General features: G+C 49.3%; 3 protein-coding genes across 4 annotated transcripts; 1 reads left to right on the forward strand and 2 right to left on the reverse strand.

Annotated features, from left to right (window-relative positions):
* Positions 1 to 27,538: 27,538 nt before the first annotated feature.
* LOC138468418 (coiled-coil domain-containing protein 88B-like) lies at positions 27,539 to 572,949 on the forward strand. Its single transcript, XM_069608969.1, has 14 exons — positions 27,539 to 27,727; positions 209,931 to 210,019; positions 223,202 to 223,466; positions 304,800 to 304,897; positions 310,499 to 310,628; positions 335,113 to 335,289; positions 376,162 to 376,388; positions 378,800 to 378,973; positions 386,463 to 386,636; positions 438,480 to 438,556; positions 464,892 to 464,974; positions 469,585 to 469,683; positions 506,605 to 506,727; positions 571,858 to 572,949. Exons 1-14 carry the CDS (start codon positions 27,587 to 27,589, stop codon positions 572,008 to 572,010), a joined length of 2,010 nt encoding a protein of 669 aa, XP_069465070.1. The 5' UTR covers positions 27,539 to 27,586; the 3' UTR covers positions 572,011 to 572,949.
* Positions 572,950 to 635,554: 62,605 nt separating this feature from the next.
* LOC138468419 (zinc finger protein 135-like) lies at positions 635,555 to 679,996 on the reverse strand. 2 transcript variants are annotated; one of them, XM_069608970.1, is made up of 2 exons: positions 679,859 to 679,996; positions 635,555 to 639,703 (listed from the first exon to the last, which is right to left on the reverse strand). In XM_069608970.1, exon 2 carries the CDS (start codon positions 639,147 to 639,149, stop codon positions 638,244 to 638,246), a length of 906 nt encoding a protein of 301 aa, XP_069465071.1. In that variant the 5' UTR covers positions 639,150 to 639,703; positions 679,859 to 679,996; the 3' UTR covers positions 635,555 to 638,243. The 2 variants fall into 2 exon arrangements, with proteins under 2 accessions (XP_069465071.1, XP_069465072.1); XM_069608971.1 differs by lacking the exon at positions 679,859 to 679,996 and adding an exon at positions 679,633 to 679,659.
* Positions 679,997 to 776,259: 96,263 nt separating this feature from the next.
* Positions 776,260 to 804,651, reverse strand: LOC138467396 (dentin sialophosphoprotein-like). The gene is made up of 2 exons (XM_069607347.1): positions 804,477 to 804,651; positions 776,260 to 778,604 (listed from the first exon to the last, which is right to left on the reverse strand). The coding sequence occupies exons 1-2, from the start codon at positions 804,649 to 804,651 to the stop codon at positions 776,260 to 776,262; spliced, it is 2,520 nt and encodes an 839-aa protein (XP_069463448.1).
* Positions 804,652 to 1,153,433: the final 348,782 nt, after the last annotated feature.

Genomic DNA, 1,153,433 nt, shown 5'->3' on the forward strand with positions numbered 1-1,153,433 from the left:
GGCGGATGTCATTGTTTTTTTCTGTAAACATACCATAATCTGCTCGGTTTCAGGTTTTGCCTGAGTTTTACTGCGAGGTGCCCCCTCGTGTACTGCTCGTTGCCACACCCTGCTAGGGTGAGCAGTTGAGATGCACTAACTCAGTGTACTTTGATAAACATTATGTTTAAGTGATGACTGGAACACATTGGCATCTTCAGAAAGGTCTGTAGCCTGCATAGCTCAGTAGGTATCCGCTTCTATAAAGGCCGGGGGTCCGGACCCCTGTGAGGGCGTAACCCCTCTTCTTTGGATATCTTATATATATATTTTATATTATTTATTGAGTACTTTAAAGAAAAGAGTGTATAAAGGTTGTTGTACACAGACCCATAATGGGGGGGTCTTACCTTCCTCTCTAGCCATCACTCTGGTGTTAACCTTCGTCTTTTAGTTAAAATTCTGTCGCCCTTTACCTTAGTTAGTTGCAGGACAACTCAGTCCTTTCCTTAGGTTTGCTTTTCCCGATATCAATTGCTCCACCCAATACCGGGGCTGGTTAAGCTGCAGTATTTTTCTCCCAACATAAGGATGAAAAGATGATGCGATTTGCCTCTATTGAGGTCTGCAGGGCTCGAGGCTCTCTTTAGTGGGGACGTGTTTCCCTTACTATGTGCCCCATGGACATTCATTATTCTATTGGACTATTGGTGGAGACAGGGTCAGCTCGAGGGTAACTGTTCAGTTTGTTGCATGGCAACTTGAGCAACCATGTTCTACTTGGAGGAAGTGTTTGGAAACACTTGATGGTTTTGGATAGCCGAATGGCCAAATAATAACTTTATGGCACCTGCCCATGTTTCCTCCCAAAGCTTGGCCTATGGTTCAGCTAACCGTCTAACAGTGTGTTGCAATTTCTCCTCTGCTCGAGGAGTTTAAGCAGGTTTCTGTACCCTCGTGAGCGTTGCTTGACCTCTCTTGGTGTGTATATATATATATATTTATATATATATATAATTTTCTACAGTGCAGCGAATAGAGTGCTGTTTTTCATATTAGTGCTGACCCTACTGATACAGATTCCTAATTTTGGAAAGGTTTGAATAAGTCTTTATCCTGCTGAGATCGATAAGTGAACACCTCTCTCCACACCGTTCATAGTAGTGATAAGCACCACTCGTATACCTGTGGGTTCGTAGTACTATATATGTACTGTTTTGCTATGGACAATGTGTTTAATTTTTTCCTTCACCTGATTCCCTTAGTGGCCAGTCACCCTCACACGAATACAGCAACTCAGACCTCAGGGTTTGTGGGGACAGTGTCCCTGATTTTCTTTCACAGCCCTACATTTGCGGGGCATTAATAATTATACAGGAGTCTTTTTCCCCCTCATTCCCCTTCTCGCCATCCCTGGGGGAGATTGCATCATGATATACACCTCTTGTTGCTCCTGATGGTTTCTGTTTCCTTTTTACAGGAGTTCTGGCTCGTGACCTGTGCAAACTCGCACTGTGCATTTCCCTCTCGCCAGTTCTTTTCCTTTGCGCAAATTCCTGGTATTTCAATAAGTTAAGCGGAGCCTGTCCACGGTCAGGGGATTGGTTAGAGGGGTTAGAATGTATTTATTTCTCTTAAGGATGTAAAGTGGGGCCTTAATGGTCCTCAGGATAGCCTTCTTCTAGGTTGCAAGGTTTTCCCTTGGATAAGTGAGTGGAGGGTTCTCCTCATTTGTGAAGGCTTAATATCCCTTGGTGGGATAGAGGGATCTGGGAGTGATACTAATCTCCCATCCAAGTTATTAAGACCCTCTATCACGATGCGTTCCAGCGTCTCTACATTAACTATCAGAAGGTGTCTGCCAGTACGATTCTCAAAGGGCTGGGATATGTATGTTTACTTAGTGACTTGGTTCTCCTAGTCACCTGCTTTTTTCACAAGAGTTTGTTTTTGCAATAAGGTGCCAGCTCAGGGTGCTGTGAGCTTCATGGATCTTCAAAATTGGCTGATATAGAGGTTAGACTTCTTCTGGTGGGCAACTTCAGTTTAACTGTTTAGTGCTCAGAGCTTTACAGTTTAGAGTCTGGCTAAGACTTTGGCATTTAGGTGTCCTCCTTCGGTTAGTTTTTGATCCTATGGGGATTTTTTCACCCAGGGAGGGAGAACAAGGTTCAAGCACCGGGTATATCTACAAGGGGGTTTAGATATCACTATAATGGTGGAGATTGGATGTAAGATACATTTTTTTTTTCTCCTTGCCAAGTTTGGCCTCTTAAGGATCAGGTTTGTAAATATCTGCCTTTTGTCATGCTAGCTAGGTCCTCCTTCAAGAGTTCGGGAGGTCGGTAGGTCTCCGTGTTGGCGTTTTGACAGCTTTAGCTTCCCAGGTGGGCCCCTCTCTTCCATTCTGCTCCAGGAGTCATCCCTCCTTAGTATACACATATGTCTGAAGACAATTGTGGGTTAAGTCTATTGCTTTTCAGCTCCGCTCAGGATGGGTTGACCTATTACAAGTTAACAAAATGTCTTTTTACTCTCATTTTACCTTTTGAAGATTTGTCTTTCCCACTTGGTTCCCCAGTGTAGTGATGTGACATGCCCTGTTTCCAATGCGATACCTTCCTTTAATGCATGGGATGGATCCTACTAGTCTTTCACCCCTATGGGGTACTTTTCTTTATCTCTAGAAGTGTTAGGTGCTTATTATTTTTTCTTCGGTACACTATCCAGGTTCCCAAAGATGGTATGAATTTAAGTGTTTTAAATGTTTGACTGGACAAAGGAGGCGTTTATTTCAGATGCGTTTTGTCCTAACCTATTAGTATAGGAGAACTTTGTTCAATGTTTTTTTCCCCTCTTTTAACCAGTTGGTTTTGGTGCCCTGTAAGGAACGCTGGAATTGGCACTTTTCTTGTTTTCTTGCAGGATTTGACTGCCTTATAAGACAGTTTTTCGGGCAGCCTAGTCTTAGGCAATCCTCTTGCGGTCAGCTGATTAATTTAATAAAGGCTTTTAAAATGTTTCCTTTCCTATTAGTTATTTTATTTATTATTGGCTCTATTGTATGGATCATGTTGTACTAATAAGATGCAAGGGCTTTGAACTTGCATAATATGAGCCTCCTGTCTTGTCATAGAATAACTAATCCCCCACACTAACGTGAGATGGGGGTTTAGATTCTATTAAAGACAAGGAGGCGATTATTAACCCACCCTCCCACCCTGGATATGATGTGATATGACAATTGTGACACGCATGTACACAGGTGGTTCAAGAGAGAACATTCTTTGGTTTGTTGTTTTTCCCAACCACCCACCCTTCTTGTTTGTTGTTCTTACAGCCACGAGTTGAGGTTCTCATCAGGAGTGTGGCTCGCAGTTACAAGTTGTGGAGTGCGTGATTTTGGATGAGAAGTCCTATCCAGAAGAACTTCGGCATAGATTCAGGCTGCGAGAAGGTGGAGATCTCCAGTTTCGTTGGATCCTTTCTCCGCGCTACGCAGTTCAACCGTTTCATTGGACTTCTGGTGCAAGACAGCTGCAGAAAGAGGGGTTGGGGTTAGAGTAATGGACATATGTAGAGGAGGGTCCCTGCTCATTGGTCCCCTGCAGGGCATGACCTGTCCTCCATGATGGTTTGGGGAGTTCCCCATACATTGACATTGAACTCTATCTAGTTCTGTTGCGGAAACTTTTTTGTTTGTAAAAGTATTTTCTTTGCTGCTGTGGTTTCAGAGTAAAGATTGTAATGCATAATAATCGCCTCCTTGTCTTTAATAGAATCTAAACCCCCATCTCACGTTAATGTGGGGGATTAGTTATTCTCCTACGTTTTCCCAGGAGTTTTGCTCGTTCGGGTGTCCCCCATCCGACACACTCTCTTTCTTCTAAATCGTTCCTATTGTGATTTCTAGCGGTATTTAGTGTTTCTGTCACTTGTGGATGATTAACCAGTGTGTCTCTGGGTTTAGAAACTTCGATCACATTATTTGTGTTTTTTGATATCACGGTTGGGATGGCAAACTTTGCATTCAATTTCATCAAATCTCGAATCAACTGTTCAGCCACCACTATTGAATCTCTACGTGGTTTTGTATGGAGAGCCTCGTTGCTATCCTCTTCTCTTGTAAAGTTGCAGAGGGGAATACGATCTTCCCACAACTCTTCTCCAATGGCGTTGAGCACCTCATCATTGACGGGCCGCCTCTGTGAAATGCGGAAGCAACACTAATGCATGCAAAGCAGCTGGACAGCGCATCTTTGCACCACTGTTCTGTGCCTCCTGAAATGCATAGGTCTCCTTTGAGAATAAGTGGGTTCATTATCTGCGTCCCTTTCATTTGTGCACATTTTTGAGAATCTTCCCCAGCCCCTTTATCCGTGCATTTCTGTGAAAAGCGCTCCCAGCAAGCTCGTATTGCCTTGGAGCATGTCATACAGGCGCTGGCCGTGCTGCCGACACTAACGTATGCAAAGAGGCTGGACAGTACCACTTTACACCACAGCCCAGTCCCCTGTGAGAATAAAGTGACCTGCGCATGACATTATTTGCGCTATTGGTTTGTGAATCTGGCACCCTGTGTGCACAGGGGAAAAGGTGCATTGAACAAGTGAAGATTCACTTTGTGAAACAGTGGGTAGGTGCATTTTATTCACTATGACTTCCCTCTTAAAGATGATGGCACTTTCTCAGACTAGCGATCTGTTGTTATGCAGGATTCCTATCTCTGAGAACGATGCATACACACATGATACATATATGTCAATGGCAACATGGATGGCGCAGCAGTGTTCTGGTGGCTGGCAGTGACATATGGGCAGAGTGGTGTCAACCCTACTGTGGGAACGCCATGCGGCTTGGGGTCAGATAATTAGTGAAACATACATTTACTATAACAGGGCATGTTTATTTAACCCCTTAAGTGCCAAGCACGAGTATGCTTGTCTTTTTTGCACAGACTTGCATAATACCCTGGCATTTATGATTCACTTGGGTAAGAAAGGCTTTGGTGGAATTGGGTAGGAGCACACGGTCTGAATGTGGGCGCCACTCAGCCGATGTACAGATGTAGACATGTTTCTGGTGCCTCTGGGTGCGGACAGGCCTCCCATTGCTCCTACTGCATGCCAGCAGCACCGGCTAGATATTCTGGGGACGTCGGAAGACACGTGATCTATATCCAGGAAGAGGCACTTCCGGTTAGAAGCTCCTAAACTGTGAGACCGGCTAGATATCTGGGGACGTCGAGCATCACGTGAGAAGACACGTGATCTATATCCAGGAAGAGGGACTTCCGTTTAGAAGCTACTAAGCTGTGAGACGGCTAGATATCTGGGGACATCGAGCATCACGTGAGAAGACACGTGATCTATATCCAGGAAGAGGGACTTCCGTTTAGAAGCTCCTAAACTGTGAGACCGGCTAGATATCTGGGGACGTCGAGCATCACGTGAGAAGACACGTGACCTATATCCAGGAAGAGGGACTTCCGTTGAGAAGCTCCTAAACTGTGAGACCGGCTAGATATCTGGGGACGTCGAGCATCACGTGAGAAGACACGTGACCTATATCCAGGAAGAGAGACTTCCGTTTAGAAGCTCCTAAACTGTGAGACCGGCTAGATATCTGGGGACGTCGAGCATCACGTGAGAAGACACGTGACATATATCCAGGAAGAGGGACTTCAGTTTAGAAGCTCCTAAACTGTGAGACCGGCTAGATGTCTGGGGACGTCGAGCATCACGTGAGAAGACACGTGATCTATATCCAGGAAGAGGGACTTCCGTTTAGAAGCTCCTAAACTGTGAGACCGGCTAGATGTCTGGGGACGTCGAGCATCACGTGAGAAGACACGTGACCTATATCCAGGAAGAGGGACTTCCGTTGAGAAGCTCCTAAACTGTGAGACCGGCTAGATATCTGGGGACGTCGAGCATCACGTGAGAAGACACGTGACCTATATCCAGGAAGAGGGACTTCCGTTTAGAAGCTCCTAAACTGTGAGACCGGCTAGATATCTGGGGACGTCGAGCATCACGTGAGAAGACACGTGACCTATATCCAGGAAGAGGGACTTCCGTTTAGAAGCTCCTAAACTGTGAGACCGGCTAGATATCTGGGGACGTCGAGCATCACGTGAGAAGACACGTGATCTATATCCAGGAAGAGGGAGATCCGTTTAGAAGCTACTAAGCTGTTATATGGAAATGCTTACACAATTTTTTTTCATTTCAGGAACCTCTCACGTTATGTAATGTCATGATTGGAGCTGTAGCAAATCCCTATATGTACATATTACTTTGTCTGATTTATTTAATTTGTTGGTATATGTTGCCTTCCATCTCATTGTGACTAATTGGGAAAATGCTCAGAAATGTACTTATGATTTATGGTGGAACTCTGTTTGCTCTTTTCACAGAATTGATCAAATGTATGCCTTATCAACAAAAACTCTACCTAAATTTCATAACAAATGGAATGCCTTTAATGATTACTTAACATAAAAAGCTCCTTTTATTGCATGTATTCTATGACAAGACAGGAGGCTCATATTATGCATTTCAATCTTTACTCCGAAACCACAGCAGCAAAGAAAATACTTTTACAAACAAAAAAGTTTCCACAACACAACTAGATAGAGTTCAATGTCAATGTATGGGGAACTCCCCAATCCATCATGGAGGACAGGTCATGCCCTGCAGGGGACCAATGAGCAGGGACCCTCTTCTATATATGTCCATTACTCTAACCCCAACCCCTCTTTCTTTGCTGCTGCAATCCACAGCTAAATCAACTCCTCCTAGTTCTTTTCTTAGTGTGGAATTATGGAGTTTAGAGTGCTATTTATTTATGTTATTAATGTTATATTGATGAGTTTGGGGTTTTATTACACTGTACTGTGGAAATGGTCATGTATTTTTCATGTTCCATTGGTAACTGGCTGAGTGCCGTGTTCATGTGCAAACGCTGACCTGCAGGTCACATTCATGCTTTGTAATGCTCCGCTGGGAGCCTTCTGCTTCTGCAGTGTTTGTTTATATTTCTTCAGCCCTGAGAGGCCTTCTAATCAGGCTGCGGCTAAGTGTGAAATTCTTTCCCTCCAGGCAGTGTTATTTTTAGCAGCTGCCCCAGCCCCAGAGCCAGCGCACGTTTCCCACAGGTGGTTTGGGAACGCTTGAAATTCTTTTCACTTGAGAGGAAGTTTTGTTTTTGTTTTTCTACAAGTTCATTATGTAAGCGGCAGTAGGAACCTGCGCGCATTTTTTTTTTTCCATGACTGTAAAGGCTGCAGCTTCTTTTACTCATTAACTTCCCGCACGTCGCGTGTGTGTGTTTTTATGTTTACATGCGCATTGTCATTATTTGCATACAGGCTAAGCCTGTCCTGGGGATCCGGCTGGCGGGGGGGGGGGCAGTTTGCTAGGCCCTCCTTTGATGGGAGTAACTTCCATGAGCATTCCTGAAAAGGGCAGCTGTGTCCTCTTTTTAGAGTGAAAGGCTTGTATTTCTACATTTAATTTATATAGACCTATGGTGGTGAGGGATGTTTCAGCCCACAAGAGGCATAGCTCAAGGAGAGGTTTGCAGGTTTACCAGGTTCGCTGCCCGCCTTTGGCGGTATTCACATGTGGAGGTATTCACATGTGGATGCGAATGTGTATTTATTTATAGGTATTCACATTAATGTTTATATTTATTCATATAATATATATATATTTTAAATTGATATTTTATTTTGTGTTTAAATTGATATTTTCAGTATATATTAACACCAGTTCGCCTACTGAAGGGTGCTTTGCCTTCTTGGTACGTGCTATACCCTGTTTAGCTTCAGGTTCTGCCTGAATTCTATGGGGAGGTTAACCCCTCGTATACTGCTGGTTTCCACACCCTGCGGGGGTGACCAGTTTCAGGTACTCTGGTGGTGCTCTGGAATGGTACCGTCACCTGCTCGGTGGCAGGATTGGCTTGTGTTTCTGCGAGGTGATCCCTCGTATACTGATGGTTCCACACCCTGCTAGGGTGAGCAATTGAGGTACACTTCATCAGTGTATTCCTCACTTAAAGTTGGCAACTTTGTCGGTGTGCTGCATATGGCGTTGGTGATTACCTTAACGGGTTGTGTGCCATAACCTGTTTGGTTTCAGGTTTCTACCTCAGTTCTAATGCAAGGTTACCCCTCGTGTACTGCTGGTTATCACGCCCTGCTCGGGCAAACAGTTGAAGGCACAATTGCTCAGGGTATTCCTCCCTTATGGTTAGCAGTCTGTTTAGATGCTGCATATGGCAGATGTCATTATTTCGGTAAGCACACCGTAGCCTGCTTGGTTTCAGGCTTTGCCTGGATTCTGCGGCGAGGGACCCCCTCGTGTACTGCTGGTTGCCACACCCTGCTAGGGTGAGCAGTTAAGGTGCACTTGCCCAGTGCTCTCTTTTGCTAAACATTATGTTTAAGTGATGAATGGAACACATTGGAGTGTTCAGAATTGTCAGTGGCCCGGATAGCTCGGTAAGTAGCAGCTTATAGAAGGGCCGGGGGGGGTTTGGACCCCTGTGAGGGCGTAACCCCTCTTCTTTGGATATTTTATATGTCTATTTTATATAATTTATTAAGTACTTTAAAGAAAAGAGTGTGTGGAGGTTGTGGTAAAACAGACCCATGTGGGGGGTTGTACCTTCCTCTATAGACACTGGTGTTAACCTTCGTCTTTTAGTTAAACTTCTGTCGCCCTTTACCGTAGTTAGTTTCAGGACAACTCAGTCCTTCCTTAGGTCTTGCTTTCCCCGATATCAATTGCTCCACCCAACACCTGTGCTGCTTAAGCTGCTGTATTTTCTCCCATCATGAGGAAGAAACAGATGATGCGTTATGCCTCTGTTGAGGTCTGCAGGGCTGGAGGCTCTCTATAGTGGGGACGGGGTTTCCCTTACTATTTGTCCCATTGGACATTCTTTTTACTATTGAACTGTTGGTGGAGACAGGGTCAGCTCGTGGGTAACTGTTCAGTTTTGTTGCATGGCAAATTGAGCAACCGTGTTCTACTTGGAGAAAGTGTTTGGGAAACACTTGATGATATCAGATATACGAGTTGCCAAACAATAACTTTAGGGCGCTTGCCCCATGGGTTTTCCTCCCAAATCTTGGCCTGTGGTTCAACTAACCGTCTAACAGTGTGTTGCACTTTCTCCTCTGCTCGAGGAGTTCAGGCAGGCTTTTGTACCCTCAAGAGCGTTGCTTAATCTCTTTTGTTGTGTATATATATATAGACATATACATTTTCTACAGTGCTTTTCTACAGTGCACCGATTAGGGTGCTGGTTTTTTCTCATCCGTGCTGACCCTACTGATACAGGTTCCTAATTTTGGAGAGGTCTAAATAAGTATTTTATCCTGCTGAGATCGATAAGTGAACACTTCACGTCACACACCGTTCGTAATAGTGATATGCACCACTCATATACCTGAGGGTTCGTAGTACTGTATAAGTACTGTTTGCTATGGACAATGTGCTTCATTTTCTTTTTCCCTGATTCCCTTAGTGGCCAGTCAGCCTCACACGAATACAGAGACTCAGATCTCGGGTTGGAGGGGACAGTGGTCCCAGATTTCTTTCACAACCTGTATTTACGAGGCATTGATCATTTTTCCCTGAGATCTTTCCCCCTCATTCCCATGCTCGTCATCCTTGGGGGATATTGTATCATGATATACACCACGTGGAGTATCGCCCGATGGTTTTTCTGGTTTTTCTTTTACAGGAGTTCAGACTCAGGGCCAGTGCAGACTCGCACTAAGCATTTCCCTCCCGTCAGTTACTTTCCTTTGCGCTAATTCCTGGTATTTCAACAGGTTAAGCGGAGCCTGTCCACGGTCAGGGGGTTGGTTAGAGTGTATTTATTTCTCTTAAGGGTGTTAAAAGCGGGGTTGTAATGTGGTCCTCAGGGTAGCCTTCTTCTGGGTTGCAAGGTTTTTTTCCCTTGGTTAAGTGGGGGAAGGTTCTCCTCATTTGTGAAGGCTCAATATCCCTTGGTGAGAAAGAGGGGTCTGGGAGTGATACTAATCTCCCTTCCAAGTTATTATGACCCTCTATCACAATCTGTTCCAGCGTCTCTACATTAACTGTCAGAAGGTGTCTGCCAGTACGATTCCCTGAGGGCTGGGATATTTATATTCAGTTAATGACTTGATTCTCCTAGTCACCTGCATGGCAGGTGGACCTTTGGGTTTTCACAAGAGTTTGTTTTTACAATAAGGTGCCAGCTCAGGGTGCTGTGAGCTTCAAGGCTCTCCAATTTGACTGAAATAGAGGTTAGTCCTCTTCTGGTGTGCAGCTTCAGTTTAACTATTTAGTGATCGCTTCTTTGCAGTTTAGAGTCTTGCTAAGACTTGGAATAGGATGTCACTATGATGGTAGCGATTGGATGTAAGATACATTTTTTCTCCTTGCCAGGTTTGGCCTCTTAAGGGTCAGGTTTGTAAATATCTGCTTCTTGTCATGGTTGCAGAGTTCTTCTTCAAGTGTTCGGAAGGTCTGACGGTCTCCGGTTGGCGGTTTGACAGGTTTAGCTTCTCAGGTGGGGCCCCTCTCTTCCATTCTGCTTCGGCCTCCAGAGGACATCCCTCCTTAATATACACATATGTCTGAAGACAATTGTGGGTTAAGTCTATGGCTTTTCAGCTCTGCTCAGGATGGGTCGTCCTGTTACAAATTTATAAAATGATTTTTACTCCCATTTTACCTTTTTGAAGATTTGTCTTTCCCTCTTGGTTCCCCAGTGTAGTTATGTGACATGCCCTGATCCTAATGCAATATCTTCCTTTAATGCATGGGATGGAACCTAAAAGACTTTCCCCCTTTGGGGTACTTTTTCTTTATCTCCAGGAGAGCTCTGTGCTTATTTTCTTTGGTTTGCTTTCTAGGATCCCAAAGATGATATTAATTTAAATGTTTTAAATATTTTATTGGACAACAGAGGCGTTTTTTACAGAGGAGTTTTTGTCCTATCCTATTAGTAGGAAAACTTTGTTTAAGGGTTTTTTCCCCTCTTTAACCAGTTGGTTTTGGCGGCCTGTAAGGAACACTGGAATTGGCACAATTTCCTGTTTTCTTGCATTTGACGATGCCTTATAAGACAGTTTTCGGGCAAACTAGTCTTGGTCAATTCTCTTGCGGTGAGCTGATTGATTTAATGAAAGCATAATTTTTTTTTTTTTTCCTTTCCTATTATTTTATTATATTTTATTATATCGGCTCTATTGTATGGATCATGTTGTACTAATAAGATGCAAGGGCTTTGAACTTGCATAATATGAGCCTCCTGTCTTGTCATAGAATAGCTAATCCCCCACACTAACGTGAGATGGGGGTTTAGATTCTATTAAAGACAAGGAGGCGATTATTATCCCACCCACCCACCCTGGATATGATGTGATATGACAATTGTGACACGCATGTACACAGGTGGTTCAAGAGAGAACATTCTTTGGTTTGTTGTTTTTCCCAACCACCCACCCTTCTTGTTTGTTGTTCTTACAGCCACGAGTTGAGGTTCTCATCAGGAGTGTGGCTCGCAGTTACAAGTTGTGGAGTGCGTGATTTTAGATGAGAAGTCCTCTCCAGAAGAACTTCGGCATAGATTCAGGCTGCGGGAAGGTGGAGATCTCCAGTTTCGATGGATTCTTTCTCCGTGCTACGCAGTTCAACCGTTTCATTGGACTTCTGGTGCAAGACAGCTGCAGAAAGAGGGGTTGGGGTTAGAGTAATGGACATATATAGAAGAGGGTCCCTGCTCATTGGTCCCCTGCAGGGCATGACCTGTCCTCCATGATGGATTGGGGAGTTCCCCATACATTGACATTGAACTCTATCTAGTTCTGTTGTGGAAACTTTTTTGTTTGTAAAAGTATTTTCTTTGCTGCTGTGGTTTCAGAGTAAAGATTGTAATGCATAATAATCGCCTCCTTGTCTTTAATAGAATCTAAACCCCCATCTCACGTTAGTGTGGGGGATTAGCTATTGCTTTCCCTCTCCCTACTCTTCCCTTACTGTGTGGCGTCCGTCCTCCACTGTTTGTCCCAAACCATGCTATGATTTTATTTCATATTTTATTTATAAGGTTTATTATATTTAATATTGTATGTAATTAACTACAGAATCATCAATCATCATATTTACTATGATGTATTTCACTTTTCATACAACTTGCTGTAATGTCTACTTAATTATTCTTAACTTTCAATAAAAATCAATTGACTAAAAAAAGAAGCTACTAAGCTTTGAGACGGCTAGATATCTGGGGACGTCGAGCATCACGTGAGAAGACACGTGATCTATATCCAGGAAGAGGGATTTCCGTTTAGAAGCTACTAAGCTATGAGACGGCTAGATATCTGGGGACGTCGAGCATCACGTGAGAAGACACGTGATCTATATCCAGGAAGAGGGACTTCCGTTTAGAAGCTACTAAGCTATGAGACGGCTAGATATCTGGGGACGTCGAGCATCACGTGAGAAGACACGTGATCTATATCCAGTAAGAGGGACTTCCGTTTAAGAGAGACTTCCGTTTAGAGGCTCCTAAGCTGTGAGACAGCTTTGCAAGGACGATAAAACCATGGCCAAGATGGAAGTTCCAGCCAAAACCCCAAACTACAACAAAATGAAACATACATTTACCATAGTCATTAAACACATATATTTCTACGGGTGCCTCAGTAATGAGTGGCAGCAGTCTTTGGACTCAAATGGACCTGCCTCATCCTGTGATGGATGGAGTTGGCAAACATATGTGAGACCTCAGGCAAACTCCTAATCCATGAGATGGCTTTATCAGGCAAATAAAAGCACGGGTATTAGATACCCTCAGAAGTTCCAGTCAAAGCATCAAATTGCAAGGACATGAAAAGTACATTTTCAGCGAGCATGACACGCAGAGCAACTTTTTTTTTGGGAAATTAGTAAATTAGCAGTGGGGAGCCGTTATGTGTTGACATTCTCATAGGCGGCTCCTGCCGCCAAATGTTCATCATTTGCACGGCGGCGTGCAAAAGTGCAGGGCAAAAGGCAGCATACACGTGGGTATGCCACCTTTTACCCTGCACTTTTTGCACTCCGCCGTGCGCAATGAATACACGCTGCTTGGCATGCTTACATGCTAGGCAGTGTTTGCTTTTAACTGAGTCTTGAGTAAGGCTTTAACAGCATCCATTCACACCGCGGCTCATTTACAATCATTTGTATGGCAGAGAGAAGGCGCAGAACGCAACTTGCATTTCTGCCACCTCCTTCCTCTCCATCATGAGAATTCTCCAGCATTTGTGCCGGCATGGATTGTCGTGCTGATGCAAATGCTGGGGATCCTTATGGAGATCTGCCAGCTTTATGCACAAGCATAAAGCAGGCGGACCACAAGGGATCCATTGTACACACTCCCTGCCATGCGAGCCCTGCCCACGGAAATGCTTGCATGTTGGGGAGAGTTTAAGGGATGCTTTAATTGTAATTGTGAATGCTCCTTGCCATGCTGCCTTCTCACATGTCTGGCAGCGTTTACTCACTTTGCACAGCCTAGTGCAAAAGTGCAGGGCAAACAGGCAGCGTACACATGTGTACAGGACTTTTGGCCCTGCACTTTTGGCATAGCTGTCAACCATTTATGTCGCAAAGGCGGGTGAAAACACCCGATTTTATTTTTGGCGGGTGAGAGGCCCATTGAAACGGATGGGCGTGCATGAGGCTTGGCGGGTGTGTCAGCTGTTTACAAGGCGGGTGACACCCGCCAAAAGCGTGTGAGTTGAGAGCTATGCTTTTGGACCCTGCCATACGAATGACAAAAATGTGGCACTGGGGAGCCGTGGATGGTGCAGTGCAAATGTAACTGCCACAAATCCGCAATAAGGGGCAGGTGCCAAGCCCCCTTACACCTCTCAATCGCACCCAACATACCACGAAGGGGCTAATATTATCTCTAACTACTGGACACCATGCACAACCAACTATCTCTGCAGGCCGGGGATCCATATCTCCCCCACTTGCCAACTTGCACTTTTTTATCCGCAATAAGGGGCAGGTGCCAAGCCCCCTTACGCCTCTCAATCGCACCCAACATACCACGAAGGGGCTAATATTATCTCTGACTACTGGACACCATGCACAACCAACTATCTCTGCAGGCCGGGGATCCATATCTCCCCCACTTTCAACTACAGGCCTACAACATGGCAGATGGGGCAAAAAACAAAGAAAAAAATAGGGGTCCCATGGACGCATTTGCAAACTCCCCCAACCAAGATCACAACACTGAAATTACCGAACCATCAGGTGACCCTCCCCAGGACCCCTCAATACAAAGTATGGCAACATATATGGTAGCTATGGAGAAGGGATTTGCGGCCATTAACACCAATCTAGACGATATCGGTGACAACATCGCCTCTATCCGCACACATAGCTCTCAACTCACACGCTTTTGGCGGGTGTCACCCGCCTTCTAAACAGCTGACTCACCGCCAAGCCTCCTGCATGCCCATTCATTTCAATGGGCCACTCACCCGTCAAAAATAAAATCGGGTGTTTTCACCCGCCTTTGTGACACAAATGGTTGAGAGCTATGCGCACAGACATCAAAAAACTAAATACCAGGGTCTCTGAAGCGGAGGACAGGGTCTCTACCCTAGAAGACACTGCCAACACCCAAAACAAAACCACGGAAAGGATCCAAAAAGAAATCAAGGCCCTCCAGAATAAATGCAAGGATTTAGAATCCAAATCTAGACGGAACAATATTAGGGTAGTCGGGGTGGCAGAACGCACGACCAACGTGCCCATGGAACAATTTCTGGAAGACATGCTTCATTTGCTATTTCCGGACGCACAATTCTCAAGACAATTTCTAGTCGAAAGAGCTCACCGAGCACCAGTCCCTTCACCCAAACCTGGAGTGCCACCAAGAACGATTATAGCCAGGCTACTCAGCTATAGGGACCGAGATCTTGTACTCCTCCTGGCAAGAGAAAAGGGCCCTCTAACCTTTGACTCTAACTGTGTCCACATATACCCATATTTTTCAATGGGACTTCAAACAGTCCGCAGATCCTTTGACCCCGTAAAAAGAGCCCTCAGAGAACGGAAAGTAATATACGCAATGCTGTTTCCCACCAGGTTACGCATTCAGCATGCAGGCCAAACACAGTTTTTCGAGTCACCAGAAGACGCCATGTCATTTATTGAACGCCACATTCCGGAAGCACCTAACGAAACCTGAAACACACAACCCTAACTAAAGATACAAGGAGAGAAGAAAAACCCCAGAAGGTCTACAAATCACACATCAGCAGCACGCCAATCTACAAGCCAATTGAAGCCGCGGCCCCATACTGGGTCGGGTCCACACGGTCCCACTCCGCCACCCCAGTTCTCTATTGCAAAGTTGCAGATGGTTTTTTGGGATACACCACCCGATTGGGGGGAAGGTGAGGGCTGGGGAAGGGGAAGAATACTGGCCAGTTGCCGGTATATGACAAAGTTACGTTGTGAAAATGTTTGTAAAGTTAATAAGTGTTGTTATAATAAAGAGAAATACCTGGCATGGCTGCAACGGGAAGTAGACTATCACAGAATGGAAGCAATAAGGAACACAATACTGATTCTACACGAATGGCACATCAACAAATGACCAGAAGCACCAGACTTTTATCATGGAATGTGAGAGGTATCCTGAACCCAATCAAGGCCAGGAAAATAGTGGCATATGCCAGTTGGCACAGAAAAGATATTAAACTGTTACAAGAAACCCATACCATGGAGCAAATGACCAACTCACTAGGCCGTGATTCGGGACCACAGGTGTTCACGACAAATTACTCATCGCAGTCAAGGGGAGTCTGACACTGATACACAGCAAACTGGGATTCCAAGTGCAAAAAACTAAACTAGTCATATATGGAAGATACATAATAGTATGTGGCTCGCTGCATGGCCAGGAACTAATTATCATAAATACATACGGTCCCAATGGCGATACACCAGAGTTCTATCAACAGATTGTGAACCTGATGTCCCCTACAGAGGAAACAAGAGTAATATGGGGAGGGGACTTCAATACTATACTGGACCCCACAGTAGACATGACATCCATGGTGCCGCAAACGAACTCCAAAGCAGCACTCACAATAAAACAGGCCATGTTGTTCTCTACCACTTGCAGATGCCTGGAGGGAAATGCATCCCAATACCAGAGACTACACATTTCATTCATATGTCCACGGGTCGAGCTCCAGGATCGACTATTGGCTCTGCTCTGCGAGCTATATCTCGGGACTATAGGAATGCACTATACTACCAAGAACACTCTCGGACCACTCACCAGTGGTACTGGACATCCAGATCGGGTCACCCACACCAGAACGACACCTATGGAGAATGCCCCCTGACCTCCTACGTGATGTCTCAATCCACGAAGCACTCTGTTTCGAAGTGCAGGACTTCTTCGTCTGGAATCAAAACTCTGTGAAATCACACCACAGAATCTGGGAATACTTTAAAGCGTGGCTAAGGGGGCACCTAATGATATCTAAGGCCCATGGCACGCTGAAAGACATACGCACCCAGCTAGCCCTAGCAGAAGTCCACATTAAAGAATCCGAGACAGCATATACAAGACTACCAGAAACCTCAACACTGGCCACACTACATGAAGACCTTGCCAAATTCACAACACTAGCAGAACAAGAGGTCTGGTACACAACGCAACCAATTAAATCTAAGAAATACGGAGAGGGCAACAAATCCGGCAAGCTGCTGTCCAACCTGGTCAAGACAGAACAGGGACACAGACAAATCACTAGTATTACAGACGAACAAGGCACGACACATGTAGACCAACTGAAGGTGAACGAGGTATTCAGGGAAGTCTACAGCAAGCGCTACACAAACTCGGACCAAGTATCAGCAGAGGAACTGCGGGAGTACCTGGATTCCTTCCCACACCCCAAGCTCACTCGAGAAGAAAGCGCCATCATGGATCTACCACTAACCTTAGAAGACATACAGCAAGCAATTAAAGACCTTAAGGCGGGTAGAGCACCAGGGTCGGACGGACTACCGGCAGACCTCTGCAAAATCCTTTTAGACGAACTGGCCCCACGGCTCGTAGAGGTATGGGAGGAATCACTTCAATCTGCAATGCTCCCTCCGACGATGAGAGAAGCCATCATCATCGTTCTGCTAAAACCACATAAGCCTCCACATTCCCCTTCCCCATACAGACCGCTGTCCCTCGTCAATGTCTACACAAAGATCTTCGCCAAGGCCATAACCAACAAACTGAACCCATATATGACTAAACTGGTCCACCCAGACCAATCAGGGTTTATTCCCAGACGTTCCACTGCCCTAAACCTCAGGCGCTTCTTCGCCGTTACCTCCGAGCTAGACCACATTAGCAATGATGAATGTCCACTCAGGTCTTGCTTTTCACACAACGGGTGTATTAAATATAACTATGATAACGAAAGTGCAAAAACCCTCCACCATCCTCACCCCCCTCCCGCTCCCCCAAAACTCCCCCACACACCCTCACCCCCTCCCCCTCCCCCCACAACTCCCCCACACACCCTCACCCCCCTCCCTCCCCCACAACTCCCCCACACACCCTCACCTCCCTCCCCCTTCCCCCACAACTCCCCCACACACTCTCACCTCCCTCCCCCTTCCCCCACAACTCCCCCCCACACCCTCACCCCCTCCCCCTCCCCCCACAACTCCCCCACACACTCTCACCTCCCTCCCCCTTACCCCACAACTCCCCCACACACCCTCACCCCCCTTCCCCTCCCCCACAACTCCCCCACACACCCTCACCCCCTCCCCCCACAACTCCCCCACACACCCTCACCCCCTCCCCCTCGCCCCACAACTCCCACACACACACTCACCTCCCTCCCCCTTCCCCCACAACTCCCCCACACACCCTCACCTCCCTCCCCCTCCCCCCACAACTCCCCCACACATGTCCCATCAAGTCTCCAATGCCTACATGAGGCTGCCCTGACTATCAATTCGCACTCCCTGGTCCAGGTGGCAGCATGTCTTGTCGGCGCAGGGTACGTGCTGACCTGCAGAGCGGGCTCGTCTGGGTCGAGCTCGACGATGAAGGTGTTGTCGCCTACTCGAATCGGGTAGCCGGATGCCCTGCCTCCATGGCATCGGCTATGCGGCCGAGTACCTGGTGGAGGGCGGAGACCTCCTCGCAGAGGCGGCTGCTGTTTTCGGCAAATATTTTGCCCATGGAGGCAGTGTTCTCCGAGATGGACCTGCCTACAGAGGCAATGTCCTCCCGCCACTCCTGCGTAGCCAATCTGTTGTCCTCTATAAACTGCCGCACTAGGGCAGTCAGCTGTTCGGACCGCTGCAGCTGTGCAGGTGCACCAGTGGAGGTTGATGGTTCCCGGCTGTCCTGCTCAGCCTGCTCAGCCTCAGTACTCGGCAAAATGGGACTGAAGTGTCCCTCCATTTGCTCCTGCACAGACTACTCTGGGGTGTTGGTGTGGTCAGTTTCAAGGGAAAATATTTGGGGGGATGCCGGTGGACTGGGAGTGCGGATGACTTCTGATGCATCGTCCTCAAGGGGCACCCATACTTCATCCTGAGGGTCCTCCACAGCCTGGGGTGCTGTGGCTGCCACCTCCCCAGCCAGACTGGACTCCTCAGAGTGTTGTGCATCACCTGATTCCTCAGGCTGGCCAATGGGTGTTTATGCTTCAGCCTCTACGTCCCTTGGCAGCAAAGGTGTAGTGGCAACCTGGGGTGTCTTGCCTGGTGGTGCACAGCAGCCCCTGGGTTGTCCCTTCGAGGTCGAGGGGTGGTTGGCGTCATCCCGGGACCTCTTCCGGGGTGTGGTCTTTGCAGGGGTTGTGTCCTGCCCATCGCTGTCATGGTCAGAGCCAGTGGGGGGTCGGAGAGAGGGACGGCATGAGTAATGTTTTGATAGGAATCATACATAAATTGGGACAATTGATCACCCACACAATTGAGGGTAATAGGCATTTGTGTTTGGATGAGCATGTTGTTTGATACATGGGTGGGTTATGCAGGCATGCGTCGGCGTCACTCATGTTACCCTAGAGCTATGCTATCTGACATGCATATTATTTGGGGCCTGCACGCTGTGTGACTCATGGCATTTACATCTTTGTGTCGTATGTGTCAGGTACGGAATTGCCTTGCAGCAGGCATTTGCATGTGTCTGTGATGCGTCCGCCTACTTTGCTGGGAGTGTGTGTGTTGGACCATGGCTTGATTCTTTAGACTGACATATTGGTTGACTTTCATCAGACTCTGCATTACAGTGTTTTCCTAGGACACTCACCTCCATCGGCCGATGTTGTGGCGCCACACTCCATCTCGCCAACACCGTCTATCCCCTCCATTCCGATCATGCTGGCACAGATGTCCTCCCATGGGGTCAGCTTGATGGGTGAGCTGGGACCTCCTCCTGTTGCCATTGCCTGGCTCCAGTTAACTGAGAGTATATTTCTAACTCTGAGTCGCAGGTCATCCCAGCGCTTGCGACAGTCTTTGAAGGTGCGTGGGGTGTTTCCAACAGCACTGACTTTCTGAGCAACAAGTGCCCAGATCTCGTTTTTTTTCAAAATTGTCTCCCTCTTCATGTTGTTAGCAAAGACTATCCCAGCATGCTCCTGCAGTGTCCCGGCCAGCATCTCCAGCTCATCCTCGTTAAATCTCTCATTGCGCTGGCGGGCAGCTCCCTTCTTAAGGGCCTTGGGCATTGTGGTGTGTTTTGAGAAGTTATTCAGACAAACAGCAGAGTACCACAGGTCCTGTGTGGTGAGGATGGCAATGGATTGTGTTTTTAAAGATGGCCGCTGTGCTCCTTCCCGTTCCTGTGCGATGACGCTACTTCCGGTTCCGCTTATTTACGGTGACCGTTATTAACAGTGACCGCTAATTACGGTCATCGCTATTGCTACATTGGTTTATGACGATAGTGTCATCTGCGCTAAGCATGATGCCGCTAAGGGCATATTTCGTGCCTTTGAAGGCATGGCGGTAATGCCCTTACCGGCATGGCTCAAAGCTTGTGCACGCAAAGTCATAATAGTCCTCTATTAGCGGACGGATGACTGCACAGATGCACTATTTACGCCATGCCGGTAAGGACCGTTACTTACCTCCAACCTTGGAATGATCCCCATAGTCTTTTAGTCTTTCTGGAGGTTTCGGTGCAGTTCTAAGGGCATAGCGCCCACCTCTGGGGGCTGTCCTCTGACTCTCATTTAGTTGCGGCTCACCTTCGTTATTTGAGTGGGTCTCCCCTGGTTCGCTCGGCAGCTCGTCCATTCCACAGTTCACGCCCGCTTCCCCCTCCAGCTGACGGTACTCGTCCTCGATTTACAAATCTGTCTCTTCCGAGGGTTGCTGGTCTCCATCGGTCCACAGTTGTCGTGGCACCTTCTTGAACCATGAGGCGTTCCTGGTGATCTGTTTTTGGCCCCTTGTGGCTGTTATCATGGTACCACGCTTTTGGATTATGGTCCATGGGACAGAGTCGTACTGCGTGTCCAGCTTCAACTTGGACGGGTTTTGCACCATTATTACATGATCGCTGACCCGGTGTTTGGACTTCCTGGTGTGTCTCTTGATGCTCATGCGTTCGTTCACCACAGTTCTTCTTTGGAGCATCCTGGCTAGCGAGATGCCCTTCTCGCTTAACACCATCCTGCGCAGTTTTTCCGAATGTATTCCGTTGATGATTTGTCGTCAGATTTCTTTTTCAACATCGTCAAATTCACATGAGATTGTGAGTTTCCTGAGCTTTGTGTGTTAAGCGTCAAGTGTCTTGTCTTCCAGCTGGATGGTGGTGCAGAAAATGAACGTTTCATAGTCTGGGTTTAGTTGAGGCATGAATTGGGCTGTGAGAGCGTCTTTGGTTAGCTGGTAGACGTCTGAGCCATCTGCGATTACAAGTGAATTGAATATGGGCAAAACTTTGTCACCCACATTGAGTAGGAGGTGCAACCTCATTTTCCTAGGCCTGGTGACATCCTTGCAGTCCATGGCCATCTCAAATTTTTGGATCCATAACTACCACCGGGGACCAACTGACACGGGATGGGTGTATGGGTCGAAAGGACCGAACACCATTGTGGTTCCTCCCTATGACCGCGTGTGTGACGTTGTTGGTGATAGGGTGGCTGCGATTCTTGAAGGCGTGCCGGGCCTAGGAGTAGACAGGCCAGTTGCCATTGTGAGTGGATGTGAGGGCCGATTTGGGCAGGCATGTGCTGAGTCTCCCTTACCTCAGTAGAAGGTAGATGGCCCTTTGCTGATGTGTCTTGGCAGCTTGGAGGATAGTGGCTTGGCACCAGCATTAAGTAGCAGGAGAAAGACACGAGACCTCTGCTGTGTCTTCTTGCAGTGTCCTTCGGTGGTTCAGAATGCCCAGCAGTATGTAAAATGCCCCTGAGGGTTGGTGAGGGCGGGTGAGGGAAAATGAAGAGAAAACATTTTTTTTTCTGGTGGGGGATGGGCCCCCCACCGCGCTCCCACAAATGTGCCCGTACCGAGGGCTTGATAAGGTGGGCGTCGCGTGTGTCGCGCGATCCCGTTCTCTCGTCGCCAGTGTTATGTTCATCTTCCCGGCCGATGCATTGGCGGGAAGAAGAGAAGGCAGGGCCCTGTGTGTGAAGGCCCCGCTGTGCAGCGCCAGCCAAATGAGACGTGGACACCCGTGTGCTGCGATATGCCCAGAACTGCCCTCGCGTAGCGGGGGCGGGGCTTTTATTAGAAGCGCCTTACGTCACTGCGTAGCGGGACGTAGGGCGTACGTAACAAAGGTGTGGGAGTTGCTTTCCGCTCCCCACCCTTTGGATGGACACTCATGAGTAACCAACCTGCTCGCTCTGCTGTGTATGCCAGGCCAGGTGTCACGCAGGAATGCAGCGCTTTTTCTGGTGTCTGCTGTGTGTAGCTCACTGCCAGGCCAGGTGTCACGCAGGAATGCAGCGCTTTGTCTGGTCTCTGCTGTGTGTAGCTCACTGCCAGGCCAGGTGTCACGCAGGAATGCAGCGCTTTGTCTGGGCTCTGCTGTGTGTAGCTCACTGCCAGGCCAGGTGTCACGCAGGAATGCAGCGCTTTGTCTGGGCTCTGCTGTGTGTAGCTCACTGCCAGGCCAGGTGTCACGCAGGAATGCAGCGCTTTGTCTGGGCTCTGCTGTGTGTAGCTCACTGCCAGGCCAGGTGTCATGCAGGAATGCAGCGCTTTGTCTGGTCTCTGCTGTGTGTAGCTCACTGCCAGGCCAGGTGTCACGCAGGAATGCAGCGCTTTGTCTGGGCTCTGCTGTGTGTAGCTCACTGCCAGGCCAGGTGTCACGCAGGAATGCAGCGCTTTGTCTGGTGTCTGCTGTGTGTAGCTCACTGAGGCCAGGTGTCACGCAGGAATGCAGCGCTTTGTCTGGTGTCTGCTGTGGGTAGCTCACTGCCAGGCCAGGTGTCACGCAGGAATGCAGCGCTATGTCTGGTCTCTGCTGTGTGTAGCTTTGTCTGTTCTCTGCTGTGTGTAGCTCACTGCCAGGCCAGGTGTCACGCAGGAATGCAGCGCTTTGTCTGGTCTCTGCTGTGTGTAGCTCACTGCCAGGCCAGGTGTCACGCAGGAATGCAGCGCTTTGTCTGGGCTCTGCTGTGTGTAGCTCACTGCCAGGCCAGGTGTCACGCAGGAATGCAGCGCTTTGTCTGGGCTCTGCTGTGTGTAGCTCACTGCCAGGCCAGGTGTCACGCAGGAATGCAGCGCTATGTCTGGTCTCTGCTGTGTGTAGCTCACTGCCAGGCCAGGTGTCACGCAGGAATGCAGCGCTTTGTCTGGTGTCTGCTGTGGGTAGCTCACTGCCAGGCCAGGTGTCACGGAGGAATGCAGCGCTTTGTCTAGTCTCTGCTGTGTGTAGCTCACTGCCAGGCCAGGTGTCACGCAGGAATGCAGCGCTTTGTCTGGTGTTTGCTGTGGGTAGCTCACTGCTAGGCCAGGTGTCACGCAGGAATGCAGCGCTTTGTCTGGTGTCTGCTGTGGGTAGCTCACTGCCAGGCCAGGTGTCACGCAGGAATGCAGCGCTATGTCTGGTCTCTGCTGTGTGTAGCTTTGTCTGTTCTCTGCTGTGTGTAGCTCACTGCCAGGCCAGGTGTCACGCAGGAATGCAGCGCTTTGTCTGGTCTCTGCTGTGTGTAGCTCACTGCCAGGCCAGGTGTCACGCAGGAATGCAGCGCTTTGTCTGGGCTCTGCTGTGTGTAGCTCACTGCCAGGCCAGGTGTCACGCAGGAATGCAGCGCTTTGTCTGGGCTCTGCTGTGTGTAGCTCACTGCCAGGCCAGGTGTCACGCAGGAATGCAGCGCTATGTCTGGTCTCTGCTGTGTGTAGCTCACTGCCAGGCCAGGTGTCACGCAGGAATGCAGCGCTTTGTCTGGTGTCTGCTGTGGGTAGCTCACTGCCAGGCCAGGTGTCACGCAGGAATGCAGCGCTATGTCTGGTCTCTGCTGTGTGTAGCTTTGTCTGTTCTCTGCTGTGTGTAGCTCACTGCCAGGCCAGGTGTCACGCAGGAATGCAGCGCTTTGTCTGGTCTCTGCTGTGTGTAGCTCACTGCCAGGCCAGGTGTCACGCAGGAATGCAGCGCTTTGTCTGGTGTCTGCTGTGTGTAGCTCACTGCCAGGCCAGGTGTCACGCAGGAATGCAGCGCTTTGTCTGGTCTCTGCTGTGTGTAGCTCACTGCCCGGCCAGGTGTCACGCAGGAATGCAGCGCTATGTCTGGTCTCTGCTGTGTATAGCTCACTGCCAGGCCAGGTGTCACGCAGGAATGCAGCGCTTTGTCTGGTCTCTGCTGTGTGTAGCTCACTGCCAGGCCAGGTGTCACGCAGGAATGCAGCGCTTTGTCTGGGCTCTGCTGTGTGTAGCTCACTGCCAGGCCAGGTGTCACGCAGGAATGCAGCGCTTTGTCTGGGCTCTGCTGTGTGTAGCTCACTGCCAGGCCAGGTGTCACGCAGGAATGCAGCGCTATGTCTGGTCTCTGCTGTGTGTAGCTCATTGCCAGGCCAGGTGTCACGCAGGAATGCAGCGCTTTGTCTGGTGTCTGCTGTGGGTAGCTCACTGCCAGGCCAGGTGTCACGCAGGAATGCAGCGCTATGTCTGGTCTCTGCTGTGTGTAGCTTTGTCTGTTCTCTGCTGTGTGTAGCTCACTGCCAGGCCAGGTGTCACGCAGGAATGCAGCGCTTTGTCTGGTCTCTGCTGTGTGTAGCTCACTGCCAGGCCAGGTGTCTCGCAGGAATGCAGCGCTTTGTCTGGTGTCTGCTGTGTGTAGCTCACTGCCAGGCCAGGTGTCACGCAGGAATGCAGCGCTTTGTCTGGTCTCTGCTGTGTGTAGCTCACTGCCAGGCCAGGTGTCACACAGGCATGCAGCGCTATGTCTGGTCTCTGCTGTGTGTAGCTCACTGCCAGGCCAGGTGTCACGCAGGAATGCAGTGCTTTGTCTGGTCTTTGCTGTGTGTAGCTCACTGCCAGGCCAGGTGTCACGCAGGAATGCAGCGCTTTGTCTGGAGTCTGCTGTGTGTAGCTCACTGCTAGGCCAGGTGTCACGCAGCAATGCAGCGCTTTGTCTGGTGTCTGCTGTGTGTAGCTCACTGAGGCCGGGTGTCACGCAGGAATGCAGCGCTATGTCTGGTCTCTGCTGTGTGTAGCTCATTGCCAGGCCGGGTGTCACGCAGGAATGCAGCGCTTTGTCTGGTCTCTGCTGTGTGTAGCTCACTGCCAGGCCAGGTGTCACGCAGCAATGCAGCGCTTTGTCTGGTGTCTGCTGTGTGTAGCTCACTGCCAGGCCAGGTGTCACGAAGGAATGCAGCGCTATGTCTGGTCTCTGCTGTGTGTAGCTCACTGCCAGGCCAGGTGTCACGCAGGAATGCAGCGCTTTGTCTGTTCTCTGCTGTGTGTAGCTCACTGCCAGGCCAGGTGTCACGCAGGAATGCAGCGCTTTGTCTGGAGTCTGCTGTGTGTAGCTCACTGCCAGGCCAGGTGTCACGCAGCAATGCAGCGCTTTGTCTGGTGTCTGCTGTGTGTAGCTCACTGAGGCCGGGTGTCACGCAGGAATGCAGCGCTATGTCTGGTCTCTGCTGTGTATAGCTCATTGCCAGGCCGGGTATCACGCAGCAATGCAGCGCTTTGTCTGGTCTCTGCTGTGTATAGCTCACTGCCAGGCCGGGTGTCACGCAGGAATGCAGCGCTTTGTCTGGTCTCTGCTGTGTATAGCTCACTGCCAGGCCAGGTGTCACGCAGGAATGCAGCGCTTTGTCTGTTCTCTGCTGTGTGTAGCTCACTGCCAGGCCAGGTGTCACGCAGGAATGCAGCGCTTTGTCTGGAGTCTGCTGTGTGTAGCTCACTGCCAGGCCAGGTGTCACGCAGCAATGCAGCGCTTTGTCTGGTGTCTGCTGTGTGTAGCTCACTGAGGCCGGGTGTCACGCAGGAATGCAGCGCTATGTCTGGTCTCTGCTGTGTGTAGCTCATTGCCAGGCCGGGTGTCACGCAGGAATGCAGCGCTTTGTCTGGTGTCTGCTGTGTGTAGCTCACTGCCAGGCCAGGTGTCACGCAGCAATGCAGCGCTTTGTCTGGTGTCTGCTGTGTGTAGCTCACTGCCAGGCCAGGTGTCACGCAGGAATGCAGCGCTATGTCTGGTCTCTGCTGTGTGTAGCTCACTGCCAGGCCAGGTGTCACGCAGGAATGCAGCGCTTTGTCTGTTCTCTGCTGTGTGTAGCTCACTGCCAGGCTAGGTGTCACGCAGGAATGCAGCGCTTTGTCTGGAGTCTGCTGTGTGTAGCTCACTGCCAGGCCAGGTGTCACGCAGCAATGCAGCGCTTTGTCTGGTGTCTGCTGTGTGTAGCTCACTGAGGCCGGGTGTCACGCAGGAATGCAGCGCTATGTCTGGTCTCTGCTGTGTATAGCTCATTGCCAGGCCGGGTGTCACGCAGCAATGCAGCGCTTTGTCTGGTCTCTGCTGTGAATAGCTCACTGCCAGGCCGGGTGTCACGCAGGAATGCAGCGCTTTGTCTGGTCTCTGCTGTGTATAGCTCACTGCCAGGCCAGGTGTCACGCAGGAATGCAGCGCTTTGTCTGGTCTCTGCTGTGTGTAGCTCACTGCCAGGCCAGGTGTCACGCAGGAATGCAGCGCTTTGTCTGGAGTCTGCTGTGTGTAGCTCACTGCTAGGCCAGGTGTCACGCAGCAATGCAGCGCTTTGTCTGGTGTCTGCTGTGTGTAGCTCACTGAGGCCGGGTGTCACGCAGGAATGCAGCGCTATGTCTGGTCTCTGCTGTGTATAGCTCATTGCCAGGCCGGGTGTCACGCAGCAATGCAGCGCTTTGTCTGGTCTCTGCTGTGTATAGCTCACTGCCAGGCCGGGTGTCACGCAGGAATGCAGCGCTTTGTCTGGTCTCTGCTGTATATAGCTCACTGCCAGGCCAGGTGTCACGCAGCAATGCAGCGCTTTGTCTGGAGTCTGCTGTGTGTAGCTCACTGCCAGGCCAGGTGTCACGCAGCAATGCAGCGCTTTGTCTGGTGTCTGCTGTGTGTAGCTCACTGAGGCCGGGTGTCACGCAGGAATGCAGCGCTATGTCTGGTCTCTGCTGTGTATAGCTCATTGCCAGGCCGGGTGTCACGCAGCAATGCAGTGCTTTGTCTGGTCTCTGCTGTGAATAGCTCACTGCCAGGCCGGGTGTCACGCAGGAATGCAGCGCTTTGTCTGGTCTCTGCTGTGTATAGCTCACTGCCAGGCCAGGTGTCACGCAGGAATGCAGCGCTTTGTCTGGTCTCTGCTGTGTGTAGCTCACTGCCAGGCCAGGTGTCACGCAGGAATGCAGCGCTTTGTCTGGAGTCTGCTGTGTGTAGCTCACTGCTAGGCCAGGTGTCACGCAGCAATGCAGCGCTTTGTCTGGTGTCTGCTGTGTGTAGCTCACTGAGGCCGGGTGTCACGCAGGAATGCAGCGCTATGTCTGGTCTCTGCTGTGTATAGCTCATTGCCAGGCCGGGTGTCACGCAGCAATGCAGCACTTTGTCTGGTCTCTGCTGTGTATAGCTCACTGCCAGGCCGGGTGTCACGCAGGAATGCAGCGCTTTGTCTGGTCTCTGCTGTGTATAGCTCACTGCCAGGCCAGGTGTCACGCAGGAATGCAGCGCTTTGTCTGGTGTCTGCTGTGTGTAGCTCACTGAGGCCGGGTGTCACGCAGGAATGCAGCGCTTTGTCTGGTGTCTGCTGTGTGTAGCTCACTGAGGCCGGGTGTCACGCAGGAATGCAGCGCTATGTCTGGTCTCTGCTGTGTATAGCTCACTGCCAGGCCGGGTGACACGCAGGAATGCAGCGCTTTGTCTGGTCTCTGCTGTGTGTAGCTCACTGCCAGGCCAGGTGTCACGCAGGAATGCAGCGCTTTGTCTGATCGGGTGATGAAGGTGTGGGAGTCGCTTTCCCCTCCCCACCCCTCCAGCCCATCCTTGGATGCACTCTCAGGAGTGGCCGACCTGCTCGCTCGGCTGTGGCCGTGTTTGATGAGCTCGGGTTACCGCAGAAATGTGCCCGAGTCTCCCGGGAGACCTGGTTTCTATGACTGTCCTGAGGCAGCAGCGCCTGGGGAGGGAGTGCAGAGGCCCCCAGGGCGGAGTGCCGAGGAAGCGCAGTGTGAGCAGGATGAGCAGCGTGTGCCTCAGTGTGGTGAGTACCCAGGACTGGGGGGCAAGAAGTACACAGTCTGGGGAGCGGCCACAGTGTGAGTGAGAAGACGGGCAGTGTGACAGCATGCATAGCTGCAGTGTGGGCCGCAGCAGGCGCGTGCGTGGCTGCAGTGTGGGCCGCAGCATGCGCGTGCGTGGCTGCAGTGTGGGCCGCAGCATGCGCGTGCGTGGCTGCACAGTTGCAGCGTGGGGAGAGCAGTGCAAAGTGCAATCTTCAGGTGGCAGCGCTGTACGTGTAGGCTTGTACAGCAGCTCGTCGCAAGCACACACTTCTTGGTGTGAGCGCCGGTGCTACTCTTGGCCCCTTTCAGCGACTCTTTCCTCCTCTGATGATGAACTCAGGGGTGCTGCTGACGGTTTGGCATCAGGTGCTGGCACCTGCCGTTCCTGCTGATCGTGGCACGCACTGCACGTGCCCCAATGTGTTCAGAATCTTAGAGTAACTGCAGTGCACACGCATTGGCAAAGTCAATGGGCCCGGCTTGTGCACACGATAACACTGCGGTCTGCTGAGCATTAGGCCCGGCGTTGGTTCTACTGTGTGACACTATGGGGCGAGGGTGGCACTCGTGATAAGCCTGAGAGCTGCTTGGTGGTGAGGAGTGGTTCACCCGATCTCTTCAGCAGAGGCTACTCTCACTTCACCAGCACTCAGCGAACGTCGAAGCGCGCCCAACTCGGTGATTTGCCAAGGAGAACACAATCTGTAAACTCAGGGAGATGGACGAAGATGGTGTGATCTTGGCCACAGACCAAGAGTTCCTCTGGTGGGATCCCAGCCATTGGCCTGCAGGTTAGACAGTGATCCTTGCCGCAGGCGCATGAATCTGTCCTGCTGGGGCTAGATCTTGTGACCTACAGCTGCAGAGCTCCGCAGCAGCCGCCCAATCGACTGCGCTATCTTGGCTATGTTTGGTATTGTGCACATGGCGATGATTAAAGTCACCTGGGCAGCTTTTCTTTCCATCATCTTTTAGCACACCTGTGTCATTATAGAAGGGGAAACCCATATGCAAATCGACCACAGCCCTGCCCCGCCCTTGGGAGGAGGAAGTCACGCCTCTCTCTTAGCCCCCGCCCTCCCCTGTGCCAGGATGGCAGACTCCTCCCACACCTGTGCTTAAGGTTCACACCTGGACAGTGCACTCGTGTCCTACTTCCGGTAACACAGATCCTAGGTGGCTTGCACGGGCCAGTGAAGGGTTGTTGCTGTTAGCCCCCAGCTCCCCCTTCTTGGCTCCCTTGTGCCTACCCAAGCATCCCTTTGGCACACACGGTGCCCCCTTTCCAGGTGGGAGTGGACTGCTCCCCTGTCACTAGTTTTATTTATTTATTTATTCATTTACTTACTTACTTATTTGTATATGGTTTTTTCTTTACATAAAAGAAAACCTTTACAAAATTTCACAAGTTTAAAACAATTAAACTTTTGAAAATAGAAAGAGAGAAAAAAAAAACAATTTACATTCAGAAGATACTTTATAAATATAATGAACTAAAATCATTTCACAAATTTCTAAAATGAGAGCGATATGTTGAAACATTAATTCCGGAACAGACACTTATTTACCGAAAGTGAAAAGTAGAGGCTTACTTCTATCTTCCTGTAAATATGCAGGGAACAAGCGACATTGCATTTTTTAACCTTAAATCATCGAAGCCAAAACACACTCTATTTTCAAGAATCTCACTATCGCTATGTGCAGCGGAGTGTGTTTGTCATACAACATTCGCTTCCATAAATAATCAGAATTAAAGCAATTTGCATCTGCAGAAAAGCGGCTGAAATAAGAAAGCCTAGATGATAACAGCATCGGGCAATCTATCAAAAGGTGTCTCAATGTTTCTTTCATTTGATTATTTTTACAGAATTTACATGGAATAACAGAATCCTTTACTTTGTTTCTTGCTGCTATAATTTCTCCCGTAGCCAGGACATTAAAGCAAAATCTCACCAAGATGTTTCTGGAGTTCCTGTTTGGGAACTAAATGAGATAAGGTTCCAATATGCCCATTGGTTTATAATGGGAGACCAAATGAGAATATTACTAATGTGAAGGAACTTTTGGGTCGATATCACTTTATGCCTCCACGACCTGGTTAATTGCAAAAATTTGCGCTGTCGCATTGGTGTGTCATAGAACGGAGACTTTGAGTTCCTCGACTCCGTTTGTTAAACTCAAAAAACAAGCTGCTGTGACTGCACCATATTACTGCGCCAGAAGAAAATAAGTCTGAATCCAGGTAGGGTTATGTGATAGGAAGGTTTAATTAAATTGCCCTATAGATTACACGTGTTTCGGCAAGGTGCCTTTCTCAAATCAGGGCATATCCAGCATTGTTTCTTGTAACTATTACTGAAGATGTAATAACTGGGATCAATCCCAACTGAAAATGACGTTTCCGCATCACACGTCTTGGCAAAGTAGAGCCTAATCTATAGGGCAATTTAATTACAACTTCCTATCACATAACCCAACCTGGATTCAGACGTATTTTCTTCTGGCGCAGTAATATAGTGCAGTCACAGCAGCTTGTTTTTCAAATGAGAATACAGGCTATGCTTTGTCAATGTATGGATCGTATTTGCCCAATCTGCATTTTGCAATAGTTGTTTGACTTTTTTTGGTCTAAGAGTTAATGTATGCAAGGTGGATCCTACGATATTTAATAATCTTTTACAAATTGCTGTTAGTTTTTTGAGAAAAGCTGATCTGGAAATGTTTGACTTCATATGATGGCCCAAGTCCGAATATAAGGAATTCACTCCTTCCACCATCAGATTCCGGAAGAGGGAAAGACATTTACATTCAGTGATACTTTATAGGGATTGTAGACCGAACTCATATCTCAGACCGACCAAAGGGAGGCATTTTTGTAGGCAGTAGGTCGTTTCTCTGAAGATGATAGATTCCAATTTAATTATGTCCAGCTTACCTGAGATAAACGGTATTTCTAAACCATAAGACATTTTTTGGTATCAATTTTTGTTTGTAATATTTTATCATTGGAGCACAAGAGAAAGCGCCACATTTGTGATCCAATGCTTGTGTGCTATATCATAGTTTGCTTTCTTCCTAGCTTCATCTTGTCCAGAAACCATTTTGTTTCCTCATTCGACTAAAGCGCATTATATGGGACTTAGATGGGTTAATAATTAGTGCATTAAGGGCCATATACTGCGCAAATGTGAACAACAATCTCTGGAGTCCCAAAAGGTCTTTATCAAAGAGCAGGAAATCATCGCCATATGAGCACCAGCACATCTATTTGCCTTCCAGAGTAGGTTGGATAAAAGTTGACTTTCTTAGGCAAAGGCCCGCATCTGAGGTGTATAAATTATAAAGAGTTGCAGCAAATATGCAGCCCTGTCTAAGACCGTTTGATGTTGTGATTGGGAAAGATAATAATCCTTCATTATTCAGGCGCACTTGAATTTTTGAACCTTCACGAAGATGAATAAGGATTGCTAAGATTTCCTTTGGGAGGCCTAGACACGAAGATGAATAAGGATTGCTAAGATTTCCTTTGGGAGGCCTAGACACGAAGATGAATAAGGATTGCTAAGATTTCCTTTGGGAGGCCTAGACACGAAGATGAATAAGGATTGCTAAGATTTCCTTTGGGAGGCCTAGACACGAAGATGAATAAGGATTGCTAAGATTTCCTTTGGGAGGCCTAGACACGAAGATGAATAAGGATTGCTAAGATTTCCTTTGGGAGGCCTAGACACGAAGATGAATAAGGATTGCTAAGATTTCGTTTGGGAGGCCTAGACACGAAGATGAATAAGGATTGCTAAGATTTCCTTTGGGAGGCCTAGACACGAAGATGAATAAGGATTGCTAAGATTTCCTTTGGGAGGCCTAGACACGAAGATGAATAAGGATTGCTAAGATTTCCTTTGGGAGGCCTAGACACGAAGATGAATAAGGATTGCTAAGATTTCCTTTGGGAGGCCTAGACCATCTAATTTCCGCCATAATGTTGGTCTATCGACCAAATCGAAGGCAAGCGACAAATCCACACTTGCTAGATAAACCGGACACCCTCCTGAGTTCCACCCAATTTCTTGTAACAGGGATATGACTAATCCTCCCGCCATGGTTCCCCCTCCTCTTCTAAAACCAAATTGCGCAGTATCGATTATTGCATTGGCGGTAGACCAGTCCTCCACTTGTAAGATCAAACCCGCAAACATCTTTGATTCTGCGTCCATTAACGCTATTGGACGATAATTAAGAGGCAAGGAACTATCACCCTTCTTATAGATGGGAATAATGGGGAATGCACTTAGTAAGTTCTATGTTAGAAAACAATAGAGATAACGCTTTGGACCAGCGATCACGTCATCCCTAAGTAGTACATTCTGTGGACCATTAGGACCCGCAGCTCTAGATAAGCTAGACTTCATGATCCTGTCTCTCATTTGAGCCACTGAAAAGCTACACTTCCATTGAGTAGTGAGCAAAACATCAGAAAAAACAAATGGGGGGCTCTGGAGGCATATAGCACAAGAAAGTGCTCCGACCAAGATTGTTCAGAGATTGGATTTAGCACATGGATTCCCCGGTTTGATTGCCTATTTATTAGATGCCAAAAGTTGTGCGAGGAGTTGTCCCTGAGGGCCCTCAGCATTGCTTCATTATCCGCTTGAAATATGGAGCACTTTAGCCAGTTTTTATATATTTGTTTCATGTATCTTGACCCCCCTTTTTGGCAATATCTGAAATTATTTGTAGTCTTAGTAATCTTAAAGATCTTCTCAAGTATGACTTCGCTGAACGTACAATTTGATCATATTTGTGAGTATGGGATTTCTCGATACTTTTTCGTTTTGCTACGAATAAAGAGGTATCAATCAATGTCTCCAGAAATAAGGGGTGAATCTACTTTGTTTTTCTTCCAAAGATGTTACGATATGGTCTTTCCGAAACATATTATTGCATGCTTGAACATTACCAGGATGCCATACAATGCGATTTTTTGCACAATTCAGACCTAGATCTGGAGATGTATGTTGAGAAGAGCGCGCACCTCTTGTGAGGTTAATATCTACCTCTAACATTTTGTGGTCGCTTAGAGATGTGTCAGTTATGTTAAATGTTTCTACTAGGCTAACAATGATTTCCGTACTAAAAATATAGTCAATTGCCGAGGTCTTATTGCCCAAAGACCAGGTAATGTAAGGCATTTCCGGTTGTAGCATGGTACGCAATGAGGTAAGACCCCATGAGGTAAATAACAGATTCCATATTAACAAATAGTATTTTATTTGTATGCCCGCTCTGTGATTTTTGGAAGGAGATCTCCCTCGTGCTTTGAATCTTGTGAACTTTCTCTAGGCGTCTCTATTACTAAATTGCTATCCGAATACAAATCACCCGAGTCATATTTGTATTGAGATCACCCATAACCAGTATATGAAGAGCTGTACATTTCAAGGAACATTTTTCCATGATTGCTTCCATTTTCAGAATTAGTTCTTACAGATTTGCACCAAGAGACCAGTAGACATTTAGGATCAGCAGATGAGAAATTCCCTCATTACCCTCCACCTTTACCGATGCACCCAAAACATGAGGAGCAATTACAAATGTTTCAACCATGTGCAAACCCATACCCAGCTCTAAAGCGGTCAAGAGGCCTCCGGACGGACAGCCCCCTAGCCCCTTGCTAGCTGGAATATAGCAGCATACAAAGCCAGCTAGATGCACTGGAGTAAGTAACAATGTTTCTTGGATACACAAGAGATTCTTGCTTCTCAATTTTTGACATAGTTGTTGCGAGCATAGCAGATGTATGTTGCCTCTTGAGTTCCAACTCAAAATTGTTTTAGTGTTTGAAGCTGGGAAATAGAATCTCTTAATGTCAAGGCTAGCCATCGCCAGCTAGATTCTTGATCCCCGTTGAAAGCCCCTTCATTTTTTTGTTGTTGGTTAGAATTATCTTGTGACAAGCGTGGTGCAATTTGGTGAATCACCTCACGCTCTAAGTCGCCTCCTCGGAAAATCAACAAATCGAAACCCAGACTATTCAGCTGTTCGACCTCTGCCAGAACTTTTCAGAAGACCATTTTTGAGTGAAAGACTAGTCTTACATGATCAAAGCACATAGGATGGATGAAATCAACCCTCTTAATATCGGCACTGGATAGACTTTTTAGTGACAATATGTCATTTAGTAAGGCGAGAGAACGTGCTCTGTTCATGGCAGGTTGGTATCCACAGTCGAATAGAGGATATAGTAAGACACTAGGGAAGTTGGCATAGGCTGGTTTTCTCCGCGTTATATATCGTAGGTCTGTCTGGAGATTCGTTTTTGGACTGAACTCTGTTTTTTTCCATCTGGTAGATGCCTGCATTTGCCCTTGTCTAAAGCCAGAAAAGGCCTCGCCTACGGAGCTGTGTTCTGGCTCCGTGGTATTTTGGATGGGAGTTGGTATGAAAGGCTGCAGGAATGCCTTTGGGTCCCTCGTTGGAGCAGCATTAACTCCCGCGATTGCATTCTCTTGAATTTTGAGGGGCAGAATAATAGGACCCTCTATTTTCGATAAGTCTACTGTGTCCCCTTCTTTCCTGAGAAGTTCTTCTATGGTAGACCGGATAAGAGAATTTATATACCTTTCATTAGGCCTGCCTGGTGCCGAGCGACACTCTGATTGTGCGCTTGCATCCTTATCACTAGTCAAATCAACTACCGGAGTAGGCATATTTTCTGACCCAGTGATTAACTTAGGCGGCAGTTGATGGAGGGATGGCGTGGAGTCAGGTTGTGCTCTATTCGATTCTATTTCCGCTGGTTTAATCACTATAGCGGGGGTCGAAGTCCCCAGCCAAGCCACTGCCTTATCAGTGGTAAGAAATTTCGATTTTGCGAACAATTCATAAATATCCCTCTCTTCTCCCTGAATGGGATGCAAATTCTTAGATTGGAGGGAATTTAGGTGTTGTGGGAGAGAGGGTTTAGAGCCCTTTGTATCTGCTATGTTTTTCTTCTTAGCTGCTTTATGGTGAATTTCCTCTGATTGGGTATTAGTAGGAATGTCATAAGTACCCATATTCATTTCGGGGGGAGTGATCCCCTCCTTCTTCGCAACTACTATCCCTGGTGTATGCAACATGTCCTTTTCCTCTATGATGAATTTTCTCCAGGTATTTTTGGAGGCTTTATTCCTTGTATCATGATGAGCGGACAGCAATTTGTTTTTTTAAAAACTTTTTTGTGATTTTTTATTTTTTCTTATTTTCCAAAGAAATTGATTTTTGTATCTGAGGATTAGAGCTTTCCAAACCTGAAGGAAACTATGTTGGTAGAGCTGCTGCCCCCAGTTTGTTTTTCTGGAGTTCAGATGGATTTTTGGAAATATTGATTTTGTCTCCCCATAGCTGAACTAGCTTATTTGGGAGAGCTTCTAAGATATTAGTATCTATTTTAGATGTTGCCAAGATACGCTCAAGTAGAATTCTCCTCTCAAAATAGCAAGTGAAATGTTCTTTTAACTCCTTCAATATTAATGGGGGAGTCCTCGTCTTGTCCACTTGCTGATAAGATTGCTTATAGCATGGGGCGTTCGGAGGATCTTGAAAAGGTTGGGATAAGGCCATCAACGATGGATCAACAGAGAAGAAATCTGGGGGGGGTCTAGGAAAGATGCAATCTCATGTGAATTGGGTGGCAAGTGAGCATGAGCTTGACGCCTCTGCCTGAGGAATTTCGGGAGGTCCCCCGAAAGAAATCATTGAGGAGTTTGAGATTTCTTCTGCATTCAATATTAGCGAGTCATTGGGTTCTGGGGGGGGAGGGTGGAAGAGGTAGTCTTAAAGCCATTTGCATTGTATTTTATACCGGGGTAAATACAAGGGGGGCGGATAGAGTATCCTCATACATCTTCACCCGCTGTACAGTTGAACTCCTTGTGGCCGGACCCGTCTGTGCAGGACGAGAATATGTATATTCCACACTAGCTCTCCTGCGGGACATCGTGGATAGATGTCGCTAAGCTAAGTAATAGGTTGCCTTGAAAGCGTCTGTTATTATCGCAATATAATAGTGTGGATATCTGCTTGACCTTACTTGTTGTAATGGAGGAGCTGCTTCCTCGCCCTTTGGCTCTGATAAATGTATCTGATGGACGCTTCCGGCCCAAGATATGCCCGCTTTCTCCAAACCCACAGGCCGCGGCACACTAATCAAGATTTGTAAGTTCTAATTATCGATCTAAGCATCCAAGACACCAAGAAAACCCAAATAGACAGGTTCAAATGCAGTTTTGTTGTCCTTCCCATGCAAATATGATATTTGCTATTGGCCCAGGTTTCCTTTCAATGATTGTGACAGTTGCAATTTCACGAGCATGAAAACCGATAATTTTGAATGTATTACTTAACATAGCGTGCCTTCCATCACCTCCTCGCGGAACAGCCAAACAGCCAGGGCACTTCCTACGCACTTCACGTGCTCGCACGTGCGCAGGCCCTGGGCTGTTATAGTGGCTGCTGGGAGTGGGTGGGCGGGGTTTGTGGGTAAAGAAGCTCAGAACTTTTTCAAAGGCGTGGCGTTTCGCCTGTTCGGAAAGGCGCTGCTTCTTCTTGTGCATATAACAGTCCACAGCAAACTCGGTGCACATCTATGAGACAGGGAGCATCTGAGCCATCTCCCCTGTCACTAGTGGCTGCTCTGGGTGTTGAGCCGGTCTCCTCTCCCCTCTTCCTACCCCTCCTTTAGCTCACAGACTCCAAGCACTAGAGTCAAGGGCCTACATGGGGTGGAGGATTTCTGCATCTAACTGGGGAAGGTAGGAACCCCCACGTGCGCCGAAGAGGGGCAGCAGCCGGGGTTTGGGGGTGGCAGAGGGGGTGGGTGTCCTGATTCCAAGCTTTGTGAGACCTCTGCAGCCACAACCTGCAAGCAAAGTCATGTGCACATGTGTGCCCATCCTAGCACATGCACAACAGCCCTGCAAACACGTACCATGCCCTGAACATGTGTGCTCAGCCCGGCACATGCACATGTATACCCGTGTCAGTTCAAGACTTACCCTTGGGTCTGACGGTCTGAGAAGACGGCGTTCTCTGGGAGCCACAGAGACAATGCCAACGAATAATCTCCGCCCCCCAAAAGGACGAGACCCAGATAATGAGAGCACAGCACCTTAATACCATCCCCAGGACAGAGGCGGCTTAATAATGGGCTGGCGCTGAATAGCATACTTAGTATTCGGCCGAATAGCATACTTAGTATTCGGCCGAATAGCATAGTTAGTATTCGGCCGAAGCCGAATATGAAGCTGAATAGTTGCTTTATCAGTTGCTTAAATCATGCGCCAAACTTCAAAACACACACTTATTGAAAAAAGGCACAATTTTAAATACATTCTATACTTTTATTTATCTTCATTGTAATCAATGCAGCATCTTTACTTAAATTATAAAAGCCAGAAAAAAAGCAGATTTATCCAAAATGAAGGCACCAAATGCACAGAAGTTTGCTGCATATTCAAAACCAGTGCCAGTCAAAGTAGGGGGCTTTGCAAATTCAAAAGGACTAGGTTGCAATGAACACAATGGATATTGCAATGTGCAACTACCTTTGTGAATCAGACGCATTGCCTTCGCTATCCATTGGCAAAGCCTGTGGTAAATGTCGGCTCATGCAGGGCACAAGTCAAGAGGAAATCTGAAATGCGTGAACTCCATCCCACAACTATTCACCCCACCCCCTCATAGGCCAAACAAAGGAGAGGACTCTCCCAGGGAGGCTGTACCTGTTTGGTGAATGGGTGAGCACCTGTTCATTTATTACAACTGATTTTGCACATCAGGTCTAACTATTCATTGCATAAAAAAATATATATAACCATTCCGGATCACACACAGGGGAAGTTTGTTTATGTAACTCTGATGACCACCAAAACAATTAAACAAATTGTAGCAGCACTAAAATGTACTTTAACATTTACTTCATATTTGATCGAAATATAGTCCTATTCTAACCAACACATTTGCTGCAGTTTTCCACCAAATTTGCTGTTGCTTTTGTAGCTTTTTGCCTGTGTAGTGCTGTGTTTGTTTTGATTTCGTTGAGAAATAAAGAAAGCTGCTTGGATAGTCTGGTCTGTTAAAGCAGCGGCAACCCCGATTTAATCTGAGTGGCTTGCAGGTCTCACACGATTCAGCCTTTCTTTCTTCAAAGGGTCATTTCACAAGCATCACATTTATTTTGACAAAGCAATATATAAAACATAGGTGTGCAAGGAAATCTGCCCCATATAGTGAACTGCAGCCCTCTGATGGCTTTGAGAGTGAGTTTTGCAGGATCATCCTGTCCACTCCCTCATCCAGTTGTGCACATGCTGAAGGCTCTCCTGTAGAGGTTACACCCATTTCTTTAAAAAAGGCTAGTCTGACCTGGCCCCTTCTCCTGAGCGCTGCTGGTATCTCACTTGCCCCTGCATTCAAATGCTGCTAGAGATGAGTAAACAGCAATTATGACCTGCACCCATTTCTGAGAAAACAATGGCTCGCAATGACTCGTGCTGATGGAAAGGTGTTGTGTCTCAGTCTGGTCTGTTCCTTTGTTACGTTGGGAGCACTGAGACCAGCAGTTAATATGTTTGTCAAAAGAGCAAAATGCTCATTTTGAGAAACAAGCATGTGAAGGGGCTTAACATTTAGGAGAGCCAAAACACATATCCAAATCCCTTTCATGTATTAACTAGACAGAAAAGCCCTAAATGCACATTGTCATTAGAGAACTGCTTTATGTCAGAGTTGAAGCCACTGCCACTAGCCAAACCAAATTAAAAACGCTTTAATGGAAACATTTCAGAGGAATAGTCCTATGTTTTGCAGAACAGAAAGGCAATTTAATCACTGCTACCTGAGAGTTGATTTCTTAATTCCGTGTTAAAGAAGAATCATTTTCTGGCTCTGGTTACCTGCATTGTCTGATTCTCCGAGTAGGTGTATGGTGTTGTCTCTTCGCATGGTCTCGGGAGGTGGGAGGCCATGCAGGGATTTATGTTTAGAAGGGATGGGCAAGCAGAATTCCAGGGAGGGGACTAGTGTTGTTGTTGTGGGAGGTGGAATGCTGTGTATGGTATTTGTGTTAGGGGATGGCAGGCCCCAAGTAGGAAGTGTGTGGGGGTGTTGAGGAGGCAGGATGCCAGTAATGGGGGTTTGCACTGTATGCCGGCAGAGTGTCAGCAATGGTGTCTTTGGTTCCAAGAATTAAATGTTCATTTTGCTGGATCAGCCCATGTTTCCCACTTGAAGCCAAGCCCGGACTCTAAGGCTTGGCCCTGACTTGGCCCATCCCAGGAATTCTCTGGCTCTCCCAACTCTACATCCTACAAATTCCACCACCAGAGCATACAGAGTCCCCACACCTATCTTTACCCGCTGTCAAAAACTGGTCCACTTTGGAACTGGAGAGATTACCCAACATAAATTCCTCTGAGTGGCCTGTTAGGTGGGGGCATATTACTCTGCCTGACGTAACTGAGCCCTGCTAGTCTCCACTACCTATTGTGAATCCTTAATGTTTCTCCATGGGCATGGCCCATAGGAACACATTCTGCTCACTTTTCACTTATCTTCGATTCTCCTTCTTGCCAATACACAAACATATGCACCTTATCGTTTGTTAGGCAGAATCCTGTGCAGTTCCCTTGGGGAACCCTGCAAGAAGATTAAGACTACAGGAGTAAGCAGTAAACCCAATTGGTAGCAGTCTGCACCACCCAGATTTACCTGGTAGCTCTGGCTGAGCAGTCAGACTTCTCTCAAGAAGAGTAGGGCAGTATGTAGAGTATACACAATAGGGCCAAAAACACAGTAGAGCAAACAAACACTGACCAGCGCTTTGTATCAAAAGTATAGAGTTATTTATTTAAAACACACTTTAGGCAATACACTAGCACTCTCAATCAAAAGTAAGTTAAAACACAGTCATGTAAAGTATAAACACCTCCCTTGATAACTATCAGACAAGCCAGGGTTAAAGCACTACTATTTGTTAAGACAGATGTGAGCGCGTAACCTAGATGGCACTCCAATAGTTAAGTTTAAAGGGAGAGAAAAGGCAGAGCATAAAATAAAACAGTTCCCAACACTTTTAGAAGTTCAGAGCAAGGGAATAAAGGCAGTGTACACTGTAGAGCCAAAGTTCATAGGCCAGGCCCACTTTAAATGGAGCAAGGCAAAATGTGCCCAAGATCATACAGTTTAGGTTGCACTAAAAGTCTTTGCAGAATGTTCAAAAGAGGTTGGGGTGATTCAAAAGATATAGTTAGAAGGTCTGGAGCCAACCCAGTTTAGAGAGCCGAGGATTTAAGGGTCACCTTTAGCAATCTGTAGAAAGGGAGGCCAGGTAGGACACAGTACTTTAAAGAGAGAGGAAGCTCCAGCGGGGGCAGTTGTTCCTGGCAGTGGTTGCAGTTCATGGTTCCGACCAGGGGAAGAGAAGATCTTGTCGAGGAGGAAACGTGGAGTCGTTGCACTGCACAGGGATGAAACCAGCCACGGAGTTCCCGATTAAAAGGTGCGGTCCTTTTATTTGCGGTCAAAGTGGTGAAGCTTGGCTATCCGGCCGCCGGGGTGTTTGGCATGGGCGATTCGACCAAGAGACGTCTTTGTAAGGTAAAATGGGCAAACTGTTTGATCTTACCAGCTCAAAGGAAGAAGACTCTCCAGCAGAAGATCTTCTCTTGTCGTTGGGAAAGTGGTGAGTTCGTTGCAGCAGGGCTCCACCAGTGGTGTCATCGGTTGCAGATGGCTCAGCTGCTTCCCTCTTCGGATTCTCAGGTCCTGTGGCGACTTCTGAAGTTCCAGTCCCAAAGGCCCTGCTTTTATGCAGAAAACCCCCCATTCAACAGCCTAGCTGTCACTCACACATGCTAAGTGGTGAGCCGGGCGGCTCACCACTGGGCCAATCAGAGTAGAGTGCAACTTGGGTTGCTTCGGCAACGCAGTCCAGGGTGCCAATTCCCCGCTCCACCCGTCCTGTGGAACCCAGACAGAGTATCAGGTTCCTGCTGTTTAGTGTCTACAATTGTACCCGTATCACTCTCCCACTCCTCACCTGCGGTTTCTGAGTTGGCTTACGAAGGCTCGTCTGAAGAAGTCTCCACAGGTTTCTCTCTCCAGGCTCATGGGTTCTTCTTTTTCACCGTCTTGCCCTTTTGTTTGAAGAGATAGGGCCGAGCTCCCCCGGAGGCCACTTTGCCAGTAAGGCTATATGCCCGGCAGCGGGGACTCCGGGGAGCCCACCCCAAATCAGGGAAAAGCCGCAGCAGAAAAACCCTGGGTAGTTTCAGGTGAGTTGGTCTGTTCAAATAAGTATTCGCAATCCTTCTTGGAATACAGCTTAAGTTCAAATAAGTATTCACAATCCTTCTTGGAATACTGCTCAGCGAATGAGTAATTCGCAATCCTTCTTGGAATCCCACTTCTTTAGAGTACTACATTTACCAGAATGCACTTGGGTGCAGTGTCTAAGCTTTGGAAAAGATTCCAAAAACTCTGTGAGCAAGGTTAAGTAAAATAAACAGAAGGAGAGGTTACACAGGTCAGAGGAAGCTCACAACACAGAGGGCACGAGTTGAAGTGACAGCTGCTTGGAAAAGCGTGTGTTGAAAAGAACTGCAGATAGCAAGTCCATGCTCGCTGAGTAAAAAAGCCCCAGAGCGAACGCAGGTGTCTGCTGACTCCAGCAAAATCACACACGCTGGGAAATTAACAAGAAAGTGCGGGCAGGGAAAGGTCCAAAATAAAGAAGAAATATTCCCCACAGGAAGCGTGGTGGCAAAATGTACGATAAAAGGCAGGCAGACAAACAATGGAAAGGCAAATGGGTAGAAAAACAAGGAGTAGCACGAGACAGGAGCACTGTCAACTAGCGTTGGGAAAGAAATCAGTTGCAACGCACCGGTTGCCTCACCTGACAGTTAATTATAGCCTCTGTTCCAACAAGGCTAGAACGTAACGTCCAGGTAAAGGAGGAGCTCAGTCCTTCTTCCATTGTTTCCATCTCTTCCACAGGCTCCATGGGTGTTTCATGACAGTATGACCCCATCTCAAAGGCCTTCCTCCGGGTTTACCCGGATACATCCGATGGAATCTTTGTATGAGTCTGGGTGCTGATATGTTGCGAATCGGTTCCCAGGAGCTTTCTGACATGGGGTATCCTTTCCACAACACTAAGTACTGTAATGTACCCTTCTTGTATCTGGAATCGAGCAATCTAGAGACTTCATATTCCTTATCCACATCAAGGGGCTGGTAATTCGCCGTCTTCATCTTTCTAGCATGAGGATCTGGTACGTATGCCTTCAGTAAAGATGTGTGGAATACTGGATGGATTCCCCCCAGTTTGGGTGGTAGAGCTAAACGAAAGGCGACTGGGTTTATCTTTGCCGTTATCTTAAAAGGTCCAATGAATCTAGGTGAGAACTTGCCATGATGTACCCATCTGGGTAGAAACTTGGTCGACAGCCATACTTTCGTACCAATTTCCCATGTGGGATTAGGTCTTCGCTTCTGGTCAGCCCATCTCTTGTAGTCTTCACGAGCCTTTTGTAGATTGGTCTGGGCTTCTTTTTGTCGGTTCCGTAGATTGTTCAGAAGTGTTTCCACAGATGGAACATTAGATGAGACATGTCCGAACAGTGGTATGTGTTTGGGATTGTATCCATAGGTACAATGAAATGGACTCATACCTATGGTTGAATGTCTTGTGTTATTATATGAAAATTCAGCCAGGGGTAGAAGATGATACCAGTCATTCTGTTCTTGATTACAGAAGCATCTGATTTATTGCTCCAAAGTGGCATTTAGGCGTTCGGTCTGTCCATTGCTCTCTGGGTGGAATCCTGAGGACAGGGATCTTTTTATCTCCAACAATTTACACAGACTTGCCCAGAATTTGGATGTAAATTGTGTGCCTCTGTCAGAGATTATAGTGTTAGGAAGTCCTTGTAACCTAACCACATCTCTTAAAAATACCTCGGCTGTAGTAGAAGCCGTTGGTGTTCCCTTGGGTGGTGAAAAATGAGCCAGCTTACTGAAGGAGTCCACCGTAACCATGATAGCAGAGTATACTTGAGAAATGGGTAAATCTACTATGAAGTCAGTTGAAATGTGTTGCCAGGGACCTGCCGGTGGAAGGTCTTGTTGTAGCAGACCCAAGGGCTTGCAGTATGGATATTTGTTTTGGGCACACGTAGGGCAGGTAGTGACATACTTTTTAACATCCTTGGTGTTCGTAGGCCACCAGAAATGACGAGAAGTCAGTTCCAAGGTAGCTTTCTGTCCTTTATGTCCAGCGGCGGGAAGGTCGTGACACCATGACATAGCAAGATCACGTAACTCCTGAGTTGGTAGATATAAGGATTTGTCTTTCAAGAGGTAGTCACCCTTGTATAGTAATCTTAGATTGGTATGCTGTCCTTGCTCCCTTTGAGCTGTTTGTACTTGTTGGAGGAAGGAATTTACTGTGTTAATGAATCTTTTTCCTGCAAGCAAGATTTAATGGCCTTGAAATCCCTCTGTATCTTCTCCCATGCTTCGGGATAATGCATCCACCAATTGATTGTCCTTTCCTGGCAAATAAGTGATTTCAAAATCGAACTGGGAAAAGAAGTAAGCCCATCTTGCATGTCTAGAATTTCGACACTCCATCTGCTGAAGGACCTTTAGGTTCCGATGATCGGTACGTACTTGGAACGGGTAAACGGCTCCTTGAAGCAGATGCCTCCATTCTTCACAGGCTTGTCTTATAGCCAAAAGCTCCTTTTCAAGTACAGAATAATTCCGTTCGCTGGAACTGAGTGTTCTAGAAAAATATGCGATGGGATGTTCCAACCCGTCCTCTTTTTGCTGCAATAGAGCTGCTCCTATTGCGCCACCTGAAGCGTCGGTTTCGACTATGAAAGGCTGGGATTGGTCTGGTTGCCTCAGAATAGGGGCTGAAACAAATGCTTCTTTAAGTTGTCTGAAAGCCTGCTCTGCCTTCAGATCCCATACAAACTTAACCCCTTTCTTGAGTAGGTTTGTGATTGGGAGCACTATGTCGGAGAAATTTGGGATGAATTTTCTATAAAAGTTTGAGAGTCCCTTGACACAAGTGGGTACAGGCCAATGTGAGATGGCCTTAGTCTTGGCTGGATCCATTTGCACCTTGTCAGCTGAAAGGATAAACCCCAGGTAAGGAACTGTGGTTGTCTCAAAAACGCATTTCTCTGGCTTGGCTAGCAGACTGTGTTGTCGCAGTCGTCGTAAAACTTCCTTAACATGATGACAATGTTCTGTTAGGGAAGTTGAATAAACAAGTATATCATCTAGATAAATCACTACTGTATTATACAGCATATCAGCAAAGATCTTATCCATAAAATGCTGGAACTGTGCAGGAGCGTTGACCAGCCCAAACGGCATGACCCTGTATTCATAGTGGCCGAGAGGAGTTCTAAATGCCGTCTTCCATTCGTCTCCTTCACAAACTCTTAGAAGATGATAGGCCCCTCGGAGATCAAGCTTTGTGAATACACAAGCCCCTTGGACAGCCTCTATAATGTCTTTCATCAAGGGCATGGGATATCTATCCCGTACTGTAAGGCTGTTTAAGCCCCTGAAATCAATACAGGGTCTGAGTTCTGTGGTTCCCTTCTTGGAAATAAAAAAAAGAGAAGCTCCGGCTGAAGAGGATGACTCTCTGATGAGGCCATTTTGTAAATTGGTTGCCAAATATTCTTTAAGTGCTTCCTTTTCAGGTAAGGAAAGCGGGAACATCCTACCAAATGGCACTACTGCATCCGGCACAAGATCAATCTTACCGGTAGGTCCATCGTGGTTGTCAGAGGCGCCCTGCGAGGAGCTGCGTCCTGGGGGAATGAAACTTAACACCCAGTCCGACACATGCACAGCTGCCTTGCACATATATTCCCAGTAGTAAAAGGGATGGGTGAACCGTATACAGATGTGCTGAGACACATAATTCAAAAGGTAAACAATCTCTTTCTTCGGCTGGGGCCTCCCTCTGGAACAACCTCCCTAAAACCCTAAAACTTGAGGAGAACCACCTCCGGTTCCGGAAGCACCTAAAGAGCATCCTCTTTGCTTCTGCTTTCGCCCCCCCCTCTCCTCCGTTGATTCTGGTCTCCATTGTTACTGTGCACCTGGCCACCCTCTGTCCACTGGGCCCAGGCTCCTGCTTATCTTTTCCGCCCTCCTGCACTGCCTCCCGGCCACCCTTTGCACTGGGGTCTGTATCTGTACCCACATAGTCCCCCCTTTTTGTCCCTTGCACTTACCAGACCTACCCTGTCTGCTTCCCTCAACTTAGCACTTGCTTGATGCACTACTGTTTTCTGTGTTTGCTGTTTTTATCATGTATTTATCAGTATTTATTTGTGCTCTCCCCTTGCTCCGCACTTTCCACTTCTCCCCCCTCCCTTGCACTTTTCGCCTGCACCCTCTCCCAAGCACTTGCGCGTTCTCAATGTCACTGGGCCTAGTAAGATCGTTGTTTTGTCTTCTCCCTGTTCCCCTCCCTTGCCTTGTCGCGCTTTGAAACACATGTGTATGAGCGCGATATAAATAAAATATCAATTCAATTCAAAGCTGCGTGGCTAGTAGTCTGTGGCACTCCCCAAGAGCAAGTACAGTGTGCAGGTACTACTGGCACTTTGCGCTTATCCTCAAAGTAAAGAGCTATATATATACACATATAGAGTATTGTAAGTAGAACAAGGGCAACACATTATAAACAAGGTAGCATTTGGAAACAATCTTTGAAGAGATATTTAGAGTTTTTGACATTTATTATATTTGTATTTTTCACTCTGATATCAAATCAACGTGGTCAAAAGATAGGTTAATGGCCAACACGTGTTTCGACTTTCCGCCCTTCTCAAGGCTGTTTGTTCAACATTTAAAAGTAAGTTGCCGTGATTTCCATGTCATCATTTAACAACATAGATCCCAAAAATACATTTCGTATGTAACAGTAACATATATGTTCAATAATACATATCAAATTCGGGAGTTGAGGAGAATGGAAAGGAAACAAAGAAACTTAGGACACATAAAAAGCTTTTGTCACAACATAGCAGGTAAGTCCCACACAGCATCCTCGTGTGCTGATACATGCACGTGGTCTTCTTCCAATGCAGTGTTAGGGAAGAGGGCATTGGAAGAAGACCACTTGCATGTATCAGCACACGAGGATGCTGTGTGGGACTTACCTGCTACACACTGGTCATGCAAGTCTATGTAGGATGCACCGTAGGACTCACCTGTTATGCACTGCTGATCGTATGATTCTGTTTGATATGTTGTGACAAAACATTTTATATGTTCTACGTTTGTTTGTTTCCTTTCCATTCTCCTCAATTCCCGAATTTGATATTATTGAACGTATATCACGCCTATTTACTTTTAAATGTTGAACAAACAGCCTTGAGAAGGACGGAAAGTCGAAACACGTGTTGGCTGTTAACCCATCTTTTGACCACGTTGATCTACTTACGATACTCTATCTGGAGTTTGTAACTAGATAGTGCCAGGAGTACCTACACACATATACTCTGCTGTAGATTCTGCAAAGAGCGAGATAAATCGGAAACTTTGAAACATCTTTTAGTTGAATGTCATGGGTTGTTGGGAATAAGAACTGCATGCTTTTTAATTTTTTTTAAACATAATCGCCTAGAAACAATAGAATCTTTATGGTATATCCTTGTGAATTGTACAGGCGTTTCAATGCAATTAGCGGTTTTACATTTTTTAAGAATGATTAACTTGACAGAAGATCCACAAGGTATTAGTTTACAATAACCTCATCAAAAAATTGTGTTGTGATGTTGTACACTTCTTTTTGTTTCTGCAACGTGAAATAGAATTGTCACTAAGGGAACATTTCATGTTGTATATTGATTTTCTCTTCGATTGTACAATTGAAGTTTGCAAACAATTGATCTGTTATAATTTGAAAAGTTGACTTGTTCAGCTGTATCAAATAAAAAAAGAAATATATATATATATACCCAGTCTAGCACATGCACGTCAGCTGTGCACATGCATACCCAGCCCGCCACATGCACAGCAGCCGTGCACATGCATACCCAGCCCGCCACATGCACAGCTGCCCTGCACACATATACCAGGCCTAGCACATGCACTGCAGTGTTCAGTAGCACCTGGGACATTCCAAGTGCCGAATGGGATTGCTGCATAAATGACCTCAGGCCAAATAACTGGACAGTCTCAAAGAATATGTCAAAATACTACCTTATTATCAGTTCAAGAAAGTAGGGAAACCTGCCGGGCAAACAGATTGTAGCTGACGCACTTTCAATGCATTTCCATTACACAAAAGGTTTTATACCTCCTTATACGTCAGCTATGATGTCATCCTACATGGCAAACAGTAAAACCTATCAAGTTGGAGGGATTGGTTAGGGGAACAGATATGCCTATGGTTCATGTTCGTGTTAGTATCATCATTGGCTGCCCCTTATCTGGTAGGCACACCTTAAACAACCCCTAACTACGCAAAATGCAGATAATAGCATAATACCAGCAGCAGATAGGCCCGTGCAAGAATGTAAAGTCCACCATTACTTAGCCCCCTCATGATTGGTTGCTACTCTCTTCCAACTTTAGACATTTGCTTCATTAGCAGCACGTACGCAATGAAACCCAGATGCAGGGGAACAGTGCCAGACCACTGCCCTCCTTAGCTAATTAGCCTACCACCTCGCATCAGTTAGGCCCTAAACCAAGGCTTCTTCTTTCTAGTTGACCTTGCTGGCTGTTCTCTTCATCTGAACCTTCATGGGAGTGGAGGTACATTGCTATCTTTGTCTAGAGCTTTAAGAATAGGCCTTGGCATCTGGTTTAAAACAACATGTGAGGACACCATGATAGTTTCCATTCTGTCCTTTTATTTAATGCTATTTGATTCAATTATATTATGTGCTTTTACTCCTCTTGGCTTCTGGAGACTTGATTGTTCCGTCCTGCATATGCTTTCTGCATTCTTGATTGTTCAATACTCGCCACTCATAATTATTCACTCCTGTACTTAATTTGAGAGAAATATGTCTTACGTACATGGCTTTTCCTCTTCAACTCTTTTCGTTCCTTGCAGTTGCTTCTTGCTGTGCCATTCTTTAATCCTGAGCCAAGTAAATACACTTTGTTCTCGCACAAAGCTGTATTTCAGGACCTGTCGGTTCTGCAGCCTTGATCCTTCTCCTTGAGGCTTCTCGCTTACGATTATACGATGCCGACGTCCATTTTCTCAACTTCGCTGCTTTTCTTATCGGCCTTGCATTTCTGCATATATACATCGAATACATCTCTTGTCACTTATTTTCTATTTGCATATGAATTTATTCATATTCACATATATGGTTAGCTCGTTGCTTCAGTTTCTTTCTTCATTCTTTGGAAATCCATTCATCAGATTCAGTGCGTCTATGTATCTTCTCTTTTTATGATGTCACCTCTCTTCTGTCAGACTTTTCTTATAGTTCTTCTATATCCAGTGGTGCCTGCAGACTCATGTCTACCGCAACCGTTCGAGGATACATTCGATACAGTTGTCTGAGTGCATAACATCTCTCATACGTTTGATGTGGTATTGGGATGATACCAGGTGTCATGCACAGTGTTCTCGTGCTGTTCCTCCAGTATGACTGAGGTGATAGGGGGTGGCCTCTATAGATGACATGTACATCTGCCTCTCTACATTCCCTCCTATGGTCGATCCTCGACCACCTCTGCAATTTTCTTCACCTTTTCTTCACACTGTGGTTTCTTCGGCATCCATATCTTTTCCACCCCCCTCAGGTCACCAGCATTCTTTATATGTTCATCCACACTCCAGGTCATAATGCAACACTCCTTGGTCGGTTGACAGAACTCCCAACGTCCCACATAGTTCTTATGGTTCTTGGGATAGTAAAACCTAATTCCTGGGGGTGCCAAGGTGCTTCCTTTCAGGTGCTCATGGGTGGTATTTATTCGGTCTGTGTATGCTTGTCAGTCGCAGCATTTACATTGATCATTATCTTCAACCCAATAGCTTTCTTTCCTGTCTTCTTGCATTGTCCTATGATTATTCTTATAAGACAGAATCCCAGCAACACTAACACTAGTATTGCTCCCAACAGTTTGAAGGCATTTGCCGTCCAAGTTGGAACCGACGAGAATAGAGATGAAAACACAATCTTCATTTTCGGTCTCATCTACTTCTTCCAACATTTGTATGCAGAGTTGACAGCATAGTTATTGCCTCTCTCAGGGTTCCACTTTCTCCATCATGGGCAAGTGTGTATATACAGCAATAAGGCCCTATCTTGGCATGCATGTCTCCTTCCATTGCTGTAATTAAGGCCAGGACATACTGGTTCTGGAGGGTCATAATTCTGATAGCCCTAAATTCATCTCTAATTTCATTAAATCCTTTTATTGTTGTGTTGATTGTCTGTAGCAGCTCCAACATTGTGATTTGTAACCACTTGGCGTTTACTGAAGTCTGAATTCCTGGCATTAATATAGCTGTAAATATCATTGCCGTCGTACTGAACAATGTGCGCTCATCTGGAATGTCAAGATACACTTCTATGTATTTTGCGGAAAAATAGTTCTCTCTCTTCTGTCGTATGAGGTTGAGCGACCTCTTCTTCCTTTAATGTGCATCCATTTGGGAAATTGTCAATGTGGATATCACTTTGGAGGATCACCAATACAGGACCATGTTGTATCACTATAGAACATATTCCTCCCCAATTTCTAGGCAGCTTCATACAAGCTTTGGATCCACAGACCCAATAGTGGTCCATTAACACAGCAGTTCCTCCATTCATTCCTGGCACATCAATTATTTGCTTGCATCCTTTATTTTCTCCAAATTTGGTCAGACCACTGCTTCTGAAACACGGTGTTGCATTCTTCATTGGCCGTATGCATACAGGTTCTGCTTCATTTTCAACCCAAGGCTAATAATTTAAAATACTTTAAGGCATTCATCATTCAGTACTTGCACTATCTTCACTGGTGCTGTCATCAATAAGTGTGCACTGCATTCCATCATTCCTTCTTCCCATCCTGTACTGGTGGCTACTTGTCCATATACCATTAGGCAAGGTCTCTCCCAACATGCTAGCAATCTTGGAGTTTCCCATGTGTCTGCAAAATCCAGTCTCTTTTCCCTCAGCTGTCCTCCAGTCTGACCACTTAATGAGTACAGGAGCATTCTGCATTTCTAACTATTGATCCCCGGATCCGCGCTTAGAAACCTCTGGGTATTAAGTACATTATAAATAACCAATTATTATAATCTGCTATCATCTTCTGTGTTTTTATGTAAACATCTTCATATGGGAACGTTCTTTTTGACATCCATAGTAGGGTTGCCCATTTTCCTTCGAATTGTCCTCTTGTCATGCATGCCGCTTGACGACTTTCGGCACTTCATAACATGTGTTGGTATTTCTCTCGCTATAAATGTTCAGGCCACGCTCATGGCATAAGGGATGAGAAAGCACACATAGCAGCTCTCATCTGACATTCTCTGTCCCACTTCCTTCATGTGCTGATAACACATGTTATTCTTTAAATGGGCCGAATGATCGAAGTATGTATTTATATCCTCATGATCTTCCTCACCATCCATCCTAAGTCAGATAATTTTCTTAGAAAGATCAGTAAACATATCAATTGTGCTTCTGTTAGAGATAAAAACAATTGTCTCATTGTTAAACACTTTATCTATATTGTAAAACATCATTTGGCAACATTCTATAATAATAAGGAAATCCAAACTGCACATTGTACAAAACAGCCACAAGAAAGAATGCAAAAGTGTACATACGTCTCACTGCATTTTGTGTATCAAAAGGTCTTCGTGTCTTTTACAAACTGAAAATTCCTATTCTCTTTGATCAAAGTTTGATTCTTGTTATTCTTTTAAACAATCACACTTTTTATAACAGAAATTGTAATACTATTGCAATGATGATCCTTTGAATAATTGGGACTGTTTTAGGATTTCCAGAAAAGGTGACAATATTAACGCTTCGTCTAACTAGGACTGGGTATAATCGAAGTATATAAATGAAAACAGCATACAAGAATGTGTGCAACATTATAGGCAACATAACGTGTTGTGTGCTCTTCTTCTTTCTCTGCTCTTTCAAACATTGTCTTTTTAACCTATCAGGAATAGTTCTGTAAATACTTCAAAGTTTGTTTGTTTCCTTTTAGACTTGGGAATATTTAGAAGTTCGAATTGTCTCTATTTCATCTGTTCTTGTTGGCTCTTGGTAGCCGATCGGGCCTGTATTAGTGGAACTTCTTCTCTTGCTTCACTGTCAATGAGTGCCAGAGGGGTACGGTCTGTCCTTTGTAAGGTTTTACGTCATTCAGATGCAGCCAAGCTCGTCTTCCTTGGTTCTTCACACAGTTGGACCAACCCTCTCTACTACATACAGTCCTTCAATGCAGGGATTATTCCAAGTGCAAACAAAACTCTTTACAAGCACTTGGTCACATGCATACAAACTAGGTTGTTTTAAGAGTTCTATAGGGTTGTTTGGCTGTCTTCTTCAATCTTCTTCAACCATTCCCTCTAATTTTTGATCTGTTGGGAAATAAAAGAAACACTAGAAGTCATATTTGTCAAATAATTGTGCATATCATCCCCTAATGTTTTTGGTACACTATGGGCATCAGTTTCGATTTGAGTGGGAGGAGCAAGGGGCACTTTGATACGGCGTCCAGTCACCAACTCATGAGGAGTCAATTGGGATTCGGAGCCAGACTGTTTTCGGAATGCATATAGAGCAAGGGGTAGGCAATGTAGCCATCCCTTCTTTATCTTTATTTTAGCTATCCTTTCTTTAAGGAGTCCATTTAAACGCTCACAAATACCATTCACTTGTGGATGATAATCAGATGAAAATGTATGGCGGACGCCTAATAGAAGGGTAATCCGTTCAAACATCTACTTTACAAAATGCGGCCCATTATCAGACCACAGGACTTCACATACACCCCATCTAGGAAACACCTCACATAGGAGAAACTTGGCAGCACATGTTGAATCGTGGTGCATGCATGGACCTGCCTCAATCCATCGGGGAAAAGGGCACACTACTAGCATGTATCTGTAGCAATTACATGTTTGCAACATATCCACATAATCTATATGTAGATGCTGAAAAGGACCATTAGGGTGGAATACTGCCCCTCTCACTGTTTGCAAGGTATGCCCTGCTGTGAATTTCTGACATACAATGCAATTCACAATAAACTGGGCAATGTGTTCTAATAGATTTGGTGACAACCAGTCTTCTGCGACCGTGGCAGCAAGATTCTCTCTGGTTACATGTGCAGGATAGTGAAGCTGATCCAGCACAACTCTCAATAATGCTAGAGGCAGAACTGGCTTTCCAGTATTATCTTGTCTCCATATAAACTGTGTGGGATGAAGAACACCCCTGTCTCTTCCATAAATCCTGTTCTTCCTGTGGAGCTCAACATTGCAGCTCAATTAACTGTACAATGGATAATATATTGTGCAGTAGTACCTTTGGGCATTCTTATGCACAGAATGGGATTACCATATTAAATTATCTCAGACCCCAAAAACCCGGACAGACTCAAAGAATATGGCGAAATACTACTTTATTATCAGCTCAATATTGATTGTTTGATTGATTGATTGTTTATTTGTATAGCGCGAAATCTGACGAACAACAAATCCTAGTTCACACAGCCTCAGGTACGTTTTAGTTACTCAAAGGCTTTGTACCTCTATGTGCATCAGCTATGACTTCATCCTACGTGTCAAATAAAAAACTATCGGACGGAGGGATTGGTTAGAGGAATTTATCCATTTGTTTGGTCAGTTTTTGAAGAACCATCAATAAAGACAACTTCTTGTCCTCCGAATGCATTTATTTTCTCTAACATGAGGAATATTATCATATAACTCGGTATATGTGGTGCAATAATGTGCCTAGTCCTCCTTTCCTACTGCCTCTGCTCTAAATGTTGCTGGATTTACTATTCTACATCTAACAATTTTGATTGCTGGATTCAAATAATTACTTTGGGCCTCTTCACGAGTTGGCGGTATCCTGGCGGTATTACCACCGGGATACAGCCTGGGCTAATAGTGTTACCACCAACCGGTCTGGTGCTATTAGCACCGAATCAAGGGTTGAGCGATAATGGGTATTCCCCATTGGGTCCATTGGTCCCAATGGGGCATTTTTGGCACAATTAGCGGTGCGCTAATTGCGTCCGAAAATGGGCGTTAAGTTGGTGCGTTTACCTCCAGCTTAGAGCTGGGGGTAAATGCTGGCAGACTCGTGATTGGGCAGACCCTTAAATGCAGCGGTAAAAGTTTTATTGCCGTATTTAAGGGCTACCACCCAACTCGTGATGAGGCCCTTTGTATCCAGACGCTCTTTGTGTAGTCAATGTACTTTTAGGTTTTTACAAAAGGGCAAACACGGAGTGCTCAGCAAATAATGTTATTGAGGATCCCATTGTAATACTGGCGGCCTCTTCAATCGCCAAAGCAGCAGCAGCTAATGCTTATTTGCAAGGGTAATGTCCTTTCATTACTGGGTCTAGAATCCCACTATATTAGGCTAATGGTTTATGTCCATGTCCTAATGTCGTCTTTTGTGTAAGTACTGCTGTCATCACTTCTCCATTTGAATGCGAGAATAAGTAAAACTCTTCATTATAGTCTGGTATTCCTTAACACAGGGGCTGTGCAAATCAACATTTTCAACTCTTAGAATCCTTCATTCATGTCATCTGCCCATGTTATCTTACTTTTATTTATCTGTGCTTCCTTGAGTCCTTTTTAAAGTGGACAAATATATGTCCTGTAATCAAAAACCCAGGCCTTACAATAATTACATAGGGTTAGGAACTGTTGCATTTCTCTTACTGTTTCAGGTTTTGGAGTTTTCAGAATAGCTTCTGGTCTCTCAATTGTCACTTTTCTGCCCTCTTGAGAGATGAGCTGTCCTATATATGGTTCTATGTGATTTCGCCGACCTATTTCATTGCATTTTACATCACCAGAAACCCTGTTTTTGGGTTTTTTTTTTATTAAAAAGGGGGGGTTCCCCCCAGAACCCCCCTTACTATTATAATAATACCCCAACCCCAACAAAACACCCTCCAAAATAAAAAAATTTAAAAAACGGGATTTCTGGCGATGTAAAATCCGGCGATGAAAAGTACCACGACCAAAAATAGGTTGGCGAAATGCGTGTATACCCTATGTATAAGACCTCTTCCTGACAATATTGTAATTTTTCTTTGTATCATTTTCTGCTACTATTGTCATTCGTCAAACTGAGTCATCCCTGCATCTTTCCTCTGTCTTACTGTATTGCTCTCTCAAATTTTATGTTACCTAGGCCCATCTGAAGAACTCTATTAAAACTGGATGTGGTCTCATAGTACAGTACCCCTAGGGCAGTCTTGTATGTTTGAGGCGCTGATTTCTATATGAAAACGAGGTCAAATCCTGTGAGTCTTCATGAAGGGGTATTGAAAAGAAGGCATTCTTTAAATCTATCACTGTAAAATATTTGGCTTTAGCTGGAATGTTACATAAAATTGAAGCAGGGTTAGGAACAAAAGGAAACTCTGCTTCAACAATATTGTTTAAGGGGCAGAGATCCTGAATAAATCCCCACAACCCCCCAATTGATTTCTTCACTGGGTACACAGCCATTTTACATGGGGACTCTGAGGGCACCAATATTCCCTGCTTCATTAAAGTGGAAATGGTCTGAAATATGCCTTCATCTGCTTCTCTGGACATGGTGTACTGCTTTGCACGTGGCAACATTTCCCCTGGTTTAAGCTTGATTTGAACTGCTCCTTCTCCACTCAATAGACCCACGTCATATGGACTATGAGTCCACAACATGCTTGGCACCTTTACTAAATCTTTCTGAAAAAATGACAGTTTCTTTTTTTACCAATGCCATTGTCTGTGGTGTCTCTCTATTCTCAATTTTCATCCACTAAGTGTGATTTATGAAAAATACTAATTCATCATTCAAATATTCATCTCTGAAAGAGTCTTTGTCTGTCAAATCTGTCAATCTTTATCCTTCCTTAAGGGCTATTACTGTTCTCCATGCTCTTCCCTCATCATCCATCCCATGAACAACCACCCTTTCTTGATTTACCGCTGCTGTCTCTAAGTATATGGGAATAACATGTCCCTCCTCATTATCCATATATATTTCTGGTCTAAACTAAAATTTATCAGGTATTCTCAATATATTCCCTGTCAATCCAGGAAGCCACGTCAACAAAATATTTACTCCATACAAAAATATTTCTGGATCTAAAGGGACCCCTCATAATGCTTTTTGCCCTGTAAAAGCAAGTATAAACTCTCTCACATTTAGATAATGTATCCCTGGAGTTGACTACACTATCCCTTTGTCAGTAAAAGATATCATCATGCTTAATTTTGTCATCAAGTCATGCCCCAATATGTTAACTGGTGTCAGCTGAGAGAGCAATAGTGGCATTGAAGTGTCATGTTCACCTTTAGAAAGTGTTAATTCGTCGGCAGAGAATCCCTGCACATTCAAGGCATTCCCAGACATTGGGCATTTTCCCTGTCGAACACAGGAACGAGATGCTCATGTATCCACGAGGAATGTAAACGTCTTGCCTCCTATTGTTACCCTGACCCTTGGTTTCTCTTCTGGGTCTGGTGTCACAGATAGTACTGAACACATCAAGTCGCTCTGTGGGATTTCCTATTGTGGATATAAATTCATCTCTGTACCCGTATATGGATTCCCTCCCACTGCTGTCACACTCCCTATCCTGGGTGTGGATGTTTGTGGGGCTCCTATATTCACCTTCCACTGTGGCACCATTGCTTGTTGCACCGGTCCGTACTGTGGTTTCTGTGCCTGTACTTGTTGTGCATGGTGCATGGGTGCTTTCTGTGGTTGCCCTTGTGGCGAATGTGTTTGCTGTGGGATCTGCTGCGCTTGCTGTATTTGTGGCGCGCCTGTCTGATACTGCTTGTAATCTTGGGCGTAATATTCCTGTGGTTCTGTATTGTACTGCGGAAAATAGCCAATCCCCCCTCTTGGAGCTTGCCAGTGTAGTTGCATGCCTCCTCCTCTACTTCTACATGTTCGGGCTGTATGTCCTGTTCTCCCAAAGCCAACATTGCTGTGGGTCTCTTCAATTAAATCCTCCTCCCCTTGAGGGTTTTGAACTCCACCTCGTTCTCTAGGTCCATTCCCCCTACCTTGTGGCAAAAAAGTTGTACTCACCCTGATCCATAGGGTGCACTACATTCATTTGCTGGGCTGACTGTACTTCTTGTGTGGCCACGTCGTCACCACTCGTCAATACTGCTCCTTCTATAGCGAACTTTGACAATTTCTTCTGGACTAACTTTGCTTCCTCCTGCTTTCTATTCTCAACTTTCTTCTTATTTTTCTCTTGCTGCAATCGACAATGATGTACGATAGTCAACTGCGTTTCTGGCCATGGCTTCACTTCCATCCCTACCTGTTTCTTCATCTGCCGTTGCACTGGCTCAGACAGTCCCTGACATAAAATATGATAAAATAATGCCACTGTTTTATCCCTCGTCTTGAGACATCAACGTTCTTGAATCTCCTGAATATAAGCAACATGATCTTCATTCTCTCCCTTTTTCCTTGCCATAATCGCGCCCATGTTTGATGTATCAGAATACTGTACTGTAAGTGCCCTCCATACATCTGCTCTGCAATAATTAAATGGTACTCCATTGTGTGTCGTGTTTTGTGCTGTTATATTCGCATATCCCACTTGTAAAGACCGGTGGGGGGTGTCTGTACTTCCGCTCTCTATATGGTAGAAGAGAGGCACAGAAGACCCCAGCCAAGATTCTCTATTGTTGGTAGCAATGGACGAGCAATCAAGCCTAGCTTCTCAGGAGGTGATGCGGGCTGGTTCTTAAGTACAGTGTAGTCCCCGAACCCCCACAAAGGAATGTCCACACACTGTATTACTGAAAACACAGTCTTTATATAATTAATATTCAAAGGTATGTACACGATCACAATAACGCACTTTGTACTTGGAAGTCAATAATGATAAATATATACACGTCTAGAGTGGTACCACTAATGCTATCAAATCTCATTAAAGTGCATCAACTGTACGGTTAAAATGTCACACAGATCAATAACGAGTAAACCACCAATAGAGATAGGAAGGAACGTGAGATGGTTGAAACAATAGGCAGAATGCTGACCCCTACCACTAGGCACAGTTCTGTGTGGAGATCCTGCCACCTGGGCAACCTGTAAATAAAGATATATAGCACAAGCCCAGTCCATATATTGTCCGATATTCTTACTTCTTCCTATTAAGGTTTTACCCCCCCAATGTACCTGGTGGAGTAGAGTTCTCCGATGATGCACCGACCGATCCTTCTTGAGTGCCTCCCTTTCAGGCGGGAGCCACAGATCGTCGAGAGGTGTCAGGGAACTTGGAGTTCGGTGTCGGCGAATCGACGGCCCTTCTTGAGTGCCCTCCCTTTAAGGCAGGAGTCACGGGTCGTCGAAGGTCTGACGGTGAACAGGGTGAACAATGGCAGGGAAGTGGCCGCTTCGTTCCCAGCGGTGCTCGTCGACGACAGAGCGTTGGCGCCCTGCAAGGAAGAGGCGTGCGGGGCACCTCGATGACAATAGTTCTGGACCGCAAAGAGATGATGAAGAACTGTGGCCCAGCAAGGGCATCGAGTCGTCGGCGTCTCTGCGGTCTGTAGGTGGCGGGAAACCCACCGGTGGATGCTCCTCGGCGCGTCGACGGGCGGGCCTTCTCCAGCGGGAGACAAGCGGATGCCGATGCAGACGAGAGCGTCCGATGATCGTGAAAGTTCTTATGTAAACGGGAGCACGGCGGCTCCGGACGGCGACGGCGGTCGTCGACAGTGGCGGACAACAGTCCGAGTGCTTCTCCTTGGAGTTCCGCAGCAGTCCCCGAATTGGGTCGGCAGCCTGTCGAAGGTCTGTCTACCAGGGAGCGTTGGCAAAGATCAGCTGTGCACGATGGTCCCTCGTAGCTCGGGAAGAGGGCGCCTTACCAGGTCCTCTCTGGGTCAGTCCTTGGAGGTACAACAGCTTTCAGATTGTGAAGGAGAGCAACAGCAATTCTTCTCGTCCAGCAGGGCTTCAAGGTCAAGCGTCAGTTAATCCAGTTACTCGTCGTAGTGGACTTCAGCTTCTGAACACGATTCCTAGCAGTGAGAGGTCCCCAGATATACTGTTGATCTCCCATTCATTCCGCTGGGTCACACTCAAGCATCCAATCACGACTACGGGCATTTATGCAGGCAGGCAGCCAATCAGGCACACGAGGTATTCAGGTCATTCACTTCTCTCCAGACACTCACAACAAGTTATGTGTATAGGGACAAGTACCGAGCCATTCAACACTCCAAGCTGCATTCATACCGGTTTCGGGCAGGGTTGTCTCAGACATTGTGTCAGCCACTAGATACTAGACACCCACAACACAGAATACATATTCGTCACACACTATTCACCCAGGCCCCACCCACAGCAGGAGGTACCCACAACATACATCACCGGGAAGGCTCCAGCTAGTCTGACTGGGCCTTCACAACAACACCATATATGGCACTTCCATCCAACAGCCAGTCAGGGGGAAGGGACAGAGTCAGGGCTTCCCAGGACTTTGGGAAAACAAGGTAATGGGTAATAGAAAGCAAGAGGCCACCGGGGCCATCTTGTTTTCCATCAGGAATCAACTGATCCCAATGGCAGGGCCAGGGTATCCCAAAATGGAGGATACTCTGCGCACCTGTCAAATTCAGCATGGAGCTGCCACCAGCCCATACCCTGCTCTGTGGGCCACCCACAGGTGCCCAAACACATACACTAGGGGCATCGGGTTGTACCCCCACCCATGGGTGCCATAAGGGTATCCCACGGGTCCGTTCACCAAACCAAAAGAAAGAGAGCTGCACCGCCAGGAGTCCCACATGAACTCCTGCGCAGAAAACACGACAGAACACACGATAAAAAGCAGTAAAGGACAAGGATACGGAGGCCCTGTCCCTCCAATGCATTTCCAGCATCACACCACTCATCTCCAAATGTCGTCAGATCTCTCTCCTAGGATAGCTGCTAATAGGCCTTTTAAGTCACCTACTGCTGATGTAATTCCTGCTGTCATTCTCTCCAGCTCATAAATCCATTTACCCGCTCCTGCGGTCAAACTAGGTAATTTGCATTTTAAATGATCTTTATCCATCTGCTGCCACAGTATATATTGTGGTCGTCCTCCCCCTTTCTCTAATAACGGGAATTGTGTGAATCCTGTTCTACAATTTTATCCACCTACACTCCTTGTCTTCTAGGTGGGGCTAGTTCTGCCTGCTCTTTTTCACCCTGGTAATGACCTCAATCTGCTTACATAAGCTGGAGATATTTCACCCACACTATGCGACAATTCTTCAACCAATTTGCAAACCTACACAATACAATTATCTTTATTCCTTTGTTTACAATTCAATCAATTCTCGCTGTCCTGCTGTTTTATTATTGACATTCTAAGAATCTTATTTTATTTATATTTTGTCTCAACTGTTACCCTCCTATGATTGACGTCAATCGCTTGTTTTTAGGGTCTGATAACCAGCTAGATTATTATTATCGTTCAATGTTTCTTAGTTCAAACAAATCAACTTTTTACACTGACGTATTCATAACCCCAAACAAATGTGCGCAACAATTTCCACGATTGTCTCTAGGTACAGATATCTCATCTCCGTTTTACCCCATCTTGGAGTGTATGATGCATTCTTCATATTAGTCTTGCCTCAGGAATCCCTAAAAAATACCCCACTTGGAGTGTAATGCGTTATCTTCTAGCGCTTTGAGAATAGGAATCGAGGTACCTCTCTCTCTTAAAACAAATCCCGTTCCTATTTCCTTACTATATATACACACTCACAATACAATCCCTCCCCTTTTATTTGCCACTTTTAATGTTCTACTTACATTCGGGCTTCTTCTTTGTAGTTGAATAGGCCTTGTCTTCTGGTCTTACAACAGTGAAAAGGGGGTCCCTGGAATGGCTCTCATGTCCCATATGCGAATGCCAGCCTGAAGGATGAGAAACAAACAATGCAATTCACTGTTCTGCCAATCACATATATACATCGATTACATCTCTTGTCACTTATCTTCTTAGTACATATGGTTTTTGTTATAATGTGCTCTCATGGAGAAAGAGCTATGTACAGAGAGGGTTAATAACACATGGAATGGTTCAATGTTCCAAGTTCTAGTGTGGTCACAGAACCAGTGTTTACTTATGTTGTTCCTAACGTTCTATGTTTTGTCAGTTGAAGTTATATGCGATTGCTGGTGGCTCCCTGCTGCTTTTGGGGGTCTTTTATATCATTTAACTTAAATAAACACTTAATGAAGACTTGCCTCCTGTGATGTGCCTCTTCATAACAGTTTTCTTCAGATTCGCATATACGGTTACTTTGTTGCTTCAGTTACATCTTCATTCTTTGATCATCAATCATCAGATTCACTGCGTCTATGTATCTTCTTTCATAGTGTGATGTGACTTCTCTTCTGTCCGATTTTAGTTATAGTTCTTCTATATCCAATGGTGTCTGCAGACTCATGTCTACCATTTCAGTTCGAGGGTACATTCGGTACGGTTGTCTGAGCGCATAACGTCTCTCATACCTTCGACGTGGTATTGGGATGATACCAGGTGTCATGGACAGTGCTCTCTGGCTGTTCTTGCGGTATGAGAGAGGTGAGCGTGTGGTTGCACAGACTCACTGAGATACTTAATGAACACTGCCGCTAGTACTCGCCAGATACCAGCAGGAACTGTGTACAGAGTTAATGTTGCTCAATTGTAGCACATCACATCCCTCTCAATCTCTCTTCCCTGGCAGTGTTGGAGATTACCCCATCCTATCAGTGCGCCCCCTGCGTAGGTGGGTAAATACAGATCATCCCATGCTACCTTCAGGGGTCAACTCTCCTCTTCCAATAATTCGGCCAGCTTGGTAAATGCCAATAATTTGGGCGTGCACTGTCACTATGGCAGGTCCAATGTGTTCACAATGGAATACCAGGCTCCTGTGCCTTCCTTTGGTGTACTCTCCCACTCACAATGTGTAGAAATTCTAGTAAGTCATTTTTGTTTTTCAAAGATAATTCAATTATCAAATTCTTATATCTGTAGAAACATATGTGAACACCGTAATGTTATCCTGTGTTGACAGGTGTCCTTCCTTCTGCTCAATAGTAATGAAATGTGGAAGAGGCGGAATAATATGGCATCGTTTTACCTCTTGGTTTTCTCAGTATTAGGTGTGTGGATTCTTTGTCTGGATTCTACTCCAAATCAAACTGTCGTATACATTAATAAGTATTGGAGCCAATGGGCGTCAGTATAAATTTGCCGGTCCAGAATTAACGTGTAAGTAATTATATTTACCAGCACGTTTCTGGACCGGCAAACTAGAAGTATGCCGGTGGGGTGCTTGATTTACCTGCAGCCAGGAGCTGGAGATAAATCAGGCACTCCACCTGCAAAAAACAGCCGGTTTCACTGGCACCGGTATTGCCAGTCCCGGTAATACTGGCAATCCTCCCATGGAGTCCTATGGGACTCCAGGGAATGGGGATGTATGTCATGATGCCTACCTCCAAGGAGCCAGGTCCGACCCAGCAACCCCAGAGGCAGGCATCATTCCCCCCAGGGAAGTGCCAGCGGGCCCAAGCTGGGGCCCTTTGGACACAGTCCTGGCGCCTTAGGCGCCAGGCTCATGTTGGACCCCTGTCCTGGCGCCTTAGGCGCCAGGCTCATAAAGCTAGACATGTGTTCAAGTGTTTTAATGTGCACTTACCTGATGCAGACCATGCTGCTACATCCAGGCCCTCTTGAGGCCTGAATGGAACTACTTTACCTGTGGCACTACTTTCCACCTGGGTGTAGTCAGGGAAGGATACACCTGATCGGTGGAAGGATACATACTCGGGACTTTTTCCAAAGCTATTTAAACCACGCCCGATCAGCAACTCACGCTTCGCGTTGTTCTGCTCCTCGCAGCTGGACGCTCACCGTGTCAGCTCCTGCATCTGGACTTCAGCCACGCCTGTCAGCATCCTGGGTCACCTGCTAAGAGAGAATTGGAGAGAAAGAAGACCTTACCTGCTAAAGCTGCATCACAGAGACTTCACACCGACGATCCTGAAAGGGAAGACATCATTTTTAAAAGCATTTCGCTTCGATCGCTGCAGCGCTGCATTTCACTCACCTTTCCTGGGCACCTCCACCTTCAGCAGCGATCATGCGGATCCACAGCCACTTCCCAGAGCATAGAGAGAAAAAGACAAGAACACAAGGTGAGAGAAGGAAGGGAATAGGAAAAGCTCAGTTTCCTTCTAAGACTTACCTGTTGGGTCATTCCCATTTCATTTCGGGTCCTGCCGCTTCCTGGCATTCCGGACCCCGGCCCCTATGGGGAAAAAAGAAAAAGACATTGAATGAGCGAATGCAAAGACATTACCCGAACGCTCATCCAGAACTTACCTGTCATTTACTGGAACTGCACGTTTCACTTCGGGTCGGCGCCATATCTCCGGCATTCCGAACCCCGGCCCCTAAGGGGAAAAAGACATAAGCATTAGCGCTTGCTGCAATAAGACAATGAACATTATTATTAAGCTTGAACTTTTGAACTTGCTACAGAACTCTTACAGCGCCTTACCTGAATAGTCAAGCTTATTTGAACTCCCATCTAACCTCAATCCAGTGAAGTAACTGGGTTTCAACGCGCCCCTGAATCAGAAGCAGGATGGAGAACTCATCCTTCCAGACCCTAAGGTGAGACTTCACGGAGAATCGTGGAAGGGTATCGTGGAGGGTTGGAAGGGAGTAGAATGCTTGAGCATTATTCCGTCAGTAGGTAATACTCCCTTTTCACGCACAGGGGAATATTCCTGCGAGCCAGAGAAGCCAGAGTAGAGGGGCCCTACCTGTCCATCCTCAGAGTCCTGCGCTTCATCAGCACTCGAAGCCAGACCTGCGCCTCCGTGGGAATCAGGTGAGCGTGACAGAACGCGAAGCCTACCCACAATTTCCCACCCGGGCACTATGGAGACTTCCGAGACAGATCAGCTGGCCCAGCTTTTGGGGGAATTACGGGCAGAAGTGCACTCAGCCCGCCAGGAGACTAACGCTCTCAAAAGAGAACTGATCCTATCCAAGGAAAGAACTGATGACCTGGCCAAAAGGTTATTGCAGGCCCAGGCAGGGCACACTCCTTTATCTAATTCCGGAGGTACTTCCACGTCAATGGGTTTGAATAACCCGGTACAAATCAATCTACCTGGACACATGCCTTTGGCCCCGCCTGAACGTTTTGCGGGGGATCCCAAGAAATATGCCGTCTTTATGAACCAATGTCGTTTACACTTTCTATGTAGACCCGGGGCCTTCCCTAACGACCAGACCAAGGTAGCCTTTATACTATCTTACCTCAGTGGCAGTGCTGCCGATTGGTCTATTCCATTGGTAAATCAGGATGATCCCATTCTGCAGAATTTTCAGGGTTTCCAGGCCAGCATGGAAAGATTGTTTGCTCGACATTCTCAAGGACAGGCCCTTGATAACTAACTGCTATCCTTACGACAAGGTAATCAGGATCTCCTGTCCTACGTTGCCACCTTTAATAGACTGGTTGTGGAAACTGGATGGCCAGAAAACAAAAGGATCACATTGTTTCATCGAGGCCTGCGCGGAGAGCTTAAGGATGTTCTAGCTCAGATAGTAGATCCACCCCAGGTCTGCGCAGACTACATAGACTTGGTGGTTCAACTTGATCACAGACTTCAAAATAGAAAAGCAGATCGGTTCAAGTACGAAACCCGAGTACCGATCAAAACCCACGCTAACTCCAAGAGTACCGACGTATCCGAACCTATGCAAATCGGCGGTGTTAAAGGACCATTAACGCAGAAAGAATGAGAGAGAAGGCGGCAAATGCAACTTTGTCTGTATTGCGGGACTTCCGGTCACATTCTTCGAAATTGTCCGGTTAAACCACCTAAGAAGGTGGTTGGAGCCACTGATAACGATTTATTGACACCTGATTCGGGAAACGACCTAGCCCGACAAGCGTAGGGGTCCGCTTGCCGAGCTTGAAAACAAACTCTTTGACCTCGCATTTTGTCATGCCAATGGTGCTCGTGGACCCAAAACAGCCTCAGCAGTGCATGCTATAAAAGCATACATCGACAGTGGAGCTATTGGAAATTACATAGACCGTGAATTGGCTTCCAGGATTAAGCTCCCTCTCCGCCCGAAAGTAACCCAAGATGTCATTACTACAGTAGATGGAACCGAAATAGCCTCAGGGCCTGTAACGCATTCCACTGTTGAAATGACACTGGTGGGTCAGGATGGACATCGGGAAGCAATCGTATTGATGTGATCAAGGCCCCACAATTTCAAGTAATTCTTGGAATTCCTTGGTTAGAAACACATAATCCCAGAATTGACTGGCGAGCAAAGAAGATAGGTTTTCCTGATTGTGAACCAACTAGTTATCCAAGAAATCCAGTTATGGGTCTAGCCTCAGCAACTTCCACCCCTGTACAGTTACCGTCAGAATACCAAGAATTCCAAGACGTTTTTCAGAAGGAACAGGCTAACACGTTACCTCCCCATCGGTCTTATGATTGCCAAATCGATCTGGTACCCAATGCTCAACTACCTTGTAGTAGGATTTATGCTCTTACGGAACCTGAGAACCTGCATTTGCGTCAGTATTTAGATCAGTACCTAGCCAATGGTTTTATTCGCCCGTCCAAGTCTCCTGTCTCCTCAGCTCTGTTCTTCGTGCCGAAAAAAGAGGGCGACCTTAGAACATGTATAGACTATCGCGCCCTAAATCAAATAACGATTAAGAATCGTTATCCTCTGCCCCTGATCCCTGAGCTTATCGACCAGGTGAAAGACGCTTGTGTGTACACCAAGTTAGATCTCCGAGGAGCTTATCACCTGGTGCGTATAAAAGAAGGCGACGAATGGAAGACTGCATTCCGCACCAAATTTGGGCTCTTCGAATATCAGGTGATGCCCTTCGGTTTGTGCAATGCACCTGCCGCCTTTCAGTACTTTATGAATGATGTTCTTCGGGAACTTATCGATGTCTGTGTCATTGTTTATATTGACGACATGCTGGTGTACTCTTCTTCAGAATCCGATCACAGAAAACATGTTAGAGCAGTTCTTGAGAAATTGCGCCAGCACAGACTATTTGCAAAGCTCGAAAAATGCGTTTCTCATACCACAGAAGTTGAGTTTCTCGGATTCATCCTGACACCTCAAGGAGTCCGAATGGACTCGCGAAAGGTGGACGCCATCCTCAAATGGCCATCTCCTAGCTCGGTGAAGGGAGTTCAGAGCATGCTCGGCTTCGCCAATTTCTATCGAAGATTCATCCCGGAATTTTCCCGAACAGTCCAACCCATCACAGCTCTCCTAAAGAAAAACAAACGCTTTGAATGGACTCTTGAGGCCGAACAAGCCTTTCAGGACCTGAAAACCAAATTCACCTCTGCACCTGTATTGAAGCACCCGCACCCAGATCTCCCTTACATTGTGGAAACCGACGCATCCAGTTCGGCCATGGGAGCTGTCCTGTCGCAAAGAGACCCAGAAACTAACCAACTACACCCTGTGGCCTTTTGGTCCAGGAAATGTTCTCCTCCTGAAATCAACTACGCAATTACCGACAAAGAGTTACTGGCTATTAAATCTGCTTTCAAGGCTTGGCGTCACTACCTTCTCGGGGCAAGACACACCATCACCGTAATTACGGACCACAGAAATTTACAGTATTTAAAGACGGCCAAAGCTCAATCTTCACGACAACTCCGATGGGCTCTATTCTTTGCGGAATTTGATTTTGTAATTACCTATCGCCCTGGCTGCAAGAATGGTAAAGCGGACGCCTTATCCCGGATTGGCATGGAAGAACCCAATTCGAGTTTAGAACCTGTGCCAATCATACCTGAACAAAGAATCTTAGGCCTAACTTCATTGCAAACTATTGAGGACATCCAAACGCAAGTAAAACAACTTCTAGACTCTTCAGCCTTACTGGAATGGAGTCAAAAGGGTCCTCATTACACCGTTAAGGATGATTTACCCTACTTCCAGGAGCGGTTGTTTCTGCCAAGTAAAGAATTGCAAGAACTTGTTATTGCCTATCATCATAAATCATTAATGGAAGGACACCCTGGTATCGCTAAAACAGAGGAAAAAATCAAACGCCACTTCTGGTGGCCTTCTTGGAGAAAAGACATAAAGTCTTTTGTATTGTCTTGCGGAATTTGCACCCAAAACAAGGGTCAAAAGAAAAGGCCAGCCGGCCTACTTCAACCCTTGGATATTCCACCGGCACCATGGCACACCTTGTCAATGGACTTTATAACTGACCTGCCTCCTTGCGCTGGTTACAACACTATCCTTGTAATTGTGGATCTATTCTCCAAAATGGCCCACTTTATCCCTTTAAAAGGTTTGCCTTCAGCTTCCACCTTGGCCAAGGAATTTCTGGAGAATATAGTTCGCATACATGGTTTCCCTTCCATATTAGTCTCGGATCGTGGAAGTCAATTTATCTCCCATTTTTGGAAGAAGTGTTGCCAACTAGCACAAATAGATGTGCGGTTATCCACCAGCCACCACCCCCAGACCGACGGACAAACCGAGAGAACCAATCAGACTCTCGAGCAATATCTTCGGTGCATGTTACACCAATCCGAGTTAAATTGGAAAGACATCCTTTGGATCGCAGAATATGCATACAACAATTCAGTGCATTCTGGAACCGGACAAACTCCTTTTTATACTTTGTATGGTCACCATCCTCGGACCTCTGACCTAGATCCACCTCTGACCCTGGAAATGCCCGCAGTAAATCATCTGCATTCCACAATAACCCGAGCCTTCAAAGAAGCTGCAACTCATTTACAGCAAGCCAAGAAAAAGTATAAAGAAAACGCTGATTTGCACCGAAGTAAAACTCCTCCTTACCAAGTAGGAGACCAGGTATGGCTAGCAACGAAACATTTACCCCTCAAGGGCCCGCGAACCTTCAATCCCAGATTCATAGGACCTTATCCCATCAAGGCTATAATCAATCCCGTGGCCTTTAAACTGGATTTGCCGTCTAACATGCGTATTCATCCAGTTTTTCATGCATCACTTTTGAAGCCAGTACAACCAGGGACCCGACTGTCCAAGCCTCCAGACCCAGTTCAAATTGAAGGGGAATTAGAATTCGAAGTTAAAGACATTTTAGACTCCAAGGTGTTAAAGTCAAAACTCTTCTATCTCGTTGACTGGAAGGGATATGGACCTCAGGAGAGATCGTGGGAGCCTAGTAACCATGTTCATGCACCTCGATTAATACAAAGGTTCCACCGGAGATTTCCGAACAAGCCAAAACCCCCGGAGGGAACAACCTTGGGAGGGGCCTTGAGGGGGGGTACTGTCATGATGCCTACCTCCAAGGAGCCAGGTCCGACCCAGCAACCCCAGAGGCAGGCATCATTCCCCCCAGGGAAGTGCCAGCGGGCCCAAGCTGGGGCCCTTTGGACACAGTCCTGGCGCCTTAGGTGCCAGGCTCATGTTGGACCCCTGTCCTAGCGCCTTAGGCGCCAGGCTCATAAAGCTAGACATGTGTTCAAGTGTTTTAATGTGCACTTACCTGATGCAGACCATGCTGCTACATCCAGGTCCTCTTGAGGCCTGAATTGAACTACTTTACCTGTGGGACTACTTTCCACCTGGGTGTAGTCAGGGAAGGATACACCTGATCGGTGGAAGGATACATACCCCAGGTTTTTTTCCAAAGCTATTTAAACCACGCCCGATCAGCAACTCACGCTTCGCGTTGTTCTGCTCCTCACAGCTGGACGCTCACCGTGTCAGCTCCTGCATCTGGACTTCAGCCACGCCTGTCAGCATCCTGGGTCACCTGCTAAGAGAGAATTGGCGAGAAAGAAGACCTTACCTGCTAAAGCTGCATCACAGAGACTTCACACCGACGATCCTGAAAGGGAAGACATCATTTTAAAAGCATTTTGTTTCGATCGCTGCAGCGCTGCATTTCACTCACCTTTCCTGGGCACCTCCATCTTCAGCAGCGATCATCCGGATCCGCAGCCACTTCCCAGAGCCTAGAGAGAAAAAGATAAGAACACAAGGTGAGAGAAGGAAGGGAATAGGAAAAACTCAGTTTCCTTCTAAGACTTACCTGTTGGGTCATTCCCATTTCATTTCGGGTCCTGCCGCTTCCTGGCATTCCGGACCCCGGCCCCTATGGGGAAAAAAGACAAAGAAATTGAATGAGCGAATGCAAAGACATTACCCGAACGCTCATCCAGAACTTACCTGTCATTTACTGGAACTGCACGTTTCACTTCGGGTCGGCGCCATATCTCCGGCATTCCGAACCCCGGCCCCTAAGGGGAAAAAGACATAAGCGTTAGCGCTTGCTGCAATAAGACAATGAACATTATTATTAAGCTTGAACTTTTGAACTTGCTACAGAACTCTTACAGCGCCTTACCTGAATAGTCAAGCTTATTTGAACTCCCATCTAACCTCAATCCAGTGAAGTAACTGGGTTTCAACGCGCCCCTGCATCAGAAGCAGGATGGAGAACTCATCCTTCCAGACCCTAAGGTGAGACTTCACAGGGAATCGTGGAAGGGTATCGTGAAAGGTTGGAAGGGAGTGGGAGGCTTGAGCATTATTCCGTCAGTAGGTAATACTCCCTTTTCACGCACAGGGGAATATTCCTGCGAGCCAGAGAAGCCAGAGTAGAGGGGCCCTACCTGTCCATCCTCAGAGTCCTGCGCTTCATCAGCACTCGAAGCCAGACCAGCGCCTCCGTGGGAATCAGGTGAGCGTGATAATTTACTGGTATTCCAGCCACCTGTAAAATGCCAGTCATTCTGGGATATCAGGCGGTGGGAATGGTAATACCATTTGCCAGTATGCCGCCGGAATTACCGGCAGGATACCATCAAACTCATAATGATGCCCAACTACTCTTAATGTTACAGATCCACTAAATGTCCTGTCCCGATCACCACCTACTGTTCACTGCAGCCAACCTTTGACTCACCTCAAATCATTTTTATCACCCGTATAAGGGACGCCAGTTGCCACTTATTCGCAGGACTGGCAGCATTATCAGACTGCCATTTCTAGTCCTTGTTGAAACTTAAAAACAAAAGTTTTACCATCCTTATTGTGCTGATTCTCTGTAGCAGCAGCCATCTTAAAGTTCCTAATCTTGCACTAAATAAAGAGATGTGTTTACAAAAATACATAATAAGACCCACCAGAGAGTATTATGAGGCTCTACCCCTCTCTAATCTAAGTGTTCCATTTAATGTAAGTGAGGTGTTCTAGGTACCCAACAAAATAATTATTCAGCAGGTCACAAGGGTTTTAGTGCATCATCTGTTTTGCCAGGCATCTAACGCCTAGCTGCTATGTTGTTTTGTAAAAATAAAAACATTTGCCGGTTCGTTTTCACCAACTCCCAATCTCTAAAGTGAGTCTAAATGACGTCTTCCTTTACATGGCTCATCATTAATCGTTATTCAAAGCAATTTACCAAAATCCCCATGTACCGGAGTTGAACACAGTGGTGTCTGGCTCGATGCTCCCACCCGTTGCTCTAGGGATATCATTCCATATTTCTACTGGTTCAAAAATGCATTAAAAGAAGGGATTTTTGCCAAACGGAAAACTTTGCCCTCGTGCTAATTCCATGCACATTTGCTTATCTAAAAGTGCAAAGGTTTTCTGATATGCCCAAAATATTTTTTGCACTAAGGCATAGTTTACCCTACTGCTAATACTGTGCAAAATTGCACTTGTACCAGTGCACAGTTTCTGTAATCTGGCTTCTGAAGACTACTCTGCTGGGAAGCCTGACCCCGAGCAGAAATGACCCTTCCTTTGCTGACATGCTGCCTCTGCCAGTACTATCCTTCCTGTACCCATGTAATACAAAATGAGGCAAACCATGCAGAGTGCTGCTAGAAGGAACAGCTTGACTGTCTCTAATCACTGCAGTGTGCTGCTTGAAAGAACATCTTCACGGTCTCTAATTACTGCAGCATGTTGCTTGAAAGAACAGCTTCACTGTCTCTATTCACTGCAGCGTGCTGCTAGAAGGAACATCTTGACTCTCTCTAATCACTGCAGCATGCTGCTGAAAGCACAGCTCCACTGTCTCTAATCACTGCAGTGTGCTGATTGAAAGAGCAGCTTCACTGTCTCTATTCACTGCAGCATGTTGCTGAAAGAACAGCTTCACTGTCTCTAATCACTACAACATGCTGCTGAAAAAACAGCATCACTGTCTCTAATCACTGCAGTGTGCTGCTAGATGAAACAGCTTCACTGACTCTAATCACTTCAACATGCTACTGAAAGAACAGCTTCACTGTCCGTAATCACTGTAGTGTGCTGCTACAAGAAACAGCTTGACTGTCTCCAATCACTGCAGCATGCTGCTGAAAGCACAGCTTCACTGTCTCTAATCACTACAACATGCTGCTGAAAAAAACAGCATCACTGTCTCTAATCACTGCAGTGTGCTGCTTGAAAGAACATTTTCACTGTATCTATTCACTGCAGCATGCTGCTGTAAGAACACCTTCACTGTCTCTAATCACTGCAACATGCTGCTGAAAGAACAGCTTCACTGTCCCTAATCACTGCATTGTGCTGCTAGAAGGAACAGCTTCATGGTATAAAATCACTGCAGCATGCTGCTGAAAGAACAGCTTCACTGTCTCTATTCACTGCAGCGTGCTGCTGAAAGAACAGCTTCACTGACTCTAATAACTTCAGAGTGCTGCTGAAAGAACAGCTTCGCTGTCTCTAATCACTGCAGTGTGCTGCTGACACAACAGCTTCACTATCTCTAATCACTGCAGCATGCTGTTGAAATAACAGCTTCACTGTCTTTAATCACTACTACATGCTGCTGAAAGGACAGCTTCACTGTCCCTAATCACTGAAGTGTGCTGTTAGCAGGAACAGCTTCACTGTCTCTAATCACTGCAGTGTGCTGCTAGATGGAACTGCTTGACTATCTCTAATCACTGTAGAATGCTGCTGAAAGAACAGCTTGACTGGCTCTAATTACTGCAGTGTGCTGCTGAAAGAACAGCTTCACTGTCTCTAATCACTGCAGCATGCTGCTGTCACAACAGCTTCACTATCTCTAATCACTGCAGCATGCTGTTGAAATAACAGCTTCACTGTCTTTAATCACTACTACATGCTGCTGAAAGAACAGCTTCACTGTCTCTAATCACTGCAACATGCTGCTGAAAGGACAGCTTCAATGTCCCTAATCACTGAAGTGTGCTGCTAGAGGAACAGCTTGACTGTCTCAAATCACTGCAGCATGCTGCTGAAAGAACAGCTTCACTGTCTAATCACTGCAACATACTGCTGAAAAACAGCTTCACTGTCTCTCTAATCACTGCAACATTCTTCTGGAAGAACAGTTTCACTGTCTCTAATCCCTGCAGCATGCTGCTGAAAGAACAGCTTCACTGACTCTAATCACTGCCTGGTGCTGCTAGTAGGAACAGCTTCACTGTCTCTAATCACTGCAGTGTGCTGCTAGATGGAACTGCTTGACTGTCTCTAATCACTGCAGCATGCTGCTGAAAGAACAGCTTCACTGCCTTTAATCACTGCAACATGCTACTGAAAGGACAGCTTCACTGTCCCTAATCACTGAAGTGTGCTGCTAGAAGGAACAGCTTGACTGTCTCAAATCACTGCAGCATGCTGCTGAAAGAACAGATTGACTGGCTCTAATCACTGCAGTGTGCTGCTAAAAAGAACAGTTTCACTGTCGCTTTTCACTGCATTGTGCTGCTAGATGAAACAGCTAGACTATCTCTAAATCACTGAAGCATGCTGCCGAAAGAACAGCTTTACTAGCTCTAATCACTGCAGTGTGCTGCTAAAAAGAACAGTCTTACTGTCTCTAATCACTGCAGTGTGCTGCTAGAAAGAACAGCTTCACTGTCTCTGATCACTGCTACATGCTGCTGAAATAATGGCTTCACTGTCTCTAATCACTGCAACATACTGCTGAAAGAACACCTTCACTATCCCTAATCACTGCAGTGGTCTGCTAGAAGGAACAGCTTGACAGTCTCAAATCACTGCAGCATGCTGCTGAAAGAACAGCTTTACTGTCTAATCACTGCAACGTGCTGCTGAAAGAACAGTTTCACTGTCTCTACTCACTGCAACATGGTGCCGGAAGAAGAGCTTCACTGTCTCTAATCACTACAACATGCTGCTGAAAAAACAGCATCACTGTCTCTAATCACTGCAGTGTGCTGCTAGATGAAACAGCTTCACTGACTCTAATCACTTCAACATGCTACTGAAAGAACAGCTTCACTGTCCGTAATCACTGTAGTGTGCTGCTACAAGAAACAGCTTGACTGTCTCCAATCACTGCAGCATGCTGCTGAAAGCACAGCTTCACTGTCTCTAATCACTACAACATGCTGCTGAAAAAAACAGCATCACTGTCTCTAATCACTGCAGTGTGCTGCTTGAAAGAACATTTTCACTGTATCTATTCACTGCAGCATGCTGCTGTAAGAACACCTTCACTGTCTCTAATCACTGCAACATGCTGCTGAAAGAACAGCTTCACTGTCCCTAATCACTGCATTGTGCTGCTAGAAGGAACAGCTTCATGGTATAAAATCACTGCAGCATGCTGCTGAAAGAACAGCTTCACTGTCTCTATTCACTGCAGCGTGCTGCTGAAAGAACAGCTTCACTGACTCTAATAACTTCAGAGTGCTGCTGAAAGAACAGCTTCGCTGTCTCTAATCACTGCAGTGTGCTGCTGACACAACAGCTTCACTATCTCTAATCACTGCAGCATGCTGTTGAAATAACAGCTTCACTGTCTTTAATCACTACTACATGCTGCTGAAAGGACAGCTTCACTGTCCCTAATCACTGAAGTGTGCTGTTAGCAGGAACAGCTTCACTGTCTCTAATCACTGCAGTGTGCTGCTAGATGGAACTGCTTGACTATCTCTAATCACTGTAGAATGCTGCTGAAAGAACAGCTTGACTGGCTCTAATTACTGCAGTGTGCTGCTGAAAGAACAGCTTCACTGTCTCTAATCACTGCAGCATGCTGCTGTCACAACAGCTTCACTATCTCTAATCACTGCAGCATGCTGTTGAAATAACAGCTTCACTGTCTTTAATCACTACTACATGCTGCTGAAAGAACAGCTTCACTGTCTCTAATCACTGCAACATGCTGCTGAAAGGACAGCTTCAATGTCCCTAATCACTGAAGTGTGCTGCTAGAGGAACAGCTTGACTGTCTCAAATCACTGCAGCATGCTGCTGAAAGAACAGCTTCACTGTCTAATCACTGCAACATACTGCTGAAAAACAGCTTCACTGTCTCTCTAATCACTTCAACATTCTTCTGGAAGAACAGTTTCACTGTCTCTAATCCCTGCAGCATGCTGCTGAAAGAACAGCTTCACTGACTCTAATCACTGCCTGGTGCTGCTAGTAGGAACAGCTTCACTGTCTCTAATCACTGCAGTGTGCTGCTAGATGGAACTGCTTGACTGTCTCTAATCACTGCAGCATGCTGCTGAAAGAACAGCTTCACTGCCTTTAATCACTGCAACATGCTACTGAAAGGACAGCTTCACTGTCCCTAATCACTGAAGTGTGCTGCTAGAAGGAACAGCTTGACTGTCTCAAATCACTGCAGCATGCTGCTGAAAGAACAGATTGACTGGCTCTAATCACTGCAGTGTGCTGCTAAAAAGAACAGTTTCACTGTCGCTTTTCACTGCATTGTGCTGCTAGATGAAACAGCTAGACTATCTCTAAATCACTGAAGCATGCTGCCGAAAGAACAGCTTTACTAGCTCTAATCACTGCAGTGTGCTGCTAAAAAGAACAGTCTTACTGTCTCTAATCACTGCAGTGTGCTGCTAGAAAGAACAGCTTCACTGTCTCTGATCACTGCTACATGCTGCTGAAATAATGGCTTCACTGTCTCTAATCACTGCAACATACTGCTGAAAGAACACCTTCACTATCCCTAATCACTGCAGTGGTCTGCTAGAAGGAACAGCTTGACAGTCTCAAATCACTGCAGCATGCTGCTAAACGAACGGCTTCACTGTCTCTAATCCCTGTATCATGCTGCTGAAAGAACAGCTTCACTGTCTCTAATCCCTGCAGCGTGCTGCTGACACAACAGCTTCACTACCTCTAATCACTGCAGCATGCTGTTGAAACAACAATTTCGCTGTCTTTAATCACTACTACATGCTGCTGAAAGGACAGCTTCACTGTCCCTAATCACTGAAGTGTGCTGCTAGAAGGAACAGCTTCACTGACTCTAATCACTGCAGGGTGCTGCTAGCAGGAACAGCTTCACTGTCTCTAATCACTGCAGTGTGCTGCTAGATGGAACTGCTTGACTGTCTCTAATCACTGCAGCATGCTGCTGAAAGAACAGCTTCACTGCCTTTAATCACTGCAACATGCTACTGAAAGGACAGCTTCACTGTCCCTAATCACTGAAGTGTGCTGCTAGAAGGAACAGCTTGACTGTCTCAAATCACTGCAGCATGCTGCTGAAAGAACAGATTGACTGGCTCTAATCACTGCAGTGTGCTGCTAAAAAGAACAGTTTCACTGTCGCTTTTCACTGCATTGTGCTTCTAGATGAAACAGCTAGACTATCTCTAAATCACTGAAGCATGCTGCCGAAAGAACAGCTTTACTAGCTCTAATCACTGCAGTGTGCTGCTAAAAAGAACAGTCTTACTGTCTCTAATCACTGCAGTGTGCTGCTAGAAAGAACAGCTTCACTGTCTCTGATCACTGCTACATGCTGCTGAAATAATGGCTTCACTGTCTCTAATCACTGCAACATACTGCTGAAAGAACACCTTCACTATCCCTAATCACTGCAGTGGTCTGCTAGAAGGAACAGCTTGACAGTCTCAAATCACTGCAGCATGCTGCTGAAAGAACAGCTTTACTGTCTAATCACTGCAACGTGCTGCTGAAAGAACAGTTTCACTGTCTCTACTCACTGCAACATGGTGCCGGAAGAAGAGCTTCACTGTCTCTAATCACTGCAGCATGCTGCTGAACGAACGGCTTCACTGTCTCTAATCCCTGTATCATGCTGCTGAAAGAACAGCTTCACTGTCTCTAATCCCTGCAGCATGCTGCTGACACAACAGCTTCACTACCTCTAATCACTGCAGCATGCTGTTGAAACAACAATTTCGCTGTCTTTAATCACTGCTACATGCTGCTGAAAGAACAGCTTCACTGTCTCTAATCACTGCAACATGCTGCTGAAAGGACAGCTTCAATGTCCCTAATCACTGAAGTGTGCTGCTAGAGGAACAGCTTGACTGTCTCAAATCACTGCAGCATGCTGCTGAAAGAACAGCTTCACTGTCTAATCACTGCAACATACTGCTGAAAAACAGCTTCACTGTCTCTCTAATCACTGCAACATTCTTCTGGAAGAACAGTTTCACTGTCTCTAATCCCTGCAGCATGCTGCTGAAAGAACAGCTTCACTGACTCTAATCACTGCCTGGTGCTGCTAGTAGGAACAGCTTCACTGTCTCTAATCACTGCAGTGTGCTGCTAGATGGAACTGCTTGACTGTCTCTAATCACTGCAGCATGCTGCTGAAAGAACAGCTTCACTGCCTTTAATCACTGCAACATGCTACTGAAAGGACAGCTTCACTGTCCCTAATCACTGAAGTGTGCTGCTAGAAGGAACAGCTTGACTGTCTCAAATCACTGCAGCATGCTGCTGAAAGAACAGATTGACTGGCTCTAATCACTGCAGTGTGCTGCTAAAAAGAACAGTTTCACTGTCGCTTTTCACTGCATTGTGCTGCTAGATGAAACAGCTAGACTATCTCTAAATCACTGAAGCATGCTGCCGAAAGAACAGCTTTACTAGCTCTAATCACTGCAGTGTGCTGATAAAAAGAACAGTCTTACTGTCTCTAATCACTGCAGTGTGCTGCTAGAAAGAACAGCTTCACTGTCTCTGATCACTGCTACATGCTGCTGAAATAATGGCTTCACTGTCTCTAATCACTGCAACATACTGCTGAAAGAACAACTTCACTATCCCTAATCACTGCAGTGGTCTGCTAGAAGGAACAGCTTGACAGTCTCAAATCACTGCAGCATGCTGCTGAAAGAACAGCTTTACTGTCTAATCACTGCAACGTGCTGCTGAAAGAACAGTTTCACTGTCTCTACTCACTGCAACATGGTGCCGGAAGAAGAGCTTCACTGTCTCTAATCACTGCAGCATGCTGCTGAACGAACGGCTTCACTGTCTCTAATCCCTGTATCATGCTGCTGAAAGAACAGCTTCACTGTCTCTAATCCCTGCAGCGTGCTGCTGACACAACAGCTTCACTACCTCTAATCACTGCAGCATGCTGTTGAAACAACAATTTCGCTCTCTTTAATCACTACTACATGCTGCTGAAAGGACAGCTTCACTGTCCCTAATCACTGAAGTGTGCTGCTAGAAGGAACAGCTTCACTGACTCTAATCACTGCAGGGTGCTGCTAGCAGGAACAGCTTCACTGTCTCTAATCACTGCAGTGTGCTGCTAGATGGAACTGCTTGACTGTCTCTAATCACTGCAGCATGCTGCTGAAAGAACAGCTTCACTGCCTTTAATCACTGCAACATGCTACTGAAAGGACAGCTTCACTGTCCCTAATCACTGAAGTGTGCTGCTAGAAGGAACAGCTTGACTGTCTCAAATCACTGCAGCATGCTGCTGAAAGAACAGATTGACTGGCTCTAATCACTGCAGTGTGCTGCTAAAAAGAACAGTTTCACTGTCGCTTTTCACTGCATTGTGCTTCTAGATGAAACAGCTAGACTATCTCTAAATCACTGAAGCATGCTGCCGAAAGAACAGCTTTACTAGCTCTAATCACTGCAGTGTGCTGCTAAAAAGAACAGTCTTACTGTCTCTAATCACTGCAGTGTGCTGCTAGAAAGAACAGCTTCACTGTCTCTGATCACTGCTACATGCTGCTGAAATAATGGCTTCACTGTCTCTAATCACTGCAACATACTGCTGAAAGAACACCTTCACTATCCCTAATCACTGCAGTGGTCTGCTAGAAGGAACAGCTTGACAGTCTCAAATCACTGCAGCATGCTGCTGAAAGAACAGCTTTACTGTCTAATCACTGCAACGTGCTGCTGAAAGAACAGTTTCACTGTCTCTACTCACTGCAACATGGTGCCGGAAGAAGAGTTTCACTGTCTCTAATCACTGCAGCATGCTGCTGAACGAACGGCTTCACTGTCTCTAATCCCTGTATCATGCTGCTGAAAGAACAGCTTCACTGTCTCTAATCCCTGCAGCATGCTGCTGACACAACAGCTTCACTACCTCTAATCACTGCAGCATGCTGTTGAAACAACAATTTCGCTGTCTTTAATCACTACTACATGCTGCTGAAAGGACAGCTTCACTGTCCCTAATCACTGAAGTGTGCTGCTAGAAGGAACAGCTTCACTGACTCTAATCACTGCAGGGTGCTGCTAGCAGGAACAGCTTCACTGTCTCTAATCACTGCAGTGTGCTGCTAGATGGAACTGCTTGACTATCTCTAATCACTGCAGCATGCTGCTGAAAGAACAGCTTCACTGCCTTTAATCACTGCAACATGCTGCTGAAAGGACAGCTTCACTGTCTCTAATCACTGCAACATGCTGCTGAAAGAACAGCTTCACTGTCCCTAATCACTGCATTGTGCTGCTAGAAGGAACAGCTTCATGGTCTAAAATCACTGCAGCATGCTGCTGAAATAACAGCTTCACTGTCTATTCACTGCAGCGTGCTGTTGAAAGAACAGCTTCACTGACTCTAATAACTGCAGAGTGCTGCTGAAAGAACAGCTTTGCTGTCTCTAATCACTGCAGTGTGCTGCTGACACAACAGCTTCACTATCTCTAATCACTGCAGCATGCTGTTGAAATAACAGCTTCACTGTCTTTAATCACTACTACATGCTGCTGAAAGGACAGCTTCACTGTCCCTAATCACTGAAGTGTGCTGCTAGAAGGAACAGCTTCACTGACTCTAATCACTGCAGGGTGCTGCTAGCAGGAACAGCTTCACTGTCTCTAATCCCTGCATTGTGCTGCTAGATGGAACTGCTTGACTATCTCTAATCACTGCAGCATGCTGCTGAAAGAACAGCTTGACTGGCTCTAATTACTGCAGCGTGCTGCTGAAAGAACAGCTTCACTGTTTCTAATCACTGCAGCGTGCTGCTGAAAGAACAGCTTCACTGTCTCTAATCACTGCAGCATGCTGCTGTCACAACAGCTTCACTGTCTTTAATCACTACCACACGCTGCTGAAAGAACAGCTTCACTGTCTCTAATCACTGCAACATGCTGCTGAAAGGACCGCTTCACTGTCCCTAATCACTGAAGTGTGCTGCTAGAGGAACAGCTTGACTGTCTCAAATCACTGCAACATGCTGCTGAAAAAACAGCTTCACTGTCTAATCACTGCAACAAACTGCTGAAAAACAGCTTCACTGTCTCTCTAATCACTGCAACATTCTTCTGGAAGAACAGTTTCACTGTCTCTAATCACTGCAGCATGCTGCTGAAAGAACAGCTTCACTGGCTCTAATCCCTGCAGCATGCTGCTGAAAGAACAACTCCACTGACTCTAATCACTGCCTGGTGCTGCTAGTAGGAACAGCTCCACTGTCTCTAATCACTGAAGTGTGCTGCTAGAAGAAACAGCTTGACTGTCTCAAATCACTGCAGCATGCCGCTGAAAGAACAGATTGACTGGCTCTAATCACTGCAGTGTGCTGCTAAAAAGAACAGTTTCACTGTCACTTTTCACTGCATTGTGCTGCTAGATGAAACAGCTAAACTATCTCTAAATGACTGAAGCATGCTGCCGAAAGAACAGCTTTACTAGCTCTAATCACTGCAGTGTGCTGCTAAAAAGAACAGTCTCACTGTCTCTAATCACTGCAGTGTGCTGCTAGAAAGAACAGCTTCACTGTCTCTGATCACTGCTACATGCTGCTGAAAGAACACCTTCACTGTCCCTAATCACTGCAGTGGTCTGCTAGAAGGAACAGCTTGACTGTCTCAAATCACTGCAGCATGCTGCTGAAAGAACAGCTTTACTGTCTAATCACTGCAACGTGCTGCTGAAAGAACAGTTTCACTGTCTCTACTCACTGCAACATGGTGCCGGAAGAAGAGTTTCACTGTCTCTAATCACTGCAGCATGCTGCTGAACGAACGGCTTCACTGTCTCTAATCCCTGTATCATGCTGCTGAAAGAACAGCTTCACTGTCTCTAATCCCTGCAGCGTGCTGCTGACACAACAGCTTCACTACCTCTAATCACTGCAGCATGCTGTTGAAACAACAACTTCACTGTCTTTAATCACTACTACATGCTTGTGAAAGCACAGCTTCACTGTCCCTAATCACTGAAGTGTGCTGCTAGAAGGAACAGCTTCACTGACTCTAATCACTGCAGGGTGCTGCTAGCAGGAACAGCTTCACTGTCTCTAATCACTGCAGTGTGCTGCTAGATGGAACTGCTTGACTATCTCTAATAACTGCAGCATGCTGCTGAAAGAACAGCTTCACTGTCTTTAATCACTGCAACATGCTGCTGAAAGGACAGCTTCACTGTCTCTAATCACTGCAACATGCTGCTGAAAGAACAGCTTCACTGTCCCCAATCACTGCATTGTGCTGCTAGAAGGAACAGCTTCACTGTCTAATCACTGCAACATACTGCTGAAAAAGCTTCACTGTCTCTAATCCCTGCAGCCTGCTGCTGAAAGAACAGCTTCACTGACTCTAATCACTGAAGGGTGCTGCTACTAGGAACAGCTTCACTGTCTCTAATCACTGCAGTGTGCTGCTAGATTGAACTGCTTGACTATCTCTAATCACTGCAGCATGCTGCTGAAAGAACAGATTGACTGGCTCTAATCACTTCAGTGTGCTGCTAAAACGAACAGTTTCACTGTCTCTAATCACTGCAGCGTGCTGCTAGATGAAACAGCTAGACTATCTCTAAATCACTGCAGGATGCTGCTGAAAGAACAGATTGACTGTCTCTAATCACTGCAGTGTGCTGCTAGAAAGAATAGCTTCACTATCTCTGATCATTGCTACATGCTACTGAAAGAATGGCTTCACTGTCTCTAATCACTGCAACATACTGCTGAAAGAACACCTTCACTGTCCCTAATCACTGCAGTGGTCTGCTAGAAGGAACAGCTTGACTGTCTGAAATTACTGCAGCATGCTGCTGAAAGAATAGCTTCACTGTCTAATCACTGCAAAGTGCTGCTGAAAGAACAGCTTCACTGTCTCTACTCACTGCAACATGCTGCTGGAAGAACAGTTTCACTGTCTCCAATCACTGCAGCATGCTGCTGAAAGAACAGTTTCACTGTCTCTAATCCCTGCAGCATGCTGCTGAAAGAACAGCTTCACTGACTCTAATCACTGCAGGGTGCTGCTAGAAGGAACAGCTTCACTGTCTCTAATCACTGCAGTGTGCTAGATGGAACAGCTTCACTATTTCTAATCACTGCAGCATGCTGCTGAAAGAACAGCTTGACCGTCTCTAATCACTGCACTGTGCTGCTAAAAAGAACAGTTTCACTGTCTCTAATCACTGCAGTGTGCTGCTAGATGAAACAGCTTCACTGTCTCTAATCACTGCAGTGTGCTGCTCCAAAGAACAGCTTCACTGTCTCTAATCACTGCAGTGCGCTGCTACAAAGAACAGATTCACTGTCTCTAATCACTGCAGTGTGCTGCTGTGAGAACAGCTTGACTATCTCTAATCTCTGCAGCATGCTTCTAGAAACAACAGCTTCACTGCCTCTAATCACTGCAGCATTCTGCTGAAAGAACAGCTTGACTGTCTCTAATCACTGCAGTGTGCTGCTAGAAAGAACAGCTTCACTGTCTCTAATCACTGCAGTGTGCTTCTTCAAAGAACAGCTTCACTGTCTCTAATCACTGCAGTGCGCTGCTACAAAGAACAGATTCACTGTCTCTAATCACTGCAGCATACGGGTGAAAGAACAGCCTCACTGTCTCAAATCCCTGCAGCATGCTGCTGAAAGAACAGCTTCACTGACTCTAATCACTGCAGTGTGCTGCTAGAAGGAACAGCTTCACTGTCTATAATCACTGCAGTGTGCTGCTAGACGGATCACCTTGACTATCTCTAACACTGCAGCATGCTGCTGAAAGAACAGCTTGACTGTCTCTAATCACTGCAGTATCCTGCTGGAAAGAACAGCTTCACTGTCTCTAATCCCTGCAGGGTGCTGCTAGATAGAACAGCTTGACTATCTCTAATCACTGCAGCATGCTACTGAAAGAACATTTTCACTGTCTCTAATCACTGCAGTGTGTTGCTTCAAAGAACAGCTTCACTGTCTCTAATCACTGTAGTGTGCTGCTAGAAAGAACAGCCTCACAGCCTCCAATCACTGCAACATGCTGCTGAAAGAACAGCTACACTATCTCCAATCACTGCGGCATGCTTCTAGAAGGAACAGCTTCACTGCCTCTAATCACTGCAACATGTTGCAGAAAGAACAGCTTCACTGTCTCTAATCACTGCAGTGTGCTGCTTGAAAGAACAGTGTCACTGTCTCAAATCACTGCAGCGTGCATCTGTAAGAACAGCTTGACTGTCTCTAATCACTGCAACATGATGCTGAAAGAACAGCTTCACTGTCTCTAATCACTGCAGCGTGCGAGTGAAAGAACAGCTTGATGGTCTCTAATCACTGCAACATGCTGCTGAAAGAACAGCTTCACTGTCTCTAATCATTGCAGTGTGCTGCTTGAAAGATCAGCTTCATTGTCTCTAATCACTGCAGTGTGCTGCTTCAAAGAACAACTTTGCTGTCTCTAATCACTGCAGCGTGCTGCTGAAAGAACAGCTTCACTGTATCTAATCACTGCCATCTGCTGCTAGACGGAACAGCTTGACTATCTGTAATCACTGAAGCATGCTTCTAGAAAGAACAGCTTCACTGTCTCTAATCACTGCAGTGTGCTGCTAGAAGAAACAGCTTTGGGGTGCCTGATCGCTGTAGCGTGCTGCTGGTAGGACCAGCTTTGGGGTCCATGATCACTGCAGCGTGCTGCTGGAAGGAACAGCTTTGGGGTCCCTGAATGCTGCAGTTTGCTGCTGGAAGGAACAGCTTTGGGGTCCATGATCGCTGCAGCGTGCTGCTGGATGGAACAGCTTTGGGGTCCCTGATTGCTGCTGCATGCTGCTGGAAGGAACAGCTTTGGGGTCCATGATCGCTGCAGCGTGCTGCTCCAAGGAACAGCTTTGGGGTCCCTGATTGCTGCTGCATGCTGCTGGAAGGAACAGCTTTGGAGTCCCTGATCGCTGCTGCCTGCTGATGGAAGGGAACAGCTTTGGGGTACCTGATTGCTGCAGCGTGCTACTGTAAAGAACAGCTTTGGGGTCCCTGATCGCTGCAGCATGCTGCTGGAAGGAACAGCTTTGGGGTCACTGATCACTGAAGAGTTCTGCCAGAAGTAGTATTGGCACTGTCTCTAATCACTGCCGAGTGCTGCTAGACGTTGTGCTGGCAGTGTCTAATCAATACAGAGTGAAACTAGATGTAATGCTGGCACTGTCTCTAGTCACTGCAGACTGCTGCTAGAAGAAGTGTTGGCACTCTTATCACTGTAGAGTGCTTTCAGAAGTATTGCTGACACTGTCTCTTATCACTGCAGATTGCTCCCAAAGGTAATGTTGGTACTATCTCTGATCACTGCAGAGTGCAGCTAGAAGTAATACTGGCACTGTCTGTAATCACTGCAGAGTGCTGCCAGAACTAATACTGACAATGTCCCTAATTGCTGTAGAATTCTGCCAGAAGTAGTGCCGGCACTGTTTCTAATTACAGTAGAGTGCTGCCAGGGGTAATGTTGGCACTGTCTCTAATCACTGCAGAGTGCTGACAGGGGTAATGTTGGCACTGTCTCTAATCACTGTGGGGTGCTGCCAGGGGTAATGTTGGCACTGTCTCTAATCACTGTGGGGGTGCTGCCAGAACTAATACTGGCACTGTCTCTACTTACTGCAAAATGCTGCCAGAAGTAGTGCTGGCATTGTCTCTAAACACTGCAGAGTGCTGCTGAAGTGATGCTTACACTGTCTCTAATCACTGCAGAGTGCAGTTTGAAGCAGTGTGGGCACTGTCTCTAAACATTGCAGAGTGATGCCAGAAGTAATGCTGGCACAGCCTCTAATCACTTCAGAGTGCTGCAAGAAGTAGTGCTGGCACTGTCACTAACCACTACAGAGCTCTGCCAGATGTTGTGCTGGCATTGTCTCTAATCACTGCAGAGTGCTGCCAGGAGTAATACTGACACGGTCTCTAATCACTGAAGAGTGCTGCTAGAAGTAGTGCTGACACTCTCTCTAATCACTCCAGAGTGCTGCTAGAAGTAGTGCTGGCACTGTCTCTAACCACTACAGAACTCTGCCAGATGTTGTGCTGGCATTGTCTCTAATCACTGCAGAGTGCTGCTAGAAGTAGTCCTGGCACTGTTTGTAATCACTGTAGAGTGCTGGTAGACGTAGTGCTGGCACTCTCTCTAATCACTGCAGAGTGCTGCCAGAAGTAGTGCTGGCACTGTCTCTTACCACTACGGAGCTCTGTCAGATGTAGTGCTGGAACTGTCTCTAATCACTGCAGAGTGCTGCTAGAAGTAGTCCTGGCACTGTTTGTAATCACTGTAGAGTGCTGGTAGACGTAGTGCTGGCACTCTCTCTAATCACTGCAGAGTGCTGCCAGAAGTAGTGCTGGCACTGTCTCTTACCACTACGGAGCTCTGTCAGATGTAGTGCTGGAGCTGTCTCTAATCACTGCAGAGTGCTGCTAGAAGTAGTCCTGGCACTGTTTGTAATCACTGCAGAGTGCTGGTAGACGTAGTGCTGGCACTCTCTCTAATCACTGCAGAGTGCTGCCAGAAGTAGTGCAGGCACTGTCTCTTACCACTACGGAGCTCTGTCAGATGTAGTGCTGGAACTGTCTCTAATCACTGCAGAGTGCTGCCAGAAGTAGTGCTGGCGCTGTCTCTTACCACTACGGAGCTCTGTCAGATGTAGTGCTGGAACTGTCTCTAATCACTGCAGAGTGCTGCTAGAAGTAGTCCTGGCACTGTTTGTAATCACTGCAGAGTGCTGGTAGAAGTAGTGCTGGCACTCTGTCTAATTACGGCAGATTGCTGCCAGAAGTAGTGCTGGAGCTGTCTCTAATCACTGCAGAGTGCTGCTAGAAGTAGTCCTGGCACTGTTTGTAATCACTGCAGAGTGCTGCTAGAAATAGTGCTGGCACTCTCTCTAATCACTGCAGAGTGCTGCTAGAAGTAGTGCTGGCACTCTCTCTAATCACTACAAAGTGCTGCCAGTAGTAGTGCTGGCACTCTCTCTAATCACGGCAGATTGCTGCCAGAAGTAGTGCTGGAACTGTCTCTAATCACTGTAGAGTGCTACTAGAAGTAGTCCTGGCACTGTTTGTAATCACTGCAGAGTGCTGCTAGAAGTAGTGCTGGCACTCTCTCTAATCACTGCAGAGTGCTGCTAGAAGTAGTGCTGGCACTCTCTCTAATCACTACAAAGTGCTGCCAGTTGTAGTGCTGGCACTCTCTCTCTAATCACGGCAGATTGCTGCCGGATGTAGTGCTCGAACTGTCTCTAATCACTGCAGAGTGCTGCTAGAAGTAGTCCTGGCACTGTTTGTAATCACTGCAGAGCGCTGCTAGAAGTAGTGCTGGCACTCTCTCTAATCACTGCAGAGTGCTGCTAGAAGTAGTGCTGGCACTGTCTCTAATCACTACAAAGTGCTGCCAGTAGTAGTGCTGGAACTGTCTCTAATCACTGCAGGATGCTGCTAGAAGTAATGCTGGCACTGTTTCTATGCACTGCAGAGTGCTGCTAGAAGTAGTGCTGGCACTCTCTCTAATGCTAATCACTACAAAGTGCTGCCAGTAGTACTGCTGGCACTGTTTGTAATCACTGCAGGATGCTGCAAGAAGTAATGCTGGCACTGTTTCTATGCACTGCAGCTGGCGTTTCAGCTTCGGGGGTTGCTTGGAGGATATGGGGTGTTGGATAAGCGACAACTGGCTTAAGTTAAATGGGACAAGAGAGAGGTATTGGTTACGGGCTCCACTCCTCTCTCTTCCCTGTGGACTCCGGACTTCTGGCCATCAGCCCTTGGGCTGCCCAATATTCCAGTACTGGTGGAAAGGGAATTAGGCGTCAAACTAACACCGGCATTGTCAAGGAAGGATCAGACAGCCCCGGATTGCCAAAGTGGATACTTTAAACTGAGCTTTATAGAAGGTTTGGCCCAACGTTCCCCCTCAAGTTCATGCACCCGTTGTCACTTCTTTGGTTATGAGTGGGACTGACTATTGCAACGCGCTTTATCTAGCTCAGCCAGCATATTTAAAGCACCATCTTGCAGGACACTGCGGCGAGAGTTGTGGCGCATACACCCTGTGCTGCACTGGCTCCCGATTGCTAAACGGTTCCAATGTAAACCAGGCCTTCAATAAGACCAGGGCTGAGTATCTGCCACTTAAGTTCTGTCCCAAGTACCTCGCATTGGACCGACTTGTCTGGGCAGCCGCGTCTTTCCTGTGGAATTCTTCCTGCGGCTCTCCACGCTACTGAAAACCATCCTCTGTTTCGCCGTTCCTTGAAGGTTCTCCTCTTTTAGTTTTCTGTTTTTCTGAGTGTGACGGGGCGGCCCGCCATAAAAAACCATGCTGACTCTTAGCATCAAATCCAAGGGGGTTTATTAAAAACGTGTGATGGCCATAATGGCTGATTTTCCACTTTCTTCGGAATGGGCCGGGGAAATTTGGAGCCAGGGCCGGCACTTTCCTCTCTGGACTTCCTCAGGCTTGGTTCCTGCCGCCCTAGCCCAGACATCCCTAGTAGGCTGTCAGTAATTCTACCACCGGTATCCCCTAGCGATCTTTCTTCTCTTAACACTTGAGGTGGTTGCCCTGAGGCGATGGCTACCTGACTCCCTAGGGATCTTCTAACTTCCCCTCTCCTCTTATCGATCAGTGCTGGGGGAATAGGGAACGGTGCCCTCTTTTGCCCAGCGTCACGCTCACACCTTGTACACCCTCTCGTTCCTGATCCTCCGCTCTACTGATCTGTTGAACTGTTCTCCTTCCACCAGGTTACTGTCCCTTCTCATCTCTCATTCCACCTTTCAATCTTACTATGTGTCCTACTCTGGCTACCGCTTCTATTTCCAACTATCCTTCTACCTCTGTTATTTCTTTCCCTCCTGCCTCTCACTGGTTCTCTAGTTATAACTTCTGTCTACACCAATGTCTACTCCTAGTCTCCCACTCACTGTCTCTTCCCGCTCTATCTCTACTACTGCTCTTATTCCACTACTACCTTTACTTCGCTAAGACACTCAGGGATATGATGCCCTGCACACCTCTCTACTACCCAGTATCACCTATCTCCTCCACTCGCTATTCCACTGCCTACTTACTTCCAGTTACTACCACCTCCTCTCCCACTACTTCAGTCCACCACTACTCTTACCCTACCTCTAATACTCACACTCTCCGTCTCTCACACATACACTTCACAGACTCCCTCCTTAACAATAGCTTGTGCACTCCAATCGCTCTTGCCTCCACTGGTCTCTCGGACATCGTCCTCCACCACATCCTGTCCTCACTTAACTAACCCACCCCTACACACACACACCTCCTTAAATACCCCACCCCCTCTTAGGATTGGCTACTTTGTCCAATCATTTGCCTACAAGGGCTGTAACGGGGAAGGCCAAGGGAGGGGTCAACAGGTCTGGTATGTCCTGCCCCTTTTCCAAACGGAGGATAGCACAGGGGCAACGCAGAGGAACAGAGGTTCAAATCCTGGGTCTGTGCTTAGAAACCGAACTCAGTATGGTATTAGGCACGTTATAAAAAAACAACTAATAAAAGCGCTATATAAGACTAATAAATACAAATAAATAAACACGGACCCTGCTGGAGTCCTGAGACGCTGGAACATTCAAGGCTGGCAGGGCCTTTAAAAATAATAATTAATAAGCCTCTATCAGGCCTTTATGCCGTGCGGTGTTGCCACAGGGCAGCCTCTGCTCTGATGCCTGAGACCAGGCAGCCGTGCGGTGTTGCCACAGGGCAGCCTCTGCTCTGATGCCTGAGACCAGGCAGCCGTGCGGTGTTGCCACAGGGCAGGCTCTGCTCTGATGCCTGAGACCAGGCAGCCGTGCGGTGTTGCCACAGGGCAGCCTCTGCTCTGATGCCTGAGAGCAGGCAGCCGTGCGGTGTTGCCACAGGGCAGCCTCTGCTCTGATGCCTGAGAGCAGGCAGCCGTGCGGTGTTGCCACTGGGCAGCCTCTGCTCTGATGCCTGAGAGCAGGAATCTGTGCGGGGTTGCACAGGGCAGGCTCTGCTCTGATGCCTGAGAGCAGGCAGCCGTGCGGTGTTGCCACTGGGCAGCCTCTGCTCTGATGCCTGAGAGCAGGCAGCCGTGCGGTGTTGCCACGGGGCAGGCTCTGCTCTGATGCCTGAGAGCAGGCAGCCGTGCGGTGTTGCCACGGGGCAGGCTCTGCTCTGATGCCTGAGACCAGGCAGCCGTGCGGTGTTGCCACGGGGCAGCCTCTGCTCTGATGCCTGAGAGCAGGCAGCCGTGCTGTGTTGCCACGGGGCAGGCTCTGCTCTGATGCCTGAGAGCAGGCAGCCGTGCGGTGTTGCCACGGGGCAGGCTCTGCTCTGATGCCTGAGAGCAGGCAGATGTGCTGTGTTGCTACAGGGCAGGCTCTACTCTGATGCCTTAGAGCAGGCAGCTGTGGGGTGTTGCCACGGGGCAGCCACTGCTCTGATGCCTGAGAGCAGGCAGCTGTGGGGTGTTGCCAGAGGGCACACGCTCTGTTCTGATGCCTGAGAGCAGGCAGCTGTGCGGTGTTGCCAGAGGGCACGCTCTGCTCTGATGCCTGAGAGTAGGCAGCTGTGCAGTGTTTCCACAGGGCAGGCTCTGCTCTGATGCCTGAGAGCAGGCAGCTGTGTGGTGTCCCCATAGTGGATCTGCTCAAAGACTGATGCCTGAGAGCAGGCAGCTGTGCGGTGATGCCACTGGGCAGGCTCTGCTCTGATGCCTTAGAGCAGGCAGCTGTGCGGTCTTGCCACGGGGCAGCCTCTGCTCTGATGCCTGAGAGCAGGCAGCTGTGCGGTGTTGCCACAGGGCAGGCCCTGCTCTGATGCCTGAGAGCAGGCAGCCGTGGGGTGTTGCCACAGGGCAGGCTCTGCTCTGATGCCTGAGAGCAGGCAGCTGTGCAGTGTTGCCACAGGGCAGGTTCTGCTGAAAGAGTTATGCCTAAGAGCAGGCAGCTGTAGGGTGTAGCCACAGGGCAGGCTCTGCTCTGATGCCTGAGAGCAGGCAGCTGTGCGGTCTTGCCACGGGGCAGCCTCTGCTCTGATGCCTGAGAGCAGGCAGCAGTGCGGTGTTGCCACAGGGCAGCCTCTGCTCTGATGCCTGAGAGCAGGCAGCCGTGGGGTGTTGCCACAGGGCAGGCTCTGCTCTGTTGCCTGAGAGCAGGCAGCCGTGGGGTGTTGCCACAGGGCAGCCTCTGCTCTGATGCCTGAGAGCAGGCAGCTGTGCGGTGTTGCGACAGGGCAGGCTCTGCTCTGATGCCTGAGAGCAGGCAGCTATGCGGTGTTGCCACAGGGCAGGCTCTGCTCTGATGCCTGAGAGCAGGAATCTGTGCGGTGTTGCCACAGGGCAGGCTCTGTTCTGATGCCTGAGAGCAGGCAGCTGTATGGTGTTGCCAAAGGGCAGCCTCTGCTCTGATGCCTGAGGGCAGGCAGCTATGCGGTGTTGCTACAGGGCAGCCTCTGCTCTGATGCCCGAGAGCAGGCAGCTGTGCGGTGTTGCCAGAGGGCACGCCCTGCTCTGCTGCCTGAGAGCAGGCAGTTGGGAGTGTTGCCACAGGGCAGCCTTTTCTCTGATGCCTGAGAGCAGGCAGCTGTGCGGTGTTGCCATTGGACAGCCTCTGCTCTGATGCCCGAGAGCAGGCAGCTGTGCAGTGTTGCCACAGGGCAGCCTTTTCTCTGATGCCTGAGAGCAGGCAGCTGTGCGAGCAGGCAGCTGTGCGGTGTTGCCATTGGGCAGCCTCTGCTCTGATGCCCGAGAGCAGGCAGCTGTGCGAGCAGGCAGCTGTGCGGTGTTGCCATTGGGCAGCCTCTGCTCTGATGCCCGAGAGCAGGCAGCTGTGCGGTGTTGCCACAGGGCAGGCTCTGCTCTGATTCCTGAGAGCAGGCATCCGTGCGGTGTTGCCACGGGGCAGCCTCTGCTCTGATGCCTGAGAGCAGGCAGCTGTGCGGTGTTGCCACGGGGCAGCCTCTGCTCTGATGCCTGAGAGCAGGCAGCTGTGGGGTGTTGCCACGGGGCAGCCTCTGCTCTGATGCCTGAAAGCAGGCAGCTGTGGGGTGTTGCCACATGGCAGCCTCTGCTCTGATGCCTGAGAGCAGGCAGCTGTGGGGTGTTGCCAGAGGGCACTCTCTGCTCTGATGCCTGAGAGCAGGCAGCTGTGCAGTGTTGCCACAGGGCAGGCTCTGCTCTGATGCCTGAGAGCAGGCAGCTATGTGGTGTTGCCAGAGTGCACGCTCTGCTCTGATGCCTTAGAGCAGGCAGCTGTGCGGTGTTGCCACAGGGCATGCTCTGCTCTGATGCCTGAAAGCAGGCAGCTGTGCGGTGTTGCCATGGGGCAGCCTCTGCTCTGGTGCCTGAGAGCAGGCAGCTGTGGGGTGTTGCCAGAGGGCACGCTCTGCTCTGATGCATGAGAGCAGGCAGCTGTGCAGTGTTGCCACAGGGCAGGCTCTGCTCTGATGCCTGAGAGCAGGCAGCTGTGCGGTGTTGCCAGAGGGCACTCTCTGCTCTGATGCCCGAGAGCAGGCAGCTGTGCGGTGTTGTCACGGGGCAGGCTCTGCTCTGATGCCTGAGAGCAGGCAGCTGTGCGGTGTTGCCATGGGGCAGCCTCTGCTCTGATGCCTGAGAGCAAGCAGCTGTGCGGTCTTGCCACTGGGCAGGCTCTGCTCTGATGCCTGAGAGCAGGCAGCTGTGTGGTGTTGCCCCGCGGCAGGCCCTGCTCTGATGCCTGAGAACAGGCAGCTGTGCGAGCAGGCAGCTGTGGGGTGTTGCCACAGGGCAGGCTCTGCTCTGATGCCTGAGAGCAGGCAGCTGTGAGGTGTTGCCACGGGGCAGGCTCTGCTCTGATGCCTGAGAGCAGGCAGCTGTGTGGTGTTGCCACGGGGCAGGCTCTGCTCCGATGCCTGAGAGCAGGCAGCTGTGCGGTGTTGCCACGGGGCAGCCTCTGCTCCGATGCCTGAGAGTAGGCAGCTGTGCGGTGCTGCCACAGGGCAGGCTCTGCTCTGATGCCTGAGAGCAGGCAGCTGTGGGGTGTTGCCAGAGGGCATGCTCTGCTCTGATGCCCGAGAGCAGGCAGCTGTGGGGTGTTGCCACAGGGCACGCTCTGCTCTGATGCCCGAGAGTAGGCAGCTGTGCGGTGCTGCCACAGGGCAGGCCCTGCTCTGATGCCTGAGAGCAGGCAGCTGTGGGGTGTTGCCACAGGGCAGGCTCTGCTCGGATGCCTGAGAGCAGGCAGCTGTGGGGTGTTGCCACAGGGCAGGCTCTGCTCTGATGCCCGAGAGCAGGCAGCTGTGCGGTGTTGTCACAGGGCAGGCTCTGCTTTGATTCCTGGGAGCAGGCAGCTGTGGGGTGTTGCCAGAGGGCATGCTCTGCTCTGATGCCCGAGAGCAGGCAGTTGTGGGGTGTTGCCACAGGGCACGCTCTGCTCTGATGCCTGAGAGTAGGCAGCTGTGCGGTGCTGCCACAGGGCAGGCTCTGCTCTGATGCCTGAGAGCAGGCAGCTGTGGGGTGTTGCCAGAGGGCACGCTCTGCTCTGATGCCTGAGAGCAGGCAGCTGTGCGGTGCTGCCACAGGGCAGGCCCTGCTCTGAGAGCAGGCAGCTGTGCGGTGCTGCCACAGGGCAGGCCCTGCTCTGGTGCCTGAGAGCAGGCAGCTGTGCTGCCACAGGGCAGGCTCTGCTCTGTTTCCTGAGAGCAGGCAGCTGTGCAGTGTTGCCAGAGGACAGCCGCTGCTCTGATGCCTGAGAGCAGGCAGATGTGCGGTGTTGCCAGAGGGCACGCTCTGCTCTGATGCCTGAGAGCAGGCAGCTGTGCGGTGTTGCCACGGGGCAGGCTCTGCTCTGATGCCTGAGAGCAGGCAGATGTGCGATGTTGCCACGGGTCAGCCTCTGATCTGATGCCTAGGAGCAGGCAGCTGTGCGGTGTTGCTACAGAGCAGGCTCTGCTCTGATGCCTAAGAGCAGGCAGATGTGCTGTGTTGCTACAGGGCAGGCTCTGCTCTGATGCCTTAGAGCAGGCAGCTGTGGGGTGTTGCCACGGGGCAGCCACTGCTCTGATGCCTGAGAGCAGGCAGCTGTGGGGTGTTGCCAGAGGGCACACGCTCTGTTCTGATGCCTGAGAGCAGGCAGCTGTGCGGTGTTGCCAGAGGGCACGCTCTGCTCTGATGCCTGAGAGTAGGCAGCTGTGCAGTGTTTCCACAGGGCAGGCTCTGCTCTGATGCCTGAGAGCAGGCAGCTGTGTGGTGTCCCCATAGTGGATCTGCTCAAAGACTGATGCCTGAGAGCAGGCAGCTGTGCGGTGATGCCACTGGGCAGGCTCTGCTCTGATGCCTTAGAGCAGGCAGCTGTGCGGTCTTGCCACGGGGCAGCCTCTGCTCTGATGCCTGAGAGCAGGCAGCTGTGCGGTGTTGCCACAGGGCAGGCCCTGCTCTGATGCCTGAGAGCAGGCAGCCGTGGGGTGTTGCCACAGGGCAGGCTCTGCTCTGATGCCTGAGAGCAGGCAGCTGTGCAGTGTTGCCACAGGGCAGGTTCTGCTGAAAGAGTTATGCCTAAGAGCAGGCAGCTGTAGGGTGTAGCCACAGGGCAGGCTCTGCTCTGATGCCTGAGAGCAGGCAGCTGTGCGGTCTTGCCACGGGGCAGCCTCTGCTCTGATGCCTGAGAGCAGGCAGCAGTGCGGTGTTGCCACAGGGCAGCCTCTGCTCTTATGCCTGAGAGCAGGCAGCCGTGGGGTGTTGCCACAGGCAGGCTCTGCTCTGTTGCCTGAGAGCAGGCAGCTGTGGGGTGTTGCCACAGGGCAGCCTCTGCTCTGATGCCTGAGAGCAGGCAGCTGTGCGGTGTTGCGACAGGGCAGGCTCTGCTCTGATGCCTGAGAGCAGGCAGCTATGCGGTGTTGCCACAGGGCAGGCTCTGCTCTGATGCCTGAGAGCAGGAATCTGTGCGGTGTTGCCACAGGGCAGGCTCTGCTCTGATGCCTGAGAGCAGGCAGCTGTATGGTGGTGCCAAAGGGCAGCCTCTGCTCTGATGCCTGAGAGCAGGCAGCTGTGGGGTGTTGCCAGAGGGCACACGCTCTGTTCTGATGCCTGAGAGCAGGCAGCTGTGCGGTGTTGCCAGAGGGCACGCTCTGCTCTGATGCCTGAGAGTAGGCAGCTGTGCAGTGTTTCCACAGGGCAGGCTCTGCTCTGATGCCTGAGAGCAGGCAGCTGTGTGGTGTCCCCATAGTGGATCTGCTCAAAGACTGATGCCTGAGAGCAGGCAGCTGTGCGGTGATGCCACTGGGCAGGCTCTGCTCTGATGCCTTAGAGCAGGCAGCTGTGCGGTCTTGCCACGGGGCAGCCTCTGCTCTGATGCCTGAGAGCAGGCAGCTGTGCGGTGTTGCCACAGGGCAGGCCCTGCTCTGATGCCCGAGAGTAGGCAGCTGTGCGGTGCTGCCACAGGGCAGGCCCTGCTCTGATGCCTGAGAGCAGGCAGCTGTGGGGTGTTGCCACAGGGCAGGCTCTGCTCGGATGCCTGAGAGCAGGCAGCTGTGGGGTGTTGCCACAGGGCAGGCTCTGCTCTGATGCCCGAGAGCAGGCAGCTGTGCGGTGTTGTCACAGGGCAGGCTCTGCTTTGATTCCTGGGAGCAGGCAGCTGTGGGGTGTTGCCAGAGGGCATGCTCTGCTCTGATGCCCGAGAGCAGGCAGTTGTGGGGTGTTGCCACAGGGCACGCTCTGCTCTGATGCCTGAGAGTAGGCAGCTGTGCGGTGCTGCCACAGGGCAGGCTCTGCTCTGATGCCTGAGAGCAGGCAGCTGTGGGGTGTTGCCAGAGGGCACGCTCTGCTCTGATGCCTGAGAGCAGGCAGCTGTGCGGTGCTGCCACAGGGCAGGCCCTGCTCTGAGAGCAGGCAGCTGTGCGGTGCTGCCACAGGGCAGGCCCTGCTCTGGTGCCTGAGAGCAGGCAGCTGTGCTGCCACAGGGCAGGCTCTGCTCTGTTTCCTGAGAGCAGGCAGCTGTGCAGTGTTGCCAGAGGACAGCCGCTGCTCTGATGCCTGAGAGCAGGCAGATGTGCGGTGTTGCCAGAGGGCACGCTCTGCTCTGATGCCTGAGAGCAGGCAGCTGTGCGGTGTTGCCACGGGGCAGGCTCTGCTCTGATGCCTGAGAGCAGGCAGATGTGCGATGTTGCCACGGGTCAGCCTCTGATCTGATGCCTAGGAGCAGGCAGCTGTGCGGTGTTGCTACAGAGCAGGCTCTGCTCTGATGCCTAAGAGCAGGCAGATGTGCTGTGTTGCTACAGGGCAGGCTCTGCTCTGATGCCTTAGAGCAGGCAGCTGTGGGGTGTTGCCACGGGGCAGCCACTGCTCTGATGCCTGAGAGCAGGCAGCTGTGGGGTGTTGCCAGAGGGCACACGCTCTGTTCTGATGCCTGAGAGCAGGCAGCTGTGCGGTGTTGCCAGAGGGCACGCTCTGCTCTGATGCCTGAGAGTAGGCAGCTGTGCAGTGTTTCCACAGGGCAGGCTCTGCTCTGATGCCTGAGAGCAGGCAGCTGTGTGGTGTCCCCATAGTGGATCTGCTCAAAGACTGATGCCTGAGAGCAGGCAGCTGTGCGGTGATGCCACTGGGCAGGCTCTGCTCTGATGCCTTAGAGCAGGCAGCTGTGCGGTCTTGCCACGGGGCAGCCTCTGCTCTGATGCCTGAGAGCAGGCAGCTGTGCGGTGTTGCCACAGGGCAGGCCCTGCTCTGATGCCTGAGAGCAGGCAGCCGTGGGGTGTTGCCACAGGGCAGGCTCTGCTCTGATGCCTGAGAGCAGGCAGCTGTGCAGTGTTGCCACAGGGCAGGTTCTGCTGAAAGAGTTATGCCTAAGAGCAGGCAGCTGTAGGGTGTAGCCACAGGGCAGGCTCTGCTCTGATGCCTGAGAGCAGGCAGCTGTGCGGTCTTGCCACGGGGCAGCCTCTGCTCTGATGCCTGAGAGCAGGCAGCAGTGCGGTGTTGCCACAGGGCAGCCTCTGCTCTTATGCCTGAGAGCAGGCAGCCGTGGGGTGTTGCCACAGGCAGGCTCTGCTCTGTTGCCTGAGAGCAGGCAGCTGTGGGGTGTTGCCACAGGGCAGCCTCTGCTCTGATGCCTGAGAGCAGGCAGCTGTGCGGTGTTGCGACAGGGCAGGCTCTGCTCTGATGCCTGAGAGCAGGCAGCTATGCGGTGTTGCCACAGGGCAGGCTCTGCTCTGATGCCTGAGAGCAGGAATCTGTGCGGTGTTGCCACAGGGCAGGCTCTGCTCTGATGCCTGAGAGCAGGCAGCTGTGGGGTGTTGCCAGAGGGCACACGCTCTGTTCTGATGCCTGAGAGCAGGCAGCTGTGCGGTGTTGCCAGAGGGCACGCTCTGCTCTGATGCCTGAGAGTAGGCAGCTGTGCAGTGTTTCCACAGGGCAGGCTCTGCTCTGATGCCTGAGAGCAGGCAGCTGTGTGGTGTCCCCATAGTGGATCTGCTCAAAGACTGATGCCTGAGAGCAGGCAGCTGTGCGGTGATGCCACTGGGCAGGCTCTGCTCTGATGCCTTAGAGCAGGCAGCTGTGCGGTCTTGCCACGGGGCAGCCTCTGCTCTGATGCCTGAGAGCAGGCAGCTGTGCGGTGTTGCCACAGGGCAGGCCCTGCTCTGATGCCTGAGAGCAGGCAGCCGTGGGGTGTTGCCACAGGGCAGGCTCTGCTCTGATGCCTGAGAGCAGGCAGCTGTGCAGTGTTGCCACAGGGCAGCCTCTGCTCTGATGCCTGAGAGCAGGCAGCTGTGGGGTGTTGCCACAGGGCAGCCTCTGCTCTGATGCCTGAGAGCAGGCAGCTGTGCGGTGTTGCGACAGGGCAGGCTCTGCTCTGATGCCTGAGAGCAGGCAGCTATGCGGTGTTGCCACAGGGCAGGCTCTGCTCTGATGCCTGAGAGCAGGAATCTGTGCGGTGTTGCCACAGGGCAGGCTCTGCTCTGATGCCTGAGAGCAGGCAGCTGTATGGTGTTGCCAAAGGGCAGCCTCTGCTCTGATGCCTGAGGGCAGGCAGCTATGCGGTGTTGCTACAGGGCAGCCTCTGCTCTGATGCCCGAGAGCAGGCAGCTGTGCGGTGTTGCCAGAGGGCACGCCCTGCTCTGCTGCCTGAGAGCAGGCAGTTGGGAGTGTTGCCACAGGGCAGCCTTTTCTCTGATGCCTGAGAGCAGGCAGCTGTGCGGTGTTGCCATTGGACAGCCTCTGCTCTGATGCCCGAGAGCAGGCAGCTGTGCAGTGTTGCCACAGGGCAGCCTTTTCTCTGATGCCTGAGAGCAGGCAGCTGTGCGAGCAGGCAGCTGTGCGGTGTTGCCATTGGGCAGCCTCTGCTCTGATGCCCGAGAGCAGGCAGCTGTGCGAGCAGGCAGCTGTGCGGTGTTGCCATTGGGCAGCCTCTGCTCTGATGCCCGAGAGCAGGCAGCTGTGCGGTGTTGCCACAGGGCAGGCTCTGCTCTGATTCCTGAGAGCAGGCATCCGTGCGGTGTTGCCACGGGGCAGCCTCTGCTCTGATGCCTGAGAGCAGGCAGCTGTGCGGTGTTGCCACGGGGCAGCCTCTGCTCTGATGCCTGAGAGCAGGCAGCTGTGGGGTGTTGCCACGGGGCAGCCTCTGCTCTGATGCCTGAAAGCAGGCAGCTGTGGGGTGTTGCCACATGGCAGCCTCTGCTCTGATGCCTGAGAGCAGGCAGCTGTGGGGTGTTGCCAGAGGGCACTCTCTGCTCTGATGCCTGAGAGCAGGCAGCTGTGCAGTGTTGCCACAGGGCAGGCTCTGCTCTGATGCCTGAGAGCAGGCAGCTATGTGGTGTTGCCAGAGTGCACGCTCTGCTCTGATGCCTTAGAGCAGGCAGCTGTGCGGTGTTGCCACAGGGCATGCTCTGCTCTGATGCCTGAAAGCAGGCAGCTGTGCGGTGTTGCCATGGGGCAGCCTCTGCTCTGGTGCCTGAGAGCAGGCAGCTGTGGGGTGTTGCCAGAGGGCACGCTCTGCTCTGATGCATGAGAGCAGGCAGCTGTGCAGTGTTGCCACAGGGCAGGCTCTGCTCTGATGCCTGAGAGCAGGCAGCTGTGCGGTGTTGCCAGAGGGCACTCTCTGCTCTGATGCCCGAGAGCAGGCAGCTGTGCGGTGTTGTCACGGGGCAGGCTCTGCTCTGATGCCTGAGAGCAGGCAGCTGTGCGGTGTTGCCATGGGGCAGCCTCTGCTCTGATGCCTGAGAGCAAGCAGCTGTGTGGTCTTGCCACTGGGCAGGCTCTGCTCTGATGCCTGAGAGCAGGCAGCTGTGTGGTGTTGCCCCGCGGCAGGCCCTGCTCTGATGCCTGAGAACAGGCAGCTGTGCGAGCAGGCAGCTGTGGGGTGTTGCCACAGGGCAGGCTCTGCTCTGATGCCTGAGAGCAGGCAGCTGTGAGGTGTTGCCACAGGGCAGGCTCTGCTCTGATGCCTGAGAGCAGGCAGCTGTGTGGTGTTGCCACGGGGCAGGCTCTGCTCCGATGCCTGAGAGCCGGCAGCTGTGCGGTGTTGCCACGGGGTAGCCTCTGCTCCAGCTGTGCGGTGTTGCCAAGGGACAGCCTCTGCTCCGTTGCCTGAGAGCAGGCAGCTGTGGGATGTTGAAACAGGGCAGGCTTTGCTCTGATGCCTGAGAGCAGGCAGCCGTGGGGTGTTGCCACAGGGCAGGCTCTGCTCTGATGCCTGAGAGAAGGCAGCCGTGGGGTGTTGCCACAGGACAGGCTCTGCTCGGATGCCTGAGAGCAGGCAGCTGTGCAGTGTTGCCACGGGGCAGCCTCTGCTCTGATGCCTGAGAGCAGGCAGCTGTGCGAGCAGGCAGCTGTGCTGTGTTGGCACAGGGCAGTCTCTGCTCTGATCCCTGAAAGCAGGCAGCTGTGGGGTGTTGCCACAGGGCAGGCTCTGCTCTGATGCCTGAGAGAAGGCAGCTGTGGGGTATTGCCACAGGGCAGGCTCTGCTCGGATGCCTGAGAGCAGGCAGCTGTGCGGTGTTGCCACGGGGCAGCCTCTGCTCTGATGCCTGAGAGCAGGCAGCTGTGGGGTGTTGCCACAGGGCAGGCTCTGCTCTGATGCCTGAGAGCAGGCAGCTATGGCGTGTTGCCACATGGCAGGCTCTGCTCTAATGCCTAAGAGCAGGCAGCTGTGTGGTGTTGCCACAGGGCAGCCTCTGCTCTGATGCCTGAGAGCAGGCAGCTGTGGCGTTTTGCCACAGGGCAGGCTCTGCTTTAATGCCTAAGAGCAGGCAGCTGTGTGGTGTTGCCACAGGGCAGCCCCTGCTCTGATGCCTGAGAGCAGGCAGCTGTGCAGCTGTGCGGTGTTGCCACAGGGCAGCTCTGCTCTGATGGGGTGTCACCACAGGGCAGGCTCTGCTCTGATGCCTGAGAGCAGGCAGCAGTGGGGTGTTGCCACAGGGCAGGCTCTGCTCGGATGCCTGAGAGCAGGCAGCTGTGCGGTTTTGCCACGGGGCAGGCTCTGCTCTGACGCCTGAGAGCAGGCAGTGGTGGGGTGTTGCCACAGGGTAGGCCCTGCTCTGATGCCTGAGAGCAGGCAGCTGTGGGGTGTTGCCACGGGGCAGGCTCTGCTCTGATGCCTGAGAGCAGGCAGCTGCGGGGTGTTGCCACGGGGCAGGCTCTGCTCTGATGCCTGAGAGCAGGCAGCTGTGCGGTTTTGCCACGGGACAGGCCCTGCTATGATGCCTGAGAGCAGGCAGCTGTGGGGTGTTGCCACGGGGCAGGCTCTGCTCTGATGCCTGAGAGCAGGCAGCTGTGCGGTTTTGCCACGGGGCAGGCCCCGGCTATGATGCCTGAGAGCAGGCAGCTCTGGGGTGTTGCCACAGGGTAGGCCCTGCTCTGATGCCTGAGAGCAGGCAGCTGTGGGGTGTTGCCACGGGGCAGGCCGTGCTCTGATGCCTGAGAGCAGGCAGCTGTGGGGTGTTGCCACGGGGCAGGCTCTGCTCTGATGCCTGAGAACAGGCAGCTGTTTGGTGTTGCCCCGCGGCAGGCCCTGCTCTGATGCCTGAGAACAGGCAGCTGTGCGAGCAGGCAGCTGTGGGGTGTTGCCACAGGGCAGGCTCTGCTCTGATGCCTGAGAGCAGGCAGCTGTGAGGTGTTGCCACAGGGCAGGCTCTGCTCTGATGCCTGAGAGCAGGCAGCTGTGTGGTGTTGCCACGGGGCAGGCTCTGATCCGATGCCTGAGAGCAGGCAGCTGTGCGGTGTTGCCACGGGGTAGCCTCTGCTCCGATGCCTGAGAGCAGGCAGATGTGCGGTGTTGCCACGGGACAGCCTCTGCTCCAATGCCTAAGAGCAGGCAGCTGTGGGGTGTTGCCACAGGGCAGACTCTGCTCCGTTGCCTGAGAGCAGGCAGCTGTGGGATGTTGAAACAGGGTAGGCTTTGCTCTGATGCCTGAGAGCAGGCAGCCGTGGGGTGTTGCCACAGGGCAGGCTCTGCTCTGATGCCTGAGAGAAGGCAGCTGTGGGGTGTTGCCACAGGACAGGCTCTGCTCGGATGCCTGAGAGCAGGCAGCTGTGCAGTGTTGCCACGGGGCAGCGTCTGCTCTGATGCCTGAGAGCAGGCAGCTGTGCGAGCAGGCAGCTGTGCTGTGTTGGCACAGGGCAGTCTCTGCTCTGATCCCTGAAAGCAGGCAGCTGTGGGGTGTTGCCACAGGGCAGGCTCTGCTCTGATGCCTGAGAGCAGGCAGCTGTGGGGTGTTGCCACAGGGCAGGCTCTGCTCGGATGCCTGAGAGCAGGCAGCTGTGCGGTGTTGCCACGGGGCAGCCTCTGCTCTGATGCCTGAGAGCAGGCAGCTGTGGGGTGTTGCCACAGGGCAGGCTCTGCTCTGATGCCTGAGAGCAGGCAGCTATGGCGTGTTGCCACATGGCAGGCTCTGGTCTAATGCCTAAGAGCAGGCAGCTGTGTGGTGTTGCCACAGGGCAGCCTCTGCTCTGATGCCTGAGAGCAGGCAGCTGTGGCGTTTTGCCACAGGGCAGGCTCTGCTTTAATGCCTAAGAGCAGGCAGCTGTGTGGCGGTGCCACAGGGTAGCCCCTGCTCTGATGCCTGAGAGCAGGCAGCTGTGCAGCTGTGCGGTGTTGCCACAGGGCAGTTCTGCTCTGATGGGGTGTCACCACAGGGCAGGCTCTGCTCTGATGCCTGAGAGCAGGCAGCAGTGGGGTGTTGCCACAGGGCAGGCTCTGCTCGGATGCCTGAGAGCAGGCAGCTGTGCGGTTTTGCCACGGGGCAGGCTCTGCTCTGACGCCTGAGAGCAGGCAGCTGCGGGGTGTTGCCACGGGGCAGGCTCTGCTCTGATGCCTGAGAGCAGGCAGCTGTGCGGTTTTGCCACGGGACAGGCCCTGCTATGATGCCTGAGAGCAGGCAGCTGCGGGGTGTTGCCACGGGGCAGGCTCTGCTCTGATGCCTGAGAGCAGGCAGCTGTGCGGTTTTGCCACGGGGCAGGCCCCGGCTATGATGCCTGAGAGCAGGCAGCTCTGGGGTGTTGCCACAGGGTAGGCCCTGCTCTGATGCCTGAGAGCAGGCAGCTGTGGGGTGTTGCCACGGGGCAGGCCGTGCTCTGATGCCTGAGAGCAGGCAGCTGTGGGGTGTTGCCACGGGGCAGGCTCTGCTCTGATGTCTGAGAGCAGGCAGCTGTGCGGTTTTGCCACGGGGCAGGCTCTGCTCTGATGCCTGAGAGCAGGCAGCTTTGCGGTTTTGCCACGGGGCAGGCCCTGCTATGATGCCTGAGAGCAGGCAGCTGTGCAGCTGTGCGGTGTTGCCACAGGGCAGCTCTGCTCTGATGGGGTGTTGCCACAGGGCAGGCTCTGCTCTGATGCCTGAGAGCAGGCAGCTGTGCGGTTTTGCCACGGGGCAGGCTCTGCTCTGACGCCTGAGAGCAGGCAGTGGTGGGGTGTTGCCACAGGGTAGGCCCTGCTCTAATGCCTGAGAGCAGGCAGCTGTGGGGTGTTGCCACGGGGCAGGCTCTGCTCTGATGCCTGAGAGCAGGCAGCTGCGGGGTGTTGCCACGGGGCAGGCTCTGCTCTGATGCCTGAGAGCAGGCAGCTGTGCGGTTTTGCCACGGGACAGGCCCTGCTATGATGCCTGAGAGCATGCAGCTGCGGGGTGTTGCCACGGGGCAGGCTCTGCTCTGATGCCTGAGAGCAGGCAGCTGTGCGGTTTTGCCACGGGGCAGGCCCCGGCTATGATGCCTGAGAGCAGGCAGCTCTGGGGTGTTGCCACAGGGTAGGCCCTGCTCTGATGCCTGAGAGCAGGCAGCTGTGGGGTGTTGCCACGGGGCAGGCCGTGCTCTGATGCCTGAGAGCAGGCAGCTGTGGGGTGTTGCCACGGGGCAGGCTCTGCTCTGATGTCTGAGAGCAGGCAGCTGTGCGGTTTTGCCACGGGGCAGGTTCTGCTCTGATGCCTGAGAGCAGGCAGCTTTGCGGTTTTGCCACGGGGCAGGCCCTGCTATGATGCCTGAGAGCAGGCAGCTGTGGGCTGTTGCCACAGGGCAGGCTCTGCTCTGATGCCTGAGAGCAGGCAGCTGTGGGGTGTTGCCACGGGGCAGGCCGTGCTCTGATGCCTGAGAGCAGGCAGCTGTGGGGTGTTGCCACGGGGCAGGCCCTGCTCTGATGCCTGAGAGTAGGCAGCTGTGGGGTGTTGCCACTGGGCAGGCTCTGCTCTGAAGCCTGAGAGCAGGCAGCTGTGCGGTGCTGCCACAGGGCAGGCCCTGCTCTGATGCCTGAGAGCAGGCAGCTATGCGGTGTTGCTACAGGGCAGCCTCTGCTCTGATGCCCGAGAGCAGGCAGCTGTGCGGTGTTGCCAGAGGGCACGCCCTGCTCTGCTGCCTGAGAGTAGGCAGCTGTGCGGTTTTGCCACGGGAAAGGCCCTGCTATGATGCCTGAGAGCAGGCAGCTGTGGGGTGATGCCACGGGGCAGGCTCTGCTCTGATGCCTGAGAGCAGGCAGCTGTGCGGTTTTGCCACAGGGCAGGCCCCGGCTATGATGCCTGAGAGCAGGCAGCTCTGGGGTGTTGCCACAGGGTAGGCCCTGCTCTGATGCCTGAGAGCAGGCAGCCGTGGGGTGTTGCCACGGGGCAGGCTCTGCTCTGATGCCTGAGAGCAGGCAGCTGGGCGGTTTTGCCACAGGGCAGGCTCTGCTCTGATGCCTGAGAGCAGGCATCTGTGCGGTATTGCCACGGGGCAGGCCCTGCTATGATGCCTGAGAGCAGGCAGCTGTGGGCTGTTGCCACAGGGCAGGCTCTGCTCTGATGCCTGAGAGCAGGCAGCTGTGCGAGCAGGCAGCTGTGCAGATGTGTTTTTCTGTGTCCAGTGGCAGTACCTTCCTGATGCTAATCCTCGCCTGGGCCACGTGATCTGACACCTGTGCATGTGATGTGTGTGGTCGGGCACTGCTGTCATGGACTTGGCCTAGGCTGTGCTGTGAGTCACACTGTAGTGGCATGGCTCTGTCTGGGCACTGTTGTTATGTTACACCAGTGTACAGTGTATCTGGCTGGATACAGCCGTGTAGCCACAGTGCTGTGTACCGTGTCTGTGGCTGTACACTCCGTCTGGCAGTGCACAGCTGTCATCTCACACTGCACCTCGGGTTCTGGAGTTTCCATGGAGCTCGTGTGCACACCCTGCACAGGTCGGCGCATGCTGGTGTTTGCACAGGCCGATCACACCCAGAATCCTGCCCCAGTGTGTGGCCGCCATTTCCTGGAGCCTCGCCTTGTGTTGGGAAGGTGCAGCACTTGTAAACCGCAGTTCCCCTGGTGACCGCAGCCTGGGTGTTTCAGTTTGCTCACTTCTCTGTGCAGGTGAAAGGCCCCGCTCATGGCTGCTCAGTCTAACTGGTGACATTTCACGCCTTCATTGTGTCTTCCTGCCTTTGTGTTTTCCTCGCACCATTACCCACAATCCCCGGAATCTGGACAGGTCCCATCTAGCGGGTGGCAGCGTGAGCTGAAAAGACCTGACACCGCAGAAAAGCATGTGGTCGGCGGATCTGGGTAACCTGCACCCCAAGTAAAGACGTTTCCTTTTGCACCCGAGGCGCGGTGGGACTGACACGGCTCAGGGGAATGCTGGTGAGACTGGCAGCGCAGGGGGATGCTGGTGGGAATGACAGCTGAGGGGAATGCTGGTGAGACTGACAGCGCAGGGGAATGCTGGTGAGACTGACAGCTCAGAGGAATACTGGTGGGAATGACAGCAGAGGGGAAAGCTGGTGAGACTGACAGCGCAGGGCAATGCTGATGAGACTGACAGCTCAGGGGAATACTGGTGGGAATGACAGCTGAGGGGAATGCTGGTGAGACTGGCAGCTCAGGGAAATACTGGTGGGAATGACAGCTCAGGGGAATGCTGGTGGGAATGACAGCACAGGGGAATGCTGGTGGGAATGACAGCGCAGGGGAATGCTGGTGGGAATGACAGCTGAGGGGAATGCTGGTGGGAATGACAGCTCAGGGGAATGCTGGTGGGACTGACACGGCTCAGGGGAATGCTGGTGAGACTGGCAGCGCAGGGGGATGCTGGTGGGAATGACAGCTGAGGGGAATGCTGGTGAGACTGACAGCGCAGGGGAATGCTGGTGAGACTGACAGCTCGGGGGAATACTGGTGGGAATGACAGCAGAGGGGAAAGCTGGTGAGACTGACAGCGCAGGGGAATGCTGATGAGACTGACAGCTCAGGGGAATACTGGTGGGAATGACAGCTCAGGGGAATGCTGGTGGGAATGACAGCACAGGGGAATGCTGGTGGGAATGACAGCGCAGGGGAATGCTGGTGGGAATGACAGCTGAGGGGAATGCTGGTGGGAATGACAGCGCAGGGGAATGCTGGTGGGAATGACAGCGCAGGGGAATACTGGTGAGACTGACAGCTCAGGGGAATACTGGTGGCAATGACAGCTGAGGGGAATGCTGGTGAGACTGACAGCTCAGGGGAATTCTGGTGGGAATGACAGCTGAGGGGAATGCTGGTGGGAATGACAGCTCAGGGGAATACTGGTGGGAATGACAGCTCAGGGGAATGCTGGTGGGAATGACAGCACAGGGGAATGCTGGTGGGAGTGACAGCGCAGTGGAATGCTGGTGGGAATGAAAGCTGAGGGGAATTCTGGTGGGAATGACAGCTCAGGGGAATGATGGTGAGACTGACAGCTCAGGGGAATGCTGGTGGGAATGACAGCTCAGGGGAATGATGGTGAGACTGACAGGTCAGGGGAATGCTGGTGAGACTGACAGCTCAGGGGAATGCTGGTGGGACTAACAGCTCAGGGGAATGATGGTGAGACTGACAGCTCAGGGGAATGCTGGTGAGACTGACAGCTCAGGGGAATGCTGGTGGGACTGACAGCTCAGGGGAATGCTGGTGAGACTGACAGCTCAGGGGAATGCTGGTGGGACTGACAGCTCAGGGGAATGATGGTGAGACTGACAGCTCAGGGGAATGCTGGTGAGACTGACAGCTCAGGGGAATGCTTGTGGGACTGACAGCTCAGGGGAATGCTGGTGAGACTGACAGCTCAGGGGAATGCTGGTGGAACTGACAGCTCAGGGGAATGCTGGTGGGACTTACAGCTCAGGGGAATGATGGTGAGACTGACAGCTCAGGGGAATGCTGGTGGGAATGACAGCTCAGGGGAATGCTGGTGAGACTGACAACTCAGGGGAATGCTGGCGAGGCTGACAACTCAGGGGAATGCTGGTGGGAATGACAGCTCAGGGGAATACTGGTGGGAATGACAGCTCAGGGGAATGCTGGTGGGACTGACAGCTCTGGGGAATGCTGGTGGATGGTGGGATTTACAGCTCAGGGGAATGCTGGTGAGACTGACAGCTGAGGGGAATGCTGGTGAGACTGACAACCCAGGGGAATGCTGGTGGGAATGACAGCGCAGGGGGATGCTGGTGGGAATGACAGCTCAGGGGAATGCTGGTGGGACTGAGCTCAGGGGAATGCTGGTGGGACTGACAGCTCAGGGGAATGCTGGTGGGAATGACAGCACAGGGGAATGCTGGTGGGACTGACAACTCGGGAATGATGGTGGGACTGACAGCTCAGGGGAATGCTGGAGGGACTGACAACTCGGGAATGATGGTGGGACTGACAGCGCAGGGGAATGCTGGTGAGACTGACAGCTCAGGGGAATGCTGGTGGGAATGACAGCTCAGCGGAATGCTGGTGGGACTGAGAGCTCAGGGGAATGATGGTGAGACTGACAGCTCAGGGGAATGCTGGTGGGAATGACAGCTCAGGGGAATGCTGGTGGGACTGACAGCTCAGGGGAATGCTGGTGGGACTGACAGCTCAGGGGAATGATGGTGAGACTGATATCTCAGGGGAATGCTGGCGGGAATGACAGCTCAGGGGAATGCTGGCGAGACTGACAACTCAGGGGAATGTTGGCGAGGCTGACAACTCAGGGGAATGCTGGTGGGAATGACAGCTCAGGGGAATGCTGGTGGGACTGACAGCTCAGGGGAATGCTGGTGGGACTGACAGCTCAGGGGAATGCTGATGGGAATGACAGCACAGGGGAATGCTGGTGGGACTGACAGCGCAGGGGAATGCTGGTGAGACTGACAACTCAGGGGAATGATGGTAGGACTGACAGCTTAGGGTAATGCTGGAGGGACTGACAGCTCAGGGGAATGATGGTGGGACTGACAGCTCAGGGGAATGCTGGTGGGACTGACAGTGCAGGGGAATGCTGGTGAGACTGACAGCTCAGGGGAATGCTGGCGGGAATGACAGCTCAGGGGAATGCTGGTGGGAATGACAGCTCAGGGGAATGCTGGTGGGAATGACAGCACAGGGGAATGCTGGTGGGAAAGACAGCTCAGGGGAATGCTGGTGAGACTAACAACTCAGGGGAATGCTGGCGAGGCTGACAACTCAGGGGAATGCTGGTGGGAATGACAGCTCAGGGGAATGCTGGTGGGAAGGACAGATCAGGGGAATGCTGGTGGGACTGAAAGCTTTGGGGAATGCTGGTGGATGGTGGGACTGACAACTCAGGGGAAGGCTGGTGGATGGTGGGACTGACAACTCAGGGGAATGCTGGTGAGACTGACAACTCAGGGGAATGATGGTGGGACTGACAGCTCAGGGGAATGCTGGTGGGACTGAGCTCAGGGGAATGCTGGTGGGAATGACAGCTCAGGGGAATGCTGGTGAGACTGACAACTCAGGGGAATGCTGGCGAGGCTGACAACTCAGGGGAATGCTGGTGGGAATGACAGCTCAGGGGAATGCTGGTGGGAATGACAGCTCAGGGGAATGCTGGTGGGACTGACAGCTCTGGGGAATGCTGGTGGATGGTGGGACTGACAACTCAGGGGAATGCTGGTGGATGGTGGGACTGACAACTCAGGGGAATGCTGGTGAGACTGACAACTCAGGGGAATGATGGTGGGACTGACCGCTCAGGGGAATGCTGGAGGGACTGACAAATCAGGGGAATGATGGTGGGACTGACAGCTCAGGGGAATGCTGGAGGGACTGACAGCTCAGGGGAATGCTGGTGAGACTGACAGCTCGGGAATGATGGTGGGACTGACAGCTCAAGGGAATGCTGGTGGGACTGACAGCTCAGGGGAAAGCTGGTGGGAGTGACAGCTCAGGGGAATGCTGGTGGGACTGACAGATCAGGGTAATGCTGGTGGGGCTAACAGCTCAGGGGAATGCTGGTGGATGGTGGGACTGACAACTCAAGGGAATGCTGGTGGATGGTGGGACTGACAACTCAGGGGAGTGCTGGTGGAATGTTAGTGTGCATGGTGGGACTGACAACCCAGGGTAATGCTTGTGGAATGTTTGTGTGCGGTGGGACTGACAACTCAGGGGAATGCTGGTAGAATGTTTGTGTACATGGTGGGACTGACAACCCAGGGTAATGCTTGTGGAATGTTTGTGTGCGGTGTGACTGACAGCTCAGAGGAATGCTGGTGGGACTGACAGCTCAGGTAATGCTAGTGGGACTGACAGCTCCAGGGAATGCTGGTGGAATGTTTGTGTGCATGGTGGGACTGACAGCCCAGGGTAATGCTGGTGGAATGTGTGTGAGCAGTGGGACTGGGAGCTCAGGGGAATGCTGGTGGATGGTGGGATTTACAGCTCAGGGGAATGCTGGTGAGACTGACAGCTGAGGGGAATGCTGGTGAGACTGACAACTCAGGGGAATGCTGGTGGAACTGACACTTCAGGGGAATGCTGGTGGGAATGACAGCGCAGGGGAATGCTGGTGAGACTGACAGCTCAGGGGAATACTGGTGGGACTGACAGCTCAGGGGAATGCTGGTGGGACTGACAGTGCAGGGGAATGCTGGTGAGACTGACAACTCAGGGGAATGATGGTGGGACTGACAGCTCAGGGGAATGCTGGAGGGACTGACAACTCAGGGGAATGATGGTGGGACTGACAGCTCGGGAATGCTGGTGGGACTGACAGCACAGGGGAATGCAGGTGAGACTGACAACTCAGGGGAATGCTGGTGGGACTGACAGCTCAGGGGAATGCTGGTGAGACTGACAGCTCAGGGGAATGCTGGTGGGACTGACAGCGCAGGGGAATGCTGGTGAGACTGACAACTCAGGGGAATGATGGTGGGACTGACAGCTCAGGGGAATGCTGGTGGATGATGGGACTGACAGCTCAGGGGAATGCTGGTGAGACTGACAACTCAGGGGAATGCTGGTGGGACTGACAGCTCAGGGGAATGCTGGAGGGACTGACAGCGCAGGGGAATGCTGGTGAGACTGACAACTCAGGGGAATGATGGTGGGACTGACAGCTCAGGGGAATGCTGGTGGATGATGGGACTGACAGCTCAGGGGAATGCTGGTGAGACTGACAACTCAGGGGAATGCTGGTGGGACTGACAGCTCAGGGGAATGCTGGAGGGACTGACAGCGTAGGGGAATGCTGGTGAGACTGACAACTCAGGGGAATGATGGTGGGACTGACAGCTCAGGGGAATGCTGGAGGGACTGACAACTCAGGGGAATGATGGTGGGACTGACAGCTCAGGGGAATGCTGGAGGGACTGACAGCTCAGGGGAATGCAGGTGAGACTGACAACTCAGGGGAATGCTGGTGAGACTGAGAGCTCAGGGGAATGCTGGTGGAATGTTGGTACATGGTGGGACTAAAAGCTCAGAGGAATGCTGGTGGAATGTTGGTACACGGTGGGACTGACAGCTCAGGGGAATGCTGGTGGAATTTTGGTGCATGGTGGGACTGACAGCTCAGGGGAATGCTGATGGAATGTTGGTATGCGGTGGGACTGACAGATAAGGGGAATGCTGGTGGAATGTTGGTACACGGTGGGACTGACAGCTCAGGGGAGTGCTGGTGGAATGTTGGTGCATGCTGGGACTGACAGCCCAGGGTAATGCTGGTGGAATCTTTGTGTGCGTTGGGACTGACAGCTCAGGGGAATGCTGGTGGAATGTTGGTGCATGGTGGGAATGACAGCTCAGGGGAATGCTGGTGGATTGTTGGTACGCGGTGGGACTGACAGCTCACGGTAATGCTGGTGGATTGTTGGTGCATGGTGGGACTGACAGCCCAGGGTAATGCTGGTGGAATGTTTGTGTGCGGTGGGACTGACAGCTCAGGGGAATGCTGGTGGAATGTTGGTGCATGGTGGGACTGACAGCTCAGGGGACTGTTGGTGGAAAGTTGGTACGCGGTGGGACTGACAGCTCAGGGGCATGCTGGTGGAATGTTGGTGCATGGAGGGACTGACAGCTCAGGAGAATGCAGGTGGAATGTTGGTGTGCGGTGGGACTGACAGCTCAGGGGAATTCTGGTGGGACTGACAGTTTAGGGGAATGCTGGTGGGACTGACAGCTCAGTGGAATGTTGGTGTGCAGTGGGACTGACAGCTCAGGGGAATGCTGGTGAGGCTGACAGCTCAGGGGAATGCTGGTGAGACTGACAGCTCAGAGGAATGCTGGTGGGACTGACAGCTCAGGTAATGCTAGTGGGAATGACAGCTCAGGGGAATTCTGGTGGAATGTTTGTGTGCATGGGGGGACTGACAGCCCAGGGTAATGCTGGTGGAATGTGTGTGTGCAGTGGGACTGGCAGCTCAGGGGAATGCTGGTGGATGGTGGGATTTACAGCTCAGGGGAATGCTGGTGAGACTGACAGCTGAGGGGAATGCTGGTGAGACTGACAACTCAGGGGAATGCTGGTGGGACTGACAGCTCAGGGGAATGCTGGTGGGAATGACAGCGCAGGGGAATGCTGGTAAGACTGACAGCTCAGGGGAATGCTGGTGGGACTGACAGCTCAGGGGAATGCTGGTGGGACTGACAGCGCAGGGGAATGCTGGTGAGACTGACAACTCAGGGGAATGATGGTGGGACTGACAGCTCAGAGGAATGCTGGAGGGACTGACAACTCAGGGGAATGATGGTGGGACTGACAGCTCAGGGGAATGCTGGGACTGACAGCGCAGGGGAATGCTGGTGAGACTGACAACTCGGGAATGCTGATGGGACTGACATCTCAGGGGAATGCTGGTGGGAATGACAGCGCAGGGGAATGCTGGTGAGACTGACAGCTCAGGGGAATGCTGGTGGGACTGACAGCTCAGGGGAATGCTAGTGGGACTGACAGCGCAGGGGAATGCTGGTGAGACTGACAAATCAGGGGAATGCTGGTGGGACTGACAGCTCAGGGGAATGCTTGTGAGACTGACAGCTCATGGGAATGCTGGTGAAACTGAGAGCTCAGGGGAATGCTGGTGGGACTGACAGCGCAGGGGAATGCTGGTGAGACTGACAACTCAGGGGAATGATGGTGGGACTGACAGCTCAGGGGAATGCTGGTGGTTGGTGGGACTGACAGCTCAGGGGAATGCTGGTGAGACTGAAAACTCAGGGGAATGCTGGTGGGACTGACAGGTCAGGGGAATGCTGGTGGGACTGACAGCGCAGGGGAATGCTGGTGAGACTGACAACTCAGGGGAATGATGGTGGGACTGACAGCTCAGGGGAATGCTGGAGGGACTGACAACTCAGGGGAATGATGGTGGGACTGACAGCTCAGGGGAATGCTGGAGGGACTGACAGCTCACAGGAATGCTGGTGGGACTGACAACTCAGGGGAATGCTGGTGAGACTGAGAGCTCAGGGGAATGCTGGTGGAATGTTGGTACATGGTGGGACTAACAGCTCAGAGGAATGCTGGTGGAATGTTGGTACAGGGTGGGACTGACAGCTCAGGGGAAAGCTGATGGAATGACGACATTTCAGATAGTGCAAGAGCTAAGACATAGATAAGGAAGCGAGGGGGAGAGTGGGAAGGAAATGGAAACAGACAGGCGACTACTGGACTAGGCCTGAAGACCTTTCTGGTAGAGCTGGAAAAAAACCAAGAGGTGATGGAGAGGGGGGCAGAAAGGTCGGGGAGGAACAAAACAAGCGACTATCATATTAGGCCTGACGACATTTCAGATAGTGCTGGAGGGGGGTTGGGGAGGAAAAAACCAGTAAGGGGGGAAGGAGGAGACAGACGAGGTTGCTATCATACTAGGTCCAGGGACAATTCTGATAGAGTAAGTGCATAAAAGAAAGTAAGGGGAGGAGATAGGAAAAGGAAGAAGGGAAAGGAGGAGAGAACAGAGAGGTAGCAGTCAAAAGAGTGGAGAAGCAAGAGGGGAGAGTGAATACAATTGCATAAGTCAGTAGTAACATGTAATGTTGCAAGCCAGGATACAAGTTGAATATGGGAACAGCATGATTCAGCGCCACCATGAGTACAAGATGCAAAGTAAGTCCAGCATGAGAGTTGAGAAAGGGAGACGCACCGTGAATGAATAAAGTCCATAAAAGTCAAATCCAGCATTAGCCACAAGACTGTGATGGTGAAACCAAAATGTATCAGGACAGACTCCTGCAGAAGTAGGATTGAGTGGGGTGAGGGGGGAGCAGGGTAGAAGAATCAAGCAAAACAGGCAACACCTGTGTGCGAGAATGGGGGGGGCACATGGGACCATCACGGGGGACCAGAGGGAGTAACACATGTTGGTGCATGCCTACCTGCTGTCGGAGCAGGAGGTCAGGCCCTAGGTCCTCCTGGTCCGAACAGGTCCAAACAGGAATTCCCCTTTCCTTCGTCTGCCCTTCGCTTAGGACGCCTGGGCGAGAGACGCCCTTGATCTAATAGTTAAGATCAGGAAGGAAGAGGCAGGGCTAAGAAGGTGGGTGGTGCTTGCTAAGTGGTGAAATAGAGCGGCAAACAGGAAGGCACCAGGTGGGCGGGGCTTGCTAAGTGGTGAAAAAGAGCGGCAAACAGGAAGGCACCAGGTGGGTGGGGCTTAGGCCAGGTGACCTAGATCCACTTGCACCTGCTCCCCATCTGCAAAGGAAAAGAGGCTTGAGGGCTCCTTAAGTAGGGAAAAGGAGCGGCAAACAGGAAGGCACCAGGTGGGTCGGGCTTGCTAAGTGGTGAAAAAGAGCGGCAAACAGGAAGGCACCAGGTGGGCAGGGCTTGCTAAGTGGTAAAAAAAGAGCGGCAAACAGGAAGGCACCAGGTGGGCGGTGCTTGCTAAGTGGTGAAAAACAGCGGCAAACAGGAAGGCACCAGGTGGGCGGGGCTTAGGCCAGGTGACCTAGATCCACTTGCACCTGCTCCCAATCTGCAAAGGAAAAGAGGCTGGAGGGCTCCTTAAGTAGGGAAAGAGAGCGGCAAACAGGAAGGCACCAGGTGGGTGGGGTATGCTAAGTGGTGAAAAAGAGCGGCAAACAGGAAGGCACCAGGTGGGTGGGGCTTGCTAAGTGGTGAAAAAGAGCGGCAAACAGGAAGGCACCAGGTGGGCAGGGCTTGCTAAGTGGTGAAAAAGAGTGGCAAACAGGAAGGGACCAGGTGGCCGGGGCTTAGGCCAGGTGACCTAGATCCACTTGCACCTGCTCCCCATCTGCCGGTATGGTTCCATCGTGGCAGGTTATGGTTCCATCGTGGCAGGCTATGGTTCAGTCATCGCAGGCTATGGTTCCATCGTGGCAGGGTATGTTCCATGGAACTGCCAGGCTGGTACACATTAATGTCAGCTGCCCACATTGTTCTGTGGGTGGGCCGCCGTTGCGGCCTCGGGACAAGATGTCCAGGACGTGACATCAGGGGAAGGGGAGGGACAGGGCGAAGTTGCGGCAGTTGCCGCCTGTATGCGAATAAAGAAGGTTGTGCTTGAGTTTACGGCTCCCACGTATTATTGGGTCTAGAGGCCCATCCGCTTGCGTTTCCCCACCTTGCGGGGACATAATATTGGCGACGAGCGGAGAAACAACCCACCGGCGCCTTGTCGAGGTCTGCAGCCGAGCAGTTTAGCGCGTCGGCACGCCTCGTACACGGTCACAGCCAACGAGCCGCACCGCCTCAGAGTCACGAGGCACCGCGGATCGCATGAGCGCAAGCGGAGAGGAGGAGAGGCCTGAAAAAATGCGCGCCCACTCCCCAGCGAGAAGAAGGAACCCACTCCACAAGCACAGAGGGGCTCAGCGAAAGCATGTGCAGCACGGATGATGCTGCGGGGTGAGCGGGCCCAGGAAAGGGTCGAGGCATCACGCGGGTAAGCACCGCTCATGCCCAACGTGTACACCGCGCCCCACCCGCCACAAATTGCAGAGCGCTGGACATTCGCCCCACGTGTGGCTCATCATACGACAAACGGCGCGGCCTGAGTACAAGAACAGGCGCCGTGAAGTGGAATTGCGCAACTCGCATCCCACGTGCCAGGAAAAGCAGGAAGAGCCGAAAGGGCACGCCCAAGGACCAGTTTGCTACCCACCACCCCAAGAAAGGGAAAGGGTCCCAGGACACCAAACAAGATGTCGGATCCAGCAAGCACCACAGCCTCATCCTCGGGAGGGGCGGGAGCGGCTGCCCCATCAGGAGGAAATGACACCAACCAAGACAACAATCAACACGCACAAAATGAAGGGGGCACATCTCAAGTAATGCACATGCCGAACCCTTTTGAAGTACGAGACACCTCAAACTTAGGACCCCGCTGGACCATATGGCTACGGGACTTTAAGTTCTACACAGGCGCCATTGGTCTGACGGATGACGTACGGCTAAAAAACACGCTGTTCATGGCTGTGGGTCCAGCAGTGAGAGACATCGCAGCTGAATTAGTTAATGTCGACACCGTCACATATGGATATGGAGAACTACACGCAAAACTGTCAGAATACTTCGCACCACACACAAATGTCGACTACGAACGTCACATATTCCACACGACCAAACAGGAAAAGGGAGAGTCGATGGACAATTTCGTGATGCGACTCCGCATTAAATTGAAACACTGTGAATTCCACAAATACTCCAACGAGGAGGCTCTCAGATCGCAAGTGATCGCTGGGTGCCTGTCACAACCGTTTTGCAAGCAACTCTTACAAAATCAGACATCTCTAGAAGAAATTCTAGCACTGGCACGCATGGAAGCCGCAGTTGACTCGCAACTGGACAATCTAGGCAAAGTGTCCCTGCACCAACAAGGGGAAAACTCAGAGACAGTAAACAAACTATATGCAAACCCCACCCCAAGAGGAAAACGCCACAAGGCCATGTGCTACAAGTGCAGGTACGAATACCCACACAGGTGAATGCCTGGCCATAGGACAGAAGTGCGCTGCATGTGGAGGTATGGACCACTATAGGGCCATGTGCAAGAATGCACCGATGCACACGCCAGGTAAACCCCACACCCAAGACAGGCGCAGATACACCCGCCAGAGCTCACCCAGATCCAGAGGGGAGAGCGACCGCAGAACCACGAGGAGAGAGGACAGTGAGCGGAAAAGCTGTTACACCCGAGAAGACAGACGGTCGTCTGAGGTCACGAGACGCTCACACAGGAGGCGTTTTGTGAGGTACGTAGAGGCGCGGTCGCCTACGAGCAGCGACACCCCGTCGTCCAAAGAAGATCAGAGGAAGAAGGGCTATGTGTGGGCCATAAATGACAACACCGCAGCCAAGTAACACAGCCCCGTACTGACACTTCACGTGAACAACACCCCGCTGAAGTTCCTGATTGACACGGGGGCAGCAGTCAATATCATCAGCGAACAAGCATATAGGTCGCTTGCACCGCAACCAAAGATCAAGAAAGCGGCGGTCGATATCTACCCCTACGTATCCACGACACCTCTGCCATGCAAAGGCATGATCACCACCCAGTGCACTCACAAGGAACACGCAATGAAAATCCTGCTGCACATCCTAAAGACCGAAGCTAACAGCGGGTGCATTCTAAGCTTCAGAACAGCAGTGGACATGGGTCTGGTGCATATCCTGTACCAGCTAATGGCCCATAAATATATTGCCAAACCAAATGCTATTGAACAATCATTCCCCAAACTATTTGCAGGCCTGGGAAAGCTAAAGAACAGGAAGTTACACCTGCACATCAATCCACTTGTTAAGCCAGTGGCCCAGCACTACCGAGGGATTCCATTCAATATCCAAAGACAAGTGGAGGAAGAACTGGACAAACTAATCAAAATGAATGTCATCGAACCCGTATCGGGTCCCACACCCTGGGTGTCACCCATCGTCCCTGTCCCCAAGAAGTCACCGGATGGGTCCATACGACTGTGCATCGATATGCGCAGGGCCAACACTGCCATCGAGAGAGAGAGACATCAAGCGCCCAGGATCACAGACATGATCCACCTCCTTCACGGAGCAAGAATCTTTTCGAAATTAGACTTGACAAAAGGATATCACCAGATTGAAATAGCGCCCGAGTCGAGATACATCACCACATTCGTAACGCATCTTGGCTTATTTCAATACAAAAGACTCCGTTTTGGCATTTCCTCGGCCGCCGAAATTTTTCAAGAAGAGATACACAAGGTAATCAGACATGTCCCAAACTGCCTGAACTATTCCGATGATGTTCTGGTATACGGCAAGACACAAGAGAAACATGATGTAGCTCTACACAGGGTGTGCCAAGCACTCGAGGTAGCAGGACTGACGCTAAACAAAGCGAAATGTGAATTCTCGAAAGGATCACTGAGATTTTTTGGTCATATCTTCTCGGACAAAGGTATGAGAACAGATCCGGAAAAAGTCGAGGCACTCAACTCAGCCACGCCCCCCGCAAACACGACGGACCTGAGATCATTTTTGGGCCTAGCCAGTTACTGCTCCAGATATCTAAAAGAATACGCAACCGTGAGCAACCCACTACGCCTGCTCACGCACAAAGACACAGCATTCATATGGTCAAAAGAATGCCAGGTGGCGTTCGAAGAAATCAGAGGTGCCATATCGCAAGCAGAGGACATGGCATACTTTGACGCTGACCGGGACACTGAAATAATTGTGGACGCCAGCCCAGTAGGACTCGGCGCCATTCTAACTCAAACAGACCCGGCAGAACCAGGTACCATGTACATAGTGGCATACGCTAGCAGAAGCCTGACGACCACGGAACAAGCATACTCGCAAGCCGAAAAAGAAAGTCTGGCGGTAGTATGGGCCTGCGAGTATTTCCATCTATGCCTGTTCGGCAAAGAGTTCACAATCATCACGGATCACCAGGCATTGCTCACCATCTATGGAAGCCCCAAAGCAAGGATGCTGCCGAGAATAGCCGGATGGGGTCTGCGGCTGCAAGACTACAAATTCACGATAAAGCACCGACCTGGGAAAGAAGAAAACCCCACTGACTATCTTTCACGCCACCCCACCGCCTCAACCGCGTCTCGACCATCCATCGCGGACGCATACATCAATTACATCATTCATCACCTACAACCACTCCCAGTCGGGTGGGCGGAGTTGTCAGTACAGTCGGAGGCAGACCCAGCAATCCGAATTGCAAGACATTGCCTGCAGGAAAACAAGCAGACTCTCATGAGACAACAAGCTAGAACGGAATCTGAAACAGTACGGGAAGACGTCAAATGGCTAGACCAAGTCCGAGAGGAACTCACGGTAGTAGAAAACAACGTACTACTGAAAGGCTGCAAAGTCGTAGTCCCCAGAACTCTCCGGGAAAGGGTAATACACCTGGCTCATGAAGGGCACCGCGCCATAGTCGCCACAAAGCGCCTCCTCCGACAAAAGGTATGGTTCCCTCAACTTGATCACCTTGTAGAAACCATAGTAGGAGGCTGCCACATCTGCGCGCAGGTAGCTCCACCACCACACCCCAACCCACTGCAAACGTCACCGCTACCAGCTAGAGTATGGGAGGAGCTCGCCGCAGACCTATTCGGACCGCTGAGCGATGGAACACATGTAGTTGTACTCATGGACGAACACTCGCGATACCCAGATGCACAGATAATAGATAGTAGCTCAACGTCAAGCGTCATCCCGGCACTCGATCGAATGCTGTCAGCCTATGGTATTCCAAAGATCATAAAGTCAGACAACGGGCCCACCTTTATAAGCCATGACTTTCAGAAGTTTGCGAATTACATGGGGTTCTAGCATCGTCGAATAACCCCTCGCTGGCCCCAGGCGAACGGCATGGTCGAAAGATGCATGGCTAATATCAAAAGGACCTTGCAAATCGCTCACATTCAAAACAGGCCATTTGAGCAAGCCCTGAATCAAATGCTCAGGGAATACCGACACGCACCCCATAGCACGACAGGTGTATGCCCCTGTTGTTTCGGAGAAGGGTCAAGACCAGATTGCCAGAGGACCCAAGAGCGCAAGAACCGACGACGCTAGAACAAGAGGCAAGGAGAAACGATGAAGTGAACAAGGCAAAAACAAAGGAAGTATCTGATAGGAAGAGAAGGGCTTGTGAGAATCTCGTGCAACCAGGGGACGAAGTATGGCTCAAACAACCAAAGAACAGAAAGGAAGAAGCCACTTTTGCGCCCACCCCTCTCGTCGTCACACACAAAAAAGGCACCATGGTCACAGCGCAGAGAAGGGACTGCTCGTCAGTAACCAGAAACAGTTCGCACATCAAACGTGTCATACTACATCAAGGAGATTGCTGGGAAATGGACTTAGGCAGTGAAGGGGAAAGATGCCATGAAGAACCGTACCATGGGGATGGGGAAGAATCAGGAAGTGAAGCAAATAAACCAATACCCACAGTAGAAAGAGTGACCCCAAGCAGGGCGAGACGCCCTCAGAGGAGCCGCATGAAACCACTTTGTCTCATTGAAGAAATGGGGTGAAAAGACAGTCCTAGCCTCATATGTTAAAAAGGGGGGAGATGTCAGCTGCCCACATCATCGTTGCGGCCTCGGGACAAGACTTCCAGGACGTGACGTCAGGGGAAGGGGAGGGACAGGGCGAAGTTGCGGCCTGTATGCGAATAAAGAAGGTTGTGCTAGAGTTTACGGCTCCCGCGTATTATTGGGTCTAGAGGCCCATCAGCTTGCGTTTCCCCACCTTGCGGGGACATAACAATTAATAGTTTGTATTTGTATTTATTGTGTTTATATAGCGCTTTAATCCAAAGTCAGGTGTGGGCACCACTACTGATCAAAATGTTTAATTAGATGCTAAAACAAAATAGCTTCCCTCATTAATGGGCAAAGGCCATCATAGTTCTGATTTTAATAAGGGAAATAGACAGAACCCTACAACTGGACATTAATAAGTGAAGTATTAGTGCCGGTAGAGTTCGGTTTTATGAAAAGGGCTGAGACACAACATTGACCCTTGAACGTTTATTTGCTAATTGCAAAATCACTTTGTATTGAGCAAGAGAACAGATATGTAGCCTTCCTGGACTTGTCACCAGTGCATGACCCCACAATAGACACACATGGTGGGGAATGTGCGCTGTGCTACGGGTACCGGCGGACATTGGACAAGCTGCGCTTGCTGTGCACGCTAGTAACACTGTTGTGCCCACCAAAGTGCAGAAGGGAACGCCAGTGGTGTAACACAAAATATGGGGGCCTCCTACGAGCCATGCTGAGGACCCCCCCCCAACTCAGCAACAAATCACGGGTCGCGCCACACTCTGGGCCGGCCTAGATTGTCACACTTGCGCAATATACACAAACGTGCTGCTGAAGGGGTATGCCGCACACTGCACTAGGAGAAAGATATAAATATGTATTTTAATGCAATATACAGCACACTTTCTCAGAAAAATTGTCTATAAAGCCACAGTGTTTGTAATGTTTTGTAGGGTAACACCAATACAATACATGTAAGTCACCAACAGTGCACAGGAACATTAATGCTTTGCTAGTAAAAATGCCATGCCACAATGAAAACATGTCCAACTGGCTGCACAATGTAGACCAGTGTAGACACGTAATAACATTACAGTAAAGCATGCCAGGCCACATTTAGACATACCTAGACTGGTTGCACCAAAATGCCAGTCAAAGCAATAACACTCATCAAGAAGAGAGCACACATTAAAGCCTACATCTCCACGGCCTCTACCAACACAGCCAACACTTTAAAATCTGCAAGGAACTGGATAATTCCTGTTGCAGTCTCTACCTCTCCTTTTCCCACCAAGGCCCTCTGGCCTCTCACTTCTCCGCTAAATGTCAGGAAATCCTGTCCTCTATCTCCTCTTCCTCTCCCTCTTCCCCTTTCAGCCCCCTTTGGCCATCGCTACCTCTTCCCCCTCCTTTTTCCTCTTTCTTTCTGACAACACCTGACGAGGTTTCTAGACAAGTCTGATCTAGGAAAGCGTCATCCAAACAGGTGCTCCCCTGCTCCCCCAGAACCATCAAAGACCATATTGACACCATCGCTCCGGCCTTGGCCGATTTTTGTAATCACTCTTTAGCCACTGGAACGTTCCCCTCTCCCCTTAAGCACTCCCTTGTGCACCCACTCCTCAAGAAGTCTAAACTATTGCCCAATCTCCATCACCCCTTTCTTGGGCAAACTCTTGGAAAAGCTTGCCATCTCCCAGCTTACTCTCCACAATGAATCTGTTGGTTGTCTCGAAGACCATCAGTCTGGCTTCAGAGCTGCCAAAGGCATGGAAACTGCTCTCCTGAACACCCATGAAGATCTGCTCTCTAACCTTCATTCAAGCATTCCTTCTGTCCTCAGCCTCCTGCTTTCCTCTGCTTTCGATACAGTCAACAACACCATCCTGATCAATCGACTCCGTGAGAACCTGGGCATCCTGGATCAGGCCCTGGAGTGACTGACCTCCTTCCTCTTGGACCGCACCCGCCCCCACTCCCAGGTCGAACCTGGTCCCAATCTCTCTGCCACCTCCTTCTATACCTGTGGCCTTCCCCAGGGCTCTATACTCTCACACTGGTTTTTCAACCTCTACTTGGCCCCTTTGGCCCACCTGAGCTCTACCTTCTCCTCTAACTTTCAGTGTTATGCGGATGACTCAGCTTTCCTTCAGGCTCCCCTCAGCCTCCTCTCCTCTCTCGCTCATTCCTGAATGTCTATCCGTGATTCAGGATAGGTGCGCCTGCAATGATCTCTGCCTTAATGCCAGTAAGACGAGATCCTTCTCATTGGGACCCTGGCACCAGCTTTCCCTCTCTCACTCTGGCCGTCCGCCTTGGGCCTTCTTCCTTCACCTTCCTGCGAGGCAAAAAACCTTGGTGTCATCTTTTATGCCACTCTCTCTTTCCCTCCTCACATCTCAGATGTCACCAAGAAGTTCCACTACCAGCTGCTCCTCCTCAAAGGGACTCTTCCCTTTCTCACTTTCCACCAGAAGCTCACTGTCTCCAGAGCCCTTGTTCTCTCCAGGCTGGACTACTGCAACAGCCTCTTTCTCATTCTGCCTTCCTCTACTCTCCGTCATCTGCAACTAATCCAGAACAGGACTGCAAAACATAACCTTGGCCTCAAGCCCAGGGATCATAGCTCTCCAGCCCTGAAATCTCTCCAATGGCTCCCGGTTCCTGCAAGGATCAAGTTCAAGACCCTTTGCATTGTCCACAAGGCTTTCTGGGGCCCGGGGCCCACACTACATCCAACGCTCTCTTCCAAAATACCTTCCTTCTCAAGCCTTTTGCTCAGCTACCTCCAACTCTCTAACGGTTAGAGACTTCTCCAGGCAGAGAGTGGTGGGTAAATCTCTCTCCTCTGCTGGTGCCTCCCTCTAGAATGGCCTCCCTGCCCCTTCAAACTTGAGCCAGACCAGCTGAAGTTTCGGAAGCAGCTCAAAATGTTCCTTTCAAAATATACAATGCCGCAGTAAGAAATGACTAGACTGGCAGCACCCAAATGCCAGTCTAGCCAGGTAATTACACGTCGCAGGACTGCTTTATCAGTAATTCCCAGTTAAAAGAAAGTCATACCAAACTGAGGAATGACTAGACTGGCTGCACCAAAATGCCTCTCTAGCCACAAATACCACATATCATGCCTTCTTAGACTGGACAGGGACAACCATTATGATTTATCGCACAATCTCGCCCCACCCACACATCCCCTCTCCCTCCCACCCCATACCCCAACCTCCAAAATCAGCTCCTTGTCCAAGAAGTACATCTACGTCCCTCTTCCTTGTCCCAGAGCTTATGTATGAGGCTCCTTGCCTCATAGGTAAATACTGGGATGAGGAAAAGTGGGACTAGGAGTAATGAAGAGTACAGGTAGCTAAGTCAGGCATTACCTCCATATACTCTACTTCATCCCAGTACGTGTGTATGAGGCAGAGTAAACAAGTACTGCCTCATACGTAAGTACTGGGACGAGGAAGAATAGGGCTAGGAGTAATCAAGGCATTAAACACTAAGTAGTGGCGCAACACCCTTGAGTTGACTGGGCTTCAGCACTCCTCCCCCCTGACATTTTGGGCTATGTTGACTCGATCTGGCTGACCTTTAGAGCAGTTGCCGGACAGAACAGGACACAGATGTTAAATGGCACCTGGATTTTGCTGTTAATAAGGGCCCAGCAATTACCAACGTAAAGCATTTCACTGCTAATACCTGCCTTCAAATGCCACATTTTTTGGCCAATTGAAATCGCGATGTGGGTCTAGTACTTGCATGCAAGGGGAGTGATGGAATAGGAGACTTAAAGGAGAGAGTTAACTGCTTGTAACATTGAAGCTGCACTAGAATGGTCTCATTAAAACGCTCAAAGAAGTTAGATGCCCCCACACAAATAAATGTGCCCCTCCCCACCACCCGTGAAGTTAGCACCTAAACCAACATTTGAAGGGTTAGCTCCCCGAAATGTAGGCTTTGTTGTGCCCCTGTACACAAGCACACACACCATTCACCATATAGACAGCCAGCCATCCATACATTTAAGTGTGCACTCTTTCACCATACAGGCACACCCAGGCAGTCACCCATACATTCATGTGCACCCATTCACCGTACACACACGCACACCCAGCGACCCATACATTCATGTGCACCCATTCACCATACACTCACACCTGCACACGTCATGGGGTTGAGGGGAGCACTATTGCTTCAAAAAGAAATTGGGGCTCATTACGGGTCCGGCGGTAACCGTGCCGGTGCTACCGGTTGCCGCCAGACCCGTAAAAAATTACCGGCGCATGACTTCCTGGTGCCACCGGACTCTTTCAAGTCTGGCGACCTGGGAAGTCAGGCGCCAGGTAATTTCAGTAATCCCCATTCCCGTGGAGTCCTATAGGAGTATAGGACTCCACGGGAATGGGGACACGGAAGCACCGGCATCGTTGTTAACGGTGCTGGTGCTTCCGTGACGGGTCTGCCTATGGTGGCTGCTGTGCCCGGCAGGGTCAGACCTGTCGGGCACAGCGGCCCCAGCAGGTAGCCCTGTAATATGCCGGTCCGGAAATAACAGTGCCGGTAAGGACCGAACCATAACGGAAATAATTTCTTTATGAAGGCAGAGTGACTTCAAAAATAAAATATTTATTTTGAAGTCATACTATCCCCCCACCCCCACACCCCATGACATGGAGCACTCCAGCCTAGGGTCTTCCATGTCATGGGTTGGGGGGAGCCCTCAGCCTTCAAAAAGAAAGTTTATTTTTGTAGTCACTCTGCCTTGATAAAGAAATGATTTCTGTTACAGAAATAATGACTTTATTAATGCAGAGTAAATTAAAAACGAAACTTTTTTTCCAAGTGCTGGCGGGGTCCCCCAGCACCGCAGGGGCTGTGGGGCCCCTGTTACGCCAGTGGGGAACGTCACCAATTACCGTGAGCTAAAGTGCGGTGTACACTAGGATGTGTGTAGGCCCCGGTGCTATTCAAGGTGTACATCAACCAAGTGAACAAAGTGCTGTTTACATGTGGGGCCGATACCCGGTGGCACCCCAATACCTACTCTCTCCTATGCGAAAGGCAGCATTTTATTAGCACAAACCCTAATACCATCCAGAAAATATCCCATGATCAGCTACCACAGTGGGTATCGTCCCTTGTTGACTCGCGGTAGCATCTCTTGAGTGCTCTAGTGCTCGCCTCCCAGAGTAAGTGAAACATTGCTTATCAGCTTTAGTGCTCGCCTCCCAGAGTAAGTGAAACATTGCTTATCAGCTTTAGTGCTCGCCTCCCAGAGTAAGTGAAACATTGCTTATCAGCTTTAGTGCTCGCCTCCCAGAGTAAGTGAAACATTGGTTATAAGCGCCCAGTAGGTATTGCCCCTTATGTGTCTCACGGTAGGATCACTTGAGTGCTAAAGTACTCGCTTCCCAGAGTAAGTGAAACATGGGATATCAGCGCCCAGTAGGTATTGCCCCTTATGTGTCTCACGGTAGGATCACTTGAGTGCTATAGTACTCGCTTCCCAGAGTAAGTGAAACATGGGATATCAGCGCCCAGTAGGTATTGCCCCTTATGTGTCTCACGGTAGGATCACTTGAGTGCTATAGTACTCGCTTCCCAGAGTAAGTGAAACATGGGATATCAGCGCCCAGTAGGTATTGCCCCTTATGTGTCTCCTGGTAGAGTCACTTGAGTGCTATAGAACTCGCTTCCCAAAGTAAGTGAAACGTTGGTTATCAACGCTGAAGTGGGTATCATGTCTTGTCTGACTCATGGTAGCATCACTTGAGTGCTATAGTGCTCACCTCCCAGAGTAAGGGAAACATTGTCTATCAGCGCCACGGTGGGTATCGCCCATTATGTGACTCCCGGAACCATCACTTGAGTGCTATAGTACTTGTTTCCCAAAGCGAAAAATTGGTTATCAGCGCCACAGTGGGTCTCATCCCTTGTCTGACTCATGGTAGCATCACTTTGACTGCACTAGTGCTCGCCTCCCAGAGTAAGTGAAACATTGTTTATCAGTGCCACAGTGGGTATTGCCCCTTATGTGACTCACGGTAGCATTGTGATGCTGGAAATGCATCAGAGGGACAGGGCCTCTGAATCCTTTTCCTTTACTGCTTTTTATCGTGTTCTGTCGTGTTTTCTGCCCAGGGGTCCATGTGGGACTCCTGGCAGTGCAGCTCTCTCTTTTGGTTTGGTGAACAGACCCCTGGGATACCCTTATGGCACCCATGGGTAGGGGTACAACCCTGTGCCCCTAGTGTATGTTTTTGGGCACCTGTGGGTGGCCCACAGAGCAGGGTATGGGCTGGTGGCAGCTCCATGCTGACTTTGACAGGTGCTCTGGGTGTCCTCCATTTTGGGATGCCCAGGCCCTGCCATTGGGATCAGTTGATTCCTGATAGGAAACAAGATGGCCCCCGTGGCCTCTTGCTTTCTATTGCCTGTTACCTTGTTTTCCCAAAGTCCTGGGAAGCCCTGACTCTGTCCCTTCCCCCTGACTGGCTGTTGGGTGGAAGTTCCATATATGGTGTTGTTGTGAAGGCCCAGCTAGACTGACTGGAGCCTTCCCAGTGACTGTATGTTGTGGGTACCTCCTGTGGGTGGGACCTGGGTGAATGGAGTGTGTGACCAATATGCACTCCTTGTTGTGGTTGTCTGGTTTCTGGCATGAGAGACAAAGACTGAGACAGCCCTGCCCGAAACTGGCCTGAATGCAGTGTGTAGTGTTGAATGGCTGGGTACTTGTCCCAATCCACATTCCTTGTTGTGAGTGTCTGAAAGGGAGGAGTGTGGCCTGAATGCACTGTGTGCCTGATTGGCTGACTGACTGCATGAATGCCCCTCTGTATGATTGGCTGCTGAGTGTGTGCCAGCAGTGTGGATGAGAGACAGAATAGTATATCTGGGGACCTCTCACCACTGTTCAGGGGGTTCAGGAATGTTCAGAAGCGTTCAGAAGCGTTCTGGAGTTGAGTCTCCACTCTAAGAGTAACTGGAACTGCTGATCCTCGACGTCCAGCTGGAAGAAGAAGACTTGCTGTGGCATTTGCTTCGACCGATCCGAAGGCTGCCGAAATCGTCGAAGACTGACCCGAGAGAGGACCTGGTAAGGCGCCCTCTTCCCGTGCTCCGAGGGACCATCAAGCACCTCTCCATCTTCGCCGAAGCGCCCTGGAAGACAGACCCTCGAAAGGCTGCCGACCCGAGACGGGACAGCCGAGGAGATCGAAGTGAAGCACCCGGACATCGACGCCGTCGAAGTCCATTGCCGTCGACCAGGGTTCGCAGATTTGTGTAACCGCTGGAGGCCCGTCGAAGTTGTGTTGCCCAGCCGTGGGAACCACTTGACGCCGTGCCGCCGACGACCGGAGCCGTCCGCTCCTTTGCCTAAGAACATTCGAATCGAAGGACTACCTCGTCCGCACCGTCGACCGCTTTGTCCTGCCGGAGAAAGTTGAGGATGACCAACGCGCCGAGGAGAAACCTGCCGGTGGTTTTCCCGCCACCCGAAGACCACAAAGACTCGAACGACTCGACGCCCTTGCTGGGCCTCCGTCTCCACAATCTTTGCGGTCCAGAATTATTGTCACTGAGGTGCCCCGCACGCCTCTGCCTTGCAGGACGCCGACGCTCCGACGCCGACGAGCACCGCTCGGACGAAGCTGCCGCCTCATCGACGCCGTTCTACCTTGTTTGTCGACGGACGTTCGACGCCCCGTGCCTCCCGCTTGAAAGGGAAGGCATTCAAGAAGGGCCGTCGATTCCCCGTCGCCGAACACCGAGTTCCTCGACGTTTCTCGACGCCTCTCGACGATCCGTGACTCCCGCTTGAAAGGGGGTCGCTCAAGAAGGATCTGTCGATGCCTCTTCGAAGAACTCGACTACACCAGGTACATTGGGGGGGTAAAAACATTATAGGAGGGAATAAGACTTGCAGAACAATATATGGACTGGGCTTGTGCTATATCTTTATTTTACAGGTTGCCCAGGTGGGGGGATCTCCACACAGAACTGTGTCTAGTGATAGGGGCCAGCATTCTGCCTATTGCTCAACCATCTTATTTTCTCTCCTCTCTCTATTGCTGGTTTCACTCTATTGATCTGTGTGACATTGTTACAGTATTGTTGATGCACTTTAATAAGATCTAATACAAAGGGTGGTACCACTTTAGAATTGTATATATTTGCCATTGTTGATTTTCCTGAGTACAAAGTGAGTTATTATGATAAGTGTACATAACCTTGACTATTGATTATATAAAGACGGTGTTCTAACCAATACCGTGTGTGGACATTCCTTTGTGGGGGCTTGGGGTACACTGTACTTAAGAACCAGCCTGCATCACCTCCTGAGAAGCTAGGCCTTGATTGCTCGTCCATTGCTACCGTACTAGAGAATCTTGGCTGGGGTCCTCTGTGCCTCTCTTCTACCATATAGAGAGCAGAAGTACAGACACCCCCCACCGGTCTTTCTTGACAGCTGGTGGCAGCGGTGGGATGCTTATGGTTTTAAGAATCAGTGTATAACCGTGCCACTTACAAAGGATATCCGCACTTTATTAAATTAAGGTTTAGTTGTGTACAAGATAACTGCATTACAAACAATGGAGTCTATTGCAAATGGCAAATTGACTCGGATGAGCTTGGAGGCTCTCCAGAGTGCTTGTGAAGCCAGGGAATTAGACTTTGTGGATAAGTCTAGGGCTGAGCTGATAGCTGCCCTGGTGGACTACCAGACTGATGGTGAAACTCTTGATGAGGGGGGGAATGCAACCAATGAGGACTCTGCCCCTGGGGTTTCTACTGAATCTGTTTCTGGGAATGCCGCCATTCCTGCTGCCTCTGTTCAGAACCCCAGCAATTCCTTGGAGCTTGAGTTATTAAGGATGAAATTGGCCTTTGAATACCACAAGTTGGAAATAGATGCTGAACTTAAGAAAGAGGAGTTGGCTCAACAAGTGGAGCTCAAGAATAGGGATCTTGAACTCAGAAATAAGGACCTTGAACTCAAGAGCCAGGACACTGAATGTCAGAGAATCCAGCTAGAGAAAGCTAGAGTGGAGACTTCAGCTAAAACCAGTGAGAGTGTCAGGTCCCCAGCCACCAAGTTTATGAAAGATTTGGTTGGTGTATTTGTGGAGGGTTCAGATATCCTCCAATGGATTGAAGCGTTTGAAATGGCTTGTGCGATTCATGATGTTGATAAAAAGAGATTGGGCTAAGTGTTTGTTAAGCAGAGTGCCTCAAACTGGATATGACTGTATTCTGAAGCTGAGTGTGGAAGAAAGGGGTCAGTATGAGTGTTTGAAGTCTGCTTTGATTGCCAAGTTTGGCAAGACACCTACCCAATACCTTAGAAGGTTCAGGGATTTTAAGAAAAGAGAGAATGTGTCTTGGGTTGACTGGGTGAGTGCTGCGCACATGAACATGATGGGGTGGATCGATGGATACAAGGTTAAGACTTTTGTTGAATTGTCCCACCTCTTGTTTTTTGAGCATTTCTCTGAAGCCTGTTCACCAGAGCTGCGTCAGTATGTGGCTGACCAGAACATTTTGGACCCCTTTAAGCTGGCTAGGTTGGCTGACAAGTGGGTCTCCCACCGGGTGTCCCCTAAGGACTCCAGTGGGAAGGACAAGGACAAAGAAAAGGGGTCCTCTCAGAAAGCTGAGGAGTCCCACAAGCAGTCACAGTCGGGTAAACCTAAACCTTCCTCTCCCAAGACCCAAAAATCTAGTGGGGATAAGTCATCTGTGGGTGGGAATAAGAGTAGTGGTCCACCTGCTGCAAAGCAGGCTCCCAGTGGTTCCAGTACTGTACCCCGCACTCCTGGCGCTTGTTGGGACTGTGGGGCTCTGGATCACAAAAGTGGTGACTCCAAGTGTAAAGGTAAGGCACTTGGAGTACAGGCTGTCAGCCTGACCTACCCTTACCCCGTGTCTGAGGTGGAGGCCACTGTCCTCCCCTCCTCTACCGGGATCACATTTGGTGCTCCGGTAGAGATTTCCTTAGTGTCCCTTGGGGCCTGGGACCAGTATGCAGAAGTACTGGCGACTATCCCACAGAACACCCGTAGGTTTTTGAGAAGTGTCCTCTTGAATGGCCAGCCTTCTACTGGTTTGAGAGACACTGGGGCAAGCATGACAGTGGTGGACAGGACCCTGCTCAAGCCAGAGGACTATGTAGATGCTCCTCTGAGAACCACCAGGTTAGCTGGTGGGCCTCCCAAATTATCGCCTGTAGCCTTAGTCACACTCATGATTGGAGACAAGACAGCAAAGCTTCCTGTCCTGGTTCAGGACAATGTCCCTGCCAACATTCTGTTAGGAAATGATCTAGTAGAGTTGGGGTTGATCTCGGATGGTCTTCCCATGACTGCTGCTGCAGTCACTAGGTCACAGGTGACACCGGGTCTGGCTGTGAGTCAGGTACCTAAGCCAAAGGCGAGGCCTAAGGCAAGAAGAAGGAAGACCAAGAAGGCCACCTCTGTGGAGGGACCACCTTCTCTTCCTGCTGTTCCGACAGCACCCATTGGGATCCATGCTCCGGACGGGCTGGGTCCAGTGGAAAACCCAAACCCAACTCCTGTGGGGGAAGAGACAGAAGACTCTCCTGTGGGAGAGGTTCTCAACCCGGAGGATCATCCCAACCTTCAATGCTTGTTAGCTGAAGGGGGACCCTCCCGGGCAGACTTCTGTAAGGGACAGAGAGAGTGCCACTCTCTCGAGGGACTGAGGAAACAGGCCCTGTCCCAGGCACAAGGAGAAGTGCCTAGGACGTTCCGGATTTATTGGGAGGGTGAGCTCCTTGTTAGTGAGCCCACAAAGCCTGAACCTGGTGCCCTCAAGAGGTTGGTGGTACCCCAGGTTTACAGGCCCTTCCTACTGCAGTTGGCGCATGAGGTGCCCTTGGCTGGTCATCTTGGGACCAAGAAGACTAAGCAGAGGCTCTCTGCCCATTTCTACTGGCCACGGATGGGAGTAGAGGTGGAGTCCCACTGCAGGACCTGCCCAACTTGTCAGTTGTCTGGCAAGACTGGAGGCAGGGTCATTGCCCCACTGCAGCCATTGCCAGTGGTTGGCACACCATTTGAGAGGGTGGGCATCGACATCGTCGGTCCCCTTGACCCTCCCACTTCAGGTGGACATCGGTTCATCCTGGTCTTGGTAGATCATGCCACCAGGTACCCTGAGGCAATACCCCTTCGGACTGTTACTGCCAAGGTGGTTGCCAGGGCTCTCCTGGGCATTTTCACCCGTGTTGGATTCCCCAAGGAGGTTGTCTCTGACCGAGGATCCAACTTCATGTCTAGTTACATGAAAACCATGTGGAAAGAGTGCGGGGTAACCTACAAGTTCTCCACCTCTTACCACCCCCAGACCAATGGTCTGGTTGAGAGATTTAATACAACTCTCAAGGGCATGCTAGGGGCTTTGGAAGAACCCCTAAGGAGGAAATGGGATCTCCTCCTGCCATGCCTGCTGTTTGCTTACAGAGAGGTACCTCAAGAGGGTGTTGGTTTCAGCCCCTTTGAGTTACTCTTTGGACATCCCGTGAGGGGGCCCCTCGCCTTGATCAGAGAAGGCTTGGAAGCCACCCCTCCAGGTCCCGCCAAGCAAGTGGGGGACTATGTGTTAGGCCTCAGACGGAGGATGACACAGATGATGGGTCAGGCAACCGCAAATCTCAAGGCCAGCCAGGAATTGAATAAGTACTGGCATGACCTTAAAGCCTCGCAAGTGGATTGGACTCCGGGACAGGAAATCCTTGTGATGGAGCCTACCAAGCCTAGAGCTCTGGCAGACAAGTGGACTGGACCCTTCAGGATCATCTCCAAGATGGGCGAAGTCAATTATCTGGTTGACATGGGAGCCTCTGGGGTAGCCCCTCAGATATTCCATGTCAACAGGCTCAAGCCTTTCCACCGGCGAGCAGAAGTCTCATGTCTCTTGCTAGCTTCAGGGCAAGAAGAGGATGAGAGTGAGCCCCTTCCTGATTTTCTGCATAGCAACCCTCAGGATGGCTCAGTGGAGGGAATACACCTCTCTCCAGATTTGACAACAGAGCAACAGAGGGCCTGCAGGGCTTTGCTCCAACAGTATGCCTCTCTGTTTTCACTGACGCCAGGCCTTACACCGTGGTGTAGGCATGAAATTGACACTGGTGACAGTGTGCCTGTCAAAAGCAGGTGCTACCGTATGTCAGATACCGTCAAGAACCACATCCAGGCTGAGGTCGCCAAGATGTTGGATCTGGGTGTTATTGAACCCTCAACCAGTCCCTGGTCCAGTCCAGTGGTCCTTGTCCCCAAGGCAAGTTCCCAGGCGGGTACCAAGGATTGGAGGTTCTGTGTGGACTACCGAGGAGTCAATGCCGTCACCAAAACTGACGTGCACCCATTGCCCAGGGCTGATGAGCTCCTGGACACCATAGGTGCTGCCAAATTTGTGAGCACCTTTGACCTTACCTCAGGCTATTGGCAAATAGCTCTGACGGACCAGGCCAAGGAAAAGACGGCCTTCTCAACACCTGGGGACTCTACCAGTTTAGGGTCATGCCTTTTGGGTTGAAGAATGCCCCTGCCACCTTTCAGAGATTGGCCAACCATGCGCTCAGTGGGCTGGAAGCCTTTTGTGTGGCTTACTTGGACGACATTGCCGTCTACAGTTCCACCTGGGAAGAACATTTGACACATCTGGATAAGGTGTTGCAGGCCTTGAAAAGGGCTAACCTCACTATCAAGGCCACCAAGTGCCAGATAGCTCAGGGGAAAGTTACCTATCTTGGTCATGAGGTAGGAGGGGGTCAAATCCAACCTCTCTCCAGTAAAGTACAGGATGTACAGATCTGGGAGACTCCCACTACTCAAACCCAGGTGAGAGCCTTTTTGGGCCTCACTGGGTACTATCGCAATTTCATGGCAGACTATGGAACCATAGCTGCACCCCTGACAGCTCTAACTTCACCCAAACAGCCTAGGAAGGTTAATTGGACCGAAGACTGTCAGAGGGCCTTTGATGGCTTGAAAGAAAGTCTGTGTAGGGCACCTGTGTTGTGTGCGCCCGACTACAGCCGACCCTTTATCGTCCAGACGGATGCCTGCGACACCGGAATTGGAGCTGTCTTGTCCCAATTAGATGACAAAGGGAGAAAACATCCTATCATATTCATCAGTAGACAACTCAAGGGTAGAGAACTTAGGTGGGCTACTGTTGAAAAGGAGTGTTTTAGCATAGTTTGGAGCCTTAGGCGTTTTAGGCCCTACATTACGGGGGCTACCTTCAAGGTCCAAACAGATCATAAGCCCCTGAAGTGGCTTATGCAGATGAAGGGTGAGAGTCCGAAATTGCTCAGGTGGTCCATTAGCCTGCAAGGGCTAGACTTCACCATAGAACACAGACCAGGGAAGAGTCACGATAATGCAGATGGCCTTTCCAGAAGGTATGTTGACCGTCTGGATGAGGGTGTCTATCCCGTGGGAGATTAGACACCCTCCACCTCAGTCTGGGGGGGGGCGACTGTGATGCTGGAAATGCATCAGAGGGACAGGGCCTCTGAATCCTTGTCCTTTACTGCTTTTTATCGTGTGTTCTGTCATGTTTTCTGCTCAGGGGTCCATGTGGGACTCCTGGCAGTGCAGCTCTCTCTTTTGGTTTGGTGAACAGACCCCTGGGATACCCTTATGGCACCCATGGGTAGGGGTACAACCCTGTGCCCCTAGTGTATGTTTTTGGGCACGTGTGGGTGGCCCACAGAGCAGGGTATGGGCTGGTGGCAGCTCCATGCTGACTTTGACAGGTGCTCTGGGTGTCCTCCATTTTGGGATGCCCAGGCCCTGCCATTGGGATCAGTTGATTCCTGATAGGAAACAAGATGGCCCCTGTGGCCTCTTGCTTTCTATTGCCTGTTACCTTGTTTTCCCAAAGTCCTGGGAAGCCCTAACTCTGTCCCTTCCCCCTGACTGGCTGTTGGGTGGAAGTTCCATATATGGTGTTTTTGTGAAGGCCCAGCTAGACTGACTGGAGCCTTCCCAGTGACTGTATGTTGTGGGTACCTCCTGTGGGTGGGACCTGGGTGAATGGAGTGTGTGACCAATATACACTCCTTGTTGTGGTTGTCTGGTTTCTGGCATGAGAGACAAAGACTGAGACAGCCCTGCCCGAAACTGGCCTGAATGCAGTGTGTAGTGTTGAATGGCTGGGTACTTGTCACAATCCACATTCCTTGTTGTGAGTGTCTGAAAGGGAGGAGTGTGGCCTGAATGCACTGTGTGCCTGATTGGCTGACTGACTGCCTGAATGCCCCTCTGTATGATTGGCTGCTGAGTGTGTGCCAGCAGTGTGGATGAGAGACAGAATAGTATATCTGGGGACCTCTCACCACTGTTCAGGGGGTTCAGGAACGTTCAGAAGCGTTCAGAAGCGTTCTGGAGTTGAGTCTCCACTCTAAGAGTAACTGGAACTGCTGATCCTCGACGTCCAGCTGGAAGAAGAAGACTTGCTGTGGCATTTGCTTCGACCGATCCGAAGGCTGCCGAAATCGTCGAAGACTGACCCGAGAGAGGACCTGGTAAGGCGCCCTCTTCCCGTGCTCCGAGGGACCATCTTCGCCGAAGCACCCTGGAAGACAGACCCTCGAAAGGCTGCCGACCCGAGACGGGACCGCCGAGGAGATCGAAGTAAAGCACCCGGACATTGACGCCGTCGAAGTCCATTGCCGTCGACCAGGGTTCGCAGGTTTGTGTAACCGCTGGAGGCCCGTCGAAGTTGTGTTGCCCAGCCGTGGGAACCACTTGACGCCGTGCCGCCGACGACCGGAGCCATCCGCTCCTTTGCCTAAGAACATTCGAATCGAAGGACTACCTCGTCCGCACCGTCGACCGCTTTGTCCTGCCGGAGAAAGTCGAGGACGACCAACGCGCCGAGGAGAAACCTGCCGGTGGGTTTCCCGCCACCCGAAGACCACAAAGACTCGAACGACTCGACGCCCTTGCTGGGCCTCCGTCTCCACAATCTTTGCGGTCCAGAACTATTGTCACCGAGGTGCCCCGCACGTCTCTGCCTTGCAGGACGCCGACGCTCCGACACCGACGAGCACCGCTCGGACGAAGCTGCCGCCTCATCGACGCCGTTCTACCTTGTTTGTCGACGGACGTTCGACGCCCCGTGCCTCCCGCTTGAAAGGGAAGGCATTCAAGAAGGGCCGTCGATTCCCCGTCGCCGAACACCGAGTTCCTCGACGTTTCTCGACGCCTCTCGACGATCCGTGACTCCCGCTTGAAAGGGGGTCGCTCAAGAAGGATCTGTCGACGCCTCTTCGAAGAACTCGACTACACCAGGTACATTGGGGGGGTAAAAACATTATAGGAGGGAATAAGACTTGCAGAACAATATATGGACTGGGCTTGTGCTATATCTTTATTTTACAGGTTGCCCAGGTGGGGGGATCTCCACACAGAACTGTGTCTAGTGATAGGGGCCAGCATTCTGCCTATTGCTCAACCATCTTATTTTCTCTCCTCTCTCTATTGCTGGTTTCACTCTATTGATCTGTGTGACATTGTTACAGTATTGTTGATGCACTTTAATAATATCTAATACAAAGGGTGGTACCACTTTAGAATTGTATATATTTGCCATTGTTGATTTTCCTGAGTACAAAGTGAGTTATTATGATAAGTGTACATAACCTTGACTATTGATTATATAAAGACGGTGTTCTAACCAATACCGTGTGTGGACATTCCTTTGTGGGGGCTTGGGGTACACTGTACTTAAGAACCAGCCTGCATCACCTCCTGAGAAGCTAGGCCTTGATTGCTCGTCCATTGCTACCGTACTAGAGAATCTTGGCTGGGGTCCTCTGTGCCTCTCTTCTACCATATAGAGAGCAGAAGTACAGACACCCCCCACCGGTCTTTCTTGACAAGCATCACTTGAGTAATCTAGTGCTCGCCTCCCAGAGTAAGTGAAACATTGGATATCAGCGCCGCAGTGGGTATCATCCCTTGTCTGACTCCTGGTAGCATCACTTGAGTGCTATAGAACTCGCTTCCCAAAGTAAGTGAAACATTGGTTATCAGCGCCACAATGGGTATCATCCCTTGTCTGACTCATGGTAGCATCACTTGAGTGCTATAGTGCTCGCCTCCCAGAATAAGTGAAACATTGGATACCAGCGCTGCAGTGGGTATCATCCCTTGTCTGACTTCCGTTAGCATCACTTGAGCGCTATAGTACTCGCTTCCCAAAGTAAGTGAAACATTGGTTATACGCGCCACACTGGGTATCGCCCCTTTTGTGACTCACGGTAGAATCACTTGAGTGCTATATTGCTTGCCTCCCAGAGTAAGTGAAACATTGGTTATCAGTGCCACAGTGTCTGTCGTCCCTGGTCTGACTCCCGGTAGCATCACTTGAGTGCTATAGTGCTCATCCGCCAGGGTAAGTGAAACATTGGTTACCAGCGCCACAGTGGGTATCATCTGTTGTCCGTCTCACGATAGCAGCACTTGAATGCTACAGATCTCGCCTCCCAGAGTAAGTGAAACATTGGATATCAGCACCGCAGTGGATATCGTCCCTTTTCTCACTCACAGTAGCATCACTTGAGTGCTATAGCATGGTATTGCCCCTTACATGATTCATGGTTGCATCACTTAAGTGCTGTACTTTATCGCCTCCTAGAGTAAGTGAAACATTGTATATCAACGCCACAGTGGGTACCGTCCCTTGTCTGACTCATGGTAGCATCACTTGGCTGCTGTAGTGTTCACCTCCCAGAGTAAGCGAAACATTGGTTAACAGTGCCACAGTGGGTATTGCCCCTGAAATGACTCACGGTAGCATCACTTCAGTGCTATAGTGTTTGCCTCCCAGAGTAAGTGAAACAATGGTTATCAGCGCCACAATGGCTGTCGTCCCTTTTCTGACTCCTGGTAGCATCACCTGAGTGCTATAGTCCTCGCCTCCCAGAGTAAGTGAAACGTTGTTTATCAGCACCACAGTGGGTATCGTCCCTTGTCTGACCCGCGGTAGCATCATTTGAGTGCTATATTGCACGCCTCCCAGAGTAAGTGAAACATTGGTTATCAGTGCCACAGCGGGTATCGTCCCTTGTCTGACTCATGGTAGGATCACTTGAGTGCTTTAGTCCTCATCTCCCAGAATAAGTGAAACGATGTTCATCAGTGCCACAGAGGGTAGCGTCCCTGGTCTGACTCATGGTAGGATCACTTGAGTGCTATAGTGCTCGCCTCCCAGAGTAAGAGAAACATTGGTTATCAGTGCCACAGTGGCTGTCGTCCCTTTTCTGACTCCTGGAAGCATCACTTAAGTGCTATAGTGCTTGCCTCCCAGAGTAAGTGAAACGTTGGTTACCAGCGCCGCAGTGGGTATCGATCCTTGTCTGACTCATGGTAGCATCACTTGAGTGCTCTAGTGCTCGCCTCCCAGAGTAAGTGAAACATTGGTTATCAGCTCTAGTGCTCGCCTCCCAGAGTAAGTGAAACATTGGTTATCAGCACTACAGTGGCTATCGTCCCTTGTCTGACTCACGGTAGCATCACTTGAGTGCTATAGTCCTCGCCTCCCAGAGTAAGTGAGACGATGTTCACAAGTGGCACAGTGGGTATCGACCCTTGTCTGACTCATGGTAGGATCACTTGAGTGCTCTAGTGCTCGCCTCCCAGAGTAAGTGAAACATTGGTTATCAGCTATAGTGCTCGCCTCCCAGAGTAAGTGAAATATTGGGTATCAGCACCGCAGTGGATATCGTCCCTTTTCTGACTCACGGTAGCATCACTTGAGTGCTATAGTATCCACTTACCAGAGTAAGTGAAACATTGTTTATCAGTGCCACAGTGGGTATTGCCCCTTACATGATTCATGGTAGCATCACTTGAGTGCTGTACTTTATCGCCTCCTAGAGTAAGTGAAACATTGTATATCAACGCCACAGTGGGTACCGTCCCTTGTCTGACTCATGGTAGCATCACTTGAGTGCTGTAGTGTTCACCTCCCAGAGTAAGCGAAACATTGGTTAACAGTGCCACAGTGGGTATTGCCCCTTAAATGACTCATGGTAGCATCACTTGAGTGCTATAGTGTTTGCCTCCCAGAGTAAGTGAAACATTGGTTATCAGCGCCCCAATGGCTGTCGTCCCTTTTCTGATTCCCGGTAGCATCACCTGAGTGCTATAGTCCTTGCCGCCCAGAGTAAGTGAAACGTTGTTTATCAGCGCCACAAAGGGTATCGTCTCTTGTCTGACTCGCGGTAGCATCATTTGAGTGCCATAGTGCACGCCTCCCAGAGTACGGGAAACATTGGTTATCAGTGCCACAGTGGGTATCGTCCCTTGTCTGACTCATGGTAGGATCACCTGAGTGCTATAGTCCTCGCCGCCCAGAGTAAGTGAAACGATGTTCATCAGTGCCACAGTAGGTATCGTCCCTTGTCTGACTCATGGTAGCATCACTTGAGTGCTGTAGTGTTCACCTCCCAGAGTAAGCGAAACATTGGTTAACAGTGCCACAGTGGGTATTGCCCCTGAAATGACTCATGGTAGCATCACTTGAGTGCTATAGTGTTTGCCTCCCAGAGTAAGTGAAACATTGGTTATCAGCGCCCCAATGGCTGTCGTCCCTTTTCTGATTCCCGGTAGCATCACCTGAGTGCTATAGTCCTCGCCGCCCAGAGTAAGTGAAACGTTGTTTATCAGCGCCACAGTGGGTATCGTCCCTTGTCTGACTCGCGGTAGCATCATTTGAGTGCCATAGTGCACGCCTCCCAGAGTACGGGAAACATTGGTTATCAGTGCCACAGTGGGTATCGTCCCTTGTCTGACTCATGGTAGGATCACCTGAGTGCTATAGTCCTCGCCGCCCAGAGTAAGTGAAACGATGTTCATCAGTGCCACAGTAGGTATCGTCCCTTGTCTGACTCATGGTAGCATCACTTGAGTGCTGTAGTGTTCACCTCCCAGAGTAAGCGAAACATTGGTTAACAGTGCCACAGTGGGTATTGCCCCTTAAATGACTCATGGTAGCATCACTTGAGTGCTATAGTGCACGCCTCCTAGAGTAAGTGAAACATTGGTTATCAGTGCCACAGTGTGTATCATCCCTTGTCTGACTCATGGTAGGATCACTTGAGTGCTAAAGTGCTCTCCTCCCAGAGTAAGAGAAACATTGGTTATCAGTGCCACATTGGGTATCGTCCCTTGTCTGACTGATGGTAGGATCACTTGAGTGCTATAGTGCTCGCCTCCCAGAGTAAGAGAAACATTGGTTATCAGTGCCACAGTGGCTGTCGTCCCTTTTCTGACTCCTGGAAGCATCACTTGAGTGCTATAGTGCTTGCCTCCCAGAGTAAGTGAAACGTTGGTTACCAGCGCCGCAGTGGGTATCGATCCTTGTCTGACTCATGGTAGCATCACTTGAGTGCTCTAGTGCTCGCCTCCCAGAGTAAGTGAAACATTGGTTATCAGCTCTAGTGTTCGCCTCCCAGAGTAAGTGAAACATTGGTTATCAGCGCCACATTGGGTATCGTCCCTTGTCTCACTCATGGTAGCATCACTTGAGTGCTCTGGTGCTCGCCTCCCAGAGTAAGTGAAACATTGGTTATCAGCGCTACAGTGGCTATCGTCCCTTGTCTGACTCACGGTAGCATCACTTGAGTGCTATAGTCCTCGCCTCTCAGAGTAAGTGAGACGATGTTCACAAGTGGCACAGTGGGTATCGTCCCTTGTCTGACTCATGGTAGGATCACTTGAGTGCTAAAGTGCTCTCCTCCCAGAGTAAGAGAAACATTGGTTATCAGTGCCACAGTGGATATCGTCCCTTTTCTGATTCCTGGAAGCATCACTTGAGGGCTATAGTGCTTGCCTCCCAGAGTAAGTGAAACGTTGGTTACCAGCGCCACAGTGGCTATCATCCCTTGTCTGACTCCCGGTAGAGTCACTTGAGTGCTATAGAACTCGCTTCCCAAAGTAAGTGATACGTTGGTTATCAACGCTGAAGTGGGTATCATGTCTTGTCTGACTCATGGTAGCATCACTTGAGTGCTATAGTGCTCACCTCCCAGAGTAAGGGAAACATTGTCTATCAGCGCCACGGTGGGTATCGCCCATTATGTGACTCCCGGAAGCATCACTTGAGTGCTATAGTACTTGTTTCCCAAAGCGAAAAATTGGTTATCAGCACCACAGTGGGTCTCATCCCTTGTCTGACTCATGGTAGCATCACTTTGACTGCACTAGTGCTCGCCTCCCAGAGTAAGTGAAACATTGTTTATCAGTGCCACAGTGGGTATTGCCCTTTATGTGACTCACGGTAGCATCACTTGAGTAATCTAGTGCTCGCCTCCCAGAGTAAGTGAAACATTGGATATCAGCGCCACGGTGGGCATCGGCCCTTACGTGACTCCCGGTGGCATCACTTGAGTGCTATAGTGCTCGCCTCCCAGAGTAAGTGAAACATTGGATATCAGCGCCGCAGTGGGTATCATCCCTTGTCTGACTCCTGGTAGCATCACTTGAGTGCTATAGAACTTGCTTCCCAAAGTAAGTGAAACATTGGTTATCAGCGCCACAATGGGTATCATCCCTTGTCTGACTCATGGTAGCATCACTTGAGTGCTATAGTGCTCGCCTCCCAGAATAAGTGAAACATTGGATACCAGCGCTGCAGTGGGTATCATCCCTTGTCTGACTTCCGTTAGCATCACTTGAGCGCTATAGTACTCGCTTCCCAAAGTAAGTGAAACATTGGTTATATGCGCCACACTGGGTATCGCCCCTTTTGTGACTCACGGTAGAATCACTTGAGTGCTATATTGCTTGCCTCCCAGAGTAAGTGAAACATTGGTTATCAGTGCCACAGTGTCTGTCGTCCCTGGTCTGACTCCCGGTAGCATCACTTGAGTGCTATAGTGCTCATCCGCCAGGGTAAGTGAAACATTGGTTATCAGCGCCACAGTGGGTATCATCTGTTGTCCGCCTCACGATAGCAGCACTTGAATGCTACAGATCTCGCCTCCCAGAGTAAGTGAAACATTGGATATCAGCACCGCAGTGGATATCGTCCCTTTTCTGACTCACAGTAGCATCACTTGAGTGCTATAGTATTGGCTTACCAGAGTAAGTGAAACATTGTTTATCAGTGCCACCGTGGGTATTGCCCCTTACATGATTCATGGTTGCATCACTTAAGTGCTGTACTTTATCGCCTCCTAGAGTAAGTGAAACATTGTATATCAACGCCACAGTGGGTACCGTCCCTTGTCTGACTCATGGTAGCATCACTTGGGTGCTGTAGTGTTCACCTCCCAGAGTAAGCGAAACATTGGTTAACAGTGCCACAGTGGGTATTGCCCCTGAAATGACTCACGGTAGCATCACTTCAGTGCTATAGTGTTTGCCTCCCAGAGTAAGTGAAACATTGGTTATCAGCGCCACAATGGCTGTCGTCCCTTTTCTGACTCCCGGTAGCATCACCTGAGTGCTATAGTCCTCGCCTCCCAGAGTAAGTGAAACGTTGTTTATCAGCACCACAGTGGGTATCGTACCTTGTCTGACCCGCGGTAGCATCATTTGAGTGCTATATTGCACGCCTCCCAGAGTAAGTGAAACATTGGTTATCAGTGCCACAGCAAGTATCGTCCCTTGTCTGACTCATGGTAGGATCACTTGAGTGCTTTAGTCCTCATCTCCCAGAATAAGTGAAACGATGTTCATCAGTGCCACAGTGGGTAGCGTCCCTTGTCTGACTCATGGTAGGATCACTTGAGTGCTATAGTGCTCGCCTCCCAGAATAAGTGAAACATTGGATACCAGCGCTGCAGTGGGTATCATCCCTTGTCTGACTTCCGTTAGCATCACTTGAGCGCTATAGTACTCGCTTCCCAAAGTAAGTGAAACATTGGTTATACGCGCCACACTGGGTATCGCCCCTTTTGTGACTCACGGTAGAATCACTTGAGTGCTATATTGCTTGCCTCCCAGAGTAAGTGAAACATTGGTTATCAGTGCCACAGTGTCTGTCGTCCCTGGTCTGACTCCCGGTAGCATCACTTGAGTGCTATAGTGCTCATCCGCCAGGGTAAGTGAAACATTGGTTACCAGCGCCACAGTGGGTATCATCTGTTGTCCGTCTCACGATAGCAGCACTTGAATGCTACAGATCTCGCCTCCCAGAGTAAGTGAAACATTGGATATCAGCACCGCAGTGGATATCGTCCCTTTTCTCACTCACAGTAGCATCACTTGAGTGCTATAGCATGGTATTGCCCCTTACATGATTCATGGTTGCATCACTTAAGTGCTGTACTTTATCGCCTCCTAGAGTAAGTGAAACATTGTATATCAACGCCACAGTGGGTACCGTCCCTTGTCTGACTCATGGTAGCATCACTTGGCTGCTGTAGTGTTCACCTCCCAGAGTAAGCGAAACATTGGTTAACAGTGCCACAGTGGGTATTGCCCCTGAAATGACTCACGGTAGCATCACTTCAGTGCTATAGTGTTTGCCTCCCAGAGTAAGTGAAACAATGGTTATCAGCGCCACAATGGCTGTCGTCCCTTTTCTGACTCCTGGTAGCATCACCTGAGTGCTATAGTCCTCGCCTCCCAGAGTAAGTGAAACGTTGTTTATCAGCACCACAGTGGGTATCGTCCCTTGTCTGACCCGCGGTAGCATCATTTGAGTGCTATATTGCACGCCTCCCAGAGTAAGTGAAACATTGGTTATCAGTGCCACAGCGGGTATCGTCCCTTGTCTGACTCATGGTAGGATCACTTGAGTGCTTTAGTCCTCATCTCCCAGAATAAGTGAAACGATGTTCATCAGTGCCACAGAGGGTAGCGTCCCTGGTCTGACTCATGGTAGGATCACTTGAGTGCTATAGTGCTCGCCTCCCAGAGTAAGAGAAACATTGGTTATCAGTGCCACAGTGGCTGTCGTCCCTTTTCTGACTCCTGGAAGCATCACTTAAGTGCTATAGTGCTTGCCTCCCAGAGTAAGTGAAACGTTGGTTACCAGCGCCGCAGTGGGTATCGATCCTTGTCTGACTCATGGTAGCATCACTTGAGTGCTCTAGTGCTCGCCTCCCAGAGTAAGTGAAACATTGGTTATCAGCTCTAGTGCTCGCCTCCCAGAGTAAGTGAAACATTGGTTATCAGCACTACAGTGGCTATCGTCCCTTGTCTGACTCACGGTAGCATCACTTGAGTGCTATAGTCCTCGCCTCCCAGAGTAAGTGAGACGATGTTCACAAGTGGCACAGTGGGTATCGACCCTTGTCTGACTCATGGTAGGATCACTTGAGTGCTCTAGTGCTCGCCTCCCAGAGTAAGTGAAACATTGGTTATCAGCTATAGTGCTCGCCTCCCAGAGTAAGTGAAATATTGGGTATCAGCACCGCAGTGGATATCGTCCCTTTTCTGACTCACGGTAGCATCACTTGAGTGCTATAGTATCCACTTACCAGAGTAAGTGAAACATTGTTTATCAGTGCCACAGTGGGTATTGCCCCTTACATGATTCATGGTAGCATCACTTGAGTGCTGTACTTTATCGCCTCCTAGAGTAAGTGAAACATTGTATATCAACGCCACAGTGGGTACCGTCCCTTGTCTGACTCATGGTAGCATCACTTGAGTGCTGTAGTGTTCACCTCCCAGAGTAAGCGAAACATTGGTTAACAGTGCCACAGTGGGTATTGCCCCTTAAATGACTCATGGTAGCATCACTTGAGTGCTATAGTGTTTGCCTCCCAGAGTAAGTGAAACATTGGTTATCAGCGCCCCAATGGCTGTCGTCCCTTTTCTGATTCCCGGTAGCATCACCTGAGTGCTATAGTCCTTGCCGCCCAGAGTAAGTGAAACGTTGTTTATCAGCGCCACAAAGGGTATCGTCTCTTGTCTGACTCGCGGTAGCATCATTTGAGTGCCATAGTGCACGCCTCCCAGAGTACGGGAAACATTGGTTATCAGTGCCACAGTGGGTATCGTCCCTTGTCTGACTCATGGTAGGATCACCTGAGTGCTATAGTCCTCGCCGCCCAGAGTAAGTGAAACGATGTTCATCAGTGCCACAGTAGGTATCGTCCCTTGTCTGACTCATGGTAGCATCACTTGAGTGCTGTAGTGTTCACCTCCCAGAGTAAGCGAAACATTGGTTAACAGTGCCACAGTGGGTATTGCCCCTGAAATGACTCATGGTAGCATCACTTGAGTGCTATAGTGTTTGCCTCCCAGAGTAAGTGAAACATTGGTTATCAGCGCCCCAATGGCTGTCGTCCCTTTTCTGATTCCCGGTAGCATCACCTGAGTGCTATAGTCCTCGCCGCCCAGAGTAAGTGAAACGTTGTTTATCAGCGCCACAGTGGGTATCGTCCCTTGTCTGACTCGCGGTAGCATCATTTGAGTGCCATAGTGCACGCCTCCCAGAGTACGGGAAACATTGGTTATCAGTGCCACAGTGGGTATCGTCCCTTGTCTGACTCATGGTAGGATCACCTGAGTGCTATAGTCCTCGCCGCCCAGAGTAAGTGAAACGATGTTCATCAGTGCCACAGTAGGTATCGTCCCTTGTCTGACTCATGGTAGCATCACTTGAGTGCTGTAGTGTTCACCTCCCAGAGTAAGCGAAACATTGGTTAACAGTGCCACAGTGGGTATTGCCCCTTAAATGACTCATGGTAGCATCACTTGAGTGCTATAGTGCACGCCTCCTAGAGTAAGTGAAACATTGGTTATCAGTGCCACAGTGTGTATCATCCCTTGTCTGACTCATGGTAGGATCACTTGAGTGCTAAAGTGCTCTCCTCCCAGAGTAAGAGAAACATTGGTTATCAGTGCCACATTGGGTATCGTCCCTTGTCTGACTGATGGTAGGATCACTTGAGTGCTATAGTGCTCGCCTCCCAGAGTAAGAGAAACATTGGTTATCAGTGCCACAGTGGCTGTCGTCCCTTTTCTGACTCCTGGAAGCATCACTTGAGTGCTATAGTGCTTGCCTCCCAGAGTAAGTGAAACGTTGGTTACCAGCGCCGCAGTGGGTATCGATCCTTGTCTGACTCATGGTAGCATCACTTGAGTGCTCTAGTGCTCGCCTCCCAGAGTAAGTGAAACATTGGTTATCAGCTCTAGTGTTCGCCTCCCAGAGTAAGTGAAACATTGGTTATCAGCGCCACATTGGGTATCGTCCCTTGTCTCACTCATGGTAGCATCACTTGAGTGCTCTGGTGCTCGCCTCCCAGAGTAAGTGAAACATTGGTTATCAGCGCTACAGTGGCTATCGTCCCTTGTCTGACTCACGGTAGCATCACTTGAGTGCTATAGTCCTCGCCTCTCAGAGTAAGTGAGACGATGTTCACAAGTGGCACAGTGGGTATCGTCCCTTGTCTGACTCATGGTAGGATCACTTGAGTGCTAAAGTGCTCTCCTCCCAGAGTAAGAGAAACATTGGTTATCAGTGCCACAGTGGATATCGTCCCTTTTCTGATTCCTGGAAGCATCACTTGAGGGCTATAGTGCTTGCCTCCCAGAGTAAGTGAAACGTTGGTTACCAGCGCCACAGTGGCTATCATCCCTTGTCTGACTCCCGGTAGAGTCACTTGAGTGCTATAGAACTCGCTTCCCAAAGTAAGTGATACGTTGGTTATCAACGCTGAAGTGGGTATCATGTCTTGTCTGACTCATGGTAGCATCACTTGAGTGCTATAGTGCTCACCTCCCAGAGTAAGGGAAACATTGTCTATCAGCGCCACGGTGGGTATCGCCCATTATGTGACTCCCGGAAGCATCACTTGAGTGCTATAGTACTTGTTTCCCAAAGCGAAAAATTGGTTATCAGCACCACAGTGGGTCTCATCCCTTGTCTGACTCATGGTAGCATCACTTTGACTGCACTAGTGCTCGCCTCCCAGAGTAAGTGAAACATTGTTTATCAGTGCCACAGTGGGTATTGCCCTTTATGTGACTCACGGTAGCATCACTTGAGTAATCTAGTGCTCGCCTCCCAGAGTAAGTGAAACATTGGATATCAGCGCCACGGTGGGCATCGGCCCTTACGTGACTCCCGGTGGCATCACTTGAGTGCTATAGTGCTCGCCTCCCAGAGTAAGTGAAACATTGGATATCAGCGCCGCAGTGGGTATCATCCCTTGTCTGACTCCTGGTAGCATCACTTGAGTGCTATAGAACTTGCTTCCCAAAGTAAGTGAAACATTGGTTATCAGCGCCACAATGGGTATCATCCCTTGTCTGACTCATGGTAGCATCACTTGAGTGCTATAGTGCTCGCCTCCCAGAATAAGTGAAACATTGGATACCAGCGCTGCAGTGGGTATCATCCCTTGTCTGACTTCCGTTAGCATCACTTGAGCGCTATAGTACTCGCTTCCCAAAGTAAGTGAAACATTGGTTATATGCGCCACACTGGGTATCGCCCCTTTTGTGACTCACGGTAGAATCACTTGAGTGCTATATTGCTTGCCTCCCAGAGTAAGTGAAACATTGGTTATCAGTGCCACAGTGTCTGTCGTCCCTGGTCTGACTCCCGGTAGCATCACTTGAGTGCTATAGTGCTCATCCGCCAGGGTAAGTGAAACATTGGTTATCAGCGCCACAGTGGGTATCATCTGTTGTCCGCCTCACGATAGCAGCACTTGAATGCTACAGATCTCGCCTCCCAGAGTAAGTGAAACATTGGATATCAGCACCGCAGTGGATATCGTCCCTTTTCTGACTCACAGTAGCATCACTTGAGTGCTATAGTATTGGCTTACCAGAGTAAGTGAAACATTGTTTATCAGTGCCACCGTGGGTATTGCCCCTTACATGATTCATGGTTGCATCACTTAAGTGCTGTACTTTATCGCCTCCTAGAGTAAGTGAAACATTGTATATCAACGCCACAGTGGGTACCGTCCCTTGTCTGACTCATGGTAGCATCACTTGGGTGCTGTAGTGTTCACCTCCCAGAGTAAGCGAAACATTGGTTAACAGTGCCACAGTGGGTATTGCCCCTGAAATGACTCACGGTAGCATCACTTCAGTGCTATAGTGTTTGCCTCCCAGAGTAAGTGAAACATTGGTTATCAGCGCCACAATGGCTGTCGTCCCTTTTCTGACTCCCGGTAGCATCACCTGAGTGCTATAGTCCTCGCCTCCCAGAGTAAGTGAAACGTTGTTTATCAGCACCACAGTGGGTATCGTACCTTGTCTGACCCGCGGTAGCATCATTTGAGTGCTATATTGCACGCCTCCCAGAGTAAGTGAAACATTGGTTATCAGTGCCACAGCAAGTATCGTCCCTTGTCTGACTCATGGTAGGATCACTTGAGTGCTTTAGTCCTCATCTCCCAGAATAAGTGAAACGATGTTCATCAGTGCCACAGTGGGTAGCGTCCCTTGTCTGACTCATGGTAGGATCACTTGAGTGCTATAGTGCTCGCCTCCCAGAGTAAGAGAAACATTGGTTATCAGTGCCACAGTGGCTGTCGTCCCTTTTCTGACTCCTGGAAGCATCACTTGAGTGCTATAGTGCTTGCCTCCCAGAGTAAGTGAAACGTTGGTTACCAGCGCCGCAGTGGGTATCGATCCTTGTCTGACTCATGGTAGCATCACTTGAGTGCTCTAGTGCTCGCCTCCCAGAGTAAGTGAAACTTTGGTTATCAGCTCTAGTGCTCGCCTCCCAGAGTAAGTGAAACATTGGTTATCAGCGCCACATTGGGTATCGTCCCTTGTCTGACTCATGGTAGCATCACTTGAGTGCTCTAGTGCTCGCCTCCCAGAGTAAGTGAAACATTGGTTATCAGCGCTACAGTGGCTATCGTCCCTTGTCTGACTCACGGTAGCATCACTTGAGTGCTATATTCCTCGCCTCCCAGAGTAAGTGAGACGATGTTCACAAGTGGCACAGTGGGTATCGCCCCTTGTCTGACTCATGGTAGGATCACTTGAGTGCTCTAGTGCTCGCCTCCCAGAGTAAGTGAAACATTGGTTATCAGCTATAGTGCTCGCCTCCCAGAGTAAGTGAAATATTGGGTATCAGCACCGCAGTGGATATCGTCCCTTTTCTGACTCACGGTAGCATCACTTGAGTGCTATAGTATCCACTTACCAGAGTAAGTGAAACATTGTTTATCAGTGCCACAGTGGCTGTCGTCCCTTTTCTGACTCCCTGTAGCATCACTTGAGTGCTATAGTGCTTTCCTCCCAGAGTAAGTGAAACGATGTTCATCAGTGCCACAGTGGGTATCGTCCCTTGTCTGACTCATGGTAGGATCACTTGAGTGCTCTAGTGCTCACCTCCCAGAGTAAGTGAAACATTGGTTATCAGCGCCACAGTGGCTGTCGTCCCTTTTCTGACTCCTGGTAGCATCACTTGAGTGCTATAGTGCTTGCCTCCCAGAGTAAGTGAAACGTTGTTTATCAGCGCCACAGTCAGTATCGTCCTTTGTCTGACTCGCGGTAGCATCATTTGAGTGCTATAGTGCTCGCCTCCCAGAGTAAGTGAAATATTGGTTATCAGTGTCACAGTGGCTGTCGTCCCTTTTCTGACTCCTGGAGCATCACTTGAGTGCTATAGTGCTTGTCTCCCAGAGTGAGTGAAACATTGGTTATCAGCTCTAGTGCTCACCTCCCAGAGTAAGTGAAACGATGTTCATCTGTGTCACAGTGGGTATCGTCCCTTGTCTGACTCATGGTAGGATCACTTGAGTGCTATAGTGCTCGCCTCCCAGAGTAAGTGAAACATTGGTTATCAGCGCCACACTGGCTGTCGTTCCTTTTCTGACTCCTGGAAGCAAAACTTGAGTGCTACAGTGCTTGCCTCCCAGAGTAAGTGAAACAATGTTCATCAGTGCCACAGTGGGTATGGCCCCTTGTATGACTCATGGTAGGATCACTTGAGTGCTATAGTGCTTGCCTCCCAAAGTAAGTGAAACGTTGTTTATCAGTGCCACAGTGGGTATCGTCCCTTGTCTGACTCATTGTAGCATCACTTGAGTGCTATAGTCCTCACCTCCCAGAGTAAGTGAAACGATGTTCATCTGTGTCACAGTGGGTATCGTCCCTTGTCTGACTCATGGTAGGATCACTTCAGTGCTATAGTGCTCGACTCCCAGAGTCAGTGAAACGTTGGTTATCAGCGCCACAGTGGGTATTGCCCCTTATGTGACTCACGGTAGTATCACTTGAGTGCTCTAGTGTTCGCCTCCCAGAGTAAGTGAAACATTGGTTTTCAGCGCCACAGTGGCTGTCGTCCCTTTTCTGACTCCCTGTAGCATCACTTGAGTGCTATAGTGCTCGCCTCCCAGAGTAAGTGAAACGATGTTCATCAGTGCAACAGTGGGTATCGTCCCTTGTCTGACTCTCGGTAGCATCACTTGAGTGCTATAGTGCTCGCCTCTCAGAGTAAGTGAAACGATGTTCATCAGTGCCACAGTGGGTATCGTCCGTTGTCTGAGTCATGGTATGATCACTTGAGTGCTCTAGTGCTCGCCTCCCAGACTAAGTGAAACATTGGTTATCAGCGCCACAGTGGTTGTCGTCCCTTTTCTGACACCCGGTAGCATCACATGAGTGCTATAGTGCTTGCCTCCCAGAGTAAGTGTAACATTGGTTATCAGCTCTAGTGCTTGCCTCCCAGAGTAAGTGAAACATTGGTTATCGGCACCACAGTGGGTATCGTCCCTTCTCTGACTCACAGTAGCATCTCTTGAGTGCTATAGTGCTTGCCTCCCAGAGTAATTGAAACGTTGTTTATCAGTGCCACAGTGGGTATCTGTCATGATGCCCGCTCCCGGGGAGCCGGTTCAAGCCCGGCGTCCCCGAAAGCGGACATCCAGTCCCCAAGGAAGGACCCAGCAACCCTATATAGGGGCCCTTTGGACAGTGTCCTGGCGCCTATGGCGCCAGGCTCATAAAAGACATCAGTCCTGGCGCCATAGGCGCCAGGCTCATTATGGGAATGCTTGGGTGCACTTACCTGATGCAGACCATGCTGCAGGATCCCGGCCTCCTTGAGGCCTGAAAGGATCTACTTTACCTGTGGGACTAATTTACCATCCGGGCGTGGTCGGGGAAGGATACATACCTGATTGGAGGAAGGATACATACCTGGAACTTCTTCCAAGGCTATTTAAACCCCACCCGAACTGCCACACGTGCTTCGCGTTGTTCTGCATCTAGCAGCTGGACGCTCACCGTGTCTGCTCCTGCATCCTGACTTCTGCCACGCCTGCCAGCATCCTGGATCACCTGCAAAGGAAGAGAAAAAGAGAACAGAAGAAGGAAGAGTCCTTACCTGCTAAATCCGCATCCCGGAGACATCTCTCCGACAATCCTGAAAAGGAAGACTTTAATTTAAAAGCTCATCGCGTCGATCGCTGCAGCGCCCCATTCCACTCACCTTTACAGGGCGCCTCCATGTTCAGCAGCGATCATCCGGATTCGCAGTCACGCCCCAGCGCCTAGGGAGAAAAAGACCAGAACAAAAGGTGAGAGAGAGAAGGGAATAAGGAAAGCTAAATCTCCATGTTAAGACTTACCTCTTGATTCATTCCCTCTTCATTTCGGGTCCACGCCGCATCCTGGCATTTCCGGACCCCGGCCCCTAAGGGGAAAAAAAAGAGACATCAGCGTTAATGAGCGAATGAAAAGACATTACCAAAAAACGCTCATTAAAGACTTACCTGATTTCCACAAGGATTTCACCTCTCATCTCGGTTCGTTGCCTGTTCCCCGGCATTCCGTACCCCGGCCCCTATGGGGAAAAAGACACTAGCATTAGTACATTATGCGTGGACACAAGGGGAACCTCTTATCAAAAAACTTACCTGGAAGCCAAGCAAGTTTGGTTCTCACCAATCTGAAAATCCAGTGAATTAACTGGATACCAACGCACCCCTGCATCAGAAGCAGGATGGAGAGCTCGTCCTTCCACACCCTAAGGTGAGACGCTACGAGAAATCACAGAAGGGGTTTCAAGGAGGGTGAGAGGGGAAAGTGGGAGACCGATTGCATTACCCCGCTGACAGTTAATCCCCTATTTTCGCCTACAGAAGGATACTTCTGCGAGCCAGACAAGCCAGATTTGGGGGCCCGGTCCAGTCCGTCTTCCGAACCCTGCGCATCACCTTAGAAGAGGTCACAGCAGCGCGAACCAGGCCAGCGCCTCCGTGGGAGTCAGGTGAGCGTAACAGAACGCGAAGCCTTCCTACAAATTCCCACCCAGGCCCTATGGAAAGTTCTGAGACTGATCAGTTGGCCCAATTACTGGGGGAATTACGGGCCGAAGTACATGCCGCTCGTCAAGAGACTAATGCCCTCAGGAGGGAATTAATAATATCAAACGAAAGAACTGATGACCTGGCCAGACAGCTTTTGCAAGGTCAAGCTGGGCAAACTCCTCTACCCGGTTCCGGAGGGAACCCCGCTCCTGTGGTTTCCAGTAACCCTGTGCAGATTAATCTACCTGGAAACATGCCGCTGGCCCCACCCGAACGCTTTGCTGGGGACCCCAAACGATTCGCCGTATTCATGAATCAGTGTCGTTTGCACTTCCTATGCAGACCTGGGGCCTTCCCTAATGATCAGACCAAGGTAGCCTTTGTATTGTCATATCTCAGCGGCTGCGCTGCCGATTGGTCAGTTCCACTGGTTACTCAAGATGACCCGATTCTCCGTGATTTTCAAAGGTTTCAAGCAAGCATGGAAAGGTTATTTGCTCGACACTCTCAGGGGCAGGCTCTGGATGACGAACTTCTATCCCTGCGACAGGGCAATCAGGACCTCCTATCCTATATTGCAACCTTTAATAGACTAATTGTGGAAACGGGATGGCCAGAGGATAAAAGAGTCACATTGTTTTATCGAGGCCTTCGCGGAGAACTTAAAGATGTCTTGGGCCAAGTTGTAAATCCGCCCCAAGAATGCACAGAGTATATAGACTTAGTGGTCCAATTGGATCACAGACTTCAAAACAGAAAAGCAGATCGGTCCAGGTTTGAGACCCGGGTGTTGGTCAAGACCCATGCTAATCCCAAGGGCGTTGATGTCTCTGAGCCTATGGAAATTGGAGGTGTTAAAGGACCCTTAACTCAAAAGGAACGTGAAAGGAGGCGGCAGTTAAAATGATGTCTTTATTGTGGGAATTCTGGTAGGAGCCGCTGATAAAAACCATGAAGACTCTGTTTCGGGAAACGACTCCGCCCGACAAGTGTAGGGGTCACTTGCCGAGCTTGAAAACTAACTCTCAGACCTCGCATTTCATTGTGCCAATGGTTCTCGTAGATCCAGAACAGCCTAAGCGGTTGCATGCAATAAAGGCATACATCGATAGTGGGGCTATTGGAAACTATGTGGATCGTGAATTGGTCTCTAGGATTAACCTCCCTCTCCGTCCGAAAACCAGCAAAGATGTCATCACCACAGTCGATGGAACTGAAATTGCCTCTGGACCGGTAACACATTCCACTACTGAGGTCACTCTTATTGGTCCCGACGGCCATCGGGAGGGTGTTGTGTTTGATGTAATCAAGGCTCCACAGTTTCAGGTTATTCTTGGAATCCCTTGGTTAGAGACACATAATCCTCGAATTGATTGGCGAGCTAAGAGAATAACCTTCCCGGATTGTACACAAACCTGCTACCCAGAAAACCTGAAGATTAATCTAGCATCTGTAACCTCTGCCTCCATGCAACTACCTCCGGAATACCAAGACTTTCAGGACATCTTCCAAAAGGAACAGGCCAACACGTTACCTCCTCACAGATCGTATGATTGCCAAATCGATCTGGTGCCCGGTGCACAACCCCCTTGTAGCAGGATTTATGCCCTTACCGAACCTGAGAATCTGCATTTGAGACAATATTTGGATCAATACCTAGCTAATGGTTTTATTCGCCCGTCAAAGTCCCCGGCATCCTCGGCTTTGTTCTTCGTGCCCAAAAAAGAAGGCGACCTTAGAACTTGTATCGATTACCACGCATTGAACCAGATAACGGTTAAAAACCGTTATCCTCTGCCTCTGAGTCCTGAACTCCTTGACCAGGTGAAGGACGCTTGCATATACACCAAGTTAGATCTCCGGGGGGCTTATCATCTGGTACGAGTTAAAGAAGGCGACGAATGGAAAACTGCCTTCCATACTAAATACGGATTATTCGAGTACCAGGTGATGCCTTTCGGATTGTGTAACGCGCCGGCTGCCTTCCAATACTTCATGAAGGATGTCCTTCGGGAACTCATCGATGTTTGTGTTGTCGTATATATCGATGACATTCTGGTGTACTCCTCTTCGGAATCTGATCACAGAAAACACGTCAGGGCAGTACTTGAAAAACTGCACCAACACAAACTATTTGCTAAATTGGAGAAATATGTTTTCCATACCACAGAAGTCGAGTTTCTAGGTTTCATCCTGACACCCAAAGGAGTCCGAATGGACTCAAGAAAAGTGGATGCCATCCTCAAATGGCCATCATCTAGCTCTGTAAAAGGGGTTCAAAGCATGCTCGGCTTTGCCAATTTCTATCGCAGGTTTATCCCGGAATTTTCACGCGTGGTACAACCCATTACTGCACTCTTGAGGAAAAATAAACGTTTTGAATGGTCTGAAGATGCCGAGCAGGCCTTTCAGGATTTAAAAGCTAAGTTTACCTCCGCACCTATATTGAAACACCCGCGTCCAGATCTCCCTTATGTCGTCGAGACTGACGCATCCAGCCTAGCCATTGGAGCTGTCCTGTCCCAAAGAGATCCCGAAACCAACCAACTGCATCCCGTAGCATTTTGGTCCAGAAAATTCTCTGCACCCGAGGTTAATTATGCAATCACGGACAAAGAACTGTTAGCCATTAAGTCCGCTTTTAAAGCCTGGTGGCATTATCTGCTTGGCGCTCGACATACCATCACAGTGATCACTGATCACCGGAATTTACAGTATTTGAAAACCGCCAAGGCTCAGTCATCACGGCAGCTCCGATGGGCTTTGTTTTTCGCTTTATTTGATTTTGTGATTACCTATCGACCTGGCTGCAAGAATGGCAAAGCAGACGCCTTATCCCGAATTGGAATGGGAGAATCTGATACAAACTCAGAACCAGTACCAATAATTCCCGAACAGAAAATTCTAGGCATGACTTCGTTACAGACGATTGAAGACATTCAAGCCAGAGTGAAACAACTCCTGGACCCTACAACCTTACAGGAATGGATACAAAAGGGATCAGACTTTACCATAGATAATGGTTTACCTTATTTCCAAGGACGCTTATTCCTGCCACATAAGGAATTACACAAACTAGTTATTTCCGGTTATCATGATACATTAATAGAGGGACACCCCGGTATTGCCAAGACAGAGGAAAAGGTGAAACGACAATTTTGGTGGCCCTCTTGGCGAAAAGATGTTAAATCATTTGTGATGTCCTGTGGTGTTTGCGCCCAAAATAAAAGTCAAAAGAAAAGACCAGCCGGTCTCCTTCAACCTCTAGACATACCACCAGCACCCTGGCACACCCTATCAATGGATTCTATTACAGACCTGCCTCCTTGTTCGGGGTACAATACTATTCTGGTAATTGTGGATTTGTTTTCCAAAATGGCCCACTTTATTCCTTTGAAAGGTTTACCTTCAGCTTCTGTCCTAGCCAAAGAATTCCTCGAAAATATTGTTCGGCTACATGGATTCCCATCTATACTAATCTCTGACCGGGGAAGCCAATTCATTTCCCACTTCTGGCGCAAATGTTGTCAAATGGCGCAGATCGACGTAAGATTATCGACCAGTCACCACCCTCAGACCGATGGTCAGACCGAGAGGACAAATCAGACCCTTGAACAGTACTTACGGTGTATGTTACAGCAATCTGAAAGCAACTGGAAAGACATTCTTTGGATAGCCGAATACGCATATAATAATTCGGTACACTCTGGAACTGGCCACAGTCCTTTTTATACTTTGTTTGGGCATCACCCTCGAACCTCAAACCTTGACTCACCTCAGAACCTCGGAATGCCTGCAGTAGAACATCTGCATTCTACAATTACCCAAGCCTTCAAAGAGGCAACTACGCATTTACAACAAGCCAAGAGAAAATACAAGGAGAATATTGATCTACATCGGAGTGAAGCACCTCCGTATCAGATTGGGGATCAAGTGTGGTTAGCTACCAGACATTTACCACTCAAAGGGCCTCGAACTTTTAACCCGAAATATCTGGGACCTTATTCTATTACGGCAATAATTAACCCAGTGGCTGTTATACTTGATTTACCAGCTAGTGTGCAAATTCACCCTGTTTTTCATGTGTCACTTCTGAAACCAGTGGTACCCGGAACCCGACTACTCAAACCTCCAGAACCTATTCTAATAGATGGGTAGCCCGAATTCAAAGTGAAGAACATTTTAGACTCAAAAATGTTTAGGTCAAAACTGTTCTACCTAATTGATTTGAAGGGGTACGGACCTCAGGAGAGGTCGTGGGAACCCAGCGACCATGTGCATGCACCTCGATTAGTCAGGAAATTCCACCGACTCTTCCCAGACAAACCAAAACCCCCGGAGGGAACAACCTTGGGAGGGGCCTTGGGGGAAGTGCTGTCATGATGCCCGCTCCCGGGGAGCCGGTTCAAGCCCGGCGTCCCCGAAAGCGGACATCCAGTCCCCAAGGAAGGAGCCAGCAACCCCATATAGGGGCCCTTTGGACAGTGTCCTGGCGCCTATGGCGCCAGGCTCATAAAAGACATCAGTCCTGGCACCATAGGCGCCAGGCTCATTATGGGAATGCTTGGGTGCACTTACCTGATGCAGACCATGCTGCAGGATCCCGGCCTCCTTGAGGCCTGAAAGGAACTACTTTACCTGTGGGACTAATTTACCATCCGGGCGTGGTCGGGGAAGGATACATACCTGATTGGAGGAAGGATACATACCTGGAACGTCTTCCAAGGCTATTTAAACCCCACCCGAACAGCCACACGTGCTTCGCGTTGTTCTGCATCTAGCAGCTGGACGCTCACCGTGTCTGCTCCTGCATCCTGACTTCTGCCACGCCTGCCAGCATCCTGGATCACCTGCAAAGGAAGAGAAGAAGAGGACAGAAGAAGGAAGAGTCCTTACCTGCTAAATCCACATCCCGGAGACATCTCTCCGACAATCCTGAAAAGGAAGACTTTAATTTAAAAGCTCATCGCGTCGATCGCTGCAGCGCCCCATTCCACTCACCTTTACAGGGCGCCTCCATGTTCAGCAGCGATCATCCGGATTCGCAGTCACGCCCCAGCGCCTAGGGAGAAAAAGACCAGAACAAAAGGTGAGAGAGAGAAGGTAATAAGGAAAGCTAAATCTCCATGTTAAGACTTACCTCTTGATTCATTCACTCTTCATTTCGGGTCCGCGCCGCATCCTGGCATTTCCGGACCCCGGCCCCTAAGGGGAAAAAAAAGAGACATCAGCGTTAATGAGCGAATGAAAAGACATTACCAAAAAACGCTCGTTAAAGACTTACCTGATTTCTACAAGGATTTCACCTCTCATCGCGGGTCGGTGCCTGTTCCCCGGCATTCCGTACCCCGGCCCCTATGGGGAAAAAGACACTAGCATTAGTACATTAATGCATGGACACAAGGGGAACCTCTTATCAAAAAACATACCTGGAAGCCAAGCAAGTTTGGTTCTCACCAATCTGAAAATCCAGTGAAGTAACTGGATACCAACGCACCCCTGCATCAGAAGCAGGATGGAGAGCTCGTCCTTCCAGACCCTAAGGTGAGACGCTACGAGAAATCACAGAAGGGGTTTCAAGGAGGGTGAGAGGGGAAAGTGGGAGGCCGATTGCATTACCCCGCAGACAGTTAATCCCCTATTTTCGCCTACAGAAGGATACTTCTGCGAGCCAGACAAGCCAGATTTGGGGGCCCAGTCCAGTCCGTCTTCCGAACCCTGCGCATCACCTTAGAAGAGGTCACAGCAGCGCGAACCAGGCCAGCGCCTCCGTGGGAGTCAGGTGAGCGTAACAGTATCGTCCCTTGTCTGACTCGCGGTAGCATCATTTGAGTGCTATAGTTCTCGCCTCCCACAGTAAGTGAAACATTGGTTATCACTGCCACAGTGGCTGTCGTCCCTTTTCTGACGCCTGGAAGCATCACTTGAGTGCTATAGTGCTTGCCTCCCAGAGTAAGTGAAACATTGGTTATCGGCGCCACAGTGGGTATCGCACCTTCTCTGACTCACAGTAGCATCTCTTGAGTGCTATAGTGCTTGACTTCCAGAGCAAGTGAAACATTGGTTATCAGCGCCACAGTGGCTATCGCCCCTTGTCTGACTCGCGGTAGAATCACTTGAGTGCTATAGTCCTCGCCTCCCAGAGTAAGTAAAACGATGTTCATCAGTGCCACAGTGGGGATCGTCCCTTGTCTGACTCATGGTAGGATCACTTGAGTGCTCTAGTGCTCGTCTCCCAGAGTAAGTGAAACTTTGGTTATCAGCGCCACAGTGGCTGTCGTCCCTTTTCTGACTCCCGGTAGCATCATTTGAGTGCTATAGTGCTTGCCTCCCAGAGTAAGTGAAACGTTGTTTATCAGTGCCACAGTGAGTATCGTCCCTTGTCTGACTCGCGGTAGCATCATTTGAGTGCTATAGTGCTTGCCTCCCAGAGTAAATGAAACATTGGTTATCAGTGTCACAGTGGCTGTCGTCCCTTTTCTGACTCCTGGAAGCATCACTTGAGTGCTATAGTGCTTGCCTCCCAGAGTAAGTGAAACATTGGTTATCAGCTCTAGTGCTCACCTCCCAGAGTAAGTGAAACATTGGTTATCAGCGCCACAGTGGCTATCGTCCCTTGTCTGACTCGCGGTAGGATCACTTGAGTGCTATAGTGCTCGCCTCCCAGAGTAAGCGAAACATTGGTTATCAGCGCCACAGTGGCTGTCGTTCCTTTTCTGACTCCTGGAAGCATCACTTGAGTGCTACACTGCTTGCCTCCCATAGTAAGTGAAACGATGTTCATCAGTGCCACAGTGGGTATGGCCCCTTGTATGACTCATGGTAGGATCACTTGAGTGCTATAGTGCTTGCCTCCCAAAGTAAGTGAAACGTTGTTTATCAGTGCCACAGTGGGTATCGTCCCTTGTCTGACTCATAGTAGCATCACTTGAGTGCTATAGTCCTCACCTCCCAGAGTAAGTGAAACGATGTTCATCTGTGCCACAGTGGGTATCGTCCCTTGTCTGACTCATGGTAGGATCACTTGAGTGCTATAGTGCTCGCCTACCAGAGTCAGTGAAACGTTGGTTATCAGTGCCACAGTGGGTATTGCCCCTTTTGTGACTCAAAGTAGCATCACTTGAGTGCTCTAGTGTTCGCCTCCCAGAGTAAGTGAAACATTGGTTTTCAGCACCACAGTGGCTGTCGTCCCTTTTCTGACTCCCTGTAGCATCACTTGAGTGCTATAGTGCTCGCCTCCCAGAGTAAGTGAAACGATGTTCATCAGTGCCACAGTGGGTATCGTCCCTTGTCTGACTCATGGTAGGATCACTTGAGTGCTCTAGTGCTCGCCTCCCAGAGTAAATTAAACATTGGTTATCAGTGCCACAGTGGCTGTCGTCCCTTTTCTGACACCAGGTAGCATCACTTGAGTGCTATAGTGCTGCCTCCCAGAGTAAGTGAAACGATGTTCATCAGTGCCACAGTGGGTATCGTCCCTTGTCTGACTCATGGTAGGATCACTTGAGTGCTCTAGTGCTCGCCTCCCAGAGTAAGTTAAACATTGGTTATCAGCGCCACAGTGGCTGTCGTCCCTTTTCTGACACCAGGTAGCATCACTTGAGTGCTATAGTGCTCGCCTCCCAGAGTAAGTGAAACGATGTTCATCAGTGCCACAGCCGGTATTGTCTCTTGTCTGACTCAGGGTAGGATCACTTGAGTGCTCTATTGCTCACCTCCCAGAGTAAGTGAAACGTTGTTATCAGCTCTAGTGCTCGCCTCCCAGAGTAAGTGAAACATTGGTTATCGGCACCACAGTGGGTATTGCCCCTTCTTTGACTCACAGTAGCATCTCTTGAGTGCTATAGTGCTTGCCTCCCAGAGTAAGTGAAACATTGGTTATCAGTGCCACAGTGGGTATCGTCCCTTTTCTGACTCCTGGAAGCATCACTTGAGTGCTATAGTGCTTGCCTCCCAGAGTAAGTGAAACATTGCTTATCAGCTTTAGTGCTCGCCTCCCAGAGTAAGTGAAACATTGGTTTTCAGCGCCACAGTGGCTGTCGTCCCTTTTCTGACTCCCTGTAGTATCACTTGAGTGCTATAGTGCTCGCCTCCCAGAGTAAGTGAAACGATGTTCATCAGTGCCACAGTGGGTATCGTCCCTTGTCTGACTCATGGTAGGATCACTTGAGTGCTCTGGTGCTCGTCTCCCAGAGTAAGTGAAACATTGGTTATCAGCGCCACAGTGGCTGTCGTCGCTTTTCTGACTCCCGGTAGCATCACTTGAGTGCTATAGTGCATGCCTCCCAGAGTAAGTGAAACGTTGTTTATCAGTGCCACAGTCAGTATCGTCCCTTGTCTGACTCCCGGTAGCATCACTTGAGTGCTATAGTGCTTGTCTCTCAGAGTGAGTGAAACATTGGTTATCAGCTCTAGTGCTCACCTCCCAGAGTAAGTGAAACATTGGTTATCGGCGCCACACTGTGGCTATCGTCCCTTGTCTGACTCGCGGTAGCATCATTTGAGTGCTATAGTGCTCGCCTCCCAGAGTAAGTGAAACATTGGTTATCAGCGCCAGAGTGGCTGTTGTTCCTTTTCTGACTCCTGGAAGCAACACTTGAGTGCTACAGTGCTTGCCTCCCAGAGTAAGTGAAACAATGTTCATCAGTGCCACAGTGGGTATGGCCCCTTGTCTGACTCATGGTAGGATCACTTGAGTGCTCTAGTGCTCACCTCCCAGACTAAGTGAAACATTGGTTATCAGCACCACAGTGCTGTCGTCCCTTTTCTGACACCCGGTAGCATCACTTGAGTGGTATAGTGCTCACCTCCCAGAGTAAGTGAAACGATGTTCATCTGTGCCACAGTGGGTATCGTCCCTTGTCTGACTCATGGTAGGATCACTTGAGTGCTATAGTGCTCGCCTCCCAGAGTCAGTGAAACGTTGGTTATCAGCGCCACAGTGGGTATTGCCCTTATGTGACTCACGGTAGCATCACTTGAGTGCTATAGTGCTTGCCTCCCAGAGTAAGTGAAACAATGTTCATCAGTGCCACAGTGGGTATGGCCCCTTGTCTGACTCATGGTAGGATCACTTGAGTGCTCTAGTGCTCACCTCCCAGACTAAGTGAAACATTGGTTATCAGCACCACAGTGCTGTCGTCCCTTTTCTGACACCTGGTAGCATCACTTGAGTGGTATAGTGCTCACCTCCCAGAGTAAGTGAAACGATGTTCATCTGTGCCACAGTGGGTATCGTCCCTTGTCTGACTCATGGTAGGATCACTTGAGTGCTATAGTGCTCGCCTCCCAGAGTCAGTGAAACGTTGGTTATCAGCGCCACATTGGCTGTCGTCCCTTTTCTGACTCCCTGTAGCATCACTTGAGTGCTCTAGTGTTCGCCTCCCAGAGTAAGTGAAACATTGGTTATCAGCGCCACAGTGGCTGTCGTCCCTTTTCTGACACCCGGTAGCATACTTGAGTGCTCTAGTGCTCGCCTCCCAGAGTAAGTGAAACATTGGTTATCAGCGCCACATTGGCTGTCGTCCCTTTTCTGACTCCCTGTAGCATCACTTGAGTGCTCTAGTGTTCGCCTCCCAGAGTAAGTGAAACATTGGTTATCAGTGCCACAGTGGCTGTCGTCCCATTTCTGACTCCCGGTAGCATCACTTGAGTGCTATAGTGCTCACCTCCCAGAGTAAGTGAAACGATGTTCATCAGTGCCACAGTGGGTATCGTCCGTTGTCTGAGTCATGGTAGGATCACTTGAGTGCTCTAGTGCTCGCCTCCCAGAGTAAGTGAAACATTGGTTATCAGCGCCACAGTGGGTATTGTCCCTTTTCTGACTCCCGGTAGCATCACTTGAGTGCTATAGTGCTTGCCTCCCAGAGTAAGTGTAACATTGGTTATCAGCTCTAGTGCTCGCCTCCCAGAGTAAGTGAAACATTGGTTATCGCCACCACAGTGGGTATCGCCCCTTCTCTGACTCACAGTAGCATCTCTTGAGTGCTATAGTGCTTGCCTCCCAGAGTAAGTGAAACGTTGTTTATCAGTGCCACAGTGGGGATCATCCCTTGTCTGACTCATGGTAGGATCACTTGAGTGTTCTGGTGCTCATCTCCCAGAGTAAGTGAAACATTGGTTATCAGCGCCACAGTGGCTGTCGTCCCTTTTCTGACTCCTGGAAGCATCACTTGAGTGCTATAGTGCTTGCCTCCCAGAGTAAGTGAAACGTTGTTTATCAGTGCCACAGTGGCTGTCGTCCCTTTTCTGACTCCTGGAAGCATCACTTGAGTGCATTAGTGCTTGCCTCCCAGAGTAAGTGAAACATTGGTTATCAGCTCTAGTGCTCGCCTCCCAGAGTAAGTGAAACATTGGTTTTCAGCGCCACAGTGGCTGTCGTCCCTTTTCTGACTCCCTGTAGCATCACTTGAGTGCTATAGTGCTCGCCTCCCAGAGTAAGTGAAACGATGTTCATCAGTGCCACAGTGGGTATCGTCCCTTGTCTGACTCATGGTAGGATCACTTGAGTGCTCTGGTGCTCGTCTCCCAGAGTAAGTGAAACATTGGTTATCAGCGCCACAGTGGCTGTCGTCCCTTTTCTGACTCCCGGTAGCATCACTTGAGTGCTATAGTGTTTGCCTCCCAGAGTAAGTGAAGCGTTGTTTATCAGCGCCACAGTCAGTATCATCCCTTGTCTGACTCGTGGTAGCATCATTTGAGTGCTATAGTGCTCGCCTCCCAGAGTAAGTGAAATATTGGTTATCAGTGTCACAGTGGCTGTCGTCCCTTTTCTGACTCCTGGAAGCATCACTTGAGTGCTATAGTGCTTGTCTCCCAGAGTGAGTGAAACATTGGTTATCAGCTCTAGTGCTCACCTCCCAGAGTAAGTGAAACGATGTTCATCTGTGTCACAGTGGGTATCGTCCCTTGTCTGACTCATGGTAGCATCACTTGAGTGCTATAGTGCTTGCCTCCCAGAGTAAGTGAAGCGTTGTTTATCAGCGCCACAGTCAGTATCATCCCTTGTCTGACTCGTGGTAGCATCATTTGAGTGCTATAGTGCTCGCCTCCCAGAGTAAGTGAAACATTGGTTATCAGCGCCACACTGGCTGTCGTTCCTTTTCTGACTCCTGGAAGCAAAACTTGAGTGCTACAGTGCTTGCCTCCCAGAGTAAGTGAAACAATGTTCATCAGTGCCACAGTGGGTATGGCCCCTTGTATGACTCATGGTAGGATCACTTGAGTGCTATAGTGCTTGCCTCCCAAAGTAAGTGAAACGTTGTTTATCAGTGCCACAGTGGGTATCGTCCCTTGTCTGACTCATTGTAGCATCACTTGAGTGCTATAGTCCTCACCTCCCAGAGTAAGTGAAACGATGTTCATCTGTGTCACAGTGGGTATCGTCCCTTGTCTGACTCATGGTAGGATCACTTGAGTGCTATAGTGCTCGCCTCCCAGGGTCAGTGAAACGTTGGTTATCAGCGCCACAGTGGGTATTGCCCCTTATGTGACTCACGGTAGCATCACTTGAGTGCTTTAGTGTTCGCCTCCCCGAGTAAGTGAAACATTGGTTTTCAGCGCCACAGTGGCTGTCGTCCCTTTTCTCACTCCCTGTTGCATCACTTGAGTGCTATAGTGTTCGCCTCCCAGAGTAAGTGAAACGTTGTTTATCAGTGCCACAGTCAGTATCGTCCCTTGTCTGACTCGCGGTAGCATCATTTGAGTGCTATAGTGCTCGCCTCCCAGAGTAAGTGAAATATTGGTTATCAGTGTCACAGTGGCTGTCATCCCTTTTCTGACTCCTGGAAGCATCACTTAAGTGCCATAGTGCTTGTCTCTCAGAGTGAGTGAAACATTGGTTATCAGCTCTAGTGCTCACCTCCCAGAGTAAGTGAAACATTGGTTATCGGCGCCACACTGTGGCTATCGTCCCTTGTCTGACTCGCGGTAGCATCATTTGAGTGCTATAGTGCTCACCTCCCAGAGTAAGTGAAACATTGGTTATCAGCGCCACAGTGGCTGTCGTTCCTTTTCTGACTCCTGGAAGCAACACTTGAGTGCTACAGTGCTTGCCTCCCAGAGTAAGTGAAACAATGTTCATCAGTGCCACAGTGGGTATGGCCCCTTGTCTGACTCATGGTAGGATCACTCGAGTGCTCTAGTGCTCACCTCCCAGACTGAGTAAAACATTGGTTATCAGCACCACAGTGCTGTCATCCCTTTTCTGACACCCGGTAGCATCACTTGAGTGGTATAGTGCTCACCTCCCAGAGTAAGTGAAACGATGTTCATCTGTGCCACAGTGGGTATCGTCCCTTGTCTGACTCATGGTAGGATCACTTGAGTGCTATAGTGCTCGCCTCCCAGAGTCAGTGAAACGTTGGTTATCAGCGCCACAGTGGGTATTGCCCTTATGTGACTCACGGTAGCATCACTTGAGTGCTCTAGTGTTCGCCTCCCAGAGTAAGTGAAACATTGGTTTTCAGCGCCACAGTAGCTGTCGTCCCTTTTCTGACTCCCTGTAGCATCACTTGAGTGCTATAGTGCTCGCCTCCCAGAGTAAGTGAAATGATGTTCATCAGTGCCACAGTGGGTATCGTCCCTTGTCTGACTCATGGTAGGATCACTTGAGTGCTCTAGTGCTCGCCTCCCAGAGTAAGTTAAACATTGGTTATCAGCGCCACAGTGGCTGTCGTCCCTTTTCTGACACCCGGTAGCATACTTGAGTGCTATAGTGCTTGCCTCCCAGAGTAAGTGAAACGATGTTCATCAGTGCCACAGTCGGTATCGTCTCTTGTCTGACTCATGGTAGGATCACTTGAGTGCTCTAGTGCTCGCCTCCCAGAGTAAGTGAAACATTGGTTATCAGCGCCACAGTGGCTGTCGTCCCTTTTCTCACTCCCTGTTGCATCACTTGAGTGCTATAGTGTTCGCCTCCCAGAGTAAGTGAAACGTTGTTTATCAGTGCCACAGTCAGTATCGTCCCTTGTCTGACTCGCGGTAGCATCATTTGAGTGCTATAGTGCTCGCCTCCCAGAGTAAGTGAAATATTGGTTATCAGTGTCACAGTGGCTGTCATCCCTTTTCTGACTCCTGGAAGCATCACTTAAGTGCCATAGTGCTTGTCTCTCAGAGTGAGTGAAACATTGGTTATCAGCTCTAGTGCTCACCTCCCAGAGTAAGTGAAACATTGGTTATCGGCGCCACACTGTGGCTATCGTCCCTTGTCTGACTCGCGGTAGCATCATTTGAGTGCTATAGTGCTCACCTCCCAGAGTAAGTGAAACATTGGTTATCAGCGCCACAGTGGCTGTCGTTCCTTTTCTGACTCCTGGAAGCAACACTTGAGTGCTACAGTGCTTGCCTCCCAGAGTAAGTGAAACAATGTTCATCAGTGCCACAGTGGGTATGGCCCCTTGTCTGACTCATGGTAGGATCACTCGAGTGCTCTAGTGCTCACCTCCCAGACTGAGTGAAACATTGGTTATCAGCACCACAGTGCTGTCATCCCTTTTCTGACACCCGGTAGCATCACTTGAGTGGTATAGTGCTCACCTCCCAGAGTAAGTGAAACGATGTTCATCTGTGCCACAGTGGGTATCGTCCCTTGTCTGACTCATGGTAGGATCACTTGAGTGCTATAGTGCTCGCCTCCCAGAGTCAGTGAAACGTTGGTTATCAGCGCCACAGTGGGTATTGCCCTTATGTGACTCACGGTAGCATCACTTGAGTGCTCTAGTGTTCGCCTCCCAGAGTAAGTGAAACATTGGTTTTCAGTGCCACAGTGGCTGTCGTCCCTTTTCTGACTCCCTGTAGCATCACTTGAGTGCTATAGTGCTCGCCTCCCAGAGTAAGTGAAATGATGTTCATCAGTGCCACAGTGGGTATCGTCCCTTGTCTGACTCATGGTAGGATCACTTGAGTGCTCTAGTGCTCGCCTCCCAGAGTAAGTTAAACATTGGTTATCAGCGCCACAGTGGCTGTCGTCCCTTTTCTGACACCCGGTAGCATACTTGAGTGCTATAGTGCTTGCCTCCCAGAGTAAGTGAAACGATGTTCATCAGTGCCACAGTCGGTATCGTCTCTTGTCTGACTCATGGTAGGATCACTTGAGTGCTCTAGTGCTCACCTCCCAGAGTAAGTGAAACATTGGTTATCAGCGCCACAGTGGCTGTCGTCCCTTTTCTGACTCCTGGTAGCATCACTTGAGTGCTATAGTGCTTGCCTCCCAGAATAAGTGAAACGTTGTTCTCAGTGCCACAGTGGGTATCGTCCCTTGTCTGACTCGTGGTAGCATCATTTGAGTGCTATAGTGCTCGCCTCCCAGAGTAAGTGAAATATTGCTTATCAGTGTCACAGTGGCTGTCGTCCCTTCTCTGACTCCTGGAAGCATCACTTGAGTGCTATAGTGCTTGTCTCCCAGAGTGAGTGAAACATTGGTTATCAGCTCTAGTGCTCACCTCCCAGAGTAAGTGAAACGATGTTCATCTGTGTCACAGTGGGTATCGTCCCTTGTCTGACTCATGGGAGGATCACTTGAGTGCTATAGTGCTCGCCTCCCAGAGTAAGTGAAACATTGGTTATCAGCGCCACACTGGCTGTCGTTCCTTTTCTGACTCCTGGAAGCAAAACTTGAGTGCTACAGTGCTTGCCTCCCAGAGTAAGTGAAACAATGTTCATCAGTGCCACAGTGGGTATGGCCCCTTGTATGACTCATGGTAGGATCACTTGAGTGCTATAGTGCTTGCCTACCAAAATAAGTGAAACATTGTTTATCAGTGCCACAGTGGGTATCGTCCCTTGTCTGACTCATTGTAGCATCACTTGAGTGCTATAGTCCTCACCTCCCAGAGTAAGTGAAACGATGTTCATCTGTGTCACAGTGGGTATCGTCCCTTGTCTGACTCATGGTAGGATCACTTGAGTGCTATAGTGCTCGCCTCCCAGGGTCAGTGAAACGTTAGTTATCAGCGCCACAGTGGGTATTGCCCCTTATGTGACTCACGGTAGCATCACTTGAGTGCTCTAGTGTTCGCCTCCCAGAGTAAGTGAAACATTGGTTTTCAGCACCACAGTGGCTGTCGTCCCTTTTCTCACTCCCTGTTGCATCACTTGGGTGCTATAGTGTTCGCCTCCCAGAGTAAGTGAAACGTTGTTTATCAGTGCCACAGTCAGTATCGTCCCTTGTCTGACTCGCGGTAGCATCATTTGAGTGCTATAGTGCTCGCCTCCCAGAGTAAGTGAAATATTGGTTATCAGTGTCACAGTGGCTGTCGTCCCTTTTCTGACTCCTGGAAGCATCACTTGAGTGCTATAGTGCTTGTCTCTCAGAGTGAGTGAAACATTGGTTATCAGCTCTAGTGCTCACCTCCCAGAGTAAGTGAAACATTGGTTATCGGCACCACACTGTGGCTATCGTCCCTTGTCTGACTCGCGGTAGCATCATTTGAGTGCTATAGTGCTCGCCTCCCAGAGTAAGTGAAACATTGGTTATCAGCGCCACAGTGGCTGTCGTTCCTTTTCTGACTCCTGGAAGCAACACTTGAGTGCTACAGTGCTTGCCTCCCAGAGTAAGTGAAACAATGTTCATCAGTGCCACAGTGGGTATGGCCCCTTGTGTGACTCATGGTAGGATCACTTGAGTGCTCTAGTGCTCACCTCCCTGACTAAGTGAAACATTGGTTATCAGCACCACAGTGCTGTTGTCCCTTTTCTGACACCCGTTAGCATCACTTGAGTGGTATAGTGCTCACCTCCCAGAGTAAGTGAAACGATGTTCATCTGTGCCACAGTGGGTATCGTCCCTTGTCTGACTCATGGTAGGATCACTTGAGTGCTATAGTGCTCGCCTCCCAGAGTCAGTGAAACGTTGGTTATCAGCGCCACAGTGGGTATTGCCCTTATGTGACTCACGGTTGCATCACTTGAGTGCTCTAGTGTTCGCCTCCCAGAGTAAGTGAAACATTGGTTTTCAGCGCCACAGTGGCTGTCGTCCCTTTTCTGACTCCCTGTAGCATCACTTGAGTGCTATAGTGCTCGCCTCCCAGAGTAAGTGAAATGATGTTCATCAGTGCCACAGTGGGTATCGTCCCTTGTCTGACTCATGGTAGGATCACTTGAGTGCTCTAGTGCTCGCCTCCCAGAGTAAGTTAAACATTGGTTATCAGCGCCACAGTGGCTGTCGTCCCTTTTCTGACACCCGGTAGCATACTTGAGTGCTATAGTGCTTGCCTCCCAGAGTAAGTGAAACGATGTTCATCAGTGCCACAGTCGGTATCGTCTCTTGTCTGACTCATGGTAGGATCACTTGAGTGCTCTAGTGCTCGCCTCCCAGAGTAAGTGAAACATTGGTTATCAGCGCCACAGTGGCTGTCGTCCCTTTTCTGACTCCTGGTAGCATCACTTGAGTGCTATAGTGCTCACCTCCCAGAGTAAGTGAAACGATGTTCATCAGTGCCACAGTGGGTATCGTCCGTTGTCTGAGTCATGGTAGGATCACTTGAGTGCTCTAGTGCTCGCCTCCCAGAGTAAGTGAAACATTGGTTATCAGCGCCACAGTGGGTATTGTCCCTTTTCTGACTCCCGGTAGCATCACTTGAGTGCTATAGTGCTTGCCTCCCAGAGTAAGTGTAACATTGGTTATCAGCTCTAGTGCTCGCCTCCCAGAGTAAGTGAAACATTGGTTATCGCCACCACAGTGGGTATCGCCCCTTCTCTGACTCACAGTAGCATCTCTTGAGTGCTATAGTGCTTGCCTCCCAGAGTAAGTGAAACGTTGTTTATCAGTGCCACAGTGGGGATCATCCCTTGTCTGACTCATGGTAGGATCACTTGAGTGTTCTGGTGCTCGTCTCCCAGAGTAAGTGAAACATTGGTTATCAGCGCCACAGTGGCTGTCGTCCCTTTTCTGACACCTGGAAGCATCACTTGAGTGCTATAGTGCTTGCCTCCCAGAGTAAGTGAAACGTTGTTTATCAGTGCCACAGTCAGTATTGTCCCTTGTCTGACTCGCGGTAGCATCATTTGAGTGCTATAGTTCTCGCCTCCCAGAGTAAGTGAAACATTGGTTATCAGTGCCACAGTGGCTGTCGTCCCTTTTCTGACTCCTGGAAGCATCACTTGAGTGCATTAGTGCTTGCCTCCCAGAGTAAGTGAAACATTGGTTATCAGCTCTAGTGCTCGCCTCCCAGAGTAAGTGAAACATTGGTTTTCAGCGCCACAGTGGCTGTCGTCCCTTTTCTGACTCCCTGTAGCATCACTTGAGTGCTATAGTGCTCGCCTCCCAGAGTAAGTGAAACGATGTTCATCAGTGCCACAGTGGGTATCGTCCCTTGTCTGACTCATGGTAGGATCACTTGAGTGCTCTGGTGCTCGTCTCCCAGAGTAAGTGAAACATTGGTTATCAGCGCCACAGTGGCTGTCGTCCCTTTTCTGACTCCCGGTAGCATCACTTGAGTGCTATAGTGCTTGCCTCCCAGAGTAAGTGAAACGTTGTTTATCAGTGCCACAGTCAGTATCATCCCTTGTCTGACCCGTGGTAGCATCATTTGAGTGCTATAGTGCTCACCTCCCAGAGTAAGTGAAATATTGGTTATCAGCTCTAGTGCTCACCTCCCAGAGTAAGTGAAACAATGTTCATCTGTGTCACAGTGGGTATCGTCCCTTGTCTGACTCATGGTAGGATCACTTGAGTGCTATAGTGCTTGTCTCCCAGAGTGAGTGAAACATTGGTTATCAGCTCTAGTGCTCACCTCCCAGAGTAAGTGAAACGATGTTCATCTGTGTCACAGTGGGTATCGTCCCTTGTCTGACTCATGGTAGGATCACTTGAGTGCTATAGTGCTCGCCTCCCAGAGTAAGTGAAACATTGGTTATCAGCGCCACACTGGCTGTCGTTCCTTTTCTGACTCCTGGAAGAAAAACTTGAGTGCTACAGTGCTTGCCTCCCAGAGTAAGTGAAACAATGTTCATTAGTGCCACAGTGGGTATGGCTCCTTGTATGACTCATGGTAGGATCACTTGAGTGCTATAGTGCTTGCCTCCCAAAGTAAGTGAAACGTTGTTTATCAGTGCCACAGTGGGTATCGTCCCTTGTCTGACTCATTGTAGCATCACTTGAGTGCTATAGTCCTCACCTCGCAGAGTAAGTGAAACGATGTTCATCTGTGTCACAGTGGGTATCGTCCCTTGTCTGACTCATGGTAGGATCACTTGAGTGCTATAGTGTTCGCCTCCCAGAGTAAGTGAAACATTGGTTTTCAGCGCCACAGTGGCTGTCGTCCCTTTTCTCACTCCCTGTTGCATCACTTGAGTGCTATAGTGTTCGCCTCCCAGAGTAAGTGAAACGTTGTTTATCAGTGCCACAGTCAGTATCGTCCCTTGTCTGACTCGCGGTAGCATCATTTGAGTGCTATAGTGCTCGCCTCCCAGAGTAAGTGAAATATTGGTTATCAGTGTCACAGTGGCTGTCATCCCTTTTCTGACTCCTGGAAGCATCACTTAAGTGCCATAGTGCTTGTCTCTCAGAGTGAGTGAAACATTGGTTATCAGCTCTAGTGCTCACCTCCCAGAGTAAGTGAAACATTGGTTATCGGCGCCACACTGTGGCTATCGTCCCTTGTCTGACTCGCGGTAGCATCATTTGAGTGCTATAGTGCTCACCTCCCAGAGTAAGTGAAGCATTGGTTATCAGCGCCACAGTGGCTGTCGTTCCTTTTCTGACTCCTGGAAGCAACACTTGAGTGCTACAGTGCTTGCCTCCCAGAGTAAGTGAAACAATGTTCATCAGTGCCACAGTGGGTATGGCCCCTTGTCTGACTCATGGTAGGATCACTCGAGTGCTCTAGTGCTCACCTCCCAGACTGAGTGAAACATTGGTTATCAGCACCACAGTGCTGTCATCCCTTTTCTGACACCCGGTAGCATCACTTGAGTGGTATAGTGCTCACCTCCCAGAGTAAGTGAAACGATGTTCATCTGTGCCACAGTGGGTATCGTCCCTTGTCTGACTCATGGTAGGATCACTTGAGTGCTATAGTGCTCGCCTCCCAGAGTCAGTGAAACGTTGGTTATCAGCGCCACAGTGGGTATTGCCCTTATGTGACTCACGGTAGCATCACTTGAGTGCTCTAGTGTTCGCCTCCCAGAGTAAGTGAAACATTGGTTTTCAGCGCCACAGTGGCTGTCGTCCCTTTTCTGACTCCCTGTAGCATCACTTGAGTGCTATAGTGCTCGCCTCCCAGAGTAAGTGAAATGATGTTCATCAGTGCCACAGTGGGTATCGTCCCTTGTCTGACTCATGGTAGGATCACTTGAGTGCTCTAGTGCTCGCCTCCCAGAGTAAGTTAAACATTGGTTATCAGCGCCACAGTGGCTGTCGTCCCTTTTCTGACACCCGGTAGCATACTTGAGTGCTATAGTGCTTGCCTCCCAGAGTAAGTGAAACGATGTTCATCAGTGCCACAGTCGGTATCGTCTCTTGTCTGACTCATGGTAGGATCACTTGAGTGCTCTAGTGCTCGCCTCCCAGAGTAAGTGAAACATTGGTTATCAGCGCCACAGTGGCTGTCGTCCCTTTTCTCACTCCCTGTTGCATCACTTGAGTGCTATAGTGTTCGCCTCCCAGAGTAAGTGAAACGTTGTTTATCAGTGCCACAGTCAGTATCGTCCCTTGTCTGACTCGCGGTAGCATCATTTGAGTGCTATAGTGCTCGCCTCCCAGAGTAAGTGAAATATTGGTTATCAGTGTCACAGTGGCTGTCATCCCTTTTCTGACTCCTGGAAGCATCACTTAAGTGCCATAGTGCTTGTCTCTCAGAGTGAGTGAAACATTGGTTATCAGCTCTAGTGCTCACCTCCCAGAGTAAGTGAAACATTGGTTATCGGCGCCACACTGTGGCTATCGTCCCTTGTCTGACTCGCGGTAGCATCATTTGAGTGCTATAGTGCTCACCTCCCAGAGTAAGTGAAACATTGGTTATCAGCGCCACAGTGGCTGTCGTTCCTTTTCTGACTCCTGGAAGCAACACTTGAGTGCTACAGTGCTTGCCTCCCAGAGTAAGTGAAACAATGTTCATCAGTGCCACAGTGGGTATGGCCCCTTGTCTGACTCATGGTAGGATCACTCGAGTGCTCTAGTGCTCACCTCCCAGACTGAGTGAAACATTGGTTATCAGCACCACAGTGCTGTCATCCCTTTTCTGACACCCGGTAGCATCACTTGAGTGGTATAGTGCTCACCTCCCAGAGTAAGTGAAACGATGTTCATCTGTGCCACAGTGGGTATCGTCCCTTGTCTGACTCATGGTAGGATCACTTGAGTGCTATAGTGCTCGCCTCCCAGAGTCAGTGAAACGTTGGTTATCAGCGCCACAGTGGGTATTGCCCTTATGTGACTCACGGTAGCATCACTTGAGTGCTCTAGTGCTCGCCTCCCAGAGTAAGTTAAACATTGGTTATCAGCGCCACAGTGGCTGTCGTCCCTTTTCTGACACCCGGTAGCATACTTGAGTGCTATAGTGCTTGCCTCCCAGAGTAAGTGAAACGATGTTCATCAGTGCCACAGTCGGTATCGTCTCTTGTCTGACTCATGGTAGGATCACTTGAGTGCTCTAGTGCTCGCCTCCCAGAGTAAGTGAAACATTGGTTATCAGCGCCACAGTGGCTGTCGTCCCTTTTCTGACTCCTGGTAGCATCACTTGAGTGCTATAGTGCTTGCCTCCCAGAATAAGTGAAACGTTGTTCTCAGTGCCACAGTGGGTATCGTCCCTTGTCTGACTCGTGGTAGCATCATTTGAGTGCTATAGTGCTCGCCTCCCAGAGTAAGTGAAATATTGCTTATCAGTGTCACAGTGGCTGTCGTCCCTTTTCTGACTCCTGGAAGCATCACTTGAGTGCTATAGTGCTTGTCTCCCAGAGTGAGTGAAACATTGGTTATCAGCTCTAGTGCTCACCTCCCAGAGTAAGTGAAACGATGTTCATCTGTGTCACAGTGGGTATCGTCCCTTGTCTGACTCATGGGAGGATCACTTGAGTGCTATAGTGCTCGCCTCCCAGAGTAAGTGAAACATTGGTTATCAGCGCCACACTGGCTGTCGTTCCTTTTCTGACTCCTGGAAGCAAAACTTGAGTGCTACAGTGCTTGCCTCCCAGAGTAAGTGAAACAATGTTCATCAGTGCCACAGTGGGTATGGCCCCTTGTATGACTCATGGTAGGATCACTTGAGTGCTATAGTGCTTGCCTACCAAAATAAGTGAAACATTGTTTATCAGTGCCACAGTGGGTATCGTCCCTTGTCTGACTCATTGTAGCATCACTTGAGTGCTATAGTCCTCACCTCCCAGAGTAAGTGAAACGATGTTCATCTGTGTCACAGTGGGTATCGTCCCTTGTCTGACTCATGGTAGGATCACTTGAGTGCTATAGTGCTCGCCTCCCAGGGTCAGTGAAACGTTGGTTATCAGCGCCACAGTGGGTATTGCCCCTTATGTGACTCACGGTAGCATCACTTGAGTGCTCTAGTGTTCGCCTCCCAGAGTAAGTGAAACATTGGTTTTCAGCGCCACAGTGGCTGTCGTCCCTTTTCTCACTCCCTGTTGCATCACTTGGGTGCTATAGTGTTCGCCTCCCAGAGTAAGTGAAACGTTGTTTATCAGTGCCACAGTCAGTATCGTCCCTTGTCTGACTCGCGGTAGCATCATTTGAGTGCTATAGTGCTCGCCTCCCAGAGTAAGTGAAATATTGGTTATCAGTGTCACAGTGGCTGTCGTCCCTTTTCTGACTCCTGGAAGCATCACTTGAGTGCTATAGTGCTTGTCTCTCAGAGTGAGTGAAACATTGGTTATCAGCTCTAGTGCTCACCTCCCAGAGTAAGTGAAACATTGGTTATCGGCACCACACTGTGGCTATCGTCCCTTGTCTGACTCGCGGTAGCATCATTTGAGTGCTATAGTGCTCGCCTCCCAGAGTAAGTGAAACATTGGTTATCAGCGCCACAGTGGCTGTCGTTCCTTTTCTGACTCCTGGAAGCAACACTTGAGTGCTACAGTGCTTGCCTCCCAGAGTAAGTGAAACAATGTTCATCAGTGCCACAGTGGGTATGGCCCCTTGTCTGACTCATGGTAGGATCACTTGAGTGCTCTAGTGCTCACCTCCCTGACTAAGTGAAACATTGGTTATCAGCACCACAGTGCTGTTGTCCCTTTTCTGACACCCGTTAGCATCACTTGAGTGGTATAGTGCTCACCTCCCAGAGTAAGTGAAACGATGTTCATCTGTGCCACAGTGGGTATCGTCCCTTGTCTGACTCATGGTAGGATCACTTGAGTGCTATAGTGCTCGCCTCCCAGAGTCAGTGAAACGTTGGTTATCAGCGCCACAGTGGGTATTGCCCTTATGTGACTCACGGTTGCATCACTTGAGTGCTCTAGTGTTCGCCTCCCAGAGTAAGTGAAACATTGGTTTTCAGCGCCACAGTGGCTGTCGTCCCTTTTCTGACTCCCTGTAGCATCACTTGAGTGCTATAGTGCTCGCCTCCCAGAGTAAGTGAAATGATGTTCATCAGTGCCACAGTGGGTATCGTCCCTTGTCTGACTCATGGTAGGATCACTTGAGTGCTCTAGTGCTCACCTCCCAGAGTAAGTTAAACATTGGTTATCAGCGCCACAGTGGCTGTCGTCCCTTTTCTGACACCCGGTAGCATACTTGAGTGCTATAGTGCTTGCCTCCCAGAGTAAGTGAAACGATGTTCATCAGTGCCACAGTCGGTATCGTCTCTTGTCTGACTCATGGTAGGATCACTTGAGTGCTCTAGTGCTCGCCTCCCAGAGTAAGTGAAACATTGGTTATCAACGCCACAGTGGCTGTCGTCCCTTTTCTGACTCCTGGTAGCATCACTTGAGTGCTATAGTGCTCACCTCCCAGAGTAAGTGAAACGATGTTCATCAGTGCCACAGTGGGTATCGTCCGTTGTCTGAGTCATGGTAGGATCACTTGAGTGCTCTAGTGCTCGCCTCCCAGAGTAAGTGAAACATTGGTTATCAGCGCCACAGTGGGTATTGTCCCTTTTCTGACTCCCGGTAGCATCACTTGAGTGCTATAGTGCTTGCCTCCCAGAGTAAGTGTAACATTGGTTATCAGCTCTAGTGCTCGCCTCCCAGAGTAAGTGAAACATTGGTTATCGCCACCACAGTGGGTATCGCCCCTTCTCTGACTCACAGTAGCATCTCTTGAGTGCTATAGTGCTTGCCTCCCAGAGTAAGTGAAACGTTGTTTATCAGTGCCACAGTGGGGATCATCCCTTGTCTGACTCATGGTAGGATCACTTGAGTGTTCTGGTGCTCGTCTCCCAGAGTAAGTGAAACATTGGTTATCAGCGCCACAGTGGCTGTCGTCCCTTTTCTGACACCTGGAAGCATCACTTGAGTGCTATAGTGCTTGCCTCCCAGAGTAAGTGAAACGTTGTTTATCAGTGCCACAGTCAGTATTGTCCCTTGTCTGACTCGCGGTAGCATCATTTGAGTGCTATAGTTCTCGCCTCCCAGAGTAAGTGAAACATTGGTTATAAGTGCCACAGTGGCTGTCGTCCCTTTTCTGACTCCTGGAAGCATCACTTGAGTGCATTAGTGCTTGCCTCCCAGAGTAAGTGAAACATTGGTTATCAGCTCTAGTGCTCGCCTCCCAGAGTAAGTGAAACATTGGTTTTCAGCGCCACAGTGGCTGTCGTCCCTTTTCTGACTCCCTGTAGCATCACTTGAGTGCTATAGTGCTCGCCTCCCAGAGTAAGTGAAACGATGTTCATCAGTGCCACAGTGGGTATCGTCCCTTGTCTGACTCATGGTAGGATCACTTGAGTGCTCTGGTGCTCGTCTCCCAGAGTAAGTGAAACATTGGTTATCAGCGCCACAGTGGCTGTCGTCCCTTTTCTGACTCCCGGTAGCATCACTTGAGTGCTATAGTGCTTGCCTCCCAGAGTAAGTGAAACGTTGTTTATCAGTGCCACAGTCAGTATCATCCCTTGTCTGACCCGTGGTAGCATCATTTGAGTGCTATAGTGCTCACCTCCCAGAGTAAGTGAAATATTGGTTATCAGCTCTAGTGCTCACCTCCCAGAGTAAGTGAAACGATGTTCATCTGTGTCACAGTGGGTATCGTCCCTTGTCTGACTCATGGTAGGATCACTTGAGTGCTATAGTGCTTGTCTCCCAGAGTGAGTGAAACATTGGCTATCAGCTCTAGTGCTCACCTCCCAGAGTAAGTGAAACGATGTTCATCTGTGTCACAGTGGGTATCGTCCCTTGTCTGACTCATGGTAGGATCACTTGAGTGCTATAGTGCTCGCCTCCCAGAGTAAGTGAAACATTGGTTATCAGCGCCACACTGGCTGTCGTTCCTTTTCTGACTCCTGGAAGCAAAACTTGAGTGCTACAGTGCTTGCCTCCCAGAGTAAGTGAAACAATGTTCATTAGTGCCACAGTGGGTATGGCTCCTTGTATGACTCATGGTAGGATCACTTGAGTGCTATAGTGCTTGCCTCCCAAAGTAAGTGAAACGTTGTTTATCAGTGCCACAGTGGGTATCGTCCCTTGTCTGACTCATTGTAGCATCACTTGAGTGCTATAGTCCTCACCTCGCAGAGTAAGTGAAACGATGTTCATCTGTGTCACAGTGGGTATCGTCCCTTGTCTGACTCATGGTAGGATCACTTGAGTGCTATAGTGCTCGCCTCCCAGAGTCAGTGAAACATTGGTTATCAGCGCCACAGTGGGTATTGCCCCTTATGTGACTCATGGTAGCATCACTTGAGTGCTATAGTGTTCGCCTCCCAGAGTAAGTGAAGCATTGGTTTTCAGCGCCACAGTGGCCGTCGTCCCTTTTCTGACTCCTGGTAGCAACACTTGAGTGCTATAGTGCTTGCCTCCCAGAGTAAGTGAAACGTTGTTATCAGTGCCACAGTGGGTATCGTCCCTTGTCTGACTCGGGTAGCATCTATTGAGTGCTATAGTGCTTGCCTCCCAGAGTAAGTGAAACATTGGTTATTAGCGCCACAGTGGCTATCGTCCGTTGTCTGAGTCATGGTAGGATCACTTGAGTGCTCTCCTCCCAGACTAAGTGAAACATTGGTCATCAGCGCCACAGTGGCTGTCGTCCCTTTTCTGACACCCGGTAGCATCACTTGAGTGCTATAGTGATCGCCTCCCAGAGTAAGTGAAACGATGTTCATCAGTGCCACAGTGGGTATCGTCCCTTGTCTGACTCATGGTAGGATCACTTGAGTGCTCTGGTGCTCGTCTCCCAGAGTAAGTGAAACATTGGTTATCAGCGCCACAGTGGCTGTCGTCCCTTTTCTGACTCCCGTTAGCATCACTTGAGTGCTATAGTCCTTGCCTCCCAGAGTAAGTGAAACATTGGTTATCAGCTCTAGTGCTCACCTCCCAGAGTAAGTGAAACATTGGTTATCAGCGCCACAGTGGCTGTCGTTCCTTTTCTGACTCCTGGAAGCAACAGTTGAGTGCTACAGTGCTTGCCTCCCAGAGTAAGTGAAACAATATTCATCAGTGCCACAGTGGGTATGGCCCCTTGTATGACTCATGGTAGGATCACTTGAGTGCTATAGTGCTTGCCTCCCAAAGTAAGTGAAACGTTGTTTATCAGTGCCACAGTGGGTATCGTCCCTTGTCTGACTCATTGTAGCATCACTTGAGTGCTATAGTCCTCACCTCCCAGAGTAAGTGAAACGATGTTCATCTGTGTCACAGTGGGTATCGTCCCTTGTCTGACTCATGGTAGGATCACTTGAGTGCTATAGTGCTCGCCTCCCAGGGTCAGTGAAACGTTGGTTATCAGCGCCACAGTGGGTATTGCCCCTTATGTGACTCACGGTAGCATCACTTGAGTGCTCTAGTGTTCGCCTCCCAGAGTAAGTGAAACATTGGTTTTCAGCGCCACAGTGGCTGTCGTCCCTTTTCTCACTCCCTGTTGCATCACTTGGGTGCTATAGTGTTCGCCTCCCAGAGTAAGTGAAACGTTGTTTATCAGTGCCACAGTCAGTATCGTCCCTTGTCTGACTCGCGGTAGCATCATTTGAGTGCTATAGTGCTCGCCTCCCAGAGTAAGTGAAATATTGGTTATCAGTGTCACAGTGGCTGTCGTCCCTTTTCTGACTCCTGGAAGCATCACTTGAGTGCTATAGTGCTTGTCTCTCAGAGTGAGTGAAACATTGGTTATCAGCTCTAGTGCTCACCTCCCAGAGTAAGTGAAACATTGGTTATCGGCACCACACTGTGGCTATCGTCCCTTGTCTGACTCGCGGTAGCATCATTTGAGTGCTATAGTGCTCGCCTCCCAGAGTAAGTGAAACATTGGTTATCAGCGCCACAGTGGCTGTCGTTCCTTTTCTGACTCCTGGAAGCAACACTTGAGTGCTACAGTGCTTGCCTCCCAGAGTAAGTGAAACAATGTTCATCAGTGCCACAGTGGGTATGGCCCCTTGTCTGACTCATGGTAGGATCACTTGAGTGCTCTAGTGCTCACCTCCCTGACTAAGTGAAACATTGGTTATCAGCACCACAGTGCTGTTGTCCCTTTTCTGACACCCGTTAGCATCACTTGAGTGGTATAGTGCTCACCTCCCAGAGTAAGTGAAACGATGTTCATCTGTGCCACAGTGGGTATCGTCCCTTGTCTGACTCATGGTAGGATCACTTGAGTGCTATAGTGCTCGCCTCCCAGAGTCAGTGAAACGTTGGTTATCAGCGCCACAGTGGGTATTGCCCTTATGTGACTCACGGTTGCATCACTTGAGTGCTCTAGTGTTCGCCTCCCAGAGTAAGTGAAACATTGGTTTTCAGCGCCACAGTGGCTGTCGTCCCTTTTCTGACTCCCTGTAGCATCACTTGAGTGCTATAGTGCTCGCCTCCCAGAGTAAGTGAAATGATGTTCATCAGTGCCACAGTGGGTATCGTCCCTTGTCTGACTCATGGTAGGATCACTTGAGTGCTCTAGTGCTCGCCTCCCAGAGTAAGTTAAACATTGGTTATCAGCGCCACAGTGGCTGTCGTCCCTTTTCTGACACCCGGTAGCATACTTGAGTGCTATAGTGCTTGCCTCCCAGAGTAAGTGAAACGATGTTCATCAGTGCCACAGTCGGTATCGTCTCTTGTCTGACTCATGGTAGGATCACTTGAGTGCTCTAGTGCTCGCCTCCCAGAGTAAGTGAAACATTGGTTATCAACGCCACAGTGGCTGTCGTCCCTTTTCTGACTCCTGGTAGCATCACTTGAGTGCTATAGTGCTCACCTCCCAGAGTAAGTGAAACGATGTTCATCAGTGCCACAGTGGGTATCGTCCGTTGTCTGAGTCATGGTAGGATCACTTGAGTGCTCTAGTGCTCGCCTCCCAGAGTAAGTGAAACATTGGTTATCAGCGCCACAGTGGGTATTGTCCCTTTTCTGACTCCCGGTAGCATCACTTGAGTGCTATAGTGCTTGCCTCCCAGAGTAAGTGTAACATTGGTTATCAGCTCTAGTGCTCGCCTCCCAGAGTAAGTGAAACATTGGTTATCGCCACCACAGTGGGTATCGCCCCTTCTCTGACTCACAGTAGCATCTCTTGAGTGCTATAGTGCTTGCCTCCCAGAGTAAGTGAAACGTTGTTTATCAGTGCCACAGTGGGGATCATCCCTTGTCTGACTCATGGTAGGATCACTTGAGTGTTCTGGTGCTCGTCTCCCAGAGTAAGTGAAACATTGGTTATCAGCGCCACAGTGGCTGTCGTCCCTTTTCTGACACCTGGAAGCATCACTTGAGTGCTATAGTGCTTGCCTCCCAGAGTAAGTGAAACGTTGTTTATCAGTGCCACAGTCAGTATTGTCCCTTGTCTGACTCGCGGTAGCATCATTTGAGTGCTATAGTTCTCGCCTCCCAGAGTAAGTGAAACATTGGTTATAAGTGCCACAGTGGCTGTCGTCCCTTTTCTGACTCCTGGAAGCATCACTTGAGTGCATTAGTGCTTGCCTCCCAGAGTAAGTGAAACATTGGTTATCAGCTCTAGTGCTCGCCTCCCAGAGTAAGTGAAACATTGGTTTTCAGCGCCACAGTGGCTGTCGTCCCTTTTCTGACTCCCTGTAGCATCACTTGAGTGCTATAGTGCTCGCCTCCCAGAGTAAGTGAAACGATGTTCATCAGTGCCACAGTGGGTATCGTCCCTTGTCTGACTCATGGTAGGATCACTTGAGTGCTCTGGTGCTCGTCTCCCAGAGTAAGTGAAACATTGGTTATCAGCGCCACAGTGGCTGTCGTCCCTTTTCTGACTCCCGGTAGCATCACTTGAGTGCTATAGTGCTTGCCTCCCAGAGTAAGTGAAACGTTGTTTATCAGTGCCACAGTCAGTATCATCCCTTGTCTGACCCGTGGTAGCATCATTTGAGTGCTATAGTGCTCACCTCCCAGAGTAAGTGAAATATTGGTTATCAGCTCTAGTGCTCACCTCCCAGAGTAAGTGAAACGATGTTCATCTGTGTCACAGTGGGTATCGTCCCTTGTCTGACTCATGGTAGGATCACTTGAGTGCTATAGTGCTTGTCTCCCAGAGTGAGTGAAACATTGGCTATCAGCTCTAGTGCTCACCTCCCAGAGTAAGTGAAACGATGTTCATCTGTGTCACAGTGGGTATCGTCCCTTGTCTGACTCATGGTAGGATCACTTGAGTGCTATAGTGCTCGCCTCCCAGAGTAAGTGAAACATTGGTTATCAGCGCCACACTGGCTGTCGTTCCTTTTCTGACTCCTGGAAGCAAAACTTGAGTGCTACAGTGCTTGCCTCCCAGAGTAAGTGAAACAATGTTCATTAGTGCCACAGTGGGTATGGCTCCTTGTATGACTCATGGTAGGATCACTTGAGTGCTATAGTGCTTGCCTCCCAAAGTAAGTGAAACGTTGTTTATCAGTGCCACAGTGGGTATCGTCCCTTGTCTGACTCATTGTAGCATCACTTGAGTGCTATAGTCCTCACCTCGCAGAGTAAGTGAAACGATGTTCATCTGTGTCACAGTGGGTATCGTCCCTTGTCTGACTCATGGTAGGATCACTTGAGTGCTATAGTGCTCGCCTCCCAGAGTCAGTGAAACATTGGTTATCAGCGCCACAGTGGGTATTGCCCCTTATGTGACTCATGGTAGCATCACTTGAGTGCTATAGTGTTCGCCTCCCAGAGTAAGTGAAGCATTGGTTTTCAGCGCCACAGTGGCCGTCGTCCCTTTTCTGACTCCTGGTAGCAACACTTGAGTGCTATAGTGCTTGCCTCCCAGAGTAAGTGAAACGTTGTTATCAGTGCCACAGTGGGTATCGTCCCTTGTCTGACTCGGGTAGCATCTATTGAGTGCTATAGTGCTTGCCTCCCAGAGTAAGTGAAACATTGGTTATTAGCGCCACAGTGGCTATCGTCCGTTGTCTGAGTCATGGTAGGATCACTTGAGTGCTCTCCTCCCAGACTAAGTGAAACATTGGTCATCAGCGCCACAGTGGCTGTCGTCCCTTTTCTGACACCCGGTAGCATCACTTGAGTGCTATAGTGATCGCCTCCCAGAGTAAGTGAAACGATGTTCATCAGTGCCACAGTGGGTATCGTCCCTTGTCTGACTCATGGTAGGATCACTTGAGTGCTCTGGTGCTCGTCTCCCAGAGTAAGTGAAACATTGGTTATCAGCGCCACAGTGGCTGTCGTCCCTTTTCTGACTCCCGTTAGCATCACTTGAGTGCTATAGTCCTTGCCTCCCAGAGTAAGTGAAACATTGGTTATCAGCTCTAGTGCTCACCTCCCAGAGTAAGTGAAACATTGGTTATCAGCGCCACAGTGGCTGTCGTTCCTTTTCTGACTCCTGGAAGCAACAGTTGAGTGCTACAGTGCTTGCCTCCCAGAGTAAGTGAAACAATATTCATCAGTGCCACAGTGGGTATGGCCCCTTGTATGACTCATGGTAGGATCACTTGAGTGCTATAGTGCTTGCCTCCCAAAGTAAGTGAAACGTTGTTTATCAGTGCCACAGTGGGTATCGTCCCTTGTCTGACTCATTGTAGCATCACTTGAGTGCTATAGTCCTCACCTCCCACAGTAAGTGAAACAATGTTCATCTGTGTCACAGTGGGTATCGTCCCTTGTCTGACTCATGGTAGGATCACTTGAGTGCTATAGTGCTCGCCTCCCAGAGTCAGTGAAACATTGGTTATCAGCGCCACAGTGGGTATTGCCCCTTATGTGACTCACGGTAGTATCACTTGAGTGCTCTAGTGTTCGCCTCCCAGAGTAAGTGAAACATTGGTTTTCAGCGCCACAGTGGCTGTCGTCCCTTTTCTGACTCCCTGTAGCATCACTTGAGTGCTATAGTGCTCACCTCCCAGAGTAAGTGAAACAATGTTCATCAGTGCAAACAGTTGGTATCGTCCCTTGTCTGACTCATGGTAGGATCACTTGAGTGCTCTATTGCTCGCCTCCCAGAGTAAGTTAAACATTGGTTATCAGCGCCACAGTGGCTGTCGTCCCTTTTCTGACACCCGGTAGCATCACTTGAGTGCAATAGTGCTTTCCTCCCAGAGTAAGTGAAACGATGTTCATCAGTGCCACAGTCGTTATCGTCTCTTGTCTGACTCATGGTAGGATCACTTGAGTGCTCTAGCGCTCACCTCCCAGAGTAAGTGAAACATTGGTTATCAGCGCCACAGTGGCTGTCGTCCCTTTTCTGACTCCTGGTAGCATCACTTGAGTGCTATAGTGCTTGCCTCCCAGAGTAAGTGAAACGTTGTTATCAGTGCCACAGTGGGTATCGCCCCTTGTCTGACTCGCGGTAGCATCACATGAGTGCTATAGTGCTCGCCTCCCAGAGTAAGTGAAACGATGTTCATCAGTGCCACAGTGGGTATCGTCCCTTGTCTGACTCATGGTAGGATCACTTGAGTGCTCTGGTGCTTGTCTCCCAGAGTAAGTGAAACATTGGTTATCAGCGCCACAGTGGCTGTCGTCCCTTTTCTGACTCCCGGTAGCATCACTTGAGTGCTATAGTGCTTGCCTCCCAGAGTAAGTGAAACATTGTTTATCAGTGCCACAGTCAGTATCGTCCTTTGTCTGACTCGCGGTAGCATCATTTGAGTGCTATAGTGCTCGCCTCCCAGAGTAAGTGAAATATTGGTTATCAGTGTCACAGTGGCTGTCGTCCCTTTTCTGACTCCTGGAGCATCACTTGAGTGCTATAGTGCTTGTCTCCCATAGTGAGTGAAACATTGGTTATCAGCTCTAGTGCTCACCTCCCAGAGTAAGTGAAACGATGTTCATCTGTGTCACAGTGGGTATCGTCCCTTGTCTGACTCATGGTAGGATCACTTGAGTGCTATAGTGCTCGCCTCCCAGAGTAAGTGAAACATTGGTTATCAGCGCCACACTGGCTGTCGTTCCTTTTCTGACTCCTGGAAGCAAAACTTGAGTGCTACAGTGCTTGCCTCCCAGAGTAAGTGAAACAATGTTCATCAGTGCCACAGTGGGTATGGCCGCTTGTATGACTCATGGTAGGATCACTTGAGTGCTATAGTGCTTGCCTCCCTCCCAAAGTAAGTGAAACGTTGTTTATCAGTGCCACAGTGGGTATCGTCCCTTGTTTGACTCATTGTAGCATCACTTGAGTGCTATAGTCCTCACCTCCTAGAGTAAGTGAAACGATGTGCATCTGTGTCACAGTGGGTATCGTCCCTTGTCTGACTCATGGTAGGATCACTTCAGTGCTATAGTGCTCGACTCCCAGAGTCAGTGAAACGTTGGTTATCAGCGCCACAGTGGGTATTGCCCCTTATGTGACTCACGGTAGTATCACTTGAGTGCTCTAGTGTTCGCCTCCCAGAGTAAGTGAAACATTGGTTTTCAGCGCCACAGTGGCTGTCGTCCCTTTTCTGACTCCCTGTAGCATCACTTGAGTGCTATAGTGCTCGCCTCCCAGAGTAAGTGAAACAATGTTCATCAGTGCAACAGTGGGTATCGTCCCTTGTCTGACTCATGGTAGGATCACTTGAGTGCTCTAGTGCTCGCCTCCCAGAGTAAGTTAAACATTGGTTATCAGCGCCACAGTGGCTGTTGTCCCTTTTCTGACACCCGGTAGCATCACTTGAGTGCTATAGTGCTTGACTCCCAGAGTAAGTGAAACGATGGTCATCAGTGCCACCGTCGGTATCGTCTCTTGTCTGACTCATGGTAGGATCACTTGAGTGCTCTAGTGCTCACCTCCCAGAGTAAGTGAAACATTGGTTATCAGCGCCAGAGTGGCTGTCGTCCCTTTTCTGACTCCTGGTAGCATCATTTGAGTGCTATAGTACTTGCCTCCCAGAGTAAGTGAAACATTGGTTATCAGCGCCAGAGTGGCTGTCGTCCCTTTTCTGACTCCTGGTAGCATCATTTGAGTGCTATAGTACTTGCCTCCCAGAGTAAGTGAAATGTTGTTGTCAGTGCCACAGTGGGTATCGTCCCTTGTCTGACTCGCGGTAGCATCTCTTGAGTGCTATAGTGGTTGCCTCCCAGAGTAAGTGAAACATTGGTTATTAGCGCTACAGTGGCTAACGCCCCTTGTCTGACTCGCGGTAGCATCACTTGAGTGCTCTAGTGCTCGTCTCCCAGAGTAAGTGAAACATTGGTTATCAGTGCCACAGTGGCTGTCGTCCCATTTCTGACTCCCCGTAGCATCACTTGAGTGCTATAGTGCTCGCCTCCCAGAGTAAGTGAAACGATTTTCATCAGTGCCACAGTGGGTATCGTCTCTTGTCTGACTCATGGTAGGATCACTTGAGTGCTCTAGTGCTCGCCTCCCAGAGTAAGTGGAACATTGGTTATCAGCGCCAGAGTGGCTCTCGTCCCTTTTCTGACACCCGGTAGCATCACTTGAGTGGTATAGTGCTCACCTCCCAGAGTAAGTGAAACGATGTTCATCTGTGCCACAGTGGGTATCGTCACTTGTCTGACTCATGGTAGGATCACTTGAGTGCTATAGTGCTCGCCTCCCAGAGTCAGTGAAACGTTGGTTATCAACGCCACAGTGGGTATTGCCCCTTATGTGACTCACGGTAGCATCACTTGAGTGCTCTAGTGTTCGCCTCCCAGAGTAAGTGAAACATTGGTTTTCAGCGCCACAGTGGCTGTCGTCCCTTTTCTGACTCCCTGTAGCATCACTTGAGTGCTATAGTGCTCGCCTCCCAGAGTAAGTGAAATGATGTTCATCAGTGCCACAGTGGGTATCGTCCCTTGTCTAACTCATGGTAGGATCACTTGAGTGCTCTAGTACTCGCCTCCCAGAGTAAGTTAAACATTGGTTATCAGCGCCACAGTGGCTGTCGTCCCTTTTCTGACTCCTGGTAGCATCACTTGAGTGCTATAGTGCTTGCCTCCCAGAGTAAGTGAAACGTTGTTATCAGTGCCACAGTGGGTATCGTCCCTTGTCTGACTCCCGGTAGCATCACTTGAGTGCTATAGTGCTCACCTCCCAGAGTAAGTGAAACGATGTTCATCAGTGCCACAGTGGGTATTGTCCGTTGTCTGAGTCATGGTAGGATCACTTGAGGGCTCTAGTGCTCGCCTCCCAGAGTAAGTGAAACATTGGTTATCAGCGCCACAGTGGGTATCGTCCCTTTTCTGACTCCCGGTAGCATCACTTGAGTGCTATAGTGCTTGCCTCCCAGAGTAAGTGTAACATTGGTTATCCGCTCTAGTGCTCGCCTCCCAGAGTAAGTGAAACATTGGTTATCGCCACCACAGTGGGTATCGCCCCTTCTCTGACTCACAGTAGCATCTCTTGAGTGCTATAGTGCTTGCCTCCCAGAGTAAGTGAAACGTTGTTTATCAGTGCCACAGTGGGTATCGTCCCTTGTCTGACTCACGGTAGCATCATTTGAGTGCTATAGTTCTCGCCTCCCAGAGTAAGTGAAACATTTGTTATCAGTGCCACATTGGCTGTCGTCCCTTTTCTGACTCCTGGAAGCATCACTTGAGTGCTATAGTGCTTGCCTCCCAGAGTAAGTGAAACATTGGTTATCAGCTCTAGTGCTCGCCTCCCAGAGTAAGTGAAACATTGGTTATCGGTGCCACAGTGGGTATGGCCGCTTCTCTGACTCACAGTAGCATCTCTTGAGTGCTATAGTGCTTGCCTCCCAGAGTAAGTAAAAAGATGTTCATCAGTGCCACAGTGGGGATCATCCCTTGTCTGACTCATGGTAGGATCACTTGAGTGCTCTGGGGCTCGTCTCCCAGAGTAAGTGAAACGTTGTTTATCAGTGCCACAGTCAGTATCATCCCTTGTCTGACCCGTGGTAGCATCATTTGAGTGCTATAGTGCTCACCTCCCAGAGTAAGTGAAATATTGGTTATCAGCTCTAGTGCTCACCTCCCAGAGTAAGTGAAACGATGTTCATCTGTGTCACAGTGGGTATCGTCCCTTGTCTGACTCATGGTAGGATCACTTGAGTGCTATAGTGCTTGTCTCCCAGAGTGAGTGAAACATTGGCTATCAGCTCTAGTGCTCACCTCCCAGAGTAAGTGAAACGATGTTCATCTGTGTCACAGTGGCTGTTGTCCCTTTTCTGACTCCCGGTAGCATCACTTGAGTGCTATAGTGCTTGCCTCCCAGAGTAAGTGAAACGTTGTTTATCAGTGCCACAGTCAGTATCGTCCCTTGTCTGACTCGCGGTAGCATCATTTGAGTGCTATAGTTCTCTCCTCCCAGAGTAAGTGAAACATTGGTTATCAGTGCCACAGCGGCTTGAGTGCCTTAGTGCTTGCCTCCCAGAGTAAGTGAAACATTGGTTATCAGCTCTAGTGCTCGCCTCCCAGAGTAAGTGAAACATTGGTTTTCAGCGCCACAGTGGCTGTCATCCCTTTTCTGACTCCCTGTAGCATCACTTGAGTGCTATAGTGCTCGCCTCCCAGAGTAAGTGAAACGATGTTCATCAGTGCCACAGTGTGTATCGTCCCTTGTCTGACTCATGGTAGGATCACTTGAGTGCTCTGGTTCTCGTCTCCCAGAGTAAGTGAAACATTGGTTATCAGCGCCGCAGTGGCTAACGTCCCTTTTCTGACTCCCGGTAGCATCACTTGAGTGCTATAGTGCTTGCCTCCCAGAGTAAGTGAAACGTTGTTTATCAGTGCCACAGTCAGTATCATCCCTTGTCTGACTCGCGGTAGCATCATTTGAGTGCTATAGTGCTCGCCTCCCAGAGTAAGTGAAATATTGGTTATCAGTGTCACAGTGGCTGTCGTCCCTTTTCTGACTCCTGGAAGCATCACTTGAGTGCTATAGTGCTTGTCTCCCAGAGTGAGTGAAACATTGGTTATCAGCTCTAGTGCTCACCTCCCAGAGTAAGTGAAACATTGGTTATCAGCGCCACACTGTGGCTATCGTCCCTTGTCTGACTCGCGGTAGCATCATTTGATTGCTATAGTGCTCGCCTCCCAGAGTAAGTGAAACATTGGTTATCAGCGCCACACTGGCTGTCGTTCCTTTTCTGACTCCTGGAAGCAAAACTTGAGTGCTACAGTGCTTGCCTCCCAGAGTAAGTGAAACAATGTTCATCTGTGCCACAGTGGGTCTCGTCCCTTGTCTGACTCATTGTAGCATCACTTGAGTGCTATAGTCCTCACCTCCCAGAGTAAGTGAAACGATGTTCATCTGTGTCACAGTGGGTATCGTCCCTTGTCTGACTCATGGTAGGATCACTTGAGTGCTCTAGTGTTCGCCTCCCAGAGTAAGTGAAACATTGGTTTTCAGCGCCACAGTGGCTGTCGTCCCTTTTCTGACACCCGGTAGCATCACTTGAGTGCTATGGTGCTTGCCTCCCAGAGTAAGTGAAACGATGTTCATCAGTGCCACAGTCGGTATCGTCTCTTGTCTAACTCATGGTAGGATCACTTGAGTGCTCTAGTGCTCGCCTCCCAGAGTAAGTGAAACGATGTTCATCAGTGCCACAGTGGGTATCGTCCGTTGTCTGAGTCATGGTAGGATCACTTGAGTGCTCTAGTGCTCTCCTCCCAGACTAAGTGAAACATTGGTTATCAGCGCCACAGTTGCTGTCGTCCCTTTTCTGACACCCGGTAGCATCACTTGAGTGCTATAGTGCTTGCTTCCCAGAGTAAGTGAAACGATGTTCATCAGTGCCACAGTCGGTATCGTCCCTTGTCTGACTTATGGTAGGATCACTTGAGTGATATAGTGCTCGCCTCCCAGAGTCAGTGAAACGTTGGTTATCAGCGCCACAGTGGGTATTGCCCCTTATGTGACTCACGGTAGCATCACTTGAGTGCTCTAGTGTTCACCTCTCAGAGTAAGCGAAACATTGGTTTTCAGCGCCACAGTGGCTGTCGTCCCTTTTCTGACTCCCTGTAGCATCACTTGAGTGCTATAGTGCTTGCCTCCCAGATTAAGTGAAACGATGTTCATCAGTGCCACAGTCGGTATCGTCTCTTGTCTGACTCATGGTAGGATCACTTGAGTGCTCTAGTGCTCGCCTCCCAGAGTAAGTGAAACATTGGTTATCAGCGCCACAGTGGCTGTCGTCCCTTTTCTGACTCCTGGTAGCATCACTTGAGTACTATAGTGCTTGCCTCCCAGAGTAAGTGAAACGATGTTCATCAGTGCCACAGTTGGTATCGTCCCTTGTCTGACTCATGGTAGGATCACTTGAGAGCTCTAGTGCTCGCCTCTCAGAGTAAGTGAAACATTGGTTATCAGTGCCACAGTGGCTGTCGTCCCATTTCTGACTCCCGGTAGCATCACTTGAGTGCTATAGTGCTCACCTCCCAGAGTAAGTGAAACGATGTTCATCAGTGCCACAGTGGGTATCGTCCGTTGACTGAGTCATAGTAGGATCACTTGAGTGCTCTAATGCTCGCCTCCCAGAGTGTCATGATGCCTACCCCCGGAGCACCAGGCCAGGCCCAGCACCCCCGGGAGCAGGCATCACGCCCCCGGGTAAAAGCCCAGCAGCCCTTTATAGGGGCTCTTTGGACTCTGTCCTGGCGCCGTTGGCGCCAGGCTCATGTTGGACATCAGTCCTGGCGCCATAGGCGCCAGGCTCATGAGGGGAAGTGTTTGGTGCACTTACCTGAAGCAGACCATGCTGCACACTCACCTGATGCAGACCATGCTGCATGAAGAACCAAGCCAAATGAGGCTTAGGAGGGACTATTTTTCTGAATGAACTATTCTGTTACTTGGGTGGGGCTGTGGAAGAATACTCACCTGGAACTTCTTCCAAGGCTATTTAAGCCACGCCCGGACAGCCACACGTGCTTCGCGTTGTTCTGCATCCCAGCAGCTGAACGCTCACCGTGTCTGCTCCTGCACCTGGACTCCAGCCACGCCCGCCTCGAACCTAGAACACCTGTAAGGAAAGAAGAGAAGAGAAAGGTGAAAACCAAGAACTTATTCAACCTTCTTACCTGCATCCGGAATCTTCACGCCAGCATTCCTGAATGAAGACTTCCATTTAAAAGCACCGCGTTGCTCGCTGCAGCGCCGCGCTTCACTCACCTGTTCCTGAGACGCCGCCCGGCTCCATCGCGGCTCTCAGCACCGGTCGCCACATCTCTGCACCTAGGGGAGAGAAGAAGAGACAAAAGGTGAGCAAGGGAACACAAGAGGAAAGCCGAATTTTCAGCCATATTACTTACCAGCTTTTCTTGGTGAACCATTCCATATCTCGGGTCGGCGCCGCATCTTTGGCAGGTACCGCACCCCGGCCCCTATGGGGAAAGGACAAAAGACATTACTGAGGAATTATAAAGACATTTAGAGGGGTCGCCCTCATCACTAACTCACCTGATTTTACCACCGGCAATTTAACCCCTCAACGCATCGCCTTTGTTCTGCACCTGAAATAAAGGACAGATCACAGGTTAGGAAAAATAACATAAAAAGAGGCTCACACTTGAACTTTTGCATCTTCATACTTACGGCGTATCGCTCAGAAAAGTCAAGTGGATTTGCCAGCGCCATTCTGAAAACCAGTGAAGTAACTGGACGAACGTGCGCCCCTGCACTAGAAGCAGGATGGAGAGTTCATCCTTCCAAACCATAAGGTGAGCTTAAACCGGGGGTTTTGGAGGAAGTCAGAGAAGAACTAAGGGGGAAAGGGGGTAGCAAGCACACTATTCAGCAGACAGTTAATCCCCTTTCTCATCTGCAGAAGGATATTCCTACGGGCCAGACAAGCAAGATTTGGGGGTCCTGTTCAATCGGTGGTCCGAATTCTGCGCATCACGCTTGAAGAGGCCACAGCAACCCAGACCAGACCAGCGCCTCCGTGGGAGCCAGGTGAGCGTTACAGAACGCGAAGCCTTCCTACAAATTCCCACCCAGGCGCTATGGAAACTTCTGACACTGACCAGTTGGCCCAACTACTGGGGGAATTACGGGCCGAAGTACACGCTGCTCGTCAAGAGACTAATGCTCTCAGGAGGGAAGTGATTGTAACAAAGAAAAGAGCTGATGACCTGGCTAGACAGCTTTTGCAAGGTCAAGCTGGACAAACTCCTTTACCCGGTTCCGGAGGGAACCCCGCTCCTGTGCTTTCCAGTAACCCGGTGCAGATTAATCTACCTGGAAACATGCCGCTGGCCCCACCCGAACGCTTTGCTGGGGACCCCAAACGATTCGCCGTATTCATGAATCAGTGTCGTTTGCATTTCCTGTGCAGACCTGGGGCCTTCCCTAATGACCAGACCAAGGTAGCCTTTGTATTGTCATATCTCAGCGGCAGTGCTGCCAATTGGTCAGTTCCACTGGTAACTCAAGATGACCCGATTCTTCGTGATTTTCAAGGATTTCAAGCAAGCATGGAAAGATTATTTGCTCGACACTCCCAGGGGCAGGCTCTAGATGACGAACTTCTATCTCTGCGACAGGGCAATCAAGACCTCCTTTCCTACATTGCAACCTTTAATAGACTAATTGTGGAAACTGGGTGGCCAGAGGATAAAAGAATCACGTTATTTTATCGAGGTCTACGCAGAGAACTTAAAGATGTCCTGGCCCAAGTTGTAAATCCGCCCCAAGAAAGCTCAGAATATATAAACTTAGTGGTCCAATTGGATCACAGACTGCAAAACAGAAAAGCAGATCGGTCCAAGTTTGAGACCAGGGTGTTAGTCAAGACCCACGCTAACCTCAAGGGGGCTGAAGCCTCTGAGCCAATGCAAATCGGAGGAGTTAAAGGACCTTTAACTCAAAAGGAACGTGAAAGAAGACGGCAGATGCACTTATGTCTTTATTGTGGAACCTCTGGACACTTTCTACGAGATTGCCCGGCAAGGCCGCCCAGGAAGGTGGTATGAGCCGCTGATAAAATCCATGAAACCTCTTTATCGGGAAACGACCCCGCCCGACAAGCGTAGGGGTTCGCTTGCCGAGCTTGAAAACGAACTCTCAGACCTCGCATTTCATTGTGCCAATGGTCCTCGTAGATCCGGAACAGCCTAAGCGGTTGCATGCAATAAAGGCATACATCGATAGTGGGGCTATAGGAAACTATGTGGATCGTGAATTGGTCTCCAGGATTAACCTCCCTCTGCGTTCTAAAACCAGCAATGATGTCATCACCACAGTTGATGGAACCGAAATTGCCTCGGGACCGGTAACACATTCCACAGCTGAGGTGACACTTGTAGGTCCGGACGGCCATCGGGAGGCAGTTGTGTTTCATGTAATCAAGGCTCCACAGTTTCAGGTTATTCTCTGAATCCCTTGGTTAGAGACACATAATCCTCGAATTGATTGGCGAGCAAAGAGAATAACCTTTCCGGAGTGTGCACAAACCTGCTACCCAGAAAATCTGAAGATCAGTCTAGCATCAGTAACCTCTGTCTCCATGCAACTACCTCCGGAATACCAAGACTTTCAGGACGTCTTCCAAAAGGAACAGGCCAACACGTTACCTCCTCACAGATCGTACGATTGCCAAATCGATCTGGTGCCCGGTGCACAACCCCCTTGGAGCAGGATTTATGCCCTTACTGAGCCGGAGAATCTGCATTTGAGACAATATTTAGATCAATACCTAGCCAATGGTTTCATTCGCCCGTCAAAGTCTCCGGCATCCTCGGCTTTGTTCTTCGTGCCAAAAAAAGAAGGCAACCTTAGAACTTGTATCGATTACCGTGCATTGAACCAGATAACTGTTAAAAATCGTTACCCTCTGCCTTTGATCCCTGAACTTCTTGACCAGGTGAAGGACGCGTGCATATACACCAAGTTAGATCTCCGGGGGGCTTATCATCTGGTACGAGTAAAAGAAGGCGACGAATGGAAAACGGCCTTCCGTACAAAATATGGACTATTCGAATACCAGGTGATGCCTTTCGAGTTGTGCAACGCGCCGGCTGCCTTCCAATTCTTCATGAACGATGTCCTTCGGGAACTCATCGATGTCTGTGTTGTCGTGTATATCGATGACATTCTAGTGTACTCCTCTTCGGAATCAGATCACAGAAAACATGTCAGGGCCGTCCTTGAGAAATTGCGCCAGCACAAACAGTTTGCAAAGCTGTAAAAATGCATTTTCCATAGCACCGAGGTTGAGTTTCTTGGATTCATCCTGACACCTAAAGGGGTCCGAATGGACTCACGGAAAGTGGATGCCATCCTCAAATGGCCATCACCTAGTTCGGTGAAAGGTGTCCAAAGCATGCTTGGTTTTGCCAATTTTTATCGCAGGTTTATCCCGGAATGTTCACGGGTGGTGCAACCCATCACTGCACTCTTGCGGAAGGATAAACGTTTTGAATGGACCGAGGAAGCTGAACAGGCCTTTCAGGATTTAAAAGCTAAATTTACGTCCGCACCTATTTTGAAACACCCGCGTCCTGATCTCCCATATATAGTCGAAACCGCCGCATCCAGCTTAGCCATGGGAGCTGTCCTGTCTCAGAGAGACCCCGAAACCAACCAACTGCACCCCGTAGCATTTTGGTCCAGAAAGTTCTCGCCGCCAGAGATAAATTATGCAATCACCGATAAGGAATTATTAGCCATTAAGTCCGCCTTTAAGGCCTGGCGGCATTATCTTCTTGGCGCCAGGCATACCATCACCGTGATCACTGATCACCGAAATTTACAATATTTAAAAACTGCCAAGGCTCAGTCTTCACGACAGCTCCGATGGGCTTTATTCTTTGCTGAGTTCGATTTTGTAATCACTTACCGTCCCGGCTGTAAGAATGGCAAAGCGGACGCGCTATCTCGAATTGGAATGGGAGAAATGGACACAAACTCAGAACCTGTGCCGATAATTCCCGAACAAAGAATCTTGGGGATAACCACTTTACAAACCCTTGAAGACATTCAAGCACAGGTAAAACTATTCCTGGACTCTTCAGCCTTGCAGGATTGGATCAAAAGGGGGTCTGACTTTTCAATCAATGATGGCTTACCTTACTTCCAAGGACTTTTATTTTTGCCAGAAAAGGAATTGCAAGAACTGGTTATTTCCCGTCATCACAGTACTCTGATGGAAGGACATCCTGTCATTGCCAAAACAGAGGAAAAAATTAAACGACAATTCTGGTGGCCGTCCTGGCGAAAGGATATTAAATCTTTCGTGATGTCCTGTGGAGTTTGCGCCCAAAACAAAGGTCAAAAAACAAAACCCGCCGGTCTTCTTTAACCCTTAGACATTCCACCAGCACCTTGGCACACCTTGTCACTAGATTTTATCACAGACCTGCCCTCTTGTAATGGATACAATACTATTCTGGTTGTGGTGGATTTATTTTCCAAGATGGCCCATTTTATTCGGTTGAAAGGATTACCTTCAGCTTTTGTTCTTGCCAAGGAATTCCTCGAAAATATCATCCGTCTGCATGGATTCCCGTCCATACAAATCTCCGATCGGGGAAGCCAGTTTATTTCTCATTTTTGGAAAAAGTGTTGTCAACTGGCACAAATCGACGTAAGACTCTCAACCAGCCACCACCCACAGACCGATGGTCAGACGGAGAGAACGAACCAGACCCTTGAACAATATCTACGATGTATGTTGCACCAATCGGAGGGTAATTGGAAGGATATTTTATGGGTGGCTGAATATGCATACAATAACTCGATACACTCTGGAACTGGTCAGAGCCCCTTTTATACCCTATATGGACATCACCATCGTACTTCAGACTTGGACTCACCTTTGAGCCTCGAAATGCCCGCAGTGGACCATTTGCATTCTACGATTACTCAAGCCTTCAAGGATGCTACTGCACACTTACAACATGCTTTAACCGGGGGTTTTGGAGGAAGTCAGAGAAGAATGAAGGGGGAAAGTGGGGAGCAAGTACACTATTCAGCAGACAGTTAATCCCCTTTCTCATCTGCAGAAGGATATTCCTACGGGCCAGACAAGCAAGATTTGGGGGTCCTGTTCAATCGGTGGTCCGAATTCTGTGCATCACGCTTGAAGAGGCCACAGCAACCCAGACCAGACCAGCGCCTCCGTGGGAGCCAGGTGAGCGTTACACAGAGTAAGTGAAACATTGGTTATCAGCGCCACAGTGGGTATCGTCCCTTTTCTGACTCCCGGTAGCATCACTTGAGTGCTATAGTGCTTGCCTCTCAGAGTAAGTGTAACATTGGTTATCAGCTCTAGTGCTCGCCTCCCAGAGTAAGTGAAACATTGGTTATCGGCACCACAGTGGGTATCGCCCCTTCTCTGACTCACAGTAGCATCTCTTGAGTGCTATAGTGCTTGCCTCCCAGAGTAAGTGAAACGTTGTTTATCAGTGCCACAGTGGGTATCGTCCCTTGTCTGACTCGCGGTAGCATCATTTGAGTGCTCTGGTGCTCGCCTCCCAGAGTAAGTGAAACATTGGTTATCAGCTCTAGTGCTCCCCTCCCAGAGTAAGTGAAACATTGGTTATCAGCGCCACAGTGGCTGTCGTCCCTTTTCTGACTCCCTGTAGCATCACTTGAGTGCTATAGTGCTCGCCTCCCAGAGTAAGTGAAACGATGTTCATCAGTGCCACAGTGGGTATCGTCCCTTGTCTGACTCATGGTAGGATCACTTGAGTGCTCTGGTGCTCGTCTCCCAGAGTAAGTTAAACATTGGTTATCAGCGCCACAGTGGCTGTCGTCCCTTTTCTGACACCCGGTAGCATCACTTGAGTGCTATAGTGCTTGCCTCCCAGAGTAAGTGAAACATTGGTTATCAGCTCTAGTCCTCGCCTCCCAGAGGAAGTGAAACATTGGATGTCGGCGCCACAGTGGGCATCGCCCCTTCTCTGACTCACAGTAGCATCTCTTGAGTGCTATAGTGCTTGCCTACCAGAGTATGTAAAACGATGTTCATCAGTGCCACAGTGGGGATCGTCCCTTGTCTGACTCATGGTAGGATCACTTGAGTGCTCATCTCCCAGAGTAAGTGAAACCTTGGTTATCAGCGCCACAGTGGCTGTCGTCCCTTTTCTGACTCCCGGTAGCATCACTTGAGTGCTATAGTGCTTGCCGCCCAGAGTTAGTTAAACATTGGTTATCAGTGCCATAGTGGGTATGGTCCCTTTTCTGACTCCTGGAAGCATCACTTGAGTGCTATAATGCTTGCCTCCCAGAGTAAGTGAAACATTGGTTATCAGCTCTAGTCCTCGCCTCCCAGAGGAAGTGAAACATTGGATGTCGGACCACAGTGGGCATCGCCCCTTCTCTGACTCACAGTAGCATCTCTTGAGTGCTATAGTGCTTGCCTCCCAGAGTAAGTGAAACGTTGTAATCAGTGCCACAGTGGGTATCGTCCCTTGTCTGACTCGCGGTAGCATCATTTGAGTGCTATAGTTCTCGCCTCCCAGAGTAAGTGAAACATTGGTTATCAGTGACACAGCATCTGTGCAGTTCTAGCACCGCCATGGAGCTCCCTGACTACACAGCATCTGTGCAGTCCTATCACTGCCATGGAGCTCCCTGACTACACAGCATCTGTGCAGTTCTATCACCGCCATGGAGCTTCCTGACTACACCTGCAGTCCTATCACTGCCATGGAGCTCCCTGACTACACAGAATCTGTGCAGTTCTATCACCGCTATGGAGCTCCCTGACTACACAGCATCTGTGCAGTTCTATCACTACCATGGAGCTCCCTGACTACACAGCATCTGTGCAGTTCTATCACTGTCATGGAGCTCCATGACTACACAGCATCTGTGCAGTTCTATCACCGCCATGAAGCTCCCTGACTACACAACATCTGTACAGTTCTATCACCGCCATGGTGCTCCCTAACTACACAGTGTAAAGATACAGGTGGGGGGTGTCTGTACTTCTGCTCTCTATATGGTAGAGGAGAGGCACAGCGGACCCCAGCCAAGATTCTCTACAAGGTAGCAATGGACGAGCAATCAAGGCCTATCTTCTCAGGAGGTGATGCAGGCTGGTTCTTAAGTACAGTGTAGTCCCTGAACCCCCACAAAGGAATGTCCACACACTGTATTACTGAAAACACAGTCTTTATATAATTAATATTCAAAGGTATGTACACGATCACAATAACGCACTTTGTACTCGGAAATCAACAATGATAAATATATACAATCCTAAAGTGGTACCACCAATGTTATCAAATCTCATTAAAGTGCATCAACTGTACGGCTAAAATATCACACAGACCAATAACAAGGAAACCAGCAATAGAGATAGGAAGGAACGCAAGATGGTTGAAACAATAGACAGAATACTGGCCCCTACCGATAGACACAGTTCTGTGTGGAGATCCCCCCACCTGGGCAACCTGTAAAATAAAGATATATAGCACAAGCCCAGTCCATATATTGTTCAATAGTCTTATTTCCTCCTATAATGTTTTACCCCCCCAATGTACCTGGTGGAGTTGAGTTCTTCGAAGACGCGTCGAAGGATCCTTCTTGAGTGACTCCCTTTAAAGCAGGAGTCACGGATCGTCGAGAGGCGTCGAAGATGGTGAACTTGGCGTCAACGGCGTCGATGAGAAGTTCAAGGGTGCCGAGACCACGGCGGCGATCCAGGCGGTGCTCGTCAGTGACGTCCTGCGAGGATGAGGTGTGCGGGGCACCTCGGCGATTGATTGTTCAGGACCGCAAAGAGTTTCAGAAGAACTGTGGCCCAACAAGGGTGTCGAGTCGTCAAAGTGTTTGTGGCCTTCAGGTGGCGGGAAACCCACCGGCGGATTCTCCTCGGCACGTTGGTCGTCCTCGACTTTCTCTAGCGGGACAAAGCGGTCGACATTGCGGACAAGGGAGTCCTTCGATTCAAATGTTCTTAGGCAAAGGAGCGGGCTGCTCCGGTCGTCGGCGGCACGGCGTCAAGTGGTCCCCACGACTGGGCAACACAACTTCGACGGGCCTCCAGCGGTTACACAAACCTGTGAACCCTGGTCGACAGCAATAGACTTCGACAGCGGTGAAGTCGGGTGCTTTGCTTCGTTCTCCTCAGCGGTCCCATCTCGGGTCGGCAGCCTTTCGAGGGTCTGGCTTCCAGGGAGCTTCGGCAAAGGTTAGCGGTGCTCGATGGTCCCTCGGAGCACGGGAAGAGGGTGCCTCACCAGGTCCTCTCTCGGATCGGTCTTCGACGAATTCGGCAGCTTTCAAATCAGGTCGAAGCAAATGCAACAGCAAGTCTTCTTCTTCCAGCTGGGCGTCGAGGATCAGCAGTTCCAGTTACTCTTCAAGTGTAGACATAGCTTCTGAACAATTTCCGGTGGTGAGAGGTCCCCAGATATACTATCCTGTCTCTCATCCACACTGCTAGGTCACACGCAGCAGCCAATCATACAGAAGGGCATTCATGCAGTCAGTCAGCCAATCAGGCACACAGTGCATTCAGGCCATCCTCCTCCCTCTCAGACACTCACAACAAGGAATGTGGATTGGGACAAGTATCCAGCCATTCAACACTACACACTGCATTCAGGCCTGTTTCGGGCAGGGCTGTCTCAGTCTTTGTCTCTCATACCAGAAACCAGACAGCCACAATAAGAAGTGCATATTGGTCACACACTCCATTCACCCAGGTCTCACCCACAGGGCGTACCCACAACATACAGTCACTGGGAAGGCTCCAGCCAGTCTGGACTGGACTTCACAACAACACCATATATGGAACTTCTACCCAACAGCCAGTCAGTGGGAAGGGACAGAGTCAGGGCTTCCCAGGACTTTGGGAAAACAAGGTAACAGGCAATAGAAAGAGAGAGGCCACAGGGGCCATCTTGTTTTCCATTAGACATCAACTGATTCCAATGGCAGGGCCTGGGTATCCCAACATGGAGGATACTCAGAGCACCTGTCAAATTCAGCATGGAGCTGCCACCAGCCCATACCCTGCTCTGCGGGCCACCCACAGTGCCCAAAAACATACACTAGGGGCACAGGGTTGTACCCCCCACCCATCGGTGCCATAAGGGTATCCCATGGGTCTGTTCACCAAACCAAAAGAGAGAGAGCTGCACCGCCAGGAGTCCCACATGAACTCCTGCGCGGAAAACACGACAGAACACACGATAAAAAGGCACTAAAGGACAAGGATACGGAGGCCCTTTCCCTCGGATGCATTTCCAGCATCACACACAGCATCTGTGCAGTTCTAGCACCGCCATGGAGCTCCCTGACTACACAGCATCTGTGCAGTCCTATCACCGCCAGGGAGCTCCCTGCCTACACCTGCAGTCCTATCACTGCCATGGAGATCCCTGACTACACAGAATCTGTGCAGTTCTATCACCGCCATGGAGCTCCCTGACTACACAGCATAATTTACCTGCGCGGTCACAATGGATGCATCCTGCCACCGAACACCAGCATGGACATTGGAACTAACTTCACTGCGATCACCACAGACATCTTGGACTGCTGACCGTGCCATAACGCTACACCGCCATTCACAACGCCTGGGTGACCTCCCATCTGTTTTGCTCAGTTGGCACCCACCCAATAACCCTGCATTGACGAACATATCGACCGGGAGCCGTCATTCCCATGTGGCTGCTGGTTGCTTTCTCCCTTCCACTCTGAACAACCAAATAGTATGCTCACTCCCCTGATGAAGACGTGGTAAAATGTCCTACATGTCGAAACCGGTTGGGACTGGTTAACTATAGCGTCTTAAGAAATTGCATTTGGGTACCATAACTCCTGGACCAAAAGAAATGGATTCATGGGGTTCTGGGTCATTCTTTAGCAAAGAAACTTTGGATAACTATGTGTTTGTTTTGTGTAATTGTGTAATATTGAATTGATGGTACGAATGGTATGATTGAGTGTATGATTTACACACTTTGAGAACAGAAATGTTGCTTGATTCTTCAATTTTTCTGTGCTAATAGTTTGTTGTCCATTGGATTTAGACTTTGTGCAGTGCTTTTTGAATTAATTGCACGATTTTTTTCTAATATAAGAAAAGAACCTTAAATAAAAGTTTCTTTGATAAAGAATGACCCAGAACCCCTTTCTGCTGTTTAAATTCATTTCTATCACTCAAACAGGGATAGACATTTTTTTAACATTTCGCAATGACGGGTCATTTCAGTGGTTTAATGTAAATATGGACAAGAAGAGGAGAGCTACATGACCCCTTGGGCATGCTGCGTGTTACTACTTTGTGTTGAGACTCAAAAGTCCTTAGTCTAACCCTCGATGTCCTATTTTCCAAATAAAGGCTCACATTTAGCCACCCTCTTCAACACCCATCTCAATCCCCACCATCCACCTGAGGAGCAGGAGCTCCAGGTTACGTCCCTGCAGGAGCAGCGGACCAACGGAGAAGACCACCTGTTCAGCTACATTTACCACGAAATATGGTAAGCGCTGATGCCCCCTGCGCAACTTTGAAAAATCGCTAACATAGCCCCTGTTTTACTGCAGGCAAGCATTTACTGAATCCGGAATCCGAAAAAGGCAAGATATGCATTATCTTTCCTTGAAAGGCTAAAGTGAGCCCATCGCCGCCTGACTGCTCCGACCATGTCCGACCATGTCCGACCATGACTTCCACGACACACTCATCTCTGCACTCTCTCATAACATCAAAAAGACCTCACAGGTCCTACTCCTCGGTGACCTTAACCTAGGGTTGAACGACCCCAAGGACTCCCCTGCAAAACTCCTCAAGAAGGCACTTTCCAACCTAGGCTTCACGCACTCCATCTCCCAGCCCACACACATCAAAGGACGCACCCTTGACTGGGTCAGCCATCACAACTGCACCCTTCTCATCAAGGACAACAACCCTATTCCCTGGTCCGACCACCACTACATCCAATTCAACCTCGGAACTAACAAAGCTGCTTTCTCCCCGCCACCACCCTGCCCCGACACGTACTCCAGAAGTTCACGCCTTCTCACAGCTGAAAACCTTGCACCCTACCTCCTTAACCCAGCCCTTCAAACCCCCTCTTCGAACAACCCCGATACCTTAGCTATCACCTTTAAGGATATCATCACATCAGCTGTGGATGCCTTTGCCCCCCTAACTCTCAAAAAAGCCAAAAAAGCCAAACATGCCAACTCCTGGTTCTCCAAAGAACTCCTTGATCAACGTGCGCAGAAGAGGGTTGCTCTTTCCACATGGAAAGCAAACCCGTCTGAAGCCACTAAACAGAAATTCAAAGCCATCTCCAAATTATATAAGACCAACATCACTCGAACAAAGGCTGCCTCCTTTAACACCAGGATCGCTGACGCTAAATCAGGCTCCAAGGAACTATTCACCATTTTCAGGGAACTCGAAAAACCATCTGCCCCCCCCTCCTCTATCATCAAAGATGACAAATGGTGTAACAGCATTCAATCTGCCATGCTTGAGAAGCTTAACACTCTCCAAAGTAAAATTCGTGGCCACCAAAAAGCCTCTCCGACATTATAGCGAACATGCATGCTAAGCCACCCACCAAGACCACGTCCTCCCCGTTGTTCGAATTTAAAGATATCACAGAGCAAGAGGTCATTACCCTGCTCAACTCCATTAAACCTTCCAATTGCAAAGGGGATGCATGCCCCGCCAGCCTCATCAAGGATTCCGCACCTAGCCTAGCCCCCTTCCTCACGGCCTTTATCAACTCATCCTTCCAATCAGGCCATGTCCCATCAGGACTTAAGGAAGCTTGGGTCCGCCCACTTCTCAAGAAACCCTCTCTCGACCCAACCGTCCCGGGGAACTACAGGCCCATTACGACTGTACCGTTCCTGCTCAAAATCTTGGACAAAGCAGCTTACCTGCAAGTCCAGAAGTTCCTAGAGGACAACCGCCTCCTCGGTCTACGGCAATCTGGGTTCCGCCCTCGCCATGGCACTGAAACGGCCCTCCTAGACCTGAAAAACCAAATGGACGATCTCAGAGACGCAGGCAAACCTGCCCTTCTACTGCTCCTTGACCTCTCTGCAGCGTTCGATCTTGTCGACCACAATACCCTGTGTCACCACCTAGCCACACAAGCCAACTTCTCCCCTAAAGCCTGCCAATGGATCACCTCCTTTCTCAAAGATAGGGCCATGAAAGTCTTTTCTGAAGTTGCTGCTGCCACCCCCAGCCTCCTCACCTGCGGTGTCCCCCAGGGTTCCTGTATCGCACCTACTCTCTACAACCTCTTCACGAGGCCACTGTTTAGCATCTTGGACTCCCTGGGTATCTCATATACCAATTATGCGGACGATACGCAGGTACTCATCCCACTCACGGGCGACTACCTAGCGGACTCCAACACCCTCTCCTCTATCTACTCTACCATCCAATCCTGGATGGCGGAGAATTGGCTCTGCCTCAATGGTGAAAAAACCGAACTCCTCCTTATTGGCTCACCTTTCACCCTCGGCAATCTTGGAGAACAGTACGCCTCCTTCACCATTGATAATATTCCAATTAAAGTCTCTAACCATGTTAAGACACTCGGAGTCTACCTTGACTCCGACCTGTCGATGGACAGACAGGTCAATGCTATCGCCGCCTCCTCAGCCTACTACACCAAAGTCATCAACGCAACAAGGCCCTTCCTGGCCCGTCAAAGCAGCCTCACGATTGCCAGGGCCATCATCGGGTCAAGACCTGACTACTGTAATGCCCTTCTCGTCGGGACCTCCAACAAAAACATCGCCAAACTTCAGCTAGCCCAGAACAATGCTCTAAGGGCAGCCACCGGCACCGCAAGGAGAGACCACATCTCCGAAATCAGAAGGCAAGTGCATTGGCTCCCTGTTAAAGAAAGAATTGTCTTTAAAACTCTTGCCATTACCCACAAATGCATTCACGAGCTTGCCCCCCCCTACCTGACGAACAGAATCACCAGGCACTCCGCCACAAGACCGCTTAGATCTTTCTACGCCAACACCATTGTCAGGCCTACCTCTCGGAAAGTGCGTGCTGGTGGCTCCAGTTTCCCCACCCTTGCAGCCACGCACTGGAACGCCCTGCCACCTCACCTCAGACTCATCGAGTCCCACCTTGCCTTTCGTAAGGCTATCAAAACCAGACTCTTTGTGTGACTTTAACCTGTTTCTGCCTTTATGCCTGCTAACTTGTAACTAAGAGCCTCCGAATGTAATCTTTAAATCTGTGTTTCCTCTGTAACAGCACCTCGATGCCTCATGGGCTGCAAGTGCGCTTAACAAATGCAAATAAATAAATAAAAATAAATAAAATGTCTCCAGCCTCGAGTTATGCGCTCCATCACCCCTTTCACAAATCATCCCCACCCATTGCCAAATGCGTGTGCACAGCCCCTTCTACTATCACTTCTAGTGATCACTAGAACCCCAAGCACACCGCAGTTTTTGCTCCCGAGTCTCGACTTATTACGTTTCAAATGGCATCTACTGCGTGATTTATATCAACACCCAATGCTTCTTGTATTCCTGCAGCTAGATTGAACGCGCCCACTTCTGCACTGTATCAGCCAAATCTAACTAGCCCACTCTCGCACTTCACTAGCAAAGTCGAATTAGCCTACTTCCTCACTGCATTAGCATAACTCAATATGCCTACTTGTGCACCCTATCAGCAAAAAACGAACTAGCCTATTGTTGAACATACTTGCATAGTCGAATTTAGCCTGTCTCTGCACTGCATTAGCAGAATTGAATCTGCCTATCTGTGTGTGCCACCTGTACAACAGTAGTAGCCTACCTGTTAGACCACTAGCATAATTGAATCTGCCCACTCTGTTAAAATACAGACCAATTCGTACCTGCATACGCCTAATCTCCTGCAATTGCTCATTGTGCTTACCTGCATGTGTCCAGCCGCCCACAGCATTTAGCACCCCACAGCTCTACAGCCCAACCTACATTGCTTTCTCAATTATGCCCGCCTGGCTCATCCTCATCATGTTCCCTTTTTGTGTCATGCCCAACAATACGCCATGTAGCAGAAACAGCTACATATCACTTAGCAATGGTCTAGCCAAACTCGGCTGCCCAAGACATTACCCCATCCCCTGTCCCACACCCTTCCTGCCCGCCATGCCACCATTCCCCCACAGTGCCTACTCATATCACACCGTTAAAATCAGTGCCACCTCAGACCACCCTGTACCCAACCCCTCTAAAGAGGACTACACCGTTACCAACCAGAACCCCCCGAAGCTACCAGAATACCGGCCCACAGCCAACCCTAACCTTACTACCCGCAACAATAGACTAGGCTCCAGACTCCACATCTTATCTAGCAAATTGCCTACAACATCTATGACTAAGGCCACTAATAAGAACACCATCAACGCTGCTAACACCGCTTTGTTAAAAGGTGCTCTACTTAATGTCAGTTCCCTCATTGCTCACCCCACTGAAATTGCTGACATCATCCGCTCAGCAGATCTCGACTTCCTTACCACTACAGAAACATGGCTACATGATGCAGAAGGTCCCTATCTAACCCTTGCGGTTCCCGACAATTACTCTATCCATAGGGCCGACAGACCTAATGCTCGCAAAGGTGGTGTAGCTATTACATTTAAATTCTCGCTTGACATTAGATCTGTTACATCCCTTCCACTGAAATCTTGCGAGCACCTTACCATTAAAATACATACTACCTCTAAGAATACCATCACTTGGAACTAATAGACAGCCCCCCAGGTCCCACAGGTACCTTCGAGGAAGGCATTACCTCTCTTATAGCTGAAAACTCCAAGCCTCTCTCACAGAATATCATTCTAGGTGACTTTAACCTGGGGTACGACGACCCCAATGACATTCCTGAGTCCTCCCTTGCTAACGCCCTCTCTGAACACGACTACACTCATTCTACCCACCCATCAGAAAGGCAGAACCATTGATTCGCTCGCTGCCCACAATTGCAATATCACCTGCAAAGCCCCCCAACCTCTCGTATGGACTGACCATCTCCTCATATCATTTGACATTAGCATTAACAACCAGAACCTCAAACAGTGCCCCCTTGCACCAGCTTGTCTGCCCAGAAACAAGTGCAACATTACTGCGGAAACCCTTATGCCACTGGCTCTCCCTATCCTAAATATGCTCCCGGCCACCGCTGACCTCAATCTACTAGTAAATACCTACAATGAAGCCATGACCAAAGCCAATGACACCGTTGCCCCATTAAAACTATGCAAAGGCAAACCTAGAGCTCATCTGAACGCTTGGTATACACCTGAACTCAAAATACTTAGAAAAAAGAAAGCCAAGATGGAAACCCTATGGAAAACAACTCCATCAGCTGAAAATAAAACTAATCTCACGAATATCTACTCCCTTTATAAAAAGGAGATAATCTGCACCAAGAAGGAAGCCTACAACGTCAGAATAAACAATGCAGGATCCAGTGCTAAAGAACTCTTCACCATCCTAAAGGAGTTAGAAAACCCTAACCCACCGACGGACACGTCAGTGAAAGACAAACCTTGGTGCACAAGCATCCGAGAAGCCCTTGCTAACAAAATCACTGGCCTGCAAACGAAATCGAGGTCAAAAGACTACAACTCTCCAACAGCAGCTCCTCCACCCCTAGCATACCTACTACCACTAACACCTCCTCAGGCTTCACATTCAAAAAAGTAACCACTCCAGAAATCCCAAAAACCATAACATCCCTCAAACCATCAAATTGCAAAGGGGACAGCTGCCCCGCTCAGATCATCAAAGATGCAGCAAGAGACATATCCCCCTTCATCGCCAAGCTAATAAACCTATCATTCGCCACCAACTCAGTACCCAACAACCTGAAACAATCATGGGTTCTCCCTCTTCTAAAAAAACAATCTCTAGACCCAGCCATTTCCACTAATTACAGGCCTATCACCACGGTTCCTTTCCTGCTAAAAATCCTTGATAGAGTTGCCTACCTGCAAATTCAGGATTATTTAGAGACCAACCAACTGTTAGGACTGCGTCAATCTGGCTTTCGACCTCAGCATGGAACAGAAACCGCCCTTGTTGACTTCAAAAGTCAGATTGATGACATTAAAGATAAAGGCAAAGCTGCCATCCTACTCCTCCTAGACCTCTCAGCAGCCTTCGACCTGGTCGACCATAAAATACTCTGTAGCCACCTCTCTTCCGCTGCCCATTTCTCCTCCTCGGCTGTCACGTGGATACAATCCTTCTTGGCCAACAGAACCATGAGGGTTTTTCTTCTGCGGCAGCAGCAGACCCTATCCCCATCATCTGCGGTGTCCCACAAGGATCTTGTGTCCCCCCCCCTTATACAACATCTTTACAAAGCCTCTCTTTGACAAACTGGACCATCTGGGTGTCACCTACACCAACTACGCGGATGACACCCAGATACTCCTCACCATCTCTGGCAACTACAATGCTGATGTCACCAGGATCAACAAAATCTTCTCCATCATTCTGGCATGGATGGCCACACATGGCCTCTGCCTGAATGATGAGAAGACTGAACTTCTCCTTGTCGGATCACCTAATAACCTACAAAAATTGAGCCCTGACTATTCCAACATCATTATCGACGGTAACACTATCCCCGTTGCAAAAAATGTGAAAACCCTTGGCTTTTATCTCGACACCAATACCAACCTCACCAAACAAGTTAACACGACCGCCTCAGCTACCGCCTACACAGGGAAATTAATTAGAGCCTGCAGACCTTTTTTATCCACTAACAGCTGCCTCACGCTGGCTAGGGCTCTCATACAATCTAAGCTAGACTATTGCAACAGCCTCTACCTAGGTGCCAACCAATCCATAATCAATAAGCTTCAGGTTCTCCAAAATAATGCGCTACGAGCAGCACTAAACATCCCTAGGCGTGAGCATATATCCGCCACCAGAATATCATGCAAATGGCTGTCCATTCAACAAAAAATTAACTTAAAAACCCTCTGCCTCACCTACAAAGCCCTCAACCACCTAGCCCCTCCCTACCTCACCAACAAATTCACCATGAAACCAGCCACTAGAATCACTAGATCTTCCAACAAGTTATGCCTCACTGTGCCCAGATTCACCTCTAAAAGAGCCGGCGGTTCAAACTTCACGGTCCTCGCCTCTCAACTCTGGAACACCTTGCCTTTGAACATTAAATCGACCAAATCCTTCCAATTATTCAGGAAACTTGTCATTGGTTGGCTACTGATTAAAAACCAACCTTAAGTTAGACCTAGCCTACGACAAATTGTTTATATTGTACATGCCTCACCTATGCCTCAACTGTAAGTTTTAACTACCTCTGTCTGTATATACTGTACATAACTTTACAAATGTATTACTGCAAACGCTATATATATATTGTGCCTTGTAACCTGTCCTAAGCGCCCTTTTACTCCAGGGTCTGGAGCGCTATATGAATAAAATAAACAAACAAACAAACAAACAAACCTCCTCCATACTCATAAGTAATATGGAATGGTCGAGGGTGACGCAGGCTATTCAGAGGTCCAACAGCATGAGTAATCCCAGCTTATCCTGATTAAAGATGTGCGATAAGGTTTTTTTAATATCCAAGTGGGCAAGTTTGGAATCTCTTTGTGGAAGAAAACCTGATTGTGGCTCACCCAATAGACACAAACACATAGTGGGATGTTACAAAGTCATTTCCAGGTTTGGTCATTGTGAAATGTGTTCCTAATACCAATGTGGGTGCTGGGAGCATGTCAAATATTAGTGCGAGGAGCATTCTCCTGACGCTAATGTATGCATTGGGGCTGGTCAACGCATTGTTTGCACTGCCACACAGCACCACCGAAAAACACAAGTCACTTTTGTGGATACAGTGATCTGCAAACTAGTAACATGAATGCACATGAAAAAGTTGCATTTTTGTTTGCATTCATTATGTCCCCACTGTATTCTTTCTTTAGTCACCAGTAATACTGAAATCTATGCTAGGACATTGGTCCAGAATCCTAGAATTCGCTATTACCAAAGATCTGCGTCCGAGATGAGCCGAACCAAAGATCTGCGTTCGAGCTTAGCTGAACCATCAAATACTCCTAGAATTCAGTATTACCAAAGATTTGCGTTCGAGCTGAGCCGAGCCATCACATGCTCCTAGAATTCAGTATTACCAACGAGATGCATTCGAGCTGAGCCGAACCATAAAATACTCCTTATTCAATATTACCAAAGATCTGCGTTCGAGCATAGCCTTCAAATACTCCTAGAATTCAGTATTACCAAAGATCTGCATTCGAGCTGAGCCGAGCCATCAAATGCTCCTAGAATTCAGTATTACCAACAATCTGCATTCGAGCAGAGCTGAACCATAAAATACCCCTTATTCAGTATTACCAAAGATCTGCGTTCGAGCCGAGCCATCAAATACTCCTAGAATTCAGTATTACCAAAGATCTGCATTCAAGCTGAGCCGAGCCATCAAATGCTCCCGGAATTCAATATTACCAAAGATCTGCGTTCGAGCTGAGCCGAAATAAAGATCTGCATTCGACATGAGCCGAACCATCAAATACTCCTAGAATTCAGTATTAACAAAGATTTGCATTCGAGCTGAGCCAAACCATCAAATACTCCTTATTCAGTATTACCAAAGATCTGCGTTCGAGCCGAGCCCTCATATACTCCTAGAATTAAGTATTACCAAAGATCTGCGTTCGAGCTGAGCCAAGCCATCAAATGGCCCCAGAATTCAATATTACCAAAGATCTGCGTTCGAGCTGAACCAGACCTTCTAATACTGCTAGAATTCACTATTACCAAAGATCTGTGTTCAAGCTGAGCCGAAATAAAGACCTGCATTCAGGCTGAGCCGAACCATCAAATGCTCCTAGAATTCAGTATTACCAATCATCTGCATTCGAGCTGAGCCGAACCATCAAATACTCCTTATTCAGTATTACCAAAGATCTGCGTTCGAGCTGAGCTGAGCCATCAAATACTCCTAGAATTCAGTATTATCAAAGATCTGCGTTCGAGCTGAGTCGAGCCATCAAATACTCCCAGAATTCAATATTACCAAAGATCTGCATACCAGCTGAGCCGAAATAAAGATCTGCCTTCGGGCTGAGTCGAGCCATCAAATACTCATAGAATTCAGTATTACCAAAGATCTGTGTTTGAGGTGAGCCAAACCAAAGATCTGCATTCGATCTGAGCCGAACCATCAAATACTCCTAGAATTCACTATTAGTTTAGTTTAGTTTAGTTTATTTTCTTATATAGCGCACCTTTCCTAAGGGTATCTGGGCGCTTAAACTTGGGTAAAGGGGGTGGGTTACAGATCACCCCATAATCAGTCACAGAATATATTACAAGTCATAAATGCAGAGCATACACAGCACATAATTACAGTGATACAAGGTTGAGAAATATTCACAAGTTCACAATATATATGCAATCTTTACAGTCGTTTCACGGGCAGAGTGTGCAAAGAAAAAGAAAAATTAGCTCTGCTAAATTGTGGTTTGGGCAAAAAGCCAGGATTTGGTCTTTGCTCTGAAGGACCAGAAAGACGGTTCTGCTCTTATGTCCGGGGGCAGGGAGTTCCAGCATTTGGCCGCTAACACTGGGAAACTAGATCCTCTTGCTGTTTTTAAGTTGTATTTAGGGATGGTGAGTTGGTTGAAGTATTTGGATCTGGTCGGTCTGTTGGACTGATGTCTAGTGAATTTGTCTGACAGGTATTTCGAGGCGATGTTAGAGAGGCATTTGTGTGTGCTGACTAGTGACCGTAGGGTGATTCTGTTGCGCACAGGTAGCCAGAGTGCTTCCTTTGTAAGGGCTGAGATATGGCTGTAGCGAGGGATGTTTAACGCTGACCTTAAAGCATTGTTCTGGAGAACTTGGAGTTTATTTAAATTCAGAGAGGAAGAGCCAAGGAATAAGGTGTTACAGTAGATGAGGCTGTGGTGTTGACTTGTTTTTTTAGTGATAGAGTGGAGTTACCCAAGATCTGCGTTCGAGCTGAGCCGAACCATCAAATACTCCTAGAATTCTGTATTACCAAAGATCTGAATTTGAGCTGAGCCGAATCAAAGATCTGCGTTCGAGCTGAGCCGAGCCATCAAATACTCGCCCCTATACGAGCAGTTTTAATTCCGGTTGGAAATGGTGTGATTCTTTCGAGGCCAGTTGAAGCACCCATGGTTTTGATGGATCAATCATTAGTATTGCATTACCAGCTCATGGCCCTTCAGGCGTCCAGGGCAAAGTTACTGGTGCAGCCTCATGTGCACCCTTACTACCATTACACCAGAACATATAATTAAAGTTGCGGTTTCTGATCCAGACCTTGCAAGCATTTTAATATTTTACTATGTCATTTCGACTTTTTTCCCCCAGTGTGGTAGTGGCAAATGTATCGGGACATGGTTCAGTGACGCTGTGCCACTAATATACGTTTGGCTACTGTTCAGCCGTGGTTTTATAGCCAGGCATACACGCTTTATGATAGCCATGTCCATGTTTCCTGCAGTGAAATGCTCCTGTCTTCTGTTGGGAGTCTCGGGTCTGTAGTCTCGCGATAGCTCATGTCTCAGCCTACAGAAAGCTTTTATATTCCTGTGACTTTTCATCCATGTTGTGAGTGGAAAAGGACAGAGCCCCTTTAAGAGGGAAGCTCAAGACTATAAGAGAGAGCGGGAAGCGAGAGGAAAGGGAGGGACAAGGGAAGAGGGAGGGCAGTAAGGAGAAGGAGGAATTAAAGAGAATGTCATCGTGAACATGGATCCTGTGCTTTCTGTTCAGAATGTATATGTAAAGCCCCACTAAGCAGTACAACAACTGGCGACGAGGCGAAACGAACACCAGCAGGGACATGTAGACAATACCCTAAAATATGAAGCCCAGCAGTGGAGCAGCAGCAGGAAGGCCCAAACGACCAGCAGTAATGTAGGGACGCTATGCGCAGCAACGTTGAGGTGAGCCACACGCGACCAGCAAGAAGAGGAAGGACCAAGAGAACATACCAGGGCAGCAGGAATGACGAGACCAACGAGGCCCCATGCCTGTAGGAGAAATAGAAGGGTGAGAAGCACCTAGCAGAACGATGAGCCAGCAGAGCCCTGCAGACACATGGGAGCGGCAGAACCGACCCACTGTGACAGCAGTAGAGCAGCGTGCCTGTGAAACGGCACGCAGCACCCCGGTGAAGTGCCCGGCAGCGAGAAGTGCAGCCGAGGGAAAGACTGATGAGTCCAGCAGGTATCCGGTGGCCCGGTGACAGGAAGGCCAGCAGCCAGCAACGGTTAAGGATGGTGCAGTTGGAATGCGGCCGAGTACAGAAGACGTCCAGCCCGGCAGCCCACGCCGATGAAGGAGAGACTCAGAGAGGGAAGTGCCCAGCAGCCCGTGCCGTAGCACGGAGGTGACCAGCGGGCACAGGAAGACAGAGGGCCCATGTGTCGATAGCGGCGAAGACACACAACAGTGACGGCGGGCCGGTGTCCCCAGCAGTAGCCCAGGAGGGCCAGCGTGCCCAGCAACAGTGAAGGGGAGGTAGCGGAGAGCGGGAAAACAGAAAGGCGGCCCCATCCCAGGCACCACAGAAGTCAGCGCCCTGGAGATGGCACAACGGTAAGGAGTACACACCCCAGTGGGCCCACACTGCCGCGCACCCAAACACAGCCTGAAAACATGCGCTGCAGCAGCAAAACAGAGGGTACGCGAAAACCAGCAGCGCCCAAGCCCCACCCAGCTACCAGTCACAGTGGAAGGCGCCGACAGCCCCTGCAGTGCAACAGAAAACCCCACCCCCAGGAACAGCGAGTGACACTGCACACCACCTCCACCAGCACAAAGTTATGGGGTGTGGTAAACCAGGGACACCCCAAGAACATGAAATGGCCCTCATTAGCACACAAGGGAAAGAGGAGCAGCACGAAAGGCCAGCCCACAAAGCCAAGTCTGCCCGAAACCACGCACAAACAGGATAAGCCACCAACGGAGCCCACCTCAAACAACACCCACCACAACGTCATCAAGGTAACCAAGAAGATTACCCACCACCAAGTGCCAACACAAAAGCCCCTCCACCAAGGAGACTGAGAGGGGTGCAGTACCACCCACACAAACCAAGGGACCGAAAGACAGCAGTCTGCCGCCAAGGAACTCCATACCCATAATTGAACACTGGCCACCATGATTAACCAAGCACAAGCAGATGCCGACGCAGGTGCGCAAGCCCTAGCAAAACTGGCCCCACATCATATGCTGCCGTCATGAGAAGGCTCAACCCATTCGCCTTGAACCCGCACCACGACTAATGAACAAGATGGGAAGAATGGGTCGAAGAGTTTGAAGACTTTCTAGGTGCAATCCGGAACCAAGACCCTCCAAACAAACTCAGCATATTCAAGAACATGGTAGGAAAGGAGGTAAAGGACATCATCAAGACAATTCCAGCAATAGACAAGACCACGTACCAACGCCTCCTCGATGCAGTCAATGACAAGCTGATAGTAGGCCCCAACAAAGACTATGAACGCCTTGCATTCAACCAACACAGGCAGCGTCCGCACAAATCCATTGGAGAGTTCATTTTACGTCTCCAGCAGAAGATAGTGGACTGCGACTTTGCTAACTTCAATGATGAAGAAGCTATAAGACCAAGGATCATAGAAGGGTGCACCTCATCAACGCACAGAAAACACCTTCTCAAAAAGCCCCTACCCCTAGCGAAAATACTCAATCTGGCAAAAACATACGAGAGAGTTGACGCACAGGCAGCCGCCATTGAAAGAAAAGTTCAAGGCAACGCCATCGCGGCCCTCACGGAAGGACAAACGCAACACTCTAAGACCACTCGACCCTGGAGAAGGCGGAACTTAGAAGACACCGGCAACAAAGTCCGAGCAAAGAGCAATGCCACAGGCGAGAGTGGAAACACACACACAGACAACCATAACCAGCCTTTGGACGAACATGCTGGCGCTATGGCCAGGAAGGTCACCTTCAGGCAATGTGCAGAACAGGACCACCCACAAGCTCTGCATGCCAAACTGCACCACCAGCCCAGGCAAGATACCCGAGTCCACCAATGGCACGGTTAGACATCAGGGAAGACATCAAGGCCATGAACACCAGCCCACCTAGACGTCACAGGCATGCACACCCCCTCTACCCTAAGCTAACCCACCCAAAAGGGGACGGACCGGCACTTCATGAACTTCACCCGTTCTGCAAGAGGACTATGAGCCTCGCAACCACCCAGTACCCTTTGAGACATCGTACGGGGGGGGAACGTGGAAGCCACAGGAAACGTTGGTACAAGGCAACTGTACCAGACAAGGGCGAAAGAACACCCCCTAGACAAACCCGAAGACCATGCCGTCCAATGGAGGACAGCACAGACAGTAGAGCCAAAAGGACAGTCACAACGCAACCCAACCCAAGGAGACTGCAGAGTGCCTGACGCCATCCGCATGTTACCGAGTCCCGCCATAGGGCACAGCCGTCTCAGCCACCGAACAGCACTACAGCACGCACTCATCAGCATTCACTATAGGTCATTCGAAGCAACCCACAAGAAGGACCACGTGCCCGAGCAAGATGCGGGAGAGGCAAGCAAAGCCAAAGGACAGAAGCACCGCGCAAAGCCCATCCTAGCGCCAATGGACAAAGAACAAGTGACAACTACGACAAGGAACTATGGCAAAATTACACCAAAGGACTCCCTCCTCCACGAGTTATACTTTAAAGAGCATGAACCAACGAAAGGGGAAGCGGTCGAGATGGAGGAAAAAGAGAGAGCAGAGACTCATGAAACACTGCAACGAGAGAGTGCAGAGGAGACCCACGAGCAACCAAGCAGGCCCCATCGAACCACAAAGAGACCCCAACGGCTCATCAAGCAAATATAATCCGGGAAGTCTCATGTTAAGCAAGGAGGAGGTGTTGTGAGTGGAAAAGGACAGAGCCGCTTTAAGAGGGAAGCTCAAGACTATGAGAGGGAGCGGGAAGCGGGAGTAAAGGGAGGGACAAGGGAAGAGGGAGGGCAGTAAGGAGAAGGAGGAATAAAGAGAAGGTCATCGTGAACATTGCTCCTGTGCTTTCTGTTCAGAATTTATATGTAAAGCCCCACTAAGCAGTACAACAATCCAATGTCTCTTGAAATGTGTACTGCAAAATGCACTCTTTTCTCGTGAACTTTCTCAAGTGCTTTCGTGCTGCCCCGCTTGGCTTGCTCACTTGTTCTAATCACTTACACTAACTGCTTTCAGAATCCCCCAGCAGCCACTGGGTATTATTATGATTTGAATTCTCATAGATCCAACAGTGGGGCCAGCCAAGCGCCGTAGAATCCGAACCGACCCCATATCCGATTAAGCGTGACACCCCTGTGATATGGTCTAATGTGGTAAAGGGAAGGCTCTGTGTATATGGAAATGTTCTTTGTAAAGTGCTTTGGTAAATAAATAGAAAATAAAAACATTAGAGGTGTTACCAGAGCAATGGCGGTGGCAAAAGTCTGGAATGAAGAAGGCTGTCAGCTGTTGCAGGCAGCGCCGCTGGGGGAGGTGGGGATCCGGGCAGTGTTAAAGGGCAAGTAGAGCTAGTTCTGTTCAGAGGCAGTGTCTTTCTCTTTTCACTTTTAATTTCTGTTTGTTATAAGAGGTGCCGTCATGTTTTACAGAGTTCAGCGGATGATGCCCAATGGCGCCTTCCAAGGTACCGCAACATTCATCTGTATCAGTGGATGGACCCGGAGGGGAGAATCATAAGGTACGAGGCGCGTGTCTGCGCGACTTGTCTAGAATGTTCTTCCAAAGCTCAGTGTCTGCGTGACTTCTCTAGGATGTCCTTCCAAAGCTCAGTGTCTGCGTGACTTCTCTAGGATGTCCTTCCAAAGCTCAGTGTCTGTGCGACTTGTCTAGAATGTCCCTCCAAAGCCCAGTGTCTGCGTGACTTGTCTAGGATGCCCTTCCAAAGCTCAGTGTCTGCGTGACTTCTCTAGGATGTCCTTTCAAAGCTCAGTGTCTGTGCGACTTGTCTAGGATGTCATTCCAAAAGTGTCTGTGCGACTTGTTTAGGATGTCCTTTCAAAGCTCAGTGTCTGTGTGACTGGTCTAGGATGTCCTTCCAAAGGTGTGTGTCTGTGTGACTTGTCTACGATGTCCTTCCAAAAGTGAGTGTCTGTGCGACTTATTTAGGATGTCCTTCCAAAGCTCAGTGTCTGTGCGACATGTCTAGGATGTCCTTCCAAAGGTGAGTGTCTGCGTGACTTGTCTAGGATGTCCTTCCAAAGCTCAGTGTCTGTGTGACTTGTCTAGGATGTCCTTCCAAAGGTGAGTGTCTGCACGACTTGTCTAAGATGTCCTTACAAAGCTCAGTGTCTGCGTGACTTCTCTAGGATGTCCCTCCAAAGCTCAGTGTCTGCGTGACTTGTTTAGGACGTCATTCCAAAAGTGTCTGTGCGACACTTGTTTAGGATGTCCTTTCAAAGCTCAGTGTCTGTGCGACTTGTCTAGGATGTCATTCCAAAAGTGTCTGTGTGACTTGTTTAGGATGTCCTTTCAAAGCTCAGTGTCTGTGCGACTTGTCTAGGATGTCCTCCCAAAGGTCAGTATCTGCGTGACTTTTCTAGGATGTCCTTCCAAATCTCAGTATCTGCTTGACGTGTCTAGGATGACCCTCCAAAGCTCAGTGTCTGCATGACTTGTCTAGGATGTCCTTCCAAAGCTTAGTGTCTGCGTGACTTGTCTAGGAAGTCCTTCCGAAGCTCAATGTCTGTGTGACTGGTCTAGGATGTCCTTCCAAAGGTGTGTGTCTGTGTGACTTGTCTACGATGTCCTTCCAAAAGTGAGTGTCTGTGCGACTTGTTTAGGATGTCCTTCCAAAGCTCAGTGTCTGTGCGACATGTCTAGGATGTCCTTCCAAAGGTGAGTGTCTGCGTGACTTGTCTAGGATGTCCTTCCAAAGCTCAGTGTCTGTGTGACTTGTCTAGGATGTCCTTCCAAAGGTGAGTGTCTGCACGACTTGTCTAAGATGTCCTTCCAAAGCTCAGTGTCTGCGTGACTTCTCTAGGATGTCCCTCCAAAGCTCAGTGTCTGCGTGACTTGTTTAGGATGTCATTCCAAAAGTGTCTGTGCGACTTGTTTAGGATGTCCTTTCAAAGCTCAGTGTCTGTGCGACTTGTCTAGGATGTCATTCCAAAAGTGTCTGTGCGACTTGTTTAGGATGTCCTTTCAAAGCTCAGTGTCTGTGCGACTTGTCTAGGATGTCCTTCCAAAGCTCAGTGTCTGCGTGACTTGTTTAGGATGTCATTCCAAAAGTGTCTGTGCGACTTGTTTAGGATGTCCTTTCAAAGCTCAGTCTCTGTGCGACTTGTCTAGGATGTCCTTCCAAAGGTGAGTGTCTGTGTGACTTGTCTAGGATGTCCTTCCACAGCTCAATGTATGTGTGACTTGTCTAGGATGTCCTTCCAAAGGTGAGTGTCTGTGCGAATTGTCTAGGATGTCCTTCCAAAGCACAGTGTCTGCGTGACTTGTCTAGGATGTCCTTCCAAAGGGGGATGTCTGCGTGACTTGTCTAGGATGTCCTTCCAAAGCTCACTGTCTGTGAGACTTGTCTAGGATGTCCTCCCAAAGGTCAGTATCTGCGTGACTTGTCTAGGATGTCCTTCCAAATCTCAGTATCTGCTTGACGTGTCTAGGATGACCCTCCAAAGCTCAGTGTCTGCATGACTTGTCTAGGATGTCCTTCCAAAGCTTAGTGTCTGCGTGACTTGTCTAGGAAGTCCTTCCGAAGCTCAATGTCTGTGTGACTGGTCTAGGATGTCCTTCCAAAGGTGTGTGTCTGTGTGACTTGTCTACGATGTCCTTCCAAAAGTGAGTGTCTGCGCGACTTGTTTAGGATGTCCTTCCAAAGCTCAGTGTCTGTGCGACATGTCTAGGATGTCCTTCCAAAGGTGAGTGTCTGCGTGACTTGTCTAGGATGTCCTTCCAAAGCTCAGTGTCTGTGTGACTTGTCTAGGATGTCCTTCCAAAGGTGAGTGTCTGCACGACTTGTCTAAGATGTCCTTCCAAAGCTCAGTGTCTGCGTGACTTCTCTAGGATGTCCCTCCAAAGCTCAGTGTCTGCATGACTTGTTTTGGATGTCATTCCAAAAGTGTCTGTGCGACTTGTTTAGGATGTCCTTTCAAAGCTCAGTGTCTGTGCGACTTGTCTAGGATGTCATTCCAAAAGTGTCTGTGCGACTTGTTTAGGATGTCCTTTCAAAGCTCAGTGTCTGTGCGACTTGTCTAGGATGTCCTTCCAAAGCTCAGTGTCTGCGTGACTTGTTTAGGATGTCATTCCAAAAGTGTCTGTGCGACTTGTTTAGGATGTCCTTTCAAAGCTCAGTGTCTGTGCGACTTGTCTAGGATGTCCTTCCAAAGGTGAGTGTCTGTGTGACTTGTCTAGGATGTCCTTCCACAGCTCAATGTATGTGTGGCTTGTCTAGGATGTCCTTCCAAAGGTGAGTGTCTGTGCGAATTGTCTAGGATGTCCTTCCAAAGCACAGTGTCTGCGTGACTTGTCTAGGATGTCCTTCCAAAGGGGGATGTCTGCGTGACTTGTCTAGGATGTCCTTACAAAGCTCACTGTCTGTGAGACTTGTCTAGGATGTCCTCCCAAAGGTCAGTATCTGCGTGACTTGTCTAGGATGTCCTTCCAAATCTCAGTATCTGCTTGACGTGTCTAGGATGACCCTCCAAAGCTCAGTGTCTGCATGACTTGTCTAGGATGTCCTTCCAAAGCTTAGTGTCTGCGTGACTTGTCTAGGAAGTCCTTCCGAAGCTCAATGTCTGTGTGACTGGTCTAGGATGTCCTTCCAAAGGTGTGTGTCTGTGTGACTTGTCTACGATGTCCTTCCAAAAGTGAGTGTCTGTGCGACTTGTTTAGGATGTCCTTCCAAAGCTCAGTGTCTGTGCAACATGTCTAGGATGTCCTTCCAAAGGTGAGTGTCTGCGTGACTTGTCTAGGATGTCCTTCCAAAGCTCAGTGTCTGTGTGACTTGTCTAGGATGTCCTTCCAAAGGTGAGTGTCTGCACGACTTGTCTAAGATGTCCTTCCAAAGCTCACTGTCTGTGCGACTTGTCTAGGATGTCCTTCCAAAGGTGTGCGTCTGTGTGACTTGTCTACGATGTCCTTCCAAAGGTGAGTGTCTGTGCAACTTGTTTAAGATGTCCTTCTAAAGCTCAGTGTATGTGCGACTTGTCTAGGATGTCCTTCCAAAGGCGAGTGTCTGTGCGACTTGTCTAGGATGCCCTTCCAAAGCTCAGTGCCTGTGTGACTTGTCTAGGATGCCCTTACAAAAGTGAGTGTCTGTGCGACTTGTTTAGGATGTTCTTCCAAGGCTCAGTGTCTGTGCGAGTTGTCTAGAATGTCCCTCCAAAGCTCAGTGTCTGCGTACTTGTCTAGGATGTCCTTCCAAAAGTGAGTGTCTGTGCGACTTCTTTAGGATGTCCTTGCAAAGCTCAGTGTCTGTGCGACTTGTCTAGGATGTCCTTCCAAAGCTCGGTGTCTGTGTGACTTGTCTAGGATGTCCTTCCAAAGGTGAGTGTCTGTGTGACTTGTCTAGGATGTCCTTCCAAAGCTCATTGTCTGTGTGACTTGTCTAGGATGTGCTTCCAAAGGTGAGTGTCTGTGTGACTTGTCTACGATATCCTTCCAAAGGTGAGTGTCTGTTTGACTTGTTTAGGATGTCCATCCAAAGCTCAGTGTCTATGCAACATGTCTAGGATGTCATTCCAAAGTTCACTGTCTGCGAGACTTGTCTAGGATGTCTTTCCAAAGCTCAGTGTCTACGTGACTTGTCTAGGATATCCTTTGGAAGGCAAATGCCTGTGCGACTTGCCTATAATGTCCTTTCAAAGGTGAGTGTCTGTGCTACTTGTCTAGGATGTCCTTCCAAAGGTGTGCGTCTGTGTGACTTGTCTACGATGTCCTTCCAAAGGTGAGTGTCTGTGCAACTTGTTTAAGATGTCCTTCTAAAGCTCAGTGTCTGTGCGACTTGTCTAGGATGTCCTTCCAAAGGCGAGTGTCTGTGCGACTTGTCTAGGATGCCCTTCCAAAGCTCAGTGCCTGTGTGACTTGTCTAGGATGCCCTTACAAAAGTGAGTGTCTGTGCGACTTGTTTAGGATGTTCTTCCAAGGCTCAGTGTCTGTGCGAGTTGTCTAGAATGTCCCTCCAAAGCTCAGTGTCTGCGTACTTGTCTAGGATGTCCTTCCAAAAGTGAGTGTCTGTGCGACTTGTTTAGGATGTCCTTCCAAAGCTCAGTGTCTGTGCGACTTGTCTAGGATGTCCTTCCAAAGCTCGGTGTCTGTGTGACTTGTCTAGGATGTCCTTCCAAAGGTGAGTGTCTGTGTGACTTGTCTAGGATGTCCTTCCAAAGCTCATTGTCTGTGTGACTTGTCTAGGATGTGCTTCCAAAGGTGAGTGTCTGTGTGACTTGTCTACGATATCCTTCCAAAGGTGAGTGTCTGTTTGACTTGTTTAGGATGTCCATCCAAAGCTCAGTGTCTATGCAACATGTCTAGGATGTCATTCCAAAGTTCACTGTCTGCGAGACTTGTCTAGGATGTCTTTCCAAAGCTCAGTGTCTACGTGACTTGTCTAGGATATCCTTTGTAAGGCAAATGCCTGTGCGACTTGCCTATAATGTCCTTTCAAAGGTGAGTGTCTGTGCTACTTGTCTAGGATGTCCTTGCAAAGGTGAGTGTCTGTGGGACATGTGTAGGATGTCCTTCCAAAGCTCAGTGCCTGTGTGACTTGTCTAGGATGTCCTTCCAAATCTCAGTATCTGCTTGACGTGTCTAGGATGACCCTCCAAAGCTTAGTGTCTGCGTGACTTGTCTAGGAAGTCCTTCCAAAGCTCATTGTCTGTGTGACTTGTCTAGGATGTCCTTCCAAAGGTGTGTGTCTGTGTGACTTGTCTATGATGTCCTTCCAAAGGTGAGTGTCTGTGCGACTTGTTTAGGATGTCCTTCCAAAGCTCAGTGTCTGTGCGACTTGTCTAGGATGTCCTTCCAAAGGTGAGTGTCTGTGCGACTTGTCTAGGATGCCCTTCCAAGGCTCAGTGTCTGCGTGACTTGTCTAGGATGTCCTTCCAAAGGTGAGTGTCTGCGTGACTTGTCTAGGATGTCCTTCCAAAGCTCAGTGTCTGTGTGACTTGTCTAGGATGTCCTTCCAAAGGCGAGTGCCTGCGAGACTTGTCTAGGATATCCTTCCAAAGCTCAATGTCTGTGTGACTTGTCTAGGATGTCCTTCCAAAGGTGTGTGTCTGTGTGACTTGTCTATGATGTCCTTCCAAAGGTGAGTGTCTGTGCGACTTGTCTAGGATGTCCTTCCAAAGGTGAGTGTCTGTGCGACTTGTCTAGGATGCCCTTCCAAAGCTCAGTGCCTGTGTGACTTGTCTAGAATGCCCTTCCAAAGGTGAGTGTCTGTGCAATTTGTCTAGGATGCCCTTGCAAAGCTCAGTGTCTGCATGACTTGTTTAGGATATCCTTCCAAAGCTCAGTGAGCCTCATTACGAGTCCGGCAGTAACCCTGCCGGTGCTACCGGCAGGTTGCCACCAGACTCGTGACATTTTACTGGCACCTAGCTTACGACTTATCTAGGATATCCTTCCGAAGGCCAGTGTCTGTGTGACTTGTTGAGGATATCCTTCTACCTAGATTTAAAATATACAGTAGGGAGAAAATGCACCTAAATTTAAAATATACAGTAGTGGGAAAATGAACCTAGATTCAAAACTCACTTAGATTCAACAGTGTAATGAAAAACCACATACATTCAGTATAATGAAAGGCCAGTTAGACTAGATTCAAGCAGGTATAGGATAATTAGGTAGTAAGAGTGAAGGATGTTTACTGGAGTGCAGTAATGGCTGCACTCCCCACCTACACCATACTTACCTTATCAGTCGCTGTAAGTTGTCTGCTTCACGTGTCACAGGCGAACACATGCAAACACGGAGTGGAGCTGCTTAGGGAGGAGCTGCCCTTTGCCTCTGGCCCTTAGTCGATAGTTGCCCGGGCAATGCTACCCGGTCCCAGCGTTGAGAGGGTGGCTTCCACAACCTCTCGCCAATCCCGTAGAGCGTGGGTGGGGAAAGGGAGGGAGAAAGGCTAGGGGAGGGATTGCAGGTGGAAACCAGGAAGAGACCAGGAAAAGAGAGAGAGAAAGAGAGAAATATACAGGGAAAAAAAACACACAAAGGGGAAAGAGAGCAAGATGGAGGGTGCAAGAGGGGGGAACTCATATGAATCGTGGTGGATGCTGCAGGACCCACTTGTACGGGCCTGCTGCTGGTGGAAATGCCATCTCGACTCCAAAACAAGCTCAAAGCAGGGCTTTGACTCGCCAATCACACAGATGAATGGCAGGGAGAGGGAGGCAGAAAAGGCCAGGGGAGGGATTGCAGGTGGAAACCAGGAAGAGACCAGGAAAAAAGAGAGAGAAAGAGAGAAATAAACAGGGAAAAAACACACAAAGGGGAAAGAGAGCATGATGGAGGGTGCAAGAGGGGGGAACTCACCTGAATCAGGGTGGTTGCTGCAGGACCCACTTGTACAGGCCTGCTGCTGGTGGAAATGCCATCTCGACTCCAAAGCAAGCTCAAAGCAGGGCTTTGACTCACCAATTACACAGATGAATGGCAGGGAGAGGGAGGAAGAAAAGGCCAGGGGAGGGATTGCAGGTGGAAACCAGGAAGGGACCTGGGAAAAAAGAGAGACAAAGAGAAAAAGATCAGAATAAAACACACAAAGGGGAAAGAGAGCAAGATGGTGGGGGCACTCAACTGGATCAGGGGGCCGCTGCAGGACATGCTTATACGGGCCTGCTGTTGGTTTCGCCACTGCTGCTGGTATCACTACTTCTCCGCAGGGGAGGGCCGTTTCCCATGAGGCTAGGGAGGTGCAGTGCTACCCAATAGTCCCCTTAGGTGTGGTTTAATGCAGGAGGACCTTATGGGAAAGGACTCCCCTTCTGGAGCAAGTACAATCACCTAAGGTACAGCTCATTGAACAAGGTGTTCTAAAGGTTTCCTTCTCTGGCGGCCTTCCTGGTTATCTGCTTTTAGCGCCTTGATGCCCTTTGGCTATACATACATACAAAGTCACACCCCAACCTTCCCAAACCCCCTCCTTCATTCCAAGCCACTTCCTGGAAAGTAGACCAATGTATTACTGTAGCCCTTGGGATACAACCAAAACAGAAAATACCAGGTTGAAGAAGAGCACAGAAAACATGACGATTACTGACTTTGCTAGTACTGGTACGAGGTGACCTTGAGGAGGCATAGAGATCAAGTTGTCAAAACAAACAAAGGACTTTGACAATCCACCAGGGTGGGACTGGCAATAATGTATAAGAAGAGATGATGGACTAAAGAACTTGTCAAGCCCAGCCAGTAGAAGCAGCAGAGGCAGAGAGAATCGCGCGCAGGAGTTTCAAACTTGGACGGCAAACCTGAGGAAGAGAAGAATAGAGTATGCTGGCGAGCACCTGACAGAGTTCTCCTGAGGTCTTGCTGCAACAGACCCAGGCACAAGACCTAGAAAAAGCATAGCCAAGCAGAGCTACATGCCGAGATGCTGCGGTACAGTGAGAGTCGAGGCGAGAAGCCTGAAGAACCACAGAGATGGACCTTAGCCCCAGGATGCCCCAGTGGATGTGCCGAAGCCCTAGTGCAGGTAACGGGTGGTACGGGAGCACAAGGCTGCAAGCGGGGAACGTTCAGGTGATGTCGCCTCTGCTCATGAGCAGTGATATGGATGTCAGGCCAAATAAGGGTTAGCCGTACGTCCAAACTAATCTTCCTCATATCAGTGGCAGAGATAAGCCCACTGACCATCAGAGAGGGTCTGGGACCCCAATATAAGTGAAGCAAGCATCCGAAGACATCTTCCATGTAGCAGTGGTAGAGAAAAGCCCACTGACCACCAGAGAAGGGTCTGGGGCCCCAATACAAGTGAAGCAAGCATCCGGGGACATCTTCCTCATATCAGTGGCAGAGATAAGCCCAGTGACCACCAGAGAGGGCCTGGGAACCCAATATAAGGGAAGCAAGCATCCAAGGACATCTTCCTTGCAGCAGTGGCAGAGGAAATCCCATTGACCACTAGAGAAGGGTCTGGGACCCCAACATAAGTGAAATATTCATCAGAGGAAAGTATTCTCAGAGCAGTGGCAGAGAAAAGCCCACTGACCACCAGAGAATGGTCTGGAACCCCAACATAAGTGAAATAATCATCGGAGGAAAGTATCCTCAGAGCAGTGGCAGAAATATGTCCACTGACCACCAGAGAAGAGTGTAGGATGCCAATACAAGTGAAGCAAGCATCCAGGGACATCTTCCTCGTAGCAGTGGCAAAGAAAATCCCACTGACCACCCGAGAAGGATGTGGGACTCCAATACAGGTGAAGCAAGCATCCAGGGACATCTTCCTCATAGCAGTGGCAGAGAAAAGCCCACTGACCACCCGAGAAGGGTGTGGGACCCCAATAGAAGTGAAGCAAGCATCCAAGGACATCTTCCTCTTAGCAGAAAAGCCATTGACCACCAGAGAAGGGCCTGAGACCCCAACATAAGTGAAATAAGCATCAGAGGAAAGTATGCTCAGAGCAGAGGCAGAGATAGGTCCACTTAAACCCAGAGAAGGATTTGGAGCTTTGCTAATACTGTGAGAGAGGCAAAATAAACACCAAGATTGAAAGATACAGAAAAACACTCCAAAACACCAGGAGAAGGGTGTCATTCTATTGGTGAAGAAACTAAAGCCATTTGATTATACTCAAGAGACGCCAGGGCAAGGGAGTCATTCTCCTGGTGAAGAAACTAAAGCCCTTTGATTATAGTCAAGAGACGCCAGGGTAAGAGAGTCATTCTCCTGGGGAAGAAACTAAAGCCATTTGATTATACTCAAGAGACGCCAGGGTAAGGGAGTCATTCTCCTGGTGAAGAAACAAAAGCCCTTTGATTATACTCAAGAGACGGCAGGGTAAGGGAGTCATTCTCCTGGTGAAGAAACTAAAGCCCTTTGATTATACTCAAGAGACGCCAGGATAAGGGAGTCATTCTGCTGGGGAAGAAACAAAAGCCCTTTGATTATACTCAAGAGATGCCAGGGGAAGGGAGTCATTCTCCTGGTGAATAAACTAAAGCCCTTTGATTATACTCAAGAGACGCCAGGGTAAGGGAGTCATTCTCCATGGTGAAGAAACGAAAGCCCTTTGATTATACTCAAGAGACGGCAGGGTAAGGGAGTCATTCTCCTGGTGAAGAAACTAAAGCCCTTTGATTATACTCAAGAGACAGCAGGGTAAGGGAGTCATTCTCCTGGTGAAGAAACTAAAGCCCTTTGATTATACTCAAGAGACGCCAGGGTAAGGGAGTCATTCTCCTGGTGAAGAAACTAAAGCCCTTTGATTATACTCAAGAGACGCCAGGATAAGGGAGTCATTCTGCTGGGGAAGAAACAAAAGCCCTTTGATTATACTCAAGAGATGCCAGGGGAAGGGAGTCATTCTCCTGGTGAATAAACTAAAGCCCTTTGATTATACTCAAGAGACGCCAGGGTAAGGGAGTCATTCTCCATGGTGAAGAAACGAAAGCCCTTTGATTATACTCAAGAGACGGCAGGGTAAGGGAGTCATTCTCCTGGTGAACAAACTAAAGCCCTTTGATTATACTCAAGAGACGGCAGGGTAAGGGAGTCATTCTCCTGGTGAAGAAACTAAAGCCCTTTGATTATACTCAAGAGACGCCAGGGTAAGGGAGTCATTCTCCTGGTGAAGAAACTAAAGCCCTTTGATTATACTCAAGAGACGCCAGGGTAAGGGAGTCATTCTCCTGGTGAAGAAACGAAAGCCCTTGATTATACTCAAGAGACGCCAGGGTAAGGGAGTCATTCTCCGGGAGAAGGAATGAAAGCCCTTTGATTTTACTCAAGTATCGCCAGGGTAAGGGAGTCATTCTCCTGGTTAAGAAGCGAAAGCCCTTGATTATACTCAAGAGACACCAGGGTAAGGGAGTCATACCCCCTGACTTTGTTGTGAACTATATTGTGGAGTGTTTAGATGAATACCAGGAGAAGGGAGTTGAGTCTTTGTTGGAACCACAAGCCAGGGGAAAGGAGTCATTACCACGTACCCTTTTACCATAGAACATTTTTGGGAACAATGCCTGAATACCCGTTGAAGGGAGTCATTCTCCTGGGGAAGGTACTTTCTGTTGGATTATTTGTAAGGGATAGAAGTAGGTTGTGGAACAGGCCGGTGGAGGTTGATTTCGACGGACATTCTGGCAGACCCTTTAGAATGAGTTTGAGGTAGGGAAACCCCTGTTAGAAGATAGGGAGGGTGAGGGACTATAAATAAAGGTTTACAGTAACCAGCAGGCTGCCCTTGTGTCAGCTTTCCTCTTCAACACCAAGTCTGTAGAGGTTTCATGTATCACAACTGTATTGTATTGCACTTTCACTAAACCGATACCATGTTGCATGCTAACCTTCCATCATTCATTTGTATAATTCCAATATTAAAAGTAATTATTTCTGAATACATTATTTGATGCTTTTTTTATATGCAGGAAATATTTTGAATCGTTTGGTTTAGCAAGTATGTTCCTATTCCATGTATGAAAATAAACATGCGGCCATTGACAACATGTCCATCTGTTCTAATGCCAGTCTTGCTGCATTTCCTCTCTAAGGACTAGAGATCAAGCAGCACGTTGGCAGTAATAAATACATTACGAACAAGATTCAGACCCTACAAAGCACTGCCTTAAGAGTTGCCTTAAATTTCCCAAAGAAGGCCCATATCTCAGACCTTAGGAGATCTGTCAATTGGCTTTCCACAAAAGAAAAGATTCTCCTCAAAACAGCATCCTTGACACACAAATGTCTCCATCAGTCTGCCCCATACTACCTGACAGCTAGATTTACTAGACAAGTAGCTACCCGTCCTCTGAGAAAGGCCAACTATAACTGCCTATTAGTGCCCAGATTTAAACGCACTAAGTCCGGTGGGAGTAGGTTTCCTATCAAAGCAGCACAATACTGGAACTCCCTCCCTCCCTCTCTAAGGGAAGACCCACCATCCTTACAATTCAGTTCCAATCTCATCCATTGGTTCAAGGAACACGACATCTGACCTTATATTACACGCTATACCCAAGTCTTCACTGTACTTATTGTATATATCTGTTTCACCGTATTCTCACTGCTTGGTCTCTGTTCATTTACTTACAATGCATATCTACCTTCTGTATAACTTGCACTGCCTGCTTATTGCTGATGATGTGCACAGTATTGTAACCAAAGCTGTATTTTAACTTTGTGTAATAATATAACATAAGCTTAACAACCCTCTTGATGCCCTTCTGCCCTGATACCTATGGGTCTGGTGCGCATTAGAAATAATAAAACAAACAAACAAACAAACAAGCAAGAAGCAAACCACATTTAATTGCAAGCCTCCAGTGACTTGGACAGACTATAAACCATGCTATGAAGGAGTGCCTCTGACCCAGAGCATTTTGTTCACCACTGAAATAAACTATCTTGCAAGATGTTGTGAGCGAATAAAGGACAGATCCCTTTAAGGAAAGGAAGACGCAGGACAGTGGGAGGGAGCAGGAAGAAAGGGGAAGGGGAGAGGCAAGAGAGGAAAGGGGCAGTATGTAAGAGGAGGAATAAAGCGAAGGCTGGAATGGAGACGGGCTCCTGTGTAGTCATTGAATCTACGTAGGATGGCCCACAGAGGGGCAAACAACTGGCGACGAGGCGTTCACGCCCACGATCACCCAGAGGTGGGACTGACAAGCCCAGCAGTTGGATTGCCATGTCGGAGGTGGGACCCTTAAAACACATCTGTATGTGAAAAAGTGTCTCCTGAAATATGCATCAGTCAGTATACGGCATTATTTGATTATTTGACACAGCTCAAAGTTAAACAGGAACAGATATAATATTCTCTTCTAAATAATAATGCAGTGATTCACAGCTTTACAGACTGCAGCTCAATGTTGCATCACAACAGGAAAACACACAGAGAGTAGACACATTATAGCTGACACACACACAAGTTTTGCTAACAATGTCAGACATGTCTTACTATTCCAAGATGGTGCCTGTTAAAATCCTGCCAAAGTCGAGATGCAGTGGACCTATGACAATTCCTCTCAGAATCAAGAAGCAGCGGATTGAAAGCCATTGGGTTCCTGGTCATCACATTATGTATCACTGTAGTGCAGCACACATGTGGAACCACCATTAATGCATCGAGCAGCCCGGGAAGAATGCAGCTCTTAAAAGCAACATTTCATACATTCCTCCCCAACTTACAGAGTTTCACCCGTTTCTACAAAATGGCCGACAGTAAGAGAGCTTTTCCCATGATGCACTCCTTCTGCATGCCTGAGCATTCACTGTACATTTTGCTGCAAACATTGAGGTCACAAAGTTCACAGGAATGGCATAGCTCTCAACTCACACGCTTTTGGCGGGTGTCACCCGCCTTGTAAAGGGCTGTGTCACCCGCCAAGCCTCCTGCACGACCATTCATTTCAATGGCTGTCTCACCCGCCAAAAACAAAATCGGGTGATTTCACCCGCCTTTGCAACAGAAATGGTTGAGAGCTATGGGAATGGAAAGGAGGCACTTATCGGTGAAAATGTATGAAACACCTCACATAAGTGGCCCAGACACCGCTGTATACTTGTATGCATCAGGTAAAGTGCAGAAACCTATCCTCAAAAGAGGCTTTTTGGCCAATGAATAAACGGCGACCTTTGTAGGCTGTATGTTGGATTACTAGTGTGTTCCCAACGGGAAAGAGCAACGTTGCTTTTCTCCTCCTGATCACATGACTCTTTTCTCTGAACATCATGATAATATCCTTCTTCTCGTTTCAGGGTGAGCAGCAGTGCAGCAAGCCCTCCGCCCTACGCTTCCCACCATGAGTTCTACCCTGAGAGTAAAGCCTCGTTCCCACCTTTTCCTCTGGAAGATGCACTGGAAGCTGAGCTTATGAGGTCAGAGGGCAGAAGAAGCGCCATGACGGATAGCCTCTACACTGCATACAGTGCCATGAGGCACCAGGATGAGTGTCTACAGGAGCAGGACCGAGGCCTGGTGAGCAGCAGGGCTCAGATGGATCATCTCTTCTTCAAGCAAGAGGTACAGTTCCCCACACTCTTCAGGAAATGGCCTCAAAGCAGCATGTGCACCCCTGAAAATTACCCAATATTAACTAAATGTGTAATGACTTATGAAGACATAACATGATAGTGTGAGTTTATCAGCGAAGCAATTTGCAGCTATCGTAGCCATAACGTGCCAAGGAGCTGAGAAATTACTGGACAATCAATGCAACATAATGGTGCGTCCGACGTCCTCAAGAAGTGCTAATATGCACCACAATGGTGTGTCTGAGGACCTCAAAGAGAGTGAATGCTGTAACGAATCGGAGGTGATTATCCCAGAAACCCTGGCCTGAGACCCTTCTCATGTGGCCAGGAAAAGGCAGATGCTTCCTGGTCCTGACCCTGGGGGTGGTGTTCTGCGGGAGGATCACATGAGGGGGAATTGGGTCAGGAGAACATGGAGAACCCCTTTACTAACTTCCCTCGAGACTGTACAGTCTTAATGGCCTATTGTAGAATTAAAACCTTTGAAGAAAAAGGTAATCACAAGTAGTCCCAAAACTACTGGAACAAGGAAGAGGGACTCAGAGGCACTAAACTGCTAGGTGCAGTCTATTGGCTGTAATGACGCAGACCTGAGCAGGACTTTAGAATATATAAGTCCTCCTCGGTGTGCAGGTCATTAGAACAAGGAGGTGGAGTAGTTGTAGAGGTTGCCGTGCCGCGTAGTTGCAGTGGAAGAAGAAAGAAAACTGAGCCACCGGAGCCACCGCTATCTTTGAAGCGGATACCAGTCCTGATATGGTCTCCAAGATTGATGGCCTTAAATGCAGAGGTTGCGCAGTGGGAATCGGTGTTGTTGTTAGAGTTTCCCCTAGAACCTTATGGATGCGGTGGAAGAAACATCATCCACGTTACCTACAAGGGAATCCAAGATGGCGTCTTCTTAATGCCGTTTTCTTGCAGCACAGAACAGGTCTAGTCATTTCCAAGATGGCGACATGTACCAAACCCGTTCCATATCTTTCTTCACTTCCAACGGGTAGGTGCGTCGCTTCTGCTCGCTCCGTGTGCTTAGCCTTTTGACTCTGCACATCTTTTGCTATCGCTTGCGATTCTTCTTTAATTACCCTTACTGTTTCTTTCGTATTGTACTTTCTGCTTATTCATCTGCTACTGCAATCTTACACTTGGCATCCTTCCACTTATACTTACCTTTATCGGTGTTCTGCCGTTCCATTTCCCCGCTCCTCCCTTCTACCGCGAGTTGCTCTCTCTTTCACAGTTCGTTCTGTGTTTTCAGCCTTCCGCTGCTTCTAGTATTTTCCTTCTCTGTGTGGCTATTTCTTTCTCTGTCCCGTCTGCAGCGGAATCCTTCTGTTCCTGGCTTCATCCGTTGGTGTGCAGTCTTTCAGAACATTGCCTTTCCTTGTGCACTAATCCCTCGGCAACAAGTCTTCTACTGGACTCCCGCAGCCATTACTGCAGAATCGGTGCTTCAGAAAACATCCTTCACAGCTACGTGTTGATACTACTTCTACTTCCACGCCGCCTCCTCCAAACAACCATTCACTGCAGACTTCATCTAATCTACCTGGATTGCATCGGGTTTTCTACCCCAAGAGGCATTCCTGAGGGTGCTACCCCTGAGGAGTCCTATCCTCTGGCCTGTGAACGATTCGGGGGAAGCATTATGTTCTACAACCTCATTGGCACGACAGCTACTGGCCGGCATCTATACAAGAACAAAGACTGTAATTGTGAGTACCAACTTAAACAAAGAAAAACGTAAAATTATTAGAGTAAGCGATGCTCATGGATCAACAAATACAGCAGTTGGTAGCAGCCGTCCAGAACCTCAATACGGAGGTACAGTCACTAAGAAATGAGAACACTGTACTCAGACAAATGGTTACTTCTCGTACAGAATTACCTCCTGGACCAATACCCATGGGAAAGTTCGACGGAAATCCTAAAAAACTTTAATTAATTCCTTGACTCCTGTACGGTTCAATTTACACTGAAGCCGTTGTTTTTCCCTACAGATCGTGCCAAAGTCTGTTTTTGATTTGCAATCTGTCAGGAAGCGCTCTGGCTTGGACCACTCCGCTGGTTATCACAAACAACCAGCTTATGGATTCTCTAGCCAGATTTACCAATAGTCTATAAGCGATGTTTGGCAGACGTGAACTGGTGGTTTCAGCCCAGGAAAGCGTACTTGATCTGAAACAAGGGAGCATGGACATTCTAACCGTTATCACACAATTCAAGCAGCTAGCTAATGAGACTTCCTGGGCCGACAATGCTCTTTTGACTATCTTCCGAAGGAACTTATGTGAAGAGCTCAAGGATGAAGTTTCCCCGAGTACCACGTCCTCAAAGTCTGGCTGAAATGATCACCTTGGTATTACAGATGGATTACTGCATACAAGAAAGGAACCAGGAAAAGAAGAAAGGAAGACAACACTTACCCTTACCCTTTCCTAGACCAGATAATAAAAAAACTACCAGAAGTTTTGAAGGAGGTGAACCTATGCAGCTGGGAATAGCCAGAGGTCCTTTAACTCCTGAAGAGGGACAGTGGAGAAGAACTCTGGGATTATGTATGTATTGTGGGTCGGAGAAACATGCTTTGAAAGATTGTCCTCTGACACCTCCCCGCCGTTCGGGAAACGCCTCCATCCACCCATAAAGGGAACCATGAGTGGGTCACTGGTTCAGAGTTCCCAGGAGTGTCTTTCGTCACCTCAGAACATGGTAGTTATACCTGTCATATTACAGTTTAAGGAAGATACTATCCAACAGGTCCCGGCTCTAGTGGACTGTGGAGCTGCCGGACTGTTCATGGATTTGGAATGGGCTACAAAGAACAACATACCTTGAGTCACTAAAACCATGGCCTTGCCAGTGGAAGGAGTTGATGGTACCCCTCTTGCTTCCGGACCCATCAAAGAAAACACAGTGGGCCTCATTATAACCCTGGCGCTCCCGTAATGAAGGGGTCCGGTACGGGACCGGCCCCCTTCATTACGGGAGCGCCGATTACGAGGTTCCCTTTGCGGGACCCTGTAAGGACACCTGGTAAAACCAGGAGTCCTTTCCGGGTCCTGCGAGGGGAAGAGGGAGGTAATAATGGGCCAGTTGTTATGTGCCCGTTATTACCTACCTCCCCATTCCCATTGAGCCCTATGGGGGCTCAAATGGGAATGGGGAATGGTTCCTGCAAGGAGGAATTACCGGGTCCTCCTATGTCGGAATGACCCGGTAAGTCCTCATTGCAGGAACCCGGTAATGGAGCCCGGTTTGGAGGCAGCCGTGGTGCTAATAGCACATCAACACAGCCACCCTCACTAGCTACCACACTGTGCGCAATTTAGGCTTACTGAATTCTACCACAAGTCCAACATCCACTTTGTCTCAGGTTCACAACACCACCAACTGCCTTACACAGGATTACCACTCTACGTCATCTGCTGTTATCCAACCTAGACTACCCTGTGCCTTAAGGATTAGGAACCAAAGATTAGCCTCTAGATGCCCGCACTGGTCATATCACACTAACAACCATGTAACTGACAACACCTGCAATGCCAGCATTAACAAAACACATCCTCTCTCGACACCTATCACTAATATCCAGCCATACAACGAGACCATTGCCTCTAAACTTAAAGGTGCTCTCATCAACGCACGTTCTGTCCCAGCACATGCCCTTGATATAGCTGATCTCATTGTCACAGAAAACCTGGACTTGCTTGCAGTCACGGAAACTTGGCTGCATGCGGACTCCGGTCCTACCCTGACACTGGCCATTCCAGACAACTATTCCATAATCAGGTGTGACAGGGATACCAACCAATCTAAGGGTGGCGGTTTAGCCGTCATATTTAAGAGCTCGCTCAATATCAGAATTGCTAATAGCCTTCAGCTACCCTCAGCAGAATCACTATCTATCAAATTGCCTATATCTCCGAATCATACAGCCACAGTCCATCTTATATACAGGCCTCCTGGCCCAACCTCTTCCTTTGTAGAAGACATCTCTTCTATCCTAGCATCTAGTTCAAAGCCTAGCTCTCAATTATTATTTTGGGTGACCTTAACCTGGGCTACCTGGACAAGAATGACGCCAAAGCCACAGATTTAGCAAATGTCCTGACTGACTTCGGCCTCACACAACATATCAAGGAGCCCACCCATATTAAGGGTCGCACTCTCGACTGGGTCTCCGATATGAATTGTGCTCTCAACAATATCTCTGTATCCCCTTGCGGTTGGTCTGACCACCATATAATTTCATTCTTCATTAACACCCGCCTACCTGAAGACAAACATAGCCTCGCCCCTCCCACTTACACACGGAACAAAAAGGACATCACAGTTGAGAAACTTCTACCTCTCATCCTCCCTTTACTGAACGCGGCATCTGAGTCTTGCTCTCACCCCACAGTGTTAGTAGACACCTATAACCGTGTCATGCTAAAAGCCCTCAATACTATCGCCCCAATCAAATTGCGCAAACAAAAACCGCGGCCCCACCTGAACTCTTGGTTCACACCGCAATTAGGCGAACCTGCGCAAAGAAAAAAGAAAAGCCGATGCTCTCTGGAAAAGTGCGCCCTCTCCAGTAAACAAAAATAACCTACGTCAGCCTCCCTTACCTACAAAGAAGTTATCCTCAATGCAAAAAAGGAAGTATACAATAAAAGGATCACCCAAGCCCAATCCAACACCAAGGAACTATTTAAGATACTCAAGGAACTTGAGTCTCCAATTGCTCCTCTTGACACATGTACCCCGGACACGGAATGGTGCTCAAATATTCAAAAAGCTTTGCTGGACAAAATTGCCATGCTCCAAGCTACAATTAACGCAAAAAAACCTACGTTTTAGACTCAACCAGCGCCACCCCGATCTACAAAATCCAGTCGCCTAAACACGACCTCAAACCATTCAGTTTCTCACCCCTTACTATCAAGGAAGTAGAAAACATCATAACCAAGCTCAAGCCTTCTAACTGTCAGGGTGATGCCTGCCCCGCAGCCATCATTAAGGAGGCAGCACCTGATCTCGCCCCATTTATTACCTTTTTCATAAATGCATCCTTTGAATCAGACACTGTGCCCGACAACCTCAAGGATGCGTGGGTTATACCTTTAATTAAAAAAACTAATCTTGACCCTAGCAATCCTTCAAATTATAAGCCCATCACCACGGTGCCATATTAGCTCAAAATCCTCGATCGCGCAGCCTATCTCCAAATCCAGGAGTATCTCGAACTCAACAATCTACTAGGGCTTAGACAATCTGGCTTCCGTCCCAGGGATGGCACAGAGACAGCGTTATTAGATCTAAAAACCCAAATCGAGGACCTGAAAGACAAGGGAAAACTGGTGCTCCTGCTCCTCCTTGATCTTTCAGCAGCCTTTGATTTGGTCGACCACCATATCTTCTGTCACCATCTCAAAATTGCCGCCCACTTTTCTGACGCAGCTACATCCTGGATAAGCTCATTCCTTGCCAACAGAACCATGAGGGTTTTCTCTCTAGCGCCAGCCGATCCAGCCCACGTCCCCTGTGGAGTCCCACAAGGATCCTGTGTATCTCCCACACTATATAACGTGTTTACCAAACCACTCTTTGATATCCTCGACTATCTGGGTGTCTCATACATTAATTATGCGGATGACACCCAGATACTCATCCCTATCACTGGTCATTACGTAACCGACTCCAAATCTCTTAATTCAGTCTACACCGTCATCCAGGCCTGGATGGCTAATCATGGGCTTTGCCTTAATGACGAAAAAACTGAGTTAATCATCCTTGGCTCACAAACTAAACTATTGACGGGAATGATATCAATGTCACCAAAACTCTAGGAATATACCTTGACGCCACCCTGTCCCTCAATCGCCAAACCAATGCAGTTGTCTCTGCATCATCTTACACCTGCAAACTGATTACAGCCTGCTGGCCCCTCCTGACACCGGACAACTGCCTGATACTCGCTAGAACCCTCATCCTGTCTAAAATCGACTATTGTAACGCCCTTTACCTAGGGACCAGCCAAAGAAACCTTGGCAAACCCCAGATCACGCAAAACAATGCCATAAGGGCAGCACTCAAGATACCCAGACGGAATCACATCTCCAATACCAGACGTAACATTCATTGGTTGCCTATCTCTCACCGCATATCACTCAAAACACTTGTACTTACCCACAAGGCACAGAACAATGTAGCTCCTGCCTACCTAGCATCACGCTTCACGCAACACACAGCCACTAGACCATTGAGATCCGCCCAGGCACACACACTGGACATCCCCAGCTTCAAGTTACGATCTGCTGGAGGGTCGAGGTTCCCTGTCCTTGCCGCCAAGCTTTGGAACTCCCTTCCCAATGTCCTAAGGAACATTCCGCACTGCCACGCCTTTAAAGCCAAAACCAAACTATGGTTACTTGAACAAGATGCCTTAGCATCCGCCCGGCATCTTTCAGCTGCTAGTGCTGTTTTGCGCTGCTGACCACACTTTGTGTGCATCTGAACATGTCTGTATCTATATGTGCATAATTTGCTTAGGCTCGCTACCCTGTCGACCTGCTGTAATATAATTTGACTTTGATGTAAATATATCTTGTAACTTGTAACTGCTTACTGCTTTTACCTTCTGCTGTAACTTGTAACCTTGACTGATGTAACTATAACCTGTAACTGTATATTGTTTTACCTCTGCTGTAACCTGCAACTTCCCCCAAACATGCACCCGCAAGCCTCTGGGCAAGGTGCGCAATACAAATAAATAAATACAAATGCAAAAATACAAATACATGTACAAATACCATGGCTACCTCCAAACTCGTAATGAGGCCCAGTGAATCTTATGATGAGGATTTCATCCCACGAAGAGAACATCAATTTTGATCTTACCAAGGCAGAACACTACCCCTTGATATTAGGACTACCATGGTTGGCCAAACAATCCCTTCATCAACTAGTCTGCTCGAACCTTGTTTTTGGGGTCAGAAAAGTGCATTACATCGTGTCTTCTTGAAGGAGCAGTGGGGCTGTTTTCCGCTCCCTGTCAAGAAAAGACATCCCCTAAACCTCCAGCTATTGCACACATTGCACTATTACCAGAGTGTTATCAGAATTACCAAAAGGTCTTTTCAAACGAAGAATTCAAAGAGCTTCCACCTCATAGAAAAGATGACTGTTCCATTGACATCATACCTAACGCTCAAGTACCGTTTGGCAGGATGTATACACTTTCCAATCCTGAAAAAGAGGTATTGAAGGAATGCTTGCAGACTAACCTGCGCCATGGCCTCATCACCGAGTCTAAGAGTTCCGCAGGAGCTTCTCTCTTTTTTATTCCTAAAAAAGACTGCAAAGAACTAAGACCTTGCATTGATTATAGAGGCCTAAACAAGGTAACCCTCAAGGACCGATAGCCATTACCCCTTATCCAAGACATCCTTGAAGCGGTAAGAGTGGCTTCTGTATTTACAAAGCTTGACCTTAGAGGAGCGTACCACCTGATTCAAAACAAAAATGGGGATGAGTCGAAAACTGCCTTCCGCACACCTTTTAGGCATTATGAATATCGAGTAATGCCCTTTGGGCTAGCTAACGCTCCCTCGGTTTTTCAGCGTTTTCTTGACCATATATTTTCAGATTTATTACTACATTAACTCATCGTCTATTTAGACGATATTCTCATCTTTTCTCACAACCTACAAGAACATGTACAACATGTAACCGAGGTGTTACAGCGCTTACAACGTCACCATCTTTATGCCAAAATCGAGAAATGTTCCTTTCATCAATCCAGCATACCTTACTCAGGTTTCATTCTTTTTGCAAAAGGAGCAGCAATGGATCCTAAAAAAGTGGAGGCTATACTGCAATGGAAACCAACCCAGAACATTAAGGAGACCAGAACATTAATTTCTATCGTAAATTCATTCCGAATTTTTCCCAGGCCATCAAACCTTTTACCACCCTCCTACAAAAAGGAAGAACTTTTTGTTGGAATCAAACAGCTCAATAGGCCTTAGAGAAATTAAAAGATGCCTTCACAACGGCTCCTATACTGAGATTACCTGATCAGTCCAAGCCCTTCATTTTAGAAATGGATGCATCAGAATCTGCAATAGGAAGAGTCTTAAAGCAGATCTCCAAAAAGGGGATCGAGCATCTTATAGCTTACATGTCCAAGACTCTATCATGTTCTGAACGCAACTACACTGTTCTTGAGAAGGAATTGTTGGCCATAAAACGAGCCTGCCAAGAGTGGAGACATTTGCTGTTGGGAGCACAACATCCGGTTCAAATTCGAACAGACCACAGGAATCTAAAGGTACTGCAGAATTTTGAATGCCAAAATAGCCGTCAAGCACGATGGGCTTATTTTTTTTCCTCCTACAACATAATTCTTACCTATATTCCTGGAACCAATAACCAAATTGCAACACCTATTGTCCATCATCAATTTCCTCTGAAAATATGATGCCACATGCTTCTTTTGTCTATTTTGTCTCTTCGTTCTTGCAAGAAATACAAAGGCATGGCAAAAAAGTACCTGCAGAAGAAGTGAACAAATACCTCCTAAAACAAGATGGGGAATTATACTTCCACTGAGACCAGCTGTATATACCTTTGGGAGTTTCTAGACAACAAATCCTTAAAATGTGTCACAACCATAAGACAGCAGGTCATAGGGGAACAGCTACCACTTTAGAAATGATCACCCGATACTTCTGGTGGCCCAAGATAAAAGAAGACGTCAAAGAATATGTCTATTCTTCCCTTAATTGTCCACAGTCCAAAACACCTCGTCAACTGCCTATAGGCAAACTGTACAACCATCTCTACCCTCTCATCCATGTGAAAAAATATCCACAGACTTTATTGTAGAGTTACCGCCTTCATCACACAACACCGCAATCATGGTAACAGTGGATTCCATGAACAAACTGGCCTACTTTATACGCATGACCAAACTACCTTCTGCTTCTCAAATGGCTTCTTGTTTTCTGCAGACCATTTTTCACCTACACGGATTGCCCAAAAGCATACTGCCTGATAGAGGGTCACAATACATCTCCGCCTTCTGGAAGCATATGTGCAGTTCATAAGGAATCCAATGCAATTTAACTTCAGGCTACCACCCCCAGTCCAATGGCCAGACAGAGAGACTCAACCAATCATTAGAACAATATCTTTGTTGTTTCATATCCGCCTCCCAAGACAACTGGAGCTCATTGTTACCATACGCAGAGTTTGCTTACAACAACTCCATACATTCTACCATACAGATGTCACCATTTTTTTGCACTTATGGATTCCATCCCTCTATTTTTCCAACAGTCACTCCTACTCCCACGAAGGTACCTTCGGTAGACGCTCTTGTGGCAGAAATACAAGCTGGACGTATGAACGCCTGCAAGAACACATTTACATCCATGGGGACAAAATATAGCTCTCCTCAAGATACCTTCCCAAGTGTCTGATACCTTCCAAACTCTCCCCTAAATTGTTTGGTCCTTTTGTAGTACTCAAGGCAATAGGAGAAGTGGCTTACCGCATACAACTCCCTTCTTCTTGGAACCGAATACACAATGTTCTTCATGTCTCACAACTCAAGCTGTCACAGGTTTCCCCCCTTCTCACCTGTCTGTGTTGTTTGTTCGAGTTCTTCGATGAAGTCTTCTTTCGCACCATTTGGGTCTTGTATAACCCTGTGTGTGGGTCCTCGGTGTCCAGCGTGCGGTTCGAGTCCCGTCTCCAGGGAGCGTTCACATGACGGGGAAAAAAGTCCAGGAAATGGCGAGGAACGCACTCGGAAGACGAGTGCGAAGGAAGTCCAGGAATGCAAGGTGAGGACAATAAGGGGAGGATGAAGGAGGAGGAAAATTAGGGGACGGGTGACCAGGAATCAGTGGAAATCGCTGCACGAACTATGGCACCACACGTCTGACTACTGCAAGTGGTAGTGTTGAGACGTGCAGGGCCGCGGGGCGTGTCTGCTTTGTAGAACGCAGAGCGTACAACGCAGAGACTGGCAAATAGCGTTTCATGTTCAGTGGCCATGTTGGGAGTACTGCTGAGTTCAGTCCCCTATGCGTCAGGGACCACGAAGTCCAAAAGGGACCTTTCCGGTGGTTCATGACAGCATGCCTCCTCCGAAACCCAGTCCCTCCGGGTTTACCCGGGTGTATAAGGTGATACCTTCGGAGTAGTCTGTGGGCATTTATGTTTGAGACTGGTTCCCAGGTGCGTTCACTGGGAGGGTACCCTTTCCACTCGACCAGATACTGTAGCTGACCACGTCTGTACCTGGAGTCATATATTCTGGACACTTCGTATTCTAATTGATCATTGACAACCACAGGGGTAGATCTTGGAGCAGTCAGGAAGGACTGGACGTATGGTTTCAACAGAGAAGTGTGAAAAACTGGGTGGATCCTCTTCCAGGATTCTGGTAGTTTGGGTCGGAAGGCCACTGGGTTAACGATTTCCTTTATGGAAAAAGGGCCATAGTACCGGGGAGCCAACCTATTTGGTCGCAAGTGTCGAGGCAATAGTTTTGAGGATAGCCAGACCTTATCACCCACTGCGTATGAAGGCCATGGTCTTCTTTTGGAATCCGCATAATGCTTGGTGTTTGTTCGGGCCTTTTCGAGGTGTTGTTTGGCTTCTCTGTGTACGTTGATGAGGGTTTCAATCCAGGAGTCAACTGTAGGAACTGGGGTAGGATGTGGGAGTATGGATGGTAGAACCGAAGGGTGGAATCCTTGGCTACAGAAAAAGGGGCTGGTTTTGACAGCCGAGAGGTCCGAATTATTGTATGCAAATTCAGCCACGGGCATTAGAAGTGACCAATTGTCCTGGACCTTGGTGGCAAAACAGCGAAGATATTGCTCCAGGGTTTGATTCATGCGTTCAGTAGCTCCATTGGTCTGTGGATGATAACCTGAGGAGAGGGCACGTTGGATTCCTAGTATACGACATAAGTGTTTCCAGAACTGAGATATGTACTGAGGTCCTCTGTCAGATATGATCTTGGAGGGTAGTCCATGAAGTCGGAATATGTGTTCCAGGAAGATTCGAGCGAGTTCAGAGGAGGATGGTAGTTTGTATAATGGTGTGAAATCAGCCATGTGAGTGAATAAATCAATGGTAACCATGATAGTTGTGTATCCCCTGGAAGGTGGTAGTTCCACAATAAAGTCTGTAGCGATGAATTCCCAAGGTCTTGTTGGCAGCTCTGGTTGGAGCAGGAGATCCGCCGGTTTCTTGTTATCATGCTTATTTTGAGTGCAGACTGTAGAGGTTTGGATGTAATGCTGGACGTCATCTTTCATTTTCGGCCACCAAAACTGTCTTTGTATTAAATGGAGAGTGTTGGTGATGCCACAGTGTCCTGAATGAAGGGTGTCATGACATAGGCTTGTGATCCTTTGTCGCAGTCTCTGCGTGGGGATGACCAGGCCATTATCCTTGAACAAATATCCGTCCTTTGTTTTGAGATTCCATCGATTCTTCCCAGTAAACTCCTTCCAGATCCCAGAGGACTGGGTTTGAATCCGAATGTATTCCAGGAGACTGATTGCTTGGGCAACAAATATTGTGTGGGGAAACATCTTTGGGAAGGATCGGTCTTCAAGAATTTTGTAGTCAGATCATCGGGATAAGGCGTCAGCAATTATATTGTGTGTTCTAGGAACATGATGGATTTGAAACTGGTACTGGGCAAAGAAGAAGGCCCAACGGGCTTGACGACTATTCCTACATTCCAGGGATTGCAGAACTTGAAGATTCCGATGGTCCGTGCGGACTTGAACAGGATGTTTCGCTCCCAGGAGTAGATGACGCCAATCTGTGAAGGCTTGACGAATGGCTAATAGTTCCTTTTCCAGAACAGAATAATGGGTTTCGCTAGGAGTCAGGGTGCACGAAAGATAGGCAATGGGGTGTTCTAATTTGTCATCAAATTCCTGTTTTAGCACTGCCCCGAAGGCGTAGTTGGAGGCATCCGTTTCCACTAGGAAGGGTCGATCAATGTCAGGTTGAGCCAAGATGGGGGCTTGTGTAAACTCTGACTTCAATCGTTGAAACGCCTCATCTTGGACTGCTGTCCAGTGAAAGGGAGTATCCTTCTTCAATAATGTAATGATCGGTTGTACTATCTCCGAAAAGGAAGGTATGAATTTTCGGTAGAAGTTGGCAAGCCCCAGGAAGGATTGAATCTATTTCACAGGTTTAGCCAGGAGCTTATGTTCACGTAGACGCTGTAAGACTGCTTTAACATGTTCTTCATGCTTCAGATGGTCCTTGGAGTATATCAGTATATCGTCCAGGTAAACTATGACGAAGAGGAACAGCATATTGGAGAATACCCGGTCCATAAAACGTTGGAAGACCGCTGGGGCATTGGCGAGTTTGAAGGGCATAACCAAGTATTCAAAATGACCAAAGGGTGTTCTAAAGGCTGTTTTCCATTCGTCACCCTCCTTTATACGGATCAGATGGTAGGCACCTCTGAGATCTAATTTCGTGAACACTACAGCTCCTCTCACTGCTTCCAGGATATCCGAGATCAAGGGCAATGGGTAGCGGTCCTTGAGGGTGCATTCATTAAGACCACGATAATCAAGGCAAGGCCTAAGTTCCTTTGTATCTTTCTTGGCAACAAAAAACAATGAAACTCCCGCCGGGGATTTGGATGGTCGTAGTGCCATTTTCCAGGTTGGTATCCAAGTATTCTTGGCCTTAAGATTCAGAACTTCTGTTGTTAACTCATGCATGCCGTGCATGAGGTCTTGAACTGCAGCCTACATGTCCGTAACTGTATCAGTTTGTTGGCATCTCAATCTGTCACAGGTTTCCCCCCTTCTCACCTGTCTGTGTTGTTTGTTTCGAGTTCTTCGATGAAGTCTTCTTTCGCACCGTTCGGGTCTTGTATAACCCTGCGCATGGGTCCTCGGTTTCCAGCGTGCGGTTCGAGTCCCGTCTCCAGGGAGCGTTCAGATGTCTGGGAAAAAAATCCAGGAAATGGCGAGGAGCGCACTCAGAAGGCGAGTGCGAAGGAAATCCAGGAATGCAAGGTGAGGACAAAAAGGGGAGGATGAAGGAGGAGGAAAATTAGGGGACTGGGAACCAGGAATCAGTGGAAATCTCTGTACGAACTATGGCAGCACATGTCTGACTACTGCAAGCGGTAGCGTTGAGACGTGCAGGGCCGCGGGGGCGTGTCTGCTTTGTAGAACGCAGAGCGTACAATGCGGAGACTGGCAAACAGCGTTTCACATTAAGCAGCCATGTTGGGAGTACTGCTGAGTTGAGTCCCCTATGGGTCAGGGACCACGAAGTCCAAAAGGGACGCGTCCGGTGGTTCATGACACAAGCCTCCTTTTATAGACAAATTTAAAAGAAAACAAATCCATATTCCCCCACCAGTCGACACACCGGAAGGTCCAGAATATGAGGTGACAGCCATATGTCACTCAAGATATCACCGGGGATCGTTACAATATCTCATAGATTGGAAAGGTTATGGCCCTGCAGATCGCACGTGGGAATCAGCACTTTCAGTATATGCCCACAAATTGGTGAAAAGGTTTCATCAAACGTATCCCTTGAAACCTGGACCAATAACCCCACGGGGAGGGCATACTGTTAGAGTTCCCCCTAGAACCTTATGGATGCGGTTGAGGAAACATCATCCAGGTTACCTAAAAGGGAATCCAAGATGGGGTCTTCTTAATGCCGTTTTCTTGCAGCACAAGAACAGGTCTAGTCATTTACAAGTTGGCGACACGCACCAAACCCGTTCCATATCTTTCTTCACTTCCAACGGGTAGGTGCGTCGCTTCTGCTCGCTCCGTGTGCTTAGCCTTTTGACTCTGCACATATTTTGCTATTGCTTGCAATTCTTCTTGAATTACCCTTACTGTTTCTTTCGTCTTGTACTTTCTGCTTATTCGATCTGCTACTGCAATTTTACACTTGGCATCCTTTCACTTATACTTACCTTTCTCGGCATTCTGCTGTTCTGTTTCCCCGCTCCTCCCTTCTTCCGCGAGCTGCTCTCTCTTTCGTGGTTCTTTCTGTTTTCAGCTTTCTGCCGCTTCTGGTATATTCCTTCTCTGTGCGGCTATTTCTTTCTCTGTCCCGTCTGCAGCGGAATCCTTCTGTTCCTGGCTTCATCCGTTGGTGTGCAGTCTTTCAGAACACTGCCTTTCCTTGTGCACTATTCCCTCGGCAGCAAGTCTTCTACCGGACTCCCGCAGCCATTACTGCAGAATCGTTACTTCAGAAAACATCCTTCACAGCTACGTGTTGATACTACTTCTACTTCCACGCCGCCTCCTCCAAACAACCATTCACTGCAGACTTCATCTCATCTACCTGGACTAAATCGGGTTTTCTACCCCAAGAGGGATTCCCGAGGGTGCTGCCCCCGAGGTGCACAGAGTCCTAGCCTCTGGCCTCTGAACGCTTTGGGGAAGCATTTCCGTTCTACAACCTCTTTGGCATGCCAGCTACTGGCCAGCATCTATACAAGAACGAAGACTGTAATTGTGAGTACCAACTTAAACAAAGAAAAACTTATAATTGTTACAGTTTTAGCGTCTTTCCCCTTAGAGAGAGAGGCTCTCCTTATTGCGAAGAGGCCTAACGAACAGTGGCAGCGGATCAAGCGGACGCCTGTGCAGACACCAGTGAGTTTACCATTGTCGGGTAATCCTGGTACGCACTTTAATCGACTGTTTGCTACTAATAACAATTTTGAATATCAAACTAATGTAAAGAAGTCACAGTGGAGTAAGAAGAACTTTATAAAAAGACAAGAAAAGAAAGTTTATAATAATTGCTATCAAAACAAATATTATTGGCAAGACAAAAAGGGGGCAATACTGAAGCAAGTTAATTATAACCACCATTGCCAAAGTAAAGAGGGGGCAATACTTCCAAGAGTATATTATTCATATTGGCTAAAGAACAAGAAACCCCTTATTACAGAAACATGATATCTATTATTGCCAGAGTGAGGAAGAGGCAACAGTTTAACAAGACAACAACAACAGGACAAGTGTAATAAAGAAACATTGACAGCAGTTACTTGATGCGAAAGTGGGAAGACAAGAGTGGCAGGAGAGAAGCCCTCCTGGTAGAGAGTACAAAGGAGGAGAGGGGCATGACCTGCATTGCATGTGGCAAACACAACTGTGGAACAAACAGCACCAATGTGTATCATGTCTTCCCAAAAGAAGTTATGAATTTTGAATTTGTTGAAAGACTTTTCCAAAAGGTTTGAAGTAAAACGTACCACAGGGTACTTGTAGTAGTGTTAGGAGCTCTTTGTCCTGGCAAGCTAGTATACCAGGACAGGCACCTTTTAGTGGAAGTCCTGGCAGGTTAGTGGACCAGAAGAAATCATTGAAATACTGCATTATGGTTGAAGGTTGTGTAGGAGAAGAAGTCGCAGGATCACTAAAGTGTTCAGTAAATTGTCGTAGAATCATCCTGAAAAAACATTGATGTAGATATTGAAGAAGTCTGAAAGTATTTTGGTTTTCTTAAGGAGAAGAATTTGTGTTGAACTTTTGTCTCTATATGTAGAGAGTTAACAACTGTTTGTTTGGTTGAACCTTTGTTAAAATCCAAGCGAAAGACTTTTTGAGTAAGAAGGACTTTATGATCAAAACTTGGCTACAACAAGGAACTTTCTTATGTTAACCTTTGATAAAAATCTTGCTTTCACTCTGGGGTAGGGGATCCGACCCAGGCTACAAGGATACAGAGTTATTGGATTTATGTTGAATACAACTGTCATTTATGTTACATTAGAATTGCCATACATTACCTTTATGAGTTTGTTGTATGTAAAAGTGTGAGGGACAGATTCCTTTTTCTTAGAGTGTTATTCTTTAGTTTATTTTGATAGGTCGGGAAATCCTCTTAGGTCAGGGGTAGTGAGGCGTTTGTTAAACCCTTATGAGTTAGTAAAATGGCTACCTGTGAACATTCTTTACTGAGTTGTCCACCCCACATTTCTGACCCTGCACAATGCGCAGAAGAATGGTGTGTCTGACTACCTCAAAGAAAGAGAATGTGCAGCAGAATGGTGTATCTGAGGCCCTCAAAGAGAGTGAATGCGCAGCACAATGGTGCATCTGAGGGTCTCAATGAGAGTGAATGTTCAGCACACTTGTGTGTCTGAGGAACTCAAAGAGAGTGAATGCGCAGCACAATGGTGTATCTGAGGCCCTCAAAGAGAGTGAATGCGCAGCACAATGGTGCATCTGAGGGTCTCAAGGAGAGTGAATGCGCAGCACAATGGTGCATCTGAGGGCCTCAAGGAGAGTGAATGCGCAGCACAATGGTGCATCTGAGGGCCTCAAGGAGAGTGAATGCGCAGTACACTGGTGTCTGAGGGCCTTAAAGAGAGTGAATGCGCAGCACAATAGTGTGTGTGTGAAGGTCTCAAGGAGAGTAGCACAATGATATGTCTGGGTGTCTTATGTGGATTGACCTTGGAATGAATGTGCAGCACAGTGGTGTGTCTGAGAGACTTGTGTATAGTGAATACAGCACAATGATGTTTGTGAGGGCCTCATGTAGTGTGGATACAGCACACTGGTGTGTTTAAGGGCCTCAAGGAGTTACACTGGGGTGTCTGAGGGCTTTGTGAAGAGTGAAAATCTCTTGATATTGATTTTCACTTTGCATCAGATGGAGCTTTTCCAAGTGATGTTCGTTTTTTTGTGCGGCATGTTTCAGTCACTCAATGGCTTCAGCACATTTGAGACAATGTCCAAGAAAGATGGATGGATTGCGCTCTCTTCTCGTGAATGAACCTAAGTAAACAGCAACCTTGCCAATGCCCATATTTGGAGTGGCGTGATAAAAAGAAAATGTAATTCTTTTTTTTAATTCACTTTAAAATTGCTTTAATAAACAGTTTCGAACTATATACAGTAGTAATACATTTTAAAGAAATAAACCTATCAAACATTTTGCTTCTGACACTGTTCTGACACTGATTTGTGTAGCCGGACACATTTTGTTGAATTTGAACAGCCATCCAAATATATTCAAGATTTTGCTTTTGTTGTTTGTATAAGTGTGAGGCACAGATACCTTGTGATGTTAGAGTGTTTTCCTTAAGCCTTAGTTTCTTATGTCAGGGAAAGGGAGACCTATCACACCTTTTTAAGTTAATAAAATGGCTTCTTGTGAAAAACCTACATCACGTTTTCCACCCCATATTTCTGACCACTCACAGTTTCTTCACCTCAAGGAGCTTACTAACTTCAAAAAGCTCATTTATCCCCAAGAGTTCTAGTACATGAACTCATTCACCACAATGACCTGTCATATCACTCACCTCCTCCGCGCCTGTCCTCAGCACACCAGAGTACTGCTGCATCCTCATGGGACTTCCTCTCTGCTCCTTCACTCCACTTCACAGGGAGCACCTTCGTCTACCTACCTTGACTCTCGTCCACCTCTGGGCCCCCCTCAATGTGGCATGGCCGTCCATGTGTAATTGCTCCCTATTTCTTGTGTATAAATCCACGCAGGGGTAGCTCCCTCCTTCTTGGCTAACTCTGACACACTCCCTACTCACTCCCTCGCACCCGGAGTTCAGAAGCTCTACTCAATATCCCTGCTCACTGTCCTCTCAGCGCTGCCACTTGCTGTTGCTCCTTCACCCAACTCACTCTCCTCCACTAGAACTCCCTGCCCCATGCCTTCCTGTTCACCACCCCTGCATCTAGGTTCTAGACTGGCCTGTAAGAGAATCATCTGTGCTGCAGGCTGGCATCAATCCCCCCATCCCCTATCTTTGCCCCCTATCCTGCCCTGCTACCTGCATGTAAATGGATGTCCTTGTAGCATATATAGCTACTCCACAGGTTTACTGTGTACTGCATTGTCTGTACACATTGTATTTCAGTGTCGCCCCTCATTCCTGCCCTGGGGTCACCCGTCTTCACCTGGTCCATGCCACTGAAGCCCGCCACTGGATTGCATCTTCAGCCATACATGCTTAAGTATATAATTACTACTGTCACTTGAGATGCGACCATTGAGAGCTCCAATGAGACCAATCATCTATCAGCCAGGCGGCTCCCATTAGAGTCTTGGGCTGAGAATGTCAGATTGAGACGTCACCCGATTCCTTGTTGATCACTGGGTGGCGGGTGGATCTCAAGTAGCCCACCTAGATCACTGAGTATGAGAGGTACGTGAGACCCATTCTATCTGCAAGTAGGCTTGTAAGCGGCAAGTGGTTGATGGTGCCCAACACATCGGAGCGGTCAACTTCATCCATAATGTGGAGGGCACCATCTGTGACCCGGATAGTGGCAGTGTTCGTGCTGCATCGAGGCAGGCCATACTGGATAATCGGACCATACACCTGGTTGGTAACGGCCAGTGAGCAGACATCTAGTCATCGGAGGGTAGCTAGGGATGGGTTTTGAGGAAGGGGCAGCTAGCAGTGTCATGTGGATCTGGAGTTGGGTTTTGAGGAATGGTACAGCTAGCCGTGTGATCTGGATCTGGGGGTGGGTTTTGAGGAAGGGGTAGCAAGCAGTGTCATCTGGATCTGGAGTTGGGTTTTGAGGAATGGTACAGCTAGCCGTGTGATCTGGATCTGGGGGTGGGTTTTGAGGAAGGGGTAGCTAGCAGTGTCATCTGGATCTGGATTGGGTATTGTGGAATGGTACAGCTAGCCGTGTGATCTGGATCTGGGGGTGGGTTTTGAGGAATGGATAGTTAGCAGTGTCGTCTGGATCTGGAGTTGGGTTTTGAGGAATGGGCAGCTAGCAGTGTCATCTGGATCTGGAGATGGGTTTTGAGGAATGGATAGCTAGCAGTGTCATCTGGATCTGGAGATGGGTTTTGTGGAATGGATAGCTAGCAGTGTCATCTGGATCTAGAGATGGGTTTTGAGGAATGGATAGCTAGCAGTGTCATCTGGATCTGGGGGTGGGTTTTGAGGAATTGTACAGCTAGCCGTGTGATCTGGATCTGGGGGTAGGTTTTGAGGAATGCGCATCGGGATCTGGAGTTGGGTTTTGAGGAATGGATAGCTACCAGTGTCATCTGGATCTGGAGATGGGTTTTGAGGAATGGATAGCTAGCAGTGTCATCTGGATCTGGAGATGGGTTTTGAGCAATGGGCATTTGGATCTGGAGATGGGTTTTGGGGAATGGGCATCTGGATCTGGAGTTGGGATTTGAGGAATGGATAGCTAGCAGTGTCATCTGGATCTGGAGTTGGGTTTTGAGGAATGGGCAGCTAGCAGTGTCATCTGGATCTGGAGTTGGGTTTTGAGGAATGGGCAGCTGGCAGTGTCATCTGGAGACGGGGTTTGAGGAATGGATAGCTAGCAGTGTCATCTGGATCTGGAGATGGGTTTTAAGCAATGGGCATCTGGATCTGGAGAGGGGTTTTGGGGAATGGGCATCTGGATCTGGAGTTGGGTTTTGAGGAATGGATAGCTAGCAGTGTCATCTGGATCTGGAGTTGGGTATTGAGGAATGGAAAGCTAGCAGTGTCATCTGGATCTGGAGTTGGGTTTTGAGGAATGGGCAGCTGGCAGTGTCATCTGGATCTGGAATTGGGTTTTGAGGAATGGGCAGCTAGCAGTGGCATCTGGATCTGGAGTTGGGTTTTGAGGAATGGGCAGCTAGCAGTGTCATCTGGATCTGGAGATGGGTTTTGAGGAATGGATAGCTAGCAGTGTCGTATGGATCTGGAGTTGGGTTTTGAGGAATGGGCAGCTAGCAGTGTCATCTGGATCTGGAGATGGGTTTTGAGGAATGGATAGCTAGCAGTTTCATCTGAATCTGGAGTTGGGTTTTGAGGAATGGGCAGCTAGCAGTGTCATCTGGATCTGGAGATGGGTTTTGAGGAATGGATAGCTAGCAGTGTCATCTGGATCTGGAGATGGGTTTTGAGGAATGGATAGCTAGCAGTGTCATCTGGATCTGGGGGTGGGTTTTGAGGAATTGTACAGCTAGCCATGTGATCTGGATCTGGGGGTGGGTTTTGAGGAATGCGCATCGGGATCTGGAGTTGGGCTTTGAGGAATGGATAGCTACCAGTGTCATCTGGATCTGGAGATGGGTTTTGCGGAATGGATAGCTAGCAGTGTCATCTGGATCTGGAGATGGGTTTTGAGCAATGGGCATTTGGATCTGGAGATGGGTTTTGGGGAATGGGCATCTGGATCTGGAGTTGGGATTTGAGGAATGGATAGCTAGCAGTGTCATCTGGATCTGGAGTTGGGTTTTGAGGAATGGGCAGCTAGCAGTGTCATCTGGATCTGGAGTTGGGTTTTGAGGAATGGGCAGCTGGCAGTGTCATCTGGAGACGGGGTTTGAGGAATGGATAGCTAGCAGTGTCATCTGGATCTGGAGATGGGTTTTAAGCAATGGGCATCTGGATCTGGAGAGGGGTTTTGGGGAATGGGCATCTGGATCTGGAGTTGGGTTTTGAGGAATGGATAGCTAGCAGTGTCATCTGGATCTGGAGTTGGGTTTTGAGGAATGGAAAGCTAGCAGTGTCATCTGGATCTGGAGTTGGGTTTTGAGGAATGGGCAGCTGGCAGTGTCATCTGGATCTGGAATTGGGTTTTGAGGAATGGGCAGCTAGCAGTGGCATCTGGATCTGGAGTTGGGTTTTGAGGAATGGGCAGCTAGCAGTGTCATCTGGATCTGGAGATGGGTTTTGAGGAATGGATAGCTAGCAGTGTCGTATGGATCTGGAGTTGGGTTTTGAGGAATGGGCAGCTAGCAGTGTCATCTGGATCTGGAGATGGGTTTTGAGGAATGGATAGCTAGCAGTGTCATCTGGATCTGGAGATGGGTTTTGAGGAATGGATAGCTAGCAGTGTCATCTGGATCTGGAGATGGGTTTTGAGCAATGGGTAGCTAGCAGTGTTATCTGGATCTGGAGATGGGTTTTGAGCAATGGGCATCTGGATCTGGAGATGGGTTTTGGGGAATGGGCATCTGGAGTTGGGTTTTGAGGAATGCACAGCTAGTGGTGTCATCTGGATCTGGAGTTGGGTTTTGAGGAATGGGCATCTGGATCTGGAGTTGGGTTTTGAGGAATGGGCAGCTAGCAGTGTCATCTGGATCTGGAGATGGGTTGTGAGGAATGGATAGCTAGCAGTGTCATCTGGATCTGGAGATGGGTTTTGCGGAATGGGCATATTAATGTTAATGTTAAAGGACATTTGTACTGCGCACTATCACCACCGGAGTGGTCCCCTGGCGCTCTGGCGGCTCTGAAAGAGGAGGGGAGGATGAGTTAGTGGGAGGAAGCAGGAAAAGTGCAAGAGAGCAGTGATGGGCTGTTGGCGGCCTCAGCCCGGTGGGTCCGTTGGCTGGGCCTGTCTTGTTTGCGGCCGGTAGTGATTGTGTACTGTTGTGCAAGGCTATGTGTGTTTTTGTTCTGTTGTTGCGATGTAGTGAAGTTTGTGCAGTTTGTTGTACTGTACGTTTTGGTTGTGTTTGGTTTGGAGTTTGACAGGTGTATGCAGAAAGGGAAATTGTTAGAAGGGTTGGTTAGTTTGCGTCTCTATCCTGAATTGATGCACTCGGCTTGCGTAGTCTCCCCTGATGCGGTTCTGTCCTGATCTGGGTCCGACTGGCATACAGGTTCCTTACTCCTCTGGCCCCCATCTCTAACATGCTCTCTCATAGCTCCCCTTATCCTCCCTTCATACTCCTGTGGCCAGTGCACCTGCCAATGACAACCTCTCAGGTAGTTGGGCGATTGCCAATATCTTGATAATTCCACACCACTACGGTACCTGGCGGTAATTAAGGGGCGGGCGAAAGTGTTGGTGGGATTGTCTGGGGTAGTTGACTCAGTCTCTGGGCGTGCCGCCTGTGTTCCAGTCTATCCGGTGTCACCCGTCCAGGTGCCGTGGGAGTTACTCTCTCGGGACGGGATGTCCGTGTCTTTTCGGTTTAGTCATCCTTTTTCCAGTTTTGGTTTCCAGGTTTAGTCTGTGGTGTTGTAGAGCCAGGTTTTTAGTGATTTCCTGAATTTTAGGTGATCTTCAGTGTTTCTTATTTCTTTTGGGATGTTGCTGCAGGTTTTTGCGGCTAAGTGGTAGAAGGAGGTGCCTCCAAGTTTTTTCTTAAGGTATGGGTTGAGTTCCAGGCAGATTTCGTTGCTTGATCGGAGGGGTCTCGTTGGTTTGTAGACTGTTATTTTCTTTTGTAGGAATTCTGCTCCTTGTCCACTGATTGCCCTGTGCGTTATGCACATTGTTTTGAAGATGATGCGATGTTTTACTGGGAGACAGTGTAGTGTTTTTAGGGCTGGAGTGATGTGGTCTCTTCTGGATAGTTTGAGGAATAGTCTTGCTGCTGCATTTTGGATCCGTTGCAGTTTCTTCAGGAGGTATTCTGGTATTCCGAGGTAGAGGCTGTTTGCATAATCGATTTTTGACAGGATTAGTGCGACGATAGTGAGTGTTTTGTGCGTGAAGGAGAGGAAAGGGAGAATTCTTCTTGCCGTGTGGAGGAGGAAAATGCATTTCTTCACTGTTGCATTTATTTGTGGTTCCAGGGTTAGGTTGTTGTCCATTAGGACTCCCAGATTTTTTACTACCTTCGAGGGTGTTGGTGCGTTTCCCATTTCCGTAGGCCATGGCATGGTGGTTTTATTTTCTTGGTCTTTGGATACCATCATGATTTCTGTCTTTCCTGGGTTGATTTTTAGGTTGTTGGCATCCATCCAGTTGAAGACTTATTTTAGACAGTCGGTTAGGGTTGAATGGTCAGCATCGCTGTCTTTGATTTTGTAGATAATCTGAGTGTCATCTGCGTAGTTGTAAGATTTTCTGTTGTATTTTTTTTAAGATTCTGATGACCGAAGTCTGATAGATGTTGAAATATAGTGGGAATAGTGAGGATCCGTGTGGCACTCCACAGTCGTTAACTCGTGGGGTGGATTTGAAAGGTTTTAGCCATACGGTTTCTGTTCTGTCTGCTAGGAATGATTTGGTCCAGCGTAGCGCTATGTCTGTTATGCCTATGTCTTCTAGTCTTTTGGTCAGGGTGTCGTGGCTAACTCTGTCAAATGCTGCGGAGAGGTCGAGCAGAATAAGGGATGAGGTAGTGTTTGAGTCTGCGTTAGTTTTGAGGTCATCCCAGATGGATAGTAGTGCTGTTTCTGTTCCTCTCGCTGGTCTGAAACCGATTTGAGCTTGGTCCAGCAGGAGCTTTTTTCTATGTTTTCTTTGGTTAGTTTATATACGTAAGTTTCTAGAAGTTTTGCTGGGTAGGGGATGTTAGAGATCGGCCTGTAGTTGGAAAGGTCATCTACGTCACCACTTGTGTTTTTTATGAGTGGCTTGATGTATGCTGATTTGAAGATTTTCGGTACCGTCCCTTTTGATAGTGATAGATTTAGAAGGTGTCTGTAGTGTTCTGCTAGCGATCCTTGCGCGAGGTTCGATTTGTAGATGTCTGGGGGACATGGGTCCATGGGTGATCCCGCTTTCTTGCTTCGTTTTACCAGCATTGCGAATGCCTCTGCTGATATTTCAGGAAAGCTTCGGAGTTTGTGTTGTGGTTCCGAGTTAGGTTTGTTGGGTTGTATGTTGTGGCTGGTTGGTCGCTTTTGTATGGTTTGACGGATGTCGTTGATTTTTTTTTCTTTTAAGTGATCTGCCAGGTCGTTGCATAGTTTTTCTGAGGGGGTTGGGGTGTTATCGCAGCTTGGTGGGTTTCTCATTTCTTCAATGATGCTAAACATTTCTTTTTGTGTGTTGGTGGCATTGTTGATTCTGTCGTCGTAATGTCTTCTCTTTGCCTTTTGAATTTCCTTCTTGTATGCATGGATTTGTTTCTGGTAAAGTGTTTTTTTCCCTGGTTTGTATTCTTTCCTCCATTCCATTTCCATCTTTTTGTTTTCCTTTTTCATGTCGTTTAATAGTGGGGTGAACTATTTTGCCATTGCTCTTTTTTTTGATGGGGTGAACGATTTTTCTGGGGTGATCTTGTCTATTGTATCTGCGATCCATTTGTGCAGTATCTCTGCTTTCCCGTCTAGGTCAGCTAGCTCCAATTCTGTAGTTAAGGGTTTCGTTAATTCCAGTTGTTCGAATAGGTTGCTTTCTTTGACGTGTTTCCAGTTTCTTTTGGTGGTGGTTGTGAGTTTCGGATGTTGGATGTAGGCTTGGGTAGTCAGAGTGATCACGAATGGGATGATGAGATGGTCGCTCCATAGTATGTGTATCAGAAGTGCCGTGGTGATCAGTTTTTGTTTGGTGAAAATTGCGTCTAGGGTGTGTCCAGCCGAGTGCATTGCTCCTTTGACTAGTTGTCGTAGTTTCATGGTGCTGAGTTGTTTAATTAGTGAGTTTTGGGAGTTGGCGTGGCTGTCTTCAAACCAGATGTTGAAGTCCCCCAGGATGATTAGGTGTCCGTGGTTGATGGCTAAATTGGTGATGGCTTCTATGAAGTTATCGACGAATGTTGCATCATATGTTGGTGGTCTGTATACCAGGATGAATGTGATGTTGGTTTTTGGACTCGCTGTTAGGTGTATTACCATTGTTTTGCAGTTGAGGATGTTGAGTGGTTGGTCAGTTTTTATTTTCAGGTGTTCTTTGAATGCTATAGCGAAGCCTCCTCCTTTTTGTTTTTTTCTGTTTATTTGTAGGCATTTGAAATCGGTCGGAAGGCAGCTTTGGAGTGTGATTTTGTAGTTGTCGTCCAGCCATGTTTCTCTGATGAACAGCATGTCAATGCCGTTGTCGTCGAGTAGGTCGAAGATCCCTGTTGAGTGTTTTGACATGGATCTTGCGTTCATTAGATGGCAGTGAAGTTTGGAGGTGTTGTTTGGTTTGAGCTTTGTCGAGGTCGTCTTCCGCTCTGTGTTGAGGTTTCCTTCCTGGTCGGTCACTTGTTGGGCTGTGGGATTCGGGGTGTCAGCGTCTTCGAAGAGTTCTTCTAAGTTTCGTCTTGGGTTTTTGTGTTTTCATCGGGTTCGTCTTCCGGGAGTTGTAGTTGTTGATTGGAAGTTCCTCTTGCTTTGGTGATGTAGGGGGTTATTGGGTTGGTCGTCTGTTTGTTGTTTGTGTTGGTCATCCTTCTTCCACTTGCATGTTTTAGGTTGTTTGATGTTGCTGCTTCTAATGTTGGGTTGGATTGCCGTGGTGGCCAGTTGTCTGCGAGGTATGGAGTTAAGTAGAGGGATTTTTCTCTTCTCTCAGAGTTCCTTCGGTTTGTGTTCCTGTCTGTGGGGGTCCAGTCTATGGTTGTTGTTCTAGATTGCTGTTCTGAAGTGTTTGTTCTTTCATCTCTTCGTCTTTTCCTTGGAATGGGTCATTTGCGCGGCATTGTAGGATTGAGAGTTGTTTAGTCTTTGTTTGGTGACGTCTAGTTGGTCCTGCTTTGGTCTGGTTGTCTTGTGGTCTTGTGGTGTAGTGGTGGGTGAAGGGGTGTCCACTACTAGTTTGGGCTTCGTCTGTGGGTGGTATTCCGGCTGGAGTTGGCGACTCGTTCATTCGCTGTCCTAGGAGGGGAAGGGGGGTGGTAAGGTTTATTAAGTTGAGTGTTATCAGTGGCTCTCTTTACTGTCCGTCTCCCTAAGCGCGGTTCACTGTGGTGAGCAGGCTGTGTGGGTTGGGAAGGGTATCTGCTGGTTGGAGGGTGGCTTGGAGGACGGGCGCAGCTTGGACTTTCGCCTTGTGATGCGAGAGGCCCTAGTCAGAGTGACCCACCACCGTAATTCGCTGGTGGCTTCTGTCCCACTTGAGAGTTTGCTAAATTTGCGAGTGAGTTAGATTTGGGATACCTGTATACTGGGAGAGAGGCTTATCAAATTTGAGACACCTGTACAGTGGGAGAGAGGCCTATCAATGCGGTTTGAAGATCAGACAGTGCAACTTGGGCACAGAGGCCCTGCTAAGTTTGAGACACCTGTATAGTGGGAGAGAGGCCTATCAATGCAGTTTGGAGATCACACAATGCAATTTGGGCACAGAGGCCCTGCTATCAATGCAGTTTGGGGATCACACAATGCAATTTGGGCACAGAGGCCCTGTTAAGTTTGAGACAGCTGTATAGAGGGAGAGAGGCCTATCAGTGCAGTTTGGAGATCACACAATGCAATTTGGGCACAGAGGCCCTGCTATCAATGCAGTTTGGGTTCACACAGTGCAATTTGGTCACAGAGGCCCTGCTAAGTTTCGGACACCTGTAAAGAGGGAGAGAGGCCTATCAAACCAGTTTGGGGTTCACAAAATGCAATTTGGCATGGAGGCCCTGCTATCAATGCAGTTTGGGGATCACACAATGCAATTTGGGCACAGAGGCCCTGCTATCAATGCAGTTTGGGAATCACACAGTGCAATTTGGGCACGGAGGCCCTGCTATCAATGCAGTTAGGGGATCACATAATGTAATTTGGCACAGAGGCCCTGCTATCAATGCAGTTTGGGTTCACACAGTGCAATTTGGTCACAGAGGCCCTGCTAAGTTTGGGCCACCTGTATAGTGGGAGAAAGGCCTATCAATGCAGTTTGGGGATCACACAATCCAATTTGGCACGGAGGCCCTGCTATCAATGCAGTTTGGGATCACACAATGCAATTTGGGTACAGAGGCCCTGCTATAAATGCAGTTTGGGAATCACACAATACAATTTGGGCACAGAGGCCCTGCTATCAGTGCAGTTTGGGCTCACACAATGCAATTGGGTCACAGAGGCCCTGCTACGTTTGAGGCACCTGTATAGTGGGAGAGAGGCCTATCAATGCAGTCTGGGATCACACAATGCAATTTGGGTACAAAGGCCCTGCTATAAATGCAGTTTGGGAATCACACAATGTAATTTGGGCACACAGGCCCTGCTATCAATGCAGTTTGGGGATCACAGAATGCAATGTGGGCACAGAGGCCCTGTTAAGTTTGAGACACCAGTATAGAGGGAGAGAGGCCTATCAGTGCAGTTTGGAGATCACACAATGCAATTTGGGTACAGAGGCCCTGCTATAAATGCAGTTTGGGAATCACACAATGCAATTTGGGCACAGAGGCCCTGCTATCAATGTGGTTTGGGATCACACAATGCAGTTTGGACACAGAGGCCCTGCTAAACCCGAGACACCTGTACAGCGGTAGAGAGGCCCTCCAATGCAGCCTGGAGATCACACAATGCAATTTGGGCACAGAGGCCCTGTTAACCTTGAGACACCTGTATAGAGGGAGAGAGGCCTATCAGTGCAGCTTGGAGATCACACAATGCAATTTGGGCACAGAGACCCTGCTATCAATGCAGTTTGGGTTCACACACTGCAATTTGGTCACAGAGGCCCTGCTAAGTTTGGGACGCCTGTATAGAGGGAGAAAGGCCTATCAATGCAGTCTGGGATCACACAATGCAATCTGGGTACAGAGGCCCTGCTATACATGCAGTTTGGGAATCACATAATGCAATTTGGGCACAGAGGCCCTGCTAAGTTTGAAACACCTGTATAGTGGGAGAGAGGCCTATCAATGCAGTCTGGGATCTCACAATGTAATCTGGGTACAGAGGCCCTGCTATAAATGCAGTTTGGGAATCACACAATGCAATTTGGGCACCGAGGCCCTGCTATCAATGCAGTTTGAGGATCACACAATGCAATTTGGGCACAGAGGCTCTGTTAAGTTTGAGGCACCTGTATAGAGGGAGAGAGGCCTATCAGTGCAGTTTGGAGATCACACAATGCAATTTGGGTACAGAGGCCCTGCTATAAATGCAGTTTGGGAATCACACAATGCAATTTGGGCACAGAGGCCCTGCTATCAATGCAGTTTGGGATCACACAATGCAATTTGGGCACCAAGGCCCTGCTATCAATGCAGTTTGGGGATCACACAATGCAATTTGGGCACAGAGGCCCTGTTAACTTTCAGACACCTGTATAGAGGGAGAGAGGCCTATCAGTGCAGTTTGGAGATCACACAATTCAATTTGGGCACAGAGGCCCTGCTATCAATGCAGTTTGGGTTCACACAGTGCAATTTGGTCACAGGGGCCCTGCTAAGTTTGGGACACCTGTATAGAGGGAGAGAGGCCTATCGATGCAGTTTGGGGATCACACAATGCAATTTGTCACGGAGGCCCTGCTATCAATGCAGTTTGGGATCACACAATGCAATTTGGGTACAGAGGCCCTGCTATAAATGCAGTTTGGGAATCACATAATGCAATTTTGGCACAGAGGCCCTGTTATCAATGCAGTTTAGGATCACACAATGCAATTTGGGTACAGAGGCCCTGCTATAAATGCAGTTTGGGAATCACACAATGCAATTTGGGCACCGAGGCCCTGCTATCAATGCAATTTGGGTTCACACAGTGCAATTTGGTCACAGGGGCCCTGCTAAGTTTGGGACACCTGTATAGAGGGAGAGAGGCCTATCAATGCAGTTTGGGGATCACACAATGCAATTTGGCACGGAGGCCCTGCTATCAATGCAGTTTGGGATCACACAATACAATTTGGGTACAGAGGCCCTGCTATAAATGCAGTTTGGGAATCACACAATGTAATTTGGGCACAGAGGCCCTGCTATCAATGCAGTTTGGGTTCACACAATGCAATTCGGTCACAGATGCCCTGCTAAGTTTGAGACACCTGTATAGTGGGAGAGAGGCCTATCAATGCCGTTTGGAGATCACACAATGCAATTTGGGCACAGAGGTCCTGCTATCAATGCAGTTTGAGATCACAAAATGCAATTTGGGCACAGAGACCCTGCTAAGTTCGAGACATCTGTATAGTGGGAGAGAGGCCTATCAATGCCGTTTGGAGATCACACAATGCAATTTGGGTACAGAGGCCCTGCTATAAATGCACTGTGGGAATCACACAATGCAATTTGTGCACCGAGGCCCTGCTATCAATGCGGTTTGGGGTCACACAATGCAATTTGGGCACAGAGGCCCTGCTAAGCCCGAGACACCTGTACAGCGGGAGAGAGGCCCACCAATGTAGCCTGGAGATCACACAATGCAATTTGGGCACCGAGGCCCTGCTATCAATGTCGTTTGGGGATCACAGAATGCAATTTGGGCACAGAGGCCCTGTTAAGTTTGAGACACCAGTATAGAGGGGGAGAGGCCTATCAGTGCAGTTTGGAGATCACACAATGCAATTTGGGTACAGAGGCCCTGCTATAAATGCAGTTTGGGAATCACACAATGCAATTTGGGCACAGAGGCCCTGCTATCAATGTGGTTTGGGATCACACGATGCAGTTTGGACACAGAGGCCCTGCTAAACCCGAGACACCTGTACAGCGGGAGAGAGGCCCTCCAATGCAGCCTGGGGATCACACAATGCAATTTGGGCACAGAGGCCCTGTTAACTTTGAGACACCTGTATAGAGGGAGAGAGGCCTACCAGTGCAGCTTGGAGATCACACAATGCAATTTGGGCACAGAGACCCTGCTATCAATGCAGTTTGGGTTCACACAGTGCAATTTGGTCACAGAGGCCCTGCTAAGTTTGGGACACCTGTATAGAGGGAGAAAGGCCTATCAATGCAGTCTGGGATCACACAATGCAATCTGGGTACAGAGGCCCTGCTATACATGCAGTTTGGGAATCACATAATGCAATTTGGGCACAGATGCCCTGCTATCAATGCAGTTTGAGATCACACAATGCAATTTGGGCACAGAGGCCCTGCTAAGTTTGAGACACCTGTATAGTGGGAGAGAGGCCTATCAATGCAGTCTGGGATCACACAATGTAATCTGGGTACAGAGGCCCTGCTATAAATGCAGTTTGGGAATCACACAATGCAATTTGGGCACCGAGGCCCTGCTATCAATGCAGTTTGAGGATCACACAATGCAATTTGGGCACAGAGGCTCTGTTAAGTTTGAGGCATCTGTATAGAGGGAGAGAGGCCTATCAGTGCAGTTTGGAGATCACACAATGCAATTTGGGTACAGAGGCCCTGCTATAAATGCAGTTTGGGAATCACACAATGCAATTTGGGCACAGAGGCCCTGCTATCAATGCAGTTTGGGATCACACAATGCAATTTGGGCACGAAGGCCCTGCTATCAATGCAGTGTGGGGATCACACAATGCAATTTGGGCACAGAGGCCCTGTTAACATTGAGACACCTGTATAGAGGGAGAGAGGCCTATCAGTGCAGTTTGGAGATCACACAATTCAATTTGGGCACAGAGGCCCTGCTATCAATGCAGTTTGGGTTCACACAGTGCAATTTGGTCACAGGGGCCCTGCTAAGTTTGGGACACCTGTATAGAGGGAGAGAGGCCTATCGATGCAGTTTGGGGATCACACAATGCAATTTGGCACAGAGGCCCTGCTATCAATGCAGTTTGGGATCACACAATGCAATTTGGGTACAGAGGCCCTGCTATAAATGCAGTTCGGGAATCACACAATGTAATTTGGGCACCGAGGCCCTGCTATCAATGCAGTTTGGGATCACACAATGCAATTCGGTCACAGAGGCCCTGCTAGGTTTGAGACACCTGTATAGTGGGAGAGAGGCCTATCAATACCGTTTGGAGATCACACAATGCAATTTGGGCACAGAGGCCCTGCTATCAATGCAGTTTGAGATCACAAAATGCAATTTGGGCACAGAGGCCCTGTTAAGTGGGAGAGATGCCTATCAATGCTGTTTGGAGATCACACAATGCAATTTGGGTACAGAGGCCCTGCTATAAATGCACTGTGGGAATCACACAATGCAATTTGGGCACCGAGGCCCTGCTATCAATGCAGTTTGGGGTCACACAATGCAATTTGGGCACAGAGGCCCTGCTAAGCCCGAGACACCTGTACAGTGGGAGAGAGGCCCACCAATGTAGCCTGGAGATCACACAATGAAATTTGGGCACTGAGGCCCTGCTATCAATGCAGTTTGGGGATCACAGAATGCAATTTGGGCACAGAGGCCCTGTTAAGTTTGAGACACCAGTATAGAGGGAGAGAGGCCTATCAGTGCAGTTTGGAGATCACACAATGCAATTTGGATACAGAGGCCCTGCTATAAATGCAGTTTGGGAATCACACAATGCAATTTGGGCACAGAGGCCCTGCTATTAATGTGGTTTGGGATCACACAATGCAGTTTGGACACAGAGGCCCTGTTAACCTTGAGACACCTGTATAGAGGGAGAGAGGCCTATCAGTGCAGCTTGGAGATCACACAATGCAATTTGGGCACAGAGACCCTGCTATCAATGCAGTTTGGGTTCACACAGTGCAATTTGGTCACAGAGGCCCTGCTAAGTTTGGGACACCTGTATAGAGGGTGAAAGGCCTATCAATGCAGTATGGGATCACACAATGCAATCTGGGTACAGAGGCCCTGCTATACATGCAGTTTGGGAATCACATAATGCAATTTGGGCACAGATGCCCTGCTATCAATGCAGTTTGAGATCACACAATGCAATTTGGGCACAGAGGCCCTGCTAAGTTTGGGACACCTGTATAGAGGGAGAGAGGCCTATCAATGCAGTTTGGGGATCACACAATACAATTTGGCACGGAGGCCCTGCTATCAATGCAGTTTGGGATCACACAATGCAATTTGGGTACAGAGGCCCTGCTATAAATGCAGTTTGGGAATCACACAATGTAATTTGGGCACAGAGGCCCTGCTATCAATGCAGTTTGGGATCACACAATGCAATTCGGTCACAGATGCCCTGCTAAGTTTGAGACACCTGTATAGTGGGAGAGAGGCCTATCAATGCCGTTTGGAGATCACACAATGCAATTTGGGCACAGAGGCCCTGCTATCAATGCAGTTTGAGATCACAAAATGCAATTTGGGCACAGAGGCCCTGCTAAGTTTGAGACACCTGTATAGTGGGAGAGAGGCCTATCAATGCCGTTTGGAGATCACACAATGCAATTTGGGTACAGAGGCCCTGCTATAAATGCACTGTGGGAATCACACAATGCAATTTGGGCACCGAGACCCTGCTATCAATGCGGTTGGGGGTCACACAATGCAATTTGGGCACAGAGGCCCTGCTAAGCCCGAGACACCTGTACAGCGGGAGAGAGGCCCACCAATGTAGCCTGGAGATCACACAATGCAATTTGGGCACCGAGGCCCTGCTACCAATGTAGTTTGGGGATCACAGAATGCAATTTGGGCACAGAGGCCCTGTTAAGTTTGAGACACCAGTATAGAGGGAGAGAGGCCTATCAGTGCAGTTTGGAGATCACACAATGCAATTTGGGTGCAGAGGCCCTGCTATAAATGCAGTTTGGGAATCACACAATGCAATTTGGGCACAGCGACCCTGCTATCAATGTGGTTTGGGATCACACAATGCAGTTTGGACACAGAGGCCCTGCTAAACCCGCGACATCTGTACAGCGGGAGAGAGGCCTATCAGTGCAGCTTGGAGATCACACAATGCAATTTGGGCACAGAGACCCTGCTATCAATGCAGTTTGGGTTCACACAGTGCAATTTGGTCACAGAGGCCCTGCTAAGTTTGGGACACCTCTATAGAGGTGAGAAAGGCCTATCAATGCAGTCTGGGATCACACAATGTAATCTGGGTACAGAGGCCCTGCTATACATGCAGTTTGGGAATCACATAATGCAATTTGGGCACAGATGCCCTGCTATCAATGCAGTTTGAGATCACCCAATGCAATTTGGGCACAGAGGCCCTGCTAAGTTTGAGACACCTGTATAGTGGGAGAGAGGCCTATCAATGCAGTCTGGGATCACACAATGTAATCTGGGTACAGAGGCCCTGCTATAAATGCAGTTTGGGAATCACACAATGCAATTTGGGCACCGAGGCCCTGCTATCAATGCAGTTTGAGGATCACACATTGCAATTTGGGAACAGAGGCTCTGTTAAGTTTGAGGCACCTGTATAGAGGGATAGAGGCCTATCAGTGCAGTTTGGAGATCACACAATGCAATTTGGGTACAGAGGCCCTGCTATTAATGCAGTTTGGGATCACACAATGCAATTTGGGCACCAAGGCCCTGCTATCAATGCAGTTTAGGGATCACACAATGCAATTTGGGCACAGAGGCCCTGTTAACTTTGAGACACCTGTATAGAGGGAGAGAGGCCTATCAGTGCAGTTTGGAGATCACACAATTCGATTTGGGGACAGAGGCCCAGCTATCAATGCAGTTTGGGTTCACACAGTGCAATTTGGTCACAGGGGCCCTGCTAAGTTTGGGACACCTGTATAGAGGGAGAGAGGCCTATCGATGCAGTTTGGGGATCACACAATGCAATTTGGCACGGAGGCCCTGCTATCAATGCAGTTTGGGATCACACAATGCAATTTGGGTACAGAGGCCCTGCTATAAATGCAGTTCGGGAATCACACAATGCAATTTGGCACGGAGGCCCTGCTATCAATGCAGTTTGGGATCACACAATGCAATTTGGGTACAGAGGCCCTGCTATAAATGCAGTTCGGGAATCAAACAATGTAATTTGGGCACAGAGGCCCTGCTATCAATGCAGTTTGGGATCACACAATGCAATTCGGTCACAGAGGCCCTGCTAAGTTTGAGACACCTGTATAGTGGGAGAGAGGCCTATCAATGCCGTTTGGAGATCACACAATGCAATTTGGGCACAGAGGCCCTGCTATCAATGCAGTTTGAGATCACAAAATGCAATTTGGGCACAGAGGCCCTGCTAAGTTTGCGACACCTGTATAGTGGGAGAGAGGCCTTTCAATGCCGTTTGGAGATCACACAATGCAATTTGGGTACAGAGGCCCTGCTATAAATGCACTGTGGGAATCACACAATGCAATTTGGGCACCGAGGCCCTGCTATCAATGCAGTTTGGGGATCACAGAATGCAATTTGGGCACAGAGGCCCTGTTAAGTTTGAGACACCAGTATAGAGGGAGAGAGGCCTATCAGTGCAGTTTGGAGATCACACAATGCAATTTGGTCACAGAGGCCCTGTTAAGTTTGGGACGCCTGTATAGAGGGAGAAAGGCCTATCAATGCAGTCTGGGATCACACAATGCAATCTGGGTACAGAGGCCCTGCTATACATGCAGTTTGGGAATCACATAATGCAATTTGGGCACAGAGGCCCTGCTAAGTTTGAAACACCTGTATAGTGGGAGAGAGGCCTATCAATGCAGTCTGGGATCTCACAATGTAATCTGGGTACAGAGGCCCTGCTATAAATGCAGTTTGGGAATCACACAATGCAATTTGGGCACCGAGGCCCTGCTATCAATGCAGTTTGAGGATCACACAATGCAATTTGGGCACAGAGGCTCTGTTAAGTTTGAGGCACCTGTATAGAGGGAGAGAGGCCTATCAGTGCAGTTTGGAGATCACACAATGCAATTTGGGTACAGAGGCCCTGCTATAAATGCAGTTTGGGAATCACACAATGCAATTTGGGCACAGAGGCCCTGCTATCAATGCAGTTTGGGATCACACAATGCAATTTGGGCACCAAGGCCCTGCTATCAATGCAGTTTGGGGATCACACAATGCAATTTGGGCACAGAGGCCCTGTTAACTTTCAGACACCTGTATAGAGGGAGAGAGGCCTATCAGTGCAGTTTGGAGATCACACAATTCAATTTGGGCACAGAGGCCCTGCTATCAATGCAGTTTGGGTTCACACAGTGAAATTTGGTCACAGGGGCCCTGCTAAGTTTGGGACACCTGTATAGAGGGAGAGAGGCCTATCGATGCAGTTTGGGGATCACACAATGCAATTTGTCACGGAGGCCCTGCTATCAATGCAGTTTGGGATCACACAATGCAATTTGGGTACAGAGGCCCTGCTATAAATGCAGTTTGGGAATCACATAATGCAATTTGGGCACAGAGGCCCTGTTATCAATGCAGTTTAGGATCACACAATGCAATTTGGGTACAGAGGCCCTGCTATAAATGCAGTTTGGGAATCACACAATGCAATTTGGGCACCGAGGCCCTGCTATCAATGCAATTTGGGTTCACACAGTGCAATTTGGTCACAGGGGCCCTGCTAAGTTTGGGACACCTGTATAGAGGGAGAGAGGCCTATCAATGCAGTTTGGGGATCACACAATGCAATTTGGCACGGAGGCCCTGCTATCAATGCAGTTTGGGATCACACAATACAATTTGGGTACAGAGGCCCTGCTATAAATGCAGTTTGGGAATCACACAATGTAATTTGGGCACAGAGGCCCTGCTATCAATGCAGTTTGGGATCACACAATGCAATTCGGTCACAGATGCCCTGCTAAGTTTGAGACACCTGTATAGTGGGAGAGAGGCCTATCAATGCCGTTTGGAGATCACACAATGCAATTTGGGCACAGAGGTCCTGCTATCAATGCAGTTTGAGATCACAAAATGCAATTTGGGCACAGAGACCCTGCTAAGTTCGAGACATCTGTATAGTGGGAGAGAGGCCTATCAATGCCGTTTGGAGATCACACAATGCAATTTGGGTACAGAGGCCCTGCTATAAATGCACTGTGGGAATCACACAATGCAATTTGTGCACCGAGGCCCTGCTATCAATGCGGTTTGGGGTCACACAATGCAATTTGGGCACAGAGGCCCTGCTAAGCCCGAGACACCTGTACAGCGGGAGAGAGGCCCACCAATGTAGCCTGGAGATCACACAATGCAATTTGGGCACCGAGGCCCTGCTATCAATGTCGTTTGGGGATCACAGAATGCAATTTGGGCACAGAGGCCCTGTTAAGTTTGAGACACCAGTATAGAGGGGGAGAGGCCTATCAGTGCAGTTTGGAGATCACACAATGCAATTTGGGTACAGAGGCCCTGCTATAAATGCAGTTTGGGAATCACACAATGCAATTTGGGCACAGAGGCCCTGCTATCAATGTGGTTTGGGATCACACGATGCAGTTTGGACACAGAGGCCCTGCTAAACCCGAGACACCTGTACAGCGGGAGAGAGGCCCTCCAATGCAGCCTGGGGATCACACAATGCAATTTGGGCACAGAGGCCCTGTTAACCTTGAGACACCTGTATAGAGGGAGAGAGGCCTACCAGTGCAGCTTGGAGATCACACAATGCAATTTGGGCACAGAGACCCTGCTATCAATGCAGTTTGGGTTCACACAGTGCAATTTGGTCACAGAGGCCCTGCTAAGTTTGGGACACCTGTATAGAGGGAGAAAGGCCTATCAATGCAGTCTGGGATCACACAATGCAATCTGGGTACAGAGGCCCTGCTATACATGCAGTTTGGGAATCACATAATGCAATTTGGGCACAGATGCCCTGCTATCAATGCAGTTTGAGATCACACAATGCAATTTGGGCACAGAGGCCTTGCTAAGTTTGAGACACCTGTATAGTGGGAGAGAGGCCTATCAATGCAGTCTGGGATCACACAATGTAATCTGGGTACAGAGGCCCTGCTATAAATGCAGTTTGGGAATCACACAATGCAATTTGGGCACCGAGGCCCTGCTATCAATGCAGTTTGAGGATCACACAATGCAATTTGGGCACAGAGGCTCTGTTAAGTTTGAGGCATCTGTATAGAGGGAGAGAGGCCTATCAGTGCAGTTTGGAGATCACACAATGCAATTTGGGTACAGAGGCCCTGCTATAAATGCAGTTTGGGAATCACACAATGCAATTTGGGCACAGAGGCCCTGCTATCAATGCAGTTTGGGATCACACAATGCAATTTGGGCACGAAGGCCCTGCTATCAATGCAGTTTGGGGATCACACAATGCAATTTTGGCACAGAGGCCCTGTTAACATTGAGACACCTGTATAGAGGGAGAGAGGCCTATCAGTGCAGTTTGGAGATCACACAATTCAATTTGGGCACAGAGGCCCTGCTATCAATGCAGTTTGGGTTCACACAGTGCAATTTGGTCACAGGGGCCCTGCTAAGTTTGGGACACCTGTATAGAGGGAGAGAGGCCTATCGATGCAGTTTGGGGATCACACAATGCAATTTGGCACAGAGGCCCTGCTATCAATGCAGTTTGGGATCACACAATGCAATTTGGGTACAGAGGCCCTGCTATAAATGCAGTTCGGGAATCACACAATGTAATTTGGGCACCGAGGCCCTGCTATCAATGCAGTTTGGGATCACACAATGCAATTCGGTCACAGAGGCCCTGCTAAGTTTGAGACACCTGTATAGTGGGAGAGAGGCCTATCAATACCGTTTGGAGATCACACAATGCAATTTGGGCACAGAGGCCCTGCTATCAATGCAGTTTGAGATCACAAAATGCAATTTGGGCACAGAGGCCCTGTTAAGTGGGAGAGATGCCTATCAATGCTGTTTGGAGATCACACAATGCAATTTGGGTACAGAGGCCCTGCTATAAATGCACTGTGGGAATCACACAATGCAATTTGGGCACCGAGGCCCTGCTATCAATGCAGTTTGGGGTCACACAATGCAATTTGGGCACAGAGGCCCTGCTATTAATGTGGTTTGGGATCACACAATGCAGTTTGGACACAGAGGCCCTGTTAACCTTGAGACACCTGTATAGCGGGAGAGAGGCCTCTCAGTGCAGCTTGGAGATCACACAATGCAATTTGGGCACAGAGACCCTGCTATCAATGCAGTTTGGGTTCACACAGTGCAATTTGGTCACAGAGGCCCTGCTAAGTTTGGGACACCTGTATAGAGGGTGAAAGGCCTATCAATGCAGTATGGGATCACACAATGCAATCTGGGTACAGAGGCCCTGCTATACATGCAGTTTGGGAATCACATAATGCAATTTGGGCACAGATGCCCTGCTATCAATGCAGTTTGAGATCACACAATGCAATTTGGGCACAGAGGCCCTGCTAAGTTTGGGACACCTGTATAGAGGGAGAGAGGCCTATCAATGCAGTTTGGGGATCACACAATACAATTTGGCACGGAGGCCCTGCTATCAATGCAGTTTGGGATCACACAATGCAATTTGGGTACAGAGGCCCTGCTATAAATGCAGTTTGGGAATCACACAATGTAATTTGGGCACAGAGGCCCTGCTATCAATGCAGTTTGGGATCACACAATGCAATTCGGTCACAGATGCCCTGCTAAGTTTGAGACACCTGTATAGTGGGAGAGAGGCCTATCAATGCCGTTTGGAGATCACACAATGCAATTTGGGCACAGAGGCCCTGCTATCAATGCAGTTTGAGATCACAAAATGCAATTTGGGCACAGAGGCCCTGCTAAGTTTGAGACACCTGTATAGTGGGAGAGAGGCCTATCAATGCCGTTTGGAGATCACACAATGCAATTTGGGTACAGAGGCCCTGCTATAAATGCACTGTGGGAATCACACAATGCAATTTGGGCACCGAGACCCTGCTATCAATGCGGTTGGGGGTCACACAATGCAATTTGGGCACAGAGGCCCTGCTAAGCCCGAGACACCTGTACAGCGGGAGAGAGGCCCACCAATGTAGCCTGGAGATCACACAATGCAATTTGGGCACCGAGGCCCTGCTACCAATGTAGTTTGGGGATCACAGAATGCAATTTGGGCACAGAGGCCCTGTTAAGTTTGAGACACCAGTATAGAGGGAGAGAGGCCTATCAGTGCAGTTTGGAGATCACACAATGCAATTTGGGTGCAGAGGCCCTGCTATAAATGCAGTTTGGGAATCACACAATGCAATTTGGGCACAGCGACCCTGCTATCAATGTGGTTTGGGATCACACAATGCAGTTTGGACACAGAGGCCCTGCTAAACCCGCGACATCTGTACAGCGGGAGAGAGGCCCTCCAATGCAGCCTGGAGATCACACAATGCAATTTGGGCACAGAGGCCCTGTTAACCTTGAGACACCTGTATAGAGGGAGAGAGGCCTATCAGTGCAGCTTGGAGATCACACAATGCAATTTGGGCACAGAGACCCTGCTATCAATGCAGTTTGGGTTCACACAGTGCAATTTGGTCACAGAGGCCCTGCTAAGTTTGGGACACCTTTATAGAGGTGAGAAAGGCCTATCAATGCAGTCTGGGATCACACAATGTAATCTGGGTACAGAGGCCCTGCTATACATGCAGTTTGGGAATCACATAATGCAATTTGGGCACAGATGCCCTGCTATCAATGCAGTTTGAGATCACACAATGCAATTTGGGCACAGAGGCCCTGCTAAGTTTGAGACACCTGTATAGTGGGAGAGAGGCCTATCAATGCAGTCTGGGATCACACAATGTAATCTGGGTACAGAGGCCCTGCTATAAATGCAGTATGGGAATCACACAATGCAATTTGGGCACCGAGGCCCTGCTATCAATGCAGTTTGAGGATCACACAATGCAATTTGGGAACAGAGGCTCTGTTAAGTTTGAGGCACCTGTATAGAGGGATAGAGGCCTATCAGTGCAGTTTGGAGATCACACAATGCAATTTGGGCACAGAGGCCCTGTTAACTTTGAGACACCTGTATAGAGGGAGAGAGGCCTATCAGTGCAGTTTGGAGATCACACAATTCGATTTGGGGACAGAGGCCCAGCTATCAATGCAGTTTGGGTTCACACAGTGCAATTTGGTCACAGGGGCCCTGCTAAGTTTGGGACACCTGTATAGAGGGAGAGAGGCCTATCGATGCAGTTTGGGGATCACACAATGCAATTTGGCACGGAGGCCCTGCTATCAATGCAGTTTGGGATCACACAATGCAATTTGGGTACAGAGGCCCTGCTATAAATGCAGTTCGGGAATCACACAATGCAATTTGGCACGGAGGCCCTGCTATCAATGCAGTTTGGGATCACACAATGCAATTTGGGTACAGAGGCCCTGCTATAAATGCAGTTCGGGAATCAAACAATGTAATTTGGGCACAGAGGCCCTGCTATCAATGCAGTTTGGGATCACACAATGCAATTCGGTCACAGAGGCCCTGCTAAGTTTGAGACACCTGTATAGTGGGAGAGAGGCCTATCAATGCCGTTTGGAGATCACACAATGCAATTTGGGCACAGAGGCCCTGCTATCAATGCAGTTTGAGATCACAAAATGCAATTTGGGCACAGAGGCCCTGCTAAGTTTGCGACACCTGTATAGTGGGAGAGAGGCCTTTCAATGCCGTTTGGAGATCACACAATGCAATTTGGGTACAGAGGCCCTGCTATAAATGCACTGTGGGAATCACACAATGCAATTTGGGCACCGAGGCCCTGCTATCAATGCAGTTTGGGGTCACACAATGCAATTTGGGCACAGAGGCCCTGCTAAGCCCGAGACACCTGTACAGCGGGAGAGAGGCCCACCAATGTAGCCTGGAGATCACACAATGCAATTTGGGCACCGAGGCCCTGCTATCAATGCAGTTTGGGGATCACAGAATGCAATTTGGGCACAGAGGCCCTGTTAAGTTTGAGACACCAGTATAGAGGGAGAGAGGCCTATCAGTGCAGTTTGGAGATCACACAATGCAATTTGGGTACAGAGGCCCTGCTATAAATGCAGTTTGGGAATCACACAATGCAATTTGGGCACAGAGGCCCTGCTATCAATGTGGTTTGGGATCACACAATGCAGTTTGGACACAGAGGCCCTGCTAAACCCGAGACACCTGTACAGCGGGAGAGAGGCCCTCCAATGCAGCCTGGAGATCACACAATGCAATTTGGGCACAGAGGCCCTGTTAACCTTGAGACACCTGTATAGAGGGAGAGAGGCCTATCAGTGCAGCTTGGAGATCACACAATGCAATTTGGGCACAGATGTCCTGCTATCAATGCAGTTTGAGATCACAAAATGCAATTTGGGCACAGAGACCCTGCTAAGTTCGAGACATCTGTATAGTGGGAGAGAGGCCTATCAATGCCGTTTGGAGATCACACAATGCAATTTGGGTACAGAGGCCCTGCTATAAATGCACTGTGGGAATCACACAATGCAATTTGTGCACCGAGGCCCTGCTATCAATGCGGTTTGGGGTCACACAATGCAATTTGGGCACAGAGGCCCTGCTAAGCCCGAGACACCTGTACAGCGGGAGAGAGGCCCACCAATGTAGCCTGGAGATCACACAATGCAATTTGGGCACCAAGGCCCTGCTATCAATGTCGTTTGGGGATCACAGAATGCAATTTGGGCACAGAGGCCCTGTTAAGTTTGAGACACCAGTATAGAGGAGGAGAGGCCTATCAGTGCAGTTTGGAGATCACACAATGCAATTTGGGTACAGAGGCCCTGCTATAAATGCAGTTTGGGAATCACACAATGCAATTTGGGCACAGAGGCCCTGCTATCAATGTGGTTTGGGATCACACGATGCAGTTTGGACACAGAGGCCCTGCTAAACCCGAGACACCTGTACAGCGGGAGAGAGGCCCTCCAATGCAGCCTGGGGATCACACAATGCAATTTGGGCACAGAGGCCCTGTTAACCTTGAGACACCTGTATAGAGGGAGAGAGGCCTACCAGTGCAGCTTGGAGATCACACAATGCAATTTGGGCACAGAGACCCTGCTATCAATGAAGTTTGGGTTCACACAGTGCAATTTGGTCACAGAGGCCCTGCTAAGTTTGGGACACCTGTATAGAGGGAGAAAGGCCTATCAATGCAGTCTGGGATCACACAATGCAATCTGGGTACAGAGGCCCTGCTATACATGCAGTTTGGGAATCACATAATGCAATTTGGGCACAGATGCCCTGCTATCAATGCAGTTTGAGATCACACAATGCAATTTGGGCACAGAGGCCTTGCTAAGTTTGAGACACCTGTATAGTGGGAGAGAGGCCTATCAATGCAGTCTGGGATCACACAATGTAATCTGGGTACAGAGGCCCTGCTATAAATGCAGTTTGGGAATCACACAATGCAATTTGGGCACCGAGGCCCTGCTATCAATGCAGTTTGAGGATCACACAATGCAATTTGGGCACAGAGGCTCTGTTAAGTTTGAGGCATCTGTATAGAGGGAGAGAGGCCTATCAGTGCAGTTTGGAGATCACACAATGCAATTTGGGTACAGAGGCCCTGCTATAAATGCAGTTTGGGAATCACACAATGCAATTTGGGCACAGAGGCCCTGCTATCAATGCAGTTTGGGATCACACAATGCAATTTGGGCACGAAGGCCCTGCTATCAATGCAGTTTGGGGATCACACAATGCAATTTTGGCACAGAGGCCCTGTTAACATTGAGACACCTGTATAGAGGGAGAGAGGCCTATCAGTGCAGTTTGGAGATCACACAATTCAATTTGGGCACAGAGGCCCTGCTATCAATGCAGTTTGGGTTCACACAGTGCAATTTGGTCACAGGGGCCCTGCTAAGTTTGGGACACCTGTATAGAGGGAGAGAGGCCTATCGATGCAGTTTGGGGATCACACAATGCAATTTGGCACAGAGGCCCTGCTATCAATGCAGTTTGGGATCACACAATGCAATTTGGGTACAGAGGCCCTGCTATAAATGCAGTTCGGGAATCACACAATGTAATTTGGGCACCGAGGCCCTGCTATCAATGCAGTTTGGGATCACACAATGCAATTCGGTCACAGAGGCCCTGCTAAGTTTGAGACACCTGTATAGTGGGAGAGAGGCCTATCAATACCGTTTGGAGATCACACAATGCAATTTGGGCACAGAGGCCCTGCTATCAATGCAGTTTGAGATCACAAAATGCAATTTGGGCACAGAGGCCCTGTTAAGTGGGAGAGATGCCTATCAATGCTGTTTGGAGATCACACAATGCAATTTGGGTACAGAGGCCCTGCTATAAATGCACTGTGGGAATCACACAATGCAATTTGGGCACCGAGGCCCTGCTATCAATGCAGTTTGGGGTCACACAATGCAATTTGGGCACAGAGGCCCTGCTATTAATGTGGTTTGGGATCACACAATGCAGTTTGGACACAGAGGCCCTGTTAACCTTGAGACACCTGTATAGCGGGAGAGAGGCCTATCAGTGCAGCTTGGAGATCACACAATGCAATTTGGGCACAGAGACCCTGCTATCAATGCAGTTTGGGTTCACACAGTGCAATTTGGTCACAGAGGCCCTGCTAAGTTTGGGACACCTGTATAGAGGGTGAAAGGCCTATCAATGCAGTATGGGATCACACAATGCAATCTGGGTACAGAGGCCCTGCTATACATGCAGTTTGGGAATCACATAATGCAATTTGGGCACAGATGCCCTGCTATCAATGCAGTTTGAGATCACACAATGCAATTTGGGCACAGAGGCCCTGCTAAGTTTGGGACACCTGTATAGAGGGAGAGAGGCCTATCAATGCAGTTTGGGGATCACACAATACAATTTGGCACGGAGGCCCTGCTATCAATGCAGTTTGGGATCACACAATGCAATTTGGGTACAGAGGCCCTGCTATAAATGCAGTTTGGGAATCACACAATGTAATTTGGGCACAGAGGCCCTGCTATCAATGCAGTTTGGGATCACACAATGCAATTCGGTCACAGATGCCCTGCTAAGTTTGAGACACCTGTATAGTGGGAGAGAGGCCTATCAATGCCGTTTGGAGATCACACAATGCAATTTGGGCACAGAGGCCCTGCTATCAATGCAGTTTGAGATCACAAAATGCAATTTGGGCACAGAGGCCCTGCTAAGTTTGAGACACCTGTATAGTGGGAGAGAGGCCTATCAATGCCGTTTGGAGATCACACAATGCAATTTGGGTACAGAGGCCCTGCTATAAATGCACTGTGGGAATCACACAATGCAATTTGGGCACCGAGACCCTGCTATCAATGCGGTTGGGGGTCACACAATGCAATTTGGGCACAGAGGCCCTGCTAAGCCCGAGACACCTGTACAGCGGGAGAGAGGCCCACCAATGTAGCCTGGAGATCACACAATGCAATTTGGGCACCGAGGCCCTGCTACCAATGTAGTTTGGGGATCACAGAATGCAATTTGGGCACAGAGGCCCTGTTAAGTTTGAGACACCAGTATAGAGGGAGAGAGGCCTATCAGTGCAGTTTGGAGATCACACAATGCAATTTGGGTGCAGAGGCCCTGCTATAAATGCAGTTTGGGAATCACACAATGCAATTTGGGCACAGCGACCCTGCTATCAATGTGGTTTGGGATCACACAATGCAGTTTGGACACAGAGGCCCTGCTAAACCCGCGACATCTGTACAGCGGGAGAGAGGCCCTCCAATGCAGCCTGGAGATCACACAATGCAATTTGGGCACAGAGGCCCTGTTAACCTTGAGACACCTGTATAGAGGGAGAGAGGCCTATCAGTGCAGCTTGGAGATCACACAATGCAATTTGGGCACAGAGACCCTGCTATCAATGCAGTTTGGGTTCACACAGTGCAATTTGGTCACAGAGGCCCTGCTAAGTTTGGGACACCTTTATAGAGGTGAGAAAGGCCTATCAATGCAGTCTGGGATCACACAATGTAATCTGGGTACAGAGGCCCTGCTATACATGCAGTTTGGGAATCACATAATGCAATTTGGGCACAGATGCCCTGCTATCAATGCAGTTTGAGATCACACAATGCAATTTGGGCACAGAGGCCCTGCTAAGTTTGAGACACCTGTATAGTGGGAGAGAGGCCTATCAATGCAGTCTGGGATCACACAATGTAATCTGGGTACAGAGGCCCTGCTATAAATGCAGTTTGGGAATCACACAATGCAATTTGGGCACCGAGGCCCTGCTATCAATGCAGTTTGAGGATCACACAATGCAATTTGGGAACAGAGGCTCTGTTAAGTTTGAGGCACCTGTATAGAGGGATAGAGGCCTATCAGTGCAGTTTGGAGATCACACAATGCAATTTGGGCACAGAGGCCCTGTTAACTTTGAGACACCTGTATAGAGGGAGAGAGGCCTATCAGTGCAGTTTGGAGATCACACAATTCGATTTGGGGACAGAGGCCCAGCTATCAATGCAGTTTGGGTTCACACAGTGCAATTTGGTCACAGGGGCCCTGCTAAGTTTGGGACACCTGTATAGAGGGAGAGAGGCCTATCGATGCAGTTTGGGGATCACACAATGCAATTTGGCACGGAGGCCCTGCTATCAATGCAGTTTGGGATCACACAATGCAATTTGGGTACAGAGGCCCTGCTATAAATGCAGTTCGGGAATCACACAATGCAATTTGGCACGGAGGCCCTGCTATCAATGCAGTTTGGGATCACACAATGCAATTTGGGTACAGAGGCCCTGCTATAAATGCAGTTCGGGAATCAAACAATGTAATTTGGGCACAGAGGCCCTGCTATCAATGCAGTTTGGGATCACACAATGCAATTCGGTCACAGAGGCCCTGCTAAGTTTGAGACACCTGTATAGTGGGAGAGAGGCCTATCAATGCCGTTTGGAGATCACACAATGCAATTTGGGCACAGAGGCCCTGCTATCAATGCAGTTTGAGATCACAAAATGCAATTTGGGCACAGAGGCCCTGCTAAGTTTGCGTCACCTGTATAGTGGGAGAGAGGCCTTTCAATGCCGTTTGGAGATCACACAATGCAATTTGGGTACAGAGGCCCTGCTATAAATGCACTGTGGGAATCACACAATGCAATTTGGGCACCGAGGCCCTGCTATCAATGCAGTTTGGGGTCACACAATGCAATTTGGGCACAGAGGCCCTGCTAAGCCCGAGACACCTGTACAGCGGGAGAGAGGCCCACCAATGTAGCCTGGAGATCACACAATGCAATTTGGGCACCGAGGCCCTGCTATCAATGCAGTTTGGGGATCACAGAATGCAATTTGGGCACAGAGGCCCTGTTAAGTTTGAGACACCAGTATAGAGGGAGAGAGGCCTATCAGTGCAGTTTGGAGATCACACAATGCAATTTGGGTACAGAGGCCCTGCTATAAATGCAGTTTGGGAATCACACAATGCAATTTGGGCACAGAGGCCCTGCTATCAATGTGGTTTGGGATCACACAATGCAGTTTGGACACAGAGGCCCTGCTAAACCCGAGACACCTGTACAGCGGGAGAGAGGCCCTCCAATGCAGCCTGGAGATCACACAATGCAATTTGGGCACAGAGGCCCTGTTAACCTTGAGACACCTGTATAGAGGGAGAGAGGCCTATCAGTGCAGCTTGGAGATCACACAATGCAATTTGGGCACAGAGACCCTGCTATCAATGCAGTTTGGGTTCACACAGTGCAATTTGGTCACAGAGGCCCTGCTAAGATTGGGACACCTGTATAGAGGGAGAAAGGCCTATCAATGCAGTCTGGGATCACACAATGCAATCTGGGTACAGAGGCCCTGCTATACATGCAGTTTGGGAATCACATAATGCAATTTGGGCACAGATGCCCTGCTATCAATGCAGTTTGAGATCACACAATGCAATTTGGGCACAGAGGCCCTGCTAAGTTTGAAACACCTGTATAGTGGGAGAGAGGCCTATCAATGCAGTCTGGGATCACACAATGTAATCTGGGTACAGAGGCCCTGCTATCAATGCAGTTTGAGTATCACACAATGCAATTTGGGCACAGAGGCTCTGTTAAGTTTGAGGCACCTGTATAGAGGGAGAGAGGCCTATCAGTGCAGTTTGGAGATCACACAATGCAATTTGGGTACAGAGGCCCTGCTATAAATGCAGATTGGGAATCACACAATGCAATTTGGGCACATAGGCCCTGCTATCAATGCAGTTTGGGATCACACAATGCAATTTGGGCACCAAGGCCCTGCTATCAATGCAGTTTGGGGATCACACAATGCAATTTGGGCACAGATGCCCTGTTAACTTTGAGACACCTGTATAGAGGGAGAGAGGCCTATCATTGCAGTTTGGAGATCACACAATTCAATTTGGGCACAAAGGCCCTGCTATCAATGCAGTTTGGCTTCACACAGTGCAATTTGGTCACAGGGGCCCTGCTAAGTTTGGAACACCTGTATAGAGGGAGAGAGGACTATCAATGCAGTTTGGGGATCACACAATGCAATTTGGCACGGAGGCCCTGCTATCAATGCAGTTTGGGATCACACAATGCAATTTGGGTACAGAGGCCCAGCTATAAATGCAGTTTGGGAATCACATAATGCAATTTGGGCACAGAGGCCCTGCTATCAATGCAGTTTAGGATCACACAATGCAATTTGTGCACAGAGGCCCTGCTAAGTTTGAGACACCTGCATAGTGGGAGAGAGGCCTATCAATGCAGTCTGGGATCACACAATGCAATCTGGGTACAGAGGCCCTGCTATAAATGCAGTTTGGTAATCACACAATGCAATTTGGGCACTGAGGCCCTGCTATCAATGCAGTTTGGGTTCACACAGTGCAATTTGGTCACAGGGGTCCTGCTAAGTTTGGGATACCTGTATAGAGGGAGAGAGGCCTATCAATGCAGTTTGGGTATCACACAATGCAATCTGGCACGAAGGCCCTGCTATCAATGCAGTTTGGGATCACACAATGCAATTTGGGTACAGAGGCCCTGCTATAAATGCAGTTTGGGAATCACACAATGTAATTTGGGCACAGAGGCCCTGCTATCAATGCAGTTTGGGATCACACAATGCAATTCGGTCACAGATGCCCTGCTAAGTTTGAGACACCTGTATAGTGGGAGAGAGGCCTATCAATGCCGTTTGGAGATCACACAATGCAATTTTGGCACAGAGGCCCTGCTATCAATGCAGTTTGAGATCACAAAATGCAATTTGGGCACAGAGGCCCTGCTAAGTTTGAGACACCTGTATAGTGGGAGAGAGGCCTATCAATGCCGTTTGGAGATCACACAATGCAATTTGGGTACAGAGGCCCTGCTATAAATGCACTTTGGGAATCACACAATGCAATTTGGGCACCGAGGCCCTGCTATCAATGCGGTTTGGGGTCACACAATGCAATTTGGGCACAGAGGCCCTGCTAAGCATGAGACACCTGTACAGCGGGAGAGAGGCCCACCAATGTATCCTGGAGATCCCACAATGCAATTTGGGCACCGAGGCCCTGCTATCAATGCAGTTTGGGGATCACAGGATGCAATTTGGGCACAGAGGCCCTGTTAAGTTTGAGACACCAGTATAGAGGGAGAGAGGCCTATCAGTGCAGTTTGGAGATCACACAATGCAATTTGGGCACCGAGGCCCTGCTATCAATGCGGTTTGGGGTCACACAATGCAATTTGGGCACAGAGGCCCTGCTAAGCCCGAGACACCTGTACAGCGGGAGAGAGGCCCACCAATGTAGCCTGGAGATCACACAATGCAATTTGGGCACCGAGGCCCTGCTATCAATGCAGTTTGGGGATCACAGAATGCAATTTGGGCACAGAGGCCCTGTTAAGTTTGAGACACCTGTATAGAGGGAGAGAGGCCTATCAATGCAGTTTGGGGATCACACAATGCAATCTGGCACGGAGGCCCTGCTATCAATGCAGTTTGGGATCACACAATGCAATTTGGATACAGAGGCCCTGCTATAAATGCAGTTTGGGAATCACACAATGTAATTTGGGCACAGAGTCCCTGCTATCAATGCAGTTTGGGATCACACAATGCAATTCGGTCACAGATGCCCTGCTAAGTTTGAGACACCTGTATAGTGGGAGAGAGGCCTATCAATGCCGTTTGGAGATCACACAATGCAATTTGGGCACAGAGGCCCTGCTATCAATGCAGTTTGAGATCACAAAATGCAATTTTGGCACAGAGGCCCTGCTAAGTTTGAGACACCTGTATAGTGGGAGAGAGGCCTATCAATGCCGTTTGGAGATCACACAATGCAATTTGGGTACAGAGGCCCTGCTATAAATGCACTGTGGGAATCACACAATGCAATTTGGGCACCGAGGCCCTGCTATCAATGTGGTTTGGGGTCACACAATGCAATTTGGGCACAGAGGCCCTGCTAAGCCCGAGACACCTGTACAGCAGGAGAGAGGCCCACCAATGTAGCCTGGAGATCACACAATGCAATTTGGGCACCGAGGCCCTGCTATCAATGCAGTTTGGGGATCACAGATGCAATTTGGGCACAGAGGCCCTGTTAAGTTTGAGACACCAGTATAGAGGGAGAGAGGCCTATCAGTGCAGTTTGGAGATCACACAATGCAATTTGGGTACAGAGGCCCTGCTATAAATGCAGTTTGGGAATCACACAATGCAATTAGGGCACAGAGGCCCTGCTATCAATGTGGTTTGGGATCACACAAAGCAGTATGGACACAGAGGCCCTGCTAAACCCGAGACACCTGTACAGCGGGAGAGAGGCCCTCCGATGCAGCCTGGAGATCACACAATGCAATCTGGGTACAGAGGCCCTGCTATACATGCAGTTTGGGAATCACATAATGCAATTTGGGCACAGATGCCCTGCTATCAATGCAGTTTGAGATCACACAATGCAATTTGGGCACAGAGACCCTGCTATCCATGCAGTTTGGGTTCACACAGTGCAATTTGGTCACAGAGGCCCTGCTAAGTTTGGGACACCTGTATAGAGGGAGAAAGGCCTATCAATGCAGTCTGGGATCACACAATGCAATCTGGGTACAGAGGCCCTGCTATACTTGCAGTTTGGGAATCACATAATGCAATTTGGGCACAGATGCCCTGCTATCAATGCAGTTTGAGATCACACAATGCAATTTGGGCACAGAGGCCCTGCTAAGTTTGAGACACCTGTATAGTGGGAGAGAGGCCTATCAATGCAGTCTGGGATCACACAATGTAATCTGGGTACAGAGGCCCTGCTATAAATGCAGTTTGGGAATCACACAATGCAATGTGGGCACCGAGGCCCTGCTATCAATGCAGTTTGAGGATCACACAATGCAATTTGGGCACAGAGGCTCTGTTAAGTTTGAGGCACCTGTATAGAGGGAGAGAGGCCTATCAGTGCAGTTTGGAGATCACACAATGCAATTTGGGTACAGAGGCCCTGCTATAAATGCAGTTTGGGAATCACACAATGCAATTTGGGCACAGAGGCCCTGCTATCAATGCAGTTTGGGATCACACAATGCAATTTGGTCACAGAGGCCCTGCTAAGTTTGAGACACCTGTATAGTGGGAGAGAGGCCTATCAATACCGTTTGGAGATCACACAATGCAATTTGGGCACAGAGGCCCTGCTATCAATGCAGTTTGAGATCACAAAATGCAATTTGGGCACAGAGGCCCTGTTAAGTGGGAGAGATGCCTATCAATGCTGTTTGGAGATCACACAATGCAATTTGGGTACAGAGGCCCTGCTATAAATGCACTGTGGGAAATACACAATGCAATTTGGGCACCGAGGCCCTGCTATCAATGCAGTTTGGGGTCACACAATGCAATTTGGGCACAGAGGCCCTGCTAAGCCCGAGACACCTGTACAGTGGGAGAGAGGCCCACCAATGTAGCCTGGAGATCACACAATGAAATTTGGGCACCGAGGCCCTGCTATCAATGCAGTTTGGGGATCACAGAATGCAATGTGGGCACAGAGGCCCTGTTAAGTTTGAGACACCAGTATAGAGGGAGAGAGGCCTATCAGTGCAGTTTGGAGATCACACAATGCAATTTGGATACAGAGGCCCTGCTATAAATGCAGTTTGGGAATCACACAATGCAATTTGGGCACAGAGGCCCTGCTATTAATGTGGTTTGGGATCACACAATGCAGTTTGGACACAGAGGCCCTGCTAAACCCGAGACACCTGTACAGCGGGAGAGAGGCCCTCCAATGCAGCCTGGACATCACACAATGCAATTTGGGCACAGAGGCCCTGTTAACCTTGAGACACCTGTATAGAGGGAGAGAGGCCTATCAGTGCAGCTTGGAGATCACACAATGCAATTTGGGCACAGAGACCCTGCTATCAATGCAGTTTGGGTTCACACAGTGCAATTTGGTCACAGAGGCCCTGCTAAGTTTGGGACACCTGTATAGAGGGTGAAAGGCCTATCAATGCAGTCTGGGATCACACAATGCAATCTGGGTACAGAGGCCCTGCTATACATGCAGTTTGGGAATCACATAATGCAATTTGGGCACAGATGCCCTGCTATCAATGCAGTTTGAGATCACACAATGCAATTTGGGCACAGAGGCCCTGCTAAGTTTGGGACACCTGTATAGAGGGAGAGAGGCCTATCAATGCAGTTTGGGGATCACACAATACAATTTGGCACGGAGGCCCTGCTATCAATGCAGTTTCGGATCACACAATGCAATTTGGGTACAGAGGCCCTGCTATAAATGCAGTTTGGGAATCACACAATGTAATTTGGGCACAGAGGCCCTGCTATCAATGCAGTTTGGGATCACACAATGCAATTCGGTCACAGATGCCCTGCTAAGTTTGAGACACCTGTATAGTGGGAGAGAGGCCTATCAATGCCGTTTGGAGATCACACAATGCAATTTGGGCACAGAGGCCCTGCTATCAATGCAGTTTGAGATCACAAAATGCAATTTGGGCACAGAGGCCCTGCTAAGTTTGAGACACCTGTATAGTGGGAGAGAGGCCTATCAATGCCGTTTGGAGATCACACAATGCAATTTGGGTACAGAGGCCCTGCTATAAATGCACTGTGGGAATCACACAATGCAATTTGGGCACCGAGACCCTGCTATCAATGCGGTTGGGGGTCACACAATGCAATTTGGGCACAGAGGCCCTGCTAAGCCCGAGACACCTGTACAGCGGGAGAGAGGCCCACCAATGTAGCCTGGAGATCACACAATGCAATTTGGGCACCGAGGCCCTGCTACCAATGTAGTTTGGGGATCACAGAATGCAATTTGGGCACAGAGGCCCTGTTAAGTTTGAGACACCAGTATAGGGGGAGAGAGGCCTATCAGTGCAGTTTGGAGATCACACAATGCAATTTGGGTGCAGAGGCCCTGCTATAAATGCAGTTTGGGAATCACACAATGCAATTTGGGCACAGCGACCCTGCTATCAATGTGGTTTGGGATCACACAATGCAGTTTGGACACAGAGGCCCTGCTAAACCCGCGACATCTGTACAGCGGGAGAGAGGCCCTCCAATGCAGCCTGGAGATCACACAATGCAATTTGGGCACAGAGGCCCTGTTAACCTTGAGACACCTGTATAGAGGGAGAGAGGCCTATCAGTGCAGCTTGGAGATCACACAATGCAATTTGGCACAGAGACCCTGCTATCAATGCAGTTTGGGTTCACACAGTGCAATTTGGTCACAGAGGCCCTGCTAAGTTTGGGACACCTTTATAGAGGGAGAAAGGCCTATCAATGCAGTCTGGGATCACACAATGTAATCTGGGTACAGAGGCCCTGCTATACATGCAGTTTGGGAATCACATAATGAAATTTGGGCACAGATGCCATGCTATCAATGCAGTTTGAGGATCACACAATGCAATTTGGGAACAGAGGCTCTGTTAAGTTTGAGGCACCTGTATAGAGGGATAGAGGCCTATCAGTGCAGTTTGGAGATCACACAATGCAATTTGGGTACAGAGGCCCTGCTATAAATGCAGTTTGGGAATCACACAATGCAATTTGGGCACAGAGGCCCTGCTATCAATGCAGTTTGGGATCACACAATGCAATTTGGGCACCAAGGCCCTGCTATCAATGCAGTTTAGGGATCACACAATGCAATTTGGGCACAGAGGCCCTGTTAACTTTGAGACACCTGTATAGAGGGAGAGAGGCCTATCAGTGCAGTTTGGAGATCACACAATTCGATTTGGGGACAGAGGCCCTGCTATCAATGCAGTTTGGGTTCACACAGTGCAATTTGGTCACAGGGGCCCTGCTAAGTTTGGGACACCTGTATAGAGGGAGAGAGGCCTATCGATGCAGTTTGGGGATCACACAATGCAATTTGGCACGGAGGCCCTGCTATCAATGCAGTTTGGGATCACACAATGCAATTTGGGTACAGAGGCCCTGCTATAAATGCAGTTCGGGAATCACACAATGCAATTTGGCACGGAGGCCCTGCTATCAATGCAGTTTGGGATCACACAATGCAATTTGGGTACAGAGGCCCTGCTATAAATGCAGTTCGGGAATCACACAATGGCCCTCATTACGACCCTGGCGGAAATCGAAAAACGATGGCGGAAATGCAATACCGCCATGGAATAGCGCTCGGTGCGATTATGACCCGTCACCATAAAGTACGATGCCATTAGCGACACCGCAGTGAACGCCAACGCTAACTGCACCAAGTACGTGCACGCGCGCCATACCAAACCGTAATTACCACCATGGCGCAACGGTACGCGAATTCCGACCCTAGCGGACATGTACCTAACGCCATCAAGCATGGCGGAAAGTACCATTCCGCCATGGTGAGAAGTACGGCATCGCGAATCAACCGTAAACGGCCCTACTGAGTGCCTGTACACCACTCCCTGGCCACATTGCACAACTCCTCGTAGGTGCAATGAAGTCACACAATGCAACCAGTGAAATGTACAAGTCACCCATGCATGCCAACTAACAAATGAATCCAGGGGCTCCAAGTGCCTTGTGAGTGGGCATCCATATCTGCCATGGCACCATTGCCGCACTGATGCAGCACAGGCATGTGAAGGTCCAAGTACAGCAACATGAGCAGAAAAATGAGACAAACAAAAACAGAATAGAAATTTACTGCACCACAAAACCACCAAGGGCCATACAGCCATTAGGTCATGACTCCAAAATACATTCCAGTATTGTGGGCTGCATCCGCAATAAATGACCAGCTTCTGCTTGTGTGACGCCCTGTTCCATCATGGTACACAGGGGCTACATTCACGTCCAAAAAGGCAACACGGAAGCGCCTAGAACCGCAGGGCCGTCCCATTAGGTAGGCACTAGTCCAGCAGAAAGGACGATATGTTGCTCCTAGCCACTAGCACTGCGTAAGGGCATGTGGCCCATTGGCGATCGTCCCATAAGATCGTAATGGTGCTCCACTGATTGACACGAAGCAGCAGGTGTCGGGAGTAAAAGCCATCTGCAGGAGTGGCGTACAGATGGCAGCGGCAAAAGGGGAGGAGATACCTGTCACCCAAATGAAATGAAAAAGAATAGTATGGCCATCAGAACTACATTTGTATAACTCACTTCAATGATCACACTAAATCTACAGCCATATGCATGCTAGCCCACTCAAAAGGATTATACCCACCCAAAAATCACTTGCGAATCACAACCATAAAAATCGAGGTGAAAACACCATTACAAACGAGTGTTTGTGTGCATGCGTCTGTGAAGACAGAATCCATTAGATGGGATTAGTAACGTGCATAGACACAAGTGCCTGAAGGGGCGTCGAGACAGGGAGGGTTCAACAAGGGCAGAAAGACAATGGTCCCACTATGGCAGCTCTGCATGACATAGCGCAGGGGAGGTGGATAGATTCCAAAAAGCCCTGTACATGGCAAACTCTCCATCAAATCATCTGTCCATGCATCCATGCATCCATACATCATTCCCTCATCCCGGTATGAAAACGCCTGATCATTTACTCACATCACATTTGAAACTTCCATGGAGTCTGTGCGTAATGCAGTCTGCAAAATCCACTGTTCTCCAGCCCGGAATTCTAGTGTTGTGAAGTAACATGTATTTGGGAACGTCCTGCCTTTTTGTCCACTACGCTATTGCGCATCCCATACTATTCATATCAATCATAGCATTCTCGCCATGGCCCCTGTCCCAAGGACATTAAACAATAGAACGTTATATTTGCAGTCAGACCTGTGGGCGTCTCCTCGCCGCTAGCTGAAAACCGAAAGCGCTGTCCTTCGAATTCCACATTTGCAACATCACGTCGAAAAGGCATCTGTGACCGCTTGAAATCACAAAATCATCCATGTAGTGCGGCAGTGTGTGAAAATGGCAACTGGCTTCACTCACAAATGGGACGCCCCGCCCGTCGGTGAACCTCGGTACGGTGCTCGCCCAAAGGGGATTGCAGCTGGCACAGGTGGAATGAATCACCACAGGTGGAGGCTATACAGCCTGAAAACACATAAATTGCACACCCAACCCACTCCCACAACCACACCCACTCCAAAATGCTACCGGCAGGACTAGCGATGTTGGCCCTGGGGGACCTGATAGCACTGCAAGTACTCCAACTTCAAGAAGAAGACGAACACCAACTACTACAACAACCGGCCGCACAGAGGAGATGCAGGAGGAGGAGGAGGGCAAGGCAGGGCCAGCAAGGCCCACCAGCACAGCCACTACCACCACGCAGGCAGCCCGCAATCCCACGCCTCCGAGCTCATCCGTTCAACCTCACTGATGAGCAGATCCACACCCTCTACCGTTTGGACCGGGACACCATAACCGCCATTGTGGACATGACACAGGCTGACCTTGTCAGCATGATAGATAGCCCAACCGCCATCCCACCCCTACTTAAGGTGGTGTCTGTACTCCACTTCCTGGCCACAGGCACCTACCAGCACACAGTCGGACAGTTGCATGGCATTTCACAGCCACTGTTCTCACGGACACTATTGCAAGTGCTCGATGCCCTCCTGAAGCACGCAGACGACTACATCTCTCTACCACGCTCGGAGCAGGAAATTACGAACACAAAAGTGGGATTCCATGCACTTGGCGGCATACCGGGTTGCATTGGTGCCATCGACTGCACCCATGTGGAATTGGTCGTCCCACATGCCATGGAGGCCCAGTACCGCAACCGAAAACAATTTCATTCTCTTAATGTACAAATGGTGTGTGACTCCAACAGGATCATTACACATTGTTGTGCCCGATTTCCTGGATCAACCCATGATTCTATGGTCTTGAGGAACTCTACAATACCACGCTACATGGAGCGACACGCAGGGAACAGATCCTGGCTACTCGGTGAGTCTCATTTCATGCATGATAATGTGGGGTATGTGATGCGGCAATGACCTGGCAGGAAGGGGGGGGTGCGTACGTAGCAATGTCATTCCACAAACATCCTTTATTGTCCACATACAGGTGATGCCGGGTATCCACTGAAGAGATGGCTCCTTACACCACTCCGGAACCCACAGAACCAGCATGAGGAGGACTACAACCATGCCCACTCACGTACCCGTGTAGTCATAGAACAGGCATTCGGCCTACTGAAGACTCGTTTCCGCTGCCTCAGCAGGTCTGGCGGGGCACTCCTGTACCGCCATGAGAAGGTTGCAAAGATGGTCATGGCATGTGTCATGCTACACAACATGTGCGTACGTAGAAATGTGCCCATGCCCCCTGACGCAGAACTGCAAGCACCTGAAGATGGTCATGATGAGGGTGGGGATGTGGCAGCACCTCAAGGAGTCCGCGAGGCACAGGAGGGCCGTGAAATTCGTCAGATTATCATAGATTCATGCTTCTAGCACTCACGCCTGGTGGCTGATACATGGACACGGGACTTGTGGCACTGTGTGTGTCTGGAACATGCACAATATGGACTGTACGCCTATAAAGGCCTCGTACACAAAGATCAATGTCCACACATCTCATTGGATGATTGTGGAATGTTTATAGCATATGTGAAATTATGTTACACACCCCATCGACCCGCCACCCAAGTAAGCCCAACACACCCCCTCCACCCTCCTACCTCCCCCCCGAACACCAGTGTCCAAAGATGCTCATTGTCAGTGGGCAGACGCTATTGCAAGCCCCCTCTCCGGGTATCAGGGGCACCCCTGCCTGTGGAGCGCAGGTTCCTCCCAGATCTACGTTGGGGGCTGCCCTGGACGGAACTTGCAACGGATGATGTCTCTGCCTGCTCACGTCCATGCATGTCCCTAAGGGTTTGTGAGAGCTCAGTGAGCACACGGCGCACAGCGGCAAGTTCAGCACATACGTCTTTGGACGTCGCATGCAGTTCCCCCCTCAGGCTCTCGGTGCTTCTCTCCATTTGTACTCTCAGGCTCTCGGTGCTTCTCTCCATTTCTGCCCTAAGCGTCTCAGTTGCTGTTTCTATGGCTGCCTTAGTACCCCCACATTCATCAGCATGGTCCTTGAGGAGCGTGGCCAGTTGCTGCTGTTGCACGATCACCTGGTCGAGGGACTGTTGCCTCTGCTGTGCCATGGCCATTTGCGGTGGTGTCACAGAGGGGCTGGTCACCTCATGTTGCCTTGCCACAGGGCTTGTGGGGGATGGCCAGTCGTCGTCTTGTGGGTGCCCCTGCGTGGTATCCTCATGGTGTACGGGATGAAACAAACAGGGGGATTGAGACAGGTCATGGATGGATCTTACTTCGACATCCCCGTCTTCTGTGTCGGAGCATGCTGCCATTAATGGAGTGTCACCTATGGTGCTGCTGCCACCAGAGGCAGTGCCTTCTGTGGCATCCATTGGGGGGACCTGTGGTGGTGCTGTTGTGGGCATGCTGGCTGCTGGGGTGCCTGTTGATGTTCCCTCCTGTGTGCTGCCACTTGATTTGTGCTGCTGCCGTGTCTTGATGCATGCAGCTGAGGTGGAGGGTCTTTGGCCGTTGGTCTTGGCCCTCTTTGCAGGTGTGCTGGTAGGGGTGTCCTGGAGCTCGTCGTTTGAATCAGACCCTGTGGTGGAGTAAAGGAGGGCGAGCGTTATTCATGGGTCTGTTGAAATTGGAATGGCAATGTATCACATGCATTGGGGTGGTACCTGAGGGTGATTTGGGTCGGGGCCTTGGAGGTGGTTTCATTTTTGTGTGGATTGAGGATGCAGTTGTTTTGCAGCCTGCAGTTAGGGTGTGCCTGCTGCACGTGTAGAGGGTGTTTTTAGGGTTTTTAATTATTTATGTATTTAATGTGAGTTTTAAAGTGCGCTGTCAGGCCAATGTATGTGGACGTTCTCCTGGACATGTGTTACTGTTGCACTATGTGGACACATGGTACTTCAAATGATTGGACATTGTGGATTTGGCATTGTATTAGTTGGCCCACCTACCGGATTCTTCGGATGTCTGCACTCCTTTCTCCATCCCTCCGACTCCCTCTATACTCTCCATTCCAATGGTGGAGGCACAGATTTCTTCCCAGGGGGTCAACTTGATGGGTGATTCCGATCCTCCCCCGGTAGCTGTGGCAATGTTGCGATTGGCGGATAGTATGCTCCGTACGCGTATCCGCAGGTCGTCCCATCGCTTTCTGCATTGCTGTGGGTTGCGGGGTGCGGTCCCCACCGCACTTACCCGCTGTGCCACCAGGGCCCATATGGCCTTCTTGTTCGCAAGTGCCGTCCTGGTCATTTGCGTGGAGAAGACGACGGCAGCATTCTCCTGGAGGGTCTCTGTAAGCACGGTGAGTTCCTCACGGGAGAAGTGGACCTGCCGCTTGCGGCCGCACGCTTTTTTCGCTACTTTTCCCATTTCTATTGCTTTCACTGGGGTGGATGACGGGTTGGGATGTGTCTCAGGGTAGTATTTTTAATGGTTGTGTGGGAATTCTGATTTTATAGGTGTACGGCGTGCTGTTTCCTGTTCCGGGCCCATGTTTTTACTTCCGTTTCCGTATGTTTACGGTCACCGTACTTTCCGGTTGCCGCTCATTACGGTGACCGCTAAGATGGGTGGCGGAATTGCACCTAGGGCGCCGTACGACAGCGGTGAGGCGCGTTTTGGGGACATTTCCGCCATCGCGGACTTTGCACTTCCGCCATGGCGTAGTGCTCGTGCCCGATGGGTCGGAATTGGCCGCACTTTGCTCCGTCGTGCGATGGCAGAAACGCTATTTACGCTATGGCGGTCAGGTCAGTCACTTTCCGCCAGGGTCGTAATGAGGGCCAATGTAATTTGGGCACAGAGGCCCTGCTATCAATGCAGTTTGGGATCACACAATGCAATTCGGTCACAGAGGCCCTGCTAAGTTTGAGACACCTGTATAGTGGGAGAGAGGCCTATCAATGCTGTTTGGAGATCACACAATGCAATTTGGGCACAGAGGCCCTGGTATCAATGCAGTTTGAGATCACAAAATGCAATTTGGGCACAGAGGCCCTGCTAAGTTTGCGACACCTGTATAGTGGGAAAGAGGCCTATCAATGCCGTTTGGAGATCACACAATGCAATTTGGGTACAGAGGCCCTGCTATAAATGCACTGTGGGAATCACACAATGCAATTTGGGCACCGAGGCCCTGCTATCAATGCAGTTTGGGGTCACACAATGCAATTTGGGCACAGAGGCCCTGCTAAGCCCGAGACACCTGTACAGCGGGAGAGAGGCCCACCAATGTAGCCTGGAGATCACACAATGCAATTTGGGCACCGAGGCCCTGCTATCAATGCAGTTTGGGGATCACAGAATGCAATTTGGGCACAGAGGCCCTGTTAAGTTTGAGACACCAGTATAGAGGGAGAGAGGCCTATCAGTGCAGTTTGGAGATCACACAATGCAATTTGGGCACAGAGGCCCTGCTATCAATGTGGTTTGGGATCACACAATGCAGTTTGGACACAGAGGCCCTGCTAAACCCGAGACACCTGTACAGCGGGAGAGAGGCCCTCCAATGCAGCCTGGAGATCACACAATGCAATTTGGGCACAGAGGCCCTGTTAACCTTGAGACACCTGTATAGAGGGAGAGAGGCCTATCAGTGAAGCTTGGAGATCACACAATGCAATTTGGGCACAGAGACCCTGCTATCAATGCAGTTTGGGTTCACACAGTGCAATTTGGTCACAGAGGCCCTGCTAAGATTGGGACACCTGTACAGAGGGAGAAAGGCCTATCAATGCAGTCTGGGATCACACAATGCAATCTGGGTACAGAGGCCCTGCTATACATGCAGTTTGGGAATCACATAATGCAATTTGGGCACAGATGCCCTGCTATCAATGCAGTTTGAGATCACACAATGCAATTTGGGCACAGAGGCCCTGCTAAGTTTGAAACACCTGTATAGTGGGAGAGAGGCCTATCAATGCAGTCTGGGATCACACAATGTAATCTGGGTACAGAGGCCCTGCTATCAATGCAGTTTGAGGATCACACAATGCAATTTGGGCACAGAGGCTCTGTTAAGTTTGAGGCACCTGTATAGAGGGAGAGAGGCCTATCAGTGCAGTTTGGAGATCACACAATGCAATTTGGGTACAGAGGCCCTGCTATAAATGCAGATTGGGAATCACACAATGCAATTTGGGCACAGAGGCCCTGCTATCAATGCAGTTTGGGATCACACAATGCAATTTGGGCACCAAGGCCCTGCTATCAATGCAGTTTGGGGATCACACAATGCAATTTGGGCACAGATGCCCTGTTAACTTTGAGACACCTGTATAGAGGGAGAGAGGCCTATCATTGCAGTTTGGAGATCACACAATTCAATTTGGGCACAAAGGCCCTGCTATCAATGCAGTTTGGGTTCACACAGTGCAATTTGGTCACAGGGGCCCTGCTAAGTTTGGAACACCTGTATAGAGGGAGAGAGGACTATCAATGCAGTTTGGGGATCACACAATGCAATTTGGCACGGAGGCCCTGCTATCAATGCAGTTTGGGATCACACAATGCAATTTGGGTACAGAGGCCCAGCTATAAATGCAGTTTGGGAATCACATAATGCAATTTGGGCACAGAGGCCCTGCTATCAATGCAGTTTAGGATCACACAATGCAATTTGTGCACAGAGGCCCTGCTAAGTTTGAGACACCTGTATAGTGGGAGAGAGGCCTATCAATGCAGTCTGGGATCACACAATGCAATCTGGGTACAGAGGCCATGCTATAAATGCCGTTTGGGAATCACACAATGCAATTTGGGCACCGAGGCCCTGCTATCAATGCAGTTTGGGTTCACACAGTGCAATTTGGTCACAGGGGCCCTGCTAAGTTTGGGACACCTATATAGAGGGAGAGAGGCCTATCAATGCAGTTTGGGTATCACACAATGCAATCTGGCACGGAGGCCCTGCTATCAATGCAGTTTGGGATCACACAATGCAATTTGGGTACAGAGGCCCTGCTATAAATGCAGTTTGCGAATCACACAATGTAATTTGGGCACAGAGGCCCTGCTATCAATGCAGTTTGGGATCACACAATGCAATTCGGTCACAGATGCCCTGCTAGGTTTGAGACACCTGTATAGTGGGAGAGAGGCCTATCAATGCCGTTTGGAGATCACACAATGCAATTTTGGCACAGAGCCCCTGCTATCAATGCAGTTTGAGATCACAAAATGCAATTTGGGCACAGAGGCCCTGCTAAGTTTGAGACACCTGTATAGTGGGAGAGAGGCCTATCAATGCCGTTTGGAGATCACACAATGCAATTTGGGTACAGAGGCCCTGCTATAAATGCACTGTGGGAATCACACAATGCAATTTGGGCACTGAGGCCCTGCTATCAATGCGGTTTGGGGTCACACAATGCAATTTGGGCACAGAGGCCCTGCTAAGCCTGAGACACCTGTACAGCGGGAGAGAGGCCCACCAATGTAGCCTGGAGATCACACAATGCAATTTGGGCACCGAGGCCCTGCTATCAATGCAGTTTGGGGATCACAGGATGCAATTTGGGCACAGTGGCCCTGTTAAGTTTGAGACACCAGTATAGAGGGAGAGAGGCCTATCAGTGCAGTTTGGAGATCACACAATGCAATTTGGGCACCGAGGCCCTGCTATCAATGCGGTTTGGGGTCACACAATGCAATTTGGGCACAGAGGCCCTGCTAAGCCCGAGACACCTGTACAGCGGGAGAGAGGCCCACCAATGTAGCCTGGAGATCACACAATGCAATTTGGGCACCGAGGCCCTGCTATCAATGCAGTTTGGGGATCACAGAATGCAATTTGGGCACAGAGGCCCTGTTAAGTTTGAGACAACTGTATAGAGGGAGAGAGGCCTATCAATGCAGTTTGGGGATCACACAATGCAATCTGGCACGGAGGCCCTGCTATCAATGCAGTTTGGGATCACACAATGGCCCTCATTACGACCCTGGCGGAATTCGGAAAACGATTGCGGAAATGCAATACCGCCATCGAATAGCGCTCGGTGCGACTATGACCCGTCACCGCAAAGTACGAAGCCATTAGCGACACCGTAGTGAACGCCAACGCTAACTGCACCAAGCACGCGCGCGCGCGCCATGCCAAACCGTAAACACCACCATGGCGCAAGGGTACGCCAATTCCGACCCTAGCGGACATGTACCTAACGCCATCAAGCATGGCGGAATGAACCATTCCGCCATGGTGAGAAGTACGGCATCGCGAATCAACCGTAAACGGCCCCACTGAGTGCCTGTACACCGCTCCCTGCCCACAAAGTACAACTCCCCGTAGGTGCAATGAAGTCACAATGCAACCATTGAAATGTACAAGTCACCCATGCATGCCAACGAACAAATGAAACACAAGAGGGGCCAATGGGAGCTGCAGGGCACAGATGGCACGAATACAGAAGCCATCCCAATGGACATGACCACAGTCCCCCACCAATAAACGCACGCAAACACAGGCACCTGTGACCAGCAATATTCCGAAAATCACATCATTCCACCAGTCCACCTGGCTGACCGGCATCTGTTACACAAAACCCAATCCCCCGCCCCTGAGCATGACAACATTCAAACAGTCATATTGGCAGCCCCCATCCCTGACCTCACGGGCTTCGTAGGCAAACGCGTCCAGTACAGTACCACGCAACTAAACTCCGAAGCTGGAACCCAATGCAGATCTCCTCACAATACATCGCTCCCCAAATAGGAATATGCCACATCACTTGCAAAGAAGAACGCTACACGGGCCAAATCAGAATAGAAATTTAATGCACAACAAAATCACCAAGCCCATACAGCCATCAGGCCATGAACTCCAAAACACATTTCACCATTGTGGGCTGCATCCGCAAGAAATGACCAGCCACTACTTGTGTGACGCCCTGTTCCATCATGGTACACAGAGCCACATTCACGTACGAAAAGGCAACATGGAAGCGCACAGAACCGCAGGGCCGTCCCAATGGGGAGGCACTAGTCCAGCTGAAAGGCCGAAATGTTGCTCCGAGCCAACAGTACTGCGTAAGGGCATGTGGCCCATTGGCGATCGTCCCATAAGATCGTAATGCTGCTCCACTGATTAACACGAAGCAGCAGGTGTCGGGAGTAAAACCCATCTGCAGGAGTGGCATACAGATGGCAGTGGCAAAAGGGGAGGAGATACCTGTCAACCAAAAGAAAAGAAAAAGAACAGAATGGCCATCAGAACTACATTCGAACAACTCACTTCAATGATCACACTAAATCCACAGCCATACGCATGCTAGCCCACTCCAAAGGTTCATCACCACCCAAAAACCACTTGCGACTCATAACTATCTATATCGAGGTGTAAACACCATCACAAACGAGTGTACCTGTGCATGCGTCTGTCAAAACAGAATCCATCAGATGGGATTGGTAACGTGCATGGACACAAGTGTCTGAGGGCGCGTCGAGACAGGGAGGGCTCAACAAGGCCAGATAGACGATGGTCCCACTATGGCAGCCCTGCATCACATAGCGCAGGGGAGGCGGATAGATTCCAAGAAGCCCTGTACATGGCAAACTCTGTATCAAATCACCTGCCCATGCATCCATTCATCATTCCCTCATCCCGGGATTAAAACGCCTGAATATTTACTCACATAACATTAGAAATATCCATTGAGTCTGTGCGTTATGCAGCCTGCAAAATCCACAGTGCCCCAGCCCGTAATGCCAGTGTTGTGAAGTAACATGTATTTGGGAACGTCCGGCCTCATCGCCCACGTCGCTATTGCGCATCCCAAACCATTCATATCAATCATTGCATCCTCGCCATGGCCCCTGTCCCAAGGACATTGAACAATAGTACGTTATATTTGCAGTCAGACCTGTGGGCATTTCCCCGCCGCTAGCTGAAAACCGAAAGCGCCGCCCTTCGAATTCCTCATTTGCAACATCACGTCGAAGAAGCATCTGTGGCCGTTTGAAATCACTAATTAATCCATCTAGTGCGGCTGTGTGTGAAAATGGCAACTGCCTTCACCCACAAATGGGACGCCCCGCCCGTCGTTGCAACTCGGTACAGTGATGCATGAGGGCCCACCGTTACTCGAGTACTACGTACCACTGACCCTTCACAAGTCTGTTCGCGACTGCACAGATAGTATGTGAAACAATGGGACCATAGCAGAATGAACATATCAACCAATGTTACACGGCCATCGGGTACAAATACATGATTGCAATAGCAAGATGCCATTCCCCGAATTGCAGCGTTGTGTGCGGGACGTGCTCGGCCAAAGGGGAGAGCAGTTTGCACAGGTGGAATGAATCACCACAGGTGGAGGCCATACAGCCTGAAAACACATAAATTGCACAGCCAGTCTCCTCCCACAACCACACCGAAATGCTACCGGCAGGACTCGCGATGTTGGCCCTGGGGGACCTGATAGCACTGCAAGTACTCCAACTCCAGGAAGAAGACGAACACCAACTACAACCGGCCGCACGGAGGAGACGCAGGAGGAGGAGGAGGGCAAGGCAGGGCCAGCAAGGGCCGCCAGCACAGCCACTACCACCACGCAGGCAGCCCGCAATCCCACGCCTCCGAGCACATCCGTTCAACCTCACTGATGAGCAGATCCACACCCTCTACCGTCTGGACCGGGACACCATAGCCGCCATTGTGGACATGACACAGGCTGACCTTGTCAGCATGATAGACAGCCCAACCGCCATCCCACCCCTACTGAAGGTAGTGTCTGTACTACACTTCCTGGCCACAGGCACCTACCAGCACACAGTCGGACAGTTGCATGGCATTTCTCAGCCACTGTTCTCACGGACACTATTGCAAGTGCTCGATGCCCTCCTGCAGCACGCAGACGACTACATCTCCCTACCACGCTCGGAGCAGGAAATTACCAACACAAAAGTGGGATTCCATGCACTTGCCGGCATACCGGGTTGCATTGGTGCCATCGACTGCACCCATGTGGAATTGGTCGTCCCACATGCCATGGAGGCCCAGTACCGCAACCGAAAACAATTTCATTCTCTGAATGTACAAATGGTGTGTGACTCCAACAGGATCATTACACATTGTTGTGCCAGATTCCCTGGATCAACCCATAATTCTATGGTCTTGAGGAACTCTACAATACCACGCTACATGGAGCGACACGCAGGGAACAGATCCTGGCTACTCGGTGAGTCTCATTACATGCATGATAATGTGGGGTATGTGATTCGGCAATGACCTGGCAGGAAGGGGGGGGGGTGTGCGTACGTAGCAATGGCATTCCACATCATACGTTTCTCGTCCACATACAGGTGATGCTGGATATCCACTGAAGAGATGGCTCCTCACACCAGTCCGGAACCCACGGGACCAGCATGAGGAGGACTACAACCATGCCCACTCACGTACCCGTGTAGTCATAGAACAGGCGTTCGGCCTACTGAAGGGTCGTTTCCGCTGCCTCAGCAGGTCTGGCGGGGCACTCCTGTACCGCCATGAGAAGGTTGCAAAGATGGTGATGGCATGTGTCATGCTCCACGACATGTGCGTACGTAGAAATGTGCCCATGCCCCCTGACGCAGAACTGCAAGCACCTGATGATGGTCATGATGAGGGCGGGGATGTGGCAGCACCTCAAGGAGTCTGCGAGGCACCGGAGGGCCGTGACATTCGTCAGCATCTCATTGATGTATGCTTCTAGCACTCACGCCTGGTGGCTGATACATGGACACGGGACTCGTGGCACTGTGTGTGTCTGGGACATGCACAATATGGACTGTACGCCTATGATGGCCTAGTACACAAAGATCAATGTCCACACATCTCATTGGTTGATCGTGCACTGTTTATGGCATATGTGATATCATGTTGAACACCCTATCGACCCGCCACCCAAGTGAGCCCAACACACCCCCTCCACCCTCCTACCTCCCCCCCGAACACCAGTGTCCAAAGATGCTCATTGTCAGTGGGCTGTCGCTATTGCAAGCCCCCTCTGCGGGTATCAGGGGCACCCCTGCCTGTGGAGCGCAGGTTCCTCCCAGATCTACGTTGGGGGCTGCCCTGGACGGAACTTGCAACGGATGATGTCTCTGCCTGCTCACGTCCATGCATGTCCCTAAGGGTTTGCGAGAGCTCAGTGAGCACACGGTGCACTGCGGCAAGTTCGGCACATACGTCCTTGGACGTCGCATGCAGTTCCCCCCTCAGGCTCTCGGTGCTTCTCTCCATTTGGACTCCCAGGCTCTCGGTGCTACTCTCCATTTGTGCCCTTAGTGTCTCTGTACCTCTCTCCATTTCTGCCCTAAGTGTCTCAGTTGATGTTTCTATGTCTGCCTTAGTGCCCCCACATTCATCGGCATGGTCCTTGAGGAGCGTGGCCAGTTGCTGCTGTTGCACGATTAACTGGTCGAGGGACTGTTGCCTCTGCTGGGCCATCGCCATTTGCGGGGGTGTCACAGAGGGGCTGTTGACCTCATGTTGCCTTGCCACAGGGCTTGTGGGGGATGGCCAGTCGTCGTCTTGTGGGTGCCCCTGCGTGGTATCCTCATGTTGTACGGGATGGGACAGACAGGGGATTGGGACAGGTCATGGATGGATCTGTCTTCGACATCCCCGTCTTCTGTGTCGGAGCATGCTGCCATCAATGGGGTGTCACCTATGGTGCTGCTGCCACCAGAGGCAGTGCCTTCTGTGGCATCCGTTGGGGGGACCTGTGGTGGTGGTGGTGTGGGCATGCTGGCTGCTGGGGTGCCTGTTGATGTTCCCTCCTCTGTGCTGCCACCTGATTTGTGCTGCTGCCGTGTCTTGATGCGTGCAGCTGAGGCGTAGGGTCTTTGGCCGTTGGTCTTGGCCCTCTTTGCAGGTGTGCTGGTAGGGGTGTCCTGTAGCTCGTCGTTTGGATCGGACCCTGTGGTGGAGTAAAGGAGGGCGAGGGTTATTGATGGGTCTGTGGGAATTGGAATGGCATTGTATCACATGCATTGGGGTGGTACCTGAGGGTGATTTGGGTCGGGGCCTTGGAGGTGCTTTCATTTGTGTGTGGAGTGAGGGTGCAGTTGTTTGGCAGCCTGCAGTTAGGGTGTGCCTGCTGCACGTGTAGTGCGTGTTTTAGGGGTTTTTAATTATTTATGTATTTATTGTGGGTTTTAACGTGCGCTATCAGGCCGATGTGTGTGGACGTTCTCCTGGACATGTGTTTCTGTTGCACTATGTGGACACATGGTACTTCACATGGTTGGACTTTGTGGATTTGGCATTGTTTTATCTGGCCCACCTACCTGAATCTTCGGATGTCTGCACTCCTTTCTCCATCCCTCCGACTCCCTCTATGCTCTCCATTCCGATGGTGGAGGCACAGATTTCTTCCCAGGGGGTCAACTTGATGGGTGATTCAGGACCTCCCCCGGTGGCTGTGGCAATGTTGCGGTTGGCAGAGAGTATGCTGCGGACGCGTATCCGCAGGTCGTCCCATCGCTTTCGGCATTGCTGTGGGGTGCGGGGTGCGGTCCCCACCGCACTTACCCGCTGTGCCACCAGAGCCCATATGGCCTTCTTGTTTGCAAGTGCCGTCCTGGTCATTTGCGTGCAGAAGACGACGGCAGCATTCTCCTGGAGGGTCTCTGTTAGCACGGTGAGTTCCTCACGGGAGAAGTGGACCTGCCGCTTGCGGTCGCACGCTTTCTTCGCTACTTTTCCCATTTTTCTTGGTTTCGCTAGGGTGGATGACGGGTTGGGGTGTGTCTCAGGGTAGTGTTTTTAGTGGTTGTGCGGTTTTAGTGGTTTTATAGGTGTACGCGGGATGTTTCCCGTTCCGGGCCCATGTTTTAACTTCCGTTTCCGTATATTTCCGGTCACCGTACTTTCCGGTAGGCGCACACTGCGGTGTCCGCTGTGATGGGTGGCGGTATTGCACCTAGGGCGCCGTACGGCGGCGGTGTGGGCCGTTTTGGGGTCTTTTCCGCCATCGCGGACTTTGCACTTCCGCCATGCCGTGGTGCTCGTGCCCGATGGGTCGGAATGGGCCGCACTTTGCTCCTTCGTACAATGGCGGAAACGCTATTTGCGCTGTGGCGGTCCGGTCAGTCACTTTCCGCCAGGGTCGTAATGAGGGCCAATGCAATTTGGATACAGAGGCCCTGCTATAAATGCAGTTTGGGAATCACACAATGTAATTTGGGCACAGAGGCCCTGCTATCAATGCAGTTTGGGATCACACAATGCAATTCGGTCACAGATGCCCTGCTAAGTTTGAGACACCTGTATAGTGGGAGAGAGGCCTATCAATGCCGTTTGGAGATCACACAATGCAATTTGGGCACAGAGGCCCTGCTATCAATGAAGTTTGAGATCATAAAATGCAATTTTGGCACAGAGGCCCTGCTAAGTTTGAGACACCTGTATAGTGGGAGAGAGGCCTATCAATGCCGTTTGGAGATCACACAATGCAATTTGGGTACAGAGGCCCTGCTATAAATGCACTGTGGGAATCACACAATGCAATTTGGGCACCGAGGCCCTGCTATCAATCTGGTTTGGGGTCACACAATGCAATTTGGGCACAGAGGCCCTGCTAAGCCCGAGACACCTGTACAGCGGGAGAGAGGCCCACCAATGTAGCCTGGAGATCACACAATGCAATTTGGGCACAGAGGCCCTGCTATCAATGCAGTTTGGGGATCACAGAATGCAATTTGCGCACAGAGGCCCTGTTAAGTTTGAGACACCAGTATAGAGGGAGAGAGGCCTATCAGTGCAGTTTGGAGATCACACAATGCAATTTGGGTACAGAGGCCCTGCTATAAATGCAGTTTGGGAATCACACAATGCAATTAGGGCACAGAGGCCCTGCTATCAATGTGGTTTGGGATCACACAATGCAGTATGGACACAGAGGCCCTGCTAAACCCGAGACACCTGTACAGCGGTAGAGAGGCCCTCCAATGCAGCCTGGAGATCACACAATGCAATTTGGGCACAGAGGCCCTGTTAACCTTGAGACACCTGTATAGAGGGAGAGAGGCCTATCAGTGCAGCTTGGAGATCACACAATGCAATTTGGGCACAGAGACCCTGCTATCCATGCAGTTTGGGTTCACACAGTGCAATTTGGTCACAGAGGCCCTGCTAAGTTTGGGACACCTGTATAGAGGGAGAAAGGCCTATCAATGCAGTCTGGGATCACACAATGCAATCTGGGTACAGAGGCCCTGCTATACTTGCAGTTTGGGAATCACATAATGCAATTTGGGCACAGATGCCCTGCTATCAATGCAGTTTGAGATCACACAATGCAATTTGGGCACAGAGGCTCTGCTAAGTTTGAGACACCTGTATAGTGGGAGAGAGGCCTATCAATGCAGTCTGGGATCACACAATGTAATCTGGGTACAGAGGCCCTGCTATAAATGCAGTTTGGGAATCACACAATGCAATGTGGGCACCGAGGCCCTGCTATCAATGCAGTTTGAAGATCACACAATGCAATTTGGGATCAGAGGCTCTGTTAAGTTTGAGGCACCTGTATAGAGGGAGAGAGGCCTATCAGTGCAGTTTGGAGATCACACAATGCAATTTGGGTACAGAGGCCCTGCTATAAATGCAGTTTGGGAATCACACATGCAGTTTGGACACAGAGGCCCTGCTAAACCCGAGACACCTGTACAGCGGGAGAGAGGCCCTCCAATGCAGCCTGGAGATCACACAATGCAATTTGGGCACAGAGGCCCTGTTAACCTTGAGACACCTGTGTAGAGGGAGAGGGGCCTATCAGTGCAGGTTGGAGATCACACAATGCAATTTGGGCATAGAGACCCTGCTATCAATGCATTTTGGGTTCACACAGTGCAATTTGGTCACAGAGGCCCTGCTAAGTTTGGGACACCTGTATAGAGGGAGAAAGGCCTATCAATGCAGTCTGGGATCACACAATGCAATCTGGGTACAGAGGCCCTGCTATACATGCAGTTTGGGAATCACATAATGCAATTTGGGCACAGATGCCCTGCTATCAATGCAGTTTGAGATCACACAATGCAATTTGGGCACAGAGGCCCTGCTAAGTTTGAAACACCTGTATAGTGGGAGAGAGGCCTATCAATGCAGTCTGGGATCACACAATGTAATCTGGGTACAGAAGCCCTGCTATAAATGCAGTTTGGGAATCACACAATGCAATTTGGGCACTGAGGCCCTGCTATCAATGCAGGTTGAGGATCACACAATGCAATTTGGGCACAGAGGCTCTGTTAAGTTTGAGGCACCTGTATAGAGGGAGAGAGGCCTATCAGTGCAGTTTGGAGATCACACAATGCAATTTGGGTACAGAGGCCCTGCTATAAATGCAGTTTGGGAATCACACAATGCAATTTGGGCACAGAGGCCCTGCTATCAATGCAGTTTGGGATCACACAATGCAATTTGGGCACCAAGGCCCTGCTATCAATGCAGTTTGGTGATCACACAATGCAATTTGGGCACAGAGGCCCTGTTAACTTTGAGACACCTGTATAGAGGGAGAGATGCCTATCAGTGCAGTTTGGAGATCACACAATTCAATTTGGGCACAGAGGCCCTGCTATCAATGCAGTTTGGGTTCACACAGTGCAATTTGGTCACAGGGGCCCTGCTAAGTTTGGGACACCTGTATAGAGGGAGAGAGGCCTATCGATGCAGTTTGGGGATCACACAATGCAATTTGTCACGGAGGCCCTGCTATCAATGCAGTTTGGGATCACACAATGCAATTTGGGTACAGAGGCCCTGCTATAAATGCAGTTTGGGAATCACATAATGCAATTTGGGCACAGAGGCCCTGCTATCAATGCAGTTTAGGATCACACAATGCAATTTGGGCACAGAGGCCCTGCTAAGTTTGAGACACCTGTATAGTGGGAGAGAGGCCTATCAATGCAGTCTGGGATCACACAATGCAATCTGGGTACAGAGGCCATGCTATAAATGCAGTTTGGGAATCACACAATGCAATTTGGGCACCGAGGCCCTGCTATCAATGCAGTTTGGGTTCACACAGTGCAATTTGGTCACAGGGGCCCTGCTAAGTTTGGGACACCTGTATAGAGGGAGAGAGGCCTATCAATGCAGTTTGGGGATCACACAATGCAATTTGGCACGGAGGCCCTGCTATCAATGCAGTTTGGGATCACACAATGCAATTTGGGTACAGAGGCCCTGCTATAAATGCAGTTTGGGAATCACACAATGCAATTTGGGCACAGAGGCCCTGCTGTCAATGCAGTTTGGGATCACACAATGCAATTAGGGCACAGAGGCCCTGCTAAGTTTGAGACACCTGTATAGTGGGAGAGAGGCCTCTCAATGCAGTCTGGGATCACACAATGCAATCTGGGTACAGAGGCCCTGCTATAAATGCAGTTTGGGAATCACACAATGCAATTTGGGCACCTAGGCCCTGCTATCAATGCAGTTTGGGGATCACACAATGCAATTTGGGCACAGAGGCCCTGATAAGTTTGAGGCACCTGTATAGAGGGAGAGAGGCCTATCAGTGCAGTTTGGAGATCACACAATGCAATTTGGGTACAGAGGCCCTGCTATAAATGCAGTTTGGGAATCACACAATGCAATTTGGGCACAGAGGCCCTGCTATCAATGCAGTTTGGGATCACACAATGCAATTTGGGCGCCAAGGCCCTGCTATCAATGCAGTTTGGGGATCACACAATGCAATTTGGGCACAGAGGCCCTGTTAACTTTGAGACACCTGTATAGAGGGAGAGAGGCCTATCAGTGCAGTTTGGAGATCACACAATTCAATTAGGGCACAGAGGCCCTGCTATCAATGCAGTTTGGGTTCACACAGTGCAATTTGGTCACAGGGGCCCTGCTAAGTTTGGGACACCTGTATAGAGGGAGAGAGGCCTATCAATGCAGTTTGGGGATCACACAATGCAATTTGCCACGGAGGCCCTGCTATCAATGCAGTTTGGGATCACACAATGCAATTTTGGTACAGAGGCCCTGCTATAAATGCAGTTTGGGAATCACACAATGCAATTTGGGTACAGAGGCCCTGCTATAAATTTAGTTTGAGAATCGCACAATGCAATTTGGGCACAGAGGCCCTGCTATTAATGCAGTTTGGGATCACACAATGCAATTTGGGCACAGAGGCACTGCTAAATTTGAGACACCTGTATAGCGGGAGAGACCCCTATCAATGCAGTTTGGCGCAATGGGGGGTGATTACATTGATAGACATTGGTTTTGCCTAGTGGTCAGGTATCTAGGGTAGAGCTGTACCTCTCCCCAAGCCAAGCCACCCTACCTTACTGGTCCTTGTAGTTGCTGGTTGATGGCTGGCCACTGGCTTCCCCTGCGGACACCTGCTGACACTTCCTGGAGCCACCTCTGTTGGAGCCACCCTTGGCCTTGGGGCCCTTAGCTGCAGGGGGCTGCCGGGCAGAGGGCTGCCCTGGGAGGACCAATGATGAAGGACTCGAGGCCCAATCAGAGCGTGGATGGGCGGGACGGGAGGCGGGAGGGACAGAGACCAGGAAGAGGGTGCGGGGTGGGAGAGGGACGCATCTGGATCTGGAGATGGGTTTTGGGGAATTGGCATCTGGATCTGGAGATGGGTTTTGCTGAATGGGCAGCTGGCGGTGTCATCTGGATCTGGAGTTGGGTTTTGAGGAATGCGCAGCTAGCGGTGTCATCTGGATCTGGAGATGGGTTTTGAGGAATATGCATCTGGGTCTGGAGTTGGGTTTTGAGGAATGGGCATCTGGATCTGGAGTTGGGTTTTGAGGAATAGGCATCTGGATCTGGAGATGGGTTTTGAGGAATGGGTGTTAGGGAGAATTCTCTGTTAAGGCTAATTTCCCAAAACTAGTGAGTCCCCCAGCAGCTTTGCTGGATTTTTGGGGTTTATTTTTTTCTCCTGCTAAGAGTGAGACTCTTTTTCTCCCACTCTTAGACATGATTTGAGATATCCTTTGACTTTGTAATTTGTTTTATGGGCTATGGGGTCTTTTACTCCATAGGGTTTCAAGTGGTTTTTGGTAAGTGTGTTAAACAGCACCCTCAGTGCAGTTACACAGGGGTGTCATAGTGACCCCCAAACATAGACTTCATACCCTGGGACTGACTACTGTCTCCCAGGGCATGTAAAGTCACCATTGACTTTACTAGTCTTAAATTGTGAACAGAACCAGTACAAACCATCATATTGTGGAAGTACTGGTAGGGGTAATTAGATTGCCCCTGGGTCTGTTTTTCGAGGGGGCACTGTGCAGTCCCCCTCGTCGGGTTTCTGGCTGGTGGCAGTGGTTACCACGCAAAATATTCCACCGGAATATCTCCTATGGGATTTTCCCATTCATTTTAAATGCACCACTTTTTTGGTGCAATGTTAAAGATACCGCCTGGTTATTTATTTAATATTTACTCCCCAGTTGGGTCTTTTTGCCAGGACTCAGTTTTAAAATGGTGTTTGTGTTCGCCTCTTTAACTCCAACCCAAGTCGAGCCCTTTGTTCCACTTTTTAGCGGGCTTCTACACAGAAGCCTCCAAAAGTGGTGCCACTCTGTCTGGGTCTACAGGATGTGTGGGAGGGGGATTTAGGCACCCTGGACCGAGTTGCCTAGGCAAATCAAGTCGCACTCTTTTGTGATTGGCCCAGTGGTGAGCCGCCCGGCTCACCACTTAGCATGTTTGAGTGACAGCTAGGACTGATGATTGGGGGTTTTCTGCATAAAAGCAGGGCTTTGGGGACTGGAACTTCACAAGTCGCCACAGGACCAAAGAATCCGAAGAGGGAGAAGCTGAGCCGACCTGCAACAACGACACCACCGGTGGAGCCCTGCTGAACCGTCTCACCACTTCCCAACAACAGAGAAGATCTTCATCCCGGAGAGTCTTCCTCTGAACTGGTGGGGATAACCAGTTCGCCTTCTTTTTCGCCTTCCTGGATCGTCTCGTGGTCGAATCACCTGTGCCAATCACCCCGGCGGCCAGATAGCCACGATTCACCACTACCGCAAATAAAAGGGTAGTACCTTTTAACCGGGAAACTCCGCGGCTGGTTTCTTCCCTGGCAGTGCAATGACCTCCAGCTTTCCTCCACGTCGAGATCTTCTCTTCCCCTGGACGAAGCACTGACTTACACCCGCTGCCAGGAACAACTGCCCCCGCTGGAGCTTTCTCACCATTTTAGGTACTGTGTCCCACCTGGTCTCCCTTGCAACAGACTGTTCAAGGTGTCCCGTAAATCCTTGACTTTCTATCCTGGGGTGACCTGGGACCTGCTAACTAACTTTTCCTGACTTGATCCAACCCTTTTTGAACTATCTGCAAAGGCTCTTTAAAGTACGATTCAACTGTGTGATCTTGGACACATTCCGCCTTGCTCTCTCCAAGAGTGGGCCTGGCCTATGACTTTCTTGCTCCTCAGTAGACTCTGCCTTTTCTGACTTGCTCTGGTTCTCTTAAAGTGTTGGTATTGTGTATTTTCCTAATTCTGCCTTTTTCCTTACCTTTTTAACTATCTTATTGGAGTGCCATCTTAGGTTAAGCGTTCACCTTTATCTGTAAATAAGTGGTGTTTTAACTAAAACTTGTTCAATAAGTAACCAGGGATGTATATATATTAATAATGACTATGTTTGAACTTGCTTGCCATATTAGTGTTAGTGTATATTGCAAAGTGTGTTTTTAAATATATAATTATAAACTTTTATACCCAAGCTCTGGTCAGTGTTTGCTTGTGCTAATGTATTTTAGTACCTATCTTGAATACTCTATATACTGTCTAACTCTTCTTGAGAGAAGTCTGGCTGCTCAGGCACAGCTACCAGGTAAATCTGAGTGGTAGAGACTGCTACCAATTGGGTTTACTGCCAACACCTGTAGTCTTAAGCCTTTTGCAGTGGTCCCTAGGGAACTGCACAGGTTTCTGCCTAACAATGAGGAATAGCCCTCTGGATCTGGAGATGGGTTTTGAGGAATAGGCATCTGGGTCTGGAGTTGGGTTTTGAGGAATGGACATCTGGATCTGGATATAGGTTTTCAGGAATGGGCATCTGGCAGTGTCATCTGGATCTGGAGTTGTGTTTTGTGGAATGCGCAGCTGGCGGTGTCATCTCGATCTGGAGTTGGGGTTTGAGGAATGGGCAGCTTGCAGTGTCATCTGGATATGGAGTTGGGTTTTGAGGAAAGGGCAGCTAGCAGTGTCATCTGGATCTGGAGTTGGGTTTTGAGGAATGGGCATATGGGTTTGGAGGAATGGATAGCTAGCAGTGTCATCTGGATCTGGAGATGGGTTTTGAGGAATGGGCATCTGGATCTGGAGATGGGTTTTGGAGAACGGGCATCTGGAGTTGGGTTTTGAGGAATGGGCAGCTGGTAGTGTCATATGGATCTGGAGTTGGGTTTTGAGGAATGGACAGCTAACAGTGTCATCTGGATCTAGAGTTGGGTTTTGAGGAATAGGCATCTGGAGATGGGTTTTGAGGAATAGGCATCTGGGTCTGGAGTTGGGTTTTGAGAAATGGGCATCTGGATCTGGAGTTGGGTTTTGAGGAATGGGCATCTTGATCTGGAGATGGGTTTTGAGGAATGGGCATCTGATTCTGGAGTTGGGTTTTGAGGAATGGGCATCTGGATCTGGAGATGGGTTTTGAGGAATGGGCATCTGGATCTGGAGATGGGTTTTGAGGAATGGGCAGCTAGCAGTGTCATCTGGATCTGGAGTTGGGTTTTGGTGAATGGGCATCTGATTCTGGAGCTGGGTTTTGAGGAATGGGCATCTGGATCCGGATTTGGGTTTTGAGGAATGGGCAGCTAGCAGTGTCATCTGGAGTTGGGTTTTGGTGAATGGGTATCTGATTCTGGACATGGGTTTTGAGGAATGGGCATCTGATTCTGGAGATGAGTTTTGAGGAATGGGCATCTGGATCTGGAGATGGGTTTTGAGGAATGGGCATCTGGAGATGGGTTTTGAGGAATGGGCAGCTGGCAGTGTCATCTGGATCTAGAGTTGGGTTTTGAGGAATAGGCATCTGGAGATGGGTTTAGAGGAATAGGCATCTGGGTCTGGAGTTGGGTTTTCGTGAATGGGCATCTGATTCTGGAGATGGGTTTTGAGGAATGGGCATCTGGATCTGGATTTGGGTTTTCAGGAAAGGGCATCTGGATCTGGAGATGGGTTTTGAGGAATAGCCATCTGGGCCTGGAGATGGGTTTTGAGGAATGGGCATCTGGATCTGGAGATGGGTTTTGAGGCATGGACATCTGGATCTGGAGATGGGTTTTGAGGAATGGGCATCTGGATCTGGAGATGGGTTTTGAGGAATGGGCATCTGGATCTGGAGTTGGGTTTTGAGCAATGGGCCTCTGATTCTGGAGATGGGTTTTGAGGAATGGGCATCTGGATCTGGAGATGGGTTTTTAGGAATGGGCAGCTAGCAGTGTCATCTGGAGTTGGGTTTTGGTGAATGGGCATCTGATTCTGGACATGGGTTTTGAGGAATGGGCATCTGATTCTGGAGATGAGTTTTGAGGAATGGGCATCTGGAGATGGGTTTTGAGGAATGGGCATCTGGAGATGGGTTTTGAGGAATAGGCAGCTAGCAGTGTCATCTGGAGTTGGGTTTTGGTGAATGGGCATCTGATTCTGGACATGGGTTTTGAGGAATGGGCATCTGATTCTGGACATGGGTTTTGAGGAATGGGCATCTGATTCTGGAGATGAGTTTTGTGGAATGGGCATCTGGATCTGGAGATGGGTTTTGAGGAATGGGCATCTGGATATGGGTTTTGAGGAATGGGCATCTGATTCTGGAGATGAGTTTTGAGGAATGGGCATCTGGAGTTGGGTTTTGGTGAATGGGCATCTGGAGATGGGTTTTGAGAAATGGGCATCTGGAGATGGGTTTTGAGGAATGGGCATCTGATTCTGGACATGGGTTTTGAGGAATCGGCATCTTATTCTGGAGATGGGTTTTGAGGAATGGGCATCTGATTCTGGACATGGGTTTTGAGGAATGGGCATCTGATTCTGGAGATGAGTTTTGAGGAATGGGCATCTGGATCTGGAGATGGGTTTTGAGGAATGGGCATCTGGAGATGGGTTTTGAGAAATGGGCATCTGGAGATGGGTTTTGAGGAATGGGCATCTGATTCTGGAGATGAGTTTTGAGGAATGGGCATCTGGATCTTGAGATGGGTTCTGAGGAATGGGCATCTGGAGATGGGTTTTGAGAAATGGGCATCTGGAGATGGGTTTTGAGGAATGGGCATCTGATTCTGGACATGGGTTTTGAGGAATGGGCATCTTATTCTGGAGCTGGGTTTTGAGGAATGGGCATCTGATTCTGGACATGGGTTTTGAGGAATGGGCATCTGATTCTGGACATGGGTTTTGAGGAATGGGCATCTGATTCTGGATATGAGTTTTGAGGAATGGGCATCTGGATCTGGAGATGGGTTTTGAGGAATGGGCATCTGGAGATGGGTTTTGAGAAATGGGCATCTTATTCTGGAGATGAGTTTTGAGGATTGGGCATCTGGATCTTGAGATGGGTTTTGAGGAATGGGCATCTGGAGATGGGTTTTGAGGAATGGACATCTGATTCTGGAGATGAGTTTTGAGGAATGGGCATCTGGAGTTGGGTTTTGGTGAATGGGCATCTGGAGATGGGTTTTGAGAAATGGGCATCTGGAGATGGGTTTTGAGGAATGGGCATCTGATTCTGGACATGGGTTTTGAGGAATGGGCATCTTATTCTGGAGATGGGTTTTGAGGAATGGGCATCTGATTCTGGACATGGGTTTTGAGGAATGGGCATCTTATTCTGGAGATGGGTTTTGAGGAATGGGCATCTGATTCTGGACATGGGTTTTGAGGAATGGGCATCTGATTCTGGAGATGAGTTTTGAGGAATGGGCATCTGGAGATGGGTTTTGAGAAATGGGCATCTGGAGATGGGTTTTGAGGAATGGACATCTGATTCTGGAGATGGGTTTTGAGGAATGGGCATCTGGAGATGGGTTTTGAGAAATGGGCATCTGGAGATGGGTTTTGAGGAATGGACATCTGATTCTGGACATGGGTTTTGAGGAATGGGCATCTTATTCTGGAGATGAGTTTTGAGGAATGGGCATCTAGATCTTGAGATGGGTTTTGCGGAATGGGCATCTGGAGATGGGTTTTGAGGAATGGACATCTGATTCTGGAGATGAGTTTTGAGGAATGGGCATCTGGAGTTGGGTTTTGGTGAATGGGCATCTGGAGATGGGTTTTGAGAAATGGGCATCTGGAGATGGGTTTTGAGGAATGGGCATCTGATTCTGGACATGGGTTTTGAGGAATGGGCATCTTATTCTGGAGATGGGTTTTGAGGAATGGGCATCTGATTCTGGACATGGGTTTTGAGGAATGGGCATCTGATTCTGGAGATGAGTTTTGAGGAATGGGCATCTGGAGATGGGTTTTGAGAAATGGGCATCTGGAGATGGGTTTTGAGGAATGGACATCTGATTCTGGAGATGGGTTTTGAGGAATGGGCATCTGGAGATGGGTTTTGAGAAATGGGCATCTGGAGATGGGTTTTGAGGAATGGACATCTGATTCTGGACATGGGTTTTGAGGAATGGGCATCTTATTCTGGAGATGAGTTTTGAGGAATGGGCATCTAGATCTTGAGATGGGTTTTGCGGAATGGGCATCTGGAGATGGGTTTTGAGGAATGGACATCTGATTCTGGAGATGAGTTTTGAGGAATGGGCATCTGGAGTTGGGTTTTGTTGAATGGGCATCTGATTCTGGAGATGGTTTTTGAGGAATGGGCATCTGGAGATGGGTTTTGAGGAATGGGCATCTGGATCTGGAGATGGGTTTTGAGGAATGGGCATCTGGAGATGGGTTTTGAGGAATGGGCAGCTAGCAGTGTTATCTGGATCTGGGGCAGATTCGTTTTGTTTTTAAGGTGCACGGGAAGAGTCTCTGGTCGAGCGAGGCATTGACTCGTTGGAGGGGCGCTGGCAATGGTGTATCCTGAGAACTGTTTCATGATGGTGGAGGGAAGGAGGTCGCAGGGAGCACCGCCAGGAGCAACGCAAGTTTCCCTCATTGGAAGAGGCTGAAGACATGCAAGCCGTACTCCCACGTGGGAAGTTGTAGTGCAAGCTTCACTTACAGCAGGGTGTTCTCTTGCGCAATCTGAACAAGTACAGCGTGGACTTCAGTGCAAGCTTCTTTCATATTTTTTTTTTCCTCCCCTCCTCCCAAACCTATTGGGCCTCATTCCGACCCAGGCGGTAAGGGGTTTACTGCAGCGTAAACAGCGCCGACCCTTACCGCCTGATTCCGAGGTCCCTTAGCGCCATGGAGGATTTAACACCTGCTTTTAGCAGGTGTTAAAATCCATGGCGCTAAGGGACCTTGTTGTTAATTACGCCACCGTAATTTAGGGTGGCGTAATTAACGCCTTCCCCACTCCCATTATGCCCTATGGGGCAAAAATGGGAATGGGGAAGGGTAAATGGGGATTGGGGACTTACCGCCCCGCCAACCTCGGAATGGGGCAGTAAGTCCGCCAACCACCATGGCGTAAACATAGTTTACGCCATGGTGGTAAAGGTACGACCCAGGCGGTAACTTACCGCCTGGGTCGGAATGAGGCCCATTGTTTTCATTTGTCCGCAAATTTTTCACACTTTTTTAAATTAACCACCATTCTCTCTTTCGAAGTTGTAATTATTTCTCTTTCTGTCTTGCCTTTTGCTACTGTCACTCAGACCCTTTTCCTCCTGCCTTTCTCGAGTACTTCTCTATATTTTCTTTTTTGATTTTCTTTCCACCCGTGTGTTTTGTTATGCACTTCTGCATTTCCTCTCATTCTTTTTCTCTCTTTTTTGTACCCTCCAATGATTCCTCTTCTCGTTTCCCTTTTTCTTAATCCCCCCTTGCGTTCCTTTTCTGGGTCCCTCTATGTCTTTTGTGTCTGTGAGTCAACTCTCCACTCCTAACTCGTGAGCTTGCGCTTCAGCCCCTTCCATTGGATCTGGCTGCCAGTCCCTTCATTTCAGCATGCATGTCTTTATTTACTCATTCATTCATTCCACACTTTATTCAGGCGAGTGAAAAATTAAATGAAAGTTGAAGATGTCTCGTGTCACTCACAGGTTGAACCCACGGGGATGCAAGATTCTGAGTGAGTTTGAGGGGCTACAGGTGTTGGCGTGCGGTATTGGTAAAGAAGGGTAATTCTCTGACCTTTCATGTGGTTGGGGGTGTATTCAGCACCTGTTTCCGTGAATTTGGGCGGAGGGTGTGCAGAAGGGTGGGGGCATGCAGCCAGCTTTTGGCCAGAGAGAATTTGGCTCACCAGCTGAGGAGCGGCCAGAGTCTTGTGCTGTGTCCAATTAGGTGTATTCCTCATTCCTCCTGGTCTTTCCAGTTAGGTGTATTCCTCATTCCTCTTGGTCTTTCCTGTTAGGTGCATTCCTCATTCCTCCAGGTATTTCCAATTAGGTGCATCCCTCATTCATTGTGGTCTTTCCAGTTAGATGCATTCCTCATTCCTCCTGGTCTTTCCTGTTAGGTGCATTCCTCATTCCTCCTAGTCTTTCCAATGAGGTGCATTCCTCATTCCTTGTGGTCTTTCCAGTTAGATGCATTCCTCATTCCTCCTGGTCTTTCCAGTTAGGTGCATTCCTCATTCCTCATTCCTTTTGGTCTTTCCAGTTAGGTGCATTCCTCATTCCTCCTAGTCTTTCCAATTAGGTGTATTCCCCATTCCTCCTGGTCTTTCTAATTAGGTGTATTTCTAATTCCTCTTGGTCTTTCCAATTAGGTGTATTCCTCATTCCTCCAGGTATTTCCAATTAGGTGTATTTCTAATTCCTCTTGGTCTTTCCAGTTAGATGCATTCCTCATTCCTCCTGGTCTTTCCAGTTAGGTGCATTCCTCATTCCTCATTCCTTTTGGTCTTTCCAGTTAGGTGCATTCCTCATTCCTCCTAGTCTTTCCAAATAGGTGTATTCCCCATTCCTCCTGGTCTTTCTAATTAGGTGTATTTCTAATTCCTCTTGGTCTTTCCAATTAGGTGTATTCCTCATTCCTCCAGGTATTTCCATTTAGGTGTATTTCTAATTCCTCTTGGTCTTTCCAATTAGGTGCATCCCTCATTCCTTGTGGTCTTTCCAGTTAGATGCATTCCTCATTCCTCCTGGTCTTTCCAGTTAGGTGCATTCCTCATTCCTCATTCCTTTTGGTCTTTCCAGTTAGGTGCATTCCTCATTCCTCCTAGTCTTTCCAAATAGATGCATTCCCCCTTCCTCTTGGTCTTTCCAATTAGGTGTATCCCTCATTCCTCCTGATCTTTCCACTTAGGTACATTCCTCACTCCTCCTAGTCAATCATAATTGCTTTACTTCTTTCAGTTTATAGCTTCGAAGATCTGCCACCTGAAGAATGGAAGAAGTCTCAAGAGTTCCTTAATGCTGTCCAGCATTGATCCTAGACACGAGCAGGCGCAGAGGTGGGTGAGCAATGCAAACATTCAATACTTAATATGTAACGATGATGATTTTTAAGTGTGTGTGGCAACGAGCATATCCTAAATGTGGAAGAAAATCTCCTATTGTAATGCTATGTTATTGGGATGTCTACCGCGCGACACTGCATGGCCTCCAGGTGCTCACGTGGATCAGGATGCAGCGGAGAGGCTGAGCGGGACAAGGAGGCATAGGAGGGCTTTGTCATGAGCAGTTCCTTGTCAATTACCTGGATGGTGGTGGTCTTGGTGCTGCCTTTTGGTTGGAAGCGGGACTGCTATTCTCAAATAGTTTGTGTTGGATGATTGAGGAATGACTATCTTCTGTATGATCGTGCCCATGAAGGGTAAATGGCTCATGGCTCGGTAGTTTTGTAGGCTATCTGGGTCAGTGTGGGCCTTTTGAGTAGGGTGGGATCTGGTAAGTTTTCAGTGCATTAGGAATGATTCCTGGCACGAGTGAGGCGTTCAAAGTGCGGAGGAGAGGAGAGAGATCATTACATGAGATGCTCCTCAGGATGGATACTCAAATGATGTCTTCCTCCTAGGAGAGGACCTTGAGTGATGCCAGGATGTGTGCAAACTCTTCCATTGTTGAGGTCTTCACTTCTCACCATCTTGGGACGTGGTCTGTTGGTAAGGCAGGGTGGTCCGGTGAGCAGGTCTCTGAGGAGCATGTTGATTGCATTGCATCTTTCCCTCGGTCAGGGACTGTGGGGCTGGTTAAGTGCATGACAGCCCTGAAAAGGGCTCTGCTCTAAGTATTGGAGGCTTCTGTTATAGATGCTGTGTAATAATGTGCATTAGCTGAAGAGAAGAGGGTCCTGCGGTCTGACTGAAGCGTGGTATCTTCTTGCATTTGTGTTTTTCCTATATCGTTCCTTGTTTGCCGTTGGTACACTTACTGCCAGTGAGGTTTAGCAAGGTGTGGATGGCTTGGGACTCTTGGAGGAATCAGTTGGGTTGTAGTTTAGCTGGCTGAGAAGCCTGTTGACGTCAGATGAAAGTATGATTGTAGAGGTCCAGATTGCTTAGTTTTTCTTCTAGGGTGTCCAAGTAAAGGTTGTTGAATGAGCACTGGGGTATTCTTTTGGTTTCAGTTGTCCTCGATGGGAGGGTTCTGAGTGCTGGAGCTTGAAAGGTATGGCTGCATGATCGAGTGAGTGGTATAGATGGGAGGCTGTTGCTGTCTGGGGATACAGTGAGTACCAGGTAGAGTGCTGACGTCAGTGTGGGTGCGATCAATGATGATGCAAAGAGTGCCCAGGAGATTGAAGAGAACTTCTTGGTTGCATGCTTTCCAGGCACGGTAAGAGTTTGCAGGAAGGGTTGATGGAATAGTTCACAAGGGACGCAGTGATGACCTTGGCTATCTCACCCAGGAAGGCGTTGTTACTCTGTGGGATGCCTGTGATGACCTTGGCTATCTCACCCAAGAAGGCGTTGTTACTCTGTGGGATGCCTGTGATGACCTTGGCTATCTCACCTGGAAGGCGTTGTTACTCTGTGGGATGCCTGTGATGACCTTGACTATCTCACCCAGGAAGGCGTTGTTACTATGTGGGATGCCTGTGATGACCTTGGCTATCTCACCCAGGAAGGCGTTGTTACTCTGTGAGATGCCTGTGATGACCTGGGCCATCTCACCCAGGAAGGCGTTGTTACTCTGTGGGATACCTGTGATGACCTTGGCTATCTCACCCAGGAAGGCTTTGTTACTCTGTGCTATGCCTGTGATGACCTTGGCTATCCCACCCAGGAAGGTGTTGTTACTATGTGGGATGCCTGTGAGGACCTTGGCTATCTCACCCAGGAAGGCGTTGTTACTATGTGGGATGCCTGTGATGACCTTGGCTATCTCACCCAGGAAGGCGTTCTTACCCTGTGAGATGCCTGTGATGACCTTGGCTATCTCACCCAGGAAGGCTTTGTTACTCTGTGCTATGCCTGTGATGACCTTGACTATCTCACCCCGGAAGTGGTTGTTACTCTGTGCTATGCCTGTGATAACCTTGGCTATCTCACCCCGAAAGTGGTTGTTACTCTGTGTAATACCTGTGATGACCTTGGCTATCTCACCCCGGAAGTGGTTGTTACTCTGTGCTATGCCTGTGATGACCTTGGCTATCTCACCACGGAAGTGGTTGTTACTCTGTGCTATGCCTGTGGGAACTTTCTCATAAGTGACCCGTGGGCTCCCGTGGACCTCCGAGAGGGATTCTGGTAGGTATGCCAGTTCCCGCTGATTTTTCTTCCAGCTGGAATCTGCCCACCTCTCCTGTAAGGGCCACACACCTTCAGAGAATTTAGCTAGATGTTCGGGCAGGTTCTGGCTGATTCTTGGGGAAAACATACAGAAAATAACAAAAGGCTAGGATAGAATAGGAGAGGGTAAACAGAGGGTTCAATTTAAACTCGGGGGTGGGGTTTGCAAGAGTAAACAGAGTCCTGTGTATCTGTGAAGTAGCAGAGCACCTTAAACTCTGCAGTGAGATATCTCAGTAGATAAATGCACTTACAGCAGACATCCATGTGCATCATGCAGGTCCCAGGGTTGAATCTAGGTAAGAAGAACTCAAGGGACTGTACAGTTGGTCCCATGCATGGGCCTGGTGACCACATTGAGCATTATTTCAAGTGTTAAACACAATTATTTCTCTATAGACGGATGGAATGTTATTGTTGTTCGCACCCGGGGATAGACAACAACCAGGCAGACTTCTTATCCAGATACCCATTTCCAGCTCAGGATGAGAGATAGTCCATCAAAGCAAACCAATACATAAACTATCTGATAAGCAATGCCCTCCCCAAGTCCATCATGAATGCTCAACTGAGGAAAGACCACCTACTCCAGAAAATACAGGAATGCCTGATGTCGGGCCAGTGGCACGTTAAAAACAACCAGGGGCAACCTCTATCCTCAGCTGAAGAGAGACACTTCCACACATTCAGACTCATAAGACACACGTTGTCCATGTCTCCAGAAGGACTCTTGCTGAAGGAGAACCAAATTGTCATCCCACCAAGCCTGCAGAAGCAATTGCTTGCACTCGCACACTCTGGGCATAGGGGAATCGTCTCAACAAAACAACAACTCAGAACCAAAGTGTGGTTCCCACAGATGGACGAAAGGGTAGAACAGATGCTAGGTAAATGCGTTGCTTGCAAGGCAGTCTCCCCACGCACCTTTCCCGAGCCTCTCAAGATGTCATTGATGCCTTTGCAGGTATGGGACAAAGTTGCCATAGGCATGTTTGGCCCATTAGCCAATGGCAAGTATGTACTTGTGATTATCAACGAAATGTCCAGATTCCCGGAGGTGAATCTAATTCACTCCACCAGCACCCAGGCAGTGATACCGGCATTAGACTAAACGTTTGCAGACTCAAGTTTGCAAACTTGAGGAGAACCATCTCCAGTTCCGGAAGCACCTCAAAACCTTCCTCTTCGCCTCCGCTTTCTCTCCCCCTCTTCCCTGCTAAAGTTATTGAAACTGCACTGAATCTGCAACTGGGCCACTCGCCGTTCTCGGTCCTTGGCCCAGCCACTCTCCCCTGCACTGCCTCCCTGGCACCCCCTGCACTGCGGGACTGTGTCTGTATCCCACAGCCCCCCCATCCCAGCACTTATCTGCACTTACTCGCACTGCCACTAGTTGGCCCTTGTTTTTTTTCTTCCTGTATGCTATTAACCCTGTAATGCACTTTCCCCTCTCCCTCCCCCGGCACGTCTCCCTTTCCCCTCTACCCTTGCACTTGCGCGATCTGAATGACACCTGGCCTTGTAGGATCGTTGTCTGTCTCCCCTTGTTTCCCCCCTTGCCTCGTCGCGCCTTCAAACACTTGTGTATAGGCGCGTTACAAATGCCATATCATATCATATCATATCATATCATTACAGAATTCCGTCTATTGTGAAATCGGACAATGGTCCCCTTTCAGCGGATATGACTTTGCCATGTTTGCAGAACATCTTGGTTTTCAACATCGCAAGATCACAGCGATGTGGCCACAGGCAAATGGAACCGTGGAGAGATTAATGGGAAACATAAAACACACTCTCCAGGTATGCTCGATCACCAAAGGTTCATTTGCAGGCAATATGTACCTTGTTGAGGGACTACAGAAACATCCTGCATAGCTCAACAGGTACATGTCCTCGGTGCTAATTTTTGGGCGAGTAGTAAAAACCACACTGCCACACAATCCCAATGCTTCCCTCCCTACCACATATGCCGATACCGCAAGGACTAAAGACAAGGAGAGCAAAACCAAGATGAACGAGTATGCCGACCTGCAGAGAAAAGCAAAACCCAGCAGTTTCCAAACTGGAGACCAGGTGCTGGTAAAACAGACTCAAGAGGCCAAAGACATCCCTGCCCTTAAACCCGAACAAATGACCATGGGCCTCATTACGACCCAGGCGGTAAGTTACCGCCTGGGCCGTGACTTTACCACCATGGCGTAAACTACGTTTACGCCATGGTGGTTGGCGGACTTACCGCCCCATTCCGAGGTCGGCGGGGCGGTAAGTCCCCAATCCCCATTTACCCTTCCCCATTCCCATTTTTGCCCCATAGGGCATAATGGGAGTGGGGAAGGCGTTAATTACGCCACCGTAAATTACGGTGGCGTAATTAACTCCATGGTCCCTTAGCGCCATGGATTTTAACACCTGCTAAAAGCAGGTGTTAAAAGCGCCATGGCGCTAAGGGACCTCGTAATTGGCGGTAAGGGGTCGGCGCAGCTAACGCTGGCGTTAACCCCTTACCGCCAGGGTCGTAATGAGGCCCCATGACTCACGTACAAGGATCCATGATAACCGCACCCAGTCCCACGGGCACAGTCACCCAAAACTCGTCATTCTTTCGAACTTTTGAAGAGGACAGGTGTCAGGAAAGCAGCGGCCCCATCGGAGTAGAGCACTCCTCTGACTTGGACTCCGAATACATAGAAGGCATGGAAGCGGATGACAGTGCCAGTGACTGCACTGCAAACGCCACTCCCTGTCTACGCAGCCCTTCTCGAAGAGTGGTTCGCAAGCAGGGGCGTGGCTAGGGGGGGGCTAAGGGGGCTATAGCCCCTGATCTTTTGGTTGTAGCCCCGGATAGAATCTCAGGAGCTACAGCCAAAAGACTAGCTAGCCCCCAGTCCCACAGTTCCGACATCAGCTTAGCCCCGGGTCTTTTCCAGACCTAGCAACTCCCCTGTTCCCAAGCCTTCACGGTGAATCGAAGAAATGAACTAATATCCCATGTTTCGTGCTAAGCAAGGGGGAGATGTAATGTCCTATTTCTACTGTTCCTTCAGGAAAGGAGTCCCCCGTCTCCTTTCTGTTGTTATGTCGTAAACCCCGCATTTGTGCACCAGTTCGCACCGAATCAGTAAAGAAGCAACAGCTCGACATCCGGGCTCTGTGATGTATTGTATTCTGTGTTATTGGCACATCAGCTTTATAAATGTATACAGGCCCGAGATCAACACGCTTTACCTGCCGCAGGATTCAGAAAGCATATAGAATTGCTTCAGGGTTGAAGGCCACTTTGTTCCACTGACTGTTTGCATAATTTGTTACCCCTCACAGATTATCCAGGCTCGAGGAGGAGATGAAAAATATCCGTTCAAAGATCAGAGCAGGCACTTTCGAGCAGCGGAGTAGTTCCCCGCCCGTAGCTGTGGAGCCGCCTGGTGTACGGAGTGGACCCTCGGAAGGGGTGAGTAGAGGCCTAGTGGTTAGACCCTGCTCTGTCCCACGAGCTGCAGGACCTGCTAGTGCAGGGAGTGGACACTCGGAAGGGGTGAGTAGAGGCCTAGTGGTTAGACCCTGCTCTGTCCCACGAGCTGCAGGACCTGCTAGTGCAGGGAGTGGACACTCGGAAGGGGTGAGTAGAGGCCTAGTGGTTAGACCCTGCTCTGTCCCACGAGCTGCAGGACCTGCTAGTGCAGGGAGTGGACACTCGGAAGGGGAGAGTAGAGGCCTAGTGGTTAGACCCTGCTGAGTCCCACGAGCTGCAGGACCTGCTAGTGCAGGGAGTGGACACTCGGAAGGGGTGAGTAGAGGCCTAGTGGTTAGACCCTGCTCTGTCCCACGAGCTGCAGGACCTGCTAGTGCAGGGAGTGGACACTCGGAAGGGGTGAGTAGAGGCCTAGTGGTTAGACCCTGCTGAGTCCCACGAGCTGCAGGACCTGCTAGTGCAGGGAGTGGACCCTCAGAAGGGGTGAGTAGAGACCTAGTGGTTAGACCCTGCTCTGTCCCACGAGCTGCAGGACCTGCTAGTGCAGGGAGTGGACACTCGGAAGGGGTGAGTAGAGGCCTAGTGGTTAGACCCTGCTCTGTCCCACGAGCTGCAGGACCTGCTAGTGCAGGGAGTGGACACTCGGAAGGGGTGAGTAGAGGCCTAGTGGTTAGACCCTGCTCTGTCCCACGAGCTGCAGGACCTGCTAGTGCAGGGAGTGGACCCTCAGAAGGGGTGAGTAGAGACCTAGTGGACCCTGCTCTGTCCCACGAGCTGCAGGACCTGCTAGTGCAGGGAGTGGACACTCGGAAGGGGAGAGTAGAGGCCTAGTGGTTAGACCCTGCTCTGTCCCACGAGCTGCAGGACCTGCTAGTGCAGGGAGTGGACCCTCAGAAGGGGTGAGTAGAGGCCTAGTGGTTAGACCCTGCTGAGTCCCACGAGCTGCAGGACCTGCTAGTGCAGGGAGTGGACCCTCGGAAGGGGTGAGTAGAGACCTAGTGGTTAGACCCTGCTCTGTCCCACGAGCTGCAGGACCTGCTAGTGCAGGGAGTGGACACTCGGAAGGGGAGAGTAGAGGCCTAGTGGTTAGACCCTGCTCTGTCCCACGAGCTGCAGGACCTGCTAGTGCAGGGAGTGGACACTCGGAAGGGGTGAGTAGAGACCTAGTGGTTAGACTCTGCTCTGTCCAACGAGCTGCAGGACCTGCTAGTGCAGGGAGTGGACACTCGGAAGGGGTGAGTAGAGGCCTAGTGGTTAGACCCTGCTCTGTCCCACGAGCTGCAGGACCTGCTAGTGCAGGGAGTGGACACTCGGAAGGGGTGAGTAGAGGCCTAGTGGTTAGACCCTGCTGAGTCCCACGAGCTGCAGGACCTGCTAGTGCAGGGAGTGGACACTCGGAAGGGGTGAGTAGAGGCCTAGTGGTTAGACCCTGCTGAGTCCCACGAGCTGCAGGACCTGCTAGTGCAGGGAGTGGACCCTCGGAAGGGGTGAGTAGAGGCCTAGTGGTTAGACCCTGCTCTGTCCCACGAGCTGCAGGACATGCTGCAAAGCAATTTCTGTGCCCAGTATTTCCGATGCAGAAACATGTCTTCCGCTGGGTCCTCTTTGGGATGTCCTTTCATTTCAGGGGATCCCTGTAATGTAGCAGGTGAGATCAAACTTGGGAACTCTGTCAGCCACTAACCCCTAACCCCTGTTTCTCTTTCTTGCTGCTTCAACTCTCCCACAGATCCCTCTATTGATTTGCTGAGACCAGAAGGACTTCAGAGGTTTGCAAATGGTGCAGTTATCTGCCATTTAGAATATTGCTGCTATTGCCATTGCTGTGGCTAGTGATGTGTATGAAACACAGAAGGAAACAGTAATTCCAATATTCGATTCCCTAACTTTAACTTGACTTTATTCGCTCGCTGTTGTTTTATGTAGTTGTAAAGTTCATGAACCTTTAGAGTGTCTTTAAGATTAATATGGGAAACATTAAGATGGACGCTGCATTTGGTTTCCCACTGCTTTGGGCCAGGGGTCAAGTCCTAAAGAAAGTGGCGGTGTGGGCTGTGGGGAGCTTATTAACATACCAATTGAATATGGCCTCCCCAAAACTTAGCATATCAAGGTGCCCTCTGACAAAATTGGGGAACTCTGTCCACCCGCATGTACCCTCGACTTGAGCCCTGGAAGAGGGTGTGGGGGGGCTCAGTATTTCATTGGGGTAATGTATGCACAGGTGAGCATTGGGCTCAGTATTTGATTGGGGTTAAAGTGTGCAGGGGTGAGCATTGGGCTCAGTATTTTAATCGGGGTAATGTGTGCACAGGTGAGCTTTGGGCTCAGTATTTGATTGGGGGTAATGTGTGCACAGGTGAGCATTGAGCTCAGTATTTGATTGGGGGTAATGTGTGCACAGGTGAGCATTGGGCTCAGTATTTGATTGGGGGTAATGTGTGCACATGTGAGCATTGGGCTCAGTATTTTAATGGGGGTAATGTGTGCACAGGTGAGCATTGGGCGCAGTATTTGATTGGGAGTAATGTGGGCACATGTGAGCATTGGGCTCAGTATTTGATTGGGAGTAATGTGTGCACAGGTGAGCATTGGGCTCAGTATTTGATTGGGGGTAATGTATGCACAGGTGAGCATTTGGCTCAGTATTTTAATGGGGGTAATGTGTGCACAGGTGAGCATTTGGCTCAGTATTTCATTGGGGTAATGTGTGCACAGGTGAGCATTCGGCTCAGTATTTGATTGGGGGTAATGTGTGCACGGGTGAGCATTGGGCTCAGTATTTGATTGGGGGTAATGTGTGCACAGGTGAGCATTGGGCTCAGTATTTGATTGGGGGTAATGTGTGCACAGATGAGCATTGGGTTCAGTATTTGATTGGGGGTAATGTGTGCACAGGTGAGCATTGGGCTCAGTATTTGATTGGGGCTAATGTGTGCACAGGTGAGCATTGGGCTCAGTATTTGACTGGGAGTAATGTGTGCACAGGTGAGCATTGGGCTCAGTATTTGATTGGGGGTAATGTGTGCACAGGTGAGCATTGGGTTCAGTATTTGATTGGGGGTAATGTGTGCACAGGTGAGCATTGGGCTCAGTATTTTATTGGGGGTAATGTGTGCACAGGTGAGCATTGGGCACAGTATTTGATTGGGGTTAATGTATGCACAGATGAGCATTGGCTCAGTATTTTATTGAGGTAATGTGTGCACAGGTGAGCATTGGGCTCAGTATTTGATTGGGGGTAATGTGTGCACAGGTGAGCATTGGGCTCAGTATTTGATTGGGGTAATGTGTGCACAGATGAGCATTGGGTTCAGTATTTGATTGGGGGTAATGTGCGCACAGGTGAGCATTGGGCTCAGTATTTCATTGGGGGTAATGTGTGCACAGGTGAGCATTGGGTTCAGTATTTGAATGGGGGTAATGTGTGCACAGGTGAGCATTGGGCTCAGTATTTTATTGGGGTAATGTGTGCACAGGTGAGCATTGGGCTCAGTATTTGATTGGGGGTAATGTGTGCACAGGTGAGCATTGGGCTCAGAATTTTATTGGGGGTAATGTGTGCACAGGTGAGCATTGGGCTCAGTATTTGATTGGGGGTAATGTGTGCACAGGTGAGCATTGGGCTCAGTATTTGACTGGGAGTAATGTGTGCACAGGTGAGCATTGGGCTCAGTATTTGATTGGGGGTAATGTGTGCACAGGTGAGCATTGGGTTCAGTATTTGATTGGGGGTAATGTGTGCACAGGTGAGCATTGGGCTCAGTATTTTATTGGGGGTAATGTGTGCACAGGTGAGCATTGGGCACAGTATTTGATTGGGGTTAATGTATGCACAGATGAGCATTGGCTCAGTATTTTATTGGGGTAATGTGTGCACAGGTGAGCATTGGGCTCAGTATTTGATTGGGGGTAATGTGTGCACAGGTGAGCATTGGGCTCAGAATTTTATTGGGGGTAATGTGTGCACAGGTGAGCATTGGGCTCAGTATTTGATTGGGGGTAATGTGTGCACAGGTGAGCATTGGGCTCAGTATTTGATTGGGGGTTATGTGTGCACAGGTGAGCATTGGGCTCAGTATTTGATTGGGGGTAATGTGTGCACAGGTGAGCATTGGGCTCAGTATTTGATTGGGGTAATGTGTGCACAGGTGAGCATTGGGCTCAGTATTTGATTGGGGGTAATATGTGCACGGGTGGGCATTGGGCTCAGTATTTGATTGGGGGTAATGTGTGCACAGGTGAGCATTGGGCTCAGTATTTGATTGGGGGTAATGTGTGCACGGGTGAGCATTGGGCTCAGTATTTGATTGGGGGTAATGTGTGCACAGGTGAGCATTGGGCTCAGTATTTGATTGGGGGTAATGTGTGCACGGGTGAGCATTGGGCTCAGTATTTGATTGGGGGTAATGTGTGCACAGGTGAGCATTGGCTCAGTATTTGATTGGGGTAATGTGTGCACAGGTGAGCATTGGGTTCAGTATTTGATTGGGGGTTATGTGTGCACGGGTGAGCATTGGGCTCAGTATTTGATTGGGGGTAATGTGTGCACAGGTGAGCATTGGGCTCAGTATTTGATTGGGGTAATGTGTGCACAGATGAGCATTGGGTTCAGTATTTGATTGGGGGTAATGTGCGCACAGGTGAGCATTGGGCTCAGTATTTCATTGGGGGTAATGTGCGCACAGGTGAGCATTGGGCTCAGTATTTGATTGGGAGTAATGTGCGCAGAGGTGAGCATTGGGCTCAGTATTTGATTGGGGGTAATGTGTGCACAGGTGAGCATTGGGTTCAGTATTTGAATGGGGGTAATGTGTGCACAGGTGAGCATTGGGCTCAGTATTTGATTGGGGGTAATGTGTGCACAGGTGAGCATTGGGCTCAGTATTTGATTGGGGTAATGTGTGCACAGATGAGCATTGGGTTCAGTATTTGATTGGGGGTAATGTGCGCACAGGTGAGCATTGGGCTCAGTATTTCATTGGGGGTAATGTGCGCACAGGTGAGCATTGGGCTCAGTATTTGATTGGGAGTAATGTGCGCAGAGGTGAGCATTGGGCTCAGTATTTGATTGGGGGTAATGTGTGCACAGGTGAGCATTGGGTTCAGTATTTGAATGGGGGTAATGTGTGCACAGGTGAGCATTGGGCTCAGTATTTTATTGGGGTAATGTGTGCACAGGTGAGCATTGGGCTCAGTATTTGATTGGGGGTAATGTGTGCACAGGTGAGCATTGGGCTCAGAATTTTATTGGGGGTAATGTGTGCACAGGTGAGCATTGGGCTCAGTATTTGATTGGGGGTAATGTGTGCACAGGTGAGCATTGGGCTCAGTATTTGATTGGGGGTTATGTGTGCACAGGTGAGCATTGGGCTCAGTATTTGATTGGGGGTAATGTGTGCACAGGTGAGCATTGGGCTCAGTATTTGATTGGGGTAATGTGTGCACAGGTGAGCATTGGGCTCAGTATTTGATTGGGGGTAATATGTGCACGGGTGGGCATTGGGCTCAGTATTTGATTGGGGGTAATGTGTGCACAGGTGAGCATTGGGCTCAGTATTTGATTGGGGGTAATGTGTGCACGGGTGAGCATTGGGCTCAGTATTTGATTGGGGGTAATGTGTGCACAGGTGAGCATTGGGCTCAGTATTTGATTGGGGGTAATGTGTGCACGGGTGAGCATTGGGCTCAGTATTTGATTGGGGGTAATGTGTGCACAGGTGAGCATTGGCTCAGTATTTGATTGGGGTAATGTGTGCACAGGTGAGCATTGGGTTCAGTATTTGATTGGGGGTTATGTGTGCACGGGTGAGCATTGGGCTCAGTATTTGATTGGGAGTAATGTGTGCACAGGTGAGCATTGGGCGCAGTATTTGATTGGGGGTAATGTGTGCAAGGGTGAGCATTGGGCTCAGTATTTGATTGTGGATTATGTGTGCACAGGTAAGCATTGGCCTCAGTATTTAATTGGCGGTAATGTGTGCACAGGTGAGCATTGGGCTCAGTATTTGATTTTGAATAATGTGTGCACAGGTGAGCATTGGGCTCAGTATTTGATTGGGGTAATGTGTGCACAGGTGAGCATTGGGCTCAGTATTTGATTGGGGGTAATATGTGCACGGGTGGGCATTGGGCTCAGTATTTGATTGGGGGTAATGTGTGCACAGGTGAGCATTGGGCTCAGTATTTGATTGGGGGTAATGTGTGCACGGGTGAGCATTGGGCTCAGTATTTGATTGGGGGTAATGTGTGCACAGGTGAGCATTGGGCTCAGTATTTGATTGGGGGTAATGTGTGCACGGGTGAGCATTGGGCTCAGTATTTGATTGGGGGTAATGTGTGCACAGGTGAGCATTGGCTCAGTATTTGATTGGGGTAATGTGTGCACAGGTGAGCATTGGGTTCAGTATTTGATTGGGGGTTATGTGTGCACGGGTGAGCATTGGGCTCAGTATTTGATTGGGAGTAATGTGTGCACAGGTGAGCATTGGGCGCAGTATTTGATTGGGGGTAATGTGTGCAAGGGTGAGCATTGGGCTCAGTATTTGATTGTGGATTATGTGTGCACAGGTAAGCATTGGCCTCAGTATTTAATTGGCGGTAATGTGTGCACAGGTGAGCATTGGGCTCAGTATTTGATTGGGAATAATGTGTGCACAGGTGAGCATTGGGCTCAGTATTTGATTGGGAGTAATGTGTGCACAGGTGAGCATTGGGCTCAGTATTTGATTGGGGGTAATGTGTGCACAGGTGAGCATTGGGCTCAGTATTTGATTGGGAGTAATGTGTGCACAGATGAGCATTGGGCTCAGTATTTGATTGGGAGTAATGTGTGCACAGGTGAGCATTGGGCTCAGTATTTGATTGGGGGTAATGTGTGCACGGGTGAGCATTGGGCTAAGTATTTGATTGGGGGTAATGTGGGCACGGGTGAGCATTGGGCTCAGTATTTGATTGGGGGTAATGTGGGCACGGGTGAGCATTGGGCTCAGTATTTTATTGGGGTAATGTGTGCACAGGTGAGCATTGGGCTCAGTATTTGATTGGGAGTAATGTGTGCACAGGTGAGCATTGGGTTCAGTATTTGATTGGGGTAAATGTATGCACAGGTGAGCATTGGGCTCAGTATTTCATTAGGGGGTAATGTGAGCACAGGTGAGCATTGGGATCAGTATTTTATTGGGGGTAATGTGTGCACAGATGAGCATTGGGCTCAGTATTTGATTGGGAGTAATGTGTGCACAGGTGAGCATTGGGTTCAGTATTTGATTGGGGTAAATGTATGCACAGGTGAGCATTGGGCTCAGTATTTCATTAGGGGGTAATGTGAGCACAGGTGAGCATTGGGCTCAGTATTTAATTGGGGGTAATGTGTGCACAGATGAGCATTGGGCTCAGTATTTGATTGGGAGTAATGTGTGCACAGATGAGCATTGGGCTCAGTATTTGATTGGGAGTAATGTGTGCACAGGTGAGCATTGGGTTCAGTATTTGATTGGGGTAAATGTATGCACAGGTGAGCATTGGGCTCAGTATTTCATTAGGGGGTAATGTGAGCACAGGTGAGAATTGGGCTCAGTATTTTATTGGGGGTAATGTGTGCACAGATGAGCATTGGGCTCAGTATTTGATTGGGAGTAATGTGTGCACAGGTGAGCATTGGGCTCAGTATTTGATTGGGGGTAATGTGTGCACAGGTGAGCATTGGGCTCAGTATTTGATTGGGGGTTATGTGTGCACAGGTAAGCATTGGCCTCAGTATTTAATTGGCGGTAATGTATGCACAGGTGAGCATTGGGCTCAGTATTTGATTGGGAGTAATGTGTGCACAGATGAGCATTGGGCTCAGTATTTGATTGGGAGTAATGTGTGCACAGATGAGCATTGGGCTCAGTATTTGATTGGGAGTAATGTGTGCACAGGTGAGCATTGGGCTCAGTATTTGATTGGGAGTAATGTGTGCACAGGTGAGCATTGGGCTCAGTATTTGATTGGGGTAATGTATGCACAGGTGAGCATTTGGCTCAGTATTTTAATGGGGGTAATGTGTGCACAGGTGAGCATTTGGCTCAGTATTTCATTGGGGTAATGTGTGCACAGGTGAGCATTGGGCTCAGTATTTGATTGGGGGTAATGTCTGCACGGGTGAGCATTGGGCTCAGTATTTGATTGGGGGTAATGTGTGCACGGGTGAGCATTGGGCTCAGTATTTGATTGGGGGTAATGTGTGCACAGGTGAGCATTGGGCACAGTATTTGATTGGGGTTAATGTATGCACAGATGAGCATTGGCTCAGTATTTTATTGGGGTAATGTGTGCACAGGTGATCATTGGGCTCAGTATTTGATTGGGGGTAATGTGTGCACAGATGAGCATTGGGTTCAGTATTTGATTGGGGGTAATGTGTGCACAGGTGAGCATTGGGCTCAGTATTTGATTGGGGGTAATGTGTGCACAGGTGAGCATTGGGCTCAGTATTTGATTGGGAGTAATGTGTGCACAGGTGAGCATTGGGCTCAGTATTTGATTGGGGGTAATGTGTGCACATGTGAGCATTGGGCACACTATTTGATTGGGGTTAATGTATGCACAGATGAGCATTGGCTCAGTATTTTATTGGGGTAATGTGTGCACAGGTGAGCATTGGCCTCAGTATTTGATTGGGAATAATGTGTGCACAGGTGAGCATTGGGTTCAGTATTTGATTGGGGTAAATGTATGCACAGGTGAGCATTGGGCTCAGTATTTGATTGGGGTAAATGTATGCACAGGTGAGCATTGGGCTCAGTATTTGATTGGGAGTAATGTGTGCACAGATGAGCATTGGGCTCAGTATTTGATTGGGAGTAATGTGTGCACAGATGAGCATTGGGCTCAGTATTTGATTGGGAGTAATGTGTGCACAGGTGAGCATTGGGTTCAGTATTTGATTGGGGTAAATGTACGCACAGGTGAGCATTGGGCTCAGTATTTTATTGGGGGTAATTTGTACACAGGTGAGCATTGGGCTCAGTATTTAATTAGGGGTAATGTGTGCACAGGTGAGCGGTGGGCTCAGTATTTGATTGGGGATAATGTGTACACAGGTGAGAATTGGGCTCAGTATTTGATTGGGGATAATGTGTACACAGGTGAGCATTGGGCTCAGTATTTATGTGCCTGCAAGGTGCCTTTAATCCTACATAGCGCAAGATGAACCAGGCACTTTGCCTCTATGATTGGTACTTCCCGTGGTACTAATACCTTCGGTGCCCCTGACGCGTGTAGGATTAGTGAACAGACGTAGTAGCTTTGCTGTTTGCCTTCCTACCACACTCATGTTGGTGTACCAGCTGTTTGACGTCGCTGGATGTCGTACATCGTCAATCACATCGAGGCTAATCCTGTCGTAGGTGTTGTATTTCACCCTTCGGGCTTGCCGTTTCCTTCTTTTATGTCATTCTAAGGATTTTCTATCCACAGTTCCCCTATTCATGTCACACTAATGTTTTCACTAATATATGCAGGTACACTTGTTGGTTTGTTATAGCTGTTATTATGTTTGTTGCTGATGCTATATACATATTTACGGTTCTGTTGGTGGTGTTTGTAAATGTGCTCCCCCACCCCCTCTTTTATATGAGCTCCCCATATAAAAGAATCTCCCCAGTAAATTGCTAGTGCAAAACATCAAAAGAGCAAGCAGTACTGCACTAAAATGCAATCCAACTGTGTATGAATAGGTACCTCTAGGGGCAGTTTCATAGCTAAAAACGATTCTAGTGTACATAGATGTACCCGATGATGCTGGTTCCATTGTCTTTTTCCTGAAAGGGGAAAATAATGCACACCAAAGGGCAGAAAAGAGGGGCGGCTATGGGGAGAGAGAGAGTTTATAAACCTTTCACTTAATAATGGGCGTGTGTTATTTTATCTATATTATGTATTTGCCAATAGTTTGCAGTTTACTTTACTATGGGAGCTGGCTGAATTGATAATTGAAACTCAGGTTGGAGAGCTGGATCGTGGGGATGGGCTCAGGGGGTTTGTGTGCTGGTTGGGGGTGCCCTACGTACATCTGACAGATGTATCCAATAGCAGAGCCCCTTTAGTTTTACATGAAGGGGGTTGAGAAAGGGACCTCGTATGGGCCATGAAATTTGGGGTTTTTCCATTTTCAGATAAAACTGGGAGCTTGCCACTGCTGTGTGTGTGTGGTACCTGTTGTGTTAACTGTCCGGGGCGGTGTCATTTGTCGTGAGATGCAGTTAATGGCACATGTTAGGGTTGTCAGATTCTCTTTAAATTCTTAACCTATGTAAGGTATCAAAGCAAGACAGACACAAGTTATTTTAGTTCAAGAGTGTTTATTCAACTGCAATATGGGTGATATAAACAACTAATCTAAACCTAAATCTAAGATGGGATCAAGCTACAACCACCAAATAATAATAATACAGTCCTAGAGGAGTCTAGTCAAATAAAAAGGCCTAGGTTAAGAAACCTACTTCCAATCCTTATCGATATGTTACAAAATCATGGGGATAGTGTCAAGTTGGCCCGACTCGTGATCGGAAGGCCTGGTGGGAGAACTCTAAGTGTAGCCATTGAGTTCTTCCTACCAATGTGTCCCTTTGTATTTCTAAGTAAAATTACAAAGGAACCAATTAGTCGAAAGATGGTTCTACTGTCGCAGCTGGAGAGGGAGACAGACGCCGTGGAGCGTAGAAAAGCAACTGATCAAGGAACACCGTAATGATGGCTGATACACACTGAGAATAGAGGCTGTAGGGGTTAAACCAAATATCAGAAAACTAAGCGTATAGAGCGGAACACAAACAATTCTAGAAAAGGACAAAAGCGATAATCAGGAATCAGGTAATAGGCAGTGAAAAACTTACCAATGGTAGACAAGGAAAGCATCCTACTGAGCAAACTCTGTAAACCCAACCAATCCTTAACTCACGACGAAACGAGGACGCCTAGACGGAGTTTGGCAGTCTCAAGTCCACAGACTATCCTGTCGAAACGAGGACACCTAACGACCTGAGCGCCGGGAATCAGTCTCTAGTTCGTTGCGCTATTCCTTTTCGGGCATGCAGATTTGCTCAGGTAGTGATGAATAGTGCCACAGTGTAAACAGTTGTTGTTCCTTAATCCGGCGTGTTGAGACCGAAATGTTGAAAAGGACTTTGCTGGGAAGCCGGTGCGAACAGTAGAGGTAGAGCAGGGCCAATAACGTTCCGGGGGTTGGCAGTGTGCGGACAATAGGGCAGAACAAAATCAGCCGGCAAGGCAGGTCAAATAGCGTTCCGGGGTTCGGCAGCGTGCGGACAGATATGCAGATCAGAATCAGCAGGCAAGGCAGGTCAAATAGCGTTCCGGAGTCTGGCAACCGTGGAAGCAGTTCAGGAAGTAACAAACAGTAAACAGACAAGGAAGCAAGAGTTCAAGAAACACAGACTGCGGTCCAAAAACAAAGCCAGGAAAGGATAAGCGCAGTCAAAGGGAACAAGACATGGGTTCAGGAGCTTTCAGCGATTTTGACGAAAATCAGAAGCAGCGAGTGCAGCTACCCGGAAGCGTTATAACGGGTAGCCGCAAACTTGATTGGCCCCTCCTGTTCCTTGCAGTGTGATAGTTTGTTTGTGGCGAGGACGCCATAGTCGCCATGGCAACATGGCAGCACGGGTTCGGAAAGGGTGTTTTGGCTTTTTATCAAAGGAACGGAGTTTCTTTGAAAGGGGTAAGGGCCGTCGTCGAATACTTTGGGTTGGATGTTTTGCGGTGATCTTGACAGATAGTGTTCATAAGAAAGAAAATATGTTTTTCACAAAATGAGAAGTCAGGATGTTATAGCCATGTTTTTAGCACGGGTCAAGTTGGGACTCTTGAGCACAGCACACTTCTGGGCTTCTCCAGCATGAGGTTACAGTTCCTCTCTCGGCATCAGGGCCTTCTCTGCTTGAGTCTCTTCTCAGGCAAAGTCTCTTGCTTCAGGGGGCCTGATACTTCAAAACAATAAAATAACCAAACAACAAAAAGTTCCTTCTGGTAACCTTCACAGTGGATGATTGTTCTTCACCCATGGATCCCCCTCAGCCAGGCTCTGATGCTTTCCTTTCACGATAGCATCCCCTGATCGGGCTCAGACCATCAATTCACTGTAGACATTCCTCAGTCGAGTTCATGCTTGCTTTCCATCACAGTTAGTATGTAAACTTTTACAATGTGTCCAAGACTTTCGACTGTACAAGGGTTTTGGCTTGACCCTTGTATGACCACTTTGACACTTCCCGTTTTCCCGTGACAGTTTCGCTAACCAAAACAGTTCTTAGTTTTAATACTTTGTCTTTCTATCAGGAGAGGGGTACCAGTTAGAGTCTTCCGAATGAGCACTCACGTGGTGCTGAACCACTTTATCTCTGGTACCGATTTCACTAACAAAAGACCTCTGTCTATTATCTTCTTTCTTCACATATAATGTTGCCACTGCAACCTTGAGCCTAACACAGTCCGGTTGTCTATCAAGTTCTTCCGACTCACTGGATATGCTGAATTCGCTGGTGGTTCCTTTGTCGCTTGAGTCAAGGATGGTACCACAAGGGCTACCGCATCTCCCCACCCTGGCTCTCAGTGCGGGAGGCTACCATGTACCACTGACATCTGTTAGCCATTCGTCAGCTCCGATTCCCAGTCTTATTTTCTTTTATCGAAGGCTTTGCGTGTCTGGGTTCAAAAGGGCAAGGGCAACTCCCTCCTTGACGTCCTTTCAGGTCTCGCCGCCTTTCTCCTCCGTTTGAACTGCCATCCTGGAATGGCTATTTCCTTGTGAGTTCAGCCTTGCTCGGAGTGTGCTTGTGTGCGCCGCCTTCTATCCCGATGGGGGAGGGAAAGGGTAGTCAGGTGCGTCTAGTTGTCGGTAATTACCTGACTCTGCCTGACCCTTGTGTTGGGACATGTCAGGTACACGGCTTGGGTATTGGTCCTTGTTCATGTCGGAAAAGGGGGGGTAGAGTTTCTAAGTAGCCTACCGGGCAGGATGGGGAAACGGTATCAAAAGAAAGTGCATACCACGTCTCACTCTTCGGTGTCCCACCTCTTCTCTTTTAGGACCCCCCATCTAGGTGATCCTCCCCGACTGGTCCACCCCCAGATGCTTCATCCAATAGCGATGGCCGTGTCCTGGATGACAGATCTCTAGGAACTAACAGGGGAGAAACCTTCAGGTTTCTCACACCAAGGACCACTGCTGCCTTATGGGCATCTGATGCTCTCCCGACAGAGGAGATGCAAGTGTTTATGCGCTGGACAATTACCACCTCATAGGGTGATAGATGGTGGTCTTTGCTAGGTTGTGTGCACAAACTGAAAAGGGCCAAGGGCAAAGGGTGTACCCAGTTCTTTTTCAATGTGGTGCAGAATTTAGATAGCTTGCTTTTGAGCAAACCATTGATGCATTCCAAACCGCTGTTGGCTAGGGGGTGGTAAATTGAACACATCTGGTGCTTAATGCCAGGTGGGGCTGTAATCTCTTTGAACAGTTCCTTGACAAAATGTGTGCCATTATCGGATCTTAACACATCGCATACACCCCATTGTGGGAAAACTTCACAGACATGGAATTTAGCAGCACATTTCGCATCCGGGTGAGCACAAGGGCCTGCCTCAATCCACTGTGAGAAGGGGCACACTACAACCATCAAGCACTTGACCCATTGCATCTTTTTCCCATGTTGGCATAATCTATGTGTAGCTCGTGGAACGGCCCAGTACGGCGGGGCAAGGTGCCTCATAATGTCCGGTGCATCATGTTGAAACATTGACACATGGTGCAATGTACTATCATGTTTGTGAGGTGCTCTTGGTGATTGGGGACAAACCAATCTTCCTGTATGTCTGCTGCAATGTGTTTTTTCGAGCTGTGGGCGGGATGATGAAGTAGGTCAAAGGCTATTGCTAGCAACTCACATGCCATTACTGCTTTACCAGAGTATCCCTGGTGCCATAACAGATCTGTCAGGGATTGTTTTGGACCACATTTTCTTTTCCTCACTTGACGCCTTGCCTTGCAGTTTAATGAGCTGTGCCACAGGCAATGCTGTATATGGTATGTCTTGATCACTGTGTCTTAGTGTCATCAGGAGATACTCCGAAACTACTGGGACAGGAAGATATGCCACCATTATGGGCATAGAATTCACAGCAGCATTTCCCAATGATATTGGGTCTGTTATTGAAGTGGGCGGCGCATTTGACGACTGCCACCATAGAGGGTTGTTATAATATGGAAATCAGTGTATCTAGTAGTGTGGCATGTTGTGCTGGGGACCATCTGCTCTCCGGAAAACCCTCCTTTTCCATCATGACAATCCAGCATGCACTGTTTTAGTGACATATGCTGAGTCTCAATAGATGGTCACGTGGCAACGTTGTGATGCATGTAGCACTTCAATGAGCGCCACAAGCTCTGCTGCTTGAGCCAGGTAATGAATGGGTAGTCTTTTCATCACTGGTGTTTCATATTCACCTCCTTCAAGGCGCACGACTGCCGCACCCGTATGTCTCTGTCCTGTCTCTTGATCAACTGTCACTGACCCGCCAAAAAAGAGCACCTCCCGCTCCTCCAATGGGCTGTCCTTTACTTTAGGAATGGCATCCTCTTCCCCTTCATATGAGGCACGGTCATGTATTTCCCGATATTCGTCTGTACATACTTCTGTCAGAAAAGTAGCAGGGTTTACTGTTTTGCATTGCACAACATGAATCGTTGGGCTTGTGGGTTTAATCTCGTACACTGATGCCCTTTGTGTTGTCAGGGTAGATTTCGACCTTTATAAAATGGCGAATAGTGAATGTTCCACGTACAAAATAACTGCACATCCCATTATGATTGTGGAGCTTTTTTCTATTGCAAAGGCAGCCGCAGCAAGTGCTTGTTCGCATGCAAATTGCCCTTGCATAACTGAGTCTAGTGAACCACTGTAAAGGGCCAATGGCTTGTGGCCTATGGTACTTTTTTGTGTTAGTATGGCGGTCATAAGTTTGCCCGTTTGAATGTGAGAACATGTAAAATTCTTGGGTATAGTCTGGAGTGGCGAGAACTGGGGCTGTGGATATAACTTCCTTCAAATCATTGAAAGTGTGTACCATATCCGCTGTCCACTCGAGTTTGTTTTTGCCTTTCTGGGCTTCTTTGAGGTGCTGTAGAAGCGGATTTTTGTACGCTGCATAGTCTAAAATCCATGCTCTGCAGTAATTACACAACCCTAGAAATGTGTGCGTGTCCTTCACTGTCACGGCCTCGGCGTGGAATGCATGGATGCCACCCTATCTCGGATTATTCTTTTGCCTTTTGCTGATATCAATTGACCCAATTACAGCACTTCCAGTGTCAAAACTGGAGTTTGGCCCTCTCAACCTTGTACCCCTTGTGGGCCAAAAGAAAGCTGTAGAAGAGTAACAGAGTGCCCTTGGCAGTTCTGCTCACTGTCCATACACACCAGAAAGTCGTCCATATTCTGGATCACCATGCTGGACACTTGGATGTTACCTATGTCAGCGTGTAGTATTCTGTTAAAGATACATGGGCTCTCGCAGTACCCTTGCGGCAAACAAGTGTGTTTGTATTGCTTTCCGCCATGGGTAAAGGCAGTGAGGTACTGTGAGTCAGGGTGCAAGGGTATTGAAAAGAAGGCATTCTTTAAATCTACCACAGGGAAGTGGGTTTGGAATCACAGGAAATTCTTTCTGTACCACATCGTTTAGGGGGTGTAAATACTGGATCATTCTCCAATTGCCCCTGTGGCCTTTTTGACAGGGTAGATCACAGTATTGCACGATGAGGTGGACGGCACGATTATCCCTTTATTGAATAGGGCCTGTATTGTGTGTTTTATTCCCTCCTTCGCCTCTCTTCATAGTGGGTACTGTTTCACTCGGGGTAATACTGCTTCAGCCTTCAGTGTGACATGTACTGGGGTCACCTCTTTTAGAAGACCAATGTCATGAAAATTGGTGCTCCAGAACTGCGTGGCCACATAATTCAAGTCTGCACAATGAAGGGGGGTGGCACAACAACGGCCATCAGGAGGCACTGTACTTTTCTGTACTGCACCATGATATCAGCATGATATCATAGGGGATACAGATCTCTAAGATTATCTCTCCATCACTGTCATTGTTTTCGAACAACTTTGAGTCTGTTACCTCTTTGAGGGATATGATGGGGTCAATGCAAAGAACTGTATACCATTCGCACCCCTGCCTGATTGTTCCTAGCACAACCACTCTTTTCGCTGGTGCCACCAACCCTTGTAAGTCTAAAGACAATATTGTACCTGCCACCAGTTCTGGGGACATTACAGATCGAAAAACAAAATCTGTTGGCACTCTCCAACAGCCCATGGCAGTTTGTGGCACTGCCTCCATCAGTATTTTTATGCTGTAAATGAACATGTCTGGGTTTACAAGTATTCCCCAGACCACCACCTCACATGCCACTGCGTGTATTATCATCATCGCTCTCATTGCGCAAATCCCCGTGTGGCGCAGACAATTCTGTGGTCAGTGAATTAGATTGTCATGTTCAACTTACTAAGCAGATCTCTGCCGAGCAAGTTGACAGGAGAACTCTGAGAGTACAATAGGAGGGCGTGCACCACCCTTTCCCCTACTTTTACATCCAAATCTTTAGTGTATGGAACAATAGGAATAGCCCCAGAGAATTGCTGCGTGTTGAGAATTTTGCCAGATAATGGGAAGTCCCCTTCACTGATGCATGATTTCTCAGCGCCCGAATCAACCATAAAAATGAATTGCTTGTTTACTATCTCTGCCCCCACCAAGGGTTCCCCATCAGGGTTAAGTGTCATAGACAGGACAGGACACGCAAGAGTTATCTGCGGGCTGCCTAGTCAGGGTATGTATTTGTCCCTGGAAAGGAGAAGGGGTTTCCCCCCTAGACGGTTGCACCTTGAAACAGGGCGACCGTACCATTCAGTGTTCCATTAAATGGGTTTGTGCCACCTGCCTGTTGAAAGTGGTCTGGGGTGCATATTGTTGCATCGCTTGCTGCTGCTGCAAGTGTGGGCCTGGGTTCTGCCGGGGCAGCTGGTTGTATGCCTGGTGTATTTGATGGGGTATGGAGGTCATTCTGGGCGTCGACCCTTGGTGGGGCCCCTTGAGGTTGAGGACCATCATTCTATTGACCGTAACTGTACCACATTCCCTGTCTGCTTCTACATTCCCTTGAAAAATGCCCCCACTTTCCAAAGTTCCAACATTGTGATGGCCCCATTGCCCCTTCCCCTTGGTCCCATTCCTCCAAATCTCCCTTCGCTGGACCCTCAGAACCCACCTCTTCCTTGCTACTGTCATCTTTGCCACTGTGGGCCGGGGTACTGTGTATTCCCGCCACGCTGGCCTTGCCCTCATCCCAACCACACCACAGCTATTCTAGCGTTGGCAATGTTCAGGGTATAACCTGCCACCTCCACCTGTGCTGACGTCGATACTGACACCTCCGTAGCTACTTTAGCTAATTTGTTTTGTACTAGTTTCGCTTCCTCTGCCTGCTGCCTCTGAGTCATTTCCCTGTCACGCTCCTTGATTCTTCTGCAATGGTGTACTATTATGCTATGTATTTCAGGCCACTCCTTTGGTTCGACACCCAAAAATGTTTCTATTGCTTTTTGCAGCTCTTTGGGTAGGCCCTTGACAATGAAGTAGAAATAGGGTATTGATTGATCCCATGAAGCAGAGTTTACATCATCACCCATAGTACATTGCATTATAGACTGCAAGTCTGGTGTGTCAGGAAATGTTCACCGTAGCGCATACCATATCTTTATATCTTTGCTCGAACCTTATTAAAGGATGCACCATCATGTGCATCGTTTCCCAGAGTTACTCCTGGATACCCCGCTTTTACCCACACATCGGCAGCCTGATCTCTGATAGTAGCTACCAGTAGGCTTTTGATGTCCCCAACTGCTGGGGGCACTCCTGCTGTCTGTTTTTCAAAAACATAGATCCACTTCCCTTGCACCCGCCGTAAGGGCCAGCAGCGCTTTTATTAGGTTGTTTTTGTCCATCTGTGCCCATAGCACATAATGAGGCCTGCCGACCCCTTTATGTATAAGAGGCATTTGCATTCATACTTTGTTCTCCTTGGCCTTCTTCCCACTTACCTTTTTCCTTGCTACCACCATTCGGTCAAAAATGTTCCTTAACCTCCCATCCCATAAGCTTTCTACCTGTGGAGTCTGTTCAGGCACTTGTTCTGCCTCCTCATCCTCTTCACCATCAGACTCGTCAATTGTACTCCACCGTCAGTATTGTCGTATCCTAGGCTGTTCGCCCCTTCACTTCCTTCCCCCTCTTTTTATAAATGTACATTTTTGATGGCGTTTTATCTATCCTGTATAGGAAATCACCTGCTTTCCATTCATCTGGTGCCAGAAGTTAAAGGCTTAGAGAAGGGAAGTCCCCTTTTCTTCTTTAAACAAGGATTGATTTATATAAGAGAGACATCCACCGAAGGTTTAGTAATAACACCATTGGTATTACCTAAGAGTCACCGAAAGGTTGTACTGGAGATTGCTTACTTCCACCTTACCGGGGGGAATTTAGGACAACCTAAAACCCAGGCGCATATTAGTGGGAATGCTTAATGGCCAGGTATTCACGCTAATATCAAAACATTCATCCAGACGTTTAAAATCTGTCAAAAGACCAGCACCCACATCCCATTACCTGCACTTCTGAACCCCTTACCAATCATAGAAATCCCCTTTTCAAGTTTTGGCATGGACATAATTGGTTCTCTAGAGACATCCTGATTAGGCAATAAATACGTCCTGGTGATTGTGGGTTATCCCAACGCCTTCACAATGCAAAATAATACCACACAGCAGATCCTCAAACATCTTCTACCGTATTTCTCCAGAGTCAGTTTTCCCAAGGTAATACTAACAGACCAGGGTTCAAACATATGAGTAAGCGTATGGCCGAGGTCAAAGAGCTACTCCGCATTACCACCCTACGAACTTCTGTGTACCATCCCCAAACTGATGGCTTGGTAGAGAGATTCAATAAGACCCTGAAACTGATTTTACAAAAATTGGTAGACAAGGATGGGAAACACTGGGATGGAATGATCCCATGGGCACTATTTGCAGTAAGGAAAACCCCCAAGCTTCCACTGGGTTCTCTCGCTTCTAACTGCTCTATGGTAGAGAGCACAGATATGTCCTCGACATGCTCTGGGAAACCTGGAAAGAATGAGCGGAGGCTCCCATTCCCATATCACAAACCACCACCAGAATGCGAGAACATATGAAATTGGTCAGAGACTTGGTTTGAACACATATCGAAAAGGCCCAGAGCCAACAAAAATCCACTTATGATAAAAATGAATTTAAGATCATTCTCCATAGGTCAAAAAGTACTAGTCCTCTTACCCACGTCAGAAAACAAACTTGTTTCCAAGTGACAAAGACCTTATGAAATCGTAGAGCGAACAGGAACCTGTATGTACAAAGTAGCACAGCCTGAAAGAAAACATAAAATCCATTTATATCACATAAATCTCTTGAAATAATGGAAAGAGAACCCATCAGCCACCCATGCCAAAGCACTAGCCTGTCTGGTTCCCGAAGAGATAGATAACTTTGAATTAATCCCTCCCGAGGTATCTATCCAGCAACAAGAAGATGTAAAAGACATGGTACACTCATTGCTCTACGTGTTCTCAGAAAAACCAAGAAGAGTAAAATTCACATGCCACTATATTAGAACACCTAAAGGTAAAGTGGTTCATTTAAAACCGTATCGACTCCCAGAAGCCTGTAAACAGATAGTGAGTGAGGAAGTCAACACAATGGGCCTCATTACGAGTATGGAGGTAGCCATGCTGCTAATAGCGCCATGGCTACCCCCATACTGCATACCGGGCCCAGGTTCTCGTTATGGGGACTTACCGGGTCATTCCAACCTTGGAGGACCCAGTAAGTACCCATTCTGGCAACCATTCCCCATTCCCATTTGAGCCCCCAGAGGGCTCAATGGGAATGGGGAAGGAGCTAATAACGGACCCACAAATAGCAGGCCTGTTATTAGCTCCCTGGCCCCTTATCGGCTCCCGCTAAGGGCGGCTGGTAAAACCAGTCGGCCTTAGTGGGACCCGCTAAGGGACCTTGGAATGTGGCAGTAAGGGGTTAACGGCACTGTCATCCTTACCGGTGCCGTTAACCCCTTACCGCCACTCTCGTAATGAGGCCCAATGTTAAAATCCAACATTATTGAACCATCTTCAAGCTCATGGTCCTCTCTGATCGTGTTGGTCACTAAACCTGACCGTTCCTGGAGATTCTGCATAGACTTCCATCAAGTTAATGCCATCTCAGATTTCAATGCATATCCCACGCCTCGCATCGATGACCTTATTGATAAACTCGGAGCAGCCACCTTTCTATCTACCCTAGATTTAACCAAAGGGTACTGGCCAGTCCCTGTATATGGGCTAGATAAGGAAAAAGCATGTTCTCAATGCCTCTAGGACTATTTCAATTTAAAGCCCTGTCTTTTGGCTCACACAGTGCGCCAGCCACTTTCCAACGCCTCATGGATCAGATTTTACAACCCTATTCTGATTTCTCTGGAGCTTACATTGACAATATTGTCATTTATAGCAAGACCTGGGAAGACCATCTCTTCCATCTTTATACCATCATGAAAGTCCTCAGAAAAACTGGCCTAACGGCAAAGCCAGCTAAGTGACGATTGGCCCTATCACCTGTAAAATAGCTACGCTTCTTCGTAGGGAATGGGAATATGCAACCGCAACATGCGAAGGTAAAAGCTGTCTTAGATACTCCAACCCCAAGACCAAAAGAGATCTTAGAGCTTTTCTCGGGTTAATAGGATATTGCCGTAGGTTTATCCCAAACGTTTTGGATAAAACAGCCCGGCTAACAGATAAACTTAAAAATGCTAAGCCCCAGAAGCTTCATTGAAATGACGATGATGAGATATGCTACAACACCCTGAAACAAACTCTGCGCCAGAACCCGATCTTAAAGGTAGTCGACTTTTCTAAATAGTTAATCTTACAAACGGATGCCTCCCTTACAGGGTTTGGAGCAGTCCTATTTCAGGTTTGCGATGGATTGGAACACCCCATATTATTCACCAGCCACAAACTGTTCCCACGGGAAAATACATATTCCGTGTTAGAGCTAGAGGCCCTGGCCATCAAATGGGCCATAATCCATCTTAGATACTACCTCTTTGGACAGAAATTCACACTTGTCACAGATCACTCACCCCTAGTCTGGATTAGCCAATGCAAAGACTCTAACCCTCAGGTCGTGCAATGGTTTCTAGACCTGCAACCCTACTTTTTTACTGTGGAACACCAAAAAGGAAAAGCCCAGGGAAATGTAGATTTTCTTTCCTGGTTCCCCTGTGAAACAAATGTGGCTACATCGCATGGAGGATGGGTATTTGAGAAACCTGAAGGTGCCTCCCTGACTAGTCCCCAGGGGTCTGCTATCCAGGTGGCAAGGACACAGCCATCACTATTGGATCAATCTACTGGGGGTGGACCAGTGAGGGAGGATCACTTTGATGGGGGGTACTCGGGGAGTAAAGTGGGACACCGACGGATCAGATGCAGTATCCCCTTCTTATAACACCTTTTCCCCATCCTACCCTGTAGGATACTCTAACACTCTACACTCCTTTTCCAACACGAACACTTTTGCACACCACGATAGAGGACAGACAAACACCAAAGCCGTCTACCTGACATGTCCCAAAGCCAGGGTCAGGCAAAGTCAGGCAATTGACCAGAATAACACACACCTGATGGTAATTTCCCTTCCCCACAGGGATAAAGGTGGAGCACAAGAGCACAATACAAGCAAGGCATACCGCATGACGAGAGAGCTTACTCAGCACAGCAGTTCAAGAGGAGGAGAAAGACGGCGTGAACCGAGAGGGTCACAAGGAGAGAAGTGACCTTGCCTTTCCGAGCCAGGCCCATGAAACCTCCACAGAAGGAATTGTAAGACCGTAAACAATAGCCAGCGTGTGTTGCAGCAGATGTCAACGTTACACAAGGCCATCCTCCGCTGATAACCAAGCTGAGGGGAGACACTTGCCACTGTTGTACCGGCCTTGACTCCAAAGACAAGAAATCGGTTCATCACAGCCTGTGAGTCGAGGGGAAAAACCAAACTGTGTTTGAACAAAAGTAGCAAAATGGCTAATTGAAGAAAGTACAAAGAACTGTTTGTTTGATACGAAAGGGGAAAACCAGCTACAGAGGAGGCAGACACCACGTGGGTGTTCACTTGGGAAACTCTGGGCGATTACCCTTTGGTCGAAACTACCATTACCAGAAGGCACTGGGAACAGTCAAAGTGGTCATAAAGGGGTCTAGTAAAATTCTCTGTACAGTCGAAAGCCTTTGACTGACAGATGATTTTGAAGCTAAGGGAAGTGAATCCTGCATCTTAAAGTTGGCAAGAGTGAACCCGATGGAGGGATGCCGATAAAGAAGGGGCGAAGCCAAAAGTCACGATTGACAGTGTGTTGACAGGAGTGAACCCGACAGAGGGTTGTCCACCATGAACTCTTTAAAAAGACATTAAGATTCGTGAAAGGCACAAAGCAGAGTGCGTTGAAAGCCGCAGTGAACCCGATGGAGGGAAGCTGACATTCGAGAGGTGTCTGAGCCCAGAAGAGGGGAATCCAGGGGTGAAATGACATCACCCTACGTGCATGCAGAAAAGGAACTTTTGTTTATTATTTTGGAACACATCAGATCCTCAGAGGCAAGAGACTTTTTGTAGAAAAGAGACTTAACCACCGAAGGCTCTGATAGTTGAGAGCGAAACTGCTAGCACTTGCTCGGAAAGCTCGACCATGTGCTGTGCTCCGGAGTCCTACCTTGTCCGTGCTCAAAACATGGGGAAGGGAGACCCGACTACAGCAGCCTGACCTATTATTTTGAACACTTCTTTCTTTCCTGTGAACCCTATCCCACACTCTTTATTTGTATTTAGTGTAAGGATTGGCAATAGGTTTTTCTTAGTATAGGCCCTTTTATTTGACAAGACGCCACTAGGACTGCCTTATTATTTGATGGTTGTAGCTTGCTCCCATTTTAGGCTTAGGTATAGATTAGGTGTTTTTCCAATCTGCATACAGTTTAATAAATACCCTTGAACTGTGATCACTTGTGTCTGTCTTTACTGTTGCAACCATGAGTTCCTTACACATCCCAGCTGTGTCGTCCGGCGTCTAAGGCTTCCACCCTCACCTTTGAACTATAAATTATCCCTCCCCACACCTTGTATTACAAATTATGTCATTGTAAAGTATAGATAGGGGGACCATCTTTTCCATCTTTATGGTTTTCTGGTTTATGATTGGTGGCCTGGGATCAGCTGCTATCTTGTAATTCAGGGGTCTTGGGACTGGGGCAGTTGCAGGGCTATAACTTGTAGTTGGCTGGGTGGGGGTCGGAGGCTTGCTCTGCGCTAGTTGTGATAACATGTGAGCGGGGCGCCCTGCACCATCTCATGGCCTTGCAGGACACATTCTTTCTCGGGATAAAGTGTATTGGCAACAGTTGTAGAGCAAAGGAAGGTTTCTGTGGAAATGAACAGCGTGGGTCTCTCTCTCATCAGCGCTTGGGCCTGTTCAGGTTTCTTCAGCAGGTTTGCGGTCTGTGTCTACCGTGCTGCCATGCAGGCCGAATGCTTCTGCCATAGCTACAAAATGGCGTCTGTTTAAATGCGCGCACTAAGTCTAAACATCTACAGTTTGCGTAAAAGTATGTCTGTGCTGGGTCTCTTAGCATGCCCCCCTCCCACCTGCCATATCACAGGTGTCTTCATGGGATTCGCCCCATACTAAAGCGCCTACGTGGGTGGGATAGGTTCATTTCCTTCCCAACAATTCCTGGGAATAGCACAGCACGTTACTAAGAAGACCCAAGTCCCAGGTCGAGTCAGGTGCACACAGCTTCTTATGACATCTCAATGACAGTGATATGACAGTGATTTGACATGATGCAGTTCAGTTGTTGGCGTCGACTTGTTCACTTTTGAAGTGAATGGTGCATGATTTGAGCACAACAGAGGTGCAGAGTGCACAGTCCCAATGACTAATGATCCTGCATCTTTTCTAGGGACCAACCTGATGGATTCCTGTGTATGGAATATGCAGCTCTGCTATCCCCATAGGTCACTGGTGTTATAGGCCTCAACACTGCGTATATGACGGTCTAGAGGCTGTGCAGCATCTGTTTCTGAGGAGAGGTCAAGAGTCAATGACCTGAAGGCCCCAGTGGTGTATCTGCCGAAAGCCACATGATCTTATCCTCAATGACATGTACAGGGCGCACTATGTGAAACCCCACATACACAATGCCATAATCACAAACAGTCTCTCTTTTGGATCCGCCATGCAGATATGGGAGGAGCTTCAGGAATACGCTGAGAGGCGCCATCAGGCGGAGCGGGAAAAGGACTATCTGCAGCTTCAGATGTCATCAGCAAATTCGCAGCTGTTTCATGCTAAGCTCTCCGCCAATCAGCTGGCCAAGGAGAAGCTGGCCCTGGAGTGCGAGCTCTCGGCAAGCAGAACGGTGAGTCTCCCAAGTGGTTATAGCTTCTACCTCATCTTTCATCTGTGGATAGACCTGTGCAGTACTAAATAAAATGTTGTTTAGTTGATGGTGCACAAGTGCAACCCACACCTTGCACAGGGTTCACCGCTGCCTGTTCCCCTTCCACCTCAAGCCTCATGCAATGAGCACCCGCAAAAACCAACTCAGTAGCCCCTGTGCCTCTTTGACATGGCTAAATGTTCTGCATAGACTGTAGCACACTTGATCGATTAAAACACTGGCACGGATCAGGGTCCCCCTATGGCCCCCTATGCCTCCCCTATGGCCCTCCTATAGTTCCCCTATGGTGCGCTCATTGCCTTGAACCAGTATGGTAAAGCAGGGGCTGGGGCCTGCACCCGAGTGGCTTGCCTTGGACACTTACTGTCCTATCTCCCTTACACCACAATGCACATAACAGACATGTGAGTAACCCTGTCCCACTGCCTCCACTCGAGTACAATGTTACCTTGGACAAACCTCCCAAGGTAACAAACACACATACTTTTCAAATAATAAAATACTTTCCATACCATACTGAAGTAAGTGCACAATCATGAATACACGCTTAGCCTTTTCGTCTGAGGGGTGCAGTATATCAGGATTCTGTGCTATTTTCACGCACTTCACTGAGCGGTCCAGTATATCAGGATGCTACGCTCTTTTAATGTTCCACACTGAGCGGTGTATGTTCTTTTACTGCACCGCACGGAGTGGTGCAGTATATCAGGATGCTGTACTCTTTTAATGCACCACACTGAGTGGTGTATGTTCTTTTACTGCACCACACGGAGTGGTGCCGTATGTCAGGATGCTGTGCTTTTTTAATGCACCACACTGAGTGGTGCAGGATATCAGAAGGCTACGCTCTTTTAATGCGCTTCACTGAGTGGTCCAGTATATCAGGATGCTGCGCTCTTTTAATGCGCTTCACTGAGTGTTCCAATATATCAGGATGCTGTGCTCATTTAATGCGCTTCACTGAGCTGTGCAGTAAATCAGGATGTTGCACTCTTTTAATGCACTTCACTGAGCGGTCCAGTATATCAGGATGCTGGGCTCTTTTAATGCGCTTCACTGAGGGGTGTAGTATATCAGGATGCTGTGCTTTTTAATGCACCACACTGAGTGGTGTGTGCTCTTTTTATATGCCACACTGAGTGGTGCAGCATGTCAGGATGTTGCACTCTTTTAATGCGTCCCACTGAGGGGTGCAGTATATCTAGAAGCTGCGCTCTTTTAATGTGCTTCACTGAGTGGTGCAGTATATCAGGATGCTGCACTCATCTAATGCGTCCCACTGAGCGGTCCAGTATGTCAGGATGCTGTGCTCTTTTAATGCACCACACTGAGTGGTGCGTGCTCTTTTTATATGCCACACTGAGTGGTGCAGGATGTCAGGATGTTGCACTCTTTTAATGCGTCCCACTGAGGGGTGCAGTATATCTAGAAGCTGCGCTCTTTTAATGTGCTTCACTGAGTGGTGCAGTATATCAGGATGCTGCACTCATCTAATGCGTCCCACTGAGGGGTGTAGTATATCAGGATGCTGTGCTCTTTAATGCACTTCACTGAGCGGTCCAGTATGTCAGGATGCGGTGCTCTTTCAATGCACCACACTGAGTGGTGCGTGCTCTTTTTATATGCCACACTGAGTGGTGCAGGATATCAGGATGTTGCACTCTTTTAATGCGTCCCACTGACGGGTGCAGTATATCTAGAAGCTGCGCTCTTTTAATGTGCTTCACTGAGTGGTGTAGTATATCAGGATGCTGTGCTCTTTAATGCACCCCACTGTGTGGTGTAGTATATGAAGAAGCTGCGCTCTTATACTGCTCCCCACTAAGGATTCCTCAGCTGTTTGGGCACCTAATGTATAAAGACCTATCTCTTTCTGATTTCTTATGGCTTTCTAAGTGTATTATGTGGTTGGAGTCTCTCTGCTTTCAATGGGCTCCACATCATCCTCTTACTGTGGTCTTGGGTTTACCTCACGCATCCCTGCGTGGATCACCCCCGCCTCTGAGGTGCTTGCTTGATGCTTCATTGATTGGGACGACATGTCTGTGCTCACACCAGGAGCTACACTCATCCTCAGGTGTTCAGTCCATTCCCACACTCCCTCATCTGCTCTCAAGGCCGCTTTGCTCTGTTCTTTAGCAGATGTTCTTTCTTCCACTTGACTACCACTCTATGGCTCCATTTCAGACATACAGTAGGCACCTCAAAATCCATCCACTCCTCAAACTTACCACTGTTCAAACATCTACTGGTCTGTCTATCTTAGAATCGTTCTTCAAATGGAGTAGGAAAGCATCCACCAAGGAAATCTTCATTTTGATGTCTCTTTCTACTTAGCGTATAGAAGAGTGGGAGGGCTGCAACGCAAGCAACCACCTTACTATAAAGGCCATGATACTCCTATTCCATGGAAACCATTGGTTTCCTGCTCGATGGTGAAGTGTTCCAATTCCCACTAATACAGTTTCTCCTGATGGACAGCACTGATCTCTCCTCACCATCTCAGACTTGTGACAGGCCTTCAGCCAAACCGATCTTGGATGCATCTTTATGGAAGGTAATCCTGGCCCTTTGTACCTTGGCAACACTTGTTGCATGTTCCATGGTTCTTCTCACAACAGGACTACCGATGTCAGACTCTCCCACTTCTCGCCGATGATATACCTGGCCATGGCTCCAAGCCAGGCACCGACTCCAAGCCAGAGACCCTGTCCTCTTGATTTACTGCACTTCTTCGACCCAGGCAGCGTGTTGCAGACCTTGTCTCCGGATACCAACCAGTCATAGCAAGCAGACTCCACAGATGGTCTTTCACTGAGTTTTGAGGGTGAAAGATCATCACTAGCCCCCGCCCCACGAACGTTCTCATCTCCTCCTGTTCTTCAGATGGAGTGGGGAAGCATGAGATGGACTCTGCCTTCTGATGCTTTAAAAAGGTGGAGGGGCTAAAATGCAAGGAAACGTCTTACTATCTGGCAATTGCTTTTCTTCATTTGGGAAAACCCTAGTGTGGGCCCATGGTGTGTGAGGAAAATGAAATGTCGCCAGCCAGATAACAACGAAGGGCTTCCTCTGCTCGATCGTGGCGTTTCCTGTTGATAGTTTCCTTCTGATGGACAGAACCGGCCTCTCCTCTCCATCTCGGACTTGCGACAGGACTGTATCGGGATGCATCTGTTTGGGGGGTAAGAGGCTGGCTGAAGTCAGGGGGGGGCTCTTGAAGGGGCGCATTGCTTAACACCATCTTTAGAGCTAGAAAATCAGTTTTGCCGCTTCATTCCCTGCCAATGGGTTTGCCTTGATGTTGGCCAACATGTCAGTTAAAGGACTGGCTCTGATGGGGAATTGGGGAAGAAATCTTCTGTAATAGTGGATGAGTCCAAACAATGACCTGATAGGTTTTCCTCTACTGCAGATAGATATTATGGGGGGGTCTGAACTTTGGTAACTTGCAGTTTTGGTACTTGACATCAATGATAGCAAAGGGGCACTTGGCGGAGCGGCCCTCTGTCCAGTTGTATCTGCCACTTACATTGAACAGTTGATAACATGGTTTGTTAACCCTCGTTATTCTGCTGCTTCATTCCCTGTAAGGATCACATTGCTACCTTGAGCCAGCAGAGCTAACAGCTGTAGCAGCTGCATTCTATAAAACAATACCTGCCCATGTGACAGGCAACTAAGGAAGATTTGCCAAGTTGCTGCATCGTCAAATATGAAGCACTTATCTCCGGTCTTAAGATCCACTGGAAATAGGTGGCTAAGCGACTCTTTCTCCAGTCTTAAGATCCACTGGAAAGAGGTGGCTAAGGCAACTCTTTCGCCAGTCTCAAGATCCACTGGAAAGAGGTGGCTAAGGCGACTTTTTCAAAACTTGAAAATGAACCAATCAGTACTCTTGTCTTTTGCACTCCTGCTATTCGCAAAAAGAGAAAAATCGGCCTTACAAATACAACAATTGGTTCAACACGGGACCCCCCCATAACAAATCCCCAATAATTGCACCAAATAGCCTTCTTTCATGATAGCTTAATCTGCTATCACTTCTTCATCAGAGGTCAGCTGCATCACCCAGGGGCTGAATAACCCACACGGACCCTGATGGTTACACCAGCTCCAAAGTCCTATCCGACAATACAAGCTCCTCAGTCAACTAAGTTTGATCCATTTAAACCATGATTGCAAACCCGGCCAAACCCTTGGAGTCACCACCCCCTTACATGAATGTCTCAGCATCTTCTCAGCTTCCAAAGAAATCAAACTGGAAGAAATGATCAAGAGGGTCTCGGGAATAAAGGCATCCTCAGAGCAGGTCTGCGCCTAGCATCAGTCCATAAATATCTCTTTCACAAATGGACATTTCTTCTCCAACTTCTACAACAGTGGTGTTTTGCAAGGCTCGGCTCTCTGTCCGTGGCCCTTTAATATGTACATCAAGCTTGTACCTGTCATCATTTCATCCTTTTCCTTCTAAATGTCTGCAGACACCCACATTGCCTTTACACTCAGCCTCCTCCTACTTCATGCTCATCTAAGATTTGATGATGAACAATTGTTTGTCTTAATGCGATCAAACTGAGGTTATCCTCCTTGGATCGACAATACCTACTCAGCCACCTCTAATGTGGCCGACCAACACTGGTTCTACCCCAACTGCAGACACACAAACCAAAAACCTAGGTGTTTACATTGACAGTTTATTCTTTTTCTCTCCTGATATCCTCAATCTAATTCATAAACCTCATTTCTGAGTGCACATTCTCCAGGGCTTAATCCTCCAACTTAACACTATGCACAAAGCGGAAGTAGCAAGAGCACTGGTCTCAACAAATATTTTTCTTTTTTTTTTTTAAATGATATAGTTTTGTTACAAAACTTTTCATTTGTACTTTATCAACATGGTTTACACTCACTATACAAAAAAAATAGAAAAGGAAGAAACAAGAAAGAAAGCATGATAAAATGTGCATTTCAGATGCTTCCTCAAAACAAAAACAAAATAGAAAAAATAGAAAAAACGCAGCAAAAATTAACTTTCATTCAATGGCAGAAACTATTGATTTCCGGTTATATTGTTCTAAAAGTGGATAATAGTGATTATCATGTTTTTGTTGACACCTGCCAAAATCTGGGCCCAACGATCGTGTGGTGTTCTGTGGGACACATGATTTGTGAGTCTTTCTCTAAATAGGTTTCTTTTCTCAATATGTTTAGGACACTCCATGATGATGTTTCATCAATGTCCTCTTGTTCACAAAAGCGGCAAAATTCCATTGTTTTCGGCAGTTGTCTGGATGTGGTGAGAGATTCGCGTGTAGGTTAGAGAGTCAGACGAAATCTGAGAAAGCGATCTCTGATGTTTCGATCTGGGAAGGTGGCTAAATATGGAGGAAGCTGGTTAATGGCTCTAATGTCTATTTCGCAATTGATATTCATTTTGTATTTATTTTGAAAGGCGATAGTCTTTATCGAGTCATTCTGTGACAATCGTTTTTTTGCTGATTGTGGACGATTGACAAGACACTCCATGGTTATGTCATTTTCCCTCATTAACTGCTCTATGGAACTTTTCTATGCCTTAAGCACAGTATCAGCTGTCGAGTTCTCTCTGATGCGGAGGATGTCAAGAGCCGGAATATCATCGTTGTTTACGATTTTTCTGTATAGGTCGAGTTTTTTGCAGGTGAAAATGGAGCTAAGGGATTGAGTGGCTATCTCGTGCCGGATTCTTACAGCCGGGAATGAGTTAGGGAGTTTTAAGATTTTCCGCCAGAAGATTCCTTCTAGTGTATCCCAAATAGCTTGATCAATGTTAATCAAGGTTTCACTCCCATATGTAATAATAGCACTCACCTTTTGTCGGTAAAATGCTATAACTGGTTTCAACGAAAACTTCCCATATTTGAAGTGTATTGAGGAACCTTGCTGCGCGAGAGAGGCTGTCTTGATTTGAAGATGTGAGATCCATTCTTTCTCTCTCTCAGAATGATTCAATAGAATTCCCAAGTACTTGATTGAGTTTTGCCACTGAAGCTTTTTGTTATCCATGAAGAACAATGTGGTTTTCTGTTTTGTTTGCCTGTTATTGGTCCGAGACCTGATCTTGGTTTTGGTTATGTTGATCTCTAGATCGTTCTCCTTCACATACTTCTCCATCTGGGTAGGTCTTCTTTGTAAGCCTACTGGGGTAAGGTCTAGGATCACAATGTTATCTGCATACAGTAAATGTGGAACAGGTGTGGCGTTGAGTTTCGTTGGGTTGGCTGAATGGAAGCGATCTTCCTCCGGAATATCTGAGGTATATAGATTGAATAGAGTTGCTGCCACTGGGCAGCCTTGCTTCAAGCCATTGTTAGCATCAATCGGCCAAGATAACATTCCATCACGGGAGAGCCTAATTTGGATGGTGCTATTAGTGCATAGTTGTTTGATCAGCTCTATGATATCTGCTGGACAGTTCCACAATCTCAATTTTTGCCAAGGTTTTTCTCTGTTAACAAGGCTGCATGTAAATCGATGAAGGCGGCATAAATAGGCCGTTTTTTTAGCAGAGCTTCATGTTTAAGAATGTTTAATATCAACAGATTAACGTTGGTTCCTGTATTTTTAATGAAGCCAGTTTGGCGGATATCAAATCGCTTGTTTTCTGTGATCCAGCTATTGAGGTTTTTTAACAATGACGTGGTGAATATTTTGCCAATGGGGTCCAATAAGGCAATTGGGCGATAATTTGTGGGATTGTTTCGGTCGCCGTTTTTATATATTGGGATCAAGATAGCAGACTTCCAAGAGTTTTGGGATTTGTTTGCTTTTTTCTTTGTTTGCAAATAGGTGTGTGCATAAATTCGCCCATTCAACCGGGTTCCATTTCAAGATGGCATTACACAGGCCGTCGGGGCCGGTGGCTCTTGACGCATTTAATTTCATTATTAGTAGCAGGATGGTGTCTTGTTCCCATATAGCCGGCCATTTCAATTCAACTCGAGCTGCCGGTATAATGTTATTATTGCTTGGCTTTCCTGTATAGATGGCTGAGAAATGGGCTAGCCAGATATTTTCTGGAATAACCTGTGTCAGTTTTTCCTGTTGGTCCTTCTGTGCATTTAGTAGATTCCATAGGCCTCCTGTGCTATGCGATTTAAGCAGGCTAAGTACCGATTCAGCATCTTTTTGGAGTAACAGAGCTTTGGCACTCTTTGTCAATTTCTGTGTTTTTGTTTGACCTTTTTCATCAGAATCGTGCTATTCGGTAGTTTTGATTTTTTTAGACAAGGGAGTTCTTTCCGTAGTTCTCTTTTTTTCTCCACCATGCGTGGATTGTAGGAGTGAATATGGGTTTTCTTGACTACGCGAGTATGGTTTATGTTTTGAAGAAATGGACTAAGTAACCATTCATAATTTATTTTATTCGACATCTGCCTCTTGGAATCAATGTAGTTTTCGACAATCTGGTTGACTTGAGATGGATTAATACGCAATCTGGTTGCCGATTTCTTTGTTTCCATCTGGATAGTGGGGAAAGTCTCTGTGCCGGCCCAGGCGGTTTCCCATTCTATACTAATAATGTGATGATCACTATATTGGGATATTGCATTTCCAATGTTTGTTGTTCTCTTTTTAATTGCTGGCGATGTATAAACATAATCCAATGTAGCTACTTGAGCCCCGCTCGACCAAGTTGGCGTGGTTGATCTTTCTTGAGATGACAGTGTGTTTATAAAGCGTTAGGTTTCGTATCTTCATCTCCTTGCCCCAATTTTTTGCTCGCGAAGAGAGAGTGGTTTCTGGTAGCAGATTTCCTTTGTTATCAAAGAGGTGTAAATTGAGATCCCCACAAATGATAAGTTGAATGTTATGGTACACGGACGAGACCTCATCAATAGCAGTAAATACCGAGTTGATGAAGACATCTGAGTTGATTGCTGTCGGGTTCCAGTATAAATTAAAGATCCCAAGAATCTCTTTTTGGGCTGTTTTATCAGTTGTGTGATCAATAGATTGAGTAAACCTGTTATATATACGCATATGGTAAACTGCGCCCATGGATTCAGATTTTTAGTTTCAACAATTTGTATTGCTGGAAGATTCTTAACCAAAGTGAGCTGGCCGGAAGAGGGACGGCCTTTCTTGCGTTGTATGGCTGGGGTGATCATGCTGTTGTAACCGTCACATCCGGGCAACGATGAGAGCCATGTTTCTTGAAGGCATATGAATTGGTGAGTCAGAATAGAGTCCATCGCATTGTGAAATAAATGATTGTACCCTCTGCTATTCCATGAACAGAGTGAAAGATCCTTGTTGTGTGGAGGTGTTGATGGTTATCTTTGTGAATTGATCGTAAAGTTGCGTGAGGAGTCACTGTAGTTTAGGTCTCTCTAGAAAGGATGTTTTGTATGATTTGTCATTACTTGTTGAGTTCGGGCTTGCTGGTGTACCGTGGGTAAGTTTCTCGATTTGTTCTGATACAAGCGTTGTTTCTTGCTATGCACAATAAGAGAATCTATCTGCTTTTCTTTGGTCATTTTGAGAGTGTTTTCTTGCTTAATATGAAGGGCTCAACAATGCTCAACTTCACTGCACTACCCTAGACCCTTCTAGGCCACCTTAAGGCATTCTCCACCAAACAAGGCAGCTGGACTGACTCTAGGATTGAGGCCTGGAGAACACGTTACCCAAGCATCATTTTCAGCACTTTATGCTTCATCCACCCTCTCCACTCTGGGACCTTCGCCTCGCTCTACTCCCCATCCAATTGCATCTCTATCCCTCATGTGCAGAAGACTCATGGATACGGATTCTATTTAGGATGTTAGGTTATGTTGTACTCTATCTCATGGTTGGATGTCATCTCCATTGAATAAAAAATACATATAATACAAAAAGACTCCATGCTGTATCAATCAGGCACACTGGGGCCTTCCTAACTCCTATGGAAACAAATGCTGCTCTACCCTTAGAGGGGTCAGAAATGTGAGGCGGACAGCATGGCAATGGTTTTTCACAAAAATCCATTTTTATTAACTCATAAGGGGTTGACAAACGCAGCACTATCCCTAACGTAATGAGTATTTTCCCTGCCTATCGAAAAATAAACTAAAGGAAACACTCTAACAAAAGGAATCTATCCCTCACACTTGTAGCTACATCAAACTTATGAAGGTAATCAATGGCAATTCAAATGTAACAGAAATAACAGGTATGTTCAACAAAGACCTAATATCTGTGTATCCTTGTAACCTGGGTCGGATCCCGTTCCCCAGATTCCAAGCAGGATTTCAATCAAAGGTTCAAATAAGTTCCTTTTTGTAGCCAAGTTCTGATCATAAGATTTGTGTTGCTCGAAAAGTCTTTCTCTTGGACTTTAACCAACAGTTCAGCCAAACGACAAGTCTTTATCTCTCCACTTATAGAAACTAGTTTAACACAACTTCTTCTTCTTAAGAAATAAAACACTTTCACAATCCTTCTGTATCAACAACAATGTTTTGTCAGGATGGTTCCACCACAAAATATGAAAGGTCTTGCCACTTCTTCTTCACAACCTTCAACCACAATACAGTACTGCAATGATGTCTTCCTGGTCCACTAACCTGCCAGGACTTCCACCAAAAAGGTCCCTATCCTGGAATACTCACCTGCCAGGACAAAATCAGTTAACACTGCTACACATACTATGTGGTGAGGCTTTATTCAAACCTTTTGGAAAAGTCTTTGACTTTCATCAACAACATCCAAATTCACAACTCCTTCTAGGAAAACATGATACACATTGGTGCTCTTTTTTCCACTGTTGTACTTGCCACTCGCAATGCAGGTTATGCTCCTGTCCTCCTTGATACTTTCTACCAGGAGGGCTTCTCTCCTGGGATGTCTGTTTTCCCACTTTGACACCAAATAATTTCTGACCATGTTTCTTTATTGCATTTACCCCTCTTTGACTTGGGCAATGCGTGTTGATGTCTTGCTTAAATATTGCATCTTTCTCCCTCTGGCAATAACAATCTCTCTGCAATAATGTTCTCTTGTTATTTTGACACTGGTAATTATATTCTTTTTGTGGTATTGCCGCTTATTTACTTTGTCAATGTTGGTTATAGCTAGCTTGCTTCAATATTGACACATATTTACTTTGGCAATGGTGGTTATAGTTCGCTTGCTTCAATATTGCCCTATCTTTACTTTGGCAATGGTGTTGGCTTTGGTAACAATGATTGTAACCTTCCTTTTCTGGTCTTTTTACAAAGTTCTAATTACGCCAATGTGACTTCTGTGAGGTATCTGAGGGCGTCCCCACTTCTTCCCCCAATATTTCCAACCCCTAGGTGACCAGGGAAAGGCCGTTGCTACCGGATCCTGACCCTGGTGGTGGATATGTGAGGCAGAACTACCTGGGGGGTGGAGACGGGGAGAGGAGATGAGGTACCCTTAGATGAGACATGGCATCCTCCTTTTCCCTCTCAAGATGCCCCCTCAATGCTGCTTAATGAGCAAATGTCTGTAATAAGCTCTTTAGTCCAAACCCATATGGCCGAAGCACAAGAATAGCAGAAAACCCCATATAATCGGAAGGTCACATTAAGAGCTTTCTTGGTAGGACCAAAGGTGTTAGTGTTATTGCAGAGCTCCAGAATAAACTCATTTCCAAATGGCATGGGCCTTATGAGGTGTTAGAACAGACTGGACCATGCAACTACAAAATGTCTCAACCTAACCGCCGATTAAAGACCCAGGTATACCAAATTAATCTTTTAAAAGTGTGAAGCGACAACCCTACAGAGTCAACTACCACCATTCTGTCACGTTTACTACCTGACGACTCTGATAGAAAGGTGCTCATACTGGCCGAGCTTAGAAATAACCAGAAACAAGATCTGTATATTTATTATAATTGTTCTTTTATAACGCGCTGAATGCCAGGGACCAGTTTCTAAGCACAAGTCTGGGATTCAAACCTGTGTTGCTATGCATTGTCTTGCGTCTAAGACAAACTCTTTGCCCCTGAGCTGTCCTCCCTTTAAAGAAGAGCCAGGAAGAATGAAAGGAATTTTCCACCACATCTACACTCCTGAGGGCAAGGTGGTACATCTAAAACCTTATAGCCTACCCGAGGCAAGGAAAGAGACCATTCTGTAATTTGTAATTTTGTTTATTTGCAACCAGGCCCGAAGGCAACCGGGTGCATATTCTTAGGAGCAGTTTCAGAACATACAATATAGTTATTTACAATACAAAGCAATATATACAGTTGCAGTATTACATAGACTAGGTGCCAGGTCTTGAATATAGTTATTTAAAGTACAAAGCAATATATACAGTTTCAGTATTACATAGACTAGGTGCCAGGTCCTGAATATAGTTATTTAAAGTATAAAGCAATATATACAGTTGCAGTATTACATAGACTAGGTGCCAGGTCTTGAATATAGTTATTTACAGTACAAAGCAATATATACAGTTGCAGTATTACATAGACTAGGTGCCAGGTCTTGAATATAGTTATTTACAATACAAAGCAATATATACAGTTGCAGTATTACATAGACTAGGTGCCAGGTCTTGAATATAGTTATTTACAGTACAAAGCAATATATACAGTTGCAGTATTACATAGACTAGGTGCCAGGTCTTGAATATAGTTATTTACAATACAAAGCAATATATACAGTTGCAGTATTACATAGACTAGGTGCCAGGTCTTGAATATAGTTATTTACAGTACAAAGCAATATATACAGTTGCAGTATTACATAGACTAGGTGGCAGGTCTTGAATATAGTTATTTACAGTACAAAGCAATATATACAGTTGCAGTATTACATAGACTAGGTGGCAGGTCTTGAATATAGTTATTTACAATACAAAGCAATATATACAGTTGCAGTATTACAAAAAATAGTTGCCAGGTCTAGAGTGAGGTGCTTCATACGTTCTGCGTGAGCAACCAAGATTTGGTTTTATTCTTGAAGGTTAAGAAAGAAGGCTCAGTTCTGATGGGAGTGGGCAATGAGTTCCAGAGCTTTGAGGCTAGGACAGGGAAGCTCACACCACCAGCTTTTTGGAGTTTAAACCTAGGCAGGATGAGGCTATGAATATGTGGTGTTCTAGTCGGTCGTGTGGAGGTGTGGAGTGTGAGACGAGAGGCAAGGTAGGGTGGGGCCTTGTTGTCCAGGCATTAATGAGTCAAGGCTAGTGTTTTCAAGGCGATTCTATGTTTTACTGGGAGCCAATGTAGATCAGCTCTTACGTTGGAGATGTGGGACCGCCTAGGGATGTTGAGGGCTGCCCTGATGGCGTTATTCTGGACTGTTTGCAGTTTATTTAGGTTAGACTGGCTGGTCCCCAAGTAAAGGGCACTACAGTAGTCGATTTCAGACATAATGAGTGTTCTTGCCAGAGTAATGCAATTGTGCGAGTTTAGAAAAGGTCTGCAGGTGGTGATAAGTTTGCAAGTGTAGGCCGAGGCCGACCTTACTGCATTCGTTTGTCTGTTCAAAGAGAGAGCAGAGTCCAGATAAACGCCCAGCGTTTTAGTGTCTTCAGAGACCTTGATGTTGTTGCCATCAATGTTGAACGACTTGAAGGCTTGGTCTAATTTATTGAGGCGTTAGGTAGAGCCTAGTAATAGAAGCTCCATCTTGTCGTCATTGAGGCACCCAGGCCTGGATGACCAAGTAGATATAATTCAAGGATTTAGTATCGCCTATGTGATCACCAGTGATAGGAATGAGTATCTGGGTGTCGTCCGCATAGTTAGTGTAGGAGACACCCAGATAGTCAAGCACATTGAATAGGGTTTTGTGAACACGTTGTAAAGAGTGGGCGATACACAGGACCATTGAGGGATGCCGCAGTGAATCGGGGCAGGGTCAGGGGAGGCTGTGGACGAGAAGACCCGCATTGGATCTGTTACATAGGAATGAGTGGATCCACGTGTTGGCAGAGTCCGAGAAGTCGGCGCAGATTTAAGATGCTGGCAGAGTATTTGGTGGTTGACCAGATCAAATGCTGCGGAGAGGCCAAGGAGAAGGAGTAGCGCTAACTTCCCATTATCCTTTAGTAACTCCATTTGGGTTTTCAGATCGATCAGGGCTGTTTTGGTCCCGTGTTTAGGGAATAATCCGGATTGTCTTAATCCAAGAAGATTGTTGGATTCAAGATAGTCTTGGATCTGCAAGTATGCTGCACGATCTAGAATCTTGAGCAGGAAAGGGACTCTAGTGATAGGTCTAAAATTGATCGGTATGTTGGGGTCAAGGGATGGTTTTTTGAGTAGTGGGATCGCCCAGGCGTCCTTGAGGTTGTCAGGGACTATGCCGGTTTTGAAGGAGGCATTTATGAAGGCCGTGATGAAGGGGCTAGTTTGTGGGATGCTTCCTTGATGATGGGAGCCGGGCAAGGGTCACCTTGGCAATTGGACGGCTTGAGGTTGTTTATAATCCCTTCTACTTCAGGAATGGAGAGCGGGGAGAAGGCGAATGGTTTGCAGTTCGGGTTAGCTTGACAGGTGCTAGACGTGGGAAGAGTCAGAAGTTGATCTGACTGTAAGGAGGTTTGTTTGTCTTTAATTTTAGATTGGAGGGTTGTAATTTTGCCCAGAAGTGCTGTCTGTATATTGGAGCACCAATTGCTTTCTTTGGTACAGGAGTCAAGGGGTACTGCAGGAGTCTCAAATTCCTTGAGAATTTTGAACAGTTCCTTGGTGTTCGAGTGTGCTGATAGGATACAGTTATTGTAGGACTCTTTTTTGGCCTGGAATATGGCTTCTTTATAGTTGAGAGTAGCTAGGAATAAACCGTCCTTGTGGGCATCCGATGGGTGGCTTATCCAGCGTGACTCCGCACAGCGTTTCTCTTTGCGTAGCACTCTGAGTGCTGGTGTGAACCACGAATTGAGGTGCGCATGCTGTTTAGGTGTCCTTAGTTTGAGAGGGGCAATGGAGTTTATAGCTGAGAGCACTGTCTGGTTATAGGTGTCAGCTAAGGTGGTAGGGTCAGAGCAAAGGTCTGTGACGTTGTTGAGGGTGGGGCGATGGAGGGCGTAGGCAGGTGCGCTGCTTCAATGTTGAAAGTGATGATGTGGTGATCTGACGAGGCGCATGGAACATTAGAAAGTAGGCTAATGTTGCAGTTGGTGTTGCTTAGCCAGTCTAAAGACCTCCCTTTGATGTGGGTGGGTTCTTGTATATGATGGGAGAAACCTAGGTCTGTTAAGGTGTTGGCAAATTCAATGGCTGTGAGGTCATTGTGGTCTTGGTGACCTAGATTAAGGTCTCCAAGGATGATTGTCTGAGAGTTTGTTTTCGCTATATCGAGTACTAAGGAGGTAATGTCGTATATAAACGATGTGGATGGACCAGGTGGGCTGTAGATTAAATGTAGAGTCGCCGTTTGGTTGGCAGATAGAGGAAGTTTGACAGAGAGTAGCTTGGCCGATTCCAGTTTAGTGCTTGGTAGGGTTCTGAGTTCTAGTGAGTTTTTATGGATGAATGCAATCCCACCGGTGGTGCGGTCGCATCTGGATATGGAATACTCAGGGGGGATGGCCAAGGATAGTGCCGGGCCCGAGGTGGGGTGCTTCCAGGTCTCAGAGATGGCTAAAGGTCAAGCTCCTGAGTCTTGATAAGATCAATAATGTGAAGTGTGTGTGCTGCTAGGGATCTTGCATTGACCAGAGCGGCCTTGATCTTTGTAGTTTTGCTTGGTGGCACCGAGGTCTGGAGACCCTGGAGAGAAGGTGAGATAGGAGATTTGAAGGACGGGCCGAGCTGGGCTGCTTTCGAGTGAATGCTAGGGTGCAGAGGATGTCCCGTCGTACCCAGGAATCTGGTTCCTAGTCTTTTATTTCTTAGGCGAGAGGAACATGGTTGATTCGGTGTGGGTTTTTTGGTGAAATGGTCTAACCATAAGGCAGGGACATTGAGGTAGATGTTGGGAGGCTCAACGCTCAGGTAAGTGGCCGTAGGTCTCGAAGTGGGGGCCATAATTCCAGGGTGCAGAGTGCTAAATGCAGCTAGACTGGCTAATGATAAGATTTGCACGAGAGTGGATACCCGCCATATGAGGGGGTTCCTCAGTAGAGAGAGGAGTAGCCTTAGGGAGGGGGGGTGTGGTAGCATGATACCAGTTTTGAGATGAGGTGAGGCGCTTAGCAACATCCCATCATCCAGGAAGTCAAGCAGATGCTTGAAGCTATAATTATTGAACCATCTAAGAGCCCTTGGTCTTCCCCAATCATATTAGTGGCCAAGCCGAATGACAGTTGGCGGTTTTGTATTGATTTCAGGAAAGTCAATGCGTTTGATGCTTACCTGATGCCCCGTATTGATGATCTCATTGATCGGCTTGGCAATGCTGTATATCTTTCCACCACAGAGTTTACCAAAGGGTATTGGCAGATTCCACTTTATGAGCCGATAAAGACAAAACTGCCTTTGCCACACCTCTAGGCTTGTTCCACTTTAAAGTCCTTCCGTTTGGACTACATGGGGCCCTCGCAACATTCCAACGGTTAATGGATACGATCTTACAACACTATTCTGAATTGTGTGGGGCCTATATAGATGATATTGTGATACACAGTAGGACCTGTGAAGATCATGTGTTTCATCCTTACACAATCATACGAGTCTTGAAAGCAGTGGGGTTAACAGGTCATTCTAGGAAATGTAAATTGGCCCAATCTGCAGTAAAGTACCTAGGGTTCTTCATAGGGAATGGCAAGGTACAGGCCCAACAGGAGAAGGCTAAAGCAGTCCGAGACACCCCAACACCTAGAACAAAAAAAGATATTGGGCCTTTTTAAGACTGATTGCTGTTATCGCAGGTTCATCCCCAATATTTCAAGTAAAACTGCTAGACTCACTGATAAGTTGAACAATGCAGACCCCCAGAAGATCAGGTGGAATAAAGAAGACTAGATGCTACACCACACTAAAAGAAGACCTCTGTCAGAGCCCCATCTGAAAAGTGACCATTTTTTCGAAGGAGTTTATCCTTCAAACGGATGCCTCGCTAGCGGGATTAGGAGATGCCCTTTTACAAGACCACGATGGCCTGTAACACCCAATACGCTGCATAAGAAGAACACTTTTCCCCAGAGAGAAAAACAACTCTGTGATAGAATTGGAAGCCCTTGTTATTAAATGGGCCATTGTCAGGGCCGTCACGAGGACGATGCAGGGGGGCACTACCCCAGGCCTCGCACTCAGTGGGGCACTCGCAGCCACCTGGGGCTGGGTGAGATTTCGAGTGCGAGGTCAGGTGCCTTTTGCTACTGCAGCAGAAAGAAGAGAAGAGAAGTTTAAAAACATGTTACGTGCAGGTGCAATACACCATTGTTCACCTACAACACTATCTGTTGGGGCGGAGGTTTAGACTCATCACAGACCATTCACCTTTAGTGTGGATTAGCCAATGAAAGGAGAGAAATGCGAGAGTTATGCGGTGGTTCTTGGATCTCAAACCGTATTGTTTCACAGTGGAACACAAGAAGGGTTGAGATCAAAGTAATGTCCATTTCCTTTCTCAGTTCCCCAGTGAAACACCAAGATCCAGCCTGCATAGTGGAAAGGTATGTGAGGAATGTGAGGGCATTGCAGGGGAGGCATGCTATCAAAGGTATGATAGACAAAAGGGCTGCAAGTTTTCAAAACTTGTCTTTGAATATTTGGATGGGTTTGGAAAACTCCTATCTAGCCCTATATCTAAGATGGGAGTAGTCTCGACCATCAACTCAAAGAAAACGCAGTCTTAATCAGTCTTTAGTCAAATAAAAGTGGCCCATACTAAAAAATAACGAATAGTGCCCTTACTCTAAGATAATAATGTGAAGAGGGAAATGTAAATGCACAAAAGGAAATTTCAGTGTTCAAATTATGTCAGTGTGGTTGAGCAAAGTCTCTTCCCAACGTTTAATCTCACGGGGTAAGATGGCCCACTTAGGCTGCGTGGCACACTCTGACTCTAGGCATTCAAGATGCAGTTCAGATCGTAGATCAGGGCCCACTTGGCCTTCCATGACAAATTTACTTGGTTTCAGTTCAGTTCACCTTGCAACACAGGTCAACCGCGGCCAGGCTCGGACCTCTCAAATTACAGTCCAGGGGGTTCCCTTCCCCCAAGTACAAATACAGTCTAAAATCAGCACAAGTCTCCCTCAGTCGGGCTCAGACCTTTTATTAATCACAATGCCAGGGGGGCTATCTTCCCCTTGCTGTATTTACATTCCAGGTCTCCCTCATTTGGTCTCAGACCTTTCCCTAATGCCAAAGACTTTCGATTGTGCAAGGTTTTTCACAGACCTCCGCAGGACCACTTCGACTTTCGACTTCGTTACACTTTTCTCTTTTACCCCAATGACTCTTGGGTCTCCTAGTTTCACACATAAAAGTTCAAGAAAATCCTTTTTCATCTAGGTTTCCCTCTGCCACGCTCCAACCTAGTACTCAAACGTATTTCAAAACGGCAGTTTTAAAGTTCAGCACTACTTTATTTTCTTAGCTGTTTTCTCACACTGCAAGTCCCAGAATGCTGTTCCTCTTGGGAACCTCTCTTTTCTGGGTTTTTAAATCTTGCTGTTTCCCAAAACTACAAGTTCCAGAATGCAGTTCTTATTTCATTAAACGTATGCCTCCGTCTCCCGTTCCAGCCACACACATGCTTACTGGGTTCCTCTCTTCCTCTGGTTATGAGACTCACCTGGATAGCGCGGCACTGGTGGGCAATTCCCTGGGATTTTTGGGTTAAGGTCAGGGTCTCATACCCGCCCCTCAAGTACCTGGGCTTCCCTTCACATGCCCTGGGGAAACGAGTATTGCCGTGGACACAGCCAGAAGGCTGCAGTCTGCTTTCTTTGGCCCTTGGGAGACATGGTTTCTTAGCTACGCTGTAGCCCCACACAGGCATTGGGTCATCGCCTCACCCTTCCATTCTCCTCTGGACACTCTCCACAGCTTCCTCTGCTCCTTCCTGCTTCTGGGCTTTCCAGGTCCTCTCTGAAGTTCCAGCTCGCTCAAAATGCTGTTTCTGGCTGCTGCCTTTAGACTCCCAGCCAGAGTTAAGTGAATTCAGGTGTGTCTGGTTGTGCTTGATTGCCTGACCCTGCCTGACTTTATTAGTGGGACAAAATGGAGACTGCCTATAGGAACCCATGATACATGGTTCCTATGGGTAATCTTTCCACCTCTATGTTGTTTCTTCCTCGTCTCAGTACTTAGACAAGCAAGTGAGAAATAGGGATTGTAGTGTCTTAGAGGGATAATAGGTAAGTCTGGTATATTACTGTCAGGAAAAGAAGGATAATGTTCTTCAAAGGCTGAGAGAGAGCAGGGCGATGGATATCGGGAAAGAGGAATAGAATACCGCATCTCACCCTTGGGCATCCTCTTTCTGCTCCCCAAGGATCCCCTACTCAGGTGATCCTCCAGCACTTGTCCAACCCCAGCATCTGGATCCAAAGGCGATGGCCGTGCCCTAGCTACCTGAGCCGAGGATCCAAGGAAAGAAAATGTGAGGATGTCCTCAGGTTTCTCACAGCATCCTCACTTCTTCCCCCACTATATCCTCCCTCCAGGTGACCAGGGAAAGTTCGTCACTACCGGATCCTGACCCTGCGGGTGGATAAACGAAGGAGGACTACCTGGGTGGAGGAGACTTTGGGAGAGGAGACCATGTACCCTTAGATGAGACATGGCATCCCCCTTTCCCTCTCAAGATGTCCCCTCAACCACCCAGACCTTTGTATGCTACTGTAGTTTAGAACCCCATTTACCCATTAACATTCACTCTTACACAATCCACTTTGGTACTGGGGCGAGGAAGAGGCAACAAAAAGAGCCAAAAGTCTGTAGAACCAGAATATTTTGGCTCTGTGCGGTCTAGTAGTCAGAGAGCCAATCAGTTCAGAGGGGTGTTTAAATACCTACAATGCAGGGAGGAGGAGGACGGTGTTGGCTATAGCTGTAGACACCAAAGGACCAAACCTCCCAAGGAAGCCGTGCGGAGGGAAGAGTGAGTGCTGGTGTTGTGGAGTGAGGAGGCTCCCCGTCAAGAGCCACGGCAAGAAAGCAGCCAGCTCCGATACGCAGAGCATATGAGAAGTTCTATGGTGGTTGCAGGTGCCGGCAAGCCACACGGTGGCTTACCGGAGCTCTTATCCGAGACGCTGGGAGAAGTGGAGACCGCGAAACCCAGAGGAAGCGGAAGGAAGTAAAAGCAAAGCAGACTTCACTGTAGCCGTTACTATGGTCCACCACGAGAGAAACCAAAGGTGCCAGAAGAGACCGGTGAGTTCCGTGAAGTGGGAAAGGGACGCCGGGGTATATTGGAGCCGGCATTTATAAAGAAATAGCAGAACGTGGAAAAGCCTTAACCTGGGAGGGAAAGCAACCAGGTTAGCTTGGGGGAACCATATCCTCATAAACTGAAGCAAAGTAAATGCAAATGACATTTCAAGTAGAAAAAACACACTTTTTTAATAGAGATCAGAATGAAAGTAAGCATTTTGAATACGGATCTCAATGAAAGAAGTTTTGTGGAAACTTATGAATATGAAGGAACTGTGTACCACAGAGAACAAGCATTGGCAAGGGCAATAAGAATATGATCATTGGAAAGAGCCATAAGAAAATAAAGGAACTATGTGTGTTGAGAGAACAAGCATTGGCAAGAGCCACAAGATTTTGTGAAAGTGCAACAAGTGACTAGTGGAAAAACAAGCAATGGAAAAGCATCAGGAGCATGAGCCTGAACCAAATCCCACTGTAAAGCTGAACAGTGGCAGGTGCTGCGGAAGGAGAAACGAGCTAGGTGTGTCGGTTGCGTGACCTGGAATGGGTGGACCATGTGGTCCAACAACTGTGCCTAGACCCATGACACCCACCCATAGAAAAGCCACTTGAAATACCTGCAACAGAGCTGTGGGTGAATCTAAAGGAAACCCAGTGTGAACTGGAATTGAAGAATTGAACTTTGTGAAGCCTTGGGGAAGGGAAACCCCTTGGTGCTTTGTGAACTGTCTTGAAGCCTTGGGGAAGGGAAACTCCTTGGTGCTTTGTAAACTGTCTTGAAGCCTTGGTGCCTTGTGAACTGTCTTGAAGCCGTGGGGAAGGGATCCCCCTTGGTGCTTTGTGAACTATCTTGAAGCTTTGGGGAACGGAACACCATTGGTGCTTTGTGAAGCATCTTGAAGCCTTGGGGAAGGGAACCCCATTGGTGCTTTGTGAACTGTCTTGAAGCCTTGGGGAAGGGAACCCCCTTGGTGCTTTGTGAACTATCTTGAAGCCTTGGGGAAGGAAAACCCTGTGGCTGCTTTGTGAACTATCTTGAAGCCTTGGGGAAGGGAAACCCCTTGGGACTTTGTGAACTATCTTGAAGCCTTGGGGAAGGGAATCCCATTGGTGCTTTGTGAACTATCTTGAAGCCTTGGGGAAGGGAAACCAATTGGTAGAGGTTGATTACAGAGTATACCGGGATTACCCGACAATGGTAAACTCACCTGTTTCTGCACACACGTCCGCTCGATCCGCTGCCACTGCTCATTCTGCCTCCTCTGCCACCTCCTGCATGGCAGACTGCTTCGGGTTTCCTGCTGCCCACGCTGATTGGGAAAGGAGTTTTCCTCGCTCCTAGTTTACACCGAGGCACGCCAGCCACTGGGACACAGCACGCAATCAGAAGATCCTCTCTGTCCAGGGGGAAAGCCTGCTACAACACTGCTTCCCTCTGCGCAACCTCTGCAATTAACGTCATCAAACTTTGAAACCCTCTCAGGACCGACATCTGCTTCTAAGATAGCAGCAGCTCCAGCGGCTCCGATTCCTTCCTTCCTCTGCTGCAACTGAGACTGGTGGTCTCTGCAACTCCAGCTTCTGGTTCTAATGGCTTGTACCTGAGGGGGCCTTAATAATTCAAAAGTCCCGCTCAGGTGAGGGGCATTAGAAACACTAGACTGCACTTTGCAGTTTAGTGCCTCTGAGTACCTCTTTTTCGTCCCAGTACTTAGGGCAGTGTGGGACTTGAAGTCCCCAATGTTATGATTCGTTTTTTCTCCAAAGGTTTCATTTCTACAATAGGCCATTAAGATTTTAGACTATCTAGAGAAAATAGTAAACAGGTCTCCCAGTTTTCCTGATGCGGTTCCTCTTTCATGTGATCCTCCCGTAGAACACAACCCCCAGGGTCAGGTTCAGGAAGCGTCTGCCTTTCCCTAGCCAAATGAGAAGGGTCCCAGACCAGGGTTTCTGGGATAATCACCTCTGATTCATCGCGTACCAGATTACTAAAATCATCCTATCAAATGCTGTGATTGGCCGGTGCAATGTCATTTGGTGCCCATGAGATTAATAAGATGCACAGGTGGGGAGCTGGTAAACCGAAACCGGGTGCAGGCCTGGATACAATGCAATGCTGCTTGTCCCAGTATCTGGATACTGTTTTTTGCTTTTCTGTCGCATCAGCTGATCAATCCATCTTCCCTGATCACCAAAACCTTCTTGCTCACCGTCTTCTGCAGCTCGTCTCCATGCTCATTTCCTACCATTACCACAGGAACACTCTCCCTCGCGTCTTGATTGGTGCAGCTCGTCTCCCTGCTCATTTCCTACCAGTAACACAGGGACCCTCTCCCTCGCGTATTGATTGGTGCAGCTCGTCTCCCTGCTCATTTCCTACCAGTACCACAGTGACACTCTCCCTCACCTCTTAATTGGTGCAGCTCGTCTCTGTACTCATTTCTGACCAGTAGCAGAGGGACCCTCTCCCTCGCCTCTTGATTGGTGCAGCTCGTCTCCCTGCTCATTTCCTACCAGTACCACAGAGAGACTCTCCCTCATCTCTTGGTTGGTGCAGCTCGTCTCCGTGCTCATTTCCTAACAGTACCAAAGGGGCCCCCTCCCTCGCCTCTTGATTGGTGCAGTTTGTCTCCATGCTCATTTCCTACCTGTACTACAGGGGCCCTGTCCCTCATCTCTTGATTGGTGTATCTTGTCTCTGTACTCATTTCTGTCCAGTACCATAGGAACACTCTTCCCCCATCTCTTGATTGGTGCAGCTCGTCTCCATGCTCATTTCCTACGATCACCAGAGGACCCTCTTCCTCGCCTCTTGATTGGTGCAGCTCGTCTCTCTGCTCCTTTCCTACCAGTATCTCAGGGGCCCTCTCCCTCGCCTCTTGATTGGTGCAGCTTGTCTCCATGTTCATTTCCTAGCATTGCTACAGGGTCACTCTCCCTCGCCTCTTGATTGGTGCAGCTCATCTCCATGTTCATTCCCTACCATTGCCACAGGGTCACTCTCGCTCGCCTCTTGATTGGTGCACCTAGTCTCCATGTTAATTTTCTACCATTGCCACAGGGTCACTCTCCCTTGCCTCTTGATTGGTGCAGCACGTCTCCATGTTCATTCCCTACCATTGCCACAGGGTCACTCTCCCTCGCCTCTTGTTTGGTGCATCTCGTCCCCCTGCTAATTTCCTACCATTGCCACAGGGTCACTCTCCCTCGCCTCTTGATTTGTGCACCTAGTCTCCATGTTCATTTCCTACCATTGCCACAGGGTAACTCTCCCTCGCCTCTTGATTGGTGCAGCTTGTCTCCATGCTCATTTCCTACCAGAACCAGAGGACCCTCTTCCTCACCTCTTGATTGGTGCAGCCCATCTCCCTGCTCATTTCCTACCATTGCCACAGGGGCACTCTCCATGGCCTCTTGATTGGTGCAACTCGTCTTCATGTTAATTTCCTACCATTGCCACAGGGACACTCTCCCTCGCCTCTTGATTGGTGCAGCTCGCCTCCATGTTCATTTCCTACCATTGCCACAGGTCCCTCTCCCTCGCCTCTTGATTTGTGCACCTAGTCTCCATGTTCATTTCCTACCAGTGCTACAGGGACACTCTCATGCGCCTCTTGATTGGTGCAGCTCTTCTACTTGTTCATTTCCCACCATTGCCACAGGGACACTCCCCCTCGCCTCTTGATTTGTGCACCTAGTCTCCATGTTAATTTCCTACCATTGCCACAGGACACTCTCCCTCACCTCTTGATTTCTGCACCTAGTCTCCATGCTAATTTCCTACCATTGGCACAGGACACTCTCCCTCGCCTCTTGATTTGTGCACCTAGTCTCCATGTTCATTTCTTACCATTGCCACAGGGACACTCTCCCTCGCCTCTTGATTGGTGCAGCTCGTCTCCATGTTAATTTCCTACCATTGCCACAGGGACACTCTCCCTCGCATCTTGATTGGTGCAACTCTTCTACATGTTTATTTCCCACCATTGCCACAGGGGCACTCTCCCTCGCCTCTTGATTGATGCACCTAGTCTCCATGTTAATTTCCTACCATTTCCACAGGGACACTTTCCCTCGCCTCTTCATTGTTGCAGCTCTTCTACATGTTCATTTCCCACCATTGCCACAGGGACACTCTCCCTCGCCTCTTGATTGATGCACCTAGTCTCCATGTTAATTTCCTACCATTGCCACAGGGACACTCTCCCTCGCCTCTTGATTGGTGCAGCTCTTCTACATGTTCATTTCCCACCATTTCCACAGGGACACTCTCCCTCGCCTCTTGATTGGTGCACCTAGTCTCCATGTTAATTTACTACCATTGCCACAGGGACACTTTCCCTCGCCTCTTGATTGGTGCAGCTCTTCTACATGTTAATTTCCCACCATTGCCACAGGGACACTCTCCCTCGCCTCTTGATTGGTGCACCTAGTCTCCATGTTAATTTACTACCATTGCCACAGGGACACTCTCCCTCGCATCTTGATTGGTGCAACTCTTCTACATGTTTATTTCCCACCATTGCCACAGGGGCACTCTCCCTCGCCTCTTGATTGATGCACCTAGTCTCCATGTTAATTTCCTACCATTTCCACAGGGACACTTTCCCTCGCCTCTTCATTGTTGCAGCTCTTCTACATGTTCATTTCCCACCATTGCCACAGGGACACTCTCCCTCGCCTCTTGATTGATGCACCTAGTCTCCATGTTAATTTCCTACCATTGCCACAGGGACACTCTCCCTCGCCTCTTGATTGGTGCAGCTCTTCTACATGTTCATTTCCCACCATTTCCACAGGGACACTCTCCCTCGCCTCTTGATTGGTGCACCTAGTCTCCATGTTAATTTACTACCATTGCCACAGGGACACTTTCCCTCGCCTCTTGATTGGTGCAGCTCTTCTACATGTTAATTTCCCACCATTGCCACAGGGACACTCTCCCTCGCCTCTTGATTGGTGCACCTAGTCTCCATGTTAATTTACTACCATTGCCACAGGGACACTCTCCCTCGCATCTTGATTGGTGCAACTCTTCTACATGTTTATTTCCCACCATTGCCACAGGGGCACTCTCCCTCGCCTCTTGATTGATGCACCTAGTCTCCATGTTCATTCCCTACCATTGCCACAGGGACACTCTCCCTCGCCTCTTGATTTGTGCACCTAGTCTTCATGTTCATTCCCTACCATTGCCACAGGGACACTCTCCCTCGCCTCTTGATTTGTGCACCTAGTCTCCATGTTAATTTCCTACCATTGCCACAGGGACACTCCCCTTCGCCTCTTGATTTGTGCATCTAGTCTCCATGTTCATTTCCTACCATTGCCACAGGGACACTCCCCCTCGCCTCTTGATTTGTGCATCTAGTCTCGATGTTCAGTTCCTACCATTGCCACGGGGTCACTCTCCCTCGCCTCTTGATTGGTGCAGCTCGTCTCCCTGCTCATTTCCTACCATTGCCACAGGGTCACTCTCCCTCGCTTCTTGATTGGTGCAGCTCGTAACCCTGCTCATTTCCTACCATTGCCACAGGGACACTCCCCCTCGCCTCTTGATTGGTGCACCTAGTCTCCATGTTCATTTCCTACCATTGCCACAGGGACACTCCCCTACGCCTCTTGATTGGTGCAGCTTGTCTCCATGTTCATTTCTTACCATTGCCACAGGGTCACTCTCCCTCGCCTCTTGATTGGTGCAGCTCGTCTCCCTGCTCATTCCCTACCATTGCCATAGGGACACTCCCCTTCGCCTCTTGATTTGTGCACCTAGTCTCCATGTTCATTTCCTACCATTGCCACAGGGACACTCCCCCTCGCCTCTTGATTTGTGCATCTAGTCTCGATGTTCAGTTCCTACCATTGCCACGGGGTCACTCTCCCTCGCCTCTTGATTGGTGCAGCTGGTCTCCCTGCTCATTTCCTACCATTGCCACAGGGTCACTCTCCCTCGCCTCTTGATTGGTGCAGCTCGTATCCCTGCTCATTTCCTACCATTGCCACAGGGACACTCTCCCTCGCCTCTTGATTGGTGCACCTATTCTCCATGTTCATTTCCTACCATTGCCACAGGGACACTCCCTTACGCCTCTTGATTGGTGCAGCTTGTCTCCATGTTCATTTCTTACCATTGCCACAGGGTCACTCTCCCTCGCCTCTTGATTGGTGCAGCTTGTCTCCATGTTCATTTCCTACCATTGCCACAGGGTCACTCTCCCTCGCCTCTTGATTGGTGCAGCTCGTCTCCATGTTCATTTCCTACCATTGCCACAGGGACACTCCCCCTCGCCTCTTGATTGGTGCAGCTCGTCTCCATGCTCATTTTCTATCATTGCCACAGGGACACTCTCCCTCGCCTCTTGATTGGTGCACCTAGTCTCCATGTTCATTTCCTACCAGTGCCACAGGGACACTCCCCCTCGCCTCTTGATTTGTGCACCTAGTCTCCCTGCTCATTTCCTACCATTGCCACAGGGACACTCGCCCTCGCCTCTTGATTGGTGCACCTAGTCTCCATGTTCATTTCCTACCATTGCCACAGAGACACTCCCCTTCGCCTCTTGATTGGTGCAGCTTGTCTCCATGTTCATTTCCTACCATTGCCACAGGGACACTCTCCCTCGCCTCTTGATTGGTGCACCTAGTCTCCATGTTCATTTCCTACCAGTGCCACAGGGACACTCCCCCTCGCCTCTTGATTTGTGCACCTAGTCTCCATGTTCATTTCCTACCATTGCCACAGGGACACTCCCCTTCGCCTCTTGATTTGTGCACCTAGTCTCCATGTTCATTTCCTACCATTGCCACAGGGACACTCCCCCTCGCCTCTTGATTTGTGCACCTAGTCTCCATGTTCATTTCCTACCATTGCCACAGGGTCATTCTCCCTCGCCTCTTGATTGGTGCAGCTCGTCTCCCTGCTCATTTCCTACCATTGCCACAGGGTCACTCTCCCTCGCCTCTTGATTGGTGCAGCTCGTCTCCCTGCTCATTTCCTACCATTGCCACAGGGACACTCTCCCTCGCCTCTTGATTGGTGCACCTAGTCTCCATGTTCATTTCCTACCATTGCCACAGGGACACTCCCCTTCGCCTCTTGATTGGTGCAGCTTGTCTCCATGTTCATTTCCTACCATTGCCACAGGGTCACTCTCCCTCGCCTCTTGATTGGTGCAGCTTGTCTTCCTGCTCATTTCCTACCATTGCCACAGGGACACTCTCCCTCGCCTCTTGATTGGTGCAGCCCGTCTCCATGTTCATTTCCTACCATTGCCACAGGGACACTCCCCTTCACCTCTTGATTGGTGCAGCTTGTCTCCATGTTCATTTCCTACCATTGCCACAGGGACACCTCCCCTCGCCTCTTGATTGGTGCAGCTCGTCTCCATGTTCATTTTCTACCAGTGCTACAGGAACACTCTCCCTTGCCTCTTGATTTTTGCACCTAGTCTCCATGTTAATTTCCTACCATTGCCACAGGGACACTCTCCCTCGCCTCCTGATTGGTGCAGCTCGTCTCCATGTTCATTTCCTACCATTGCCACAGGACCCTCTCCCTCGCCTCTTGATTTGTGCACATAGTCTCCATGTTAATTTCCCACCATTGCCACAGGGACACTCCCCCTCGCCTCTTGATTTGTGCACCTAGTCTCCATGTTAATTTCCTACCATTGCCACAGGGACACTTTCCCTCGCCTCTTGATTGGTGCAACTTGTCTCCATGTTAATTTCCTACCATTGCCACAGGGGCACTCTCCCTCGCCTCTTGATTGGTGCAGCTCTTCTACATGTTCATTTCCCACCATTGCCACAGGGACACTTTCCCTCGCCTCTTGATTGGTGCAGCTCGTCTCCATGTTCATTTCCTACCAGTGCTACAGGGACACTCTCCCTCGCCTCTTGATTTATGCACCTAGTCTCCATGTTAATTTCCTACCATTGCCACAGGGACACTCCCCTTCGCCTCTTGATTGGTGCAGCTTGTCTCCATGTTCATTTCCTACCATTGCCACAGGGACACTCTCCCTCGCCTCTTGATTTGTGCACCTAGTCTCCATGTTCATTCCCTACCATTGCCACAGGGACACTCTTCCTCGCCTCTTGATTTGTGCACCTAGTCTCCATGTTAATTTCCTACCATTGCCACAGGGACACTCCCCTTCGCCTCTTGATTTGTGCACCTAGTCTCCATGTTCATTTCCTACCATTGCCACAGGGACACTCCCCCTCGCCTCTTGATTTGTGCATCTAGTCTCGATGTTCAGTTCCTACCATTGCCACGGGGTCACTCTCCCTCGCCTCTTGATTGGTGCAGCTCGTCTCCCTGCTCATTTCCTACCATTGCCACAGGGTCACTCTCCCTCGCCTCTTGATTGGTGCAGCTCGTATCCCTGCTCATTTCCTACCATTGCCACAGGGACACTCTCCCTCGCCTCTTGATTGGTGCACCTAGTCTCCATGTTCATTTCCTACCATTGCCACAGGGACACTCCCCTACGCCTCTTGATTGGTGCAGCTTGTCTCCATGTTCATTTCTTACCATTGCCACAGGGTCACTCTCCCTCGCCTCTTGATTGGTGCAGCTCGTCTCCATGTTAATTTCCTACCATTGCCACAGGGACACTCTCCCTCGCCTCTTGATTTGTGCACCTAGTCTCCATGTTCATTCCCTACCATTGCCACAGGGACACTCTCCCTCGCCTCTTGATTTGTGCACCTAGTCTCCATGTTCATTCCCTACCATTGCCACAGGGACACTCTCCCTCGCCTCTTGATTTGTGCACCTAGTCTCCATGTTAATTTCCTACCATTGCCACAGGGACACTCCCCTTCGCCTCTTGATTTGTGCACCTAGTCTCCATGTTCATTTCCTACCATTGCCACAGGGACACTCCCCCTCGCCTCTTGATTTGTGCACCTAGTCTCCATGTTCATTTCCTACCATTGCCACAGGGACACTCTCCCTCGCCTCTTGATTTGTGCACCTGGTCTCCATGTTCATTCCCTACCTTTGCCACAGGGACACTCTCCCTCGCCTCTTGATTTGTGCACCTAGTCTCCATGTTAATTTCCTACCATTGCCACAGGGACACTCCCCTTCACCTCTTGATTGGTGCAGCTTGTCTCCATGTTCATTTCCTACCATTGCCACAGGGTCACTCTCCCTCACCTCTTGATTGGTGCAGCTCGTCTCCCTGCTCATTTCCTACCATTGCCACAGGGACACTCTCCCTCGCCTCTTGATTGGTGCACCTAGTCTCCATGTTAATTTCCTACCATTGCCACAGGGACACTCCCCTACGCCTCTTGATTGGTGCAGCTTGTCTCCATGTTCATTTCCTACCATTGCCACAGGGTCACTCTCCCTCGCCTCTTGATTGGTGCAGCTCGTCTCCATGTTCATTTCCTACCATTGCCACAGGGACACTCCCCCTTGCCTCTTGATTGGTGCAGCTCGTCTCCATGTTCATTCCCTACCATTGCCACAGGGACACTCTCCCTCGCCTCTTGATTGGTGCACCTAGTCTCCATGTTCATTTCCTACCAGTGCCACAGGGACACTCCCCCTCGCCTCTTGATTTGTGGACCTAGTCTCCATGTTCATTTCCTACCAGTGCCACAGGGACACTCTCCCTCGCCTCTTGATTGGTGCAGCTCGTCTCCATGTTCATTTCCTACCATTGCCACAGGACCCTCTCCCTCGCCTCTTGATTTGTGCACCTAGTCTCCATGTTAATTTCCCACCATTGCCACAGGGACACTCCCCCTCGCCTCTTGATTTGTGCACCTAGTCTCCATGTTAATTTCCTACCATTGCCACAGGGACACTTTCCCTCGCCTCTTGATTGGTGCAGCTTGTCTCCATGTTAATTTCCTACCATTGCCACAGGGGCACTCTCCCTCGCCTCTTGATTGGTGCAGCTCTTCTACATGTTCATTTCCCACCATTGCCACAGGGACACTCTCCCTCACCTCTTGATTGGTGCACCTAGTCTCCATGTTAATTTCCTACCATTGCCACAGGGACACTTTCCCTCGCCTCTTGATTGGTGCAGCTCGTCTCCATGTTCATTTCCTACCAGTGCTACAGGGACACTCTCCCTCGCCTCTTGATTTATGCACCTAGTCTCCATGTTAATTTCCTACCATTGCCACAGGGACACTCCCCCTCGCCTCTTGATTTGTGCATCTAGTCTCGATGTTCAGTTCCTACCATTGCCACAGGGTCATTCTCCCGCGCCTCTTGATTGGTGCAGCTCGTCTCCCTGCTCATTTCCTACCATTGCCACAGGGTCACTCTCCCTCGCCTCTTGATTGGTGCAGCTCGTCTCCCTGCTCATTTCCTACCATTGCCACAGGGACACTCTCCCTCGCCTCTTGATTGGTGCAGCTTGTCTTCCTGCTCATTTCCTACCATTGCCACAGGGACACTCCCCTTCGCCTCTTGATTGGTGCAGCTTGTCTCCATGTTCATTTCCTACCATTGCCACAGGGTCACTCTCCCTCGCCTCTTGATTGGTGCAGCTTGTCTCCCTGCTCATTTCCTACCATTGCCACAGGGACACTCTCCCTCGCCTCTTGATTGGTGCAGCCCATCTCCATGTTCATTTCCTACCATTGCCACAGGGACACTCCCCTTCACCTCTTGATTGGTGCAGCTTGTCTCCATGTTCATTTCCTACCATTGCCACAGGGACACTCTCCCTTGCCTCTTGATTGGTGCAGCTCGTCTCCATGTTCATTTCTTACCATTGCCACAGGGTCACTCTCCCTCGCCTCTTGATTGGTGCAGCTTGTCTCCATGTTCATTTCCTACCATTGCCACAGGGTCACTCTCCCTCGCCTCTTGATTGGTGCAGCTCGTCTCCATGTTCATTTCCTACCATTGCCACAGGGACACTCCCCCTCGCCTCTTGATTGGTGCAGCTCGTCTCCATGCTCATTTTCTATCATTGCCACAGGGACACTCTCCCTCGCCTCTTGATTGGTGCACCTAGTCTCCATGTTCATTTCCTACCAGTGCCACAGGGACACTCCCCCTCGCCTCTTGATTTGTGCACCTATTTATTTTTATTTTTATTTATTTAATATTTATATTGCGCCGGTAGCTCGCGAGCCTCGGGGCGCAGAAACAAGGACACGAGAACGGACGGAACAGATAGTGATTAGACAGAGCAGACGGGACAGTCACATAGAATTAAGCTAACTGAGGCATATGCGGTGATGGCCGTTTATTTGAAGATATGGGTTTTTACCTGTTTGCGAAAACGCGAGTAGTTGGTTTCCAGTCTAAGGTGGTCTGGTAGGTTGTTCCAAAGGTTGGCTGCAAGGGTTGGAAAGGCTCTACCTAAGCCACTTTTGAGTTTGTGAGGTGACGTAGCAATTTTAACAAGTTGGGATGATCTCAGTGTTCTATTAGGAACGTATGGTTTGATCCTAGTTTTTAAGTAGATTGGTGCCTTTCCGTAGATGCATCTGTGAACGATGGTTAAGGTTTTGAAATGCACCCTATCTTCGATTTTCAGCCAATGAAGCTCTCTTCTGGAGTTGCTGATATGTTCTGTTTTAGTTTTGAGCTTGACAATTCTTACCGCGTTGTTCTGTACAATTTGGTAGCTTTGTAGGCATTGCTTGGAGGCACCCAGGACTAGAGCGTTGCCATAGTCAAGGCGCGATAAAATGGTGGCTCTTGCTATGGTCGCACAATTTTCCTCGGATATGAAAGGTCTGATGGCTTTTATTAGACGGAGGTGGTAGGCACAGTTTTTTTTGATGAACTGTACTTGGGCGTCCGCACCCAACGATGCTTCTAGCAGCATACCTAGGGTTTTAACCTTGCTTAGGACCGGAATGGGGGTATCTTTAATGTGGAAGGATGTGTAGGATGAGGGTAGCTTAGCACGAGCAGAGGTTGAGCCGAAAATCATGAGTTCCGTTTTTTTTCCGTTTAGGCACATCCAATTGGAGTCCATCCATTGCTCCACGTGGTTGTATATCGTGGTAAGTTGCTCGCTATCTTTCTGATAATTGCCACTTAGTTCGAATACAAGCTGTGTGTCGTCAGCATAGTTAGTGAAATAGGTGTTTATGTGGTCTAGAACAAGGCATAGGTATTTTAAGTAAAGATTGAACAGTAGGGGTGACATACTGGCCCCTTGGGGAACTCCACAGAGGATTTCTTTTTCAAGGGAGAACTTGTCCCCCCAGTGCACTCTGGATATTCTGTTTTTTAGAAAGGACATTATCCATCTGATGGCTTCATCAGAGCAGTTGGTGGTCTTTTTTAGCGCATTCTGGAGTAGGTTATGGTCGAGGAGATCAAATGCGGCGCTGAGGTCGAGTAGAACGAGGAGGCCTGTCTTACCCTTGTCAATAATACCGAGCATTTTGGTCTGCAGATCTAACATGGCCGTCTCGGTACTGTGTGCGGGGCGAAAACCAGACTGCTGTGGGTGGAGGGAATTAGATTCCTCTACGTGTGCCTGGAGCTGCATGGTGGCGATCTTATCCATGATTTTGAGGATGAAGTTGCAGTTTGTTATGGGTCTGAGATTATTCGGATCGCGTTGGTCGAGATTGGGTTTTTTTACCAGAGGGGTTACTGTGACTTTTTTGATGGCATTAGGGACTTCCTGATCTCTAAAAGAGGCATTAATGATCTTTGTCAGGATGGGGGCGAAAATGTCTATGTTGTCCAATATTATCTTAGGTGGAATGATATTCTCTGCACAGGTAGTGGGTTTCATGGTCGCCAGCACTTTGATCATTTCACTAGTCTCCCTGCTCATTTCCTACCATTGCCACAGGGACACTCGCCCTCGCCTCTTGATTGGTGCACCTAGTCTCCATGTTCATTTCCTACCATTGCCACAGAGACACTCCCCTTCGCCTCTTGATTGGTGCAGCTTGTCTCCATGTTCATTTCCTACCATTGCCACAGGGACACTCTCCCTCGCCTCTTGATTGGTGTACCTAGTCTCCATGTTCATTTCCTACCAGTGCCACAGGGACACTCCCCCTCGCCTCTTGATTTGTGCACCTAGTCTCCATGTTCATTTCCTACCATTGCCACAGGGACACTCCCCTTCGCCTCTTGATTTGTGCACCTAGTCTCCATGTTCATTTCCTACCATTGCCACAGGGACACTCCCCCTCGCCTCTTGATTTGTGCACCTAGTCTCCATGTTCATTTCCTACCATTGCCACAGGGTCATTCTCCCTCGCCTCTTGATTGGTGCAGCTCGTCTCCCTGCTCATTTCCTACCATTGCCACAGGGTCACTCTCCCTCGCCTCTTGATTGGTGCAGCTCGTCTCCCTGCTCATTTCCTACCATTGCAAAGGGACACTCTCCCTCGCCTCTTGATTGGTGCACCTAGTCTCCATGTTCATTTCCTACCATTGCCACAGGGACACTCCCCTTCGCCTCTTGATTGGTGCAGCTTGTCTCCATGTTCATTTCCTACCATTGCCACAGGGTCACTCTCCCTCGCCTCTTGATTGGTGCAGCTTGTCTTCCTGCTCATTTCCTACCATTGCCACAGGGACACTCTCCCTCGCCTCTTGATTGGTGCAGCCCGTCCCCATGTTCATTTCCTACCATTGCCACAGGGACACTCCCCTTCACCTCTTGATTGGTGCAGCTTGTCTCCATGTTCATTTCCTACCATTGCCACAGGGACACTTTCCCTCGCCTCTTGATTGGTGCAGCTCGTCTCCATGTTCATTTTCTACCAGTGCTACAGGAACACTCTCCCTTGCCTCTTGATTTTTGCACCTAGTCTCCATGTTAATTTCCTACCATTGCCACAGGGACACTCTCCCTCGCCTCCTGATTGGTGCAGCTCGTCTCCATGTTCATTTCCTACCATTGCCACAGGACCCTCTCCCTCGCCTCTTGATTTGTGCACATAGTCTCCATGTTAATTTCCCACCATTGCCACAGGGACACTCCCCCTCGCCTCTTGATTTGTGCACCTAGTCTCCATGTTAATTTCCTACCATTGCCACAGGGACACTTTCCCTCGCCTCTTGATTGGTGCAACTTGTCTCCATGTTAATTTCCTACCATTGCCACAGGGGCACTCTCCCTCGCCTCTTGATTGGCGCAGCTCTTCTACATGTTCATTTCCCACCATTGCCACAGGGACACTTTCCCTCGCCTCTTGATTGGTGCAGCTCGTCTCCATGTTCATTTCCTACCAGTGCTACAGGGACACTCTCCCTCGCCTCTTGATTTATGCACCTAGTCTCCATGTTAATTTCCTACCATTGCCACAGGGACACTCCCCTTCGCCTCTTGATTGGTGCAGCTTGTCTCCATGTTCATTCCCTACCATTGCCACAGGGACACTCTTCCTCGCTTCTTGATTTGTGCACCTAGTCTCCATGTTAATTTCCTACCATTGCCACAGGGACACTCCCCTTCGCCTCTTGATTTGTGCACCTAGTCTCCATGTTCATTTCCTACCATTGCCACAGGGACACTCCCCCTCGCCTCTTGATTTGTGCATCTAGTCTCGATGTTCAGTTCCTACCATTGCCACGGGGTCACTCTCCCTCGCCTCTTGATTGGTGCAGCTCGTCTCCCTGCTCATTTCCTACCATTGCCACAGGGTCACTCTCCCTCGCCTCTTGATTGGTGCAGCTCGTATCCCTGCTCATTTCCTACCATTGCCACAGGGACACTCTCCCTCGCCTCTTGATTGGTGCACCTAGTCTCCATGTTCATTTCCTACCATTGCCACAGGGACACTCCCCTACGCCTCTTGATTGGTGCAGCTTGTCTCCATGTTCATTTCTTACCATTGCCACAGGGTCACTCTCCCTCGCCTCTTGATTGGTGCAGCTCGTCTCCCTGCTCATTTCCTACCATTGCCACAGGGACACAATCCCTTGCCTCTTGATTGGTGCACCTAGTCTCCATGTTCATTTCCTACCATTGCCACAGGGACACTCTCCCTCGCCTCTTGATTGGTGCATCTAGTCTCCATGTTCATTTCCTACCATTGCCACAGGGACACTCCCCTTCGCCTCTTGATTTGTGCACCTAGTCTCCATGTTCATTTCCTACCATTGCTACAGGGACACTCCCCCTCGCCTCTTGATTTGTGCTCCTAGTCTCCATGTTCATTTCCTACCATTGCCACAGGGTCATTCTCCCTCGCCTCTTGATTGGTGCAGCTCGTCTCCCTGCTCATTTCCTACCATTGCCACAGGGTCACTCTCCCTCGCCTCTTGATTGGTGCAGCTCGTCTCCCTGCTCATTTCCTACCAATGCCACAGGGACACTCTCCCTCGCCTCTTGATTGGTGCATCTAGTCTCCATGTTCATTTCCTACCATTGCCACAGGGTCACTCTCCCTCGCCTCTTGATTGGTGCAGCTTGTCTCCCTGCTCATTTCCTACCATTGCCACAGGGACACTCTCCCTCGCCTCTTGATTGGTGCACCTAGTCTCCATGTTCATTTCCTACCATTGCCACAGGGTCACTCTCCCTTACCTCTTGATTGGTGCAGCTCGTCTCCATGTTCATTCCCTACCATTGCCACAGTGACACTCTCCCTCGCCTCTTGATTTGTGCACCCAGTCTCCATGTTCATTTCCTACCATTGCCACAGGGACACTCCCCCTCGACTCTTGATTTGTGCACCTAGTCTCCATGTTCATTTCCTACCATTGCCACAGGGTCACTCTCCCTCGCCTTTTGATTGGTGCAGCTCGTCTCCATGTTCATTCCCTACCATTGCCACAGGGACACTCTCCCTCGCCTCTTGATTTGTGCACCTAGTCTCCATGTTCATTTCCTACCATTGCCACAGGGACACTCTCCCTCGCCTCTTGATTGGTGGAGCTGCCCCTGGCAAATACAAGAGGTCACCTTGTGAATGTTTATGAATGGACTCACCAGACTTCACACATGAATCAATGACTGAAGAACCACAATCCCCCGGTTCAACCACAGCATAGATATAGAAGTGAAATGAAGCGTGGACCACCTACGGGCTGTGGCACCTAAAAGAAACAATGAATTCTGATGGACGAAGACGTTGGGTCAGAGTTGGAAAGCGAGATGTCGGGCAACAAGTCTGGATGTACCCATCATAGACAGCATATTTGTGGGTCTGGAGGGACATAGGAAGAGTTTGATGTTCTGCCCTCCCCCCATGCCCTCTAAAAATGTAGTAATGCTACAGGGCAGGATGTTATCTTATCTTATCTACTGGGTTGGACCACTGGATAACATCACTAGCGAGGCATTGGAAAACTGGGAGGAATCCCTGAGGTTAGTTAGCATGGGTGTAGCCAGGAGCAACTCGGAAAGCGGATGAGATCTGCACAAATAAATGATGGAAAAGGTATGGCTTGTGCCATACGCAGGCGAGGCAACATCTCAAGGCACAAAAGGGAACCACGCACAAAACAAGGTGGGCTGTATATACCAGGAGGGTCCCCACTTTTTAGGAAAGCAGAGTATATAGTGCAGATTCAGCGGGTGGCCACATTTGTTACAAGTGGTCTGACCAGTCAGAACGTTAGCAAATGGGATGTATGCTTGGAGGTCCATTGGGGAAAGGAAAAGAATGAGTGGAGAAGACAAAGTTACATCACCGTGCACAGCGGGATGTGGTGCAAGAATATAGTGCCAGGGGCAGGAACCCCCGGCAAGTCCCGAGCTAACCACCAAGGCGGCCTGACGTGTCTTTTGTTCCCGCCGGGCCATGGGGCCTTCCATTAGGCTGTGGAACTCCCAACCCTCATGAGGAGCTCCCACTAACATAACACTGGCGACGAGGGCGCGATGCGAACCACGCTCAGATTATAATTTTTCCCTGATGCCAGCAAACTGAAATGGACAGTGCCTCACGCAGCAGCCTGCAGCACAACCACCTCCAGGCCTGAAACACAGGACAGAAGCACAAAGAACCCACATCAACACCCAAGAGGGCACCAAGCACGGAAAGTGAGGACACATACCCAGCATCCACTGCAGGAAGCAGCTGCTGTCCAGGTGAGAGAGACCATCCCAACTTGCACTAGAAGGGGAGGATTGCACAAAGAGGGGCATGGCAGAGGGTACATCCACACCCAGGCCAGGCACTCCATCGAGAATGGCGGCATCGCTCATCTCACCCTCAGCAGCATGAAGACAGGGCAACACCACTACAGTGTTGGCCCCTTTTGGAACATATTCGGACCCCTCACCGGTGGGGCCTATGTGGACAATCTGGATACAAAAGTTTGAGATGGCAACAGACTGCAAGGACGTCACAATACCAAGGAAAATGAGGTCTCACCTGCTATTAAATGTGCTTATTTTCAGCTCCCTAGCCATACGAGATGGCACGGATGCATATCAGTCAGCAAAGGACGCCCTCACAGCACATTTCATACCACAGCTCAACCCTGACTACGAGACTTTCACCTTCTGTACTACAATCCAGACCGATGATGAAACCCTCGATGCGCACCACACCACGCTCCGACGGTTGGCCCTACCCTGCGATTTCTATGACGTTGAGAAATAAATCAGACGGCAAGACCTGGTTGCCAAAGAGCTGTGGTGAGAAATTAGCCACCTCAGACAGTCTAGACATCAGTATTGAATGATCGATCAAATCTCAAACGCCACTGATTGGTCGAATGATATTAGCAAGGATAGAGACCCTTTATCCAGACGATCTAGCAGTTTTGACTTCAGCTCGATCAGAGACTTCTCAGTGCCAAAGTTTCGCTTAAAACCTGATTGATACGCATTACAGATAGGGTACAAGTTTAGATGTTCCGCAATCTGACCGTATGCCACCTTATCTAATATTTTTTATAAAAACAGAGTATTACATATCAGACAGTAATTCAAAGAGTTATCCGTAGCCAGGCCAACTATTTTCAGTATGGGCGTCACCATGGTTTGTTTCAAATTATCTGGAACACTGCCTTCACACAGTGAGGTGTTAACAAAACGCCATATTGCCTTTATGAGAAGGGGGGCAGGTTTTTATTATTAAGGAAGAGCAGGAGTCTCCTTTACACTGAGTGTGTTTTAATTTTTCGATAACTTTTTGTAAAGTCTCCTCTGTGATTGGATGAAACTGGAATTGAGCAACCGACAACTTGCACATTGAGGGCTTCAGAAGTCCCTTAGTGGCCATTAAGGGAAGCTCTTTCTTACGATCCAGCATCCCTGCTCTTATGCCTAGTAGTTTATTTTGTATGCCATCTTGTATACGCTGGCACCAAATGGCGCCCCTTATCTCAAATTGATCAGATGGAGGGAAAACAGCCTCCTGTTCCTTAAGGATTTTAAAATGTTCCTGTTTGGCTTCCAGGATGGCTAATTTGTAATTCTTAGCTAAGATCTTATAGGATTGCAGTATGGCTGGAGAGGGAGCTGATTTCCAAGAGTAAAAAGCCTTGAGTGTTAATGATTGTAGTTTCCTAAGCTCAGCCTTGAAGCAAGGTTGAGTTTTGGTTTTGACGTTCTTTTGTTTCTTTGGCTTTAGCGGTGCTAAGGTATTGGAGATAGTAGCCATCCTAAGTACTAACCCAGAGGACATGGCTTGGAGCGGTATATCTAGCGAAAGACTGGTATTACTATCCAGTAGAGGCACTATGTTGATCAGAGTCAGGCATTTCAGATTCCGTGACAGGGCATATTCCTCAGACAAATTCCTGAATTTCACTGGAAACGGAACGAAAAGATAGAAATGTATGAAAACGTGATCTGACCATGGACACAGTGTGATCGAGACCTCCTGACAAGGTGTGTTAAGAGTTGTTAGCCAATCGAGAGTGTGTCATAGTACATGTGTAGGTACAGTCATTTGCTGGGTAAACTTTCATGCCAACAGCAGAGAAGAACACCTCGACAGGTTAGAGAACGCTGGGCTCACAATTCATAAGGAAAAATGCGAGTTCCTGAAAGAGGAATTAACTTTCTTTGGCTAGGTTGTTAATAGCAAAGGAGTGTTGGCTGACCTCCTCAAAGTTGCGGACATCAAAGGAGCAACGCCACCCACTACGCCCACAGAGGTGCACAGTTTCCTAGGCATGGCTACATATTGTGGTAGGTTCATAATAAACCTGGCTACCATATCGGAGCCCATGAGGCAGCTAACCAAATTCAACACCAAATGGGACTGGAGCACTCGTTGCCAAGAGGCCTTCAAACAGATCAATGAATCATTGTCGGCAGATACAACCATGGCTTACTACGACGCCCCCTACAAACAGAACTCTATATGGATGCAAGCCCCGTCTGGTTGGGAGTGATCCTGGTACAACCATTGCACACTGGAGAAACAAAACCAATTGCATATGCCCCACATGCCTTGATGCCCACGGAGCAACGATGTTCGCACCTAGAGAAGGAAGCCATTGCAGTCCTGTGGGGTTGCAGACATTCCCACCTCTATAGTCGGAAGTTCAAGACATACACTGATCACAAGCCATTATTACCCATATTCCCTGGATCATCCCCACACCCTCCAGCTCGGATCCAAGTGAAGGAGCTAAGTACCTCGACGACTTGCACATCCGCCACCACCACATCACCCCAAGATGGCCACAGGCTAACGGCTATGCCGAATGATGTATGAGAACAATAAACAAGGTACTGTGCATAGCGAAGGCCTAGAACAGCCCATGGAAAGACCTGTACTGGTTCCTGCGGAACTACCGGGTGACACTGCACAGCCCCATAGACACACCCCTGGTTGATCTGATGTATAGAACCATTCTGAACTCATCAATATTCAGATTGTCTCGGGAGGATAGCTCAGGGGCAACTTGCTCGCCTTGGAAGCAAGAAGATGTGGAGCAACACAGGTACGATCCCCGGGTCTGCGCTTAGAAACCTCTGGGTATTAAGCACGTAATAAATAACCAGTTATAATTAATCAATACCGCATCACCCCAGCAGATGGGGAATACCCTGGACAAGGAACATACTCACTCAAAAAGCGTGGAAGCTAACGAACATATGAGCGTCAAACGACAAGCAAAATAATCGGCACCAGCTGGGGGATCAGGTGCTGGTGTTGTGAAACACCTCAAAGTCAAAGCTATTGACCCAATATGACCTCGCCCATCATAGAGTCAGGGCTAGTGAGACGTTGAGGCAGGGAAACCCCTCATAGAGTCAGGGCTAGTGAGGCGTTGAGGCAGGGAAACCCCTCATAGAGTCAGGGCTAGTGAGGCGCTGAGGCAGGGAAACCCCTCATAGAGTCAGGGCTAGTGAGGCGTTGAGGCAGGGAAACCCCTCATAGAGTCAGGTCTAGTGAGGCGTTGAGGCAGGGAAGCCCCTCATAGAGTCAGGGCTAGTGAGGCATTTTCTAAACCTTATGATTTAAATAAAACTAATTGGCAAATAAATAACACTGTGTCTGTCCCCTTACTCTGACCCCTCACACTTCACCCTGGTTTCTGGATGTGATCCCTTGCTGGCCCTAAAGACCTACCTTTGGTGCAGTACCACTTCTATTGATGCCTGCCTGACCTTAACTGACCCTGGTTTCTGGATGTGATCCCTTGCAGAGCTCTAAAGACCTACCTTTGATGCAGCACACATTCTATAGATGCCTGCCTGACCTTAACTGACCCTGGTTTCTGGATGTGATCCCTTGCAGAGCTCTAAAGACCTACCTTTGATGCAGCACACATTCTATAGATGCCTGCCTGACCTTAACTCACCCTTGTTTCTGGATGTGATCTCTTGCAGAGCTCTAAAGACCTACCTTTGATGCAGCACACATTCTATAGATGCCTGCCTGACCTTAACTGACCCTGGTTTCTGGATGTGATCCCTTGCAGAGCTCTAAAGACCTACCTTTGATGCAGCACACATTCTATAGATGCCTGCCTGACCTTAACTGACCCTGGTTTCTGGATGTGATCCCTTGCAGAGCTCTAAAGACCTACCTTTGATGCAGCACACATTCTATAGATGCCTGCCTGACCTTAACTGACCCTGGTTTCTGGATGTGATCCCTTGCAGAGCTCTAAAGACCTACCTTTGATGCAGCACACATTCTATAGATGCCTGCCTGACCTTAACTCACCCTTGTTTCTGGATGTGATCTCTTGCAGAGCTCTAAAGACCTACCTTTGGTGCAGTCCACCTTTTATAGATGCCTGCCTGACCTTAACTCACCCTTGTTTCTGGATGTGATCCCTTGCAGAGCTCTAAAGACCTACCTTTGGTGCAGTCCACCTTTTATAGATGCTTGTCTGAACTGTGCTCTCTTTTGCAGAGTGAGATGTCGCTCATTGTCTATTTGCGACGAGAGCTCCATGTTTGGACTGGTTGTTTATAAACACTGTAAGATAAATGTGTAACTGTGTTTTCATGAATTGCTTGAATACTTAAATTCATAACTGATGAAATTCGCAGTCTGGGACGACACTTGTTCGCATCTGCCCTTTTATGATATAGATATATATTGTATTATATTGTATCCATATAAATGTATGGTATCCTATTGTAGTCATGAAAAGCCGTTAAAAGATAGAAATAAATAACTCATGAGCTCCTTCTCCTCTACAGATCAGCGAGAACCTCCTGCTGGAGGTGGCGTCCCTGAGGCAGAACATGCAGTCGCTGGAGGAGTCCGTCATCGGGGGCAAGAGCAGCGAGGCGAAGTTTGATGAACGCATCAGAAATCTGACGCAAGAAAACAAGCACCTGCTCTCACAGAAGGAACTGCTTCTGGAAACTATAAAAAGGCAGACATGGGGTGCAGACTCTCTGGACGTCGTGGTAAAACCGGAAGGGTAAAGAACGTTTGATGGTAGCCACAATGCATTGCTTGTTTGCCTCTTCCTCCGCGTGACACCATCATTGCTTTGGTCATTTATGTAGGCAATTGACCCGTTAGGACCAATGCTAGCCCCTCCATCAGTGCTCCAGCTATGGGCTAGGTAACCTGGGCTAGGTTCTGCTGCCTTCAGCATGGTGTGTGCATGAAGTGGTGGGTGGAACTTTCTGCTTGAATTGATAGGGAAGAGAGAATGTCAACCTGATGCTCACTCTGGCCAATTCCTGAGCCATGAGCTATGGTCTAATCCAGCTATATAATATGGGGATTCTTGATTGGTTTGCAAAGTTGCCAATTACTCCAGGTGTCTGTAGGTGCATTGTTAGTGGCCATTTGGTCTTGCAGGTCCTCACATTACCCTGCATATCTCCCTGAGGACCTCCCTGCTATATTCAAACACCCGCAAAGAGGGAATGGTCTGGAAGAGGCCCAGTGCCTCATGGTCAGTTGTACCTAGCATGCCCCAATGAAGGGTAAGGCTTTACTCACCTGCAAAGAGGGAATGGTCTGGAAGAGGCCCAGTGCCTCATGGTCAGTTGTACCTAGCATGCCCCAATGAAGGGTAAGGCTTTACTCACCTGCAAAGAGGGAATGGTCTGGAAGAGGCCCAGTGCCTCATGGTCAGTTGTACCTAGCATGCCCCAATGAAGGGTAAGGCTTTACTCACCTGCAAAGAGGGAATGGTCTGGAAGAGGCCCAGTGCCTCATGGTCAGTTGTACCTAGCATGCCCCAATGAAGGGTAAGGCTTTACTCACCTGCAAAGAGGGAATGGTCTGGAAGAGGCCCAGTGCCTCATGGTCAGTTGTACCTAGCATGCCCCAATGAAGGGTAAGGCTTTACTCACCTGCAAAGAGGGAATGGTCTGGAAGAGGCCCAGTGCCTCATGGTCAGTTGTACCTAGCATGCCCCAATGAAGGGTAAGGCTTTACTCACCTGCAAAGAGGGAATGGTCTGGAAGAGGCCCAGTGCCTCATGGTCAGTTGTACCTAGCATGCCCCAATGAAGGGTAAGGCTTTACTCACCTGCAAAGAGGGAATGGTCTGGAAGAGGCCCAGTGCCTCATGGTCAGTTGTACCTAGCATGCCCCAATGAAGGGTAAGGCTTTACTCACCTGCAAAGAGGGAATGGTCTGGAAGAGGCCCAGTGCCTCATGGTCAGTTGTACCTAGCATGCCCCAATGAAGGGTAAGGCTTTACTCACCTGCAAAGAGGGAATGGTCTGGAAGAGGCCCAGTGCCTCATGGCCAGTTGTACCTAGCATGCCCCAATGAAGGGTAAGGCTTTACTCACCTGCAAAGAGGGAATGGTCTGGAAGAGGCCCAGTGCCTCATGGCCAGTTGTACCTAGCATGCCCCAATGAAGGGTAAGGCTTTACTCACCTGCAAAGAGGGAATGGTCTGGAAGAGGCCCAGTGCCTCATGGCCAGTTGTACCTAGCATGCCCCAATGAAGGGTAAGGCTTTACTCACCACCGGCGCCTCTAAAGATTGCAGCGTATCAGAGAGCGGATCCAGGAGAGAATCATTTGTAGTAATTCATATCTGGGGGAAGATAAATCCCCCCATCATTTGGAAAGGGGGTGCTTCCATTCTAACCACCCCCTCTTCCTCTTCATTCCTCCTTTTCTGGCCCATTTTTTGTTCTGTTTAGCCACATTTGTTAATATATTGCAATTTTTCTAACTTGTTTTTTTTGTTTTTTACCACTGCTTTCTCCTTTTCTTCTTTCCGTTTTTTTCTTCCCTTGTCTCTCCCTTTTTCTTCTTATACCTTCCTTCATGTTTTCCTCCTTTCTCATCCTCGCTTGTGTTGCCTTTTTTCTGCATTTTCTTAACTTATATCTTCTCTCTCTATCACTCCTTTTGTTTCTGCTACTCTCTCTTCAATGGATTGGCTAGATATATCACAGGATATGTCAACATTAGAGTATTCTGCGCTCAGTCTAAACCCTGTGATAATCACCCTGCAGATTTGTTTCACCAAAGCTTGTTCTAGTTAGTCTTTGTTGTGCATATTTCAGCAAAATCATTGTAAACTTGTGTGAGACCTGAGGTTTGCATATTATGTGGGTGTTTTCAGAATCTTCTGAAGATGACCCTTCATCTACTTGTAGAGGTGTCCTTCTTCCAGTGCGGGGACACAAGTGCCCCCGTCCTACATTTCTCAATGCATCGTCTTCCTTCCGTAAAGACTTAAGATCATGATTCCCAGATGTCGTCAATATCTTGGAAGGATGCCAATAATGGACCATTACATTGGTGTTTGTACAATAACTGCATAACCTACCAGATCAGTGTCCTTCCGTTCATGACGACGAACCAGGATAATCAGACTGACTTTGTTCTAACGGTTGGATTTTCTTCTGATAGATTGTGCAAGAAACCCACAGGACCACCCCTTGTCTTCAGTTCTGATGGATTTCATCCTTGTCTCCTGACACCTTCATCCAATGAGGCTGAGGTCCCAGTCATGGAACATTCTGTGAAACCAAACAACAAAGAAACATTTCCCAGCGAGCAAGTGCTCAATGATGCATCGAAAAGGTATTTTGATTTGTGATTTGGGTGTCTTATATTTGGTACTCGGCACACACACACCATATTCACATACATTTTATAACATGAATTAATTCACCGTTTATAACACACTTAATAACGGATACCAGTCTCTAAGCACGGGACCAGGATTTGAACCTGTGATGCTCTGTGTTGTCTTGATTCCAATGCGTGTCCCCTGAGCTATTCTCCTGTCCCATAAGATTTCCTTTTCAAAAATACCAATTTTATCTCTCAAGGTTTGTAGCAATCTCTCCAAAACAGCAGCCTATCAAACCACCTATGGATGAGTATCAGAAATGTGGCCAAAATTATTCGAATGCATCAAAAGATATTTGCTGGTTTTACCAAATGTTCATTACAATAGATTGGATGTTTGCAGCAGACCTTTTGAAAACAGAACCAGTATTTTAATGTGGTATCATTCCATTGCCGCGTCTCCTGGAGTCAATGCAAAGAGTTATTATCCTGTGGGTTATCGAGAGCAAATTCCATAAGAGTGAGCTCTTGGTGCTCAAATCCCATGGCCAGGCTGAGAATGTGCCAAGAGTACAAGGGTTTTCAAATCCTTCCAGAAGGTCACGTGGTGCTGAAATGATCTTCCGCAGGGGAGATGGTAAAAAAGAGTGGTCCGTGCTAGGAAAGGTTGGGGTCTTAGTGATTGGTCTGGGGTGAAACACATTATATTGGTGTACGTTTTCAAGATAACCACCCAGTTTTGGGGTAGCAGGAATAATCGGCTTGTTGGTCAAAGAGAAGGAGGTTGGGTTGAGGACCCATAACCAGGATCCATGCCAGTGTGGTAGACATTAACGATGCAACGTGAGGATGAGAAGCCCGCCAGGAGGACTTCCCACTTAGTACCACCATTGATGGGAGAGGAAGTGAAAGGGGAGAGAGTAGAGATGAGATGAGGAGTCCATAGATCTGGAGAGGGGACAGAGAAACGGAAAACCTCTCTGGAGGTTGCGCTAACATAGTTGTCTGCAATGGGAAGGCCAGTGTTTTGTGTTTTTTTAATTCCAAACTTAGTGAGGGGGGGTAGGGGATATAGTAGCAATTAGAGAAGATGGGAGAGATGGGGAGTGCCATTGGGGTGGTGGAAGGAAGTTGAAAAGAGAGGGGAGAAGGCACAGCACTGTTCTGGCCTGATCTCACAGGTGGCCTTGTAGTAACAGGGGGAGAACAAAAAGCAATGCAAATCTATGAGCAGGATAGAAGAGGAACAAATGCAGTGAAATTGAGGTGCAGGATGTAAAATACACACCGCTGAAATGAATTTTCAGTTAACAGAAAGCCGAGAGAGAGTAGCGTAGGTGATGAGGATAGGCTGAGTGATATAGGCACATATCCGGATCAGGTTGCTAGCGGAGGAGGCAAATGAATAGTTCAGCCATCACTCACCAGGCTCTTTACTTTTTCACACGCTGTAACTCATGTGCCATATGTGAAGAATCTAATGGGATACTCCCCAGAAACCTGGTCTGGGACCCTCCTCAATTGGCCAGGTAAAGGAAGGCGCTTTCTGATCCCGACCCTGGGGGTGGTGTAATATGGGGGCTACTGGGATGAACCCCTTTTTAACTTTCCTCATAATCGCTCCCTTTTGATGGCTTTTTGCTGAACTAAGAGAATTAAATATACACTTACATACACTTGAGAAGTAGAATAACCTGACTTTGATGAAGTAAACTGCATGTCCCAGAATCCTATATGGACTGAGGTGAAGAAGAGGGCTATATAACCATTTAGATGTCGTAGTCAGGCAATTAGGCCTAACAGCCTTTGCAAAGGTCAGGCAATTGAAAACAATGGCTCACACCTGAATCCAATTAACAAACCTGTGAGGCATAAATGGCTTCAGCAGGAGAGGAGAGAAAGGATGGGCTGGAGCAGGAGTGGGAAGGCTGGCAGCAGAAGCAATAGTAAAACAGAACGAGGCTGGCAATTCACGAGGAAGTGTGATCACAGAAAGGACGCCTGAGTGTGGAGACAGCAGATTTCGCCTGCAAGCTCTGAAAGTGGTCCTGTGGTCTCAAAACCTGCAGTGCCGTGGCCGCAATGTGAAAGATGTGCTGAGAGTAGAGCTTTCCCCGGGTGCATCGTGTGGCTGTGATTTTAGAGCTGTGACTTGACTGTGCTGAAACAGAAGGCAAGCAGAGGTGCTGAGGAGTGACGGAGACTCCCAACTAGCGTGGCCGAACCGGAGACAACCCTGCTGCAGAAGAGTGTGGGTCTGAAGAGACCCTGAAGTAGTAGTAGCAGTTGAAGAAGTGGGAAAGGTGAAGCAGCACGCAACCTCAGTCTTCCTGGAGCTGCTGAGTGAAGCTCCGTGTTCAGGTTCACCCAGCAAGCCTTGCCAGTAACGGTAACCAGCTCAGAAGATGCTTGCGTACGTTATAAAGCGAGTATACACTGTTTATCATTGTGGAAGTTCCTTTTAATAATGGAAATGTAACACAACGCACTATTAGTGACAGCAAAAGTGCTTGTGTAAGCAGAAATGCCTATTATTTTCATTCTTGAACAATTAGCTGTTGCCGGAGTGGTCGCGTGTCTCTCATCAAAAGGGAACGCCTGTTAAAAACCATTCCCAGAAATGAACATTGACTTTCACAAGTATAACAAGTGAACGCAGCATCGAAGGAAGGTCGCGTGTTGCCAATTGTATTTCCCTAAAGGAGTCGGAAACTGTTTCTGTGATATTGAATAGAAATGCAATATCTGGGGTCTCTTTAAGGTTAAAGATCTATCTTAAAGAGTAGTCGCGTGTGCCTAAATCTGTTTTTCCTTTGAAGACTGAATCTTCTAGTATTCGGAACACTAATTCTTTGAATACAGAAGTTCTTGTACTGACTAGAAGAACTAGCTTTACCCAAGCCAAGAGGAGAACCATTTACATATTGAAACCAGTCCTATTAAGATCTATCCACCTGATCTGCCAGGTTGTTATAGGTCCAGTGTCCTCTGATACAAGTGTGGCATTGTTACCTGAAGCCAGAAGGGTGGCAATACAGCTTCAGGGCAGTTACGGGAACGTTGAAGGTGTGAACAAAGCTGTGGACGGGAGCCGGGTGCTCCTAAAAGAGACATGCAGAAGAAGATGATCTGTAATGCTGACGACTGATGACGTTGTATTTGTATTTTTGTATTTTATTTATTTCTATAGCGCACCAGGCCCAGGGGCAACCGGGCGCTTAACTTAGTTACAACAAGATGAAAGCATGACAAGGCAATGTGACAGAGTATTACAGGAGAATTTACAGAATATACATTCAAGCGAATATCGATAAGGCAGTGATTTACAGGGTAGTTAATAAGGGATGCAGAGTAGGTCAAATTGCAAGTAGGGCAGTAAGCTAGTGTTAGCTGTCTTGGGCGGATAGCCAGGCTTTGGTAAGGTGTTTGAAGAGAATGTCACTCTTGAAGCAGAAGCAGGTGATATACTTGTGTCAGTGATATACTTGTGCCAGTGCGGCAGACAGAAGAGGCAAAGAGGCTGCCCTTTTCTTGAAATATAGGAATGAAGAGTGCCTTGCCCACCTACATAGGTCAAAGTGCTGTGTCTTTATATCCCTAATAATCCTGAAGTATAATGTTGTAGCAGAAGCACCTGAACTGTGGTGGTGTAGAAACTGTCAGTGGATGTAACATTGAAGCTTGTTGAAGTAGTAGCATACTGTGGAGCAGCGGAGACTGTTTCCACGGTAACAGTAGTAGAAGGGTGGCTGTCAAGAGGAAAGCACCAACTCAAAGATAAGCATCCTGACCGTTATACCAAATGTACTGCAGAGGTCATAATCAATTGTTAAGTCATAGAAGCAGAAGTTGTTAACCTAATCTTTGAACTGTAGCAAATCATCCTGGAAAAACGGCGTCCAGTCTTACCAAAGATGCTATTTTATTGGCTTTAATTGGAAGAGGATCTTTTCAACTGAAAGCTGAAGAAGGGTTACCAGTGGAGTTTTGTTTAATGAACCTTTGTGTTGACTTGTAACAGGTTCAAGACTTTTCTTTTCCTTTGAACATTTGGAGAATTTACTTTATGTACCCAGGACAGGTGAAGTTTATCCAAAATACTGGTTAAATATTGTTCACTCTTTTATGCTGTTTAATGATTTCCTTTGAATATTTTGTTGTTTAGTGTGAGGGCCAGTTTGTATATGTCGGGAGTAACTCCCTTAGCCTTTAGACCAGGTAGGGAATTCCCTGAAAGAATAGGAATTGTGATGATTTATTTGCCAAATTTGTCTTTAATAAAAATGTCTAATTTTGAGAAAAACACAAGCAGTCAACCGCCTCACATTACTGACCCCTTACACAGAACTAATGTGCCCATATGGGCTCAACTCAACCCAAATAGAGCTGGAGGAAGCCACGGTTAGAACCTCGGGTAGAGCGCGTTACTACTCTGCAACCTCTCAATGCAGAGCAGGGTCTACGTCAATCACCACTGATCATTGCCTTTGCTATAGAACATCACCGAAACCTTGGCACCATCAGTGCAGGTGTGGTACAGTGCCCAATCCCTGTGCCTTCTGGTACGTCACTGCCAAATATCTCTAGTGCCAGTACCCAGCCCCTCTGACTTACCCTACCTAACATATTAAATATCTCTAGTGCCAGTACCCAGACACTATGACTTACCGTACCTTACATATCAACTATATCTAGTGCCAGTACAGAGCCCCTAAGACTTACCCTACCAAACATATTAAATATCTCTAGTGCCAGTACCCAGCCCCTCTGACCTACCCTACCTAACATATTAAATATCTCTAGTGCCAGTACCCAGCCCCTCTGACTTACCCTACCTAACATATTAAATATCTCTAGTGCCAGTACCCAGCCACTATGACTTACCATACCTAACATATCAACTATCTCTAGTGCCAGTACAGAGCCCCTATGACTTACCCTACCAAACATATTAAATATCTCTAGTGCCAGTACCCAGCCCCTCTGACTCACCCTACCTAACATATTAAATATCTCTAGTGCCAGTACCCAGCCACTATGACTTACCGTACCTAACATATCAACTATGTCTAGTGCCAGTACAGAGCCCCTATGACTTACCCTACCAAACATATTAAATATCTCTAGTGCCGGTATCCAGCCCCTATGACTTACCGTACCTAACATACTAAATATCTCTAGTGCCAGTACCCAACCACTACGACTTACTGTACCTAATATTAAATATCTCTAGTGTCAGTACCCAGCCCCTATGACTTACCGTACCTAACATAGCAAATATCTCTAGTGCCAGTACCCAGCCCCTATGACTTACCATACCTAGCATTTGAAAAATCTCTAGTGGCAGTACCAAGCCCCTATGACTTACTGTACCTAACATATTAAATATCTAAATATCCCTAGTGCCAGTACCCAGCCCCTTTGGCTTACCGTACCTAACATATTAATATCTCTAGTGCCAGTACCTAGCCCCTATGGCTTACTGTACCTAACATATTAAATATCTCTAGTGCCAGTACCCAGCCACTATGACTTACCATATCTAACATATCAACTATCTCTAGTGCCAGTACAGAGCCCCTATGACTCACCCTACCAAAAATATCAAATATCTCTAGTGCCAGTACCCAGCCCCTCTGACTTACCCTACCTAACATATTAAATATCTCTAGTGCCAGTACCCAGCCACTATGACTTACCGTACCTAACATATCAACTATCTCTAGTGCCAGTACAGAGCCCATATGACTTACCTTACCAAACATATTAAATATCTCTAGTGCCAGTACCCAGCCCCTATGACTTCCTGCACCTAACATATTAAATATCTAAATATCCCTAGTGCCAGTATCCAGCCCCTATGGCTTACCATACCTAACAACCTAAATATCTCTAGTGCCAGTACCCAACCACTGCAACTTACCGTACCTAACATAGTAAATATCTCTAGTGCCAGTACCCAGCCCCTATGACTTACCATACCTAGCATATGAAAAATCTCTAGTGGCAGTACCCAGCCCCTATGGTACCTAACATATTAAATATCTAAATATCCCTAGTGCCAGTACCCAGCCCCTATGGCTTACTGTACCTAACATATGTAATATATCTAGTGCCAGTACCCAGCCCCTATGACTTATTGTACCTAACATATTAAATATCTCTAGTGCCAGTACCCAGCCCCTATGGCTTACCATACCTAACAACCTAAATATCTCTAGTGCCAGTACCCAACCACTGCGATTTACCGTACCTAACATAGTAAATATCTCTAGTGCCAGTACCCAGCCCCTATGACTTACCATACCTAGCATATGAAAAATCTCTAGTGGCAGTACCCAGCACCTATGGCTTACTTTACCTAACATATTAAATATCTAAATATCCCTAGTGCCAGTACCCAGCCCCTATGGCTTACTGTACATAACATATGTAATATATCTAGTGCCAGTACCCAGCCCCTATGACTTATTGTACCTAACATATTAAATATCTCTAGTGCCAGTACCCAGCCCCTCTGACTTACCCTACCTAACATATTAAATATATCTAGCGCCAGTACCCAGCCACTATGACTTATCATACCTAACATATTAAATATCTCTAGTGCCAGTACCCAACTTCTATGACTTACCCTATCTAACATATTAAATATCTCTATTGCCGGTACCCAACAACTGTGACTTACCCTACCTAACATAAAATATCTCTAATGCCAGTACCCAACCCCTATGACGTACCGTATCTGACATCTCTAATGCCAAGACCCAACCTCTGAGACTTTGTATGTCACATTATAAATATTTCTAATTTTGATATCTAACCCTTAGACTCTTTATATATTTTAACCACTGCTTTCTCCTTTTCTTCTTTCCATTGTTTTCTCCCTTGTCTTTCCCCTTTTCTTCTTATACCCTCCTTCATGTTTTCTTCCTTTCTCATTTACGCTTCTACTGCTTTTCTTCTGCATTTTCTTAACTTATCTTTTTCTCTCTCCATCACACCTTTTTTCCTGCTACTCTCTCTTCACTGGATTGGCTAGACACATCAAGGAATATGGCAACATTAGAGTATTGTGCGCTCAGTCCAAACCCTGTGATAATCACCCTGCAGATTTGTTTCACCAAAGCTTGTTCCAGTTAGTCTTTGTTGTGCAGATTTCAGCAAAATCATTGTAAACTTGTGTGAGACCTGAGGTTTGCATATTATGTGGGTGTTTTCAGAATCTTCTGAAGATGACCCTTCATCTACTTGTAGGGGTGTCCTTCTGCCAGTGCGGGGTCACAAGTGCCCCGTCCTACATTTCTGAATGCATCGTCTTCCTTCCGTAAAGACTTAAGATCATGATTCCCAGATGTCGTCAATATCTTGGAAGGATGCCAATAACGGACCATTACATTGGTGTTTGTACGATAAGTGCATCAATCTACCAATTCATGAAGACGAACCAGGATAATCAGACTGACTTTGTGGTAACGGTTGGATTTTCTTCTTATAGATTGTGCAAGAAACCCACAGGACCACCCCTTGTCTTCAGTTCTGAGGGATTTCATCCTTGTGTCCTGACATCTTCAGGCAATGAAACTGAGGTCCCAGCCCTGGAACATTCTGTGAGACCAAACCACGAAGAAACATTGCCCAGCGATCGAGAGGTCAACGATGCACCGAAAAGGTATTTTGATCACCCACACATGTACACACTCTCATTGGGAGTGTTATATCCACATAAATATCATAAAATGAATTGATGAATCTTTTATATAACGTGCTCAATACTGAAAACTAGTCTCTAAGTGCAGGACCAAGATTCAAACCTCTGTTGCTCTGCGTTGTATTGATTCCAAGACAAACGTGCATTGGCCCTGAGTTATCCTCTCGGCCCATAAAAATTCTGTTACAAAAACACCCATTTTATCTCTCGAAGTGTGTAGCAATCTCTCCAAAGCAATTGCCCATCAAGCCACCTATGGATGAGTATCAGAAATGTGGCCATTCCATAAAAATGATTTGAATGCATCAAAAGATATTTGCTGGTTTTACCAAATGCTCATTACAATAGTTTTGATGTTTGCAGCAGGCCTTTTGAAAACAGAACCAGTGTTTTAATCTGGTATCAATCCATTGCTACGTCTCATTGAGGCAATGCAAAGAGTTATTATCCTGTGGGTCATCGAGAACATATTCCATTAGAGTGAGCTCTTGGTGCTCAAATCCCATGGCCAGACTGAGAATGTGCAAAGCGTACATGGGCTTCAAATCCTTCCAGAAGGTTAGGTGTTGCTGAAATAATCTTCCGTGGGGGAGATGGTATACAGAGTGGTCCATGCTAGGAAAGGTTGGGGTCCTAGTGATTAGTCTGGGGTTAGACTCATTGTATTGGTGCAGTTTTTCAAGATAGCCACACAGTTTTCAGGTAGCTGGAATAATCAGCCTGTGGGCCCGGATTGTAAGATCATCAGGTCTGGTAGCTTGATGTGAGTGATGGTAAAAGATGAGGGTTCATCAGCAAGAGATTGGCAATAGATTGTTAAGCCCTGACCACATCTGCCGGCTCCCGAAGCTAGCCTAGCTTGCGAATTCTGCACCTGCACTTGATTATATCCTACAGGGCATTGCAGGGGTCCAGCTTCTTGAAGTGCACTAGTAATGCTGGGCCAAGCCCTGATCACATCTGCCGGCTCCAGAAGCTAGCCTAGCATGCCAGTTCTGCACCTGCACTTGATTATATCCTACAGGGCATTGCAGGGGTCCAGCTTCTTGAAGTGCACTAGTAATGCTGGGCCAAGCCTTGATTACTTCTGCCGGCTCCAGAGCTAGCCTAGCTTGCGAATTCTGCACCTGCACTTGATTATATCCTACAGGACACTGCAGGAGTTTAGCTTATTGAAGTGCACTAGTAATGCTGGGTCAAGCCCTGATCACATCTGCCGGCACCAGAAGCTAGCCTAGCATGCCAATTCCGCACCTGCACTTGATTATATCCTACAGGGCATTGCAGGAGTCCAGCTTCTTGAAGTGCTCTATTAATGCTGGGCCAGAAAGGCTCATAACCCTTTAGTGTCTTAAACTAAGATGCTGGGCAGATACACATGTTTGCTTGGACTTTAAATATCTGATGGGAACCAGAACAGATCCCATTTTAGTTTAGTTTAGCTTAGTTTATTGTTTGCTTGTTAGGCGCTTATTCAGTAAATACATTCAGTTTCAAAGCGCCCACAAGTAGGGCGGAATGGGGGATGAAGAAAGAAGGAAAGGCAGCAGCTGACACTCATTTAATCGGGTGGATGTTAGGGAACAAGGTTGGCAGGGCTTTTGAGGGTGTGGTAGGATGACCACAGGGACCCAGGTGGGAGGAGAGTAGTGAATGGCCTGACGAAGAGAGAGGGGTTACTAGATGGGGAGCGAGAGAGAGGTCTGAGTGGACGATGGCGTCCAGGGTGTGTCCAGCTTCTTGAAGTGCAGTAGTAATGCTAGATCAAGCCCTGCTCACATCTGCCGGCTCCAGGAGCTAGCCTCGCAGGCCAATTCTGCACCTGCACTTGATTGTATCCTACAGGGCAATGCAGGCGTTCAGCTTCTTGAAGTGCACTAGTAATGCTGGGCCAAGCCCTGATCACATCTGCCGGCTCCAGGAGCTAGCCTAGCATGCCAATTCTGCACCTGCACTTGATTATATCCTACAGGGCAATGCAGGAGTCCAGCTTCTTGAAGTGCACTAGTAATGCTGGGTCAAGCCCTGATCACATCTGCCGGCTCCAGAAGCTAGCCTAGCATGCCAGTTCTGCACCTGCACTTGATTATATCCTACAGGGCAAAGCAGGCGTCCAGCTTCTTGAAGTGCACTAGTAATGCTGGGCCAAGCCCTGATCACATCTGCCGGTTCCAGGAGCTAGCCTAGCATGCCAATTCTGCACCTGCACTTGATTATATCCTACAGGGCAATGCAGGAGTCCAGCTTCTTGAAGGGCACTAGTAATGCTGGGTCAAGCCCTGATCACATCTGCTGGCTCCAGAAGCTAGCCTAGCAGGGCAATTCTGCACCTGCACTTGATTATATCCTACAGGGCATTGCAGGAGGCCAGCTTCTTGAAGTGCAGTAGTAATGCTAGGCCAAGCCCTGCTCACATCTGCCGGCTCCAGAAGCTAGCGTAGCATGCCAATTCTGCACCTGCACTTGATTGTATCCTACAGGGCAATGCAGGAGTCCAGCTTCTTGAAGGGCACTAGTAATGCTAGGCCAAGCCCTGCTCACATCTGCCGGCTCCAGGAGCTAGCCTAGCATGCCAATTCTGCACCTGCACTTGATTATATCCTACAGGGCAATGCAGGAGTCCAGCTTCTTGAAGCGCACTAGTAATGCTGGGTCAAGCCCTGCTCACATCTGTCGGCTCCAGAAGCTAGCCTAGCATGCCAATTCTGCACCTGCACTTGATTATATCGTACAGGGCATTGCAGGAGTCCAAAAGCTGCACTTGATTATATCCTACAGGGCATTGCAAGAGTCCAGCTTCTTGAAGTGCTCTATTAATGCTGGGCCAGAAGGGCTCGTAATCCTTTAGTGTCTTAAACTAAGATGCTGGGCAGATACACATGTTTGCTTGGACTTTAAATATCTGATGGGAACCAGAACAGATCCCATTTTAGTTTAGTTTCGCTTAGTTTATTGTTTGCTTGTTAGGCGCTTATACAGTAAATACATTCAGTTTCAAAGCGCCCACATGTAGGGCGGAATGGGGGATGAAGAAAGAAGGAAAGGCAGCAGCTGACACTCATTTAATCGGGTGGATGTTAGGGAACAAGGTTGGCAGGGCTTTTGAGGGTGTGGTAGGAGGACAACAGGGACCCAGGTGGGAGGAGAGTAGTGAATGGCCTGACCAAGAGAGAGAGGTTACTAGATGGGGAGCGAGAGAGAGGACCGAGTGGACAATGGCGTCCAGGGTGTGTCCAGCTGAGTGGGTTGGACCAGAGAGGAAGATGGAGAGGGTAAGAGGCAGTGCAACAGGGAGGGAACATGGTATTGCAGTACAATTAAATGTACAAGACATACAGTGGGGGAATGGACGGCTGTACCTACTATGCCTTTGTGAGTATTCAGAATGTGCAAATGCAGCAGGGAAGAGGGCAGTGGGGTAGGTGCTGGCGTGTCCATGCTCGAGGGTGAGCCACAGATGAAGTGCAAGGTATGGTTAGTGCTATGCGGCCTGGAGACATGTTGGGTGAAAAAGTGGCAGTCCCGCGTGCAGAAGGTGTGCTGAGGAAAGTGCAGTAGTTAGACAGAAGGTGGGGAGATTGGGTGTGAGTAGTCAGGGGCCAAGAGGATGCATTAGGGTCCAAGACACCAATCACAGCAACTGTGGGATTAGCAGAGTAAGGAAGAAGGGAAGAAGGGAAGGAGGAGGAAAAAGAGGGAAGTCTTGACATGTTTTTGGAACTTCAGAAGGTACTGCTCAAGAGGCAGCGGGAGGGGGAGGCTGTTCCAGAGGAGGGAACCAGCTGAGGAAAGCGAGTGGCCTCATGCTCTCTGTTTACCAAAACGCTTTACACACAGAGAGTTGTTGCCAGAGGAGTGTAGAGGTTTAGAAGGAGAGTATTTGGTAAGAGACAATTGGTCACGGGCCCCCGAAAGCCTTGTTGCTAATGCAAAGGGATTTTAATTTGCTCTGTGCAGCAACCGGGAACCAGTGGAGACTTTTTAGAGCAGGAGAGATGCGGTTACTGGGCTTAAAGCCAAGGATAGGTCTTGTTGCTCTATTCTGGATTAGCTGAACGGGTCGTAGAGTGGATGAAGGTAGCTTGAGGAGGAGGCTGTTGCAATAGTCAAGCATAGAGAGAACCAGGGCTTGGGAAACATTAAGCTTCTGGGGGAATGTGAGAAAAGCAAGAATTCCTTTGAGAAGGAAGAGTTGAAAGTGGGACTTATTAGCAATGTCCTGAGTGTGAGGTAGGAAGGAGAGAGAGTAATCAAAGATGACTCCAAAGTTTCTGGCTTCAGAAGAAGGAGCAGGGGGAGAGCCCAAAGTGGGAGGCCAGAGAGAAAGGAAGAAGGAGGGAGAAGGGAGAAGGGGTCCCAATCGGAAGGATCCCAGTTTTGCTGGCATTGATGCAGAGATCGTTGGAAGTGCACCAGGCATGGATGGCAGATAGCCAGTCAGGGATTAAGGAATGCGCAAGTGATCAGCAGGAAGTCTGAAAAAGAGTTGAGTGTCATCTGCATAACACTGGAAGTTGGGGGAGAAGGAGGAGATGAGTGCCAGCGGAGCAATGCAGATGTTAAAGAGCCAGGGAGAGAGGATAGATCTTTGGGGGACACCACACGTGGAGAAGGAAGTAGGAGAGGAGAAGGTGCCCAGGATTATTTGGGAAGAGCAGTCAGTTAGGAAAGAGGTCAGTTATTCTAAGGCCCATTCCGAGATACCAAGGGTATTGTGGAGCTTTTGTATGAGGATGCAGTGGTTGACAGTGTCGAAGACAGAGGAGAGATCAAGTAGGATGAGGACAGCAGGGGAGTTGGAGTCCAGGCATGCAAGCAGTTCTTCACGGGTGTTCAGAAGAGCAGATTCTGTGCCTCTGGATGCTCAGAATCCAGACTGATGATCACAGAGACCATCCAAAGGTTAAGTGTGCGAGTACTGGTGCAAGGTCAGATTCTCAAGCAGTTTCTCCAGCAAGGGGTGATTTAAATAGGGTGGTAGTTGGATGGACAGGTAGGGTTTGCTGAAGGTTTTTTCAGGAGCGGGTGCACAAGGGAGTGCTTGAGGCAGGAGGAGAAAGAACCAGCAGCGATAGAGTGGTTGCAGAATTCGGCGAGTGCTGGTGCAAGAGAGCCAATGTTGTCCCTGATGGTTCTGGGCGAGCAGGGAGAAACATGTTTTGAAGAAGCCTTCATAGAGCGGACAACTCTGGTAACTTCTTCAGGTGTGACAGGGGTGAAGGAGGAGAAGGCGAAAGGAGGAGGGAGAGGGGCCAAAGGAGGCAAGGGGGTGTGGATGGGTTTGGATGTGTTTGGCGGGTGAGTGACAAGGGTGTTCTGGATGTCCTGAGTTTTGGTGGCAAAGTGCGTGGCCCGTGCATCGCAGAGGGCCTGGGAAGGAAAAGGGTAAGAGGAGACTGTGGAAGGGTTAGCTAGTTCCCTGCAGATCTTGAAAAGTTAATCCGTGTTGTTGGATGCACTAGAAACCCGTGCCGGTATGTGGGCTCTTTTCTTGGCACGGATAGAGTGTCTGTATTGCCTTGGAGCAGGCGGCAGGCCAGTTTGTCAGAGGGCGAGCCTGAGGTTTGCCACTTCCGTTCCGCTGCTCTCACTTTAGTTTCAGGGCTGCAAGTTCAGAGTCATACCAGGTGTCATGCTTAGAGGTGGGTTTCAGGCAGATCCTCATGACTGAGGCAAGAATGTCAGAGTATTGTGATGGCTGAATAAAGGTGGCTGAGAGCAGAGTCAGTGGTTGAGTCTGAGGTAGGGCGCAATGGGGGATGAAGAAAGAAGAAAGGCAGCAGCTGACACTCATTTAATCGGGCAGATGTTAGAGAACAAGGTTGGCAGGGCTTTTGAGGGTCTGGTAGGAGGGCCACAGCGACCCAGGTGGGAGGAGAGGAGTGAATGGCCTGGCCAAGACAGAGGGGTTACCAGATGGGGAGCGAGAGAGAGGTCTGAGTGGACGATGGCGTCCAGGGTGTGTTCAGCTCAGTGGGTTGGACCGGAGGGGAGGATGGAGAGGGGAAGAGGGGCGCAGAGGTCAATGAAAAGAGTGGCTTCTGAGGCAAGGGAGTTCATTTGGATGTTGAAGTCACCCAGTAGGAGGTGGTTGAAAGTAAGGAGGAGCAGAAATCAGCCCATTCAGAGAGGAACAGGGTGGTAGCACCTGGTGGCCGGTAAATGGTAGCAATGGTGAGAGTGGAGGAGGGAGAGATGACCAACTTGCAAACCAGGCTCTAAAATGAAGAATAGAGTTGGGTGGGTAGATGAAAGAAGGGACCCACCCAGGATAGATTAAGGCGACCCCACTGCAAGCACATTGAGCCCAAGGTTTGGAAATTATCTTGAAGCCGAGAGGGAGAAGGGAGTCAAAAGCAGTGACGGAGCTGACATTGAACCAGATCTCGGTGAGAGCGAGAATGTCTAGGTCAGTGTCTTCAAGAAGGAGGCAGATGTCAGCAGAGTGTTCGTCAGAGGGGGGGAGCGAGAGTGGTGGGTGGGGAGGCAGCAGAAGCAAGGAAGTTAATGAGGGAAGCAGGATCCAGTCAAAGAGGAGGAGGTTGTGTTGAGGACCATGAACCAGGATAGTGCCTGTGTGATAGACATTAACGATGCAACGTGAGGATGAGAAGCCCGCCAGGAGGACTTCCCACTTAGTACCACCATTGATGGGAGAGGAAGTGAAAGGGGAGAGAGTAGAGATGAGATGAGGAGTCCATAGATCTGGAGAGGGAACAGAGAAAAGGATATCCGTGAAAACCTCTCTGGAGGTTGCACTGACATAGGTGTCTGTGATGGGAAGGCCAGGGTTTTGTGCTTTTTCATTCCAGACTTAGAGGGGGAGGAGGTAGGAGATAGAGTAGCGATTGGAGAGATGGTGGCGGAAGGAAGTTGAAAAGAGAGGGGAGATTGCACTGCACTGTTCTGGCCTGATCTCACAGGTGGCCTCGTAGTAACAGGGGGAGAACAAAAAGCAGGGCTGGACTGGCCTACTGGGTACTCTGGAGATTTCCCGGTGGGCCTCTTTTGTATTTAATTTTCACATGCTCTCATAGGAAAAGGGTTGGGCTTGCTTAAAATGTGTAATATGGGGCCACTTTGAAAATTATTTCCAGGGCCCCTTTTGGTTCCCAGTCCACCCCTGACAAAAAGCAATGCAAGTTTGAGCGCAGAATGGAAAGGGCACAAATGCAGTGAAATTGAGGTGCAGGATGTAAAATACACACGGGTGAAATGAGAGTAGCGTAGGTGATGAGGATAGGCTGAGTGATATAGGCACAGATCCGGATCAGGATGCTAGCGGAGGAGGCAAATGAATAGTTCAGCCATCACTCACCAGGCTCTTTACTTTTTCACACGCTGTAACTCATGTGCCATATGTGAAGAATCTAATGGGATACTCCCCAGAAACCTGGTCTGGGACCCTCCTCAAGAGGCCAGGGAAAGGCAGGCGCTTTCTGATCCCGACCCTGGGGGTGGTGTACTGCGGGAGGATCACATGGGGGAAACTGGGATGTACCCCTTTTTAGTTTTCCCCTTAATCCTGCCCTTTTGATGGCTTTTTGCCAACCTAAGAGAATTAAATCTACACTTAAATACACTCAAGAAGTAGAATAACCTGACTTTGGTGAAGTAAACTGCATGTCCCAGAATCCTACAGGGACTGAGGTGAAGAAGAGGGCTATATAACCATTTAGATGTCGTAGTCAGGCAATTAGGCCTAACAGCCTTTGCAAAGGTCAGGCAATTGAAAACAATGGCTAACACTTGAAGCCAATTAACAAACCTGTGAAGCATACAAGGCTTCGGCAGGAGAGGAGAGAAAGGATGGGCTGGAGCAGGAGTGGCAAGCCTGACAGCAGAAGCAATAGTAGAACAGAACGAGGCTGGCAATTCACGAGGAAGTGTGATCACAGAAAGGATACCAGAGCGTGGAGACAGCAGATTTCGCCTGCAAGCTCTGAAAGGGGTCCTGTGGTCTCAAAACCTGCAGTGCCGTGGCCGCACTGAGAAAGATGTGCTGAGAGCAGAGCGTTCTACGAGTGCGCCGTGTGACTGTTAATGCAGAGCCATGACCGTGCTGAAGCCCGAGGCCCGTATCTGGAGACAAGTCGAGGGACTGAGGAGTGACAGAGACTCCCAACTACCATGGCCGGACCAGAGACAACCGTGCTGCAGAAGGGTGTGAGTCCCAAGAGTCCCTGAAGTAGTAGTAGCAGTGGAAGAAGTGGGAAAGGTGAAGCAGCACGCAACCTCAGTTTTCCTGGAGCCAGTGAGTGAAGCTCTGCGTTCAGGTTCGTCAGCAAGCCTTGCTGGTAACTGTTACCAGCTCAGAAGATGGTCGCGTAGGTTCTAAAGCGAGTATAAACTGTTTGTCATTGTGGAAGTTCCTTTTAATAATGGAAATGTAACATGCACACTATTAGTGAGAGCAAAAGTGCTTGTGTAAGCAGAAATGTCTATTATTTCTATTCTTGAACAATTAGATGTTGCCGGAGTGGTCGCGTGTCTCTCATCAAAAGGGAACGCCTGTTAAAAACCATTCCCAGAAATGAACATTGACTTTCACAAGTGTAACAAGTGAACGCAGCATCGAAGGAAGGTCGCGTGTGGCCAATTGTATTTCCCTGAAGGAGTCGGAAACCGTCTCTGTGATATTGAATAGAAAGGCAATCTCTGGGGTCTCTTTAAGGTTAAAGATCTATCTTAAACAGTGGTTGTGTGTGCCTAAATATGTTTTCCTTTGAATACTCAACCTTCTAGTATTCAGAACACTTATTCTTGAAATACAGAAAGTGTTGTACTGACTAGAAGAACAAGCATTACCCAAGCCAAGAGGAGAACCCTTTCCATAGTGACAACGGACCTATTGAGTACTAACCACCTGATCTGCGAAGTTGTTAAAGGTCCAGTGTCCTCTGATACAAGTGTGGCATTGTTACCTGAAGCTGGAAGTGTGGCAATACAGCTTCAGGGTTGTTACGGGAATGTCGAAGGTGTGAACAAAGCTGGGGACGGGAGCCGGGTGCTCGTAAAAGAGACATGCAGAAGAAGATGATCTGTAACGCGGAAGTAGAGAGAAAGTCAGTCTTTGTGCAGAGGCAGGTTATACGTGTGGCAGTGAGGCAGGCAGAAGAGGCAGAAGAGGCAGAAGAGGCAGAAGAGGCAGTAAGACAGGCAGAAGAGGCAGAAGAGGCAGAAGAGGCAGAAGAGACAGAAGAGGCAGAAGAGGCACAAGAGGCAGAAGAGGCAGAAGAGGCAGAAGAGGCAGAAGAGGCTGCCCTTTTCTTGGAGTATAGGAAAGAAGAGTGCCTTGCCTACTTGTAGAGGTCGAAGTGTCTTGTCCTTATATGCCTAATAATTCTGATGTATGAAGTAGAAGAAGAAGCACCTGAAATGTGGTGGTGTATAAACTGTCAGTGGATGTCACATTGAAGTTGGTTGAAGGAGTAGCATACTGTGGAGCAGGGGAGACTGTTTCCACGGTAACAGCAGTAGAAGGGTGGTTGTCAAGAGGAAAGCAAGAACCCAAAGAGAAGCATCCTGACAATTATATTAAATGTACTGTAGAAGTCTTAATCAATTGTAAAGTCACAGAAGAAGAAATTGTTAATCTAATCTTTGATCTGTGGCAATTCATCTTGGAAGGACGACGTCCAGGATTATCAATGGTGCTATTTTCTTGGGTGAAATTGGAAGGGGATCTGAAGAAGGTTTTCCAGTGGATGTTTGTTTAATTAACTTTTGTGTTTACTTGAAACTCAGAAAACAGGTTCAAGACTTTTCTTTTCCTTTGAACATTTGGAGAATTGACTTTATTTACCTAGGACTGTCCTTGGACAATTGTCGTGTGGTCTGACACGGCATCTTGACGAGGGTCCATTTTTGAGGTGGCCAGATTTGTCGAAACCACCAAACACAAGGTAAAATTTGTTAGGTAAGTTCTTTGATAAACCGTACGGTCCTCCTTAGGTTTGGTCAGGTGCAGTCGTGACCCGGCTCTTAATTTAACCCTGACAATTTGAATTTGGCGTATTGTATTTGCAGACACAATTATTGACCAGGTAACACCAATTTTTTGTGAAATGCCTCGGAAATTGTCTAGCTGCTTTAGGGCTCTGTTCCGCAGCAATCGACAATCTTTGGAATTTAGCCGCCCGGCACCACAGGAGGGGTCGCCGGCATGTACTATGTACTGTAAGTATGGCATTGGTAGTATAGTATTTAATGATATTTGGCACAGACAGACCAGGCATGCCTCCGGATTTCAGTGGCCAATCAATGGCAGTTTTGAGATCTCCCGTATTGAATACCTAGAATCGGTCTTGCTAAAAAAGAAGGCTAGACCTGCAGCCTTTGATGTTTTACAGAATTGGAAAAAAGAAGCGTTACAGCAGCTTAAAAGTAGGGATAAACATGCATGCCATCATAAAAAAAATGCCGAAAAAGCGTTGTTATTTGATAAAGAAAAACATTCAGAATCAGTTAAAAATATGGATAGGGCTTTTTCACTTGGAATCCAGAAAATTTACCCCTCTAAAGATTTTCATGTTTCCGAAGAATTTATTGAAAAATTGTTAAACGAACGCAGGCCTGGTGCCTCTGCGCCACCTCCGTATGATCCTTTCTTGGGCGCTCTGCCCATTCTTGCTGTTGTTCCTGCTGTTATTCCTGTTCCCCCTGTACAACCTATTGTTCCTATTCCTCTAGTCGTTGTCCCTCCACCTATCGCACCGCCCCTTCCTTATGCGCCGATAGTTGCACCTTTATTAAATTTACCTGCACCTCCGCTCCCGAGTGGTCCCGTATTGACTGAAGTTGATCAAGGTACAGGATCAAAGATCGTCACTCGTAATACTGTTTCTGCAGATAAGAAACAGGAATTGTTTGCATGGGCTAAGCACTGTATGGAGAAAGTTGATCAAGCTGATGTTTTTTCCACATTATCGAATTTGAACAGTTTTCCCGAGAAAAATGTTTTTATCGAAGGTTTGGGGACTCATTTATGTGTGATGTGGGGTAGATTACAAAATTCGGATCTTCCACAAGGGGTGAGAGATCTAAATGCTTTGGCACTTTCGAGGGACACAGAGCAGAAAGTATATGGTCATGTTGGAAGATTGTTTGAGTATAGGAAGGACTTTGAAAAGTCACGAGATGAGGATGACGAAGACTATAGTATGTATGTACAGAAACGGTTCCTTCCGTGTCGTAGATCGGCACCTGAGGAAGTACGAATTTGTACCAAAGATGCGATTCGATGGATCTCGGATTCATCGATTCCGCCAGATGAAGTGTATGACACGTATAGTCAGTATACAGTAGAAATACAAAGAAAGGTAATTCAGGTAATGGTACAGTTCCTGCAAGAAGAATGTGTAAGAAAGAAGGTTAGTTGCCCCATAGAATTGTTGGGGATTTGTAAAAGGGCTTTTTCGCCCGACACTTCTTCGGCTGCCTTAGCGCTCGACCTGGCTCTGTTGCTTATTAAGCGGCCGGAGGTACCTATATCTCAGTTGCCTATCAGAGAGGTTCCTCCGACCTTTGTCCCAAAGGTTGAGATTCCCGCCAACGCTGGGACTGGTGCACCCGCTGTGGATATCCCTGCACGTTATGTATCGCAATTCGTTCACGTCCCGTTTTCACGACAGGAAGTGAACACTATTAGACAATCAGTTCCCGATATCAGGAAAAACCCGACGGGGTTTTACAAAGAGATAGAGTCCGTCTTGCAGTCCTCTGTATTCACCTTAAGTGATATTGACTTGCTATTCCCTGTACTCCTACCCGTAGATGTATGGAAGCAGGTTCGGACAATAGACAATGTGCCTGGGTTGGGAGATACGTGGGCTAATATGATTAGGATTGATGGGGAAAGACCAGCAGGTGAGAAACCACCACAGGTAATACTTACTTTGCCTGATAGAATTGTCGCAAAATTAAAAACTATAATTCAGAGAAAATAATTATTTGGGACAAGCTTACGGCCTGTGTTCAAGGGAAAACTGAAGGCGCCACCGAATTCTTTAACAGATTTGAGCAGGTATTTTCTGACTTCAGTGGGCAGGATTTGGGTACAGAGTCTGGGAAAAGGTAGTTTGTGGACAAATTTGTACGTGGATTGTTGCCCGACATCCAGTCACAGATTATGTCCTCTGAGAGTGCTTGGCAGGCAAAATCTCAATCTGAGGTTTTGCACATGGCTCAGTATTATGAGAACCGTGTTAATAATGAGAAGGAGAAAATAGAAAAGAGGACAGGAGATTTGAAAACCAAAGTATTATTACAACAAATAGTTAGAAACCCCAGAGGAGGCACGGCACAGACTAGAGGTCAGTATCTCCCAAAAGGAAATGCTCCTTTGGGTCCTGTGAATTTTAATCAATGTGCTTATTGCTGCCAGGAAGGTCATTGGCGAGCACAGTGCCCCGTCCTTCGACAAAGGTCAAACAGTGCGTTTGAGAGTATGGGTAGACGACCCAGGGGCCACCCTGGAGCAGGGGGCCCTGATAGAGGTCAGTTTTTGCAAGATCCTCAGCAACCTTTTTCACGGGAAAATCAGACCTCGAGTGTGGACTCGAGGAACATATTTGAACACCCTTCTGCTGCCTACCTTTCTGAAGAGCTTCCTTCCGACGATACTCTATTTCATTAGGACTGCCTGAAGCAGGGTTTGGAACCTTCACCTATTCCCGTTAATCAGAAAGGCCCCTACGTTGAATTATTAGTAGGGAATAGGAAACACCAGTTTTTGATAGACACTGGAGCACAGAAGTGCTCCATTGATCATTCCCGGGTTCCAAACATTCCACTGTCAGGGCAAACAAATGTTTCCGTAGGGTTTTCTGGTATACCAATTGTCTGTCCGGTTTCTTCACCGGTGTCTGTTTCTTTGGGTCCCTTTACGGACCATTGCCCTTTTCTTCTCACTTCGAACTGTGGAGAGAATTTGCTGGGGTTGAATTTGTTAAAGAAATTGAATGCAGTAATTCATTGTTCCTCTGATGGAGTACGGCTGACGGTTTCACCACAGCAACTTCCTAATTCTCAGTTTCTGATTCGACCTTTACCTCCTGAGTTTAGCATTGTCCCGGAATGTTTATGGGCGGTTGACGACAATGATGTCGGGGTACTACAGATTGAGCCCGTTAAAATAGTTTTGAAACATGGAGTTAAACTACCACGCATTCCGCAGTATAAAATATCAGTTAAGGGCGAGCGTGCTTTAAAATGCATTGTCTCCGATTTTGTGCATCGTGGGGTGATCGAGGAGATTACAGGTAGTTTGTGTAACAGTCCGAACTTGCCTGTATATAAGAAAGGCGACAATGCAATCCCATACCGGTTCATAATTGATCTTCGTGCTATTAACAGAGTTGTCGCCCCACAATTTCCAATCGTGCCTGATGTAACAACGATATTGACAATGATCCCTGCTACGGCTACGCACTTTAGTGTTGTGGATTTAAAAAATGCTTTCTTTAGCATTCCTATACATAAGGAAATTAGATATTTGTTTGTGTTCACCTTGGGGGAACGCTCATTTACATTCACTAGGGCACCTCAAGGGTATACTGAAAGTCCAAGCATTTATAGTAGAGCTTTGAAAGAGCAGCTCGACACCCTTGAATTGCCACTTACTTGTACACTGCTTCAATATGTTGATGATTTGCTTTTGGCTGCAGACTCTGAAAAAGCTTGTAAAGAAGGCACTATACTGTTGCTTGTTCATCTAGCCAAAAATGGCCATAAAGCTTCGCTCCAAAAATTTCAATATTGTTGTCAGGAGGTCGCCTATTTAGGGTACCACCTGTCAAAGGAGGGGAGAAGATTGACACCTGAAAGAATAAAACACATTTCTGGCATGTCTGTTCCAAATACACAGAAGGAAGTCAGAGCCTTAATAGGTATGGCTTCTTACTGTAGGTTGTGGATCCCGAACTTTTCGCTAGTGATAAAACCGATGTTGGCTTTGACGAAGAAGGGCATTTCTCTGCCACTGCCATGGAAATCGGAACATCAACGATCATTTGAGCTTCTCTAAACCGCGTTATGCTCTGCACCGGTTCTGGGTACTCCAAATTATGACAAGGCCTTTGTGTTGTTTGTGCATGGATGTGCTTTGGCTGTGTTAACAAAGGACCACGGAGGGAAGAATAGGCCGTGCGGCTACTACTCCTCCGCCCTTGATCCTGTTGCATGCGCTATGCCAAGATGTTTGCGAGGTGTCGCTGCTGCTGCCGCGTCTGTAAAACAGAGTGAGGGAATGGTCCTAAGCCATGATTTGATTTTGATGGTACCTCACTCTGTAGATATCCTATTGAACAAAACCCAAACGCAACACCTCACCTCTGCACGGTTAACAAGGTATGAATTAATTCTGTTTGCCCCTCACATTCAAATTAAGAGGTGTTGTGTTCTTAATCCGGCTGAACTCTTACCTTTCCCGCCAAACACTGTTTGCGGTGACGAAGAGTTACATGACTGTCTGTATACCACTGAACAAGAAACGAAGGGAAGGATAGATCTTATAGATACTCCTTTGGACAATGCAGAAGGGGAGCTGTTTTGTGATGGCTCCTGCTTCAAACTTTAGATGGTACATCTACAGCTGCTTATGCAGTTACTACATTGAGTAAAGTTGTTGAAACTAAGAGAATTTCGCATAACTCTGCGCAGGCCGCAGAGATTATAGCATTGACCCGAGCTTGTGAACTCTCCGAAGGGCGTATAGTAAATATATATACTGATAGCCAGTACGCCTTTGGGGTGGCTCACAACTTTGGGAGGCTCTGGTCGGAAAGAGGGTTCCTGACCTCACATCGACCAAGATTCAGCATGGCCCCTTGATAGTGCAATTGCTCTCGGCACTCTCGCTCCCTAGGCAGTTAGCGATCATGAAATGTGCAGCACATAGTAAGGTCATAGATGATGTGGGAAAAGGGAACGCCTTTGCGGACCTGATAGCCAGGCAAACGGCCACAGACCTTAGCACAGACATGTACGCGCTAAGAAAAACAAAAGATGCCTATGTAATGGATGAAGGTATTTGGTCTGTGCGGGATATTCAAACTGATGCTACAGTAGAGGAATCTAAAAGGTGGGCCGAAGGAATGGGGAAACTAGATGACGATGGGTGTTGGGTAGATACATCTGAAGGAAAATGGTTGCTCCCTGATTCATATGTACTGGCAATTGTTACGATGGCACACGGTCCTACACATGTGTGTGCTCAGCAGATCACGAAAATGTTAGAACAAGTTTGGGTGAATAACAAGATTCTGGAGACTGCAAAACGTCATGTTCGGAACTGCATGATCTGCTTATAGCACAATGTGGGTAAGGGGACAGTAACTCCAAGGGGAAGCTTTGGGCCCCCTTCTGTTCCCTTCGAGGTCATTCACTTTGATTTAATTGAGATGGAACGGTGTAACAATCTGAAATATGTTCTTGTAATTATTTGTGCCTTCAGTAAATGGGTTGAGGCTTTCCCCGTTGAAGGGACATCAAAAGCCAGATGATATCACATGAACTTTGACCTTGATGACACAACAAGAAGGGATGTCACATGGCATGTGACAAAAATCCCATTTCAGGAAGTGACATCACTTACCTGAAGCAGAAAGAGGGATATTTTGGCTACTAGCCATATGCTGACTAAGGGGCTGCATAATCCCTTGGGGATATTTTGGCTACTAGCCGTATGCTGACTAAGGGGCTGCATAATCCCTTGGGGATATTTTGGCTACTAGCCGTATGCTGACTAAGGGGCTGCATAATCCCTTGGGGATATTTTGGCTACTAGCCGTATGCTGACTAAGGGGCTGCATAACCGCTTCAGTGAGGCCATAATAAGGAAGCTGCCACCCTGCGGAGCATTGATAGACCAGAGCGCCAGCTTTCATATACCAGTACAGCTTCAGAGGACCCATGTATGCCATTTTATGACAATTATAGCTTCAAATCTTCATTACAAAAATAGTATGCTACATATGTGTCAGATAAAGCCTCAATTGGCAACCATTGCCACATACCCAGGCTCTGTTCCAACATGTCATGCAGAGACACCATTGCCCAAAGGTGTGTTCCAATGGACCGTGCCGCATCCCCTGTTAGCTTAAGGGGCCACCATTCTATGTTGTCCACAAAGCCTGGTAAGGCAGGTCACAGGAGGGACACGTGCCACCACACACATGTTCCTTTAGCTGCAGAAAGAGGCATAAGCTCCTCTCATTGGCATTTGTATCTGCATTCATATGGAGGCTTGAGGAACAATAAGCGATATCCCGAGAATGGTGTGGGTTGAGCTGCACCTTATGGGATGGGATGGGGAGACTGAGCAGTCCTGCTGCTGCACCCCCTTCCTGCTGCTTCACCCCCTTCCTGCTTCCTTTCCCACTAGCATCATGTCAGCAACTGCTTGGAAACAGCGAGTGTGAAGCAGTGATTGCATCCCTTGACCCGCGCTTGGCACCTCAACAGCAAATAGGCGGATGGGAAGTTAGCAAAGGGACTCAGGGGTTTGGAAGGCAGAAAGAAAGGACACTAAACGAGCATGGCTTGCTTTCTTATATGCAGTGCCCCTGAGAACAAGACTCAGAGGGCAGTGCAGGGGTATCCAAGGGGATTTCCCTGGATAGCAGCTGGTACACTGGTGACCTTTTACTGATTTCCTGAGTACCACATGGACAATTCAATTACTAACAAGACATACAACCTTGTATGGAAACACATAGGGAACATTCCTGCGATTGTCCAAACGTATGCATGGAAATGGCAGGAGGCCCGTAAATGTTTAACGTTGCCTGTCTCACCTACGAGGTGGTGCATCTTGAGACTCTAATGAATGGAGATAGGCAATGCTTAAATGCAATGCAATCCTGAGACAGGAGTTTCGAGGGCTTTCCCAATGCTTGAGTTTAGAGGAGTATTGAGGTTGGAGGGTCACCAAGCTTCAGGTTATTGATCCTCAGACTTGATGGATCAAAAGGTTTGTGGTTGGGCATTCCTGGGGCTTTAGTTGGGGTATCCTTAGGCTTAAGGCTGGTGACCCTGAGGCCTGGGGGTGGGGATCATGAGGCTCAAGGTATGGAACTAATCCTGGAGCTTGAGTTTGGGAGATCATGAGGCTTGAGGTTGAGGGCTTAGAATGCATGCCGATGGGGAATATGAATCTTGAAGTTGGGGGACCCAGAAGCATTAGGTGGGGGGGATCATGGGTCTTCAGTGTTGGGGGATCCTCAGGCGTGAGGTTGGGTACACTGAGGCTTGGGTTTGAGGGATTCTTGAAACTTGAGGTTCAGGAATCCTCAGTCTTCAGGTTGGGAAATCACATTGCTTGTGCCTTGGGCCTCCTTTGGCTTGAGTTCTGGGGATCAGATAGCTTGAAGTTGAGGGACCATGAGGTTGGAGTTGCTGAAGCTTGAGGTTGGGGCTCGATGCCAAGGACCTCATGACACTTAATTCTTTAGTTTGATGAAAAGCCAGTTTATTTCAAAGCGTTATAAGTTTACACAAAAAACGTTCTTGGCATATTCCCTTCCAAGTGGTGGATTCTCTGTCCCCATGTTATTCCTTATCTGCTCCCACCTCGCCTACTTCTTTCCCTGTGTCTGTCCTTTTCTGCCCTTAAATCTTTCCCTTTCCTCCTTTCCTTCTCAAGTGTACCTGCCTGCCAGGTGTATGTCTTCCCCCATTTTGCCCCAATTTAACAAACCCCAAACTTTCCTTAGCTTAAAATGTTATTCCTGGATTTGTGTTACAGTTTTTTCTCAGCACTGAGTGTAACCCTCGCCAGGTGGTATACTGTTGCTGCCCCCTACCCACCACTGCTGCCACCATGTACTACCTCCATCATGTTCATTGGAAAGATCTCGATTCCCAGGATAGACAGAGGAATGGCATCCTGCCAGCCTTCTGTATTGTGCAACCTCATGTCTCAGAACACCCAGCCCCAGAGTCTTTCAGGAACATTCCACCTTTTTGATAATATGTTCTATAGCCCTGTCAGTTGCCCCTGGTTTCACCACCCTCCCCTCAATCTCTGTGGAAGCCAATGGGTCTATGTGGCCTCTTGGTCCAGCCATAAATGACTCATTATCCACCCTCCTCCCAGGTAAATAGTGTGATGAATCTGGTGATGTCATCACTCCTTTCCCAGCGGTGGCCTCTCCTCATGTGGCCAGGGGATGGTGGCTGCTTCCTGATCCTGACCCTGGGGGTGGCTACGCGAGGGTGGATCACACAAGGGGAGGCGAACCTCATGGGCAAGGACAGGCATCATCAGATGAGACAGGGTATCCCCATTTCCCTTTTCAGGATATCCCCTCCATTCCTCATTCCTTATTGGCTTACTGTGATAATCCCTTTCAACAACCCGCAATTCCTGCTGTCAATATCCTCCAGTATTGTGTTGCAAACAGAATGACAAAGACTGACACGAGAAAGAGGACTGCCCAAAAGAAGATTACTAGACAGAACCAAAAGGAGCAGTCTAGTGTTTGAGGAAACCTGATTGGCTCCGAGCATCTCCCTTCCTTGAAGCAGAAGGTTAAAAATGGAACATCTGAAAGCAAAAGGAGATCTCCTCCAGGTACGGACTCGAAAGGTATAGGCAGGCGTGACAAGCAGTACGGCAGCGGCAAACCGGAAGAAGACAGTATCCCAACCCGAGACAGAGGTTCAATGTGATAATGTCCCCACAAAAGTTTCGCCATGCAAGAATGACGCAATTCTTTTGCAGCAACATTATCATATGGAACCTGCGGGGGAAAACCCTGCAAACCCCACAAGGGAGCGTGGCCACCCCCGCAGCACCGCTCCCATTTACCCCATATATTGACCCCATAAATAATGTCGCCCATGCCTTTTCCCGGCGACTATATGTATGGATGGGGACAATATTACCTGATACCGAGACGGTATCTCGAGAGCTCTGGAGTTGTTGAGGAGAGAGAGGAGGCCGACCAGGACACTCCGACCCAGCCGGGTAAGCCCGGGAGCAGAAAGGACACAAGGCTGTGACTGGAGAAGGCCGCCAGCAAGTAGAGGAGAAGCCAACAAGCAGGCTCCATACCGACCGCTCGGGAGTGCATCACCGGTAGCCAGCAAAGCTGCCAGAGATAGACACACCCAGTGGGAATGGGAAGCCGATTCAGGTTTCGTTCCGGCATGGAGAGCGAGAACAATCAGTGCCGCTGTCGGGGAAAAGACTCCCAAGCTCTACAGAAGCAGTGAGGAGTACCCGAACTGGAGCAGCAGCGAAAAAAGGAAGAAAACAATACCGACGAGACCATGGTGGAGGGATGGGAACCCGGGGCTGAAATACAGAGACTGAAAAGGTTAAACTAATTGACCAGAGTGGGGAGCAATGGGCTCCTAGTCAAATTATTTGTCACCTTCACAGTCATAGTACTTGAGGAGAGTTGAAAGCAAGTAACATTGTGATGTCTGAGAAGGAAAGCAAGTTGGGGAAGCCACATAACACCGATGAACAGTGAATTAGAAAGATAAACAGAATTACCATTGGTGCTAGTTTTGTTGCTGTATTTGGAAGGGGATTTTATCAACCAAACCAGAGAATTGTTACCAGTGGAATTTAGTTTGATTTACTTTTGTTTGAACTTCGTACTGATAAGAACTGGTTCAAGACTTTTCTTTTCCTCTGAACGTTTTGAAGCTGACTTTAAAACCTGGGGAAGAAGAACTTACCCCGGACAGGTGAAAGTCATCCAAATATTGTTCAATATTGTTTATTATCTTGCGTTTCTTGATCATTTTCTTTGAATGTTGGTTGCTTAGAGCGAGGGTCAGTTTACTCCCATGCTAGAGGTTGTTCCCTTAGCCTGTAGACTAGGTAGGGAATTCCTTGGTAGAGTAGGGCAAGCAAGGCTTTATTTGAAAACATTTACTTTAATAAAATGTCAGCCTATGAGAAAACTACAAGCAGTTGTCCGCATCGTGAGACTGACCCCTCACAACCTTCTGAGCCAAAGGCACTACCAGTAGCACATTAGAGTTACTTTTAGAATTGTGGACACAGGACATTGTTGCTTTAGTTTTGGTTGACGTGGGGAAATACCTCCTACGCTATGGACAGTGAGGCATTTTCCAACCCCTTTATTATTTAATAAAAGTTTATACAAATCACAATGAGTCCTCTGTGTCAGCCTCCCATTCCTGGTACCTCACAATAGCCATCATCATCATCATCATCATCATCATCATCATATAACGTTATTTGGGAAAGACTTTCCATGAAGGTAAACAACATGGAAAGTTAATCCGAATGACATAAAAATGATGACAAGTTTAAAAATCCCACAGTTATAAAATATACAGAAAAAAATCCTACCATACTAGGTTATTGCACAATTCCCAACAAACCTAACCTTTTCCTCCAAGAATTTACCAAATAGGTTGAACCAACTAATGTAACCAATAAACTGCACCTGTTTGCAAAGAAATTCAGCCGCAATCATCATCCTTGCAACCCCGATTGTTAATAGATCATTTCTCATTTCTTTTCATTATGGCATCATACATGGGGCAGGTGCAGAGACAGTGCTGCAAAGATGCACGTGGCGCATTGCCAGGACGCATTTCTGCACACAGGGATCGTTCTACCGGATCTTCTATCCAAGATTAAACACTCCTCCATCAGATACGTATCTATGCACGTCAGGCACTGGTGAGCCAGGCCATATTTAAACCCTTGGTGGCATATTCACCCCAGACTTGCTGGGAGTGAATGTCCATAATGGCCCCTTGTCTGATACTCTAATAGACTCCGGGGAAAACCAGAGTGCTTCTAGCCCAAGCTTAATGGCATGTGCCTTGATATGTCTGAACCAACCAAGCGCACACACATGATTGTATGACAACAGATTCAGTAGCTCATCACAGAATGTAAAATGGACAGCACCGGACCATGTGCGCACCCATAACAACAGCGGTTTAAGGGAAATCAAATCTTGGACACAAAAACAGTGTGAACTGGAACATTAGGCGACAAAGCAGCCTTTCCCAAAATGTGGTTTCCAATAGCGCCCCAGTTCTTCTATTTATGGGGCCCCCACCAAGACTTGAGCTCTGTAAATGTCAACAGTGGGAATCACTGAATTGCCTTTTGCTTTATTGCAAATTAAATAATGCCGGTGAATTTTCTCCCCATATTACCATTGGCCCATTTCCCATCACTGGTGATTCTTGCGCCCAGATAATCCAAGTTGTCAACTTCTTCGATAATCTCCCTGTTGAAATCAAATGACAGATTGAAGCGACAACCCCTTTGGTTATTACATCTCATAAACCTTGTCTTGGAGACATTCACCTCCAACCCTCTTGCATCACAGAAGTTTACAAAATGGCCCACTTGTTCCTTAAGCCCATTGGAGAGTGGGAAATAAGTACTATGTCATGCACAAAGAGTAAAATACCAATGTTCTCACCAGCAAATAAGGGGGCGTCGGATACTTCCATGGGGAAATCCTCCAAAACACCATCAAAGAACAAGTTAAAAGAGTAAATGGGCAAAAACATTGGTGATCCCCCCCCTCACGACCCCATCTTACCCTTGCGTAGGAATCGGCATATAATTCAATGATTGCTTTCAGCACATCAAGCGGAACCCCTTTGGCAAAAGAGCCCCCCACAATGCTGCACTTGGTATGCTGTCAAAGGCGGCCTTCAGACCCACACAATTAATCGTAATCTTAATGCTCGATCTCCTACTAAAACCTACATGATGGCGGCTGAGAGCTTCCTGATCCACCACCCAACTTTCTCATGTTTCTTGCAGACACACAATAAGGACATTGGTCTGTAATTACTGGGGTTCCCCCAGTCTCCTTTCTTGAAAACCACTCACTGTGTATATGCTCACTACAGTGAGAGGTGAGAAGAGGGGTATAGTGAGAGGTGAGAAGAGGATTGTAGTGAGAGGTTAGAAGAGGGGTGTAGTGAGAGGTCAGAAGAGGGGCAATGTGAGAGGTTAGAAGAGAGGTATAGTGAGAGGTGAGTAGAGAGGTGTAGTGAGAGGTGAGAAGAGGGGTATAGTGAGAAGTGAGAAGAGGGGCATAGTGAGAGGTTAGAAGATGGATATAGTGAGAAGTGAGAAGAGGGGCAAAGTGAGAGGTTAGAAGTGGGGTGTAGTGAGAGATTAGAAGAGGGGTATAGTGAGAGATGAGAAGTGGTATATAGTAAGAGGTGACACTAGGGGTGTAGTGAGACATTAGTACAGCGGCATAGTGAGAGGTTAGAAGAGGGGCAGAATGAGAGGTGAGATTAGGGGTATAGTGAGAGATGAGAAAAGGGGTGTAGTGAGAGGTTATAAGAGAGGCATAGTGAGAGGTTAGAAGCGGAGCATAGTGAGAGGTTACAAGAGGAGCATAGTGAGAGGTGAGAAGAGGGGTGTAGTGAGAGGTCAGAAGAGGGGCATAGTGAGAGGTGAGATTTGGGGTATAGTGAGAGGTTAGATGAGGTGTGTAGTGAGAGGTTCGAAGAGGGGTATAGTGAGAGGTGAGAAAAGGGGTGTAGTGAGAGGTTAGAAGAGGGGCGTAGTGAGAGGTTAGAAGAGGGGTATAATGAGAGGTGAGAAGAGGGGCATAGAGGTGAGTAGAGGGGTGCAGTGAGAGGTTAGGAGAGGGGCATAGTGAGAGGTGAGTAGAGGGGTGTAGTGAGAGGTGAGAAGAGGGGTATAGTGAGAAGTTAGAAGAGGGGTGTGGTGAGAAGAGGGGCATTGTAACAGGTTAGAAGAGGGGTACATTTAGAGGTGAGCATAAGGGCTTAATGCAAGGTTAGAAGAGGGGCATAGAGGTGATATTAGGGGTATAGTGAGAGGTTAGAAAAGGGGCATAGTGAGAGGTGAGAAGATGGGTGTAATGAGAGGTGAGGAGGGGTATAGTGAGAGGTGAGATTAGGGGTATAGTGAGACGTGAAAAGAGGGGTGTAGTGACAGGTTAGAAGAAGGGTATAGTGAAAGGTGAGAAGAGGGATGTAGTGAAAGGTTAGAAGAGGGGCATAGCGAAAGGTTAGAAGAGGGGTGAAGAGGTGAGAATAGGGGTATAGTGAGAGGTGAGAAGTTGGGTGTAGTGAGAGATTAGAAGAGCAGCATAGTGAGAGGCTAAAAGAGGGGCAGAATGAGAGGTGAGAAGAGGGGTATAGTGAGAGGTGAGAAGAGGGGAATAGTGGGAGGTTAGAAGAGGGGGCAGTGAGAGGTGAGAAGAGGGGAGTAGTGAGAGATTAGAAGAGGGATGTAGTGAGAGGTGAGATGAGGGGAATAGTGGGAGGTTAGAAGAGGGGGCAGTGAGAGGTGAGAAGAGGGGAATAGTGGGAGGTTAGAAGAGGGGTGCAGTGAGAGGTGAGAAGAGGGGAGTAGTGAGAAGCGAGAAGAGGGGCATAGTGAGAGGTGTGATTAGGGGTGCAGTGAAAGGTAAGGCATGGGGAGGAGAAAGGCTAGAAGAGAAGAGATACAGTTTAGGATATCAGAGGGACAGAACGCAGGAGGCATAGAGAACGAGTGAGAGAGGGAAGAAAGAGGACGTTTGAGAAGGGCAGGAGAGGTAACGCAGAGTAATGTTAAAATGAAGGGAAAGGAGAGAGACAGGAGCGAGTGAGCGTGAGAAAGGACTAGGCCGTCTGCAACTGGCACAAAGAGACCATCACCTCTGCTGAACACACTGGGGATAGGCGCACTTAGAGGAGCCCAGAGGGGGATAGACAGATTTACCTTTAGGCCCTCATCTAAGCTGTCCTCAGGCAGTATGTGTTACCGATCACTAGTGGGGACAGCTGGGATCTAGGAACACCTTCGATTAGGAGGGAAAGCCTGCGAGAGATGAAAGCCTGCGATTACACCCATTAGTGTAATCGCCCCGCCCCTTTCCAAGCCAAGATGTGTCACGTTAAATGATCTGCCTTTTGTTACATTGAACAACCTACACATTCTCACTTTGACAGCCATACACCTTAACCTGTTTCTGAAAATCCAAAATTAAAAACCCTTCAATCTTCCAGTAAACTCTGTGAGTTAATAAGGCCATCTGTGACACACCACACAAGGAGGAACTGCGTGTTAACATACTAGCCAACCTTGACCGAGACAACACACAGGTCTAGCACTCCAACACATATAGAAACAGAATGATCCACCAGAATCTTGCCTAACTACATCGAACCACTTTTACCTGCTCTCATTGACTCACTGAATCAGGATTTACTTCAACGGGAGTGCAGTGGATAATACTAGGTGGGTAAAGTTCAAAGGTTCAAACAGAGGTCAGGCTAGTCACTCTCGATGATGACTGGATGGATTGGGGTTCCCTCAGCATCAGCAAAGTATTATGAACATTTGGGTTTAGTGATGCTATTATTGGAATCATTAAAATATTTTTTTATTTTTTTTATTGTATATGGTGTTATTAAACCTTTACAAAAGAATGTACAGAAATTGAGAAAGAAGAAACAAAAAAATGTCACAATCATAATTCAGAATAAAATAGTCAACAGAGCAGTAAAATATCCAAGTAGCATACATAACATAAAACAGTTCCTTAAAAAGAAAAGAAAAAGGGAAACAAACCAAAAAGTAATCTCCTTAGATTCTTAAAAGAAATAAAAGATTATCTACCTATGTTAATAAAAAGAAAGAGCACAGAGAGCAAACACACCAATCAATACAGGGGGCAGCCAAATAATAGTTTACCCCACAGCTACCTCGGGCGGTCTAAGTGAAGATTGAGGATAAATCCAGACAGCGTCAATCCCTCTCATGTGTTTTGTACACATAAGCATCATTGCCACACAAGGTCAATAGGTTGGCCAAGTCCTTCAATAAGCATAGACAAGCTCTTAAGACATTAAGTTGAGTACAGTGGAGGATAAGATGTTTAGATGTTTCAGGTACTAGATAACAGAATCTACATAGAATATCCTCCACCTTAATTTGATTTCTTCTCAACATAATGTCCAAGGTAGGAAGGATATTCCAGCATAATCTTAACAGAAGAGATCGATGTAGTCTATTTGGAAACATAGTGAGTATCTTGGAAAGAGAGCCTCTTTTCTTATGTTCATGTGATAAATGGTTCATAGATCTGTATGAGTGAAAACTATCGACAGTAAGAGACCAATCATAGTCCAACAACTTCTTTTTAGTTTTCATTGGGTTGGTGTTTAGTTGCTCCAAATCAGATTCAACATTTTGGAGAATCATTTCACATGAGTTACAGAATTTGGTTAGGAAACCCGAGAACTCAATGTTGCTTCCCACTAATTCATATAATGTATTGGGTAATGGAGCCTTAATTTTTGCTTATAGCATCAACATCCTCCAATACACACGAGACTTTAAAGAGACATAACCCAGTTCAAACCGAAGTGCAATAAGAGGAACTGCATTCGGTAGGCACAGGATCTGTCTCCAAATTACACCTCAATAGCATTAAATTTAGACACAGTTAACTCTGTGCATACTTAAGGCCATTTGTCAGTTTAGGGGCTATTTTCCCTTCAAAGAAGAGGCGTGCTTGTTTTAAGGAGAATCGCCCATATTTACGATCAATTTTTAAGATCTGATTTTCCAATGTTTTTAGCTTTATTTAGAAGCACATCCAACTGCCCTCTCAAACCTTTATGTGCACCAACCTGGTAGCCCAGATAGATTAAGCTGTTAGAGGGGCCCACCCTTACACCCTCCAGGTTCCAAGTATGGTTTGCGTTCTTGTGAGCTCCTTTAGAAAGTGCGAGGATTTTAGTCTTGGAGGGATTAATAATCAGACCATTAATCTTAGCGTAGTTAGCAAAAGTGTCCAAGAGGCTGTCATGATGCCTACCCCCAGGCATTAGAAAGTGCGAGGATTTTAGTCTTGGAGGGATTAATAATCAGACCATTAATCTTAGCGTAGTTAGCAAAAGTGTCCAAGAGGCTGTCATGATGCCTACCCCCGGGCATTAGAAAGTGCGAGGATTTTAGTCTTGGAGGGATTAATAATCAGACCATTAATCTTAGCGTAGTTAGCAAAAGTGTCCAAGAGGCTGTCATGATGCCTACCCCCGGGCATCAGGACCAAGGTCCTCATCTCCGGGTGCAGGCATCCAGACATTTGTTTAAACCTCAGCAGCCCCGGCTAGGGGCTGTCTGGGTTCAGTCCTGGCGCCATAGGCGCCAGGCTCATAGACTTTACTTACCTGATGCAGACCATGCTGCAAAAGAGTCCAAGCCTACATGGGGCCTGGATGGGACTATTTTGTTACAGGGACTATTTTTTACTCGGGCGTGGCTCTAGGGAACTTCTTACCTGGAACTACTTTGGAGGCTATTTAAACCACACCCGAACAGCAGCACATGCTTCGCGTTATTCTGCATCCAGTAGCGTGACGCTCAACGTGCCTGCAGCCAGCATCCAGTCTTCTGCCACGCCCGCGTACCTGCAGCCAGCATCCAGTCTTCTGCCACGCCCGACTCGAATCCGGAGCTCCTAGAATAAAGAAAAGAAAAGAAAAAGGACAAGGTTAGAAAACAAACTTATTTCAAATTCCCCACCTAATTCCGGAACCATTTCATCTCCGGACCTGGAAAGTACATCAGTCCTGCACGCGTCGCTTCGCCAGCTCCAGCACAGCGCCATACTCACAAGTTCTCACAGCATCTTTTGATCTGGCACTGTCTCCATCATTTCTTTGCCGTAATCCGGCACCTAGGGGACACAAGAAAAAACAAGGTGAGCCAAGGGAATCAACAAATACAACCTCTTACCACCTGTCAGGTACTGTCAGGTTGGAGCGACATATTCTTTTACATACAGTATCTTATACTCATTTACATTGGGTCAGGGGAGACACATATTTAGTATAGAAAGGTTTTGGGAAGTTATTATGGGTTATATTTTTAAACAGCCAATTTTGCCCTTAACCTTCATTGCAGTCTAATGAAAATGCCCCAAGCCAAGATGGAGGTTCTCAGTCTCAATTCTAATTGGCTGGAGATTGTTTATAGGGAGGACAGTGAACATTCTAAACTGCCTTTCATCGTCTTTGCCCAGCTGAGAGGTCGTGTGCTATGCTGCACCTGCTTAACTTGTTCAAGGGTGTCAAGTTTCAAGCAGTCGAGCGGCATCTTTGAAAATATAACAGGAGTCGTGTATGGAGTTTGGTGGAGACACAGGACAGGAGTGAGGAATTTCCAATTTTCTGAGAAAAGACGTTTTCAAGACTCAATCACAAGATAAGTGACTTTCCATGTTTTGATGAACTTCGTAAAAAGGTTATATTAATTTAAAAGGATTGAAAATCGCAAACCTGTATCTAAAAACTGAAGCGCGTACGTTTGTTTTCTTCCCTACGTATCTTTTCTAACTAGCGCGTGATTTTTTTCCGTTACCTTGAGCCTGCGCATGTGATTCTGCGTGTGAGAGTGAAGCGCGTGCGTGAACTTTGGACTCGCGTTTTCTGTTCATATACGTGAGGGTTTTGCTACGTGAGTTTGCGTGTGTATTTTATTACGCGTTTCGTATCTGCGCGTGCGCATGAACAAATCTATATGGAGCTTCCGCGCGAGCTCTCAGAAGTGTCACGTGATAAAATAAAAGCGTGTGTGCTTTTTTCCCGCGATTTGTTTTTTGCGCGTATGCGTATTTTTCCGTGGGTTGGACTTTGGCGCGAGTGTGTTTAACTCGCGTCTTGGACTTTAGCACTTGTGCGTCTTACCCGCTATTTGGATTTTCAGCACGTGTGCGTATTTCCCGCGACTTGGAGTAAAGCGCGTGTGTTTTTTCCCGCAGTTTGGATTTTCAGCGCGTGTGCGTATTTCCCGCGACTTGGAGAAAAGCGCGTGTGTTTTTCCCCGCGGTTTGGATTTTCAGCGCGTGTGCGTATTTCTCGCGACTTGGACTAAAGCGCGTGTGTTTTATCCCGCGGTTTGGATTTTCATCGCGTATGCGTTTTACCCGCGGTTTTGGATTTTAGCGTGTGTGCTGGATTTTTCCACGGGAAGATTTCATCGCAAGTTTTAAATTCGTTCCAGAGTAAAAGACACTCTAAAAAGAAAATATAAAAAATAAATACAAGAACTTAAAAGAACTTCCTTAAAACCTATTTAAAGAACTTTAGATCTTGTTCAAGAATCTTGAGGTTGAGAAGACGAACTACAAAGTTAGATATTACATTCATGGACCTGCTGTGAAGGCTGAATGATCTTTAAGATTCTGGTCAACAAGTAAGGAAGTCTTGTCTGCTTATCACTTCTCTGGGCATTCTGAAGAGAAGTACCAGGTATGGTTTTTTGACTATTTTGGTAAAGGATATAGAGTTTTAAGGTTAGTATAGTAACCCATTGAGTAATGAGGTGTATTATATGTTTATGTTTTTAACTACAGGTGAAGAACCAGCTAGTTGATAGCTTCCAGCCTGGTGTTTGTTAATTTGTCCCTTCCCCCTTTCCCCTGGAAGTGAGGTAAACTGAGCGGTTATATATATTATCAACTCAGAGTGCCACATTTTGGGTGGATTGTCGGAGGTTCAGCAGCTTCCGCAGACACCAGGATCTCAGCCTGACAGAATGAAAGGCCTATAAAAAAAGTGTCTGCCCAAGCTGTCATGAACCCCGACGAGACAGCCATGGAGGCATTGGGAGTAATGGTTAGGGAAAAGAGAGAAGAGTTACGGGTGGCTCATCAGGCATATTCAAGTCTTTGTCAAAGAATGGATGAGTTAAATTTAAAGGTAACTCAAATACAAGAAAGAGAAGTTGAAGTTTCGGAAGGTGCAGGAAACCCACCTGAGTTGGTGAGAGCAGGAGAAGAACAAGAACCTAGACTTCCCAGAGGGGCAGTGGGAGGTTTAGGAACTTTAGTTACGCCTGTTCCTTTGGCCGCTCCCGAACGTTTTTTTAGGAGATTCAAGAAAGTTTCACATTTTTCAGACTCAGTGTGAATTGCATTTTTTAAGTCGTCCAGAGTTTTTTTCCACAGATGCTTCAAAGGTAACATTCACCTTATCATATTTATCTGGAGAAGCTTCTGCGTGGGGAAGTCTTTTGGTGAGTCAAAAGAGTCTGGCTTTGAATAATTATTCCCTTTTCCAGACTGAATTTAAGAAAATGTTTGATAAGAGACAGTTATCTTTAGAGGTTGATGGAGAATTACTGGAACTGCGCCAGGGAGGAAAGGAGTTGATTTCTTATATCACTCAATTTAGAACTTTAATTTTAGAAAGTAAATGGCCAGAGGAGAAGAGGGCTTCCTTATTTTATAGGGGCTTTGGAGTTTTGGAGCGACCAAATACTTAAGATGCCTTCATTGATTTGGTAGTTCAGTTGGATTTTCGTTTAACAGAAAGACGTTTAGAGCGTAGACGTTCTCAGGGAGAGGGTAGGTTTCCAGGAAGAATGGAGAGGCCTAAAGTTGAGGTGGTGAACAGAGAAGTGAAGTCAAAGATAAGTGACCAGCAGAGCCGGGTGAGAGGTCCGTTGTCCAAGGAAGAGAAAGCAAGAAGAAGGGAGAATAATTTGTGTTTATACTGTGGTAGGAGTGGCCATTTTCTTGAAAACTGTCCTTTTACCCCCAAGAAGATCTCCAAATCTTCAGGCAGAGTACAACAAGTGGCTAACACAATACAGACAGCGGTTCCTCACATAACTGTGAACGTATCCTTGATGTTTGAAAAAGTAATTTTAGGTTCTGGGCCAATTATTATTGATTCAGGAGCTACGGGTAATTTCATGGATAGGGGATTGGCAAAAACTCTAGGTGTTCCTTTAGTTGCAAAGAAAGAAGTGGAGCAGGTCAGTGCAGTTGATGGGACATCTCTTTCTTCAGGTCCAATCACTCATAATACAGAGTTACTTGAGATGGAGATGACTGTAGGTCATAAAGAAAATATCTCTTTTGAGTTAATTGATGCGCCAATCTTGAAAATTATTTTGGGTATGCCCTGGCTTACTCTTCATAATCCAAGAATTGATTGGAGTGCAAGAATTGTATCCTTAGAATCAACCTTTTGTCTGGAACATTGTTTTTCAGGAAAATCTTTCCAAGAGAAAGAAAAAGTTGTGAATTCCGTTTCATTTTCGCTTGCAGAAAGAGGGGCAATAGGTTTTGACATTGGAGCAGTTGTGGGTGAACTTCCTACTTGTTATCAGGATTTTTGGGATGTTTTTGATGAAAAGGAAGCTGGAGAGTTGCCTCCTCATAGACCTTTTGACTGCAAGATAGAGTTGGAGCCTGGAGCTATTTTACCTAGCAGTAGGGTTTATGCCTTGACAGAAAAAGAGAATGATTATTTGAAAGAATATTTAAAGGAAAATTTGGCTAATGGATTTATTCGGCACTCTCAATCGCCGGCAGCCTCACCATTGTTCTTTGTGCCAAAAGCTGATGGTTCTCTCAGAACTTGTATAGATTACAGGGTGGTAAATAGAATGACAGTGAAAAATCGGTATCCTCTCCCTCTCATTTCAGAAATGTTAAATCAAATCCAAGGTGCTACCATATTTTCTAAGTTGGATTTACGTGGAGCTTATCATCTTGTAAGGGTCCAAGAGGGGGATGAGTGGAAGACGGCATTTAAGACCAGATTTGGCCTGTACGAGTACCAAGTGATGCCTTTTGGTCTTTGCAATGCCCCAGCGGCTTTTCAATTTTTTATCGATGAGGTTCTTCGGGAATTTCTTGATGTTTTTGTTATCGTTTATATTGACGACATCTTGATTTTTTCCCAGAATTTGGAGAAACACAAAATTCACGTTCGACAGGTCTTAAGAAAATTGAGAGAGAATAATCTTTACGCTAAATTGGAGAAGAGTCAGTTCCATACGGATTTGGTAGAATTTTTAGGATTTGTGATCACTCCTTGTGGCCTGGAAATGAATCCAAAAAAGGTGGAAGCGGTTCGTGATTGGCCTACTCCAACTAAGGTGAAGGAGATCCAGAGCTTTTTGGGATTTGCCAATTTCTACCGAAGATTCATTGAAGGCTTTTCCAGTTTAGTAGCTCCAATTACTCGACTTTTAAAAAAAGGAGTTCCTTTTGTTTGGGAAGCTAAGGCTGATGAGGCTTTTAAAATTTTGAAGTTGAAATTCATTACCTCTCCTATCTTGATTCATCCTGATACTTCCAAACCATTTTTCGTAGAGGCTGATGCTTCCAATGTGGCAATGGGAGCAGTGTTGTCTCAGACGCATAATGTTACAGGACAATTGCATCCAGTGGCCTACTTTTCTAAGAGATTTTCACCTGCGGAAGAAAATTACACCATTTCAGACCGAGAGCTTCTTGCTATCAAAGCAGCATTTGAAGAATGGCGACATTTTTTAAAAGGAGCACGTCACACTGTGACAGTATTAACTGACCACCGAAATTTACTTTTTTTGAAGACAGCAAAAACTCTGACACCTCGACAACTTAGGTGGTCCTTATTTTTTGCGGATTATGACTTTATAGTTACTTTTAAGCCAGGTAATCAAAATAAAAAAGCAGATGCTCTGTCACGGCAGTTTCCAGAAAGTGAGGTTAAGTCGGTCTGTGAACCACTTCCATTGATCACTCCAGAACGTTTTGTTCTTGCTGGGATTGAAAAGGAGAACAAAATCTTCAAGAAAGTACGGAATCCATTTCTGAGACACAACTTGAAGATTGGGTTTGTTTGGATCCAGCTCGCAAAATTAAAGATGGTTTACCTTATCTAGATGACAGACTCTATTTACCATCAATTGAACTTAGAGAAAAAATGTTGAAGGAGTGTCACGAATCAGTTTTGGCAGGACATCCAGGGTATCGGAAGACTCTTGAGTTGGTCAGAAGAAATTTTTGGTGGGAAAAAATTCGACAAGATACCCTTAATTTTGTTAAGACCTGTGAAGTTTGTGCTAGATCTAAGAATCTCATCGGAAAGCCTTCTGGGTTATTGGAGCCGTTACCAGTTCCACCGTGGCCTTGGTACTCAGTGTCCTTAGATTTCATCACGGATCTTCCACAAGATAAAGGGTGTACATCGGTATTGGTTGTAGTTGATTTACTCACTAAAGAAGCACATTTCATTCCAATGAAGGGAGAGGTTACCGCTGATAGTTTAGCTCACAGTTTCTTGCAAGAAGTGGTAAGATTACATGGAATTCCCAGTCAGGTCATCTCAGATAGAGGGTCTCAATTTATTTCTAAGTTTTGGAGAGCTTTTTGTAAGAGATTGGGAGTTGAGGTGTGTCTATCATCAGGTTACCATCCCGAAACCAATGGGCAGGTAGAAAGGATAAATCAGGAGTTGGAAAAATATTTGAGGTGTTATCTGCAGACAGGTGAAGAGTGGGTAGATTTGTTGTGGGTTGCAGAATTCGCATATAACAACTGTAGTAAGGATGCCACCTCTATGTCTCTGTTTTATTTGGGACGAGGTTTTCATCCTCGTTTTCTTAGTATTGAGATCAATAATGATTCAGGAAACCCAGAAGTAGAAAGGAGACTAGAAGTCATGAAAAGAAACTTGGAAAAGGCAAAAGGGGTGTTGGTGGAGAGTAAACAAAAATACAAAGGGTTTGCTGACCTTAAAAGAAAGATTAGTCCTCAATATAGTGAGGGAGATTTGGTGTGGTTATCAACCAAGTTTTTGAGAATTAAAGGAAGAAATAAGTTTAGTCCTCGTTTTGTAGGACCATTTGTTGTCGAAAAGGTGATTAATCCTGTGGCTGTTCGTCTTAGATTACCCAGACATATGAAAACTCATCCAACTTTTCATGTTAGTTTATTAAAACCTGTGGTTAAAGGAACTAGATTGACACCTACTCCTTCAGCAGTTGTGATTGAGGAAGATGCTTCCGAAGAGTTTCTGGTTAAGAGAATTCTGGACTCTAGAAGAGTAAGAGGAAAGCTACAGTATCTCATTGATTGGGAGGGCTATGGTCCTGAAGAGCGCACTTGGGAGAAAGCTAGTGATGTGCATGCTCCTCGTTTGGTAGAAAGATTCCATAAAAAATTTCCATTGAAAAGTGGCCCAGGGACTGGGCGTTAGGAGGGGGGTACTGTCAGGTACTGTCAGGTTGGAGCGACATATTCTTTTACATACAGTATCTTATACTCATTTACATTGGGTCAGGGGAGACACATATTTAGTATAGAAAGGTTTTGGGAAGTTATTATGGGTTATATTTTTAAACAGCCAATTTTGCCCTTAACCTTCATTGCAGTCTAATGAAAATGCCCCAAGCCAAGATGGAGGTTCTCAGTCTCAATTCTAATTGGCTGGAGATTGTTTATAGGGAGGACAGTGAACATTCTAAACTGCCTTTCATCGTCTTTGCCCAGCTGAGAGGTTGTGTGCTATGCTGCTCCTGCTTAACTTGTTCAAGGGTGTCAAGTTTCAAGCAGTCCAGCGGCATCTTTGAAAATATAACAGGAGTCGTGTATGGCGTTTAGTGGAGACACAGGACAGGAGTGAGGAATTTCCAATTTTCTGAGAAAAGAAGTTTTCAAGATTCAATCACAAGATAAGTGACTTTCCATGTTTTGATGAACTTTGTAAAAAGGTTATATTAATTTAAAAGGATTGAAAATCGCAAACCTGTATCTAAAAACTGAAGCGCGTACGTTTGTTTTCTTCCCTACGTATCTTTTCGAACTAGCGCGTGATTTTTTTCTGTTACGTTGAGCCTGCGCGTGTGATTCTGCGCGTGAGAGTGAAGCGCGTGCGTGAACTTTGGACTCGCGTTTTCTGTTCATATACGCAAGGGTTTTGCTACGTGAGTTCGCGTGTGTATTTTATTACGCGTTTCGTATCTGCACGTGCGCATGAACAAATCTATGTGGAGCTTCCGCGCGAGCTCTCAGAAGTGTCACGTGATAAAATAAAAGCGCGTGTGCTTTTTTCCCGCGATTTGGTTTTTGCGCGTATGCGTATTTTTCCGTGGGTTGGACTTTAGCGCGAGTGTGTTTAACTCGCGTCTTGGACTTTAGCGCTTGTGCGTCTTACCCGCTATTTGGATTTTCAGCGCGTGGGCATATTTCCCGCGACTTGGAGTAAAGCGCGTGTGTTTTTTCCCGCGGTTTGGATTTTCAACGCGTGTGCGTATTTCACGCGACTTGAGGAAAAGCGCGTGTGTTTTTCCCCACGGTTTGGATTTTCAGCGCGTGTGCGTATTTCTCGCGACTTGGACTAAAGCGCATGTGTTTTATCCCGCGGTTTGGATTTTCATCGTGTATGCGTTTTACCCGCGGTTTTGGATTTTAGCGTGTGTGCTGTATTTTTCCACGTGAAGATTTCATCGCAAGTTTTAAATTCGTTCCAGAGTAAAAGACACTCTAAAAAGAAAATATAAAAAATAAATACAAGAACTTAAAAGAACTTCCTTAAAACTTATTTAAAGAACTTTAGATCTTGTTCAAGAATCTTGAGGTTGAGAAGACAAACTACAAAGTTAGATATTACATTCATGGACCGGCTGTGAAGGCTGAATGATCTTTAAGATTCTGGTCAACAAGTAAGGAAGTCTTGTCTGCTTATCACTTCTCTGGGCATACTGAAGAGAAGTACCAGGTATGGTTTTTTGACTATTTTGGTAAAGGATATAGAGTTTTAAGGTTAGTATAGTAACCCATTGAGTAATGAGGTGTATTACATGTTTATGTTTTCACTACAGGTGAAGAACCAGCGAGTTGATAGCTTCCAGCCTGGTGTTTGTTTATTTGTCCCTTCCCCCTTTCCCCCGGAAGTGAGGTAAACTGAGCGGTTATAAATATTATCAGCTCATAGTGCCACATTTTGGGTGGATTGTCGGGGGTTCAGCAGCTTCCGCAGACACCAGGATCTCAGCCTGACACCACCATAGGTTTACCACCGGCGGTATTATTCCATAACTCTCCACATTTTCATATGCCGCATCTGTAAAGAGGGAGAAAAACAACACGTTAACGCATGCAATAGTTACCGGACAGCGTTGGGTAACACAGACTCTTACCTGAATGCCAGCAGCAGCTACGAGACCTTCTTCTCACAAACTCAGTTGCAATTTAAGGAAGGAAGGGGACAAGAGTGAACATCAGGCACATTGAACTCTTTGAACTTGATACTTACCAATCCCGCCAGGGACTTCAGAGTCAATACTTACCGGAACTCTCCCAACGCCTTCAAACCAGGGAAGTAACTGGTATCTATGCGCCCCTGCAAGACACGCAGGATGGAGAGCTCATCTTTTACGAACATAAGGTGAGGTTACTAAGGGGATATCGGAGGTGATTAGTGGCGGACAGCGAGAACAGTTGGGAGGCCCTCACTAAAACCCAGAGGTGGTTAATCCCTGTCTCCACTTGCAGGAAAATACTTCTTCGGGTCCAGCAGACAAGACTAGGTGGGCCAGTCCAGACAGTCATCTCTGCACTACGCATCACGTTGAAGGAGACCACAGCTGTCCGGGTCCGATCGACACCCCTGTGGGGTCCAGGTGAGCGTAACAGAGGCATTGGAAGCCCACCTTGGTACAGTCGAATAAGAAAAGGTCATCTGCATAGGCCAGCCATACGATCTTACTGCGGCCCATTCTAGGGGCTATGTGTTCTGCTGCATCAGACACATATTCATTGAAGACCCAAGGAGCCAGGACACAGCCCTGTCTGACCCCACAATGTGTGCGCACAGTAGTTGACATATCGCCCTTTTGATTCAGGCGAATTCTGATACCAGAATTTTCAGAGACCCCTTCCAGCAAACTCAGAAGGCCCCTCGGGAGACACCAAATTGCAAGCTTGCACCATAGCCTTTGGCGATCAACACAGTCGAAGGCTGCCGAGAGGTCCACTGAGGCCATAAAAATGTGGCACTTGTCGCTACTCCAAGCACCGTCCTGAATATGTTTGACCACAATGCCGTTGATGTTAGTAGAGTGGAATTTGAGAAAGCCTGTCTGAAAGGGACTAAGTGGGTGACATTTTTTTTCCGAATCTTTAAGGTGAGAGAGAAGGAGGGTAGAAAAGATTTTGCAGTCTGTTTCAATCAAGGCAATAGGCCGGTAGTTCTTTCGGTTCGAACTACTGCCGCACTTAAAGATTGGTATAACATGTGCTAATGACCAGGATTCTGGGCAGACCCCAGATTGTAAAATATCCTTAAATTCATAATAGAGTAAATTGGCCCATAGGTTTGGGTCTGACTTAAAGGTATTATTGGTCAACCCATTAGGGCCAGGTGCACAAGATATTTTGCCTTTTAAGATTAAACCCAGGACAGTATCAATGTCAAGGTGTGGCTCAAATTTAGCAGTAGTACCAGTTAGTGTGATGTCTTTTGGGTTCACTCCCCCCAGAGATGGCTTAGGGGCAAATCTATTGCCATAGAAGTCGATCCATGCTTGTTCCTGAATTGGGTTTAATTGGGAGATGGCGGAATGGGTGTGTTGTGCATTGACAATAGCCCAGAAGGCCCCCACATTAGACCTGATAAGGGTCTGCAACATTAATTCAGTGTCTTGTTGCAGAAGGCAATGTTTAAGGGTTTTGCAGAGATTTTTATAAGCTTGTTTGATCTTTCTAATACCTTCAAATAATGTTGCCCCATCAGGATTCGAGGACCTATGTCTCCTAATGTCTTTTCGCATGGTAGTCTTAGCCAACGCCAAGTCAAGATTGTAGCAATGAGAATGCTGAAGAGCAGGGGCTGCTCTAACAGGCCGTTGACCTAACTCCCATACCGCTACCTTCACGAATGACAATACCCGGTGTATTAAAGGAGTCCATTTTCCACTCAAAGGTAGTTTGATTGAGACAGACCCTTCAATTTTGGTTTAGAATCTCAATATTTGTTCGTGTCCATCTAACAGCATATCCAGATGGACTGGGTTCAACCTGTAGCTGGGTCTGAATTTTCCCATTAGGGAGATTTAACTTAAAGGAATGGTTCGGTCAAAATGTTTTTTTGTCCCTACGGGTCGGCCATGTGTTTTTAAGCCTAAGTCGCACGATTTTAGAAAAATTTCCTATGGACCTTACCCGAGTTTTCGTCCATTAAACGCACGCGAAAACAGGCACGAGGGCGCTGCCATTTTGTGATAATCTTATCACTTGCCGCATCGCCCTGGCTGACCTGCTTTTGCGGCACTAAATCATATCCCCCGCCCCTGAGCCTGACATTATCAAAACATTCATATTCCCCGCCTCTCTCCGTGACGTTACTGTGCTGCGTAGGCAAACGCGCCCAGTCGTCTTCTACGCGACTTCACACAGAACCCGGAAACCAACACAGATCAACTCACAACACAGCGAGCCACAATTCGGAATATGAAACTGTACTTTAAAATCAAACAGCAACACGGTACATTTGGTAAAGTACATTTATTTGACATTAAATGTTTATAGAATATTCAGCAATTGGCATATTAAATCGGAATGTGATTTTTTTTCTTTTCTCTCTATCCGCAAATGCTGTTCCGTTTTATCGTGAGTCACGCGCTGTTCCTTTATGGTACACAGGGTGTTGGTTTTCGTTAAAAGAAGCACTTTGGTCGCACGGTGAACCGCAAGGCTGTTCCATCAACTAGGCACTAGGCCAGCGTAAAGGTTGATATGTTGCTTCTAGCCGCTAGTACCGCGTAAGGGCATATGGGCCCTGGGCGATTGTCCCATAAGATCGTCAAAGTGGTGCAGTTGTTTACAAGAAGCTGCAGCTGGCGGTTGAAAAAACCATCTGCCGGGGTCTGAAACTGGTGGCAGTAGCAGTAGGGTAGGATATACCTGTTTTGAAAACATAAAAATTATAAATAGTCTCGCCAGCCGATCTTTATTACTATTATTCATTTTATTTATTACGGCCGATCAGAAACTATTTGCTTGCAAGGATAGTGCAATGGAGAATGTTCGGCTCTAAAATCAATGCGAAAACTAACTAAATAAATCAAGGTTAACACACAATGAGAAACGACTGTTTGTCTAAATGCGTGTGGAATGTGGACCTGCATACCCATGTGCCCGGTACAAAGACGATCCCACAAACGTTTTACTTGCTCTTCATTCATTCATTCATTCATTCATTCATTCATCCATTCATTAATTCTTCATTCCGGTATAATAGCGTCTAAAGAGTTACTTACATTATATTTGCAATTTCCATTGTGTCTCTGCGTAATGTAATCCGTAAATCCCACTGTGCTCGTGACAACGATTTTTCGAATACTGAACTAACATGAAACTCGGTCTAGTTTCTGAATCTTCTGCCTTATCGTCTCTTACATTATTGCACCCCCCCCTCAAATGAAGTCCTTTCGGCATGGTCCCTGTCTCTCAAGGTCAAAAAACAATAGAACCCTATACTGCCAGTGCGAGTTGTGGGCCTCCTCAGGCCGTGAGCTGAAAATCAAAGCCGCTGACCTTCACTCGAAATGAGCATACATTCTTACTTTGCAACATCCCGTAGTAAAGCCATCTGTGAGAACTTGAATTTTCGAATCCATCTATGTACTGGGCCTCAATGTGCAAATGCGAACTGACTTCTCTCCCATCTGCAACGGCTCAATTGGCGCGTTCTAAGGTGCCCAATTTTGTCCTCGTTGTCCGCAAGCTTTGCAGCCCTAGAGAACCATAACTATGGGGATATTGACTTTTTGGGGGAAGGTCAGAGAAAGTATAAAGTACCCGAGGAGTTGAGTTGAAAGTGAGATTTATTGTTTGTTTGTTTTATTATTTGCAATACTCAAGCCTCCCCTCGGTTAACAGTGCGCAGCATTTACATGAGATTGCGAAACTTAGTTACATCAACAAAAATATATACATACACATATTGACAAGGTCAGCGATATGAGGTGAATAGAGAGAGAAGTCAAAGATGACACCCAGGTTGTTCACCACCCAGGATGGTGAAGGTAGGGGTTAGGATTTGCATACTTTGTATGTACACTGTACAATAACATTTATTTACAAAAAGATAATCAGATTATAATGATTTAAACTGGGAATTGTACATCTCAACGAGTTCTTCTTTGGGTGGACATGGCACAGTGGCAATGTTTGGTGGCAATGCATCAGTGCTCTGCACAGAAACGCTCAAAATTCCATATCTGTGCTTCTCGAGTACAGCAACAATAAGGCCTTTAACAAATTCGAACTCCATTTCCTCATAGACTGGTTTGATCACCCATTGCTTACTTCTTTTTGCAAAGGCTGTAGTGTAGCGAAGCATCCCTACATTACCTGTAGTTCTAGATTGTTCACGGCACACATTGTCGTTATGGGCCAAGACCGCAAGTAGAGTCCTATGTTTCATGCCCTGCATGCTGAAATGCAAGCGCTTTGGCCTGTACTTTAGGCACATATTGTGGAACACTTCCAAACCTCCTATGTGACAGAATTCTGTCAGCCCCCTCAAATCTCTTGATAGAGTTTTATCGAAAACAATCTTCTCAATGGTTTTGTGTGTGGGTGAAGATGGAACCAACCACTTCTTCTTCCGTGCCTCCTCTGGGGACAAAGGGCCATGTTCACATTGGTGGAAATGTAGGTTTTCTGTCCAGCGGTGAACGTTGGTACAGTGGTGCATCAGTGACCGCCATTTTTCAAGTAGGATTTCCACTGACCTTTCACAAGTTTTGGAGCTCCACCAAAGATGGTTGCTGATAGACTGGGACCACTGTGAAATACTTTCCAAACCTTTTTTTTTCCCTGCAGCCGAGATTTTCTTATTGATTGATTTAGCAAGATGCCATACATCAAATTGATGTTTAATATGTGGGAACTGCTCTCTCATTGTCTTGGCAATTGAAGCGTGTCTGTCCATGGCTATAAGGTCGATGTGCATTCCCCTGGATTGTAGATATTCCACTGATTTTATAAATCCTAGTTTCTCCATGGCCACTGAGGATTTACATTGGGACACCTGCACGACCACCGAACTCACAATTTTCTTACTATTCATGTCCTGAAAGTGGTAGGTGCAGTACTTGGCAGAAAATCCAGGGCTGTTGCACTGTCCATCGCCGGCTAGCCTGAATCGTTTGCCTTTGAATGTACTTGCCAGAGACAATTGTTCAATTTTCCAAGCATCACTAATGGCCGGAAATAGATAATCATGTTGGAATTTGTAGTACTGCGTTTTAGAAATGAAATGGAGTCCCACAAACTGAAAGAAAGACTCTAACTTTCTAAAACTGGAGCCACTAAAAAGTGATGCAGCTGCACACAGTAGATTGCCTGCTGGCAGTTTCCCCAGCATCGGTTGTGCAGACCATGAGAACGTATGATATAATGTACAGGAGGCATGTATTTTGACGTTACTGCCTTGTTTTTGACGAGTCACATGAATCAATGGCTTCCCACATACTTTCCCTCTGATGGAATGCCCACATTTCAGCATACTTATAATATCCATCAAACAACTATCGAATTCTATGTATTTGCCCTCTTTCATTAGACTGTAATCCGGCATCACACTTGTTTCGGACTGCATCGTTGAGGACATATCAGCAGCATTGAAAGAAATATCACCGATATCAAGTTCTGATGCGTCGTTGGGTGCTGCTGCTGGTTCATTCTCTGTCATTTCAACATCTGTTACTTCAGCATTGATGGGAGAACACAACAATGTCGACAGCTTTTTGTGTGGCATTTTTTTGGCGGGTGTAGATTGTGTGAATTGATCTGCGACTACTTCAGAGCTATCTTCAATACATTCAGTATCATCTTCTTGTGGTGTTGCAGTCACACTGTAGCAATGGTCCATTACAACTTTACTGGATTCTCCGGACACATTCATTTCATGTTCTGGCCATTGGACATGAGCATCTCGAGTCTCAACACGCCGTGTCTGAATTAATAGTTCCTCCATAGCGTAAATGGTCTGGCAAGCAACATCTCTCATTCGCCTCACTGTCTGTGTATGTATAGTTCTGACACCCACGGGTAACTGGAGGAGAGATGGGAAAAGGGATGTTCAGTTTAAACACAAGATAAAGTATAATACAATTGACTGGAAAAAAAACATAAAATAGTCCCCAGCACAAAAACATTTCTAAAGTTATGAACTGTTTGTAACTAACCTTATTTTTGTTTCTTTTCTTTGCAACTTTTTTGACTCGACCTTCAACATCTGCACACTGTAGCTCTGATTAGTTTCTGCATCTCTTCCCTTCCTGTTCCACTGCAATGACTATATTTTCTGTATCTGCGTAGACAGCACGGAATGAGTCTCCATCGACTCCCTGAAACACAGTACTTTCATTACTATGTATCACAATATTGTTAGCATAAAACACACGTGAGGACGAACACACAGGTACATCTCAATAGCTAAACACGATTTAAACATTGTGTAGAACAATCAAACGACAAGTATTCAAGCTCTGATGACCTAGTTCGATGGAACTGTCAGTATCCATACCTCTGGCTCTGCATGGTCTGCCATGAATGATTGTATTGGAGAGGAAGCATCAGCAACTCCCTGAAACACAGTACTTGCATTAGTATGGTTTTCAATATTGTAAATATACACACACTTGGGGTCAATGGCACGGGTACATATGAAGAGATAACCACAAATGATGCATTGTCTAAAAGAATCAAGGAATATCTAAATATGATCAGATTTCATCAATTTATTTCTCCGATTTCTTTACATCTGCATCACCTACAAGGGATGTTGTAATTGTAGAGAGGAAGCTCCGTCGTCTCCCTGAAACACAGTACTTGCGTTAATAGGGAAGAAAGTATAGCAAATGGAATCACGTTATGTGATCACGCTCGATGGAGCTGTCAGTATCCATACCTCGTGCTGCTGAAGAATATCTATGGATGTTGTAAATGTGGTGCGCACTTCCGAAAGCTGTTGCGCCAATTCGTATATGCATGGTCCCCCTTCCACTTCCCCTGGAATTACTTGAATGTCAGGCTCTGCATCAAGCTCGGGGGTTGACGCTTCCACAACTGCCTGAAACATAGTATTTGCATTAGTAAGGATTACAATATTGAAAACACAACACACACTTGGGGTCGACCGCACAGGTACATATCAATGGCTAACCACGAATGAAACATGGTGTAGAACAATCAAACGACAAGTGTTCCAGTCCTGATGATCACGGTCGATGGAGCTGTCAGTATCCATACCTCGTGCTGCTGAAGAACATCTAGGGCTGTTGTAAATGTGGTGGACGCTTCAGCATCTCCCTGAAAGACAGTACTTGCATTAGTATGGATAACACTAATTATAACTGAAAACAAACACCAGGGGACGACAACTAAGGTGCATATCAATTGGAAAGCACTAACCAAACATTCGGTAAAATAATCACACGATACATAAAAACTATTACTTGACATGCATAAAACAAGTCCGTAGTGGATTAGCCAAGTATGATTACCTGATACGCGCTAGAAGTGGTTGATAACTGCGAGCATGTGACGGAAGTAGAATGTTCTTGCTTCAGATTCAAGGGATAGTCAAGAAGTTGTAAAGGTAAATTATTGTTTGATAATGAAATGCCAATATTTAAAATTGTCATGTAAGGAGACAGAATACTTGAGTAATGCTATTGAAAATGCGCAATATAGCACAGTTCCCTGTGCCCATATATAGATTTCGTTTGTGGGTTATGAAATCTAAAAATAATATATTGATAAATGTCATTATTCAAAAAGCTATACACTCATATCAATGTCGAAAGTATTACAAATTGGAAACAACACCTAAAATATCAATTAATCTATTCAGCTACCTACACACTACCGCAAGGCCTAAAGCTAAAAACGGACACTTGACTCACCAGTGGCAGAATGTGGACGAATAGAGTGGGAATAGCGTTTGCGAGCAATTTTCGTGTCGTTCGCCGTTTATTCTTCTTTGTTACCCAAGATGTGGCGTACATGTTCGAGGAAAAGTGCTCGAGGAAAAGTACTTTCTAGCTCATCCAGTGGATATCCGCAATGTCTGACCCATTCTCTTATTCGATCAACAGTTTTCGGGAATACATGCATTGTAGTGCCTTCAGATTTAGCATGGGTCTTCGAAGGGCAACCGCTAATCGAACAGGCAGGCATTGTTGAAAATTCTGAAAAGTAAATATCGACATTATTAAACAATCTTGATGAATAAAACTGTGATACAAAAGTAAATGAATCATACAATGATCAATGCAAGGTTTGTTTTGGTCGCAGGAACTATACCAGTTCATTATGTGCGGCTTAGTATTTGCATAAATTGCAGACATTTATAAATGATGTGACTAAACTCTGAACATGTGACTCGTCCCTTGGATGTTCTGTCTTGCACGAGAAGGAAACATGCTTACATTATAGGCTGGACCCCCAAAGGATGCAATTCGATGACAATTGACACAGATGAAAATAAATAGATCTATCGATAACATAACAATTGAAACTCAAGTCAATAGCAATGAGCCAAATGAACATAGCACTATTGGGTACTCTAATCGCAAATAGATAGAAATTTAAAAATGACCGAAATATGACTAGGATACATGGCCTTACCTTGACCAACAAACAGTTGGATTCAGCAGGCCGAGCAGTATGTTGCAGGAGAACAGGTAGATGGCCACAGGTAGCACACTGACGAGTTTGCTCGAAGCGGTCACAGCTGGCACGACGACAAGCAGATTAGCATAGATCTCAGTGCTTCTCAGGTAGAACGTTCAGGAGTTGACTTGCAAAGCACAAAGATGTTCTCATGAGACATATCAAGTGGTTTATAAAGTATTAGAAACAGGGGTGTGTTTGTGAATGAATGACGTGTGTATGTCGTGGTATTATGTGGTTTGCAGGGGGGCAGCCAGCGTCAGGCTTGGCCTGCCTGGAGACACGGGGTCTGAGGAGGACATGTGAGCGATTGCCCCTGGGCGTGGGGTACCTTTTGAAGTGTACATGGTGTTTGGCACCTTGGCCGTTATCGCCCCTGACAGCACACCATGGCAGCGCTCCTCCACGGGTGCGAAATGCCTTTGATAGGGGGGGTGGATGGATGGGCTGGTGGGCGTGCAGACAAGGCACATGAAGACTGCTGAATAGAGACACACTTATGTGCATTGCAAGGAGGTGGCCTGCCTCGGCCTGGCTGGAGACACGGGGTCTGAGGAGGCCATGTGAGCGATTGCCCCTGGGCGTGGGATACCTTTTGAAGTGTACATGGTGTTTGGCACCTTGGCCGTTATCGCCCCTGACAGCACACCATGGCAGCGCTCATCCACGGGTGCGAAATGCCTTTGATAGGGGGGGGATTGGCCGGTGGGCGTGCAGGCAAGTGTGTGGGAGCGAGGGGCCATCAGGCCCCTCTCATCCTTTACTTCTCAGTAGAAACTCGGACCAAGTGCCTCCAGTAGTGGGTTCGCCCCTTGCCCTTATGTGATGTTAACTTTGGTTGACATTCGCGTAGATGGGACCACTGAGCAGGACACGTGGCATCCATTTTTGTACCCCCTTTCCAGTCCATCTTGGTGACCAGGCCTCACTGCGCAGAGCACATGGCCCCCACCCTCGTTCCCACTCTGACTAGAAAACTCCAGAGGTATTTGCAACAGCTAATAAATGTAACATATCACTCTTCCTCTGAGATCGCTGTCCTACATGTGAACCAGCCTGAACTAAGCACATAGCTCGTTCAGCTCCACAAACGTGTCCTCAATACCTGCATGCATTATTGAGAATATATTATGTTAGCTTAGTTAGTGACCACCCTGCTTCACAGCGACCTGACCTTCACCCATTCGGAGCACAGATGTCTGACGTCCATCCTTGAATGGAGACACACTTGATTCATTTAAAAAATCGAAACAACCATTGTTAAAATATATGTGGTGTTTTATTTTGTATCTTATTTTGATGACACAAAAATACAAGCCTTTACACATTGTACAGTTCAGGTTGCAGCACAGCGAGGGAAAATCCCCTGTACTGACCGCTGTCACTGGGGAAAGTTTGTCTTATGGCACGAACATCACAGGCGGGTATTACTCTTCGAACGCGGTGTCCAAGCATCCCGTGAAGCCACCATGTAAAGGAACGATAGGCCACCAGCCTGTACCACCTGTGAAAAGGAATGAAACAAACTGTTTTTAAATGACCAAGATAACTTTAATAAACGCTTGTAGTCAATGACAATTCTTGTAACTAATGGCATTCTGCTCGGACAAATGCTATCTAGACAATGCACACTATTGAACGACTTTCATGTGTTACAATGATATGTATATGTAATTTTGGATGTAGTAGAAGACCATGAAATAGGAGCGGCATGACAAGCAGAGTACACTTACTCGTTACTCGGATTACGAGGACGAACAGTTGCGCGAAGTTTGTGCATAAGCACCATCATTATCCTCAATACGGACCGTGTGAGGCAGGCTGCCCTGAAGTCTGGCAGCTCGGTGATGCATTGCGGTCGTGGCTCGCCTTCCGAAATGTAGGCCACGCATCCCGAGTTTTCACAGCAGCAGCAGTTCTCGTTAGGGCTGTACCGAATAGCATAATTAGTATTTGGCCGAATACCGAATAGTTTGTCAACTATTCGGCCGAAGCCAAATATGAAGCCGAATAGTTGCTTTATTTAATAAATCATGTTCCAAACTTCAAAAAACACACTTATTAAAATACCAAATAAAACACCCTTTTAAATGCATTCTATACTTTTATTTCTATTCATTGTAATTAATGGAGCATCTTTATTTAAAGTATAAAAACCAGAAATAAAGCAGATTTAACCAAAATGGAGGGACCAAATGTACAGAAGATTGTTGCATATTCAGTGCCAGTTAAAGTAGGAGTCTTCACAAATGCAAAAGGACTATCCAGTTGCAAAGTCGAGTTTCGAAACTTCTTTGCAGCTCACATAGAAATGTATTAGATGGTTCATGTCGGCTCATGCAGGACACAAGTCAAGAGGAAATCTGAAATGCGTGAACTACGCCACCCAAACAAATGTTGCTCACTTTTCACTTTTCACTGATCGTAGCCACTCTTTCTCGTCAATACACAAACATATGCAACTTATAATTTCCTGATAAAATATCAGATACTGTAAACTCAGGACTCAACTCATTAAAAAAAGAAATGGGGGGATTATGACGTACGCAATGGGAAGTGACATGACAGGAATTGAAAGTATCTATGCACATTTCTTTCAGTTTGTTTTTTCTAAATGAAAAAAAGTGTACATCGCATATAAACATTCGCCAAAAGAAAAGATGTTCCTGTGTTGTTGCAGCCTATGTATAAAAGATGAGCACCTTTTTGTCTAAGAATTTGTAACAAAACATACCCTAAAGAGCAGATTACAATATAAGATATTTTTTCAGCTGTCCGATAGCAATTTGTCTGGTCTAATTCTATTCAGTTTTGCAAACTAAAGTCTATATTTGCCTTTCTGAGTTCATGTTGCATTGTATTCAAATGAGAATGTCAAAGTATTCGGCAAGAGCCGAACAGCTAGAAACTATTCGGCCGGAGCCGAATAGCTTTTTTTCAGCCGGAATTCGGCCAAATACTTACTCAAAGCCGAAGTTCGGTACACCCCTAGTTCTCGTCCTCGGTTGGCATTAGCTCGCACCGATTGCATGTGCACCAGGTGGAATCACCGTCCATGCGACTAGGTCCAGTGTCTTCATCCGTTGATTCGTCCTGCCAACTGCCGTCCGAAGCCCCATCGTTTTCACATGTTTCCCTTTCCAGTAGTTCCTCCTCGGTATACTCGGGCTCGTACATGTAGGGCATTATTGTAGCCATTGTATGGTACACAAAGAAAATAATTTATAGCGGTGGTACTGGTATCTGTTCACACGGGCTACAAGCAACGAAGGTAGCTGACCAGAGCACAGAAACGAGTCACAGAATACTCAAAGTAACACAGAGAGAGGAATGGAATCGAAAATCTGCTGCTGTGTGTTGTGAAACGGTCTGTTTATACTTATTGAGTAAAAAGGCTTCCTGCCGTTTCCATGCGACACGTCATTAGCTGAAGTGCAGCGATTGTTGACACGAGACGTGCTTTGGCGTTGGGAAATGGGCGGTACGCGTCTGCTGATGACAGGCTCAGGGGCGGGGGAAATGATTTAGTGCCGCAAAAGCAGGTCAGCCAGGGCGATGCGGCAAGTGATAGGATTATCACAAAATGGCAGCGCCCTGCTGCCTGTTTTCATGTGCGTTTAATGGACGAAAACTCGGGTAAGGTCCATAGGAAATTTTTCTAAAATCGTGCGACTTAGGCTTAAAAACACATGGCCGACCGGTAGGGACGATAACATTTTTTGACCAAACCATTCCTTTAAAGACCGCCGTTAGGACACCATGGTCACTCCAATTGTTTATATTAATTTTAAAAGATATGCAACTTGTACTCAAGTAATCATCCACAAAGATGTAATCAAGAATGTAGGTAAAGTCACTACGTCGCCAGGTATGCCAATTAATGTCTCCAATTTGGGCTTTAGGGTACCCAACTAAGGGCTTTCGTCCTACATTGCCCAGCCCCACGTACCAGGCAAAGGCCGCTTGTTTTTTCCTGCAACAGCCCAGGACCTCCATGTTCGTCTTACAAATTTCTCAGGCAGGCATTTCAAATTTACACTGACAATTTAGATCCCCTGCAAGTAAGACATGCCCATTGAAATTAAAAGAGGACCAGTCAGCTATGGCATTGGAGATAGAGGTAACAAAAACATCAACCGATGACATACTGCTGTGCCAATAGATATTCATAATTAGTAGCTTCAGGTCACCGCACCCGGTTGAGAGAGCCACCCCCAGAGCCCCAAAGGGTAGGCCCAGAAGAGCAGTGCCCCTGAGGCCTAAGCAGTTATCCACAGCAAACAGAAGACCCCCTGCCGGTCTGCCCCCTACGTTCTGTCTGGCCAACTGGTCATAGATCTGATAAACATCAAGGTAAGGGGTAGAAGTCATCCAAGTCTCTTGTAGACATACAATATTGGCTTCTCTCAAATGCAGTAAAGAGTCCAGATTGGTGAATAAGTGGTAATTACCCCTAGAATTCCACGATTTAAGACATAAATCAGGACTACCACTCAGATCGATCGCCGGCATAGATTAACTAGGAGACAAGTTTCTGCCACAGGGTCGAGATGATAGTGGCCCAGTCAACATTTGATTCCTGTTTTGTTACTGATTTGATGGCTTCCGCCACTCCCTGAAGGCCCCACAAGGGATCCACAGAGAGTTTGCCTGTTGTCTGGTTTGTGGGTAGCTCATGCTTCACGCGTATATCTCGACACTCTCTGTCCAGGAAAGCCACCCTAGCTATGTCCTTAGTGGAATAAGGGTAAGAGCATGTATTGCTGCAAAAATAGTCAGAACTTTAGATCTATTTAAGCAGATTGGTACTTCTAAATCCACCAAACTCTTTATTCTGACTAGATTCAGAGGTAGGAACACTGTCACGTGTCGGACCCTGCAAAGTTGGGCACGTAGGGGTTTCACCAGCGTAAGGCAAGTCCGTTGCTTTGTCTGCGCACTCTATTATGCTGATGTCGGTGATATTATTATGCCCCCCAAAAAAATCCTGGGTAGTCATAGAGGAGTGATCCAACATAGCGTTGCCTCTAAATGCTTTAGGTATTTGGATTTCAGTACTGGTAGAGGTCGCTTTCAGGATATAATTATCCGTAAATGTTTGTCCCAGTATTGGCGGGATCGATTTGTGGTTTTTAGGGGTATTGGAGTATACTTTTGCAGTCGGGATGGCAGGCATAATAAAGGCACCCGGAGTTTCGGTCTTATGCACCCAGGCTTTATGAGTGGGAGCAGGGTGGCATTGCTCATTGGAACTCGAGGGCATTTGCTGGGCCATAGGGAGAGTAGAAGATAAGGCCTCTTTAGGGTCCACTCCCATGTACCCTACCAAGGGGTTGGCCAAGGGAGGCGGCACACAGAGGGAAGTAGAGCTCATTAGTTGGCCAGGGGTAGGAGACCATCGTTTCGACCCATCTAGGGGTAAATGGATGTTACCAAGGGGGTCCGGTAAAATGGCATCAGACTGCATAGGCATCCCTTTTTGGCTTCGCAGGCTACCCTCATACCGGTACCAGATGGTCAATCCGATGTGCGTAAGGCCAGTTCAAAATAACTGTTAGTCCCAGATCAAAGGGAAGAAAGAAAGAAAGAAAGAAAGAAAGAAAGAAAGAAAGAAAGAAAGAAAGAAAGAAAGAAAGAGAGAGAGAAGGAAAGAAGGAAAGAAAGAAAGAAAGAAAGAAAGAAAGAAAGAAAGAAAGAAAGAAAGAAAGAAAGAAAGAAAGAAAGACAGAAAGAAAGAAAAAAGAAAAAGAAAAAGAAAGAAAGGGAGAAAGAAAGAAAGAAAGAAAGAAGGAAAGAAAGAGAAAGAAAAAGAGAGAAAGAAAGAAAGAAAGAAAGAAAGAAAGAAAGAAAGAAAGAAAGAAAGAAAAAAGAAAAAGAAAAAGAAAGAAAGGGAGAAAGAAAGAAAGAAGGAAAGAAAGAGAGAAAGAAAGAGAAAGAAAAAGAAAGAGAGAAAGAAAGAAAGAAAGAAAGAAAGAAAGAAAGAAAGAAAGAAAGAAAGAAAGAAAGAAAGAAAGAGAGAAATAAAGAAAGAAAGAAAGAGAAAGGAAAGAAACAAAGAGAAAGGAAAGAAAGAAAGAGAGAAAGAAAGAAAGACAGAAAGAAAGACAGAAAGAAAGAAAGAAAGAAAGAAAGAAGGAAAGAAAGAGAGAAAGAAAGAGAAAGAAAAAGAAAGAGAAAGAAAGAAAGAAAGAAAGAAAGAAAGAAAGAAAGAAAGAAAGAAAGAAAGAAAGAAAGAAAGAAAGAAAGAAAGAAAAAGAAAGAACAAAAGAGAGAAAGAAAGGAAAAAGAAAGAAAGAAAGAAAGAAAGAGAGAAAGAAAGACAGAAAGAAAGAAAAAAGAAAAAGAAAAAGAAAGAAAGGGAGAAAGAAAGAAAGAAGGAAAGAAAGAGAGAAAGAAAGCGAAAGAAAAAGAAAGAGAGAAAGAAGGAAAGAAAGAAAGAAAGAAAGAAAGAAAGAAAGAACAAAAGAGAGAAAGAAAGGAAAAAGAAAGAAAGAAAGAAAGAAAGAGAGAAAGAAAGACAGACAGAAAGAAAAAAGAAAAAGAAAAAGAAAGAAAGGGAGAAAGAAAGAAAGAAGGAAAGAAAGAGAGAAAGAAAGAGAAAGAAAAAGAAAGAGAGAAAGAAAGAAAGAAAGAGAGAAATAAAGAAAGAAAGAGAAAGAAAGAAAGAGAAAGGAAAGAAAGAAAGAGAACGAAAGAAAGAGAAAGGAAAGAAAGAAAGAGAAAGGAAAGAAAGAAAGAAAGAAAGACAGAAAGAAAGACAGAAAGAAAGAAAAAAGAAAAAGAAAGAAAGAAGAAAAGAAAGAAAGAAAGAAAGAAAGAAAGAAAGAAAGAAAGAGTGAAAGAAAGAAAAAAGAAAAAGAAAGAAAGAGAGAAAGAAAGAAAGTAAGAAGAAAAGAAAGAAAGAAAGAAAGAAAGAAAGAAAGAAAGAAAGAAAGAAAGAAAGAAAGAAAGAAAGAAAGAAAGAAAGAAAGAAATACGAGCCGCACAGTCTCTAGGAAATACGATTAGGAGAAAGTGCAAGCCCCATCGTTGATTGGTAAAGCACGGGTTAAGAACACAGTTCCAGCCTTTAATGCGCCGCCATCCCTTAGTGGATAAGTACGGCGAATACAGTCACATAAGCTCACACATACCGGGGTGTGTTACCCGATGTACACGTCCAGTTTGTCCTAAGAGAAAGGCCAGTAGTGTGCCTGAGGAGTAGAGAATTGCCAGAGCCCGCAGGAGCCACAAGGAACACAAAGAACACACTGCGCAATTAAAAGAAATGATAACGCCCCCAAGACTGGGGTGGCATGAATGGGCTCTTTTCTAACTCATGTAACCTCTGCCCCAAGCTGGGGTGACCGTTAGGCCTGCTGGGGTCTGCTCTCGCCATGAGGCCTGTCCCCATCCATGCGCAGAAGGAGACGGGGCACATCGGGGCGCAAACTGTGCGCGTTTGCAGGTGATGGTCACCTGCTTGCTGTGCACCCCACCTTCTCGTTGTGGTAAATGGCGCTCCCTCTGACTCCTCGGGATTCGGGGTGAGGTCTGAGCGCGATGGGAACGTGGGGGCTTCTCTTGACTCCCCAGTCTCATGCAGGCTGCGGGCAGGACTATCGAGGGCAGATCACACCTGCTCACAAGGAGTCGTGTTATCACACTTGATGGGAGTGCCCAGTGCCTCACGATGTTTCTCTCCAAGTCAGGTCCGGCATTGCGGATATGCTGAGCTCTCCCACTCCGGACAATCCTGTGCTCTTCTCCCTAGGACAGATGCCTGAGGATGAGGATGGGGCAGACTTTCCAGCTTCTCACCCACTGCTTAGGTTCATGGCGTGTCCACAGCACCTAGGAGGGGCCAATGTGGTTCAGAGCGCTCAAGTCTAGCGCTTGAGAAGATGAGGAGGCGTGCACACAGCACGGCACACATGAGAATGCCCCCTGGGCAGCTTCTCCAAGGCCTGCACAGGATGCCTTCACACCCCCTTGCTTTGTGACTGTGCCCACCAGGATGCCGCTTATTCTGTGTGCTGTCAATCATTGTGACGTGAGTTGCGGGCATTGAGTAGAATGCTGTGGGATGGGAGAGGGGGCAAGAGGCTTACATTTCTCACAGAGTGTGAAAGTGTGCAGTGTGATTATATGTTCTAATATCTAGCGTCTAAAGCGTCATCCTTCCAGTGTACCCCACTTCCTGGTGTGAAATGGTAACCTTCGAATGTGCAGCGACAGCCAGTGCTATGCATGACACGTCATGTTCTTTACTTTTTAAATAAAGCAAAGGATATTTTATAATGTTCTACAATATTACATGAAATGATACCCCATCAATGTTTCATTTCATCAAAAGGTCCGAAGACACAGGATGCCGGGAGAAATATAGGACGCCGCGACAGAAGATGTCCCGACTGCTGAGGAAGCTGGACGGTACTAAATATATATATATATAGATGCTTTACTAATAATGTCTCTAAGGGAGCAAAGAGTGCGCTTTGCCACAGCGATGCTTTACTAATCATGTCTCTAAGGGAGCAAAGAGTGCCGGAAGCTTTGCCACAGCGATGCTTTACTAATAATGTCTCTAAGGGAGCAACGAGTGCCGGAAGCTTTGCCACAGCGATGCTTTACTAATCATGTCTCTAAGGGAGCAAAGAGTGCCGGAAGCTTTGCCACAGCGATGCTTTACTAATCATGTCTCTAAGGGAGCAAAGAGTGCCGGAAGCTTTGCCACAGCGATGCTTTACTAATCATGTCTCTAAGGGAGAAAAGAGTGCCGGAAGCTTTGCCACAGCGATGCTTTACTAATCATGTCTCTAAGGGAGCAAAGAGTGCCGGAAGCTTTGCCACAGCGATGCTTTACTAATCATGTCTCTAAGGGAGCAAAGAGTGCCGGAAGCTTTGCCACAGCGATGCTTTACTAATCATGTCTCTAAGGGAGAAAAGAGTGCCGGAAGCTTTGCCACAGCGATGCTTTACTAATCATGTCTCTAAGGGAGCAAAGAGTGCCGGAAGCTTTGCCACAGCGATGCTTTACTAATCATGTCTCTAAGGGAGCAAAGAGTGCCGGAAGCTTTGCCACAGCGATGCTTTACTAATCATGTCTCTAAGGGAGCAAAGAGTGCCGGAAGCTTTGCCACAGCGATGCTTTACTAATCATGTCTCTAAGGGAGCAAAGAGTGCCGGAAGCTTTGCCACAGCGATGCTTTAATAATCATGTCTCTAAGGGAGCAAAGAGTGCCGGAAGCTTTGCCACAGCGATGCTTTAATAATCATGTCTCTAAGGGAGCAAAGAGTGCCGGAAGCTTTGCCACAGCGATGCTTTACTAATCATGTCTCTAAGGGAGCAAAGAGTGCCGGAAGCTTTGCCACAGCGATGCTTTACTAATCATGTCTCTAAGGGAGCAAAGAGTGCCGGAAGCTTTGCCACAGCGATGCTTTACTAATAATGTCTCTAAGGGTGCAAAGAGTGCCGGAAGCTTTGCCACAGCGATGCTTTACTAATCATGTCTCTAAGGGAGCAAAGAGTGTCGGAAGCTTTGCCACAGCGATGCTTTACTAATCATGTCTCTAAGGGAGCAAAGAGTGCCGGAAGCTTTGCCACAGCGATGCTTTACTAATAATGTCTCTAAGGGAGCAAAGAGTGCCGGAAGCTTTGCCACAGCGATGCTTTACTAATAATGTCTCTAAGGGAGCAAAGAGTGCCGGAAGCTTTGCCACAGCGATGCTTTACTAATAATGTCTCTAAGGGAGCAAAGAGTGCCGGAAGCTTTGCCAGAAGCTTTGCCACAGCGATGCTTTACTAATAATGTCTCTAAGGGAGCAAAGAGTGCCGGAAGCTTTGCCACAGCGATGCTTTACTAATAATGTCTCTAAGGGTGCAAAGAGTGCCGGAAGCTTTGCCACAGCGATGCTTTACTAATAATGTCTCTAAGGGTACAAAGAGTGCCAGAAGCTTTGCCACAGCGATGCTTTACTAATCATGTCTCTAAGGGAGCAAAGAGTGCCGGAAGCTTTGCCACAGCGATGCTTTACTAATAATGTCTCTAAGGGAGCAAAGAGTGCCGGAAGCTTTGCCACAGCGATGCTTTACTAATAATGTCTCTAAGGGAGCAAAGAGTGCCGGAAGCTTTGCCACAGCGATGCTTTACTAATAATGTCTCTAAGGGAGCAAAGAGTGCCGGAAGCTTTGCCACAGCGATGCTTTACTAATAATGTCTCTAAGGGAGCAAAGAGTGCCGGAAGCTTTGCCACAGCGATGCTTTACTAATAATGTCTCTAAGGGAGCAAAGAGTGCCGGAAGCTTTGCCAGAAGCTTTGCCACAGCGATGCTTTACTAATAATGTCTCTAAGGGAGCAAAGAGTGCCGGAAGCTTTGCCACAGCGATGCTTTACTAATAATGTCTCTAAGGGAGCAAAGAGTGCCGGAAGCTTTGCCACAGCGATGCTTTACTAATAATGTCTCTAAGGGAGCAAAGAGTGCCTGAAGCTTTGCCACAGCGATGCTTTACTAATCATGTCTCTAAGGGTACAAAGAGTGCCGGAAGCTTTGCCACAGCGATGCTTTACTAATAATGTCTCTAAGGGAGCAAAGAGTGCCGGAAGCTTTGCCACAGCGATGCTTTACTAATAATGTCTCTAAGGGAGCAAAGAGTGCCGGAAGCTTTGCCACAGCGATGCTTTACTAATCATGTCTCTAAGGGAGCAAAGAGTGCCGGAAGCTTTGCCACAGCGATGCTTTACTAATAATGTCTCTAAGGGAGCAAAGAGTGCCGGAAGCTTTGCCACAGCGATGCTTTACTAATAATGTCTCTAAGGGAGCAAAGAGTGCCGGAAGCTTTGCCACAGCGATGCTTTACTAATAATGTCTCTAAGGGAGCAAAGAGTGCCGGAAGCTTTGCCACAGCAATGCTTTACTAATAATGTCTCTAAGGGAGCAAAGAGTGCCGGAAGCTTTGCCAGAAGCTTTGCCACAGCGATGCTTTACTAATAATGTCTCTAAGGGAGCAAAGAGTGCCGGAAGCTTTGCCAGAAGCTTTGCCACAGCGATGCTTTACTAATAATGTCTTTAAGGGAGCAAAGAGTGCCGGAAGCTTTGCCACAGCGATGCTTTACTAATAATGTCTCTAAGGGAGCAAAGAGTGCCGGAAGCTTTGCCACAGCGATGCTTTACTAATAATGTCTCTAAGGGAGCAAAGAGTGCCGGAAGCTTTGCCACAGCGATGCTTTACTAATAATGTCTCTAAGGGAGCAAAGAGTGCCGGAAGCTTTGCTACAGCGATGCTTTACTAATAATGTCTCTAAGGGAGCAAAGAGTGCCGGAAGCTTTGCCACAGCGATGCTTTACTAATAATGTCTCTAAGGGTGCAAAGAGTGCCGGAAGCTTTGCCACAGCGATGCTTTACTAATAATGTCTCTAAGGGAGCAAAGAGTGCCGGAAGCTTTGCCACAGCGATGCTTTACTAATCATGTCTCTAAGGGTGCAAAGAGTGCCGGAAGCTTTGCCACAGCGATGCTTTACTAATCATGTCTCTAAGGGAGCAAAGAGTGCCGGAAGCTTTGCCACAGCGATGCTTTACTAATAATGTCTCTAAGGGAGCAAAGAGTGCCGGAAGCTTTGCCACAGCGATGCTTTACTAATAATGTCTCTAAGGGAGCAAAGAGTGCCGGAAGCTTTGCCACAGCGATGCTTTACTAATAATGTCTTTAAGGGAGCAAAGAGTGCCGGAAACTTTGCCACAGTGATGCTTTACTAATAATGTCTCTAAGGGAGCAAAGAGTGCCGGAAGCTTTGCCACAGCGATGCTTTACTAATAATGTCTCTAAGGGAGCAAAGAGTGCCGGAAGCTTTGCCACAGCGATGCTTTACTAATAATGTCTCTAAGGGTGCAAAGAGTGCCGGAAGCTTTGCCACAGCGATGCTTTACTAATAATGTCTCTAAGGGAGCAAAGAGTGCCGGAAGCTTTGCCACAGCGATGCTTTACTAATAATGTCTCTAAGGGTGCAAAGAGTGCCGGAAGCTTTGCCACAGCGATGCTTTACTAATCATGTCTCTAAGGGTGCAAAGAGTGCCGGAAGCTTTGCCACAGCGATGCTTTACTAATCATGTCTCTAAGGGTGCAAAGAGTGCCGGAAGCTTTGCCACAGCGATGCTTTACTAATAATGTCTCTAAGGGAGCAAAGAGTGCCGGAAGCTTTGCCACAGCGATGCTTTACTAATAATGTCTCTAAGGGAGCAAAGAGTGCCGGAAGCTTTGCCACAGCGATGCTTTACTAATAATGTCTCTAAGGGAGCAAAGAGTGCCGGAAGCTTTGCCACAGCGATGCTTTACTAATAATGTCTCTAAGGGAGTAAAGAGTGCCGGAAGCTTTGCCACAGCGATGCTTTACTAATAATGTCTCTAAGGGAGCAAAGAGTGCCGGAAGCTTTGCCACAGCGATGCTTTACTAATAATGTCTCTAAGGGAGCAAAGAGTGCCGGAAGCTTTGCCAGAGGCTTTGCCACAGCGATGCTTTACTAATAATGTCTTTAAGGGAGCAAAGAGTGCCGGAAGCTTTGCCACAGCAATGCTTTACTAATCATGTCTCTAAGGGTGCAAAGAGTGCCGGAAGCTTTGCCACAGCGATGCTTTACTAATAATGTCTCTAAGGGAGCAAAGAGTGCCGGAAGCTTTGCCACAGCGATGCTTTACTAATAATGTCTCTAAGGGAGCAAAGAGTGCCGGAAGCTTTGCCACAGCGATGCTTTACTAATAATGTCTCTAAGGGAGCAAAGAGTGCCGGAAGCTTTGCCAGAAGCTTTGCCACAGCGATGCTTTACTAATAATGTATTTAAGGGAGCAAAGAGTGCCGGAAGCTTTGCCACAGCGATGCTTTACTAATCATGTCTCTAAGGGTGCAAAGAGTGCCGGAAGCTTTGCCACAGCGATGCTTTACTAATCATGTCTCTAAGGGAGCAAAGAGTGCCGGAAGCTTTGCCACAGCGATGCTTTACTAATCATGTCTCTAAGGGAGCAAAGAGTGCCGGAAGCTTTGCCACAGCGATGCTTTACTAATCATGTCTCTAAGGGAGCAAAGAGTGCCGGAAGCTTTGCCACAGCGATGCTTTACTAATAATGTCTCTAAGGGAGCAAAGAGTGCCGGAAGCTTTGCCACAGCGATGCTTTACTAATAATGTCTCTAAGGGAGCAAAGAGTGCCGGAAGCTTTGCCACAGCGATGCTTTACTAATAATGTCTCTAAGGGAGCAAAGAGTGCCGGAAGCTTTGCCACAGCGATGCTTTACTAATAATGTCTCTAAGGGAGCAAAGAGTGCCGGAAGCTTTGCCACAGCGATGCTTTACTAATAATGTCTCTAAGGGAGCAAAGAGTGCCGGAAGCTTTGCCACAGCGATGCTTTACTAATAATGTCTCTAAGGGAGCAAAGAGTGCCGGAAGCTTTGCCACAGCGATGCTTTACTAATAATGTCTCTAAGGGAGCAAAGAGTGCCGGAAGCTTTGCCACAGCGATGCTTTACTAATCATGTCTCTAAGGGTGCAAAGAGTGCCGGAAGCTTTGCCACAGCGATGCTTTACTAATCATGTCTCTAAGGGAGCAAAGAGTGCCGGAAGCTTTGCCACAGCGATGCTTTAATAATCATGTCTCTAAGGGTGCAAAGAGTGCCAGAAGCTTTGCCACAGCGATGCTTTACTAATCATGTCTCTAAGGGAGCAAAGAGTGCCGGAAGCTTTGCCACAGCGATGCTTTACTAATCATGTCTCTAAGGGAGCAAAGAGTGCCGGAAGCTTTGCCACAGCGATGCTTTACTAATCATGTCTCTAAGGGAGCAAAGAGTGCCGGAAACTTTGCCACAGCGATGCTTTACTAATCATGTCTCTAAGGGAGCAAAGAGTGCCGGAAGCTTTGCCACAGCGATGCTTTACTAATAATGTCTCTAAGGGAGCAAAGAGTGCCGGAAGCTTTGCCACAGCGATGCTTTACTAATCATGTCTCTAAGGGAGCAAAGAGTGCCGGAAGCTTTGCCACAGCGATGCTTTACTAATCATGTCTCTAAGGGTGCAAAGAGTGCCGGAAGCTTTGCCACAGCGATGCTTTACTAATCATGTCTCTAAGGGAGCAAAGAGTGCCGGAAGCTTTGCCACAGCGATGCTTTACTAATAATGTCTCTAAGGGAGCAAAGAGTGCCGGAAGCTTTGCCACAGCGATGCTTTACTAATAATGTCTCTAAGGGAGCAAAGAGTGCCGGAAGCTTTGCCACAGCGATGCTTTACTAATAATGTCTCTAAGGGAGCAAAGAGTGCCGGAAGCTTTGCCAGAAGCTTTGCCACAGCGATGCTTTACTAATAATGTCTCTAAGGGAGCAAAGAGTGCCGGAAGCTTTGCCACAGCGATGCTTTACTAATAATGTCTCTAAGGGAGCAAAGAGTGCCGGAAGCTTTGCCACAGCGATGCTTTACTAATAATGTCTCTAAGGGAGCAAAGAGTGCCAGAAGCTTTGCCACAGCGATGCTTTACTAATAATGTCTCTAAGGGAGCAAAGAGTGCCGGAAGCTTTGCCAGAAGCTTTGCCACAGCGATGCTTTACTAATAATGTCTTTAAGGGAGCAAAGAGTGCCGGAAGCTTTGCCACAGCAATGCTTTACTAATCATGTCTCTAAGGGTACAAAGAGTGCCGGAAGCTTTGCCACAGCGATGCTTTACTAATAATGTCTCTAAGGGAGCAAAGAGTGCCGGAAGCTTTGCCACAGCGATGCTTTACTAATAATGTCTCTAAGGGAGCAAAGAGTGCCGGAAGCTTTGCCACAGCGATGCTTTACTAATAATGTCTCTAAGGGAGCAAAGAGTGCCGGAAGCTTTGCCACCGCGATGCTTTACTAATAATGTCTCTAAGGGAGCAAAGAGTGCCGGAAGCTTTGCCACAGCGATGCTTTACTAATAATGTCTTTAAGGGAGCAAAGAGTGCCGGAAGCTTTGCCACAGCGATGCTTTACTAATAATGTCTCTAAGGGAGCAAAGAGTGCCGGAAGCTTTGCCACAGCGATGCTTTACTAATAATGTCTCTAAGGGAGCAAAGAGTGCCGGAAGCTTTGCCACAGCGATGCTTTACTAATAATGTCTCTAAGGGTACAAAGAGTGCCAGAAGCTTTGCCACAGCGATGCTTTACTAATAATGTCTCTAAGGGAGCAAAGAGTGCCGGAAGCTTTGCCACAGCGATGCTTTACTAATAATGTCTCTAAGGGTGCAAAGAGTGCCGGAAGCTTTGCCACAGCGATGCTTTACTAATAATGTCTCTAAGGGTGCAAAGAGTGCCGGAAGCTTTGCCACAGCGATGCTTTACTAATAATGTCTCTAAGGGTGCAAAGAGTGCCGGAAGCTTTGCCACAGCGATGCTTTACTAATCATGTCTCTAAGGGTGCAAAGAGTGCCGGAAGCTTTGCCACAGCGATGCTTTACTAATAATGTCTCTAAGGGAGCAAAGAGTGCCGGAATCTTTGCCACAGCGATGCTTTACTAATAATGTCTTTAAGGGAGCAAAGAGTGCCGGAAACTTTGCCACAGCGCTGCTTTACTAATAATGTCTCTAAGGGTACAAAGAGTGCCGGAAGCTTTTCCACAGCGATGCTTTACTAATAATGTCTCTAAGGGAGCAAAGAGTGCCGGAAACATTGCCACAGCAATGCTTTACTAATAATGTCTCTAAGGGAGCAAAGAGTGCCGGAAGCTTTGCCACAGCGATGCTTTACTAATAATATCTCTAAGGGTACAAAGAGTGCCGGAAGCTTTGTCACAGCGATGCTTTACTAATAATGTCTTTAAGGGAGCAAAGCGTGCCGGAAGCTTTGCCACAGCGATGCTTTACTAATAATGTCTCTAAGGGTACAAAGAGTGCCGGAAGCTTTGCCACAGCGATGCTTTACTAATAATGCCTCTAAGGGTGCAAAGAGTGCCGGAAGCTTTGCCACAGCGATGCTTTACTAATAATGTCTCTAAGGGAGCAAAGAGTGCCGGAAGCTTTGCCACAGCGATGCTTTACTAATAATGTCTCTAAGGGTACAAAGAGTGCCGGAAGCTTTGCCACAGCGATGCTTTACTAATAATGTCTCTAAGGGAGCAAAGAGTGCCGGAAGCTTTGCCACAGCGATGCTTTACTAATAATGTCTCTAAGGGTGCAAAGAGTGCCGGAAGCTTTGCCACAGCGATGCTTTACTAATCATGTCTTTAAGGGTGCAAAGAGTGCCGGAAGCTTTGCCACAGCGATGCTTTACTAATAATGTCTCTAAGGGAGCAAAGAGTGCCGGAATCTTTGCCACAGCGATGCTTTACTAATAATGTCTTTAAGGGAGCAAAGAGTGCCGGAAACTTTGCCACAGCGCTGCTTTACTAATAATGTCTCTAAGGGTACAAAGAGTGCCGGAAGCTTTTCCACAGCGATGCTTTACTAATAATGTCTCTAAGGGAGCAAAGAGTGCCGGAAACATTGCCACAGCGATGCTTTACTAATAATGTCTCTAAGGGAGCAAAGAGTGCCGGAAGCTTTGCCACAGCGATGCTTTACTAATAATATCTCTAAGGGTACAAAGAGTGCCGGAAGCTTTGTCACAGCGATGCTTTACTAATAATGTCTTTAAGGGAGCAAAGCGTGCCGGAAGCTTTGCCACAGCGATGCTTTACTAATAATGTCTCTAAGGGTACAAAGAGTGCCGGAAGCTTTGCCACAGCGATGCTTTACTAATAATGTCTCTAAGGGTGCAAAGAGTGCCGGAAGCTTTGCCACAGCGATGCTTTACTAATAATGTCTCTAAGGGAGCAAAGAGTGCCGGAAGCTTTGCCACAGCGATGCTTTACTAATAATGTCTCTAAGGGTACAAAGAGTGCCGGAAGCTTTGCCACAGCGATGCTTTACTAATAATGTCTCTAAGGGTGCAAAGAGTGCCGGAAGCTTTGCCACAGCGATGCTTTACTAATAATGTCTCTAAGGGAGCAAAGAGTGCCGGAAGCTTTGCCACAGCGATGCTTTACTAATAATGTCTCTAAGGGAGCAAAGAGTGCCGGAAACTTTGCCACAGCGATGCTTTACTAATAATGTCTCTAAGGGAGCAAAGAGTGCCGGAAGCTTTGCCACAGCGATGCTTTACTAATAATGTCTCTAAGGGAGCAAAGAGTGCCGGAAGCTTTGCCACAGCGATGCTTTACTAATAATGTCTCTAAGGGAGCAAAGAGTGCCGGAAGCTTTGCCACAGCGATGCTTTACTAATAATGTCTCTAAGGGAGCAAAGAGTGCCGGAAGCTTTGCCACAGCGATGCTTTACTAATAATGTCTCTAAGGGAGCAAAGAGTGCCGGAAGCTTTGCCACAGCGATGCTTTACTAATAATGTCTCTAAGGGAGCAAAGAGTGCCGGAAGCTTTGCTAGAAGCTTTGCCACAGCGATGCTTTACTAATAATGTCTTTAAGGGAGCAAAGAGTGCCGGAAGCTTTGCCACAGCGATGCTTTACTAATAATGTCTCTAAGGGAGCAAAGAGTGCCGGAAGCTTTGCCACAGCGATGCTTTACTAATAATGTCTCTAAGGGAGCAAAGAGTGCCGGAAGCTTTGCCACAGCGATGCTTTACTAATCATGTCTTTAAGGGTGCAAAGAGTGCCGGAAGCTTTGCCACAGCGATGCTTTACTAATAATGTCTCTAAGGGAGCAAAGAGTGCCGGAATCTTTGCCACAGCGATGCTTTACTAATAATGTCTTTAAGGGAGCAAAGAGTGCCGGAAACTTTGCCACAGCGCTGCTTTACTAATAATGTCTCTAAGGGTACAAAGAGTGCCGGAAGCTTTTCCACAGCGATGCTTTACTAATAATGTCTCTAAGGGAGCAAAGAGTGCCGGAAACATTGCCACAGCGATGCTTTACTAATAATGTCTCTAAGGGAGCAAAGAGTGCCGGAAGCCTTGCCACAGCGATGCTTTACTAATAATATCTCTAAGGGTACAAAGAGTGCCGGGAGCTTTGTCACAGCGATGCTTTACTAATAATGTCTTTAAGGGAGCAAAGCGTGCCGGAAGCTTTGCCACAGCGATGCTTTACTAATAATGTCTCTAAGGGTACAAAGAGTGCCGGAAGCTTTGCCACAGCGATGCTTTACTAATAATGTCTCTAAGGGTGCAAAGAGTGCCGGAAGCTTTGCCACAGCGATGCTTTACTAATAATGTCTCTAAGGGAGCAAAGAGTGCCGGAAGCTTTGCCACAGCGATGCTTTACTAATAATGTCTCTAAGGGTACAAAGAGTGCCGGAAGCTTTGCCACAGCGATGCTTTACTAATAATGTCTCTAAGGGTACAAAGAGTGCCGGAAGCTTTGCCACAGCGATGCTTTACTAATAATGTCTCTAAGGGAGCAAAGAGTGCCAGAAGCTTTGCCACAGCGATGCTTTACTAATAATGTCTCTAAGGGAGCAAAGAGTGCCGGAAACTTTGCCACAGCGATGCTTTACTAATAATGTCTCTAAGGGAGCAAAGAGTGCCGGAAGCTTTGCCACAGCGATGCTTTACTAATAATGTCTCTAAGGGAGCAAAGAGTGCCGGAAGCTTTGCCACAGCGATGCTTTACTAATAATGTCTCTAAGGGAGCAAAGAGTGCCGGAGCTTTGCCACAGCGATGCTTTACTAATAATGTCTCTAAGGGAGCAAAGAGTGCCGGAAGCTTTGCCACAGCGATGCTTTACTAATAATGTCTCTAAGGGAGCAAAGAGTGCCGGAAGCTTTGCCACAGCGATGCTTTACTAATAATGTCTCTAAGGGAGCAAAGAGTGCCGGAAGCTTTGCCAGAAGCTTTGCCACAGCGATGCTTTACTAATAATGTCTTTAAGGGAGAAAAGAGTGCCGGAAGCTTTGCCACAGCGATGCTTTACTAATAATGTCTCTAAGGGAGCAAAGAGTGCCGGAAGCTTTGCCACAGCGATGCTTTACTAATAATGTCTCTAAGGGAGCAAAGAGTGCCGGAAGCTTTGCCACAGCGATGCTTTACTAATAATGTCTCTAAGGGAGCAAAGAGTGCCGGAAGCTTTGCCACAGCGATGCTTTACTAATAATGTCTCTAAGGGAGCAAAGAGTGCCGGAAGCTTTGCCAGAAGCTTTGCCACAGCGATGCTTTACTAATAATGTCTTTAAGGGAGCAAAGAGTGCCGGAAGCTTTGCCACAGCGATGCTTTACTAATCATGTCTCTAAGGGTACAAAGAGTGCCGGAAGCTTTGCCACAGCGATGCTTTACTAATAATGTCTCTAAGGGAGCAAAGAGTGCCGGAAGCTTTGCCACAGCGATGCTTTACTAATAATGTCTCTAAGGGAGCAAAGAGTGCCGGAAGCTTTGCCACAGCGATGCTTTACTAATAATGTCTCTAAGGGAGCAAAGAGTGCCGGAAGCTTTGCCACAGCGATGCTTTACTAATAATGTCTCTAAGGGAGCAAAGAGTGCCGGAAGCTTTGCCACAGCGATGCTTTACTAATAATGTCTTTAAGGGAGCAAAGAGTGCTGGAAGCTTTGCCACAGCGATGCTTTACTAATAATGTCTCTAAGGGAGCAAAGAGTGCCGGAAGCTTTGCCACAGCGATGCTTTACTAATAATGTCTCTAAGGGAGCAAAGAGTGCCGGAAGCTTTGCCACAGCGATGCTTTACTAATAATGTCTCTAAGGGTACAAAGAGTGCCGGAAGCTTTGCCACAGCGATGCTTTACTAATAATGTCTCTAAGGGAGCAAAGAGTGCCGGAAGCTTTGCCACAGCGATGCTTTACTAATAATGTCTCTAAGGGTGCAAAGAGTGCCGGAAGCTTTGCCACAGCGATGCTTTACTAATAATGTCTTTAAGGGAGCAAAGAGTGCCGGAAGCTTTGCCACAGCGATGCTTTACTAATAATGTCTCTAAGGGTGCAAAGAGTGCCGGAAGCTTTGCCACAGCGATGCTTTACTAATCATGTCTTTAAGGGTGCAAAGAGTGCCGGAAGCTTTGCCACAGCGATGCTTTACTAATAATGTCTCTAAGGGAGCAAAAAGTGCCGGAATCTTTGCCACAGCGATGCTTTACTAATAATGTCTTTAAGGGAGCAAAGAGTGCCGGAAACTTTGCCACAGCGCTGCTTTACTAATAATGTCTCTAAGGGTACAAAGAGTGCCGGAAGCTTTGCCACAGCGATGCTTTACTAATAATGTCTCTAAGGGAGCAAAGAGTGCCGGAAACATTGCCACAGCGATGCTTTACTAATAATGTCTCTAAGGGAGCAAAGAGTGCCGGAAGCTTTGCCACAGCGACGCTTTACTAATAATATCTCTAAGGGTACAAAGAGTGCCGGAAGCTTTGTCACAGCGATGCTTTACTAATAATGTCTTTAAGGGAGCAAAGAGTGCCGGAAGCTTTGCCACAGCGATGCTTTACTAATAATGTCTCTAAGGGTACAAAGAGTGCCGGAAGCTTTGCCACAGCGATGCTTTACTAATAATGTCTCTAAGGGTGCAAAGAGTGCCGGAAGCTTTGCCACAGCGATGCTTTACTAATAATGTCTCTAAGGGAGCAAAGAGTGCCGGAAGCTTTGCCACAGCGATGCTTTACTAATAATGTCTCTAAGGGTACAAAGAGTGCCGGAAGCTTTGCCACAGCGATGCTTTACTAATAATGTCTCTAAGGGTACAAAGAGTGCCGGAAGCTTTGCCACAGCGATGCTTTACTAATAATGTCTTTAAGGGAGCAAAGAGTGCCGGAAACTTTGCCACAGCGATGCTTTACTAATAATGTCTCTAAGGGTACAAAGAGTGCCAGAAGCTTTGCCACAGCGATGCTTTACTAATAAGGTCCCACTAAACTTGCAGGAAGCCCTATCCAAATGGTTCCTATTCTGCCAGCTCTCATCCAGTGCAATATTATGACTTTTAGAATTCCTATTAGTGTACAAAATGAAGTGCCAGGGAGAGTCCTGTTGGGAAATGATTTGAAAACTCTTGGAGTTGTATCTAGTACTCCCAGACCTCCCTGCAAAAATAAGCAGGAGCAAACAAGATTGGCCAGAGAGGCAAACTTGAAAGACTCTCACTTTGAGGTTGAGGAGATTTCCAATACCTCCAGTCCACAGGAAGGCACCCATTCTATTTCCAGGAAGAAAAAAAAGAAACAAAGGAGAAATCCAAGGTCTCTGGGGGAAAAAAGGTCTCAAACCTGAACCTGTTCACAGGACAAGGACATTCTGAGAGGACTGTCCCAGGTCACCCCAGTGACCCCTTCCCCGGCTGAGGCTGAGTGAGAGGACCAACCAAACTCTGTAGAGATAGCTACTGGTGACACAGAGCTGGAAGAAAACAAACCTTCCCTGAGTTGGAGACCTGGATCCTAGAGACCATCCTGAGCTGCAGACTTTACTTGAAAAAGGTGGACCCCATTGGGCAGACTTCAGCAGAGGACAAAGAGAGTGTCCCTCTCTAGAAGGTCTGTGCCAGCAGACCGCTTCCCAGCTGGAAGGGCAAGAGCCAGGGAAGCACAGGCTTTACGGGGAGGATGGCCTCCTCTACAGTGAACCAAATGAGTCTACCCCAGGGGACTACATGAGACTGGTAGTGACCCAGGAGGTGAGACAGAAGTTCTTACAGTTAGCACATGTGATTCCTCTGGCTGGCCACTTGAGTTGCAAGAGGACCAAATAGAGGCTATCTCTGTACTTCTACTGGCCCAAGATGGGGGCTAATGTAGAGAAATTCTGTAAGAGCTGCCACACTTATCAGACTTTTGGCAAGAGTGGGTCCAAGAATGTGGCACCTTTATTGCCCTTCCCTGTGGTGGGAGTCCCTTTTGAGAGGGTGTGGATGGACATTGTTGGTCCCCTAGACCCTCCCACTTCTTCAGGCAACCGATTTATATTGGTTGTGGTAGACCATGCTACCAGGTCTCCTGAAGCCATTCCTATGAGAACAGTTATTGCTCAGGCAGTGGCTTAGGCCCTCCTTGGTATCTTTACCAGGGTAGGTTTTCCTAAGGAGGTCATCTCTGACAGGGGATCACATTTTATGTCCCACTACATGCAGACCATGTGGAAGAACTGTGGAGTGACCTACGCGTTCTGAACAGCGTACCATTCCCAAACCAATGGATTGGCGGAGAGGTTTAACAGAACTATGAAGAGCAGGATCGGTGCTTCAGAGGAACCCCTTAGAAGAACGTAGGACCTCCTACTGCCATGCCTTCTCTTTGCTTATAGAGAAATCCCTCAAGCAGGGTTTGGGTTCAGCCCCTTTTAACGTCTTTATGGTCATCCCTTCAGAGTCCGTTTGGGCCTGATCAAGGAAGGGTTGGAGAGTGCTCCTTCCCTACAGCCAGTGAAAGCCACTGACTATGTGCTTGGCCTCATGAAGAGGATGGCACTGATGATGACAGAAGCTTCAGATAACCTGAAAGCAGGTCAGACTCTGGTCAAACATTGGCATGGCCAGAAGGCCAACATGGTGGAGTTTACTCCAGACCAGCTTCTTTTGGTTATGGTATCTACAAGGCAGAGGGCCTTATAGGACAAATGGATTGGACCCTTAAGATCGTGGGTAAACTTGGAGAGGTCAATTATTTAATTGGACTTGGACAATCCTAAGGAGGCCCTTAGGGTCTATCACACTAACCGTCTGAAGGCTTATGTTTCCAGACCAGAACTAGGATCTTTGCTTCAAGCCTCTGATCAAGAGGAGGAGGAGAGTGAGCCTCTCCCTGATGTCCTCAGGGGACAACCCTCAGACAAGACAACAGAATGAGTAAAAGTCTCTTCAGATTTGACTCTGCAACAACAGGAGGAGTGCAAGGCTCTGTTGAATCAGTTTGCTTCCCTGTTCTCACTGACACCTCGCTCCACCACTTGGGGACAGAATTATATTCTCACTGGTGACAGTCTCCCTGTAAAAAGCAGGGGTTACGGAATGTCAGTTTGTGTAAGATCCCACATGAAGAAAGAGGTTATTGAGCCATCTCCAAGTCCATGGGCTAGTCCAGTTGTACTAGTACCAATAGCAGGAAGCAAAGAGTCAAGATTATTTGTGGACTATAGAGCTCTTAATGCAGTCACCACGACTGATGCCCATCCTTTACCAAGAACAGATGAACTGGTGGAAAAACCTGGTTCAGCCAAGTTCCTCAGTACATTTGACCTGACCTCAGGCTATTGGCAAATATTTCTGGCAGACCACGCCAAGGAGAAAACTGCATTTTCTACGCCAGAAGCACTCTACATGTTTAGTTTATGCCTTTTGGACTCATAAATGCCCCTGCTACATTCCACAGGATGGTGAATCAAGTTCTGAATGGGTTAGAGGACTTTTGCATGGCATACTTGGATGATATTGCAGTGTTCAGCCCCACTTGGGAAGAGCATCTTCACCACCTAGGATATGTTTTGTAGGCTCTGAAACAGGTCCATCTAACCATAAAGGCCAGTACATGTCAAATTGGTCAGAGCAAAGTGGTCTACCTTCGACATGAGGTAGGAGGAGAAGGTGAAATAAGGGCATTGCCAGGTACAAGCTGTACAAGACTGGTCCACCCCTACTACTCAAACCCAGGTGAGAGCCTTCCTAGGTCTCACTGGGTACTACAGGAACTTCATAGAGAACTATGGGATCATAGCTTCTCCCTTGAATGTGATGATCTCACCCAAATTTCCCAAGAAGGTCAGGTGGAATGAGGAGTGCACTAGGCTTTTGAAGGACTCAAGAAAGCCCTTTGTCAAGCTCCAGTTTTGAGAGCTCATGACTATAACCAATCCTTCATTGTACAGGCAGATGCTTCTAACACAGGGATAGGTGCAGTTTTGAGTCAACGGGATGAGAAAGGCAGGGAACACCCAATCTGCTTCATCAGTAGGAAACTGAAGGAACCTGAGACAAGGTGGGCAACTATTGAACGTGACTGTTTTGCCATTGTGTGGTCGCTGAAGAAGTTTAGGCCATACTTGTATGGATCTACTTTTGTTAATCAGACTGACCACCAACCCTTGAGATGGTTAATGCAGATGAAGGGGGAACATCCAAAATTGTTAAGGTGGTCAATCAGCCTGCAAGGTTTTGATTTCACCATAGAACACAGGTCAGGGTGTAATTGTTATAGTTGGATCTTTAACAGTGTTATTACTATATATAGAGAGGTTTATATTTACATATATGCTCTGTGTGAGTTTATAGATTATCAATGGATTTGTTTATGTATGTCACAGATGTACAGAGCACAGTGTCTTAGACGGGGAATGTACCCATGCTAGTTGGTGATGCAACATTCTATGTGATTGTGATGTACCTGTTTATGTTCATCTGACATTCCAAGTTTGTTTGTTGCTGTGTTGAGATTCATCTGGAAGCAGCCGTATAGCTGGAGATCCTTATTTACAGCATTATGCTTAAATAAATGCTTTGTGTTGAACCCAATGCAGTCCGAAGAGTGTCACTTAACATTGGCGACGAGGATCTGCATCGTCAGTGGACCTCCAGCAGCCAGCATCACCTTCAGCGGCTGTTCCGTTCCGTTCCGCGTAACGTAGCAGCGGCCGAGAAGTTAGTCCTGCACCTGTCTCTGATGTGTCCGTTGCGCTCTCCGCCCGTTCCCCTTTCGCATTGTTAGTGCTGCGCTTGGCTCACCTGTTCCTCGAAACGTTGCGGCCGAAGACCCCTCCTCCTCTGTGCGAGCACTGTTCAGAGGCGGATAACGAACCGCGTCCCTGCTTCTATCGTGCTCTGAAGAAGCTACCGTGTATATCTTAATACGCGCGCATGCCAAAAGCAACATTCCAATACGGGTGGCAGCGTGTTATCAGTGAGATTCCTGTTGGCAGGAGGAGGGGTGAAGAATGACAGGTGTCGAAGGGAACAGCTGGTAAATACACACAGCAACGAAGGAAGGAGCCTGAGCCACAACAGTGAGCCGCAGCAGCGGGGCAGAAAAGGAAGTTCATGAACAAAGAAAAGGAAGTTTATGAACACACTTCTGAATTGAAAATAAAGTTTATGTAAATAAAGGAGGAAGAAACGTGTATTGAAGTTAAGTGGGTTGAGAGAGCGCAAGGACAAAAATGAAAGAAGCTGTGCCAGAAGGAAGAGAACATCTGAAAGGAAGTGAAAATTTGAGTCTGTTGGTGTTTGAAATAGAATGGCTATGTCGAACCTCAGTGGTCCTCCCATGTTTATGGCGACTCCAGGCCCAGCAAAAATCAAGTGGGCCCAATGGATAAAAGGATTTATGCATTACCTAAAAGCGGTCGGTGAAAATTAATTTTCTACTGACAGAAAGCTTGCTCTGTTAATGCATCACTTGGGCTATGAGGGTCAAAGAATATTTGAAACTCTTCCGCAGCTTGCGAGTGAGGGTGAAGGAGATGATATGTCTGTATTGGAGAGTGCTTTGGCTAGATTGGATCTACATTTTAATCCGAAGACTAGCACTATCCTCGAGAGATATAATTTTCGCATGAGAATACAGGAACCTGGCGAATGGGGGGAAGAATATGTCACTGCCCTCCGACAATTAGCATCTTCATGCAAATTTCAAGGTTCACATGATGAACATTTACGTGATCAGTTTATGACACACTGTAGTGCCGACCGCATACACGAAGAGCTATGGTTAAAGGACAAACCTAGCTTGGATGAGGTGTTAGCTATCGTCCGCAGGGTGGAACATTCTTTGGCCTGCATTTCAAAATTGGCTAAAAAGGAATCAACCGAGTCAAAGTCTGATATAGTAAATGTCAACGAGCAAAAGAACAAGAAAAAGTGTAAGGACAAAGAAAAGACATATCATCGTTACGGTAGTGATAACAAGTCATACAAACCGAAGAGCGGAGAAAAGGGAGAGAGAGGAGAAAAGGAGGAATGATTATGCTACCGCTGTGCCAGCAATTCTCATTTTGCTGCATCTATGGTTTGTCCTGGAAGAAGAGCAACCTGTACTAAATGCAAGAGACAGGGACATTTTGCAAATTATTTGTTGCAAAAATTATCAAAGCAGTCTGAAGAAAGTACTGTATGTCAATGAAGAGGAAGGAAGGAAATCATTGGATGATGAAAATGACTTTCCTTTAGAAAATGTCATAGTGAATGCTATATCAAATGCTGTGGTGATGAAAGTAATGTTGATGATGAGTGTGAACGCCCGTATGCAAATATTAGTGTGAATGGGAGGCAAGTGCGTATGATGGCTGACTCGGGGTCGAAAATTACTTTAATGTCAAAGGAGGTATATGAAAGAGAGGTAAAAGGGGACAAATGGAATCTAAGTAAACCTGACATCAGTCCAGGAGGATATAACCCAGAGCCCATTGAGCTGTTAGGATATAGTATGAATACCTTTGAGTTTAAAAATCGAATTTGTGAAGGAAAGATATATGTTTCTAAGAAAGGCCTCACTTTGTTGGGGTCGAGGGAACAAAAAAATCTTAAAATCAAACTTGAACCAAACGCATGTGAACAAGTGTTGCAAGTTAGTGATTCTGTCATAACAAACACCCCAAAGTTTTCAAGAAAGGGATTGGGAAGATAAAAGGTATCCAACACCAAATAGTATAGAGAAAAGGAAGTATGCCTGTAGCAGCAAAACTGAGGTCTGTACCACTGGCAGTAAGAGAAAGGGTTTAGGAGGAACTCACCAAGTTGTTGTCTGATGGTGTTATTGAACGAGCAGGAGGTGTAGATTGGGTATCGCCTTAAGTGGTGGTGAAAAAGAGTTCAGGAGATCTACGTTTATGTGTGGATTTACAACAATTAAATAAATGTGTGATGGTTGACCGTCATCCTTTGCTGCCCAACATGGCAGAGATGCTATCAAGGATTGGTCAAGGGGGAATGTTTTCCAAACTGGACATGGCATCTGCATACCACCAAGTGGAACTAGAAGAATGGTGTCATAAACTGACAGCTTTTATATCACATGAAGGAGTCTTCCAATTCAGGCGCATGCCATTTGGTCTAGTTTCTGCTTCAGCAGACTTTCAAAAGATTATGGACAGGCTAGTGGGTCACATTGATGGTGTGTACTGTTTCCAGGATGATGTGTTAGTATGTGGGAAAAGTGTGGAGGAGCATGACTGCATATTGGATAGAGTACTGAAAACATTTGAAAGGAATGGAATTGTGCTGAGAGAGGAGAAATGTAAGTTTGGTGTTGAGAAGGTTGAATATTTAGGACATGAAATAACAACTGAGGGGGTTAGACCAAAAGAAAGCCTTGTGGATGCCATAAAAAAAAAAATAGGAGTCCAGAAGATAAAGCCCAATTAAGGTTGTTTTTTGGGAATGACCGAATTTTATCAGAAGTTTGTACGTAACTATTCCAGCAAGGTGATTGAGCTAAGAAAACGATTGAAAAAAGGCTGTGACTTTGTCTGGAATCGTGAGTGTGAGGAGGAATTTGAGAATCTAAAGAAGGAAATTGACTTAGCTCAACCATTAGGGCATTTTAATACATTCCGCCAAAGTAGAGTTACAGTTCATGCATCCGAGATGGGGATTGGAGCAGTGATATCTCAGGTGGATGATGAAGGGAAGGAGCACATCATAGCTCATGTATTGCGAGGTTTACGAGGGGCAGAATATCGCTACTCTATACTAGAAAAGGAGGCGCTGGCATGCCATTGGGCCATAGAGAGATTCAAGAATTTTATTTGGGACACACATTTTATGCTATGTACAGACCATAAACCCTTAAAAGAAATTCTAGAAAACAAAGGTTTAGACAAAGTCTCCAGAAGAGTTGCGGGTTGGATTACTCAAATGCAAGGTCACAAATTTTCAGTTAAAGTAATACCAGAAAAAGAAAATGTGTTGGCAGATTGCCTGTCAAGATTAAAGAGTGAGGAAAAATTGGAATCGAACGTTGAGAATACTGAAATGGAAATGGTTTTTGTCAACACTGATGGGATAATATCAAAGGAGGAATGGCTGGAAGAGTTGTGCAAGGATGAGAAGTTGACATTGGTGAGATCTTATGTGCAGCCAGGTGTGTGGCCCAGAAAAGCAGAATTAGAAAAGGGTACAGAACCATTCTGGGAAGTCAGGAATGAACTCAGTGTGGTGAATAGTATTCTATTCAGGTGGGAATGGGCTGTTGTGCCGAAGTCTTTGCGAAATAGGGTTGTTGATCTAGCACATGTGGGTCACATAGGCATTACCAAAACTAAGGGTGTTTTAAGGAGTGATTACTGGTGGCCCGGTTTCGATAAAGACATTGAGAGAAGGCTACTGGAATGTGTTATGTGCAGGAAAGTTGGAAAAGGAGAGGTTGCCAAACAACAACCACTTGTGGAAGTTGAGGTACCGAATGGAGTATGGAAGGATATTGCCATGGATATGCTGGGTCCGGTTGAGCTGGGATATGGACGCGGGAAATTTGTGGTAGTAATAGTAGAATAATTCTCACGATGGTGTGAATTTAGTGTGGTTAGGGATAAATCGGGGGAAGCTCTGGTGAAGTTTCTGCAGCAAACGTTTGCTAGGGAGGGTGTGCCTGAAAGTGTGCTGACGGATAACGGATCGCAATTTACTAGTGAATGTTTTAAAAGATATTTGAGAGAGTGTGGAATTAATCACAAGAGGACATCATTATATCATACAGAGTCGAATGGTTGTTTAGAGAGAATGAATAGGTGTATTATGGAGAGCATTCGAATGGCGAATGAGACAGGTTGTGATAAAAAAGGTTGCCATCCAGGACAGGATATTTGGCCTTTGCATGTCACCCTACTCTGTTACGGGGATATCACCTTTCGAACTGATGAGAGGACGTAAACCCAACACAGCAATTAGTCCACCATGGTTGGGAAGAAGTAGAGAGATGTGGTGGATGTGGTGGATGGCGTGAGGAGAGAAATGAAAGGGAAGAAAGAAAGGTGGGTGGAACGGGTGAATGCAAGGAGAGGAAAGAAACGTTTCAGTATTAAATGTGGAGATTTGGTCAGGATAAAGAAAGGAACATTAAAGAAGAAGGGAGAATCTCTCTATTCTGATCCGGTGAGAGTTATGGCTGTTTTACTGGGTGCGATACGTGTAGCTGGAGGACAAGTATGGAATCTGAATCGTGTTGCTACGGTGAAGAAGATTGAACAGTAAATGTGATGAGGAAGAAAGGAGGGAGATGTGTTATAGTTGGATCTTTAACAGTGTTATTACTATATATAGAGAGGTTTATATTTACATATATGCTCTGTGTGAGTTTATAGATTATCAATGGATTTGTTTATGTATGTCACAGATGTACAGAGCACAGTGTTTTAGACGGGGAATGTACCCATGCTAGTTGGTGATGCAACATTCTATGTGATTGTGATGTACCTGTTTATGTTCATCTGACATTCCAAGTTTGTTTGCTGCTGTGTTGAGATTCATCTGGAAGCAGCCGTATAGCTGGAGGTCCTTATTTACAGCGTTATGCTTAAATAAATGCGTTGTGTTGAACCCAAGGCAGTCCGAAGAGTGTCACTTAACAGTAATCACCAAAATGCTGATGGTCTCTCCCGGAACTGGATTAGGAGATTCATCCAGGAGTGGATTAAATCCTCCTGTCCCTTAGTCCTGGGGGGGGGGGGCGAGTGTTAGGGAGCATTCGCATTTCTGTGCTACTTCCCTTCAACCTTAGAGACCACCAGCACTTTTGATGGACTTTAGGACTTTATAGTTTTAACCCTGGAATGAGTGAGCCCTTTTTCTCACTCCCTCATGTGTTTTGGCCTGATTTGGATTATGTGTTTCCTATGTTTTTGAAGTGTGACAAACTCCATAGGCATCTAGTTTTTGTATGGTGACACACACCACCTTCAGTGCAGTGTCACAGAGAAATCCTTTAAATTTCTCATAACGTTTAAATACCTTTTCTTGTGTGAACTACTGTTCACAAGAATAGTAAGTGAAATTGGCTTTACTTACCTTTTCTCTTTGTAGGTCCAGCACACCCCATCTTTTGTGGAGTGCTGTGGGGTTAGTTACTTAGTAGCCCCTTTTCCTACCTACTCATGTAAAATGTTTCTGTGTTACCCTCACTACTTCAAATGGCTGGTGGCAGTGGTTTAATTTGTTGTACCATTGTGCTTTTCTACCGCAGGCTGAATCCTCAGCTGCAGTACAGCACCCATGGGTGACCATTTTGTCACAATGGGCCTGGTCTTCTTTTTTCACCATTTTCTGTTTGTGAGGTCTTTCTTGGGTTTTACTCTGTGCGCCAAACCAGGTTTGAGCCCTTTGTCCATTTTGCCTTTGGCGGGCTCAATCCTGAAGCCCGCCTCTGGCTCCAGTGTGTCTGGAAGGGCAGGAACTGAGGGTGGTTCCCGAAACTCCCCTGTACCTTTGTCTTTAGGAGTGCCTGAATGCACCCAGCCCTGATTGGCTGGCTGACTGTCCTTACAGGACAGCAACCTTGCTATTTGAGTGACACCTAGACTGCATGAATGAGAGAAACCTGCTTAAAAGGCGAGGATTTTGGGACTGAAGACGGAGTCGACCACTGGGAAGAACAACCCGATGAAGAAACCATGAACGAAGCTTGCTGCATCCTCCTGGACATTTGAATTGCCCAGGAAGCCTTGCTGCTGTACTGAAACTCCTTTTTCTAATCGACAAGTGAAGCTCCGGAAGGGACGACTTCTTCCCTTGGGTTAGTGGCACCAACTAACCCTGAGACGTTACCACATTGACACATTTACGCACACGTGATGATGTCATTACGTCATTACGCACGAGCGCGGTGACGCAATCCGTCATCGCGTCTCCCTTTGGCACATATAAATAGCGCATCTAAACTTAGAATAACCGTGCCTCTTACAAGAAGCATCGTAGCTGAATATCAGGCGGACCCACAGCCTTCAAACCTCTTTTTTGCCTACCAGAAACAGTGATTAAAGGTAAGATTCTATTCTCAGACCTCACAAAACTAAATGATCGAGTTCGAGGAAATAGAATTGTTCTATCTAACACTTAGTCTCTCTAGCATTTCACTTTTAATTTTTCTATTCAAAAAGATTTTCTTAAATCTTTCCCGTTTCTTTCCCTCTTTCCCTTTATTATGTTTTGGGTAAACAACAAGAACACATCTTTTCTGACAAGAAGCAAACAGTATATGAGGATGTTAGGCAGAATCCTGTGCAGTGCCCTTAGGGACCACTACACACAATTAAGACTACAGGTGGCAATACAGGTTTTACCTTTAGTACAAGCCTGTACTACTATGTTAAAGTGGTAGCAGTGGCGGAGCAGCCAGGCTTATCTCAAGAGTATATGAGCAGTAGCAGAGATTACACAAGGGGACCACAATTACTGTGACTCAAGCAAACACTGACTCAAGGTTTCAGGTAAAAATATAGGTACATTTATTTTTTAAACCGTTTATTATAAACACAACACTTCTATTAATTCAAAACCACACATAAAATATACTACAACTAACCAATTCACTTTGTACGGTATAACTCAAGGTAAGTACCCTATGTTTTAACGGACCTGTGTTGTGAAACAAAAGACTTTACCGGGAATACATATGCAATCACTTTTGACAGTAATGACAGTTCGATCGCACTAAATAAACACGTATCCACAGCAAGAAATGTTACCGGGGCAAAAACACACTTAGCACCTGAGATACCCAGAGAGAGTTAGGGGCAAAAATCATAGGCAATACTTTTGTCAAGGCAGACAGAATCAGAGAACACTCATGGACAGAAATTCCTGAGTCAATAGGCCGGAGCCAGTGTCAAGTGGAACCGGGTTCCTGTTGTCGAGGATCACACAGTCGGACAGTTCACGATTCATAGTACTTAGAGATTGTCAATGGAGGAAGCAAAGGTTATAAGAAGGAGGGAAGATAAGGATAAGCCTTGTAGGAGGAGGAAAAGGGATTCACCCGAATTCATCAAGCAGAGCACAGTACCTTATTCAATGAAGACGCTGGTACAACAGCAGTTGTTCCTGGTAGTTTCCTGCAGACCCACGGTTCCTGGAGCTTCGGCAAGAAGGAGGACATCTGGAGGGGTCTGCACCACACAGGGCTGAAGCCGGCGGCAGCGACAGTGAATAAAAGGTGCGCTCCTTAAAAACAGGAGAGGCTCTTCAGATTGCTATTGGGACAAGTACAGCAGTGTGCAGCGATTTCGACCACGAAAAGGATCCTCTGGCTGTAGAAGATGAGCTGGTTATCCCCACCAGGCTCAAGGGAAGAAGACTCCGAACTGGATCTTCTCTGGTTGCTAAAGGGTAGATAGCTCAGGACTGCAGCAGGGCTTCACCGGGACGGGATAGTTGCAGCAGCCGACTTCTTCTCCGCTTCTCTTCGGTTCCTTGTTATTCCAGTGGCGACTCTGACTTCTAGCCCAAGAGTCCTGCCTTTTATGCGAAAATCCCCCATTCACACAGCCTGGCTGTCAATCACGCAGCAGGGGGGTTGTCCAGCCCGGACAACCACCTCAGCCAATCATGGCAAAGTGTGACTTGGGTTTCCTAGGATACCCTGTGCAGGGGGTGACTACACTCCTCCCTCACATTCAGCCCACCTAGACACCCAGGCGCCTAGAGGAGGGCTTCTTGGCAGAAGCCCGTCAAAAGACAGTGAACAAAGAAGGCAAACCTGGTTTGCCGTGCAAAGTAAAACACAAGAAGGACTTTAACAAAGAGAAATGGCGAATAAACCCGACCGGAGCCAAAAGAAAAAGTATTTGGTCAAGCGGGTTTAAGTTCGAGGCTAATATAATAGCCTACAAAAATACCGCGTTTATATAGTATAATCGCGGTAGAAAAGTTAGGGTAGATACCACTGCCACCAGCCAAGTCTAAATGTTAAAAGAGCAAAACAATGCTCTAGGAGGTACAGATAAAAAGGGCTAAGGATTAACTCTTTCCAATACTCCATGTAAGATGGGGTGTACTGGATCTGTGATTAAATGACTAAGTAAAGTTAATGGCAACTTCACCCTTTTCTGGGGGACAGTAGTCTGCCCCAGAAATGGAGTCGGTGGGAAGTCTAAAAGACAACCCTGTGTCAATGCACTGAAGGTGCTGTACAACACACAAAAGAAGGGGGCTACTAAAGTGGTGTATTCCAGAGCCCACAATCACAAAAACAGATGTAATACACATGGCAAAACATGGGTAAGAGTGGGGGAAAAGCTCACAGTCAGTCTTACCAAGTGAAAAATAATAACTCCAGAAAGCCAGCAAAGTTGCTGAGGCACTCACTAGGTAAGGGAAATTAGCCATTGAATGAGAATTCTCCCTAACAGAGGAACTAAAACTCTTGTACTGATATTTGACTTATGGAAAGAGCATTTTCTGAATTTAAGAAATACACCCTTCAGAAATAGGGTAAGCCACAGAGTTGTTTTAATTGTCTTTTTCATTTGACTTGTACTATAACCACTTTGTTGAAAGGCAAGAGACCCTAAAGAGAAGCAGTTGTTGGTTCCAACCTCTCCATGTATGATTCTGGTGTAGAGAGTTTTGGGAACAAGCCTTACCACAAAGTACAATAGTAGTAGTAGGAGTTTTATCCTGGCAGGCGAGTAAACCAGGAACTGGACATATTTTAGTTAATCCTGCCAGGCGAGTGGAGCAGGAAAGAAGCAGATAATTGAAAGAACTGTGATTGTGGTAAAAAGGTGTGGTTGAGAGGAAGTGTTTTGATGAACTGTTACATTTCTTAAAGTGTTTCATTTGAAGAAGTTATTTCAGAAAGTGATTATTGCACCATCCTGACTAAATGTCAGATCTTTTAACAATTGTTTGTTTTTTTAAAAGAGAACATTGGCACCGATTTATGGGTTTGTGGTTTGAGACAAAGACTCTTCTTGTTTTGCCAAGCAGGAAATCAAAGAAAATTGACAGTTCCTTTGACTTATGGATAATCATTTGGCAAGCAGTTGGAAGAGGGTTATTTACGTTGCCAAGGAAAAAGATATTGAATGGAAAAGACTTTGTATGCTACGCTAAGTGGTACTTTACTTTTGCACAGAACTTTCCTGAACTTGAACTTTGCTATAGAGATTCCTGAACTGATCCAGGGGAAGGGAAATACACCCAGGTCACAAGGGGTCTTTATCATAGCCTTTGAGTTTGAACTGATATATTATTTTGAGGGATTTAAGACTGCTAAACTAACCTTGTATGATGCTGTTGTATATTTTAGTGTGAGGGACAGACACCTTTTGGACACTAGGTCATTTTTTTTACCATTAGTTTGTTAGGCAGGTACCCTCTGGTTAGGTTAGGGCAAGTGAGGTGTTTGTCTTACTCTTTTATGTTGAATACATTGGCACTTTGTGTGAAAACCTTAACTGTGTGTCCGTCTCGCATTTCTTATCCCTCACAGTGCATTTTCTTCATCCTCCCTTTCCTCCTCTGTAGCTGCATCTAGAATATGCAACAGTTGCTCTAGTCTTGACTGGTTCCTCTGCAGTCTTCTTATTGGATGAGTACAGGTGTAGGACCCTGCCTCATGCCCACCTTGAGTAGCCATGTTAGAAACTGAGATACTGTCTTGGGAAAGCACAGGGTTCTGTGTGGAACACCACAGGTGAGCGTTGGGGGCACCCCAATCCGTATTTTCTTTCTCTGTCTAGTGAGTGGGGCTGCCTGCCGCATTGGACAGAGTTCTGGAAAGAAAGGAATGTTATAAATATTGCATATGTCATAAACAGTTATCTGCAATCATGTCATTCTGGCATCCTGTCCTATTTTGAGGGATTGTATGAAGCAGCGACCCTATACCTGTAATCAAGCCCAACTCTGTCTTGCCTCCAGGTGTTCTATCCAGCAACTGGCAAGCGAAGCATGAAAAGGAGCAGATCCTGGATAGTCTGATGTCACTGCTGAAGGACGCTGTGGTGAGACCAGCTGTGTATAGAGACATTAGGACCTCTCTGTGACTTAGAGTGCACACAGAGGCTACACACTCTATATGGGAATGTCTAATCATTCCTGCACTGCCCAGCGCAGTGTGTAGCCCCTCGCTAAGGCTGCCAAGGTGGCAGTGATATTTCATCATGACTGACCGATTGTGCAGAATTCTTGTACATTGGTGCTACCCCATCTTGATGAGAGCCTCCCTCTCTCTGGACTGCCCCTACATTCTGTGAGCTACAAATGCCTGTAGGATGCCCAAGGACAGGGCATCCTACAGGCTTAGTTGGTTGTCATAGCAGAAGGAAAGAGATCCTACCAGGGACTGCTTGTAGAGACTGGTGTGTGTGGAGTGTGGTGTCACATGTCAAGAGGGGAGGGAGGCCGGCTGTGGCAAGATCGTGCCCGCAAGACTTGCTCTCTCAGTATCACTGGACCCTTTGCTTAGATGACTGGTCCGACTGTAGTTCTGTCCTAGGAATGGTTGCTCTGAGCTAGGAGTTGAAGTCTTTTCTTTTGTTCTTAGAGCCTCTCACTCTCAAAGTCGGCAGCATTTTATTTCTGACGAGCGATAAATGCACAGTACCCATGGACAGAGCAAACCAAAGCCGTGTTTAGGGAGGTGGTGCAGTAAGAAATCCGACTGATTGGTACGCACATGAAGCCCCGTAAGGTCGTACATGCATGACATTAGCCTTTGTCCAGTAACTTGCATAGCACGTCAATAGTGAAGGCGCGTTACACTGCCTGGAAACCAGAGCAGACGCCCTGTGGGCACTAAGGCCCGTCCATGAGAACCTATGGCATGGAATGGGAAGATCCGCTAGAGCTGGTGGCCTGTATCCCTTGGATGCGCCGAGCGGAACTCTACGGGTCTCAAATCTAAAGTCATGTCCTCCAAGGTCAGGGGAATGGGAAGATCCGCTAGAGCTGGTGGCCTGTATCCCTTGGATGGGCCGGGCGGAACTCATCGGGTCTCAAATGTAAAGTCATGTCCTCCAAGGTCAGGGGAATGGGAAGATCCGCTAGAGCTGGTGGCCTGTATCCCTTGGATGGGCCGAGCTGAACTCATCAGGTCTCAAATGTAAAGTCATGTCCTCCAAGGTCAGGGGAATGGGAAGATCCGCTAGAGCTGGTGGCCTGTATCCCTTGGATGGGCCGAGCTGAACTCATCAGGTCTCAAATGTAAAGTCATGTCCTCCAAGGTCAGGGGAATGGGAAGATCCGCTAGAGCTGGTGGCCTGTATCCCTTGGATGGGCCGAGCTGAACTCATCAGGTCTCAAATGTAAAGTCATGTCCTCCAAGGTCAGGGGAATGGGAAGATCCGCTAGAGCTGGTGGCCTGTATCCCTTGGATGGGCCGAGCTGAACTCATCAGGTCTCAAATGTAAAGTCATGTCCTCCAAGGTCAGGGGAATGGGAAGATCCGCTAGAGCTGGTGGCCTGTATCCCTTGGATGGGCCGGGCGGAACTCATCAGGTCTCAAATGTAAAGTCATGTCCTCCAAGGTCAGGGGAATGGGAAGATCCGCTAGAGGTGGTGGCCTGTATCCCTTGGATGGGCTGAGCGGAACTCTATGGGTCTCAAATGTAAAGTCATGTCCTCCAATGTCAGGGGATTCTCTTTTCAGAGGTTCGTTGTTAATGTACCTGACTAAACATATCATACTCACACTTCCGTATAAGGCCATTGTGTAAACCCTATGAAAACCCTTAGGTCGCTCTGTTCATGGGCCACATGTTTGGGATGGGGACACTCTGCCAGTCTCCTAATCCATTTCTGCACAGCTGTATGGAAATACACCCGGCCCCTGCACTTGCTACCTGACGTTGCTCATTGAATGATTTGGTGATGGATTTGGGTTTTGACACCATTATCTTGTTGATGGATTCCACCTGAAAGGTCAAAGCATTGGCTTGACAAAAGATTTCCAAGGTCATAGGAGTCTGAGCTGAATATGTCAGTGCCTCAGTTAGTGTCCTGGGTAGATGTACTATCCCCCAGTCCCTGTGTTGTCTATTCTAGTGGCCTGGCCAAGGGACGGGCACAGTCCTGTGCTTTAATCTTTGGGCCCTTCCCCAGGTCCATAGGACGACCTGACGTTGTGTCCTCGTCCCTATTCTGGCAGAGGTGACCTGATGATGGAAAGACTAGCAATCTTCTCTCTCTACAGGTGTCTCTGTTATGCTTTCTTTCCCTCATTCATTTGCTTCCTCATTTTCTTTACTCCATTGCTCTATGTTCCTTGTGCCTTCTCTTTCTGCCTCTCAATGTTCTTCACACTCCTGCACCTGACCACTTCCTCCTCTTAATCAATCCCTTCTTGCTTCCTCTCCATTGTTCCTCCACTACATGTGCTCTCTTGCTCCCACTTTCTTTCTCTCCATCTCACTCATTCCCTTTCTCATGGTCCTTTTACTCTCTCTATTGCTTCCCCTTCCCATGTTCACGTCTATCCCTCCCTTGCTCCCTCTATCTCCCTATTGCTCCTTTGCTACATGCCTCTGATGTTCCCTGTCACTGCTCTACCTCACTCTATCCTCTTCACTCAGTCCCTGTCTCCCTCAGACCATCTATCCTTCTTTCTGTGCCTATTTGGTAACAATTTCTCCTTTGCTCCCTCTTTCCATCTCTCCCACACACACCCTCTAAGCCGCACTTCTTCTTTCTTCTTCCCTTCCCTTGTAATCGATTTTGATTCCTGTCCTGCTTTTGCTCTATCCCACGCTTTACTTCTTTTCTGCTCCCTTGCCCCCTCTCCATCTTTTATCCTCTCATTTACTTCCTCCCACCATCCTTTCATCTGTTCTTCACTGATTTATTTTCTGCCTTGCTTTTTCAACCCATCTTTCTATCTACTAGTCAATTCCTCTCTAACTCATTCCCTCCTTCTAACTTTGCCTCACTCATTCCACCACTCTCTCCTTCTCCCTCTCTCCAGCTCTTTTTAACTCCCTTAGGCCCTCTCCGCCTTCCTCATCTTTTGTATACCCCTTCCTCTGCATCTCACCACTTAAGCCTTAGTTTCTCTCTCCATCTCTCACCCACATTCATCTTCGACCCCACACTTTCCTTCTCTCCTCACATCTCCGACGTCTCTAAGAAGTCACACAACCAGCTGCACCTCCTCAGAGGTATTCATCCTTTCCTCTCCTTCCCCCAGAAGCTCACTGTCTCCAGAGCTCTGGTTCTCTCTAGGCTGGACTACTGCAACAGCCTCTTACTAAATCTGCCTGCCTCTACTCTCCATCCCCTGCAACTCATCCGAAACAGGACTGCAAGACTTGTCCTTGGCCTCAAGCCCAGGGATCGTATCTCTCTAGGACTGAAATCTCTGCACTGGCTCCCAGTGGCTGCAAGGATTAAGTTCAAAACCCTCTGCATTGTCCACAAGGCCTTCTGGGGCCACAGACCTCAATACCTTCAACTCTCTCTTCCTAAATATCTTCCTTCTCAAGCTCCTCGCTCATCCACCTCCAACTGCCTCAGGGTCAGTCGCTTCTCCAAGAAACAAGTTGGTGGCAGATCTCTTTCTTCTGCTGGGGCCTCCCTCTGGAACAGCCTCGCTGCCTACCTGAAACTTGAGAAGAACCATTTACTGGTTCCTGAAGCACCTCAAGACCTAGCTCTTTGCTTCTGCTTTCTCTCCTCCTCTTCCCTGTGGATCACCTGGCTGAAACCACACTGGTTTACCAGGTCACTCTCTGATCTCGGCCCAGGACCCACAGCCCCCTCCAGTTGCACTCCAGCACTGCCCCCCTGGCAACCTTGAACTCTGGGACTGTTTCTGTATCCCTACAGCCCCTACTAGCACTTGACACCTGATGTCTGCACTTCCCCTTGCACTTGCCACAAGCTGGCTGCACTTTTTATTTATTGTCTTGATATATTTTACTGTCATCCTATGTACTGCACTGCCCTTACCCTTTCCCCCTGCACTTTTCCCCTTCCTGCCTCCCCTGCACTTGCACAATCTCAATGCTATCTGGCCTAGTAGGATTTCTGTCTCTGTCTTCCCTGTTTCCCCTCCCTTTCCTCTTCCCACCTTGAAACACTTGTGTATAGGCGCGTTATAAATGCCATATCATATCATCCCACAATCACTCCATAGGTTTCACTCTCACATCATTCCATCTCTTCCTCATTCTCTCTCTCCCTCACAGCATCTCTCCATCACTTCTTCACTCCCGCATTCCCACCCTCCTTCTCTCCATCTCTTCCGCATTCTCTCTCTCCCTCACAGCATCTCTCCATTACTTCTTCACTCCTGCATTACCACTCTCCTTCTCTCCATCTCTTCCGCATTCTCTCTCTCCCTCACAGCATCTCTCCATTACTTCTTCACTCCTGCATTCCCACTCTCCTTCTCTCCATCTCTTCCTCATTCTCTCTCTCCCTCACAGCATCTCTCCATCACTTCTTCACTCCCGCATTCCCACTCTCCTTCTCTCCATCTCTTTCTCATTCCCCCTCTCTCCCTCTCTATTACACACACACACACACACACACACACACACACACACACACACACACACACTGCCCAGTGAATACACAGAACCACCCCTGATTTGCCTCGTATGGTTTCAAAATACAGGACACAGAAACATCGAGTGGCCAACGGAGAAAAGAAGTCGAAACACTTCTCAGGGAGCACTTGAACCTGAAGCAGAATTTCCATGATAGAGAAAATCAGGTAAGGATTTGGTCATGTTTGTGTTGCCCTTGTCTGTGTCATGCATTGTGAGGGGTCAGAAATGCAAGTAGATAGAGTTTTCACATAAGTAGCCATTTTATTAAACAATAATGGGTAAGACAAATGCCTAACTTTCCCTAGCCTAACAGGGGTGTCCCTACCTGTCAAACTAAGGCTAACAGAAAATTGACCTAATGTCTAAAAATGTCTGTCCCTCACACTCATACATGAAACAAAATCATACAGGATATATTTGATTGTTCAAACTTCACAGAGTGACAGTTAATTTAAAACAGGGAAATTGTAAACATAAATCATTATAAACAGGGTTGAATCCCCTTCCCCTGGATCAATTCAGGATGTTTCAAACCAAAGTTCAAAATCAGAAAAGTTATTTTAAGTAGCCAAGTTCCACTCGATGCATAACACAACGTTCTGTTCATTCCATAATGTCTTCACTTGGCAATGAAATTGTCTTATTTTCAAATAGGATTTCTCATTCTTGAAGACAATGGTTTCATTATCCACAAACTGCTGTTTGACAAACCAAACAGACATTGGGCCTCATTACGAGAATGGAGGTAATGGAAATAGGAAGGCGGAATGGTATTACCGGCATCGTTAACGGGTCTGGGCCATTATGACCCGACAACCAGCCAATACCGCCACCGCCCGTACCGTGCCGTGCCCCTCCATACCGGCTGGCGCACGTACATGCACCCCTTTGCGGAGGAAATACCGGGATGCCGGTAATAGGAGGACATCACAAGTTACGCGGGCATGCACTTACCGGCATCCTGAAGGTGGTAAATAGGGCCTGCGCGACGGCGACCATGCAGGCAGTGCGGACCACCCGTAAACAGCAACTTGCAGTGAAGGAAACTGCCATAGGTGCTCACAATCACCACAGGTGGAGTCAATGGAGCCTGTCCCAGTATAAAAAGAGTACACCCACACACCACACCCCTTCCCACACCATAATGATACCACTAGCTGTTGCAATCATGGGGCTGGAGGACATGCCTATACTGCTACAACTACAGCAACAACACCAACTACAACAACAACCACAGCCACAGGAAGCACAGAGGAGACGCAGGAGGAAAAGGAGGGTGAGACAGGCCCAGCAATTACCACCAGTGCAGCCAGTAGTACCTCGTAGGCAGCCACCAATCCCTCGCATCAGACCCAGTCCATTCAATTTAACCCCTGAGCAGATCCACACCCTTTACTGGTTGGACCGGGACACCATCACCCCAGTTGTGGACATGATACATGACGACATCGTCAACCTCATTGAAATACGCACTGCCATTCCCCCGCTACTAAATGTGGTGTTTGTTCTCCACTTCCTGGCCACAGGCACCGACCAGCACACAGTGGGCAAGCTGCATGGCATGTCACAACCACTCTTTTCATGCATGCTGACCCAAGTGCAGGATGCCCTCCTGAAGCACGCTGGCACCCACATATCCCTACCACAGACTGCCCAGGAGAGAGCCGACACCAAAGTAGGCTTTCATGCACTGGCAAGCATGCCCAATTGCGTCGGTGCCCTCGACTACACCCACGTCAAATTGGTAGTCCCTCATGCCATAGAGGCTGTGTACCGCAATCACAAGCAATACCACTCCATCAATTTGCAGATGGTATGTGACTCCAGCAAGATCATCACACATTGTTGTGCCCGATATCCCGGATCTACACATCATGCCATGGTGCTGCGTAACTCCACGCTACCCCGTCACATGGAGTGACATGCTGACCGACGTGCCTGGCTGCTTGGTGAGTTGCCTGACTGGCCCATGGCAGTGCATCGGGGTTGTGAGGTGGGGGATGCATACTCCACCAGGGTGGGAATGGGCGGTGAGTGGAGAATGCACGCAGAGCTAATCACTCCTGACCTGAACCTCCCAACCCAAACATGACACATCACTGCCACACATTGGACCAATGCTGTATATCAACGACAACATGTAAGACACACAACCAGGCCACCATGGGCATGCCAAGCAATGCATGACCAAACATGACAGCAACTGTGCCAATGTGGCTAGTGTGATTATGCACAGAGTAGCATACATAGCAATCATGGGAGGCAGACATTGTTCTGCATCCACAGTACATCCGCATCAGCATGCAAGTGCACACCCTGCATCATCTGTACAACGCCATCCAGACTAGCAGACCATATTGCAGTACACAATGCATCTAAATAATCTTTGTGCATACATACAGGGACATGTGCATGTCAACAGCAAATAACTGTGGCCATGGCTGTGAATCCTGAAGGTGGCAGCTCAGAGTGACTCGCACAGACCTCTTTGTACTCGCATGCAGGTGATGGAGGATCACCCTTGAAGCCATGGCTACTTAACCCTGTGCAGAACCCGCAGAACAGCCATGAAGAGGAGTACAATCGGGTTCATACCCTTACCCGTGTCGTGATTGAGCAGACCTTTGGCCTGTTGAAGGCGCGGTTCCGCTGCCTAAGCAGGTCTGGTGGAGCACTCCTTTATAGGCCTGAGAAGGTGGCAAAGATCACCATGGCCTGTGTCATGCTGCACAACATGTGCATCCGGAGAAATGTACCACTGCCACCTGACATTGACATGCATGCACCGGGTGAGGATAATGAGGATGAAGATGGAGGAGAAGCAGCACCCCTGCCAGTACGTGATGCACAAGATGGCCGTGCTGTACACCAATCACTGATTGACGAATACTTCTGAACCACAGGGACGTTGATGGATATGTGTCAGTGCTACACTGAGCACTGAGTCCATGTGGACATGCACACAGGGTATTCGGGGAGCTGGGCACTGTGCACTGTCATGAATAAAATGAATACACACGAAATGAACAATGTCCAGGCATTAAATGATTTTTTTACACAACGGGTGTATTAATGTAAACTACAGACAATTGCCTCTCCCTTCCCCCTCCCCCAACTCACCAAAACTCCCCATACGCCAATGAACTCCCCATACTCCCAATGAACTCCCCATACCCCAATGAACTCCCCATATCCCCAATGAACACCCCCTTATTCACCTATACACCACCAACACCATCTCCCCCACTCCCATTGTTGACCCTCACTATTTTCGTGCTTTCTTTGTATCCGGGGGCAGCATTTCGGACTGCCTCGCATTCCACCTTGTCAGTCGCACAGGGCTGGAGGGTGCTGAGGATGCGGGTGTGGTGGATGCTGTAGTGATTGGCACGGCTGGTGCCGGTTGTTACTGATGCATGTGTTGCAGTATTGCGGTCAAGACCTGCGAGACGGCCCCCAGACTGTCACGCATCCTGACCGCAGAGGCATTTATGGCGGCAGTGTTCCCTGCAATGGCCTGCGCAATCTCTGGTCTTGTGTCCTCTCCCTCATCCACATATTGGCGAACAAGTTCCAGCATGGAGTCCTGCCTTGCCTCCACCCTTGACAGCCGTGCCTCCAAGTCAATGGGAGCAGCAGAGGTTGAGGGTGCTGCGGCAGGGCGTGCCATTGCAGGGCTGGCCTCTGGGGTGGTACTGAATTCGGGACTGTGCAGCAGAACTGCAGAATCCAGCACGGGGCTGGAGAGTGAGGCCTGAGTGGCGTGTAGGGAGGTTCACGGGGGGCTTGGAGTGTGTGGACATGCCATATGGATTAGGCCTTCCTGATCCACGTACTCCTCTGCTCCTATGTCAATGTCACTCAGTGGGGCTGTGCTGCTGCCTCACCCACAGAACTTGCTGCAGCAGAATGGGTGCCACTGGCCTCCCCTTCCACTGTTGTAGGCAGCTCTGTGCTTGCAGAGTCATCCGCAGCTGTGGGGCCCTCATGTGCCGGCATGGCCTGTGCACTCGCCCTGGCTTGTACTGTGGGCCGCGATGCTGCCCCAGAGGTGGTTTTTCCAGTGGCAGGTGGTTTGGCCCGGGACGTGGATGGCCTTGTGGCTGGGTCTTGACTGCCATCTTCTCCATCGGTGCCTGGCGGGGTAGAAGAGATGCAGGGCATCAGTGATGGTGTTACATGCAAGATGCATTATATGGTGCTGTGGAGTTTTTCATTTATCATGCATTCATATCTTACAGGTGTGGCACACAGGGTAGCTTGAAGGGGGGCATTTCGGCATTAGCCACGACGTCTCAATTTGGCAATGCTGCATGCCAGGTAGCATGCCGTTGTATTGGGTTTTGTGTGATGTATGACATGGGAATGGTCCCTGTGTGTTGGCTGTCTGGTGGTAATGGGATTGGCACTCAGCATGCATTTCAGTGTGGCAGGGTTTGGGCCTCCATCTGGACATGGATATGTTGATGTGTGTGTTTTGGGACATGCATTGCCTTGCCTAGGCTCTATTCCACATCACTTGTGCTACGTCATGGTTTGCCCTAATGGGGTTTGCAATGTCACTCACCTCCATCTCCAGATGTTGCGGCACCCGTCTCCATCTCCCGGAAGCCCTCGATAGACTACATCTGGATGGTAGCATAGCATTTCTCCTCCCAGCACATTAGTTTGACCAGGGAATGGGCAGCCCCGCCTGTGGCCATGGCCTCCCTCCGATTGCTGGCCAGGATGTTGCGGACCCTAAGACCGAGGTCATCCAACCTTTTCTTGCAGTCTTTGACTGTCCGTGGGGTGGTGCCGACTGCAGATACCTTGCGGGATACCTCCTCCCATATCTCCTTCTTCCTCTGCTGTGCCTCCCTTTTGAGGTTATGGGTGTTAATCTCATCAGCATGGGCAGCAAGGGTGTCCGCCAACATGTTAAGTACCTCAACGGAGAAACGCTTCTTGCGAAGGCTGGGGTTGGATTTTCGGGTTGCCTTAGACATGTTGTTTTGAAAGGCCCTGGTCTCTCCTGTGCAACACTGGTGGTTTGGGAGGATTGCAATGGATTGTGTCTTTGAAGATGGGCACCAGCGCATTTTCTGTTCTGACGCGATGACGTTACTTCTGGGTCCGGTATTACAAGCCCGATATTAGCTTGATGTTATTACCGGGTCGGTATTAAGGGGTGCCCCGTAGGCGGAGGCAGTATCGGCGGGTCCCGGGATGCCGCTATCAGGAGGTTGGAGGTCTTTAGCGGCATGGCGGTATGGCCATTACCGGCGTGGGGGTTTGCGCATGCTCGCGCACTCGTTATCAGCCGCTATTAGCGGCGTCAAACGAGCACGGACCCGCTACTTACTCCATGCCGGTAATGGGCCCGCTTTTAACGGGATTCTCGTAATGAGGCCCATTGTCTTCATATATCAAGTCAATATGCAATATAATTATTCTCTTTTCTGAATACCAATCACTTTTCATTATACCACATTTCTTCCTCTTAAGCAACACAGTTTTGTCAGGATGATGGATTTTACAATAGCTCATCAAAGCACACCAGTGTATGTACCACTTTCTTTCAACCATAACCTTCTACGATCTTTCAGTACTTCACCTTATCTGCTTCCTGGTCCACTCGCCTACCAGGACTAACCACTAATTGTCCCTTTGCTGGTATACTTGCCAGCCAGGATACAACTCCTACTACTACTACCAGTACTTTATGGTGAGGTTTGCTTAAACACTTCAATCCTCATGGCCCATACCTGAAAGGCTTTCAATGTTTAAAGGTCCCACTCAGGTGTGGGTCATTACAACCACTAGACTGCACACTACAGTTTTGTAACTCTGAACTGCTCTTCCTCCCCGCAGTATTAAGAGCATTATGGGACTTGAAGTCCATAATGTTCTTATTTCTTTTAATATTATTCAATTTACTCTGTTTCAGTGATTTAGAAGATGTATATTTAGGTGAAGTTTACAAAGGAATGAATGGTTGTTTCTTGTTTTCATAATTCAAATATAATGTAGAATTATAACAATCAGAAGTAGTATTAACTCCTTACTTTTACATATTTTGTTTTCAAGTTTGCCATAAGGGTTGTCACACATTTTGCCTTGGGGAAGTCTGAGAGAGGAAGTCGTACTGTGACAACAAGCCATCAGCTATTCAGGCATTAGGGAACCCACACCCTCAGAAGAGGGCGCATTTCGTGTTTCCCCCTGACAGAGTCCTCACATTCCTCTGATGGCCTTCTCCTCCCATGTGATCAACCCAGAAAATACTACCACCAAGGTTAGGATCAGGTAGAAGCTGCCTTCCCCTGGCCTCCACCCATAAAATACCACCCCCAGGGTTAGGATCAGCTAGCGGCTGCCTTCCCCTGGCCACATGGGAGGTGTGATCCTCCCACATAATACCACCCCCAGGGTTGGGAACAGGTAGTAGCTGCCTTCCCCTGGCCACATCGGAGGACGCTACAGACTGAGATTCAGTGAGGATTTTGCAGTATTCATCACAGTATCCTTCAGAGGGGCTTGTGTGAAGTGTGGTGGCCCTGTGAGAAGGTCTTTGACACCTGTTATGCATGCAGACTCTTTACTGTCCCCTCCATTATGGCCTTGAGTTCAAAGTGTGTCATGGTGCATACCACATTCAGAGCCTGCGATCAGCCATAACAAAGTGTCATGCCCATATCTTTGACCACCTCAGACTCTGCAGTGACCCCACTCACATAGATCTGCACTGTTCATGTACATTACATCTGGCAAAAAAAGACAAGTTAGAAACACTTGTATATGAAGGCACCTACGTTTGTGTCGTTATTGTTGGTCATGTAAATATGGCAAGTGCCAGGATAATGGTTGGATACTCACGTTATGTAATAGACCAACTCAAGCTAAAACATTACCAATGAGTCTCTACTGGTAGTAATATAGTGCTTCGGAGCCTCAAGGAGGAAGACCGAGTGCAAGAGAGAATGGTGGAGGGAAAGGAACAGAGAGGGAAAGAAAGAAAGAGATATAACATCTGAGGAGCAGATGTAAGAACGTTGGCAAAGAGGCAGGAACAACAGGGGGTGGAATGGAGAAGAAGCAGGAAATGAAGAGGGAAGACATTGGAAATCCTGTGGAGGTGCCGGGACATTGAAAGGCAGGAAGTAAGGCAACAGAAGGCTATTAGTTGTCTGGAAGGAGTGGGAGGAGGCACGAGGAACAGGAAGGAATTTAGACAACAGCAAGCTGCAGGCCCAATGTCTCGGTTCGGTGACAGACCCCAGGCAGAAGTAAGGTTTTGCTTGCTGAGGAGAAAAGCAAGGGGTGCTTAGGAGGTTGTAGACTCTTCATCCCAGGGCAGGAAGGTGAGCCAAGTCCCCATCACACACCTCAATCCGCTCCCTTAGGAACATCTGCAGATGTTGCTTACAGAAAGCCTCAGACTAAATAAGGAGTTCCAACACTACCTTGGCAAGGTTCCCAAGCAGCCATCCCTTCTGGAAGCCTATTTATTCACCATGGCTTCCTTCACTAAAGAGACTTCAGCCCTGAAACAGGAGTGAGCCAGAGAGTGGCCTCTGATATCAAAGACCTTTACTTGAGGCAATTTCTTTTGCTCATTTGATGCTGCTTTCCATAAGCGTTGTTGAGTGGATAGACTGCAGGAGTCTTGGCCTGATCCTGCATCCATTGCGCCCTTTGTATTTCTGGAGCTCTTCCCTGCAGTGAAGCCTCTATGTGAAGGTGATCTTAACTTCACCCACTTTATATCCACTACTATCCTCCTGAGCACTGCCTGACTTGTCTCCCACTTTTCCACACTCCTTCAGAGTCAGACTAGGATCACCCCAATCTGCACCCCTCTTCTCACCCTTGAGAAGACCTGACAGCTGGCCACATGGTGCTTTGATATCTGCCTCTTCTTACATCTTGGCAGATTCCAGTTTGGCTTGCCATGTCCCTCATGCATGCCTCCATTTCCTGGTTGTTGCATGTACCGTGAACCACAGTACGCATGTTCACTGAAGCCAGTGTAATGTGGTACAGGTCAACGTGATCCCAATAGCATTATAAAGACAGGTCACGTACCAACTTGCCAAGTGCAACCAGGGACAGGCAGGAGATGAACCCTGGGAAAGACTTATGCTTTTCTGACCCAGTGTCATCCTGACCCCAGAAGACCTGAGCCTCTATAAAAAGCACCCAGCCAAGTCTGCCAGAGGACAAGGAGGGGCCTCACAGGAAAGGATTCAGCGTATTTTACTTTTATTGAAAGTCATTAATTTCACATCCTTTCTGATTCCCCATTGACCGTGAATCCCAAATAAAGACCCGGTCATTTAGAACTCATTCCCCTGACTGGTGGTGGCACTTAAAACTCATTCCCCTGACTGGTGGTGGCACTTAAAACTCATTCCCCTGCCTGATGGTGGCACTTAAAACTCATTCCCCTGCCTGGTGGTGGCACTTAGAACTCATTCCCCTGCCTGGTGGTGGTGCTTAAAACTCATTCCCCTGCCTGGCGGTGGAGCTTAGAATGGATTCCCCTGCCTGGAGGTGGCGCTTAGGACTCATTCCCCCGCCTGGTGTTGGCACGGAGAACTCGTTCTCCTGCCTGTTTGTGGCGCTTAGAACTCATTCACCTGCCTGGTGGTGGCGCTTAGAACTCATTACCCTGCCTGGCGGTGGAGCTTAGAACAGATTCCCCTGCCTGGAGGTGGCACTTAGTGTCAACTTCCCTCTCTTGTTGAGGTTGTGTCTCCCGGTTCCCTTCCTCCACCTCCTCACCTGAGTCCTCTTCCTCCGTGCTCAAGGATCTGTGGGATCTGTAGTCTTTTTCTTTGTTGTGGTGTAGCGGGGGTCTCGTACGGGAGGAAGCCACAGTGAGGGCTGCTAGGACGCACCTCTCTGGGGCCCCCTTCCCGGAAGGGACCAATACGGGGAAAAAGCCAATTGTGGCAAAAAAACCCTTTGAAGTGGTGTACTGCAGGCTTGTTTGAAGATGTAGACACAAGCGACAGTGATGGGATACTTCCGGCAAGGAACCGGTATCGTGGAGCAGAGTGCGGAAAGAGAAACTCCCGCAGGCAGTATCAAAACAATAGGTAGAGCACTAAGAAAAAGAAAAAAGAAAGCAGAGAGAGACAGAGAGAGAGAGAGAGAGAGAGAGAGAGAGAGAGAGAGAGAGGAACTGAAGGGTGCCGTGGACCGAGAGCGGACCACGCCTGGGGGAGGCAGCTCCGGGGGAGGCAGCTCAAAGGCAAGTAGAGCAACGGAGCGGTGAAAGTACCGAAAGGTAAGAAAAGAGACCGGAAGGGTCTGGGAAGATAACACTGCGAAGCGCAACAACGGCAGCGAAAGCAAAAACACAGCTGACCGAAAGGTTGCAACGCGCATGTGTCAAAAAGCGGTGTGCCTAAATAGTTATACGTGCATGATGGGAAAAAGAAACTAGACCGCTGCATGCACGTAGATGAATGCGTGATGGAATCAGGAAGTACGGTGGAGAATCAAACGGGGCCACAGACGCCAGAGTCCAAAGCGTCGCAGGACAGTATGCCCTCTCGAACCTCCGGGTTTGCCCGGGTGAGCCCTGTGGAATTTCCTAAGGAGGATAGGGGCATGAATATGCGAAAGGGGTTCCGAGGAGTCTTCTGTAGAAGAGAAACCTTTCCAATGTACCAGATATTCTAGGCGACCATTATGGTATCTGGAATCCCTCAATTGTGACACCGCGTATTCTGGAACTTCAGGAGAAGATGGAATCTGAAGAGGTCTAGAGATGCGAGTTTGGTCTGCACTTCTTAGGAGGGAAGCATGAAAAACCGGATGTATACGTTTTAGAGCATGAGGCAACTTAAGGCGGAAAGCCACCGGATTGATCTTAGCATTGATGGGATAGGGTCCAATGAAGCGTGGTGAAAGCTTAGATGGATGAGACCAGCATGGTAGGTATTTGGTAGAAAGCCATACTTTCGAACCCACTCTCCATTCGGGGACTTCCTGTCGATGTCTATCTGCTTGTCTCTTGTATGCTCTGAGACTCTCTGCCAAGTTCAGTTTAGCCTTTTCATGGGTGTCCTTGAGATGAGCCAACACTTCATCCACTGCTGGGAGAGAAGTTGGAACAGAAAAGAGGGGAATGATGGAACGGGGGTGAAATCCATACGAACAGTAAAACGGGGATATACCACTGGCAGAATGACTGGCGTTATTGTATGCAAACTCTGCTGTGGGTACTAGGTCCACCCAATTGTCCTGTTCCAAATTTGAATAGCTTCATAGGTACTGTTCCAGGGTTGCATTTAAGCATTCAGTCTGCCCATTTGTCTGGGGGTGATACCCAGACGATAACGCGCGTTCAATGCCAAGGGCTTTGCATAGGGATTTCCAGAAATTGGATATGTATTGGCTTCCACGGTCTGAGACGATTTTGTCGGGAAGACCATGAAGTTTAAAGATGTTTCTGATGAAAACCGCAGCCATGACATCGGCCGTGGGTAAGCCTGTAAGTGGCGAGAAGTGAGCCATTTTTGTGAGGGAATCCATGGTGACCATAATGCATGAACAACCTTTGGAACGTGGTAACTCCACGATAAAGTCAGTAGTGATATGACTCCATGGACGGCCTGGAACGGCATCCTGTTGCAACAACCCTATGGGTCTTTTAGTGCTGTACTTACTTTGGTTGCATACGCTACAGGTCTTAACATACTTTTTCACATCTCTGGAAAAACCCGGCCAATAAAAGGCTCTCCTGACCAGATCCAAGGTACTGGCTTGTCCTCTGTGACCAGCTGTCCTATGGTCGTGACACCAGGATAGCACCTTTTCTTGCAGGCACTTTGATGGTATCCATAACCTTTTCTTCCTGAAAAGGAGACCACCTGCTTTAGCTAACCCTCGTGGTTCTGTTTGTGTAGCTGTGGCCTCCCTGACTTGTTGTAGGAATACTGAGGTGGTGGCGATAACGCGGTTCCTAGGGAACAGCCTGTCCGGGGGACCGGCAGAAGAAGCGGAAGCATGCGTCTTCCTGGAAAGTGCATCGGCCAAAGTGTTCTGGCTCCCTGGTATATATGTAATATGGAAGTCGTACTGAGAAAAGAAATGTGCCCACCGGGCTTGTCTGGAGTTGACACAGTCCATGGTTTGTAAGACCTGTAGGTTTTTGTGATCCGTCCTAATTTCAAAGGGATGGCTACCCCCTTGTAGTAGATGCCTCCAGACCTTGCATGCCTTTTTCATGGCCAAAAGTTCCCTTTCTATAACCGAGTAGTTCTGTTGACTCGGTGTAAGGGTATTTGACAGATATGCCACTGGATGTTCCTCATTGTCGTGTTCCTGAAGCAAAACCGCTCCTAGAGCGGATGCTGAGGCATCGCTCTCCAGGATGAATCGTTTCCCTTGATCCGGTTGTCGTAGTATGGGAGCACTACAGAACCTGTGCTTTAATCGTCGGAAGCCCTCTTCTGCTTGTGGGCTCCACACGAACGGCATGGATGTCTTCTTTAGAAGGTTTGTTATGGGCAGGGTGATCTCAGAAAAACCCGGGATGAAACGTCTGTAAAAATTTGCCATGCCCAAAAATCTTTGTACCTCTTTAACAGAAGAGGGAGCATGCCATTTAAGAATGGCGTCCACCTTGTTTTCATCCATCTGAACTCCTTGAGGCGAGAGAACAAACCCCAAATAGGGTACTGTTGTGACTCCAAAAACGCACTTCTCTTTCTTGACCAGTAGCTGATGTTGTTTGAGTCGCTTTAACACTTCCTTCAGATGGATCAGGTGTTTTGGCATGCATTTTGAAAAAAACAGAATGTCGTCTAAGTATACAACCACTGAAACGAAGAGAAGGTCTGAAAAAATACGGTCTACAAACCTTTGAAAGACCGCAGGAGCGTTCACCAGCCTGAAGGGCATCACATGATACTCGTATAACCCAAAGGGTGTACGGAAGGCAGTTTTCCACTCATCCCCCGAGCGTATTCTGAGCAGGTGGTAGGCGTTATGCAGATCCAGCTTGGTAAAAACCGAGGCACCCTGGACTGCCTCTAAGATGTCAGGGATGAGTGGCATGGGGTATCTATCCTTCTCTGTTACTTTATTAAGACCTTGGTAATCAATACAAGGCCTTAGGTCGCTGGAATCTCGTTTTGGGATGAAAAACAATGGTGCGCCAGCAGGGGATTTGGAGGGTCTGATGAGGCCATTGTATAAGTTATCATCGAGATACTTCCTAAGTACTTCCTTCTCTGTCTTAGAGAGCGCGAACATCCTCCCAAAGGGCACCCGAGCATTAGGCACCAAATCTATGGCGCAGTCTTCCAGTCTGTGGGGTGGCAAATCTGATGGAGTGCTGTTGGCAAAGACCGGAGTGTACTCTTCTAACACTTGTGTGAGAGTATGTATACTGACAGTGGTGAAGAGAGGACTGGGAACAGTTTTAAGCTGCATATACAGTGTTTTGGAAAAGCATTCAGTATGACAATAGCTTGAATCGAATTTCAAGGAGTTAGTCTTCCAGTTTATGCTCGGGTTGTGTTGACGCAGCCAGGTGATCCCTAGAATGAGAGGGAAGTGTGCTGCTCTAATTATATCAAAGGTAATAACCTCTGAATGTTCGTGAATGCTGAGGGATAGGGGCTCTGTGGTCTGGAGAATAGGCCCGGAGCTCAAAGGCCTGCCGTCCACCCCTTCTACCTTTTGTCCATGACTGCGATCGATGCGTTTGGCTCAGACCTTGTCTACCCATAAGGTGTCTGCAAAGTTTCCGGCGGCACCACAATCCAGTAATGCTAAAGTCTCCATAGCAGAATCATTAATCGTAACCATCACAGTCACCACCATTAGACGGGAGTCCTCCGGTGCGTTGGATAAGTCTATTGCCATGGAAACATAGGGACTACAAGATGGCCCTCGATTGCCCGTCCCTTCTAGGGTCGAGGGTTGTCGTTTTCCGCCGGTCTTGTAGGTAATTCAGTGCAATTTTTTACTGAGTGTCTGTCGGAACCACAATAGGCGCATAAACCTTGTTCTCTCCTTCTCTTTCTTTCTTCAGGAGTTAGTGATCTTCGGGTTGAACCTATCTGCATGGGTTCCTCCGTGCGTTTGGTAGCAGGTGGGAGAGGAGAGAGAGGCGCGGTGTAGGAAGATCGAAACTTCCGTCTTTCATTTCGCCTTTCTTGCATTCTGGCTTCCATTTGTAAAGCAGCCGTCATCAGTTCAGGTAGCGTAGCAGGACGTGGAAAAAGTGCTAGCTCATCTTTCAGTTCTTCTTTAAGGCCCCGACAGAAGAGAATATACTGAGATTGGTCAGACCAACCAGTTTCCATAGCCAGTCTTTTAAACGAGGAAATGTAGGACCTTACATCAGCCTGACCTTGACGTGCGTCTAATAGTTCTTCCCCGGCTGCCAACAAGAGTTCTGGGCTATCGAATGTACGCTTTAACAGTTCCACAAATGCACTGAAATCCTGCAGTACCGGGCCATTACCAGTAACTAATGGTGTAGCCCAAGGTAGGGCATTGCCTGTCATATTGGATATCAGGAAGCCTGTCTTAGCATGGTCTGAAGCATAGGTGCGGGTTCTGAAAGCAAAGTAAACCCTGCATGCATCAAGCAATTCTTTTAGTTTCTTAGGAGAACCGTCGTATTTGCCCGAGGATAAGGCCATCGGTGGTAAGTCAGTGGAATGGGGTTCTCGTGCTGCTACCATCTGCCTTAATAGATTATTCTCCGCCTTCATGTTCTGCATCTCTAGTGAGAGGCTTTGTACTGCGGCAACCAACTCTTGAACTTGCTCCGGAGTGGCCATCGTAGGTGGGTGGCGTTGCAAACTGTCAACTTCCCTCTCTTGTTGAGGTTGTGTCTCCCGGTTCCCCTCCTCCACCTCCTCACCTGAGTCCTCTTCCTCCGTGCTCAAGGATCTGTAGGATCTGTAGTCCTTTTCTTTTTTGTGGTGTAGCGGGGGTCTCGTACGGGAGGAAGCCACAGTGAGGGCTGCTAGGACGCACCTCTCTGGGGCCCCCTTCCCGGAAGGGACCAATACGGGGAAAAAGCCAATTGTGGCAAAAAAAACCTTTGAAGTGGTGTACTGCAGTCTTGTTTGAAGATGTAGACACAAGCGACAGTGATGGGATACTTCCGGCAAGGAACTCGAAATCGTGGAGCAGAGTGCGGAAAGAGAAACTCCCGCAGGCAGTATCAAAACAATAGGTAGAGCACTAAGAAAAAGAAAAAAGAAAGCAGAGAGAGAGAGAGAGAGGAACTGAAGGGTGCCGTGGACCGAGAGCGGACCACGCCCAGGGGAGGCAGCTCAAAGGCAAGTAGAGCAACGGAGCGGTGAAAGTACCGAAAGGTAAGAAAAGAGACCGGAAGGGTCCGGTCAGATAACACTGCGAAGCGCAACAACGGCAGCGAAAGCAAAAACACAGCTGACCAAAAGGTTGCAACACGCATGTGTCAAAAAGGGGTGTGCCTAAATAGTTATACGTGCATGATGGGAAAAAGAAACTAGACGCTGCATGCACGTAGATGAATGCGTGATGGAATCAGGAATTACGGTGGAGAATCAAACGGGGCCACAGACGCCAGTGTCCAAAGCGACACTTAGAACTCATTTCCCTGCCTGGTGGTGGTGCGTAGAACTCATTCACCTGCCTGGTGGTGGCGCTTACAACTCATTCCCCTGCCTGTTGGTGGGGCTTAGAACTCGTTCCCCTGCCTGGTGGTGGCACTGATAACTCATTCTCCTGCCTGTTTGTGGCATTTAGAACTCATTTTTCTGCCTGGTGGTGGCGCTTAGAACTCATTCACCTGCCTGGTGGTGGCACTGATAACTCATTCTCCTGCCTGGTGGTGGCACTGATAACTCATTCTCCTGCCTGTTTGTGGCATTTAGAACTCATTCTTCTGCCTGGTGGTGGCGCTTAGAACTCATTCCCCTGCCTGGTGGTGGCACTGATAACTCATTCTCCTGCCTGTTTGTGGCATTTAGAACTCATTCTTCTGCCTGGTGGTGGCACTGATAACTCATTCCCCTGCCTGTTGGTGGGGCTTAGAACTCATTCCCCTGCCTGGTGGTGGCACTGATAACTCATTCCCCTGCCTGTTGGTGGGGCTTAGAACTCGTTCCCCTGCCTGGTGGTGGCACTGATAACTCATTCTCCTGCCTGTTTGTGGCATTTAGAACTCATTCCCCTGCCTGGTGGTGGCACTGATAACTCATTCTCCTGCCTGTTTGTGGCATTTAGAACTCATTCTTCTGCCTGGTGGTGGTGCTTAGAACTCATTCACCTGCCTGGTGATGGCACTGATAACTCATTCTCCTGCCTGTTTGTGGCATTTAGAACTCATTCACCTGCCTGGTGGTGGCGCTTAGAACACATTCCCCTGCCTGTTGGTGGGGCTTAGAACTCATTCCCCTGCCTGGTGGTGGCACTGATAACTCATTCTCCTGCCTGTTTGTGGCATTTAGAACTCATTCTTCTGCCTGGTGGTGGCGCTTAGAACTCATTCCCCTGCCTGGTGGTGGCGCTTAGAACTCATTCCCCTGCCTGGTGGTGGCACTGATAACTCATTCCCCTGCCTGGTGGTGGCACTGATAACTCATTCTCCTGCCTGTTTGTGGCATTTAGAACTCATTCTTCTGCCTGGTGGTGGCACTTAGAACTCATTCCCCTGCCTGGTGGTGGCGCTTAGAACTCATTCCCCTGCCTGGTGGTGGCACTGATAACTCATTCCCCGGCCTGGTGGTGGCACTGATAACTCATTCTCCTGCCTGTTTGTGGCATTTAGAACTCATTCACCTGCCTGGTGGTGGCGCTTAGAACTCATTCCCCTGCCTGTTGGTGGGGCTTAGAACTCATTCCCCTGCCTGGTGGTGGCACTGATAACTCATTCTCCTGCCTGTTTGTGGCATTTAGAACTCATTCTTCTGCCTGGTGGTGGCGCTTAGAACTCATTCCCCTGCCTGGTGGTGGCACTTAGAACTCATTCCCCTGCCTGGTGGTGGCACTGATAACTCATTCCCCTGCCTGGTGGTGGCACTGATAACTCATTCTCCTGCCTGTTTGTGGCATTTAGAACTCATTCTTCTGCCTGGTGGTGGCGCTTAGAACTCATTCCCCTGCCTGGTGGTGGCGCTTAGAACTCATTCCCCTGCCTGGTGGTGGCACTGATAACTCATTCCCCTGCCTGGTGGTGGCGCTTAGAACTCATTCCCCTGCCTGTTGGTGGGGCTTAGAACTCATTCCCCTGCCTGGTGGTGGCACTGATAACTCATTCTCCTGCCTGTTTGTGGCATTTAGAACTCATTCTTCTGCCTGGTGGTGGCACTTAGAACTCATTCCCCTGCCTGGTGGTGGCGCTTAGAACTCATTCCCCTGCCTGGTGGTGGCACTGATAACTCATTCTCCTGCCTGGTGGTGGCACTGATAACTCATTCTCCTGCCTGTTTGTGGCATTTAGAACTCATTCTTCTGCCTGGTGGTGGCGCTTAGAACTCATTCCCCTGCCTGGTGGTGGCACTGATAACTCATTCTCCTGCCTGTTTGTGGCATTTAGAACTCATTCTTCTGCCTGGTGGTGGCACTGATAACTCATTCCCCTGCCTGTTGGTGGGGCTTAGAACTCATTCCCCTGCCTGGTGGTGGCACTGATAACTCATTCCCCTGCCTGTTGGTGGGGCTTAGAACTCGTTCCCCTGCCTGGTGGTGGCACTGATAACTCATTCTCCTGCCTGTTTGTGGCATTTAGAACTCATTCCCCTGCCTGGTGGTGGCACTGATAACTCATTCTCCTGCCTGTTTGTGGCATTTAGAACTCATTCTTCTGCCTGGTGGTGGTGCTTAGAACTCATTCACCTGCCTGGTGATGGCACTGATAACTCATTCTCCTGCCTGTTTGTGGCATTTAGAACTCATTCCCCTGCCTGGTGGTGGCGCTTAGAACACATTCCCCTGCCTGTTGGTGGGGCTTAGAACTCATTCCCCTGCCTGGTGGTGGCACTGATAACTCATTCTCCTGCCTGTTTGTGGCATTTAGAACTCATTCTTCTGCCTGGTGGTGGCGCTTAGAACTCATTCCCCTGCCTGGTGGTGGCGCTTAGAACTCATTCCCCTGCCTGGTGGTGGCACTGATAACTCATTCCCCTGCCTGGTGGTGGCACTGATAACTCATTCTCCTGCCTGTTTGTGGCATTTAGAACTCATTCTTCTGCCTGGTGGTGGCACTTAGAACTCATTCCCCTGCCTGGTGGTGGCGCTTAGAACTCATTCCCCTGCCTGGTGGTGGCACTGATAACTCATTCCCCGGCCTGGTGGTGGCACTGATAACTCATTCTCCTGCCTGTTTGTGGCATTTAGAACTCATTCACCTGCCTGGTGGTGGCGCTTAGAACTCATTCCCCTGCCTGTTGGTGGGGCTTAGAACTCATTCCCCTGCCTGGTGGTGGCACTGATAACTCATTCTCCTGCCTGTTTGTGGCATTTAGAACTCATTCTTCTGCCTGGTGGTGGCGCTTAGAACTCATTCCCCTGCCTGGTGGTGGCACTTAGAACTCATTCCCCTGCCTGGTGGTGGCACTGATAACTCATTCCCCTGCCTGGTGGTGGCACTGATAACTCATTCTCCTGCCTGTTTGTGGCATTTAGAACTCATTCTTCTGCCTGGTGGTGGCGCTTAGAACTCATTCCCCTGCCTGGTGGTGGCGCTTAGAACTCATTCCCCTGCCTGGTGGTGGCACTGATAACTCATTCCCCTGCCTGGTGGTGGCGCTTAGAACTCATTCCCCTGCCTGTTGGTGGGGCTTAGAACTCATTCCCCTGCCTGGTGGTGGCACTGATAACTCATTCTCCTGCCTGTTTGTGGCATTTAGAACTCATTCTTCTGCCTGGTGGTGGCACTTAGAACTCATTCCCCTGCCTGGTGGTGGCGCTTAGAACTCATTCCCCTGCCTGGTGGTGGCACTGATAACTCATTCCCCTGCCTGGTGGTGGCACTGATAACTCATTCTCCTGCCTGTTTGTGGCATTTAGAACTCATTCTTCTGCCTGGTGGTGGCGCTTAGAACTCATTCCCCTGCCTGGTGGTGGCACTGATAACTCATTCTCCTGCCTGTTTGTGGCATTTAGAACTCATTCTTCTGCCTGGTGGTGGCACTGATAACTCATTCTCCTGCCTGTTTGTGGCATTTAGGACTCATTCTTCTGCCTGGTGGTGGCACTGATAACTCATTCTCCTGCCTGTTTGTGGCATTTAGAACTCAATCTTCTGCCTGGTGGTGGCGCTTAGAACTCATTCCCCTGCCTGGTGGTGGGTTCCAAAGGTCTCTGTGACAGAGGAAATGTATCCCAAATGGCATCAGGAGCAGCTAAGGTGGAGGAATAAGTAGAATTGGGCACCTTCCAATCAATAATGCATTGATTATTTTGAATGTTGTCATTAAAGTAGGAATTGAAAAGAATTATCTGGTCAGCAGAGAAAGAAAGTGTGTGTATACAAGAGGGAATAATACAGTGATTGATTACTTTGAATAACTCATGGGGCTGTTTGCTGAATTAGTGACTTGGGACATAATATGAGTAGAACTAGCCTTGATTAAGTGTTGCTTCAAGACTGTGAAGTTGGGAAAGAAGCTAATTTCTTGATGTTTTGCATTTTGTACTAGGAATCTATAATAAAGCAAGCATGATATGTGTTACTACGACAGGCTAAACTGGCATGTTGGTGCAGCCAGTCTAGCTATTTCCAACCGTGGCATGGCAATTTCGACTAGGAATCTATGATAACGCAAGCATGATATGTGTTATTACGGCAGGCTAGACTGGCATATTGGTGCAGCCAGTCTAGCTATTTCCAACCGTGGCATGGCAATTTCGACTAGGAATCTATGATAAAGCAAGCATGATATGTGTTACTACGGCAGGCTAGACTGGCATATTGGTGCAGCCAGTCTAGCTATTTCCAACCGTGGCATGGCAATTTCGACTAGGAATCTATGATAAAGCAAGCATGATATGTGTTACTACGGCAGGCTAGACTGGCATATTGGTGCAGCCAGTCTAGCTATTTCCAACCGTGGCATGGCAATTTCGACTAGGAATCTATGATAAAGCAAGCATGATATATGTTATTACGTCAGGCTAGACTAGCATTTTGGTACAGCAAGTTTAGCTTTTTCTTACTGTGGCATGGCATTTTGTACTACGCATCTATGATAAGGAAAGCATGATATGTGTTAGTAGGTCAGGCTAACCTGGAATTTTTGTGCAGCCAGTCAAGCTCTTTCTTACTGTGGCATGGCATTTTCTACTGAACATCTGTGATTATGGCAAGCATGATATGTGTTATTACATGAGGCTAGACTGGCATTCTGGTGCGCCCAGTCTAGCTATTTTTGAACCGTTTTTCTGTGCATCCAATATGTTGTTTTACCAGCTGAGTTGTAAAGAATACTGAGGAGCAGAAGGACGAGACTTTGTTTTCATTAATGATTGTGGGGTAAGAGAACCGGCCACATAAAAAGCCGAAGAGTGATATTCCAGAGAAATAACATCTGCAGGAATAATGGCAACAGGAGGCCAATCAGGGAGCCTGTGGCCAAATCGCTGCTTCTCCTGCAATGTCCTATCTAAATGTTAACGTCTGGGGGTCTAAACAGTGCCGAGAATCTCCAATGCCTGGCGGAACGCGAGGAGGACCTGTGGATGGATCTGAACAGGGTTGGAGGATTTGCCGAACTGGTGGACTGGAAGCATGTTTCCAGGTGAGAGTGTGGGGTAGATGGCGAGGCGATCTATATGGAGGTCCAACAAGATGCTTTGGCAACATGACCATGACCTCCAGACAGAAGTGACTGTGAACCTGACATATTGATTTGTATTCATGTGGTGTGACTTCTGCACTGCAATGACCTGTGATCTATGTGCTATCCAGCACAACATAAACATGACGCCACATCACCCAGACACATGAATCCTTAGGTTGACTGAAAAGGCCTGCTCGCGAGAAGAAAGGGAAAGGCTGGCAGTCGCGTCGGCCTTGGACATTTGCACCCATTACTATATGGGAACCCATTCCTGGTCATCACAAGGCATCCAGCAATCATTGCTATATACAACAATCCCAAAGCATTCATACTTCTGATGATAGCTAGGTGGGAGTTGCGGTTACAGGACTACAACTTTATTCCCAAAGCATGCACGTGTCCAATGATAGCTAGGTGGGAGTTGCGGTTACAGGACTACAACTTCAATCCCAAAGCATGCATGCATCTGATGATAGCTAGGTGGGAGTTGCGGTTACAGGACTACAACTTCAATCCCAAAGCATGCACGTGTCCGATGATATCTATGTGGGAGTTGCGGTTACAGGACTACAACTTAATTCCCAAAGCATGCATGCGTCCAATGATAGCTAGGTGGGAGTTGCGGTTACAGGACTACAACTTCAATCCCAAAGCATGCATGCATCTGATGATAGCTAGGTGGGAGTTGCGGTTACAGGACTACAACTTCAATCCCAAAGCATGCACGTGTCCGATGATATCTATGTGGGTGTTGCGGTTACAGGACTACAACTTCAATCCCAAAGCATGCACACGTCCGATGATAGCTAGGTGTTGCGGTTACAGGACTACAACCTCAATCCCAAAGCATGCACACGTCCGATGATAGCTAGGTGGGAGTTGCGGTTACAGGACTACAACTTCAATCCCAAAGCATGCATGCATCTGATGATAGCTAGGTGGGAGTTGCGGTTACAGGACTACAACTTCAATCCCAAAGCATGCACGTGTCCGATGATATCTTTGTGGGTGTTGCGGTTACAGGACTACAACTTCAATCCCAAAGCATGCACGCGTCCGATGATAGCTAGGTGGGAGTTGCGGTTACAGGGCTACAACTTCAACCCCAAAGCATGCATGCATCTGATGATAGCTAGGTGGGAGTTGCGGTTACAGGACTACAACTTCAATCCCAAAGCATGCACATATCCAATGATAGCTAGGTGGGAGTTGCGGTTACAGGGATACAACTTCAATCCCAAAGCATGCATGCATCCGATGATAGCTAGGTGGGTGTTGCGGTTACAGACTACAACTTCAATCACAAAGCATGCACGCGTCCGGTGATAGCTAAGTGGATGTTGCGGTTACAGAACTACAACTTCAATCCCAAAGCATTCATACGTCCGATGATAGCTAGGTGGGAGTTGCGGTTACAGGGATACAACTTCAATCCCAAAGCATGCATGCACCCGATGATAGCTAGGTGGGTGTTGCGGTTACAGACTACAACTTCAATCACAAAGCATGCACGCGTCCGATGATAGCTAGGTGGATGTTGCGGTTACAGAACTACAACTTCAATCCCAAAGCATTCATACGTCCGATGATAGCTAGGTGGGAGTTGCGGTTACAGGACTACAACTTCAATCCCAAAGCATGCATGCGTCCGATGATAGCTAGGTGGGAGTTGTGGTTACAGGACTACAACTTCAATCCCAAAGCATGCACGCGTCCGATGATAGCTAGGTGGGAGTTGTGGTTACAGGACTACAACTTCAATCCCAAAGCATGCATGCATCCGAGAATAAGCATGCATGCATCCGAGAATAGCTAGGTGGGTGTTGCGGTTACAAGACTACAACTTCAATATTTTACGTAAACAGGAAATTATGCCAAGTTGGGACACTTCTTTTCCTGGTAACCTCTACCAGTTCAACAAACAAAACCATCAGGTGGTGACCGCTATATCAACTACAACATACAACATGCCTGACCTGAACTAATACTGCTGGAAGACATCACAAGAAACATTGGAGTGGACCCAACACTTACACTTGTCATGGAGTTCCTCAAATCAGGTCAATAGAAAGACAAAAAGAATCCAGCTGAAGAAATATGCATAATGATCAGCAGTGTTGTAGGAGAGATGACCTGTCTATATCTGACTCTACAGTATTATTGACACACAATATTATAGTCATTGGAACGCCCATCTACCCGCGTATCATGGAGTGTGGTCATTAAGGACAGAGGCAGAGGGTCCCCCAAGAGGGTTCTATGCCACAAGGTATAGTTCCTGAGGATGAACTCTCTCGTTGGGAACACGCTGAACACGTGTGTAATCTGTAAAAGCGTTGCCCCAAACACATTCCCTGAGCCCGTACAAATGTCTCGACTGCCTCACGCGATATGGGAGGGAAGAAGCTGCAATTGAATCTTTTTGGTCCAATCCAATCCGGAACCCACATCGTGGTCTTACAGAAGGAATATTCCGGGTACCCTGAAACCCAGCTGATGCCATGCACTGTGGAATCATCAGTCATTTGACTTGGCCTTTTGAGTGGAAAACAGTCAAGTCTGACAATAGCCCCTCTTCCACCAGTCAGGACCTTCGATTGCCTGCTGAATACATGGCTTTCCAGCACAGGCACGTCACACTCCTGTGGCCTCAAGCAATGGAGTGGAGGAATGTATTATGAGTAACTTCCAAAGAACTAGACACATGTGCTATTAAGCTCACAAGGCTCTAGGCCAAGAACTTAATCACTTGCTAGGAAACTCCCACAGTACTCCTCAGAGCACAACCAGTCAATGTCAATCAGAACTGAGGCCCACGGGCATGTAGCGTGTCATAAGAATTAAAATAAACACATAAACTAATGCTGGGAAGAAAGATACACACTGGGCTTTCTCAGTGCACAAAGAATACAAAGGAATGTATGATTGACAATTCCAAGAGAAGAACACACAAGCAGGAAGTGTGACTCCGCTAAGGCAAACGATGCCAAGTATTAACACGTGGAAACTGGTAACACTGTATGAGTATGACAATCTGTGACCCAGAAGGCAAGACCCACATTTGATCTCAAACATTTTACCAAGACGAGAATAAAGGGCTCTGTGATGACTGCTGAGAAAAAAGTTAGGAGGTCCCCCGATATTCATCCTTCTTCAGGAACATATATCACCCTTCCTCTCGTCCCCTTGATCCTCTAAGGAGCCTCTAAGGAGACAATGACCCTTCCTCTCACCCCTTGATCCTCTAAGGAGCCTCTAAGGAGATGGTGATCTTTCCTCTCGCCCTTTGATCCTCTAAGTAGCCTCTAAGGAGACGATGACCCTTCCTATCACCCCTTGATCCTCTAAGGAGCCTCTAAGGAGATGGTGATCTTTCCTCTCGCCCCTTGATCCTCTAATGAGCCTCTAAGGAGATGGTGATCTTTCCTCTTGCCCCTTGATCCTCTAAGTAGCCTCTAAGGAGACGATGACCCTTCCTATCACCCCTTGATCCTCTAATGAGCCTCTAAGGAGATGGTGATCTTTCCTCTCGCCCCTTGATCCTCTAAGTAGCCTCTAAGGAGACGATGACCCTTCCTATCACCCCTTGATCCTCTAAGGAGCCTCTAAGGAGATGCTGATCTTTCCTCTCGCCCCTTGATCCTCTAAGGAGCCTCTAAGGAGACAATGACCCTTCGTATCACCCCTTGATCCTCTAAGGAGCCTCTAAGGAGATGGTGATCTTTCCTCTTGCCCCTTGATCCTCTAATACGCCTCTAAGGAGACAGTAACCCTTCCTCTCACCCCTTGATCCTCTATGGAACCTCTAAGGAGACAATGACCCTTCCTCTCACCCCTTGATCCTCTAAGGAGCCTCTAAGGAGATGGTGATCTTTCCTCTCGCCCCTTGATCCTCTAAGGAGCCTCTAAGGAGACGAGGACCCTTCCTATCACCCCTTGATCCTCTAAGGAGCCTCTAAGGAGATGGTGATCTTTCCTCTCGCCCCTTGATCTTCTAAGGAGCCTCTGGGGAGACAATGACCCTTCCTATCACCCCTTGATCCTCTAAGGAGCCTCTAAGGAGATGGTGATCTTTCCTCTTGCCCCTTGATCCTCTAAGAAGCCTCTAAGGAGACAGTAACCCTTCCTCTCACCCCTTGATCCTCTATGGAACCTCTAAGGAGACGATGACCCTTCCTCTCACCCCTTGATCCTCTAAGGAGCCTCTAAGGAGATGGTGATCTTTCCTCTCGCCCCTTGATCCTCTAAGGAGCCTCTAAGGAGACGATGACCCTTCCTATCACCCCTTGATCCTCTAAAGAGCTTCTAAGGAGATGGTGATCTTTCCTCTCGCCCCTTGATCCTCTAATGAGCCTCTAAGGAGATGGTGATCTTTCCTCTTGCCCCTTGATCCTCTAAGTAGCCTCTAAGGAGACGATGACCCTTCCTATCACCCCTTGATCCTCTAATGAGCCTCTAAGGAGATGGTGATCTTTCCTCTCGCCCCTTGATCCTCTAAGTAGCCTCTAAGGAGATGGTGATCTTTCCTCTCGCCCCTTGATCCTCTAAGGAGCCTCTAAGGAGACAATGACCCTTCGTATCACCCCTTGATCCTCTAAGGAGCCTCTAAGGAGATGGTGATCTTTCCTCTTGCCCCTTGATCCTCTAAGACGCCTCTAAGGAGACAGTAACCCTTCCTCTCACCCCTTGATCCTCTATGGAACCTCTAAGGAGACGATGACCCTTCCTCTCACCCCTTGATCCTCTAAGGAGCCTCTAAGGAGATGGTGATCTTTCCTCTCGCCCCTTGATCCTCTAAGGAGCCTCTAAGGAGATGATGACCCTTCCTATCACCCCTTGATCCTCTAAGGAGCCTCTAAGGAGATGGTGATCTTTCCTCTCGCCCCTACATCCTCTAAGGAGCATCTAAGGAGACAATGACCCTTCCTATCACCCCTTGATCCTCTAAGGAGCCTCTAAGGAGATGGTGATCTTTCCTCTTGCCCCTTGATCCTCTAAGAAGCCTCTAAGGAGACAGTAACCCTTCCTCTCACCCCTTGATCCTCTATGGAACCTCTAAGGAGACGATGACCCTTCCTCTCAGCCCTTGATCCTCTAAGGAGCCTCTAAGGAGATGGTGATCTTTCCTCTCGCCCCTTGATCCTCTAAGAAGCCTCTAAGGAGACAGTAACCCTTCCTCTCACCCCTTGATCCTCTATGGAACCTCTAAGGAGACGATGACCCTTCCTCTCACCCCTTGATCCTCTAAGGAGCCTCTAAGGAGATGGTGATCTTTCCTCTCGCCCCTTGATCCTCTAAGGAGCCTCTAAGGAGACGATGACCCTTCCTATCACCCCTTGATCCTCTAAAGAGCTTCTAAGGAGATGGTGATCTTTCCTCTCGCCCCTTGATCCTCTAATGAGCCTCTAAGGAGATGGTGATCTTTCCTCTTGCCCCTTGATCCTCTAAGTAGCCTCTAAGGAGACGATGACCCTTCCTATCACCCCTTGATCCTCTAATGAGCCTCTAAGGAGATGGTGATCTTTCCTCTCGCCCCTTGATCCTCTAAGTAGCCTCTAAGGAGATGGTGATCTTTCCTCTCGCCCCTTGATCCTCTAAGGAGCCTCTAAGGAGACAATGACCCTTCGTATCACCCCTTGATCCTCTAAGGAGCCTCTAAGGAGATGGTGATCTTTCCTCTTGCCCCTTGATCCTCTAAGACGCCTCTAAGGAGACAGTAACCCTTCCTCTCACCCCTTGATCCTCTATGGAACCTCTAAGGAGACGATGACCCTTCCTCTCACCCCTTGATCCTCTAAGGAGCCTCTAAGGAGATGGTGATCTTTCCTCTCGCCCCTTGATCCTCTAAGGAGCCTCTAAGGAGATGATGACCCTTCCTATCACCCCTTGATCCTCTAAGGAGCCTCTAAGGAGATGGTGATCTTTCCTCTCGCCCCTACATCCTCTAAGGAGCATCTAAGGAGACAATGACCCTTCCTATCACCCCTTGATCCTCTAAGGAGCCTCTAAGGAGATGGTGATCTTTCCTCTTGCCCCTTGATCCTCTAAGAAGCCTCTAAGGAGACAGTAACCCTTCCTCTCACCCCTTGATCCTCTATGGAACCTCTAAGGAGACGATGACCCTTCCTCTCAGCCCTTGATCCTCTAAGGAGCCTCTAAGGAGATGGTGATCTTTCCTCTCGCCCCTTGATCCTCTAAGGAGCCTCTAAGGAGACGATGACCCTTCCTATCACCCCTTGATCCTCTAAGGAGCCTCTAAGGAGATGGTGATCTTTCCTCTCGCCCCTTGATCCTCTAAGGAGCCTCTAAGGAGACAATGACCCTTCTTCTCACCCCTTGATCCTCTAATGAGTCTCTAAGGAGATGGTGATCTTTCCTCTTGCCCCTTGATCCTCTAAGAAGCCTCTAAGGAGACAGTAACCCTTCCTCTCACCCCTTGATCCTCTATGGAACCTCTAAGGAGACAGCAAATCATCAGATGGTGACTATCAAGATACATAATGAACAATTTGCCAAAGAGTCGGCCCCAAACAGAGACTAAGTGGCCCGTTGGATGGATCGAAGAAATGAGCTAATGAGAACATGTATTAACTATCACAGGGAGTCATGTCCAACCTGTTATAGTCATTATGTGGGTGGAGCCTAGGATAGGCAGGTGCAACGAACATGACGGATTAGAAAAGGGTGAAAAGTGTTCAGGTCTGTTTTGAAGCATGCCCGTAAAGAAGGCGTTTGGCCTCAGCGCGTGACAGCGCGTGACAGCTCTGTGTCTTCCTGCATGGGCGCCCGGCGGTCGGACTCAAACCAGAAACTATTCCCATCCCTATTCATCAGATCAAAAGCTGCGCGTGGGTTTTCTTGCTTCTGATTGCCCAACTCTTGAACTCTTTCTAATCACGTACAACCAGAACGCAGCCTCCTTAACCTCCCCAAACCATTGTCATTGACGTTTCAGTACATTCGCCCCGCCTAACTGAGACTGATGCTTCGACTTGGCCAAAAGGGCTCTCCGCAAGTATGGATGGCAGTGCAGGCATTCATGAAAGCTGGCACTGCTAACTATTTAAGTTAGGCAAAGTGGCATAGGCAGGATGTGGCACACCGACACCCACCCCCACTGTCAGGGCCCAACTTGCGAACATTGATGACCCCTGGGGAAGGGAACATGATATGGGTTGTAATGATGCCATAAAGACATGAGATGACAGTGAACACCTTAGAGGGTAAATTATGACATGGGAGGAGTCTGGGAGTATGTTTAAATGCCTGAAGTGTACTCGTCTATAATATAATGCCCCATTGTTTATAATTTTCCATGAAGTCCTAGCGATAATTAGATAGGGACATCACCAATTATTGGCTGTAGGCAATGCTTGCCCTGATGTCACTGATCAGATCACTTCCGAGCACCAGGAGCGGGAAATGCCTGGAATATCCGCAAAGCAGGAAATAATCACTATGATCTATAACCAGATGCAGATTGTAGAGATATCGCGAGAGCCCTCACTCTCGCGAGATCTTGCCGCGAACTACAGCTCCGCCCCCGCGTGCTCCGCGCGCATTACGGGAAGAGCCAAGGACGCGATAAGGTGCGTCCTGCTGGCTCCTTCGAGAACGGGGCCCGCGGCCCACACTCATGGACACGGACATTACGGCCGCACCTCCAAGCCACGTTAAGCCTGTTGGCATTTGTTATTGAGGCACGCACTTGGCGTGCACTGTGCATGAAACCTATAAGAGATTAAACACAGCGTGACAAGCCCCGCGACTCCTGTCTTCATTATAAGCAAGTTACAACATAAATTGGCGACGAGGATCACCACCAGAACTCACGGAGGATCATGCAAGGGGCAACGCCACCGCCACCCTTTCTACAAACTCCAGGTAGGCCTGTCATCCCATGGCCACAATGGCAACCCCTATTCACAACATATGTGGAGGCTCTAGGAGGAGCAGGGTTCTCAGTGGCAAGGCGCAGGGCCATGCTACTCAATGCCTTGGGAGTAGAAGGACAAAGAGTATTCGAGAGTCTCACCCCGATACCGGTGGCTGGCGACAATGACAATGTTTTCAAGGAGGCGGTCAGGAGAATCATAAAAAGATTTGCCAGTAAAGAGAACACAATGCTCCACAGGATACGGTTTTACACTCAAAGGCAAGAAATGTCTGAACCAGTTGACGATTATGTCACCAAACTGAGGGAACTAGCGGCGCTGTGTAGTTTTGGCAACAATGCAGAGAGCCTCATATGTGATATGTTGGTCGTTCGCACTAACAGTCGGAAAGTCCAAGATAAGTTCATTGTTGAAAAGGAACTGCAGTTGGAGAAAGCAATTGAGATCGCCAGAGCAGTCGAAGAAACGGCGGGAAGACGAAAGGAGCTTACAGGGGCCCAGAGTTCCGCTGAAATACAAACAGTGGGCTTCCATGCAAAAAAAGAAAGGCCCGCAACCGACACGAGAGAAGGGAGAGGGAGCAGGAAAGAACCCCTCAAGTGTCACAGGTGCACCAGCACGAAACACCTAGCGTTCGACAGGGAGTGCCCAGCCAGAGACAAGGAGTGCTCCATATGTAAACGTATTGGCCATTTCTCAATCGTGTGTCGGTGGAGAAACAAGAAAGTCTCCAGTCTCAATGCAGATCGCAATACGGAGTAAGAATCTTCCTCAGAAGATGAAGGAAGACCCACAGTCATTATGGTGAACAGCACAAGAGCAAGGAGAGAGAAGCCTCACTGCACAATCAAAATTGATGGCATGGAAACAAGGGTCATGGCAGACTCAGGTTCGGATCTAACGATCATTCCCCTTTGGACTTATAAAGACATGGTGGGAAAAGAAAAGGTGCAAGTGTTAATGATGAGGCATAAACCCACGGTGTTTGGAGGGGCGTCAGTCGAACTGTTAGGATACATCAAGGGCAGAGTAGAATTCAAAGGAAGGGAAACCACGACCAGAGTCTACTTCAGTCACGAAGGTCCAGCAGTGCTAGGTTGGGATGACCAAGACAAGCTAAAAATCAGACTGGATCCCAGCACCGAAGATCAGGTCCTGTCGGTTAGGGTGACGAGAGGACCCGTCGTCAAAAGCGACTACCCAACACTTTTCTCGGAGGAGCCGGGGCACATTAAGGGTTTTCTGCACAAAATAGTGCTCAAAAGAAATGCAGTCCCCGTAAAGCACCGCGTGAGGCCAGTACCAGCCACGGCAAGGGACATCCTTAGAAGCCAGTTGGAAAAGATGAAAACGGAGGGGGTCATCGAAGAAATCGAAGCATCCGAATGGCTGAGCCCCGTCGTGCTTATAAAGAAACCCCAATCACAGGAACTCAGAGTGTGCATAGACCTGCGCAGTTTAAACTTGGAAGTCATCACAGATAATTACCCCCTTCCAAGCATAAACGAACTCATTCTGTTAATGAAAGAAGCCAAAATATTTTCGAAACTGGACATGAGGAATGCATACCACCAAATACAGCTACATGAAGAGTCGAAACCCCTCACGGCATTCATCACTCCATTTGGCACATACCATGTCACCAAAATGCCATTCGGGTTGTCATCAGCAGCATCGGCCTTCCAACGCATGATGGATGTCTTGCTACGGAAAGTTAAAAATGTGGTGTACTTCCAGGATGACATCCTCGTGTATGCGGAGGATGAGCAAACGCACGATGCCACTTTGAGAATTGTCCTAAACAAGCTACAAGAAGCAGGTGCGCAATTACGTCATGAAAAATGTTTGTTCAGGGTGAAAGAAGTTGAATACTTAGGGTATAAGATTTCAGAAAAAGGAATCAGTCCCAAACAGAATCTCATGCAAGCAATCATTAAAGCATCGGAACCCACCAGCAAAGAGGAAGTGAGGTCATTTTTTGGACTGGCTGAGTACTATGCGAAGTTCATACCGAAGTTTTCCGAGACCACGGCACCCCTCCGCGACGTACTCAAAAAGGGCTCGGAATTTATATTGCAAGAACCCTAAAAGACGGCGATGGAGAATATAAAGCAACATATAGATGCACCATGCCTTCAACCGTTTAATCCGGTGTGGGAAACAGTCGTCACTACAGACGCCAGTGCATATGGACTAGGAGCAGTGCTAACACAAAAGAAAGGTGACACGGAACATGTTGTGGCCTTTGCTTCCAAGGCATTATCGGAGGCGGAACAGAACTATTCCACCATAGAAAAAGAAATGTTGGCCTGCGCATGGGCAGTGGAACATTTCAGGACATACGTATGGGGCACAAAATTCAAACTAGTGACTGATCATAAGCCCCTCATCCATATGCTCAGCCCGGGAGGCACCAAAGTATCCACACCCAGATTAGCGCGTATTGCAGCCAAACTGCAAGATTACACGTTTGAGGTCCACCACATCTCAGGCTGGAAAAATTTGCAAGCTGACTGCATGTCGAGACTGCCGGAGGGTAAGGATAAAGCCACCACGTTCCTTCATGGAGAATGCATAGTTGCATCCATCACGGACTTGAGAGCACCAGATTACCTAGAACTCAGTGAGAGACACTGGGAAGAGGAAGATGGGAAAGACCCCACCATGGCCATGATTCGCAAATGGATCAAGGAAGGTTGGCCAAGTGAAAAAGCGCTGCCCAAGGGCATGAGACCCTATTGGAAGCTGTCAGACGAGCTATCTGAAACAGAGGGGATAATTATGAAAACCGATCAGATTATTCCCCCCACAGGAATGAGAAATACCATTCTATTTAGAGCCCACGCGGGCCACTTGGGAAACACGATGACCCGTCGCAGAGTGAGAGAGGCCTACTGGTGGCCATCCATGGACCAGGAAATTCGATCCATGATAGAACGTTGCCATGAATGCCTCAATAGCGACAAGAGACTTAAGGTCCGCCAAGCACCCCTAATACCCACGGAAATACCAGAAGCCGTGTGGTCAAAGGTTGGCATCGACTTCATAGGGCCTTTGGAAGCAATGGCACCTGAACATCGGTACGGCATAGTACTGGTTGACTACCTATCAAAGTGGGTGGAGGCGGAGTTTGTCCCAAACATAACTACAGCAACAGTTATAGAAGTACTTACAGAAATGTTTCAGAGGGAAGGCCTCCCCAAGGAAGTGGTTACAGACAACGGGGTGCAACTGGTCTCTAAGGACATGGAAGAATTCTTAAAAAGAAATCACATTAAACAAAAGAAAGCGGTCCTATATCACCCCCAGGCCAACGGGCTTGTAGAGAGGGCCAACAGGTTCATAAAGGGCGCCATCCAATTGGCAACGGCTTCGGGTATGGACTCGCTCAAAACCACCAAGGAGGCCATAGCGGCCCACAGACTCACTCCAAATGGGATCACGCAAATATCCCCGTTCAAAATGTTGAGAGGGAGGAGTGCGGCATCCACGCTGATTCCACCATGGTTGTCGAAAATACGAGAAGACGAAGCGGTGGACATGGCAGAAGTAGTCTGGAGAATCGAAAGCAGCAAGACACGCATGAAATCATGGAGTGATCGGAGAAGAAGAACCAAGAAAGCGTCCGACATAGGAAAAGGAGACTTGGTTAAAATCAGACTACCGAAGAAAGATCAGGTCACGGGGTCTCGGTTTAGCCGACCCATCAAAGTGATTCACAAAGGAGCAAATCATGTTCGCACAGAAGACGGGCGAGCGTGGAACCTCGAAAGAGTGGCACTATACCAGAAGACTCGAGGAAGAGCGAGGACTCCGGAGAGATCACGGACGGAAACCGAAAGAGACTACGGAACAGGCGAAGAACGAGAACCAGAAGGAGACGACAGAGAGAGGGTGGAAACCGAGGTCGAACCGGAAGTACTGAGTGCAGATCCTGAACAGGAGCAACAGGAAGATTGCGCCGGAACTGATCATCGGCCCAGAAGAGAACACAGAAGACCGGTGAGATACAATGACTATGTTTTACAGTGATTTTGCTGTGCATTGAAAAACGGAGATGTGTAGAGATATCGCGAGAGCCCTCACTCTCGCGAGATCTTGCCGCGAACTACAGCTCCGCCCCCGCGCGCTCCGCACGCATTACGGGATGAGCCAAGGACGCGATAAGGTGCGTCCTGCCGGCTCCTTCGAGAACGGGGCCCGCGGCCCACACTCATGGACACGGACATTACGGCCGCACCTCCAAGCCACGTTAAGCCCGTTGCCATTTGTTATTGAGGCACGCACTTGGCGTGCACTGTGCATGAAACCTATAAGAGATTAAACACAGCGTGACAAGCCCCGCGACTCCTGTCTTCATTATAAGCAAGTTACAACACAGATGTAATTCCCCATCTGTGCATCTTTCATTGAAGGATCAGATCTTTCCAATAATATTACACATATTCATACTGCAGAGCCGCCACGTGTGGCAACTTTCATGGTGTGATGCCATTCTAGACTGCGGCATGGGAGGATTGGCGTCTGAGGGGCCAGAGCTCGAGACAGTGGGATCAACAGGTCCATGTCCAAACGAGTCCCACGTGCCACTGTAGCCCCCCTGCCAGCCTATTCATGTATCTTCACCAGGCTTCTACTCATGTGTTTATTCGGTGGGGCAGGAGGGCGACATTTATTGTTTTCAATCTTGAGAGAAGGAGGTGATGAAAGCTGTGTGATGAATAATGATGACATCTAAAGTCCTGTTAGGGAGAATTCTCTGTTAAGGCTAATTTCCCAAACCTAGTGAGTCCCCCAGCAGCTTTGCTGGATTTTTGGGGTTTATTTTGTTCTCCTGCTAAGCGTGAGACTCTTTTTCTCCCACTCTTAGACATGATTTGAGATATCCTTTGACTTTGTAATGTGTTTTATGGGCTATGGGGTATTTTACTCCATAGGGTTTCATGTGGTTTTTGGTATGTGGGTTACACAGCACCCTCTGTGCCGTAACCCAGGGGTGTCGTAGCGACCCCCAAACATAGACTCCATACCCTGGGACTCACTACTGTCTCCCAGGGCATGTAAAGTCACCATTGACTTTACCAGTCTTAAATTGGGAACAGAACCAGTACAAACCATCATATTGTGGAAGTACTGGTAGGGGTAATTAGATTGCCCCTGGGTCTGTTTTTCGAGGGGGCACTGTGCAGTCCCCCCTCGTCGAGTTTCTGGCTGGTGGCAGTGGTTACCACGTGAAATATTCCACCGGAATATTTCCTATGGGATTTTCCCATTCATTTTAAACGCACCACTTTTTGGTGCAATGTTAAAGATACCGCCGGGTTATTTATTTAATATTTATTCCCCGGTTGGGTCTTTTTGCCAGGACTCGGTTTTAAAATGGCATTTGTGTTTGTCTCTGTAACTCCAACCCAAGTCGAGCCCTTTATTCCACTTTTTGGCGGGATTCTACACAGAAGCCTCCAAAAGTGGTGCCACTCTGTCTGGGTCTACAGGATGTGTGGGAGGGGGGTTTGGGCACCCTGGACTGAGTTGCCTCGGCAACCTAAGTCACACTCTTGTGTGATTGGCCCAGTTGGGAGCCGCCCGGCTCACCACTTAGCATGTTTGAGTGACAGCTAGGACTGATGAATGGGGGTTTTCTGCATAAAAGCAGGGCTTTGGGGACTGGAACTTCAGAAGTCGCCACAGGACCAAAGAATCCGAAGAGGGAGAAGCTGAGCCGACCTGCAACGATGACACCACCGGTGGAGCCCTGCTGAACCGCCTCACCACTTCTTCCAACGACAGAGGAGATCTTCATCCCGGAGAGTCTTCTTCTCTTGACTGGTCAGGATAACCAGTTTGCCCGTCTTTTCGCCTTCCCGGATCATCTCGTGGCTGCCTTGCCTGTGCCAAGCACCCCGGCAACCGGAATACCACGTGTTACAACTACAGCGAATAAAAGGGTAGTACCTTTTAACCAGAGAACTCCGCAGCTGGTTTCTTCCCTGGCAGTGCAACGACCTTCAGCTTTCCTCCACGTCGAGATCCTCTCTTCCTCTGGATGACGCCGTGACTTGCACCCGCTGCCAGGAACAACTGCCCCCACTGGAGGATTCTCTCCACTTTCAAGGTACTGTGTCCGCCTGGCCTTGCTCGCAAAGGTCTGCGTAGGGTGTCTCTTAAATCCTCAACTTACCACTTGGGTTGGCCCTAGGCTGGCTAACTGAACTTTTCTGAGCTGAACTAATTCTTTTCTGAACTCCCTGCAAGATTTTTCAAGCCTCTTAAACTGTATGATCTTGGGCGCATTGGTGCTCTGTTCTCTCTAAGAGGGAGCCTGGCCTCTGAACTCTTTGCTCACAAGTAGACTTTGACTTTCCTGCCTTGCTGGGTGCTTCTAAAGTATTAGTGTTGTGTGCTTTTCTAATTTCTGCTTTTTCCCTCCCTTTTTTGATAACTTATTGGAGTGCCATCTTTAGTTAAGCACTCACCTCTGTCTGAAAATAAGTGGTGTTAACTAAGACTTGTCTAATAAGGAATAAGGGATGTATATATATTAATAGTGACTGGGTTTTGAACTTGCTTACAATAATAGTGCTGGACTGGTTCTATGTGTGTCTTTAAATAAATAATTATATACTTTGTTACCAAAGCTCTGGTCAGTGTTTGCGTGTGCAACTGTATTTTGGTACCTATCTTGTATACTCTATATACTGTCTAACTCTTCTTGAGGGAAGTCTGACTGCTCAGCCACAGCTACATAGTGAATCTGGGTGGTACAGACTGCTACCAAGTGGGTTAACTGCCAACACCTGTAGTCTTAAGCCTTTTGCAGTGGTCCCTAAGGGAACTGCACAGGTTTCTGCCTAACAAGTCCCAGCTCCTAGTGAGAGCGCACTGGTGCGCTGTGGGAAGAAAGTCCCTCCAGGTGTGCCCGCAGCCTTTCATGAAGCATGTAATCCGCCCCGGTTCAACGTGTTCGTCCCATTGATGGCAATGGTAGAGGTGTGGTAGGTAGTGGGATTATTGGTCACCATCAGAAAAGGGTTGTCTTGTGACCAAAATGTAGCATAAAATGCTGGTTGGACCCTCAAAAAAAGGAACAGATGTGGACTGTGCAGAGATGTTCTTCATCACAACTATGACTATGGAGAACGATTTGTGTGCAGTGCCTAGAGGACACAATTATTGTATTGTCTATATACAAATGTTGTAACACATTCACTTTCTTTGTGAAAAATGCATCTCACAAAGCAAGAAGGTGTCAGGAGTGAAAACAGTATAACACACTGCTCTCATGAATGTCTCCAACTTCACCGCCTCTGCTAAGCACACCAACCTATCCTCTATCCTAATTCTCCTTGACCTGTCTGCTGCCTTTGAGGCTGTCGATCACTATGATCTCCTTAATACTCTATTCCTTCTTGGGATTTGTGATCAAGCCCTTCCCTGAATTGAATCCTGCCTTGCACCTCGCCAATTCTCTGTCTCCTGGAGCAACAGCACCTCTTAACTCACTCCTCTAACTGTTAATGTTCCACAAGGATCTGTCTTGGGTCCTCTCCTCTATACATTTTACACCTCTGCTTTTGGGGCACTAATCTCCTCCTTTGGGTTCCGATACCAACACTTTTGCCACAAAACTCCCAAATCAGCTCTTTGCCGGAACTCTTTTCCGATCAAAATTTCTGTCTTTCTGCCATTACATATTAGATGGCTTTGCACTCTTTGATTTTAAACTATCTCTTCTATTCAACTCTACAAGGCCTCTCGTAATCTCTGTTCCGCTTTCTCGACTACCATTGTGGCTCCGGGCTCTCTCTCTGCTTCCTCTCGCTTCCGCTCTCCCTCTGCTTCCTCTCACTTCCGCTTTCCCTCTGCTTCCTCTCACTTCCGCTCTCCCTCTGCTTCCTCTCACTTCCGCTTTCCCTCTGATTCCTCTCGCTTCCGCTCTCCCTCTGCTTCCTCTCGCTTCCGCTCTTCCTCTGCTTCCTCTCGCTTCCGCTCTCCCTCTGCTTCCTCTCGCTTCCGCTCTCCCTCTGCTTCCTCTCGCTTCCGCTCTCCCTCTACTTCCTCTCGCTTCCGCTCTCCCTCTGCTTCCTCTCGCTTCCGCTCTCCCTCTGCTTCCTCTCACTTCCGCTCTCCCTCTGCTTCCTCTCCCTTCCGCTCTCCCTCTGCTTCCTCTCCCTTCCGCTCTCCCTCTGCTTCCTCTCGCTTCCGCTCTTCCTCTGCTTCCTCTCGCTTCTGCTCTCCCTCTGCTTCCTCTCGCTTCCGCTCTTCCTCTGCTTCCTCTCGCTTCCGCTCTTCCTCTGCTTCGTCTCGCTTCCGCTCTTCCTCTGCTTCCTCTCGCTTCCGCTCTTCCTCTGCTTCCTCTCGCTTCCGCTCTTCCTCTGCTTCCTCTCGCTTCCGCTCTTCCTCTGCTTCCTCTCGCTTCCGCTCTCCCTCTGCTTCCTCTCGCTTCCGCTCTCGCTCTGCTTCCTCTCGCTTCCACTCTTCCTCTGCTTCCTCTCGCTTCCGCTCTCCCTCTGCTTCCTCTCGCTTCCGCTCTCCCTCTGCTTCCTCTCGCTTCCGCTCTCCCTCTGCTTCCTCTCGCTTCCGCTCTCCCTCTGCTTCCTCTCGCTTCCGCTCTCCCTCTGCTTCCTCTCGCTTCCGCTCTCCCTCTGCTTCCTCTCCCTTCTGCTCTCCCTCTGCTTCCTCTCACTTCCGCTCTTCCTCTGCTTCCTCTCACTTCCGCTCTCCCTCTGCTTCCTCTCCCTTCTGCTCTTCCTCTGCTTCCTCTCGCTTCCGCTCTCCCTCTGCTTCCTCTCACTTCCGCTTTCCCTCTGCTTCCTCTCGCTTCCGCTCTCCCTCTGCTTCCTCTCGCTTCCACTCTTCCTCTGCTTCCTCTCGCTTCCGCTCTCCCTCTGCTTCCTCTCGCTTCCGCTCTCCCTCTGCTTCCTCTCGCTTCCGCTCTCCCTCTGCTTCCTCTCGCTTCCGCTCTTCCTTGCTTCTTGCACTGCTTGCATGCCATTTGCTTCCCCTGAACATCTGAGAAACAGTCCACACCAATTTGCTGAAAACCAAACTAAAAGTCTACATCCTCGCCTCTGAGTTACCCTCTTAACCTACCTCTCATCTGCCATCTAGCTAAAAATGTTCTCTCCCCTTTAACCTACATCTGTCCCTCACTTTCTCTGCCTCCACTCCAGTACTTCACCCATCATGGCCATGTCCCTAACACAGCTGGCCGTACCACCAACCTGCACTTAAAAATGTCTAATATTTGTTGTCCTTAATCTATGTTCATCCACTTATGTGTTGTCCCTGGTGACTGTTCCATGTACTCCTCCAACCACCTGGTCAGAATGTCACTCAACCGCACCCCATTGTACGAAGCTCACGGCTTCCGTCTCTGTAATGACTGTTTCTTCCGGCACAGATACTGGCGGTGGTCATTGAACTGCAGAACATCAGGAAAGCCTATGAAGGGGCGCTCAGGCATTCTACTCATCCAGATGACCAGAGCGCCAAGGACTGGGTGGCACGAGTCAGTCTGATAAAGGTGCGTGCTCAGAGTGTGCGGTGCGGCAATACATCCTGTGTTTGGGAATAACTATATAGCAAGCTCCAGGTGCCCCTTCTAAGGAGGGTTTACTCCATTCCTGATTTTCCTTTGCTCTTGGTTCTTCAGCAATTCGCTAAGAGGTGCCAGCCAATCAAGGAGCTCAGAATGTGGGCTTTATTGAAAGGTATAAGCCTGGGTCCTGAGCTATCTGCTGGTGCCTTCTCCTGATTCCTGGGTTTTAGACGCTCATTACTTATTTTTATTAAAACTTACTCGACCCTGTGTTTTCTTCTCCCTCGCTGCACCCAGGTAGTTGTAGTCCATTTATTCCCACTCTTCATTATGTTGCTAGCAGACTACATCGCCCCATGGGCAGCACGAGAGACCAAGATGTAGCATCAAGTAAGTCTATCGCATTAGTAGCCACTTATTCCAATTTCAGGAGCCGATAGTATCCTATGAGCCAGGATGCCATGGCCTAACAATGGCACCTCCAAGCATGTGACAGCGAACCTTAATACACTCTGGTCCCTCACATGGGTGCTTACTATCACCCAATTCTCAATCCTGCACCACAATACTCAGTATTCTAAAGAAAACCAGGAATGGATGTGCTACCACACCTGGTAAGGGTCAGCATAGGATGTTTATATACGGGAATGTCGCTACATGAAGCTTGACCAACATATCATTCCTCTGAAAGGAGGCTTGGTGGAGAGTCACGTGTGGGTGTTGGAAACTTGTCAACATTAAGGCTTGGTTGCACACGAGGCGGTTCCTTCACTGCCGCTCACTGTTTAGATGGGCTTACAGGACTATAATGTTAAAATGGCTGGAAAGCCCCATTTATACAGAGGTTCTGGAGCCAGATCAGACCGGACTCAATAACGGGAATAGACAAAGTGAAAGGCAAAACCCAGCTTTGCTATCATCAAAATAAAGCGGGGACAGCATACACGCAATACAATGTCAACGCTCTCAGTGCCCTTATCAAAAACAACACATTATATACTCACTATTTGTCATAGCTGACATCATACTGTGATCTTAGTTACCAAAACCTACAGGGCATGGGGATTGGATGATATTGGTGACTACATATACAGTCTATAGGGGCTCCATTTCTGATTGGGTAACATTTTACTTATGGCTCCTCCTGAGGCCACCTCTAAATTGTTCATAGTAAAAAGACACCATCTCTGCATTAAACTATTGGTTGTGTCTCACTGACTAGTCCCTTGGGATCTGCCATCCAGGTGGCCGGGGCACAGCCATCACCATTGGATCCAGGCCCCAGGGGTGGACCAGTGCGGGAGGATCAGCTGGATTGGGGCTTGCTGGGGGGTGGTAGTGGGACCGGAGGAGTGACGTGGTATCCCTGGACACATTTCCCTGTAGAACACCCCCATTCCATGTACTATCTAGGAACCTTATCCCCCCCTTTCCTACACACACTTTGCTGCACAGACAAGGTGCTTCAGAGAATGACAGACACACACAACCAGTCCGTCATGGTCATGCAGAGTCAGAGCCTTAATCTTGAGGACTCGCACCTGAATCCTATTCCCTTTCCCCACTGGGATAAAAGGTGGAGCATGAGAGCACCTGAGTGTCATACTGTGATGACCCTTCCTGAATATCCTCCTCACCTGTCCCTTCAAAAATGCTGTCCTGGGCCTCTGAGTCCTTCTTCTTCTGAAGTCTCTGAGGTTCTGTCCCCTTCTTTTCCTTATTCTGGTGTAGATAAGGGCGAACCTCCTCAGAATCCATCTTTGCCTGAAATAGACCCAGGCCCAGAGGGAACCCGAGGGACAAGCCCCCAAAATAACAGGGAAAAAGCCTTCTTGGCAGAAAAAAACCCTCATGGAAGGAGTTGGAGGTCACAGATGGAAGAGGTCCTTGTTCCCAAAGAACCAGCGGTATTGGTCTTCCAGATAGGAATTGAATGTCAGCACCCAAAAAGTTTAAATTCTGTAAGGGTCTGGAGCCAGGAGATCCAAATAGTCCATATAAAGCAGAAAGCGCCCAAAATATGGAACAATAACAAGGAGAGAAAAGCCTCCCTGAAGCTGGTATGTGAATCACCACGGGAAATCACTCAGCAAGTAGGTACACAGAATAAACAGAATCAGATGCAGAAGATAAGAGTCGAACAGAAGAAAAGAAGAAACTTACTACGGCAAGGGTGCTGTAAGCCCACAGAGTGAGCCCCGCTAGTGCAGTGAAAATCAGATATGGAAAAAAGAAGCTGAGCGGTGTAAGAATAGACGTGGTACGGCAAGGGTGCTGTACACGGCAACAGAAGGACTGTGAGCGCAGTGAAGTCAGATGAAGACAGGGGTAGAGCGGAATGGAAGGATAGGAGACGTACTACGGCAAGAGTGTCGTAACGCAGCTGAGTGAACACCGGGAAAACGGTGGGACAGGACAAGTAAGTAAAGTCAGAACGCTGTCTTTAACAGGAAACAGAGGCAAATATAGGAGATATGCCGAGACGGTACAGATATAGACAAAGGTGGAAGTAAGGCTGAACAAACGCTAGATGATAGAAAGTAAGAGAGCAGGAAAGAAAATATGAAACAGGAAAGCCTGAGTATGACACAAGTAAACAAACAGATGTAGAGAGATGCGGTCCAAGGACCAAAACAGTAGATGGCTAGAAAAAGACAAGGGTAGGAAAAGAAACTCTGCACGGAGAGATTCGAAGCGTCTTCCTAAGAAAAAACGGATACAACGCAAGGAGAAGATGGCTCCGCCCACCATTATAGAGGTGGCAGCCATCTTGGGGGAAGACTAGACTGCAGTTTGGGTTTCTCAAGCTAAGTATATTTCCACCGTTGCCAACACCTCCAGGGTCGGTGCATGACACTGAGAGGCAAGGCGAGGAAGGAAGGCAGAACCAGCAAAGTGGCAGGAGAATAGATCCTGTGAAATTAGCACGACTATGGAAGCAGGGCAGAAGAGGCCAAGAGGCAAGAGAAGGGCTGTAGTCCTGCCAGATTCAGAGTAAAGGTCACGCAGACTTTTCAAAGGAAACCTCCCTGCTACTGCACAAGGTGAAGGTGGGCCCTCCTTCGGGTGAACGGCAGAGTTGGGATGAGGCAAGCCATGCTGTGTCGATAGCCTTGGCTTTATGGAAATGCTGGACGAATGGCATTGAGCACTACCGGTGAGTGAACTATGAGACCGTCTGGCATTATTGAGTGAAAGATACCAAAGCGTTTGATGAGACTCACAGGGTTTTGTGAAACCATGAGCGAAAGGACATTGTAACAAGAACGATGAATGCAGAAGCTGCGAGTTTCATAGAAAACTGCGAGGGAAGCCTGCAACTTGCAGATGTGTTTAAGACTGAAATATGCTAAAGAATAACGGAGTGGTCCGCTGATAGAATATTACCTTTTCGAAAGTCTCTGCATCCAGAGTGAGACTGTTAGATTTAAAGTAAGTTAATTGGAAAGACTGTGAATACCAGAAGGCCTTAGGAGAGGCCAACCAAAGTAAAAGAAAATCAAAGTGGTCATACGAAGGTGCAATCAAAACCCTCATACTATCGAAAGTCTTTAACAAGTGGGAAACATAGTGAACAATTGTAAAGTAAAGCTAAGTGAACTATGTTATAAATGCAAGTGTGAACCCAATGGAGTGATGCCAAGTAAGCTAAGGGGAGTGAATCCTGCATTGTGGTAAAGTTGCAAAGGTAAGTGTGAACCCGATGAAGGATGCCAAGAAAGATAAAGGGAGCAAGTCCTGCATTGTGGTAAAGTTTCAAATGCAAGTGTGAACCCGATGGAGGGATGCCGAGAGAGGGGAGTGAATCTCGTATTGTGATAAAGTTGCAAAGGTAAGTGTGAACCCGACGGAAGGATGCCAAGAGAGAGCTAAGGGGAGCAAATCCCACATTGTGATAAAGTTGCAAAGGCAAATGTGAACCCGACGGAAGGATGCCAAGAAAGATAGAGGGAGCAAATCCTGCATTGTGATAAAGTTGCAAAGGCAAATGCGAACCAGACGGAAGGATGCCAAGAAAGGTAAAGGGAGCGAATCCTGCATTGTGATAAAGTTGCAAAGGCAAATGCGAACCAGCCGGAAGGATGCCAAGAAAGATAAAGGGAGCGAATCCTGCATTGTGATAAAGTTCTAAAGGCAAGAATGAACCCAACAGAGGTATGCCAAGTAAAAACAAGGTAAAGTGAATCCTGCAATTTGTGAAAGTGACTGAACAGTGGTGTAAAGACAAAGGTGAATCCAACACAGGTGGTATCACGAGGAAGCCGGGGAAGAGGAGAATCTCGCATGGTGAAAGTTTTGTGATGCCAAGCAAAGGACATTGATTCGAGGGATCCTGCCTTTTCTGAAGAAGCTTTATCTTGATTCAAACCCAGCCAGTTATCTGGCATTCAATTTTCAATTTGTGTGAGCAGAAATTGAATGTGAATGATGTTATATGAGAAATCTCTGTTTAGCCTAAAGACAACTTGGTGTCATCGGCACCGTTTTGTAAGGTGGCAACCAAATCTACCAGGAGGTTATGAAATTCTGGAACCTCCTTCCTGACAATATTAGACTTGCCCCTTGCTTCTACATTTTAGAAATTAACTCAAGACCTTCCTCTCCAAGGAATGTTTCCCCCTTAACACCTAGATCCACCCACCCTCCACTCCCCATCTAACCTTTGACTAGGATCCCCTGTGTTTCCTCCCCTCTCTCCCTCCCTCGTTATTGCTCCGCTCCCCGGTATTGATCGTCAGATCTTCCCTCGCCATGTACTTTCCCCGATGAATCGTAAGCCAGTTCTCTGTTTATTAAATACCCTACTATTCGGATTAATAATAAGAACTTACAACTTCTTGGAATGACCGGGATGTAGGAGCAGGAATAATGGAAGGTAAAGAGAAATATTCTTAGAATCACCATAAATTTGAAGAGCCATCGAGGATGTGAGATCCCCAAACCTGGAGGAGAGACAGATCACTATTCTAGATAACAGAGTTTGTGTTACAAATACAATCTGTCTTCCACTTGCCCAAAGAAACACCCATATGAACAAAGGAGCTGTATATAGAACTGGGCATTGTGCAGAGTTTGGACCGAAGGTAAGGAACTTGTAAGCTGAGTAGTTCCTGATGAAGAAACAAAGGCTGTAACGTAGTTGTTGAAGTGTAAACCTGGTAATGAGCAATCGACTGCCTCAACCTGTCGGAATAACAGGCTGGCCACAGGAATAATCCTGTGAAGCATGTATCACAGGCCTAAAATCTCCAGTCTAGCAGATATTGATATGCTCTATTAGCAGAGAGAGGGAGGCTGCAAACAACGTGAAGCCTAAGTCATGAGCAGCTAGTGAAGCAGCTGCTCTATCGTAGTAATTTGATTTCTGATGATGACCAGGTTTTAACATTTGAGTGACTCTATACCCCTGTTTTCGCACTCTCTGCACACACTTCATCAGGGGTGAATAAAGAAATGGTGTTCAGCCAAAAAGGAAATATTCCTCTGTGACATGTCCAGTGTGTGATTAAGGTCGGGATTAGATCTCACTCTTTTTAATTCGTTCTATAATAGACACATTGTAGAAATAGGGACAGCTTCCCTCTTGTCTTTTCTATTAGATACGAGGCGCACCAGCTTTGACCTGGGGGCAGCATCACTCCACAGGGATAGGGTGTGCTTCTGATTAGGGATAGTGCTCATGCTTAAAGTGATGCATGCTCCACCTTTTCTGTCCTACACGGAAGGGACAGGACGTGCAGTGCTGTGCAGGTAAAGGAAACATCTAGTTCCTTTTTGCAGAGAAAGTTGCAAGGAAGAAGGGGAGGCGCTTTGAAACAGTATGTTCTTATTGTATAAGCGCCTAACAAGCAAACAATAAATAAATAAACCACATGGAGCGTCTGGACAGAGGAACAGGCACGATGATGCGGAGGCGGATGATGAGGATGTTTGGCCTGGTTCCTTTGTAAATTGTATAAATAGACCCGGTCCCCCACCTGATATTGCTTCCTGGAAGTTTTCAGGTCATAGTGGGTCTTCATACTCTCAGCTGATCTTTCTAGATTCCGCTGAGCATAGGCAAAAGCATGTTGAAGGTGTTTCCTTAAATTCTCCACATACTCATGAGTTGTGGAGGCATTTATTAGTGTCTGCTCTTGGGTTCTGTAGAGCAAATGCTGTGGAAGCACCATCTTGCGTCCAGTCATCAACTCAAATGGTGACATTTTGGTTGCAGATGAATGGGTAGATCTGATGGCCATTAGGACCAGAGGTAATCGGATATCCCAACTTGGCCCAGAATCTGCCACAAACTTCTTTAATATGCTCACAATGGTTCGGTTATATCTCTCTACTGCCCCAGAAGAAGCTGGCCTGTAAGCAATGTGTAGCTTTCTCTTGACCCCCAGTATCTCCCACATCTTTGTCATTACTTCACTGGTGAAGTGGCTACCCCTGTCTGACTCAATCCTTTGAGGTAGACCAAAACGGGAAAAGATGTGGTTAATCATCAAGGCAGCTGCTGTTTCTGCCTTGCAGTTTGGGGCTGGGAGGCATTCCACCCACTTGGTAAACAAGCATGTCACAGTCAACATGTACTTATTCCCCCTAGACGAGTGAATCACGGGGCCTACGAAGTCGATTTGTAAATCTGACCATGGCAGGGTCATCCCCCTCTTTTGGAGAGGCGCCCGGTGTGTGAGGGATGTTGGCTGAAATTGTGCACACACAAGACACCCCTTCAAGTATTGGTCGAGGTCCTGCCCCATGTGTGGCCAGTATGCAACCTCTCTTAAGATTTCAAGTGTTGTGTGAAACCCCCTAAGACCGGCGGTGGTCGCATCATGGGCATGACTTAACATCAGGCTTCGGAATGAGGTAGGAACCACCCACTGATCGTGGCCACCTTTGGATTTCCTTACCAGCAAACCGTCTTGGATTTGGAACATTTTTGGACATTTCATCAACACTCTTAGGTCCTCTTTCCCAATGTAATCGGTATCCGTCAGGGGAAAGTTCTCAGGGTCCTCAAGGTGTTGGTAAAACTTACCAATTATTGGATCCCCCTTCTGCGGTAATCAAATCAGCATCAGGGGTCTCCTTACTCCATTGGGCAGTTGAAAGATCATTGTGAGCATTTGTCTGGGACCTAGTGATAGCAGTGACCTGGATTTCCCCCAACAGGGACTCTATTTCGATTAGATCCCCTTGGATGGCCCCGGTTTTGGCCAGCTGATCAGCTAAGTCATTTCCAGTTTTGTCTGGTCCCTCTACTTTAGAATGACCCTTGATCTTCTTCAAATAGATGGTCATCCCCTTCGAGGTGACCAGATCATCAATGTTTTGGATTAACTTCCCATGTTTCAGGGGTTTGTTATTAGCACATAACATGCCTCTGGTTTTCCAATTAACCAGGTGCTCCACGAACCCGTTCCGTACATAATCCGAATCGGTGATTATGACCAGTTCGTGGAGTTGATGTTGGACAGCAGTGAGGATGGCCTGATGCACAGCCATCAATTTTGCCACCTGACTACTTCGGGGACCAATTTTGTATCCGGCGGAGGGTTCTGGGAACTCCTTCACCCATGCATTCCCTACGCCAGCCACCAGTTCTTTCTCCCCGTTGTTGTCAACATGGTAAGAGCATCCATCCACATAGACAGTGGGCATTCCCTCATACTTGTCCTCTTCAAAGACTTTGTGTGGGGAATTAAGGTATGCCTCCATGTTGTCCTTGATTTTTAGACTTTCGTCCTCGAGACAGTTTTCTCTGGCACAATCTTGAAAGTCAGCCAGACCTTGCGCGAGGGGACTCTTCTTGTTTTGGCCATATCGGACCTCCACAGGAAAGCCTTGCATTGACTGAATCCAGGAAGTAATTTGGGAATTACTCACATTTCCGGCCCGGATTCTGTCACTTTGGAGATATTGCAGAGGCTGGTGTGGAGTCTCCACTATGATGTGTTCCCCCTGGATGAACGGGCAGTAATTCTTCAATGCCCACACCATTGCCAGGAGTGCCTTCTCACAATCGTTGAATTTTTCCTCCACAGAGGATAAAGTTTTGCTCGCATAGGAGATTACTTTATTGACCTTGTCATGCTTTTGGTATAATACTGCCGTCAAGCACGTATTAGAGAACCCCTTCTCCAGGAAGAACTCCTTGTTTCTGACAGGGTAAACTAGGCAGGGCGCTTGTGAGAGGCTTCTTTTGAGTTGTCTTACAGCCTCGGCTTGTTCTGGACCCCATTCCCACTTGACCCCCCCCCCTTCAGGAGATGAATCAGGGGTCTGGTGATCTCTGCGTAGCCCTCAATGAACTTTCTGCTGTAATTAGTCAGTCCAAGGAGGCTCCTTAGTTCCCGCAGAGTTGTGGGGTCTTTCAGTTTCTGAAGTGCTTCCACTTTCTTTTCCTGGGGACAGAGACCCTGAGGAGTAATCTCATGCCCCAAGAAATTAACACGGGTTCTACACCACTGTGCTTTCTGAAAGGAAAGTTTTGCTCTGGCGGCCCTCAACTGGGTCAGAACATAACGGATCTCCGCTATGTGTTCCTCCACAGATGAACTTTTGATGAGGACATCATCTACATAAGCCAGGTTACCCCTTGCACCCCGGTCGGGCATGGCCTTGTGTAGGAAAATGTTGAATTCATTGCTGGAGTTGAGGTATCCGAAGGGAGTCCGGGTCCATGTGTACTGCTGGCCCCCAAAGGTAAAAGCCAGCTTGTATTGTATTGGTCCTCCCTACTGACAGGCACAGTCCAGTATCCATTGGTCAGGTCTATTGCAGTGAATACCTGTGACCCCTGGATCTGGGCCAGCCCTTGGTCAATGTAGGGCAGAGGCCATCGGGAAGTATGGACCCGTTTGTTGAGCTCCCTGAGGTTGGCGCAGAGTCTCCACTGGCCGTTTGGCTTCAATATTCCCAGCACCGGATTATTGAAGGTGCTGTGAACTGGACTGATTATTCCCCGGGACTCAAGATTCTTAATTGTTTCAGTAAGGGACTCCATGGATGCGAGAGGCAAACGATATTGCTTCACAAACACTGGAGTCATGCCAGGGTCCGTGGGGATTGTTGTTGTGTGGATGTCGGTGCGGCCACAGTCATATGAGTCTACCGCAAAGAGATCTTGGAAATCCAAGAAAACTTGTTTCAACTTTTGCTTTTGTTCCAGCGTCACACAGGCATCAGCTAGGTTGACTCTCTCTTCCACCATCTGCCTGAAGCCTGGAAAGACTTCTGGTTTGGCTATCTCAGCGGCCTCCTCCTGCTGGGTGGAGAAGTCCCTGGTCAGAGTGCTGATTTGGACTGGAGGCTTCAGGTGGGAAAGGCAACCTTCATTGACCTGGAAAATCACCTCATCCCTCCTGAAGTCACAAGTCACATCTTCCTTACCATAAGGGCAGGAAGTGTACACCAGGAAGTTCCCCCCATGCTGGGTAAAAATCCTGTCTGGTGTTGTATTGTCCTCACTGTCACTGTCAAAACAGTCCTTGGGGATTGGTCCTAACAGTTCATTTCCTAGATCAATGGAAAAATGTTGGTCATCAACCGCCATTCCAATAATGGTGCCTGCGGCTAGAGTAATACTCTTTAAGTCGCTGTTATCCACCTCTATTGGAATGGTGTCATGTTCTATGTTGACTAATGGTGTTGGGTTTACTCCCAACCCTTGCTGTTGGAGAGAAGCATTTAGATGGATATAAGCATCAGGGTTTTGCAAATATTGTCCTCTTTTAACTTTCACTTCCAGGGAGAATTGTCGGGTCCTTTCTGGGATGGTGACTTCCTCTTTAATCTGAATTTCAACTGCATAAGGTAGCAATTGAGCTGACCTAAATGCTTTTTCTGGATCATCAAAGCCCATGGGATTATCCGCTAATCGGGACCAAGCTTTGAAGTTTATTAGGTCCAAACTAATGGCAAAGCGATTGAGAATGTCACTGCCTAAGTAAAAGGCGGCAGTGACGTCGCGCACGACCCAACAATTATGGACTATGCTCTTGTTGCCAATGGAGATTTTGAGCATACACCTGCTTGGCAGGAGCTGTTTGGAATTAGGTGCTTCCAGGTCCATTTCCCATTTGTCTATCAGTTTGAATGTGGGAATGGCTGGATCTTTTGGGAGTTGGCGGAACATGGCTTCGCTGATGAAGCTCTTACCGTTGTTCACGCACACTCGAGTGAGAACAGAGTCCTTCCCATCATTTAACTGAACAGGGATGAACAACTGCTCTCCAATTTGCTGAATATCAGCCAGGCTCTGAGCTGATTTCACATCTTTCTGGACTATAGGAGTGGGAGTTTCTGATTGTGGATTAGTAAAGAATTTCAGGGTGTTTCCTTCCAGTGTGGAATACAACTTTAAACTGGAAGGAAGGTTGATTTTCGGAAATAGAGAGGACCCCCCATCACCAGTCTGTTGTCCTACTGCTATTACTGTCACGTCTGGAATTTGGTTGTTCTGGAAGTGAAATTGTACTTGGTCAGATTTGTGTTCAACCATGTGGCAGGTGCCGTTTAAACTAACATGGTTGACACTCTGTTTTAATTTTATCGGTCGGCTAGTCTGGGTCCAGAGGACCTTGTTTACACAATCTATTAGGGTTGACAACCTTCTCAGGAGGTCATTCCCTAGTAAACAAGGGGTGCCCTCTGGAGTCACTACTATGACTGGGTGTCTCACCTTGTGTCGCCCAATTTTAATATCCAAGTCTGCAGTCCCCTCAACGGGAATTTCCTTCCCGTCAAAGTTCTGCAGTTGTCCAGGAAAAGAGGTGAGAGGAATTCAGTAATTCTCCCCCCTTCCTGCATTTAGTTCCTCAAAGGCCCTTTTGGACAGAAGGGTAGCTTGGGATCCAATGTCCACCAGTGCCAAAATTGTACCCTGCCCCTGTACTTGAACCGGGGCATAGTATCTTCCCTCCTTCTCCTCCAGGGGGCACAGATAATGCATATTTTTGGACAACTGGTGGGCTAACTTTCTGGTTTTGGACATTGCTAGCGAAGAGATTTGGGCAGAATTCTGTGGGGAGCCTTGGGAATCTGAAAGAAAAAGTTGGCAACTGGAGATCAGAGCCATTGTGAGTTCCCCTGGATCCGGTTCTGGGCCGCCCCCCCTTTTTGGAGGCAGTCACCAGGATGGGTTTGAACCAGGGGATTTCGGTATTGTGGGTTCTGGGATGTGATGATGGGCGGCGGTAACTCAGTCTCCATATTTCTCCAGTCTGAATTGACATCCCTTGGGACCCATTTTTCTTTGGGAGGAGTCCCCCCATCTCTGAAGGAGAAGATCCTTTTCCCAGGATCTTCTGAGGATCCCTCTCCCTCAAATTGGAAGACCTGAACCTCCTCCACAAAGTGGGTCTGTTTGGGTCCTTTGTTTCTCCTACCCCCCCTCTGCTCCTTGGGAGGCAGGCTTTCAGGGGCAGGAGATTTTGTTTCCGGTTCCTGGTTTTCCAGGGGCTGTTTACAAGTTGGGAAGGAAGCTTCCTCCAAGGTTTTACACCCGCTTCCCCTTGGGCCTCCTCCGTGGGAGCCGGTGTGTTATCGGGGTGCTGCCCCCGTCATTGTTCTGGAGCACCAGGTCGAGAGTTTGGGGCATTCTGCGGTGGCACGCTCATCTGAGGGTTCTGTTGAGCCCTCAGTATGTGACCCAGATCCCGTGCCATATTTTGGACCTGGCGCTCAAGTTGTGAAACCCGCTCAGGCTGATACGGGGCTCTATTTTCTCCCCTGGGCTGATCCCGGGAAGGGTAGCTATCCCTTCTCTGGTAGTACCGCTGGTTGGGAAGATTTTGGTACCCCTCCACCTTTGGCCTCCCCTCTCCCGGATTAGGTTGTCTGGGCTCAGGGAATTGGGGAAAGAAGGATGGATGATTTTGGGGCTGGAAATTGGGTGGATACCTGGGGAAAAAGTTCTGCCCAGGATTTGGAGAATTTCTGCCCTCCTGTGGGAAGTTGGGAGGGAAGTTCCCTGGGTTAGGTGCTTGGCCGGATCCCCCCCCTTGGGCTGGAGGAGTCCACACATAACCCAGGATTGGTCGGTTTCCCTTATAGCGGGGACTAACATAGTCAGGGGAGCGGGGGACCCCATTTGTGGGACTACCTCCTCGACTCCCTGTCTGTGACTGGCCCGAGGGCCTTCTGGGCTGTGAATTATTAGGTGCAGGTAGGTTTTTAGGCCCCCCCCATCTCCAAATCCAAAACGGGGGTGACCTTTACCTCTGCCACCTTGGCAGCAGCAGGGGTGCTGTTGGTTTTGGGATTTTTCTGGGTATTGCTTTTATTTTCTATGGGCTTCTGCACCTCATAGATCCGGGTAGCCTGTTCAATGACCCAGTCTAAAGATCTTTTCTCATGAAAATCTCTCATGAGCTGGGTCATTATATATTTGGGCAAGGCATGGAAAAATGTATTGACAAATTCTCTGCTGTCTGTGTGGACCCTTCTGGTGGTCTGCGCAAAGGCACATTTCAGTTCTTGCACGAATTCTCATGGGGCCTGATCCTCCCCACATTGCAAATTGTAGGCTGCCTTGCGAGCCTCTTGAGGATTTCTGTGAACAGAAAAATGTTTCAAGATGGCCGTCGTATAGGTGGACCATCTTAAATGATTTTGGCCCTCCAGCCCCGCAAAGAAACTGGAGTATTCTGGGGAGAATGTCCACTTTACATTCTGAATACAGCTTTGGCCGTCCTTCAAATGAAATGTCTCCATCATTTGCTCATAGAGCTCCAAGTGTTCCCAAACAGAATACTTGGCGTTCTTATGATAAGGCGTGATGACACTCCTGATTGCCTTAATCTGTTTCAATGGGTCCTTAAGCAAGGCCCTTTTTGCCTTATTGGCCTTTTTGGTTCGGGTAACCCTGGTCCATTCATCCTCTGACTCAGAGGCACTGCTCCCAGAGGTTCCTGTCTGATCTTCCAGGTTTTCCCGGATTCTGCGAGTCTGGGAATGGCTGGCAGAATGTGGGGACCTGGTCTCCTGTGTCCTGCGCCGTTCAGAGGAGTCTTCAGATTCCTCTTTGCTGCCAGGATTTGATGGGTACCCCCCCCCCCACTGACCTAACTGGGCAGAAGTTTTCAGGATGCCCTTAATGGGCCTATTCTCCTGGGGTTCCCCACTAAATTGCACTGTGCTTGGGTGCCCATACCCGGATGCCCGCCCATCCATTCCTGGGAGATACTGGCCTATGAGCCCCATGCTTCTGGCTGGATAGTAATCTGCCATCCCTGTGGCCCGGTGCTCATGTGCGCCAGGGGACATGGGGGTGGCAGAGTCCAGGGACTGAGAGAGATAAAGGCCTCTGGTACTAGGGCTCCTGAGGTTATGCTCAGGAGTTTCCCTTTCCCAGCGCACCTGGTCTCTATCCGCCCCTGCTCCCTGTTGCAATGCAAGAGCCTGCGCCTTCAGTTCCTCAGTTAAGGCCTTACTAGACTCTATCAGTCTCTCGTGCATCGCTACCTGTTGTTGGAGCCTATCATTGTGCTGGCAGAGAGCCTCATTCTCTCTCTGCGTTTCCTGATTGGTCCTGGAGCACTGGGCCAGTCTTTGCTGCAGGAGGGTTACCTCCTGAGCTGTGTCCCTATTGGCCTGCTCCTGTCTTGCCAGAGCCTCCTCCACCCTCCTGGTGTGCTCTAGCAAGTCCTGGTGTTCTTTTTGGAGGTCACCCAGTCCCTGGTGGGCCAAGTGATTTTCTTCCATTTTTCTCCTTAAGTGGCAGACTTCCTGGCCTAAGGTGTCCCTTTCTTGACCAAGAGCTTGAATTTGTGACGCCAGGTCGTCCCTTTGCCTTTGGAAGGCACCAGCTTTCTGGCGCTCCTGATCAAACTCTGGCTGGGTATCCAGGTCTTTCAGGATCAGTTTATTGCTCTCCTCTTTCTCTCTGTCTGGTTGGATTTGCAGGGTGGCTACCTGCTCTGTGCATGCCCTGTTGAAATTGATCTGTTGCTCCAGCTTTTTCTGGCTCTGCAGTAGGGAGTCCAAACTGTCTTGGCGTTCCTTCTGCAAAGCCAGAATTCTGGTATCCTGGTCTGTCTTTTCCTGTTGCAGTATATCCATGTCCTCTTTTATTTTAATGATATACTGCCTACTATCATTTTCTGACTCCTGGCTCCCCTGCAGCCTCTGCTCAGAAGAGACCAGGTCAGATTGGACCTTCTCTAACGCCATCTGTCGCTTATTCGCCAGATCTTGGCTTTCAGTACATTTATCCTGCATGTCTCCCAAATTTAGGTACAGGTATGCCGCTATCCTAACCATCTTGTCTTGTTCATCCTTAGCTTTAGGAGCCATGTATAGTTCACTCAGGGCCACATGTAAGGGACCCTGATCTCTCCATATATCTGACCCTGTTTCAGTGACCTGTTGCGTGATGGCCTGCAACCAGACCATGCGGTCCTGGTGAGTCCACTCACCTCTCACAAATAACTTATGTAAGAAGTGCTCTCTGGCTATTTTCATGTCTACTAAGGTCGTCATTCTAGAGATTGGTCTCTGTCCTGACTTACAGAAGTTTGTATTTTATTTTTGCAAAACAGACCTTTTCCTTAGAGCGTTCCTTTGAGGAGTGCTTTACAGCATAACACAGCGTGGTGATCCGACCGGATATGTGTATCTGGTCAGCTGGCACGCTGTATTAATCTGCACAAGTGATAGATCTAACCCAAACGTCCGGCTCGAGCCCCCAATTTGTAAGAGGATTCAATTCAACAGTACAGCTAAATCAATGCCTAGTCTGGGATACTGAATGGAAACCCTTATTGATATATCTTTACGTCCAGTTCATGAGTTCCGGATGACTACCCCTATATAACACCCCTCTCTTGGAATCCCCCTGACCCCACTGAGCCAAGAAGTAGTTCTGTTTTGCAAGTTTAAACGGTTTATTTGATAATTTAAACAATATATATATCACACTTTATAATAAATTAATAATTGAATATCACACTTAATCTGAGCAGTAATCAATAATGGATAGTCCGGCACTAGCACACTTCTTTATAATCAATGATGAGTGGTTATAGGATGGATAAGATAGCAAAATACTTTTATGGTTTCAAATGGATGCAAGGTGGAATGAAAATGCAGTACAGAAAAAAAAAACTTGATATGATTTCAACAAAACAATGTAATCACTTTTCTCTGGCAATCCACTCCCCCCCTGATGCAATGTAAGTAAATGAAGAGGAGAGCACACAGTTCTTAGAAATGCAATCAAATGTAATTCAGTTCACCCCAGCAAGCTTAGACTACAGAAGTTTGAAACACAGGCCCAAAATGCTTTTATATGTGCTGGCAATGAAGTGAGGAATATGCTGAAAATGGTTTTAATTCCCCTTAGGAGGTTCAGGGTGAGTGAAATATACTTGGGATGAGTTCAGGCTCACTTTAGCAAGGATCTAGGAGTAACTAGCAAGTTAAACGAATTTTTGGCAAAGGAAAGCAAGGAAGCTGCTGTTTTCACACGTGGCTGGATTTTTAACCAAATCGCGAATCGCGGCAAAATTTGCGGGTGCGAGAATCGTGATTACGGAGAAAGTATAAGGAGTAGGAAGTCTAGGCTCGTTGGGAAGCTGAGATTCTAAGCTTTCAGGGGAAAGTTAAACCAAGTTCCTAGCCCAAACGGTTCCAGAGATACGGACGATTAAATAAAGGTAGTTTTTCGGATTTGAAATTTTAAAAGTTCAAAGCGACAGGTTACAGCTTGCAGCTAGAAAATGACAGGTGACAGCTTTGCAAATGACAGGTGACAGTTAGGAGGCAGTTATGGTTAAATTAAAATAGTTTGGATTAGATTATTTTAACTAAGAGATTGGTTCTGCACAGTTCTGCTAGGTACTCACAATATATTTAGAAATAGGCCTCGCCACGGATCTGGTCAGGTTTTGGACTGGACTCCGGTTCTGGTCTCGGCACTTCACAGTGATCTGGGTCAGCTCTCTGGTTCTGCGAACAGCGGTCTGGGTTAGCTCTGCTTTGCTGGTCTAGCCTCTCTGGATTCTGGATACTGCTCTGCTTTCTAGGTACTGCTACAGGTTCTGGAGATTGATGGATTTGAAGTCTGGATCTCTGGATGTGAAGTCGTCGATCAGCATGCTCCGCAGCAAATGGAATTGAATCTCCTCTCTAGCTTCCAGTGGCTCTTTTTATGTCTTTTGAAAGTGGGTGTGTGTGCAGCGTCACTAGCCAGCCCCTCTCTCAGCTGCCCATTGGTCAAGCTTTCCTTTCTCTCTTGATTGGGGAAAAGAAGTGGAGTGTCAGAGCGATGTCATTTAATGGCTTGCAGAAAGGACACTCCCCTGTCAAATTACACACAATCTATATTTGACCTAAAGACATATTTCATAGATACACAGTGGTTTGAAATTACATGTACCCATCACATATCACATGAGGAATACCCTGTTCAAACTCTGCTCTTCCTGGGGGCTTGCATTCAGAAATGGCAACATTTTGTGCTTTTTAGTGGGTTTTGCAACATCAGATTTTTCTCCAGATTTATGCACATGTACACGGCCTGTCCATACATACTCCAGTAAACTCCCATGTCTCTAGCTTAAACACAGAGTCTGTAGTATACATAAATAGCAGGGTTTTGCCCCAGAACATCACACAAATTCCCAACGCGTCTTAAAATGTGCACAGAAAAATCACAAGAATTATGGTATCATTTAAATAATTTTGACATCCGCACCATGAGTTATACATCTTTCTTAAAATCATATTCTGGCCAACAGGGGTGTGTCTTTTCAGGTCACATGGTGTAGAAACCAGTTTATCCAGTTTCTGCCAAGCTCAGAGACCCTGCCCCTCCCAGCTTCTGCCAAGAGGAAGCTATTTTACGGTCCCCCTAATAAACCATCTGCCTGGGCCCTGGAAGGCCCATTGTTCAAGAGGAAGCCATTTATGGCCTCCCCCCAATAAACCCTCTGCCTGGGCCCAGGGCAGGCCTTTGTTCAACTCCCTGTAGCTGCTCCACCCCTAATCTAATCAGAGAGGTGACAACTCCTTTTGGCAAGGGGAAGAGTGGCTGAGCAGGTTTTAACTCCTGTGGGGGTAGATGTCAGGCAGAATTCAGTTTCATTAAGCCAGGTTTCAGATAAAATGTCACTTTTTGTTCCCCAGTTTAAGTCAAGACAATTTTTACATATGCAGCTAGAATGCTGATTCTAAGTTCAAAACTATGACATTTCAACAGTGACAAACTATGTGACACTCAAAAGTAGGTCACTCAGTTAATTTAAACATTTTCGATTTTTGGTAGTTTTAAATCCAGTTTCAGTTAGGCTGCTGCAGACCTGCAGAGCTCAGCCAGTCTTGTTATGAACATGGTTTTGGGGCTCTTCAACTTCCCAGATTTAGTATGCACACATACTTCATTCTGCCAGATGTCCGCTGGTGTTCAGTGAGATTTTTGGATGTGTTGCAATGTTTGAAAATAGGCATTTTGAGCTGGTATTCAGGGAAACAAAAGGTGATTTTAAAGTGCGGTTTTTCCTTTGGCACACATTTCACTCATGGCACCCCGGCCCATCCTGCTCGCACTGGTGCGTGGCAAGTTAGGCAACCATTTTAGTGTGCACAAACTGCATGGTTCTCCTAGATTCTGGCGCACATGTGGGCTTTTTGGCCATCTTGGATTTTCTAAGCCCACAGCATCAAATGTTGCAGCATGATAGCTCAAACGTGGGTCAGCACACCAAACATGCGTAGAGGTAGAGGAAGTTCCTACCCCCAGCTGCCAGAGAGAGTCATGGGTGTGGTAGTTCTTTAAAACCATTAGGGATGTACCAAAGGCTTGAGCTGCCAAGGTGGAATGCATAGAATGCAGGGTTTTATTCAGTCGCGGACCACCTCCATGCGAAGCCAAACTTGCTCCAACCACCCGGGTGCTCTGAGAAAGACTGTTCCTTTCTTAACAAAGCGCTCTGCAGGGGGGACCAAATTCAGAGTGCTTTCAAAGCCACAGTCAAGGAGCACAAGAAACACTGCCAGCAATATTAGATTGAAGGCACGCCCAACATCTTCCCCTGTCCAACTGCCACTCCGTATCTGTGGCCATAGCCATCTTCTCAACATACAACAAAGAAAACACTTCATACCCTGTACTCTAGTACACTTCAACTCCTTCTCCAGACCTACAAGACCTGATTGGCTAGTTCCCCAATGTCTTCTTGGTATGCCAGACATCCTTAAAAGACTGGATGGTACGTGTGGGTCAGCGGGCTACTGCGGTGCCTGCGGACTCGCAGGCACCTGCAATGCTTTTAGTCACCTATAAAAACAGGGCTGTAATCCAGGGATCCGACATGGCGACCGTTTAAAGAAATCTGATGAGGCTGACATTTTTAATTGACCAATCAGCAGGCACATATGATGTCCGCAAACGTCACGCTGCTCTCTGATTGGTCCAGGGGGTGTCTGCGGAATACTATTCAGGCAAGGAGTCCACGGAATGGACCCAGATATCACAAATTATTTTGTTCCACTTTTTGTCAATAAAAAGAAAATACTGGCCATATTTTCACCAAATTTGCAAAAAAAAGCACACTTCTGGAACCAAGCCTTTACTCCTGACGCACATTTTGTGAAAATCCATCCAGCGGTTTGGGCTGTAGGCACAAGCACATTTATTTTGTCATTTCGTCAATGAGGATTTAAAAAATGTGGGACCCCACCATACCTTTGCCCCCCCCGGACAAAACTGCACCAAACTCCGCAAAATCATTGCAAGGCAGCGGTAGCAGCCCTGTAGTTATGGTTAAGTTGCTCAACCCATAGGAAGAGCCCTTTTTGGGTCGTTTATAACTTCACCCCCCCAGAGGAATCCTCACCAAACTTTGGAGAAAAAAAAGAAGGTACATGGCCCTGTCAGATTGATTCTGTGAAGTTTGATGAGGTTTCGTTTAGGGAGGGCAAAGTTTTAGGTCCCAAAAGGTGTGGTTTTTCCCATAGACGTAATGGAAAAAGACTTTTGCTCATTCCTACAGCCCAAGCCGCTGGATGAATTTTCACCAAATTTGCTGCAGGAGTGGTGGCTTGGACCCGAAAGCGTGTTTTTTAAAAACAACCAGAAACTAAGTAAAAAATAATTAGTGATATCTCAACTCACTTCCCTGTTCGGTCCGGGTACAAAGCCTCTGATTGGTCCAGAGGACACTGCGATGTCTGAGGACACCGCTTGCGCTCACTGATTGGATGGTGAAAATTGTGAGATGCATTAGATTTTTGGAAACAACCGCCAAGTTGGATCCGTGGACAGCCGCCGGTGTCCATGGACAGCGTGCTGGGGGAAAGTTTGGAAAACACATTTTGGGTTATTTGATGGTCGAAAGAGGGGCTGGGAAGAGTGGGGGAGTGGAAAAAAGATGATATGGGGCTATTTTTGGAGATAGAAAAAGCTTTTGGCAGGTGTTGTAGCAGTCCGTGGACACCACGAACAGCGCTATGAAAGGACAACTTGAAAAAGACATTTGGGGTTATTTGATGGCTGAAAGAAGGCATAGAAATGGTAGGGAAGTAAAATGAAGGTAATGTACAGCTGTTTTTATAGGTCGAAAAAGGGTTTGGAAATGCTGCAGAGTCTGCAGTCAATTTCTCTGTCCTCGGATATCATTTGGATTGCAGCAGGTGAGGGTTTATTAGTTGACGGGTTATGGTACGTACTTATTATATAGTTAATTGTACTGTCGTGGTTGTAGTCTTTGGTACGCGCTTGTTATATAGTTAATTGTATTTTAGTGGTATGCCCCCAGGATCTGGCCACTGGCCATGGCCAGCACAGTAATAATTTGTGTATAGTAATTATAGGTAATGTAATTGGAATATGGCCGGAATCACCACAGTAGTAATATGTGTATTGTAATTATAGGTAATGTAGAGGGAGTACAAAGTGTAATATGGAGGAATGATGTAATTGAACTGTATATGGTACTTATGATCGAAGTACAATTGCGGATAGTGCTCATAGAATATGTATTTGATTATACTTGCTATGGTTACTTAGTTTCATAGTGTTATGAAGCTGGAATCTATTGTTTATTTTCTGTGGGAAAATAATTATACAATTTGTTGCTGTCATGATCTCTGCTTCCAAAAGATCAGGACTTGCCCGACTCCCTTGGAAGCAGACCCATAACCCCGGTTCCGAGTGCCAGCCAGTCCCAATTGAGACCTTTTGGACCCTGTCCTGGCGCCAGTGGCACCAGGCTGATAAAGATGCCCAGTCCCAGCGCTGGAAGCGCCGGGCTCATAATGCTTGGGTGGACTTACCTGCAGCAGACCATGCTGCTTACTTACCTGCCAGTTGAACCCCTGATCCTCTTCTGTTTGGGATTACTTTTCCTGTTGGGTGGGGCAGGAGCCACTCCCTAGGTTCAGAACACTGGAACTCCTCTGGAAAGCAGGAACTCTTTTCTTACCTAGGCGTGGCTGTGGAAGGAGACACCTAAGCACTACAGGAGGCTATTTAAACCACACCCGATGGATGAATCTTGCTTTGCGTTATTCTGCATTCTCTGCAGCAGAACGCTCATCGTGTCTTCTGCTTCTGATCCTGGGCCTAAGGGAACAAAGGCTTGCCATCCTGGAATCCAGTCTTCAGCAGCACCTGTAAAGACAAAGAAAGAACAGGTTAGCACTACGGTCTTCAGTGGCAGCGCATCTCTTACCTGGTCCATCGGCTGTCACCAACGCCTCGCGCTGCATTCCGACATCTGAAAGACAAAGGCTTACCTACTCTTCGCATGCTCCGGAGGTCTTCGCACTGCATTCCGGCATCTGAAAGGCAAAAGCTTACCAGCTCTTCGCACGCACCGGAGGCCTTCGGCGCTGCATCCCGCATCTGAAAGACAAAAGAAGGTGCGTTTAAAGACATTGGGCAACTTTATTACTCACGTGCCATTACTCCTTCCCACGCCGAATCCAGTGGGTATTCCAGCACCCTTCAGCTTCTCTAAAGCTCCGAACTGCAAGATAAAAGGGACAGTTAGTGCGCATCGTGAAGCAGGCTACAAGCGCTTACTTACGTGCTTCCAGGCGCTTCTATTCCTCACGCGGGTTCGATCCTCAACTCTCATCAGCCCGCCATCCGCCATCGCCGGAACCCTGCAAAACAAGAGATATCATTACAATAGACTTTTAAGACATTTGAAGTGCCCAGAACTTACCGTTCGTGCAGTTAACGACGGACAGCAGTCCTCTGAGGTCAAGAGGCCTGCACCCTTATCCAGTGAAGAAACTGGTTACGGCACCCTGCCCCGAGGCAGATGGAGAGCTCGGCGTTCACTTACCTAAGGTGAGGGTGTTAACCTTTGGGGTTCTACAGGAGAAGAGAAAGGGAAGAGGAGAGAGGCACCCAATAACCCCAGTTCATTAATCCCATATTTTCTATCTGCAGACATCTTACTCTTCGAGTCAGACATACAGTGCACAGAGGTCCAGCCCAAAGAGCCAACCGTGTGTTACACATCACCTTTGAAGATACGGCATTCACCCAGTCAAGACCGGCGCCTCTGCGGGAATCAGGTGAGCGTTACAGAACGCAAAGCCTATCGCAAAACTCCCACCCAGGCGTTATGGAAACCTTGGATACCGACCAGCTAGCCCAGTTACTTGGGGAACTAAGAGCAGAAGTGCATGCAGCCCGTCAGGAAACGAATGCTCTAAGAAGGGAACTGATTATTTCCAAGGAGCGAACAGACGATCTCGCTAGACAATTGCTACAGTCACAAGCCGGACAAACTCCGTTACCCGCATCAGGGGCAAATCTTCCTTCAACATCCTCTATGAACCCAGTGCAGATCAACCTACTTGGGAATGTACCTCTGGCTCCGCCCGAACGATTTTCTGGTGACCCAAAGAGGTTTGCAGTATTTATTAATCAGTGCCGGTTGCACTTCTTATGCCGGCCAGCAGCCTTTCCAACTGATCAAGCTAAGGTAGCTTTCGTGCTTTCGTACCTTAGTGGCAATGCGGCAGACTGGTCGATCCCTCTAGTTAATCAAGATGATCCGGTTCTCCATGATTTTCAAGCTTTTCAGCTCAGTATGGAAAAACTGTTTGCAAGACATTCACAGGGGCAGGCCTTGGACAATGAGCTCCTTTCATTGCGACAGGGTAATGAAGACCTTTTGGCTTATATTGCATCTTTCAACAAACTGATAGTGGAAACTCGATGGCCTGAGGACAAAAGGATTACGCTGTTTTGTAGAGGTCTACGTGGAGAGCTCAAAGATGTGTTAGCCCAAGTAGTGAATCCCCCGCAAGACTGTTCGGACTATATTAACTTAGTCGTTCAAATTGACCACAGACTGCAGAACAGGAAGGCCTATCGTTCCAAGTTTGATGCTCGAGTATTTTCCAAACCACCAACTCCTACCAAAGGAGTAGACTCCGGGGAACCCATGCAAATAGGGGGCATGAAAGGACCACTAACACAAAAGGAGCGGGAAAGGAGAAAACAGCTGCAATTATGCCTCTATTGCGGAAACTCGGGGCACTTTCTTCGAGACTGTCCGGTGAAACCAGCCAAGAAGGCAGTAGGAGCTGCAGTTACCAGGGTCACAAACTCTGAGCAGGGAAACGACCTCGCCCGACAAGAATAAAGGTCCTCTTGCCGAGCGTTAAAACCAGTTCCGTGACCTCGCATTTCGTGATACCTATGGTCCTCATTAGCCCTGAACATCCGGATTGATTACATGCGATTGAAGCTTACGTCGACAGCGTTGCCATCGGCAATTATGTGGATCATGAAATGGTTTTGAGGATGAATCAGACTCTTTGTCCAAAGGCTGTAAAGGACGTCATTACTACGGTGGATGGTACGGAGATAGCCTCCGGACCAGTAACGCATACCACCCAAGAAGTGACGCTAGTAAGTCAGGCTGGACACCATGAGAAGATCGTGTTCGATGTGATCAAGGACCCTCAGTTCCAGATTATTCTAGGAATTCCTTGGTTAGAGAAGCACAATCCTCAGATCGATTGGCGAGCAAGAACGGTTCAGTTTCCAGAATGTGTCTCTACTTGTCACCCTCGACCTGGTGTTGCACTGGCAGCAATTTCCTCGGAGGCTCCTCAGTTACCTCCTGAATACCTAGAATTCCAAGATGTTTTCCGGAAGGATCAGGCTAACTCTCTACCTCCTCATAGGTCTTATGACTGCCAGATAGACCTGATACCTGGATCTACTCCTCCTTGTAGTAGAATTTATGCCCTCACCGAGCCTGAGAATCTTCACCTCCGACAATACCTGGATCAATACCTAGCGAATGGGTTTATTCGTCCTTCCAAGTCCCCTGCTTCCTCAGCTTTGTTCTTCGTTCCAAAAAAAGAAGGGGACCTTAGAACCTGTATAGATTATCGCGCCCTGAACCAGATCACCGTTAAGAATAGATATCCGTTACCTTTTATCCCTGAACTCCTGGACCAAGTCAGAAAAGCATGCATATATACAAAGCTGGATCTTAGAGGAGCCTACCACTTGGTAAGAGTAAAAGAGGGCGATGAATGGAAGACGGCCTTCCGCACCAAGTATGGGCTATTTGAATATCAGGTCATGCCCTTCAGACTTTGCAATGCCCCGGCCGCCTTTCAATATTTTATGAACGATGTCCTCAGAGAGCTCATAGATGTGTGTGTTGTTGTTTACATTGACGACATCCTCGTTTATTCTTCATCGGAAACTGAACATCGGAAACACGTGAAAATGGTCCTCGAGAGATTGCGTCAACACAAACTTTTCGCTAAGTTGGAAAAATGTGTTTTCAACGTGACTGAAGTTGAATTCTTGGGATTCATATTATCACCTAGCGCAGTGCGTATGGATTCAAAGAAGGTCGATGCAATTCTCAAATGGCCATCGCCATCCTCCGTAAAAGGTGTTCAAAGCATGTTAGGCTTCACTAACTTTTACCGCAGGTTTATCCCCGAATTCTCTCGAATAGTCCAGCCCATCACCGCCTTGTTAAAGAAAAACAAACGTTTTGAATGGTCTACCAAGGCGGAACAAGCTTTCCAGAATTTGAAGACTAGATTTATCTCTGCACCGATCTTAAAACATCCTCGCCCAGAACTCCCCTACATCGTTGAAACTGATGCTTCGAGCCTTGCCATGGGGGCAGTTCTATCACAAAAGGACCCAGTAACCAATCAGTTGCATCCCGTGGCATTTTGGTCCCGCAAATTCTCGCCTCCTGAAATCAATTACACTATTACTGATAAGGAACTTCTAGCTATCAAGTCCGCCTTTAAGGCTTGGCGGCATTATCTTCTGGGGGCCCGACACACCGTTACTGTGATTACAGATCACCGAAACCTGCAATATTTGAAAACCGCAAAAGCTCAATCCTCTAGGCAACTGTGTTGGGCACTATTCTTTGCCGAGTTTGACTTCATAATTACCTATCTACCTGGTACAAAAAACAGTAAAGCTGATGCCCTTTCTCGGATGGGAGTGGAAGAACATTTGATCAATCCTAAACCTGTACCTATCATTCCCGAACAAAGAATTCTAGGTGTAATCGCCACACAATCCATAGAGGAAGTTAAGGATAAAGCCAGGCTACTGGTAACTCCAGCAGACATACAGAATTGGCATCTGCAGGGAAAGGACTTTACGGTGAAGGACAACCTATTATATTTCCAAGAACGGTTATACCTGCCCAGCACAGATTTACAGAAAAAGGTAATCTCTTGTTATCACGATTCTTTAATGGAAGGACATCCCGGTATGACCAAGACCTCGGAAAAGATCAAGCGCTACTTCTTGTGGCCGTCTTGGAAAAAAGATATCAGAGACTTTATAATGTCCTGTGGAGTATGCGCCCAAAACAAGAGTCAAAAGGAAAAACCAGCCGGCCTCTTACGCCCTATTGACATCCCGCCTCGCCCTTGGCATACGCTTTCTATGGACTTCATCACCAATCTACCTCCATGCTCCGGATACAATACGATCCTAGTAATCGTGGACCTATTCTCCAAGATGGCGCATTTCATTCCACTCAAAGGCTTACCAACAGCAGCAACTCTGGCCCGAGAATTCCTCGAAAACATCGTCCGACTGCACGGTTTTCCTTCAGTTCTAATTTCGGATCGAGGTAGTCAATTTATTTCTCATTTTTGGCGAAGTTGCTGTCGGTCGGCTCAAATTGATGTGAGACTTTCGACCAGCCACCACCCTCAAACCGACGGACACACCGAGAGGACCAATCAAACTCTGGAACAGTATTTGCGCTGCATGCTACAACAAACTGAAAAAACTTGGAAAGATATCCTTTGGATAGCCGAATATGCCTACAATAACTCTGTCCACTCGGGAACTGGGAAGACCCCGTTTTTTCTTTTATACGGTAGTCACCCTCGAACCTCGGAGTTGGATCCACTCCAAGATCTTGGAACACCAGCAGTAGACCACCTGCATTCTACAATCACCCAAGCCTTTAAGGAAGCCGTTTCTCACCTTCAAAGGGCTAAAGAACAATACAAGAAAGGAGCGGACCAACATCGGAAGGAAGCCCCCCAATATCAAGTAGGAGATCAAGTCTGGTTATCCACCAAATATCTACCTCTAAAAGGACCACGCACATTCAACCCAAGATACCTTGGTCCCTATTCCATCACTACCATAGTAAATCCAGTAGCGGTCAAGTTGGACTTGCCCCCTCACATGAAGATACATCCGGTCTTCCACGTCTCTCTATTAAAACCCGTGCAACCTCAAACCTGACTAACTACATCTCCAAAACCTATTCTAGTTGATGGAGAACTCGAGTTTGAAGTCAAAAGCATCCTGGATTCCAAGATCTCCAAATCTAAACTATTTTACCTGATTGACTGGAAAGGCTACGGTCCCCAAGAAAGATCCTGGGAACCTGCAGAATATGTCCACGCGCCTCGTCTAATCAAAAGATTTCATCGAACATTTCCTAACAAGCCCAAACCCCCGGAGAAGCCCGGTTTGGGAGGGGCCTTGAGGGGGGGTGCTGTCATGATCTCTGCTTCCAAAAGATCAGGACTTGCCCGACTCCCTTGGAAGCAGACCCATAACCCCGGTTCCGAGTGCCCAATTGGGACCTTTTGGACCCTGTCCTGGCGCCAGAGGCACCAGGCTCATAAAGATGCCCAGTCCCAGCGCTGGAAGCACCGGGCTCATAATGCTTGGGTGGACTTACCTGCAGCAGACCATACTGCTTACTTACCTGCCAGTTGAACCCCTGATCCTCTTCTGTTTGGGATTACTTTTCCTGTTGGGTGGGGCAGGAGCCACTCCCTAGGTTCAGAACACTGGAACTCTTCTGGAAAGCAGGAACTCTTTTCTTACCTAGGCCTGGCTGTGGAAGGAGACACCTAAGCACTACAGGAGGCTATTTAAACCACACCCGATGGATGAATCTTGCTTTGCGTTATTCTGCATTCTCTGCAGCAGAACGCTCATCGTGTCTTCTGCTTCTGATCCTGGGCCTAAGGGAACAAAGGCTTACCATCCTGGAATCCAGTCTTCAGCAGCACCTGTAAAGACAAAGAAAGAACAGGTTAGCACTACGGTCTTCAGTGGCAGCGCATCTCTTACCTGGTCCATTGGCTGTCACCAACGCCTCGCGCTGCATTCCGGCATTTGAAAGACAAACGCTTACCTACTCTTCGCATGCTCCGGAGGTCTTCGCACTGCATTCCGGCATCTGAAAGACAAAAGCTTACCAGCTCTTCGCACGCACCGGAGGCCTTTGGCGCTGCATCCCGCATCTGAAAGACAAAAGAAGGTGTGTTTAAAGACATTGGGCAACTTTATTACTCACGTGCCATTACTCCTTCCCACGCCGAATCCAGTGGGTATTCCAGCACCCTTCAGCTTCTCTAAAGCTCCGAACTTGTACCTGCAGGATAAAAGGGACAGTTAGTGCGCATCGTGAAGCAGGCTACAAGCGCTTACTTACGTGCTTCCAGGCGGTTCGATCCTCAACTCTCATCAGCCCGCCATCCGCCATCGCCGGAACCCTGCAAAACAAGAGATATCATTACAAAAGACTTTTAAGACATTTGAAGTGCCCAGAACTTACCGTTCGTGCAGTTAACGACGGACAGCAGTCCTCTGAGGTCAAGAGGCCTTCACCCTTATCCAGTGAAGAAACTGGTTTCGGCACCCTGCCCCGAGGCAGATGGAGAGCTCGGCGTTCACTTACCTAAGACATCTTACTCTTCGAGTCAGACATACAGTGCACAGAGGTCCAGCCCAAAGAGCCAACCGTGTGTTACACATCACCTTTGAAGATACGGCATTCACCCAGTCAAGACCGGCGCCTCTGCGGGAATCAGGTGAGCGTTACAGTTAAGCAGGATTAAAAGGAGTTTAAAAGATGTAGTTGTATACATGTTTACATGTAAAAAAAATGTATGCCCTCATAAACAGTACATTGTAAGTAATATGTTTGGTACAACATTAGTGTATGACACACTGTTCATTGGGTCATTGGAAAAAAAAATCCACACTTGATTAAAAAAACCTTATTACAATTATGTGAGTGTAAGGCTGACAGTATGTTTGTTTGAAGTATGTTGTGATTTAGGGAATGCTTGAAGTAGTTTGAAGCTGTGTCAGTTGAGGCTTTTGCCACCACTTTCTTTCCCCCTCCTGCACCTCTGGCTGACTCACATCCTGTCACAGCCCTGTCTAACCAGCATTGATCTATCTTTGATACTCTTGATGTACTTGCTCCTGTTATGAGGATCCGTTTGAAGCACAAAGCCAAGTACAACTCTTGGTACAACATAGACCTCGTCACCCTCAAATGCAAGTGTAGGGTGGCTGAGAGGAAATGGAGGGCATCAGGTGCACCCCCTGACAAACTGGCCTGCCGCCTGCTCCAAAGGCAATACAGACTTTCTGTCCACACTAAGAAAAGAGCTCACATCCAAGCCCCAATCTCTGCAGCATCTAACAACTCGGCAGAACTCTTTAAAATCTGCAAGGAGCTGGCCAATACTGCTGCTGCCTGCACCTCTCCTGTTCCCTCCTAGGTCCTCTGCATGGCCTTTTTTCTGATTTCATTTCATCACAAAAACACAGAGCATAATGTCCACCCTCTCCTCCTCTCCACCTTCTTCCTCTACACCTTGCCTTCCTGTGGCTGCCTCTCCACCTCCTTTCTCTTCCTTTCCTTTGTTCACCCCCAACAATATTTCTAGACAAGTCTGATCTATGGAAGTCTTGTCAAAGCAGGTTCTTCCCTGTTCAACCAAAACCATCAAGGACCACATTGACACACTTGCTCCAGCCTTGGCCAACTTATGCAATCACTCTTTCACCACTGGAACCTTACCCTACCCCCTGAGGCACTCCCTTGTGCACCCTCTTCTTAAGAAACCCTCTGCGGATCCCTTCTGTTTGGCTAACTATCGCCTGATCTCCATTACTCCTTTTCTGGGCAAACTCTTGGAAAGGCTGGCCATCTCCCAGCTTAACCTTCACACTGAATCTGTTGGTTGTCTCCATTCTTTAGAGCAGCCAGAAGCATGGAAACTACTCTCCTGAACATCCGTGAAGAACATCCGTGAAGACCTGCTCTCAAACCTCGACTCTAACCTCCCTACTGTCCTTATCCTCCTCGATCTCGATTCTACTTTTGATACTGTCAACCATGCTATCCTGCTCAACAGGCTGTGTGATAACCTGGGTATCACTGATCTGGCCCTGAACTTGCTGATATTCTTTCTCTCTGATCGACCCTCCAAGGTCGAGCTTAGGTCCTTCCTCTCTTCTATCTCTCTCTCTACCTGTGGTGTTCCCCAGGGGTCTAATCTTTCTCCCTGAATGTTCAACCAATAGCTAGCATCTCCACATAGCTGCTCTCAGCTCCAACTCTCAATGCTATGCTGATGATACTCAGCTCTCTTTCAGGCTCCCCTGAGCCGCTTCTTCTCCCTCGCTAATCCCGGATTGTCTGTCCGCAATTCAGGAATGGTGTGCTGCCAATTATCTGTGCCTTAATGCCAGTAAGAAAGAGATCCTCCTTATCGGATCACCAGCTCCCTCCTTTCCTCTCACTCTCGGGCTGCCCAATCTGGTCCCTCTTCCACCTCCTACCTGTGAGGCTCCGAACGTCGGAGTCATCTTCGACCCCACACTAGCCTTCTCTCCTCACATCTCTGACATCTCTAGGAAGTCAAACTACCAGATGCAGCTCCTCAGAGAAGCTCACTGTCTCCGGGGCTCTGGTCTGAGCTATGCTGGACTACTGCAACAGCCTCTTTCTAAATCTACCTGCCTCTACTCTCTGTACTCTACAACTCATTCAGAACAGGACTGCGAGACCTGTCCTTGGCCTCAAGCCCAGGGATTGTATCTCTCCAGTGCTGACATCTCTTCATTGGCTCCCAGTGGTGGCAAGGATCAAGTTCAAGAACCTCTCTCTACCTAAATATCTTGCTAGTCAAGCCCTCTGCTCTTTCACCTTCAACTTTTTGAGTATCCCTTGCTTCTCCAAGTAAAGAGTTAGGAGCAGATCACTTTCTTCGGCTGGGGCCTCCCTCTGGAAAAGCCTCCCAGCCTCTCTGAAACTTCAGCAGAACCATCTCTGGTTCCGGAAGCACCTCAAGATCTGCCTCTTTGCTTCCACCTTCTCTCTTCCTCTCCTCTGCTGATCTCCTGTATGATCCACGTACTGGTCACCTGGCCACGCTCTGAATTTGGACCCATGTTGCTGCTTGTCCAGTTGCAACCCACACTGTTTTGGCACCCCTTGCACTTGTGGTCTATATCTGTAACCCTACAGTCCCCTCTCTTTCACTACCTAGCCACCCGTTGGCTGCACTTCCGAGCACCCGCACTTGCCACACGTTGGCTGCACTCTTTGTTGTTTCCTGTGTATCGCACTTCTTTATCCTTCCTCGTCCCCTAGCACTTCTCCCCTCCGGCTTCCCTTGCTCTTGCACGATCTGAATGTCACAAGGCCTAGTAATATCGTTGTTTTTGTCCTCCCTCTGCCCCCCATTGTCTTGTCGTGCTTTGAAACACTTGTGTATAGGCGCATTATAAATGTCATCTCATATCATAACATATCATACCTGTTGACGTATTCTAACTACCTTAGAGGTTAGAAGATGTTTTGTGGTATAAGAATTGAGGTGGCGTATTTGAAGTGTTTTGGAATTAATGGTATTTTTCAAGTAGTTAGATACCTGTTGGTGTATTTTAACTAGATTGACTTTGAAAAGTAGTATTTTAGTATTACGGATTTAGTTAGATACCTGTTGGTGTATTCTAACTGTAAATTGTGGTATACTTTAGGGACTAAAATTGGGCTGAAGGAATATTAAGTAGGCAATTTTTTAATTTGCTACTAAGCTATGTTTTGGATTAACAGAGGTATTGTTACATTCAAACCAATCACTTCTTTTTTTGACATATGCCGTGTAGTGCCCTGAAGCGGTTGTGGCACCAGTGTGGTATACTATACCTACTGTTCTGAAGGTTTTCTTTCCAAGAGATTCTTGGCAGTGTGTGAAGTCTGTAAGGTTAGTTATTTTTGATACCATCTGCATTGTACCTTAGAAGCATTAGCATGACATATTGGATATGTGAGTTTATTTGTATGGTGGAATGATTGTCTATAATATGCCATGATGTGCGTTCTGCAGAAGCTGGTCAAATGGGATGGATTCAGAATTTGGTATGGATACATATAGAAATCGTTCATTAGGGATGTGGTCTTGTAAAACAAGGTTGCGGAGACTGCATGTAGGGATGTTCTTGGTTTTCAGTACTTGTAGTACGTACATTAGGAGCTCTTGTGGATCTTCCTGTGTGTTTATGGTACATTTTACCATTCCTGCACAGTAATCCAATTCTTGCCTTATACCTGAAACAATGTAAGTGTTGTCAGGATTATTTGTGGCATTTATATGAAGGACGAGTATTTGCAAACACACCTGGTCTGAGCCGTTTAAGTAAATGTTGTGAACAATTGGTGCCAGAGAGTTCTGTTTGTGGATCATTTTCTGGGTCTGCAGATCTTTCTGGAGGAGAGACATTTGTGTCTTTCTTTTCTGATGGACGTGTAGTTGACTTTGTACTAGACATTTGTGTGGTTCTATTGCTTGATGCAAAAGAAGTTGGTCATTGTTTCTTTAGCGGTACTTCCTCAGTCTGTACTGTCATCATTTTATTCCCCAAATCTGTGGCTGTTTGCTTCGCAATCCTGTCTGCAAACGCGTTTCCCTCTCCCACTCTGCATATTACTTTCTTATGCGCCTCACAGTTCACTGTAGATAGGCGCTTTGGAAACATGAGCGCAGACAACAATCGCACAATCAAAGGCCGATGCTGAATCCTGGCTCCATGTGATGTCAAGAAACCCCTCTCAGCCCAAAGTCGGCCAAAATTGTGAACCACGCCAAACGCGTACTGGCTGTCAGTATAAATATTTACGTTCAGATTCTCAGAGAGTTCACAGGCTCGGGTGAGTGCTATTATTTCTGCGGCGTGTGCCGAATTGTAGCGGATTCTTCTGCTTTCTACAACTCTCTTTAGGGTAGAAATTGCATATGCAGCCGTTGATGTGCCATCAGGTAATTTAAAACAAGAGCCATCGCAAAATAACTCCCCATCTGGCTCTTTTTGTGGGATATCGCTCAAATCAATCCTTCCCTTTGTTTCTTCTTCAGTGATCATTAAACAATCATGGGGTGGTGATTTGTTGTCACCAATTTCTGCTATGGGCAGTGGCATTAATTCTGCAGGATTCAATGCACTACACCTCATAATTTGGATGTGGGGTGCAAACAAGATGAGCTCATATCTTGTCAGTCTAGCTGAGGTGAGGTGTTGCGTCTGCGTCCTATTTAATAGAACGTCTATAGCATGTGGCACCATCAGAATTAAAGTGTGCCCCAATACCATTCCTTCCGTTTGTTTCACTGACGCAGCAGCCGCTGCGATGGATCACAAGCATCGTGGTAGTGCGCGCGCTACAGGGTCCAACGTGCAAGAAAAATAGCCGCACGGCCTATTTCTTCCACCTTGTTCCTGTGTCAAAACCGTCAATGCACATCGTTCACTCTCACTCACAAATATTCTGAAGATCTTTTTATAGTTAGGAGTGCCTAAAACTGGCGCAGCACACAATGCAGCTTTCAATTGCTCAAACGCTTTCTGACATTCCTCATCCCTCTGTAAAGGCATCTCTGCATCCTTTTTAGTCAACTTTATCATCGGCTTCACAATCAACGCAAAATTACTGATCAACTGCCGACAATAAGAGGCCATGCCTATTACAGCTCTCACTCCTTTTTGAGTTTTTGGAATAGGCATACTAGAAATACTTTCTATGCGTTCTGGTGTTAATCTTCTCCCTTCTTTCGAAAGTAGGTATCCCAAATAAGACATCTCCTTTTGATTATACTGGAATTTCCTCAAACTTGCCTTAAGACCATGGGTCGCTAAATGTGTCAAGAGTAATACAGTACTTTCTTTGCAGATCTCTTCCGTGTCAGCAGCTAATAACAAGTCATCTATGTACTGCAAGAGTACGCAACCTTCTGGTAGTTCTAGCATGTCTAGCTGCTCTTTTAGCGCTCTGCTGTAAATGCTCGGGCTTTCTGTGTATCCTTGTGGAATGCGTGTGAATGTGAATGATCGACCTCCTAGACTGAACGCGAACAGACATCGACGGCTTTTATCCACTGGGATGCTAAAGAATGCGTTCTTCAAATAGACTACACTAAAGTATTCTGCAGTGGCCGGTATCATTGTCAGTATTGTTTTGACATTTGGGACCAAAGGGAATTGTGGGTCTACCACTTTGTTTAATGCGCGCAGATCAATTATGAAACGATAGGGTACCTCATTGCCTCCTTTCTTGTAAACTGGAAGAATCGGGCTGTTGCACGTGCTACCTGCAATTTCCTCAACCACCCCCAATCTCACCAGGTCAGTAACAATGCTTTTCAATCCCTTCTCACCTTCAACAGAAATTTTAAATTCATGGTAGTGTTACACCTTCTTTCAGAGTTATTTTTGCTGGCTCTATTTTCAAGCATCCTACATCATTATCATGCATTGCCCACAGACAGGTTGGTACTCTATTTAGCTCTTCTGGCAACTCTTTTGACATAAATTCCGTCACTGGTGCATCGTGAGGCCACATCGTGAGGAACACCCCGTCTGCCGTACAAAGTATGACTGCCCCCAATTTTCTCAACAAATTTAATCCTAGCAAGTTCTCTCCACAATTTTCTGTCAAAAGAAATGGACATTGTTCCGTAAATGGTCCTATTGTGATTGGGACAGCTTCGGACATGGGGTTAATTACTGGTGTACCTGCGAACCCTACAGAAACATTCTTCTGCCCCGACAGTGGTATCTCCGGAACCAAGTGGTGGTCTATCGAGCACTTCTGTGCCCCTGTATCTACAAGGAAACTGTGCTCCTTATTCCCGACTCTCATTTCTACGTAGGGTCCTCTCTGATTCATGGGAATAGACACTGGTTCCGACCCCTGTCGTGGGCTGTCCTATCCCGAAAATAACACATCGTCCGATGTGTAGTCACAGCTACTGCTGTAATACGTGTTTGGTTGTGTATCAAAAATATTCCCATTTCCCCCTCAATGTCCTCCACTCTGATCATTTCTCTGTTGGCCCTGCCCGCCCTGATTTTGGTTCGAAACACTTTGGTTTAATGTCTGGTTCTGTTGTGCTTGGTTTTGGCCATATGATTGGGTTTGAGTACCTCCATTGGTATATCCCTGCTGCTGCTGCATGTTACTTCTGCTTGGGCCGTTTGACCCCTGATGTCCTCTATGAGGCCTTCTCTGACCAAACCCACCTCTATTCTGTAGGTGCGGGCATTGCGCTCGCCAGTGTCCTTCCTCCTTACAGTACGCACATTGATTTAATCCCAATGACACCCCATGCATATTATTCAAATTTCCCCAGCCTTGTGCATTACCTCTACCTCTATTGTATCCAATGACCTGCTGCAGTAACACCCCTACTATCGTTTGCATCGCTTCCTTTCTCATCCCCAGTGGGTACCCATTACATATCTCACTTACTTCTTTTACTGACGTTCTTTTGTTCGACATCCATCGCATTGTTTCCCCTACCCATACCTGCAATCTTTGTTTATCGCCTATCTGTCCCGGTACCAGCAAATGCTTTGTGCCACCTGGAAAAACTCTCGGCCATGATTTTTTCATACTCAACCTTGACGCCTCCTTCCTACCTTTCTTAATAAACTCTCTACTATACTCAGGTGTAGCAAACATTTTAGCATATCTGTCTTTCATTTCATTTTTTACTTCAATCAGTTTGTGCACATGTTTTCTTACATCCTCATCTTTTTGCTCACTGCGTGCTAACTTATTCTAATCTAACAACCGCTGTGGCAGTAAATTCCCAAGTATCTTTTTCCATTCTCCCACCAGAATTTCCTCCATGCATTCCAACACTACCTGTCTCTCGTCTCTTCTTCGGTACCCATACAATGAGGCCAATGCTGCCGTCTCATCATTTCCTTCTATGTACATTTCTGCCTCTTGCCGTAATTCAATCTTTCTCTCTTTGCTGATTGCGCTTCGAGTTACCTGTCCAAATCATGTTCCTACAGTCCCGCCTCTCACCTCCCCGGTCTCAATTTTGACTTCGGGAGGGGCGGATGGTGCTGAATCTGTCTCTAGAGCGGGTGGTGCGGATGGGACAAGTGACACAGGTGGCATCTGTGAAGGGCCTTGCTGGGTGCTGGGAAATTGTGTGTCCGCGGTCTGCGCTTGTGGGAGTGCTCGTGCTGTGGGCAGGGCTTGGGTTAACGCTTGCGTGAGGGGAAGTGCTCGGGCTGCGGGAGGGGGTATGAGAGCTATTGATTGGGCCCGTGCAGTCACTGCTGGCGTGTTTGGTTTTGATTCTGGTTTTAGGCCTCGACCCGTGTTAGTTAACAAATGTTCCATTAATTCATCTGCTATGTGTAGTTCCCGCTGCGGGTATGTTCTATCTATGTTCATCTGGTCCCGTCTCCCTTACCGTCTTAGACTCTCAGTCCACTCCTCCTCTTCCTTCTCTTCTGAAGCTTCGTTTTGTACCTACGCACATGCTTCTCTCTACTCCTTAGTCGGAGCATCGCTTCCCTCCTCCATTCTTTGACGGTCTCAAAAGCTGCAGGTCGCGCTTTCTTTCTAATCAGCACCCTCTCTAGGTTATCTATCCTCCCCATCTCAAAACTACCATCAATCGGCCACTGATGGCCAGGTTACTTTCTAGTTTGCCTATGCCAAATTTCACAAAATATTATCGCACCCACACCATATTTCGCATACATATCATAAGCCGGCATTCCCCCAGGCGGTGCACTTTGGCCATATTCCAAGGACTGTCTACCGCAGCTGAAAAGCCCTGCTAAAGTGGACAGTACTCCAGGTATGTTTCTTTAACCTTCCCCTTTGGTTAGCCACTTTTACGTGGACGTTTGAGTTTGCAAAATCAACACTCTACCAAAAATCAGGTTTCTCTTTGAATCGGGGAATGACTCACCTGATAAAACAAGTCGCCTGTTCTAACGCAACCTCTCCCCACGTCGTGTCTGCGCTTCTCTGGCTTATGCCTCGTCTCGGGATCCTCGCCTCCTTTGCCCTCTGGCCCGGTACGTCGATCAGGGATCAGATGTATGCAGATCTGCGGAAGGAATCTCTCCTCTCTTCTACAGGGTGCCCCGTACACTTCTCGATCCCGGCTCGACCGTCCCGTCCTCGCCGTTCTTCCGCCTTTACTCCGTTTCAACGTATACGATGGGGCAAGTGGGGGAGGGTCCCTGTTCGGGTGCCATCTTGAAAGGGGCCCCTAGGGGTCCCTCGTGCTATGGAAACAAGGCAATGACCATACACAAAAAGATGCGCCAGACACAAGGTTTCAAATTCCCAATGCTAGGGTTTATTGCAAGCAAAAGATGGTATCAATTGGCCAATTCTGATCTCACGCCCCACGACGTGAGTTTCCTAGACCTCGAGGGACGCAAGAGAGCGAATTACGTACATCAGTTACATATATACAAAATGCATGTCATACAATCAGCAAAGTCATGTTCAACACCCCTCTGTATTAAGTTCCTTTGAACTCGGGATGACGATGGACCGATCTGACGAGTATGACGATTATAATGCTTTCTATTCTAGTAACAATGTGCAATTTAGAAAGTGCAGAGGCATCTTTTAGAACACGGTGGTTCTGTTCTTGGAAGGAATCTGTACACGGGGGAAGAGCCACATTCCAAGCTTTGCTATCTATGAAGTACTATTCGTGTTCTGGGAGCCGACACATTCTAAAGGGTTTTGCGAAGGGGGTCCATAAGAGAAGCATAATTCAAGCCTTTAACTGTACTATTCTAACATATTCTACCATCGTACAAGACTGGCTGGCAGCTGTGAAGTAATTAAATGCCCTGCAGCTTCCTCCCAAGGCTACAGAGAGGGAGCGTGGGCATTCCTCTCTGGGCTACTCATGAGGAGTTTCAGCAAACTCTTCAGTCCCGCGACCTTGTCCTTTCATATTCAGACAACAATGTTAACAGTTGAGCAGAGTACGCAGAATTCGCAAGAATTGCAAGCTGCAAAGCAGTTTTTAGACAGAAAGCAATGAGCAATGGTTAACAAGCAAAATGGCGATTCTTGCTACATTTAAAATGGCCGCTCGTCGGTCAAGCATAGCAGTTTATATTTCTATAATTTGGTGCATAAGACGGTTGGTTCACGGCCATCAAGTTACGTCTATCATTCAAATGAAGGGTATTCATTTTTCCAGATTGACACAGGGTACATATCTAGATGGGGGTTTATAGAGCCTGTAGCCTGTTGTATTCTAGGATGCAAGGAACGTCAGCATTGACTTTGTTTGCATCAAAGTTAACTAGGGATAGATCATTGAGTGTATGCAGATGTGAGAGTGCTACATAAATCATATCTTCTTTAAAGACTGTACTGCCAATACCAATCAATGCTTGATCTAGGGTTAGACCTTGTGATTTGTGAATAGTGACAGCATATGCAAGAGATAGAGAAATTGCTCTCTGCTTACGTACATGTCTTTGAAAAGAAGGAAATGTGCTATTGTTCTGCCAATTCCTTTAACTCCTGCAAGTTTGTCAAAGTGGATGTTGGCAAACTGCATGTTGTTGTCATGTGGATATGTTTGGAAGCCAACAACTGTACCAATTGCTCCATTGACTAAACCTTGTTCTACGTCAAAGTTACGTTTTAGAATTACTCTGCAGTTTAGACACGCAGTTTACATTTTCTCCAGTCCAGCTGTGTTGTAGATACATTCATTTAAGCTATTTAGTCGGGCAGTTGCTTGTAGACAAATAGGAAGTGCCATGCTGTGCACTTCTAGTTTGTCTGTGGAGCTGATAGACAGTATGGGTAGCATTTCTTTTTTAACATTGTCTCATTGAATGGACTACAGCTTGCAAAGGTTGGCATTAAGGACATGCATTTTAGATTTTGTTGAGTTAATTGTTCCATGACAGCAGGAACAGATGTGTTTCGTCCATATAGCTCATGGATTAGTCTACTATTTAAGATGGATTTTGCATCTTTAGTAAGCAGACCAGTTCTAATGCTTTTTAAAATATTAGCATAGGTGAGGTCTGCAAACTGACGCAATGTTTTGAGTTCTCTGTAGAGAAAATGTTGCCAGAGATTTATATTTCTAAAGCTGCTGAGGGTATTGCGGCATTGGTTGTGTCCTAATGTTTTGAAAATACATTGAACTTTCACTGGTGTTAACTGTAGGAGGTCTCCGAAAACAATAACATGTTTTCCTACAAACAATTTTTTGTAGTTGGTTTCTTGCATTCTGAGAGGAATTAAAGCCAACGAGAGTTTGAAAACCATGCTTACTACATCTATCAGGAGCACTTTCATTTGTTTTATAATTCTGCATAATTCAGTAGCAGATTCTGCTGATAATTTGTAGTATTCTAATTTGTTTTGGTGTTCTACTGGGAGTAGCAGTTGTCAGTGTACAATTACACCTCCTATTTTGTAGGCAGCTAACCTGTTGGGGCTCTTACTATAGCCAAAAGGTTGTTGCTTGTTAAGTTGTGTAGAGATGTGCTTATTATTTTAATTAAGAATGTTTTACCAGAACCAGCTTCACCACTTACATACAGGAGCAGAGTTTTATAATGTTTACAGCTACAGGTTTTAGTTTCATGATTAAAACCATGTTCAATTTCTAGAGTGCCTTTTAGATAAATGGTGAGGTGTTCATCATTTAGCTGTAATTTGAGCACTGACAGGTCTTCCTCAGATAGTTTATATTAATACATGGTATTTTCTACCTCAGTCATGGCTATTTCTGCTTCATTTATTTCTGCCTCACTGTGCCAAAATTCAAGAAAGCCAAGGCTAGGGTGCGCAGCTTCCCTGTCATGGCTGCCAAACAATGGATTGCCCTCCCTTTAGCTATCAGATCCGACCCCTCCCACACATCCTTCCGCAGAAAACTGAAAACCTGGCTCCTAACACACAATCCGTAGAAATGTCCCAGGCACTCCCAGTCTTCCTGAACTCCCCTGCACACTGTATCTATGTGCCGTCTGTACATTCTGTAAAGAAGGTAAATTATGCATAATTGTTTTCCACAGACTCCTGTAATCTACTGTCTTTATTATGTATCCTAAGAAAATGTCTTATTTTATGTATGTCCAGCGCCCAGATACCTACGGTTTCGGCGTGCTTTACAAATGCTAAATAAATAAAATAAATAAATCAATTTAGAGTTAGTGGTCCTCGGGGGGGCGCTGTTGAGCAGCCCAGAAAATGGCTGCCTAGTGAGACAGCTCTGTGATTGCAGATGAGAAATCTGAGAGCAACAACGACTCTCCTACACGATTCAGCTAAATACTGATGCCAGCTGGATGTGAAGGGGCAGACTACACTCCATTAAAAAATCATGTGGATTTGCTGCACAGGGGCCGAGCTCTGCACCCCTATCCCTCAGGCGGAGCGTGACTGCACTGGCAGCTGAGGAGCGGCGGCAACGACTGGTGTCACTTTCCCGCCCTGGAGACTGTGTTGAGGCTGGCGCCCGAGCGTACGGACTGCAGCGGCCGGCTGCACATGCAATCAGGGTATTGTTGATGCCTTCCCTGCTGAGGAGTGAGACGCCTGCCCGTGGCGTTGTGAACTGGCCAGCCAGCTGGCCCGACATGGACTACTAAGCGCTCTCGGGCGGAGAGCCGTGTGACCTGCTCTGCCGATTGTTGGGTGTCCCTGCTGGCTGGCCCGCTGTGAGCCGTGTGGACGGTGTGCGCCTCGCTTGGTCCTGTGCGATGTTGGCCGTGGCCGGCGCGGCTGCTGGTGGCCAGATTGTGGCAACATGTCGGTCCCACCGCCCAGCAGCTGCGGGCGGGGGCCCCCGCAAAACCACGCAGCTAGGTAAACTGGTCCACAGAGTGCGTTCCCTGTCCCCGCCGGCTGCCATCACAACGCCCCATTCTCCTGGCCCCTGCTGCTGTGATACCCTCGCCTGCATTGTCCTTAATCAACAGGCAGCTTGGGCGAAACCCCATGCTGCCGGTCCTCCCCCCACTGCCCCGACTTACTGCCAGTGCGTGGGCCTCCCCACTGACCATCTGAACCTCAAGTACTGCATGGGTGCCACGTTTGGACCCTTATACTACGTGGGGCAGCTCAGGCCGTATATTAAAGGCAACAGATCTCGGGCATGCTGTGCAGCAGGGGGTGAACGCTCCTGAACACCCAGCCATAAAAACCAACTGCAAGCCCTTTGTTCTATGTGTCCCTCCAAATCATTGTGCTGAGCCCCTCACTTTCCATCCCACTGGGACTATTCAGGACCTGCACCCTACTACTAGGGGCTCATACCAGAACTCTTTGCTCCTGGGAGGCTCACGCTCTCTGACTTTTCTTGTGGCTAGGGTCCCATTGCCTACACTTCTTCTACTTGTTTTACCACCCCAGGGTGTGTTTGTGCAGCACTGTGATCATCCTTCCCCCCGCCTTGCCGTGGGGATGGCGGTCCTGGCTGGGGACAACTAGCAAAAGTGATAATCCTCATCCATACCTGGCGGTCCAAAACTGCCCCCATACCTCTGCGCAGCCACACCATCGACAAGCTACTTGTACTCCCTACCCACCGGCGGCGCCAAGCAACGTTACCTCACCTCTGCCCACTACTGTGCAGCCCGTCTGATTCATGCGCCGGGCTGACGCCCCGGTCTGGGTGACCGCAGCTGGCCTCTGCTGGCAAACCTCGCACCCACCAGGTCCACGCACGTGGAATCGCCATCTCACTGGCATAATCTGGGGCCAAAAGGCAAAACACACCGGGTACTACAGAGAGTTCCGACCACAAAGATCATGTTCAACATATCCCGGGGCACTGAAAAGGTTGGCGCCATGGACAAGTTTGCCAAAGTGGAACCCAGGATTGAACCAGGCCAATCGTGAAACGGCCAGGAAGATGGGATCATCCCACCGAATGCCCCCGCCCCTGATGTTACCACCATGATGGAGTCCATGGCTAAATACTTTGCCTCCTTCCACGAAAAGCTGGACGATATAAACGCAAATGTAGCATCACTCAAATCGCAGCTGGACCAGGCTGGAACCAGAATCATGGAAGCAGAATCCAGGATTAGCGCAAACAAGGATGGGCTACACTCCCTCCAGGACAGTTGCCTCCCCTACGCGCGACATGAAATTTGTGAAAGATAAATGTGATGATTTAGAGTCCAGATCCCGCAGGAACAACATTCGAATTATAGGAGTTCCCAGAGAATGCTATCAAAAGCCGGATAGACCTGGCAGTCGAAAACCAGATCAAAGAACTGCAGGGCAACCCCGAGCTATCTCCCTTCTTCACTGTCGAGCGAGCCCACCGTGCACTGGCTCCGGGGGCAAAACCCAGAGATTTCCCCAGACCCATTATTGCAAAGATTCTGGGCTACAGAGATAGGGATCAGGTCCTGCGGCTTGCCCGGGAGAAGGGGGACCTACGCCTGGATTCCCAAATCATTAGAATTTTCCCCGACTTTTCAGTGGGAGTGCAACAAGAGAAGCACCAATTCATTGTAGTGAAAAAGATGCTACAGGAAAGGAACATCCCCTATGCACTACTGTTTCCAGCGCACCTCAAGTTCACCTTCAGGGGCAAGATATACTTCTTTACGGTCCCCAACGAAGCTGTGAAGTTTATTGGAGCACATATTCTGCTCAACAACCCGGCGGATGACATTATGGATAATGACTAACTGGCAACAGTCAACATCTGGCCCCCCTGGTTCTTGTAGACATGTACTCCTCAGTGCCCGGGCCGATGGTACTCACTTACTCCCCGGCATACGGGCAAGATGAGTGTGGTGGCCGGGGTGGCTTTGCCGTAGGTGGGGCTCATGCGGGGGCCCCCTGCGGGTTCCAGGTGCCACAGTTAAGTGAGACGCGCTGGCATCGATTGGCGCCACAATGTTCCAATTCGCAGTTCCATAATGATGCGAATCTACCATGGTTGCGCTAGCTGCCTGTCATGTGCTTTGCATGTGGGAATCCGGTATTACTGTAAGGTTGACCGCAGGGAGATCACTCACCCCACGGTGGCCGCACTCAAGTCTTTAAAGGGTCTGTTGGGGCGAAGCCCTGGCTAGGTTGGGATATATGGGTCCACCATGGCAAAGCCCCACTGTTACTTTTTGAGACTGCATGCGTGTTTTATTGAGAAATGGGACATGTCACCGGCTGCTTATATATTGTACCGTAAAATCAGAACGTCAGTTCAACGTAACACAAGTTCACTCCGACATCCCAAACTTAGGGTTTACCACCCTATCTGTAAGATCTCAATGTATAACAAGTGAGACCAAAGTTGCCACAATGCACAACAAGTAATGCTGTCACTGCACCCCCTTAGAAGTCGGCAACACGGCAGCGGCGCACCCCACTGCGGCTGCAATGGTTCTTTTGGAAACTGTTCAATGCACAGGCCCCAGTTGGGCAAGAGAGGCTGGCGAGCCAAGTTGGGGACGGCACGCCAGCGTTCACGGGGGGAGGGGAGTAAAAAGCACTGCTAGTTGGTGGAAGGGCAGTGAGGGTGAGGGGGGAAAGGTTGGAGAATGCTATGGAAAAAATAGCAGAGGGGGAGCAACACTACACACAGTGGGCAGACAGAAGGTCTTTATAGCTCGCAGGCTCCCGACGTGCGACATGGGATGTACCTTGAGATGATGTCATGGCTATACAGATAATGTCTTGGAACACTAGGGGGACAGGTAACTACACCAAGGCCCCAAGACATGACGTAAAGCTACTGCTGCTACAAGAGACTCATGCCCAAGGCCACCTTGCATCATGCTTCGCACCATCTTGGGGGCCCAGCAGGTTTTACACCACATATTCCACACAATCTAGAGGGGTCCTAACACTGGTACATAAGGACATTAAGTTCATGATGAAAAGGAGCTACATAGATTTGGAGGGACGATATGTCATTCTACACTGCGTCATAATGGGTACGGAATACCTACTGGTGAACACATATTGACCAAACGTGGATACCCCTGACTTCTTTGATACTGTGGCCTCACTGCTGATGGGGTTCATCGGCGTCCCAATAATGTGGGCGGGAGCATGAATCTTATACTGAATAGTGATTTAGACAGGACGGGGACTGCACCTAGGCCCCTATTGCGGTCTGCTAGGAGACTGCACTTGCACATCGTGTCGCTTGGTCTGCATGACGTCTGGAGAGCTCTTCACCCCCTAGCCCGCGAGTACACTTACTAATCCTCTGTCCATGACAGCTCGTCAAGGATAGACCTTTTTTTTAGTAACGGGGGGTTGATGGGTCGCGTGCTTGATACTCAAATACTTATCCGCACATTGCCTGACCACGCTCCAGTGACCATGCAGGTTGAGTTGGGTGTCGCTTCACCGGCCCACTCCACCTGGCGCTTCAAGTCCGAGGCGTTGCTGGACATAGTCTTTAAGGCAGAGATACTCTTGGAAATCAAAACATTCTTTGAATGCAACACAGAACAGGACACCACCATTGGGGTCCAATGGGAGGCCTTCAAAGTATACATAAGGGGCATATCCATCTCCTGGGAGGCCGGGGTGTTAAAGGCCATAAGGAGGGATCTACATCGATCTGAGGCAAAACCCAAAGACCTGGAACGGGATTATACGACCGCAACTATCCCCCTTAAATTGGTGCAAATCAGGCAAGAACTTGAGATATTTGAATCACATGCCCTGAGGGAGGTACGATACTTGTCCCGCTCCGTTGCAGCGAGGAAATATGGGGAAGGGGATCATCCTGGGAAAACACTGGCGAGGCTGATTAGAGCAGAGGGTGGCAGGGTCCAAATCGACTGCATTAGAGATGAGCATGGCACTCAGCAATGGTCAGACCAACAGATAAAAGAAAGGTTCTCCAATTTGTATACTGATTTATACACATCACCTCATGAGCACAGCATATGTGACATACAAGCAATACTGGACCACATCCCCATGACATACATATCCCAATCCACTAGAGAACAACTAGATACGCCAATCACACTCGAGGAAATAGTTACCGCCACCTCAGAATTCTATCAGGAATATGTGCCGCTGCTTGCACCACCGCTACTAGAGGTGTGGTCGGAATCCCTTCGAAAGTCCATCCTCCCACCATCGCTACACAAAACTATAATTACCGTCCTACTTAAGTCTGACAAACCCAGTGATGAGTGTGGGTCCTATAGACCACTTTCACTTATGAATATTGATACCAAGATATTAGCCAAGAACATTGCCAATAGGTTCCTTCCAATAATGCCCCAACTCATACATGAGGATCAAAGTGGCTGTCAAGTATTAAGGTACTCTCCCGTTTCCTTTCCTCACCTGATTCATCTGAGGTACACTTTGATTCTTCTGATAATCTTTTCCTTCGATCCTTTCTAGCTTTCTTTGGTTTCTTCTTCTTCTTGTGAAAATAGGGGTTTGTTTATTTTATTTATTTGTTTGTTTATTTATTTAGTATGGGGTAACAGGGCGCAACAGAGAACAGGAAGGTAAGATTACATAAAAACTTGGGTACAGGATAAGGCACACATGAATAAGAGGCATAACATTACATTGCGTGGACTGTACATATATATATATAGAAAATAGATAGCTTACATATTTACATATTTGATGCTGTGCATAGCGGCGGTCAGGTTGGATTGGGGGCGTAGTCATGTGGGCGGGCTCAGTCAAGGGAATCATTGGATCGTAACCAGGTGAGGGTGTTTCTCCTGAAGCAGTAATAGGATTGGTCTGTCCTAATGTTGAGTGGGAGGACATTCCAGTGTTGGGCTGCCAAGACAGGGAAACTACTTGCCACCAGTTTTCTTTTGTTTGAATTTGGGTACCTTCAGGCAGTGGGAGTTAATCGATCTGATGGGGTGGGTGGAGGTTTTTTTTGCTATTCTGGCTGCTGGATAGGGGGGCTGCATTATTTAAACATTTGAAAGTGAGTGATGCTGTTTTGAGAGAGATGCAGTCAGAGATTTTGAGCCATTTGTTTTCTCTCCTTTTGTTGGATATGTGTTCCTTGGATGGTAGGTTAAGGGCTGTACTGAGTGCGTTGTTTTGTAGTGTCTGTAGTTTGTTGATTATGCATTTGTTGGCTCCTAGGTACATGACATTACAATAGTCGAGTCTAGATAGTATTAGGGCATTGGCGATGATGATGCAGCTAGCGTGGGTGAGGAAGGCTCTGCTTGCCCTGATCAGCTTGCATGTGTAGGCGGTAGAGGATGCTAGTGAGTTGGCTTGTTATTTTAGTGACATGGTTGTGTCTACGTGAAAGCCTAACGTTTTCACTGTTTTGGCCACTGTGATGGTATTGCCATCAATGTTGAAGGCCTTATAGTTGGGGCTGAGTTTTTTTATATTGGTGTTAGATCCGAGGAGCAGGATTTCGGTTTTCTCATCATTCAGGCATAAGCCGTGTGTGGCCATCCATGCCTGAATGATAAGATATATTTTGTTTACCAATGCCGTCATCTGCATAGTTTGTGTAAGAAACACCCAGTCTGTCCAACTTGTGAAATAGGGGCTTGGTAAAGATGTTGTAGAGGGTGGGGGAGACGCAGGAGCCTTGGGGTACCCTGCAGGTTATTTTGATGGGGTCTGCTGAGGCTAGAGTGGAGAAGACCCTCATAGTTCGATTGTCCAAGAATGATTGGATCCAGGCTATGGCCTCTTTCGAGAAGTGGGCAGCTGAGGCCAGGTGTTTGCACAGGATTGCGTGATCCACCAGGTCGAACGCTGCTGACAGGTCGAGGAGGAGTAGCATGGCGGTGTTCCCTTTGTCGTTGATCTGGGTTTTAAGATCGATTAGGGCTGTCTCAGTGCCGTGCTGTGGTCTGAAGCCGGATTGACGAGCGCCTAGTAGTTTGTGAGTTTCAAGATATTGCTGAATTTGCAGGTATGCTACTCTGTCTATTATCTTTAATAGGAAAGGCACCGTGGTGATGGGCCTGTAATTGGTGGGAATAACAGGGTCTAGGATTTGCTTCTTGAGGAGAGGCAGGACCCAAGATTCTTTGAGGTTGCTTGGTATGGTGTTGGAGGAGAAGGATGCGTTGATCAGTTTGGTTATAAAAGGGGCTAGGTCCCTGGCCGCATCCTTGATTATCTGGGGAGGGCAGTTGTCGTCTTTGCAGTTTGTGAGGCTATAACTTTTTCTGTTTCTGGGATAGATATTTTGGTGAATCTGAAGGGATTCGGGCCTAGTGGGGTAGTTGCTTTAGCTTGGTTGCTGGGAGGTGCTTCGTTGGTGGTGAGGGAGTCTTTTTTTTGTGCAATTTTGGTTTGGAGAGTTTTGATTTTATTGGTAAGGGCGTTTTGGACGCTGGTGCACCATACTTTGTCCTTGATTATGTTGTCTGGTGGGGGTATGGGGGATTCTAGTTCCCTTAGTATGGCAAATAGTTCCCTGGTGTTGGAGCTAGATTCTTTCGTTGAAGAAATTCTTTTTAGTGAGAAGGATTTCTTTTTTGTATTTGGTCGCAAAGAGTTTAAGTAGTGATTTGTTCTCTTCTGTGGGGGAGTTGCGCCATTGCATTTCTAGTTTCCTTTTGCGCAATCTAGGTTCTTTCAGATGGGGGGTGAACAGGCGTTCAGGTGGGCTTTCTGTTTGCTCTTTTGCAGTTTAAGAGGGGCGATGATGTCTAGTCCTTTCTTCATGGCATTATTGTAGGTTTCTACTAGACATTCTGGATTTAAGTTGTCGGGAAGAGCATTGAGGGTAGGTAGTAGTAGGGGTAGGAGGTTGTCAGGGGTTGTGTTTTTTTGGCTCTAGTGGGCAGTGGTGGTGCCATGATTTTTTCTTTGATGACTTCTTTGTTGAGTGATAGCGTGAAGTCAATGAGGTGGTGGTCTGTCCAGTGTTGGGGAGATGTTTTGGTGATGAGGGTGTCGCAGTTCAGGGTGGCAATCCAGTCCAAGGTCCTACCTTTGTTGTGGGTAGGGGTAAGCACTCTTTGGATTAGGCCGTGCTCCTCTAGCATATTGGCTATAGCTTGTGCTGATTTGTCATCAGGGTCATTTAGCCCTAGGTTCAGGTCGCCTAGCAGTAATATTTGGGTGGTGTCTTTCGTGTTGTTGGCTAGGATGCTGGATAGGTCTGCTTCGAATGAGCCAATGGGGCCAGGTGGCCTGTATATTAGATAAATGGTTAGGGTGCGGCATTTAGAGATGGGCAGTTTGGCTGTGAGTAGCTCGCAGGATTTTAGAGATGCATGAGGCAGTGGTCTAAGCTCAAGGTTTGTTTTGGCTATGATGGCTAGGCCTCCTCCTCTGTTGTTGGGCCTGTCCATTCGATTATTTGGTAGTTTTCTGGGATGGTTATTGAAAGTGCTGGGCCTGCTGCTTCATGCAGCCATGATTCGGTGATTGCTAGGAGGTCGAGGTTGTTTGTGGATAAGATGTCTGCTATTTCTGTGGCATGGGCTACTAGCGATCTAGCGTTGATTAAGGTTCCGGATATAGTGGCAGTGTTGGGGGTGTTTTGGGTTGTTATAGGTATAAGTTTTGGTTTGTGGCAGGCTGGGGTTTGGTTGGGGTGTTGAGAGGTGGGTCTCTTGTTATGGTAGATGGGCTCGTAGAGGCGGGGTAGTCTGGCTCATAGCCTGATGTTCCTTTCTGAGGTCAGACAAGGTGCTTTTTCAGCAGGGTACATAGTTGTGACAGCAGTGTAAGTGGCTATGTGTAATAGAGGTATGAGGAGGTACAGTGGGCTGGCTATTTGGCTCTTGCCTAGGTGCATTGTACAATTTTTGATTGGGGGTAATCACAGTGTTGTGGTGCGACTATTATATGGCAGGGCTGTTCTGGCTGCAGTGATAGTGGGAGGGTACAGCGACTAGCATTAGGTAGGGTCTGGCGGTTACTGTGGCAGCCGAAATAGTGGTCTGGTGCCAGTTAGTATACGGGAATATCAGGTCAAGCACAACAGTTGGTAGTTGATGAGCTGGCAGAAACACTCTAAGCTCTAAACATTGAGGATACTGGCATGCTGAGGCTAGAATGGCAAGGCAGCTAAATTCGATTTTGGTGCAAGTTTACAAAAGCACTAAACATTGAGGAAACTGGCATGCTGAGGCTAAAATGGCAAGCCATCTAAATTCGATTTAGGTGCAAGTTTACAAAAGCACTAAACATTGAGGAAACTGGCATGCTGAGGCTAAAATGGCAAGGCAGCTAAATTCGATTTTGGTGCAAGTTTACAAAACCACTAAACATTGAGGAAACTGGCATGCTGAGGCTAAAATGGAAAGGCAGCTAAATTCGATTTTGGTGCAAGTTTACAAAAACACTAAACATTGAGGAAACTGGCATGCTGAGGCTAAAATGGAAAGGCAGCTAAATTCGATTTAGGTGCAAGTTTACAAAACCACTAAACATTGAGGAAACTGGCATGCTGAGGCTAAAATGGAAAGGCAGCTAAATTCGATTTTGGTGCAAGTTTACAAAAACACTAAACATTGAGGAAACTGGCATGCTGAGGCTAAAATGGCAAGGCAGCTAAATTCGATTTTTGTGCAGGTTTACAAAAACACTCTAGCTAGGTTGTGCTCAGTGCAAGCATCTGGTATAGTTGTCACATTACTTAGGTCAGAAGGAGGGCTGATAGATCTGTGAGTAGGGTATTCTATGCTGGTGCAGGGTTATGGGCACAAATATACTTTGTCTGTAGTTGGCTAGCAGAAGGCTGCTATTCCATGCAGGAGGCAGGGATGTACAGTAGAGTACCGGCAAGTAAGTGAACCATAAGGTAAGCTATGTGTAGGTGTCCGAGCAAGGTTTAAACAGGCAGTGGTATGTGGGAGTTCCAGTGTAATAACTTAGGCTGGCATGTGGGTACAGTTGAATGACAACAGGATGCGGTATACATCTTGATAATAATAATAGTTAGCGTGGTACAGTCCAGGCTGTGCATGCAGGTGGGCTTAGTGGCGAGCAAGGTTCAGACAACATACACAATTATGCAGTACCTTAGGGTGTGAGGCCACAGTGTTCATGTAGTCCCTTTTGAATGATCCTTGTGTGGGTAATTCAGCTTGCAGAGTAACCGGCCGATGGCTGGGAAGGCGTGGACAGGCAGGGACAGGATAGTAAGCCTTTGTGCAGGCCTTGGTGCAGAAGCCGGCTACGCCTCCCGGCTTGCGGATTGGCTTCTAATAAGGCAGCTGAGCCAATTAGGCAGGGCGGCAGCCTGGAGGTGCTTGTTGCAGGAAATGGGTCGGCTGATGGTGTCGGTCGGCCATCTTGGAATGGCGGCAGCAGGGTAACTAAATATGGGGATGATTCAAATCCAGCAAGGTAACGCTGGGTGGCGAGCGTTGTGGATCAAAAGGGAGAAATCTTGCGGTTTGTCATGCAGTGCGCATTAAAGAGGCGCTTTCATTTCGAATTGCAGCAAATTCTTGGTGGATGAGGGTGAGCCCACGGGCTTACCTCTGTAAGTGGGGAGAAGCTCCTACTTCTCACCCATGGGGCGATGCACTGCTCCAGCTCTCCAGGGTGAGCTCCCTCGGAGGCCACCTTGACCTGCTAGAGTTTAGGATCAAAATGGACACCAAGGAGCAAGCTCCCGAAATTCTTCCAGGGAAAAAGCTGTGCAAAGGCAGAAAAAACCCTGGGTACGACGGAGATTGGTCTTTGTTTGGTAGATACTGTCTCTGCATCTGTTAACCTTCTTCTTGGTATGTGAATTGTAGAGGAATAGGATAATAGAAAAATGTACGAAAGTAATTATACCGAAATCCTGACAGAAAGAGCAGAAGCCTCTGAACGGCACAGAAGAAGGAAGAATCAGAGAACGGAAAACCGAGTGGAAGTCAGAAGGAAGTATAAGTGGAGGGTACCGAAGTACGGACGGTAAGGGGAGGAGCCACAGAATGGCACAGGTAAGAGATGCAGCAGAGAGCCAAATACAGAATAAAAGTTGGAAGACTAAAGTAGAGCGTACCGAAGTACGGACCTTAAGGAGAGTAGCCACAGAATGGCACAGGTAAGATAGGCAGTACATTTCATTACATAGAATGAAAGTCGGAAGAAAGATTAGAATAGAGCATACCGGGGTACGTACCAAAAGGGGAGGAGCCAGAGAAATAGACAGGTAAACTATGTAACAAAATACAGAAAGCAGAAAGGGAGAAGTGGTAGCTACCGGAGCGTACCGAAGTACGAACCGATAGGAGCACGAAAGAGGAGGAGTTAAGTAGGAAGGAATATACAATTATTAAAGGTACGCTAAAAAAGGCACAATAATAGTCAAACAAAAATAGAAGCAAAACAAAATAACCCCAAAAAAATGAGGCTAGTAAGAAGAAAGATACGAAGGGCAGACAAGTTAGAAGCTAAAGCCAAAGGTGTAAAGAAAGAAACGCAGAAAAGTGAAAAGTAGAAATAAATGCAAGCGCAGTCAAAATCTGGCAGAAATATGGAGCTGCTTCCAGACGGATACAACGCAAGGGAGTATCCGGAAGCGAGTTCCTATAAACATCCGCCGGCCATGTTGGATGAGGACTAGACCGCTACCTGCGGTTCTAGTGAATAGGACATCCCAATCTACATCTATTCCAGTATCTCAAAGAGCGGAAAGTGACAGTGGCTTTGTTCCTGGTCGATCGACAGCCCTCAATATAAGAAGGCTTTTTAATGTCATGTCCAGGATATATCAAGGGACCTCAGCTGTTGTGGTCACACTGGATGCCCAAAAGGCATTTGATATGGTGTCATGGAAATATATGTGGCAGTTCCTTGAGAGGATGGGAGTGGGACCCTCCATGATACAATATATCAAATTATTGTACACGGGCCCCACGGCCAGAGTGCTTGTTAACTCCATATTGTCATCACCCATCGCATTACCCAAAGGCACCCGTCAGGGCTGCCCATTCTCCCCCATCCTCTTTGCTCTGGTCATCGAGCCAATGGCGCACCATGTCAGAGCGAGGCACTCCCGAAAAGGCATACGCTTGATGGGAACCCAGAAATAATATATTTGTACGCAGATGACGTGCTCTTATACGTCAGGGACCCAGCAGCTCACCTGAACACCATCCTCCGAGATATAACAAAATTTGCTACCTTTTCAGGCTTCACCATCAATTATTCCAAATCTGAGATATTCCCGCTCACTACCTCGACTAAACAACCACTCTGCGAATACCCTGATGGCATCAAATACCTAGGAGTTCAGCTGACGCTATCTAGGTCGACCCTCCAGACTGACAACTACACCGTGACCGCACAACAATTGGAATTGAAATTGTTGAGGTGGCGATCCCTACCCCAGTTGCTAGCTGGGAAATGATCCCTGATCAAGATGATATTGGTCCAGAAACTCCTATACATCTTCGCTAATGTCCCAATATGGCCTGGGAGGGAGTACTTCAGTAACATACACAAAAAATGCACGCAATTCCTATGGCATGCAGGCGTGGCCGGAAAAAGTGGGTACACATGGCGTTACCATATAAAAGGGGGGGCTTCACCGCCCTCGACGTAACCCTATATTGGTATGCAGCTCACTCCCAACATGCTACGCACTGGTACCCAAAATCACCACCATACGTCAACCTGGAGAAACTGGCGACGCCCGGAGTACACACCATGACCCTAGCCCTCTACTGTACGTATGAAACTGATGCAGCATCTGACCCCGTAGCATCCACACTATTAGCTTGCCGCCACTTTATCAATATGTCAGCAGATCCACGCCCCTATTATAGATGGCACCCCATTTGGGAGTTCCCAGGACTGGAACCCACACATGATAAACTTCTCACCCACAACTGGCAGGAATTGGGATACTATGTTCTGTCCAATCTGTTCCCAGAGGGGAAATTCATCACTCCACACACATGGCGCCCTGGACACTCCGGTTTGGCATTAGGGATGCTGCAATACTACAGACTGCGTGCCGCGGTCAGGGCTATGTGGTTCTCCTTCCCGGACGAACCCCCCGAAATGCCTGAATTACAATACATACCTAACTCAGGGGGTGGGCACGGAATAGTCTCATCCATGTACAAAATGCTGCTGTCAAAGTCTCCGGACCAACCTGCCCGAGCCCGAAGTGAGTGGGCTGGTGAGCTCAGCCTCGAGATCTCAGATGGGCTGTGGAGGAGGATGTGCTTGCACACACGCAAAGTTTCCCTCAACCTCAGATACTGATGCATGCAATATAAGCTATTGAATAGGGTAGGGTACACCCCACACAAAGTAAACCGGTTTGCCAGAGTTCAGACACACACTTGCCTTAGATGCAATTCTGAACAATCAGATCGCATACACATGTTCTGGTCATTCCCTGTGCTGCATGCATACTGGTCTGAGATACTTGGTGCTCTCTCAGAGATTGTGGAAATTGAAGTGGAACCAGACCCACTGGGTGTACTGTTTGGGGTCTGGGGCAATGAAGATGTTAATAAAGTGTCTATGTTTTTAAATGTCAGCAATATGGTGGCCAAGAAATATATATTGCACTTTTGGAAGCGCTCATCTCCGCCTACATTCATGGTGTGGTTAAATGCCCTCACCTGGACGCAAACCTGCGAGGAGGAATATATTGCAATGCTACCGGCGCAATCACACCCCAATAATGGATGGACTGCATTCTGTAGTTACCTTCACAGACGAGCCGAAGAGGCACCTGTTAGCCCCACCACCCTAGACACAGATATTAGCACTGTGAAGTAACTTAGCAATTCCATCCTCCTCTGATTTCTCCAAATGTAAGGTACACAATGCACATGTACTCTGGAACCGATGAGCTTTTTTGATACCTATGTAAATGCTTACTGTGAGTAATTGTTGTTAACCTCTGCCACCAAAAATAAAAGTAAAAAAAAAAAAAGAATTAGTGGTCCTCCAGGTGGGTCTTGGCTTCCTGTAAGGGAAGGTTGACTGCCCTCGGGAGTGCCTTCGTTTAGTTGAGCTTCAATTTCTTACTCTTGTTGGTGTTCTTTGTCCAACATTTGTTTGTATTGTTTGATATTATCATTTGTTATACTGCTTTCATTTGCTTTGAATACCGCTTCAAATGAGCCATAGTCACCTAACAATTCTTTTTCTTTTCACCAAGGTTTAAAAAGTTGGAGTAGGGCCATGTAATACAGTTCTCTATGTTGTTGAGATTTAAATGATAACTTCATATAATTAATAAGGCTGGGTTTGGTAAGCTTTGCTAGGCCTCCTTCACAAGTTGAGACAGAATATTGGCCAGTCGTCTTATTTAATGTGACATTGTTTTTGTAGGTGTAGTTTTGGGCAAAGTTGTAAAGACACGTTTTCCTAAGCAGTACTTCTGTTTGGGTAGTATGTGTAAATTACATTTTCTTTTTAAAAGGTCTTGGCTGTTGGGATCATTTGTGGCTATGTTTTCTATCTCTTGGTAGGATGATTTTAGTACTCTTTCTCGGGATGAAGGTGGTCCAAGGTTCAGCCAGACTATGTGTTCAGATTTGCCATATAAGGCTGTACCTGTTAAACGGTCTGCAGCTTCGTAGCACCCGCATTCTGTATGGGAGAGCATTTATACCAAAGCTGTACAATTTTTGTGATAGTGTTTTGTCAGATGATTGTCATCCCAGAATTCTTTTAGCTCTATTTTCTCAGCTTTGGGGAGGCTGTGACATATCTTGAAATTGCAGCGGAATTGTCTGCAATGTATTGTATGCTTGTGCATTTGCATTCTACAAGAGGGCAATGATTGCATTGTAATCATTGATGTACGTGTAGGCTTTGTACCTTTTACTGTTGTATGTATTTCTAGGGGATTTGCCTTTTACCCTGTGTCTAACAGAAGACATCAAGCTATTTACTTGTCCTTTTTTGAAAACTGGTCTAGGTAAGCCAAAGCGACATTTGGTATAGTATTTGCTTTTGTTTTTATATCTATGTCGGCAGTATTTGGCACAATTATGTTTTTGGAAGAGTAAGATCTGTGTATGTAGGTCACTATCTGTGGTTTCTGAAGGGATGTTGCATGTAAAGTATTTTTCAATATATTGTAAAACAGTGGCATCACTATCATGGCCAAATTTAGGAGCATCTTATATGCACAAAAGCACGTGGGTGTGTGGTGCTCCTCTGGACTGGTATTCTTTCCTCCAAAAGAAGTGTTGCACTTCTCCGAGTGGAGGGGTACCTTTATTGCAGATAAAGTGCAGCATTGCTATCTTGAAATTGCAGACATAGAACAAGTCCTTGGCAAACCTTAAAGTTGCTGTTGATGACACGGTTAGTATTGTCAGTTTTGCTGTCGCTGGTGTAGCCTTCTAATTGTGTCTGCCCAATTGTCAATAACTGAAATAGAAGATCATAGGGCTCAAGTCCTGTGCCAGCATGTGTGAGACTTAAGGTGGGTTGTGTAGCTGTTCTTAACAAAATTGCTACTTACACCAATATTTGAGAATAATTCTTTAATGTGGGTAGATAAGGTAAACCATAAACTTAATTAAGTCAAAATGTGCTTAGTTCAAATACATTGCTGGGTTGTCCAATTGAGGGTTGGTCTCCCTTCATTTGATGATAAAGTTGTCCTTATATATGGGTAGTCGCTGTCCCATTAGATTTAATGATAAAGTTGTGCTTGTGCATAGAAGGTTAGTGTTCCATTGGGTCTATCATTGAGGTTATTTCCTTGGCGAGATCAATATCTTGTGCCCATTCGGGTCTTACTAGAAGGGGTATTCTCCTACCCTCCATTGGAGTGGTAATCTCTAGCTCGCTACATGCGTTTCACCACTCTGGCTCAGTGGCTCATCAGGAGGGATTTGTGTAGTCCGTATATTTAGAAGATCTGTTGAGAGAATGGGATTCATGCAAAATGTGAAACCCTGCATATTAGGGCATAGATGTCAAATAGATGGTGAAAAAGAAATGTAAAGTAGTAAAACATTATTTTGAAACCAAACTCGCCCACAGGAGTTCTTGAATAATTCTAGTGGCGTTAAATATGGGATTCCCCTTGTAAGGCGGTCAATCCTAAAGCTAAAGAGTACAAATCTTCTATTTAGGAAATGTAACTAGTGTTGGAGGTCTATGTTAAAAGCCTTGTAATTCAATATGAAATAAATAATTCTAGAGTAGCCCAGATGGGGTCTACTAGAAAAAAGCTTAAGACTAAGTGGTGTGACAAAAAAGAAACTTACCGTCAGGTATGCTGTGCCGCTGGGTACAATTGCTCTAGCTGTCAGGTGGCTAATGCGAATGCTGATCCTGGTGGATACAACATTGTGGCAAAATGCGGCAAATATTCATACCGCGCGTGACATCATTGCGTATGTTCCGCATTTAGAAGCAACTACATTAATCTGCTGAGGTCTGCCAATGATTAGCCCGTTGGCGCCTACTTATCCTTACACAACACTAGCTTATACGCATCACTATCCTGTTCTCCTTTGATCTTATGACCCCCTCACTCTGCCCACCTGGTCGATGAGCTTAGCGCCTGTATATATACTGCCTTTATTGTATTCTGTACTCATTTTTCATGTATTTTGTGTGTAATTTGCAATTGCCGCCTACCTGTGATTTATTGTATTTTGTATTTGTATACTGTATGTGACCCATGACCCCACCCTGTAACTTAAGCTTTGCATTTTCAGTACTGTTGCGCCCGCTACCTTCGGGTCTGGTGCGCATTATAACTGAATAAAACAAAACAAACAAACACGGTGATGTCATGAATAGTGCACGATGATGTCACTGGGTGTACGTGGATAGCGGGTAACACAGGGGAGTGTTGTGCTTGAGGTGAATGGCAAATATAAAGAAGGAGTGTGTTATGTGTATAAGAAATGATGAGGAAAAATATAGCCTGATGTGGCCGGAAAAATGTTGGTTTATGATTAATTGGGTCTGGAAGAGGGTGGAGAATCAATGTTCTATTGAGGATCCCGGGTAATTATCTGGTGGTGACATAAATTAAAGGTAAGTCTAAAGAGAGGTGGCGGACAATGATCAATTGAGGATCAGGGGAAATAATTGAGTATCTAGTAGTTGTGAAGCCTCTGGCGTTTGTTGAGTTGGGGAGAAGGATATATAAGATGTAGAGTGTGAGTGATGATGCAGAGTGATGCTGGCAATGTGGGGATAGGGATGTGAAAAGAAGTTAAAAGAAACTTGTATAGTTCCTTGTCCTGATTAAGACCAGAGAAGCAGGTGTCCATGGAATGTATCCATTCTGCTTCCCTTTGGCACAGCAGTTGTTCTTTGTTGCGTCCTCTTGGTGGGTTGGTGAACTTGTCAATTTTAGTAGTGCTGGGTTGCCACCTGGATGTTCTTCTAAAAAATGGGCTGCTTGTGGGTATCTGATGTCTTTGTTCCTGACACCTCTGAAGTGTTCCAGTATTCTGGTTTTCATTTTGCGTATGGTTCTCCCTATGTACCATTTTGTACACAGGCACTGAATTCCATATACAACATAGTCTGTTTTACAGTTAACCATCTGTTTAATGTTGGTCTCAGTGCCATTGGGTACGTTGATTAGCTGGAGGGGTGGCAGAGTGGAAGATGGTAGAGTCGGGCGGAGGCTATTGCAATAGTCAAGCCTACAGAGAACCAGGGCTCGGGTAACATTGAGCCTCTGGGGAAAGTGAGAAAAGGGAGAATTTTTTTGAGAAGAAAGAGCTGAAAGTGGGACTTCCTGGCAATGTCCGGAGTGTGAGGGAGGAAGGAAAGAGAGGAGTCGAAGATGACTCCAAGGTTTCTGGCTTCAGAAGAAGGAGTAGGGGAAGAGCCCAAGGAGGAAGGCCAGAGTGGAGGGAAGAATGAGGGAGCAGGGGTCCCAAAGGAAAGGATTTCAGTTTTACAGGTGTTGAGGCAGAGATTGTTGGAGGTGCACCAGGACTGGCAGTCAGGGATGATGAAGGGTGCAAGAGGGTCAGCAGGATGTTTGAAAAAGAGCTGGGTGTCATCTGCATAACACAAGAGGTTGGAGTGGAAGGAGAAGACGAGGTATGCAAGCAGAGCAAGATAGATGTTAAAGAGCCAACAGGAGAGGATAGAACACTGGGGGACACCACAGGTGGAGAAGGAAGTAGGAGAGGAGAAAGTGCCAAGGGTATTGTGGAGCCTTTGTTTCAGGATGGAATGGTTGACTGTGTCAAAGGCAGAAGGGAGATTGAGAAGGATGAGGACAGCAGGGGAGTTGGAGTCCAGAGATGTGAGCAGACCTTCACACGTGTTCATAAGAGCAGTTTCCGTGCCTCTGGATTTTCAGAATCCAGATTGATGGTTGTGGTGACCATCAACAAGTTCGGCGGGTGAGTTGAGTTGGGGCAATGCCAACTTCTCCAACAGCTTCCCCGGGAAGGAGGTGATGGAAATAGGGCGGTAGTTGGCACGGCAGGTAGGGTCTGCTGAGGATTTTTCAGGAGTGGGTGCACAAGGGAGTGCTTAAGGGAGGAGAGGAAAGATCCAGTGTCAAAAGAGTGATTTCAGAAATCAGCCAGTGCAGGGGCAAGGAAGCCAATGTTATCCTTGATGGTTCTGGATGAGCAAGGGGAAACCTGTTTAGAAGAGACCTTCATGGAGCGGCCAACTGTGGTAATTTATGCAGGTGTGACAGGGGAGAAGGAGAAGGACGAAGGAGGATGTGAGGGGCCACGGGAGGCAAGGGAAGGGGTGAGGGAGGGGATCATAGGTTGGCTAGCAAGGGTGTTCAGGATGTCCTGAGTTTTGGTGGCGAAGTGTGTGGCCAGTGTGTTGCAGAGGACCTGGGAAGGAGAAGGGGAGGAGGAGACTGCAGAAAGGGTTGGCTAGTTCCCTGCAGATCTTAAAAGGTTCAGCCGTGTTGTTAGATGCACCGGAAACCCGTGCCTGAATGTGGGCTCTTTTCTTGGCACGAATGGATAGTCTGTATTGCCTTCGGAGCACGTGGCACACCAGTTTGTTAGAGGGTGAGCCTGAAGTTTGCCACTTTGGTTCCGCTGCCCTGCACTTTTGTTTCAGGGTCACAAGTTAGGAGTCGTACCAGGTGTTACGCTTAGAGGCAGGTTTCAGGCAGATCCTCATGACTGGGTAGGAATGTCAAGGATATTGGTGATGGCACGGTGGAGGCTGCTGAGAGCAGAGTTAGAGGTAATATAAGAGATAAGGGGTTGGGGGGGAATGAAGGTGGAAGCGAATGCAGCATCTGACACTCGTTTCATCAGGCGGATGTTAGTGAACGAGGATGGCGGGGCATTTTGGGGGGAGGTCAGAGGGCCAAAGGGTCCCAGGTGGGAGGAGAGGAGAGAATGGTGTGACCAGAAGAGAGGGGTCACTAGTGGAGGGGAGAGTAGGAGGTCAGAGTGTATGAGGGCGTCCAGAGTTTGACCAGCTGAGTGGGTTGGCCCAGAAGAGAGAATGGAGAGGGAAAGAGAGGTGCAGAGGTCAGTGAAGAGTGAATGCAGAGCTAGGGGAGTCCAGTTGGATGTTGAAATCACCCAGGAGAAAGAGGTTGGAGGTGGATGAGAGCAAGGAAGAGCAGAAATCAGGAACAGGGTGGTGGCGCATGGAGGCCGGTAGGTGGTAGCAATGGTGAGGGCGGAGATGGGAGAGATGACCAACTTGCAAACCAGGTATTCAAAGGAAGAGTAGTGCTGGGTGGCTAAAATGAAAGCAGGAACCCACTAACGGAAGATTAAGGCAACCCTCCTCCACCAGTGTGGTGAGATGCAGGAGAAGGAAGTTAATGAAAGAAGGCAGGATCCAGTCAAAGAGAAGGATGTTGGGTTGTGGACCCTGAACCAGGATAGTGCCTGTGTGATAGACATTAACGAAGCAACATGAGGATCAGAAGCCGGCCAAGAGAACTTCCCACTTTGTGCCACTATTAATGGAAGATGATGTGGAAGGAGAGAGAGTGGAGATGAGACGGAGGTCCATAGATCTGGAGAGAGGACAGAGATGTCAGTGAACACCTCTCTGGAGGAAGCACTGACATAGGTGTCTGTAATGGGAAGTCCAGCGTTTGCACTCAAGATATCTTTTTTTGTACTTTATCCTACCAGACTTTGTGAGAGAGGGCGGATAGGTGATAGTGCAGCAATTAGAGAAAATAGGAGAGATGGAGAGATCCATAGGGGCGGCAGAGGATAGGAGAGGAGTGCAAGTAAAGTGGTTGCACCGCACAATTCTAGCTAAACTCACCATGTGCCCTAGTAGAAGTAGTCACAAGGCATAAATGCAATCCAGAAAGGAATAGAGTATCAAGGATCAAGAGGTGCACAGATGTAGCAGTTACAGGCGGCCTAAAAGCAAACTTTCTCAAAGAGGCGCAGGTGCAATGCAAGAGAGGCACCCAGATGTAGCAGGTGCACACAGCCTAAAAGCGAACTTTCTCAAAGAGGCGCAGGTGCAATGCAAGAGAGGCACCCAGATGTAAAAGGTACACACAGCCTAAAAGCAAACTTTCTCAAAGAGGCGCAGGTGCAATGCAAGAGAGGCACCCAGATGTAAAAGGTACACACAGCCTAAAAGCGAACTTTCTCAAAGAGGCGCAGGTGCAACGCAAGAGAGGCGCACAGATGTAAAAGATACACAGCCTAAAAGCAAACTTTCTCAAAGAGGCGCAGGTGCAATGCAAGAGAGGCACCCAGATGTAAAAGGTACACACAGCCTAAAAGCAAACTTTCTCAAAGAGGCGCAGGTGCAACGCAAGAGAGGCGCACAGAGGTAGCAGGTACACACAGCCTAAAAGCAAACTTACTCAAAGAGGCGCAGGTGCAATGCAAGAGAGGCGCACAGATGTAAAAGGTACACACAGTCTAAAAGCAAACTTTCTCAAAGAGGCGCAGATGCACCGCAAGAGAGGCGCAGAGGTGTAAAAGGTACACACAGCCTAAAAGCTAACTTTCTCAAAAAGGCACAGGTGCAATGCAAGAGAGGCGCACAGATGTAGCAGGTACAGGTAGCCTAAAAGCAAACTTTCTCAAAGAGGCGCAGGTGCAATGCGAGAGGCGCACAGATGTAGCAGGTACAGGTAGCCTAAAAGCGAACTTTCTCAAAGAGGCGCAGGTGCAATGCAAGAGAGGCGCACAGATGTAGCAGGTACAGGTAGCCTAAAAGCAAACTTTCTCAAAGAGGCGCATGTGCAATGCAAGAGAGGCGCACAGATGTAGCAGGTACAGGCAGCCTAAAAGCGAACTATCTCAAAGAGGCGCAGGTGCAATGCAAGAGAGGTGCACAGATGTAGCAGATACAGGCAGCCTAAAAGCGAACTTTCTCAAAGAGGCGCAGGTGCAATGCAAGAGAGGCACCCAGATGTAAAAGGTACACAAAGCCTAAAAGCAAACTTTCTCAAAGAGGCGCAGGTGCAATGCAAGAGAGGCACCCAGATGTAAAAGGTACACACAGCCTAAAAACAAACTTTCTCAAAGAGGCGCAGGTGCAATGCAAGAGAGGCACCCAGATGTAAAAGATACACAGCCTAAAAGCAAACTTTCTCAAAGAGGCGCAGGTGCAATGCAAGAGGGGCACCCAGATGTAAAAGGTACACAAAGCCTAAAAGCAAACTTTCTCAAAGAGGCGCAGGTGCAATGCAAGAGAGGCACCCAGATGTAAAAGGTACACACAGCCTAAAAGCAAACTTTCTCAAAGAGGCGCAGGTGCAATGCAAGAGAGGCACCTAGATGTAAAAGGTACACACAGCCTAAAAGCGAACTTTCTCAAAGAGGCGCCGGTGCAACGCAAGAGAGGCGCACAGATGTAAAAGATACACAGCCTAAAAGCAAACTTTCTCAAAGAGGCGCAGGTGCAATGCAAGAGAGGTGCACAGATGTAGCAGATACAGGCAGCCTAAAAGCGAACTTTCTCAAAGAGGCGCAGGTGCAATGCAAGAGAGGCACCCAGATGTAAAAGGTACACAAAGCCTAAAAGCGAACTTTCTCAAAGAGGCGCAGGTGCAACACAAGAGAGGCGCACAGAGGTAGCAGGTACACACAGCCTAAAAGCAAACTTTCTCAAAGAGGCGCAGGTGCAATGCAAGAGAGGCGCACAGATGTAAAAGGTACACACAGTCTAAAAGCAAACTTTCTCAAAGAGGCGCAGGTGCAACGCAAGAGAGGCGCAGAGATGTGAAAGGTACACACAGCCTAAAAGCTAACTTTCTCAAAAAGGCACAGGTGCAATGCAAGAGAGGCGCACAGATGTACCAGGTACAGGTAGCCTAAAAGCAAACTTTATCAAAGAGGCGCAGGTGCAATGCAAGAGAGGCGCACAGATGTAGCAGGTACAGGTAGCCTAAAAGCGAACTTTCTCAAAGAGGCGCAGGTGCAATGCAAGAGAGGCGCACAGATGTAGCAGGTACAGGTAGCCTAAAAGCAAACTTTCTCAAAGAGGCGCAGGTGCAATGCAAGAGAGGCACCCAGATGTAAAAGGTACACACAGCCTAAAAGCAAACTTTCTCAAAGAGGCGCAGGTGCAATGTAAGAGAGGCGCACAGATGTAGCAGGTACAGGCAGCCTAAAAGCAAACTTTCTCAAAGAGGTGCAGGTTCAATGCAAGAGAGGCGCACAGATGTAGCAGGTACAGGCAGCCTAAAAGCAAACTTTCTCAAAGAGGTGCAGGTGCAATGCAAGAGAGGCACCCAGATGTAAAAGGTACACACAGCCTAAAAGCAAACTTTCTCAAAGAGGCGCAGGTGCAATGCAAGAGAGGCACCCAGATGTAAAAGATACACAGCCTAAAAGCAAACTTTCTCAAAGAGGCGCGGGTGCAATGCAAGAGAGGCACCCAGGTGTAAAAGGTACACACAGCCTAAAAGCGAACTTTCTCAAAGAGGCGCAGGTGCAACGCAAGAGAGGCGCACAGAGGTAGCAGGTACACGCAGCCTAAAAGCAAACTTTCTAAAAGAGGCGCAGGTGCAACGCAAGGGAGGCGCACAGATGTAGCAGGTACAGGTAGCCTAAAAGCAAACTTTCTCAAAGAGGCGCAGGTGCAACGCAAGAGAGGCGCACAGAGGTAGCAGGTACACACAGCCTAAAAGCAAACTTTCTCAAAGAGGCGCAGGTGCAACGCAAGGGAGGCGCAGAGATGTAAAAGGTACACACATCCTAAAAGAGAACTTTCTCAAAAAGGCACAGGTACAACACAAGAGAGGGGCACAGAGGTAGCAGGTACACACAGCCTAAAAGAAAACTTTCTCAAAGAGGCGCAGGTGCAACGCAAGGGAGGCGCACAGATGTAGCAGGTGCACACATCCTAAAAGCAAACTTTCTCAAAAAGGCGCACGTGCAACGCAAGAGAGGCGCACAGAGGTAGCAGGTACACACAGCCTAAAAGCAAACTTTCTCAAAGAGGCGCAGGTGCAATGCAAGAGAGGCACCCAGATGTAAAAGGTACACACAGCCTAAAAGCAAACTTTCTCAAAGAGGCGCAGGTGCAATGCAAGAGAGGCACCCAGATGTAAAAGGTACACACAGCCTAAAAGCAAACTTTCTCAAAGAGGCGCAGGTGCAATGCAAGAGAGGCACCCAGATGTAAAAGGTACACACAGCCTAAAAGCGAACTTTCTCAAAGAGGCGCAGGTGCAACGCAAGAGAGGCACCCAGATGTAAATGGTACACACAGCCTAAAAGCGAACTTTCTCAAAGAGGCGCAGGTGCAACGCAAGAGAAGCACCCAGATGTAAAAGCTACACACAGCCTAAAAGCAAACTTTCTCAAAGAGGCGCAGGTGCAACGCAAGACAGGCACCCAGATGTAAAAGGTACACACAGCCTAAAAGCAAACTTTCTCAAAGAGGCGCAGGTGCAACGCAAGAGAGGCACCCAGATGTAAAAGATACACACAGCCTAAAAGCAAACTTTCTCAAAGAGGCGCAGGTGCAACGCAAGAGAGGCACCCAGATGTAAAAGGTACACACAGCCTAAAAGCGAACTTTCTCAAAGAGGCGCAGGTGCAACGCAAGAGAGGCACCCAGATGTAAATGGTACACACAGCCTAAAAGCGAACTTTCTCAAAGAGGCGCAGGTGCAACGCAAGAGAGGCACCCAGATGTAAAAGGTACACACAACCTAAAAGCGAACTTTCTCAAAAAGGCGCAGGTGCAATGCAAGAGAGGTGCACAGAAGTAAACGGTACACAGAGCCTAAAAGCAAACTTTCTCAAAGAGGCGCAGGTGCAATGCAAGAGAGGCGCACAGATGTAGCAGGTACAGGCAGCCTAAAAGCGAACTTTCTCAAAGAGGCGCAGGTGCAACGCAAGAGAGGCGCACAGAGGTAGCAGGTACACACAGCCTAAAAGCAAACTTTCTCAAAGAGGCGCAGGTGCAACGCAAGGGAGGCGCAGAGATGTAAAAGGTACACACATCCTAAAAGAGAACTTTCTCAAAAAGGCACAGGTACAACACAAGAGAGGGGCACAGAGGTAGCAGGTACACACAGCCTAAAAGAAAACTTTCTCAAAGAGGCGCAGGTGCAACGCAAGGGAGGCGCACAGATGTAGCAGGTGCACACATCCTAAAAGGAAACTTTCTCAAAAAGGCGCACGTGCAACGCAAGAGAGGCGCACAGAGGTAGCAGGTACACACAGCCTAAAAGCAAACTTTCTCAAAGAGGCGCAGGTGCAATGCAAGAGAGGCACCCAGATGTAAAAGGTACACACAGCCTAAAAGCAAACTTTCTCAAAGAGGCGCAGGTGCAATGCAAGAGAGGCACCCAGATGTAAAAGGTACACACAGCCTAAAAGCAAACTTTCTCAAAGAGGCGCAGGTGCAATGCAAGAGAGGCACCCAGATGTAAAAGGTACACACAGCCTAAAAGCGAACTTTCTCAAAGAGGCGCAGGTGCAACGCAAGAGAGGCACCCAGATGTAAATGGTACACACAGCCTAAAAGCGAACTTTCTCAAAGAGGCGCAGGTGCAACGCAAGAGAAGCACCCAGATGTAAAAGGTACACACAGCCTAAAAGCAAACTTTCTCAAAGAGGCGCAGGTGCAACGCAAGACAGGCACCCAGATGTAAAAGGTACACACAGCCTAAAAGCAAACTTTCTCAAAGAGGCGCAGGTGCAACGCAAGAGAGGCACCCAGATGTAAAAGGTACACACAGCCTAAAAGCAAACTTTCTCAAAGAGGCGCAGGTGCAACGCAAGAGAGGCACCCAGATGTAAAAGGTACACACAGCCTAAAAGCGAACTTTCTCAAAGAGGCGCAGGTGCAACGCAAGAGAGGCACCCAGATGTAAATGGTACACACAGCCTAAAAGCGAACTTTCTCAAAGAGGCGCAGGTGCAACGCAAGAGAGGCACCCAGATGTAAAAGGTACACACAGCCCAAAAGCGAACTTTCTCAAAAAGGCGCAGGTGCAATGCAAGAGAGGTGCACAGAAGTAAACGGTACACAGAGCCTAAAAGCAAACTTTCTCAAAGAGGCGCAGGTGCAATGCAAGAGAGGCACCCAGATGTAAAAGGTACACACAGCCTAAAAGCAAACTTTCTCAAAGAGGCACAGGTGTAATACAAGAGAGGCACACAGATTTAAAAGGTACACACAGCCTAAAAGCAAACTTTCTCAAAGAGGCACAGGTGCAATGCAAGAGAGGTGCACAGAGGTAGCAGGTGCACGAAGCCTAAAAGCAAACTTTCTCAAAGAGGGGCAGGTGCAATGCAAGAGAGGCGCACAGAGGTAGCAGGTACACGCAGCCTAAAAGCAAACTTTCTCAAAGAGGGGCAGGTGCAATGCAAGAGAGGCGCACAGAGGTAGCAGGTACACGCAGCCTAAAAGCAAACTTTCTCAAAGAGGGGCAGGTGCAATGCAAGAGAGGCGCACAGAGGTAGCAGGTACACGCAGCCTAAAAGCAAACTTTCTTCAAGCGGTACAGATCCACCAGAGCGCCAAGAGACCAGGCAGGTGGCAACAGTGTGCTTTGTAAAAACCTTTAACATAACATAACAATTTGAGCGAGCAGTCCCAATTTCACATGGGTAATTACATATTTTGTGTCAAATTATGCCATACATTCTGGTATTTTCAGCAAAAGTTCACCCATCAGAAGCGGTGTAAGGCCAAAAAAACAACCAGCGAAACTAACCCGACATTGTCATAGGAAGTCAGACGTTCTACAACTGCAAACATAAATCAAATAAAAGAGCTGCACGTGTGCACTTCAAGGGTGAACATTTGAATTCTCATGGCACCGCCCCAAGGCATAACAGGGCAGAGGGGCTGAGTCCCTCCCCCGCCCCCCGCCTGCTGCCTCACTAGTGAGGTACGGAAGTGGGGGCCCTATTCAATGAGGAAAACTGGTCTGGCCTCAGCTATTTAGCCAAAGGGGGGTGGGGGGGCTACATCTTATGTGTCTTGACAGGTGGGGTGGGGGGAGCAGTACCCGACTGCCCATGTTAGGAACATACCAAGTTCCTGCAGAGTGGGGGGAGGGGGGGCTAGAACCGAGGGGATTGGATGGACACGGTTTGCAGCTTTTCATCCCTCCCCGGTTGGTTCACTCGTGGCAATGTGGAGTAACACAAAGGAATGCTCTTGACAGTGTGCTGGTTCTTGGTGGGCGTGGCACGTGTGTATGGGCGTGTCATACATGCGCACTGTTCATGCTTCTTTCACTCTTTCACTCTTTCAGAAATGTCTGGAGACTCTTCAGAATTATCACGAGAAGAAGGAGGTATTGGAAAAAGAACACAGTCTCCTCAAAGGCCGGCGCAGCCCTTCAGACGTGAAACCACAAGTGCACAGAAAGAGCTCACCAGAGAGGGCGCCCTCCTCCACTTATTAAGAGCAGCTGACTTCCCTTCATGCGTGTGTTCACATGTTTCTTCTCTTACACACTCCCTTCACACAGATATGTTAATGGTTTTCACACTGATTCTGATGGAAGGAATACAATGGACTTATAAAAATAGCAAGCAGGTGTCTGTTCCAAAGGGTTCCGCGCGGTGTGTGACGTCACTCAATCCTTTGGTCCTCATTGTATCTATCCTAGAAAGATGAGAGGCGGAGCTGGGAAGCGGGCATCCAAACTTGCCATTAGAGGGACAGGCACAGCTTCCCCGCTGAGAAATTACATTAAATATGTAATTGTACATTCCGAGGAACTCTTAAAATCATTTTGTCGACAACTATAGGCGTGGGTTTAGCACAAGTCCTGCCCTCTGTCCATGGAATCTCAGTAGGGGTAGGAGCCGGATATGGCATGTGACACGTGCCTCTGCATATGTCACTACTGGCAGGTGTCACATGCCATGCCATAAAATGTCATCATTGAGAAGAAACCCTGAGATGTGTATTTCACTACATGGCCATCAATCGAGGCATTGCTAGTGGGGGCTGTGGGTATAGCCCCGGATAGAGATCAGTGGGCTACAGCCAAAAGCTTGCCCCGGAAATGCCTGGACTCACTCACTGGCCCACTGCGCACTGCGGGGCCACCGCCGCGGCATCTTGCTGATCGGCCATCCAGACTGAGGGCCAAATTCACAGAGGCGTGTTATAATGGCAAAACACTCTGAGAAGTAGCCCTGAGACTCCGCGAATAATACACAACAGTGATTTGTTGCCGGCAGCAATGCTTGTGAGCAAGATTAGATCCCATTTAATTCAATCAATAAATGGAATTGGGACTGAACACGTGACCGTCGCTGCCCGCACAATGGATACCGCCTCACTAACGTGAGAGGGGGCTTAGATTCTATTAAAGACAAGGGGGCGAGTATTATGCATCACAATCTTTACTATCTGCCACCACAGCAGAAAAGAAAAGACTTTTATATAAACAAGTTTCTTTTAACTTAAAACTGAAAAAACAGTATTTCAATGATATTCAAGGGAAGAATCCCAAGCCAAGATGAAGGACGGGTCATGCCCTGTTAGCAACCAATAGGCAGAGACCCTCCCTCATATAAGTCCTTTTCTCTAACATCCAATCCTCTTCTACAGCTGTATGGAAAATACCAGCTCTGGGACCTTATTACACCACGCCATGCTGGAACACTCTAGGAACCTCCTTGATTGGACCACCTCACCCGAAGCTGTATGCAAAACAAATAATAAAATGGTGGGTGGGAGGGATAATACTCGCCTCCTTGTCTTTAATAGAATCTAAACCACTTCTCACATTAGTGAGGGGGATTAACCATTCTATGTCAAGACAGGAGGCTTCTTATTATGCACATTCAATGCTACATGATCAACAAGATTATTTTAATATTTCTTGAACGTGGACTCTCTGGACCAACCATCTGCCTTTAAAATTTTCTCCTGACTTCCCGCCCCGGAAAGTGGCATTTAGAGCCATAGCACCCCTGACTCAATACGCTCCGAAGGAAGAAATGCCAATCCCCACTTCCTTCAAGACCCCTCGGACCCACCTGGCTAAAGTGGCCGGGGACACAGGTTTCTGTAAGAAATAAGCAGCGGAGAGGTACGCGGGGACCTAAGCCTCCTGTCTTCAACTAAACGCATTTTACACATGGCACTACACACAGTTTGTGATCTTCTGGAGAAGCGGATATGAAATGGAAGAAATCATGCACTTAGGCCTCCTGGAGACAAAGAAAGTTACCCCCTGCAGGGAAAACACCTTGTTATCAACATCCAAAGCCCTAATATCTGAAACCCTTTTGATGGAGATGAGACACAGCAACATGGCTGGTTTGGAGAAGAGTTGCTGCAAAGATAATTCGTCAATATGGGTCCAAGATTGAAACAAGTCCAAGACCATATTGACATCCCATAAGACGAAATACCTAGCTTTAGGCAGGACCTTAATGCCAATAGATTTAAGAGCCTTGCGCACCAAGCAGTGCCTGCCCACTGGTTCCCCTTTCACTAGCACATGTGCAGCCGAAATGGCTGACTTGAACCCGTTCATAGTTCTATAGGCCTTACCCTCTTTAAACAGAAATGGGATCGAGGTGCCGAGCCACACACCAGCCCACCCAGTCCCGAGCCACACACCAGCCCACCCAGTGCCGAGCCACACACCAGCCCACCCAGTACTGAGCCACACACCAGCCCACCCAGGGGATCCATGCTGAGGAGTAGCCTGATTTGGTGGAAGCTGTCCAGGAGTCCTTGATGATACAGATAGAGTCCTGTGAAAGTCCCTGGAAGCACCAGGAAGAGCTCTGAAATCTTCTGAGCCATAAGGGAATGATGCCCACGAAGGACCAGCTCGTGAGAGAGATCCGTCGAGTCCGTCAGGAGCTGAGGAAGGAGAGGGAGAAGACGAGGAATATCCACTGCTAGCTGTAAGAGGCCTGGAAACCACACCCGAGAGGGCCAAAAGGGAGTGATTATTAACAGTGTTGCAGCTTCCCGGCGCACTTGTACCAGGACTCTGGCGATCATGGAGAATGGGAAAAAAGGCATAGGACAGGGGACCCCAACAATCTTGGAGAAAAGCATCAGTTGCTAATGCCATGGGGTCGGGACTCCAACTGTAAAAGTGGGGCACGTGACAGTTGAGTCTCGAGGCAAGGAGGTCTGCCTAAATCAGACCCCAGAGAGACAGGATCCTGGCAAATATAGTGTCCAACATCCAATCGCTCCTATCCGGAAGATGTCTGGAATTCCAGTCTGCCACAATATTGTTGGCTCCCAGAAAGTACTCTGCTTTTAAAAGAATGTTCCTGTCTAGGCAAAAATGCCAAAACTCCCTTGCTCGATCTGCTAGGGCTTTGGAGCTGCCCCCCACCACAAGAGCTTTATATGAAGAAGGACACAGCAATTCCCCTGATCCTAGAGGAGGCTCCTGACTGCAAAGGAGCCTGCTAACAACTCAGACAGTTTACATGCAGAGATTGCTCTTGAACTGACCACTTCCCGGCCCCCCAACCTGCCCTGCTGGCTCCAGACTCTAGTACTACGCCCAGAGATGGACCCAAGATCGCCATGCCATTCTAGGCGGTCATGTGCGTGAGCCACCAGAGGAGCTCCAACCTGGCGTCGGGAGACAAGAGCACCATCTGTGAATACAATAGACTTTCGCGGAGATTTCCTGTAATGTAAGGGTCACTGGAAATATGGCTTGAATAGAGGCTGAAAGAATCCCCAGTACCCAGGCTAGCTGCCTGAGGGACACCCTCCTCTTCCTGTGGAGGAGGCAAATCTCCTTACAAATTTTGGAGAGCCTGTTGTCCGGCAGCAGAAGGGTGCACTGCTTGGAATCTATATTGAAGCCCAGAAACTGGATGCATTGTGTAGGATGGAAAATTGACTTTCCCGCATTCATGACAAAGCCTAGTGCTTGCAAAAGAGAGACCGTTAGATGTAGATGACCTTGGAGAATCTAAAACCTCTGCGCCAGAAGGAGCTGGTTGTCTAAAAAAATATTATTCGTATCCCCTTTGACGTGAGGTGAGCCATCACCGGCCTCATTAGCTTGGTGAAGCTGCCCCGAGGCTGAAGAGAGGCCAAATGGAGATAGGCAAACTGCCCAGTATGACCCCCCACTTGGAACTGGAGTAACTCCTGATGAAGGGACAGAGCGGGGCTACCAGGTATGCAACCTTGAGGTCTATATTGACCTTCCAATCCACAGGGAGAAGGATGTCTCTGAGGAGGTGAATGCCCTCCATCTTGGAATGTTGATAAATTACAAATGAGTTCAGGGCCTGTAGATTTGAGACTGGGATAAACCCCTCCTCGGTTTTAGGAATAGAAAAATCGTGCTGAAAAACTGGGAGGCCGTGAAGGTGGCTGGGACTACTGCACCCTTAGAAATGAAATCCTGGACCTCCACATCCACCAACCTTTGCTTGGTCTGTCGAACAAGAGGGGGAAGTGGAGATGTGAGTTGGCAGGGAGGGGATTCAAATTCTATTTGAAACCCTTGCACTGTTGCAATACCTAAGGACCTGAACTGAGCTTCTCCCACTGAGGAAAGAATCTTGCCAACCTGCCCCCAAACCTTTTTACAGGAAGAAACACTCAAAATATGTGGCAATACCAGGAGCTGTTCTTGCTCTGCCAGCACCTCTGCCGGCATGCCCTCTCCATTGAAACCCCCTCTGTTGGTAGAAAGCAGCCGGGGCTCATCGAGCAGAGGAGGAATGATGTGCACTTCTGGATGCGTATTAGATGGGATGGGTAGAGCCCCGGGAGAAGCGGCCAGCCCTGTCAGCAACCTTAGGGGTGACAACATCCCTAACGTTAGCCTGTGCCTTTTCCAGGGCAGTGAGGGTATGCACATCAGCAGACAGGATGCCTTGTGCTTTAGGGCCAGCTTCCCCTTCGGCCGTATCTGTAATTTGGAATCAATGCGCCTAGGTAGGGACTTGCGCCTTTCTTTGGAAATGGCGGTGTTAGTATTGCCGAGCAGGCAGACTGCCCTCTTCACCCAGTCCCGAAGGGCTTGAACATCAACAGGGCCACTAGGCAGTGCAACTACTTCTGCTAAGGGACCCAAAATATCCAATAGCTTATCTTGCCAACTGTGTAAGGCTTTGTCAACATCCTTCTTGGGGTCCTTCCCTTTTTGGTACAAGAAAGACACCATAGGTTGGTCAATGTCGGGGGTAAGAGCCACCTTGTCAGGGACACCTGTTGTAGGACATTCAGAACTGAGCTTGTTCCTATCCTCCTTGGGTAAGGGTTTCCTAATCCAATGCTGGAAAAACGCAGAGACAGCATTAGTGGGTGCCACTCAGCGGACCTTGCGTGTTGGATGAGGGAGGGATCAAAGAAAGGCACCCTGCTGTCATCTAACAAAGGGTTAGTAGGTCCCTGGGATAGATCTACAGGGGTACCCTTCTTTTTACGCCTCTTAGGCAGGGAATCTGAATCTTCAGAACTATCCTGTGAAGACATGGGAATAGAAGGGGCGTTAACAGACAACCCCGACTGAGGGGTTCCCCCATGCACCAACTTATGCTTCAAAGCCTTCCTAGGGGAAGGACCTTGACCGGCGGACTTGGGCGCAGGACTGAATTGTCCTTCCAAATGTTTGGACTTGGCAGAACACTTCCTAAGGGCATGTACCACAAGGGAAGGGCTAACTTCAGGATGAGGGTGAAAATCCGAAATGTTATTGATTAACCTATCAAAAGCGGAGGCCAGGGTAGAGCTAAGGTTGTAAAGGGTGGAGTCCATAGAGTCTTGAATTGCCCTAGTAACTGCAGAAGAGGCAGAAAGGGACACCTCCCAGACCTTTCACTTTTCTTTGAAGGCCTAACTTGGGTACTGGCATCAGCTGAGGATGCCCCCCGCCCCACTTTGGTAGAACCATGTTTATGTATAGGGCAACACAAACTAAACAAGGAACTGGTCACAGGCTTGCAGAAAGGCAAGCAAGTATTTCTACAGCAATTGGCACTAATGACAGTGTAACAGCAGTAAACTAATGAGGTGCAACTGTATTTAATACAATCAAGCCGAGCCGGCGTTATCGCCACAGTATCTGCTGCTGTGGTGGGAGGTCAATTGTAATTGAGAACGAGGGAAGAGCCTTGCTTTATTTTGTTGGCCTCCCGAGGCGCAGCCTGGGAGCCGAGCAGGCCATATGCTGGTGAAGCCCGCTTAGGCTGTAAAATCCCCACAGGGGAGAAATACTAGGGTGCAAATCATCCTTTAGGATGGGGAAGCGCCTGCATGGGTCCGCCCACGCATCCGATAATTAAGAAGAAGAAGAGGGAGGTTGTAGCTGCTTACACGCAGCACTGCCAGCGCGAGTGCATCACGCCTCTCTGCAAGTGCAATGCTGCCGGGTGAATAAATTAACACGGCGCTGCCTACTCACACTATGTCGCACTTCAAACTAACAGGATTGAGCGATAAACACGGCTCCTCAGGCTGCCGCTGGCACACGCTTTCTATACAAAGCACGCCGGAGTGTAAACAAGGAAACAGTCTTAACCAACGAAGGGAACTTATTATCAAGATAGAAATAACTTTAGCGGAACAATGCTATAGTGCCCAACTAGCAACAAAGCATATAATCGAAGAGAATGACTTAGCTTGTGGCGTCAGCAGCAAAGAAAGAGGATTGGATGTTAGAGAAAAGGACTTATATGAAGGAGGGTCTCTGCCTATTGGTTGCTAACAGGGCTTGACCTGTCCTTCATCTTGGCTTGGGATTCTTCCCTTCAATATCATTGAAATACTGTTTTTTTTTTTGTTTTAAATTTATAAAAGTGTTTTCTTTGCTGCTGTGGTGTCAGTAAGTAAAGGTTGTTATGCATAATATGAAGCCTCCTGTCTTGACATAGAATTCTACCCGTGCCATATGCGCTTGCGCGGGCCTCAACTGCACGTGTCCATGCTCTCTCAAATGCGCAGCAGCAGGTGTGAGACACCTGTGCCGTGCCTGCCAGTGCTCTCTGAGAGACTGTGGCGCTCATTGAGCTGGCACCACACCTGCTCTGGTGTCACCCCGTCCCACGTGAAGAATTTAATTTAGCCGGGCCCCCCCATGTGCACCACCTGCTTTGCAATACAGTAGGTAATATTTGTATGGTATTGTTATTTATTTATTTCCCGTCAGTGTCTGTGTCTCCATTCCTGGCATCTACCCACTATAATGTGCGAAAGCTGACATTTGCACCTTGTTCTGGGGACTGGGATCGCCCAGCAGGTGCCGTCTCCAGCACACTTTGCTGAATGCTGAAAGCAGATGGCATTGCAGAGCTGGGGGTGGGGAGCAGAGGGGCGGGTGGGCATTGGCCCCTGTGAAAAAATGGCACTTATAAATCATGCGAGAGGGGAACTGTGGCCAGCTGGGACCTTTGTAAACTCAAACCGCACAGTACCAGAGGCCAGGGTAGTAGATTAAACAGTTTGGACTTGTTTTAAATGTGTATGATAAGCCGTGTATCCTTGCAGCATAACCACCACCACCACAACTTCACACCACACTCACATCAACAAGAAATTAAACCTGGCGATGAACAACGGCAAAACAACAAAAAAGCGCCTCTGAGCAGCCACATACCAGCTAGGGCGCTATAGAAAGCAGTTCAATGAAATAACGTTTTAATATAGTGGTTAAAGCACCCACGCGCTTTAAGAACAGACATTCCCCTTTCCAAACTCGATGGTTCTCTTTTTGTTACCTTCAAAATGGTGTGAAACGCTGTAGGGTTTGCAGGTGTTTGAAGCCATGTCTTGGTCAGTTAGCTCAGGTAAGCGCTTACTGCTGAGATCTGCGTTGCACAGGGCAGGGCGGTCTCACCCTTTCACCCTTTCACCTGCCCAAGGATGATAGCTTGATTGCCATTAAACTGGGTCTCAGTAAAACTTGTTTGTTTTTTGGAAAACCGCGAAATAACAACTGCGATCCAAACTTTACAAACAATCAAGTTATATTGTAGGTGTGCACAGCATCACTGCCGTTTTTAGCCGGCTGGAGTACTGCTTGCAATCCTCCCCTTTTTCAGCTTTCCAAATCTAAACGATGTACTTGACTTTGCTGCCCCCTTCGACCCCCCACCTTGTACAACCTCCCACATTCCTCACCCACCTCCCCAGACCGACTGCTCGCAGACTGGTCATGAGAGGAGTATCCAGCATTGCAAGAGTGGGGGGCAAGCCACGAAAAAAGCCCTGCTACTTCCCCCCCAAATGCAGTGCAAGCAATGCCATAGGGTCTCATTCGCGCCCCTAAACTGCCCACCCTTGCCCCAATCAAATGTTTTGGTAACATTAGTGACAGATGGCATTTTAACACATAACAAAACAAAAAAACTGCAGGATCATTCCAGATGCAGGAAACTCATCTATTGGAGCTCTGTCCAGGTGCTCTGGGCAACATGCGTGCAACCCTCCTAATGTGCACATGGACGGCACCAACAGAAGTGACTTCCCAGCAAAGGACATGGCAAGGAGCGGCATCAGTCTGTGATACTTGGAGGTTCCATGGGAGTGACTTTAGAATAAGTTGCCATAAACAAGCCAAGTGGCAAATAACTTTGTGGTGCAAAATACCTAAATTGCCCGATTGTTATTTATGAAGCAACTCTATAGTCATTAGGCTTTTTTAAACATAACATCATGATATATTAACAGAAGCTCTGAAGTGAATCTTTTATGGAGGTGCAGATAAGATATGGTGCGATTAAATGATTTGCCCAGGATCACGCACTTAGGTTAAAGGGTGAATCCGGGATGTGGACAATTTAAGCATCTTCCCGGGTTTAGTTGATATAGATATTTATTCAAGTTTTGCTTTGAACTTCATGTGCTTAAATAATACTTCCTTTATAGCAATGCCCTGCAAACAGCCGTGTGGCAATTTTCCGCCTTTTTCACAAAAAGCATAGCCGTTAGGAGCATGCAATTTATTCCCCATATTCCTAATTCCACCCTCCAACCATTTGCCAACTCCCAAATTTGGAAAATGTTCAGATTAAAAGAAATCGGTGTCCACTGTCTGTGGAACACTCGCTTCCACTGCACACTCAATGTGTTTGTCAAAAACAAACAGCTTTTGGGAGCGTGACGTTCATACCTAAGTAAATCATACATGAACGTTTTCAAAATCCACCAATAAGTAGTTTAATCCAGTGTTGGTGATTCAGTATGGATTGGGTCTCCAGGTAATACATATAGAGGTATGCATAACCCATTGGAGTTCCAGCCGCTTGCAAGTAGAACTGTTTTCCAAATCTGAAAAAGTTGTTATATAGAAATATTTGTGTCAGTTCCAGTGTGAATAGCACTTCTCTGGCCTCTCACTTCATTTCCAAAAATCAGGATATCTTGAAACTCTCCTCACTCACCCCCACTTCACATCCTCCTCCATCCCTTTCTTCCAGGCCTCCCTTGGCCCCTCTCTCCCCTGCACTTTTATTCCCCTCTTTTTCCCCACAACACCTGATGAGGTTTATAGTCAAATCCGCTCTATCAAAGCCTCTTCTAAACAGGTGCGCCCCTGCTCCTCCAGAACTATCAAGGACAAAATTGTCTCCCTTGCTCCAGCCATGGGCGATTCTCCCAATCACTGGTTGCTCCCCTCACTCCTCAAGCACTCCCTTGTGCACCCTCCCCTTAAAGAAACCTTTTCTGATCCTTCCTGTCCAGCAAAGCATTGCCCTATCCCCATCTCTCAGCTTAATCTTCACACTGAATCTGTTGGTTGCCTCCATGACCATCAGTCTGTCCTTCAGAGCTGCCAGAAGCATGGCAACGGCTCTCCTGAACACCTGTGAAGACTTGCTCACTAATCTCCATTCCAGTTCTCCCTCTATCCTCATCCTTCTTGATCTCTCCTCTGCCTTTGACACAGTCAATCATGCCACTCAGATAAAGCGGCTCAGTGACACCCTTGGCATCACGGACCTGGTTCTAGACTGGTGGACCTCTGTCCTATCTGACCAACCTTCCCAGGTTCAACTGGGCCCTTTCCTCTCCACCATCTCACTCTCACCTGTGGTGTCCCTCAGGGCTCTATTCTCTTGCCCTGGAGAAGGCCTGACTGCTTCTGCACAGTGTTCGACATCCAGTCCATGTCCACTGTACTGTACTGTATCAGGCTTTAGGACTGCACAGAAAACAAAACCCTCTTATCTTTGGAAAGAGCGCCAGAGCAGTTGAACAGTATTACCTTTCAGGCTTCCTCGACCCAGGAGTCATCTCACATTTACCAACAGATCCATGGGCCAACAGGTGGCAGTACTCTGTGTAAATGGCTGCTAGAGTTAACTCCATGTCATAGCATATCTAATGACTGGCTACAAAACAACACTCCTGCACTGCCCATTGTCTTTCAAGGCCATGCGTTCTTGGTTACTCCAACGCCCGCTTGATATTGTCCAGCGTTTGTATGTCATTTTATTTGGAATTTATAAAGCGCTTTACTCCAAAGCACTGAACATAATCACTATATTCAGTATGTTATTAATGAAGTAGGAGATTCTTAAGAGCACTATGAAACATTGAATAGGGGCTAAGAGAACAAAGTGAAGAGCATTCCAATGCAAGGGGGGAGCAAGTAGAAGGAGTAAACGCGAGACTGAGCACATGTAGGAAGGGGGACATGTAATAGTGACTGAGAGTGCAAGAAGTGTGAAGAAGAAAGATACAAGAGATGAAAGACAGGAAGGGGCAAGACCATAAAGGGATTTGAAAACAATACAAAGAACATTTTATTTAAGATGGGAATGGAAGGAAAGCCATCCAAGGGAAGATAAAGTCAAAGAAATAGAATCGCAAGGCATAAATAAGCATAACAAACAAGCAGGAGAATTGAAAACAGCTTTAAGCGAAGCCAAACGTGAGGCAGGAAGCCCCAAAAGAATAGGACACTAGAATAAGTGAGAGAAGAAAGTAAAAGCTTAGAGGTTTCATATGTGAAAAAGGGCCTGGCCTTATGAATATTAAAGAGATGAAAACAGCAAGAGCACGACACTGCGGAGATATGATAAGAAAAAGATAAGTCAGACTCAACATAGAGGCCACGGTGCGAGCAGTACTAGAAAGAGGAAGTAAGGAAGGAGGGAAGGAAATAGAAGCAGGAGAAGAAGGGTCAGGAATAGTATTATTGGGAACCAAGAGGACTTCAGTCTCAGCAGCATTCAGTACAAAAGAAATAGTCGGACATCCAAGATTTAATAGCTAAAAGACAAGAATTAAGATTATCCTAAATAGAAGGCAGAAGAGAGGAAAAAGAAAGAACAAGTTGGGTTTCACCAGCATAGAAGTGATGAGATATCTCAAATGAACAAATAATGGAAGCAAGAGGCAGGAAGTATAAAGAAAAAGGTCCTAGAACAGCACCTTGCAGAACACTGTGCCGAAGAGTTAGAAGAGGTCCCAGCCCAAGTTACTGAGTACGTACGGCCAGATAAGTAAGAGTGGAACCCGGACGGAACAGATGCAGAAAAACCAAAGGAAGAGAGAGAAGCCAAAAGTAAAGAATGATCGACAGAGTTGAAAGCAGCAGATACATCCAGTAGGACTAAAAGAAAGGGGTGTTTGGAATACCATGCAGATAATAACGAATCACAGACAGAGAGTAACCACAGAGTGACAAGGACAAAAGCTGGACTGGAAACGAGGAAATATACAGATGTCAGATACAAAGGAGGAAACCTGGGAATAGACCAGAAGCTTAGAAAGATAAGGACGAAGAGAGATAGGTCTGAAATTCAAAGGAAGAGCAGGATCCAAGGAAGGCTTTTTCAGAATAGGAAGAATGGAAGTGTGCTTAAAAGAAGAAGGAACATTAGAAGAAAGAAGAGTAATATTAAAAGGGGAGGTAAGATAAGAGAACCAAGAAGGATTGAGCTTTGCTATAAGTGAGGAAGGAAGAGGCTCAGACCTTTGTTGCCATCTACTAAAGGTCTGACCCTTCAGTTTGGACTTCTGCTGTGACCTCCGTCTAAGTGATCCCCACTCCTCTCTTGGTTGCCATCCTCCAGTAATCCCCAACTCCACCAGCCCATCTCCTTCTTTCTAGGTAGTTCTACATCCTTTTGTGGGTGTCACCCACTGGACCATTCACCAGATTAAGGGGAAGAGAGTGAGAACCCGGGAGATTTCCAAACTCCAGGGGACGTGGTCACTAATTGGTCTCTCCCCTTAACCCCACTGTTTCCCCTGTGCAGATACCACAGCCATACTTACCTCCATGTCTCACGCAACGTGTACTAATGGAAGAAGCACATTTCTGTACTGTCCATTCCCGAATGCTTAAGAATAGACAGCAGCCATAAACCTAATGCACAAATAGTCAACATGTCTTCCTCTATTCATGGCAGCCAGCTACGTCAAGCTCTGCCTTAATCCAGTGGTAGAGAAGAGCTGCTGGTGGAAGGGAGATAGGCATCCTCAAAGGAGCACTCAAAGGAGCCCTCAAAGGAGCATCAAAAACACATGCCTGGGATTCATTTAATCAACCAAAGGAAATTCAACATAGGACAATTTTTAAAAAAAGTTAAGCACTCTTCTTAAATGGGCAATGTCGTGGTCAACATTACATATTAGCCCAGATTACATTTGGACCAAGGTGCAGGTATGCCCAGCATCAGCTGGGATGGATTTAGTCAAGATCTTCCTTAATAATATAATGCCATATATTATACAGTGCTTCAATCTGGACTCCTCTTGCTTCTAAGCATTGTGAGACACCTGGGCGTATTCTTCCATGAAGACCCATGAGAATCCTCTATTCAGGTGGCCAGGGGAGGGGAGGGCCATCACTTTTGGACCCCAACCCTGGGGGTGGACGAGCGAGGGAGGATCACATCGGTAGAGGAGACCAGGGTTGCACTCATGGGAGTACCCCAGGTGAGATGCGTTATCCCATCGGGACGGTAGGTAGGAGGAAGAGGTGCCGGAAGCCTTCATTGGATATGCAGGTCCCATTGTCCCTGATCCAAGAGGGAGGCGGAAATATCAGGCCAGAACAAGACCAGGCAAGGAGGAGGGCCAGATGAGACAGAGACATGGCTCTAACCTCAACATCTATTTGTCTTCCCCTGGTTCAGACCATAGGGAGTACTATCAAGACCGGTGCTTTCATGGCAGGATGTTGGGGTGAGAGTGACCTAACAAAAGTGGAATCACCCCCGTTGTATAAAAAACAGGGCTAAGGTATTCTCCTCTATCAATAAACTTATAATAATTCAACCTATAAATATCAATTTCAATCTGGTCCTGTCTCCCCCTCCCCATTTCCAACATGTACTGGGACGAGGAAGAGGCGACCGGGAGAAGTGAGGATTACCCATAAGGATAACATTGGAAAGCAGGGAAGGGCCTGCTACATTTCACCACTAAGCTGTCCCACTGATAGTCAGGCAAGGTCAGGCACTTTACCTTAACCATTCACGCCGGACTCCACTTGGCTCTCAGGGTATAAATGGTGTGATTTTGCCAAAGAAGATGAGCGAGCTGGGGTTGCTGGTTGGACCGTGGAGGCTGCAGCACGAGAAGCCCGGGAAGTCCGGAGGAGAGGGGGATGCCAAGATGCTGACCCTATGTATCAGAAGGGCTGCAGCATGGCGAGGAAGCCGTGTCTCCATGAAGCCAGAGTGAGGCAAGTTGCAAATTACTGGCTGTGTCCAGGCCAGTGCTCATTCCCCTGGGACGTGTGCCAGTCCCAGGGATGTCTGAGGGGCAAGGGTAGAAACCCTGACATTAACCCATAGATCCCAAGAAGCTGCTCACTAGCGCTGCGCTATCTGGGTGAGTTTTGTAGAAAGAGAGAGAAACTCAGTGGTGTGCGGGTGGCTGGAGTGGTAGAAGAATAAATATGAAAAAATAATCAGGATGAAAGATCCTACAAGCAATAATGTGGTTCTGTATGTGTATATTTATTTCAAAATGACACAGAACATTTTTGGTAATTTGACAGTTACTTTACAGTACTTTCGCTAAGCAAGAAAGTTTGGAACAAACGGACAAGAGTGATTGTAAGTAGTGGTAACACAGGTAAGTGTCGGCCTTGAAAATATTGAGGTCAAAACCCCACATGGATGCACATTCCCAAGAGCAATGAGGTAGGAAGGACCTACTGTTTGAGGGAAGGTGCAGCTGAGACTGAAAGTGGTCCCAGGTGTAGTTCACACACGGTGTACACAACAGTTTTTACAAAACATACATGAGAGGGGGATGGCACGGGGGATTGACACAGGTGTGTTTTGGCCAAAATAGGGCTTGATTGGAGCCTGTCTATATGCTGGCCTTCGTCAGGATGGACACCTAATGCGGTGTGGTCCGTAGAATCTGCCGCTGTAATAGCAGTGGGATGCTGTAGACAATCCTCGAGGAGTAACTGGATTGCTAGTGCGAAATGCACTTAGAGTGGGTCGTAGTTTCCTGTAGGCTGACATCTCTCAGGGTCCCGCAGGCTGGAAGGGCCAGGATGGGTCCCGTATCATAGTGCGTCCGGTGCTTGTGTTCGTGCGGGGTCCTCAGCAAGCAGTGGTGGCTGAGGACCCCGCACGAACACAAGCACCGGACACACTGCGATATGGGACCCATCCTGGCCCTTCCAGCTTGCGGGACCCTGAGAGACGTCGGCCTACAGGAAACTACGACCCACTCTAAGTGCATTTCGCACTAGCAATCCAGTTACTCCTCGAGGATTGTCTACAGCATCCCATTGCTATTACAGCGGCAGATTCTACGGACCACACCGCATTAGGTGTCCATCCTGACGAAGGCCAGCATATAGACAGGCTCCAATCAAGCCCTATTTTGGCAGAAACACACCTGTGTCGATCCCCCGTGACACAACTGTACCATCCCCCTCTCGTGTATGTTTTGTAAAAACTGTTGTGTACACCGTGTGTGAACTACGCCTAGGACCACTTTCAGTCTCAGGCGCACCTTCCCTCAATCAGTAGGTCCTTCCTACCTCATTGTTCTTGGGAATGTGCATCCATGTGGAGTTTTGACCTCAATATTTTCGAGGCCGACACTTACCTGTGTTACCACTACTTACAATCTCTCTTGTCCGTTTGTTCCAAACTTTCGCGCTTAGCGAAAGTATTGTAAAGTAACTGTCAAATTACCAAAAATGTTCTGTGTCATTTTGAAATAAATATACACATACAGAACCACACTATTGCTTGTAGGATCTTTCATCCTGATTATTTTTTCATATTTATACGTGTACCCACCTGGGTATATCAGGACTCCGCCAGGTGCCCTATTTTTCTATTGGAGTGGTAGAAGAGACATGAACGTTGCAAGCAGCACGGGAAAAGGTAAGCAAGGAAAAGCAAGGTGTGCTAGCGGCACGAAGACAGGGAAAGACAGAAAGAGAGAGTGCGAACGACCCAAACGCAGAAAAGAGGGTGCGAGCGACCCGAAAGCAGGAAAGAGTGTACAAGTAACCCGAAAGCAGGAGAGAGTGTACAAGTGACCCGAAAGCAGGAAAAGAAGGTGCAAGGGTGCACGGGAAAGTGAAAAGAGCTTGCCAGGGGCACGACAAGGCAAGAGGTGTGTGCAAGAGGCACAGCAAAGCGAAATGAAGGTGCAAGGGTGCACTGGAAAGTGAAAAGAGCTTGCAAGTGGCACAGCAAAGAGAAAAGAAGGTGAAAGATTGCACGGGAAAGTGAAAAGAAGAGGAAAGTGAAAGAAGGACAGAGTGGAAGAGGCACAGGAGGAAAAAGGTGCCAGAAGAAAAGATGCAAAGTGTTAGGAGTGGAGTCAGAAGTCAGAGTGGTCGTGCAGGGAAGTAGCAAAAGCCAAGCATTTTTGAAAGTCTCCGACACTACCCATGGAAAAAACTGTGTGTTAAAAAGGTATATCCTGACCAGGTGAACTTTTGTTTGAGACCAGAACATTTGTTTGAGACCAGAGGGGCCTGAGCATGGAGAAGGGAACCCCGAGAGGCCAACAGAGACATTTTGAATGTTGCAGGAGAGGCCTAAAATTGGGGAAGGAAACCCTGAGAGGACTGACAAGAACAGTGGGCCTCATTACGAGTATGGAGGCAGCCATGCCCTTAAAAAGGGCATGGCTGCCTCCATACTGGGTTCCAGTACCGGGATCCTTCACTGAGGAATTACCGGGTCATTCCAACCTTGAAGGACCCAGTAATTCCTCATTGAAAAAACTTATCTCCATTCCCATTTGAGCCCCCAGAGGGCTCAATGGGAATGGGGAGGGAGCTAATAACGGGCCCGTTATTAGCTCCCTGGTCCCCTTGGGGGACCCACTAAGGATGCCTGGTTTTACCAGGCGTCCTTACCGGGTCCCGCAAGGGAACCTCGTAATAGGGCGTCCCGTAATGAACGGTGCCGGTCCTATACTGACACCCTTCATTACGGGAGCGCCTCGGTCGTAATGAGTCCCAGTGTCGTTTTGTTTAGAACTGGAAGGATTAAAGCTTGGGGGAGGGACCCAAGATGACCCAGAAACATGTTGAACTATATTGACTTGCTGCAAGAGTCCTACGTGGAAGGTTCCGAGAGCAACCCTTTTGAGTTGAACTATTTATTTGAAACTGGCAGAACTACCCTTGATAGTAAGGCTACCTGGAACCAGTCTTGGTTTACATTTCTGTTTGAGGCACCAGTTCTTTTCTTTAAGAAGACCCCGGAACACATTTTGTCTAAAAGTAAGGGCAAGCATAGGTTTTGACACAGGCAGACTTTGGTTTTGGACTTACGGCCATTGATGCCCTTAGAAATGTCACTTGTGGGAAAAACCCCTTTAGAGTTAGGGCAAGTTAGGCCTTACAACAACCCAAGAAATATAGACAATAATGTGTCTCTCTTGATACCATTTTCCGAATTAGGGCTCCTGTAGGGGAACCTATTCTGCCCAGGGAGGCTACTTATAGATACGGATACAATTGAATAGGTCGAAGGAAGGATCACCTTCACGCTCTCCTGTGTACCCTGTGGTCTAGAGTAAATGAACACAGACACTCAAGTGATGGTATCTTACTAAAAAGATTATTTGGATTGTATTATATCAAACATCATAAAAGGTCCTTTACGTCGCATCTTTCGTTTTCCCCTGCCTTGGAGTGACTCAGCAGTCCTTGCAGAGCTCTGCAGAACACAGTCTGCACGAAGCATCGCTCGCACGCAGCCACCAGGACTGTACATCACACGAAGATTTCGCGGATCCCAGTCCTGCACGTGAGGAGCCCAGACTGGCAATTTCCCAGCGACGGCCCCACACACGAGTACCTGGTGGAATCTCTTCCACTCAGCACACCCCCACACAGACCACGTCCTGATGAATGCTGTGATAGACACGAGGCCCATCTAGCCCCCTGAGATGGCAGAAACACCTCGGTGTAGACGCACCTTTTACCTACATTGTAGCATCACTGTCTTCATCAAGAACACTATGTTTTTCGTTTTGTTTTGTACTTGTTCAAATGCACTTACCTTTAATGGTGTTCACTAGATTCTGACAGTCACTGAATTGTCTTTTGTCCTGTTATACAAGCATTCACCGGCATCACTGGTGTCTGCTTCCATGGTCTATATGTGTGTTACAAAAAGTAATGTTTGGTGGAAAAAAATGTTGACTCATCAATCAATGCCTTTTATGATGTTTGATATAATGCAATCCAAATGATATTTTTAGTAAGATACCATCACTTGAGTGTCTGTGTTCATTTACTCTTGACCACAGGGTACACAGGAGAGCGTGAAGGTGATCCTTCCTTCGACCTATTCAATTGTATCCGTATCTCTTGATACCATGACTGCCTCAGATCACTGTAATAGAAGCCGTTATTATATTGCAAAGTATTGCAAACAGTAAATTGACTCCTCCTGCGCTCTCATTCCAAAAACTCATAAACAAATATGTTATGTGAAGTTAAACTGAATGTATTTACCAACACAAGCAATTGACAAAGAAGTAGACACATACTTACAAAGGGAAATGGGTATCTTGTGTTAACAATTTGAATGAAGGCTGACATGTGCTTTTCCCCAAACCTGTGCTTAAAGTTCTCGGATATGATTTGCTCTCCTTCATTGCCCAGTATTTCCTGTGTTTCATCTGTATTACATTTAGTCAACACCAGAAATAAAAGGAGTAAAAAAGGAAGAACGGAATGTAATTTACGTAAGGAAAGTCACCTGGGAAGGGAAGGAAGGGGAGGAATTAGAACATGTTACACTACTGATATTTGGAATTACTATTTCACATGCAACTTGCATAAGCGTTTACTTTTGCTAACACAGTAGGAATAACTCACAAGAGGTACATAACCTAATGGTCTAATATATTTCTTTAAATCGTCTTCTTTCTTCCTGTTTTTGTTGTATTTTTCAACCTTCATCCAAACAGGTGCGGGCCTTACTTAAAGTTGTTACCAAAGCATACTCGGTATCCTATGCAAGGAAACCCCAGAATACTTCACCTGTTGGAGGGATAAGTCTACTTCTTTTTGAATGACATGTTTTGTATAAATAAATGCACTTTAATGTCAAAGAATGTCTTTATTGTGACATGTTGGAATTAGAGGGCATGAAGAGTACCCAGAGTGCTTGGAATATTTGAACGGAAGTACAGCCAGCACAGGTGGGCGGTTATAGGGTAGAAAACAGGGCAGTAGGAACTGAAGCACATATGTATTTTCCCATCAAAAATGCAAAGCTTTCAGCAAAGTGTGTAGTCTGCGGTAGCGAATAAACTGCTTTTGGAGTTGGTAGAACCTTGCTTTGCTTGCTTTGTTGCTCAGGAATACTCCTTTGTTTGCAACACCAGGAACCTTAAAACTCACTCCATGCATGGAGCGCTTTGCAGAGTGTCCAGCAGAGTGTATAGTCTGCGGTAGCTAATCATCTGGTTTGAGAGTTGGTGGAACCTTTCTTTGCTTGCAATGTTGCTCGGCAGGACGCCTTTGCATGCGACACCAGAGTGACACGAGTATAATTGGAACCAAATAAGTAATTGACCTTTGTGATTGAACTTTCGGAGGCAATCTAAGATACTATATACAGCGGGACAGCCACCCTGCTGTGTGATTGACAGCCAGGCTGTGTGAATGGGGGAAAACTGCATAAAAAGCAGGTCTCTGGGTCTGGAAAGGCAGAGTCGCCAGTGGAACGAAAGAACCAACGTGGAGCTGACGGAAGAGGACCCCTACCACGACTGAACCGCCCGGTGAAGCCCTGCTGCAGGTCCAAATCTTCAAACTTCAACGACAGAGAAGATCCTCCAGGAATCTTCTTCCCCTGAGCTGGTGGGACCAACCAGTTCGCCCAAACTACATGCCAGGACTCCCTCCTCTGGTCGAATTTGCTTTACAGAGCTACAGTGGGCCGGATAGCCAGGAAGGTAGGACCCTGCTTGGGTTTTAAGGAGCACACCTTTTATTCGTTGCTTTGCTCTGCTGCTGGTTTCTTCCCTGGACAGTGCAGGACCCTCCCTTCCTACTTCATGTCAGTCCGACAGTCGCTTCAGGAACCGTGCGCCTGCAGGAACAGCCAGGAATGTCTGCCTCAGCTACAGCTTCTTCTCTATTTAAAGGTACTGTGCAAATCCGGTTGTGCGGTTCGTTCAGCCACGGTGAAAGTGTGTGAAATCTTTCTCCAATCCGAGGGCTTGTCCTTCTCTACTCTTTAAACAAACTTTTCTGCCGACCAACTTCGTCCGGAACTCTTAGCAAAGACTTAACAGCAAACTACCCTGAACTGTGTGATCTTGAGCAAAAGACTTTTGTCCTGTTGACTTTGGCCCTATGCCTTTTTGATTTGATTCCATCACTGTAGTTCCTCTTTCTAGATTGCCCTGCTTACTTACCTTATGGTGTTGCTCAATTTCTGCCTAACTTTGTCGTTCCCTCCCTTCTAAATCACTAGAGTGCCATTTTGCTCATACTTCATTTTGTGAGCTTAACTTGTCTGGAAACTATTGGGAGTGATGTGGTGTATTAAGAGTGTGATTTCCTTAACTGCTTTACTTTAGTGAAATGTTTTACAACTGATGTGTAACTAAATGTATTCTTTTACTCAGAAACCTTGAGTCAGTGTTTGATTGAATCATAGTAATTGCTGTCCTTTGTGTAACTTCTGATACTGCTCACTTTACTCTTGAGATAAGTCTGGCTGCTCAGCCATCGCTTCCACTTTACTATGTAGTACAGGCTTGTACCAAAGGTGAATTTGTACTGTCATTTGTAGTCTTAATTGTGTGTGGTGTTCCCAAAGTATACTGCATATGATTCTGCCTAACACTAATGTATCTCAGGGCGATAGCGCACTTTGTTGTTGCCAAATTGCTATGCTATGGACACACAAACATACCCACTAATGCTAAGAAAAGACACAAGATACAACATGCACGACAAAGCAGATCAAACACTAAGAAATGACACGAGAAATAAGATAACAATGGACACAAATGAAAACACACAAGTCAGTCTCAATTATAACAATGGAATACATTTATTCATACACAGCAAGGCATGATAAACACTTCTAGCAAAACATACTTTTGCACCCATTTTGCTTGGGTGTAAACTACAATGAATGTAAGCCTTACAGGCTTCTAATGCGAGCAATCTAATTAGCTGGATCTATAATGCTAATAGCAAAATACATATGGAAAGGGTCAGCATTCAGCATTCCTCTCCAATACACACCATACTTCACATTCTTCCTCTAAGAGAATCCCTGTCTGATTTCCCCTTATATCAAACCAAAAGCTCTGTGTGAGTGTCTGTCCTAATTCTCCATTGCACGTGACTTATTCAGATCAATTAGGCCTCGTACTCAATCAATCAGCAATACTCCCCTCTGCATGTGAAAGCTTCCCAATCTCGTCTCGCTCCTCTCCAGCTCCCTTGAAGCCAGCCAATCAGGGTCTCTCGAATGGCCTCATGCCTCTGCAAAGCTCATCTGATCTCCTGCCAACTCTCTGCAAGATCGATCTCATCTGCTCTTATCAGAATGCTTCCCCAAGCTGCATGTCAATGCCACACCAAACGTCTCCCTCAAAGGCACCGCTTCCTTTAGTTCGCAAACACCACTCTCTAATGTCAATTTCAGGCTTCCAGTTATAGTGTCAAATGATGTACTCTTTCTCCATGGTTACATGTCTAAACTCTCTTTCTGTCAAACAAGCATTTCTTCAAGCCAAGCACCTGAAAGTCTGTGTACACGTCTTGTTCTGTTCTATTCGAGTGTGTTCTGTCATCGTGACATTGTACATCGTATCTTGTACATGCTATCTGTGTTACGAAACACTGTCCCCCCATTTCTCTCATTCACTGTCAGCTCTTAGCTTGCTAGAAATCCCTGTTTCTCTCTGTGCCTGTCTCTGTGCAAAGCACTCACTTCCTGCATGCCCCCACCTTCCTGTCTGAGAGCAACCCAGGGCCTGATAAAACCAGCTTCCCTTCTCCTTCTACTCGGGCAAGAGTCACTGTCTTATCTCTGTCTGCCAAGAAACTGTTTACACATTCCAATCGCTCACAGTGTAACTGAAAACATTCTTCGCAGACCGTGGCGCTGCTCTTCTGTGTCTCTTCAGAATGGCTTAGGAGCCAGCTACATGCTCTATAGTGCCTAACGCATTCACTCACAAACCAAGCGCTATACCATGGCTCAATGCATACTTCTAAGTGCACACTCATGCATGTCTCTATATGCATACATAATGCATAATAACATATGTCTAAACATGTGTCTACAAGGCACTTAATATAACAAGGCCTCTTTCTTTAGCAAACCAAATGGCTGAATAATATATGGATAGTGGATAACCAATATCACTGCTCAGAATGAATGATGGATAACTGAATCCCTAAATGAGTAATGAATTTCTAATGATAACATACCAGGCCTCTTCATATAATATCTGGTTTCACAAATCTCTCGTCTTATCTTTAGATAATACATTACTAAATACAATTTTTCTCAAAATGTGTCATGCTAAAAACAAGCAAAATTGCAAAGGGAAAAAGCATAAAAGCATTCTATCATAGACATTTCTCAATAATGCAAAAAACCCAAAATGCAAAAACTGCACTCTATCAGTGTCAAGCTCAAACTCAAATCTCAAATGCATAGCTACAAGCATGTCAGAATTCAGAATGGCATATTCAAATTTCTAATGCAATGTCTAATGTAGCAATTCAAGCAAAAAGTCAAGTCAAAAATGTGAAGCCAGCTATGGCTCTACAAGCAGATTGTATTGAAACGAAAATAAAGCATAGAATCAATGCATGTGTACTGTGGACATCAGGATGTATTCAATTTCAGTGTGTCAAGCACAACATGAAAATATTTCACTTTCACAGGTGTCAAGGTGTCAAAGACTCATTTCAGATCAGTAGCCAAACAGGCCAGGTCAATACATTTCAGATCAGTGTATACATTCAGTGTATTAATCCAGTGTATTGCTCATGCAGGCCAATCAAGTTAATTCCAGTTCATTCCAGTTAATTCTGTCACAACAGTATGTGTGTCGTCACATCTGTGCGAAATGTCTCAGTCAGTACGGCAACAAAGCCAATGCAAAGGTTTCAGCCAAGGAATGTCAACAAAGTATGTCAACAAAGCGACGTGTTGACAAATGTCAACAAAGAGTGTGTGTTCAGCAAACATGTGTGGACATCAAAGCACAACCCAATGCAGAAGTGGTGTTCCAGCTGCAAACGGAACCCAAGTGTGTCCTGCAAATGGACAATTTTCAGTGACGGATTTCAGAGCCTCACTGCTGCAAGCTCTCTCACAACAGGTGACAAATGTTTCTTCAGAGTAAATCATGCTCACTGCTGCAAGCTTTCCTTGGTGCCTCAAGCACTTTCTTCAACTCTCCCTAGCTCCAAAGCTCTCCCTATCTATCCTCTTGATACTCATATATCATTCATAGTGGCACTCATTCAGAGTGTTGAAGCAAAACAATGCAGATGGCAACTCTCCAGTGGCAATTCAATGGCATTGCAATGGCTCTTCACATAGTCCAAAACTCAGACTCAGATCACTATCAGGCTCATGCCCTGCTCTGTCATGCCATGCCAGTCCCTGCTCTTCACATAAGGGATCAGCCAACGTTGGATGCAAGTGCTGATTTCAAAGCACTATGGTGTTGGATCAATGATCTCTCGCTCACTCCCACAAGAGACAAAGAACTTCACTGCTCTTCAAACGTAGTTTAGCACCGGGAATTCAAATGCTGAACGTGTCTCCCTGCTCATTTGCATTTCTCTCCTTTTCCCTAGCCTCAAGCTTGTGACTTCTTCTGGTTCACAAGGTAAGGCATTCCAAATGGATTCTCTTCTCGCTGCAGATTACAAAACAGCCCACAAACAGCTTCTCTCCTTTGCTGAACATCTTTCACTTTTGGCACAGAATGCTCCAAGGTGTCAACTTTCAAAATCAGTATCAGAATCTTCACTTCCCATGGCACTTCAGTTGTCAGCCTGGAAATCAGTCAGCAAACAGTCTTCTGAGTACCTTCTCAGAGCACAGCCATTGTTAAATGTTAAAGCTATTTGTACCACGCACCGTCACCAATGCAGTTGGTCCCCAGGCGCTCTGGCGGATCTGTAAAGGAGAATGTGGGATGGGTTAGTAGGTGAAGCGGGAGTAGGATAGTGAGAGAAGTTGTGTTCTGTTGGCAGCTTCAACTCGGTATACAACGGGTGCTGAGCTTTGGTGCGAGTATCAGATCGAGGTCAGTCCTCATGTGCTGTTGGTATGGTGTTGTGAAGTGCGTGCGGGTTGTTGTGCGAGAGATGGTTCTGTGAGATTTTTGAGTGAGATAAGTCTGCAGAAATGCTGAGTTTTTTGTTAGTGGATTGTATGAAGTTTACCATGCTAACATTCAGAACTCTGTCCGAGTGTGGCGCTCGCCGATCCTCCCAATCTCATCAGGGTGGGTGAAGGGGTTACGCCTGGCGGGGTTTTAGGTTTGTGCGAGGTGCTCCTTGTGCTGTTCTAACGTGCTCTGTAAGTGATCTGATTGCTCCTCGCCGTTCTATTCTAGCGAGCTCTGTGGGTGTTCTAAAGTTGATGGATTGATTAATGTGGTTTGGGTGTCTATTCTCCTCCTTGGGTGCAGGAGCTGGTGTTGTGGTCTCCTCTCACAAACTTTCTATCTAAATGTGTCTGCTGGGGGTTTGGATATGGTATGTCCGGGAGGCAGTGGATGAGTCATTTAAGGGCTTTCGTCTCGGTCTGAGTATGTGATCAGTATATGGTGACCTGCTTTTGTGGCTATTTCCCATGATATCTCATGGTCTGTCGTGGGGTCCGTTCTTTGGGTTCTGTGTATGTCCATTTTGGGAGTGACTGAGGTTGGTGTTATTTCCATCGTTGTTTAACGGGGTGGATATTCTAATGCGCCGCTGTTGTAGTTACGGTGCGAAGAGCCATGATTTGAGGAGTTTCCTGAATGCTAGGTGGTTTGTTGAGTTCTGTATATTCTTTGGCAGGTCATTCCAGGTTTTCGGTGCCTGGTGAGAGAAAGAAGATCCTCCGAGTTTTCTTCTGTTATAGGGTTTTGGTTCCAGGCAGTTGTCGGTGCTTGATCTCAGTGTTCTTGTCGGTTGATGTAGGCGTAGTTTATCGCTTAGGAATTCTGCACCTTGTTTGTGTATTGCTCTGTGCGTGATGCACATGGACTTGAACTTTATTCGCTGTTTTAATGGTAGCCAGTGTAGTATTTTTAGCGCAGGTGTGATGTGTTCACTTCTGGGTAGCTTGAGGAGGAGTCTGGCTGCCGCATTTTGTATGCGTTGTAGTTTTTTTAGAAGTCGTTCGAGCATGCCCAGGTATAGGCCATTGGTGTAATCTACTCTGGACATGATCAGAGTGATGATTGTAAGTATTTTGCTGGCGAACGACAGGAACGGTCGGATCCTTTTTGCTGCTCTCAGGAGGAAGAAACATTTCTTGAGTAGAGTGTTTACTTGTGGTTCTAGGGTGAGGTTGTTATCCATCAGGACCCCTAGGTTTTTTGCAGTTGATGATGGTACTGGTGTGGTGCCGAGCTCTCTTGGCCAGGGGATGTAGCTGATGTCTCCTCCCTTTTTTTAAACAATCATTATCTATTTATCTGAATATCATATATTCTGTTTTGCCTGGGTTGATTTTGAGGTGGTTGAGGTTCATCCAGTTGAATATATCACAAAAGCAATTCTCTAGTGTAGTGTTTCCTTCTCGGGTGTCTTGTAGGTTGAAGATTATTTGAGTATCGTCGGTGTAGTTGTAGCATGTGAGGCTGTGTTTTTTGATGAGTTTGATTAGTAGGTACCTGTAGATGTTGAAAAGAAGCGGGGAGAAAGATGATCCTTGTGGTACTCTGCACGTGGAGTCTCTAGGTTTGGACTCAAAAGGTTTCATCCATACGGTTTCGGTTCTGTTTGTTAGGAAGGATTTGATCCATAGTAGGGCGGTGTCTGTTATTCCTACTCCTTCTAATCTCTTTATGAGGATGTCATGGTTGACAGTGTCGAAAGCTGCGGATAGATCGAGGAGAATCAGGGAGGTCCGAGTCTGCGTTTGTTTTTATGTCGTCCCATATTGAGAGGACAGCCGATTCTGTGCCTCTCATTGGTCTGAAACCAACTTGTGCCTGGTCTAGTAGGCAGTGCTCCTCTATGAATTCTTGGGTTATTTTGTATACGTATGTTTTTAGCAGTTTCACTATGTAGGGTATGTTGGAAATGGGTCTGTAGTTGGATAAGTCCTCTACGTTTCCTGTTGTGTCTTTGAGTAGCGGCTTGATGTAAGCCGATGGTACTTTACCTGTTGAGATTGAGAAGTTGAGGAGATTCCTGTGGTATTCCATGGGGGTTCCTTGTTTGAGAATTGTTTTGTATATGTCCGGGGGTAGGGGTCTTCAGGAGAGCCTGGTTTGTTGCTTTGGTTTACCAGTTTGACGAAAGTCTCCACTGATATTTCTGGGAAGCGTTGTAGCTTATTTGGATGTTCTTCATCGGTGTCAGTGGGGTTTGAGCTGTGATCGCTTGGTCTGTTTTGTATGGTGTGTTGGATGGAAGTTATTTTGTTTTTGAAGTGGTCTCCTAGGTCATCGCAAATTTCCTTTGATGGAATTGGCGTGTTGTTGCAGCCCGGTGGGTTTTTTATTTCGTTTATGATTTTGAAGAGTTCTTTTTGGGCGTTTGGTGCTCTGAAGATTCTGTTGTCGTAGTGTTTCCTCTTTGCTTTTTGTATTTCTTTTTTATATGAGCGGATCTGTTGCAGGAATTTCAATTTGTTTGCAGTGGTGTTGTTGGTCCTCCATTCAGATTCTAGTTTTGTTTTTTTTTCTGTTCATGGCGCTGAGTAGTGGGGTGAACCATTTTTCTGTTTTCTTACGTGATGGGGTGAAGGGCTTTTCTTTGGCGATGTCATCTAGAGTTGTTGCGATCCAGGTATGGAGTAGGGCAACTTTTTTGTCTAGTTCAGCTTCTTCCAAGGTTGTTGCTTGTGGTTTGCTGAGTTCCAGGAGCTCGGTCAGGTTGGAGTTTTTTATGGTTCTCCAATTTCTTTTCATCATGATTAGTGGTTTTTCTTGTTGCTTCTTTGTTGGTGCGGCCGTTGTGATTATGAATGGTATGATGAGGTGGTCGCTCCAGAGTATTTGAATTGGGGGTGCCGTGGTGATGAGATCTTTGTTGCAGATGATTGCGTCAAGTGTGTGCCCTGCTGAGTGTGTTGCTCCTTTGACTAGTTGTTGCGGTTAAGGTTTTTTGTGTGGTTGTCGTTTCTTCGTCGAACCAGATGTTGAAATCTCCAAGGATGATCAGATGATTGTACTTGATGGCTAGGATGGTGATTGGTCCAGTGAAGGCATCTATGAAAGTTGCATCATAGGTTGGTGGTCTGTATATCAGTATGAATTTCAGGTTTGTTTTGGGGTTTACTGATAGCCATAGTATTAAGGATTCGCATTTATCAATGTTTAGTGGATCTTCCATTTTGATGGCCAGTTGCTCCTTGTGGATGATCGCTAGTCCCCCCCTCTTTTGGATTTCCTGTTTGCTTGGATGCATTTGAAGTCTTGAGGCACGCAGTTGCTGAGGGTGATCTTGTAGTTGTCATCTAGCCATGTTTCGGTTACAAATAGGATGTCTATGCCTCTTTCTGATAGAAGATCGTATATTTCGGTTGAATGTTTGGAAATTTACCTTACGTTTATTAAGTTACAGCGGATTCTCTGGGTGTGATTTTGTTTTGTAGTTATTCGTTGTTCAGGTTTGTAGTTGTACGGTCGTGGTGTTTCCGCATTGATGTTGGTAGGATGAAGAACGGCGACAGCTGCTTCTTCATTGAAGCGGTCCAATAGGTTGATAACAGGGCTGATCACTCATGGTGCTTCTTCTGTGATGATGCTCGGTTGAAGATCAGCGATGGCTTCTTCTTCATTGAGTGTGATTGTTAAGTTGGAGGTAGCATTGTTGGTTTTCGGGGCTTCATCGTATTGTGTGGGATGTTGTGCAAATAGATGGTGCCCCTCTGTTCTTGTGATGTAAAGGGTAATGGGGTTGGAGTCATCCCACTCTTTTCCCACTCTCTTGTTGAGTGCTCCCGTCTTTTTCCCGGCTGTTTCGGTAACATTGTTTGCATGTCTCGAGGTTTCCATGTTGAGGTGTCGGTGTTCCGTGGTTGTCGCGAGGTAAGGTGTGAGGTATAAGGATTTTTCTCTTATAAATTTTGTTCCGTTTCTGACTGCGTTAGGCGTAATTCCTGCCAATGAGGTTGCTTCTTCTGGGTTCTGTCGTTGTTGTGTTTTGGCGTCCCTTGTTGCACGATCTTGCTCTCTTTCTCGGCCTTTTCTGGGTCAGGCCATTTTTCAGTTCAAGGTGCGGACGTAGTAGCGTAGTTGGTCCTCTATGCTGTGGTGTGCAGGCGCAGTAATCTTGGTTTTTCCTTCTCTGGATACGCTAGGGTGCTCTCTGGCTCAGTCTGTCATTTCTGTCGGTGGTTAGGGTGTGTTTCCTAAGGGTGCACTGTCGGGGAGGGTTATGGTCTGGTGGAATGGGACTCAATTAATCTAGGTAGTGATGGGTTTCTGGGTTTAACAGAGTACCGAACTAAGCACAGTTAGATTAGGGCCCTGTATATTGGGTGAAAGGCCTACGCCTAAGAAGGCGACAGGGTACTGGACCTAACACAGCTAGATTTGAGGTCAGCCGAAACAGTGGAGCACGATACCAATCACAGCTAAACTCGGGGGGTCCTGCACTGTGGGAGAGAGGCCCACGCCTAGGAAAGCAACAGTGTATCAGACTAAACAACTATATTTGAGGGTCAGTTGAGACAGTTCTGTATGATACCAAACACAGCTAGAGCTGAGGGTCAGTTGAAGCAGTGGAGCACGATACCAAACACAGCTATATCTGGGAGTCCTGCAGAGTGGACGTCTCCCTGAGCGCGGTTCACCGCGGTGACCTAGCCATGTAGGTTCAGGGGGACATGTACTAGTTGAGGAGTGATTTTGAGGGGCGCAGCTAGGCCTTACTCCCTTAATGAAATCCGGCAACAGAAGTGCTGCTAGATTTGAGAGACAGGCCTCTCAATGCAACCTGAGTATCATACAATGCGATCTGGACACAAAACCCAATTGGATTTGAGAAACCTGTATAATGGGAGAGGGGTCTATCAATGCAGTCTAAACATCATACAATGCAATTTGGAGACATAACCCCTTGTAAACTGGAGAGACCTTTATAGTGGAAGAGAGGCCTAGCAATGCAGTCTAAATACCATACAATGCAGTTTAGAGACAGGACCTCTGTTAAATTTGAGAGACCTGTATAGTGGGAGAGAGGCCTATCAATGCAATCTAAATACCATACAATGCAGTTTAGAGACAGGACCTCTGTTAAATTTGAGAGACCTGTATAGTGGGAGAGAGGCCTATCAATGCAATCTAAATACCATACAATGCAGTTTGGAGACAGAACCCCTGCTAAGCTGGAGAGACCTGTATAGTGGGAGAGAGGCCTAGCAATGCAATCTAAATCTCATATGATGCAGTTTGGAGACAGAACCCCTGCTAAGCTGGAGAGACCTGTATAGTGGGAGAGAGGCCTAGCAATGCAATCTAAATCTCATATGATGCAGTTTGGAGACAGAACCCCTGCTAAGCTGGAGAGACCTGTGTAGTGGGAGAGGGGCCTATCAATGCAATCTAAATACCATACAATGCAGTTTAGAGACAGGACCTCTGTTAAATTTGAGAGACCTGTATAGTGGGAGAGAGGCCTATCAATGCAATCTAAATACCATACAATGCAGTTTGGAGACAGAACCCCTGCTAAGCTGGAGAGACCTGTATAGTGGGAGAGAGGCCTAGCAATGCAATCTAAATCTCATATGATGCAGTTTGGAGATAGAACCCCTGCTAAGTTTGAGAGGCATGTGTAGTGGGAGAGGGGCCTATTGATGCATTTAGATATCACTTAATGCAATGTGGGCTTAGAAGCATTGCTAGATTTGAGAGACAGGCCTATCAATGCAATCTAGATATCATACAATGCAATCTGGACACAAAAGGCCAACTAGATTTGAGAGACCTGTGTAGAGGGAGAGAGGTCTATCAATACAATCTAAATATCATACAAAGCAATCTGGACAGAACCCCTGCTAACTTTGAGGGACCTGTATAAGTCTATACAGAGGAGGAGGGCCTGTGCCTACCAGATTGGTACCGTATTAAATAATAGTTAAGTTTGAGGGCGAGGGAAAGAGAGATGCAGAGTGGAGTAATCATTTTGTTCACTATGGGATTGGTAAGTGGCTCAGAATCTAGGGTAGAGTAGTTGCTCTACTCCTGACCCAGGCCTCTCCTACCTTACTGGTCCTTGTAGATGATGGTTGACAGCTGGCTACTGCTTACCCTGCAGACACCTCTTGGAGCCGCCTCTGTTGGAGCCACCCTTGGCCTTAGGGCCCTCTGCCACAGGGCTGCACGGGTAGAAGGGCTGCCCTGGGAAGACCAGTGATGAAGGCTGGGAGGACCAATGAGAGCGGTGTTGGGCGGGTCGGGAGGTGGGAGGGAAAGGAAACCAGGAAGAGGGTGCGGGGTGGGAGCGCGCTGCTGGGAGGTTGCAAATGGCCTCAGGGCTTGCAGATATCTGAAAATAATTAGGGCGCTCCTAGGAGGGCACTATTCACCACGACCCACCAGCTACCAAAAGCGCATGCGAGAGCTGCCGAGGGATAGGCAGTGCTGCTGGAAGTTATTCAGCCAATCACGGGAGGTGGGCAGGCCTGGAGGCAGGTGGGGAAGGTTGGAGGAGATGCAGACGGGCTTGGATGAATCGGGCTGGCCCGCGGGGGCTCAGACAGGGGTTACAGGTGAAATCAGATGTCCAGGAGGGTCTCAGTAGAAAGCACTACTCACCAAGATGCGCCAACGGGTTGCAGGGCACGAGCGCTAGGCCCAGGGGCTGCAGATCAGGCAGCCAATCACTTGCCTGTGGGTGGGATGGGAGGCAGGTGGAGGGGAGAGACCAGGAAATTGAGGCCGGGGCAGGCAACACACGCGACAAATGCAAACACTTTTTATAGTGTTTTCCTCGTTAGCATGGTTCGCGCTTATACCCTTATACCCTAAGGCCTCAAACCAGTCAGTCGGAATTCCCCAGAAGTGCTGCTGCAGAGCGTAGGTGTCAAATAGTGTCACACCACAAGGTGAAAAACGCCAGTGTCTTTCAGTGCGGCTTCAAAACAGCCACAATGCAAATGTCAAAAGGTATCAGCCATCACGAGTCTCGAACAAACAACACTCAAGGTCTGGTCAATCTTGCAGTCGTCATGCGTCATCATACAATGCTGTCAATTATGGTCTGGTCAATTCATCAAATGTGATCTGCAAGTCTCGGTCTGGTCAAGGTGTCTCTCCAGGTGTCATCACAAAAGTGATGGGTGGAAGGTTTTGAATGAATCTGTACCACTGCCATTGCTCTGCGCAACCTTCCACACCACTGTTTTTTAGCCCATCTGCACCATTGCAAAAGGGTTCCAGCCATATGCAAATCAGTCAGGTACTGCCACCAATGGTAGCAGCCCAGCCCGAACTGCTAGGCCAGGTCCCCTCTGCATGGAAACACAAGCAACCCCAGACATGTTTCGGCCTTGTTGGGCCTCCTCAGTGAGGTGCAGCTTGGTTTACTATGGCGCAGTGAGCAAGGGACCCACGTCTGGGCATACCCTCTCTCACATAGTGAGACAAACTGTGACCACAAAAGTGATGGTTGGAAGGTTTTGAATGAATCTGTACCACTGGAATTGCTCTGGGCAACCTTCCACACCACCGTTTTTAGCCCGTCTGCGCCATTGCATAAGGGGTCCAGCCATATGCAAATCAGTCAGGTACTGCCACCAATGGTAGCAGCCCAGCCCGAACTGCTAGGCCAGGTCCCCTCTGCATGGAAACACAAGCAACCCCAGACATGTTTCGGCCTTATTGGGGCAAGGAACGATGGTCTGGAGGGTTGCCCAGTGCAATGCCAGTGGTTAAGATTCATTCTAAACCTTCCAGCCATCACCTCTTTGTTTTTGCTTTGTCACCCCGAGTGGGACGGGTATGCCCAGATGTGGGTCCCGTGCCTGCTGGGCCTAGAGACCCAAGCAACTCCTCACTGATGAGGCCCAACAAGGCCGAAACATGTTTGGGGATGCTTGTGGTCTCGTGCAGAAGGGATGTGACCTAGCACTTCGGGCTGGACTGCCCCTTTTAGGGGTGGGACCAAGCCTGATTTGTATATGGTCTTTCCCCTTCTGTAATGGCTTGGCAGGCAAGGAACTATGGTCTGGAGGGTTGCCCAGAGCAATGCCAGTGGTTAAGATTCATTCCAAACCTTCCAACCATCAGCTCTTTGTTTTTGCTTTGTCACCCCGAGTGGGACGGGTATGCCCAGATGTGGGTCCCGTGCCTGCTGGGCCTAGAGACCCAAGCTACTCCTCATTGATGAGGCCCAACAAGGCCGAAACATGTTTGGGGATGCTTGTGGTCTCGTGCAGAAGGGATGTGACCTAGCAGTTTGGGCTCGACTGCCCTTTTTAGGGCTGGGACCAAGCCTGATTTGCATATGGTCATTCCCTTCTGTAATGGCTTGGCAGTCAAGGAATGATGGTCTGGAGGGTTGCCCAGAGCAATGCCAGTGGTTAAGACTCATTCTAAACCTTCCAGCCATCACCTCTTTGTTTCTCCAGGTGTCATGCAAGGAAAACAAAAGTGCAAGTATCAGTTTAATCAGATTCAGATGTATTCAAGCTAAAAACAAAACAGCATTTCTCATTGTGCTTCAGTACACATAGCTAGGTCTAAACTCCCAATGTCTCTCAAAAGACATCAATGCTAATTTCTCAGTGTCTGCCCAATGTCAGTCAGTGTACATGTATCAGTTCCAGTGTATCGGTGTCCCCCTATCTCTAACCATGCCTGTCTCTCCATGCTGCATGATGCATTACTCCAGCCATCTCTGTCCTTCTCAAAACAAAACAGGACAGTCCATTTCACATAGTTCAGAAAATGCAAATTCGAAAATTGCAAAATTGAATTCCTCTCTGTGTTACTCTCTGTTAAGACAAAACCTTCTCTACTCACATAATCCATCTCCCTTTTGAACATCAATGATTCAGCCTGAATCCATCGATGTTCACAAAATAGATGCATTTGAATGAATTGCACTCCATGTCCTGCAAAAGCATTGCTCTTCAAATTCAAATTGCATTCAGTGTTCTCTTGGCCTATTCCCTCTTCAAAACAACAGTCTGCTAATGCTGCGCAATGTTTCTGCATCATTGCTATCATAACATAAACACCGGTTCTCTGCATGTGTTCACTCGGAAAACTCAAAATATTCAAAGAATGCTATATCTCAGAACATCCTAAATTAGCACAATTCAGTCGATTCATCTTCCATTTGCTTACTAACCATGTTGTAAAGTCGTTAGACAAAACAAGATTCTCGGTCCCAAACGTAGGCAAAACACTGATGTCACAAATTCTGCCAAAAATGCCATCACAAATGCCATTACCATTCAAATCAAAGATTTTAACCATCTCATCTCTTCCCACAAACCTAGAATGCAAACGCTTCACAAAACTGTCTCCATGCACATAACTGCTTCCATGCAAAGGTGTCTCCAATGATACAGTTTCACAATGCAAATCCTCATAGGCAAACCCTCTATGTATTTCTCTGGGCAAACTGCACATATTTAGCAAGTCGGCAACTGTATCTGATTGTTTAGAGAAGTCTTGAAGCTTGGTTTTTGAAACTCACTTAAGTGTTGTGAGATTTGGTTGAAGAAAATCCCGAGGGTGAATTAATAATAGAACTGCAGAATGAGCTAACTTTTTAATGATTTGAAAGCAATACGAAATCGCCAGTCTCCGCAGATTACCAAACCAAATACCTCAAGCGTTGTCAAGAACAAACAATTCTCTAGCTTGGCCAAATGGATGTACAAACATTTTCAAAATTGCCAGTCATAAAAAACTGCTCTGGATCAATTCCAATACAAATTCCGGATTCAAACAAAGTCACAGTCAGACAACTATGTTCCCCTTCCTACTATGAACTAAGCTGTGGACAAAGCATGCTTTAATTCAAAACATCCCCCAAGACAAAACATCAAACATAAAACATCACCACGAACAGACAGACAACACAGCTGCACACAATGTTCTTCTTACTTTGACGACAGCTCATCGATAAGTGGATCAAAAGCCAGCTGCAAAACTCTGCAGACTAAACCCTCTACTCCATGTGTCAATCAGCATCAGCGAAGCCTCATGATGGCCGCCCTTTGTTATACCGAAAACAACCCCCCTGCTAATGTATCTCAGGGTGATTGTGCACTGTGTTACTGCCAAATTGCTATGCTACTGACACACAAACATACCCTCTAATGCTAATGATAGACACAAGATACAACATGCACGACAAACCAGATCAAACACTAAGAAATGACACGAGAAATAACATAACAATGGACACAAATGAAAACACAGAAGACAGTCTCAATTATAACAATGGAATACATTTATTCATACACAGCAAGGCATGATAAGCACTTCTAGCAAAACATACTTTTGCACCCATTTTGCTTGAGTGTAAACTACAATTAATGTAAGCCTTACAGGCTTCTAATGCGAGCAATCTAATTAGCTGGATCTATAATGCTAATAGCAAAATACATATGGCAAGTGTCAGCATTCAGCATTCCTTTCTAATCCATACCATACTTCACACTCTCCCTCTAAAACAATCCCTGTCTGATTTCCACTTCTATCAAACCAAAAGCTCTGTGTGAGTGTCGGTCCTAATTACCCATTGCACGTGTTTTATTCAGATCAATTAGGCCTCGTACTCAATCAATCAGCAATACTCCCCTCCATATGTGCAAGCTTCCCAATCTCGTCTCTCTCCTCTCCAGCTCCCTTGCAGCCAGCCAGTCAGGGCCTCTCAAACTGCCTCACTCCTCTGCAAAGCTCATCTAATCTCCTGCCAACTCTCTGCCAGATCGATCTCATCTGCTCTCATCAGAATGCTTCCCCAAGCTGCATGTCGATGCCACACCAAACGTCTACCTCAAAGGCACCGCTTCCTTTCATTCCCAAACGCCTCTCTCTAATGTCAATTTCAGGCTTCCAGTTATAGCGTGAAATGATGTACTCTTTTCCATGGTTACATGTCTAAACTCTCTTTCTGGTAAACAAGCATTTCTTCAAGCCACGCGCCTGAAAGTATGTGTATGCATGTCTTGTTTTTTTCTATTCCAGTGTGTTCTGTCATGGTGACATTGTACATTGTATCTTGTACATGCTATCTGTGTTACAAAACACCATCCCCCCAATTCTCTCATTCACTGTCAGCTCTTAGCTAGCTAAAAATCCTTTTTTCTGTCCGTGCCTGTCTCTGTGCAAAGCACTCACTCTCTGTATGCCCCCGCCTTCCTGTCTGCGAGCAACCCAGGGCCTGATAAAGCCAGCTTCCCTTCTCCTTCTACTCGGGCAAGAGTCACTGTCTTATCTCTGTCTGCCAAGAAACTGTTTACACATTCCAATCGCTCGCAGTGTAACTGAAAACATTCTTCGCAGACCGTGGTGCTGCTCTTCTGTGTCTCTTCAGAATGGCTTAGGAGCCAGCTACATGCTCTATAGTGCCTAACGCATTCACTCACAAACCAAGCGCTATACCATGGCTCAATGCATACTTCTAAGTGCACACTCATGCATGTCTCTATATGCATACATAATGCATAATAACATATGTCTAAACATGTCTCTCCAAGGCACTTAATATAACAAGGCCTCTTTCTCTAGCAAACCAAATGGCTGAATAATATATGGACAGTGGATAACTAATATCACTGCTCAGAATGAATGATGGATAACTGAATCCCTAAATAAGTAACACATTTCTAATGATAACATACCAGGCCTCGTGGGGAAGGGAGGCCAATGGCCTGAACATCCTGACTTATCATTTTGTGAACACTTCTTCCTTTTTCATGAATATTATCCCACACTGTTTGTACCAGAGCGGTAACGATTGGCAATATTTTTTTTTAGTATAGGCCCTTTTTTATTTTGACGAGAATCCACTAGGACTGCATTATTATTATTATTATTATTTGATGGTCGTAGCTTGCTCCCATCTTAGATTTAGGTTTATATAGGTGTTTATCACACCCTTAAAGTTCAATAAACACCCTTGAAATGTGGTCACCTATGTCTGTCTTACTTTGATACCATGCCTTCCCTACAGCTTGCTGTGTTGCTCAGAAGTAATCCTTTGCATGAAAAAACAGAAAACTTGAAAACTCACTCCCGGCTCAGAGCACCTTGTAGAGTGTCCAGCGGAGCATGTAGTCTGCGGTAGCGAATCAACTGCTTTTGGAGTTGGTGGACCCTTTCTTTGCTTGCTGTGTTACTCAGGAGGACCCCTTTGCATGTAACGCCAGAAACCTTAAAAACTTTTACCAGTCACGGAGCACCCTGCAGAGTGTCCAGAAGAGTGTGTAGTCTGTAATAGCTAATCAACTGCTTTTGGAGTTGGCTGAATGTTTCTTTGCTTGCTATGTTATTCAGGTGGACCATTTTTCATACAACACCAGTAACCTTAAAAGCTTGCTCCAGGTGGAAGGTGCCTTGCAGAGCGCCTAGCAGACTGTGTAACTAGTCTGTGGTAGCCCTTGGGAGGATTAGAAGGAGATTATGAGCGATATTCATCTGTGAGTCATTAGGAGATTATGAGCGACATTCATCTGTGAGTAATGTTGCTGTCTCTGTTTAATGAATTTGCACGGTTTGCAAAGTCGCTCTGGCGTACGTTGAAATGCAGTGTACGTGTCCTAACACTGTGGTCTGGCAGTCTTGTAGGCTGAAGACCCTGTTTTTTATGCTCCCTATTAAATGAAGCAAGTGGTTGTTGGAATTCATTGATCACCAATGCTGTGCATTAGGGGGGGCGTGCATTTTCTGTGACCTGAAATGTTGGTTGTGCCTGGTCTGGCGACTTAGCCTTAGCACTATTGAGCTTCTGGTGAGATCCGTTGATTGCGGTCGTTCAGACATTTTTTACATTTTTCCTTAACAAAATGAATTTGAAAAGCAGGTCTGAGCTCGCAAATACCATCTGTGCAATACTCTGCGCAAATCTGCTGCAAAACCCTACAATCCAACGAAAGGAGCAGGTTTTAATAACAATGGGCAATCGTCGGTTAGGTTAGGCTAGAGCAATGGCACGATCCCGTGAAGCAACCAACAAGCTACAGGTGGGGAACATTGCAGCTTTCTTTCCAGTGGAAGTAATTACTGCAGCAGAATCTTTGGTTCTTCCTGCTACCAGAGAGCCAACATGTGACCACCAAAGCCCCACAGGGGTGACCCAGAGTCCCCTTTCAATTGACATCAATATCTCCCTCCTTACGTTGTGCGATTCTCTTCAGTGAGAATTAACTGGATGCCGAGAGGAAATTGTCTCAATAAAATGTACTGAGAATAATGATATAAATAGCCCCCACCTGTCTAATTCACCAGATCTGCCCTAAATCGCCAAAAGCGTGCATGATGCTGTTGAAAAGAGTCATATATGAAACGAAGCAATGCCACCACAGTCGGGGATATCTGGACTATCGGCTAGAGGCAAGGTCAAGCATAGCAAGGGACCGAAAAGATGCAAAATACTTGACTAGCCATAGAGTGGATGTCATTTTGACCAATTAGTGGCATAGAGTCACCGGGTGAGCTTATTAGTATACTACACATCCTGGTACCTCAATCCAAATCGGATACTGTTATAATGGATAGGGACTTAATTATGCTAAAAGATGAAGAAAAAAGAAGCTGCGGGAGAATGCAAAGAACTCTTCCGGCATAAAAACACTAGGGGTAGTGCCTTTAACTAAAGCTAATGCTGGTTCATTAACAGCCATTTCATCTTCCAGCATAACCGGTATGCAACTAGCAGAGACATTTAAACTAGTAACTCCAGATAACAGATTATAAAGCCTTAAGGGCGACCTACTGCTGGCCCTTTACACAAACCTAAGAGGCAACTAAGTTTAAGTTTTGATCAAGAAACAGCTCAAACTGACCCTCCCTTGATATCCCGGGGCACTAGGTGGCCTAAGAACAAGACCTCCTTATATGGACACACCTGACAGTCCATTACATGAGAAGGGGGACAAAGGAAAAGTAGTTGATACAAATAAAATAGGATAAATTCAACAGCCTCCAGTGAAATTAAATGAATGTAATCTTAATGACGTAAAACATGTTGAATTGTTTGCAAAGGAGGAGAGGCCTCAAATGAACAGAAGTCTGATTCAGCAGCTACTGCACAATATACCGCAGTTATCCATTATTACCACAAAAGATAGCTCCTTAGATGAGATGCCCAATGCAGGCAGTCTCTCTAAGTGGGCACTGGTTCAGTTTACATCACCAGTTTTTATTCAATGGGCCTCATTATGCGTCCGGCGGTGGCCATGCCAGTAAAACTGGCAGACTGCCGCCCGACCCATAGGGAATAACCAGCTCTGGACTTGCTGAAATCACTGGGGCATTACAGCCCTGGTGATCCAATAATTCTGGAGCCAGCATTATGTTACTCCCCATTCCCATGGAGTCCCATTGGACTCCATGGGAATGGGGACCGTGCAAACACTGGCACTGTAATAACGGTGCCAGTGTTTCCATTTCCGTCGGCAGGCGTGTGGCGTTACTCCGGGCGGGTCAGACCTGGCGGAAGTAATGCCACCCGCCTAGAGAACTTGTAGTTTGCCGGTCTGGAAACAACGGTGGCGGCGGGTTTACCGCCAGCGTTGTTTCCGGACTTGCAAACTCTTATTGAGGCCCAATATTTATTATAGTTTTCCACTGATTTTATTTTAAAGATGGGCATTGAAATGATGCCAGTACAGACTATTAAAGCCAAACTCAAAGCTGATCCATCTTCGACCTTGAAAAGGATGGAATCATTTGAAAATTATCAGACCAGATCTGGGTCAAAATGTTAAACAACTGCAAACCAACTTAGATCACTTCAAACTATCAGAACAGACTGGTGAATGGTGGACATTGCTTCTGTGAGAAACATGAGGGCATCCTTACTCCTGCTTCCTCTGGTCCTCTTCTGAGGTGGCATGGGAAAGGCCATTGCTCTTGTATCCTGAACCTTGGGGTGGAGAAGCGAGGGAGGATCACCTGGGTGGAGGGTCCGGTGATTGGGGTCCTTGGTGATTGGGGAGAGGATATCCATAGGCAAGAGACGGTATCCCCCTTTCCCTTATGAACACCAATCTAACCCTCCCCCGGCCAATATGGGCTATTGCAACACATCTCCACACATTTTCCCTCATTCAACCCAATATTTAATTTAATTTATTTAACATTTATAAAGCGCTCACACAGCCCACAGGCATCGAGGCGCTGTTGCAGGAATTGTTTGTTTTTCTTAGTTGTGTAATTGTGTTGTTTTTTTTGTCTTAGTTACATATTTATAACGCGCTTAAACACCCAGGGGTTGCTAAGCGCGGACCTGGGGATCGAACCTGTTGTTGCTTCGTGTCGTCTTGCTTCCAAGACGCGCACGCTGCCGCTGAGCTATCCTCCCGGGACAATATGGTACTGGGACTAGGAGTAGTGAACCCTAGTAAGTCATTTCACCACTCTAGTACTGGGATGAAGAAGAGGTCTGCAAAGTATTGCAAAGGTCAGGCATGTCTCAAAGGCTACACTAATTGCAACCAGGCAATTTCAATTGGGAACCCACACCTGCAACTTGTCCAGGTGGTTGCAGCTGTATAAGAAGGGAGGAGACCGGCAGCAAAGAGACCAGCAGGGAATCCTGCGTGCATGGAGGCAGCCGAGGTTGGGCATCTGGAAGAGCCAGGACACTGGCGGACGACCCAAAGGAACACTGGAGTCCAAGGCCATGAGAAAGACAGAGATATGGGAGCCTCAATGGTCGGAGGTGCACAGCAGCAGGAGCTGTGGGCACAAAAGAAAGGACAAAGGGGTCTGACAGTGTCTGTGGAGAGAGAGTGGAGCTGCTTGCGAGACTCGAAGAGAAACTGAAGTTCGAGCGGGGCTTGCATGTGAAGATAAATGTGTAAGCGTGCCAGCCGGGGTTGCATGTGAAGTGAAACGTGCCAGCGGAACCGAAAACACAGCTGCGTCCACACTTCCTGCTGCACTGAGCAGGAGAACCTTTATACAAGAATGTGAGACGAAATCAGGCAATGGTGCACAGGGTTTCCTGGAATTCATATCAAAGAGCAGTCCAGGTTTTAATTCCTTTCTTACTGATTAGGAAGGGGCTAAAATATTGGAAAGATCAAGTATTTATATTTTACAGGAAACATGGATGACACAAATGTTGTGCATGGGTGGCTATGCGATTCTACAGAGATTGGGTGTAAAAAAGGAACCTCCAGGGGTTTAAATATTGGGATCACAGCTAATCTGGGCGTAGAGGAACATTTACCCCATATAGCTTATAAGAACATGTTGGCTGTTGTAGTATCTGTTCCACTGAAGAGTCGACTTTCAGATTCCTACACATATTTCTGTAGGGGGGGCTATTGAGACAGGTGCAGAACTATGTTGAAACCGTTCTGAATTCATGGTTGAATGATTCCGATGGTTTGTGGTGAAAGGCATTTATATAGCGTTACGAGCCTTCAGGCATCTGAGCGCTGCTTTTTATTTCCCACAGTGTGTGCTGCTCATTTATCGAGCTCAGAAGGATGAAAGGCTGAGTTTGGCCCTGCCGGGATTCGAACCTGCGTCAGCAGGCTCTGCACGGATGTCAAAGCGGGCGCTCTACTCGCTGTGCCACTTGACCGGCTCTGACCTGTTGTGTTCGTAATGAGGAAGAATATGGAGTGCTTCGAAATATGATTCAGACAAGTGGTTGGTTATTTAGAAGATCTGAGGACCTTTAGCTTGTATCATACACCAAAATAGATTTTGAATTAAATCTATAATATAATATTGCATATAGTTTCCGGGAATTGAAAAGGAAATTTGTTACAGCTACAACATATTAGGGATGTGATGTATGATGAGGCAATAGTAGCAAGGAGGCTACACAGCGCTGAGGTAAGATGTGAATTAAAGAGGAAAAAATACAGGCACTGCATATTAAAAACCTTCACACTGCATATAAGATGCATAAAGTGTCCTTTTATCAGGCACATCGGCATATTGTTTTCTCAGCTTAGATATCTTGGAAAAATCGTAAAATTTGGTTCTACACCAATAAATATATGAGTGCGCAGAATATTATAGAAGTAAATCCTATATCTGAAAAGAATTGGAGTGCACAGAACTGGAACACTCGCGTAAAGAGAATGTATTATAGAGAGCATGAAAATGATCAGGATTAGAATCCTTGTGGAATTATGGAGGAGTCTGATCATGATTCTAGGGGTGATGATACTCTTGTTTAGAGGAGAATTGGCTGGAATTTCGGTGCCAACCCAATTTCCAAGCCTTCACTGGTGGACAAGAGAGAATCTCGCACAGGGGAAACCCTTTTACGATCCCGAAGTACAGGCAGTAGTCACTACAGATGCATGTCAGCTCACCATCTCCACCACACAGCTCAGGGTCTCTGGTCTCACTCAGTGGCCAAGAACCACATCAACCTGCTAGAGCTTCTGGCAGTATTCAGAGCGCTTAAGGCGTTCGAGCCCCACCTACTAAACCTGTCAGTGCAAATCCGGACGGACAGCACAACAGCCATGTTCTTCCTGAACAAGCAAGGAGGGACTCGCTCGCCAAATCTGTCCAAGCTTGCCCAGAAAATTTGGATATGGGCACTCAGACGGAGCATCTTCCTATCATCACAACATGTTCCAGGGCAGCTCAATTCCCTAGCGGATGCTCTGAGCAGAGACTCCCTCCCAGAGGAACACGAATGGGTTCTACACAGAGAGGTCGTAGAAGATATCTTCTCTCAGTGGGGTTTATATACTATAGACTTATTCGCCACAAGCGAAAACAGACAATGCCCAGGATTTGCATCCAGGTTCCCCCAACCAGACTCCCAGGGGAACGCCCTGTGGATGAACTGGTCAGGGATGTTTGCGTACGCTTTTCCACCAATTCCTCTCATCAGGAAGGTGGTGAACAAGATGAACAGAGAATCGATGACGCTCGTCCTAGTTGCTCCCATGTGGGCAAGACAACCATGGTTCCCACACCTACGCAGGATGGCGGTGTGCAAGCCCATCAAACTTCCATCCTGGTACAACCTTCTGTCCCAGCACCAAGGTCAAACAATGCACCAGCAACCCAACTCAATGAACCTGGCAGCATGGCTCCTGAGGTCATAGAGTTTGGACATCTCAATTTGCCACAGAGGTGTATGGACATCCTAAAGGAATCTAGGAAACCAAACACAAGGCACTGCTACTTTGACAAGTGGAAGAGGTTTGTTATCTGGTGCCAGAGTAGACAAATCAACCCGGTTGATTTCACTCCTTCCTCTATTGTTACATACATGCTCCACCTGCTAGATGCAGGATTGGTTTTTAACTCACTGAAAGTACACCTGGCTGCCCTGTCGGCTTACACCACTTCCCATAGCAAGGTTTCGTGGTGGAAGTACTCACTGTAATCGTATTTCTGATGCTTGTATCTGCTTAGATTCACATGCGACCCACCCTTCCTCCCCTCTGAGAGAAGGCGCATGATTGCTTGTAGTCTTACCTTTCTATCTATCTGCTTGGATTATCTGTACTCACGCTACTCCTCATGCTACCTCATGTAAGAAAAAATACAATCTGAGGATCCTAGACGCGTGAGGGATCTTGGGTACAGTGGACGTCACACTAGGGATAGTATTACTGGCACGCCCTGTGTCGACGCCCATTTTCGAGTTTCGAAAAACAAACTGTAATACTCCGCAGCTTCCACTAGATGTTCGGCCTATGCACAGCATGTGAATCTAAGCAGATTCCACAAGCCTCAGAAATATATATATATATATATATATATATATATATATATATATATATATATATATATATATATATTACATGGCCACAGTAGTGGCCATGTAGTTATGGTTAAGTTGCTGTTTCCATAGGAAGAGCACTTTTTGGGCGGCTTATAACTTCGCTCTCCCTGGACGGATCCTCACCAAACTTTGCAAAAAAAGTAGTTGGATCACTCTGAATTGTTTTGCAAAGTTTGGTGAGGATTCGTCCAGGGGGGGAAAAGTTATAGGGGGGGTCCCAAAACTTTTTTTTTCCCATAGACTGAATGGGAAAAAACTTTGCGCACGGCTACAGCCCGAACCGCTGGACGGATTTACACCAAATTTGCGGCAGGAGCGGCGGCCTGGTCCCAAAAGCGTGCTTTTGTAAATTTGGTGTAAATCTGTCCAGTAGTTTTTTTAAAAATGACCAAAATGTAAGGCAAAAAAATTAGTGATATCTGCGTTCGCTTCGCGGACGGACTTCCCTGTTCGCTCCGCGGACAGCACCCCGATTGGCCCATGGCCTTGCGTCATGTCCGCGGACATGCAACTTGTTCGCTGATTGGACGGCGAGGGGCGTGGAGCGCGACAGATTTTCTGTGGCGCCCGCCATCTTGTATTCGCAGTCGACCGCGTACAGCGCAGTGAAACGTGGATAAAAAATTGTATTTAGTGCCGTGTGTTGGTGTGTAAGAGTGTTTGGGGGGGTGGGGGAGTACGAGATAGGTTCAATATTTTGTTTTTTATGTGATAGACCTTTTCGTTGCAAACGATTTGTCCGCGGAGAACACGGCTGTTCTGACATTTTGTAAATAAACTAAATGGTGGGGTGTTTAGAGGACGGAGTATGTGTCATTTTGTTCGCAAGGAAGGTAAAAATGAGCTATGAACACTCGTGGTGTACTTAATTGTTCGTAAATACACAAACTGGGGGTGTCCTCAGGACGCTGTCCGTATTGTAATCTGTCTAGTTGAATGTGTTCTAAGAACACTCGCAGTGTCCCAAAATGGTTGCAATTACACAAAATGGGGGTGTTCTGAGAACGTTGTTTGTATTGTTCGTTGTCAGGGTGAAAGTGTTTTAAGAGCACTCCTTTTGTTCGCTAATAGTACAATTTCCTTGGGGCGTCAACTGACTTTTTGTCCACTAAAGAAACGATAAATCCGGCTGGTGTGCGCCGACATTATGTGATAATCCTATGACTGGCGCTATTGACCTGGCTGACTTGCTTTTGCAACACTAAATCATATCTCCCGCCACTAAGCCTGATATTATCAAAGCATTCATATTCCCCGCCTCTCTCCGTGACGTTACAGGGTGCATAATGAAACGCGCCCAGTCGTCTCCAGTACTACGCGACTTTACACAGAACCCGGAAGACAACACACATTATGTCACAACACAGCGCGCCACAATTCGGAATATGAAACTGTGATTTAAAAGCAAAGAGCAAGATTGTAAATGTTGTAAAGTACATTTATTTGACATCAAATGTTTAGAGAATATTCAGCAATTTGCATTTGTGTTTGTTGTCGATCCGCAAAAGTTCATGTTGAGACACGCAATGTTCCTTTGCGGTACAGAGAGTGTTAGATCAGCTTACAACTCAGTGCGCCACAATTCGGAATATGAAACTGTGGTTTAAAAGTAAACAGCAGGATTGTACATTTGGTAAAGTACATTTATTTCACATGAAATGTTTAGTGAATATTCAGCGATTTGCTATTGTCTCTGCTGTCGATCAGCAAAAGTTTATTTGGAGCCACGCGTTGTTCCTTTGCGGTAGATAGGCTGTTGGTTTATGATAAAAGCAGTAAATGGTCGATCTGATAATCGGAAGGTTGCTCCAACAACAAGCCATTAGACCACCCTATTGGTTGGTATGTTGTTTGTAGCCGCTAGTACTGCATAAGGGCATATTGGTCCTTGGCGATTGTCCCATAAAATGGTGAGGGTCATGAAGTTGCATATTTGGACTTGCACCTGGCAGTTGAAGACCCCATCCGCTGGAGTCTGTAAATCGTGACATAGACAAAATGGGGCCATGTACCTGTTTTAAAAAACATAAATTAGTCTCACCAGCCGATCTTCATTAAAAATCATCATTTTATTTATTAGGGTGTGAAACTATTTGCTATTGAAGATAGTGCAACAGAGTATGTTAATAATAAAATAATAATATTTTCCCATTCATATAATGCTAAGAACCGTGAGGTATCTAAGCGGTGCTTATTATTAACCACGGTGTGTGGTGCTCATTTATCGACCACGGAAGGATGAAAGGCTGAGTTTGCCCTTGCCGGGATTCAAACTTGCGTTAGCAAGCTGTGCACGGATGTCAAAGCGAGCGCTGTACTCGCTGTGCCACTTGACAGGCTACAGTGAAGTGGCACAGCGAGTAGAGCGCTTGACCGCCTATAGACCGGTTAAATTATTTCTATTAACCCACCCTGTGTCGTCTGCATTTTTCAGAGCCCTCTAAACGATAGGGGATCAATTCAGCGGTGATAGTGCACGGTAGAAAACATTATGCCACTTTCAACGAACAAGTTCAACTTGAGCAGTCTTTAATGCTACGCTATTGTAATTATATTTGGTATAAAGTAATCTAAAGGGTTACTTACAGTACAATTGCAATTTCCATTGTCTACGAGTGGTGCAGTCCCAAAATACGACTCTGCGTGTGCCAACGATCTTTCGCATAGTGATATAATATATAAAAGTGGTTTCGTTTCAGAAATTTCATCTTTATCTTCTCTTAAGTTTTAGCAACACTCCTTCAATAGAAGTCTTTCATCACAATCTCTGTCTGTCAAGGTCAAAACACAATACAACCTTATAGTCAGCTTCGTGAGCCTCTCCGGGGCCCGAGAAAAAAATGGAAGCAGCTGACCTTCACTGTGAACGAGCATAAATTCTTACTTTGCAACATTCTGTGTAAAGCCATCTGTAGAAGTTGTGGAAGCAGCTGACCTTCACTGTGAACGAGCATAAATTCTTACTTTGCAACATTCTGTGTAAAGTCATCTGTAGAAGTTGGTTTTTGCACGCCATGTTTGTATATTGTTTGCGTGATATTAAAAAAACTTTGTTAAAGGGACGTTATGGCTCAAAGTAAAACCGAAAAACCCCTGAAATTCGCCAGTTATGGTAACATAAGCAACTATAACTCGCGCCACCGTGCACTGCTAACACCAACACCCAGGACATCAAAGATGACATCACAAATGTCATTGATGACATCACTGATGACATCACATGGCTGGCTCTCCCTTTTTATCCTTTACTGACATATCGAAGCCACATAGTTTTCTTCAGTAACAGTCAGGAAGTAAAAATTGAAAAGGTACTATATTTGTAGACTTAGGGTCCAGTCACATCATATGAAACATATACATAGCGGAAGATACAGGCTTGAAAGAGAGCAATCCTTTCTGTGCATGAAGATAATCATTATGGTTATCAGCACTTTCTCATAGTTTTATTTTTATTACTCTACCTTCCCTCTATATGCTCATATTTGAATACATTATACTCACTCTCCATAGAGTGAATGGGAAAACATTTTTGCTCGTGCCTACAGCCCAAACCGCTGGATGGATTTCCACCAAATTTGGACCAGGAGCAGCGGCTTGGTCCCGAAAGCGTGCTTTTGCAAATTTGGTGAAAATCCGTCCAGTAGTTTTTTTTTAAATGACCAAAAAGTAGGTAAAAAAAAATTAGTGATATCTGTGTTCGGTTTGCGGATACACTTCCCTGTTCGCTCCGCGGAAAGTGTCCTGTTTGGCCAATCGTCTTGCGTGATATTCGCGGACATGCAAAGTGTTCGCCGATTGGACGGCGTGGAGCGTGAAGCGCTTCAGATTTTTCGGTAGCGCCCGCCATCTTGGATTTGCGGACGTCCCCGGACAGCGCGGTGAAACTTTGTTCAAAATGTGTATTTTGTAGAGTGTGTTGGTGTGTAGGAGTGTTTGGGGAGGGTGGGAGTTTATGAGATAGGATGAAAGTTGTGTTTTTTATGTGTTAGACGTTCGTTTTGTGTTCGATTTGTTTGCGGCCATCACGGGTGTTCTGAAATGTTCTAAATAAACTGACTAGGGGGTGTTCTAAGGAGTATGTGTCCGTTCTGTTCGCAAGCAAAGTGAAAATGTTCTAAGAACACTCGCGGTGCCCGGGGAGTGTTCGTAGGTGGTGTCCTGAGGACGCTGTCAGTATTGTTCTCTGTCAAGTTGAATGTGTTCTAAGAACACGCGCGGTGTCCTGAAATGTTCGCAAATAAACAAAATGGGGGTGTTCTGAAGACGTTTTTGAGAACCCTCCCGGTGTCCTGAAATGTTTGTAGGGGTTGTTCTGAGGACGCTGTCCGTATTGTTCTCTGTCAAGTTGAATGTGTTCTAAGACAAAATGGGGGTGTTCTGAAGACGCTTCTAAGAACACTCGCGGTGTCCGGGAAGTGTTCGTAGGGGGTGACCTGAGGACGCTGTCCGTATTGTTCTCTGTAAAGTTGAATGTGTCCTAAGAACACTCGCGGTGTCCTGAAATGTTCGCAAATAAACAAAATGGGGGTGTTCTGAAGACGCTTCTAAGAACACTCGCGGTGTCCGGGGAGTGTTCGTAGGGGGTGTCCTGAGGACACTGTCCGTATTGTTCTTTGTCAAGTTGAATGTGTCCTAAGAACACTCGCGGTGTCCTGAAATGTTCGCAAATAAACAAGATGGTGGTGTTCTGAAGACGCTTCTAAGAACACTCCCGGTGTTTATAATTTTGGGACAGTTAGATACCAATTGGCGTATTCTAACTGTGTATTTTTTGGTCTAATTTAGTGGTATTCATTTATCTGATTAGTTGTTGTAGAATCTTTGAGCAGTTAGATAGCTTTTGGAGTATTCTAACAGTTTATATTTTTGTAACACAAATTTACTTAAAGGTTTAAATACAGTTTATTTATCAAATTTTGGTTTTAAGAACATCAAATAAGCGTTTGTAAGATTTGCTGGTAATCTCTGCTTTAGAGTAATGGTACTATCATTACATTCAAACCATCCACATTTCTTTTTTATATATGCAGTGTAGTGCCTTGAATTGGTTGTGGCTCCTGCGTGGTAGATTATACCTATTGTTGTGAAGGTTTTCTTACCAAGTGATATTTGACCATGTGTGAATCCAGTCAGCTTGCAGTTGTTTTTGGTACCATCTGCATTGTAACGTAGAAGCATTAGTATTACGTATTTACTATGTGTTTGTATTACTAACGTGGAGCGATTATCTGAATTGCAGGTAGAGCATAATCTACCATGGTTTGCATTTTGTAAAAGTTGCTGAAATGGAATGGATTCACAATTTGGTATTGATATATATATATATATGAAGCGTTCATTGGGGATTTCTTCTTGTGTCACATTGTTGCAGAGAGTGCATGTATGTTTCCACATGTATGAAATCTGAAAGATTTCATTTATACGTATGTTTTTGTTTTCCAGTACTTGTAGTAAGTACATTAGAAATTCTTGTGGATCTTCCTGTGAGTTTATAGTGAATTTCACCATTCCAGCACAGTAGTCCAATTGTCGTCTTATTCCAAAAACACTATATGTGTTGTCAGGATTGTTTGCTGCATTTCTGTGAAGTACTAACATTTGCAAACACAATGGGTCTGTACTGTGTAAGTAAATGTTGTCAACAATTGGTGGTAATTGAAATAGAATATTCATTGCTACATTTGCATAGCAACTTACGCCAACTATATTTGAGAGTTTAAATGGACCAGGTAGTTCTGTATCTAACTGCTTTTTTTGGAGTTTGTCTTCCTTCTTTAAAGAAGTACCTGGTTTACTTTCTCTAATTGATTCTTTTTTGTTTGTGGTACTTGATGAAGTATTAGTTTCTTTTACTCTCTTTGGAGGATTTGCAGTGACGTCCTGTTGCATTTCTGTTTGATTTAGTTTTCTTTTACAACGTTTTAGTTTTTGTGGAATAGAATATGTGTTTAGATGGGGAGTGTATAGTGAGCGAAGTCTATTATATTCTAAAATGCAAGGAATATCAGCGTTTACTTTACTTGCATAAAAGTTGATTAGAAATAGACCGTCAGGTGTACGTAAGAGTGATAGTGCTACGTAGCTCATGCCTTCTTTAAAGACTGTGTTACCAATATCTATCATTGCTTTGTCTAGGGTAAGACCTTGTGATTTATGAATCGTGACTGCGTATGCAAGAGTTAGAGAAAATTGTTCTCTGCGTACATACATATCTTTGAAGAGAAGGAATCTAGCTGTTGAGCGTCCTATCCGTTTTACTTCTGAAAGTTTGTCAAAGAGTATATTGACAAACTGAATTTTGTTGTCACGTGGGTATGTTTGAAAGCCAACAACTGTACCCAGTGCTCCATTAACTAGTCCTTGGTCCACTTCAAGGTTACGTTTAAGCATTACTCTGCAATTTAAGGATAATTCTAACATCTTTTCTAAGCCTGCTGTGTTTGAGATTGATTTTTCTAAATTATTTAGTCTTGTTGTGGCTTGGTCACACATGGGTAGTGTCATACCATGTACATCTAGTTTGTCTGTGGCGCTAATTTCCATTATTGGTTGCATTTCTTTACTTAGCATGATTTCATTGAATTTGAAACAGCTTGCAAGAGTTGGCATTAAGGCCATACAATTGACATTTTTGTGGGCTAATTGTTCCATAACATCTGTAGCACATGCATTATCAATACAATAAGGAATGAGGCCAACTAGACCAGAGATGACAAATAACTATTGTTTTAATCAAAATAGTTTTTTGTTTATTATCCAAATACACATGTCATGAAAAAATTGGCTCTACAAACCAAATACAATGCATCCTACCCAAAACCATTCATTCATCACTCATCCATCCAATAATCATATTTGCAAACATTGAATAAAACAAGGTGATACTTTGTATATACCACAAATAATAAATCAGTCAATTATAAGTTCAGCACTCAGTTATTTTACAATGTGCCCCTCTGTTGGTTTTTGGTTTTTTTTTTTTAAAACTGTTGTCAACATGTTTCGGTTAAGTTTTCATACGAGGAAGAGACAGTCCCCTCGTGTATTGACTTAGTGTTTAACCTTCTTCAGGACAGGAGAGCAATCGCCGGCTTGGCGTTGCCTCTTGGTAAAAAAAACAAAAGTGAGCGGTGTGTGGCAGGAGAGCCTTAAATCTAAAAGTAAGAAAGAATAAAAATGGTCATCTCTGTGTTCACTCAACAAACTATTTACTTAGTGTCTACATATAGTTACTTAGTTAACTATATATCACCTGTTAACCTCCTCTCAAACTTTCGGGGGCTGGTGAACCGGTGTGGTGGAGTAGATCCCGTGGTGAATGCTTCCAACAATGGCGCTTCACATAATGGATGCCCTATAGTAAAAAGGACATGTGTGTTTTAAATCCCTTCTACACATATTTCATGAGAAGTACATACACATGTGATGTCATCAGTGATGTCATCAATGACATTTGTGATGTCATTGTTGATGTCCTGGGTGTTAGTCTTAGCAGTGCACGGTGGCGGCGCGAGTTATGGTTGCTTAGCTTACCATAACTGCCGAATTTCAAGGGTTTTTCGGTTTTACTTGGAACCATAACGTCCCTTTAACAAAGTTTTTTCACTGAATTTCATAGGTTTTTAGTAGCGCAACTTAACCATAACGTCCCTTTAACAAAGTTTTTTTATATATATATTCACGTTGCTGTAGCTCTAGATCCACCTCTCTCAGCAGGTACAAAATGCATATATCAGCAGGATCTCGGTCGGATCAGCAGGAGCTGCAGAAACCACATCTTAGTCCGTGGCCATGTAGCCACGTCCCCCTGCCACATCCTTCTTTTATTTTTTTGTGTCTGAGTTAGAATCTGTACTCATTTTAGAGTACCTTATACTCAGTCGAATCATTAGTTATTACTTCTGCAACTTATTATATTTGGAATTAATTTGAAAAAAGTATTGCTTTTAGATCTCAGTAATGCACTGTATTTATTGTGAGATTATTATGATTCATGGACTCATTTTATTAGTATGTGTATTAGGTAATTGATTAATTGCATCATGTTTTTGTAAATATGTGTAAAAGATTTGTAAAATTCAAACCATAAAAAAAAGCAGATTCAGACAAAATTGCCAAATGATTCCCTTACACTTCATGTGTGATCTTAGTGATCATTTTACATTACCCAATTTATCAGGTCTGAGAACCCTACACAGCAGCATGCTGGTCGCCTTCATGTTTTAGCACAGGACACAGTTTAACTGTGTTCTCTCCGTCTGTACATAGAAATAGCTTCTCCTGTTAACAGATTAACTACTATTCGTACCCCTTTTCAACCATCGTGAAATTCACACAAGCTCACTTGAGTATATGCTACTGGTAAATCTCTACTCTCGGATAGACCGCCAAGGCAGCAGGAATTTAACCAACAGGCAAACCGCTTTGACATGTAACTTTGTGTTTACCCATGTCAGCCATGGCTAAAAGCAGCATTTTGTGTGAACCGTAGGACCTGCCTTGATGCTAATGCAAACACTTTCATATTCAGTAAACGCGAGCCCTGAGCACTAACGTCCTATATAGAAGGACAGGACATTAGAAGGCTTGTTCAGTACTCTGGGCTGAGCGCCAGGGCCTTGAGCCTGGTGCACTACGATTTGTTTCTATAAACATAGCTGTTCTGACCTTTCCGGGATGAGCCCCACGTGATCTACTAAATAATAAACAAGAGAGAACAAGGCATTGCGGAGGCACTAAACATTGCAGAGGGACTACACAATGCATTGCGGAGGGACTAAATGCATTGTGGAGGGACTACACAATGCATTGCGGAAGGATTAAACAAAGCTTTGCTGAGGGACTACACAATGCATTGTGGAGGGACTAAACAAAGCATTGCTGAGGGACTACACAATGCATTGCGGAGGCACTAAACAAAGCATTGCTGAGGGACTACACAATCCATTGCGGAGGGAATACGCATCTGCATCCTAGCTGTATTTTCAGTACCTTGACACTTTTGTTTGAAAAAACTGTAGCAGATGTAGGTGTGAGGGAGCAGGCTATCTATCCCCCTTCCATCTGGGCAGACAACTTTAGCGGTTGTAGGTGGGGGGAGTGAGCGCCTGAATAGTATAAATAAAACAAGCTTCAGGACTTGCACAAAACGGTGACATAGCTATACATGGTTGGCACAACAAGACTAAAGTCTAAAGACGGTCTTTCCAGTTGGGAGGGGCCAACTCCCTCTTTTTTCTTTTACTAGATTTTAAAGCCAGCTAGCTGGATTCTGGCCATTTTGAAGAATTTTGAGTCCTCTGTCTACAGACTTTTGAGCAGAACTTGGATTCTGGTTGAGCTGCTAGGGGAAGAATTGTGTTCTTTACCCCCAAGGCTAATCTGCTCACCACCTAAAAACAGACACCTTGGCCCTCATTACAACAATGGCGGTAACCCACGGCGCTATTAGCACCCTGGTTGCTGCCGGTGTTGTAACGAGTCCACCAATATTCAATGGGGAATCACCACCCCATTCCAAGGTTGGCGGGGCGGTAATTCCCCATTGAACATTGGCCCTTCCCCATTCCCATTTTTGCACCATAGGGCTCAATGGGACTGGGGAAGGCGGTAATTACGGTACCGCAAATTGCGGTACCGTAATTACCTCGAAGGTCCCTTTGCGGGTCCCTACTTTAACGGCTGGTCCAGACCAGCCGTTCAGGTCGGGTCCCGCAAAGAGACCTCGTAATTAGGCGCTAAGAGGTTAACGGCGCTGCAGCCTTTTACGGCACCGTTAACCCCTTAGCGCCAGGGTCGTAATGACCCCCCTTATTTTGGATTGACTATATGCCGGCACCATTAATCCCAATTGACATTTAATTCTTTTTGAAGCAGTTCATCATATTTTTTATGCTTTTTGATGAAAAGATCATGGTGCATTAATAGGTGTTTTATTAAATATTTTTGGAATTGTTCAATTTGTATTATTTTTTCCTTTGTATTTATATTGTGGATAATCCCAGGCACCCAGTCTTCTACAGCCCTCTGAACTCCCTACCTTCTACAGTTAGAGAGTATGAGAGGCCTTTTACCCTTCATTGATTTCACATTAAGAAAGGTATTGCACCAGAAGCTACTATGATTTGTAAGGTCGCTTACATAACCTGGTGAGGCAGGTAGTTTTATTAGGTGATAGGATTTCTTGGAGAAAATGATCAGTCTTAGCCTTGATTTGAGGTTGAGGCAATGACAGCGATGTCAGCTTTTCGATTAATTACTTTTTGCATTTTAAGTGTGTTGTATATAGTAACAATAACAACAGCAATGTTTTCTTATTTTATATGGCTCGTAACTAAAAGATGTACTTTTTACATGAGAGTGTAAGAAGAATTCATTGGGAGTTAATTAGTGAGTGAGAAGCACTTGAACATGAGAGTGCAAGAGCCCTTCATTGAGTGTTCCTTAGCGAGTGAGAACGACTTGAACATGAACCTGAAGAATGGGGCATCTATCTAAATGCATTGAGAATAAATACGTTACACACGGTACATGTCTTATAATACATATATGAAGGGTTACTGCATGGTGAGAGCAGTGGACTATCAATACAAACATATGTGACATTGAAAAGCCCCTCCTGTGCTGATGTATGAGTAGCAGCCGTCCACTGCAGGGGGTTGGACACCTGCTCTCGTTACCGATGGGCAGGGACAGGTACCCCTACATCTACCAGAGCCCCTGGCAGGGGTGGATCTTGGACACTCCCCTGGGAGTGGAGGAAATGCTCTGGAGGTGGGGGTGAAAAGACAAAACCCACCACCAGGAGAAACTGGAAAATGCTATACCTTGAAGAACTCAGAAATCTAATTGAAGTGATTAAGCCAAACTGTCATGATTTGCACCAACCTCGGCCCATAAGGCCGTCTAAATGCCCACCTGAGGCTGCGACAGAGAATAGGTCTGTACATGGTGCAAAACACTGGAGAATATTGGAACTGTGCTTAATGCAAGAGAAACCACTACCCAGAGCAGCTGCCAGGTGGACTATCTGCCAGCAGGTGGACTATCTGCCAGCAGCTGCCATTGGACTATCTGCCAGCAGCTGCCAGGTGGACTATCTGCAGAGCAGCTGCCAGGTGGACTATCAACCAGCAGCTGCCAGGTGGACTATCTGCAGAGCAGCTGCCAGTGGACTATCTGACAGCAGCTGCCAGGTGGACTATCTGCAAGTAGCTGCCAGGTTGAATATCTGCCAGAAGCTGCCAGGTGGACTATCTGCAGAGCAGCTACCAGCGGACTATCTGCAGAGCAGCTGCCAGGTGGACTATCTGCAGAGCAGCTGCCAGTGTACTATCTGCCAGCAGCTGCCAGGTGTACTATCTACCAGGTGGACTATCTGCCAGCAGCTGCCAAGTGGACTATAGCAGCTGCCAGGTGGACTATCTGCCAGCAGCTGCCAGGTGGACTATTTGCCAGCAGCTGCCAGAGTACTATCTGCCAGCAGCTGCCAGGTGTACTATCTGCCAGGTGGACTATCTGCCAGCAGCTGCCAAGTGGGCTATAGCAGCTGCCAGGTGGACTATTTGCCAGCAGCTGCCAGGTGGACTATCTGCCAGCAGCTGCCAGGTGGACTATCTGCAGAGAAGCTGCCACTGGACTATCTGCCAGCAGCTGCCAGGTGGACTATCTGCAGAGCAGCTGCCAGTGTACTATCTGCCAGCAGCTGCCAGGTGTACTATCTGCCAGGTGGACTATCTGCCAGCAGCTGCCAAGTGGCCTATAGCAGCTGCCAGGTGGACTATCTGCTAGCAGCTGCCAGGTGGACTATCTGCCAGAGCTGCCAGGTGGACTATCTGCAGAGCAGCTGCCACTGGACTATCTGCCAGCAGCTGCCAGGTGGACTATCTGCAGAGCAGCTGCCAGTGGACTATCTGCCAGCAGCTGCCAGGTGGACTATCTGCATAGCAGCTGCCAGTGTACTATCTGGCAGCAATACTGATGTGCATGTAACTCTGGAGTGTCTACGAACCAATGCTGGTTACCATTGTGTTTCTGATAAACATCGGATGTTAGCAAAATCTTTCCAATGCAGTTTTATCTCTAAACCAAATAACTCTGCAAGTAACTCTGCAAGTAACTCTGTAAGTAACTCTGCTGTAACCCTGATGTAACTCTGCAAGTAACTCTGCAAGTAACTCTGCTGAAACTCTGATGTAACTCTGATGTAACTCTGATGTAACTCTGCGGGTGAGAATGTATATATATTTTTCTCTTGCAGATGCAGAGATATTGTATGAGCATTAACAATCGTATAGCCAAAACACGTACAGTTCCCAATTTTAGAAATAAAGTTACTGAATATTTACTTTATTCACTTCTAAAATGTTAAAGCTACCAACAAAAAAATCAGCAATGTGTAATACCTCTAATCACACTCCAAATAGTAGTGCTGCCACGGGGCAGGTGAGGTATACATTCCAGTAGTGCAGCCACGGGACAGGTGAGATACATTCCAGTAGTGCTGCCAGGGACAGGTGAGGTATACATTCCAGTAGTGCTGCCACGGAACAGGTGAGGTATACATTCCAGTATTGCAGCCACGGGACAGGTGAGGTATACATTCCAGAAGTGCTGCCACGGGGCAGGTGAGGTATACATTCCAGTATTGCAGCCACGGGACAGGTGAGGTATACATTCCAGTAGTGCTGCTAAGGGACGGGTGAGGTATACATTCCAGTAGTGCTGCCACGGGACAGGTGAGGTATACATTCCAGTAGTGCTGCCAAGGGACAGGTGAGGTATACATTCCAGTATTGCAGCCAGGGGACAGGTGAGGTATACATTCCAGTAGTGCTGCTAAGGGACGGGTGAGGTATACATTCCAGTAGTGCTGCCACGGGACAGGTGAGGTATACATTCCAGTAGTGCTGCCAAGGGACAGGTGAGGTATACATTCCAGTATTGCAGCCAGGGGACAGGTGAGGTATACATTCCAGTAGTGCTGCTAAGGGACAGGTGAGGTATACATTCCAGTAGTGCTGCCAAGGGACAGGTGAGGTATGCATTCCAGTAGTGCTGCCACGGGACAGGTGAGGTATACATTCCAGTAGTGCTGCCAAGGGACAGGTGAGGTATACATTCCAGTATTGCAGCCACGGGACAGGTGAGGTATACATTCCAGTATTGCAGCCACGGGACAGATGAGGTACACATTCCAGTAGTGCTGCCAAGGGACAGATGAGGTATACATTCCAGTAGTGCTGCCAAGGGACAGGTGAGGTATACATTCCAGTAGTGCTGTCACAGGACAGGTGAGGTATACATTCCATTAGTGCTGCCACGGGACAGGTGAGGTATACATTCCAGTAGTGCTGCCACGGGACAGGTGAGGTATACATTCCAGTAGTGCAGCCACGGGACAGGTGAGATACATTCCAGTAGTGCTGCCACGGGACAGGTGAGGTATACATTCCAGTAGTGCTGCCAAGGGACAGGTGAGGTATACATTCCAGTAGTGCTGCCAAGGAACACGTGAGGTATACATTCCAGTAGTGCTGCCACGGGACAGGTGAGGTATACATTCCAGTAGTGCTGCCAAGGGACAGGTGAGGTATACATTCCAGTAGTGCAGCCATGGGACAGGTGAGGTATACATTCCAGTAGTGCTGCCACGGGACAGGTGAGGTATACATTCCAGTAGTGCTGCCAAGGGACAGGTGAGGTATACATTCCAGTAGTGCTGCCACGGGACAGGTGAGGTATACATTCCAGTAGTGCTGCCAAGGGACACATGAGATATATATTCCAGTAGTGCTGCCAAGGGACACATGAGGTATACATTCCAGTAGTGCTGCCAAGGGACAGGTGAGGTATACATTCCAGTAGTGCTGCCAAGGAACACATGAGGTATACATTCCAGTAGTGCTGTCACAGGACAGGTGAGGTATACATTTCAGTAGGGCTGCCAAGGGACAGTTGAGGTATACATTCCAGTAGTGCAGCCACGGGACAGGTGAGGTATACATTCCAGTAGTGCTGCCACGGGACAGGTGAGGTATACATTCCAGTAGTGCTGCCACGGGACAGGTGAGGTATACATTCCAGTAGTGCTGCCAGGGACAGGTGAGGTATACATTCCAGTAGTGCTGCCAAGGAACAGGTGAGTTATACATTCCAGTATTGCAGCCACGGGACAGGTGAGGTATACATTCCAGTAGTGCTGCCACGGGACAGGTGAGGTATACATTCCAGTAGTGCTGCCACGGGACAGGTGAGGTATACATTCCAGTAGTGCTGCCACGGGACAGGTGAGGTATACATTCCAGTAGTGCTGCCAAGGGACAGGTGAGGTATACATTCCAGTAGTGCTGCCACGGCACAGGTGAGGTACATTCCAGTAGTGCTGCCAAGGGACAGGTGAGTTATACATTCCAGTATTGCAGCCACGGGACAGGTGAGGTATACATTCCAGTAGTGCTGCCAAGGGACAGGTGAGGTATACATTCCAGTAGTGCTGCCACGGGACGGGTGAGGTATACATTCCAGTAGTGCTGCCACGGGACAGGTGAGGTATACATTCCAGTAGTGCTGCCACGGGACAGGTGAGGTATACATTCCAGTATTGCAGCCACGGGACAGGTGAGGTATACATTCCAGTATTGCAGCCACGGGACAGGTGAGGTATACATTCCAGTAGTGCTGCCAAGGGACAGGTGAGGTATACATTCCAGTATTGCAGCCAGGGGACAGGTGAGGTATACATTCCAGTAGTGCTGCTAAGGGACAGGTGAGGGATACATTCCAGTAGTGCTGCCAAGGGACAGGTGAGGTATGCATTCCAGTAGTGCTGCCACGGGACAGGTGAGGTATACATTCCAGTATTGCAGCCACGGGACAGGTGAGGTATACATTCCAGTATTGCAGCCATGGGACAGATGAGGTACACATTCCAGTAGTGCTGCCAAGGGACAGATGAGGTATACATTCCAGTAGTGCTGCCACGGGACAGGTGAGGTATACATTCCAGTATTGCAGCCACGGGACAGGTGAGGTATACATTCCAGTAGTGCTGCCACAGGACAGGTGAGGTATACATTCCAGTAGTGCTGCCAAGGGAGAGGTGAGGTATACATTCCAGTATTGCAGCCACGGGACAGGTGAGGTATACATTCCAGTAGTGCTGCCACAGGACAGGTGAGGTATACATTCCAGTAGTGCTGCCAAGGGACAGGTGAGGTATACATTCCAGTAGTGCTGCCAAGGGACAGGTGAGGTATACATTCCAGTAGGGCTGCCAAGGGACACGTGAGGTATGCATTCCAGTAGTGCTGCCAAGGGACAGGTGAGGTATACATTCCAGTATTGCAGCCATGGGACAGATGAGGTATGCATTCCAGTAGTGCTGCCACGGGACAGGTGAGGTATACATTCCAGTATTGCAGCCACGGGACAGGTGAGGTATACATTCCAGTATTGCAGCCATGGGACAGATGAGGTACACATTCCAGTAGTGCTGCCAAGGGACAGATGAGGTATACATTCCAGTAGTGCTGCCACGGGACAGGTGAGGTATACATTCCAGTATTGCAGCCACGGGACAGGTGAGGTATACATTCCAGTAGTGCTGCCACAGGACAGGTGAGGTATACATTCCAGTAGTGCTGCCAAGGGAGAGGTGAGGTATACATTCCAGTATTGCAGCCACGGGACAGGTGAGGTATACATTCCAGTAGTGCTGCCACAGGACAGGTGAGGTATACATTCCAGTAGTGCTGCCAAGGGACAGGTGAGGTATACATTCCAGTAGTGCTGCCAAGGGACAGGTGAGGTATACATTCCAGTAGGGCTGCCAAGGGACACGTGAGGTATACAATCCAGCCCCTGAACAACCCATGAACTGTAAAACCCTGTCAAAGTCCATGGCTTTTGTGGGAAGTTAACTAAGAACACCCTAAAATAAATCAATTCCTTTCTTCTGTCCTCTGTGCTATGATAGAGCTAAAATAACACGAGAGTCAGCACAGGCTGGCATTATGCGTGCTGCCAAAAATCAAGTATCACGATAAACTCCACCAGCACATGGAAAGTAAAAAAATAAAAGTACCTGACATAGATTAATCATGGTTTTATGTTTCAATATTTGTTGCACAAAATGATAAAACATGACAAATTTCAGCCCTCAATATACGGAAACAGTCACAAAAAAGGATTTTGGAAAAAGTGCCAGTGGCAGGTTTTAGGCAGATGGGCACTTTTAATGAATCACGAGGAAGGCATCTGATCTGTAGGGGGTTTGCTTCATCATAGGAAAGCAATTGCCTCCATGTTACTGTAGCAAGTAGACGAATTGGTGGAGTGCCAACTTTAAGTCCCATAGAGAGAACTACAGTCATGGCCCATGCATAACATTAGCTGCTTGAGCTCTTTTACCCAGGCAGGCAAATCTTGTGACAGCGGGTCATATAATCTCTGTCCTCACCTCTGGTTCCTTCTGTAATCCGTGCCCCGCCAGTCTTCAGCAGCTGGGTATAAAGGCATAGACCAGCATCACAGGCTCATCTCGACCACCCTTGTTTCCTTGCTAGACAATTCTGGCAGATGGCTGTCATTCATTTAAAGGAGTAGTCGACAGGTCCATGTACAACTGAAACAACATTAGATTTGAAAATGTCGTCCATCTTTGAAATTCCTCCAATGGACAGTTACATCCTAATGCCAGCTGCTATCAGTTGTCCTCAATCTGTGTATGTGAATGGAGGTCCGTGGACCATTATAACATTGATGTTGAAATGTGAAAATATATTAGAGCGCAGGGTCATCATTTTCAAGATGCAAGTTCCTAGCCAGAATAAAAAGTCACTTGCCACCTCAATTCTACACATATACACAGCACACCATGTCTGACTCACCGAGAGTCAGATCTCACTAGCGATGGCGAGTGCAACTATTGTGCCATGTACAACATATGCACCCCTTCATTATAGTAGCAAACCCTTAGCAGCAGCTTTGTATGACCGATTTTGCATGACTAAACATGTTTTCTTTCATGCCATCGCATTTTCAAGACGGGGGATTTTTAAAAGCCGGGTTCACTTTCGTATTAAAGTGAGAATCATTTAACTAAATGTCCATGTTTCAATTTGCAAAAACATGTCCTGCGAGGGAATGCATTCAGGCTTTTCTTACAGTGTGCAAGGAATCTTTTTAGGATAAGATGTTGTGTTTAAGCAAACCATTTTGCCATGTTCTCCATTCTTTGCATTGTAATGGAAGTGACACCAATAAATGACAGATAACGCTGCTCATTTCAGTATCAAGATGAGGCAATGATTTTACAGTGTGCTAAATATATAAATATATAAATAAGCGGTGCAAGAAAGAAAGACTCTCAGCGCAGAAACATATGAATAGTAACTAGGCTTTTCTGGATGTGTTTTCATCAGCACCTCCCATGTCACTTGAAGTGAGCATGTATATTCTCTACCAGTGTCAAATGTGCACATGTGAACATGATTCTTTCTATGTGTTTGCTAAAACATGTCAATAGACAATAAGACACAGTTTCCAAGCCTATGTAGCGTGCCCCGGTTGGTGAGACGTTCAATTCACAGGTATGCTTATGTAATACACAACGAACGCCTACAAACTGGTTCTGTTACAACTGCAAGAAACTTAGCGACATGACAGAAGGGGACATATGGGGCACTAGACATCATTACACTTCCAAAACAGGTTAGCCTATTGGAATAAGGACAGCAGCAAGACGGTTAGCACCCCATCCAAGTACCCACAAAAAGAAAATGAATACAACAACCATAACCGACAAGACAAGGCATGATACCAAACACAGATGCATTACCACAAAGTTGAACTCCAAACATGTCCACGTGTAGGCCTACAGACAGAGCTCATTAAAAAGATGAAAAGCGCCATATCTTGCAGCACAGTCCTGGCCCAAAGTCACCATTGGGTGACAAGATCACCACCCACTTCAGAAATGAAGTATCGGATGTACAGCAAGCATTCAATGTAGCAGGAAGAAACAGAAGCAACCCTCCAATCTCTGGATGCAACAACTACCCGCAAGCCCTCTGATGGGTGACCTAACCCACCATCTCAACTAGAATTAAAACAAAATGGCTAAACCGAGCAATAAAGATGTCTTTCTGGAGGACCCAGGCCCTTGAGAAAACGCCACATTCCTCTCATGCAAACAGCATAGCACAGCATTCATCACCGGGGTAGTGAGAAGGAGTGCCATGAACTGCTAAACAATGTCGATTGAATTCAATAGTCAGGGTACAGAATCTCATGTCATTTTGCAAACCTTCTTCACGTGCATTAATTAGAAGGAGGAAGACGGTGGAAGTTGTCACAATACACGATAGACAGAATGGTGCTGAAAGAAGGCATTTATTTTATTTATTTGCATTTATCAAGCACGCTTGCAGCCCATAAGGCATCGAGGCGCAGCTCTAAGGCATAAGGTGTTTTTGTGTAACTCGTACCTTACAATTTCCATAAACTAGCATTGAGGTTCAGATTAACAGGCACAGAGCCATTTAGTGGAGTGCGCTCAGGCCTTTAATCAAGAAATGCAGACCTAATTATTAGGGTCAAAACATGTCTCACCTATTGTCATAGAGCAAATGCATAGTGAAGCAATAGAACCCGAGGAGGGGGGGCATTACCGGTGTGATAATGCCCACAGGGTGACAGTTACAAGTTTGAGAGAATCATGGTTGCTGGGACAGCTAGATAAAACATTTCCTGTATTTTCAGATGAACAGTAGCCTGTCAGAGCAGGTAAGCCGCATGCATTATTCACTACTGATGGTAAAGCCTGTGTACATGGGCTCATGTGCGTAAAGGAAGACATTTTCAGGGTGTAAATATATGATGTTGTGTATTTTAACATAATTTATGTTAATAGAATAAAATGTGTAAAGCATCTTGTTCCTTTTACGTGGAGAAACAGTAACCTTGTTAGGGAGAATTCACAGAAATGTAGTAATTCCTCGCTACCTTAGAGAACCGCAGCACTTTTGCTGGACTCTAGGACTTTTTAATTTTGAACCTGGAGAGAGTGAGACCTTTTTCCCACTCTCTCATGTATTTTTCTGATTATTAACTCTGTGTTTCCTTGTGTTTGTGGAGTCTGACAAACTCCATAGGCATCTTTTTGCATTGTGTCACACAGCACCTTTAGTGCAGTGACACAGGGAAGTCTTTCGGATTTCCCAAGGTTTAAACACCTTTCTCTTGGATTAACTACTGTTTCCCAGAGCAGTGAAGTGAAATTGACTTTACTTACATTGTACATTTCTAGACCCAGCACACACTATCTTACAATAGGGTGCTGGAGGGGTTACTTAGTAGCCCCTTTGTCTAGCTTCTCATGTAACATTTTTCATGTTACCCTTTCCTCAATGAATAGCTGGTGGCAGTGGTTACTTTTTACTACTGTGTTGTGTCTTTACCGCGGGCTGCATTCGCAACTACAGTAAAGCACCCATGGGTGCCATTTTTGTCAAAATGGCCTTGGTCTTCTTTTTTCACCATTTATTGTTGTTTTGGTCATTCTTGCGATTTACTCTGACCGCCAAATCAGGTTTGGTCCTGTTGTTCACTTTGTCTTTGGCGGGCATCACAAGTAAAACCCACCTCTGGCTCCAGAGAGTCTGGTGGGGGCAGGAAGTGAGGGAGGTGCCCAAAACTCCCTGTGCTTAAAGTGTCCTTGGAGACAGGAATGCACTCCTAGGTGATTGGCCGGCTGGCTGTCAGGCAAGCACAGCCACCCTGCTGGGTGATTGACAGCTAGGGAGAATGGGAGAGACCTGCATAAAAGGTGAGGCTTTTTAGCTTGGAAGGCAGAGTCGACGACTGGACGAAGGAATCCGAAGAAGAACTGGAAGAAGATGCCTGCTGCAACTCCTGGACCATTGGTTTGCCCGGTGAAGCCCTGCTGCTGTGTTGAAGCTCCAAGTTCGCCTCGACAGAGAAGCCCCTGCAAGGACGACTTCTCCCCTTGAGTTGGTGGGACCAATCAACTCACAAGTAAGCCACCTGGAGATCCGTCTCAGAGCCGGTTGAATTTCCACAGAGTGCTGCTGGAAACCGTATAGCCAGGGAGAGGAATACCAGTTTGTGTGCGTTGCTTTAAGTTGGCCAAGAGACTCCAGGAAGATCCTCCCCACTCCTGAGCCCCCTCAACAGAGTGCGCAACCCCAGATGCAAGGAATGCCCATCTCAACAGCCAGAAACCGCAGTGGTGCTGTTTGCGGTAGACGTGAGGAGCTGAAACACTGAAAAGCCACTGATTTTTCAAGTTTGCCGGTTGTGGTCGGTGACCATCCCGTTGTGGTGCAGTAGTACCCAGAAGTCCTCCCTCTTGTCCCCACGACTGTGGCACAGGAACCAGGATCACCAGCTGCATCTTTTCTCCAAAGCAAAGGTACTGTAAAGTCTGGGGGAACTTACCTCTCACTGTAGATTTGCTTGTAGTTTCTACTTTACAAGTCCCCCGACTTGTGGACCTACATTTGATTCTTCTTTCTTCTTCAAAGAACTTTTAAAACATTGTGCAAAGACTTTTACTCACCCTCAAGAAGTGCTTCAGTAACCAAGACATTTGCCCATTGACATTGGCTTAGCTTAGTTCCCTGAAGAGCCCTTCTCTCCTCTGTTGTTGTGTTACACCTATCCTTCCAGGAAGGGGTTAAACTATTCTGCATTGGGGGTTCAAAAGTATCTGCCTTGTTTGCTAAGTGCATTTGAGATCTTTGTTTATTCTGTTGAATCTTTCTTTTTACATTCTCTCTGCCTACTATAGATGTAACAGTAATATATTAATGCCAACAGCATCCTAGTTATTTAAGTCACCTGAGGGTGTAGGAAGTGTCTGTGTGCCATCCCCAATGGGAATTACTGAATCTAAAGAAACCTAAGAGTGTGGATTTTTGAAAAGTATTTAAGTGCTGCTTTTATATTGCTCCCTTCTGAAGAAGGCTTCTTTAAATGACTGGTAAATAAATTAATAATTGTTTTATCAGGAAACCTTGAGTATCAATGTTTATTTGAATACTTGTCACTGTGAATCTCTGTCTAACTGCATTACTGCTCACATTGACCCCTCTTGAGATAAGCCTGGCTGCTCAGCCACATTACCAACTTGTGTAGTTCAGACTTATACCAAAGGTTGGGTTCCTATTGCCAGGAGGCTAAGGCTATTGAAGTGCACCCTTAGGGGAATACCCCAAATCCTTACATAAAAAAACCTCAAAATCTCACAAAATCCGTTGAGAATTCAACATAGTACTTACGGCCAATTGTTTTATCTACTCCTCATTGTCTTGGATTCCACTCACAGTTTTGGACTCTCAAATAAAGTTTAAAACGTATATGAAGAATATTACTGATATAATAATACATACCAAGGAATATCACAATTAATAATGACATAATACATAAGAACCTTGAAAAAATAAAGTAATTTATTTTGTTAGAGAAATAGTGCTTAATCAAATGAATTTCTGTTTATGTTTTTTTAAATGCATAGATTATCTTAGAGTATGGAACATGAAGTATGCTGTTAAAGTGGTATCCCTGTCTTGGGTCTTTTCTGCAGCTTATTGTATGTTATCATTGTTGAAATACACATTTTGTTTACCTGAAGATGTTCTTGAAGTCTTATTATTGAATGCGAAAGGCAACAGCTCCCTCTAGCGGTGATATTGTTCAAATACACATTTTGTTTGCCTGGAAGATGAACTTGAAATCTTGTCTGAGTCTGGTCTGTGGCTCAGTGGACTAATACATCACTACAGGGGCCTGTGGATGACCTCATGGTCACAGGTTCAAACCCTGGCAGGATTACTCACTCAGCCCTTCATCCGTCCAAGGTTGATAAAATGAATACCATTAAATTGGGTAACAATAAACATCTGTTATTAGAGCCAAGATGCCCTTTCGGTGGTGAACGTGGGCTTTACAAATAGACCTTTTATATTATGCTATTGTTGTATGCTGTCAGGAATCGGGATCAGGACATCCACTCACGAAGGAAAGTCTGGGCCAGGCTTAATTACCATGCTGCTAAACCTACCAAAAGTAGACCTGTTGGACATTACACACATTCTTTACTTCTACAGCGCTCGCCATTCTTGTCTCAGTACAGGTCGTCATGGAGACAAGGAACGCTTGCACATCCACGTCGCTCACCTGGAAGCGGTTCAGCATCTGTGGGTCATGTTGGGCAGAGACGCACACATTGCACTATGTAAATCCGCCCCCTGCAGTTAACCGGCGCTTCTGATTGAAGTTGCAAGACTCGTTTGGTTCTCGCTTTGGTCTTGGACTTTCTGCCTTTTGGAGCTCTGTTCGTTTCTCTGGCCCCCTTCGTTCCCTGTTTCCTGACCTTTGTATCCTGTGCCTTTACCTCTCCTTCCCGCTTCGTCTCGGAATCTTGTTTGCCTTCCCGGAACCGACGCGGACCGCCACTGGATTGCCTCTTCCTTCCGTACTTGCCTTGACGTTGCCTGCTTGTTGCCAGACCCGGAAAGCAACTCGGACTGCTTACTGGTACACGTTCTGAATCCTACTCTGCCCGCACGTTGCCAGACATGGAAAGACATAAACAATTGCTAGTTTCTCATCACTGGATAAAGAAACAGCATTTTGTTGCCACATTGGATTATTGTTTACTCACTTTACTCGTGTTCCTTTGCCCTTCTACCTGGTTGTTCCACGCTCAGGATATACCAAGCACGAGGACTAGAGATGCTTGCTGGTCGTGCTTTTAGGCATCCTCGTGCCGTCAGGCTGGGTTTGTGGAATTACTATTGGGACTTATCTAGGCGTCCTCGTGCCGTCGGGGTGGGGTTCCTGGAGGGCTCAACCTCCTGCTATCCCAATCCTGCCTGATCACTGGGGATACCTGCTGCCATCCAAATCCTGTCTGATCACTGGGGAATCAATAGGGAAACCGTTATTACACTGGTGTCATGGTAAGAGAGTTATCAACTGGTTATCTACTTTATCAGTTCTGTCTTGTCCATTTCCTTACCTTCATTGCTTAATTGTCTTAGACTCCAGTACTGGGATCCTGTAGTCGGTCAGTCTAGTACTGCCCTAGACTGACCGACTATCATCATTGCATCCATTCAAGGTTGGTCTCTCTATCATTGGTGGTGTGAGGTTTTCAGTATACAATCCAAGGCTACTGATCTTGTTTGTTTATTTTCCTACAGCCGGTGAGTCATGGGTGTGCCCCCTCTATCAACTGCTAGATCTCTCTGTCTGTTTATTATCTGGAATAGAAGAGAGTTAAAACAGAGGGGAGGATTATTCGGCTACTGTGTGGGCTCTCTGGACCCTGTCTTACTCCCCAGGGGACTACCTATCTCGAGTTGGGTCTTGACATATGCGTAAGGCAACAGCTCCCTCTTGCAGTGATAACAGGTGAAGTGGGCAGGACGGCTTTGGACAAACATACATCTGGCCTTTTATCATATAGTATGATAGGATGTTTTAATGTATTAAGGTTTTTAAAACACGCTCAGCTTTAAGCTAATACTTAACGAATGGGAATATAGCAGTATGCCTGTTTGGGGACCTAAATGTGCCAGGAAGAAGGCAGGTTGTAATAAAGAAAGTATGATGTAATTCATGAAACGGCATAATAGGGTAATGCCCTGTCCTGCAATAAACATCGTCCTGCATATATCGAAACTGTGTTGTTCTGTGCTCACTTTCCAGGCCTGTTTATTTTTCTGGCTGCTTTTGTCGGACCAAAAGCAGGATTTTAGGTAGATAATTATGCAGTTATGAAAGAACAGCAATGTCACAACTACCCTCGACCATCCTCAACGGGATCGTTGATGTTGCTTCAGGTGAGATGCACGATTAGCTTACTGTTGCTCTCTAGTATTGATCCTCTGATGGATTATCAAACCGGATGAGGGCAGGAAGCTTTGTCTGCATTCTGTGCATTGGTCAGGTTTCGCCCCTGTGTGGCTGAATCAATAGCACCACAGAGCAGATGAGTCACCAAAGCTGGCCTTGCACTATGCACACTCAGTTCACTTCCCCCCAGTAGGGATCCTCCGATGGCGGATCAGAGCGGACGAGTGCCTGAAACATTTCTTGCATTCTATGGAATCTTAAGACTTCTCCCCAGTATGGATCCTTTGATGGTTTGTCAGATGTGAGGAACGTCCAAAGCTTTTCATGCATTCTGTGCACTGGAAGGGCTTCCCCCCAGTATGGATCCTTTGATGTTGTTTCAGGCATGAGGAATGTCTGAAGCTTTTCTTACACTCTGTGCACTGGTAGGGTTTCTCCTCAGTATGGACCCTCTGATGGCCTTCCAGATGTGAGCGTCGTCTGAAGCTTTTCGTGCATTCTGTGCAGTGATAGGGTTTCTCCCCACTGTGGATGTGCTGATGCTCTAGCAGAGTTGAGGACTGTCTGAAGCATTTATGGCACTCTGTGCATTTGTACGGCTTCATCCCAGTGTGGATGCTCTGATGTTTTGTCAGTGCGCAGGCCTGACTGTAGCTTTTATTGCACGCTGTACACGTATATGGTTTTTCCCCGGTATGGCTCTTCTGATGCTTTCTCAGCTGTGACGATTCCCTGAAGCTTTTTTGGCACTCTGAGCACTCATAAGGCTTCTCACCAGTATGGATCATTTTATGGTTTGTAAGATTTGAGGACTTACTAAAGCATGCCTTGCATTCTGCACACTTATAGGGTTTCTCCCCAGTATGGATCCTCTTATGGTATACCAGAGACCCAGAGTTAGTGAAGCTTTTCTTGCATTCTGCGCACTTGTAAGGCTTCTCCCCAGTATGGATCCTCTGATGGCTTATCAGATGTGTGGAGCGAGTGAAGCTTTTCTTGCACTCTGTGCACTTGTAGGGCTTTTCCCCAGTATGGATCATCTGATGGAAGTCAAGTCTGGATCTGTAAGTGAAGGATTTCTCACACTCTGTACACTGGTACGGTCTGCTTTCCATGTTGGACCTATGATACTTCCTCAGTTGTGATGTCAGTAGTAGGCACATTCTGTGATCATGTATTGTACAGATATGTTCTCCAACACTGATCTTCTAAAGCACAAACAGATGTCCCCTCAGAGTCCAGCTGTTCTTGAACTCTTGAACTATGCACACCGAGTTTCTTGCCTGTGTACAGTCATGCACTCAGAGTCCAGCTGTTCTTGAATTATGAACACTGTGTTGGATCCACTGTGTAAGATTAAAGTGTGGTTGTTAATGAAGCATAAGCCTCAAAGTCAGCTGGTAAATACATTTGCCTGCAGGTGGATCCTCGCCTGGATCCTCAGGTGTATCCACCCACCTTCCCACAGTAGCTACAGGTGCGCGTTTATCTTTGGTTGCAACACCTGGTATGCCTTAGGAAGATGGATGGCTCTGTGACGCTCTCCCCTCATTCTCCACGTATGCCGTACATGTGACTCTCTTGTAAGGATGTTGATTTCGGAACCTCTTCAATGGGCTGGCACTGTCAATTCTCTCGGGGTTTTCTCTTCTTCCTCCTTATATCCAATCTTCTCAAGTTCATTTACAGAATCTTGGTTTGGGTGCGCCTCCGTCTCCTGCAGAAAGAAGCAGATATTCCAGGGATTATTGTAACGTAATTGTAAAGAGATAGGGAAAGTATACTTGGAGTCAAACTTTCATTTCTCCATTATCCACAAACACCGTCTGAGTGATTGCATGTGCCCGTCTCCCTGCCCCGCCTTATCAAATGTAGGATTCTAAAACATGGGCTTCAAATCTGAGCAGAGTTTACAAATCTAAAATAAAAGCATAACTAGAACATATAAAACCTTCTACGGCTTCCCCCATCCTCTAATAAAACTAACCAAATGCACTGGCTGGATACGTGTATAATCTTTCCAGAAGAGAAACGAGGAACATACCTGGGTGCGTGTGTGTCGTTCTGCTCTAAAGTGGAATGTGAGATGGATAAAGGAGACCTAGGCCAAGTCCAACTCTCAATATCTGATCAGTGGAATGTGGGATGGATTGAGGAAACCTAGGCACAAATCCAACTTTCAATATTGGATCAGTGGAATGTGGGATGGGTTGAGAAGTCCTAGGCACAAGTTCAACTCTCAATATCCGGTCAGTGGAATGCGGGTTGGATTGAAGAAACCTAGACACAAGTCTAACTCTCGATATCTGATCAGTGGAATGTGGGATGACTTGAGGAGACCAAGACAGAAGTCCAACTCTCAATATCTGATATGTGGGATGGATTGAGGAGACCTAGATACAAGTCCAACTCTCAATATCCGATCAGTGGAATGCGGGTTAGATTGAGGAAACCTAGATACAAGTCCAACTCTCAATATCTGATTAGTGGAATGTGGGATGGGTGGAGGAGACCTAGGCACAAGTCCAACTCTCAATATCTGATTAGTGGAATGTGGGATGGGTTGAGGAGATCTGGGCACACGTCCAACTCTAAATATCTGATCAGTGGAATTTGGGAAGATTGAGGAGACCAAGGCACAAGTCCAACTCTCAATATCCGATCAGTGGAATGCGGTTGGATTGAGGAAACCTAGAGACAAGTCCAACTCTCAATATATGATTAGTGGCATGTGGGATGGGTTGAGGAGACCTAGGCACAAGTCCAACTCTCAATATCTGATATGTGGGATGGATTGAGGAGACCTAGGCACAAGTCCAACTCTCAATATCTGTTCAGTGGAATGTGGGATGGATTGAGGAGACCTAGGCACAAATACAACTCTCAATATCTGATATGTGGGATGGATTGAGGAGACCTAGGCACAAGTCCAACTCTCAATATCTGATTAGTGGAATGTGGGATGGTTTGAGGAGACCTAGGCACAAGTCCAACTCTCAATATCTGATCAGTGGAATGTGGGATGGGTTGAGGAGACCTAGGCACAAGTCCAACTCTCAATATCTGATATGTGGGATGGATTGAGGAGACCTAGGCACAAGTCCAACTCTCAATATCTGATCAGTGGAATGTGGGATGGATTGAGGAGACCTAAGCACAAATTCAACTCTCAATATCTGATATGTGGGATGGATTGAGGAGACCTAGGCACACGTCCAACTCTCAATATCTGATCAGTGGAATGTGGGTTCGATTGAGGAGACCTAGGCACAAGTCCAACTCTCAATATTTGATGGAGTATTTCAGAATTGGAATAAAGAGGAGACAATAGTATTATGGGAAGGTTATGGCTATAGATTTCCCAGGCCTTGGGTATTTTGGGGACAATGGCATCCTATACTCCATGTTGCCTCATTTTGTGTGTCTTAAATTTTATGTCATTGTGTAAAGAGCAAGTGTCAGTCATTCAAATAGAAAGGACAATTATGCATACAAATCATGACAGTAGTCTGGGAAACAGGTGATGGTAAGGTGATGGATGGAGAAACATTGAAGGCATTTTCAGTGGGGGTGGGCAGTGTGGGCTTGAATATGTGTGGATTATAAAATAAAAGAAAGCCATCGAATACAAAGCAGAAATTTAGGAAACTGGACAATGAGTTGTAACACTTCAACAGAAAGCTGGCCCGGAGACACCATCCATGAAGCCTACAAGTAATCCCAGTGCGACCAAGATAGATGGATTGTAACTATTTTAAATCTTGCATTTTGATGAAAGCATTACCCTTAGATTAACGGCAGGTTGAATTCTCAACTCTACATAATATATTGAAGAAGATTCAAATTGGAAAATAGAGGTGTTCATTTTATGAAGAAAAATGGCCTTACAGTGAATACAACTATTTTGTCAAGATTGTGTACTGCACAGACAGGAAATTGACAAAAATAGGCGACATGCTTAATGACATTTTTGACACATTGGAATTCCAGGATTCAAGACAGGGATATGATACACCAGCTCATCCATCCATCCATCCATCCATCCATCCATCCATCCATCCATTTATTGTATTTGATTACACACCCAAACCCTTGGGTATCACGGCGTAGTTTATATGCATCTTAGTTTTCATTGATTTTCAATACAAAAGTAGTTGCAAGTTACAAGTATCATGGTATATATTACATATATCTCCGTTAACATATCAAATTTGCATACATTATGATTTGCAGGAATGGTACAAGCAAATATTCACGTTGGTTATCATAAGATAATGCAGTAATCTAGTGGAACTTGGAAGGTTGCATCAGCGGGAGTACTAGTGCTGGAGTTTCAGTATTTATTGAACAACCAAGTTTTTTGTAGTTTTTTAAACTTTGGTAGTGATGTTTCATTGGACAGATGGGGTGGCAATGAGTTCCAGATACGGGGGCTGCTATGGGGAAACTAGAGTTACCTGCTTTTGTGGTGGTGAAGCGTGGAATGTGTAGTTTAGTGTAGACATTGGATCTGAGAGCTCTGTGCAAGACTTTGCGTGTAATGCATCCATTGAGGTAGGTGGGGGCATTGTCATAAAGGCATTTGTGGGTAATATTAAGTGTCTTGTGTGAACTGGGAGCCAGTGTGCCTCTCTTCTGTGTTGCGTAATATGTTCTCTTCTATTAATGCCCAGTGCTGCTCTGAGGGCTTTATTTTGTAGGAGTTGGAGTTTAGTTTGTTTATTTTTCAAAGTGCCTAGTAATAGAATATTGCAGTAGTCTATTTGTGTTAGGATGAGGGCTCTCGCAAGTGTCAGGCAGTTGTCTGAGGATAGGACGGGACTGCTTAGTGTGATAAGTTTAGCAGTATAGACCGTTGAGGAGGCGAGGGCGCTGATGTGGTTGTTCATAGTGAGGTTGGAATCAAGGTATACTCCTAGTGTTTTGACTTTGTGGGATATGGTGATGGGTGTACCGTCGATCACTATGGTGGTGTAGTCTGTTTGGAGTTTACTGAGCCTGGAAGGGGACCCAACTATTAGAATCTCCGTTTTCTCTCCGTTAAGGCAGAGACTGTTATTGGCCATCCATGTTTGAATGTGGGAGTATATTGTGTTGATAGTGGCCGTGTCCTGTTCCAAGTTGCCTGTAATGGGAATAAGTATTTGAGTGTCATCAGCGAAGTTAGTGTAGATTACTCCCATGGCGTCTAGTACTGCGAACAGTAATTTAGTGTAGGCGTTATATAAGGTGGGAGAGAGACAGGATCCTTGTGGTACTAGGGCCTAGGGTGACTCTTGGTGTGTGTTCGGAGAGGAAGGATTTTATCCAGGCGGTGGCCTTATGGGCGAAGTGGAAGTTAGAGGATAGGGTTTGGCATAGTTTGTCGTGGTCAACCAGATCAAACGCCGCTCAGAGGTCTAGGAGTAGTAGGATACTCAGTCCCTGATAGCGTCCATCTGGATTTTTAGATCCAAGAGGGCGGTCGCCATACTGTGATTGGGGCGAAAGCCTGATTGTCTTTCCCCTAGTAGGTGATTCTGTTCAAGATGATATTGTACTTGGGTGTAGGCTATTTTATCTATGATTTTAAGAAGGAAGGGCACAGTTGTTATTGGTCTATATTTTGTGGGGATTGTTGGGTCTAAAGAAGGCTTTTTTAGTAGTGGTGTGACCCAGGCTACTTTAACGGCTGCTGGTATTTCACTAGATTTAAAGGACTCGTTCACAAAGCTAGTGATAGTGGGTGCTAGTATAGTAGCACAGTCTTTGACTACCTTCGCTGGAGTGCTATCACCTTTGCAGTTAGATGGCTTGAGTGATGCTATTGTTTTAAGGAATTGAGCAGTAGTGACTTGGGTAAAGTGGAATTCAGGTGTGTCTGTTCTAGTGGTAGCAGTTGTAGGGTGGGTGGGCAAGGTAGAGAGATCTAAAGGTTTTTTTGTGAAGCTATTTTGTTTTGGAGTGTGATCCCTTTGGAGGATAGAGCATTCTGAATGGTTGTGCACCAGTCTTTGCTGGGGGTTACGGGGTTGGTGGGGTGGATGGGAGTTTCTAATTCTCTAATGATGGTAAATAGCTCTTTGGTGTTAGAGGCTGCGGCAGCTATACGGCCATTGAGAGATTCTGCTTTGTGAGAGAGGACATTGAGTTTGTAGGTTTTAGAGAGGTCTTGTAGTTTGGTTTGAAGTTCTAAAGGAGTTATTTTTTTCTGGTTAGGTGTTCCAGTGCTCTTTTTTTTCTTCTAAATTCTATGAGTTCATGATTGAACCAGGGGGCGCTGCATTTGGTTTTGCTAAGTTCAGGCATTGGTGGTCATGATTGGCGATGCTCTTTGTGCTGGTACTGTCCAGTGGTTTAGTCTTGCTGAGGACAGGGTTTACGTTCTCAGGGGTAAGCTTTCGTGCATGTTTAACCTGAATGGGTGGTAGTTTGCAGGGTTCAGGTGAGTGGTCAGAGTCTAGCTTTATTTTGAATTTAATTAGGCAGTGGTCAGTCCATTGCAAGTTAAGGACATCTATAATGGTTACTGCGGTATTAAGGGCGAGTATCCAGTCGAAGATACTCCATTTGGATTGAGTAGGGGTGTTGACTATTTGGGAAAATTGCATCTCCTGGAACGCATTTTGGCAGGCTGCAGCTTTGGTGTCTGCCGGATCATCATAGCCTAAGTTGAGGTCCCCTAGGAGGATGTATTTAGTTTTAGGTTTAAGATGAGGTGTGATGAGTAGGGGTAGGTCGATGTCTGGCTTACTTGGTGCACTTGGTGTTCTATAGACTATTAGGAAGTTGATGGCTTCCTGATGGTTGACAGCTAGTTTGAGGGAGAGGTTTCGTATCCACTAAGTGCTTCCATTTTACATTCTCTGAAGGATAGAGAGGTTTTGTGAATGATGGCCACTCCTCTGCCTAGGGTGTCAGAGCGGTCTGCTCTGAGGACGGTGTAATCGGTAGGGACGGCTAGTATGATCTGTGGACCTGAGGCAGGGTGTAACCAGGTTTCTGTGAGCACTAATAAGTCAAGTTTAAATTCTAATATGCAGTCGCGTGTCTCAATTGCGTGTGCTCCAAGGGATCTGACATTAAGTAGGGCTCCTACGAGGGGCTGTCTGGTGTTGGGAGGGGTAGGAGGTTGGATCGGGTGGGGTTGGGTGATGGTTACTTTAGTATTAGGACTGCCATCCATCCATCCATCCACCCACCCACCAACCAACCCATCCATCCATCTACCCACTCACCACCAACCCATCCATCTACCCATCCACTCACCCATCACCAACCCAACTATCCATAACCCCCACCCTCCCACCCATACATTGGAACAGCCTCCCTGTGGCTCTGCGCCTTGAGCAGGACTTTCTTGAATTCCGGAAGCTCCTCAAGACTTTCCTCTTTGCCTCCTCCTTCCCTTCTTCTCTCCTCTGTTAACCCCACAGGTGCTGTGATTCGTGTCCGGTGCCCTTATGCATCCTTGGGCCCCCTGAACTCCCACACCCAATCGGCCCAGCTCCTCTCTACCCTCAGAACATGCCTTGGCACACCCTCTGCCCTGGACATTCGCACGTACACCTAACGTGGCTCCCCTCCGTGTAGCACTCTTCAACCCAAGCACTCCATCTGTGGCTCACCAATGAGCTGGGAGTCCCCAGCATTTACCCCCTCTGCCCTCTTCCTTGCTGCACTTGCACATTCTGAACACTCACAAGGCATAGTAGGTTCTTTCCTTCGTACTTTTCCCTTCTACTGCTCTTATTAAATATTGTGTTTTGTGATGTATTTCATTCCCTTGTGCCCTCCTCCTCCCCCTCACCCTGTGGGCGCTTTGAAACAGTATTTTACTTGCTGTATAAGCGCCTAACAAGCAAACAATAAAAATACATAAATCCATCCTCCCACCCAATCATCTACCCATACACCCATCCATCCTCCCAGCCAATCATCTACCCATACACCCATCCATCCTCCCACCCAATCATCTACCCATACACCCATCCATTCTCCCACCCAATCATCTACCCATACACCCATCCATTCTCCCACCCAATCATCTACCCATACACCCATCCATCCTCCCACCCAATCATCTACCCATACACCCATCCATCCTCCCAGCCAATCATCTACCCATACACCCATCCATTCTCCCACCCAATCATCTACCCATACACCCATCCATTCTCCCAGCCAATCATCTACCCATACACCCATCCATTCTCCCACCCAATCATCTACCCATACACCCATCCATCTCCCACCCAATCATCTACCCATACACCCATCCATCCTCCCAGCCAATCATCTACCCATACACCCATCCATCCTCCCAGCCAATCATCTACCCATACACCCATCCATCCTCCCACCCAATCATCTACCCATACACCCATCCATCCTCCCACCCAATCATCTACCCATACACCCATCCATTCTCCCACCCAATCATCTACCCATACACCCATCCAATCATCTACCCATACACCCATCCATCCTCCCACCCAATCATCTACCCATACACCCACCCATCCTCCCACCCAATCATCTACCCATACATCCTCCCACCCAACCATCTACCCATACACCCATCCATCCTCCCACCCAATCATCTACCCATACACCCATCCATTCTCCCACCCAATCAACTACCCATACACCCATCCATCCTCCCACCCAATCATCTACCCATACACCCATCCATCCTCCCACCCAATCATCTACCCATACACCCATCCATTCTCCCACTCAATCATCTACCCATACACCCATCCATTCTCCCTCCCAATCATCTACCCATACACCCATCCATTCTCCCACCCAATCATCTACCCATACGCCCATCCATTCTCCCACCCAATCATCTACCCATACACCCATCCATCCTCCCACCCAATCATCTACCCATACGCCCATCTATTCTCCCACCCAATCATCTACCCATACGCCCATCCATTCTCCCACCCAATCATCTACCCATACGCCCATCCATCCTCCCACCCAATCATCTACCCATACGCCCATCCATCCTCCCACCCAATCATCTACCCATACGCCCATCCATCCTCCCACCCAATCATCTACCCATCCGCCCATCCATCCTCCCACCCAATCATCTACCCATACACCCATCCATCCTCCCACCCAATCATCTACCCATACACCCATCTATCCTCCCACCCAATCATCTACCCATACACCCATCCATTCTCCCAGCCAATCATCTACCCATACACCCATCCATCCTCCCACCCAATCATCTACCCATACACCCATCCATCCTCCCACCCAATCATCTACCCATACACCCAACCATCCTCCCACCCAATCATCTACCCATACACCCATCCATCCTCCCACCCAATCATCTACCCATACACCCATCCATCCTCCCACCCAATCATCTACCCATACACCCATCCATTCTCCCACCCAATCATCTACCCATACACCCATCCATTCTCCCACCCAATCATCTACCCATACACCCATCCATTCTCCCACCCAATCATCTACCCATACACCCATCCATCCTCCCACCCAATCATCTACCCATACACCCATCCATTCTCCCACCCAATCATCTACCCATACACCCATCCATCCTCCCACCCAATCATCTACCCATACACCCATCCATTCTCCCACCCAATCATCTACCCATACACCCATCCATCCTCCCACCCAATCATCTACCCATACACCCATCCATCCTCCCACCCAATCATCTACCCATACACCCATCCATTCTCCCACCCAATCATCTACCCATACACCCATCCATTCTCCCACCCAATCATCTACCCATACACCCATCCATCCACCCACCCAATCTACCCATACACCCATCCATTCTCCCACCCAATCATCTACCCATACACCCATCCATTCTCCCACCCAATCATCTACCCATACACCCATCCGTTCTTCCACCCAATCATCTACCCATACACCCATCCATTCTCCCACCCAATCATCTACCCATACACCCATCCGTTCTCCCACCCAATCACCTACCCATACACCCATCCATTCTCCCACCCAATCATCTACCCATACACCCATCCATCCTCCCACCCAATCATCTACCCATACACCCATCCATCCTCCCACCCAATCATCTACCCATACACCCATCCATTCTCCCACCCAATCATCTACCCATACACCCATCCATCCTCCCACCCAATCATCTACCCATACACCCATCCATCCTCCCACCCAATCATCTACCCATACATCCATCCATGCTCCCACCCAATCATCTACCCATCCATCCTCCCACCCAATCATCTACCCATACACCCATCCATCCTCCCACCCAATCATCTACCCATACACCCATCCATCCTCCCACCCAATCATCTACCCATACACCCATCCATTCTCCCACCCAATCATCTACCCATACACCCATCCATCCTCCCACCCAATCATCTACCCATACACCCATCCATCCTCCCAGCCAATCATCTACCCATACACCCATCCATCCTCCCACCCATTCATCTACCCATACACCCATCCATTCTCCCAGCCAATCCATAATTCCCACCCACCAATCTACACATCCACTCTCCCATCCACCCTCCCACCCACCCTCCCATCCATCCATCCACCCATCATTCCATCCCATGCAATCATGCTTTCCCTGCACTCCCTTTATGATCCTATCTATGGTCACTGTAATATTTCTTCTCCTTTTATCAATGTTTCTCTGTCTCCCTCTTGTCCTCGCCTCCATTAATGTTCTTTTTTCTCTGCCTCATGCCTGCTTTGACCCCTTGTCACTTTCATATCTATTCCTGTTTTTATCATCTCAGTACCCCTCTCTCAGCGCAGCGTTCCACCCCGCGTCACCAGTTCCCTTACTATCCAGTCTGCGTCGGCAGGACAACGGGTGCCATGGTGGGTCTGGAGCTACACGTCCTGCTGCTTACTGGCCGATTGGTCCTGCCCCTCTCTTGCCAGTTCAACGCAGGGCCACTGCTGCGGGCACCAATGAAGGACATGCTGGAGGACCAGCCACATAGACAGAGAGAAGGGGCAAGAGCTCATGCTGTGCTTAGAATTGCAAACTACACTAAGAGAAGCTCAGTGTTTATGGGGCACTGAGAAGGCAGGCTACGGTAGCACTAGCAGAGGGCAACTGCACCGTATTTGGGGGGGATCCAGACAGAACATTGGTGGGATTATAGCAACACGACTGAGCACAGGCGGCTTTCTCTTCAATTGGTTAAGTTCTCAACTGCAAAAGTAAGGTCCAGGGCTTGATGGAGTCTCCTGGGATGCTTTGGAATGTCTTCTCTGAGGCTGGGCACCAACACTCGTCCAGCTGTTTAAGCCAACCTAGTAGATCGCCAACATGCACTGAATAATTGTTGCAATTTAGAAGAAGGAAAGTAGATGTGAGCCAGGTGCCTGATATATGGTGTGCTTATTTGACAGTTGTTTTGGCAAGATTCGGTACACAAGATTAGACAGTGGTTGGCAGCACTGGAATGCATCGCTCAAGGAAGCTCCAGGGAAAAGTTGAACACTTTCTTGAAGCGGATTGTCGTGTATTCTAGTCAAACGGGGGGCAATGCGTCCAGAAGAATGGAGCATTCATGCAAACCGTGTAGTCATTCTGCACAACAGCATGTCAGTAGTAAATGGCATCTGATATATACTCATGCATTGAGCACATATCAACAATTAGGAATAGTTTGTACCATCTGCTGTGCACGTCTGGGCTAATCAGCTGCTATGGAACAAAGAGAGGACAGAGCAAACACAACCTTCTGGGCTGCTTTCCTGTGCCTGTTCTCTTTATGTAAATAGTATGAAATGTTCCAGTATACAATAAATAAGGCCCTAAAAGACTACAATGGACTACAGGGTGGAAGGGTGCAGGAGAAGGAGACTGGCACACAGCTGGCCTGATTGTTGCTTTTATTCTTGAGAACATAAAGAGAAGGCCCTACCTGGCCCTATTACTAAGAGGGGTTTTCCCAGCCTCAACACAATACTAAGGATTCCATCAGGATGTCAATCTGAAGCAAATAGTCCACCGTCCTGTGTCAAAACCTATTTCTGTCCCTTACGCCGTAAACTAAGGAAAGTGGGGATCTTCGTGCTCCAGAAGAATGGCTCCCTTCTTCAGGACCGGCAATCAATCTTTATCTCCAGGTAATGAAAATAAACGTTCTTCACAAAAAGGTTAAATCAAAGGGATGACTTCCTCCCCTAACCCTCTTTAAATTGTTCAACGTATTTCACACTGTCAGGGGGAATTACTCCCTTCCCTTGGACTTTCTCAGGCTCATTCACACTGTCAGGGGGAATGACTCCCTTCCCCTTGCCTTTCTCAGGCTCATTCACACTGTCAGGGGGAATGACTCCCTTCCCCTTGCCTTTCTCAGGCTCATTCACACTGTCAGGGGGAATGACTCCCTTCCCTTGGCCTTTCTCAGGCTCATTCACACTGTCAGGGGGAATGGCTCCCTTCGCCTGGTCTTTCTCAGGCTCATTCACACTGTCAGGGGGAATGACTCCCTTCCCTTAGCCTTTCTCAGGCTCATTCACACTGTCAGGGGGAATGTCTCCCTTCCCCTGGCCTTTCTCAGGTTCATTCACACTGTCAGGGGGAATGACTCCCTTCCCTTAGCCTTTCTCAGGCTCATTCACACTGTCAGGGGGAATGGCTCCCTTCGCCTGGCCTTTCTCAGGCTCATTCACGCTGTCAGGGGGAATGGCTCCCTTCGCCTGGCCTTTCTCAGGCTCATTCACACTGTCAGGGGGAATGACTCCCTTTCTCAGGCTCATTCACACTGTCAGGGGGAATGGCTCCCTTCGCCTGGCCTTTCTCAGGCTCATTCACGCTGTCAGGGGGAATGGCTCCCTTCGCCTGGCCTTTCTCAGGCTCATTCACACTGTCAGGGGGAATGACTCCCTTTCTCAGGCTCATTCACACTGTCAGGGGGAATGACTCCCTTTCTCAGGCTCATTCACACTGTCAGGGGGAATGACTCCCTTCCCCTTGCCTTTCTCAGGCTCATTCACACTGTCAGGGGGAATGACTCCCTTCCCCTTGCCTTTCTCAGGCTCATTCACACTGTCAGGGGGAATGACTCCCTTCCCTTGGCCTTTCTCAGGCTCATTCACACTGTCAGGGGGAATGGCTCCCTTCGCCTGGTCTTTCTCAGGCTCATTCACACTGTCAGGGGGAATGACTCCCTTCCCTTAGCCTTTCTCAGGCTCATTCACACTGTCAGGGGGAATGTCTCCCTTCCCCTGGCCTTTCTCAGGTTCATTCAAACTGTCAGGGGGAATGACTCCCTTCCCTTAGCCTTTCTCAGGCTCATTCACACTGTCAGGGGGAATGGCTCCCTTCGCCTGGCCTTTCTCAGTCTCATTCACGCTGTCAGGGGGAATGGCTCCCTTCGCCTGGCCTTTCTCAGGCTCATTCACACTGTCAGGGGGAATGACTCCCTTTCTCAGGCTCATTCACACTGTCAGGGGGAATGGCTCCCTTCGCCTGGCCTTTCTCAGGCTCATTCACGCTGTCAGGGGGAATGGCTCCCTTCGTCTGGCCTTTCTCAGGCTCATTCACACTGTCAGGGGGAATGACTCCCTTTCTCAGGCTCATTCACACTGTCAGGGGGAATGACTCCCTTTCTCAGGCTCATTCACACTGTCAGGGGGAATGACTCCCTTCCCCTTGCCTTTCTCAGGCTCATTTTTAGGCATTATACGAAATTCCACTCCTGGGAGAATCACTCCCTTCCCCAGGCCTTTCTTAGGCTTCCTTTACAGTTATTTGGTAGCAGCCCTGGTTCACTACCCTGCCAGGTACTGTGACGAAGGAGAGGGTTAGTGATGTCCCTCTCCCTTGGTGACGCGTCCCTGCCAGGTATTCTCTTGGCTCAATTTATTTAACACAGTCTCTGTATCTATAAAGGGGTCCCAGACCCTGGTCACTTGGTTTGTGTTTCTGTTTGTTTGTTCTCTCACAATCTCCCTCCTCTCTGGATGCGGCAGCTCCACAATGGTGAAGGCTGGGCGGCTGAAGTCTCTCTCCATGACCGCACGGGTCAGTGGCTGGCTTTGTAAAAACTGATAATTGGGGTTGCCTGATTGTTATCATTATAGAATCATTAGACTCTTTGGTAGAGAACCATTACCCATCATTCGATCATTGTATCCTGTTTAGTAAACCATCATATATTCTGATTAGTACATATAGTAGCATCATTATACTATCCACATCACATTATTAGACTGCCACTTTGTATGCATGTGCATTTGCTTATAGAATCACACTGTCGTATTTGAAGCACAAGTGCCATGTAGTGCTTTAGAGACACATGTTATACTTGTAGAGACATGTAGAGCCATTTAGAGACACATGTTATACTTGTAGAGACATGTAGAGCCATTTAGAGACACATGTTATGTTTTGTAGTTACATGTTCACATGTATGTATTGTAGAGACACCATGCATTGAGTGTGCACCTAGAATAAGTTTGTATTAGATAGTGCTTGCCATTGCAAGAGAAAGAGTAAGCACTATTGAAAACATGAGGCCTATGAATCCATTCTGATGGAGACAGAGGAGCGCCACGGTGTGCGAATTACACTGAGTACAAGTATTTGTAAACAGTTGCTTGGCAGGCAGGGAGATAATATGGCCTTTGCCTTAGTAGAGAGATGGCCTGGCCTAATCAGCATGGCTTGGTGTTCGCGGAGACAGAAAAGGTGGGGGCCATGGAGGCTGCGCCACATGGATAGAGGGAGAAGTGCCTTTTGCATGAGAGGAGAGATGGCCTGTTCTCTGGAGGAAAGAGGATTTTGTGATGCCAACAGAGCCAACAGTGGAGTGAATGGGTATGAATGGAGAAATGGAGGCACTGCAGGCAGATAGAAGGCCATGACAGAGATATGCTTTGAAATGTCACATTGACACAGAACACACAGTGACCAGAACACAAAGTGAAAGAACATGCAAACACAGACTTTCAGGCATTGCTAAATGCTGACAGAGAAAGAGACATTCTTAGCTTAGAGAACAAAGTAACCATAGGGATTTGTATACGTCATGGGATGGTATAACCAGAGGTGAAGAGAGGGGAGTTTTTAGATTTTGATGGAGTTCGATGAGAGAGAGGCGTTTTGGTGTGACAGTGATGCAGCCTTGGCAGACCAGCCTGGGAGAGTTTGAGAGCTTGGCAGACCTTGGCAGAGGCAGTTCGAGTGACCAGATCTTGAGAGGCAGACACTGACTGGCTCGTTGCAGAGTTGTGCATAGAGGAGAGACTTGGAAAGACAGAGCTGGAGAGGAAAGAGAGGCACATGCAAATAGGAAGTATGGTTTATGGCCTAAACTGATTGATTAGAACAGACACTCATACAAAGAGCTTTGGGTTTGGGAAAGGGGAAATCAGACAGGGATTGTCTTAGAGAGTGAGTGTGAAGTATGGAGTGGAATGGAGAGGAATGCTGATGCGACCCTTGCCATATGTATATTGCATTAGACACTGATAGCTTGCATTAGAAGCCTGTAAGGCTTATAGTTATCCACTGCATGGTAGATTTGCACCAGAAGCATAAAAGGTGCAAATTAGATATTTGCAATAGTTTTAGTATTGTTTGCATCATGCTTTGCTGTGCATAAATAAATGTACTCTATTGTTATAATTGAATCGATTCATGTGTTTTCTTTGTGTCTTATGTTATTGTGTCTATAGGAGTATGTTAGGAGTAAACTAGAAGTAACAAAGGCCCCGAGATACGAAAGTAGGGGGGGACATAGTGGTCCACATCCTCCTATGGGATTGGCTAGGGTTGTCAAGGGTTGGCTAGAGCTGTCTAAGACTGGTGCATGGTCTCCAAGGGGGGCAAGACCATGGTAGGATTTGTTTTAGGACTAACAATGCCCCTTGAGTGGCTCTCACATCCCGGTCAGCATTCTCCGCTTCACGTCCTGCAGCTCATGGAACCTTCTGGCGGGGTCTGACCAACATGTCAGACTATCCATCCTTTTCATTATCAGATTGCTCTTGTTGCAAGTTGTCTAGACCGCTCATGTTGGTTCAGCGGGGCACTCTGCATTGCTCCGCACCTCCTCCTCGTCTCAGTGTCTATTAATGAAGTTACCTTTAGGTTGTCTTCAGTCTTCCTCATCCCACTTTTTCTCAGGGAGGTTACTCTATGGTCTCCTCACTCTTCCTCGTCTCAGTACTTCATGAGTAGGTTGGATTATGTACCCTGAATACATATTTAGAAGCGGAGGTGGGAAGATGGGAAAGTGAGAAGGTAGGAGGGTAAGTGAGGGTCTAGTGAGGTAGATGAATACCACATTCTCCCATGATGTCCTCGATGTATCCCAGAGGGGGAATCCCTCCCCATGAGATCCACCCACTGAGTACCACCAGCAGGGGGACAATCAGGTAGCGGCCTCACCTCCCTGGCCTCATGAGAAGGGTCTCCCCCCTCAGGGAGAAGGAACAATCATAAGATTCGTCACAAAGGGAAGATTAGCGTGACTTCCGGGCTAGGCCAGATGCAACTAAGAAGATTGTTGACTAATGAGCCTGGCGATAAATGTACCTGTGGTGCATCCAAGGGTATAATTCCTTGGAGCATGCAGTCAGCTCAATGCCCACGGAAATATCTTATTTCGATTTGGCTTAGGGTTGCATCATGGTGAATTCCAATTGACACTAAGGGCCTCATCACAAGTCTGGCGGTAACCCTTAAATGTGGCGCAAATACCGTGACTGTAAAATCATTCGGCGCCATTACATTTGGTGCTATTCCAGCCGGCCACAAGCGGCGGAAACACAGCCACTCACAGGTCCATGTCCAGCCGTATTAGCGGGAAAACTGGCATTAATACCACCAAAAACATGGCACAGTTACCTCCAGCTGGAAGTATATGAAAACAGGTACCCGAAATGAAGCCACGGGTGATCCCAATCCACCCCAGAGTGCTACATAAGGCACACTCCTACCCCAAACACTGTTTCAAACACCATGCTGCCACTAGCCACTGTCAGCTGGGACAGGCAGCTGCTCATACTGTGAATGGAAATAGGGAGGTAGAACAACCAGGACAGGGCACAGGGAGTACAGGTGGAATAGGGAGGAGCAGGAGGAGAGGTAGACCCTGTGGAGGCATGCACCGATCCCCAGGGCCAGGCCCTCACCCTGGACCCTCACTGACAGCCAGTTGGTCACCCTGTACTGCCTCAACAGGGAGTCCCTACAAGAGCTGCTCACCAGAATACAGGACGACATAGGGAATAGGATCAACATCCGGATAGCTGTGCTCCCACTGCTGAAGCTAGAGTATGTCCTACAATTCCTCGGAACAGGGACCTTCCAGCACTCCAAGACCATGATACACGGCATGACACAGCCCACATTCTGCACAGTGCTGGGCCAGGTGCTCGAAGCCCTTCTGCGGCAAGTGCAACACCACATCTCACTGCCTCCTACCCCAGCCCAGGTCAATGCCATGAAGGCACACTGCTATGCCGTTGCCCAAATGCCAAATGTGATTGCTGCTCTGGACTGTACCCATGTTGCATTGGTGGCCCCCCAGGCACATCAAGCAGTGTACCAAAACTGCAAGAACTACCACTCCCTGAATGTGCATGTGACCTCTAACCCCCAACATGTACATCATCCACTGCTGTGCCCGCTACGCTGGTTCCACCCACGATGCCATTGTCCTATGGAACAGCAGACTGCCAGGATACATGGAGGGGCACAGAGGACAACAGACCAGTATAGTGGGTGAGTAGAAAAGCCAGCATACACGCTCCATGAAGCACATGCCCAAAAGGGGGGCGGGTACGAAAGACTACACAAAGGATGGCATGGTAAGTGAATGGTAAATCTGTGCTTCACCTCCTCCCGCATCTTCGTCACAGTACAGGCCAGGGAGCAGGCACATGTCAGATTTACCTGCATGGAGAAGCATCAGTACACATACAGTAGCATTTACAGCAACATGACTACAGGTACCATAATGCAACATTCACTTACCAAAGCAATGCAGACAAATGGCCACATTACCACACACACCAGCAACCCTGACAGTACCAAAGTCATGCGCCCATGTGTGGCTAGCCCACAATGCCCACCCATTTGCACCAGATGCCCACGGAGGGCCCATGGGTAACCCGGCATGCCTCATGCATGGAGGAAACACACTGCCACATAACTGCCACCATCTCCGCTGCACATGTCACTGACAGACACCTTACACAACATATGCTGCAGGGGAACAGGGTGCATGTAATGCACCAGCAGTGCATGACACGAGTGACACTGCATGCACAGACATAGAATAGTCACATGCCGTGAAAAGAAAGTCCATGTGTATGCACAAGTAGTCCATTGAGCTAATATTGTGGCAGTCTCCAGGTGCCTGCTCATCGTTCTGCAGCCGCCTTTTGCTATCGGTGTGTCTCGGAGCTAATTCTTGTCATTTCATTTAATTGCTTTTCCGCTCGCAGCCCGCCTGCCTGCTACATAGTAAACTTGTTTGCTTTATATATTGAACTTCCTGCCTCGTGCTTCTGCACACTTTGTAATACCTTGAGCGTGTGTGTGTTGCATCGTACGACTGGCTGAGAGATAAGCACTCTCTGTTTGGCTGAATTGTCGGGCTGCGAGTGTTTGGGAACTACATCCCCCAGACACCCTTCCATATTTAACTGTAATTCAGGCACTTCAGTGGCGAGCCGGTCCTCGCCGTGCACCGATGGCACCACCCTGTTTCTTACAGATCTCACGTTCTATCACTCATGGGAACCAGTTCTCCTCTTTGGTGAGTTTTGTGTGGTCCTTACTGTTTTTGGAAGTTTATTACGCCTGACTCTTGGATCCTTCTGTGGGGCATATCTTAGTCACTGGTTTGGTCGGCACCACGCCCTTGTCTGCCAGCACTCTGCCTGACCTCCCCTTGTCTCCTGCTTCAGGTGGCGGGACATGCGGATTTGTTCAACTGCTCCTCAGCAATATTAATGATCCCACCTGCCCGCATGGTGTACAAGCCATTTATACTAACATTAACTCCAATGTGCATAGGTCACGCCTCAAAAATATCACCCCTATTTTGGTCCTTTTCCACTCTCTGTTGAACACTCAATCTTTATTCAAACATGGTGTGGAGGTTGGGGATCACCTGACCTGCCAGGGCTACCGAGACATGGCTCAATCCACTCGTGCCTAGTAAAGCTACACTCTCCATACCTGCAGAGTATGATATCGTTCGGGCTGATGGCACTAGCGGTAAAGGAGGGGGTGGCGCTAATGTGCAAGTGTACTCTTGACTGCCACACTATCCCCCAGACCAGTCCTGATGGATTAAGATAAAAACTTCAGCCAATACTTCTCTGAATGTACTAACCTTCTACAGACCCCCTAGAGATATGCCTCATTTGGAAGAGCAGCGGTCTGAGCTGGTGGCACTCATTACTAAATCTAAAAATCCCCCCATTATCATGGGTGACTTTAATCACTGGGCCAATGATCCTCTGGACAAACACAGAGCCACGCACTCGCAGATTTTCTGACATCCGTTGGACTTACACAATGGATTGAGTTTCCCACACAAAGGTGGTCACACGCTGGATTGGCTATTATCTCAAAACATAGCTGTCTCCCAACTACAGGTGTCACCTTGTGTATGGTCTGATCACCATTTGATACAGGCCACTATACCCCTACCTGCACCCCTAGCTAAACTGAACACTGCATCTGTACAATGACCCGTAACCTTAAAAATATCACTGCTGCCAACTTCTCAGCTCTCCTATCATATAGGCTGCAGCCATTGTCTAGCTTTTCTTAATCTTCTTCGCTTGTGGAACACATTTCCACATCCATAAGAGAAGCCATATCAGACCTTGCGCCACTGAAACATAACGTCATCAAGCCAGAGATACATCAGAACACCTGGTTCTCAGATGATATCATGTCCCTGAGACAGGCCAAGAGAGCCCACGAAAGAGCCTGTCGAAAAAATCCCATCAAACGACCATATCTACATATAAACAAGCTACGAAGGAGTTTAAGGCTATGATCATCTCTTCTAAATCCACATATTATATAATAAGAGGCTCATCAACGCTCGGTCGAGTGTCTGTGAACTTTTCAAGATCCTGGCAGACTTTAAGATGTCCCACCGTCCCCCCCACCACCAGCCACAATCTTGTAAAGGACTCTGCCTGGTGCCAAGAAATTCACAATGGCTTCATGGCAAAAATGTCCTCCCATAAGAAAATGATTAGGAACATCCAGATTTCATCCCAAGGATTTGATACCCACATGAACAACCGCATGTGCCCGCCTTTAAAACCAACAATGTCCCATGCTTTTCTTTCTGTTATTACTCAGAACAGCAGGTTGCTAATATTATTCGGGACCTCAAATCCACTTTTTTGCCCTGTTGATGTCTTCAAAGACTCACTCGAACTTCTAGACCCTGCATGACCAAACTCATCAACCTCTCCTTTGATGAGGATGTGCTTCCCTCCTCTCTTAAAGAAGCCTGGGTCACAACCCTGCTTAAAAAAGCTAATCTTGATCCACAGGTGGGTGACAACTACAGACCCAATACCAATGTGCCATTTATCTTAAAGGTTTTTCGAAAAACTGGCCTACCTTCAATTCCAGAAACATATTGAAGAACATAAAATCCTCAGCCTGCGTCAATCGGCTTACAGAACTCAGCATGGGACTGAAACTGCTATGCTGTACCTGAAATCCACCCTCGCCGGCATGACGGACAGAGATCATCCGGCCTTGCTGATGCTTCTGGACCTCTCTGCGGCCTTCGATCTGGTGGACAACTCTCTACTAGTGACAAGACTTGGGGAGGTCACCCATTGCTCCACTCTAGCTTATAGATGGATATCCTCTTTTCTGGGACCCCGGACTATCTGGGTATCTGTTGGTGAGGATAATTCCAAGCCTGTTATCCAGACATGCGGGGTGCCCCTGGGCTCCTGCCTGTCTCCCATTCTGTTTCACATTTATATCTGTTAGATGCCCTGGGTGTCCGGCATACACATTACGCCAATGACACTCAGGTCGTTCTCGAGCTCAGTGGGCAATACGAGCAAGATCTGTTTGCCATAAACAATATCTACAACACCATCCAGGTACAGATGGCACACAATTAATTGCTACTTAATTGTAACAAAACTGAACTCCAAATTGTTGCCACTAGGGCACGCCTTAGTAAATTAGCCCCTGAATATGCTAATTTTTGTATTGCTGGCAAAATAATCGGTGTCTCTAAAAAAGTCACGACCTTGGAGGTAGTTCTTGATGAGGAACTGTCCATGAGACCACATGTCTCTTACATTCACTCCACTTGTGGTCTCATCACTAAACAAATACATTATATTCATCCTTTCCTCACTGCAGAAAATTGTGCTCTGCTTGCTACTGCCCTTGTCAACTCAAGGTTGGATTACTGCAACAGCTTGCTGGCAGGCACCACAGATCTCAACATTAGGGCCCTGCAGGCAGCCCACAACAATGCTGTTTGGGCCATCCAGGGCCTGTCTAGGCGTGCACATGTCTCAGATGCCAGGAGATCCCTACATTGGCTACCGATAAAGCACAGGATCAAACATAGGATGTTGACCCTGGCATTCAAATGCCACTTCAAAATCTGCCCGTCATATCTCACCGATCATGTTAAACCCATGTGAACACAAGGAACCTTTGCTGCTCCTGTGCGCCTACCTTCAATCAGCCCAGGTACAAACTGGTGTGCTTTGGGGAGACTTCCTTTGATGTCCAGGGGCCTCATTACAGGTCGGGCGGTCCGGAAATAACAGTGGCGGTAAACCCGCTGCCACTGTTAATTCCGGACCGCCCGATCCTGAGTCCTGTAGGCGGGAGGTGATAATTCCCGCCATGTCTGACCTGACGGGTTTAACACCGCCCGCTTGCAGGTGGACATGGAAACACCAGCACGATCACGAGATGGTGCCGGTGTTTCCACTTCCCCATTCCCATTGAGTCCTATGAGTCCTATGGGACTCAATGGGAATGGGGATTTACCGAATTCCGCCTCCGCAATTTCCGGGACACCAGGGTCCTAATGCCCTGGTATTTCCGGGAGTCACGGAGGCGGCATGGTAATACGAGTCCGGCGGTAAACAGGCGGTTTTACTGCCTGGTTACCGCCGGACTCGTAATGAGGCCCCAGGTTCCCTTAAAGTGGAATCTTCTTCCCGCTCCCCTACGCCCGGCTGTCAATCTGCCGTCTTTCAAGAAGGCAAAAAAACCTATCTGTTTAATCACTACCCGGACTAATCTGTGTTTAGTGCTCCGGTGCCTCCTTGATCTTTCGCTGAACTGCCCGTTTCCTATCTGTTTTTAGTCTGTATTCTGTTTTTTTGTGTGTGCGTGCTCTTAGGCCCCCGAGCGTGTGGCGCTTTATAAAAATATAAATAAATAAAGTCCACCCCCATGCTTAACACCGCGTCTAATGCCTTTGTCTCCCCCCATGCAGGTTACTATGGATACCCACAGCTGCCCTGGCTAATGGCCCTTGTGCGTGATCCACAGACACCGCAGGATAGTGCCTACAACCACGCTCACAGCAGGACATGTGTGTCCATCGAGCATACCTTTGGCATCCTGAAGGCAAGATTCTGCTGCCTCGACCATACTGGTGGAGTCCTAATGTACGCAGCAGGGAAAGTGGATGAAATTGTGCTTGTGAGTGCCATGCTGCACAATATCTGCCTGAGGTGAAATGTCCCACTACCCCCTGAGGTGGACATGCCACCCCCAGAGGATGGGGAAGCAGTGCCTGTGGGTGAGGCAAATGCATGCATTGCAAGAGATGATGTGAGGGATGGGAGATTGGCATGCCATGGACTGATAGACAAATTATCTTGACACTTTCACATGGTACAAGCCATGCACGATTGAGTGACACCACCCAAACAAACATGACAGTGAAACAATCAGGAAGGTGCTTGCATTGATGAAGTTAAACATTTTTTATGTAATGAAGTGCCCCAACTTTCACCACTCCCCCACCCACCACCAACTCCCCATCACACAATCCCCCCTCCCACCAACTCCCCATCACACAATCCCCGCACCCACCACCAACTCCCCATCACACAATCCCCCCTCCTACCAACAACTCCCAAGCATGGCCACTCAGAGTCCTTCACAACTGTGGCCTCTCCCTCCCCCACCCCCAACCTCATCCCCCACCGGCTAATGGTGATTTTGTGCATACAGTGTCAGGACATACATGTGGGTTATCGTCTCGGCACAGGTTTGCACCATGGAACATACAACCCTGTGTCTGCGCTCCATGTCCTCGAGCCTCTGCAACAGCACGCTGCATGCTGGACTGCACTGTATGGGTGAGGGACTCGGCACTGGCCCAGGGCTGAATGCAGGGGAGCCATATGATGGAGTGCCAACATCTGGCTTTGGTGTCCGTGTGTGCTGGCGGCGTGGAGGGCTCTCTCAGGAGTCTGGCCCTTCGGCAGGTGGAGACACCAGGCTGGTGTCTCCATGGGGATCCTCAGTCATCCTGCCAGCTTGTGTGGCCTAGGCGTCCGTGCGTATGTCTGTGGGTGTGGGTGCAGTGTCCCAAGCACTGCTCCTGGTGGCATGTGGCATGGACATTGCCTTGGCTCTGCTTTGCTGCAGCTTTACGCGCTGGGACATCCACCTTGGTGTGGCCTGTGTCGGCCTTTTTGGGTTGAGGGCCTGGATGCGCTGCTCCCGGATTGGACTGCATCATTCTCCTCCTCTTCTGAAGCCTCTGGCGATGCGCCAGTGCCAGTAGGGGACATAGGAAAGGTTATCAGGTATGGGTCCCACACGTGTGTTGGCATGCAAGACACAATTGCTATGGTACAGAATGTGACACACACATATGGCAAAATGGGCATGGATGGCCATGGGAGGATACATGTGGGCTCAGCCTCATAGGGTTGCTTGAAGCAATGGGTGTGTGACTCATTGCCTGTTGGTCATTGACCTTTGCTTGGGTAGGGCAGGGTATCCATGCTGGGGCAGCTTATGTCTGACATGCATGCATGTAATCCCCATCAGTGGTGCACAGTGATAGGCAGGCTGGGCACATGTCAGTGTGTGAGACGTGTATTTCCCTATGGCTTGTCTGCCAATTCTTCATGCTGCAGGCCTAATGGGCCCGCAACATGCTGGTGTGACTGCTGCATGGTGTTGTGGTCACTCACGCACCTCAATCCTGCCGTCCTAGGGAGCGCCAGTCGGGGCGTTGTGCGCATTGGCATTTGTTTGGTTCACCTTACTGCCCTTGCCGCTGCTGTGACACTCAGGGGTGCCCTTGGTGCCCTGCCTCATGGCTGCTGTGGAGGGTAGCTGATGTGCCACCCCGTCACTCTGCACTGTTGGCAGGCCCCGCTTCTGGATCTGCTGACTTGTATCCCTGTTCACTGGAGCATCTTATGCTGGGCTATCATTGGTGGATGCATTTGATGGGGGCGTTCCCTCACCTCCTGACTCCTGGCTGTTGGCACCTGCCCTTGCACTGCCGACCCCCCTCTAGCCCCTCAAAGTTCAGCACAGTGCTACATTTCCCATCCCAGGCGGTCAGGACCAGCGGCTCAGCAGTGCATCCTCCTGTTGCCAGGGACTACCAGCGGTGTTGGGACAGCAGTCTCTGCACCCCAACCCTCAGGTTGTTCCACTGCTTGTGCAGTCTTCTCTATCACTGGGTACACTTGAGACTGCTGTCACTTTCTGGGGGTTGGACTTCCAGATGGCGGTCCGGTGCTGCCCATTGGTCTTCCGTTGGCTGTTTCCATAGAGTTCATCACAGTGGGCAATTACCTCATCTGTGAGAACCACCATCTACCCCTCGCTAAATTTTGGTTTTCGCAGGCAATGTTCGGCCCCCTTGCCTCTTGTCCTCTCCTGGGACATTTCTGCTGCTTTCCAGGACTGGCTGGCTGCAGAAAGTGGAGTTATTTAATGGAATGTCTTTTTTAAAAAGGCTGCCGTGTTCCAGCGGTTATGTAATTTCCACTGGCGCTAATGGGTTTGCCAGCGGTACCGCTATTAGCACCCCTTTCTCAATTGTAGCCCTTATTCCGGCGTACTTACCGATGGGCACCAGGAGCGTTTCTGCAAGAGTCGGGGCGTGTTCACTGATTCTGCTGCACAACCCAACTTTAATGCTATTAGCGCCCAACAGTAACTGCTCCGGTTTAACGCCAGACTTGTGATGATGCCCTAAATCCTTTAAGGCTTTTCCTAAAGCGATTAATAGACCATGATTGTTTAGATGGATATCCACGAATTGATGAAAAGGTCAATGGCCGAAGGAGAAAAAATGAAAGTTATTTCAACGAAAATAATGTTTGTTTTTCTCTCAGACAGGCAATTCTGACAACCCGCGCCCCCCTCTTACTTACCTTCGGGCGGCACACTTCGCTCTGTGTCGCCAAAGCAGACAAGATAGTTGGGGAAACTATAGCTAACGAGTGGTTAATCCAAATTGAAAAGGAGGATATAAGGCCTCATTATGAGGCGGGTGGGATGGGTTTAACGGCGCCGTTAAAGGTGCCGGCACCGTTAAACCCATACCGCCCTATTACGAGGTTCCCTTGCGGGACCCACTCTGGACGTCTGGTCAGACCAGACGTCCTTTGTAAGTCCCGCGAGGGGACCAAGGAGCTAACAACGGGCCTGTTATTAACGGACCCGTTGTTAGCTCCCTCCCCATTCCCATTGAGCCCTATGGGGGCTCGAATGAGAATGGGGAAGGTCTGGGTTCCCTGAAGGAGGAAATACCGGGCCCTCCAAAGTCAGAATGGCCAGCTATTTCCCCTTTCAGGGAACCCGGAACCGAGTTTGGAGGCAGCCATGTCCTTATTAAGGGCATGGCTACCTCCAAACTCGTAATGTGGCCCATTATGTGTCTTAAAAAAAAAAAGCTATTCATTTCAGAGCCCCCGGCCAGATGCGTTGACAAATGCTATGCTCAAAGTAGAACCCAGGCTGTCGGCAAACTGCTGAATTTTGCTGATTCGATAGTTGATGAGTGTTCGGCAGAATTGCATGCCGTACCCTCTGGGACCACCACATACAATTAGGACTACAGGTGTAATCAAAACCAAACTTTGGTATAAGTCTGTACCACACAGTTTTTGGTAGCGAGCTGAGCAGCCAGGCTTATCCCAAGAGGGAATGTGAGCAGCACAAGAGGTTACACAGAGTGTGAGCAGTACAAGAGGTTACACAGAGGTCTTACAATCACAGTGGTTCAAGTAGACACTTAGGGCCTCATCACAAGTTTGGCGGTAACCCTTGAATCCGTCGGTTGCGCTATTACTGCCGGATTTAAGGGTCCGGCAAATCAGGGCTTCGGCAGATTTCTCCCCAGCTCTGAATGGGCTCAGTGGAGAATGGGGAATTCCATTACCGCCAAACCCGTGATCGGGCGCTAATAGCGGCGGGGGCTTTGGTGGTAGGGCTAATACCGCCGGCGGTATTACCGCCCAACTCGTGATGAGGCCCTTACACTCAAGGTTTCTTGGTAAAACACTGATTAATCTATTTACACAATCATTTATAAAACATTTCACTAGAAGGAGGCAACTTAATATTATACACAAACACACTGCAATATCAAACCAATAAGTTTCTGAACAAATTAGGCTTCCCTGAAATAGGAGCAAAATGGCATTTCAGTTACTTTCAATGGGAGTAAAAAGGCAAAACTTAGCAGAATAGATCACAAATACTTTCTTAGGCAGTGCAAGTAGTTTTAGTTCACTAGAGGACTCGATTGAGTTCAATAGGTCTAGGCCAAAGTCAATGGACTAGTGTCTTGGATGGGAAAGAGCAGTTCTTGAAGTAAACAGTAAAGTCTTTGCCAAAGTTCTCAGAAGTAGTTTGTACGAAAAAGAATCATATGTTGGGTCACAAGCTGATTAGGCCTGCAAGTTGGGAAAGTTCAGCAAACTTTCACTGCGAGAGAGGCGTTCTCTCAATCGGGTTGGCACAGTACCTTAATATGAAGCAAAAGATGCAGCTGAAGTCGTGGTTCCTGGCAGTTCCTGCAGATCTCACTGTTCCTGAGCCTCAGTCGTGGGGACAAGAGGGAGGACGTCGGGGGCCTCCTGCACTGCACGGGATCGTCGAATAAAACAGACAAGATGGAGTCACTTCAATTCCAGTAGTTGTAATTCAAGCACAAAAGCTGGTGTCCTTCCCCCTGGTTAATCCTAACCAGCTCTGAGAATGGTATCCAGGTGGCTTACGGGTTGATTGGTCCCACCAACTCAAAGGAAGAAGTCGTCCTTGAAGGGGCTTCTCTGTCGAAGTGAACATGGCAATTCGGACCTGCATCAGGGCTTCACTGGGCAAACCAACGGTCCAGGAGTTGCAGCGCCGTCCTTTTCCAGCTCGTCTTCAGTTCTTTCGTTCCAGAGGTCGACTCTGCTTTCCAGTCCAAGAGACTCGCTTTTTTAACAGTTTTCTCCCATTCATTCCAGCCTAGCTGCAACTCACCCAGCAGGGTGGCTGTCCTTGCCGGACAGTCAGCCAGCCAATCACGCCAGAGTGCATTTGGGTCTCCTAGGAGACTAAGCACAGGAGTTTCGGGCACCTCCCTCACTCCCTGCCCACCCCAGACACTCAGACGCCAGAGGTGGTCTCCAGTCCTGAATCCCGCCAAAGGCATACAAACAAAGGGACCAAACCTGGATTGGCGCGCAGAGACAAACACTAGAAGGACCTTTCCAAAAAGAAATGGCGAAAAAAGAAGACCGGGGCCTGTTTAAACAAAGGGGCTAAAGGTGCCATCTTGAAACGCGATTTTTAGCTACTGGTGTTCGAGGTCTGGAAAAATCATGGTAGTTAGTTGTAAAACCACGGCCACCAGCCATTTTGATAGAAAAGGGTAGCATTTGACTGCTACATGAGTTTCTAGACACAGGGGATACTAGGTAGCCCCTCCAGCACTCTGTAGAAAGATGGAGTATGCTGGGTCTAGGCATTTAAAAAGACTAGTAAGTCAATTTAACCTTACATTCTCTGGGAAACAGTAGTTTATCCCAGAGACGGTATTTAAAACTTTGGGAAGTTTAAAAAGAAATCCCTGTGCCACTGCACTGAGGGTGCTGTGTAACACAAATGAAAAGATGCCTATGGAGTTAGCTTAAAACTCCATAATCAAAGAACACAAGAGTAAAACACACATCAAAATACATGGAAGAGTGGGAAAAAAGGCTCACACTCTTTCCAGTTAAAAAATCAAGTCCTCAAAATCCAGCAAAGTTGCTGGGGGTCTCTAAGGTGAAGGGAATTAGCGCATTTTTGAGAATTGTTCCTTAGGATAAGGGAGGTTGCTCTAACCTGGAAATCGGCCATTTTTTTAATAGGGCAATAGGGTTGATACCAAAAAACGATCGCCCTATTGCGGTGTTGGATGTGGCGGGCAAGATGTTTGCCTCTTAGGTTTTGAGTGATCTTTTGAAGTGGATGGAGTCTTCCAATCGCTATGATTTCCATCAGTCTGTAAGGAGTGGGAATGAGCTTGAAAGTATTCCTGTTAAACATTATGAAGAGTCAAACACTTAAAGATAACTTGAGGATATATCTAGGGTTTATCGACCTAGCTCAAGCGTTTGATAGTGTAGATAGGGACTTCCTATGGTCCAAAATGTCAGCTTGGGGATGTCCTATCCACTTGCTGCAAGCCATGAACGCCTTGTATTCTTCGACCTCGTTGACAGTAAGATTGAATTTAGCTGGACGCCCATCTAGATCGGTTAGGGTTTTTAGGGTTTGAAGCAGGGATCTCCCTTGACGCCATCCCGGGTGAATCTGTTCATTTCAGATTTAGGAGACACTTTGGGAAGAGCTCAATCTTCCCTGCATGCCAAGCCTTGCAGAGCGTAAAATACAGGAAGAGCAAAATGCCCAATGAAGGCAAGCACTAGGTGCTTTGTTTATACCAGTGCTCATTGTGTTTCTCAGAATTCTGGCATCCACCGGTGAGTGCGGTGTCACAGTGCTGTGTGGCCTGGCAGGGAGACCTGGCTGGCGTGCTGCTGAAAGACTGATTACAGCACCCCACTTAGATGAACCATGTGTTCTAACATTATAACTTTATGCATAATAAAGAATAGACAGCACAAGGTCGATTCATCAGCCAGTAAATGGATGTCTTTAATGGTTTGCACAGCAGTGAACCTCTTCTTCGACGTGGTATTTATTTATTTCTGGCCTGATTACTTTAGTCATTGTGCAGTGCCAAAAAGCTTTGCAAACCAGCAGAGATAAGTTACTCACAAGTTGCAATGCACAAACATCGCAAATGTAAAGACTGGTGGGATGGCAGGATGGGGCAGGCACGGTACTGTACTGTAAAGCTGCACCCCACAGCCTCAGCACAGGATCGCAGGTCATCTATTACCCGACGAGGCAGAAGCACACCTGCAAGAGACCGTACACCCCACAGCCTCAGCACATGATCACAGGTCATCTATTACCACACGAGGCGTAAGCACACCTGCAAGTGACCGTACACCCCACAGCCTCAGCACAGGATCACAGCTCATCTATTACCACACGAGGCGTAAGCACACCTGCAAGAGAGAGTACACCCCACAGCCTCAGCACAGGATCGCAGGTCATCTATTACCACACGAGGCGTAAGCACACCTGCAAGTGACCGTACACCCCACAGCCTCAGCACAGGATCACAGCTCATCTATCACCACACGAGGTGGAAGCACACCTGCAAGAGGCCGTACACCCCACAGCCTCAGCACAGGATCACAGGTCATCTATTACCACACGAGGCGGAAGCACTCCTGCAAGTGACCGTACACCCCACCGCCTCAGCACAGGATCACAGGTCATCTATTACCACACGAGGCGGAAGCACACCTGCAAGAGAGAGTACACCCCACAGCCTCAGCACAGGATCACAGGTCATCTATTACCACACGAGGCGGAAGCACACCTGCAAGAGGCCGTACACCCCACAGCCTCAGCACAGGATTACGTCATCTATTACTACAGGAGGCAGAAGCACACCTGCAAGAGGCTGTACACCCCACAGCCTCAGCACATGATCACAGGTCATCTATTACCCGACGATGCAGAAGCACACCTGCAAAAGACCGTACACCCCACAGCCTCGGCACAGGATCACAGCTCATCTATCACCACACGAGGTGGAAGCACACCTGCAAGAGGCCGTACACCCCACAGCCTCAGCACAGGATCACAGGTCATCTATTACCACACGAGGCGGAAGCACTCCTGCAAGTGACCGTACACCCCACCGCCTCAGCACAGGATCACAGGTCATCTATTACCACACGAGGCGGAAGCACACCTGCAAGAGATCGTACACCCCACAGCCTCAGCACAGCATCACAGGTCATCTATTACAACACGAGGCGGAAGCACACCTGCAAGAGACCGTACACCCCACATCCTCAGCACCGGATCACAAGTCATCTATTACCACACAAGGCGGAAGCACACCTGCAAGAGACAGTACACCCCACAGCCTCAGCACATGATCACAGATCATCTATTACCACATGAGGCAGAAGCACACCTGCAAGAGACCGTGCACCCCAAAGCCTCAGCACAGGATCACAGGTCATCTATTACCACATGAGGCGGAAGCACACCTGCAAGAGACTGTACATCCCACAGCCTCAGCACATGATCACAGGTCATCTATTACCACACGAGGCTGCAGCAAACCTGCGAGAGATCGTACACCCCACAGCCTCAGCACAGGTCATCTATTACCAACACGAAGTGGAAGCAAACCTGCAAGAGACAGTACACCCCACAGCCTCAGCACAGGATCACAAGTCATCTATTACCACACGAGGCGGAAGCACACCTGCAAGAGACAGTACACCCCACAGCCTCAGCACATGATCACAGATCATCCATTACCACACGAGGCGGAAGCACACCTGCAAGAGACAGTACACCCCACAGCCTCAGCACAGGATCACAGCTCATCTATTACCACACGAGGCGGAAGCACACCTGCAAGTGACCGTACACCCCACAGCCCCAGCACAGGATCGCAGGTCATCTTTTACCCGACGAGGCAGAAGCACACCTGCAAGAGACCGTACACCCCACAGCCTCAGCACAGGATCGCAGGTCATCTATTACCACACGAGGCGTAAGCACACCTGCAAGTGACCGTACACCCCACAGCCTCAGCACAGGATCACAGCTCATCTATTACCACACGAGGCGGAAGCACTCCTGCAAGAGGCTGTACACCCCACAGCCTCAGCACATGATCACAGGTCATCTATTACCCGACGATGCAGAAGCACACCTGCAAAAGACCGTACACCCCACAGCCTCGGCACAGGATCACAGCTCATCTATCACCACACGAGGTGGAAGCACACCTGCAAGAGGCCGTACACCCCACAGCCTCAGCACAGGATCACAGGTCATCTATTACCACACGAGGCGGAAGCACTCCTGCAAGTGACCGTACACCCCACCGCCTCAGCACAGGATCACAGGTCATCTATTACCACACGAGGCGGAAGCACACCTGCAAGAGAGAGTACACCCCACAGCCTCAGCACAGGATCACAGGTCATCTATTACCACACGAGGCGGAAGCACACCTGCAAGAGGCCGTACACCCCACAGCCTCAGCACAGGATTACAAGTCATCTATTACCACACAAGGCGGAAGCACACCTGCAAGAGACAGTACACCCCACAGCCTCAGCACATGATCACAGATCATCTATTACCACATGAGGCAGAAGCACACCTGCAAGAGACCGTGCACCCCAAAGCCTCAGCACAGGATCACAGGTCATCTATTACCACATGAGGCGGAAGCACACCTGCAAGAGACTGTACATCCCACAGCCTCAGCACATGATCACAGGTCATCTATTACCACACGAGGCTGCAGCAAACCTGCGAGAGATCGTACACCCCACAGCCTCAGCACAGGTCATCTATTACCAACACGAAGTGGAAGCAAACCTGCAAGAGACAGTACACCCCACAGCCTCAGCACAGGATCACAAGTCATCTATTACCACACGAGGCGGAAGCACACCTGCAAGAGACAGTACACCCCACAGCCTCAGCACATGATCACAGATCATCCATTACCACACGAGGCGGAAGCACACCTGCAAGAGACAGTACACCCCACAGCCTCAGCACAGGATCACAGCTCATCTATTACCACACGAGGCGGAAGCACACCTGCAAGTGACCGTACACCCCACAGCCCCAGCACAGGATCGCAGGTCATCTTTTACCCGACGAGGCAGAAGCACACCTGCAAGAGACCGTACACCCCACAGCCTCAGCACAGGATCGCAGGTCATCTATTACCACACGAGGCGTAAGCACACCTGCAAGTGACCGTACACCCCACAGCCTCAGCACAGGATCACAGCTCATCTATTACCACACGAGGCGGAAGCACTCCTGCAAGAGGCTGTACACCCCACAGCCTCAGCACATGATCACAGGTCATCTATTACCCGACGATGCAGAAGCACACCTGCAAAAGACCGTACACCCCACAGCCTCGGCACAGGATCACAGCTCATCTATCACCACACGAGGTGGAAGCACACCTGCAAGAGGCCGTACACCCCACAGCCTCAGCACAGGATCACAGGTCATCTATTACCACACGAGGCGGAAGCACTCCTGCAAGTGACCGTACACCCCACCGCCTCAGCACAGGATCACAGGTCATCTATTACCACACGAGGCGGAAGCACACCTGCAAGAGAGAGTACACCCCACAGCCTCAGCACAGGATCACAGGTCATCTATTACCACACGAGGCGGAAGCACACCTGCAAGAGGCCGTACACCCCACAGCCTCAGCACAGGATTACGTCATCTATTACTACAGGAGGCAGAAGCACACCTGCAAGAGGCTGTACACCCCACAGCCTCAGCACATGATCACAGGTCATCTATTACCCGACGATGCAGAAGCACACCTGCAAAAGACCGTACACCCCACAGCCTCGGCACAGGATCACAGCTCATCTATCACCACACGAGGTGGAAGCACACCTGCAAGAGGCCGTACACCCCACAGCCTCAGCACAGGATCACAGGTCATCTATTACCACACGAGGCGGAAGCACTCCTGCAAGTGACCGTACACCCCACCGCCTCAGCACAGGATCACAGGTCATCTATTACCACACGAGGCGGAAGCACACCTGCAAGAGATCGTACACCCCACAGCCTCAGCACAGCATCACAGGTCATCTATTACAACACGAGGCGGAAGCACACCTGCAAGAGACCGTACACCCCACATCCTCAGCACCGGATCACAAGTCATCTATTACCACACAAGGCGGAAGCACACCTGCAAGAGACAGTACACCCCACAGCCTCAGCACATGATCACAGATCATCTATTACCACATGAGGCAGAAGCACACCTGCAAGAGACCGTGCACCCCAAAGCCTCAGCACAGGATCACAGGTCATCTATTACCACATGAGGCGGAAGCACACCTGCAAGAGACTGTACATCCCACAGCCTCAGCACATGATCACAGGTCATCTATTACCACACGAGGCGGAAGCAAACCTGCGAGAGATCGTACACCCCACAGCCTCAGCACAGGTCATCTATTACCAACACGAAGTGGAAGCAAACCTGCAAGAGACAGTACATCCCACAGCCTCAGCACAGGATCACAAGTCATCTATTACCACACGAGGCGGAAGCACACCTGCAAGAGACAGTACACCCCACAGCCTCAGCACATGATCACAGATCATCCATTACCACACGAGGCGGAAGCACACCTGCAAGAGACAGTACACCCCACAGCCTCAGCACAGGATCACAAGTCATCTATTACCACACGAGGCGGAAGCACACCTGCGAGAGACAGTACACCCCACAGCCTCAGCACATGATCACAGATCATCCATTACCACACGAGGCGGAAGCACACCTGCGAGAGACTGTACACCCCACAGCCTCAGCACATGATCACAGATCATCTATTACCAACACGAGGCGGAAGCAAACCTGCGAGAGACTGTACACCCCACAGCCTCAGCACAGGATCACAGGTCATCTATTACCACACGAGGCGGAAGCACACCTGCAAGAGACCGTAAACCATACAGCCTCAGCACAGGATCACAGGTCATCTATTACCAACACGAGGCGGAAGCACTCCTGCAAGTGTCCGTACATCCCACAGCCTCAGCACATGATCACAGATCATCTATTACCACACAAAGCACACCTGCAAGAGACCGTACACCCCACAGCCTCAGCACAGGATCACAGGTCATCTATTACCACACGAGGCGGAAGCACACCTGCAAGAGACCGTACACCCCACAGCCTCAGCACAGGATGGCAGGTCATCTATTACCACACGAGGTGGAAGCACACCTGCGAGAGATCGTACACCCCACAGCCTCAGCACAGGATCACAGGTCATCTATTACCACACGAGGCGGAAGCACACCTGCAAGAGACAGTACACCCCACAGCCTCAGCACATGATCACAGATCATCCATTACCACATGAGGCGGAAGCAAACCTGCGAGAGACTGTACACCCCACAGACTCAGCACATGATCACAGATCATCTATTACCAACACGAGGCGGAAGCAAACCTGCGAGAGACTGTACACCCCACAGCCTCAGCACAGGATCACAGGTCATCTATTACCACACGAGGCGGAAGCACACCTGCAAGAGACCGTAAACCATACAGCCTCAGCACAGGATCACAGGTCATCTATTACCAACACGAGGCGGAAGCACTCCTGCAAGTGTCCGTACATCCCACAGCCTCAGCACATGAACACAGATCATCTATTACCACACGAAGCACACCTGCAAGAGACCGTACACCCCACAGCCTCAGCACAGGATCACAGGTCATCTATTACCACACGAGGCGGAAGCACACCTGCAAGAGACCGTACACCCCACAGCCTCAGCACAGGATCGCAGGTCATCTATTACCACACGAGGTGGAAGCACACCTGCGAGAGATCGTACACCCCACAGCCTCAGCACAGGATCGCAGGTCATCTATTACCACACGAGGCAGAAGGACATCTGCAAGAGGCCGTACATCCCACAGCCTCAGCACATGATCACAGATCAGCTATTACCACACGAGGCGGAAGCACACCTGCAAGAGACAGTACACCCCACAGCCTCAGCACATGATCACAGGTCATCTATTACCACACGAAGCACACCTGCAAGAGACCGTACACCCCACAGCCTCAGCACATGATCACAGATCAGCTATTACCACACGAGGCGGAAGCACACCTGCAAGAGACAGTACACCCCACAGCCTCAGCACATGATCACAGGTCATCTATTACCACACGAAGCACACCTGCAAGAGACCGTACACCCCACAGCCTCAGCACAGGATCGCAGGTCATCTATTACCACACGAGGTGGAAGCACACCTGCGAGAGATCGTACACCCCACAGCCTCAGCACAGGATCACAGGTCATCTATTACCACACGAGGCGGAAGCACACCTGCAAGAGACCGTACACCCCACAGCCTCAGCACAGGATCGCAGGTCATCTATTACCACACGAGGCAGAAGGACATCTGCAAGAGGCCGTACATCCCACAGCCTCAGCACAGGATGGTAGGTCATCTATTACCACACGAGATTACCACACGAGGCGGAAGCACTTTCCCAGAAGAGGACAATCAAGCATCAAGACGAGTAAATGCTGCAGGGTGCTCTACAGGTATTGTACTGAGGGATATGCCCCGAAGTGATGGGCCCACCCTGTAGTTAACGGCCCGCCGCCCAAGTTAAGGGCAGCAAGGATCCCTTAACGAGTGTGGCGAGCCGTTACCTACAGAGTGAGCCCACCACTACGGGGCATATCGCCATTAGCACCCATCTAGTACGCTACACTGTTGCTAATGGTTTCAAAAGAAAACATAAGTATTTTCTTCTCTGTGAATGGATACCTCGCTATGTTACATTCACAGAGAGAAAATACTACACCAACATGGCTACTATGGAATTGGAAGGTGGGGTCTGTATGGAGCCCCTCTTCCATTTTCATGCTGGTCACACTGGGACAGGAGCTGGGGTGGCAGGTCTCCGCTGCCGCAATCAGGTAAGTGGGATGGGGGGAGGGGAGTGACAGGAGAGAAAAATACAGGGTTGGTGGGGGAAGATGGCAGATGGTGGAACCGGCCTTCAGGCGGCTTCGAACGAGTGTCAGCCCGCCCAGGGTGCTGATGTATAGTATATGAAAAAACAAATGGCTTACGTGCAGCTGAACACACCATTCTTTTAGCCCGCACCCTACTTGTAACCCCTTCACGCGCCCCACTGTACAGTGCTGCGTTAGGCTGTTGCTTTATAAGTCACATGCATACATATCTGCCCCATTTTCTTCATAGTACTTGTTGACGCCTCTCTGAGATTACTCTATGGATAATGCATTCTCTGCTGTCCCGAAATCACATGATTGAAGTCTCAAACAGTGTAATATCGAGTGCTCAGCAGGGACTGGGATGCAAATGGCAGACTTTACTGTGCTTTGGTGAGTAAGCAACCCTCCCTGTTGCATGTGCAAAATACCCCTTTATGTGTTCACAAATATTAGACTATATGTGTGCACAACTGTACGTATTGTTTATGTTTGAGGTCATTCTCAACATTCAATGGACTATATGGATGGATGTAACGCGCTTAGAAACAGGGATTACACATCTTCCGGTTCACTGAGGGTGGCGGGGGAGCTGGAACATGATGGTAGGGGAAAAAGAAACTTGACTTTTTGTTCATCGTTAATGTGCCCTGTTTGTGTACAGTACAGCAATGGTTTGTTTTTGGGATGTCTTGAGCCATCACCTACAACCCATGACAAGAACAAGAAACACCAGAGTGAGACAACAAGGACGCCACAAGCATTATATTTTCAGACAAAAAGAATCAACTGAATTTGAATGCCAGGATCATGTTCTGGAAGAGAGGCCGCCTGTCCAGGATCATGTTCTGGAAGAGAGGCCGCCTGTCCAGGAACATGTTCTGGAAGAGAGGCCGCCGGTCCAGGATCATGTTCTGGAAGAGAGGCCGCCGGTCCAGGATAATGTTCTGGAAGAGAGGCCGCCTGTCCAGGATCATGTTCTGGAAGAGAGGCCGCCTGTCCAGGATCATGTTCTGGAAGAGAGGCCGCCTGTCCAGGATCATGTTCTGGAAGAGAGGCCGCCGGTCCAGGATCATGTTCTGGAAGAGAGGCCGCCTGTCCAGGATCATGTTCTGGAAGAGAGGCCGCCGGTCCAGGATCATGTTCTGGAAGAGAGGCCGCCTGTCCAGGATCATGTTCTGGAGAGAGGACTCCTGTCCAGGATCATGTTCTGGAAGAGAGGCCGCCGGTCCAGGATCATGTTCTGGAAGAGAGGCCGCCTGTCCAGGATCATGTTCTGGAAGAGAGGCCGCCGGTCCAGGATCATGTTCTGGAAGAGAGGCCGCCTGTCCAGGATCATGTTCTGGAAGAGAGGCCGCCTGTCCAGGATCATGTTCTGGAAGAGAGGCCGCCGGTCCAGGATCATGTTCTGGAAGAGAGGCCGCCTGTCCAGGATTATGTTCTGGAGAGAGGACTCCTGTCCAGGATCATGTTCTGGAAGAGAGGCCGCCTGTCCAGGATCATGTTCTGGAAGAGAGGCCGCCGGTCCAGGATCATGTTCTGGAAGAGAGGCCGCCGGTCCAGGATCATGTTCTGGAGAGAGGCCTCCTGTCCAGGATCATGTTCTGGAAGAGAGGCCGCCGGTCCAGGATCATGTTCTGGAAGAGAGGCCGCCGGTCCAGGATCATGTTCTGGAAGAGAGGCCGCCGGTCCAGGATCATGTACTGGAAGAGAGGCCGCCTGTCCAGGATCATGTTCTGGAAGAGAGGCCGCCGGTCCAGGATCATGTTCTGGAAGAGAGGCCGCCTGTCCAGGATCATGTTCTGGAGAGAGGACTCCTGTCCAGGATCATGTTCTGGAGAGAGGACTCCTGTCCAGGATCATGTTCTGGAAGAGAGGCCGCCTGTCCAGGATCATGTTCTGGAAGAGAGGCCGCCGGTCCAGGATCATGTTCTGGAAGAGAGGCCGCCTGTCCAGGATTATGTTCTGGAAGAGAGGCCGCCTGTCCAGGATCATGTTCTGGAAGAGAGGCCGCCTGTCCAGGATCATGTTCTGGAAGAGAGGCCGCCTGTCCAGGATCATGTTCTGGAAGAGAGGCCGCCTGTCCAGGATCATGTTCTGGAAGAGAGGCCGCCTGTCCAGGATCATGTTCTGGAAGAGAGGCCGCCGGTCCAGGATCATGTTCTGGAAGAGAGGCCGCCGGTCCAGGATCATGTTCTGGAGAGAGGCCGCCGGTCCAGGATCATGTTCTGGAGAGAGGCCGCCTGTTCCATCCTTGTCGTTTGTGCATTACTGCAAGTGTCCTTCTTGAGCTTAACAATTGTGGAGTCAGTGATACAAAAAGGGCTGCTTCGGCAGTTGTCATCGAATTGCTAATAGCACTCGCTTCTACAACCTGCAAATGGCACTAACATCTGCTCGCACCAGAAAAATAATAGACAGATTTGCAAACTATGTTGAGACATGGCCCTCATTATGAGTTCGGCAGTAACCCTGCCAGTGCTTCGGGTGGGTTGCCGCCGGACTTGTAAAAATGTTACTGGTACCAAACTTCCCGGTGTCACCGGGATTTTAAAAGTCCTGGCAGCCTAGTATATCAGGCGCCGGAAAATGTTGTGCCCCATTCCCGTGCAATCCCATAGGGATTCACGGGAATAGGTGCACAGAGCACTGGTACTGTTGTTAACGGTGCCAGTGCTTCTCTGTAAACTCTGGGGGCGGTTGCAGTTACGCCTGGCAAGTCAGACATTGCCGGCGCAACATCCTCCGATGGCAGAGTTATAGTGTGGCGGTCCACAGTACGGTGTGACCGGCACCCATAATTCCAGAACGCCACACTTGTATTGAGGCCCATTATCTTCTGATCACGGTGGAAAGAAAGTAGAGAAGAGGCATGGGAAGGGGAGAAGAGAAGTAGCAGGGGGAGAGGAGCAGAGAAGAGGCAGGGGGAGGGGAGCACAGAAGAGGCCCGGGCGAGGGGAGCAGAGAAGAGACCCGGGCGAGGGGAGCAGAGAAGAGGCCCGGGCGAGAGGAGCAGAGAACAGGCCCGGGTGAGAGGAGCAGAGAACAGGCCAGAGAAGGGAAGCAGAGAACAGGTTGGGAAACGGAAGCAGAAAACAGAGGGGGAGGAGAGCAGTGAACAGAAAGGGAAGGGGAACAGAGAACAGGCCGGGGAAGGGAAGCAGAGAATAGGCCGGGGAATGGGAGCTGAGAACAGGCTGGGGAATGGGAGCAGAGAACAGGCCAGGGAAGGGAAGCAGAGAACAGGCTGGGGAAGGGAAGCAGAGAACAGGCCGGGGAATGGGAGCAGAGAACAGGCCGGGGAATGGAAGCAGAGAACAGGCCTGGGAATGGTAGCAGAGAACAGGCCGGGGAATGGGGGCAGAGAACAGGCCGGGGAATGGGAGCAGAGAACAGGCCGGGGAATGGGAGCAGAGAACAGGCCGGGGAATGGGAAGCAGAGAACAGGCTGGGGAAGGGAAGCAGAGAACAGCCTGGGGAGGGGAGCAGAGAACAGGCCGGGGAAGGGAAGCAGAGAACAGGCCGGGGAATGGGAGCAGAGAACAGGAGGGGAATTGATGCAGAGAACAGGCCGGGGAAGGGAAGCAGAGAACAGGCCAGGGAATTGGAGCAGAAAACAGGCCGGGGAAGGGAAGCAGAGAACAGGCCGGGGAAGGGAAGCAGAGAAGAGGCATGGGAAGGGAAGCAGAGAACAGGCCGGGGAGGGGCGCAGAGAACAGGCCGGGGAATGGGAGCAGAGAACAGGCCGGGGAATGGGAGCAGAGAACAGGCCGGGGAAGGGAAGCAGAGAACAAGCCGGGGAAGGGAAGCAGAGAACAGGCCGGGGAATGGGAGCAGAGAACAGGCCGGGGAAGGGAAGCAGAGAACAGGCTGGGGAAGGGAAGCAGAGAACAGGCTGGGGAAGGGAAGCAGAGAACAGCCCGGGGAGGGGAGCAGAGAACAGGCTGGGGAAGGGAAGCAGAGAATAGGCCGGGGAATGGGAGCTGAGAACAGGCTGGGGAATGGGAGCAGAGAACAGGCCAGGGAAGGGAAGCAGAGAACAGGCTGGGGAAGGGAAGCAGAGAACAGGCCGGGGAATGGGAGCAGAGAACTGGCCGGGGAATGGGAGCAGAGAACAGGCCGGGGAATGGGAGCAGAGAACAGGCCAGGGAATGGGAGCAGAGAACAGGCCGGGGAATGGGAAGCAGAGAACAGGCTGGGGAAGGGAAGCAGAGAACAGCCTGGGGAGGGGAGCAGAGAACAGGCCGGGGAAGGGAAGCAGAGAACAGGCCGGGGAATGGGAGCAGAGAACAGGAGGGGAATTGATGCAGAGAACAGGCTGGGGAGGGAAGCAGAGAACAGGCCGGGGAATGGGAGCAGAGAACAGAAGGGGAAGGAAGCAGAGAACAGAAGGGGAAGGAAGCAGAGAACAAAAGGGGAGGAGAGCAGAGAACAGGCCAGGGAAAGGGAGCAGAGAACAGGCCCGGGAGGGGAGCAGAGAACAGGCCGGGGAATGGGAGCAGAGAACAGACTGGGGAAGGGAAGCAGAGAACAGGCCGGGGAATGGGAGCAGAGAAAAGGCCGGGGAATGGGAGCAGAGATCAGGCCGGGGAAGGGAAGCAGAGAACAGGCTGGGGAAGGGAAGCAGAGAACAGGCCGGGGAATGGGAGCAGAGAACAGGCCGGGGAATGGGAGCAGAGAACAGGCCGGGGAATGGGAGCAGAGAACAGGCCGGGGAATGGGAGCAGAGAACAGGCCGGGGAATGGGAAGCAGAGAACAGGCTGGGGAAGGGAAGCAGAGAACAGCCTGGGGAGGGGAGCAGAGAACAGGCCGGGGAAGGGAAGCAGAGAACAGGCCGGGGAATGGGAGTAGAGAACAGGAGGGGAATTGATGCAGAGAACAGGCTGGGGAGGGAAGCAGAGAACAGGCCGGGGAATGGGAGCAGAGAACAGAAGGGGAAGGAAGCAGAGAACAGAAGGGGAAGGAAGCAGAGAACAAAAGGGGAGGAGAGCAGAGAACAGGCCAGGGAAAGGGAGCAGAGAATAGGCCGGGGAGGGGAGCAGAGAACAGGCCGAGGAGGGGAGCAGAGAACAGGCCAGGGAGGGGAGCAGAGAACAGAAGGGGAATGGGAGCAGAGAACAGGCCGAGGAGGGGAGCAGAGAACAGGCCGAGGAGGGGAGCAGAGAACAGGCCAGGGAGGGGAGCAGAGAACAGGCCGAGGAGGGGAGCAGAGAACAGGCCGGGGAGGGGAGCAAAGAACAGGCCGAGGAGGGGAGCAGAGAACAGGCTTGGGAGAGGAGCAGAGAAATGGCGGCAATACCTTTGGGACAGTATCTCGTGTTCCAGGCACTCATTGAAGCAGTGGAAGAGGAGCATGGAGTGCAAAGGTTACGTGTCTGTCTGCGTGACCTGTCCATGCTTCTGGCAGATACCAGAGTATCGCCCCTGGAGGCTCTTAATAACTAACCTGGGGCTGCAGAATAGGGCCCTGTGCCTTATTCTGCAGCCCCAGGTTAGTTAAATCCAGGTTAGTTAAATGCAGCTTTGGCAACGGGACTTGCCAAGGTATCGATCGTTCTTCATTGCAGTAATCATTGACCTTTGGATCTCATCGACAATGGGGAAAATGTTTCATGGTTATATTTTAAATTGGTTTATTTCTAGTTGTTAATAAATAGTTCTTCTGTGCAAACCTGTGTTTCTTGTCCAGAAAGTGGAGGGACGCTGCTAAATGGGTGTCCCTCCGGGGTCCCCTCTGCGCAGCCTGGGAGGCCCCCACCCCCACTGCCCAGTCCCCTCGCCATCATCGGAGGGGAGGCGGGAATGGCGGGAATTAGGAGGCCTCCCTCGCGGCGCTGCTCAGAGGGGAGACACTACCCTACTGCCCACGCCCACACAGGGGGGCGCTGCAGGGAGCACTAGTTTTCTAGACATGTGCAGACGTGGACGGCACTAGTGGGACCAGCCTTGAGAAAGGACAGGGAGAATGTGGTTTCGGTGGAAGCCCCGCCCGCTTGCCATCCCCCCACTCATCGATAGCGCAAGAGAAGAGCAAACTATCACGCTGGCAGCTATTCTTTTAGTGCGCCGATATTCATTCCTTAAATAGCAATCTGCGTCATTAAAATAAATAATTATGGAAAGCAGCTGAAATGATGTTACACTAAATTATATCACCTGCATTTTCCTACTTTGAAAAGATGAAATACTGAGCTGCTCCTGACCAAATTGAATCCAGTGACTGACCAGCGAGCTGTTACCATTTTAACAAGTTGTTCATTAACCCAGAGAAGGGGTAGGTCTCACTTGTAGTGGGGACATGCAGTGGCACGTGTCACTGGCATATGACACATGCCATATTCGGCTCCTACCCCTACTGTTAACCCACTTGATCATTTTACCCGATCATTTAATTTGTGAAAATGTTATTGGTTGTAAAAGCAGCTGTAAAACATCCGTATAAGAATTGTTTTAAGCTTTGAAAGCCAGTGAATCATTGGAATAGCCCAGTGGGTTAAGAACCTGCTGCAGAGCTCTAATTGTAAATCACTGCAGCAGGCGCATGAACTCATTGAGCCGAGAGTGCTTCTGTTTATTCAGCATTTTGTACATAGGACTCATGGCCCACCTCACCCTGCACCCCTGCCGCTCCCCATTGCATCTATCTCCCCTTCAGCACGGGAGACACCAGATCTACCATTCAGGGAGGTTTCTGGTCTGCCCAGGAGTGCAGTTCATTCAACATTTGGCTCCAATCCACCCCTACCCCATCCTCCGGTTCCGGGCTCTGGGTGGGTTGTGGGATGTCTACCTCTGCCACTCCCCACCTTCGGATGTCTTCCATCCGTTGCAGCAAGGATGGGCCCTGGGGCTCCTTCCGGGTTATGCTATCCTCGTTTTCACTAATATCAACAGAAGTGGGAGTGCCAGCCCTTTTATAAAAGCACACACCAATTACAGAATGGTTTGCTTTGATTTTTAAGAAACTTTGCCATTATTACCCAACCAAATTAATTGTATATGAGCACGAAGGGTTAAACCCTAGTTTAGGCGCACCCGACATTAAGATGACCCCCCCAGCCCCTCCCATCGCTGCCAACGCTTTGGAGGCCGAGTGCAGCCTTAACATCCATCCAGAAAACATTTGCCACCAGAAATGGTGGGTTTTGCCAGACGAGACAAGAGGCGGGTCCAGGTTTGCTGACCCCTCCCAGTTCCTCCAGCCGGATATGACATCTTCCCGTGCTGTCTCTCTTGCTGCACTTGCTAAGCCTATCATACAGCAAGAGTATAGCCGTGCTGCTCCCTTACACATTAAGCAGTCCAGGAGAAACTGGAGCACATCAGGTGTGAGTAGAGAGCATGATTGCGCGGCTAGGAGGGGCTAGGCAGTGTGGCAGAGCAAGCATGTATGCGCGTGATTGGCAGAGGGAGTTATGATGGAGCATTGGTGAGTGTGAGGGGTGTTGGTGCTTTGGGGATTGGAGAACATTAAAGGTATTAATATAAAATAGGCGTGTGCAATAAACCATAGAAGTAGAGCAAAACAAATACTGTTCAGTCATGCCGGGGACATCTGGCACTCTATTAACTTGATGGCAGAAACTACACACAAAAGGTACAAATAATGACAATCCGGCTTTATTGCAGCCTTACACACGCACGCACGCACGCACGCACGCACACACACACACACACACTCTCTACATCTTTTACAAGCTAAATCCTTAGCATATTCCCATCAATACAAAATGTGAAGAAAAAATACTACAGCATGTTCATTTTCATGCAGAAATGCAGATCTACAAATAGTAGACTTGACGTTTGATGTGGGCCTTGAGGCCATGAATGGTGTACCTCTCTCTGAAAATGGTTTAGCTAGATAGAGCTAAGAGGGTGCTCCATAGAGAAGGGGTCTCATAGCACCAGACACCTCCTGCCCAGCCCTGGCTGTTCATTCAACTGCAGTTTTCATTCTGGGGCCTTTACCCTAATGTGTGTACTGCACAGCCCATGCAGATTGGCATTGGCTAAAGAGCAAACACAGAACACTAGTCGCTTCAGTCCGGCAAAGGCCTCCTTCCTCTACATGGTGGTTGTGAAGCAGAGATGTGTGAGTGGCCCATCCAGTAGGAAGTGTGTCTCCACATTCTGGTAATTCTAGTTGTGCGTTTCATTCACCATTGCAAAGCTGGAAGTGACACAATGCACAAAGGGGGGGAGGCCTGGATGGCCTATTCACGCGCGAAACACCAACCATGTAATGTGCCAGAAGTCTCCCGAGGGTTGGTTATATTGTTAAAAAACATTGCTTGCGTTTTTCATTGTTAAAGACAGTCACCCACCATATGTACGGGGTCAAGAGTCAGATCCGGACGCAGCGCCATGTTCGGCTCTTGCTGTAGACTTTTATTTCTCCCAATGATAAGGGGGTTGGGGGAAATCCAGAAACAGTACAGTAAAAGTGTTATAAAATATAGGCGATAAACAAGCTCCTTGAGGTACTCCTTGGGTCAGCTCCTTAGGATCAGCATCAGCCAGGGCGATACTCACCCTCCAGGGACGTCCCCCGAGAACGCTTTGACCCATTGGGCTGCCGCTGTGGAGAAACCTGCGACATACTCCAACCTGGTGACCAAAACGTTATGGTCCACCAGGTCGAAGGCGGCAGACAGGTCCAGAAGCATCAGCATACTAGTGTCCCCCCGATCCATATTCTGGAGAAGTCGGGACTTTAAGTCCAGCAACGCTGTCTCCGTCCCGTGCCGTTCTCTGAATCCTGATTGCCTCTGGTTCAGTATGTTTTAGGATCGCAAATGGGCCAGAACTTGGGGATATGCCACTCTCCAAAATGTTTAAAAGAAAAGGGGAATTTGAAATCGGACGATAGTCCAAAGGATCAAATAGTGCAAGACCCGGTTTTTTCAAGAGATGTTTGACCCATGAGTTTTTAATGCATACCGGCACACGCCAGTCTCTAAAAGAAGCATTCACGAAAGTGCATAACGTGGTAATCAGAGCAGCAGAACATGCTTTAATCGCCATGGCAGGGCACATGTCCCCCTTGCAATATGACTGTTTAAGTTTCTCTATGATCCCTGTAAGCTCTGCTTCGGATATAGGTTTAAAAACAAATAGTTCTTCTGCTTTCCAGTTCTTAAGTGTCAGAGTCTTTTTAAATAGTAGTTTTATTGGATGACATGATCCCATCTTTATTTTTATTACGTTTAGTGTCCATGGCCTTCTGAACTAAATTACACCGGTTGGCATCTCTGATGTTTATATCTGCGTTGTTATTTTTAGTCGTTTCCAGCTCCTTAAAAACTTTAAAAAGTTCCTTGGGCTGGGACTGAGCCTTGGATATACGATCATCGAAGTTGGGTTTCTCTGCCAAGATGGCAGCTTTTTGATAGCGTTTTACAAGTGTTTTGTATGTTTCCTTATCTAAATCAGTTAGTGATACAGAGCCTTGATTTTTTTACTTTTAAGTTCTTGCAAATCAGAAGAGAACCAGGAATTGGTCTCTCTTTATGACACTCTCTTATTTCTCCAAGAGGCTGGGGGGTTCTGAGATGTCATCTATGAACATGTATCCTTCAGATGCTGCTGCAATCTCCTGAACCATGGCTCCAAGGCTTCTTGTGGCAGTTATTTTAGATTTCTACAGTTAGTTGTAGTAGTCGCTAGCTTCTTCTCTGTTATTTTCTTTTCCGAAGTAATTTCAAAGTGGATAAATGAATGGTCGGACCAGGGACAAGGGCTTACAGACTGAATGAAGTGTACACTATTATGTCCAACTAACCAATCAATGCTGCTCCCCTTCACATGAGTGGGCTACTTGACAAACTGAGAGAAGCCAAGGTTAGTAACAGTCCTATCCAATGATTTAGTTTGCACATCATTTTTATCATGTAACCAGTAGTTAAAATCTCCAAGAAGTCAAACTTTAGAGGATGGTTTTAGAAAAGTTAAAAGAAGGTCAATAACATCCTTCATGTGACTATGTGGTCGGTATAGAAGTGTAATGTTCATAGAGCATTCATCATGTAATCTTATGTGATAGGGAGAGTATCACAGTTATCTATACCCGCAGAATCACGCTTAGTCACACTTGATCCTTCCTACTGCGCCTTCACTATTGACGCTTGCACCATTCCAGTCTCCTCCTCAGTCAAAACGCTAGGCGTCTACCGACATTCCAGCCTCAGCATGACCCGGCACATCAATGCAATTGCATCCTCAGCGGCCCAGACTCCCAAACTACTAAATGTAAAGACACCCTTCCTATCCACCCAAGATCGCTTGACAGTAGCCAGAGCCGTAATTGGCTCCCGGCTTGACTACTGCGATTCCCACCTTGATGGCACCACAGAGCGCAACCCCAACAAACTACAAGCTATTCAGAATAATGCCATCCGTGCAGCTATGAGCTTTGCCCAGGCGGGACCATGTCTCCACGGACAGAAAAAACGCTCACTGGCTACCTACTAGAGAAAGGATTAACTTTAAAGTCCTCTCTATCACTCATCGTTGTCTTTCCATCTCTGACCCCCCCCTCTACCTCCTGCAGAGACTTTGCAAGAACAATTCATCTGGACCTACAAAACTTCCCTACAGCTACAGACTTGTACCACAGCCCCCCCTCCCCATTTCAGAGGTCCGGTGTGAGTTGTGTGCACCACTGACTTTGGCTTTGTGCTCAAGAGTGGCAGTGCTGAGACTGGGGTGGTGGACCGAGGTAGAAGGAGTTTTGTTCCTGTTTAGGTGGCTGTGTGTTGCAGTGTGCGTAGCCACATTGGACGTGGTGGGCCTGTGCTTGGCCGCCGTGGAAGGGATCAAGGACCAGGGGCGGCAGCTCTGGACACTAGGTGTCTGCTTTATTGTGAGTGTTTGAGGGCATTGTCATGTTATTTGGGCATGCTGGCGGTAGTTGATTCTAGGAGCTGGGAGTCTGCATGTAGTTATTTCAGATGTGTGCTTTTGTTTATGAAAGAGGGGAGGTGTGCCATGTCCTCATCCCTTGCATGCATGAGTGAGTGATGAGTGCCTGGAATGTTTTTCATGTGGCCTCTATTCCAGCTCTGGCAGTTGGTCAGATCTAGCCTGGGTGGTGGGTGTCAGTGGGCCCCCTCTTGGGCTCAGCCCCTTAACTGAGTCATCTTCTTGTAACATCTTGAATAAAGGAACCTGAGTGAACGTACCTGCTGCCTTCTGGAGTTATTCATTACCACACAAGGGCAAGCATTAATTCCTTGTATATAAAAGTATTCAACAATCTTTACTAAATGGAGAACAGTCAAATCGGGGATGCAAAAGCATATTATTGTATGGGGAGGTGAACAAAAATGAATGCTATTTGTGTTTTCTTCTTTGCAGGACTGAGAATCAGGATTACAAAATGAAACTTATAGAGACTTTAGTGTCAATCTGAGAGAAGCTGGATTGCAAACATGTTGTAATGTTGCCCCTCTTTAAAGAACCAATCGAAACATGGAAATATGGAAAAGAAAGTCACTTTAAATTCTACATTTTATCTGACTCCAACCAGAAGGATGGGGTAATGTTTTCCAGGCTTTGAGGCTGGGCTATTACCTTTATGCTCTTCTCTGAGCTCTGCGACACTCTCGCCTATTAACGGAACCCACAGTGAGTCCAGCGCAGCTCTTAGGGTGTCTGAAGAGCCGGGGCACATCCGGGCCGACTTTGGGGCTGAGAGCCCCACTACAAAACCCGATACTGAGACCAGAGTGACAGCGGCCTGTGCGCCTTTGCCCTAACTGGATCGGGCAGCGCTGAACCAGTGGAGCACTCCGGTGTCGGGGAGGGAGGCGCAGAGCAGAACCCCATTGTGACCAGCCCCATGGCCCCTATTGCACAGCTGAACCTAGCCTGGCGTCACGTATCCTGGCTACGGAGCAATGGCGGTGCACTGAGGGCTGGGTGAGGGTGAAGGACACAACATTACACCACCTTTAACTTCCCAAACACAATGACCTGGAGGGGGCCCGGACTCTGGAGCCGTGTTCTACACTAGTGACTGCCGGGCTGCGCGACTCCCGGATACCAACCCAGTGCTTCAGGGAGTGGCGGCGACAGGGTCTGCCCCAGGGAGCAACTGGAACTAGGACTGAGAGTGGGGGGAGTCCCCATGCTGTGACCACGACAAAGGGAAGTGGGGCACACAAAAAGCAAGGCAACATTGAACCTTTCACAAGGCAGGTCCCCAAATCTGCTGTGGGTGCTAATAAAGCCTCAGGCGACAACGTGGGGGCAGCGGCCCAGGACATGCCGGATCTGCGCCAAATAATGGATGGCATGCAGGCGGGCTTCGCAACTTTCGGTGGCAAGCTCCATGACATTGACTTCAAGGTCACAACACTAAGTGCCAAAATAGAGCGAGAAAGCACCAGAGTGACAGAGGTGGAGACTCGTATTGGGAAAGCCGGAGATGACATTGTGGAACTGAAAACTCAAGTAACCTCTTTGTCCAATGATCTGAAACATGCATCCGCATAGTGGGCCTGCCGGAAGGGTTTGGCAGGGGCCCCATGGAAGTCGTGATCGAAACTACTGAGAGAACTCCTGGGGGACCCACCCTTTTCAACATCATTTGTAGTGGAGAGTGCCCACAGATCACCGGTGTTCAGACCCAAACCAGGGGCCTGGGCATTGATCCACCTAACGAACTATTGCGAGCAGGATCTCATCCTTCGACTGGCCATGGAACGGACCCCCCTGTGTTACGAATCTGCCAACATCCACGTTTAGGTGGAGTTGTCCACGGCAGTCCAGTGAGAGCGCATAGCCTTTGTGGGCATAAATCAACTTTTGAGGGACAGGTCGATGCAGTATGCAATGCTATTCCCAGCACGGCTGAAATTCCAACATCAGGGGAAGACATTTTTCTTTACGATGCCCACTGAGGCGGTTGCCTACATCGAGCAAACAACGAGAACAGCGAGATGGCCGGGAAGCATACCTAGTCAGGGGAACCAAGCATCTTTGCATTGATTTAACATGGTATCCTGTCAGTTAGCAATGCAGGTGTAAAAGAGTTCCCCCATGCAGTTCTGCAGTGTTCGATTGGAATGGTGTTGTGAGGTTCGCCCAGTTCCAGGTCTGACCCATATTGGTTGGAGAGGGGGATACCATCACTCTGATTGGCGGGGATGGGGAGGGACTGGTTGGGGGTTAAAAATAAGTAAAAAGTGTGTTGGCAGACGAAATCGGGCAGGAGAGGGGCGCCTGCTAAATAAGGATGCTATGTGCGGGTGATTAATCACCAAACAACTCAATGGGGGTGATTAACCTGATGAGTTGGAATCTTTGGGGTCTGGGAAACCATACACAGTTCACGGGATACTGGAAGGAGTAGAATGGCTGCTTGTCAATACATATGGTCCAAATGGACATTCATATGAATTCTATGAGGCAATTGCTGGCATTATCTGCGCATACCCACTGATCCCAGTGCTATGGGCGGGGGATATGAATTCGTACAGGGACAGCCCCCAAGCCACTATCCAAGAGTAGCTCCAGTCTTATCGATCAGATGGGGAAGCTAGAACTGAGGGACATTTGGAGGGTTCTGCACCCACACAACCTCAATTCACATTCTACTCATCCGTCCACGACATGTCCTCCTGTATAGTTCTAATACTAATCCCAAAAGACTGGGCGGGAAGGGTTTCCAGCTGCATGATCCTCCCTCGCACAATCTCGGACCGTTCCCCCATCATCATATCATTCTCGATGGGGGGGGGGCCAGCACCATCTCACATTGGCGGTTCAAGTCAGATGCACTTCAGGACGTGGTGTTTAAAGTGGACATTGAAAGAAGATACGCACTTTCTTTCACCATAATACACTCGGGGGGGGGCATCACACGGTACACTATGGCAAGCGTTTAAGGCCTAGATTATGGGGGTGGAGATAGCTAAAGAATGTGGGATCCTGAAAACGATTAGGCGGTAGCTGAAAACTGTGAGTACCGACTCAAAACAATAGAAAATGCCGAAAGACACTCTGCATTAGAACAATTTAGGACTCTGGCACACAGGGAAGTTAAATATTTCACTCTGGCAGCAGCGACACAGCGCTATGGGGAGGGCGAACGGCCCGCCAGGATGCTAGTCAGACTGGTGCGGGCCTAAAGGGACCCCTCATATGTTGAGGAGTTCCGGACTTGCTTTTCAGGAGGAAAGCAAACACTGGGATCAAGAGATCCTAGAAGTATTTGAGCGGTTTTACACAACACTGTACAAGGCAGCCCCGCAGCACGAGGTGAGAGTCATTGAATTGCTACTAGAAGGGATACCACTGTGTTAGGGGGAATTCTCCAAAATGGCTAATTTCCCTTACCTACTGAGTCCCTCAGCAGCTTTGCTGGATTTCTAGGATTTATTTTTCTCACCTGGTAAGAGTGTGAGCCTTTTTTCCCACTCTTACATGTGTTTTGCTATGTGTATTTCTACTGTTTGTGTGATCTTGGGCACTGGAGCCTCACCTACTCCATAGCACCATTTTCTTCATGTGTGTTACACAGCACCTTCTGTGCAGTGACACAGGATTGTCTTTTGGACCGACTCCATTTTCTGGGGCTGACTACTGTCCTCCAGAAAAGATAAAGTTGCCATTAACTTTATTTAGTCACGTTTACCACAGACCCAGTACACACCATCTTCCATGGAGTACTGGAAAGGGTTAATTCTTATCCCTTTTTGTCTGTGTCTCTTGGAGCCTTGTTTCACTCCCTTTCCACTAAGACTTGGCTGGTGGCAGTGTTATCTACCCTATTTTTTATACCGCGGTTAAATAACCATGGTATTGTTTTAGGCTATTATATTAGCCTCAAACATAAACCCGCTTGACCATATATGTTTTATTACGGTCCCGACTGGGTTTATTCGCCATTTCATTTTTTAAATGTCTTTCTCGTGTTTTACTCTGCGCGCCAAACCAGATTTGGTCCCTTTGTTCATCGCCTTTTCGCGGGCTTCCACACAGAAGCCCTCCTTTTGGCGCCTGAGAGTCTGGGTAGGCAGGATGTGAGAGAGGAGGTTTAGGACCCCTGCCATGGGTTCCTGTCTGATTGGCTAAAGGGACTGGCCTTGTCAGGCCAGCCACCCTGCTGTGTGATTGACAGCCAGGCTCTATGAATGGGGGAAAACTGCATAAAAACAGTCTCTGGGACTGGAAGAGCAGAGTCGCCACTTGAACAAAAATACCAACGAGGAACTGGAAGAAGAGCACCCCTACAACGACTGAACCACCCGGTGAAGCCCTGCTGCAGGTCCGAATCTTCAGATCTGACGACAGAGAAGATCCTCCAGGAAACTTCTTCCCTTGAGCTGGTGGGACCAACCAGTTCACCCAAACTGCAAGCCAGGACCCCTCCTCTGGTAGAATTCACTGTACAGAGCTACAGTGGCTCGGATAGTAAGGAAGTTTGGACCCTGCGTGGGTTTTAAGGAGCGCACCTTTTATTCGTTGCATTTCTCTGCTGCTGGTTTCTTTCCTGGGTAGTGCAGGACCCTCCAGTCTTCCTACTTCTGATCAGTCTGACAGTCGCTTCAGGAACCGTGAGCCTGCAGGAACTACCAGGAACTTCTGCCTCAGCTACAGCTCCCTCTCTGTTTTTAAGGTACTGTGCAAATTGTTCAGCCGCGGTAAAAGTGTTTGAAATCTTTCTCCAATCCGAGGGCTTGTACTTATCTTCTCTTCTCTTTGAACTAACTTTTCTACCAACCAACCTCGTCTGGAAACCGTGCCACGAACTTTACCGCAAACTACACTGAACTGTATTATCTTGAGCAAAAGACTTTTGAACCATTGACTTTGGCCCTAAGCCTTTTCTATCTGATTTTAACCTTGTAGTCTCTCTTGTTCAATTGCCCTGAGCACTCACTTGTTGGTGTGATTCAATTTCTGTTAACTTCTGTCTTTCCCTCCCCTTTTAAATTGCTGGAGTGCCATTTTGCTCCCACTTCATTTTGTGAGCTTAACTTGTCTGGAATTTAAGGGAAGCGGTGTGGCGTATTAAGAGTGTGATTTTTAAACTGCTTAGAAGAGTGAACTGTTATACAACTGAAGAGTGAAATAAATGTATATTCTTTTACTTGAAAAAATAGAGTCAGTGTTTGCCTGAATCATAGTAATTGCTGTCCTTTGTGTAACTATTTGATACTGCTCACTTGCTCTTGAGATACGTCTTGCTGCTCAGCCATCGCTACCACTTTAACTGTATAGTACAGGCTTGTACCAAAGGTGAATTTGTACTGTCACTTGTAGTCTTAATTGTGTCCAGTGTTCCCAAAGGGTGCTGCATATAATTCTGCCTAACACACTGTGTAGAGTATCTCGGAGTGTCAGGGAGATCAACATCCTGTTCACGGTTGAGTAAATTGTTAAGGTAATAGGCAAACTCCCAAGGGGCAAGGCCCCCGGACTGGTCGGCATAACAGCCGAGTTTTATATAGCTTACGCCCAAAGTCTGGATCCCCACTTGTTGAAAGCATGGGAAGAGGCTCTGAAATGTTCTGCCCTGCCCGACACACTACGGGAAGTGACCATAAGAATTCTTCTAAAGCCTGGCAAACTGACCATCAAATGTGGGTCACACAGGCCTCTGTCGCTAATTAACGTGGGCATGAAGATCTTTGCCAAAATCATTGTAAACAGAATTCTCCCTTATGCTGCACTTAGTACATAGTGACCAGGCGGGATTTATACTGGGGAGATCCATAGCTTTCTATATTCGCTGCCTATTTAACATTATGGCGTGCATCAAACCCAACACTGAGGCAGCAGCCATGACCTTAGATGCTCAAAAGGCCTTTGACATGGTCTCCTGGGAATACATGTTCATCGCCCTAGAGAAATGCAGCCTAGGCGGAAATATGATCAAATTCATCAAGCACTTATACAAGCGCTTTGGATTAAGGCGCTATATAAATAACACATCATTATCATTACACAAAACCAAAGGCCAGAGTGCTGGTGAACTTGCAACATACTATGGCTGGAGAGGGGGAGCACCCCAGGGTTGCCCCCTACTCCCCCTCGCGCTGGTGATTGAACCAATGGCGGACATGGTCCGCGATCGGGATAGGGGCTATCAGGCTGCTTGGCCCTCATGACATTATTTCATTATATGCCAATGAAGTCCTATTGTATGTAAGAGAGCCCAGTGTAAACCTTGACCTGATAATACGGGACATAACGGAATTTGGGTCCCCAGATGGGATTCACTACTTGGGGATCAAGGTAACTAGAGATCAAAATTCTTTATTAAGCCAAAACTACACAGTACATGAAACATATGTGGCGGGCAGAATCTCCTGCTGACAATCTGTCCCGCTCTCAATGGCGGGCAAACTGGCACTGGTTAAAATGATACTTCTGCCCAAATATATTTGCAAATGTGCCCATATGGTGGGGTAAGTAATACTTCAGTAGTCTTCACGGTGCACTGGCTCAATTCCTGTGGCATGCGGGGGCAGTCCGCAACAAATGGGTCGGCATGGCCCTCCCGTACGAGAAGCGGCAATTTGCTGCTCCCAATCTAGAAATATACTGGCTCGCGGCCCAAGCACAATTCTCGACATACCGGTACGGAAGGGAGAGCGTGCCCCCGCCATGTATGCTTGGAGCATAGGGCAGCAGCAGTTCCAGCATGAGAACCCTGCTGCTGGATGGGAAGTATACCAATGACTGACCCTTCAACCAAGTACAAACTGCACTGCGCGCATAGCGGCGAAGTCTCCTGCACAGGCGCCCCCCGCCCTAACTGCAAATGGCTGCCACTAGCGAAGTTCCCAGGGTTGGAACTCACCTGGGACACCACACTTATGGGGAGATGGGAAGCATTGGGGTACCGGGCAGTGGAAGACCTATTCCCGGGGGGCAGGCTCATCACAACACAGAGATGGAAGCAGGGGAACACAAACACAGCGATTGACACCCTGCAATTTTACAGGATGCGGGCGGCAATGGCCAGATGGTGGGATACGCACCCAGAGGAACCAGTGGATGATGTGTTTCTTGCATATATATATAATTCAGCTGGTTGCAGCAGCGTCTTAATGACATTGTACAAGATGTTCATAGACAAAGCGGGTGAACAAATGCCCCCGCTAGAGTTAAATGGGCAGAGGAACTGAATGTTGAAATCACTGATATGCAATGGCCTAGAATGTGCTCACTGACCAAAACTGTTTCCCTTAACTCCAGGTTCAAACTCATTCAGTAGGCTATACTACACCCCCGACAAACTCCGAAAGATATAGCCCGATAAAACGGGCAGGTGCCCCTGGGGTAAAAACGAAGAGGCTGGCCACTTACACATGTTGTGAAGCTGTACCAAACTCCAGAACTTCTGGAAACAGGTTCCTGACACACTTGCAGAGATAATACAGTGGCCCCCATCATACTCCCCCATGGAGGCAATGTTTGGACTGTGGGAACCCATCCAGGAAAAACATGCTTGAGCTTTTTTAAACATGGGCTGTGTGTTGGCTAAACATCGAATACTGCAAAGTTGGATGAAGCCCAACCCGCCCACGCAATGAGAATGGTTTTCCAATATGATCTGAGCAGACGAGTGTGAGGAACTTAGACATATCCACCAGGCCGGGCACGTCTAGGCCCAGGGACATATGGTGCGAATCTCGCTCCTACCTTGGGAACTTGCAGAGCGGCCAGCTGGATCCTGACAATGAGGAATCTGTTAATAGAGTGGTTTGTTGGTAGGGGGGGTGGTGTTAGGGGTGAACTCTCTCACTCACTCGTACTGGCCTCACCAAGAATGCTAGGAGCCACGTCTCGCATCAACCATCTTTATTCCTCAACGTATTCCAACTGTCATTCACTTCCCATGTCCCTCCCCTTCCGCCCCCCCCCCCCCCGCAGTGGTGTGTGTCTCTTCCCTTAAAGGGGCTGTGTCCCTTTATTCAGATACAACAGGTGGGTGTGGGGGCTGCCCGCCTTGCCCCTGCATTTACTGACTGTACTCCAACATTGGCATGTTATACTCTGCACCACTAAGGCATGTTGTTTTCTCTCTTGACCCAAAGGGCATCCTGTAATATTCTTCTGTTCTCCCTTTTCTCGGCCAAACACAAATAAAATAAAGTAAACAAAAAAACCTAATAATAATAATTCCAACCCAACAGGTCTTCCATTAGGAGATGCCATTCACGTGTACAGAAACCGGGCATCTGGCTTCTGTGATAGCCAGATGGGGGAATACCTCAAGGTGGTAGAGCCGTCCTAACATTCTGCTCTGAGAACCCAAACTTCAAAGAACCTTTTGACTATGGTGCCATGATGACAAGGCTTCTCAGGAGTCAGAAATGGCCCTACTCTTTGCCTCAAAAGGACTGACACCATACGGATGTTGCCATGCCAGGAACCGGAAATTCCATGAATACTTTGTGGACCCATTATAGGGACAGGAAAATAATGATGATAAGAACATTTACGTAGCAGATTAAATGTCCTAAATATCTCTTTGAAAGGAATGAGATAGCAACTTTTTTTAATTGTTCAGGGTGAAAAGCTCTTTCTGTTCAATGCAAAATTAATTTTGAGATATTTGTTAATTATGCAAAATATATGAATGTGGATTTTTTTGCAAGGCAACTTCACACGTCAGTGGTTCATATATCAGTGACCGTACCGGCTAAGCCGATATTCCGAGATCAAAATAAAATCTTTGTACGACAGTATCACAGAATAAAAAGCAAAAACACGCACATCATATGTCATGCCGAAATGAGAAACGCATCATTTGATCCCACCTGAATGGGATCAATCTGGCAAAGAAACAAGTACCTTTCTCACATGAGAGGAACATATTGATGTAGAAAATCACAATTTTGTATTGTTAATATCTCCAAGATTACATGACATCAAATGGGAGGGAAACTGGGTTTAGAATCTACTCCCATTAGACTGCCCTCTTCATTAGCATGTCCAAAAAGTATGAAGTGGATGGTTTAGGGTGATGTCACTTTCGGAACACAGTCCAATCACATAGACTGACCACTTAACATAGACAAACGATTCATAGGTCCAAAGGGAATGGTATATAATTTATATAAATCCAAACCCATAGATTTGGGAGGGGAAGGGGGCTCGCTGACTGATGGATTGACTAACAGACAGACTGGAAAGAGATAGAAAGAGGAAATGACAACAGGAAGGCAAATAGATCAGTGTGCTGCCTTTTGGACTCATTTTTAATTGCCAGCACACCACAGTGAAGATTGTTTATGTGGAGTTAAACCTCAGGCCTCCCTCAGTACAAAAAGGAAGCATCCATGCCCAAGACAGAAGGTACAGAAAACAGGCAGTGGGGGGGAAAGCTGACCCATCCTGCTGACAAGTGCCCACCTATTAACAGAGGGGGGTGACTTGAACCAGTCCTTAAGATGCTGCCCACCTGTCTGAGACAGCCAAAATGATATTCCTGTGTAAGTATAACAATGAGGGAAAATACATTTCTGAGGGGAGGCATACCATTAAAAGAATAAACCCCAGCCCTGTTTATTGTTAAAAGAACTGATGGGGGGAGGAGTATGTAGATTGACTGTACATCCTGGGAAATTAGTACATATTTCACAAGTGTAAGAGGTTCTAGAATATTTAAATTTGATCAAATAGAGGCAAAGGTTGTGTATATTGGGAGATCCCTGTAGAACAGAGTAGCAGCCATATAATGGCTCACTTTGCACATGCATAAACACGTGTGTAATTAAAGTAATTCCCTGGTTATATGACGAAGCAGGATCTGGTTATTGGCTCTGAACGACTCAAGGAAAAAGGGGAACTGTCACTGCCACTCATTCCTCCCACTTTTAGTTGCCCATTAAAAATGACAAATATGCACTTTACACAGTAATGCAATAGAAACACAATGAAAGGCAATCTACATACATGCACATTAAATATGCATTCTGTTTGCGAAGGATTTACATGCAGGGATGTCAATTAGCATGACTTTAAACTGAGTTTTCTAGAATGTTCTTTGAGATACTGACCTGTCAATTGATTCATGGCAGGTGTTTAATTCAATACATAAAATAGAGGGATTTCTTTAGGCAGCGATGTTCCGATTTAATTGTTTTCTAGAAAATGAAAGCTTTGTCCTGAACCCTCAATCATTTTTTAACATATGGTGAAGGCGCACCCGGGGTAAACCACATGTACGTGTGGTCATGAGCGTATGCTTTAAAATGTCACAGTTAAAATAAACATGAAACATTTTCATTGTTGTTGATGAGAACCCAAGGTCATTGGTTACTGCAATGAAGAACGATCTACACGATGGCAAGTCTAGTCCTCAAAGCTGCACCAAAATGTGATCATTACTGTGGCCCACAGCACACATCTCACCCATTCTATCAGGAACGACGAATGATAAAACGAGCATGGGTAGCCTTGCAAAGAAGTATGACTGGTTGCACACCCATACGAGTAACTAGGCACATTAAACTACCACGGGCACAGGCAGAATGAACTCACCAACACAATAACAATGTGTCTAACATGTTAATTCTTCCATCACGTAGGGAAGAATACATCCGCCACCTGGACATCATACCACAGCAAGCATAGAGTTAAACTGGACTGCGGGGAAAGCAGGAGATTTAAATCCAAGCAGACCACCCATGATTGGAAACAAGTTACCTAAAGGGAAGGTGAGCAGCCTGGAACTGAGCTCAGCTCACTAGTACTCAACGGGTAAATTACTGACAACATATCTCACACTAACCTCCATTAATACCCCTCATCCTCCTTTCCAATCTAACTCCTCAGAAGCACAGAAATTCGTTTAAGCAGGAACATTATTACCAAGGAACAGAAAACTGGGATTTTTACTATATGATTGCTATATACTAATGCAAAATTGCACTGTTAATATGAACAAACAACTGGCCACTTAATTACTGTATTAGAAGGGTGAAACACGCGCACGGGCACCGCCCCATGACTTAGGCATAACATTGAAAGGTACAGAATAAATTCACACAGGAAAGATTTTTGTAAAACTGTTAATGAATACACTAAAGAAACTAAATAACATACAAAAGTCATATTTACTAATTAGTGTACATTGAAATGAATGGGGAAACCAATTTGTAAACATTGTATATAACAAAGCGCACAGGCTTACATGGAAGCCCAACTTCCTTCTTATGAAACCACAGACTGGTCCTGGTCCCTATGCAACCATGCAGCCACTTAGGTCCACATTATTTGGAACAGTCTGAAACTACTAATGCCAATAAAAGCACAGTAAGGTGTAGAGCCCACCGACTGATATGATTCAGCCAACCCAAATCAGGTGTTTATTTCAACACTTAAAAAATAGAGAGATTTCTTTAGGCAGCGATGTTCCGATTTAATTGTTTTCTAGTAAATGAAAGCTTTGTCCTGAACCCTCAATCATTTTTTAACATATGGTGAAGGCGCACCCGGGGTAAACTACATGTACGCGTGGTCATGAGTGTATGCTTTAAAATGTCACATTGAAGTTAAATGCAGCTTTGGCAACTGGACTTGCCAAGGTATGGATGGTTCTTCATTGCAGTAACCATTGACCTTTGGTTCTCATCGACAATGGGGAAAATGTTTCATGGTTATTTTTTAAATTGGTTTATTTCTAGTTGTTAATAAATAGTTCTTCTGTGCAAACCTGTGTTTCTTGTACAGAAAGTGGAGGGACGCTGCTAAATGGGTGGGTCCCAGGTTCATAAAAATAACTTTATTAAACATTGAGCACGCCTGATTTTGGGTAGGTATAAATTGCCTCAAAAAACTGTTGGCCCCACAAACTGGTGGCCCCACAAACTGGAGGCCCCACTGGGATATGATTTCTGGGATTGCCAATGTCATTGCTAGTGTCATTGCTGGTGGCATTGTTGGTGTCATTGCTGGTGTCATTGCTGGTGGCATTGCTGGTGTTTGCTGGTGGCATTGCTGGTGTCATTGCTGGTGTCATTGCTGGTGTCATTGCTGGTGTCATTGCTAGTGTCATTGCTGGTGGCATTGCTGGTGTCATTGCTGGTGTCATTGCTGGTGGCATTGATAGTGTCATTGCTAGTGTCATTGCTGGTGGCATTGCTGGTGGCATTGCTGGTGTCATTGCTAGTGTCATTGCTGGTGGCATTGCTGGTGTCATTGCTGGTGGCATTGATAGTGTCATTGCTAGTGTCATTGCTGGTGGCATTGCTGGTGTCATTGCTGGTGTCATTGCTAGTGTCATTGCTGGTGGCATTGCTGGTGGCATTGCTGGTGTCATTGCTGGTGTCATTGCTAGTGTCATTGCTGGTGTCATTGCTGGTGGCATTGCTGGTGTCATTGCTGGTGGCATTGCTGGTGGCATTGCTGGTGTCATTGCTGGTGGTATTGCTAGTGGCATTGCTGGTGGCATTGCTGGTGGCATTGCTGGTGTCATTGCTGGTGGCATTACTAGTGTCATTGCTGGTGGCATTGCTGGTGTCATTGCTGGTGTCATTGCTGGTGTCATTGCTAGTGTCATTGCTGGTGGCATTGCTGGTGGCATTGCTGGTGTCATTGCCGGTGGCATTGCTGGTGGCATTGCTGGTGTCATTGCTAGTGTCATTGCCAGTGTCATTACTAGTGGCATTGCTGGTGTCATTGCTGGTGGCATTGCTGGTGTCATTGCTAGTGTCATTGCCAGTGTCATTGCTAGTGTCATTGCTGGTGGCATTGCTGGTGTCATTGCTGGTGTCATTGCTGGTGGCATTGCTGGTGGCATTGCTAGTGTCATTGCTAGTGTCATTGCTGGTGTCATTGCTAGTGTCGTTGCCAGTGTCATTGCCAGTGTCATTGCTAGTGTCATTGCAGCAGAGACCTTTTATCTCAAGTTTGCAGAGGTCACAGTTGTGCTTGGAACTTTAGAAGACTAGACTTGTGAGATCACTGTATATGAATCTCAGGATTGGTATCTTCCCGCCAGCCCAACAGTTACACACATGGGATCCCAATGTTTCAGATAAATTACTACTGTCAAGACACAAGGGAGCCTGAAATCCGCATCTGCCAAGTCTGGTAACGTAGAGAACAGCAAGGCAACCTGAGTACATCGAGCGAAGAGGCAGCCAATCCTTGAAGGAACGTCAAGAGAACAGCCAGGCAACCTGAGTACATCGAGCAAAGATGCTGCCAATCCTTGAAGGAACGTAAAGAGAACAGCAAGGCAACCTGAGTACATTGAGCAAAGATGCTGCCAATCCCTGAAGGAACGTAAAGAGAACAGCAAGGCAACCTGAGTACATCGAGCAAAGATGCTGCCAATCCTTGAAGGAACGTAAAGAGAACAGCAAGGCAACCTGAGTATAACGAGCAAACATGCTGCCAATCCTTGAAGGAACGTAAAGAGAACAGCAAGGCAACCTGAGTACATCGAGCAAAGATGCTGCCAATCCGTGAAGGAACGTAAAGAGAACAGCAAGGCAACCTGAGTACATCGAGCAAAGATGCTGCCAATCCGTGAAGGAACGTAAAGAGAACAGCCAGGCAACCTGAGTACACCCAGCAAAGATGCTGACAATCCTTGAAGGAACGTAAAGAGAACAGCCAGGCAACCTGAGTACATCGAGCAAAGATGCTGCCAATCCTTGAAGGAACGTCAAGAGAACAGCCAGGCAACCTGAGTACATCGAGCAAAGATGCTGCCAATCCTTGAAGGAACGTCTTTTTATTGACCCGCATCTGCCGGCAGGCGGAAGAGCCGGCCTCCTCAAAGGCCATCTAAGGCCCTGTTTGCCCCTGTTCACCGCTTACCGGCGCAGTCAGCATAATTGTTCAACTCTACACTATATCCGGCCTCCAACAAGGAAGCCTCTGCAAGGCTCCGGCCGGATCCTGGCCTAAGAACTTTGTCACTCTACTGGAAAACACCACCATGAACCTAGTAACGCCAGCCATATTACAGATGGTAAGCCCTCAATTCGCCACCCTCTCTAAAATGACTCTCATTTAGTGCAGACGCGCTTAGGCTCACGCACGTGACTTTCGAGTTCAATTTCATCAGACCTCCTACCTATGTCGGTTGTGCCTAGGGACGCATACAGTCCACACTGTTATTTTGATGTGCCCTACGGTCACATATAGACTACACTGTGCCTTCTGATTCTTGCTGTGCCCCATGGTCGCCAATAGACCACATTTGATTTGTGCCCTGACCTGTGTTGTGCCCCATGGTCGCCAATAGACCCATTTGATTTGTGCCTTGACCTGTGTTGTGCCCCATGGTCGCCAATAGACCACATTTGATTTGTGCCTTGACCTGTGTTTTGCCCCATGGTCGCCAATAGACCACATTTGATTCGTGCCTTGACCGGTGTTGTGCCCCATGGTCGCCAATAGACCACATTTGATTTGTGCCTTGACCTGTGTTGTGCCCCTTGGTCGCCAATAGACCACATTTGCTCTGTGCCTTGACCGGTGTTGTGCCCCTTGGTCGCCAATAGACCACATTTGATTTGTGCCTTGACCTGTGTTGCGCCCCTTGGTCGCCAATAGACCACATTTGCTCTGTGCCTTGACCGGTGTTGTGCCCCTTGGTCGCCAATAGACCACATTTGCTCTGTGCCTTGACTTGTGTTGTGCTTCATGGTGTCGCCAATAGACCACATTTGATTTGTGGTATGCCCCCTTACTTGTGCTGTGCCTTATGGTCGTCATTAGGTGAAACCCTAACTACCTATATATTTAATGTGCTTCTAGCTGCACTTTGACTCTCGCATTTAGGCGATACACTGGCTTAGCCAGCTTATCCATACTTGCCTAGCTTGCCACCGCCTTGCCTACCTAGATCATAGCCTATTGGTACCTGCCTAGCTTACCTACCTACCTACACATGATCTCCCCACAAATTGCCCAAACCTTATATTGATACACGCCTCCGCACGTAGCCTTAGTCTACACTTATAGCCTGAACCTGGACCTGCCTATTTTTATACTCCTCCTTGCCCACAACCATAATGAAAACTACCCAATACCACACCTTACACTTTGCACTGAGCCTCCTTACCACTATGGCACTTGCATCCGTGACTTCATACCCTGCTAAGGACAGAAACATGAGACTGAGGGCAAGACTATCCCGTCTTCATGAACCATCATCCTACCACAACTATAGAGGCTATATCGATCTAGCAAACAAACGTTCGCAACACCCCAAATCCGCCACTCTCCACCCTGTTCCCTCAACTACCAACCAGTCACCCTTACAAAGAGCTGCTCCCACTAAAAATAAACTACCCCCCTCGACTCAACTAACAAGTACCTTATATCTAACTGGATCTCTCATCAATGCAAGATCCTTGATAGCCCATGCCACAGAAATCTCGGACACCCTAACTAATGAAAATTTAGACATACTAGTCATAACCGAAACATGGCTCCATGAGGCGGCTGGCCCTGCCATCATGCTAGCTATACCCGACGGCTACCAACTATTAAGAGTAGATAGACCCAACACCAAAGGAGGTGGCCTAGCTATCATCCATAAATCCACCTTACTTATTAAATTAGCTACCACCCTGCCACTCCCATCATGTGAACTCCTTACTGCCAAAATGCACCTCTCTTGTAACCGGACTCTCACCATGCATGTCATTTACAGACCACCTGGACCACTAGGAACCTTCAAAGATGACCTAACAAGTATTATAACCAACAATACTAAAGACCACGCTCAAATACTATTACTGGGAGACTTCAACCTGGGCTTTAATGACTGTAATGACAAACATGCCTTATCTGTCGCCTCACTTCTGAATGACTATGCCCTAACTCAAAAAGTCTCTTCCCCTACTCATGCCAAAGGTAGGACCCTAGACTGGATTGCTGATCGGAATTGCAACATTAGCATTACCAACATAATACCGCAATCCTGGACCGACCACCACCTAATTGTATTCAATGCCTCACTAGACCTTATCCGACCTAAACCTATACTCATGGCCCCACCACTCCCCACCAGAAGCAAAAAAGACATCACAGCAGAACAACTCCTACCCCACCTTCTCCCTACTCTTAACAATCTAGATAACATTACAGATCCCACGTCGCTTGTGGAAGCTTACAACAGTACGATGATCAAGGCACTTGACTTGATTACCCCTACCAAGATACGTAAAAGTAAACAACTCTGTCACCTCAACAACTGGTTCACGCCTCACCTGAAAGACCTCAGAATTCAAAAAAGAAAGTTGCAGTCAATTTGGCAACACTCACTAGCATCCTCCACTGCATATACTTGCAAATTGATCCGAGCATGCAGACCAGTTCTAACGGAGACTAGTTGCATTACACTAGCTAATGCTCTCATCATATCCAAGCTGGATTACTGCAATGCCCTTTATGCAGGATCTAACAAGTATATCCTTGACAAACTCCAAACTCTCCAAAATAACGCTGTTAGAGTAGCTTTAAAGATTCCTAATAGAGCTCATATCTCCACCTCTAGGAAAAATATCCATTGGCTAAAAATCAAAGACAGGATCGCCCTCAAAACACTTTCCCTCACCTCCAAATGTCTTAATAACTTAGCCCCCCCTTACCTGGCCAACAGAATCCACAAGAGAACCTCAAACCGTCCCACCAGATTGATTAATGCCTTTACCCTAGTGGTGCCTAGATACAAAAAGAGTACAGCTGGCGGCTCTTGCTTCCCGGTCATAGCGGCGCAAAGTTGGAATAAACTCCCGCTAGATCTCAGAACGGACCAACCTTACTCCAGTTTCAGGCGAAAAGTCCTCACCTGGATACGTGCCAATGACACTTAGCTTGACCTCCCCTAACGATACTAGATGACTGTAACTAGATGAATGATTTCTGTTCAACCTGACTGAACCGCAGTCTTGCATTTTTCTTGCTTACCTACCTTGTGTTCTAATATGAACTGTATCAACCGTATTTTGTCCTGTACTGCCCTGTACTCTCTGAACTGTAGTCTGCATTTTCTTGTATACCCACCCCCCGCTCTAATGTGAACTGTATCAACTGCATTTCTCCTGTAGATAAGTCCTTAAGCTTACTTGTACTGTTTGCGCCCAGCTACCCTTTCGGGTTTGGTTCTGAGCTATACCAAATAAATAAACAAACAAACAAACAAACAAACAGCCAGGCAACCTGAGTACATCGAGCAAAGATGCTGCCAATCCTTGAAGGAACATCAAGAGAACAGCCAGGCAACCTCAGTACATCGAGAAAAGATGCTGCCAATCCTTGAAGGAACGTAAAGAGAACAGCCAGGCAACCTGAATACATCGAGCAAAGATGCTGCCAATCCTTGAAGGAACGTAAAGAGAACCGCCAGGCAACCTGGGTACATCGAGCAAAGATGCTGCCAATCCTTGAAGCAACGTCAAGAGAACAGCCAGGAAACCTGAGTACATCGAGCAAAGATGCTGCCAATCCTTGAAGGAACGTAAAGAGAACAGCCAGGCAACCTGAGTACATCGAGCAAAGATGCTGCCAATCCTTGAAGGAACGTAAAGAGAACAGCCAGGCAACCTGAGTACATCGAGCAAAGATGCTGGCAATCCTTGAAGGAACGTAAAGAGAACAGACAGGCAACCTGAGTACATCGAGCAAAGTTGCTGGCAATCCTTGAAGGAACGTAAAGAGAACAGCCAGGCAACCTGAGTACATCGAGCAAAGATGCTGCCAATCGTTGAAGGAACGTCAAGAGAACAGCCAGGCAACCTGAGTACATCGAGCAAAGATGCTGCCAATCCTTGAAGGAAATAGTATACGTCTATGAACCTGGGTTGCTATGGAGCACAAGTGTAGGCAAGCAAGACGTGTGATTTCAGAACTTCTTTGACGTCCATAGATCATCTATTGTTGTGATAGGGTCCGGGGCCCCTCTGAACTTGGGGCAAGAGGCCTATCAGGGGGTTTCCAGAGCCAGTGATGTCCCTGTGGTGTCTGTAACTTCGTTGTTTCTTCAGTCTTCACTATCTATGTGCAAGTGTGCACCTGGTACCTTCTGTGGTATGTATACCTTCCTCATTGCTTCAGTGTGCGTGAGGATGTGCCGCTTCCTGGTATCTTCTACGGTATGCATACCTTCCTCGTTGCTTCAGTCTGCGTGAGGATGTGCCCCTTCCTGGTACCTTCTACGGTATGCATACCTTCCTCGTTGCTTCAGTGTGCGTGAGGATGTGCCGCTTCCTGGTACCTTCTACGGTATGCATACCTTCCTCGTTGCTTCATCTGCGTGAGGATCTGCCCCTTCCTGGTACCTTCTGCGGTATGCATACCTTCCTCGTTGCTTCAGTCTGCGTGAGGATGTGCCCCTTCCTGGTACCTTCTGCGGTATGCATACCTTCCTCGTTGCTTCAGTCTGCGTGAGGATGTGCCCCTTGCTGTTACCTTCTGCAGTTTGCATACCTTCCTCGTTGCTTCAGTCTGCGTGAGGATCTGCCCCTTCCTGGTAGTTTCTAAGGCATGTGTATGTTTCTCGATGAGTCACAGGCTATGTGCAGTTGTGCGATTCTGTCTATGTGCAGAGCCGTGCTCCTTCCTGGTAGTCTGTGGCATGTGCACCTTCCTGGTAGCCTGTGGCATGTGTACCTCCCTGGTAGCATCTATGACATGTTGACCTTCCTGGTGGCCTGTGGCATGTGCACCTTCCTGGTTGATTCAGTCTGTGTTCAGATCCGTGTTCCTCACTCATAGTGCCTATGACAGATGCACCTTCCCGGTAGCCTCTGTGGCATGTGCACCTTCCCGGTAGCCTTTGTGGCATGTCTTCCTTCCTGGTTGATTCACATTCTATGGTCAGATCTGTGCTCCTTTCTGGTAGTGCCTATGGCATGTGCTCCTTCCTGGTAGTGCCTATGACATGTGGACCTTCCTGGTAGCCCCCGTGGCATGTGTGCTTCCTGGCTGATACACAGTCTATGTTCAGATCCATGCTCCTTCCTGGTAGTGTCTATGGCACGTGCACCTTCCTGGATGATTCACAGTCTATGTTCAGATCTGTGCTCCTTCCTGGTAGTGCCTATGACATGTGCACCTTACTTATTTATTATTTATTTATTTATTTATTTGCATTAGTATATCGCGCATCAGACCTGGGGCTTTGTGGCGCTTTTTAAGGATACTTGCTTAGACAAAGAGCATAGCTTATAGGGTTACAAGAGCATACAGCAGTTTAGACCTACATTTCAGTTACAGATTGGGTAATTAACATGGATGAACCCAACAGGTCAGGTAAGGTATGTCTGAAGTGTCTAAGGTGGCTGACCTAGTGGAATAGTTGAGTTTTCAGAAACTTGCGGAATGCTGAGCGTGAGGTCTTTTTCCTGAGTGTTGGTGGTAGTGCATTCCAATTTTTTGGTGCTAAGACTGCAAAGCTGGCGCCTCCATCTTTGGCTCTTTTAAAGGTTGGGATGGCGAGCAGGTTGCAGTGTTGGGAGCGTGTAGGTCTTTCTGAAGTGGCATGGTGAATAGTTTCTGAGAGGTATGGAGGTGCTTTGTTTGCTAGGCAGGCGTGTGTAATGGAAAGGGCTTTGAATAGGATGCGCTCTCTAACTGGGAGCCAATAGGAGTCTTTCCAAGCTTGCAAGATGTGCTCCCTTTTGGGAATGCTGAGGCCTGCCCTGAGGGCATTGTTTTGAGTGGTTTGGAGTTTCTTTAAGTTCTTGGCTGAGGTGCCTAAGAAGAGGACATTGCAGTAGTCCAATCTAGCCCCTGCTGTGGCTCTGGCTATGGACAGGCAGTTTTGAGGTGAGAGATAAGGTTTGACAGCATTTATGATTTTGGTGGTAAGAGCTGCCGAAGATGTGATGGCGCTGACTTGTCGTGACATGGATAGGGTGGAGTCTATGTGTATTCCCAGTGTTTTGGCTGTTTTTGATGTGGTGATGGGAGTGTTGTCTATGATGAAGGAGGAGTATTTGCTGTCCAATTTATTGAGTGTTTGTTTGGCACCTACTATGAGTATTTCAGTCTTGTCTCCGTTGAGACAAAGGCCGTTAGCCGCCATCCAGGCCTGGATGATGGCATAGATCTCACTTAGCTTGGCAGTGTCCTGTTCATAGTAGCCGGTGAGTGGGAGTAGTACTTGCGTATCATCGGCATAATTGGTGTAAGTTATGCCGTGATCATCGAGGTTGTTAAAGAGAGGGAGGGTAAAAATGTTGTAGAGAGTCAGTGACGTGCAGGAACCCTGCGGAACTTCGCATTGGATGTAGGGGTGGCGCATGCTTGCTCTGAGAATACCCTCATTAGCCTTCCCTCAAGGAAGGAGGTGATCCATGTGGAAACTTGCTGTGAGAAGTGAGCTGCCTTCTTGAGGTGTCTGCATAGGGTCATGTGATCTACCAGATCGAAGGCTGCAGATAGGTCAAGCATCAAGAGTAGCGCTGGTTTGCCTTTGTCTGTGGTTTGTTCAATTTGCATTTTTAGGTCCAGAAGTGTGGTTTCGGTTCCATGCCTTGGCCGGAAATCTGATTGCCTCTTGCCCAGGATGTGGTTTTCTTCCAGAAATTGTTGTATCTGAAGGTATGCTGCTTTGTCCAGTATCTTAAGCAGGAATGGGACGGTTGTTATGGGTCTATAATTATTGGGCATGTCCGGGTCAAGTGAAGGTTTTTTGAGTAATGGGCGGACGCAGGCTTCTTTGAGAGCAGGGGGGACTATGCCGGTGGAGAGAGAAGCATTAATGATGGCTGTAATCAGTGGCGCTAGCGGTTCTCTGCACTCTTTGATGAGTGCTGCGCGGCAAATGTCACCTTTGCATGAGGAGGGCTTGATGCATTCCATGATGGCTGTGACTTCTGAGTCAGTGACTGGTCTCAAGGAGAAGGCTTTAGAGTCTTTGCTGTCATGAGCGAGAGCTGGGCTTTGGGGGGGCTTGGTCATAGGCAGGGCAATGAGGTGTTTTTTTATTTTCTCTTTGAGTGTGTCTATTTTGAGTAACATGGCAGTTTGTATATTATTACACCATGTTTCGTCTTTGACTGTTTCCTGGGTATTGGTGGGTGGGCAGGCAAGCTCTTTGTAGATAGCGAATAGTTCCTTCGCCTCAGAATGAGCGTTAGTAATTCTGGAGTTGTATGATGCAGCTTTGGCTAATGTGATTTCTTTTTTGTAGCGGGCGGCAAGGGATTTGGAAGCCTCTAGCGTGGGTTGGGTCGGGCATGCTTTCCATGTGGTGAGTGCCGTTCGTTTTAAGGATCTCAGGTCTAGTAACTCTTGGGTGAACCATGAGTTGGAGTACTTCCGCATTTTGGCTTTTTTCTTAGTTAGAGATGCAATGGTGTCTATGGTCATTTTGATAACTGTGTTGTATGTGTCAACTAGTGCTACCGGGTCTGTAGAGAAGGTGTGAAAACATAAAAATAATATGAGGCCGGGAAGCCCAAAAAGAAACACACCAACACAGGTTACAAAGAACATACAAGTGCTTTATTTAAAAGCTACAACAGTTACCAAAGTCAATTGACAAACGGATAGCTATTCGGCTCTCAGAGTAACATAACGAACTTCAACGAGAGTTCAATGCGTTAGTGAGAGAGAGCGTACATTGGAATACTTGGGTCTTTTATACTCTTTATCCAGCCCTTGGCCAACCCTCTCGCGGGTTAACCATTCTAGGAGTCAGGCCTATGGGTTCCTTGCCAGATCAATCCTATAATATATGCATTCTGATTAGTTGCGCTGATATAGTTGTACATTTACACATAGGTCAACAGTAGGACAAGGTCTCAGTTCGCGACCCCGACAAGTGGCCTGCAGGCATATTAATTATTCATGTGTACGGAGGTCACAACGGCCAGAATCTTACTCAGAATGACATTCGGCCTGCATTTTGATGTTCAGGGTGACTTCCATATTACAAGAGAACCTAAAATGGCAGCTTAATCCAAGATGGCGACTTACATTACTTTCTCTAAGGTCAAGACCTTGCCGTGGAGTTTGTTCGCATATGATGTTTAGACAACTTGGCGTAGGCCAATACACATACAATTGTTGCGATAGGAGGCAAAACATTGTTTCAATTCCGACAAACCCTCCTTTTGGCCTATGCCAAGTGCTAATATCATTTCTAATATCTTTGTAAATAACTCCATGCATCATCGTCCATACATCCTGAATCATTATCTGTAATGTCTATAGCCATTAGGTCGTTCATCAGAACTTCTTGTAACACAAACTCTTTAGATGCTGTATCTGGGGCATATATTTTGTGCCCTAATGTGCTCACTGCTTGAGCACAACATCCCCCTAGCATTGCACATACTCTAGGTAGACATTGGAAACAGCAACAAAGGAATAGCAGGATTCCCAAAATAACCAGGATAACAGAAAGCACCTTCCAACCCCAGGATCGTAGAGAATACCAGAACCAGGCGCTAATATTCCAATCTGCCACAGGAACATGCACTTCAGAACTAAGGATGTGCAAGTTCTGTATTGCTTTGAAAATTGTCGGTGAGGAATCTGGTACGAAAACACAACAATCGGACCCCACTAATTTGCATACTCCACCACGTTCTGCCAGAATGACATCTAATGCCATCCGATTTTGGAGTGCTACCAATCTTATTGCTTTTTGTTCTAGTGTCATATTGTAGAATATATCCGTGGTCCGGTTGATGGTTCTCTCCAGTACCCTTGCTAGTCCCCTAATATTTTCGGAATTTGCTATCTGTCCCCAAAATGGCACAACTGATTTTGCTATATCTCCCAATTAGAAACCCAATTAGAAGCCTTAGAAACCTCCAAAGTACTAGCTATGAATACCCCAGGTAACAGGATTCCTAAATAACAGGTTCCCTGCCAATCCTTGGGCAAGCAGGGAAATGCTGAACTACCACAAACAAAATAGACAGGCCCCCCTACATACAGAGGCCTGTTCTCTCTGGTCAAATGTACAATGTTCACACAACCTTCAAAATCTCCCATTGACCGAGTGCCATTTCTTTGTACACAGAAGGGGACTGAATCGGGGCTATGATTAATAGAGTAGGAAGGAGGCACGACGTCCTTATTGCCTATCGGAGCCATTTTAAAGGAAATTAGAGTTTGAAAAGGAAGAGATAGGTATCAGACGGCCTAATAGAAGCAACATTAGGTTTACTACTATTTGCGAAAAGCGAGCATCCCAGGGGAGTCAATTCGCATTTCTCAAAATCATTTAAATTAGTTCCATCAAAGTTCCCTGAGATGCTATCATTCCAACGGCCAAAGAATAGTGCTCTAAGAGAGGCATAGCAAGCAGTCGTTAAAGGTAAAGGGTGAATATACCATCCTAGCCCCTTGTTCCCATGTTGCGGTAAATGGGTGCAAATCCAGCAATTACTCTTATTAAAAATGGCATGCATTGAATTCATTATTATCATTAAAGTGTTATTATGGTACTTTCGTCTATGCTGGGAGTCTCTAGGTGACAGAGTGTGAAGGTGTACAGAGGGAGTCAAAGCAGTAGGTACAATCTCAATTGGCAGTAGAGGTTTTAGAGGGTAAATTTCTTCAAAGTACCAAAGTCCCACAGCAGTAACTATACAAATTCCAATTATTATTAACACAACACAGCAATACGTTTTCGGGGCACAGGCACATTGTTCGTTGTCCGAGTTGGTCACCCCCTTATTTACAAGTCCAAAGCGAACAGCAGCGGTGGAGGTGGCAGGCATCGTAGTTTTTCAATCGATGACCCCAATGTTCGTTGCTGGCGACACTACGGTCGCGCGACTTCTTAGTCCTTCCCCAACCCTAGCCAGCAGAATCCCTTTTTTCAACAAAAACTTCCTTTTGCAAGAGAAAAGACTCTCAATAACTTTTTCTTTCCAGATGCACAGGCAAAACCCATGCCGTAGTTCTATTTTCTTCGTCGAAGGTCGTACCTGGTGGTACCCAGTACTGTTTGATCCGGAAATAAGGTACCGTCACTTCCTGAGGGAAGCAACGTATCGGAGGCGACGGAAGTCGCAGAACTTGAAACAGTGTTTTCCAGAAGTGACTTTTTCAAAGAGTGCGGAGATTAAATGGACTGTTCCCCAAGCTCCACGGGCTCAGAGAAATTCTCCGATGCACTCACAGCGCTATTTGCTACTCCAGGATCAGAGATTGTAGCATCAGCGAGGGGTTCTGCTTCTTCTGTAACGTGTGGCGTCGGGTGAGGAAGTTTCTTGACATGCGTCGCGTGGATCCAATGCTTCTTTCCAGCTACCCGCACTGCTGTTTGGGTGACCAACAGTACCTGGTGGGGTCCCCGCCAGCGAGGCGCGAGACAGGAAGACCTTTCGTAGGCCTTCACTAGGACCCAACTTCCAGGCTGAATATCGTGTCCTGGGACCGTAAACCGTACAGGTAAAGCTGATTGGACCTGATGATAAATGAGATACAGATTTTTAGTCAACTGGTTACAGTAGTCTACAAGCAATACATTTTCTACCTCCCTCAATGCTTTAGGCTTCGGAAGACCCCAAATGTTAGCATGTCTCCCCATCACTACCTCAAATGGAGAAAGCCCAGTCTTAGTTTGAGGTGTGGTACACATGGCTAACAAAACAATAGGTAAGGCATCTGGCCATTTCAATTTGGTGCCGGCACATGTTTTTGCAAGCTTATTCTTTAAGATACCGTTATGTCTCTACCAACCCAGCACTTTGAGGGTGTCTAGCCGAGTGAAATCGCTTTTCAATGTGTAACGCTGTGCATATCTGCAAAATTACTGCTGCACTAAAATGGGGACCATTGTCCGACCAAATTACCCTTGGAAGCCCAAACCGTGGAAAGAATTATTTTACCATAGTCTTTGCAGTGGTCATGGCAGTAGCATCCTTAACGGGGAAAGCCTCGACCCATTTACTAAAAGCACAAATAATCACAAGAACATATTTTAGATTGTTACACCGTTCCATCTCAATAAAATCAAAGTGGATGACCTCGAAGGCAACAGAAGGGGGCCCAAAGCTACCCCTTGGAGTTACTGTCCCCTTCCCCACATTGTGCTGTAAACAAATCATACAATTCTGAACATGTCGCTGTGCAACCTTCAAAATTTTATCATTCACCCAGACTTGTTCTAGCATTTTCGTGATCTGTTGAGCACACACATGCGTAGGACAGTGTGCCATCGTAACCATTGCCAGCACATATGAATCAGGGAGCAACCATTTTCCTTCAGATGTATCTACCCAACACCCATCGTCATCCAGTTTGCCCATCCCTTCGGCCCACTTTTTAGATTCTTCTATTGTGGCATCAGTTTCGATATCTCGCACAGACCCGATACCCTCATCTATTACATAGGCATCTTTTGTTTCCCTTAGAGCATACATGTCTGCGCTGAGGTCTGTGGCCGTTTGCCTGGCTATCTGGTCAGCAAAAGCGTTCCCTTTTCCCACATCATCTATGACCTTACGATGTGCTGCACATTTCATGATCGCTAACTGCCTAGGGAGTGAGAGTGCCGAGAGCAATTGCACTATCAGGGGACCATGCTGAATCTTGGTCCCATGTGAGGTTAGGAACCCTCTTTCCGACCAGAGCCTCCCAAAGTTGTGAGCCACCCCAAAGGCGTACTGGCTGTCAGTATATATGTTTACTGTATGCCCTTCGGAGAGTTCACAAGCTCGGGTCTACGCTATAATCTCTGCGGCCTGCGTGGAGTTATGCGGAATTCTCTTAGTTTCAACAATCGTACTCAACGTAGTAACTGCATAGGCAGCTGTAGATGTACCATCTGGGAGTTTGAAGCAGGAGCCATCACAAAACAGCTCCCCTTCTGCATTGCCCAAAGGAGTATCTATAAGGTCTATCCTGCCCTTCGTTTCCTGTTCAGTAGTATACAGGCAGTCATGTAATTCTTCATCACCGCAAACAGTATTTTGCGGGAAAGGTAGAAGTTCAGCCGGATTAAGAACACAACACCTCTTAATTTGAATGTGAGGGGCAAACAGAATTAATTCATACCTTGTCAGCCGTGCAGAGGTGAGGTGTTGCGTTTGAGTCTTATTCAATAGGACATCTACAGAGTGAGGTACCCTCAAAATTAAATCATGGCCTAGGACCATTCCCTCACTCTGTTTTACAGACGCTGCAGCAGCGACAGCGCGCAAACATCTTGGCAAAGCGCATGCGACAGGATCAAGGGCGGAGGAGTAGTAGCCGCACGGCCTATTCTTCCCTCCGTGTTCCTGTGTTAACACAGCCAAAGCACATCCATCACATTCATGCATAAACAACACAAAGGCCTTGTCATAATTTGGAGTACCCAGAACCGGTGCAGAGCATGACGCGATTTTGAGAAGCTCAAATGATCGTTGATGTTCCGAGTTCCAATGCAGCGGCAAAGAAATGCCCTTCTTCGTCAAAACCAACATCGGTTTTATCACTAGTGAAAAGTTTGGGATCCACAACCTACAGTAAGAAGCCATACCTATTAAGGCTCCGACTTCTTTCTGTGTATTTGGAACAGACATGCCAGAAATGTGTTTTATTCTTTCAGGTGTCAATCTTCTCCCCTCCTTTGACAGGAGGTAGCCTAAATAGGCGACCTCCTGACAACAATATTGAAACTTTTTGAGCAAAGCTTTATGATCATTTTTAGCTAGATGAACAAGCAACAGTACAGTGCCTTTTTTACAAGCACTTTCAGAATCTGCGGCCAAAAGCAAGTCATCGACATACTGGAGCAGTGTACAAGTAGGTGGCAATTCAAGGGTATCAAGCTGCTCTTTCAAAGCTCTACTATAAATGCTTGGACTTTCAGTATACCCTTGAGGTGCACGAGTAAATGTGAATGAGCGTCCCCCCAAGGTGAAAGCGAACAAATATCTACTCTTCTTGTGTATAGGAATACTAAAGAAAGCATTCTTTAGATCCACAGCACTAAAGTGCATAGCTGTAGCAGGGATCATTGTTAGTATCGTTGTTACATCAGGCACAATTGGAAATTGTGGGGCGACAACTTTGCTAATAGCACGAAGATCAATTATGAAACGGTATGGGATTGCATTGTCGCCTTTCTTGTATACAGGCAAAATCGGGCTGTTACATAAACTACCTGAAATCTCTTCAATCACCCCTCGATGCACAAAATCGGAGACAATGCACTTCAAAGTACGCTCGCCCTCAACTGATATTTTATATTGCGGAATGCGTGGTAGTTTAACTCCATGCTTCAAAACTATTTTAACGGGCACAATGTGTAGCACCCCGACATCATTGTCGTCAACCGCCCATAAACATTCTGGAACAACACTAAACTCAGAAGGCAATGGTCGAGTCAAAAACTGAGAATTGGGAAGTTGCTGTGGTGAAACCGTCAGTCGTACTCCATCAGAGGAACAATGAATTACTGCATTCAGTTTCTTCAACAAATTTAACCACAGCAAATTCTCTCCACAGTTCGAAGTCAGGAGGAAGGGACAATGGTCCGTGAAGGGACCCAAAGAAACAGACACCGGCGAAGAAACCGGGCAAGCAATTGGTATACCGGAAAACCCTACAGAAACATTTGTTTGCCCTGACAGTGGAATGTTTGGAACCCGGGAATGATCAATGGAGCACTTCTGGGCACCAGTGTCTATCAAAAACTGATGTTTCCTATTCCCCACTAACAATTCAACGTAGGGACCTTTCTGATTAATGGGAATAGGTGAAGGTTCCAAACCCTGCTTCGGGCAGTCCTAACGAAATGAAATGTCATCGGAAGGAAGCTCTTCAGAAAGGTAGGCAGCAGAAGGGTGATCAAATATGTTTCTCGTGTCCACACTCGAAGTCTGATTTTCCCGTGAAAAAGGTTGCTGAGGATCTTGCGAGAATTGACCTCTATTAGGGCCCCCCACTCCGGGGTGACCTCTAGGTCGTCTACCCATACTCCCAAACGCATTGTTTGACCTTTGTCGAAGGACGGGTCACTGTGCTCGCCAATGACCTTCCTGGCGGCAATAGGCACATTGATTAACATTCACAGGACCCAAAGGAGCGTTTCCTTTTGGGACATACTGACCTCTGATCTGTGAAGTACCTCCTCTGGGATTTCAAACAATTTGTTGTAACACTACTTTAGTCTTCAAATTGCCTTTCCTCTTCTCCATTTTCTCTTTTTCATTATTAACACGGTTCTCATAATACTGAGCCATGTGCAAAACATCAGATTGGGATTTCGCCTGCCAAGCGCTCTCAGAGGACATAATCTGTGACTGGATGTCAGGCAACAATCCACGTACAAATTTGTCCACAAACAACCTTTTCCCAGACTCTGTGCCCAAGTCCTGTCCACTGAAGTCAGAGAATACCTGTTCGAATCTATTAAAGAATTCGGTGGCACCTTCAGTTTTTCCTTGAACACAGGCCGTAAGCTTGTCCCAAATAATTCTTTTCTCAGGAATTATGGTTTTCAATTTTGCAACAATTCTATCAGGCAAAGTAAGTATTACCTGAGGTGGTTTTTCACCAGCTGGTCTTTCCCCATCAAACCTAGTCATGTTAGCCCACGTATCTCCCAACCCTGGCACATCGTCTATTGTCCGAACCTGCTTCCATAAATCTACGGGCAGGAGTACAGGGAATAGCAAGTCAATATCACTTAAGGTGAACACAGAGGGCTGCAAAACCGACTCTATCTCTTTGTAAAACCCTGTCGGGTTTTTCCTGATATCGGGAATTGATTGTCTAATAGTGTTCACTTCCTGTCGTGAAAACGGGACGTGAACAAATTGTGATAAATAATGTGCAGGGATATCCACAGCGGGTGTACCAGTCCCAGCGTTAGCGGGAATCTCAACCTTTGGGACAAATGTCGGAGGAACCTCTCTCATAGGCAACTGAGATATAGGTAACTCTGACCGCTTACCAAGCAACAGAGCCAGGTGGAGCGCTAAGGCAGTCAAAGAAGTGTCAGGCGAAAAAGCCCTTTTACAAATTCCCAATAACTCTATAGGACAACTAACCTTCTTCCTTACACATTCTTCCTGCAGGTATTGTACCATTACCTGAATCACCTTCCTCTGCATTTCTACTGTATACTGACTATACGTGTCATATACTTCATCTGGCGGTATCGATGAATCCGAGATCCACTGAATCGCATCTTTGGTACAAATTCGTTCTTCCTCAGGTGCCGATCTACGACACGGAAGGAACCATTTCTGCACATACATACTGTCGTCTTCATCATCCTCATCCCGCAATTTCTCAAACTCCCTCCCAGACTCAAACAATCTCTCAACATGACCATGTACTTTCTCCTCTGTATCCCTCGAAAGTGCTAAAGTATTTAGATCCCTCACCCCTTGTGGGAGATCCGAATTATGTAATCTACCCCTCATTACACATAAATGAGTCCCCAAACCTTCGATAAAAACATTTTTCTCTGGAAAATTGTTCATATTTGATAATGTAGAAAAAACGTTGACTTGATCACCTTTCTCCATACAGTGCTTAGCCCATGCAAATAATTCCTGTTTCTTGTCTGCAGAAACAGTATTTCGAATGACAATCTTTGACCCCGCACCCCGATCAACGTTAGTCAATACAGAACCACTCGGGAGCTGAGATAGGGCAAATTCAATGAGGGTGCAACTATCGGCGCAAGAGGAAGGGGTGGCTGGATAGGTGGAGGAACAACAACTAGAGGAATAGGAACAATAGGTTGTACAGGGGGAACAGGAATAACAGCAGGAACAACATCAAGAATGGGCAGAGCACCCAGGAGAGGATCATAGGGAGGTGGCGTAGAGGCACCAGGCCTGCGTTCGTTTAACAATTTTTCAATAAATTCTTCAGAAACATGGAAATCTTTAGAGGGATACATTTTCTGGATACCGAGTGAGAAAGCCCTTTCCATATTTTTAACTGACTCCGAATGTTTTTCCTTATCATATAACGACGCCTTTTCGGCATTTGTTTTATGACGGCGTGCATGTTTATCCCTACTTTTAAGCTGCTGCAACGCTTCTTTTTTCCAATTCTGCAAAACATCAAATGCTGCAGGTCTGGCCTTCTTTTTTAGCAAGACCGATTCTAGGTATTCAATATGGGGGATCTCGAAACTACCATTGATTGGTCACTGAAATTCAGAGGCATGTCTGGTTTCTCTGTGCCAAATATCATTAAATACTATACTTGCAATGCCATACTTACAGTACATAGTACATGCCGGCGACCCCTCCTGTGGTGCCGGGCGGCTAAATTCCAAAGATTGTCGATCGCTGCGGAACAGAGCCCTAAAGCAGCTAGACAATTTCCCAGGCATTTCACAAAAAATTGGTGTTACCTGGTCAGTAATTGTGTCTGCAGATACAATACGCCAAATTCAAATTGTCAGGGTTAAATTAAGAGCCGGGTCACGACTGCACCTGACCAAACCTAAGGAGGACCGTACGGTTTACCAAAGAACTTACCTAACGAATTTTACCTTGTGTTTGGTGGTTTCGACAAATCTGCCCGCCTCAAAAATGGACCCTAGTCAAGATGCCGTGTCAGACCACACGACTATCGTCCAAGGATCGGATCGTGCAGTGCTGCCGAGGTATCGCGTCTCGTTCAGTCAGGCCCGCAGTATCACACCGCCCGATCCCGGTTCGATAGTCTGCGTCAACCTTCAATGATCCGGCATCAATCTTGAGGGTCCCTATTCGGGCGCCAACTGTGAAAACATAAAAATAATATGGGCCGGGAAGCCCAGAAAGAAACACACCAACACAGGTTACAAAGAACATACAAGTGCTTTATTTAAAAGCTACAACAGTTACCAAAGTCAATTGACAAACAGATAGCTATTCGGCTCTCAGAGTAACATAACGAACTTCAACGAGAGTTCAATGCGTTAGTGAGAGAGAGAGCGTACATTGGAATACTTGGGTCTTTTATACTCTTTATCCAGCCCTTGGCCAACCCTCTCGTGGATTAACCATTCTAGGAGTCGGGCCTACGGGTTCCTTGCCAGGTCAATCCTATAATATATGCATTTTGATTAGTTTCGCTGATATAGTTGTACATTTACAAATAGGTCAACAGTAGGACAAGGTCTCAGTTCGCGACCCCGACAAGTGGCCTGCAGGCATATTAATTATTCATGTGTACGGAGGTCACAACGGCCAGAATCTTACTCAGAATGTCATTCGGCCTCCATTTTGATGTTCAGGGTGACTTCCATATAACAAGAGAACCTAAAATGGCAGCTTAATCCAAGATGGCGACTTACATTACTTTCTCTAAGGTCAAGACCTTGCCGTGGAGTTTGTTCGCATATGATGTTTAGACTACTTGGCGTAGGCCAATACACATACAATTGTTGCGATAGGAGGCATAACATTGTTTTAGTTCCGACAAAGGGAGGCCTCAAGGCTGATGCAGCCTCTACGACGGGGTTATTCTTTCTTTAGTGAGGAGTCTGGCTGATCTAGTAGCAGCTGAGGGTATGGGTGCCATGGGTTTGGGTGGTGGTTTTGTTGGGATAAAGAAGTGTATGAGGAAGTGGTCAGTCCAAGGGCATGGCGTGATGGAGCTGATGTCTGCGTCACAATTATGGTCTGATATCCAGTCCAGTACTCGCCCTTTGGTATGTGTAGGGTCAGTGACTCTTTGGATGAAGTTTAGGTCATGAAGAGCTTTGTCAGGGCTTTGCTTTGTTTGTCTTTGCGGTCTCGGAGGTCAAAATTAAGGTTGCCTAGGATGATAGTTTTGCTATTGTTTTTCAGGTAGCGTCCTATCTGGTGGAGCAGGTTAGCTTGGCATTCTAGTAGAGGGCCTGGCGGACGGAATATGGCAAGTATGGTGACTTTTTCGTTAGCAGAGACTGCAAGCTTGATAGATAGTGCACCTGTGTTTTTCGAAAGTAGTGCTGATTTGTCTTATGGTCAATGAGTCTTTGGCGATGATCGCCACCCCCCCCTCCTTTGTTGGTAGTTCTGTCTTTGTGGAACATAGTGTAGCCTGGTGGGAGTGAGAGGCAGATCGAGGGGCCAGAGGCTTCACAAAGCCATGTTTCAGTGAGGGTAAGGATGTCTAAGTCAAGGTCGGTGATCAGGTCATGAATCTCTGTAGCGTGAGCCAGGAGTGATCTGACGTTGATTAGGGCGCACTTGAGGGGTGCGTATGTAGAGGCTATAGGTGCAACTCTGTTTTTGCTGGGCTTGGCTGCAATAGCTGTGGTGTCAGGGGAGGGTGTGGATGTAGGATTGGATGGGGTGGGAGTTTTGGCCTTGTGTGCGGCAGGTGTGGAGGCGTGTGGTTTATTCTTGGGTGATATGTATCTGTGGTGGGAGCGGATTCCTAGGAGTTGGTTTCTCATGGATGTAGGTCTGGGGTGGGAGCTTGGAGTCTGGGAAGTGTTAGAGCTGCATCTGGTCTTGGTTTGTGGCCTATCGTGTGAGTTGGTAGTCAGCGCAAGTGCTGAGGGTGTTTGTGTGAGCAAGTCAGTGGGGGATCTATTAAAGGGGGGTAGAAAGGGTGTACGGGGTATGTTCTCAGAGAGTGGTGGGGCCTGTGGCGCCATATGGACAGTGAGGATTCAAACAGGTCCGTGTGGCAGGTGGGCGGGCGTAGGACCTAGTAGAGCCTAATAACATCAGCACGTTCGAGCAAAGACGCACAGGGTACAGACAGGGAAGAATCACAATAGTATATTCTGAGTTGGAGTTGTAGGGTGCACGCAGTGCAAAATCACAATATCACATTTAGAACTTGAGGCCCAGGGAGCAAACAGGCAAAATCACAATAGCACGTTTTGAATTTGAGGCACAGGGAGCAAACAGGCAAAATCACAATAGCACGTTATAAATTTGGGGCGTGCTCCTGCGACGCAGTGATGTGGGATCTGAAGGGAGATGCATGTAGCTGCACAGATCGTAGACAGTTTGATCGACAAGGCAGAACAGGACAGTCTCGTCAGCAGAATGTGTGTATCAATAGAGCAAATATGCTATGGCATAGTTGGTGACATACAGGTGACTAGTACATTCATGCATGTTAAGATAATGGCATTAGTGAAAATGTTTACGAGCAGACAATGCGAGATACTGCAAATACATAGGATTCACGGTACATATAACAACTGCGTGCGCTTGAGGTTCAGTGGAAAGAGCATTACAGTAGTTTGAATCTATGCTGCCGCGCGGGCAGAGGTAGGGTAGTGTGCTGGAGATGGAGCGAGTCTAGCAGGGGAGAAGGACAGCATATCCGGGTGTGGAGCAGGTGGGGTGCACCTACACGCGGAATGCAGGAGGCACTCAGGCAGGCAGAAAGGGAGGTGGTTGGGTGCACGACTGCCCGTGATGCAGGCAGGAGTTGTAATGTCAAGTATGAAGCTGAGAGGGTGCACCACAAGACTGCGAGCAAGCAGGAGACACACAGTTAGTTACGGCCTAAGACGAGCCGGCTGAAGTAGAGCACAGGTTGAAAAAAGAAGTTGCCAGGCTTGGTTCGGGTTGTAGGGTGCAGCACTAGGCAGTGTGCATGCATGAGCCACACAGTCAGGAGCAGTCCAAGCAGAGTCGGTTAAAGTCGAGCACAGGAAGAGGAGACTTAGCTGAATTATGTGCAGGTTGAAGGGTGCAGCACTAGGCAGTGTGCTTGCAGGAACAACACAGTTGGTAGGAGCACAGGAAGAGCTGGTTAAAGTAGGGCTTGGTTCTGCTTTCAGGCACGCTTTGTGTTTTTACGCTCCCTTTTCCTTTTGCTAATGGTGTTATCAGTCTCTGTTGCTTTCCGTTTTCTCTAGTACACTCTTCTATTCTCTCTCAGTGGCGCACAGGGTTAAGGGCTGTACCAGAGGGCACATTCCAGGGGGGGGGCTTTACAGTGATCAGTACACATTCACTGCAGGTGATTTGCCCTTCTTTCAATTTAGAAACTAGTTAGTGGATCTTACATGTGAGCGCTCTGAGCCGTTTTAATAGTGAGGGTGGGCTTCCCTCTTGTCTCATCTTCTCTATGTGTTGCTGTAATAGGGAGAGTCCTGAGTGCTCCCAAGTGGGGCTATCTTGGGGGAGCTTCTGGCCCTGCCTAGGCCTTGTTTTCACACACGTTATGCGCCTTCAGGCATATCTTTGCATGCGCTTGTGATGTCTGCGGTTCTTTAACCCCCAGTTCACTTCTGTAGCGCTACCATTTCATGGCTAGTTCAGCGCCCTTTGCCGCTACTGTTCTCAATGCGTCTCTCCTCCCTCTCTGCAGTGGTCTGTGTTATGTTCTATCTCCGTGCGGAGGCGCATGGGGGGATAGAACATTGAAGGCCGTGTGTGTGGGGCGCAGCTCAGGCAGGAGCGGAATGAGACACGCCACACATCATCAGTGCTTCGCCCGGAACTGCCTCCCTCTCGCGGGGACGGGGCTTTTATTAGGACGCTATGTGTCACCGCGTTGCGGGACGCAGGGCGGATACAACAGTCCTCCTATATTTTAACTTAACTTAACATTAAACAGACACACAAATGCAGTTCGGCAAATACTTAAACTACAAACCCCCGGGTGCCTCCCTTTTTATAGTTCAAGGGGGACAGACTACCACACATAGGCCCTCATTACGACCCTTGCGGAAATCAACCGACCGGACCGCCATAGCGTAAATAGCGTTTCCGCCATTGCACGACGGAGCAAAGTGCGGCTCATTCCGACCCATCGGGCACAAGCACCACGCCATGGCGGAAGTGCAAAGTCCGCGATGGCGGAAATGACCCCAAAACGGCCCACACCGCCGCCGTGCGGCGCCATAGGTGCAATACCGCCACCCAACTTAGCGGTCACCGCAGTGAGCGCCAACGGGAAAGTACGGTGACCGGAAATATACGGAAACGGAAGTAAAAGCATGGTCCCGGAACGGGAAACATCACGCCGTACACCTATAAAACCACAATTTCCACACAACCATTAAAAATACTACCCTGAGACACATCCCAACCCGTCATCCACCCTAGTGAAACCAAGAAAAATGGGAAAAGTAGCGAAGAAAGCGTGCGACCGCAAGCGGCAGGTCCACTTCTCCCGTGAGGAACTCACCGTGCTCACAGAGACCCTCCAGGAGAATGCTGCCGCCGTCTTCTCCACGCAAATGACCAGGACGGCACTTGCGAACAAGAAGGCCATATGGGCCCTGGTGGCACAGCGGGTAAGTGCGGTGGGGACCGCACCCCGCAACCCACAGCAATGCAGAAAGCGATGGGACGACCTGCGGATACGCGTCCGTAGCATACTTTCTGCCAACCGCAACATTGCCACAGCTACCGGGGGAGGATCGGAATCACCCATCAAGTTGACCCCCTGGGAAGAAATCTGTGCCTCCACCATTGGAATGGAGAGCATAGAGGGAGTCGGAGGGATGGAGAAAGGAGTGCAGACATCCGAAGAATCAGGTAGGTGTCCCAAATAAAACAATGCCAAAACCACAATGTCCAATCATGTGAAGTACCACGTGTCCACATAGTGCAACAGTAACACATGTCCAGGAGAACGTCCACATACATAGGCCTGATAGCACACTTTAAAACTCACATCAAATACATAAATAATTAAAAATCCTAAAAACACCCTCTACACGTGCAGCAGGCACACCCTAACTGCAGGCTGCAAAACAACTGCACCCTCACTCCACACACAAATGAAACCACCTCCAAGGCCCCGACCCAAATCACCCTCAGGTACCACCCCAATGCATGTGATACATTGCCATTCCAATTTCCACAGACCCATTAATAACGCTCGCCCTCCTTTACTCCACCACAGGGTCCGATTCAAACGACGAGCTCCAGGACACCCCTACCAGCACACCTGCAAAGAGGGCCAAGACCAACGGCCAAAGACCCTCCACCTCAGCTGCACGCATCAAGACACGGCAGCAGCACAAATCAAGTGGCAGCACACAGGAGGGAACTCCAACAGGCACCCCAGCAGCCAGCATGCCCACAACAGCACCACCACAGGTCCCCCCAATGGATGCCACAGTAGGCACTGCTTCTGGTGGCAGCAGCACCATAGGTGACACTGCATTAATGGCAGCATGCTCCGACACAGAAAACGGGGATGTCGAAGTTAGATCCATCCATGACCTGTCTCAATCCCCCTGTCTGTTCCATCCCGTACACCATGAGGATACCACGCAGGGGCACCCACAAGACGACGACTGGCCATCCCCCACAAGCCCTGTGGCAAGGCAACATGAGGTGACCAGCCACTCTGTGACACCACCGCAAATGGCCATGGCCCAGCAGAGGCAACAGTCCCTCGACCAGGTAATCGTGCAACAGCAGCAACTGGCCACGCTCCTCAAGGACCATGCCGATGAATGTGGGGGCACTAAGGCAGACATAGAAACATCAACTGAGACACTTAGGGCAGAAATGGAGAGAAGTACAGAGACACTAAGGGCACAAATGGAGAGTAGCACCGAGAGCCTGAGAGTAGAAATGGAGAGAAGCACCGAGAGCCTGAGAGTACAAATGGAGAGAAGCACCGAGAGCCTGAGGGGGGAACTGCATGCGACGTCCAAAGACGTATGTGCCGAACTTGCCGCAGTGCGCCGTGTGCTCACTGAGCTCTCACAAACCCTTAGGGACATGCATGGACGTGAGCAGGCAGAGACATCATCCGTTGCAAGTTCCGTCCAGGGCAGCCCCCAACGTAGATCTGGGAGGAACCTGCGCTCCACAGGCAGGGGTGCCCCTGATACCCGGAGAGGGGGCTTGCAATAGCGACTGCCCACTGACAATGAGCATCTTTGGACACTGGTGTTCGGGGGGGGAGGTAGGAGGGTGGAGGGGGTGTGTTGGGCTCACTTGGGTGGCGGGTCGATAGGGTGTTTAACATGATATCACATATGCCATAAACAATGCACGATCATCCAATGAGATGTGTGGACATTGATCTTTGTGTACGAGGCCATTATAGGCGTACAGTCCATATTGTGCATGTTCCAGACACACACAGTGCCAGGAGTCCCGTGTCCATGTATCAGCCACCAGGCGTGAGTGCTAGAAGCATGCATCTATGAGATGCTGACGAATGTCACGGCCCTCCTGTGCCTCGCAGACTCCTTGAGGTGCTGCCACATCCCCACCATCATCATGACCATCTTCAGGTGCTTGCAGTTCTGCGTCAGGGGGCATGGGCACATTTCTACGTACGCACATGTTGTGGAGCATGACACATGCCATGACCATCTTTGCAACCTTCTCATGGCGGTACAGGAGTGCCCCGCCAGACCTGCTGAGGCAGCGGAAACGAGTCTTCAGTAGGCCGAATGCCTGTTCTATGACTACACGGGTACGTGAGTGGGCATGGTTGTAGTCCTCCTCATGCTGGTCCCGTGGGTTCCGGACTGGTGTGAGGAGCCATCTCTTCAGTGGATACCCGGCATCACCTGTATGTGGACAATAAAGGAATTTTGAGGAATGCCATTGCTACGTACGCACCCCCCCCCTTCCTGCCAGGTCATTGCCGCATCACATACCCCACATCATCATGCTTGAAATGAGACTCACCGAGTAGCCAGGATCTGTTCCCTGCGTGTCGCTCCATGTAGCGTGGTATTGTAGAGTTCCTCAAGACCATAGAATCATGGGTTGATCCAGGGAATCGGGCACAACAATGTGTAATGATCCTGTTGGAGTCACACACCATTTGTACATTCAGAGAATGAAATTGTTTTCGGTTGCGGTACTGGGCCTCCATGGCATGTGGGACGACCAATTCCACATGGGTGCAGTCGATGGCACCAATGCAACCCAGTATGCCGGCAAGTGCATGGAATCCCACTTTTGTGTTGGTAATTTCCTGCTCCGAGCGTGGCATCGAGCACTTGCAATAGTGTCCGTGAAAACAGTGGATGTGATATGCCATGCAACTGTCCGACTGTGTGCTGGTAGGTGCCTGTGGCCAGGAAGTGGAGTACAGACACCACCTTCAGTAGGGGTGGGATGGCGGTTGGGCTATCTATCATGCTGACAAGGTCAGCCTGTGTCATGTCCACAATGGCGGTTATGGTGTCCCGGTCCAAACGGTAGAGGGTGTGGATCTGCTCATCAGTGAGGTTGAACGGATGTGCTCGGAGGCGTGGGATTGCGGGCTGCCTGCATGGTGGTAGTGGCTGTGCTGGCGGCCCTTGCTGGCCCTGCCTTGCCCTCCTCCTCCTCCTGCGTCTCCTCCGTGCGGCCGGTTGTAGTTGGTGTTCGTCTTCTTCTTGAAGTTGGAGTACTTGCAGTGCTATCAGGTCCCCCAGGGCCAACATAGCTAGTCCTGCCGGTAGCATTTCGGAGTGGGTGTGGTTGTGGGAGGAGGCTGGGTGTGCAATTTATGTGTTTTCAGGCTGTATGGCCTCCACCTGTGGTGATTCATTCCACCTGTGCAAGCTGCTCTCCCCTTTGGGCGAGCACGTCCCGCACACAACGCTGCAATTCGACGAATGGCATCTTGCTATTACAATTTTGTATTTGTACCCGATGGCAGTGTAACATTGGTTGATATGTTCATTCTGCTATGGTCCCATTGTTTCACATACTATCTTTGCAGTCGCGAACAGACTTGTGAAGGGTCAGTGGAACGTAGTACTCGAGTAACGGTGGACCCTCATGCAACACTGTACCGAGGTTCACCGACGTGCGGGGCGTCCCATATGTGAGTGAAGGCAGTTGCCATTTTCACACACAGCCGCACTAGATGGATTAATTTGTGATTTCAAGCGGCCACAGATGCCTTTTCGACGTGATGTTGCAAATGAGGAATTCGAAGGGCGGCGCTTTCGGTTTTCAGCTAGCGGCGAGGAGATGCCCACAGGTCTGACTGCAAATATAACGTTCTATTGTTCAATGTCCTTGGGACAGGGGCCATGGCGAGGATGCAATGATTGATATGAATAGTTTGGGATGCGCAAAAGCGAAGTGGGCGATAAGGCCGGACGTTCCCAAATACATGTTACTTCACAACACTGGAATTACGGGCTGGGGCACAGTGGATTTTGCAGGCTGCATAACGCACAGACTCAATGGAAATTTCACATGTTATGTGAGTATGGAAACAGGCGTTTTCATTACGGGATGAGGGAATGATGTATGGATGCATGGACAGATGATTTGATACAGAGTTTGCCATGTACAGGGCTTCTTGGAATCTATCCACCTCCCCTGTGCTATGTGATGCAGGGCTGCCATAGTGGGACCATCGTCTATCTGGCCTTGTTGAGCCCTCCCTGTCTCGACGCGCCTTCAGACACTTGTGTCTATGCACGTTACCAATCCCATCTGATGGATTCTGTTTTAACAGACGCATGCACAGGAACACTCGTTTGTGATAGTGTTTTCACCTCGATATAGATAGTTATGATTCGCAAGTGGTTTTTGGGTGGTGATGATCCTTTGGAGTGGGCTAGCATGCATATGGCTGTGGATTTGGTGTGATCATTGAAGTGAGTAATTCAAATGAAGTTCTGATGGCCATACTATTCTTTTTCATTTCATTTGGGTGACAGGTATCTCCTCCCCTTTTGCCACTGCCATCTGTATGCCACTCCTGCAGATGGATTTTACTCCCGACACCTGCTGCTTCGTGTTAATCAGTGGAGCAGCATTACGATCTTATGGGACGATCGCCAATGGGCCACATGCCCTTACGCAGTACTAGTGGCTAGGAGCAACATTTCGGCCTTTCAGCTGGACTAGTGCCTCCCTATTGGGACGGCCCTGCGGTTCTAGGCGCTTCCATGTTGCCTTTTCGTACAAGAATGTAGCCCCTGTGTACCATGAAGGAACAGGGCGTCACACAAGAAGTAGCTGGTCATTTATTGCCGATGCAGCCCACAATGGTGAAATGTATTTTGGAGTTCATGGCCTAATGGCTGTATGGGCTTGGTGAATTTGTTGTGCATTAAATTTCTATTCTGATATGAACCGTGTAGCGTTCTTCTTTGCAAGTGATGTGGCATATTCCTATTTGGGGAGCGATGTATTGTGAGGAGATCTGCATTGGGTTCCAGCTTCGGAGTATAGTTGCGTGGTACTGTGCTGGGCGCGTTTGCCTACGAAGCCCAGTGAGGTCAGGGATAAGGGCTGCCAATATGACTGTTTTGATGATGTCATGCTCAGGGGCGGGGGATTAGCTTTTGTGTAACAGTTGCCGGTCAGCCAGTTGGATTGGTGGAATGATGTGATTATCGGAATATGGCTGGTCACAGGTGCCTGTGTTTGCGTGCGTTTCTTGGTGGGAGACTGAGGTCATGTCCATTTGTATAGCTTCTGTATTCGTGCCATCTGTGCCCTGCAGCTCCCATTGGCCCCTCTTGAGATTCATTTGTTCGTTGGCAGGCATGGATGACTAGTACATTTCACTGGTTGCATTGTGTGACTTCATTGCACCTACGGGGAGTTGTACAATGTGGCCAGGGAGCGGTGTACAGGCACTCAGTAGGGCCGTTTACGGTTGGTTCGCGATGCCGTACTTCTCACCATGGCGGAATGGTACTTTCCGCCGTGCTTGATGGCGTTAGGTGCATGTCCGCTAAGGTCAGAATTCGCGTACCGTTGCGCCATGGTGGTAATTACGGTTTGGCATGGCGCGCGCGCGCGTACTTGGTGCAGTTAGCGTTGGCGTTCACTACGGTGTCGCTAATGGCATCGTACTTTGCGGTGACGGGTCATGATCGCACCGAGCGCTATTCGATGGCGTATTGCATTTCCGCCATTGTTTTTCGATTTCCGCCAGGGTCGTAATGAGGGCCATAGTCTTTGAGCCGAGCTGGCGGATTGGTGGTGGTTCTTAAACCATATCGCCCCCCTCTGGGGTTGGGCGCCACCGTCTCGCTGGGTGCCTTACCTTCCATGTCCAGCTCACCCATGTCAGGTTCACGCCACTGCTCCCACGTTCTGTCACCCGCTTCTACCTCCTCCTGAAAATGAGCAGGTTCTCCTTCGTTTGGCAGGGATTCCTCCTCTTCTTGTGGGGATTCGCCATCAGTCCATAGGTTCGCGTGGCACCGCCTTGAACCACGAGGCATTTCGTGTCACCTGTCGGTGTCCTCTCTGCACAGTTATCATGGTCCCTTGTATCTCACTGACAGTCCATGGGAGCGACTCGTAGCGGGAGTCCAGGTTGGACCTTGTCGGGTGCCGCAGCATGACCACCTGGTCACCCACCTGGTGGTCGGATGTCTTCGACATCCTCTTGGCACTCATGTGTGCGTTGGCTCCCGTTCTTCTTTTCGGTGCGCTCTTCGTCCAATCTGTCCGGGCTCCTGCTGGGGTGATGCGGAATGGAAGACCTTATGACTGTGCAAAACATGAGATCTGCAGGCGGGACACCAGTTGTGCTGTGAGGGGTGACCCGGTAGTTTTGTAGAAAATGGTAGAGGTCGACTTTCCACAGGCTAGCGTTCGCTCTTGACAACCTCAGCACTTCGTTGAGTGTCCTCATAAACCGTTCTACATCACCATTCGCCTGGGGCCACCTTAGCATGATGTGATGGTACCTTATGTTTAGTTCCTGCAGGTATTGTTTGAACTCCTCCCCTTGGAATGGGGGGCCATTATCACTCTTGATTGTGGTGGGCAGTCCATGCGTTGCAAACATCTTTTCCATGGCTGGGATAACCCCTTCCGCTGCCGTGAATTCAACTACCTCGACTTCGGGGTATCGGGAGTGATTGTCAATAGCCACCAGGAGGTACAGGCCTTCTCTCAGTGTGCAAAAGTCGATGCTTATTGCATCCCATCTACCATGACCTCGTTCCGCAGACTGGATGGGTTCTGGATCAGGTGGGGCTCCGGTTATCTGGCAGGGTAGACAGGTGTTGATTAGCCTTTCGACCTTCTCATCTATCTGTGGAAACCACACTCGGTGCTGGATTCGAGCCTTCGTCCGAGCCATCCCTTGGTGGCCTTCATGGGCAAGCGCCACTATTCTGTCCTGCAGGCTCGGCGGGATGATGATGCGATTTCCCCTGAGCAGCAATCCTTGCTCTGTAATCGACAGGTCCTGTCGTATGGTAAACATCCCCGTGAGGAATGCCTTTGCCTCCGCTGTCCTGTTGTGTGTGTTCTTCATGAAGGACTTCCAGTCGCCTGAGATGATGGCATCCTTCACCAGGTCGCAGCACGGGTCTTCATGTGTTTTGTTTGCAATGTCCTCGATGCTGACAGCCTTTGGTCTCACTGCCCGCACTGCCTGGCAGATATGTTCCTCAGTCTCCTCAGCTACCTGAACTTCCTGTGGGGTCGCCGCTCGAGGCTGTCTTGAGAGGAAGTCTGCTGGGTTTCCACTTCCCGGCTGATAGGCCAATTCAAAATCATACTGTTGGAGATGTAACAGCCACTTGGCTATTCTGGCCGGCGGGTGAGAGGAGGTGCCCATGAAGATTGGCAACAGGGGTTTGTGATCCGTGACAGCCGTGAATCTTCTGCCATACAGATAGAGGTGAAAGTGACAACACCCCCAAAGTACAGCAATTGCTTCCTTCTCAATGTGGGAGTATCACTGCTCTGTCATTGTGAGAGCTCTTGATGCATATGCAATGGGCCTCTTCTCCCCTTCTCTGGTGACCTGCATGAGGATGGCCCCTAGGCCGACAGGGCTGGCATCCACGAATAGTTCAGTTGGGAGCGCTGTGTCGTAATACGCCATTTTTGTGTCCACGGATAGTGACTCCTTGATGTTTTCAAAAGCTTCCTGACACGCTTGCCCCCATTCCCACTTTGTGTTGAGCTTGGTAAGCTCCCAAAGGGGTTCAGAGAGAGTGGCCAAGTTCCGGATAAATCTCCCACAGTATGTGGCCATCCCCAGGAAACTGCGCACTTCCGTGGGCGTCATGGGTGGACTTTCAGCCTGTATGTCGGCAACCTTCTGGGGTTCCGGGGAAATACCAGTGCTGCTGAACTTGTAGCCAAAGAACGACATTTCCGTTTTGAAGAATTCACATTTTTCTCTGTGAATGGTTAGTCCAGCATCTTCTAATCTGCCCAGGAGCATCTGTAGTCTCTTCAAGTGTTCTCCCCTGTCCTGAGCATGGATCAGGATATCGTCACTCACATTTAGGACACCTGGTATTCCCCGGATGACTTCCTGAATTGTCTGTTGAAAAACTTCGGCAGCCGAAGAGATCCCAAAGCTTAAGCGCTTATATCTTTGCAAACCCATGTGTGTCGAAAAAGGGGATTCCTTGACTTGACAGATGAACTTTACTAGGCCTAGGTCTTCAGACACATCACCACTCAGAAGGCATTCGATTCCCGCATCTACCACGTATATTTTCGACGGTAACCTATTGTCGCCATGGCTGAGGGTAGTGCGGAATCTGCCAACCACCGGTAAGGGTTTCCTACAGCCATACGCAAACAGTAGAGTGTCCGTGTTCTTCAGGTCTGGTCGCGGATGCAGTGATTGAAATGTGCTTGTGGGCATAACATTTACGGATGCACCCGTGTCTATGGTCATCCATACCTGTTGGTTTTGGAGAGTGACCTGGCATTTGCGCCTCCTGAGCCCTTTTTTCTGCATTGCATGTCCATGATCCAGGGCTGACACCAGGTAGACTTTTCTCCCTTTCTCCACTGCTCCTTGCCAGGTTCTTGTTGGGTCCCTGTGACTTCATCCTCTTCTTTCTCAGTCGAAGAATTTGCGGTTTCGACTCGCCGTACACTCGCTTGCTTCTTTTTCTTGGTCCCACTCTTCTCTTGGGGATTTTGTGGCAGCGGCAGTGGGGTGCCCGATGATCGGCACACTTTAGCATAGTGGTCCTTTCTGCCACATGCCGCACCATGAATTGTGGTGCAGAATATAATCAGGGTTGAGTTGTGGGAGAAAATGAGCCGGCAACGCATCTCTGACTTGCTGGTAAATGTCCTGGCCATCATCAATGGTTAGCGAGTTAAAAATACGTAGTACCTCGTCCCCCACATTTAGCAACATGTGCGATCTCATTTTCCTGGCGGTGGTTATGTCCTTGCATTCCATTGCCATTTCAAATTTTTGGATCTATAGCTGCCACCGAGGGCCCACTGATAATGGATCCGTAAATGGGTCAAACGGCTGAATCAATGCAGAGGTGCTCCCTTGTGGGGAGCTTGTGGTGACGACATTGACAGATTTGCCGCAAGTCTAGAAGGCGTACCGGGCCTGGGGGTGGACGTGCCGGTCGCCATAGCAAAACCTCACTGTGTCTTGATAGGGTCCGTGTGCCTCACCTTGATGCGTATCCCAAACGTCTGTGTCTTTCTGAAGTTGGCACTCCCAAGCAGTGGTATGCGGGCTAGCAGCGTCGAATCAGGTGTCCACCACGTGCAGATGCCATGATTACTTGTGTCTGGAGCGAGCGAGATGTCTTGCCGTGGTGCGCCGTAGTGTCTCTGACCTCTGGAAGGCAGTTGGAGGATGTTGCACTTGCCTGTGGCCCTTCGTTGGGGATGTGTCTCTCCAAACAGCTGTGGCCCGTGTGAAAGAGTCAGCTCGATGGGCAGGGCAAGATTAGAGAAGAAGAAAAAATGTGCCCCTCCCCACCGTGTGTTCAAAAACTTTGCGCGTTGCTGTTTATTACAACCAGCTGGCAGAGCGCCGACCGCGTGTGCAGGGCTCAGTTCTCCTCGTCGCCATTGTTATGTTCTATCTCCGTGCGGAGGTGCGTGGGGAGATAGAACGTTGAAGGCCGTGTGTGTGGGCCGCAGTGGCGCGGCTCTGGCAGGAGCGGAATGAGACACGCCACACATCATCAGTGCTTCGCCCGGAACTGCCTCCCTCTCGCGGGGGCGGGTTTTTATTAGGACGCCCTGCATCACTGCGTTGTGGGACGCAGGGCGGATACAACAGTCTGAAGTGACAAGCACTGTTTTGGGCTGTGCAATCATGGGGGGCTACCAGCACTCCGATCGCTTTTACACGTATTGTTCATCTGTCTTACTATGAGGGGGGAGTCCGTTGGTTTTTGTGTGCAAGCGCCCTTTGTTTTTTTCATCGAGGATGGGGGGAGGTGGTCCTGACCCTCGTCCTCCTTGTCTTGCTGTAGGAGGGGGGGAGATTTGGTGTGTACCGTATTAGGCCTGTGACCCTTAATGTTGCCACTGTGCGTGTTCTCTGGTGCTGAGGGCACGATGTACCAGCGTATGATGGTCAAAATGGGTTTCCTGAGCAGGACCTTGGGGCTGTTTGGATGCTATCCACCTCCGCTTCAGCCGTAGTGCATGCCGCTGTGCTCAGCGGATTGCCGTTTCACGGGGGACCTTGCATGTGTACCTTCCTGGTAGCTTCTATGACATGTGCACCTTCCTGGTAGCCTGTGGCATGTGCACCTTCCTGGTAGCCTGTGGCATGTGTACCTTCCTGGTAGCATCTATGACATGTTGACCTTCCTGGTGGCCTGTGGCATGTGCACCTTCCTGGTTGATTCAGTCTGTGTTCAGATCCGTGTTCCTCACTCATAGTGCCTATGACAGATGCACCTTCCCGGTAGCCTCTGTGGCATGTGCACCTTCCTGGCAGCTTCTGTGGAATGTGAACCTTCCCGGTAGCTTCTGTGGAATGTGCACCTTCCTGGTAGCTTCTGTGGCATGTGCACCTTCCTGGCAGCTTCTGTGGCATGCGCACCTTCCTGGTAGCCTGTGGCATGTGCACCTTCCTTGTAGCTTCTGTGGCATGTGACCTTCCTGCTAGCTTCTGTGGCACGTGCACCTTCCTGGTAGCCTGTGGCATGTGCACCTACCTGGTAGGCTGTGGCATGTGCACCTTCCCGGTTGATTCACAGTCTATGTTCATATCCATGCTCCTTCCTGGTAGTGCCCATGACATATGTACCTTCCTGGTTGATTCCCAGTCTATGTTAAGATCATGCTCCTTCCTGGTAGTGCCCATGACATATGTACCTTCCTGGTTGATTCCCAGCCTATGTTCAGATCTGTGTACCTTCCTGGTAGTGTCTATGAAATGTGCACCTTTCTGGTAGCCTGTGGCATGTGCACCTACCTGGTAGCCTGTGGCATGTGCACCTACCTGGTAGCCTGTGGCTTGTGCACCTTCCTGGTAGCCTGTGTCATGTGCACCTACGTGGTAGCCTGTGGCATGTGCACCTACCCTGTGTCATGTGCACCTACCTGGTAGCCTGTGGCTTGTGCACCTTCCTGGTAGCCTGTGTCATGTGCACCTTCCTGGTAGCCTGTGTCATGTGCACCTACCCTGTGTCATGTGCACCTACGTGGTAGCCTGTGGCATGTGCACCTTCCTGGTAGCCTGTGTCATGTGCACCTACCTGGTAGCCTGTGGCATGTGCACCTTCCTGGTAGCCTGTGTCATGTGCACCTACCTGGTAGCCTGTGGCATGTGCGCCTTCCTGGTAGCCTGTGGCATGTGCACCTACCTGGTAGCCTGTGGCATGTGCGCCTTCCTGGTAGCCTGTGGCATGTGCACCTACCTGGTAGCCTGTGGCATGTGCGCCTTTCTGGTAGCCTGTGGCATGTGCACCTATCTGGTAGCGTGTGGTATGTGCACCTTCCTGGTAACCTGTGGCATGTGCACCTACCTGGTAGCCTGTGGTATGTGCACCTACCTGGTAGCCTGTGGCATGTGCACCTTCCTGGTAGCCTGTGGCATGTGCACCTACCTGATAGCCTGTGGCATGTGCACCTTCCTGGTAGCCTGTGGCATGTGCACCTTCCTGGTTGATTCAGTCTGGGTTCAGATCTGTGCACCTTCCTGGTAGCCTGTGGCATGTGCACCTTCCTGGTAGCCTGTGGCATGTGCACCTACCTGGTAGCCTTTGCGGCATGTGCACTTTCCTGGTTGATTCCCAGTCTATGTTCATATCCATGCTCCTTCCTGGTAGTGCCCATGACATATGTACCTTCCTGGTTGATTCCCAGCCTATGTTCAGATCTGTGTACCTTCCTGGTAGAGTCTTTGAAATGTGCACCTACCTGGTAGCCTCTATGACATGTGAACCTTCCTAGTGCCTCTGTGGCATGTGCACCTTCCTGGTAGCCTGTGGCATGTGCACCTACCTGGTAGCCTTTGCGGCATGTGCACTTTCCTGGTTGATTCCCAGTCTATGTTCATATCCATGCTCCTTCCTGGTAGTGCCCATGACATATGTACCTTCCTGGTTGATTCCCAGCCTATGTTCAGATCTGTGTACCTTCCTGGTAGTGTCTATGAAATGTGCACCTTCCTGGTAGCCTCTATGACATGTGAACCTTCCTAGTGCCTCTATGGCATGTGCACCTTCCCGGTAGTCTCTGTGGCATGTGTACCTTCCTGGTTGATTCAGAGACAGGCTATGTTCAGATCTATGCTCCTGCCTGGTATACCTATGACATGTGGAACTTCCAGGTAGCCTCTGTGGCATGTGTACCTTCCTAGTTGATTCAGTCTGTGTTCAGATCTGTTTTCCTCACTCATAGTGCCTATGACAGATGCACCTTCCTGGTAGCCTCTGTGGCATGTGCACCTTCCTGTTACCTTCTGTGGCATGTGCACCTTCCTAGCAGCTTCTGTGGCATGTGCACATTCCTGGCAGCTTCTGTGGCACGTGCACCTTCCTGGTAGCCTGTGGCATGTGCACCTACCTGGTAGCCTGTGGCATGTGCACCTTCCTGGTTGATTCAGTCTGTGTTTAGATCTGTGTCGCTCACTCATAGTGCCTATTACAGATGCACCTTCCTGGTAGCCTCTGTGGCATGTGCAGTTTCCTGGTTGATTCACAGTCTATGTTCAGATCCGTGCTCCTTCCTGGTAGCCTGTGGCATGTGCATCTTCCTGGTAGCCTGTGGCATGTGTACTTCCTGGCTGATACACAGTTTATGTTCAGATCCATGCTCCTTCCTGGTAGTGCCTATGACATGTGGACCTTCCTGGTAGCCTCTGTTGCATGTTTAATTCCTGGCTGATGCACAGTTTATGTTCAGATCCGTGCTCCTTCCTGGTAGTGCCTATGACATGTGTACCTTCCTAGTTGATTCAGTCTGTGTTCAGATCTGTTTTCCTCACTCATAGTGCCTATGACAGATGCACCTTCCTGGTAGCCTCTGTGGCATGTGCACCTTCCTGTTACCTTCTGTGGCATGTGCACCTTCCTAGCAACTTCTGTGGCATGTGCACCTTCCTGGCAGCTTCTTTGGCACGTGCACCTTCCTGGTAGCCTGTGGCATGTGCACCTACCTGGTAGCCTGTGGCATGTGCACCTTCCTGGTTGATTCAGTCTGTGTTTAGATCTGTGTCGCTCACTCATAGTGCCTATTACAGATGCACCTTCCTGGTAGCATCTGTGGCATGTGCAGTTTCCTGGTTGATTCACAGTCTATGTTCAGATCCGTGCTCCTTCCTGGTAGCCTGTGGCATGTGCACCTTCCTGGTAGCCTGTGGCATGTGTACTTCCTGGCTGATACACAGTTTATGTTCAGATCCATGCTCCTTCCTGGTAGTGCCTATGACATGTGGACCTTCCTGGTAGCCCCTGTGGCATGTGTACTTCCTGGCTGATACACAGTTTATGTTCAGATCCATGCTCCTTCCTGGTAGTGCCTATGACATGTGGACCTTCCTGGTAGCCCCTGTGGCATGTGTACTTCCTGGCTGATACACAGTTTATGTTCAGATCTGTGCTCCTTCCTGGTAGTGCCTATGACATGTGGACCTTCCTGGTAGCCTCTGTTGCATGTGTACTTCCTGGCTGATACACAGTTTATGTTCAGATCCGTGCTCCTTCCTGGTAGTGCCTATGACATGTGGACCTTCCTGGTAGCCCCTGTGGCATGTGTACTTCCTGGCTGATACACAGTTTATGTTCAGATCCGTGCTCCTTCCTGGTAGTGCCTATGACATGTGGACCTTCCTGGTAGCCCCTGTGGCATGTGTACTTCCTGGCTGATACACAGTTTATGTTCAGATCCGTGCTCCTTCCTGGTAGTGCCTATGACATGTGGACCTTCCTGGTAGCTCCTGTGGCATGTGTACTTCCTGGCTGATACACAGTTTATGTTCAGATCCATGCTCCTCCCTGGTAGTGCCTATGACATGTGCACCTTCCTGGTTGATTCACAGGCTATATTCAGATCCGTGCTCCTCCCTGGTAGTGTCTATGACATGTGGACCTTCCTGGTAGCCTGTGGCATGTGCACCTTCCTGGTTGATTCAGTTTTATGTTCAGATCTGTGCTGCTTCCTGGTTGTGTCTATGACATATGAACCTTCCTGGAAGCCTCTGTGGCATGTGTACTTCCTGTCTGATACACAGTCTCAGATCCGTGCTTGGTAGAGAGAAATCTCCAGAATGGCTAATTTCCCTTACCTACTGTGTCCCCCAGCAGCTTTGCTGGATTTCTAGGATTTATTTATTTCACCTGTTAAGAGTGTGAGCCTTTTTTTCCCATCTTACATGTGGTTTGCTATGTGTTTTACATTTTTTGTGTTCATTGACTGTGGAGCCTCACCTACTCCATAGGCATCATCCTTTTACTGTGTGTCACACAGTACCTTTAGTGCAGTGACACAGGGTTTTCTTTTTAGACTCCCACTTTAAAGTCCATTTTCTGTGACTAACTACTGTCTCCCAGAACATGCAAAGTTGCCATTGACTGTATTAGTCTTTTTAAATGTACAGACCCAGTGCAAACTATCTTCCATAGAGTACTGGAAAGAGTTAATAGTTATCCCTTTTTGTCTGTTTCTCATGGAACATTATTTCTTCCCCCTTTCTTTAAGATTTGACTGGTGGCAGTGGTATCTACCATTTTATTTCCTACCGCGGACTATGAAAATAGCCTTAGTACTGTTTTAGGCTATGTTAGGAGCCTCGAACTGTAATCCGCTGGACCCCTTTTGATTTAATTTGGTTCCGGCTGGGTTTATTCGCCAATTCTTTTTGTAAAGGTCTTTCTCGTGTTTTACTCTGCGTGCCAAACAGGTTTGGTTCCTTTGTTCGCCCTCCTTTGGCGGGCGTCTGCACAGAAGCACTCCTTAGGCGCCTGAGTGTCTGGGTGGACAGGATATGAGGGAGGGGTTTTAGGCCCCCTGCACAGGGTCTCCTTGGAGACCTAAGTTGCACTCTTGTTTGATTGGCTAGGTGACTGTCCTGCCAGGACAGCCACCCTGCTGTGTGATTGACAGCCAGGCTGTGTGAATGGGGAAAAACTGCTTAAAAAGCAGGTTTCAGGGACTTGGAAGGCAGAGTCACCACTGGATCGAGAGAACCGAAGAGAAGCTGAAGGAAGAGGACTACTGCAACTACTGAACCTCTGGGTGAAGCCCTGCTGTGGGTCTGAATCTCCTAAACTTCAATATCAGAGAAGATCTGCATGGAATCTTCTTCCCTTGAGCTGGTGAGACCAACCAGTTCGGCAAACACTAAGCAAGGCCTCCTTCTCCTGTTCGAATTCGCTGTGCAATGCTGCAGTGAACCGGATAGCCAGGAGGACTGGACCCTGTTTGGGTTTTAAGGAGAGCACCTTTTATTTGTCTCTTTGCTCTGCTGCTGGTTTCTTCCCTGGGCAGTGCAGGACCCTCCAGTCTTCCCCCTTCTTGTCAGTCCGACAGTCGCTTCAGGAAACGTGAGCCTGCAGGATCTGCCAGGAGCTTCTGCCTCAGCTACAGCCTTCTTCTTCTACTAAGATACTGTTCAAATCCGGTCGTTCGTTCCGTCCGACCGCGGTGAAAGTGTTTGAAATCTTTCGCTAATCCGAGGGCTTGTCCTTCTCTACTCTTTTAAATAACTTTTCTTCCGACCAACTTCGTTTCGAACTCTTGGCAAAGACTTAATCGCGAACTACTCTAAGTGTGTGATCCTCTGCAAAGACTCTGAACCATTAACATTGGCCCAGGTCTACTGATTTGATCCTAGTTGTAGTAAGCCTTTTCTAGATTGCCCTGCCTACTTACTTGTTGGTGCTGCTTGATTTTGAATAACCTTGTCTTTCTTCCCCTTTTTAAATTGCTGGAGTGCCATTTTGCTCACACTTCATTTCGAGCTTTACTAGTCCTGAATTCATTTGGTGGTGTGCAGTGTATGAAGATTGTGATTTTCTGCTGCTTTATATTAGTGAACTGTTTTATAACTGATGGTTTATATGTATGTTCTTTTACTCAGAAACCTTGAGTCAGTGTTTGTTTGAACCATAGCAATTGCTGTCCTTTGTGTAACTGTTGATACTGCTCACTTTACTCTTGGGATAAGTCTGGCTGCTCAGCCATCGCTATCACTTTACTGTGTAGTACGGGCTTGTTCCAAAGGTGAAATTGTGCTTACACTTGTAGTCCTAATTACCTGTAGTGTTCTCCAAGGGTACTGCAGGTGATTCTGCCTAACAACCATCTGTACCATCCTCATCCTTTCACACTCTATGTGCAGATGTGCACCTTCCTGGTAGCCTCTGTCCCACCTGTACCATCCTCATCATTTCACTCTATGTGAAGATGTGCACCTTCCTGGTAGCCTCTATACCATCTGTACCATCCTCATCCTTTCACACTCTATGTGCAGATGTGCACCTTCCTGGTAGCCTCTGTACCACCTGTACCATCCTCATCATTTCACTCTATGTGAAGATGTGCACCTTCCTGGTAGCCTCTATACCATCTGTACCATCCTCATCCTTTCACACTCTATGTGCAGATGTGCACCTTCCTGGTAGCCTCTGTACCACCTGTACCATCCTCATCATTTCACTCTATGTGAAGATGTGCACCTTCCTGGTAGCCTCTATACCATCTGTACCATCCTCATCCTTTCACACACTATGTGCAGATGTGCACCTTCCTGGTAGCCTCTATGCCATCTGTATAAGGTCTATACCATCTGTAAGGAAGGCTCACATATTATGTGTAGATGTGAAACATCTTGGTCGTTTCTATGGCATGTGTACAGTCCTCTCTGATTCACAATCTGCAGGTAGTGGAGGCCCTTCCTGATATGAGCACCCTGTTGCAGCTCTAGTCCGTCCTTCACTTTAGACATGTATCACTGAAAGGGGCCCCCGCGATTTGGAAACAAGGCAATAACCATACACGAAAGGATGCTCCAGACACGAGGTTCAAATTCCCAAATGCTAGGGTTTATTGCAAGCAAAAATAGTCCCAATTGGCCAACTGTGGTCTCACGCCCCACGACGTGAGTTTCCTAGACCTCAAGGGACGCAAGAGAGCGAATTACGTACATCAGTTACTTATATACAAAATGCATATCATACAATCAGCTATGTCATGTTTAACACCCCCCTTTATTAAGTTTCTTTGAACTCGGGATGACGATGGACATTTCCGACGAGTATGACAATTATGACACTTTCGATGTCTATTCTAGTAACAATGTGCAATTAGAAAGTGCGGAGGCATCTTCTAGTTGTTGAACAGAACACAGTGGTTCTGTTCTTGGAAGCAAGCTGCACACGGGGGAAGAGCCACATTCCAAGCTTTGCTATCTATGAGGTACTATTTGTGTCCTGGGAGCCGACACGCCCTAAAGGGTTTTGCGAAGGGGGGGCCGTAAGAAGAGCATAATTCAAGCCTTTAGCTGCTTTATTCTAACATATTCTACCACAGTACGAGACTGGCTGGCAGCTGTGAAATGATTAAATGCCCTGCAGCGCTCCCTCAAGGCTACAGAGAGAGAGCATGGGCATTCCTTTCTGGGCTACTCATGAGGAGTTTCAACGAACTCCTCAGTCCCGCGACCTTGCCCTTTCATATTCAGAAAACAATGTTAACAGTTGAGCAGAGTAAGCAGAATTCGCAAGAATTGCAAGCTGCAAAGCAGTTTAGACAGAAAGCAATGAGCAATGGTTAACAAGCAAAATGGCGATTCTTGCTACGTTTAAAATGTCCGCTTGTTGGTCAAGCATAGCAGTCTGTATTTCTATAATTCGGTGCATAAGACGGTTGGCCATCAAGTTACGTCTGTCATTCAAATGAAGGGTATTCACTTTTCCAGATTGACAAACCCTCCTTTTGACCGTCATTCATTGTATCCTCCTCTGATGAGGATAAGTCTGGGGTATCTATGTCTGAACCATCTTCATCATTAATGTCTATAGCCATGAATTGTTTTACTGTTTTTGTTTCATCAGTGTCCCTGTTATTTCGGCCATGCGTTTGTTTTCCTCTCGACACCATGTGCATACATCCCTTAGTACATTCCTCAGTTGTCTCAGTGCAAACTATTGGTAGGCATTGTATGCAACAGCAACATGTTATGAATATACCAAGTACCACCATTAGTATCGAAATGAACTTCCATCCCCAGGACCGCAATAGTCCCCACAACCAAGATCCTATCCCCCAACCCCCTTCTTCAGTAGAGAGTGTGGAACTTAGGACATGTAATTTCCGGATCGCTTTAAATATCGTAGGGGAGTAATCATCAATATATACACACAGCATGCAGTTTTTACGAGTTTGCAAACTCCCCCACGATCAACTAATATTATATCGAGAGCCATCCTGTTTTGTAGTGCCATTAGCCTTATTCCTTTCTCTTCTAACGTCATATTCAAAAATATCTGTTGTTTAATCTATTGTTTTTTTTAATATTCTAGACAGTTTTCTTATATTATAGGAATTTTCTATTTGGGCCAAGAATGGTATACATGATTTGGCTATATCTACTGCTATCATGCCATCCTCGCTACTCCTTTCAGTTCTACCTTTTGTTCGTCTGGCTACTTCTGCTGTCTCCAAGTGGAACACTCCTGGAAACAGTATACCTAGGTAGCATGTACCTCCCCAGTTCCTAGGTAACCATGGATATGCTGTTTTCCCCACATATAAAGTAAACAGGGTCCCCTACGTACACGGGTTCTATTTCGTGCTTCAAAACCACTGTGTTCAGGCAGCTGCTAAACGTTCCTACTTTATAGGAACCCTTTTTCTGTAGACATAGGGGAGCAGTTTCGGGGCTGTGATCCACTGTATAGGCAGGGGGCACAGCATCTTTGTTGCATTCATCCCTCATCCGAAATGTCATTATTGATGTTCTTTCTGCTGGCGGGGTTGGTCTATTCTGCCTATGTAATCTATCTGGTCTTGTTATTTTTCGTGTATTCTTTCTCACGGGTTCTAGTGCAAATATGCGAGCTTTTTGGAATATGGAACAACCCACAGGTCTCATGATCACTTCCTCAAATTCATTCATATTGGTCTCATCTAGCTGGCCCGTATTACTCTTGTTCCATTTCCCAAAGAACATTGCACTCAACGATACTTCACATGAATAAACCAATGGTAACGGTTGTACATACCAGCCTATCCCTTTCCCACCGTGCTGTGGTAAATGGGCACAGACCCAGCAATCTTTTTTCTTTAAAACCGCATGGGTCATGTTCATGATGAGCAACAATGTATTGTTGCCATATCCTTCTCTATGTCTTTCTTCCATTGGGGACAAAGTACCAGTGATTACATGAACCGGGCTTTCAGTAGCTGCTTTTGGCAAAAGTGTTTCTAATGGGTGCGCGGACTCCAGGAACCATAGTGTAATAGCTGTTATTGTTGGTACTACCATACTTAAGAAATACAGGACCAATGTCCAAACCTGTACCTTATTCCTTTTACCATGCTTTTTCCCTAAATTTACAGTCCCTAAAACTATCATCTTTTCAGCAGGTGTGCAGGAGGAGGCTGAAACCGGTCTTGATTTGTTCTTCATCGTCCTTCTTCTTGCTGGCAAAGTTCGTCGCAAATGTCTCTCGTTCTTGATGCCAGAAAAGTTCAGCGAAAATGTCACAGTTCAATTCTGCCAGCCCTTTCACAGCCTAGATCACTTATCCACTCCGAGCAAGATTAGTTGTTCTTTCTCCCACTGCTCAGACGATTTCTGAACAGTTCTTTATTGATAGAGTACTATGTGCATCCAGCTTGTCCCGCTCTGGCTTAGGACACATGTACTCTATTAGTCTTAGTACTTATGTGCATCCAGCTTGTCCTGCTCTGGCTCCTGACACATGTACTTTTTATAAGCGCACCAAGGAGCCGTGAGTCTTGAATTGTCCGACTTGCACAACTCTCACACTTCTCTCCTCTACGCCCCTGGCTCCTACTCCGTCTGTGAGTGGAACCAAAGGCAAAAGAAAAGCACCAAAGATCTGTGGATTACTTTGCCTGTCGAGGCCGCAAATTATACCGTTTCACTCCTGGTATTGTATGATCCGTGAATAGTGCCGTTGCACTTTTCAGTATCAGGCTCAGTGTCAGCCTGCGGCACAATGATGGGTAGCGATGAGTGCCGTGGCAATGATGTAGTTTCTTTCTTTGGCTTTGGTGCGTTTGCAGAGACTGGCGGGCGCCAAAGGGGTACACGCGTTGTTTCGGCTCGTGTTTGCAATGCAGAGTTTGTGTCGCTCGGCAGTGATGTTTCTGCTGAGCAACGTTGGGGCACTTTTCGCCCTTTCCCCTTTCTGGCAGCCTCCTCAGGCTCTGTTTCGAGTTTCACTTCTCGCTTGGGCTTTGTTTAAACTTTCACTTCTCGCTCAGGCTGATGCTGTGGCAGTGGACTGGCAACAGTTTCTTTCGTTTCCGAGACCGTTTCCTTTCTCTGGTCATCAGAAGTTGTCAGCAGTCCTGGGAATCTTTTGGCATGTGTCGCATGGATCGCATGCCTTGCGTCCGTCCACTCGAATGGCCGTTTGCGTCGCCAAAAGTACTTGGCAGGGGCTGCGCCACTTGGGTGCTAATGCTGTCTTCCGCTCAAAGTTCTTAATCAGGACCCAGCTTTCAGGCTCCAGCGAGTGCCCCGGTCCGGTGTATCGCACTGGTAACGCCTCCTGCACCTGCTGATGAATTAAACACAACTTCTGCATTAAACGGCCACAGTACGTGCTTAACACAGGATGCTCGACCTCACATAATCTTTTGGGCTGCAGTGCGCACCATACATTTGCCGGTCTCCCCATTATAATTTCATAGGGGAGAGCCCAGTTTTAGCCTGCACAGACGTGCGCATGCACAATAGCGCTAGGGGTAATGCATCCACCCAACTCAACTTGCTCCCAGCACAGATTTTAGCTATCTTTGACTTTAAGATACCGTTATGTCTCTCAACAAGCCCGGCAGAACTGCGATGCCTGGAACTGTGGAATCGTTTCTCTATCTGTAGACCTGCACAGATCTGTAGTACTACTGCGCCCACAAAGTGTGGGCCGTTGTCTGACCACAGGACACGGGGCAGCCCGAACCGGGAGAAATACTCTTTCAACATTACTTTTGCCGTTGACATGGCAGTGCAGTCTTTTAAAGGATATGCCTCCACCCACTTGCTAAATGCACAAATCACCACTAACACATATTTGTAGTTCTGGCACCTTTCCATTTCTATGAAATCAAAATCGATCACCTCAAATGGCATGGAGGGTGGGCCAAAACTACCTGCTGTAGTCACGGTTCCCTTCCCTACATTGTGTTGCAGGCACGTGATACAATTCTGCACTAGTCTTTCTGCATTCTTTTTTATGTGCTCATTTTTCCATACTGTGTATAAATGCTGTACCATCTTCTTCGCGCAAATGTGGGTAGGGCTATGCGCCATTATAACCATTGCAGTTACGTAACAATTTGGCAACATCCAGTTCTTGGTCTCTTTGTCCACCCAACATCCTTCCAAATCTAACTCAGCAGAGCCCTCAGCCCACCCCTGAATCTCTTCGGTCGTGGCCTCAGCCTGCATTTCTTTGACTGTGGCAACTCCATTCTCTATCATACAAGGTACTTCCTCAGTCTGTACTGTCATCATTTTATTTCCCAAATCTGTGGCTGTTTGTTTTGCAATCCTGTCTGCAAATGCGTTTCCCTCTCCCACTTTACATGTTACTTTTTTATGCGCCTCGCATTTCACTATAGCTAAGCGCTTTGGAAACGTGAGTGCACACAACAATCGTACAATCAAAGGCCCATGCTGAATCCTGGCCCCATGTGATGTCAAGAAACCCCTCTCAGCCCAGACTTGGCCAAAGTTATGAACCACGCCAAAGGCGTACTGGCTGTCAGTATAAATATTTACATTCAGATTCTCAGAGAGTTCACAGGCTCGGGTCAGTGCTATTATTTCTGCGGCTTGTGCCGAATTGTAGGGGATCCTTCTGCTCTCTACAACTCTCTTTAGGGTAGTAATTGCATATGCAGCCGTTGATGTGCCCTCAGGTAATTTAAAACAAGAGCCGTCACAAAACAACTCCCCATCTGGCTCTTTCTGTGGGATATCACTCAAATCAATCCTTCCCTTTGTTTCTTCTTCAGTGATCATTAAACAATCATGGGGTGGTGATTTGTTGTCACCAATTTCTGCTATGGGCAGTGGCATTAATTCTGCAGGATTTAATGCGCTACACCTCATAATTTGGATGTGGGGTGCAAACAAGATGAGCTCATATCTTGTCAGTCTAGCTGAGGTGAGGTGTTGCGTCTGCGTCCTATTTAATAGAACGTCTATAGCATGTGGCACCATCAGAATTAAAGTGTGCCCCAATACCATTCCTTCCGTTTGTTTCACTGACGCAGCAGCCGCTGCAACAGATCGCAAACATCGTGGTAGTGCGCGCGCTACAGGGTCCAGCGCGGAAGAATAATAGCCGCACGGCCTATTTCTTCCCCCTTGTTCCTGTGTCAAAACCGCCAATGCACATCCTTCACTCTCACTCACAAATAGTCTGAAGATCTTTTCATAGTTAGGAGTGCCTAAAACTGGCGCAGCACACAATGCCGCTTTCAATTGCTCAAACGCTTTCTGACATTCCTCATCCCACTGCAAAGGCATCACTGCATCCTTTTTAGTCAATTTTATCATCGGCTTCACAATCAACGCAAAATTACTGATCCACTGCAAACAATAAGAGGCCATGCCTATTACAGCTCTCACTCCTTTTTGAGTTTTTGGAATAGGCATACTAGAAATACTTTATATGCGTTCTGGTGTTAATCTTCTCCCTTCTTTCGAAAGTAGGTAACCCAAATAAGACGCCTCCTTTTGATTATACTGGAATTTCTTCAAACTTGCCTTGTGACCATGGGTCGCTAGGTGTGTCAATAGTAATATAGTACTTTCTTTGCAGATCTCTTTTGTGTCAGCAGCTAGTAACAAGTCATCTATGTACTGCAAGAGTGCGCAACCTGTTGGTAGTTCTAGCATATCTAGCTGTTCCTTTAGTGCTCTGCTGTAAATACTCGGGCTTTCTTTGTATCCTTGTGGAATGCGTGTGAATGTGCATGATCGACCTCCTAGAGTGAACGGGAACAGATATCTACTGCTTTTATCCACTGGAATGCTAAAGAATGCGTTCTTCAGATCAACTACACTAAAGTATTCTGAGTGGCCGGTCTCATTGTCAGTATTGTTGTGACATCTGGTACCAAAGGGAATTGTGGGTCTACCACTTTGTTCAATGCGCGCAGATCAATTATGAAACGATATGGTACTTCATTGCCTCCTTTCTTGTAAACTGGAAGAATCGGGCTGTTGCACGTGCTACCTGCAATTTCTTCAACCACCCCCAATCTCACCAGGTCAGTAACAATGCTTTTCAATCCCTTCTCACCTTCAACAGAAATTTTATACTGGGGAATTCGTGGTAATGTAACACCTTCTTTCAAAGTTATTTTTGCTGGCTCTATTTTCAAGCATCCTACATCGTTATCATGCATTGCCCACAGACAGGTTGGTACTCTACTTAGCTCTTCTGGTAACGCTTTTGACATAAATTCCATCAGCGGTGCATCGTGAGGCCAAATCGTGAGGGACACCCCATCTGCCGTACAATGTATAACTGCCACCAATTTTCTCAACAAATTTAATCCTAGCAAGTTCTCCCCACAATTTTCTGTCAGAAGAAATGGACACTGTTCTGTAAATGGTCCTATTGTAATTGGGACAGCTTCGGACATGGGGTTAATTACTGGTGTACCTGCGAACCCTACAGAAACATTATTTTGCCCCGACAGTGGGATCTCCGGAACCAAGTGGTGGTCTATCGAACACTTCTGTGCCCCTGTATCTACAAGGAAACGGTGCTCCTTATTCCCGACTCTCATTTCTACGTAGGGTCCTCTCTGATTCACGGGAATAGACACTGGTTCCGACCCCTGCCGTGGGCTGTCCTATTGCGAAAATAACACATTGTCCGATGTGTAGTCACCGCTGCTGCTATAATACGTGTTTGGCTGTGTATCAAAAATATTCCCATTTCCCCCTCGGTGTCCTCCACTCTGATCATTTCTCTGTTGGCCCTGCCCGCCCTGATTTTGGTTCGGAACATTTTGGTTCAATGCCTGGTTCTGTTGTGCTTGGTTTTGACCATAGGATTGGTTTTGAGTACCTCCATTGGTATATCCCTGCTGCTGCATGCTATTTCAGCTTGGGCCATTTGACCCCTGATGTCCTCTATGAGGCCTTCTCTGGCCAAACCCACCTCTATTCTGTAGGTGCGGGCATTGCGCTCGCCAGTGTCCTTCCTCCTCACAGTACGCACATTGATTTACTCCCAATGACACCTCGTGCATATTATTCAAATTTCCCCTGCCTTGTGCATTTCCTCTACCTCTATTGTATCCAATTACCTGCTGCAGTAACACCCCTACTATCGTTCGCATCGCTTCTTTTCTCATCTCCAGTGGGTACCCATTACATATCTCACTTCCTTCACTGACGTTCTTTTGTTCGACATCCATCGCATTGTTTCCCCCACCCATACCTGCAATCTTTGTTTATCACATATTTGTCCCGGTACCGGAAAATGCTTTGCACCACCTGAAAAAACTCTTGGCTACGATTTTTGCATATACAACCTCGACGCCTCCTTCCTTCCTTTCTTAATACACTCACTACTATATTCAGGTGTAGCAAACATTTCAGCATATCTTCCATTTAATGTTTCAGTTCAATGAGTTTGTACACATGTTTTCTTACATCCTCATCTCTTTGCTCACTGCGTGCTAACTTATTCAAATCTAACAATCGTTGTGGCGGTAAATTCCCAAGTATCTTTTTCCATTCTCCCACCAAAATTTCCCCCATGCATTCCAACACTACCTGTCTCTCGTTGCTTCTTCGGTACCCATACAATGAGGCCAATGCTGCCGTCCCATCGTTTCCTTCTATGTACCTTTCTGCCTCTTGCTGTAATTCAATCTTTCTTTCTTTGCTGATCGCGCTTTGAGTTACCCGTCCAAATCCTGTTCCTTCCGCCCCGCCTCTCGCCTCCCCGGTCTCAATTTCGACTTCGGGAGGGGCAGATGGTGCTGAATCTGTCTCTGGAGCGGGAGGTGCGGATGGGACAAGTGACACAGGTGGCATCTGTGAAGGGCCTTCCTGGGTGCTGGGAAATTGTGTGTTTGCGGTCTGCGCTTGTGGGAGGGCTCGAGCTGTGGGTGGGGCTTGGGTTAATGCTTGCATGTGGGGAAGTGCTTGGGCTTTGGGAGGGGATATGAGAGCTACTGGTTGGACCTGCGCAGTCACTACTAGCGTGTTTGGTTTTGATTCTGGTTTTGGGCCTCGACCCGTATTAGTTAGCAAATGTTCCATTAATTCGTCTGCTATGTGTAGTTCCCTCTGCGGGTATATTCCTTCTATGTTCATTTGCTCACGTCTCCCTTCTCGTCTTAGACTTGCCATCCACTCCTCCTCCTCCTTTTCTTCTGCTACCTCAAGCTTCGATTTGTGCCTACGCGCATGCTTCTCTCTACTCCTAAGTCAGAGCATTGCTTCCCTCCTCCAATCTTTGATAGTCTCAAAAGCTGCGGGTCGCGCTTTTTTTCTTATCAACACCCTTTCTAGGTTATCTATCCTCGCAATCTCAAAACTACCATTAATTGGCCACTGATGGTCCTGTTGCTTTCTAGTTTGCCTATGCAAAATTTTACAAAATATTATCGCACCCACACCATAATTTGCATACATGTCATAAGCCGGCGTTCCCCCAGGCGGTGCACTTTGGCCATATTCCAAGGACTGTCTACCACAGCGGAAAAGCCCCGCTAAAGTGGACAGTACTCCAGGCATGTTTTTAACCTTCCCCTTTGGTTAACTAACCTTTACCTGGACGTTTGAATTTGCAAAATCAACACTCTACCAAAAATCAGGTTTTTCTTTGAATCAGGGAATGACTCACCTGATAAAACAAGTCGCCTGTCCTGACGCAACCTATCCCAACGTCGTGTCTGCGCTTCTCTGGCCTCTGCCTCGTTTCGGGACCCTCGCCTCCTTTGCCCTCTGGCCCGGTACGTCGATCAGGGATCAGATGTGTGTAGATCTGCGAAGGAATCTATCCTCACTTCTACAGGACGCACCGTACACCTCTTGATCCCGGCTCCTGGCTCGATCGTCCCGTCCACGCCGTTCTTCCGCCTTTACTCCGTTACAACGTATACGATGGGGCAAGTGGGGGAGGGTCCCTATTCGGGCGCCATCTTGAAAGGGGCCCCTAGGGGTCCCTCGTGATATGGAAACAAGGCAATAACCATGCACGAAAGGATGCGCCAGACACGAGGTTCAAATTCCCAAATGCTAGGGTTTATTGCAAGCAAAAATAGTCCCAATTGGCCAACTGTGGTCTCACGCCCCGCGACGTGAGTTTTCTAGACCTCGAGGGATGTAAGAGAGCATCAGTTACATATATACAAAATGCATATCATACAATCAGCTACGTCATGTTTAACACCCCCCTTTATTAAGTTTCTTTGAACTCGGGATGACGATGGACATTTCCGACGGTATGACAATTATGACACTTTCGATGTCTATTCTAGTAACAATGTGCAATTAGAAAGTGCGTAGTCATATTCTAGTTGTTGAACAGAACACAGTGGTTCTGTTCTTGGAAGCAAGCTGCACACGGGCGAAGAGCCACATTCCAAGCTTTGCTATCTATGAGGTACTATTTGTGTCCTGGGAGCCGACACGCCCTAAAGGGTTTTGCGAAGGGGGGGCCGTAAGAAGAGCATAATTCAAGCCTTTAGCTGCTTTATTCTAACATATTCTACCACAGTACGAGACTGGCTGGCAGCTGTGAAATGATTAAATGCCCTGCAGCGCTCCCTCAAGGCTACAGAGAGAGAGCATGGGCATTCCTTTCTGGGCTACTCATGAGGAGTTTCAACGAACTCCTCAGTCCCGCGACCTTGCCCTTTCATATTCAGACAACAATGTTAACAGTTGAGCAGAGTAAGCAGAATTCGCAAGAATTGCAAGCTGCAAAGCAGTTTAGACAGAAAGCAATGAGCAATGGTTAACAAGCAAAATGGCGATTCTTGCTACGTTTAAAATGTCCGCTTGTTGGTCAAGCATAGCAGTCTGTATTTCTATAATTCGGTGCATAAGACGGTTGGCCTACGGCCATCAAGTTACGTCTGTCATTCAAATGAAGGGTATTCACTTTTCCAGATTGACAAACCCTCCTTTTGACCGTCATTCATTGTATCCTCCTCTGATGAGGATAAGTCTGGGGTATCTATGTCTGAACCATCTTCATCATTAATGTCTATAGCCATGAATTGTTTTACTGTTTTTGTTTCATCAGTGTCTCTGTTATTTCGGCCATGCGTTTGTTTTCCTCTCGACACCATGTGCATACATCCCTTAGTACATTCCTCAGTTGTCTCAGTGCAAACTATTGGTAGGCATTGTATGCAACAGCAACATGTTATGAATATACCAAGTACCACCATTAGTATCGAAATTAACTTCCATCCCCAGGACCGCAATAGTCCCCACAACCAAGATCCTATCCCCCAACCCCCTTCTTCAGTAGAGAGTGTGGAACTTAGGACATGTAATTTCCGGATCGCTTTAAATATCGTAGGGGAGTAATCATCTATATACACACAGCATGCAGTTTTTACAAGGTTGCAAACTCCCCCACGATCAACTAATATTATATCGAGAGCCATCCTGTTTTGTAGTGCCATTAGCCTTATTCCTTTCTCTTCTAACGTCATATTCAAAAAATATCTGTTGTTTAATCTATTGTTTTTTTTAATATTCTAGACAGTTTTCTTATATTATAGGAATTTTCTATTTGGGCCAAGAATGGTATACATGATTTGGCTATATCTACTGCTATCATGCCATCCTCGCTACTCCTTTCAGTTCTACCTTTTGTTCGTCTGGCTACTTCTGCTGTCTCCAAGTGGAACACTCCTGGAAACAGTATACCTAGGTAGCATGTACCTCCCCAGTTCCTAGGTAACCATGGATATGCTGTTTTCCCCACATATAAAGTAAACAGGGTCCCCTACGTACACGGGTTCTATTTCGTGCTTCAAAACCACTGTGTTCAGGCAGCTGCTAAACGTTCCTACTTTATAGGAACCCTTTTTCTGTAGACATAGGGGAGCAGTTTTGGGGCTGTGATCCACTGTATAGGCAGGGGGCACAGCATCTTTGTTGCATTCATCCCTCATCCGAAATGTCATTATTGATGTTCTTTCTGCTGGCGGGGTTGGTCTATTCTGCCTATGTAATCTATCTGGTCTTGTTATTTTTCGTGTATTCTTTCTCACGGGTTCTAGTGCAAATATGCGAGCTTTTTGGAATATGGAACAACCCACAGGTCTCATGATCACTTCCTCAAATTCATTCATATTGGTCTCATCTAGCTGGCCCGTATTACTCTTGTTCCATTTCCCAAAGAACATTGCACTCAACGATACTTCACATGAATAAACCAATGGTAACGGTTGTACATACCAGCCTATCCCTTTCCCACCGTGCTGTGGTAAATGGGCACAGACCCAGCAATCTTTTTTCTTTAAAACCGCATGGGTCATGTTCATGATGAGCAACAATGTATTGTTGCCATATCCTTCTCTATGTCTTTCTTCCATTGGGGACAAAGTACCAGTGATTACATGAACCGGGCTTTCAGTAGCTGCTTTTGGCAAAAGTGTTTCTAATGGGTGCGCGGACTCCAGGAACCATAGTGTAATAGCTGTTATTGTTGGTACTACCATACTTAAGAAATACAGGACCAATGTCCAAACCTGTACCTTATTCCTTTTACCATGCTTTTTCCCTAAATTTACAGTCCCTAAAACTATCATCTTTTCAGCAGGTGTGCAGGAGGAGGCTGAAACCGGTCTTGATTTGTTCTTCATCGTCCTTCTTCTTGCTGGCAAAGTTCGTCGCAAATGTCTCTCGTTCTTGATGCCAGAAAAGTTCAGCGAAAATGTCACAGTTCAATTCTGCCAGCCCTTTCACAGCCTAGATCACTTATCCACTCCGAGCAAGATTAGTTGTTCTTTCTCCCACTGCTCAGACGATTTCTGAACAGTTCTTTATTGATAGAGTACTATGTGCATCCAGCTTGTCCCGCTCTGGCTTAGGACACATGTACTCTATTAGTCTTAGTACTTATGTGCATCCAGCTTGTCCTGCTCTGGCTCCTGACACATGTACTTTTTATAAGCGCACCAAGGAGCCGTGAGTCTTGAATTGTCCGACTTGCACAACTCTCACACTTCTCTCCTCTACGCCCCTGGCTCCTACTCCGTCTGTGAGTGGAACCAAAGGCAAAAGAAAAGCACCAAAGATCTGTGGATTACTTTGCCTGTCGAGGCCGCAAATTATACCGTTTCACTCCTGGTATTGTATGATCCGTGAATAGTGCCGTTGCACTTTTCAGTATCAGGCTCAGTGTCAGCCTGCGGCACAATGATGGGTAGCGATGAGTGCCGTGGCAATGATGTAGTTTCTTTCTTTGGCTTTGGTGCGTTTGCAGAGACTGGCGGGCGCCAAAGGGGTACACGCGTTGTTTCGGCTCGTGTTTGCAATGCAGAGTTTGTGTCGCTCGGCAGTGATGTTTCTGCTGAGCAACGTTGGGGCACTTTTCGCCCTTTCCCCTTTCTGGCAGCCTCCTCAGGCTCTGTTTCGAGTTTCACTTCTCGCTTGGGCTTTGTTTAAACTTTCACTTCTCGCTCAGGCTGATGCTGTGGCAGTGGACTGGCAACAGTTTCTTTCGTTTCCGAGACCGTTTCCTTTCTCTGGTCATCAGAAGTTGTCAGCAGTCCTGGGAATCTTTTGGCATGTGTCGCATGGATCGCATGCCTTGCGTCCGTCCACTCGAATGGCCGTTTGCGTCGCCAAAAGTACTTGGCAGGGGCTGCGCCACTTGGGTGCTAATGCTGTCTTCCGCTCAAAGTTCTTAATCAGGACCCAGCTTTCAGGCTCCAGCGAGTGCCCCGGTCCGGTGTATCGCACTGGTAACGCCTCCTGCACCTGCTGATGAATCAAACGCAACTTCTGCATTAAACGGCCACAGTACGTGCTTAACACAGGATGCTCGACCTCACATAATCTTTTGGGCTGCAGTGCGCACCATACATTTGCCGGTCTCCCCATTATAATTTCATAGGGGAGAGCCCAGTTTTAGCCTGCACAGACGTGCGCATGCACAATAGCGCTAGGGGTAATGCATCCACCCAACTCAACTTGCTCCCAGCACAGATTTTAGCTATCTTTGACTTTAAGATACCGTTATGTCTCTCAACAAGCCCGGCAGAACTGCGATGCCTGGAACTGTGGAATTGTTTCTCTATCTGTAGACCTGCACAGATCTGTAGTACTACTGCGCCCACAAAGTGTGGGCCGTTGTCTGACCACAGGACACGGGGCAGCCCGAACCGGGAGAAATACTCTTTCAACATTACTTTTGCCGTTGACATGGCAGTGCAGTCTTTTAAAGGATATGCCTCCACCCACTTGCTAAATGCACAAATCACCACTAACACATATTTGTAGTTCTGGCACCTTTCCATTTCTATGAAATCAAAATCGATCACCTCAAATGGCATGGAGGGTGGGCCAAAACTACCTGCTGTAGTCACGGTTCCCTTCCCTACATTGTGTTGCAGGCACGTGATACAATTCTGCACTAGTCTTTCTGCATTCTTTTTTATGTGCTCATTTTTCCATACTGTGTATAAATGCTGTACCATCTTCTTCGCGCAAATGTGGGTAGGGCTATGCGCCATTATAACCATTGCAGTTACGTAACAATTTGGCAACATCCAGTTCTTGGTCTCTTTGTCCACCCAACATCCTTCCAAATCTAACTCAGCAGAGCCCTCAGCCCACCCCTGAATCTCTTCGGTCGTGGCCTCAGCCTGCATTTCTTTGACTGTGGCAACTCCATTCTCTATCATACAAGGTACTTCCTCAGTCTGTACTGTCATCATTTTATTTCCCAAATCTGTGGCTGTTTGTTTTGCAATCCTGTCTGCAAATGCGTTTCCCTCTCCCACTTTACATGTTACTTTTTTATGCGCCTCGCATTTCACTATAGCTAAGCGCTTTGGAAACGTGAGTGCACACAACAATCGTACAATCAAAGGCCCATGCTGAATCCTGGCCCCATGTGATGTCAAGAAACCCCTCTCAGCCCAGACTTGGCCAAAGTTATGAACCACGCCAAAGGCGTACTGGCTGTCAGTATAAATATTTACATTCAGATTCTCAGAGAGTTCACAGGCTCGGGTCAGTGCTATTATTTCTGCGGCTTGTGCCGAATTGTAGGGGATCCTTCTGCTCTCTACAACTCTCTTTAGGGTAGTAATTGCATATGCAGCCGTTGATGTGCCCTCAGGTAATTTAAAACAAGAGCCGTCACAAAACAACTCCCCATCTGGCTCTTTCTGTGGGATATCACTCAAATCAATCCTTCCCTTTGTTTCTTCTTCAGTGATCATTAAACAATCATGGGGTGGTGATTTGTTGTCACCAATTTCTGCTATGGGCAGTGGCATTAATTCTGCAGGATTTAATGCGCTACACCTCATAATTTGGATGTGGGGTGCAAACAAGATGAGCTCATATCTTGTCAGTCTAGCTGAGGTGAGGTGTTGCGTCTGCGTCCTATTTAATAGAACGTCTATAGCATGTGGCACCATCAGAATTAAAGTGTGCCCCAATACCATCCCTTCCGTTTGTTTCACTGACGCAGCAGCCGCTGCAACAGATCGCAAACATCGTGGTAGTGCGCGCGCTACAGGGTCCAGCGCGGAAGAATAATAGCCGCACGGCCTATTTCTTCCCCCTTGTTCCTGTGTCAAAACCGCCAATGCACATCCTTCACTCTCACTCACAAATAGTCTGAAGATCTTTTCATAGTTAGGAGTGCCTAAAACTGGCGCAGCACACAATGCCGCTTTCAATTGCTCAAACGCTTTCTGACATTCCTCATCCCACTGCAAAGGCATCTCTGCATCCTTTTTAGTCAATTTTATCATCGGCTTCACAATCAACGCAAAATTACTGATCCACTGCAAACAATAAGAGGCCATGCCTATTACAGCTCTCACTCCTTTTTGAGTTTTTGGAATAGGCATACTAGAAATACTTTATATGCGTTCTGGTGTTAATCTTCTCCCTTCTTTCGAAAGTAGGTAACCCAAATAAGACGCCTCCTTTTGATTATACTGGAATTTCTTCAAACTTGCCTTGTGACCATGGGTCGCTAGGTGTGTCAATAGTAATATAGTACTTTCTTTGCAGATCTCTTTTGTGTCAGCAGCTAGTAACAAGTCATCTATGTGCTGCAAGAGTGTGCAACCTATTGGTAGTTCTAGCATATCTAGCTGTTCCTTTAGTGCTCTGCTGTAAATACTCGGGCTTTCTTTGTATCCTTGTGGAATGCGTGTGAATGTGAATGATCGACCTCCTAGAGTGAACGCGAACAGATATCTACTGCTTTTATCCACTGGAATGCTAAAGAATGCGTTCTTCAGATCAACTACACTAAAGTATTCTGAGTGGCCGGTATCATTGTCAGTATTGTTGTGACATCTGGGACCAAAGGGAATTGTGGGTCTACCACTTTGTTCAATGCGCGCAGATCAATTATGAAACGATATGGTACTTCATTGCCTCCTTTCTTGTAAACTGGAAGAATCGGGCTGTTGCACGTGCTACCTGCAATTTCTTCAACCACCCCCAATCTCACCAGGTCAGTAACAATGCTTTTCAATCCCTTCTCACCTTCAACAGAAATTTTATACTGGGGAATTCGTGGTAATGTAACACCTTCTTTCAAAGTTATTTTTGCTGGCTCTATTTTCAAGCATCCTACATCGTTATCATGCATTGCCCACAGACAGGTTGGTACTCTACTTAGCTCTTCTGGTAACGCTTTTGACATAAATTCCATCAGCGGTGCATCGTGAGGCCAAATCGTGAGGGACACCCCATCTGCCGTACAATGTATAACTGCCACCAATTTTCTCAACAAATTTAATCCTAGCAAGTTCTCCCCACAATTTTCTGTCAGAAGAAATGGACACTGTTCTGTAAATGGTCCTATTGTAATTGGGACAGCTTCGGACATGGGGTTAATTACTGGTGTACCTGCGAACCCTACAGAAACATTATTTTGCCCCGACAGTGGGATCTCCGGAACCAAGTGGTGGTCTATCGAACACTTCTGTGCCCCTGTATCTACAAGGAAACGGTGCTCCTTATTCCCGACTCTCATTTCTACGTAGGGTCCTCTCTGATTCACGGGAATAGACACTGGTTCCGACCCCTGCCGTGGGCTGTCCTATTGCGAAAATAACACATTGTCCGATGTGTAGTCACCACTGCTGCTATAATACGTGTTTGGCTGTGTATCAAAAATATTCCCATTTCCCCCTCGGTGTCCTCCACTCTGATCATTTCTCTGTTGGCCCTGCCCGCCCTGATTTTGGTTCGGAACATTTTGGTTCAATGCCTGGTTCTGTTGTGCTTGGTTTTGACCATAGGATTGGTTTTGAGTACCTCCATTGGTATATCCCTGCTGCTGCATGCTATTTCAGCTTGGGCCATTTGACCCCTGATGTCCTCTATGAGGCCTTCTCTGGCCAAACCCACCTCTATTCTGTAGGTGCGGGCATTGCGCTCGCCAGTGTCCTTCCTCCTCACAGTACGCACATTGATTTACTCCCAATGACACCTCGTGCATATTATTCAAATTTCCCCTGCCTTGTGCATTTCCTCTACCTCTATTGTATCCAATTACCTGCTGCAGTAACACCCCTACTATCGTTCGCATCGCTTCTTTTCTCATCTCCAGTGGGTACCCATTACATATCTCACTTCCTTCACTGACGTTCTTTTGTTCGACATCCATCGCATTGTTTCCCCCACCCATACCTGCAATCTTTGTTTATCACCTATTTGTCCCGGTACCGGAAAATGCTTTGCACCACCTGAAAAAACTCTTGGCTACGATTTTTGCATATACAACCTCGACGCCTCCTTCCTTCCTTTCTTAATACACTCACTACTATATTCAGGTGTAGCAAACATTTCAGCATATCTTCCATTTAATGTTTCAGTTCAATGAGTTTGTACACATGTTTTCTTACATCCTCATCTCTTTGCTCACTGCGTGCTAACTTATTCAAATCTAACAATCGTTGTGGCGGTAAATTCCCAAGTATCTTTTTCCATTCTCCCACCAAAATTTCCCCCATGCATTCCAACACTACCTGTCTCTCGTTGCTTCTTCGGTACCCATACAATGAGGCCAATGCTGCCGTCCCATCGTTTCCTTCTATGTACCTTTCTGCCTCTTGCTGTAATTCAATCTTTCTTTCTTTGCTGATCGCGCTTTGAGTTACCCGTCCAAATCCTGTTCCTTCCGCCCCGCCTCTCGCCTCCCCGGTCTCAATTTCGACTTCGGGAGGGGCAGATGGTGCTGAATCTGTCTCTGGAGCGGGAGGTGCGGATGGGACAAGTGACACAGGTGGCATCTGTGAAGGGCCTTCCTGGGTGCTGGGAAATTGTGTGTTTGCGGTCTGCGCTTGTGGGAGGGCTCGAGCTGTGGGTGGGGCTTGGGTTAATGCTTGCATGTGGGGAAGTGCTTGGGCTTTGGGAGGGGATATGAGAGCTACTGGTTGGACCTGCGCAGTCACTACTAGCGTGTTTGGTTTTGATTCTGGTTTTGGGCCTCGACCCGTATTAGTTAGCAAATGTTCCATTAATTTGTCTGCTATGTGTAGTTCCCTCTGCGGGTATATTCCTTCTATGTTCATTTGCTCACGTCTCCCTTCTCGTCTTAGACTTGCCATCCACTCCTCCTCCTCCTTTTCTTCTGCTACCTCAAGCTTCGATTTGTGCCTACGCGCATGCTTCTCTCTACTCCTAAGTCAGAGCATTGCTTCCCTCCTCCAATCTTTGATAGTCTCAAAAGCTGCGGGTCGCGCTTTTTTTCTTATCAACACCCTTTCTAGGTTATCTATCCTCGCAATCTCAAAACTACCATTAATTGGCCACTGATGGTCCTGTTGCTTTCTAGTTTGCCTATGCCAAATTTTACAAAATATTATCGCACCCACACCATAATTTGCATACATGTCATAAGCCGGCGTTCCCCCAGGCGGTGCACTTTGGCCATGTTCCAAGGACTGTCTACCACAGCGGAAAAGCCCCGCTAAAGTGGACAGTACTCCAGGCATGTTTTTAACCTTCCCCTTTGGTTAACTAACCTTTACCTGGACGTTTGAATTTGCAAAATCAACACTCTACCAAAAATCAGTTTTTTCTTTGAATCAGGGAATGACTCACCTGATAAAACAAGTCGCCTGTCCTGACGCAACCTATCCCAACGTCGTGTCTGCGCTTCTCTGGCCTCTGCCTCGTTTCGGGACCCTCGCCTCCTTTGCCCTCTGGCCCGGTACGTCGATCAGGGATCAGATGTGTGTAGATCTGCGAAGGAATCTATCCTCACTTCTACAGGACGCACCGTACACCTCTTGATCCCGGCTCCTGGCTCGATCGTCCCGTCCGCGCCGTTCTTCCGCCTTTACTCCGTTACAACGTATACGATGGGGCAAGTGGGGGAGGGTCCCAATTCGGGCGCCATCTTGAAAGGGGCCCCTAGGGGTCCCTCGTGATATGGAAACAAGGCAATAACCATGCAGGAAAGGATGCGCCAGACACGAGGTTCAAATTCCCAAATGCTAGGGTTTATTGCAAGCAAAAATAGTCCCAATTGGCCAACTGTGGTCTCACGCCCCGCGACGTGAGTTTTCTAGACCTCGAGGGATGTAAGAGAGCATCAGTTACATATATACAAAATGCATATCATACAATCAGCTACGTCATGTTTAACACCCCCCTTTATTAAGTTTCTTTGAACTCGGGATGACGATGGACATTTCCGACGGGTATGACAATTATGACACTTTCGATGTCTATTCTAGTAACAATGTGCAATTAGAAAGTGCGTAGTCATATTCTAGTTGTTGAACAGAACACAGTGGTTCTGTTCTTGGAAGCAAGCTGCACACGGGCGAAGAGCCACATTCCAAGCTTTGCTATCTATGAGGTACTATTTGTGTCCTGGGAGCCGACACGCCCCAAAGGGTTTTGCGAAGGGGGGGCCGTAAGAAGAGCATAATTCAAGCCTTTAGCTGCTTTATTCTAACATATTCTACCACAGTACGAGACTGGCTGGCAGCTGTGAAATGATTAAATGCCCTGCAGCGCTCCCTCAAGGCTACAGAGAGAGAGCATGGGCATTCCTTTCTGGGCTACTCATGAGGAGTTTCAACGAACTCCTCAGTCCCGCGACCTTGCCCTTTCATATTCAGACAACAATGTTAACAGTTGAGCAGAGTAAGCAGAATTCGCAAGAATTGCAAGCTGCAAAGCAGTTTAGACAGAAAGCAATGAGCAATGGTTAACAAGCAAAATGGCGATTCTTGCTACGTTTAAAATGTCCGCTTGTTGGTCAAGCATAGCAGTCTGTATTTCTATAATTCGGTGCATAAGACGGTTGGCCTACGGCCATCAAGTTACGTCTGTCATTCAAATGAAGGGTATTCACTTTTCCAGATTGACAAACCCTCCTTTTGACCGTCATTCATTGTATCCTCCTCTGATGAGGATAAGTCTGGGGTATCTATGTCTGAACCATCTTCATCATTAATGTCTATAGCCATGAATTGTTTTACTGTTTTTGTTTCATCAGTGTCTCTGTTATTTCGGCCATGCGTTTGTTTTCCTCTCGACACCATGTGCATACATCCCTTAGTACATTCCTCAGTTGTCTCAGTGCAAACTATTGGTAGGCATTGTATGCAACAGCAACATGTTATGAATATACCAAGTACCACCATTAGTATCGAAATTAACTTCCATCCCCAGGACCGCAATAGTCCCCACAACCAAGATCCTATCCCCCAACCCCCTTCTTCAGTAGAGAGTGTGGAACTTAGGACATGTAATTTCCGGATCGCTTTAAATATCGTAGGGGAGTAATCATCTATATACACACAGCATGCAGTTTTTACGAGTTTGCAAACTCCCCCACGATCAACTAATATTATATCGAGAGCCATCCTGTTTTGTAGTGCCATTAGCCTTATTCCTTTCTCTTCTAACGTCATATTCAAAAAATATCTGTTGTTTAATCTATTGTTTTTTTTAATATTCTAGACAGTTTTCTTATATTATAGGAATTTTCTATTTGGGCCAAGAATGGTATACATGATTTGGCTATATCTACTGCTATCATGCCATCCTCGCTACTCCTTTCAGTTCTACCTTTTGTTCGTCTGGCTACTTCTGCTGTCTCCAAGTGGAACACTCCTGGAAACAGTATACCTAGGTAGCATGTACCTCCCCAGTTCCTAGGTAACCATGGATATGCTGTTTTCCCCACATATAAAGTAAACAGGGTCCCCTACGTACACGGGTTCTATTTCGTGCTTCAAAACCACTGTGTTCAGGCAGCTGCTAAACGTTCCTACTTTATAGGAACCCTTTTTCTGTAGACATAGGGGAGCAGTTTCGGGGCTGTGATCCACTGTATAGGCAGGGGGCACAGCATCTTTGTTGCATTCATCCCTCATCCGAAATGTCATTATTGATGTTCTTTCTGCTGGCGGGGTTGGTCTATTCTGCCTATGTAATCTATCTGGTCTTGTTATTTTTCGTGTATTCTTTCTCACGGGTTCTAGTGCAAATATGCGAGCTTTTTGGAATATGGAACAACCCACAGGTCTCATGATCACTTCCTCAAATTCATTCATATTGGTCTCATCTAGCTGGCCCGTATTACTCTTGTTCCATTTCCCAAAGAACATTGCACTCAACGATACTTCACATGAATAAACCAATGGTAACGGTTGTACATACCAGCCTATCCCTTTCCCACCGTGCTGTGGTAAATGGGCACAGACCCAGCAATCTTTTTTCTTTAAAACCGCATGGGTCATGTTCATGATGAGCAACAATGTATTGTTGCCATATCCTTCTCTATGTCTTTCTTCCATTGGGGACAAAGTACCAGTGATTACATGAACCGGGCTTTCAGTAGCTGCTTTTGGCAAAAGTGTTTCTAATGGGTGCGCGGACTCCAGGAACCATAGTGTAATAGCTGTTATTGTTGGTACTACCATACTTAAGAAATACAGGACCAATGTCCAAACCTGTACCTTATTCCTTTTACCATGCTTTTTCCCTAAATTTACAGTCCCTAAAACTATCATCTTTTCAGCAGGTGTGCAGGAGGAGGCTGAAACCGGTCTTGATTTGTTCTTCATCGTCCTTCTTCTTGCTGGCAAAGTTCGTCGCAAATGTCTCTCGTTCTTGATGCCAGAAAAGTTCAGCGAAAATGTCACAGTTCAATTCTGCCAGCCCTTTCACAGCCTAGATCACTTATCCACTCCGAGCAAGATTAGTTGTTCTTTCTCCCACTGCTCAGACGATTTCTGAACAGTTCTTTATTGATAGAGTACTATGTGCATCCAGCTTGTCCCGCTCTGGCTTAGGACACATGTACTCTATTAGTCTTAGTACTTATGTGCATCCAGCTTGTCCTGCTCTGGCTCCTGACACATGTACTTTTTATAAGCGCACCAAGGAGCCGTGAGTCTTGAATTGTCCGACTTGCACAACTCTCACACTTCTCTCCTCTACGCCCCTGCCTCCTACTCCGTCTGTGAGTGGAACCAAAGGCAAAAGAAAAGCACCAAAGATCTGTGGATTACTTTGCCTGTCGAGGCCGCAAATTATACCGTTTCACTCCTGGTATTGTATGATCCGTGAATAGTGCCGTTGCACTTTTCAGTATCAGGCTCAGTGTCAGCCTGCGGCACAATGATGGGTAGCGATGAGTGCCGTGGCAATGATGTAGTTTCTTTCTTTGGCTTTGGTGCGTTTGCAGAGACTGGCGGGCGCCAAAGGGGTACACGCGTTGTTTCGGCTCGTGTTTGCAATGCAGAGTTTGTGTCGCTCGGCAGTGATGTTTCTGCTGAGCAACGTTGGGGCACTTTTCGCCCTTTCCCCTTTCTGGCAGCCTCCTCAGGCTCTGTTTCGAGTTTCACTTCTCGCTTGGGCTTTGTTTAAACTTTCACTTCTCGCTCAGGCTGATGCTGTGGCAGTGGACTGGCAACAGTTTCTTTCGTTTCCGAGACCGTTTCCTTTCTCTGGTCATCAGAAGTTGTCAGCAGTCCTGGGAATCTTTTGGCATGTGTCGCATGGATCGCATGCCTTGCGTCCGTCCACTCGAATGGCCGTTTGCGTCGCCAAAAGTACTTGGCAGGGGCTGCGCCACTTGGGTGCTAATGCTGTCTTCCGCTCAAAGTTCTTAATCAGGACCCAGCTTTCAGGCTCCAGCGAGTGCCCCGGTCCGGTGTATCGCACTGGTAACGCCTCCTGCACCTGCTGATGAATCAAACGCAACTTCTGCATTAAACGGCCACAGTACGTGCTTAACACAGGATGCTCGACCTCACATAATCTTTTGGGCTGCAGTGCGCACCATACATTTGCCGGTCTCCCCATTATAATTTCATAGGGGAGAGCCCAGTTTTAGCCTGCACAGACGTGCGCATGCACAATAGCGCTAGGGGTAATGCATCCACCCAACTCAACTTGCTCCCAGCACAGATTTTAGCTATCTTTGACTTTAAGATACCGTTATGTCTCTCAACAAGCCCGGCAGAACTGCGATGCCTGGAACTGTGGAATTGTTTCTCTATCTGTAGACCTGCACAGATCTGTAGTACTACTGCGCCCACAAAGTGTGGGCCGTTGTCTGACCACAGGACACGGGGCAGCCCGAACCGGGAGAAATACTCTTTCAACATTACTTTTGCCGTTGACATGGCAGTGCAGTCTTTTAAAGGATATGCCTCCACCCACTTGCTAAATGCACAAATCACCACTAACACATATTTGTAGTTCTGGCACCTTTCCATTTCTATGAAATCAAAATCGATCACCTCAAATGGCATGGAGGGTGGGCCAAAACTACCTGCTGTAGTCACGGTTCCCTTCCCTACATTGTGTTGCAGGCACGTGATACAATTCTGCACTAGTCTTTCTGCATTCTTTTTTATGTGCTCATTTTTCCATACTGTGTATAAATGCTGTACCATCTTCTTCGCGCAAATGTGGGTAGGGCTATGCGCCATTATAACCATTGCAGTTACGTAACAATTTGGCAACATCCAGTTCTTGGTCTCTTTGTCCACCCAACATCCTTCCAAATCTAACTCAGCAGAGCCCTCAGCCCACCCCTGAATCTCTTCGGTCGTGGCCTCAGCCTGCATTTCTTTGACTGTGGCAACTCCATTCTCTATCATACAAGGTACTTCCTCAGTCTGTACTGTCATCATTTTATTTCCCAAATCTGTGGCTGTTTGTTTTGCAATCCTGTCTGCAAATGCGTTTCCCTCTCCCACTTTACATGTTACTTTTTTATGCGCCTCGCATTTCACTATAGCTAAGCGCTTTGGAAACGTGAGTGCACACAACAATCGTACAATCAAAGGCCCATGCTGAATCCTGGCCCCATGTGATGTCAAGAAACCCCTCTCAGCCCAGACTTGGCCAAAGTTATGAACCACGCCAAAGGCGTACTGGCTGTCAGTATAAATATTTACATTCAGATTCTCAGAGAGTTCACAGGCTCGGGTCAGTGCTATTATTTCTGCGGCTTGTGCCGAATTGTAGGGGATCCTTCTGCTCTCTACAACTCTCTTTAGGGTAGTAATTGCATATGCAGCCGTTGATGTGCCCTCAGGTAATTTAAAACAAGAGCCGTCACAAAACAACTCCCCATCTGGCTCTTTCTGTGGGATATCACTCAAATCAATCCTTCCCTTTGTTTCTTCTTCAGTGATCATTAAACAATCATGGGGTGGTGATTTGTTGTCACCAATTTCTGCTATGGGCAGTGGCATTAATTCTGCAGGATTTAATGCGCTACACCTCATAATTTGGATGTGGGGTGCAAACAAGATGAGCTCATATCTTGTCAGTCTAGCTGAGGTGAGGTGTTGCGTCTGCGTCCTATTTAATAGAACGTCTATGGCATGTGGCACCATCAGAATTAAAGTATGCCCCAATACCATTCCTTCCGTTTGTTTCACTGACGCAGCCGCCGCTGCAACAGATCGCAAACATCGTGGTAGTGCACACGTTACAGGGTCCAACGCGCAAGAAAAATAGCTGCACGGCCTATTTCTTCCACCTTGTTCCTGTGTCAAAACCGCCACTCTGTCTTCAAGCGCGGCTGGCCAAGACTGCGTAAATCCTGCCCGCGTGTAAAATCCACACCCGCACGTTGTCTTCAAACGCGGCTGGCCCAGACTGCGTGAATCCTGCCCGCGTGTAAATCCACACGCACACGTTATTTTCTTCGCGGCTGTTTATAACCGCGTGTACTTTGTTTTGTCCTTAAAAAGAGCGCTATTTCCAACTCCTGCATCTGTGAGATTAACAGAAAGATTGATCCCTATATATAGACATTACTTTCCGTGGGAAGGAAGCTTTTCAAGGATTATTGGAAGGTGACATTGAACTGAACTTTTGGACGCTATCCTGTGGTGAATTCAACCCGTATCTAGCGTGAGCCTCGTTCCGTTCGGGATAAGTCTCCCTTACTAATTTTCCCTTCCTTGTCGTTTGTTCTACATTCATTTTCATCAAGAGACTTCTGGATTCTTCTACCCTAAACTAAAGGTCAGTGTGAACATTCCTGTCATTATCTATTTCATCATACTCAGGTTGGAGCAGTTATTCATGATACTTTAATTTGTCCTAGGCTGGCTTTCTATACCTTACCCACGCCCTTTCCAGTGATCCATCGCTCTGCCTGTTTTATCAGCCAGAGGGTTGTATCATTTGGAAGGTCTTTGTTGACTTCACGACTATCAAGTCGGGTGAACAGGGATCCGGAAGACCCTACCTCCTGTATCCTTTGAGTATTGTATCCTTTTCAGTTGATACTTTGGTACATTTCTGACACGTTTCTTGTGTTTTGAGCTCCTTTTGGCGTTTTAAGCGCGTTTTTCGCGCTTAGCCCAAAATGGTGGCCTGGCTCCCAAAATGGCCAGACCACGAGGCTCCTTTGTCCTGTCCGGTGACCGTCTTGCTCCCTTCACCTTCCCCAGGTCGAGCCGACCCGGGGCCTTCCTTATTTGGGCATGTACTTTCCCGCGAAACACAGATGCTTTCGCGGGCTTCTACAGGCCTTGTGTGTGCCTCCAGGATGTGGGCTGGGATGTTTGGTCCCAATACACATCCTGGGTGCCGAGTGTCCAGGGTGGTGTGAATGCCTGGGACCACCGTGGTCCGTGATAGGTCCACGTATGGTGTGAGTGTTGATGAGCGGATCTCCCATTGGGTCCGCTCCGTTCTGGCGCAAAGGGAACCGTGGATAAGAGGGGGCTGGAAACGCCACTACCATGTCGATCTCCTGAGTTCTCACGAACAAAGGAATACAGGAGCCAAGTATCCTGCAACCACGAGGCTGAACCGAGGAATCGCTGATGACCCGCTGAAGGACTGCTCCTCTGCACTGCTGTCGCTTTGTGAAACCCTTTCTACCTCCGATCGAACCAGAAGACCTGTACTGGTACTTCAACCCTTGGAATAATGGGGACAGCTATTCTCGGCATCTTCACCATCTCCTGCACGTAAGCCTTCGGAAGTGTCTCTGGGCCATCCAGCAGACTGACCAGCCTACCCAGGAGACTTGCTCTGTAACCGCCGTCAGGTTGTGTGGTATTTCGAGTCCTTGTCACTCTCACACGATTCGTACACTTGGCATTCCCAGGTCTGAAGTGAGTAGTGTACATTTGGCTGAGATACACACGGCCGCTCCGTTGCCCTGCTGTGGTAACAAACTGTGCGGGTTCACTTCGTTTGCGACATCTTTAACTCAACTCTGCTGCCGCAGAATCTACACAATGATGAGACGTCCCCTGCTCCCCTGAACCTGCCAGCACTGAAACTGACGCGGAGAAGCCTGGGTCTGCTTGCATCGGGGACCGGTGAGTAGCTTAGCTAGGAACTGGTCGCCCTCCTGCAGGAGCCCATAGCTTTTCCCCGCTGTGTCAAACAGCACGCCTTTCCGTACTCGCGCTCTGCTTCTGGCCACAGTGGAGGCTGCGCTTGAGTCGTGGAACTCTGTTCTTCTTCATTTGTGCACCAAACTGAACTGCCTGATTCCCTCGAAGAGACTCCCCTTTTTTGCCCGTTGGCACCAGCGTGTGCAGGTACTTTTGAGCACAAGGCTCCATTCTTCGTAGGGCTTGGACTTCCTTTTAGTTAGGTGCCTCTGAAGGCGGACTGGGTCTAATCATTATTTCGCACTGCCTGTTTTCCTCCCCTTCTAGGTGGACTACACATTTCGTGCATCTAACGCTTTAGACTCGTTTGTATTTGTATATTTATTGTATTGGTTTGGTATGTGTTGGTTTACTAGAGTTTTATTGTGATTTCTCGCTACGGTCATTGTTGCAAAGGCCTTGGAATAAATGTGTATATATTTTTAATATAACACCTGTTTGGAGTAGTTTGTAAGTGTCCTTGCTTTGTGTGCTCATTGCGGGCTTTCAGTCACCCTCACCCCTCTTGAGACCTAGTCTTGACCACCGCGATCGCTAACCTGATTGGTCTGGCTTGTCCAGAGGTTACCCTGTTCCAAGTAATTAGGTTGGCCTTCTGAACTTCTGCGCCGCCAGGACAGAGTTCAGAAATCCGTCTTAACACCTAGCAATCCTGCGGGAAATGCGTCCCTGACACTTAGAGGTGAAAATGCTGAATAGCGGCTTGTGATCACTATAAATCTTACTCTTCCTGTGAGGTGATCCACCTAGCAATCCTGTGTGGGAAATGCCCTCCAGACCCTTAGAGGTGAAAATGCTAAATAGCGGCTTGTGATCACTATAAATCTTACCCGTCCTGTAAGGTGCCCCACCTAGCAATCCTGCACAAAATGTCTCCCTGACCCTTAGAGGTGAAAATGCTGAATAGCGGCTTGTGATCACTATAAATCTTACTCTTCCTGTGAAGTGACCCACCTAGCAATCCTGCAGGAAAGGCCTCCCTGGCCCTTAGAGGTGAAAATGCTGAATAGCAGCTTGTGATCACTATAAATCTTACACTTCCTGTGAAGTGACCCACCTAGCAATCCTGCAGGAAAGGCCTCCCTGACCCTTAGAGGTGAAAATGCTGAATAGCGGCTTGTGATCACTATAAATCTTACTCTTCCTGTGAGGTGATCCACCTAGCAATCCTGTGTGGGAAATGCCCTCCAGACCCTTAGAGGTGAAAATGCTAAATAGCGGCTTGTGATCACTATAAATCTTACCCGTCCTGTAAGGTGCCCCACCTAGCAATCCTGCACAAAATGTCTCCCTGACCCTTAGAGGTGAAAATGCTGAATAGCGGCTTGTGATCACTATAAATCTTACTCTTCCTGTGAAGTGACCCACCTAGCAATCCTGCAGGAAAGGCCTCCCTGGCCCTTAGAGGTGAAAATGCTGAATAGCAGCTTGTGATCACTATAAATCTTACACTTCCTGTGAAGTGACCCACCTAGCAATCCTGCAGGAAAGGCCTCCCTGACCCTTAGAGGTGAAAATGCTGAATAGCGGCTTGTGATCACTATAAATCTTACTCTTCCTGTGAAGTGACCCACCTAGCAATCCTGCAGGATAGGACTCCCTGACCCTTAGAGGTGAAAATGCTGAATAGCGGCTTGTGATCAGTATAAATCTTACTCTTCCTGTGAAGTGACCCACCTAGCAATCCTGCAGGAAAGGCCTCCCTGACCCTTAGAGGTGAAAATGCTGAATAGCGGCTTGTGATCACTATAAATCTTACCCGTCCTGTAAGGTGCCCCACCTAGCAATCCTGCACAAAATGTCTCCCTGACCCTTAGAGGTGAAAATGCTGAATAGCGGCTTGTGATCAGTATAAATCTTACTCTTCCTGTGAAGTGACCCACCTAGCAATCCTGCAGGAAAGGCCTCCCTGGCCCTTAGAGGTGAAAATGCTGAATAGCAGCTTGTGATCACTATAAATCTTACACTTCCTGTGAAGTGACCCACCTAGCAATCCTGCAGGAAAGGCCTCCCTGACCCTTAGAGGTGAAAATGCTGAATAGCGGCTTGTGATCAGTATAAATCTTACTCTTCCTGTGAAGTGACCCACCTAGCAATCCTGCAGGAAAGGCCTCCCTGACCCTTAGAGGTGAAAATGCTGAATAGCGGCTTGTGATCACTATAAATCTTACCCGTCCTGTAAGGTGCCCCACCTAGCAATCCTGCACAAAATGTCTCCCTGACCCTTAGAGGTGAAAATGCTGAATAGCGGCTTGTGATCAGTATAAATCTTACTCTTCCTGTGAAGTGACCCACCTAGCAATCCTGCAGGAAAGGCCTCCCTGGCCCTTAGAGGTGAAAATGCTGAATAGCAGCTTGTGATCACTATAAATCTTACACTTCCTGTGAAGTGACCCACCTAGCAATCCTGCAGGAAAGGCCTCCCTGACCCTTAGAGGTGAAAATGCTGAATAGCGGCTTGTGATCACTATAAATCTTACTCTTCCTGTGAAGTGACCCACCTAGCAATCCTGCAGGAAAGGCCTCCCTGACCCTTAGAGGTGAAAATGCTGAATAGCGGCTTGTGATCAGTATAAATATTACTCTTCCTGTGAAGTGACCCACCTAGCAATCCTGCAGGAAAGGCCTCCCTGACCCTTAGAGGTGAAAATGCTGAATAGCAGCTTGTGATCACTATACATCTTACACTTCCTGCCCCCTGGAATGCCTTGACTTTCTTTATGTGCCAGACAACAAACATTGCTTCCTTCTCTATGGCAGAGTTTTTTGGTTCTGCCTCTGCCCCTTTCAATACTCGGGAAGCAAATGCAATAACCCTTTCAATAACATTATCCTTTTGTAAGAATACTGTGCAGAGTCCAGACGTACTTGATCTGTCTTGACACATGTGTCCTTCAAGGTATGAAAGCTTCCCAGGATGGGTGCTTTTGTTATTGCCTCCTTGATCTCTAGGAATTCTCGTTCATACTCGAGTCCAACCAAAAACAGTCTTTCTTACATAGCTTTCTTATGTTACTACTACAATCATTAGGAGTAATGCGTAATACTCTACCACACCCAAGAAGGATAACACACCAGGCTTGCATTTGAGTGCCTCTAGGCCACAAATAGTCTAATCCAAATGCAATAGTCCAATCCAAACGTTTCTTAGGTGAAACCCCATCTCCACTGAGCCTATGACACAGGTAATCAATTTCAGCTAACCTGAGCTTACATTTGCCCTTCGGTAAAGTCAACCCTGCCTTCTGCAGTTCTCCTAACACTAAAGAAAGCCTGCTGTCATGTTCTTTCATTATACCACCCATTATGAGAATGTCATCCTGATAGAAGAGCACACCTTTAAACTTGCCAAGAACAGCATGCATAACTCTCTGGCGGCAGAATGCTGCAGCAGATATGAGACCAAATTGCATGCGCCTGAATCTAAACATGCCCTTGTGAGGGATGAAAGTGGTATAATCCAGATGTAACACCACCTGATGGTAAGGGGACGTCAGGTCCAAGGTACTACAAATCTTGGCACCTGCCATGAGGCTAATGAATTCCCCAATGTCGGGCGACGGAAACCTTTCCACAATAACACACTTATTAAGACTGCAAAGGTCCACACACAAACGAACACTGCCATTACTCATGTGCACGACTACTACTGGAGAAACCCATTCTGCAGCGTCCATGGCTTCTATGATACCGTCAGCTTCTAGTCTACTCATCTCTTCTGACACTGCACCCCTCAAAGCAAGAGGAACACATCTAATCTTGCAGCACGGTTCCAATCATTCATGCCTCTCAGATCCTGTCACGCACGGCGGTCGCTGGCAGCTGTGGAGGCGCTGGCGGTGGAGCGGCCATTGACCTAGCCGTCACGCCGCCCGCGCTTTCCTCGGCAGCGGTCTAGTCTTCCAGCCATCCGACCGACGACGTACATTTAACGAGCGCCAACCCGGAAGCAAGCGCGTTGCAACCTTTTCGCGTTAGGCTTCCGGGTTGGTACGCTCCAGTCCTTACCTTCGCGGCAATTGCCGCTCTCTCTCTCCTGTTTGCTGCACGACTTTCTAATTGCTCTCAGCTCTCTCTCTGCTCTACTTTGGCTCTCTTGATCTCTCTCTCCCTTGTTCTCCTGGGTCCTCCTCCCTCAGCCCATTTCTTTGGCTTCCCAGCTTGTAACATTGTTTTCCCCCTGATACAGTCACCTTACTCTACTTACTGTGGTTTTGCTAATCGGTTGAAGTTACTCAGTTCTCACCTTGTATCCTGCTGCCATCTCCATCAAGGAAGGGGTTTTTTGTGCCTCAAGGCTTTTTCCCCTTAATCGGTCTGCCCCGGTACGGGGGCCCCCTTGGCCCCGTGTCAGAGGGGCAGGGTGGCTTCCTCTCGAGGCAGACCTCATCCACACTCCAGGGAGGAGGCATTGAGAAAGAAGAGATTCGGACTCACATCTGACGAGGAGACGACAGGTGAGCAGGAGGGTGCAAGGGGCACTCCGAGAAGAGGGGTGAAATTGACGGAATCCAGGAGTGAGCCTGACAGTTTGCAACGCCCAGAAGGGAAAATGGCCACCCCAGAACAAATACAAGAACTAGTGGCCGCAGTCCAGGCCATGAACGTAGAACTACAGAACGTGAAGGCCGATAATGCAGTCTTGAGACAGATGGTCTCTACTCGGGAACCTAGGGATTCCGACTTACCTCCTATGGCCCTATCCTCGGGCAAGTTCGATGGAACTCCGAAGCGCCTCAAGGAATTTCTGGAGGCCTGCTCCATTTATTTCGCCTTTAGACCTCAGTTGTTTCTCAATGATCACACCAAGGTGGGATTTATGATATCCAATTTAACAGGGAATGCCTTAGCCTGGGCAGCCCCTCTAGTGACCAACAATAATCCTATAACCAGAGACTACGGGGGTTTTTTGACCTTACTGCGTCAGACTTTTGAACAGCCTGAAATCATACATGTTGCGGCGGAAGAACTCTTGGATGTGCATCAAGGTTCCACTGATTTGCTAACTTATATCTCCACTTTTAAACGTTTGGCTTCAGAGGCTGGATGGCCAGAACGGGCCCAGTACACGATATTCCGCCGGGGTTTGAAGGAGGAGATAAAGGATGAACTAGCAAGGATAGCCCGCCCCACCACCTTGTCTGATTTATTCTCCATTGTTACCCAGATTGACTATCGCCTCAGTGAACGCAAGGCGGAGAGGAAGAAGCAAAGAACCCCTGGCCCCTTTCTACCGAGTGCCCACTCATTGCCCTCCCTGCCTCATTCCAGTAAAAAGGAAGAACCGATGCAAGTGGGGTCCGCTAGATCCTCCTTGACACCTGAAGAGAGAAGACGTCGGAGGGATGCTGGCCTCTGCATGTATTGTGGATCAGGCGCACACCTACTTCGGAACTGTCCAGAAGTACCGCCTAAACGGTCAGGAAACGAACAACCTCGGTACTAAAGGGGACGAGTAACCGAGGTCAGAGCGCTAGTCCCTATGTCACTATGACGGTAGCTCCACACCCAACCAAGTTGGACTCTCGCCTCATGGCCGTTCCTATCTAGTTGGAAACTCCGACAGAAGTACTTACCACCATGGCCTTGGTGGATTGTGGTGCCGCAGGGGTGTTTATGGATACCATGTGGGCACACCAACAAGGACTCCCTCTGCTTAGACGGGATGAATTCCAGAAGGTAGAAGGGGTAGATGGTTCCCCGCTTTCATCAGGGCCTATTACCCATTCCACGGTATCATTAAAAGTCTGCATATTCCAACATTCGGAACAGTTACAATTCGACTTGATCCGAGCAGCACATTTCCCAGTAATCCTTGGGATTCCATGGCTAAGGAGGCATAATCCGCTCATCGATTGGGCGCAGAACACCATGGCCTTTACCTCCTCATACTGTAAACAGAATTGTTCAGTTCATTCCTCAGAAGAATTGGTCCAAATCCTTACTCCCCAACAAGAAGGAGTGAATGAGATTTGTAAGGTTCCCCCGGAGTTGGCCGAATTCACAGAAGTCTTCAAAGACAATCTTGTCTTGGATCTACCCCCACATAGGCCGGAAGACTGTGCCATCGAGCTGGTACCAGATGCTCTGGTTCCGTTTAGCCGCATGTTTTCTTTGTCTCTACTGGAGAAGAGGACTCTTCGCAATTATTTGGATTCTCATTTGACCAACGGCCTCATTCGTCCTTCCAAATCTCCGGCTGGAGCCTCTCTATTCTTCATACCTAAGAGAGATTCCTCTGAATTAAGGCCATGTATTGACTATCGGGGTCTGAACAAGGTCACGGTTCGTGACCGCTATCCGATGCCTTTGATAACAGACATATTGGAAGCTGTCCAGGGTTCTACCACCTTCTCTAAGTTAGACCTTCGGAGTGCCTACCACCTGCTCCGAATAAAGGATGGGGACGAGTGGAAGACTGCTTTCCGGACTCCGTTTGGCCTTTTTGAGTATCGAGTGATGCCATTTGGCTTGGTTAACGCTCCTGCCATATTTCAACGCTTCATGGATCGCCTGTTTTCTGATCTGTTATACCTCAGTGTCATAGTATACCTGGATGACATCTTAGTTTTTTCGAAGTCCACCTCAGAACATGCCTTACATCTCCAGACGGTCCTACATCATTTACAGTCGCAACATCTATTAGTCAAACCCGAGAAGTGTCTCTTCAATAGGTCTTCCGTTCCATATTTGGGATACATTCTTTCCCAGGAAGGTATCACCATGGACCCAAGGAAGGTATCTGCCATCCTGGACTGGCCCACGCCCACCTCTTTGAAAGACGTCCAACGGTTCCTAGGTCTGGCCAACTTCTACAGGAAGTTCATCAGCCAATTTTCGCAGATTGTGCTGCCCATAACCTCTCTACTTAAAAAGGATGCCAAACCTTTTCTCTGGTCGGAACTAGCTGATCAAGCCTTTATCGATCTCAAAAGGAGATTCTGTTCTGCTCCTATCCTATCTCAACCAGATCAAGACCAGCCTTTTATAGTCGAGGCCGACGCCTCTGCGAGCGCCTTAGGTGCTGTACTCCTTCAACTGAAGGATGGCGAAGAACATCCAATTGCATATCTTTCCAAGACTCTTTCCACAAGTCAACAGAACTACTCTGTTATCGAAAAGGAACTTTTGGCTCTCAAAGTGGCCTGTGAAGAATGGAGACACCTGCTACAAGGCGGAACGCATCCATTTACATTACGTACCGACCATAAGAATCTGAAGATTCTCCGTAATATGGAATGTGTCAATTCAAGGCAGGCTCGCTGGGCGCATTTCTTCAGCCAGTATGATTTTACCATTACCTACATTCCTGGCACCCAAAAAAACGTGGCAGACGCCCTGTCTAGAAGTCGGTCTACAGACTATCACTCTTCCTCCGTTAGCCACCCTATGTTTCCCCGAAATAAGATCGTGGGGATAGTTTCCTCGTTCCTGCAAGAGACTAAGACAGTAACCAAACCTAATTTGGCAACCACAGTACCCGGTGACTTACGTTCTCAGATCCATTGGTCTGAGGGTCTTCTACTGGTGGGACAGCGTCTGTACGTTCCCTCTAAGTCCTTACAGCTTAAGGTTCTGGAATGGGGTCACAACCATGTAACCGCAGGGCACAGGGGAATCCGAGGTACCTTAGAACTAATTTCTCTGTCTTTTTTTTGGCCTTCTCTCTCCCGAGATGTAAGGCAACACTGTAAAACGTGTGTTGTGTGCGCCCAAAATAAGAACTCCACCCACAAACCCTATGGGTTGCTTCTGCAGCCGGACTTGCCTAGCCGACCATGGTCCCAAATCTCTACCGACTTTATAGTGGACCTGCCCAAATCCCAGGGGTCGACTTGTCTCATGGTTACAATTGACACGTTCACCAAGCTATCCCATTTTTCCGCATTGCGGGGAGTGCCGTCAGCCACCGAGATGGCCGATGTCTTTCTCAGGGACATTTTTAGGCTCCACGGACTTCCGGACAAGATCATTTCTGACCGGGGTAGTCAGTATACATCTCGATTCTGGAGTGCCCTGTGTCAACGGTTAGGAATAGAGAGGGCTTTGTCATCAGGCTTCCATCCCCAGACCAATGGTCAGACGGAGCGGCTTAATGCTTCTCTCGAGCAATACCTTAGGTGGTATGTCAATAAAAATCAGGATAATTGGGTGAACCTTCTGCCCACCGCCGAATTTGCGTATAATAACGCTGTGCACTCGGCAACGGGACTCAGCCCTTTTTTTTGTTCTTATGGCTTTCATCCTCGCAGTATTCTCCCAGTATTTTCCTCACCTACTAATATACCCACCATTGAATCCACCCTGGATCTAATAACTACAGCCCACACTACAGCTCAACAGAGTTTAACCTCGGCTAGATGCAAGTACAAAGACCTATCCGATCGAGCTCGTTTACCCTGTCCTGACTGGAAGGAGAGCGATCGGGTCTGGTTATCTACTAAATACTTACCTAGGTGGGTACATCCGACCAAACTAACGCCCCGATATATAGGACCCTTCAAGATAATCAAGAGGATTAACCCAGTGGCCTTCAAATTACAACTTCCCAAGTCCATGTATCGGGTGCACCCATTCTTTCACTCCTCCCTTCTCCGCCCAGTAGATCCAAGCACCCCACTTAGGAAGACTACAGGGTTATTGGGAAATCCCAAGTCTATACCTGAAGAATATGAGGTATCTGCCATCTTAGATTCCAGATATCGCAAGGGTAGGTTGGAATACCTGGTGTCATGGAAGAACTATCCCAGTTCAGAGGACTCCTGGGAGCCCAAGTCACATGTACATGCGCCTAGGCATGTCAAGCGTTTTCACCGGACACATCCAGGGAAACCCGGTGGGTTCGGGTCTGGAGGGGGGTATACTGTCACGCACGGTGGTCGCTGGCAGCTGTGGAGGCGCTGGCGGTGGAGCGGCCATTGACCTAGCCGTCACGCCGCCCGCGCTTTCCTCGGCAGCGGTCTAGTCTTCCAGCCATCCGACAGACGACGTACATTTAACGAGCGCCAACCCGGAAGCAAGCGCGTTGCAACCTTTTCGCGTTAGGCTTCCGGGTTGGTACGCTCCAGTCCTTACCTTCGCGGCAATTGCCGCTCTCTCTCTCCTGTTTGCTGGCCGACTTTCTAATTGCTCTCAGCTCTCTCTCTGCTCTACTTTGGCTCTCTTGATCTCTCTCTCCCTTGTTCTCCTGGGTCCTCCTCCCTCAGCCCATTTCTTTGGCTTCCCAGCTTGTAACATTGTTTTCCCCCTTATACAGTCACCTTACTCTACTTACTGTGGTTTTGCTAATCGGTTGAAGTTACTCAGTTCTCACCTTGTATCCTGCTGCCATCTCCATCAAGGAAGGGGTTTTTTGTGCCTCAAGGCTTTTTCCCCTTAATCGGTCTGCCCCGGTACGGGGGCCCCCTTGGCCCCGTGTCAGAGGGGCAGGGTGGCTTCCTCTCGAGGCAGACCTCATCCACACTCCAGGGAGGAGGCATTGAGAAAGAAGAGATTCGGACTCACATCTGACGAGGAGACGACAGGTGAGCAGGAGGGTGTAAGGGGCACTCCGAGAAGAGGGGTGAAATTGACGGAATCCAGGAGTGAGCCTGAAAGTAAGGATTAGGACTGATCTTTTCTTTAACTTTTAACCCTATTCCGTTCCTCACCAAAACTAGTGGACCCGGCACAGGTCGAACTTTAGTCCCCTTTTTTTGCCACATTCAAAAATAGAGAATAACCATCAACCAGAGGCTTTTCTCTCAGCCAAGTCTCTCATATACAAAAAATATCAGCAGTAACCCCTTTACATTCGTCGTTAGTGAACAAATAGAAGCCCCTAGTGTTCCCAGATTTATTCGTTAACCCTTCATGAAGGCTTTTAGCTGGACATTAATTATTATCTCTGGTCGCCAAAGTTCAAGATAGCCAATCCCAGGATTCAACTTGATCGGCTTTGCCTCCCATGCTCTGAGCTTCACAGAATGTCCGCCTCACACCATTCATTGTACTAAAAGTCACTTTTAGAGGGCTAAAGTCCGAAATTACTTTGGATAAGCCTCTTTGTGATGTTCCTAATAAATTAGGGGCTCGCTGAAACTCCGCCCTCACAGATACATTTGAGGAGTTGTGCAAAAAAGTTCTTGAATCATTTGATTTTATTTGTATCTGTTTCACTTGCCCTAACAAGGAACCTTGTGTCTTCTTGGCACCAAAGATCATATCATTTGTTCTTGAATGGCAGCCCCTTCGGTTCCAGGAGCCTGAGCTACACTCTGTGTAGCTGACTCCTCAAGGAGGCCAGGGTGGGATCAAGCTCTGATTGGCCACGCTCTCCTGAGGACCACTGTTGACGGTCCCCTCCGATATGTCCCTTTGGAAAGCAGGTTCAATAAGGCAACCTCGTGACTCACTTTGGACTAATAACTCTGGGGTCTCCACCAGAGCACACTCTAGGCCCGCGATAGGACCCAAATATGTTTTATAGGATTCTTGGTAGTTCCCTGGGAATTAGGCTTTGACAGACCAGCCATCGTACACCTTTGTTTATCACTGATGGCCCAGTTAACATCAGATCTGAATTCCTCATCTACAACTGGGTCCTTCCTTTTAGAGGCTGTTTTGCTAGATCCAACAGAGCATTTTTCTCCTCTCTGACCTCTTTAAGGAGGTATAAAAGGCAATTTAGAATCTCGCTCTCGATCCCATCTACCCTTGATAGTATCTATAAAGTCCTTGATGTAAATTAACTTTGAATGCGTTGTAGCCGTTAGAGTTGATTGGTCGTAGAAATTGTTGTTAATATTTTCATAAAGTTTTAAGAAAGGTAGTAAAGAGAGAGTGAGAGCGGAATCGGTATTCACTGGAGCCCTTTGCCTCTGGTCTTTAGATATGCATGTTCCAAGTGAGGGATTAGTTCTTTTTGGTCAACACCAACGTCCTTCCTCACCCAATTCTGATGAACTCACATCCTTGGAAAAAAGAGAGAGTGAAACACTCCTTGCACTCATTGGCCTAGCTGGACTAACCACCTGGGGCCCACGTATTGGACTTCGATGGAGCTTCATCGGTATTCTCCACCGGCCAACACCTGGGCCGAGTCAGTATCATTCCTCCGTCTTCTATTTTCTGGATTTACCTGAGGCTTCTGTATCAGAGTAGCATTCCCCCTTCCTTAAGGTTAACAGTGGCCAAAAGGCCAGTAGATTTCCTCCCACTTAATTGCAGAGATAGGTCAACAATATCTTGTGATAGCCAGGCAGCCAGCCTCTCGTGCCTCTGGTGCCTCTCGTGCAGCTTCCAGATTAAGGACAGGGTTCATAGAGTTCATAAATGCAGACATTTCAGAAGCATCAGGACCCTCAGGGCATTCAATGTAATTAGGGTCATACTTCACTTCATAGGTCTCTTATGAAGGGCCTGTTATGAACCAAAGACCTGGCTTTGGTTCATAAGAGGCCTCAAACATTGCCCATTCGGGGGTAACTTACCATTTTCAAGTCGTGATGAGTTCAAGACCGGGCTTCCGTCAACGACAGTGTTACCAATTAATCTGTGGATCCACCGAGGCACCTCCCTCTATAAAATCGGAGGGGTTTATCACTCCCGACAGACCCACCAGCATGGCAGTATCCGACACCTCTGGCACTTTCCCATAATCCACCACCCTCCTCGGTAAGTCCTCTGACTCAGGGTCATTATTACTGTTACTGGGATAGGAGGGGGGTTTATGACCAAAAATCTTCTTCCCTCTATAGAAGGATGGGGCACCATTTTTTCAAAAATATCTGGGCCATAGGTCTCTCCCCCGCCTCGAGATGCTTGAAGTAGGCGGACAAAGGGAACCAGCACATTGCCGTGGATTTGAGTCGCCACTTCCAATAAGGGGGTCCATTCTTCCGCTTTAGGAGTGGAAGTACAATGACTGGTACGCGGAGCATCACACGTAGCTTGAGTCTCTTGGCTCCTGTGTTGCAGGGAGTCCTACGTCTGGGACAAGCGCCGCAGCCGCATTGGTCTTCTAGTTCGCAGGGGGGCTCCCAGGTCATGTCCAATCTCCAGTTCCATGCAGTCGAATTGCAAAACCCGGGAAACCCAGGAAACACTCTCTGAAACTCTCTACTACGCTCTGCATCCGTGCAGAGGTTTTAGGCAGGAAGCTCCTCCTTGTCAATAGAAACGGGGGAAGTCCACAGAACCACACTGCACTCTTCCCCCGTTTCTATTGACAAGGAGAAGCTTCCTGCCTAAAACCTCTGCACGGATGCGGAGCGTAGTAGAGAGTTTCAGAGAGTGTTTCCTGGGTTTCCCGGGTTTGGCCTATGGCAGAGAGTGTTACTTGTGGAGCTGTAACACTCTCTGCAAACTGAGTTTTCTAGACAGCTGTTAGAGATACTGACCTGTCTATTGATTCAGGGCAGGTTTTTATTTCAATACATAAAATAGAGAGATTTCTTTAGGCAGCGATGTTCCGATTTAATTGTTTTCTAGTAAATGAAAGCTTTGTCCTGAACCCTCAATCATTTTTTAACATATGGTGAAGGCGCACCCGGGGTAAACCACATGTACGCGTGGTCATGAGTGTATGCTTTAAAATGTCATATTGAAGTTAAATGCAGCTTTGGCAACTGGACTTGCCAAGGTATGGATCGTTCTTCATTGCAGTAACCATTGACCTTTGGATCTCATCGACAATGGGGAAAATGTTTCATGGTTATTTTTTAAATTGGTTTATTTCTAGTTGTTAATAAATAGTCCTTCTTTGCAAACCTGTGTTTCTTGTCCAGAAAGTGGAGGGACGCTGCTAAATGGGTGTGCCCCAGGTTCATAACAATAACTGTTTAATAAACATTGTGCACGCCTGATTTGGGGTAGGTGGAGAATGCCCCCCACAATCTGGAGGCCCCACAAACTGGAGGTCCCACTGAGATATGGTTTCTGGGATTGCCAGTGTCATTGCTAGTGGCATTGCTAGTATTGCTAGTGGCATTGCTGGTGTCATTGCTAGTGTCATTGCTAGTATTGCTAGTGGCATTGCTGGTGGCATTGCTAGTGGAATTGCTAGTGGCATTGCTGGTGCCCCTGCTGGTGTCATTGCTGGTGGCATTGCCAGTGGCATTGCCGGTGTCATTGCTGGTGTCATTGCTGGTGGCATTGCTGGTGGCATTGCTAGTGGCATTGCCAGTGTCATTGCCAGTGTCATTGCTAGTGGCATTGCTAGTATTGCTGGTGGCATTGCTGGTGTCATTGCTAGTGTCATTGCTAGTGGCATTGCTGGTGGCATTGCTGGTGTCTTTGCTAGTGTCATTGCTAGTGGCATTGCTAGTGGCATTGCCAGTGTCATTGCTGGTGGCATTGCTGGTGGCATTGCCAGTGTCATTGCTAGTGGCATTGCTAGCATTGTTGGTGTCATTGCTGGTGGCATTGCTGGTGGCATTGCTGGTGTCATTGCTAGTGTCATTGCTAGTGGCATTGCTAGTGGCATTGCTGGTGGCATTGCTGGTGTCATTGCTAGTGTCTTTGCCAGTGTCATTGCTAGTGTCATTGCTAGTGGCATTCCTGGTGTCTTTGCCGGTGTCTTTGCCGGTGTCATTGCTAGTGGCATTGCTAGTGTCTTTGCCAGTGTCTTTGCCAGTGTCATTGCCAGTGTCATTGCTATTGCCATTGCTGGTGTCATTGCTGGTGGCATTGCCGGTGTCATTGCCAGTGTCATTGCCAGTGTCATTGCTAGTGGCGTTGCTAGTATTGCTGGTGGCATTGCTAGTGGCATTGCTGGTGTCATTGCCGGTGTCATTGCCGGTGGCATTGCTGGTGGCATTGCTGGTGTCATTGCTGGTGGCATTGCTAGTGTCATTGCCAGTGTCATTGCTAGTGCAATTGCTAGTATTGCTGGTGTCATTGCTGGTGTCATTGCTACTGTCATTGCTAGTGGCATTGCTAATGGCATTGCTGGTGGCATTGCTGGTGTCATTGCCGGTGTCATTGCTGGTGTCATTGCTGGTGTCATTGCTGGTGGCATTGCCAGTGTCATTGCTAGTGGCATTGCTAGTATTGCTGGTGGCATTGCTAGTATTGCTGGTGGCATTGCTGGTGGCATTGCTGGTGGCATTGCCGGTATTGCTGGTGGCATTGCTAGTATTGCTGGTGGCATTGCTAGTGTCATTGCTGGTGGCATTGCTAGTATTGCTGGTGGCATTGCTAGTGGCATTGCTGGTGTCATTGCTGGTGTCATTGCTAGTGTCATTGCCGGTGTCATTGCTAGTATTGCTGGTGGCATTGCTGGTGCCATTGCTGGTGGCATTGCTGGTGCCATTGCTGGTGGCATTGCTATTGGCATTGCTGGTGGCATTGCTAGTGTCATTGCTAGTGTCATTGCTGGTGGCATTGCTAGTGGCATTGCTGGTGGCATTGCTGTTGTCATTGCTAGTATTGCTAGTGGCATTGCTAGTGGCATTGCTGGTGTCATTGCTGGTGTCATTGCTGGTGCCATTGCTGGTGTCATTGCTGGTGTCATTGCTGGTGGCATTGCTAGTATTGCTGGTGGCATTGCTGGTGTCATTGCTGGTGGCATTGCTGGTGTCATTGCCTGTGTCATTGCCGGTGGCATTGCCAGTGTCATTGCTAGTGGCATTGCTAGCATTGCTGGTGTCATTGCTGGTGGCATTGCTGGTGTCATTGCTGGTGGCATTGCCAGTGGCATTGCTAGTATTGCTGGTGTCATTGCTAGTGGCATTGCTGGTGGCATTGCCAGTGTCATTGCTAGTGGCATTGCTAGTATTGCTGATGGCATTGCTAGTGTCATTGCCGGTGGCATTGCCGGTGGCATTGCTGGTGGCATTGCTGGTGTCATTGCCAGTGTCATTGCCGGTGGCATTGCCAGAGTCATTGCTAGTGGCATTGCTAGTATTGCTGGTGGCATTGCTAGCATTGCTGGTGGCATTGCTGGTGGCATTGCTGGTGGCATTGCCAGTGGCATTGCTAGTATTGCCAGTGTCATTGCTAATGGCATTGCTGGTGGCATTGCTAGTGGCATTGCTGGTGGCATTGCCAGTGTCATTGCTAGTGGCATTGCTAGTATTGCTGATGGCATTGCTAGTGTCATTGCTGGTGGCATTGCTGGTGGCATTGCCGGTGTCATTGCCGGTGTCATTGCCGGTGTCATTGCCAGTGTCATTGCAGCAGAGACCTTTTAACTCAAGTTGTGCAGAGGTCACAGTTGTGCTTGGAAGCTGAGAAGACTAGACTTGTGAGATCTCTATATATGAAGCTCAGGATTGGTATCCTCTCGCTAGCCCAACTGTTACACCCGATGTTTCAGATACATGACTATTGTCAAGACACAAGGGAGCATGAAATCCGCACCTGCCAAGTCTGGTAACGTAGAGAACTGCAAGGCAACCTGAGTACATTGAGCAAAGATGCGGCCAATCCTTGAAGGACATTGTATACGTCTAATGAACCTGAGTCGTTATGGAGTAAATGCAAGTGTAGGCGAGCAAGACGTGTGATTTCAGAACTTCTTTAGCATCCATAGATCATCTATTGTTGTGATAAGGTCCGGGGCTCCTCTGAACCTGGGGCGAGAGGCCTAACCAGGGGTTTCCAGAGCCAGTGCTGTCCCTGTGGTGCCTGTAAATTCTTTGTTCCGTCAGTCTTCACATACGTGCCCCTTCCTGATGCCTTCTGCGGCATGCATACCTTCCTCGTTGCTTCAGTCTGTGCATTAGGATGTGCCCCTTCCTGGTACCATCTACGGAATGCTTACCTTCCTAGTTGCTTCAGTCTGTGCGTGATGAGGTGCCCCTTCTGCGGTATGAATACCTTCCTCGTTGCTTCAGTCTGCGCATGAGGATGTGCCCCTTCCTGGTACCTTCTGCGGTATGCATACCTTCCTCGTTGCTTCAGTCTGTACGTGAGGATGTGCCCCTTCCTGGTACCTTCTGCGGTATGCATACCTTCCTCGTTGCTTCAGTCTGCGTGAGGATATGCCCCTTCCTGGTACCTTCTACGGCATGCATACCTTCATCGTTAATGCACAGTCTGTGCGTGAGGGTGTGCCCATTCCTGGTACCTTCTACGGTATGCATACCTTCCTCGTTGCTTCAGTCTGTGCGTGAGGAGGTGCCCCTTCCTGGTACCTTCTGCGGTATGCATACCTTCCTCGTTGCTTCAGTCTGTGCGTGAGGATGTGCCACTTCTTGGTACCTTTTGCGGTATGCATACCTTCCTCGTTGCTTGGTACCTTTTGCGGTATGCATACCTTCCTCGTTGCTTCAGTCTGCATGAGGATGTGCCCCTTCCTGGTACCTTCTGCAGTATGCATACCTTCCTCGTTGCTTCAGTCTGCGCATGAGGATGTGCCCCTTCCTGGTACCTTCTGCGGTATGCATACCTTCCTCGTTGCTTCAGTCTGCGTGAGGATGTGCCCCTTCCTGGTACCTTCTGCGGTATGCATACCTTCCTCGTTGCTTGGTACCTTTTGCGGTATGCATACCTTCCTCGTTGCTTCAGTCTGCGTGAGGATCTGCCCCTTCCTGGTACCTTCTGCGGTATGCATACCTTCCTCGTTGCTTCAGTCTGTACGTGAGGATGTGCCCCTTCCTGGTACCTTCTGTGGTATGCATACCTTCCTCGTTGCTTCACTCTGCGTGAGGATGTCCCCCTTCCTGGTACCTTCTGCGGTATGCATACCTTCCTCGTTGCTTCAGTCTGCATGGGGGTGTGCCCTTTCCTGGTACCTTCTACGGTATGCATACCTTCCTCATTGCTTCATTGTGCATGAGGATGTGCCCCTTCCTGGTACCTTCTGTGGTATGCATACCTTCCTCGTTGCTTCACTCTGCGTGAGGATGTCCCCCTTCCTGGTACCTTCTGCGGTATGCATACCTTCCTCGTTGCTTCAGTCTGCATGGGGGTGTGCCCTTTCCTGGTACCTTCTACGGTATGCATACCTTCCTCGTTGCTTCAGTCTGCGTGAGGATGTGCCCCTTCCTGGTACCTTCTGCGGTATGCATACCTTCCTCGTTGCTTCAGTCTGTGCGGATGTGCCCCTTCCTGGTACCTTCTACAGCATGCATACCTTCATCGTTAATGCACAGTCTGTGCGTGAGGGTGTGTCCCTTCCTGGTGCCTTCTGCAGTATGCATACCTTCCTAATTGCTTCATTGTGCATGAGGATGTGCCCCTTCCTGGTACCTTCTACGGCATGCACACCTTCATCGTTAATGCAGAGTCTGTGCGTGAGGGTGTGCCCCTTCCTGGTACCTTCTACGGTATGCATACCTTCCTCGTTGCTTCGGTCTGTGCGTGAGGAGGTGCCCCTTCCTGGTACCTTCTGCGGTATGCATACCTTCCTCATTGCTTCAGTCTGCGTGAGGATGTACCCCTTCCTGGTACCTTCTGCGGTATGCATACCTTCCTCATTGCTTCAGTCTGCGTGAGGATGTACCCCTTCCTGGTACCTTCTGCGGCATGCATACCTTTCTCGTTGCTTCAGTCTGTGAGTGAGGATGTGCCCCTTCCTGGTACCTTCTACGGTATGCATACCTTGATCGTTAATGCACAGTCTGTGCGTGAGGGTGTGCCCCTTCCTAGTACCTTCTGCGGTATGCATACCTTCCTCGTTGCTTCAGTCTGCGTGAGGATGTGCCCCTTCCTGGTACCTTCTGCGGTATGCATACCTTCCTCATTGCTTCAGTCTGCGCATGAGGATGTGCCCCTTCCTGGTACCTTCTGCGGTATGAATACCTTCCTCATTGCTTCAGTCTGTGCGTGAGGATGTGCCCCTTCCTGGTACCTTCTGCGGTATGCATACCTTCCTCATTGCTACAGTGTGCATGAGGATGTGCCCCTTCCTGGTACCTTCTACGGCATGCATACCTTCATCGTTAATGCACAGTCTGTGCGGTAGGGTGTGCCCATTCCTGGTACCTTCTACGGTATGCATACCTTCCTCGTTGCTTCAGTCTGTGCGTGAGGAGGTGCCCCTTCCTGGTACCTTCTGCGGTATGCATACCTTCCTCGTTGCTTCAGTCTGTGCGTGAGGATGTCCCCCTTCCTGGTACCTTCTACGGTATGCATACCTTCCTCGTTGCTTCAGTCTGCGTGAGGATGTGCCCCTTGCTGGTACCTTCTGCGGTATGCAGACCTTCCTCATTGCTTCAGTGTGCATGAGGATGTGCCCCTTCCTGGTACCTTCTACGGCATGCATACCTTCATCGTTAATGCACAGTCTGTACGTGAGGGTGTGCCCATTCCTCTACCTTCTACGGTATGCATACCTTCCTGGTTGCTTCAGACTGTGCATGAGGATGTGCCCCTTCTTGGTACCTTTTGCGGTATGCATACTTTCCTCGTTGCTTGGTACCTTTTGCGGTATGCATACCTTCCTCGTTGCTTCAGTCTGTGCGTGAGGATGTGCCCCTTCCTGGTACCTTCTGCTGTATGCATACCTTCCTCGTTGCTTCAGTCTGCGTGAAGATGTGCCCCTTCCTGGTACCTTCTGCGGTATGCATACCTTCCTCATTGCTTCAGTCTGCGTGAGGGTGTGCCCCTTCCTGGTACCTTCTACGGTATGCATACCTTCCTTGTTGCTTCAGTCTGCGTGAGGATGTGCCCCTTCCTGGTACCTTCTGCAGTATGCTTACCTTCCTCTTTGCTTCAGTCTGCGTGAGGATGTGCCCCTTCCTGGTACCTTCTGCAGTATGCATACCTTCCTCGTTGCTTGGTACCTTTTGCGGTATGCATACCTTCCTCGTTGCTTAAGTCTGCATGAGGATGTGCCCCTTCCTGGTACCTTCTGCGGTATGCATACCTTCCTCGTTGTTTGGTACCTTTTGCGGTATGCATACCTTCCTCGTTGCTTCAGTCTGTGCGTGAGGATGTCCCCCTTCCTGGTACCTTCTACGGTATGCATACCTTCCTCGTTGCTTCAGTCTGCGTGAGGATGTGCCCCTTCCTGGTACCTTCTGCGGTATGCATACCTTCCTCGTTGCTTGGAACCTTTTGCGGTATGCATACCTTCCTCGTTGCTTCAGTCTGTGCGTGAGGATGTCCCCCTTCCTGGTACCTTCTGCGGTATGCATACCTTCCTTGTTGCTTGGTACCTTTTGCGGTATGTATACCTTCCTCGTTGCTTTAGTCTGCGTGAGGATGTCCCCCTTCCTGGTACCTTCTACGGTATGCATACCTTCCTCGTTGCTTCAGTCTGCGTGAGGGTGTGCCCCTTCCTGGTACCTTCTGCAGTATGCATACCTTCCTCGTTGCTTGGTACCTTTTGCGGTATGTATACCTTCCTCGTTGCTTCAGTCTGCGTGAGGATGTCCCCCTTCCTGGTACCTTCTACGGTATGCATACCTTCCTCGTTGCTTCAGTCTGCGTGAGGGTGTGCCCCTTCCTGGTACCTTCTGCAGTATGCATACCTTCCTCGTTGCTTCAGTCTGCATGAGGATGTGCCCCTTCCTGGTACCTTCTGCGGTATGCATACCTTCCTCGTTGTTTGGTACCTTTTGCGGTATGCATACCTTCCTCGTTGCTTCAGTCTGTGCGTGAGGATGTCCCCCTTCCTGGTACCTTCTACGGTATGCATACCTTCCTCGTTGCTTCAGTCTGCATGAGGATGTGCCCCTTCCTGGTACCTTCTGCGGTATGCATACCTTCCTTGTTGCTTGGTACCTTTTGCGGTATGCATACCTTCCTCGTTGCTTCAGTCTGTGCGTGAGGATGTCCCCCTTCCTGGTACCTTCTGCGGTATGCATACCTTCCTCGTTGCTTGGTACCTTTTGCGGTATGTATACCTTCCTCGTTGCTTCAGTCTGCGTGAGGATGTCCCCCTTCCTGGTACCTTCTACGGTATGCATACCCTCCTCGTTGCTTCAGTCTGCGTGCGGGTGTGCCCCTTCCTGGTACCTTCTGCAGTATGCTTACCTTCCTCGTTGCTTCAGTCTGCGTGAGGATGTGCCCCTTGCTGGTACCTTCTGCAGTTTGCATACCTTCCTCGTTGCTTCAGTCTGCGTGAGGGTGTGCCCCTTCCTGGTACCTTCTACGGTATGCATACCTTCCTCGTTGCTTCAGTCTGCGTGAGGATGTGCCCCTTCCTGGTACCTTCTGCGGTATGCATACCTTCCTCGTTGCTTGGTACCTTTTGCGGTATGCATACCTTCCTCGTTGCTTCAGTCTGTGCGTGAGGATGTCCCCCTTCCTGGTACCTTCTGCGGTATGCATACCTTCCTCGTTGCTTGGTACCTTTTGCGGTATGTATACCTTCCTCGTTGCTTCAGTCTGCGTGAGGATGTCCCCCTTCCTGGTACCTTCTACGGTATGCATACCTTCCTCGTTGCTTCAGTCTGCGTGAGGGTGTGCCCCTTCCTGGTACCTTCTGCAGTATGCATACCTTCCTCGTTGCTTCACTCTGCATGAGGATGTGCCCCTTCCTGGTACCTTCTGCGGTATGCATACCTTCCTCGTTGTTTGGTACCTTTTGCGGTATGCATACCTTCCTCGTTGCTTCAGTCTGTGCGTGAGGATGTCCCCCTTCCTGGTACCTTCTACGGTATGCATACCTTCCTCGTTGCTTCAGTCTGCGTGAGGATGTGCCCCTTCCTGGTACCTTCTGCGGTATGCATACCTTCCTCGTTGCTTGGTACCTTTTGCGGTATGCATACCTTCCTCGTTGCTTCAGTCTGTGCGTGAGGATGTCCCCCTTCCTGGTACCTTCTGCGGTATGCATACCTTCCTCGTTGCTTGGTACCTTTTGCGGTATGTATACCTTCCTCGTTGCTTCAGTCTGCGTGAGGATGTCCCCCTTCCTGGTACCTTCTACGGTATGCATACCCTCCTCGTTGCTTCAGTCTGCGTGAGGGTGTGCCCCTTCCTGGTACCTTCTACGGTATGCATACCCTCCTCGTTGCTTCAGTCTGCGTGAGGGTGTGCCCCTTCCTGGTACCTTCTGCAGTATGCTTACCTTCCTCGTTGCTTCAGTCTGCGTGAGGATGTGCCCCTTGCTGGTACCTTCTACGGTATGCATACCTTCCTCGTTGCTTCAGTCTGCGTGAGGATGTGCCCCTTCCTGGTATCTTCTGCAGTATGCTTACCTTCCTCGTTGCTTCAGTCTGCGTGAGGATGTGCCCCTTCCTGGTACCTTCTGCAGTATGCATACCTTCCTCGTTGCTTGGTACCTTTTGCGGTATGCATACCTTCCTCGTTGCTTCAGTCTGCATGAGGATGTGCCCCTTCCTGTTACCTTCTGCAGTATGCATACCTTCCTCGTTGCTTGGTACCTTTTGCGGTATGCATACCTTCCTCGTTGCTTAAGTCTGCATGAGGATGTGCCCCTTCCTGGTACCTTCTGCGGTATGCATACCTTCCTCGTTGTTTGGTACCTTTTGCGGTATGCATACCTTCCTCGTTGCTTCAGTCTGTGCGTGAGGATGTCCCCCTTCCTGGTACCTTCTACGGTATGCATACCTTCCTCGTTGCTTCAGTCTGCGTGAGGATGTGCCCCTTCCTGGTACCTTCTGCGGTATGCATACCTTCCTCGTTGCTTGGTACCTTTTGCGGTATGCATACCTTCCTCGTTGCTTCAGTCTGTGCGTGAGGATGTCCCCCTTCCTGGTACCTTCTGCGGTATGCATACCTTCCTCGTTGCTTGGTACCTTTTGCGGTATGTATACCTTCCTCGTTGCTTCAGTCTGCGTGAGGATGTCTCCCTTCCTGGTACCTTCTACGGTATGCATACCTTCCTCGTTGCTTCAGTCTGCGTGAGGGTGTGCCCCTTCCTGGTACCTTCTGCAGTATGCATACCTTCCTCGTTGCTTCAGTCTGCATGAGGATGTGCCCCTTCCTGGTACCTTCTGCGGTATGCATACCTTCCTCGTTGTTTGGTACCTTTTGCGGTATGCATACCTTCCTCGTTGCTTCAGTCTGTGCGTGAGGATGTCCCCCTTCCTGGTACCTTCTACGGTATGCATACCTTCCTCGTTGCTTCAGTCTGCGTGAGGATGTGCCCCTTCCTGGTACCTTCTGCGGTGTGCATACCTTCCTCGTTGCTTGGTACCTTTTGCGGTATGTATACCTTCCTCGTTGCTTCAGTCTGCGTGAGGATGTCCCCCTTCCTGGTACCTTCTACGGTATGCATACCTTCCTCGTTGCTTCAGTCTGCGTGAGGGTGTGCCCCTTCCTGGTACCTTCTGCAGTATGCATACCTTCCTCGTTGCTTCAGTCTGCATGAGGATGTGCCCCTTCCTGGTACCTTCTGCGGTATGCATACCTTCCTCGTTGTTTGGTACCTTTTGCGGTATGCATACCTTCCTCGTTGCTTCAGTCTGTGCGTGAGGATGTCCCCCTTCCTGGTACCTTCTACGGTATGCATACCTTCCTCGTTGCTTCAGTCTGCATGAGGATGTGCCCCTTCCTGGTACCTTCTGCGGTATGCATACCTTCCTTGTTGCTTGGTACCTTTTGCGGTATGCATACCTTCCTCGTTGCTTCAGTCTGTGCGTGAGGATGTCCCCCTTCCTGGTACCTTCTGCGGTATGCATACCTTCCTCGTTGCTTGGTACCTTTTGCGGTATGTATACCTTCCTCGTTGCTTCAGTCTGCGTGAGGATGTCCCCCTTCCTGGTACCTTCTAAGGTATGCATACCCTCCTCGTTGCTTCAGTCTGCGTGAGGGTGTGCCCCTTCCTGGTACCTTCTGCAGTATGCTTACCTTCCTCGTTGCTTCAGTCTGCGTGAGGATGTGCCCCTTGCTGGTACCTTCTGCAGTTTGCATACCTTCCTCGTTGCTTCAGTCTGCGTGAGGGTGTGCCCCTTCCTGGTACCTTCTACGGTATGCATACCTTCCTCGTTGCTTCAGTCTGCGTGAGGATGTGCCCCTTCCTGGTACCTTCTGCGGTATGCATACCTTCCTCGTTGCTTGGTACCTTTTGCGGTATGCATACCTTCCTCGTTGCTTCAGTCTGTGCGTGAGGATGTCCCCCTTCCTGGTACCTTCTGCGGTATGCATACCTTCCTCGTTGCTTGGTACCTTTTGCGGTATGTATACCTTCCTCGTTGCTTCAGTCTGCGTGAGGATGTCCCCCTTCCTGGTACCTTCTACGGTATGCATACCTTCCTCGTTGCTTCAGTCTGCGTGAGGGTGTGCCCCTTCCTGGTACCTTCTGCAGTATGCATACCTTCCTCGTTGCTTCACTCTGCATGAGGATGTGCCCCTTCCTGGTACCTTCTGCGGTATGCATACCTTCCTCGTTGTTTGGTACCTTTTGCGGTATGCATACCTTCCTCGTTGCTTCAGTCTGTGCGTGAGGATGTCCCCCTTCCTGGTACCTTCTACGGTATGCATACCTTCCTCGTTGCTTCAGTCTGCGTGAGGATGTGCCCCTTCCTGGTACCTTCTGCGGTATGCATACCTTCCTCATTGCTTGGTACCTTTTGCGGTATGCATACCTTCCTCGTTGCTTCAGTCTGTGCGTGAGGATGTCCCCCTTCCTGGTACCTTCTGCGGTATGCATACCTTCCTCGTTGCTTGGTACCTTTTGCGGTATGTATACCTTCCTCGTTGCTTCAGTCTGCGTGAGGATGTCCCCCTTCCTGGTACCTTCTACGGTATGCATACCTTCCTCGTTGCTTCAGTCTGCGTGAGGGTGTGCCCCTTCCTGGTACCTTCTGCAGTTTGGATACCTTCCTCGTTGCTTCAGTCTGCGTGAGGGTGTGCCCCTTCCTGGTACCTTCTGCGGTATGCATACCTTCCTCGTTGCTTGGTACCTTTTGCGGTATGCATACCTTCCTCGTTGCTTCAGTCTGTGCGTGAGGATGTCCCCCTTCCTGGTACCTTCTGCGGTATGCATACCTTCCTCGTTGCTTGGTACCTTTTGCGGTATGTATACCTTCCTCGTTGCTTCAGTCTGCGTGAGGATGTGCCCCTTCCTGGTACATTCTGTGGTATGCATACCTTCCTCGTTGCTTGGTACCTTTTGCGGTATGCATACCTTCCTCGTTGCTTCAGTCTGTGCGTGAGGATGTCCCCCTTCCTGGTACCTTCTACGGTATGCATACCTTCCTCGTTGCTTCAGTCTGCGTGAGGACGTGCCCCTTCCTGGTACCTTCTGTGGTATGCATACCTTCCTCGTTGCTTGGTACCTTTTGCGGTATGCATACCTTCCTCGTTGCTTCAGTCTGTGCGTGAGGATGTCCCCCTTCCTGGTACCTTCTACGGTATGCATACCTTCCTCGTTGCTTCAGTCTGCGTGAGGGTGTGCTCCTTGCTGGTACCTTCTGCAGTTTCCATACCTTCCTCGTTGCTTCAGTCTGCGTGAGGATGTGCCCCTTCCTAGTAGTTTCCACGGCATGTGTACGTTTCTCGATGAGTCACAGTCTATGCAGGCAGGTGTGGCCCTTGGTAGCATATATTGAGCATCTACCTCTCATTCTATGCGCAGTTGTGCACCTTCCTGGTAGATTCTACGGAACATTTACCTTCCAGTCTATGTGCAGTTGTGCGATTCAGTCTATGTTCAGATCTGTGCTCCTTCCTGGTAGTGTCTATGAGATGTGCACCTTCCAGGTAGCCTCTGTGGCATGTGCACCTTCCTGGTTATTCTATGGAACATGTACCTTTCTCTTTGCTTCTCAGTCTGTGTGCAGATGTGCACCTTCCTGGTAGCTTCTATGGAACATGTACCTTACTCCTTGCTTCTCAGTCTGTGTGCAGAGGTGCACCTTCCTGGTTATTCTATGGAACATGTACCTTACTCCTTGCTTCTCAGTCTGTGTGCAGATGTGCACCTTCCTGGTAGCTTCTATGGAACATGTACCTTTCTCTTTGCTTCTCAGTCTGTGTGCAGATGTGCACCTTCCTGGTAGCTTCTATGGAACATGTACCTTACTCCTTGCTTCTCAGTCTGTGTGCAGATGTGCACCTTCCTGGTTATTCTATGGAACATGTACCTTACTCCTTGCTTCTCAGTCTGTGTGCAGATGTGCACCTTCCTGGTAGTTTCTATGGAACATGTACCTTACTCCTTGCTTCTCAGTCTGTGTGCAGATGTGCACCTTCCTGGTTATTCTATGGAACATGTACCTTTCTCTTTGCTTCTCAGTCTGTGTGCAGATGTGCACCTTCCTGGTAGCTTCTATGGAACATGTACCTTACTCCTTGCTTCTCAGTCTGTGTGCAGATGTGCACCTTCCTGGTTATTCTATGGAACATGTACCTTTCTCTTTGCTTCTCAGTCTGTGTGCAGATGTGCACCTTCCTGGTAGCTTCTATGGAACATGTATCTTACTCCTTGCTTCTCAGTCTGTGTGCAGATGTGCACCTTCCTGGTAGCTTCTATGGAACATGTACCTTACTCATTGCTTCTCAGTCTGTGTGCAGATGTGCACCTTCCTGGTAGCTTCTATGGAACGTGTACCTTACTCATTGCTTCTCAGACTGTGTGCAGATGTGCACCTTCCTGGTAGCTTCTATGGAACATGTACCTTACTCATTGCTTCTCAGTCTGTGTGCAGATGTGCACCTTCCTGGTAGCTTCTATGGAACATGTACCTTACTCATTGCTTCTCAGACTGTGTGCAGATGTGCACCTTCCTGGTAGCTTCTATGGAACATGTACCTTACTCCTTGCTTCTCAGTCTGTGTGCAGATGTGCACCTTCCTGGTAGCTTCTATGGAACATGTACCTTACTCCTTGCTTCTCAGTCTGTGTGCAGATGTGCACCTTCCTGGTAGCTTCTATGGAACATGTACCTTTCTCTTTGCTTCTCAGTCTGTGTGCAGATGTGCACCTTCCTGGTAGCTTCTATACCATCTGGACCATCCTCATCGTTTCACACTCTATGTGCAGATGTGCCCCTTCCTGGTAACTTCTATACCATCTGGAATATCCTCATTTCACACTCTTATGGGCAAATGTGAAACGTCTTGATAGTTTCTATGGCATGTGTACAGTCATTTCTGCTTCACAGTCTATGTGCAGGAAGTGAAAGCCCTTCCTGGCAACTAAGTGCTGGCACTGGGACCCCATGTTTCATGGCATCAGTTCATTCAGGTGGTGTGTGCTTTGCCCCTCGGCTGTCTTCATGATATATGATATGACATGGCAGTTATAACGCGCCTATACACAAGTGTTTGAAGGCGTGAGGAGGCAAGGGGGGGGGAACAGAGGGAAGACAAAGACAACGATCCTACTAGGCCAGGTGACCTTGAGATCGCGCAAGGGGAGGGGGGAAAGGGGAAAGTGCGGAGGGCAAGGGGTAGGGGCGGTGCAATATATAGGATCAAGTCAAAAATAAAAGTGCAGCCAGCTTGTGGCAAGTGCAGGGGTAAGTGCAGACATCAAGTGATAAGAACTGGTAGGGGACTGTAGGGATACAGAAATAGCCCCCAAGTGAATGGGTTGCCAGGGAGGCAGTGCAGGTGAGCAACTGGCGGGGGAGGAGACCTTGGCCCGAGGTCAGAGGGTAGCCAGGTGACCAGTGCAATTTCAGTTAGTTCAGCAGGGGAGAGGAGGAGAGAAAGCAGAAGCAAAGAGGAACGTCTTGAGGTGCTTCTGGAACCAGAGATGGTTCTCCTCAGGGAGGCTGTTCCAGAAGGAGGCCGCAGCCTAAGAAAGAGATCTACCATCAACTAGTTGCTTGGAGAAGCGACTGACCCTAAGGGAGTTGGAGCGGATGACTGAGGAGCTCGAGAAGGAAGATATTTAGGAAGAAAGAGTTGAAGGTATTGAGGTCCCAGGCCCCAGAAGCCACTGGGAGCCAATGCAGAGATTTCAGTCCTGGAGAGATACGATCCCTGGGCTTGAGTCCAAGGACAAGTCTCGCAGTCCTGTTCTGGATGAGTTGCAGAGGGCAGAGAGTAGGAGCAGGCAGATTTAGAAAGAGACTGTTGCAATAGTCCAGCCTGGAGAGAACCAGAGCTCTGGAGACAGTGAGCTTCTGGGGGAAGGAAAGGAAGGGAAGAATACCTCTGAGGAGGTGCAGATGGAAGTGTGAATTGAGAGCATGTATAAACTGTTAAGTGTGAGTCAAAGTGGTCATGTTGAGGTACATATCAAATCCTCGCACATTCGAAAGTATTTGACGGGAAAGCAAAACAACAATCAGGAAGTGAAATTTAGAGCATCATGGTAAAGAGGGGTCCTGAGTCAGGTGAGGGGAAACCTGAAGACCAGAGAGAGAAACCCAGACCTACAACACGAGAAGCCTGATTTGAAATATTGGAAGTCCCAGACATGTGATAAATCTTTTTTGTTGTTGCTTGGAACCAAGATGAGGGGAGCCGACAAAGAAACTGTCTTGGAAATCAAGGCAAGGAAAGCCTGACCAGATTCTGTTGTAGAAATAATTATGTCAAGGAAAAACTAATATTGTGAATCGTACCAAGTGGTTTGAAGTGTACGGATCCTGTGAAATGTATGAGCCAGCCACCCGACAGGAACCCTTTAAACCCCCCATGATGTGAAAGTGCGGAAAGGAGTGACCCTTGCCTAACACGGACCTCCTGACATTTCCTTTGAACACTGATTTTCCTTTTGAACTACATGTCCACTTTTCATATGTTTTTGTATTAGAGTAAGGGCAGGAATTAGTTTTCTTTTAGTATAGGCCATTTGTATTTGTCTAGCACCGACCTAGACTGTGTTCTTTTATATTGATGGTTGAGATCACTCCCATGTTAGTTATAGGGCTAGATACAATGCTCTCCCACCTATCTGAACATTTAATACAGGTTTCTAAACTGTTCTCTTGTGTCCGTGTCATACTTGCGATACCGAGCCTCTTTCACACTGCCATGACCTCGGAACCCTCCTTTGCCCCACTACCATTCCACACCCAACTTTCAATGACTGTCCACCTAACACTCTATACACTCGCTCTGTGCATACAATACAGGTCAAATTGGCACAGGTCAGGGGTCACCTGTGAGCAGTAGCACCACGACAAGGTTTTGACCTCTGCTACTGGACATTCACACCACTCACTCCTCACTCAGGGGTTCCCCTCGTCTCCAATCAATAAGCTGTCCAACAGACACGTGTGTTCCATAGCAAGTCGAAGAACAATCTGCGAGGGAAACGCCCCCATCTCCCCCTAAAGCTGAGACGTCTACATGGCAGAGGTAACTAGGAAAAGCAGAACGCACATGGGACTCTGTTGCGTATGACTTACGACTCAGTGCCCGTAAAACCCTCATTCAGACCTCACTCACACCAGCCATAGCCCAGCGTTCCGGAGTACACACACTCACACTGGCAGAGGGGGCAGTCCAAGGCTGGCAGACTCTCCTACCTAGAAAACAGGTCATGGGGCAAACCGTAGCCCGATGCTGAATTCTCCCAACCCAAATGGGGGTGGGCAAGCTGAAATGGCTTGGCGAGGAGGGGAGAAGCCCAAAGTGAGGGTGTTTCTCCCAGAGTCTGGCAGCGTTGGTCTGCCCCAGGACTGCAATCACCCTCCCTCATGCCAGCAGTTTTATAGGCAGTAGGGAGTGACGTCACAAGGGTCTGTGAGGGCAGGAGATGATGTCACAAGAGGCTGAAAGGGAAGTGAGGGGTGATTGATTGCCAAGGAAAGCCAGGTGACGTCAGGAGTGATGTCATAAGCAATAAGTAAACTGCAGACTGCTAGCTGACACAGCTGTTCCATTTCATACATTTTATTGTTATCATTATTATTATTTCACAATGAGATATATTGTGAATATACCGAGAGATTCATTTTATACATTATGTAATTACAGAATACAAGGAATTCCAAATAAGAACTCGCATTCCAAAAGGTGTTTAACCATTTCTTTCTGCAACCCTCTCCTTCAGACGATCCTCATCCCTAACCATGGAGGGCTTACAGATGTGGAAGCATTTCTCCTTTGCAGCACCTCAAAAGGAATCAAACCAGTGGTAGAAAGTGTAGCCAACCTATAAGCATAGACTACTTTATCCACAAATAATTCTTCCCACTCCTTACCTTCTCTGCTGCCATGCGAGCACTCTGCATGAGTGTCCTATTAAAGCGTTCTACCTAGGGGAACAGCGGAGAGTGCCCTTGAGGTTTGTGTATCCAGAGGGGAGCCTCATATGCTGTACTGCGTGGATGGGTGCTCTGGGACTGTGCAATACAGCCTTATAGTGTTAGTGTGTACTGGGGAGTGGGTGTCCAGCTGATCTTCCCCTGCCATGTGTGGGTAGCCTGGTGGATGCATGCAGTAGAAGGTAGAATGCTGACCAGGCTAGTGAGATCTGCAGACAGCTGAGAGGCTGTGGTAGTAGCCACTGTAATGTAGTTCTCATAGGCTAGGGGCAGAGCCACACTGCAGCCACAATCAAGAGATGATACTCATCGCAGCCATGTTTGGGGAGGTGGCCTGGTGAAGGATCTGATTGGTTGGCATTCAAGCAAGGGCCCATAAGGCTGTCCGGCTAGGACTTTGGTCCCTGCGCTAGGGCACAGGAGTGCCCACTGATGATTGAGACATCACCAATGAATGTGGGTATTCTTGCCCGAGAGCCAGAATGGTAATCTTGTGGTTGCGGAACAGCAGATCATGTCTTATTACATTTAGAAGAAAGATCAGCTGAAGTTGATTGCCAATATCACTTGTGGAAATCGAGTGGAATTGAACAGATCTTGTATGGCGTCAAAGATCCAGGGCCCTAAAGGTACATACATCCACCAAATGTGGCAGAGAGAAACACCTGGCGGTCGTCTGCAACTCTCCACCTGGACAGCCACAGGAGTACAATCTCACACTCTCCAAACAAGAGCCTAGCATGCACAGCACTGGTGCAAGAAGAGATACAGGTGTGAGGCGACACCTTGTAAGACATGTCAGGCAAGTTACAGGAAGGTCTACATCGCCCTCACCCTCCAAGGTGGTGACCCAGCATGACTATGCTCACGTGATGAAAGGAGGGAAGACTTCACCTGAGGGTGACATCAACCTGCTAGTAGGAGATCACCAGGCCAAATTTCTCATCAACATTGGTGCCACCCTAAATACCATGCGCGTATCAGAATATCACAAGATAATGTCTTCTCCACAGCTAAGATCATCTGACCTGAAGGTTTTCCAGTGGGCAGCCAGAGGGCCAGTGCAGAATCACAGGATGTTCTTCAGAACAATACGATAAAGATGAATTTCATGTACTACAAGGGGAAATTCCTGGGAGTAACCTACTGGGCCGCCCACTGCTCTCAAGATAGAGATTGCGGCAGTTACCTACACCATGCAGCACAAACTTTCGGTCTGTTCAATCCGGTGCCTTAAAGGAGACCCTGTGACACTCCACTTCCATGAATCCATACCGCCTGTAGCTCGACACCCAAGGAGAATACCGATCCATCTACAACCGCTCGCAGAAAAGGAGATGCAATTTCTAGAGTTAGGATATAATAGAACCAGCTCATGGTCTAACTCTATGGGTGTCCTCCATAGTGGCTGTGCCGAAGAGAGGGTCACCAAACAAAATATGCATATGTGTGGACATACGGCAAGCGAACAAGCCCATTGGGTGTGAGAGACACCCGGAATGCATCTATACTACATGATCAGCCTACTAAATGGGGCAAAAGTATTCTTGAAGCTTGACCTGAACAAGGGATATCATCAGATCAGAATAGACAAATAATCCTGGTGCATCACTACAATACCGGTACATCACTACGTTTACCACAACAATTGGACTCTTCAGATACAAGAGACTCACTTTCGGCATTTACTTGGCAGCCAAAATATTTCAGGAGAGCTTGCAGAAAGAATTTGTCATGTGAACAACTGTTTTAATTAGAGTGATAACATCCTGTTTTTTGGAGCCACCACTACACAACATGATTAAGCCCTTCAACAGGTGAGCACAGGACTGGTTGAGGCTGGTCTGACATTACACCATGAAAGTGTGCCTTTCACATCTCAAGTTCTATGGACATATTTACTCACACGACAGCATGAGCCCTGACCCAAGCAAAGTGGCTGCCATCTCTGAGATTCCGGCCCTCAAGGACGTTAACGAGTTCAGGTTTTTCTTAGAAATGTCTAGTTACTGCAATTGCTATCTTCGAGACTTTGCGACCACCAGTGGCCCTCTCAGAGAACTAACAAGGCAAGGTAGAATATTCCAATGGACACAACAATGTGAAGAAACATTCATACAAAAAAAAGCGGCATCACCACAGCAGAATGCATGGCCCACTTTGATCCGAACATTTGCACAGTACTAACTTTTGATGCCAGTACCATTGGCCTGGGTGCAATTCTGACGCAGCATCAGCCAGCGCGAGAATCTCCCAGGATAGTGATTGCAGAAGATGGAGAGACACCGACCTTGCAAGCAGGCAAGGCAGAAATGGCTCCACAACAGAACTACATGCATTCAGGAATGTACGAGAAGAGTTGTCGGTGGAAGCACTCGTCATGCGAGGATATCGATATGTGGTACCACAGACCTGCAGCAACATGTAGTAGAGCGAGCCCACGAAGGTCACTGCGGGATGGTGGCCACGGAGAGACAAGTGAGAGACACCATGTGGTTCCCAGGAATAGATCAGATAGTGGAACGCATGATCAGTGCATGCCACCTGTGTCAGAGCACCTCCAGACCTAATCATCCAGGACCTCTACAAATGTCTGACATGCCTGAGCTCGCATGGACTCTCCTCGCAATTGATTTCTTCCGACCCTTTGGAGAAAATAAATACTGGCTGGTCATCATGGATGAACATTCTCGGTTTCCTCTGGTTCACATTATGTCGTCTACGGCAGCCGGCGCTGTTATACCAGTGCTGGATGACATCTTCTCTGCATGAGGCATTCCAGAAGTACTGGAGTCAGACAATGGTCCACACCTTCAGCAGCCTGGGCATCCACCATAGGAAGACCCATATCCCTTAAGCAAGCCGTGTGCAACATGCTCAGGGACTACAGAAACTCGCCACATGGCACGACTGGAAAGTGTCCATCAGAATTGCTGTTTGGCAGAAGGAGAAGGACCAAACTTCCTCACCTGGCAAGTGATATGAGCGAGGAAGTGTTAGGCAGAATCACCTGCGGTACCCTTTGGGAACACTACAGGTAACTAGGACCACAAGTGTAAGCACAATTTCACCTTTGGTACAAGCCTGTACTCCACAGTAAAGTGGTAATGATGGCGGAGCAGCCAGACTTACCTCAAGAGTTTAAGTGAGCAGTAGAACAAGTTACACAAAAGACCAACCAACACAGTGATTCAAGTAAACACTTACTCAAGGCTTCTTAGTAAAAGAATATACATTTATTAACTCAATCATTTGTAAAACATTACATTAGCATAAGCAGCTAAATATCACACATTAATACACCACAAAAATCCAACCGGTAAGTAACTGAACAAGTTTAGCTAAAACATGAAGTAGGAACAAAATGGCACTTTAGATACTTAGAAAAGGGAGGAAAAGACAAGGTTATAAGAATAGACAGCCCAAATACATTCATAGGCAGGGCAAAGGGTTTCAGTTAAATACAACCAGCAATTCTTCTCAATAGGCCTGGGCCAAAGTTAATGGTCCAGAGTCTTTTGTATAGGATAGCACAGTTCTGGTATGTAACGGTTAAGTCTTTGCCACAGATTTTGAAAGGATTTGTCGGGGCGAAAAGTTTGACAAATGTTTATGGAAGGACAAGCCTTCGTAATTGAGGGTCGTTTCGCGCACTTTCTCGATGGCCGAAAAGATTTCCGGACCGCGTTTGCACAGTAACTTTTAAATGAAGAAAGCTGTAGCTGAGGCAGTTGTTCCTGGCAGTTCGGGCAGACCTCGCTGTTCCTGAGCTTCAGTCGTGGGGACAAGAAGGAGGACATCGGGAGGTTCCTGCACTGCCCAGGGAAGAGGGCAAAAGCTGTAGCAAGACATTGGTTTAAGGTGTGAGTGCCTTAAAGTCCCCCTGGTTTCCTTCCCTCTGGCTATCCGGTTTTCAAAAGCACTCTGATGAAAATTCGACCAGATGGGGACGGTGTCCAGGTGGCTTGCGAGTTGGTTGTTCCAACCAAACTCAAGGGAAGAAGGTAACCTTCAAGGGCTTCTCTGTCGTCAGAGTTTCAGACAATTTGGACCTGCAGCAGGGCTTCATCAGTCGTCCAGGAGTTGCAGCAGTCCTCTTCCTTCCTCTCCTCTTCGGTTCTTTCATTCCAGTGGTCGACTCTGCTTTCCAAGTCCCAGAGACCTGCTTTTAAACAGTTTTCCCCATTCATTCCAGCCTGGCTGTCACTCACACAGCAGGGCGGCTGTCCTGCCGGACAGCCAGCAGGCCAATCACACCAGAGTGCATTCAGGTCTCCTAGGAGACTAAGCACAGGGAGTTTTGGGCACCTCCCTCACATCCTGTCCACCCCAGACACTCTGGCACCAGAGGAGGGCTTCAGCACAGAAGCCCACCAAAGGCCAACAAACAAAGGGACCAAACCTGGTTTGGCGCAGAGACAAGCACAAGAAGGACTTTTCCTAAAAGAAATGGTGAAAAAAGATGACCAGAGTCTGTTTTTACAGATAGGTCTTGGGCGCCATATTGAAAAACATGGCTACCCCTGATTTTGAGCTACCGTTGTTAGCGGTGGCGAAAAATCATGGTAGTTGATCTAAACCACTGCCACCAGCCATTTAAAATAGGAAAAGGTAACATTTTACTGTTACATGAGTGTTTTGACTCAGGGGAAGCTAAGCAACTCCTCCAGCACTCTATAGGAAGATAGTGTGTGCTGGGCCACTAAATTTAAAGAGACTAGTACAGTCAATTTATCTTTACATGCCCTGAGAGACAGTAGTCAGTCCCAGAGAAGGTATTTAAACCTTGGGGAGTCTGAAAGACACCCCTGTGCCACTGCACTGAAGGTTCTGTGTGACACACAGAAAAAGATGACGCAATGGAGGTTGTTTTAAAAACTCCATAACCAAAGAACACAAAAGTAACACACACACAACATGGAAGAGTGGGAGAAAAAAAGGCTCACACTCTTCCCAGGTAAAAAATCAAATCCTAGAAATCCAGCAAAGTTGCTGAGGGTCTCAAAAGGTAAGGGAAATTATCACATTTGCAGAATTCTCCCTAACATGAAGCGAAACAGATTCAAGAAGGGGATGCATGCAAGAAACAGGGCATGAAGGAATATGCCGACAGAAGAAGAAGAGCCAGGAGCTTTGACTTGCAAATCGGTGACAAGGTACCTTCAAAATTTGATCCGGACTATCTGATGATATCTCACGTGAATGGAACAATGGTAACTGCTCGCTCCCCTAGCAGAGTGGTGACTTGAAATGTCTCTCAATTCAAGCTGTAAAACGAAGAAGATCAAGAACGTTGTGAGGAAGACAACATGGCAGCATCACATGATGAGATTATGAGGGAAGAAGCTGAGGAAGAGCGGGAAGAACGTCGGGAAAGGCCGACAGGATCATCAAAAGGCCAGTGCGTCTAATTGAAGAGATATAAGAACACAGAGCTGTAAGTGACTTTTATTTTGCTCGAAAGGGTAGATCTGGTGTCCTGGAGAGACAACGATTAATGCAGCCGCACAGCTCCATCATGAACTGTGTCCGCCAATGGGGATGTTCTAAGCTCGCGGATTCGCAGTGGGGAATCGCGCACTGCAGCTCAGTTAGCTCCCACCATTAATGAAGACATGTTGAGTTTCTCTGTGACTCCTGTAGTGATTGCCCCGCTGTGGTGTTGTGTGCTGTCTCATCCCTTACATGCACTCATTCAGCAGTGGGTGAATCTTAAAATACCCACAAGAAACAGGACAACGTCGTCTGGTCTGCTGAGGGGGCTGGCGAGCGCTAGAGGAAAGGACCTCTTTATGTTGCCTTGTGTGTGATGATGGAGGACGTTTATGGAATTAACCGAGGATGCGCTGGATTTTAGAGAGAGTGACACCTTTTTCCGGCAGCTGCTGACGGAGGAGAGAGAAGAGATTAATGACCTGCTCCAGGAGTGTTTGTATTTTGAAGACTGTGTGAGCTGTGATTTGGGGAAGGCTGATAACACGAGTGGCTGATTTCTATTAATCAGTTGCCTGGTTTATGATAGAGGACGCAACACGCTCAATGCCGGATCCTTGTTATTTGGCGCCGCCTGATCATGTTTATAAATGACATGTCAGTGGTAGCTTGAAGGCACCTTGAATGTTTGGGGTGCTGTTAGGTCAAATGAATTGAGCATGGGAAGAGGTGCAGTGTGTGGAGAGGTACCGGGGGGGGTGGCATTGAGCATGGGAAGAGGTGCAGTGTGTGGAGAGGTACCTGGGGGTGCCATTGAGCATGGGAAGAGGTGCAGTGTGTGGAGAGGTACCTTGGGGTGGCATTGAGCATGGGAAGAGGTGCAGTGTGTGGAGAGGTACCTGGGGGATGGCATTGAGCATGGGAAGAGTTGCAGTGTGTGGAGAGGTACCTAGGGGGGTGGCATTTAGCATGGGAAGAGGTGCAGTGTGTGGAGAGGTACCTGGGGGGGTGGCATTGAGCATGGGACAAGGTGCAGTGTGGAGAGGTACCTGGGGGTGGCATTGAGCATGGGAAGAGGTGCAGTGTGTGGAGAGGTACCTGGGAGATGGCATTGAGCATGGGAAGAGGTGCAGTATGTTGAGAGGTACCTGGGGGATGGCATTGAGCATGGGAAGAGGTGCAGTATGTGGAGAGGTACCTGGGGGATGGCATTGAGCATGGGAAGAGGTGCAGTGTGTGGAGAGGTACCTTGGGGGTGGCATTAAGCATGGGAAGAGGTGCTGTGTGGAGAGGTACCTGGGAGATGACATTGAGCATGGGAAGAGGTGCAGTGTGTGGAGAGGTACCAGGGGGGTTGCATTGAGCATGGGAAGAGGGGCAGTGTGTGGAGAGGTACCTGGGGGATGGCATTGAGCATGGGAAGAGGTGCAGTATGTGGAGAGGTACCTGGGGGATGGCATTGAGCATGGGAAGAGGTGCAGTGTGTGGAGAGGTACCTTGGGGGTGGCATGGAGCATGGGAAGAGGTGCAGTGTGGAGAGGTACCTGGGAGATGACATTGAGCATGGGAAGAGGTGCAGTGTGTGGAGAGTTACCAGGGGGGTTGCATTGAGCATGGGAAGAGGTGCAGTATGTGGAGAGGTACCTGGGGGATGGCATTGAGCATGGGAAGAGGTGCAGTATGTGGAGAGGTACCTGGGGGATGGCATTGAGCATGGGAAGAGGTGCAGTGTGGAGAGGTACCTGGGAGATGACATTGAGCATGGGAAGAGGTGCAGTGTGTGGAGAGGTACCAGGGGGGTTGCATTGAGCATGGGAAGAGAGGCAGTGTGTGGAGAGGTACCTTGGGGGTGGCATTGAGCATGGGAAGAGGTGCAGTGTGGAGAGGTACCTGGGAGATGGCATTGAGCATGGGTAGAGGGGCAGTGTGGAGAGGTACCTGGGAGATGGCATTGAGCATGGGAAGAAGTGCAGTGTGTGGAGAGGTACCTGGGGGGTGGCATCGAGCATGGGAAGAGGGGCAGTGTGTGGAGAGGTACCTGGGGGGTGGCATTTAGCATGGGACGAGGTGCAGTGTGGAGAGGTACCTGGGAGATGGCATTGAGAATGGGAAGAGGTGCAGTGTGTGGAGAGGTACCTGGGGGTGGCATTGAGCATGGGAAGAGGTGCAGTGTGTGGAGAGGTACCTGGGGGATGGCATTGAGCATGCGAAGAGGTGCAGTGTGTGGAGAGGTACCTAGGAGATGGCATTGTAATGTGCATGTTATCTTCATCCCAGCGTGAGCTATTAGCACAGCTGCCTATCTTAAAGGAGGCTGCATCAATGTTACAATGGAATGGGTACAATTAGCATGTCAGCATTAACATGTTCATGTTACACGAATGCATGCCTGATGAACATTTGAATGGAAAGGTTCAGAATAAAGAATTTGAACTTATATTGCTTGTGTTTACCTGCTTGAGGGTTTTAGGATTGCCTCGTTCAACGCTACAAGGACTTTTAGGACTTTGTCTAATTTATTAGAGAAATGCTAATGTGTGCAACTGAACGCTATTCATAAATATGCATGCATGTTGAATGCATGCTGTTAAATGCATGCCTGTTGAATGCATGCCTGTTAAATGCATGCCTGTTTGCTGCTTGGAGCAGAGGGTTGGGTATTGTAGTTTACGTTTTTTTGAGAATGGTATGCCGGCATTAGTGTTACATTTTAGTTTTTCACCTTACATGTGTTAGTAGACTATTCTATTAAGATTCTCTTGGTGAGTGGTAGTTTACTGTGGGTTGGGATGCCTCCCACACCTGCTTTTTCCATTTAAAGAAGCTATTTAGGGCATGTGATGAACCAGGAATGAGAGCGGGACACATGGGGTTCATGGTTTTGGTCAAAGACGTTTAATTAACTGAAAAAGGGGGTGGGGAAATGCCTCTCTGTTCCAAAACTAATGCTCTGTCAACGTCAGAATGCCCAAAGCAAAACCGTCCTGTGTCCAAACTGCTATCCTGACCCTCACATTCTAATAAAATAAATCCTAAGGTGAAAAGGGTAATGTCTTCGGCCGTGTGTCTCTTACTCATGTTCTATGAAAAAGAAAATGCATAACTCCAACAAAACAGTTCCTTGTTCCAGAGGGTGGTTCCCTTTCCCTGGATTTCTCTTCTCTTGGTTGTTTATTCAACAATGTCAGTTCCTTGTGTTTTTCATCAAATATACAAAACAACTTGGCTTTCTGTCTTTGTCTTTTTAGGATATCTGGTGTACTCTCCTGCCAGGTTTTCACTCCTTCTTTCGTGATTAGCACAGCCTATTTGATAATCTTGACTTGCTTTTCTCAGGATATCTTTGATTCATATATTTCGTATACAATGTTCAATCTGTCCTTGCCTGGTGTACACTTCCCACCAGGGCTTTCTCTTTTACACACACACTTGTGACTGCTTGGTACACTCTCCTGACAGGAATTTCTTGGATGCACACACTTGCAATTACCTGGTATACTCGACTGCCAGTGATTTCTTAAATGCACTTTCTTGCCACTGCCTGGTATACTCTCCTGCCAGGACTTTCACATATATCCTTTTTCCAGTCTTAAATTGCCTGGTATAATTCTCTGCCAGGACTTATTTCAGGCGGGCTCTGCACACCTTCATTAAGATTGATAGTCTCAGTTTTCTGCTTTTCTTTTTTTAAAAACATTTTATTAATTTCAACCAAACAATACAAACCAAACAGGCAGTGCATATATCAACAGTTCCATTGTACATTGCTTACTTCTAGCCACTGCTTCCCTTATCCCACCCCCCATTTCGAGCCTATTACTTTTCACATTCCATTTCTGCATCCTGTGGTAGGATCTCTCCTTCCATGGGTTCTGCTGGGTCTCGTATTGACCCAAACAGCTCTGCTATCAATAATTTCCAGGCCATCAGGGACTCTGTCTCCTCCTCCCCCCCAGCATTGCTCGTTTCTTGCCATACCATGGTTTCTGCCTCCGCCCATTTCTGCAAATCTTTCCACCACACCTCCACTCGTGGTCTATGGCATGTCTTCCACCCCATAGTGATTCTCCTCTTTGCAAGCACATATGCCAAATCTCTCAGTTTACCCACATGCTTGAGCTTCTGTGATCTTGGGAACCACCCCCAACAAACACGCCCACACTGTGTCCACTACAATCTTGACCCCCTTCTCTGCCAGTTTCCGCACCACATCGCTCCAAAAGCGTTCAATGACCGGGCATGACCAGAACATATGCACCATGCCCGCGTTCTCCTCATCACACTTGGGGCATGCTTGCCGTCCTGCATTCTCAAACCTCAATATCCTCTGGGGTGTCATATATGCCCTGTGCGTAATATACAGTTGTTTCTGTTTCAATCTCGCATTTCTAGATACCTTCTTATCCCTGAGCCCGTTCCCACATCCCGTCCTCCAGCGGGGTTCCTACTTCCGTGTCCCAATCTAGTCTCATCTGTGTGACCTCCTTCCCCACTTTAAACATCAACATCTCATATATACTAGATATCTCATGGCCCCCTTCCGCTATGTCGTATATCATATCTATGGTGGCATCTGGTTCTTCCTCCAGCACAGTTTTGGCCATGTTCTCTTAATTCTCTGCACCATTCTATGATGTGTAATATACTGGCCCGCGTGCAACCCAGTTTCTTCCCGCAGCCCCTCAAAGGTAATAATAGAACCCTCCCGCCAAATATCTCCCATTGTTGCTAACCCAACCAGTTCCCAGTGGTTTCTGATTATCATTCTTAGCTGTTCATCTGCCCCTGTTAATGCAACTAGTGGTACCTGCGGAGAGCATGGAGACAAGTTCTCCATCATCTGGCATGCCCTACGCCACATCTTCCACCCCAGTAACATCATCTTGGGGCGCCCTTTCATTTCTGCCTTGGGTACCCACATCATCTCTTTCAAATAAAATGGTGCACAATCATGTCCAAACACTCTGGATTCAGAGGTCTCTTCATCGGAGAGACATTTGGCAACATACTGCAGTTGGCTTGCTACATAATAAACCTCATAGTTAGGAAATTGTATCCCCGCTTTTTCATAGAAATTCTGTAGCTTCCATAGCGCCACTCTGTTCCGCGTGCCATGCCACAGGGAATCCCTGCGCATACTTTCAGTTTGGTGAAGAACTTCTTAGGTATCAGGTATGGTATGTTCCCAAAGTAGTGTAGGAGCCTAGGCAGGACCACCATCTTGGGCATTGCTCTATGCCCCATCATTGCTAAGGGCAACCTGACCCAAAATTGCATGCAATTTTCAATTTTTTTAATGGCCACCTCCGTGTTGCACCTATGCTCCTCTTCCACTGTGTGGTATATGTCTATCCCTAAGTACCGAAATGTACTGACCGCCCATGGTACCTGCAATACGGGTAACTGCTCCAATGGGATCCCTTTGTACCCACCTAATGGGAACATGCTAGACTTCTGGGGGTTCACCGCTATACCAGACAACCCCGCATATCTCTCCATTACTTCTAGAATATATTAGAGATTTTCCTCCAGATGCCGCAAGTACAGCAGCATATCATCTGCCTATAGGGAGATCAGATGTCGTTCCCCTTTCGCCTCAATGCCTACGGTATCATATTGTTGTCTCAGGTATATTGCTAGAGGTTCCAGGGCCAGTATGTAGAGCAATGGAGACCACAGACATCCCTGTCTGGTGCCCCAGCGAAGCTGCCACCTTTCCGATATCACTGATCCTGTCTTGACTCTAGCCAGCGGTTCACTATACAGTATTTCCGCCCACTGTACATATCCAGGCCCCAACCCATAGCACTCCAGGGCCGCCAGCAGCCATGGCCACTTGACCGAATCAAAGGCCTTTATTGCGTCCAAGGACACAATTGCCATTTCACCCGCGTTTTCGCTTCCACTCTCAATAATTTGTTGGAGTCGTCTATGATTATTAGAGATGTTCCTATTTGGGACATAACCCGTCTAATCAGGGTGTATTAGTCTACCAATAACCCTCTTCAATCTATTTGCCAAGACAGCCGTCAATATCTTGCTGTCTTGATTCAGCATCAACAAAGTTCAATAGGAGCTGCAGCTGTGCCCAGGCTTATTAGGTTTGGGAAACGGTATTATAATCGCTTCTCTCAGTGACTCTGGCAAACTTCCCATCTCAAATGCTTCATTTAACATTTCTAACAGTGGGGGGAGAACCTCTTCCATGTATACTTTATAAAATTCACTTGGGAGTCCATCCGCTCCCGGGATCTTGCTAGTAGGCAACTGTCTCACCACCTCACCCAGTTCTTCTAGGGTAATTGGTGCATCTAGCTCCTCTTTCTCCTCCGCACTTATCTTTGGCAATCCTATATCCTCCAATGTTTCTATCATCGGAGCGTGACTGCTCTTACCGCCGTCTCCATATAATAATTTCTAATAGCCTGCAAACTCTTGGTTAACTCCCTCTTGGGTGTCCGCTACACTACCGTCTTCCCTCGTTATGGTCCTGATTGTGACTCTGGGGGTTTCGCTCTTATATAGCCACGCCAAGAGTCTTCCTGGTTTATCCCCTCCCGCATGCTGTCTCTCTACATATTTTTTATAATTGAGGTTACACAATCTATCCCAGTACTCCGTGCATTTTTGCTGTAGCTTGAGTGTCAATTCTAATTCCTCCTTGGTGCCATCTTCGCCCCTTAAAGCCTCTTCCAGTTTCTCCTCCGTCTCTCGTAAATCAGCTAGAATCCCACCCTGCAGACCTTTAGATTTTGCTATGGCTACCCCTCTCATCACAACTTTGAAGGCCTCCCACAGTGTTCCTGCCGAGTCCACACTACCAGTATTCGTCTCAAAATAGTTTACAATCTCCTCCCTCATGTCCTCCCTAAAAAAGGGGTCTCTCAGTGCTTCCGCTCGTAGGCGCCATGTCGGAATCCTCGCTCTCGGGGGGCAGTATTGCCATCTGAGGATCAGGGGTGAGTGGTCCGAAAAAACCCTTGCTTTATATTCGATTTGTGTAATCTCTATTATCACTTCAGGTGTAGTAAAGGCATAGTCCAACCTCGTGTGTAACTGCTGCGGGGCAGAATAATGTGAATATTGCCTCTCCTGGGGGTGTCTCATTCTCCCTGCATCTTCTAGACCAAAGTCACTCAGCAATGTCTGCAGCGCTTTGGCAGCAGGGGAGGGTCTATCCATCTTCCCATCCAATCTATCCACCCTTGGGTTCAGTACGCAGTTAAAGTCCCCGCCCCAGATCACTGTGCTCCCCACGCACGTGCTCAGATTAGTACACAATGTTCTGATGTACGCCGCTGTGTTCTGGTTCGGGGCGCATGTATTTACTATGCTTATCTCCCTATTTTTCACCAGTCCCCGCAATATAACCATCCTCCCATCTGTCCCAGCTACCTCCTGCAACCGCTGAATTGGGACATGTGGCGCCACCCAAGAAGCACTCCCTTGGCATAAGCGGAATATGATGAGCCCACCACCACTCCCTTCCACTTCCTTGCAATCACATCCATCTTCTCCCGTGTCAGGTGGGTCTCCTGCAGCAGTCAATGTCTATTTTTTGCCTACGCAGGTACAATTTCTCTTTAGATAACTATTGAGCCCCCTTACAGTCCATGTAACTATTTTAAGGTCCCCCATGGCTTATTAGAGTTCCATTCCACCTCCCACAGGTGCAGTCTAAATCTAAGTTCCATTCCATTCTGTATAGGCTCGTTCCCCGGTTTAAACTCCCCTTAACCAAAAACACACCAAACTCCCCGTCCCCCCACCTCCCATCCCATCCCCAACATCACCCCCCTCAACTGTTGCCCAGCTCCATCCCTGGATCTCAGGCACCCCCGCATCTAGCTCTTTCTGGCTATCGCCTGTACTCGAAGCTCCGCAGGGTGAGGTCGCCCTAATGGCTAACCTACTGCTACTACTACTATTGCACGGGGGTAGGGTGCTTCCGTCCTGCCGCTCCTGTTTGCTTCAGTTCAACCACACATTGCTACTCAATTTACGTATGTATACGAACTGCTATATTCCAGTCCCTTAAGTTCGACACAGTCAAAGGTATCACAGCCAAATATCAACTTTACTCGGTCGCACCCCTTTATCTTAATCTCTATCATAGTCACTGCTGGGGTACCCACTCTGCGTCATATCAATATGCATGCAATATCCCAATCACTTATCGTGTTCCTCTTGAGCCTGCTCCGTATCTCGTTCCGGGCAACCCTGAAGGTCCAGCCATGTCGTTGCTTCTTCCGGAGTGTCAAAAAAGTACATCCTGCTTTTGTGCAACACTTTCAATTTCGCGGGGTACAGAAGCATGTATTTGATTCCGACCATGCGTAACCTCCTTTTGATTGCCACATAGCTGTACCGTTGCCTCTGGACCAATATTGTATAGTCAGGATACGCCGTGATGGTGCTTGAAGCCCTTTCAATCGTTCCCCCTTTACGAAAGTACTCCAAAATCTTCTCGCAATCTTTATAGTTCCGTATCTTTGAGATTATCGCCCGGGGAGGGGCCCCAGGCTTCGGCTTCCTCATAAGGGCTCTGTGTGGGCGCTCCACTGCAAATCCTTGCGAGAGTTTTTCGGCCCCCATTTCTTGTAAGATTAGGTTCTCAACGTAAACTGTAGGGCCTTCCTCCCCCTCCGGCAGGCCGACCATGCGGATATTGTTCCTTCTTGCTCTCCCTTCCACTTCCTCCGCACGATTCTCCAGGTTAGCTACCTGTTGCTTCAGTACGTGAACCTCCTTTGAATTGTTGGTGCTAGTATCCGTGTTGGTTTTCACCGCACTCTCCAGGCTGCTCGTTCTCTCTGCCAACGCCCTAACATCTTGTCGCAGCAGGGTGACTTCTATGCCTACTGCGTTTTTTTAGCCTCCAGGGAAGTGCGCAAGTCCGACATCGCTATTCCCAATGAGTCTCTCAGCTCCGTAATAGCCACTAATATCTGGTGATTTTCAGTAGCTACAGTGCTCTCCACAGGTGCTGTCGCGCCTTTGGCCGCTGTGGTCGCAGGAGATTGCTGCTTTTTGGTGAATGCTTCCATTGTGGATTGTTTGTTTTTGTTCTTGCTTACGGCCCCTTGCCCCGCCATCTGCGGCCTCTGTTATTTGTCTGAGGTTGCTTGGTCTCTGGTGTATCAATCCTGCTCCTCTGTTTTGATGCAGCACCAGTGTATTGCTCCAAGTCTGGGGCAATTATCCTAGAGGAGCCCCTGTATAAGCTTGTGTTTGTTGGGCTATTTCTCCGAGTGGGTTGTGTCCTCCCACGTTTCAAATTATCTTGCTGCGTCTTGGAGACTACTCTTTTCCCCTATCGTAATCACCTAGCTTTTGGGCTCTCTGCACTCTTCACACCACTGCTTGTATCCGCAGCAGTCTCTCTTGTATCATCATCAGCTTGGATAAACCCTGTATGCCATGCCTTTCTATGGTGGCGTCCACTTTCTGGCTCTTTCACTCCTCGGGGTCGTCTGCTTGTCTTCAGCACCACAGAGTGCCCACAGCTCCTAATACTGTACTCCCGTTTGTCTCTAGGAGCAAAGGATCGCCTCCATCAGAGCCAGCCCAGTGGTCTGTTAATGTGTCCTCCCGTAGCCGTTGCTACAAGGTGTCCGTTTCCACAGTTATCAGCTGCTGATATTATTAATGAGCAGCTGCCATTTGCTCTAGCTTCCCTTTCTGCTGGAATCCCAATGATCTGTCCTCCAGCTCGACTCTCGCGCGCCTCCGTCCTCTGCATGGCCGTCCCGAACTCTTACATCCCAGTCCAGTCATCCGCTACTAATGTTGCCACGCGTTCCTGCGGCGCACCCGCTGCTCCGCTACAATGTATCGTGCAGTTCTGGTCCGTAGCGCCTGTTCTCCGCATGAGGAAGCGTTCGGATAGCCGCTCCTAATTATCTCTGTCCCGCGGTGCCCGGCCGCATCAGCTTCACGCAGCCAGCTCCCTCCGATGGAACGCTCGGAAATCTCCACCTGCGGCTACAGTATCTCTTCAATCCTCCGCTCGCAGGCTTACCGCACCCTGCTGCTCAATGCAAGCTGATACTGTTATAAATATGTGCTCCGCTGGGTACCCCGTCAGGAGCCAGCTCTTCGCTCACTGCTCAGAGCCCAGCTCTGTCATTTCGGTGGTCGAGGTCTTGATGCCTTTGTTGTCTGCCATTTTGTGGGAATACGTGCCCACCAAGTCACACGCATAAAAGACTATATCTCCGGCATGCTTACACCGATAGGCTTGTAGTTTGCTGATGTCGTGGGGCACACATTCTGATGCTTTTGCTAATGTTTCCAGGGACTTTTAGATCGATTTAAGCGTGTTAACACGGATCGTCGTCAGATCAACAGGAGCTGCTGCACCGGAGCACATCCTACTTCATGGATGGTTAGCCACACCCCCGTTTTCTGCTTTTCCTATTACTTTATTGCCCTGGTATTTTATCTTGCCTGGACTGTCTCTTGTGCACTGCACACATTCACAAACTTGGAAGCTTTGCATGTGCCTTCGTAGAAATACTCTTTCGCTCTCTCGCTCTCTCTCTCTCTCTCTCATATGTAAGTGTTATTAATATTTACTGGATTTTGGTAAGGCTTCCCATACACCCCTGCATCCCTGTACTCCCTGGGAGGACTCACTGGCTTTGGCTGGCGTTTTTCCCTTCTTGCGCAGTGACCCAACAGCGGGTGTTCAGTGTCCCCTCTTTGGTTGCCGCATTCACTCCTTAGCCTCTCAACATCCCACACTCTCTGCTGAGCCCTCCTGCTTCATATATTCAGGCTGCGGAAAGGCGAAGGTGTTTCCTTTTTCGCTCGGCTTCCCTGCATTCAGACCTTGAGCATGTTGTCTCCACATCTCTCTCTCCAGCCTCACAGCTCCGTCGTGTACTGAGAGAGACAGTTCTTTCTCTCCAGCAGCTCTCTTCAGTCAGCTGCACCACTGGTTAAAATGACCCAGGCACAGGTATGCACTCAAAATTACTAGCGCTTAGCCTGCGTTGCTGACCTTTGTGAGGGGCCAGTAATGCGAGGCAGACAGCTGTTTTTGTTGATTTACCAACATTTGCCATTTTATTAAAGACATTATGTTAAGAAATGCCTCACTATCCCTACTCTGCTGAGGGATTCCATGCCTAACCAATGCAAAGAGAACACACGCTAATCAGGATAACTGAACCTCACACTAAACAACAAATACATAAAGAAAATATATGGCAAATTAACAACATATGAACAACATAAGAGGGCCCAGAGTGGGTGGCCAGAGAGAGAAAGGAAAGGAGGGAGCTGGTGTTCTGATGAGGAGGATCTCAGTCTTAATAACATTAAGGCATAGATCATTAGCGGCACACCATTCCTGAATTGCGGCCAGACAATCTGAAATGTGAGAAGAGGCGACTGAGGGGAACCTGAAAGAGAGCTGGGTATCATCTGCATAACACTGAAAGTTGGAGCAGAAAGCAGCGATGCAGTGGGCAAGAGATGCCAGGTATTGGTTGAAAAGCCAGGCAGAAAAGTTAGGTTACTGGGGAACACCACAAGTAGAGAGAGGGATAGAAGAGAGAAAAGAGTCCAGTTGGACCTGAGAGGGTCAGTCAGTGAGAAACAAGGTCATCCAGGCCAAGGCGTGATCAGTAATACCCATGTTATCAAAGAGGCAATTGTGCAGGATGTCATGGTTGACCGAATCAAAGGCAGAAGAAAGATCATGGAGAATGAGGACAAAAGGAAGGTTAGAATCAAGGTTAGAGAGCAGGTCTTCATCGGTGTTCAGGAGAGCAGTTTCCATACTTCTGGCAGCTCTGACAACCAACAGATTCAGTATGCAGATTAAGTTGGGAGATAGCCAGCTTTTCTAAGAGTTTGCCCAGGAAAGGAGTGATGAAGATCGGACTATACTTAGCCATAGAAGTATCGGCCGAGGGCTATTTTATAAGGGGGTGCACAAGGGAGTGCCTAAGGGGGAGAGAAAGGGTCCAGTGGCAAAGGAGTGATTGCAGAAATCGCCAAGGCTTGAGCAAGGGTGTCAATGTGGTCCTTGATGGTTCTGGATGAGCAGGATGAGAACCTGCTTTGATGAGACTGTCATAGATCAGACTTGTCTAGAAACATTGTTTGGGGTGAACAAGGGAAAGGAGGAGAACGTTGGAGGAGAGATGGCTGCAGGCAGGGCATGAGTGGAGGAAGGAGAGGAAGACAGGGTGGACAGTATGTCCTGATTTTTAGTGATGAAGTGAGAGGTCAGAGCTGTACAGAGGGCCTGGGATGGAACAGGAGAGGTAGAGACTGCAGCAGGATTGGCCAGCTCCTTGCAGATTTCGAAGAGTTGGACCAAGTTGTTAGATGCCGCAGAGATGTGGGCCTGGATGTGGGCTCTCTTCTTGGAGAGGAGAGAGAGTCTGTATTGCCTTTGGAGCAGGCGGCAGACCAGTTTATCAGAGGGTGCACCTGTAGCCCTCCACTTCCTCTCAGCCACCCTGCATTTGCGTTTGAGGGTGGTGAGGCCGGAGTCGTACCAAGAGTTGCACTTGGATTTGGGCTTCAAGTGGATCCTCATGACAGGGGCAAGTACATCAAGAGTGTTAGAGAAAGGAAGATGAAGGTTAGATAGGGCTGTGTCAGGGTGTGAGTCAGCCAAAGGTGCAGAAGGAGTAGAGAAAGTAGCGGCAAAAGCCTCAGCTGACACACGCTTCATGGGTCACATGACCGAGAAGGTGGGTGGCAGTGCTGGAATCGACTTGGCCTGAGGGATAGAGAGAGAGAGAGAGGTGGGAGGAAAGGATAAAATGATCATTCCAGGAGAGAGGAGTGGTGAGCGAGTTGGAGAAGGGGAGGTTTGAAGATATCAGAACATCCAGGGTGTGCCCTGCAGAGTGAGTTGGGCCTGAGGGAAGAATAGAGATAGAGAGAGAGAGAGTTGCTTAGGTTGCAAAAGAGTCCTGCAGAAGGGCAGGCAGCATGTAGGTGGATGTTAAGGTTCCCCAGGAGGAGAAGTTGAGAGTAGAGGTGAGATGAGAGGTCTGCCCACTCAGAGAGGAAGGGGGCAAACTGGCCACGCGGCCTGTAGATAGTAGCCATAGTGAGAGAAAGGCCACCAGGAGAGATAGAGTGCCTGCAGACCAGGCATTCAATGGAGGAGTAGTCCTGCATAGGAATGACAGAAGCAGGGATTCACTCCGGGAAGTTGAAAGCTACACTGGCACGGTTGCTTCTGGGTTCAGAGAGGATCTGGTAGCCATCAGTAAGGAGAGTGTCAAAGTTTGTGACAGAGCTGGCCGTGAACTAAGTCTCGGTGAGACCGAGTACATCTAAATCGAATTGTTCCAGGAGATGGCAGATGTCAGAGGAGTGTTTGACAGCTGAGCGAGAGTTGAGAGTAGCAATATGGAGCAGGTTGCCCCCTTTGAAGGACTTCCGTCGAGGGGTACAGGTCAGAGGTACGCCCTGCGGAAGTGTAGCAGGTGCCCAAGGATGGGCAGAGGAGGAAGGAGGAGAAGGCAAGGTAGCCAGGGAGGAGTAGGTGGGTGCCAGAGTGGTGGCGGAGGCTGGAGGCAACAGGGTGGCCGGAGAAGCAGCAGAGGCAGCCGTAGAGGTGGCACAGGATGGAGGCAGCAGAGGAGGCAGAGAGGGGAAAGAAGGAACATCCGGGGGAAAAAGGAAGTTAATAAGGCGCGGGAAGTGTCTATCAAGGGGGAGGTTGGCCTGAGGGCCTTTGACCAAGACAGTGCCGTTTAGGTAGATATTAATGATGGTCTTGGACGAGTGGAAGGGGGCCTGGAGGGCCTCCCACTGTGTTCCACCATTAATGGGCATAGAGGAAAAAGGAGAGAGAGCAGAGACCATATGGGGGGTCCATAGACCTGGAGACGGAACGACAAAGAGGATGTTGGTAAGGGTCTGTCTGGAGGAAGCACTGGTGTAGCTATCGGCGATGGAGAGGCCTGGGTTGGAGACCAGGATGTCCCTTTTGAGCTTCTTCCTGCCAGACCTAGTGAGAGGGATAGTACAGTCGATAGAAAAGCAGTTAGACAAGATACGTGAGACAGAGAGAACCATAAAGGGTGCAGAGAGGAAGATGGGGGTGGGGGGAGACAGGGGGAAGAGGAGCCCAATCAGGGAGGGGGTAGCACTGGGAGGCAGGCAGGCAGGGGGCAAACACTAGGGGGGCATTGAAGGAGGAGGGGGACACAAAGGACCGAACAATGGGCAGAAAATCAGATGCAGTGCAGAGACAAAAGTCAATCACCAAAGGAACCTAGAAGTAAAGAATGAACACAGCAGGGATGCAGGCAGTACAGTGTAAGCAAACAACCCCGGAGAAACAAAATGTCAAGAACAGTACACAAAAGATCCAAGGAAGGAACAAAAACCAGGGGCAGAAAAGGGCCCGCAGGGTATGAGGGGAGCGCAGAGGCTGAGGGAAGGGGGGGCATGCAGCTGTGTAGAGGGAGAGCGCACGCAACCTACAATGCGCAGGGTGCACCCGGCCTAAGTACGGACCTGCTTCAACAGCTGATTCTATGCTCATAAGGATCGCACTGTCCATCCCTGCGTCGCCACATTTGTGCACCACTTTGTGCCCATACCTGCTCTCCAAAGCCACAAGAAGCAGAAACCCGGTCTCCGTTCTACATTTTTTGGAAAACAAAATGTCGGGCGCTTCACGGCCCGAAAACGAGGCTTGGCTTCCTCAGCGTTGCTATGCAACGTGTTGATATTTTAATCAACAAAATCCGCCAACGAAGGCCAGAAAAAGGCCCCTCTTAGCCCCTGTTCGTGCATGGGCGCGCTGCAAAGGCACCACCCTCTGCGAGTCTGAAGGATCTGTACACCTACCCTACTCCCGCTCTGCACAATCACTGAATGCCTTTCAGCTGTGCATATCCCAGGACCACGGCACCCCGTAACTCACACCACGTCAGACGCTCAATGCTGCCTCCTGCCAAAGGTAACCATGCTGCTCGATGTGCCTAGCCCAGATCCATATTTTAACACTGCAGGAACCCCTAACTAACCCTGCCTGTGCCCATAATCGTTTTTACTGCCCAGAATTGACTGCTGCTGCTTCAGCATTGCCCCTGATTGTTTTTGCTGCTTAATACTGCCTATAACTGTACTGCCTATAACTGTCTTCGCTGCCTTTTATTGCCCACAATTGACTTCTGCTGCTTGGTACTACCCACAATTGATCACTGCTGTTCTGTCGTGCCCAAAATGTATCAGTACTGCTCTTGTGCGAGCCCATCCTCCCAATATGTCCAACCTTGCACACACACCACCATCCTATGTCTCTCCCACTTGCTTCCTACCATCCTACTCCACCAAACCCAACCGCCAAACTTTGCGCCCGGCTACCTGCGGGTTTGGTTTTGCACTATATTAAATAAATAAACAAACAAACACACATGAGACCCACAAGCCATACAACACCCTACTAGGCCTCCACTGAAGCCACCAAAAAGACTAACAAAGAAAAACCTACCCTGAGGACACCCTCTAGCCTGCAATGTGCACTGATCAATGCCAGATCCCTTCCTGCACACGCCATTGAAATCCATGACCTCCTTACCAGCCTTGACCTTGATATCCTAGCCTTCACTGAAACGTGGCTACACAAGGCAGCTGGCCCTGCCCTCTAGCTAGCCATCCCACCATGATACACCATCATTAGACAGGACAGAGCCCTAACCACAGGTGGGGGAGTAGCCCTCATAGTCAAGAACCACCAAGAAATAAGACAAACCCCCTCAAATCTTGGAGAAAATATCAACTCCCTCGCAGCCAAGATGTCGCTATCCTCCAACACCACCATCACCATCAATCTAGCATACCGACCACCAGGCCCTATATCTGACATCCACCATAACCTCACACACCTCCTAGCAGAAAACCTAAAAACAACCACAAAAACCATCCTCCTAGGCAATCTCAACCTGGGATTCAATGAAGGATAGACCATCTATAGCCTTAGCACAAGCACTCCAAGATCTAGGCTTCGATCAAAAAGTCCACACACCCAAACACTGCAAAGGATGCACACTTGACTGGGTAGCAGACCACAACTGCGATATCGACATCAGCTCCATCACACCCACCCCATGGTCCAACCACTCACTTATACACTTCATCATCCCTACACTTGCAACCACAGCCAAAAAACTCAGCCCGACTCTACCAGTTATGTCTAGGAGCACCAGGAACCTCACTAAAGAAAGGATTATCCCCTACCTAGACACACTGACCATGAACCTCCCCTCCGCCTCAGACCCAGCGATACTGGCAGACATCTACAAATCCACAATCAGCACAGCGATAGACATTATCGCCCCTCTCCAAAACAAAAAAGCAAAAAACATCAAACACTCCAATACCTGGTTCACATCAGAACTAAAGGAACTGCACACCAAAAAACGCCAAGCACTCAACAAATGGGAAAGCTCACCTGATGCCTCCTCACTAGCCTGGTACAAATCTATAGCCACACAATATAAAAAAGCCATTATTACAGCCAAATCCACCTCATACAATGAGAGAATCTCCAAGGCCAGTTCAGAATCTAAAGAACTATCCACACCAGTTACCAAGACCCAAGAGACAGTCAAAGATCAAACGTGATGCAACACCATACAATCCGCACTTCTAATTAAAATTGAACTCCTGCCGAAGAAAATTCTGGACCACCACAAAAATCTCACTGAGCACCTCAAAGCAGCCTCCCACGTTGAGACTCAAACAGAGGCCACTGCACCCTTCAAATTTAGAGAAATGTATGAACTAGAAGTACTAGAAATTGTGAACAAAATCAATCCTTCCAATTGCAAAGGCGACGCATGCCCCGCCAAACTAGTCAAAGACTGCGTTGAAACTCTTGCACTGTTTCTAAAGTCTTTTATCAATGTCTCTTTCAACTCTGCTCAGTCCCAGACAGCCTAAAGGAAGCTTGGGTATGCCCACTTCTCAAAAAACCAACCCTAAACCCAGAAAATGCAAACAACTACAGACCTATCACCACTGTCCTCTTCCTGCTCAAGATCCTGGATTAAGTGGCTTACACTCAAATCCAGCAATACTGGAAGAAAATCACATTCTAGGGAAAAGACAATTAGGCTTCTGTCCAGGACACGGAACTGAGTCCGCCCTACTAGATCGCAAAATACATCTCAGCGACATCATGGACAAGCGTAAACCGGCACTCCTGCTCCTGTTGGACCTGTCCACTGCCATTGACCTGGTCAACCACGACATCCTAGGCATGCAACTAAAAATCGAAGCCTACTTCTCTGCCCAAGCCATTGCATGGGTTACCTCCTTCCTCAAGGGTCGACTCATGAAAGTCTTCTCAGACTCCTCCTGCGCCACCCCAACCACCATCCACTGTGGTATTCCACAAGGCTCATGTACAGCTCCTACACTGTACAATATATTCACCCTCCCTCTTTTTAATGATCTTGATCGTTGTGACATAGCCTACACCAACTATGCCGACGACACCCAAGTCCTACTCCCACTCACAGGCATCTACGAACAAGACGCTGCAGCGCTAACCAAGATCTACACAGCCTTCCAAACTTGGTTGGCCGCCAATGGTGTTATGTCTTACCTATCCTGGTTCATTAGCTGTTTCCTAAGTATATGTGAGCCTGTGCCTGGAATGCTTGTATTATAGTGTTCCATCTAGAATGTTTCGGTGTGAGTGCCAAGGTTCTCCCTGTTCAGTTGGAAAATTATTAAATTATTACCTGTGACTTATGTACCACGAACCCACTAAAGTCTCTTAACCCAACCTGGTCTCCTGGCTCATCATTGCAACCCCTCAACCTGCGTTGTAACACTGGCGACGAGGATTTTGGTGATTGAGGTGTACCTGGGGCTGAAAAGCAGCAAGAAAGGACAGGAAAGAAGCAAACTTGTGCCAGAAGGAATATGGTGCACAGGAAGTTGCCCACCAAAAAGGAGTGAGGAACCAGAAGCATCCACTGCCCCCCCCCGCACCCCGGACCCAAGGTGAGCGCGCCCCATGTCCTGCATGACTGATTAGTGAGGGACATTTATTGTGATTTTGGGGGGCAGCGCTGCTCACTTTCATTTGGTCTGCATCTGTCACAGCAAGGGCTTCTTAATATATCAAGGCATAGGCGCATGTTTAGTTTGGCGCTTCACAAGAAGTCAATGGCGTGTTATTGGCAGAGCAAGGGGTCGGGGGAACAAAAGAGAGACTCTGCTTATCAGCAGTGCAAGTGGCTCCAGCGATAATGCGCATAGAAGTAGCCGGGCATTTGACAGCACGCCCACGTTCATAAGACTTTTACAAGCTGCGCTTGAACATGCTGTAAAAAGGAGCGGCTGCAAGTCATATTAACACTGAGTAGGAGTTAAAGGCGCAGCTGGATTGACTGTTCATTACCTTCGGCATTTCTGGAACGTTACATGTACTGCAATGACTGGAGGATGCATTTCAAGGCTATCAAAATGAAAGCGGCAGGCATTTATTTTCTATTAGCATTTCCATTTTGTCTGATCGGATCTTCAGGAAAGTGTTTCTGCCTTTCAATTTTCTTGAAAGTGTAATGTGCGAACTCAAAATGTTTTGCCTTATGTACATTGCAATTTTTTTTTGCGACATTGCCATTTTATTGAGCTGATATTTAAGAGTTAAAAAGCAACATGCAATGTACCCATGCAACGTTTCTTTATATTGTAAATGCAAAGGCCATCACATGCATGTTGTTTGGAAAATGAAAATGAAGGCAATGCATCACTTTGGGAATGTGATATATGAAAACATGGGTCACATGTTGCAGGCATTGTGGTGTAGTTTTTATGGTTTGTTATATGGCATTCTATAACATGCTTCTGGGAAAGGAGTTTCCTGTTTTTTGTGCCAATAGCGTTGGCAGGAGTGTTGATTGACAGTGGCCATGTGCTGTGGGTCTCTTTATTGGTGTGAATATAGTTATTGGTGTGTGCCAAACTGTAAGCATGAGTGTTACCCAAGGGGGGGCAATTGAATTATTTTTTGGAGCCATATGGTGGTTATGTGCCAATAAGCAGTGTTTTATTATGGTGCCAATGTGTTTTGTTTGGCAAGTGTTTTAGTAATTGCATTGGACCTAAAGTTATGGTGCCAATGTTGGTTATTGGCAAGTTTTAATTGGAAATGGCTATGGCACCAATGTTTTTAGCAGGTTTTAAGTGGTAATGGAATGGAATTAATGCAACCAAAAGAAATGGCAGGTAATAAAATGTATAGTGTAGTTTGCAGTCACTAACCCACAGTTACATATCAACAAAGACTCTGCAGGCATAACATTTTGAACTTTTATTGCGGCGCACCTAATTTTCAGATTATCAAAATTTGTTATGCTGAATTCGTCTTGTTGTTTTTGTGTGGATATTGTGAGTGCCATAGAACTACTGCATTTCTTTGATATGTTCACTTTGATAATGTTTTTATTAACCTGACAATTTCTCCACAGGTATATGTCAAAACTGAACTTTGCAAGAATGATTTTTGGGACTCTCTATGGTGGTGCAACTTAAAACGTTTTATATTCCCACATTTCTCAAGCTGAATTCGTTCATTAGTTTATTTAACAAACTGTGTAGGTTATTAACAAGTCAGCTGTGTGATTGTGGTTGTGTGAACGTCTGTTTGCCAGTATGAGAGCATGGTTTGCTCATTGTCTAGTAATAGGTTAGTTCCTTGACCTTTAAGCATGCCTATGTTTAATATGCTTAGTTGTGGCGAGCATTCTCTTGTTCAGGTAGTGAACTTACATAGGTTCAAATGTTAATGTGCTCAGTGGTGAGCATTGGTGTTTCAAGGTTAGTAGCTAGGTTACAGACCTAGTTTTATGTTGGCACATTTTTTGTGTCAATGTGTTAGTTAATTAATGATTGTTCATTTGGTTGGGTATCAACATTGGTGCTATTTGTCACCGTTAATGTGGTTGGTGCTCAGCAGGATGTTATGTGGAGGCAATTTGTGTCTCTAAATGATATGCATTAGGCAGATAGAGGGTATTAACCCTGTAGTTTCTTTCAAGAAGCTTTTGATGTTGGAGAATGTTGTAACAGGGTTAATGATATGATGTAGGTGGTCAGGTTTGTTTATTAGATTGGGGGCTGGTTCCCTGTAGCTGAGTTCCATAAATGGCCATTATGGTTCTGGCGAGTGCCTTGTAGTGGATTAGCTATTTTTAGCTATATCATGGAATTGGAAGGGAATAGCATATGACTATTAGTGGTTTGCTGGATGGGATATGGAAGGATAGTTTTTTTTAGATATATTGTCCATTTATGACTTTTCCTTCTGTTTCCTTCCTTCATTGTATTGTCATGTAAGGGGGGAGATGTGTTATGTCTTACCTATCCTGGTTCATTAGCTGTTTCCTAAGTATATATGAGCCTGTGCCTGGAATGATTGTATTATAGTGTTCCATCTAGAATGTTTTGGTGTGAGTGCCAAGGTTCTCCCTGTTCAGTTGGAAAATGAGCTGAACAGAGGGGGGACCGGTAGATGCTTCCCTCCCTTATGTACTTATCCTGCCTGTAACTTATTACCTGTGACTTATGTACCACGAACCCACTAAAGTCTCTTAACCCAACCTGGTCTCCTTTCTCATCATTGCAACTCCTCAACGTGCGTTGTAACAAATGGCCTCTGCTTAAACAGAGACAAAACAGAGATCCTCATAGTAGGCACTAAGGAAACCCTAAACAAACTCCCATCTCAATACAAAACCTTTAACATTGACAACTCCACCATCACGGTCTCCTCATCAGCAAAAACCCTATGAGTTTAGCTTGATTCAACAATCTCACTGTCACGCCAGGTCAACGCCATAGCCTTCTCTGCCGCACTCACCACTAAGGTTATCAATGCGGTCATACCGTTCCTCTCCACCAAAAACTGCCTATCAATAACCACAGTAGGCACTAAACTGGACTACTGCAATGCGCTACCCCTGGGCACCTCTGCCACAAATCTAAACAAAATGCAAATCACACAGAACAATGCATTGAGAGCTGCATTGAGTATTCCCAAAAGGGAACACATCTCACAGGCCAGGAAAGAGACCCATTGGCTACCAGTAAAAGAACGCACCCTTTTCAAAACCATGGCCATCACACATAGATGCCTATCTTATGACGCCCCTCCTTACCTATCCGAAAGGATCACCCTTAACTCATCCACCAGATCCACTAGATCCCATCTGACCAACAAGATCTATGTACTCACCTTCTAAAGAACTAAAGCCGGCGGAGCCAGCTTCCAACACTTAGCACCTAAAAGCTGGAACACGCTATCAACTGCCCAAAGAAACGAGAAAAACCTACACCACATTCCGCAAACAGCTCAAAACCCTTCTATTCAATTAACCTGTCTCCTCACCTTCCTGTACATAATTACTGTATGTGATGTATTATATGTATCTACCTGCTGTAATGTACTCTTATACCAAGTAATGTATTGAATGCACCTATCTGCTGTAACATATTTCTGTACGAAGTGAGCATACTGTAACAGCGCCACGATGCCCACGGGCAGATGTGCATTATACAAATTCAAATAAATAAATAAAAATAAGTAAAAGGTGGCACATGAAGCCTAAGATGCGAGGGAGTGAACGCAACCTAAAGTAATGGGGCACACGTGGCCTAGAGTTGGGAGGGAGCAAATGCAGCCTAAGACGCGAGGGATGCGCATGCAGCCTAAGTTGTGACGGAGTGAACGCAACCTACAGTAATGGGGCACACGTGGCCTAGAGTTGGGAGGGAGAAAATGCAGCCTAAGACGCGAGGGATGCGCATGCAGCCTAAGTTGTGAGGGAGTGAACGCAACCTACAGTAATGGGGCACACGTGGCCTAGAGTTGGGCGGGAGCAAATGCAGCCTAAGACGCGAGGGATGCGCATGCAGCCTAAGTTGTGAGGGAGTGAACGCAACCTACAGTAATGGGGCACACGTGGCCTAGAGTTGGGAGGGAGCAAATGCAGCCTAAGACGCGAGGGATGCGCATGCAGCCTAAGTTGTGAGGGAGTGAACGCAACCTAAAGTAATGGGGCACACGTGGCCTAGAGTTGCGAGGGAGCAAATGCAGCCTAAGATGCGAGGGATGCGCATGCAGCCTAAGTTGTGACGGAGTGAACGCAACCTACAGTAATGGGGCACACGTGGCCTAGAGTTGCGAGAGAGCACAGGGGGGTGGATAGATCCTTTTATATTATACCTTAGGAAGTAAGGAGGGTATTTATTCTTAAAAGATCTTTTTATTAGCATGGCTTGCTCAGATTTTACAGAGCTTGTGTCCTGGGTCTCAGATGTTGTATGTGGGTCAGGGACAGGATTGCAATATGCCATTAACTGTTTTGGGAACCCAGGAAGGTGACACCTTTCAGAAGACAAATACTGCGTCTCATCCCGCGGGATCACCTCACCACCGAGGGCCCGTCTCCTCCCAGGTGACCTTCCCGCAGTGCGCCACCACCAAGGTCAGGATCAACAAGCGTCTGCCTTTCCTTGCCCACCTGCAAGACTTTAGGCAGCATTTTAGTGCAGGATCTGCAGGATTCTTCACACCTTCCTCGATCTGCATTCCTCCATTCATCTTCTTTGTCGCAGTTCTCTGGCATTCATGAGAATATCAGTCCATTCTTGATTTTCTACAGGCAAAGTTTTGAAAGTCTGAGTAAGTGTTCTTTAAAAGTGATTGTTGTAGATGACTTGTGGGTAGAGGCTGGAGGGCGAGTTAGATCGTGATGACTTGCATACAGTGCCCATTAGGGGGTCTTCAGCATCTTCCCCAGGTGAATGAGGGGAAGTGTTTCAGAATCAAGGTTTTCAGCAGGGATGTGGTATCCTCAAAAGGAACAGACGGATACCAGGGCTCTCCACCAGGGCTCTCCGAGGGAGACCTCATCACCCCCTCTCAGGTTCTCTCTCTGCATGTGGTCCTCCCCTCAGTGTACACCCTCAGGGTCAGGATCTGGTAGCTGCAGCCATTCCCTGGCCGTATGAGGAGAAGCTTTCTCTAGGAAAGGGGTGATGACGCCCTCTGATTCATCACATTGAGCTCTGCATCATTTGCAGTTAGAGTTTGCAAGTATGTGTCCTTTCCTAAGTGCAGGCTCACCTCTGCTTTTGTGGGCTGACCAGTAGGAGTACAGGGCTCGCTTTAGTTTTCAAAAAATTGAAAGTGGTTTGGTCTGCAGGACTGTTTCATCTATAAAGTGTTATGATATTTCGACATTTCCGATATAGTGCAGCTTATGTTCCTGTACATAGTCCTATATTTACTGCGTTGTTCTTTCCTGTCCGGCTCAGAATGAATGACATCATTATATTCTATTGCTTGGAACTATTGTGATGTGGTTGTGGGGATGTTCCGAGAATCCATTAAGAGACAGAGCTGGATGGAGTGGATGCAGCTTTACTGGTTTACCTTCTTTTCAATCCTTAAGTGTCAGCCAACATCATGATATTGGCAACAAGCTGTCCTAGCTGCAGTGAGGAGGACGGAGGAGCGGATCCTCAGAGCGCTCCGGTCTTTCACTGGTTTTGCCTCGTTCTTCAGCTGCCTACAGGAAGTCGCTTGTGCGGGTCAATGGAGGGATAGCCGTTGCTTGAAAGGTCTCAAATTTCACCTGTGTGCCTGCGGGTTGTTGCACGCACTGCTGCGGTGTTACCCCAGCTGCCCAGACTGTGGTGGAGCTGCTTGCTGAGGGGAGGAGTGTCTGGAGTTGCTCCATACTTGATCAACTACAGGGAAAAATGTTGAAGCTTACTCTACGTTTACCCAACGCACTTCGGAACATGATTTTAAGACATGAGCTTGGGATATCGTCCTTATCTTCCAAATACTCGTGGAGACTCCTTTCCAATGATATGAAAATGCAATCTCCTCCTCGAAAATCACTTTATATTGATCCAGCCAATATGTTACAAGAGCACTATCCTGTATTAATGTTAACCTTTGAAGACAGAAGGAAATCACTCCTTGATAGGATTGACACTAATGGCAAGGACTTATGTACTCGGCCAGTGTATGTTAAACATAGTCTTTTTGAGTATGACTGGCGATTTACACTAGAATCGATTCGAGCCTATACAAGTTATAAAGAATATTCTTTTTCTTTCTAATTTTTTTTTGCGTTTGCCATATTGACAGCTCTTTCCTTGTGAAAAGGCAAGCAATATGTATCTAAGATTTAGATGATCTCCTACTCGAGAGAATAAAAGATTGGAATACCAATAAAGACTCCTGTCGTTGCTGTTATAATACTCAATATCAAGAAACACTAAAACATTTAGTCTTTTACTTTTCATATTTTGATGACAATAGGACATTGATTCTTGGTCCTTTCAACCTAGGAGGAATCACTATTGGGTCAAGAGAAATGTTGTGGAATAGGTTAATGTGGGGCTTTATCCAGTCCATAATTCTAGCCCTAACTAGATTTCTAAAAAAAACGTAATCATGAATCGCATATCAGAAACTCTTCTATTTATATGTGCTCTGAATCTGTTTAATGCATGTGACATCATTGCCTTGAACTAATGTAAAGAGATAAACTGCTTCTGGAGATGCCTTGACATGTTGACTTAGACTGGAGTTGCTCAATGTTAGGTTTCACATTATGTTCCTGATGCATATCACTCTTGTTTATTTTTTTATATATTTTTTTATTTAAAAAATGATTTGTTTCATTGTACAAACTTTTCATTTTGCACTTAATTGACATTTCAGGGTGTCATGCAGTCATTCGTGGGATCTGAGATCGTAGTGTATCCCATGATGTTGATAGCTGGTGATGGTCACTATTAGATTGGGGATGATTGGCAGTAGAAATGATTAGTTTTCGTATCCTCTCTGAAGTGGATTTTTCTCGTGACCACGTCGGAAGGGGCAGACCTTGTCTGTTCATCGCTCGATCAACCAGGGATCAATGTCACGCATGCTTAATTCTTTGGTCCATTTCCTCGCTCTAGGTGACTGCATATGAGAATCTAGTTTTGTTCCTTCTCTACTGTATAGATGCATGTTAAAGTCTCTGCTTTAGTATAACTACTCTCTCCCCCCCATGTAGGCCTCTCTACCTCTAGTATCACTACTCTCTCCCATGTAGGCCTCTCTACTGCTGTAGTATCACTACTCTCTCCACCTCTATAGTATCACTACTCTCTCCCATGTAGGCCTCTCTACTGCTGTAGTATCACTACTCTCTCCACCTCTATAGTATCACTACTCTCTCCCATGTGGGCCTCTCTACTGCTGTAGTATCGCTACTCTCTCCCTCCCATGTAGGCCTCTCTACTGCTGTAGTATCACTACTCTCTCCCTCCCGCATAGGCCTCTCTACTGCTGTAGTATCACTACTCTCTCCCTCCCATGTAGGCCTCTCTACCTCTGTAGTATCACTACTCTCTCCCTCCCATGTAGGCCTCTCTACCACTGTGGTATCACTACTCTCTCCACCTCTGTAATATCACCACTCTCTCCCATGTCGGCCTCTCCACCTCTGCAGTATCACTACTCTCTCCCTCCCATGTAGGCCTCTCCACCTCTGCAGTATCACTACTCTCTCCCTCCCATGTAGGCCTCTCTACCACTGTGGTATCACTACTCTCTCCCTCCCATGTAGGATATTCGTCCTTTCTCCGCCAGGTCCCCCTTTAACCCCTTCTGCTTCAGGATCTATGGGTTGTTGTTTACTCCGGATTCTCCCGTGTATTAACCAGAAAGCAGCTGATATTGCAGTGAGAGGTTATCTGAAGACCTTGCCAGCGTGGTTCACCTCCTGACACTACTCACCTCCTCAGGGGTCTTCAAGTGATCTCTTACTTTGCCCACCTGTGTGCTGCCATCCTGCAGATCCTGCTCTTGCTGCCATGACCTCTGAACCCTCCTTTACCCCACTCCCCTTCCACACCCAACTTTCATTGTGTCCCTAGTCTGCCCACCTAACACTCTACACTCGCTCCGTGCATACAATACAGGTCAAATTGGCACAGGTCTTGGGACACCTGTGAGCAGTAGCACCACGACAAGGTTTTGACCTCTGCTACTGGACATTCACACCACTCACTCCTCACTCAGGGGTTCCCCTCGTCTCCAATCAATAAGCTGTCCAACAGACACGTGTGTTCCATAGCAAGTCGAAGAACAATCTGCGAGGGAAACGCCCCCATCTCCCCCTAAAGCTGAGACGTCTACATGGCAGAGGTAACTAGGAAAAGCAGAACGCACATGGGACTCTGTTGCGTATGACTTACGACTCAGTGCCCGTAAAACCCTCATTCAGACCTCACTCACACCAGCCATAGCCCAGCGTTCCGGAGTACACACACTCACACTGGCAGAGGGGGCAGTCCAAGGCTGGCAGACTCTCCTACCTAGAAAACAGGTCATGGGGCAAACCGTAGCCCGATGCTGAATTCTCCCAACCCAAATGGGGGTGGGCAAGCTGAAATGGCTTGGCGAGGAGGGGAGAAGCCCAAAGTGAGGGTGTTTCTCCCAGAGTCTGGCAGCGTTGGTCTGCCCCAGGACTGCAATCACCCTCCCTCATGCCAGCAGTTTTATAGCCAGTGGGGAGTGATGTCACAAGGGTCTGTGGGGGTAAGAGATGATGTCACAAGAGGTTGAAAGGGAAGTGAGGGGTGATTGATTGCCAAGGAAAGCCAGGTGACGTCAGGAGTGATGTCATAAGCAATAAGTAAACTGCAGACTGCTAGCTGACACAGCTGTTCCATTTCATACATTTTATTATTATTATTATTAATCATTATTTCACAATTAGATATTCTGAATATACCAAGAGAATCATGGCATACATTATATAATCACAAAATACAAGGGATTCCAAATTAGAACTCACATTCCAAAAAGACTATTAACTTCCTAATGATGCCATTCCAAATTATAACCAACATTCCAAAAGTACTCTTACCATGCCCAGTGATGGCATTCCAAATTAGAACTCACATTCCAAAAGTACTCTTACCATGCCCACTGATGGCATTCCAAATTAGAACTCACATTCCAAAAGTACTCTTACCATGCCCAGTGATGGCATTCCAAATTAGAACTCACATTCCAAAAGTACTCTTACCATGCCCAGTGATGGCATTCCAAATTAGAACTCACATTCCAAAAGTACTCTCACCATGCCCAGTGATGGCATTCCAAATTAGAACTCACATTCCAAAAGTACTCTTACCATGCCCAGTGATGGCATTCCAAATTAGAACTCACATTCCAAAAGTACTCTTACCATGCCCAGTGATGGCATTCCAAATTAGAACTCACATTCCAAAAGTACTCTTACCATGCCCAGTGATGGCATTCCAAATTAGAACTCACATTCCAAAAGTACTCTTACCATGCCCAGTGATGGCATTCCAAATTAGAACTCACATTCCAAAAGTACTCGTACCATGGCCAGTGATGGCATTCCAAATTAGAACCCAAATTCCAAAAGTACTCGTACCATGCCTAATGATGGCATCCCAAATTATAACCAACATTCAAAAAGTACTCTTACCATGCCCAGTGATGGCATTCCAAATTAGAACTCGCATTCCAAAAGTACTCTTATCATGCCCAGTGATGGCATTCCAAATTAGAACTCGCATTCCAAAAGTACTCTTACCATGCCCAGTGATGGCATTCCAAATTAGAACTCACATTCCAAAAGTATTCTTACCATGCCCAGTGATGGCATTCCAAATTAGAACTCACATTCCAAAAGTACTCTCACCATGCCCAGTGATGGCATTCCAAATTAGAACTCACATTCCAAAAGTACTCTTACCATGCCCAGTGATGGCATTCCAAATTAGAACTCACATTCCAAAAGTACTCTTACCATGCCCAGTGATGGCATTCCAAATTAGAACTCACATTCCAAAAGTACTCTTACCATGCCCAGTGATGGCATTCCAAATTAGAACTCACATTCCAAAAGTACTCTTACCATGCCCAGTGATGGCATTCCAAATTAGAACTCACATTCCAAAAGTACTCGTACCATGCCCAGTGATGGCATTCCAAATTAGAACCCAAATTCCAAAAGTACTCGTACCATGCCTAATGATGGCATCCCAAATTATAACCAACATTCAAAAAGTACTCTTACCATGCCCAGTGATGGCATTCCAAATTAGAACTCGCATTCCAAAAGTACTCTTATCATGCCCAGTGATGGCATTCCAAATTAGAACTCGCATTCCAAAAGTACTCTTACCATGCCCAGTGATGGCATTCCAAATTAGAACTCGCATTCCAAAAGTACTCTTACCATGCCCAGTGATGGCATTCCAAATTAGAACTCGCATTCCAAAAGTACTCTTACCATGCCCAGTGATGCCATTCCAAATTAGAACTCGCATTCCAAAAGTACTCTTACCATGCCCAGTGATGGCATTCCAAATTAGAACTCGCATTCCAAAAGTACTCTTACCATGCCCAGTGATGGCATTCCAAATTAGAACTCACGTTCCAAAAGTATTCTTACCATGCCCAGTGATGGCATTCCAAATTAGAACTCACGTTCCAAAAGTACTCTCACCATGCCCAGTGATGGCATTCCAAATTAGAACTCACATTCCAAAAGTACTCTTACCATGCCCAGTGATGGCATTCCAAATTAGAACTCACATTCCAAAAGTACTCTTACCATGCCCAGTGATGGCATTCCAAATTAGAACTCACATTCCAAAAGTACTCTTACCATGCCCAGTGATGGCATTCCAAATTAGAACTCACATTCCAAAAGTACTCGTACCATGCCCAGTGATGGCATTCCAAATTAGAACCCAAATTCCAAAAGTACTCGTACCATGCCTAATGATGGCATCCCAAATTATAACCAACATTCAAAAAGTACTCTTACCATGCCCAGTGATGGCATTCCAAATTAGAACTCGCATTCCAAAAGTACTCTTATCATGCCCAGTGATGGCATTCCAAATTAGAACTCGCATTCCAAAAGTACTCTTACCATGCCCAGTGATGGCATTCCAAATTAGAACTCACATTCCAAAAGTATTCTTACCATGCCCAGTGATGGCATTCCAAATTAGAACTCACATTCCAAAAGTACTCTCACCATGCCCAGTGATGGCATTCCAAATTAGAACTCACATTCCAAAAGTACTCTCACCATGCCCAGTGATGGCATTCCAAATTAGAACTCACATTCCAAAAGTACTCTTACCATGCCCAGTGATGGCATTCCAAATTAGAACTCACATTCCAAAAGTACTCTTACCATGCCCAGTGATGGCATTCCAAATTAGAACTCACATTCCAAAAGTACTCTTACCATGCCCAGTGATGGCATTCCAAATTAGAACTCACATTCCAAAAGTACTCGTACCATGCCCAGTGATGGCATTCCAAATTAGAACCCAAATTCCAAAAGTACTCGTACCATGCCTAATGATGGCATCCCAAATTATAACCAACATTCAAAAAGTACTCTTACCATGCCCAGTGATGGCATTCCAAATTAGAACTCGCATTACAAAAGTACTCTTATCATGCCCAGTGATGGCATTCCAAATTAGAACTCGCATTCCAAAAGTACTCTTACCATGCCCAGTGATGGCATTCCAAATTAGAACTCGCATTCCAAAAGTACTCTTACCATGCCCAGTGATGGCATTCCAAATTAGAACTCGCATTCCAAAAGTACTCTTACCATGCCCAGTGATGCCATTCCAAATTAGAACTCGCATTCCAAAAGTACTCTTACCATGCCCAGTGATGGCATTCCAAATTAGAACTCGCATTCCAAAAGTACTCTTACCATGCCCAGTGATGGCATTCCAAATTAAAACTCGCATTCCAAAAGTACTCTTACCATGCCCAGTGATGGCATTCCAAATTAGAACTCGCATTCCAAAAGTACTCTTACCATGCCCAGTGATGCCATTCCAAATTAGAACGCGCATTCCAAAAGTACTCTTACCATGCCCAGTGATGCCATTCCAAATTAGAACTCGCATTCCAAAAGTACTCTTACCATGCCCAGTGATGGCATTCCAAATTAGAACTCGCATTCCAAAAGTACTCTTACCATGCCCAGTGATGCCATTCCAAATTAGAACTCGCATTCCAAAAGTACTCTTACCATGCCCAGTGATGGCATTCCAAATTAGAACTCGCATTCCAAAAGTACTCTTACCATGCCCAGTGATGGCATTCCAAATTAAAACTCGCATTCCAAAAGTACTCTTACCATGCCCAGTGATGGCATTCCAAATTAGAACTCGCATTCCAAAAGTACTCTTACCATGCCCAGTGATGGCATTCCAAATTAGAACTCACATTCCAAAAGTACTCTATTCCAAATTAGAACTCGCATTCCAAAAGTACTCTTACCATGCCCAGTGATGCCATTCCAATTTAGAACTCGCATTCCAAAAGTACTCTTACCATGACCAGTGATGGCATTCCAAATTAGAACTCGCATTCCAAAAGTACTCTTACCATGCCCAGTGATGGCATTCCAAATTAAAACTCGCATTCCAAAAGTACTCTTACCATGCCCAGTGATGGCATTCCAAATTAGAACTCGCATTCCAAAAGTACTCTTACCATGCCCAGTGATGCCATTCCAAATTAGAACTCGCATTCCAAAAGTACTCTTACCATGCCCAGTGATGCCATTTCAAATTAGAACTCGCATTCCAAAAGTACTCCTACCATGCCCAGTGATGGCATTCCAAATTAGAACTCGCATTCCAAAAGTACATTCTAAAGGGAATTTGAAATTAGAATTCCCATTGTTGTATGTGGTTACGTGTAATGCATGCGCATGTACTTGCAGGGTTCTGGAGTGCTCCCATGAACCTTGGGAGTGTGTGAGCCGACGATCTCCGGATGGCTGCCATCCTCTGGGGGCTCTTGAAATAAAGTTAGCTGTTGAACCCTAATATTATCGCCGGTCATACTTTGTTACAAGTAGCGACGAGGCATAGCTGAGAGCCCCCAGGGAAGTCCTGTGGTGCGACGATCGTGTGCAAGTGTAGAAGCCGACGCAGCGGAGAGCTGACCGTTGCACAACAAACTCTGGGGGAACGCACTTCTGGCATGGAGCGATGTGAACTGGCAGAATTTTGCACGCCGAAGGTACTGTTTCGGTGCTAAGCACATAAAAGGAAAGGATTTCATCAAAGTATAGACTTAACCCACCGGGTGCATCCTTCAAATGTGCATTGGCTAACGGGCGAAGCCACGCCATTAGAAAAAAGGACCTTAGAACGTGCATACAACGTGGTGGCCATTTTGGGGTCTGTATACATGGTTGCTGTGACGACCATTGTACAGAGCCTCGTACACTAATGAGGAACGTAATGAGTTATGATTGAACATAAGCGGCAGAACTGGGCGAGTTGAGTTTTGCATTAGCCGCGTGTGAGCAGCTGTTTCTGTCACGACACCTGCACAAAATAAAAAATAAAAAAATAAAAATAACATGCAACTACATCGCAAGAGACAATTTGATCTCAATACAAGCAATATCACACTTGCTCTAAATTAAATGGTGCAAACACCAAATGGACACTGCATTGACCCAAGAGCGCTGGAATTCATAAGGCTACAACAATTCAGCAGAGATAGCATATAACTGCGCCAGCTCAATTCCTTCCGCATCCATGGAACCCAATTTGTCTATGAGAACAATGGGTTGATGGTTTCCAAGTGTATCTGAGGGCGATTGGAGGAGCTAAATTCAGCGATGACTTAAGAGGCCACGTTGCTGAACTGTGTTGGGGTGGAAGCATTAAGAATTTTCTGTGCACTACCTGATCTCAATGAGTCTGAGGGTGGATCGGGAGACACCAGCAGGAAATTTGAGAGTGCACTTTGGAAATAAGGTCAACATTGTGTTGGAGAGGTACCGTTTTCTTTTTCAAGACGGCAATTGAAAAATGAATCTATTGATGAGTACATGGCAGCGCTGAGGAGCCTTATGTCCACATGCAGATTCACAGGAATTGCAAAAGAGTACTTAAGAGACCAGTTGGTTTTAAATGTAGCAGACTCTCACATCCAGCAGAGGCTCTGGCAAGCAAAGGACCCCTATTTAGAGCAAGCACTGGAGAGTGCTAGAACAATGGAGCTAGGGGAACGCTGCACGAGAGAGAGGCAGTAAAGGGATGATGTCAGAGAAATTAAATGCATCCAAGAGGAAAAGAAAGAGGATAGTGATGAGTCTCTAATAGCATTTATAAGAAGAGTCACCACGAACAACTCTAAAGTGAACACCAGGAAAAAGAGAGAAATGAGTTATAAGTTTCAAAATCAATGCCAACAATGTGGGTGGAACATGCATAGCAACATTGAGAAGGAATGTCCAGCATTTGTTGTTGAGTGCTACAAATGTGGCCATGTGGGGCATTTCGCCAAAGTGTGCAAGAATGTCCAAAGGGAAAAACAGGTTTGGTCAACAACACGCAAATAAATCCTGGCAGAACATGGTTAGGGTGTTGGAGGAAGTTTAGAGCCCTGACAGACTGTTGTCCATTGCCAGCAATAGCATAGAAGTTGTACAAATCCTTATTGTTGTGCCTAATGATGGAAGTAGAGGACCTTCCGTGCACATGCAAATCAACGATGTGCCTTTGCGGGTCACGGTGGACACGAGTTCACCCTATACCATGGTGGATGTTGACACTTTTGTTACAGATTTACATCAGAAACTGGAAGAGTTACAGTGTACCAGAGTAATAGCAACAAGCTATCGTAAGACACTGATAAATATCATTGTTTACACATGGGTAAAGCTATGCTTTAACGGCAGAGAAACCTTTTGCAAATTATATGCAGCGGAAAATGGGTCATCTGTGGTAGGATGGTGGGTGCAGGCCACTTTGCAGATCAGGATCCATCCAGGTGAGGAGGTCCCTATATTGAGCATATTGGAGGAGAACTGTGGTGCCAATGATGCTCTAGCAAAGAGATTTCCCAGGGTGTTCAATGAGTCAATTGGGTTATTAAAAGGTTTTCAACACAAAATAATCCTTAAGAAAGGGTCAAAACCAGTGTCACACAAAGTGAAGAGTATTCCGGTTGGAACAAGAGATGCCCTACAAAAGGAACTCACCAGGCTTTGTGAGCAAGAAATAATCGAGCCCATAGAGAGTTCAGAGTGGCTTTCCCCAATTGTGCTGGTGCAGAAACCTGATGGTGCTATTAGGATGTGTGTCAACCTCAGGGATCTAAACGCAAACATCTGGGTGGATAGGCATCCTTTGCCGCATATTGGTGAATTGCTGGCAACCATGATTCCTGCAAAATACTTCACGACATTAGACCTGTCTTCAGCATATCATCAGGTCATGCTTGACGAGGAGTCCAAACATCTGACCTCATTTGTCACCCCACTCGGGGCATTGATGTTCAAAAGAATGCCATTTGGCCTGGCCTCGGCCGCTGCAGTTTTTCAGAGACTCATGATGCATCTTTTGGAGGGCCTTAAAGGAGTTTACTGCCTCCAGGATGATATCCTGGTGTCAGCTGAAACGGAAGAGGAGCATGATGCCAAGTTGATGGGGGTGATACAAGTTTTTCAGGAGAGGGGTCCCACATTGAAAATAGAAAAGTGCGAGATCAAAAAGAAGGAAGTATCGTATCTTGGACACCCAATAAATGCTGAAGAGATAAAACCCAAGAAGGAGCTAGTGAATTCGACTATGAACATTCCTGAGCTTTGCAACAAAGATCAATTGCAGAGATTTTTAGGGATGACTGAATATTACTCCAAATTCCTAGCCCAGTACACTGAAAAACTAAGTGCATGAGGGTACTAATGAAAAAATGTGCAAGGTCTACATGGTCAGAGGCATGTAAAGAAGAGTTTGAGCAAATAAAGAAAGACATCAATAAAGCACCCACTTTGAGCATGTTTGATTGTAAGGCCAAGACAGTGATTTCTGTAGATGCCAGTATAATTGGATTAGAAAAAAGGCTTGGTTCCCATTGCATTTGCCTCAAGGATTTTGAGAGGTGCAGTGCTGAATTAATAAACGATGGAAAGAGAAGCGCTGGGGGTGAAATGGATTTTAGAGCATTTCATAAATCTCATTTGGGGTTTGCCACTACTGCTGAAGACAGATCACAAACCCTTGGTACACATTTTACATTCCAAAACATTGCACCTGCTCTCGCCAAGAATACAGAGGTGGGTGTTGGATATAATGCAATACAATCTTAGTATAAGTTACATTCCGGGCAAATTGAATATGGTGGCTGATTGCTTTTCGAGACTGCCATGGGACAGCGGAGATTATGATGAAGAATCCTGTGGAGATTTCAACTCGAAGGACATTGTGGCCACTGTAAATCCCAGTATAGTGAAGGAGGAGTGGACTAAGGCTGTGACAGATGATGCAGAACAGGTCGGCCTCAGAAGGGCCATTCAGAGAGAGTGGAAGGTAATCGACCTGTGTATAGGCATGTACTCTCAAATAAGGGATGTGATTTCAATGGATTCGACATGTGTATACAGAGCAGACCGTATTATTCCTCCTGTGAAATTAAGAGGAAAGATAATCAATTTGACACATGAAGGCCATGTAGGCAGGAGTCTCACAAAAAGGAGGGTGAGGGGAAGCGACTGGTGGCCCGGCATGTGGAAAGAAATGGAAGAGGCTGTCAAATACTTTGTAACATGTGCCGCCAGTGACAAAGGAAGGAATGTGAAGAAGACCCCTTTGCATCCAGTGGAGATTGCAGGACAAGTGTGGTCCCAATTGGCAATTGATATTATGGGACCATATGAGAACTTAGATTCCCAGAAAATCTATATTATTGTCGTCTTGGACTATACCTCAAAATGGGTGGAGTGGGGTGTTGTTGAGGATACTGTCACAGCAGGGAAGATAGTGAAGTTTTTTAATAAAATTTTCAATAGGGAAGGGGACCCGCTAGAAGTGGTGTCCGACAATGGGGCCCAATTTGTAACAACGTTGTTCCAGTCATTTTTGAAGGAAAGAGCGATAGAACATAGGACCACGTCGTTGTATCATCCCATGGCAAATGGACTCGTAGAGAGGATGAATGGTTTTCTTAACAATATCATTCAACTTGCCCTAGCAAATGCACTTCCGTGGAGAGAGACATTGAGGGAAGCCCTCAACACCTACAGGACAACCCCGCATTCGGCAACGGAGGAAGAACCATTCACCATGATGAGGGGAAGGTCGGCGTCAAACAGATTGAGGACTGCATGGTTGGTTGCCAATACCCACAGACAAATTGATATCAGTGACATTGTAAGGTGAGTAAAGGAAAAATAAGCCAAGCACAAGGTGTACTATGACCACAGAAATGGTGTGGTGGAGAGTAAAATCAAAGATGGGGACTGGGTTTGTGTAAAGGAGCCCAAAAAATGAATGAAAGGCGAGTCAAAATAAAGGTCCCCTCAGAGAGTGATAAGTTGCTCTGGGAAGTCAGTAATATTAGATGATGGGAAGAGATGGTCCTGCGATGATGTCTGTTTGTTTGTTTGTTTGTTTATTCTTTTTGTATGGCGCACCAAAACCCGAGGGTAACTGGGCGCAAGCAGTACAAGGAGACTTTAAGCTTGGTGATACATAGAATTACAGTACAGATTAAGATATATACAGTTACTGTACAACATATACAGTTACTTTACAGAAAATATATACAGTTACATTACAAAGAAGCAATCTAGGTGTGATTCAATTACTGGCTTGTAAGATGGTGGATACTCGCTTAATGGGTTATTTAGCGCTGAGTTGTAGGGAGATTTTCATTAGTTCTAATCCATTTCTGTATGTTACATCTGAAACTAGGGTATGTTTGATCAGCCCGGAGTGAGTAGGGGAGTGAGTTCCATGTTTGTGCTGCCATAACTGGGAAGCTTCTACCACCAGATTTGGCTACATTGAAGCGTGGTATGCTGAGGTAGCATGAGTTGGAAGACATTGGGCCTCATTACACGGACGGCGGTAAGGGTTAACGGTCACCGTTAATGGCAACGGTGATTGTTAACCCTTACCGCCGTACTACGAGGTCCCTTTAGTGGGTTGGTGCTCTAACGCCTGCTTTTTGCAGGCGTTAAAAACCAACCCGCTAAGGGACCTCGGAGCTAATTACGGCACCGCAAAATTGCGGAACCGTAATTAGCGCCTTCCCCATTCCCATAGAGCCCTATGGGGCAGAAATGGGAATGGGGAAGGGCAATGGCGGAAGGGGGATTTACCGCCCCACCGACCTTGGGATGGGGCGGTAAATCCCCTTACCGCCAAGGCGGTGCCGGTAATTTACCGGCATGGTCCAGGGTGCTAATAGCACCCTGGATCACCGCCTTCCGTGTAATGAGGCCCATAGTCTGGCGATTAGTCGTTTTTTTGGCTATCCAGTAGGACAGGTACCGAGGTGCAGCATTACTGAGGCATTTATGGATCAATGAGGTCATTTTTAGCAGAATTCTGTCTTTAATTGATAACCAGTGGTTCTGTCTTCTAATCCCTGATGTGTGATCTTTGTTTGGGATATTTAGTGCAGTTCTTAAGGCGTTATTTTGTAACATTTGAATTTTGTTTAAGATGTACTTGTTAGCCCCCAAGTAGAGGGCGTTATAATAGTCCAGTCTTGAAAGTATGAGGGCATCTTTGTTGAGCTGAGCGGGATTGAGCGGTCGCCCGCAGCCCTGTGTGGCCATCTCTGAGGCTTGTCCCTTCCTGGCCCCGTTGGGATTCCAGTGAGTTTGTACATTTTCTTTCATTTTAAGCACTGATTTTGTATCTCATGCTCCGTGCGCGTTGTGTCTGCCCCCTGCCCCCTCTCTCCCCCTCACTTCTTGGTCCTCCTCTCCCCTCTCCCTTCCCGCCTCCCTGCCCACCCAACCCCCTCTGATTGGTCTCCTCCGGGTCCCCCCCAGGACTACGCGATGACCGCTCTCCACGCTCGCTTCTTTGTTGAGCTGAGCAGGATCGAGCGGTCGCCCGTAGCTCTGTGTGGCCATTTGTGAGGCTTGTCCCTTCCTGGCCCCATTGGGCTTCCAATGAGTTTGTACATTTTCTTTAATTTTTAAGCACTGTTTTGTATCTCACGCTCCGTGCGCGTTGTGTCTTCCGCCTGCCTCCTCCTTCCCCCTCACTTCCTGGTCCTCCTCTCCCCTCTCCCTGCACGCCCACACCCCCTCCCCTTCTTCTCCTCCTCCTGCCTTTAAATCTAACATCCCCTGGGCAGCCCCCCTGCCCGGCAGTCCCCTTAGGCAAAGGGCGGCTCCTACGGCTGCGGCTCCCAGTGTGTCTGCAGGTGTCCTCAGGGGACGCCAGGCGCCGTATCACCGCTCCCTCGCAGGACTCTCAAACTTAGGTGGCCTCTCCACTGGGTACCTAACACGCATTTACTGTGCTTTACTGTTGCTCTGAAATGTGGTAAACTAGGGCTTTTTCTCCCCTCGCAGGACTCTCAAACTTAGGTGGCCTCTCCACTGGGTACCTAACATGCATTTACTGTGCTTTACTGTTGTTCTGAAATGTGGTTAAACTAGGGCTTGCCGCTCACTCCTGTCCGCTTGCTCTCGTCTGTCTTCCCCCCACTCCCTCCTTATTCCATGGTGCTCTCTATCTCACCTATCTTCTCTAACTGCTTCTCCATTGACTATCCTGCTCTCCTCACTAAATCTGGTAGGAAAAAGTGTAAAAAGGACATCCTGGTCTCCAACCCAGGCCTCCCTATCGCTGACACCTACACTAGTGCCTCCTCCAAGGAAACTCTCACTGACATCCTCTTTTTCGTGCCTTCTCCTGACCTATGGACCCTTCATATGGTTTCTGTGCTCTCTCCTTTCTCCTCTTCTCCCATTAATGGTGGCACCCATTGGGATGTCCTCTTGGCCCCCTTCCACTCCTCTAAGGCCATCATTAATGTCTACGCTAATGGGACCGTCTTGGTCCAAGGCCCTCAGGCCAACCTTTACCTCTTTGATAGACGCTTCCTGCGCCTCATCAACTTCCTTTCCTCTCCTGCTGTTCCCCCTCCTTTGTCCTCGGCTACCTTGCCTCTACCCTCCCTCCCTGCCCCCTCTCGGGCTCCTTCACCTCTACAGGGAGACCTCTAATCTGTACCCCTCCCAGGATGTTCTTCAAGGATAGCAACCTTCTCCACATTGCCACTCTTAACTCTCGCTCTGCCATCAAACATTCCTCTGATATCTGTCGCCTTCTTGAGGAACTGGACCTTGACATCCTCGGTCTCACTGAGACATGGTTCACGGCCAGCTCTGTCACCAGCTTTGACCCACTCCTACCTGACGGTTACAAGATCCTCTCCGTGCCCAGGCCCAACCGTGTTGGGGGGGGGGGGTGTGACCCTTATCTTCCCTGAGTGGATTCCTGCCACAGTCACGCCTACGCAGACGTACTCCTCTTTTGAATGCCTGTCTGCCGACTCTCTCTCTCTCCTAGCCATCCCCTTACCGTGGCTACTATCTATCAGCCTCCTGGTCAAATTTCCTCCTTCCTCTCCGAGTGGGCGGACCTCTCCTCCTCACTCCTGTCCTCAACCACTCAACTCCTCTTTCTTGGTGACTTCAACATACACCTGGATGCCTCCTGTCCTCCCTCTGGACTCTTTCGCGACCTCTACGACTCTCTCTCATCTCTATCCTCCCGTCTGGGCCGACTCATTCTGCATGGCACACTCTTGATGCTCTGATCTCTTCTGACCTTCCCCTCTCTGTCCCTCTCTCCACTCCTCTCTCCTGGAGTGATCACGTTCTCCTATCCTCCCACCTCACCTTCCCTACCCCACAGGCAAAACCACCCTCATCACTGTCACCCTCCTTCTCGGTCATCCGACCCATGAAGTGCGTGTCAGTTGAGGCTTTCGCTGCCACCTTCTCAACCCCACATCCCCCTTCGGCTGACTACCACCCTAACACAGCCCTCTCCTCTCTCCACTCTGCTATATCTGATACTCTTGATATTCTTGCCCCTGTAATGAGAATCCGCCTGAAGCCCAAAGCCAAATGTAACTCCTGGTATGACTCAGATCTCGTCACCCTTAAACGCAAGTGCAGGGTGGCAGAGAGGAAATGGCGTGCTTCATGTTCATCCTCTGATAAACTGGCCTGCCGCCTGCGCCAAAGGCAATACCGGCTCTCTGTTCTCACCAAGAAGAGAGCCCGTATCCAAGCCTGCATCTCTGCGGCATCAAACAATTCGGCCGAACTCTTCAAAATCTGCAAGGAGCTGGCCAACCCTGCTGCAGTCTCTACCTCTCCTGTCCCCTCCCAGACCCTCTGCACGGCACTGGCCTCTCACTTCATCTTAAAAACTCAGGACACCCTGTCCTCACTCTCCTCCTATCACCTCCCCCCTCTATCCCCTGCTCTTCCTCTGGTCCTTCTGTAGCCACCCCTGCTCCCTCCTTCTCTGCCTTTCCCCTTTTTTCTGCTGACGAGGTTTCGAGACAAGCCGATCTATGAAAGTCTTTTCTAAACAGGTCCACCCCTATTCCTCCAAAACCATCAAGGACCACATCGACTCCTTGGCTCCTGCCCTGGCTGAGTTATGCAATCACTCCTTCGCCTCTGGAGTCTTCCCATCCCCCCTCAAGCACTCCCTTGTGCACCCCTTCTTAAGAAACCCTATTCCGACCCCTCCTGCCCGGCTAACTATCACCCAATCTCTATCACTCCCTTCCTGGGCAAGCTCCTGGAAAAACTGGCCATCTCCCAGCTTAATCTCCATGCTGAAACTGTTGGTAGTCTTCATGACCATCCGTCTGGCTTCAGAGCTGCCAGAAGCACGGAAACTGCTCTTCTGAACATCCGTGAGGACCTGCTTGCTAACCTTGACTCTAACACCACATGTGTTCTCATTTTGCTCGATATCTCTTCTGCCTTTGATACTGTTGTAGGGGAGGAGTGGTCCAAAAGACCTCCCTTGCCCACATCTCCACCCCAGGTGAGGGCCATGGCTCCTTGGGTGTCCCCTCCTTACCACCAGGGCCCAGGTGGTGGATGGCTCACCTGCTGAAGACATTGCCCGCATGTATTGAATTTAGCTAGGCCTCAGAAACCATTTTGTCTACTAAAGATGGTGTGAGCTCAGCGCACTGTAGCGCGGCCCCCACCCACGGAGAGTTTCAGTTATCCCTGTCGCCGCGGCACCCTGGCAGATCCGCTGCGAGCCTGTTCCCATGAACAAGACGGACATGAGCTAGCGTAATACATTAACATTGTAACATTTCACCTTCCGCAGTGTATCTTCGCTCCCAGCATGACCCGGCCATCGGGCCTGGGCGATGAAGAGAACGGTAAAATGGTCATCAGATGGCAGAAAGTCTTTACATATTAATGCCAAGACCACTTGCAAAGTATGCTTTTCTCCACAAAATCTCTCATATTACAAGAACCTGTAAAATGTATAAAAATAGAAAGCATGCTTCCAGGATATAAGCAATGGCGAGCCCACACCACTGCAGTTGGGTACTAATAATGAAGGAGAGTTCCAGGGATCTATTTGTTACGTGTATCACTGGGAAATTTACACTCTATGGTTTTGCGCCATAACTGAACTAATGCTGCTAGAGTACACGAGAAGACGAATGTAACCCCACAGAGGGCTCATGTGAAGGATGCGCGAGAATGCACGTGTCATGTGTGTATGTCTAAGCCCCTTATGTGCCACCACCGTCACGTACAGTGGCGGGTCAGTTTCTATGTACTCCACCAACCCGACTACTAGCTCACTTACTGCAAATGTATATGCGTATAACTAAATACTGTAGTTGTTAAAACATAGTGTACGAATACGGTGCTCAGACTGGGTATAATCGAGACACATCCAGCAAAGTTGAAATGCATGTTTTAAAAGTGATTTGAATAAGTATTATTGAGTGTTTAAATGTTTGTGATGTTTTTACCTAAAGTCGGCAACACACGAGGGAGATACCTTTGTGAATACGTGCAAGGCCATTCCCCCTCCCACCCTGCGACGGCTGCCAAAACATGAGAGCAGAGGCCCGCGCCGCGCTGCTCCACCTCCCCCAACCAGACTGGAGCCGCTTCAAAGATTTGTAGCCCCCTCTGCAGCACCCAAGGCCGCGGCCCGCCACCTGCATTATTTACAGCACCGCAGTAAACCTCTGCCTGAACACACACTTTCAAAGGCGCCCCCTCGTAAACCCCATAACCCACCGGATCATCTTAGACTTATGGCCCTGTGCAATCAGGACACCCAACACTTTGACAACACACAGCGGCACATCCATAACAACTTCTAACAAGACAGAAAGACCTGTACCGCCCGTCCCAGGCCCTGAAGCTTAGCACCTCGACCTATGGCCCCGGTCAACAGGACACTGGTAACCATGTCCTGACGTATTACCATCAGACCCCTCACAAGGTGCATTCCTCCTGTGTTGCATTAACCTGTAGAATAACCTATTGGAAGATTTACTAAAGAAGATAATATTGCAATGACTGAATGACTGCGGTGTGCATGGGCTAGGGCAAATAAGTCAGGAAAAGACATTCATCTCTGACACTGGCCGCGATGGCACAACAACACCGCCCGGATGAACTCAGCCAACCTGCCAGGCCCAGCCCAACCCACGAGGCTGACCAGTGACGTCTTCCAGCCAAAGCCAACCACATCACAACAGCACCTATAGTTAGTCATCGCCACCCAATCCCATCAAACTTGTGCCCCCTATAGTATGTAGGTTCTTATGACGTTTTTTGTAAATATATACGCCTGTCTTTGCTATTGTCAGACAGAGCGCTCTCGGAGTTTGCAGAGTTCTTTGCATGCCCTATTCTGATTGATAAACTCCCATTTAAGCTCACCTGCACTCTGTCTTGGCTTCATTCCCGATTTGGGAGAGTCCTTCATTGTCTCTCATTGCGGGGAGGATCGTGCTGGCTGGGGACGCTTGCCTTCACTGACAACCACACCATCCTGCTCAACGTCTCCGTGATAACCTGGGTATCACTACCTGGGTATCACTGGTCAGGCTCTGGCATGGCTGACTTCTTTCCTCTCCAATCGACCCTCCCAGGTCCAACTGGGGTCCTTCCTCTCTGACATCTTTTTCTCTACCTGTGGTGTCCCCCAGGGATCTAACCTCTCTCCCTGGCTGTTCAACCAGTATCTGGCACTTCTTGCCCACCGCATCGCCGCACTCTAACAGCCTCTATCTAAATCTGCCTGCCTCTACTCTCCTCCCTTTGCAACTCATCCAGAACAGGACTGCGAGACTTGTCCTTGGCCTCAAGCCCAGGGACCGTATCTCTCCAGGACTGAAATCACTACACTGGCTCCCAGTGACTGCGAGGATTACGTTCAAAACCCTCTGTACTGTCCACAAGGCCTTCTGGGGCCTTGGGCCAAAATACCTTCAACTCTCTCTTCCTAAATATCTTCCTTCTCGAGCTCTTCGTTCATCCGCCTCCAACTCCCTCAGGGTCAGCCACTTCTCCAAGCAACGAGTTGGGGTAGATCTCTCTCCGCAGCAGGGGCCTCCCTCTGGAACAGCCTTCCTGCCTCCCTGAAACTTGAGGAGAACCATCTCCGGTTCCGGAAGCACCTCAAAACCTTCCTCTTTGCCTCCGCCTTCTCTCCCCCTCTCCCCTGCTAAAATCTGTCAAAGGTTTCCCCCCGGCTCACCTGAGTTCTCTTCTTGTGGCGTTCCGCGGAGGACTCCTTCTCCCGGCCGGACCGGGACTTGTATAAGTGCACGCGAGTCCAGTCTGACTCCAGCGTGAGCGTTCAAAGTTCCAAGAAGTTGCGTGTTCCAGGACGTCCAGGAAGAGGATCGAAGAAAGGTAAGAGATACTGGAAACAGGGGAAAAGGGAAGAAAGAATAAGGGAGTTGGCCAGGAACTTGGAAGGGTAACGCCGAGCAGCACACACACGTCGAGACACTACCTAGAGATAGCGTTGAGACGCGCAGAGGCGCGGGGGCGTGGCCCATTTATAGAACGTGCCGTGTCCGGCGTACAGGCTAGTACGGAACACGGCACTGGGCACGGCCATGTTGGAAGTATCAAGGAGCACACTCTCCATCTGGACCAGGACCAGGAAGACCAGAAGGGGCTATGTCCATGGTTCATGACAAAATCACTGAAACTGCACTGAATCGGCAATCTTGCCACTCACCGATCTCGGTCCTTGGCCCAGCCACTCTACCCTGCACTGCCTCCCTGGCAACAACTGCACTGCGGGACTGTCTCTGTATCCCTACAGCCCCTCCTCCAAGCACTTGTTTGCACTTACCTTGCACTTGCCACCACCTGGCCCCTATTATTTATCCTGTAGTCTACTAACCCTGTATTGCACTTTCCTTATTATTTATCTATCTTGTATTCTACTAACCCTGTACTGCACTTTCCCCTCTCCCTTTCCCCTGCACTTTTCCCTTCCCCTCTACCCTTGCACTTGCGCGATCTGAATGACACCTGGCCTAGTAGGATCGTTGCCCCCCCCCCACCTTGTCGCGCCTTGAAACACTTGGGTATAGGCGCGTTACAAATGCCATATCATATCATATCATTGGCGAGGGTCATGCAGGTGGTAGGGGATAGATAGTGTCTGCAGGCCGTAATTAATTTGCATGTGTATGCTGATGTGGACGCTAGTGAGTTCACTTGTTTGTTCATGGTTAGGGCGGAGTCAAGGTAGAATCAAAGCGTTTTTACTTCCTTTACAACCTTGATAGAGTTACCATCAATGTTGAAGGAGGAGTATTCGTTGTTAAGTTTTTTCAGGTTGACCGGGGTGCCTAGTATTAGAAGTTCTGTCTTGTCGTCATTCAGGCAGAGGCCATGTGTGGCCATCCATGCCTGAATGAGGAGGTAGATTTTGTTCACAAGAGCCATGTCAGAAGAGTAATTGCCTGAGAGGGGTATGAGGATCTGGGTGTCATCTGCATAATTCGCATAGCTCCCAACTCACACGCTTTTGGCGGGTGTCACCCGCCTTGTAAACAGCGGTCTCACCCGCCAAAGCTCATGCACGCCCATTCATTTCAATGGGCCTCTCACCCGCCAAAAAGTAAAATCGGGTGTTTTCACCCGCTTTTGCGACATAAATGGTTGAGAGCTATGAATTCGTGTAGGTGACACCCAGATTGTCCAATTTGTCAAACAGTGGCTTTGTGAAGATATTGTACATGGTAGGAGAAACGCATGAGCCTTGAGGAACACCGCAGGTTATGGAGATAGGATCTGCTGAGTCAGAAGGGGAGAAGACGTGCAAGGTTCTGTTGTTAAGGAATGTCAAGGAGGAGCATCATGGCAGTTTTCCCTTTGTCCGTGAGAGCCTCAATTTGTGTTTTTAAGTCAATCAGTGCAGTTTCAGTGCCGTGTTGTGGCCTGAAACCTGATTGACGGGTACGGAGGAGGTGGTTTGTTTCCAGGTATTGTTGTATCTGAATGTACGCTACTCTGTCAAGTATCTTTAGCAGGAAATGCACCGTTGTGATGGGCCTATAGTTGGTTGGTATGGCTGGGTCTAAGGTTTGTTTTTTCAACAAAGGTAAGACCCATGATTCTTTCAAGTTGCTTGGGACAATGTTAGTTGAAAAAGATGCATTAATGAGTTTGGTGATAAATGGGGACAGGTCTCTTGCTGCATCTTTAATTAATTGTGCTGGGCAGTTGTCGCCCTGGCATCTGGATGGCTTCAAGGAGGAGATAATTTTCTCCACTTCAAGGACAGAACCTTTGGAGAATTTAAATTGGTCTGGTTCATTGGTTGGTGTTTTGGGGGTATGGGAGTGAGCATCATGTTTGGTGAGAGAGGATTTCTTATTTGCAATTTTGCCTTGAAGGAGTATAATTTTATTGGCCAAAGCATTCTGGATGTTAGTGCACCAGGCTTTGTCCTTAGCTATATTATCAGCTGGAGGGATGGGTGCTTCCATTTCCCATAGTATGCTAAAGAGCTCCTGAGTACTAGAGCTGGCTTTGGCAATTCGGTCGTTGTAAAGGTCTTTTTTGGTTTTGATTATTTCTTTTTTGTAATAGTCGGCGGATTTAGTCAGGTTCATTTTATTTTCTGCCGGTGGTGTATGACGCCATATGGCTTCCAGTTTTCTTTTTTTTGTCTAAGTTCTTTTAAATGTGGGGTGAACCAAGCATTTATATGTGCTTGTGGTTTGCTTTTGTGGAGTTTGAGAGGTGCAATAATAGAGTCTAGTGCTTTGGACATAGTTGTGTTGTAAATATCAACTAATGTGTTAGGGTCAGTAGATAATGTTAGATTGTTTAGTGAAGGCAGGATATGTGGTAGGAGCCTGTCCATTGTGATATCTTTTTTGTTCCTCGTAGGTTGAGGAGGGGCTATAGTCATATTGAGTTGTATCTGTTTATCTAGTACCATAGTGAAGGTAATTAGATGGTGGTCAGTCCACGGCAATGGGTAAATGGAGTTGATAGCGAGGTTGCAATTTAGGTCAGCCACCCAGTCAAGGGTTCTACCTTTTGAGTGTGTTGGTTGGTTTACTTTTTGAGTAAATCCTTGTTCAAGGAGCATATTAGTGATAATTTTGGCGTTATTGTCTGTTTGGTCGTTAAAGCCAAGGTTGAAATCCCCTAGGATAAGTGCCTGAGAGGTTGTCTTTGTATTGTTGGAGAGGATGCTAGAAATGTCATCCTCGAATGATCCAGTTGATCCTGGGGGCCTATACACTAGATAGATTGTTAGTGTCTTAGAGTTGGATATAGGTATTTTAGCTGTGAGCATTTCACAGGAGGTATTTGGGGGTCTAATTGCTAGTTGTGTTTTCGCTATAATGGAACCCCCCCCTTCTAGTCTAGCGTTAGTTCTATCAGCTCTGAGGATTTGGTAATTATCAGGGACCACTAGGGCAAGGGCTGGACCTGCTGCGTCGTGTAGCCAACATGTAGCCAAGATTCAGTGATTGCTAAGAGGTCAAGATTATTTGAAGTGATCAGGTCGGCTATATCTGTAGCATGTGCTACCAGCGATCTGGCATTTATTAAGGCCATGTTAAGGTTGGCAGAGTGGACATTGTTAAGAGTTTTAGTAGGTTTGCGATAGCTAAGTATGGTTTTGGTTGGTTTCTGCAAGGTAGCTGATGCTGTTTTGTCAGGATAGTAAGGTAGCTTACATTTGGAACGGTTATTGTTTAGGTAGTGGTCCTGTTTGGATAGGACGTTCGCTCGTGGTTCGTGGAGGCAAGGTAATCTAGCTCCAAGTTTGTTGTTCCTATCAAGGATTGGGCAAGGTAGTGATCTGGAGCTAGTCATGGTAGTTAGACTGTGGCTTATAGTGAGGCAGTTGGTGAGGATAGTCAGGTGGACGATTATTATAATGGCGGCAACTAAAGGTATTTGAGCAAAGTTACCAATGGTCATGTTTGCAGTGAGGTGCAAACGGTTATAGTCCAGTTAGTCCAGTTTAGTCTGCCAGGATATGCTAGTCAGGCTAGGTGGGAGGTGGTCACAATGTAAGTAGGCTAGTCCCATGTGGGCAATTCACAATAGGCGACTTGGAGTGTGCAAGTCGCAATAGGCGGCAAGACTAGTACACAGTGGGTGGCTCAAAATTATGCAGGACATAATAGGGCAGCTAGGCAGGTTCACAATGGGCAACACAAGTTATGCAGGCAATAGGCCAATTAGGCAGGTTCACAGTGGGCTACACAAGTTATGCAAGACACAATAGGGCAGCTAGGCAGGTTCACAGTGGGCAACACAAGTTATGCAATCAATAGGACAATTAGGCAGGCTCACAGTGGGCTACACAAGTTATGCAGGCAATAGGCCAGCTAGGCAGGTTCACAGTGGGCAACACAAGTTATGCAAGACACAATAGACCAGCTAGGCAGGTTCACAGTGGGCAACACAAGTTATGCAAGACACAATAGGCCAACTAGGCAGGTCCACAGTGGGCAACACAAGTTATGCAGGCAATAGGCCAGCTAGGCAGGTTCACAGTGGGCAACACAAGTTATGCAGGCAATAGGCCAACTAGGCAGGTTCACAGTGGGCAACACAAGTTATGCAGGCAATAGGCCAAAAAGGCAAGTTACAGTGGGCAACACAAGTTATGCAAGACACAATAGACCAGCTAGGCAGGTTCACAGTGGGCAACACAAGTTATGCAAGACACAATAGGCCAACTAGGCAGGTCCACAGTGGGCAACACAAGTTATGCAGACAATAGGCCAACTAGGCAGGTTCAAAGTGGGCAACACAAGTTATGCAGGCAATAGGCCAAAAAGGCAAGTTCACAGTGGGCAACACAAGTTATGCAGGCAATAGGCCAAAAAGGCAAGTTCACAGTGGGCGACACAAGTTATGCAGGCAATAGGCCAACTAGGCAGGTTCGCAGTGGGCAACACAAGTTATGCAGGCAATAGGCCAGCTAGGCAGGTTTGCAGTAGGCAACACAAGTTATGCAGGCAATAGGCCAGCTAGGCAGCTTCACAGTGGGCAACACAAGTTATGCAGGCAATAGGCCAGCGAGGCAGGTTCACAGTGGGCAACACAAGTTATGCAGGCAATAGGCCAATTAGACAGGTCCACAGTGGGCAACACAAGTTATGCAGGCAATAGACCAAAAAGGCAAGTTCACAGTGGGCAACACAAGTTATGCAGGCAATAGGCCAGCTAGGCAGGTTCACAATGGGCAACACAAGTTATGCAGGCAATAGGCCAATTAGGCAGGTTCACAGTGGGCTACACAAGTTATGCAAGACACAATAGGGCAGCTAGGCAGGTTCCCAGTGGGCAACACAAGTTATGCAGGCAATAGGCCAACTAGGCAGGTTCGCAGTGGGCAACACAAGTTATGCAGGCAATAGGCCAACTAGGCAGGTTCACAGTGGGCAACACAAGTTATGCAGGCAATAGGCCAATTAGGCAGGTCCACAGTGGGCAACACAAGTTATGCAGGCAATAGGCCAATTAGGCACGTTCACAGTGGGCAACACAAGTTATGCAGGACCCCATAGGTCAAGTGGGCTAATACAGAGTGGGCGGATTTGCTGTGGGCTGGACGGTTATTCAGTTCATGAGTGGCTAGCTTGGCTATACTAGTCAAGGTATTGTAGATACAGAACAGGAGAAGTAATTTGGTAAAATTTAGTATATATATAGCGTAAGTATGCATATAGATAGTTCACAAAGGTGCTTAGACTGTAAGTAACAAGGTACTCGGTTTAGGGCGCATAGAGCAGATTACATAATACATGGTATATATTGTTTGGGGTATCTTACCAGAATATACGGTAGCATGTGGGAGACTGGAGGAGAACTAGCAAAGTTCCAGGTCCTGGCGCCTCTTGGCAAGCTTTAGGCACTAATCCTTCTTGTTGCCGACTGATTAAATGTGCATTTATAGACTAACATGTGAAGATTGGGTAAAGTTCATATGGGTGTTCCAATATATGAAGTTTAGGTGCTGTGGATGTCCATTGTATTGGCGCAAGCGTACCTTTATAGTTGGATGCACAGGGGAAGGCCACGCCGCGCTCACCAGTGCACAACAGGCGCAGAACAGGGCCTTATCCTTGGCCTTTGTACGGATGGAGGAACGTATTCAGAAGAAGAAAGAAGTTGGAGAGAGGGATTCACAGGATGTTAGTATTCGTGACTTACAGGAAACTGGTACAGAAGCTCAGGAGCTTGGAGTAAAGGTCGATGTTGCAGGAGACAAGTTGTCGGGGAGGAACAGAAGAGTGATCCAGAACTTTAAAAAGGACTTTATTTATTATTAGTTCTTCACTGGTGATGTACATCGCATCCTCCATATTGCTAGCTCTACAGTCTTAGGCTAAGACTATGGGCCTCATTACGAGGCTGGCGCTCCCGTTATGAAGGGTGCCGGTACGGGACCGCACCCTTCATTACGGGACGCCCTATTATGAGGTTCCCTTGCAGGACCCGGTAAGGACGCCTGGTAAAACCAGGCGTACTTAGCGGGTCCCGCGAGGGGACCAGGGAGCTAATAACGGGCCTGGTATTAACGGACCCGTTATTAGCTCCCACCCCATTCCCACTGAGCCCTATGGGGACTCAAATGGGAATGGGTTTTTCCAATGAGGACTTACCGGGTCCTCCAAGGTTGGAATGGCCCGGTAAGTCCTCATTGGAGGAACCCGGTACTGGAACCCGGTATGGAGGCAGCCATGCCCTTATTAAGGGCATGGCTGCCTCCATACTCGTACTGAGGCCCTATGTATCCTTTACATTGGTTAATTTATTCCAGAACCACACTTTCCTTTTTCCACTTCCTCAATTCTTTCCCTGTTGTGTGATCTATGTTTTTCTTCTTGTTTTTATGCCAGCATTTTGTAGGGGGGGGGGGGGGGCTGTATGTGGTTACGTGTAATGCATTCGCATGTACTTGCCGGGTTCTGGAGTGCTCCGGTGTTCCAGAACCTTGGGAGTGTGTGAGCCGATGATCTCCAGATGGCTGCCATCCTCCGGGGGCTCTTGAAATAAAGTTAGCTGCTGGACCCTAATATTATTCCCGGTCATACTTTATTACACCCATTCCATGTCACTGTCCCAATGGCTGCCAGTTTTGTCCTGAGTTCATAGTGACTTGTCCTCACTCGGCAATGCTTCAGTGTCTGTGTTATTTTTCTGCCATTTGCATGGGGTCCTGGCACTTCTGGACCAGCAAGAAAAGAGGTGAGCTGGGTTCAGTGAGTAGAGACAGAAGGGCAGTGCAGGATTGTTTTATTGTCATGTTGATGTGTGCAGATCATAAGGATCCGGGCTCTGTGTGGTGGGATGTTTCTAGGGGAACAGCGGAGAGCGCCCTTGAGGTTTGTGTATCCAGAGGGGAGCCTCATATGCTGTACTGCGTGGATGGGTGCTCTGGGACTGTGCAATACAGCCTGCTAGTGCTGCTGTGTACTGGGGAGTGGGTGGGCAGCTGACCTTCCCCTGCCATGTGTGGGTAGCCTGGTGGATGCAGCAGTAGAAGGTAGAATGCTGACCAGGCTAGTGAGATCTGCAGACAGCTGAGAGGCTGTTGTAGTAGCCACTGTAATGTAGTTCTCATAGGCTAGGGGCAGAGCCACACTGCAGCCACAATCAAGAGATGATACTCATCGCAGCCATGTTTGGGGAGGTGGCCTGGTGAAGGATCTGATTGGTTGGCATTCAGGCAAGGGCCCATAAGGCTGTCCGGGTAGGACTTTGCAGGAGTGCCCAGTGAGACATCACCAATGGGCACCTGGTGAACAGATCTGTTAGGGCGTTGAAGCGCCAGGTCCCCCCTCAAGGCCAAAGGATGCTCCATTAGGAAGGTTATTGTTAATGTAACCAATGACATGTATCCATCTTACTTTTCAGTCTGAGCTTCATTGTGCATAGGAGACTGAGGTCTGTGAGCTCAGGGGCCACATATCCGAGGAAGAGATATTCTGACAGGTCTCCTGCCCCTTTCTGCACAGCAGTATGGACACACATGCTGATTCCAGCTCTGCTGCCTCTTTGCTGAATGGACCAGTTTCATCAATTGTAACTGCAGGGCCGTTTATAGAAATGGAAAGGGTGCAAAGGAAAACTTCACATTGCACACGCTGCACAGAACATTTGAAAGAAACACATGCGAGGAAAAGTGGTGAGGTCAGCAGCTCATTGTAAACAAGAGGCTGCTTTTCCACAGTACAACGCTGGGCCAAAAGTAGATTCTTCCAGTTATATGAAATTATCCAGCAACCTTATTAAAGGGGGAACAGTCAAATATGGGATGGAGAAGCACAATACTGTATGGAAAACTGAAAAAGAAAACCATTTGAGGCCTACCTAGTCTGTACAAATGTTTATAAAAACAATTACACATAATATCTGCAAATTAGATGAGCCTATAGAAAACTGTAAGTAAAAAAAGAAACATGTTTGCCAACTGTAATAAATAAACAAAGCTCATCAGCTGTAGCAAATACACTTGTTATCAGACAGTTAGAACAACATCCATGAACATGTTATCTATCTTGCCATGGCCCTGCATGTTTTGTTTCACCTGTTGGTAAATGCAAGTCAACGTGTCATGTAGTTTCCAGGGTCACATGGAATGTGATAAGATTGCAATGCATTGTGTGTATATTTAGCTGTACACCTGTTCAGAGTGAGATTCATCAGAGACAGGAGGGTCTTCATTATTGGAAATAAATACTTAAGAAATCTTACCTGGATTCCTGAAGGTCCTTTACTTCAGAATGGCGACACGCTGAACACCTAGAGGCCTTCCTGCTCTTCTCCTGCTTCTTCTTCTGTTCCCCGGGTTGGACTCCTTCTGCCTTCCTCTTCGGCTCCGCCTTCCTGAGATCCTGCTGCTCCTAAATCCTGTGGGGCAAAAGGAAAGTAAGAATCTTTCCTGCTCTCTGCCTTATCATGGTAGTTTGCTCCGAGGAGAGGACCCCTTCTTCTTCCTCTGGCTGGGCACATCATGTACATCACGCTGCCTGCCTCCTGAGAAGCCTTCCTGACCTTACTATAACGTCTCAGGCCTCTGGTGAGGGGATGGGCCCTCCCTCTTACTCTGATATTATTCTTAAAAATGTAGACAGACAGGGGGCGCTGATGAGCAGTGACAAGCATGGCTGCCTAACCTGTGAAGCTCCGTGACCACACATATCCTGATTGAAACATCCTGACTTCCAAGGCATGAAATATCTGCAGCGAGTGCAGCACACAGTGTCGGAACCTATGCAGCATAACCTGAGCGCATCCTGACTGCAATTGCCGCATAATCAGGTACAAAATCCCCCTTTGAAACTAAGCGCAGCTCGCGGGCTGACTGCATTGCGGGCCCGTGATCCATGCAGCCAGACAGCCGCTGGGGTAATATGAAGGCAATGGAGGGACAAGCTCCGAGGACTTAGAACCGCAGTGGGGCGGCCCTAACACATTCACCCTGCCGACTGATGCATTCTACGGCACTCTACCCTGGCTGGCCGGCCCCACCAGAGATGCGAGCACCGGAACCGGGCTTGGAGAAGCCTTTAATTAACAAAATAAGGACGGCCGGCAGGCGGAGCCCAGCACACTCGCCTGATAAACCGTGACTCGGGGATACACAGAGCCTCAACCGGCACTGGCCCGTTACTAATACGAGTGCTGAGATTAACCGGCAGTGCATGGCAGAGTGCGGGCACACCCATCCCCCACCCGGATTTCAATCGCCGCCTGCCATCTTCAAGACCATGGCTTGCCCAGACTGGGCTGACACCAGCCTCCTTAAATTCTACAATCCACCCCAAGTGCAGAGAATACCACTAACTGCAGTCACACCACAATACGCCAGCATAGCAGTGACAAGGTGTAGGTGGATCTCCACCTTCATGCTTGGTTAAGCATTGGTCACCCACTAAGAGAACGTTTTCAACAAACCATGACTCCAATACACTTGCCCAGCACCACTACCAACAAATCCTGTGCCAGTGCCTGTGTTTCTCATTGTACAAGGAGTGTTTACTGGCCCAAGCTACCATCAGAGCTGCAACAACACTGCTCCTCCAACAATAGTCTAAGCACATACTGTCTGGGAACACCCCTCTGGTAATGACCCGATAGGTAGCCAAGGGGAGCAAGAAGGACCCCATGGATGCTTGTGTAGGCACATCCTGGCCTGGCACTGACCCGCCTGCCCTAAAGACCTACCCTCTGACAGCTGCTCCTCTACCAGCAGGGCCATGGATCCGTATATAGCCGGAATGCAGGCGGGCTTTGCGGCGGTGAACGCCAAACTAGGCAATATTGGCTCAACAGTGAACTCACTTAAAAGAAAACTTGAGAAGGAGAGTAGATGCATCACGCAAGCTGAGAACCGCGTTGGAGACCTGGAAGATATGGTTACCACACACAGAAAGGACATTGAACGGATTAAAAAAGAGCTGAAAACTGTATGAGTAAAATGTGATGGCCTAGAATCACAGTAGCGCCGCAATAACATCAGGATAGTGGGTGTATCGGAAAAACCACTGAATATGCCATGGAAACTTTTACAGAGGACTTGCTACGTGCCTTGTTCCCGCAGGCACAATTTGCTGCGCAATTACTCATAGAAACGGCACACAGCTCTCTGGCTCCAACCCCCCAACCTGGTGCCCCCCTCGCACAATTATTGCCATCCTCCTCAATTATCACGACTGCGACCTGATACTCTGGCTGTCACGAGAAAAGGGCTCCCTACAATTAGACTCGACCAGAATACATATATACACAGATTTTTAAACTGGAGTCCAGATGGCCCGTTGTAACTTTGACCAAGTAAAACAAACTCTACGAGACAGGAAAATACTGTATGCCATGATTATCCACACTAAATTACGAATACAACATGCAAGCAGAACCCACTTCTTCGAAACCCCAGAGGAAGCCTGATCTTACATTGAGCGCACCATTCCGATGCCTCCCGAAACAAATTGAATTATCCTATATGGCATTTCGTTGCCTGGCTACGTGAACTGTTGGCCGTCAAACACTACCGCCAGATCCATGAATGCAGCCAAGATGAAACAATATGGAGCTGTTCTAATATCCGGACTGCAACACAAGCTATACCTTGGGATTCTCCGTATGGGGGTTGCGGGAGCACCAGACAAAGTTACAAAGTTCTTGCTGATGTTCAAAAGACGTCTCCCACTGTTTAGAGACAGGTTTTTGGGTTATGGGGCAACACTGTCATGTTTGTGGTACAGTGAGTGTGGGGGTCAGGAGTAGGATGTTAAAAGGTTTAAAACACAAAATTCATTTTCATCACTGGCGACGAGGATTTCGCTTGACCCCGCTCCACGTGTGTGCCAGCCGGCTGTCTGCCCGGCTGTCTGGTGCTGCCTGCCGCCCCGGTATCACCGGGGGAGGACGCGGATTGGCCTTGGATCCATTGGGAGCCGTTGCCACCTACCCCTTCATCGTTAGGGGCAGCGGTGGCCACAGGTGGGCTCCGCTGGTGGGCATGCGGTTCCCCACGGCGATTGACTGCCCGGAGCCCAGCCCAATCGGGGCATTGCCGGGGGGTGAGCTGATCATGGGGGCGGCTGTTGGCCACCCCGTCTTCCGGATAGAACAGCGGTTGCAGGAGGGCGACGTCGTTGTGGTGGGAAGTCGCCACTCAGTCTCGCTGCTCGGGATCGGGATCCAGTCGGGCTTCGGAGGAGGAGCAACTGCCACGCTGTACGCAGGGCCTGCATCCCTGTGTTGTGCGCCTGCCAATAGCCCCGCCCCTGCAGCGTATGCGCATCGGGCAGTTCACTGCTGGCCTCCTGAGCGAGAGAGGAGGGGCTGCGGTGGCGCTGCGCAGCGGGCCTCGGGTATCAGCTGACTGCTGCTGTTCACTGCTCGCTTCCTGAAGGAGGGAGGAGGGGCTGCGGTGGCGCTGTGCGGTGTACCTTGGATATCAGCTGACTGCTGTTGTTTGGTCATTGGGAGGAGGCAGGAGCCTCATATAAACGCAGTACACGGTCATCCCAGGGCCTGAGCTTCCACAAGGCATCTCCCACGTGTCACCAGACAGGCTATTGGTGGTAAGGTCGGGCATATAACTGCTGGGGGGCCCGGGCAGGTGAAATTATGCGCATCTGGTTTGGGCTGTGATCCCTGGAAGCCTGCCTTTACATCACTTGATTGGTTGTGACTCACCCAGTGTCTACTCACGGTGTACTGCATTTACGTGTGGGTGCACGTGCTCAAGATGACAGTGGGGGACCGTCTCAAGGGAACAAGAAGTCTTGAGGCTCTCACAGTGGGTGGCAAGTTCCTGTTGGGGGCATAAGGAACAAAGCTTTTTGCCCAGCCATGTTACATACGGCTGCCAGGCCTCCGCCTGCTTTCCTGCCAAATCCTGGAGAGCCTGTTGCTCCTTGGGAGCAGTGGGTTGATGCCTTCAAAGTATATTTGAGGGCTGCTGGTGGGGCAAAGTTCAACGATGATGAAAAGGAGGCTGCATTGCTGAATTGTATTGGTACTGAGGGGTTGAGAGTTTTTCGCCACCTGCCTGGGGAGAATGTAATGGTTCATGGGGGAGGTGAGGGAGAAATGGTTATTAGTACTTACGAGACTGCTTTGAAGAAGCTGCAAGTGCGTTTTGGTAAAAGAGTGGTTTTAGAGCGGTATAAGTTATTCTCTAGGGCGCAAGGTTCCACGGAAAGCATAGATACATATGTCACGGCACTACGTGCACTCATGGCTACATGCGGGTTTCCCGGTAATGGTGAGGAACACATAAGGGATCAGGTTATGATGAAGACATCTAATCAGAAAATCAGAGAAAGGTTATGGTTAGAGAGTGATCCTTCACTAGATAAGGTGTTGGAGATTGCCAGAGCAATTGAAGCTTCTAAGACAGGTGTACAAATTGTTACTGAGAGGGATATGAATAGGGAGATGGTGCATGCCGCAATATCAAGGAATACGAAAGGTTTGGATAGGGCAGTGGTGCAAGGGAATAGAGCATCTAAGACTAAGGAGGGGTGCAAAAATTGTGGCTGGTCGAGTCACACGGCCGATTCTAAATCTTGTCCTGCGTGCACTGTTGAATGTAGGAATTGTAAGCGCGTGGGCCACTTTGCACGCATGTGTAAGGGGCAGATGGTCGCTAGTGTGGCTTTACAAGATTCTACCATGTTGTTAGAAGGGGCATCAGGAGGTGCTCTAATCAATGTGTTATATTACATGTGGAGGGAGGTGGGCGGAAGGGTCCATGGGTGTCGGTATTGGTGGATCAGCACCCTGTGGATATGCTTGTGGATTCAGGCTCACCTTATACACTGGTGGCCCCGGATGTGTGGCCCCGGATGTGTATCAAGAAGTTTTGGGCAAACAGATTTCTACTTTGTTGCCTGCGGACATCAAACCATGTGCATACGGGCAGAGTCCCATCGACCTACTTGGTTACAATTGATCAAATTTTTCTTTTAAAGGGAGGGTACAAGTGTGTTGGGGTGGGATGAGCAGGCTGCACTAAAAATACAGATTCATCCGGGTGAGAAGGAACCGGTTCTTAGTGTCATGGAGTGAGCGGGACAAAATGACATAATGGTTACTCCCATAGTGCTCATGAGTGAGTTTCCCGAGGTATTTTCAGACACCCTTGGCAAGCTCAGAGGTTTTACACATCGTATTGTTTTGAAGCAGGGTGCTGTTCCCAAAGTACATAAAGTGAGGGGAGTGCCCGTAGCGGCGAGGGAGGCATTCAAGGTGGAGTTAGCTAAGTTGCAGTCAGCAGGCATAATTGAGCCCATTGAGTCCTCAGAGTGGTTGTTTCCTGTGGTTTTAGTTAAGAAGGGTGATGGGAGCATCAGAATGTGTGTAGATCTCCGGGAGCTGAATTCCAGCATATGGGTGGATCGGCATCCCTTGCCGAATATTAACGAGTTGTTGTTGACATTGGGAGATGCCAAGTATTTTTCAACTTTTGATCTGTCAACAGCGTACCATCAAATTGACCTGCATGTTGAGTCTAGACCCCTTACTTCATTTGTGACTCCGTTTGGGGCATACAGATTTTGTCGCATGCCATTTGGCCTTGCTTCGGCTTCGGCTGTGTTCCAGAGGTTGATGCAGCAGATGTTTGGACAGGTGTTGGGAGTCAGCTATTTTCAAGATGACATTTTGGTCTGGGGCAGTAGCAGGGAGGAGCATGATGTCAGGGTGAGGAGGGTCATGCAGATTCTTAAGGACAAAGGTCTGACTGTAAAGTTAACCAAGTGTCAGGTAGGAGTGGAGGAGGTCACATACCTGGGACATACATTGAGTTCACGAGGTGTGAGCCCCAAAAGGGAGTTGGTACAGGTGTTAAGGGATACACCAGCTCCGGTCAATAAGGATCAGCTAAGGGCCTTTTTGGGCCTTGCGGAGTACTATGTTAAATTTGTATCCAATTATGCTGAAAAAACGGTGGCCATGAGAGCTCTCATGAGGAAGTGTGTAAGATTTGCGTGGTCTCAGGAGTGTGCAGCGGAATTTGAGTTGGTCAAGAGGGATGTGGAGAATGCTCCTTGCCTGAAGTCGTTTGACCCGAAAAATAAAACTGCTCTGACTGTGGATGCAAGTGAGGTGGGTCTGGGGGCAGTGATGGAGCAATTTATTTATTTATTTTTATTTATTTATTTATATTTATATAGCGCGCAAGTAACCCACGGGCATTGAGGCGCTGTTACTTGCAAAAATCTTAGTTACAGGCATATAGTCATTCATAGGTACATTATGAGTTCGACAAAGTATAGAGCTGACATTTTGGTTGGTACAGTATGTCATTACAGTACAGTTTATGCATTAGGAATATATGAGATGTATTCGACTAGTGCAACGCATCTTATGTGAATAAGATTGTTTTCAAGGTTTTGCGGAAGGTGCTGAGGGAGGACTCGCCTCTGATTGTGGGAGATAGGGCGTTCCAGTGCGTGGGTGCGAGATATGGGAAGCTGGATCCGCCCGCTCTGACTTTTTTTACTAATGGCACAGAGAGCATGTTAGTATATGGTGATCTGGTTGGCCTCGTAGAAGAGACGGGGTGGATCCTCTGGGAGAGGTAGTCAGGGGCAGTGAGGTGAATGCACTTGTGGGTCAGTGTCAGTGTCTTGAAGATGATTCGTTCTTTTATTGGGAGCCAGTGTGCTAGCTTTCTGGCCTCCGAGATGTGTTCCCTTTTGGCAATGCCTTGGGCTGCCCTGAGAGCACTATTCTGAATGATTTGCAACCTCTCTAGGTTTCTGTTGGAGGTGCCTAGAAAGAGTAAATTGCAATAGTCAAGCCTGGATCCAGTGATGGCTCTGGCTATGTTAGTGCAGTTCTCTTTGGAGAGAAAGGGCCTGACTGCGTTGATAAGTTTGGCATGGTATGCAGCTGCAGAGGCTATAGCGTTGACTTGTTTATCCATGGATAGGTTGGAGTCCAAGTAGACTCCAAGGGTTTTGACTGATTCTGAGACAGGTATTTTGATAGAGTCTATGGTGAAGTGGCTGAATTGGGAGTCTAGATTTTTCAGTGTGTCAGGTGAGCCTACCAAAAGGATTTCAGTCTTGTCAGAGTTGAGGCATAGTCCATTGTCTGCCATCCAGGCTTGGATGGTGTTGTAGAGGTTGTTGAGGGTCATGGAGTCAGTGTCAATGGATAAATGGTGAATGGATGCCAGTGGCTTTTGCCTCGACGACTTTGAGAGATGTGGAAACCAGGTACCCGGTAATTGAGAGAGAGACTTTGGCAGTGTTATGGGCTTCAAAACACTTCAGGACGTTTTTGTGGGGCATACCCTATATTGTCAGAACGGACCATGAACCGTTGGTGCAAGTGTTTTCTACCAAGGGTGTCATGGCGGTATCCCCGAGGATTGCGAAATGGTCAGTACAGCTACAGGATTACAATTATTCATTGCAGTATTTTCCGGGGAAGTTTAATGTTGTGGCAGACTGCTTGTCCCGTTTGCCTGTTGTGGAAGCAAGCAGTCAGGCAGACTTGGTGAAAGAGGAAGACTGGCAGGAATGTCAGGTTGCTTTGGTGGCTTCTGCAGTGGAGAAGTCGTTGTGGGATCAGGAGGCTGAGGCCGACCTTGAGTTAAAATGGATTAGGGAAGATCTAGTGAAAGGTTGACACACGGTTAAGGATAGGCCTGCAGGGAAAGGTTATGCCCAAGTTTTACAAGAATTAGCTGAGGGTCCATGGGGTGTATCTAGGGGAAGTAGGTTGATACCCCCTGTAAGTCTGAGAGGTAGGATGGTGGAATTGGCACATGTGGGTCATTTGGGTCGATCTTTGACTAAGAGGAGACTCAGGGAGGAGTACTGGTGGCCGGCCATGGACAAGGATGTTGAACAAGTGGTGAAAGATTGTCAGGCATGCTCTGTCAGCGATAAAAGCAAGGTACTGCATCCACAACATATACATCCTGTAGAGGTTCCTGAGCAAGTATGGTTGAAACTGGCTTTAGACATCATGGGTCCGTTTGAGTGTTTAGAGCCTGAGTCTAGATATATGTTGGTGTTGGTGGACTATACATCCAGGTGGATTGAGGTAGCGGCGTGTTCCTGTGTCACAACTAATTCTGTTATTGCTTTCTTGAGGAAAGTTTTTGATCGTGAGGGATTACCTGCAAGTTTAGTTACAGATAATGGGGTGCAGTTCACTTCTAGAGCGATGAGCGAATTTTTGGAACAGCATGCCATTTCCCATTTTAGAACAGCCCTGTACAATCCCTTCTGCTAATGGATTAGTGGAGAGGGCCAATGGTACCATTAAGTCAGTTATACAATTGGCTCTGGCCAATGGTTTGGATTGGCAGGAAGTAGTGACACAATATCTGGCTGCATATCGCAGAACACCAGCCACTGCTACGGGTAGATTTCCATTTGAGCTTATGAGGGGCAGGAAAGCAGGTACAATGTTGAGAACCCTGGCTATGGGTGGTGGAGGGCCATGTGATATGGATTTACAGGCTATTCGTAGCAGCATTTTGGCGCGCCAGGAGGCCAGGGGGTTTTCACAAAAGTATAGAAAAGAGTTGAATGTTAAGCCTGGGGATGAGGTGCACATTCAAAATCCCAGGATGGTTCACAAAGGTTACAGCAAGTTTTTGCCCTCAAGGAGAGTTGTTAAGGTCGGAAAAGGCCATGTGCAATTGTAGGATGGCTCTGTCTGGAGTAAGAGACGAGTGGTGGTGGATGGCTGTAAACGGGTGGAGAGGGCACGGGTGGAGTCTGATCTGGAATCTCAGGAAACTGTGTTGGATTATGATCCTGTGGGTTCACAAGTGATCAGCCGTGAACAGGATGAGATTGTCCCACTTACAGGTCCTTTGGGTGCAGAAGGGAATGTGGAGTGTCAAAATGCTTCGGATCAGCAACCTGATGTAGGACAAGAAGAGATTACATTTGTTAAAAATTAAATTTACGTTTTTACCCTTGTGGTCAATACTTCTATATCCTTGAATACAATTTGTATTAATGAAAAGTCATATAATGTTATGTTCATGTTTCCATTGTTCAATCTGTTTGTGATTTATCCTGTCACAAGTTGTTAACATGTTTGTTATGCAAGGGAAGAGGATATGTTGTAATATGCACGGGCTCGTGCAGGGGCACTTGTGGAATGTTGATGATGTTCATGACTCACATTCCACGGTGGCCGTTAGCTGGAGAGAGCTGAAGCAGGAGGCCTGCGGGGTCTCGCAAATAAAGGCATATATTCATCTTACCTGTGTACGGTGAGATTGCATCACTTATCTAATCCTGATGTACTTACCTGAAACTACGAACCCAATAAAGCTGTCTATGTCACCTGAGGCTCCAGGGTAATCTGTACTACCTTTAAAGCATAAATATAACACATTATTATTCTCGGACCATGAAACACTTGTGTATAGACGTGTTATAAATGACAAATCATATCATATATTCAAGTTAGCTCCAATCGGTGGGTTCCATTCTGGCGCCTCCGTTTATGTGCCATCACGATCAGCCTCCGTGAGACTGCAGTGGTCTAGTGTTTATTCCAAGATGACCACCGCCACTATGTACACGCCCCCTGAGCGTCTCTCGAGGCGTTGTAATCGATCATTTCGTCGGTAAGCACGCTCTGAGTTCGCTCTTCCTCTTTGTCCCTCTTGTGTATGTCTTTTGCCTTAACTTGCTTTGCTTGCTGCTATTCTGCTCAGTACTGGATTCCAGGCGGCACAAGGTATATTTTTGCCTTGTTCTATTTCCCGAACTGGCGGCCGTCCTCTCTGCCATCCTCGGCGCCTGTAAGGTTTCTCCGGCTTTCTCTATTTATTTCACCTCGGGGTCTCTGGATTCATCCCGTATCTACTGGGACTGGGCTTCTAGTGTTCCTCTTGACACGCAAGCCTGCTGCTTCTTGGGAATTCTTGGTCTATTTGGGAGAGCAACATTACTTACTATTTTCCCACCTATTTGGAACTGGACACCCAAAACAAGGAGCTGAATATCCCTTATTGAATGTATTCCTACGGTCTCCTACGTCGATCCACTCTAGAGGACTACAGCAAGCACCAACAAGTTTTTTTAAGCCCACTGGATTTTTCCATGTTCGGGGTCGGCTCCCCGGAGTTCCCCTATGCACAAGGTGTTTCCCACCTGGACAATGTGGCATCTGGGGGAGACGAGCCTTACCTCCACGACAGAAAAAAGGAAAAAAGAAGGAGGCACCGGTCAGCAGAGCAAGGAAGAAGGATTCTTCGAACATCTGATCCAAGAATCAGGTGAGGAGGACAGCAAGGAAGAGTCATCACGTTTTGACACGTAGGTATCTAGCGGGGGCTACTCACCCTGTTGTGGAGAGGTTCCTTCACTTTCCAGAGGCCCGGCTTGGCCTTGTTGGTTATGTTAGAGTTAGCTAGCTAGCTCCGGTTATCAGCCCCGGGGACAGTGTTCTACCCATTGCGGATCCTAGCACATAGGCGGCTCGCTGGGGAAATTGGAGATCCTGCTTAAGACATATGCGGGGCTCGCCAGGTTTCAGGCAGCGGTTGAGTGCGTCCAAGGGTTTGTCGGACTGAGGGGCGCGTCTGTGCTCTAGGTGTCGTGCGTTCAGGTGGTAGTTTGCAGCTACCAGGAGTATAGGAATACTGTTGTGAGCCCGGAGGCAATTCATTGTTTATTTACCAAAGGTGAATACACTTACGCCCAGGTGACATAATTGATGTTGTTTCACTATTTAATTCTCAAATGTTTAATCATTTAATGCCAAATGTAATGGAGGATGTCCTATAAGTATTTACGTCTGTCATTTACTAGCAGGTGCTGAGTGGTGTAATATCACGTGTGAATACTGAGGATTGGTTTTTACAAATTCAAATATATAAATAAAAGCTGTTCAAGCTTATCAAAAGAAGTAAGGCTGTGTCTGTTTATTTAACCAGGTGCACCAGTATCCGGTCAGTCATCAGGGCTGACCTGCCATTTGGCCATCTCATGAGGGGCACTCAATCCTCCCCCTGGGGTTTTCATTTGCACATGTGTGAGTAAGGTGTCAGCATCCCGTGCTCAGGTCTCCTACAGGTTGCTGCTCATCTTTCTTTCAGAAAACACAGGGAGCAACACCTTACACTCTTGGAGGCACCGCTGAGATCCCAGGGGGACCTTCATCACATATAGAGAGAACTCTGGGATATCTTTCCAGTTTACCAGACAGAGGAGCTGTTTTATACATTAGTGGTTCATTTCCTGCCAACAAAAGGAAGGAAGAATGGCGCATGAATATGTGTTACACTGGAGACAAGCTGAAGGGCTTAGTCCAGAGGTCTGTTTCATAGTAGGCAAGGCCCTTTTACACATTACCACAGATGAAGTGTTAGCCATGACAGGCACCTTGAGAACCATTACGGGTAAAGTGAAAAGTGTAGGATGCACACCTGGTCAAGCTACAAAATCTCATATGCTATGTGAGTGTAAAGACTGGAGGGGGGTGCCTGTACTCCTGCTCTCTATATGCAGTAGCGAAGTCGAGCAATCAAAGGCTTCAGCTCTCAGGGGGTGATGCAGGCTGTGTTGTCCCCAAGCACCCACAAAGGAATGTCCACACACTGTATTTGTTAAAACACAGTCTTTATATAATTAAGGTTCAAGGTTATATACACAATCACAATAACTCACTTTGTGCTCAGTTAATCTACAATGGAAAATATATACAGTTCTAAGTGGTACCACAATTATGATCAGATTTCATTTTAAGTGCATCAACTTTACTCTGGTCAAATGTCACACAAATCACTTAATAAAGATAACCAACAATAGGTATAGAACTAAAGCAGTTGGTTAGAACAATTGGCAAAATACTAGCCCCTACCACTAGACACAGTTCTGTGTGGAGATCCCCCCACCTGGGCAACCTGTACAAATAAAGATACACTACAAGCCCAGTGCATATATTGTTCAATTAGTCTTATTTCCTTCTACAATGTTTCTACCACCCCAATGTACATGGAATAGCAGAGTTCGATGGCGAGTCGTCAAGGGATCCTTCTTAAGTGGCTCCCTTTAAAGCAGGAGCCACAGATCATTGAGATCCCTCAAAGAAAGTGAACTCAGCGTTGAGGTGGCAGCTTGGGTCCCAGCAGTGGTTGTCGACGACGGAGCAAAGACGTTCTGCAAGGAAGAGGCTTGCGGGGCAACTCGATGCTGATAGTTTAGGACCGCAAAGAGTTTGTGAAGAACTGTGGCCCAGCAAGTGCGTTGAGTCGTCCAGCATCACTACGGTCTTTGGGTGGCGGGAAACCCACCGGCGGATGCTCCTCGGCACGTCAACGGCCTGGCCTTCTCCGGCTGCATAAGGCGGTCGGCGGTGCGGACGAGTGCGTCCGGGAATCCCAATGTCTTAATCAATGGAGCGTTGCGGCTCCGGGCGTCGATGGCACAGCATCAAGTGGTCCCCGCTTCTGGGCAACAAGACTTCAACGGGCCTCCAGCGTTTATAGCAAACCTGCGAACCCTGGTTGACGACGGTGGATGGAATGTCCGGTGCTTCTCTTCATTCTCCTCAGTGGTCCCCATCTCCGGTCGGCAGGATGTTGAGGGTCTGACTTCCAGGGAGCTTCGGCGAAGGTTAGCGGTGCTCAATGGTCCCTCGGAGCACGGTAAGAATGTACTTACGCCTCGTGTGACACATCAATGCCAATTAATTATTTATTTACCAAAGGTGAATGTACTTACGCCCAGGTGACATAATTGTTGCCCATTGAATACTTATTTACTAAATGTGAATACACTTACGCCCAGGTGACCCAATTGATGTTGTTTCACTATTTAATTCTCAAATGTGTAATCATTTAATGCCAAATGTAATGGAGGATGTCCTATAAGTATTTACGTCTGTCATTTACTAGCTGGTGACCAGTGGTGTAATATCACGTGTGAATACTGAGGATTGGTTTTTACAAATTCAAATATATAAATAAAAGCTGTTCAAGCTTATCAAAAGAAGTAAGGCTGTGTCTGTTTATTTAACCAGGTGCACCGGTATTCGGTCAGTCATCAGGGCTGACCTGCCATTTGGCCATCTCATGAGGGGCACTCAATCCTCCCCCTGGGGTTTTAATTTGCACATGTGTGAGTAAGGTGTCAGCATCCCGTGCTCAGGTCTCCTACAGGTTGCTGCTCATCTTTCTTTCAAAAACACAGGGAGCAACACCTTACACTCTTGGAGGCACCGCTGAGATGCCAGTGGGTCCTTCATCCCATAGAGAGAACTCTGGGATATCTTTCCAGTTTACCAGACAGAGGAGCGGTTTTATACATTAGTGATTAATTTCCTGCCAACAAAAGGAAGAAAGAATGGCGCATGAATATGTGTTACACTGGAGACAAGCTGAAGGGCTTAGTCCAGAGGTCTGTTTCATAGTAGGCGAGGCCCTTTTACACATTACCACAGATGAAGTGTTAGCCATGACAGGCACCTTGGAAACCATTAAGGTGTGCATCCCATGCTCAGGTCTCCTACAGGTTGCTGCTCATCTTTCTTTCAGAAAACACGGGGAGAAACACCTTGCACATACATAACTCAAGGGTTTATAGTCATAAAATCGAAACGCATTAAGTCGAAAGTCATGATCTCGGAAAAATAAAGTCGAAAAAAAAATGTCGAATTTCTTTTTTAGGGTGCTTTTTATTCGAAATGGGGGGGTTTTACCGCCAGACCCCCCAAAAAATATATAAATAAAAAAATAAATAATTTGACTTTTTTTTTACTTTATTTTTTTCGAGATTATGACTTTCGACTTTATGTTTTCGAATTATTGACTGCACACCTAACTCAAGATCACGTATTGATATTTGGTTAATCACACCTGATTGGACCCCGCACATTACTGAATTCACAATCTTCCCACATGCAATCTCAGATCACTCTCCGGTACTACTGGACATTGAGCAGACACAATTAAGAGCCCCTAACTCTGGAAGATGCCCCTGGCCTTCCTTCACGATGCTTCTGTAGTGACCCTGCTGAGGATAGAGATAATAGATTTTCTTTAACATAATGAGGGTACAGTAGACTGTCCACAGTGTGAGAGGCTTTTAAGGTCTGGCTGTGAGGCCAGATTATATCCAAGACACAGTACATGTGCAGTTGTGCACCTTCTTGGCAGCTTCTATGGCATGTCTACCTTCCTGGTTGATTCACAGTCTATGTTCAGATCCGTGCTGCTTCCTGGTAGTGCCTATGACATGTGCCCCTTCCTTGTTGTTTCTATGGAACATGTACCTTACTCCTTGCTTCTCAGTCTGTGTGCAGATGTGCACCCTCCTGGTAGCTTCTATGGAACATGTACCTTACTCCTTGCTTCTCAGTCTGTGTGCAGATGTGCAGATGTGCACCTTCCTGGTAGCTTCTATGGAACATGTACCTTACTCATTGCTTCTCAGACTGTGTGCAGTTGTGCACCTTCTTGGTAGCTTCTATGGAACATGTACCTTACTCCTTGCTTCTCAGTCTGTGTGCAGATGTGCACCCTCCTGGTAGCTTCAATGGAACATGCACCTTCCTCATTGCTTATCAGACTGTGTGCAGATGTGCAGTTGTGCACCTTCCTGGCAGCGTCTATGGAACATATACATTCCTCATTGCTTTTCAGTCTTTGTGCAGTTGTGCACCTTCCTGGTAGCCTCTATGGAACATGAACATTCCTCATTGCTGTTCAGTCTGGTTGGAGTTGTGCACCTTCCAGGTAGAATCTATGGAAGATGTACATTCCTCATGCTCCTCAGTCTATTCGCAGTTGTGCACCTTTCTGGTAGCCTATTGAACATGTGTCTTCCTCGTTGATTTTCAGTCTGGGTGCAGTTGTGCACCTTCCTGGTAGCGTCTATGGAACATGTCCCTTCATCATCGCTCTTAAACTATTTGCAGTTGTGCACCTCTCTGGTACCCTATGGAAAGTGTGTCTTCCTCGTTACTTTTCAGTCTACGTGCAGTTGTGAACTCGTGTGGTAGCACCTATGGAACATGTACATTCTTCGTTGCTGCTCAGTCTATGTGCAGTTGTGCACCTTCCTGGCAGCGTCTATGGAACATATACATTCCTCATTGCTTTTCAGTCTTTGTGCAGTTGTGCACCTTCCTGGTAGCGTCTATGGAACATGTACCTTCCTCATCGCTTCTTAGACAATTTGCAGTTGTGCATATCTTCCTGGTAGCGTCTATGGAACATGTACATTCCTCATTGCTGTTCAGTCTGTGTGCAGTTGTGCACCTTCCTGGCAGCGTCTATGGAACATGTGTCTGCCTCATTGCTTCTCAGACTGTGCAGCCTCTATACCATCTGTACCATCCTCATAATTTCACACTCTTTTGTGCAGATGTCCACCTTCCTGGTAGCCTCTATACCATCTGTACCATCCTCATCATTTCACACTCTTTTATGTGCAGATGTTCACCTTCCTGGTAGCCTCTACACCATATGTACCATCCTCATCATTTCACTCTATGTGCAGATGTGTACCTTATTGGTAGCCTTGATACCATCTGTACCATCCTGATCATTTCACTCTATGTGCAGATGTGTACCTTCCTGGTAGCCTCTATACCATATGTACCATCCTCATCATTTCACACCCTGTGTGCAGATGTGCACCTTCTCGGAAGCCTCTACACCATCTTTGCCATCCTGATTGTTAAACTCTATTTGCAGATGTGCACCTTCCTGGTAGCCTCTATACCATCTCTACTATCCTCATCATTTCACACTCTATGTGCAAATACGCACCTTCCTGGTAGCCTCTAAACCATCTGTACCATCCTCATCATTTCACACTCTATGTGCAGATGTGCACCTTCCTGGTACCCTCAATACCATCTGTACCATCCTCATCATTTCACACTCTTTTATGTGCAAATACGCACCTTCCTGGTAGCCTCTATACCATCTGTACCATCCTCATCACTTCACACTCTATGTGCAAATGTGAACCTTCCTGGTAGCCTCTATGCCATATGTACCATCCTCATCACTTCACACACTATGTGCAAATGTGCTCCTTCCTGGTAGCCTCTATAGCATCTGTACCATCCTCATCATGTCACACTTTATGTGCAGATGTGCACCTTCCTGGTAGCCTCTATACCATCTCTACCATCCTCATCATTTCACACTCTTTTATGTGCAGACGTGCACCTTCCTGGTAGCCTCTAAACCATCTGTACCATATTCATCATTTCCGCCTCTCTGTGCAGATGTGCACCTTCCTATAGCCTCTATACCATCTCTACCATCCTCATCATTTCACACTCTTGTATGTGCAGATGTGCACCTTCCTACTAGCCTCTATACCATCTGTAGCATCCTCATCATTTCCCACTCTTTTATGTGCAGTTGTGCAGCTTCCTGGTAGCCTCTATACCATCTGTACCATCCTCATCATTTCACACTCTTTTATGTGCAGATGTGCACCTTCCTGGTAGCCTCTACACCATATGTACCGTCCTCATCATTTCACTCTATGTGCAGATGTGCACCTTCCTGGTAGCCTCTATACCATCTGCACATTCTCATCGTTTCACTCTATGTGCAGATGTGCACATTCCTGGTAGCCCCTAAACCATATGTACCATTCTCATCACTTCACACTCTATGTGCAGATGTGCACCTTCCTGGTAGCCTCTATACCATATGCACCACCCTCAACATGTCACACTCTATGTGAAGATGTGCACCTTCCTGGTAGCCTCTATACCATCTGTACCATCCTCATTGTTTCACACACTATGTGCAGATGTGCACCTTCCTAGTAGCGTCTATAACATCTGTACCATCCCCATCGTTTCACACTCTATGTGCAGATGTGCACCTTCCTGGTAGCCTCTATACCATCTGTACCATCCTCATCACTTCACACTCTATGTGCAGATGTGCACCTTCCTGGTAGCCTCTATACCATCTGCACCACCCTCAACATGTCACACTCTATGTGAAGATGTGCACCTTCCTGGTAGCCTCTATACCATCTGTACCATCCTCATTGTTTCACACACTATGTGCAGATGTGCACCTTCCTAGTAGCGTCTATAACATCTGTACCATCCCCATCGTTTCACACTCTATGTGCAGATGTGCACCTTCCTGGTAGCCTCTATACCATCTGTACCAACCTCATTTCACACACTTTAATGTGCAGATGTGCACCTTCCTAGTAGCCTCTATACCATCTGGAACATCCTCATCATTTTACACTCTTTTATGTGCAGATGTGCACCTTCCTGGTAGCCTCTAAACCATCTGTACCATCCTCATCATTTCCCACTCTATGTGCAAATGTGCATCTTCTTGGTAGCCTCTATACCATTTGTACCATCCTCATCATTTCACTCTTTTATGTCCAGATGTGCACATTCCTGGTAGCCTTTATACCATCTGTACCATCCTCATCATTTCACACTCTATGTGCAGATGTGCACCTTCCTGGTAGCCTCCATACCATCTGTACAATCCCCATCGTTTCACACACTATGTGCAGATGTGCACCTTCCTGGTAGCTTCTATACCATCTGTACCATCCCCATCGTTTCACACTCTTTAATGTGCAGATGTGCACCTTCCTAGTAGCCTCTATACCATCTGGACCATCCTCATCATTTTAAACTCTTTTATGTGCAGATGTGCACCTTCCTGGTAGCCTCTAAACCATCTGTACCATCCTCATCATTTCCCACTCTATGTGCAGATGTGCACCTTCCTGGTAGCTTCTATACCATCTGTACCATCCTCATTTCACACTTTTTATGTGCCGATGTGCACCTTTCTAGTAGCCTCTATACCATCTGGACCATCCTCATTGTTTCACACTCTTTTATGTGCAGATGTGCACCTTCCTGGTAGCTTCTATACCATCTGTACCATCCCCATCGTTTCACACTCTATGTGCAGATGTGCACAATCCTGGTAGCCTCTATACCATATGTACCATCCTCATCATTTCACTCTATGTGTAGATGTGCACCATCCTGGTAGCCTCTATACATCTGTACCATCCTCATCATTTCACACTCTTGTACGTGCAGATGTGCACATTACTGGTAGCTTCTATGCCATCCTCATAATTTCACACTCTTTTCAGTGCAGATGTGCACCTTCCTGGTAGCTTATATACCATCTGTAGCATCCTCATCATTTCACACTCTTTATGTGCAGATGTGCACCGTCTTGGTAGCTACTATACCATCTGTACCATCCTAATAATTTCACTCTATATGCAGAGGTGCACCATCTTGGTAGCCTCTATACATCTGTACCATCCTCATCATTTCACACTCTTGTACGTGCAGATGTGCACCTTACTCTTACTGGTAACTTCTATACCATCTGTACCATCCTCATCATTTCACACTCTTTTCAGTGCAGATGTGCACCATATTGGTAGCTACTATACCATCTGTACCATCCTAATCATTTCACACTCTTTTATGTGCAGATGTGCACCTTCCTGGTAGCCTCTATATCATCTGTACCATTCTCATCATTTCATACTACGTGCAGATGTGCACCTTTCTGGTAGCCTCTATACCATCTGTACCATCCTCATCATTTCCCAATCTATGTGAAGATGTGCACCTTCCTGGTAGCCTCTATACCATCTGTGCCATACTCATTATTTCACACACTATGTGCCGATGTGCACCTTCCTACTAGCCTCTATACCATCTGTACCATCCTCATCATTTCACACTCTATTTGCAGATGTGCACAATCCTGGTAGCCTCTATACCATCTGTACCATCCTCATCATTTCACACTCTTTTGTGCACATTCCTGGTAGCCTCTATACCATCTGTACCATCCTCATCATTTCACACACTATGTGCAGATGTGCACCTTCCTGGTAGCCACTATACCATCTGTACCATCCTCATCATTTCACACTCTTTTATGTGCAGATGTGCACCTTCCTGGTAGCTGCTATACCATCTGTACCATCCTCATCATTTCACACTCTTATGTGCAGATATGCACCTTCCCGGTTGCTTCTGTACCATATGTAGCATCCTCATCTTTTCACTCTTGTATGTGCAGATGTGCACCTTCCTGGTAGCTTCTATACCATTTGTACCATCAGTACCATCCTCAGCATTTCACACCCTATGTGCAGATGTGCACCTTCCTGGAAGCCTCTATTCCATCTATACCATCCTCATAATTTCACATTCTTTTATGTGCAGATGTGCACCTTCCTGGTAGCCTCTATACCATCTGTACCATCCTCATTTCACACTTTTTTATGTGCAGATGTGCACCTTCCTGGTAGCCTCTATACCATCTGTACCATACTCATTTCACACTTTTTTATGTGCAGATTTGCACCTTCCTGGTAGCTACTATACCATCTGTACCATCCTCATCGTTTTATACACTCTATGCAGACGTGACCCTTCCTGGTAGCTTCTTATGGGCAAATGTGAAACGTCTTTATAGTTTCTATGGCATGTGTACAGTCCTCTGACCGCTGTAGTGTCACTACTCTCTCCCTCCCATGTAGGCCTCTCTACCGCTGTGGTATAGCTACTCTCTCCCTCCCATGTAGGCCTCTCTACTGTTGTAGTGTCACTACTCTCTCCCTCCCATGTAGGCCTCTCTACCACTGTGGTATCACTACTCTCTCCCTCCCATGTAGGCCTCTCTACCGCTGTGGTCTCTCCCTCCAATGTAGGCCTCTCTACCGCTGTAGTGTCACTACTCTCTCCCTCCCATGTAGGCCTCTCTACCGCTGTGGTATCACTACTCTCTCCCTCCCATATAGGCCTCTCTACCGCTGTAGTGTCACTACTCTCTCCCTCTCATGTAGGCCTCTCTACAGCTGTAGTGTCACTACTCTCTCCCTCCCGTGTAGGCCTCTCTACTGCTGTGGTATCACTACTCTCTCCCTCCCATATAGGCCTCTCTACCGCTGTAGTGTCACTACTCTCTCCCTCTCATGTAGGCCTCTCTACAGCTGTGGTATCACTACTCTCTCCCTCCCATGTAGGCCTCTCTACCGCTGTGGTATAGCTACTCTCTTCCTCCCATGTAGGCCTCTCTACCGCTGTGGTCTCTCCCTCCCATGTAGGCCTCTCTACCGCTGTGGTATCACTACTCTCTCCCTCCCATGTAGGCCTCTCTACCGCTGTGGTCTCTCCCTCCCATGTAGGCCTCTCTACCGCTGTAGTGTCACTACTCTCTCCCTCCCATGTAAGCCTCTCTACCGCTGTGGTATCACTACTCTCTCCCTCCCATATAGGCCTCTCTACCGCTGTAGTGTCACTATTCTCTCCCTTCCAGGTAGGCCTCTCTACAGCTGTGGTATCACTGCTCTCTTCCTCCCATGTAGGCCTCTCTACCGCTGTGGTATAGCTACTCTCTTCCTCCCATGTAGGCCTCTCTACCGCTGTGGTCTCTCCCTCCCATGTAGGCCTCTCTACCGCTGTAGTGTCACTACTCTCTCCCTCCCATGTAGGCCTCTCTACCGCTGTGGTATAGCGACTCTCTTCCTCCCATGTAGGCCTCTCTACCGCTGTGGTCTCTCCCTCCCATGTAGGCCTCTCTACCGCTGTAGTGTCACTACTCTCTCCCTCCCATGTAGGCCTCTCTACCGCTGTAGTGTCACTACTCTCTCCCTCCCATGTAGGCCTCTCTACCGCTGTAGTGTCACTACTCTCTCCCTCCCATGTAGGCCTCTCTACCGCTGTGGTATCACTACTCTCTCCCTCCCATGTAGGCCTCTCTACCGCTGTGGTCTCTCCCTCCCATGTAGGCCTCTCTACCGCTGTAGTGTCACTACTCTCTCCCTCTCATGTAGGCCTCTCTACAGCTGTGGTATCACTACTCTCTCCCTCCCATATAGGCCTCTCTACAGCTGTGGTATCGCTACTCTCTCCCTCCCATGTAGGCCTCTCTACCGCTGTGGTATCACTACTCTCTCCCTCCCATGTAGGCCTCTCTACCGCTGTGGTCTCTCCCTCCCATGTAGGCCTCTCTACCGCTGTAGTGTCACTACTCTCTTCCTCCCATGTAGGCCTCTCTACCGCTGTGGTATAGCTACTCTCTCCCTTCCATATAGGCCTCTCTGCCGTTGTGGTATCACTACTCTCTCCTTCCCATGTAGGCCTCTCTACCACTGTGGTCTCTCCCTCCCATATAGGCCTCTCTACCACTGTAGTGTCACTACTCTCTCCCTCCCATGTAGGCCTCTCTACCGCTGTGGAATCACTACTCTCTCCTTCCCATGTAGGCCTCTCTACCGCTGTGGTCTCTCCCTCCCATATAGGCCTCTCTACCGCTGTAGTGTCACTACTCTCTCCCTCCCATATAGGCCTCTCTACCACTGTGGTATAGCTGGTCTCTCCCTCCCATGTAGGCCTCTCTACCGCTGTAGTGTCACTACTCTCTCCCTCCCATGTAGGCGTCTCTACCCCAGTAGTGTCACTACTCTCTCCCTCCCACGTAGGCCTCTCTACCGCTGTAGTGTCACTACTCTCTCCCTCCCATGTAGGCCTCTCTACCACTGTGGTATAGCTACTCTCTCCCTCCCATGTAGGCCTCTCTACCACTGTAGTGTCACTACTCTCTCCCTCCTATGTAGGCCTCTCTACCACTGTAGTGTCACTACTCTCTCCCTCCCATATAGGCCTCTCTACCGCTGTAGTGTCACTACTCTCTCCCTCCCATATAGGCCTCTCTACCGCTGTGGTATAGCTACTGTCTCCCTCCCATGTAGGCCTCTCTACCGCTGTAGTGTCACTACTCTCTCCCTCCCATGTAGGCGTCTCTACCCCAGTAGTGTCACTACTCTCTCCCTCCCATGTAGACCTCTCTACTGCTGTAGTGTCACTACTCTCTCCCTCCCATGTAGGCGTCTCTACCCCAGTAGTGTCACTACTCTCTCCCTCCCATATAGGCCTCTCTACCGCTGTGGTATAGCTACTCTCTCCCTCCCGTGTAGGCCTCTCTACCCCAGTAGTGTCACTACACTCTCCCTCCCATATAGGCCTCTCTACCGCTGTGGTATAGCTACTCTCTCCATCCCATGTAGGCCTCTCTACCGCTGTAGTGTCACTACTCTCTCCCTCCCATGTAGGCGTCTCTACCCCAGTAGTGTCACTGCTCTAACCCTCCCATGTAGGCGTCTCTACCCCAGTAGTGTCACTACTCTCTCCCTCCCATGTAGACCTCTCTACTGCTGTGGTATAGCTACTCTCTCCCTCCCATGTAGGCCTCTCTACCACTGTGGTGTCACTGCTCTCTCCCTCCCATGTAGGCCTCTCTATCACTGTAGTGTCACTACTCTCTCCCTCCCATATAGGCCTCTCTACCGCTGTGGTATAGCTACTCTCTCCCTCCCATGTAGGCCTCTCTACCGCTGTAGTGTCACTACTCTCTCCCTCCCATGTAGGCGTCTCTACCCCAGTAGTGTCACTACTCTCTCCCTCCCATGTAGACCTCTCTACTGCTGTGGTATAGCTACTCTCTCCCTCCCATGTAGTCCTCTCTACCGCTGTAGTGTCACTACTCTCTCCCTCCCATATAGGCCTCTCTACCGCTGTGGTATAGCTACTCTCTCCCTCCCATGTAGGCCTCTCTACCGCTGTAGTGTCACTACTCTCTCCCTCCCATGTAGGCGTCTCTACCCCAGTAGTGTCACTGCTCTCTCCCTCCCATATAGGCCTCTCTACCGATGTAGTGTCACTACTCTCTCCCTCCCATAAAGGCCTCTCTACTGCTGTGGTATAGCTACTCTCTCCCTCCCATGTAGGCCTCTCTACCGCTGTAGTGTCACTACTCTCTCCCTCCCATGTAGGCGTCTCTACCCCAGTAGTGTCACTACTCTCTCCCTCCCATGTAGACCTCTCTACTGCTGTGGTATAGCTACTCTCTCCCTCCCATGTAGGCCTCTCTACCACTGTCGTGTCACTGCTCTCTCCCTCCCATGTAGGCCTCTCTATCACTGTAGTGTCACTACTCTCTCCCTCCCATATAGGCCTCTCTACCGCTGTGGTATAGCTACTCTCTCCCTCCCATGTAGGCCTCTCTACCGCTGTAGTGTCACTACTCTCTCCCTCCCATGTAGGCGTCTCTACCCCAGTAGTGTCACTACTCTCTCCCTCCCATGTAGACCTCTCTACTGCTGTGGTATAGCTACTGTCTCCCTCCCATGTAGGCCTCTCTACCACTGTAGTGTCACTGCTCTCTCCCTCCCATGTAGGCCTCTCTACCACTGTAGTGTCACTACTCTCTCACTCCCATATAGGCCTCTCTACCGCTGTAGTGTCACTACTCTCTCCCTCCCATATAGGCCTCTCTACCGCTGTGGTATAGCTACTCTCTCCCTCCCACGTAGGCCTCTCTACCGCTGTAGTGTCACTACTCTCTCCCTCCCATGTAGGTCTCTCTACCACTGTGATATAGCTACTCTCTCCCTCCCTTATAGGCCTCTACCACTGTGGTATAGCTACCCTCTCCCTCCCACACAGGCCCCTCTACCACTGTAGTGTCACTACTCTCTCCCTCCCATGTAGGCCTCTCTACTGCTGTGGTATATAGCTACTCTCTCCCTCCAATGTAGGCCTCTCTACCGCTGTGGTATAGCTACTCTCTCTCTCATGTAGGTCTCTCTGCCGCTGTGATATAGCTACTCTCTCCCTCCCATGTAGGCCTCTCTACCGCTTATGTCTCTCCCTCCCATATAGGCCTCTCTACTGCTGTGGTATAGCTACTCTCTCCCTCCTGTGTAGGCCTCTCTACCCCAGTAGTGTCACTACTCTCTCCCTCCCATATAGGCCTCTCTACCGCTGTGGTATAGCTACTCTCTCCCTCCCATGTAGGCCTCTCTACCGCTGTAGTGTCACTACTCTCTCCCTCCCATGTAGGCGTCTCTACCCCAGTAGTGTCACTACTCTCTCCCTCCCATGTAGACCTCTCTACTGCTGTGGTATAGCTACTCTCTCCCTCCCATGTAGGCCTCTCTACCACTGTAGTGTCACTACTCTCTCCCTCCCATGTAGGCCTCTCTACTGCTGTGGAATATAGCTACTCTCTCCCTCCCATGTAGGCCTCTCTACCACTGTGGTGTCACTGCTCTCTCCCTCCCATATAGGCCTCTCTACCGCTGTAGTGTCACTACTCTCTCCCTCCCATATAGGCCTCTCTACCGCTGTGGTATAGCTACTCTCTCCCTCCCATGTAGGCCTCTCTACCGCTGTAGTGTCACTACTCTCTCCCTCCCATGTAGGCGTCTCTACCCCAGTAGTGTCACTACTCTCTCCCTCCCATGTAGACCTCTCTACTGCTGTGGTATAGCTACTCTCTCCCTCCCATGTAGGCCTCTCTACCACTGTGGTGTCACTGCTCTCTCCCTCCCATGTAGGCCTCTCTATCACTGTAGTGTCACTACTCTCTCCCTCCCATATAGGCCTTTCTACCGCTGTGGTATAGCTACTCTCTCCCTCCCATGTAGGCCTCTCTACCCCTGTAGTGTCACTACTCTCTCCCTCCCATGTAGGCGTCTCTACCCCAGTAGTGTCACTACTCTCTCCCTCCCATGTAGACCTCTCTACTGCTGTGGTATAGCTACTCTCTCCCTCCCATGTAGGCCTCTCTACCACTGTAGTGTCACTACTCTCTCCCTCCCATATAGGCCTCTCTACCGCTGAAGTGTCACTACTCTCTCCCTCCCATATAGGCCTCTCTACCGCTGTGGTATAGCTACTCTCTCCCTCCCACGTAGGCCTCTCTACCGCTGTAGTGTCACTACTCTCTCCCTCCCATGTAGGCCTCTCTACCGCTTATGTCTCTCCCTCCCATATAGGCCTCTCTACCGCTGTAGTGTCACTACTCTCTCCCTCCCATGTAGGCCTCTCTACTGCTGTGGTATAGCTACTCTCTTCCTTCCATGTAGGCCTCTCTACCGCTGTGGTATAGCTACTCTCCCTCCCATGTAGGCCTCTCTACCGCTGTGGTCTCTCCCTCCCATATAGGCCTCTCTACCGCTGTAGTGTCATTACTCTCTCCCTCCCATATAGGCCTCTCTACCGCTGTGGTATCACTACTCTCTCCCTCCCATATAGGCCTCTCTACCGCTGTGGTATAGCTACTCTCTCCCTCCCACGTAGGCCTCTCTACCGCTGTAGTGTCACTACTCTCTCCCTCCCATGTAGGCCTCTCTACCACTGTGGTATAGCTACTCTCTCCCTCCCATGTAGGCCTCTCTACCACTGTAGTGTCACTACTCTCTCCCTCCCATGTAGGCCTCTCTACTGCTGTGGTATATAGCTACTCTCTCCCTCCCATGTAGGCCTCTCTACCGCTGTGGTATAGCTACTCTCTCTCTCATGTAGGTCTCTCTGCCGCTGTGATATAGCTACTCTCTCCCACCCATGTAGGCCTCTCTACCGCTTATGTCTCTCCCTCCCATATAGGCCTCTCTACCGCTGTAGTGTCACTACTCTCTCCCTCCCATGTAGGCCTCTCTACTGCTGTGGTATAGCTACTCTCTTCCTCCCATGCAGGCCTCTCTACCGCTGTGGTATAGCTACTCTCCCTCCCATGTAGGCCTCTCTACCGCTGTGGTCTCTCCCTCCCATATAGGCCTCTCTACCGCTGTAGTGTCACTACTCTCTCCCTCCCATATAGTCCTCTCTACCGCTGTGGTATACCTACTCTCTCTCTCTCATGTAGGTCTCTCTACCACTGTGATATATCTACTCTCTCCCTCCCTTATAGGCCTCTACCACTGTGGCATAGCTACTCTCTCCCTCCCATACAGGCCTCTCTACCGCTGTGGTATATAGCTACTCTCTCCCTCCCATGTAGGCTTCTCTACCGCTGTGGTGTCACTGCTCTCTCCCTCCCATGTAGGCCTCTCTACCGCTGTTGTATAGCTACTCTCTCCCTCTCATGTAGGCCTCTCTACCGCTGTAGTGCCACTACTCTCTCCCTCCCATGTAGGCCTCTCTACCGCTGTACTGTCACTACTCTCTCCCTCTCATGTAGGCCTCTCTACCGCTGTAGTGTCACTACTCTCTCCTTCCCATGTAGACCTCTCTACTGCTGTGATATAGCTACTCTCTTCCTCCCATGAAGGCCTCTCTACCGCTGTGGTCTCTCCCTCCCATGTAGGCCTCTCTACCACTGTGGTATAGCTACTCTCTCCCTCTAATGTAGGCCTCTCTACCGCTGTAGTGTCACTACTCTCTCCCTCCCATGTAGGCGTCTCTACCCCAGTAGTGTCACTACTCTCTCCCTCTCATGTAGGCCTCTCTACCGCTGTAGTGTCACTACTCTCTCCTTCCCATGTAGACCTCTCTACTGCTGTGATATAGCTACTCTCTTCCTCCCATGAAGGCCTCTCTACCGCTGTGGTCTCTCCCTCCCATGTAGGCCTCTCTACCACTGTGGTATAGCTACTCTCTCCCTCTAATGTAGGCCTCTCTACCGCTGTAGTGTCACTACTCTCTCCCTCCCATGTAGGCGTCTCTACCCCAGTAGTGTCACTACTCTCTCCCTCTCATGTAGGCCTCTCTACCGCTGTAGTGTCACTACTCTCTCCTTCCCATGTAGACCTCTCTACTGCTGTGATATAGCTACTCTCTTCCTCCCATGAAGGCCTCTCTAGCGCTGTGGTCTCTCCCTCCCATGTAGGCCTCTCTACCACTGTGGTATAGCTACTCTCTCCCTCTAATGTAGGCCTCTCTACCGCTGTAGTGTCACTACTCTCTCCCTCCCATGTAGGCGTCTCTACCCCAGTAGTGTCACTACTCTCTCCCTCCCACGTAGGCCTCTCTACCGCTGTAGTGTCACTACTCTCTCCCTCCCATGTAGGCCTCTCTACAGCTGTGGTATCACTACTCTCTCCGTCCAATACAGGCCCCTCTACCACTGTGGTATCACTACTCTCTCCCTCTCATTTAGGCCTCTCTACCGCTGTAGTGTCACTACTCTCTTCCTCCCATGTAGACCTCTCTACTGCTGTGATATAGCTACTCTCTTCCTTCCATGTAGGCCTCTCTACCGCTGTGGTATCACTACTCTCTCCCTCCCATACAGGCCCCTCTACCGCTGTGGTATCACTACTCTCTCCATCCCATGTAGGCCTCTCTACCGCTGTAGTGTCACTACTCTCTCCCTCCCATGTAGGCGTCTCTACCCCAGTAGTGTCACTACTCTCTCCCTCCCATGTAGACCTCTCGACTGCTGTAGTGTCACTACTCTCTCCCTCCCATTTAGGCGTCCCTACCCCAATAGTGTCACTACTCTCTCCCTCCCATATAGGCCTCTCTATCGCTGTGGTATAGCTACTCTCTCCCTCCCGTGTAGGCCTCTCTACCCCAGTAGTGTCACTACTCTCACCCTCCCATGTAGGCCTCTCTACCGCTGTAGTGTCACTACTCTCTTCCTCCCATGTAGGCCTCTCTACCGCTGTGGTATAGCTACTCTCTCCCTTCCATATAGGCCTCTCTGCCGTTGTGGTATCACTACTCTCTCCCTCCCATGTAGGCCTCTCTACCACTGTGGTCTCTCCCTCCCATATAGGCCTCTCTACCGCTGTAGTGTCACTACTCTCTCCCTCCCATGTAGGCCTCTCTACCGCTGTGGAATCACTACTCTCTCCTTCCCATGTAGGCCTCTCTACCGCTGTGGTCTCTCCCTCCCATATAGGCCTCTCTACCGCTGTAGTGTCACTACTCTCTCCCTCCCATGTAGGCCTCTCTACCGCTGTGGAATCACTACTCTCTCCTTCCCATGTAGGCCTCTCTACCGCTGTGGTCTCTCCCTCCCATATAGGCCTCTCTACCGCTGTAGTGTCACTACTCTCTCCCTCCCATATAGGCCTCTCTACCACTGTGGTATAGCTACTCTCTCCCTCCCATGTGGGCCTCTCTACCACTGTAGTGTCACTACTCTCTCCCTCCCATATAGGCCTCTCTACCGCTGTAGTGTCACTACTCTCTCCCTCCCATGTAGGCCTCTCTACCACTGTAGTGTCACTACTCTCTCCCTCCCATATAGGCCTCTCTACCGCTGTAGTGTCACTACTCTCTCCCTCCCATGTAGGCCTCTCTACCACTGTGGTATAGCTACTCTCTCCCTCCCATGTAGGCCTCTCTACCACTGTGGAATCACTACTCTCTCCTTCCCATGTAGGCCTCTCTACCGCTGTGGTCTCTCCCTCCCATATAGGCCTCTCTACCGATGTAGTGTCACTACTCTCTCCCTCCCATATAGGCCTCTCTACCACTGTGGTATAGCTGGTCTCTCCCTCCCATGTAGGCCTCTCTACCGCTGTAGTGTCACTACTCTCTCCCTCCCATGTAGGCGTCTCTACCCCAGTAGTGTCACTACTCTCTCCCTCCCACGTAGGCCTCTCTACCGCTGTAGTGTCACTACTCTCTCCCTCCCATGTAGGCCTCTCTACCACTGTGGTATAGCTACTCTCTCCCTCCCATGTAGGTCTCTCTACCCCAGTAGTGTCACTACTCTCTCCCTCCCATGTAGACCTCTCTACTGCTGTAGTGTCACTACTCTCTCCCTCCCATGTAGGCCTCTCTACCACTGTGGTATAGCTACTCTCTCCCTCCCATGTAGGCCTCTCTACCGCTGTAGTGTCACTACTCTCTCCCTCCCATGTAGGCGTCTCTACCCCAGTAGTGTCACTACTCTCTCCCTCCCATGTAGACCTCTCTACTGCTGTAGTGTCACTACTCTCTCCCTCCCATGTAGGCGTCTCTACCCCAGTAGTGTCACTACTCTCTCCCTCCCATGTAGACCTCTCTACTGCTGTAGTGTCACTACTCTCTCCCTCCCATGTAGGCGTCTCTACCGCTGTAGTGTCACTACTCTCTCCCTCCCATGTAGGCCTCTCTACCACTGTAGTGTCACTACTCTCTCCCTCCCATGTAGGCGTCTCTACCCCAGTAGTGTCACTACTCTCTCCCTCCCATATAGGCCTCTCTACTGCTGTAGTGTCACTACTCTCTCCCTCCCATATAGGCCTCTCTACCACTGTGGTATAGCTACTCTCTCCCTCCCATGTAGGTCTCTCTACCGCTGTCGTGTCACTACTCTCTCCCTCCCACGTAGGCCTCTCTACCACTGTGGTATAGCTACTCTCTCCCTCCCATGTAGGCCTCTCTACCACTGTGGAATCACTACTCTCTCCTTCCCATGTAGGCCTCTCTACCGCTGTGGTCTCTCCCTCCCATATAGGCCTCTCTACCGCTGTAGTGTCACTACTCTCTCCCTCCTATGTAGGCGTCTCTACCCCAGTATTGTCACTACTCTCTCCCTCCCATGTAGACCTCTCTACTGCTGTAGTGTCACTACTCTCTCCCTCCCATGTAGGCCTCTCTACCACTGTGGTATAGCTACTCTCTCCCTCCCATGTAGGCCTCTCTACCGCTGTAGTGTCACTACTCTCTCCCTCCCATGTAGGCGTCTCTACCCCAGTAGTGTCACTACTCTCTCCCTCCCATGTAGACCTCTCTACTGCTGTAGTGCCACTACTCTCTCCCTCCCATGTAGGCGTCTCTACCCCAGTAGTGTCACTACTCTCTCCCTCCCATATAGGCCTCTCTACCGCTGTGGTATAGCTACTCTCTCCCTCCCGTGTAGGCCTCTCTACCCCAGTAGTGTCACTACTCTCTCCCTCCCATATAGGCCTCTCTACCGCTGTGGTATAGCTACTCTCTCCCTCCCATGTAGGCCTCTCTACCACTGTGGTATAGCTACTCTCTCCCTCCCATGTAGGTCTCTCTACCCCAGTAGTGTCACTACTCTCTCCCTCCCATATAGGCCTCTCTACCGCTGTGGTATAGCTACTCTCTCCCTCCCATGTAGGCCTCTCTACCACTGTGGTATAGCTACTCTCTCCCTCCCATGTAGGCCTCTCTACCGCTGTAGTGTCACTACTCTCTCCCTCCCATGTAGGCGTCTCTACCCCAGTAATGTCACTACTCTCTCCCTCCCATGTAGACCTCTCTACTGCTGTAGTGTCACTACTCTCTCCCTCCCATGTAGGCCTCTCTACCACTGTGGTATAGCTACTCTCTCCCTCCCATGTAGGCCTCTCTACCGCTGTAGTGTCACTACTCTCTCCCTCCCATGTAGGCGTCTCTACCCCAGTAGTGTCACTACTCTCTCCCTCCCATGTAGACCTCTCTACTGCTGTAGTGTCACTACTCTCTCCCTCCCATGTAGGCCTCTCTACCACTGTGGAATCACTACTCTCTCCTTCCCATGTAGTCCTCTCTACCGCTGTGGTCTCTCCCTCCCATGTAGGCCTCTCTACCGCTGTAGTGTCACTACTCTCTCCCTCCCATGTAGGCGTCTCTACCCCAGAAGTGTCACTACTCTCTCCCTCCCATGTAGACCTCTCTACTGCTGTAGTGTCACTACTCTCTCCCTCCCATGTAGGCGTCTCTACCCCAGTAGTGTCACTACTCTCTCCCTCCCATGTAGATCTCTCTACTGCTGTAGTGTCACTACTCTCTCCCTCCCATGTAGGCGTCTCTACCCCAGTAGTGTCACTACTCTCTCCCTCCCATATAGGCCTCTCTACCGCTGTGGTATAGCTACTCTCTCCCTCCCGTGTAGGCCTCTCTACCCCAGTAGTGTCACTACTCTCTCCCTCCCATATAGGCCTCTCTACCGCTGTGGTATAGCTCCTCTCTCCCTCCCATGTAGGCCTCTCTACCGCTGTAGTGTCACTACTCTCTCCCTCCCATGTAGGCGTCTCTACCCCAGTAGTGTCACTACTCTCTCCCTCCCATGTAGACCTCTCTACTGCTGTAGTGTCACTACTCTCTCCCTCCCATGTAGGCGTCTCTACCCCAGTTGTGTCACTACTCTCTCCCTCCCATATAGGCCTCTCTACCGCTGTGGTATAGCTACTCTCTCCCTCCCGTGTAGGCCTCTCTACCCCAGTAGTGTCACTACTCTCTCCCTCCCATATAGGCCTCTCTACCGCTGTGGTATAGCTACTCTCTCCCTCCCATGTAGGCCTCTCTACTGCTGTAGTGTCACTACTCTCTCCCTCCCATGTAGGCCTCTCTACCGCTGTGGAATCACTACTCTCTCCTTCCCATATAGGCCTCTCTACCGCTGTGGTCTCTCCCTCCCATATAGGCCTCTCTACCGCTGTAGTGTCACTACTCTCTCCCTCCCATGTAGGCCTCTCTACCACTGTGGTATAGCTACTCTCTCCCTCCCATGTAGGCCTCTCTACCACTGTAGTGTCACTACTCTCTCCCTCCCATGTAGGCCTCTCTACCGCTGTGGTCTCTCCCTCCCATATAGGCCTCTCTACCGATGTAGTGTCACTACTCTCTCCCTCCCATATAGGCCTCTCTACCACTGTGGTATAGCTGGTCTCTCCCTCCCATGTAGGCCTCTCTACCGCTGTAGTGTCACTACTCTCTCCCTCCCATGTAGGCGTCTCTACCGCTGTAGTGTCACTACTCTCTCCCTCCCATGTAGGCCTCTCTACAGCTGTGGTATCACTACTCTCTCCCTCCCATACAGGCCCCTCTACCGCTGTGGTATCACTACTCTCTCCCTCTCATTTAGGCCTCTCTACCGCTGTAGTGTCACTACTCTCTTCCTCCCATGTAGACCTCTCTACTGCTGTGATATAGCTACTCTCTTCCTCCCATGTAGGCCTCTCTACCGCTGTGGTATCACTACTCTCTCCCTCCCATACAGGCCCCTCTACCGCTGTGGTATCACTACTCTCTCCCTCCCATGTAGGCCTCTCTACCGCTGTAGTGTCACTACTCTCTCCCTCCCATGTAGGCGTCTCTACCCCAGTAGTGTCACTACTCTCTCCCTCCCATGTAGACCTCTCGACTGCTGTAGTGTCACTACTCTCTCCCTCCCATGTAGGCGTCTCTACCCCAGTAGTGTCACTACTCTCTCCCTCCATATAGGCCTCTCTACCGCTGTGGTATAGCTACTCTCTCCCTCCCGTGTAGGCCTCTCTACCCCAGTAGTGTCACTACTCTCACCCTCCCATGTAGGCCTCTCTACCGCTGTAGTGTCACTACTCTCTTCCTCCCATGTAGGCCTCTCTACCGCTGTGGTATAGCTACTCTCTCCCTCCCATGTAGGCCTCTCTACCACTGTGGAATCACTACTCTCTCCTTCCCATGTAGGCCTCTCTACCGCTGTGGTCTCTCCCTCCCATGTAGGCCTCTCTACCGCTGTAGTGTCACTACTCTCTCCCTCCCATGTAGGCGTCTCTACCCCAGAAGTGTCACTACTCTCTCCCTCCCATGTAGACCTCTCTACTGCTGTAGTGTCACTACTCTCTCCCTCCCATGTAGGCGTCTCTACCCCAGTAGTGTCACTACTCTCTCCCTCCCATGTAGATCTCTCTACTGCTGTAGTGTCACTACTCTCTCCCTCCCATGTAGGCGTCTCTACCCCAGTAGTGTCACTACTCTCTCCCTCCCATATAGGCCTCTCTACCGCTGTGGTATAGCTACTCTCTCCCTCCCGTGTAGGCCTCTCTACCCCAGTGGTGTCACTACTCTCTCCCTCCCATATAGGCCTCTCTACCGCTGTGGTATAGCTACTCTCTCCCTCCCATGTAGGCCTCTCTACCGCTGTAGTGTCACTACTCTCTCCCTCCCATGTAGGCGTCTCTACCCCAGTAGTGTCACTACTCTCTCCCTCCCATGTAGACCTCTCTACTGCTGTAGTGTCACTACTCTCTCCCTCCCATGTAGGCGTCTCTACCCCAGTAGTGTCACTACTCTCTCCCTCCCATATAGGCCTCTCTACCGCTGTGGTATAGCTACTCTCTCCCTCCCGTGTAGGCCTCTCTACCCCAGTAGTGTCACTACTCTCTCCCTCCCATATAGGCCTCTCTACCGCTGTGGTATAGCTACTCTCTCCCTCCCATGTAGGCCTCTCTACTGCTGTAGTGTCACTACTCTCTCCCTCCCATGTAGGCCTCTCTACCGCTGTGGAATCACTACTCTCTCCTTCCCATATAGGCCTCTCTACCGCTGTGGTCTCTCCCTCCCATATAGGCCTCTCTACCGCTGTAGTGTCACTACTCTCTCCCTCCCATGTAGGCCTCTCTACCACTGTGGTATAGCTACTCTCTCCCTCCCATGTAGGCCTCTCTACCACTGTAGTGTCACTACTCTCTCCCTCCCATGTAGGCCTCTCTACCGCTGTGGTCTCTCCCTCCCATATAGGCCTCTCTACCGATGTAGTGTCACTACTCTCTCCCTCCCATATAGGCCTCTCTACCACTGTGGTATAGCTGGTCTCTCCCTCCCATGTAGGCCTCTCTACCGCTGTAGTGTCACTACTCTCTCCCTCCCATGTAGGCGTCTCTACCGCTGTAGTGTCACTACTCTCTCCCTCCCATGTAGGCCTCTCTACAGCTGTGGTATCACTACTCTCTCCCTCCCATACAGGCCCCTCTACCGCTGTGGTATCACTACTCTCTCCCTCTCATTTAGGCCTCTCTACCGCTGTAGTGTCACTACTCTCTTCCTCCCATGTAGACCTCTCTACTGCTGTGATATAGCTACTCTCTTCCTCCCATGTAGGCCTCTCTACCGCTGTGGTATCACTACTCTCTCCCTCCCATACAGGCCCCTCTACCGCTGTGGTATCACTACTTTCTCCCTCCCATGTAGGCCTCTCTACCGCTGTAGTGTCACTACTCTCTCCCTCCCATGTAGGCGTCTCTACCCCAGTAGTGTCACTACTCTCTCCCTCCCATGTAGACCTCTCGACTGCTGTAGTGTCACTACTCTCTCCCTCCCATGTAGGCGTCTCTACCCCAGTAGTGTCACTACTCTCTCCCTCCATATAGGCCTCTCTACCGCTGTGGTATAGCTACTCTCTCCCTCCCGTGTAGGCCTCTCTACCCCAGTAGTGTCACAACTCTCACCCTCCCATGTAGGCCTCTCTACCGCTGTAGTGTCACTACTCTCTTCCTCCCATGTAGGCCTCTCTACCGCTGTGGTATAGCTACTCTCTCCCTCCCATGTAGGCCTCTCTACCACTGTGGAATCACTACTCTCTCCTTCCCATGTAGGCCTCTCTACCGCTGTGGTCTCTCCCTCCCATGTAGGCCTCTCTACCGCTGTAGTGTCACTACTCTCTCCCTCCCATGTAGGCGTCTCTACCCCAGAAGTGTCACTACTCTCTCCCTCCCATGTAGACCTCTCTACTGCTGTAGTGTCACTACTCTCTCCCTCCCATGTAGGCGTCTCTACCCCAGTAGTGTCACTACTCTCTCCCTCCCATGTAGATCTCTCTACTGCTGTAGTGTCACTACTCTCTCCCTCCCATGTAGGCGTCTCTACCCCAGTAGTGTCACTACTCTCTCCCTCCCATATAGGCCTCTCTACCGCTGTGGTATAGCTACTCTCTCCCTCCCGTGTAGGCCTCTCTACCCCAGTAGTGTCACTACTCTCTCCCTCCCATATAGGCCTCTCTACCGCTGTGGTATAGCTACTCTCTCCCTCCCATGTAGGCCTCTCTACCGCTGTAGTGTCACTACTCTCTCCCTCCCATGTAGGCGTCTCTACCCCAGTAGTGTCACTACTCTCTCCCTCCCATGTAGACCTCTCTACTGCTGTAGTGTCACTACTCTCTCCCTCCCATGTAGGCGTCTCTACCCCAGTAGTGTCACTACTCTCTCCCTCCCATATAGGCCTCTCTACCGCTGTGGTATAGCTACTCTCTCCCTCCCGTGTAGGCCTCTCTACCCCAGTAGTGTCACTACTCTCTCCCTCCCATATAGGCCTCTCTACCGCTGTGGTATAGCTACTCTCTCCCTCCCATGTAGGCCTCTCTACTGCTGTAGTGTCACTACTCTCTCCCTCCCATGTAGGCCTCTCTACCGCTGTGGAATCACTACTCTCTCCTTCCCATATAGGCCTCTCTACCGCTGTGGTCTCTCCCTCCCATATAGGCCTCTCTACCGCTGTAGTGTCACTACTCTCTCCCTCCCATGTAGGCCTCTCTACCACTGTGGTATAGCTACTCTCTCCCTCCCATGTAGGCCTCTCTACCACTGTAGTGTCACTACTCTCTCCCTCCCATGTAGGCCTCTCTACCGCTGTGGTCTCTCCCTCCCATATAGGCCTCTCTACCGATGTAGTGTCACTACTCTCTCCCTCCCATATAGGCCTCTCTACCACTGTGGTATAGCTGGTCTCTCCCTCCCATGTAGGCCTCTCTACCGCTGTAGTGTCACTACTCTCTCCCTCCCATGTAGGCGTCTCTACCGCTGTAGTGTCACTACTCTCTCCCTCCCATGTAGGCCTCTCTACAGCTGTGGTATCACTACTCTCTCCCTCCCATACAGGCCCCTCTACCGCTGTGGTATCACTACTCTCTCCCTCTCATTTAGGCCTCTCTACCGCTGTAGTGTCACTACTCTCTTCCTCCCATGTAGACCTCTCTACTGCTGTGATATAGCTACTCTCTTCCTCCCATGTAGGCCTCTCTACCGCTGTGGTATCACTACTCTCTCCCTCCCATACAGGCCCCTCTACCGCTGTGGTATCACTACTCTCTCCCTCCCATGTAGGCCTCTCTACCGCTGTAGTGTCACTACTCTCTCCCTCCCATGTAGGCGTCTCTACCCCAGTAGTGTCACTACTCTCTCCCTCCCATGTAGACCTCTCGACTGCTGTAGTGTCACTACTCTCTCCCTCCCATGTAGGCGTCTCTACCCCAGTAGTGTCACTACTCTCTCCCTCCATATAGGCCTCTCTACCACTGTGGTATAGCTACTCTCTCCCTCCCGTGTAGGCCTCTCTACCCCAGTAGTGTCACTACTCTCACCCTCCCATGTAGGCCTCTCTACCGCTGTAGTGTCACTACTCTCTTCCTCCCATGTAGGCCTCTCTACCGCTGTGGTATAGCTACTCTCTCCCTTCCATATAGGCCTCTCTGCCGTTGTGGTATCACTACTCTCTCCCTCCCATGTAGGCCTCTCTACCACTGTGGTCTCTCCCTCACATATAGGCCTCTCTACCGCTGTAGTGTCATTACTCTCTCCCTCCCATGTAGGCCTCTCTACCGCTGTGGAATCACTACTCTCTCCTTCCCATGTAGGCCTCTCTACCGCTGTGGTCTCCCCCTCCCATATAGGCCTCTCTACCGCTGTAGTGTCACTACTCTCTCCCTCCCATGTAGGCCTCTCTACCGCTGTGGAATCACTACTCTCTCCTTCCCATGTAGGCCTCTCTACCGCTGTGGTCTCTCCCTCCCATATAGGCCTCTCTACCGCTGTAGTGTCACTACTCTCTCCCTCCCATGTAGGCCTCTCTACCACTGTGGTATAGCTACTCTCTCCCTCCCATGTAGGCCTCTCTACCACTGTAGTGTCACTACTCTCTCCCTCCCATGTAGGCCTCTCTACCACTGTAGTGTCACTACTCTCTCCCTCCCATATAGGCCTCTCTACCGCTGTAGTGTCACTACTCTCCCTCCCATGTAGGCCTCTCTACCACTGTGGTATAGCTACTCTCTCCCTCCCATGTAGGCCTCTCTACCACTGTGGAATCACTACTCTCTCCTTCCCATGTAGGCCTCTCTACCGCTGTGGTCTCTCCCTCCCATATAGGCCTCTCTACCGATGTAGTGTCACTACTCTCTCCCTCCCATATAGGCCTTTCTACCACTGTGGTATAACTGGTCTCTCCCTCCCATGTAGGCCTCTCTACCGCTGTAGTGTCACTACTCTCTCCCTCCCATGTAGGCCTCTCTACCACTGTGGTATAGCTACTCTCTCCCTCCCATGTAGGCCTCTCTACCACTGTGGAATCACTACTCTCTCCTTCCCATGTAGGCCTCTCTACCGCTGTGGTCTCCCCCTCCCATATATGCCTCTCTACCGCTGTAGTGTCACTACTCTCTCCCTCCCATGTAGGCCTCTCTACCGCTGTGGAATCACTACTCTCTCCTTCCCATGTAGGCCTCTCTACCGCTGTGGTCTCTCCCTCCCATATAGGCCTCTCTACCGCTGTAGTGTCACTACTCTCTCCCTCCCATGTAGGCCTCTCTACCACTGTGGTATAGCTACTCTCTCCCTCCCATGTAGGCCTCTCTACCACTGTAGTGTCACTACTCTCTCCCTCCCATGTAGGCCTCTCTACCACTGTAGTGTCACTACTCTCTCCCTCCCATATAGGCCTCTCTACCGCTGTAGTGTCACTACTCTCCCTCCCATATAGGCCTCTCTACCACTGTGGTATAGCTACTCTCTCCCTCCCATGTAGGTCTCTCTACCGCTGTAGTGTCACTACTCTCTCCCTCCCATGTAGGCCTCTCTACCGCTGTGGAATCACTACTCTCTCCTTCCCATATAGGCCTCTCTACCGCTGTGGTCTCTCCCTCCCATATAGGCCTCTCTACCGCTGTAGTGTCACTACTCTCTCCCTCCCATGTAGGCCTCTCTACCACTGTGGTATAGCTACTCTCTCCCTCCCATGTAGGCCTCTCTACCACTGTAGTGTCACTACTCTCTCCCTCCCATGTAGGCCTCTCTACCGCTGTGGTCTCTCCCTCCCATATAGGCCTCTCTACCGATGTAGTGTCACTACTCTCTCCCTCCCATATAGGCCTCTCTACCACTGTGGTATAGCTGGTCTCTCCCTCCCATGTAGGCCTCTCTACCGCTGTAGTGTCACTACTCTCTCCCTCCCATGTAGGCGTCTCTACCGCTGTAGTGTCACTACTCTCTCCCTCCCATGTAGGCCTCTCTACAGCTGTGGTATCACTACTCTCTCCCTCCCATACAGGCCCCTCTACCGCTGTGGTATCACTACTCTCTCCCTCTCATTTAGGCCTCTCTACCGCTGTAGTGTCACTACTCTCTTCCTCCCATGTAGACCTCTCTACTGCTGTGATATAGCTACTCTCTTCCTCCCATGTAGGCCTCTCTACCGCTGTGGTATCACTACTCTCTCCCTCCCATACAGGCCCCTCTACCGCTGTGGTATCACTACTCTCTCCCTCCCATGTAGGCCTCTCTACCGCTGTAGTGTCACTACTCTCTCCCTCCCATGTAGGCGTCTCTACCCCAGTAGTGTCACTACTCTCTCCCTCCCATGTAGACCTCTCGACTGCTGTAGTGTCACTACTCTCTCCCTCCCATGTAGGCGTCTCTACCCCAGTAGTGTCACTACTCTCTCCCTCCATATAGGCCTCTCTACCGCTGTGGTATAGCTACTCTCTCCCTCCCGTGTAGGCCTCTCTACCCCAGTAGTGTCACTACTCTCACCCTCCCATGTAGGCCTCTCTACCGCTGTAGTGTCACTACTCTCTTCCTCCCATGTAGGCCTCTCTACCGCTGTGGTATAGCTACTCTCTCCCTCCCATGTAGGCCTCTCTACCACTGTGGAATCACTACTCTCTCCTTCCCATGTAGGCCTCTCTACCGCTGTGGTCTCTCCCTCCCATGTAGGCCTCTCTACCGCTGTAGTGTCACTACTCTCTCCCTCCCATGTAGGCGTCTCTACCCCAGAAGTGTCACTACTCTCTCCCTCCCATGTAGACCTCTCTACTGCTGTAGTGTCACTACTCTCTCCCTCCCATGTAGGCGTCTCTACCCCAGTAGTGTCACTACTCTCTCCCTCCCATGTAGATCTCTCTACTGCTGTAGTGTCACTACTCTCTCCCTCCCATGTAGGCGTCTCTACCCCAGTAGTGTCACTACTCTCTCCCTCCCATATAGGCCTCTCTACCGCTGTGGTATAGCTACTCTCTCCCTCCCGTGTAGGCCTCTCTACCCCAGTAGTGTCACTACTCTCTCCCTCCCATATAGGCCTCTCTACCGCTGTGGTATAGCTACTCTCTCCCTCCCATGTAGGCCTCTCTACCGCTGTAGTGTCACTACTCTCTCCCTCCCATGTAGGCGTCTCTACCCCTGTAGTGTCACTACTCTCTCCCTCCCATGTAGACCTCTCTACTGCTGTAGTGTCACTACTCTCTCCCTCCCATGTAGGCGTCTCTACCCCAGTAGTGTCACTACTCTCTCCCTCCCATATAGGCCTCTCTACCGCTGTGGTATAGCTACTCTCTCCCTCCCGTGTAGGCCTCTCTACCCCAGTAGTGTCACTACTCTCTCCCTCCCATATAGGCCTCTCTACCGCTGTGGTATAGCTACTCTCTCCCTCCCATGTAGGCCTCTCTACTGCTGTAGTGTCACTACTCTCTCCCTCCCATGTAGGCCTCTCTACCGCTGTGGAATCACTACTCTCTCCTTCCCATATAGGCCTCTCTACCGCTGTGGTCTCTCCCTCCCATATAGGCCTCTCTACCGCTGTAGTGTCACTACTCTCTCCCTCCCATGTAGGCCTCTCTACCACTGTGGTATAGCTACTCTCTCCCTCCCATGTAGGCCTCTCTACCACTGTAGTGTCACTACTCTCTCCCTCCCATGTAGGCCTCTCTACCGCTGTGGTCTCTCCCTCCCATATAGGCCTCTCTACCGATGTAGTGTCACTACGCTCTCCCTCCCATATAGGCCTCTCTACCACTGTGGTATAGCTGGTCTCTCCCTCCCATGTAGGCCTCTCTACCGCTGTAGTGTCACTACTCTCTCCCTCCCATGTAGGCGTCTCTACCGCTGTAGTGTCACTACTCTCTCCCTCCCATGTAGGCCTCTCTACAGCTGTGGTATCACTACTCTCTCCCTCCCATACAGGCCCCTCTACCGCTGTGGTATCACTACTCTCTCCCTCTCATTTAGGCCTCTCTACCGCTGTAGTGTCACTACTCTCTTCCTCCCATGTAGACCTCTCTACTGCTGTGATATAGCTACTCTCTTCCTCCCATGTAGGCCTCTCTACCGCTGTGGTATCACTACTCTCTCCCTCCCATACAGGCCCCTCTACCGCTGTGGTATCACTACTCTCTCCCTCCCATGTAGGCCTCTCTACCGCTGTAGTGTCACTACTCTCTCCCTCCCATGTAGGCGTCTCTACCCCAGTAGTGTCACTACTCTCTCCCTCCCATGTAGACCTCTCGACTGCTGTAGTGTCACTACTCTCTCCCTCCCATGTAGGCGTCTCTACCCCAGTAGTGTCACTACTCTCTCCCTCCATATAGGCCTCTCTACCGCTGTGGTATAGCTACTCTCTCCCTCCCGTGTAGGCCTCTCTACCCCAGTAGTGTCACTACTCTCACCCTCCCATGTAGGCCTCTCTACCGCTGTAGTGTCACTACTCTCTTCCTCCCATGTAGGCCTCTCTACCGCTGTGGTATAGCTACTCTCTCCCTTCCATATAGGCCTCTCTGCCGTTGTGGTATCACTACTCTCTCCCTCCCATGTAGGCCTCTCTACCACTGTGGTCTCTCCCTCACATATAGGCCTCTCTACCGCTGTAGTGTCATTACTCTCTCCCTCCCATGTAGGCCTCTCTACCGCTGTGGAATCACTACTCTCTCCTTCCCATGTAGGCCTCTCTACCGCTGTGGTCTCCCCCTCCCATATAGGCCTCTCTACCGCTGTAGTGTCACTACTCTCTCCCTCCCATGTAGGCCTCTCTACCGCTGTGGAATCACTACTCTCTCCTTCCCATGTAGGCCTCTCTACCGCTGTGGTCTCTCCCTCCCATATAGGCCTCTCTACCGCTGTAGTGTCACTACTCTCTCCCTCCCATGTAGGCCTCTCTACCACTGTGGTATAGCTACTCTCTCCCTCCCATGTAGGCCTCTCTACCACTGTAGTGTCACTACTCTCTCCCTCCCATGTAGGCCTCTCTACCACTGTAGTGTCACTACTCTCTCCCTCCCATATAGGCCTCTCTACCGCTGTAGTGTCACTACTCTCCCTCCCATGTAGGCCTCTCTACCACTGTGGTATAGCTACTCTCTCCCTCCCATGTAGGCCTCTCTACCACTGTGGAATCACTACTCTCTCCTTCCCATGTAGGCCTCTCTACCGCTGTGGTCTCTCCCTCCCATATAGGCCTCTCTACCGATGTAGTGTCACTACTCTCTCCCTCCCATATAGGCCTTTCTACCACTGTGGTATAACTGGTCTCTCCCTCCCATGTAGGCCTCTCTACCGCTGTAGTGTCACTACTCTCTCCCTCCCATGTAGGCCTCTCTACCACTGTGGTATAGCTACTCTCTCCCTCCCATGTAGGCCTCTCTACCACTGTGGAATCACTACTCTCTCCTTCCCATGTAGGCCTCTCTACCGCTGTGGTCTCCCCCTCCCATATAGGCCTCTCTACCGCTGTAGTGTCACTACTCTCTCCCTCCCATGTAGGCCTCTCTACCGCTGTGGAATCACTACTCTCTCCTTCCCATGTAGGCCTCTCTACCGCTGTGGTCTCTCCCTCCCATATAGGCCTCTCTACCGCTGTAGTGTCACTACTCTCTCCCTCCCATGTAGGCCTCTCTACCACTGTGGTATAGCTACTCTCTCCCTCCCATGTAGGCCTCTCTACCACTGTAGTGTCACTACTCTCTCCCTCCCATGTAGGCCTCTCTACCACTGTAGTGTCACTACTCTCTCCCTCCCATATAGGCCTCTCTACCGCTGTAGTGTCACTACTCTCCCTCCCATATAGGCCTCTCTACCACTGTGGTATAGCTACTCTCTCCCTCCCATGTAGGTCTCTCTACCGCTGTAGTGTCACTACTCTCTCCCTCCCATGTAGGCCTCTCTACCACTGTGGTATAGCTACTCTCTCCCTCCCATGTAGGCCTCTCTACCACTGTGGAATCACTACTCTCTCCTTCCCATGTAGGCCTCTCTACCGCTGTGGTCTCTCCCTCCCATATAGGCCTCTCTACCGATGTAGTGTCACTACTCTCTCCCTCCCATATAGGCCTTTCTACCACTGTGGTATAACTGGTCTCTCCCTCCCATGTAGGCCTCTCTACCGCTGTAGTGTCACTACTCTCTCCCTCCCATGTAGGCGTCTCTACCGCTGTAGTGTCACTACTCTCTCCCTCCCATGTAGGCGTCTCTACCCCAGTAGTGTCACTACTCTCTCCCTCCCACGTAGGCCTCTCTACCGCTGTAGTGTCACTACTCTCTCCCTCCCATGTAGGCCTCTCTACCACTGTGGTATAGCTACTCTCTCCCTCCCATGTAGGCCTCTCTACCACTGTAGTGTCACTACTCTCTCCCTCCCATGTAGGCCTCTCTACCACTGTAGTGTCACTACTCTCTCCCTCCCATATAGGCCTCTCTACCACTGTAGTGTCACTACTCTCTCCCTCCCATATAGGCCTCTCTACCACTGTGGTATAGCTACTCTCTCCCTCCCATGTAGGTCTCTCTACCCCAGTAGTGTCACTACTCTCTCCCTCCCATGTAGACCTCTCTACTGCTGTAGTGTCACTACTCTCTCCCTCCCATGTAGGCCTCTCTACCACTGTGGTATAGCTACTCTCTCCCTCCCATGTAGGCCTCTCTACCGCTGTAGTGTCACTACTCTCTCCCTCCCATGTAGGCGTCTCTACCCCAGTAGTGTCACTACTCTCTCCCTCCCATATAGGCCTCTCTACCGCTGTGGTATAGCTACTCTCTCCCTCCCGTGTAGGCCTCTCTACCCCAGTAGTGTCACTACTCTCTCCCTCCCATATAGGCCTCTCTACCGCTGTGGTATAGCTACTCTCTCCCTCCCATGTAGGCCTCTCTACCGCTGTAGTGTCACTACTCTCTCCCTCCCATGTAGGCGTCTCTACCCCAGTAGTGTCACTACTCTCTCCCTCCCATATAGGCCTCTCTACCGCTGTAGTGTCACTACTCTCTCCCTCCCATGTAGGCCTCTCTACCACTGTGGTATAGCTACTCTCTCCCTCCCATGTAGGTCTCTCTACCGCTGTAGTGTCACTACTCTCTCCCTCCCATGAAGGCCTCTCTACCACTGTGGTATAGCTACTCTCTCCCTCCCATGTAGGCCTCTCTACCACTGTGGAATCACTACTCTCTCCTTCCCATGTAGGCCTCTCTACCGCTGTGGTCTCTCCCTCCCATATAGGCCTCTCTACCGATGTAGTGTCACTACTCTCTCCCTCCCATATAGGCCTCTCTACCACTGTGGTATAGCTGGTCTCTCCCTCCCATGTAGGCCTCTCTACCGCTGTAGTGTCACTACTCTCTCCCTCCCATGTAGGCGTCTCTACCCCAGTAGTGTCACTACTCTCTCCCTCCCACGTAGGCCTCTCTACCGCTGTAGTGTCACTACTCTCTCCCTCCCATGTAGGCCTCTCTACCACTGTGGTATAGCTACTCTCTCCCTCCCATGTAGGCCTCTCTACCACTGTAGTGTCACTACTCTCTCCCTCCCATGTAGGCCTCTCTACCACTGTAGTGTCACTACTCTCTCCCTCCCATATAGGCCTCTCTACCGCTGTAGTGTCACTACTCTCTCCCTCCCATATAGGCCTCTCTACCACTGTGGTATAGCTACTCTCTCACTCCTATGTAGGTCTCTCTACCCCAGTAGTGTCACTACTCTCTCCCTCCCATGTAGACCTCTCTACTGCTGTAGTGTCACTACTCTCTCCCTCCCATGTAGGCCTCTCTACCACTGTGGTATAGCTACTCTCTCCCTCCCATGTAGGCCTCTCTACAGCTGTAGTTTCACTACTCTCTCCCTCCCATGTAGGCGTCTCTACCCCAGAAGTGTCACTACTCTCTCCCTCCCATGTAGACCTCTCTACTGCTGTAGTGTCACTACTCTCTCCCTCCCATGTAGGCGTCTCTACCCCAGTAGTGTCACTACTCTCTCCCTCCCATGTAGACCTCTCTACTGCTCTAGTGTCACTACTCTCTCCCTCCCATGTAGGCGTCTCTACCCCAGTAGTGTCACTACTCTCTCCCTCCCATATAGGCCTCTCTACCGCTGTGGTATAGCTACTCTCTCCCTCCCGTGTAGGCCTCTCTACCCCAGTAGTGTCACTACTCTCTCCCTCCCATATAGGCCTCTCTACCGCTGTGGTATAGCTACTCTCTCCCTCCCATGTAGGCCTCTCTACCGCTGTAGTGTCACTACTCTCTCCCTCCCATGTAGGCGTCTCTACCCCAGTAGTGTCACTACTCTCTCCCTCCCATGTAGACCTCTCTACTGCTGTAGTGTCACTACTCTCTCCCTCCCATGTAGGCGTCTCTACCCCAGTAGTGTCACTACTCTCTCCCTCCCATATAGGCCTCTCTACCGCTGTGGTATAGCTACTCTCTCCCTCCCGTGTAGGCCTCTCTACCCCAGTAGTGTCACTACTCTCTCCCTCCCATATAGGCCTCTCTACCGCTGTGGTATAGCTACTCTCTCCCTCCCATGTAGGCCTCTCTACTGCTGTAGTGTCACTACTCTCTCCCTCCCATGTAGGCCTCTCTACCGCTGTGGAATCACTACTCTCTCCTTCCCATGTAGGCCTCTCTACCGCTGTGGTCTCTCCCTCCCATATAGGCCTCTCTACCGCTGTAGTGTCACTACTCTCTCCCTCCCATGTAGGCCTCTCTACCACTGTGGTATAGCTACTCTCTCCCTCCCATGTAGGCCTCTCTACCACTGTAGTGTCACTACTCTCTCCCTCCCATGTAGGCCTCTCTACCACTGTAGTGTCACTACTCTCTCCCTCCCATATAGGCCTCTCTACCGCTGTAGTGTCACTACTCTCTCCCTCCCATGTAGGCCTCTCTACCACTGTGGTATAGCTACTCTCTCCCTCCCATGTAGGCCTCTCTACCACTGTGGAATCACTACTCTCTCCTTCCCATGTAGGCCTCTCTACCGCTGTGGTCTCTCCCTCCCATATAGGCCTCTCTACCGATGTAGTGTCACTACTCTCTCCCTCCCATATAGGCCTCTCTACCACTGTGGTATAGCTGGTCTCTCCCTCCCATGTAGGCCTCTCTACCGCTGTAGTGTCACTACTCTCTCCCTCCCATGTAGGCGTCTCTACCCCAGTAGTGTCACTACTCTCTCCCTCCCACGTAGGCCTCTCTACCGCTGTAGTGTCACTACTCTCTCCCTCCCATGTAGGCCTCTCTGCCACTGTGGTATAGCTACTCTCTCCCTCCCATGTAGGTCTCTCTACCCCAGTAGTGTCACTACTCTCTCCCTCCCATGTAGACCTCTCTACTGCTGTAGTGTCACTACTCTCTCCCTCCCATGTAGGCCTCTCTACCACTGTGGTATAGCTACTCTCTCCCTCCCATGTAGGCCTCTCTACCGCTGTAGTGTCACTACTCTCTCCCTCCCATGTAGGCGTCTCTACCCCAGTAGTGTCACTACTCTCTCCCTCCCATGTAGACCTCTCTACTGCTGTAGTGTCACTACTCTCTCCCTCCCATGTAGGCGTCTCTACCCCAGTAGTGTCACTACTCTCTCCCTCCCATGTAGACCTCTCTACTGCTGTAGTGTCACTACTCTCTCCCTCCCATGTAGGCGTCTCTACCGCTGTAGTGTCACTACTCTCTCCCTCCCATGTAGGCCTCTCTACCGCTGTAGTGTCACTACTCTCTCCCTCCCATGTAGGCGTCTCTACCCCAGTAGTGTCACTACTCTCTCCCTCCCATATAGGCCTCTCTACTGCTGTAGTGTCACTACTCTCTCCCTCCCATATAGGCCTCTCTACCACTGTGGTATAGCTACTCTCTCCCTCCCATGTAGGTCTCTCTACCGCTGTCGTGTCACTACTCTCTCCCTCCCACGTAGGCCTCTCTACCACTGTGGTATAGCTACTCTCTCCCTCCCATGTAGGCCTCTCTACCACTGTGGAATCACTACTCTCTCCTTCCCATGTAGGCCTCTCTACCGCTATGGTCTCTCCCTCCCATATAGGCCTCTCTACCGCTGTAGTGTCACTACTCTCTCCCTCCTATGTAGGCGTCTCTACCCCAGTAGTGTCACTACTCTCTCCCTCCCATGTAGACCTCTCTACTGCTGTAGTGTCACTACTCTCTCCCTCCCATGTAGGCCTCTCTACCACTGTGGTATAGCTACTCTCTCCCTCCCATGTAGGCCTCTCTACCGCTGTAGTGTCACTACTCTCTCCCTCCCATGTAGGCGTCTCTACCCCAGTAGTGTCACTACTCTCTCCCTCCCATGTAGACCTCTCTACTGCTGTAGTGTCACTACTCTCTCCCTCCCATGTAGGCGTCTCTACCCCAGTAGTGTCACTACTCTCTCCCTCCCATGTAGACCTCTCTACTGCTGTAGTGTCACTACTCTCTCCCTCCCATGTAGGCGTCTCTACCGCTGTAGTGTCACTACTCTCTCCCTCCCATGTAGGCCTCTCTACCGCTGTAGTGTCACTACTCTCTCCCTCCCATGTAGGCGTCTCTACCCCAGTAGTGTCACTACTCTCTCCCTCCCATATAGGCCTCTCTACCGCTGTAGTGTCACTACTCTCTCCCTCCCATATAGGCCTCTCTACCACTGTGGTATAGCTACTCTCTCCCTCCCATGTAGGTCTCTCTACCGCTGTAGTGTCACTACTCTCTCCCTCCCATGTAGGCCTCTCTACCACTGTGGTATAGCTACTCTCTCCCTCCCATGTAGGCCTCTCTACCACTGTGGAATCACTACTCTCTCCTTCCCATGTAGGCCTCTCTACCGCTGTGGTCTCTCCCTCCCATATAGGCCTCTCTACCGCTGTAGTGTCACTACTCTCTTCCTCCCATGTAGGCGTCTCTACCCCAGTAGTGTCACTACTCTCTCCCTCCCATGTAGACCTCTCTACTGCTGTAGTGTCACTACTCTCTCCCTCCCATGTAGGCCTCTCTACCACTGTGGTATAGCTACTCTCTCCCTCCCATGTAGGCCTCTCTACCGCTGTAGTGTCACTACTCTCTCCCTCCCATGTAGGCGTCTCTACCCCAGTAGTGTCACTACTCTCTCCCTCCCATGTAGACCTCTCTACCGCTGTAGTGTCACTACTCTCTCCCTCCCATGTAGGCGTCTCTACCCCAGTAGTGTCACTACTCTCTCCCTCCCATATAGGCCTCTCTACCGCTGTAGTGTCACTACTCTCTCTCTCCCATATAGGCCTCTCTACCACTGTGGTATAGCTACTCTCTCCCTCCCATGTAGGTCTCTCTACCGCTGTAGTGTCACTACTCTCTCCCTCCCATGTAGGCCTCTCTACCACTGTGGTATAGCTACTCTCTCCCTCCCATGTAGGTCTCTCTACCACTGTGGAATCACTACTCTCTCCTTCCCATGTAGGCCTCTCTACCGCTGTGGTCTCTCCCTCCCATATAGGCCTCTCTACCGCTGTAGTGTCACTACTCTCTTCCTCCCATGTAGGCGTCTCTACCCCAGTAGTGTCACTACTCTCTCCCTCCCATGTAGACCTCTCTACTGCTGTAGTGTCACTACTCTCTCCCTCCCATGTAGGCCTCTCTACCACTGTGGTATAGCTACTCTCTCCCTCCCATGTAGGCCTCTCTACCGCTGTAGTGTCACTACTCTCTCTCTCCCATGTAGGCGTCTCTACCCCAGTAGTGTCACTACTCTCTCCCTCCCATGTAGACCTCTCTACTGCTGTAGTGTCACTACTCTCTCCCTCCCATGTAGGCGTCTCTACCACTGTAGTGTCACTACTCTCTCCCTCCCATGTAGGCCTCTCTACCGCTGTGGTATAGCTACTCTCTCCCTCCCGTGTAGGCCTCTCTACCCCAGTAGTGTCACTACTCTCTCCCTCCCATATAGGGCTCTCTACCGCTGAAGTATAGCTACTCTCTCCCTCCCATGTAGGCCTCTCTACCGGTGTAGTGTCACTACTCTCTCCCTCCCATATAGGCCTCTCTACCCCAGTAATGTCACTACTCTCTCCCTCCCATGTAGACCTCTCTACTGCTGTGGTATAGATACTCTCTCCCTCCCATGTAGGCCTCTCTACCACTGTAGTGTCACTACTCTCTCCCTCCCATATAGGCCTCTCTACCGCTGTGGTATAGCTACTCTCTCCCTCCCGTGTAGGCCTCTCTACCCCAGTAGTGTCACTACTCTCTCCCTCCCATATAGGCCTCTCTACCGCTGTGGTATAGCTACTCTCTCCCTCCCATGTAGGCCTCTCTACCGCTGTAGTGTCACTACTCTCTCCCTCCCATATAGGCCTCTCTACCCCAGTAGTGTCACTACTCTCTCCCTCCCATGTAGACCTCTCTACTGCTGTGGTATAGATACTCTCTCCCTCCCATGTAGGCCTCTCTTCCACTGTAGTGTCACTACTCTCTCCCTCCCATATAGGCCTCTCTACCGCTGTGGTATAGCTACTCTCTCCCTCCCATGTAGGCGTCTCTACTCCAGTAGTGTCACTACTCTCTCCCTCCCATGTAGACCTCTCTACTGCTGTGGTATAGATACTCTCTCCCTCCCATGTAGGCCTCTCTACCACTGTAGTGTCACTACTCTCTCACTCCCATATAGGCCTCTCTACCACTGTGGTATAGCTACTCTCTCCCTCCCATGTAGGTCTCTCTACCGCTGTAGTGTCACTACTCTCTCCCTCCCATGTAGGCCTCTCTACCACTATGGTATAGCTACTCGCTCCCTCCCATGTAGGTCTCTCTACCGCTGTAGTGTCACTACTCTCTCCCTCCCATGTAGACCTCTCTACCACTGTGGTATAGCTACTCTCTCCCTCCCATGTAGGCCTCTCTACCGCTGTAGTGTCACTACTCTCTCCCTCCCATTTAGGCGTCTCTACCCCAGTAGTGTCACTACTCTCTCCCTCCCATGTAGACCTCTCTACTGCTGTAGTGTCACTACTCTCTCCCTCCCATGTAGGCGTCTCTACCCCAGTAGTGTCACTACTCTCTCCCTCCCATGTAGACCTCTCTACTGCTGTAGTGTCACTACTCTCTCCCTCCCATGTAGGCGTCTCTACCCCAGTAGTGTCACTACTCTCTCCCTCCCATATAGGCCTCTCTACCGCTGTGGTATAGCTACTCTCTCCCTCCCGTGTAGGCCTCTCTACCCCAGTAGTGTCACTACTCTCTCCCTCCCATATAGGCCTCTCTACCGCTGTGGTATAGCTACTCTCTCCCTCCCATGTAGGCCTCTCTACCGCTGTAGTGTCACTACTCTCTCCCTCCCATGTAGGCGTCTCTACCCCAGTAGTGTCACTACTCTCTCCCTCCCATGTAGACCTCTCTACTGCTGTAGTGTCACTACTCTCTCCCTCCCATGTAGGCGTCTCTACCCCAGTAGTGTCACTACTCTCTCCCTCCCATATAGGCCTCTCTACCGCTGTGGTATAGCTACTCTCTCCCTCCCGTGTAGGCCTCTCTACCCCAGTAGTGTCACTACTCTCTCCCTCCCATATAGGCCTCTCTACCGCTGTGGTATAGCTACTCTCTCCCTCCCATGTAGGCCTCTCTACTGCTGTAGTGTCACTACTCTCTCCCTCCCATGTAGGCCTCTCTACCGCTGTGGAATCACTACTCTCTCCTTCCCATGTAGGCCTCTCTACCGCTGTGGTCTCTCCCTCCCATATATGCCTCTCTACCGCTGTAGTGTCACTACTCTCTCCCTCCCATGTAGGCCTCTCTACCACTGTGGTATAGCTACTCTCTCCCTCCCATGTAGGCCTCTCTACCACTGTAGTGTCACTACTCTTTCCCTCCCATGTAGGCCTCTCTACCACTGTAGTGTCACTACTCTCTCCCTCCCATATAGGCCTCTCTACCGCTGTAGTGTCACTACTCTCTCCCTCCCATGTAGGCCTCTCTACCACTGTGGTATAGCTACTCTCTCCCTCCCATGTAGGCCTCTCTACCACTGTGGAATCACTACTCTCTCCTTCCCATGTAGGCCTCTCTACCGCTGTGGTCTCTCCCTCCCATATAGGCCTCTCTACCGATGTAGTGTCACTACTCTCTCCCTCCCATATAGGCCTCTCTACCACTGTGGTATAGCTGGTCTCTCCCTCCCATGTAGGCCTCTCTACCGCTGTAGTGTCACTACTCTCTCCCTCCCATGTAGGCGTCTCTACCCCAGTAGTGTCACTACTCTCTCCCTCCCACGTAGGCCTCTCTACCGCTGTAGTGTCACTACTCTCTCCCTCCCATGTAGGCCTCTCTACCACTGTGGTATAGCTACTCTCTCCCTCCCATGTAGGTCTCTCTACCCCAGTAGTGTCACTACTCTCTCCCTCCCATGTAGACCTCTCTACTGCTGTAGTGTCACTACTCTCTCCCTCCCATGTAGGCCTCTCTACCACTGTGGTATAGCTACTCTCTCCCTCCCATGTAGGCCTCTCTACCGCTGTAGTGTCACTACTCTCTCCCTCCCATGTAGGCGTCTCTACCCCAGTAGTGTCACTACTCTCTCCCTCCCATGTAGACCTCTCTACTGCTGTATTGTCACTACTCTCTCCCTCCCATGTAGGCGTCTCTACCCCAGTAGTGTCACTACTCTCTGCCTCCCATGTAGACCTCTCTACTGCTGTAGTGTCACTACTCTCTCCCTCCCATGTAGGCGTCTCTACCGCTGTAGTGTCACTACTCTCTCCCTCCCATGTAGGCCTCTCTACCGCTGTAGTGTCACTACTCTCTCCCTCCCATGTAGGCGTCTCTACCCCAGTAGTGTCACTACTCTCTCCCTCCCATATAGGCCTCTCTACTGCTGTAGTGTCACTACTCTCTCCCTCCCATATAGGCCTCTCTACCACTGTGGTATAGCTACTCTCTCCCTCCCATGTAGGTCTCTCTACCGCTGTCGTGTCACTACTCTCTCCCTCCCACGTAGGCCTCTCTACCACTGTGGTATAGCTACTCTCTCCCTCCCATGTAGGCCTCTCTACCACTGTGGAATCACTACTCTCTCCTTCCCATGTAGGCCTCTCTACCGCTGTGGTCTCTCCCTCCCATATAGGCCTCTCTACTGCTGTAGTGTCACTACTCTCTCCCTCCTATGTAGGCGTCTCTACCCCAGTAGTGTCACTACTCTCTCCCTCCCATGTAGACCTCTCTACTGCTGTAGTGTCACTACTCTCTCCCTCCCATGTAGGCCTCTCTACCACTGTGGTATAGCTACTCTCTCCCTCCCATGTAGGCCTCTCTACCGCTGTAGTGTCACTACTCTCTCCCTCCCATGTAGGCGTCTCTACCCCAGTAGTGTCACTACTCTCTCCCTCCCATGTAGACCTCTCTACTGCTGTAGTGTCACTACTCTCTCCCTCCCATGTAGGCGTCTCTACCCCAGTAGTGTCACTACTCTCTCCCTCCCATATAGGCCTCTCTACCGCTGTGGTATAGCTACTCTCTCCCTCCCGTGTAGGCCTCTCTACCCCAGTAGTGTCACTACTCTCTCCCTCCCATATAGGCCTCTCTACCGCTGTGGTATAGCTACTCTCTCCCTCCCATGTAGGCCTCTCTACCACTGTGGTATAGCTACTCTCTCCCTCCCATGTAGGTCTCTCTACCCCAGTAGTGTCACTACTCTCTCCCTCCCATGTAGACCTCTCTACTGCTGTAGTGTCACTACTCTCTCCCTCCCATGTAGGCCTCTCTACCACTGTGGTATAGCTACTCTCTCCCTCCCATGTAGGCCTCTCTACCGCTGTAGTGTCACTACTCTCTCCCTCCCATGTAGGCGTCTCTACCCCAGTAATGTCACTACTCTCTCCCTCCCATGTAGACCTCTCTACTGCTGTAGTGTCACTACTCTCTCCCTCCCATGTAGGCGTCTCTACCCCAGTAGTGTCACTACTCTCTCCCTCCCATGTAGACCTCTCTACTGCTGTAGTGTCACTACTCTCTCCCTCCCATGTAGGCGTCTCTACCGCTGTAGTGTCACTACTCTCTCCCTCCCATGTAGGCCTCTCTACCGCTGTAGTGTCACTACTCTCTCCCTCCCATGTAGGTGTCTCTACCCCAGTAGTGTCACTACTCTCTCCCTCCCATATAGGCCTCTCTACCGCTGTAGTGTCACTACTCTCTCCCTCCCATATAGGCCTCTCTACCACTGTGGTATAGCTACTCTCTCCCTCCCATGTAGGTCTCTCTACCGCTGTAGTGTCACTACTCTCTCCCTCCCATGTAGGCCTCTCTACCACTGTGGTATAGCTACTCTCTCCCTCCCATGTAGGCCTCTCTACCACTGTGGAATCACTACTCTCTCCTTCCCATGTAGGCCTCTCTACCGCTGTGGTCTCTCCCTCCCATGTAGGCCTCTCTACCGCTGTAGTGTCACTACTCTCTCCCTCCCATGTAGGCGTCTCTACCCCAGAAGTGTCACTACTCTCTCCCTCCCATGTAGACCTCTCTACTGCTGTAGTGTCACTACTCTCTCCCTCCCATGTAGGCGTCTCTACCCCAGTAGTGTCACTACTCTCTCCCTCCCATGTAGACCTCTCTACTGCTGTAGTGTCACTACTCTCTCCCTCCCATGTAGGCGTCTCTACCCCAGTAGTGTCACTACTCTCTCCCTCCCATATAGGCCTCTCTACCGCTGTGGTATAGCTACTCTCTCCCTCCCGTGTAGGCCTCTCTACCCCAGTAGTGTCACTACTCTCTCCCTCCCATATAGGCCTCTCTACCGCTGTGGTATAGCTACTCTCTCCCTCCCATGTAGGCCTCTCTACCTGTAGTGTCACTACTCTCTCCCTCCCATGTAGGCGTCTCTACCCCAGTAGTGTCACTACTCTCTCCCTCCCATGTAGACCTCTCTACTGCTGTAGTGTCACTACTCTCTCCCTCCCATGTAGGCGTCTCTACCCCAGTAGTGTCACTACTCTCTCCCTCCCATATAGGCCTCTCTACCGCTGTGGTATAGCTACTCTCTCCCTCCCGTGTAGGCCTCTCTACCCCAGTAGTGTCACTACTCTCTCCCTCCCATATAGGCCTCTCTACCGCTGTGGTATAGCTACTCTCTCCCTCCCATGTAGGCCTCTCTACTGCTGTAGTGTCACTACTCTCTCCCTCCCATGTAGGCCTCTCTACCGCTGTGGAATCACTACTCTCTCCTTCCCATGTAGGCCTCTTTACCGCTGTGGTCTCTCCCTCCCATATAGGCCTCTCTACCGCTGTAGTGTCACTACTCTCTCCCTCCCATGTAGGCCTCTCTACCACTGTGGTATAGCTACTCTCTCCCTCCCATGTAGGCCTCTCTACCACTGTAGTGTCACTACTCTCTCCCTCCCATGTAGGCCTCTCTACCGCTGTGGTCTCTCCCTCCCATATAGGCCTCTCTACCGATGTAGTGTCACTACTCTCTCCCTCCCATATAGGCCTCTCTACCACTGTGGTATAGCTGGTCTCTCCCTCCCATGTAGGCCTCTCTACCGCTGTAGTGTCACTACTCTCTCCCTCCCATGTAGGCGTCTCTACCGCTGTAGTGTCACTACTCTCTCCCTCCCATGTAGGCCTCTCTACAGCTGTGGTATCACTACTCTCTCCCTCCCATACAGGCCCCTCTACCGCTGTGGTATCACTACTCTCTCCCTCTCATTTAGGCCTCTCTACCGCTGTAGTGTCACTACTCTCTTCCTCCCATGTAGACCTCTCTACTGCTGTGATATAGCTACTCTCTTCCTCCCATGTAGGTCTCTCTACCGCTGTGGTATCACTACTCTCTCCCTCCCATACAGGCCCCTCTACCGCTGTGGTATCACTACTCTCTCCCTCCCATGTAGGCCTCTCTACCGCTGTAGTGTCACTACTCTCTCCCTCCCATGTAGGCGTCTATACCCCAGTAGTGTCACTACTCTCTCCCTCCCATGTAGACCTCTCGACTGCTGTAGTGTCACTACTCTCTCCCTCCCATGTAGGCGTCTCTACCCCAGTAGTGTCACTACTCTCTCCCTCCATATAGGCCTCTCTACCGCTGTGGTATAGCTACTCTCTCCCTCCCGTGTAGGCCTCTCTACCCCAGTAGTGTCACTACTCTCTTCCTCCCATGTAGGCGTCTCTACCCCAGTAGTGTCACTACTCTCTCCCTCCCATGTAGACCTCTCTACTGCTGTAGTGTCACTACTCTCTCCCTCCCATGTAGGCCTCTCTACCACTGTGGTATAGCTACTCTCTCCCTCCCATGTAGGCCTCTCTACCGCTGTAGTGTCACTACTCTCTCCCTCCCATGTAGGCGTCTCTACCCCAGTAGTGTCACTACTCTCTCCCTCCCATGTAGACCTCTCTACCGCTGTAGTGTCACTACTCTCTCCCTCCCATGTAGGCGTCTCTACCCCAGTAGTGTCACTACTCTCTCCCTCCCATATAGGCCTCTCTACCGCTGTAGTGTCACTACTCTCTCCCTCCCATATAGGCCTCTCTACCACTGTGGTATAGCTACTCTCTCCCTCCCATGTAGGTCTCTCTACCGCTGTAGTGTCACTACTCTCTCCCTCCCATGTAGGCCTCTCTACCACTGTGGTATAGCTACTCTCTCCCTCCCATGTAGGCCTCTCTACCACTGTGGAATCACTACTCTCTCCTTCCCATGTAGGCCTCTCTACCGCTGTGGTCTCTCCCTCCCATATAGGCCTCTCTACCGCTGTAGTGTCACTACTCTCTTCCTCCCATGTAGGCGTCTCTACCCCAGTAGTGTCACTACTCTCTCCCTCCCATGTAGACCTCTCTACTGCTGTAGTGTCACTACTCTCTCCCTCCCATGTAGGCCTCTCTACCACTGTGGTATAGCTACTCTCTCCCTCCCATGTAGGCCTCTCTACCGCTGTAGTGTCACTACTCTCTCCCTCCCATGTAGGCGTCTCTACCCCAGTAGTGTCACTACTCTCTCCCTCCCATGTAGACCTCTCTACTGCTGTAGTGTCACTACTCTCTCCCTCCCATGTAGGCGTCTCTACCACTGTAGTGTCACTACTCTCTCCCTCCCATGTAGGCCTCTCTACCGCTGTGGTATAGCTACTCTCTCCCTCCCGTGTAGGCCTCTCTACCCCAGTAGTGTCACTACTCTCTCCCTCCCATATAGGGCTCTCTACCGCTGAAGTATAGCTACTCTCTCCCTCCCATGTAGGCCTCTCTACCGGTGTAGTGTCACTACTCTCTCCCTCCCATATAGGCCTCTCTACCCCAGTAATGTCACTACTCTCTCCCTCCCATGTAGACCTCTCTACTGCTGTGGTATAGATACTCTCTCCCTCCCATGTAGGCCTCTCTACCACTGTAGTGTCACTACTCTCTCCCTCCCATATAGGCCTCTCTACCGCTGTGGTATAGCTACTCTCTCCCTCCCGTGTAGGCCTCTCTACCCCAGTAGTGTCACTACTCTCTCCCTCCCATATAGGCCTCTCTACCGCTGTGGTATAGCTACTCTCTCCCTCCCATGTAGGCCTCTCTACCGCTGTAGTGTCACTACTCTCTCCCTCCCATATAGGCCTCTCTACCCCAGTAGTGTCACTACTCTCTCCCTCCCATGTAGACCTCTCTACTGCTGTGGTATAGATACTCTCTCCCTCCCATGTAGGCCTCTCTTCCACTGTAGTGTCACTACTCTCTCCCTCCCATATAGGCCTCTCTACCGCTGTGGTATAGCTACTCTCTCCCTCCCATGTAGGCGTCTCTACTCCAGTAGTGTCACTACTCTCTCCCTCCCATGTAGACCTCTCTACTGCTGTGGTATAGATACTCTCTCCCTCCCATGTAGGCCTCTCTACCACTGTAGTGTCACTACTCTCTCACTCCCATATAGGCCTCTCTACCACTGTGGTATAGCTACTCTCTCCCTCCCATGTAGGTCTCTCTACCGCTGTAGTGTCACTACTCTCTCCCTCCCATGTAGGCCTCTCTACCACTATGGTATAGCTACTCGCTCCCTCCCATGTAGGTCTCTCTACCGCTGTAGTGTCACTACTCTCTCCCTCCCATGTAGACCTCTCTACCACTGTGGTATAGCTACTCTCTCCCTCCCATGTAGGCCTCTCTACCGCTGTAGTGTCACTACTCTCTCCCTCCCATTTAGGCGTCTCTACCCCAGTAGTGTCACTACTCTCTCCCTCCCATGTAGACCTCTCTACTGCTGTAGTGTCACTACTCTCTCCCTCCCATGTAGGCGTCTCTACCCCAGTAGTGTCACTACTCTCTCCCTCCCATGTAGACCTCTCTACTGCTGTAGTGTCACTACTCTCTCCCTCCCATGTAGGCGTCTCTACCCCAGTAGTGTCACTACTCTCTCCCTCCCATATAGGCCTCTCTACCGCTGTGGTATAGCTACTCTCTCCCTCCCGTGTAGGCCTCTCTACCCCAGTAGTGTCACTACTCTCTCCCTCCCATATAGGCCTCTCTACCGCTGTGGTATAGCTACTCTCTCCCTCCCATGTAGGCCTCTCTACCGCTGTAGTGTCACTACTCTCTCCCTCCCATGTAGGCGTCTCTACCCCAGTAGTGTCACTACTCTCTCCCTCCCATGTAGACCTCTCTACTGCTGTAGTGTCACTACTCTCTCCCTCCCATGTAGGCGTCTCTACCCCAGTAGTGTCACTACTCTCTCCCTCCCATATAGGCCTCTCTACCGCTGTGGTATAGCTACTCTCTCCCTCCCGTGTAGGCCTCTCTACCCCAGTAGTGTCACTACTCTCTCCCTCCCATATAGGCCTCTCTACCGCTGTGGTATAGCTACTCTCTCCCTCCCATGTAGGCCTCTCTACTGCTGTAGTGTCACTACTCTCTCCCTCCCATGTAGGCCTCTCTACCGCTGTGGAATCACTACTCTCTCCTTCCCATGTAGGCCTCTCTACCGCTGTGGTCTCTCCCTCCCATATATGCCTCTCTACCGCTGTAGTGTCACTACTCTCTCCCTCCCATGTAGGCCTCTCTACCACTGTGGTATAGCTACTCTCTCCCTCCCATGTAGGCCTCTCTACCACTGTAGTGTCACTACTCTTTCCCTCCCATGTAGGCCTCTCTACCACTGTAGTGTCACTACTCTCTCCCTCCCATATAGGCCTCTCTACCGCTGTAGTGTCACTACTCTCTCCCTCCCATGTAGGCCTCTCTACCACTGTGGAATCACTACTCTCTCCTTCCCATGTAGGCCTCTCTACCGCTGTGGTCTCTCCCTCCCATATAGGCCTCTCTACCGATGTAGTGTCACTACTCTCTCCCTCCCATATAGGCCTCTCTACCACTGTGGTATAGCTGGTCTCTCCCTCCCATGTAGGCCTCTCTACCGCTGTAGTGTCACTACTCTCTCCCTCCCATGTAGGCGTCTCTACCCCAGTAGTGTCACTACTCTCTCCCTCCCACGTAGGCCTCTCTACCGCTGTAGTGTCACTACTCTCTCCCTCCCATGTAGGCCTCTCTACCACTGTGGTATAGCTACTCTCTCCCTCCCATGTAGGTCTCTCTACCCCAGTAGTGTCACTACTCTCTCCCTCCCATGTAGACCTCTCTACTGCTGTAGTGTCACTACTCTCTCCCTCCCATGTAGGCCTCTCTACCACTGTGGTATAGCTACTCTCTCCCTCCCATGTAGGCCTCTCTACCGCTGTAGTGTCACTACTCTCTCCCTCCCATGTAGGCGTCTCTACCCCAGTAGTGTCACTACTCTCTCCCTCCCATGTAGACCTCTCTACTGCTGTAGTGTCACTACTCTCTCCCTCCCATGTAGGCGTCTCTACCGCTGTAGTGTCACTACTCTCTCCCTCCCATGTAGGCCTCTCTACCGCTGTAGTGTCACTACTCTCTCCCTCCCATGTAGGCCTCTCTACCACTGTGGTATAGCTACTCTCTCCCTCCCATGTAGGCCTCTCTACCACTGTGGAATCACTACTCTCTCCTTCCCATGTAGGCCTCTCTACCGCTGTGGTCTCTCCCTCCCATATAGGCCTCTACCGATGTAGTGTCACTACTCTCTCCCTCCCATATAGGCCTCTCTACCACTGTGGTATAGCTGGTCTCTCCCTCCCATGTAGGCCTCTCTACCGCTGTAGTGTCACTACTCTCTCCCTCCCATGTAGGCGTCTCTACCCCAGTAGTGTCACTACTCTCTCCCTCCCACGTAGGCCTCTCTACCGCTGTAGTGTCACTACTCTCTCCCTCCCATGTAGGCCTCTCTACCACTGTGGTATAGCTACTCTCTCCCTCCCATGTAGGTCTCTCTACCCCAGTAGTGTCACTACTCTCTCCCTCCCATGTAGACCTCTCTACTGCTGTAGTGTCACTACTCTCTCCCTCCCATGTAGGCCTCTCTACCACTGTGGTATAGCTACTCTCTCCCTCCCATGTAGGCCTCTCTACCGCTGTAGTGTCACTACTCTCTCCCTCCCATGTAGGCGTCTCTACCCCAGTAGTGTCACTACTCTCTCCCTCCCATGTAGACCTCTCTACTGCTGTAGTGTCACTACTCTCTCCCTCCCATGTAGGCGTCTCTACCGCTGTAGTGTCACTACTCTCTCCCTCCCATGTAGGCCTCTCTACCGCTGTAGTGTCACTACTCTCTCCCTCCCATGTAGGCGTCTCTACCCCAGTAGTGCCACTACTCTCTCCCTCCCATATAGGCCTCTCTACTGCTGTAGTGTCACTACTCTCTCCCTCCCATATAGGCCTCTCTACCACTGTGGTATAGCTACTCTCTCCCTCCCATGTAGGTCTCTCTACCGCTGTCGTGTCACTACTCTCTCCCTCCCATGTAGGCCTCTCTACCACTGTGGTATAGCTACTCTCTCCCTCCCATGTAGGCCTCTCTACCACTGTGGAATCACTACTCTCTCCTTCCCATGTAGGCCTCTCTACCGCTGTGGTCTCTCCCTCCCATATAGGCCTCTCTACTGCTGTAGTGTCACTACTCTCTCCCTCCTATGTAGGCGTCTCTACCCCAGTAGTGTCACTACTCTCTCCCTCCCATGTAGACCTCTCTACTGCTGTAGTGTCACTACTCTCTCCCTCCCATGTAGGCCTCTCTACCACTGTGGTATAGCTACTCTCTCCCTCCCATGTAGGCCTCTCTACCGCTGTAGTGTCACTACTCTCTCCCTCCCATGTAGGCGTCTCTACCCCAGTAGTGTCACTACTCTCTCCCTCCCATGTAGACCTCTCTACTGCTGTAGTGTCACTACTCTCTCCCTCCCATGTAGGCGTCTCTACCCCAGTAGTGTCACTACTCTCTCCCTCCCATATAGGCCTCTCTACCGCTGTGGTATAGCTACTCTCTCCCTCCCGTGTAGGCCTCTCTACCCCAGTAGTGTCACTACTCTCTCCCTCCCATATAGGCCTCTCTACCGCTGTGGTATAGCTACTCTCTCCCTCCCATGTAGGCCTCTCTACCACTGTGGTATAGCTACTCTCTCCCTCCCATGTAGGTCTCTCTACCCCAGTAGTGTCACTACTCTCTCCCTCCCATGTAGACCTCTCTACTGCTGTAGTGTCACTACTCTCTCCCTCCCATGTAGGCCTCTCTACCACTGTGGTATACCTACTCTCTCCCTCCCATGTAGGCCTCTCTACCGCTGTAGTGTCACTACTCTCTCCCTCCCATGTAGGCGTCTCTACCCCAGTAATGTCACTACTCTCTCCCTCCCATGTAGACCTCTCTACTGCTGTAGTGTCACTACTCTCTCCCTCCCATGTAGGCGTCTCTACCGCTGTAGTGTCACTACTCTCTCCCTCCCATGTAGGCGTCTCTACCCCAGTAGTGTCACTACTCTCTCCCTCCCATGTAGACCTCTCTACTGCTGTAGTGTCACTACTCTCTCCCTCCCATGTAGGCCTCTCTACCACTGTGGAATCACTACTCTCTCCTTCCCATGTAGTCCTCTCTACCGCTGTGGTCTCTCCCTCCCATGTAGGCCTCTCTACCGCTGTAGTGTCACTACTCTCTCCCTCCCATGTAGGCGTCTCTACCCCAGAAGTGTCACTACTCTCTCCCTCCCATGTAGACCTCTCTACTGCTGTAGTGTCACTACTCTCTCCCTCCCATGTAGGCGTCTCTACCCCAGTAGTGTCACTACTCTCTCCCTCCCATGTAGATCTCTCTACTGCTGTAGTGTCACTACTCTCTCCCTCCCATGTAGGCGTCTCTACCCCAGTAGTGTCACTACTCTCTCCCTCCCATATAGGCCTCTCTACCGCTGTGGTATAGCTACTCTCTCCCTCCCGTGTAGGCCTCTCTACCCCAGTAGTGTCACTACTCTCTCCCTCCCATATAGGCCTCTCTACCGCTGTGGTATAGCTCCTCTCTCCCTCCCATGTAGGCCTCTCTACCGCTGTAGTGTCACTACTCTCTCCCTCCCATGTAGGCGTCTCTACCCCAGTAGTGTCACTACTCTCTCCCTCCCATGTAGACCTCTCTACTGCTGTAGTGTCACTACTCTCTCCCTCCCATGTAGGCGTCTCTACCCCAGTAGTGTCACTACTCTCTCCCTCCCATATAGGCCTCTCTACCGCTGTGGTATAGCTACTCTCTCCCTCCCGTGTAGGCCTCTCTACCCCAGTAGTGTCACTACTCTCTCCCTCCCATATAGGCCTCTCTACCGCTGTGGTATAGCTACTCTCTCCCTCCCATGTAGGCCTCTCTACTGCTGTAGTGTCACTACTCTCTCCCTCCCATGTAGGCCTCTCTACCGCTGTGGAATCACTACTCTCTCCTTCCCATATAGGCCTCTCTACCGCTGTGGTCTCTCCCTCCCATATAGGCCTCTCTACCGCTGTAGTGTCACTACTCTCTCCCTCCCATGTAGGCCTCTCTACCACTGTGGTATAGCTACTCTCTCCCTCCCATGTAGGCCTCTCTACCACTGTAGTGTCACTACTCTCTCCCTCCCATGTAGGCCTCTCTACCGCTGTGGTCTCTCCCTCCCATATAGGCCTCTCTACCGATGTAGTGTCACTACTCTCTCCCTCCCATATAGGCCTCTCTACCACTGTGGTATAGCTGGTCTCTCCCTCCCATGTAGGCCTCTCTACCGCTGTAGTGTCACTACTCTCTCCCTCCCATGTAGGCGTCTCTACCGCTGTAGTGTCACTACTCTCTCCCTCCCATGTAGGCCTCTCTACAGCTGTGGTATCACTACTCTCTCCCTCCCATACAGGCCCCTCTACCGCTGTGGTATCACTACTCTCTCCCTCTCATTTAGGCCTCTCTACCGCTGTAGTGTCACTACTCTCTTCCTCCCATGTAGACCTCTCTACTGCTGTGATATAGCTACTCTCTTCCTCCCATGTAGGCCTCTCTACCGCTGTGGTATCACTACTCTCTCCCTCCCATACAGGCCCCTCTACCGCTGTGGTATCACTACTCTCTCCCTCCCATGTAGGCCTCTCTACCGCTGTAGTGTCACTACTCTCTCCCTCCCATGTAGGCGTCTCTACCCCAGTAGTGTCACTACTCTCTCCCTCCCATGTAGACCTCTCGACTGCTGTAGTGTCACTACTCTCTCCCTCCCATGTAGGCGTCTCTACCCCAGTAGTGTCACTACTCTCTCCCTCCATATAGGCCTCTCTACCGCTGTGGTATAGCTACTCTCTCCCTCCCGTGTAGGCCTCTCTACCCCAGTAGTGTCACTACTCTCACCCTCCCATGTAGGCCTCTCTACCGCTGTAGTGTCACTACTCTCTTCCTCCCATGTAGGCCTCTCTACCGCTGTGGTATAGCTACTCTCTCCCTCCCATGTAGGCCTCTCTACCACTGTGGAATCACTACTCTCTCCTTCCCATGTAGGCCTCTCTACCGCTGTGGTCTCTCCCTCCCATGTAGGCCTCTCTACCGCTGTAGTGTCACTACTCTCTCCCTCCCATGTAGGCGTCTCTACCCCAGAAGTGTCACTACTCTCTCCCTCCCATGTAGACCTCTCTACTGCTGTAGTGTCACTACTCTCTCCCTCCCATGTAGGCGTCTCTACCCCAGTAGTGTCACTACTCTCTCCCTCCCATGTAGATCTCTCTACTGCTGTAGTGTCACTACTCTCTCCCTCCCATGTAGGCGTCTCTACCCCAGTAGTGTCACTACTCTCTCCCTCCCATATAGGCCTCTCTACCGCTGTGGTATAGCTACTCTCTCCCTCCCGTGTAGGCCTCTCTACCCCAGTGGTGTCACTACTCTCTCCCTCCCATATAGGCCTCTCTACCGCTGTGGTATAGCTACTCTCTCCCTCCCATGTAGGCCTCTCTACCGCTGTAGTGTCACTACTCTCTCCCTCCCATGTAGGCGTCTCTACCCCAGTAGTGTCACTACTCTCTCCCTCCCATGTAGACCTCTCTACTGCTGTAGTGTCACTACTCTCTCCCTCCCATGTAGGCGTCTCTACCCCAGTAGTGTCACTACTCTCTCCCTCCCATATAGGCCTCTCTACCGCTGTGGTATAGCTACTCTCTCCCTCCCGTGTAGGCCTCTCTACCCCAGTAGTGTCACTACTCTCTCCCTCCCATATAGGCCTCTCTACCGCTGTGGTATAGCTACTCTCTCCCTCCCATGTAGGCCTCTCTACTGCTGTAGTGTCACTACTCTCTCCCTCCCATGTAGGCCTCTCTACCGCTGTGGAATCACTACTCTCTCCTTCCCATATAGGCCTCTCTACCGCTGTGGTCTCTCCCTCCCATATAGGCCTCTCTACCGCTGTAGTGTCACTACTCTCTCCCTCCCATGTAGGCCTCTCTACCACTGTGGTATAGCTACTCTCTCCCTCCCATGTAGGCCTCTCTACCACTGTAGTGTCACTACTCTCTCCCTCCCATGTAGGCCTCTCTACCGCTGTGGTCTCTCCCTCCCATATAGGCCTCTCTACCGATGTAGTGTCACTACTCTCTCCCTCCCATATAGGCCTCTCTACCACTGTGGTATAGCTGGTCTCTCCCTCCCATGTAGGCCTCTCTACCGCTGTAGTGTCACTACTCTCTCCCTCCCATGTAGGCGTCTCTACCGCTGTAGTGTCACTACTCTCTCCCTCCCATGTAGGCCTCTCTACAGCTGTGGTATCACTACTCTCTCCCTCCCATACAGGCCCCTCTACCGCTGTGGTATCACTACTCTCTCCCTCTCATTTAGGCCTCTCTACCGCTGTAGTGTCACTACTCTCTTCCTCCCATGTAGACCTCTCTACTGCTGTGATATAGCTACTCTCTTCCTCCCATGTAGGCCTCTCTACCGCTGTGGTATCACTACTCTCTCCCTCCCATACAGGCCCCTCTACCGCTGTGGTATCACTACTTTCTCCCTCCCATGTAGGCCTCTCTACCGCTGTAGTGTCACTACTCTCTCCCTCCCATGTAGGCGTCTCTACCCCAGTAGTGTCACTACTCTCTCCCTCCCATGTAGACCTCTCGACTGCTGTAGTGTCACTACTCTCTCCCTCCCATGTAGGCGTCTCTACCCCAGTAGTGTCACTACTCTCTCCCTCCATATAGGCCTCTCTACCGCTGTGGTATAGCTACTCTCTCCCTCCCGTGTAGGCCTCTCTACCCCAGTAGTGTCACTACTCTCACCCTCCCATGTAGGCCTCTCTACCGCTGTAGTGTCACTACTCTCTTCCTCCCATGTAGGCCTCTCTACCGCTGTGGTATAGCTACTCTCTCCCTCCCATGTAGGCCTCTCTACCACTGTGGAATCACTACTCTCTCCTTCCCATGTAGGCCTCTCTACCGCTGTGGTCTCTCCCTCCCATGTAGGCCTCTCTACCGCTGTAGTGTCACTACTCTCTCCCTCCCATGTAGGCGTCTCTACCCCAGAAGTGTCACTACTCTCTCCCTCCCATGTAGACCTCTCTACTGCTGTAGTGTCACTACTCTCTCCCTCCCATGTAGGCGTCTCTACCCCAGTAGTGTCACTACTCTCTCCCTCCCATGTAGATCTCTCTACTGCTGTAGTGTCACTACTCTCTCCCTCCCATGTAGGCGTCTCTACCCCAGTAGTGTCACTACTCTCTCCCTCCCATATAGGCCTCTCTACCGCTGTGGTATAGCTACTCTCTCCCTCCCGTGTAGGCCTCTCTACCCCAGTAGTGTCACTACTCTCTCCCTCCCATATAGGCCTCTCTACCGCTGTGGTATAGCTACTCTCTCCCTCCCATGTAGGCCTCTCTACCGCTGTAGTGTCACTACTCTCTCCCTCCCATGTAGGCGTCTCTACCCCAGTAGTGTCACTACTCTCTCCCTCCCATGTAGACCTCTCTACTGCTGTAGTGTCACTACTCTCTCCCTCCCATGTAGGCGTCTCTACCCCAGTAGTGTCACTACTCTCTCCCTCCCATATAGGCCTCTCTACCGCTGTGGTATAGCTACTCTCTCCCTCCCGTGTAGGCCTCTCTACCCCAGTAGTGTCACTACTCTCTCCCTCCCATATAGGCCTCTCTACCGCTGTGGTATAGCTACTCTCTCCCTCCCATGTAGGCCTCTCTACTGCTGTAGTGTCACTACTCTCTCCCTCCCATGTAGGCCTCTCTACCGCTGTGGAATCACTACTCTCTCCTTCCCATATAGGCCTCTCTACCGCTGTGGTCTCTCCCTCCCATATAGGCCTCTCTACCGCTGTAGTGTCACTACTCTCTCCCTCCCATGTAGGCCTCTCTACCACTGTGGTATAGCTACTCTCTCCCTCCCATGTAGGCCTCTCTACCACTGTAGTGTCACTACTCTCTCCCTCCCATGTAGGCCTCTCTACCGCTGTGGTCTCTCCCTCCCATATAGGCCTCTCTACCGATGTAGTGTCACTACTCTCTCCCTCCCATATAGGCCTCTCTACCACTGTGGTATAGCTGGTCTCTCCCTCCCATGTAGGCCTCTCTACCGCTGTAGTGTCACTACTCTCTCCCTCCCATGTAGGCGTCTCTACCGCTGTAGTGTCACTACTCTCTCCCTCCCATGTAGGCCTCTCTACAGCTGTGGTATCACTACTCTCTCCCTCCCATACAGGCCCCTCTACCGCTGTGGTATCACTACTCTCTCCCTCTCATTTAGGCCTCTCTACCGCTGTAGTGTCACTACTCTCTTCCTCCCATGTAGACCTCTCTACTGCTGTGATATAGCTACTCTCTTCCTCCCATGTAGGCCTCTCTACCGCTGTGGTATCACTACTCTCTCCCTCCCATACAGGCCCCTCTACCGCTGTGGTATCACTACTCTCTCCCTCCCATGTAGGCCTCTCTACCGCTGTAGTGTCACTACTCTCTCCCTCCCATGTAGGCGTCTCTACCCCAGTAGTGTCACTACTCTCTCCCTCCCATGTAGACCTCTCGACTGCTGTAGTGTCACTACTCTCTCCCTCCCATGTAGGCGTCTCTACCCCAGTAGTGTCACTACTCTCTCCCTCCATATAGGCCTCTCTACCGCTGTGGTATAGCTACTCTCTCCCTCCCGTGTAGGCCTCTCTACCCCAGTAGTGTCACTACTCTCACCCTCCCATGTAGGCCTCTCTACCGCTGTAGTGTCACTACTCTCTTCCTCCCATGTAGGCCTCTCTACCGCTGTGGTATAGCTACTCTCTCCCTTCCATATAGGCCTCTCTGCCGTTGTGGTATCACTACTCTCTCCCTCCCATGTAGGCCTCTCTACCACTGTGGTCTCTCCCTCACATATAGGCCTCTCTACCGCTGTAGTGTCATTACTCTCTCCCTCCCATGTAGGCCTCTCTACCGCTGTGGAATCACTACTCTCTCCTTCCCATGTAGGCCTCTCTACCGCTGTGGTCTCCCCCTCCCATATAGGCCTCTCTACCGCTGTAGTGTCACTACTCTCTCCCTCCCATGTAGGCCTCTCTACCGCTGTGGAATCACTACTCTCTCCTTCCCATGTAGGCCTCTCTACCGCTGTGGTCTCTCCCTCCCATATAGGCCTCTCTACCGCTGTAGTGTCACTACTCTCTCCCTCCCATGTAGGCCTCTCTACCACTGTGGTATAGCTACTCTCTCCCTCCCATGTAGGCCTCTCTACCACTGTAGTGTCACTACTCTCTCCCTCCCATGTAGGCCTCTCTACCACTGTAGTGTCACTACTCTCTCCCTCCCATATAGGCCTCTCTACCGCTGTAGTGTCACTACTCTCCCTCCCATGTAGGCCTCTCTACCACTGTGGTATAGCTACTCTCTCCCTCCCATGTAGGCCTCTCTACCACTGTGGAATCACTACTCTCTCCTTCCCATGTAGGCCTCTCTACCGCTGTGGTCTCTCCCTCCCATATAGGCCTCTCTACCGATGTAGTGTCACTACTCTCTCCCTCCCATATAGGCCTTTCTACCACTGTGGTATAACTGGTCTCTCCCTCCCATGTAGGCCTCTCTACCGCTGTAGTGTCACTACTCTCTCCCTCCCATGTAGGCCTCTCTACCACTGTGGTATAGCTACTCTCTCCCTCCCATGTAGGCCTCTCTACCACTGTGGAATCACTACTCTCTCCTTCCCATGTAGGCCTCTCTACCGCTGTGGTCTCCCCCTCCCATATATGCCTCTCTACCGCTGTAGTGTCACTACTCTCTCCCTCCCATGTAGGCCTCTCTACCGCTGTGGAATCACTACTCTCTCCTTCCCATGTAGGCCTCTCTACCGCTGTGGTCTCTCCCTCCCATATAGGCCTCTCTACCGCTGTAGTGTCACTACTCTCTCCCTCCCATGTAGGCCTCTCTACCACTGTGGTATAGCTACTCTCTCCCTCCCATGTAGGCCTCTCTACCACTGTAGTGTCACTACTCTCTCCCTCCCATGTAGGCCTCTCTACCACTGTAGTGTCACTACTCTCTCCCTCCCATATAGGCCTCTCTACCGCTGTAGTGTCACTACTCTCCCTCCCATATAGGCCTCTCTACCACTGTGGTATAGCTACTCTCTCCCTCCCATGTAGGTCTCTCTACCGCTGTAGTGTCACTACTCTCTCCCTCCCATGTAGGCCTCTCTACCGCTGTGGAATCACTACTCTCTCCTTCCCATATAGGCCTCTCTACCGCTGTGGTCTCTCCCTCCCATATAGGCCTCTCTACCGCTGTAGTGTCACTACTCTCTCCCTCCCATGTAGGCCTCTCTACCACTGTGGTATAGCTACTCTCTCCCTCCCATGTAGGCCTCTCTACCACTGTAGTGTCACTACTCTCTCCCTCCCATGTAGGCCTCTCTACCGCTGTGGTCTCTCCCTCCCATATAGGCCTCTCTACCGATGTAGTGTCACTACTCTCTCCCTCCCATATAGGCCTCTCTACCACTGTGGTATAGCTGGTCTCTCCCTCCCATGTAGGCCTCTCTACCGCTGTAGTGTCACTACTCTCTCCCTCCCATGTAGGCGTCTCTACCGCTGTAGTGTCACTACTCTCTCCCTCCCATGTAGGCCTCTCTACAGCTGTGGTATCACTACTCTCTCCCTCCCATACAGGCCCCTCTACCGCTGTGGTATCACTACTCTCTCCCTCTCATTTAGGCCTCTCTACCGCTGTAGTGTCACTACTCTCTTCCTCCCATGTAGACCTCTCTACTGCTGTGATATAGCTACTCTCTTCCTCCCATGTAGGCCTCTCTACCGCTGTGGTATCACTACTCTCTCCCTCCCATACAGGCCCCTCTACCGCTGTGGTATCACTACTCTCTCCCTCCCATGTAGGCCTCTCTACCGCTGTAGTGTCACTACTCTCTCCCTCCCATGTAGGCGTCTCTACCCCAGTAGTGTCACTACTCTCTCCCTCCCATGTAGACCTCTCGACTGCTGTAGTGTCACTACTCTCTCCCTCCCATGTAGGCGTCTCTACCCCAGTAGTGTCACTACTCTCTCCCTCCATATAGGCCTCTCTACCGCTGTGGTATAGCTACTCTCTCCCTCCCGTGTAGGCCTCTCTACCCCAGTAGTGTCACTACTCTCACCCTCCCATGTAGGCCTCTCTACCGCTGTAGTGTCACTACTCTCTTCCTCCCATGTAGGCCTCTCTACCGCTGTGGTATAGCTACTCTCTCCCTCCCATGTAGGCCTCTCTACCACTGTGGAATCACTACTCTCTCCTTCCCATGTAGGCCTCTCTACCGCTGTGGTCTCTCCCTCCCATGTAGGCCTCTCTACCGCTGTAGTGTCACTACTCTCTCCCTCCCATGTAGGCGTCTCTACCCCAGAAGTGTCACTACTCTCTCCCTCCCATGTAGACCTCTCTACTGCTGTAGTGTCACTACTCTCTCCCTCCCATGTAGGCGTCTCTACCCCAGTAGTGTCACTACTCTCTCCCTCCCATGTAGATCTCTCTACTGCTGTAGTGTCACTACTCTCTCCCTCCCATGTAGGCGTCTCTACCCCAGTAGTGTCACTACTCTCTCCCTCCCATATAGGCCTCTCTACCGCTGTGGTATAGCTACTCTCTCCCTCCCGTGTAGGCCTCTCTACCCCAGTAGTGTCACTACTCTCTCCCTCCCATATAGGCCTCTCTACCGCTGTGGTATAGCTACTCTCTCCCTCCCATGTAGGCCTCTCTACCGCTGTAGTGTCACTACTCTCTCCCTCCCATGTAGGCGTCTCTACCCCTGTAGTGTCACTACTCTCTCCCTCCCATGTAGACCTCTCTACTGCTGTAGTGTCACTACTCTCTCCCTCCCATGTAGGCGTCTCTACCCCAGTAGTGTCACTACTCTCTCCCTCCCATATAGGCCTCTCTACCGCTGTGGTATAGCTACTCTCTCCCTCCCGTGTAGGCCTCTCTACCCCAGTAGTGTCACTACTCTCTCCCTCCCATATAGGCCTCTCTACCGCTGTGGTATAGCTACTCTCTCCCTCCCATGTAGGCCTCTCTACTGCTGTAGTGTCACTACTCTCTCCCTCCCATGTAGGCCTCTCTACCGCTGTGGAATCACTACTCTCTCCTTCCCATATAGGCCTCTCTACCGCTGTGGTCTCTCCCTCCCATATAGGCCTCTCTACCGCTGTAGTGTCACTACTCTCTCCCTCCCATGTAGGCCTCTCTACCACTGTGGTATAGCTACTCTCTCCCTCCCATGTAGGCCTCTCTACCACTGTAGTGTCACTACTCTCTCCCTCCCATGTAGGCCTCTCTACCGCTGTGGTCTCTCCCTCCCATATAGGCCTCTCTACCGATGTAGTGTCACTACGCTCTCCCTCCCATATAGGCCTCTCTACCACTGTGGTATAGCTGGTCTCTCCCTCCCATGTAGGCCTCTCTACCGCTGTAGTGTCACTACTCTCTCCCTCCCATGTAGGCGTCTCTACCGCTGTAGTGTCACTACTCTCTCCCTCCCATGTAGGCCTCTCTACAGCTGTGGTATCACTACTCTCTCCCTCCCATACAGGCCCCTCTACCGCTGTGGTATCACTACTCTCTCCCTCTCATTTAGGCCTCTCTACCGCTGTAGTGTCACTACTCTCTTCCTCCCATGTAGACCTCTCTACTGCTGTGATATAGCTACTCTCTTCCTCCCATGTAGGCCTCTCTACCGCTGTGGTATCACTACTCTCTCCCTCCCATACAGGCCCCTCTACCGCTGTGGTATCACTACTCTCTCCCTCCCATGTAGGCCTCTCTACCGCTGTAGTGTCACTACTCTCTCCCTCCCATGTAGGCGTCTCTACCCCAGTAGTGTCACTACTCTCTCCCTCCCATGTAGACCTCTCGACTGCTGTAGTGTCACTACTCTCTCCCTCCCATGTAGGCGTCTCTACCCCAGTAGTGTCACTACTCTCTCCCTCCATATAGGCCTCTCTACCGCTGTGGTATAGCTACTCTCTCCCTCCCGTGTAGGCCTCTCTACCCCAGTAGTGTCACTACTCTCACCCTCCCATGTAGGCCTCTCTACCGCTGTAGTGTCACTACTCTCTTCCTCCCATGTAGGCCTCTCTACCGCTGTGGTATAGCTACTCTCTCCCTTCCATATAGGCCTCTCTGCCGTTGTGGTATCACTACTCTCTCCCTCCCATGTAGGCCTCTCTACCACTGTGGTCTCTCCCTCACATATAGGCCTCTCTACCGCTGTAGTGTCATTACTCTCTCCCTCCCATGTAGGCCTCTCTACCGCTGTGGAATCACTACTCTCTCCTTCCCATGTAGGCCTCTCTACCGCTGTGGTCTCCCCCTCCCATATAGGCCTCTCTACCGCTGTAGTGTCACTACTCTCTCCCTCCCATGTAGGCCTCTCTACCGCTGTGGAATCACTACTCTCTCCTTCCCATGTAGGCCTCTCTACCGCTGTGGTCTCTCCCTCCCATATAGGCCTCTCTACCGCTGTAGTGTCACTACTCTCTCCCTCCCATGTAGGCCTCTCTACCACTGTGGTATAGCTACTCTCTCCCTCCCATGTAGGCCTCTCTACCACTGTAGTGTCACTACTCTCTCCCTCCCATGTAGGCCTCTCTACCACTGTAGTGTCACTACTCTCTCCCTCCCATATAGGCCTCTCTACCGCTGTAGTGTCACTACTCTCCCTCCCATGTAGGCCTCTCTACCACTGTGGTATAGCTACTCTCTCCCTCCCATGTAGGCCTCTCTACCACTGTGGAATCACTACTCTCTCCTTCCCATGTAGGCCTCTCTACCGCTGTGGTCTCTCCCTCCCATATAGGCCTCTCTACCGATGTAGTGTCACTACTCTCTCCCTCCCATATAGGCCTTTCTACCACTGTGGTATAACTGGTCTCTCCCTCCCATGTAGGCCTCTCTACCGCTGTAGTGTCACTACTCTCTCCCTCCCATGTAGGCCTCTCTACCACTGTGGTATAGCTACTCTCTCCCTCCCATGTAGGCCTCTCTACCACTGTGGAATCACTACTCTCTCCTTCCCATGTAGGCCTCTCTACCGCTGTGGTCTCCCCCTCCCATATAGGCCTCTCTACCGCTGTAGTGTCACTACTCTCTCCCTCCCATGTAGGCCTCTCTACCGCTGTGGAATCACTACTCTCTCCTTCCCATGTAGGCCTCTCTACCGCTGTGGTCTCTCCCTCCCATATAGGCCTCTCTACCGCTGTAGTGTCACTACTCTCTCCCTCCCATGTAGGCCTCTCTACCACTGTGGTATAGCTACTCTCTCCCTCCCATGTAGGCCTCTCTACCACTGTAGTGTCACTACTCTCTCCCTCCCATGTAGGCCTCTCTACCACTGTAGTGTCACTACTCTCTCCCTCCCATATAGGCCTCTCTACCGCTGTAGTGTCACTACTCTCCCTCCCATATAGGCCTCTCTACCACTGTGGTATAGCTACTCTCTCCCTCCCATGTAGGTCTCTCTACCGCTGTAGTGTCACTACTCTCTCCCTCCCATGTAGGCCTCTCTACCACTGTGGTATAGCTACTCTCTCCCTCCCATGTAGGCCTCTCTACCACTGTGGAATCACTACTCTCTCCTTCCCATGTAGGCCTCTCTACCGCTGTGGTCTCTCCCTCCCATATAGGCCTCTCTACCGATGTAGTGTCACTACTCTCTCCCTCCCATATAGGCCTTTCTACCACTGTGGTATAACTGGTCTCTCCCTCCCATGTAGGCCTCTCTACCGCTGTAGTGTCACTACTCTCTCCCTCCCATGTAGGCGTCTCTACCGCTGTAGTGTCACTACTCTCTCCCTCCCATGTAGGCGTCTCTACCCCAGTAGTGTCACTACTCTCTCCCTCCCACGTAGGCCTCTCTACCGCTGTAGTGTCACTACTCTCTCCCTCCCATGTAGGCCTCTCTACCACTGTGGTATAGCTACTCTCTCCCTCCCATGTAGGCCTCTCTACCACTGTAGTGTCACTACTCTCTCCCTCCCATGTAGGCCTCTCTACCACTGTAGTGTCACTACTCTCTCCCTCCCATATAGGCCTCTCTACCACTGTAGTGTCACTACTCTCTCCCTCCCATATAGGCCTCTCTACCACTGTGGTATAGCTACTCTCTCCCTCCCATGTAGGTCTCTCTACCCCAGTAGTGTCACTACTCTCTCCCTCCCATGTAGACCTCTCTACTGCTGTAGTGTCACTACTCTCTCCCTCCCATGTAGGCCTCTCTACCACTGTGGTATAGCTACTCTCTCCCTCCCATGTAGGCCTCTCTACCGCTGTAGTGTCACTACTCTCTCCCTCCCATGTAGGCGTCTCTACCCCAGTAGTGTCACTACTCTCTCCCTCCCATATAGGCCTCTCTACCGCTGTGGTATAGCTACTCTCTCCCTCCCGTGTAGGCCTCTCTACCCCAGTAGTGTCACTACTCTCTCCCTCCCATATAGGCCTCTCTACCGCTGTGGTATAGCTACTCTCTCCCTCCCATGTAGGCCTCTCTACCGCTGTAGTGTCACTACTCTCTCCCTCCCATGTAGGCGTCTCTACCCCAGTAGTGTCACTACTCTCTCCCTCCCATATAGGCCTCTCTACCGCTGTAGTGTCACTACTCTCTCCCTCCCATGTAGGCCTCTCTACCACTGTGGTATAGCTACTCTCTCCCTCCCATGTAGGTCTCTCTACCGCTGTAGTGTCACTACTCTCTCCCTCCCATGAAGGCCTCTCTACCACTGTGGTATAGCTACTCTCTCCCTCCCATGTAGGCCTCTCTACCACTGTGGAATCACTACTCTCTCCTTCCCATGTAGGCCTCTCTACCGCTGTGGTCTCTCCCTCCCATATAGGCCTCTCTACCGATGTAGTGTCACTACTCTCTCCCTCCCATATAGGCCTCTCTACCACTGTGGTATAGCTGGTCTCTCCCTCCCATGTAGGCCTCTCTACCGCTGTAGTGTCACTACTCTCTCCCTCCCATGTAGGCGTCTCTACCCCAGTAGTGTCACTACTCTCTCCCTCCCACGTAGGCCTCTCTACCGCTGTAGTGTCACTACTCTCTCCCTCCCATGTAGGCCTCTCTACCACTGTGGTATAGCTACTCTCTCCCTCCCATGTAGGCCTCTCTACCACTGTAGTGTCACTACTCTCTCCCTCCCATGTAGGCCTCTCTACCACTGTAGTGTCACTACTCTCTCCCTCCCATATAGGCCTCTCTACCGCTGTAGTGTCACTACTCTCTCCCTCCCATATAGGCCTCTCTACCACTGTGGTATAGCTACTCTCTCACTCCTATGTAGGTCTCTCTACCCCAGTAGTGTCACTACTCTCTCCCTCCCATGTAGACCTCTCTACTGCTGTAGTGTCACTACTCTCTCCCTCCCATGTAGGCCTCTCTACCACTGTGGTATAGCTACTCTCTCCCTCCCATGTAGGCCTCTCTACAGCTGTAGTTTCACTACTCTCTCCCTCCCATGTAGGCGTCTCTACCCCAGAAGTGTCACTACTCTCTCCCTCCCATGTAGACCTCTCTACTGCTGTAGTGTCACTACTCTCTCCCTCCCATGTAGGCGTCTCTACCCCAGTAGTGTCACTACTCTCTCCCTCCCATGTAGACCTCTCTACTGCTCTAGTGTCACTACTCTCTCCCTCCCATGTAGGCGTCTCTACCCCAGTAGTGTCACTACTCTCTCCCTCCCATATAGGCCTCTCTACCGCTGTGGTATAGCTACTCTCTCCCTCCCGTGTAGGCCTCTCTACCCCAGTAGTGTCACTACTCTCTCCCTCCCATATAGGCCTCTCTACCGCTGTGGTATAGCTACTCTCTCCCTCCCATGTAGGCCTCTCTACCGCTGTAGTGTCACTACTCTCTCCCTCCCATGTAGGCGTCTCTACCCCAGTAGTGTCACTACTCTCTCCCTCCCATGTAGACCTCTCTACTGCTGTAGTGTCACTACTCTCTCCCTCCCATGTAGGCGTCTCTACCCCAGTAGTGTCACTACTCTCTCCCTCCCATATAGGCCTCTCTACCGCTGTGGTATAGCTACTCTCTCCCTCCCGTGTAGGCCTCTCTACCCCAGTAGTGTCACTACTCTCTCCCTCCCATATAGGCCTCTCTACCGCTGTGGTATAGCTACTCTCTCCCTCCCATGTAGGCCTCTCTACTGCTGTAGTGTCACTACTCTCTCCCTCCCATGTAGGCCTCTCTACCGCTGTGGAATCACTACTCTCTCCTTCCCATGTAGGCCTCTCTACCGCTGTGGTCTCTCCCTCCCATATAGGCCTCTCTACCGCTGTAGTGTCACTACTCTCTCCCTCCCATGTAGGCCTCTCTACCACTGTGGTATAGCTACTCTCTCCCTCCCATGTAGGCCTCTCTACCACTGTAGTGTCACTACTCTCTCCCTCCCATGTAGGCCTCTCTACCACTGTAGTGTCACTACTCTCTCCCTCCCATATAGGCCTCTCTACCGCTGTAGTGTCACTACTCTCTCCCTCCCATGTAGGCCTCTCTACCACTGTGGTATAGCTACTCTCTCCCTCCCATGTAGGCCTCTCTACCACTGTGGAATCACTACTCTCTCCTTCCCATGTAGGCCTCTCTACCGCTGTGGTCTCTCCCTCCCATATAGGCCTCTCTACCGATGTAGTGTCACTACTCTCTCCCTCCCATATAGGCCTCTCTACCACTGTGGTATAGCTGGTCTCTCCCTCCCATGTAGGCCTCTCTACCGCTGTAGTGTCACTACTCTCTCCCTCCCATGTAGGCGTCTCTACCCCAGTAGTGTCACTACTCTCTCCCTCCCACGTAGGCCTCTCTACCGCTGTAGTGTCACTACTCTCTCCCTCCCATGTAGGCCTCTCTGCCACTGTGGTATAGCTACTCTCTCCCTCCCATGTAGGTCTCTCTACCCCAGTAGTGTCACTACTCTCTCCCTCCCATGTAGACCTCTCTACTGCTGTAGTGTCACTACTCTCTCCCTCCCATGTAGGCCTCTCTACCACTGTGGTATAGCTACTCTCTCCCTCCCATGTAGGCCTCTCTACCGCTGTAGTGTCACTACTCTCTCCCTCCCATGTAGGCGTCTCTACCCCAGTAGTGTCACTACTCTCTCCCTCCCATGTAGACCTCTCTACTGCTGTAGTGTCACTACTCTCTCCCTCCCATGTAGGCGTCTCTACCCCAGTAGTGTCACTACTCTCTCCCTCCCATGTAGACCTCTCTACTGCTGTAGTGTCACTACTCTCTCCCTCCCATGTAGGCGTCTCTACCGCTGTAGTGTCACTACTCTCTCCCTCCCATGTAGGCCTCTCTACCGCTGTAGTGTCACTACTCTCTCCCTCCCATGTAGGCGTCTCTACCCCAGTAGTGTCACTACTCTCTCCCTCCCATATAGGTCTCTCTACTGCTGTAGTGTCACTACTCTCTCCCTCCCATATAGGCCTCTCTACCACTGTGGTATAGCTACTCTCTCCCTCCCATGTAGGTCTCTCTACCGCTGTCGTGTCACTACTCTCTCCCTCCCACGTAGGCCTCTCTACCACTGTGGTATAGCTACTCTCTCCCTCCCATGTAGGCCTCTCTACCACTGTGGAATCACTACTCTCTCCTTCCCATGTAGGCCTCTCTACCGCTATGGTCTCTCCCTCCCATATAGGCCTCTCTACCGCTGTAGTGTCACTACTCTCTCCCTCCTATGTAGGCGTCTCTACCCCAGTAGTGTCACTACTCTCTCCCTCCCATGTAGACCTCTCTACTGCTGTAGTGTCACTACTCTCTCCCTCCCATGTAGGCCTCTCTACCACTGTGGTATAGCTACTCTCTCCCTCCCATGTAGGCCTCTCTACCGCTGTAGTGTCACTACTCTCTCCCTCCCATGTAGGCGTCTCTACCCCAGTAGTGTCACTACTCTCTCCCTCCCATGTAGACCTCTCTACTGCTGTAGTGTCACTACTCTCTCCCTCCCATGTAGGCGTCTCTACCCCAGTAGTGTCACTACTCTCTCCCTCCCATGTAGACCTCTCTACTGCTGTAGTGTCACTACTCTCTCCCTCCCATGTAGGCGTCTCTACCGCTGTAGTGTCACTACTCTCTCCCTCCCATGTAGGCCTCTCTACCGCTGTAGTGTCACTACTCTCTCCCTCCCATGTAGGCGTCTCTACCCCAGTAGTGTCACTACTCTCTCCCTCCCATATAGGCCTCTCTACCGCTGTAGTGTCACTACTCTCTCCCTCCCATATAGGCCTCTCTACCACTGTGGTATAGCTACTCTCTCCCTCCCATGTAGGTCTCTCTACCGCTGTAGTGTCACTACTCTCTCCCTCCCATGTAGGCCTCTCTACCACTGTGGTATAGCTACTCTCTCCCTCCCATGTAGGCCTCTCTACCACTGTGGAATCACTACTCTCTCCTTCCCATGTAGGCCTCTCTACCGCTGTGGTCTCTCCCTCCCATATAGGCCTCTCTACCGCTGTAGTGTCACTACTCTCTTCCTCCCATGTAGGCGTCTCTACCCCAGTAGTGTCACTACTCTCTCCCTCCCATGTAGACCTCTCTACTGCTGTAGTGTCACTACTCTCTCCCTCCCATGTAGGCCTCTCTACCACTGTGGTATAGCTACTCTCTCCCTCCCATGTAGGCCTCTCTACCGCTGTAGTGTCACTACTCTCTCCCTCCCATGTAGGCGTCTCTACCCCAGTAGTGTCACTACTCTCTCCCTCCCATGTAGACCTCTCTACCGCTGTAGTGTCACTACTCTCTCCCTCCCATGTAGGCGTCTCTACCCCAGTAGTGTCACTACTCTCTCCCTCCCATATAGGCCTCTCTACCGCTGTAGTGTCACTACTCTCTCTCTCCCATATAGGCCTCTCTACCACTGTGGTATAGCTACTCTCTCCCTCCCATGTAGGTCTCTCTACCGCTGTAGTGTCACTACTCTCTCCCTCCCATGTAGGCCTCTCTACCACTGTGGTATAGCTACTCTCTCCCTCCCATGTAGGCCTCTCTACCACTGTGGAATCACTACTCTCTCCTTCCCATGTAGGCCTCTCTACCGCTGTGGTCTCTCCCTCCCATATAGGCCTCTCTACCGCTGTAGTGTCACTACTCTCTTCCTCCCATGTAGGCGTCTCTACCCCAGTAGTGTCACTACTCTCTCCCTCCCATGTAGACCTCTCTACTGCTGTAGTGTCACTACTCTCTCCCTCCCATGTAGGCCTCTCTACCACTGTGGTATAGCTACTCTCTCCCTCCCATGTAGGCCTCTCTACCGCTGTAGTGTCACTACTCTCTCTCTCCCATGTAGGCGTCTCTACCCCAGTAGTGTCACTACTCTCTCCCTCCCATGTAGACCTCTCTACTGCTGTAGTGTCACTACTCTCTCCCTCCCATGTAGGCGTCTCTACCACTGTAGTGTCACTACTCTCTCCCTCCCATGTAGGCCTCTCTACCGCTGTGGTATAGCTACTCTCTCCCTCCCGTGTAGGCCTCTCTACCCCAGTAGTGTCACTACTCTCTCCCTCCCATATAGGGCTCTCTACCGCTGAAGTATAGCTACTCTCTCCCTCCCATGTAGGCCTCTCTACCGGTGTAGTGTCACTACTCTCTCCCTCCCATATAGGCCTCTCTACCCCAGTAATGTCACTACTCTCTCCCTCCCATGTAGACCTCTCTACTGCTGTGGTATAGATACTCTCTCCCTCCCATGTAGGCCTCTCTACCACTGTAGTGTCACTACTCTCTCCCTCCCATATAGGCCTCTCTACCGCTGTGGTATAGCTACTCTCTCCCTCCCGTGTAGGCCTCTCTACCCCAGTAGTGTCACTACTCTCTCCCTCCCATATAGGCCTCTCTACCGCTGTGGTATAGCTACTCTCTCCCTCCCATGTAGGCCTCTCTACCGCTGTAGTGTCACTACTCTCTCCCTCCCATATAGGCCTCTCTACCCCAGTAGTGTCACTACTCTCTCCCTCCCATGTAGACCTCTCTACTGCTGTGGTATAGATACTCTCTCCCTCCCATGTAGGCCTCTCTTCCACTGTAGTGTCACTACTCTCTCCCTCCCATATAGGCCTCTCTACCGCTGTGGTATAGCTACTCTCTCCCTCCCATGTAGGCGTCTCTACTCCAGTAGTGTCACTACTCTCTCCCTCCCATGTAGACCTCTCTACTGCTGTGGTATAGATACTCTCTCCCTCCCATGTAGGCCTCTCTACCACTGTAGTGTCACTACTCTCTCACTCCCATATAGGCCTCTCTACCACTGTGGTATAGCTACTCTCTCCCTCCCATGTAGGTCTCTCTACCGCTGTAGTGTCACTACTCTCTCCCTCCCATGTAGGCCTCTCTACCACTATGGTATAGCTACTCGCTCCCTCCCATGTAGGTCTCTCTACCGCTGTAGTGTCACTACTCTCTCCCTCCCATGTAGACCTCTCTACCACTGTGGTATAGCTACTCTCTCCCTCCCATGTAGGCCTCTCTACCGCTGTAGTGTCACTACTCTCTCCCTCCCATTTAGGCGTCTCTACCCCAGTAGTGTCACTACTCTCTCCCTCCCATGTAGACCTCTCTACTGCTGTAGTGTCACTACTCTCTCCCTCCCATGTAGGCGTCTCTACCCCAGTAGTGTCACTACTCTCTCCCTCCCATGTAGACCTCTCTACTGCTGTAGTGTCACTACTCTCTCCCTCCCATGTAGGCGTCTCTACCCCAGTAGTGTCACTACTCTCTCCCTCCCATATAGGCCTCTCTACCGCTGTGGTATAGCTACTCTCTCCCTCCCGTGTAGGCCTCTCTACCCCAGTAGTGTCACTACTCTCTCCCTCCCATATAGGCCTCTCTACCGCTGTGGTATAGCTACTCTCTCCCTCCCATGTAGGCCTCTCTACCGCTGTAGTGTCACTACTCTCTCCCTCCCATGTAGGCGTCTCTACCCCAGTAGTGTCACTACTCTCTCCCTCCCATGTAGACCTCTCTACTGCTGTAGTGTCACTACTCTCTCCCTCCCATGTAGGCGTCTCTACCCCAGTAGTGTCACTACTCTCTCCCTCCCATATAGGCCTCTCTACCGCTGTGGTATAGCTACTCTCTCCCTCCCGTGTAGGCCTCTCTACCCCAGTAGTGTCACTACTCTCTCCCTCCCATATAGGCCTCTCTACCGCTGTGGTATAGCTACTCTCTCCCTCCCATGTAGGCCTCTCTACTGCTGTAGTGTCACTACTCTCTCCCTCCCATGTAGGCCTCTCTACCGCTGTGGAATCACTACTCTCTCCTTCCCATGTAGGCCTCTCTACCGCTGTGGTCTCTCCCTCCCATATATGCCTCTCTACCGCTGTAGTGTCACTACTCTCTCCCTCCCATGTAGGCCTCTCTACCACTGTGGTATAGCTACTCTCTCCCTCCCATGTAGGCCTCTCTACCACTGTAGTGTCACTACTCTTTCCCTCCCATGTAGGCCTCTCTACCACTGTAGTGTCACTACTCTCTCCCTCCCATATAGGCCTCTCTACCGCTGTAGTGTCACTACTCTCTCCCTCCCATGTAGGCCTCTCTACCACTGTGGTATAGCTACTCTCTCCCTCCCATGTAGGCCTCTCTACCACTGTGGAATCACTACTCTCTCCTTCCCATGTAGGCCTCTCTACCGCTGTGGTCTCTCCCTCCCATATAGGCCTCTCTACCGATGTAGTGTCACTACTCTCTCCCTCCCATATAGGCCTCTCTACCACTGTGGTATAGCTGGTCTCTCCCTCCCATGTAGGCCTCTCTACCGCTGTAGTGTCACTACTCTCTCCCTCCCATGTAGGCGTCTCTACCCCAGTAGTGTCACTACTCTCTCCCTCCCACGTAGGCCTCTCTACCGCTGTAGTGTCACTACTCTCTCCCTCCCATGTAGGCCTCTCTACCACTGTGGTATAGCTACTCTCTCCCTCCCATGTAGGTCTCTCTACCCCAGTAGTGTCACTACTCTCTCCCTCCCATGTAGACCTCTCTACTGCTGTAGTGTCACTACTCTCTCCCTCCCATGTAGGCCTCTCTACCACTGTGGTATAGCTACTCTCTCCCTCCCATGTAGGCCTCTCTACCGCTGTAGTGTCACTACTCTCTCCCTCCCATGTAGGCGTCTCTACCCCAGTAGTGTCACTACTCTCTCCCTCCCATGTAGACCTCTCTACTGCTGTATTGTCACTACTCTCTCCCTCCCATGTAGGCGTCTCTACCCCAGTAGTGTCACTACTCTCTGCCTCCCATGTAGACCTCTCTACTGCTGTAGTGTCACTACTCTCTCCCTCCCATGTAGGCGTCTCTACCGCTGTAGTGTCACTACTCTCTCCCTCCCATGTAGGCCTCTCTACCGCTGTAGTGTCACTACTCTCTCCCTCCCATGTAGGCGTCTCTACCCCAGTAGTGTCACTACTCTCTCCCTCCCATATAGGCCTCTCTACTGCTGTAGTGTCACTACTCTCTCCCTCCCATATAGGCCTCTCTACCACTGTGGTATAGCTACTCTCTCCCTCCCATGTAGGTCTCTCTACCGCTGTCGTGTCACTACTCTCTCCCTCCCACGTAGGCCTCTCTACCACTGTGGTATAGCTACTCTCTCCCTCCCATGTAGGCCTCTCTACCACTGTGGAATCACTACTCTCTCCTTCCCATGTAGGCCTCTCTACCGCTGTGGTCTCTCCCTCCCATATAGGCCTCTCTACTGCTGTAGTGTCACTACTCTCTCCCTCCTATGTAGGCGTCTCTACCCCAGTAGTGTCACTACTCTCTCCCTCCCATGTAGACCTCTCTACTGCTGTAGTGTCACTACTCTCTCCCTCCCATGTAGGCCTCTCTACCACTGTGGTATAGCTACTCTCTCCCTCCCATGTAGGCCTCTCTACCGCTGTAGTGTCACTACTCTCTCCCTCCCATGTAGGCGTCTCTACCCCAGTAGTGTCACTACTCTCTCCCTCCCATGTAGACCTCTCTACTGCTGTAGTGTCACTACTCTCTCCCTCCCATGTAGGCGTCTCTACCCCAGTAGTGTCACTACTCTCTCCCTCCCATATAGGCCTCTCTACCGCTGTGGTATAGCTACTCTCTCCCTCCCGTGTAGGCCTCTCTACCCCAGTAGTGTCACTACTCTCTCCCTCCCATATAGGCCTCTCTACCGCTGTGGTATAGCTACTCTCTCCCTCCCATGTAGGCCTCTCTACCACTGTGGTATAGCTACTCTCTCCCTCCCATGTAGGTCTCTCTACCCCAGTAGTGTCACTACTCTCTCCCTCCCATGTAGACCTCTCTACTGCTGTAGTGTCACTACTCTCTCCCTCCCATGTAGGCCTCTCTACCACTGTGGTATAGCTACTCTCTCCCTCCCATGTAGGCCTCTCTACCGCTGTAGTGTCACTACTCTCTCCCTCCCATGTAGGCGTCTCTACCCCAGTAATGTCACTACTCTCTCCCTCCCATGTAGACCTCTCTACTGCTGTAGTGTCACTACTCTCTCCCTCCCATGTAGGCGTCTCTACCCCAGTAGTGTCACTACTCTCTCCCTCCCATGTAGACCTCTCTACTGCTGTAGTGTCACTACTCTCTCCCTCCCATGTAGGCGTCTCTACCGCTGTAGTGTCACTACTCTCTCCCTCCCATGTAGGCCTCTCTACCGCTGTAGTGTCACTACTCTCTCCCTCCCATGTAGGTGTCTCTACCCCAGTAGTGTCACTACTCTCTCCCTCCCATATAGGCCTCTCTACCGCTGTAGTGTCACTACTCTCTCCCTCCCATATAGGCCTCTCTACCACTGTGGTATAGCTACTCTCTCCCTCCCATGTAGGTCTCTCTACCGCTGTAGTGTCACTACTCTCTCCCTCCCATGTAGGCCTCTCTACCACTGTGGTATAGCTACTCTCTCCCTCCCATGTAGGCCTCTCTACCACTGTGGAATCACTACTCTCTCCTTCCCATGTAGGCCTCTCTACCGCTGTGGTCTCTCCCTCCCATGTAGGCCTCTCTACCGCTGTAGTGTCACTACTCTCTCCCTCCCATGTAGGCGTCTCTACCCCAGAAGTGTCACTACTCTCTCCCTCCCATGTAGACCTCTCTACTGCTGTAGTGTCACTACTCTCTCCCTCCCATGTAGGCGTCTCTACCCCAGTAGTGTCACTACTCTCTCCCTCCCATGTAGACCTCTCTACTGCTGTAGTGTCACTACTCTCTCCCTCCCATGTAGGCGTCTCTACCCCAGTAGTGTCACTACTCTCTCCCTCCCATATAGGCCTCTCTACCGCTGTGGTATAGCTACTCTCTCCCTCCCGTGTAGGCCTCTCTACCCCAGTAGTGTCACTACTCTCTCCCTCCCATATAGGCCTCTCTACCGCTGTGGTATAGCTACTCTCTCCCTCCCATGTAGGCCTCTCTACCTGTAGTGTCACTACTCTCTCCCTCCCATGTAGGCGTCTCTACCCCAGTAGTGTCACTACTCTCTCCCTCCCATGTAGACCTCTCTACTGCTGTAGTGTCACTACTCTCTCCCTCCCATGTAGGCGTCTCTACCCCAGTAGTGTCACTACTCTCTCCCTCCCATATAGGCCTCTCTACCGCTGTGGTATAGCTACTCTCTCCCTCCCGTGTAGGCCTCTCTACCCCAGTAGTGTCACTACTCTCTCCCTCCCATATAGGCCTCTCTACCGCTGTGGTATAGCTACTCTCTCCCTCCCATGTAGGCCTCTCTACTGCTGTAGTGTCACTACTCTCTCCCTCCCATGTAGGCCTCTCTACCGCTGTGGAATCACTACTCTCTCCTTCCCATGTAGGCCTCTTTACCGCTGTGGTCTCTCCCTCCCATATAGGCCTCTCTACCGCTGTAGTGTCACTACTCTCTCCCTCCCATGTAGGCCTCTCTACCACTGTGGTATAGCTACTCTCTCCCTCCCATGTAGGCCTCTCTACCACTGTAGTGTCACTACTCTCTCCCTCCCATGTAGGCCTCTCTACCGCTGTGGTCTCTCCCTCCCATATAGGCCTCTCTACCGATGTAGTGTCACTACTCTCTCCCTCCCATATAGGCCTCTCTACCACTGTGGTATAGCTGGTCTCTCCCTCCCATGTAGGCCTCTCTACCGCTGTAGTGTCACTACTCTCTCCCTCCCATGTAGGCGTCTCTACCGCTGTAGTGTCACTACTCTCTCCCTCCCATGTAGGCCTCTCTACAGCTGTGGTATCACTACTCTCTCCCTCCCATACAGGCCCCTCTACCGCTGTGGTATCACTACTCTCTCCCTCTCATTTAGGCCTCTCTACCGCTGTAGTGTCACTACTCTCTTCCTCCCATGTAGACCTCTCTACTGCTGTGATATAGCTACTCTCTTCCTCCCATGTAGGTCTCTCTACCGCTGTGGTATCACTACTCTCTCCCTCCCATACAGGCCCCTCTACCGCTGTGGTATCACTACTCTCTCCCTCCCATGTAGGCCTCTCTACCGCTGTAGTGTCACTACTCTCTCCCTCCCATGTAGGCGTCTATACCCCAGTAGTGTCACTACTCTCTCCCTCCCATGTAGACCTCTCGACTGCTGTAGTGTCACTACTCTCTCCCTCCCATGTAGGCGTCTCTACCCCAGTAGTGTCACTACTCTCTCCCTCCATATAGGCCTCTCTACCGCTGTGGTATAGCTACTCTCTCCCTCCCGTGTAGGCCTCTCTACCCCAGTAGTGTCACTACTCTCTTCCTCCCATGTAGGCGTCTCTACCCCAGTAGTGTCACTACTCTCTCCCTCCCATGTAGACCTCTCTACTGCTGTAGTGTCACTACTCTCTCCCTCCCATGTAGGCCTCTCTACCACTGTGGTATAGCTACTCTCTCCCTCCCATGTAGGCCTCTCTACCGCTGTAGTGTCACTACTCTCTCCCTCCCATGTAGGCGTCTCTACCCCAGTAGTGTCACTACTCTCTCCCTCCCATGTAGACCTCTCTACCGCTGTAGTGTCACTACTCTCTCCCTCCCATGTAGGCGTCTCTACCCCAGTAGTGTCACTACTCTCTCCCTCCCATATAGGCCTCTCTACCGCTGTAGTGTCACTACTCTCTCCCTCCCATATAGGCCTCTCTACCACTGTGGTATAGCTACTCTCTCCCTCCCATGTAGGTCTCTCTACCGCTGTAGTGTCACTACTCTCTCCCTCCCATGTAGGCCTCTCTACCACTGTGGTATAGCTACTCTCTCCCTCCCATGTAGGCCTCTCTACCACTGTGGAATCACTACTCTCTCCTTCCCATGTAGGCCTCTCTACCGCTGTGGTCTCTCCCTCCCATATAGGCCTCTCTACCGCTGTAGTGTCACTACTCTCTTCCTCCCATGTAGGCGTCTCTACCCCAGTAGTGTCACTACTCTCTCCCTCCCATGTAGACCTCTCTACTGCTGTAGTGTCACTACTCTCTCCCTCCCATGTAGGCCTCTCTACCACTGTGGTATAGCTACTCTCTCCCTCCCATGTAGGCCTCTCTACCGCTGTAGTGTCACTACTCTCTCCCTCCCATGTAGGCGTCTCTACCCCAGTAGTGTCACTACTCTCTCCCTCCCATGTAGACCTCTCTACTGCTGTAGTGTCACTACTCTCTCCCTCCCATGTAGGCGTCTCTACCACTGTAGTGTCACTACTCTCTCCCTCCCATGTAGGCCTCTCTACCGCTGTGGTATAGCTACTCTCTCCCTCCCGTGTAGGCCTCTCTACCCCAGTAGTGTCACTACTCTCTCCCTCCCATATAGGGCTCTCTACCGCTGAAGTATAGCTACTCTCTCCCTCCCATGTAGGCCTCTCTACCGGTGTAGTGTCACTACTCTCTCCCTCCCATATAGGCCTCTCTACCCCAGTAATGTCACTACTCTCTCCCTCCCATGTAGACCTCTCTACTGCTGTGGTATAGATACTCTCTCCCTCCCATGTAGGCCTCTCTACCACTGTAGTGTCACTACTCTCTCCCTCCCATATAGGCCTCTCTACCGCTGTGGTATAGCTACTCTCTCCCTCCCGTGTAGGCCTCTCTACCCCAGTAGTGTCACTACTCTCTCCCTCCCATATAGGCCTCTCTACCGCTGTGGTATAGCTACTCTCTCCCTCCCATGTAGGCCTCTCTACCGCTGTAGTGTCACTACTCTCTCCCTCCCATATAGGCCTCTCTACCCCAGTAGTGTCACTACTCTCTCCCTCCCATGTAGACCTCTCTACTGCTGTGGTATAGATACTCTCTCCCTCCCATGTAGGCCTCTCTTCCACTGTAGTGTCACTACTCTCTCCCTCCCATATAGGCCTCTCTACCGCTGTGGTATAGCTACTCTCTCCCTCCCATGTAGGCGTCTCTACTCCAGTAGTGTCACTACTCTCTCCCTCCCATGTAGACCTCTCTACTGCTGTGGTATAGATACTCTCTCCCTCCCATGTAGGCCTCTCTACCACTGTAGTGTCACTACTCTCTCACTCCCATATAGGCCTCTCTACCACTGTGGTATAGCTACTCTCTCCCTCCCATGTAGGTCTCTCTACCGCTGTAGTGTCACTACTCTCTCCCTCCCATGTAGGCCTCTCTACCACTATGGTATAGCTACTCGCTCCCTCCCATGTAGGTCTCTCTACCGCTGTAGTGTCACTACTCTCTCCCTCCCATGTAGACCTCTCTACCACTGTGGTATAGCTACTCTCTCCCTCCCATGTAGGCCTCTCTACCGCTGTAGTGTCACTACTCTCTCCCTCCCATTTAGGCGTCTCTACCCCAGTAGTGTCACTACTCTCTCCCTCCCATGTAGACCTCTCTACTGCTGTAGTGTCACTACTCTCTCCCTCCCATGTAGGCGTCTCTACCCCAGTAGTGTCACTACTCTCTCCCTCCCATGTAGACCTCTCTACTGCTGTAGTGTCACTACTCTCTCCCTCCCATGTAGGCGTCTCTACCCCAGTAGTGTCACTACTCTCTCCCTCCCATATAGGCCTCTCTACCGCTGTGGTATAGCTACTCTCTCCCTCCCGTGTAGGCCTCTCTACCCCAGTAGTGTCACTACTCTCTCCCTCCCATATAGGCCTCTCTACCGCTGTGGTATAGCTACTCTCTCCCTCCCATGTAGGCCTCTCTACCGCTGTAGTGTCACTACTCTCTCCCTCCCATGTAGGCGTCTCTACCCCAGTAGTGTCACTACTCTCTCCCTCCCATGTAGACCTCTCTACTGCTGTAGTGTCACTACTCTCTCCCTCCCATGTAGGCGTCTCTACCCCAGTAGTGTCACTACTCTCTCCCTCCCATATAGGCCTCTCTACCGCTGTGGTATAGCTACTCTCTCCCTCCCGTGTAGGCCTCTCTACCCCAGTAGTGTCACTACTCTCTCCCTCCCATATAGGCCTCTCTACCGCTGTGGTATAGCTACTCTCTCCCTCCCATGTAGGCCTCTCTACTGCTGTAGTGTCACTACTCTCTCCCTCCCATGTAGGCCTCTCTACCGCTGTGGAATCACTACTCTCTCCTTCCCATGTAGGCCTCTCTACCGCTGTGGTCTCTCCCTCCCATATATGCCTCTCTACCGCTGTAGTGTCACTACTCTCTCCCTCCCATGTAGGCCTCTCTACCACTGTGGTATAGCTACTCTCTCCCTCCCATGTAGGCCTCTCTACCACTGTAGTGTCACTACTCTTTCCCTCCCATGTAGGCCTCTCTACCACTGTAGTGTCACTACTCTCTCCCTCCCATATAGGCCTCTCTACCGCTGTAGTGTCACTACTCTCTCCCTCCCATGTAGGCCTCTCTACCACTGTGGAATCACTACTCTCTCCTTCCCATGTAGGCCTCTCTACCGCTGTGGTCTCTCCCTCCCATATAGGCCTCTCTACCGATGTAGTGTCACTACTCTCTCCCTCCCATATAGGCCTCTCTACCACTGTGGTATAGCTGGTCTCTCCCTCCCATGTAGGCCTCTCTACCGCTGTAGTGTCACTACTCTCTCCCTCCCATGTAGGCGTCTCTACCCCAGTAGTGTCACTACTCTCTCCCTCCCACGTAGGCCTCTCTACCGCTGTAGTGTCACTACTCTCTCCCTCCCATGTAGGCCTCTCTACCACTGTGGTATAGCTACTCTCTCCCTCCCATGTAGGTCTCTCTACCCCAGTAGTGTCACTACTCTCTCCCTCCCATGTAGACCTCTCTACTGCTGTAGTGTCACTACTCTCTCCCTCCCATGTAGGCCTCTCTACCACTGTGGTATAGCTACTCTCTCCCTCCCATGTAGGCCTCTCTACCGCTGTAGTGTCACTACTCTCTCCCTCCCATGTAGGCGTCTCTACCCCAGTAGTGTCACTACTCTCTCCCTCCCATGTAGACCTCTCTACTGCTGTAGTGTCACTACTCTCTCCCTCCCATGTAGGCGTCTCTACCGCTGTAGTGTCACTACTCTCTCCCTCCCATGTAGGCCTCTCTACCGCTGTAGTGTCACTACTCTCTCCCTCCCATGTAGGCCTCTCTACCACTGTGGTATAGCTACTCTCTCCCTCCCATGTAGGCCTCTCTACCACTGTGGAATCACTACTCTCTCCTTCCCATGTAGGCCTCTCTACCGCTGTGGTCTCTCCCTCCCATATAGGCCTCTACCGATGTAGTGTCACTACTCTCTCCCTCCCATATAGGCCTCTCTACCACTGTGGTATAGCTGGTCTCTCCCTCCCATGTAGGCCTCTCTACCGCTGTAGTGTCACTACTCTCTCCCTCCCATGTAGGCGTCTCTACCCCAGTAGTGTCACTACTCTCTCCCTCCCACGTAGGCCTCTCTACCGCTGTAGTGTCACTACTCTCTCCCTCCCATGTAGGCCTCTCTACCACTGTGGTATAGCTACTCTCTCCCTCCCATGTAGGTCTCTCTACCCCAGTAGTGTCACTACTCTCTCCCTCCCATGTAGACCTCTCTACTGCTGTAGTGTCACTACTCTCTCCCTCCCATGTAGGCCTCTCTACCACTGTGGTATAGCTACTCTCTCCCTCCCATGTAGGCCTCTCTACCGCTGTAGTGTCACTACTCTCTCCCTCCCATGTAGGCGTCTCTACCCCAGTAGTGTCACTACTCTCTCCCTCCCATGTAGACCTCTCTACTGCTGTAGTGTCACTACTCTCTCCCTCCCATGTAGGCGTCTCTACCGCTGTAGTGTCACTACTCTCTCCCTCCCATGTAGGCCTCTCTACCGCTGTAGTGTCACTACTCTCTCCCTCCCATGTAGGCGTCTCTACCCCAGTAGTGCCACTACTCTCTCCCTCCCATATAGGCCTCTCTACTGCTGTAGTGTCACTACTCTCTCCCTCCCATATAGGCCTCTCTACCACTGTGGTATAGCTACTCTCTCCCTCCCATGTAGGTCTCTCTACCGCTGTCGTGTCACTACTCTCTCCCTCCCATGTAGGCCTCTCTACCACTGTGGTATAGCTACTCTCTCCCTCCCATGTAGGCCTCTCTACCACTGTGGAATCACTACTCTCTCCTTCCCATGTAGGCCTCTCTACCGCTGTGGTCTCTCCCTCCCATATAGGCCTCTCTACTGCTGTAGTGTCACTACTCTCTCCCTCCTATGTAGGCGTCTCTACCCCAGTAGTGTCACTACTCTCTCCCTCCCATGTAGACCTCTCTACTGCTGTAGTGTCACTACTCTCTCCCTCCCATGTAGGCCTCTCTACCACTGTGGTATAGCTACTCTCTCCCTCCCATGTAGGCCTCTCTACCGCTGTAGTGTCACTACTCTCTCCCTCCCATGTAGGCGTCTCTACCCCAGTAGTGTCACTACTCTCTCCCTCCCATGTAGACCTCTCTACTGCTGTAGTGTCACTACTCTCTCCCTCCCATGTAGGCGTCTCTACCCCAGTAGTGTCACTACTCTCTCCCTCCCATATAGGCCTCTCTACCGCTGTGGTATAGCTACTCTCTCCCTCCCGTGTAGGCCTCTCTACCCCAGTAGTGTCACTACTCTCTCCCTCCCATATAGGCCTCTCTACCGCTGTGGTATAGCTACTCTCTCCCTCCCATGTAGGCCTCTCTACCACTGTGGTATAGCTACTCTCTCCCTCCCATGTAGGTCTCTCTACCCCAGTAGTGTCACTACTCTCTCCCTCCCATGTAGACCTCTCTACTGCTGTAGTGTCACTACTCTCTCCCTCCCATGTAGGCCTCTCTACCACTGTGGTATACCTACTCTCTCCCTCCCATGTAGGCCTCTCTACCGCTGTAGTGTCACTACTCTCTCCCTCCCATGTAGGCGTCTCTACCCCAGTAATGTCACTACTCTCTCCCTCCCATGTAGACCTCTCTACTGCTGTAGTGTCACTACTCTCTCCCTCCCATGTAGGCGTCTCTACCCCAGTAGTGTCACTACTCTCTCCCTCCCATGTAGACCTCTCTACTGCTGTAGTGTCACTACTCTCTCCCTCCCATGTAGGCGTCTCTACCGCTGTAGTGTCACTACTCTCTCCCTCCCATGTAGGCCTCTCTACCGCTGTAGTGTCACTACTCTCTCCCTCCCATGTAGGTGTCTCTACCCCAGTAGTGTCACTACTCTCTCCCTCCCATATAGGCCTCTCTACCGCTGTAGTGTCACTACTCTCTCCCTCCCATATAGGCCTCTCTACCACTGTGGTATAGCTACTCTCTCCCTCCCATGTAGGTCTCTCTACCGCTGTAGTGTCACTACTCTCTCCCTCCCATGTAGGCCTCTCTACCACTGTGGTATAGCTACTCTCTCCCTCCCATGTAGGCCTCTCTACCACTGTGGAATCACTACTCTCTCCTTCCCATGTAGGCCTCTCTACCGCTGTGGTCTCTCCCTCCCATGTAGGCCTCTCTACCGCTGTAGTGTCACTACTCTCTCCCTCCCATGTAGGCGTCTCTACCCCAGAAGTGTCACTACTCTCTCCCTCCCATGTAGACCTCTCTACTGCTGTAGTGTCACTACTCTCTCCCTCCCATGTAGGCGTCTCTACCCCAGTAGTGTCACTACTCTCTCCCTCCCATGTAGACCTCTCTACTGCTGTAGTGTCACTACTCTCTCCCTCCCATGTAGGCGTCTCTACCCCAGTAGTGTCACTACTCTCTCCCTCCCATATAGGCCTCTCTACCGCTGTGGTATAGCTACTCTCTCCCTCCCGTGTAGGCCTCTCTACCCCAGTAGTGTCACTACTCTCTCCCTCCCATATAGGCCTCTCTACCGCGGTGGTATAGCTACTCTCTCCCTCCCATGTAGGCCTCTCTACCGCTGTAGTGTCACTACTCTCTCCCTCCCATGTAGGCGTCTCTACCCCAGTAGTGTCACTACTCTCTCCCTCCCATGTAGACCTCTCTACTGCTGTAGTGTCACTACTCTCTCCCTCCCATGTAGGCGTCTCTACCCCAGTAGTGTCACTACTCTCTCCCTCCCATATAGGCCTCTCTACCGCTGTGGTATAGCTACTCTCTCCCTCCCGTGTAGGCCTCTCTACCCCAGTAGTGTCACTACTCTCTCCCTCCCATATAGGCCTCTCTACCGCTGTGGTATAGCTACTCTCTCCCTCCCATGTAGGCCTCTCTACTGCTGTAGTGTCACTACTCTCTCCCTCCCATGTAGGCCTCTCTACCGCTGTGGAATCACTACTCTCTCCTTCCCATGTAGGCCTCTCTACCGCTGTGTTCTCTCCCTCCCATATAGGCCTCTCTACCGCTGTAGTGTCACTACTCTCTCCCTCCCATGTAGGCCTCTCTACCACTGTGGTATAGCTACTCTCTCCCTCCCATGTAGGCCTCTCTACCACTGTAGTGTCACTACTCTCTCCCTCCCATGTAGGCCTCTCTACCGCTGTGGTCTCTCCCTCCCATATAGGCCTCTCTACCGATGTAGTGTCACTACTCTCTCCCTCCCATATAGGCCTCTCTACCACTGTGGTATAGCTGGTCTCTCCCTCCCATGTAGGCCTCTCTACCGCTGTAGTGTCACTACTCTCTCCCTCCCATGTAGGCGTCTCTACCGCTGTAGTGTCACTACTCTCTCCCTCCCATGTAGGCCTCTCTACAGCTGTGGTATCACTACTCTCTCCCTCCCATACAGGCCCCTCTACCGCTGTGGTATCACTACTCTCTCCCTCTCATTTAGGCCTCTCTACCGCTGTAGTGTCACTACTCTCTTCCTCCCATGTAGACCTCTCTACTGCTGTGATATAGCTACTCTCTTCCTCCCATGTAGGTCTCTCTACCGCTGTGGTATCACTACTCTCTCCCTCCCATACAGGCCCCTCTACCGCTGTGGTATCACTACTCTCTCCCTCCCATGTAGGCCTCTCTACCGCTGTAGTGTCACTACTCTCTCCCTCCCATGTAGGCGTCTATACCCCAGTAGTGTCACTACTCTCTCCCTCCCATGTAGACCTCTCGACTGCTGTAGTGTCACTACTCTCTCCCTCCCATGTAGGCGTCTCTACCCCAGTAGTGTCACTACTCTCTCCCTCCATATAGGCCTCTCTACCGCTGTGGTATAGCTACTCTCTCCCTCCCGTGTAGGCCTCTCTACCCCAGTAGTGTCACTACTCTCACCCTCCCATGTAGGCCTCTCTACCGCTGTAGTGTCACTACTCTCTTCCTCCCATGTAGGCCTCTCTACCGCTGTGGTATAGCTACTCTCTCCCTCCCATGTAGGCCTCTCTACCACTGTGGTCTCTCCCTCACATATAGGCCTCTCTACCGCTGTAGTGTCATTACTCTCTCCCTCCCATGTAGGCCTCTCTACCGCTGTGGAATCACTACTCTCTCCTTCCCATGTAGGCCTCTCTACCGCTGTGGTCTCCCCCTCCCATATAGGCCTCTCTACCGCTGTAGTGTCACTACTCTCTCCCTCCCATGTAGGCCTCTCTACCGCTGTGGAATCACTACTCTCTCCTTCCCATGTAGGCCTCTCTACCGCTGTGGTCTCTCCCTCCCATATAGGCCTCTCTACCGCTGTAGTGTCACTACTCTCTCCCTCCCATGTAGGCCTCTCTACCACTGTGGTATAGCTACTCTCTCCCTCCCATGTAGGCCTCTCTATCACTGTAGTGTCACTACTCTCTCCCTCCCATGTAGGCCTCTCTACCACTGTGGTATAGCTACTCTCTCCCTCCCATGTAGGCCTCTCTACCGCTGTAATGTCACTACTCTCTCCCTCCCATGTAGGCGTCTCTACCCCAGTAGTGTCACTACTCTCTCCCTCCCATGTAGACCTCTCTACTGCTGTATTGTCACTACTCTCTCCCTCCCATGTAGGCGTCTCTACCCCAGTAGTGTCACTACTCTCTCCCTCCCATGTAGACCTCTCTACTGCTGTAGTGTCACTACTCTCTCCCTCCCATGTAGGCGTCTCTACCGCTGTAGTGTCACTACTCTCTCCCTCCCATGTAGGCCTCTCTACCGCTGTAGTGTCACTACTCTCTCCCTCCCATGTAGGCGTCTCTACCCCAGTAGTGTCACTACTCTCTCCCTCCCATATAGGCCTCTCTACTGCTGTAGTGTCACTACTCTCTCCCTCCCATATAGGCCTCTCTACCACTGTGGTATAGCTACTCTCTCCCTCCCATGTAGGTCTCTCTACCGCTGTCGTGTCACTACTCTCTCCCTCCCACGTAGGCCTCTCTACCACTGTGGTATAGCTACTCTCTCCCTCCCATGTAGGCCTCTCTACCACTGTGGAATCACTACTCTCTCCTTCCCATGTAGGCCTCTCTACCGCTGTGGTCTCTCCCTCCCATATAGGCCTCTCTACTGCTGTAGTGTCACTACTCTCTCCCTCCTATGTAGGCGTCTCTACCCCAGTAGTGTCACTACTCTCTCCCTCCCATGTAGACCTCTCTACTGCTGTAGTGTCACTACTCTCTCCCTCCCATGTAGGCCTCTCTACCACTGTGGTATAGCTACTCTCTCCCTCCCATGTAGGCCTCTCTACCGCTGTAGTGTCACTACTCTCTCCCTCCCATGTAGGCGTCTCTACCCCAGTAGTGTCACTACTCTCTCCCTCCCATGTAGACCTCTCTACTGCTGTAGTGTCACTACTCTCTCCCTCCCATGTAGGCGTCTCTACCCCAGTAGTGTCACTACTCTCTCCCTCCCATATAGGCCTCTCTACCGCTGTGGTATAGCTACTCTCTCCCTCCCGTGTAGGCCTCTCTACCCCAGTAGTGTCACTACTCTCTCCCTCCCATATAGGCCTCTCTACCGCTGTGGTATAGCTACTCTCTCCCTCCCATGTAGGCCTCTCTACCACTGTGGTATAGCTACTCTCTCCCTCCCATGTAGGTCTCTCTACCCCAGTAGTGTCACTACTCTCTCCCTCCCATGTAGACCTCTCTACTGCTGTAGTGTCACTACTCTCTCCCTCCCATGTAGGCCTCTCTACCACTGTGGTATAGCTACTCTCTCCCTCCCATGTAGGCCTCTCTACCGCTGTAGTGTCACTACTCTCTCCCTCCCATGTAGGCGTCTCTACCCCAGTAATGTCACTACTCTCTCCCTCCCATGTAGACCTCTCTACTGCTGTAGTGTCACTACTCTCTCCCTCCCATGTAGGCGTCTCTACCCCAGTAGTGTCACTACTCTCTCCCTCCCATGTAGACCTCTCTACTGCTGTAGTGTCACTACTCTCTCCCTCCCATGTAGGCGTCTCTACCGCTGTAGTGTCACTACTCTCTCCCTCCCATGTAGGCCTCTCTACCGCTGTAGTGTCACTACTCTCTCCCTCCCATGTAGGTGTCTCTACCCCAGTAGTGTCACTACTCTCTCCCTCCCATATAGGCCTCTCTACCGCTGTAGTGTCACTACTCTCTCCCTCCCATATAGGCCTCTCTACCACTGTGGTATAGCTACTCTCTCCCTCCCATGTAGGTCTCTCTACCGCTGTAGTGTCACTACTCTCTCCCTCCCATGTAGGCCTCTCTACCACTGTGGTATAGCTACTCTCTCCCTCCCATGTAGGCCTCTCTACCACTGTGGAATCACTACTCTCTCCTTCCCATGTAGGCCTCTCTACCGCTGTGGTCTCTCCCTCCCATGTAGGCCTCTCTACCGCTGTAGTGTCACTACTCTCTCCCTCCCATGTAGGCCTCTCTACCGCTGTGGAATCACTACTCTCTCCTTCCCATGTAGGCCTCTCTACCGCTGTGGTCTCTCCCTCCCATATAGGCCTCTCTACCGCTGTAGTGTCACTACTCTCTCCCTCCCATGTAGGCCTCTCTACCACTGTGGTATAGCTACTCTCTCCCTCCCATGTAGGCCTCTCTATCACTGTAGTGTCACTACTCTCTCCCTCCCATGTAGGCCTCTCTACCACTGTGGTATAGCTACTCTCTCCCTCCCATGTAGGCCTCTCTACCGCTGTAATGTCACTACTCTCTCCCTCCCATGTAGGCGTCTCTACCCCAGTAGTGTCACTACTCTCTCCCTCCCATGTAGACCTCTCTACTGCTGTATTGTCACTACTCTCTCCCTCCCATGTAGGCGTCTCTACCCCAGTAGTGTCACTACTCTCTCCCTCCCATGTAGACCTCTCTACTGCTGTAGTGTCACTACTCTCTCCCTCCCATGTAGGCGTCTCTACCGCTGTAGTGTCACTACTCTCTCCCTCCCATGTAGGCCTCTCTACCGCTGTAGTGTCACTACTCTCTCCCTCCCATGTAGGCGTCTCTACCCCAGTAGTGTCACTACTCTCTCCCTCCCATATAGGCCTCTCTACTGCTGTAGTGTCACTACTCTCTCCCTCCCATATAGGCCTCTCTACCACTGTGGTATAGCTACTCTCTCCCTCCCATGTAGGTCTCTCTACCGCTGTCGTGTCACTACTCTCTCCCTCCCACGTAGGCCTCTCTACCACTGTGGTATAGCTACTCTCTCCCTCCCATGTAGGCCTCTCTACCACTGTGGAATCACTACTCTCTCCTTCCCATGTAGGCCTCTCTACCGCTGTGGTCTCTCCCTCCCATATAGGCCTCTCTACTGCTGTAGTGTCACTACTCTCTCCCTCCTATGTAGGCGTCTCTACCCCAGTAGTGTCACTACTCTCTCCCTCCCATGTAGACCTCTCTACTGCTGTAGTGTCACTACTCTCTCCCTCCCATGTAGGCCTCTCTACCACTGTGGTATAGCTACTCTCTCCCTCCCATGTAGGCCTCTCTACCGCTGTAGTGTCACTACTCTCTCCCTCCCATGTAGGCGTCTCTACCCCAGTAGTGTCACTACTCTCTCCCTCCCATGTAGACCTCTCTACTGCTGTAGTGTCACTACTCTCTCCCTCCCATGTAGGCGTCTCTACCCCAGTAGTGTCACTACTCTCTCCCTCCCATATAGGCCTCTCTACCGCTGTGGTATAGCTACTCTCTCCCTCCCGTGTAGGCCTCTCTACCCCAGTAGTGTCACTACTCTCTCCCTCCCATATAGGCCTCTCTACCGCTGTGGTATAGCTACTCTCTCCCTCCCATGTAGGCCTCTCTACCACTGTGGTATAGCTACTCTCTCCCTCCCATGTAGGTCTCTCTACCCCAGTAGTGTCACTACTCTCTCCCTCCCATGTAGACCTCTCTACTGCTGTAGTGTCACTACTCTCTCCCTCCCATGTAGGCCTCTCTACCACTGTGGTATAGCTACTCTCTCCCTCCCATGTAGGCCTCTCTACCGCTGTAGTGTCACTACTCTCTCCCTCCCATGTAGGCGTCTCTACCCCAGTAATGTCACTACTCTCTCCCTCCCATGTAGACCTCTCTACTGCTGTAGTGTCACTACTCTCTCCCTCCCATGTAGGCGTCTCTACCCCAGTAGTGTCACTACTCTCTCCCTCCCATGTAGACCTCTCTACTGCTGTAGTGTCACTACTCTCTCCCTCCCATGTAGGCGTCTCTACCGCTGTAGTGTCACTACTCTCTCCCTCCCATGTAGGCCTCTCTACCGCTGTAGTGTCACTACTCTCTCCCTCCCATGTAGGTGTCTCTACCCCAGTAGTGTCACTACTCTCTCCCTCCCATATAGGCCTCTCTACCGCTGTAGTGTCACTACTCTCTCCCTCCCATATAGGCCTCTCTACCACTGTGGTATAGCTACTCTCTCCCTCCCATGTAGGTCTCTCTACCGCTGTAGTGTCACTACTCTCTCCCTCCCATGTAGGCCTCTCTACCACTGTGGTATAGCTACTCTCTCCCTCCCATGTAGGCCTCTCTACCACTGTGGAATCACTACTCTCTCCTTCCCATGTAGGCCTCTCTACCGCTGTGGTCTCTCCCTCCCATGTAGGCCTCTCTACCGCTGTAGTGTCACTACTCTCTCCCTCCCATGTAGGCGTCTCTACCCCAGAAGTGTCACTACTCTCTCCCTCCCATGTAGACCTCGCTACTGCTGTAGTGTCACTACTCTCTCCCTCCCATGTAGGCGTCTCTACCCCAGTAGTGTCACTACTCTCTCCCTCCCATGTAGACCTCTCTACTGCTGTAGTGTCACTACTCTCTCCCTCCCATGTAGGCGTCTCTACCCCAGTAGTGTCACTACTCTCTCCCTCCCATATAGGCCTCTCTACCGCTGTGGTATAGCTACTCTCTCCCTCCCGTGTAGGCCTCTCTACCCCAGTAGTGTCACTACTCTCTCCCTCCCATATAGGCCTCTCTACCGCTGTGGTATAGCTACTCTCTCCCTCCCATGTAGGCCTCTCTACCGCTGTAGTGTCACTACTCTCTCCCTCCCATGTAGGCGTCTCTACCCCAGTAGTGTCACTACTCTCTCCCTCCCATGTAGACCTCTCTACTGCTGTAGTGTCACTACTCTCTCCCTCCCATGTAGGCGTCTCTACCCCAGTAGTGTCACTACTCTCTCCCTCCCATATAGGCCTCTCTACCGCTGTGGTATAGCTAATCTCTCCCTCCCGTGTAGGCCTCTCTACCCCAGTAGTGTCACTACTCTCTCCCTCCCATATAGGCCTCTCTACCGCTGTGGTATAGCTACTCTCTCCCTCCCATGTAGGCCTCTCTACTGCTGTAGTGTCACTACTCTCTCCCTCCCATGTAGGCCTCTCTACCGCTGTGGAATCACTACTCTCTCCTTCCCATGTAGGCCTCTCTACCGCTGTGGTCTCTCCCTCCCATATAGGCCTCTCTACCGCTGTAGTGTCACTACTCTCTCCCTCCCATGTAGGCCTCTCTACCACTGTGGTATAGCTACTCTCTCCCTCCCATGTAGGCCTCTCTACCACTGTAGTGTCACTACTCTCTCCCTCCCATGTAGGCCTCTCTACCGCTGTGGTCTCTCCCTCCCATATAGGCCTCTCTACCGATGTAGTGTCACTACTGTCTCCCTCCCATATAGGCCTCTCTACCACTGTGGTATAGCTGGTCTCTCCCTCCCATGTAGGCCTCTCTACCGCTGTAGTGTCACTACTCTCTCCCTCCCATGTAGGCGTCTCTACCGCTGTAGTGTCACTACTCTCTCCCTCCCATACAGGCCCCTCTACCGCTGTGGTATCACTACTCTCTCCCTCTCATTTAGGCCTCTCTACCGCTGTAGTGTCACTACTCTCTTCCTCCCATGTAGACCTCTCTACTGCTGTGATATAGCTACTCTCTTCCTCCCATGTAGGTCTCTCTACCGCTGTGGTATCACTACTCTCTCCCTCCCATACAGGCCCCTCTACCGCTGTGGTATCACTACTCTCTCCCTCCCATGTAGGCCTCTCTACCGCTGTAGTGTCACTACTCTCTCCCTCCCATGTAGGCGTCTATACCCCAGTAGTGTCACTACTCTCTCCCTCCCATGTAGACCTCTCGACTGCTGTAGTGTCACTACTCTCTCCCTCCCATGTAGGCGTCTCTACCCCAGTAGTGTCACTACTCTCTCCCTCCATATAGGCCTCTCTACCGCTGTGGTATAGCTACTCTCTCCCTCCCGTGTAGGCCTCTCTACCCCAGTAGTGTCACTACTCTCACCCTCCCATGTAGGCCTCTCTACCGCTGTAGTGTCACTACTCTCTTCCTCCCATGTAGGCCTCTCTACCGCTGTGGTATAGCTACTCTCTCCCTCCCATGTAGGCCTCTCTACCACTGTGGTCTCTCCCTCACATATAGGCCTCTCTACCGCTGTAGTGTCATTACTCTCTCCCTCCCATGTAGGCCTCTCTACCGCTGTGGAATCACTACTCTCTCCTTCCCATGTAGGCCTCTCTACCGCTGTGGTCTCTCCCTCCCATATAGGCCTCTCTACCGCTGTAGTGTCACTACTCTCTCCCTCCCATGTAGGCCTCTCTACCACTGTGGTATAGCTACTCTCTCCCTCCCATGTAGGCCTCTCTATCACTGTAGTGTCACTACTCTCTCCCTCCCATGTAGGCCTCTCTACCACTGTAGTGTCACTACTCTCTCCCTCCCATATAGGCCTCTCTACCGCTGTAGTGTCACTACTCACCCTCCCATATAGGCCTCTCTACCACTGTGGTATAGCTACTCTCTCCCTCCCATGTAGGTCTCTCTACCGCTGTAGTGTCACTACTCTCTCCCTCCCATGTAGGCCTCTCTACCACTGTGGTATAGCTACTCTCTCCCTCCCATGTAGGCCTCTCTACCACTGTGGAATCACTACTCTCTCCTTCCCATGTAGGCCTCTCTACCGCTGTGGTCTCTCCCTCCCATATAGGCCTCTCTACCGATGTAGTGTCACTACTCTCTCCCTCCCATATAGGCCTTTCTACCACTGTGGTATAACTGGTCTCTCCCTCCCATGTAGGCCTCTCTACCGCTGTAGTGTCACTACTCTCTCCCTCCCATGTAGGCGTCTCTACCGCTGTAGTGTCACTACTCTCTCCCTCCCATGTAGGCATCTCTACCCCAGTAGTGTCACTACTCTCTCCCTCCCACGTAGGCCTCTCTACCGCTGTAGTGTCACTACTCTCTCCCTCCCATGTAGGCCTCTCTACCACTGTGGTATAGCTACTCTCTCCCTCCCATGTAGGCCTCTCTACCACTGTAGTGTCACTACTCTCTCCCTCCCATGTAGGCCTCTCTACCACTGTAGTGTCACTACTCTCTCCCTCCCATATAGGCCTCTCTACCACTGTAGTGTCACTACTCTCTCCCTCCCATATAGGCCTCTCTACCACTGTGGTATAGCTACTCTCTCCCTCCCATGTAGGTCTCTCTACCCCAGTAGTGTCACTACTCTCTCCCTCCCATGTAGACCTCTCTACTGCTGTAGTGTCACTACTCTCTCCCTCCCATGTAGGCCTCTCTACCACTGTGGTATAGCTACTCTCTCCCTCCCATGTAGGCCTCTCTACCGCTGTAGTGTCACTACTCTCTCCCTCCCATGTAGGCGTCTCTACCCCAGTAGTGTCACTACTCTCTCCCTCCCATGTAGACCTCTCTACTGCTGTAGTGTCACTACTCTCTCCCTCCCATGTAGGCGTCTCTACCCCAGTAGTGTCACTACTCTCTCCCTCCCATATAGGCCTCTCTACCGCTGTGGTATAGCTACTCTCTCCCTCCCGTGTAGGCCTCTCTACCCCAGTAGTGTCACTACTCTCTCCCTCCCATATAGGCCTCTCTACCGCTGTGGTATAGCTACTCTCTCCCTCCCATGTAGGCCTCTCTACCGCTGTAGTGTCACTACTCTCTCCCTCCCATGTAGGCGTCTCTACCCCAGTAGTGTCACTACTCTCTCCCTCCCATATAGGCCTCTCTACCGCTGTAGTGTCACTACTCTCTCCCTCCCATGTAGGCCTCTCTACCACTGTGGTATAGCTACTCTCTCCCTCCCATGTAGGTCTCTCTACCGCTGTAGTGTCACTACTCTCTCCCTCCCATGAAGGCCTCTCTACCATTGTGGTATAGCTACTCTCTCCCTCCCATGTAGGCCTCTCTACCACTGTGGAATCACTACTCTCTCCTTCCCATGTAGGCCTCTCTACCGCTGTGGTCTCTCCCTCCCATATAGGCCTCTCTACCGATGTAGTGTCACTACTCTCTCCCTCCCATATAGGCCTCTCTACCACTGTGGTATAGCTGGTCTCTCCCTCCCATGTAGGCCTCTCTACCGCTGTAGTGTCACTACTCTCTCCCTCCCATGTAGGCGTCTCTACCCCAGTAGTGTCACTACTCTCTCCCTCCCACGTAGGCCTCTCTACCGCTGTAGTGTCACTACTCTCTCCCTCCCATGTAGGCCTCTCTACCACTGTGGTATAGCTACTCTCTCCCTCCCATGTAGGCCTCTCTACCACTGTAGTGTCACTACTCTCTCCCTCCCATGTAGGCCTCTCTACCACTGTAGTGTCACTACTCTCTCCCTCCCATATAGGCCTCTCTACCGCTGTAGTGTCACTACTCTCTCCCTCCCATATAGGCCTCTCTACCACTGTGGTATAGCTACTCTCTCACTCCTATGTAGGTCTCTCTACCCCAGTAGTGTCACTACTCTCTCCCTCCCATGTAGACCTCTCTACTGCTGTAGTGTCACTACTCTCTCCCTCCCATGTAGGCCTCTCTACCACTGTGGTATAGCTACTCTCTCCCTCCCATGTAGGCCTCTCTACCGCTGTAGTGTCACTACTCTCTCCCTCCCATGTAGGCGTCTCTACCCCAGAAGTGTCACTACTCTCTCCCTCCCATGTAGACCTCTCTACTGCTGTAGTGTCACTACTCTCTCCCTCCCATGTAGGCGTCTCTACCCCAGTAGTGTCACTACTCTCTCCCTCCCATGTAGACCTCTCTACTGCTGTAGTGTCACTACTCTCTCCCTCCCATGTAGGCGTCTCTACCCCAGTAGTGTCACTACTCTCTCCCTCCCATATAGGCCTCTCTACCGCTGTGGTATAGCTACTCTCTCCCTCCCGTGTAGGCCTCTCTACCCCAGTAGTGTCACTACTCTCTCCCTCCCATATAGGCCTCTCTACCGCTGTGGTATAGCTACTCTCTCCCTCCCATGTAGGCCTCTCTACCGCTGTAGTGTCACTACTCTCTCCCTCCCATGTAGGCGTCTCTACCCCAGTAGTGTCACTACTCTCTCCCTCCCATGTAGACCTCTCTACTGCTGTAGTGTCACTACTCTCTCCCTCCCATGTAGGCGTCTCTACCCCAGTAGTGTCACTACTCTCTCCCTCCCATATAGGCCTCTCTACCGCTGTGGTATAGCTACTCTCTCCCTCCCGTGTAGGCCTCTCTACCCCAGTAGTGTCACTACTCTCTCCCTCCCATATAGGCCTCTCTACCACTGTGGTATAGCTACTCTCTCCCTCCCATGTAGGCCTCTCTACTGCTGTAGTGTCACTACTCTCTCCCTCCCATGTAGGCCTCTCTACCGCTGTGGAATCACTACTCTCTCCTTCCCATGTAGGCCTCTCTACCGCTGTGGTCTCTCCCTCCCATATAGGCCTCTCTACCGCTGTAGTGTCACTACTCTCTCCCTCCCATGTAGGCCTCTCTACCACTGTGGTATAGCTACTCTCTCCCTCCCATGTAGGCCTCTCTACCACTGTAGTGTCACTACTCTCTCCCTCCCATGTAGGCCTCTCTACCACTGTAGTGTCACTACTCTCTCCCTCCCATATAGGCCTCTCTACCGCTGTAGTGTCACTACTCTCTCCCTCCCATGTAGGCCTCTCTACCACTGTGGTATAGCTACTCTCTCCCTCCCATGTAGGCCTCTCTACCACTGTGGAATCACTACTCTCTCCTTCCCATGTAGGCCTCTCTACCGCTGTGGTCTCTCCCTCCCATATAGGCCTCTCTACCGATGTAGTGTCACTACTCTCTCCCTCCCATATAGGCCTCTCTACCACTGTGGTATAGCTGGTCTCTCCCTCCCATGTAGGCCTCTCTACCGCTGTAGTGTCACTACTCTCTCCCTCCCATGTAGGCGTCTCTACCCCAGTAGTGTCACTACTCTCTCCCTCCCACGTAGGCCTCTCTACCGCTGTAGTGTCACTACTCTCTCCCTCCCATGTAGGCCTCTCTACCACTGTGGTATAGCTACTCTCTCCCTCCCATGTAGGTCTCTCTACCCCAGTAGTGTCACTACTCTCTCCCTCCCATGTAGACCTCTCTACTGCTGTAGTGTCACTACTCTCTCCCTCCCATGTAGGCCTCTCTACCACTGTGGTATAGCTACTCTCTCCCTCCCATGTAGGCCTCTCTACCGCTGTAGTGTCACTACTCTCTCCCTCCCATGTAGGCGTCTCTACCCCAGTAGTGTCACTACTCTCTCCCTCCCATGTAGACCTCTCTACTGCTGTAGTGTCACTACTCTCTCCCTCCCATGTAGGCGTCTCTACCCCAGTAGTGTCACTACTCTCTCCCTCCCATGTAGACCTCTCTACTGCTGTAGTGTCACTACTCTCTCCCTCCCATGTAGGTGTCTCTACTGCTGTAGTGTCACTACTCTCTCCCTCCCATGTAGGCCTCTCTACCGCTGTAGTGTCACTACTCTCTCCCTCCCATGTAGGCGTCTCTACCCCAGTAGTGTCACTACTCTCTCCCTCCCATATAGGCCTCTCTACTGCTGTAGTGTCACTACTCTCTCCCTCCCATATAGGCCTCTCTACCACTGTGGTATAGCTACTCTCTCCCTCCCATGTAGGTCTCTCTACCGCTGTCGTGTCACTACTCTCTCCCTCCCACGTAGGCCTCTCTACCACTGTGGTATAGCTACTCTCTCCCTCCCATGTAGGCCTCTCTACCACTGTGGAATCACTACTCTCTCCTTCCCATGTAGGCCTCTCTACCGCTGTGGTCTCTCCCTCCCATATAGGCCTCTCTACCGCTGTAGTGTCACTACTCTCTCCCTCCTATGTAGGCGTCTCTACCCCAGTAGTGTCACTACTCTCTCCCTCCCATGTAGACCTCTCTACTGCTGTAGTGTCACTACTCTCTCCCTCCCATGTAGGCCTCTCTACCACTGTGGTATAGCTACTCTCTCCCTCCCATGTAGGCCTCTCTACCGCTGTAGTGTCACTACTCTCTCCCTCCCATGTAGGCGTCTCTACCCCAGTAGTGTCACTACTCTCTCCCTCCCATGTAGACCTCTCTACTGCTGTAGTGTCACTACTCTCTCCCTCCCATGTAGGCGTCTCTACCACTGTAGTGTCACTACTCTCTCCCTCCCATGTAGGCCTCTCTACCGCTGTGGTATAGCTACTCTCTCCCTCCCGTGTAGGCCTCTCTACCCCAGTAGTGTCACTACTCTCTCCCTCCCATATAGGGCTCTCTACCGCTGTGGTATAGCTACTCTCTCCCTCCCATGTAGGCCTCTCTACCGGTGTAGTGTCACTACTCTCTCCCTCCCATATAGGCCTCTCTACCCCAGTAGTGTCACTACTCTCTCCCTACCATGTAGACCTCTCTACTGCTGTGGTATAGATACTCTCTCCCTCCCATGTAGGCCTCTCTACCACTGTAGTGTCACTACTCTCTCCCTCCCATATAGGCCTCTCTACCGCTGTGGTATAGCTACTCTCTCCCTCCCGTGTAGGCCTCTCTACCCCAGTAGTGTCACTACTCTCTCCCTCCCATATAGGCCTCTCTACCGCTGTGGTATAGCTACTCTCTCCCTCCCATGTAGGCCTCTCTACCGCTGTAGTGTCACTACTCTCTCCCTCCCATATAGGCCTCTCTACCCCAGTAGTGTCACTACTCTCTCCCTCCCATGTAGACCTCTCTACTGCTGTGGTATAGATACTCTCTCCCTCCCATGTAGGCCTCTCTTCCACTGTAGTGTCACTACTCTCTCCCTCCCATATAGGCCTCTCTACCGCTGTGGTATAGCTACTCTCTCCCTCCCATGTAGGCGTCTCTACCCCAGTAGTGTCACTACTCTCTCCCTCCCATGTAGACCTCTCTACTGCTGTGGTATAGATACTCTCTCCCTCCCATGTAGGCCTCTCTACCACTGTAGTGTCACTACTCTCTCCCTCCCATATAGGCCTCTCTACCACTGTGGTATAGCTACTCTCTCCCTCCCATGTAGGTCTCTCTACCGCTGTAGTGTCACTACTCTCTCCCTCCCATGTAGGCCTCTCTACCACTGTGGTATATCTACTCGCTCCCTCCCATGTAGGTCTCTCTACCGCTGTAGTGTCACTACTCTCTCCCTCCCATGTAGACCTCTCTACCACTGTGGTATAGCTACTCTCTCCCTCCCATGTAGGCCTCTCTACCGCTCTAGTGTCACTACTCTCTCCCTCCCATTTAGGCGTCTCTACCCCAGTAGTGTCACTACTCTCTCCCTCCCATGTAGACCTCTCTACTGCTGTAGTGTCACTACTCTCTCCCTCCCATGTAGGCCTCTCTACCACTGTAGTGTCACTACTCTCTCCCTCCCATGTAGGCCTCTCTACCACTGTAGTGTCACTACTCTCTCCCTCCCATATAGGCCTCTCTACCGCTGTACTGTCACTACTCTCTCCCTCCCATATAGGCCTCTCTACCACTGTGGTATAGCTACTCTCTCCCTCCCATGTAGGTCTCTCTACCGCTGTAGTGTCACTACTCTCTCCCTCCCATGTAGGCCTCTCTACCACTGTGGTATAGCTACTCTCTCCCTCCCATGTAGGTCTCTCTACCACTGTAGTGTCACTACTCTCTCCCTCCCATGTAGGCCTCTCTACCACTGTGGTATAGCTACTCTCTCCCTCCCATGTAGGCCTCTCTAACGCTGTAGTGTCACTACTCTCTCCCTCCCATGTAGGCGTCTCTACCCCAGTAGTGTCACTACTCTCTCCCTCCCATGTAGACCTCTCTACTGCTGTAGTGTCACTACTCTCTCCCTCCCATGTAGGCCTCTCTACCGCTGTAGTGTCACTACTCTCTCCCTCCCATGTAGGCGTCTCTACCCCAGTAGTGTCACTACTCTCTCCCTCCCATGTAGACCTCTCTACTGCTGTAGTGTCACTACTCTCTCCCTCCCATGTAGGCGTCTCTACCCCAGTAGTGTCACTACTCTCTCCCTCCCATATAGGCCTCTCTACCGCTGTGGTATAGCTACTCTCTCCCTCCCGTGTAGGCCTCTCTACCCCAGTAGTGTCACTACTCTCTCCCTCCCATATAGGCCTCTCTACCGCTGTGGTATAGCTACTCTCTCCCTCCCATGTAGGCCTCTCTACCACTGTGGTATAGCTACTCTCTCCCTCCCATGTAGGTCTCTCTACCCCAGTAGTGTCACTACTCTCTCCCTCCCATGTAGAACTCTCTACTGCTGTAGTGTCACTACTCTCTCCCTCCCATGTAGGCCTCTCTACCACTGTGGTATAGCTACTCTCTCCCTCCCATGTAGGCCTCTCTACCGCTGTAGTGTCACTACTCTCTCCCTCCCATGTAGGCGTCTCTACCCCAGTAGTGTCACTACTCTCTCCCTCCCATGTAGACCTCTCTACTGCTGTAGTGTCACTACTCTCTCCCTCCCATGTAGGCGTCTCTACCCCAGTAGTGTCACTACTCTCTCCCTCCCATGTAGACCTCTCTACTGCTGTAGTGTCACTACTCTCTCCCTCCCATGTAGGCGTCTCTACCGCTGTAGTGTCACTACTCTCTCCCTCCCATGTAGGCCTCTCTACCACTGTAGTGTCACTACTCTCTCCCTCCCATGTAGGCGTCTCTACCCCAGTAGTGTCACTACTCTCTCCCTCCCATATAGGCCTCTCTACCGCTGTAGTGTCACTACTCTCTCCCTCCCATATAGGCCTCTCTACCACTGTGGTATAGCTACTCTCTCCCTCCCATGTAGGTCTCTCTACCGCTGTAGTGTCACTACTCTCTCCCTCCCATGTAGGCGTCTCTACCCCAGTAGTGTCACTACTCTCTCCCTCCCATGTAGACCTCTCTACTGCTGTAGTGTCACTACTCTCTCGCTCCCATGTAGGCGTCTCTACCCCAGTAGTGTCACTACTCTCTCCCTCCCATGTAGACCTCTCTACTGCTGTAGTGTCACAACTCTCTCCCTCCCATGTAGGCGTCTCTACCCCAGTAGTGTCACTACTCTCTCCCTCCCATATAGGCCTCTCTACCGCTGTGGTATAGCTACTCTCACCCTCCCGTGTAGGCCTCTCTACTGCTGTAGTGTCACTACTCTCTCCCTCCCATGTAGGCCTCTCTACCGCTGTGGAATCACTACTCTCTCCTTCCCATGTAGGCCTCTTTACCGCTGTGGTCTCTCCCTCCCATATAGGCCTCTCTACCGCTGTAGTGTCACTACTCTCTCCCTCCCATGTAGGCCTCTCTACCACTGTGGTATAGCTACTCTCTCCCTCCCATGTAGGCCTCTCTACCCCTGTAGTGTCACTACTCTCTCCCTCCCATGTAGGCCTCTCTACCACTGTAGTGTCACTACTCTCTCCCTCCCATATAGGCCTCTCTACCGCTGTAGTGTCACTACTCTCTCCCTCCCATGTAGGCCTCTCTACCACTGTGGAATCACTACTCTCTCCTTCCCATGTAGGCCTCTCTACCACTGTGGTATAGCTACTCTCTCCCTCCCATGTAGGCCTCTCTACCACTGTAGTGTCACTACTCTCTCCCTCCCATGTAGGCCTCTCTACCACTGTGGTCTCTCCCTCCCATATAGGCCTCTCTACCGATGTAGTGTCACTACTCTCTCCCTCCCATATAGGCCTCTCTACCACTGTGGTATAGCTGGTCTCTCCCTCCCATGTAGGCCTCTCTACCGCTGTAGTGTCACTACTCTCTCCCATGTAGGCGTCTCTACCCCAGTAGTGTCACTACTCTCTCCCTCCCACATAGGCCTCTCTACCGCTGTAGTGTCACTACTCTCTCCCTCCCATGTAGGCCTCTCTACCACTGTGGTATAGCTACTCTCTCCCTCCCATGTAGGCCTCTCTACCACTGTAGTGTCACTACTCTCTCCCTCCCATGTAGGCCTCTCTACCACTGTAGTGTCACTACTCTCTCCCTCCCATATAGGCCTCTCTACCGCTGTAGTGTCACTACTCTCTCCCTCCCATATAGGCCTCTCTACCACTGTGGTATAGCTACTCTCTCCCTCCCATGTAGGTCTCTCTACCCCAGTAGTGTCACTACTCTCTCCCTCCCATGTAGACCTCTCTACTGCTGTAGTTTCACTACTCTCTCCCTCCCATGTAGGCCTCTCTACCACTGTGGTATAGCTACTCTCTCCCTCCCATGTAGGCCTCTCTACCGCTGTAGTGTCACTACTCTCTCCCTCCCATGTAGGCGTCTCTACCCCAGTAGTGTCACTACTCTCTCGCTCCCATGTAGACCTCTCTACTGCTGTAGTGTCACTACTCTCTCCCTCCCATGTAGGCGTCTCTACCCCAGTAGTGTCACTACTCTCTCCCTCCCATGTAGACCTCTCTACTGCTGTAGTGTCACTACTCTCTCCCTCCCATGTAGGCGTCTCTACCGCTGTAGTGTCACTACTCTCTCCCTCCCATGTAGGCCTCTCTAACGCTGTAGTGTCACTACTCTCTCCCTCCCATGTAGGCGTCTCTACCCCAGTAGTGTCACTACTCTCTCCCTCCCATATAGGCCTCTCTCCCGCTGTAGTCTCACTACTCTCTCCCTCCCATGTGGGCCTCTCTACCACTGTGGTATAGCTACTCTCTCCCTCCCATGTAGGCCTCTCTACCACTGTGGAATCACTACTCTCTCCTTCCCATGTAGGCCTCTCTACCGCTGTGGTCTCTCCCTCCCATATAGGCCTCTCTACCGCTGTGGTGTCACTACTCTCTCCCTCCTATGTAGGCGTCTCTACCCCAGTAGTGTCACTACTCTCTCCCTCCCATATAGGCCTCTCTACCGCTGTAGTGTCACTACTCTCTCCCTCCCATATAGGCCTCTCTACCACTGTGGTATAGCTACTCTCTCCCTCCCATGTAGGTCTCTCTACCGCTGTAGTGTCACTACTCTCTCCCTCCCATGTAGGCCTCTCTACCACTGTGGTATAGCTACTCTCTCCCTCCCATGTAGGCCTCTCTACCACTGTGGAATCACTACTCTCTCCTTCCTATGTAGGCCTCTCTACCGCTGTGGTCTCTCCCTCCCATATAGGCCTCTCTACCGCTGTAGTGTCACTACTCTCTCCCTCCCATGTAGGCGTCTCTACCCCAGTAGTGTCACTACTCTCTCCCTCCCATGTAGACCTCTCTACTGCTGTAGTGTCACTACTCTCTCCCTCCCATGTAGGCCTCTCTACCACTGTGGTATAGCTACTCTCTCCCTCCCATGTAGGCCTCTCTACCGCTGTAGTGTCACTACTCTCTCCCTCCCATGTAGGCGTCTCTACCCCAGTAGTGTCACTACTCTCTCCCTCCCATGTAGACCTCTCTACTGCTGTAGTGTCACTACTCTCTCCCTCCCATGTAGGCGTCTCTACCACTGTAGTGTCACTACTCTCTCCCTCCCATGTAGGCCTCTCTACCGCTGTGGTATAGCTACTCTCTCCCTCCCGTGTAGGCCTCTCTACCCCAGTAGTGTCACTACTCTCTCCCTCCCATATAGGGCTCTCTACCGCTGTGGTATAGCTACTCTCTCCCTCCCATGTAGGCCTCTCTACCGGTGTAGTGTCACTACTCTCTCCCTCCCATATAGGCCTCTCTACCCCAGTAGTGTCACTACTCTCCCCCTCCCATGTAGACCTCTCTACTGCTGTGGTATAGATACTCTCTCCCTCCCATGTAGGCCTCTCTACCACTGTAGTGTCACTACTCTCTCCCTCCCATATAGGCCTCTCTACCGCTGTGGTATAGCTACTCTCTCCCTCCCGTGTAGGCCTCTCTACCCCAGTAGTGTCACTACTCTCTCCCTCCCATATAGGCCTCTCTACCGCTGTGGTATAGCTACTCTCTCCCTCCCATGTAGGCCTCTCTACCGCTGTAGTGTCACTACTCTCTCCCTCCCATATAGGCCTCTCTACCCCAGTAGTGTCACTACTCTCTCCCTCCCATGTAGACCTCTCTACTGCTGTGGTATAGATACTCTCTCCCTCCCATGTAGGCCTCTCTTCCACTGTAGTGTCACTACTCTCTCCCTCCCATATAGGCCTCTCTACCGCTGTGGTATAGCTACTCTCTCCCTCCCATGTAGGCGCCTCTACCCCAGTAGTGTCACTACTCTCTCCCTCCCATGTAGACCTCTCTACTGATGTGGTATAGATACTCTCTCCCTCCCATGTAGGCCTCTCTACCACTGTAGTGTCACTACTCTCTCCCTCCCATATAGGCCTCTCTACCACTGTGGTATAGCTACTCTCTCCCTCCCATGTAGGTCTCTCTACCGCTGTAGTGTCACTACTCTCTCCCTCCCATGTAGGCCTCTCTACCACTGTGATATATCTACTCGCTCCCTCCCATGTAGGTCTCTCTACCGCTGTAGTGTCACTACTCTCTCCCTCCCATGTAGACCTCTCTACCACTGTGGTATAGCTACTCTCTCCCTCCCATGTAGGCCTCTCTACCGCTGTAGTGTCACTACTCTCTCCCTCCCATTTAGGCGTCTCTACCCCAGTAGTGTCACTACTCTCTCCCTCCCATGTAGACCTCTCTACTGCTGTAGTGTCACTACTCTCTCCCTCCCATGTAGGCCTCTCTACCACTGTAGTGTCACTACTCTCTCCCTCCCATGTAGGCCTCTCCACCACTGTAGTGTCACTACTCTCTCCCTCCCATATAGGCCTCTCTACCGCTGTACTGTCACTACTCTCTCCCTCCCATATAGGCCTCTCTACCACTGTGGTATAGCTACTCTCTCCCTCCCATGTAGGTCTCTCTACCGCTGTAGTGTCACTACTCTCTCCCTCCCATGTAGGCCTCTCTACCACTGTGGTATAGCTACTCTCTCCCTCCCATGTAGGTCTCTCCACCGCTGTAGTGTCACTACTCTCTCCCTCCCATGTAGGCCTCTCTACCACTGTGGTATAGCTACTCTCTCCCTCCCATGTAGGCCTCTCTACCGCTGTAGTGCCACTACTCTCTCCCTCCCATGTAGGCGTCTCTTCCCCAGTAGTGTCACTACTCTCTCCCTCCCATGTAGACCTCTCTACTGCTGTAGTGTCACTACTCTCTCCCTCCCATGTAGGCCTCTCTACCGCTGTAGTGTCACTACTCTCTCCCTCCCATGTAGGCGTCTCTACCCCAGTAGTGTCACTACTCTCTCCCTCCCATGCAGACCTCTCTACTGCTGTAGTGTCACTACTCTCTCCCTCCCATGTAGGCGTCTCTACCCCAGTAGTGTCACTACTCTCTCCCTCCCATATAGGCCTCTCTACCGCTGTGGTATAGCTACTCTCTCCCTCCCGTGTAGGCCTCTCTACCCCAGTAGTGTCATTACTCTCTCCCTCCCATATAGGCCTCTCTACCGCTGTGGTATAGCTACTCTCTCCCTCCCATGTAGGCCTCTCTACCACTGTGGTATAGTACTCTCTCCCTCCCATGTAGGTCTCTCTACCCCAGTAGTGTCACTACTCTCTCCCTCCCATGTAGAACTCTCTACTGCTGTAGTGTCACTACTCTCTCCCTCCCATGTAGGCCTCTCTACCACTGTGGTATAGCTACTCTCTCCCTCCCATGTAGGCCTCTCTACGGCTGTAGTGTCACTACTCTCCCCCTCCCATGCAGGCGTCTCTACCCCAGTAGTGTCACTACTCTCTCCCTCCCATGTAGACCTCTCTACTGCTGTAGTGTCACTACTCTCTCCCTCCCATGTAGGCGTCTCTACCCCAGTAGTGTCACTACTCTCTCCCTCCCATGTAGACCTCTCTACTGCTGTAGTGTCACTACTCTCTCCCTCCCATGTAGGCGTCTCTACCGCTGTAGTGTCACTACTCTCTCCCTCCCATGTAGGCCTCTCTACCACTGTAGTGTCACTACTCTCTCCCTCCCATGTAGGCGTCTCTACCCCAGTAGTGTCACTACTCTCTCCCTCCCATATAGGCCTCTCTACCGCTGTAGTGTCACTACTCTCTCCCTCCCATATAGGCCTCTCTACCACTGTGGTATAGCTACTCTCTCCCTCCCATGTAGGTCTCTCTACCGCTGTAGTGTCACTACTCTCTCCCTCCCATGTAGGCGTCTCTACCCCAGTAGTGTCACTACTCTCTCCCTCCCATGTAGACCTCTCTACTGCTGTAGTGTCACTACTCTCTCGCTCCCATGTAGGCGTCTCTACCCCAGTAGTGTCACTACTCTCTCCCTCCCATGTAGACCTCTCTACTGCTGTAGTGTCACAACTCTCTCCCTCCCATGTAGGCGTCTCTACCCCAGTAGTGTCACTACTCTCTCCCTCCCATATAGGCCTCTCTACCGCTGTGGTATAGCTACTCTCTCCCTCCCGTGTAGGCCTCTCTACTGCTGTAGTGTCACTACTCTCTCCCTCCCATGTAGGCCTCTCTACCGCTGTGGAATCACTACTCTCTCCTTCCCATGTAGGCCTCTCTACCGCTGTGGTCTCTCCCTCCCATATAGGCCTCTCTACCGCTGTAGTGTCACTACTCTCTCCCTCCCATGTAGGCCTCTCTACCACTGTGGTATAGCTACTCTCTCCCTCCCATGTAGGCCTCTCTACCACTGTAGTGTCACTACTCTCTCCCTCCCATGTAGGCCTCTCTACCACTGTAGTGTCACTACTCTCTCCCTCCCATATAGGCCTCTCTACCGCTGTAGTGTCACTACTCTCTCCCTCCCATGTAGGCCTCTCTACCACTGTGGAATCACTACTCTCTCCTTCCCATGTAGGCCTCTCTACCACTGTGGTATAGCTACTCTCTCCCTCCCATGTAGGCCTCTCTACCACTGTAGTGTCACCACTCTCTCCCTCCCATGTAGGCCTCTCTACCACTGTGGTCTCTCCCTCCCATATAGGCCTCTCTACCGATGTAGTGTCACTACTCTCTCCCTCCCATATAGGCCTCTCTACCACTGTGGTATAGCTGGTCTCTCCCTCCCATGTAGGCCTCTCTACCGCTGTAGTGTCACTACTCTCTCCCTCCCATGTAGGCGTCTCTACCCCAGTAGTGTCACTACTCTCTCCCTCCCACATAGGCCTCTCTACCGCTGTAGTGTCACTACTCTCTCCCTCCCATGTAGGCCTCTCTACCACTGTGGTATAGCTACTCTCTCCCTCCCATGTAGGCCTCTCTACCACTGTAGTGTCACTACTCTCTCCCTCCCATGTAGGCCTCTCTACCACTGTAGTGTCACTACTCTCTCCCTCCCATATAGGCCTCTCTACCGCTTTAGTGTCACTACTCTCTCCCTCCCATATAGGCCTCTCTACCACTGTGGTATAGCTACTCTCTCCCTCCCATGTAGGTCTCTCTACCCCAGTAGTGTCACTACTCTCTCCCTCCCATGTAGACCTCTCTACTGCTGTAGTTTCACTACTCTCTCCCTCCCATGTAGGCCTCTCTACCACTGTGGTATAGCTACTCTCTCCCTCCCATGTAGGCCTCTCTACGGCTGTAGTGTCACTACTCTCCCCCTCCCATGCAGGCGTCTCTACCCCAGTAGTGTCACTACTCTCTCCCTCCCATGTAGACCTCTCTACTGCTGTAGTGTCACTACTCTCTCCCTCCCATGTAGGCGTCTCTACCCCAGTAGTGTCACTACTCTCTCCCTCCCATGTAGGCCTCTCTACCACTGTAGTGTCACTACTCTCTCCCTCCCATGTAGGCGTCTCTACCCCAGTAGTGTCACTACTCTCTCCCTCCCATATAGGCCTCTCTACCGCTGTAGTGTCACTACTCTCTCCCTCCCATATAGGCCTCTCTACCACTGTGGTATAGCTACTCTCTCCCTCCCATGTAGGTCTCTCTACCGCTGTAGTGTCACTACTCTCTCCCTCCCATGTAGGCGTCTCTACCCCAGTAGTGTCACTACTCTCTCCCTCCCATGTAGACCTCTCTACTGCTGTAGTGTCACTACTCTCTCGCTCCCATGTAGGCGTCTCTACCCCAGTAGTGTCACTACTCTCTCCCTCCCATGTAGACCTCTCTACTGCTGTAGTGTCACAACTCTCTCCCTCCCATGTAGGCGTCTCTACCCCAGTAGTGTCACTACTCTCTCCCTCCCATATAGGCCTCTCTACCGCTGTGGTATAGCTACTCTCTCCCTCCCGTGTAGGCCTCTCTACTGCTGTAGTGTCACTACTCTCTCCCTCCCATGTAGGCCTCTCTACCGCTGTGGAATCACTACTCTCTCCTTCCCATGTAGGCCTCTCTACCGCTGTGGTCTCTCCCTCCCATATAGGCCTCTCTACCGCTGTAGTGTCACTACTCTCTCCCTCCCATGTAGGCCTCTCTACCACTGTGGTATAGCTACTCTCTCCCTCCCATGTAGGCCTCTCTACCACTGTAGTGTCACTACTCTCTCCCTCCCATGTAGGCCTCTCTACCACTGTAGTGTCACTACTCTCTCCCTCCCATATAGGCCTCTCTACCGCTGTAGTGTCACTACTCTCTCCCTCCCATGTAGGCCTCTCTACCACTGTGGAATCACTACTCTCTCCTTCCCATGTAGGCCTCTCTACCACTGTGGTATAGCTACTCTCTCCCTCCCATGTAGGCCTCTCTACCACTGTAGTGTCACCACTCTCTCCCTCCCATGTAGGCCTCTCTACCACTGTGGTCTCTCCCTCCCATATAGGCCTCTCTACCGATGTAGTGTCACTACTCTCTCCCTCCCATATAGGCCTCTCTACCACTGTGGTATAGCTGGTCTCTCCCTCCCATGTAGGCCTCTCTACCGCTGTAGTGTCACTACTCTCTCCCTCCCATGTAGGCGTCTCTACCCCAGTAGTGTCACTACTCTCTCCCTCCCACATAGGCCTCTCTACCGCTGTAGTGTCACTACTCTCTCCCTCCCATGTAGGCCTCTCTACCACTGTGGTATAGCGACTCTCTCCCTCCCATGTAGGCCTCTCTACCACTGTAGTGTCACTACTCTCTCCCTCCCATGTAGGCCTCTCTACCACTGTAGTGTCACTACTCTCTCCCTCCCATATAGGCCTCTCTACCGCTTTAGTGTCACTACTCTCTCCCTCCCATATAGGCCTCTCTACCACTGTGGTATAGCTACTCTCTCCCTCCCATGTAGGTCTCTCTACCCCAGTAGTGTCACTACTCTCTCCCTCCCATGTAGACCTCTCTACTGCTGTAGTTTCACTACTCTCTCCCTCCCATGTAGGCCTCTCTACCACTGTGGTATAGCTACTCTCTCCCTCCCATGTAGGCCTCTCTACCGCTGTAGTGTCACTACTCTCTCCCTCCCATGTAGGCGTCTCTACCCCAGTAGTGTCACTACTCTCTCCCTCCCATGTAGACCTCTCTACTGCTGTAGTGTCACTACTCTCTCCCTCCCATGTAGGCGTCGCTACCCCAGTAGTGTCACTACTCTCTCCCTCCCATGTAGACCTCTCTACTGCTGTAGTGTCACTACTCTCTCCCTCCCATGTAGGCGTCTCTACCGCTGTAGTGTCACTACTCTCTCCCTCCCATGTAGGCCTCTCTACCGCTGTAGTGTCACTACTCTCTCCCTCCCGTGTAGGCGTCTCTACCCCAGTAGTGTCACTACTCTCTCCCTCCCATATAGGCCTCTCTCCCGCTGTAGTCTCACTACTCTCTCCGTCCCATGTGGGCCTCTCTACCACTGTGGTATAGCTACTCTCTCCCTCCCATGTAGGCCTCTCTACCACTGTGGAATCACTACTCTCTCCTTCCCATGTAGGCCTCTCTACCGCTGTGGTCTCTCCCTCCCATATAGGCCTCTCTACCGCTGTAGTGTCACTACTCTCTCCCTCCTATGTAGGCGTCTCTAACCCAGTAGTGTCACTACTCTCTCCCTCCCATGTAGACCTCTCTACTGCTGTAGTGTCACTACTCTCTCCCTCCCATGTAGGCCTCTCTACCACTGTGGTATAGCTACTCTCTCCCTCCCATGTAGGCCTCTCTACCGCTGTAGTGTCACTACTCTCTCCCTCCCATGTAGGCGTCTCTACCCCAGTAGTGTCACTACTCTCTCCCTCCCATGTAGACCTCTCTACTGCTTTAGTGTCACTACTCTCTCCCTCCCATGTAGGCGTCTCTACCCCAGTAGTGTCACTACTCTCTCCCTCCCATATAGGCCTCTCTACCGCTGTGGTATAGCTACTCTCTCCCTCCCGTGTAGGCCTCTCTACCCCAGTAGTGTCACTACTCTCTCCCTTCCATGTAGGCCTCTCTACCGCTGTGGTATAGCTACTCTCTCCCTCCCATGTAGGCCTCTCTACCACTGTGGTATAGCTACTCTCTCCCTCCCATGTAGGTCTCTCTACCCCAGTAGTGTCACTACTCTCTCCCTCCCATGTAGACCTCTCTACTGCTGTAGTGTCACTACTCTCTCCCTCCCATGTAGGCCTCTCTACCACTGTGGTATAGCTACTCTCTCCCTCCCATGTAGGCCTCTCTACCGCTGTAGTGTCACTACTCTCTCCCTCCCATGTAGGCGTCTCTACCCCAGTAGTGTCACTACTCTCACCCTCCCATGTAGACCTCTCTACTGCTGTAGTGTCACTACTCTCTCCCTCCCATGTAGGCGTCTCTACCCCAGTAGTGTCACTACTCTCTCCCTCCCATGTAGACCTCTCTACTGCTGTAGTGTCACTACTCTCTCCCTCCCATGTAGGCGTCTCTACCGCTATAGTGTCACTACTCTCTCCCTCCCATGTAGGCCTCTCTACCACTGTAGTGTCACTACTCTCTCCCTCCCATGTAGGCGTCTCTACCCCAGTAGTGTCACTACTCTCTCCCTCCCATATAGGCCTCTCTACCGCTGTAGTGTCACTACTCTCTCCCTCCCATATAGGCCTCTCTACCACTGTGGTATAGCTACTCTCTCCCTCCCATGTAGGTCTCTCTACCGCTGTAGTGTCACTACTCTCTCCCTCCCATGTAGGCCTCTCTACCACTGTGGTATAGCTACTCTCTCCCTCCCATGTAGGCCTCTCTACCACTGTGGAATCACTACTCTCTCCTTCCCATGTAGGCCTCTCTACCGCTGTGGTCTCTCCCTCCCATATAGGCCTCTCTACCGCTGTAGTGTCACTACTCTCTCCCTCCCATGTAGGCGTCTCTACCACTGTAGTGTCACTACTCTCTCCCTCCCGTGTAGGCCTCTCTACCCCAGTAGTGTCACTACTCTCTCCCTCCCATATAGGCCTCTCTACCGCTGTGGTATAGCTACTCTCTCCCTCCCATGTAGGCCTCTCTACCGCTGTAGTGTCACTACTCTCTCCCTCCCATATAGGCCTCTCTACCCCAGTAGTGTCACTACTCTCTCCCTCCCATGTAGACCTCTCTACTGCTGTGGTATAGATACTCTCTCCCTCCCATGTAGGCCTCTCTACCACTGTAGTGTCACTACTCTCTCCCTCCCATATAGGCCTCTCTACCGCTGTGGTATAGCTACTCTCTCCCTCCCGTGTAGGCCTCTCTACCCCAGTAGTGTCACTACTCTCTCCCTCCCATATAGGCCTCTCTACCGCTGTGGTATAGCTACTCTCTCCCTCCCATGTAGGCCTCTCTACCGCTGTAGTGTCACTACTCTCTCCCTCCCATATAGGCCTCTCTACCCCAGTAGTGTCACTACTCTCTCCCTCCCATGTAGACCTCTCTAATGCTGTGGTATAGATACTCTCTCCCTCCCATGTAGGCCTCTCTACCACTGTAGTGTCACTACTCTCTCCCTCCCATATAGGCCTCTCTACCGCTGTGGTATAGCTACTCTCTCCCTCCCATGTAGGCGTCTCTACCCCAGTAGTGTCACTACTCTCTCCCTCCCATGTAGACCTCTCTACTGCTGTGGTATAGATACTCTCTCCCTCCCATGTAGGCCTCTCTACCACTGTAGTGTCACTACTCTCTCCCTCCCATATAGGCCTCTCTACCACTGTGGTATAGCTACTCTCTCCCTCCCATGTAGGTCTCTCTACCCCAGTAGTGTCACTACTCTCTCCCTCCCTTGTAGGCCTCTCTACCACTGTGGTATAGCTACTCTCTCCCTCCCATGTAGGTCTCTCTACCGCTGTAGTGTCACTACTCTCTCCCTCCCATGTAGGCCTCTCTACCACTGTGGTATAGCTACTCTCTCCCTCCCATGTAGGCCTCTCTACCGCTGTAGTGTCACTACTCTCTCCCTCCCATTTAGGCGTCTCTACCCCACTAGTGTCACTACTCTCTCCCTCCCATGTAGACCTCTCTACTGCTGTAGTGTCACTACTCTCTCCCTCCCATGTAGGCCTCTCTACCACTGTAGTGTCACTACTCTCTCCCTCCCATATAGGCCTCTCTACCACTGTAGTGTCACTACTCTCTCCCTCCCATATAGGCCTCTCTACCGCTGTACTGTCACTACTCTCTCCCTCCCATATAGGCCTCTCTACCACTGTGGTATAGCTACTCTCTCCCTCCCATGTAGGTCTCTCTACCGCTGTAGTGTCACTACTCTCTCCCTCCCATGTAGGCCTCTCTACCACTGTGGTATAGCTACTCTCTCCCTCCCATGTAGGTCTCTCTACCGCTGTAGTGTCACTACTCTCTCCCTCCCATGTAGGCCTCTCTACCACTGTGGTATAGCTACTCTCTCCCTCCCATGTAGGCCTCTCTACCGCTGTAGTGTCACTACTCTCTCCCTCCCATGTAGGCGTCTCTACCCCAGTAGTGTCACTACTCTCTCCCTCCCATGTAGACCTCTCTACTGCTGTAGTGTCACTACTCTCTCCCTCCCATGTAGGCCTCTCTACCGCTGTAGTGTCACTACTCTCTCCCTCCCATGAAGGCGTCTCTACCCCAGTAGTGTCACTACTCTCTCCCTCCCATATAGGCCTCTCTACCGCTGTGGTATAGCTACTCTCTCCCTCCCATGTAGGCCTCTCTACCACTGTGGTATAGCTACTCTCTCCCTCCCATGTAGGTCTCTCTACCCCAGTAGTGTCACTACTCTCTCCCTCCCATGTAGACCTCTCTACTGCTGTAGTGTCACTACTCTCTCCCTCCCATGTAGGCCTCTCTACCACTGTGGTATAGCTACTCTCTCCCTCCCATGTAGGCCTCTCTACCGCTGTAGTGTCACTACTCTCTCCCTCCCATGTAGGCGTCTCTACCCCAGTAGTGTCACTACTCTCTCCCTCCCATGTAGACCTCTCTACTGCTGTAGTGTCACTACACTCTCCCTCCCATGTAGGCGTCTCTACCCCAGTAGTGTCACTACTCTCTCCCTCCCATGTAGACCTCTCTACTGCTGTAGTGTCACTACTCTCTCCCTCCCATGTAGGCGTCTCTACCGCTGTAGTGTCACTACTCTCTCCCTCCCATGTAGGCCTCTCTACCGCTGTAGTGTCACTACTCTCTCCCTCCCATGTAGGCGTCTCTACCCCAGTAGTGTCACTACTCTCTGCCTCCCATATAGGCCTCTCTACCGCTGTAGTGTCACTACTCTCTCCCTCCCATATAGGCCTCTCTACCACTGTGGTATAGCTACTCTCTACCTCCCATGTAGGTCTCTCTACCGCTGTAGTGTCACTACTCTCTCCCTCCCATGTAGGCCTCTCTACCACTGTGGTATAGCTACTCTCTCCCTCCCATGTAGGCCTCTCTACCACTGTGGAATCACTACTCTCTCCTTCCCATGTAGGCCTCTCTACCGCTGTGGTCTCTCCCTCCCATATAGGCCTCTCTACCGCTGTAGTGTCACTACTCTCTCCCTCCCATGTAGGCGTCTCTACCCCAGTAGTGTCACTACTCTCTCCCTCCCATGTAGACCTCTCTACTGCTGTAGTGTCACTACTCTCTCCCTCCCATGTAGGCCTCTCTACCACTGTGGTATAGCTACTCTCTCCCTCCCATGTAGGCCTCTCTACCGCTGTAGTGTCACTACTCTCTCCCTCCCATGTAGGCGTCTCTACCCCAGTAGTGTCACTACTCTCTCCCTCCCATGTAGACCTCTCTACTGCTGTAGTGTCACTACTCTCTCCCTCCCATGTAGGCGTCTCTACCACTGTAGTGTCACTACTCTCTCCCTCCCATGTAGGCCTCTCTACCGCTGTGGTATAGCTACTCTCTCCCTCCCGTGTAGGCCTCTCTACCCCAGTAGTGTCACTACTCTCTCCCTCCCATATAGGCCTCTCTACCGCTGTGGTATAGCTACTCTCTCCCTCCCATGTAGGCCTCTCTACCGCTGTAGTGTCACTACTCTCTCCCTCCCATATAGGCCTCTCTACCCCAGTAGTGTCACTACTCTCTCCCTCCCATGTAGACCTCTCTACTGCTGTGGTATAGATACTCTCTCCCTCCCATGTAGGCCTCTCTACCACTGTAGTGTCACTACTCTCTCCCTCCCATATAGGCCTCTCTACCGCTGTGGTATAGCTACTCTCTCCCTCCCGTGTACGCCTCTCTACCCCAGTAGTGTCACTACTCTCTCCCTCCCATATAGGCCTCTCTACCGCTGTGGTATAGCTACTCTCTCCCTCCCATGTAGGCCTCTCTACCGCTGTAGTGTCACTACTCTCTCCCTCCCATATAGGCCTCTCTACCCCAGTAGTGTCACTACTCTCTCCCTCCCATGTAGACCTCTCTACTGCTGTGGTATAGATACTCTCTCCCTCCCATGTAGGCCTCTCTACCACTGTAGTGTCACTACTCTCTCCCTCCCATATAGGCCTCTCTACCGCTTTGGTATAGCTAATCTCTCCCTCCCATGTAGGCGTCTCTACCCCAGTAGTGTCACTACTCTCTCCCTCCCATGTAGACCTCTCTACTGCTGTGGTATAGATACTCTCTCCCTCCCATGTAGGCCTCTCTACCACTGTAGTGTCACTACTCTCTCCCTCCCATATAGGCCTCTCTACCACTGTGGTATAGCTACTCTCTCCCTCCCATGTAGGTCTCTCTACCGCTGTAGTGTCAATACTCTCTCCCTCCCATGTAGGCCTCTCTACCACTGTGGTATAGCTACTCTCTCCCTCCCATGTAGGTCTCTCTACCGCTGTAGTGTCACTACTCTCTCCCTCCCATGTAGGTGTCTCTACCCCAGTAGTGTCACTACTCTCTCCCTCCCATATAGGCCTCTCTACCGCTGTAGTGTCACTACTCTCTCCCTCCCATATAGGCCTCTCTACCACTGTGGTATAGCTACTCTCTCCCTCCCATGTAGGTCTCTCTACCGCTGTAGTGTCACTACTCTCTCCCTCCCATGTAGGCCTCTCTACCACTGTGGTATAGCTACTCTCTCCCTCCCATGTAGGCCTCTCTACCACTGTGGAATCACTACTCTCTCCTTCCCATGTAGGCCTCTCTACCGCTGTGGTCTCTCCCTCCCATGTAGGCCTCTCTACCGCTGTAGTGTCACTACTCTCTCCCTCCCATGTAGGCGTCTCTACCCCAGAAGTGTCACTACTCTCTCCCTCCCATGTAGACCTCTCTACTGCTGTAGTGTCACTACTCTCTCCCTCCCATGTAGGCGTCTCTACCCCAGTAGTGTCACTACTCTCTCCCTCCCATGTAGACCTCTCTACTGCTGTAGTGTCACTACTCTCTCCCTCCCATGTAGGCGTCTCTACCCCAGTAGTGTCACTACTCTCTCCCTCCCATATAGGCCTCTCTACCGCTGTGGTATAGCTACTCTCTCCCTCCCGTGTAGGCCTCTCTACCCCAGTAGTGTCACTACTCTCTCCCTCCCATATAGGCCTCTCTACCGCTGTGGTATAGCTACTCTCTCCCTCCCATGTAGGCCTCTCTACCGCTGTAGTGTCACTACTCTCTCCCTCCCATGTAGGCGTCTCTACCCCAGTAGTGTCACTACTCTCTCCCTCCCATGTAGACCTCTCTACTGCTGTAGTGTCACTACTCTCTCCCTCCCATGTAGGCGTCTCTACCCCAGTAGTGTCACTACTCTCTCCCTCCCATATAGGCCTCTCTACCGCTGTGGTATAGCTACTCTCTCCCTCCCGTGTAGGCCTCTCTACCCCAGTAGTGTCACTACTCTCTCCCTCCCATATAGGCCTCTCTACCGCTGTGGTATAGCTACTCTCTCCCTCCCATGTAGGCCTCTCTACTGCTGTAGTGTCACTACTCTCTCCCTCCCATGTAGGCCTCTCTACCGCTGTGGAATCACTACTCTCTCCTTCCCATGTAGGCCTCTCTACCGCTGTGGTCTCTCCCTCCCATATAGGCCTCTCTACCGCTGTAGTGTCACTACTCTCTCCCTCCCATGTAGGCCTCTCTACCACTGTGGTATAGCTACTCTCTCCCTCCCATGTAGGCCTCTCTACCACTGTAGTGTCACTACTCTCTCCCTCCCATGTAGGCCTCTCTACCGCTGTGGTCTCTCCCTCCCATATAGGCCTCTCTACTGATGTAGTGTCACTACTCTCTCCCTCCCATATAGGCCTCTCTACCACTGTGGTATAGCTGGTCTCTCCCTCCCATGTAGGCCTCTCTACCGCTGTAGTGTCACTACTCTCTCCCTCCCATGTAGGCGTCTCTACCCCAGAAGTGTCACTACTCTCTCCCTCCCATGTAGACCTCTCTACTGCTGTAGTGTCACTACTCTCTCGCTCCCATGTAGGCGTCTCTACCCCAGTAGTGTCACTACTCTCTCCCTCCCATGTAGACCTCTCTACTGCTGTAGTGTCACAACTCTCTCCCTCCCATGTAGGCGTCTCTACCCCAGTAGTGTCACTACTCTCTCCCTCCCATATAGGCCTCTCTACCGCTGTGGTATAGCTACTCTCTCCCTCCCGTGTAGGCCTCTCTACTGCTGTAGTGTCACTACTCTCTCCCTCCCATGTAGGCCTCTCTACCGCTGTGGAATCACTACTCTCTCCTTCCCATGTAGGCCTCTCTACCGCTGTGGTCTCTCCCTCCCATATAGGCCTCTCTACCGCTGTAGTGTCACTACTCTCTCCCTCCCATGTAGGCCTCTCTACCACTGTGGTATAGCTACTCTCTCCCTCCCATGTAGGCCTCTCTACCACTGTAGTGTCACTACTCTCTCCCTCCCATGTAGGCCTCTCTACCACTGTAGTGTCACTACTCTCTCCCTCCCATATAGGCCTCTCTACCGCTGTAGTGTCACTACTCTCTCCCTCCCATGTAGGCCTCTCTACCACTGTGGAATCACTACTCTCTCCTTCCCATGTAGGCCTCTCTACCACTGTGGTATAGCTACTCTCTCCCTCCCATGTAGGCCTCTCTACCACTGTAGTGTCACCACTCTCTCCCTCCCATGTAGGCCTCTCTACCACTGTGGTCTCTCCCTCCCATATAGGCCTCTCTACCGATGTAGTGTCACTACTCTCTCCCTCCCATATAGGCCTCTCTACCACTGTGGTATAGCTGGTCTCTCCCTCCCATGTAGGCCTCTCTACCGCTGTAGTGTCACTACTCTCTCCCTCCCATGTAGGCGTCTCTACCCCAGTAGTGTCACTACTCTCTCCCTCCCACATAGGCCTCTCTACCGCTGTAGTGTCACTACTCTCTCCCTCCCATGTAGGCCTCTCTACCACTGTGGTATAGCTACTCTCTCCCTCCCATGTAGGCCTCTCTACCACTGTAGTGTCACTACTCTCTCCCTCCCATGTAGGCCTCTCTACCACTGTAGTGTCACTACTCTCTCCCTCCCATATAGGCCTCTCTACCGCTTTAGTGTCACTACTCTCTCCCTCCCATATAGGCCTCTCTACCACTGTGGTATAGCTACTCTCTCCCTCCCATGTAGGTCTCTCTACCCCAGTAGTGTCACTACTCTCTCCCTCCCATGTAGACCTCTCTACTGCTGTAGTTTCACTACTCTCTCCCTCCCATGTAGGCCTCTCTACCACTGTGGTATAGCTACTCTCTCCCTCCCATGTAGGCCTCTCTACCGCTGTAGTGTCACTACTCTCTCCCTCCCATGTAGGCGTCTCTACCCCAGTAGTGTCACTACTCTCTCCCTCCCATGTAGACCTCTCTACTGCTGTAGTGTCACTACTCTCTCCCTCCCATGTAGGCGTCTCTACCCCAGTAGTGTCACTACTCTCTCCCTCCCATGTAGACCTCTCTACTGCTGTAGTGTCACTACTCTCTCCCTCCCATGTAGGCGTCTCTACCGCTGTAGTGTCACTACTCTCTCCCTCCCATGTAGGCCTCTCTACCGCTGTAGTGTCACTACTCTCTCCCTCCCATGTAGGCGTCTCTACCCCAGTAGTGTCACTACTCTCTCCCTCCCATATAGGCCTCTCTCCCGCTGTAGTCTCACTACTCTCTCCGTCCCATGTGGGCCTCTCTACCACTGTGGTATAGCTACTCTCTCCCTCCCATGTAGGCCTCTCTACCACTGTGGAATCACTACTCTCTCCTTCCCATGTAGGCCTCTCTACCGCTGTGGTCTCTCCCTCCCATATAGGCCTCTCTACCGCTGTAGTGTCACTACTCTCTCCCTCCTATGTAGGCGTCTCTAACCCAGTAGTGTCACTACTCTCTCCCTCCCATGTAGACCTCTCTACTGCTGTAGTGTCACTACTCTCTCCCTCCCATGTAGGCCTCTCTACCACTGTGGTATAGCTACTCTCTCCCTCCCATGTAGGCCTCTCTACCGCTGTAGTGTCACTACTCTCTCCCTCCCATGTAGGCGTCTCTACCCCAGTAGTGTCACTACTCTCTCCCTCCCATGTAGACCTCTCTACTGCTGTAGTGTCACTACTCTCTCCCTCCCATGTAGGCGTCTCTACCCCAGTAGTGTCACTACTCTCTCCCTCCCATATAGGCCTCTCTACCGCTGTGGTATAGCTACTCTCTCCCTCCCGTGTAGGCCTCTCTACCCCAGTAGTGTCACTACTCTCTCCCTTCCATGTAGGCCTCTCTACCGCTGTGGTATAGCTACTCTCTCCCTCCCATGTAGGCCTCTCTACCACTGTGGTATAGCTACTCTCTCCCTCCCATGTAGGTCTCTCTACCCCAGTAGTGTCACTACTCTCTCCCTCCCATGTAGACCTCTCTACTGCTGTAGTGTCACTACTCTCTCCCTCCCATGTAGACCTCTCTACTGCTGTAGTGTCACTACTCTCTCCCTCCCATGTAGGCGTCTCTACCCCAGTAGTGTCACTACTCTCTCCCTCCCATGTAGACCTCTCTACTGCTGTAGTGTCACTACTCTCTCCCTCCCATGTAGGCGTCTCTAGCCCAGTAGTGTCACTACTCTCTCCCTCCCATATAGGCCTCTCTACCGCTGTGGTATAGCTACTCTCTCCCTCCCGTGTAGGCCTCTCTAGCCCAGTAGTGTCACTACTCTCTCCCTCCCATATAGGCCTCTCTACCGCTGTGGTATAGCTACTCTCTCCCTCCCATGTAGGCCTCTCTACCACTGTGGTATAGCTACTCTCTCCCTCCCATGTAGGTCTCTCTACCCCAGTAGTGTCACTACTCTCTCCCTCCCATGTAGACCTCTCTACTGCTGTAGTGTCACTACTCTCTCCCTCCCATGTAGGCCTCTCTACCACTGTGGTATAGCTACTCTCTCCCTCCCATGTAGGCCTCTCTACCGCTGTAGTGTCACTACTCTCTCCCTCCCATGTAGGCGTCTCTACCCCAGTAGTGTCACTACTCTCACCCTCCCATGTAGACCTCTCTACTGCTGTAGTGTCACTACTCTCTCCCTCCCATGTAGGCGTCTCTACCCCAGTAGTGTCACTACTCTCTCCCTCCCATGTAGACCTCTCTACTGCTGTAGTGTCACTACTCTCTCCCTCCCATGTAGGCGTCTCTACCGCTGTAGTGTCACTACTCTCTCCCTCCCATGTAGGCCTCTCTACCACTGTAGTGTCACTACTCTCTCCCTCCCATGTAGGCGTCTCTACCCCAGTAGTGTCACTACTCTCTCCCTCCCATATAGGCCTCTCTACCGCTGTAGTGTCACTACTCTCTCCCTCCCATATAGGCCTCTCTACCACTGTGGTATAGCTACTCTCTCCCTCCCATGTAGGTCTCTCTACCGCTGTAGTGTCACTACTCTCTCCCTCCCATGTAGGCCTCTCTACCACTGTGGTATAGCTACTCTCTCCCTCCCATGTAGGCCTCTCTACCACTGTGGAATCACTACTCTCTCCTTCCCATGTAGGCCTCTCTACCGCTGTGGTCTCTCCCTCCCATATAGGCCTCTCTACCGCTGTAGTGTCACTACTCTCTCCCTCCCATGTAGGCGTCTCTACCACTGTAGTGTCACTACTCTCTCCCTCCCGTGTAGGCCTCTCTACCCCAGTAGTGTCACTACTCTCTCCCTCCCATATAGGCCTCTCTACCGCTGTGGTATAGCTACTCTCTCCCTCCCATGTAGGCCTCTCTACCGCTGTAGTGTCACTACTCTCTCCCTCCCATATAGGCCTCTCTACCCCAGTAGTGTCACTACTCTCTCCCTCCCATGTAGACCTCTCTACTGCTGTGGTATAGATACTCTCTCCCTCCCATGTAGGCCTCTCTACCACTGTAGTGTCACTATTCTCTCCCTCCCATATAGGCCTCTCTACCGCTGTGGTATAGCTACTCTCTCCCTCCCGTGTAGGCCTCTCTACCCCAGTAGTGTCACTACTCTCTCCCTCCCATATAGGCCTCTCTACCGCTGTGGTATAGCTACTCTCTCCCTCCCATGTAGGCCTCTCTACCGCTGTAGTGTCACTACTCTCTCCCTCCCATATAGGCCTCTCTACCCCAGTAGTGTCACTACTCTCTCCCTCCCATGTAGACCTCTCTAATGCTGTGGTATAGATACTCTCTCCCTCCCATGTAGGCCTCTCTACCACTGTAGTGTCACTACTCTCTCCCTCCCATATAGGCCTCTCTACCGCTGTGGTATAGCTACTCTCTCCCTCCCATGTAGGCGTCTCTACCCCAGTAGTGTCACTACTCTCTCCCTCCCATGTAGACCTCTCTACTGCTGTGGTATAGATACTCTCTCCCTCCCATGTAGGCCTCTCTACCACTGTAGTGTCACTACTCTCTCCCTCCCATATAGGCCTCTCTACCACTGTGGTATAGCTACTCTCTCCCTCCCATGTAGGTCTCTCTACCCCAGTAGTGTCACTACTCTCTCCCTCCCTTGTAGGCCTCTCTACCACTGTGGTATAGCTACTCTCTCCCTCCCATGTAGGTCTCTCTACCGCTGTAGTGTCACTACTCTCTCCCTCCCATGTAGGCCTCTCTACCACTGTGGTATAGCTACTCTCTCCCTCCCATGTAGGCCTCTCTACCGCTGTAGTGTCACTACTCTCTCCCTCCCATTTAGGCGTCTCTACCCCACTAGTGTCACTACTCTCTCCCTCCCATGTAGACCTCTCTACTGCTGTAGTGTCACTACTCTCTCCCTCCCATGTAGGCCTCTCTACCACTGTAGTGTCACTACTCTCTCCCTCCCATATAGGCCTCTCTACCACTGTAGTGTCACTACTCTCTCCCTCCCATATAGGCCTCTCTACCGCTGTACTGTCACTACTCTCTCCCTCCCATATAGGCCTCTCTACCACTGTGGTATAGCTACTCTCTCCCTCCCATGTAGGTCTCTCTACCGCTGTAGTGTCACTACTCTCTCCCTCCCATGTAGGCCTCTCTACCACTGTGGTATAGCTACTCTCTCCCTCCCATGTAGGTCTCTCTACCGCTGTAGTGTCACTACTCTCTCCCTCCCATGTAGGCCTCTCTACCACTGTGGTATAGCTACTCTCTCCCTCCCATGTAGGCCTCTCTACCGCTGTAGTGTCACTACTCTCTCCCTCCCATGTAGGCGTCTCTACCCCAGTAGTGTCACTACTCTCTCCCTCCCATGTAGACCTCTCTACTGCTGTAGTGTCACTACTCTCTCCCTCCCATGTAGGCCTCTCTACCGCTGTAGTGTCACTACTCTCTCCCTCCCATGAAGGCGTCTCTACCCCAGTAGTGTCACTACTCTCTCCCTCCCATATAGGCCTCTCTACCGCTGTGGTATAGCTACTCTCTCCCTCCCATGTAGGCCTCTCTACCACTGTGGTATAGCTACTCTCTCCCTCCCATGTAGGTCTCTCTACCCCAGTAGTGTCACTACTCTCTCCCTCCCATGTAGACCTCTCTACTGCTGTAGTGTCACTACTCTCTCCCTCCCATGTAGGCCTCTCTACCACTGTGGTATAGCTACTCTCTCCCTCCCATGTAGGCCTCTCTACCGCTGTAGTGTCACTACTCTCTCCCTCCCATGTAGGCGTCTCTACCCCAGTAGTGTCACTACTCTCTCCCTCCCATGTAGACCTCTCTACTGCTGTAGTGTCACTACACTCTCCCTCCCATGTAGGCGTCTCTACCCCAGTAGTGTCACTACTCTCTCCCTCCCATGTAGACCTCTCTACTGCTGTAGTGTCACTACTCTCTCCCTCCCATGTAGGCGTCTCTACCGCTGTAGTGTCACTACTCTCTCCCTCCCATGTAGGCCTCTCTACCGCTGTAGTGTCACTACTCTCTCCCTCCCATGTAGGCGTCTCTACCCCAGTAGTGTCACTACTCTCTGCCTCCCATATAGGCCTCTCTACCGCTGTAGTGTCACTACTCTCTCCCTCCCATATAGGCCTCTCTACCACTGTGGTATAGCTACTCTCTACCTCCCATGTAGGTCTCTCTACCGCTGTAGTGTCACTACTCTCTCCCTCCCATGTAGGCCTCTCTACCACTGTGGTATAGCTACTCTCTCCCTCCCATGTAGGCCTCTCTACCACTGTGGAATCACTACTCTCTCCTTCCCATGTAGGCCTCTCTACCGCTGTGGTCTCTCCCTCCCATATAGGCCTCTCTACCGCTGTAGTGTCACTACTCTCTCCCTCCCATGTAGACCTTTCTACTGCTGTAGTGTCACTACTCTCTCCCTCCCATGTAGGCCTCTCTACCACTGTGGTATAGCTACTCTCTCCCTCCCATGTAGGCCTCTCTACCGCTGTAGTGTCACTACTCTCTCCCTCCCATGTAGGCGTCTCTACCCCAGTAGTGTCACTACTCTCTCCCTCCCATGTAGACCTCTCTACTGCTGTAGTGTCACTACTCTCTCCCTCCCATGTAGGCGTCTCTACCACTGTAGTGTCACTACTCTCTCCCTCCCATGTAGGCCTCTCTACCGCTGTGGTATAGCTACTCTCTCCCTCCCGTGTAGGCCTCTCTACCCCAGTAGTGTCACTACTCTCTCCCTCCCATATAGGCCTCTCTACCGCTGTGGTATAGCTACTCTCTCCCTCCCATGTAGGCCTCTCTACCGCTGTAGTGTCACTACTCTCTCCCTCCCATATAGGCCTCTCTACCCCAGTAGTGTCACTACTCTCTCCCTCCCATGTAGACCTCTCTACTGCTGTGGTATAGATACTCTCTCCCTCCCATGTAGGCCTCTCTACCACTGTAGTGTCACTACTCTCTCCCTCCCATATAGGCCTCTCTACCGCTGTGGTATAGCTACTCTCTCCCTCCCGTGTACGCCTCTCTACCCCAGTAGTGTCACTACTCTCTCCCTCCCATATAGGCCTCTCTACCGCTGTGGTATAGCTACTCTCTCCCTCCCATGTAGGCCTCTCTACCGCTGTAGTGTCACTACTCTCTCCCTCCCATATAGGCCTCTCTACCCCAGTAGTGTCACTACTCTCTCCCTCCCATGTAGACCTCTCTACTGCTGTGGTATAGATACTCTCTCCCTCCCATGTAGGCCTCTCTACCACTGTAGTGTCACTACTCTCTCCCTCCCATATAGGCCTCTCTACCGCTTTGGTATAGCTACTCTCTCCCTCCCATGTAGGCGTCTCTACCCCAGTAGTGTCACTACTCTCTCCCTCCCATGTAGACCTCTCTACTGCTGTGGTATAGATACTCTCTCCCTCCCATGTAGGCCTCTCTACCACTGTAGTGTCACTACTCTCTCCCTCCCATATAGGCCTCTCTACCACTGTGGTATAGCTACTCTCTCCCTCCCATGTAGGTCTCTCTACCGCTGTAGTGTCAATACTCTCTCCCTCCCATGTAGGCCTCTCTACCACTGTGGTATAGCTACTCTCTCCCTCCCATGTAGGTCTCTCTACCGCTGTAGTGTCACTACTCTCTCCCTCCCATGTAGGTGTCTCTACCGCTGTAGTGTCACTACTCTCTCCCTCCCATATAGGCCTCTCTACCACTGTGGTATAGCTACTCTCTCCCTCCCATGTAGGTCTCTCTACCGCTGTAGTGTCACTACTCTCTCCCTCCCATGTAGGCCTCTCTACCACTGTGGTATAGCTACTCTCTCCCTCCCATGTAGGCCTCTCTACCACTGTGGAATCACTACTCTCTCCTTCCCATGTAGGCCTCTCTACCGCTGTGGTCTCTCCCTCCCATGTAGGCCTCTCTACCGCTGTAGTGTCACTACTCTCTCCCTCCCATGTAGGCGTCTCTACCCCAGAAGTGTCACTACTCTCTCCCTCCCATGTAGACCTCTCTACTGCTGTAGTGTCACTACTCTCTCCCTCCCATGTAGGCGTCTCTACCCCAGTAGTGTCACTACTCTCTCCCTCCCATGTAGACCTCTCTACTGCTGTAGTGTCACTACTCTCTCCCTCCCATGTAGGCGTCTCTAGCCCAGTAGTGTCACTACTCTCTCCCTCCCATATAGGCCTCTCTACCGCTGTGGTATAGCTACTCTCTCCCTCCCGTGTAGGCCTCTCTACCCCAGTAGTGTCACTACTCTCTCCCTCCCATATAGGCCTCTCTACCGCTGTGGTATAGCTACTCTCTCCCTCCCATGTAGGCCTCTCTACCGCTGTAGTGTCACTACTCTCTCCCTCCCATGTAGGCGTCTCTACCCCAGTAGTGTCACTACTCTCTCCCTCCCATGTAGACCTCTCTACTGCTGTAGTGTCACTACTCTCTCCCTCCCATGTAGGCGTCTCTACCCCAGTTGTGTCACTACTCTCTCCCTCCCATATAGGCCTCTCTACCGCTGTGGTATAGCTACTCTCTCCCTCCCGTGTAGGCCTCTCTACCCCAGTAGTGTCACTACTCTCTCCCTCCCATATAGGCCTCTCTAACGCTGTGGTATAGCTACTCTCTCCCTCCCATGTAGGCCTCTCTACTGCTGTAGTGTCACTACTCTCTCCCTCCCATGTAGGCCTCTCTACCGCTGTGGAATCACTACTCTCTCCTTCCCATGTAGGCCTCTCTACCGCTGTGGTCTCTCCCTCCCATATAGGCCTCTCTACCGCTGTAGTGTCACTACTCTCTCCCTCCCATGTAGGCCTCTCTACCACTGTGGTATAGCTACTCTCTCCCTCCCATGTAGGCCTCTCTACCACTGTAGTGTCACTACTCTCTCCCTCCCATGTAGGCCTCTCTACCGCTGTGGTCTCTCCCTCCCATATAGGCCTCTCTACCGATGTAGTGTCACTACTCTCTCCCTCCCATATAGGCCTCTCTACCACTGTGGTATAGCTGGTCTCTCCCTCCCATGTAGGCCTCTCTACCGCTGTAGTGTCACTACTCTCTCCCTCCCATGTAGGCGTCTCTACCGCTGTAGTGTCACTACTCTCTCCCTCCCATGTAGGCCTCTCTACAGCTGTGGTATCACTACTCTCTCCCTCCCATACAGGCCCCTCTACCGCTGTGGTATCACTACTCTCTCCCTCTCATTTAGGCCTCTCTACCGCTGTAGTGTCACTACTCTCTTCCTCCCATGTAGACCTCTCTACTGCTGTGATATAGCTACTCTCTTCCTCCCATGTAGGTCTCTCTACCGCTGTGGTATCACTACTCTCTCCCTCCCATACAGGCCCCTCTACCGCTGTGGTATCACTACTCTCTCCCTCCCATGTAGGCCTCTCTACCGCTGTAGTGTCACTACTCTCTCCCTCCCATGTAGGCGTCTATACCCCAGTAGTGTCACTACTCTCTCCCTCCCATGTAGACCTCTCGACTGCTGTAGTGTCACTACTCTCTCCCTCCCATGTAGGCGTCTCTACCCCAGTAGTGTCACTACTCTCTCCCTCCATATAGGCCTCTCTACCGCTGTGGTATAGCTACTCTCTCCCTCCCGTGTAGGCCTCTCTACCCCAGTAGTGTCACTACTCTCACCCTCCCATGTAGGCCTCTCTACCGCTGTAGTGTCACTACTCTCTTCCTCCCATGTAGGCCTCTCTACCGCTGTGGTATAGCTACTCTCTCCCTCCCATGTAGGCCTCTCTACCACTGTGGTCTCTCCCTCACATATAGGCCTCTCTACCGCTGTAGTGTCATTACTCTCTCCCTCCCATGTAGGCCTCTCTACCGCTGTGGAATCACTACTCTCTCCTTCCCATGTAGGCCTCTCTACCGCTGTGGTCTCTCCCTCCCATATAGGCCTCTCTACCGCTGTAGTGTCACTACTCTCTCCCTCCCATGTAGGCCTCTCTACCACTGTGGTATAGCTACTCTCTCCCTCCCATGTAGGCCTCTCTATCACTGTAGTGTCACTACTCTCTCCCTCCCATGTAGGCCTCTCTACCACTGTAGTGTCACTACTCTCTCCCTCCCATATAGGCCTCTCTACCGCTGTAGTGTCACTACTCTCCCTCCCATATAGGCCTCTCTACCACTGTGGTATAGCTACTCTCTCCCTCCCATGTAGGTCTCTCTACCGCTGTAGTGTCACTACTCTCTCCCTCCCATGTAGGCCTCTCTACCACTGTGGTATAGCTACTCTCTCCCTCCCATGTAGGCCTCTCTACCACTGTGGAATCACTACTCTCTCCTTCCCATGTAGGCCTCTCTACCGCTGTGGTCTCTCCCTCCCATATAGGCCTCTCTACCGATGTAGTGTCACTACTCTCTCCCTCCCATATAGGCCTTTCTACCACTGTGGTATAACTGGTCTCTCCCTCCCATGTAGGCCTCTCTACCGCTGTAGTGTCACTACTCTCTCCCTCCCATGTAGGCGTCTCTACCGCTGTAGTGTCACTACTCTCTCCCTCCCATGTAGGCATCTCTACCCCAGTAGTGTCACTACTCTCTCCCTCCCACGTAGGCCTCTCTACCGCTGTAGTGTCACTACTCTCTCCCTCCCATGTAGGCCTCTCTACCACTGTGGTATAGCTACTCTCTCCCTCCCATGTAGGCCTCTCTACCACTGTAGTGTCACTACTCTCTCCCTCCCATGTAGGCCTCTCTACCACTGTAGTGTCACTACTCTCTCCCTCCCATATAGGCCTCTCTACCACTGTAGTGTCACTACTCTCTCCCTCCCATATAGGCCTCTCTACCACTGTGGTATAGCTACTCTCTCCCTCCCATGTAGGTCTCTCTACCCCAGTAGTGTCACTACTCTCTCCCTCCCATGTAGACCTCTCTACTGCTGTAGTGTCACTACTCTCTCCCTCCCATGTAGGCCTCTCTACCACTGTGGTATAGCTACTCTCTCCCTCCCATGTAGGCCTCTCTACCGCTGTAGTGTCACTACTCTCTCCCTCCCATGTAGGCGTCTCTACCCCAGTAGTGTCACTACTCTCTCCCTCCCATGTAGACCTCTCTACTGCTGTAGTGTCACTACTCTCTCCCTCCCATGTAGGCGTCTCTACCCCAGTAGTGTCACTACTCTCTCCCTCCCATATAGGCCTCTCTACCGCTGTGGTATAGCTACTCTCTCCCTCCCGTGTAGGCCTCTCTACCCCAGTAGTGTCACTACTCTCTCCCTCCCATATAGGCCTCTCTACCGCTGTGGTATAGCTACTCTCTCCCTCCCATGTAGGCCTCTCTACCGCTGTAGTGTCACTACTCTCTCCCTCCCATGTAGGCGTCTCTACCCCAGTAGTGTCACTACTCTCTCCCTCCCATGTAGACCTCTCTACTGCTGTAGTGTCACTACTCTCTCCCTCCCATGTAGGCGTCTCTACCCCAGTAGTGTCACTACTCTCTCCCTCCCATATAGGCCTCTCTACCGCGGTGGTATAGCTACTCTCTCCCTCCCATGTAGGCCTCTCTACCCCAGTAGTGTCACTACTCTCTCCCTCCCATGTAGGCCTCTCTACCACTGTGGTCTCTCCCTCACATATAGGCCTCTCTACCGCTGTAGTGTCATTACTCTCTCCCTCCCATGTAGGCCTCTCTACCGCTGTGGAATCACTACTCTCTCCTTCCCATGTAGGCCTCTCTACCGCTGTGGTCTCTCCCTCCCATATAGGCCTCTCTACCGCTGTAGTGTCACTACTCTCTCCCTCCCATGTAGGCCTCTCTACCACTGTGGTATAGCTACTCTCTCCCTCCCATGTAGGCCTCTCTATCACTGTAGTGTCACTACTCTCTCCCTCCCATGTAGGCCTCTCTACCACTGTAGTGTCACTACTCTCTCCCTCCCATATAGGCCTCTCTACCGCTGTAGTGTCACTACTCTCCCTCCCATATAGGCCTCTCTACCACTGTGGTATAGCTACTCTCTCCCTCCCATGTAGGTCTCTCTACCGCTGTAGTGTCACTACTCTCTCCCTCCCATGTAGGCCTCTCTACCACTGTGGTATAGCTACTCTCTCCCTCCCATGTAGGCCTCTCTACCACTGTGGAATCACTACTCTCTCCTTCCCATGTAGGCCTCTCTACCGCTGTGGTCTCTCCCTCCCATATAGGCCTCTCTACCGATGTAGTGTCACTACTCTCTCCCTCCCATATAGGCCTTTCTACCACTGTGGTATAACTGGTCTCTCCCTCCCATGTAGGCCTCTCTACCGCTGTAGTGTCACTACTCTCTCCCTCCCATGTAGGCGTCTCTACCGCTGTAGTGTCACTACTCTCTCCCTCCCATGTAGGCATCTCTACCCCAGTAGTGTCACTACTCTCTCCCTCCCACGTAGGCCTCTCTACCGATGTAGTGTCACTACTCTCTCCCTCCCATATAGGCCTTTCTACCACTGTGGTATAACTGGTCTCTCCCTCCCAAGTAGGCCTCTCTACCACTGTAGTGTCACTACTCTCTCCCTCCCATGTAGGCCTCTCTACCACTGTAGTGTCACTACTCTCTCCCTCCCATATAGGCCTCTCTACCACTGTAGTGTCACTACTCTCTCCCTCCCATATAGGCCTCTCTACCACTGTGGTATAGCTACTCTCTCCCTCCCATGTAGGTCTCTCTACCGCTGTCGTGTCACTACTCTCTCCCTCCCACGTAGGCCTCTCTACCACTGTGGTATAGCTACTCTCTCCCTCCCATGTAGGCCTCTCTACCACTGTGGAATCACTACTCTCTCCTTCCCATGTAGGCCTCTCTACCGCTGTGGTCTCTCCCTCCCATATAGGCCTCTCTACCGCTGTAGTGTCACTACTCTCTCCCTCCCATATAGGCCTTTCTACCACTGTGGTATAACTGGTCTCTCCCTCCCAAGTAGGTCTCTCTACCCCAGTAGTGTCACTACTCTCTCCCTCCCATGTAGACCTCTCTACTGCTGTAGTGTCACTACTCTCTCCCTCCCATGTAGGCCTCTCTACCACTGTGGTATAGCTACTCTCTCCCTCCCATGTAGGCCTCTCTACCGCTGTAGTGTCACTACTCTCTCCCTCCCATGTAGGCGTCTCTACCCCAGTAGTGTCACTACTCTCTCCCTCCCATGTAGACCTCTCTACTGCTGTAGTGTCACTACTCTCTCCCTCCCATGTAGGCGTCTCTACCCCAGTAGTGTCACTACTCTCTCCCTCCCATATAGGCCTCTCTACCGCTGTGGTATAGCTACTCTCTCCCTCCCGTGTAGGCCTCTCTACCCCAGTAGTGTCACTACTCTCTCCCTCCCATATAGGCCTCTCTACCGCTGTGGTATAGCTACTCTCTCCCTCCCATGTAGGCCTCTCTACCGCTGTAGTGTCACTACTCTCTCCCTCCCATGTAGGCGTCTCTACCCCAGTAGTGTCACTACTCTCTCCCTCCCATATAGGCCTCTCTACCGCTGTAGTGTCACTACTCTCTCCCTCCCATGTAGGCCTCTCTACCACTGTGGTATAGCTACTCTCTCCCTCCCATGTAGGTCTCTCTACCGCTGTAGTGTCACTACTCTCTCCCTCCCATGAAGGCCTCTCTACCACTGTGGTATAGCTACTCTCTCCCTCCCATGTAGGCCTCTCTACCACTGTGGAATCACTACTCTCTCCTTCCCATGTAGGCCTCTCTACCGCTGTGGTCTCTCCCTCCCATATAGGCCTCTCTACCGATGTAGTGTCACTACTCTCTCCCTCCCATATAGGCCTCTCTACCACTGTGGTATAGCTGGTCTCTCCCTCCCATGTAGGCCTCTCTACCGCTGTAGTGTCACTACTCTCTCCCTCCCATGTAGGCGTCTCTACCCCAGTAGTGTCACTACTCTCTCCCTCCCACGTAGGCCTCTCTACCGCTGTAGTGTCACTACTCTCTCCCTCCCATGTAGGCCTCTCTACCACTGTGGTATAGCTACTCTCTCCCTCCCATGTAGGCCTCTCTACCACTGTAGTGTCACTACTCTCTCCCTCCCATGTAGGCCTCTCTACCACTGTAGTGTCACTACTCTCTCCCTCCCATATAGGCCTCTCTACCGCTGTAGTGTCACTACTCTCTCCCTCCCATATAGGCCTCTCTACCACTGTGGTATAGCTACTCTCTCACTCCTATGTAGGTCTCTCTACCCCAGTAGTGTCACTACTCTCTCCCTCCCATGTAGACCTCTCTACTGCTGTAGTGTCACTACTCTCTCCCTCCCATGTAGGCCTCTCTACCACTGTGGTATAGCTACTCTCTCCCTCCCATGTAGGCCTCTCTACCGCTGTAGTGTCACTACTCTCTCCCTCCCATGTAGGCGTCTCTACCCCAGAAGTGTCACTACTCTCTCCCTCCCATGTAGACCTCTCTACTGCTGTAGTGTCACTACTCTCTCCCTCCCATGTAGGCGTCTCTACCCCAGTAGTGTCACTACTCTCTCCCTCCCATGTAGACCTCTCTACTGCTGTAGTGTCACTACTCTCTCCCTCCCATGTAGGCGTCTCTACCCCAGTAGTGTCACTACTCTCTCCCTCCCATATAGGCCTCTCTACCGCTGTGGTATAGCTACTCTCTCCCTCCCGTGTAGGCCTCTCTACCCCAGTAGTGTCACTACTCTCTCCCTCCCATATAGGCCTCTCTACCGCTGTGGTATAGCTACTCTCTCCCTCCCATGTAGGCCTCTCTACCGCTGTAGTGTCACTACTCTCTCCCTCCCATGTAGGCGTCTCTACCCCAGTAGTGTCACTACTCTCTCCCTCCCATGTAGACCTCTCTACTGCTGTAGTGTCACTACTCTCTCCCTCCCATGTAGGCGTCTCTACCCCAGTAGTGTCACTACTCTCTCCCTCCCATATAGGCCTCTCTACCGCTGTGGTATAGCTACTCTCTCCCTCCCGTGTAGGCCTCTCTACCCCAGTAGTGTCACTACTCTCTCCCTCCCATATAGGCCTCTCTACCACTGTGGTATAGCTACTCTCTCCCTCCCATGTAGGCCTCTCTACTGCTGTAGTGTCACTACTCTCTCCCTCCCATGTAGGCCTCTCTACCGCTGTGGAATCACTACTCTCTCCTTCCCATGTAGGCCTCTCTACCGCTGTGGTCTCTCCCTCCCATATAGGCCTCTCTACCGCTGTAGTGTCACTACTCTCTCCCTCCCATGTAGGCCTCTCTACCACTGTGGTATAGCTACTCTCTCCCTCCCATGTAGGCCTCTCTACCACTGTAGTGTCACTACTCTCTCCCTCCCATGTAGGCCTCTCTACCACTGTAGTGTCACTACTCTCTCCCTCCCATATAGGCCTCTCTACCGCTGTAGTGTCACTACTCTCTCCCTCCCATGTAGGCCTCTCTACCACTGTGGTATAGCTACTCTCTCCCTCCCATGTAGGCCTCTCTACCACTGTGGAATCACTACTCTCTCCTTCCCATGTAGGCCTCTCTACCGCTGTGGTCTCTCCCTCCCATATAGGCCTCTCTACCGATGTAGTGTCACTACTCTCTCCCTCCCATATAGGCCTCTCTACCACTGTGGTATAGCTGGTCTCTCCCTCCCATGTAGGCCTCTCTACCGCTGTAGTGTCACTACTCTCTCCCTCCCATGTAGGCGTCTCTACCCCAGTAGTGTCACTACTCTCTCCCTCCCACGTAGGCCTCTCTACCGCTGTAGTGTCACTACTCTCTCCCTCCCATGTAGGCCTCTCTACCACTGTGGTATAGCTACTCTCTCCCTCCCATGTAGGTCTCTCTACCCCAGTAGTGTCACTACTCTCTCCCTCCCATGTAGACCTCTCTACTGCTGTAGTGTCACTACTCTCTCCCTCCCATGTAGGCCTCTCTACCACTGTGGTATAGCTACTCTCTCCCTCCCATGTAGGCCTCTCTACCGCTGTAGTGTCACTACTCTCTCCCTCCCATGTAGGCGTCTCTACCCCAGTAGTGTCACTACTCTCTCCCTCCCATGTAGACCTCTCTACTGCTGTAGTGTCACTACTCTCTCCCTCCCATGTAGGCGTCTCTACCCCAGTAGTGTCACTACTCTCTCCCTCCCATGTAGACCTCTCTACTGCTGTAGTGTCACTACTCTCTCCCTCCCATGTAGGCGTCTCTACCGCTGTAGTGTCACTACTCTCTCCCTCCCATGTAGGCCTCTCTACCGCTGTAGTGTCACTACTCTCTCCCTCCCATGTAGGCGTCTCTACCCCAGTAGTGTCACTACTCTCTCCCTCCCATATAGGCCTCTCTACTGCTGTAGTGTCACTACTCTCTCCCTCCCATATAGGCCTCTCTACCACTGTGGTATAGCTACTCTCTCCCTCCCATGTAGGTCTCTCTACCGCTGTCGTGTCACTACTCTCTCCCTCCCACGTAGGCCTCTCTACCACTGTGGTATAGCTACTCTCTCCCTCCCATGTAGGCCTCTCTACCACTGTGGAATCACTACTCTCTCCTTCCCATGTAGGCCTCTCTACCGCTGTGGTCTCTCCCTCCCATATAGGCCTCTCTACCGCTGTAGTGTCACTACTCTCTCCCTCCTATGTAGGCGTCTCTACCCCAGTAGTGTCACTACTCTCTCCCTCCCATGTAGACCTCTCTACTGCTGTAGTGTCACTACTCTCTCCCTCCCATGTAGGCCTCTCTACCACTGTGGTATAGCTACTCTCTCCCTCCCATGTAGGCCTCTCTACCGCTGTAGTGTCACTACTCTCTCCCTCCCATGTAGGCGTCTCTACCCCAGTAGTGTCACTACTCTCTCCCTCCCATGTAGACCTCTCTACTGCTGTAGTGTCACTACTCTCTCCCTCCCATGTAGGCGTCTCTACCCCAGTAGTGTCACTACTCTCTCCCTCCCATATAGGCCTCTCTACCGCTGTGGTATAGCTACTCTCTCCCTCCCGTGTAGGCCTCTCTACCCCAGTAGTGTCACTACTCTCTCCCTCCCATATAGGCCTCTCTACCGCTGTGGTATAGCTACTCTCTCCCTCCCATGTAGGCCTCTCTACCACTGTGGTATAGCTGGTCTCTCCCTCCCATGTAGGCCTCTCTACCGCTGTAGTGTCACTACTCTCTCCCTCCCACGTAGGCCTCTCTACCGCTGTAGTGTCACTACTCTCTCCCTCCCATGTAGGCCTCTCTACCACTGTGGTATAGCTACTCTCTCCCTCCCATGTAGGTCTCTCTACCCCAGTAGTGTCACTACTCTCTCCCTCCTATGTAGACCTCTCTACTGCTGTAGTGTCACTACTCTCTCCCTCCCATGTAGGCCTCTCTACCACTGTGGTATAGCTACTCTCTCCCTCCCATGTAGGCCTCTCTACCGCTGTAGTGTCACTACTCTCTCCCTCCCATGTAGGCGTCTCTACCCCAGTAGTGTCACTACTCTCTCCCTCCCATGTAGACCTCTCTACTGCTGTAGTGTCACTACTCTCTCCCTCCCATGTAGGCGTCTCTACCCCAGTAGTGTCACTACTCTCTCCCTCCCATGTAGACCTCTCTACTGCTGTAGTGTCACTACTCTCTCCCTCCCATGTAGGCGTCTCTACCGCTGTAGTGTCACTACTCTCTCCCTCCCATGTAGGCCTCTCTACCGCTGTAGTGTCACTACTCTCTCCCTCCCATGTAGGCGTCTCTACCCCAGTAGTGTCACTACTCTCTCCCTCCCATATAGGCCTCTCTACTGCTGTAGTGTCACTACTCTCTCCCTCCCATATAGGCCTCTCTACCACTGTGGTATAGCTACTCTCTCTCCCTCCCATGTAGGTCTCTCTACCGCTGTCGTGTCACTACTCTCTCCCTCCCACGTAGGCCTCTCTACCACTGTGGTATAGCTACTCTCTCCCTCCCATGTAGGCCTCTCTACCACTGTGGAATCACTACTCTCTCCTTCCCATGTAGGCCTCTCTACCGCTGTGGTCTCTCCCTCCCATATAGGCCTCTCTACCGCTGTAGTGTCACTACTCTCTCCCTCCTATGTAGGCGTCTCTACCCCAGTAGTGTCACTACTCTCTCCCTCCCATGTAGACCTCTCTACTGCTGTAGTGTCACTACTCTCTCCCTCCCATGTAGGCCTCTCTACCACTGTGGTATAGCTACTCTCTCCCTCCCATGTAGGCCTCTCTACCGCTGTAGTGTCACTACTCTCTCCCTCCCATGTAGGCGTCTCTACCCCAGTAGTGTCACTACTCTCTCCCTCCCATGTAGACCTCTCTACTGCTGTAGTGTCACTACTCTCTCCCTCCCATGTAGGCGTCAATACCCCAGTAGTGTCACTACTCTCTCCCTCCCATATAGGCCTCTCTACCGCTGTGGTATAGCTACTCTCTCCCTCCCGTGTAGGCCTCTCTACCCCAGTAGTGTCACTACTCTCTCCCTCCCATATAGGCCTCTCTACCGCTGTGGTATAGCTACTCTCTCCCTCCCATGTAGGCCTCTCTACCACTGTGGTATAGCTACTCTCTCCCTCCCATGTAGGTCTCTCTACCCCAGTAGTGTCACTACTCTCTCCCTCCCATGTAGACCTCTCTACTGCTGTAGTGTCACTACTCTCTCCCTCCCATGTAGGCCTCTCTACCACTGTGGTATAGCTACTCTCTCCCTCCCATGTCGGCCTCTCTACCGCTGTAGTGTCACTACTCTCTCCCTCCCATGTAGGCGTCTCTACCCCAGTAGTGTCACTACTCTCTCCCTCCCATGTAGACCTCTCTACTGCTGTAGTGTCACTACTCTCTCCCTCCCATGTAGGCGTCTCTACCCCAGTAGTGTCACTACTCTCTCCCTCCCATGTAGACCTCTCTACTGCTGTAGTGTCACTACTCTCTCCCTCCCATGTAGGCGTCTCTACCGCTGTAGTGTCACTACTCTCTCCCTCCCATGTAGGCCTCTCTACCGCTGTAGTGTCACTACTCTCTCCCTCCCATGTAGGCGTCTCTACCCCAGTAGTGTCACTACTCTCTCCCTCCCATATAGGCCTCTCTACCGCTGTAGTGTCACTACTCTCTCCCTCCCATATAGGCCTCTCTACCACTGTGGTATAGCTACTCTCTCCCTCCCATGTAGGTCTCTCTACCGCTGTAGTGTCACTACTCTCTCCCTCCCATGTAGGCCTCTCTACCACTGTGGTATAGCTACTCTCTCCCTCCCATGTAGGCCTCTCTACCACTGTGGAATCACTACTCTCTCCTTCCCATGTAGGCCTCTCTACCGCTGTGGTCTCTCCCTCCCATATAGGCCTCTCTACCGCTATAGTGTCACTACTCTCTCCCTCCCATGTAGGAGTCTCTAGCCCAGTAGTGTCACTACTCTCTCCCTCCCATGTAGACCTCTCTACTGCTGTAGTGTCACTACTCTCTCCCTCCCATGTAGGCCTCTCTACCACTGTGGTATAGCTACTCTCTCCCTCCCATGTAGGCCTCTCTACCGCTGTAGTGTCACTACTCTCTCCCTCCCATGTAGGCGTCTCTACCCCAGTAGTGTCACTACTCTCTCCCTCCCATGTAGACCTCTCTACTGCTGTAGTGTCACTACTCTCTCCCTCCCATGTAGGCGTCTCTACCACTGTAGTGTCACTACTCTCTCCCTCCCATGTAGGCCTCTCTACCGCTGTGGTATAGCTACTCTCTCCCTCCCGTGTAGGCCTCTCTACCCCAGTAGTGTCACTACTCTCTCCCTCCCATATAGGGCTCTCTACCGCTGTGGTATAGCTACTCTCTCCCTCCCATGTAGGCCTCTCTACCGGTGTAGTGTCACTACTCTCTCCCTCCCATATAGGCCTCTCTACCCCAGTAGTGTCACTACTCTCTCCCTCCCATGTAGACCTCTCTACTGCTATGGTATAGATACTCTCTCCCTCCCATGTAGGCCTCTCTACCACTGTAGTGTCACTACTCTCTCCCTCCCATATAGGCCTCTCTACCGCTGTGGTATAGCTACTCTCTCCCTCCCGTGTAGGCCTCTCTACCCCAGTAGTGTCACTACTCTCTCCCTCCCATATAGGCCTCTCTACCGCTGTGGTATAGCTACTCTCTCCCTCCCATGTAGGCCTCTCTACCGCTGTAGTGTCACTACTCTCTCCCTCCCATATAGGCCTCTCTACCCCAGTAGTGTCACTACTCTCTCCCTCCCATGTAGACCTCTCTACTGCTGTGGTATAGATACTCTCTCCCTCCCATGTAGGCCTCTCTTCCACTGTAGTGTCACTACTCTCTCCCTCCCATATAGGCCTCTCTACCGCTGTGGTATAGCTACTCTCTCCCTCCCATGTAGGCGTCTCTACCCCAGTAGTGTCACTACTCTCTCCCTCCCATGTAGACCTCTCTACTGCTGTGGTATAGATACTCTCTCCCTCCCATGTAGGCCTCTCTACCACTGTAGTGTCACTACTCTCTCCCTCCCATATAGGCCTCTCTACCACTGTGGTATAGCTACTCTCTCCCTCCCATGTAGGTCTCTCTACCGCTGTAGTGTCACTACTCTCTCCCTCCCATGTAGGCCTCTCTACCACTGTGGTATATCTACTCGCTCCCTCCCATGTAGGTCTCTCTACCGCTGTAGTGTCACTACTCTCTCCCTCCCATGTAGACCTCTCTACCACTGTGGTATAGCTACTCTCTCCCTCCCATGTAGGCCTCTCTACCGCTCTAGTGTCACTACTCTCTCCCTCCCATTTAGGCGTCTCTACCCCAGTAGTGTCACTACTCTCTCCCTCCCATGTAGACCTCTCTACTGCTGTAGTGTCACTACTCTCTCCCTCCCATGTAGGCCTCTCTACCACTGTAGTGTCACTACTCTCTCCCTCCCATGTAGGCCTCTCTACCACTGTAGTGTCACTACTCTCTCCCTCCCATATAGGCCTCTCTACCGCTGTACTGTCACTACTCTCTCCCTCCCATATAGGCCTCTCTACCACTGTGGTATAGCTACTCTCTCCCTCCCATGTAGGTCTCTCTACCGCTGTAGTGTCACTACTCTCTCCCTCCCATGTAGGCCTCTCTACCACTGTGGTATAGCTACTCTCTCCCTCCCATGTAGGTCTCTCTACCGCTGTAGTGTCACTACTCTCTCCCTCCCATGTAGGCCTCTCTACCACTGTGGTATAGCTACTCTCTCCCTCCCATGTAGGCCTCTCTAACGCTGTAGTGTCACTACTCTCTCCCTCCCATGTAGGCGTCTCTACCCCAGTAGTGTCACTACTCTCTCCCTCCCATGTAGACCTCTCTACTGCTGTAGTGTCACAACTCTCTCCCTCCCATGTAGGCGTCTCTACCCCAGTAGTGTCACTACTCTCTCCCTCCCATATAGGCCTCTCTACCGCTGTGGTATAGCTACTCTCTCCCTCCCGTGTAGGCCTCTCTACCCCAGTAGTGTCACGACTCTCTCCCTCCCATATAGGCCTCTCTACCGCTGTGGTATAGCTACTCTCTCCCTCCCATGCAGGCCTCTCTACTGCTGTAGTGTCACTACTCTCTCCCTCCCATGTAGGCCTCTCTACCGCTGTGGAATCACTACTCTCTCCTTCCCATGTAGGCCTCTCTACCGCTGTGGTCTCTCCCTCCCATATAGGCCTCTCTACCGCTGTAGTGTCACTACTCTCTCCCTCCCATGTAGGCCTCTCTACCACTGTGGTATAGCTACTCTCTCCCTCCCATGTAGGCCTCTCTACCACTGTAGTGTCACTACTCTCTCCCTCCCATGTAGGCATCTCTACCACTGTAGTGTCACTACTCTCTCCCTCCCATATAGGCCTCTCTACCCCAGTAGTGTCACTACTCTCTCCCTCCCATGTAGACCTCTCTACTGCTGTAGTGTCACAACTCTCTCCCTCCCATGTAGGCGTCTCTACCCCAGTAGTGTCACTACTCTCTCCCTCCCATATAGGCCTCTCTACCGCTGTGGTATAGCTACTCTCTCCCTCCCGTGTAGGCCTCTCTACCCCAGTAGTGTCACGACTCTCTCCCTCCCATATAGGCCTCTCTACCGCTGTGGTATAGCTACTCTCTCCCTCCCATGTAGGCCTCTCTACTGCTGTAGTGTCACTACTCTCTCCCTCCCATGTAGGCCTCTCTACCGCTGTGGAATCACTACTCTCTCCTTCCCATGTAGGCCTCTCTACCGCTGTGGTCTCTCCCTCCCATATAGGCCTCTCTACCGCTGTAGTGTCACTACTCTCTCCCTCCCATGTAGGCCTCTCTACCACTGTGGTATAGCTACTCTCTCCCTCCCATGTAGGCCTCTCTACCACTGTAGTGTCACTACTCTCTCCCTCCCATGTAGGCCTCTCTACCACTGTAGTGTCACTACTCTCTCCCTCCCATATAGGCCTCTCTACCGCTGTAGTGTCACTACTCTCTCCCTCCCATGTAGGCCTCTCTACCACTGTGGAATCACTACTCTCTCCTTCCCATGTAGGCCTCTCTACCACTGTGGTATAGCTACTCTCTCCCTCCCATGTAGGCCTCTCTACCACTGTAGTGTCACTACTCTCTCCCTCCCATGTAGGCCTCTCTACCACTGTGGTCTCTCCCTCCCATATAGGCCTCTCTACCGATGTAGTGTCACTACTCTCTCCCTCCCATATAGGCCTCTCTACCACTGTGGTATAGCTGGTCTCTCCCTCCCATGTAGGCCTCTCTACCGCTGTAGTGTCACTACTCTCTCCCTCCCATGTAGGCGTCTCTACCCCAGTAGTGTCACTACTCTCTCCCTCCCACATAGGCCTCTCTACCGCTGTAGTGTCACTACTCTCTCCCTCCCATGTAGGCCTCTCTACCACTGTGGTATAGCTCCTCTCTCCCTCCCATGTAGGCCTCTCTACCACTGTAGTGTCACTACTCTCTCCCTCCCATGTAGGCCTCTCTACCACTGTAGTGTCACTACTCTCTCCCTCCCATATAGGCCTCTCTACCGCTGTAGTGTCACTACTCTCTCCCTCCCATATAGGCCTCTCTACCACTGTGGTATAGCTACTCTCTCCCTCCCATGTAGGTCTCTCTACCCCAGTAGTGTCACTGCTCTCTCCCTCCCATGTAGACCTCTCTACTGCTGTAGTTTCACTACTCTCTCCCTCCCATGTAGGCCTCTCTACCACTGTGGTATAGCTACTCTCTCCCTCCCATGTAGGCCTCTCTACCGCTGTAGTGTCACTACTCTCTCCCTCCCATGTAGGCGTCTCTACCCCAGTAGTGTCACTACTCTCTCCCTCCCACGTAGACCTCTCTACTGCTGTAGTGTCACTACTCTCTCCCTCCCATGTAGGCGTCTCTACCCCAGTAGTGTCACTACTCTCTCCCTCCCATGTAGACCTCTCTACTGCTGTAGTGTCACTACTCTCTCCCTCCCATGTAGGCGTCTCTACCGCTGTAGTGTCAATACTCTCTCCCTCCCATGTAGGCCTCTCTACCGCTGTAGTGTCACTACTCTCTCCCTCCCATGTAGGTGTCTCTACCCCAGTAGTGTCACTACTCTCTCCCTCCCATATAGGCCTCTCTACCGCTGTAGTGTCACTACTCTGTCCCTCCCATATAGGCCTCTCTACCACTGTGGTATAGCTACTCTCTCCCTCCCATGTAGGTCTCTCTACCGCTGTAGTGTCACTACTCTCTCCCTCCCATGTAGGCCTCTCTACCACTGTGGTATAGCTACTCTCTCCCTCCCATGTAGGCCTCTCTACCACTGTGGAATCACTACTCTCTCCTTCCCATGTAGGCCTCTCTACCGCTGTGGTCTCTCCCTCCCATATAGGCCTCTCTACCGCTGTAGTGTCACTACTCTCTCCCTCCTATGTAGGCGTCTCTAACCCAGTAGTGCCACTACTCTCTCCCTCCCATGTAGACCTCTCTACTGCTGTAGTGTCACTACTCTCTCCCTCCCATGTAGGCCTCTCTACCACTGTGGTATAGCTACTCTCTCCCTCCCATGTAGGCCTCTCTACCGCTGTAGTGTCACTACTCTCTCCCTCCCATATAGGGCTCTCTACCGCTGTGGTATAGCTACTCTCTCCCTCCCATGTAGGCCTCTCTACCGGTGTAGTGTCACTACTCTCTCCCTCCCATATAGGCCTCTCTACCCCAGTAGTGTCACTACTCTCCCCCTCCCATGTAGACCTCTCTACTGCTGTGGTATAGATACTCTCTCCCTCCCATGTAGGCCTCTCTACCACTGTAGTGTCACTACTCTCTCCCTCCCATATAGGCCTCTCTACCGCTGTGGTATAGCTACTCTCTCCCTCCCGTGTAGGCCTCTCTACCCCAGTAGTGTCACTACTCTCTCCTTCCCATATAGGCCTCTCTACCGCTGTGGTATAGCTACTCTCTCCCTCCCATGTAGGCCTCTCTACCGCTGTAGTGTCACTACTCTCTCCCTCCCATATAGGCCTCTCTACCCCAGTAGTGTCACTACTCTCTCCCTCCCATGTAGACCTCTCTACTGCTGTGGTATAGATACTCTCTCCCTCCCATGTAGGCCTCTCTTCCACTGTAGTGTCACTACTCTCTCCCTCCCATATAGGCCTCTCTACCGCTGTGGTATAGCTACTCTCTCCCTCCCATGTAGGCGCCTCTACCCCAGTAGTGTCACTACTCTCTCCCTCCCATGTAGACCTCTCTACTGATGTGGTATAGATACTCTCTCCCTCCCATGTAGGCCTCTCTACCACTGTAGTGTCACTACTCTCTCCCTCCCATATAGGCCTCTCTACCACTGTGGTATAGCTACTCTCTCCCTCCCATGTAGGTCTCTCTACCGCTGTAGTGTCACTACTCTCTCCCTCCCATGTAGGCCTCTCTACCACTGTGGTATATCTACTCGCTCCCTCCCATGTAGGTCTCTCTACCGCTGTAGTGTCACTACTCTCTCCCTCCCATGTAGACCTCTCTACCACTGTGGTATAGCTACTCTCTCCCTCCCATGTAGGCCTCTCTACCGCTGTAGTGTCACTACTCTCTCCCTCCCATTTAGGCGTCTCTACCCCAGTAGTGTCACTACTCTCTCCCTCCCATGTAGACCTCTCTACTGCTGTAGTGTCACTACTCTCTCCCTCCCATGTAGGCCTCTCTACCACTGTAGTGTCACTACTCTCTCCCTCCCATGTAGGCCTCTCCACCACTGTAGTGTCACTACTCTCTCCCTCCCATATAGGCCTCTCTACCGCTGTACTGTCACTACTCTCTCCCTCCCATATAGGCCTCTCTACCACTGTGGTATAGCTACTCTCTCCCTCCCATGTAGGTCTCTCTACCGCTGTAGTGTCACTACTCTCTCCCTCCCATGTAGGCCTCTCTACCACTGTGGTATAGCTACTCTCTCCCTCCCATGTAGGTCTCTCCACCGCTGTAGTGTCACTACTCTCTCCCTCCCATGTAGGCGTCTCTACCCCAGTAGTGTCACTACTCTCTCCCTCCCATGTAGACCTCTCTACTGCTGTAGTGTCACTACTCTCTCCCTCCCATGTAGGCGTCTCTACCCCAGTAGTGTCACTACTCTCTCCCTCCCATATAGGCCTCTCTACCGCTGTGGTATAGCTACTCTCTCCCTCCCGTGTAGGCCTCTCTACCCCAGTAGTGTCACTACTCTCTCCCTCCCATATAGGCCTCTCTACCGCTGTGGTATAGCTACTCTCTCCCTCCCATGTAGGCCTCTCTACCGCTGTAGTGTCACTACTCTCTCCCTCCCATGTAGGCGTCTCTACCCCAGTAGTGTCACTACTCTCTCCCTCCCATATAGGCCTCTCTACCGCTGTGGTATAGCTACTCTCTCCCTCCCGTGTAGGCCTCTCTACCCCAGTAGTGTCACTACTCTCTCCCTCCCATATAGGCCTCTCTACCGCTGTGGTATAGCTACTCTCTCCCTCCCATGTAGGCCTCTCTACCGCTGTAGTGTCACTACTCTCTCCCTCCCATGTAGGCGTCTCTACCCCAGTAGTGTCACTACTCTCTCCCTCCCATATAGGCCTCTCTACCGCTGTAGTGTCACTACTCTCTCCCTCCCATGTAGGCCTCTCTACCACTGTGGTATAGCTACTCTCTCCCTCCCATGTAGGTCTCTCTACCGCTGTAGTGTCACTACTCTCTCCCTCCCATGAAGGCCTCTCTACCACTGTGGTATAGCTACTCTCTCCCTCCCATGTAGGCCTCTCTACCACTGTGGAATCACTACTCTCTCCTTCCCATGTAGGCCTCTCTACCGCTGTGGTCTCTCCCTCCCATATAGGCCTCTCTACCGATGTAGTGTCACTACTCTCTCCCTCCCATATAGGCCTCTCTACCACTGTGGTATAGCTGGTCTCTCCCTCCCATGTAGGCCTCTCTACCGCTGTAGTGTCACTACTCTCTCCCTCCCATGTAGGCGTCTCTACCCCAGTAGTGTCACTACTCTCTCCCTCCCACGTAGGCCTCTCTACCGCTGTAGTGTCACTACTCTCTCCCTCCCATGTAGGCCTCTCTACCACTGTGGTATAGCTACTCTCTCCCTCCCATGTAGGCCTCTCTACCACTGTAGTGTCACTACTCTCTCCCTCCCATGTAGGCCTCTCTACCACTGTAGTGTCACTACTCTCTCCCTCCCATATAGGCCTCTCTACCGCTGTAGTGTCACTACTCTCTCCCTCCCATATAGGCCTCTCTACCACTGTGGTATAGCTACTCTCTCACTCCTATGTAGGTCTCTCTACCCCAGTAGTGTCACTACTCTCTCCCTCCCATGTAGACCTCTCTACTGCTGTAGTGTCACTACTCTCTCCCTCCCATGTAGGCCTCTCTACCACTGTGGTATAGCTACTCTCTCCCTCCCATGTAGGCCTCTCTACCGCTGTAGTGTCACTACTCTCTCCCTCCCATGTAGGCGTCTCTACCCCAGAAGTGTCACTACTCTCTCCCTCCCATGTAGACCTCTCTACTGCTGTAGTGTCACTACTCTCTCCCTCCCATGTAGGCGTCTCTACCCCAGTAGTGTCACTACTCTCTCCCTCCCATGTAGACCTCTCTACTGCTGTAGTGTCACTACTCTCTCCCTCCCATGTAGGCGTCTCTACCCCAGTAGTGTCACTACTCTCTCCCTCCCATATAGGCCTCTCTACCGCTGTGGTATAGCTACTCTCTCCCTCCCGTGTAGGCCTCTCTACCCCAGTAGTGTCACTACTCTCTCCCTCCCATATAGGCCTCTCTACCGCTGTGGTATAGCTACTCTCTCCCTCCCATGTAGGCCTCTCTACCGCTGTAGTGTCACTACTCTCTCCCTCCCATGTAGGCGTCTCTACCCCAGTAGTGTCACTACTCTCTCCCTCCCATGTAGACCTCTCTACTGCTGTAGTGTCACTACTCTCTCCCTCCCATGTAGGCGTCTCTACCCCAGTAGTGTCACTACTCTCTCCCTCCCATATAGGCCTCTCTACCGCTGTGGTATAGCTACTCTCTCCCTCCCGTGTAGGCCTCTCTACCCCAGTAGTGTCACTACTCTCTCCCTCCCATATAGGCCTCTCTACCACTGTGGTATAGCTACTCTCTCCCTCCCATGTAGGCCTCTCTACTGCTGTAGTGTCACTACTCTCTCCCTCCCATGTAGGCCTCTCTACCGCTGTGGAATCACTACTCTCTCCTTCCCATGTAGGCCTCTCTACCGCTGTGGTCTCTCCCTCCCATATAGGCCTCTCTACCGCTGTAGTGTCACTACTCTCTCCCTCCCATGTAGGCCTCTCTACCACTGTGGTATAGCTACTCTCTCCCTCCCATGTAGGCCTCTCTACCACTGTAGTGTCACTACTCTCTCCCTCCCATGTAGGCCTCTCTACCACTGTAGTGTCACTACTCTCTCCCTCCCATATAGGCCTCTCTACCGCTGTAGTGTCACTACTCTCTCCCTCCCATGTAGGCCTCTCTACCACTGTGGTATAGCTACTCTCTCCCTCCCATGTAGGCCTCTCTACCACTGTGGAATCACTACTCTCTCCTTCCCATGTAGGCCTCTCTACCGCTGTGGTCTCTCCCTCCCATATAGGCCTCTCTACCGATGTAGTGTCACTACTCTCTCCCTCCCATATAGGCCTCTCTACCACTGTGGTATAGCTGGTCTCTCCCTCCCATGTAGGCCTCTCTACCGCTGTAGTGTCACTACTCTCTCCCTCCCATGTAGGCGTCTCTACCCCAGTAGTGTCACTACTCTCTCCCTCCCACGTAGGCCTCTCTACCGCTGTAGTGTCACTACTCTCTCCCTCCCATGTAGGCCTCTCTACCACTGTGGTATAGCTACTCTCTCCCTCCCATGTAGGTCTCTCTACCCCAGTAGTGTCACTACTCTCTCCCTCCCATGTAGACCTCTCTACTGCTGTAGTGTCACTACTCTCTCCCTCCCATGTAGGCCTCTCTACCACTGTGGTATAGCTACTCTCTCCCTCCCATGTAGGCCTCTCTACCGCTGTAGTGTCACTACTCTCTCCCTCCCATGTAGGCGTCTCTACCCCAGTAGTGTCACTACTCTCTCCCTCCCATGTAGACCTCTCTACTGCTGTAGTGTCACTACTCTCTCCCTCCCATGTAGGCGTCTCTACCCCAGTAGTGTCACTACTCTCTCCCTCCCATGTAGACCTCTCTACTGCTGTAGTGTCACTACTCTCTCCCTCCCATGTAGGCGTCTCTACCGCTGTAGTGTCACTACTCTCTCCCTCCCATGTAGGCCTCTCTACCGCTGTAGTGTCACTACTCTCTCCCTCCCATGTAGGCGTCTCTACCCCAGTAGTGTCACTACTCTCTCCCTCCCATATAGGCCTCTCTACTGCTGTAGTGTCACTACTCTCTCCCTCCCATATAGGCCTCTCTACCACTGTGGTATAGCTACTCTCTCCCTCCCATGTAGGTCTCTCTACCGCTGTCGTGTCACTACTCTCTCCCTCCCACGTAGGCCTCTCTACCACTGTGGTATAGCTACTCTCTCCCTCCCATGTAGGCCTCTCTACCACTGTGGAATCACTACTCTCTCCTTCCCATGTAGGCCTCTCTACCGCTGTGGTCTCTCCCTCCCATATAGGCCTCTCTACCGCTGTAGTGTCACTACTCTCTCCCTCCTATGTAGGCGTCTCTACCCCAGTAGTGTCACTACTCTCTCCCTCCCATGTAGACCTCTCTACTGCTGTAGTGTCACTACTCTCTCCCTCCCATGTAGGCCTCTCTACCACTGTGGTATAGCTACTCTCTCCCTCCCATGTAGGCCTCTCTACCGCTGTAGTGTCACTACTCTCTCCCTCCCATGTAGGCGTCTCTACCCCAGTAGTGTCACTACTCTCTCCCTCCCATGTAGACCTCTCTACTGCTGTAGTGTCACTACTCTCTCCCTCCCATGTAGGCGTCTCTACCCCAGTAGTGTCACTACTCTCTCCCTCCCATATAGGCCTCTCTACCGCTGTGGTATAGCTACTCTCTCCCTCCCGTGTAGGCCTCTCTACCCCAGTAGTGTCACTACTCTCTCCCTCCCATATAGGCCTCTCTACCGCTGTGGTATAGCTACTCTCTCCCTCCCATGTAGGCCTCTCTACCACTGTGGTATAGCTGGTCTCTCCCTCCCATGTAGGCCTCTCTACCGCTGTAGTGTCACTACTCTCTCCCTCCCACGTAGGCCTCTCTACCGCTGTAGTGTCACTACTCTCTCCCTCCCATGTAGGCCTCTCTACCACTGTGGTATAGCTACTCTCTCCCTCCCATGTAGGTCTCTCTACCCCAGTAGTGTCACTACTCTCTCCCTCCTATGTAGACCTCTCTACTGCTGTAGTGTCACTACTCTCTCCCTCCCATGTAGGCCTCTCTACCACTGTGGTATAGCTACTCTCTCCCTCCCATGTAGGCCTCTCTACCGCTGTAGTGTCACTACTCTCTCCCTCCCATGTAGGCGTCTCTACCCCAGTAGTGTCACTACTCTCTCCCTCCCATGTAGACCTCTCTACTGCTGTAGTGTCACTACTCTCTCCCTCCCATGTAGGCGTCTCTACCCCAGTAGTGTCACTACTCTCTCCCTCCCATGTAGACCTCTCTACTGCTGTAGTGTCACTACTCTCTCCCTCCCATGTAGGCGTCTCTACCGCTGTAGTGTCACTACTCTCTCCCTCCCATGTAGGCCTCTCTACCGCTGTAGTGTCACTACTCTCTCCCTCCCATGTAGGCGTCTCTACCCCAGTAGTGTCACTACTCTCTCCCTCCCATATAGGCCTCTCTACTGCTGTAGTGTCACTACTCTCTCCCTCCCATATAGGCCTCTCTACCACTGTGGTATAGCTACTCTCTCTCCCTCCCATGTAGGTCTCTCTACCGCTGTCGTGTCACTACTCTCTCCCTCCCACGTAGGCCTCTCTACCACTGTGGTATAGCTACTCTCTCCCTCCCATGTAGGCCTCTCTACCACTGTGGAATCACTACTCTCTCCTTCCCATGTAGGCCTCTCTACCGCTGTGGTCTCTCCCTCCCATATAGGCCTCTCTACCGCTGTAGTGTCACTACTCTCTCCCTCCTATGTAGGCGTCTCTACCCCAGTAGTGTCACTACTCTCTCCCTCCCATGTAGACCTCTCTACTGCTGTAGTGTCACTACTCTCTCCCTCCCATGTAGGCCTCTCTACCACTGTGGTATAGCTACTCTCTCCCTCCCATGTAGGCCTCTCTACCGCTGTAGTGTCACTACTCTCTCCCTCCCATGTAGGCGTCTCTACCCCAGTAGTGTCACTACTCTCTCCCTCCCATGTAGACCTCTCTACTGCTGTAGTGTCACTACTCTCTCCCTCCCATGTAGGCGTCAATACCCCAGTAGTGTCACTACTCTCTCCCTCCCATATAGGCCTCTCTACCGCTGTGGTATAGCTACTCTCTCCCTCCCGTGTAGGCCTCTCTACCCCAGTAGTGTCACTACTCTCTCCCTCCCATATAGGCCTCTCTACCGCTGTGGTATAGCTACTCTCTCCCTCCCATGTAGGCCTCTCTACCACTGTGGTATAGCTACTCTCTCCCTCCCATGTAGGTCTCTCTACCCCAGTAGTGTCACTACTCTCTCCCTCCCATGTAGACCTCTCTACTGCTGTAGTGTCACTACTCTCTCCCTCCCATGTAGGCCTCTCTACCACTGTGGTATAGCTACTCTCTCCCTCCCATGTCGGCCTCTCTACCGCTGTAGTGTCACTACTCTCTCCCTCCCATGTAGGCGTCTCTACCCCAGTAGTGTCACTACTCTCTCCCTCCCATGTAGACCTCTCTACTGCTGTAGTGTCACTACTCTCTCCCTCCCATGTAGGCGTCTCTACCCCAGTAGTGTCACTACTCTCTCCCTCCCATGTAGACCTCTCTACTGCTGTAGTGTCACTACTCTCTCCCTCCCATGTAGGCGTCTCTACCGCTGTAGTGTCACTACTCTCTCCCTCCCATGTAGGCCTCTCTACCGCTGTAGTGTCACTACTCTCTCCCTCCCATGTAGGCGTCTCTACCCCAGTAGTGTCACTACTCTCTCCCTCCCATATAGGCCTCTCTACCGCTGTAGTGTCACTACTCTCTCCCTCCCATATAGGCCTCTCTACCACTGTGGTATAGCTACTCTCTCCCTCCCATGTAGGTCTCTCTACCGCTGTAGTGTCACTACTCTCTCCCTCCCATGTAGGCCTCTCTACCACTGTGGTATAGCTACTCTCTCCCTCCCATGTAGGCCTCTCTACCACTGTGGAATCACTACTCTCTCCTTCCCATGTAGGCCTCTCTACCGCTGTGGTCTCTCCCTCCCATATAGGCCTCTCTACCGCTATAGTGTCACTACTCTCTCCCTCCCATGTAGGAGTCTCTAGCCCAGTAGTGTCACTACTCTCTCCCTCCCATGTAGACCTCTCTACTGCTGTAGTGTCACTACTCTCTCCCTCCCATGTAGGCCTCTCTACCACTGTGGTATAGCTACTCTCTCCCTCCCATGTAGGCCTCTCTACCGCTGTAGTGTCACTACTCTCTCCCTCCCATGTAGGCGTCTCTACCCCAGTAGTGTCACTACTCTCTCCCTCCCATGTAGACCTCTCTACTGCTGTAGTGTCACTACTCTCTCCCTCCCATGTAGGCGTCTCTACCACTGTAGTGTCACTACTCTCTCCCTCCCATGTAGGCCTCTCTACCGCTGTGGTATAGCTACTCTCTCCCTCCCGTGTAGGCCTCTCTACCCCAGTAGTGTCACTACTCTCTCCCTCCCATATAGGGCTCTCTACCGCTGTGGTATAGCTACTCTCTCCCTCCCATGTAGGCCTCTCTACCGGTGTAGTGTCACTACTCTCTCCCTCCCATATAGGCCTCTCTACCCCAGTAGTGTCACTACTCTCTCCCTCCCATGTAGACCTCTCTACTGCTATGGTATAGATACTCTCTCCCTCCCATGTAGGCCTCTCTACCACTGTAGTGTCACTACTCTCTCCCTCCCATATAGGCCTCTCTACCGCTGTGGTATAGCTACTCTCTCCCTCCCGTGTAGGCCTCTCTACCCCAGTAGTGTCACTACTCTCTCCCTCCCATATAGGCCTCTCTACCGCTGTGGTATAGCTACTCTCTCCCTCCCATGTAGGCCTCTCTACCGCTGTAGTGTCACTACTCTCTCCCTCCCATATAGGCCTCTCTACCCCAGTAGTGTCACTACTCTCTCCCTCCCATGTAGACCTCTCTACTGCTGTGGTATAGATACTCTCTCCCTCCCATGTAGGCCTCTCTTCCACTGTAGTGTCACTACTCTCTCCCTCCCATATAGGCCTCTCTACCGCTGTGGTATAGCTACTCTCTCCCTCCCATGTAGGCGTCTCTACCCCAGTAGTGTCACTACTCTCTCCCTCCCATGTAGACCTCTCTACTGCTGTGGTATAGATACTCTCTCCCTCCCATGTAGGCCTCTCTACCACTGTAGTGTCACTACTCTCTCCCTCCCATATAGGCCTCTCTACCACTGTGGTATAGCTACTCTCTCCCTCCCATGTAGGTCTCTCTACCGCTGTAGTGTCACTACTCTCTCCCTCCCATGTAGGCCTCTCTACCACTGTGGTATATCTACTCGCTCCCTCCCATGTAGGTCTCTCTACCGCTGTAGTGTCACTACTCTCTCCCTCCCATGTAGACCTCTCTACCACTGTGGTATAGCTACTCTCTCCCTCCCATGTAGGCCTCTCTACCGCTCTAGTGTCACTACTCTCTCCCTCCCATTTAGGCGTCTCTACCCCAGTAGTGTCACTACTCTCTCCCTCCCATGTAGACCTCTCTACTGCTGTAGTGTCACTACTCTCTCCCTCCCATGTAGGCCTCTCTACCACTGTAGTGTCACTACTCTCTCCCTCCCATGTAGGCCTCTCTACCACTGTAGTGTCACTACTCTCTCCCTCCCATATAGGCCTCTCTACCGCTGTACTGTCACTACTCTCTCCCTCCCATATAGGCCTCTCTACCACTGTGGTATAGCTACTCTCTCCCTCCCATGTAGGTCTCTCTACCGCTGTAGTGTCACTACTCTCTCCCTCCCATGTAGGCCTCTCTACCACTGTGGTATAGCTACTCTCTCCCTCCCATGTAGGTCTCTCTACCGCTGTAGTGTCACTACTCTCTCCCTCCCATGTAGGCCTCTCTACCACTGTGGTATAGCTACTCTCTCCCTCCCATGTAGGCCTCTCTAACGCTGTAGTGTCACTACTCTCTCCCTCCCATGTAGGCGTCTCTACCCCAGTAGTGTCACTACTCTCTCCCTCCCATGTAGACCTCTCTACTGCTGTAGTGTCACAACTCTCTCCCTCCCATGTAGGCGTCTCTACCCCAGTAGTGTCACTACTCTCTCCCTCCCATATAGGCCTCTCTACCGCTGTGGTATAGCTACTCTCTCCCTCCCGTGTAGGCCTCTCTACCCCAGTAGTGTCACGACTCTCTCCCTCCCATATAGGCCTCTCTACCGCTGTGGTATAGCTACTCTCTCCCTCCCATGCAGGCCTCTCTACTGCTGTAGTGTCACTACTCTCTCCCTCCCATGTAGGCCTCTCTACCGCTGTGGAATCACTACTCTCTCCTTCCCATGTAGGCCTCTCTACCGCTGTGGTCTCTCCCTCCCATATAGGCCTCTCTACCGCTGTAGTGTCACTACTCTCTCCCTCCCATGTAGGCCTCTCTACCACTGTGGTATAGCTACTCTCTCCCTCCCATGTAGGCCTCTCTACCACTGTAGTGTCACTACTCTCTCCCTCCCATGTAGGCATCTCTACCACTGTAGTGTCACTACTCTCTCCCTCCCATATAGGCCTCTCTACCCCAGTAGTGTCACTACTCTCTCCCTCCCATGTAGACCTCTCTACTGCTGTAGTGTCACAACTCTCTCCCTCCCATGTAGGCGTCTCTACCCCAGTAGTGTCACTACTCTCTCCCTCCCATATAGGCCTCTCTACCGCTGTGGTATAGCTACTCTCTCCCTCCCGTGTAGGCCTCTCTACCCCAGTAGTGTCACGACTCTCTCCCTCCCATATAGGCCTCTCTACCGCTGTGGTATAGCTACTCTCTCCCTCCCATGTAGGCCTCTCTACTGCTGTAGTGTCACTACTCTCTCCCTCCCATGTAGGCCTCTCTACCGCTGTGGAATCACTACTCTCTCCTTCCCATGTAGGCCTCTCTACCGCTGTGGTCTCTCCCTCCCATATAGGCCTCTCTACCGCTGTAGTGTCACTACTCTCTCCCTCCCATGTAGGCCTCTCTACCACTGTGGTATAGCTACTCTCTCCCTCCCATGTAGGCCTCTCTACCACTGTAGTGTCACTACTCTCTCCCTCCCATGTAGGCCTCTCTACCACTGTAGTGTCACTACTCTCTCCCTCCCATATAGGCCTCTCTACCGCTGTAGTGTCACTACTCTCTCCCTCCCATGTAGGCCTCTCTACCACTGTGGAATCACTACTCTCTCCTTCCCATGTAGGCCTCTCTACCACTGTGGTATAGCTACTCTCTCCCTCCCATGTAGGCCTCTCTACCACTGTAGTGTCACTACTCTCTCCCTCCCATGTAGGCCTCTCTACCACTGTGGTCTCTCCCTCCCATATAGGCCTCTCTACCGATGTAGTGTCACTACTCTCTCCCTCCCATATAGGCCTCTCTACCACTGTGGTATAGCTGGTCTCTCCCTCCCATGTAGGCCTCTCTACCGCTGTAGTGTCACTACTCTCTCCCTCCCATGTAGGCGTCTCTACCCCAGTAGTGTCACTACTCTCTCCCTCCCACATAGGCCTCTCTACCGCTGTAGTGTCACTACTCTCTCCCTCCCATGTAGGCCTCTCTACCACTGTGGTATAGCTCCTCTCTCCCTCCCATGTAGGCCTCTCTACCACTGTAGTGTCACTACTCTCTCCCTCCCATGTAGGCCTCTCTACCACTGTAGTGTCACTACTCTCTCCCTCCCATATAGGCCTCTCTACCGCTGTAGTGTCACTACTCTCTCCCTCCCATATAGGCCTCTCTACCACTGTGGTATAGCTACTCTCTCCCTCCCATGTAGGTCTCTCTACCCCAGTAGTGTCACTGCTCTCTCCCTCCCATGTAGACCTCTCTACTGCTGTAGTTTCACTACTCTCTCCCTCCCATGTAGGCCTCTCTACCACTGTGGTATAGCTACTCTCTCCCTCCCATGTAGGCCTCTCTACCGCTGTAGTGTCACTACTCTCTCCCTCCCATGTAGGCGTCTCTACCCCAGTAGTGTCACTACTCTCTCCCTCCCACGTAGACCTCTCTACTGCTGTAGTGTCACTACTCTCTCCCTCCCATGTAGGCGTCTCTACCCCAGTAGTGTCACTACTCTCTCCCTCCCATGTAGACCTCTCTACTGCTGTAGTGTCACTACTCTCTCCCTCCCATGTAGGCGTCTCTACCGCTGTAGTGTCAATACTCTCTCCCTCCCATGTAGGCCTCTCTACCGCTGTAGTGTCACTACTCTCTCCCTCCCATGTAGGTGTCTCTACCCCAGTAGTGTCACTACTCTCTCCCTCCCATATAGGCCTCTCTACCGCTGTAGTGTCACTACTCTGTCCCTCCCATATAGGCCTCTCTACCACTGTGGTATAGCTACTCTCTCCCTCCCATGTAGGTCTCTCTACCGCTGTAGTGTCACTACTCTCTCCCTCCCATGTAGGCCTCTCTACCACTGTGGTATAGCTACTCTCTCCCTCCCATGTAGGCCTCTCTACCACTGTGGAATCACTACTCTCTCCTTCCCATGTAGGCCTCTCTACCGCTGTGGTCTCTCCCTCCCATATAGGCCTCTCTACCGCTGTAGTGTCACTACTCTCTCCCTCCTATGTAGGCGTCTCTAACCCAGTAGTGCCACTACTCTCTCCCTCCCATGTAGACCTCTCTACTGCTGTAGTGTCACTACTCTCTCCCTCCCATGTAGGCCTCTCTACCACTGTGGTATAGCTACTCTCTCCCTCCCATGTAGGCCTCTCTACCGCTGTAGTGTCACTACTCTCTCCCTCCCATATAGGGCTCTCTACCGCTGTGGTATAGCTACTCTCTCCCTCCCATGTAGGCCTCTCTACCGGTGTAGTGTCACTACTCTCTCCCTCCCATATAGGCCTCTCTACCCCAGTAGTGTCACTACTCTCCCCCTCCCATGTAGACCTCTCTACTGCTGTGGTATAGATACTCTCTCCCTCCCATGTAGGCCTCTCTACCACTGTAGTGTCACTACTCTCTCCCTCCCATATAGGCCTCTCTACCGCTGTGGTATAGCTACTCTCTCCCTCCCGTGTAGGCCTCTCTACCCCAGTAGTGTCACTACTCTCTCCTTCCCATATAGGCCTCTCTACCGCTGTGGTATAGCTACTCTCTCCCTCCCATGTAGGCCTCTCTACCGCTGTAGTGTCACTACTCTCTCCCTCCCATATAGGCCTCTCTACCCCAGTAGTGTCACTACTCTCTCCCTCCCATGTAGACCTCTCTACTGCTGTGGTATAGATACTCTCTCCCTCCCATGTAGGCCTCTCTTCCACTGTAGTGTCACTACTCTCTCCCTCCCATATAGGCCTCTCTACCGCTGTGGTATAGCTACTCTCTCCCTCCCATGTAGGCGCCTCTACCCCAGTAGTGTCACTACTCTCTCCCTCCCATGTAGACCTCTCTACTGATGTGGTATAGATACTCTCTCCCTCCCATGTAGGCCTCTCTACCACTGTAGTGTCACTACTCTCTCCCTCCCATATAGGCCTCTCTACCACTGTGGTATAGCTACTCTCTCCCTCCCATGTAGGTCTCTCTACCGCTGTAGTGTCACTACTCTCTCCCTCCCATGTAGGCCTCTCTACCACTGTGGTATATCTACTCGCTCCCTCCCATGTAGGTCTCTCTACCGCTGTAGTGTCACTACTCTCTCCCTCCCATGTAGACCTCTCTACCACTGTGGTATAGCTACTCTCTCCCTCCCATGTAGGCCTCTCTACCGCTGTAGTGTCACTACTCTCTCCCTCCCATTTAGGCGTCTCTACCCCAGTAGTGTCACTACTCTCTCCCTCCCATGTAGACCTCTCTACTGCTGTAGTGTCACTACTCTCTCCCTCCCATGTAGGCCTCTCTACCACTGTAGTGTCACTACTCTCTCCCTCCCATGTAGGCCTCTCCACCACTGTAGTGTCACTACTCTCTCCCTCCCATATAGGCCTCTCTACCGCTGTACTGTCACTACTCTCTCCCTCCCATATAGGCCTCTCTACCACTGTGGTATAGCTACTCTCTCCCTCCCATGTAGGTCTCTCTACCGCTGTAGTGTCACTACTCTCTCCCTCCCATGTAGGCCTCTCTACCACTGTGGTATAGCTACTCTCTCCCTCCCATGTAGGTCTCTCCACCGCTGTAGTGTCACTACTCTCTCCCTCCCATGTAGGCCTCTCTACCACTGTGGTATAGCTACTCTCTCCCTCCCATGTAGGCCTCTCTACCGCTGTAGTGTCACTACTCTCTCCCTCCCATGTAGGCGTCTCTTCCCCAGTAGTTTCACTACTCTCTCCCTCCCATGTAGACCTCTCTACTGCTGTAGTGTCACTACTCTCTCCCTCCCATGTAGGCCTCTCTACCGCTGTAGTGTCACTACTCTGTCCCTCCCATGTAGGCGTCTCTACCCCAGTAGTGTCACTACTCTCTCCCTCCCATTTAGACCTCTCTACTGCTGTAGTGTCACTACTCTCTCCCTCCCATGTAGGCGTCTCTACCCCAGTAGTGTCACTACTCTCTCCCTCCCATATAGGCCTCTCTACCGCTGTGGTATAGCTACTCTCTCCCTCCCGTGTAGGCCTCTCTACCCCAGTAGTGTCATTACTCTCTCCCTCCCATATAGGCCTCTCTACCGCTGTGGTATAGCTACTCTCTCCCTCCCATGTAGGCCTCTCTACCACTGTGGTATAGTACTCTCTCCCTCCCATGTAGGTCTCTCTACCCCAGTAGTGTCACTACTCTCTCCCTCCCATGTAGAACTCTCTACTGCTGTAGTGTCACTACTCTCTCCCTCCCATGTAGGCCTCTCTACCACTGTGGTATAGCTACTCTCTCCCTCCCATGTAGGCCTCTCTACCGCTGTAGTGTCACTACTCTCTCCCTCCCATGTAGGCGTCTCTACCCCAGTAGTGTCACTACTCTCTCCCTCCCATGTAGACCTCTCTACTGCTGTAGTGTCACTACTCTCTCCCTCCCATGTAGGCGTCTCTACCCCAGTAGTGTCACTACTCTCTCCCTCCCATGTAGACCTCTCTACTGCTGTAGTGTCACTACTCTCTCCCTCCCATGTAGGCGTCTCTACCGCTGTAGTGTCACTACTCTCTCCCTCCCATGTAGGCCTCTCTACCACTGTAGTGTCACTACTCTCTCCCTCCCATGTAGGCGTCTCTACCCCAGTAGTGTCACTACTCTCTCCCTCCCATATAGGCCTCTCTACCGCTGTAGTGTCACTACTCTCTCCCTCCCATATAGGCCTCTCTACCACTGTGGTATAGCTACTCTCTCCCTCCCATGTAGGTCTCTCTACCGCTGTAGTGTCACTACTCTCTCCCTCCCATGTAGGCGTCTCTACCCCAGTAGTGTCACTACTCTCTCCCTCCCATGTAGACCTCTCTACTGCTGTAGTGTCACTACTCTCTCGCTCCCATGTAGGCGTCTCTACCCCAGTAGTGTCACTACTCTCTCCCTCCCATGTAGACCTCTCTACTGCTGTAGTGTCACAACTCTCTCCCTCCCATGTAGGCGTCTCTACCCCAGTAGTGTCACTACTCTCTCCCTCCCATATAGGCCTCTCTACCGCTGTGGTATAGCTACTCTCTCCCTCCCGTGTAGGCCTCTCTACTGCTGTAGTGTCACTACTCTCTCCCTCCCATGTAGGCCTCTCTACCGCTGTGGAATAACTACTCTCTCCTTCCCATGTAGGCCTCTCTACCGCTGTGGTCTCTCCCTCCCATATAGGCCTCTCTACCGCTGTAGTGTCACTACTCTCTCCCTCCCATGTAGGCCTCTCTACCACTGTGGTATAGCTACTCTCTCCCTCCCATGTAGGCCTCTCTACCACTGTAGTGTCACTACTCTCTCCCTCCCATGTAGGCCTCTCTACCACTGTAGTGTCACTACTCTCTCCCTCCCATATAGGCCTCTCTACCGCTGTAGTGTCACTACTCTCTCCCTCCCATGTAGGCCTCTCTACCACTGTGGAATCACTACTCTCTCCTTCCCATGTAGGCCTCTCTACCACTGTGGTATAGCTACTCTCTCCCTCCCATGTAGGCCTCTCTACCACTGTAGTGTCACCACTCTCTCCCTCCCATGTAGGCCTCTCTACCACTGTGGTCTCTCCCTCCCATATAGGCCTCTCTACCGATGTAGTGTCACTACTCTCTCCCTCCCATATAGGCCTCTCTACCACTGTGGTATAGCTGGTCTCTCCCTCCCATGTAGGCCTCTCTACCGCTGTAGTGTCACTACTCTCTCCCTCCCATGTAGGCGTCTCTACCCCAGTAGTGTCACTACTCTCTCCCTCCCACATAGGCCTCTCTACCGCTGTAGTGTCACTACTCTCTCCCTCCCATGTAGGCCTCTCTACCACTGTGGTATAGCTACTCTCTCCCTCCCATGTAGGCCTCTCTACCACTGTAGTGTCACTACTCTCTCCCTCCCATGTAGGCCTCTCTACCACTGTAGTGTCACTACTCTCTCCCTCCCATATAGGCCTCTCTACCGCTTTAGTGTCACTACTCTCTCCCTCCCATATAGGCCTCTCTACCACTGTGGTATAGCTACTCTCTCCCTCCCATGTAGGTCTCTCTACCCCAGTAGTGTCACTACTCTCTCCCTCCCATGTAGACCTCTCTACTGCTGTAGTTTCACTACTCTCTCCCTCCCATGTAGGCCTCTCTACCACTGTGGTATAGCTACTCTCTCCCTCCCATGTAGGCCTCTCTACCGCTGTAGTGTCACTACTCTCTCCCTCCCATGTAGGCATCTCTACCCCAGTAGTGTCACTACTCTCTCCCTCCCATGTAGACCTCTCTACTGCTGTAGTGTCACTACTCTCTCCCTCCCATGTAGGCGTCTCTACCCCAGTAGTGTCACTACTCTCTCCCTCCCATGTAGACCTCTCTACTGCTGTAGTGTCACTACTCTCTCCCTCCCATGTAGGCGTCTCTACCGCTGTAGTGTCACTACTCTCTCCCTCCCATGTAGGCCTCTCTACCGCTGTAGTGTCACTACTCTCTCCCTCCCATGTAGGCGTCTCTACCCCAGTAGTGTCACTACTCTCTCCCTCCCATATAGGCCTCTCTCCCGCTGTAGTCTCACTACTCTCTCCGTCCCATGTGGGCCTCTCTACCACTGTGGTATAGCTACTCTCTCCCTCCCATGTAGGCCTCTCTACCACTGTGGAATCACTACTCTCTCCTTCCCATGTAGGCCTCTCTACCGCTGTGGTCTCTCCCTCCCATATAGGCCTCTCTACCACTGTAGTGTCACTACTCTCTCCCTCCTATGTAGGCGTCTCTAACCCAGTAGTGTCACTACTCTCACCCTCCCATGTAGACCTCTCTACTGCTGTAGTGTCACTACTCTCTCCCTCCCATGTAGGCCTCTCTACCACTGTGGTATAGCTACTCTCTCCCTCCCATGTAGGCCTCTCTACCGCTGTAGTGTCACTACTCTCTCCCTCCCATGTAGGCGTCTCTACCCCAGTAGTGTCACTACTCTCCCTCCCATGTAGACCTCTCTACTGCTGTAGTGTCACTACTCTCTCCCTCCCATGTAGGCGTCTCTACCCCAGTAGTGTCACTACTCTCTCCCTCCCATATAGGCCTCTCTACCGCTGTGGTATAGCTACTCTCTCCCTCCCGTGTAGGCCTCTCTACCCCAGTAGTGTCACTACTCTCTCCCTTCCATGTAGGCCTCTCTACCGCTGTGGTATAGCTACTCTCTCCCTCCCATGTAGGCCTCTCTACCACTGTGGTATAGCTACACTCTCCCTCCCATGTAGGTCTCTCTACCCCAGTAGTGTCACTACTCTCTCCCTCCCATGTAGACCTCTCTACTGCTGTAGTGTCACTACTCTCTCCCTCCCATGTAGGCCTCTCTACCACTGTGGTATAGCTACTCTCTCCCTCCCATGTAGGCCTCTCTACCGCTGTAGTGTCACTACTCTCTCCCTCCCATGTAGGCATCTCTACCCCAGTAGTGTCACTACTCTCACCCTCCCATGTAGACCTCTCTACTGCTGTAGTGTCACTACTCTCTCCCTCCCATGTAGGCGTCTCTACCCCAGTAGTGTCACTACTCTCTCCCTCCCATGTAGACCTCTCTATTGCTGTAGTGTCACTACTCTCTCCCTCCCATGTAGGCGTCTCTACCGCTGTAGTGTCACTACTCTCTCCCTCCCATGTAGGCCTCTCTACCACTGTAGTGTCACTACTATCTCCCTCCCATGTAGGCGTCTCTACCCCAGTAGTGTCACTACTCTCTCCCTCCCATATAGGCCTCTCTACCGCTGTAGTGTCACTACTCTCTCCCTCCCATATAGGCCTCTCTACCACTGTGGTATAGCTACTCTCTCCCTCCCATGTAGGTCTCTCTACCGCTGTAGTGTCACTACTCTCTCCCTCCCATGTAGGCCTCTCTACCACTGTGGTATAGCTACTCTCTCCCTCCCATGTAGGCCTCTCTACCACTGTGGAATCACTACTCTCTCCTTCCCATGTAGGCCTCTCTACCGCTGTGGTCTCTCCCTCCCATGTAGGCCTCTCTACCGCTGTAGTGTCACTACTCTCTCCCTCCCATGTAGGCGTCTCTACCCCAGAAGTGTCACTACTCTCTCCCTCCCATGTAGACCTCTCTACTGCTGTAGTGTCACTACTCTCTCCCTCCCATGTAGGCGTCTCTACCCCAGTAGTGTCACTACTCTCTCCCTCCCATGTAGACCTCTCTACTGCTGTAGTGTCACTACTCTCTCCCTCCCATGTAGGCGTCTCTACCCCAGTAGTGTCACTACTCTCTCCCTCCCATATAGGCCTCTCTACCGCTGTGGTATAGCTACTCTCTCCCTCCCGTGTAGGCCTCTCTACCCCAGTAGTGTCACTACTCTCTCCCTCCCATATAGGCCTCTCTACCGCTGTGGTATAGCTACTCTCTCCCTCCCATGTAGGCCTCTCTACCTGTAGTGTCACTACTCTCTCCCTCCCATGTAGGCGTCTCTACCCCAGTAGTGTCACTACTCTCTCCCTCCCATGTAGACCTCTCTACTGCTGTAGTGTCACTACTCTCTCCCTCCCATGTAGGCGTCTCTACCCCAGTAGTGTCACTACTCTCTCCCTCCCATATAGGCCTCTCTACCGCTGTGGTATAGCTACTCTCTCCCTCCCGTGTAGGCCTCTCTACCCCAGTAGTGTCACTACTCTCTCCCTCCCATATAGGCCTCTCTACCGCTGTGGTATAGCTACTCTCTCCCTCCCATGTAGGCCTCTCTACTGCTGTAGTGTCACTACTCTCTCCCTCCCATGTAGGCCTCTCTACCGCTGTGGAATCACTACTCTCTCCTTCCCATGTAGGCCTCTCTACCGCTGTGGTCTCTCCCTCCCATATAGGCCTCTCTACCGCTGTAGTGTCACTACTCTCTCCCTCCCATGTAGGCCTCTCTACCACTGTGGTATAGCTACTCTCTCCCTCCCATGTAGGCCTCTCTACCACTGTAGTGTCACTACTCTCTCCCTCCCATGTAGGCCTCTCTACCGCTGTGGTCTCTCCCTCCCATATAGGCCTCTCTACCGATGTAGTGTCACTACTCTCTCCCTCCCATATAGGCCTCTCTACCACTGTGGTATAGCTGGTCTCTCCCTCCCATGTAGGCCTCTCTACCGCTGTAGTGTCACTACTCTCTCCCTCCCATGTAGGCGTCTCTACCGCTGTAGTGTCACTACTCTCTCCCTCCCATGTAGGCCTCTCTACAGCTGTGGTATCACTACTCTCTCCCTCCCATACAGGCCCCTCTACCGCTGTGGTATCACTACTCTCTCCCTCTCATTTAGGCCTCTCTACCGCTGTAGTGTCACTACTCTCTTCCTCCCATGTAGACCTCTCTACTGCTGTGATATAGCTACTCTCTTCCTCCCATGTAGGTCTCTCTACCGCTGTGGTATCACTACTCTCTCCCTCCCATACAGGCCCCTCTACCGCTGTGGTATCACTACTCTCTCCCTCCCATGTAGGCCTCTCTACCGCTGTAGTGTCACTACTCTCTCCCTCCCATGTAGGCGTCTATACCCCAGTAGTGTCACTACTCTCTCCCTCCCATGTAGACCTCTCGACTGCTGTAGTGTCACTACTCTCTCCCTCCCATGTAGGCGTCTCTACCCCAGTAGTGTCACTACTCTCTCCCTCCATATAGGCCTCTCTACCGCTGTGGTATAGCTACTCTCTCCCTCCCGTGTAGGCCTCTCTACCCCAGTAGTGTCACTACTCTCTTCCTCCCATGTAGGCGTCTCTACCCCAGTAGTGTCACTACTCTCTCCCTCCCATGTAGACCTCTCTACTGCTGTAGTGTCACTACTCTCTCCCTCCCATGTAGGCCTCTCTACCACTGTGGTATAGCTACTCTCTCCCTCCCATGTAGGCCTCTCTACCGCTGTAGTGTCACTACTCTCTCCCTCCCATGTAGGCGTCTCTACCCCAGTAGTGTCACTACTCTCTCCCTCCCATGTAGACCTCTCTACCGCTGTAGTGTCACTACTCTCTCCCTCCCATGTAGGCGTCTCTACCCCAGTAGTGTCACTACTCTCTCCCTCCCATATAGGCCTCTCTACCGCTGTAGTGTCACTACTCTCTCCCTCCCATATAGGCCTCTCTACCACTGTGGTATAGCTACTCTCTCCCTCCCATGTAGGTCTCTCTACCGCTGTAGTGTCACTACTCTCTCCCTCCCATGTAGGCCTCTCTACCACTGTGGTATAGCTACTCTCTCCCTCCCATGTAGGCCTCTCTACCACTGTGGAATCACTACTCTCTCCTTCCCATGTAGGCCTCTCTACCGCTGTGGTCTCTCCCTCCCATATAGGCCTCTCTACCGCTGTAGTGTCACTACTCTCTTCCTCCCATGTAGGCGTCTCTACCCCAGTAGTGTCACTACTCTCTCCCTCCCATGTAGACCTCTCTACTGCTGTAGTGTCACTACTCTCTCCCTCCCATGTAGGCCTCTCTACCACTGTGGTATAGCTACTCTCTCCCTCCCATGTAGGCCTCTCTACCGCTGTAGTGTCACTACTCTCTCCCTCCCATGTAGGCGTCTCTACCCCAGTAGTGTCACTACTCTCTCCCTCCCATGTAGACCTCTCTACTGCTGTAGTGTCACTACTCTCTCCCTCCCATGTAGGCGTCTCTACCACTGTAGTGTCACTACTCTCTCCCTCCCATGTAGGCCTCTCTACCGCTGTGGTATAGCTACTCTCTCCCTCCCGTGTAGGCCTCTCTACCCCAGTAGTGTCACTACTCTCTCCCTCCCATATAGGGCTCTCTACCGCTGAAGTATAGCTACTCTCTCCCTCCCATGTAGGCCTCTCTACCGGTGTAGTGTCACTACTCTCTCCCTCCCATATAGGCCTCTCTACCCCAGTAATGTCACTACTCTCTCCCTCCCATGTAGACCTCTCTACTGCTGTGGTATAGATACTCTCTCCCTCCCATGTAGGCCTCTCTACCACTGTAGTGTCACTACTCTCTCCCTCCCATATAGGCCTCTCTACCGCTGTGGTATAGCTACTCTCTCCCTCCCGTGTAGGCCTCTCTACCCCAGTAGTGTCACTACTCTCTCCCTCCCATATAGGCCTCTCTACCGCTGTGGTATAGCTACTCTCTCCCTCCCATGTAGGCCTCTCTACCGCTGTAGTGTCACTACTCTCTCCCTCCCATATAGGCCTCTCTACCCCAGTAGTGTCACTACTCTCTCCCTCCCATGTAGACCTCTCTACTGCTGTGGTATAGATACTCTCTCCCTCCCATGTAGGCCTCTCTTCCACTGTAGTGTCACTACTCTCTCCCTCCCATATAGGCCTCTCTACCGCTGTGGTATAGCTACTCTCTCCCTCCCATGTAGGCGTCTCTACTCCAGTAGTGTCACTACTCTCTCCCTCCCATGTAGACCTCTCTACTGCTGTGGTATAGATACTCTCTCCCTCCCATGTAGGCCTCTCTACCACTGTAGTGTCACTACTCTCTCACTCCCATATAGGCCTCTCTACCACTGTGGTATAGCTACTCTCTCCCTCCCATGTAGGTCTCTCTACCGCTGTAGTGTCACTACTCTCTCCCTCCCATGTAGGCCTCTCTACCACTATGGTATAGCTACTCGCTCCCTCCCATGTAGGTCTCTCTACCGCTGTAGTGTCACTACTCTCTCCCTCCCATGTAGACCTCTCTACCACTGTGGTATAGCTACTCTCTCCCTCCCATGTAGGCCTCTCTACCGCTGTAGTGTCACTACTCTCTCCCTCCCATTTAGGCGTCTCTACCCCAGTAGTGTCACTACTCTCTCCCTCCCATGTAGACCTCTCTACTGCTGTAGTGTCACTACTCTCTCCCTCCCATGTAGGCGTCTCTACCCCAGTAGTGTCACTACTCTCTCCCTCCCATGTAGACCTCTCTACTGCTGTAGTGTCACTACTCTCTCCCTCCCATGTAGGCGTCTCTACCCCAGTAGTGTCACTACTCTCTCCCTCCCATATAGGCCTCTCTACCGCTGTGGTATAGCTACTCTCTCCCTCCCGTGTAGGCCTCTCTACCCCAGTAGTGTCACTACTCTCTCCCTCCCATATAGGCCTCTCTACCGCTGTGGTATAGCTACTCTCTCCCTCCCATGTAGGCCTCTCTACCGCTGTAGTGTCACTACTCTCTCCCTCCCATGTAGGCGTCTCTACCCCAGTAGTGTCACTACTCTCTCCCTCCCATGTAGACCTCTCTACTGCTGTAGTGTCACTACTCTCTCCCTCCCATGTAGGCGTCTCTACCCCAGTAGTGTCACTACTCTCTCCCTCCCATATAGGCCTCTCTACCGCTGTGGTATAGCTACTCTCTCCCTCCCGTGTAGGCCTCTCTACCCCAGTAGTGTCACTACTCTCTCCCTCCCATATAGGCCTCTCTACCGCTGTGGTATAGCTACTCTCTCCCTCCCATGTAGGCCTCTCTACTGCTGTAGTGTCACTACTCTCTCCCTCCCATGTAGGCCTCTCTACCGCTGTGGAATCACTACTCTCTCCTTCCCATGTAGGCCTCTCTACCGCTGTGGTCTCTCCCTCCCATATATGCCTCTCTACCGCTGTAGTGTCACTACTCTCTCCCTCCCATGTAGGCCTCTCTACCACTGTGGTATAGCTACTCTCTCCCTCCCATGTAGGCCTCTCTACCACTGTAGTGTCACTACTCTTTCCCTCCCATGTAGGCCTCTCTACCACTGTAGTGTCACTACTCTCTCCCTCCCATATAGGCCTCTCTACCGCTGTAGTGTCACTACTCTCTCCTTCCCATGTAGGCCTCTCTACCGCTGTGGTCTCTCCCTCCCATATAGGCCTCTCTACCGATGTAGTGTCACTACTCTCTCCCTCCCATATAGGCCTCTCTACCACTGTGGTATAGCTGGTCTCTCCCTCCCATGTAGGCCTCTCTACCGCTGTAGTGTCACTACTCTCTCCCTCCCATGTAGGCGTCTCTACCCCAGTAGTGTCACTACTCTCTCCCTCCCACGTAGGCCTCTCTACCGCTGTAGTGTCACTACTCTCTCCCTCCCATGTAGGCCTCTCTACCACTGTGGTATAGCTACTCTCTCCCTCCCATGTAGGTCTCTCTACCCCAGTAGTGTCACTACTCTCTCCCTCCCATGTAGACCTCTCTACTGCTGTAGTGTCACTACTCTCTCCCTCCCATGTAGGCCTCTCTACCACTGTGGTATAGCTACTCTCTCCCTCCCATGTAGGCCTCTCTACCGCTGTAGTGTCACTACTCTCTCCCTCCCATGTAGGCGTCTCTACCCCAGTAGTGTCACTACTCTCTCCCTCCCATGTAGACCTCTCTACTGCTGTAGTGTCACTACTCTCTCCCTCCCATGTAGGCGTCTCTACCGCTGTAGTGTCACTACTCTCTCCCTCCCATGTAGGCCTCTCTACCGCTGTAGTGTCACTACTCTCTCCCTCCCATGTAGGCCTCTCTACCACTGTGGTATAGCTACTCTCTCCCTCCCATGTAGGCCTCTCTACCACTGTGGAATCACTACTCTCTCCTTCCCATGTAGGCCTCTCTACCGCTGTGGTCTCTCCCTCCCATATAGGCCTCTCTACCGATGTAGTGTCACTACTCTCTCCCTCCCATATAGGCCTCTCTACCACTGTGGTATAGCTGGTCTCTCCCTCCCATGTAGGCCTCTCTACCGCTGTAGTGTCACTACTCTCTCCCTCCCATGTAGGCGTCTCTACCCCAGTAGTGTCACTACTCTCTCCCTCCCACGTAGGCCTCTCTACCGCTGTAGTGTCACTACTCTCTCCCTCCCATGTAGGCCTCTCTACCACTGTGGTATAGCTACTCTCTCCCTCCCATGTAGGTCTCTCTACCCCAGTAGTGTCACTACTCTCTCCCTCCCATGTAGACCTCTCTACTGCTGTAGTGTCACTACTCTCTCCCTCCCATGTAGGCCTCTCTACCACTGTGGTATAGCTACTCTCTCCCTCCCATGTAGGCCTCTCTACCGCTGTAGTGTCACTACTCTCTCCCTCCCATGTAGGCGTCTCTACCCCAGTAGTGTCACTACTCTCTCCCTCCCATGTAGACCTCTCTACTGCTGTAGTGTCACTACTCTCTCCCTCCCATGTAGGCGTCTCTACCGCTGTAGTGTCACTACTCTCTCCCTCCCATGTAGGCCTCTCTACCGCTGTAGTGTCACTACTCTCTCCCTCCCATGTAGGCGTCTCTACCCCAGTAGTGCCACTACTCTCTCCCTCCCATATAGGCCTCTCTACTGCTGTAGTGTCACTACTCTCTCCCTCCCATATAGGCCTCTCTACCACTGTGGTATAGCTACTCTCTCCCTCCCATGTAGGTCTCTCTACCGCTGTCGTGTCACTACTCTCTCCCTCCCATGTAGGCCTCTCTACCACTGTGGTATAGCTACTCTCTCCCTCCCATGTAGGCCTCTCTACCACTGTGGAATCACTACTCTCTCCTTCCCATGTAGGCCTCTCTACCGCTGTGGTCTCTCCCTCCCATATAGGCCTCTCTACTGCTGTAGTGTCACTACTCTCTCCCTCCTATGTAGGCGTCTCTACCCCAGTAGTGTCACTACTCTCTCCCTCCCATGTAGACCTCTCTACTGCTGTAGTGTCACTACTCTCTCCCTCCCATGTAGGCCTCTCTACCACTGTGGTATAGCTACTCTCTCCCTCCCATGTAGGCCTCTCTACCGCTGTAGTGTCACTACTCTCTCCCTCCCATGTAGGCGTCTCTACCCCAGTAGTGTCACTACTCTCTCCCTCCCATGTAGACCTCTCTACTGCTGTAGTGTCACTACTCTCTCCCTCCCATGTAGGCGTCTCTACCCCAGTAGTGTCACTACTCTCTCCCTCCCATATAGGCCTCTCTACCGCTGTGGTATAGCTACTCTCTCCCTCCCGTGTAGGCCTCTCTACCCCAGTAGTGTCACTACTCTCTCCCTCCCATATAGGCCTCTCTACCGCTGTGGTATAGCTACTCTCTCCCTCCCATGTAGGCCTCTCTACCACTGTGGTATAGCTACTCTCTCCCTCCCATGTAGGTCTCTCTACCCCAGTAGTGTCACTACTCTCTCCCTCCCATGTAGACCTCTCTACTGCTGTAGTGTCACTACTCTCTCCCTCCCATGTAGGCCTCTCTACCACTGTGGTATACCTACTCTCTCCCTCCCATGTAGGCCTCTCTACCGCTGTAGTGTCACTACTCTCTCCCTCCCATGTAGGCGTCTCTACCCCAGTAATGTCACTACTCTCTCCCTCCCATGTAGACCTCTCTACTGCTGTAGTGTCACTACTCTCTCCCTCCCATGTAGGCGTCTCTACCCCAGTAGTGTCACTACTCTCTCCCTCCCATGTAGACCTCTCTACTGCTGTAGTGTCACTACTCTCTCCCTCCCATGTAGGCGTCTCTACCGCTGTAGTGTCACTACTCTCTCCCTCCCATGTAGGCCTCTCTACCGCTGTAGTGTCACTACTCTCTCCCTCCCATGTAGGTGTCTCTACCCCAGTAGTGTCACTACTCTCTCCCTCCCATATAGGCCTCTCTACCGCTGTAGTGTCACTACTCTCTCCCTCCCATATAGGCCTCTCTACCACTGTGGTATAGCTACTCTCTCCCTCCCATGTAGGTCTCTCTACCGCTGTAGTGTCACTACTCTCTCCCTCCCATGTAGGCCTCTCTACCACTGTGGTATAGCTACTCTCTCCCTCCCATGTAGGCCTCTCTACCACTGTGGAATCACTACTCTCTCCTTCCCATGTAGGCCTCTCTACCGCTGTGGTCTCTCCCTCCCATGTAGGCCTCTCTACCGCTGTAGTGTCACTACTCTCTCCCTCCCATGTAGGCGTCTCTACCCCAGAAGTGTCACTACTCTCTCCCTCCCATGTAGACCTCTCTACTGCTGTAGTGTCACTACTCTCTCCCTCCCATGTAGGCGTCTCTACCCCAGTAGTGTCACTACTCTCTCCCTCCCATGTAGACCTCTCTACTGCTGTAGTGTCACTACTCTCTCCCTCCCATGTAGGCGTCTCTACCCCAGTAGTGTCACTACTCTCTCCCTCCCATATAGGCCTCTCTACCGCTGTGGTATAGCTACTCTCTCCCTCCCGTGTAGGCCTCTCTACCCCAGTAGTGTCACTACTCTCTCCCTCCCATATAGGCCTCTCTACCGCTGTGGTATAGCTACTCTCTCCCTCCCATGTAGGCCTCTCTACCGCTGTAGTGTCACTACTCTCTCCCTCCCATGTAGGCGTCTCTACCCCAGTAGTGTCACTACTCTCTCCCTCCCATGTAGACCTCTCTACTGCTGTAGTGTCACTACTCTCTCCCTCCCATGTAGGCGTCTCTACCCCAGTAGTGTCACTACTCTCTCCCTCCCATATAGGCCTCTCTACCGCTGTGGTATAGCTACTCTCTCCCTCCCGTGTAGGCCTCTCTACCCCAGTAGTGTCACTACTCTCTCCCTCCCATATAGGCCTCTCTACCGCTGTGGTATAGCTACTCTCTCCCTCCCATGTAGGCCTCTCTACTGCTGTAGTGTCACTACTCTCTCCCTCCCATGTAGGCCTCTCTACCGCTGTGGAATCACTACTCTCTCCTTCCCATGTAGGCCTCTCTACCGCTGTGGTCTCTCCCTCCCATATAGGCCTCTCTACCGCTGTAGTGTCACTACTCTCTCCCTCCCATGTAGGCCTCTCTACCACTGTGGTATAGCTACTCTCTCCCTCCCATGTAGGCCTCTCTACCACTGTAGTGTCACTACTCTCTCCCTCCCATGTAGGCCTCTCTACCGCTGTGGTCTCTCCCTCCCATATAGGCCTCTCTACCGATGTAGTGTCACTACTCTCTCCCTCCCATATAGGCCTCTCTACCACTGTGGTATAGCTGGTCTCTCCCTCCCATGTAGGCCTCTCTACTGCTGTAGTGTCACTACTCTCTCCCTCCCATGTAGGCGTCTCTACCGCTGTAGTGTCACTACTCTCTCCCTCCCATGTAGGCCTCTCTACAGCTGTGGTATCACTACTCTCTCCCTCCCATACAGGCCCCTCTACCGCTGTGGTATCACTACTCTCTCCCTCTCATTTAGGCCTCTCTACCGCTGTAGTGTCACTACTCTCTTCCTCCCATGTAGACCTCTCTACTGCTGTGATATAGCTACTCTCTTCCTCCCATGTAGGTCTCTCTACCGCTGTGGTATCACTACTCTCTCCCTCCCATACAGGCCCCTCTACCGCTGTGGTATCACTACTCTCTCCCTCCCATGTAGGCCTCTCTACCGCTGTAGTGTCACTACTCTCTCCCTCCCATGTAGGCGTCTATACCCCAGTAGTGTCACTACTCTCTCCCTCCCATGTAGACCTCTCGACTGCTGTAGTGTCACTACTCTCTCCCTCCCATGTAGGCGTCTCTACCCCAGTAGTGTCACTACTCTCTCCCTCCATATAGGCCTCTCTACCGCTGTGGTATAGCTACTCTCTCCCTCCCGTGTAGGCCTCTCTACCCCAGTAGTGTCACTACTCTCACCCTCCCATGTAGGCCTCTCTACCGCTGTAGTGTCACTACTCTCTTCCTCCCATGTAGGCCTCTCTACCGCTGTGGTATAGCTACTCTCTCCCTCCCATGTAGGCCTCTCTACCACTGTGGTCTCTCCCTCACATATAGGCCTCTCTACCGCTGTAGTGTCATTACTCTCTCCCTCCCATGTAGGCCTCTCTACCGCTGTGGAATCACTACTCTCTCCTTCCCATGTAGGCCTCTCTACCGCTGTGGTCTCCCCCTCCCATATAGGCCTCTCTACCGCTGTAGTGTCACTACTCTCTCCCTCCCATGTAGGCCTCTCTACCGCTGTGGAATCACTACTCTCTCCTTCCCATGTAGGCCTCTCTACCGCTGTGGTCTCTCCCTCCCATATAGGCCTCTCTACCGCTGTAGTGTCACTACTCTCTCCCTCCCATGTAGGCCTCTCTACCACTGTGGTATAGCTACTCTCTCCCTCCCATGTAGGCCTCTCTATCACTGTAGTGTCACTACTCTCTCCCTCCCATGTAGGCCTCTCTACCACTGTGGTATAGCTACTCTCTCCCTCCCATGTAGGCCTCTCTACCGCTGTAGTGTCACTACTCTCTCCCTCCCATGTAGGCGTCTCTACCCCAGTAGTGTCACTACTCTCTCCCTCCCATGTAGACCTCTCTACTGCTGTATTGTCACTACTCTCTCCCTCCCATGTAGGCGTCTCTACCCCAGTAGTGTCACTACTCTCTCCCTCCCATGTAGACCTCTCTACTGCTGTAGTGTCACTACTCTCTCCCTCCCATGTAGGCGTCTCTACCGCTGTAGTGTCACTACTCTCTCCCTCCCATGTAGGCCTCTCTACCGCTGTAGTGTCACTACTCTCTCCCTCCCATGTAGGCGTCTCTACCCCAGTAGTGTCACTACTCTCTCCCTCCCATATAGGCCTCTCTACTGCTGTAGTGTCACTACTCTCTCCCTCCCATATAGGCCTCTCTACCACTGTGGTATAGCTACTCTCTCCCTCCCATGTAGGTCTCTCTACCGCTGTCGTGTCACTACTCTCTCCCTCCCACGTAGGCCTCTCTACCACTGTGGTATAGCTACTCTCTCCCTCCCATGTAGGCCTCTCTACCACTGTGGAATCACTACTCTCTCCTTCCCATGTAGGCCTCTCTACCGCTGTGGTCTCTCCCTCCCATATAGGCCTCTCTACTGCTGTAGTGTCACTACTCTCTCCCTCCTATGTAGGCGTCTCTACCCCAGTAGTGTCACTACTCTCTCCCTCCCATGTAGACCTCTCTACTGCTGTAGTGTCACTACTCTCTCCCTCCCATGTAGGCCTCTCTACCACTGTGGTATAGCTACTCTCTCCCTCCCATGTAGGCCTCTCTACCGCTGTAGTGTCACTACTCTCTCCCTCCCATGTAGGCGTCTCTACCCCAGTAGTGTCACTACTCTCTCCCTCCCATGTAGACCTCTCTACTGCTGTAGTGTCACTACTCTCTCCCTCCCATGTAGGCGTCTCTACCCCAGTAGTGTCACTACTCTCTCCCTCCCATATAGGCCTCTCTACCGCTGTGGTATAGCTACTCTCTCCCTCCCGTGTAGGCCTCTCTACCCCAGTAGTGTCACTACTCTCTCCCTCCCATATAGGCCTCTCTACCGCTGTGGTATAGCTACTCTCTCCCTCCCATGTAGGCCTCTCTACCACTGTGGTATAGCTACTCTCTCCCTCCCATGTAGGTCTCTCTACCCCAGTAGTGTCACTACTCTCTCCCTCCCATGTAGACCTCTCTACTGCTGTAGTGTCACTACTCTCTCCCTCCCATGTAGGCCTCTCTACCACTGTGGTATAGCTACTCTCTCCCTCCCATGTAGGCCTCTCTACCGCTGTAGTGTCACTACTCTCTCCCTCCCATGTAGGCGTCTCTACCCCAGTAATGTCACTACTCTCTCCCTCCCATGTAGACCTCTCTACTGCTGTAGTGTCACTACTCTCTCCCTCCCATGTAGGCGTCTCTACCCCAGTAGTGTCACTACTCTCTCCCTCCCATGTAGACCTCTCTACTGCTGTAGTGTCACTACTCTCTCCCTCCCATGTAGGCGTCTCTACCGCTGTAGTGTCACTACTCTCTCCCTCCCATGTAGGCCTCTCTACCGCTGTAGTGTCACTACTCTCTCCCTCCCATGTAGGTGTCTCTACCCCAGTAGTGTCACTACTCTCTCCCTCCCATATAGGCCTCTCTACCGCTGTAGTGTCACTACTCTCTCCCTCCCATATAGGCCTCTCTACCACTGTGGTATAGCTACTCTCTCCCTCCCATGTAGGTCTCTCTACCGCTGTAGTGTCACTACTCTCTCCCTCCCATGTAGGCCTCTCTACCACTGTGGTATAGCTACTCTCTCCCTCCCATGTAGGCCTCTCTACCACTGTGGAATCACTACTCTCTCCTTCCCATGTAGGCCTCTCTACCGCTGTGGTCTCTCCCTCCCATGTAGGCCTCTCTACCGCTGTAGTGTCACTACTCTCTCCCTCCCATGTAGGCGTCTCTACCCCAGAAGTGTCACTACTCTCTCCCTCCCATGTAGACCTCGCTACTGCTGTAGTGTCACTACTCTCTCCCTCCCATGTAGGCGTCTCTACCCCAGTAGTGTCACTACTCTCTCCCTCCCATGTAGACCTCTCTACTGCTGTAGTGTCACTACTCTCTCCCTCCCATGTAGGCGTCTCTACCCCAGTAGTGTCACTACTCTCTCCCTCCCATATAGGCCTCTCTACCGCTGTGGTATAGCTACTCTCTCCCTCCCGTGTAGGCCTCTCTACCCCAGTAGTGTCACTACTCTCTCCCTCCCATATAGGCCTCTCTACCGCTGTGGTATAGCTACTCTCTCCCTCCCATGTAGGCCTCTCTACCGCTGTAGTGTCACTACTCTCTCCCTCCCATGTAGGCGTCTCTACCCCAGTAGTGTCACTACTCTCTCCCTCCCATGTAGACCTCTCTACTGCTGTAGTGTCACTACTCTCTCCCTCCCATGTAGGCGTCTCTACCCCAGTAGTGTCACTACTCTCTCCCTCCCATATAGGCCTCTCTACCGCTGTGGCATAGCTACTCTCTCCCTCCCGTGTAGGCCTCTCTACCCCAGTAGTGTCACTACTCTCTCCCTCCCATATAGGCCTCTCTACCGCTGTGGTATAGCTACTCTCTCCCTCCCATGTAGGCCTCTCTACTGCTGTAGTGTCACTACTCTCTCCCTCCCATGTAGGCCTCTCTACCGCTGTGGAATCACTACTCTCTCCTTCCCATGTAGGCCTCTCTACCGCTGTGGTCTCTCCCTCCCATATAGGCCTCTCTACCGCTGTAGTGTCACTACTCTCTCCCTCCCATGTAGGCCTCTCTACCACTGTGGTATAGCTACTCTCTCCCTCCCATGTAGGCCTCTCTACCACTGTAGTGTCACTACTCTCTCCCTCCCATGTAGGCCTCTCTACCGCTGTGGTCTCTCCCTCCCATATAGGCCTCTCTACCGATGTAGTGTCACTACTGTCTCCCTCCCATATAGGCCTCTCTACCACTGTGGTATAGCTGGTCTCTCCCTCCCATGTAGGCCTCTCTACCGCTGTAGTGTCACTACTCTCTCCCTCCCATGTAGGCGTCTCTACCGCTGTAGTGTCACTACTCTCTCCCTCCCATGTAGGCCTCTCTACAGCTGTGGTATCACTACTCTCTCCCTCCCATACAGGCCCCTCTACCGCTGTGGTATCACTACTCTCTCCCTCTCATTTAGGCCTCTCTACCGCTGTAGTGTCACTACTCTCTTCCTCCCATGTAGACCTCTCTACTGCTGTGATATAGCTACTCTCTTCCTCCCATGTAGGTCTCTCTACCGCTGTGGTATCACTACTCTCTCCCTCCCATACAGGCCCCTCTACCGCTGTGGTATCACTACTCTCTCCCTCCCATGTAGGCCTCTCTACCGCTGTAGTGTCACTACTCTCTCCCTCCCATGTAGGCGTCTATACCCCAGTAGTGTCACTACTCTCTCCCTCCCATGTAGACCTCTCGACTGCTGTAGTGTCACTACTCTCTCCCTCCCATGTAGGCGTCTCTACCCCAGTAGTGTCACTACTCTCTCCCTCCATATAGGCCTCTCTACCGCTGTGGTATAGCTACTCTCTCCCTCCCGTGTAGGCCTCTCTACCCCAGTAGTGTCACTACTCTCACCCTCCCATGTAGGCCTCTCTACCGCTGTAGTGTCACTACTCTCTTCCTCCCATGTAGGCCTCTCTACCGCTGTGGTATAGCTACTCTCTCCCTCCCATGTAGGCCTCTCTACCACTGTGGTCTCTCCCTCACATATAGGCCTCTCTACCGCTGTAGTGTCATTACTCTCTCCCTCCCATGTAGGCCTCTCTACCGCTGTGGAATCACTACTCTCTCCTTCCCATGTAGGCCTCTCTACCGCTGTGGTCTCTCCCTCCCATATAGGCCTCTCTACCGCTGTAGTGTCACTACTCTCTCCCTCCCATGTAGGCCTCTCTACCACTGTGGTATAGCTACTCTCTCCCTCCCATGTAGGCCTCTCTATCACTGTAGTGTCACTACTCTCTCCCTCCCATGTAGGCCTCTCTACCACTGTAGTGTCACTACTCTCTCCCTCCCATATAGGCCTCTCTACCGCTGTAGTGTCACTACTCTCCCTCCCATATAGGCCTCTCTACCACTGTGGTATAGCTACTCTCTCCCTCCCATGTAGGTCTCTCTACCGCTGTAGTGTCACTACTCTCTCCCTCCCATGTAGGCCTCTCTACCACTGTGGTATAGCTACTCTCTCCCTCCCATGTAGGCCTCTCTACCACTGTGGAATCACTACTCTCTCCTTCCCATGTAGGCCTCTCTACCGCTGTGGTCTCTCCCTCCCATATAGGCCTCTCTACCGATGTAGTGTCACTACTCTCTCCCTCCCATATAGGCCTTTCTACCACTGTGGTATAACTGGTCTCTCCCTCCCATGTAGGCCTCTCTACCGCTGTAGTGTCACTACTCTCTCCCTCCCATGTAGGCGTCTCTACCGCTGTAGTGTCACTACTCTCTCCCTCCCATGTAGGCATCTCTACCCCAGTAGTGTCACTACTCTCTCCCTCCCACGTAGGCCTCTCTACCGCTGTAGTGTCACTACTCTCTCCCTCCCATGTAGGCCTCTCTACCACTGTGGTATAGCTACTCTCTCCCTCCCATGTAGGCCTCTCTACCACTGTAGTGTCACTACTCTCTCCCTCCCATGTAGGCCTCTCTACCACTGTAGTGTCACTACTCTCTCCCTCCCATATAGGCCTCTCTACCACTGTAGTGTCACTACTCTCTCCCTCCCATATAGGCCTCTCTACCACTGTGGTATAGCTACTCTCTCCCTCCCATGTAGGTCTCTCTACCCCAGTAGTGTCACTACTCTCTCCCTCCCATGTAGACCTCTCTACTGCTGTAGTGTCACTACTCTCTCCCTCCCATGTAGGCCTCTCTACCACTGTGGTATAGCTACTCTCTCCCTCCCATGTAGGCCTCTCTACCGCTGTAGTGTCACTACTCTCTCCCTCCCATGTAGGCGTCTCTACCCCAGTAGTGTCACTACTCTCTCCCTCCCATGTAGACCTCTCTACTGCTGTAGTGTCACTACTCTCTCCCTCCCATGTAGGCGTCTCTACCCCAGTAGTGTCACTACTCTCTCCCTCCCATATAGGCCTCTCTACCGCTGTGGTATAGCTACTCTCTCCCTCCCGTGTAGGCCTCTCTACCCCAGTAGTGTCACTACTCTCTCCCTCCCATATAGGCCTCTCTACCGCTGTGGTATAGCTACTCTCTCCCTCCCATGTAGGCCTCTCTACCGCTGTAGTGTCACTACTCTCTCCCTCCCATGTAGGCGTCTCTACCCCAGTAGTGTCACTACTCTCTCCCTCCCATATAGGCCTCTCTACCGCTGTAGTGTCACTACTCTCTCCCTCCCATGTAGGCCTCTCTACCACTGTGGTATAGCTACTCTCTCCCTCCCATGTAGGTCTCTCTACCGCTGTAGTGTCACTACTCTCTCCCTCCCATGAAGGCCTCTCTACCATTGTGGTATAGCTACTCTCTCCCTCCCATGTAGGCCTCTCTACCACTGTGGAATCACTACTCTCTCCTTCCCATGTAGGCCTCTCTACCGCTGTGGTCTCTCCCTCCCATATAGGCCTCTCTACCGATGTAGTGTCACTACTCTCTCCCTCCCATATAGGCCTCTCTACCACTGTGGTATAGCTGGTCTCTCCCTCCCATGTAGGCCTCTCTACCGCTGTAGTGTCACTACTCTCTCCCTCCCATGTAGGCGTCTCTACCCCAGTAGTGTCACTACTCTCTCCCTCCCACGTAGGCCTCTCTACCGCTGTAGTGTCACTACTCTCTCCCTCCCATGTAGGCCTCTCTACCACTGTGGTATAGCTACTCTCTCCCTCCCATGTAGGCCTCTCTACCACTGTGGTATAGCTACTCTCTCCCTCCCATGTAGGCCTCTCTACCACTGTAGTGTCACTACTCTCTCAATCCCATATAGGCCTCTCTACCGCTGTAGTGTCACTACTCTCTCCCTCCCATATAGGCCTCTCTACCACTGTGGTATAGCTACTCTCTCACTCCTATGTAGGTCTCTCTACCCCAGTAGTGTCACTACTCTCTCCCTCCCATGTAGACCTCTCTACTGCTGTAGTGTCACTACTCTCTCCCTCCCATGTAGGCCTCTCTACCACTGTGGTATAGCTACTCTCTCCCTCCCATGTAGGCCTCTCTACCGCTGTAGTGTCACTACTCTCTCCCTCCCATGTAGGCGTCTCTACCCCAGAAGTGTCACTACTCTCTCCCTCCCATGTAGACCTCTCTACTGCTGTAGTGTCACTACTCTCTCCCTCCCATGTAGGCGTCTCTACCCCAGTAGTGTCACTACTCTCTCCCTCCCATGTAGACCTCTCTACTGCTGTAGTGTCACTACTCTCTCCCTCCCATGTAGGCGTCTCTACCCCAGTAGTGTCACTACTCTCTCCCTCCCATATAGGCCTCTCTACCGCTGTGGTATAGCTACTCTCTCCCTCCCGTGTAGGCCTCTCTACCCCAGTAGTGTCACTACTCTCTCCCTCCCATATAGGCCTCTCTACCGCTGTGGTATAGCTACTCTCTCCCTCCCATGTAGGCCTCTCTACCGCTGTAGTGTCACTACTCTCTCCCTCCCATGTAGGCGTCTCTACCCCAGTAGTGTCACTACTCTCTCCCTCCCATGTAGACCTCTCTACTGCTGTAGTGTCACTACTCTCTCCCTCCCATGTAGGCGTCTCTACCCCAGTAGTGTCACTACTCTCTCCCTCCCATATAGGCCTCTCTACCGCTGTGGTATAGCTACTCTCTCCCTCCCGTGTAGGCCTCTCTACCCCAGTAGTGTCACTACTCTCTCCCTCCCATATAGGCCTCTCTACCACTGTGGTATAGCTACTCTCTCCCTCCCATGTAGGCCTCTCTACTGCTGTAGTGTCACTACTCTCTCCCTCCCATGTAGGCCTCTCTACCGCTGTGGAATCACTACTCTCTCCTTCCCATGTAGGCCTCTCTACCGCTGTGGTCTCTCCCTCCCATATAGGCCTCTCTACCGCTGTAGTGTCACTACTCTCTCCCTCCCATGTAGGCCTCTCTACCACTGTGGTATAGCTACTCTCTCCCTCCCATGTAGGCCTCTCTACCACTGTAGTGTCACTACTCTCTCCCTCCCATGTAGGCCTCTCTACCACTGTAGTGTCACTACTCTCTCCCTCCCATATAGGCCTCTCTACCGCTGTAGTGTCACTACTCTCTCCCTCCCATGTAGGCCTCTCTACCACTGTGGTATAGCTACTCTCTCCCTCCCATGTAGGCCTCTCTACCACTGTGGAATCACTACTCTCTCCTTCCCATGTAGGCCTCTCTACCGCTGTGGTCTCTCCCTCCCATATAGGCCTCTCTACCGATGTAGTGTCACTACTCTCTCCCTCCCATATAGGCCTCTCTACCACTGTGGTATAGCTGGTCTCTCCCTCCCATGTAGGCCTCTCTACCGCTGTAGTGTCACTACTCTCTCCCTCCCATGTAGGCGTCTCTACCCCAGTAGTGTCACTACTCTCTCCCTCCCACGTAGGCCTCTCTACCGCTGTAGTGTCACTACTCTCTCCCTCCCATGTAGGCCTCTCTACCACTGTGGTATAGCTACTCTCTCCCTCCCATGTAGGTCTCTCTACCCCAGTAGTGTCACTACTCTCTCCCTCCCATGTAGACCTCTCTACTGCTGTAGTGTCACTACTCTCTCCCTCCCATGTAGGCCTCTCTACCACTGTGGTATAGCTACTCTCTCCCTCCCATGTAGGCCTCTCTACCGCTGTAGTGTCACTACTCTCTCCCTCCCATGTAGGCGTCTCTACCCCAGTAGTGTCACTACTCTCTCCCTCCCATGTAGACCTCTCTACTGCTGTAGTGTCACTACTCTCTCCCTCCCATGTAGGCGTCTCTACCCCAGTAGTGTCACTACTCTCTCCCTCCCATGTAGACCTCTCTACTGCTGTAGTGTCACTACTCTCTCCCTCCCATGTAGGCGTCTCTACCGCTGTAGTGTCACTACTCTCTCCCTCCCATGTAGGCCTCTCTACCGCTGTAGTGTCACTACTCTCTCCCTCCCATGTAGGCGTCTCTACCCCAGTAGTGTCACTACTCTCTCCCTCCCATATAGGCCTCTCTACTGCTGTAGTGTCACTACTCTCTCCCTCCCATATAGGCCTCTCTACCACTGTGGTATAGCTACTCTCTCCCTCCCATGTAGGTCTCTCTACCGCTGTCGTGTCACTACTCTCTCCCTCCCACGTAGGCCTCTCTACCACTGTGGTATAGCTACTCTCTCCCTCCCATGTAGGCCTCTCTACCACTGTGGAATCACTACTCTCTCCTTCCCATGTAGGCCTCTCTACCGCTGTGGTCTCTCCCTCCCATATAGGCCTCTCTACCGCTGTAGTGTCACTACTCTCTCCCTCCTATGTAGGCGTCTCTACCCCAGTAGTGTCACTACTCTCTCCCTCCCATGTAGACCTCTCTACTGCTGTAGTGTCACTACTCTCTCCCTCCCATGTAGGCCTCTCTACCACTGTGGTATAGCTACTCTCTCCCTCCCATGTAGGCCTCTCTACCACTGTAGTGTCACTACTCTCTCCCTCCCATGTAGGCGTCTCTACCCCAGTAGTGTCACTACTCTCTCCCTCCCATGTAGACCTCTCTACTGCTGTAGTGTCACTACTCTCTCCCTCCCATGTAGGCGTCTCTACCACTGTAGTGTCACTACTCTCTCCCTCCCATGTAGGCCTCTCTACCGCTGTGGTATAGCTACTCTCTCCCTCCCGTGTAGGCCTCTCTACCCCAGTAGTGTCACTACTCTCTCCCTCCCATATAGGGCTCTCTACCGCTGTGGTATAGCTACTCTCTCCCTCCCATGTAGGCCTCTCTACCGGTGTAGTGTCACTACTCTCTCCCTCCCATATAGGCCTCTCTACCCCAGTAGTGTCACTACTCTCTCCCTACCATGTAGACCTCTCTACTGCTGTGGTATAGATACTCTCTCCCTCCCATGTAGGCCTCTCTACCACTGTAGTGTCACTACTCTCTCCCTCCCATATAGGCCTCTCTACCGCTGTGGTATAGCTACTCTCTCCCTCCCGTGTAGGCCTCTCTACCCCAGTAGTGTCACTACTCTCTCCCTCCCATATAGGCCTCTCTACCGCTGTGGTATAGCTACTCTCTCCCTCCCATGTAGGCCTCTCTACCGCTGTAGTGTCACTACTCTCTCCCTCCCATATAGGCCTCTCTACCCCAGTAGTGTCACTACTCTCTCCCTCCCATGTAGACCTCTCTACTGCTGTGGTATAGATACTCTCTCCCTCCCATGTAGGCCTCTCTTCCACTGTAGTGTCACTACTCTCTCCCTCCCATATAGGCCTCTCTACCGCTGTGGTATAGCTACTCTCTCCCTCCCATGTAGGCGTCTCTACCCCAGTAGTGTCACTACTCTCTCCCTCCCATGTAGACCTCTCTACTGCTGTGGTATAGATACTCTCTCCCTCCCATGTAGGCCTCTCTACCACTGTAGTGTCACTACTCTCTCCCTCCCATATAGGCCTCTCTACCACTGTGGTATAGCTACTCTCTCCCTCCCATGTAGGTCTCTCTACCGCTGTAGTGTCACTACTCTCTCCCTCCCATGTAGGCCTCTCTACCACTGTGGTATATCTACTCGCTCCCTCCCATGTAGGTCTCTCTACCGCTGTAGTGTCACTACTCTCTCCCTCCCATGTAGACCTCTCTACCACTGTGGTATAGCTACTCTCTCCCTCCCATGTAGGCCTCTCTACCGCTCTAGTGTCACTACTCTCTCCCTCCCATTTAGGCGTCTCTACCCCAGTAGTGTCACTACTCTCTCCCTCCCATGTAGACCTCTCTACTGCTGTAGTGTCACTACTCTCTCCCTCCCATGTAGGCCTCTCTACCACTGTAGTGTCACTACTCTCTCCCTCCCATGTAGGCCTCTCTACCACTGTAGTGTCACTACTCTCTCCCTCCCATATAGGCCTCTCTACCGCTGTACTGTCACTACTCTCTCCCTCCCATATAGGCCTCTCTACCACTGTGGTATAGCTACTCTCTCCCTCCCATGTAGGTCTCTCTACCGCTGTAGTGTCACTACTCTCTCCCTCCCATGTAGGCCTCTCTACCACTGTGGTATAGCTACTCTCTCCCTCCCATGTAGGTCTCTCTACCACTGTAGTGTCACTACTCTCTCCCTCCCATGTAGGCCTCTCTACCACTGTGGTATAGCTACTCTCTCCCTCCCATGTAGGCCTCTCTAACGCTGTAGTGTCACTACTCTCTCCCTCCCATGTAGGCGTCTCTACCCCAGTAGTGTCACTACTCTCTCCCTCCCATGTAGACCTCTCTACTGCTGTAGTGTCACTACTCTCTCCCTCCCATGTAGGCCTCTCTACCGCTGTAGTGTCACTACTCTCTCCCTCCCATGTAGGCGTCTCTACCCCAGTAGTGTCACTACTCTCTCCCTCCCATGTAGACCTCTCTACTGCTGTAGTGTCACTACTCTCTCCCTCCCATGTAGGCGTCTCTACCCCAGTAGTGTCACTACTCTCTCCCTCCCATATAGGCCTCTCTACCGCTGTGGTATAGCTACTCTCTCCCTCCCGTGTAGGCCTCTCTACCCCAGTAGTGTCACTACTCTCTCCCTCCCATATAGGCCTCTCTACCGCTGTGGTATAGCTACTCTCTCCCTCCCATGTAGGCCTCTCTACCACTGTGGTATAGCTACTCTCTCCCTCCCATGTAGGTCTCTCTACCCCAGTAGTGTCACTACTCTCTCCCTCCCATGTAGAACTCTCTACTGCTGTAGTGTCACTACTCTCTCCCTCCCATGTAGGCCTCTCTACCACTGTGGTATAGCTACTCTCTCCCTCCCATGTAGGCCTCTCTACCGCTGTAGTGTCACTACTCTCTCCCTCCCATGTAGGCGTCTCTACCCCAGTAGTGTCACTACTCTCTCCCTCCCATGTAGACCTCTCTACTGCTGTAGTGTCACTACTCTCTCCCTCCCATGTAGGCGTCTCTACCCCAGTAGTGTCACTACTCTCTCCCTCCCATGTAGACCTCTCTACTGCTGTAGTGTCACTACTCTCTCCCTCCCATGTAGGCGTCTCTACCTCTGTAGTGTCACTACTCTCTCCCTCCCATGTAGGCCTCTCTACCACTGTAGTGTCACTACTCTCTCCCTCCCATGTAGGCGTCTCTACCCCAGTAGTGTCACTACTCTCTCCCTCCCATATAGGCCTCTCTACCGCTGTAGTGTCACTACTCTCTCCCTCCCATATAGGCCTCTCTACCACTGTGGTATAGCTACTCTCTCCCTCCCATGTAGGTCTCTCTACCGCTGTAGTGTCACTACTCTCTCCCTCCCATGTAGGCGTCTCTACCCCAGTAGTGTCACTACTCTCTCCCTCCCATGTAGACCTCTCTACTGCTGTAGTGTCACTACTCTCTCGCTCCCATGTAGGCGTCTCTACCCCAGTAGTGTCACTACTCTCTCCCTCCCATGTAGACCTCTCTACTGCTGTAGTGTCACAACTCTCTCCCTCCCATGTAGGCGTCTCTACCCCAGTAGTGTCACTACTCTCTCCCTCCCATATAGGCCTCTCTACCGCTGTGGTATAGCTACTCTCACCCTCCCGTGTAGGCCTCTCTACTGCTGTAGTGTCACTACTCTCTCCCTCCCATGTAGGCCTCTCTACCGCTGTGGAATCACTACTCTCTCCTTCCCATGTAGGCCTCTCTACCGCTGTGGTCTCTCCCTCCCATATAGGCCTCTCTACCGCTGTAGTGTCACTACTCTCTCCCTCCCATGTAGGCCTCTCTACCACTGTGGTATAGCTACTCTCTCCCTCCCATGTAGGCCTCTCTACCCCTGTAGTGTCACTACTCTCTCCCTCCCATGTAGGCCTCTCTACCACTGTAGTGTCACTACTCTCTCCCTCCCATATAGGCCTCTCTACCGCTGTAGTGTCACTACTCTCTCCCTCCCATGTAGGCCTCTCTACCACTGTGGAATCACTACTCTCTCCTTCCCATGTAGGCCTCTCTACCACTGTGGTATAGCTACTCTCTCCCTCCCATGTAGGCCTCTCTACCACTGTAGTGTCACTACTCTCTCCCTCCCATGTAGGCCTCTCTACCACTGTGGTCTCTCCCTCCCATATAGGCCTCTCTACCGATGTAGTGTCACTACTCTCTCCCTCCCATATAGGCCTCTCTACCACTGTGGTATAGCTGGTCTCTCCCTCCCATGTAGGCCTCTCTACCGCTGTAGTGTCACTACTCTCTCCCATGTAGGCGTCTCTACCCCAGTAGTGTCACTACTCTCTCCCTCCCACATAGGCCTCTCTACCGCTGTAGTGTCACTACTCTCTCCCTCCCATGTAGGCCTCTCTACCACTGTGGTATAGCTACTCTCTCCCTCCCATGTAGGCCTCTCTACCACTGTAGTGTCACTACTCTCTCCCTCCCATGTAGGCCTCTCTACCACTGTAGTGTCACTACTCTCTCCCTCCCATATAGGCCTCTCTACCGCTGTAGTGTCACTACTCTCTCCCTCCCATATAGGCCTCTCTACCACTGTGGTATAGCTACTCTCTCCCTCCCATGTAGGTCTCTCTACCCCAGTAGTGTCACTACTCTCTCCCTCCCATGTAGACCTCTCTACTGCTGTAGTTTCACTACTCTCTCCCTCCCATGTAGGCCTCTCTACCACTGTGGTATAGCTACTCTCTCCCTCCCATGTAGGCCTCTCTACCGCTGTAGTGTCACTACTCTCTCCCTCCCATGTAGGCGTCTCTACCCCAGTAGTGTCACTACTCTCTCGCTCCCATGTAGACCTCTCTACTGCTGTAGTGTCACTACTCTCTCCCTCCCATGTAGGCGTCTCTACCCCAGTAGTGTCACTACTCTCTCCCTCCCATGTAGACCTCTCTACTGCTGTAGTGTCACTACTCTCTCCCTCCCATGTAGGCGTCTCTACCGCTGTAGTGTCACTACTCTCTCCCTCCCATGTAGGCCTCTCTAACGCTGTAGTGTCACTACTCTCTCCCTCCCATGTAGGCGTCTCTACCCCAGTAGTGTCACTACTCTCTCCCTCCCATATAGGCCTCTCTCCCGCTGTAGTCTCACTACTCTCTCCCTCCCATGTGGGCCTCTCTACCACTGTGGTATAGCTACTCTCTCCCTCCCATGTAGGCCTCTCTACCACTGTGGAATCACTACTCTCTCCTTCCCATGTAGGCCTCTCTACCGCTGTGGTCTCTCCCTCCCATATAGGCCTCTCTACCGCTGTGGTGTCACTACTCTCTCCCTCCTATGTAGGCGTCTCTACCCCAGTAGTGTCACTACTCTCTCCCTCCCATATAGGCCTCTCTACCGCTGTAGTGTCACTACTCTCTCCCTCCCATATAGGCCTCTCTACCACTGTGGTATAGCTACTCTCTCCCTCCCATGTAGGTCTCTCTACCGCTGTAGTGTCACTACTCTCTCCCTCCCATGTAGGCCTCTCTACCACTGTGGTATAGCTACTCTCTCCCTCCCATGTAGGCCTCTCTACCACTGTGGAATCACTACTCTCTCCTTCCTATGTAGGCCTCTCTACCGCTGTGGTCTCTCCCTCCCATATAGGCCTCTCTACCGCTGTAGTGTCACTACTCTCTCCCTCCCATGTAGGCGTCTCTACCCCAGTAGTGTCACTACTCTCTCCCTCCCATGTAGACCTCTCTACTGCTGTAGTGTCACTACTCTCTCCCTCCCATGTAGGCCTCTCTACCACTGTGGTATAGCTACTCTCTCCCTCCCATGTAGGCCTCTCTACCGCTGTAGTGTCACTACTCTCTCCCTCCCATGTAGGCGTCTCTACCCCAGTAGTGTCACTACTCTCTCCCTCCCATGTAGACCTCTCTACTGCTGTAGTGTCACTACTCTCTCCCTCCCATGTAGGCGTCTCTACCACTGTAGTGTCACTACTCTCTCCCTCCCATGTAGGCCTCTCTACCGCTGTGGTATAGCTACTCTCTCCCTCCCGTGTAGGCCTCTCTACCCCAGTAGTGTCACTACTCTCTCCCTCCCATATAGGGCTCTCTACCGCTGTGGTATAGCTACTCTCTCCCTCCCATGTAGGCCTCTCTACCGGTGTAGTGTCACTACTCTCTCCCTCCCATATAGGCCTCTCTACCCCAGTAGTGTCACTACTCTCCCCCTCCCATGTAGACCTCTCTACTGCTGTGGTATAGATACTCTCTCCCTCCCATGTAGGCCTCTCTACCACTGTAGTGTCACTACTCTCTCCCTCCCATATAGGCCTCTCTACCGCTGTGGTATAGCTACTCTCTCCCTCCCGTGTAGGCCTCTCTACCCCAGTAGTGTCACTACTCTCTCCCTCCCATATAGGCCTCTCTACCGCTGTGGTATAGCTACTCTCTCCCTCCCATGTAGGCCTCTCTACCGCTGTAGTGTCACTACTCTCTCCCTCCCATATAGGCCTCTCTACCCCAGTAGTGTCACTACTCTCTCCCTCCCATGTAGACCTCTCTACTGCTGTGGTATAGATACTCTCTCCCTCCCATGTAGGCCTCTCTTCCACTGTAGTGTCACTACTCTCTCCCTCCCATATAGGCCTCTCTACCGCTGTGGTATAGCTACTCTCTCCCTCCCATGTAGGCGCCTCTACCCCAGTAGTGTCACTACTCTCTCCCTCCCATGTAGACCTCTCTACTGATGTGGTATAGATACTCTCTCCCTCCCATGTAGGCCTCTCTACCACTGTAGTGTCACTACTCTCTCCCTCCCATATAGGCCTCTCTACCACTGTGGTATAGCTACTCTCTCCCTCCCATGTAGGTCTCTCTACCGCTGTAGTGTCACTACTCTCTCCCTCCCATGTAGGCCTCTCTACCACTGTGATATATCTACTCGCTCCCTCCCATGTAGGTCTCTCTACCGCTGTAGTGTCACTACTCTCTCCCTCCCATGTAGACCTCTCTACCACTGTGGTATAGCTACTCTCTCCCTCCCATGTAGGCCTCTCTACCGCTGTAGTGTCACTACTCTCTCCCTCCCATTTAGGCGTCTCTACCCCAGTAGTGTCACTACTCTCTCCCTCCCATGTAGACCTCTCTACTGCTGTAGTGTCACTACTCTCTCCCTCCCATGTAGGCCTCTCTACCACTGTAGTGTCACTACTCTCTCCCTCCCATGTAGGCCTCTCCACCACTGTAGTGTCACTACTCTCTCCCTCCCATATAGGCCTCTCTACCGCTGTACTGTCACTACTCTCTCCCTCCCATAAAGGCCTCTCTACCACTGTGGTATAGCTACTCTCTCCCTCCCATGTAGGTCTCTCTACCGCTGTAGTGTCACTACTCTCTCCCTCCCATGTAGGCCTCTCTACCACTGTGGTATAGCTACTCTCTCCCTCCCATGTAGGTCTCTCCACCGCTGTAGTGTCACTACTCTCTCCCTCCCATGTAGGCCTCTCTACCACTGTGGTATAGCTACTCTCTCCCTCCCATGTAGGCCTCTCTACCGCTGTAGTGTCACTACTCTCTCCCTCCCATGTAGGCGTCTCTTCCCCAGTAGTGTCACTACTCTCTCCCTCCCATGTAGACCTCTCTACTGCTGTAGTGTCACTACTCTCTCCCTCCCATGTAGGCCTCTCTACCGCTGTAGTGTCACTACTCTCTCCCTCCCATGTAGGCGTCTCTACCCCAGTAGTGTCACTACTCTCTCCCTCCCATGCAGACCTCTCTACTGCTGTAGTGTCACTACTCTCTCCCTCCCATGTAGGCGTCTCTACCCCAGTAGTGTCACTACTCTCTCCCTCCCATATAGGCCTCTCTACCGCTGTGGTATAGCTACTCTCTCCCTCCCGTGTAGGCCTCTCTACCCCAGTAGTGTCATTACTCTCTCCCTCCCATATAGGCCTCTCTACCGCTGTGGTATAGCTACTCTCTCCCTCCCATGTAGGCCTCTCTACCACTGTGGTATAGTACTCTCTCCCTCCCATGTAGGTCTCTCTACCCCAGTAGTGTCACTACTCTCTCCCTCCCATGTAGAACTCTCTACTGCTGTAGTGTCACTACTCTCTCCCTCCCATGTAGGCCTCTCTACCACTGTGGTATAGCTACTCTCTCCCTCCCATGTAGGCCTCTCTACGGCTGTAGTGTCACTACTCTCCCCCTCCCATGCAGGCGTCTCTACCCCAGTAGTGTCACTACTCTCTCCCTCCCATGTAGACCTCTCTACTGCTGTAGTGTCACTACTCTCTCCCTCCCATGTAGGCGTCTCTACCCCAGTAGTGTCACTACTCTCTCCCTCCCATGTAGACCTCTCTACTGCTGTAGTGTCACTACTCTCTCCCTCCCATGTAGGCGTCTCTACCGCTGTAGTGTCACTACTCTCTCCCTCCCATGTAGGCCTCTCTACCACTGTAGTGTCACTACTCTCTCCCTCCCATGTAGGCGTCTCTACCCCAGTAGTGTCACTACTCTCTCCCTCCCATATAGGCCTCTCTACCGCTGTAGTGTCACTACTCTCTCCCTCCCATATAGGCCTCTCTACCACTGTGGTATAGCTACTCTCTCCCTCCCATGTAGGTCTCTCTACCGCTGTAGTGTCACTACTCTCTCCCTCCCATGTAGGCGTCTCTACCCCAGTAGTGTCACTACTCTCTCCCTCCCATGTAGACCTCTCTACTGCTGTAGTGTCACTACTCTCTCGCTCCCATGTAGGCGTCTCTACCCCAGTAGTGTCACTACTCTCTCCCTCCCATGTAGACCTCTCTACTGCTGTAGTGTCACAACTCTCTCCCTCCCATGTAGGCGTCTCTACCCCAGTAGTGTCACTACTCTCTCCCTCCCATATAGGCCTCTCTACCGCTGTGGTATAGCTACTCTCTCCCTCCCGTGTAGGCCTCTCTACTGCTGTAGTGTCACTACTCTCTCCCTCCCATGTAGGCCTCTCTACCGCTGTGGAATCACTACTCTCTCCTTCCCATGTAGGCCTCTCTACCGCTGTGGTCTCTCCCTCCCATATAGGCCTCTCTACCGCTGTAGTGTCACTACTCTCTCCCTCCCATGTAGGCCTCTCTACCACTGTGGTATAGCTACTCTCTCCCTCCCATGTAGGCCTCTCTACCACTGTAGTGTCACTACTCTCTCCCTCCCATGTAGGCCTCTCTACCACTGTAGTGTCACTACTCTCTCCCTCCCATATAGGCCTCTCTACCGCTGTAGTGTCACTACTCTCTCCCTCCCATGTAGGCCTCTCTACCACTGTGGAATCACTACTCTCTCCTTCCCATGTAGGCCTCTCTACCACTGTGGTATAGCTACTCTCTCCCTCCCATGTAGGCCTCTCTACCACTGTAGTGTCACCACTCTCTCCCTCCCATGTAGGCCTCTCTACCACTGTGGTCTCTCCCTCCCATATAGGCCTCTCTACCGATGTAGTGTCACTACTCTCTCCCTCCCATATAGGCCTCTCTACCACTGTGGTATAGCTGGTCTCTCCCTCCCATGTAGGCCTCTCTACCGCTGTAGTGTCACTACTCTCTCCCTCCCATGTAGGCGTCTCTACCCCAGTAGTGTCACTACTCTCTCCCTCCCACATAGGCCTCTCTACCGCTGTAGTGTCACTACTCTCTCCCTCCCATGTAGGCCTCTCTACCACTGTGGTATAGCTACTCTCTCCCTCCCATGTAGGCCTCTCTACCACTGTAGTGTCACTACTCTCTCCCTCCCATGTAGGCCTCTCTACCACTGTAGTGTCACTACTCTCTCCCTCCCATATAGGCCTCTCTACCGCTTTAGTGTCACTACTCTCTCCCTCCCATATAGGCCTCTCTACCACTGTGGTATAGCTACTCTCTCCCTCCCATGTAGGTCTCTCTACCCCAGTAGTGTCACTACTCTCTCCCTCCCATGTAGACCTCTCTACTGCTGTAATTTCACTACTCTCTCCCTCCCATGTAGGCCTCTCTACCACTGTGGTATAGCTACTCTCTCCCTCCCATGTAGGCCTCTCTACCGCTGTAGTGTCACTACTCTCTCCCTCCCATGTAGGCGTCTCTACCCCAGTAGTGTCACTACTCTCTCCCTCCCATGTAGACCTCTCTACTGCTGTAGTGTCACTACTCTCTCCCTCCCATGTAGGCGTCTCTACCCCAGTAGTGTCACTACTCTCTCCCTCCCATGTAGACCTCTCTACTGCTGTAGTGTCACTACTCTCTCCCTCCCATGTAGGCGTCTCTACCGCTGTAGTGTCACTACTCTCTCCCTCCCATGTAGGCCTCTCTACCGCTGTAGTGTCACTACTCTCTCCCTCCCATGTAGGCGTCTCTACCCCAGTAGTGTCACTACTCTCTCCCTCCCATATAGGCCTCTCTCCCGCTGTAGTCTCACTACTCTCTCCGTCCCATGTGGGCCTCTCTACCACTGTGGTATAGCTACTCTCTCCCTCCCATGTAGGCCTCTCTACCACTGTGGAATCACTACTCTCTCCTTCCCATGTAGGCCTCTCTACCGCTGTGGTCTCTCCCTCCCATATAGGCCTCTCTACCGCTGTAGTGTCACTACTCTCTCCCTCCTATGTAGGCGTCTCTAACCCAGTAGTGTCACTACTCTCTCCCTCCCATGTAGACCTCTCTACTGCTGTAGTGTCACTACTCTCTCCCTCCCATGTAGGCCTCTCTACCACTGTGGTATAGCTACTCTCTCCCTCCCATGTAGGCCTCTCTACCGCTGTAGTGTCACTACTCTCTCCCTCCCATGTAGGCGTCTCTACCCCAGTAGTGTCACTACTCTCTCCCTCCCATGTAGACCTCTCTACTGCTTTAGTGTCACTACTCTCTCCCTCCCATGTAGGCGTCTCTACCCCAGTAGTGTCACTACTCTCTCCCTCCCATATAGGCCTCTCTACCGCTGTGGTATAGCTACTCTCTCCCTCCCGTGTAGGCCTCTCTACCCCAGTAGTGTCACTACTCTCTCCCTTCCATGTAGGCCTCTCTACCGCTGTGGTATAGCTACTCTCTCCCTCCCATGTAGGCCTCTCTACCACTGTGGTATAGCTACTCTCTCCCTCCCATGTAGGTCTCTCTACCCCAGTAGTGTCACTACTCTCTCCCTCCCATGTAGACCTCTCTACTGCTGTAGTGTCACTACTCTCTCCCTCCCATGTAGGCCTCTCTACCACTGTGGTATAGCTACTCTCTCCCTCCCATGTAGGCCTCTCTACCGCTGTAGTGTCACTACTCTCTCCCTCCCATGTAGGCGTCTCTACCCCAGTAGTGTCACTACTCTCACCCTCCCATGTAGACCTCTCTACTGCTGTAGTGTCACTACTCTCTCCCTCCCATGTAGGCGTCTCTACCCCAGTAGTGTCACTACTCTCTCCCTCCCATGTAGACCTCTCTACTGCTGTAGTGTCACTACTCTCTCCCTCCCATGTAGGCGTCTCTACCGCTATAGTGTCACTACTCTCTCCCTCCCATGTAGGCCTCTCTACCACTGTAGTGTCACTACTCTCTCCCTCCCATGTAGGCGTCTCTACCCCAGTAGTGTCACTACTCTCTCCCTCCCATATAGGCCTCTCTACCGCTGTAGTGTCACTACTCTCTCCCTCCCATATAGGCCTCTCTACCACTGTGGTATAGCTACTCTCTCCCTCCCATGTAGGTCTCTCTACCGCTGTAGTGTCACTACTCTCTCCCTCCCATGTAGGCCTCTCTACCACTGTGGTATAGCTACTCTCTCCCTCCCATGTAGGCCTCTCTACCACTGTGGAATCACTACTCTCTCCTTCCCATGTAGGCCTCTCTACCGCTGTGGTCTCTCCCTCCCATATAGGCCTCTCTACCGCTGTAGTGTCACTACTCTCTCCCTCCCATGTAGGCGTCTCTACCACTGTAGTGTCACTACTCTCTCCCTCCCGTGTAGGCCTCTCTACCCCAGTAGTGTCACTACTCTCTCCCTCCCATATAGGCCTCTCTACCGCTGTGGTATAGCTACTCTCTCCCTCCCATGTAGGCCTCTCTACCGCTGTAGTGTCACTACTCTCTCCCTCCCATATAGGCCTCTCTACCCCAGTAGTGTCACTACTCTCTCCCTCCCATGTAGACCTCTCTACTGCTGTGGTATAGATACTCTCTCCCTCCCATGTAGGCCTCTCTACCACTGTAGTGTCACTACTCTCTCCCTCCCATATAGGCCTCTCTACCGCTGTGGTATAGCTACTCTCTCCCTCCCGTGTAGGCCTCTCTACCCCAGTAGTGTCACTACTCTCTCCCTCCCATATAGGCCTCTCTACCGCTGTGGTATAGCTACTCTCTCCCTCCCATGTAGGCCTCTCTACCGCTGTAGTGTCACTACTCTCTCCCTCCCATATAGGCCTCTCTACCCCAGTAGTGTCACTACTCTCTCCCTCCCATGTAGACCTCTCTAATGCTGTGGTATAGATACTCTCTCCCTCCCATGTAGGCCTCTCTACCACTGTAGTGTCACTACTCTCTCCCTCCCATATAGGCCTCTCTACCGCTGTGGTATAGCTACTCTCTCCCTCCCATGTAGGCGTCTCTACCCCAGTAGTGTCACTACTCTCTCCCTCCCATGTAGACCTCTCTACTGCTGTGGTATAGATACTCTCTCCCTCCCATGTAGGCCTCTCTACCACTGTAGTGTCACTACTCTCTCCCTCCCATATAGGCCTCTCTACCACTGTGGTATAGCTACTCTCTCCCTCCCATGTAGGTCTCTCTACCCCAGTAGTGTCACTACTCTCTCCCTCCCTTGTAGGCCTCTCTACCACTGTGGTATAGCTACTCTCTCCCTCCCATGTAGGTCTCTCTACCGCTGTAGTGTCACTACTCTCTCCCTCCCATGTAGGCCTCTCTACCACTGTGGTATAGCTACTCTCTCCCTCCCATGTAGGCCTCTCTACCGCTGTAGTGTCACTACTCTCTCCCTCCCATTTAGGCGTCTCTACCCCACTAGTGTCACTACTCTCTCCCTCCCATGTAGACCTCTCTACTGCTGTAGTGTCACTACTCTCTCCCTCCCATGTAGGCCTCTCTACCACTGTAGTGTCACTACTCTCTCCCTCCCATATAGGCCTCTCTACCACTGTAGTGTCACTACTCTCTCCCTCCCATATAGGCCTCTCTACCGCTGTACTGTCACTACTCTCTCCCTCCCATATAGGCCTCTCTACCACTGTGGTATAGCTACTCTCTCCCTCCCATGTAGGTCTCTCTACCGCTGTAGTGTCACTACTCTCTCCCTCCCATGTAGGCCTCTCTACCACTGTGGTATAGCTACTCTCTCCCTCCCATGTAGGTCTCTCTACCGCTGTAGTGTCACTACTCTCTCCCTCCCATGTAGGCCTCTCTACCACTGTGGTATAGCTACTCTCTCCCTCCCATGTAGGCCTCTCTACCGCTGTAGTGTCACTACTCTCTCCCTCCCATGTAGGCGTCTCTACCCCAGTAGTGTCACTACTCTCTCCCTCCCATGTAGACCTCTCTACTGCTGTAGTGTCACTACTCTCTCCCTCCCATGTAGGCCTCTCTACCGCTGTAGTGTCACTACTCTCTCCCTCCCATGAAGGCGTCTCTACCCCAGTAGTGTCACTACTCTCTCCCTCCCATATAGGCCTCTCTACCGCTGTGGTATAGCTACTCTCTCCCTCCCATGTAGGCCTCTCTACCACTGTGGTATAGCTACTCTCTCCCTCCCATGTAGGTCTCTCTACCCCAGTAGTGTCACTACTCTCTCCCTCCCATGTAGACCTCTCTACTGCTGTAGTGTCACTACTCTCTCCCTCCCATGTAGGCCTCTCTACCACTGTGGTATAGCTACTCTCTCCCTCCCATGTAGGCCTCTCTACCGCTGTAGTGTCACTACTCTCTCCCTCCCATGTAGGCGTCTCTACCCCAGTAGTGTCACTACTCTCTCCCTCCCATGTAGACCTCTCTACTGCTGTAGTGTCACTACACTCTCCCTCCCATGTAGGCGTCTCTACCCCAGTAGTGTCACTACTCTCTCCCTCCCATGTAGACCTCTCTACTGCTGTAGTGTCACTACTCTCTCCCTCCCATGTAGGCGTCTCTACCGCTGTAGTGTCACTACTCTCTCCCTCCCATGTAGGCCTCTCTACCGCTGTAGTGTCACTACTCTCTCCCTCCCATGTAGGCGTCTCTACCCCAGTAGTGTCACTACTCTCTGCCTCCCATATAGGCCTCTCTACCGCTGTAGTGTCACTACTCTCTCCCTCCCATATAGGCCTCTCTACCACTGTGGTATAGCTACTCTCTACCTCCCATGTAGGTCTCTCTACCGCTGTAGTGTCACTACTCTCTCCCTCCCATGTAGGCCTCTCTACCACTGTGGTATAGCTACTCTCTCCCTCCCATGTAGGCCTCTCTACCACTGTGGAATCACTACTCTCTCCTTCCCATGTAGGCCTCTCTACCGCTGTGGTCTCTCCCTCCCATATAGGCCTCTCTACCGCTGTAGTGTCACTACTCTCTCCCTCCCATGTAGGCGTCTCTACCCCAGTAGTGTCACTACTCTCTCCCTCCCATGTAGACCTCTCTACTGCTGTAGTGTCACTACTCTCTCCCTCCCATGTAGACCTCTCTACCACTGTGGTATAGCTACTCTCTCCCTCCCATGTAGGCCTCTCTACCGCTGTAGTGTCACTACTCTCTCCCTCCCATGTAGGCGTCTCTACCCCAGTAGTGTCACTACTCCCTCCCTCCCATGTAGACCTCTCTACTGCTGTAGTGTCACTACTCTCTCCCTCCCATGTAGGCGTCTCTACCACTGTAGTGTCACTACTCTCTCCCTCCCATGTAGGCCTCTCTACCGCTGTGGTATAGCTACTCTCTCCCTCCCGTGTAGGCCTCTCTACCCCAGTAGTGTCACTACTCTCTCCCTCCCATATAGGCCTCTCTACCGCTGTGGTATAGCTACTCTCTCCCTCCCATGTAGGCCTCTCTACCGCTGTAGTGTCACTACTCTCTCCCTCCCATATAGGCCTCTCTACCCCAGTAGTGTCACTACTCTCTCCCTCCCATGTAGACCTCTCTACTGCTGTGGTATAGATACTCTCTCCCTCCCATGTAGGCCTCTCTACCACTGTAGTGTCACTACTCTCTCCCTCCCATATAGGCCTCTCTACCGCTGTGGTATAGCTACTCTCTCCCTCCCGTGTACGCCTCTCTACCCCAGTAGTGTCACTACTCTCTCCCTCCCATATAGGCCTCTCTACCGCTGTGGTATAGCTACTCTCTCCCTCCCATGTAGGCCTCTCTACCGCTGTAGTGTCACTACTCTCTCCCTCCCATATAGGCCTCTCTACCCCAGTAGTGTCACTACTCTCTCCCTCCCATGTAGACCTCTCTACTGCTGTGGTATAGATACTCTCTCCCTCCCATGTAGGCCTCTCTACCACTGTAGTGTCACTACTCTCTCCCTCCCATATAGGCCTCTCTACCGCTTTGGTATAGCTACTCTCTCCCTCCCATGTAGGCGTCTCTACCCCAGTAGTGTCACTACTCTCTCCCTCCCATGTAGATCTCTCTACTGCTGTGGTATAGATACTCTCTCCCTCCCATGTAGGCCTCTCTACCACTGTAGTGTCACTACTCTCTCCCTCCCATATAGGCCTCTCTACCACTGTGGTATAGCTACTCTCTCCCTCCCATGTAGGTCTCTCTACCGCTGTAGTGTCAATACTCTCTCCCTCCCATGTAGGCCTCTCTACCACTGTGGTATAGCTACTCTCTCCCTCCCATGTAGGTCTCTCTACCGCTGTAGTGTCACTACTCTCTCCCTCCCATGTAGGTGTCTCTACCCCAGTAGTGTCACTACTCTCTCCCTCCCATATAGGCCTCTCTACCGCTGTAGTGTCACTACTCTCTCCCTCCCATATAGGCCTCTCTACCACTGTGGTATAGCTACTCTCTCCCTCCCATGTAGGTCTCTCTACCGCTGTAGTGTCACTACTCTCTCCCTCCCATGTAGGCCTCTCTACCACTGTGGTATAGCTACTCTCTCCCTCCCATGTAGGCCTCTCTACCACTGTGGAATCACTACTCTCTCCTTCCCATGTAGGCCTCTCTACCGCTGTGGTCTCTCCCTCCCATGTAGGCCTCTCTACCGCTGTAGTGTCACTACTCTCTCCCTCCCATGTAGGCGTCTCTACCCCAGAAGTGTCACTACTCTCTCCCTCCCATGTAGACCTCTCTACTGCTGTAGTGTCACTACTCTCTCCCTCCCATGTAGGCGTCTCTACCCCAGTAGTGTCACTACTCTCTCCCTCCCATGTAGACCTCTCTACTGCTGTAGTGTCACTACTCTCTCCCTCCCATGTAGGCGTCTCTACCCCAGTAGTGTCACTACTCTCTCCCTCCCATATAGGCCTCTCTACCGCTGTGGTATAGCTACTCTCTCCCTCCCGTGTAGGCCTCTCTACCCCAGTAGTGTCACTACTCTCTCCCTCCCATATAGGCCTCTCTACCGCTGTGGTATAGCTACTCTCTCCCTCCCATGTAGGCCTCTCTACCGCTGTAGTGTCACTACTCTCTCCCTCCCATGTAGGCGTCTCTACCCCAGTAGTGTCACTACTCTCTCCCTCCCATGTAGACCTCTCTACTGCTGTAGTGTCACTACTCTCTCCCTCCCATGTAGGCGTCTCTACCCCAGTAGTGTCACTACTCTCTCCCTCCCATATAGGCCTCTCTACCGCTGTGGTATAGCTACTCTCTCCCTCCCGTGTAGGCCTCTCTACCCCAGTAGTGTCACTACTCTCTCCCTCCCATATAGGCCTCTCTACCGCTGTGGTATAGCTACTCTCTCCCTCCCATGTAGGCCTCTCTACTGCTGTAGTGTCACTACTCTCTCCCTCCCATGTAGGCCTCTCTACCGCTGTGGAATCACTACTCTCTCCTTCCCATGTAGGCCTCTCTACCGCTGTGGTCTCTCCCTCCCATATAGGCCTCTCTACCGCTGTAGTGTCACTACTCTCTCCCTCCCATGTAGGCCTCTCTACCACTGTGGTATAGCTACTCTCTCCCTCCCATGTAGGCCTCTCTACCACTGTAGTGTCACTACTCTCTCCCTCCCATGTAGGCCTCTCTACCGCTGTGGTCTCTCCCTCCCATATAGGCCTCTCTACCGATGTAGTGTCACTACTCTCTCCCTCCCATATAGGCCTCTCTACCACTGTGGTATAGCTGGTCTCTCCCTCCCATGTAGGCCTCTCTACCGCTGTAGTGTCACTACTCTCTCCCTCCCATGTAGGCGTCTCTACCCCAGAAGTGTCACTACTCTCTCCCTCCCATGTAGACCTCTCTACTGCTGTAGTGTCACTACTCTCTCGCTCCCATGTAGGCGTCTCTACCCCAGTAGTGTCACTACTCTCTCCCTCCCATGTAGACCTCTCTACTGCTGTAGTGTCACAACTCTCTCCCTCCCATGTAGGCGTCTCTACCCCAGTAGTGTCACTACTCTCTCCCTCCCATATAGGCCTCTCTACCGCTGTGGTATAGCTACTCTCTCCCTCCCGTGTAGGCCTCTCTACTGCTGTAGTGTCACTACTCTCTCCCTCCCATGTAGGCCTCTCTACCGCTGTGGAATCACTACTCTCTCCTTCCCATGTAGGCCTCTCTACCGCTGTGGTCTCTCCCTCCCATATAGGCCTCTCTACCGCTGTAGTGTCACTACTCTCTCCCTCCCATGTAGGCCTCTCTACCACTGTGGTATAGCTACTCTCTCCCTCCCATGTAGGCCTCTCTACCACTGTAGTGTCACTACTCTCTCCCTCCCATGTAGGCCTCTCTACCACTGTAGTGTCACTACTCTCTCCCTCCCATATAGGCCTCTCTACCGCTGTAGTGTCACTACTCTCTCCCTCCCATGTAGGCCTCTCTACCACTGTGGAATCACTACTCTCTCCTTCCCATGTAGGCCTCTCTACCACTGTGGTATAGCTACTCTCTCCCTCCCATGTAGGCCTCTCTACCACTGTAGTGTCACCACTCTCTCCCTCCCATGTAGGCCTCTCTACCACTGTGGTCTCTCCCTCCCATATAGGCCTCTCTACCGATGTAGTGTCACTACTCTCTCCCTCCCATGTAGGCCTCTCTACCGCTGTAGTGTCACTACTCTCTCCCTCCCATGTAGGCGTCTCTACCCCAGTAGTGTCACTACTCTCTCCCTCCCACATAGGCCTCTCTACCGCTGTAGTGTCACTACTCTCTCCCTCCCATGTAGGCCTCTCTACCACTGTGGTATAGCTACTCTCTCCCTCCCATGTAGGCCTCTCTACCACTGTAGTGTCACTACTCTCTCCCTCCCATGTAGGCCTCTCTACCACTGTAGTGTCACTACTCTCTCCCTCCCATATAGGCCTCTCTACCGCTTTAGTGTCACTACTCTCTCCCTCCCATATAGGCCTCTCTACCACTGTGGTATAGCTACTCTCTCCCTCCCATGTAGGTCTCTCTACCCCAGTAGTGTCACTACTCTCTCCCTCCCATGTAGACCTCTCTACTGCTGTAGTTTCACTACTCTCTCCCTCCCATGTAGGCCTCTCTACCACTGTGGTATAGCTACTCTCTCCCTCCCATGTAGGCCTCTCTACCGCTGTAGTGTCACTACTCTCTCCCTCCCATGTAGGCGTCTCTACCCCAGTAGTGTCACTACTCTCTCCCTCCCATGTAGACCTCTCTACTGCTGTAGTGTCACTACTCTCTCCCTCCCATGTAGGCGTCTCTACCCCAGTAGTGTCACTACTCTCTCCCTCCCATGTAGACCTCTCTACTGCTGTAGTGTCACTACTCTCTCCCTCCCATGTAGGCGTCTCTACCGCTGTAGTGTCACTACTCTCTCCCTCCCATGTAGGCCTCTCTACCGCTGTAGTGTCACTACTCTCTCCCTCCCATGTAGGCGTCTCTACCCCAGTAGTGTCACTACTCTCTCCCTCCCATATAGGCCTCTCTCCCGCTGTAGTCTCACTACTCTCTCCGTCCCATGTGGGCCTCTCTACCACTGTGGTATAGCTACTCTCTCCCTCCCATGTAGGCCTCTCTACCACTGTGGAATCACTACTCTCTCCTTCCCATGTAGGCCTCTCTACCGCTGTGGTCTCTCCCTCCCATATAGGCCTCTCTACCGCTGTAGTGTCACTACTCTCTCCCTCCTATGTAGGCGTCTCTAACCCAGTAGTGTCACTACTCTCTCCCTCCCATGTAGACCTCTCTACTGCTGTAGTGTCACTACTCTCTCCCTCCCATGTAGGCCTCTCTACCACTGTGGTATAGCTACTCTCTCCCTCCCATGTAGGCCTCTCTACCACTGTAGTGTCACTACTCTCTCCCTCCCATGTAGGCGTCTCTACCCCAGTAGTGTCACTACTCTCTCCCTCCCATGTAGACCTCTCTACTGCTGTAGTGTCACTACTCTCTCCCTCCCATGTAGGCGTCTCTACCCCAGTAGTGTCACTACTCTCTCCCTCCCATATAGGCCTCTCTACCGCTGTGGTATAGCTACTCTCTCCCTCCCGTGTAGGCCTCTCTACCCCAGTAGTGTCACTACTCTCTCCCTTCCATGTAGGCCTCTCTACCGCTGTGGTATAGCTACTCTCTCCCTCCCATGTAGGCCTCTCTACCACTGTGGTATAGCTACTCTCTCCCTCCCATGTAGGTCTCTCTACCCCAGTAGTGTCACTACTCTCTCCCTCCCATGTAGACCTCTCTACTGCTGTAGTGTCACTACTCTCTCCCTCCCATGTAGGCCTCTCTACCACTGTGGTATAGCTACTCTCTCCCTCCCATGTAGGCCTCTCTACCGCTGTAGTGTCACTACTCTCTCCCTCCCATGTAGGCGTCTCTACCCCAGTAGTGTCACTACTCTCACCCTCCCATGTAGACCTCTCTACTGCTGTAGTGTCACTACTCTCTCCCTCCCATGTAGGCGTCTCTACCCCAGTAGTGTCACTACTCTCTCCCTCCCATGTAGACCTCTCTACTGCTGTAGTGTCACTACTCTCTCCCTCCCATGTAGGCGTCTCTACCGCTGTAGTGTCACTACTCTCTCCCTCCCATGTAGGCCTCTCTACCACTGTAGTGTCACTACTCTCTCCCTCCCATGTAGGCGTCTCTACCCCAGTAGTGTCACTACTCTCTCCCTCCCATATAGGCCTCTCTACCGCTGTAGTGTCACTACTCTCTCCCTCCCATATAGGCCTCTCTACCACTGTGGTATAGCTACTCTCTCCCTCCCATGTAGGTCTCTCTGCCGCTGTAGTGTCACTACTCTCTCCCTCCCATGTAGGCCTCTCTACCACTGTGGTATAGCTACTCTCTCCCTCCCATGTAGGCCTCTCTACCACTGTGGAATCACTACTCTCTCCTTCCCATGTAGGCCTCTCTACCGCTGTGGTCTCTCCCTCCCATATAGGCCTCTCTACCGCTGTAGTGTCACTACTCTCTCCCTCCCATGTAGGCGTCTCTACCACTGTAGTGTCACTACTCTCTCCCTCCCGTGTAGGCCTCTCTACCCCAGTAGTGTCACTACTCTCTCCCTCCCATATAGGCCTCTCTACCGCTGTGGTATAGCTACTCTCTCCCTCCCATGTAGGCCTCTCTACCGCTGTAGTGTCACTACTCTCTCCCTCCCATATAGGCCTCTCTACCCCAGTAGTGTCACTACTCTCTCCCTCCCATGTAGACCTCTCTACTGCTGTGGTATAGATACTCTCTCCCTCCCATGTAGGCCTCTCTACCACTGTAGTGTCACTATTCTCTCCCTCCCATATAGGCCTCTCTACCGCTGTGGTATAGCTACTCTCTCCCTCCCGTGTAGGCCTCTCTACCCCAGTAGTGTCACTACTCTCTCCCTCCCATATAGGCCTCTCTACCGCTGTGGTATAGCTACTCTCTCCCTCCCATGTAGGCCTCTCTACCGCTGTAGTGTCACTACTCTCTCCCTCCCATATAGGCCTCTCTACCCCAGTAGTGTCACTACTCTCTCCCTCCCATGTAGACCTCTCTAATGCTGTGGTATAGATACTCTCTCCCTCCCATGTAGGCCTCTCTACCACTGTAGTGTCACTACTCTCTCCCTCCCATATAGGCCTCTCTACCGCTGTGGTATAGCTACTCTCTCCCTCCCATGTAGGCGTCTCTACCCCAGTAGTGTCACTACTCTCTCCCTCCCATGTAGACCTCTCTACTGCTGTGGTATAGATACTCTCTCCCTCCCATGTAGGCCTCTCTACCACTGTAGTGTCACTACTCTCTCCCTCCCATATAGGCCTCTCTACCACTGTGGTATAGCTACTCTCTCCCTCCCATGTAGGTCTCTCTACCCCAGTAGTGTCACTACTCTCTCCCTCCCTTGTAGGCCTCTCTACCACTGTGGTATAGCTACTCTCTCCCTCCCATGTAGGTCTCTCTACCGCTGTAGTGTCACTACTCTCTCCCTCCCATGTAGGCCTCTCTACCACTGTGGTATAGCTACTCTCTCCCTCCCATGTAGGCCTCTCTACCGCTGTAGTGTCACTACTCTCTCCCTCCCATTTAGGCGTCTCTACCCCACTAGTGTCACTACTCTCTCCCTCCCATGTAGACCTCTCTACTGCTGTAGTGTCACTACTCTCTCCCTCCCATGTAGGCCTCTCTACCACTGTAGTGTCACTACTCTCTCCCTCCCATATAGGCCTCTCTACCACTGTAGTGTCACTACTCTCTCCCTCCCATATAGGCCTCTCTACCGCTGTACTGTCACTACTCTCTCCCTCCCATATAGGCCTCTCTACCACTGTGGTATAGCTACTCTCTCCCTCCCATGTAGGTCTCTCTACCGCTGTAGTGTCACTACTCTCTCCCTCCCATGTAGGCCTCTCTACCACTGTGGTATAGCTACTCTCTCCCTTCCATGTAGGTCTCTCTACCGCTGTAGTGTCACTACTCTCTCCCTCCCATGTAGGCCTCTCTACCACTGTGGTATAGCTACTCTCTCCCTCCCATGTAGGCCTCTCTACCGCTGTAGTGTCACTACTCTCTCCCTCCCATGTAGGCGTCTCTACCCCAGTAGTGTCACTACTCTCTCCCTCCCATGTAGACCTCTCTACTGCTGTAGTGTCACTACTCTCTCCCTCCCATGTAGGCCTCTCTACCGCTGTAGTGTCACTACTCTCTCCCTCCCATGAAGGCGTCTCTACCCCAGTAGTGTCACTACTCTCTCCCTCCCATATAGGCCTCTCTACCGCTGTGGTATAGCTACTCTCTCCCTCCCATGTAGGCCTCTCTACCACTGTGGTATAGCTACTCTCTCCCTCCCATGTAGGTCTCTCTACCCCAGTAGTGTCACTACTCTCTCCCTCCCATGTAGACCTCTCTACTGCTGTAGTGTCACTACTCTCTCCCTCCCATGTAGGCCTCTCTACCACTGTGGTATAGCTACTCTCTCCCTCCCATGTAGGCCTCTCTACCGCTGTAGTGTCACTACTCTCTCCCTCCCATGTAGGCGTCTCTACCCCAGTAGTGTCACTACTCTCTCCCTCCCATGTAGACCTCTCTACTGCTGTAGTGTCACTACACTCTCCCTCCCATGTAGGCGTCTCTACCCCAGTAGTGTCACTACTCTCTCCCTCCCATGTAGACCTCTCTACTGCTGTAGTGTCACTACTCTCTCCCTCCCATGTAGGCGTCTCTACCGCTGTAGTGTCACTACTCTCTCCCTCCCATGTAGGCCTCTCTACCGCTGTAGTGTCACTACTCTCTCCCTCCCATGTAGGCGTCTCTACCCCAGTAGTGTCACTACTCTCTGCCTCCCATATAGGCCTCTCTACCGCTGTAGTGTCACTACTCTCTCCCTCCCATATAGGCCTCTCTACCACTGTGGTATAGCTACTCTCTACCTCCCATGTAGGTCTCTCTACCGCTGTAGTGTCACTACTCTCTCCCTCCCATGTAGGCCTCTCTACCACTGTGGTATAGCTACTCTCTCCCTCCCATGTAGGCCTCTCTACCACTGTGGAATCACTACTCTCTCCTTCCCATGTAGGCCTCTCTACCGCTGTGGTCTCTCCCTCCCATATAGGCCTCTCTACCGCTGTAGTGTCACTACTCTCTCCCTCCCATGTAGACCTTTCTACTGCTGTAGTGTCACTACTCTCTCCCTCCCATGTAGGCCTCTCTACCACTGTGGTATAGCTACTCTCTCCCTCCCATGTAGGCCTCTCTACCGCTGTAGTGTCACTACTCTCTCCCTCCCATGTAGGCGTCTCTACTCCAGTAGTGTCACTACTCTCTCCCTCCCATGTAGACCTCTCTACTGCTGTAGTGTCACTACTCTCTCCCTCCCATGTAGGCGTCTCTACCACTGTAGTGTCACTACTCTCTCCCTCCCATGTAGGCCTCTTTACCGCTGTGGTATAGCTACTCTCTCCCTCCCGTGTAGGCCTCTCTACCCCAGTAGTGTCACTACTCTCTCCCTCCCATATAGGCCTCTCTACCGCTGTGGTATAGCTACTCTCTCCCTCCCATGTAGGCCTCTCTACCGCTGTAGTGTCACTACTCTCTCCCTCCCATATAGGCCTCTCTACCCCAGTAGTGTCACTACTCTCTCCCTCCCATGTAGACCTCTCTACTGCTGTGGTATAGATACTCTCTCCCTCCCATGTAGGCCTCTCTACCACTGTAGTGTCACTACTCTCTCCCTCCCATATAGGCCTCTCTACCGCTGTGGTATAGCTACTCTCTCCCTCCCGTGTACGCCTCTCTACCCCAGTAGTGTCACTACTCTCTCCCTCCCATATAGGCCTCTCTACCGCTGTGGTATAGCTACTCTCTCCCTCCCATGTAGGCCTCTCTACCGCTGTAGTGTCACTACTCTCTCCCTCCCATATAGGCCTCTCTACCCCAGTAGTGTCACTACTCTCTCCCTCCCATGTAGACCTCTCTACTGCTGTGGTATAGATACTCTCTCCCTCCCATGTAGGCCTCTCTACCACTGTAGTGTCACTACTCTCTCCCTCCCATATAGGCCTCTCTACCGCTTTGGTATAGCTACTCTCTCCCTCCCATGTAGGCGTCTCTACCCCAGTAGTGTCACTACTCTCTCCCTCCCATGTAGACCTCTCTACTGCTGTGGTATAGATACTCTCTCCCTCCCATGTAGGCCTCTCTACCACTGTAGTGTCACTACTCTCTCCCTCCCATATAGGCCTCTCTACCACTGTGGTATAGCTACTCTCTCCCTCCCATGTAGGTCTCTCTACCGCTGTAGTGTCAATACTCTCTCCCTCCCATGTAGGCCTCTCTACCACTGTGGTATAGCTACTCTCTCCCTCCCATGTAGGTCTCTCTACCGCTGTAGTGTCACTACTCTCTCCCTCCCATGTAGGTGTCTCTACCGCTGTAGTGTCACTACTCTCTCCCTCCCATATAGGCCTCTCTACCACTGTGGTATAGCTACTCTCTCCCTCCCATGTAGGTCTCTCTACCGCTGTAGTGTCACTACTCTCTCCCTCCCATGTAGGCCTCTCTACCACTGTGGTATAGCTACTCTCTCCCTCCCATGTAGGCCTCTCTACCACTGTGGAATCACTACTCTCTCCTTCCCATGTAGGCCTCTCTACCGCTGTGGTCTCTCCCTCCCATGTAGGCCTCTCTACCGCTGTAGTGTCACTACTCTCTCCCTCCCATGTAGGCGTCTCTACCCCAGAAGTGTCACTACTCTCTCCCTCCCATGTAGACCTCTCTACTGCTGTAGTGTCACTACTCTCTCCCTCCCATGTAGGCGTCTCTACCCCAGTAGTGTCACTACTCTCTCCCTCCCATGTAGACCTCTCTACTGCTGTAGTGTCACTACTCTCTCCCTCCCATGTAGGCGTCTCTAGCCCAGTAGTGTCACTACTCTCTCCCTCCCATATAGGCCTCTCTACCGCTGTGGTATAGCTACTCTCTCCCTCCCGTGTAGGCCTCTCTACCCCAGTAGTGTCACTACTCTCTCCCTCCCATATAGGCCTCTCTACCGCTGTGGTATAGCTACTCTCTCCCTCCCATGTAGGCCTCTCTACCGCTGTAGTGTCACTACTCTCTCCCTCCCATGTAGGCGTCTCTACCCCAGTAGTGTCACTACTCTCTCCCTCCCATGTAGACCTCTCTACTGCTGTAGTGTCACTACTCTCTCCCTCCCATGTAGGCGTCTCTACCCCAGTTGTGTCACTACTCTCTCCCTCCCATATAGGCCTCTCTACCGCTGTGGTATAGCTACTCTCTCCCTCCCGTGTAGGCCTCTCTACCCCAGTAGTGTCACTACTCTCTCCCTCCCATATAGGCCTCTCTAACGCTGTGGTATAGCTACTCTCTCCCTCCCATGTAGGCCTCTCTACTGCTGTAGTGTCACTACTCTCTCCCTCCCATGTAGGCCTCTCTACCGCTGTGGAATCACTACTCTCTCCTTCCCATGTAGGCCTCTCTACCGCTGTGGTCTCTCCCTCCCATATAGGCCTCTCTACCGCTGTAGTGTCACTACTCTCTCCCTCCCATGTAGGCCTCTCTACCACTGTGGTATAGCTACTCTCTCCCTCCCATGTAGGCCTCTCTACCACTGTAGTGTCACTACTCTCTCCCTCCCATGTAGGCCTCTCTACCGCTGTGGTCTCTCCCTCCCATATAGGCCTCTCTACCGATGTAGTGTCACTACTCTCTCCCTCCCATATAGGCCTCTCTACCACTGTGGTATAGCTGGTCTCTCCCTCCCATGTAGGCCTCTCTACCGCTGTAGTGTCACTACTCTCTCCCTCCCATGTAGGCGTCTCTACCGCTGTAGTGTCACTACTCTCTCCCTCCCATGTAGGCCTCTCTACAGCTGTGGTATCACTACTCTCTCCCTCCCATACAGGCCCCTCTACCGCTGTGGTATCACTACTCTCTCCCTCTCATTTAGGCCTCTCTACCGCTGTAGTGTCACTACTCTCTTCCTCCCATGTAGACCTCTCTACTGCTGTGATATAGCTACTCTCTTCCTCCCATGTAGGTCTCTCTACCGCTGTGGTATCACTACTCTCTCCCTCCCATACAGGCCCCTCTACCGCTGTGGTATCACTACTCTCTCCCTCCCATGTAGGCCTCTCTACCGCTGTAGTGTCACTACTCTCTCCCTCCCATGTAGGCGTCTATACCCCAGTAGTGTCACTACTCTCTCCCTCCCATGTAGACCTCTCGACTGCTGTAGTGTCACTACTCTCTCCCTCCCATGTAGGCGTCTCTACCCCAGTAGTGTCACTACTCTCTCCCTCCATATAGGCCTCTCTACCGCTGTGGTATAGCTACTCTCTCCCTCCCGTGTAGGCCTCTCTACCCCAGTAGTGTCACTACTCTCACCCTCCCATGTAGGCCTCTCTACCGCTGTAGTGTCACTACTCTCTTCCTCCCATGTAGGCCTCTCTACCGCTGTGGTATAGCTACTCTCTCCCTCCCATGTAGGCCTCTCTACCACTGTGGTCTCTCCCTCACATATAGGCCTCTCTACCGCTGTAGTGTCATTACTCTCTCCCTCCCATGTAGGCCTCTCTACCGCTGTGGAATCACTACTCTCTCCTTCCCATGTAGGCCTCTCTACCGCTGTGGTCTCTCCCTCCCATATAGGCCTCTCTACCGCTGTAGTGTCACTACTCTCTCCCTCCCATGTAGGCCTCTCTACCACTGTGGTATAGCTACTCTCTCCCTCCCATGTAGGCCTCTCTATCACTGTAGTGTCACTACTCTCTCCCTCCCATGTAGGCCTCTCTACCACTGTAGTGTCACTACTCTCTCCCTCCCATATAGGCCTCTCTACCGCTGTAGTGTCACTACTCTCCCTCCCATATAGGCCTCTCTACCACTGTGGTATAGCTACTCTCTCCCTCCCATGTAGGTCTCTCTACCGCTGTAGTGTCACTACTCTCTCCCTCCCATGTAGGCCTCTCTACCACTGTGGTATAGCTACTCTCTCCCTCCCATGTAGGCCTCTCTACCACTGTGGAATCACTACTCTCTCCTTCCCATGTAGGCCTCTCTACCGCTGTGGTCTCTCCCTCCCATATAGGCCTCTCTACCGATGTAGTGTCACTACTCTCTCCCTCCCATATAGGCCTTTCTACCACTGTGGTATAACTGGTCTCTCCCTCCCATGTAGGCCTCTCTACCGCTGTAGTGTCACTACTCTCTCCCTCCCATGTAGGCGTCTCTACCGCTGTAGTGTCACTACTCTCTCCCTCCCATGTAGGCATCTCTACCCCAGTAGTGTCACTACTCTCTCCCTCCCACGTAGGCCTCTCTACCGCTGTAGTGTCACTACTCTCTCCCTCCCATGTAGGCCTCTCTACCACTGTGGTATAGCTACTCTCTCCCTCCCATGTAGGCCTCTCTACCACTGTAGTGTCACTACTCTCTCCCTCCCATGTAGGCCTCTCTACCACTGTAGTGTCACTACTCTCTCCCTCCCATATAGGCCTCTCTACCACTGTAGTGTCACTACTCTCTCCCTCCCATATAGGCCTCTCTACCACTGTGGTATAGCTACTCTCTCCCTCCCATGTAGGTCTCTCTACCCCAGTAGTGTCACTACTCTCTCCCTCCCATGTAGACCTCTCTACTGCTGTAGTGTCACTACTCTCTCCCTCCCATGTAGGCCTCTCTACCACTGTGGTATAGCTACTCTCTCCCTCCCATGTAGGCCTCTCTACCGCTGTAGTGTCACTACTCTCTCCCTCCCATGTAGGCGTCTCTACCCCAGTAGTGTCACTACTCTCTCCCTCCCATGTAGACCTCTCTACTGCTGTAGTGTCACTACTCTCTCCCTCCCATGTAGGCGTCTCTACCCCAGTAGTGTCACTACTCTCTCCCTCCCATATAGGCCTCTCTACCGCTGTGGTATAGCTACTCTCTCCCTCCCGTGTAGGCCTCTCTACCCCAGTAGTGTCACTACTCTCTCCCTCCCATATAGGCCTCTCTACCGCTGTGGTATAGCTACTCTCTCCCTCCCATGTAGGCCTCTCTACCGCTGTAGTGTCACTACTCTCTCCCTCCCATGTAGGCGTCTCTACCCCAGTAGTGTCACTACTCTCTCCCTCCCATGTAGACCTCTCTACTGCTGTAGTGTCACTACTCTCTCCCTCCCATGTAGGCGTCTCTACCCCAGTAGTGTCACTACTCTCTCCCTCCCATATAGGCCTCTCTACCGCTGTGGTATAGCTACTCTCTCCCTCCCATGTAGGCCTCTCTACCCCAGTAGTGTCACTACTCTCTCCCTCCCATGTAGGCCTCTCTACCACTGTGGTCTCTCCCTCACATATAGGCCTCTCTACCGCTGTAGTGTCATTACTCTCTCCCTCCCATGTAGGCCTCTCTACCACTGTGGAATCACTACTCTCTCCTTCCCATGTAGGCCTCTCTACCGCTGTGGTCTCTCCCTCCCATATAGGCCTCTCTACCGCTGTAGTGTCACTACTCTCTCCCTCCCATGTAGGCCTCTCTACCACTGTGGTATAGCTACTCTCTCCCTCCCATGTAGGCCTCTCTATCACTGTAGTGTCACTACTCTCTCCCTCCCATGTAGGCCTCTCTACCACTGTAGTGTCACTACTCTCTCCCTCCCATATAGGCCTCTCTACCGCTGTAGTGTCACTACTCTCCCTCCCATATAGGCCTCTCTACCACTGTGGTATAGCTACTCTCTCCCTCCCATGTAGGTCTCTCTACCGCTGTAGTGTCACTACTCTCTCCCTCCCATGTAGGCCTCTCTACCACTGTGGTATAGCTACTCTCTCCCTCCCATGTAGGCCTCTCTACCACTGTGGAATCACTACTCTCTCCTTCCCATGTAGGCCTCTCTACCGCTGTGGTCTCTCCCTCCCATATAGGCCTCTCTACCGATGTAGTGTCACTACTCTCTCCCTCCCATATAGGCCTTTCTACCACTGTGGTATAACTGGTCTCTCCCTCCCATGTAGGCCTCTCTACCGCTGTAGTGTCACTACTCTCTCCCTCCCATGTAGGCGTCTCTACCGCTGTAGTGTCACTACTCTCTCCCTCCCATGTAGGCATCTCTACCCCAGTAGTGTCACTACTCTCTCCCTCCCACGTAGGCCTCTCTACCGATGTAGTGTCACTACTCTCTCCCTCCCATATAGGCCTTTCTACCACTGTGGTATAACTGGTCTCTCCCTCCCAAGTAGGCCTCTCTACCACTGTAGTGTCACTACTCTCTCCCTCCCATGTAGGCCTCTCTACCACTGTAGTGTCACTACTCTCTCCCTCCCATATAGGCCTCTCTACCACTGTAGTGTCACTACTCTCTCCCTCCCATATAGGCCTCTCTACCACTGTGGTATAGCTACTCTCTCCCTCCCATGTAGGTCTCTCTACCCCAGTAGTGTCACTACTCTCTCCCTCCCATGTAGACCTCTCTACTGCTGTAGTGTCACTACTCTCTCCCTCCCATGTAGGCCTCTCTACCACTGTGGTATAGCTACTCTCTCCCTCCCATGTAGGCCTCTCTACCGCTGTAGTGTCACTACTCTCTCCCTCCCATGTAGGCGTCTCTACCCCAGTAGTGTCACTACTCTCTCCCTCCCATGTAGACCTCTCTACTGCTGTAGTGTCACTACTCTCTCCCTCCCATGTAGGCGTCTCTACCCCAGTAGTGTCACTACTCTCTCCCTCCCATATAGGCCTCTCTACCGCTGTGGTATAGCTACTCTCTCCCTCCCGTGTAGGCCTCTCTACCCCAGTAGTGTCACTACTCTCTCCCTCCCATATAGGCCTCTCTACCGCTGTGGTATAGCTACTCTCTCCCTCCCATGTAGGCCTCTCTACCGCTGTAGTGTCACTACTCTCTCCCTCCCATGTAGGCGTCTCTACCCCAGTAGTGTCACTACTCTCTCCCTCCCATATAGGCCTCTCTACCGCTGTAGTGTCACTACTCTCTCCCTCCCATGTAGGCCTCTCTACCACTGTGGTATAGCTACTCTCTCCCTCCCATGTAGGTCTCTCTACCGCTGTAGTGTCACTACTCTCTCCCTCCCATGAAGGCCTCTCTACCACTGTGGTATAGCTACTCTCTCCCTCCCATGTAGGCCTCTCTACCACTGTGGAATCACTACTCTCTCCTTCCCATGTAGGCCTCTCTACCGCTGTGGTCTCTCCCTCCCATATAGGCCTCTCTACCGATGTAGTGTCACTACTCTCTCCCTCCCATATAGGCCTCTCTACCACTGTGGTATAGCTGGTCTCTCCCTCCCATGTAGGCCTCTCTACCGCTGTAGTGTCACTACTCTCTCCCTCCCATGTAGGCGTCTCTACCCCAGTAGTGTCACTACTCTCTCCCTCCCACGTAGGCCTCTCTACCGCTGTAGTGTCACTACTCTCTCCCTCCCATGTAGGCCTCTCTACCACTGTGGTATAGCTACTCTCTCCCTCCCATGTAGGCCTCTCTACCACTGTAGTGTCACTACTCTCTCCCTCCCATGTAGGCCTCTCTACCACTGTAGTGTCACTACTCTCTCCCTCCCATATAGGCCTCTCTACCGCTGTAGTGTCACTACTCTCTCCCTCCCATATAGGCCTCTCTACCACTGTGGTATAGCTACTCTCTCACTCCTATGTAGGTCTCTCTACCCCAGTAGTGTCACTACTCTCTCCCTCCCATGTAGACCTCTCTACTGCTGTAGTGTCACTACTCTCTCCCTCCCATGTAGGCCTCTCTACCACTGTGGTATAGCTACTCTCTCCCTCCCATGTAGGCCTCTCTACCGCTGTAGTGTCACTACTCTCTCCCTCCCATGTAGGCGTCTCTACCCCAGAAGTGTCACTACTCTCTCCCTCCCATGTAGACCTCTCTACTGCTGTAGTGTCACTACTCTCTCCCTCCCATGTAGGCGTCTCTACCCCAGTAGTGTCACTACTCTCTCCCTCCCATGTAGACCTCTCTACTGCTGTAGTGTCACTACTCTCTCCCTCCCATGTAGGCGTCTCTACCCCAGTAGTGTCACTATTCTCTCCCTCCCATATAGGCCTCTCTACCGCTGTGGTATAGCTACTCTCTCCCTCCCGTGTAGGCCTCTCTACCCCAGTAGTGTCACTACTCTCTCCCTCCCATATAGGCCTCTCTACCGCTGTGGTATAGCTACTCTCTCCCTCCCATGTAGGCCTCTCTACCGCTGTAGTGTCACTACTCTCTCCCTCCCATGTAGGCGTCTCTACCCCAGTAGTGTCACTACTCTCTCCCTCCCATGTAGACCTCTCTACTGCTGTAGTGTCACTACTCTCTCCCTCCCATGTAGGCGTCTCTACCCCAGTAGTGTCACTACTCTCTCCCTCCCATATAGGCCTCTCTACCGCTGTGGTATAGCTACTCTCTCCCTCCCGTGTAGGCCTCTCTACCCCAGTAGTGTCACTACTCTCTCCCTCCCATATAGGCCTCTCTACCACTGTGGTATAGCTACTCTCTCCCTCCCATGTAGGCCTCTCTACTGCTGTAGTGTCACTACTCTCTCCCTCCCATGTAGGCCTCTCTACCGCTGTGGAATCACTACTCTCTCCTTCCCATGTAGGCCTCTCTACCGCTGTGGTCTCTCCCTCCCATATAGGCCTCTCTACCGCTGTAGTGTCACTACTCTCTCCCTCCCATGTAGGCCTCTCTACCACTGTGGTATAGCTACTCTCTCCCTCCCATGTAGGCCTCTCTACCACTGTAGTGTCACTACTCTCTCCCTCCCATGTAGGCCTCTCTACCACTGTAGTGTCACTACTCTCTCCCTCCCATATAGGCCTCTCTACCGCTGTAGTGTCACTACTCTCTCCCTCCCATGTAGGCCTCTCTACCACTGTGGTATAGCTACTCTCTCCCTCCCATGTAGGCCTCTCTACCACTGTGGAATCACTACTCTCTCCTTCCCATGTAGGCCTCTCTACCGCTGTGGTCTCTCCCTCCCATATAGGCCTCTCTACCGATGTAGTGTCACTACTCTCTCCCTCCCATATAGGCCTCTCTACCACTGTGGTATAGCTGGTCTCTCCCTCCCATGTAGGCCTCTCTACCGCTGTAGTGTCACTACTCTCTCCCTCCCATGTAGGCGTCTCTACCCCAGTAGTGTCACTACTCTCTCCCTCCCACGTAGGCCTCTCTACCGCTGTAGTGTCACTACTCTCTCCCTCCCATGTAGGCCTCTCTACCACTGTGGTATAGCTACTCTCTCCCTCCCATGTAGGTCTCTCTACCCCAGTAGTGTCACTACTCTCTCCCTCCCATGTAGACCTCTCTACTGCTGTAGTGTCACTACTCTCTCCCTCCCATGTAGGCCTCTCTACCACTGTGGTATAGCTACTCTCTCCCTCCCATGTAGGCCTCTCTACCGCTGTAGTGTCACTACTCTCTCCCTCCCATGTAGGCGTCTCTACCCCAGTAGTGTCACTACTCTCTCCCTCCCATGTAGACCTCTCTACTGCTGTAGTGTCACTACTCTCTCCCTCCCATGTAGGCGTCTCTACCCCAGTAGTGTCACTACTCTCTCCCTCCCATGTAGACCTCTCTACTGCTGTAGTGTCACTACTCTCTCCCTCCCATGTAGGCGTCTCTACCGCTGTAGTGTCACTACTCTCTCCCTCCCATGTAGGCCTCTCTACCGCTGTAGTGTCACTACTCTCTCCCTCCCATGTAGGCGTCTCTACCCCAGTAGTGTCACTACTCTCTCCCTCCCATATAGGCCTCTCTACTGCTGTAGTGTCACTACTCTCTCCCTCCCATATAGGCCTCTCTACCACTGTGGTATAGCTACTCTCTCCCTCCCATGTAGGTCTCTCTACCGCTGTCGTGTCACTACTCTCTCCCTCCCACGTAGGCCTCTCTACCACTGTGGTATAGCTACTCTCTCCCTCCCATGTAGGCCTCTCTACCACTGTGGAATCACTACTCTCTCCTTCCCATGTAGGCCTCTCTACCGCTGTGGTCTCTCCCTCCCATATAGGCCTCTCTACCGCTGTAGTGTCACTACTCTCTCCCTCCTATGTAGGCGTCTCTACCCCAGTAGTGTCACTACTCTCTCCCTCCCATGTAGACCTCTCTACTGCTGTAGTGTCACTACTCTCTCCCTCCCATGTAGGCCTCTCTACCACTGTGGTATAGCTACTCTCTCCCTCCCATGTAGGCCTCTCTACCGCTGTAGTGTCACTACTCTCTCCCTCCCATGTAGGCGTCTCTACCCCAGTAGTGTCACTACTCTCTCCCTCCCATGTAGACCTCTCTACTGCTGTAGTGTCACTACTCTCTCCCTCCCATGTAGGCGTCTCTACCCCAGTAGTGTCACTACTCTCTCCCTCCCATATAGGCCTCTCTACCGCTGTGGTATAGCTACTCTCTCCCTCCCGTGTAGGCCTCTCTACCCCAGTAGTGTCACTACTCTCTCCCTCCCATATAGGCCTCTCTACCGCTGTGGTATAGCTACTCTCTCCCTCCCATGTAGGCCTCTCTACCACTGTGGTATAGCTGGTCTCTCCCTCCCATGTAGGCCTCTCTACCGCTGTAGTGTCACTACTCTCTCCCTCCCATGTAGGCGTCTCTACCCCAGTAGTGTCACTACTCTCTCCCTCCCACGTAGGCCTCTCTACCGCTGTAGTGTCACTACTCTCTCCCTCCCATGTAGGCCTCTCTACCACTGTGGTATAGCTACTCTCTCCCTCCCATGTAGGTCTCTCTACCCCAGTAGTGTCACTACTCTCTCCCTCCTATGTAGACCTCTCTACTGCTGTAGTGTCACTACTCTCTCCCTCCCATGTAGGCCTCTCTACCACTGTGGTATAGCTACTCTCTCCCTCCCATGTAGGCCTCTCTACCGCTGTAGTGTCACTACTCTCTCCCTCCCATGTAGGCGTCTCTACCCCAGTAGTGTCACTACTCTCTCCCTCCCATGTAGACCTCTCTACTGCTGTAGTGTCACTACTCTCTCCCTCCCATGTAGGCGTCTCTACCCCAGTAGTGTCACTACTCTCTCCCTCCCATGTAGACCTCTCTACTGCTGTAGTGTCACTACTCTCTCCCTCCCATGTAGGCGTCTCTACCGCTGTAGTGTCACTACTCTCTCCCTCCCATGTAGGCCTCTCTACCGCTGTAGTGTCACTACTCTCTCCCTCCCATGTAGGCGTCTCTACCCCAGTAGTGTCACTACTCTCTCCCTCCCATATAGGCCTCTCTACTGCTGTAGTGTCACTACTCTCTCCCTCCCATATAGGCCTCTCTACCACTGTGGTATAGCTACTCTCTCTCCCTCCCATGTAGGTCTCTCTACCGCTGTCGTGTCACTACTCTCTCCCTCCCACGTAGGCCTCTCTACCACTGTGGTATAGCTACTCTCTCCCTCCCATGTAGGCCTCTCTACCACTGTGGAATCACTACTCTCTCCTTCCCATGTAGGCCTCTCTACCGCTGTGGTCTCTCCCTCCCATATAGGCCTCTCTACCGCTGTAGTGTCACTACTCTCTCCCTCCTATGTAGGCGTCTCTACCCCAGTAGTGTCACTACTCTCTCCCTCCCATGTAGACCTCTCTACTGCTGTAGTGTCACTACTCTCTCCCTCCCATGTAGGCCTCTCTACCACTGTGGTATAGCTACTCTCTCCCTCCCATGTAGGCCTCTCTACCGCTGTAGTGTCACTACTCTCTCCCTCCCATGTAGGCGTCTCTACCCCAGTAGTGTCACTACTCTCTCCCTCCCATGTAGACCTCTCTACTGCTGTAGTGTCACTACTCTCTCCCTCCCATGTAGGCGTCAATACCCCAGTAGTGTCACTACTCTCTCCCTCCCATATAGGCCTCTCTACCGCTGTGGTATAGCTACTCTCTCCCTCCCGTGTAGGCCTCTCTACCCCAGTAGTGTCACTACTCTCTCCCTCCCATATAGGCCTCTCTACCGCTGTGGTATAGCTACTCTCTCCCTCCCATGTAGGCCTCTCTACCACTGTGGTATAGCTACTCTCTCCCTCCCATGTAGGTCTCTCTACCCCAGTAGTGTCACTACTCTCTCCCTCCCATGTAGACCTCTCTACTGCTGTAGTGTCACTACTCTCTCCCTCCCATGTAGGCCTCTCTACCACTGTGGTATAGCTACTCTCTCCCTCCCATGTAGGCCTCTCTACCGCTGTAGTGTCACTACTCTCTCCCTCCCATGTAGGCGTCTCTACCCCAGTAGTGTCACTACTCTCTCCCTCCCATGTAGACCTCTCTACTGCTGTAGTGTCACTACTCTCTCCCTCCCATGTAGGCGTCTCTACCCCAGTAGTGTCACTACTCTCTCCCTCCCATGTAGACCTCTCTACTGCTGTAGTGTCACTACTCTCTCCCTCCCATGTAGGCGTCTCTACCGCTGTAGTGTCACTACTCTCTCCCTCCCATGTAGGCCTCTCTACCGCTGTAGTGTCACTACTCTCTCCCTCCCATGTAGGCGTCTTTACCCCAGTAGTGTCACTACTCTCTCCCTCCCATATAGGCCTCTCTACCGCTGTAGTGTCACTACTCTCTCCCTCCCATATAGGCCTCTCTACCACTGTGGTATAGCTACTCTCTCCCTCCCATGTAGGTCTCTCTACCGCTGTAGTGTCACTACTCTCTCCCTCCCATGTAGGCCTCTCTACCACTGTGGTATAGCTACTCTCTCCCTCCCATGTAGGCCTCTCTACCACTGTGGAATCACTACTCTCTCCTTCCCATGTAGGCCTCTCTACCGCTGTGGTCTCTCCCTCCCATATAGGCCTCTCTACCGCTATAGTGTCACTACTCTCTCCCTCCCATGTAGGAGTCTCTAGCCCAGTAGTGTCACTACTCTCTCCCTCCCATGTAGACCTCTCTACTGCTGTAGTGTCACTACTCTCTCCCTCCCATGTAGGCCTCTCTACCACTGTGGTATAGCTACTCTCTCCCTCCCATGTAGGCCTCTCTACCGCTGTAGTGTCACTACTCTCTCCCTCCCATGTAGGCGTCTCTACCCCAGTAGTGTCACTACTCTCTCCCTCCCATGTAGACCTCTCTACTGCTGTAGTGTCACTACTCTCTCCCTCCCATGTAGGCGTCTCTACCACTGTAGTGTCACTACTCTCTCCCTCCCATGTAGGCCTCTCTACCGCTGTGGTATAGCTACTCTCTCCCTCCCGTGTAGGCCTCTCTACCCCAGTAGTGTCACTACTCTCTCCCTCCCATATAGGGCTCTCTACCGCTGTGGTATAGCTACTCTCTCCCTCCCATGTAGGCCTCTCTACCGGTGTAGTGTCACTACTCTCTCCCTCCCATATAGGCCTCTCTACCCCAGTAGTGTCACTACTCTCTCCCTCCCATGTAGACCTCTCTACTGCTATGGTATAGATACTCTCTCCCTCCCATGTAGGCCTCTCTACCACTGTAGTGTCACTACTCTCTCCCTCCCATATAGGCCTCTCTACCGCTGTGGTATAGCTACTCTCTCCCTCCCGTGTAGGCCTCTCTACCCCAGTAGTGTCACTACTCTCTCCCTCCCATATAGGCCTCTCTACCGCTGTGGTATAGCTACTCTCTCCCTCCCATGTAGGCCTCTCTACCGCTGTAGTGTCACTACTCTCTCCCTCCCATATAGGCCTCTCTACCCCAGTAGTGTCACTACTCTCTCCCTCCCATGTAGACCTCTCTACTGCTGTGGTATAGATACTCTCTCCCTCCCATGTAGGCCTCTCTTCCACTGTAGTGTCACTACTCTCTCCCTCCCATATAGGCCTCTCTACCGCTGTGGTATAGCTACTCTCTCCCTCCCATGTAGGCGTCTCTACCCCAGTAGTGTCACTACTCTCTCCCTCCCATGTAGACCTCTCTACTGCTGTGGTATAGATACTCTCTCCCTCCCATGTAGGCCTCTCTACCACTGTAGTGTCACTACTCTCTCCCTCCCATATAGGCCTCTCTACCACTGTGGTATAGCTACTCTCTCCCTCCCATGTAGGTCTCTCTACCGCTGTAGTGTCACTACTCTCTCCCTCCCATGTAGGCCTCTCTACCACTGTGGTATATCTACTCGCTCCCTCCCATGTAGGTCTCTCTACCGCTGTAGTGTCACTACTCTCTCCCTCCCATGTAGACCTCTCTACCACTGTGGTATAGCTACTCTCTCCCTCCCATGTAGGCCTCTCTACCGCTCTAGTGTCACTACTCTCTCCCTCCCATTTAGGCGTCTCTACCCCAGTAGTGTCACTACTCTCTCCCTCCCATGTAGACCTCTCTACTGCTGTAGTGTCACTACTCTCTCCCTCCCATGTAGGCCTCTCTACCACTGTAGTGTCACTACTCTCTCCCTCCCATGTAGGCCTCTCTACCACTGTAGTGTCACTACTCTCTCCCTCCCATATAGGCCTCTCTACCGCTGTACTGTCACTACTCTCTCCCTCCCATATAGGCCTCTCTACCACTGTGGTATAGCTACTCTCTCCCTCCCATGTAGGTCTCTCTACCGCTGTAGTGTCACTACTCTCTCCCTCCCATGTAGGCCTCTCTACCACTGTGGTATAGCTACTCTCTCCCTCCCATGTAGGTCTCTCTACCGCTGTAGTGTCACTACTCTCTCCCTCCCATGTAGGCCTCTCTACCACTGTGGTATAGCTACTCTCTCCCTCCCATGTAGGCCTCTCTAACGCTGTAGTGTCACTACTCTCTCCCTCCCATGTAGGCGTCTCTACCCCAGTAGTGTCACTACTCTCTCCCTCCCATGTAGACCTCTCTACTGCTGTAGTGTCACAACTCTCTCCCTCCCATGTAGGCGTCTCTACCCCAGTAGTGTCACTACTCTCTCCCTCCCATATAGGCCTCTCTACCGCTGTGGTATAGCTACTCTCTCCCTCCCGTGTAGGCCTCTCTACCCCAGTAGTGTCACGACTCTCTCCCTCCCATATAGGCCTCTCTACCGCTGTGGTATAGCTACTCTCTCCCTCCCATGCAGGCCTCTCTACTGCTGTAGTGTCACTACTCTCTCCCTCCCATGTAGGCCTCTCTACCGCTGTGGAATCACTACTCTCTCCTTCCCATGTAGGCCTCTCTACCGCTGTGGTCTCTCCCTCCCATATAGGCCTCTCTACCGCTGTATTGTCACTACTCTCTCCCTCCCATGTAGGCCTCTCTACCACTGTGGTATAGCTACTCTCTCCCTCCCATGTAGGCCTCTCTACCACTGTAGTGTCACTACTCTCTCCCTCCCATGTAGGCATCTCTACCACTGTAGTGTCACTACTCTCTCCCTCCCATATAGGCCTCTCTACCCCAGTAGTGTCACTACTCTCTCCCTCCCATGTAGACCTCTCTACTGCTGTAGTGTCACAACTCTCTCCCTCCCATGTAGGCGTCTCTACCCCAGTAGTGTCACTACTCTCTCCCTCCCATATAGGCCTCTCTACCGCTGTGGTATAGCTACTCTCTCCCTCCCGTGTAGGCCTCTCTACCCCAGTAGTGTCACGACTCTCTCCCTCCCATATAGGCCTCTCTACCGCTGTGGTATAGCTACTCTCTCCCTCCCATGTAGGCCTCTCTACTGCTGTAGTGTCACTACTCTCTCCCTCCCATGTAGGCCTCTCTACCGCTGTGGAATCACTACTCTCTCCTTCCCATGTAGGCCTCTCTACCGCTGTGGTCTCTCCCTCCCATATAGGCCTCTCTACCGCTGTAGTGTCACTACTCTCTCCCTCCCATGTAGGCCTCTCTACCACTGTGGTATAGCTACTCTCTCCCTCCCATGTAGGCCTCTCTACCACTGTAGTGTCACTACTCTCTCCCTCCCATGTAGGCCTCTCTACCACTGTAGTGTCACTACTCTCTCCCTCCCATATAGGCCTCTCTACCGCTGTAGTGTCACTACTCTCTCCCTCCCATGTAGGCCTCTCTACCACTGTGGAATCACTACTCTCTCCTTCCCATGTAGGCCTCTCTACCACTGTGGTATAGCTACTCTCTCCCTCCCATGTAGGCCTCTCTACCACTGTAGTGTCACTACTCTCTCCCTCCCATGTAGGCCTCTCTACCACTGTGGTCTCTCCCTCCCATATAGGCCTCTCTACCGATGTAGTGTCACTACTCTCTCCCTCCCATATAGGCCTCTCTACCACTGTGGTATAGCTGGTCTCTCCCTCCCATGTAGGCCTCTCTACCGCTGTAGTGTCACTACTCTCTCCCTCCCATGTAGGCGTCTCTACCCCAGTAGTGTCACTACTCTCTCCCTCCCACATAGGCCTCTCTACCGCTGTAGTGTCACTACTCTCTCCCTCCCATGTAGGCCTCTCTACCACTGTGGTATAGCTACTCTCTCCCTCCCATGTAGGCCTCTCTACCACTGTAGTGTCACTACTCTCTCCCTCCCATGTAGGCCTCTCTACCACTGTAGTGTCACTACTCTCTCCCTCCCATATAGGCCTCTCTACCGCTGTAGTGTCACTACTCTCTCCCTCCCATATAGGCCTCTCTACCACTGTGGTATAGCTACTCTCTCCCTCCCATGTAGGTCTCTCTACCCCAGTAGTGTCACTGCTCTCTCCCTCCCATGTAGACCTCTCTACTGCTGTAGTTTCACTACTCTCTCCCTCCCATGTAGGCCTCTCTACCACTGTGGTATAGCTACTCTCTCCCTCCCATGTAGGCCTCTCTACCGCTGTAGTGTCACTACTCTCTCCCTCCCATGTAGGCGTCTCTACCCCAGTAGTGTCACTACTCTCTCCCTCCCACGTAGACCTCTCTATTGCTGTAGTGTCACTACTCTCTCCCTCCCATGTAGGCGTCTCTACCGCTGTAGTGTCAATACTCTCTCCCTCCCATGTAGGCCTCTCTACCGCTGTAGTGTCACTACTCTCTCCCTCCCATGTAGGTGTCTCTACCCCAGTAGTGTCACTACTCTCTCCCTCCCATATAGGCCTCTCTACCGCTGTAGTGTCACTACTCTGTCCCTCCCATATAGGCCTCTCTACCACTGTGGTATAGCTACTCTCTCCCTCCCATGTAGGTCTCTCTACCGCTGTAGTGTCACTACTCTCTCCCTCCCATGTAGGCCTCTCTACCACTGTGGTATAGCTACTCTCTCCCTCCCATGTAGGCCTCTCTACCACTGTGGAATCACTACTCTCTCCTTCCCATGTAGGCCTCTCTACCGCTGTGGTCTCTCCCTCCCATATAGGCCTCTCTACCGCTGTAGTGTCACTACTCTCTCCCTCCTATGTAGGCGTCTCTAACCCAGTAGTGCCACTACTCTCTCCCTCCCATGTAGACCTCTCTACTGCTGTAGTGTCACTACTCTCTCCCTCCCATGTAGGCCTCTCTACCACTGTGGTATAGCTACTCTCTCCCTCCCATGTAGGCCTCTCTACCGCTGTAGTGTCACTACTCTCTCCCTCCCATATAGGGCTCTCTACCGCTGTGGTATAGCTACTCTCTCCCTCCCATGTAGGCCTCTCTACCGGTGTAGTGTCACTACTCTCTCCCTCCCATATAGGCCTCTCTACCCCAGTAGTGTCACTACTCTCCCCCTCCCATGTAGACCTCTCTACTGCTGTGGTATAGATACTCTCTCCCTCCCATGTAGGCCTCTCTACCACTGTAGTGTCACTACTCTCTCCCTCCCATATAGGCCTCTCTACCGCTGTGGTATAGCTACTCTCTCCCTCCCGTGTAGGCCTCTCTACCCCAGTAGTGTCACTACTCTCTCCCTCCCATATAGGCCTCTCTACCGCTGTGGTATAGCTACTCTCTCCCTCCCATGTAGGCCTCTCTACCGCTGTAGTGTCACTACTCTCTCCCTCCCATATAGGCCTCTCTACCCCAGTAGTGTCACTACTCTCTCCCTCCCATGTAGACCTCTCTACTGCTGTGGTATAGATACTCTCTCCCTCCCATGTAGGCCTCTCTTCCACTGTAGTGTCACTACTCTCTCCCTCCCATATAGGCCTCTCTACCGCTGTGGTATAGCTACTCTCTCCCTCCCATGTAGGCGCCTCTACCCCAGTAGTGTCACTACTCTCTCCCTCCCATGTAGACCTCTCTACTGATGTGGTATAGATACTCTCTCCCTCCCATGTAGGCCTCTCTACCACTGTAGTGTCACTACTCTCTCCCTCCCATATAGGCCTCTCTACCACTGTGGTATAGCTACTCTCTCCCTCCCATGTAGGTCTCTCTACCGCTGTAGTGTCACTACTCTCTCCCTCCCATGTAGGCCTCTCTACCACTGTGGTATATCTACTCGCTCCCTCCCATGTAGGTCTCTCTACCGCTGTAGTGTCACTACTCTCTCCCTCCCATGTAGACCTCTCTACCACTGTGGTATAGCTACTCTCTCCCTCCCATGTAGGCCTCTCTACCGCTGTAGTGTCACTACTCTCTCCCTCCCATTTAGGCGTCTCTACCCCAGTAGTGTCACTACTCTCTCCCTCCCATGTAGACCTCTCTACTGCTGTAGTGTCACTACTCTCTCCCTCCCATGTAGGCCTCTCTACCGCTGTAGTGTCACTACTCTCTCCCTCCCATATAGGCCTCTCTACCCCAGTAGTGTCACTACTCTCTCCCTCCCATGTAGACCTCTCTACTGCTGTGGTATAGATACTCTCTCCCTCCCATGTAGGCCTCTCTTCCACTGTAGTGTCACTACTCTCTCCCTCCCATATAGGCCTCTCTACCGCTGTGGTATAGCTACTCTCTCCCTCCCATGTAGGCGCCTCTACCCCAGTAGTGTCACTACTCTCTCCCTCCCATGTAGACCTCTCTACTGATGTGGTATAGATACTCTCTCCCTCCCATGTAGGCCTCTCTACCACTGTAGTGTCACTACTCTCTCCCTCCCATATAGGCCTCTCTACCACTGTGGTATAGCTACTCTCTCCCTCCCATGTAGGTCTCTCTACCGCTGTAGTGTCACTACTCTCTCCCTCCCATGTAGGCCTCTCTACCACTGTGGTATATCTACTCGCTCCCTCCCATGTAGGTCTCTCTACCGCTGTAGTGTCACTACTCTCTCCCTCCCATGTAGACCTCTCTACCACTGTGGTATAGCTACTCTCTCCCTCCCATGTAGGCCTCTCTACCGCTGTAGTGTCACTACTCTCTCCCTCCCATTTAGGCGTCTCTACCCCAGTAGTGTCACTACTCTCTCCCTCCCATGTAGACCTCTCTACTGCTGTAGTGTCACTACTCTCTCCCTCCCATGTAGGCCTCTCTACCACTGTAGTGTCACTACTCTCTCCCTCCCATGTAGGCCTCTCCACCACTGTAGTGTCACTACTCTCTCCCTCCCATATAGGCCTCTCTACCGCTGTACTGTCACTACTCTCTCCCTCCCATATAGGCCTCTCTACCACTGTGGTATAGCTACTCTCTCCCTCCCATGTAGGTCTCTCTACCGCTGTAGTGTCACTACTCTCTCCCTCCCATGTAGGCCTCTCTACCACTGTGGTATAGCTACTCTCTCCCTCCCATGTAGGTCTCTCCACCGCTGTAGTGTCACTACTCTCTCCCTCCCATGTAGGCCTCTCTACCACTGTGGTATAGCTACTCTCTCCCTCCCATGTAGGCCTCTCTACCGCTGTAGTGTCACTACTCTCTCCCTCCCATGTAGGCGTCTCTTCCCCAGTAGTGTCACTACTCTCTCCCTCCCATGTAGACCTCTCTACTGCTGTAGTGTCACTACTCTCTCCCTCCCATGTAGGCCTCTCTACCGCTGTAGTGTCACTACTCTGTCCCTCCCATGTAGGCGTCTCTACCCCAGTAGTGTCACTACTCTCTCCCTCCCATTTAGACCTCTCTACTGCTGTAGTGTCACTACTCTCTCCCTCCCATGTAGGCGTCTCTACCCCAGTAGTGTCACTACTCTCTCCCTCCCATATAGGCCTCTCTACCGCTGTGGTATAGCTACTCTCTCCCTCCCGTGTAGGCCTCTCTACCCCAGTAGTGTCATTACTCTCTCCCTCCCATATAGGCCTCTCTACCGCTGTGGTATAGCTACTCTCTCCCTCCCATGTAGGCCTCTCTACCACTGTGGTATAGTACTCTCTCCCTCCCATGTAGGTCTCTCTACCCCAGTAGTGTCACTACTCTCTCCCTCCCATGTAGAACTCTCTACTGCTGTAGTGTCACTACTCTCTCCCTCCCATGTAGGCCTCTCTACCACTGTGGTATAGCTACTCTCTCCCTCCCATGTAGGCCTCTCTACCGCTGTAGTGTCACTACTCTCTCCCTCCCATGTAGGCGTCTCTACCCCAGTAGTGTCACTACTCTCTCCCTCCCATGTAGACCTCTCTACTGCTGTAGTGTCACTACTCTCTCCCTCCCATGTAGGCGTCTCTACCCCAGTAGTGTCACTACTCTCTCCCTCCCATGTAGACCTCTCTACTGCTGTAGTGTCACTACTCTCTCCCTCCCATGTAGGCGTCTCTACCGCTGTAGTGTCACTACTCTCTCCCTCCCATGTAGGCCTCTCTACCACTGTAGTGTCACTACTCTCTCCCTCCCATGTAGGCGTCTCTACCCCAGTAGTGTCACTACTCTCTCCCTCCCATATAGGCCTCTCTACCGCTGTAGTGTCACTACTCTCTCCCTCCCATATAGGCCTCTCTACCACTGTGGTATAGCTACTCTCTCCCTCCCATGTAGGTCTCTCTACCGCTGTAGTGTCACTACTCTCTCCCTCCCATGTAGGCGTCTCTACCCCAGTAGTGTCACTACTCTCTCCCTCCCATGTAGACCTCTCTACTGCTGTAGTGTCACTACTCTCTCGCTCCCATGTAGGCGTCTCTACCCCAGTAGTGTCACTACTCTCTCCCTCCCATGTAGACCTCTCTACTGCTGTAGTGTCACAACTCTCTCCCTCCCATGTAGGCGTCTCTACCCCAGTAGTGTCACTACTCTCTCCCTCCCATATAGGCCTCTCTACCGCTGTGGTATAGCTACTCTCTCCCTCCCGTGTAGGCCTCTCTACTGCTGTAGTGTCACTACTCTCTCCCTCCCATGTAGGCCTCTCTACCGCTGTGGAATAACTACTCTCTCCTTCCCATGTAGGCCTCTCTACCGCTGTGGTCTCTCCCTCCCATATAGGCCTCTCTACCGCTGTAGTGTCACTACTCTCTCCCTCCCATGTAGGCCTCTCTACCACTGTGGTATAGCTACTCTCTCCCTCCCATGTAGGCCTCTCTACCACTGTAGTGTCACTACTCTCTCCCTCCCATGTAGGCCTCTCTACCACTGTAGTGTCACTACTCTCTCCCTCCCATATAGGCCTCTCTACCGCTGTAGTGTCACTACTCTCTCCCTCCCATGTAGGCCTCTCTACCACTGTGGAATCACTACTCTCTCCTTCCCATGTAGGCCTCTCTACCACTGTGGTATAGCTACTCTCTCCCTCCCATGTAGGCCTCTCTACCACTGTAGTGTCACCACTCTCTCCCTCCCATGTAGGCCTCTCTACCACTGTGGTCTCTCCCTCCCATATAGGCCTCTCTACCGATGTAGTGTCACTACTCTCTCCCTCCCATATAGGCCTCTCTACCACTGTGGTATAGCTGGTCTCTCCCTCCCATGTAGGCCTCTCTACCGCTGTAGTGTCACTACTCTCTCCCTCCCATGTAGGCGTCTCTACCCCAGTAGTGTCACTACTCTCTCCCTCCCACATAGGCCTCTCTACCGCTGTAGTGTCACTACTCTCTCCCTCCCATGTAGGCCTCTCTACCACTGTGGTATAGCTACTCTCTCCCTCCCATGTAGGCCTCTCTACCACTGTAGTGTCACTACTCTCTCCCTCCCATGTAGGCCTCTCTACCACTGTAGTGTCACTACTCTCTCCCTCCCATATAGGCCTCTCTACCGCTTTAGTGTCACTACTCTCTCCCTCCCATATAGGCCTCTCTACCACTGTGGTATAGCTACTCTCTCCCTCCCATGTAGGTCTCTCTACCCCAGTAGTGTCACTACTCTCTCCCTCCCATGTAGACCTCTCTACTGCTGTAGTTTCACTACTCTCTCCCTCCCATGTAGGCCTCTCTACCACTGTGGTATAGCTACTCTCTCCCTCCCATGTAGGCCTCTCTACCGCTGTAGTGTCACTACTCTCTCCCTCCCATGTAGGCATCTCTACCCCAGTAGTGTCACTACTCTCTCCCTCCCATGTAGACCTCTCTACTGCTGTAGTGTCACTACTCTCTCCCTCCCATGTAGGCGTCTCTACCCCAGTAGTGTCACTACTCTCTCCCTCCCATGTAGACCTCTCTACTGCTGTAGTGTCACTACTCTCTCCCTCCCATGTAGGCGTCTCTACCGCTGTAGTGTCACTACTCTCTCCCTCCCATGTAGGCCTCTCTACCGCTGTAGTGTCACTACTCTCTCCCTCCCATGTAGGCGTCTCTACCCCAGTAGTGTCACTACTCTCTCCCTCCCATATAGGCCTCTCTCCCGCTGTAGTCTCACTACTCTCTCCGTCCCATGTGGGCCTCTCTACCACTGTGGTATAGCTACTCTCTCCCTCCCATGTAGGCCTCTCTACCACTGTGGAATCACTACTCTCTCCTTCCCATGTAGGCCTCTCTACCGCTGTGGTCTCTCCCTCCCATATAGGCCTCTCTACCACTGTAGTGTCACTACTCTCTCCCTCCTATGTAGGCGTCTCTAACCCAGTAGTGTCACTACTCTCACCCTCCCATGTAGACCTCTCTACTGCTGTAGTGTCACTACTCTCTCCCTCCCATGTAGGCCTCTCTACCACTGTGGTATAGCTACTCTCTCCCTCCCATGTAGGCCTCTCTAACGCTGTAGTGTCACTACTCTCTCCCTCCCATGTAGGCGTCTCTACCCCAGTAGTGTCACTACTCTCCCTCCCATGTAGACCTCTCTACTGCTGTAGTGTCACTACTCTCTCCCTCCCATGTAGGCGTCTCTACCCCAGTAGTGTCACTACTCTCTCCCTCCCATATAGGCCTCTCTACCGCTGTGGTATAGCTACTCTCTCCCTCCCGTGTAGGCCTCTCTACCCCAGTAGTGTCACTACTCTCTCCCTTCCATGTAGGCCTCTCTACCGCTGTGGTATAGCTACTCTCTCCCTCCCATGTAGGCCTCTCTACCACTGTGGTATAGCTACTCTCTCCCTCCCATGTAGGTCTCTCTACCCCAGTAGTGTCACTACTCTCTCCCTCCCATGTAGACCTCTCTACTGCTGTAGTGTCACTACTCTCTCCCTCCCATGTAGGCCTCTCTACCACTGTGGTATAGCTACTCTCTCCCTCCCATGTAGGCCTCTCTACCGCTGTAGTGTCACTACTCTCTCCCTCCCATGTAGGCATCTCTACCCCAGTAGTGTCACTACTCTCACCCTCCCATGTAGACCTCTCTACTGCTGTAGTGTCACTACTCTCTCCCTCCCATGTAGGCGTCTCTACCCCAGTAGTGTCACTACTCTCTCCCTCCCATGTAGACCTCTCTACTGCTGTAGTGTCACTACTCTCTCCCTCCCATGTAGGCGTCTCTACCGCTGTAGTGTCACTACTCTCTCCCTCCCATGTAGGCCTCTCTACCACTGTAGTGTCACTACTATCTCCCTCCCATGTAGGCGTCTCTACCCCAGTAGTGTCACTACTCTCTCCCTCCCATATAGGCCTCTCTACCGCTGTAGTGTCACTACTCTCTCCCTCCCATATAGGCCTCTCTACCACTGTGGTATAGCTACTCTCTCCCTCCCATGTAGGTCTCTCTACCGCTGTAGTGTCACTACTCTCTCCCTCCCATGTAGGCCTCTCTACCACTGTGGTATAGCTACTCTCTCCCTCCCATGTAGGCCTCTCTACCACTGTGGAATCACTACTCTCTCCTTCCCATGTAGGCCTCTCTACCGCTGTGGTCTCTCCCTCCCATATAGGCCTCTCTACCGCTGTAGTGTCACTACTCTCTCCCTCCCATGTAGGCGTCTCTACCACTGTAGTGTCACTACTCTCTCCCTCCCGTGTAGGCCTCTCTACCCCAGTAGTGTCACTACTCTCTCCCTCCCATATAGGCCTCTCTACCGCTGTGGTATAGCTACTCTCTCCCTCCCATGTAGGCCTCTCTACCGCTGTAGTGTCACTACTCTCTCCCTCCCATATAGGCCTCTCTACCCCAGTAGTGTCACTACTCTCTCCCTCCCATGTAGACCTCTCTACTGCTGTGGTATAGATACTCTCTCCCTCCCATGTAGGCCTCTCTACCACTGTAGTGTCACTACTCTCTCCCTCCCATATAGGCCTCTCTACCGCTGTGGTATAGCTACTCTCTCCCTCCCGTGTAGGCCTCTCTACCCCAGTAGTGTCACTACTCTCTCCCTCCCATATAGGCCTCTCTACCGCTGTGGTATAGCTACTCTCTCCCTCCCATGTAGGCCTCTCTACCGCTGTAGTGTCACTACTCTCTCCCTCCCATATAGGCCTCTCTACCCCAGTAGTGTCACTACTCTCTCCCTCCCATGTAGACCTCTCTAATGCTGTGGTATAGATACTCTCTCCCTCCCATGTAGGCCTCTCTACCACTGTAGTGTCACTACTCTCTCCCTCCCATATAGGCCTCTCTACCGCTGTGGTATAGCTACTCTCTCCCTCCCATGTAGGCGTCTCTACCCCAGTAGTGTCACTACTCTCTCCCTCCCATGTAGACCTCTCTACTGCTGTGGTATAGATACTCTCTCCCTCCCATGTAGGCCTCTCTACCACTGTAGTGTCACTACTCTCTCCCTCCCATATAGGCCTCTCTACCACTGTGGTATAGCTACTCTCTCCCTCCCATGTAGGTCTCTCTACCCCAGTAGTGTCACTACTCTCTCCCTCCCTTGTAGGCCTCTCTACCACTGTGGTATAGCTACTCTCTCCCTCCCATGTAGGTCTCTCTACCGCTGTAGTGTCACTACTCTCTCCCTCCCATGTAGGCCTCTCTACCACTGTGGTATAGCTACTCTCTCCCTCCCATGTAGGCCTCTCTACCGCTGTAGTGTCACTACTCTCTCCCTCCCATTTAGGCGTCTCTACCCCACTAGTGTCACTACTCTCTCCCTCCCATGTAGACCTCTCTACTGCTGTAGTGTCACTACTCTCTCCCTCCCATGTAGGCCTCTCTACCACTGTAGTGTCACTACTCTCTCCCTCCCATATAGGCCTCTCTACCACTGTAGTGTCACTACTCTCTCCCTCCCATATAGGCCTCTCTACCGCTGTACTGTCACTACTCTCTCCCTCCCATATAGGCCTCTCTACCACTGTGGTATAGCTACTCTCTCCCTCCCATGTAGGTCTCTCTACCGCTGTAGTGTCACTACTCTCTCCCTCCCATGTAGGCCTCTCTACCACTGTGGTATAGCTACTCTCTCCCTCCCATGTAGGTCTCTCTACCGCTGTAGTGTCACTACTCTCTCCCTCCCATGTAGGCCTCTCTACCACTGTGGTATAGCTACTCTCTCCCTCCCATGTAGGCCTCTCTACCGCTGTAGTGTCACTACTCTCTCCCTCCCATGTAGGCGTCTCTACCCCAGTAGTGTCACTACTCTCTCCCTCCCATGTAGACCTCTCTACTGCTGTAGTGTCACTACTCTCTCCCTCCCATGTAGGCCTCTCTACCGCTGTAGTGTCACTACTCTCTCCCTCCCATGAAGGCGTCTCTACCCCAGTAGTGTCACTACTCTCTCCCTCCCATATAGGCCTCTCTACCGCTGTGGTATAGCTACTCTCTCCCTCCCATGTAGGCCTCTCTACCACTGTGGTATAGCTACTCTCTCCCTCCAATGTAGGTCTCTCTACCCCAGTAGTGTCACTACTCTCTCCCTCCCATGTAGACCTCTCTACTGCTGTAGTGTCACTACTCTCTCCCTCCCATGTAGGCCTCTCTACCACTGTGGTATAGCTACTCTCTCCCTCCCATGTAGGCCTCTCTACCGCTGTAGTGTCACTACTCTCTCCCTCCCATGTAGGCGTCTCTACCCCAGTAGTGTCACTACTCTCTCCCTCCCATGTAGACCTCTCTACTGCTGTAGTGTCACTACACTCTCCCTCCCATGTAGGCGTCTCTACCCCAGTAGTGTCACTACTCTCTCCCTCCCATGTAGACCTCTCTACTGCTGTAGTGTCACTACTCTCTCCCTCCCATGTAGGCGTCTCTACCGCTGTAGTGTCACTACTCTCTCCCTCCCATGTAGGCCTCTCTACCGCTGTAGTGTCACTACTCTCTCCCTCCCATGTAGGCGTCTCTACCCCAGTAGTGTCACTACTCTCTGCCTCCCATATAGGCCTCTCTACCGCTGTAGTGTCACTACTCTCTCCCTCCCATATAGACCTCACTACCACTGTGGTATAGCTACTCTCTACCTCCCATGTAGGTCTCTCTACCGCTGTAGTGTCACTACTCTCTCCCTCCCATGTAGGCCTCTCTACCACTGTGGTATAGCTACTCTCTCCCTCCCATGTAGGCCTCTCTACCACTGTGGAATCACTACTCTCTCCTTCCCATGTAGGCCTCTCTACCGCTGTGGTCTCTCCCTCCCATATAGGCCTCTCTACCGCTGTAGTGTCACTACTCTCTCCCTCCCATGTAGGCGTCTCTACCCCAGTAGTGTCACTACTCTCTCCCTCCCATGTAGACCTCTCTACTGCTGTAGTGTCACTACTCTCTCCCTCCCATGTAGGCCTCTCTACCACTGTGGTATAGCTACTCTCTCCCTCCCATGTAGGCCTCTCTACCGCTGTAGTGTCACTACTCTCTCCCTCCCATGTAGGCGTCTCTACCCCAGTAGTGTCACTACTCTCTCCCTCCCATGTAGACCTCTCTACTGCTGTAGTGTCACTACTCTCTCCCACCCATGTAGGCGTCTCTACCACTGTAGTGTCACTACTCTCTCCCTCCCATGTAGGCCTCTCTACCGCTGTGGTATAGCTACTCTCTCCCTCCCGTGTAGGCCTCTCTACCCCAGTAGTGTCACTACTCTCTCCCTCCCATATAGGCCTCTCTACCGCTGTGGTATAGCTACTCTCTCCCTCCCATGTAGGCCTCTCTACCGCTGTAGTGTCACTACTCTCTCCCTCCCATATAGGCCTCTCTACCCCAGTAGTGTCACTACTCTCTCCCTCCCATGTAGACCTCTCTACTGCTGTGGTATAGATACTCTCTCCCTCCCATGTAGGCCTCTCTACCACTGTAGTGTCACTACTCTCTCCCTCCCATATAGGCCTCTCTACCGCTGTGGTATAGCTACTCTCTCCCTCCCGTGTACGCCTCTCTACCCCAGTAGTGTCACTACTCTCTCCCTCCCATATAGGCCTCTCTACCGCTGTGGTATAGCTACTCTCTCCCTCCCATGTAGGCCTCTCTACCGCTGTAGTGTCACTACTCTCTCCCTCCCATATAGGCCTCTCTACCCCAGTAGTGTCACTACTCTCTCCCTCCCATGTAGACCTCTCTACTGCTGTGGTATAGATACTCTCTCCCTCCCATGTAGGCCTCTCTACCACTGTAGTGTCACTACTCTCTCCCTCCCATATAGGCCTCTCTACCGCTTTGGTATAGCTACTCTCTCCCTCCCATGTAGGCGTCTCTACCCCAGTAGTGTCACTACTCTCTCCCTCCCATGTAGACCTCTCTACTGCTGTGGTATAGATACTCTCTCCCTCCCATGTAGGCCTCTCTACCACTGTAGTGTCACTACTCTCTCCCTCCCATATAGGCCTCTCTACCACTGTGGTATAGCTACTCTCTCCCTCCCATGTAGGTCTCTCTACCGCTGTAGTGTCAATACTCTCTCCCTCCCATGTAGGCCTCTCTACCACTGTGGTATAGCTACTCTCTCCCTCCCATGTAGGTCTCTCTACCGCTGTAGTGTCACTACTCTCTCCCTCCCATGTAGGCCTCTCTACCACTGTGGTATAGCTACTCTCTCCCTCCCATGTAGGCCTCTCTACCGCTGTAGTGTCACTACTCTCTCCCTCCCATTTAGGCGTCTCTACCCCAGTAGTGTCACTACTCTCTCCCTCCCATGTAGACCTCTCTACTGCTGTAGGGTCACTACTCTCTCCCTCCCATGTAGGCCTCTCTACCACTGTAGTGTCACTACTCTCTCCCTCCCATGTAGGCCTCTCTACCACTGTAGTGTCACTACTCTCTCCCTCCCATATAGGCCTCTCTACTGCTGTACTGTCACTACTCTCTCTCTCCCATATAGGCCTCTCTACCACTGTGGTATAGCTACTCTCTCCCTCCCATGTAGGTCTCTCTACCGCTGTAGTGTCACTACTCTCTCCCTCCCATGTAGGCCTCTCTACCACTGTGGTATAGCTACTCTCTCCCTCCCATGTAGGTCTCTCTACCGCTGTAGTGTCACAACTCTCTCCCTCCCATGTAGGCGTCTCTACCCCAGTAGTGTCACTACTCTCTCCCTCCCATGTAGGCCTCTCTACCGCTGTGGTATAGCTACTCTCTCCCTCCCGTGTAGGCCTCTCTACCCCAGTAGTGTCACTACTCTCTCCCTCCCATGTAGACCTCTCTACTGCTGTAGTGTCACAACTCTCTCCCTCCCATGTAGGCGTCTCTACCCCAGTAGTGTCACTACTCTCTCCCTCCCATATAGGCCTCTCTACCGCTGTGGTATAGCTACTCTCTCCCTCCCGTGTAGGCCTCTCTACCCCAGTAGTGTCACGACTCTCTCCCTCCCATATAGGCCTCTCTACCGCTGTGGTATAGCTACTCTCTCCCTCCCATGCAGGCCTCTCTACTGCTGTAGTGTCACTACTCTCTCCCTCCCATGTAGGCCTCTCTACCGCTGTGGAATCACTACTCTCTCCTTCCCATGTAGGCCTCTCTACCGCTGTGGTCTCTCCCTCCCATATAGGCCTCTCTACCGCTGTAGTGTCACTACTCTCTCCCTCCCATGTAGGCCTCTCTACCACTGTGGTATAGCTACTCTCTCCCTCCCATGTAGGCCTCTCTACCACTGTAGTGTCACTACTCTCTCCCTCCCATGTAGGCATCTCTACCACTGTAGTGTCACTACTCTCTCCCTCCCATATAGGCCTCTCTACCCCAGTAGTGTCACTACTCTCTCCCTCCCATGTAGACCTCTCTACTGCTGTAGTGTCACAACTCTCTCCCTCCCATGTAGGCGTCTCTACCCCAGTAGTGTCACTACTCTCTCCCTCCCATATAGGCCTCTCTACCGCTGTGGTATAGCTACTCTCTCCCTCCCGTGTAGGCCTCTCTACCCCAGTAGTGTCACGACTCTCTCCCTCCCATATAGGCCTCTCTACCGCTGTGGTATAGCTACTCTCTCCCTCCCATGTAGGCCTCTCTACTGCTGTAGTGTCACTACTCTCTCCCTCCCATGTAGGCCTCTCTACCGCTGTGGAATCACTACTCTCTCCTTCCCATGTAGGCCTCTCTACCGCTGTGGTCTCTCCCTCCCATATAGGCCTCTCTACCGCTGTAGTGTCACTACTCTCTCCCTCCCATGTAGGCCTCTCTACCACTGTGGTATAGCTACTCTCTCCCTCCCATGTAGGCCTCTCTACCACTGTAGTGTCACTACTCTCTCCCTCCCATGTAGGCCTCTCTACCACTGTAGTGTCACTACTCTCTCCCTCCCATATAGGCCTCTCTACCGCTGTAGTGTCACTACTCTCTCCCTCCCATGTAGGCCTCTCTACCACTGTGGAATCACTACTCTCTCCTTCCCATGTAGGCCTCTCTACCACTGTGGTATAGCTACTCTCTCCCTCCCATGTAGGCCTCTCTACCACTGTAGTGTCACTACTCTCTCCCTCCCATGTAGGCCTCTCTACCACTGTGGTCTCTCCCTCCCATATAGGCCTCTCTACCGATGTAGTGTCACTACTCTCTCCCTCCCATATAGGCCTCTCTACCACTGTGGTATAGCTGGTCTCTCCCTCCCATGTAGGCCTCTCTACCGCTGTAGTGTCACTACTCTCTCCCTCCCATGTAGGCGTCTCTACCCCAGTAGTGTCACTACTCTCTCCCTCCCACATAGGCCTCTCTACCGCTGTAGTGTCACTACTCTCTCCCTCCCATGTAGGCCTCTCTACCACTGTGGTATAGCTACTCTCTCCCTCCCATGTAGGCCTCTCTACCACTGTAGTGTCACTACTCTCTCCCTCCCATGTAGGCCTCTCTACCACTGTAGTGTCACTACTCTCTCCCTCCCATATAGGCCTCTCTACCGCTGTAGTGTCACTACTCTCTCCCTCCCATATAGGCCTCTCTACCACTGTGGTATAGCTACTCTCTCCCTCCCATGTAGGTCTCTCTACCCCAGTAGTGTCACTGCTCTCTCCCTCCCATGTAGACCTCTCTACTGCTGTAGTTTCACTACTCTCTCCCTCCCATGTAGGCCTCTCTACCACTGTGGTATAGCTACTCTCTCCCTCCCATGTAGGCCTCTCTACCGCTGTAGTGTCACTACTCTCTCCCTCCCATGTAGGCGTCTCTACCCCAGTAGTGTCACTACTCTCTCCCTCCCACGTAGACCTCTCTACTGCTGTAGTGTCACTACTCTCTCCCTCCCATGTAGGCGTCTCTACCCCAGTAGTGTCACTACTCTCTCCCTCCCATGTAGACCTCTCTACTGCTGTAGTGTCACTACTCTCTCCCTCCCATGTAGGCGTCTCTACCGCTGTAGTGTCAATACTCTCTCCCTCCCATGTAGGCCTCTCTACCGCTGTAGTGTCACTACTCTCTCCCTCCCATGTAGGCCTCTCTACCGCTGTAGTGTCACTACTCTCTCCCTCCCATGTAGGCGTCTCTACCCCAGTAGTGTCACTACTCTCTCCCTCCCATATAGGCCTCTCTACCGCTGTAGTGTCCCTACTCTCTCCCTCCCGTATAGGCCTCTCTACCACTGTGGTATAGCTACTCTCTACCTCCCATGTAGGTCTCTCTACCGCTGTAGTGTCACTACTCTCTCCCTCCCATGTAGGCCTCTCTACCACTGTGGTATAGCTACTCTCTCCCTCCCATGTAGGCCTCTCTACCACTGTGGAATCACTACTCTCTCCTTCCCATGTAGGCCTCTCTACCGCTGTGGTCTCTCCCTCCCATATAGGCCTCTCTACCGCTGTAGTGTCACTACTCTCTCCCTCCCATGTAGGCGTCTCTACCCCAGTAGTGTCACTACTCTCTCCCTCCCATGTAGACCTCTCTACTGCTGTAGTGTCACTACTCTCTCCCACTCATGTAGGCCTCTCTACCACTGTGGTATAGCTACTCTCTCCCTCCCATGTAGGCCTCTCTACCGCTGTAGTGTCACTACTCTCTCCCTCCCATGTAGGCGTCTCTACCCCAGTAGTGTCACTACTCTCTCCCTCCCATGTAGACCTCTCTACTGCTGTAGTGTCACTACTCTCTCCCTCCCATGTAGGCGTCTCTACCACTGTAGTGTCACTACTCTCTCCCTCCCATGTAGGCCTCTCTACCGCTGTGGTATAGCTACTCTCTCCCTCCCGTGTAGGCCTCTCTACCCCAGTAGTGTCACTACTCTCTCCCTCCCATATAGGCCTCTCTACCGCTGTGGTATAGCTACTCTCTCCCTGCAATGTAGGCCTCTCTACCGCTGTAGTGTCACTACTCTCTCCCTCCCATATAGGCCTCTCTACCCCAGTAGTGTCACTACTCTCTCCCTCCCATGTAGACCTCTCTACTGCTGTGGTATAGATACTCTCTCCCTCCCATGTAGGCCTCTCTACCACTGTAGTGTCACTACTCTCTCCCTCCCATATAGGCCTCTCTACCGCTGTGGTATAGCTACTCTCTCCCTCCCGTGTAGGCCTCTCTACCCCAGTAGTGTCACTACTCTCTCCCTCCCATATAGGCCTCTCTACCGCTGTGGTATAGCTACTCTCTCCCTCCCATGTAGGCCTCTCTACCGCTGTAGTGTCACTACTCTCTCCCTCCCATATAGGCCTCTCTACCCCAGTAGTGTCACTACTCTCTCCCTCCCATGTAGACCTCTCTACTGCTGTGGTATAGATACTCTCTCCCTCCCATGTAGGCCTCTCTACCACTGTAGTGTCACTACTCTCTCCCTCCCATATAGGCCTCTCTACCGCTGTGGTATAGCTACTCTCTCCCTCCCATGTAGGCGTCTCTACCCCAGTAGTGTCACTACTCTCTCCCTCCCATGTAGACCTCTCTACTGCTGTGGTATAGATACTCTCTCCCTCCCATATAGGCCTCTCTACCACTGTGGTATAGCTACTCTCTCCCTCCCATGTAGGTCTCTCTACCGCTGTAGTGTCAATACTCTCTCCCTCCCATGTAGGCCTCTCTACCACTGTGGTATAGCTACTCTCTCCCTCCCATGTAGACCTCTCTACTGCTGTAGTGTCACTACTCTCTCCCTCCCATGTAGGCCTCTCTACCACTGTAGTGTCACTACTCTCTCCCTCCCATATAGGCCTCTCTACCGCTGTACTGTCACTACTCTCTCCCTCCCATATAGGCCTCTCTACCACTGTGGTATAGCTACTCTCTCCCTCCCATGTAGGTCTCTCTACCGCTGTAGTGTCACTACTCTCTCCCTCCCATGTAGGCCTCTCTACCACTGTGGTATAGCTACTCTCTCCCTCCCATGTAGGTCTCTCTACCGCTGTAGTGTCACTACTCTCTCCCTCCCATGCAGGCCTCTCTACCACTGTGGTATAGCTACTCTCTCCCTCCCATGTAGGCCTCTCTACCGCTGTAGTGTCACTACTCTCTCCCTCCCATGTAGGCGTCTCTACCCCAGTAGTGTCACTACTCTCTCCCTCCCATGTAGTCCTCTCTACTGCTGTAGTGTCACTACTCTCTCCCTCCCATGTAGGCGTCTCTACCGCTGTAGTGTCACTACTCTCTCCCTCCCATATAGGCCTCTCTACCGCTGTGGTATAGCTACTCTCTCCCTCCCATGTAGGCCTCTCTACCGCTGTAGTGTCACTACTCTCTCCCTCCCATGTAGGCGTCTCTACCCCAGTAGTGTCACTACTCTCTCCCTCCCATGTAGGCCTCTCTACCGCTGTAGTGTCACTACTCTCTCCCTCCCATGTAGGCGTCTCTACCGCAGTAGTGTCACTACTCTTTCCCTCCCATATAGGCCTCTCTACCGCTGTAGTGTCACTACTCTCTCCCTCCCATATAGGCCTCTCTACCACTGTGGTATAGCTACTCTCTCCCTCCCATGTAGGTCTCTCTACCGCTGTAGTGTCACTACTCTCTCCCTCCCATGTAGGCCTCTCTACCACTGTGGTATAGCTACTCTCTCCCTCCCATGTAGGCCTCTCTACCACTGTGGTATAGCTACTCTCTCCCTCCCATGTAGGTCTCTCTACCCCAGTAGTGTCACTACTCTCTCCCTCCCATGTAGACCTCTCTACTGCTGTAGTGTCACTACTCTCTCCCTCCCATGTAGGCCTCTCTACCACTGTGGTATAGCTACTCTCTCCCTCCCATGTAGGCCTCTCTACCGCTGTAGTGTCACTACTCTCTCCCTCCCATGTAGGCATCTCTACCCCAGTAGTGTCACTACTCTCACCCTCCCATGTAGACCTCTCTACTGCTGTAGTGTCACTACTCTCTCCCTCCCATGTAGGCGTCTCTACCCCAGTAGTGTCACTACTCTCTCCCTCCCATGTAGACCTCTCTACTGCTGTAGTGTCACTACTCTCTCCCTCCCATGTAGGCGTCTCTACCGCTGTAGTGTCACTACTCTCTCCCTCCCATGTAGGCCTCTCTACCACTGTAGTGTCACTACTATCTCCCTCCCATGTAGGCGTCTCTACCCCAGTAGTGTCACTACTCTCTCCCTCCCATATAGGCCTCTCTACCGCTGTAGTGTCACTACTCTCTCCCTCCCATATAGGCCTCTCTACCACTGTGGTATAGCTACTCTCTCCCTCCCATGTAGGTCTCTCTACCGCTGTAGTGTCACTACTCTCTCCCTCCCATGTAGGCCTCTCTACCACTGTGGTATAGCTACTCTCTCCCTCCCATGTAGGCCTCTCTACCACTGTGGAATCACTACTCTCTCCTTCCCATGTAGGCCTCTCTACCGCTGTGGTCTCTCCCTCCCATATAGGCCTCTCTACCGCTGTAGTGTCACTACTCTCTCCCTCCCATGTAGGCGTCTCTACCACTGTAGTGTCACTACTCTCTCCCTCCCGTGTAGGCCTCTCTACCCCAGTAGTGTCACTACTCTCTCCCTCCCATATAGGCCTCTCTACCGCTGTGGTATAGCTACTCTCTCCCTCCCATGTAGGCCTCTCTACCGCTGTAGTGTCACTACTCTCTCCCTCCCATATAGGCCTCTCTACCCCAGTAGTGTCACTACTCTCTCCCTCCCATGTAGACCTCTCTACTGCTGTGGTATAGATACTCTCTCCCTCCCATGTAGGCCTCTCTACCACTGTAGTGTCACTACTCTCTCCCTCCCATATAGGCCTCTCTACCGCTGTGGTATAGCTACTCTCTCCCTCCCGTGTAGGCCTCTCTACCCCAGTAGTGTCACTACTCTCTCCCTCCCATATAGGCCTCTCTACCGCTGTGGTATAGCTACTCTCTCCCTCCCATGTAGGCCTCTCTACCGCTGTAGTGTCACTACTCTCTCCCTCCCATATAGGCCTCTCTACCCCAGTAGTGTCACTACTCTCTCCCTCCCATGTAGACCTCTCTAATGCTGTGGTATAGATACTCTCTCCCTCCCATGTAGGCCTCTCTACCACTGTAGTGTCACTACTCTCTCCCTCCCATATAGGCCTCTCTACCGCTGTGGTATAGCTACTCTCTCCCTCCCATGTAGGCGTCTCTACCCCAGTAGTGTCACTACTCTCTCCCTCCCATGTAGACCTCTCTACTGCTGTGGTATAGATACTCTCTCCCTCCCATGTAGGCCTCTCTACCACTGTAGTGTCACTACTCTCTCCCTCCCATATAGGCCTCTCTACCACTGTGGTATAGCTACTCTCTCCCTCCCATGTAGGTCTCTCTACCCCAGTAGTGTCACTACTCTCTCCCTCCCTTGTAGGCCTCTCTACCACTGTGGTATAGCTACTCTCTCCCTCCCATGTAGGTCTCTCTACCGCTGTAGTGTCACTACTCTCTCCCTCCCATGTAGGCCTCTCTACCACTGTGGTATAGCTACTCTCTCCCTCCCATGTAGGCCTCTCTACCGCTGTAGTGTCACTACTCTCTCCCTCCCATTTAGGCGTCTCTACCCCACTAGTGTCACTACTCTCTCCCTCCCATGTAGACCTCTCTACTGCTGTAGTGTCACTACTCTCTCCCTCCCATGTAGGCCTCTCTACCACTGTAGTGTCACTACTCTCTCCCTCCCATATAGGCCTCTCTACCACTGTAGTGTCACTACTCTCTCCCTCCCATATAGGCCTCTCTACCGCTGTACTGTCACTACTCTCTCCCTCCCATATAGGCCTCTCTACCACTGTGGTATAGCTACTCTCTCCCTCCCATGTAGGTCTCTCTACCGCTGTAGTGTCACTACTCTCTCCCTCCCATGTAGGCCTCTCTACCACTGTGGTATAGCTACTCTCTCCCTCCCATGTAGGTCTCTCTACCGCTGTAGTGTCACTACTCTCTCCCTCCCATGTAGGCCTCTCTACCACTGTGGTATAGCTACTCTCTCCCTCCCATGTAGGCCTCTCTACCGCTGTAGTGTCACTACTCTCTCCCTCCCATGTAGGCGTCTCTACCCCAGTAGTGTCACTACTCTCTCCCTCCCATGTAGACCTCTCTACTGCTGTAGTGTCACTACTCTCTCCCTCCCATGTAGGCCTCTCTACCGCTGTAGTGTCACTACTCTCTCCCTCCCATGAAGGCGTCTCTACCCCAGTAGTGTCACTACTCTCTCCCTCCCATATAGGCCTCTCTACCGCTGTGGTATAGCTACTCTCTCCCTCCCATGTAGGCCTCTCTACCACTGTGGTATAGCTACTCTCTCCCTCCAATGTAGGTCTCTCTACCCCAGTAGTGTCACTACTCTCTCCCTCCCATGTAGACCTCTCTACTGCTGTAGTGTCACTACTCTCTCCCTCCCATGTAGGCCTCTCTACCACTGTGGTATAGCTACTCTCTCCCTCCCATGTAGGCCTCTCTACCGCTGTAGTGTCACTACTCTCTCCCTCCCATGTAGGCGTCTCTACCCCAGTAGTGTCACTACTCTCTCCCTCCCATGTAGACCTCTCTACTGCTGTAGTGTCACTACACTCTCCCTCCCATGTAGGCGTCTCTACCCCAGTAGTGTCACTACTCTCTCCCTCCCATGTAGACCTCTCTACTGCTGTAGTGTCACTACTCTCTCCCTCCCATGTAGGCGTCTCTACCGCTGTAGTGTCACTACTCTCTCCCTCCCATGTAGGCCTCTCTACCGCTGTAGTGTCACTACTCTCTCCCTCCCATGTAGGCGTCTCTACCCCAGTAGTGTCACTACTCTCTGCCTCCCATATAGGCCTCTCTACCGCTGTAGTGTCACTACTCTCTCCCTCCCATATAGGCCTCACTACCACTGTGGTATAGCTACTCTCTACCTCCCATGTAGGTCTCTCTACCGCTGTAGTGTCACTACTCTCTCCCTCCCATGTAGGCCTCTCTACCACTGTGGTATAGCTACTCTCTCCCTCCCATGTAGGCCTCTCTACCACTGTGGAATCACTACTCTCTCCTTCCCATGTAGGCCTCTCTACCGCTGTGGTCTCTCCCTCCCATATAGGCCTCTCTACCGCTGTAGTGTCACTACTCTCTCCCTCCCATGTAGGCGTCTCTACCCCAGTAGTGTCACTACTCTCTCCCTCCCATGTAGACCTCTCTACTGCTGTAGTGTCACTACTCTCTCCCTCCCATGTAGGCCTCTCTACCACTGTGGTATAGCTACTCTCTCCCTCCCATGTAGGCCTCTCTACCGCTGTAGTGTCACTACTCTCTCCCTCCCATGTAGGCGTCTCTACCCCAGTAGTGTCACTACTCTCTCCCTCCCATGTAGACCTCTCTACTGCTGTAGTGTCACTACTCTCTCCCACCCATGTAGGCGTCTCTACCACTGTAGTGTCACTACTCTCTCCCTCCCATGTAGGCCTCTCTACCGCTGTGGTATAGCTACTCTCTCCCTCCCGTGTAGGCCTCTCTACCCCAGTAGTGTCACTACTCTCTCCCTCCCATATAGGCCTCTCTACCGCTGTGGTATAGCTACTCTCTCCCTCCCATGTAGGCCTCTCTACCGCTGTAGTGTCACTACTCTCTCCCTCCCATATAGGCCTCTCTACCCCAGTAGTGTCACTACTCTCTCCCTCCCATGTAGACCTCTCTACTGCTGTGGTATAGATACTCTCTCCCTCCCATGTAGGCCTCTCTACCACTGTAGTGTCACTACTCTCTCCCTCCCATATAGGCCTCTCTACCGCTGTGGTATAGCTACTCTCTCCCTCCCGTGTACGCCTCTCTACCCCAGTAGTGTCACTACTCTCTCCCTCCCATATAGGCCTCTCTACCGCTGTGGTATAGCTACTCTCTCCCTCCCATGTAGGCCTCTCTACCGCTGTAGTGTCACTACTCTCTCCCTCCCATATAGGCCTCTCTACCCCAGTAGTGTCACTACTCTCTCCCTCCCATGTAGACCTCTCTACTGCTGTGGTATAGATACTCTCTCCCTCCCATGTAGGCCTCTCTACCACTGTAGTGTCACTACTCTCTCCCTCCCATATAGGCCTCTCTACCGCTTTGGTATAGCTACTCTCTCCCTCCCATGTAGGCGTCTCTACCCCAGTAGTGTCACTACTCTCTCCCTCCCATGTAGACCTCTCTACTGCTGTGGTATAGATACTCTCTCCCTCCCATGTAGGCCTCTCTACCACTGTAGTGTCACTACTCTCTCCCTCCCATATAGGCCTCTCTACCACTGTGGTATAGCTACTCTCTCCCTCCCATGTAGGTCTCTCTACCGCTGTAGTGTCAATACTCTCTCCCTCCCATGTAGGCCTCTCTACCACTGTGGTATAGCTACTCTCTCCCTCCCATGTAGGTCTCTCTACCGCTGTAGTGTCACTACTCTCTCCCTCCCATGTAGGCCTCTCTACCACTGTGGTATAGCTACTCTCTCCCTCCCATGTAGGCCTCTCTACCGCTGTAGTGTCACTACTCTCTCCCTCCCATTTAGGCGTCTCTACCCCAGTAGTGTCACTACTCTCTCCCTCCCATGTAGACCTCTCTACTGCTGTAGGGTCACTACTCTCTCCCTCCCATGTAGGCCTCTCTACCACTGTAGTGTCACTACTCTCTCCCTCCCATGTAGGCCTCTCTACCACTGTAGTGTCACTACTCTCTCCCTCCCATATAGGCCTCTCTACTGCTGTACTGTCACTACTCTCTCTCTCCCATATAGGCCTCTCTACCACTGTGGTATAGCTACTCTCTCCCTCCCATGTAGGTCTCTCTACCGCTGTAGTGTCACTACTCTCTCCCTCCCATGTAGGCCTCTCTACCACTGTGGTATAGCTACTCTCTCCCTCCCATGTAGGTCTCTCTACCGCTGTAGTGTCACAACTCTCTCCCTCCCATGTAGGCGTCTCTACCCCAGTAGTGTCACTACTCTCTCCCTCCCATGTAGGCCTCTCTACCGCTGTGGTATAGCTACTCTCTCCCTCCCGTGTAGGCCTCTCTACCCCAGTAGTGTCACTACTCTCTCCCTCCCATGTAGACCTCTCTACTGCTGTAGTGTCACAACTCTCTCCCTCCCATGTAGGCGTCTCTACCCCAGTAGTGTCACTACTCTCTCCCTCCCATATAGGCCTCTCTACCGCTGTGGTATAGCTACTCTCTCCCTCCCGTGTAGGCCTCTCTACCCCAGTAGTGTCACGACTCTCTCCCTCCCATATAGGCCTCTCTACCGCTGTGGTATAGCTACTCTCTCCCTCCCATGCAGGCCTCTCTACTGCTGTAGTGTCACTACTCTCTCCCTCCCATGTAGGCCTCTCTACCGCTGTGGAATCACTACTCTCTCCTTCCCATGTAGGCCTCTCTACCGCTGTGGTCTCTCCCTCCCATATAGGCCTCTCTACCGCTGTAGTGTCACTACTCTCTCCCTCCCATGTAGGCCTCTCTACCACTGTGGTATAGCTACTCTCTCCCTCCCATGTAGGCCTCTCTACCACTGTAGTGTCACTACTCTCTCCCTCCCATGTAGGTCTCTCTACCGCTGTAGTGTCACTACTCTCTCCCTCCCATGTAGGCCTCTCTACCACTGTGGTATAGCTACTCTCTCCCTCCCATGTAGGCCTCTCTACCGCTGTAGTGTCACTACTCTCTCCCTCCCATGTAGGCGTCTCTACCCCAGTAGTGTCACTACTCTCTCCCTCCCATGTAGACCTCTCTACTGCTGTAGTGTCACTACTCTCTCCCTCCCATGTAGGCCTCTCTACCGCTGTAGTGTCACTACTCTCTCCCTCCCATGAAGGCGTCTCTACCCCAGTAGTGTCACTACTCTCTCCCTCCCATATAGGCCTCTCTACCGCTGTGGTATAGCTACTCTCTCCCTCCCATGTAGGCCTCTCTACCACTGTGGTATAGCTACTCTCTCCCTCCAATGTAGGTCTCTCTACCCCAGTAGTGTCACTACTCTCTCCCTCCCATGTAGACCTCTCTACTGCTGTAGTGTCACTACTCTCTCCCTCCCATGTAGGCCTCTCTACCACTGTGGTATAGCTACTCTCTCCCTCCCATGTAGGCCTCTCTACCGCTGTAGTGTCACTACTCTCTCCCTCCCATGTAGGCGTCTCTACCCCAGTAGTGTCACTACTCTCTCCCTCCCATGTAGACCTCTCTACTGCTGTAGTGTCACTACACTCTCCCTCCCATGTAGGCGTCTCTACCCCAGTAGTGTCACTACTCTCTCCCTCCCATGTAGACCTCTCTACTGCTGTAGTGTCACTACTCTCTCCCTCCCATGTAGGCGTCTCTACCGCTGTAGTGTCACTACTCTCTCCCTCCCATGTAGGCCTCTCTACCGCTGTAGTGTCACTACTCTCTCCCTCCCATGTAGGCGTCTCTACCCCAGTAGTGTCACTACTCTCTGCCTCCCATATAGGCCTCTCTACCGCTGTAGTGTCACTACTCTCTCCCTCCCATATAGGCCTCACTACCACTGTGGTATAGCTACTCTCTACCTCCCATGTAGGTCTCTCTACCGCTGTAGTGTCACTACTCTCTCCCTCCCATGTAGGCCTCTCTACCACTGTGGTATAGCTACTCTCTCCCTCCCATGTAGGCCTCTCTACCACTGTGGAATCACTACTCTCTCCTTCCCATGTAGGCCTCTCTACCGCTGTGGTCTCTCCCTCCCATATAGGCCTCTCTACCGCTGTAGTGTCACTACTCTCTCCCTCCCATGTAGGCGTCTCTACCCCAGTAGTGTCACTACTCTCTCCCTCCCATGTAGACCTCTCTACTGCTGTAGTGTCACTACTCTCTCCCTCCCATGTAGGCCTCTCTACCACTGTGGTATAGCTACTCTCTCCCTCCCATGTAGGCCTCTCTACCGCTGTAGTGTCACTACTCTCTCCCTCCCATGTAGGCGTCTCTACCCCAGTAGTGTCACTACTCTCTCCCTCCCATGTAGACCTCTCTACTGCTGTAGTGTCACTACTCTCTCCCACCCATGTAGGCGTCTCTACCACTGTAGTGTCACTACTCTCTCCCTCCCATGTAGGCCTCTCTACCGCTGTGGTATAGCTACTCTCTCCCTCCCGTGTAGGCCTCTCTACCCCAGTAGTGTCACTACTCTCTCCCTCCCATATAGGCCTCTCTACCGCTGTGGTATAGCTACTCTCTCCCTCCCATGTAGGCCTCTCTACCGCTGTAGTGTCACTACTCTCTCCCTCCCATATAGGCCTCTCTACCCCAGTAGTGTCACTACTCTCTCCCTCCCATGTAGACCTCTCTACTGCTGTGGTATAGATACTCTCTCCCTCCCATGTAGGCCTCTCTACCACTGTAGTGTCACTACTCTCTCCCTCCCATATAGGCCTCTCTACCGCTGTGGTATAGCTACTCTCTCCCTCCCGTGTACGCCTCTCTACCCCAGTAGTGTCACTACTCTCTCCCTCCCATATAGGCCTCTCTACCGCTGTGGTATAGCTACTCTCTCCCTCCCATGTAGGCCTCTCTACCGCTGTAGTGTCACTACTCTCTCCCTCCCATATAGGCCTCTCTACCCCAGTAGTGTCACTACTCTCTCCCTCCCATGTAGACCTCTCTACTGCTGTGGTATAGATACTCTCTCCCTCCCATGTAGGCCTCTCTACCACTGTAGTGTCACTACTCTCTCCCTCCCATATAGGCCTCTCTACCGCTTTGGTATAGCTACTCTCTCCCTCCCATGTAGGCGTCTCTACCCCAGTAGTGTCACTACTCTCTCCCTCCCATGTAGACCTCTCTACTGCTGTGGTATAGATACTCTCTCCCTCCCATGTAGGCCTCTCTACCACTGTAGTGTCACTACTCTCTCCCTCCCATATAGGCCTCTCTACCACTGTGGTATAGCTACTCTCTCCCTCCCATGTAGGTCTCTCTACCGCTGTAGTGTCAATACTCTCTCCCTCCCATGTAGGCCTCTCTACCACTGTGGTATAGCTACTCTCTCCCTCCCATGTAGGTCTCTCTACCGCTGTAGTGTCACTACTCTCTCCCTCCCATGTAGGCCTCTCTACCACTGTGGTATAGCTACTCTCTCCCTCCCATGTAGGCCTCTCTACCGCTGTAGTGTCACTACTCTCTCCCTCCCATTTAGGCGTCTCTACCCCAGTAGTGTCACTACTCTCTCCCTCCCATGTAGACCTCTCTACTGCTGTAGGGTCACTACTCTCTCCCTCCCATGTAGGCCTCTCTACCACTGTAGTGTCACTACTCTCTCCCTCCCATGTAGGCCTCTCTACCACTGTAGTGTCACTACTCTCTCCCTCCCATATAGGCCTCTCTACTGCTGTACTGTCACTACTCTCTCTCTCCCATATAGGCCTCTCTACCACTGTGGTATAGCTACTCTCTCCCTCCCATGTAGGTCTCTCTACCGCTGTAGTGTCACTACTCTCTCCCTCCCATGTAGGCCTCTCTACCACTGTGGTATAGCTACTCTCTCCCTCCCATGTAGGTCTCTCTACCGCTGTAGTGTCACAACTCTCTCCCTCCCATGTAGGCGTCTCTACCCCAGTAGTGTCACTACTCTCTCCCTCCCATGTAGGCCTCTCTACCGCTGTGGTATAGCTACTCTCTCCCTCCCGTGTAGGCCTCTCTACCCCAGTAGTGTCACTACTCTCTCCCTCCCATGTAGACCTCTCTACTGCTGTAGTGTCACAACTCTCTCCCTCCCATGTAGGCGTCTCTACCCCAGTAGTGTCACTACTCTCTCCCTCCCATATAGGCCTCTCTACCGCTGTGGTATAGCTACTCTCTCCCTCCCGTGTAGGCCTCTCTACCCCAGTAGTGTCACGACTCTCTCCCTCCCATATAGGCCTCTCTACCGCTGTGGTATAGCTACTCTCTCCCTCCCATGCAGGCCTCTCTACTGCTGTAGTGTCACTACTCTCTCCCTCCCATGTAGGCCTCTCTACCGCTGTGGAATCACTACTCTCTCCTTCCCATGTAGGCCTCTCTACCGCTGTGGTCTCTCCCTCCCATATAGGCCTCTCTACCGCTGTAGTGTCACTACTCTCTCCCTCCCATGTAGGCCTCTCTACCACTGTGGTATAGCTACTCTCTCCCTCCCATGTAGGCCTCTCTACCACTGTAGTGTCACTACTCTCTCCCTCCCATGTAGGCATCTCTACCACTGTAGTGTCACTACTCTCTCCCTCCCATATAGGCCTCTCTACCCCAGTAGTGTCACTACTCTCTCCCTCCCATGTAGACCTCTCTACTGCTGTAGTGTCACAACTCTCTCCCTCCCATGTAGGCGTCTCTACCCCAGTAGTGTCACTACTCTCTCCCTCCCATATAGGCCTCTCTACCGCTGTGGTATAGCTACTCTCTCCCTCCCGTGTAGGCCTCTCTACCCCAGTAGTGTCACGACTCTCTCCCTCCCATATAGGCCTCTCTACCGCTGTGGTATAGCTACTCTCTCCCTCCCATGTAGGCCTCTCTACTGCTGTAGTGTCACTACTCTCTCCCTCCCATGTAGGCCTCTCTACCGCTGTGGAATCACTACTCTCTCCTTCCCATGTAGGCCTCTCTACCGCTGTGGTCTCTCCCTCCCATATAGGCCTCTCTACCGCTGTAGTGTCACTACTCTCTCCCTCCCATGTAGGCCTCTCTACCACTGTGGTATAGCTACTCTCTCCCTCCCATGTAGGCCTCTCTACCACTGTAGTGTCACTACTCTCTCCCTCCCATGTAGGCCTCTCTACCACTGTAGTGTCACTACTCTCTCCCTCCCATATAGGCCTCTCTACCGCTGTAGTGTCACTACTCTCTCCCTCCCATGTAGGCCTCTCTACCACTGTGGAATCACTACTCTCTCCTTCCCATGTAGGCCTCTCTACCACTGTGGTATAGCTACTCTCTCCCTCCCATGTAGGCCTCTCTACCACTGTAGTGTCACTACTCTCTCCCTCCCATGTAGGCCTCTCTACCACTGTGGTCTCTCCCTCCCATATAGGCCTCTCTACCGATGTAGTGTCACTACTCTCTCCCTCCCATATAGGCCTCTCTACCACTGTGGTATAGCTGGTCTCTCCCTCCCATGTAGGCCTCTCTACCGCTGTAGTGTCACTACTCTCTCCCTCCCATGTAGGCGTCTCTACCCCAGTAGTGTCACTACTCTCTCCCTCCCACATAGGCCTCTCTACCGCTGTAGTGTCACTACTCTCTCCCTCCCATGTAGGCCTCTCTACCACTGTGGTATAGCTACTCTCTCCCTCCCATGTAGGCCTCTCTACCACTGTAGTGTCACTACTCTCTCCCTCCCATGTAGGCCTCTCTACCACTGTAGTGTCACTACTCTCTCCCTCCCATATAGGCCTCTCTACCGCTGTAGTGTCACTACTCTCTCCCTCCCATATAGGCCTCTCTACCACTGTGGTATAGCTACTCTCTCCCTCCCATGTAGGTCTCTCTACCCCAGTAGTGTCACTGCTCTCTCCCTCCCATGTAGACCTCTCTACTGCTGTAGTTTCACTACTCTCTCCCTCCCATGTAGGCCTCTCTACCACTGTGGTATAGCTACTCTCTCCCTCCCATGTAGGCCTCTCTACCGCTGTAGTGTCACTACTCTCTCCCTCCCATGTAGGCGTCTCTACCCCAGTAGTGTCACTACTCTCTCCCTCCCACGTAGACCTCTCTACTGCTGTAGTGTCACTACTCTCTCCCTCCCATGTAGGCGTCTCTACCCCAGTAGTGTCACTACTCTCTCCCTCCCATGTAGACCTCTCTACTGCTGTAGTGTCACTACTCTCTCCCTCCCATGTAGGCGTCTCTACCGCTGTAGTGTCAATACTCTCTCCCTCCCATGTAGGCCTCTCTACCGCTGTAGTGTCACTACTCTCTCCCTCCCATGTAGGTGTCTCTACCCCAGTAGTGTCACTACTCTCTCCCTCCCATATAGGCCTCTCTACCGCTGTAGTGTCACTACTCTGTCCCTCCCATATAGGCCTCTCTACCACTGTGGTATAGCTACTCTCTCCCTCCCATGTAGGTCTCTCTACCGCTGTAGTGTCACTACTCTCTCCCTCCCATGTAGGCCTCTCTACCACTGTGGTATAGCTACTCTCTCCCTCCCATGTAGGCCTCTCTACCACTGTGGAATCACTACTCTCTCCTTCCCATGTAGGCCTCTCTACCGCTGTGGTCTCTCCCTCCCATATAGGCCTCTCTACCGCTGTAGTGTCACTACTCTCTCCCTCCTATGTAGGCGTCTCTAACCCAGTAGTGCCACTACTCTCTCCCTCCCATGTAGACCTCTCTACTGCTGTAGTGTCACTACTCTCTCCCTCCCATGTAGGCCTCTCTACCACTGTGGTATAGCTACTCTCTCCCTCCCATGTAGGCCTCTCTACCGCTGTAGTGTCACTACTCTCTCCCTCCCATGTAGGCGTCTCTACCCCAGTAGTGTCACTACTCTCTCCCTCCCATGTAGACCTCTCTACTGCTGTAGTGTCACTACTCTCTCCCTCCCATGTAGGCGTCTCTACCCCAGTAGTGTCACTACTCTCTCCCTCCCATATAGGCCTCTCTACCGCTGTGGTATAGCTACTCTCTCCCTCCCGTGTAGGCCTCTCTACCCCAGTAGTGTCACTACTCTCTCCCTCCCATGTAGGCCTCTCTACCGCTGTGGTATAGCTACTCTCTCCCTCCCATGTAGGCCTCTCTACCACTGTGGTATAGCTACTCTCTCCCTCCCATGTAGGTCTCTCTACCCCAGTAGTGTCACTACTCTCTCCCTCCCATGTAGACCTCTCTACTGCTGTAGTGTCACTACTCTCTCCCTCCCATGTAGGCCTCTCTACCACTGTGGTATAGCTACTCTCTCCCTCCCATGTAGGCCTCTCTACCGCTGTAGTGTCACTACTCTCTCCCTCCCATGTAGGCCTCTCTACCACTGTGGTATAGCTACTCTCTCCCTCCCATGTAGGCCTCTCTACCACTGTAGTGTCACTACTCTCTCCCTCCCACGTAGGCCTCTCTACCACTGTAGTGTCACTACTCTCTCCCTCCCATATAGGCCTCTCTACCGCTGTAGTGTCACTACTCTCTCCCTCCCATGTAGGCCTCTCTACCACTGTGGAATCACTACTCTCTCCTTCCCATGTAGGCCTCTCTACCACTGTGGTATAGCTACTCTCTCCCTCCCATGTAGGCCTCTCTACCACTGTAGTGTCACTACTCTCTCCCTCCCATGTAGGCCTCTCTACCACTGTGGTCTCTCCCTCCCATATAGGCCTCTCTACCGATGTAGTGTCACTACTCTCTCCCTCCCATATAGGCCTCTCTACCACTGTGGTATAGCTGGTCTCTCCCTCCCATGTAGGCCTTTCTACCGCTGTAGTGTCACTACTCTCTCCCTCCCATGTAGGCGTCTCTACCCCAGTAGTGTCACTACTCTCTCCCTCCCACATAGGCCTCTCTACCGCTGTAGTGTCACTACTCTCTCCCTCCCATGTAGGCCTCTCTACCACTGTGGTATAGCTACTCTCTCCCTCCCATGTAGGCCTCTCTACCACTGTAGTGTCACTACTCTCTCCCTCCCATGTAGGCCTCTCTACCACTGTAGTGTCACTACTCTCTCCCTCCCATATAGGCCTCTCTACCGCTGTAGTGTCACTACTCTCTCCCTCCCATATAGGCCTCTCTACCACTGTGGTATAGCTACTCTCTCCCTCCCATGTAGGTCTCTCTACCCCAGTAGTGTCACTACTCTCTCCCTCCCATGTAGACCTCTCTACTGCTGTAGTTTCACTACTCTCTCCCTCCCATGTAGGCCTCTCTACCACTGTGGTATAGCTACTCTCTCCCTCCCATGTAGGCCTCTCTACCGCTGTAGTGTCACTACTCTCTCCCTCCCATGTAGGCGTCTCTACCCCAGTAGTGTCACTACTCTCTCCCTCCCATGTAGACCTCTCTACTGCTGTAGTGTCACTACTCTCTCCCTCCCATGTAGGCGTCTCTACCCCAGTAGTGTCACTACTCTCTCCCTCCCATGTAGACCTCTCTACTGCTGTAGTGTCACTACTCTCTCCCTCCCATGTAGGCGTCTCTACCGCTGTAGTGTCACTACTCTCTCCCTCCCATGTAGGCCTCTCTACCGCTGTAGTGTCACTACTCTCTCCCTCCCATGTAGGCGTCTCTACCCCAGTAGTGTCACTACTCTCTCCCTCCCATATAGGCCTCTCTACCGCTGTAGTGTCACTACTCTGTCCCTCCCATATAGGCCTCTCTACCACTGTGGTATAGCTACTCTCTCCCTCCCATGTAGGTCTCTCTACCGCTGTAGTGTCACTACTCTCTCCCTCCCATGTAGGCCTCTCTACCACTGTGGTATAGCTACTCTCTCCCTCCCATGTAGGCCTCTCTACCACTGTGGAATCACTACTCTCTCCTTCCCATGTAGGCCTCTCTACCGCTGTGGTCTCTCCCTCCCATATAGGCCTCTCTACCGCTGTAGTGTCACTACTCTCTCCCTCCTATGTAGGCGTCTCTAACCCAGTAGTGTCACTACTCTCTCCCTCCCATGTAGACCTCTCTACTGCTGTAGTGTCACTACTCTCTCCCTCCCATGTAGGCCTCTCTACCACTGTGGTATAGCTACTCTCTCCCTCCCATGTAGGCCTCTCTACCGCTGTAGTGTCACTACTCTCTCCCTCCCATGTAGGCGTCTCTACTGCTGTAGTGTCACTACTCTCTCCCTCCCATGTAGGCGTCTCTACCCCAGTAGTGTCACTACTCTCTCCCTCCCATATAGGCCTCTCTACCGCTGTGGTATAGCTACTCTCTCCCTCCCGTGTAGGCCTCTCTACCCCAGTAGTGTCACTACTCTCTCCCTCCCATGTAGGCCTCTCTACCGCTGTGGTATAGCTACTCTCTCCCTCCCATGTAGGCCTCTCTACCACTGTGGTATAGCTACTCTCTCCCTCCCATGTAGGTCTCTCTACCCCAGTAGTGTCACTACTCTCTCCCTCCCATGTAGACCTCTCTACTGCTGTAGTGTCACTACTCTCTCCCTCCCATGTAGGCCTCTCTACCACTGTGGTATAGCTACTCTCTCCCTCCCATGTAGGCCTCTCTACCGCTGTAGTGTCACTACTCTCTCCCTCCCATGTAGGCGTCTCTACCCCAGTAGTGTCACTACTCTCTCCCTCCCATGTAGACCTCTCTACTGCTGTAGTGTCACTACTCTCTCCCTCCCATGTAGGCGTCTCTACCCCAGTAGTGTCACTACTCTCTCCCTCCCATGTAGACCTCTCTACTGCTGTAGTGTCACTACTCTCTCCCTCCCATGTAGGCGTCTCTACCGCTGTAGTGTCACTACTCTCTCCCTCCCATGTAGGCCTCTCTACCGCTGTAGTGTCACTACTCTCTCCCTCCCATGTAGGCGTCTCTACCCCAGTAGTGTCACTACTCTCTCCCTCCCATATAGGCCTCTCTACCGCTGTAGTGTCACTACTCTCTCCCTCCCATATAGGCCTCTCTACCACTGTGGTATAGCTACTCTCTCCCTCCCATGTAGGTCTCTCTACCGCTGTAGTGTCACTACTCTCTCCCTCCCATGTAGGCCTCTCTACCACTGTGGTATAGCTACTCTCTCCCTCCCATGTAGGCCTCTCTACCACTGTGGAATCACTACTCTCTCCTTCCCATGTAGGCCTCTCTACCGCTGTGGTCTCTCCCTCCCATATAGGCCTCTCTACCGCTGTAGTGTCACTACTCTCTCCCTCCCATGTAGGCGTCTCTACCCCAGTAGTGTCACTACTCTCTCCCTCCCATGTAGACCTCTCTACTGCTGTAGTGTCACTACTCTCTCCCTCCCATGTAGGCCTCTCTACCACTGTGGTATAGCTACTCTCTCCCTCCCATGTAGGCCTCTCTACCGCTGTAGTGTCACTACTCTCTCCCTCCCATGTAGGCGTCTCTACCCCAGTAGTGTCACTACTCTCTCCCTCCCATGTAGACCTCTCTACTGCTGTAGTGTCACTACTCTCTCCCTCCCATGTAGGCGTCTCTACCACTGTAGTGTCACTACTCTCTCCCTCCCATGTAGGCCTCTCTACCGCTGTGGTATAGCTACTCTCTCCCTCCCGTGTAGGCCTCTCTACCCCAGTAGTGTCACTACTCTCTCCCTCCCATATAGGCCTCTCTACCGCTGTGGTATAGCTACTCTCTCCCTCCCATGTAGGCCTCTCTACCGCTGTAGTGTCACTACTCTCTCCCTCCCATATAGGCCTCTCTACCCCAGTAGTGTCACTACTCTCTCCCTCCCATGTAGACCTCTCTACTGCTGTGGTATAGATACTCTCTCCCTCCCATGTAGGCCTCTCTACCACTGTAGTGTCACTACTCTCTCCCTCCCATATAGGCCTCTCTACCGCTGTGGTATAGCTACTCTCTCCCTCCCGTGTAGGCCTCTCTACCCCAGTAGTGTCACTACTCTCTCCCTCCCATATAGGCCTCTCTACCGCTGTGGTATAGCTACTCTCTCCCTCCCATGTAGGCCTCTCTACCGCTGTAGTGTCACTACTCTCTCCCTCCCATATAGGCCTCTCTACCCCAGTAGTGTCACTACTCTCTCCCTCCCATGTAGACCTCTCTAATGCTGTGGTATAGATACTCTCTCCCTCCCATGTAGGCCTCTCTACCACTGTAGTGTCACTACTCTCTCCCTCCCATATAGGCCTCTCTACCGCTGTGGTATAGCTACTCTCTCCCTCCCATGTAGGCGTCTCTACCCCAGTAGTGTCACTACTCTCTCCCTCCCATGTAGACCTCTCTACTGCTGTGGTATAGATACTCTCTCCCTCCCATGTAGGCCTCTCTACCACTGTAGTGTCACTACTCTCTCCCTCCCATATAGGCCTCTCTACCACTGTGGTATAGCTACTCTCTCCCTCCCATGTAGGTCTCTCTACCGCTGTAGTGTCACTACTCTCTCCCTCCCATGTAGGCCTCTCTACCACTGTGGTATAGCTACTCTCTCCCTCCCATGTAGGCCTCTCTACCGCTGTAGTGTCACTACTCTCTCCCTCCCATTTAGGCGTCTCTACCCCACTAGTGTCACTACTCTCTCCCTCCCATGTAGACCTCTCTACTGCTGTAGTGTCACTACTCTCTCCCTCCCATGTAGGCCTCTCTACCACTGTAGTGTCACTACTCTCTCCCTCCCATGTAGGCCTCTCTACCACTGTAGTGTCACTACTCTCTCCCTCCCATATAGGCCTCTCTACCGCTGTACTGTCACTACTCTCTCCCTCCCATATAGGCCTCTCTACCACTGTGGTATAGCTACTCTCTCCCTCCCATGTAGGTCTCTCTACCGCTGTAGTGTCACTACTCTCTCCCTCCCATGTAGGCCTCTCTACCACTGTGGTATAGCTACTCTCTCCCTCCCATATAGGTCTCTCTACCGCTGTAGTGTCACTACTCTCTCCCTCCCATGTAGGCCTCTCTACCACTGTGGTATAGCTACTCTCTCCCTCCCATGTAGGCCTCTCTACCGCTGTAGTGTCACTACTCTCTCCCTCCCATGTAGGCGTCTCTACCCCAGTAGTGTCACTACTCTCTCCCTCCCATGTAGACCTCTCTACTGCTGTAGTGTCACTACTCTCTCCCTCCCATGTAGGCCTCTCTACCGCTGTAGTGTCACTACTCTCTCCCTCCCATGAAGGCGTCTCTACCCCAGTAGTGTCACTACTCTCTCCCTCACATGTAGACCTCTCTACTGCTGTAGTGTCACTACTCTCTCCCTCCCATGTAGGCGTCTCTACCCCAGTAGTGTCACTACTCTCTCCCTCCCATATAGGCCTCTCTACCGCTGTGGTATAGCTACTCTCTCCCTCCCGTGTAAGCCTCTCTACCCCAGTAGTGTCACTACTCTCTCCCTCCCATATAGGCCTCTCTACCGCTGTGGTATAGCTACTCTCTCCCTCCCATGTAGGCCTCTCTACCACTGTGGTATAGCTACTCTCTCCCTCCCATGTAGGTCTCTCTACCCCAGTAGTGTCACTACTCTCTCCCTCCCATGTAGACCTCTCTACTGCTGTAGTGTCACTACTCTCTCCCTCCCATGTAGGCCTCTCTACCACTGTGGTATAGCTACTCTCTCCCTCCCATGTAGGCCTCTCTACCGCTGTAGTGTCACTACTCTCTCCCTCCCATGTAGGCGCCTCTACCCCAGTAGTGTCACTACTCTCTCCCTCCCATGTAGACCTCTCTACTGCTGTAGTGTCACTACACTCTCCCTCCCATGTAGGCGTCTCTACCCCAGTAGTGTCACTACTCTCTCCCTCCCATGTAGACCTCTCTACTGCTGTAGTGTCACTACTCTCTCCCTCCCATGTAGGCGTCTCTACCGCTGTAGTGTCACTACTCTCTCCCTCCCATGTAGGCCTCTCTACCGCTGTAGTGTCACTACTCTCTCCCTCCCATGTAGGCGTCTCTACCCCAGTAGTGTCACTACTCTCTCCCTCCCATATAGGCCTCTCTACCGCTGTAGTGTCCCTACTCTCTCCCTCCCGTATAGGCCTCTCTACCACTGTGGTATAGCTACTCTCTACCTCCCATGTAGGTCTCTCTACCGCTGTAGTGTCACTACTCTCTCCCTCCCATGTAGGCCTCTCTACCACTGTGGTATAGCTACTCTCTCCCTCCCATGTAGGCCTCTCTACCACTGTGGAATCACTACTCTCTCCTTCCCATGTAGGCCTCTCTACCGCTGTGGTCTCTCCCTCCCATATAGGCCTCTCTACCGCTGTAGTGTCACTACTCTCTCCCTCCCATGTAGGCGTCTCTACCCCAGTAGTGTCACTACTCTCTCCCTCCCATGTAGACCTCTCTACTGCTGTAGTGTCACTACTCTCTCCCACTCATGTAGGCCTCTCTACCACTGTGGTATAGCTACTCTCTCCCTCCCATGTAGGCCTCTCTACCGCTGTAGTGTCACTACTCTCTCCCTCCCATGTAGGCGTCTCTACCCCAGTAGTGTCACTACTCTCTCCCTCCCATGTAGACCTCTCTACTGCTGTAGTGTCACTACTCTCTCCCTCCCATGTAGGCGTCTCTACCACTGTAGTGTCACTACTCTCTCCCTCCCATGTAGGCCTCTCTACCGCTGTGGTATAGCTACTCTCTCCCTCCCGTGTAGGCCTCTCTACCCCAGTAGTGTCACTACTCTCTCCCTCCCATATAGGCCTCTCTACCGCTGTGGTATAGCTACTCTCTCCCTCCAATGTAGGCCTCTCTACCGCTGTAGTGTCACTACTCTCTCCCTCCCATATAGGCCTCTCTACCCCAGTAGTGTCACTACTCTCTCCCTCCCATGTAGACCTCTCTACTGCTGTGGTATAGATACTCTCTCCCTCCCATGTAGGCCTCTCTACCACTGTAGTGTCACTACTCTCTCCCTCCCATATAGGCCTCTCTACCGCTGTGGTATAGCTACTCTCTCCCTCCCGTGTAGGCCTCTCTACCCCAGTAGTGTCACTACTCTCTCCCTCCCATATAGGCCTCTCTACCGCTGTGGTATAGCTACTCTCTCCCTCCCATGTAGGCCTCTCTACCGCTGTAGTGTCACTACTCTCTCCCTCCCATATAGGCCTCTCTACCCCAGTAGTGTCACTACTCTCTCCCTCCCATGTAGACCTCTCTACTGCTGTGGTATAGATACTCTCTCCCTCCCATGTAGGCCTCTCTACCACTGTAGTGTCACTACTCTCTCCCTCCCATATAGGCCTCTCTACCGCTGTGGTATAGCTACTCTCTCCCTCCCATGTAGGCGTCTCTACCCCAGTAGTGTCACTACTCTCTCCCTCCCATGTAGACCTCTCTACTGCTGTGGTATAGATACTCTCTCCCTCCCATATAGGCCTCTCTACCACTGTGGTATAGCTACTCTCTCCCTCCCATGTAGGTCTCTCTACCGCTGTAGTGTCAATACTCTCTCCCTCCCATGTAGGCCTCTCTACCACTGTGGTATAGCTACTCTCTCCCTCCCATGTAGACCTCTCTACTGCTGTAGTGTCACTACTCTCTCCCTCCCATGTAGGCCTCTCTACCACTGTAGTGTCACTACTCTCTCCCTCCCATATAGGCCTCTCTACCGCTGTACTGTCACTACTCTCTCCCTCCCATATAGGCCTCTCTACCACTGTGGTATAGCTACTCTCTCCCTCCCATGTAGGTCTCTCTACCGCTGTAGTGTCACTACTCTCTCCCTCCCATGTAGGCCTCTCTACCACTGTGGTATAGCTACTCTCTCCCTCCCATGTAGGTCTCTCTACCGCTGTAGTGTCACTACTCTCTCCCTCCCATGCAGGCCTCTCTACCACTGTGGTATAGCTACTCTCTCCCTCCCATGTAGGCCTCTCTACCGCTGTAGTGTCACTACTCTCTCCCTCCCATGTAGGCGTCTCTACCCCAGTAGTGTCACTACTCTCTCCCTCCCATGTAGTCCTCTCTACTGCTGTAGTGTCACTACTCTCTCCCTCCCATGTAGGCGTCTCTACCGCTGTAGTGTCACTACTCTCTCCCTCCCATATAGGCCTCTCTACCGCTGTGGTATAGCTACTCTCTCCCTCCCATGTAGGCCTCTCTACCGCTGTAGTGTCACTACTCTCTCCCTCCCATGTAGGCGTCTCTACCCCAGTAGTGTCACTACTCTCTCCCTCCCATGTAGGCCTCTCTACCGCTGTAGTGTCACTACTCTCTCCCTCCCATGTAGGCGTCTCTACCGCAGTAGTGTCACTACTCTTTCCCTCCCATATAGGCCTCTCTACCGCTGTAGTGTCACTACTCTCTCCCTCCCATATAGGCCTCTCTACCACTGTGGTATAGCTACTCTCTCCCTCCAATGTAGGTCTCTCTACCGCTGTAGTGTCACTACTCTCTCCCTCCCATGTAGGCCTCTCTACCACTGTGGTATAGCTACTCTCTCCCTCCCATGTAGGCCTCTCTACCACTGTGGTATAGCTACTCTCTCCCTCCCATGTAGGTCTCTCTACCCCAGTAGTGTCACTACTCTCTCCCTCCCATGTAGACCTCTCTACTGCTGTAGTGTCACTACTCTCTCCCTCCCATGTAGGCCTCTCTACCACTGTGGTATAGCTACTCTCTCCCTCCCATGTAGGCCTCTCTACCGCTGTAGTGTCACTACTCTCTCCCTCCCATGTAGGCATCTCTACCCCAGTAGTGTCACTACTCTCACCCTCCCATGTAGACCTCTCTACTGCTGTAGTGTCACTACTCTCTCCCTCCCATGTAGGCGTCTCTACCCCAGTAGTGTCACTACTCTCTCCCTCCCATGTAGACCTCTCTACTGCTGTAGTGTCACTACTCTCTCCCTCCCATGTAGGCGTCTCTACCGCTGTAGTGTCACTACTCTCTCCCTCCCATGTAGGCCTCTCTACCACTGTAGTGTCACTACTATCTCCCTCCCATGTAGGCGTCTCTACCCCAGTAGTGTCACTACTCTCTCCCTCCCATATAGGCCTCTCTACCGCTGTAGTGTCACTACTCTCTCCCTCCCATATAGGCCTCTCTACCACTGTGGTATAGCTACTCTCTCCCTCCCATGTAGGTCTCTCTACCGCTGTAGTGTCACTACTCTCTCCCTCCCATGTAGGCCTCTCTACCACTGTGGTATAGCTACTCTCTCCCTCCCATGTAGGCCTCTCTACCACTGTGGAATCACTACTCTCTCCTTCCCATGTAGGCCTCTCTACCGCTGTGGTCTCTCCCTCCCATATAGGCCTCTCTACCGCTGTAGTGTCACTACTCTCTCCCTCCCATGTAGGCGTCTCTACCACTGTAGTGTCACTACTCTCTCCCTCCCGTGTAGGCCTCTCTACCCCAGTAGTGTCACTACTCTCTCCCTCCCATATAGGCCTCTCTACCGCTGTGGTATAGCTACTCTCTCCCTCCCATGTAGGCCTCTCTACCGCTGTAGTGTCACTACTCTCTCCCTCCCATATAGGCCTCTCTACCCCAGTAGTGTCACTACTCTCTCCCTCCCATGTAGACCTCTCTACTGCTGTGGTATAGATACTCTCTCCCTCCCATGTAGGCCTCTCTACCACTGTAGTGTCACTACTCTCTCCCTCCCATATAGGCCTCTCTACCGCTGTGGTATAGCTACTCTCTCCCTCCCGTGTAGGCCTCTCTACCCCAGTAGTGTCACTACTCTCTCCCTCCCATATAGGCCTCTCTACCGCTGTGGTATAGCTACTCTCTCCCTCCCATGTAGGCCTCTCTACCGCTGTAGTGTCACTACTCTCTCCCTCCCATATAGGCCTCTCTACCCCAGTAGTGTCACTACTCTCTCCCTCCCATGTAGACCTCTCTAATGCTGTGGTATAGATACTCTCTCCCTCCCATGTAGGCCTCTCTACCACTGTAGTGTCACTACTCTCTCCCTCCCATATAGGCCTCTCTACCGCTGTGGTATAGCTACTCTCTCCCTCCCATGTAGGCGTCTCTACCCCAGTAGTGTCACTACTCTCTCCCTCCCATGTAGACCTCTCTACTGCTGTGGTATAGATACTCTCTCCCTCCCATGTAGGCCTCTCTACCACTGTAGTGTCACTACTCTCTCCCTCCCATATAGGCCTCTCTACCACTGTGGTATAGCTACTCTCTCCCTCCCATGTAGGTCTCTCAACCCCAGTAGTGTCACTACTCTCTCCCTCCCTTGTAGGCCTCTCTACCACTGTGGTATAGCTACTCTCTCCCTCCCATGTAGGTCTCTCTACCGCTGTAGTGTCACTACTCTCTCCCTCCCATGTAGGCCTCTCTACCACTGTGGTATAGCTACTCTCTCCCTCCCATGTAGGCCTCTCTACCGCTGTAGTGTCACTACTCTCTCCCTCCCATTTAGGCGTCTCTACCCCACTAGTGTCACTACTCTCTCCCTCCCATGTAGACCTCTCTACTGCTGTAGTGTCACTACTCTCTCCCTCCCATGTAGGCCTCTCTACCACTGTAGTGTCACTACTCTCTCCCTCCCATATAGGCCTCTCTACCACTGTAGTGTCACTACTCTCTCCCTCCCATATAGGCCTCTCTACCGCTGTACTGTCACTACTCTCTCCCTCCCATATAGGCCTCTCTACCACTGTGGTATAGCTACTCTCTCCCTCCCATGTAGGTCTCTCTACCGCTGTAGTGTCACTACTCTCTCCCTCCCATGTAGGCCTCTCTACCACTGTGGTATAGCTACTCTCTCCCTCCCATGTAGGTCTCTCTACCGCTGTAGTGTCACTACTCTCTCCCTCCCATGTAGGCCTCTCTACCACTGTGGTATAGCTACTCTCTCCCTCCCATGTAGGCCTCTCTACCGCTGTAGTGTCACTACTCTCTCCCTCCCATGTAGGCGTCTCTACCCCAGTAGTGTCACTACTCTCTCCCTCCCATGTAGACCTCTCTACTGCTGTAGTGTCACTACTCTCTCCCTCCCATGTAGGCCTCTCTACCGCTGTAGTGTCACTACTCTCTCCCTCCCATGAAGGCGTCTCTACCCCAGTAGTGTCACTACTCTCTCCCTCCCATATAGGCCTCTCTACCGCTGTGGTATAGCTACTCTCTCCCTCCCATGTAGGCCTCTCTACCACTGTGGTATAGCTACTCTCTCCCTCCAATGTAGGTCTCTCTACCCCAGTAGTGTCACTACTCTCTCCCTCCCATGTAGACCTCTCTACTGCTGTAGTGTCACTACTCTCTCCCTCCCATGTAGGCCTCTCTACCACTGTGGTATAGCTACTCTCTCCCTCCCATGTAGGCCTCTCTACCGCTGTAGTGTCACTACTCTCTCCCTCCCATGTAGGCGTCTCTACCCCAGTAGTGTCACTACTCTCTCCCTCCCATGTAGACCTCTCTACTGCTGTAGTGTCACTACACTCTCCCTCCCATGTAGGCGTCTCTACCCCAGTAGTGTCACTACTCTCTCCCTCCCATGTAGACCTCTCTACTGCTGTAGTGTCACTACTCTCTCCCTCCCATGTAGGCGTCTCTACCGCTGTAGTGTCACTACTCTCTCCCTCCCATGTAGGCCTCTCTACCGCTGTAGTGTCACTACTCTCTCCCTCCCATGTAGGCGTCTCTACCCCAGTAGTGTCACTACTCTCTGCCTCCCATATAGGCCTCTCTACCGCTGTAGTGTCACTACTCTCTCCCTCCCATATAGGCCTCACTACCACTGTGGTATAGCTACTCTCTACCTCCCATGTAGGTCTCTCTACCGCTGTAGTGTCACTACTCTCTCCCTCCCATGTAGGCCTCTCTACCACTGTGGTATAGCTACTCTCTCCCTCCCATGTAGGCCTCTCTACCACTGTGGAATCACTACTCTCTCCTTCCCATGTAGGCCTCTCTACCGCTGTGGTCTCTCCCTCCCATATAGGCCTCTCTACCGCTGTAGTGTCACTACTCTCTCCCTCCCATGTAGGCGTCTCTACCCCAGTAGTGTCACTACTCTCTCCCTCCCATGTAGACCTCTCTACTGCTGTAGTGTCACTACTCTCTCCCTCCCATGTAGGCCTCTCTACCACTGTGGTATAGCTACTCTCTCCCTCCCATGTAGGCCTCTCTACCGCTGTAGTGTCACTACTCTCTCCCTCCCATGTAGGCGTCTCTACCCCAGTAGTGTCACTACTCTCTCCCTCCCATGTAGACCTCTCTACTGCTGTAGTGTCACTACTCTCTCCCACCCATGTAGGCGTCTCTACCACTGTAGTGTCACTACTCTCTCCCTCCCATGTAGGCCTCTCTACCGCTGTGGTATAGCTACTCTCTCCCTCCCGTGTAGGCCTCTCTACCCCAGTAGTGTCACTACTCTCTCCCTCCCATATAGGCCTCTCTACCGCTGTGGTATAGCTACTCTCTCCCTCCCATGTAGGCCTCTCTACCGCTGTAGTGTCACTACTCTCTCCCTCCCATATAGGCCTCTCTACCCCAGTAGTGTCACTACTCTCTCCCTCCCATGTAGACCTCTCTACTGCTGTGGTATAGATACTCTCTCCCTCCCATGTAGGCCTCTCTACCACTGTAGTGTCACTACTCTCTCCCTCCCATATAGGCCTCTCTACCGCTGTGGTATAGCTACTCTCTCCCTCCCGTGTACGCCTCTCTACCCCAGTAGTGTCACTACTCTCTCCCTCCCATATAGGCCTCTCTACCGCTGTGGTATAGCTACTCTCTCCCTCCCATGTAGGCCTCTCTACCGCTGTAGTGTCACTACTCTCTCCCTCCCATATAGGCCTCTCTACCCCAGTAGTGTCACTACTCTCTCCCTCCCATGTAGACCTCTCTACTGCTGTGGTATAGATACTCTCTCCCTCCCATGTAGGCCTCTCTACCACTGTAGTGTCACTACTCTCTCCCTCCCATATAGGCCTCTCTACCGCTTTGGTATAGCTACTCTCTCCCTCCCATGTAGGCGTCTCTACCCCAGTAGTGTCACTACTCTCTCCCTCCCATGTAGACCTCTCTACTGCTGTGGTATAGATACTCTCTCCCTCCCATGTAGGCCTCTCTACCACTGTAGTGTCACTACTCTCTCCCTCCCATATAGGCCTCTCTACCACTGTGGTATAGCTACTCTCTCCCTCCCATGTAGGTCTCTCTACCGCTGTAGTGTCAATACTCTCTCCCTCCCATGTAGGCCTCTCTACCACTGTGGTATAGCTACTCTCTCCCTCCCATGTAGGTCTCTCTACCGCTGTAGTGTCACTACTCTCTCCCTCCCATGTAGGCCTCTCTACCACTGTGGTATAGCTACTCTCTCCCTCCCATGTAGGCCTCTCTACCGCTGTAGTGTCACTACTCTCTCCCTCCCATTTAGGCGTCTCTACCCCAGTAGTGTCACTACTCTCTCCCTCCCATGTAGACCTCTCTACTGCTGTAGGGTCACTACTCTCTCCCTCCCATGTAGGCCTCTCTACCACTGTAGTGTCACTACTCTCTCCCTCCCATGTAGGCCTCTCTACCACTGTAGTGTCACTACTCTCTCCCTCCCATATAGGCCTCTCTACTGCTGTACTGTCACTACTCTCTCTCTCCCATATAGGCCTCTCTACCACTGTGGTATAGCTACTCTCTCCCTCCCATGTAGGTCTCTCTACCGCTGTAGTGTCACTACTCTCTCCCTCCCATGTAGGCCTCTCTACCACTGTGGTATAGCTACTCTCTCCCTCCCATGTAGGTCTCTCTACCGCTGTAGTGTCACAACTCTCTCCCTCCCATGTAGGCGTCTCTACCCCAGTAGTGTCACTACTCTCTCCCTCCCATGTAGGCCTCTCTACCGCTGTGGTATAGCTACTCTCTCCCTCCCGTGTAGGCCTCTCTACCCCAGTAGTGTCACTACTCTCTCCCTCCCATGTAGACCTCTCTACTGCTGTAGTGTCACAACTCTCTCCCTCCCATGTAGGCGTCTCTACCCCAGTAGTGTCACTACTCTCTCCCTCCCATATAGGCCTCTCTACCGCTGTGGTATAGCTACTCTCTCCCTCCCGTGTAGGCCTCTCTACCCCAGTAGTGTCACGACTCTCTCCCTCCCATATAGGCCTCTCTACCGCTGTGGTATAGCTACTCTCTCCCTCCCATGCAGGCCTCTCTACTGCTGTAGTGTCACTACTCTCTCCCTCCCATGTAGGCCTCTCTACCGCTGTGGAATCACTACTCTCTCCTTCCCATGTAGGCCTCTCTACCGCTGTGGTCTCTCCCTCCCATATAGGCCTCTCTACCGCTGTAGTGTCACTACTCTCTCCCTCCCATGTAGGCCTCTCTACCACTGTGGTATAGCTACTCTCTCCCTCCCATGTAGGCCTCTCTACCACTGTAGTGTCACTACTCTCTCCCTCCCATGTAGGCATCTCTACCACTGTAGTGTCACTACTCTCTCCCTCCCATATAGGCCTCTCTACCCCAGTAGTGTCACTACTCTCTCCCTCCCATGTAGACCTCTCTACTGCTGTAGTGTCACAACTCTCTCCCTCCCATGTAGGCGTCTCTACCCCAGTAGTGTCACTACTCTCTCCCTCCCATATAGGCCTCTCTACCGCTGTGGTATAGCTACTCTCTCCCTCCCGTGTAGGCCTCTCTACCCCAGTAGTGTCACGACTCTCTCCCTCCCATATAGGCCTCTCTACCGCTGTGGTATAGCTACTCTCTCCCTCCCATGTAGGCCTCTCTACTGCTGTAGTGTCACTACTCTCTCCCTCCCATGTAGGCCTCTCTACCGCTGTGGAATCACTACTCTCTCCTTCCCATGTAGGCCTCTCTACCGCTGTGGTCTCTCCCTCCCATATAGGCCTCTCTACCGCTGTAGTGTCACTACTCTCTCCCTCCCATGTAGGCCTCTCTACCACTGTGGTATAGCTACTCTCTCCCTCCCATATAGGCCTCTCTACCACTGTAGTGTCACTACTCTCTCCCTCCCATGTAGGCCTCTCTACCACTGTAGTGTCACTACTCTCTCCCTCCCATATAGGCCTCTCTACCGCTGTAGTGTCACTACTCTCTCCCTCCCATGTAGGCCTCTCTACCACTGTGGAATCACTACTCTCTCCTTCCCATGTAGGCCTCTCTACCACTGTGGTATAGCTACTCTCTCCCTCCCATGTAGGCCTCTCTACCACTGTAGTGTCACTACTCTCTCCCTCCCATGTAGGCCTCTCTACCACTGTGGTCTCTCCCTCCCATATAGGCCTCTCTACCGATGTAGTGTCACTACTCTCTCCCTCCCATATAGGCCTCTCTACCACTGTGGTATAGCTGGTCTCTCCCTCCCATGTAGGCCTCTCTACCGCTGTAGTGTCACTACTCTCTCCCTCCCATGTAGGCGTCTCTACCCCAGTAGTGTCACTACTCTCTCCCTCCCACATAGGCCTCTCTACCGCTGTAGTGTCACTACTCTCTCCCTCCCATGTAGGCCTCTCTACCACTGTGGTATAGCTACTCTCTCCCTCCCATGTAGGCCTCTCTACCACTGTAGTGTCACTACTCTCTCCCTCCCATGTAGGCCTCTCTACCACTGTAGTGTCACTACTCTCTCCCTCCCATATAGGCCTCTCTACCGCTGTAGTGTCACTACTCTCTCCCTCCCATATAGGCCTCTCTACCACTGTGGTATAGCTACTCTCTCCCTCCCATGTAGGTCTCTCTACCCCAGTAGTGTCACTGCTCTCTCCCTCCCATGTAGACCTCTCTACTGCTGTAGTTTCACTACTCTCTCCCTCCCATGTAGGCCTCTCTACCACTGTGGTATAGCTACTCTCTCCCTCCCATGTAGGCCTCTCTACCGCTGTAGTGTCACTACTCTCTCCCTCCCATGTAGGCGTCTCTACCCCAGTAGTGTCACTACTCTCTCCCTCTCACGTAGACCTCTCTACTGCTGTAGTGTCACTACTCTCTCCCTCCCATGTAGGCGTCTCTACCCCAGTAGTGTCACTACTCTCTCCCTCCCATGTAGACCTCTCTACTGCTGTAGTGTCACTACTCTCTCCCTCCCATGTAGGCGTCTCTACCGCTGTAGTGTCAATACTCTCTCCCTCCCATGTAGGCCTCTCTACCGCTGTAGTGTCACTACTCTCTCCCTCCCATGTAGGTGTCTCTACCCCAGTAGTGTCACTACTCTCTCCCTCCCATATAGGCCTCTCTACCGCTGTAGTGTCACTACTCTGTCCCTCCCATATAGGCCTCTCTACCACTGTGGTATAGCTACTCTCTCCCTCCCATGTAGGTCTCTCTACCGCTGTAGTGTCACTACTCTCTCCCTCCCATGTAGGCCTCTCTACCACTGTGGTATAGCTACTCTCTCCCTCCCATGTAGGCCTCTCTACCACTGTGGAATCACTACTCTCTCCTTCCCATGTAGGCCTCTCTACCGCTGTGGTCTCTCCCTCCCATATAGGCCTCTCTACCGCTGTAGTGTCACTACTCTCTCCCTCCTATGTAGGCGTCTCTAACCCAGTAGTGCCACTACTCTCTCCCTCCCATGTAGACCTCTCTACTGCTGTAGTGTCACTACTCTCTCCCTCCCATGTAGGCCTCTCTACCACTGTGGTATAGCTACTCTCTCCCTCCCATGTAGGCCTCTCTACCGCTGTAGTGTCACTACTCTCTCCCTCCCATGTAGGCGTCTCTACCCCAGTAGTGTCACTACTCTCTCCCTCCCATGTAGACCTCTCTACTGCTGTAGTGTCACTACTCTCTCCCTCCCATGTAGGCGTCTCTACCCCAGTAGTGTCACTACTCTCTCCCTCCCATATAGGCCTCTCTACCGCTGTGGTATAGCTACTCTCTCCCTCCCGTGTAGGCCTCTCTACCCCAGTAGTGTCACTACTCTCTCCCTCCCATGTAGGCCTCTCTACCGCTGTGGTATAGCTACTCTCTCCCTCCCATGTAGGCCTCTCTACCACTGTGGTATAGCTACTCTCTCCCTCCCATGTAGGTCTCTCTACCCCAGTAGTGTCACTACTCTCTCCCTCCCATGTAGACCTCTCTACTGCTGTAGTGTCACTACTCTCTCCCTCCCATGTAGGCCTCTCTACCACTGTGGTATAGCTACTCTCTCCCTCCCATGTAGGCCTCTCTACCGCTGTAGTGTCACTACTCTCTCCCTCCCATGTAGGCCTCTCTACCACTGTGGTATAGCTACTCTCTCCCTCCCATGTAGGCCTCTCTACCACTGTAGTGTCACTACTCTCTCCCTCCCACGTAGGCCTCTCTACCACTGTAGTGTCACTACTCTCTCCCTCCCATATAGGCCTCTCTACCGCTGTAGTGTCACTACTCTCTCCCTCCCATGTAGGCCTCTCTACCACTGTGGAATCACTACTCTCTCCTTCCCATGTAGGCCTCTCTACCACTGTGGTATAGCTACTCTCTCCCTCCCATGTAGGCCTCTCTACCACTGTAGTGTCACTACTCTCTCCCTCCCATGTAGGCCTCTCTACCACTGTGGTCTCTCCCTCCCATATAGGCCTCTCTACCGATGTAGTGTCACTACTCTCTCCCTCCCATATAGGCCTCTCTACCACTGTGGTATAGCTGGTCTCTCCCTCCCATGTAGGCCTTTCTACCGCTGTAGTGTCACTACTCTCTCCCTCCCATGTAGGCGTCTCTACCCCAGTAGTGTCACTACTCTCTCCCTCCCACATAGGCCTCTCTACCGCTGTAGTGTCACTACTCTCTCCCTCCCATGTAGGCCTCTCTACCACTGTGGTATAGCTACTCTCTCCCTCCCATGTAGGCCTCTCTACCACTGTAGTGTCACTACTCTCTCCCTCCCATGTAGGCCTCTCTACCACTGTAGTGTCACTACTCTCTCCCTCCCATATAGGCCTCTCTACCGCTGTAGTGTCACTACTCTCTCCCTCCCATATAGGCCTCTCTACCACTGTGGTATAGCTACTCTCTCCCTCCCATGTAGGTCTCTCTACCCCAGTAGTGTCACTACTCTCTCCCTCCCATGTAGACCTCTCTACTGCTGTAGTTTCACTACTCTCTCCCTCCCATGTAGGCCTCTCTACCACTGTGGTATAGCTACTCTCTCCCTCCCATGTAGGCCTCTCTACCGCTGTAGTGTCACTACTCTCTCCCTCCCATGTAGGCGTCTCTACCCCAGTAGTGTCACTACTCTCTCCCTCCCATGTAGACCTCTCTACTGCTGTATGGTCACTACTCTCTCCCTCCCATGTAGGCGTCTCTACCCCAGTAGTGTCACTACTCTCTCCCTCCCATGTAGACCTCTCTACTGCTGTAGTGTCACTACTCTCTCCCTCCCATGTAGGCGTCTCTACCGCTGTAGTGTCACTACTCTCTCCCTCCCATGTAGGCCTCTCTACCGCTGTAGTGTCACTACTCTCTCCCTCCCATGTAGGCGTCTCTACCCCAGTAGTGTCACTACTCTCTCCCTCCCATATAGGCCTCTCTACCGCTGTAGTGTCACTACTCTGTCCCTCCCATATAGGCCTCTCTACCACTGTGGTATAGCTACTCTCTCCCTCCCATGTAGGTCTCTCTACCGCTGTAGTGTCACTACTCTCTCCCTCCCATGTAGGCCTCTCTACCACTGTGGTATAGCTACTCTCTCCCTCCCATGTAGGCCTCTCTACCACTGTGGAATCACTACTCTCTCCTTCCCATGTAGGCCTCTCTACCGCTGTGGTCTCTCCCTCCCATATAGGCCTCTCTACCGCTGTAGTGTCACTACTCTCTCCCTCCTATGTAGGCGTCTCTAACCCAGTAGTGTCACTACTCTCTCCCTCCCATGTAGACCTCTCTACTGCTGTAGTGTCACTACTCTCTCCCTCCCATGTAGGCCTCTCTACCACTGTGGTATAGCTACTCTCTCCCTCCCATGTAGGCCTCTCTACCGCTGTAGTGTCACTACTCTCTCCCTCCCATGTAGGCGTCTCTACCCCAGTAGTGTCACTACTCTCTCCCTCCCATGTAGACCTCTCTACTGCTGTAGTGTCACTACTCTCTCCCTCCCATGTAGGCGTCTCTACCCCAGTAGTGTCACTACTCTCTCCCTCCCATATAGGCCTCTCTACCGCTGTGGTATAGCTACTCTCTCCCTCCCGTGTAGGCCTCTCTACCCCAGTAGTGTCACTACTCTCTCCCTCCCATGTAGGCCTCTCTACCGCTGTGGTATAGCTACTCTCTCCCTCCCATGTAGGCCTCTCTACCACTGTGGTATAGCTACTCTCTCCCTCCCATGTAGGTCTCTCTACCCCAGTAGTGTCACTACTCTCTCCCTCCCATGTAGACCTCTCTACTGCTGTAGTGTCACTACTCTCTCCCTCCCATGTAGGCCTCTCTACCACTGTGGTATAGCTACTCTCTCCCTCCCATGTAGGCCTCTCTACCGCTGTAGTGTCACTACTCTCTCCCTCCCATGTAGGCGTCTCTACCCCAGTAGTGTCACTACTCTCTCCCTCCCATGTAGACCTCTCTACTGCTGTAGTGTCACTACTCTCTCCCTCCCATGTAGGCGTCTCTACCCCAGTAGTGTCACTACTCTCTCCCTCCCATGTAGACCTCTCTACTGCTGTAGTGTCACTACTCTCTCCCTCCCATGTAGGCGTCTCTACCGCTGTAGTGTCACTACTCTCTCCCTCCCATGTAGGCCTCTCTACCGCTGTAGTGTCACTACTCTCTCCCTCCCATGTAGGCGTCTCTACCCCAGTAGTGTCACTACTCTCTCCCTCCCATATAGGCCTCTCTACCGCTGTAGTGTCACTACTCTCTCCCTCCCATATAGGCCTCTCTACCACTGTGGTATAGCTACTCTCTCCCTCCCATGTAGGTCTCTCTACCGCTGTAGTGTCACTACTCTCTCCCTCCCATGTAGGCCTCTCTACCACTGTGGTATAGCTACTCTCTCCCTCCCATGTAGGCCTCTCTACCACTGTGGAATCACTACTCTCTCCTTCCCATGTAGGCCTCTCTACCGCTGTGGTCTCTCCCTCCCATATAGGCCTCTCTACCGCTGTAGTGTCACTACTCTCTCCCTCCCATGTAGGCGTCTCTACCCCAGTAGTGTCACTACTCTCTCCCTCCCATGTAGACCTCTCTACTGCTGTAGTGTCACTACTCTCTCCCTCCCATGTAGGCCTCTCTACCACTGTGGTATAGCTACTCTCTCCCTCCCATGTAGGCCTCTCTACCGCTGTAGTGTCACTACTCTCTCCCTCCCATGTAGGCGTCTCTACCCCAGTAGTGTCACTACTCTCTCCCTCCCATGTAGACCTCTCTACTGCTGTAGTGTCACTACTCTCTCCCTCCCATGTAGGCGTCTCTACCACTGTAGTGTCACTACTCTCTCCCTCCCATGTAGGCCTCTCTACCGCTGTGGTATAGCTACTCTCTCCCTCCCGTGTAGGCCTCTCTACCCCAGTAGTGTCACTACTCTCTCCCTCCCATATAGGCCTCTCTACCGCTGTGGTATAGCTACTCTCTCCCTCCCATGTAGGCCTCTCTACCGCTGTAGTGTCACTACTCTCTCCCTCCCATATAGGCCTCTCTACCCCAGTAGTGTCACTACTCTCTCCCTCCCATGTAGACCTCTCTACTGCTGTGGTATAGATACTCTCTCCCTCCCATGTAGGCCTCTCTACCACTGTAGTGTCACTACTCTCTCCCTCCCATATAGGCCTCCCTACCGCTGTGGTATAGCTACTCTCTCCCTCCCGTGTAGGCCTCTCTACCCCAGTAGTGTCACTACTCTCTCCCTCCCATATAGGCCTCTCTACCGCTGTGGTATAGCTACTCTCTCCCTCCCATGTAGGCCTCTCTACCGCTGTAGTGTCACTACTCTCTCCCTCCCATATAGGCCTCTCTACCCCAGTAGTGTCACTACTCTCTCCCTCCCATGTAGACCTCTCTAATGCTGTGGTATAGATACTCTCTCCCTCCCATGTAGGCCTCTCTACCACTGTAGTGTCACTACTCTCTCCCTCCCATATAGGCCTCTCTACCGCTGTGGTATAGCTACTCTCTCCCTCCCATGTAGGCGTCTCTACCCCAGTAGTGTCACTACTCTCTCCCTCCCATGTAGACCTCTCTACTGCTGTGGTATAGATACTCTCTCCCTCCCATGTAGGCCTCTCTACCACTGTAGTGTCACTACTCTCTCCCTCCCATATAGGCCTCTCTACCACTGTGGTATAGCTACTCTCTCCCTCCCATGTAGGTCTCTCTACCGCTGTAGTGTCACTACTCTCTCCCTCCCATGTAGGCCTCTCTACCACTGTGGTATAGCTACTCTCTCCCTCCCATGTAGGCCTCTCTACCGCTGTAGTGTCACTACTCTCTCCCTCCCATTTAGGCGTCTCTACCCCACTAGTGTCACTACTCTCTCCCTCCCATGTAGACCTCTCTACTGCTGTAGTGTCACTACTCTCTCCCTCCCATGTAGGCCTCTCTACCACTGTAGTGTCACTACTCTCTCCCTCCCATGTAGGCCTCTCTACCACTGTAGTGTCACTACTCTCTCCCTCCCATATAGGCCTCTCTACCGCTGTACTGTCACTACTCTCTCCCTCCCATATAGGCCTCTCTACCACTGTGGTATAGCTACTCTCTCCCTCCCATGTAGGTCTCTCTACCGCTGTAGTGTCACTACTCTCTCCCTCCCATGTAGGCCTCTCTACCACTGTGGTATAGCTACTCTCTCCCTCCCATATAGGTCTCTCTACCGCTGTAGTGTCACTACTCTCTCCCTCCCATGTAGGCCTCTCTACCACTGTGGTATAGCTACTCTCTCCCTCCCATGTAGGCCTCTCTACCGCTGTAGTGTCACTACTCTCTCCCTCCCATGTAGGCGTCTCTACCCCAGTAGTGTCACTACTCTCTCCCTCCCATGTAGACCTCTCTACTGCTGTAGTGTCACTACTCTCTCCCTCCCATGTAGGCCTCTCTACCGCTGTAGTGTCACTACTCTCTCCCTCCCATGAAGGCGTCTCTACCCCAGTAGTGTCACTACTCTCTCCCTCACATGTAGACCTCTCTACTGCTGTAGTGTCACTACTCTCTCCCTCCCATGTAGGCGTCTCTACCCCAGTAGTGTCACTACTCTCTCCCTCCCATATAGGCCTCTCTACCGCTGTGGTATAGCTACTCTCTCCCTCCCGTGTAAGCCTCTCTACCCCAGTAGTGTCACTACTCTCTCCCTCCCATATAGGCCTCTCTACCGCTGTGGTATAGCTACTCTCTCCCTCCCATGTAGGCCTCTCTACCACTGTGGTATAGCTACTCTCTCCCTCCCATGTAGGTCTCTCTACCCCAGTAGTGTCACTACTCTCTCCCTCCCATGTAGACCTCTCTACTGCTGTAGTGTCACTACTCTCTCCCTCCCATGTAGGCCTCTCTACCACTGTGGTATAGCTACTCTCTCCCTCCCATGTAGGCCTCTCTACCGCTGTAGTGTCACTACTCTCTCCCTCCCATGTAGGCGCCTCTACCCCAGTAGTGTCACTACTCTCTCCCTCCCATGTAGACCTCTCTACTGCTGTAGTGTCACTACACTCTCCCTCCCATGTAGGCGTCTCTACCCCAGTAGTGTCACTACTCTCTCCCTCCCATGTAGACCTCTCTACTGCTGTAGTGTCACTACTCTCTCCCTCCCATGTAGGCGTCTCTACCGCTGTAGTGTCACTACTCTCTCCCTCCCATGTAGGCCTCTCTACCGCTGTAGTGTCACTACTCTCTCCCTCCCATGTAGGCGTCTCTACCCCAGTAGTGTCACTACTCTCTCCCTCCCATATAGGCCTCTCTACCGCTGTAGTGTCCCTACTCTCTCCCTCCCGTATAGGCCTCTCTACCACTGTGGTATAGCTACTCTCTACCTCCCATGTAGGTCTCTCTACCGCTGTAGTGTCACTACTCTCTCCCTCCCATGTAGGCCTCTCTACCACTGTGGTATAGCTACTCTCTCCCTCCCATGTAGGCCTCTCTACCACTGTGGAATCACTACTCTCTCCTTCCCATGTAGGCCTCTCTACCGCTGTGGTCTCTCCCTCCCATATAGGCCTCTCTACCGCTGTAGTGTCACTACTCTCTCCCTCCCATGTAGGCGTCTCTACCCCAGTAGTGTCACTACTCTCTCCCTCCCATGTAGACCTCTCTACTGCTGTAGTGTCACTACTCTCTCCCACTCATGTAGGCCTCTCTACCACTGTGGTATAGCTACTCTCTCCCTCCCATGTAGGCCTCTCTACCGCTGTAGTGTCACTACTCTCTCCCTCCCATGTAGGCGTCTCTACCCCAGTAGTGTCACTACTCTCTCCCTCCCATGTAGACCTCTCTACTGCTGTAGTGTCACTACTCTCTCCCTCCCATGTAGGCGTCTCTACCACTGTAGTGTCACTACTCTCTCCCTCCCATGTAGGCCTCTCTACCGCTGTGGTATAGCTACTCTCTCCCTCCCGTGTAGGCCTCTCTACCCCAGTAGTGTCACTACTCTCTCCCTCCCATATAGGCCTCTCTACCGCTGTGGTATAGCTACTCTCTCCCTCCAATGTAGGCCTCTCTACCGCTGTAGTGTCACTACTCTCTCCCTCCCATATAGGCCTCTCTACCCCAGTAGTGTCACTACTCTCTCCCTCCCATGTAGACCTCTCTACTGCTGTGGTATAGATACTCTCTCCCTCCCATGTAGGCCTCTCTACCACTGTAGTGTCACTACTCTCTCCCTCCCATATAGGCCTCTCTACCGCTGTGGTATAGCTACTCTCTCCCTCCCGTGTAGGCCTCTCTACCCCAGTAGTGTCACTACTCTCTCCCTCCCATATAGGCCTCTCTACCGCTGTGGTATAGCTACTCTCTCCCTCCCATGTAGGCCTCTCTACCGCTGTAGTGTCACTACTCTCTCCCTCCCATATAGGCCTCTCTACCCCAGTAGTGTCACTACTCTCTCCCTCCCATGTAGACCTCTCTACTGCTGTGGTATAGATACTCTCTCCCTCCCATGTAGGCCTCTCTACCACTGTAGTGTCACTACTCTCGCCCTCCCATATAGGCCTCTCTACCGCTGTGGTATAGCTACTCTCTCCCTCCCATGTAGGCGTCTCTACCCCAGTAGTGTCACTACTCTCTCCCTCCCATGTAGACCTCTCTACTGCTGTGGTATAGATACTCTCTCCCTCCCATATAGGCCTCTCTACCACTGTGGTATAGCTACTCTCTCCCTCCCATGTAGGTCTCTCTACCGCTGTAGTGTCAATACTCTCTCCCTCCCATGTAGGCCTCTCTACCACTGTGGTATAGCTACTCTCTCCCTCCCATGTAGACCTCTCTACTGCTGTAGTGTCACTACTCTCTCCCTCCCATGTAGGCCTCTCTACCACTGTAGTGTCACTACTCTCTCCCTCCCATATAGGCCTCTCTACCGCTGTACTGTCACTACTCTCTCCCTCCCATATAGGCCTCTCTACCACTGTGGTATAGCTACTCTCTCCCTCCCATGTAGGTCTCTCTACCGCTGTAGTGTCACTACTCTCTCCCTCCCATGTAGGCCTCTCTACCACTGTGGTATAGCTACTCTCTCCCTCCCATGTAGGTCTCTCTACCGCTGTAGTGTCACTACTCTCTCCCTCCCATGCAGGCCTCTCTACCACTGTGGTATAGCTACTCTCTCCCTCCCATGTAGGCCTCTCTACCGCTGTAGTGTCACTACTCTCTCCCTCCCATGTAGGCGTCTCTACCCCAGTAGTGTCACTACTCTCTCCCTCCCATGTAGTCCTCTCTACTGCTGTAGTGTCACTACTCTCTCCCTCCCATGTAGGCGTCTCTACCGCTGTAGTGTCACTACTCTCTCCCTCCCATATAGGCCTCTCTACCGCTGTGGTATAGCTACTCTCTCCCTCCCATGTAGGCCTCTCTACCGCTGTAGTGTCACTACTCTCTCCCTCCCATGTAGGCGTCTCTACCCCAGTAGTGTCACTACTCTCTCCCTCCCATGTAGGCCTCTCTACCGCTGTAGTGTCACTACTCTCTCCCTCCCATGTAGGCGTCTCTACCGCAGTAGTGTCACTACTCTTTCCCTCCCATATAGGCCTCTCTACCGCTGTAGTGTCACTACTCTCTCCCTCCCATATAGGCCTCTCTACCACTGTGGTATAGCTACTCTCTCCCTCCCATGTAGGTCTCTCTACCGCTGTAGTGTCACTACTCTCTCCCTCCCATGTAGGCCTCTCTACCACTGTGGTATAGCTACTCTCTCCCTCCCATGTAGGCCTCTCTACCACTGTGGAATCACTACTCTCTCCTTCCCATGTAGGCCTCTCTACCGCTGTGGTCTCTCCCTCCCATATAGGCCTCTCTACCGCTGTAGTGTCACTACTCTCTCCCTCCCATGTAGGCGTCTCTACCCCAGTAGTGTCACTACTCTCTCCCTCCCATGTAGACCTCTCTACTGCTGTAGTGTCACTACTCTCTCCCTCCCATGTAGGCCTCTCTACCACTGTGGTATAGCTACTCTCTCCCTCCCATGTAGGCCTCTCTACCGCTGTAGTGTCACTACTCTCTCCCTCCCATGTAGGCGTCTCTACCCCAGTAGTGTCACTACTCTCTCCCTCCCATGTAGACCTCTCTACTGCTGTAGTGTCACTACTCTCTCCCTCCCATGTAGGCGTCTCTACCACTGTAGTGTCACTACTCTCTCCCTCCCATGTAGGCCTCTCTACCGCTGTGGTATAGCTACTCTCTCCCTCCCGTGTAGGCCTCTCTACCCCAGTAGTGTCACTACTCTCTCCCTCCCATATAGGCCTCTCTACCGCTGTGGTATAGCTACTCTCTCCCTCCCATGTAGGCCTCTCTACCGCTGTAGTGTCACTACTCTCTCCCTCCCATATAGGCCTCTCTACCCCAGTAGTGTCACTACTCTCTCCCTCCCATGTAGACCTCTCTACTGCTGTGGTATAGATAGTCTCTCCCTCCCATGTAGGCCTCTCTACCACTGTAGTGTCACTACTCTCTCCCTCCCATATAGGCCTCTCTACCGCTGTGGTATAGCTACTCTCTCCCTCCCGTGTACGCCTCTCTACCCCAGTAGTGTCACTACTCTCTCCCTCCCATATAGGCCTCTCTACCGCTGTGGTATAGCTACTCTCTCCCTCCCATGTAGGCCTCTCTACCGCTGTAGTGTCACTACTCTCTCCCTCCCATATAGGCCTCTCTACCCCAGTAGTGTCACTACTCTCTCCCTCCCATGTAGACCTCTCTACTGCTGTGGTATAGATACTCTCTCCCTCCCATGTAGGCCTCTCTACCACTGTAGTGTCACTACTCTCTCCCTCCCATATAGGCCTCTCTACCGCTTTGGTATAGCTACTCTCTCCCTCCCATGTAGGCGTCTCTACCCCAGTAGTGTCACTACTCTCTCCCTCCCATGTAGACCTCTCTACTGCTGTGGTATAGATACTCTCTCCCTCCCATGTAGGCCTCTCTACCACTGTAGTGTCACTACTCTCTCCCTCCCATATAGGCCTCTCTACCACTGTGGTATAGCTACTCTCTCCCTCCCATGTAGGTCTCTCTACCGCTGTAGTGTCAATACTCTCTCCCTCCCATGTAGGCCTCTCTACCACTGTGGTATAGCTACTCTCTCCCTCCCATGTAGGTCTCTCTACCGCTGTAGTGTCACTACTCTCTCCCTCCCATGTAGGCCTCTCTACCACTGTGGTATAGCTACTCTCTCCCTCCCATGTAGGCCTCTCTACCGCTGTAGTGTCACTACTCTCTCCCTCCCATTTAGGCGTCTCTACCCCAGTAGTGTCACTACTCTCTCCCTCCCATGTAGACCTCTCTACTGCTGTAGTGTTACTACTCTCTCCCTCCCATGTAGGCCTCTCTACCACTGTAGTGTCACTACTCTCTCCCTCCCATGTAGGCCTCTCTACCACTGTAGTGTCACTACTCTCTCCCTCCCATATAGGCCTCTCTACCGCTGTACTGTCACTACTCTCTCCCTCCCATATAGGCCTCTCTACCACTGTGGTATAGCTACTCTCTCCCTCCCATGTAGGTCTCTCTACCGCTGTAGTGTCACTACTCTCTCCCTCCCATGTAGGCCTCTCTACCACTGTGGTATAGCTACTCTCTCCCTCCCATGTAGGTCTCTCTACCGCTGTAGTGTCACTACTCTCTCCCTCCCATGTAGGCGTCTCTACCCCAGTAGTGTCACTACTCTCTCCCTCCCATGTAGGCCTCTCTACCGCTGTGGTATAGCTACTCTCTCCCTCCCGTGTAGGCCTCTCTACCCCGGTAGTGTCACTACTCTCTCCCTCCCATGTAGACCTCTCTACTGCTGTAGTGTCACAACTCTCTCCCTCCCATGTAGGCGTCTCTACCCCAGTAGTGTCACTACTCTCTCCCTCCCATATAGGCCTCTCTACCGCTGTGGTATAGCTACTCTCTCCCTCCCGTGTAGGCCTCTCTACCCCAGTAGTGTCACGACTCTCTCCCTCCCATATAGGCCTCTCTACCGCTGTGGTATAGCTACTCTCTCCCTCCCATGTAGGACTCTCTACTGCTGTAGTGTCACTACTCTCTCCCTCCCATGTAGGCCTCTCTACCGCTGTGGAATCACTACTCTCTCCTTCCCATGTAGGCCTCTCTACCGCTGTGGTCTCTCCCTCCCATATAGGCCTCTCTACCGCTGTAGTGTCACTACTCTCTCCCTCCCATGTAGGCCTCTCTACCACTGTGGTATAGCTACTCTCTCCCTCCCATGTAGGCCTCTCTACCACTGTAGTGTCACTACTCTCTCCCTCCCATGTAGGCCTCTCTACCACTGTAGTGTCACTACTCTCTCCCTCCCATATAGGCCTCTCTACCGCTGTAGTGTCACTACTCTCTCCCTCCCATGTAGGCCTCTCTACCACTGTGGAATCACTACTCTCTCCTTCCCATGTAGGCCTCTCTACCACTGTGGTATAGCTACTCTCTCCCTCCCATGTAGGCCTCTCTACCACTGTTGTGTCACTACTCTCTCCCTCCCATGTAGGCCTCTCTACCACTGTGGTCTCTCCCTCCCATATAGGCCTCCTTACCGATGTAGTGTCACTACTCTCTCCCTCCCATATAGGACTCTCTACCACTGTGGTATAGCTGGTCTCTCCCTCCCATGTAGGCCTCTCTACCGCTGTAGTGTCACTACTCTCTCCCTCCCATGTAGGCGTCTCTACCCCAGTAGTGTCACTACTCTCTCCCTCCCACATAGGCCTCTCTACCGCTGTAGTGTCACTACTCTCTCCCTCCCATGTAGGCCTCTCTACCACTGTGGTATAGCTACTCTCTCCCTCCCATGTAGGCCTCTCTACCACTGTAGTGTCACTACTCTCTCCCTCCCATGTAGGCCTCTCTACCACTGTAGTGTCACTACTCTCTCCCTCCCATATAGGCCTCTCTACCGCTGTAGTGTCACTACTCTCTCCCTCCCATATAGGCCTCTCTACCACTGTGGTATAGCTACTCTCTCCCTCCCATGTAGGTCTCTCTACCCCAGTAGTGTCACTACTCTCTCCCTCCCATGTAGACCTCTCTACTGCTGTAGTTTCACTACTCTCTCCCTCCCATGTAGGCCTCTCTACCACTGTGGTATAGCTACTCTCTCCCTCCCATGTAGGCCTCTCTACCGCTGTAGTGTCACTACTCTCTCCCTCCCATGTAGGCGTCTCTACCCCAGTAGTGTCACTACTCTCTCCCTCCCACGTAGACCTCTCTACTGCTGTAGTGTCACTACTCTCTCCCTCCCATGTAGGCGTCTCTACCCCAGTAGTGTCACTACTCTCTCCCTCCCATGTAGACCTCTCTACTGCTGTAGTGTCACTACTCTCTCCCTCCCATGTAGGCGTCTCTACCGCTGTAGTGTCACTACTCTCTCCCTCCCATGTAGGCCTCTCTACCGCTGTAGTGTCACTACTCTCTCCCTCCCATGTAGGCGTCTCTACCCCAGTAGTGTCACTACTCTCTCCCTCCCATGTAGGCCTCTCTACCGCTGTAGTGTCACTACTCTGTCCCTCCCATATAGGCCTCTCTACCACTGTGGTATAGCTACTCTCTCCCTCCCATGTAGGTCTCTCTACCGCTGTAGTGTCACTACTCTCTCCCTCCCATGTAGGCCTCTCTACCACTGTGGTATAGCTACTCTCTCCCTCCCATGTAGGCCTCTCTACCACTGTGGAATCACTACTCTCTCCTTCCCATGTAGGCCTCTCTACCGCTGTGGTCTCTCCCTCCCATATAGGCCTCTCTACCGCTGTAGTGTCACTACTCTCTCCCTCCTATGTAGGCGTCTCTAACCCAGTAGTGTCACTACTCTCTCCCTCCCATGTAGACATCTCTACTGCTGTAGTGTCACTACTCTCTCCCTCCCATGTAGGCCTCTCTACCACTGTGGTATAGCTACTCTCTCCCTCCCATGTAGGCCTCTCTACCGCTGTAGTGTCACTACTCTCTCCCTCCCATGTAGGCGTCTCTACCCCAGTAGTGTCACTACTCTCTCCCTCCCATGTAGACCTCTCTACTGCTGTAGTGTCACTACTCTCTCCCTCCCATGTAGGCGTCTCTACCCCAGTAGTGTCACTACTCTCTCCCTCCCATATAGGCCTCTCTACCGCTGTGGTATAGCTACTCTCTCCCTCCCGTGTAGGCCTCTCTACCCCAGTAGTGTCACTACTCTCTCCCTCCCATGTAGGCCTCTCTACCGCTGTGGTATAGCTACTCTCTCCCTCCCATGTAGGCCTCTCTACCACTGTGGTATAGCTACTCTCTCCCTCCCATGTAGGTCTCTCTACCCCAGTAGTGTCACTACTCTCTCCCTCCCATGTAGACCTCTCTACTGCTGTAGTGTCACTACTCTCTCCCTCCCATGTAGGCCTCTCTACCACTGTGGTATAGCTACTCTCTCCCTCCCATGTAGGCCTCTCTACCGCTGTAGTGTCACTACTCTCTCCCTCCCATGTAGGCGTCTCTACCCCAGTAGTGTCACTACTCTCTCCCTCCCATGTAGACCTCTCTACTGCTGTAGTGTCACTACTCTCTCCCTCCCATGTAGGCGTCTCTACCCCAGTAGTGTCACTACTCTCTCCCTCCCATGTAGACCTCTCTACTGCTGTAGTGTCACTACTCTCTCCCTCCCATGTAGGCGTCTCTACCGCTGTAGTGTCACTACTCTCTCCCTCCCATGTAGGCCTCTCTACCACTGTAGTGTCACTACTCTCTCCCTCCCATGTAGGCGTCTCTACCCCAGTAGTGTCACTACTCTCTCCCTCCCATATAGGCCTCTCTACCGCTGTAGTGTCACTACTCTCTCCCTCCCATATAGGCCTCTCTACCACTGTGGTATAGCTACTCTCTCCCTCCCATGTAGGTCTCTCTACCGCTGTAGTGTCACTACTCTCTCCCTCCCATGTAGGCCTCTCTACCACTGTGGTATAGCTACTCTCTCCCTCCCATGTAGGCCTCTCTACCACTGTGGAATCACTACTCTCTCCTTCCCATGTAGGCCTCTCTACCGCTGTGGTCTCTCCCTCCCATATAGGCCTCTCTACCGCTGTAGTGTCACTACTCTCTCCCTCCCATGTAGGCGTCTCTACCCCAGTAGTGTCACTACTCTCTCCCTCCCATGTAGACCTCTCTACTGCTGTAGTGTCACTACTCTCTCCCTCCCATGTAGGCCTCTCTACCACTGTGGTATAGCTACTCTCTCCCTCCCATGTAGGCCTCTCTACCGCTGTAGGGTCACTACTCTCTCCCTCCCATGTAGGCGTCTCTACCCCAGTAGTGTCACTACTCTCTCCCTCCCATGTAGACCTCTCTACTGCTGTAGTGTCACTACTCTCTCCCTCCCATGTAGGCGTCTCTACCACTGTAGTGTCACTACTCTCTCCCTCCCATGTAGGCCTCTCTACCGCTGTGGTATAGCTACTCTCTCCCTCCCGTGTAGGCCTCTCTACCCCAGTAGTGTCACTACTCTCTCCCTCCCATATAGGCCTCTCTACCGCTGTGGTATAGCTACTCTCTCCCTCCCATGTAGGCCTCTCTACCGCTGTAGTGTCACTACTCTCTCCCTCCCATATAGGCCTCTCTACCCCAGTAGTGTCACTACTCTCTCCCTCCCATGTAGACCTCTCTACTGCTGTGGTATAGATACTCTCTCCCTCCCATGTAGGCCTCTCTACCACTGTAGTGTCACTACTCTCTCCCTCCCATATAGGCCTCTCTACCGCTGTGGTATAGCTACTCTCTCCCTCCCGTGTAGGCCTCTCTACCCCAGTAGTGTCACTACTCTCTCCCTCCCATATAGGCCTCTCTACCGCTGTGGTATAGCTACTCTCTCCCTCCCATGTAGGCCTCTATACCGCTGTAGTGTCACTACTCTCTCCCTCCCATATAGGCCTCTCTACCCCAGTAGTGTCACTACTCTCTCCCTCCCATGTAGACCTCTCTAATGCTGTGGTATAGATACTCTCTCCCTCCCATGTAGGCCTCTCTACCACTGTAGTGTCACTACTCTCTCCCTCCCATATAGGCCTCTCTACCGCTGTGGTATAGCTACTCTCTCCCTCCCATGTAGGCGTCTCTACCCCAGTAGTGTCACTACTCTCTCCCTCCCATGTAGACCTCTCTACTGCTGTGGTATAGATACTCTCTCCCTCCCATGTAGGCCTCTCTACCACTGTAGTGTCACTACTCTCTCCCTCCCATATAGGCCTCTCTACCACTGTGGTATAGCTACTCTCTCCCTCCCATGTAGGTCTCTCTACCGCTGTAGTGTCACTACTCTCTCCCTCCCATGTAGGCCTCTCTACCACTGTGGTATAGCTACTCTCTCCCTCCCATGTAGGTCTCTCTACCGCTGTAGTGTCACTACTCTCTCCCTCCCATGTAGGCCTCTCTACCACTGTGGTATAGCTACTCTCTCCCTCCCATGTAGGCCTCTCTACCGCTGTAGTGTCACTACTCTCTCCCTCCCATTTAGGCGTCTCTACCCCACTAGTGTCACTACTCTCTCCCTCCCATGTAGACCTCTCTACTGCTGTAGTGTCACTACTCTCTCCCTCCCATGTAGGCCTCTCTACCACTGTAGTGTCACTACTCTCTCCCTCCCATGTAGGCCTCTCTACCACTGTAGTGTCACTACTCTCTCCCTCCCATATAGGCCTCTCTACCGCTGTACTGTCACTACTCTCTCCCTCCCATATAGGCCTCTCTGCCACTGTGGTATAGCTACTCTCTCCCTCCCATGTAGGTCTCTCTACCGCTGTAGTGTCACTACTCTCTCCCTCCCATGTAGGCCTCTCTACCACTGTGGTATAGCTACTCTCTCCCTCCCATGTAGGTCTCTCTACCGCTGTAGTGTCACTACTCTCTCCCTCCCATGTAGGCCTCTCTACTGCTGTAGTGTCACTACTCTCTCCCTCCCATGTAGGCCTCTCTACCACTGTAGTGTCACTACTCTCTCCCTCCCATGTAGGCCTCTCTACCACTGTAGTGTCACTACTCTCTCCCTCCCATATAGGCCTCTCTACCGCTGTACTGTCACTACTCTCTCCCTCCCATATAGGCCTCTCTACCACTGTGGTATAGCTACTCTCTCCCTCCCATGTAGGTCTCTCTACCGCTGTAGTGTCACTACTCTCTCCCTCCCATGTAGGCCTCTCTACCACTGTGGTATAGCTACTCTCTCCCTCCCATGTAGGTCTCTCTACCGCTGTATTGTCACTACTCTCTCCCTCCCATGTAGGCCTCTCTACCACTGTGGTATAGCTACTCTCTCCCTCCCATGTAGGCCTCTCTACCGCTGTAGTGTCACTACTCTCTCCCTCCCATGTAGGCGTCTCTACCCCAGTAGTGTCACTACTCTCTCCCTCCCATGTAGACCTCTCTACTGCTGTATTGTCACTACTCTCTCCCTCCCATGTAGGCCTCTCTACCGCTGTAGTGTCACTACTCTCTCCCTCCCATGAAGGCGTCTCTACCCCAGTAGTGTCACTACTCTCTCCCTCCCATGTAGACCTCTCTACTGCTGTAGTGTCACTACTCTCTCCCTCCCATGTAGGCGTCTCTACCCCAGTAGTGTCACTACTCTCTCCCTCCCATATAGGCCTCTCTACCGCTGTGGTATAGCTACTCTCTCCCTCCCGTGTAGGCCTCTCTACCCCAGTAGTGTCACTACTCTCTCCCTCCCATATAGGCCTCTCTACCGCTGTGGTATAGCTACTCTCTCCCTCCCATGTAGGCCTCTCTACCACTGTGGTATAGCTACTCTCTCCCTCCCATGTAGGTCTCTCTACCCCAGTAGTGTCACTACTCTCTCCCTCCCATGTAGACCTCTCTACTGCTGTAGTGTCACTACTCTCTCCCTCCCATGTAGGCCTCTCTACCACTGTGGTATAGCTACTCTCTCCCTCCCATGTAGGCCTCTCTACCGCTGTAGTGTCACTACTCTCTCCCTCCCATGTAGGCGCCTCTACCCCAGTAGTTTCACTACTCTCTCCCTCCCATGTAGACCTCTCTACTGCTGTAGTGTCACTACACTCTCCCTCCCATGTAGGCGTCTCTACCCCAGTAGTGTCACTACTCTCTCCCTCCCATGTAGACCTCTCTACTGCTGTAGTGTCACTACTCTCTCCCTCCCATGTAGGCGTCTCTACCGCTGTAGTGTCACTACTCTCTCCCTCCCATGTAGGCCTCTCTACCGCTGTAGTGTCACTACTCTCTCCCTCCCATGTAGGCGTCTCTACCCCAGTAGTGTCACTACTCTCTCCCTCCCATATAGGCCTCTCTACCGCTGTAGTGTCACTACTCTCTCCCTCCCGTATAGGCCTCTCTACCACTGTGGTATAGCTACTCTCTACCTCCCATGTAGGTCTCTCTACCGCTGTAGTGTCACTACTCTCTCCCTCCCATGTAGGCCTCTCTACCACTGTGGTATAGCTACTCTCTCCCTCCCATGTAGGCCTCTCTACCACTGTGGAATCACTACTCTCTCCTTCCCATGTAGGCCTCTCTACCGCTGTGGTCTCTCCCTCCCATATAGGCCTCTCTACCCCAGTAGTGTCACTACTCTCTCCCTCCCATGTAGACCTCTCTACTGCTGTAGTGTCACTACTCTCTCCCACTCATGTAGGCCTCTCTACCACTGTGGTATAGCTACTCTCTCCCTCCCATGTAGGCCTCTCTACCGCTGTAGTGTCACTACTCTCTCCCTCCCATGTAGGCGTCTCTACCCCAGTAGTGTCACTACTCTCTCCCTCCCATGTAGACCTCTCTACTGCTGTAGTGTCACTACTCTCTCCCTCCCATGTAGGCGTCTCTACCACTGTAGTGTCACTACTCTCTCCCTCCCATGTAGGCCTCTCTACCGCTGTGGTATAGCTACTCTCTCCCTCCCGTGTAGGCCTCTCTACCCCAGTAGTGTCACTACTCTCTCCCTCCCATATAGGCCTCTCTACCGCTGTGGTATAGCTACTCTCTCCCTCCAATGTAGGCCTCTCTACCGCTGTAGTGTCACTACTCTCTCCCTCCCATATAGGCCTCTCTACCCCAGTAGTGTCACTACTCTCTCCCTCCCATGTAGACCTCTCTACTGCTGTGGTATAGATACTCTCTCCCTCCCATGTAGGCCTCTCTACCACTGTAGTGTCACTACTCTCTCCCTCCCATATAGGCCTCTCTACCGCTGTGGTATAGCTACTCTCTCCCTCCCGTGTAGGCCTCTCTACCCCAGTAGTGTCACTACTCTCTCCCTCCCATATAGGCCTCTCTACCGCTGTGGTATAGCTACTCTCTCCCTCCCATGTAGGCCTCTCTACCGCTGTAGTGTCACTACTCTCTCCCTCCCATATAGGCCTCTCTACCCCAGTAGTGTCACTACTCTCTCCCTCCCATGTAGACCTCTCTACTGCTGTGGTATAGATACTCTCTCCCTCCCATGTAGGCCTCTCTACCACTGTAGTGTCACTACTCTCTCCCTCCCATATAGGCCTCTCTACCGCTGTGGTATAGCTACTCTCTCCCTCCCATGTAGGCGTCTCTACCCCAGTAGTGTCACTACTCTCTCCCTCCCATGTAGACCTCTCTACTGCTGTGGTATAGATACTCTCTCCCTCCCATGTAGGCCTCTCTACCACTGTAGTGTCACTACTCTCTCCCTCCCATATAGGCCTCTCTACCACTGTGGTATAGCTACTCTCTCCCTCCCATGTAGGTCTCTCTACCGCTGTAGTGTCAATACTCTCTCCCTCCCATGTAGGCCTCTCTACCACTGTGGTATAGCTACTCTCTCCCTCCCATGTAGGTCTCTCTACCGCTGTAGTGTCACTACTCTCTCCCTCCCATGTAGGCCACTCTACCACTGTGGTATAGCTACTCTCTCCCTCCCATGTAGGCCTCTCTACCGCTGTAGTGTCACTACTCTCTCCCTCCCATTTAGGCGTCTCTACCCCAGTAGTGTCACTACTCTCTCCCTCCCATGTAGACCTCTCTACTGCTGTAGTGTCACTACTCTCTCCCTCCCATGTAGGCCTCTCTACCACTGTAGTGTCACTACTCTCTCCCTCCCATATAGGCCTCTCTACCGCTGTACTGTCACTACTCTCTCCCTCCCATATAGGCCTCTCTACCACTGTGGTATAGCTACTCTCTCCCTCCCATGTAGGTCTCTCTACCGCTGTAGTGTCACTACTCTCTCCCTCCCATGTAGGCCTCTCTACCACTGTGGTATAGCTACTCTCTCCCTCCCATGTAGGTCTCTCTACCGCTGTAGTGTCACTACTCTCTCCCTCCCATGCAGGCCTCTCTACCACTGTGGTATAGCTACTCTCTCCCTCCCATGTAGGCCTCTCTACCGCTGTAGTGTCACTACTCTCTCCCTCCCATGTAGGCGTCTCTACCCCAGTAGTGTCACTACTCTCTCCCTCCATTGTAGTCCTCTCTACTGCTGTAGTGTCACTACTCTCTCCCTCCCATGTAGGCGTCTCTACCGCTGTAGTGTGACTACTCTCTCCCTCCCATATAGGCCTCTCTACCACTGTGGTATAGCTACTCTCTCCCTCCCATGTAGGCCTCTCTACCGCTGTAGTGTCACTACTCTCTCCCTCCCATGTAGGCGTCTCTACCCCAGTAGTGTCACTACTCTTTCCCTCCCATGTAGGCCTCTCTACCGCTGTAGTGTCACTACTCTCTCCCTCCCATGTAGGCGTCTCTACCGCAGTAGTGTCACTACTCTTTCCCTCCCATATAGGCCTCTCTACCGCTGTAGTGTCACTACTCTCTCCCTCCCATATAGGCCTCTCTACCACTGTGGTATAGCTACTCTCTCCCTCCCATGTAGGTCTCTCTACCGCTGTAGTGTCACTACTCTCTCCCTCCCATGTAGGCCTCTCTACAACTGTGGTATAGCTACTCCCTCCCTCCCATGTAGGCCTCTCTACCACTGTGGAATCACTACTCTCTCCTTCCCATGTAGGCCTCTCTACCGCTGTGGTCTCTCCCTCCCATATAGGCCTCTCTACCGCTGTAGTGTCACTACTCTCTCCCTCCCATGTAGGCGTCTCTAGCCCAGTAGTGTCACTACTCTCTCCCTCCCATGTAGACCTCTCTACTGCTGTAGTGTCACTACTCTCTCCCTCCCATGTAGGCCTCTCTACCACTGTGGTATAGCTACTCTCTCCCTCCCATGTAGGCCTCTCTACCGCTGTAGTGTCACTACTCTCTCCCTCCCATGTAGGCGTCTCTACCCCAGTAGTGTCACTACTCTCTCCCTCCCATATAGGCCTCTCTACCGCTGTGGTATAGCTACTCTCTCCCTCCCGTGTAGGCCTCTCTACCCCAGTAGTGTCACTACTCTCTCCCTCCCATATAGGCCTCTCTACCGCTGTGGTATAGCTACTCTCTCCCTCCCATGTAGGCCTCTCTACCACTGTGGTATAGCTACTCTCTCCCTCCCATGTAGGCCTCTCTACCCCAGTAGTGTCACTACTCTCTCCCTCCCATGTAGACCTCTCTACTGCTGTAGTGTCACTACTCTCTCCCTCCCATGTAGGCCTCTCTTCCACTATGGTATAGCTACTCTCTCCCTCCCATGTAGGCCTCTCTACCGCTGTAGTGTCACTACTCTCTCCCTCCCATGTAGGCGTCTCTACCCCAGTAGTGTCACTACTCTCTCCCTCCCATGTAGACCTCTCTACTGCTGTAGTGTCACTACTCTCTCCCTCCCATGTAGGCGTCTCTACCCCAGTAGTGTCACTACTCTCTCCCTCCCATATAGGCCTCTCTATCGCTGTAGTGTCACTACTCTCTCCCTCCCATATAGGCCTCTCTACCACTGTGGTATAGCTACTCTCTCCCTCCCATGTAGGTCTCTCTACCGCTGTAGTGTCACTACTCTCTCCCTCCCATGTAGGCCTCTCTACCACTGTGGTGTAGCTACTCTCTCCCTCCCATGTAGGCCTCTCTACCACTGTGGAATCACTACTCTCTCCTTCCCATGTAGGCCTCTCTACTGCTGTGGTCTCTCCCTCCCATATAGGCCTCTCTACCGCTGTAGTGTCACTACTCTCTCCCTCCCATGTAGGCCTCTCTACCACTGTGGTATAGCTACTCTCTCCCTCCCATGTAGGCCTCTCTACCGCTGTAGTGTCACTACTCTCTCCCTCCCATGTAGGCGTCTCTACCCCAGTAGTGTCACTACTCTCTCCCTCCCATGTAGACCTCTCTACTGCTGTAGTGTCACTACTCTCTCCCTCCCATGTAGGAGTCTCTACCACTGTAGTGTCACTACTCTCTCCCTCCCATGTAGGCCTCTCTACCGCTGTGGTATAGCTACTCTCTCCCTCCCGTGTAGGCCTCTCTACCCCAGTAGTGTCACTACTCTCTCCCTCCCATATAGGCCTCTCTACCGCTATGGTATAGCTACTCTCTCCCTCCCATGTAGGCCTCTCTACCGCTGTAGTGTCACTACTCTCTCCCTCCCATATAGGCCTCTCTACCCCAGTAGTGTCACTACTCTCTCCCTCCCATGTAGACCCCTCTACTGCTGTGGTATAGATACTCTCTCCCTCCCATGTAGGCCTCTCTACCACTGAAGTGTCACTACTCTCTCCCTCCCATATAGGCCGCTCTACCGCTGTGGTATAGCTACTCTCTCCCTCCCCTGTAGGCCTCTCTACCCCAGTAGTGTCACTACTCTCTCCCTCCCATATAGGCCTCTCTACCGCTGTGGTATAGCTACTCTCTCCCTCCCATGTAGGCCTCTCTACCGCTGTAGTGTCACTACTCTCTCCCTCCCATGTAGGTCTCTCTACCCCAGTAGTGTCACTACTCTCTCCCTCCCATGTAGACCTCTCTACTGCTGTAGTGTCACTACTCTCTCCCTCCCATGTAGGCGTCTCTACCCCAGTAGTTTCACTACTCTCTCCCTCCCATATAGGCCTCTCTACCGCTGTGGTATAGCTACTCTCTCCCTCCCATGTAGGCCTCTCTACCACTGTGGTATAGCTACTCTCTCCCTCCCATGTAGGTCTCTCTACCCCAGTAGTGTCACTACTCTCTCCCCCCCATGTAGACCTCTCTACTGCTGTAGTGTCACTACTCTCTCCCTCCCATGTAGGCCTCTCTACCACTGTGGTATAGCTACTCTCTCCCTCCCATGTAGGCCTCTCTACCGCTGTAGTGTCACTACTCTCTCCCTCCCATGTAGGCGTCTCTACCCCAGTAGTGTCACTACTCTCTCCCTCCCATGTAGACCTCTCTACTGCTGTAGTGTCACTACTCTCTCCCTCCCATGTAGGCGTCTCTACCCCAGTAGTGTCACTACTCTCTCCCTCCCATGTAGACCTCTCTACTGCTGTAGTGTCACTACTCTCTCCCTCCCATGTAGGCGTCTCTACCGCTGTAGTGTCACTACTCTCTCCCTCCCATGTAGGCCTCTCTACCGCTGTAGTGTCGCTACTCTCTCCCTCCCATGTAGGCGTCTCTACCCCAGTAGTGTCACTACTCTCTCCCTCCCATATAGGCCTCTCTACCGCTGTAGTGTCACTACTCTCTCCCTCCCATATAGGCCTCTCTACCACTGTGGTATAGCTACTCTCTCCCTCCCATGTAGGCCTCTCTACCGCTGTAGTGTCACTACTCTCTCCCTCCCATGTAGGCGTCTCTACCCCAGTAGTGTCACTACTCTCTCCCTCCCATGTAGACCTCTCTACTGCTGTAGTGTCACTACTCTCTCCCTCCCATGTAGGCGTCTCTACCCCAGTAGTGTCACTACTCTCTCCCTCCCATGTAGACCTCTCTACTGCTGTAGTGTCACTACTCTCTCCCTCCCATGTAGGCGTCTCTACCGCTGTAGTGTCACTACTCTCTCCCTCCCATGTAGGTCTCTCTACCGCTGTAGTGTCGCTACTCTCTCCCTCCCATGTAGGCGTCTCTACCCCAGTAGTGTCACTACTCTCTCCCTCCCATATAGGCCTCTCTACCGCTGTAGTGTCACTACTCTCTCCCTCCCATATAGGCCTCTCTACCACTGTGGTATAGCTACTCTCTCCCTCCCATGTAGGTCTCTCTACCGCTGTAGTGTCACTACTCTCTCCCTCCCATGTAGGCCTCTCTACCACTGTGGTATAGCTACTCTCTCCCTCCCATGTAGGCCTCTCTACCACTGTGGAATCACTACTCTCTCCTTCCCATGTAGGCCTCTCTACCGCTGTGGTCCCTCCCTCCCATATAGGCCTCTCTACCGCTGTAGTGTCATTACTCTCTCCCTCCCATGTAGGCGTCTCTACCCCAGTAGTGTCACTACTCTCTCCCTCCCATGTAGACCTCTCTACTGCTGTAGTGTCACTACTCTCTCCCTCCCATGTAGGCCTCTCTACCACTGTGGTATAGCTACTCTCTCCCTCCCATGTAGGCCTCTCTACCGCTGTAGTGTCACTACTCTCTCCCTCCCATGTAGGCGTCTCTACCCCAGTGTTGTCACTACTCTCTCCCTCCCATGTAGACTTCTCTACTGCTGTAGTGTCACTACTCTCTCCCTCCCATGTAGGCGTCTCTACCACTGTAGTGTCACTACTCTCTCCCTCCCATGTAGGCCTCTCTACCGCTGTGGTATAGCTACTCTCTCCCTCCCGTGTAGGCCTCTCTACCCCAGTAGTGTCACTACTCTCTCCCTCCCATATAGGCCTCTCTACCGCTGTGGTATAGCTACTCTCTCCCTCCCATGTAGGCCTCTCTACCGCTGTAGTGTCACTACTCTCTCCCTCCCATGTAGACCTCTCTACTGCTGTAGTGTCACTACTCTCTCCCTCCCATGTAGGCCTCTCTACCACTGTGGTATAGCTACTCTCTCCCTCCCATGTAGGCCTCTCTACCGCTGTAGTGTCACTACTCTCTCCCTCCCATGTAGGCGTCTCTACCCCAGTAGTGTCACTACTCTCTCCCTCCCATGTAGACCTCTCTACTGCTGTAGTGTCACTACTCTCTCCCTCCCATGTAGGCGTCTCTACCACTGTAGTGTCACTACTCTCTCCCTCCCATGTAGGCCTCTCTACCGCTGTGGTATAGCTACTCTCTCCCTCCCGTGTAGGCCTCTCTACCCCAGTAGTTTCACTACTCTCTCCCTCCCATATAGGCCTCTCTACCGCTGTGGTATAGCTACTCTCTCCCTCCCATGTAGGCCTCTCTACCACTGTGGTATAGCTACTCTCTCCTTCCCATGTAGGTCTCTCTACCCCAGTAGTGTCACTACTCTCTCCCCCCCATGTAGACCTCTCTACTGCTGTAGTGTCACTACTCTCTCCCTCCCATGTAGGCCTCTCTACCACTGTGGTATAGCTACTCTCTCCCTCCCATGTAGGCCTCTCTACCGCTGTAGTGTCACTACTCTCTCCCTCCCATGTAGGCGTCTCTACCCCAGTAGTGTCACTACTCTCTCCCTCCCATGTAGACCTCTCTACTGCTGTAGTGTCACTACTCTCTCCCTCCCATGTAGGCGTCTCTACCCCAGTAGTGTCACTACTCTCTCCCTCCCATGTAGACCTCTCTACTGCTGTAGTGTCACTACTCTCTCCCTCCCATGTAGGTGTCTCTACCGCTGTAGTGTCACTACTCTCTCCCTCCCATGTAGGCCTCTCTACCGCTGTAGTGTCGCTACTCTCTCCCTCCCATGTAGGCGTCTCTACCCCAGTAGTGTCACTACTCTCTCCCTCCCATATAGGCCTCTCTACCGCTGTAGTGTCACTACTCTCTCCCTCCCATATAGGCCTCTCTACCACTGTGGTATAGCTACTCTCTCCCTCCCATGTAGGTCTCTCTACCGCTGTAGTGTCACTACTCTCTCCCTCCCATGTAGGCCTCTCTACCACTGTGGTATAGCTACTCTCTCCCTCCCATGTAGGCCTCTCTACCACTGTGGAATCACTACTCTCTCCTTCCCATGTAGGCCTCTCTACCGCTGTGGTCCCTCCCTCCCATATAGGCCTCTCTACCGCTGTAGTGTCACTACTCTCTCCCTCCCATGTAGGCGTCTCTACCCCAGTAGTGTCACTACTCTCTCCCTCCCATGTAGACCTCTCTACTGCTGTAGTGTCACTACTCTCTCCCTCCCATGTAGGCCTCTCTACCACTGTGGTATAGCTACTCTCTCCCTCCCATGTAGGCCTCTCTACCGCTGTAGTGTCACTACTCTCTCCCTCCCATGTAGGAGTCTCTACCCCAGTAGTGTCACTACTCTCTCCCTCCCATGTAGACCTCTCTACTGCTGTAGTGTCACTACTCTCTCCCTCCCATGTAGGCGTCTCTACCACTGTAGTGTCACTACTCTCTCCCTCCCATGTAGACCTCTCTACTGCTGTGGTATAGATACTCTCTCCCTCCCATATAGGCCTCTCTACCGCTGTGGTATAGCTACTCTCTCCCTCCCATGTAGGCCTCTCTACCGCTGTAGTGTCACTACTCTCTCCCTCCCATATAGGCCTCTCTACCCCAGTAGTGTCACTACTCTCTCCCTCCCATGTAGACCTCTCTACTGCTGTGGTATAGATACTCTCTCCCTCCCATGTAGGCCTCTCTACCACTGAAGTGTCACTACTCTCTCCCTCCCATATAGGCCTCTCTACCGCTGTGGTATAGCTACTCTCTCCCTCCCGTGTAGGCCTCTCTACCCCAGTAGTGTCACTACTCTCTCCCTCCCATATAGGCCTCTCTACCGCTGTGGTATAGCTACTCTCTCCCTCCCATGTAGGCCTCTCTACCGCTGTAGTGTCACTACTCTCTCCCTCCCATATAGGCCTCTCTACCCCAGTAGTGTCACTACTCTCTCCCTCCCATGTAGACCTCTCTACTGCTGTGGTATAGATACTCTCTCCCTCCCATGTAGGCCTCTCTACCACTGTAGTGTCACTACTCTCTCCCTCCCATATAGGCCTCTCTACCGCTGTGGTATAGCTACTCTCTCCCTCCCGTGTACGCCTCTCTACCCCAGTAGTGTCACTACTCTCTCCCTCCCATATAGGCCTCTCTACCGCTGTGGTATAGCTACTCTCTCCCTCCCATGTAGGCCTCTCTACCGCTGTAGTGTCACTACTCTCTCCCTCCCATATAGGCCTCTCTACCCCAGTAGTGTCACTACTCTCTCCCTCCCATGTAGACCTCTCTACTGCTGTGGTATAGATACTCTCTCCCTCCCATGTAGGCCTCTCTACCACTGTAGTGTCACTACTCTCTCCCTCCCATATAGGCCTCTCTACCGCTTTGGTATAGCTACTCTCTCCCTCCCATGTAGGCGTCTCTACCCCAGTAGTGTCACTACTCTCTCCCTCCCATGTAGACCTCTCTACTGCTGTGGTATAGATACTCTCTCCCTCCCATGTAGGCCTCTCTACCACTGTAGTGTCACTACTCTCTCCCTCCCATATAGGCCTCTCTACCACTGTGGTATAGCTACTCTCTCCCTCCCATGTAGGTCTCTCTACCGCTGTAGTGTCAATACTCTCTCCCTCCCATGTAGGCCTCTCTACCACTGTGGTATAGCTACTCTCTCCCTCCCATGTAGGTCTCTCTACCGCTGTAGTGTCACTACTCTCTCCCTCCCATGTAGGCCTCTCTACCACTGTGGTATAGCTACTCTCTCCCTCCCATGTAGGCCTCTCTACCGCTGTAGTGTCACTACTCTCTCCCTCCCATTTAGGCGTCTCTACCCCAGTAGTGTCACTACTCTCTCCCTCCCATGTAGACCTCTCTACTGCTGTAGTGTCACTACTCTCTCCCTCCCATGTAGGCCTCTCTACCACTGTAGTGTCACTACTCTCTCCCTCCCATGTAGGCCTCTCTACCACTGTAGTGTCACTACTCTCTCCCTCCCATATAGGCCTCTCTACCGCTGTACTGTCACTACTCTCTCCCTCCCATATAGGCCTCTCTACCACTGTGGTATAGCTACTCTCTCCCTCCCATGTAGGTCTCTCTACCGCTGTAGTGTCACTACTCTCTCCCTCCCATGTAGGCCTCTCTACCACTGTGGTATAGCTACTCTCTCCCTCCCATGTAGGTCTCTCTACCGCTGTAGTGTCACTACTCTCTCCCTCCCATGTAGGCGTCTCTACCCCAGTAGTGTCACTACTCTCTCCCTCCCATGTAGGCCTCTCTACCGCTGTGGTATAGCTACTCTCTCCCTCCCGTGTAGGCCTCTCTACCCCAGTAGTGTCACTACTCTCTCCCTCCCATGTAGACCTCTCTACTGCTGTAGTGTCACAACTCTCTCCCTCCCATGTAGGCGTCTCTACCCCAGTAGTGTCACTACTCTCTCCCTCCCATATAGGCCTCTCTACCGCTGTGGTATAGCTACTCTCTCCCTCCCGTGTAGGCCTCTCTACCCCAGTAGTGTCACGACTCTCTCCCTCCCATATAGGCCTCTCTACCGCTGTGGTATAGCTACTCTCTCCCTCCCATGTAGGCCTCTCTACTGCTGTAGTGTCACTACTCTCTCCCTCCCATGTAGGCCTCTCTACCGCTGTGGAATCACTACTCTCTCCTTCCCATGTAGGCCTCTCTACCGCTGTGGTCTCTCCCTCCCATATAGGCCTCTCTACCGCTGTAGTGTCACTACTCTCTCCCTCCCATGTAGGCCTCTCTACCACTGTGGTATAGCTACTCTCTCCCTCCCATGTAGGCCTCTCTACCACTGTAGTGTCACTACTCTCTCCCTCCCATGTAGGCCTCTCTACCACTGTAGTGTCACTACTCTCTCCCTCCCATATAGGCCTCTCTACCGCTGTAGTGTCACTACTCTCTCCCTCCCATGTAGGCCTCTCTACCACTGTGGAATCACTACTCTCTCCTTCCCATGTAGGCCTCTCTACCACTGTGGTATAGCTACTCTCTCCCTCCCATGTAGGCCTCTCTACCACTGTTGTGTCACTACTCTCTCCCTCCCATGTAGGCCTCTCTACCACTGTGGTCTCTCCCTCCCATATAGGCCTCTCTACCGATGTAGTGTCACTACTCTCTCCCTCCCATATAGGACTCTCTACCACTGTGGTATAGCTGGTCTCTCCCTCCCATGTAGGCCTCTCTACCGCTGTAGTGTCACTACTCTCTCCCTCCCATGTAGGCGTCTCTACCCCAGTAGTGTCACTACTCTCTCCCTCCCACATAGGCCTCTCTACCGCTGTAGTGTCACTACTCTCTCCCTCCCATGTAGGCGTCTCTACCACTGTGGTATAGCTACTCTCTCCCTCCCATGTAGGCCTCTCTACCACTGTAGTGTCACTACTCTCTCCCTCCCATGTAGGCCTCTCTACCACTGTAGTGTCACTACTCTCTCCCTCCCATATAGGCCTCTCTACCGCTGTAGTGTCACTACTCTCTCCCTCCCATATAGGCCTCTCTACCACTGTGGTATAGCTACTCTCTCCCTCCCATGTAGGTCTCTCTACCCCAGTAGTGTCACTACTCTCTCCCTCCCATGTAGACCTCTCTACTGCTGTAGTTTCACTACTCTCTCCCTCCCATGTAGGCCTCTCTACCACTGTGGTATAGCTACTCTCTCCCTCCCATGTAGGCCTCTCTACCGCTGTAGTGTCACTACTCTCTCCCTCCCATGTAGGCGTCTCTACCCCAGTAGTGTCACTACTCTCTCCCTCCCACGTAGACCTCTCTACTGCTGTAGTGTCACTACTCTCTCCCTCCCATGTAGGCGTCTCTACCCCAGTAGTGTCACTACTCTCTCCCTCCCATGTAGACCTCTCTACTGCTGTAGTGTCACTACTCTCTCCCTCCCATGTAGGCGTCTCTACCGCTGTAGTGTCACTACTCTCTCCCTCCCATGTAGGCCTCTCTACCGCTGTAGTGTCACTACTCTCTCCCTCCCATGTAGGCGTCTCTACCCCAGTAGTGTCACTACTCTCTCCCTCCCATGTAGGCCTCTCTACCGCTGTAGTGTCACTACTCTGTCCCTCCCATATAGGCCTCTCTACCACTGTGGTATAGCTACTCTCTCCCTCCCATGTAGGTCTCTCTACCGCTGTAGTGTCACTACTCTCTCCCTCCCATGTAGGCCTCTCTACCACTGTGGTATAGCTACTCTCTCCCTCCCATGTAGGCCTCTCTACCACTGTGGAATCACTACTCTCTCCTTCCCATGTAGGCCTCTCTACCGCTGTGGTCTCTCCCTCCCATATAGGCCTCTCTACCGCTGTAGTGTCACTACTCTCTCCCTCCTATGTAGGCGTCTCTAACCCAGTAGTGTCACTACTCTCTCCCTCCCATGTAGACATCTCTACTGCTGTAGTGTCACTACTCTCTCCCTCCCATGTAGGCCTCTCTACCACTGTGGTATAGCTACTCTCTCCCTCCCATGTAGGCCTCTCTACCGCTGTAGTGTCACTACTCTCTCCCTCCCATGTAGGCGTCTCTACCCCAGTAGTGTCACTACTCTCTCCCTCCCATGTAGACCTCTCTACTGCTGTAGTGTCACTACTCTCTCCCTCCCATGTAGGCGTCTCTACCCCAGTAGTGTCACTACTCTCTCCCTCCCATATAGGCCTCTCTACCGCTGTGGTATAGCTACTCTCTCCCTCCCGTGTAGGCCTCTCTACCCCAGTAGTGTCACTACTCTCTCCCTCCCATGTAGGCCTCTCTACCGCTGTGGTATAGCTACTCTCTCCCTCCCATGTAGGCCTCTCTACCACTGTGGTATAGATACTCTCTCCCTCCCATGTAGGTCTCTCTACCCCAGTAGTGTCACTACTCTCTCCCTCCCATGTAGACCTCTCTACTGCTGTAGTGTCACTACTCTCTCCCTCCCATGTAGGCCTCTCTACCACTGTGGTATAGCTACTCTCTCCCTCCCATGTAGGCCTCTCTACCGCTGTAGTGTCACTACTCTCTCCCTCCCATGTAGGCGTCTCTACCCCAGTAGTGTCACTACTCTCTCCCTCCCATGTAGACCTCTCTACTGCTGTAGTGTCACTACTCTCTCCCTCCCATGTAGGCGTCTCTACCCCAGTAGTGTCACTACTCTCTCCCTCCCATGTAGACCTCTCTACTGCTGTAGTATCACTACTCTCTCCCTCCCATGTAGGCGTCTCTACCGCTGTAGTGTCACTACTCTCTCCCTCCCATGTAGGCCTCTCTACCACTGTAGTGTCACTACTCTCTCCCTCCCATGTAGGCGTCTCTACCCCAGTAGTGTCACTACTCTCTCCCTCCCATATAGGCCTCTCTACCGCTGTAGTGTCACTACTCTCTCCTTCCATATAGGCCTCTCTACCACTGTGGTATAGCTACTCTCTCCCTCCCATGTAGGTCTCTCTACCGCTGTAGTGTCACTACTCTCTCCCTCCCATGTAGGCCTCTCTACCACTGTGGTATAGCTACTCTCTCCCTCCCATGTAGGCCTCTCTACCACTGTGGAATCACTACTCTCTCCTTCCCATGTAGGCCTCTCTACCGCTGTGGTCTCTCCCTCCCATATAGGCCTCTCTACCGCTGTAGTGTCACTACTCTCTCCCTCCCATGTAGGCGTCTCTACCCCAGTAGTGTCACTACTCTCTCCCTCCCATGTAGACCTCTCTACTGCTGTAGTGTCACTACTCTCTCCCTCCCATGTAGGCCTCTCTACCACTGTGGTATAGCTACTCTCTCCCTCCCATGTAGGCCTCTCTACCGCTGTAGTGTCACTACTCTCTCCCTCCCATGTAGGCGTCTCTACCCCAGTAGTGTCACTACTCTCTCCCTCCCATGTAGACCTCTCTACTGCTGTAGTGTCACTACTCTCTCCCTCCCATGTAGGCGTCTCTACCACTGTAGTGTCACTACTCTCTCCCTCCCATGTAGGCCTCTCTACCGCTGTGGTATAGCTACTCTCTCCCTCCCGTGTAGGCCTCTCTACCCCAGTAGTGTCACTACTCTCTCCCTCCCATATAGGCCTCTCTACCGCTGTGGTATAGCTACTCTCTCCCTCCCATGTAGGCCTCTCTACCGCTGTAGTGTCACTACTCTCTCCCTCCCATATAGGCCTCTCTACCCCAGTAGTGTCACTACTCTCTCCCTCCCATGTAGACCTCTCTACTGCTGTGGTATAGATACTCTCTCCCTCCCATGTAGGCCTCTCTACCACTGTAGTGTCACTACTCTCTCCCTCCCATATAGGCCTCTCTACCGCTGTGGTATAGCTACTCTCTCCCTCCCGTGTAGGCCTCTCTACCCCAGTAGTGTCACTACTCTCTCCCTCCCATATAGGCCTCTCTACCGCTGTGGTATAGCTACTCTCTCCCTCCCATGTAGGCCTCTATACCGCTGTAGTGTCACTACTCTCTCCCTCCCATATAGGCCTCTCTACCCCAGTAGTGTCACTACTCTCTCCCTCCCATGTAGACCTCTCTAATGCTGTGGTATAGATACTCTCTCCCTCCCATGTAGGCCTCTCTACCACTGTAGTGTCACTACTCTCTCCCTCCCATATAGGCCTCTCTACCGCTGTGGTATAGCTACTCTCTCCCTCCCATGTAGGCGTCTCTACCCCAGTAGTGTCACTACTCTCTCCCTCCCATGTAGACCTCTCTACTGCTGTGGTATAGATACTCTCTCCCTCCCATGTAGGCCTCTCTACCACTGTAGTGTCACTACTCTCTCCCTCCCATATAGGCCTCTCTACCACTGTGGTATAGCTACTCTCTCCCTCCCATGTAGGTCTCTCTACCGCTGTAGTGTCACTACTCTCTCCCTCCCATGTAGGCCTCTCTACCACTGTGGTATAGCTACTCTCTCCCTCCCATGTAGGTCTCTCTACCGCTGTAGTGTCACTACTCTCTCCCTCCCATGTAGGCCTCTCTACCACTGTGGTATAGCTACTCTCTCCCTCCCATGTAGGCCTCTCTACCGCTGTAGTGTCACTACTCTCTCCCTCCCATTTAGGCGTCTCTACCCCACTAGTGTCACTACTCTCTCCCTCCCATGTAGACCTCTCTACTGCTGTAGTGTCACTACTCTCTCCCTCCCATGTAGGCCTCTCTACCACTGTAGTGTCACTACTCTCTCCCTCCCATGTAGGCCTCTCTACCACTGTAGTGTCACTACTCTCTCCCTCCCATATAGGCCTCTCTACCGCTGTACTGTCACTACTCTCTCCCTCCCATATAGGCCTCTCTACCACTGTGGTATAGCTACTCTCTCCCTCCCATGTAGGTCTCTCTACCGCTGTAGTGTCACTACTCTCTCCCTCCCATGTAGGCCTCTCTACCACTGTGGTATAGCTACTCTCTCCCTCCCATGTAGGTCTCTCTAGCGCTGTAGTGTCACTACTCTCTCCCTCCCATGTAGGCCTCTCTACCACTGTGGTATAGCTACTCTCTCCCTCCCATGTAGGCCTCTCTACCGCTGTAGTGTCACTACTCTCTCCCTCCCATGTAGGCGTCTCTACCCCAGTAGTGTCACTACTCTCTCCCTCCCATGTAGACCTCTCTACTGCTGTATTGTCACTACTCTCTCCCTCCCATGTAGGCCTCTCTACCGCTGTAGTGTCACTACTCTCTCCCTTCCATGAAGGCGTCTCTACCCCAGTAGTGTCACTACTCTCTCCCTCCCATGTAGACCTCTCTACTGCTGTAGTGTCACTACTCTCTCCCTCCCATGTAGGCGTCTCTACCCCAGTAGTGTCACTACTCTCTCCCTCCCATATAGGCCTCTCTACCGCTGTGGTATAGCTACTCTCTCCCTCCCGTGTAGGCCTCTCTACCCCAGTAGTGTCACTACTCTCTCCCTCCCATATAGGCCTCTCTACCGCTGTGGTATAGCTACTCTCTCCCTCCCATGTAGGCCTCTCTACCACTGTGGTATAGCTACTCTCTCCCTCCCATGTAGGTCTCTCTACCCCAGTAGTGTCACTACTCTCTCCCTCCCATGTAGACCTCTCTACTGCTGTAGTGTCACTACTCTCTCCCTCCCATGTAGGCCTCTCTACCACTGTGGTATAGCTACTCTCTCCCTCCCATGTAGGCCTCTCTACCGCTGTAGTGTCACTACTCTCTCCCTCCCATGTAGGCGCCTCTACCCCAGTAGTTTCACTACTCTCTCCCTCCCATGTAGACCTCTCTACTGCTGTAGTGTCACTACACTCTCCCTCCCATGTAGGCGTCTCTACCCCAGTAGTGTCACTACTCTCTCCCTCCCATGTAGACCTCTCTACTGCTGTAGTGTCACTACTCTCTCCCTCCCATGTAGGCGTCTCTACCGCTGTAGTGTCACTACTCTCTCCCTCCCATGTAGGCCTCTCTACCGCTGTAGTGTCACTACTCTCTCCCTCCCATGTAGGCGTCTCTACCCCAGTAGTGTCACTACTCTCTCCCTCCCATATAGGCCTCTCTACCGCTGTAGTGTCACTACTCTCTCCCTCCCGTATAGGCCTCTCTACCACTGTGGTATAGCTACTCTCTACCTCCCATGTAGGTCTCTCTACCGCTGTAGTGTCACTACTCTCTCCCTCCCATGTAGGCCTCTCTACCACTGTGGTATAGCTACTCTCTCCCTCCCATGTAGGCCTCTCTACCACTGTGGAATCACTACTCTCTCCTTCCCATGTAGGCCTCTCTACCGCTGTGGTCTCTCCCTCCCATATAGGCCTCTCTACCGCTGTAGTGTCACTACTCTCTCCCTCCCATGTAGGCGTCTCTACCCCAGTAGTGTCACTACTCTCTCCCTCCCATGTAGACCTCTCTACTGCTGTAGTGTCACTACTCTCTCCCACTCATGTAGGCCTCTCTACCACTGTGGTATAGCTACTCTCTCCCTCCCATGTAGGCCTCTCTACCACTGTAGTGTCACTACTCTCTCCCTCCCATGTAGGCGTCTCTACCCCAGTAGTGTCACTACTCTCTCCCTCCCATGTAGACCTCTCTACTGCTGTAGTGTCACTACTCTCTCCCTCCCATGTAGGCGTCTCTACCACTGTAGTGTCACTACTCTCTCCCTCCCATGTAGGCCTCTCTACCGCTGTGGTATAGCTACTCTCTCCCTCCCGTGTAGGCCTCTCTACCCCAGTAGTGTCACTACTCTCTCCCTCCCATATAGGCCTCTCTACCGCTGTGGTATAGCTACTCTCTCCCTCCAATGTAGGCCTCTCTACCGCTGTAGTGTCACTACTCTCTCCCTCCCATATAGGCCTCTCTACCCCAGTAGTGTCACTACTCTCTCCCTCCCATGTAGACCTCTCTACTGCTGTGGTATAGATACTCTCTCCCTCCCATGTAGGCCTCTCTACCACTGTAGTGTCACTACTCTCTCCCTCCCATATAGGCCTCTCTACCGCTGTGGTATAGCTACTCTCTCCCTCCCGTGTAGGCCTCTCTACCCCAGTAGTGTCACTACTCTCTCCCTCCCATATAGGCCTCTCTACCGCTGTGGTATAGCTACTCTCTCCCTCCCATGTAGGCCTCTCTACCGCTGTAGTGTCACTACTCTCTCCCTCCCATATAGGCCTCTCTACCCCAGTAGTGTCACTACTCTCTCCCTCCCATGTAGACCTCTCTACTGCTGTGGTATAGATACTCTCTCCCTCCCATGTAGGCCTCTCTACCACTGTAGTGTCACTACTCTCTCCCTCCCATATAGGCCTCTCTACCGCTGTGGTATAGCTACTCTCTCCCTCCCATGTAGGCGTCTCTACCCCAGTAGTGTCACTACTCTCTCCCTCCCATGTAGACCTCTCTACTGCTGTGGTATAGATACTCTCTCCCTCCCATGTAGGCCTCTCTACCACTGTAGTGTCACTACTCTCTCCCTCCCATATAGGCCTCTCTACCACTGTGGTATAGCTACTCTCTCCCTCCCATGTAGGTCTCTCTACCGCTGTAGTGTCAATACTCTCTCCCTCCCATGTAGGCCTCTCTACCACTGTGGTATAGCTACTCTCTCCCTCCCATGTAGGTCTCTCTACCGCTGTAGTGTCACTACTCTCTCCCTCCCATGTAGGCCACTCTACCACTGTGGTATAGCTACTCTCTCCCTCCCATGTAGGCCTCTCTACCGCTGTAGTGTCACTACTCTCTCCCTCCCATTTAGGCGTCTCTACCCCAGTAGTGTCACTACTCTCTCCCTCCCATGTAGACCTCTCTACTGCTGTAGTGTCACTACTCTCTCCCTCCCATGTAGGCCTCTCTACCAATGTAGTGTCACTACTCTCTCCCTCCCATATAGGCCTCCCTACCGCTGTACTGTCACTACTCTCTCCCTCCCATATAGGCCTCTCTACCACTGTGGTATAGCTACTCTCTCCCTCCCATGTAGGTCTCTCTACCGCTGTAGTGTCACTACTCTCTCCCTCCCATGTAGGCCTCTCTACCACTGTGGTATAGCTACTCTCTCCCTCCCATGTAGGTCTCTCTACCGCTGTAGTGTCACTACTCTCTCCCTCCCATGCAGGCCTCTCTACCACTGTGGTATAGCTACTCTCTCCCTCCCATGTAGGCCTCTCTACCGCTGTAGTGTCACTACTCTCTCCCTCCCATGTAGGCGTCTCTACCCCAGTAGTGTCACTACTCTCTCCCTCCATTGTAGTCCTCTCTACTGCTGTAGTGTCACTACTCTCTCCCTCCCATGTAGGCGTCTCTACCGCTGTAGTGTGACTACTCTCTCCCTCCCATATAGGCCTCTCTACCACTGTGGTATAGCTACTCTCTCCCTCCCATGTAGGCCTCTCTACCGCTGTAGTGTCACTACTCTCTCCCTCCCATGTAGGCGTCTCTACCCCAGTAGTGTCACTACTCTTTCCCTCCCATGTAGGCCTCTCTACCGCTGTAGTGTCACTACTCTCTCCCTCCCATGTAGGCGTCTCTACCGCAGTAGTGTCACTACTCTTTCCCTCCCATATAGGCCTCTCTACCGCTGTAGTGTCACTACTCTCTCCCTCCCATATAGGCCTCTCTACCACTGTGGTATAGCTACTCTCTCCCTCCCATGTAGGTCTCTCTACCGCTGTAGTGTCACTACTCTCTCCCTCCCATGTAGGCCTCTCTACCACTGTGGTATAGCTACTCCCTCCCTCCCATGTAGGCCTCTCTACCACTGTGGAATCACTACTCTCTCCTTCCCATGTAGGCCTCTCTACCGCTGTGGTCTCTCCCTCCCATATAGGCCTCTCTACCGCTGTAGTGTCACTACTCTCTCCCTCCCATGTAGGCGTCTCTAGCCCAGTAGTGTCACTACTCTCTCCCTCCCATGTAGACCTCTCTACTGCTGTAGTGTCACTACTCTCTCCCTCCCATGTAGGCCTCTCTTCCACTATGGTATAGCTACTCTCTCCCTCCCATGTAGGCCTCTCTACCGCTGTAGTGTCACTACTCTCTCCCTCCCATGTAGGCGTCTCTACCCCAGTAGTGTCACTACTCTCTCCCTCCCATGTAGACCTCTCTACTGCTGTAGTGTCACTACTCTCTCCCTCCCATGTAGGCGTCTCTACCCCAGTAGTGTCACTACTCTCTCCCTCCCATATAGGCCTCTCTATCGCTGTAGTGTCACTACTCTCTCCCTCCCATATAGGCCTCTCTACCACTGTGGTATAGCTACTCTCTCCCTCCCATGTAGGTCTCTCTACCGCTGTAGTGTCACTACTCTCTCCCTCCCATGTAGGCCTCTCTACCACTGTGGTGTAGCTACTCTCTCCCTCCCATGTAGGCCTCTCTACCACTGTGGAATCACTACTCTCTCCTTCCCATGTAGGCCTCTCTACTGCTGTGGTCTCTCCCTCCCATATAGGCCTCTCTACCGCTGTAGTGTCACTACTCTCTCCCTCCCATTTAGGCCTCTCTACCACTGTGGTATAGCTACTCTCTCCCTCCCATGTAGGCCTCTCTACCGCTGTAGTGTCACTACTCTCTCCCTCCCATGTAGGCGTCTCTACCCCAGTAGTGTCACTACTCTCTCCCTCCCATGTAGACCTCTCTACTGCTGTAGTGTCACTACTCTCTCCCTCCCATGTAGGAGTCTCTACCACTGTAGTGTCACTACTCTCTCCCTCCCATGTAGGCCTCTCTACCGCTGTGGTATAGCTACTCTCTCCCTCCCGTGTAGGCCTCTCTACCCCAGTAGTGTCACTACTCTCTCCCTCCCATAATAGGCCTCTCTACCGCTGTGGTATAGCTACTCTCTCCCTCCCATGTAGGCCTCTCTACCGCTGTAGTGTCACTACTCTCTCCCTCCCATATAGGCCTCTCTACCCCAGTAGTGTCACTACTCTCTCCCTCCCATGTAGACCTCTCTACTGCTGTGGTATAGATACTCTCTCCCTCCCATGTAGGCCTCTCTACCACTGAAGTGTCACTACTCTCTCCCTCCCATATAGGCCGCTCTACCGCTGTGGTATAGCTACTCTCTCCCTCCCCTGTAGGCCTCTCTACCCCAGTAGTGTCACTACTCTCTCCCTCCCATATAGGCCTCTCTACCGCTGTGGTATAGCTACTCTCTCCCTCCCATGTAGGCCTCTCTACCGCTGTAGTGTCACTACTCTCTCCCTCCCATGTAGGCCTCTCTACCACTGTGGTATAGCTACTCTCTCCCTCCCATGTAGGTCTCTCTACCGCTGTAGTGTCACTACTCTCTCCCTCCCATGTAGGCCTCTCTACCACTGTGGTATAGCTACTCTCTCCCTCCCATGTAGGCCTCTCTACCGCTGTAGTGTCACTACTCTCTCCCTCCCATTTAGGCGTCTCTACCCCAGTAGTGTCACTACTCTCTCCCTCCCATGTAGACCTCTCTACTGCTGTAGTGTCACTACTCTCTCCCTCCCATGTAGGCCTCTCTACCACTGTAGTGTCACTACTCTCTCCCTCCCATGTAGGCCTCTCTACCACTGTAGTGTCACTACTCTCTCCCTCCCATATAGGCCTCTCTACCGCTGTACTGTCACTACTCTCTCCCTCCCATATAGGCCTCTCTACCACTGTGGTATAGCTACTCTCTCCCTCCCATGTAGGTCTCTCTACCGCTGTAGTGTCACTACTCTCTCCCTCCCATGTAGGCCTCTCTACCACTGTGGTATAGCTACTCTCTCCCTCCCATGTAGGTCTCTCTACCGCTGTAGTGTCACTACTCTCTCCCTCCCATGTAGGCGTCTCTACCCCAGTAGTGTCACTACTCTCTCCCTCCCATGTAGGCCTCTCTACCGCTGTGGTATAGCTACTCTCTCCCTCCCGTGTAGGCCTCTCTACCCCAGTAGTGTCACTACTCTCTCCCTCCCATGTAGACCTCTCTACTGCTGTAGTGTCACAACTCTCTCCCTCCCATGTAGGCGTCTCTACCCCAGTAGTGTCACTACTCTCTCCCTCCCATATAGGCCTCTCTACCGCTGTGGTATAGCTACTCTCTCCCTCCCGTGTAGGCCTCTCTACCCCAGTAGTGTCACGACTCTCTCCCTCCCATATAGGCCTCTCTACCGCTGTGG

This window comes from Ambystoma mexicanum, chromosome 4q, assembly GCF_040938575.1.
Source record: "Ambystoma mexicanum isolate Mex_15411 chromosome 4q, UKY_AmexF1_1, whole genome shotgun sequence".
NCBI lineage: Eukaryota > Metazoa > Chordata > Amphibia > Caudata > Ambystomatidae > Ambystoma > Ambystoma mexicanum.

Excerpts from the sequence above, each read along its gene's own strand:
- LOC138467396 (XM_069607347.1), bottom strand. The coding sequence starts at position 804,651 with ATGAGAGGGGTAGCCATAGCAAAATCTAAAGGTCTGCAGGGTGGGATT. Across the intron at positions 778,605-804,476 it reads GGAGTACTGGGATAGATTGT|GTCTCTGCTGCAATGACACT; the intron begins GTAACCTCAATT and ends TTGAGTTAAAAG.
- LOC138468419 (XM_069608970.1), bottom strand. The coding sequence starts at position 639,149 with ATGTGCCTACTACTGACATCACAACTGAGGAAGTATCATAGGTCCAAC.
- LOC138468418 (XM_069608969.1), top strand. The coding sequence starts at position 27,587 with ATGTGCCCGAGTCTCCCGGGAGACCTGGTTTCTATGACTGTCCTGAGG. Across the intron at positions 335,290-376,161 it reads AGCTCTCGGCAAGCAGAACG|ATCAGCGAGAACCTCCTGCT; the intron begins GTGAGTCTCCCA and ends TCTCCTCTACAG. Across the intron at positions 378,974-386,462 it reads CTCAATGATGCATCGAAAAG|ATTGTGCAAGAAACCCACAG; the intron begins GTATTTTGATTT and ends TTCTTCTTATAG.